Consider the following 1,137,295-nt stretch of genomic DNA (forward strand, 5'->3'; position numbering starts at 1 on the left):
ACAAAACCCCAACATTTCAACATCCGATATACATTTGATAGCAAGTACATTAACAGGAAGTGCAACCGGATATACGACATTGTTTGATTTCTTAGCTGATCATTGGGACGTGGTAAAAACTAGATTTGCCGCACATCCAAATCTATGGAATCGAATTATTAATACTGCAATTTCATCATTTAATACACAAGAAGGATATGAAAAAGTTGCTAAATTATATGCCAGTAAACAAGAGGAATTCAAAAATGAATTCCAAACTATTATTGAAGAAGCTCTAGAAAATATCAAAAGAGAAACACAGTGGAGCGAAAAGAATTTCCCTGTCATTAATGCATGGTTGGATACAAAATTGACAAAACAAAATCTTGAACAAAGCACTTTAACAAGTACAAACAGTTCTGAATTATCGTCACACATGGCTGGTTGAAATATTTATGATTTTTGGTTGTAAAAAAAATTTTTTTTTTTATATTTGTGGTAAGAACAATATTATAAAGTTTGAAAGCAAATAATGTAACTTTCACATAAGTTACATATAAAACTGATTCACGAATAGAAAAAATATATTCTTGCCTTATTAATTGTAATTGGTAATTTTTATAACAAAATTTTAATTTTGAAAAAGTAAAAATTATTTCATTTATTCGCAAAAATCTGAATTAGTGATAAAAAAGCAAAGATTTTTATAAATTAAGTTAATTTATTAAATTTTGTTTTTTGGTGCAAATTTTTATTGATAATTTTTATCACTAATTCAGATTTTAGAAATGAAATATAAATATTTTTTTATGTATTATTTATTAATTAACATGAATTCTGTAGTGACTCCATGTATATTCATTTAATTAATTAGTATAAAATAAATTGTGAAAGTTACGAGTATTATCTAAAATTTTGGATCAAATTTGGAATCAGAGTTCTCTAAATCTGAATAAGTGAAATTTTTATTCAGCACTCTGTTGTACATTTATATTGTTTAAAAGAAACTTATCAAATAGTTTTAAGGTATACATCACTTGTCAAATATATTTTATATATTGTTCATCGATTAATGAACCATTACATTTAATTTTATTTTAATATCTATTTCAATTAGAATAGAAATAATGTAAGCAAAAAATATTTAATGAATATAAAAATCTGACAATATTGTAATTGTACAAAATAATAAACTTTATGTATTATTACTTATAATTTGTACAAAAAACGTTTTTAAATTATTTTTTCACATCTTTGTACATGATTGAAAGAAATAAAACTTAAAAATAACATTTTTTTATAATGATTTGTAATAACAAATATGAATTTACTATCAGAAGGTAATGTTAAGATATTATTATTAATTATCCAAAAATGGTAAACTATAATCCAATGCTGATAATTTAGAATTCTACGAAACTAACTAATTTATTATCTTACAATGCAAAATCTCTGAATGTAGTTTGAAAATATCGGTAAATGAAACAAATTTTAGAGGAAAGAAAAATTTGAAGAAGGCGCTAGTTGAAATTTTCTATAGAGTTTACTGCAGTATCAACCGCTACAATAGTTATCCGCGGAGAAGATAAGTTAGGTTTGTTTTTGCGTGAACAGTAATTTACAAAATAGTGCGAAAGATGTTGCTAGTAATGAATAAAAATAATTTAAAAAATTACTAACTTTAAATTTAAAATAAATTTCATTTTCAATTTTTTTTCAATAAGTAAAAAAGAAAATGGAAATGTTGCATGAATAAATATTATTTTTACTTTTCATAATATTTTTAATTAGAATAATTGAAATTAAGGAAAAAGTGAAAAAAAAGTACTTGACATTTACTTAAAAATAGCGGAAAACTATTGTCGCAATAAAATTCTTTCAACGACTTTAATAATCTAAACTAAAAAAATGCTATTTATATTTGAAAAAAAAAAAACTGCAACATTATTATTTTCAATAGATTCCGAACTTCTTAACGATATTTCCTCTCTTTATATAAAACTTGTTTTTCCTCCACTTCTTTGGTAAACAAAATTAGAAAAATATCTTAAGAATAAATGTCCACAACTTTTTACAACGGCAGATTTGCAGCCAATCGATTGGCACGTTGCCCTAAGAACTTCGCGATTGATAACCGCGAGCCAGAGAGTAATGTACTGTCGGGGTTTAGCACAAAAAAAAAAAGAAAAAAAAAACCTGTGGTAGATATATGATAATGGGAATAATCCTTCGATATCTTACCCTTTATGGGTGTTACTCGTTTATAAGCGCTTTTGGATCGTGTTCAATTCGTCTCCTCCTCCTCCTCCTCCTCCTCCTCCTCCTCCTCCTCCTCCTTTCATCCATATCTTCTGTCGATCGATTTGGACTCATTGGCTCCCCTCATTTTCTATCTTTCCATTATAATACGATATTTCATTAGCGCAATCATGCTCATTTGTTATATTCTGCGGGAAAAACCTTTCGATAAATGAAATGAATATCTTATATATATGAATTCCCCTGGACATCTTTTTTTGTACAATTAATTTATGCTATTCTCAAAAAAAGAGGACATTTTAATATGGATGTCTTATAATCACAGCAAAATTGATATTTTAGGATATCTCACAGTAAACTTGGTTGTATCTTTTTCTATTGCAACGTTTTGATGCACATAAGTTATATCAAAAAGAGATCGTTTTGTGTATAATTTTTAGAAATGATACACGAAACGGTCTCATTTTTTGATGCAAAAAATTTAATCAATTTATATCAATCATGGCCGAATTGAATCGATTCAAAATTAAACGAATTTTTTTCAGATATTTTGGTAATAGTATAATTTCGGAGACCATTTCACTATTTAATTTGAAAATGAAAATAACAGAAAATCAAAGACAATGTGCAATTCGATAATTAAAAAGTGACAGCTTATAAACATAACCTAAAATGCATGAGAAAAAATTTGTCGATAAAATCAATATAGCCGAGCTTTTTAGAAGGTAGATGGCAGTTTTGCTTTTTATAAAAACGATTCAGAAAAAATTTAAAGAAAGAAAATAGATAAGTGCTGCCATCTACCTTCTAAAAAGCTCGACTATATTGATTTTATCGACAAATTTTTTCTCATGCATTTTAGGTTATGTTTCTAAGCTGTCATTTTTTAATTATCGAATTGCACATTGTCTTTGATTTTCTGTTATTTTCATTTTCAAATTAAATAGTGAAATGGTCTCCGCAATTGTACTATTACCAAAATATCTGAAAAAAATTCGTTTAATTTTGAGTCGATTCAATTCGGCCATGATTGATATAAATTGATTAAATTTTTTGCATCAAAAAATGAGATCGTTTCGTGTATCATTTCTAAAAATTATACACAAAACGATCTCTTTTTTAAAGAGTGCATCAAAACGTTGCAAAGATTTGATGCAATTTTTGGTCTCAATTTGATACTTTTAGGAAAACTGTGCTTAGGGATATCCTAATTTCATTGGATCAAATGATGTCCTTAAAACATTCTGAAATATCCATTTTCTGTAAAATTGTATGTGATTAATTACCAAAATTTGTGACGATCAATCGCATTTTTTATTCGGATATTATTGAGATCGTATATATTATAAGAAGGTCGAAATCCCGCGGGATTGTCGGACATAATGGCGGAAGCCATCCGGTGGCAACAAACCGGAACGGTCGAGGATTCGGGCGGCTTTAATTATCCCGCGGCCTCCTAACGTGCAATTAATTCCGAATGCGGTTTAGTTTAGCGTACGAAGAGCAAACAATGTATTACCTTTAGACCTCCTAAACGTAGGTGGTTACGGTGGATGGGGGGGAGGGCCACTTTGTGCAAATAGCATGGATCTGCAGATAGTGCATGCTTTCCCTTCTGACCTCTTCGTCGGTCCCTATTTCCCCATCAAGCCATCTCTTCCTACCTCTTGTATCTTATTCGAATCCACCACCACCACTCTCTCTCTCTCTCTCTCTCTCTCTCTCTCTCTCTCTCTCTCTCTCTCTCTCTCTCCATGCCTTCTGGAAAGCAGGGTTAATGCTCTGTGAATTTGTGATTGCCTCTAATGCTAATCTCCAAGGCTCAATTTTCAAGTTCCATTGTAAAAGTAATGTCGAATAGTTTATGTATAATCTCTATTTAGTAAACGATCATTTTGATAAGAATAAAAAAAAAAATAGGAAAGCACAAGATTTATACTTTCGCTGATAATCCTCACAGCATCCGGATATTCAAGATATCAAACGGATATTCTACGGATATCCCAATTTTCCAATCCTACGGGCAAAAATCTAATAAAGCAAGGACCTTAAATGTCCTTGTAATGATCTTGAATGACTTTTACTTGGATATCGAACGTTCTTTATTTGACCTTCAAATAACCTTGACTTCACCTCGTATGACCATGACTTGACCTTGACTGACCTTGACTTTACCTTCAATTGACCTTGATTAACCTTGGATGACCTAGACTTGACCTTGAATGTCCTTTATTTAACATTTCAATGATCTTGTCCTTCACTGTAAAAAGAAAGTACTAAAATAGAACCGATTTTAGGTATCAAAATAGAACCAAATGACAATTTAGTACCTAAAGTCGGTATTAACCCCTTGACAGTCCAGGGCCCATATGTGGCCAGAAAAAGTCGTGTCACCTTTGTGCAAGTGGCCATATATGGCCATCGCAAAAAAATAATACTAAATTTAATTTGATTCGCCTGAAATTTGTTACTCGGGGGTTTTTGGGGTCGCTGAATCCAAATTTGAAGTCAGATTTCAAAAAAACAAAATGGCGGACCCAAAATGGCAACCATGAAAACTTAAAATTTATCAGATTTACATGAAACTCGTTGCTCAGGGGTTTTCGGGGTCTCTGATTACGAATCTGAGGTCGGTTTTTCAAAATTCAAAATGGCGGATCCAATATGGCGGATAATTTAAAAATTAATGCGTTTTGACCACAAATTGTTACTCGGGGGTTTTCGTAGTCGCTGAATTCGAATTTGAGGTCAGTTTTTCAAAATTCAAAATGGCGGATCCAATATGGCGGACAAATTTTTAAAATTTGAATTTAGCGACCCCAAAAACCCCCGAGTAACAAATTTCAGGCAAATTGGATTGATTTTTTAAAAATTTGTCCGCCATATTGGATCCGCCATTTTGAATTTTGAAAAACTGACCTCAAATTCGAATTCAGCGACCACAAAAACCTTAAATATGATGAAGTCATATTTTTTTGGAAACTTTTTTTTCGGACCGTTTTAGGCCCACCAGCGATTTTTAACTGGACTGCGAAGGGGTTAAATTAATACCTTTCGTTTTACAGTGTTCAAATAATCATGATTTGACATTCAAATGACCTTAAATGTCCTTGAAATGACCTTTATTTAACCATCAATGACCTTGAAATGATTTCGAAATTAACTTGAACTTCACAAAAATCCTAGTATATTCTAATTTTCCCGAATAAAATAATAATACTTGATGTTTGTAGGACATTCTGAATATTCGGATACTCTTAGAGGAGGCATGATTTAATGTTGATTAAAAAAAAAAATTGTGATACCTTTTTTTTTTGATATACTACAATTCTAATAGGTGAGAGCAAAAAACTTTTCAACCTTATTTTTTTGGACCATACTCTATTTGAACGCGTATTTTTAACTTTTAAGGTTTTTTTTTTATCTTAAAAATGAAAAATAATGTCCTTACGTGAAATTTAAAATGTTTTTTTATATTATACTTTGTAATATTCTTGATGGACACTAAGCTTTTTTCAAATATCCATTATAATACTTAAATATAAATATATAAAGTTCTTCAATGTGGGTTAATGGTTTTTGAATAATATAATGTGGTCTTTTTTCGATACAAGCTAGAAGGAGATTTTAAAAAGAATTTTTTGCTAACAAATTTTAAAAGTGCATCTTTTGAAAAAATATAATATATTTAAAAGAAATTGAGGTGCTACAAATAAAATCCGATTTTCAAATTTCATGCTTCAGTATACCTGTTCTTATTTTTTGCTACGCCTAATAAAGTTTACTTGTTTTTTTTTAAAAACTATTTTACTTTGAAAAATCAAAATTTATTTGATTCAAATAGTTATACTTGACTATTATCAAATAAATATTTCTTTATGTATTAAATTATTATAAATTGTATTTTATTAATTAAATTATTATCAATCTTGAAAGATTTCGATTTATTTACGTGAGGGAAAGATGGAAACATAAATATATACACATATATAGACAATGGATGAAATAGGATTTAGAAGGGAGAGAGAAATATATAGTATAGAGAAAGGGACCAAAAGACTACGATTCGTCCAATTATCGGTTGGCACCAAAAGTGCTGGGTCTGGCTCGCTTGCCAAATGGGAAATAGCAGAGGCGAACTGGAAAGCCGGGCATGTAGAGAACGCTATGGACTATGGATCTGGAAGCGCGGACCATCGACTATATGGACTCCATGAACTCTTGCAAAGAGACCAATGGGAAGCTTATTCGGAGAAAGTGCGAAACGACAATCGGTGAAAGATAATTGGGTTGCAGGGAAAATCACCCTTGCGCGAACTTTTCCCAAATGAGAAAGTTTGCGATACTTATATTACGAAACGAATTTCATTCAACTGAAATTTTCTCAGATTAAAACTTTTAAAATCTACTATATGAATTAAGTACTATAGAGTAAATTAATTGGATAATTGTCATTTTAGTTACTTTATATTATATCTGATAAAGTAACTGGTAGCTTTTTTTTTATTTTATGATGAAATTAAAATTGAAGAAGATCTTATAAATTAAATAACACGACAGGAAAGGATATCCACTTTATATCAGGAATATCCTATGGTTATCCTAATTTGTGGATAACTCCAGAGCGTTTGTAGGATATCCTGAATATCCCACGGTTGGCCTGAACTAAATTTTATTCAAACTTTCAGTAACTCTAAATTTTTTTGTTGATTCTGAATTTATATTTTTTTAGCATTATTTTAAGACAAAAAAGAAAAAATTCGGCGGAGGGCTTTTTGAAATATACCATTTTAAAAAAAAAAATTTTTTTTACTAAAAACTAAGTTACAGATTTATTTGAGTTGACTCGTTTTGTTTGTATTTTTTTTAAGCAGTCTAATAAATGTTAAGGTATTTAAAGGATAAGTAGGATTTCATAGCTGCAAAATTATACTGACACACTGCACATCTGAAGCTACATGTTTATATATTTTGCATAAACATTTTTAAAATTTAACTTCATTTATAAATCGTTAAAATGTGTATAAAAAATATTGTAATTTTTATTACAGATTTATTACAAATTATATTTCAAATATTTAGTTCGATAAAATATTTTTTTGTCAACGGTACATTGTTTGTCAAATTAAAAACCTTTTGCAGCTATGAAATCCTACTTATCCTTTAAATACCTTAACATTTATTAGACTGCTTAAAAAAAATACAAACAAAACGAGTCAACTCAAATAAATCTGTAACTTAGTTTTTAGTAAAAAAAAATTTTTTTTTTTAAAATGGTATATTTCAAAAAGCCCTCCGCCGATTTTTTTCTTTTTTGTCTTAAAATAATGCTAAAAAAATATAAATTCAGAATCAACAAAAAAATTTAGAGTTACTGAAAGTTTGAATAAAATTTAGTTCAGGCCAACCGTGATCCGGATGTTGCTAGGGTGATATGCGGATGATTCGTCGATTAGCCATTAATTTCATACCAATTGACTATTAATATCAGGCTAAAAAAAATTTTTTTGCCTAATCCCCAATCTTGTGAATCTTATTGGATGTTCTAGCCAACCATTTTTTTGAGTGATACGTTTAATCTTTTAGCTAATATGATTTACATTTCTTTCGGAAAAAAAATGACGATTTATTAACAACTGCGCGAGATTGTAGCCGTATAGTGCTGCGCGACAAATCAGATTTAATGCCGGTGAAAATGCACAGGGTTAGAGGCTTACAGGTCTCCGGGGTGAGTTTATCGCCGAGTTAAGTAATACGAATGTGTTTCACGACTACTGCTGGGTGACTTAGTCGAGTTATCTACAAAAGACAGCTCTACCTTGCGTACATTTCTTCAGGCTCATATGTTTGGATAAATATTTGATTTCAGATAATAATGCTCCTTGAGAATAATTTTTTTTTTTTTTATAGCTAATCGAGAAAAATAATGATGAAAATATTTTTATTATAAAAAAAATAATAATCGTACTCTGTAAATATGAAGAGGTGATATAACCGGAAGTTGTTTACTACCCTCTTCAGTGACGGGGATATAAGGTCGACGAAATCGGATTCGGTCGAGGTGGGTGCACGATGCAAATGAAATTGTGAAATTGGTTCGAGGAAGATTTATCCATTTAGACGCCCCGCGGTCGAGCGCAAGGAGCAAGAAGATTCTAGCAGCATCAGAGAAGAGAAGGGGGAAGGACGAATGCAAAGAGGGGGATGAGAGTTGGGTTACGATTCCGAAGCTAGCTGGGAAATATGATAATGCCGTCGGCGACGGCAAGACGAATGGCTTTCACGATTCCACTTATACTATTGCGGTTAACTCGTGGATTGGTTATTGCGCCCGGCGAGATGCGATAGCCACGATTTTTCGACACCACGAACCCTCCCCATTTTCCGTCGTATTTCATTCTTCCTGGACCTTTGTTCTCTAGTTTTGCGACCAGAATTTTGTCTTTTATTCTAGTATATGGCCTCTTTCAACCGCGCGAAGAACGAATAATTCATGCTAATAGAGAAAAATTCCACAGAGAATTCACTCACTCACTCTCTCTTTCTTTCTTTCTCTCTTATCTTTTATTACTTGTGATACTATATCATTTTTCCTACAATCGAAATAAACATCATTTTCAATTTTATCCTCTAAATGTGAATGCTTCCATAAACTAAGTAATTGGAACTAAACGTAAACAATTTATTTATTCTCTTATCTAATTTATCTAAATTTCTTTAATAGAATTTATAATTTGATTTACAAATTCGAAAATTGATTATAAATAATTTGCGAATAATTCAGAATTAAGTTTTCAAATGTTTTTAGTGGGTATATAATTGACATAATTGTCTGCAAAAAAAATAAAAAGAACCGTTCTGAAAGTCCGTGACTCTTTAAACGAGAGACACCCCTTTCCACGAATATCTCGGGGATTTCTTGAGTTTCTGGTGCGAAGAGACAAGAAGAAAAATAAGACGAAAAGAAGAGAAAAAAAAAGAAGAGTGGAAGGTCGCTTTTATCCAACGCCATCACCACTGCTCTCTCTCCCCTCTCCCTTGCACATAGTGAACCTCGTCCTATCCTCGTCGACAGACTGGCTAGCCGCCACACGTTTTGCTCACCCCCTGGATAAATTACGTTAGATATCTGCATACAAAACGGCCCCGGGAAAATTAAAAACACAAACACAAAAGCCTCGCTGGTGAGAGAGAATCTCTTTCGACCTACTGCTATATATACGCATACAGTTGCGACCCTATCACATTATAACACCAGACCACCAATCTTCTAAATTGCCTGCCGCTGAGAGTAGAAATTGTAACTTTTTCGGTAATCAAATGATTTTCTCTCATTTCCCCCTGGAAATTCTCTCTGTTTCTCTCTGAAAGATAGGTCTCTTTTGAAAAAAAAAGATTCAACAAACCTGTTATATTGTTCAAACAACACAAAAAACATTGGCATTTCTTTTGATGTTTTTTTTTGCTTCATATTTACCCTTAAGGAGGTTGTGTAATAAAATGAAAAAGGTTAGAATTATTATTTATTTTAATATTTTAAAGAGCATAATTAAAATTTTGATTTACTGTCAAAAAAATGAAATTCTATATTTCTCAAAATATTATTACTATTTTCAGATGATATATTATCCTGAAGTTAGTTGTAACATATTATAACCCCAATATCAAAACGTAAATTAAAATTAATGTACAAATTTTAATATATAACAAAGCTCCCAATGAGAGCATATATAGATTAACGAATTAATGTATTCCAAAGTTAATCCACTGGGTTGTAAAGGTTGAATTTAAAGTTCAGTAGTGGAGAAATGGCCTCATATTGCAAATATATCCAAAATGTGTGAGAAAAGCAACATACAAATACTATATATATATATATGTATGTATAGAATAGCATGGAGCAAGCATAACGACAGCCGAGGGAACTTTCAATCCAAACCCAACCCTTTTCCGTCCACCTTCACACCTTTTTCACTTCGTCTCACCCCCCCCATCCCTTTTGCTTTTGCTTTTCTTGCTACTTACCAGTAAAGCAACACTCGGTCGCGATAACGTCGACTGTAGCAGTATACTCTTGCAAACGCGTGTTTTATGGGCGTCCATTACAATCCGTCTTTTATATCAATTTCATTTCCTTAAAAGTATTTTTATCGGTCATGACAGTGTTTTACATAAGTGAATACTCCATTTGACAATTTTAAATTATACGACTGTAAACAAAAATGTTTGCGTGGAAATTACGAGTTTAATATAAACGGGGTTCGATTTGTAATTTCGCGTCAATTTCACTTTATTTTCACTTACATTTCGCTTACAATACATTTACAATACATTTTCACTACGCTTTCACTTTACTTTTATTTTAATTACAATACACTTTCACTACACTTTCACTTTAGTTACAATACACTTTTACATCATATCAGTTTCGCTTCACTTTCACTTTCACTTTCAATTTCAATTTCACTTTCACTTTCACTTTCACTTTCACTTTCACTTTCACTTTCACTTTCACTTTCACTTTCACTGTCACTTAATGCACTTATACATTTTTATGATAAGAAAATTTTTTTTCGGATCTTTTAAGATACATAAAAGACAAAATGGAAAAAGCCTTGTTGAGATTAATGTATCCAATGTATTTACTGTGGGTGCAAAGCTGAATCGCGATAACGTTCACCGTAAAAGCATCCGAGCGTCTCTCAGTTAATGCGAGAGGTTTCTAGAACGATTGTACTACCACCTAGTTCAATCGTAAACCGGAATTCATACTCGATAATTCTCTAGGCAACAAGAACAATCAAATTCTAGAAACACGATCGCTAACACGGACCCGTCATGATATCATATACTCAAATATACATTCGTGAATCTGCATAGTTACCACAGCAATTAATATCTTCCATCTATGAAATACATAAAGCATTTCATGCAATGTGATTCTCAAAAGCAATAACTTGAAACAAACATCAGTTAAATCATTCAAGGCGAAAATGTCTCCTCATATTCTCAAGACATTCAAATATTATAGCTTGCATTTTTAAAACTTTGCAAAAAAAAAAAAAAAAAAAATGTTTCTATCGTAGAAAAATATAAACTTTCGTGAAAAAAAATTCACCCAGTCTACTACTATCTCGATTACCGTCTCAAAAAATATATTATCTCGAATTTTAATAGGTTTCTGCCACGTCGATATTCGACGAACGAGACCACAGAGGGCTGACGCTCACAAAAGTCCTGAGGCTTCAGAAAAATTTGCTAACCGTACTCTAGAAAATTCGTGATCCAGAGAGTGCAGTGTTCCTCTAGATTAGAGAACGAAATATTTTTTTTTTTTTTTTTTTTTTTAAAAAAAGAGCGACCGCTATTCTAAAAGCACAAACCATTTCCATCTCACAAAACTTCGATAAAGGCTCAACTCATGTGCTGTGCGAGTGTTTCGGACATTTAAGAGGGAGAGTTGACACTCGATAGCCTCGGGAAAAATTTTTTTCATAAAAAAAAAAAAATGTAATTTGCTCAAAGTGACAATGAATTCAATTCCCATCAGGAACAGGAAAACAATTGTGTTCTTTTTAAGTTTCAATAAAAAAAAAAATTTTTTTTTTTTATCGTAAATCCATATTGGAAGCATTTTACGTGATGACAGAGCATATAGATATATCTAAGTATCCTAATAAGAAAATCACCCCATTTCAAATCGCTTCCTAAATTTTCTCCGAGGATTTTCAAGTTGAAAATCGTTTGGAAAGAGGGACATTCGCGTTAAATTCCATCTCACTTTTATGTATATATATATATATATATATATATACGTGGTACGGGGAGCATCGGAAATCGACGCATCGATCTTGAAGGGGTGGAAAGGCTGCGGAGATAGAAGATTGGGTGGTGGCGGGTGTTATAGAAGTGCAGAGTGGATGGAGTTAGTCTCGTCGCGTCAGCACTTTAGCCTCGTTAATGACGTCATTTACCAGTCTCGGAGAGCCGTTCCGAGGCGAAGAACCAAGTCCAAGGCCTACTACCAAAACGATTTAAGCGCGCTTCACTTTGCTGCCCCTTTTTGGTATCATCATTTTCATTCTCGGTTGTAAATTGTTAGTAAAAACTAATGACATCATATTTATGAGTCACAAAATGCATTTATTGAATAAAAATTATTCTACTTTACGTGTAATTTACGTTTTATTAAATTATTAACAATAATTTAGTAGTAAAAGTCAACAAATTATAAATTTCAGTAGTAGAAGTGTTGAAAGAACAAATTTAAGTAGTACAAGTCAATGAGTGACAAACTTTAGTAGTATAAGTTTTTGAAAAACAAATTTAAGTAGTACAAGTCAATGAGGGAAAAATTCAAGTAGTAAAAGTCAATGAATAAAAAACTTTAGTAATTTAAGTTATTGACGTGCATATTTAAGTAGTACAAGTCAATGAGTGAAAATGAGTAGTATAAGTAAATAAATAACTAATTTTAGTATTGTAAATCATGTATAGTGTCAAATTTCAGTAGTACAAGTCAATGAGTGACAAATTTCAGTAATATTCATTTATGAAGAACAAATTTAAGTAGTACAAGTCAATGAGAGAAAAATTTAAGTAGTAAAAGTCAATGAATAAGAAACTTTAGTAGTTTAAGTTATTGAGGAGCATATTTAAGTAGTACAAGTCAATGAGTGACAAACTTTAGTAGTATAAGTTTTTGAAAAACAAATTTAAGTAGTACAAGTCAATGAGGGAAAAATTCAAATAGTAAAAGTCAATGAATAAAAAACTTTAGTAATTTAAGTTATTGACGTGCATATTTAAGTAGTACAAGTCAATGAGTGACAAATTTCAGTAATATTCATTTATGAAGAACAAATTTAAGTAGTACAAGTCAATGAGGGAAAAATTTAAGTAGTAAAAGTCAATGAATAAGAAACTTTAGTAGTTTAAGTTATTGAGGAGCATATTCAAGTAGTACAAGTCAATGAGTGAAAATGAGTAGTATAAGTAAATAAATAACTAATTTTAGTATTGTAAATCATGTATAGTGTCAAATTTCAGTAGTACAAGTCAATGAGTAATAAATTTTCTTCATAAAAGTCAATGACAGGGATTAGGGAAAAAAAATTTAAGTAGTACGAGTCAATGAGTAAAATTTCAGTAGTACATGTCAATGAATAACAAACAGTTGAATAAGTCAATGGAAATTTTTAGTAGTACAAGTCAATGAGTGACAAATTTCAAAAGTATAAGTTATTGAGGAACAAAAATTAAGTAGTACGAGTCAATGAGAAAAATTTCAGTAGTGCGCAGTTCGATTAAAAAATAAATTTCAGTAGTACAACCCAATAAATAAAAAATTTTAGTAGTGCAAATAAAGGAATGGAAATTTTCAGTAGTATAAGTCAATGAACAACAAATTTTAGTATTGCAAATCAGGGAATGGAAAATTTCAGTAGTACGAGTCAATGAGCCGAAAATTTTAGTTGTATTTTTGTAACAGTGTTATAAAACACTTCAGTAACAATGATTCAGCAAAATTATAGTTTTACCAACTATAAATTTAGTTTAAATGATTCTGAAAATAATTTCAATATTTTTGTACAAAAATCTCGATATTGATGTATATTGACAAAAAAGGAAATATATATAATAATTCAGTTTATTTTGTCTGTTAATGCATTATGGATATACAAAATAAGTTTTTATCTTCCAATATTTGAGTAATATTAATAATAATGACTCGCGGGTTCGAACAGTCGCACATGTTATCCGAATCCCTGCCTCTTTATTATGGCGATCAGATTAACGATTTAATTGAATAAACCGTCCACAGATCAGCCGATAATAAACGTTGAAAAACAATTTCCCAACGAGTGTGCTATCGTTATATGAATTTTGTAGAAATTTAATCATTGATGTAGTTATATGAAAATTGTAATTTACATGTCACATATATATTGAAATATTGGGGGGGGGTGAAAATGGATGAATTTTTTTTTGTTTTATTCCCTTTTCAAATGACAATTACTGATAATAATCCTATTTTTGTTATGACTAACGAAGAATAAATATTAGTTTTATTAATTTATATATAAAATACATATATTTTCATTTGTTTTTATTGTAATACGAATTTTCATAAAAGTTGGTTGACAGATGTTTATAATTATTTGAAGAAATCAATAAGAACGATTTTTATGTATATGATAAATTTTTTAGATGAATCTCATGCAGTGGATATCGTTTTTCAACGAGAAGGACAATTGCAATTCGATGCTGTTAATAATTTCGAAGCGACAAAATTACATGGCGAATTACGCGTGGCAATCAGCTGTTCGCGACGCATAAATGCGGGTGGAGAATTGTTATGCAAGCAATGCGACGTGTTATGTATTGTTGCGTTATTGGCGCATAATTGATGTCGCATTAGCGTCTGGCACACGTTCCTCTAATGAACCAACCCATTGGGGGGAATTCAGGAGAAGCACCTATAACCTCCTTCTAACAAGAATCTCATGTCAACTAGACTTGAGAAGAAATTGTTGCATTTGTCAAATGAAAATTTCTACTATAGAGTTTAAAAAACTCATAATAATTGATTTTTTTTTAATTTTATAATAATGTTTAATTAAAAAGATTAAAATTTTTTTAACCAACCAATATAAAATGTTTTTTAAGTTTAAAAATTCTCGCAAAAAACAACATCCTTTGTAATTTGTGACATAAAAAAACCCTGCGAAATGCATGGTTCAATTTTCTGGCTAAAAGTAGTCGACATATTCCATTATGTAATCAAGCTTTGTCGAACAATGAATGACACTACATGCAAATCGGATTTTTCTCGTAAATTGATAAAAATACAGGTTCCACTCACTTTAAAACTCAACCTAATACCCATTTATTTGTACAGTCTAGTTATATAGAACATTTCCATGTAACTCGAAACTGAGTATCGGTACAATTTAAAACAACTTAATAAACTAAAGGTACTTAATAAAGTTAAAAAACATTGCATTTTATTTGTATTTTTTTTAAAAAAAACTTTTATTTTGCTGCTTAAATTAGAATTATAATTGAAATCAGTAGTACAAGTAATTTTTAGTTAAACATTTTACTGATGGCGTTTTAGTTTCACATCAGTAGTGAAAACGTTATTTAGTCAGACAAGACTATTATGACTTTGTATTAATTTAGAATCAGTAGTTGAAGTAATTTTTAGTCCGACATAATTTTACTAAAAGAATTTTATTTTAAAATCTGTAGTAAAAAAAAATTTTCAGTCAGACGATTTTACTGAAAGCGTTTTGATTGAAATCAGTAGTAAAAACAAATTTTCAGTTAGATATAAATTTAATAAATTTTTTTAGTTTGAAATCAGTAGTAAAAGTTATATTTAGTCAGACAAGACTATTATGCATCCAGATGAATTTACAAATAATTTTTAATCAGATATAAACTTACATAATTTGTATAAGTTTCACATCAGTAGTAAAAGCGGTTTTAGTCAGACAAAACTATTATGAATTCGTATTAATTTAGAATCAGTAGTAACTGTAATTTTTGGTCAGACATAAACTTACAGAATTCGTTTAAGTATCACATCAGTAGTAAAAGCGATTTTTAGTCAGACAAAACTATTATTAGTTCGTATTATTTTGTAATCAGTATAAAAACTGATTTTCAGTCAGACATAAAGTTACAGAAAGCGTTTTAGTTTAAAATCAGTAGTAAAAACAAATTTTTAGTCAGACTTAAATTAAATGAATTTGTTTTAGTTTCACATCAGTAGTAAAAGCGGTTTTTAGTCAGACAAAACGATTATGAATTCGTATTAATTTAGAATCAGTAGTACCGGTAATTTTTAGGCAGACATTAACGTACAGAATTGGTTTGAGTTTCACATCAGTAGTAAAAGCGGTTTTTAGTCAGCCAAATTATTATTAGTTCGTTTTATTTTATAATCAGTAGAATAAATGATTTTCAGTCAGACATAAAGTTACAGAAAGCATTTTAGTTTAAAATCAGTAGTAAAAACAAATTTTTAGTCAGACATAAACTTACAGAATTCGTTTAAGTATTACATCAGTAGTAAAAGCGATTTTTAGTCAGACAAAACTATTATTAGTTCGTATTATTTTGTAAACAGTATGAAAAATGATTTTCAGTCAGACATAAAGTTACAGAAAGCGTTTTAGTTTGAAATCAGTAGTAAAAACAAATTTTTAGTCAGACTTAAATTAAATGAATTTGTTATAGTTTCACATCAGTAGTAAAAGCGGTTTTTAGTCAGACAAGACTATTATGAATTCTTATTAATTTAGAATCAGTAGTACCGGTAATTTTTAGCCAGACATTAACGTACAGAATTCGTTTGAGTTTCACATTAGTAGTAAAAGCGGTTTTTAGTCAGCCAAATTATTATTAGTTCGTTTTATTTTATAATCAGTAGAATAAATGATTTTCAGTCAGACATAAAGTTATAGAAAGCATTTTAGTTTAAAATCAGTAGTAAAAACAAATTTTTAGTCAGACATAAATTAAATGAATTCGTTTTAGTTTTACATCAGTAGTGAAATCGATTTGTAGTCAGACAAAAATATTATCAATTCGTATTAATTTAGAATCAGTAGTACAAGTAATTTATAGTCAAACATAAACTGAATTCGTATTAGTTTCACATGAATAGTAAAAACGGTTTTTTAGTCAGACATTGTAAAACTTGAAGTTTTCTAAAATAGAAAAGTAACAACTAATTGAAAAAATTTCATTTTTAACTCTCCTTAGATTAAAAAAAATTCACGAAACAATAATTTTTCTAAACATTGAGTTATATATATATATATATAATCTTGTGCTTTTTCATTGTTTTTAAAGTAAAGTGGGCTTTCATGAGTCGATGCAATTCTCATCGTTGGCGAACACCGAGAGTCATTCATTATGTATAAACTGTCAAATGGCCGTAACCACGGTGCAGTGCTAAAAGGACCTCGATGTCGAAGCCCCCCCCCCCTTTCCCCTTTCTCCACCGCGCATTGAGTTTGTGTTACGCTTGCATTTGGCGGTTCGCGTACGGAGCTGCGGTTGTGATTCGATGCCTATTCAGTCACCCAGTTTTGGTTTGCTTTGGAAATGACCCAAGCACTCTGAACGAAGTGCTTTGAAGCGGAAAGGCAAACCACCTCCTGCTATGCGATTCAAGAGTTATCCTTGATGCTTTTCAACTCCTAACTGCATACCATAAATGTCGTTTCAAAAATATATATTTAAGAAATCTTTTTTTCAGAAATGTCATTTTTATCTACAAAAAAGGGATATTCTTGGTATGAAATAAAAAAAACTTTTTTTTAATATTTCATTCAATTATATTATTAAAGGAGGATTATCCTTAATTTCCAGTTGAGAAATATTTTTTTCATTTAGAAAGAAATGAGTTTGAAAAATATTTAATGCGAAAAGAAAGTCTTTTTACTTGATTATAATCTATTCAGGGAGTCGATTATGTAATTCCATTTCCATTCCCACTTCCACTTTTTCTAATTTCCACTCCCATTTCCACTTCCACTTACCCTCATTCCCATTTCCATTTCCACTTTTTCTAACTTTAATCCCCACTATCACTTTCACTTCCACTTACTCTCATTTCCACTCCCATTTCCACTATTTCTAATTTTCATTTCCACTCTCACTTCCACTTTTTCTAATTTTCATTTCCACTTCCACTTTTCTCATATCAACTACCACTTCCATTTTCACTTTTTTTTCTACACTCACATTTCCATTTCTATTTATTCTTAATTCTTCTTTTTATTTAAATTAATAGCATAAGTAATATATTGACATTTCGGATTAACTATTTTGACATTTCAAAGCAAATAAAAAAATTTTGCCATTAAAGTTTTTGGCCTAGACTAAAAACAAAAGAAGTTAAAAAGAAATTTTTTGAGAGGTGTTTTTTTTACCCAAATCTACACCATATTAATAAATTAAAAAATTTTAAATATTCAACTAAAAGACAATCATAAAAATTGAAAGTGCAAAACGAAATTACGAAAAAGAGGAACAGGGAGTGAAAAAAAGAAAAAATGGAAGTGGAAATTCAATTTAAAAAAGTGAAAACGAATGTGGGAAGGGAAATTAGAAAAAAAAGGAAGTGGAAGTGTGAATGAAAATTAGAAAAAGTACAAATGGAAATGTAAATGGATGTGAGAACGAATATTAAAAAGTGGAAATGGAAGTGAGAGTGTAAATGGAAGTGGAAGTAGGAGTGGAAATTGAAGTTGGAGTAGAAATTATAAAAAGTGGAAATGAAAGTAAGAATTAAAATTAGAAAAAGTGGAAATAGGAGTCGAAATGGGAAAAAGTGGAAGTGGGAGTGGAAATGAGAATAAGTGGTAGTGTAAATTTGAGTAGAAATTAAAAAAAGTGGAAGTGGAAATGGGAAAGAGGGAAAATAGGAATGAAAAGTAGAAAAAGTGGAAGTGGAAATGGAAGTGGGAATGAAAATTAGAAAAGTGGGAGTGGAAATGGAATTATACAATCGACCCCCAGTGATTAAATCTTGAAATATCGGAAAGTTTTATTTTTTAGCTTCATTTAATCGAGCTCTTAACCGCATCGGTTTTTCAGTCGAACCACATCGTTTCAAAAATTCAAAAGGGTTCAACACGAGTGGTGCACATTCCCGAAAGTTAAATCACGCACGTGTTTTACGAAAGCCAGTGAAAGCTGTACCTTCACGCTACAGACGCAACAGCAAAAAGGGGATAGAATAGGGAGTTGGCATGGCGTTTAGCATATATATATATATATATATGTGGAACTAACACTACCTTTTATGTATATAAATAGGGGGGTGAGTATGTTAAAGAGGAAGAGAGATATAGATTCGATAGGCTGGAAGGCAAAATGCAAAGGGTGGAAGAGAGAGAGAGAGAGAGAATGTATGTGTGTTGAGAGCGAGCGTTGTTATTGCAGATTGCATGGAGTGAGGGTCGAGTGCACTCTGTAATGTTACCAACCCGAACTACTGCTTCGGCTATAGTCCCGTGTAGCCTCTCAATAACGAAAATCTATACGCTTTCATTTGTCCATTCTGTACGACTTTATTTGCGAATCGCTGAAGAATTTGTTGTGCAACGAATGAAAATACTCACTTGTATCTCGCGTTGCATCGAGCAATAGGAGAATATATATTGAAATAGAGAAATTTTTTTTTTTTTTGAGCTTTTTATTAACCTTCTCTTTACTAACAAAAAAAAAATAATTTTTTTTTTTTTTTTTTTTTTTGCAAAGAACATCCCTTTTTGTTTCTAAATGCAAACTCGGCGCTTGGATTTTCGCACTTTCGTCGAACAAATGCTTTTATACCGGCTGCAGTTTATTGCCTGCTGTTCTCGTGATATACTCTTTCTAAAAGACATTTAAGTTTTGGGATGGAAGGATAAAGGGAAAAGAGAAAAAGAAAGTGTCTCATAAGAGACCCTTTTCCCTTCAAAAAGCTATAACTTCGAAAGGACTATATAAACTTCTTTTTTTTTTTTTGTTTTTTAAACTTATCTATTGTCGTTTATCTTATATAGATTCCTGTCAAGAATGGAAAATCAAAATTGAGAAAAAGGGATAAGAAACGATATGTACCTTTGGTAATAATAGTAATAACTGAAAAGTAAAATTTTGATGAAAGTGTATATATATATATATATATAAGAGTAGTACCAGATGTTCGTGCTGCTTTTTTTTCCCTCTTATTCATAATCGAGAAAATGTCGAGTAAAAACTGGCCAACCGCACTTAAAAATTTATAAGGTCGATTAATGTGCAATATTCATATCATAAATTGAGTCGAATGAAAATCGATTTTAATCCGAGGTGGCGTTATTATTAATGGTAGGTGATTGTACTCAGGCTTCTTTAGAAGGAAGTCGCGTGCTCTATAATTACTACATATTGTACGCATGAGCACACGCGCCACTCAATTATATACATTTTGTCGAAGGAGGAAGGCATCAATCGTTATATAGAAAAAAAAGCTCACTATAAATTCACACAATATATATATATATATATATATTCATATTTAGAGTTGATTTTCTAAAAGGTTAATTAAAAAGTTTAAATCGTGAACAATTATTTAGTTAAGAGGATAAAGAGGGTCCAGTTTGAAACAGTGGTCGGAGAGCTTGGAAAAGCCGCTAAACTCTCGCTGATGATTATTTATCACATAGCATATAACTATATAAGTGCAGTACTTGAAACAACATTATGAGACCGACATAGCTTAGAGACTGTGGCGGTTCCTTTTCTAAGCCTTACCTCTTCTATAAACTTTCACAAACCACGCTTGCAAACTATATATATATATATATATATATATATATATATACTATTGCAAACTCATTTCAAATATTATTGAAAATTAAATCAACGTCCTAAACGAAAATTTATATAGAGATGGTTTATTAAGACTTGACTCGACATTATAACTTTACTCCTAAAACGACTTTCGTGAATTATAAACGTTGAGATGAAACTTGACGTGAAAATGCTCTAAATCAATTTTAACTATGAAACAGATACTAAAATTAAATAACGATTATTGCATTTAATGTAGTTATTTAATCTTTCGACGATAAAAACTGATTTACATTATATTATAATTATCGAATAAAATTATATGGGCGATTCTACTACACAAAAAGGCTATTTTCATATCATCTAAACATCTTATAATTGATTTTACTTGAGAAAAAAAAACTAACAAAGCTTAGACCAAATCTTCGATGATCTTGATTTGACCTTCAAATGACCTTGAATAACCATGACTTGACCTTGAATGCCCTTCACTTGACCTTGGATGACCTTGATTTGACCTTCAAATGACCTTGAATATCTTTGACTGGACCATGACCTTTACGTGACCTTGAAAAACCCTTGACATGACCTTGATTTAACCTTTAAATGACCTTGAATGTACTTGAATTCACTTTGAATGACGTTTAAATGACTTTGAATTTCCTTGACTTAAACTTCACCTTCAAATGATCTTGAAAACTCTTGACATGACCTTGATTTGATCTTCAAATGACCTTGAATGACCTTGAATGACCTTGAATTCACTTTGGATGACCTTCAAATAACATTGAATGTCCTTTACTTGACGATGACTTGATCTTCAAATGACCTTAAATGTCCTTTACTTGACCTTAACATTTAAATGACCTTAACTTGACCTTAGATGACCTTCAAATGACCTTGAATGTCGGCGTTGAAATATAATGAAGGATTTTTTCGTTCTATTCAGTTTCAAGAAAAATCTTATTTTTATATTGACTTTATCAAAATTGTTAAACTTTGGTTTTAACAATTCTCCCCCCCCCTCTCTCTCTCTCTCTCTCTCTCTTTCTCTCTCTTTCTCTCTCGTTGAAAGCAAATCCTCACACCTAGTTTTCTCTTTGTCTCTCCTTTGCTGGGTATTTACAACAGTAGGAGGAAAATAATCCTTTAATATTCCAGTCAGTATATAGTGTATATCACAAAATGGTTATTAACTGGAAAACGGTTGGATTACACCAGGAGAAAAATGACCTTATTGGTTCGAGCTAGATATACATATATATATATATATATGTATATACACAGGCCTCGTTTATATTATACACATAGTTGTGCGCAACTGAGTTGCTTTTCGCTCGAAAAGGGGTTTTGTGGGGAGTCAGTGAACGATCATCAGAGAGTTAAAGTAGGTACAGAAAGGGAACGAGGAATATATATAGGGATATAGTATGGTTTTGCAATAATGCGATTCCCTCTCTCTCTCTGTTAATGCCGTCAGCCGCAAACACCAAATAGAAGCGAATAGAATGCAGTTAAAGGGAACGTATACCGGTCCTATGCTCATGAATGCGTTTGAATAAGAGTGTAGCCAGGCAAATCTGAATTTATTGACTCAAAGATAAACCGACAGCTATATATATAGTTGCAGAATCATTCTAATATTGATAAAAAAAAAAGGGAATGTAGTCAATTTTTATATTATTACCATGGTATTAAACTAGAAACAAAGGGTTTATTGTTACGTCTCAAAAAAAAATACCAAAAGGAAAATAAATTTTAGTTTTCAAAAAAATAGGAGTAGACTACAAAGAGAATCGATTTAATTTTTTGACATTCGATTGTTATATATATTATATAATTTGATGGCATTCAACCTTTTCAGGTAGAGATGTGATGACATCGAGGATTATTGATTATTTGTAACGGCTTAGCTTACCAAAAGAATACCATATTTGGGCATGGAAATAGAAAGGTTTATTTTTGAAATGTGGATCAATGATCAGAGTTCAATGTTCGAATTTTCAAAACATTTAGGTAATCATCGTTTATTTCATATAAAATTAACATTTCCACTGAATACAAATTTTAGAGTGTATTTACCAGCTTAATAATTTATTTTCCTTGAGGTGAAATTTACCTTGATAAATGAGACAGAATAGAAGATTAAATGTACGTAGATCAGAATGCAAGTTAATTAATTACAGACGCTTGTGTTTTATATTCGTTTAGTCGCGGTGTATATAGGATCCAATAATCCGATTCTACATTATCAAGAGTCGTTTTGTGCCACCCGCTGTTGTTTGTTACAAAATACAATTCGAGTCCACCCGTTTCAAACCTATTAAATAAAATACGAGCAACGTCAGTTGGTGTTCATTAACGGCACAAACTAACGATTCGATTGTCGCACGATTGCGCATTTATTCGCCACCAAATCGCGCGCGCGAGAGATCGTTTCGGCATCGATAATAAATCAGGTGTGTATATAGTAGTAGTAGTAGTAGTAGTAGTAGATCGAATCGTTTCGTCCAACGTTTTTCAATTGACCCGACTAAGGCCATTTCTCACATAATGTGTTACCAGAGTATACCCACTGTAAATTTGCCCAAAAGTGGTGTCCGTCTCTCACTCCAAATTTCCGACTAATAAAGCGATTTTGAGAGCTTTCCGATCATCATTCAACTGTGTGTTGTTTCAAATTCAATTGAGCAAGATGAAAAAAAAGTTACAATATTTATTGTTATAATTTGCAAAAAAAAAAAAATTAATAATTATTCTGCAATAAACATATAACAAATGATCGAGATAATTCAAATCAAGTTGATACCACTTTTGAGTATCAAAATGTTGCCTATGATTTGATTTCTTTCTGATACCTTGAGAAAAATCGTGTTTAGGATATACAATTATTTTTATTCTTAAATATATTTGTTACAATTTGCATATATATTTATGAAGAAATTTTGCAACGATTCTTGTAATATTTTACAAAATTAAACCCATACTCTATATATAAAAAAAAGTGTCAATAGTCGAGAAACTCTACCTTAATTTGCATCAATTAATCGAAACTCGAAGTTTCTTCTTGGCGGCGAATTAGCCACTGGGGAGAGCATTGAATGCGAGATAAAAAGGAGCAAGGGCAAGTGGCGATGAAGGAGAGTGTGTATACATATATATATATATATATATATATATATATATATATATACATAGAAAAAGAAAGACGAGAAGAGAAAAAGGATATATAATAGTAGAAGAGACCTATTAAAATAAAAGAGAAAAACAAGTTTCAAGATAGTTGCGTTACGAGCGACAGGGGACGCATAACGATCTGTGCCCGGCGGTCGCCTGAGTTACGCGTCGGCCGGAAGTTATGCTCGCACTTATCTTTCGAATTCCGTACTCGTCCAGTACTCATCCCTTGGTGAATTTAACTCCCAAAAACTCCAAGGATTACAGGACCAATACTTTTTACCTTTCGAACGTCCGCAAATTTGTCATTGGGGGACTATTCAAATATTATACGTAAATATTTGGCAAAATTTTATTTATAATTTTTTTTAAACATTTTTTACTTTATACAGTAACATAGTAAAATAATACGATTTTAATATCGCTTTTTTAATAAAAAGGTGTCTTAACTTGGTTTTCAAAATTCAAAACGGCGGATCCAATATGGCGAACAAGACCAATTATCAGAGAATAAAAAAATCTTACTCTTAACCCTCGACTGTTTTTATGATTTGAAAAACGAGGGTTAAGAGCAAGATTTTTTTATTCTCTGATAGTTGGTCGAGTAGGTTCTCGGTTAGGGTCTTTGGTTAGTGTCTGTCGAACCCGGGTTCAATTCCCAGTCCCCTCAAATTTGTTTCGAAAATTTTCTCGTTAAGTTTCCAAATGAAAATAAACAGGACATAATTAATAATAATAAACGTCACAAGGATTTTCAAATTTAAAAAAAAATAAATAAATTTTTTTTTAATTTAAAATGTATTTTTTAAAACTTGCAGCAACCTTTCCAGAAGCTTGTTGAAATTCTCCTGCAACTTTACGTAGCAAGCTTACAGCAATCTTTTACGGCAACCTTGCCGCAATCATTCTTAGTATGCTTGCAGCAATCTTGTAGCAATCTTTCATGGCAAGATTGCAGCAACCTTTCCTGGAAAGCTTACAGCAAGCTTTCACGGCAAGATTGCCCTAGGTGGGACATTTCGCTAGCTCAGACAAGCTTGCAGCAAGCTTGACAAGCTTGCACGGTTAACTTGCCGCAAGCTTGCTGCAAGTTTCCGTGCTATCTGGGCAGTGACTCCATATTGCATCGGCCATTTTGGATTCTTAAAAGTAATTCGTAATCAGCAATTCCTAATATCAAGAAACCATATTTCAAAAAAATGTAATATATTTTACAATAAAATCAAAAAATTTATTTGATAATTCTATGAAAGATTACTAAAATCTAATGAATAAGAAAAAAAATGATATTTCGATTAAACTGATCCGTCAATTGTAATTCCAAATTTTCAGGTCAAGCTATGTATGATTAGGTCAAATCTATTCGTGTATTGATCTCTGTATTTGACCCGTTAATGAAGCTTCGGACGTTGACATAATTCTCCAAATCCTTAGTATTCCAGATGAGATATAATAGGAAATGCAAAAAATTTCCATTATATAGTTATTTTTCATAGAAAAAGTAAAATCATTTCGAAAATTGAAATTTAAAGAAAAATATGCAAATATATAGACAAAATGATAAATTGAAAAAGGAAGAAATGAAAAAGTGATGAAAATATATGTTACTGTTTATATTTATATATATAAGCGCGGTGCCCATAATATGTTTCGGGGGTCTCATAATGGTGGACTGTCTGACGGATAAAAATGAGCGCGCGGAAATTCCGTAACGGTTGACTCTCTCTCTCTCTCTGCATCAGAGTTGAGGCCGCGGATATTGTTGGACATTCCTCGGGTCGCGCGAATGCGGTCATCCAAATACCCGGCGCGTAAACCACGCCAAATGTCCTCGTGTGTTCATGAGAGTAGGGGCAAAGGATGAAAGGGGGGGGGGTGTTTTTTTGGATAAAGAGAGTGAGAGGAAACGGGGGTGTTCTTGTCAGAGAAAATCCACCGTCAACTGCTGCTCCACCGCAGCTATACCACCAAATCGCGTTTGCGCTATTTTAATTAATTGACGTTGGTTGGGAGGCGTAAATACTCCCCCTCCCTCTTTCTCTCGTCGTAATTTTGTTATGCAGCTGAATGAACAAAAACATAAAATAAATAGACATTTTTTTTTCATGAATATCTTTATTTTTTTTTTAAACCCATATTTTTTCATTTACATGAATAATTGCAAAAAAAAAAAAAAATTTATCTCGGTAATGTAAAAAATAGAAAACTTTAGTTTTGTTACATTATAGAAATATTATTTTTTCATTACCGAACGATTGTTTCTAAAGCTGATTTCTAAAAGAATATATATTTATGGCAACGGTTGCCATAGTAACGGTTGCTATGGTTAAAGTTGCCATGAATTCGTTTGCTCTGGACCTACAGAAACGGTTGTCATGGAAACAGTTACTATGAAAACGGTTGCCATGGTAAAGGTTGCTATGGTAACGGTTACTATGGCAATGGTTGGTTGTCATGGAAACGATTGCTATAGCAACGGTTGTCATGGAAACTTTGTCATAATAATTTCCGATAGGGATTATTTACATTTTATTCTATTCTTAAACAATAATTAAAAATTCTCTATACAATTTCTTTTTTTTCTTTATTTCTTTTTTTCTAAATAGATAAATTTCAACTTATAAGCCATTAATTTTTTTCCACTTCTATATAGAATTGCTTTTCATAAGAATTTCTTTTTTTTTTGGCAATTTCAACTCGGCAAAAAGGAGTCTAATATCTTGGTATTATTCTTTCTTTTCGACCAATGCAGAACGCATCGTTTCCTATTCCGACATTAGGGTATGGGGATGCTTCTGAAAATGATTGCGTATGTTGCGATGCGTTGCAGATCGATGGCTATACAGAACACCGGGATCTGTCACGCACAAAAATATGACGTCATATATCTACAGTGCCAGACGGCTCCAGGATTGTTTACGGCTCATAGGATCGTTTCCAGAAAGCTTCCTAGGTATATATATATATATAGATTCATTGCGAAATGGACGAACTAAAAGTATCGGAAACGTTCAGAGAAATAAATTTGTAACATTGCATTACATAAGTATGATTTTATACGCGCGGAGATATGATCAAAAACATCTTGCAATGACTTTAAGATATACGATTTGAAGATGAAAAAAAAAAAAAAACATTCAAATGTCACCTTGATATTTTTGCGATGCGATGTATTTCAAAAAAAATGGAGAAGGAGGAAAAAAAAGGTTTACGATCCTATGTTGAAAATACGGCCACTTTGCAATTCTCCATATTTCAAAACATCCTTTAAAGGTCAAATAAACTGTCAGGTGAAAGAAATTGAGTTGGTGTAACCTGATATGGTTATAAATCTAAAACTTCCCTTTCCCCCTCTTCATTCTGTTGGAGCTTGAATTTATTAGCAATAAATTGAAAAAAATGGTTTTTAACATGAATTCTTTTTTTCTTTAAGTAAATTTTAACCGTGATGGAAATTCATCATATTTGAAAATGAAAAGTTTGGACACGATATTTCTAGACTTAATTCACCCTTGACGAAAATAATCCCTCTACTATATATATGAACAAGGTTGGTCGTTAGTGGAAGTTTTGCTCGTCAAAATTTCCACTCGCGTCTCGTTTTACAGACTAGTGGATCATTTTAGGGGTGGTTAGGGTTGAGAGTAAGATGAATGAAAAAGGAGGGGTTGACTGCGTGACGCACAACTACTCCATCCATTTAAAACCGCAAAGTTCGCAATTAAAGTTGAGATGAAGCTTTGGTATCGTTCGCAAATAAGAAATAAACAACCCCCAATATTGTCCTGAGGGCAAATGATCGAAGGCAGGATTCGTTTTATAGCTTCACAATATATGTACAGCAGAAATTAAAAGAACTAAAAATTCCCCAAGCATTTTAATATAATTATTATTGCAGAATTTCAAGTAATTAAAATTTTTTTTCTATTTATATTTAGTATATTTTATTAATCATTAATTTTTTTCCCGTTTATTTATCAAATTGAGGTGAATTTGTTTTTCGTAAATTTTCTTGAAAAACCAAGTGCGATAGTTTGGTGAACACACACACACAAATGAATCGAGATATGTTAGTGCGCGTGTGCTTTATGCCATCGTATTTTTCAATTCTTCGCTAACGAAATAGTCGGACGATATCAATAGCACCGCACCCTTGCTACCCGCATACATATATATAGATTTTATAGGTTGGTACTCGCGTTTGATTAAACCTTGCTTTTACCATCAGGGTTGGACATTTCTTTAATTAATTTATCCCAAAAGCGTGCCCACAAAATGAGAATATAGTTTTCAAAAATGTTTCTGGTTATGGTTTGGTGGTGTATTTAAAAAGTGAAAGCATTGCTCGTAAAAATTTATTTATTTATTTTTTTTTTTTGAAAATAGAAACTAGAAAATAGAAAAAATATACCAGTACTTACAGATTCGATAAAACGAGTTTGATTTTAGAATTTTTTTTTGCAAAAAGTAAAAATAAAAAATGCTTTCATGTAACCAATTTTTAATTTAAAATAAACTTGTTTTACTTTTATGAAAAGCAAACAAGTGCTATTATTTGTATAAATGCCTTTTAATTGAAACCAGTATTAAAACGGAAGGACTATTTTTATTGTAATAAAAAAAAAATATTTAATAAACCAATATTTATTTTTATCAACTAATGGAAATTTTAATGAAAATTAATTTGAAATATTTTTTAAAGATACAAATTTTTTGGGAAAAATTGAGTTAAAATCTTTTATTATCGTAATTTTTATTCAATTTCCAAATAGAATAAATTTCTTAGATTGCAAAACGCAAAATTTTTAATACAGAAAATTGTCAACTGCTAAAGGATTATATATAGTCTAGAATGATGATATAAACATTGCTGAAATTTTCGGAATAATGCAAACCATGTATAGGTCAAAGCAGGTTGAATTCGTTGAACGGAATTCCGGACATCACAATCGGGGGGTGTAGAAGCGCGTCAGATGAAAATCGATTGGCGAAGGATGACTGCGTTACTTTGGAATTGATGAATAGAGCTGATATTATATTCTCGTGGATTTTTCATATTGGCTCGGCACAAGCGATATCAATGGGGGGGGGGGATATCTTATGAATGTCCTCAAAACGTTCTATTGTATCCATAAGAAAAATGAAGACCTAATAGATATATATATATATCCATGCGGAAGAAAAATGATGACCCTGATATATAGATTATTATTTTCACTTTTCCTTATGATCAAATTAATTTATAAAGTTTAATCTCATTGTTATAATATTATTATATTTTAAATTATATTAATAATTTTCTTCGACGTCTTCATTTTTATTTTTGATATGAACTTCACTGAAACCACAGCAGCTGTCTGTACAAATATATATATGCTACTTCCAACAGTGAATTACTGCGTTTCACTAATTCGCTTAGTTAATCTACTGCTGGGAAATCAAGCGCGTTAGCTTCAGCTTCGATTTACCTAATTATAAATTGACACGTTGACACCTGAATTCAGTAAATTTAATGATTTACGATCAAAATTAGATTTGTAGTGTACTCTTAATGGTTTCACAGATGCTTTCATAATTTAATCAACATTACATTTGTTTAACATCAACTCTTTTGATATATATATATCAACATTTACATATTAATTTAGTTGTATAAAACAATATATGTATTTTACAGATGTAAAAAATGAAAATTAATTTATATTTAAATTTTGACTTCAATTTTTAGAAATATCTTTTTCACGGGGTGAATTTAAAAAAAAAAAGTGTTTTCATTGAGATTTAAATGTAAATTGAGAAACGACTGAATGAGTGACTATGAAACAATTGTCGCAGAGAGTAAAGCCCCAAAAGACCGTTTAGCTTCGAAAAAAAATTACTTCAGGGAATGCTAAACAATCGAAATTTCTGTTACACCCATTTGTCATTTGATTTATTTCGCTTGTATTCGATTTATATATTTTTACCTTTAAATTTTTTTTAGTGTAACACCGAGTGTAAAAAGTTTATAGTCAAATAATATTGATATGTAAATAAATGTTAACATAAAATATTATTTTTATATATCAATATCATCTTTTCTAAGTGGTAGTTAAGAAAGTCTGTCTGACCAAAATTGAATAATATCACTTAAACAATATAATGCTCGTCAATTGTGAGAGTCAAAAAAAAAGTTTACCATTTTTAAAATAAGAATTTTTACAAATACTATGTAAGTATATGTATATACGTGTATACCGGAAGCAATCACCTGACCGCACGTTCAAACAAGAACGTTTACTCAGCAGCTAATTTCCATTAAACCAAACTGTTATAGCTAGGGTAATTTTCATTTCATTCATTGAACCAGAAAATCATTAGGCTTTATTAGTTACACAGGTGTACATAACAAAATTATGCTTTATATGTTATCAAAACATTAAATGTACATTACTACATAAATATTTTATTATTTGTTAAAATTGAAAAAAAAAAGTTTTTCATTTTATTAAAAAAAAAAAAATATTTTGAGGAAAAAAAAATGTTTATAAATATAATTTTTAAGTTTTTCCTTCCTTTTTTTAAAGAATATATAAAATTAATTATTTTTCATACTTTTTTCTAACTTTTAGTAAATATTTTAATTTAAGAAAGAAAATGTTTTTAAAAATTATTTTTACTTTATTTTTATATACGTTAAAGAGAATAGAGAAATTGTTTCTGGTTTATTGAGTAATCAAGTTTTATCATCCTTTTTTGTGCGGTAAAATTGTGCAAAAGTGAAAATTGTAGCTGTCATATTTTAGAAGATAATTGTAAGAAGAAAAGGTCAAAAGTGGATATTCACTAAGTCCATCTGGTCGACATGAGGTGTGAAGAGCACGTGCGCATAATATAATATGACGTCGTAAGAGAAACGAAAGTTAGAGGGGGGGCCCATGAAACATGTTAAAGGGATGGTTGAGTGAGCTGCTTTCGTGAGAATTTCGCGTTTAGGAAGACGAAATGGTTTCATTTTCTCGAATTCATTTTCGCACCCCCTTAACATTCTGAATTAATACTTCGCTTACTTTAGAGAATTTCCTGCGACAATTATTTCGCAAAAGACATAATATAAGTATATTTCTTCTTCTATTACTTCATTTGTCAGTTTTTTTCTTTTTTTTAAAAAAATTGTTACATTGGTGAAAGACATTTTTTTTTTTCTAAAAAGGTTTTATTTTATTATTTCCTGTTGTTTCACTATTTGATTGATAATTCAAGGTCATTTGAAGAATATTCAAGGTCATTCAATGTCAAGTGAAGGTTATTCTAGGTTAAGTCAAGGTTGCTTAAAGTCATTTCAAGAACATTCAATATCAACTCAAAGTTATTGAAGGTCATTTTAAAGACATTCATGGTTATCCAATGATATTCAAGGTCATTTCAATGGAATTCAAGGTTATTCAAGGTCAAATCAAGGTCATTGAAGGTAATTTTAAGGACATTCAAGGTTATCCAATGATATTCAAGGTCATTTCAATGACATTCAATGTCAAGTCAAGGTTATTGAAGGTCATTTTAAAGATATTCAAGGTTATCCAAAGATATTCAAGGTCAAGTCAAGGTCATTGAAGGTAATTTTAAGAACATTCAAGGTTATTCAATGATATTCAGGGTCATTTCAATGACATGTAATGTCAAGTCAAGGTTATTGAAAGTCATTTTAAAGACATTCAAGGTTATCCAAAGATATTCAAGGTCAAGTCAAGGTCATTGAAGGTTATTTTAAGGACATTAAAGGTTATCCAATGATATTTAAGGTCATTTCAATGACATTTAATGTCAAGTCAAGGTTATTGAAGGTCATTTTAAAGACATTCAAGTTTATCCAATGATATTCAAGGTCATTTCAATGACATTCAATGTCAAGTCAAGGTTATTGAAGGTAATTTTAAAGACATTCAAGGTTATCAAAGGATATTCAAGGTCTTTTCAAGGACATTGAAGGTTATCCAAAGATATTTATGGTCAAGTCAAGGTTATTGATGGTCATTTTAAGGACATTCAAGGTTATACAAGGATATTCAATGTCATTTCAAGGACATTTAAGGTCAAGTCAAAGTTATTCAAGGTCATTTCAAGGTCATTCTAGATTCTTGAAATGATTTTGCCTTGACCCTGAAATGCAATCACATTGACATATAAATGGAACAAACTTTCGGCGATGGTTTTTTGTCGAATGCAAATAATTTTTTTAGAGAATTGGTGATAGACGAAATAATTTTTAAAGTTTAGGTAAAATACTTGATCAATTTGAACATTGTATTTCCGTTTTGGGAAATTAAATTGTCTTTTTCAGATTCTATATGTTGGTAGAATTTTTTTATTTCCTCGCATTCGCGCAAGAGAAAAAGCTGCAAATCACTGTGACACAATCCATCAGACATCGCTCCAGTTCCTTTAAGCTTATACATGGGAAAAAAGTTTACGTTTCCTCTGAGCGTGCACAGTCAAGCGACGTTATTTACGGCGAATCCTCGTATTTTACAGACTTTACAGCGCGACCCTTTCGTTATACGAGTAGCTATATGCAAAGCGTTAATGTATTAGCAGGCAAATGCAAATTGAGCGCAAAACCACGGACCAAAACAATGCTTTTAGTCGCAAGGGAGAGGACTATGCTGCGTGGCGGGTTACTTCGTAAATTAACATTACCTATTATAAATAAACGGTAACTCAAATTAACGCTAATGCCTTCCTCGCATTAAACCGATATTAACCTGACTATGCAATACTTCGTGCGTTGTAACCTTTTTTTTTTTATCATATTCAAAAGATAACCAATCAGAAAAGATGAATTTTTTTTTGAAATATTTTATAATTTTATATATTTATAATATAAATATATATGTATGTATGTATGTAAAATAATCAATGGATTGGCAGTTAAGGCATGGATGCGGAGTGGAATGCAAAATGTCTCTGATATCGAATTCCGATGAGAAGACGATTTCAACGTCGTCATCGCAAGCAACATTCTCATATCTGACACGTTGCCGCGGTTCATTATATATCTTTGAGAGAGCGATGGGGGAGAGGAGAAAGACATCGGGAAAGAGAGAAGATCCGTGGCACGAGATATGTTATCAGAATTCAAAGCAGACGCTGTAACAATGTTCTTCGACGAATGCATAGTGTTCTGAGTATCGAATTCTCAACGTACGTGCGCTTCCTAGGCAGATCCTGAATCCGCATCTGTTGTGATAATATATACGTATATATATATATATATATAAAAGAACGCTGAAAAGAGAGCAACATGTGGGGCGGGCAGCTGGAAGCAAAAATGTCGACTATCTTATATATTGTTTTTGAATAACGATATATTAAAATGTTTTTTGTGAAAAATAAACCAAAAAGAACCTAAGGGTAATAATGCTCTAAATTTTTACTGTCATCTTTTGATGATAATGTTATTATTATTTTTTCACAATTTTTGTAAGTCATTATCATCTGAAATTTTGATGTTACAAATAGTTTTGATGGTCATTTTCATGATTAATCTTGCATGGTATTTAGACCTTGGCTTCCCATTTAAGGACCTGGTATGGAATGAGATGAGATGGTAGACCCAATGTAATTAATAGGCAACACAATGGTTGTCTTGGAGTTGAATACTAAGTAAAGAGGAAGGAAGGGGGTCGTTCTGAGAACTGTATAGGCGGCCAAGCACGACAAGGGTAAAAGGGGAAATGTTCCCTGACGGATGTCGCTCCGAGATGTTGCATCTATGAGATAAAGTTACTAGTAGGTCACAATAGGGCAACTGTAATAACTACTTCAAGAGACAAAGTTCACAAAGAATAATATACATTTTTGAATTTTTAATACTACATTCAAGAAAGTATAATTAAAAATATGTAACGAATGTAATGATAAAATAAGTGTTGGATTAGCTCGCCTGATCAGGGTTCGTTTTTAAAGCGACGGTATTACATTAAAATTACAGACACATTTCAAAAAATATACGTTTATTAACAAAAAAAAAAAGATGACATAACCTTAAAAATTTTATACTCAATAAATATACTACGCGATTACAAAAAATACGGATTGCATTACTCCACGTTACGTTACGTTCCCTACGTCGGAGGAACGGAAGCGACGACGAACAACTACGCCAGGGGTTACGTACAAAACGTGAACGCGAGATCACGAGATCGCGGTAAAACCGCTTCGATGTCTCCACCAGGTAAAACCTCGTGGAGACGAGAGAAATGCTCTCTTCAAAGTACTTCGGAGTAATGCTCCTTAATACTTGGGGAAATGCCCTCATCGACTCTGTGAACCACAAGAGTCCCGATTTCCTGCGGGAGTGCAGCTTATATAGCCGATCGGTGGCCGGGATGCTTGCGAGAGAGCTCGGCGGTACAACTCTCGCGGCGCGATCGGGTACTATGACATACTTTGCAGTCGGTAACATTTTATCGACATGGGGTATATATTTTTATCGACGTGGGGAAAATATTTATTACAAATATTTACCCGCGAATTTTCAAACAATCTTTACAAATAACATTCTTTTTAAATAGAAAAGGGGGGGAAAAAAATATCACATCTTTTTGTTTAAAAAAAAAATCTTCTCTTATAATTTCTAAATTAGAGAATCAAAAGAGAATTTGTCGATGAACTTGGCAACATTCCAATCCAAGGTTCTATCAAATAACCTAATAACGTTTCCAAGGCAAAGAGATGCTCTTTGGCGTTGAACGCGCTTTATATACCCCAAGACTTACCAAGGCTTATCAAAGTTAGCCGTTGTGCATAGAGGCACACACTAATACCTATATGAGTGCGTTTTACTATCACACATATAAGTCGTTTCTGAGTTGCATATGTGTGAGCCAACGGAAGCGATCGGAAATTGGAAACCTTGCTACTCGTATACCCAGTAAGCGTTTAGTGGGTAGGAGAATTTCAGAAACTTGGAGACACGCTTATAATAAATTTAATGAAATTTACGATGGGTTCCTGTGTCGAGGGAAAATATTGCTTTCATATAAGGATCGTGCCTTCTGGACCATTATTATCCAAAATTTACCATATATGAGAAAACAATGTTCCAAAAATTTCGCGCTTGTTCATTTTCACCAGCAATGGAATTTAATTCTTTGTATATAAATGTTAAAAATAAATATGATTTTAATTTACTTTTTTTTGAATTCTTTGCATTTTATATCGATTACTGTTTTTAAATTTTTAAATCATTATTCGAGGATGCTGTAAAAATTTAAAAAAAAATTTAGTTTTAATTTTCAGAATTGTTTTATTTAATGAATTTAAAAAATGTTTCAAAATATTTTGTTAACCCCTTGACAGTCCAGGGCCCATATGTGGCCAGAAAAAGTCGTGCCACCTTTGAGCAAGTGGCCATATATGGCCATTGCAAAAAAATAATACTAAATTTAATTTGATTCGCCTGAAATTTGTTACTCGGGGGTTTTTGGGGTCGCTGAATCCAAATTTGAAGTCAGATTTCAAAAAAACAAAATGGCGGACCAAAAATGGCGACCATGAAAACTTAAAATTTATCAGATTTACATGAAACTCGTTGCTCAGGGGTTTTCGGGGTCTCTGATTACGAATCTGAGGTCGGTTTTTCAAAATTCAAAATGGCAGATCCAATATGGCAACCCAATATGGCGGATAATTTAAAAATTAATGCGTTTTGACCACAAATTGTTACTCGGGGGTTTTCGTAGTCGCTGAATTCGAATTTGAGGTCAGTTTTTCAAAATTCAAAATGGCGGATCCAATATGGCGGACAAATTTTTAAAAAATCAAACCGATTTGCCTGAAATTTGTCCGCCATATTGGATCCGCCATTTTGAATTTTGAAAAACTGACCTCAAATTTGAATTTAGCGACCCCAAAAACCCCCGAGTAACAAATTTCAGGCAAATTAGATTGATTTTTTAAAAATTTGTCCGCCATATTGGATCCGCCATTTTGAATTTTGAAAAACTGACTTCAAATTCGAATTCAGCGACCACAAAAACCTTAAATATGATGAAGTCATATTTTTTTGGAAACTTTTTTTTCGGACCGTTTTAGGCCCACCAGCGATTTTTAACTGGACTGCGAAGGGGTTAAATTCCCTTTTTTTTTTGAAGAATTCCAATAATGCAAATTGTTTAATTAACTGAATGCAGATAAACTCTAAACTATTAAGAAAAGCAACGCGCACAAAGGATTTGAAAAATTTGCAAAACAACTGACAACTCGGCTATATTTTTTTGGTATCCCATTTTTATTACAAAAAAACAAGTGATAATTTTTATTTGATGAAACAACTGACAACTCAAATGCATTATTTGTTTGCTAATACTGTTTTTACTTAAAAAGACAATAATTTTGTATTTATGAGACAACTGATAACTCGGCTGTTTCCGTGTAGAAATTTCCCTACCAGGGCCCTAGTAGGGAATGAAACGCCTCATCTAATCAGGGTCAAATTAGGGCGACTAGAAAATGTAGATTTCCTAATCAGGGACACATCAGGCCCGGCGTTTCATTCCCTAATAGGGCTGCCTGATCCAGCCCCGATTTGGGCCCTGGCAAAATTTCTGCAATTTTAAAAAATTTTTTTGCATCTGCATAGATATACTGTTGATTGAGATTACGCTTATTGATTAATTACACAATATGTGAAGCGTATATATATTTTGTTACAATCGAAGCTCCTTCGTTTTCATTGGAGTCAAGCTGGCCCGCATCAAGAATGCATAAATATTTGTTGTTTGCAGTTAGGTACAGAAGCATAGTCGTAACGTTGCCGCTCGCGCGGTTATTATAGCATGCCAAAATACCGCACAAATCGGGCTCGCGGCTTTGTTCAAACAATTTTCAAATGGGCTGGTATACATGATCAGAGAACCAGAGTAAATTTATATCGTGATCAACGAATGAGTACTGAACAACCAAGAGCAAAAAAAAAAGGGAAGGGGGAAGGGTCAGATTCGCTGTAAATATGAATGCGCAATTAATAACAGTGGTTATTTCACGTAATATTTTCCTCGCGAATGGTTTATTCCAACGTCTATGGAAAATCGAATTTCAATAATTGGAAATGCCAGCAAAAAAGATTGAAAAAGGAGAACCTGGAAAGCAATTATAGCGAAATATAAAATATTCCCTTTTTATTTGGTTAGTTATTTTGGATTTTTTCAATTTGGAGAAGTAATGATTGGTATAGTGTAGTTCATTGCCTTTTTTTCAGTTATAAAATATAAATTACTAGTAAAGTTCTGTTGATTTTTAGAATAAGGGAAAAATTTTTTGTTTTATTAAAAAGGCAACAGATATTACGTTACAAATTATGTTGGATATTGAGTGAAGTTGTTTTTTTTATTTTTTTTCTATTTTCAATTTCTTTTGTGAATTCATTCTTGTCGCCTAGATATGGGATGCGTGCCACGTTGTTGTATATCTCACAAAAGCAGAGAAGTACACATTCATTATTTCGAGTTGTGGAATGGTGAACAATAATTTTTGTCTTTCGCGAAAAATACGGCGGCTGGAATGCGTGTCTAAAATAATTGATTGACTCTAATCCGAAACTCTCGTGCGGCTTGGCAGTTCGAGCACTCGCTCTTAGATAGACCTCTGTTATATTTTTCTAGAATTCAAATACGTCTTACAAATTATGTTTAGCTACATTTATGTGTCAAATAAATTATATTCTATATCAAATCCGTGAAGAAAGCCTTTTTATGGTAATTTAAATCTTGACTTCGTTATTGACAATTGAATTTGATTCTAAGAGTTATAATAATAGATTTTATGTTTTTTTAAATTATTGTATAAGAAAAAATATTTTAATTATTAAATTAATAGATTTCAAAAATAATAAATAGAAATTGAATGTATATTTTGCTTTCAAATATTGAAAACACTATCCTTTAAAAGAAAATAGACGTACATTGTTATCAAATATTTTGATCTATATTGAAATCTAAAAATCGACTGCAGTAGACATGTGGTCTGTGGTTTTGTAATTAAAATCGACTCTTCTGTGTTTTATAAACGACATTGTATTGAAAACATGAATATTTTCTTTACAAAAAAAAAAGATAACATTTTTATAAATCGTTTTATTTTATGGTGTAAATTGAATTTAATAAATTTTACATTTACTAATAATTTTGTGACAGACACTTTTAAAAATTTAGTTTATTAAATGATGTGAAAATTGTACGTTATATTGAGAATCAATTTAAACTGGATTTTGTTGTCATAAAATATTTTCCTTGTATATAAAATATTAGGTCAGTATTTTGGAACGGTTTGATAAAAATAAAAATGGAATGACCCAATATGATTCTCTAGTAAATGTAAAAAAAAAAAACTGGATTCATGTTTGCTGTAACATTCTATTTTTTTATTCTTGAAATACATTTTGTTTAATTGACCTTTTGGAGTTAATTTAACTTTTCTATTGGCTTAGAAAATTTACAAATTGCAATTTAAAAAATTAAAGAATGGTTTAGATTAGAAAAGAAGTTTTATCTAATAAAATGAGAATTTTTTTGAGAATTAAGAATGGTTGAAGTGGTTGAACCATAAAAGGTCTTGGACCACATGAAATTTATCAGTTTGCATTCACTTTTGTGCTGGTTGCTGTTTCTCTAAAGCCCCTAACCTACATTAACCCCAGCAGTAGCATCCCGCGTGTAAATAGGCTCTGATCGATAAGGGTGGAGCCGACATACATGCTAAAGCCAAATTGCAGGCCTATGGCTCTCACGCACGAACTCAGCTCGTGATAATGATGCTACTTTTTGTCTCAGGAAGTTGGTGTTATCTCAAATCGTGTACTGGCAAAAAGGGCGATATCATTGCGACAAACTATATATATATAACCCAACATGATGTAATCCACATTAAGTGACTATTTTACATGGTTGAATTCAAAATAATGACACACCTTGTTTCTTGCAGCAATCCTTTAGATGTAAAAGGAAATGGTGATTTTAGATTGTAAAATGATAAAGAAGGTCTGAATTTCTAATTTCAAAATGTTTATTTTTTTTTAATTAATAACGGAAAATCTTGTTTCTAAATAGATACCTAATTTGTAATAACAAGTTTTTATAAAATGATTTCTGTGATTTGTATATGGACATGAGTTTTCGTTCAAAAAAAAAAAAAGTACCTGGCATAATGTCCCTCATCCCCCCCATGGCGTTAGTGAGCTGAGTCATCGCCTTTGTGCGATACTCGATCGCCATGCTATATTTTACCCCTTCTAAATTGCACTATATATATGCTTGCTCTTTGTACTAGTAGGGGTCTTGAGAAGAAATTGTTGTATTCGTGAAATGCAAATACACCAAAAAAAAAAAAATATATGTAGGAAAAGAAATTTGTAATTTACAAATTATTCTTATATGAAGAAAACCTAATTTTAAAAATGCATTTTTAGGAGAATACAAAAGCTGTAAAATCCATAAAGACACAGAAAATTAAAAGGCATTAAAATAAGCTGCAACGTTTATTATTTTAATCCTATTTTGCTTATTTTAATCCATTTTGGTATTAAAATAATCAAAATTGGATTAAAATAATAAGCGTTGCAGCTTATTTTAATGCCTTTTAATTTTCTGTAGACTTAATAATAACAGAAATAAGTTTAAATATTTGGTCCAAGCTTTATTTTCAAGAGATTTGATATCCTTCAAAAAATCGTTTAGAACGCGACAGCATGGTTATTGAATCCTATATGTAAGAGAGTTGTTGAGTTGCTTCAAAATGCCGTGAAAGGAAGCCAAAAATTGACGCTCAAGTGTATACACGACAAATTCGAATCATACATCCGAGTAGTCAAATCACTTTTGATATTTGATCATATTTCAACAGATAAATATATATTCATTGAAATTCTGACTTTTGATTCTCAAGAATCCGTAAAAGTATAAAAACTAAAAGGCATTAAAATAAGCTGTAACGCTTATTTTATTTTAATCCAATTTTTGCTTATTTTAATCCATTTTGGTATTAAAATAAGCAAAATTGGAGCGTTGCAGCTTATTTTAATGCCTTTTAATTTTTGTGAGAACATTTAAAAATTTAGGGTTTTCTTTTTAAAAATTGCAATCTATTTTTTGACAAAGAATTCAGATTTTTAAAAAATAACATTCCTATTTATTAATAGTTTATTTTGATTGCCTATAAGTATAATTTTGGTAAAATAGATTTGTAAATCGGATTTAAATGACAAGAACCTGCATTAAACATTAGAGAAAGATCGATGTATGAAGTGTACTGTGTTTCAGGACTTTTTGAATTGGAAGGCTAATGTAAGGGAAGCCCTTCTGTACAGCAAAAGAGAGCTGACAGGGGGGCTTCTCCCCATATATATATATATATGTATATACATTGAGATAGGGTGATGTCGAAGGGAACGAACCGGAGAAGAGGGGGTGTGTAATTTCCCCGTGGACGGTGGCGTTAGAATGCTTGGTGCGTATCAAACTTAGGGTCGTTCAACCAGTGTTGTCTCGTGTCTCGTACGGCGTGTCGTTTTCGTCCTTGTGAACGTACTGTATTCGTGATCGTTAGTTTAAGTATTTTATTTTGATTTTAACTTCATAAGAAAGTTGTGTTTCATTTTTTGATAAACGAAAAAGATTATATCAATTGTGCTTGAAAATCATAATTTTTTTCTTTGTATGATCGTGCTTAGTTTTACATATATACAAGTGGCATCGAAAGGAATAATAATTTGCAAGTTAAAATTGTTACATGATTATCAATTCTGGAACGTAACAAAGCACGTGGGTGGTTGACTCTTCTGAGATCACCTGCGCATCAGAGCAACTGGTGTTTGTGTGCCTCTAGGCGAGCTATATATATATATATATATATATACTTTTGAACTATATACGATCGATCTCTGTGGAAAAATTTATTCCCTTTGATATTCTCGTTTTTCTGAAAAAAAAAAACCCCCTCGCTAGTTGACAAAAACTGTTTTTATTTCCCAAGATATTTATTTTTCTCTTAATAATTATGTTGATAATTTTTTAATCAGTTGGATTATATTAAAATATTGATAAAGTTGAAAGTTTTCTTATATAGAGGGGGGGGGATTAATAATGGACTAATATTTTTTATCAGCGCAAGAAGAACTTCTTAAGTCCATAGAGAGTAAAAGCACGTGCAGGGAAACACCACCTACTTAATCATTTTCATCGCGACATTTTTAAGGCAAGTAATGTGCTTGGAAAGCGATAAATTTTCGCATGCACAGGATGTCCCAGCGTCTCGGTGCTTGTAAATATTTGCTTGCCTCTGTGTACGCGCCACATTAGCCATTGGTGCGTCCTTTTTCCGCTTTTTCTCGTTTTTCTTTTCTCTTCCTGTTTTCGCTACCAGGAAGATTACGGTATCCTGTATTTTTTATCGGGTTTTCTGATTAAAACCGGACCACCCAACGGCAAATAACGCCTTGGATTTTTTTTTCGGTTTCAAGTTAACGAGTTCGTTTGAATTCTATGTATTTGTTCTTTTCTTCATTTAGAGAAAGAATATTCTTTTGAATAAAAAATTGAAGTTTTATAATTTAAATATATATATTGATTCTGAGTAAAAGGGTGATTGGTTCTTTTTTTTTGGAAGATAAAGACAAAACATGTTAATACCAGTTAGTTCTTCGCCAACGTGCAGCAGCAATGGAGATGGCGCCGTGAAACTTTTCGTTGGTCAAATCCCGAGGCATTTGGAAGAGGATGCCCTCAGGCCGATGTTCGAAGAGTTTGGAAAGATCTACGAGTTTACGGTGCTCAAGGACAAGTACACCGGCATGCATAAGGGTGAGAAAATTCTTTAAATTTATGACCTGCTGAGACGTAAAGATAAAGATGTATTTTTGAACGATGCGCATAGGGCGTTTTTAATCATAGAGCTGTTCAAAAAAAAAGTTCATCTCATTTTAAAGAAGGTTACCACATTGTTTTGAAAATAATATCTTGTACGAATTTTTATATGTAAATTTTAAAAAAAACCTCTTAATCAGAAGTTTCAATAAAATCTAGTTAGGATTTTAGACATACAAAAGGGTTAATATATTAAAAAAAAAAGTAATTTTTAGATTTCTTTGCTAGATATTTTTTTCCGTAATAATTGTTCCAGGATTTTTGCCTTGGTCAGTGAAATTGTAAAAGTGTCGTTTCACTCTAAAGGAAATTGTTTCTCGTGTGGTAGAGATATAAGTATAGGTGTGGGTAATTGAAATTTGTGGTTTCTTGAGTTTCTCGAGTAAGAAAACTTTTTTTTTTTTTTTTTTTTTAGATTTTATCTCGCACAAAGTATCAAGATCAGAATTCATTTAACTTTTGGTTAAGACAAATTAGATTCGAGGAATTGTCATTACTTTTCTATGAGAAATTTACAACTTTTTGTAAAATTATTAAATGCTTAAAGTTTCGGCTAGAATCGAAGCACCTAGTAAACTCTTTTGGTAGGATGCGTTTATTTAATTTGGGGAAAAAAAAAATTGTTGTCAAAATAGGGAAAATGTAGATATTTTACAATAAATATCAAGCCGATAAGCTGCACACATTCTGGCTCGCGTACCAGGGGGCGAAAGTACATTTTTATTTTCTAGGCATGTGAAATTTATAGTTGACGAATGGTCGTTTGAGTTTTTTGCCGGGAAATAGCTCGTTAATCTTTCGAATTATTCTCGCTTCCAAACTTGGTTGCGCTCACACTGACCCTCTCTCTCTCTCTCTCGCGAATCAACAATAATTTGCCATTTTCACGAGAGCAAAACTTGTCGCAGATTCGTAAACGTTAAGAGGATAAATGATAAGCATTTAAAAAAAAAAAAAAAAAATTAAACCGCACTTGAAAAGATAGAAGAAATTTGTCTACGATCTTTGGATGGAATCGTAACAAATGATATATATATAATTATGAAAACTTTATATATATATATTATTTAAAATTGAATATATATTGTCGAGTAGAGAGTTGCTTCATTAAAAATGTACTTTTGAAAGCCATGGAAGTTCTATTCAAAGTGGGTTCCTCTTTTTCTCTCTTGACAGACTGTCAGCTCCTCTTTTTGTCCAAGCTGAGTCTGCGAGCGTGAAAGTTTTTCGTTTTCCGTTCAGGAGAAGGTGCTGCTACTGCACAAGAGATGATTCTGCGAGCGACATTGCAGTCTTGTAGTTTCGAAACAGCTCTCCAATTTTAATGAGATCCCTCTATTTCCCCGTTTGTGTCTCCATGCCATGCTTTGCCTTTGTGTAATCATATTTTGATTCCTCGAGTAGGAGAAGGCCTCGTTTCTTACGAGGTTTCTTGTGAATGTTAATACACCCTCCCACTACCCTTGTTTTTCTCTACCATTCCTCTCTCTCTCTCTCTTTCACCTTTTTACTATTACCCTTCTCTCGTTTCTCTAACCACTGATTCGCAACTCTCGTCCTTTATATCTTTTTTTTCTTTCTTATTTTCTCTTTGCTTTTTGTGACTTATATTCCAATACCAATACACAAATTTGCCGAAAGCGATTTCGTTTGCATTTTGCATTATTTCTCTTTGGGAATCACTGCCGGGAAAGTGGTATCATAATTACCCGGTAGTTACTGCAAGTAAAACTTTTTTGAAGTATAGAATAGATATCATTCGTTGGTGTGAGAATGGTATTGTAAAGAGAGAGAGAGAGAGAGAGAGAGAGAGAGAGAGAGAGAGAGAGAAAAGATATTGTTGATTCAAGCCAGCAAGTTTTATGGAAAGCTATTTGTTTTTAATTAAAGCGATATTCTTTCTCGAATTCTAGTCTGTTAATGTTTTATTGAAATTGGGTTAACATAATAGTACCTCGGATTTTAATACAAAAACTTTCTTTGGTTGAATTGTTAACCAAGGAACCGTTCATAATTAACAAATTTCAATTAACTTCATTTTATAATTAAATCAATTTTTGTTTATTGTATATTCAAATGTAGAACATTCTTTTTGTATCCTGTGGAGAAATTTTGCTAGGGTCCAGATCGGGACCGGATCAGGCTGCCCTATTAGGGAATAGGCGCGCCTGATGTCGCCCTAATTAAGCCCCGATCAGCGTTTCATTCCCTACTAGGGCCCTGCTAAGGCAATTTCTAAACAAAATAAATAATAAAATAAGTGTATCCTTTTTTCTTCTATTTAGAAATTCAATTTCGTAGGAATTGATTTTTTAGAGTAAGTTTAAAATTGTATAAGTTTTTGAACGAGAGGGATCGCGCGTCACTTGTATGTAAAATAGTGGGATGCCATCGATTTAAACAAATCGATTCGAACGTAAATATGCGTATTTAACGAGAGCGAACCAGAGAGAAAGAGAGAGAGAGAGAGAGAGGCCTCAGCTGCTGGCATGGTTGGAGCAATGGGGGAGGTTGGCACACGATATTACAATGGCGATACGAGGGTTGTCTGTCTGTCTATATATGTCCATTCGTCCGTCCATCCGTATGGACGTATGTTATCCCACTTTTTTTTCGCCACAGGCCACTACCTGTCCCTTTTATCGATTTGCGTCTAGGCATCGTCCTCTGGTTTATTCGCCATGGATTCAACATTCACTCTACACTCTATGAATGTACTATACTACGTTTAGAATTGCACTGATTTTTATCTCGTCATTCAACTTTTTCACCTTGACCATTCACACTAAATTGAATAATAAACGAAAAGAATTGATCGACTCCCGTGTTCCTTTTATCTGTTCGAATTTATGTTCCAGCGCGTAGAATAATGTCGTGTTTGTGAAGAAAAAAACTGATTTTTTTTTTTTTATAGATATAGTAAATAATTACACAGCCTTAATTTTTGATTTTATAAACAAATTGGGGAATTCCAGATTTGCCCAGGTAGAAAAATTAACATTACTAACGTTGCTAATATTACTAACGTTAGTACCTATAAAAAAATTAAGAAAATGTTTCTAAATTGTATTTTTGCAGAAACTTGTCGAAAATCGATCACCAGGAAGTATTTAATGTTCTTACCCGCACTTTTTATAATTTTAATTCCTATTATCACTTCCACTTTTTTTATTTTCATTACCGTTTCCACTTTCACTTTTTCTGATTCTCATTCGCACTTCCATTCCCACTTCTACTCTTTCTAACTCTCATTTCCACTTTCACTTCCACTTTTTTATTTTCATTACCACTTCCACTTTTTCTAAGTTTTATTCCCACTTCTACTCCCATTTTTTCCACTTCTAATTTTCATTAGCTGTTGCCATTTCGACTAAAACTCTTTCTAATTTCCATTTACGCAACCATTTCCACTTTTTTTAATTACAATGGATGGAAATTAGAAAAAGTGAAAGTGATAATGGAGATTTAAAAAATAGGAATGGAAGTGGGAGTGAAAATATAAAAAAGTTGTAATGAAAATAAAAAAGTGGAAGTGGAAATGGGAATGAAAATTAGAAAAAGTGAAAGTGTGAAGGAGAATTAGAAAAAGTGGTAGTTGCAATGAATATAAAAAACTGGAAGTGGAAATAGGAATGGGAATAAAAATTAGATAAAGTGAAAGTGGCAATGAATATAAAAAAGTGGAAGTAGAAATGGGAATGAAAATTAGAAAAAGTGGAAGTGAAGTGGGAATGAGAATTAGAAAGAGTAGAAGTGAGAATGGAAGTGCGAATGAGAATTAGAAAAAGTAGAAATAGAAATATGGGAATGAAAATTATAAAAAGTTTAAGTGGAAGTGAAAATAATATATTTTAGAAACTCTTAATTTTTTTTATAGGTACTAACGTTAGTAACATTAGTAATGTTAGTAACGTTAATTTTTTCACCTGGGTGGGAAAGGATCATCTCTTACAGCAAGGGATATTTCAAAATATTCTACGGATGTCCTAAAAGTATCCGGAAATTAGAATGTCCCTGGGATATCCTTATCCTAATTTTCCTGAAACCAATTGATACCCCTAGAAAGTCTGCTGAACACAGAAAATTAAAAGGCATTAAAATAAGCTGCAACGTTTATTATTTTAATCCAATTTTGCTTATTTTAATTCATTTTGGCATTAAAATAAACAAAATTGGATTAAAATAATAAGCGTTGCAGCTTATTTTAATACCTTATAATTTTCTGTGATAATATACGGATGCTGTGAGAGATTACACAGCCTTAGTTTGAATAATTAGGAAAATTTTTTTGCACGAGTGTTTCAAATGTTATTTTTATCAGCAGTATTAAATTCATATATTATTATGAACAGCAAAAAAAAAATGTAAAAATTTTATTTCACTGCAAAATTATTAGCAAATATTTCTATTCATTTCTACTATATATAAAGTTCATGCAAGTAGAATTTAGTTCTTGTTTAAAATTCAGAATTTTTGAAATGATATTCAAAGTAGACTTTCAGTAAATAGAGTTGTGTAGCAGCTGCTTTGTCTTAATCGGTCTATATACATATACTGTATATAGAGGTGAACTGAGAAGAAAGAGAGTAGGGTATATGTTCGGTCGAGATGTGAGATACAGGTATGTGCATCCTGTTATTATACTGAAAGGAAGTGAAGAGGAGTTGGTATCAAACTGAAATTACACCCTCGCACGAGGGATGCACAGGAGCTCAGTGGTTAGGAGAAGCAGAACCTGGAAAATTCCGGGTCGTCGAATATGAAGAATAGATACACCGAAAGCCCAGAGGGTCAAGATTATACTAAAGATGAGAAATGGATCGCTTTGCAGATTAAGATTTTACTAGAAAGAGAAAAAATTCATCACAAAAAAAAGAGAGAAACTCTTAGCATTTAAATTAATTTTTTTTTAGATAATAAATATATTTTTTTTTATCAATAAATAATTTATCAAAGGTAGTTAATAGTTAACTTTGAAATTAATTTTTTTTGACTAATATTTAATTTATTAAACACATGGTATTAATAATTTAATAATTTTGATTATGAATCTGGGTTTTGTTATCATTCGTTAATTGACAGGTACATATTTCCACCGCAACACACCAATTAAAATGAAGAGGATTCATCGTAATGAGAATAAATTCGGCTAGATGCCAGGCACAAATTTTGTCTCTGACTGCATTAGCAATTTAATCTTTGATGATATTAATAATGACAATTTAACAAATTAAATTATACTCCTTTTCGACTTGCTGTGTCCTATCACAGTGACTTATTTTATGAAATATTTTGATAAAGAATGACAATATGATAATATATTTCAGGAGTTGATTTATCTTAAAATCAGAGATATTTAAATAACCAACTGTCTAAAATGTCACAGTAATCACTCATATCTTAAATTATAAATAATAATTGGTATTTAAATCTGATATTTACAAATATATTAATTATATCGATTCAGACCAGGTAGAAAAATTAACATTACTAACGTTACTAATATTACTAACGTTACTAATGTTACTAACGTTAGTACCTATAAAAAAAATTAAGAAACTGTTTCTAAATTGTATTTTTGCAGAAACTTGTCGAAAATCACTTGCACTTTTTTATTTTCATTACCGTTTCCACTTTCACTTTTTCTAATTCTCATTCCCATTTTCACTTCCATTTTTTATAATTTTCATGCCCGTTTTCACTTCCACTTTTTCTAATTCTCATTCGCACTTCCATTCCCACTTCCACTCTTTCTAATCCTCATTTCCACTTTCACTTCCACTTTCACTTTTTCTAATTTTCATTCCCATTTTCACTTTTTTATTTTCATTACCACTTCCACTTCCACTTTTTCTAATTTTTATTCCCACTTCCCTTTTTCTAATTTTCATTCCCACTTCTACTCCCATTTTTTCCACTTCTAATTTTCATTAACTATTGCCATTTCGACTAAAACTCTTTCTAGTTTCCATTTACACAACCATTTCCACTTTTTTTAATTACAATGGATGGAAATTAGAAAAAGTGAAAGTGGTAATGAAAATTTAAAAAATAGGAATAGAAGTGGGAGTAAAAATATAAAAAAGTTGTAATGAAAATAAAAAAGTGGAAGATGAAATGGGAATGAAAATTGGAACAAGTGGAAGTGGAAGTGAAAGTGGGAATGAGAATTAGAAAAAGTGGTAGTGGCAATGAATATAGAAAACTGGAAGTGGAAATAGGAATGGGAATGAAAAAGTGGAAGTGGAAATGGGGAATGAAAATTAGAAAAAGTGGAAGTGAAGTGGGAATGAGAATTAGAAAAAGTAGAAGTAGAAATGTGAATGAAAATTATAAAAAGTTTAAGTAGAAGTGAAAGTGGTAATGGGAAAGTAGTGGCAAAGTTTCCGTGAAAATATATTTTAGAAACTCTTAATTTTTTTTATAGGTACTAACGTTAGTAACATTAGTAACGTTAGTAACGTTAATTTTTTTACCTGGGAAAATTATTATAACACATCTGCTTAAAATTATAAATTCAACTTTTGTTGCTACTTTTAAGATAAATTACGAATTTAAAGGTAGTCTAGTAGGTTCAATGTAAAAGCAATGTAGAGTCAAAGTAGGTTAAATTTATTGTTAAGATAGTGTCAACAATTATGACAAAATGAAGTTAATTTTTCACACTATAAGAGAGTAATTGAAATTCACGGATACTTGAAACAAATTATAATGTAAAGTTTGACTGGAGAGACCAAAGGATAATATTTATTGAAACAGCAGAATATGGTTTAGCGATAGAGCGCTAGATGTAAAGAGGTTCAGGGGGTTGTAGAGCCGATAAGGGTTTGCCAGCTATACACGTTAACGACTATGTAAATTGACGGGTCTATTTATTCGTCGCATCGAGGGATGAAGACATCAGAGGCTAATTTTAGTCCCGCACACGACGACCAACGATTGGTCTTTCACAAAATTATGCTAATTTCTTTTTTTTTGTAAACGATTAAATAAAAATATATTACATTTCTTGTTGATCCCTTTTATTAATTACAATAAAAAAATTCTTTTTTTTTCCAAATAGAAATTATCATAATTATTTCATTTTATAATCATAAAATATAATTGTTAATTTGATCGATCATTACGATTAGTAATTGAAATATTAGATATATCAACGATTTTTTCGCGAGGGAAAAAAAAGTGATTTTAAAAAAAATTATTAAGAGAATAACTTCGTCTTGAGTAATCTATTTTTTTCCAGGCTATTAAAAAAAGGGTGTTTGAAAAGATCGTGCTTTAAGAAAATCGTTGCTGCGTCACACTACGGAAGAATCATTATAATGAGAGACTGGTAAAATTGTAATCCGATCGAGGGCATCGATCCCAAAGTGAGAATGGTGGTAGGGAATAGTGCAGTAATCATTTTCCAAGGTATCGTGTCCCTCCTTCGTGTCGGTTATCCGAATTGGGTTCGAGGAGGTCTCGTTCTAAAGTCGGAGAGAGAGAGGACACAAACACTCTCATTCACTATGATGAGAGGGTTGTAGGGCCTGGGACAAAGATGGATAGGTTGTCAGAGAGAGAGAGAGAGAGAGAGAGAGAGAGAGAGAAAGAAGGAGAGAGGAACGTTGCTAAAGAAGAAGAAGAAGAAGAAGAAGAAGGGTTAAAGGGGTGGGGATGTAAGACGAGGAAGATCGGTGGTTCTCTCTTTCTCTCTCGCACTTTGGAGGATGCATGAGAGACTGCTCCAGACCGTGGAGAGCGGAGTGAGGGTGCCTTGGGGTTCATTATTCAGGGCTATTGATTTCCATCCAACTCCTACTACCACAGCCTGCCCTACGGCACCAATACCAACGAGAGTGAGAGGAAAATGGGGTATAGAATGATAGGGTGAGAGAGTGAGTGAGAGAGCCAAGTGATAGAGAGAGATTGACGGGCGGTTCGCGAACTCCCTTTACCCCGTGGAACCGTTCTCTCTCTCTCCCTCTCTCTTACACTCTCATCTCTTCTCTTTCCCTGACGCTGTGCCGCATCAACCTACATTTTGACTGACGTGTGCTTAAATCAAGTGCGCCTATTTAGAATGACTCTACAACAAAAATCATTGCCATATTGGTCATCTAAATTTGTTTCGCACATTTTTTGGTTTTATTTAAATATATCTCTCTGAAATGTATTTTTCACAAATTTTTTAAACATTTTTAGCAGTGGTTGTTATGGTAACAGTTGCCATGGAAACTGTTACCATGGTAACGCTTATTACGGTAACGGTTGCTATGAAAACAATTACCATGGAAATGGTTGTTATGATCCAATAGTTCAAAATTGTGATAAAAAAAATTTTATTTTTACAACAAATCTTATTTATTAGTTCTGCATTAACAATCCGATTATTGGATTTAACAATTTCTTTTTATGAATAACCAGAGGGTTAATGGAATTAAATTAGATTTTTCTTTTTTTTTTTTTGTTGAAACGCTTGAAACTTGGTTTTAAAGGAAGACTTCAGGAGTGTTTAGAGAATCAGATAAATAAATTACTTGAGAGCAGAGAGCACACATTTATTTGAAAGTAACTTTATCCTTTTAAACATTTTGGCGGATAGGGAATGTAGAAGGGTGACTTTTGCAAGTGAAGTCTTCGTATATACAAAGAGTGAGAGAGAGAGAGAGAGAGACTTGCTTTATCTTTTCCTCAAAAAGGTAAGGGTCGGAATCCCCTATTCGTCGATTTCAACGTAGGTCTTGCTGAATTTTCCAAAGTTACAGAGTGAAACTTGGAAACTTCTAGTCTCATAACGATGTACGGTCCACAGAGGCTTCTTTCGTGAAATTCTCCACGTTCATTCTTATCGTGTCTGGTCCTTGATTTTTCTCCAAAGATCCATATATGAAGAAAATCTAATCTAAAATTCTGAATTGTCTATAAATAGTTGAATTTATATATATTATTGTAAGTATAAAATAATGCTTATACTTGACTTTATTTGCTTCATTAAAGTTGATAGTTTATATTTAGTGGATATCTAATTTGTATCTTACAAGACACTATTCGATCAAGATGAAGGGTAGACATCTTGATTAATTTGACGAAGTATAGTTCAACTAACCTAATTATTCTTAATTGCTATTTCAGTTAGCTTGCCAGTAGCTTCTTAAATGTTGTGAACTTGTTGACATTTTGTATACATATTACATTTTGGAAACTTTCCAATTGTTTTGTTGTCAACATAACCAATTTACATTATTGGGCAATAGATATATTTTTCGACAACGAAAGTTGCAATGAAACATTTTACATTTTCGATAATAAAACCACAAAATTATTTATTTTTTTTGTGTGAAAAAAATAGAATAAATATTTAACGACTATTAGGATATTGTATATAGCGAATTTTTTTGTCTACAGTCTTAAACCAAATTTTGCTCTTTCCACGTTCATTACTAATTTTGTACTCATCAAATATTTCGAATATTGATCGGATAAAACTGAGAGATGAGCATCACCTAGTTACAACATTTAGAAAAGAAACAGACAGATTGGGAATTGACATCTTTTTATGAATAAGAAACTAAAAAGCGGATGCTGAATTTCTTATTCAACTTAAGAAGAAGAAGATTGAAAATTCTCCGAAAAAATTTTTTTCAATCACTCCACTTGTACAAACAAAAAAATTACTTTTAAAAATTTTTAATTTCCTTTAAAATAACACATTTTTATCTAAAAAAAAAAAAAAAAAAAAAATTGTCTGAGTGGTCGGTTTCCTGGCAGATTACAAGTGACTCTGACAGCTATAGAATGTGAGGGGTACGCATATACTACGCGGATCGGTGGAATATAAGGGTGGTTATGGAGGGCGCCGGCGCGAGTCTATGCTCGCGAGACCTCCTCCGCGTGGTGGGCTCGTGACGTCAGATATCCTCAGTGTGCGGAGAGCGACCGCAGTGTACACCATCTCTACGTTTTTAGCATATAAGAGGACAGGCATTGTTTTTGCGAGTGAATAAAAGTTCGACGATCATTTTTTTTTCCTTCCCGCAATATAATTAGCCAAGAAAAAAAAGTGTCTTGTCTTCTAAAAAGCAGAACTCAAGAAAATTGGCGGGTCCGATTTTGTGAAAAAAAAATTTTTTCTTTTTTTAATAATCTGAGTCAATTCTTGATTAAGACGAGTCACGCGGTTAATAGAGGATTATTTGAGAGTGACCTCGAAAAATTCAAAGGGTAACGACGAGTGCGCGAATTGTTGTCATCGAACAAAAAAAAAAAGAAAGGGTTTTTTTCGAGGTCGGTGTCCTTGAAGGGGAGGGTATACCGGCAAAGATCAGCATCTTCGAGTGAACGTGAGATGCATCTTCATACGAGGTAACATTCCTCGTGTTCTCGACCGCCTCCGAATGCTTGCCGCATGATACATGAAGCTCTCAGCCTCTCAAGGGGCTTGCTGGAGCAATTGAGAAAGTTCGACCTTCTTGTCGAGAGGCGACCGAGAATTCGCACATGTTAGTGTTGGATTGTTCAATTGAGATTACTGTGGTGTTAAAATTCATCACTTGTTGTGGAAAATTTTGATTCAGTGTTTAGAGAAAATTTTTTTTTTGTATCTTGTCAGATTGAGTGAAAGAAATTTATTGATTTTCAATGAATTGTGTTGATTTTGTGATTAATTCAATTTGTGAGGAAGAAGTGATTTGATTTTTTTTTTTTTACAAAGAGAGAAAGCATGACAGTGAAAGAGCAAGGCCGGTGAAAACGCGTGAGATAAGTTTTCGAATCTCGATAATTTGTTAAATACGTGTGTTTAATTTCAAGGATTGAAAAGTTCTTCGTGGATTCAACGGATCCGCAAACACGCGGAATCAAGCAGACAGCGTGGAGCGCTCGGCGATCGTGTGGCCGCGCGCAGCGGATTTGTATCTTTATCAGCCAGGTATTGATAGAAAAAAAAAAAAAATTTCCAAAAATTTTATAGAAATAAAATTAATTTTTAAAAGATTCTCTTTTAATAAAAGTTAGTTTTTTAGTTTTCTGTAAAGAAAATTTATTAAATTAATTTTTAAACTATTTTCTTTTTTATAAAATCCAAAAAAATGATGATAATAATTCATAGTTGAATAATTTGTGTAAACTTTCGGTTATTGAAAATTTCCGGAGAGGAACCTTGAAATGTGCAATATCGTTGATCGTTAAAGAGGGTGTGATAAGCACGTTGATAGGTACTTAGAAATATTATCGTCGTTAAAAATATATTGTGGCTGTTAAGAATCTTGGCAGGTTTGTGCAATAATGTTTTTAAATTTTTTGAAAATAAATTTAATTTTTAATAAATAGAAAAATAACATTGTTTCGATTTATAATAAAATTGTCTTTTTTTCTTTTAAGAATTTTTTTCTAGAAACTAAATATATAATCAAGATGAAAGCAAACACAAGAAACAATTACATTCTACAAAATAAATTTATGAGACAGGTAGGACATTTTGCATAATTGACAATTACATCACGCCGCTACAGAATGTAATAACTTCGTATTCTGCACGAAGAGCGCACGTTCATACTAGTGGTAGTGGTACTTTTGCAATTTACTTTAGAAGCACAAACTTCGCAATTCGCGGGCGTTTCACTGACGGAAACAATGCCTAAACCAAAGTTTCAGACTTCACTTATACACACTGAGAAATCTACCTCCGACTGAACCTTTTTTGAGTTTGAAAGAGATGCTAAAGTTGCAGGTCTTTATTCTTTTTGAAAGAAACAGATCTCTGATCGAAATATGACATTTTGAATTTATTTCAATTTTTAATCAATTTCTATTTAAAGAAATCAAAAATGTTTGTTTATCTTTTAAAAAAGGATTTAATTAAGAACATTGATAAATAAATAAAGAATATCACGTGTCGTACAAGATATATATGTATATTTCATAGTGTGCGCATTTAGAGGAGTAAATAATTTAGAAAAGAGGTAGAAACTTGTTAATTAGTTCAGTAGAGTAATCTATAATTGAAAAGCCTTTAAAAGAAGGACTTTTCTTGAAGAAAAAGGGAAAAAGCTTTCATTGGCCAAAAGCGGAACATTAAGTACATTCAAGAAAGAATACATAAATAGGAAAGGAGTGAAGAAATGAGATAGGAAAAGAGAGAGAGAGAGAGAAATCCTATGCGCGCAGGGTTAAGACCCCCTTACACCGACGGGTGCGGGAGCAAATAGCACCGGCTCTTCGGTAATCTCGTTCCATGCGAAACGTCTGTCTATCCAAGCGGTGACTCATCTCGTTTCGTCCCAACGACCTCGAGAGCTAGGAGTTTTTGGGAGGATTTCCAAGGAGATGCCAGTGAGGATAAAGAAGGATAGTGGCGAGGAAACGAGAAGGCAACGCTCTGGGTAAAGTAGCTTGGAGGCCGATTAAATTTTCGCGTTTTCGCGATGCCGAGGTCTATCTCTCTCTATCTCTCCCTCTCTCTCCTTCTCTCTCTCACTCTCTTTTTCTTCTCATGTAGCTGCTGGCTTGAGTTTTGGTTTTGGCAGCGAGCTCTGTTTCCCCCAGTATTTGCAATCGAGGCAGGTTACAGCCTGACCCGAATCCTTAAGCCAGACAACGGCCATGGAATGCCCCGACGGGCAAGCACGTAGGAGCCAGCCTGTGCCAGGATGATACGCCTTTCTCTTTTCTTCATTCTTTCTTGCAATATATGCGATCCTTTTCTCAGCTTCTTTTCATCCCACCTCTATACTGAATCTAATCTTATTACATTGCGGTGAGTTGGACGCTGGGATGACGCCTCGATTCGTTCTGAAACGATTCTTCTTTCCTAACGTCTCGATTTCACCCATGATTTCGTCATTGAGGGCTTTATTGCATTTTATCTTTTGAATCAGAGATTAATATCTTCCCTTTACTATTTCTTCTTAGAGCCAAAACTTGACTTTATCATTCCAATTGAGATATTTGTTTTTTTTTTTTGGTTCAAAAATTGTTTTCTAAATTTTATTTTTCTAACTTCGTTTTTTGAGAAAATCTAATGTCTGACTAAAAATATTTTTACTACTGATTTTATTTTTGCAATTATTTTTAAATTTTATGTCCGACTAAAACTAAATTTTTTTAAATATCAAGAATTTAAAAATTTATGTCTGACTCTAACTGACCTGTACTACTGACTTTAGTAGTATTATGAGAATTTGATGTCTGACTAAAAGTGATTTTTACTACTGAACACAATATTACAAAAAATTTGATTCTACAGACACCTAAATTAGAAGAATAGGAATTTATTTAGAATTCGGTTATAAAGCTGTTCTTTATTTAAAAATTGAAGTCTGACTGAAACTAGTTTTTACTACTAATTCTACTGTTACAGAAATTGTAATCACTTCGGCTGAATTAAGGTAAACATTACTACTGATTTCAAGACAAAAAACAATTAAAAACTAAATGTCTGACTGAAACTGTTTGTACTACTGATTTCAAGAAAAAAAGAATTTAAAACTAATTGTCTGACTAAAACTGTTTGTACCACTGATATTAAGAAAAAAAGAATTGTATAATACACTGTAAAAAGAAAGTACTAAAATAGAACCGATTTTAGGTATCAAAATAAAACCAAATGACAATTTAGTACCTAAAGTCGGTATTAAATTAATACCTTACGTTTTACAGTGTAGAAAAGAATAAAACTAATTGTCTGATTAAAACTGTTTGTACTACTGATTTTCGAGTGGCAAAAAATGCCCAACTATTTCTAAGTCAAATTATGTTAGAAATTAATTTATTTTTGACTGTGAATCTGTGTATTACTAAAACTGACTTTACTACAGATTTAAATAGAGAGCAACTATTTTAAATGTTATGTCTGACTTAAATTGATTTTTACTACTTACTTTTATATGTCCATAATTTATACAAGGCTTCATTGAAACTGTTCACTTCTATTGATTTTAATATTACAAAAATGTATCTGATTAAAACTAGTTTTCACTACTGTTTTCGGGGTTAACCAAAAATTTTAAACTTTATCTGACTCCTAGTGAGTGAGAATTAAATTGTTTTTTCTTTGACTGTAATTCGATGTCCGACTAATACTGACTTGAACTACTTACACCATCTGACAAAAATTTAAAACTTTGTCTGACCTATACTACTGATTGTATTGTTACAAGAATTTAATTCTTTGTCTGACTAAAATTGACCTTTACTACTAATTTTAGTATTAATTTTTTTTAATGCTCTATCTGACTTAAATAATTTAATTTAAGTTTGACTGTAATTATATGTCTGACTAAAACTGATTTTTACTACTCACTACAATATAACTAATCTGACACACAACTAAATAAGAAAAATATTAATAAACCTTGGGTCACAAAATTATACTTTAACTAAAATCATATGTCTGACTGAAAATAGTTTATACTACTAATTTTAATGTTAATGATACTTTTGTTGCTTTATTCTTATAAGTAGATTAAATTAATAAAGTAAAAAAATTTTCAAAAATTAAAAAAAGACTAGAATAAAATTTTAATGAAATTATTAAGTACATGAAGACTAAAAGTTCTTCTTTTTTTTTTGTCTCTCTTTCTTTTTTAAAATAAAATATAAAGAAAAAGCTGAGGCAACTGATAAAAGCTATCAAGTTATTTGTTGAGCGACTAAAGAAAAGAAAAAAATAAATAAGAAGTAAAAGAAAAAAATTGAAGATGCATTCACGAGGGAGTGCAAAAGCGTCTAGCGAAGGTGACATTGTGTTTTCGCAGCACATTTCGTTTCAGTATTATGGGGACTTTTAGTATTCCGGGTGCAGTGCGAACGAGATGTTGGTAAAGAGTCTCACTTGTTGGTGTCTGGGGACATGGGACATTGGACGTGGGACAAGAGCGGAAAGATGGAGGTAGAAGGTGGAATAGTAGTTGGCGGTGTGAGGGTATCGGACTCGAAGAGACATTGGGAAGTGAAGTGAGTGCGCCGTGGTCAGCCCGGACGGTCCCTCGGGAGATTTCTGGACCGCACTCCTAAATCAGGTTTCATTCCCCGGCGGGTCTCTCTCTCTCTCTCTCTATTCCCTTTACTCCTCTCTCTACATTGTGACCAGTGTTCTAACAAAATGAGTTTCAGAATCAAATTTTTTCTCTTGCCGAATTAAATCAACTGATGTATATATAAGTCTAATCAAGTTGTTTTTAGATTTTTAATCTTCGATTTTTTTTTATTTTTAGCCTGCAAAATAAACCTGAGCAATAAACTAAAACCAATTTATTGTATATTTATATTAAAATAATTATTTTATTAGGTTAGGTTTGCTCATATTTTGAAGAAGAATTAAAAATGAGTTGTATAAATAGAGAGATTTTTTTTTCCCCGATATAAGAATTTTGAAGATTCATAACTGATGACTGGTAGTAAGAACTTAATCGTGCGAAGGAATAGTAATAAAATTGGCAATAGTACACACATAATAAGAATATGCATTATTCTTCTGCTTTATCGCGCTGCGAATAGTGAAAAACTAAAACGAAACCTCTATTTCTTTCTCTCTCCTTTTTACCTTTGAGTCGTGGCCAAAACTACAGAGAAAATTAAAAACGCAGCCCCAATTTTCTATTTGGCAACGTGAATTTTAAAGCTACACTCACAAGACATTTCTTATTATTCATTTCTCTCATTTGTTTGGAAATTCTCTTTATGATTTACTGATTATACTATATATATATATATATATTCTCCACTTTAAACTTTCAACATTAAATATTTGATAAAATAAAAAATAATTTTTATTACCTAATCAAACAAAATTAATGGAATTATTAAAATATTATTCCTTAACAAATTTGAAATTAATTGAATATTGGATTAATTATATATATGGTAAAGTGGAAAATTATAATTAAATTGTCAGAAGCAAATTTTAGCAATGCAGGAGAGAGAGAGGTATGATTTTAAAATCTAATGGTATTATTCAGAGCCGTAGGTGAAATATATTTTGTGTACACTTTGAAAATTTAGTGTAATTCGAAGTCAAGTTTAAAAAGTAAATCTCGCTTCATCTTTGCATTTTTTTGTACTATTACTTTTGAGGGGGGAAAAAAAAGGTAGACAGTGTCGCACTCTTTTCTTTCGTTCTTATACATATAGATCAAGTTCAACAATACTATGCCGGTAAACGTATTGACATTTTATACTTCCACGGGAAAACGGCAGGATGTGGCAGTACGATTCTATGCGCGACGAGCCTCCCAACGAGATGCTAATGGACGAGAACGATATGGTCGAATTCTGGCGTTTATGCTCTGTTAGTGATTTAACGTCCGCGAATCCCTCTCTGTGTACACATTTACAAAGTGTGTACATTCGCACAACTTCACAGTCACGTTTTCAAAATATGTGCATACCTAGTGGGTTTATTTATTTATTTATTATTTTTAGTGAAAAAAGCATTTTTTTTTACCCAGGTAGAAAAATTAACATTACTAACGTTACTAATATTACTAACGTTACTAATGTTACTAACGTTAGTACCTATAAAATATTACGAAACTGTTTCTAAATTGTATTTTTGCAGAAACTTGTCGAAAATCGACCACCAGGAAGTATTTAATGTTCTTACCCGCACTTTTTATAATTTTCATTTCTATTATCACTTCCACTTTTTTATTTTCATTACCGTTTCCACTTTCACTTTTTCTAATTCTCATTCCCATTTTCACTTCCACTTTTTATAATTTTCATACCCATTTTCACTTCACTTATTTATTTACATTACCACTTCCACTTCCACATTTTCTAATTCTCATTCGCACTTCCATTGTGGGAAAGTGAAAGTGAAATGTGAATGTGAAATGTAAAAATGGGAATGAGAATTAGAAAAAGTAGTAGTGGCAATGAATATAAAAAACTGGAAGTGAAAATAGGAATGGGAATGAAAATTAGAAAAAGTGGAAGTGGCAATGAATATAAAAAAGTGGAAGTGAAAATGGGAATGAAAATTGGAACAAGTGGAAGTGGAGGTGAAGTGGGAATGAGAATTAGAAAGAGTAGAAGTGAGAATGGAAGTGCGAATGAGAATTAGAAAAAGTACAAGTGGAAATGGGAATGAAAATTATAAAAAGTTTAAGTGGAAGTGAAAGTGGTAATGGAAAAGTAGTGTCAAAGTTTCTGTAAAAATATATTTTAGAAACTCTTAATTTTTTTATAGGTACTAACGTTAGTAACATTAGTAATGTTAGTAACATTAGTAACGTTTGTAACGTTAATTTTTTCACCTGGGATATTCTCAATTGTCCTATTAAAAATTTTTACTTTCTTTTGAAATGTGAATATTTTTTTTGAAATTATTTATCATAAGACAACGAAAAATGTCTTTTTACAAAGTAACTATAATTTTATCTGTATAAAAGGGTTTAATGTAGAAAAAAAAAGTTTAATTTAAAAACTTCTTTTGACTCTCAGTACATTTTTGTATGAGTAATATAACTCTCTGAATATTATATGCAATTTGGTTAAAGTTTGACTTTAAAACAAAGTTTATCGTGTTATACATTCTCTAATCTTAACAAAGTTTTACTACAAAATTTTGCGGTTTTGTTAGTAATGTATCAAGAAAATGATTAGAGCAAGAATTAGCTGAAAATTTCTGATAACAGTTTAAGACTTCTCTGTATCGGATTTGCACAAAAAAAAAATTATATGAAATATTTAAGAATTTTTAAAAAATATGCTGAGACTTTTTTTTATACTTTCTACAAATATTTTTCTCCTTTTTTTTTTAAATAAAACAAAGAATTTTATAATAAGAAGATCTTGTACGGTTTTGACAAAAAAAAAATTAAATTAAAACCTCATGTCTGACTGAAAAGGATTTTTACTACTGATTTTAGTGTTACTTGGAGGAATTTTAGTCTGACTTAATTTGAATTTTACTACTTAGTAGTGTTACACGAAATATCAACTCTATGTCTGACTAAAAATGACATTTACTACTGCTATTGATATAATAAAAATTAAAAATTTAATTTACCTATTACTACTTTTAGATTTACAGGAATTTTAATTTCTGTTTCTAACTAAATATAATAATTACTAATTTCAATATAACATATGTCTGACTGTAATTGACCTTTACTACTGATTTTACTATTCCAAAAATTTTAAACTATTTTTGAATTTGAACTAATTTTTTACTAACATTTTCAGTGTTATAAAAAAATACTTGAAAATTTTTACGTCTGACTGAAACTAGTTTTTACTACTGATTTCAATTCCTCGCAAATTTTTAGTTCTCTCTGACTCAATATGAACTATTCCACTGATTACTATAATTTAAGCCTCCTTTTCTTACTAACCAATCTGTCTGACCAAATTGGCTTTTACTACTGAGAACATAAATAACAAAAGATTGACTAAAACTTGACTTGTACTACTTATTTCAATATAATTCAATATTCTGACCTTCATTTTTACTACTGACAATAATAAGATGACAAGAATAAAACATTTTGTCTGAATGAAACTTTCTATTACTACTGAGTCACAAACGAGTCAAAGAAAAGAGAAGCAAAGTGTTCGTAAAATGATCACAAAAAAAGTTTCATATATGTCAAATGAAACAAAACGCATACTACAACTTTGGTAGTGATTTTCTCCTTTTCAAAAATGTTAAAAAATTTAACATTACAATTTTCCTCGTAATATTCAAATTGAATATGAGAGAATCAGAAAGTTTATATTAAAATACTTTTTTAGTTATATATATATAGTACATACATCTATAAGATGGAGTGTGTATTTTATGAGATTGTGTGCAATAATTTTACACACATGCGAGTTTCTCTGTAACATTTTCCATTTTACGTCACATGACACCGTTTCCCGACTTTTTCATTGAATATGACATAGGTCGTTGACGAGATATCGCATAGTATGAGTAGAGAGACGAGTTTTATTTGCCGTTAGGAAAAGCTTTATGGTGATATCACACGCGGCAGACGTAGTTTAAGGACGGCATTTTCACTCTTGCAGACAGGACTATGAGTTCGCGAACACATCAAAAGCATTTTACTCGATTATATGCATGGCGCCTTCAATGCGTCTTAATCAAATAAGCTGAGTCATGTGGAATTTTGTATATGTATGTGAATTCGACATCGTATTTTCAAATGTTTACTTATATATATATATAATGTAAGTAAAATGAAATAAAATTTTTTTTTTGGAAAGTGGAATATTAATTTAATTTAGTTACATAAATTGCTAATGGTCCAGATATTGAAAAAAGTATATATTCATAAGTTAGTGAATCATTTTATTTGAAGAAGAGTCAATATTTTTTTTGAAAAGGAGAAATAGAAATATATACTGCTCTTTTGCACACTCGTTTCTTTCAGTTTGCACGTTTTTTGTTTTTCTTTTCTTTCTTTCTTTTTTTTTTGTCGAAACTGGGTGTCGGATACGATTATATGTTGGTTGGGGAAATGTTTTCGAATACCACAAGTGGGGAATAGGCCGCCTCGACAACGATGGAAACGGTGCCAAAATCTCAAGAGAAACGCGCGGCAGTACTCTATATATACAGACACACACACACACACACTCGACACACTCATCCTCTTCCTTTATATCTTTGCCTTTCTCTCTATTTCACTTGTGGCGGGTTCTGCTGGCCGTATCTTCCGTTACTCGCCCTCCTCGCTTTGTTATGTTAATTGTTTCAAACTCGGAACATCATCGCCACGTTTATTTCTATTCCCTCAGTCTTCCTTCCGTTCATGTTTCGCTATGAACTTCCATACATGAAGTCTTCCATAGAGACTAAAAAAAAAAAAAAAAAAATTGCTTGTTACTGTATAACTGCGTTGAGAAAAGGTAATATTTCTCCTATTTTATTAGTTGATATTAAAACGTTTGTCAAAATTTTATATAACAATTAAATTATATTTTAAGGCAAAAAATAGATTTTGCATATATTTTACCCAAGGCGAAAAATAATTTTTTGTGTTAAAAAAGCATATTTTATAGAGAAAAAAAAATTTCCTACAAATATTAATTATTCTGTTTGAGTAAAACTTTTTTTTTTTTGCAAAGCAAATATATTGTTCTGCGAAACGAGTTGCGCGATTGCTTCATTAACGTGATTTAAAAATTACGTATTATCAGATTATGAAGGATGTAGATTCTTCTATGGTGGTCGTCATATTTTCTAAATGGCCGGCTCGTTATCTAGCTCGGCTTTCTCTCTCTCTCGTTTCTCGGAGAGTAGCTCTCGCGTCTCGTACATTTTAATGTCGTTCACCCCTTTTTGCTGCGCCTCGCGGCGGAATGCAGTCCAAACTGTTATTACAATTTTAATTAAACGAAAATTATATTATTTTGCACATCCTTGTCGCATGCCAAAACGCATCGAGCCATATTAACGTGTACAGACTATTCGTATGCATCACTTACTCTCTCTCTCTCTCTCTCTCTTTCTCTCTGTCTCGAATATTATTAACCCCACCTCAACTCCTTGTTCATGACACTCACCGCCCCTCGACGAATTCTCTCGCTCACTGCAAAAAACTTTTTAATGTATGCAACTTTTGCATCGTGGAAATTTCCCTCATGACACAAATTCGCTATTGTTCTTTTCAAAATTTACGAAAAAAAGAAATTGTGATCTTGCTTTTGCTTCTGTTCTTTCTTTTATAATTATATAAAAAATAATAAATAAATTAGACAATTTATTAAAAATCTCCCAACCAAAAATTTCAGTATTATACCAGAGTTCGATATTGGCGCAGTACTGGTTCAGTATTGACTGCCGAGACTGGGCAGTCTGTATTGAACCAGTACTGGTATTTTCATTGTAGTACTGGCTCAAATAGATTTTCTTTTTGATTAATACTAGTTTACAAAAAATTCTAGAGTGAACCTGATGAATCTTTTTGTTCAAATATTTTGTTTATAAAAATTTTTTCACCTTGATTTTATTTTTCAAAATTAAAAAATGTATTTTATTTTGCTTTTCTGTGGGTAAAATTATTTAAACAAAAAGTTTCCTGAGACCAAGCCTAAAACATTTTGCAAGATATATGTATATGTGATTAAAAATAGATATTACTTACGTAACTATTAGAATTTAGGAGTACTTTTGTACGAAAGGGCATGTCCCGTTAATAAATGAAATGAAAAATGAAATGAAATTATGCTTTTGAAAAAAAACTAAAATTTAAAAATTTTTACCCGAAAATTTATAAACCTACAAAAAAGTTTCGTATTCTTTCTTTCTCAGAACTTTGGTTTTATAATAAACATATTTTTATATTTATTTTTTGATTTTTTAAAATAATAATTTGCAATATATATTATAATAAAGAATAAAAATTCTTGGTGTTTTCGATTTTATATAATAAAATATTAATTAGTTGACTAATTTAATTAATATTTAATTTGTGTTGGGTTACTAAAAATTTAAGACACTTTTTCCTAAGTATACCAAAAAAGTATTACCTGGAGCAGAGATTTCACTATTGCAGTGAAACTTATCTCTGTTACAGTTAAAGCTTTCTTTTCGTATACAAGAAATTACAAAACTGCCAGTACTCAGCCAGTACTGAACCAGTAGTGGTTACCAATACTGGTTCCAACTCTGGCAGCCAATACTGGTAAAATATTATCATCCCAAAGTTACGCCAACTCTGGCGCCAATACTGGGTGCCAGTACTGCGCCATTACTTGTCAGTACTGCGCCAGTACTGCGCCAATAGTAAATTTTTGATTGGGCTATTATAAATTATTTATAATTATATTCTTTTTTATAAATAACAAGAAGTTGGAAAAAATTACTATTTTATCAAACCTATCCGTGTAGAAATTGCCCTACCAGGGCCCTAATAGGTAATGAAACGCCACACCGGGTCAAATCAGGGTGACCAGAAAATGTGAATTTCCTAATCAGGACCACATTAGGCGCGCCTATTCCCTAATAGGGCAGCCTGATCCGGCCCCGATCTGGGCCCTGGCAAAATTTCCGCTCAGGTAGTTGAGGGTTAGGGAAAAATATAAAGAATAAACTGAAAGAAATTTTTCCTCTTTCTATCATATATACATATATATATATATAGTGTTGCTAAAAAATGCACATAGCCAGTTGAACTATAAACGAATGACAGTAGCAGATAAAAGTCATTTTATTACAGATAACATGAAAACATTTCTTCCCGTGTGGTGTATATAAAATTTCTCAAACACCCTCGAAAATTTTATTATATTGTTTCCTTACAGGAGGACTAAGATTAAAAAAACAAATATTTTACCGTATTTTTCAAAATAAAGTTTAAAGTCAAAGCCTAAATAAAATTGAAAATTATAAAATATTTATTTTTAGTTCTAATACACATTATGTATAAAGATTGTCATATTTTTCTTTAAATAAAAAGAATAAAAAGAAAAAAAATTAAATAATTCAAAAATGTGTGTTACATTTATTTTTTTCTTTTGGTGCGCTTGTTATATAAAGGAGTCGTTTTACTTTGCCAAGTCTAAGGGAATTTCTACGTGTGTAACCAGGCAAGTACGTGTGCTTTCGGACGAAATTATACTTTAATTTGAAAGCTCTTGCAAGAGAAGGAAGCGGATGTGGGGTAGGTAAGGCGTGGAGTTTGGTCAGTTGGTTTCCGTGATGTTGGTAAGGGTTGAGTTCGAGGGTTGTGCAACGCCTTTGGGCTCTACTTTAAGGGGTAACCACAAGATTTCCAGCTGGCTATCGACATTGCTTAGTCTCTCGGAGTATAACTTCAAAGTGGAATTAGCTTATTTAAATATGCAAAAGGCATTTGATAACGCTGAATTTCAAATTTATTTCATTATAACGAGGAAAAAAATTTTTTTTTAGAATTTTTATTTCAGTCGTTTTTACAAACTGGTTATTAAGAATAAAATCATATTTTAGTGCCAAATAAAAACGATTTTATTATTATAGAGAAAATATATTTTTGGAATTTTTTTCCTTCATTGAGTAACAAAAAAAAAAATGAAATCTCGTATTTTTGGAGGTGTAACACTATAAGCAAGATATCCCCAGCTGTGAATTATTAGAAGGTGAAAGAGGTATCTCGCTTACAGTTCAATAGGACGAACCGAAACAAAGGGACCACCGAGTAAAATAATGCCAACATTCAGGGACCAGAGAACGAATCGAGAAAGAGATATAGGGGCTTCTGTGTTTTCCAGGATTGTGGGTGCTTGGCTCTATCGTTGTGTATAGAAGCTGGGTCCAGATATCGATGTGTGAGTGGAAAATGAGGAGAAGTACGTGAGGGTAGCGCCCGCGAAGAGTGGAAACAATGGAGGAAATAAAATAAAGCTACGAGTACAGAGAAAGAGAGAAGCATGATGAGAGGCTTTTGGGAGGTAGAGAGAGAGAGCGAGAGAAAAGTACTGACAAAGAGAGAAATGAGAGAGGAATGAGAACCGTTATTTAAGACAAAGAGAAAATTATGAGAAGGCGTTGTTGCGGAAAGAATAGACTTGCCTAGTCAAATGTTTTCTTTGTCCTATTTGCCTGAAACAAAAAATGGTCATAATTTTCTATTTTTAAACTTCTTCTTTTTTTTTTGTTTTTTAAATCGCATTTTGTACTTAAATAAACTTATCACTTTGAGTGACATTTTAATAAGGGTCAATGAATGGTGATTTTACTTTCAGTTTTTTTTCCAACTTTGTCACCACTTTTCGACCAGTTGGTATCAATCTAGCCATTTGTTGACTCGACAAGACATTCGTGCCGCACGTATATGTTGTTTAGTGTGGTTAGAGATATTCTAGACACGCATGGTCTGACTTGTATTGCGGTCGCACGTGTTATAGTCTCGTAGACAGGCACCAAGCTATAGCGTCCATGTAATCCTAATTAGTATTCACAAATACTAATTCCACAAACCGCCGCGCGATATTAAGTTCATTCGCGCGCGAGTAAATCAAAAGTTTATCAAAAAAAAAAAAAAAAAAAAAAAAAAAAAAACTTAGAAATTATATTCGAGAACTCTAAAATACAGACTATATAGAATTTCAAAGCCGATGTGGTATGAACTGTGTTTATTAACGTTGAAATCCTTTATCTTCAAGAATAATTTCGCGGTTGAAAGTGGGTACGTGTAAAACCCAACGAGCTCTATTATCGCAACGATCGTGCTTCATTTATTTCGCCGAGTCACGCGTAACTTCCCGCGCAGCACACCCGTTATGACGCGACGTACTCTTTAAATAATAAAAGAGAATCGAACTGTGAGATAATATTTTGAATTTCTCAGAAAGGGGGGGGGGGATAACTACTTTACAGTATCTAATGAAACTTCTGTAAAGTTTTTGCTTTTCCAAAAGCGTTTCATAAAGTTTCTATAAAATTCGAATGAAGTTTTTAGAAAATTCTACAAAGCTTTCATGGAAAAGAATTTATTGTGCCAATCATAAGTCCAAATTTTAGAATAAAAAAATAGTAAAAACTTTGCTGGAAACAAAGAAAATAGTATTTCCAACAGGCAGATTTGGACAAGTCACAAAACAATCTGTTTTTATCACAACAAATTTTTGCGTGCGCCACAAAAATTTTGTATTGTTTACGGAGTTTGGTTTGTGTATTTCCCAAAATCAACTGTTTTGTGGAGACTACAACTGCAGTTTGTAAAAAAAAAAACACTTGTAAAATCCTGTAGATACCCAAGAAAATTATTTTCCTTGTTCAAAAGATTTTACAAAATTTTTAAAAACTTGTAGAGAATGATTCATACATAAAATTACATAAAAATTCAACTATTTTTTAAAAACTCGTCCGCCATATTGGATCGGCCACTTTTAATTTGAATAATCTGACGATAAATTTGTAATCAGCGACTCCCAAAACCCCTAGATACCAATTTTCGTAAAAATCCAACTACTTTTTAAAAATTCGTCCGCCATATTGGATCCACCATTTTGAATTTTATAAATCTGACGTTAAATTCGTAATCAGCGACCCCAAAAACCCCCAAGTAACAAGATTCAAGCAAATCTGACATTATTTAAAAAATTTCTCCTGTCATTTAAAATCAGCTATGTTTTTTGAGGTTATGTCAAAATCCTGACGTGATGGAGCTAAACGGACTTCAGATTTGTGTTCAGCGCATCAAAATACATCAAAAAATGTTTTAGAAGGTTACATGAAATTTTGGATTTCTAGCCACAGAAAAAACTTAGTCTCATTTTGTTATGCAGCAAAAATGAGTCAATGCTCAACGACATAGACAGTGGCTCCACCAACCTGACTCATTTTTGCTGCATATCAAAATGAGTAGAATACGCTATCATTTTGAGTTCAGGTTTTTTCTGTGAGTTTTCAAAAGGTTCCATAAAGTTTCTAAAATTTTTCATAAAGTTTTTTCAAGAGTTTCTAGAAATTTATTGATAATGTTCAATATATGTTCTATAAATTTTCTAGTAACTTCTATAAAGTTTTCGCTACACTATGTTTCGCCAAAGATTTCATGAAGTTTCTATAGAAACTTCTAGACAATTCCCGTGCAGAAATTCGCCAATCTGGCTCTGACCTGGTTGAAACAGGGCAACAGGGCCGAACCTGGTAAGGGCCCCGATTTAAATCTAAAGAGGGCCCTTTCAAAATTTCTGCACGAGTTTTTAAAAGTTTCCATAAAGTTCCATAAAAATATGAAATTAAAGCTTCTACCTGAAACAAAATCATCAATTTTTGTACTGAGATTTTAAACAAATAATTATAAAATAATTTTGTTAGCATCTCTTTGAAAATATTATATTTTATCAACCGTTGCAAAATTCAGTTCTGATATTGCGCACATTGCACACAAAAGCTTTTGATGTAAGGACAAGTTGCATTGAGTATATATACATATCCAATGGATGGAAATACCATGATTTCATACACGTTTGAAGTTGGTTGCAGGCCAGACCAATGTTGAGGGGGGGGGGGGGTAAGGTTTGGATGGTTGGCCAGCAGTCCCAATCGAGTGAACGGACTTCGCTTTTTGGCGAGCGACTGGACAGAAATGTTGTTTAGGTTGATTGAACTTTCAGCGTGAAGGTCCTCTCAAACACACACACACATTCTGTGTTCACCCCCTTCCCCTTACCATTTCTCCACCCTCTTCACTTCGAGCCTCGATTTCCTAGAGCTGCTTGTCTCCACCCCTCCTCTCAGCAATATATATATATATATATATGCATTCCGTTAGAGTTTCGTGCACACACCGCACTTGCTCGCAACACGATAAAGCTCAGTGCAGCGGATCGGCAAAAAGAGCGATTACTCAACCCCGTCTCCTTTACTTCGCGAAAGTTGACTATAAAAATAGCTCAAGGTTCCTTTTTGTTTATTGCAGGTAAATTAAATATTTGTATAAAAGGGGGAAAAAAGTAATTTCTTACAATGATTTATTAATGAAAAAACAATTTTTAATCATGATGCGTGAGTCTCATGAATACTTGGTGGATTAGATTGTTGAGCCTTTATGAAGATATATATATACATATATATATGGTCATACCGAAATTATCTATTGATTTTGAATGGCTGGCCACCATGGCGGATTAGGCTGACCAGCAGGTTGCGGTGATTGAGGCTGTGTCTGGCCTTCTGCTCACCCCCCCCCCCCTCTCTCTCTCCCACTTGAACCGTTCGCTGGCTTTATCATGCCCTACCACCATTGGCTCGAAACACGTGTAATCAGCCGCCGATCAGCCAAACACTGGGGTCAAGCCAGCCGCATATTATTTTGCGGCTACGCCAGCCAAAATGTGAATTTTCACTCTTGAAAGTATGTGCGGCGATTGAAATTCAAGATCAGATTACTGACATTAGGGTTTTATTGAAGGTTTGCTTTTCAATTTCATTTTTTGCAATTTACATTTCTAACTGCGTTATTATTTCAGTTTTATATATTCTCCAGTGTAATTATGCTAATTGAAAAAGAAAAAATACACACGACTCCTTCAATTAATGTAATGGATCTGGCAGATTGGACTTTATGATGAAAACAATGAGTCATATAAGAGCAAGAGGCATTTGTATGCGATGTAAAAAAAAAGGAGTGACACTGTCAAAGAAGATGGGGGAGATTTAGCGTCGACTCAAGAGAGTTTAATCGACGTAACCTCAACTTGAAAGTCAAATATCACTGGATGATGATGGAAGCTCTCTCCGTATATATGCGGTAATGCCTAGGAGCATGTTTTATTTGCTTCACTTCAGCTTTAGTGAAGCTAGGGCAAAGTTTTCTCTAGGCGTGTAATAAACCTTAAGTTTCTGTTTGTTTTCATAATTAGCTTTGCTGTCTTGTACGTATACACATCTCTTGGCTTTCGACATATATACGAAAAGCGTTTCAAGTTTGAAAAGAAATTTCCTCATTTTCAACGACTGACACGGCAAAAGGCACATATACTACTCGCGAGCTTGATTTATCGAACAAATTAAAGAAGTTTGGTCGTCATTACCCTTTTCAGAAAAGTACTTCTAATTAAAAGGCGATAAAACCGCACTGCCAAAAAAAAAAAAAAAATCTCACGTGTTGAACGAGTGCGTGTATGAAGTGTCTGGGAAAGCACAATCATTTCTTTTATATGCTCGTCCGTTGGTTGTAACGCGGGGTTTCTCAACGGCTAAAGGAATGGAAGAGCTGGGGCGTTGGCGGAAAGTCTGCGGACTAAAAGCAAAAGGGCTGACTACGTGAAACTCGGCGTGCAGCTCTCCCTAATTATTTCAACCTCGGTTTACGAATAATGGCTATATAACGAGATTCCATTGTTTAACTGTTAATTTTTGCGGCGTGCGACTACCACGCGAACCGCCCTTATCCTCTCTTTCTGTACTCTAGATGCAATTATTTATACCCCCCCCCCCCACAGATTCTCGAGAAATCTTGCTCGACGCCCTGCATATTGAATTTCTTACCAGCGTCCTCTCAATATCAAGCATCGAGAAAATGGTTTAGGCTGATTGTGGAGTAAAGAATTTTTTATCCTATGTACTACGTTCCAGGTCCAGGGAAATTAGGATATTCCTAAAATGTACCAGAATCCTAATTCCCTTGGACAAAATGATATTACTGATCAAGATCCCCAGGTAGAAAAATTAACATTACTAACGTTACTAACATTACTAACGTTACTAATATTACTATCGTTACTAACGTTAGTACCTATAAAAAAATTAAGAAAATGTTTCTAAATTGTATTTTTGCAGAAACTTGTCGAAAATCGACCACCAGGAAGTATTTAATGTTCTTTCCCGCACTTTTTATAATTTTCATTTCTATTATCACTTCCATTTCTTTATTTTCATTACCGTTTCCACTTTCACTTTTTCTAATTCTCATTCACACTTCCATTCCCACTTCCACTCTTTCTAATTCTCATCTCCACTTTCACTTCCACTTTCACTTTTTTATTTTCATTACCACTTCCACTTCCACTTTTTCTAATTTTTATTCCCACTTCCCTTTTTCTAATTTTCATTCCCACTTCTACTCCCATTTTTTCCACTTCTAATTTTCATTAGCTGTTGCCATTTCGACTAAAACTATTTCTAATTTCCATTTACGCAACCATTTCCACTTTTTTTAATTACCATGGATGGAAATTAGAAAAAGTGAAAGTGATAATGAAAAAAAAATTAGGAATGGAAATGGGAGTGAAAATATAAAAAAGTTGTAATGAAAATAAAAAAGTGGAAGATGAAATGGGAATGAAAATTGGAACAAGTGGAAGTGGAAGTGAAAGTGGGAATGGGAATTAGAAAAAGTGGTAGTGGCAATGAATATAAAAAACTGGAAGTGGAAATAGGAATGGGAATGAAAATTAGAAAAAGTGGAAATGGGAATGAAAATTAGAAAAAGTGGAAGTGAAGTGGGAATGAGAATTAGAAAGAGTTGAAGTGAGAATGGAAGTGCGAATGAGAATTAGAAAGAGTTGAAGTGAGAATGGAAGTGCGAATGAGAATTAGAAAAAGTAGAAGTGGAAATGGGAATGAAAATTATAAAAAGTTTAAGTGGAAGTGAAAGTGGTAATGGGAAAGTAGTGGCAAAGTTTCTGTGAAAATATATTTTAGAAACTCTTAATTTTTTTATAGGTACTTTTATATAGTAACATTAGTAATGTTAGTAACATAAGTAACGTTAGTAACGTTAGTAACGTTAATTTTTTCACCTGAGTCCTGTTAGAGTTCTTTTGTTTTTTATTCCCCTAATTTTTTCTTCATTTTAATTTCAACTATATATTTGATTTTAATTGTTTATTTATAAAGACTCTTCGATTAAACCTTGATGAATGTTGATTTAATCATTCTAATGTGAGCTAGAAATCAGAAGCTCTTGTCATTTTCACGCTTCAATCTTCTACTTATCGGAGATCACACGGTTGGGTCATTTCAGTAAAAGCAGAGTTTCATGGATCGTCACACTGTGGCTCATCAGACTCCTAAAATCCAAGAGACGAGATACTCTCTCTCTCTCTCTCTCTCTCTCTCTCTCTCTCTCTCTCTCTCTACTACAGATTCAGTAGAGCCCAACATCAAAGTGTATATGTTCGAATTTAGTTTCTCGAGAATCTCAAACTTGATAGTTCCAAAATCAAAAAATAATATTTAACATTTTTTTTTCCTTCAACTATTGTTGTGGTGAATTTTTGTCATTTTAATCAGTTCAAGAGGGATTGATGTCATTCAGGGCCGTTGAATCAAGATTTTAGCTCGTTGCTTCCTCTTTAGTGGAAAAAGAAAAAAGGGGGTGGTGAGGCTTTCGTGAAGATGGGAGTGGAATGGAGTTTCATACCTACTCTCCTTTTGGATCTCTAGGAGAGAGAGAGAGAGAGAGAGAGAGATGGAACGGGATGGAATAGCTTGGGAATGGAATGGGTTGGGATGGGACAAGGCGTGTTGGTTCGAATAAGAGACAGATCTATAGCAGCAGCCCTGCACGGAGCATGAGACAGGCAAGCAGGCAGCGAAAACGTTACCTATAGTAGTAGGCCGTGGCTGTATTGATCAAGACGAGGCAGTACTCCTTCGCCTCTATTTCCGTTGTTGCCCCTATTCTTGCTGCTTTCTCGCGCCTATACCAGAAACCTTCACTTCCATCCTCTCTCTCTCTCTTTCTTTCTCTCTTCACTTGCCTTTAACCATTTGGACCCAACACCAGATACCTCCATTTTCTATTATTTTCTTCATTGTTCTTTATAATCGACATCCCTTCTTTTTATTTCTCTCTTAATCCCCTTTCACACCATAATACAATCATTTTTCTTTTTCTTCCTAGAAATTTTCATTTCATTCTTAATCGATATACAATTTTTATATATAAAATATTTTATTTAGTAATTAAAATTTTTGATATTTTTTTTCTCATATTATATTTAAAGAAATGTAAGTAGAAAAAAAAAATCGATATTGTTTATTAAAGATTTGAAGAGGATGACTTGAAGGCAAACTTTAATATGTGTGTTTGTATGTAGGTATATGTGTGTGAAAAAGAGAGAAGAAGATGTGAGTGGTTACTTCTTCAACTCTTTCACGCTTTGCTGCTCCGTCGTATTTCATTTTTCTTCTTCACTCATCTTCAGAATTTCGTAACTTAGAAAACTGTTCTGATGCTTTAACCAGTTTTTTTTCACCCTTTCTTCCTGACAAGCGCATCTTTCAGTCATTGAAAGAAAATTAGCTTCTCGCAAAGTTAATTCAGAATATAATACTTACTTATTTTATACTTCAGTGATTATATAGCAACCAATTTACTTGATACAATATCTTTTAATCAGTTATTTTCACTTATTTGAATAAGTGGTATGATCACTGATTCAAATTAAAAGTGAAAATGTTTATTTTATTTTTTTTTTTTTGGGAAACTTGTCGCAGTGTTCAACATATATAGTGACAGAATGCAGTCTCTGGTTCGATATCGAGCGGGTATGTTCAGAGAGAGAGAGAGAGAGGGGGGGGAAGGATGAGAAGCGGAATTAAAAAATAAAAAGTCACTGTCGCGTTGCTGGGGTGCAGTCGCGCGTACAAACGAGTTTACGTTTCACCCGTTGCAGATCAGCCCAAATGTGGGGAAAGATGAGAGATTGCGGTTTTCGAGGCTGGACAGAAATCTGGACGTTAAAAAACAAAAAAAAATAAAATTCTGCGCTTAGCCGATCCCTAGAACATAGTGACGTGTGCTTTCTGTCCAACTTCCTGGTGTGCGCATGTATTTTTAATACAAATTTTTATGGACATTTGTAAATTTTGCCAAAATTCATCAAATGATAAAATATTTCAAATTGTGTTATAATTTGCAAAACAAAAATTTAGTCAATTATAAATAAATATCGTGATAGGAAATTTTTAATATCGACGAAATATTTTATTAGACTATTGCTGTCAAATTTAGTAATAATGTCTGACTAAACCTAATTTTTACTACTTGTAAAATTATAAAAATTTAGAACATCCTTGACTTGTACTACTGGCGAAATTACAAAAAGTAAGAAGGTCTGACTAAACATTTACTTTTACTACTGAAATAATAAAAAAATCTGACTCAATATTTACTTGTACTACTGATTTTTAATTTAGTAATATAAAAAGTCTGACTAAATATTTACTTGTACTACTGATTTTTAATTTAGTAATATAAAAAGTCTGACTAAATATTTACTTGTACTACTGATTTTTAATTTAGTAATATAAAAAGTCTGACTAAATATTTACTTGTACTACTGATTTTTAATTTAGTAATATAAAAAGTCTGACTAAATATTTACTTGTACTACTGATTTTTTATTTATTAATTACGTCCGACTAAAATTGATTTTATTTAATAATTGAATTACAAAAAATTAGAAAGTCTGACTCAATATTTACTTGTACTACTGATTTTTAATTTAGTAATATAAAAGGTCTGACTCAATATTTACTTGTACTACTGATTTTTAATTTAGTAATATAAAAGTCTGACTAAATATTTACTTGTACTACTGATTTTTTAATTTAGTTGTGATGTCTGACGAAAATTGATTTGATCTACTAATTAAATTAAAAAGAATTAAAATGTCTGACTAAATATTTACTTATACTACTGACCCCTAAAAAGTCAGAACAAATATTTACTTGTACTACTGATAAAATCAAAAACAGACTGATTAAAAACTTAATTTAACTACTGTTTTTGTACTTTAGGCATTTTGTCTGACTAAAACGAATTTGTACTACTAATAAAATGACAAAATCCAGAAAATAGAACTAAATATTGATTTATGCTACTGACAAAATTACAAAGGTTTATAAAGTCTGATTAAATATTTACTTGTATTACTGATTTTTTAATTTAACTATTATGTCTGACTTATATCGATTTGATCTACTAGATTACAAAAAATTATAAAGTCTGATTAAATATTTACTTATATTACTGATCTGTCGTCCAAAGTAAAAAAACTTAAAATAACATTTTTTTTGTCTAAACTCGATTAATGATAACTTAGTAAAATGATAACAGTAAATGTGAATATGACTTCTTTTCGGTAAATCAGTCATGTGTATAGTTTTGCGCATTTCTGTAAATGACACGTGACTTGTTAGCTGAGTAGATTTGTATATACAATTCGTATGACATATATATTCAGAAGTAAAATATCTCTTCTAGTTTTGAAAGAATTCACTTCTTGTCAAAAAAAAAAAAACAGAAAAAAAATCAAAGCTGTGACTTCAAAAGCCATGAGAAAGATGAATAGAATGACTTCTTTTTTTTAAGTACACAAACGTTGCATCTCTTTAATTTTCTTTCATCTTTTTTTCTCGAGGTAGAAGAGGGGGCGGGGGGAGGGGATATTCACCTTGTGCAAAAGACTGAGTCTAGCTTTAATTGATGTAGTTTTTATATCGACGTAAATACGTACGTCGAGTCGCGTGTTATTTATTTGGACGCTTTTCCGCGCGTTGGGGGTTGAAAGAAACCACATCGTTTACCACCACCGAATCGTTTCAAAACCTCTGCAACCCTTTCGTCCTCAACTGACTCTTCATTACATATGTGCACACGTATGTATACACAATAGTGCAATCTTTATATGTTGATTAAAAAAAAAAAATTTTTTATTTTATGACGCTGATTTGCCTCAACATGACTGGTATGAAAATATATTTTTTAAAGTGTTGGGAAAAATTTTATTAGGATTATAAAAATTTTGTTGAGGCAAGAAAAAATTTTTTTGTTTAAATACCAACAATATGTTTATTTTCAAAACAAATCCCATTTTTTTAGTGTATTAGTAAAAAATGATTATACAGCAACAAGAAAAAATATATAAAATTAGTTTTCCATGAGTTGAAATTCAGAGAATCTTTATCCATTTTTGAAAAGAGAAAAAAAAACACATTTGATAACACACTTTTGTGAGAGTTTTGCGGGATTGTTATTTACTAATGAGAAGAAGAAAGCTTTAAACAGTTAGAGTAGGAAAACTCTTTCATTTAAAAGAGCTTATCCTCAGAGGCTCTTCATCAAAAAATATACTTCTGACTGCACTACGTAGAGTACACAGACTTCAGACTTAGTTATATCCGCACCAGCAGATCAAGATCGCCGATAGGTTCTTTTGGGCAGTGGTAGTAGGGAAAGAGTATATCAGATGATAGTCAGGAAAGTTGGGGGCAAGGTATGGGGTAAAAGTGGAATGAGGGTGAAGAGGTTATAAGGGAAAGACCAGACGAAAAGAAGCACTGTTGCTCAAGGAAAACGGACCAAGAGAGCTAAGATAGCGAGATAGAAGAAACTCCTTAAGAAGAAGAGTAGTCGGCTCTTTGCGACCTAGACAAATGCACTCCAGTTGTTTTCCTCGGCTCGACTCGTACCGTTCGTTCGTTCGTTCGGTCTTTATCAAATCTTCTCTGAGCGGAGGCAAGGTTTGGAGAACCTAGCGATAACGCTCTCTCTCTCTCTCTCTCTCTCTCTCTCTTGAGCCACGGGCATGTTTGACGAAAAAAGGAAATAGCGAAAAAAGAGGGGGAGGGGGGCATTGAGCAGAAGAGTCACGATAAATACTTTCCACTGAATCGAGAGAGAGAGAGAGAGAAAGAGATCCAAAAGTGGGGCTAACTTTACTTCTTAGCAAGTATCGTTCTTTTTTCACCAAACTGTGAGGCAAAAGTTCTTGTCTCGAGAAGAAGGAAATGAAAAAAAATCTTAAAGCTCTTTGGACTCTTATTTCTTCTTGAGAGAGGAAATAGCGTAAACGAAAGATTTTGATATAAAAAAAAAAAAAGTTTTCAAGAATTTTGTAAAATAATGCAACTTACACTGTCACTTTCCCTTTCACTATTTAGTAAAAGTGAAAGTGAAAATGGAACTCAAAAATTAGTGACAATTAAAATCAGGGAAAATGTAAGTGAAAATTGGAATTATATATAATCGATACCCCAGTATTCTAGAAGATGGAATTAATTTTGCATTGAAATTGAAATGTTTTGGCAAAGTTTCTCTCTTTCTCTCGACACTTATTGATGTTCTGTTTATTCAAAATTGCCTCGTTCGTTTAAACGCATGCCTTCCAATGTCATTCGACGAATCCTATGTTCACTTACATCCGACGGATTTCCGGCAAGGATTTGTTTGCTCGCAAAGTTTTGCCCGCACTACATCACGAGTGCCGCTAAGCGATTCAGCTGTTGCGAGAAACCCTTCGTTCGCTCAACAACTTTGTGAGCTGACTCGATTCTATCGTTTTGTCCAAAAAAATCAGTTCCACTAAGAAAAAATATATATATATTTGCTTTCGTAAAAAGAAAATTTACAATAATTTTTGTAAATAATGAGATTGAATTATATTTAATTAAAATTTTAATTTAATAGAAATCGAGATTAAATTTTCAATTAAAATTTCAAGCGAATGAAATAATGATTTCAATTGAATAATTTCTAATCTTAATTCTAGAATAGGACTCAAGAGAGACAGCTAAGTCGAGTAATGTAGTTGATAAGAAGGGAAATTTGAAAGGGAGAAGTGAACACATTATCGAAGCGACGCCGACATTTCAGCTCCTTGGAACCGTTCACATTGGCAATGGTTCCAATTCGTGCCAAGTGACATCGATGTATTTGACTAATTCATCACACGTCGTAAAGTGGAGAGGCATGAGCTTGGCGTCAGTTTGTCGAGGATCGATTTCTAGAGAAGATGTATGGTATCAGAACGTTATAAACAGGCTTAGCTCGTATAGCGAGTATAGATAGATAGATATATATGTATATATATATAGAGAGAGAGAGGCCAAGAGTCGAGATAAAATGCACCATGCAAAAATATTCCGTGTTGAAGCACAAACGAAATGCAAATGGGGCCACGCTTCGCGTCGCAGACATTTGGCAACACTGTTTGGGTTTCGTTTGGGGGTGGCTGCTGCCAGTCAGGGAGAGAGAAAGAGAGAGGGGGTTGAACCTCGCTCTAGAGTGAGGAACGACGAGGGTGAAGTTCCCGAGTGAGAGACAGAGAGAGAAAGAGAGAGCGAGAGAGAGAGACGAAGAGAGGGTCGTTGTACCGCGTCCCGTCCGTCAACACCTCGCCTCCCCCGGCGAGGCGAAACTATAAAACACACGTGACACCCCTCACACCATCAAAATACCCCCTCGTCGGTCCACCACCACTGGTACATCAACGCAGACTGTCTAGGAGAGAGAGAGAGGCTTCAAATTTCCCTTTTTGCTTTCCCATTTTCCAAGGTCGAGTGTCTCGAGCAAAATTTAAGTGTTTAGGGACAAGAATTTGCTTACACGATATGATAAAATGCGAGGCTCATTCTTATCAAAAAATGAGATGCAAAAATTAATTTTATTTTCTATTCTGTAAATTCACTTCACAATCACTTAATTTTTAGATCACCTTCACTACATTTCATATTAATTTCACTTCACTTTATATTTTCCAATCGATTTTACTTTCACTTCAATGTAATTTAATTTTCACTTCACTTTCACTTTCACTTTCACTTTCACTTTCACTTCACTTTCACTTCACTTTCACTTCACTTTCACTTCACTTTCACTTCACTTTCACTTCACTTTCACTTCACTTTCACTTCACTTTCACTTCACTTTCACTTCACTTTCACTTCACTTTCACTTCACTTTCACTTCACTTTCACTTCACTTTCACTTCACTTTCACTTCACTTTCACTTCACTTTCACTTCACTTTCACTTCACTTTCACTTCACTTTCACTTCACTTTCACTTCACTTTCACTTCACTTTCACTTCACTTTCACTTCACTTTCACTTCACTTTCACTTCACTTTCACTTCACTTTCACTTTCACTCGAGGGGGAATTTACTAGTTAAAAACGTGTACATTTGACTACCGGTATTACACCTCATATTACCCTTATTACTAAGTATTACACGTTATTACAGAGTATTACACATTATTACAGAGATATTACAGAGTTTTTTGCGTTATTACAGCACTGTAATAACGCATTATTACACGTTATTACACGTTATTACACAAGTATTACAGGAAAAGTGTACACTTGACTACCTGAGTAAATTCCCCCTCGCTTTCACTTCACTTTCACTTCAATATATTTTAACTACCTTTACCTTTAGTTTCACGTCACTTTCAATTCAATTTCTCCTCTCATCGCTTTAAAATTAACATCAGTGATGTGAAAGTGAAGTGAAAGTAAAACAAAGTATAAATTCACTTTGTCTAAAGTTCACGTCACTTTCACATCACTTTCAATTTCACATGTTACTTCAATCCAAAGTGATGCGAACGTGAATTGAAATTGACGTGAAAGTAAAGGTAGAATAGAAATTAAACTCTATTAAAGTGAAAGTGAAGTGAAAGTGATCTTTTTTATGAATTATCTACATCCGGCTAAAAATTACATCTCGTGAGCTAAAATTCAGTAAAGAATATATATAAATTTCATAACGACAGCAACATGGGTAATTATATATAATATTAATGTTCGTTTCGTTCTGGAAACATCGAGTGGTATACAGGTAAATAAATGCAACAACACTCGCGACAGAATTCAACGCTATAATAGTGATATTACAACAGCAAGTGTTGCTGTGACTGGTCACACAATAGAATTGGATACGTGTAGAATTTAGTGCAATTATTTATTCACCGCAATCCGTTCGTTTTAGAGACGCGGGGTCAAATTTAATGGCTCGGTTGAACGACTTTTATTTTCGCTTTACCTCCTCCTCCTCCCCTCCTCTAACAACACACATGACATATTGTTTAATGATGCCTCATTGCCATTTTAATGATGTCGTTATTCTCTCAAAATAAACTCCCCAAGGTATCATAATTATTGGTGGAAAACTGTTTCGAAACAACGCGATTAAATGTTACCACATACAGAAATAATGGATAATGACCCTCCCTGGAATACCCTCTAGAGTTTCTGTTCTAAAGTTCTCTAAAAGGAGAATAACAACAACAAAAAAAAAAGAAGTGCCTGGTTTGAAGAAGTTTTTCCCCGTGACGTAAACAACTTACAGGGTTGAATAAAGCATTGCAATTATAAGTTTGTTGAAGGAGATGCGGCATGAGAAAGAGGTGGGGGGGAGGAAACTGAAAACGCAGTAAACCGAACTATTTTAATATTTTAAGGCGTTTTGCAGTTAGAACGAAGCCACAATGCTGCCGCATAAATGATAAGTTTATGGTAATGCTCAAACAAGAGTTGAATGAATGAATCGAGTGGCAGTCAAAAGGAGAAAAAAGAAAATGATTTCACATTTATTGTACTTCAATTTTCATTTATTTTTCTTGACTAGCAATAATTTTCTTACTGCAAAAATTACCATATTCGAGTGATTAATGCTCTTAAACTTAATCACAGAAGTTCTTTTGCTTTGATAATCCCTTCAATATCAAAGGCTTCTTTTCAGATTTATAATTGGATTCATTATCGTGTTCTTCTTTCCAGTACTATTTGTACAATGATCAATTTCCATTCGTGTATAATTTTTGTGCATTTCTTTTATTTATGATATAAATCTTTTGAGATTTTTCAAAATTAAACGATTGAATGAATTTTATACGAAATAGAAAAATATCACTAAATGTAAGTATCATTAAATGTATTTTCACATATGTGCGGGTTCAAGTACAATCAGGCTTGATGCCAAACAGTTCTACTAGCTACTTGTAACTTGGTTCCACCCATAGGATTGGTTGGCAATTACAAGATGCGCGATAATCCACAGACTTGGCAACGAATACGGCTTGCGTTCATACCCACCAAGATTAACACTTACCTACACGCAATATTCTTGGCTCACCCCAATCGTACAACTTACTTTCTTTTCTTTTTTTTTCACGCTCTCCTTCATGCAATTTCTCAAAAATATTATTAATATCACATTCTTTTGGATGTGTGGTGATATTATTTTTCTCTTGCGGTTGAAAAGAATGTGTGGAAAAATGGGAATTCATCATCCCTCTTTCAAGAAGATTCTAGATGCTTTCGGGTCCCATTTCAAATACGTTGGGGATGTCTAATAGTGTGAGAGGATCATTACAAATGTTGTAGAGGAAAGGGTATTTCTTATTTATAAGCTTGTTGAATGTAATATTTTGAAATTATTGACAAATGTCGGATAATGAGGCTTGTAAATAAAAAAAAAGTGACAGTAGTAAAGGACAGTTACAGTCAGACAGAAATTTATCTGATTTTAATATAAAGAGATAGATTAAGTTAGGCAAAACTTTTTTTTTGGAAATGATTTTAAATAGTAAAATTGTTCAGAAATTATATTTTAATCAGTAGTGCAAGAGAACTTCAAAGATTTATCAGCAAATCCTGGATTAACTAATTTCAATATTCAATTCAGATTATTTTTTTTCCGTGTTGATAAAAATATATTTTGTTAAAAAAAAAATTTTGAACTCTATATTAGACAAATGATCTGGCAACTAAATGATGACTAAAAAACAAAAGAGAATATTATTGTTAAAGAATTTGAAACTAATAATGTATCCATTAGTTGAGACGGGAATGATAACAGATTTAAAGATTATCGAGCACTATGTTGGCAAGTCTGCAAGGATATTAAACTATAGGGAAGAACTCTGCCTAAGTTAGGATGAGGAAAACTATCCTTGGATTAGAGTTCCTCTGGCAAAAGTCCCTGAATCTTGCGGGAGTGTGAGCCGACCCTCGGCCACAGAAGTTGGATTTATGCCGCGAAGCTCTCGGAATTACCGAATTGAGGATTTATACACTTTTTCCAACCCTCGTTTGTGTTCGGCGTATATCGCGCAAGCGGCAAGCCTAACTGATCCCGCGGGAGAGAAAAAAAAATGGAAATTGAAGCACGATCGACCAGCACCCTTTCCCTTATAGTCGTCACTTTTTACTGCTAATCGACTGCAGCGCGGAATCAGAAAATCGATGGAAAGCAGCTTAAAGGCTTCGTTTTGTTAAAGTGGTTGTACTCGAATGCTTCTTTTTTTTCTCTCTCTTTTTTTTTTGGAAAATGAACAATATTTTTTGATTAATTAATAAATTTCACAAGAATTTAATATTTTATTAATAATTAAATGATAAATCATTTGCATTTCAGTAGGTGCATACAGAAATGGAAAATTGGTCCATTTCCATTTCAGTAATGAATCTCTGTTAGTACATGTAGCCATAAAATATGAAAATGATATTATCGGAAAGCGGATTCTCGGTCAGTTGTGAGAGGGAGTTTTTTGCTCTGTCATGTTCCCACGCCCAATCATAATCTATTTCATACAGCCCAGCCTTCGCCAGCAACCGCGCGTACAAATGGGTTTTGTGTGGCATATTTAATGATCCCTCTTTTCATAAAATAATTCGCACTTTTTCGATATACATTCGTAATGAAAACTGATTCTCCAAATAGATTATTTCTGAATTATTAAATACTTTTTATCATTACTCAAAACAATGCTCATTTCTGATAAATATTTGTCATATCCGTAGATGCGACCGTTGAGATTTTATTTTTGTTTTTATATTTGTTTTCTCTGTTATAAACTTTTTCTCTAAATATATATATATATATAAAATACGTGAATTTTTCATTTAATGGCGTTTTCAATTTTTTTTTTATTTTCAAAATTTTAATAATTGATGTTATTTTAATAAAATGAGTTTCACTTAATAATAAATGAACTTTAGTATAAATTTTCAACTTTAAAAAGATATGGGAGAAAAGATAATTAACGAAAAATATGGAATGTGAAAATGCAATTTGAAAAGTAGATAATGAAACGGGAAACTGAAACTATGAGATGGAAGTAACGAAATGTGAGAAAGAATCATAATTATTTCTGTCAGATAACGTGCTTTATTCTTTCTTCATATATATGTAGTTAATGATTTTTTTGTTTTTAATTTTTTTCAATAAATGTAACAAATAAACTGCAAATGTTATTGAAATTAATTAAAATTTTATATATACTGTAAAAAAAAAAATTATATACAATATCTATTATTTCAATCCGTTATTGGTATTGACGAATTGGTCAATAATGACCACAGGATTTCCAATTAGACATGTATTGATTTAACTAGCATACACTCAACGGTCATGATTGTATCGTTTTGTGGTTTGTAAATTAAATCAAATTGAAAAATAATCAGATATTTAAATTAATTAATAAATATGAAAAAGATGAATTTATATTAGTTGAATTTGTTTAAAAATAAAATTTTCCAAATTTTTTTTTTTTGAAATAAATCTCTTTAATACTAAATTTACAAGCGAGTACTCATAATTAAAACAGAGGCGCAAATAGCACTTATTTCTCTCTACGTCTACATTACCATATAACAGCTCCTTTCGTACTTTCCGTTGTTCTAGTTGGGCACGCGTCGTTTGCATATAATACGCTAATACAGATTTGCCAGTGCCTGAATAATTTAGGAAAGACAAGCTGCTCAAGAGTGAAACGAAATTATTTTGAACTCTTCCAAATTGCCGACTTGAAATCGTAGTCGCATATTTTGATTAATGGATATATTACGCCGCTCTAAAAATGTGCAGAAGCTTTTGGTAATCCCTTGAATTTCATTTACATAAATGAAATTGAATTTCAAATCGTTAAATGATTACTCTATTTGATTCAAAATATTCCGGATATAAATTTTTAGAAACATTTTTATTAGAAGAATTATAAAAATTCAAACTCGAGTAGTCTTTTCAATATATTTTAATTATTACACATCTGCTTTTAATAAATTAATGATGTGAAAATTATCCAAACTAACAAATATGAGGATATATATCAGATAATCATTTTTTTAGGTAAAGTTTCATGCAAAAACTTTTCCATAGAAAAAAAATATATGTAGGGCAGGTGTAACAAATCCCATTAAAAAGTTTTTTGAAACTTGGCTTTTCAAGATTGACGTCAATTTACCATCGTATCTTGTTAGTAGAGGGAACTTAGTCGCTGATTTTGTAAGTGATAGCTTTTGAATTTTGATGGATGGAAGTATGAAAACTTTGTACTCGCGGGGCATTTAGTCTTTCTTCTTGTGATTCCAAAGAGGTCCCGTTACTTGACTAAGAGGAAAAAAAAAAAAATACGTTTCGAAATACGTACTTGTTGCTGGCAATATCGAAGGAATTCGATGGTTTATTGGCTTTTCTCGGACGTGGGAGAACAACGGGTCGAGAAAAAGAATGAGAAAGAGAGAAAACGAGAAAGAAAGGTTTGGAGACTATAGACCGCGGAGTCGGCTTGTTTATGGCGGTGCCGATGTGCACCAGATGTTCAAAAAGACTTGTTGTTTTAAATACCACCTGGTTGAAAAAAAAGAACATTATTTTGTAGATGACTAAAAATTTATCCAAATTTTATCTCAACGTTTTATCAAAAAGAAGAATAATTTTGGAAATAAAAGAAAAGGTGTTAGTGTCTTTCCTGACGTTAAAATAAGTGCGGACTTTTTCCCTGAGAACATTTCGCTTTAGATGAGGCGATTTTCTTGAAGCTCTCCTAATCCTGGACTCTCGGTTCACTGGCACCGTTTCAAATGGAGGCAACGGATCAAACGCCTCTTATATTCGCGTTCGGTCAGAGAGCGTTGCCTCTCCTAAAGCTTTGTGTGTGTGCTTTACCGGTCGTGGCAGCCGTCGTCGCCGACTCTAGGCTCTAGCGATTTTGACAAAGGAGAAACCACCATCGCTACTGCTACCAAGAGACTTGGCAACTCGACAAGAAGCTTGTAACCCTAACTATGCCATTGTAAAAGCCGACGGTAGTTCCTTTCTCTGAGACCTTGCTTCCTGGTTGCTGTTTCAAGGCTTCTTTGTTTCGATGCCATGATGGAGACTTTTGTCGAAAGGGTGTGGGAAACGGGAGGAGAGAAAAGGGTTGAGAAAATAGGGCCGCACGCCAGGCACTCTAAAGTTTAACGTCATCGGGGAGTCAAGTCCCTTCAAGTAAAAGCAGTTACAAAGGGCGTTGAGTGGCACAACATTGTGACTTCCCGGTTTAACGCGCTTAATTGCCCACGGCTTCGTTTTCCGCGATTGCCCTCACGTGCCAACGACACGGTAACAGGTGACTCACTTTCGTCTTAATAGTGTTCTTTAAACTTCCTCAAATATAGCAGAAAAATCTCTTCATTTTGTGCATTTTTTTGAAAATTATCTAATACTAGCGATGTATGCCTCGCTCGCTAACGCTCGCTCGGCTAAAATTGTACTTATTGTAGTTTATGTATATTATATTTATAATTTATGTTTTAAATTAATATCTTATTAATATTGTATAAAATTTATCATAAAATTGAAAAAAGATGTTACATAAAAATAGTTTGTAAGACTTTCTAAAAGCATATATGCAAAGTATTTTGATTTATTTGAAAATAATTGAAAATAGATTTTTCAAGGACGGTGTCGAGGTCACGGGGTCGGTGTCGTTTTTCGAAATTTGTTAACTTAATATAATAGAAGATGTTTCGTTTTAAATTAAGAAATGTTAAAATTATCAAGTTAAAAACATTTGATTTTAATGACACTTAAAATTAGACACAATATTATAGGTTACTAACTAAAAATTGAAAAAACAACAATAAATAATAAAAAATAATAATAAAAAATTCAAAAAATCAAAAAATTCTTAAAAAATTGCAAAATAACCCTTTTTCGGGTTAAAATTGAAAAATAACTGAAGGGTAGAATGAGAAAAGGGGTCCAGCGCCAATTCACTGTTTTTACAGGAAGTAAAAAAAACATTTTTAAAAATTTTGCAGGTCATTTAATTAAAAACTGAGAAAACCGTTTCGATATATTAGTATGTTTTAATAAATAAACAACAATTTGTTGAAATAAACCTACATATTAACGATAAAATTAAAAAAAACTGTGGTTCCTTGAGGTTATATCAACTGCGCACATTTTCTTTAAGCATTAATTATAAAAAAAATATACAGTTTAAAGAAAAACTGGAAAATTAGTTTCTTTCTATGGAATCGACGAAAAGAATAGAAAAAAAATTCCTTTAAAAAATTGTTTGTTTTCAAGAAAATTACGAATTAATTGCTTGCTTTGGAATTGAGCAATATTTTCATATTTAAATTCAATTGTTCACTTAGTATAACCATAAAAATATTTAAAAATTAATAACAAAATGATTTTAAAATTGTTTAAAATTGAAAATACATTATTATTATTATTAATTTTATTAATTAAAATAAAATATTAAAATAAAACCTAAAAAAATAATATTTTTTTTTATTTTGATAATATTATTGACTCACCACTTTCTTTTGTTTTTCAATCAGGTTGCAATAAAGTAAATTTGAGGCTATTTTATTAATTTAATTATTATTAAAAACTGATTTAAATACGCAATAAAAAAGGAAATCCTTCTACAGAAATGTGTAAATGAATTTTCTTGATTTTTTTATGCAAAAACCTCATTTTCGATAAATTGGCGCTTGACCCTTTTTGTCATTCTACCCTTCAACTCTTTTTCGAGTTAAAATTGAAAAAAGATGTTACATAAAAATAGTTTGTAAGATTTTCTAAAAGCATATATGCAAAGTATTTTGATTTATTTGAAAATAATTGAAAATAGATTTTTCAAGGACGGTGTCGAGGTCACGGGGTCGGTGTCGTTTTTCGAAATTTGTTAACTTAATATAATAGAAGATTTTAAAAGAAATTCAGAAAAGAATTCTATGATCCCTAAGATTTTGTAACTATATGAAAAGAACATATCAATTTGAAGAGAGAATCTTGAGTTGGATTTTTAGGAAGCAGGGCACGTAAAATGTAACCTGGCAATGATCGCCAGCTGGTGACTCTGCTATTGAGATTTATCACTTAATTCTTCCTTCCAATTCAGAAATCAATTGTTTAAATAACTTTTGTTCGTACATTTTGCAAAGAGGATTATGTTTTCTCGTTTCCTTGGAGAACTAAAGGGTTTTTGAAAGGGAGATTTTGCTGTCGCTACTACTACTACTACTACTACTACCACTTCGTCGAGCCGAGCATGGAGTGGTCCCAGATTATCTTTAATGGCCATTAAACGACGCTCTGATGGTATAGAAGACGTTGTCAGCGTCTAGTCCGCTTAAGTTCTGCAGGACTGAAACTGTGGTAATAAAGCAACGACCGTAAAACAGAGACTCCGGTATGCAGACAGCGGACTCTCTTCTTCACGGTTATGTGCTGTAATTAAAAAGGTGGGGTAAGGATGCGAACTTTTACGCTACGAGTACTTTTATGACCGCCGAGTGCATTAGAACTTGCATGATAACAAAAGAGGACTCATCGTACTTTAAAAGAAGATAAGACATGATTCAAGAATGTGAGACACAAAAATATTGTTCTATTAATAACAGAGAGGCTTTATTCCCAAAGAAAATACTAAAAAATATATATATATTTTCAAACTTAAAAATCACATATATTGATTCGAAAAACTTGAGTGTTTCCCAGAAGCTCCTCTACAATTCTATGAGATGATTCTATTGAAATCGACATTCGATCCATACAAAGAGAAAAGTATTTCAAAATCCATTTCATTTGATACGCAAAAAAAGTAGGTCAAGATAGAATTTAACCGTTTTACATGTGACACTGGCAATAAATTTCTTTTTTTTTCAATTGATTTAAGAAAAATGTAATATCTTGTGTGGATTTAGTTTTTAAATGTGAAAGTCGTACATATGTGTGAATAAACCTCGAATGGGCGAAATGGTAAATCGAAAATGCCCGATTTTATTGCAGCTTTATTGTTATGCAAAAGTGTAAGCTTATGCCTGATGTAGAGCAATTCGGCAGTCGCTTGGACACAATGGGCGCGGACAGACGGTTAGTACAAAATATGCAAATTCAATGGACGACGGCCGGACCGACAAAAACAATATAACGCGACCGATATGCATGTGTTCATACATCGACGAATCTATAAAAATATCTTTTCCGATAGATATATATATATATAAATATACTAACGCTTATTGTTTTACTAACAGAATTTTTTTTCGGTCAAAACTATATAAGCATTAAATAAATTTTCTATAAAAGTAAAATAAAATGTTTGCAATTAGATTGGATTTGAAATTTAATATTTTACTATTGAGTTGGTCTTCGTTTTTTTTTTTTTTGCAAACTTGGCGAAGATTCGAAAGAGAAATGATACGATTTACCGTGAGATAGGAAAGAGAATCACCTGCTTGGTCCGATGGGAGGTTACGCGGAGCTTTTCTCGAGTATCTTCGCCGCTGTCAGTTGTAAATATGAGCGGTCCTTCATTCTGACAGAGAACAATAGCCCTAACAACTTTTTCGTGCTGTTGTTGCACGTCACGAAATACTTTTCCCCATGGGAAAGTCAGCCATTTCTTTTGCGCGCTAGGACCAGGAGAGAGAGAGAGAGAGAGTCTCATGGCAATCAACGTCCACGGCCGTGGCGCCATAGTTCTTTCCATTTTATGCGGCATCGTAAAAGTCTCGCATAAAATGACGGATTATAAGTTCGTTCGACTGTTCTTCTTTTCCTCTCAGTTGTGCGAGGAAAAAAAAAAAATTTAATACAATAAATAACAAGATTTTTTTTTCAATTACGTTTAGACGCGGAAATAAATCTATTATACAATTTGATTTCCTTTTTGTATTTCAAGAATACTTCATTGAAATAATGGATTTTGATTTTAATTTTCATTCATATTTTCACTTTCATTCTCATTTTCACTTTCACATTCACTTCCAAATTAGTGAAATTGAGACTCGAAATTAGAATCAGTAAGTGAAATAGTCAATAAGTCAAAAAAAATTCCAACACCTAAATTTAAATCTTTTTATAATTTTTAATTTAAAAGTACAGTTTAATTACTTATCATTTTTGTCGTTTAACAAAGTGATTAAAACAACATTAATTTTAAAGTGCTTTAAATTTTGTATATGAAGTGAATTTTTTAAATTCGCTCGTAATCTAGGTCGTTGGATGAATTTTCAGCTAACTAATTGAAACACATTTGCAGTTAACTACCCTCCGTCAAGATGCAGCGCTTTTCTGCCGATTAAAGGTTCGGACGGCTGCTTCTTAATTTGCGTAAATTAAATACCCGGGGAATTAACTCAGCAACCAATTTCTCTGGCGAAAATGGAACTTCGGCTCAGGTTTATACAAATATAGGCAACTCTCTCTCTCTCTACTTTTCAGGACTATGCTGGAGACCAAGATGTCTAGGGAAATGAAGTTGAGCCATTTCATCTTCGCGCAAATAATTTAATCTGGTTTTAGCGAGTACGCATTTCGGCCTACCTGGGCTTGAGTCTCATGAGCACAACAACATTTTATAATTTTATTTTTTCAGCAAAAATTGTATATTACTATTGTAATTATGAATCGATATTAAAAGATATAAAAATTACTACTTATTTCTTTTGTAAAAATTTTTCAAGAAAAAAATTATTTAAAAAAAAAATCTATAAAAAAAAGTCTATATATTAAGAGAAGAGACATGTTCAATAAAAGAAGAATTTGCTGATATTTCAAAGCTTGGATTGCAGCTGGGAGAATTATAAAATTTTTCACAAGCCGATTATAGGGACGTGGTATTTAATTTGGTGAAGGGTGAAAGCTAGGAAAGAATGTGAGAAAGAAAAAGAGTGTGTGAAAGGATCGAAAGGAGTAAAAAAGCAAAAAAAAAAAAAAAAAAAAACAGAAGTGTCAGGAAAACGGAGGAAAGAAAGACTGAGAGAGACAAAGAGATATTTTTATCGAAATAGAGTTTTCTTACGTTACATTTTTCATTTACAAATTCAAAAAATATTTCTTTTTTCAGTTATTAAATTTTTTTTTTTGCAAAAAAACCTAAAAAGTGATAAATTTTTTTTACTGATTTTCTATTTGATTTAAAATTGGCGCATTTTTTTTTCTTTTGCTTTTCACGACAGAAGGTTGCGACACGACAGTTTAGACCTCACGGAGTCTTAATAAGTTCACAAGGGGCTATTTTTATATTTCTTCTTTTCCAGTGACATTAAAAGTCCTGGGCTAAACTTTCAACATACATTTAAGTTAAAGCCCTGGGCTCGCTGGCCCCCGCAGTGTTCGCTGAGCGCTGTCTCTTGAATAAAAATCACCCTCAATGGCGCACTTTACTTTAGTGCTCAGCTTCTTCGAAGGCTTGCAACCAGAGAAAGAAGAGAAGAAAGGAGTCAAGAAGGCGAAAAGAAAAAAAAAATTGACTTTAAATCGGGACATATTAATATAGACGTAATGGGGTCAATTAGATTGTATCTGTCATTTAAAGAGTTGTATAAAATGATTTGCCTTTTTATTCACAAAAAAAAAAAAATCAAACCAAAGAAGAAAAATGTTAAATTATTAAAACTTACTTTTTCTCTTAGCAAAAGTAAGAATTTTAATTTATTATTTCTATTGCAATATTAAAAATACTGACAAAAATGTGAAGAAACATTAAAATATATTCTCGGTCTCTGGACGAAATTTGAATAATGTATATATACATTTTTCTGTCAAGAGAAATTATTTCAGATTCACGTTTCATTTTCATCCTCTTGAAGATTTTTCCACTTTGTTTTTTTAATGAAACACTGTATTTTTATTTATTTATTAATAAACTTATTTACCTATTATTATTATTTAAATAATAAATATTATTATAAATATTTAAAATGATAATAAACATAAATAATTTATTTATTAATGAATTGAATCTATGTTAAAAATTCAATTAACGTAGAATATGAGTGAATAATAAAATAATAAAAAAAAAAAAAAATGTTTGTGTTTATTAGGACAGAGAATGTTTCAACTGACGATGCTCACACACAATGCAAGCATCCGTGTAATAAACGAGTTTAACACTGTTGGGAACGCTGTTCCTATTTTGTTGGAGTTTTATTATGAGCGTTCCTATTATAAAAGTCATTTCGCGGGAAACTCTTTTCTGTCCATCCCTGAGAGCTGGCGAATTTCAATTTTCACCCAAGATGCAAATCCCTCGTCTGGCGTTTCTCCTGCCATCTAAACTAGATACGAGGATAGGGAAAGCTTTTTCAAGTCCACCGTCTCTCGTTTCGCTTCAATTCATTAGAAGAGCTTGTAAACACTCTCAAGATAGTTGTAAAATCCTTGAATGTAATTTTATTTTTTGCTTATAAATATAGCAATCAGCAATTTTGATTATATTTTTTTTTTATTTCATTTTTTTTTAATTGCTACAGTTTATTTAGAATTTTAATATTAGTGATTTTCAGTGGGAAAATTTTTTTCGCAATTTTCTTTATATTAAATTGGTTTTTAATGATTTGAGTTTTCTGAGGGAAAATGAGTGGTAAAAGCCGTTAAGTAGTAAAAGCTGAGAATCCTTAAAATGTCAGTTTCGCTGTTCATTTCAATCGGATTTCAATTACGTTTTATTTTTAAGTTAATTAGAACGCACTTAATTTCAGTTTGTTGAAATTTAGTTGAATAATCTGCTATTTGGTCATTTTTAAATGTTGAGATAACATAAATCAGTGGGAAAATTTGGTACAGTTTTTTTTTTATTGTCAATTGTTATTAATTATTAAATTAATTCATTAGCAGTATTCTGGAAAATTGACAAGGGCTCATTGTATATAAATTTGTCTGTCTGAGAGCCCTTTTCTGAACAAGAAGAAACCTGCTGAGATAATCGGACAAATACGAGACTGAGAGCGCGACGAGTTCTTATATTTCTTTGCCAATAAATACACGATAAAAAATGGATTATTCATCCCCCTTGCCTTGAGTTTTCATCGCTCAACGAAGTGGACGAGGAGTAGGCTCTAGAGAGGAAAGCGAGGAATGGTCAGAAGGATGGATATATATATATATATAAAATTAGAGTGAGATGATGCTACTAGCTTTTGGAATAGGCCAGAGAGAAAGAAAGAAAAAGAGCAACAATCGTCAAGTATAAGTGAGAAGGAGAGAGAAATATTAGAGAAAGAGATCAAAAGAGAAAGGCTTGTACAAGAGGGGACAACGACGCTGAAAAGAGAAAGAGATCTCGTTGTATCGATCGGCGTCATAAAATCCATTTTATGACTTGGACGCTGTCCAGTGACGTCGCATTGCCTCGCAAATAAAACTCTTGAACCCCCCCTATTCTGAACCATTCGTGGACCCACTCGGGCAGGTTTATAGGCAAAAAAAAAAAAACTCCACTTTTTTTTCTTTTCTCCTTATATTCCAGAAACGAATAAGAATTTTTTTTTTCCAGTCACTCACGTACGTGTCATTGAGTCATTGAATCGTCGATCACAAAAGCGACTTAAGGGACGAGCTTGTCGTTTCGTAAATTGGCCTCGTATATCGTGAACCAACTCGACGACGTCGTTCGTGAACAACAACAATTAATCCCAATTGAATTAATCAGATTCTCTGAGAGTCACTGCGTTCGAAATTAAGTACTCGGCACTATGTAATGGCACACGACAATCGTTCTGACGACACACACACGCGAGACAAAAAAAAAGAGATAGGAAATATATATTTTTTTTTTTTTTGAGAAAAAAAGAAGTCTTTCCGTTTCGTCGTTGCATCGCACGTATACTTTTCACAGATAACCCGTGCACTAGACAGGAATATTATAAATTTTCGAAACAGTACAGCGCACAGTCCTCAGATAAGAAGGAAAGTTAAACGAGCTCACATTAACGCGCCGGTACCGTGTGCTTTGCCCTCAACACAAACCAGACCAGGGTTCCGGTGATTGATAAGCCGATTCTGACCAATGATAAGAACGACTGGTCTTCAACTCTCCTTCTCTCTAAATCCCCTTTATATGTATACATGATTCCTCGGCCCCGTGACTATGGACGCGCCACTCGACAGAGTTGCTCGGGATATCTTGTAGTCCATTTGACCAACCGCGAGTTCAAAACCTAACGTCCAATCTCCCCTGGCACGCGATCATTCGTCTCCTTTAGACGACGTTTGGGATGTCCAATTTCAAAATGGCCGATAACTTCCTGGAAAAAAGCTGAATGATAATTATTTGATTTTTGCATTGCTTTTCTTAATTTTTTGCCAATAAAAATTTACATTATTTACAATTTTGCGTATAATTACTAACATTATTGAGTAACGTTTTGTCTGACTGAAAAAGGCTTTTACTATTAATACAGCAATGAAAAACAGACTAAATATGTCTTACAGTATTGAAACAAGAATTAAATGTTCATTTAAATTTTGTCTGACTAAAAAAACTTTTACTACTGATACAATAGTCAACATGGGTATAAAACTTGTCTGGCTAAATTTTTCTTGTACTACTTATACAATGATTTCAGCTTAAAACTTTCTGTCTGATTGAATCTTTCTTTTACTACTGATTGCAGATTTACAAGACTTTAATTAACTTCTTGTATGACAGAAACAGTATGTTACTACTGTCTAAATTGCAAGCATTTACAATTTTTTGTCACACTGAAATTAGCTTTTACTGTTTAATAAACTTTTTTTTTATTACAACTAACTTTTACTACTAATACAAAAATTACAAAAGAAAATGTCTGACTAAAGCTGTCTTTTACTACTGAAAGCAGACTTACCAGAATTTACAAAGTTTTGTCTGACTAAAACGGTGTTTTACTACTACTACTACTAATTTAATTATTTGAAGCACTAAAACTGCTTTGTCTGACTTAAACTGGATTTTACTACTGAGATCAGAATAAACAAGAATTTAAAAAGTTCTGTCTGACTAAAATGGGGTTTTACTACTAATTTACCAATAAAAATAATTAAAAAATTCCCACCTGGTACAATCTACTAATACTAATTTAACTATTTGAAAAAATAAATCTTTGTTGTCTGACTTAATTTAAATTTTACTACTGAAAGCAGTATAAACAAGGATTTATAAAAAAATTGGCTGACTAAAATGGTGTTTTACTACTACTGCAAAAATTAAAATAATTTGAAACTTTCTACCAGACCTAATCTACTACTACTTATTTAATTATTTCAAGAAATAAAACTGCTTTGTCTGACTAATGCTGTCTGTTACTACTGAAAGCAGACTTACAAGAATTTAGAAAGTTTGGTTTGACTAAAACGCAGTTTTACTACTACTACTACTACTACTACTACTAATTTAATTACTTGAAGAACTAAAACTGCTTTGTCTGACTTAAACTGGATTTTACTACTGAGAGCAGAATAAACAAGAATTTAAAAAGTTCTGTCTGACTAAAATGGGGTTTTACTACTAATTTACCAATAAAAAAAATTAAAAAATTTCTACCTGGTACAATCTACTAATTTAACTATTTGGAAAAATAAATCTTTGTTGTCTGACTAAATCTAAATTTTACTACTGAAAGCAGTATAAACAAGGATTTATAAAATAATTGGCTGACTAAACTCTGTTTTACTACTACTACTAATTTAATTACTTGAAGAACTAAAACTGCTTTGTCTGACTTTAACTGGATTTTACTACTGAGAGTAGAATAAACAAGAATTTAAAAAGTTCTGTCTGACTAAAATGGGGTTTTACTACTAATTTACCAATGAAAATAATTAAAAAATTTCCACCTGGTACAATCTAGTAATACTAATTTAACTATTTGAAAAAATAAATCTTTGTTGTCTGACTAAATCTAAATTTTACCACTGAAAGCAGTATAAACAAGGATTTATAAAAAAATTGGCTGACTAAAATGGTGTTTTACTACTAATGCAAAAATTAAAATAATTTGAAACTTTCTACCAGACCTAATCTACTACTACTTATTTAATTATTTCAAGAAATAAAACTGCTTTGTCTGACTAATGCTGTCTGTTACTACTGAGAGCAGACTTACAAGAATTTAGAAAGTTTTGTTTCACTAAAACTGCGTTTCTCTACTAATACAAAAATTACAATAACATGAATCTTTTCCCCTCAAACTATCTATTACTACTTTTAACTATTTTAGAAACAAAAACTGCGATGTCTGACTGATTCTGGATTTCTCTACTGACAGTAGAATTTAAAAAAAAATTAATTAACGTTACGTCTGACTAAATCAGTACTTTACTACTAATTCAAAGATTTCAATTGCTCTTTTTCTTGAACTTTCACGAATTGTAAATTTTAAAATCAACATTTTATTTTTACATCATTTTCGTATCTATATTGTTGATTTATTACTATCAAAGATTACTTTCTTTATTCACAATTTGAAACTATTACACATTAATGAAATGCATGTTTAATGCAAATGTTTCAAATTTACACCAAATGCTAACCGCTATACATCAGGATCAGTAATTAATATCGAGACTGTTTAATATGAAATCTAATTTTGCTCTTGGGTCCTCTCTTGCCTTCGGGGGTTTAAACCAACCTCCCTTGTTACAATGCCTTTCACAATAATTGCATATATTATAATTTCACTTTTGATATGAATCGACGTCATGGTTAAAAGTCCTCATTAATTATTCACTCAATCGCTAATGTGATTTAAGCTTCATTATCTACAAATTTTAGACAGTGATTTTTAATCTCTTTCAAATGGAAATATTTAATATATAAAATTTAATTTTTTTTTATTTAGTAAACTTTTACGAAAAATTCATGTCTATTTTGTAAATATATTTTCTTTATATTTCCAAATTTTGCTTGCATATATACTTTGTCTAATCTTTTTTTTTGAGAGGTTTTTTTTTATCATTTAATTTTAAAATAGCGTGACGAAAGTTTACTATAACAAGAATTCAAGTTGAAAATTCCACCCATTATATTTACCTGTAAAGTCAATTCATTTTGCGTCTTCTGAACTGACTTAAGTAAACGACGGAGTTTTCAAATAAAGCTTCTTGAAATCGTCTCATCTAATCGCCAACGATTACTTAACTTGACAAGAAGCATTTCGAATGAAGACTCCAAAGGATAAAGTCAACCAGAAAATACTGACATGGAAATGAAACTCTCGTCACTGACACTGAATCTTGAAAACGATGGCTTTAATAGTCAGTAATTTACTATATTTTCTTCCAAGAACTAATTTTTCTTCTTATCTTATCATCATTTCCTTCTTTCAAGCGCATACGTTACAAAATTCTCTTCAAGCTTTTTTCTCTTCTTTTATTTTCATGAATTTATTAATCTATTTTGGGTTGCATGAACTATGAAAAAAAAAGAATGCAAGTTTCGCACTGCACAATTAAGATAAGAATCGTAAATAAAAAAAGTTGACCTTATTTCTTTTTTTGGTATTTGCACTGAAAAAAAGAAATTAGTGTTTGCAACAAAATTGTTTGGATAGGCAATTTTTGTTCTTGTAACCAAATTTTGGTTGTCTGAAACAAATTCGTAGAGTTATCTCAACACCAAACATTTGGTTAGGCCAACAAAATTATTTGGTTGAACATTTTTAAAATTCCAACCAAAATTTGGTTACGACAACAAAATAATTTGGTTAACACAACAAAATAATTTGGTCTAAAAAACCAAATGATCGTTTGTTGTCCTAACAGAGGTTCGATCCCAGGCGGAGATGAGATTTTTCAAAGTCCACAAATATTTCATATGGATAAATATAAATTCAATGTTAAATTGATAATAAATAAATAAATAATGAAATAAATGAAAAAGATAAAAATAAAAGAGATAAGGTAGAATAAAATTTTTAATTTAAAAAAAACTGTTTGTTTGATCAACCAAACATTTTTGTTGACCTAACAAAAAAAATTTGCTTGAGCTAACCAAACATTTTTGTTATGCCAACAAAAAACACTCAACCAAATTTTTTGGTTGACGCAAACAAATACTTTGGTTGCTTAAATACCAACAAAAATTTTTTATTGGCCCAACCAAATTTTGGTTGCTCTGACTAAACATTTTTCTCAGTGTGAATATAGTATAGATATATCGTGAAAGAATATTCTGTGGATTTACTTAGAATATATGATTTTGCAGGAATTGTACAGTTTTGAATAAAAAATTTTTATTTTCAAATACTTTCGAGTGAATATTTAATCTTGTTCTTTTTTGAATTATCATTTCATATAATTGTTTATATTCAAATTAAATTAAATTAAAAAAACTTTGAATTACAATTTTTATCTCGATATAAAAATTGCATTTCAATGAAAACAGTTGATTAACAAAAAATTTTATTTTAAATTTGTAAAGAATTTTATTTTAGTTCTTTTTTTTATCTAGCACTTTCACACAAATGTCATATACTGAGAAGATAAACTAAACCACGCGTAGGACGTACCACATGACAAATTACGTGCCTCTTCACTTTACTCCTTGTAACTTCTTCCCAAGAAAAACTGCTACCCGCGCGACTGCAGCACCTGCTGCCGCGAAATTGCATTGTTCGGGAAGATTAAAATGTCTTAGTTCTCGACATCGGGTCCACCGAATCGCATTTCATCGCACACGTGAACTTTTTGAAAGATATATATATGTCAAATCATCGATTAAAAGACATAGCACAAAATATGAAAAAAAATAAATATATGCCCAATGTGGAGAATCATTTTTCAATTTTCTTTTCGTATCGCTAAATTTTTTTAGTGTCTGTTTAACAAAAATTGACTTGAACAATAAAGAGACATAAAAAAGTTTGATTCAAAGACAATTCTTTTCTGTTACTTAAAAACAAAAATTAATATTTGTCCCTTTTTGTGCAAATTATATTTTCGTCTCGGCATCAAATATATAATACTTGAAGTTATCAAGTTACAAAATCATTTTTCATTTGTTAAATGTTATTTCTCACTAAAGTGTAAAAAATAAATATTTTTTTTGTAATATATAGTTAAATCATAGTTAAAGGATCTTTAAATTATTTTTGTGTCAAAAGTGAATAATTCAATTATAAAATGTTTAGAGGCATATTTAATATTATTATTATTGTTGAAAAATATAACTAGAAATAATTAAAAATTTGACGTATAATCAGTAATTAAATGGATGTCACTCGCTTGTATTTTAAGGACAAATATAGAAGTTTGGGACAATCACTTTTAATAAATCATTTCAATAATAGAAGGCGGTGCAAGAGGATTGCTCGACAGTATATGCGATAGTCGATAATTGTCTGGTTCAGTGCTTCATCCAATTCAAAGGTTAATTACTATCATTTTAACCCGCTGTCATATTCTCGTTCTTAAGCTTAAAATTTCGAATATTTCTCTTTTTGACAAAAAAAAAATTATATTATTTTACATCTTCTATACATAAAAAAAAATTTTCAATTTTGTAACTTGTCACATTAAAAGTTGTGATTTAATCATGATTTAATATACCGAAAATAGTTATTAAAAAAAAAAATTCCATTTGATAAAAGAAAGATTTGCAAAAAAGTTTTTGATGAAATGTGATGAAAAGTTGAATTGCGATTTCATTTTTCTTGATTCCCTGAAACTTGGTTCGTAACGATGAATCTGATAGATATAGAAGTCTTCCGGTAAACATTTTGCTTTCTCGCAGGATCTCTCTCGAGATAAATTGACAAAACTCGATCCCGGAAGGGAACCAATCGCGTATCGCGAAACGTTGGAGATTGATATTTTTGCAGAGGAGCGCCTTTCGTTCGTCGTGTGTGCAATGAGCTGTACGAGCTTCGGGAAAAATGCATGAAAGTATTTCGCAAACATGAAGATACTATAACCTAAAAGTCGTTTTAAAAAGCAGTAAATATAAAAAAAAAATATACATATATATACATAATATGGAAAAATTTCTTCTTATTTCTCTAATATAAAAAATTATAATATTAATTTTTTTATTAACAAAAACATTGGTTAATTACAAAAGCCTTTGAATTTATTACATAGAAAATAGTGTTCTATGTATAAAAAAAATTTTGTAAACTATTTTTTCTCCCTGTAATTATATAATAGTCATATGAGTTAAAAGCGCTTAATTTTATAAGGCTCTAAGTGACTTGTGCACGTAATACAGTTCAGAAAAATGTTGTACAGATTACGAATTCGTTTTCAGGATAAGTGAAATACTTGCAAAAGTACAATTTGCAATTACAGTAATTTTAAAAGTCTTTAAAACTTTATCAAGAATACTTTTGTTTCTTGAAAGGGTATTTCTCAACGTATCACCTTATAAACTGTTTGCCATCACTTAGAAAATTGTTAGCAAAAATTTTTACAATTTAAATATATTTTTCTAATATCAAAAAAAAAATCTCAAATTAAAGGAAAATTTCGCTTTTAAATTCTTATTACGTTTTATTATTTTTTTCTCTCAATTTAAGAGGAAGAAAAAAAAATTAAAAATGCATAATTTTTTTTCTTATATAACAAAATTCAAATTTTTTTTGGTTTTTTCAGCGTCACTTTTCTAATTTGCCATATTAAAAATAATTCATTATTATGATAAACAAGTAAATCCATATAATGAAGTGACTGTAATGCGGGCAACCAGAAATTAAAGAGAAAAAGTGAGTTTTGCTGATTTTAATTGTAAAACTTTGGTTAATTAGGTGTTGCAATCTAGAGGGGGAGAGAGAGGGGGGGGGGTTAATGAATAATATGTAATTAAGTAACAATGCGGTCGTTAACGAACTCCCGTACTTGTATGTTTCAGGGTGCGCGTTTTTGACCTACTATACTCGTGACAGTGCAATCAGCGCCCAGAACGTTCTTCATGAGAAGCGGACTTTACCAGGGGTAAGTTTCTCATTGTTATCGTGACTCACATGAGTCGGTGAAACTTTTTTGCTGATTAAAGTTTTAGTTGTGGAATGTTGCCTCGCGTACAACTGCCGTTTTCAAGAGTTTTCCAAAAATTTTCACACACCAATATTTATACAATTAAAAAAAAATTTTTTTTTTTTTAATTTTAACTGGAGGTAAAAAATAGATGAAAAAATATTTTAACTTGTTTGGTTAAATTTTGTCTATTTTTTTTTCTACGAAATTCAGCAAATGTTTGAAACCTATATATATAAAAGCTTAATAAAGTAAATTCGTTGCATTTCTTTTGAAAACGTTTGCTATAGGTAAATAATAATGTTTGATTGAGAAATTACAAACAAAAGTGGTTTATATAAAGTTGCGAGTGTAAAAGCTTTTAATTTTAAAATGGTTAGATTTCATTGTTTTTTTTTTTTTTTTTTTTTTTTTTTTTTTGAGTTGAAATAGAGCACACTGAGAATAAACTCATTGAAAATTGAAAGCTTTTGAACATTGATATATATTAAATCCTGCGAATTTTCAAAGAGAAACGATTTTCTCTTGAAAACGATTGATTTGTAAATGCATTTCACATTTAAATTCTCAAAGTTATTGAAACTGCTCTATATTGTAAATTGATTAATCTGAAAATCTATTATATATCTATTTAATTTAAATAAATACTATGGAATATCTCTATACTCGTTTTTGTATTTAAATTTTCCAATTTGTTTTTTTTTTATGGAGAACATTTTTAATTTTGATAGATTTGAATTTTTTTTTTAAATTTTCGTTTGAAAATTATTTTCAAAATGTAAAAATACTAAAAGAATATAGGAAAATAATTTAAAAAAAATTTTAATCTATTTTTGACATTTATTTCATGAAATTATCTTGGACAATTTTTCCAGACAAATAATAATAATAATATTAATGGGTTTCATACATATTTCCAAGGACTTTGCTTGTTTAGTATCGTGCCCATCACTTATCTCAACACAGCTACGAATATTAAAATAGCTCTGTGCGACAAGTTAATCTCTTAACGCCGAAAGGGTAGTTAGGAAGAAAAGTTAGAGTAGGGGGTGGTTCGTTCTACTTCCATGTTTCGGCAAATGCCAGGGCTGGCATATTTTTATTTAGCCAAAAAGTTTCAGGGGTAAAAAAATATCAATTTTCTTTACTAACATGACTTTGATCTAAAATTTACTTATAAATATATACATGTAAGTGGATTTAAGATCAAAGTTCTGTTTGTTGTGCAATATTTTTTTTTCCAATTTAGAGATAAATATTTATTTCGACTAATTGAACAAACGTGATACACAAAATATAAAAGAACTTCTATGGAAATTTGTCTATTGTTTTTTTTTGTATTGCCAACATGAATAGTATTTCTACAAAAAAAAAAAATCAAAGTAAAATTTTACATGAATTTTGTATAACGATGTTACAACATGGAACATGGTCGAAATCAATTTATTACTATTTCATTGAAATAGAAAACATTATTTGAGGATTTTTTTTTATCCTAAAGCTACACAAGTGATATATTTGTCGATTGTAATCAAATTATAAAAATTTGATAAAACTATAAAAAACTTAAAAAAAATAGATTCGTATTTTTTATAACAACAAAGGTTCGATACTACGGTATTAATCACCCCATTCTCGGGAGAATTACATGAAAAAAAAAAAATTCCCTTGAATTCAAAAATTAAGATGGCGGATTCAATATGGCTTCTAAAAATATTTCAAACTTGTTCAGATTTGCTTGAAAATTGTTACCCAGTGGTTTTTGGAGTAGCTGAATCCAAATTTGATGAAATTTTAAATTTGTATCAGTTTCCAGCGAATCTGATCAAATTAAAATAATTTTATCGCCATATTGGATCCGCCATTTTGAATATTTAAAATCTGTCATCAAAAAAAATCCGAAAATCCGACTCCAAATTCCTTATCAGCAATCCTAAAAAGCCCTAAGTAGCAAATTACAAGCGAATTTAGTCAATTTTTAGAAATTTGTTTGCCATTTTGGATCAGCCATTTTGAATTATGAAAATCCGACTCCAAATTCGTTATCAGCAATCCTAAAAACCCCTAAGTAGCAAATTACAAGCGAATTTAGTCAATTTTTAGAAATTTGTTTGCCATTTTGGATCAGCCATTTTGAATTTTGAAAATCCGACTCCAAATTCGTTATCAGCGATCCTAAAAACCCCTAAGTAGCAAATTACAAGCGAATTTAGGTAATTTTTAGAAATTCGTCCGCCATTTTGGATGAGCCATTTTGAATTTCGAAAATCCAACTTCAAATTCGTTCTCAGCGATCCGAAAAACCCCTAAGTAGCAAATTACAAGCGAATTTAGTCAATTTTTAGAAATTCGTCCGCCATTTTGGATCAGCCATTTTGAATTTCAAAAATCTGACTCCAAATTCGTTATCAGCGATCCTAAAAACCCCTAAGTAGCAAATTACAAGCGAATTTAGTTAATTTTTAGAAATTCGTCCGCCATTTTGGATGAGCCATTTTGAATTTCGAAAATCCAACTTCAAATTCGTTCTCAGCGATCCTAAAAAGCCCTAAGTAGCAAATTACAAGCGAATTTAGTCAATTTTTAGAAATTTGTTTGCCATTTTAGATCCGCCATTTTGAATATTTAAAATCTGTCATCAAATTTGGGTGCAGTTTGGACCATCAATAACTTTTTTTTTTTTTTTTACTACTCTCGTTACATTTTATTTCATATCGCAAATGAATTTATCCTGGACGTTATACAAACTGTTATATAAATATGATAAATAAATAAAACTTTATATATAACGACATGGAACAATAAAAAATGAATCCTTTACCGATATATAAAAAAGCAATTGGAAGGCACATATATATATATATAAATATCGCAGGAAGATACTCATGGCGGGTTGTGGTGTTAAAGCGGGGCTCCAAAATTTACTAGTTTCGGACCTGAACGTTGCTTAACTGCCAAAGCAGTGCCAACACGCCCCGTCCCATTATCCAAGCTACCCCTTGGAAGTCCCTACGACTACTGGCGTTATGTTTCGTTAATCTATCCCCGAAACAACACTGCTATGGTCTTGGCACCGCTGCCAGCGGAAATCGTTTTAAATGTTATGCCGAGAGATGCGCCGGGGGTTCGCTTGAGTTATGACTTTATGAAGAGGGCCGACGAATGTATATAGTTTACTCTATATATATATATAAGCGAAACCAACGCATTTTACACACATGGAAATGCGGAAGCACACTGCCGCGCGACTGGTGCTGCATCGAAATGGGGAATCCATTGTTTCGATTTCGCTGCCAGTACAGTGTACACTCGACGTGTACATACCAAACAGACTGGAAGAATCTAAAGTTGTTCAAAACAGAAGTCTCTTAAATTCCACTCCGGAATTCTCAATTACTGCACTGTGTAAACGGTCTTTTTGGTATATATTTGTGATTTGGCATTTTCATTGAAAATCGATTTTTTCCACTGAAAAAGTTTTTCTCCATTTATTCAGCTGACAAAAATCTTCACCTGAAACAGCGAAAGTTTTTGCTGCTCTAAATAAAGTTCCAGATAAAGATTTTTTTTTTTAATCAATATATACATTGAATGTCGAATATTATATATTTTTCTCTGAATAAAAATCTTTTAATACAAATGTAATTTGAAATTAAATTCTCCAGAAATTAGAGACTGTAGCTTCAAATTGTTCAACTTCATGGAAAGTAAAGAGGGTTTTGTGTAAAACCAGAATTTCCAAGTTTCACACATGTAATTTTAGTAGAAGCACCAGGTTTCAGTTTAAATTTTCTAAAATAATTTTTTTTTCTTTTTATTTAATGGCACGATAAAAATAATATTCTTATTAGCATCATACAATGTATTCCGATAAGATTACTGACCTAATCAAACTTTTTATTGATTTTATTTAAACAGATGTTTCGTTTTCACAGTCATTTTATATCTTTAATATACAATTGGGTCAAACTCCTTCTTTTTTTTACATTATAGATAAAATCTCATTAAATATGATTGGGAAAAATCTGTTTGAATTTACGATTAAATGTAAAATTTTTGTAGGCAAAATTTCAAAATAATGTAAATTTAGTAGCGCTCATATGTAGGTCACTTCTGGTTTTAACAAAAATAATTTACCATTTCGTTTGTTGCTCTAAAGACAATAATATATTGCAAATTGGAATAATTGCAAGAGATCTTTGTTTGTCAGAGGCATTTCCTGTTTTAAATGTACGCCAATGGAACTGTAACATTTGCGGCAGTTTGTAAATGTTAGATTGACGGTCTAGACTATATACGCGTGTTCAGAACTTGTGAGGCAAACGCGGTAAGATAAATAAACGGGGAATTAAATCTGGAAAGCTTTATCGTATAGCGAGAATGTTCAACTCAAACGTTCTTTCTTCTTTACCGCAATCTTCATTTTTATTTGTTGTAGAACACATAATTTTCAAAATTATCGATGGAAAATTTTTATATATATTTACCGATTTTGATTTTTTCTGAACAAGTTTTATTTGTTTTAGTTAAATCTTTCTCTATTCTAGTGAAAATTTTCGCTGTTTCAGATAAATATTTTTTTTCCTTGCAGTAATTTCTTAATTAAGTTAATTTCCTCGTAAGACATGCGGATGCAGGTGTACGGGACGGAAGTACGGACTCTAAACGGAGTAATCCACTTGAAGCGCGCAAAAGATTCGCGATGACCTCGCTTAACACGCGAACATTCGATCAAAAGCCCTCTCTACACCTCTGTGGATAAGAATCGTCCAGAGTCCCGATAGGGAATTAAGGGGGGAGGGGGCGATCACGCAACTGCGTAGTTAATCCTACGTCGATAAATTCCCCAAGCTCGCTGGCCAATCGTGTTGCTCGCTCGTAAAACTATGAGAGGCGCGCCACCGTTATAAATCCGCTATGCTTTACAACGTGAGAGTGTCGGAAGATCGATGATTCGATAGATAGAGGTGTGCCAGTTCCGATATATAAACAGTAAAAAAAAAAAAAAGAAGAAGAAGAAGAAGAAAGGTGACGGAAGAAGTATAACGCGTTTTAAGTCTCAGCAGCATCCGCGATAAAGTACCTGTCTGGCTATCACCATAAAGAACACGCGCACACACTTAGATATTTATATCGTAACCAATCACAACTTCCTTTTTTTTTATTAAACTTATATCAAAGCGAAATGAAACTTTTTTTCTTTATGTCTCATAAAAAGGGGTTTATTTGCATATAATAAAGATGATAAGTGCGCAATATCAATAATTATTGTCTCTGAAACAGACTCTGTGATATATTTTTTCACTATAGGTAGTAAATTTCCTCGTGATATCCAGTTTTAAAATTTAAATAATTCTTACGTTTTTATTTATAAAGAAGGCACAATTTGAAATGCAGCTTTAAGTTTTCAAGTATCTATAGTTTTGAATAAATTTATCTCTGTTTTGATAAAATACAACACAAGACCTCTTGTCTCTTGAGAATATAGATGTAATTCACGCTCTTGTGTGGTTGGCAATATTATGGGCTAAGTTCAGCAATGCTGCCCAAAGGCATTGTTATTGCTTTGCACTAGGATGACGCGAGAGTTCGGTTTAGCTCACCATGTTTTTGAAGGCTCCACTGCCTATCCAAGTTATAGCCTGAGGTGTGCCTTTCAAATATATATATATATATATATATATAGAACTATGAGGTTCACTCGCGAGAATTGTACGTATTTTATTTCATTAATTCAACTTTCAAAGAAAACTTGAAACAAGACAAACAACAAAATTTGTCGTCTTACTTTGCAAACTTTCCTTTCAATTAATTATAAAACTACTAAATGAAATTTTCAAGAGTTGAAAATAATAAAAAAGAGATCGCTAAATACGAATTTTTTAAATTTGATTTTAAATTCATATTTAACGACTTGAAAAACTCTCAAGTAGCAAATTTCAAGAAAATCTGATCAATTTTTAGAAATTCGTCCACCATTTTGGGTCAGCCATTTTGAATTTCAAAAATCCGACACCAAATTCGTTATCAGCGATCCTAAAAAGCCCTAAGTAGCAAATTACAAGCGAATTTAGTTAATTTTTAGAAATTTGTCCGCCATTTTGGATCAGCCTTTTTGAATTTCGAAAATACGACTTCAAATTCGTTCTCAGCGATCCGAAAAACCCTTAAGTAGCAAATTTCAAGCGAATCTAGTCAGTTTTTAGACATTTGTCCGCCATTTTGGATCAGCCATTTTGAATTTCGAAAATCCGACTCCAAATTCGTTATCAGCGATCCTAAAAACGCCTAAGTAGCAAATTACAAGCGAATTTAGTCAATTTTTAAAAATTTGTCCGCCATTTGGGATCAGCCTTTTTGAATTTCGAAAATCCGACGTCGAATTCGTTATCAGCTATCCGAAAAACCGCTAAATAGCAAAATTCAACCGAATCTAGTAAATTTTTAGAAATTCGTCCGCCATTTTGGGTCAGCCATTTTGAATTTCGAAAATCCGACTCCAAATTCGTTATTAGCGATCCTAAAAATCCCTAAGTAGCAAATTACAAGCGAATTTAGTCAATTTTTAGAAATTCGTTCACCATTTTGGGTTAGCCATTTTGAATTTCGAAAATCCGACTCCAAATTCGTTATCAGCGATCCCAAAACTTCCAAATTAGTAAATTTCAAGCGAATCTAGTCAGTTTTTAGAAATTTGTCCGCCATTTTGGATCACCCATTTTGAATTTCGAAAATCCGAGTCCAAATTCGTTATCAGCTATCCTAAAATCCCCTAAGTAGCAAATTACAAGCGAATTTAGTCAATTTTTAGAAATTCGTTCACCATTTTGGGTTAGCCATTTTGAATTTCGAAAATCCGACTCCAAACTCGTTATCAGCGATCCTAAAAACCCCTAAGTAGCAAATTGCAAGCGAATTTAGTCAATTTTTAGAAATTCGTCCTCCATTTTGGGTCAGCCATTTTGAATTTCGAAAATCCGACTCCAAATACGTTATCAGCGATCCTAAAAACGCCTAAGTAGCAAATTACAAGCGAATTTAGTCAATTTTTAGAAATTTGTCCGCCATTTGGGATCAGCCTTTTTGAATTTCGAAAATCCGACGTCAAATTCGTTATCAGCGATCCGTAAAACCCCTAAGTAGCAAAATTTAACCGAATCTAGTCAATTTTTAGAAATTTGTCCGCCATTTTGGATCAGCCATTTTGAATTTCGAAAATCCGACTTCAAATTCGTTATCAGCGATCCCAAAACTTCCAAAGTAGCAAATTTCAAGCGAATCTAGTCAATTCTTAGAATATCGTCCGCCATTTTGGATCCGCCATTTTGAATTTCGAAAATAAGACTTCAAATTCGTTATCAGCGACTCCAAAATTGAAAGTAATGGAAAGATTTTGTCCCCATATTCGAATTAATTACAACGAAAACTTTGGAAATTGACAGACAACCTGGCAACAAGTAAAATTTTGCATAGGCTTGTGATTATTAAATTTGTATTCGAATAACTGGTTACCTAATTCCTTGAAGAATATATATATTGAAGTCAATTTCAATTTTCATTGACTCGAATGCATTAATTCGAGGTTCTTAACACCCTTTAACTTAAGACGACAGTGCTTAAGGCTTGAGGCGCGCGCGATAAAGTGCGATAAAGCACGAAAGCTACAAAATCCAGAGGGTCTCGAATTGCGCAGGGTTGACAAATAAAGGCCGATTTACGAGGGTGTAATTGGAGTGGCAAACTGCCGAGAAATTGAAGAAATGCACAGACCGTGAGAGACATTCATCATACACAGTGACCATCTATATATATATATATATATATATATATTTAACATTGAAGTTAGCCCAAAAGGGAGCGTAAAAATATTTCATTTTACCGATTTACATAAAAAGAATAATATATCAACAAAACTGACCTCTGGCTGATGTGAAAAAAGTGACGTTAAAGCTTTTTTATTGGAGAGTTGGAGAATTGTTTGAAAAGAGAGTCGACGCAACATCGTGAGGGAATGGGCAAAGAAAACCCCCTCGACCGGAGATCGGCGTGTGCTCGGTCCGGGAATCGCTTGAATTCCTCCCTAACGAAGTTTTTGTAACTTTTGCGTGCACCTGTGTACCACCCGGGACCTTATATATAAGAAAAGCTCACAATTTCCAGTATGTCGACCGCCTGTGAAAATTCTAAATGCAAAGCATACCACACAAAATTATAATACTTTCATTTTTTACAAATTCTTCTCCTTTTTCATCATTAGCACAGTTTTCCTAAAAGTTTTTATAAAAAGCAAAACTGCCATCTACCTTCTAAAAAGCTCGGCTATATTGATTTTATCGACAAATTTTTTCTCATGCATTTTAGGTTATGTTTATAAGCTGTCACTTTTTAATTATCGAATTGCACATTGTCTTTGATTTTCTGTTATTTTCATTTTCAAATTAAATAGTGAAATGGTCTCCGCAATTGTACTATTACCAAAATATCTGAAAAAAATTCGTTTAATTTTGAGTCGATTCAATTCGGCCATGATTGATATAAATTGATTAAATTTTTTGCATCAAAAAATGAGACCGTTTCGTGTATCATTTCTAAAAATGATACACAAAACGATCTCTTTTTGATATAACTTATGTGCATCAAAACGTTGCAATAGAAAAAGATACAACCAAGTTTACTGTGAGTTAAAAACTATTTGAATCTATAAAGTATTTAGATTTCTGAACAAAAAAAATTAATTTTTGAGATTATGTGACATAATTAAGGTTATGTCCGTTAGGGGCGTGGCTTCAGTAGTACCATTTTTCGCCACTATAGAAATTATTCTAATGAATATTGTAATTAAGATTTTCGAAAAATAGTATTTAAAAATAATTGTAGGAAAAATTCAATTAAATAAAATGAATTGAATCATTTATATATCGATAGCAATAAATGTGCTACCCTCGATTAATATTGGTTGATAAAGGTAAAGGTCACGAGATCTTTTCTTTTTCGAATCCCCCGAAAAAGTACAAAACAGTCACACACACTTTATTATATCTACTTTCTCGATCTAAGGGTTGTTTTTTTTTCTAAAAGGGAGAGAGAGATCGTTGTTGCGAAAGAACTCTTTTTTATCGCGGGGTTGGCCGTGACTTTTCTCCTTGCCCTGAGGGTGAATTCTCTTATTTTTTTGCCCGCACGCTTCTATGTGGGATAACAGGCACACGTGCAATACTAAGAAACGCGTGTTAATAACATCGAAGACGGTAAATTTCATGACAGTAGTATAAAGGGAAGAAACTCCGTTGGAAAAACTAGGTATAGTTTTTTTTTTTCATCTTTTTTTTTCAAGATCGTAATCTTCTTTTTTTTCATACCACTGAAAACAATGTCTTCTTTATATTGTAGAATTCTTTCATAGGTGTTTCAATTTCTTTTAGTGATAAAACTTTTTTCGATAAATAGAGTTAGCATTTTTTTTTACTAAAGTTCTAAAACCATATATATATATATATTTTTTAATTCAAATATTCTCAATATAAAATAATATTTTTAGATAAATTTACTTTATCTCTTTGGAAAATACTTTCGCTACTGAGAAAGTAAAACAATTGTTGCATTGAATTTATAAAAACAGAAAGAAAAAAAGGAAATAAAAAAATCGTAAATAACTGTTGAAAAATTGTCCAGAAGTTGTTGAAGTAACTGTAGTTTAGAAGTTAGCTAACGCTGTTTGAAGATAGATAATAGAACTGGAAGTTAAAATCGCTGAAGTTGGCAACTGCAAGAAGACCAAAAGTCTACTGAAGAAAGTTGAAGTCACTGAAGTTATATTTGGAGTCTCTTAAAGTCAGCTGTTAAATAAAAGCACTTAAAATCACTGAAGGTCGTTTAAAGTCAATTGTAATTATTCGACTCTCGTCACTGGAAATTGTTTATCAAATCGTAAACCTAAAAAATTCCAATGTTTAAAAGAATACGTTAACTAATTTCTAAAAAATTGAATCTAAAATAATAATTAATTTTGAATTGAATATATTTTTTTAATTAAAGAAATTGTTTTTGCGAATTAGAATAAAGTACGGCCCTGAAAATGAGTACGATAGAAACGAGTCGACTGACGACGAGCTTACGCTCCCTCGTGCTTTCGTTCGCAAGCGCGAGTTTCGTTCTCACTCTCCCTTTCTGCCAACGCTCTTCTCATACTCCCACTCATCGTGTTGGTCTCATTTTATCCCGTATGAAATTCACTTCTGTCCTTCTCTTCCTATTTCGCGAGTCTCCTCACGCCATCCTCGTGCGCGCCTCGTGGACTCCCTCTTCCCAGTTCGCAGGATCACTCCGGAATTTCACCAGATCGTTCTGCTCCAAGTTAACGGAAAGGCGACCCCGCTGATTACATTTTTTTTTTCCCTCCTATTTTCTTCTCGTCTTTCGTAAATTATGAGCGAGTCCTGGATGGACGTTTTCATCGCCGGTTGAATGTTGTATTTCTTTATTTTTGTGTCCAAAGAGAGAGAGAAAGAAACATACATTTCCGGAGAACAAGTGAATTATTTAAAATAAAAAAAAAAAATTACGTCATTCAAATATTTGTTTGTTATCAAAGTGTGCTTGGGAAAATTTTATTCGCGCTTGATTGTATATGTGTATGTGATTGTGTATATCGCAAGCAAGGAAGTGTTTCAATCCTGCGCAGTGAAAAGCCCCCTTGGATAACTTCATACAATACAGAAACGTTATATCGGGAATTTTCCCTCCCCCGTTATTCTCCCAAAAAAAAAAAAAGTTTCCGATCATTTGGAATTGACGATCGATCATAAACTTAAAGTTTCATTAGAATTGTTTTTTTTTTTTCGCGAGGGAAGTTATTTCAGTTTCTTTGACAAAGTTGTGAAAATTCGTGTTTCATGTTTTTTAAAAGTGGTTCTGTGATAAGGAAAGTTAGTTTTATTTTCCTGTGAAGTTATTGTATAGGAAAAGTTAAAACGATACTTTTGGAATTATTTACAAAGCAATCATGGTTGATTTCGTTTGTTATCCGGATATTTCTTATCTTTATGAAGAGCTTGTGGTAAGAGGAATAAATTTCACAAATAATTTACTCTATTTTTTTTTTTTTTTTTAATTAAAATTAATAGAAATATTATTTTTGTATTATAATTATTCTATAATATATAATATAGTAATTTAATATATATATATATATATATATATATAAAATATCAATAAAATTTGGTTTGCACCGGAAAAATTGATTATTCACTGTTCGTATAATATAAAAAAGGTCATTGTCGAATATATTATGTTTAAAACAGAACGTTCATATATATTGACAATAAAAAAAATGAGTGTTTTCCTTTAATATTAAACAACGTTGCCAATGGCAGTTATACGAGCTTTAATCATTTGAAGCAGAAGTAATTAAAATAAATTAGTTTATTAATTAACAATAAAAGCATTTCCATTTACGATGTTTTTGTTTATGATTATGAAGATGGAGTTTTAAACATCTGAAAAAGTAAAAAAAAAATAGACTCTAAAGTAACATTAATTTAAACGATTATCTCATTGAATTATTTTTATTGAGATGCATAAACTACTCTTAAATTCCATCTAAAATAAAATCAATTTAACATAAAACGTACTTTACATAAATTTTGTGAATTTTACCTAATGTAAATGTTATTTGACATAAATCTTACATAACTGCGGTTGATAACGAATTTGAAGTCAGATTTACAAAAATTCAAAATGACGGTTCCAATATGGCGGACGATTTATAATTTTTTTTTTAGTTTTTATTGAAAATTGGTGTCTAGGGGTTTTTGGGATCGTTGATTCTGAATCTGTGGTCAGATTTTCAAAATTCAAAATGGCGGATGCAATATGGCGGACTTTATAATTTTTTTTAGTTTTTATTGAAAATTGGTGTCTAGGGGTTTTTGGGTTCGTTGACTCCGAATCTGAGGTCAGATTTACAAAATTCAAAATGGCGGTTCCAATATTGCGGACGAATTTATAATTTTTTTTTAGTTTTTATTGAAAATTGGTGTCTAGAGGTTTTTGGGATCGTTGATTCCGAATCTGAGGTCAGATTTACAATATTCAAAATGGCGGTTCCAATATGGCGGACGAATTTATAATTTTGATTAGTTTTTTCTAAAAATTGATATCTAGGGGTTTTTAGGGTCGTTAATTACGAATCTGTGGTCAAATTTTCGAAACTCAAAATGGCGGACGAATTAATAATTTTTTTCTTAGTTTTTATTGAAAATTGCTGTCTAGGGGTTTTTGGGATCGTTGATACCGAATCTGAGGTCAGATTTACAAAATTCAAAATGGCGGATCCAATATGGGTGACGAATTTTTAAAATTTTATTAAATTTCGTAAGATTTACGTCTAATTTCGTAGTCAGTACATGAGAAAAAAAAATCTCATAAATTCGAATTCTATTACAAATGATAGACAAGGAGAGAAAAATTGAAATAATTTTTTAATAAGTTTAAATTTCTCGTGGTGTGTAAATTCTCGACTCTGTTTTTTTTTTTTTTTAAATGAAACTGATACTTTATGAAAAAAATTGTTATCACGAGGCGATTTAGTTTCATTTTCTCTTTTTGGAAGAGAATGGCAACAAGAAACTGCATTACAGAAATATCGCTTTGATCTGCCGCTTAATGAACAATGGGCTGTGCTTGGTAAGAGTGCCCAGACTGAATTTAATTAGGCTCTTAACATCACAGGGCGTGGCAACCAGCCACGGTTCGGGGGTGGTTTAAGGGAGTTGAAACGAAAATGGGGGGAGGGAGGGAGGTTTTGGTAAAAGCTTGAACGAGCCCTCTCTCTCTCTCTCTCTGTATATACTGCAGGAGATCTCTCCCTTTGAGGACAGCGTCACCGTCACGCTGATGATGGTACCGTAGTCTCGAGTCGCCTCCACTGTACGATTGTCATGCAAATCACGGACGAAGCAGACAACTATCGGCCCCGATATTAACCTGTGAATGGGGCTGCACGTTTCGTGCATTCAGCGCTCAGAAAGAAGGAAATTGAAAGGGACCTATTGTCGCGGCCGAGTAATCAGAAGTTTGATGAAAGGCTATCGGAAAATCGGAATTGACGAATCGTTTTCTATTCTCTCCCCCCCCCTGCTTCTCTCTTTAGATACAACCATCTCCAATTACCATTTTCCCTAAGGACGATCCAATCAGAAAAGTCAAACAGTCGCCTCTATTAAATTGCAATTTATTTAATGAAGTGTACGTCTATCTTATTCTAATGGAAATTCATTCGATCTATCAAAATTCAATTAAAAAGTTTTATAAAAGTAAAAGAATATAGTTTGCTTCTATTTTCGATGGAATTGGAATTGAGGTATTGGTTTAGTTTGATACACCCATTGAATAATTTATGTCTCAAATTTGTTTTTAGCGAAAAGAGAAATGTTTCTTTGTTTCTTAAAGAAAAACTTTTATCTGTTATGAAATTACCCTAAAATATTAAGCGTTTTTCTCGTACCGCAAAAAAAAAAAAAAAAAAAAAATAGGAAGAGGAAATTTGTTTTTATCGGGCGTTAACGAGAAAAAAACTTAGATTGAATTTTCACGTAGAACGTTGTTCGAACGATGCAAGATCGTGGATAGGAGATGATCGAACTCACCGTAAGAAAATTGAATAGGTCTCGGCGGCTGGAAAAAAAGTTCCACTTTGAAAAAGTTTGATCGGGCAAAAGTTCGTTTCGCGCGATGCGACAACGACGACAATGGAAAGAGAAAGAAAGAGAGAGAGAGAAAGAGAGAGAGGTTTGTATAGTAGTTCTCTCCGGGGTCGACTTTTCCGGATAGGTGGCATAAGAAGAAGGGAGGGAGAGCAACGGGAAAATGAGAAAATTTTATTTGTCCCTGCAAGATCAAGCGCGGAAAATAGGAATTGCGCGACGAACTCTTATACGGCCGGCAAAGCAAACACAGACCGCGCCCCTCGTGGCCAGTCTAGAGCCCGAAACTTATTTTCACGGTGCAGACGCGAGAGAGCTCCTGTGGGTAGTAAAACGTTTTACCGGAAGAACGAGGAGAAAAAAAAAGGAAAAAAAAACAACAAGACAAGGAGAGAGAATAAACGAGAAAGAAAGAATGAGAAAATGCGTGTTCGTGACAAAGACGGTTGTTCCTCCAATCTGCACTATGGACGAAATTTTCTACCAACTTGACGAGTCTATTTATTTCCTTAGTCTATTTTTACATTATGTAAACGAAATACATATGAGAGTGGGAAGCTGAATTGGCACATCGATACTTCATTCTAAATGAAAATTCTTCACTGGAAGCTATAATTGCGAATTTTCGGAATTTTTTATTTTTTATAAAAAATAAATTTTTATTATAAAATTTAAAAAAAAAATTTATGTTCGGTTTTTTTTTATATAGTTTTGAAAGCGAATCTTTTCTTTTGAGAAATTATTATTCACTGGCAGTAAAATAAATTTTCGAAAATTTCATAATGTTTGTGATGTATTATCCTTTTTTTTTTTTGATAAAAATAAAAAGTAAAGATTGAACCATTATGGCATCAGAGTGGAGAGTAAAATCTTGGCTTGTCTTGCGTTTTTCATATCTATAGATATGGTAAATTCGTGGCTTCGAGCGCATCACTAAAAATAAGCGCAAACACTCGAGAAACCATTAGGCGTTTCCAGACGGCTTCTCTTACAAAATACCGAAAAATTTACTTACTCTGCATCACTTCTGCAGACTCTCACCCACCTCTCTCTCTCTCTCTTTCTCTATCATCGTTTGCGCCCTTCACGATAGTTGCTCGAATGTCTCGTCGAAGAAGATATTTTTTCGAATTTATTTTTTTTTATCAAACTCTGCAATTTGATCATTTTCTTTTTATTATATTTTTTCAAGAAAACGTTCCCAGGTAGAAAAATTAACATTACTAACATTACTAATATTACTAACGTTAATAATGTTACTAACGTTAGTACCTATAGAAAATTAAGAAAATATTTCTAAATTGTATTTTTGCAGAAACTTGTCGAAAATCGACCACCAGGAAGTATTTAATGTTCTTACCCGCACTTTTTATAATTTTCATTTCTATTATCACTTCCACTTTTTTTATTTTCATTACCGTTTCCACTTTCACTTTTTCTAATTCTCATTCGCACTTCCATTTCCACTTCCACTCTTTCTAATTCTCATTTCCATTTTCACTTCCACTTTCACTTTTTTATTTTCATTACCACTTCCACTTTTTCTCATTTTTATTCCCACTTCTCTTTTTCTAATTTTCATTCCAACTTCTACTCCCATTTTTTCCACTTCTAATTTTCATTAGCTGTTGCCATTTCGACTAAAACTCTTTCTAATTTCCATTTACACAACCATTTCCACTTTTTTTAATTACCATGGATGAAAATTAGAAAAAGTGAAAGTGATAATGAAAATTTAAAAAATTAGGAATGGAAGTGGGAGTGAAAATATAAAAAAACTGTAATGAAAATAAAAAAGTGGAAGATGAAATGGGAATGAAAATTGGAACAAGTGGAAGTGAAAGTGTAAATGAGAATTAGAAAAAGTGGTAGTGGCAATGAATATAAAAAACTGGAAGTGGAAATAGGAATGGGAATGAAAATTATAAAAAGTTTAAGTGGAAGTGGAAGTGAAAGTGGTAATGGGAAAGTAGTGGCAAAGTTTCTGTGAAAATATATTTTAGAAACTCTTAATTTTTTTATAGGTACTAACGTTAGTAACATTAGTAACGTTAGTAACGTTAATTTTTTCACCTGGGATTCCTTCAAAGATATCTTTAAAATCATTTATGAAATAATTATACCTGACTGAATTAAACCTTGTGTATGATTATTACTGAAGTAAATCTTGATTTACTCTTTCCATTTATTTAATACAACGTCAACGTGAGGTGATAAAGTAAATGAACTGGTATTTCATATATATGAAATTCTATTTCTGTAACGTGAACGATTTTTAATTATAACCACGCACAAGTTAAATTTATTTATTCAACAAAAGCTTTCAGCGTCTATGATTTTATAGAGATGGCCTGAAAATTTCATTGCTCTTCTCTACTATCTATACATATATATATATTGAAATGATATTTACAACCACTTTTAGTACTTTTCCCCCAGTTAACTGATGCATGCAGAAATAATTAAATATATGTGGGAATGTTTAATGATTTCCAGATGTATTTGATAATCCCACACTTATAATTCAGCTACGCTCGAGATATAACTGAAATTTCAGTGTAGTTATCGAATTTTTAAAATTATAAATTTTATACTGTTTTCCGGAATTTCATATTTAAAAATATTAATAAAAAAAAAAAATTCTTTCATTTGAATTGAAATATTTATCTTTTTCTCTCCGGTTGGTATATTAATTTATGTAATGGAATTTTGTCAGCTGCTTTTGTGGAAAAATAAAAAATTCGCATATTTGATGACAAAATAATTTTGAAAAAGAATATATAAAAAAAAAATATGAAAAAAAAAAAAAATTGTAGTTGCATGAATTCCACGACAGTTGTTGGTCATACATTTAGGCATTGTTGGTGGTATCTCAGCCAGGCAGTGGATGCTTTGTGTTTCTGCCCTAGTTCGCGCAGGTCAGAAATACGGGCTCGAAAGTCCGCATGGGAAGTAAAGGGTTGGCGCGCGATAAAACATTCACGCGCTTTGTGTATCTTGGGTTAAAAATACTCGTACATATCGTGTATATATATATATATACAGGCTGTTTGTACGGACGAATATTTACCGGCAGGCGCTAGCTGCCATACTCGCGCACGTTCGACATTTATGTTTCATGAGATTTCAGTGGCAAGCCGCGATTCCGTTTTTTGCCTTTCACTTCCCAAACTCCACCGACACTACTATCTCTCTCTCTCTTTCTCTCATCCACATATATCCAACACACCAATTTTTTTGTTTGCCTCGCTTGAACAAGCTTCGTGTTTACAATTTTTCGGGCTGTCCAGCGAGAATACTCGATTACTGCCGGCTATATAGAACAGAAAAAAGATGCGGGCGAGTTGTTCGATTAATGGCAAAAGAAAGCATCCGAAAGAAAAATATACTCGTGTTTCGAATAATGCTGGAAAATTTAAATTTCACGTTTTTCATATAGGCAACAAAAAATTCGCCTAGAGTGATGCAGAGAATATTTTTTTAAATAAATGACTGGTGAGCTAAAAATGATGAACTATTTCTGTGAAATAAATCATTTATTATAGGTCCTATTTTATAAAATGATTCTTTGGATGATTTGAAAATTTTGAACTTTTCAAGTTAATTTCGAGATTGTTGTTAATTCCATTGTAGACTTTTGATGTAGTCATTTTTTTTTTGCCCTTGTTTCATATTCTTTTTCTCCTGGCACTCTCGTGAACTTTCACGTTAACAAGGCACACAGAGTCTCATATTAAAAAAAAAAGCAGAGCAAAAATTGTTCAAGAGTCGCGGTAGCGCGTTTCGAGTTAAAGAGGCTGACGAGCTGTGTAGTCCAAAGATACTCCTACTAATTTGATGATCCTCCAAAGACCAAGTCGGCAATCTGCTACTCTGCGCTTTTGGATAGACCGATCTTGTCTCCTTTTCTTCAAGAAACGTCCCCGAGGAGTCGGCTAGTAAAAGCTTCCTCCCTAACTTTCTTCATCTCTCTCTCTCTCTTTTCTCTTTACCGCTGAGCACCTAGCAAAAATAGTTGACTCGTATTTTTTCCTCTTTTTCAATTTATTTTGAAAATTAGTTTTTAGGTAATATTTTTGTTCAATTTATCTAATAATATTTTATGTTGAGGAATTTATTTATATAGGTGGGGAATATTTGTCATCTACGTCGCATATTAGATGTTCATTTTGTAGTGCTTAATTATGGGGACAATTTCACCTTGGGGATTACCATAGGTCTGATGAGTTTCTCGAGTAGGGTTCTCGTTGACCGTAGGGGACCTTGCGAAAGGATGAAGAACGTTGTCGACGTTGAAAGAGACGAGGAAACAAAAACATAAAATCAAAAACCCAAATCGCTGAAGTGTATTAACTTGATTGCCGGCTTTCTATTTAAAAATAGATAAAAGTGTCAAAAAAACACTATTTTTCCTGCTAATTGAAAAACTAATTCAATTTCCAATTGGGAAAGTAACTAACCCAGTTTTTAGAATTATATGGGAGAAATAATAGACTCGCGTGATCATTACTGTAATGTAACGAGAATACAGGTCGAAGACAAAGAAGAAGGAGATATATACAAATGGACAAAAGGAAACTCGACAGGCACATCTGGTGCGTTTGTAGAACGGGACGCTATTACATTGGCGGTAATAGTTGCTGGCAGCCTACCAAAATGCGTTATATCTAGAAAAATAAAATTCAGATTTGGATCTAGGCTTCAATGTGTATTGTTATGAGGACATTATACCGATGTACGATCAATTTGTATGCAACGTGTTACCAAACGCGTCTATACTATCTTCCAAGGAACAATTTCTATATACTATAAAGCAGAATTTATTCACCCGCTTGGAAACTATGTCTATAAGACATTTAATTCGCTCAATGTACTCAACTTTATTTTCTCTCTATACAGTTTAAATTTTAATTTTTTTTGAATGTGGAAAATTAGGGGATATATACAGTTTGGATAATTGTTCAGTCTCTCGCAATTTCAAAGCGATGAATGTCGCCGGAAGAAGAATTTGGCGAGAGCATCATCGCCAGTCGCCCGAAGACGGATTGCTGGCAATAAAACAACCGGTTGTTTCGGTTGTTGTGACATTGCTACCGGATAACTGGCTTGGCACGTTAGTTGCGCCTATCTACGCACCAATAAATATCAGCCTTCTGCATCGGCTGTAGCAGAGCAATCGCTGCTGTGCCGAATTACAACGAACATCAGTTCAGCATGAGAGGGATTTCAATGACACTAGAGGGATATTACGTATATCCTGCAGCAATTCTCTAAAGCATGACTCATGTTTTCCCCACTATATTTACCATTTTAGAAAGTTTTCAAGAATAATACAGTTTTTTGATATTCCATTAATCCTCCTTAGTACAGGCAGTGAGGGATTCCCTCACTGGTTTCAGTATTTTGTATATAGATTTTTTTTGACACGCTATAGAGCGCTGTCCTTCCCTATACCTTTTAACAAAATTCTCATGTATACATTTGTAAAAAGAAATTTAGTTTAAACTAAATAAATCTTTAGTTTTAAATTTTTGAAGACGACCGGAACACAAAAAAGTGAGGGATTCTCTCCACACTTGTGCTTCGGCGTATGTGAAAAATGTTCAAGTTCTCAATGCGACGTTGCCGTTCTTTTGTTGTTCGTACCAGAAATAAGTTTATATGTAGTGAATCGCCATGTGATCATAATATATGAAAATTAAGTAAACGTAAGTAATTATACATAAACAATCAATAATGGCTTTTTAGAAACTTTAATTTAATTAATACTTGGTCAGTCGTGTGTGAAAGAAATATATAAGTAAAAGTTGTTTTAAACTTGTTGTAAAGATGAATTTAACCTCACATAACCTCACATTCGTTGTTTTTATTTTGGATTATTCATATCATTATTATTAAAAATTGAAATGAATCATGTAATAAGAATGATTTAATTAGATTTTTAATAATATTACGTCAAAAGTATATTTTAGTTAATGTGAATTTAGTGAATTAACTACTAATGTAAAAGAGTTTTTTTAACTTGACAGACCGGCAGCGTCGCATTTCTTTTGCATGCGAGGGGATTCTCTCTACGGTTGTGCTACGGCGTCATTTTTTTTAGGTTGTACTAAGGAGGGTTAAAAAAAATAACTTTGACAAATATTTGAAAATGTTTTTTTTTCAAATTACAAGAAAGGGTGAAAATAAGGTCGAACTTGAAGGACAGGTCGACAGAAGGCGAGTGATTAAAAGACCGCGGGGAGGGCCACCCCGAAGAACATTAATCGCACACGAAATGGGAGAAATAATTTAATTTGAAAGTAAAAACGCGATCCGCGCTTTGCAAGTCTGATGTCGGCCCATTGTTTTCAAGCGCCACTAAAGATACTCGCGAAAGCTATGCGCCGCGTCGCGTTCTCTACGTTTGCCTCCTTTGTATAATCAAAACTCTCGAACAAATTTTCATATTGTTTGCGATTCAATTGGACGGGCAATTTCCGAGTCGTCTTTGAAAATATCTTCCGTCTACAGAGTTCTTCTCTTTCTCTTTTTTTTTTTCTCTTTCTAGAGAACTCTTTGCAACTTTCTACTCTGTGTGTAACCTTCCTCGTACTTTTGACCTGACTTTTAGAAGGCAAAACTTGCGAGTCGTTTGAACAAAGTTAACATACCCTAGGTTCATGCAGATGATTGCGATATTGTGTGTGCGCACGTTTCTATGGACCAAAAAATTTTTTATTATCCTTGCAGCGAAACGTTATATTGAAATGGAAAGTGATTCCCCAAATGTTACAATCAGGAAAATTTTAGGTTTCTTATAAAAGTAATAAATTTTAATTGTATCTCTCACAGCATCCGGATATTCAGAATATCCAACGGACGTTCTAGAGATATAAATATGATATCCCTAGGATATCTTAGGGATATCCTAATTTCCCTGGCCCACATGATATCCCTAGAACGTTTCAAGGATATCCTGAAATATCCCTTACTGTAAGGAAATAATAACTTCGAAAAATATTTGAAATTTTCAATTTTAATCCAATTTACTCTGAAATTCGCTATATACTAGAAAAAAAGTCAAATCTTCTTTAATTTTCTCATTTTAACCTTTCGTTGACACACTTAATTTTGAAGGTTATTTTTTTCATTGCAGACTAATTAATTTTTCGACATTTGTATCAAAAAATAAAAAAACTTTGCAGATACATAAATATCCAAACTATCAGTAGACGAAATTAATAGTTCTAGAAAAAAATTAATTCTAGGTCAAAAATAAACCACGTGTATTAAATCATCGGAAGGTTAAATAAAAAAATAGAGATAAAAATGAATTGTTTCATTAGGGTCTAAAACAATATTGAAAAAAAATTATTCTTTTCTTGAATAATTTAGAAAATCTTTGGGAAAATATTTTCCTATCAATATCTGTTACTTTTTTCTTTATTTTATCAGCTAATATTTAATTGGGTCATATTAATTGAATCATATTGATTTTTTTGCATGTTCTCATTTTCTTTATATTCGAGTTTCTCAAATATTCTTTCTATGATGTAACGTGTTCTTGTATTCATATTTTATAGAATATATAATATGTATAATATTAAAATTTAATATAATTTATTAAATTTACTGATTTAACTTGAAAAATAAGAATGAATTTTTAAATTGTGAAAATATTCATAGATTTAAAAATATATTGGTTATTTTATAATTTGGTACAAACTTATTATAATTCTATCTATAAAATAGATATATGTATCAAAATAGAAATTATAAATATATAATTGTTATGAGAATTTTTTCTCAAGTATAATTAGTACAAGTAGTAAAAGTCAGTTTGCAGTCAGACGGACTGAGAAATGAATATAAAGGGCATGAATTTGCGTGGTACATTGGCGCGTTCATTAGGGCATCAAGATTCTATCGACCTGCTGCCGGTACAGTCACGTATCCGAAGTTAATTCCTATCCTTGCTAACGAATTCAGCCCACCTATCGCTCGGCGCGTTACAGCCACCCTTCCGCTACAACGACCTCTCTCTCTCTCTCTCTCTCTCTCTTTCACCCCCCTTCCTCACCCCTTTTGCATTCGCTACCTCTTGAGCGCGTGGCTTCAAGTGGTTGAAATCGGAGTTTCCGCCCGCAGATGTCTATCAAGCGAAGAAGAATTATTCGAAACTGCTCTTCACCACGTCAATTTCCATTACATGAAATCACGAGGAAGTGGAATTCACGTTGCTAATCACAGTTTCAATTGAAATCGAGAATTTTGTACATACTGAAATATAAATCAAATCTAAAAATGATTTTTTGCCATTCATTAACTTTTTTAATGATTTATTGTTTTTTTTAATTTTCATTGTAAAATCCCTCGAAAAGGGATTATTAAGGCTTTCTCATTCCAAAATTAACATCAAAATAAATAAGACTAATATTTGTCAAATTGATGAAAAATTGAAACATTTAATTAAAGAGAAATGTTTAGGGACTCAATTTGTTGCAATTAAATAGATTCGGTATAAAGTAAATTAACTATTTTATTTAGTTAGATTAAACAAAGTAACAAATACACAAACCTTTCTCTATAAAAGGATCATGATTTTTTTAACATTTTGTTGTAAATTAAAAATTAACTGTTGGTATTGTACGAATAGTAAATTAATATTTTTATTAGAAGAGAACCATTACCAGTAATGAGTAAGAATATTTTTTAAAATAAAATTTTTTCTCCATTAAAGATATATATATATATAAATAAAATGCATTGAATCTACAATTCTCATTCTAGAGAGTATAATCCTTTGTGCATGTTGTTCTTGTAGAATTTAATTTAGTAGATGAAATGGATTAATTGGTATTCGATGAACCTCCAGAATGTATCTGCTGCTGATAGCAAATTACTGATTGTGAGTGGGTTAGTTCGATCTCCGATATCGACTGCGCCGACAGGGTGAGTAGAGTTATTAGTGCATTGGGATAGTGAATATGGAGTGTAAAGGGCTCCTTAAAGCAACGAACAATCTAGGTCGACTATATACATTTCAAGAAATTGTCTCTTATCTTTCACGCCATGTAATAGTGAATTTCGTTTCTCATGAATTTCAATCTGTACCGAATTTCCAACTCGGTCACGTTCACCTTATTAACTTATTTCCCTATCAACTCGTCTTTTATATCTTATACATAGAGTATTGTCTCTCTATCTCAAAGCAATTTATTTTCTCCACTTCATCACTCCCAGGAGAGAATAATATACATTTTCTCAGATATTTCAAAAAAAAAATCAGTAAGAGAAGCAGGCGCAAACCTTCATCTAGGGTTTCGTGTCTCTTAAAATTCAGGTCAAAAATTAGTTTCTATATAATAAAAAATAGTTTTCCATGGTAACTGTTGCCATAGTAACGGTTCTTATGAAAACAGTAGTTATGAAACAACTACTATGGAAACAGTTACTATGGTCACGGTTGCTATGGAAACAGTTACTATGGTAACGGTTGCTATGGTCACGGTTGCTATGAAAACAACTACTATGGAAACAGTTGCTCTGGTCACGGTTGCTATGGAAACAGTTACTATGGTCACAGTTGCTATGAAAACATAACTATTATGGAAACAGTTACTATGGTAACGGTTGCTATGAAAACAACTACTATGGAAACAGTTGCTATGGAAACAGTTACTATGGTAACGGTTGCTATGGTCACGGTTGCTATGGAAACAGTTACTATGGTAACGGTTGCTATGGTCACAGTTGCTATGAAAACAACTACTATAGAAACAGTTACTATGTTAACGGTTGCTATGGAAGCAGTTGCTATAGAAACAGTTACTATGGTAACGGTTGTTATGGAAATGGTTGTTATGGAAATGGTTTCTATGGTAATGATTGTCATGGAAACGATTGCTATGGTAACTGTTACCATTGTAACCATACGAGTGTGGGACGGACGGACACCAAAGCAAAACTATAAGGCTTTCGGGCCTAGACCACAAAACCCTAAAAAAAACGTTTTTAAAAAATTAAAAATATTTCATCTTTTTTCTATGCTATAAAGAAATGATTGAAGAGTTAACGATTTTAATAATCTTGCTAAGAACATAAATATAGAGATTTTGTAGAGACCGTAAAAACGTTGTGAGAGTTAATTACATTTTTCTAAATGATAGAATATAGGTAATAATAAAACAATATAGAGACGTATTTAATGACAGTTATTCGACGACTGACATGGTGGCTTATTACATTCGACAAAAAATAACTCGAGAGTTACCGATAACCATGAATTTCGCGCAAGTGTGTGCGAGTTACTTGCATATAGCTTGCATTTTAAGAGCACGCGATCAAAACCTATAAAAGGTACAATGCTTGAGTATATATGCAAGTGTTCATGTTGACATGCACGCACACGACGAGTAGCCGATTTGGTAAAAGGGAAAGAGAGAGAGAAAGAGAGATAGATAGAAAGGAAAGCGACATAATGCGCGTGGTACACCGCGGCACTTCCGAATTACTCCGGCAAAATCTCCCCGCGTATTTGCATTCCCCCGGGGGCGAGTGCAGACAGAAATTAATTGCGTACTTTCCCGAGCAACAATGAAACACTGTTGCTATATAATGTTGCGCCGCCGCGCGCACAAGCTACTATACCGTTATATCCGGAAATCAAAGACACTTTCGTCCGAGTGTAACCACTCACCGCGGAATGTTAACCTACACACTCGACAAATTTTGTCACGAATCTCTATTATTTTATCTTTACCTTCTTTTTTTTTTGCCGCTGATTAAGTTATTTGGAATATGTGAATGATTGTGTAAATTCATTTGCAATTCTACTTTTTCTAATTTTATCGAATTCATAAGAAATTTGGAGTTTTTAGGGTCTCTGGTTAGGAATACGATGTAAAATTTGGCTTTGGTGACTTGGAAAAACCCCGAGTAATGAGTCTCAAGGGAATCCTATGAATTCCGTCATTTTGAATTTCTCTAAACGTTCTTTGAATTCGTAATCAGTGATAGTAAAAAATCCTTCGATTAAAGGGTTTCCTTTGTTAGGTACTTCCTTTACAGCACGGGATATTTAAGGATATCCATTTGCTTCCGGCGGTTTGGATATCCTAAGTACATCTTCGAGATATCCAAATTGCCGGAAGCAAATGGATATCCATAGGATGTCCCAGGGATATCCTTAAATATCCGGTGCTGTAAGGGTTACAAAAATAGAAGAAAAATTAAAAAAAATGCAAATAAGAATAATACAATTACTGCTTCCTTTTTTCAAAATCGTTACGTTTATTTTTTTTTAAACCCTACTATTAGTATTATTAACGTTGAAATTAAGAGTTGGGAGACTTTCATGAATTTTGACGGTGAAAAATTTATCTTTGTATAAAATCGCTATCGGTTTCAACAGCTTGTCATATTGCACCTATTCGTTCTCTTTTTCTCCCCCCCACTCTCCAACAATTCTGTGCGAAATCAGCTCGATTGTGGTCACTTACACCATCGATTCTCAAGTACCTACCTAACATCCTCTATTGCACCATCTATTGAGTTATGGTAGACGGAAATGTGGTGGTGACACGCGATGTGAAAAGACGATCGATACATGATCGTACGACGTGAGTTTGATGTCGCTTCTATTGGTACTTCTGTGATTGGTGTTCGATTCGTTGCTTCTTGTTTGACGTCGTGTTTTCGTATCTACAAATATAGAGGTTGAAATTAAATCTTAAAAACTGCTCGCACGTGTTCTTGAAAATATGCCGTAGGTTAAAAATATATGTTTGTAATTTGGCATCGAACCGGAAAATTGAGAAGTTAATGGCTACTAAATCATTTTATTCATTGCACACCAATGACCTAAAAAAGAGGTTAAAGCAAAATTTCTTCTTTTTTGAAAACAATTATAACTTTTGTTCGACAATATTCTTATATTGTGATACTCCTATTATTACTTTTTTTTTTTTAATTATTCATTTAGTTCATTATTCTAATTTATTTAATTTTACCTTAATTGGAAAATTCAATTTATTTGTTGAAATAATAATTCTCATGTAAATGTTCTATATTATTCCAATAAACCAAAGTTTAATTAATAATTGTTTATTAAATCAATTTAATTAATCACTTTATTCAACAAATATTAGTAATATTTTAATTTAGTTTATATTTTCTGTAATTTCTTTGATGTAATCAATCTCTATATTGTGTTTCAGGGATTTATTTAATGAAATATTTGTATTGGATTAATTGAATTATTATTTATATCAAATATTAACAATTGAATTTAATTTAGTTGGAAATTTTACTGACTTTGCTTTATGTTAAATTTAAATGTATAAAGGACAATCAGATTTTAAGTGCTTCATGTACACCTGGCCAATTGATATCGATTTGTTGCTGAAGGGTTTTGTCAATTAATGCCGTTCCAGGAAACTTTAACGGCGTCCCAAACTTCTGGCAATTACTTCCTTCTGCAACTCACAATATAATCGGTGTGTTCAGCGCGCGAAACGTATAATCAAGAGAGTAACGATCATATAATTGAATCGGTCATTGCAATGGGATTGCAAGTCACGGTTTCTAAAGTTTGTTTCAAAACTTCAGAAGAGTACATTTCACGAAATGGAAATTTAAAGTTGTATTTAATATTATACAATTGGATATGGCTTCTCTATTCTTTGCTGTTGAAATCCGTGTCTTTAACCTCCTCTTTTTTTTTTTTGACCATCGTTCTCTTTTTCGTGCGTTTCACGCCCTACGAATCTGGTGGGATTTTTTTCCTCCCATGTACTCGGTAAACTGAGGAATAAATTAATTTCTTAATTTATCACTACATTGATTTTTCACAACCGATCTCGACTTGCGTCTATCCTGTCTAAACAACGTAAATATAGAATAATAGTCGGGTACATTTTCGGCCCAGTGTGAGAATGAAAATTAAGATGTGATTAAAATGTATTTATAGTTGCAATTCTGTTGTGGCTAGATTCTGCGCCTATCATCCCTAAGGATTTGTTGTACATATGTTCGCTTTGCGCAAACTGTCCTCGAACTGTTCAATATCCCCATGAATTTGCGTGGAAGATGAATGTCGCACGTCGAGTACGAATAGTGGATGATTTCTGGCACACCTGAGACCATTTGTAAAGCCAGATTGGTCAGGGTGCAGGGAGGCAAAAGGGCATCGATCTGTCAAGAACCTTTGGGCTTATTCCAGAATGTGACATTCTCTAATGGAAATTCTGCTGCAATTATCCTTACAAAAAAAACTTTTAATTTTGAAACTGATTTTTATTCCCCTTTATTACTCTAAAAATAATTTGTTATTAATATTAGTGTTTTTAAAATAGATTCAAAGATGTATAAAAGACTCGAAAACTTCCTTTTTGAAGTGTTTCATTCACTGAGTGTAAAAAAGCTCAGCTTTTTGGAGTACTTGTATGGAACAAGCAGCTTTGAAGAGTAATACCACTCGAATGTACTCCGCCGTTAAATCCGGTATTAACCGTGACCCGGTTTGAAATTGCACTCCTTGATTCTCGTTTCGACAATTCTCTCGTTATCCCAGAGATATCGTCACATTGTCATATATATATATATACTGTGTTGAGAATTCTGTGAATTAATTCACTATCTTATGCTCTTATTGCAGTTGAATCTCAACAAAGTGAGAATCACGTCTAAGGCTAATTTAGTACAACCGTCCAATGTGCCTGAAGGCAAAAACTTGCCCATGATTATATTCCCTATCAAATATACAACAACATCCACCAAGAAACTTTTGATTGAAGTTAAGATTGAAACTAGGATTAGAGACTATTTGATGAGGGAGGTTCAGGTGAGCTAAGATTGAGGTCAAAACTTGAGATTTGTACTAAGCTCGAAATATTGACATTGGTTGGAGATTTACATGTATCCAAAATTTACAACTATTGAATTATTTTTTGAAACAATCTTTAATGAATTTCATAAATAATTGTCTCGAGGGAAAATAAACTAATCGTGAATAGTAAATATATAAAGAAGAATCGACTGTAAGATGTTTTAGATTTGCGAAAGATCGCGTTAAATCACGTTCCAAATGGCTCTCTTCGCTTTCTCATTTTGGCTCCCTCTCGAAATCCTTCTTTCGGACCTTTCCTCGTTTTTTTTTTGCACACGTACGGTACGGCGGCACCGCGAAATGTAATATTTCCACTGTAGGTCCTGGGGGCTACCAATCTTCACAGAAGCAATAATAGCAGACCGTCCGTCCAGCTGTCCATTCGTCCTATTTTCCCTCGGTCTCTCTCTCTCTCTCTCCATTTCACTTTCCTCATCCTCGTTTTGTGCTTTTCCTCCTCATTCCTTCGACATTTGCGGTTTGCTCGCGCGCCCTCCCGTTCCAGAACACACTAGCTAGATAGACACATCTATGACTTTCTCCCTCGTTTTTTTTTTTTTTTTTATTTCTTTTCTCTCAATCCTTTCGTCCATACTCTTTCACTATACCATTTTCACTACTACTGTATTTAGGAACGATATTTGCCTTGACAAAACGAAATCGCCTCCACACGATGGTGAGTGACGGTAGAGTTACTGGTTTCGTGTTTGAACTATAGTAATTTGAGGCAAGCTAATGAAAGTGCTGCGCAAACAGCGTCGCGACGCCTCGACGTCAAAGCCAAAATCTCCCGTTCTTCGTCGCAGCATTCCCCCTTTTTCCTCTCACCATCCTCCCCCCCCCTCCTTTATATCCTAGGCGCGCATCAATCGGCTTTTCTCTTCTCTCATCCATCCGACCAAGCGTCCCTTTGTTTTTTTTGTTGACCGCGAAGCAAAACTCTTCCGCGGTATTGGTTGTTTTAGATTCGATTCGACGAACTCGAGTTGAGGTTTCCGTAACAACAACAAGAGAATATGAAACTTGTGTGCCTCAATTCCTCACGAATTAAGTCGACTGACTAATTCCACATTCGATTTCACTTTCGTATAGATAGTAATTTTCAATTATATTTCTATTTCCACTTATTCTAATTGTCACTCATTGCTTTCGAGTTACACTAGTCGATCCAAATCAAATCAATGCAAATTTTTTTTTCCCTTAGAAACCGTTGTTGAGGAAAAAAATCCTTAGCCACTTGCTAAAGAAAAAAAAAATCCTTGGTAACTGTTCCCGTGTAGAAATTGCCCTATCAGGGCAATGAAACGCCAAATCAGGGCGATCAGAAAATGTGGATTTCCTAATTAGGGCCACATCAGGCGCGGCGTTACATTCCCTAATAGGGCAGCCTGATCCGGCCTGGCGAAAATTTCTTCAATTCACCAACTTGGCCCTGACTTAATTGAAACAAGGAACCCAACCGGGGCCAAACCAGGCTTAATCGGGTACCCGTGTAAAAATTGCCCTACCAGGGCCCTAGTAGGGAATGAACCGCTGATCAGGGTCAAATCAGGGCGACCAGAAAATGTGGATTTCCTAATTAGGGCCCCATCAGGCGCGGCGTTTCATTCCCTAATAGGGCAGCCTGATCCGGCCCCTATTTTGGCCTTGGCAAAATTCCCGAATTCACCAACTTGGCCCTGACTTAGTTGAAACAAGGAACCCAACCGGGGCCAAACATGGCTTACTCGGGTTCCCGTGTAAAAAATTGCCCTACTAGGGCCGTAGTAGGGAATGAACCGCTGATCTGGGTCAAATCAGGGCGACTAGAAAATGTGGATTTCCTAATTAGGGCTCCATCAGGCGCGGCGTTTCATTCCCTAATAGGGCAGTCTGATCCGGCCCTGATCTGGGCACTGGTGAAAATTTTTGCAATTCACCAACTTGGCCCTGACTTATTTGAAACAAGGAACCCAACAGGGGCCAAACATGGCTTACTCGGGTTCCCGTGTAAAAAATTGCCCTACTAGGGCCCTAGTAGGGAATGAACCGCTGATCTGTGTCAAATCAGGGCGACTAGAAAATGTGGATTTCCTAATTAGGGCTCCATCAGGCGCGGCGTTTCATTCCCTAATGGGGCAGTCTGATCCGGCCCTGATCTGGGCACTGGTGAAAATTTTTGCAATTCACCAACTTGGCCCTGACTTATTTGAAACAAGGAACCCAACAGGGGCCAAACCAGGCTTACTCGGGTTCCCGTGTAAAAATTGCCCTACTAGGGCCCTAGTAGGGAATGAACCGCTGATCAGGGTCAAATCAGGGCGAGCAGAAAATGAGGATTTCCTAATTAGGACCACATCAGGCGCGGCGTTTCCTTCCCTAATAGGGCAGCCTGATCCAACCCCGATCTTGGCTCTGGAAAAATTTCCGCTCGGGTTAAAGTAGGGTGCTCTTCTGTGTCCCCGATCGGATTCCCTGTTTCATTCGAATTTGGAGCTTCCTGACGTGGGCCCTGCCAGATCCCCTTTTAAAATTTCTGCACGGGAATTGATTCAACAATCTATATGAAAGAAAATTAATAAATAAAAATTGTCACATTGAGAAAAAGTGAATATTAAAATGATTTTCCGAAACTCTAGCCAAGAAGTTAGCAATTTTTTCTTCAGATAAAGCTACTTTCTTGATGAACGTAAAATGAGATAATCTTTGAATAACTTGCTAATGCAAGTTTTGGCATGAACGCAAGCGCTTCTTCATTTTTGTCCTTGGCTGGTATAGCGGATTATCGTATAGGATGCAGGAAGGACGTTAATCTCAAGGAATATTTCGTTCCCTTGCCGCGCCTCACAATCGCCCATCCCCTTTAACCTGAGTAACTGTAACCTAATAAGGGTGCGACTTCCAGCTCCACCTTCTTCACCCCCATCTTTCCAGCATCTCCCTTTTGCTGCGACAAGCAGCAGTCCCGACGTCGGCCTCTCTCGGCAGTTTCGCAGTTGCCAAGCGCGATAATTTCAGTTAATGTTGGCTCCATACCACTCACTCTCTCTCTCTCTCTCACTCTCTCTGTTGTGCTTTCTTTTAAGAAAAGAATACACGATGAGAGACGTGAATTTATTGTATATACTCTCAAGGATGGAACGATGATTAAATTAGAGGCGCGCACTATATATTCGGCGCGTGCATCGCGTTTTCAAAAGTGTACGTGGTGCCAGATGTACACATTTCACATTCTCTAAAGTGGCTTATAACTTTTTCTCTCTTGAATTAGATTTTCAGAACATTTAAGCAATTCGAAGAATTTTCTGTCTTTTGATAACAAGTTTTATGTGACGTTATGGGTACTTAAATCTATTCACTGATGAAATGTGTTTGGAACTTTCAACAGATTCCCCGTTGAAAAAATTTAATTTTCCATCATTGCTTTTAAGAATGAAAAACTATTTAATAAAATTGTTTTATTTATATATAATTTTATTATTTACTTCCCGTATGTAGAAATTCGACAATCTGGCCCTGATCTGGTTGAAACAGGGAATCCGACCGGGGCCAAACTAGGTCCTGGTTGGACCCCGGTTATAATCGATTTTAATCGGGCTGAAAAATAAATTATATTTCAATTTTCAGACTAAAATTTTTGTCTAATTCAACAATAAAGGTATATAGATTCTTAAGTGTATATATATATATAGAGAGAGAGAGAGTTTGAACAAATTTGGCTCGTCTTTACGGATGAAAGTTGAGTTCCGAGAAGAAACGTTAAATCGGGTTACGAGCTTTCGCTTCGATGAATCGAACGTTCGAGAAAACTCTTCTCGGCGGCTGAAAATAGACTTTAAATCGTTCCGAAACTATTCGGCATAATGGACAGATTTCTCGAAATCGACCGCCTTATCGCACAGAACCGGAAGTTGTTGGTACTGTTGCATTTACTCTCTCGTAGTAAAGAGTGGTGCTCGAATTTTGCGGCTAGTGTGTATACGTTTAGTTACCTTCTGGCTTATAGTCGATATTGCCCAGCGATATGAGAGTCGGTTTCACTGGCACATATCTTTTCACACTGCCGAGTCCAAGATAAACTTTCTATATATAAAGAAACATAAAACAAATATATATATATATAAATATTTAATAGAAAATATAAAAAGAAACATTAAACATTGTTATTTTTAAACTGAAACTTAATAATTTTAAATTAAACAATAAATTTGAGTATTTGCTTCTTTGAAGTTAGAAAATTTTTTTAATATTTTTCCCTGATTTTATAACAATATAAGTAATTCAAATTATATTTTAGATAAACGTACTTTCGTCATTATTACTTTTTGGGTTTTTTTTTTGAAAATTTTATACTCCAAGTGCACTTAGCTTTTAACTACATAAACAGATGGTGTCCCAGTTTAATGCGTTGCTCGAACCGACGAAAATACGCGTCATTTAAGGACAGTCAACACAAACTTTAAATAACATTGCCACAGTAAATGCTATTAAGCAACTTTAAGCCTCCAGTAATAGTTTACTAAAAAAAAAAATTACAAAGAAATATTATTCATAAAGGATTCATAGAGGAATAATAAAAATATTTATTTATTTTTTTTTTTTATTTATTAAATAATTAAAAAAAATTAATGTAAATTTTTTGTTTGTTTCAGGTGAGTTGCATTCATCTCAATTCATTACATTACAATTATTTCTATAAGTAAGTATAATGATTTACGATAAATAATTCTAAAAAGTTCCACTTATCAAACGATGTGGAAAATTGTTTTGCCTCTAAATAATCTGCAGCATTATAAAGGAGAAATTTTGGATCAAAGTATTTTCACAATAGCAGATTTAACATCAGACTGTAGGCAATAGCCTAAAAATTTTCTCTCTTATCCTAACGCTTTATTGCGGTTCGGGGAAAATTTGAAATTTCTTCTACCTTCTATTTTATATTATTATTATTAAATTACCTAATTTAATCAAGGAAGAATTTTATCAAATTATGTTTAGGTAATTAAATAATTAAACAATTCTGAAAAAAAAATTGTAAAAATTGACTCGAAATTATTAAAATTAATTTTTAACTAACTGTTAATAGTTTAGTGGATTTAATGAACCATTTTATTAAATGTTTGGCTTATTGAATTTTTAAAATATTTCATTATAACGCTTGTTTAAATAAATCTAATTGGATTACTAAGAAAATTGAACAATTTTGATAAAGTTGATAATAATTTATCGATTATATAATAATAATATTATTACTATTATTTTCTGATTCTGGATTAATAATGGAAAAAAAAACAGCTTGTTAATTAAAACAAATAATTCTTATTTGCAATTTATTTAATTCTACATTGTTTTGTTGAATACACTTAATTCAGTTTATTGAAGTAAAAAAGGAGAAGAGTTTTTTGAGTGGCTGAAAAAGATATTGCGATATTCATAAGGACTATCGATTTATTTTCTCACACAAGTTAAAAATATTACATTCTGAAAGCTTTACATTTAAACTCGGTAAGGCAGCAATATAAATGAGAATGACCTAAAAATCTCAACTTGCTGTTTTAGCAACAAAAAAAGGTCATGCGGAGGGTCTCATTCTTTTTTTCTAACAGAATAAAATAGAGTAATAGTTTATGGCAAAAAATAATTTCTACCGATAATAAAATAAAAATAAAAAAATATTAATCGACAAAAATTATTTTGTTTTTTTTGTGTATTTTTGAAAAAATTTTTTATTTTCAAAACGTACTTTTGAATTGGCCGCAATGCATTGCTTCGATATGTATTTTAAATTGACACACTGTCGATTCGACTGTAACGTTTTCAAGTCCAGAAATATCATGAATGCTTTGGCTCACAGGGAACACTTCCATTAGTTCGAAATGTAATGCAAACACACATGGTTTCACATATTTGTGGGTCAAAATCAAACGAAATTCTCCATGCGATAATAATAGGGAATAAAATAGGATTAACTACATTGAAACGACGTTTGAATATATATATATATAACTAGAATTATGTTTGTAAAGAAAAATAATAAAATAATCATTTTTTAGATAATTTTCTAAACAGAATAAAATTTATTTAATTCAAATTAATTAGTTGTTTTTTAAACGTTATAAAATTATTTCTCGATTCAAATTACATTAAAGAAGAAGTAATCATGAAAGGTATTTAAGAAAAGACATTAAATAGAAGAGGATAATGAAGTACGCACTTAATTATTTCACGGCAAATTGGGTTTAAACTTTTGATAGGTAAACTCTTGATGAGACGTAATTCTATACACTAAAAGGTAGAAACGCGTGAGTGAAAATGTTCGCGTGCACTGAGTCGCGTCACACCTACACGATAAACAATTATTAGCGTGTTCATGTCTTAAAATTTTCACATGACAATTCTCATGATATAATGGTATTAATTAATTTAATGCAAAAAAAAAAAAAAAAAAATTGCCCTTTCTATAATGATGTTTCGCAAAAATAAATAAATTTTAATTAACCAAATTATATTACATCAGAGGTTACCATATGAAACCATTATTAGAAAAAAAAAAGTGTCATTTCTTCAAGTGCAATAATAAATGTTGACTTGTCTATTATTCGCGAATAAAAAAAAAAATTGCTATATTGATTAAATTCTAGCTTTGAAGACATCATCATCCGGTAATGCTTTCCTCTTTTTATCGCCTCGTTCATTCTGCGAAGTTGCCAAAGTAAATATTGCGAAAGAAGAGCAGAACCGATCTAATTCACGATAGTGTGTACACTATGAAGGGAGTATATAACCGGAAGTAATGGACTCAATTTTTTAACCAACTTTTTTTTTTTTTTTGTTCAAGTAAAAAATTACATTAAATCTATTTTCTCAATTATATATAGTAGTTCTATTCAACTTAATTGAAAATGATTAGGTAGTGAATTATTATTAGCTTTACTTTGATGATGACTCGATCGACGCGTTTACACACAGAAATATGTTCTAATCACAGTTAATGCCTTTGCAATTATCAGCAAATGCTCCAGTTCTCACTATTACTGAATATTCGTATAATTATACACACAGATATTCATGAATTCCAGATAATAATAATAATAATAATGATTAGTTGATAACTATTACCGACACTTGTTTCCAAATTAACTGCAATTCGCTTCTTAAATATAAAACAGATTCAAGATTATTATCTTCATTATAAAGTCATTTTTGGCTCATTTTAAAAATGTGATTTTACAACGTTTTTGATAAATGTTCAACTCGTGGAACAATTAATTCTTAAAATAGTTCAGTTTTAATTACAATTTAAATTATGAATAATGTGGAGAATGAAAATTAAGTTAAAAATGAAGTTAATCTTCGAAATAGAATGGTTAAAGGATATAACTAATTTATCCAACAGGGGGTTTTTTTTTCTCGTATGTTATCGAGATTGACTGCAAGATGAGAGTGAGAGTCGTCACAGAAAGACCAATAGTGGAACATTCAAATGGAAGTCGGACCTTCAGTGTGTTTGCCATCCAAATTACATCTGCATAATAGCTGCGGTGGGTTATCGACCTCTGAGTTGTTCCTCCCTTCGTCAGTGAGAGGATCGTTCGAATCACGCATCCTGAAACTCGAAATTAAATAGATATGGTGTTCGCCACTAGAATTATGATGTCCTGTAGTAGATACATATATATATAGTCTATATACCTTCGAATCATGATACTGATAATTAAGATTTCATTCAATTATCAATTCATGTTTTCCGAACATTAAATTAATTCGCCAATTGTTTGTGTAACAACAGTGAAAAAAATTCTTTTTTTGTATACAAATATATTTTTTCCATATGATTGAACATCAATATTAGATTTATTTTTCAGAGTACAATAAACATTGAATGTCTGCATCAGCTTTTTATTCAAGCAATAAAGTCATGTAATGCTCTTTTTTTGTATCCAATTTATAATTTTTGGTTTGCTGAATTTGCTGGTGATTATAGGTTGAACTCATGATACAAACGCTGTTTAACGGTCTGTGTAAAATCGTTTACACGGTGTCTATTTTACCAGCAGTTTCACATTACCTGTTATTACTGTTTTTTTTGTTTTATTTTCAACTGACTAACAAAGACTTTTTTTTGAAATACACATTTTAAAAACAAGTACAATTAGTATTAATAAATAGAGTTTCTGTTTTAATTGATGATTTGCAAAAAATTAGAAAAAAATAGTATAAACAATTATTTGTTATAGATGAGGGGGGGGGGGTAAAATAGTTTAAACTCGTGAAAATAAAGAGGAATGACTATTTTTACATAACGTGACGACGAGCAAACGAAGCGTAACACAAATCTCACTCGGTTGGCAAAGACTACACTCTATTTGTCATAGTTGAACCTCCAACAGACTTTGTGGTCATTCTTCATGCGTTGTCAAGAGTTCTGCAGTATATATGGATCGATGAGTCGCACTGATGCAATAAGCAAATGTACATGCAATGAAATACACATCAATCATTAATATAACACAATATAGTAGTAGATTTATTTGAATTTTCAAATTATTATCATATGGAAAATAATTTCAAATAAAATTTAATTTTTTGATAAATAGAAAAATTTTCTCACATGAGAAACATTATTATATTGTCATAGAAATTTCGATGTAAAATGAAAATGACAAAAAATCAAGTGTGAACAAAGGTTTTTACAAAAGAAAACCAAGTAACGCTGAAATAAAGGTAAAGCCTAGCTGGCTGGCAACACGCCTTGATAAAATCTCCATAATGGTTGCATTCGGAGGAGAATTACCAGTGGTTCTGTTTCCCGACACCAAGCGGCTTGAGTGCCACAGGGTGGAAGGAAGAAAGGCGAGGTAGAGGCCATTATGTAATTATGCCGAGTCCAGCTTGATGTGAGCCAAATAGGCGTGAAAACTCTCCCAAGAGAACCAAGATCCCAAAAAATATATATATATATGTATGCGGAAATTTCAGAATTTCCTGCGATTTAGAAAGGACTACATTTTCCTTCCTTTCTTTATACCGCCGTCAACAATCCTTTCCTACTTGTACTGAAACTGTTCTAGAGTCCAAAGAGAATCTACAATCTAGAACAAAATTGATATCATTTTGCAAATGGAACAGTTTTAGAACTCTTTATTGTGAAATATTTGTAAATTCCCTAACAGCATACGGATATTTAGGATATTCTATGGACGTCTTAAGGATATCCGGAATACAGGATATCCAAATTTCCGGATATGGCTAGGACGTCCGTAGGATATCCTAAAAAAAATCCATTGCTATTAGGAATTAGAACCAAAATCTTTCTGTTCAAAATGATACTAAAAACTGTTTGTAACAAAAATATTTTCATTATGCTAAGTTAATGCTACAACATTCAGCGAGCGTATACTGGTCAAATTATGGAACATCAAATAATAAAATTAATCATGTTATCGGTGTTAGGTGAACTAACCTGGAAAATGCAAGATACCGCCTTATACCTAAGCGTCAACTATCGCTTCCGTGCAACTATAAACCTTTAATCTACTTCCAAACTATTCTGCGGCCAGGAAGTTTTAATCTACTTGCGAACAGTTCAAGCATAGAGAGCGGCGTTCGAAACTAATCAAAGCAAAGTCGAAATTTTTAAAGGCCATTGTATTGCTCTCTCTCTCTCTTTCTCTCTTGCTAGGGGATTTTCAGGCAAAAGCAATCATCGACTTATTTGGAATAGATGCGATTAATTTGCGCCGAAACAAGACGATGAGAATGGGCCGCGCGTTGCTATCTCAACCAATGCACACGATAGCCATTTATGCTAATCCTTAAGCCATGCCAAGCGAGACTGCAGCATCCCTTTCTAAAAGTTGCTTTCAGTCGTCTCTAGTATACCCAAAGTCCACCTCTACTGGCATGAGCTTTTGGAATCCAATGATGCTAGACTATCGATCCTTGCTTTGAGAGCGAAGCAAGAGGCTTGAACTCGATGTTGGGGTTAGGTGACCTCCATCCTTAATGGGGTCTGTCGGGATGAAGAAGGGGGGGGGGAGGAGGAGGTAGGGAAGTGTCATTCGCCTGACATTTTACCTCTATAGGCAATTTACATGCTTCTAGTGTTTCAACAGAGCCTAGAATCTCAATAACCAAATTTGATATCATGTTTATGTTTGCGTTACACATTTTCAAAAAATAATTTTACGTTTTTTTTTTAGTATAAAAACAGTTTGCTAAAAGAAATAAATTACAAACTAACAAACCCTGAAGTAAATTCGTTTTCTTTCCATTTTGGTCATTGAAAAATTCATTGCACTAAGATACAATATATTTCCTTGCAATCTATTTAAGGCCATTAGCTACTAGAGTGGTGTAATTATTTGAAACTAGAAAATGTTCTGTATTTGTCTCCAACAATGTTCTAAACGAAGATTTAGTTTGTTTTCTCTTTTTTTAAAAAGATTTACAACAAATGTTTAGGAGAATTGATAGTCACACAAATCTAGACACTCGAGATGTGGCTACTTATCTAAGAAAGAATTCGTTGATGTCGTCGGGAACGCCTCCGGGAGAAGGAGAGTTTCCGTGGTAGGATTCCCTCGATCTTTATCGAGTATCGCGTTGCGTAATGTCGCAAAAAGGGAGTTGGGCTCGTTGGTCCCGAGGGTTCGTCGAGAGAGAGAAAGAGAGAGAGAGAGAGTTTGGGGTCGGAAAGTGGAGATCAGGATCCGAGGGAGGCAGAAAGGGGAGGGTGGGTTACGGGCAGGTTCTTGGCACGGCCTCACTTTTGGGGTAAGGGTAAGGGAGAGCCGCCATCCATTACTAGCGGCGCATGACACCTCGAGAGATATATCGACTCACCGCATCCTCGAATTGAATCGAATGCCGCCAGCAAAAACACCAATGAGCAAAATAGAACATTGTGATCGATGCTTCGCCCTGAAATTTATTGGCGAATGAGTTATCGCTCTTCTCTGCGCTGGACTGCTCTCTCTCTCTCTCGTCCTCAAGAGAAGGAAACGTGACCCCTCTTCGCATAGGACGTATAAATACGATAATCGGGATTTTCCAGAATCTATATAGAAACCTCAAGAATTTCGTTATGAGTTCGCTCGTGAGTGAAACCGGCCTCAACCACTTGACTGTTTGAACCACAAACGTAAAGGCTTCTAGGATCGCCTTAATCACTCGCTAGTACTCAATTAAGAGATGCTCCATACTAAATGAAGGAGGGTAAAATTGGCATAATGCATACTTGGTTGGTTCCGATTCATCGTATTGATTCATTATCCTTCGCTCCATTTATTTTCAGTTTGATGGAAGGCAAGTAGCCACACCACTAGGTCAGATGAAGATTTCATCTTGTATTATTATGTTTCAAGTATTGAATCCGATTGCGGAGTACTATTCATTAAATTTTCAATTCGAATTAAATTTATTTTTATAATTCATTTTATTTGTATTGAATTTTAATTATTCACATTAAATGTAAAAAAAAGATTGCCGTTAATGTAATTAGAACAATTATTCGGTGTAGATTTTATATAATACAGAAAATATAAATAACTATTATAAAAATAGCTTTCGTTATTTTTAGAAAAATTAAAATACATTGTGCTGGTATAGTTATCGATGGAACAAATTAAGATCATAATTCCAATGTAAAGTCTCGTGAAAATCTCAAGATGTCATTTAAGAATTTAACAAATCATAGCATAGTGCTTCCGGTCACTTATTAGGAATTTACTGTTTTAATACTGATTGATAATTGAAAAAGCCGTTACTAAAATAAATATATTCAAAAATCGAGCACAATTTTAACCTTCGCTTGACAAGATGCCCACCCAGGGTGGGCCAGACAAATTGAAATTGCCATATCTTCTAAAGTTTTGCCTTAATTGAATCGCGATTTTAAGTCACTGAACAAAATCTTAAGAACTTTCAAAAAATGTAAAAACAAATTTTTAAAAAAAATTTCTTCTTGATTATTTATAACTTTTATCAATGTATGTACGGAGATAACCGGGATGATTCAGATATTTTTTTAATTCTATTTTACAAAAAGACTTGAAATCATGCAGACTTTTCACTGTGAGTGTTTTATGATGTCAAATAATAGATATAAAAAATATTATATTGCATTTTTCATTTGTTTAAACAATTTATTGTTATTATTTATTAACTTTCTTTGTTCTGCACCTAGAAAGATGCAGTTTTTTTCTAATTTTGCAATTTATCAAGCGGAATATAATAAAAGATAGATTTGATGTAAAATTATTAATTCAACAATTGTTTAAACAATTATTGTTATTATTTACTAACTTTTTTTGTTCTGCACCTAGAAAGATGCAGTTTTTTTCTAATTTTGCAATTTATCAAGCCGAATATAATAAAAGATAGATTTGATGTAAAATTATTAATTCAACAATTGTTTAAACAATTTATTGTTGTTATTTACTAACTTTTTTTGTATGGCACCTGGAAAGTTGCTGTTTTTTTCTAATTTTGCAACTCATCAAGCCGAATATAATAAAAGATAGATTTGATGTAAAATTGTAAATTCAACAATTGTTTAAACAATTGTTAAATTAGTAAATTTATGTCAAATCTGTCTGGCTATATTATATTCGGTTTGATAAATTGCAAAATTAGGAAAAAACTGCATCTTTCTAGGTACACTACAAGAAAGTTAATAAATAACAACATTAAATTGTTTAAACAATCGTTTGAATACTAAATTCATATAAAATCTTCATGTTTATTATGTTGAGCTTGTTAAGTTGCAAAATTAGAAAAAAATTGCAACTTTCTTGGAACATTATAAAGAAAGTTAATAAATAGCAACAATTATTTGTTTAAACAATTGGTTAAATAGTAAATTCATATAAAATCTTTGTGTTATTATGTTGTGCTTGTTAAGTTGCAAAATTAGAAAAAAATTGCAATTTTCTAGGAATATTATGAAGAATGTTAATAAATAGCAACAATTATTTGTTTAAACAATTTATAATGATAGTTGTTGCAAATTGAATTATATATTTTATTTTATTTATAACCTTTGAATTAATAACTACGAAGAAAAGGTAACAAATTTATAAAATTCTTCTACTGTCGTATGTATATTTGAAAAAGTTATAAATTATTAATAATAAATTGTTTAAACAAATAAAAAATCAACAAAACATTAATAATATATATTTTTTGGTAACATATAACAATTTTGGAAAAAAACTGAATGATTCTAAGTTTTTATTGCAATATACAAAGAAGAAAACATTGGCCCACCCTGGGTGGGATCTTGTCAACCGTGTATATAAAAAGTATCCAGTCCGGCGAAGGTTAATTTTGAATCAGCAAAAACTTTTCTACTCATTTCTACTATCTCTCATTATCAACTCTCTATTCCCTCTCTTGCTGACTGGTGTATATTCACAAATTTCAAAATTAGTTCTGATTTCTGATTATACAATTATGGAAATGATGAAAACACATATATGGAAATTGTGTTTTTCGCATTATAAATAATGTAATAATCAAATGAATGTTTAATTTTATTATCTTTTTAGTAGTACTGAAAATCTTTAATCATGATATAGTATGAAATGAAAACAGCTTATAAAAGATGAAAACTCGTGTTTAAATCCTCGGGAGCGGCTATGGGAATACGACGGCGTTGCTGTTTTATTTGGGATTAACTGAAACTAACGTACAAACAGAAGTTTCACTTTCAAACAGCGTCGCTTATTTTGGCTGTATAGATGAGGGTGTATATGGTTGTTGTTGGAAAAGCCGTATTAACAGCTTCGCGCCAGTGTAAACATTGAACAAATCCACAATACATAACAATGGCGTATATGACAGAATTGTAAACACCTCTCAGTGCGACGTACCTATTAAATTTTTTTTCTCCAGATGCATTATTTTTCATAAAAGTCTAGTTGATAAAAATCTGAAAACTATTGCCTGCATCTTTGAAATGAAAAAATTAAAAAAATAATTAACTCTTAAGGAGCAATATATTTTCATGTTGATGAAAAATTATCTTCAGTGCAAATATGGTCAAGCATTTTAGGTCAATTAGACGAACGAATTTAGAGGTAATTCGCCAATCCTATCAGAGAACGATTATTGCCATGTCGTAATTGAAAATTAAACTGTCTTATCTTTAGTCGTCCATGCCGTCATGCCCCTTTCTCGCTGAGCCTTCCGTGCTCTGCTTTCCGGGCGTTCGAATAACCGTTTCCAGAGAGTGAATAGTTAATTTCCTAAAGTTTCAGTTCAGTCGTCTGAATGCCATTGATTGGTACTCCAATCAGTTAGCGATGAGTGGTGCGGAGTAAGAGGCGCAAAAGGAAAGATAGAGCTATAGGATATATATACAGAGATGTTGAGAAAAAGGGTATAGTATATAGCAGGATGCAGTTCTCTCAAGTGTTATATACAGAAGCAGGAAAGGAGAAATGAGACAGAGAATAGTAAGAGGAGGGCCGAAATTGAGTCTCCTTGTGGCGATTATCATTCGAAGTGAATTCAACCCTCTCCAAAGAGATTTTGCTTCAAGATAGTCTTCATGGAATTTCTCGTGCTTAATAAGACTTTCATCCTTAGTTAATTATTTGTTCTAATTTCATTTACCCTCTCTTAGTCTATTCATTCATTTAAGTCAAAAATATTTTTTAAAGGATTTTATTTTTTTTTTTTGAAAAAGTTTCTGATCTTTTCTGTCAATTTTTGTCTTAAGCTGAAAGACTTTGACATTGTGAGCTGAGAAAGAAGTTTTTTGCCAAAAAATGGAGTATAGTGGAAAAGAAGAGGGAAATCCATCTCCAAAAGCTTTCTAAGAATGTTGGAGCGATAAACTCCTGTCGGAGCCTAGCGGTATCTTCTCTCGGCAGCAGTAGTGGCTCCAGGAGGCGTAGGGCATCGCGCCAAACCAGTTTTAAATGCGCTCTTAAATTTCACCAACTTGCAACGAAGCCGTAAACCATCTTGGTGGCTCTAGCAAGGTTTAGGCTATGCGCTGGTCTTGTCGTATTGGCCTGTGCTGAAGAAGAACCTTTGCACAGTGCCACACTATATGAGATCTGCCGGTAAAATCCTCTCGTCTGTTTCTCTCTTGTTCGCTTTTCCACCTCATCCCTACAAAGTCTTTTCGAATACAGACAACTCTAAGTCGAAAACCAATAGATCCACTAAGGAAAACATCATTTCGGACTCAAGTCGTATCCTAGAATGTAGTCTCACAAAATTAGTTTTGATTTTCTTAAAAAGGTTATCAGTATTAATAAATGAATTAATTGGAGAGGCTGATTTGAGTCTTTTTCATGCTATTTCAAGGAATTAAGTCTCAATTTTTCCACAGTTGTGAAAAACTAATCAAAAACATGCTGTTAGTGATAATTTCGAATAATGCCACAGAGATTAGTAATATTCAAATTATAATGTCAGAAAATATGACAAACTGCAATAGAAGAGATTAACTCGTGAAGAAAGTTTATGAGATGGAGCGGGCTTTTATATAATAAAGGAGGACAATTCCGATTTATCGCTACGCTGAAGTCTCGCAGTTATGAAACGACATAATGAAATCCTTTAGAGGTATATAGGTTTACTGGCGTTATATGGGGTTCTCCTCTATGAGAGTAGTGTGGTGTACATCTTAATGCCGCAAGCTCATAACAATAACCACCACGAAACGGGCAAGTAGCCTCGATGGCAATAACGCCGTCTGGCTCTCTAGCAGGAACACCAGGCACCAGAGCTTCTGGATATCTCGAAGCAATTACCAACTAAGAGACTGGGGCCTCGTTAAGGTAATAGTGTCCATTATCTCCGGGCATAAGAGAAGAAGTAAACCAAATCGCAAGTCCAATAATCAACGACCATGCTTCTGAGAACTTCAATTTTTTAGATTAGGAACAGAAATAATTTTTTTATTTATTATCTTTTTTAACAAAAATAATTCTGACAATTATCCAAAAAGGGAGAGTCAACTGGTGTCTGTAGTAAAGAAAAAAAAAAAAAAAAACCTAAATCATGCTTCAGATAAGCAAAACAAGCATAATACTCATTGAATTAATTAAATGGGCAATGTCTTTTTTGAATGGGAAACATGAAATGGCAAAGAGCAATTGGTATTCTTGAATGTTCGCGCATTATCATAATCGCGATTGAACGTTATTCAGTGAAGTGGATCAGATCCTAGATTCTGTTAATGGTGCGAGCTCAATGCCGTTTAGTTCCTGATGGTAGTAATGGTCTGGATATGAATACCATACTGAAGCATAGGGCTAGCGACGATGACGACGAGCTATTGGCTACCCAACTGTGTTCACATTTTATGAGGGAATCAAACATCTCAACTGTATAAATTAATTATATCACTTGAAACAGGATACATAAATGTGAAATTAAACAATGCTCTTGGTTTAGACAATTGAGACTATATATAATGTAAGAAATGTGAATTTGAGAGATAGAATCCCAAGTAAACAGAGTAACAGCCTGGAAAGCTGTTTCGAATGTCTTTTATATACAAAGATGTTTAAAGAGAGAGAACATCACGTTGTCTTTGGGTAGTGAGTTGCAGACACCTAAGCCTTCCAAAGGACTTCGTAATTAAATTGGAGCGAAGAGACGAGGCAAACAATCACTGTAGACGAGGGTAATAGCTTGCAGAAACTTAAATCTTTAGATTAAAGACGCGTCTCAACAAGGTTTCCCGGAAATATATTGTCTAAATCTAAATTACTCTATCATAATAAAATTGATGAAACTATTAAAAAAAATGCTCGCGTAACTTATAGTTTTTTAGTTCATAATTAGTTCCAAAAGTTTTTTTTTGATCATCGTTAATTGAAAATAGGACAACAGAAAGTCTCGTTGATGCAAAAAGTGACTATGCAAGAAGAAAAGTAGTGAGGTATATTTGATGTAGTTGTTAGCGACTGTTCGTGATGTGAGAAGCGAAGAAAAAGATTGCTAGCGACTTACGACTACTCTACTTCGAGAGGTTGAATAGTGAACGTTATAGAGAGAAAGGGATAGAGTGGCTTGTAGAAAGGGGTTGCAGGGTTGAGAGGAGTTGAACGGAAAGAGGGCAACACTACCCTTTTCTCTCGAAGGAGAAGAAAGAAAGAAAGAAAGAAAGAAAGAAAAAGAGAGTAAGAGAGCAAACGACGAAGGAGAGAAGAGAACCGAGGGTGGCTGTTGCTGTTGCGGTGGCAGCATTACATCCGCACCATTAACTCGCAAAACTTTCCGCTTGAATCTTGTTCTCGACTCAACTCGCCTTCTCCTGCGCGACCAAAAAGATCTCCATACTTTGCAAGTGCTACCAGACCACCCGGCCCACCAACCCACTACCACCAGTCAGAATCGTGTATCTAACTCCATTTGGAAGTTATCAACATAAATAGTAGCTCGGTAAACGATCGCAGTAAGGAGATGCTTTATGCTCTTTTCCATTAACATCACTTTTCACTGTGCACACGCCAATTTGCATTGAACGAGCTTTACGATTTACATACCATTATAGAGGATATTTTATTTCATGATATTTCGTTGAATTCTGTTTTTATAAACTCCTTTTTTTTCAATGATTATCTCATTGATTCAGTTTTGATTTTATATTAAATTCTTAATATTTTTTGTTGCTTATTTAAAAGCAAAATTCTTATCTACTTGGACTGAGATTTTAAATTGTAATAACAAAAAGAAGAGATGTTTTAAAATGTTTATAGTGAGTTGTCATTAATGCGAAATAAAATTTCAAGTAATACAAGGTTATCTTCTCCTATAGGAAAAGAAGATCGGTTAATCTCCAACTGAAATTGATATTGGTTTCACGATATACGAATTCAAGATAGAGCCTCGAATAATCTGCTTTCGAAATAGCATGGTCCCCTTCTTTTTAGATCTCACTTTATTTTCTTTTCTCCTTGTTTGGCTTCTTTTACATCACCTCCTTCCACTTGTCTCTTGGTTTTCTATTCCAGAAACTTGTTTTTGTTTCCCAAAACTAACTTTTGTAGTGCCTTAAACATATATTCCGGAATTAAAATAGAAGCTCGATATATCTTGTTGGATTTTAATTAGAACAATAAGAATTTTAATTTTAAAACACACCACCGGGAAGTCAAGTTAATCAAGCGTATAGAGAATTTTCATCGGAGACGAAGAAAGTTGCTTGGAGATCAGACTTAAGGTTTTGCCAGATATTGGTGTTGAGACCTTATCCGCAGCTTCTTAGAGGCAATACGAAACCGGATCTGAAGACGATTCGCGTCGCCGTTTCAGGATATTACTTTATATATATAGAGACTTGCGGCTGCGGAAGGCGGAATTGCATATTCCGTTTTACGGCACATAACAGACTCCTCGTTTCTTGCGTCGGGGATTGTATTGTATATATGCGCCATAGTGTGCTCATCTTTCTCAAAGAAATCGATCTTGCACACGAAAATGGCAGTCACATAGATGCTACACACCTGCGAGAGACAATGAAAAGTACATAACTGCGATGACACATTTTCATAACAAGTGTATTTCTTTGCCAGATCAAGTACAGTAAATGTTTAACGATCACTCGATAAACAATGCGCCTTGAGGGAGAAAAAAAATAGAGAAGAGATGAGAACCACTTTGGCTTACTTTAACTTCCATACGACTTTAATGATGCATTTATTCGTTAGAATGCCACGTATTTCATATTCTAAGGATGCATGAATGCGGATAAAGGTTATATGCTTGGCATTAAACGCATTCTTAACTACATAAAGAAATCTTATGAGTTATAAAAGAATGTATATATAGAGAAAAGATCATAATTCAACACGAGTAAATTTTAAATTAAGTCTTCTTTTTCAACAAAACGAAGAACAAATCTTTTGAATTTAATAGTTTATCAAAATTTTCCTGTTTTCTATAAGAAGACTTCTCTTATAAAAAAATCAATTTAGAAAATTAAAAACTAAGCAGTTCATTAGTCAAATACATAGTTTTATAATTAATATTCTTTTTTATCATTTTGTTTCCAAGATAATATAACTTTTATTTATGACTCTATAGCTATCACTGTATTTCCCAAGAGGGGAAGTAAATTGTGAAATATTATAAATATTTGTTATGTACAAGGTTATGTGGGGAGTGTTGATTGTAGTATGTGGTGAAAGGAGAGATTTAAGATTATGGACATGATTATGGGAAGGGAAGTTATTTCGTATTTCATAAAAGAAATTTTTGATTTCATTTTATAACTTTGAAGAAAAGTTTGACATCTTTTTCACAGATATTTCAGGATATGTATTACTGCATATTCTTGCACAAAATACACCTAAAAGTGTAAAAAAAAATTAATACCCAAATCCAAGTAGAGGAAGACATATATTACCACCCTTAAGACCAACCATATCATAAAAAAGGTACCAAAAAAATTCGTTTTTTCTTAAACAGATGATTTTATTGCAAATTCATGCACAAAATACACCTAAAAGTGTTGAAAATAATTGACAGCCAAATCCAAGTAGAGGAAGACACCTATTACCACCAAAAAGCCATCCAAAATCATAAAAAAGTTCTCAAAAAAATTCATTTTTTTTAGGCAGATGATTTTAATGCAAATTCTTGCACAAAATACACCTTAAAGGCTAGAAAAAAATTGACACCCAAATCCAATTAGAGGAAGACACCTGTTACCACCAAAAAGCAGTCCATAATCAAAAAAAGTTCTGGAAAAAATTCATTTTTTCATAGGCAGATGATTTTATTGCATTTTCTTGCACAAAATACACCGAAAAGTGTAGAAAAAAATCGACAGCCAAATCCAAGTAGAGGAAGACCTCTATTACCACCAAAAATTCATCCAGGTCCAAAAAAAAATTTCCAAAAAAATTCAATTTTTCTTAGGCGGACGATTTTATTGCATATTCTTGTACAAAATACACCTAAAAGTGTAGAAAAAAATCGTCAGCCAATTCCGAGTAGAGGAAGACCTCTATTCCCACCAGAAAGTCATCCAAGTCCAAAAAAAAATTTCCAAAAAAATTCAATTTTTCTTAGGCGGACGATTTTATTGCATATCCTTGCACAAAATACACCTAAAAGTGTAGAAAAAAATCGACAGCCAAATCCGAGTAGAGGAAGACCTCTAGAACCACCAAAAAGTCATCCAGGTAAAAAAGAAAATTTTCAAAAAAATTCAATTTTTCTTAGGCGGACGATTTTATTGCATATTCTTGCACAAAATACACCTAAAAGTGTAGAAAAAAATCGACAGCCAAATCCGAGTAGAGGAAGACCTCTATAACCACCAAAAAGTCATCCAGGTAAAAAAAAAAATTTCCAAAATAATTCAATTTTTTTTTAGGCGGACGATTTTATTGCATATTCATGCACATAATACACCTAAAAGTGTAGAAAAAAATCGACAGCCAAATCCGAGTAGAGGAAGACCTCTATAACCACCAAAATGTCATCCAGGTCCAAAAAAAAATTTCCAAAAAAATTCAATTTTTCTTAGGCGGACGATTTTATTGCATATTCTTGCACAAAATACACCTAAAAGTGTAGAAAAAAATCGACAGCCAAATCCGAGTAGAGGAAGACCTCTATAACCACCAAAAAGTCATTCAGGTAAAAAAAAAAATTTCCAAAAAAATTCAATTTTTCTTAGGCGGACGATTTTATTGCATATTCTTGCACAAAATACACCTAAAAGTGTAGAAAAAAATCGACTGCCAAATTCCAGTAGAGGAAGACCTCTATTACCACCAAAAGTCATCCAGGTCCAAAAAAAAATTTCCAAAAAAATTCAATTTTTCTTAGGCGGACGATTTTATTGCATATCCTTGCACAAAATACACCTAAAAGTGTAGAAAAAAATCGACAGCCAAATCCGAGTAGAGGAAGACCTCTATAACCACCAAAAAGTCATTCAGGTAAAAAAAAAAATTTCCAAAAAAATTCAATTTTTCTTAGGCGGACGATTTTATTGCATATTCTTGCACAAAATACACCTAAAAGTGTAGAAAAAAATCGACTGCCAAATTCCAGTAGAGGAAGACCTCTATTACCACCAAAAGTCATCCAAGTCCAAAAAAAAATTTCCAAAAAAATTCAATTTTTCTTAGGCGGACGATTTTATTGCATATTCTTGCACAAAATACACCTAAAAGTGTAGAAAAAAATCGACAGCCAAATCCGAGTAGAGGAAGACCTCTATTACCACCAAAAGTCATCCAGGTCCAAAAAAAAATTTCCAAAAAAATTCAATTTTTCTTAGGCGGACGATTTTATTGCATATCCTTGCACAAAATACACCTAAAAGTGTAGAAAAAAATCGACAGCCAAATCCGAGTAGAGGAAGACCTCTAGAACCACCAAAAAGTCATCCAGGTAAAAAAAAAAATTTCCAAAATAATTCAATTTTTTTTTAGGCGGACGATTTTATTGCATATTCTTGCACAAAATACACCTAAAAGTGTAGAAAAAAATCGACTGCCAAATTCCAGTAGAGGAAGACCTCTATTACCACCAAAAGTCATCCAGGTCCAAAAAAAAATTTCCAAAAAAATTCAATTTTTCTTAGGCGGACGATTTTATTGCATATTCTTGCACAAAATACACCTAAAAGTGTAGAAAAAAATCGACAGCCAAATCCGAGTAGAGGAAGACCTCTATTACCACCAAAAGTCATCCAGGTCCAAAAAAAAATTTCCAAAAAAATTCAATTTTTCTTAGGCGGACGATTTTATTGCATATTCTTGCACAAAATACACCTAAAAGTGTAGAAAAAAATCGACTGCCAAATTCCAGTAGAGGAAGACCTCTATTACCACCAAAAGTCATCCAGGTCCAAAAAAAAATTTCCAAAAAAATTTAATTTTTCTTAGGCGGACGATTTTATTGCATATTCTTGCACAAAATACACCTAAAAGTGTAGAAAAAAATCGTCAGCCAATTCCGTTTAGAGGAAGACCTCTATAACCACCAAAAAGTCATTCAGGTAAAAAAAAAAATTTCCAAAAAAATTCAATTTTTCTTAGGCGGACGATTTTATTGCATATTCATGCACAAAATACACCTAAAAGTGTAGAAAAAAATCGACAGCCAAAGCCGAGTAGAGGAAGACCTGTATAACCACCAAAAAGTCATTCAAAATCATAAAAAAGTTCTGAAAAAAATTCATTTTTTCTTAGGCAGATGATTTTAATGCATTTTCTTGCACAAAATACACCTAATAGTGTAGAAAAAAATTGACACCCAAATCCAAGTAGAGGAAGACTTCTATTACCAGCCTTAAGTCTATCCTTATTTGAAAAAAAATCGTAGCTTTAATACTGTGTAAGTTAAGGTGGCGACACACTTTTTTCGAAATTTCGATTTTTTGTATTATAACTATATTAAATTCAATTCCAATCGGGTTTGCTATAATTTTGCTTTAATCTACTCGCAAGAATACAAATGTTTACCAATTTTGAGCTTAATCAGTTAAAATGGCTTGAATTCAGAGTGGGTGGGTAGTATTTTGTGGACGTACAAGAGTGAAATCATAAGGGTTCCGTTTTGGTTTACTGCGTGATCGGAACCCTGAAAATAAAATTGAAATTGATGACATTAAAATTTCTTTAATCGTTATTTGTGAATCTTCATCTGCAAGATGGGAATTATGAAAGTTTTGCGGAAATAAAGTGACCTTTGCTTTATATACAATTCAAGGGACACGCGAACATAGCGCAGTTGATTAAGATTTATTTGGTGACGGTATGCATAGGTTGTAACTCTGCAGGAAATCCTACTGGTCATTCTGTTACGCCGAGAACTTCGCCATCCGACGGAACACGAAATATCCTTCTAAAGGGTTGGTCTCTCGCTTCTCGAGTTTACTTGCAGTACGCGCGGCTGTTAATGCCTTCGAGGTTGCAAACAGGCCAAGCATGTGCGCAAGGGTGACGTATAGGTGAGTGTAGGTTTGGTTGGTTACCATACCCAACTTCCGGTGTGGTTGTGCGAACTGCACACCGAAACACGTTGACCACGAAACCAAACGCGCCACGGACCTCGTTCCTACCGGCCGGCCACTCTCAGCTATTATACTATTTCTAATTAATTTACGGACTGAAATTGTTCATCCTCGCTCTATTTTCTCCGCTTCCAGCTCTAAACCTTCCTCCTTCGAAACCTCTCACTTTTCTCTCTTTCTCTTTTGTTCTGCGCGCTCTCTTCACATATACTCATTGTCGAATAATAATAGTTATCAGATAATTAACACACTGGCATGAAAAATAGAATTTCAATTTATATTTAACAAATATGGAATTATAAGAAATTTTTTTTAAATTTCCTCGATAGCTTTTTCTTTTATAATACCGATTCTACAAAGGAAAAGAAATTTTATTTTCCTTTAAAAAAATATTTATTGTAGTACAGAATTTTATACTGTTGAATATTTCGAATTTTCATTTCGACGAATTAGAATGTTAACAAAATTTTTGAAATTCAAATTCGAGCTTTTAAACTTAACTTAAATGCAAATTTAGAAACCTAAAATAAAATTCTAGTCTAATTTTTGATTTGCTAAAATCTAAAATGCAAATTTACCGATTTGTGAATTGGGTTAAATGAAATTGGAAATAATGGGAATGCTTTTTTTAATTTTACAAAATGTGACACAATTACCTCATTTTCTTACTGTACCGGATATTTAAGGATATCTCTGGGACATCTTAGGGATATCTATTTGATTCCGGCGGTTTGGACATCACTAGGATACCCTGGGGATGTCATAGGATATTATCTGGATATCCAAACCGCCGGAACCAAATTGATATCCTTAAATATCAGTTTCTGTAATGTTTCTGAACATTAATTTAAATATGCCATATATTTTGAAAACAAAAATGTAAAATTGATTTTTTTAAATCCAATTTTTAAATAGAAATTGATTTTTTAAATTGAATAGTAAAATCTAAAGTTTGCGAAAAATTTTAACGTCTTTCAAGATGTGAGTCTGAATTCCAATATATAGGAAAAAGACCGTTGGGAAATGAGACTCGTTGCCCTCTCCCCCCCCCCACTACTTCCAATTAAAAGTTACGCCACTGTTGAACCAGAGTTAATGAAGGAAATAGAGAAACTATAGTCCCGCAGTCCGAAAGGTCCACCATCCATTGCCAGCCTCCGACCCTTCGTCCAGTTTCGCGTTTCCGCTCATTGATTTTTCCCTCTGCCAAACGCGAATCACACGTTTAGTCTGGACCCAGCCTCTCCACTCTCAATGAATTTAACACAGCCAAACACAATATCATACGAATTTATATAAACATTTTTAATTCCAAATTTGTAATTCATTTGTAATTAAATTAAAAGCGTTAAAAAAAAGCATTACAGATTAAATTCATACAGATAATAATATATTTACAAAATTTCAAATTTGCACCTTCAGAAAGAATTTTAAAAAAGAATGCACAAACTCCTCACTTTTAGTTTCACAAAAGATTTAACGTCTAAAAATATAATTTTTCTTAATAATAATTTGTTACACAGTTATTAATAATAGAGCAATTTACTCGACTTTTCCCGCTTAACTTGTCTTGTTTTGAAAGTCTACAGTCTTGTGGTATCGCGAATTTCGATCTGTATATTAAAAAGAAAAACTTTTATTTCTTGGTAACTTGGTAACGAGACTACTCGCTGTCTAACTTTTGTGTTCGCACCCTTGCCACGGAATTTAATAGTCTAGCTATAAAGCTTTTAGTCTTTATTAATTCATAATCAGGGAATAAAACTTTTACTCATTCAAATGGCTTGAGAACTTTTTTTTTTTTTTTGCGGCTGCACACAAGACATTATTCGCATTCTCGTTGTAATATGCCTTCTCTCTAAATTTAAATCAGGTGAAAAATAATTGAAAAGCAAATTTTTTAAAAAAGAAAACTGAAATAAATCGAAGAAAAATTAATTTAAAATTATTTCCATTATTAATAATTAATATAGTTTTAAATATTCTAAAAAAAAAATTATTATTTATAGTTTTTTTTTCCTTAAATATATGCGAAACATTTTAATTAAAAAAGACCATGAAGAGGTTAATTGGATTTAGCAGAATCTTATTTTGTATAGAAATTTTAGGTCAATATGAGAAAATTTGTTATTAAATATTTTGTAAAGTTAAATGTGAAATGGGGTCAACAGATTACATTTTCAAAATGTAGGACATTCGTGAAAGTTAAAATGTGCGACGAATATGTAGGTCATTCATTAGTAAAAAAAAAAACTAGTCCAATTTTTGGTTTACTGAAAAAAAAGTTACATTTCCCTGATTACATTGTGACAATGGAATACGCTTTATAAAGCGGGTATTATAATGTAAGCATTTTTTTTTTTTTTAAAAAATCAGAAAATCTCAAAGACAATTCAGATAATTTATTAAAAAAATATATATATATATTTACTAAATTTTTAATTATTGCAAAATTAAATGTTTGAAAATTATAAATAAAATTCATTAAAATAAGGTCCTTTATAATCAAAGAGTTTCATTTTTTCGAGTGCAATCACAGAAAATTTAATTCCGAGAAAATCCTTTTTTGTGTTTTTCTTTTTTTCGAAAATCGCACTGATACGAGTTTGAAGGCTTGTTTCTTGTTGGAGGGGGGAAAAAAAGACAAAAGAAAAAGATATTATACGTGCTGTTTCAGTTCAAACAGTTAACCCAGCTTTTCCCATCTCAGAGTAAGGCCGAGTATCTCTATTTATTTAATATAGTAGCAATGTCTTGACTCCTCCGCCCTTAAAGCCAACTTAGTAGATACAGAACAGACATCGCTCGAAGGCACTACCATCATTCTTACACGCGGTCTTTTGTCGTAGATGGTCTTATTTACCTCCAGCCAATTGTTACAGTACATCCAAGCGATAGAGAGTGACATGTCTCGAACCAGATGCTGCATGACTGCATTTCAAAGAGTATTACAACTGCATCTTTTAAAAACTTTTTTTTTTTTTCCTATTCCGTTACAATACGAACCATTATTATTTGTCTTCCCTTTCATAAAGCTTTCGCATTGTTCTATTCAAATATCTATATATGCACTATGTATATATATCGAGAATACAATTTTTTACAAATATTCATCATTTTTGAATTTTCTTTTAAAAAATAATTTTTAGTTATTTAAAATATTTGATTCTATATTTGAATTTCAAATAATTTTGAAATTTATTAATTATTATTTCGGTTTTGCTATTCAATTATTGATTTTGAAATTTCATCAGCAATGTGTTTTGTTTCCTGAGGGCAAATCGAAAGCACACAACATTCTCAAAATTCCAATTTCCAAAATTAATTTCTACCTGAATGCAAATTAGTTACATTTTTCTAATAGAAAAAAAAATTGAAATAGCTGTTTTAAGGAAACGAAAGCTTTGGATGGCGAAAAAAAAGCGAAGTCGGATAAAACTTATCGCAATTTTTGCTACTTAAGGGAGAGAATTTTTCGTTGAAATATGAAATTTAAAATTGAGAGCCCTCGTCTTTCGAGTGATCCGGATCGAGAGAAAGATTGGAAATTCTTGTGAAGGATGACTGCGCCTCCGGAATCTGGAATGCGGAAAAGGAAGAAGGTGAAGTGAATGAAGGGTGTGGGGAAAAAAAATAAGAGGAACGAGAGTAGAGAGAAGAGGATATTTGTAAACACAGTATACTCGTACAATTCTTTCCATTTCCGTCGAGGATTATTCCATAATCCAAATACTATAAATATCTGGCTAGCAACGTTCCACTGTGTTTAAGCTTCTGAATAAAATCTGAAAACAAATACAAAACAAGTATTCGAGGCAAAATTACTCGTTGGCTTTTGGTTTTGATTGAAACTTCTCATATAATTTTGATAGAAGAGGCTAATTAATTTCATAGAATAACAAGTTTTCTTTTTTTTATTAAAAAAAAAAAAAATAATAGTAATGATAGCATAAAAAAAAGAAGGTATGAATAAAAATACTTTTTCATTTTTTAGATATTAAATAATTTTTATGGACCAATGTAAGTACTTCGCACCAGTGAGTAACACCATTTGAGAAAAATGTAACACCAGTAAATATCAGTAAATGATAGCCTCATATTTTGGGAAGGCGGAAAAAGATGTCTTCTCCTTACGACCATGTTATATATAAATGTGCTTTGCGAGAGAATAGCCTTTGACTCACTATATACTAAATAATGTATCTCTTTCTATCCCCTCAGTAATAAAATACCAACTCTATCAGATTTGACAATTATAAAGATTCTGCATTATTAACTGTTCTTGTCACTTTGTCTTTTCTTGAGACAGAACTTTGTATTTTAAGCATATATATACCATTATATGGACTTATGAAAATTCATGGTAAAATTAATTTTTAAATTATTTGATAATAATTAATTCAATGAGATAATTGACAATTCAGTGGAATAGTTATATTTTAATCAGATATGGAATAGAAATTTTTAATTTTAGTTCTTGTTCAGTAGAAAATCTGCCAATAAGATTTATCTCTATAAAAAAGTAGTACACTGACATTTAAGTCAGACAGTCACACAATTTAGACATCGTAGGAATAATTTATAATTATTCCACGATTAAATGATATGAAAATTCTATCAAATAATTAGTAAAATTAATTTAAAGAGAATTTAGAAGAATTCGAAAAGTGTAAATTTTTTTTTTCAGAAATGTTGATATCAGATAAAGCCAGTTCTCTGAATTGGTATCTTAATGACTTTGCGTTCTGTCGATGTTACCACAGTGGTATCGTTAACAATAGCCACTATTGATCTGAAATTCGGCCAAGCTGGTGAGTACTCTCGATAATTCTGAAACGTGCAATGCATTGAGTCCATTTCAGTGTACCTTTTACATGTAACTGCACAAACCTGACATCTCATATTCGGGAATATGGTATTCAGGATTATGAAGCATACACCTACACTGCATTTGGCATCAGTTTTCAAATCAATACAGAAATTAATTAATCCGAATTCATTAGAAATGTTTGCTATTAAAAATTATAAAAAAATTACTTTAGATAAATAAATAAAAAAATATTGTTGACCAGTTAATAAAAATGTTTTTTTTATAAGGATTAAAAAGGACGACAAAAAGAGAAGATTAAATATCTTTAATACAACATGGAAATAAATTTCTTTTTTTTTTAAATATTGCGAAAGAATGCACGTGACGTAGAATAAATATTTAATGAACTTTTGCGAAAAGAAAAGTGTGAAAGTACTTTTTATTTTCAGTTTATATTAGATTTTATAACGTAAATATTATGATTGATGTGGGGGGTTATATATCAGAGTCACATCTCAGAGCGTTTATTACAGTTTCTTCAACAAGTTCTACTGAGTGAACTCTTGAAAAGTTCTTTTAAGTTTCTTCAACTCATACTTCCCTTTGCCTCTTTTTTCGCGCTCTACTGTAACCGCAAACAGTTGCAATCGCTTGACTGACCTTTCGTTTTCTCTTCAGTGCATCACGTCTTGATATGAGCTAACAATTTCAAGATTAAACTCTCTCCTATACTGTTCTCTCACACATCAATTTGTCAAATGAAAAAAAAAATTAAATTAAAATTTATTTACAAAAGAATTTAATTTTAAAATACTTTTTTCTTGTTTTCTAAAAGATTGTTTTCATCGCAAAGGGGGAATGAATTAAATTCACGTTTGCGCAAAATACTTCGTGTGTTCTGCGCAGATGCAGTTACTTGCGCGCCATCTACGAGGCACGCTCGTTCGGAGTGGTTTCATAACCTGTATGTCCATGCGCAGAAATGCGGAAATAATTGTTAATTAGTTTTTATTTATTATTTACATTATGAAAATTAACATCTGTTCGTTGAAAGATGTAATCGTAAAAAATCAGTGATTCTGATATTTACATAGTTATACATTGCATGCGAAGTATCACAGCGTATCTCCATAACTTTGTGTCAAAGCCATTTGACAATGAAATAGCCAAAACGATCGCGATAATTTACAATAATGAGGACAGCGTGTATACATATGTTATTGACAAATAGCAAAGCAAACTCAACGCCTGATGCAGATGCAAATACAAATATATATATACAAACACATATATTATAGATACTGCAACGGCAAGCAATAACTCCCAATTAACATCCACAGGTACATCGATAAGACAACCTTTATTTTCCTACAGTCACGACCATTTAATTTCCTGCTGTTTCCGAGCGATTCATATGCAGCAGCCTTATATATATACACACGCAACACACATGCCGAGCCTTATTTTAGTCCCAATGTGCGGAGGGTTTGCAAGGCTGTAAAAAGCTCGCCTCGGGGCGCTGAGCTCGCTTGCGTTAACCACCATCCTGGGTTTCCCGCCACACGACTCCCGATGTTATCGCGGGTTAAATATTTGCCGCTTTTTTTTCCCCTCCCGTTACAAGGCTGCAGGAGTAATAAAAAAAAAAAGTTCCATCACCGCGATTCTAATAAAAAAAAAATCTCCCTGCTTTTCGTATGCCCTGTGATTTAACAGCTCATCCAGGGAATCGAAAACGAATCACTTTACTTATTTTAAAAATAATATTAGTAATTGTATAAACATCTTTACTTCAAGGTGTTTTTCGTAACTTTTCATATGTTTTCATGTGCTTCTAATGAAAATTCAGAAAAGAAATTTCTCCAACTTTAACAATATTATATATATGTCTATAAGCAGCTTTTCGGACAATTTACCTGATTCTTGATAACATTTGCGTGAACTCAAAAAGCTGAGTGCAATACGGGAATTGAAATTCCATGTTTGAATTTGAACAGTGTAAGTGCACTCGACAATCGTCATTTCTTGATTCGTCGGAATTTACACAGAGAGATGTGATTGAGAATAAATTATATTGTGAAGATGGAAAGAGAAAGTCGATAGTATGTCGAAATTGTCACTCAGGCTTGATTCAAGATCCCTTGGATCGTCGTCTCTCCTCTCTCTCTCTCTTTCTCGAATGATAACCTATGCCGACACCTTCTGCATCATCTAACAGCAAGCTCTAGAAAGGCAAGCAGAGAAAATCCAATTGGCGAATTCCTGGGCGTCACTGGACCGCGAAATGGGGCGGCAGATCCGGCCGCAGTAGCTACTTCCATCCACCAGGACACAGTGATGGTGGTGGTGGTGATAGTGGTATGGTATATACTATACCAGCGACGATGGTTATTCTGGTAGGAGATGCGAATAAATTGCATACGATAGCGCTGACTCTCTGCCTCACCCACAATCCCTTTCCACAGTCCCATGTGTCCAACGAAGATTACGTTCCGACCCTTCTGATTGATTTAATGCCGTACCTTTTCAGAAAAGTACAACTGCACATTGGAAACTGTTAGATTGTATTTTTCCCCATGAATTTACGACTTTTGCTTCTTCTCCTATAAATTATCATTAATTTTTGTATGTTCAAACCTCTTAGACGCAATTCTTTATTTTATTCTCTTTTAATGGAATTTTAATTATACAATTATTTTTCCGCAACAGAATTTCTGTTAAGATTAATTATCCCTCAAGAACCCTCAAGATGATGAATCATGGACTCTCTGCGCGAGGCTTGATTTCGAATCAAGCATCTGAATCCATCTGAATCGGACTTAAGAGTTTGGCTTCTGAAGCGGATTGAGGTTTCTTGGCCCTTTACCAATAACCGAAGAGAGAGAGAGAGAAAATGGAGAAGGGTCGTTTGCCGGAAGAGAATGAAACTAGACCCGGGGAACTCGTAGCACATGGCCCTTGTGTCTACATGTACGACTATTTACCTTACATTGAATCCCCAATTACCGGTTACCCATTCTTCCAACAGACATCCTGCAGATGTCGAGTCTCGATGCCAAATTCAGAGTCGCGCGATTCCTGATGCTTTTCCGGATATCTGCATGAGGTGTCTCCTTATCGCAACTGAATGTTCATCATATGTAAATCCTCAAGAGAAAATAATACCCAAATTTGTAATTTTCTTCTTTTAATGATAAAATATTTAATGTTCTAATCAATTCTTTTAACATTGATCGATCCAAATAGCTGATTACGAATCTGATGTTGGTTTTTCAAAATTCAAAATGTCGGACAAAATTTTCAACCGCCATATTGGATCCATTATGAAAAATTGACATTGAATTCGTAATCCTCGAAAATAGAAAAGAAACGACAAATTAATACCATATACAGAATACCATGCCAATGTGGCAGTATATACATTGGTGAATCATTAAGATATTTACAAACTAGATTAACAGAACACGCTAGAGATATTAAAAATAAAAAAACAAACACAGCTCTAGCTACTCATGCAACTGAAAACAACCATTACTTTGATTTTAATAACGTAACAATCTTGAACACAGAACAGAACTATTATAAAAGAAAATTTCTTGAAATGCTATATATAGCAAAAGAAAAAAAATCAATAAATTTTAAAACTGATATTAAAAAGTTAGGAAATATCTACCAAGGTTTTTTGAATAATGTACAATAAATTGATAATGAGATGTTCTACATTATCAGCATTTTTACAGTCTCTATAGAATTAATATCTGGAATGCGGTATTTCATTAGTCCTACACAAACTATATATAAGAATGGATAAAACCATCCTTATATTTCTTTCTTTTTTTTTAAAAACAAAAAGTTTGACTAATTCAAAATAAAATTTAAAAAACAAAGATAATAAAAAGTTAAACAATACACTTTTTAAAAAATTTTTATACAAATATTCATTATTTTAAATAAAATGATAATGATCATTAAGGAGATGGTTAAACATAACCTCCTTAATGAAACTTTATAATTTAAATATAACAGTTTAAACGTAAGTACAGCTCTTTCCAAATTTAATGTAAAAAATAAAACTAATTTCAAACTTTAATTAAAATTTTCAACTTGTCATTTTTAGTGTATAATTACTTAATGTAATACTTGATGAGGGTAGCGGCAGCTGCCGAAACGTCGTATCTAATAAACTATTTGTGGCGATGGATTAAAAATCTGGCCTAAAATCTCTTTATTAAAAAAAAAAAATGGTTACCGCTTGCTTAGAAAATAAAAAATTGTTTCCCAATTTTTCAAAATCTGTGACAAAAACTCCTTTGCAAAAAAAAAAATGATGACCCGAACTTATTATTTGACAGGAAAAAATTAGATCCCATTTCTTTTGTTCAGCAGCCCCTTCCTTGAGCTCAATTTTCGTGAAATATTCGAACAGTTTGTTCAAGGTCTCGTTTGAAGATGAATACCGGACGATCCCCGGTTGATTTTGTCTCCAGTCAAGTGTAAACGTAAAATCACGGATATCAGCTAACCGGAACAAACTCTTCGACATGATACGTGAAGCGAGGGATTCTGGCGAAAATAGACGAGAGAGAGAGAGAAAAGTTGACGTAGTGCGGGAGACGATGCGAAGAAAACGCGTTAGCGTCGGGTCGCCGGACAGTTTATCATGGTATTTCAACGCCTCGTTTCAGTTTTATCGAAAGACCAAGAGGGCAAGGAATTTTCGACGCACACGAAACATCTGCACTTAACAACTCATAAACTCGTCGTTCAGAATCTTCTCTCTAAAACCCACACGCGTCCATTGCCTTTACACATATTAAACGTCACGTTCACACACTGACATTATAACATTGCTGACGACGAAAATTGAAACAAATATATTTTACGAGTGTTATAATCATTAAAATGCGTCTATCTTCATTCCTAGACTGTAAGGTCACTCGTATCAACCCTTTAATCCCACATAATACCTTCAGTAAACTTTACAACCATGGTGTCACATAACTTGAATAATTTCTTCCTTACGGTATGATTTATAGGGCGGATAAATTACTTAATCTTACTCCAAAGTACTTTTGGGGTTTTTGTATTAAGTGCCGGGGACATATTATTTAATTGCAAGATTTTATTATTAATATAAAATATAAATATAATATTTTATTCAATTCTATAAATTGTAGTTTAATTTATGAAAATTAATACAATACTTTTATAGATTAACAAATTTTAATGAAATATATATATTTTATTTTTTATCTACAAATAAATTCAATTTTCACGAGTACTAATAATAATAATAATTAAGTGGGTTATACTTACAATAAAATATTTGAAAAAAATAAACAGAATATAAAAAAAAAATTTAACAATCTATATAAAATTTGGTATCAGATTCTTTCAACTTTTTTAATTTTCTCATCACTTTCTTCTGTTGCTCAAATATAGTCATTTTTTCATCATTCTGCATTAATTTTAGTCTTAAACCTATAACAGTACTGTCTTCCCAATACGTATCATTAATGAAAAATTTAGTTTCCGGTAGCATATATGTATATGATTCTCTGTAGGAATATTGACGAAGATTATGAAAATTAACACACAAATATGGATTTGGTAAATCAAATTCAAAGAATGCTGTGGTATATGTACTCTCTCTTTTTCTACGTGATCTGTAATTATATTCTGATTCTAGGTATTGCATTCCTAAAGTAAAATCATCCAATTCATATTCCGTTTTATCGATACTAAATTTCCTTTCATACCACATTGTGGGCTTTTTTAATATTAAATATAATTTATTATCACAAATGTTATTTGCCTTGCTGGATTGTATAATTGCTTGTCTGTAAGCAGCATTCTTCATTCTTCTTTCTTCATCTACATCAGTACCGGACTTATAATAAACGTATCTTCGAAATGCAAAATAATCTTCAAAATTAGATTCAGAAAACAATTTATAAACATCGTTATATAATCCATAAAACCCAGAACAATCAACCATAAAATTATAATCACTTTTATGATTGCTGGTAATGTTCAGTTTGTAAAGAGCCTTCATTTTATTACATATTTCTGTAACATTTAAATGAGAACAATTTCTATGAAAATTTTTTGTATGCATTAAGTCATAGAACAATTCTGGCTCATCCATTCCCTCTTTTCTGAGTCTTTCAATTTCATTATCTCTCGATTCTTGTTCTTGGTTTAATAAATTATCAGCATTAATGCAAATGCACAATGTAACAACATAAATAACTTGCAAATTTAATGCAGCCATGATTCGACGCTGAAAAATTTAATCAAAATTATTATCCTCTTGTTTTAGGTATATTTTATATATTTGTATTTTTTTGGAATTTTTCTCAAGACTTAAAATTATTTAACTTTTAACATACCTGCATATTTTTAAATGAATTACTCCAAACTGAAACTGACAACTATTTTTCAAAAGTTGACTTTTATATATTTTTTTTATCTTATTATTAATAAATTGTAACGCAATATTAAATAGTAAATATTAACATTTTTTTTTATTAAATTACAAGGTTGGATAAATATATATATAAACGTAGAATAAGTTAATATGATGATGAAATTGCTCAGTAATACAAAGAAAAACAACACTTGAAACAATATATATGGTGATATACCAAATATAGATTAACTAATATATGCATTTTTATTTCGAAACACATGTTTTTTTTTAGTCAACAATTGACTAGAATTTTTAAAGAGTAAAAATTTTTAAAACACATGTTTATTTTATACAAATAAAATTAAATAAACATATTTTTAAGCAATTATAAAGTATATTAAAAATTTTTAGTTGAAAAAGATAAATTTTAATTTTTTACATGATTCAACTGTAAAAATTTTGCGAATTTATTTTAGATTAATTTTTTTCTGACTAAATCTTTTTTTTTACTAATTTAAAGATTTAAATAACATGAACTATTTTGTATGACTAAATCTATAGTTTACTACTGAAAACATTATTGCAGAAATATAATTAACGTTCTGTCTGACCGAAACAGACTTTTACTACTAATAATTTTTTTTTAAGAATTTACATATTATTGAGCAATTGAAACAATCTTTTACTATCTAAATTTTTTTTTACTATTTAAAATTATTGCTGTTTTTCATAGACTCAGATTACTTTTCTTTATATTCATATTTTTTTGATTCTAAATTTCAAAAATCATATCCATTTTTTCGTCAAACTTATAGTTCACGAGAAAATTCTAAAGTGGATTAATTATTTAAACTTCATCTCATTGGATAAGCTCCAGATTTTAATTTTCTACTATTACTGGACCTCTTCCAAGCTTTTAATTTATTCTCGTGTCAAAAAAAAAACTTTCAAAAAATGGTCTTTTGTAATTGAATTTACAAAAGGTGACAATTTATTTTAGATTCATTTCATTTTAATCATCAATTTATTTTGTGCTCTTCATTTACATAAAATTACTATTTTTTTGACAAGCATTTAACTTGTCCATATAATTTGTCAAAATTTATCTCATTTATCAATTTTTCATCCTGTGATTATGATGATGATGATTGTTATTTTTATTATGATCGTTATTATTATGGTGTAAGGAAGTAGTTTTTCTTGTTTCTTGGCAAAGATTTTTCTCGCATCGCAAGATGCGCGAGACCTTGCTGCAAAATGCTCATTGCTCATGATTATTTAAGCGATCGCGGGACTTTCAGACGATATAATTTCTTCAATATTTTAGATCCCATCGGAACATTGCTTCAGCCGCTAAAAGACTACCCACCAAAGGTTGGCAGACTTCCACGCCGTCACCGCAAAACTCCTTCATCCGGGAGCGGCGCGGTACCAGTGATTTCGAGGAAACCACGCCATTTCGCATGCATAATACATTCTAATAGTTCTCCCCGCACATCGAACCCCGTCCGCAGCGATGAAAAGAAGCAACGTGCCCCATGATCATTTCATCCTCTTGTTTCTTCCCTCCTATTCATTTACCAATACAGAACAATTTCTTCTGACTTTTATTCCACCACATGCAAATTCTGTTAATAGAAAAAACAAATGGTGAAAAGTTAGTGAGGGTAAAAGTCATTGTATGGTACAAAGTTAAAAGGGTAATATTGTGATGGATAAAAAATTTATCAAAATATAATTAGAAAAATTAGGAAAAAAAGGAGGCGCAAAGCGCTTACATCTAGGGTTTCGTGGCTTTTTTAATTCAGATCAAAATTTATTAGAATATCATAAATTATTTATTTCTTGCCATGGTAACTGTTGTCATGGTAATCGCTGTCATAACAACGGTTGCTTTAGAAATCAACTATTGTCATAGTAACTATTGTCATAGTAACTATTGCCATAGTAACTGTTGCCATAGTAACTTTTGCCATAGTAAGTAACTGTTGCCACAATAACGGTTGCCATATTAACTATTTCCATAATAACTCTTGCCCTAGTAACTAACTTTTCCCATAGTAACATTTGCCAAAGTATCTATTGCCATAGTAACTGTTGCCATTGTAACTAACTGTTGCCCTAGTAACTTTTGCCCTAGTAACTTTTGCCATAGTAACTTTTGCCATAGTAACTATTGCCATAGTAAGTAACTATTGATATAGTAACTTTTGCCATAGTAAGTAACTGTTGCCACAGTAACGGTTGCCATAGTAACTATTTTCATAATAACTCTTGCCCTAGTAACTAACTTTTCCCATAGTAACTTTTGCCAAAGTATCTATTACCATAGTAACTAACTGTTCCCCTAGTAACTTTTGCCCTAGTAACTTTTGCCATAGTAACTTTTGCCATAGTAACTTTTGCCACAGTAAGTAACTGTTGCCCTAGTAACTAACTGTTGCCCTAGTAACTTTTGCCATAGTAACTTTTGCCATAGTAACTTTTGCCATAGTAACTTTTGCCATAGTAACTTTTGCCATAGTAACTTTTGCCATAGTAAGTAACTGTTGCCACAGTAACGGTTGCCATAGTAACTATTTTCATAATAACTCTTGCCCTAGTAACTAACTTTTCCCATAGTAACTTTTGCCAAAGTATCTATTACCATAGTAACTAACTGTTCCCCTAGTAACTTTTGCCCTAGTAACTTTTGCCATAGTAACTTTTGCCATAGTAACTTTTGCCATAGTAAGTAACTGTTGCCCTAGTAACTAACTGTTGCCCTAGTAACTTTTGCCCTAGTAACTTTTGCCATAGTAACTATTGCTATAGTAACTTTTGCTACTAGGGCCCTGGTAGGGAAATTTTCTTGAAAGTAAAGAAAAAGAAAAGTTTAACAAATTGTGAAACAAAAGTTCATTCTACACATTAACAAAAGAACTCAACTGAAGAGAGATAGTTGAAGAGTACAGAGGAAGCTATTAACGCTTCTTATAACGTCTGTGATAAGAAAATCCCTCCCTTTTCTTGTACACAAAATGACGTGGGATATCCCTCATGGCTTGTTGTTTTCCAAGTGGAGAAAAACTTTTAATTGAAGATTCCCCACCAAACCCTTATATATTTTATCGTTTCTCTCTCTCTCTCCATATATATATAAAGGAAAAGAATTCTATTTCTCTTATTATGTGTGGACCGCAGGTAGAAAATCAATGAGATTATACAACGTGAGAATTTTTCCAATGCGTCTGGGAATTTCTGACTGTTGGATTCTCACGAGTTTCGCAAGGATAGCGATCAAACGCTTACGAAAACAAAAGCCGAATGATACACCAATATAATTCAATTTTCGATTGTTACACATCGAAAAAAAAAAAAATAATACTGAAATCGATCGTCGCTTCATTTTTTTTCAATATACTCTGATCATAAAATTGAACTGCGAGAAAATTTACCTTTCATGACAATAGTTACGATATTATCACTCGACATAAATGTATCACTCGGCGTTTATATATATATGTATATCTATAGAATTGTCGGTTACTAGTATATAATTGGATTTTCGCAAATCATCACGATTTATATCGTCGTTTTACACTCGCATGAGTATAATATTTAATAATGATTATATATACGTGATATGCTTTGTTTTATTAGGTTTATAAAATTTTTTTTTGATTTTATTAACTGTAGAAAGTTTTTTTTTCAACTTATTTTATGAGCTTTTTTTCTGAAATTGAGAGAAAAATTAAAATTATATTTATTGAAGAAATAAATTTAAAAAAAAATTATTGAAACAATTTTTCAGTTTTGTGCAAAACGAGATTTAGAGTGTTAAATTGTTATATTTAGTAGAGTTCCATTTAGAGAGTAACCCTTAGGTTAATAGCTACTTGTCTTAGGCGAATGACCCGTTCTGACCTGAAGATGGTTTCAACGAAGGGGTGAGAGAGGGGTTTGCATTTGGTGCCATCGTTGCACTTACTATGTGTGTATAGTCGGCCAAGCCATTCAACATGTTCTCATCCCAAGGGACTCGCCAAAGATGCGACCATGGAAGAACTGAAACTATATAGCAGAAGGGCTGAAACCCGTAAGGAAGAGAGGCTGCTCCCAAGAGATTCCTTTAAATTTAATATAGAGTCAATTGAAGAAAATCTAATAAAATTGTTACCGCCCGAAGCTATTGGCTCGATAGAGTCAATCGATTGAAAAATCACCCACAATATCAGTGTAAACATCGACAATTCATTATAAATCGAATTTCAAACCAGTTTCATTTCATAATATAAATATTTTTTTCTCGCATAACTTTCGAAAATTTAGAATATAAATAATATATATGAAGAAAAATATAGGAAAAGTAATTATTATTTTAAGGACTAAATAATAAAGAAATTTTTAATTTTAAATTGATATATTGTATCAATAATTGAAATTAATTTGTAAAGGAAATTTTTTTTTTTTTTTTTTTTAAAGAAAAGACGTATCTATTTGAAATAAAGGGAGAGGATAATTACACAGAAAGTGGTTTTAAAGTGGCAGTGAAGTTCAAATTCGTTAAGGGTCAAAATTTGAGCCGCTTCCGTTAATTCAAGTCCGAAGTGTTCCCCGGTCGAAAATTGCTCTCCACAGCCAGTCAGCTCATTTACATTCTGTCCACACCGGATAACGAAACCGGGAGAAAAACCGGCGGCGGTCTAATGGGAATCAGCAAGCGAATAATGAAACTGCTTAGCATTCCTCGTTGCGAAGCGGTAGGATGAAATAATTAAAAGCCAAGAAAAATCGAAAGTTATGAACGCCTGTTAAAACATCGCAGTTCTTATCATTTGCCCCCAAATTGGATATTATAAAATCTCAGCAACGTTCTCTTATATATATATATATATGAGAGTATGTATATGAAAACCTGACTCAGATTAGGAAAAGATAATAGCTTCATTACACAGTAAGTTTACTGTAGAACATTGTTACCAACTCGAGATTATTGTACCAATTTTAGTTGTTTCAATTTTATTTATTTAACACTTTTGAAATTAAAATGATATTTCGTTTTTTTTTCGAAAAAATAAAATATATCTGCAAAAAAAAAACCTCGTGTAATATGAGAGAAAATCTCGAAAATCCAGGATATTATTTTACATAATTTTCTGATTTCTTTGTAAATTGCAAAACTTGTGTACGAAGAAGACTCTCATAACCAGTGAAATAAATAGAAAAGTTTCTTCTCAAGGAATTTAAATTCAATCAATTTGAAATTGTCTGGAAAAACGAGTTATATGAGAAAATTATACTTATTTTTGGAAAATTTTTAATGTTACTTAAAAGTTTCAGTTTAAAAAAAAAAACAAAAAAAACTAGTTATTCTTGTTAAGATTTTATTTTCTAGGGAACTATATTTCATTCAATTCACCACAGTTTCGATTCTCGATCAATTGTATCGTTGCCACTTGTTTGCAATCTTTTTCTCCGATTTCTTGATCTGCATTTACGTAAGTTTCCTTGGGATTATTTATTCGGCAGGTTTCCGTGGGACTCGCAGTTCCGGCAGAACCGGATACCGCCTACGGTAATGCACCGCTCCGACAGCCAGGCCCCTTGTGTCAGGAGCCAAGATGAAATAAGGTTTTTTTTTTAAAAAAAAAAAAAAAAAAAAAAAGATGAATAAAACACGAAATAGCAGTTAGCGAAGAAAAATACTCGTGGTACGTTGAGTTATTCTTTCTGTCGTTAGTTCAAAGCTCTGCCCCCCCCAAAAAAAAACTCACGTTCTTTTTTCGACTGTGTATTTCACGAAACTTCATACACGGAGCCCCTAAAGCTTTAATCAATTGTCCGATATACATCTATTCATAACATCACCTGAAACCATATCCATTTATCAACATTAATTTTTCTCGTAAGAACTGGGTCATTTGATAGCGATTTTACTCTAAAATTATATATATATATATATATCTTGTTTCACTTTTAACAGACTTTAATTATTTTAATTAACTGCTTGGAAAAGCCGCTTGTACTAGACTGAAATGCATGGACAATTTGCCCCCAAGGCACCCTTTAGAATTATTTTAATTATTTAATTAAATAATTAATTAACTGCTACTCAGGTAGAAATGTAACGCGCTGCAATTGAAGTAACTGTTTAGTATTTTATGTGAAAATATAGAAAAATACATTTTTTCTAGAATTTTATTATTTTTTTATATAATTTTTTTTTAATTTCATTTTTTTTTATAATTGTAAAAGTGGAATTTGATAAATTCAACAGTTTTATATTAATAAACATGATTACACTAAAGGAAAAGATATACAAAAATTTAATTGAAGTCTTGTCTGACTGAAACTATCATTTACTACTAATCAAAAACAAGAAAAATTTAATTTAAATTTTGGCTGACTGAAACTGACTTTTACTACTGGATACAAAAAGTACAAGCATTTAATTAACGTTTTGTCTGACCAAAACTGACTTTTACTACTAATATTCAAGCTACAAGAACTTAATTAACGTCCTGTCTGACTATAACTATCATTTACTACTAATCAAAAACTACAAAAATTAAATTAAACTGTTGTCTGACTAAATCTGTTTTTTACTACTTACATAAAAATTACAAGCACTTAGTTAATGTTTTGTCTGACTATAACTGCCTTTTACTACTAATGCACAAGCTACAGAAGAATTTAATTAACGCCATGTCTGACTAAATCTATCATTTACTACTACTAATTAAAAACTACGTAAATTACAGTTTTGTCTAACTGAAACTGACTTTTTCTACTAATAAAAAAAACTACAAAAATTTAAATAACGTTCTGTCTGACTAAATCTGTCTTTCACTACTTACATAAAAATTATAAGCACTTAATTAACGTTTGTCTGACTAAAACTGTTTTTTACTACTTACATAAAAATTACAAGCACTTAGTTAATGTTTTGTCTGACTAAAACTGTCTTTTACTACTAATGCACAAGCTACAGAAGAATTTAATTAACGCCATGTCTGACTAAATCTATTTACTACTACTACTAATTAAAAACTACGTAAATTTCAGTTATGTCTGACTGAAACTGACTTTTGCTACACTAATAAAAAAAACTACAAAAATTTAAATAACGTTCTGTCTGACTAAATCTGTCTTTTACTACTAATATAAAAATTACAAGAATTTAATTTTAATTTTTTACTACTAATTTAATGATTTAAATACATATCTAACTATTTTATCTGATTATTTTAATTTTAACAAATATTTATTTTTCAACTTCACATTATTGGTTTCTGTAAATGAAAATAACGTGTTCTTTCATTTTATGGAAACATATCTTTTTCTCAATTACTAATGCAACACACGATAATAAGACCAATGTAGAGATTATATCACTGTTGCATGAGTTTATGTGGCACGTGCTAAACACGTTGTACGGAAATAATCATTTTGGTTCTATATATTACACACTTATAGGTTTGATATATATATATATATAACTAAATATGAATAAGAAATTCTAACAAATTAGACGCAAAAGAAACATCACGAATCTCATTATATATTTAAAATAATTCAAATTTTTTTTTTAAAAAAAAAGGTTGTAAAAAATTTTAATATCTTTCCGTAACTTTACTTCTCAAATGGTTAAGATGTTTTTTTTTTTAATAGTTATTTCGTGGCAATATATAAGATTTCAACTTTTAATTTTTATTTCTTCTCTTTGAATTGGGGTAAAAATATATAGTTTTGGAAATATGTCACACGTTCCGCTCCGTGTGAATATGGCATGTTAAAAAAGCGAATTACGAAGGATACTATAACAAAAGCGCATTAAAAGACTCATAAATTCATATTAGCGTCGGTTTTTACATGATTTTCAACGAAAATCTGCTACATACATATAGCTTTGCGTTAACTCGCGTGGCTTGCGATCAGGCTTCGCGAGAGCCATTCTGGAATGCAACATCGTACCGTTCCATCACGCTTTTTAATTGCACATTATAGGCAATGGGCACTGATACACCAGGCAGATATACAATACATATATATATATATATACGTTGAGATAAATATTCATAAATATTTGAACGATGACGCGATTTCAAATATTTTCCCTGCATCTGTGCCAAGCAATTATTGTTCATTCCATGAGCACTGAGAGAAATTATTTTAAATAAATTTTGTTTTAAACGAGAAAAATAGAATTTGCCACACAACAATTTCTGATAAATTATAATTAAAAATTTTTCATTAAAAATCAATATTGAATAAAATTGAAATATTATATGAATAATAATTTAGTATTGGAGTAATTTTTTTTTTTTTTTTTTTAATGAATTGTGTAGGAGTACACTTATATAAAATGGCACATAAGGATGTGGATTCTCTCTTTCCGAAAAAAAAAGAAATGAATTTGTAGACCTCACTCTTGCATCGCGTTTGCTGAAATTCTCTGAACCTCACGAAACTAGGAAAACATGCATTTTTTAATGCACTTACCTAAGTGCCCGTAAGTGCTCGCTTGAGAGCGAGAGATACGTATGCGAAATATAAGGAGAATGCACAACGTTTCACTAGATCATTTCAAACATCCAGGAGCAAAAAAAAAAAGGGAACAATGTTTTCAAGCCAAAAAGTCTTTTATTTCAGTTAAAAAAAAAAATACTCAATTGCTTTAATTTTTTTCATTTGTAATCATTCTTTGTTGAAATGATAAAAAAGAAATTATAATTTTGGGTGGCTTCTCCAAAAAGGCATTTTCTTGTTTATTTAGAAATTCCTTAAAAAAATGGGTAATTGAATAAATGAAAAAATAAATTATCGCAGGTCAACCGGTGTAAGCAAACTCATTATTGGTAAATGGTTATTGGTCCGGAACACGATGCTTTCATATTATACGGTTGTAATTGTAACGCAGTTACATGTCGTGTATGCCATTTGCAGTTGAATTGAGTTATGTGCATCGTATATATATATATAATATAATAGTGACTGTCGATGCGTTGCGTGTCCGCATATGTGCGTGCATAACGTATACCACGAATAATTATTATAAGTCTACCGCGACGACCACAAAGTGCACCTGCACCTGATATACGAAGTCCTCTACAATTTTCCTCTACACCCCTTATTACATATATTTTAATCAAACCTAGAACTCTTTTTTTTTTTCGTTCAACACACTAAATTATGCGAATTATTTTAATAATTCACTCTTGGTAATGAGTGACATATACAATTGGACAAAAAAAAATAAATTGTTTAAATAACGAATTATATACTGAGAGTTTATATTTTATTTATATCGAAATAGTAATTCCTGAAAAAAAAATCTTACATTCGTAATTTAAAGATTTGGAAAAAAATACAGAAGTACTTTACATGGTGGTTTACATAATTCTCAGCATCTGCAGCATGAAATTCTCGTTTGTGGTGCAAATAGATCATGAGAATTGAGTGTTCTTAGCGTGTTATCTCCGAGACATGGTTTAACGAGCGTTGTAGTTCAGCAAAAAGAGCAACCCTTAAGTCGTATTTGCATGAGTATAATGTAGGCAATTGAGTTTTTCATCAGCTATTAGTTACATGAAGTTCCGAGCTCACGACACCGCAATGATCACTGTTTACTTTTTTCGACAATTCATCACAAAAAATGCTCCTTTTTTTTCATTTTTTTTTTTATGTACATCATTAAGAAACAATATTTTAGATCACTTTTTTTTCTAAATAAATCTAAAAGGAAAAATATGTTTAAAATTAAGAAAACTCGTAATTTTTTTTTAAAAATTTCCTATCTCTTTTTCTCGGCTGATCTTCGACAATTTTACCGTCAATATAGAGCATAAAGTTTCGTTGGAGCCTTCGGGCTCTGATTAAAACTTGGTCGATATTGCACGATGACGCAGTTGGGTCTGAATTTCACTCATCCTCTTGACTATAGTAAAGATTAACGTTATATTTCAGAAGAAAAACGGTGAGGGAAGCTTTCCCAGTTGAACTATATATATATGTCTTAAATTGTCCTCTTTCATTTCTTATCTTTTTAACAGAAATATGTATTCAGTATAAAACTTTATCTCATTTAAAATATATATGATTTTATTTCTAATTATATTAGGAATTTTTTTTGCTCCCAAATTTTCACTTTCTTTTGGAAATGAAAATTTTTTAGAAATAATACTCATAGAATATATTTTTTTTAATTACCTTCTGCTTATAATAATATTATTTTTTATAACACTTTTCTGTACCGAGGGGGAGAAAAGTATAATTTTCTACACTCAGTGAGGAAAGGTATAATTTTCTGAACTTAGTGAGGAAAAGTGTACTTTTCTGCACTCAGTGCGGAAAAGTTTACTTTTCTACACTCAGTGTGGAAAAGTGTACTTTTCTGCACTCAGTACGGAAAAGTGTACTTTTCTACACTCAGTGTGGAAAAGTATGATTTTCTGCACTCAATGAGGAAAAGTGTACTTTTCTCCACTCTTTTCAGCAAAATTATAGCATTATAACTAATAACTGTAATTTTTTTCTGTTTCAGGTAAGCATAATAAAAATTATCATATAAAAAGGAAATTTCGCTGGTTTATGATGGTCATCAATAGTTTCAAAATCGGTTTATCATTTATGAGGAAACACAGCCGGTACGATTTTGGTCACGCCTGTGTGTCTTGTGACCATACCCTCGACATTGGAGCTATGGAGGTTGGTTGCACTATGACAAAGTAAAGTATATTAAGCTCATCGGCATGCAGAGTTCGCTCTTTCTGGCTTAATATAGAAACGGGAACTACCCCCAAAGTCGCCTGAGTTCCTCTGAAAACCCATCCCCCAGAAAACCTGCTCCCTACCCCTATTATATATATATATATAGGGTTAGAGTATCTTTCCAAGGAATCCGCATTGGGCGTATCTTGCTATCCTTTAGTCCTTTCGTTCCTTGCCCCTGTAAAGGCCTTACACACGGAGGATACAATAATTCTCTCGAGAAAAGGGGGCGGAAATTGTATCTCTTTCTAGTAACACGACGCGGGGAAAAAGCGACAGTGTCGCTACGTGAATATTAATGAATATACTGGAGGATAGTGGGTTGTATTTGCGGTTCTACGTCCGGCACGTGGCCGCATCCTTTTGTATAAAAATAAACTCACAAACGAGTAATCAATGTACTTAGTTTTCAGTCTGATTACAGTTAGTTCGATTACAAAAAAAAATTGTCCTTTTTTCTGTCTTTGACCAACAGCTATAATGGACCATTTTCGAAATAGAGAATTGTCTCCAGATACTGCTCTAGAAAAAATGTATGGACACTTTTTAATATGACCAACAGCATTCAAGCATTAAAGGAACCTTTTTGAATTTATTTGGAAAATTCTACGAAATATTCGGATGGAATTTCTATATGTTCAAAAAGAAGCAGTTTTCAGGGAATATTTCAAATTATCAACTTTGGATATTACTAAAAACAATCTCTTACTTCTGATAGAGAAAAATTTATCTCGTTCACGTAGGAGACTTCTTTTTTCACCCCCCTTTCTTTAGATTTCTTTTTTAGTAACTCGTAAGAGTTACATTAGCTATTCATCCGTGAACATATAAAAAGACGGAAGCTGAATCGTGTGCAGTTTTCTGTACGCCTATGTGATGTGTCGGCTGTCAATCCGTGAAAGATGGCGGGAAGAAAGTTTTTGGTTCTTCTCTCCCTCTTTCTCTATTTCTCTATGCCCGCGCACTTTCCACTCTTCTGCCATTCCTCACTCTGTACATGAAGGAGAAGTTTTAAGAGAAATGCGAAAGTTGGATAGAGAATGGATAGGGAAGAGTTATATATCGATGCTACGAGAGATATCTTTCTCTTCAGTTCACTCACTCTTTGTTAGCTTCGCGGTCACGGTTTCACATACTCTTGACATTCCTGACGAATTGAAATTCGAAACACACACTTGTACTCATGGAATTTCGACATTTTTTCTCAAATGGGGATTTTTTATATTATATTAATTTAAAAAGTAACGCTCTCACAGCACCGGATATCCCTGGGACATCCTAGGGATGTCCTTGGATATCATCAGGATATCCAAACCGCCGGAAGCAAATGGATATTCATAGGATGTCCCAGGGGTATCCTTAAATATCCAGTGCTGTGAGGATGTATAAATATCAATATAAAAAAAAATATATTCATTTAAAAAAGATTGAATTTTATTTTTCTCTCTCAATAAAGTGAGGGGAAAAAAAATGATATCCAACGTCTTTTGGAAAGAACAAATAAAAAAGAAAATTACGGGCATAGAGAGAAAAAAATTGTATAAAGGGTACAAGGACGAAGAGAAATATAAACACGTTTCCCTGGTTGTGACATTGCCATTTTCACAGCACTATTAAAAGTGGACGCTTGGGCAGACCGAGTCCTCATAACCCGTTATGATCCCCTCGCCGAGAGAGCTGATGTGTTTTCTGGGTTCTACAATGTCTTTGTTAGTCGCGTTTGTATGTTCGGTAATTCCATACACGCCTGGGACGGTCAGTTGTTTATGCCTGGTCTGTATAATCAAGAATCCTTTTTATCCTCGTTTCTCGAAATACCATCCACTATTACCTTTTGTTTTCACACTTCTTTTTCTTCTTTTTCTTCTTTTTTTTGTCCTCCTTAAGTGACAACAGATAGTGTCACAATAACAACACAGGATAAAGTCAACTTAAAGTGCGCTAAGGCAAAAATTGTATCAAGTATAAAAATGTAAATAGAAAGATATTTGGAAAAAATTATTATTTTTATTGATCTATTTAAGTGAGATAATAACCCCTTCGCAGTCCAGTTAAAAATCGCTGGTGGGCCTAAAACGGTCCGAAAAAAAAGTTTCCAAAAAAATATGACTTCATCATATTTAAGGTTTTTGTGGTCGCTGAATTCGAATTTGAGGTCAGTTTTTCAAAATTCAAAATGGCGGATCCAATATGGCGGACAAATTTTTAAAAAATCAATCCAATTTGCCTGAAATTTGTTACTCGGGGGTTTTTGGGGTCGCTAAATTCAAATTTTAAAAATTTGTCCGCCATATTGGATCCGCCATTTTGAATTTTGAAAAACTGACCTCAAATTCGAATTCAGCGACTACGAAAACCCCCGAGTAACAATTTGTGGTCAAAACGCATTAATTTTTAAATTATCCGCCATATTGGGTTGCCATATTGGATCCGCCATTTTGAATTTTGAAAAACCGACCTCAGATTCGTAATCAGAGACCCCGAAAACCCCTAAGCAACGAGTTTCATGTAAATCTGATAAATTTTAAGTTTTCATGGTCGCCATTTTGGGACCGCAATTTTGTTTTTTTTAAATCTGACTTCAAATTTGGATTAAGCGACCCCAAAAACCCCCGAGTAACAAATTTCAGGCGAATCAAATTAAATTTAGTATTATTTTTTTGCGATGGCCATATATGGCCACTTGCACAAAGGTGGCACGACTTTTTCTGGCCACATATGGGCCCTGGACTGTCAAGGGGTTAAAAAAATAATTATCAACAGAGAACGAAGAAGAATTGAGAAAGTTTTGTCTGACTAAAATTTACTTGAACTACTGATGTTAAAATTCAATCTTTCTGCAACTGGGGGTTATTATACATAATTGCATAGCCGAAAGGAAAAAGTTATAGAACTACTAATAATTTTGTCTTTCCTTGTAAAAACGAAAAAAAAAAGTTCCTTTACGAAAAAAAAGCCGGAAATTAAATCCTTGAAATCAAGATTCGCGTTTAAAAAAATCTGAAAATCCAGGTCTTTATAATAGAATTTTTTTTTTTTCTGCCGTATTCGTTGAGATAAAATTTAGTTTGGGTGCTTCCTTTCTCACCACCCAACGAGGTAGAGAGATAAGTAAGGCAGCAGAATTGTGAGACAAAGGACGAAATGGACATGGACAAAGGATAAAATGGAGGATAGAAGTGCGGCAACGTGAAACGTTCTAGAGAAATACATCAGTGAGCTTCAGACGCGACTTTGTTGGATTTATGGATTATGAAGAGGAAAAGGACGGACTAGATCTGTTCGTGACATGAGGACAATGAGAACGAGAAAGAAGTAAGCGATAAAGCTGGAAATACATAATTTATACACCTCCTCTTAGACTTTCTTTCTTTATTTTTTTTCTTTCTCTCTCTCTCCCTCTCCTTTGGTATCCAACAACGTCTACAAAACCATTTTTCCATTTGAAATAAATAAAGTACTTCTGTGAGAGGAAGAAGAGCTTATTTTCGTTGAAAATACTCTGTCTACTTCAAGCCAAGAGAGAAAAACTAATTACTGCCTTGAAAGAAAAGAGTAAATGAAAAAGTATCGACATTATCTGTCCTGTTTCATCATTCATCATTAGAATTGTTTCTTTCTTTCTAATAAAATCAGTAGATTGAAGAAAATTTCCAAGTTGAAGTGCGTTGAATTATTTTTACTATGGAAACAATGTTTTAAAATTTTTTATTGACAAAAAAAATTATTTCTTGTATTTATTATTGAAAAAAATTATTCTATTTTGCAATTTATTTACATTTTGTACCTCGACTAAGACTTGACATTGATTTAACTGGACTTTATCTTCAAATTACCTTGAATGACCTTGTATGTCCTTGAATTAATCTTTTAATGCCCTTGAATGTCCTTGATTTGATCTTCAAATGCCCTTCAATGACCTTCAAATGACCTTGAATAACCTTGAGTTGACCTTCAAATGACCTTGAATGACCTTGAGTGACCTTCAATTGTCCTTGAATGCCCTTAACTTGACCTTCTGTGTCCTTTATTTGACTTTTGAATGACCTTGTATGTCCTTGAATTGATCTTTTAATGACCTTGAATGCCCTTGATTTGATTTTCAAATGCCCTTCAATGACCTTCAAATGACCTTGAATGACCTTGAGTGACCTTCAATTGTCCTTGAATGCCCTTAACTTGACCTTCAAATGACCTTCTGTGTCCTTTATTTGACTTTTGAATGACCTTGTATGTCCTTGAATTGATCTTTTAATAGCCTTGAATGCCCTTGATTTGATCTTCAAATGCCCTTCAATGACTTCAAATGACCTTGAATAACCTTGAGTTGACCTTCAAATGACCTTGCATGACCTTGAGTTGACCTTCAAATGCCCTTGAATGCCCTTAACTTGACCTTGAAATGACCTTAAATTACCTTCAAATGACCTCCAATGTCCTTGACTTGACCTTGAGATGACGTTGATTTCACATTGAGTTGATTTGACTCACCTTTTCTTCAAGGTACAAATTAAAAAATTATTAACTGCCAAAGTAAAGTTTTTTCCTTTGGCCATATAGTTGTTGTGCTTTTTGAGTTATGATGTAAGTCATTTTTAAAAGTCAAATAACGTTACAGTAGAAGCGAAATCAGCTTCTTTATGTAAGTTACTGAAATGTATAAGATGCAAGAGAGAATGTTACTTTCAAAATGGGTTCTAAGAAAATTTAAGCATCTTTTCTCGAGGGGAAGTGAAATTAGGTTTGCAAAGAAGTAAACATCAGTGGAGCTGTATGTTTGCATAAACGGAAGGCGTTGCTCGCATGGGGGCTACGGTGACAAATGCTTGCTGCTGCTTACTCCTCTTGCAAGTTCCCTTCTTCTACTTCTTCTTCTTCTTTATGTATATATATGTCATCTTCGTCTTCGTCGTGTAACTTGAGCAAAAGTCTTCTGGACGTGAAGTTTGTTTTTGCACCATTAGGGCCACTTTGTTCGCCTCTACAGGGATCTTTGCGTTTTGAAAAGGGAACCTTTTGCGTCTTTCCATTCTTTTTATTCATGTCTTTGATCCACCGCTTTTAGTCTGACCATATTTTCAAATCCAGATAGATTGTCCTCAGTGAAAATATTTTTGTCGTGAAAGCACTTTGGGGGGGGGGGGGGGTGAAAAGTACAACGACGTTTTTTTTAAGCCCTAGGGATGAATTTTAAAAAGGGGAAATAAGATTGGTTGGTAAAATTTGTTTTAAAAAATTGTTTGATTACTTTGACAATTTCTGTTTGTTTAATTTGAAACGTTTAAACAAATTATTAGTGGTAAAAGTCAGACAAAAAAGGGGGGAATTCTAGTAATTCTTCTTTCAGTAGTACAAGGCAAATTTAGTCAGACATAACGTGTTAAATTTCCTGTATTTTTGTATTAGTAGTAAAAGCTTGTTTTAGCCAGACAACGCCTTAGTTTACTTTTATTAATTTTGCTCTTAGTAGTACAAGTACAGATTTAGTCAGACAATTTTTTTTTCTATCCTTGCAAATATTTTATTAGTAGTCCCAGACCGTTAGAGCCAGACAAAACATTTATTATTTTTTTATATTTCATTCAGTAGCACAAGACAGATTCAGTCAGACAAAAGGTTTTAAATCATGGTATTTGTCCTAGTAGTAGAAAAAGCCTTTTTCAGTCAGACAAAACGTTTTCAATTCTTGTAATTTTTTCACTAGTAGTGAAAACTGTTTCGTACAGACGAAGTATTAATTAACCTTCAATAATTCTACAAGTAGTAAAAGACAAATTCAGTCGGACAAAACGTGTTAAACTTTTGTAATGTTTGTATAAGTAGTAAAAGCCTGTTTCAATCAGACAAAGAGTTAATTTACTTCTAATAATTCAGTTTTCAATTAAATAACTTTTTTGACTTTTCCTTCAGTAGTATAAGACAGATTTAGTCAGACAGAAAGTTTTAAATTTCTTGTAATTGTCATATCAGTAGTAAGAGTTCGTTTCAGTCAGACACAATATTTTAAATTCCTGTCATTTTTGCATTAGAAGTAGAAGCCTTTTTTAGTCATTAAGAATGTGAATTTTTTGTAATAATATCAGTAGAAAAAAGCGTATTTAGTCAGACAATACTCTTTCAATTTTTGTCATTTCTGTATATATTTAGTTTTAAAAATAAGACTAGTTTTTAGCCATATTTAATAATTTTATTATCAGCAGTAAAAAATCGGAAAATATTAACTATATATATAAATTTTATAAATTGGTTTTATTATTAATTTTTATAATTCATATTCTATTTTTTAAAAAATAATAATTCTTCTCCTGCTAAATTTATTATTTATCAAGTCAATTCTAATTCATTTTTGAGCTACGCTTCGAATTATAAATATCATATTCTTATTAATTAAGAAAATGAAAATTTGAATGAATGAAAACTTATCTTAGGAAATAATAATTTAATCTCCCTGAAAATTGATTTTCATTGAAGAAATTTTTACTTAATGTAATCTCTTGCGAGTAAGTTGTGCAAATTTGAAAGCAGTTATATATATAATATGGATTTTTTCGTTTTATATGTCTATATTGAGGTTAAACTTGATGTTGGCGAGCTTGCGGAAATGGTTAGTGAGATGTTCAGTTGTTGAAGAGTTGTTTCGTCGAATATGCACACGCTCTGGTAAGTTACGAGAAATGCGGCGGTAAGCTGTCATTAAAATGTTCCGCAAGATCGACTGCGTTTGTAAAGTCTATATGGGCTATGGTAATGCTCTTATCGTGCCCGCGTATATACATATATACTATAAAAGTGAGTCTTCCAGAAGTTGAAAGTTGAGCGCACGATGTTCTGATGGACGTTGCATTAGAGTTGTAATGACGTGCTCTCCACTGTCGTTAATTCGTTCGCGACACTGGCGTCGTTGACTTTTTTTTTACTTCATTAAAATCTCCACACAGAAATGAGAGATCCAGTTTTGTATACTGTAAGGAGGGGCGCGGCTTTCGAATTGACTTTGTTATTTGACAAGAATGTTGAAATAATCCTCTCTGTACTTTACAATCTTTTGTAACTTTTTCTTTCTCATTGTCGTAACTTTTTTGAGCTTTGAAAAAAAAATCAGCTTTGACGATAAAGGGGGGAAAAAGTACTTGAAATTTTCTTTTTTATTTTCTTTCTTGAAATAACTGAAAAATATTCAGAGATATTAAAATTTTGTTTTTATTTTGTTATAAATATTTTAATTGTAAAAAAGTAAAATCCATTTATAATTCTCTGAAAGTTTGATGGTTTTTTTTTTTAAATTGTGAATTACAAATTCATCGCGAGTATAGAATCGAGTTTTTTTTCATAGAACCAATGAAGCTGGAGAATTTTAATCGAAATGCGGTTTGTACATGAAAGAGACGAAGGTACATACGTAATGGTATAAATATTTTTTTTTTCTGTTAAAAATGCGTGTTTTTTTTCATGAAATTTTAATACAAAAAATTCCTCGGCATTTTTTATAGTAGTTTTTTGAAATTAAATTGTAAAAGTAAAATTTTGTTGGTCTGGTCAAATTCATTGACAAAATGGTGAGTTTTTTTTTTTTGAAGGATGGATCTTTTTGAAGTAGAAATGAAAACGAAAAATATATAGAGAAGTGCGAAGGAGCTTGAAGGGACGTAAACCATGTTTACTGGGAATGGCCGGCGGCTGACGAGGAGAAAGCTGACTAGTTTTACTAGAAAAAGAAGAAGAAGAAAAAAAAAAAGGAATTAAGGGTGAAAGGTAGTGCTGTAGAGTGTCAGACGGATGAAAGGAATGGCGACGGATGAAAGAGAGAATAGGTCGTCAAGTGGCCACCACCGACGGCGCTACGGCCCGTTCATTTTATTAAAGCATCTTTCAGCAGGGAATCTTATATCGTTTGTCCACAGTCGGGCTATTCAGCACCCCGTCTCCTGTGCAAAAATTCTCTTCAACCATCTTTTCACTTCTCGCTTCGTCCGTCGTCGATTTTCACATTGCTTTTACTCTTACCCACAAAATGCAACAGAAAGAACGACGAAAGCAACGTTTCCTGGGCACTACTTCCGCAATTGTCATGTTAGAATGCCTGGGTCTCTTTGACAATATTCCTATTATCAGAAAACTCTCGTGAAAATGGAAATGTTTGTGCAAAAAAAAAAAAAATTTCTTTACAATTTTTTATATTGTTAATAAAAAATTAATAAATTTTACTATATTGCATGGGTAATCTTTTCTCAAATATTAGGTACTGGGAATGATATATTCTGTACTTTCAATTCACTACAATTTCACTTAATTTTAATTACACTTCAGTTACAATTAATTTTATTGGCACTGAATTTTTATTTTACTTCTCTTTCATTTCACTTGATCTTTTTGATGTGAAATTAAATTAAACTAAAATAGAGTTAAAGTGGAAGTGAAAGTGAAGTGAAGGTGATGTGAAAGTAAAGTGAAGTTACAAAAGCACCCAACTAAATTTTTAACATTTTTTAGCTTCCAAATAAATCCCTCGTTAATTTTCGTTTTTTTTTTTTTTACCTCAATTTTCCTCAGCAATTATTAATTCGTTAATGAAAATAATGCTCGTTTTGTTATCATGGTATTAACCCAATTTTCTCATGAAAATGATTTACGAACTGCACCTGTACATTGTAATCTATTCCGAAGCTTCTTAAATTTTTGCACGGAAGTTCGAGTAAAGAGAAACGGTTGGATAAGTACACTTTTAGTATAAGGGTCGTGGAACAGATGAGAAGATATATATCAGTGCGGAAACTCGAAACATTTATTTTGCGGGGATGATTAATGTCTCCCAACGGGATAACAAGGACAACTGACGCAGAGCGGGTATGCTCTCAGAGAAGTCTCCTCTGCTGTTTTACTGTAATTAGGGGCATATTCTTCAACTTTTTTCCAAGAGTACGGTTGAATTCGCCCACTATGACCCTGTGCTATTCTCTCATTCGCGAGCTCGTCACACAGTCCTTCTGTATCTTTCAATTCATGCCAGAGTTATTATTTTTACTCAAAACACACAAGGTATATGCTGCTCTCTCTCTCTTTCACTATATCAACAAGCGTATAACTTCATTTTACTTAATAACTATATGTATATATAAAAATAAAAAAAAAAACATTCTTTTTTGGAAAAAAATTTCCACACAATGTTTATCAAGATTCAATTATTCATTTTCCCTTTGCCTTTTGCATAAAATGAAATTCTTTTTTCTATAAAATGTTTCTTTTTCAACTAAAAATGACAGAATAAATTATTTTCGATTTTTATTTGAATCCAGTTTTAGCAAAAAAAATTTTTGTTAACGAAATTTAAAAACGGAGGAGTTGTAATACATTTTTTTTTTCTTTTTTCATCTACAAAAATTATTAGTCAAAGAAAAAAAATTATATATATATCTTTTGAAAAAAAGAAAGTTCTAAATATTCTCTTAAAGGCGACAAGGCTCTTTTCTGTATAAATATGGCAGAAAGCACAGTCTTCTCAGAAATTATACGCACCGCATTGCGGGTTAGGTCCCGTGAATGAGGGAAAAAGAGAGAGAGAGAGAGAGAGAGAGAAACGAGCATTTAGTCGAAAGTCACAAACTTGAAGAGAAATTCCTTCATATAGCATGAAATGGTATTTCCCAGCCTTGGCACGTGGAGTTTCCTAATGAATTTCTTCATCTTTTGAAAAATATCTTCGGATGTGAAAAAATCTCTCCCACGGATAAATATTTACTTAATCCACCCACACTAATTTTCTTTTTTATTTAATATATTTATATATATATATAGAAATTAAAATTCCAGAAAAATTTTTCTCTCCATGAAAAAAAAAATGAAATATGCGCAAAGCACCATAAGGAATAAAAAGGGAAGGTAACTGAAAATTATAATTTTCACTCATTTACAATTCTTTCTGGGTTGTCGCTTATTTTTTAATTTAAAGTAACATAGAAAGCCCTGTTAAAGAAAATTTCTCTCTAGAAAAAAAGGAGAGAGAGAGAGAGTAGATTACAAGTGAAAAGAGAGAGCATGTGTATTTTTTTTTTTTTTTTTTTTTCATCTAGAATTTCTCAAAGTAAAGAGGCACGCGTGAGAGCAAAGAAGGAAATTAAGAGACGCCCCGGTAATATATTTGAATTGCCAAGGGTATCCTGGAATGGGGTGAATTGGCAAAGGGTGTACTATAGGGGTAAAATGGGAAGGAGGGGGGAAGGGCAAAACACGAAGCGCCTATGTATATGCGCATAGAAGATTTCAGCGCGGACCACAACATTACCATAAAGCCCCCGGTGTGGTTATGCATAAGCATAATTTTTCTACTAGCATAGAAGGCGGAGCGCAGCTTACGAGCTTCGTAGAGGCTGCCTCGTCTCTAATTGGTCATGCGGCTAAACATTGCATAAATTTGTAATAAACTTTCCGAAAAATTCTTCTTTTTTTTCTGCTTCCCCCAACGAAGACATTATCTTGGATTTTTGTCTTGTACACTGACCGTGTCAGCCAGATTATATTTTAATTACAATTGAATTTTTTTTTTTTATTATTTTTGAAGTTTTTATTTTAATTATTCGACTCAATTTGGCAGAGATTTTTTTTTGGGAATAATTTGTCTAAAACAAGTTCTGTTAATTGAAAAAGTAAATTTTTAAACTTTTTTTCATGAAAGAATTAAAGTTTTGCCAAAGAAGATTTGAGGTTGATTCGTTTTTAATGGTTGTAAGAAGGGTGAATAGGGAGTGATAGGGGGAGAGGGAAACGGTGAGAATAATCTATCTAGAAGTTTTTATAGTTGAGAATAATCATTCATTAAAGTAGGGCTTTCTTCGGCGATGTGTAACTTTTTCTCAAGTTCATTAGGTGCTCCATTTTTCTTTACCCCTTTCCTTTAGTCCTGGGTTATATCCACCTTTTGTACCCTTCTACCTAACACTTTTACGCCTTACGGTGAGGTTGAGAGGGTGAAAAAGGAAAAGTGCCTTGGGCGCTTTTACTCTCGGGGAGGCGAGAGAGAGAGAGAGAGGGAGAGAGTTCTTTGCTCTACCTTTGGATGTCCTATCGAGCTTTTGATAGATCTCTGCTAATGGTTAGTTCGTCTTGAGATGATGGCCTTTGTGAGTAAAGCTCGTCAACCTCTTCTTCCTATACATTTCTCCTCACTGTGGTAATCACGTCTCAAGCGTAAAGCTAGAAATTTCTTTTTTTAAAATAAGTACATTAGCAAAAGAAAAAAAAATCGAATTTTTTATAAATAGTGAATAATCATGAGAGTCTGTTATTTAATAATAATAAATGTAGAAAACTATGTTAATTAACTTCTGTTTTTGAGTATTAAACACAAAAGCTTCTCTATATATTGTAAAAAAAAGACTTGAAATGAAAAACAGTATATATAAAATTATAACGAATTCATTAATTTAGAGTTAATTATTATTTCCGCGGCTGATGAGATTGTAATTCATTTCACTATGAATTTGATTCATTTTATATTTAATTACACATGAATAATTATCTTCTATTGTGTTTACTTTGAATTGAATTGCAATGGGTTTACATTCGAAATATATCTATATATATGAAACCCCTGTCTCTCTCTCTCTCTCTCTCTGCCAAAGGGCATTGTATTTTGTAATATTATTGACCAACAAAGATTTATTAAATATATATATATAATAATCTGTTAATTTAATTTAGAAAAATTGATATATTTATTGATGTTCAAAACCGGTATAATACAAATTTTCGTGTTAATTAACTGTTGTGATTTTTCATCACACATGGAGAAATAGAATTGTCAATTTTCAGGATATTCTCAGTATATCTTCTGGATGTCAAGAAAATAATCTCAGGATACTGTTTTTAAAGTCATTATGAGACTACGAGTGAGAATATTCTGTGAATTAAATTTTATATAAATAAAATAAAATGCAATTTGTTTTTCGAGAAAGTTGTTTAATTTGAAAAATTATTAACTAATTTAATAACGAAAAACTATTAATATTAATTGTACATTAAGTGCATGAGTTTATTTAAAAACTTTGAAAAATGCGTTTCAAATCTTCATTTAAAATAAATTAGAAGCTCATAAGATTTTTGTTTTTATTATATTATTATTCATTATATTAGCTTAACAATTTTAACCTTTAAAAATATATGTTGAAATATTAAATATCCCGTGAATATCTTAAGAATATCCCACGGACATCCTGAGGATATCCCATGGATATCCTGCGATATATTATCCAATAGATATTTTGTGGATGTCTTAGGGATATCCTATGGATGTCCTGTTGATGTCCCACAGACCGGCGGTTTGGATATCCCAAGATATCCTGGGGACCATTCTAGGATATCGATCATTGATATGGATATCCTTTTGTTATGAGGATAAATTAACCTTAACTGAAATTTGAAAAATATTTCTTTATTAATTTCATAGTAAAACATTAATTGTTAAACAAGTATTTAAAAATTAATTAAAAACAAGAATTTTGTAAATTGTGATTAAGAGTTTTTTGTTTCAAAAAAAAATCCATTGAACTAAAAATGCGAAAGTGTCTGGAAAATGTGAAGATAGAGATGCACTTAAGAAGACTTACTAACTCAATCTTTCTGCTTAGGTGCTTGAATGTTCGTTCATCGACACAGTTGGCTGAATTCTTCTTGGACCTCTTACACCGAAAGGGGGATTAAAGCGACGATATTGTCGGTAGAACGCCTCACGGACAAAAGAAAATCGCGCTTGCTCGTTCTGTATGCACCCGCTTTCTCTCTCTCTCTCTCTTTCTCTCTCTCTCTTGGCAGAGCTTGTTGGTTGAAGATGGTGGTGGTGCGCTACGTCTAAAATCCATTCTGTGCAATTAAGTCAAGAGTTGGGATATTAATATTCGCGGATGTAGGTACAAAGCGGAATAATAATTCAACGCCATTGCCGGGGCGAGAGGCGAAAGCGCACCGTGCCAGAGAGAGAGAGAGAGAGAGAGAGAGAGAGGGTGTGGGGCCCAAGGGGTCCCGCGAGTTTCGGTAGGCAAACGCGAATTCAATTAGCTCGTATTTATTACCGTTTCTGACACGACGATTTATCTCACTCGGTGGCTCTTTGCTAATCTTCGAGTTTACCTCGATTCGGGTCTTGTTCCTCCTTTCTGGCTTTTATACCGACAATCGCCCACGTGAACCACTTCGCATCGACCGCACTTAAGGGAAATTATATTCGAGAAAACTCGATTAGCACACTGTCCCACCAATATATGAATCTGCTTTCTACGACACTTCTCTGTTTAAAAAAAAAAAATTGAAAAATCTCCGAAATTATTATATTGTTTATAATTTATTTTTTAAATAATTTATTTTAAATGTAAAAAGAAAGAAAGAAAAGTAAAAATAAGTGGAAAGGTGGATTATTATATGAATCATTGTTAGTTATAACAAACGTTCTCCATCTTTTTTTTTTGAATTTGAAAACGATGAAAAATTATTTGTTGACAAAAGCATATCTAGCTTTGTTACAAGAGACTTTTTCAAGTATACTTGAATTTGAAAGAAAATCTTTGTTGAAAATAACTCTCGAAGTTTTTGTAAATTTTTTTTTTTTATTATTCTTTTTATAAGCAAACAAATAATTAAAACAAAAAATATTGAAGCATTATTAAAAAATTTATAGGTTGGGGATTATTTTAATTATTTATAATTATTTCAAAGAAGGACACTCCAATAAATTTAATTCTATTTCCAGTCAATTTTTTCCAGTTTTTTTTTTTATTAACTTTTATATAATTTAACATTATAAAATGTATAAAATTTCTCAGAATATAAATTAAATTAAACATTTATAACAATGTTACATTTTTACTCCATTTATTAACTATTTATATAATCTACTTTTTTTTTAGTTTGTTGTATAAATTTAATTTTTAATCATAATTTTACATCTAATTTTGTAATTACATTTTAATTCATTATATAAAAAAAAAATGTTATTATGTTTGTAGTACTCTAATTTTGTCGTTTTTTTTCAAAAAAAAAAAAAAAAGCTAGAGAACTGAGAAATGAAAGTGCCTTCTCTTGTAATTAATTACAAGTCACATCACGAGTAATGATAATTGAAGAAGATATAGTTTATCTCTCTTCGTATACGCTTGCTATAAACCCAGTTTACTTCATAAGGTCAAAGCATGATGACATTAATAATTTTTGCGAGTCTACGTAAAGAGTCAAATAATGACTAGTATCTGACCCCAATATCTCATGTGTATACATGAAAGTAATTTACTTTTTGAGGACACAGACCTTGTTCTAGAAAATTGTATTTTCCCAATAAGGCACATTCATTAACATCAAATGACACCTTTTTAAATATGAAAACATTATTTCCTGTATATTTGTTTTTTGCATCGCAATTTTAATGAGTTTTTTTTCCATTAGACGATCGCTGTACATAAATGATAATTAATTTTATGCTTCTACTTACTTTTTTGTTACCAATTTATTTAAACATTGGTATTGACCAACTAATTATAAATTGCTACGTGCAGAGAGTGCAAAAATTATGAATTCTTGAGGAAAAAAAAAAATTATTTAATAACTAATAAACATTAAGTACATGTATTATTGGTTTCTTTTATTACGAAAAATATTTAATGTTTTCTAAGATCATTTCAGTTTACTACAAACTAATTGTTACTGTAGACTGTAATTTTTTTCTTTAAAAATAGTTATTTAAGTATTCCAAAGGCGTTGCATTATTACTAATAGGAGTATAAAATTAATGATACTAAAAAACAACTCTTTTTACTCACTTTACAGTCTTTTTTTTCTAATTTTACTTTTATCTGATTATAAAAATAGAAAAAAAAAAATTTGTTGACACACAAAAAATGTACATTAAAAACAAGTATTTACATATTACGTGACATTAGATCGCAGAACGAATAAAAATTGACTTGAAATATGAAGCCGAACTTTGATATACTAAAGAACATAGGTATATAAAGATTTTGAAGTGAACTCGTATATATAGTGAATTATCGGAAATCGTTTTTCTCAATCGTTGGAAATGAAAGATGCAGAATGCATTCAAGTGCAAAGATTGTCCATGGAAATGTCCTTCTAAAAATCTTTAATGCAACCATCCGACTTTTTCTGCGCGGCTCGTTGATACAGCAGCGTGAAAAAAAAAAATTTGGCTACCTTAAGGCAGCGTCCATGGCTCAAAATTTGCCCTAATAGAGCCAACAATTAAAATTATTAATGATATTTATTTTATTTCAATTTTTAACTAAAAAGGTATTTTTTATATGCTTTTTAAATTTTGGCGCCATAATAATTCTTCAGACAGCAGCGCTGATGTTTTATTGTTCACCTTTGCGACAACAGATGGCGCAACATAAGTTTACATAAAATTACAGTTAGGATCATTTGAGTAACGTGAAGTTGTTAATTTTTCATACAGTATTCTTTTTTGAAGACTGAAATGGCAAAGTTGAAATAAAAATAAATTTTTCTGAAAAAAGAAGAAATCGACATGCGCAATTATATTGGCGGGATGAACTGCAAAATACCGACAACCCCCATCACTTATACACAAATATATATATATATATATGGGGCATTCCACGTCAACGAGAGACCCCCCGCCCCCAGAACAGATTTAAATGAAAAATGTTCAAATACGGCTTAAAATTTAGGTAATTACATCTACTTTAAAATGCAAAGTGGCAAAATAAAAAATTCAAGATGGCGGATCCAATATGGCGAAAGAAGTAAAAAAAAATGCTTGAATTCACTTGAAATTTGTTACTCGGGGGTTTTTAGGGTCGCTGAACACAAATATGACATCAGATTTTTAATATTAAAAATGGCGGATCCAATATGGTGGCCGATTTTTAAAAATTTTAACAAATTTCAATAAAACGTATCTTATGGTGCTTTGTAGGGCTGTAAAAAGTTCTAAAGGTTTTAAATTGAATTAGAAATTTAGGTAATTACGCCTACTTTAAAATGCAAAGTGGCAAAATAAATAATTCAAGATGGCGGATCCAATATGGTGAAAGAAGTAAAAAAAAATGCTTGAATTCACTTGAAATTTGTTACTCGGGGGTTTTTAGGGTCGCTGAACACAAATATGACATCAGATTTTTAATATTAAAAATGGCGGATCCAATATGGTGGCCGATTTTTAAAAATTTTAACAAATTTCAATAAAACGTATCTTATGGTGCTTTGTAGGGTTGTAAGAAGTTCCAAAGGTTTTTAATTGAGATAGAAATTTAGGTAATTAGACATACTTTCAAATAAAAAATGGCCAAACACAGAGATTTCATAATGGCGAACCTAATATGACAGAAGAAGTAACAAAAAAAAGCTTGAATTCAATTGAAATTTGTCCCTCGGGTTATTTTAGATTCGCAACAGGTTAATGTTATACAGTAAACATGAATGTAAACAATAATTATTTTATACATTTCAAGTTTAATCAAACTTTACAAATTTTTATAAAAACGGTTAGTGCACTAACCACAGATTTGTAATTGAGATTAGAGTTCGAAACTCCAAGAAATTAACCTTCGAAATAGAAAAATTAAAAAAAATTGATTTCTTCAAAACGAAGAAAAAATCCTAGAAACTAGATTTTTTGGAAATTTTGTATACCCAGTAGGAAATTGTATATAAAAAATGTCATACACATAATTAAAACTATATTTGCTGTATGTAATCCTTAAGTATTTGTTTAATAATAAATTATGAAGTTTTTACTTTCACATAATAAATGCTTATTTTATAATAAGATTACCAGATTTCAATTATTTGAGACGATAGGAAATGAGAATTTAAAAACAAAAAAATATAGGATCGCTCGTTTATTTTTATTTCTCGATTTTCTCGCTCAAGTTTATCACTAAATTGATAAAGCAAAAAATATTTGAACAAAAAAAAAGTTTAATTTGTTTTTAGAAACAATTGACATTCGCTAACGAATATAATATATCAAAAACAATCGACATTCGGAAATATATAAAAAATAGGAGAAACATTTGAGAGTGCTCCGGCGCTCTTCATATGTTTGTAAAAGCAAATGACATTGCTTCGTTTTCCAAACATTTAATAGTTTTCTTTGCAGAATTTATTTATTGTATTTCTGACAGCACAATTTTCAAAAAATTCTGTTAATTGATTTTATTCGAATATTGTCAAAACACCAATCTTTTTACATTTTGTTTGGATTGACTTCTGCAATTTTCGTGTGATTTTTTGATCAGGATGGAAAGTAAGAGCGGCTTACATGGTGACAGATGTTGCAACCCTTACAAGGCCTTTGGTGTCTTGAATCACAAAGGCAAAGATTTAAGAAAAATATCTGTCGCAATGAAACGAAAATTTCCTGATTTTCCCGATTTTGTTAAAGTCTGTGGGGAATGTAGACGCAAAAAAGCTGAGTCTTTAACTCAGAGTGAAGTCTCTGAAATGTTAGAGCCTCAAATGAATGAAATGGTGGTAGGTGATGATCATTTTCGTTCAGAAAGAGAAATCGAATTGGAAAGTATGCTGAGCGATTTGAAAGAAAAATTTTCTACTTTGCGAAATACTGATCCATTAAAATTGCGAATTCTCACTATACTACCAAAAGCATGGAGTCCCAATAAAATTGCACAAGAATTTGACTGTAGTTGGTCATTTGCAAAGAAAGGTAAAGACCTTAGAGAGGCAAATGGGATTTTGGCAGAAACTACATTGAAGGCTGGAAAATCATTATCAAATTCTACTGTAGAAAATGTAGTAAACTTCTACATTAGTGACGAAAATAGTAGGATAATGCCTGGAAAGAAAGATGTTGTTTCTGTTAAAAATGAAAACGGTCGTTCATTGGTACAGAAACGTCTTTTACTCTTAGATTTGAAGGGGCTATTTTGCTTATATAAGGAAAGTAACCAAGACTTTCCTATAGGCTTTAGCAAATTTGCACTTCTTCGTCCTAAAGAGTGCATCCTTGCTGGTGCCAGTGGAACTCATTCCGTTTGCGTCTGCATAATTCATCACAATTGCAAGTTATTGTTAGATGCGATTAACATTGAAAAATTAACAAAAAATTCTGAAAATCCGATTCAAAATTACAAAGATGTCTTACGACAAATAACTTGCGAACATCCGAGAGAAATTTGCTATCTTGGTGACTGTGATGAATGCCCAAGCATTGAAAACACTTGTCGATACTTGCTCAAATTATTAGATGAGAATAATGTCAACCATGTACAATTCAGTGCATGGGCAGGCACGGACAGATCGACATTGCAAACACAAATTGTCCCGACAGCTGAATTTGTAGAAGAATTTAGAAATAAGTTTTTACTATTAAAACCGCATTCATTCCTATCGAAACAGCAGTCGCAATTTTTTAGTGCTAAGAAAGCAAATTTAGAAGATGGTGAAGTACTCGTTGTTTTGGATTTTTCAGAAAACTATAAGTACGTTGCTCAAGATGCATCTCAAGGTTTTCATTTTAATAACACACAATGCACAGTCTTTCCTGTTGTGTGTTATTTTAAAGAAGCTTCTGAGATTAAGCACAAAAGTTTTGTGTTTTTATCAGAAAGCACACGTCATGATACTGCAGCAGTTTATACCATCCAAAAAATGTTGATTCCTTATTTAAAAAAAAACATGGACGTAAAGAAAATAATTTATTTTAGCGATGGGGCCAAGCAACACTTCAAAAATAAATTTCAGATGAAGAACTTAATTCATCATGAGAAAGACTTTGGAGTTAGAGCTGATTGGCATGTCCATGCAACAGCACATGGAAAAGGAGCATCAGATGGTGTTGGAGCTTTGTTTAAACGAGAAGCTGCACGAACCAGTCTTTTACTTAAGCCATCTGATGCCATTTTATCAGTAGACAAACTTGTGAAATGGAGTCAAAATCATTTCACAAGTATAACAGTTTTCTACTACAGCAAACAAATGCATGAGAAAGAAGAAAGATTTCTGAAAAAAAGGTTCAGTGAAGCTCCACCAGTCCCGCAAATATTAAAAAATCATTCCTTCATTGTTCAGGAAAATCAACAATTGTTAATAAAAAGATATTCAAATTCTCAAAATGGAAATGTTCTTTCATATTAAATTATACTTTTAATGTTTGCCACATTAAGTAGCCCTACCTTTTAAGCCTTAAACAATTATATGTCCTATTTTCACTAGTTTCATCATCACGCATTCTTACTTTAACTAGTTGGAACCTAATTGACCTTGCCTTCATTAACCTTCACCTATGTGTCTTACTTTTACTAGTTGGAATCTAAATAGGTCTTGACTTAATTGGTTGGACTCTATATGTCTTACTTTCACTAGTTGGATTTTTACCCTTTCTTACTTTTACTAGTTGGAACCTAAATTGGTCTTGCCTTAATTGGTTGGACTCTATATGTCTTACTTTCACTAGTTGGAACCTACATCTTACTTTCACTAGTTGGATTTTTACCCTTTCTTACTTTTACTAGTTGGAACCTAAATTGGTCTTGCCTTAATTGGTTGGACTCTATATGTCTTACTTTCACTAGTTGGAACCTACATCTTACTTTCACTAGTTGGATTTTTACCCTTTCTTACTTTTACTAGTTGGAACCTAAATTGGTCTTGCCTTAATTGGTTGGACTCTATATGTCTTACTTTCACTAGTTGGATTTATACCCTTTCTTACTTTTACTAGTTGGAACCTACATCTTACTTTCACTAGTTGGATTTTTACCCTTTCTTACTTTTACTAGTTGGAACCTAAATTGGTCTTGCCTTAATTGGTTGGACTCTATATGTCTTACTTTCACTAGTTGGAACCTACATCTTACTTTCACTAGTTGGATTTTTACCCTTTCTTACTTTTACTAGTTGGAACCTAAATTGGTCTTGCCTTAATTGGTTGGACTCTATATGTCTTACTTTCACTAGTTGGATTTTTACCCTTTCTTACTTTTACTAGTTGGAACCTAAATTGGTCTTGCCTTAATTGGTTGGACTCTATATGTCTTACTTTCACTAGTTGGAACCTACATCTTACTTTCACTAGTTGGATTTTTACCCTTTCTTACTTTTACTAGTTGGAACCTAAATTGGTCTTGCCTTAATTGGTTGGACTCTATATGTCTTACTTTCACTAGTTGGATTTTTACCCTTTCTTACTTTTACTAGTTGGATTATTACACTTTCTTACTTTTACTAGTTGGTATCTAAATTAGCCTTGCCTTAATTGGTCGGAACCTATGTGTCTTACTTTTGCTAGTTGGATTTTTATTGTTTCTTGCTTTTACTAGTTGGATTATTAGCCTTTCTTACTTTTACTAGTTGGAACCTATGACTTACTTTTACTAGTTGGATTATTACCCTTTCTTACTTTTACTACTTGGTACCTACATTGGCCTTGCCTCAATTGTTTGGAAGCTATGTGTCTTACTTGTACTAGTTGGATTTATAACTTTTTTTACTTTTACTAGTTGGTACCTAAATTTCACTACTAGTCCTCCATTTATTGGCTGTAACCTACTTATCTTACTCCCGAGGGACAAATTTCAATTGAATTCAAGCTTTTTTTTGTTACTTCTTCTGTCATATTAGGTTCGCCATTATGAAATCTCTGTGTTTGGCCATTTTTTATTTGAAAGTATGTCTAATTACCTAAATTTCTATCTCAATTAAAAACCTTTGGAACTTCTTACAACCCTACAAAGCACCATAAGATACGTTTTGTTGAAATTTGTTAAAATTTTTAAAAATCGGCCACCATATTGGATCCGCCATTTTGAATATTTAAAATCTGATGTCAGATTAGTGTTCAGCGACCCTAAAAACCCCTGAGTGACAAATTTCAATTGAATTACAGCTTTTTTTGTTTTTTCTTTCACCATATTGGATCCGCCATCTTGAATTATTTATTTTGCCACTTTGCATTTTAAAGTAGGCGTAATTACCTAAATTTCTAATTCAATTTAAAACCTTTAGAACTTTTTACAACCCTACAAAGCACCATAAGATACGTTTTATTGAAATTTGTTAAAATTTTTAAAAATCGGCCACCATATTGGATCCGCCATTTTTAATATTAAAAATCTGATGTCATATTTGTGTTCAGCGACCCTAAAAACCCCCGAGTAACAAATTTCAAGTGAATTCAAGCATTTTTTTTTACTTCTTTCGCCATATTGGATCCGCCATCTTGAATTTTTTATTTTGCCACTTTGCATTTTAAAGTAGATGTAATTACCTAAATTTTAAGCCGTATTTGAACATTTTTCATTTAAATCTGTTCTGGGGGCGGGGGGTCTCTCGTTGACGTGGAATGCCCCATATATATATATATATATATATGCTTTAAGTTTTCTATAGCGATTCCTTTCACATCCGCTCGAAGCTTTTAATTATTCCGAACCGAGATTTAATATCGCCGTCACGCGACGAACATTCTCACACGTGTTCGGCAGGCTCAGAAGTGTACCATACTTCGGGGTGGCGGGTTATTAAATTTTCACGGGCAGCAGACAGTCTTAAATATCGATTTTAGTCGCTCTCTTGCGTCTCGTCTCCTCGAGGGTTGGATAAGTGTATGAAGACACGAGAGGATGATGGCGCATGCATACATCATTCTATCAGGATAAAAAAAAGAGGAAGATAAATGCAATTAACATTTTTATCATTTCATACTGATTTTTGAGAAAAACTTTTCTCCCTCCTTTTTTTTTTCTTTGCTATTAAGGACTACTTATAATAATAATAATTTAAAGCTAAATTGAAAAGGTGTGTTATATAAAGCTTCGTAAAGGATTAAAATGGTTAACACGAAAGTAAAATAGTTCTAGTCTAATGCATATATTAAAACCTATGTGTGACTCAACCCAGTTTTCGAAATCCATTTAGAATATCAGAGTTTCAGCCAGCCGAGAGTGCCAAGCTAGAAATTGCAAATTACTCACAGTGTCGGTTGTTTAAAACTTTTCCTATTTATTTTTCTAATCAAGTTACTCTTCCATTTTCGGCTTTCTATATATAATGTAAAAGCACAAAGGCAGTCTCTCTCTCTCTCTCTCTCTCTTTTTCCGTCTCTCTCTCTCTCTTAAATTTTGAGTAAAGAAAAGAAAAAAAAAAAAGGAGTACAGGAAATAAAGGCTGGAATCTTGGAAGTGGAAAGTAAGTCCATCAGCTTTCATCCTCGCTCAGACGCGAAGAGAATAATGGCATAGCCACGAAACATAGAGTGGGCCACCGGTAGGGGTGGAGGAGGAGGAGGGGGGGGGTGTCACCGGAGTTAAGCAGATTAAGCTAATAAATCCTGACGGCGCACGTCCATCGTTCCCGAATCTGCCTCTCTCTCTTTCTCTCTCTCTCTCTCACTCTCACTCACTTCATATCCGAATCCACGAGTGCACGCTTGTGCCAAAGTATATATTCTCTAGGTCATATACGTGCCTCAGTTTTCCTAGAAGCGACAATCTCTCATATTTTCTTCTCCAAATGAAAATTCAAGTCTTGCAAATATTCTCCTCCAAAAATGTAATATTTCTTTCTCGTTTCTCCTTTTACTTTTTTTCATATATAGATCTGGAAATAAAAAAAAAAATAAATAAAACTTTACTTCATTCAACTTCCATGCTCCAATATCTTTTCTTATTCTTCTTTATTGAAACGATTTTTCAAAAAAAAAAAAAAAAAAAATTTACCATTCCTATTTTTTAATTCTTTTATTTATTATTTTATTTATTTACTTACTATTCCCTAAGACGGAAAAACATACCTAAGTGACTTCATTTACGTATGTTTTTCCACTTTAGGACCCTGTGTAGAAATTGCCCTTTTTCCCTAGTAGGGAATGAAACGCTTATCAGGGCGAGTAGAAAATGGGTATTTCCTAATCAGGGTCACATAAGGCGCGTCTATTTCCTAATAGGGCAGCCTGATCCGGCCCCGTTTTGGGCCCTGGCAAAATTTCTACACGAGACAGTATTTTTAGAAAAAAATTACTTTTTCTTACTTTATAGATGTAATAAATTATTATTAAAACTTGGATATAATAAAATTTACAAATTCATTTGTCAAATTTATTTTTCTTTTTTGAAAATTTTTTGGGAAAAAAAATAAAATTTCTATTATTCGAGAGATGAATATTAAAAACTCCCGCGGATATGAATCGGCATGTCCAGCACGTACAAGTCATATATATATGTACAATCGTTTTTGTGTAGGTGTATGTGTGCATATATAATACAATCTTCGAATGTTCTGAAACACAGATAAGTTTCATTGAACTGGCAAGGACGACCTTATCTTAGTGCATTAATAGTGTCTGTTCGCACGAATCTCATTTGTCAAAACTTGTGAGTTGATTTAGAATGTTGAAAAGTAAAGTGTCATCGACATAATTTTATATATAGTGAATAAAACTCGCATATTGCGAATCGCGCTATCAAAAGCAAAGCCACACGATCGATTAACTGTCAATCGATATACCGGATTAAGATAATTTCGTTATCGGACAGCGGACTTGCCTTCTCCATTAGACATTCAGGTCGATCTAACATTTTACTCATCGAGTTGAGCTCATGTTGCGCAAGCGAAATACCTTCAAGTCATTTCACAGTCTTCTATTGTATTCTCAATTTTTTTTTTTTTTTTTTTATATTGACACTTATATTAAAATTAATCTTTATTTTTATAATGGATGAAATTTTTTTACTTCTTTAAAAAATAGAAAATTTAAATCTAATATTCTGCCTAATATTTATAATATAATAATAAATAAATTGATAAAACAGAAAATAAATTCTAATTGATTTAAATAAATTACCGCGATATAAATATGTAATTGAGAAATGTAAATATATTTTTAGCATTTTCAATTACTTTGGAAGTAGATTTTCTCTTTTTTTTTTTACTATACAGACAACCTTTACCGAGCATCCAAGAATGGTCTAACTTAATTAGTAGACTCTACTCTCTCACAGGAAACACGATATCTTCTTCGCTGCCTCTGTTCAGCCAACATAACCACTTGCGAACACTTCTCTTCAATTAGAGTCCTTCTTGTCTCTGCAAACTCCAGTTTGAACATGTTCAATTGATTAAAATAGAAAATTTTCTCAAGATATGAAAAATTTATCTTAAATATATATTATTCGACATCGATTAATAAAATAAGTAGCAATAATCTAAGCAAATAGTATTTCAAAAAAAATATTTTTTAAATTTTCAATTTTTTTCTTAAAACTGCACAATTTTCTTTTATTAAACCTTTTTTTCATTTGCGTATGAGAAATAAAAAAAATTATTCTTGCATAAAATTTTATCTCCTCCTATCCAAATGAGCCATTAAATAAATTCTTTGGATTCGAATTAAAAAAGATTTTACAAAATAGTATTTTAATAATAGCGCATTTTTTTTTTAAGATACATATTAAAACACACTTGCTTGGAATTTTATTAAAAATCCAACAGAACTAATGGGATCTGTTATTAAACATAATGTGGTATTTGTGTGTATAGCATAATATTAGGGAATAATAAAAAAAAAAAAATGCGAAAAAGAAAATCGCTGGTTTCTTCAACGATAGATCCCAAAAGTAGCGAAAGGCTTTGTTCGCAACGCCCTCGGGACTGCGAATAAGAGTTTCTTTGTGGCAGCAGGGAATTTGGAGGAAATTTATGCAAAGCCAGAATCGTCCCGTATTTCGTCAGCTTTCTGTATTCCTCGGTATTCGCAAATATTTCACTTTGTTCCTTCTTCTTCACCTTTTATACTCACTAACTTGCAGCAGGTTATGCACTCCCTTTGGGAAGTACACAAATAAGTATATCTTCCTTTTTTTGTGTCATGAGGTTTTATGCCAACAATTTCACGGAAAAAATATATATACCCAAATTTTTCTTTATACATGAATTTCACATTCAAGAAAACTAGAATGTCAAATGCAAAGAATTTCTCATTCGTGGAAGTTACAAAACGTATTGTAGTTGTACATTTTCAAATGGTTGTGAATATATATCTCTTTTATTTCTACTTATTAATTTTACAATATTTTTTTTTCTGATTTTTCGAAATGCTTTTCATAACTATGGCAAAAAAAGAGGAAATGAATATGAAAAAAAAAAATATTCGTTCGTTTAAAGAGGTGATGTAAATTAGAGTAGGAGCTTCTAATTAGGAAGGCGACTGAGTGACCTTTTGATTGGATGTCCTAATTTTGGAGTAGAGAGAGAGAGAGAGAGCCCCGCTTTATTCCCCCTGCAACTTTTGCGCACACATACGAACACATATCCTGAAAGCAAATCCCAGTGTCCTCTATACTAAGAGTGTCCTTTATTTTCATTTTCGTTGCATCCCTCCACGCTGTTTCTCCCCTATATTTATCTAATAGCACCTCCGGACCACGATTCCACCTCCGACGACTAGATTCCCTCTCGGTTGCGCGCACTTTGCGCCACCATTATACGGGCAGTTTCCTCCCCCTTCCTCTCCCTACCTAGCATGTCCTCGAAATAATTAAGAGTTCATTAAGGCAAGATTGATTGCTCTGTTTAGAGCCTCTGCAGGCGGAGGCAGAGTACAACAGTACGACGCGGAAATCCATGAATAGAGAGCCGTTGTTTATCGTCTCTTTTGGCCAATTTTTTCCCTCTCTCTCTCTCTCTTTCTCTCTCTCTCTCTCTGTATTCGACTCGTGGGATGAGAGTCGGAACTGGTTAATGGGCTTAAGACAATGCTCTCGGGATTTATGCATCGAAAGATAACAACACATTGGTCCTGGCTTTGAGACCACCCCCTCTCTCTTTCTCTCTCTCTCTCTGGACGTTTTAATGCCTTTAGTTTCCGCACCAATAGCGCGACAAAAGTATTTTCGCACTTAATTACAAAATAATTGGCTAATGAATAAACTTTCAAAAGTTTATTAATGAATTGATTATTTCATCGTTTTGTTAAAAGTCATTTGTTTTATTTGATAACTGACAACGTTTGTTATAAAAAAAAAATATGCGAAAAGCAGGTGCATGGCGTAATAATATTACTTAATTATTATGGTTGCTAAGGAAAACAAATCCTTAGCAACAGTTGCTAAGGAAAAAAGATCCTAAGCAACCGTTGCTAAGGAAAAAATATCCTAAGCAATGGTTGCTAAGGAATAAAAAATCCTTAGCAACCGTTGCTAAGGAAAATTAAATCCTTAGCTACCGTTGCTAAGGAATAAAAATCCTTAGCTACCGTTGCTAAGGAATAAAAATTCTTAGCAATCGTTACTAAGGAAAGAAGATCCTAAGCAACCGTTGCTAAGGAAAAAAGATCCTAACCAATGGTTGCTAAGGAATAAAAAATCCTTAGCTACCGTTGCTAAGGAAAAAGAAATGCTTAGCAACCGTTGCTAAGGAAAAAAGATCCTAAGCAAGGAATAAAAAATCCTTAGCTACCGTTGCTAAGGAATAAAAATTCTTAGCAATCGTTGCTAAGGAATAAAAAATCCTTAGCTACCGTTGCTAAAGAATAAAAAATCCTTAGCTACCGTTGCTAAGGAGTAAAAATTCTTAGCAATCGTTGCTAAGGAAAGAAGATCCTAAGCAACGGTTGCTAAGGAAATTAAATCCTTAGCTACCGTTACTAAGGAATAAAAAATCCTTAGCTACCGTTGCTAAGGAATAAAAATCCTTGGCTACCGTTGCTAAGGAATAAAAATTCTTAGCAATCGTTGCTAAGGAAAAAAAATTCTAAGCAACGGTTGCTAAGGGAATTATATCCTTAGCTTCCGTTGCTAAGGAATAAAAATTCTTAACAACCGTTGCTAAGGAAAGAAAATTCTTAACAACATTTGCTAAGGATCTTCTTTCCTTAGCAACGGTTGCTAAGGACAAAAGATCCTAAGCAACGATTGCTAAGGAATAAAAATTTTTAGTAACCCTAAAAAAGAGGGTTTTCGATCAAAATTAGTATTTCAATTTTTTTTTTTTAATGATTCTGTAATAAAAAATGTAGATGTTTTTACTATTTTTAAACAATTTTTACTAAATTTTAACTCCAAATTATTGAGAAAACAGTTCGCCAATTTTCTTCTTAAAAAAAGATGTAAGAAACAAAAGCGTAAAAAGAAGTGTCTCGTCAAAATAAATCATTTAAACTTGAGCGCAGAACTAAACATTCTCTTTCGTTTAAACTTTATTTGACAGAAACAATAGATATTGGACGAAAGCTCATAAAGTAGAAAAAAGGACTGAAGATAATTTCCATTTGAGAAAACACACGTCACTAAAGGAATAGAAACAAAATTCTTGTAAGTTTCTTATCAGTAGTAAAAGACATTTTCAGTCAGACTTAAATAAGTACTTGTACTTTTATGTTAGTTATAATTTTTTATGTAATTATAATATAAATAATATTTATATTATAATATAAATAATATTTATAATTTTAATATATGTTGAGCAAAGTAGATTTTTATAAACAGCAACAGTAGTAATAGACAATTTCAGCCAGACAAAAAAAATTGTTTCCAAAATTTTTGTTTATAGCCTTTTCTTTAATGATAAAAGTGAGTTTCATAAATAAATAATTTAAACTTGAGCAGAAACACCAAACACTAGCTATTTCGTTTAAACTTTATTTGCCAAAGGCGAAAGACATTGTAAGGAAGCTCATAAAAAAAGGAAGGCGAATGAAGATAATTTCCGTTTGAGGAAATAAAGGTCACTGAACGAACAAAACTCACTATCTCTCTCTCTCTCTCTTTCTATATATATATATATATATATTAAAACGAAAGAAGTACTCTAAAATGAAGTCAGTCGAAGAAAAGAAAATGCTTGACGAGGATGTTAGCGTCCCGTCCATTTCCTGTTTTATACAGCGCGGGAAAATCGAGCATCTGGCGGAATCTTCACTGCAATTCGGAATGGCAGCCGTATTCTCTATGGGCTTCTCACAAGCGACGTCGTTCAGTGTTATGAAAATAATGGATATACAGAGCTTCTCGCCAGAAAAGGAGTGTCGTTTTTCCCGCCTTGAGAATTATATTGGAAAAACAGTTTCGTATTTGTGTATATATATATATTTCCTTACATTATAACAGGAACCGTGTAGTATGCAAGTTTTGCATCCAACCGCACACTCCCTTTGGGAAAGAGAGAGAGAGAGAGAGAGAGAGAGAGAGAGAGAGAGAGAGAGAGAGAGAGTGAGAGAGAGGGAGGGAGAGAGAAACGAGTCTTCCACGTTAACATAATAATGGGATATTATTTGTATGCCACGATCCATATAGCAGAAATGTTTGAGAATATATATAAGCCTTGGATATTGCAATAGATCTGCAACTTGGATATCACGGAATTCACATTTGAATAATATACCACCTCTCTTTTTCTATATGTGCTTCGCTTTTTTTTCAGTCGACGTATTCCTTCGAGATATTTCCAATCTGTCACGTAAGGGACTTATCTCTTCATGTCATCTTTCACGGATTTCAAATAAAGACATCGTTCTGATTTATATCGCACATATGCATTCTCAAGTGTACGAAATCTAAAACATTTAAAAGTTATTAGAAATTTCGGTCTCCCCGAGTAGAAATTGTCCTACTAGGGCGCTAGTAGGGAATGAAATGCTGATCAGGGCCAAATCAGGACGACCAGAAAATCTGGATTTCCTAATAAGGGCTACATCAGGCGCGGTGTTTCATTCCCTAATAGGGCAGCCTGATCTGGCCCCGATCTGGGCCCTGGCAAAATTTCTGCACGAGTTGTTAAAACACCTGACTCGAGACTCCTCACCTAATAGGGACCAAACCTGGGAAGCATCAAAATGTTGCTTCATCTTGTGTTCCAAATCGGGTAAGGCGTTTCATGCCAATTTTATGGACGCCAGATTTGGCCCAGGTTTAGGCCATGAGAAAATTTCTACCCCGGGGATATATCGATTTTGTATCAATTGGCATTTACTTCTCTTTTTATCTCATTTCATTTCTTCTTCTTTTTCTAAAAATTAATCTTCTTCCCTAATTGTTTATTAAAAGTATTTAAACTATAATAATCGTTTTGTCTTATTTAGGATATTTAGTGTAGAAATAACATAAGGCAAAAAGTTTATTTCAATAGAAAAAGAAATTTGCTTTTTTGGTTTTCTTTTTCAATTGGAATAATTTGACTTTTACAAGTACAGTTTTCAAAATTTTCGAATAAAGCGACTTGTCACGATTCGATCGAGAATGGTTAATTAGGCCAAACGTGAGTTGAAGAGGTAGAGGGAAAGTTTAGAATTTGTTGAAAACTTGGGCAATTTTCCATGCTAGATATGCTTCTGATAGTAAGTGTGCTTGAAATCCTGTGGATTCTGGAATGATATTTTTATAAGGTTGTTATTTCTGACTGAGTCGTGGTCCTATTTTCTCCCCTCCCCTTTCCTTTTCATTTTTATTGCCAACATTGATATCCATAGCTCTATTATATATATATATATATATGCAATTTCGTAGTCGATAGTATCATATCGAGAATAAATTCTTGGCAAGCATTCACCATCATTTTATGTTGCGCTTCATATATGAAACAGTTTCTTTATAACCATATCGAGAAATATAAAGCCTATATTAATTTTCCATCTTTATAAAAGGGGAAAAAATAATTTTCTTTTGAAAAATTAATTTTTTTTTTTTTTTTGAGCTTCTCAGATTTAATATGACTTCTTTAATTGTTGGTAGCGATCCTCTTGGCGAATGGCAATCTTCAAGAGGACTTCATCGACCTTAGACGCTTCTCAAAGCTCCGGAACTTATTAGTATTCACACAGGAACTAGCATCTCTCGAAATTCTCTTGGGTATCTCTGATCCTGGTTGGTCTGACGGGCTTAAAAGGCCAGGCGAACCTTCTAACGAGGGTTACTCGAGTCCATTAAGCGTAACATTATTTATGCTCGCGTACCTCTTTAGTGATTAGTGCTCGGTTGGCGAGGGCTGTTTACTACGTCTTCTCTGACATCTTAGCGACTTTTATATATATATATATATATATTTTATGTTTACAGCAATTAATTTGAAATTCATGATAAAAAATTTACTCAAAGAAAAAATATTAACGTTCTTATATCTTGCAAGTTAAATTTATCCAAAATGAATTTCTTTTTAACTTAAGTATATTTAAAATTCTTTCAACCATCAATTTTTTTTCTTCAAAAGAGAGAAATTCACTTTATTTAAAAATACTGTATTTATAATCAATTTGTGCAAAAAAAAAATTAATTTAATGAAAATATGGGATCGTTACATAAGAACAGGAAAAGGCAGTTTGGGAGGTTGAAAATATTGTGCTAGCTTCATGGGAGAAATTATGGTGAATCATGAAGTCGATGGGTCGACAGGTTTTCTTAAAGAAAGAACATTACAGTTATTACTCGTCGTCTGGAGTAACAAGAACCGATAGATTACTTCAAATCACCGTTGCGATCCGCCTACCAATCAAGCCGTTCATTTTTCCCATTCCCGCTATTTTGCTAGTTTTCGTTTCCTCTTTTCGTAAAGGGAGGTGGAGTCTCTCGTTATCGATCGTCAACCATAACGAACTTTAAATTGATGATCATAGTGACGCGATAAAATATCACCTTATATATATGTATACAACTACACAACTGCCAACATAAAAAAATTATTTTAATAAAAAATTTTTCTAAAAATTCATGACTCCTCAATTTTGTGTGACAAAATTATTCCTTGCGCTTCAATTAAAACTAAATAATTATTAAAAAAAAATAAAAATATAGAAGTGAAAAATAAAGAAAAAAGTAAAATAAATGACTGTATTATTTTAAAAAGAATTTTTTGTTGATTGAATACTATGATGAGAGAAAAATGGTACAATTGATTTTCGCTGTTTTCTTATGTATATTTTTTGTTTTTTTTTGTTTTTGTTTTTAAGCAAAACAAAACGATACGAAGGATAAATGTTTGTTCTCGAGTGGACGCGAAAAAAGTTTGCCTTTCGTCGAACAAACTGCGAATTGAAAGCCGAACCACGAAATTTCATATTTTCTCTGGTTCGGTTTTTAAAGCGAGCTTGAAAAGCATAGAAAAGCTTTGCACAGAAGTATCGTATTTACACAGGCCGCTCTCGGTAACAGTCGACGATGGGAAAAGTGCTGTGTGCCCATTGTTGTTTCACTGGGTCACACATGAAAATAGTCCTATATCAAACACATCCACACATACCGAGTATACAAATGCATTGGTAATTCACACCTGATTAAGAACGATCTAAAAAGATCGTGTGCAATATATGACATTTTTGAATTTAGAAAATTTTACAGGAAATAAATTTTTTTTTTTTTACTTTTGAATTATTATTCACGTTTTAATGTATCTTATTAATTTATTCAAATTTGTTTTGACATTAGAGAAGAACATTAAAATAGTAAATTTTTCTAATTACGAATTCGATACCAGTTTTTTAAAATCCAAAATGTTGGATCCAATATGGAGGTTGAAAAATGTAAAAATCTATTGCATTTGCTCGAAATATATTACTCGGGGGTTTTTAAGGTCGCTGATTACGAATCTGCTGTCAGTTTCTCAAAATCCAAAATGGCGGTTCCAATATGGCGGCCGAAAATTTTAAAATCGTTCGTATTTGCTTAAAACTTCTTCCTTATGGGTTTTTGTGAACAATAATTACGAATCGGAGGTCAGTTTTTCAAAATCCAAAATGGCGGAACCAATATGGTGGTCGAAAAAATGTAATAATTGATTGAGTTCGCTCAAAACTTGTCTCTCGGGGGGGTTTCAAGGTCGCTGATTATCGAATCTGCTGTAAGTTTTTCATAATCCAAAATGGCGATTCGAATATGGCGGTCAAAAGTTTAAAAATCGTTTGGATTTGCTTGAAACTTGTTCCTCGAGGGGTTTTGGGATTGCTGATTACAAATCTGCTGTCAGTTTTTTAAAATCCAAAATGGCGGATCCAATATGGCAGTTGAAAAATGTAAAAATCTATTGAATTTGCTCGAAATATATTACTCGGCGGTTTTTAAGGTCTCTGATTACGAATCTGCTGTCAGTTTTTCAAAATCCAAAATGGCTGTTCTAATATGGCGGCCGAAAATTTTAAAATCGTTCGGATTTGCTTAAAAATTATTCCTCATGGGTTTTTGGGATCGCTAATTACGAATCGGAGGTCAGTTTTTCAAAATTTAAAATGGCGGAACCAATATGGTGGTCGAACAATGTAAACAAGGAGTAGGTCCTTTATGTTTATTTCATAAACATTATGCTTCCTCATTGTGTGAAGCAAAAAATTCGCTTCCTCGTGAAGGAAGCAATGAATTTGTCCAATTCAATTGATTGATTTAAAAAATTTCGAGTTAAAAATGTTTTAAATTAATTAAATTTTTTGAAAAATAAAGAAAATTTTAATTAATTTTGAGTGTAACATAAACTTTATATATACGAATCGATTCGTTTTAATGCAAGGAATACAATTATTTTATTCATCAACTTGAATTAAAAAAAAACACAAAATTTTTTAGCTCAAATATGAATTTTCGATTTTTCAATTTTTATTAATTCTCAAATTTTAAATCAAATCTATACTTTATATATACCAACCAATTCGTTTCAATGCAGGGAATAAAATTATTTCATATATAAACATGAATTTAAATAAACACATCATTTTTTAGCTAAAATGAGAATTTTTGATTTTTTAACTTTCTTTAATTCTTTAAATTTCAATCAAATCTATACTTTATATATATCAATCGATTCATCTTGACCTAAAGAAGACGATTATATTATATATTACCTTAAATTTTTCGATTTAAAAATTTTTTCAATTAAAAAAAAATTTTTGGAAAAAAGACGATAAAATTTTTTTTTTGGGGTATTTTTAAAAATCCTCTCGTCATTTTTGAGAGATTAATGTGTTAAATAAGCCTACCAAATTTTATCCAAATCCATTAAAACCTGTTAAAGATATCGTGTTCACAAAAACGATCCACACACACATACATACATCCGGACAATTGATCAGGATCTCATATAACATGTTTCTATATAGAGGAAAATTTGTTTTCACCATTTTTAAAAAGTTTATAAACGAAAGGACTACATAGCTTCCTCCACGAGGAAGCAAAATCGATTGAGTTCGCTCAAAACCTGTCTCTCGGGGGGTTTTTAAGGTCGCTAATTACGAATCTGTTGTAATTTTTTCAAAATCCAAAATGGCGATTCCAATATGGCGGTCAAAAGTTTAAAACTCGTTCGGATTTGCTTAAAACTTGTTCCTCATGAGTTTTTGGGATCGCTAATTACGAATCTACTGTCAGTTTTTCAAAATCCAAAATGGCGGGCGAAAGTTTAAAAATCTACCACATTTTCTTATGTGATTGTAAGAATTTTAAAAATTTGTCTATTTTTTATTCTCATTGAAGTAGCGTCGATTGTTGATTGGGAGAGAAAAAGACTAAAATTAGAAAAAAAAACCATTGAATTGGTTCTCATGGATGGTAAAGAGTGTAGAAAAAGGATCAGGATGTAAAGGGATGAAGTTTTGGAGGGAGATGAGAGAAAGAAGAAATGCAATTGGGTAGCGGCTGGGAGAATCGTGGTTGCGTGATAAATCATTCTCGATCTTTCTCGGAAGATCTTTTCAGGTTCTTGTTAGCGAGCCGTCGCTCTTCCGGCTTTGAGGTAGATGAGAGAGAAAAAGAGAGAGAGAGAGAGAGAGAGAAAACGGTCTCAGGTTCGCCTTCAGGAAGCCATGTTGTGTGGTTCTTCGCCTGTAACAAAACATTACAAGATTCAGGTGACGTTACGGTAATCCTACTTGACTAACATGAGCTAAGCGACGTCGTAGTGTCTGGTTGGCAAGGAAAAATAGCGGTCCCACGGGAGCTCACTGTGGGATTTTCATCGTTAGAAGAAATTGCAGCTTCTGCTGCCACTTTCGATAATTAAAGTACTATATATTTATATATGATAAAATGACTGAAAAAAAAAATGTTGTCACTCATTTTTTTTCTTTGGATTTAAAATAAAAATTTTTGTAAAATTTTATAATAAAAAAAAAAAAAGAAAAACAATATAAAAGATGGAAGGCTAAAAAAAAATCTTGATTAATAAAGAGGACAAAGTGTACGATTATTATTGTACAAGAGAATTAAACTGATGTCCCATTTGAAATTCGTCGCAAATTGGAGCTTGGTACTCGAACAAGTAACGATTTTCAATAGAGTGAATAGCCTTATGTGTGTCGCTGGCGAGAGAGGAAAACTGGACAACACTGAATTGTCAATGTGGCGCGTCTTTTGGCCTAGAAGAGAAAACTAGGTGGAGGATTATTATTTCCAAATTGAATATCAAAAATTGAAAAAATGTTTTATTTTATCACTTGTCTGTAATATATTCCAATTAGTTTGGAAAAATAGATTTACAATCAAACTAAATTAGAAAAATTGTTAAATTAAAAAACAAGGAAAAATAATTGAAATTTTTGTTTACATTTAATCAATGCCTATATGGGAGGGAGGAGAAAAATTACAAAAAGCAATTAAATATCAAGTTTGGAATTTTTTTTTTTTTTTATTTTGTAAAATTAAAAAGAATGTAACACAAAAGAGAAGTACTTTGCGTAACGCGCGTGTCGGTTCGCCATTGGTATAATTATTATACACAATGGTACACTGTTTACACGCACGCTGGGCGAACGTTTCATTTTCTCAGGATTAAGTAACCGTTATGGTCGTTACGTACATATGCGGTTGCTATTAACGGTTTAATTAGCGTAAGTTTTCATTTGCACGATTCCAAGATACGCAAAAGAGTACGACCATATTTCACACGGATGGCGCTTATTATTGCGTTCATGTGGATTAAGTAAGCCTCTAACAATTAGCCGCCCAGAAAGCTGTATATAACTTTAATATATATCCACAAAGTCGGTAAATATTACGACTTATAAAATATTTTCATATGAATTCATTTTCATTCATTTAATCAATTAAATTCTTTCATGATTAATTGATCCGTTTTCCCGTGAAGAATTTTTGTCAAGGCCCCGATTGGGGCCGGATCAGACTGCCCTATTAGGAGAATGAAACGCTTCGCCTGATATGGCCCTGATTAGGAAATACATTTTGGCCCTGATCAGGTGTAGCGTTTCATTCCCTACTAGGGCCGTGATAGGGGTTTTTTTTTTTTAAATTAAAAATAAAAGTAATTTTTATGGATAAAATTTTTGATATCGTATATGTAAAAGAGTAATATTGAAAAACAATTTAGCTCGAAAAGAAAGACATTTTTATTATCCTAGTTTAAGAAGATTTTCCGGAGTGTGAATGTCACGTAGACATATACCTGCGTCAGAAAAGTTGGATAGTCTTGGAGTGAGTTGAAGGTTAGACAAGAAAGAAAGAGTTTTCTGAAAAGAGAGAAAGAGAGAGAGAGAGAGAGTCGGCCCTCTCAAACTATTTATTCCGGCACAAATCGCATTACCAACTCCAACTGCAAAATTGACTTCGCCAACTTTTACGGCGCCTTCGCCCTTTACACCCCCAGTTCGACGCGCCGCCAGCAACGCCCGCTAAGTTTGACTTGTACGAGAAGGTTTACCAAACTCAGTTTAAGAAGAACTGTTTCTGGCCGCACGAAGAAAAGGCACATCTTTCTCCCTATATCGATATATAAAAATCGTGCAAGCTTCAATGGAACGTCGTTGAAAAAAAAGTAACGAACGACATTTTGTCCTTTAATTTTTTTTTTCCCCTTATGAAACAAAGTAAAAGACAGATTTTCGAAAAACTAACGGGATTTATTTATCCGGAAAATGGTAAACTTTGTGTAACTGAGGATATATATATAGAAGTTTGAGAAAGGTCTTTGTTTAACATTCAACTTATGTAACTTTAATAAAAGAGAACTTGCGAACTTTGATGTAACTGAATTCACTATGGTGAATTATTACTTCATAGGGTATAGGAGATTTTATATCTTTTGAATATTTCCTAACAACGCAGGAGCAGAATATTACTTTCTATAGATGGAGTGAAAAATCGAGTCTCCCTATATATATGTGAAATAGGTGTAGTTCACAAACAGCAATTGTTTGTACACCTACAGCGTGTGTTTTCTAACTATTCATCATATTTAAGCCGGATTGACCCCAAAAATGTGGAATGTATTTTTCAACCCCATTCAAATGGTCAACTGTTTTTTCGAAATACAACAATATTTATTGTCATAGACTATTCACCAGTAAATCTATTTTTCATGCTAATTTAGCTATTTCTAATAATTTTAGAAAATCAGTAACTTTTTCTAAAAAAAAAATCCAAGTTGTAATTCAACGGAAAGTGTCGCATATATTTTTCTTATCAGACATTCAGATATTTAAAAAATGCAATTGACTTTTACGATTAATTTAAATAAGTGCAAAAAACATTTTCCAAGGTTTAGCTGGAATAAGTCGAATCGAATTGCTTTCACTTTGATCACACTATATGTACAGGCGAAATCAACATTTATTACAGATCATAAAGAGAAAGAGACCAGTGCAAATCAGCATGTTTGTTCATTTATTGTGCCCTAATTCTTGAATTGATTTATATCCTGAAACCTCAGAATTGTTTTTCATTTCCAGTTATGGCATCGTGTTTCAAAAAAAGAAAAAAAAAGACAGGAAGAGAAGGAAGGACATTTATGGTGGTGTTGCGTGATCGTCTCGAGTATATATAGAGTACACTCTTTATGCTTTACAAAAAGTCTACTTTCCATCCATAATTCTTACACGAGAGTCTTATATCCACCAAAGCAGGATGTACTTCTGAAAGTTTGTTTCCTCAAGGAAACTTTTTATCGTGTAACATGATCATTGACAGCTCTTTTTTTTTCAACTTATGTAAATTGTTACATTTCAAATTGTGAAAGTGTCAAGATCAAGGATCTTTAATTGCAACTAGTTTATTTCCAAAAAAAAACCGAATTTTAATTTCATGTTAATTTAATTCCAAAAATACATTTCCGTTAATTAAAATTAGGAATTTTTTTTTTTGGAGAAACTTTCACTTGATAAAATAAAAGAGAAAAACTGTTTTCCGCATGAAAAAACAAAGACAAGCTGTGAAAAAAATTACAATCACTTTAATTTTAAATGATTGGATTTTCTTGAATGCAAAAATGGTTAAAAATGAAAATAAATCTGATTTTTTGCAATTCGTCTCAATTGAGTATCGCAGATTTCCAAAGAGTCGCGTGCATCTTTTTGAAATGAAGGGGAGCATAATCGATTCTTCAGCTTGGCTGGACTCGCGACTTCGTCTGTTTACGACGTCCACGTGCTTAGATAGGCGTGTACTGTTTACGAGCACGCGAAGTGAATGCTCCAGACTCAGCTCACGTACCGTTCTATGCGCGACCAAGACGACATTCCACAAGCCTGATCTTGCAATCCAGTCATAGAGAGGGCGAGAGATTCTTACCAAATTAGTCACGGACGAAAACGTGCCGAATTACTTCCAAGAGAGATTCCACCATCTTTCTGCAATTCTAAATTTTTTTTTTTCGCTCATCGTAATTCGCACCAGAGATTGCTCCAAAAATCACCTATAAAACACATATAATATGATTTTTTTTTATTATTAACAGTTTTTTTTTTCAATTTTTTTTTCTCATAATTATTATTTGCATAAAAAACTTTAGGAGTTTCAAGTTTTCTATAAAGACACTCCCAAATGAACTTGACGAAAGCCGGGTAAAACTTGAATGTAAGGAACGGAATTAACGTTAGAAGGAAACTTTGGATTCTGACGTCAACTACAGAATTCGTCGTGTTTTGAAAGTCTGCAATGAAATGGTTAACAAAATAGTTGCACACCACCACTGACAGTCACTAACAGATTCACTCTCTTCCTCAAACGAAATACATTCACTAAGTGAAGTCTTTGAATTACCAAAGAAATACTCTCAATCATTTCAAAAATAATTCTTTTTATCATTCATGCAAGAAAAAAAAAATTGTGATTCTCTGAGCCTGAAAAAAAACACCTTTTGCAACCGGATATGAAATCTTTAAATTAAATTCAATTATACATATGTAATATAAAATTGTAATCATTTTGAAATCACCTGCAATCTAAAGTCAATTAAAATCGGTTGCAATCAATAACCTGAACTTGCAATCAACAAGTCAACTGGAATTAAGAATTAAAAAATTACTGATAAAATAATAATTTCAAAAACAATTAAAATTATTAATTAATTTTAAAATTCGTCCCTCATTATTATCTTAACAACATTGGATAATGAAATACATAAGTAATTTTATTTCCCTTTAAAAATAGATTAAAAATTTTTCTTTAACAAGAAATGAATGACAAATTATTTTTAAAAAAAAATTTATTATGGCAACAAGTTCTACCTTTTTTTTTCTAGTATCAAAATTATTCATAATAAAATAATTAATATTATAATATTTTTTTTTTAGTAGAGAATTATTTATTTACAAAAATATAATTACAATGAACGATTAAATATATAACGCTTCGTAATAAAATCAGTCTCAGACTAATGACGAGTTTTTTTTTTTTTTTTTTTTCTAATTGGAGATCATATTTGTTGCCATGATGAGATATCAGGTGCTCTTGTTCTAAAACCACTTGGTTCACATTTAGTGCCACGAATTATTTCATCTACATTACCACGTATAATACGAAAATTGATCTCGTCTGGCCTGAGTGTTTTGTTTATTGTTTTTTGCAATCTATTTGTATTGAACCACAATTCCTCGACACCGTACTTGTTAACAATAACCTTGATACCGCTCACGTATTGAAGTTTTTCCTCGTCTTGTGCAATTGTGACAATGTTTTCTGGTGTAAACGGTTTTTCGATATTCCAACAAGCAATGGCGGTTTTTTGGACCAGCTGGAAAAATAAAATTCCACGTCGCGAAGTCGCCTGAACACCAGCTTGACTCGATCGCTTCTGAATCGATTCGAAAACTAAAGGCTCCCTATAGAGACTCTCTTTTAGTGAATTCACGTCTGTGAATTTCTGGTAAAAGCTTGCCAATGAATTGAAATAGAGATATCTGTAAATAATTTATTTTTTTTTTTACATTAATTTCAGTTTCTTTTTTATTGAAAATTATGTAGAATATTTCTGCAATTTATTGAATTCCACAATTAATTGCGAAAATTGCAGAAATGGCTCAGATCGGGGCCAGATCAGGCTGCCCTATTAGGGAATGAAACTTCGCGCCTTTTGTGGCCCTGATTAGCGTTTCATTCTCTACTAGGGTCCTAATAGGGAAATTTCTACAAGGGTTTTAGAAAATAATAATAATTAATTAGGCAATTATTTTTTAATGAATTCAAATTATTTTAAGTATAAAATTTCGTTTGATAAGACAAGCTCTTTTGTGTTATAAAATATTTGCTAGTTATCGTACACTCGATATTCAAATTAAAATAACTATCCTAATTTTAAAATTTTATAGTAAAGCAATTTATATAAAAGAAAAGGAGAATTTCGAATTATCTAAAAATAATTTGACTTCTATATTTTTTTATAATCCTTTTTCTATTCCTTTTTATATTTTTACATGAATCTCTATAATAATAAAATTTATTCTTTCTTCAATAAAAGATATCCTTGAATTCCAAATGTATTTCAACTTCTATTCTTGGAAATCTTTTATTTGATGAATCTCTAATATTAAACAAACAAATCGCGTTTTTTTAACCACAGCAAATAATAAAAAAAACATAAGTTATTACTTAAACGTTGCATGAATCAGTTAAGAACATTGAAAGTGCAGTTACCTTTTTTTCATCTTATGTATACAGAAATAACAAGGTTGCTAATTACAATCGCGTGCATTCTGTACTCTCAGTTATTAGTTACAAATTAGTTATATATATACTTTTAAAATAGCCGTACGAACCTTTAATTTACACTAAGGAAAAGTATAATTTTTCTATAACGAATTTATTACTATTTTTTAAGTAAAATTATTTCATAAATTAAAATGTTCGAAAATAATTATGTTGATTAAGAAAAAAATTAATTGTTAAATTTGACTATTACCTTCTATCGAAAAATCCTGGTGGTGATAAAGACATTCCTAATACACCGTCAGTTAAATCAAATTGTTCTCCAGCAATAGTGATGAACATTGCTTCAGTTTCAGGATCAGGACCAAAGGCATTTCCTTTTGTATTATTTAATCTCCATGAGCGATCATATTTTAGATCGTAAATTTCAATTCCATTTTGTTCAACATCTGCTATATAGAGATATGCATCAAGGCAAGTTTTGCCAATTTCAACAATTGGCGTCACTAAAGATGCTTTCCCCGAAAATGTTTGAAAATCTGGTATCACAAATTTATGAATTAGTTGATCAGTTTTCAAATCAAAGATCAATATCTTTGTGGGACATACAGCTTTTGATTCAGCCCTTCCGCTGTCGACCACCCAAAGTCGATTGCATTCATCAATCTAAACATTTATATTTAAAAATTAATTCTATTTTCTTTTCAGAATCAATTTTTTTTAATTATACTGCTACCAATAAATACATTCTTAATTATTACACTAATTAAAATACTAAGGTCGTCAAGTAACCAATTTTAGCATGAGTTTATAAATAAAAATATGTATATTTTATCTGCGAACGTAATTCAATGATTTTTTTTTTTTTTAAATGATTAGAATAAGATGAACTTTGAATGAGGTGGAAAACAAATCAAAGCATATCTATTAATAGCATACAATTACATGAACATTTCGCAATATATTTTCCAGTAGCATGCATTGGAGGACGTTCAGCTATAATTCTCGTTTATTATTAGTCTAGTAATTAGTATCCATCATCACCTATTCGCCGATATCATTATATGTTTCAATGCAATGATACACAATACTGTAATCAAGAAGATTAATGGAAAATGTTCTCCATTGATGTTTTAGTGATAATTGCAATTATCCCTTAATTAATTATAAAATTAGGTTGCCGCAAAATTTGCAAATTGAATCATAATTCTCTACTTTATTTACGCGCCCAATTTCTATCTCTATATTTTCATAAAATATATTTCAAACAAACCCACATACTCTTGATTAATCAATTCATAATTAATTGAAATAGTTTTTTTTTGTTTTCCATCCTTTAATATCAGAATTTATTTACAAAGAGACGAAAAGTTTTGTTTTATATATAAAAAAAAAAAAAAAAATATTGAACAAAAAAAAATCTAATTACCGCAACTCGATAGACAGAAATGATGCTTTCGCAAGTGTTGGGGACAAACCATGTCCAATCAGGATATGGAAGTAACAAAGGACCTCCAGGTCCATCTAGATTAGATAAAGTGGAAAGTGAAATTGGAACACCTTTGAGCCAACGTGGACTTGTTACGAAGACCCGACCAATTCTATCAACATCAACATCCTGCGTAAAGGCATTACCAAATACAAATTCACTGCCAGTTAATGGGACGTTTGGCCATACCCAATCAAGATATTTCCACTGATAGATCACTTCTAGTCCAACACCATTGGCGTATTGAACTAGCGTACAGATCACTGCAAAAATTAGCTTCATTCCGCACACCACACTACTGGACTTCAAAAAACAATTTGATAAAGTAACACCACCATTCCAAAGAAAAAATTTTTTTTTACAAATTATTATTTTGGTTCACGTTTTTGAAGTTGTGTTTGTTTAATTCTTCCTTACACCGTAACACGCGTTGCCTTCAAACTTGCTGTAAGATTGAAACTAAACTGACATTGTACAAAGTGACAGTAGTATAGCCAAGTTGTATAGATACAAGAGCCCCACCAACCCTATGCCTTCTACCACTTCCCCTCCCACTATTTTAGTACTTTCCGCCCTCAACTTTCTCGCATATATACGAGGCGAAAGAGGCTTCTATGACCTTCGATTTTTACTGGACGATCAAATGTTAATTATATTGATTAGTTTTGATCAGATTTTCTCACGGTGATTATAAATTTCCAAGGAAAAAAAATTCTATTTCTGAGAAAATTAGTGTCAAAATGTGTGATTTTCTACTTGTCAAAGTTGAGATCAAAGCAGGTTCAATGTAGGTTTAATGTAGTTTAAAGTAGGTTTAATTTATTTTTAGTATAGGTTCAATGTAGGTTTAAAGTAGGTGTATCATAGTTTCAAAGTAGGTTAATAAAGGTTTAATGTAGATTTAGCGTAGTTTCAAAGTAGGTTCGATATGATTCATTGTAAGTTCAATATAGATTAATTTAGTTCTAATAAAGTTTCAAAATAGTTTTAATTTGTGTTCAATGTAGTTTCAAAGTAGGTCAATTGTAGATTCAATAACGTCCATTGTAGTTTCAATATAGTTCAATGTAGTTCTGATATAGGTTCAAAATATTTTCAATGTAGTTTCAAAGTAGGTCAATTTTAGGTTCAATAAGATGCATTGTATGTTCAATATAGTTCAATGTAGTTCTAATGTAGGTTCAAAATAGTTTTAATTTAGGTTTTTTTTGTAGTTTCAAAGTAGGTCATATGTAGGTTCAATAAGGTCCATTGTAAGTTCAATATAGTTCAATGTAGTTCTAATAAAGTTTCAAAATAGTTTTAATTTATGTTCAATGTAGTTTCAAAGTAGGTCAATTGTAGGTTCAATAACGTCCATTGTAGTTTCAATATAGTTCAATGTAGTTCTGATATAGGTTCAAAATATTTTCAATGTAGTTTCAAAGTAGGTCAATTTTAGGTTCAATAAGATGCATTGTATGTTCAATATAGTTCAATGTAGTTCTAATGTAGGTTCAAAATAGTTTTAATTTAGGTTTTTTTTGTAGTTTCAAAGTAGGTCATATGTAGGTTCAATAAGGTCCATTGTAAGTTCAATATAGTTCAATGTAGTTCTAATAAAGTTTCAAAATAGTTTTAATTTATGTTCAATGTAGTTTCAAAGTAGGTCAATTGTAGGTTCAATAACGTCCATTGTAGTTTCAATATGGTTCAATGTAGTTCTAATATAGGTTCAAAATATTTTCAATGTAGTTTCAAAGTAGGTCAATTTTAGGTTCAATAAGATCCATTGTTTGTTTAATATAGTTCAATGTAGTTCTAATGTAGGTTCAAAATAGTTTTAATTTATGTTCAATGTAGTTTCAAAGTAGGTCATATGTAGGTTCAATAAGGTCCATTGTAAGTTCAATATAGTTCAATGTACTTCTAATACAGGCTCAAATTAGTTTTAATTTAGGTTCAATGTAGTTTCAATGTAGTTTCAATGTAGTTTTAAAAATAGGTCTAATATAGGTTCAATAAGGTCCATTGTAAGTTCAATATAGTTCGATGTACTTCTAATATAGGTTCAAAATAGTTTTATTTTAGGTTCAATGTAGTTTCAAAGTAGGTCAATTGTAGGTTCAATATAGTTCAATGTAGTTCTAAAATATGTTTAAAATAGTTTTAATTTAGGTTCAATTTTTCTTAGCAAATTTGGTAACCATCGTGAGAAAATCTATCGAAACTGATCAGAATTATCCCATGGTCAGAGAAAAAAAAAATTATTTTTGTCGGACAGTGATTAAGATTGTACAGTCAGAAAAGGTTATGGATAGTTATTATAATAGGAAAAAAGTCCTGAGGGTATAATAAGAACAATATGAAGCAAGATATCAAGATTAATTTTGCAATTTCTAGAGAAAAATACGATTAGTGTAATATAAAAATAATTTTTTTGTACTGCTTATTTAAGTTTATAGAAACCAGATACAAAAAAGTAAAAAAGATTTGAATTACAAAGCCCTATTTTCTTGAAACAAAATAAGTTTCAATTATTATACTTTTAATTGAATATTATTTTTAACATTTAAAAAAATAAACACAAGTATCTAATAAATATTAATAATATGTTAATAAATACTATAATTTTTGAAAATATTTTTTCATTTTTAAAACATTGCAAAGAGTTTTGCATCATGATTATAGATTGCGGAAGAAATTGAATGATTTGACTAGTTCTCCATCAAGGATTCAAGCATCAGATATACATATAGATATATAATGCAGTGCATTGAAGGTCGCGGAACTGCTGGACTGGAAAATACTGATGCAGGCGATAATGGATCTAGTTTTCATGACGCGATATAAAATAAAATTATTGCAAAATGTCGCGATATATAATTTTTCATTGGATGATATGTAAATGAAATTGGAAGGATACACAAGTTTCCTGTTTAAAAATCATTTTATTTAAGAATAGTTCCCATAATAATCTCCATAATGATTTAAAAATGATTAAACTAAAAAAAGTAGTATATCATGTAAATTATATTAATATCGAAACTAAATCGTTTTTAAACGGATGTTATTAATATTAAAAAAAAAATCCTTCCTAGCAGTTATTTAACATTCTCTACATTATCACCTAAAGATATATATTTTACTTTTTTTCTTTTTGTCAAGTACATGTTGCAATTACCTAATTAACATTATTCGCAACTTATTTTAACGCATAATTCAACTAAAAATTGATTAATGCAATAATCAATCATGTTTTTTAAAATAATTTAAAATCATTAATCATGAATTTAAAGGAAAATTCAAAATTCTTTTCGAGAAAAAAGTATCTGGATAAATCTTTCACACATATATGTTTCCCAGCATTCCACAAGTGACAAGCACACATAATAAGAAAAGAAATATAAAAACTGCCATTATCGTTGGCTTAAATAATACGTGTATTAATGTAAGAAGTCGTTTAGATTTCAGAAAATACTTCGATTATGTAACTTTAAACCAATTCCATGCAATAAAATACTTGATTATTAATAATCACGGGAATTTCTAGTAGATTTGTTCAAAACCGGTTTTCATGCTTATATGTGACGTAAGTGAATATAGTGTGTAACACAATTTTCTATACTGAGACAATGACCGGTGCGTGACTCGGTCAAATAAAACATAATAATGAGCAAAATGTAAACAGTAATTGACGTATGTAAATGAGAATTTGAATAGTGATTCTAAAAAAAGGAACTGAATTTTCGTATACTGACAAATGATTTTCATATCTCGAATATTTTGAGATGCAAAAATTTTGCCAGGGCCCAGATTGGGGTCGGATCAGGCTGCTCTGTTAGGGAATGAAACGCCACGCCTGATGTGGCCCTGATTAAGAAATCCACATTTTCTGATCGCCCTGATTTGTCCCTGATTAGATGTGGCGTTTCATTCTCTATTAGGGCTCTGATAGGGCAATTTCTACAAGGGTAATTAATAAGTTTTTTTCTGATCAGCTTGTCATATAATAATGCTTAAATACAAAAAGGCGGAAATAGAGTTTCACCAGCCGAGGAAAGGTTTCAAATCGTTTTATGAGGGTAGTTTTAAAACAACTTTACGGGGGCCGCTTGGTATTTTGAAATAAATTTGCATCAGTTTTACTGCCCCTAATATACATAACTACTAGTGTTTGGCACTGATATTCAGTCGGCAGTCACTAGCGGTGTGTGTGGCGGGATTTTGTAATACGCCGCCTTCCGGGAAAGAAAAGATATACGGGGATGCGATGCATTTACGGCCTCCTTGGATACCGCCCTGGAAATCTTTATGAACTTTTCACAGAGATCCGACTTCTTATCTCAAAAAAAAAAAAACGGAAGCTTGTCTATTTCACTCTCATCTCCTAAAACATCTTTTACTGATTTATCTTCAAATTTTATAATAAAAAAATGTTACATCAACATATTTTTTTTTGTCGACAAAAAATTAATTGGAAAAATTCCTTAGAGCAGTGTGTATTTGACTGGAGACTATATGTATTTGGCGAGAGATGTCGAGAGTCTTTATTAAAGGTTCTCTCAATAATTCATGGACTATATGTACGGTTTACATAGCCGAACTCACCGGGCACATAAACAGACGACGTCCCTTGCAGAAGGGCAGGCAGAGTGCACGCATTGCAGTTGTCAGCTTTAGTCAACGTGTAATTTACTATAGTCAAGCTTTGCCTGATGCAGATGTAGGGAACGCGGCTCATATCCAATAGCACAGAAACACTAGGGGATAATACTGATACTGGTATATACTAGGGTGCAAATGCCAAAGCTCGCATTGTAGACGATCCACTCGAATATCAGTAACCGCATTACAATCAAGATCAAAAAAAAAGTCCTTCTCTAAATTATATACTCCAAAATGATTTAACTGCAACAGAATATTTTTCTCAAGTATTTTCTTTCGAAAGTTATAATTTTTATAATAATACAATAGAAAGGGCAAAAGTTTAATTACCCTTTAACTGTTGTGCGACCTCGATCAAATTGTAAGACACAAACAAATGGTGACTCAACGTTTATTGGAAAAGTGATTCATTTTTTTTTTTTTTAGAAGAAACCGATATTTAAATTGTGCTTGGGAGTATTTATTTATATAATTTATTTTGACATAATTTACTTAATACCAAAGTGAAAGCACAATGGTGAACATGACAGCCTAAGTGGTATACAACTATTTCCCAGCCATTTAGTTGGTCTACTCGCGATATAATGCCACGTCTGCAAACTGACTATTGCAGGTTATGCCATTTGAAATGTCACGTCCACAATCACTCTAATAATGATTTACAGTCAGGAGTTTATAAATTATATATATATAGAGAGAAACCCGTAATTTCGTATCGTTCTTGAACCAAATTTCAATTTAAAAATTTTAAAACAATTCCTTATTTTGAATTCTTTATAGAAAATATTTCGAGGGCAATTTAAAATTGTATATTTCAAATAAATTTTGTCATTTCATGCTCTAATAAATTTGAGAAATATCAAAAGAGATCTATAAGATGTGTGCGTTTAGATCGCAAACTAATATCGTGGTATTAGAGAATATATATATATATTATGCGACGTAGGCACGAGCCCACAATTCGAGCGTGTTCATAGGCATGAAAGCGATCTCGAAGGAAACTGATAGCCGGTTATATCTCGGCGAATGAGCCACACCTACCAATGATCTCCTTATATTCACTGGCAAACACGTATATATATATATATACACACTCACGCAATGCAACTGTTTATGTTACGTGCGAGAACCCTCCCAAGCGTAACTAACCATTACCAACGTTTAAAGGGACTTTGAGAAGTTAACGATATTTCGCAAAGTGAGATATGACAGTAAAGGCTGTACACACATATATGTATAAGCAAACACTGCAAATTATTGCGACCCCGGAACAAGGCAGATCAAGGAAATCCACTCTTTCGTGTGAAAATTTAATTAACATTTCAATATGGTAGCTTTTTATCATTGCCGCCGCGACAGAATTCTTTTTTTTCGTAATAATTTTTATTTTTTAATTTAAAAAAAAGTAATCGTGAAGGACGAAAAGGTTGTTTTTGGGGTTTACTGGCTCAGGACCGAAAGTCTCATAATTTTGCTTTGACGTCCGTTCATCGTACACTCGAATGGTTGACATGGAAAATTTCCATAGCAACTGTTTCCCTAGTAACTGTTTCCATGTCAAACGTTTCCAAGGCAACTGTTTTCATAAAACCGTTTCCATAACAACCGTTACTATAGTAACTGGTACTATGGTACCAGTTACAATGGTACCAGTTACTTTAGTACCATTTAGTTACTATGGTACCAGTTACTTTAGTACCATTTAGTTACTATGGTACCAGTTACTATGGTACCAGTTACTTTAGTACCATTTAGTTACTATGGTACCAGTTAGTGTGGTACCAGTTGCTATGGTACCAGTTACTTTAGTACCTTTTACTTACTTTGGTACCAGTTACTATGGTTCCAGTTACTATGGTACTAGTTACTTTGGTACTAGTTACTATGGTACCAGTTACTTTGGTACTAGATACTATGGTACTAGTTACTTTAGTACCATTTAGTTACTATGGTACCAGTTACTTTAGTACCATTTAGTTACTATGGTACCAGTTACTTTAGTACCATTTAGTTACTATGGTACCAGTTACTATGGTACCAGTTACTTTAGTACCATTTAGTTACTATGGTACCAGTTACTATGGTACCAGTTACTTTAGTACCATTTAGTTACTATGGTACCAGTTAGTGTGGTACCAGTTGCTATGGTACCAGTTACTTTAGTACCTTTTACTTACTTTGGTACCAGTTACTATGGTTCCAGTTACTATGGTACTAGTTACTTTGGTACTAGTTACTATGGTACCAGTTACTTTGGTACTAGTTACTATGGTACCAGTTACTTTGGTACTAGTTACTTTAGTACCATTTAGTTACTATGGTACCAGTTACTTTAGTACCATTTAGTTACTATGGTACCAGTTAGTGTGGTACCAGTTGCTATGGTACCAGTTACTTTAGTACCTTTTACTTACTTTGGTACCAGTTACTATGGTTCCAGTTACTATGGTACTAGTTACTTTGGTACTAGTTACTATGGTACCAGTTACTTTGGTACTAGTTACTATGGTACCAGTTACTTTGGTACTAGTTACTATGGTACTAGTTACTTTAGTACCATTTAGTTACTATGGTACTAGTTACTATGGTACCAGTTACTTTAGTACCATTTAGTTACTATGGTACCAGTTACTACGGTACCAGTTACTATGGTACTAGTTACTATGGTACTAGTTACTATGATACCAGTCACTTTAGTACCATTTACTTACTATGGTACTAGTTACTAGAGCAACCGTTACCATGGCGACTATAGGAACCGTTACCGGTTCTTATACTGTTCGTTCGGTTCGTTACCGTTCCATGGTAGTAAACATTATCTTGGGAAGCCAGTAAACCCTGCAATGGAGGCAAAATTCCTTTTCCCAAATGACTTAAGTAACTTTTAAAGACTTACTTAAACAATAATAATAATTATCATGAACTTGAAATGTAGTTTAATGAAAGCACTGTTAAAATACTACCATTGAGGATTGTTGGTTTCAATGGTAGTTATAATAGTGGCAGAGTGAGAGAGATAGATAAAGAGGGGTATGTGCAATCAGCACGATGATAACCAGCATTACCACGTCAACTCATCCCATCCATTTTCTATCTCCGCGATGTAATCCTCTGGGATTCTATTTATGACGAGGACTGGCGTGTAATATGACGCCATGACGCATTCCCGTTATTCATTTCAAAATACTCTAACCTACTCGATAATCAAGAATAGAGTCACGAATTTTCAGTTAAATATCTACAAAGTAACCTACCTCATTATTTATGTAGTACATATAATAATTAAACATTATTTTTCACTTCAATTAAATTGTCTGCTATCGATAAAAAAATTATTTAATCTGAAATTAAATAAAATTTTGTATTTGTTTTTACATTAGTGAAAAAAAGTTTTGTTTTCTCATATAATTTCAGTTACACGTACTATAAAGAATACAAGTAATTTACTTCATTAATCCAAAAAAAATATTATCAGCAACAAGTGATAAAAATCATTAAATTCCAAATATAACTTTTCGCATGGAAAGGGAAAGAAACAATTTGTTCCAATGTTTGGCCTGAGCCTGAGAATATGTGAGCTTTATTTTACTGCCAAGTCTGGAAACTTGCCCAGGCAAATGAAATGGCAGCTGATATTATAATTAATTCGCGTGAGTCTTGTACGTTCAAGTAAATGATAAATTTTATATGCAAAATCTATTCAATTTTTGTTTTGAAAAAAAAAAATTCTTTCTAATCTGTTAATATAATTTAAAATAGATACAAAACTATTATATTAAAATTATTAAAAAATTTGTAATAAATTATTTTAAATATAATAGCCAATTTTTTTAAAATGATTTAAAGAAACTTGATGAGTGATTATATATATTTATAAGGATTTATATGCATAGTTGATATGAGATAAAATTAGATACATGGATATCGAGATTTTTTAAAATGTTAAATTTTGACAGTAATTAGCATCAGCACACGTTAAATATGGTCGTTATAGCTGGTCTCAACAGTCGATATATTCATAAATCAATGATAAATTAATTATTCCCATCATACTCTGACATATTACGAATCAATTTTATATTTATAAACTCTTTCTCATTTTACCAATTTCTTCATGACGATGGAATTATTGGTAAAAATGACATTTTAAATTTCAATATTAAAAATTAAGTGTTTTTTTAATTCAATATATTTTTAAGTTTTCTTTGCAATATGCAATATTCAATAAAATTAAAAATTAAAATTTGCAAAAAAATGTCATAAAATATATCTTATATATATAGATATCGATTATACTGTGACTCGATTCCATTTGTTTACTGTATTTCAAAGGCGACAGTCCACAAGTTAGTTAAGCTTCGATACAAATTTTTTTTTTTCTTGATACTGCATTACACAGAAAGCGCATTCTCTCAAGATAGGGGATAACCTTCTTGTTATGCATGGAATTCGAATTTTATTGCAATCCTTCCCTTTATCCCACATAGGCGATACAATTTTACTCCTTGATCAGGATGGGCTCACAGTTTACTTACGATAAAGACAAGCTTTTGTAACAAATCACTAGATTGCCACTGAGCCCAGTTTACTATTTTACTCTATACTATTGTATATATATAGTTATTAAATTTTATTTAAATAAATTATAACCGTTAAAGCAAATTTATTTGATTTTTAGTCTATGTTAAAAGTGATAAAAGATATAAATTTTGTGTAATTTCATTTATTTGTTAATTGTTTTTGTTTAAAGGTTTTATCATTATTTTAGTTATTTATGATTTTTATATTATTTATAATTTATTTATTCATAACATTTTGGTTCTTTATAATATTATTCTTTCTAAATTGAAAATGTTAGAATAATTTTATGCAGATCGGACTAACGTTGTTTTTTTTTCTCACATGATTACCATCCCTGCAGAAATTTTGCCAGGGCACAGATCGGGGCCGGATTAGGTCGCCCTATTAGGAAATAAAACACCGCGCCTGATGGGGCCCTGATTAGGAAATACACATTTTCTGGACGCCCTGATATGGCACTAATCAGATGTGGCGTTTCATTTCCTACCAGGGCCCTAGTAAGGAATGAAACGCCACACCTAATCAGGGACAGATTAGGGCGGCCAGAGAATGTAGATTTCCTAATCAGGGCCCCATCAGGCGCGGCGTTTCATTCCCTAATAGGGCGACCTGGTCCGGCCCCGATTTGGGCCATGGTATTATAAATTACACATGTATATATTATAATTAGTTGTAGAAAATAATATAATATGTAATATAATTAATTTATTAATCCAATCTAATAATAATTATTTTAATTTTCATGTCAAATAAGTGAGAGGCTGTAAAATATACTAAAAAAAAATTTTTTATTCCTATAATACTAGAATTAATAAATGTAATATGACTTATGTTAAAGGAATGAAGTTGGATGGACTTGATTAATTGCAAGGAGTGCAATAATTTTTTTGATGGAAGTGACAATATTATTCTGTTTCAGGGTGTGACGGGCGACCGGCTGGCCGGGGACGCCGCACACCTCCTTCATCTCTTCTTCTTCTTCTTGTGGTTATACTTTATGTGGTACGTCACATTCCCCTAATAGGTGTCTCTCAAGGTGTCGTCCTTCTTATGTTCCCTTTTTTAATTTTCAATTATCTTTGAAGCTGTTTCTCGAATCGCACATTAATATATTCAAAATTCTTATCTATTTTTATTCAAATTGTTAAAACAAAAATAAATCTATAATAAAATTGCAAAATTAAATTTTCTTCTATTATTCTATTTAAAAAAAAAAAGCTATTTGCATGATTCGAGAAGATCTTTAAAAATTATTTTTTAATCCTGAGTGTTGTCAGTCGTTCGAGATTATTACACCAAACGTGATTCGAGGGATGCTTTGTTCCTGCCTCGAAAAAAAATGTTTAGTCAAAGTAGTCAAAAATCTTATATATAAAAAAGTAATAATATAAACAATAATTAATATAAGTATACAAATTATTTTTTGAAAAAATATTTAATTCAAAATATTAAACAGAGTGATAATTAATAAAGATTTTAAAAATTATTTAAAGACTAGTTTAAAAAGCCTTCTGAAAATTGAATCTTTTTTTTTATTTATTGAATGAGATTTTTTTTTTAATTTTCAATTTTAAGAGAAAAATATATAACGTTTGTTGTATTTTGAAATTAAATAATATTGATTACAATCATTGAATTTAGCGAACAAAGCAGAGAGAAATATGGACTGCTGCATCGGCGTTTTAAGCATTCCTCGAGTTCACGTACGTACCCATCAATATTACAATTATTAGTATATATATTTATATGTACATGTTTTACATATAGTATCTTCTGTATTCTCACTATAAATATATATATATGTACATTATTCGATTGTGTCTTCACTGTTCACTGATTGTGAGTTCCGTTACAATGTGACTTGTGGTTGGTATAGTTCGTTGGTTTATCGGTGTTCGATGTTGGCTGCTGTTGTTGGTTGTTAGGTGTTTTAGTGGTCACGCTGTGTTGGTGCCCCTACTGTCGACAAAATTCCTAGCACCCGCACACTATTTTCCTTGTTAAATCAGAAACTTGATGCTTAAAGTAAACAAGTAATGATTTATCCTAAAAAAAAATCCTGCAAAATTTTTTTGAAAAAAAATAAATTTATTTTGTCATTTTTTTATTTTAAAATTAAATTAAATTTTAATAAATCAATATGCAATATCAAATGCTTCATTTAAAAAATTGTTTTTGCCATAACTATATTTGAGGGAAATAATATTTTTTCCAAATTTTTTTTTTTTTACTTCACTCCTATTCAATATTTTGTCGGCAATAAATTTTTTTCTCTTTATAAAAAGTTTTACATATTAAACTCGTTTTGAAATTTTATTGACCTACTGGAAGTTTGTTTTCTCTAATGGGCTTTAAAGTAATAAACAACAGTCCCAGCAATAAAATCTGTTCTCTAAACTATTGACATTCTGTTAAAATCGACCTCGTGACCGAGTTGTGAAAAATCTTGAAAAAAAAAAACTGCCGGACAAATAATGCACGAGGAAAATTCATATATAGGCAAAATGAAATTGACAATTTTTTAAATTTATTGAAAAAAAAAAATTATAAAATTTTGTTTTTACACGAAATAATTGTTCTAAATGAAGTAATTTATTTTTTAAAAAATTGCAATCAATAAAGTTTTTAGAAAAGAGTTTAATCTCTTGATAAAGTAAATTAGAAAAGCAGGATATGCATAATTTGGGAAAATTTAATTAATATATCTATAAAACGTTTGTGAATAAAAAAAAAATTGCACAGAAAGCACGTTTTTAAAAATTGCATGTTTCGCAATAGCAAAAAAAAATTACAATAAATTTTTTTTTTTACAAAAAATTTTCTCTCTGAATCATGAAAATCAATTTTCATTATCATCGTCATTCAGTGAGGAACAAGGTAAACATTTTTTTGTAATATTTGAAAATTGAATCAAAGTTTTCTAATCAGGAAAATTTTAATTAAATGTGACAACCATAAAAAATGGATATCCGGAATTTATATATGTATATATAGTTGTCCCAACTATTTTTTTCATAAAATAATCATATATGATGAATAATAATCATTTAATCTTTTTTCACACTATTCAATTTATAACGTAACTCCTAGTTATTTACTTAAATATATATAAATATAAATTTATCACTTTGTGCAATCTTGTCTTTTGTCCTCTATTCATGTCCTGCGTTGGACTGTTATCATACTGTAAAATCCTATTCTTAATTAATTACGAAAAATAATTATCGAAATTAAAGATGATATCGGAAGTTTATTTATTGCAATGTTATTACTCGCAGTCTCGGCACATAGTTTAATCTTGTTCACACTTTTCTAATGAACGATCACATTTTTTCTTCTATTAATATTTTTTTAATTATTTTAATGGATTTGTAATATTTCACGAATCATTATTAACTAATCTATACTACTTCACGTAAATTTTAGAGTAGATTAATTTTTATTTATTACATTTTTAATAATTTCATAGTTATAAATTATAGATTATATGTATGTTGGATAATTTTATATAATATTAGTTGAAACTAATTAACTACCTCAATAATTACTGGAAGCACTCAAAACTAATGTACACAATATAATAATAATTTTCATTGTTTGATTTCGTGGAAAAAGTTTTGATTACATAAGTATTTTCCATCTATTTGATCAGTTATTTCTAAATTGAAGTGTATCCATTCTAATATCAAGGACTCCTGCCAATTTTATTGAACAAGTTATTTGCAGTTTCATATATTTATATATCTCACGTCAATCTATTTCGACAAATTTGCTAATTAATATCTAATATTGCTCAATATTATGAACTAATTTCGAAATTTTCTGTATATAAATATAAACAAAACATAATTTCTAAACTGAACTAGTTTACAATTTATTAATAAATAATTTTCGATCAATATTTCTTCAAAATCGTCAAAAATTCTAACAATATTAAAAATAAATAGAAAAACAAAGAACTAAATGAGATTTTCATTTGTCTGCTTAATAACAAAATTGGATTGTCGCAATTTCATAGAGTCAAAGATGTAAACTCGATTACAAAGGACAGAATGATTGAATTGTCGACAATATTGACATGCGACGCAATGCAGTCAGAGAGAGAGATTTCAAAAATAAAATAATAATAATGTAACTTTGTAAATATGACGAAGGCTCGAGACGTGCAAAGGGGAGAACTGAAATCAAATCGGTTAATTTCGTACTCGTTATGCCCGATATAGTGACTGCTGTGCCGACTTCTTCCCTCCTCCACCTTTTCTCTCATAGGTGCGACTGTTCGTCCTTTTGCGACAGAGTTTCTCGATATTAAAGCCGCAATGGAATTGCGACTCTCGGCTATCTAGTTCCGAGTTCCAATAATTATGTGCCAATTAAATTTAACGACTGTCCATTATTCCGGTCTGCGAGCCTATAACCCGTTGCACCAACCAGCGCGTTCCCAACAATGAAATCGAAATCCAATTATTTTTTAATATCACACACATACACACACACCCACATACACATACTCATACCAAAAATTCCGAGTAGGTTGGAAAAAATTAGCAAGAAAGTTTCTCGGTGAGACTTTATAAATATATTCACTTCGACTGGAGAAATTTACTTATTAATATGACTGATGGTTCAATATTTGTAATTTTAAAAAATTTATTTTTATAATTACAAGCAAGAAAAAAATCGGCCACCATAGTAACTGGTACCATAGTAACTAAATGGTACTAAAGTAACTGGTACCATTGTAACTAAGTGGTCCTAAAGTAACTGGTACCATAGTAACTGGTACCATAGTAACTGGTTCCATAGTAACTGGTTCCATAGTAACTGGTTCCATAGTAACTGGTTCCATAGTAACTGGTTCCATAGTAACTGGTTCCATAGTAACTGGTTCCATAGTAACTGGTTCCATAGTAACTGGTTCCATAGTAACTGGTTCCATAGTAACTGGTTCCATAGTAACTGGTTCCATAGTAACTGGTTCCATAGTAACTGGTTCCATAGTAACTGGTTCCATAGTAACTGGTTCCATAGTAACTGGTTCCATAGTAACTGGTTCCATAGTAACTGGTTCCATAGTAACTGGTTCCATAGTAACTGGTTCCATAGTAACTGCACTGAGAGACCTTTTGCACCGCATCAGAACTACGTGTGTGACTGCAGCGCCACTATAGGTTTTGGTGCGCTGCATTCTAAATTTTGTATCGTGACTGCCCAAAAATGAAAATGAACCTTTCGGCCGTCAATTTTTTGGACAGCTACGCTCCAAAAATTGTACGGCTGCAGACCAAAAACGTAGTTTCATAGCTGACCGCTAGAATGCTCCGCAACCGTCTGTCGAAAGTCTGTTACGGTGCAAAAGGTCTCTCAGTGTGGTTCCATAGTAACTGGTTCCATAGTAACTGGTTCCATAGTAACTGGTTCCATAGTAACTGGTTCCATAGTAACTGGTTCCATAGTAACTGGTTCCATAGTAACTGGTTCCATAGTAACTGGTTCCATAGTAACTGGTTCCATAGTAACTGGTTCCATAGTAACTGGTTCCATAGTAACTGGTACCATAGTAACTGGTACCATAGTTACTGGTACCATAGTTACTGGTTCCATAGTAACTGGTTCCATAGTTACTGGTACTATAGTAACTGTTGCCATAGCAACTAGTACCACACTAACTAGTACTATAGTAACTGGTACCGCACTAACTGGTATCATAGTAACTAAATGGAACTAAAAGTAACTAGTACCACACTAACTGGTACCATAGTAATTAAATGATACTAAAGTAACTGGTACCATAGTAACTGTTACCATAGTAATTGGTACCTTAGTAACTAAATAGTATCATAGAAACTGGTACCATAGTAACTAGTACCATTGTAACTAAATGGTACTAAAGTAGCTGGAACCATAGTAACTAAATGATACCAAAGTAACTGGTACCGTAGTAACTAAATAGTACTAATGTAACGTACCATAGTAACTAAATGGTACTAAAGTAACTAGTACCATTGTAACTAGTACCATAGTAACTGGTAAAATAGTAACTGGTACCATAGTAACTAAATGGTACTAAAGTAACTGGTACCATAGTTACTTTACCAGAGTAATTGGTACATTAGTAACTAAATAGTATCATAGGAACTGGTACCATAGTTACTGGTAGCATACTTACTAGTACCGTAGTAACTAGTAACATAGTAACTAAATAGTACTAATGTAACTGGTACCATAGTAACTAAATGGTACTAAAGTAACTGGTACTATTGTAACTGGTACCATAGTAAATGGTACAATAGTAACTGGTACGATAGTAACTAAATGGTACTAAAGTAACTGGTATCATAGTAACGAAATAGTACTAATGTAACTGGTATCATAGTAACTAAATGGTACTAAAGTAACTGGTACTATTGTAACTGGTACCATAGTAAATGGTACAATAGTAACTGATACCATAGTAACTGGTACGATAGTAACTTAATGGTACTAAAGTAACTGGTACCATAGTAACTAAATGGTACTAAAGTAACTCGTACCATTGTAACTAAGTGGTCCTAAAGTAACTGGTATCATAGTAACTGATACCATAGTAACGGGTACCATATTTACTGGTACCATAGTTACTGGTACCATAGTTACTGGTACCATAGTTACTGGTACCATAGTTACTGGTACTATAGTAACTGTTGCCATGGTAACGGTTGCTATAGTAATGGTTTCTATAGTAACCGTTGCTATGTAACCATTGTTATGGAAACAGTTGCCAGTTAGTTAATTGAAGTTAATTAGTTAATTGAATAACAAAACAGAATTCCCTTTTCTCTAATTATTTAAACATAAAAAAGAAATAAAATTGCTAATTAGATGTTATCTTGTTTCTTTATCACCATATAGTGTAAATCCAAGACAATTAATGAAGCCAAACTTGGCGCTGGTTTAGAAAGATTCACTTTTCACAAAGCGCGACAGTTGTGTGAAAGTATCAAGTGCATCGTGGTCACATCAGCAATTCGGCTTTGAGCCAAGGGAAAGCTTCCATAATGTTTTAATTTAGCATGCGCCTTTTTAGGTCAAAATCGTATCTCGGTGAAAGACCGTTGGCTGGAGTCCCATATATATATACATGTATATATAGAGAGAGAGATTGTGTTGAGGGGGTGTGAGGGGGTAAAAAAAGGAAGGAAAAAGATAAAATTATTCTCGTCCACGCGTGCTGTGTTCAGGCTCGTCGCAAACAAATAAATTATATAGAATTACAGTGCTATAACGAAGAGAAAAAAAAATAATAGAAGTATAGTACTGAATATTTTAATGTTCATTCGAGCGTAATGTTGACCGAGTGGAGGGAAAAAGTGGTTAGTTTAGATGCGATACAAATATTGGGCATATCCGTGTAACCCAGTATTGAAAACTTGAAATCAAAAGGGTGAGGGCGGAGTAGTTTTGAGTTTTATTACGAAACGCATTATACACCACCAACGAGGCAAACCGTCTGGTATTTTTTGGCAAGTGATCTCTTTGAAAGTCCACTTTTTAGAATAGCCCCCAAAGAATGTACTCATCGAAACTTTATAAAAGAGAGTTCATAAAGTGAAATTCAGACAAGTCGAATAAATATATAAATTCAAGATCATCGTTTCTTTTATTATTTACTTAAAACGATTTTATAATTTATCAAATGTATAGAGAAAAATGGAAAAAAAAATTCTATTCTGTTTCAAGATACAATTTACAACAATTTACAACAATTGACCAATACTGGTCAGAATATGCTAATATACTAATATTATATTATTACTATGGTACCAGTATTATACTACAATTTACCAATTTACAATTATGAAATTAATAAATAATAAAAATAATTTTAGTTTTAAAAAATATTTTTTCACTTTTGTTTTAATTATTAAATTAAGTGAATTAAAGTTCCGAGTGTCGTGTTTTTATTGATTCCTTTTTGAATTTCAATGCACTAAATATTTTGATGACCCAGTTTTTGTCGGTGTTTATTTTCATTTTGCGCGGAATATTGTAGCTTTGACATGTGAAAGGAGGACAATCCCTGATGGAAATAAGTTGGATAGGCGTCTATCCGTAGACAAAATAGCAGGCTTGAGTGGGAGTGTGGCTGCTCGACAGAAATTCAATAACCAATGAATTCCAGAAATACATCGACCTTGCTGTAAGGCACACTAGAGTGCCGCCGCTCCTATTCAATTTGAGTCTGCATCCCAGGACGAATTTCCCTTACATATACATATATATATATATATATATATATATATATACAAACCCATTGCCCGGAATTTGATTTACGAATAAAATATTCATCTTACCAAAAATTTCGTTAGAGTTTAAAAGTTTGGAAAGACGTCACTGCTTTCCGGAAGTCAAGCAGAAGGAATATCAGAGTCGGAATTATCGACATATAGTTTATATAAGATTTAAAAGAATAAGATTTAAAAAGAAAAGCAAATTTTGTAAAAAGAAATTTTTTATATATTCAATTGGTATTTTAATAATTTATTATGTTTTATCGTTTATCCTACCCTAACAGCATCCGGATATTCAGGATATCCTACGGAAGTCCTAGGGATATCTTTTGGTTCTTGGAAACTAGGTTATCTTTAGAATTCCTCCAGGACGTTCAAGGACATTTTATTAGGGATATATCCTAATTTCCCTGGACCAAATGATATCCTCAGGATGTTGGTAAGATATCCTGAATTATCCGTTGTTGTGATGGTACACTGAACTACTTTTAACAAATCTTGTCTCTACATTAAACTTATTTAATCCTACTTTAATTCTATATTTAGCTGACCAGAGTTAGGTACACTAAATATCAAATTTTCAAATATTAAAATAGAACAACTCCTTTCTTTTAAAGGATAAACTTTTTAAATATAAGATAATATATATATATCCTAAAAGAGGAAAAAGAAGTAATGGGATAGGAAAAGAGAAGGGATTACAAGATTTAAGAAAGGAGAATTTAAAGAGAATACAGAAAAGAAGTTTATAAAATTCTAAAAAGAGAAAAGATTTTAAAATCGACTACAGAAAGTATAATTTAAAAATAAATAAAATTTTTAAATAAAAAATAGGTCTAAAAAAGAGTTTATAAATAGTCGAAAATTGCAAAGTTTTGCATTCACTGATTCAAAATTCTCAAAAGTACAATTGGATCAAAGCTTTTTCTGCATATAAAACTTTTTCATTAAAAAGTGTTAAATACATTTTAAAAGCAAAAGGAAATTACGAGACAGTCTAGAGGTCAGAAGTTCGGTTATGACCGATATTCGCACTGGGCAGAAGGATAAAGAGAAAGAGAAAGAGAGAGAGAGAGAAAGAGAGAGAACAAGAGGGAAGATAGTCTCCCCCGGTTGGGGCGTGTTTGATAACGAGTTCTCCTGCCAACCCCCTAGGCGATATTGTATATATGAACGCATTTGCGCATATTTGTCTGTATTGTTGTATCGGTGTGCAAAGCGAGGGATCTGCCCCCATTGTGGAGCACTTCTATACTTTCACCAACATTAAGCCCTCCGAGAAATACATTCGGCCTCCCGGCGCGATTTCAGCGCGAAACAAGCGGGTTAGAAGTGGGGAGAGGGGGGGGGACGAGGGTTTTGGTCCGGAGGGAAAGATGTGTATACTGAGATACTTAGCGCAAGCCGTTACTTCGTGGTACAGTCCAGCCAGCAAGTTCTCCAATTGTAAATTCTGCAAGTCCGAACTTTGAAAGCGAATTTCTTGTGTGCGCGGTGGCTCCTTACGGTTCTCCAGAGACTCGACACGTTTGCGCGAAAACTTTTAATCTTGTTGCGATAGTTACCTGCGCTCTAATTTCGTGCTGCAAATGTTAAGTATTGTGATAACGATAATTTGCAAAACTGAAAGAAATCGTTATATTAACTATACAAACTATATATATATATGTATATTCAGAATATTAATTACATTTTATCATTACCTCCTGCGGAATCCTTATATTAAACATTCTAGTATTGTAAAATTATTCCCTTACCATTAAATTTAATTATAATTGAGCTGAAATTCTTGAATTAAATGTAAATATTTTTTTGTAACATTTACAATATTAATTACATTACTATTGAATTTCATCATTACTGCTGCGGAGGTATAATTATTGTAATTGTATTCGCAAGTAAATATATGCTTAATGCAATAATAATTGTACAATTATTTTGTAATTTAGGAAATTATTCTATTTGTATTTGAAAAAAAAAACAGGGAAAAAACGATTTACGTAGAATAGGGAAAGGTTTCACTAGAATAGCAATATTTTTAATTAATAAAAATTTTCAGTTCAGAATTTTATGTGAGGAGCAGAAAAATTTAATATAACCATTTATATAGTTTTGTCTACAAAGAAATTGTCTTTTAATACTGATTACAAAAATTATTATAATTAGGAAAACTTTAAACTTCCGTCTAACTAAAGTTGTCTTTTACTACTAATACCGAAATTCCAAAGTCTGACTGCGTTTAATTTTTACTACTGAAATTAAAATAAGAGGAGAATTTAAAAAATGTGTTGTCTGAATTAAACTGAATTTTACTATAAACTCTCTAAATTTAAATTAGTGAGAATTCGTTTATTAATTTATATAAGTAGAAATGTTGACTAATTTTTAGTAAAATTTGATTTAGTAACAATTTTTTAACTAAAGTCTTACTAAAAAATGACTTTTGACTAATTCAACTGCGCCAATTCGTTCAATAAAAGGAATTGGTAACAATTTTTAATAATTCTCAGTCAAAAGTGACTAACTGATAGTAGAAAACTACTAATTCATTTAGTGAGGCTACTGTTTTAATTAATAAACTTTAATACATGACTTAGTAGTTTTCTACTATCAGTTATTAGTTTCTACTACTAGTTAATAGTTTCTAGTATCAATTAATAGTTTTCTACTATCAGGTAGAAGTTTTCTACTATCAGTTAGTAGTTGTTACTATTAGTTAATAGTTTCTACTATCAATTAGTAGTTTTTTACTATCAGTTAGTAGTTTCTACTATTAGTTAATGGTTTCTACTATCAATTAATAATTTTCTACTATCAGGTAGTAATTTCTACTATTAGTTAATAGTTTCTACTATCAATTAATAGTTTTCTATTATCAGGTAGTAGTTTTCTACTTTCAGTTAGTAGTTGCTACTATTAGTTAATAGTTTCTACTATCAATTAGTAGTTTTCTACTATCAGATATTAGTTTCTACTATCAATTAATAGTTTTCTATTATCAAGTAGTAGTTTTCTACTATCAGTTAGTAGTTTCTACTATTAGTTAATAATTTCTACTATCAGTTAGTAGTTGCTACTATCAATTAATAGTTTTTTACTATCAGGTAGTACTTTTCTACTATCAGTTAGTAGTTTCAACTATTAGTTAATAGTTTCTACTATCAGTTAGTAGTTGCTACTATCAATTAATAGTTTTTTACTATCAGGTAGTACTTTTCTACTATCAGTTAGTAGTTTTAACTATTAGTTAATAGTTTCTACTATCAATTATTAGTTTTCTACTATCAGGTAGTAGTTTTCTACTATCAGGTAGTAGTTCTCTACTATTAGTTAATAGTTTCTACTATCAATTAGTCATTTTTGACTAAAAATTAGTAATTTCTACAATATAAAACGTAAGAACCAAATATATCTTAATCAATTTAATCTTGTGCAATATAATATAATTGAAGAAAATATAAATATAGATGACCCACTGAGTTGAATATTTGTAAAATATTTATAATAACACACACTGTTTCACAGGAATAAAAATTCGATATGAAACATATTGGAAGGAAATATTGTTCAACAGAATGTTCCACTTTCGCGTTCGAAATGAAAAGAAGGAAAAAAAAAAAATGTTTCACTGAAATCTTTGTCGGAAGTCACCAAACGACGTAGAAAACTTGTTTTCTGAAAATTATAGTAGGTCAGGGGGACTTAGTTCTATTTGCAGAACAGTTTTGAATTTTACTCAAAGTAATCCCTCGAGTATATACACTCCGTAGGAAAGTTTGCTCGCGCGGACGCCCCAGAGAGAATTTATTTGCAAAATGCCTTCCGCTACTGTTGCAACGCGTCGGGACGTGTCCGAAAAGTTCACAAATGGCAATGTTGAAAGTGTTATATGTCACTTGTGTATAAATGTACACACAGTATACCTTTTATGGTGTTAGTTCTCAGATGGGCAATATGTTCAATACGGAAACGTTAGCTACCCCTCTATTGGTTCTCTCTCTCTCCCTCTCTCTTTCTCTCTCTCTCTCTCTCTCTCTCTCTCTCTCTCTCTCTCTCTCTCTCTCGGTATTCCATTTATTCCAGTATACATAATACATCGTCTTCGTGGAAGTTTAATAGGTCCGAACTCCTGTCAAGTGTCTATTCTTATTTTTGCGCTCGATTTAACCCGATCGTGCGGCAAAAAAACTTTTTCTCTCTTTCTATATCTATATATTGTACAACGAAACTTTTTTCGCGCTATTCTTCTCATATCTGTCATTAATCTGCCTTCTAACGATAGGAATAGTCGAGAGAGAAGAAATTGTAACGCAACTCCTCTTTTCTTTTAATAGTATCTTTTGCTATCGTTTTCTCTCTCTCTCTCTCCTCTCCCTTCCTTCCATGAGGCTTCAACTTTTTCTTATAATTTACGAGACGGCTCGACTTCCGCGATTCTTCCAAAATAACGAGATAAGTTCACTGCTGAAGGGATGATCCTCTTCTTCTAACTTGTGTGAGCCAATAGTATAGACAGTTGGAGTTTTCACGACGGGGGTATAAAACACTACTGCCTACTTTTTTTTTCCAATATTTTCGGCTTCGAAACTTAGATTCTATCCTTAAGCTTTTTAACTTTCAACAAAAGGAGATACACTCTTTTGAAATATTGTGTCGTAAATCTTAGTTTTTGAATTTTTCTGATACAAACATAAAACAATTCTTTAGTTTATATAATGTACGACACTTTATTTAGACTGTCATACCTTTTTGGTTATTTTTATCCAGAACTGAATTTTTGACAAAAAAAAAAGAGAAAACTGTAAAATAGTTTAGTAAAACGAATCAATTTTGTGAATATATAATAGTTTGTCTCAACAATAGCTGAATATTTTCAACAATTTAGAAAATTTGAATATTGACAATATTTGAAATAATCAAAATTTCTGTTAAATCATATTCAAAAGATGAGTAATTTCAATTTTTAATGCCTCTGAATTCAAAATAAGTGATAAATATTACATATTTTAAAAGAGGTGCAAAAATTTGTTTATGATAAATCTTTTATAAATATAATTTTATTTAACTGTTTTATCATATATATTTTTTCCCGTAGTTTATATGCGAAATGATACGTTAAATTTAACATGAAGAATATAACGATTACATTTTCCGGACTGCATTTGCAATTTCAAATCCTTTTTTGCATACGTAGATGAATGAAAAGCATTTTATCAAATATTAAAAATTTGTTTTCTTTTGTCATTCGAAGGCTCTTCATTCTTAGTTTATCCGCAAAATGTATTATGAATTCGAGTTGTACTCATATGAATATGAATGTGAAAGCACAAAATTCCCAGCGGAATTCCCAGTTTCCGGATATATGTATATATATAAAATATATACGTATCTGTATGAAGAGTCGATAATGCATGCCATGGAATATAATCTCGTCTAACTCAACGATACGCGAATATAACCCAGACGCTTTCGATGAAATCACACAGTTCATATTCTCTACATTGTATTGAAACGAATGACACTTTCGTAATCACTTCATACATTGACAACATATAGTCCAGTTCGATGATTTAAATCTTCACTCAAAAAATAATGGCTGGAAATAAATATATTTTCAAAAATATGCCACTTAGAAAATTAATTATTTTGAAAAGATAATAATTAAATTATAAAATTTAATTTTAATTGATAGAATATAAAAATTTTCGAAGATTAGTGATTGATTAAAAGTAAGGCATTTATAATTCGATAACCGATACATCACGTGGAATAAAGCTAAACAACAATACCTCGACCCGCACGCAAGAACAATGAAAACAGCTAGCTATATATATATATATATATACACATGCCCTGATGAATTCAGTGACTGATGAATTCACCTAGCGCGAATAACGTGAAAACGAATTCCGTTCGCAGAGTGACATCCATCGAATGTCATTTTCATCAAAAACCCAGCTATAGAGCGTTGGTGACGCGAATGCAGAGTGCGCGCGCGAGAGAGAGAGAGAGAAAGCTTTGGTGTAAAATAAACTTCACTGCATGATCGTTCCACTGAAACGAAATTATCTTGTCGCTGAGAAGCAAACGGTATTTTTTATTTGTCCGATCAAGCGAATTTCCCATTCACGCAATAGTTGGTGAATTGCGCGTTTTTGTTATTTTGTATCGTGTTTTATTTATTTTTCTTTTTTTTCAAAACGAAAACCAATATATAAAAACAGTGAAAATCTGTCAATAAATTGATATATATATATATATATATATATCAATAATCATGTATTTTTAATGTTAACAGATAGGGGCGATTTTCCAAAAAAGAGCATATTTTCATATATATGTATTGTATTTTTTGTTTTTATTTTGTACAAATTTCGGGTATCATATTGAGGGTAGTTGCTATGGTAATGGTTGTCATGGAAACGGTTTTTATAGTAGCTATGATAACGGTTTGCATAGTAACGGTTGCCATAGTAACTCGTATCATAGTAACTAGTACCATAGTAACTAGTATCATAGTAACTGGTACCATAGTAACTGGTACCATAGTAACTAGTACCATAGTAACTAGTACCATAGTAACTAGTACCATAGTAACTAGTACCATAGTAACTGGTACCATAGTAACTGGTAAAATAGTAACTAAATGGTACTAAAGTAACTGGTACCATAGTTACTAAATGGTACTAATGTAACTGGTACCATAGCAACTAAATGGTACTAAAGTAACTGGTACCATCGTAACTAGTACCATAGTAACTGGTACCATTGTAACTGGTACCATAGTAACTGGTACTATAGTCACTAGTACCATAGTAACTGGTACCATAGTAACTAGTACCATAGTAACTAAATAGTACTAATGTAACTGGTACCATTGTAACTGATACCATAGTAACTAGTACCATAGTAACTGGTACCATAGTAATTAAATGGTACTAATGTAACTGGTACCATTGTAACTGATACCATAGTAACTAGTACCACATTAACTGGTACCATAGTAACTAAATGGTACTAATGTAACTGGTACCATAGTAACTAAATGGTACTAAAGTAACTGGTACCTTAGTAACTAAATGGTACTAAAGTAACTGGTACCATAATAACTAAATGGTACTAAAGTAACTGGTACCATAGTAAGTGGTACCATAGTAACTAAATGGTACTAAAGTAACTGGTACCATAGTAACTGGTATCATAGAAACTAAATGGTACTAATGTAACTGGTACCATAGTAATTTTTCCCATAGTAACTGGTACCATAGTAACTGGTACCATAGTAACTGGTACCATAGTAACTAGTGCCATAGTAACTAAATGGTACTAATGTAACTGGTACCATAGTAACTGGGACCATAGTAATTAAATGGTACTAAAGTAACTGGTACCATAGTAACTGGTATCATAGAAACTAAATGGTACTAATGTAACTGGTACCATAGTAACTGGGACCATAGTAATTAAATGGTACTAAAGTAACTGGTACCATAGTAACTAAATGGTACCAAAGTAACTGGTACCATAGTAACTGGTAGTAACTGGTAGTAATGGTTGCTATAGTAACAGTTTCTATGGAAACAGTTGGTATGAATAAATCTGCAATGCAAACGGTTGCTATGGAAACGGTTGCTCTGCTAATTGTCACTATGGTAACCATATGAGTGTACGACGGACAGACGGACGCCAAAGCGAAATTATAAAGCTTTCGGGCCTGAGCCACGATACCCTAAAAAATCTTCAATTAAGAAATATAGTATCAAAAATATATAAAATAAAATATGTAAAAATCTTTCTCTCTCTCTCTCTCTAGAGAAAGTATATAGTGAATAATTTTCATATACAAAAGGGTAAAATAAACGTTAAGCTACATATTTTAAGGAATTGTAAAAAATCGATTTCGTGTTCAAGCCAGCTGGTCATAAAAGTCGTGATAAAAATGAGAATAACGATACTGAAAGTAGTAACGTCTTTGAATAATGAGACACGGTTATGCTCGTATCCTGCAGCAACAGTTTCAAGAACGACTTCGATACCAAAAGTATTAAAGGTTCTGGTCGTATGTTTTTTTGAGAATGAGGAGGGTCGTGAGCTAGAATGCAGAGCACGGTGTAGAATGGAGTGAGAGAGAGAGAGAGAGAAAAAAAGAGAGAGAGAGAGAGAGAGAGAGAATTTTCGGGATACAGAAGTAGATTGGTGAGGATCGGCCATGTTTAAGCGGAATGAATCTCGTAGCCGCACGTGGCTTGGCCACGATCCACGCTATCCCGACCACTCCTCGCGTTTTGCAAGCTTTTTATGTTGGGAATTTAAATTAGATACAACCACTCTCTGAAAACTCGCCGCGCCTACCGAATAGATACTTCCTTATTTCACAGCACTTTATTTTGCAACACCATCCCCTTGCGTTCACACCGAGTAAATGCCAAGAAGCCGACGGAAAATTTAAAATAAAATTTTACCCTCCTACTGTACATGGCATAATAATTTTCCTTTAAAAATATTCACCGCCCTTCACGCAGATACGTGTAGTGTTTTTCAATTTTTCTTTCTTTTTTTTTTTTTCTTTTTATTTGGTTAAACAATAACTTCTTTATTTTCATATAGTTACTTGAATTATAATATTTTTCACTCACTTTTTCCTTCGTTTTCTTTACTTTATTTTTGCTTTTCGTTTTTTTTTTATCAGGGTAATTTAAAATTTTGTTTTTAATTTATGAAAATTAATTAAAAATTAAATCCTTGGGGAAATAAAGTGAGAAATTAATTTAATATTTTTTATATGAGAGTAAAAAAAGTTTATTATTATTTAAGAAGAATAATAATTTTATTATATCAACATTTCTTTCCCTTAGTATATTTTCTATACTAGTAGAAATGTTCTGTTTTAGTCAGACAAATAGATTTCGAATTTATTTAACGATTGTATCAGTGGTTAGAAGAGTAATATCATTTTCTGACTTCTTGTGACTTTTGATATCAGTAGATAAAGTCAGTTTTAGTCAGACAGAAATATTATCAGTAGTAATAACCATTTTTAGTCAGACAAAATTCTGCTATTTTTATTTTTAACATACGTTTCATTAGAAGGAAAAAAATTGTCAATGGGAAAAAATAAGGGACAGGTGTTTTTTTTTAGAAAAGTCTCATCGTTATGTCGCCAACGAAGTAATTCAGTGGCAGGATACTAAAAGCAAACGTCTTCGATATTGTGAAAGCGAGACGAGTCGAATTAAAGATGGTAAGAAATGCGAATCTTGAAGGGGGGATGGAAGGAGTGCTGGATCTAGGCGTGCCAAAATGTGATTGCGGCAAGGTTGCGTCACACAGCCGGGATATCTTTGAAGGTTCGTCGTATGAGAGGACGAAGTAGAATTTCTGCTCCTTTCGAAAGCATCGTTAGAGGATTTTGGCACAAGGCCAATCGACTAGCTACAGTGTGTATATATATATATATGTATATATGTGTTCTACCCTTCGGTCTATGTCTGGCTTGGTATGGTCCTTGCTATGGTGGAGGATATTCTCGTTTCTTGTTTGCACCTATCCCTTCTCCTTCTCTCTTCTAGCAGGTCATTCCACCCATCCTACACAGCAAACATCAATATAACCCACCAATATATCGGGATATGAACGGGATGCTGTGTACAGTTCAATTATGTATCTTCACTTCGACTTAATGTGGCAGAAAGAAAGTCGATCCTTATATACCCAAACCCATCTCTTATTTTCAAAACCTCGAAATTGCATGCCTTGATGAAGGAATCTTTGTTCAATGATATGCCGGCGAAATTATTCCTAAAATTGTCTTTTGTATCATGTTGAAATTGTTTTGGAAATTTTCAATTTTAATCAAAAAGCACAGTAATTTGGAAAATAATATCAAAATTGATTAAAGTCAGATTGAAGATTAAAAACTAAAATTAGAAACTGTTACCAAATTCAAAAATTATATTTTAATCTTCGATATTGGATTATTCGTTGTATTTTGGTATTAAAAATAAATATATTGCTAATCAATATTATTTTCCTATTCTATTTTACAGAAAGAATACATTATTTTGTGAACATTGGAGGTACTATATGTTGAAAATAAAGGAAGCTTAAAAAAAAAAATTGAATAAATTTAACGTTAGAGACGAATTCACGAGGATTGCCTTATATATGTATAAGTAAAGTTGGTGATCATTGAAAGAATCAGTATTTGAATTTTTTTGCTCTCTTATCGAGCGACGAAATTATGCAGAGAGCAGCAATTTCTGATAAGTTTTTCTCTTTTATAAGATATTCTCAAACTGCATAGGGCATCGTCTGCCTTTATGCTCGCATTATTCTAAATTCATGGGGTTCCTGAAAATATCCTAAAATTTTACGACAATGTTCTTCTATAGTATGACATAGCCATTGCCATGTGTGTTTATTGCTGTGAACAAAATGTATATATACGTTTCGTCTGCGACATTGCTTTCAATTCTTCTAACCACATTCTCTTTTTTTTCTGTTTCAGGTGAGTCAATTATTTAACAAAAAAAATAGTATTATCGCTCAGGTTAGTTACAAATATTTTTTAAAAATATTTTTATCCAAAAATAAGTAATTTTGTAAAGTAAAACACATTTAATTATTAAAAATTTAATAATGTTAAAGCCACTTCAACTAGAAAATAAAAAGTCGAAAATCATGGAATTGTTCAAATAAACAATTTGATGAAAATGGTTTGCAATATCAGCAAAAAAGAAAAAAAAACAAACAAGCGGAGTTACAGGAAAATCCTATTTTAACTTGAACAAGCGGATTTATTCAGCCGTTCGAAATTTTTGCTTCAAAAACTGTTAAATTGTTGTGTAATGCTATTTGGAAAATTAACACAGTTCCACAAGAGCAATTAAACGAATTTTTTTTCTGCTTTTTTTCCTGGTGATTAAAAAGAAGGATTGTATTTTATATATATATATTGTCTGGAAAAGAGAGCTCTTTTTCACTAAATTAATGGTTAAGAAGATAAATTAGTTTTATAATACTTAAAAAGAGATTGAAAAAGTATTAAAAAAGAAAATTATCTATTCTTAAGAATAATGAGAGAATTTTCCCGCAGTGAAACGTTAATTTTCACAGATTAATTTGTCGTGAATGGATCGCAATGTTAACCTTCGATCTCAATAAAATTGTAATTTAGATGCAATGAGCGTTCATTTGATTTTCCTGACCCCATAAAGAAAGATACACATTATAGTGTATTGTAGCGGTAATTTCGATTCCACTGATATACAGAAAGTGTATATTTATATATATATATATATAATTACTCTGACCTTTCTTTTAACACTTTAGTGTATGAAACCAATGTGAAAGTGTTGTAACATTATGCAACCTCGACCGATGAGTAATGATACTTCAAACGAAGAGTTTCGTGACTGGATAATTAAAATAAATTAGGCCTCCTTGCTATCAACAATCCCCGAGCTTCGTTAAACCGAAAATTGGCTTCTTCAGACGTGAAAATTGCTTGTTAGAAATTTTTCAATTTTTCAAACTGATACAAAAAAAAAAAAAAAAATTACGAATTAGTCAAAAATGATTTAGAATTTTAGAGAGTAGAATCTACAATAAATATAAAAAATGTAATTTTTAAAACAATTTTCTCTACCATCAATATTTGGAACTAAATCACCTTAACAAGAGTAATTTTGGTTTCACGACTCATCTTCTGAAACAGACGAAATTCGATTAGTAAACGGCCAAAGAGAGCAAGTCAAGCGAAATTGGAGAGAAACGAGAATGATCAGCGAATATAGGGAAGTTAGGCCGTTGGCTTATCCGATAATAGATTCACGGAGATCGATGCAAAACGCGAACGCGTTCGCGGCGGAAAATCGGATTTTCCAAGCTAGTCTTTTTCTTCGATGTTGGAGAGGAGAAATTTCTATGAATTCAGCCTGACTTCCAGGTCTACGCCTCCGTGTTATTTCCTCTCTCTCTCTCTCTCTCTCTCTCTCTCTCTCTCTCTCTCTCTCTCTCTCTCTCTCTCTCTCTCTCTCTCTCTCTCTCTCTCTCTCTTTCCGACTCACCCTGCGCCTACTTGCTTGAACGAAATCCCACCTTTTCGTAATACTCGCTACTGCAACCGTATCGTATTGGAATGGAGTCGTAAGCCTGCAATTTCGCGGCACACGACGTGGTGTTCTAAAAGCAGACTCTAACCGAGCCATGAATAATGCAACCTCGTATGTCTTGCTCTTCCTACTGATAATTATGTTTTACACCGTTATGCCGTGTTTCGTTAACCCGGCAAGACCGCGCCCTTTCCATCCGTTGCGCTGTTACACCTGCATATTCATTACTTAACGCTAAGTGTGACTTTGCGATGAAGACTCTGCTTCCCAAGAAGAGAGTGAGAGAGAGAGCCAAAGATGTATATCCTTCATTCCGTCTTGACGCCTATAATTTTCGCTTGGGCGCGAGAAAACTATTTCATATCTCGAAATTTTTTTTTTTTATTTCACACGAATAGGAAAAGAATTAGATATATTTTACTGAAAATTAGTAGAAACTACTGATTAAAACTGTTTTACCGATTAATGATAATGCAGATTTTGGTTGTACTGTTTTACCGATTGATGATAATACAGACTTGATTGTACTGTTTTACCGATTGCTGATAAAGCAAATGTGACTGTACTGTTTTACCGATTAATGATAACGCAGATACAACTGTTCTGTTTTACCGATTAATGATAATGCAGATACAACTGTTCTGTTTTACCGATTAATGATAACGCAGATACAACTGTTCTGTTTTACCGATTAATGATAACACAGATTTGACTGCCCCTGATTTAAATCTACAAAGTGAAATTAATCAATACTTAAATTTTTGGTACTTAAATTAACCCCCCCATGTAACTTGTTAACGTTATTATGCTTCTTAGTCTAGTTTTAGGTGTCGTATTCACTTCAATCAAAGAGAGTATTGATCGTAGGCTCGTTTAAGCCTTTACTTGCGAAAGAGTGAGAGAGGGATAGAGAGAAGGGTGAGGGGGGGGAACTTGATTAGTTTTGGATTAGAGAGCGAAATGATTTCTGTTTTATTTTATCTTATGAAATAAGCATTCTATCTCGTCTGAGCTCAGAGCTGTTGATTTCAAGAGTGAAGTGTATCCCTGGTTTATCCAAACCTGGCTCTAGCTCCGACATTGGAGTGAATAGTTTAAGCTTACGGCCCCGTTGTGGGATTTCTACTGATCCTTCCTCAGATGTGCTTAGACAGACTCGTAAAGACGAGTTCTATTCGGGACCTCGCCTTTGTCGTTTGCCCAATGCAATTCTAAATGACGCAAGACAGATAGTTTCCTCTTCTTGAATTCAATTTCAAATAAACAAAAAAAAAGAAAAACTTCGTCAATCGTTCGTTGAATATATTCAATTTAATGATAGTAAAAAAATACTCAAATAGAAAATATACCAATGTTGTAAAGGATATTTTCTTTTGAAAAAAAAAATTATTTTTCCCATCAAAAAGAAATTCAATTGCTATGAAGACTCGCATCATGATGATCATCGAGGAAAATCGAATGTTTGTACTTAATGGCATCGTGTATCAACAAAGAGGTATTTCCTCTTATATATATAGGTATAAACTCTTGTCATTACTGTCAAATGTTAGTTCATTAATTCGTAAAATGGAACAGCATATAGTCCCTTGAACAAAGCGTGAAGCTTATCTCGAATGACATTTAATAAACTGACGATGAGTTCTTGTCGTAGCTGATTCGCTTTTACCATCATATTCTGTCATTAGTCTTCATTATGGAACAATGTCCTGGTTTCATGAGTAGTAATTCAACCGTGTGGATATGACACCAACGAAAGAGGGGTGGGGGGGGGGCGCGCGTCAAAGCAAGTCTTTAAGTCCCTTCTTATGGGACCTGCCGATACGGTTAAGAAAACAATAGATTTGCTGGATTTGAGATTAGCTGGTGTGTGGTATACTTTATCAATGACGCTATGCGACTAAAGAAGATTAATCTTTCTAAATGATACCAGATTCTTCTGTAAAGCTTAAACTTTCATGGCTTTTGATGTATTGAAATCTATTTCTTTTTGAAAATCTTCTAACGAAGATATAGTTGTTAAATTACAGCAATCAGGAGAGCAAGTTGATTGCTATGTCAATATGCGGGTTTGCATACAGAAAGTTTCAAATTGCCTTCAATGCAATTTGCGATCTTTCTAATTATTAAAAAAAGTATAAATATTCATTTATACATAGAAAAATTATTTTTTAATTTAAAAGTAAATGAAACATTTTACCATTTCGTTTTGTATAAGAATTTATAAATTATAAATTAATGCGTATATAAGAAAGTGAAAGAAACTTAATTTGAAGTGTGAAACGAAATTATCAAAGGGTCCAAATTCTCTTCGAACTCATGTGAATTCATCTCAAGCAAGTTTCTATAGAAAATCTCTACCTTCATCTAAGTCCTTGGCGCCAAACGTGTTTTCCGAACAATAATCCCCATTACAACTCACCCTTCTTACTTTCACCCTAAAATCCATCGTAGCAGAAGATCGTCACAGAGTAGTTCCTCTTTACGAATCAGATTTTTTCCTAACTAAAGATTTGACTAAAATTAATACATAAAAAATTGTATTATTATTTTTATTAAAATATTTGATATGAATTTTAATTTCGTTGAGAAATTTTATTTTTTTTCTACTATTGAACGAATAAGAAAAGGAATTGAGGAAAATCAGCAAATTAGAAAGCACAAGTGAATAATCTGATATAGTATATAGTGAATTCACTCTAGGGAATGAAGACATGTCCTGAAAGAGTGTTATTCGCTTGGTACTAATGGTCGAGGATTTTGACTGCCTGAAGACGATAAAGAAACGAAAGGAAACCATTATCATACTACGTGATCTTTGACGAGCGTTTTTCTGCCTTTCATAAGCGAAATATATTTCCAAAAATTCTCGTCTTTGATATATATATATATATATATATATATATATATATATATATACATTTAGTAGATTTTTTTTTATCTAAAAATTACTTTTTCAAATTGAACACTGTCCTATCAACTTATATTTCTATATACATAACTGAAATTGGAAAAGAACAATTCAATTAAAGGAAAATTGAGAAGTGTTCCTTCTATTTGTTTAGAAAATACGATTGTTTGAATTCAGGCAAAAAAAAAGTAGGTAAACTTTTCTCATTGTCATTTTTCAATTGAAACAAGTGGCAAAGGTTTTTGTTTTCATTGCATTTAAGAATTGAATTGAGTATCAGGCGAAACCGTTTAAGGCGAATTACAATCCAGACTGAAATCCAAAAGCTCTCTATATATATATATATATATTTTGTCGATTTCTATTCGGTACTTGAGAAATAAATTGATTGTGTGAGTGCGTGTAGGAAAGAATCCATGAGAGCGGATACACTCTTCTGTTCGACGTATACTGAATTGAAATTAACATAAAATCGAAATGCCGGGAAACTTGGCGCATAAAGAGTCAACTGCCCAAGTTGGTTTGAATGGCTGTGAACGAGTAACTCCGTTTCAGTATGAAAAGACCCGAGTATCCACAGGACTCTCTATTCCACTTTCCTATCACTATCGTAAGCGAGGTCTTGGAATAATTAGACGCTTGGTCCGTTTCGTCTTGTGATAATGCAACTCGATACTAGCCAGCACAGTTCCAAGGGAAATTTCTATACTTTTAGAACCTTAGTGGTCCAAAAATTTACAGGAAAAAAATTTTTTTCTCTTACCCTGATTTGTTACAATTTAAATTTAAAAAAAAAACGTATTTTATCATCAGTCTTAATTATAAGAAATAATTTATTCGATTAGTTTCTTCTTTTCAATTGAAAGAGGAGTCAAATCGATTTTTATCAGATATGTAAAAGAGAACCTACATTTTCAGTATAGTAAAAAAAAGTATCAAAAGCCTCGCAGTAGAAAAATCGAAATTAGTCCGCCATGATTTTCCTTTGCAGTAGAAGATGCCTATCGGGTCAGACAGATGTATCACCTTTTCAGTTGAGAAAAAAAACATCGGCCTTTCAGTAGAAAAAACTTATTTAGTTTGGCGTTACTCTCATTTTCAATATAGAAAAAAAAATTATTGAAATTTCTCGTTAGAAAAAAAAAAAATTTTTTTCTATTGTTTAGTTTTTATTCACAAATATATATGCATTACGAAAATTAATTTTCAAACAAAATTACTGTTTAAATTGAAAGTACCCTTGTAGAAATTGTCCTACAAGGGCCCTAGTAGGGAATGAAACGCGACGCCTGATCAGGGCCAAATCAGGGCGACCAGAAAATGTGGATTTCCTAATAAGGGCCACATCAGGCGAGGCGTTTCATTACCTAATAGGGCAGTCTGATCAGGCCCCGATCTGGGCCCTGGAAAAATTTCTAACAGGGCCCCAGTAGGGAATGAAACGCTGATCGGGGCCAAATCAGGGCGACCAGAAAATTTGGATTTCCTAATAAGGGCCACATCAGGCGAGGCGTTTCATTTCCTAATAGGGCAGTCTGATCAGGCCCCGATATGGGCCCTGGAAAAATTTCTACACGGGTAACAGGGCCCCAGTAGGGAATGAAACGCTGATCGGGGCCAAATTAGGGCGACCAGATAATGTGGATTTCCTAATCAGGGCCACATCAGGCGCGCCTATTCTCTAATAGGTCAGCCTGATCCGGCCCCGATCTGGGCCCTGGCAAAATTTCTACACGGGTACCAGGGCCCTAGTAGGGAATGAAACGCCACACCTGATCGTGGCAACCAGAAAATGTGGATTTCCTAATCAAGGCCACATCAGGCGCGCCTATTCCCTAATAGGGCAGCCTGATCCGGCCCCGATCTGGGCCCTTGGCAAAATTTCTGCATAGAAACAATAAAATTAATGTTTTTTATTAATTATTATTCGTTATCAACATTTTACAAAAATAAATTTCCTTTTTTTTAAGTGTCAATAGCGTCCCTAAAGTTTTTAGAATTTTTTTTTTTTTTTGATAAAAAGAAGGACATAAAAAGGACACATATAGTCGAAAAATTTAGCCCTTTCGCACATTAATTGAACCCGGCTCTAGTCTGGAGACAGTTTTAAGCTGTCTGAAGCCCACCTTTCATTTGACCGTCGCGTATTCTTTGCCAGTGAAAATAAAAAAAAAAAAAGAAAAAAAAGGATGGAGTTTACTGAATAAGTTGAAGAGTTGGAACTGCGCCATCCGTGAGGTTAGCCCAGGCTAGGAGTCATCGTCAGGTTATTATTTGCTCTTCTCAAAATTGTCGGGGTTGTATGCAAACAGCTGTGCGTGGCGTGATATCTCTTTCTCTCTCTCTCTCTTTCTCTCTTGAGTTAGATGGGAGAAAGAGGGAGAGAGTTAGAGAGTCCAGAAGAGAAAGAGAGGGTGGAGGGGAACGTATTTCAGGGGTAGTGGGTGTAAGGCGACTCACTACGACGGTGCGACCCTGAACTTGCTCTCTCTCTGCGTGACGATCGATATACGAGGTTCACTGTCCTGCCTCTCTCTGCCTGACTCTCATTTCTTCCTTTCTTCCTTCGTTTCCCATATTTTTCTCCATCCTTTTCATTTCCACGTTCTCTCCTTTAACCACCTCCCTCCCCCTTCTTTCTGGCATCGTTTCGTCTTTCGATTCGGGTTAGGGGCACCATAAAATCCCAAGACGCTTTTTCCGAGGATTTTGTTACAACTATTTGCCGTTGAGAGTAAAAATTTCTTTTTTTTTTTTTCTTCCTTAATAGAGAATGTTTTGCCGATAATTATTGACAGCATTGTAAATTATTATCGTAAGAAAACATTTAGGTAAAATTATTTTATAATTTTGTATTTTTTTTTTTTATAATAACTTGAACAATATAAATACGTGAAAGATTTGATTGAAATTTCAGAGCCTTGTGGTTTTGAAAGTCACGTTGCTCTCGTTATCGTCGTCAACGTAATCCGGTCATTATTTGGCACGTGAAAGGAAGAAGGTTGGCCACGTGAATCTCGGGCGGGGGGGAGGGCATTTGAAAAGCTGTCGTCTCGTAATACTCTTTGCCTTTGAGAAATAACATTCGAAGAAATTAGCGATAAATGTGATCTCAATTTACTAAAACTTGTGGTCACACTTTGTCAAAAAACGTGACCAACAACTTGAACCATCAAAGTGCTCGCTTCTTTTTATTAAATCAAATAAAAGTTTTCTTTATTATTTGTAAATGATGAAAAAATACTATGAATCAATTAATTTCAAAATTCTTATCAACAATTTTCTTTTTTTTGTTTTAATATCTCAATTCCTCAACTTTACTTTCCGTTGTTAATTTTTCCTTTTTATACAATTTTTTGACTTCAACTTGAAAATCCCGAAATATATTAAGAAAATAAATTGTTTCTTTTCATGATATTTCTCTTTCTTTTTTTTTTGGTGGAAGGTTACCAGAGAGGAGTGGCTTCAGTGGAGCGCATATCAGTAAATAATGGAGTTACCGTAAATCCGTTTACAATTCGCTCTAATACAAGGCGATTTGTAAAGCCTGCAACCGCGTTAGCATGTGAGTTCGCAAATTTCACGAGCTTGGAGTGTCGAATCGATGAATCCTCCCCAGAGCTTGCAAAATTCAACGGGTAACTGGGACAAAGCTTCGAAATTAATGCTACTCGACGTGTTCCAAGCAGCAATTAAAAACTGTTCACATTTAATTAAAGCATTTCAGTGCGGTCGTTGAGCGCTACTTTTACTATATATATATGTGGCGGTTTTCAAGAATATGTATATGAGACAGACAAAAAAAAAAAAAAAAAAACTAAAAAAGAAATGATATATTTATAAAATAATAATGAACCCAAAGTAAAACAAAATTTTTTTCTCCTTTTTTTTACAAGTCAATTAAATTTTCATTTTGCAATTGTAACCAATGGTTTCATTTTTATAACTCTAAATTACATTTTTGTTTTACAACGGTAAATTATGTTTTCATTTTTATAATGGTAACTAAAAGTTTTTATTTTTATAACACGAAGTAAAAATTACTTTTTACAACTGGCACATAAAACTTTTATTATGTAACCTGTAAATAAAAATTACATTTAATGCCAGAATAAATCAAAATTATAGACTCTTGAGAAAAATGTATTATAAAACACAGAAATTAGAAAATGAAACATTTTTTTACAAATTGTGTTTTATTTGGATTCTTATATAAAAATAAAAAGAAGTACCATTAGAGTATATCTGAATAAAATATGGTTATATGAAAAGAGATTTTATTCTTCTGTGAAAAAGAAAGGGAAAATGGTCTAAAAAAAAATAAAATGTCAGAAAGAGATGAGAGTGGGAGAATTGCAAAACGAATATGTAGTAAACGAAACGTCTTGCAATGTAACTAAAACTAAACTATGACTAGTCTTTTCATTTTTATCATCGTTAAACTTTAACGCTTCGGGTATTTCGTATTGTTCTGCTTCCTCAATAAAAAGACTCTTATCTTTCAGAATATTTTCTTCCTATTATTTAGTATTTTTTTTTGAATAATTCTTTTTCAATAATTTTTTTAATCCAAATTTTTTTCCCCTAGTAAAAAATATCTCATTTATATAGATAGCAGAGATCGTCCAAGAAAAGAGAATTTAATTCCAAAAATTAATTTCAAAAACTCCAAAAAGAAATTGTACCTCACGAATTTTTTTTTTTTAAACTTTATTTTTTGCTTTATATATTTTTTTCCATTATTTCCCTACACTGTCATTTTCACACAGCCATTTAGTGTAAAAAAAAAATATTTTATCTCTGGAATGTTGTTTCGACGCTTTAAAAAAAAATGTTAAAATGGCAAACATCATGTGTTACCAAAAAAAAAGACATTTCTTTTTTTTTGATAAAAATAACGAGAAACAAATTCTCTTCTCTGTTGTATAAAATAATTTAAAAATTTCCTCCGGATTTTCAAGTCTCTTTGCATCACTCATGAAGAATTTTCGTAGAGTTTTGATGCACGAAAGGGCGTCCGGCATATCAAAAATAATTGCATGCAAATTATATGAATAAACATTGGGTATTTTCGACGAATTTTCTCCATCCCATCCGTCGTGTTACACACAGTGTAATTGAGGAGGCCGTAAATATAAATACTCGTGTGCACACTATATATATATATATATATATATATATAAAAGCGAGAGAGAGAGAGAGAGAAAATCGCATTCATCCTCTTCCTTGGCTCTCACACATTTGCGTATGACTAAACTTTTTTTTTTTTTTTTTTTTTTTTTGTGGCGAGTTAAAGTGACCTCGCGTCCGATATAACATCGCAAACTGGGTGCAGCGTAAACAATTTATACTGGAGCGCCGAAGCAGTACACGCATATATATTTCAGTGTCATTTTAATTTGCTCACTCGGAATATTTTACCATCGCATTTGCATCCGCATTACAGCCGGTGCAATGTAATCTCGTCGATATTTTGTGTTGCGCTGTACATACCTGCCTTCCATTTTAATTACCCCCCCCATCCTCACTCCCTTACCCCTAACTCTCTTCCCACTCATGATTATATGAACGCGTAGGTGTATATATTTGTGTGGATAGGTCATGGCGCACATTTGCCGAGAATTCAACTTTTTATTTACATTATGACTTTCTTTTGACTTTGTATAAAATATAATTGGACCAACGCGTATTTTAAAAAAAGAGTCAAGTGACTGTATAGTTTTTTAGACGTGAAAACGTTTAACTTTCAAATAGGATTGGCATTAATTAAATTCATTTTGTGAGGAAGAAAGAAATTTTCCTATAAAGCGACGATATTGTTTATAAAAATAAGTATTTATTTTTATATACTGTATATGACTTATTTTGAAATTATTTGAATTAAGTTAAAGGTTACTATAGTGACGAGTACCATAGCAACGGTTGCTATAGTAAATATTACCATAGCAACGGTTGCCATAGTAATGAGTACCAAAGCAACGGTTCCTATAGTGACGAGTACCATAGCAACGGTTACTATAGTAAATATTACCGTATCAACGGTTTCCTTAGTAATGAGTACCATAGCAACGGTTGCCATAGTAATGAGTACCATAGCAACGGTTGCTATAGTAAATATTACCATAGCAACGGTTGCCATAGTAATGAGTTCCAGAGCAACGGTTGCTATAGTGACGATTACCATAGCAACGGTTACTATAGTAAATATTACTGTATCAACGGTTTCCATAGTAATGAGTACCATAGCAACGGTTGCCATAGTAATGAGTACCAAAGCAACGGTTGCTATAGTAATGAGTACCATAGCAACGGTTTCCATAGTAATGAGTACTATAGCAATGGTTGCTATAGTAAATATTACCATAGCAACGGTTGCCATAGTAATGAGTACCAAAGCAACGGTTGCCATAGTAATGAGTACCATAGCAACGGTTGCTATAGTAAATATTACCATAGCAACGGTTGCCATAGTAATGAGTACCAAAGCAACGGTTGCCATAGTAATGAGTACCATAGCAACGGTTGCTATAGTAAATATTACCATAGCAACGGTTGCCATAGTAATGAGTTCCAGAGCAACGGTTGCTATAGTGACGATTACCATAGCAACGGTTACTATAGTAAATATTACTGTATCAACGGTTTCCATAGTAATGAGTACCATAGCAACGGTTGCCATAGTAATGAGTACCAAAGCAACGGTTGCTATAGTAATGAGTACCATAGCAACGGTTTCCATAGTAATGAGTACTATAGCAATGGTTGCTATAGTAAATATTACCATAGCAACGGTTGCCATAGTAATGAGTACCAAAGCAACGGTTGCCATAGTAATGAGTACCATAGCAACGGTTGCTATAGTAAATATTACCATAGCAACGGTTGCCATAGTAATGAGTACCAGAGCAACGGTTGCTATAGTGACGATTACCATAGCAACAGTTGCTATAGTAAATATTACCATAGCAACGGTTGCCATAGTAATGAGTACCAGAGCAATGGTTGCTATAGTGACGATTACCATAGCAACGGTTACTATAGTAAATATTACTGTATCAACGGTTTCCATAGTAATGAGTACCATAGCAACGGTTGCCATAGTAATGAGTACCAAAGCAACGGTTGCTATAGTAATGAGTACCATAGCAACGGTTACTATAGTAAATATTACCATAGCAACGGTTGCCATAGTGACAATTTCCATAGCAACGGTTGCCTTAGTAACAATTTCCATAGCAACAGTAATTATTACCATAGCAACCGTTGCTATGATGACAATTGCCATTGTAACAGTTGCCATAGAAAAAATTGTCACATAATTCTAAAAAAGGACTATAAATCTAATATTTGAATTTATTAAAACAATAAATTAGGATAGAGGATAGTTTAGGAAAATAGGATACAGGAAAAATAAATAAATCTTAATGATTTTATCATCTATATTATATAGTTAAGAAAATATAATGTTTTATAGCAGTATTATTATCAAAGTTCTAGTTGCTTACATTTCTATTGAACGATAGGAGAACCTGACCGCAGTAGTTGCACGCATGCTGCGCAAACCAGAAGCACATCTTGTTCTAACGATGTGAAGCGGTTAGATATAGTGCTTGTAGCAAAGCTTACACCCTTTGTCGTGTTTGCGGTATAACGTCACAAAGTTAGATTCAGCAGACATACCACCTGCAGTCTACTGCTCACACAACTATACTGATTCTGACCGTTTTGCTTATTAAGTTTCCGCAAGATAACACAAAGTCCATGTCAGCTTTACTAAAGACATCAAATAGATACGGTTCTTGTTATAATCAATAAACTTCTCCCATTCTAATTATATATATGTATATAAATCTCGTTACTCATATTCTATTTTAATAAAATTTAATTAATAAATTTTTTTTTCAAATTTCTAATCTTAAATTAAATATTAAAATAGAAGAAATTAATTAAATAATTAAATTGCAATGATACAATTTAATAATCATGGACTAATTAGAAATTATTATTATTATTATCATTACATTATATAATTATCACTTAACACTAATTCAAGCACTAGTTGTGATGGCAGTGCCATCATTCTCGGTCTTAGAGAACCATAATAGCATTTCTCGGAAAAAGTTATTAAAGTTTCACGACGTTCATTTGCGTTTCATTTAGATTATCGAGAAATTAAATTATCAACGTTTATCGACAATCGATTTCCCCCAGGAGAAGTGATTAAAAATGTAAATTTCATCAGAATCGAAACCACCTGGAATAAATTTAATAGGATGAATTAAATTAAAATCAGCGTCCAGTTTTGTATGCGTATATTTGCGAATTTTATATTCAATGATCCTATTTACCAAATTTTATAAATATTGTAGGGAAATATTATTACAATTTTCTTTACTGAAAAGTCACACGAGCAGCGAAAAGATATAACTATATATTTATACTTTTGATAAAAATAAGTAAAAGGCTTTTTTTTTATTCATTTCTGAAACATTTCAACTCATCCGTAAAAAAAAAAAAAAAAACGGGTAACTTCATAATAAGAATCGCTATATGAATTGAGATAGTCGTATTGCTCATCACTTTTGTATACGAAGGTTTCTTTTTTGAAAAAAAATTCAACGCGCGCTTCTTCCTCTGCAAAACCCCGAAATGGCATCATCTACAACTCTTTCTAGAAAATATTTAGAGTGAAATGAGTACCATGATTAAATAGCCGACGACATTCTGCAAAGAAATGCTTGCATATCTTTATATATATATACTATATTCTGCAAATTATTCAAGTTAAAAGAGCGAGTAATTCAACTTTCAGCGAGTCCTTTTGGCAAGAGAGGCAATTAGGAACTTTGTAAACACTATTTTCATCAATTTATGTTACATTTCGCAAAATCTTTTGATAATAATTTTTAAAATAAATATTTCTCAAAAATTCAAATTGTTATGAAATGTAATTTTTTCTGATTACTAAAATGTATTTTTTAAAAATGAAGATAAAAAAAAGGAAGCTGATAAAAGGAAATTAGATCTCACATTTCATTTGGTAAAGGAACCAGAAGCACTTGAAAGAGAGAGAGATTCAGTACGCAGGAACTTCTTTGGATAAACTAAAAGAGAAAAGATTGATAAAAAGTATGAGGGAATGAAAAGAAGAAGAGCATATTAAGGCAATTTTATTTTGTTTCGTTCTATAACAGAGAACAGATCTGATTCTGTTGCACTCCCTTTTGAAAATTGCATTCACCCTATATATATATATATATATATATATATATATATATATATGAATATACTGAAGGTGGAAGCGTGAGAGATGGAATATTCACTAAAATTCAAGTAGATAAAGAAAGCTTTTATTCACAGGAGAAATTGAGTATTCAGTATGTTATCAGACGGAATTTAAATTTTCAGATGGAATTTAAATTGACAAAACAATATCTAAGACGAGCTGTCGAATATGAAAACTGACAACTGGGAATTTGAATCACAAATACAGTAAAATGATTTATATATATATGCTGTAAATATTATCAAACATAAAATTTCAAATATTTTTCAAACTGTTTTATGTTATTTGATAAAAATTATTTTTCTACAATAGAATTTTCAATGTGAAAATAAAATTCTATATAAATTAGATGATGAAATAAATTTTCTTTTGACAATTTGCCACTGACACATTAGCGACTGTCATGTCGCAAACAATTTTTGGCACAACCTCGTGCCATTGATAAAGTTAGCGTATGTACCGGTGAGCCAAAAAACTCTGCCAAAATGAGACATCTGCTCCTTGCTTGTAAATAACAACTGGAATCGTCTTGACAAATGTAATATAGTTTTAATCGTGATACAAGCTGTTTGGTCTTATTTATGACTCGCTCGATGCCAGCCAGTGTCACATTAACTTCACTTCCCCATTTCTTTAACTATATCATCCACCAATTCACAACTAACACATCCCATTTCCCCGCAAATTACTTAATATATCCCATTTCCTTCCTGCCATTGTTATAGATTTTAGAAATAAATAAATGATGCTATTTCCGCATTATTTTCTTCTGTGGTTATTTTTTGATCATTTCTATCTTTATATCGAGAATTCATCTGATTTAATTGAAAAATAAGTATCCAAAAATTGAATTAGTAAAATGAGTCAATTTGATAAATATCTGGAGATGAAGAATGGCTATGAGAATATATACCGCACAGCCTCTATAATCTGAAATGGATAGTATGGCTGTGAGCCCATCGCGTGGCGAAGGCGAATTTCAGAAGACTTGTCGTTTGTCATAGGAGGCTAGCCACATTTTATTTATAATAATTACGCGATTCTTGTGGAGAGATGGAGAGTTGGGAATTTATGAAGTCGGGCCTGAATCGAGCCAGGGATTCTGGGGTGTCTTTGTCTCTTGGAGGCAGTCCAGATGCGGGTGTGCACCCCTATCATCTAACCAACCCCTCGCTTGGCCATCTTACCACGAAGAGATAGATCCCGTTACTGCAACTGCGCACAGCTTGGATGATAAACGAGCGTAATGTTGCTGTATAATTGTACCTCTATCTTCTCGCGTCAAATCCCCAATTCTGAAATCAGAATATATATGGATTAGCTTAACAAAATTAATTAAAATTCCTCTATTATATTCCTCTTTACAAAAAATATTTTATTGCGAAATATTTTATTTACTGTTTTCACTTTTCGATATTTTCTCTAACCAATTGGAGTTTTCTGTCGACTCATCATCTTGAGAATTCGAAGCTTTGCGAGACTTTTACGGCACCACTAGTTACATCTATCACATTTATAGTTCCGGTCAACGATGGCTACAACTTCCTGTACTCAGGGGGGAGAGCCACGAAATGTTGGCTATTTTCTAGAAGTCAAATGACCAAACTTTACAAGTAAATTTCTAGAAGAATTTTTCAATATTTAGAAAAGAAAATTTATTTATTTAACTATTTGGAGGAACAAAATTTGATGCTTAAATTCTTTTCGCCCTTTGGACGTATTCCATTAGATTCTAAGCCTTCTTGCGGTGGAGGGACATTACAAATGTAAATCCCTAAACCTCTGTGTGACATTTTTTTTTTGTCCCGAGTTTCCTCGCAAATCGGTTTGAATACGTATATATATACCTACATATACCAGTGAGTGTGAGTACAAAGTGGAAGAGCCAGCCAAGTCTAGACACCTCTGGTTTCTGGCTCCAGGTCAGGCCTTCGTGTTGGGCGAGAACATTCGCATAATTTCTCGCGACTTGATGCCAGGAGAGAACGTTCTTTACTGTGAGAGAGCGAGCGACGAATTGTAGGCTCCTTACACTAACACCACTACCATCATATCCAGTAACAGTGTGCCCATAGTACCATCGTCGCCTAGCCAAGTCTCCAACGTTATATTGCTGATTCCCAAGATTTATAGAAGACCTCCTGCACACATGGCGCTTTAATTATGTGTGTAGCTTAGAAATGAATTGGAGAATATTTTACGCTCGTTTCCCTGGCACTCTTCCTTGAAAATATTTCTTTTCCTCTCAATGAAAATTTCAATACCGATAAAATGGATATACATTTATAATCTTTATATGACATTGTTAATATTCTCGCTATTATAAGTATTAAACATTGAATTTACAATTGGATTTACTCAATGTTTCTTTGCTATATTATATTGGGAACTGATTAATATTAGTGATTGATAATTTTTTGTTTGACAATCTGCTTTTTTAGGGTTTTTGTGGCAACTGTTTTAATAGCAACTGTTTCCATAGGTTCATAGCAACTGTTTTCATGACAACTGTTATCATAGCAACCATTTTCATGACAATCGTTGCCATAGCAACCGTTTCCATGACAACAGTTTCCATAGGTCCATAGCAACCGATTCCATAGTAGTTGTTTTCATAGCAACTGTTTCCATGACAACTATTTCTAAAAACAACTATTTCCATAGCAACCGTTTCCATGACAACTATTTCTAAAAACAACTGTTTCCATAGCAACCGTTTCCATGACAACTATTTCTAAAAACAATGTTTCCATGACAACTATTTCTAAAAACAACTGTTTCCATAGCAACCGTTTACATGACAACAGTTTCTATAGGTCCATAGCAACCGATTCCATAGTAGTTGTTTTTATAGCAACTGTTTCCATGACAACTATTTCCATAACAACTGTTCCCATAGCAACCGTTTCCATGACAACCGTTACCATAGCAACCGCTTCCATGACCAGCGTTGCCATAGCAACCGTTTCCATGACAACAGTTTCCATAGGTCCATAGCAACCAATTCCATAGTAGTTATTTTCATAGCAACTGTTTCTATGGCAACCGTTTCCATAGGTCCATAGCAACTGATTTCATGACAATTTTTACCATAGCAACCATTACTATGGCAACCGTTGTTATGGTGAACGTTACCATGAAAAACTATTGTTTATTTTATACAAACTAATTTTTGAACTGAATTTTAATAATTTTTATTTTAATTAATATTGTTCTGATCGAAATTGAAATTGATAGAATAAAATAAAAACAGAAGGTAAAGAAAATATAAAATAAATAAAAAGACAAATATATATAATGAATTCAGAAAAATAAAAAAGGTGCTATTAAATATTGTTTGAATCAGAAATAATACAGTAATGTTTAGAATTGTGAAAATGATGTTTAATTAAAAAAAAAATATTCGATTCATTATGAAACAAAGCAGATTATGACATATCGATTTGTCCCTTGGGATATAGGTATAGGTCACACTACTTACATGAGTGATGAAATACATACATATCAAATCTGTCCCTTGACTAGTGTTCTGACACCATTGATCTCTAGACCATCGACGCGACACCAAAATTATCGTTCACATAAACTGTCATTAATTACTCTAATGTGCGATATACAATTCTCTAAATCACAATTAGTAGATATTAGCCTATTTTTTAACTATCTTTTTTGAAAATTGAATATTCTCGTTTCAAAATCATTGTACCAAAAAAAATAAAGTCAACTTTTTGGCAAAAGATCTTAATAATTTTTTTTTTCATTTTATTTTTTTTTTTTTTTTGAACTCTCGTTTCGGAAGTGAGGGAATATTACGTTGACAGAAATGGTTTGGAAAAAGTGTTCCGCCGAAAATGTGGGAATATAAAACACGCTAGGAATCCTTTCTCGATAAAGCTAAAGAGTATGCTGGTCATTCAGGAAAAATGGGGTGGTTGGGGGGAGAGGACAGGGTCGAAACCTCCTTGTAACACCCTCTGTGGCGACACTGCGGCGTAGAATTTTTGGCAAGGACCCTTATAATAATATTTTCCGGCAGATATATAAAGAAATCCCTCGCAGTTGAAGCCCGCGCGACGCTTGAATATCCCACGAAGCGGCGCGCTACACACCTACCTATATAATAGTGGAACTTTTCATAATTTCTACCAGAGTTGGTTGTGATTTAGAGTTCACCCTCGTTTTCTGAGGGTGTCTCGTACTTCCATTCTCATTTCTCTCTATGACCTCTGAATATTTTCTATTCACTCTCCGCTCTTTTGACCTTAAGTATGATCTAACTCTTCTGCGCACGGAATTTAAATTATCTTCTTTTTACGTTGGAAAAGACCATTTCTTTGAATTTTATTGCCCCCCCTTCTCATCACTCCCTTCTTTTTGTGATAATTTTCTTTTTATCATTCTTTTATTTTTCATCTTACATTAAAATAGACTTAATCAAATATTTAAATGAAAATAAAAATAAAAAAAAAAAAAATGTTTGATATTCGTATTTCCATTCTTGTGGATTTATCGATAGTGTCATCAGCAGGGGTATTTTTTTTAAATTCCCAGACATTAATTAGATGATTCAATATTGTATGAACGTGATCGGAAATGCAATTTTACCGCTATTCGTTACACGCAATTTTTCTACGCGGTTGATTCTTTCTGCGAATGATCAATTTGTTAATCCTGTTGTTGGAGGGAATAAAAAAAAAAAAAAAGTAAAGAAACGTTTTCTTTACCTCATGGCGTCGAGATAGAGTGACGTCTGTTCGTAATTTTCCCCCTTGTCTCGACGGTGAGCTAATCAAATTTCATCACATGCTCGGCGCCGCGAATTTGAACAAATACTGAAGCTAAATTTTAACTCAAAAAGAATGGAATCAAATAAAATTTTACATTTGTTTATATTCTAATTATTTCATAAAAAAAATAATTGGATTTTTTTAAGAGGACCTCACGAATGCCGTCAAAGTCTTAATGAACTTTTAAAAGCCATGAGACATTTGATTAATTAAATTAGAGTTTTAAAATAATTTCCCCGGAGTAATTATGTTGAGTATAAGAAATATGGTATCGTCGATTAAGTAATATTGCGTGAAGTATATAATACTGTATATTCGAACATTGAATTGGAGCACTACAACTTGTAATACGTGCTAAATGGTCATTAAAGATTGTGATACGGATACAGAGGAGCACTGAAACATTTACGAGATTAATAAATACGTAACGCTCCATTTTATGAACATAAACATGTAAAATATATTTTATGAACAGAAAAAAAGTACTTTTATATTCCATATTATGGTTTCCTGCATTTTCTCATTTTTCAAAAACCAGACACATTATCGTCATTGAAAAATTATGAACTGTCGTAATCAGATCTCAGAACTTTTCTAAATATACTTTTATATTCTAATTTTCAATTATTCGTAAATAATAATTATTATTAGAGAAATTATTATTATAGACAATAAAAAGTATAATAAGTTTTTTACTCATATCAAGAATTGTTTTTTTTTTAAATTCTCGCAAATTCACATATAACAGTATAATGAGAAACGAAGAAAGAAAAGTAATGCAAAGGAATAATGGAAACTTCAAACCAGCAGCTGGTCGCGGAATGTTTCCGATTCGAATCGAGAAACAATTTTAATTTACCAGGCCGCTTTTTCTCTCTTTCTCTTTGCCTCTTTCTCCTATGTATATATATATATATATATATATATATATATATATATATATAGTATATTTTCCCCCGTGCAAGGCCGAATAACCATTTGTTGTAACGGCTTTGTTTCATTTAACAGACTGGCCGACCACCGCCGCCACCCACACTCAAAAGCAGTTCGTTTAAAGCTCGGCTTTATTACTGATTACAGGAAAAATTGATGTTTAGTTGCTAATGAACCCAATTTCACAAACTAAAACCATGCAACCTTATCTTGATTTTGATTTCAAGATATACGATAACATAAATTGCAAATATGAACAAAATATTTATTTATAAATAAATAGTAAATTACAATTACAATCGTTAAAATTGTTTTTTTTTTTAAATCTGTTAATAAAATTTTTATTAAAATTTGATTTTAATAAATTTTGATTGTTATCAATTATTATTTAAATGTAAACAATTTTTCTTGTGTGGGATGAATGCAAAATGAATCGTTTTGAACTTGGAATCTCCTTAACTTATAGCTCTAAACAGAGATAAAGAGAGAGAGAGAGAGAGAGAGAGAAAGAGAGAGAGAGAATAATGAGAAACTTTTAATTAAAACGTCGGCAGCTTCGAGGGAGTCAAAGTCCAGAATGAGAGGAAAATACGGCGTTAATGGAGTTTTTTAAATACCCGCTTCCCTTTGTCTTTAATCTCGTCACTGAAACTCATATTGTAATAGCAAAGAGCCAACTCACTGGTTATTGTCAATATTTGAGCTTAGGACAATTTTCTAGTACACTCTTCTTTTTTTTTTTTGCCAAACGACTCGAAAATCATTTTATAAATGAAAAAAGTTTTTATATAAGTAAAAATATTTTTTTTTTTATATATAAAGTTATATTGTTTGAAGAAAAAACAAGGTACATTTTTAAAATACACACGTTTAAAATGTATCTTTTTATTAAAACCACTAATTGCAATCTGTTCTCTGGAAATGGGATGGGAAATTTTCCAACCACAGGAACTAGTATATATATATAACATATATATATATATAGGCTTTTACTAAACATCGTATCGAATATTTTATTTAAACGAAATGCAGCGTGTTGTAATATTACATGAATTGCGGTCGAGGAACACTCAATTTTAGAAATTGTATCAAATTTCCAACACACAGAGACAAATTCCAGTAAATCATGATCCAATTTGTTGGCTCTATTTCAGCTCTCGTTTATTAGACCAACCTATTATCTGATTTTATCATAAATTGTAAATCGAATTTAACCCAATGTTTCGAAATGGAAATATTTGCTGAAATTTTTGAAAATTATTTTACTGAAAAAAAAAAATTTTTAGAATTTAATAATTTTGTTTATAATTAATTGTTTTTAATAATATATATATATATATTATATAAAGGGCAAAATGCAATGAAAGTTATACCGAGTGGTGAGCGTGGCTGAAACTGTTGTAAACTAGATTAAAAGCATAACGGTTGTAAATTTTACTACTGACGAGTTGATTCAACTGCATAAGCTGTAAATTCTAGTGGCACAAAACGCCTGTAAACGTCTCTTAGATATTCGTGAGACGATAAGACGACCTGAAAACGTTAAACACGAATTGTACTAAACATGAAAGTTGCTCTCGGTGAAAATAATAAATTTACCATCTTTGAATATCTTCAATTTTTTTTTTTTTTTTTTTTGTTTATTTCCAAATACTATTTTGCATATTTCACCGTGCATGACAATTTTAGTTCTAAAGAGTTACATTTTTTTTCATATAAATATATAATATAGAATTATTTTTGTTTTCATTCTCTAGGAAATTTGTAAGCTGCAAAAATGTAATATAAAAAGAATTTTAAAATAGTTTATTTTCGATAATAAAATGATTTTTTGTAGAAAAAACATTTTCTTATTTTCAAGAGAAGAAAAAAACCTTTTTTTTGTTTGCTCGTGTCTTTTTTGTTTTAAACTTAAATTCGCTCAATTTGTTCCCAACGAGGTGTGAATGAGAAAAAAGTAAACTGGAACAAGAAAATGGAATGAAGGTCATAGTCTTGGCGTAAAAGTTTGCCCTTTCAAGTTTCTCAGAAATTCCGTGCGTTCACTGGAAGACACAAATCAGGGTTGTCTAATAAGGTCGTCGAGTTGTAAGCTTGAGCGATGAGTTTTTGTGGATTTCAGTCCATAGAAAGAGTTTACCTATCTTTCCTTCTTTCTCTTTTTTTCTCTCTCTCTCTCTCTTTCTCTCTCTCTCTCTTTTACGACCCCGCAAGTCTTGGTGTAGGATCGTGTATTCGAAGCTCTTGAAAACGCGAGGAAAAAAAAGGAAAGGACTATTCTGACTTGAGTTGGAGAAGCACGTGGAGTCAATCCACTTATTGGAATGCCTCTCGACTCGTTTTCACATCTATCGCTTTGGTTTCGAATTTACTCCTTACAATTTGTATTGTCACTGCAGTCTAATGCCTCTCAGACAAAGGAGCCTCTTACATATTCCTAACTTGTTTCTCCAATTCTAAAACACTGTTCAAATTTTCTTCCTATTGTAAAAATATCTTAAATTTGAATTTGAAAAAAAAAAATTTTCGAAAATTATTTTATTTTTTTACAAAGTAGAAGAAGAAGAAGAAGACAAAAAAGCGTAAAAGAAAAAAGGCTTTTTAAAAGTGATATAACATGAAAATGTACTTAGTGTATAAAAAGAATATTTTTCTCTAATGCAATGTTGCTTAGGAAAATTTTCTTTTTCCTTTGGTTTAATTGCCGAAAAGCACTTTCGCAAATAGCCCATTTTCTTGAGATCGTGAGCCTCTTATATTTCACTTGTCAAGAATTACGAGCTTAATATAGTCGTGCAAGCCCTTACGTCGCTTGGCTGCTCGATCCATGGTGAATTAAAAAATGGACGTGCGAGGTCTTAAAGCGAGTGACGATAAAAAGTAATGAAAGTAATAAAAGCCTTTGGAACTCCAAAGAGGCTCGGGGGTGGAAAAGTTCTTTTGAGAGAACATCACCCCGTGACCGAGTTACTTTTCTCTCTTACACATTGACCATCTCACATCAAAAGTTCGAGAAATCGCTTTGCCCAAAGTACATTAGATGAACTTCATTGAAAATGTTGGAAAAGATCAAAAGTACCTCTAGAAAAATGCATTAGTAAAAGCTCTTTAAAAAAAAAAAAAAAAAAATTATTATAACACAAACGATAATTCGCATCTTTTAATGACGAATAAATTACGAATTTTATTATTACGTATTACGAATTACGAATTATTACGAATAATATTTTATAATTGCTTTCATTTTGTTCAAATATTTACAGTTTTAAGTAGTATAGACTGTTTTTAGTCAGACATATTTGATTAGAAATTAATTGATCAAACTGTTATACTAAGTAATACTTTCTTTCGATTATTATTGTTTTGCAATTTTTATTATCATTGCCTTTCCTTATATTTCCTTTTTTACAGGTTTTAAGTAGTGTAGATCGACTTTAGTCAGACATATTTGATTAAAAAATAGGTTTAAATTATTTAAATTAGTAAAACTTTTTTCGCCCCGTAAGAACCATTATTTTCTATTTTTAGTACAATTGATTTTGATGACTGAAATACTAATTTTAAGTAGTATAAATCAATTTCAGTCAGACGAACTTAATTTTCAAAAACTACTTTCCACTTTTAGAAATTATTCGTTTTCTAAAAGTATTATCATTGCTTTGTAATTTTTCTTATAATTACTTTCATTTTGTTCAAATATTTACAGTTTTAAGTAGTACAGACTGTTTTTAGTCAGACATATTTGATTAGAAATTAATTAATCAAACTATTATAATAAGTAGTACTTTCTTTCGATTATTATCGTCTTTCAATTTTTGTTATCATTATCTTTCTTTTTGTTTAATTATTTACAGTTTTAAGTAGTGTAGATCGATTTTAGTCAGACATATTTGATTAAAGAATTGGATAAAATTATTTAAATTAGTACATCTTTATTCGCACTCTAAAAAATATTATTATCATTGTCTCTATTTTTATTATAATTGATTTTGATGATTAAAATAGTTATTTAAGTAGTATAGACTGTTTTTAGTCAGACATACTTGAATTTCAAAGAATAATTAAATTAATAATATGTATTTTTATTTATAAAGTAATGCTAATTTTTATTATAATTACTTCTTTTTGTTTTGGTATATATTTCCATTTTTAAGTAGTATAAATCAATTTTATTCAGACGTATCTGATTTTTCAAAATTTTGTTTAAAAAAACTATTTTCCAATTTCAAAATAGTATTATTATTCTTTTTCAATTTTTATTATCATTGCTTTCATTTTTTGTTTGAATATTTTCAGTTTTAAGTAGTACATATCAATTTCAGTCAGACATATTCCATTAATGAATTGGTTTAAATTATTTCAATTAGTTTTTAATAATTTACAGTTTTAAGTAGTGCTGATTGTTTTTGGTAAGACAAATTCTTTAATAACAAATATTAAAAAAATTTTATTATAATTTTTTTCACTAGGCTTAAATATTTATAGTTTTAAGTAGCATAGATCGTTTTTGGTCAGACTTATTTTTTTGTACAAAAAAATTGGTTAATAAACTTTACAGGAGAAATTTTTTTTTGCGAAAAAAAAAATAACTAACTATTAATAATATTGTGGTGAAAACTGGATGAGTATAGTAATGATAGTAAAAGAAGCTGTTAATAATTAATAAAAAATTTTTACTTTGCTGAAAAGTGCATAATGCATCACGTGATCAATCTACCGACACTTTTGAATTATGAAACGTCACTCATGTGCCGTTGATGTGAAAGACGATAAAAAAAAAAAAATTGATTCGACAATCAATATTTAGACCAAATGTCTTGGAAATTATTGCTCTAATTAGACTGACGTTTTCAATTAATTAAAAAAATCACAAATAATTAATAATTTTTTATTAAACTTATCACTTTTTTTTATATATACAAGAAGAAAATATGTAATTTAACATCGGAATTTATTCGTTTTATATTAATAGAGAAAATTATTGAATTACTTATTTTCTGAGAGGATTTGTCGAGAGAATATGAGAGGCTGTTCTCACTTTCAACGAAAAAAAAAAAAAAAAAAAAAATATATAACAAATAGCGACGGTTAGTGCATATATTCCCTGGTAAAAACTACCATGGCAGGAATGCGGATGTATAGAGAGGAACTCTGAGCCACAGTGAGGAAGAGAAAAGGGATGGGTGGTAATCTTCCGGCTGATATTTTATGTGTCCTGCGACCAAGGGTTCCTCTCAAACTTTTCTCCTCTCACTCATTCTTTTTCTCTCTTTCTCTCTGTAATTCTCTTTTCCTATTTCTCTTTTTCTTTATCCCTCTATCCCATACACTTTTTTTTTTACCTCTCTTATTCACAACTTCCATTGTTCTTTCCAGCTTTCTCTTCCGATGCATTCGCGTGTCCTAATTCGCACTCCACAAGAGAAATCGATTTCTCTTTATTTTTGCATCCTCTTCTACGACAATAATTGACAGACTTTTAAATGTGTCTGGGACGTATTTATTATATAAACAAGATACATCGTTTCAAATGTGTCAAACTCGCAGAAATCGAACAATTCATTTCAAAATACATTTCAATATTAATATTAAAACTAAAATTTTATATTAAAAAGTTATGATAATATATATATATATATGAATAATAATAAATAATAGAATAAAAAGGATTAAAAAAAACTGTAATAGTGAAAAATAATTTTTTGTTCAACTTGGAAGATATTGATTAACTAAAAAGTATATTTAAAACTTGTATACTTTTTTGTTCAAGGATAATGTTGATCGATACTGTTTTCAATTTATTTAATCCTGATAAGAACTAAGGAAAAAGGAAATGTTAAATGTAAAAAAATTTCAAATATTAAAAAAATTATTTTCAGTTCACAAAAGTTATTCAAACAAGACAGTTGCATTGATAAAAGAAGTTGTTGGAACATCTTTTGAAATCATTTAAAAAAATAAGAATGATCCTCTAAACATAATTTTCGTTCAACTGGTGAGTTTAATTCTATTTTTTGTCACTCATAGCCTGATAATTGCTTATTTTTATAGAATCACATAAATTTTTATTGTTTTAGGTAGAATTTTATAAATTTCAAAAAAAAAATCCAAAATTTTAATAAATGCTGATTTTTATCAATATCATTAAATCATGTCTGACTTTGATCATTTTAATGATTCCTCTTACGAGTGGAAAACCGTGGATTGACAGAATCATAAGTGATCTTAAATCCTTAAAAACTTTTCAAACAATACTAATTAGAAATGACAATTATGATCTTCAAAATGAAATTATCAACAAAATAATCGAAAAAATTCAATGTAATTTTCCCAGTCAATTAAATGATGAAAAAATTTTTAATCTAAAAGATTTAACAAAAAAACCGCTAAATCAAGATTTTGAAACATCTTTATTTATCATAATTAATATTGTGAAAAATAAAACAGATAAATTTTCAATTATTCCAACACAGGAATTTCTTATTAAACTAACAAATTGGCAAATTCGTCCCAAATGTTTAACGATTCTTCTAGTGGAGGAAAAATTCGCTTATGATGAATTATTGAAAAAAATGTGGTCACAACATTTTTTAGATTACACAATTATGGAAATTTTTTATAAACCAATAAAAAATTCTAAATTTCGTTGGCAAAGAAATAAACCAAGAATTTCAATTGTTTACTACAATCCATTTAATGATTGTATCGTTCAGAAAAAGTATAGGAAAAATGTTCAATTGTTTCCCAATAAATTAGAAAATTTGAATGGATTTACAATGGAAGTGGCATCTTTCAATTTACCACCTTTTACCTTTGTAAAACGTAATTCAACTCAACATCCTGTTGTTGTTTATGGACCTGATTGGTCATTGATTAAGACTCTAGGAGAAAAAATGAATTTCAAGGTCAATCAAATTGCAACTTATGAGGATTTTTTTGGTCTATGGATTTGCAATGACAAAAGTCAAATGAATGGAATTGCTAAAGAATTATGGAACAATAAAATTCGTTTCATTGTGAATCAAGGTAGCTTAAATTTAAATTGCGTAAGAGAAAATCGTAAGACTACCGGAACAATGAAAATTGTAGCATTGGTTCCAATTTTTATGCAAAATGAATTTTCTCTATGGGATACATTACATTGGTTGTATTTAATTGTTATTCTTATAACAATTAAATTTACTGTCAAATTGTTAAAAATTGACAGTTCATTTTGGTCGGGATTTAATATTTTGCAACTTATGTTGGGAATGTCAACACAAATGAATCTTAAAATGACAAAAGAAAAAATAATTGCAGCATCAGTTTTAATAGCGTTTTTGATTTTTTCCTCAGAATTTTATGCAATAATAAGTAAAATTCAATTAAATAGAGAAAAAGAAGTGATGATTAACACTTTAGAGGAATTAAATCAATCTAAATTAATTCCACAAATGTTGATGAATTATTTGATTTCTTTGAAATTTGCCAAAAATCCAGTTTATCAAGTTTTGGTAAATAAAACAATTGTCATTGAAACAAATGAAAAATGTTTGACAATATTATTAAAATACAAGAATGTAACTTGTATTATGAGAGATTCAGTGGCAAATTTATTGATTAAAAATTATTTGTCCGAAAATGGTGAACCCTTAATGAGAATTGTAAAGCAAGATTTTGGTTTATTTCCAATGGGAATTTACGTTGAACCAAGCTCACCTTTTGTTCGATCAATGGATTCATTGACATCAAGGCTTATTGATTTTGGATTAGTTGAACACTGGAATAAGGAAGGTTACACTAGTCACAAGAAAGTAAACGAATCCTTTTTAAATACAGAGGTTGAATCACAAAATTTTGTGATATCAATGATGTTCACACTTATTTTTGGATATCTCCTGTCGTTTATTGTTTTTCTTGGAGAATTACTAAGTAAATTTTCTCCAAAGTGGAAAAAATTTCTTAACACGGTTTTTAATTTGTAATTGTGAATAAATTATTGTAAAATTTATATTATTTAGTGTGAAATAAAAAAAAGGTATTTTTGAAGTTAAAAAAAAATTATTTTTAAGAAATGATTTCTTAGGTATAATTTAGTTTGCATTATGTGGGTAGTAAGTCGCGATTTAATGAATTTACGACATAAGGATCCTTTGCCTCGCAGTATGCGCAGAAAATCAATAGTCCCATTAAATATTTCATGAATTTTGCGGAATGTGATGGCGGTCCGGTCACGTCGCTGCCATCTGTCGCGATCGACCAACTTCAATCGTTAATGGAAATGGTTTCGTACGACGTTAGTTGTGCGGATGACGTAACGTGTTTATGCACAGCATGTGATGCTGTAGTTCCGCACTGAAATTTACAAATTCACTTTAAAACCCCCGACATTTCAACATTTACTCACCGTGAGTCTGATATATATATATGTATGTAATCACAGATGCCGTCCCGAGATCGTATATACCAAAAACCATTACCGTTCTCGTTATACTACAGCTGCGATTTCCGCTTGATTCACGTCTATCATCAGACCCATCATCGTCCTCCTTTCTTCCTTATGCGTCCATATTCTCCTATATATGATTGGCATATCATTAATTATCTACCCTTATTCGAATTGATGATTCTCTGCTTCAATGGTTCAATCTTCGATTAACAGATTCATTCAATTGTCCGTTTTTGCATTAACCCACTTTCTCGAATATCTTCATTATCAATTTGATTTGTGTTCATAAACATTATCATTTTATTGTACTCTCAGACGTACCTCGATTATGTAATTTCATTTCAATTGCATCTGATGTCAGTTATTAAAAATTCAAAATGGAGGATCCAATATGGCGGCGATTTTCATAAAAACCAATTAAATTTGCTTTAAATTTATTACTCGAGGGTAGCTGCGATTACGAATGTGATAGGAAATTTAAAAAATTCAAAATGGATGATCCAATATGGCGGTGATTTTTATTTAAAACTCAACTTTTTGCTTTAATTTCATGATTCAGGGGTTTTTGGGATTACTGATTACGAATTTGCAGACAGATCTTAAAATTCAAAATGGCGACCACTTTCTTTAAAAATCAATTGAATTTGACTCAGATTTATTTTTTAGTCGTCTTTAAGGTTACTTATTACGGATTTTGAAAGTAAATTTTAAAATTCAAAATGGCGACTTTTAAGCATTCATATAAATTCTAAATGTTTAATTTGTAAAATAATAAATATGAAAAATTTATATACCATTCCCAGTGTGAAACCTTGTGATTTGAAAATTAAATTTTTATTCATGATTAATTCCTTTTTCCTTTCGTAGTGAAAGAGGTTTCTTTATTTTTTTTTTTATAAAAGAAAGATTATCGAGGGATGTCTTAAGGACGTCGTTTAGTCGTTAATGGAGCTCAAGGCCGTTGAAGCGATTGAGATTTCATCAGAATAATTCGCTTTATTCAGTTAAACGCTTCTTTTTCCATCGCGAACGGTGGCGGCGGCACTTGGCAAGAGGGGTTTGGATTCATCAAGAAGCAATGTGAGTAACGGAGGCGTTTAACGGTTGTAGCTAGTTGCATATTCATGTTCACCTTTCCACTTCTTTTTCTGCACAACCGTAGCGCCGATAACATCGCACTTTTTACTCTCGCCCGTCTTTCTTTCCGCCTTTAACTTGCCGGTCGCGTATGATTCACGGGAATGTAAGTCTTTCTCAAAAGCATCTAATTTCTCTATCATTTTTTTTTCCCTCCAGCGACAATAGAACCAATATACATATTTCTCCCATTCGTGTCTAGTTGAGATAACATCGAAATGAATAATACAGGTGTTTTAAAACTGAAAGTTCCGGATTTCCTTTTTTTTTTCTTCTCTTTTCCACTTCCGCTTTTTGTTTCTTTTTTTCTTTTATTAATATTGTATAATTAAATAATAATATTAAATCAAATAAAATTATTAATGTTTTGAAGATTTGAACATTTTCTGTTTTTTTTTTTTTTTGACCTTTTGTGAACAGTTCGGTGAACTCGAATTTTCTTGAATTTGGCACAAAGAAGTGTTCCTATTAGCTAAGCTGACTTGAGGGGTTTGAGACCGCAATTATTTAGACGGCTTTATCGAAATCTTGGCTTTTTTCAAGACGCGCAAAAGAAAGAAAAGTATACTTGCTTGGGTGAAACATGGGGGAGATAGGGTACACCAACGTCGCGTGCCGACTTACACTCGAGGTTTACCCTTGCTTGTCTGCCGCCATCTTCTCACGAAACTCTTAAAGATTAACGACGAGAGGTGGCGCAAGACATTACCTATCCGTCCTATAAAAAGCTAATGAGACCTTTTTGCATTATCGAAGATATGAAATAGCCGCATCTCGTGACCACGAGAGATCGACAATTTTTTCCTTCTCTATATAATAGTGTCGTAAATACTTTCTTTTTTTCTGAAAAATAAAATTATCATAAAAGTCGTACTATCAAGCACTTTTAAATATTAAATAATGAATCTGTTTAATAAATTTTAGTTCTTTATTAGACCTGTGCAAAATAAATCGAATCGAATTGTTCGAATTTTTAAGCCGAGTTCGAATGTCGAAAATTCGACATTCGAGTCAGCCCAGTTCGAATTACAAAAATTCGACATCCGAGTCAATAGATCAAGAATAATCAATTTTTTTCGATTTTTTTAGATAGAATGTTTTCCTGGAAAATGAAAAAATCCCTTTCAAAGTCAAATAAAATTAATCAGCATGTTTCTATTATTTTTTTTACCTTAAAACAACACGAATTAACTTCAAAAAAACCTACTAATTGAACGAAATTGCAATAGAATAAGAATAATCAATTTTTTTACATAGAATGTTTTCCTGGAAAATGAAAAAATCTAGACCTGTGCAAAATAAATCGAACCGAACTGTTCGAATTTTTACGCCGAGTTCGAATGTCGAAAAGAGCCTCGGCAAAAAGTGCTCCTTTTTCGTACCTCGAATTTTAAAACTTTTTTTATGCCAAATGGTTATATATGATGACCCAATAATCCCTGCAAAATTTTAAGATGAGCATGTGCCCCCTTTCCGAAATACAGGGGGTCAAAGGGGGCCATGTCCAAAATTAGAATATGCAATATAATCGAATAATAATGTTAAAAAAAATCAGACCAAATGGTTCCCTTAAGATTTTCGTCTGCTGATTACGAATCTAAAGTCCGTTTTTAAAAATTCAAAATGGCGGATCCAATATGGCGGACGACATTTTTAAAAATCGATCCAATTGACGTGAAAATCGTTACTCGGGGGTTTTTGGGGTCTCTGATTACGAATATGATGTCCGTTTTTAAAAATTCAAAATGGCGGATCCAATATGGCGGACGACATTTTTGAAAATCGATTTGCTTCTTTATAGTAGTTTCGGGTTTCTAATTATGTATCTCGTAGCAAATTTCATAAAATTCAATATGGCGACCATTTTTTTAAAATCAATTAAATTTGCCTTAAATTTATTATTCAGGGATTTTTGTGGTTGTTGTCTACGAACCTGATATCAAATTTTAGAAAATAAAAATGGCGGCCAATTTGAGAAAAATCGAATGAATTTGTTGTTTCTGAAAATTGGTCACCATATTGATTCGGCCATATTGGATTTTTTAAATTTGCTATCAGTTTCATAGGCAAGAACCCTAAAAATCATTATAAAATGAATAATTCTTGTCTTAATTTAACAATAGAATCAAAATTGTTTAGATAATATAAAGCGAAGACGCATGAAAGTTTCCCTCTTTATGGAAAATTGCCCATATAACTATTGTGTAGGTTTCTCCAAACCATTCCAATTAGTAACCCCGATAATGGGTGAAGTAGACTCTGGGGTAGACAGAATTATCCAAAATCAATCACAGTAAATCCCTAGCATCCATGTAAATGTTTATTCACTTAATAACGAGACATGATCGACAATGAATTTAGATGGTAATACACAATTTATAGAATGAACTTCCTCCAAGTTTGATGATAAGATTTCTATTTTCGAAAATAAGAATTATTTCAATTTACAGCCTTTAATAGCAAAAAGACAGAAAAATAAATTAAATACAACTGTATTTTGGAATTTTTATTACAATTTCTATTCTTGCAGGAAATATTTCCAATTTTAAGTAGAATAGCCAGTTTTTAGTCAGACGTATTTTTTATATTATTGGGTTTTCAATTTCTAGAATCGTATCATTGTTTCTTATTTTTAGTAAAATTAAAAAAAAAAAAATTATGAGTATATATTTTGGGTACAAAAAAAAATTCTTAAAAGAAATATATTGAGCGCGCGAATTTTTACAAGTCAGTGAATTCTTTTATTGTATAAGCTGTAAAATGAAGGAGTGACATTCTGATCCGCTATGGGAATGTCTTTTAAGAAAGAATGTATATATATATATGTACGAGGTCATGGGATATGTGCAAGAAGAGTATAATGGCATGCAAAGGCCGATGCACCTTGACGTGTGTTTGCATATGCACGAAGAAATCCTTGGAGAGTGTTACATAGACGAGTAACGCGCGCAGGTTACTTCCTGTATCGCTAGGTAGTCGCGTGAAATATTGCTCGTCACTCCTTGGAAGATGTACGATGCGTTATTGTTGAAAGCATCGGAGCGAAAATTTCGGTGTCTGGATGCATCCCCTATTCCCTGGCAACCCCTCCCCCCCACACACCCCAGTTTCGTTGAGTTTGCTACTGCTGCTGCTTTGCCTCGGGGCCCCCGCGAGTCCTCAACACGACGAGGTGGGTATAAATGTAAATAGGATGTCTGCACGTTCGCGAAAGACGGCTTTACAATACCGTATCAAAGAAAGCGGGTTTTACCTTCGTTCGTCTGCTTGAATTGTGGATTGTAAATATTTCTCTTTCAGCCATCTGCGCGAGGGTTTGTCAAATAATAAACTCAAAAAATTTGGAGACAATTTTTCCTTTTTTTTTTTTCTGTTTCCACTTATAATTTATTTAGTTTCCAATCAGATATTTTTTGAATATATCAATTATTTTGTTATGAATTATTTTCAAAATTCTTTAAATAGAAATAAGCGTTTTCTGGTACATTTCGTTTTTTTTTTATTTTTGTCGGGGGGTTCAATGACGTTCGATCAAATCCGTAACGCTTGAGATTGAAAGAGCAGTGCACTCTAGTCGACGTCTACAGACGCCGGACTGAACGTGGCTTGGTATCGCCTTCGACTATATAGCTGCTCCGTCTTCTCTTGCCCGTTCGATCCATCAATGACGCGATGAAAGGTACACGGAGATACGAAGAAATCTAATACCAAAATGGATTTAGCCGTTAAAGGATATGGTTGAGGGAGAAAATACGCGCAGTGTGATGCGGGGAATCAGCTAAATCCATCATATATTGGTGTGTGCCATTTCCCCTGACGGAGCATTGAAATCAACTTTAAAATATAGCATCCGTGACTCGTTCCATGCTGCTACTGCTGTTGCGATAAAGCGCGAATCCCGGAAGTGCTCGCTGCCATAGTAATTATACAGAGGATAGCTGGAAATTGCATGTCCTGTCCAAATTTCCTGAAATTCAGATCCACTGATTTTGTGCTTTCATTTTTGACTCACAGCTGTAGCAGGAAGTTCAAATCTATTTTGTTTTTAAAAAAGAATATTTTTGCAATATAATTGCTTCAATTATTAGTTTTTCTTGATGCATTATTTATCAAAACAAATTAATATCAGAAAAGCGGCCGAAGTGGTAGTGGAATATTTTGGTTTTTTTTTTTTTTATTTTAAATAAAAGTAGATGAAAAGTGTTGACGAAGAGGGAAGGTAAAGATATGACGTGGCGAAATTTAACGGAGCTAGAGGGAAAATTGTGATGAGTGTAGTGTGAAATATTTACACGCTGAGGACAATCCATCACCAGGAAGGTGGTGTTGCACCCGTTTCACACCTCCGACGCGCCGTCATTGCCATCTCCTTGCTTTTCAGTCCACTATGACCCCTAACTCAACCCACTTCACGTTTCTACAGTCTTCACACCTCGTAGAGTGGAGTAGAGTGCTTCATTTCTTACTCCAACCATCGCATCTCTTCCTCTCTAACGGCGCTCACTTTTCCACCTGGCAGCGAAATGTTGCTCCTCACAAGATAATGGGTACACCAAGCGCAATTTTGCGCCTCTACTCTTGCTAAACAATCATTTCTTTGTATAGTGCTTCCACGCTAGTTCAGTCTTAAGAGAATTATAAAAAAAAAGCCTCACATTATGAACCTAAAACACGCATCAAAGACAAGTTTTTTATCAATTCATTTTTCTTAATATTAATATTTTCACTTTTTTATAGGTCAGTATTTTTTTTTCCAAATTCAACATTAACATGAAGTAATCAATGTATTTCATATTCAACAGCATGCTACAAAAACGTGACTGTTTTCCTTCTATTTATTTTCCCAGAATCGTGTATTGCCTGCGGGTAAAACGAGATTTTGTTGGAAAACGAATTAGCGTCAATTTCTCCAAGGAACCTTAAGGACAACGTCACGTAAAAGCTCTGGAGAGAAGACGAGGAATAACATCAATTTCTCACGTGGACATGAAATGTGAAACTTGATACAAAAAGCTCCTCAAGTCCGATAGTTAACCCTCCGTCGTGAATTCAAGGGTTGAGTTTAATTGCCATGCTTCATCTAAGTCAAAATGATACATTGAAGTTGACCTTTCTAACGATGATGAATTTATCAAATATATTTTTCTCACTAAATAGAATCATCGACATTTTTTTTTATCTACATTACAATTTTTTTTTGTTGAAAAAAGAGACTAAGAAACAAATTTAAAATTCGAATTAGAGTTTTTATTTAACAAGGGTCTTAAAGTATATTGGACAAAGAGGTAACTTTGCAATCTCCTGTCTCAACAGTGAGCCGGGAAATTACTCTTACAAGAGTAAGAGAGACAGAAAATTCAAATTTGAATCTACTGATTCTCTGATTGGCTCTTGCTGGCTGCCTGTGCAGGCAGCTGTAGGTGTGGAAGCGCCTTTACCTAATTTGAATTCTACTTATCTACGCGCATGTCTATTTTTATTTGTGAGGGAGCACTCACACCTCTGGCTGCCTGCATAGGCAGCCTCCCACCACGCAGAAAATGTACAAGAGTAAGAGAAACAGAAAATTCAAATTTAAATCTACTGAATCTCTGATTGGTGTCAATGTTTCATGAAATTTGAAAGATTAACCAATGAATATATCAATATATTTAGCCAATCACAGTATCGGCACCCATAGGAAATTGGCTAATCACGTGACATTAAGAACGAAGGGGTGGTGATCACATATCATGATTTATTAACACATCTTCTCTGTGCCTATAAAGCAGCTCATCGACCACCATTGCTATGAGGTGTATAAATCGTGAAATAATTGAACGTATCATCCACGAGCATCTCATCAATCGTAAAAGTTTGTAAACATTTAAAAATATCAAAAGTTACTAGGTGAATTAAAATTTTTAAAAAAGGCAATATTTAAAACTCAAGTGCGTGCTTCTTGATGAAAAAAATAAATAAGCCAGAATAGCATTGGACGCCACATGCTTTAAATCACTGGAGTTGGTTATTTTTTAAGTAAGTACCTCCTTCTTTATTATTAATCTTATTCTATTGCATTATCTTATAAAAATAAATTATTTAATTTCATCAATTGTAATGCACATACAATGTAAAATTGTGTTTTACGTAGTTTTAAAGTTATATTTTGAAAAATTTATTTTCTCAAACTACATTATCTGGGAAATTATCAATCACTTTAAACTTAATTTGTTTGAATTCTAAATTTGAACTAAAATCATTTTATGTAATTTATAATATAAATGTATAAAACTTTTCATTTTTCTTATAATATATATATATAAATTAGTTTTTTAATTTTTCTTTTCTATGTTATAAATTACCGCATAAATTACAATAAATTACCAAAATTTTATATTTTATTTTAAATTTTGTTTTTTACATGTAATATTTAAATTTATTTAAAATTTTTATTAAGTACTATAATAATTCATTATAATACATGCATTACATGAGTACATTTACATCTAATTTGTTTAAAATATTCCAAAATTATAAACAATTTGTAGCGAAAATAAAACCAAAAATTGATCAACTCAATGACCAGCAACAGATAAATCGCCGTAATGAAATATTGAATCGTAAGAAAGAATCAAATCCCTCTAAAAAAAGAGACATTCTAGCATCAAAAAATAAAGATCCTACAGAGGAAGAGGAAGCCGATGAAGAGATGGAGGTTAATCGAGGAAATATCATCAAAACAAAACTCGACAATCTATTTAAACACAACGAATGCGACAGTGAGACTCTCAAGGCCTTAAACGTGGAAAATTTGGACTTTCGTGATCTTGGAAAGAGAAATAAGTGCCACAAATTTCTCATTTTCTTTCATCGCCTCCAAGGATACTTTGCTCGTCAAGGAATAAAAAGTTTTCTTCTCGTACCCATCATGAAACCGGGCCTCAAGTATATCACTTACACAAATACTGGATTGGCAGATTTGGAAAAAGAATTGCTGAAAGTAAGCTCAGATTACACTCCCATTGAAAAAGCATCGGTAATGTTTTCGAAAGATCAAATTTCAGCACAAGAACTGAAACACAAAAACATTATTTCGCCATTAAAGGAACAGTCCAAATTGTTGTATGATGAAAAAACGGCTTTGGGAAGAGAAGCTAAAAATTTGGAAAGGGAAAATAGTCCACAAAATGCAAAACGACTGTCTTCCATCAAAAGTCGTGTAAAAGAAATCGCCAACCAGTTGACTCCGATCAAGGAGGAAATGAAATTAGAAAACAAACGACACCAAAACGTCAAGGATCAACGACGACCCGATAGGGAAAATGTGAACGATCAAAGGTGGAACAATATGTTTAATATCTCAAAAGTACGAGTCAACAAGGAGCGATTAATTTTTTCTAAAACAATCATGACAGACGGCGTGGCAGTCTCTATAATTTACAATCTTGTGGAGCCCAAAAATTTGACAATCTTTACTCCTTTCGAGCAGCCAGAGACACCGGATTTGACGCAGTATAAAGTGTTGAAGGGACTGGACCCCGGCTTAAAGTTTGCGTTTGGTGGAGTTGAAAGGAATATGACTCCAGAGTTCAACATTAAAAGTGTTGATAAACCCATTAAAATTTCAACTAAATCGTACAGATGGCAAACACAGGAAAAGTCTCGACGAGCCATTCTTCACAAGCACACCAAGGATTACAAAAAATTTTATCACGATTTGCAAGTCTGCGATAAGTACCGAGGTAAAGTGAACCACAAAGATCCGAGACAAATTTTCATCTCGACGGAATATATATTGGAGTCTTTCAATAGAAATCAACCATTTCAAGAGAAGAGAAAAGTTGCTGCTCTCAAGTGGGACAAATAGATGTGTGTTCAACGCGAGACAGACTATCTTGCAAATTACTTGGTAGGCGACACAAAGAAGAAACAACTGTTGGCTATTGGATCACCCAAAATATCCCCGTGGATGAAGGGCCACGTTCGCATGCCACTGCGAAAAGTAGTGAAACGATTAACCGAGAAGCAGTCTAAATATGAAAATTTACGAATTGTTTTCGTCGACGAGTATCTGACCACAAAACTCTGCAGTTGCTGCAACAAACGAATGAAAATAAAAATCAACAGAACTGCGCGTTGTGCGACGTGTAAGACATCGTGGAATCGTGACGTGAACGCGGGTAAAAACATTTTAAATTTGGCGCTAGTGAGACTCGGGATAATTGATAAAACACTTTTGCCGAACTGGGATAAGTTTCGTGCATTGTGTAAATTGCGAGATTGGGACGTTTAACTTTTGAAATATTCGCTTTTTTTATATAGGGGAGATTTTTCTATCCAATCGGCTTCCTACTTAGATGGGGAGTTTATTCATGCCTGTAAGAGCGTACTAGTATTAGTAGCGACTGCTTCCTGCCAGGATAGTTTGATACGATTACGATCAAAAATCGGCTATCCTTGTGAGAACCTAGTGAATTATAGTTTTGTGAAAAGAAATTGTGACGGTTTATACGGTGATATTTTCACTGGAAATTACCGGAAAACACGGACTCGGGCTGAATTAAAATTACTAAATGAAAATTCTCGATTCCAACATATTGAAAAAGATTTCAAAGGTAAAATCGAAAAAATCGTGCAGGCATACCACGATATTTTCAGACTCCCCGGAGATCCTTTACCAGAAACGTGTTTAGCTAGCCATAAAATAGTATTGAAAGATGACAAAATTATTAACAATCGGTCATACAAACCTCCCGAGTGTCATAAAAAAGAACTTCAAAGTCAAGTCGGAGATCTGTTGAAACAATTCATCATAAGGCATTCAGACTCGCCTTACAATTCTCCAGTATGGATTGTTCCGAAAAAGGCCGATGCTTCTGGTGAACAGAAGTGGCGCGTTGTAATTGATTTCAGGAAGATTAATGAGATAACTGATCAAGATTCTTATCCGTTACCTGTTATCGAAGAGATCCTCGATCCCCTTGGGAAAGCTAAATTCTTCTCAGCATTTGATCTTAGTTCTGGATTTCATCAAATTCCCATGGACGAAAAATCAAAAAAGTTCACAGCTTTCTCCACAAATAGTATTGAAAGATGACAAAATTATTAACAATCGGTCATACAAACCTCCCGAGTGTCATAAAAAAGAACTTCAAAGTCAAGTCGGAGATCTGTTGAATCAATTCATCATAAGGCATTCAGACTCGCCTTACAATTCTCCAGTATGGATTGTTCCGAAAAAGGCCGATGCTTCTGGTGAACAGAAGTGGCGCGTTGTAATTGATTTCAGGAAGATTAATGAGATAACTGATCAAGATTCTTATCCGTTACCTGTTATCGAAGAGATCCTCGATTCCCTTGGGAAAGTTAAATTCTTCTCAGCATTTGATCTTAGTTCTGGATTTCATCAAATTCCCATGGACGAAAAGTCAAAAAAGTTCACAGCTTTCTCCACACCAGAAGGACACTTCGAATTCGAACGCATGCCATACGGATTGAAAAGTGCCCCTGCTACATTCCAGCGAATGATTAATAAGGCTTTGAAAGGATTGATCAATAAAATTTGCGTAGTTTATTTAGACGACATTGTAGTATTTGGATCTATCATTGAAGAACATAACAGAAACTTGGTTCTACTCTTTGATAGATTACGACAAACGGGGTTGAAACTTCAACCTGATAAATGCGAGTATTTGAGGTCAGAATTGGAATATTTAGGTCACATGATTAGCGCGGAAGGCGTAAAACCAAACCCAAAGAAGATTCAAGCCGTTTTAGATTTTCCAAAACCCAAGAGCGCCACAAATGTTAAATCGTTCTTAGGTCTCTCAGGATACTACCGTAAATTCATCAAAGATTATTTAACAATTGCAAAACCGCTTACAGAACTTACGAAAAAGGATAAAGAGTTTCACTGGACTCAAGCAAGCCAAGTTGCATTCGATAAATTGAAAAATGCGCTTTGTAGTGCACCCGTGTTAAGATATCCTGATTTCGAAAAAGAGTTCACCTTAACAAAAGATGCCTCAAACGTTGGAATAGGAGCCATTTTATCTCAAGAATTGCTTGAAACTCCTGATTATAAGGAAAAAGTCAACAATAAAGACCCACGTTTAATTATAACAACCACCAAGTTTCTTTTGACATCGTTTTCTAGAAATCAACCACTTCTAGAGAAACAAAAAGTTGCAAAATTAAAATCGGACAAATACATGTCTGTGCGCCGAGAGAATGATTTGCTCGCCAATTATATCGTGGGCGACATAAAAAAAACAATTGATTGTTGTTGGACAGCCTAATATTCCGGCATGGTTAAAGGGACACGTGCGAATGTCATTGCGTGAAGTGGTCAAACGGCTCATAGAGAAGCAACGTAAATCAGAAAATTTATATGTTGTTTTTGTAAATGAACATAGAACTACTGCAATGTGCAGCAAATGTAATGTGCGCGTAAAGATCTTTTCAAATCGAACGACCTACTGTTCCAACTGTAAAACCCGCTGGAACCGCGATGTCAATGCGGGAAGAAATATTTTACTTGATACAAAAAGCTCCTCAAGTCCGATAGTTAACCCTCCGTCGTGAATTCAAGGGTTGAGTTTAATTGCCATGCTTCATCTAAGTCAAAATGATACATTGAAGTTGACCTTTCTAACGATGATGAATTTATCAAATATATTTTTCTCACTAAATAAAATCATCGACATTTTTTTTATCTACATTACAATTTTTTTTTGTTGAAAAAAGAGACTAAGAAACAAATTTAAAATTCGAATTAGAGTTTTTATTTAACAAGGGTCTTAAAGTATATTGGACAAAGAGGTAACTTTGCAATCTCCTGTCTCAACAGTGAGCCGGGATCTTAGCGGGTTCGCACAATGGGAATAACTTTGCATAGAACGCATATATATATATATATATATATATATATATATATATATATATATATATATATATGTATAGTAGTAACAACTAACAACTAAGATGTCGTCGAGTCGGGAGAAGTAACTCTCAAGGGGGCTCTGGCAGAGTCGAGGAGTCCTCTTGGCGCGTGCATATGTATCCATTATGCAAATTTCGTGCCCATTATAATAAGCGAAGCCCCTGGCATGCCTTACATGCCATGTACAACTGCCACCATTACCACAACACGATGGTCGGTCCAAGGGACAAATTCAATTAGGACTAGGACAATAAGTTTAAGCTTAAATTATCCACCTGTCGTAATTATGAGCACTTGCAAAATAATATCTTATTCATAATATTTTACCTAAAAGAAAACACAATACCACGTTATGAAATACTAGTACTTTGTTCAAATATTATAATGTTACACATTCTAGACAAATGTATACCAAGAAATTATTTCAAGTTTTCTTATTTTGTTTTCCCTAATTAAAATTGCAATCTTCCCTAATTGTTTTCTTTTTTATTTTCCTAATTCTTATTTTCTTGAAAAATATATGTTATTTAGCTTAAGCAAATTAAAATAGTTTTCTTAGATTCAAAATTCCTATGTCCTTCATGTTTAAAATTAATTACCACCGTTTGGTACTCTTTTAAGCTATAGATATCATTCCTGTCTCATTGCTTCGATTCCCTCCAGAAGACGACTCATTACTTAAGGCAGCGCATTACCATATTGATTTCCTCAGGGAACAGTTTCAAAACTTGCCTCAACCTCTTTTTATTCTCATCTGGATTCGAAACGAGATGTTATCGATTCCGAAACTCTTTCACAAAAGGACAAGAAGAGTATTGTTCGAGGAGTTGCGCTACAAAATTTCCCTTCTGGCATTTAGTTTCTAGAAAAAAAAAATCATTTTCAAATTTTATTTCCTTTCCCCTTTTAATAAAAAGGAAAAAATTTTTTTTTGTTCCCCTCCATTATTGATTTATTTTAAAGAAATCTTATTTGATATAAAAATGTTGGATCCTGACCATATGAATTTTCTGTAGCTCAGAATTTCACCTAAGAATATTCACCTAATTGTACTAATTAATAAGTGGTAAAATGTATGGGCATTAATTACAGATTCAAAATGCAGTTAAGCGGAGTATAGTGAGCACAGCTGTTGTGTCACATAAACTTACAATAGCCGACTGCGTGCCGATCATTACGCTACTAGTGAGGGATGAGTTAACTAAAGTTTCTACTGTCGGTCGATAATCAATATCGTCCGTCGATGTTTATCTCGCATTGATGACGCGAGAGATGCTCAGTTTGTTTGGTGACCTATGTTCTGCAATAAGGGCGTTGTTATAGTGTTTTGACACATTATAAACACAACAATGAATAATTAGAAAATTCTTGTATTTTAATCGAATCATTTCAAAGAACAATTCTAAATACGAAAAAGAGAATAATAAAACATTTTCCAATAATGTGAACATTTGCAATGAATCGAAGGTTTTTTTTTTTTGTAAAGATTGGATTTTTCAGAACAATGGTTGTATGGTGCAATTGGTCATCGTGTGTATCGCCTTTATTTTTGTCTCGAGGGTTAAAGAGCCTGGGGATCGAATTGAGAAGGGGGATAAAGGAGGGTTCAAAGGGAACACACAAGAATTGTGCGGAGCAGTTCTCTCTATAGCGACAAATACTCTGTTCTGGCCAGCCTCCTATCCGCCTACCTCCGATAAAGAGAAACAAAAACCCATTGTTGGCCGTTCTGTGGGTGGCGGACAAGCAGGGTGATCCATCAGGCTTGGACGGAAAAGGCTTGGGGGTAAAAGGGGGTGGGACAGAGTGAAGCCTGCCTCACTCTGGATGGGGGTGAGTAATTAACCAGGCCACAGCCTGCATGCTTGGCTGTATGCCTGGATGCTAGAACTCCCTATATTTGCACTGCAACCTTATGTACTGACGGGTCATCCTGCCAGGGTTATCAACGCTTCGATGGAGACGTCCCGATAATTCAAGATTAACAGCCTTTCCAATGTCACCTGCTTAAAATCGTACATCAATTATTCCTCATCGGGAAAAATAATTTTTTACTGTTTGAAAAAACTATTACTAATTAACTTTTTTTCCAGTGAAATTAAAATCATCATCATAGAAAAATTTCATATATAATTTAATAATCGCGTCTTTTGTTAAAGATTTATTCATATCCGGAATTTAGTTGAATAAGAGGCAAATTCCTAAAGAGTTAAGTTAAATTATTCCAAGACGTATATATGCATTATTCAAAAATTTCTGCTCCTTTCGTCCCTCATGATCTAGAAGCATTGGCGCCAAACATCAAATCAGAGTTTATTTATGTAATATTTTCTCTCATTTCATATCGTAATTTTCACACCTTAAATCCACGGATCATTTAAGATTTCTTTATGCGGGAAATGTGAAAAAAGCAAAAAAAAAAAATTTAGAATTGTTGTCAAAAATAAAGGTTAAGAATTGGATGAGAGAGCATTGTTCCCGCATTGGAGTTCTTGTTCGCGGAAGGTAATCGCCCGTGATGATAAGGAACATTAGTTTTGAACGCGAACACTCACATGACGAGAAAAGCGTTAAACGATACAGCTCATTGAAGAAAACTATCGCAGCTTGCAATGGTATATATCTAACAGAGGGGGAGGGGGAAGTATTGGCTTTTAGAAATGGCGTAGAGAACATGGTTCTCCATCATGGCACTAACGTCACATTAGTGGCGCTGAATGTCGTTAATCACAAGAGGCAGCCGACACTCGACGGCCATAGAGTTATCTGTATTGCACCGGCCATTAAATTCAATTTACATATAAATTCAAATTATTCGATCGAAACGTTGGTTACAATCGTAATTGCATGACATAATCATAACGATCGTATAACGCGTTTCGAATCGATGACCAATCCTAATTTCAACCTCGTCGGTTAGAGAGAGAGAGAGAGACTGTCTGTCTCTAGATATACTATCTCTCTTTCTATTCAGATTTACGGTGCGTCAAGTTGAAATTGGTATTGCATCTCATAAATGTAATTTAAAATTATTCTAATGCTTCCTTTTTCTCAATTTACTTTTCCACAAAAGTTCTTTTAGGTTTGGTGTAAAATTTTTTTTTTGGGATTTTTTAAACAGGTAGCCATATTGGATGGTAGTCATTTGTCTAACAACGCCACACTCGAAGTAGAACTACTGAAAACTATATTTTGTTACCGACCGTCGGTATTTGAATTACAATTATAATTTTAAAGCTGTATCAGTAAAATACTTTTTTCCAAGTTACATATTCCCCTCGGCACTTTTTTTTCCAACTGTTATACTCTATTTCCTGGAAAATATTTTCACTGTGGTCTCGTGAAAACCGCACAACAACTCAGGGACAATTTTAAAAAGATTTTAACATAATAGAAGTTTTGCGGTTAAAGTAAAACGCAGAAATGTCATATATATATATACAATTCTCTGTCTTTGGAGGCTTTTCACACGAATTTCAGTCACCGGCAGGTTTACGGTGGCAGAAATAATACAGCAATGGTACATGAAGAAAGAGGGAAGTGAAGGGAGAGAGAGAGAGAGAAAAAGGACACTGAGTTGGTACTCTCTGACGCAACATAATGTGACGACCATTGTGCTGAAGTTAGCAGCGGTGGGTTATACAGAACAGTGGCATTTCCATGCAAAGCTTGCCGGATGAAACCCAGACAGAGGGAGAGAGAGAGAGAGAGAGAGAGGAGAAAAGTAGCCGCGGGTGCCGCCGACCTCTCTGTATCCTGATCGCCCCCTAACTGCACTTCACCCTCGGTCTCTTTTCCACCTTCTATGCACGAGCCTACTAAACCCCCACCCCCCTACAACAATCTACATTCTAGTTCATTGTATGTCGGTTTATATATGCTCGAGTCGGCCCGTATTCTGGCCCGGGTCCGACCACACGGACGATTCTCACATGCTGATAACGAACGGCCATGAACGGCTCCTGGTGCTACCATTCTGACATTTCTTGCGATCTCCTTTGAATCAACATTGTGAAAGACCTCGCGGCAAGTTACCGGGAATCTGGTGCAGTCTTTCCGGATGTTACTTTTTTTCCATAAAACTTTTTTCAGACCATAGAAACTTTTTGTACTCGGGGAATTATTTACAATTGAAAGTGCCACTTTGATACATTGAAAATAGGTCAGTTCTTTGACAAGTGTCCAATAAGTTTTCGAGTTCTTTCCGCTTTTTTCCATACACAGTGCTCCATTTCACAAGGAGATTTCACTAAAAAGAGCTCCATTTTTCAAGATAGATTTAATTGTACACTACCTTTTGTGAATTAATTTTTTTTACTAAAAAAATATTCCAATTTTTTTTTTTAACCAATTATGATAAAGTGACATCATTCCAATTGCTAAACGGGGGGTTTTTTTTATAGATCTACAAAACGATGAATATTTCATATTCAACAAAAGTGCCAGTCATGTAAACTTATACCACAAACGCATCTCTATAAAACCTCTTCGATTACTATCGATCGTTCTCCATTCGCTGATCATATTCATGTTGAGTCGATTGGAAAATAATTTTCCTTTGAATTCTCGAGCGTCGTAAAATTTCGGTCCATTTGCGATATGATGTCCATTGGGACACCCTTTAGACAAGTATCTCCATATCAGAAAAATGAAAATTCGATTCAAAGAATTGTATATAAATAATAAAATCGCAAAGACTTTGGGGACAATTTTTCACTGTATATCTTTTCGTCCAATGTGAAAAGAAAGAGGGCAAAAAAAAAAAATGCGAATAAGAAGAGAAAAATAGAAATCTCCTTGGGGATACTCCATCGAAGGTACAAACCCCCCCCCCCTATTTTCAAGTTCTGAATTTTATTATAACGTATCTGTGGACCCAGTTGTGGACCTCTCGCACACCCATGCGCCACATAATGTATGACTTCATCTTTTACGATATCACTTTCGTAACGGAGGTATTGTATTTTTCGATTGTATTTTCAGACATGTCTGCCTGCATCTTTGAATATAAAATAGGCAAGGAGGCTTATGCATTGGATCCACCATATATGAAAATAGCCTCGGGAGTTATTAATATAAATTATCTGATGTTTTAAATCGACATGATACATATTTTTCCATTATTCTATAAAATACGTTCTCTCTTTTATATTTTCCTCTGCAACCTTTTGTTATTGAAATTTTACCCTTGGCACACGGTATTTAATTTTGAAAACTTTTGCTTGAAAAAAAAAAAATATATATATATATATATATATATAAGATAAGCTGACGAGGCAATAACTTGAAATTGTGACAGGTTTACCAAGCCGTTACTGTTAATCTAAATGCTTTCACCTAATATCCCGAGAATAAACTTTTACATTTCTTTCTACGGCTCATTAGCTTCTCGTCTGCATTGTCTCGAGGAAACGTTTGCGAAGAAGCTCGTTTCCAGGGGTGGAGGGGGGTGGTGGTAAGGGGGGGGGGGTATTCTCGCGATACTTTTGCCCACCACACTTTCTTCCATGATAAATTAATCGTCGATTTCCGACGATTACAATTTGGTATGCTTCCAAATCGCTTTCGCCCTTTTTGTGGCGGTGAATTTTAGCCGTGTGCATTTTTCATCGGGTGCGGAGCAGCCCTCAAAAAGAGCATATCCATCTTCCCCAGAGGCCGCACCCCATGCTCTCTTTGCAGCCTCTCTCTCTCTCTCTCTCTCTCTCTCTCTCTCTCTCTCTCTCTCTCTCTCTCTCTCTCTCTCTCTCTCTCTCTCTTTCTGGTATGGTCCCTCTTTTGCTCTACTGGTCGTCCTCTTCCGTCGACTGGCTCGCTTCCAAAAATATTATAAAATTCCCAATTACGAGGCATGGATTGGCGAGGTAAATTGCCCCCGTAGCGATCCCCCAACCCTATGGCTTATACGCGACGATCGAATCGAGGCTCTCTTTTCTTCTCTTTTTATCGTTCACATCTCCTTTTCTCTGCGCCTTGTTTTTCTCCCTTGCTCTACTCTTGTTCTTCTATTGCTCTTTTTCAAACTCCCTTTCCCCTTTTATGGTTATACTATTAATTAAATGTACCCATTATTTTATGCTACTAATTTATCGAGTTGGCCGATATCAATTTGAAAAATTACCACTGAATGAGAATATCATTTCTTTTGCAATTTGCTTTTCTCTCTCTCTCTCTCTCTCTTGCTCACTTTCGTTCAATATGCTATAAAGATATTTATACCATCGATGCTGTAAATCTGTAAGTATTAAAAAATTTTAAAATCGAAATTCTGTGTTTAATGTAAAAAGAATTCAAGAAGAAGATTCTTGTTTGTATAAAAGGAAAAAAAAATATAATTGATTCGATTAATTAAAAATAGTGTAACTAAAAATGAAATGAAATCTAAATTGTCATTGGTTTGGTAAATACAAAGAAAATAATAATCATACCGCAACTTAAAATAATTTAAAACGCCGTCTGACCAAAATTGACTTTTACTACTGATAATATTAGAAACAATGTAAAAGGTCTGACTGAAAAAGACTCTTACTACTGATAGTAAAATAATATGTATTTTAATTGTTTTGTCTGACTAAAAGTATCTTTATCTACTGATGCATTGTATTATAGGGAAATCATAATTTGAACGAAAATTGGCAAAAATGGATTTATCAGATTTTGTTAAATTAATCCTCAGACGGACATATTTGTTTCATTAATAAGCGTTGTGTGACAGAAACTGAATTTTACTATTTATATATAAAAACAATTAAAAAGGTCTGACTTAAATTTGACTTTACTACTGATACTAAAATTATTCTATTTTAAAACGTTTTTTTTTATTAAAGCTATTACTGTTACGAATAATTACAATTAAATCCATTACGCCTGACTAAACGTTGGTTTTACTACTGAAAATAAATTAAATTTAATTTAAAACCGTTTGTCTGACTAAAATCATAATTACTACTGATAATAATTAAAAATCGTTGTCTGACTTAATATTGACTTTACTACTGATACTAAAATTATTTCAATTTCGGTCTTGTCTGACTAAAATCGTTTCTATCACTTACAAACAAATAAAATCGTTGTGTTTGACTAAATGTTGGTTTTACTACTAGTACTAAATTAAATTCAATTTAAAACCTTTTGTCAGACTAAAATCACAATTACTACTGATAATAAATGGAAACCGTTGTCTGACATAATATTGATTCTACTACTGATACTAAAATCTTCTAAGAGTGAACAAAGTAGATTATACCCTCTGTCACCTCAGTACCATGGTTGACCTTCAAACGAATACTATATGGATCACAAATTATATAAAAAAAACCATAATATTAAATTTAATAAAATTATCTGTATTAATTTTTATTTTACTACTGGATAGTAAAATCATTTTAATTTCCAACGTTTTGTCTGACTAAAATCACTTTTATCACTTACAATAAGAAATAAAATCGTTGAGTCTGAGTAAATTTGGATTTTACTACTGATACTAAATTAAATTAAATTTAAAAAAATTTGTCTGACTAAAAGCACAATTACTATTGAAAATAAATTAAAACCGTTGTCTAACCTAATATTGACTCTACAACTACTACTACTACTACTACTACTACGAATAATTGCAATTAAAAGGATTATGTCTGATTAAACGTTGGTTTTACTACTGAAAATAAAATAATTTCAATTTAAAACCTATTGTCTGACTAAAATCACAATTACTACTGATAATAATTAAAAACCGTTGTCTGACTTAATACTGACTCTACTACTGATACTAAAATCATTTTAATTTCGGTTTTGTCTGACTAAAATCACTTTTATCACTTAAAATAAAAATAAAATCGTTGTGTCTGACTCAAGTCTCAAGTCATTTAAGAAGAAGAAGAAGTTTGACTTAATTTTGACTCTGCGATTGATATTAAAATTATTTTAATTTCGTTTCGTCTGACTAAAAATTACTTTTACCACTTATACTAAAATTAGACGAATTTGAACTGTTTTGTCTGTTTAATTTCTTTAAATTAAAAATTAGCTAACTATTTTTTACCATCAGTGTTCGAAAAGAATAATTTCTCTAACTTGTTTCTTTAATCTTTTTTTCTACCTTTTGTTTTCTGTTTCATTTATAAGTTCTGTTGTTTTTCCCTCTGTCTCCGACATTACTTTTCGTGCCCTTTTCCCATTTCTCTCTCTCTCTCTCTCTCTCTCTCTCTCTCTCTCTCTCTTGTTCACGATCAGTAATCCATTACCGCGAGGTGATTGGGTAATTGCAGGTGAAGAGCCAATCTGGAGATGTGTGCGCTTCGAGCCTTGAACCCCCATAACGACACGGTCGATATTGCGTTTAATTAAACACTGGGGGCACAATGACAAACCTTGTAGGCCATCGAAGAAGGACGGGAATATAGAGATCTGGTAATTCGGTTAATCTAAGGCGGTTGTTGCGGTGGGACTCGAAATAAATCACTCGTTCGTCTCCATTGCCATTGGCTCTCTCAAATATATTCTCCAATGGTTTGCTCTCTTCGAAGTTTAGAGTTAGGGTAGAGTGAGAGAGAGAGAGAGAGAGAGAGAAATAGAAAGAGAGACAGAAAGAGAGAGAAACGCAAGTCAGAGCTTAATCCAAATGTCTAGATCGCTGGCGCATGCTGAGTCATGACTTTCGATTTTCCTTCGTCTAACCCCGTCGTTTATTAGCATAGGAATACTTACTAAGGGTTGTTCGGCCTTGTCTGACCCTCAAGTTCCTTAGAAATTGATCTGATCTGACGTTGGACGTTTATGGTCTTTTGTTCAATTTAACCATGGTACCAATTGTGCGTACAGGATAATTATCCGGTTCATTTCTTCGTCATTTTATGCTTCAAGAGAGATGGAATTTTAGCGAAATAATTTTGCAATTTTTTTTTTTTTATTTTTATAGATACAAATTTTTGTTTTTTAATATTATTCCCGTGTGGAAATATTTTATGTTTCTTTACAAATTGGGGTACAGTTACACTATTTTCATAGCCACATAGTTTAACTATACTGAAACTAGCTAGAAATGTAACGCTACGAGTGACAAATTTTTAGATATGGAAACTATTTAGTGCATCTAGATTCAGAAATGTCAGAATAGTTTTACTATCTAGTTTCTAGACAGTTAAACTATATGGAAACTATCTAGATTAGTGAGAAGGGTGAGAACAGTTTTACTATTTAGTTTCTAGATACTTAAACTATGTGGAAACTATCTAGTGCATAAATAGTTTATTAAAAATAAGTTTAGAATAAGTTTTCTCGTCAGAATCTCTACCTAGTTTCACAATGAAAAAGATTTAATGACATTTATATAGTGAAACTATGTTAAAAATATTTTTAATCACATTATTAAATGAATACATAAAATATCAATTTTTCTCAATATAAAGTACAAAATATATATTTATAGTGATATTTTTGTACTCATACTTTTTATGTTCATCTAACATGAAAATAAGAAAGCATAACTTCAAAAAAAAAAAAATCTAAATATAATCCAATTTATTAAAGTTAATCTTACATTTGATAATTGTAGATTATTTTTTGCATGAAGATTATAGAGGAGATTCAGATCTTCTTAATTACAGGTCATTCATAAAAAAAAAGTTATTTTTAAGTAGTACAAGTCAGTATAAGGTCAACATCTTATATGTAAAATATAAAGATAGTGCTATTTTAAAAAAATATAATTTATTGTCTGTTCCTATTAACCCTGTTCCTTATCTCCTTTTCTCTGTAAAGAAAAATTAAAAATTAAAAAAAAATAATTTCTAATTCTCAAAAAAAAGACAAAAAAATAGAATTCCCCCAAAAAACAACTCCATTCAAAATTGATTGCAAAGATAAAATGTGAAAAATTTAAAAGCTAAAATTTCGCATCATTAAACAACTTCAATAAAAATTATCCAACAAATTGATATTTTTAGAGTGTCAAGAATGCAGCCTATCAAAATTTGTCACACGTGGCCTTTGATCTGTCGCAATGCTGCCACATTGAAAATATTGGTTGTCACGGCAATCCACGTTCGGACACTAGATTTTTGGAAGTTTGCCATCTAAAACTGATGGAATTGTATTCGGTTCCAGAAATTGTGTTATATCAATATTTCTAAATTATTTACAATGCTGAAAATTTTTTCAAATTGTCAATTTCTCTAAACGAGTTTAAAGTTATTTTAAGTTAAAATTTTAAATCTTTAAAACAAAAATTAATATTAAATTAAATTAATGTTAAAAATTATTGTAATTTACTAAAATATAATTATTTTACATCTACATGAACTATTTATTTTTCTGTTCTTTCTTTTTTTTTTTTGATTTACAACAAAAATCCAACACCGACTGAAATCCATTTTCATTTATTTTTTACTTAGCCTCGGGACCCAAGATGGGGCCACAGCTGCAATCCATTTCGAAGACAATCTTTACATATTTGAAATCTATTCACAGTGGACGTGTTCTTGTAACACGGAGCTTTCGTTTGAATGTATAATGAATATTTATAAATATTCAAAAAGGACTTTCTAGACAGTCTTTCTCTGTAAACTTCTTTTCTGATTCTAAATTTTTAAAGGAATTAGCATTGATTTTATTTTCAACCTCCATTTTCCACAAGTAAATCTATTTCATAATTTCATTTTTTTTTCTTTCTTTTTCATATAATTTTCTACTATCCTAATTATTCTTTGACACAATTTATTATTTTATCGAATTTTCATTAGCTGCAAATTTCAATTTAATCTATAATTAGTGTTTAATCAAGCGTTATTAATTTTTTTTTTTATTTAATTCTATGTTTAATTATATTCTATTTTAATTATTTCCTTTATATCCTTATTTAATGGAACTAATAAAGTGGGAAAATTGAGAAAAAAAATTAAATCTTTGTACTTATTAAAATAATGTCTTTGGTCATTATTATTTAACATTTATGGAGGAATGTGAAAAAGTTTTAAAGTTAAAAAAAAAATTGATGGTATATTTATTTTTCATTTTCGGTGTATTTTAGATTTATTTTTTTTTATATATAGAAAAGAAAGAAAATCAAATTTTCCGGCACGAATGAGCAGCGCCTTTAAAGACTCGGAATATTAACGATAAGGACATAAGGTCCCAGGTGTCCCGTACGTGTTTACGAGACCCGGAACGGCGCAACTTTGGAGACTTGGCAGGAGAAGTTTGAAGGTTATGTTTTGCCAAATATATATCGCGAATGCACCAGGTGCTAGGGGTTCTTCTTCTTGAAAGTAAGAACTTCATAACCCCACTTGTTCATTTGTCTAAAAATTTGTATACCACAAGATATATATAAAGGAAGTCCAAAAAATAAAAAAATAAAAAATAATATTGAACATAAAAAATATAGAATTTTTTTTCTATTTAATATTTTTTCTTCGTCAAAAAATTCTAAAAAAAATTATGATATGAAACTTTCGTTTCTTTGTAAACGAAAAATTTTTGATAAAAAATTCACTAAAAGAATATGAATAAATTTTACTAATTTTAGAAAATATTTTCAATTTTACCGTACAATGTTTTCCTTTAAATTTATACAGTTTTAATGACCTAAATCTTCTTCAATGTTGTCTTTATTAATATTCGAGAAAATATTCTCAACTTTTTTTGAACCAATCGATATTAATATCATTTTCAATATAGTTGAAATTGTATTTAAGAAAAATTTATATTTACTTTTTTGTAAAATTTCGATGATTCCCATTTTCTGTTCGTGTTTCTTAGATTTAGGTAACCCAATTGTTTCTTGATCGGTGTTGGTTCGATCGAGCGAGCCGGTGAATTCGTGCGCGTTCTCAACACGTCGAGGTCAATATAAGGACTTGGTTGTCTTTTTCATGTTTCTCCTGAGAGTGAACAGAGTATATCCTTTGTCACCTCAGTACCATGGTTGACCTTCAAATGAATTCTATATGGATCACAAATTATATAGAAAAAAAACAATAATATTATATTTAATAAAATTATCTGTATTAATTTTTAATTTACTACTGGATAGTAAAATCATTTTAATTTCCAACGTTTTGTCTGACTAAAATCAATTTTTTCACTTAGAATAAGAAATAAAATCGTTTTGTCTGACTATATTTGGATTTTACTACTGATACTGAATTAAATTCAATTTAAAACCTTTTGTCTGACTAAAATCAATTATACTACTGATAATGAATAGAAATCGATGTCTGACTTAATTTTGACTTTACTACTGATACTAAAATTATTCTATTTTAAAACGTTTTTTTTATTAAAGCTATTTCTACTACGAATAATTACAATAAAAAGGACTACGTCTGACTAAACGTTGGTTTGTACTACTAAAAATAAATAAATTTCAATTTAAAAGCTTTTGTCTGACTAAAATGATAATTACTACTGATAATAAATTAAAGCCTTTGTCTGACTTAATATTGTCTTTACTACTGATACTAATATTATTTTAATTACCAACGTTAGGTCTGACTAAAATCATTTTTATCACTTACAATGAAATAAAATTGTTGTGTCTGACAAAATGTTGGTTTTACTACTGATATTAAATTAAATTCAATTAAAAACCTTTAGTCTGACTAAAATCACAATTGCTTCTGATAATAATTTGAAATCGTTGTCTGACTTAATATTGACTCTACTACTGAAACTAAAATTATTCTAATTTCAATCGTTTTGTCTGACTAAAATCACTTTTACTACTGATAATGATAATAGACCGTTGTCTGACTTAATACTGACTCTACCACTGATGTAAAATCATTTAAATTTCAAATGTTTTGTCTGACTAAAATCACTTTTATCACTTGAAATGAAATAAAATCGTTGTATCTGACTAAAATCACAATTGCTTCTGATAATAATTTGAAACCGTTGTCTGACTTAATATTGACTCTACTACTGAAACTAAAATTATTCTAATTTCAATCGTTTTGTCTGACTAAAATCACTTTTACTACTGATAATGAAAATAGACCGTTGTCTGACTTAATACTGACTCTACCACTGATGTAAAATCATTTTAATTTCAAACGTTTTGTCTGACTAAAATCACTTTTATCACTTGAAATGAAATAAAATCGTTGTATCTGACTAAAATCACTTTTATTACTAATAGTAATTTAAAAAAACGTTGTATGACTTAATATTGACTCTATTACTGATGCTAAAATTATTTTAATTTCAAACGTTTCGTCTGACTAAAATTACTTTTATCACTAATTCCTCGAAAATATTCTGTAAATTTTATAAAATAAAACTAAAATTTGAATTACCGAAAATATTAATAAGTATAATTGAAAAATAAAATTCTCTCTATTTATTCTTTTTACATAAATTTATTTTCGCAAAATCTGCGATTGAATATAGGTAGATGTGTAAATGTGAAATTGTATAAATGTCAATGACCATTTGGTTTATTTTTGTAGAGCTTTTTTAAGTAGAAAAAGTCAAGATTCTGTCAGACGCTTTTCATTTAAGCAATTATTGTCCGTCAGCTATATAATTATTAAATTAACAAGGTAGACCAGATAATTATAAAATAAAATACGATTGAGAGTAGAAAAAAAAACTATAATTTCATACAACATTAATGAATTATATTCACTTGTAATTAGATATTTTTCATATTATTTGAAAAATAGTAACAACGCGTAATAAATAGAATAAAATAAAATTCAAATATTAAATTAAATATAAAGTAATAATTTTTTTTTTTTTTTGGATATAATTTGTCAGTAGAATGGAAATCGATTTTCAGGGAAAATTATCAGACAATGGAAAATTGTAATCCGTGTAACTGTCCACATGAGGGCGAGGATGAAATTGAGTACTTATCGTACTGTCTGTCTTTGTCGGTGCCTATATTACCTTTCGGAAAGGGTATAAGGGTCAAGTGACGATTGCAGCAGCGTATAGTTTCCAACCACTACCTCGTAAACGTAAAGGGCACTCGCGCGTCCAAGTTACGTCTCCGAACGAGCGTTCAGAAAAGCGAAATGTCGCGGAACGGCTCTTTTATCTTTTTCATCGGTTCGAAAAACGTCGATACCTCGCTTTCACCAGATAGGAAAACTGATATCAAGGAAAGGAAAATAAAAGCTTGCTAAAAATATCTCTCAACTCTTTGAATTGTCCAATCAAAAAGATTGGTTTATATCATGTGTCCAAGTGGACTCATTTTTTTTTTTTTTAATTCTCTCAGAAAATTTTTTTGAATATTTATTTTTTTCTGTTTCAGGTAAGTGTTAACTTTCAACTCTTCTCTGCTAAGGTAAAATATTTTTCTTTTAAATCACTTAAAAAAAAATATTGAAATTATTTTTGAAACTGTTTTTATTTAAAAAAAAAAAAGTTGATTTCCCTTTCGCTCTCCGAGGAATAAATAGAAATAATGAATCATGTTTTTTCTTCAGGATTTTACAGGAATCGTGGTAGTTTTATTTATTTTTTTTTTTATTTCCATGGAAAAAAAAATGTTTCAAGAGGGGCTTGATTCACGCATTCTATTGCTCCCTCGGTGACGTGAAGGAGCATAGCAGCGGTGTCAGGAGAATAGAAAAAGTAATTATCTTTTGGAGGCAGCATAAATTTGCGAAACTCCTGAAAGTAATTCGCACCAAGCTCACCAGTAATAATCTTGAAATATATGAAGTAGGTCGCTTGTTCGCGCAAGGCTCTCGAAAGAGGTAACTTAAAGTTTTCAGCAACAAACGGTGCGCTGACAATTTTAATTAAGATTTTTGACGAATGAATGAAATTGGGTCAGTGGAAACTTTTCTTGCTTTAAATTAATTCACATTTTATATATATGTGTAAAAAAAATGTAAATAACATTTGCCAAGAGTCATGCTATTAAAATAATTATGTGTTTAATGTATATATTTTAATTGACCGTGAAAAGAATTAATTTTTACTTTTTCTAAATAGTCGTGCGATAACATTTTAATTCGGCTTGAAAGAAATAGAAAATTTCAAACTTTTTATAAAGAGAGAATTTGAAATTCTACAAATACCTACTTAAAATAATATTGAGTTTTTTTTTATGCTCAAACTTTAACAAGAAAAATCTTTACGCAATGCATAAGGGAACTTGAATCAAGAATAACAACCAGCTGAAATTTATCGTTCGCATAGTACGAGAAATCGTAAAAATACGCTGTCGAAGTGTTTGACATAAAGAAAAAGAAAAGTCAAGTGCACATATATACATTTGATAGAGGAATTTCTTTCATAAAGAAAAAACTTTCTCCTTTTTATAGATGAAAATTCACGATATAAATTATTTTGCACAAGACGAATAACTACTTTTTTTTCTATTTAAAAATTTATTTTTAACTTTTGATTTTCTAAAAATAAATAAATATTTTTTAATTAATATTTCGTTGAATGAAATAATTCAGTAGAAAGATAACTGAAGAGATTTTCTTTTGTGACAAAAACTTCCTTCAATGATTCAGAAATATTCTTGTGAATTAAAATGTAGATTGTATAGAATTGTCTTGATCTTTGGTCGCGTAAGGACCTCGCGGTAAAAAAAAAATAGGGGTAGGGGAGGGGGGGAGCGACTTTAAAAAGAGCAAATTTAAAAAGCTATACGTTTAAATAAACGGTGAAAGCGAGAGGGCCCTCGAGGGAGTCCATCTCCGAAGTGCAGGCCAAATATAAATATTTTACAACCTCCACCTCCTCGTAAAGGTATTGCTGGGTTATATCGTGCACTTGCACAAAATGATGTTAATAATACATGCCAAGCGTATATATGACGGTTTTATACAATTTCCTGAGCGGAAATATATATTTCTCTGAGCACGTTGTTCTCGTTGCTTTCAAGTTTCATCCGCACTCGACCCTGGGTTCGAGTGATCGAGACTCAAGTGCATTGTTCCCTATTTTCATACACCCATGCCCATAAAGTTCGTCGGTTATTGCTAAATGGTTTCAAATGTTTACCACTCTCAAGTTGTAAACCGTTTGAAGCTTTCCGCCTGCGGAAATAATCTCCAGGATCGATCATATTGTATAGTAACTCGTAAAACTGGTGCTGCCCTCCCTCGAGGGATAATCGAATTTCCCACAGGGGTGCTCATCAAAATGTGATAAATATTCATTCCTTATATAGTATATATGTTTTGCAAATATATATATATATATATATATATTTGCGCAAAATAAATTTTTTTTTTTCAATATTCGAAAAATTCTGACTCATTTCCCTTTAATTTTTAATTGTATGTTAAATAATAGTTCATTCAATAATATTTTTTTGTTTCATATTATATGTTTATAAACAAAAATTTCCAGAGTTCCATACTCGAACGATTATAAAAAATTGTAATTGTAGATTTGATTTTTTTTAATTACTAACAAAGATTATTTATTATTAATTATAAAATTTCAATATTGGAAGAGAAATGCTATTATTTAATTATGTCGGTAAGAATATTGATTTGTTCTACTGGAAACTGATTTCTCTCCATTGCGCTCTACTTTCCTTCATGTCTGACAGTAAATTGACTTGAATCAACTTCAAACACAATATTTTATTAGTCATTTCTTTTAAATTATTTTCAATTTTTTAGATTCTAGAACATTAATTCGAATTTACTAATATTCTTTATGTTCAAAAATATTTAGAAAATTTCTTTTTTAAAAAACATTTCAAAAGAACTTTTGAAAAATGTCAAACAATTTAAAAATCTTCAGAATAAAAAATTAAATTGTAAAATTTTCATAATTAAATTTAATATATTGAATAATATAATAAATAAAATAAATAATATAAAAATATAAATAATATAAATTATATAATAATAAATATTATAAATAGTTTAATATTTAAAAAAAAATGCAATTTTAAAACTAAAAAATTTTTGGAAATGGAAATTTCTTTTTCACCATATGAAACTAGAAGTGTACCAACAGGGATTGTATTTTGTATCCTGACGGTATGTGCGCGAGTTGGGAAATCCTGATGAGAAGGAGCTTGAGAGCTTTTCTCACGGATGGCGCTACTTGTGAAAGCATGAAAGCTCCATTCAAAATGTTGAGTTGTCTGATTTTGCCGAAAGATGCTGCTGCTTGTAGTTTGCTGAAAAGGTGACTTTCGCCCGATCAAGTGTTACTTAACAATTATCCATGTTTCCGACCAGTGATAGATGTTACCTTTGGTCGCATAAATTCTCCATTTACGAGCGCTCATAAAATTTTCATATTATGAACAATAGGTGATTTTCAAAGTATAGATTTTTATTTATTTTTTGAATTTTTATTTAAATTTTTTTATTTTAATACAAAATATTTAACTACTTTTCTTCTTTTTCTTTCTTCTTTCTTTATTTGGTTTCTGTTTTCATTTATTTTTTTTTATTTCCATTTATCTTCTCTAATTTTTCTGCTGATCTTGTTATTTAATTTTTTTTTGTAAATTGCTTTCATTTTGGTAACTATAAATATTTTAAAAATTACTTCTACTTTCTTCCGTCGCAAAAATGATTTTCACAGATATTACATAATTTTTATTATCTTTTCTGTTTTTTTACAATTATTATTTTTTTTTCGCCTTTCTCCTATAGTTCTCATCTTTCCTTTTAAATTAATTTTGTCGCCTATTTCTTGTCTTTTTTATTTTACTTTTTTTCATTTACTTACCTAATATTAAATATCATCTTTTTTATTATTTTCTCGTCTGGATTTCATCTTTTTTCAATTTTATGTTGTCTTTGCTTCTTCTTGTTCTTTTTTTTCTTTTTCTTCTTCTTCTTCTTCTTCTTAATATTAAATATTCATTTTCTATTACATTTTTCATTCTTTTCTCCTTCTTTTTCTAAATTCATTATGAATGCTCGCAAATAATTGAGTTATACTTTGAATTACCAATATTGTAAAAGAAACATTTTCTGTCCAAAAAAAAATGATCCTTTTAAATCCGACATTCTGATTGCAAAACTATTTGGGATTTTGGTTGAGAAGGGATGGCTGCAGGGTTTAGTCTCTAATTTGCAGCTTTTAGTCGATTTCATAGGACCAGGTCTCCCCAAATAAAGGTAGTGGAGAAGAGAGAGAGAGAGAGAGAGAGAGAGAGAGAGAGAGAGATTTATTCGCATTTATTCTTCATTCGATCGCCTTGATCTCACGCTTCAAAAGTCCCCCCACTTTAGTTTAGAGCGGCAAACGCTTTGCAATGGTAAAGAGAGGGATTCCATCGCCCCCTATTTTTAGTCTCTGTTACTCTATTTCCTGACATACTACATGGGCGATGAAATCAAGGGTTAGAAAAGGGGGTGGCGAGAAAATTCGCCCCAGGATTCCTGTATATAGTGCAATATATATGTATATATATATATACATAGATAGGGCAGAAAGAATTAAAGAGAGAAAGAGCTTAATTTCTCCCCTTCTTCGTTATCCGTTTGGCTGGATGCGCACGGTTTTTAATTACGCGGCTAACTAATGAGTGAAATTCCTTCTTTCTCATCGTTTTCTCTCTTGCGCCCTTTGCGTTCACACAGTGCGTTCAGATCACGAAACAGTTAATTACACATTCTTAAGGGATGTGGGACGGAAAAGGTGAAACCATTCTTTTCGCATGTTTTTTCTATTATTATAGTTTCTATAAACCATAAACTTAAAAAAAAAACATTCGCCATTTTGAATTTTGTCAATCTGATATCAAATTCGAAATCAGCGACTCCAAAAACCTCTAAGAAACAAGTTTCAAGCAAATAGAAACGATTTTTATATTTTTTTGACCGCCATTTTGAATTTTTAAAAATAGACATTGGATTCATAATCAGCGACTCCGAAAATCCCTCAGAAACTAGTTTTATGAAAATTCCTTATATAGCCAGAAAAAAGTTGTGCTAAATTCGAATTTTATGTGAGAATTTAAAAATTCAAAATGGCGAATACAATATGGCGGAAAATTTTTAAATTGATACGATTCGATCAGAATTTGTTTGTCGGGGGTTTTTGGGGGTCTCTTAATCAAAATTTGATGTCAGAATTAAAAAATTCAAAATGTCGTACCCAATGTGGCGAAAAATTTAAAAATTAATACGATTTCTCTAAAAAAATTACAGTTTTTTTTTTTTTGAAAGTTTCATACTTAAAGGATCTTTCAATAAAGTTTATATTTTTCTTTATTTAATCACTCTCACATTATATACAAAACTAATATCGTTTTCGTAAAATTCTAAAGTCCTTAAATCGGAAAAATACAAAAATCAAACAAAATTTTCATGAAGAAAAAGAAATTTAAAAAAATCAAGTTAAACATAAAATTGTACAAGCGCTAACGCAAACTTTATACATATATAGAGAAGAGAGGTGGAAGTGTATATATCTCATGAAATAGTTACTTTCACGGAATCTTTAATGATCTTAAGTTGACTTTAATGGTGGTGTGTGTGGTTCGTATATTGTACACCAATGAAAATCGCTCACAGCGAAGCATGTTATACATGCAGTTTCTCATTCCACTCGTTTAGACTTATGCCATATTGACTTCTCAGTACTTCGTTTATGGATAGTCCCATGTAAAGTGAAGTTTAAGTGTCAACTTTGTGAGCGTTGCTTGCACATTAAAATAACTCGATGTTATGCTTCAAGCATATATATATATATATATATATATATATATATATAAACATTACGGTTGACAGATCTAATCGTTCCCATGAAACTCGCATAGTCATGACTGTTATTAATGGTCATGCCGTTTATTTACAGCGTTAGATTTGCAAAACCCATTCTCATAAACATAAGTAGTTATACGTTCCCTCTTCATCTCTAAGACACATAAAGTTTATTGAGCTGAAGCTGTCAAGAAATTCATCCCCACGAATATAATCACATCAATTAATTTCACGTATTTTTTTTTTTTCAATTATATATTTTGACATTTAAAGAGATTTAATTTAAAATTGTCCCCTGTTATGTCCATTAATAACGTAAATAAATGGTTTTATTTATTTATGACGAAAAAGGTCAACACTTTTATTTTTTCAAATAATCGCCAAATGAATCAAATTTACTTTTCTCTACTTATTAATTCTTAAAAGAATGAAGTGTGAATTGTTATGAACTGAAAAAAATACAATTGTAACACAATAGAAAATTGATGAAAATTGAAATAAAAAATAAGTGTGTAAATTCATGTGATTCTCAATGAAAGAAATAGCTTTATTAAAAATAGGAATAAACTTTTATAAAAAGGTCTTTAATTAAAGATTCACTTGCATTTCATATATAGAAAAGGGGCAATACAATATCACGGAGTTGATTTATATATATATATATAGCGTGTGCTTTTGCAAAAGCTTTTCTCGATACAGTGGAGATGAAAGCGACAAGCGTCAACCGACCTCTTCCACAATTTCTGTTTTCTATCGTATTTTACAAAGCGCGTCTGAGTAATTGCGTATTACCAAACGCAGGTAGAAAAGACGACCGCAGTCCGACACTCGCGTAAAGTGCACGAAAGAGTGAAATCGCAATTAATTACGTTCTCCATTTCCATTCCCCTCTTTCTCTTGACCAATAACATAAATGCATTTATAAGTTCGTTTTTTTTTATTTATTTTAGTTTTATAACTATTTTTTACTATTTTCTTTTATATAGAATTTTACACTATTGATAACAATAAATAAAATTGTTTCTCATTAATAAATATATATAGACTTTCCATTGTCATCCTTGAATATCGATCCTCATTATCGGAATAAATAATCTCTGATGTATTTAAATTCAAACATATATGAGTTAAATTGGAATGAAGGAGAACACCCCACTATATATATATATAATATCTGTAAAGATGGATCCCCTTATATTTTCAGACCTGTGATGTGACTGCGCATAATTTGTGAGAAATTACATAAAGTCTGAGTTTGTTAAACGTAAATTGTCTGGCATTATTTCTTGAATAAAGTACCTCGGGAGAAATTTAAATTTTTCTTTAGCCCTATTATCTGTATTCCCCAATACAGTCCCTTTACATTGTAAAATATAAAAATTGGAATAAATTAAATCAATGAAATTGGGCAAAAATTTATATATTTTTTTATAATTTACATAAGGTTCAAAAAATTTTATTTTTATTATTTACATAGAAGTGAAATTTTAACGTCAAAAAGGACAATTTTTAAAAACATTTATATATATAATTGAGTATAGGGCACAAGTTGTGGAAAATGTAATTAAGTTTTGCTTATTTATACTATTTTTAGTGTTTCCTCTTGCACTAAAATATATATCTAAAATTATTCACTATGATATAATACAGTCGACATAAATATAAATCGAGTATATATGCGGATTGAAGAACCTTCAAAGCAACTGAGCAACCAATTTCAGCTTTTGAGAAAATTAGTTTATTCCAGTGGGGACTCTGTAAATTGATGTCATTAGTTTATACTAAAACAAATATCAAATTTACTCATATATTATTGTAAAATTAACTGATTAAATGAACTTTAAGTGAAGTAAGTAAGTTAACATGATTTTATGTAGCGCAGAAAATAATTTTTTTTTTTTTACCAAAAAAATGTATAACTCGATCTTTCAAAAATTGTTTAAAATTAATTTTTATTAAAGTTTTGTATCATTATTCAGTTTTAATATTATATTGGAAACCCAATCCCTCTTTCGTTATGTAACAATAATTATTCATGAAAATGTTAATAAAGGCAAATAAAATAATTTGAAATTATATTCAGTTGACTGATCTTGCAATTTTGAGTATGTCGATCGACTTGGCAAAAATCATGCATAAATGAATGAGAAGAGAAAGAAGAAAAGAAAAAAAAAAAAGTAAATGTTGTATGTCCAGAGAGAACCTGGTAACCATTGTGATCAGTTTTTTTTTTTTTATTATTTCCAATGATGCCTTTGGTCGTAAAAAATGTGTGTACCAAGTGCAAGCATATATTATAAAAAGAAACTTATACCTGCAACTTTCCAATATGCTTCGCATCGCTTTTGCTGATGTATTTTTCTGATTTTTCATTCAAAAAACACTTCATAGAAAAATGTCAGACCAAAAAGAAACTTCTTATATAGAAATAGCTATCAGTAAATTCAAAATCATTGATTTTTTTTTTCAATAATTTCTATTTTTAGTTTTTAAATTTTATTTAAAATTTCTAAAGAATGTTCATATATTCTATATAGAATTTATTATATATGTGAAAAAATTTCTATTCAAATATCTTTCATGCGGGAAAATTTCTGAAAAAATCATTCTAGTTTAGAATTAATAACAAATCGAACTGGACAAATAAATTGAAGAATTTTTTTTTTTTTTTTTTTCCTCTATATGGCTCGTAAAAGCCATAGAAGAATTTGTACATTGAAATATGCCAAAAGATCTATCTACAGCAATTTCATAGCGCTTGTCAGTAATTTTCGTTCGGTTTTCATTTCACTAACTCACCTTTATTAATACCCATATATGTAATCCACGTGAATAATTGGAGTAATATAAAATAACTGTCAAAGAGAAAAATTCGAATATTTATTATAAAAAAAACTTCAATTTAGAGAGAATTATTTTTTTTTTTTTAAATCGACTTTCACAAATATAAGGATTTCATAATTCAAAATATTTCATCGATACATTTTTATGATATTTCGCGATGCTTCAGATGATTTACGTTATAATTCAGATAATTCAGAATACTTCAGATAACTGATTTTTCGACTAATAATCTACTTTAGGGGGGAAACTCTTTTCTTGTCAGTTTTTCTTTAAATTGATGCCAGGGCCCAGATCGAGGCCGAATCAGGCTTTCGTATATTACACCGCGCCTGATTAGGAAATCCACATTTTCTGGTCGCCCTGATCAGCGTTTCATTCCCTACTAGGGCCCTGATAGGGTAATAATTTTGAAAAATCTTGCACACCTGCAGGGATCGAACCCAGGACTCTTGGTACTCAAGTCATGTACACAGACCACACAGCCACTTTTATTTACTTTTACAAAAAAAAATTTAGTGTTTGTAACAAAATTGTTCGATTAGTCAATTTTGGTTCTTGTAACCAAATTTTTGTAGAGACTTTGTTTCAGCCAACAAAAATTTGGTTACAAGAACCAAAATTGACTAATCGAACAATTTTGTTGCAAACAGTAAATTTTTTTTTGTAAAAGTAAATAAAAGTGGCTGTGTGGTCTGTGTACATGACTTGAGTACCAAGGGTCCTGGGTTCGATCCCTGCTGGTGTGCAAGATTTTTCAAAATTATTACCCTATCAGGGCCCTAGTAGGGAATGAAACGCTGATCAGGGCAAAATCAGGGCGACCAGAAAATGTGGATTTCCTAATCTCAACCAAACATTTGGTTAGGCTAACAAAATTATTTGGTTGGACATTTTTAAATTCCAACCAAAATTCAGTTACGACAACAAAATTTTGTTATGCCAACAAAAAACACTCAACCAAATTTTTTGGTTGACTCAAACAAAAATAGTTTGGTTGCTTAAAAATTTTTTTGTTGGCTCAACCAAATTTTGGTTGCTCTGACAAAACATTTTTCTCAGTGTACCTAACACTTGTTCTTGAATAGTCTACTACCTTGTGAGAAGAAAATAACTAAATTATTTTTAAATTTTTAATCTAATAATAAAATAAATAAATTAATATTTTATTTAGTTTATATATGAAAAATCTATGTTAACTTCTTTCTTCACTTTCTCCTTTCCTCTTTCTCTCTCACTCTCATTAGCTTTGAGCAGCGTTTCCATAGCGATAGGTAAATGGAATCCACGAAGCTGTTGCCATGGTGATTCTCTCTACAGCTTCAACTCCAGTACCTTTACTCTATTCACCTTTCTCTCTCTCTCTCTATCTATCTATCTATCTATCTATCTTTCTCTGCCTTTCTTCACCGCGTGCAAGAAAACACGTGCACATTCATGTCAGTTTACTTCGACTGTGATCGAAACGCAGTGAAACTTGAAGGCAGGGATGCTCTCTTATATAGAGTTGAAAGTTAAAGGGTGTCTCCTCAAGGAAGAGGTGGTTTTGAAGGTATTCTTGTTTTCTTTTCAGAAAGTTAGGCTTTCAAGGGATGGCAATATTTTTTGTATTCCCACTTTTGAAAAATGAATGAACTTTCACGCTTATATATATATATATTGTATATGTGTCTCTTTTGCTCCTCTTTTTCTCTACCGTGTGCGTGCGTTTATATTTATACAGTAAACGCGCTTTTTATAATTTTTTACACCTCACTTTACGATCTACATTTGGTTTTATTGACTAGTTTTTATAGTCACTGCATGAAAATGCACAAGTGAAAACAGTGGTGAAACCAACTTTTCAGGACGTGTGAAAGAAATAAAAGTTAGACTTTTTTTTTACGAGTGAGAAGGGTTTCCGCGACTTTGTCCTAAGCATAATTGAGTTTTAATGTTTCAATTCTGATTCTTGACTATTTTACAACTTTATAACACGGCAAAATAGGATATAAATTTTTTTTTTTTACTTATTAGCTTTTAAAAAGAAAAATTTGGATATATTTTTGTGATTTTCTTAAATAAAATTATTAACAACGTATAATCGTTGACATTTTTTTTTTCATATAGAAAAAATTGTAAATTAATAATGATATAAAGAAGTTAATCTCATCGGAGAGAAAACGTATCACGTATTGAGAGAGGGAAAGAGAGAGAGAGAATCACCCAACCAAAATAAGTCGAGCATGCAATCCTTAACAACGTGAACCTGGAAGACAACCAATTAGGACTTGAGAGATTACTCGTCTCTTCCAGTTCAATTACAATTTTACTAACAAGTCTAATTACGATTTAACTTTATAATCGAGAATTTTTGATAAAATGAATACAAAATTTATAAATATACTAATTAGAAATTTTAAATCAGAACAATTATCTTAAAAATTAATTTTGTTTTCAAAAATTGAGAACACTTTTAATTTTAATTATTCGAATCAATTTTATATTTATCCTTGTATTTTGTAAGAAATATTTTATTGGATAAGCAAATTTAAAAAAAAAAAATTAAACCACTGAGAATTATGAATCATAGTATTTGTTAAGTCAGGGAAGATGTATTGGAAACTATATAAAAGCCGTTGATGAAAGGAGATTGATAAAGAATTTAATTGGATTTGAGATTTCAATTTTTCCTCACTGTCTTTATGGGATTTTTTTTCTGTTGGCATCAGTGTGTTTCACAATTTTCTACTTCTTTCTAATTAACAATGCCAACTCCTGTAGTACGTATATAAGTCGTGCCCTAGGCGTTAAGCCACGTGTATAAGGTTAGAAAAGGGTTCGAATTAGGTGGCACAGACGATGTAAAATGAAGGAGTCTGTGAAAAGTTCAAAAGGGGAGTGAAAATTCCGCCTCTAAAATAAAGGGCCCGAGGCTTGAAATAGTCGCTAATTTATTTTAGGATATAATTATACTTCCACCGCACTGTATAAATGTGAGGTATATTCATAGTTTTCTTCCCTTTTCAGTCTGCAAATGCTAAACTAAAAGGAAACCTTAGTTTGCCTTTGAGGTATGAAGGCTTTAATGAATAATGAAGTTGAATTCCACACGACAACGTATTATCCTTTCAAATAAACGCGACTCTGTTTTATTCTTTCAGCTGTGTTTTTTTTTTTTTTTTTTGCTTCAAAAAATATTTTTCTTGCCAAAAAAAAAAAATAAATTTTCCCCTCTAAAATGTTTAAAACTAATTTTTTTTTATTTTTCCAAAAAGGTCATTTGTTAATTACTGATTCTAAATACTCGTGACTGTTCAATCAGAAAAAAAAAAAAAAAAAAAAATGGTGACCAATTTAAATTGAGTTGGCTCAGCATGCATCCTTGATCAAAACTTCATGGAGGCAGTGCGCGTGACGGCTGGTTTCTTGCTCGGATCCTGCTACATAATTACTTCATTAAAACTGAAGGCGGAGCTTTATTAAGAAGATTCAAAAGGCGTGAAGTGGCATAGTAGAGAACTTTGATCGTCTCCGGAGCGTCTCAGTCTCGAAACCCAAGCGCACTAATCAAAAAGCGTTAACGAGCTCCAAGCAATTATTACCTCTGATATTTCTATTTTCACCTTTTGCTCTTTGACATTTCTTCTTTCTTGCGCCCTTTCTGGTCACTGACTTCGATATTTCACACAGAAAAAAAAACAACATATATTTCCAATTGATTATCTTAAAAAAAAAAAAAAATAATAATTGAACAGTACGTTATTATTATTTCCTTTATTTTATAATTATAGAAATCAAATATCGCAAATTAATAAAAAATAGACTATTACCTAAATTATATTTTGAAATATTTTCAATTATCTGAAGTATATATCCTGAGCTAAAGTACAAATCGTGTATAAAAATTTGAACAATTTATTTTAAAAAACAAAATGGAATCAAAGAATTTTGAAATGAAAAACTTTAATTTTTAACAAAATAATAAATAAATAACTGGAAAATGAAAAAAAGATTTTTTTTTTGATTAATTTTTAAATGCTGTGTAAATATTTTTTTTCGTTACAGAAAAAATGTTGAATTTTTTATACTTTTACGTAAAATGATACGTTGGTACGTTCGATTGATAAACAAAAGTATTCAGTACATAGTGACATTTACCAAAAACTCATACATGGGTATTTTTATTTATTAGAACTCGCGTTGCTTTGAAAGAACGAAGCGCAGTACTCTATATCTGTTTTTTTTTCATGTCAAGGATATTATTTAGTTAAACGGATCAAAGTATATAGTAAAAGAATCGTGAAAAATTTTATTAAATCTGCTTTTTTCAATACAATAAAAATGTTAAAATTAGTTTATTGTTTAGTATAAAAAATTTATGGTTTCAATAACCGATGTATTGTATCATATTAACATATATTCAAAAAAAAAATTTTTTTTTTCTAAATAAAATAACATAGAAAAAATATATTTTTTTAAATAAAACAAATTAGGTACAATGAGAGTATGATTCAATTTCCTTTTTTCACTGCTAGAATAAAGGTTTAGGGGTAAAAAAAAAAATTACACGTTCGACATTTGGCGATAAAGCTTAATAGGAGATTAGGTCAATTAATCTACAAGTCGTGATTCTTTAGAGGGGTAGAGAAATTGCACGATTGTGATATCGAATTGCACAGTTCCTTGAAATGAACTAAAATTAATCAAGTTTTACAAAGAGATCACAATTTTTCTTTTGAATTCAATTTTCTAATATCGTAGTAAAAATTTTCTCAGAATTTCATTTGGGTTTAATTTTTATTTTCAAATGAAACATTTTTTTTTTTTTTCTAAATTTAAATTGAAAGCAAATAATTCACAATGGAAGCTGCATGTGGAAAATATTGTAACCGTGTCAAGGATGAAATTGATTTTTGAAAAATTCTAAGTGTGAAAATAAAATCTGTTGGTTTTTTTTTCAAGAGGGATTTTAAGCTTGACTAAAAATTGATAAAATTTTGTTTTCAATTTTTTTTAAAAAGAAAAAATATATATAGAGAAATTTGTAAAAGCAAAGAATTATTTATTATATGAATGTAAAAAGTTATTTTGAAGGGGGGAAAATTTTTTTTTTTTTTTCTTTTTTATTTGAAAAGTGCGTTGACATTTTGAAACTGAAATTGAGCTTGGAAGTGATTTATTGCAAGCGTGATTCTGGCGTTAGCAATATCGATTACAGGATGTCCAAATTCTCTTGAGAAATGAGATCGAGGGAAAGGGGAACCATGCATGATTTGGGTAAAGGGGTTGCATGGCCCTCGGCTAGCATGTCACCACTTTAATTACATCCATCCTGCGGCCCTATCAGTTCCATGCAATACTCTCTCTCTCTCTCTCTCTCTCTCTCTCTCTCTCTCTCTCTCTCTCTCTCTCTCTCTCTCTCTCTCTCTCTCTCTCTCTCTCTCTCTCTCGTCAATCAAACGTTCCGATATTCCGTCGCTTCAGGTCAGGGTGGCTTCGTCGACTTTTGAAATCCAATTAAAAGATTCGCCAGTCGATAAACTCTTCGTCTGACATTAAATAAAAACCAAGTTGCCAAAATAATTTCCACCCCTTATATCAATATTTCTTTCGCTTTTTTTTTCAATTTTACAATATTCTAAACCATATTAACAGAAAGTGAGAAAAATTTACACACCTTGAAAATTAATTTATATCTGATAGAAAGTTTAATATTTGAAAAAAAAAATTTAATTTTCTCTTTGCATAAAATGATATTTGTTTTTTATGATAAAAAGTGTAGAATTTACGTGGAGACCTCTTGAATTGTCAAGGCTGCAAATTTTGTCAGTTACATTTTCATTCTGGACCCGAAAGTTCATCTTAAACTCGAGACTTTGTTAACTGAAACTCATCTCTGGTACTGCGCTCAGAGTTTCCTTCTTGTTTCAACCCTTTTACGCGACATAATTGAGTGTCACCTGGCATAACAAATGAAGCACAGCATCGTTTCGGCCTCCGAAAGCTCGCCTTGGGGTCAAGTTACTCATGACGTCACTGATAAATGAAGCGACCTGTTCAACAAGCAAGAGGGGATTTCTGACACACACTAAATACATTGCTAATCAGTATAGAAGTAAATTTTGATAAACCTCCTATTTACGATTATATATTTTATAAAATAATAATAAAAAGTGATTAAAGTTAGAGAAAAAGCAAATCATTTGAAGAAAAAAAAATTGTATGTTTATCGAATATGAAAATCAAAGAAATCACTTTTATTAATGAAAAAACAATATTTGATGAAAATAAATAAATTAATCCACTGATGATGCAATTGAAATTGAAGATCATTCATTTGTACAGTATGATATTTATAAAATTTTCTAAAGACCCACTGAAGTGAAAAAGCAATAAGGGATAAAGGAAAAAGCTTCTCAAAGGTTAAGATCATAGTAAACTTACTGCTTAGAAAAATTTATTTGCTAGGAATCGGAAATCAATATCGTTTTATCAGAAATAAAAGCAAACGTCTATTTGACAAATCTTTGAAATGAAAATGTATTTAGAAATCACATTTATTCAATGATATTAAATATATATATATAAATAAAATAAAATTATATTTCAAAATAGTACTTTTTTTTGCACCACTATATAATGAGATAAAAAAATGAGAATATTTTATTTAAAACATGATTTGACAACGGTGATAATTGAGAGAAAGTGCAAATGTCAAAAGTAGTAGCGAAACTCCATAAAAGAAAAGTTAAAGATTTGTTTCTTGACATAACTGAGTAAAAAAAAAAGAGCGGGAAAACTTCCCTTAGGGTTGAAGTAAAAAAAAAAAAAAAGAAGAAGAGGGAGAAAAAAAACTGACAGATAAAATGTCGGATGGGTACACGTATTTGCTCTCCATGCGGAAAAGTCCCAAGGGTCCGGATCGGCTTCGTCCGCCTACTTAAATAAACTTTCCGACATTCCGCGAGGCATTGGTGCATGAAAAATGTTAATAAGGCAAGTTTTAACGAGCAGAATCTTGTTCTGTCGACCAAAGGTTTTTGCAAAGCTACCTCTCCAAGAGTGCTTGCCATATAGCTGACCTTCCGCCTTGCGGATTTTTATTAATTGAGCGCGTTAAGTATAAGATCCTCGTAGAAATGTTCGGGTTTTCTCGAAGCTTCTCATCTTTAACTTGGTTGCCTCAAGCAGAGAGCAAGAGAGAGAGAGAGAGAGAAATACTTCCCTCCCTCCCCGTCTACCCATTACTTTACTCTCTTCTCGAGTTTATAAGCCAATCTCAACTAATGTCATGTAATATCAACTAATTAATCCTCAACTTCTTGGAAAACATTTTCTTTTTATTTTGACATAAGGCGTTTCATTGAGATTGATTATTTGAAAATTGATTTTCGTGACAAGTTTTTTTTTTCAAAAATTGAAATTTTCAACTATCAACAGTCGGTAATGAAGATTACTTTACCATTGAGTCAACCATGTACTGTCATAATGTATTTAGATAATAATTGACTCATCCAAAATTATTCAATTCTCAATCAATCTTCAAATCTTTCGTCACTTATAGATAAGAAGATACCTATTTTTTGTGATGAAATGACGCTAAGGAAGCGTCTTAACTTAAATCTTATAGCGAGAGAAAGGGGTTGTCGCATCGGTGACTCGCTATATGGATGCCAATTAAATCTTCTCTTCGTGATGAGAGAAATTCTGTCACACGAGGGAGATTACACTCTGGCATATAGCGTTATTGAGGCACGTTTTAGGAAGTGAATTGCTTGTGTTGGTACTTAAGAAGCCTCGACAGCACTTTACGGCGTATGCGGAGATCATAAACACTAGGGGCTAATGAATGCAACGAGGCTTCAAAATTCTCTTCGACCGTTGTAATAACCCTAAATGAATCATACATATCTTCTCATGACAACCTACTTCACAAAACTATATATATATATATATACTCATAAAAAAAGAAACATTAAATGAGCTATTTGAATTACTTTAATATTTTGCATTTTGATAAAATAAATACAAACTTGAAAATTTACACTTAAAATTGGGATTTAGTAATAGTTTGTCGAATCCCAAAGGCGTTGAAATGAACGAAATGGCTAGATATAGCCCGAAGGATGTAAAGGTTAAAAAAGCCTTAGACTTCGGGCCAGTTGACTTTCCTGCTAGCTTATTGGCTCTTTTCGCTAAAGGGTGGATATTGCATTATCCGCTCAAACAAACCCCGGCTTCGGCTAGCTAGCTTAAAGGTGAACCCGACTTTAGTGCAGTCAAAGTCGATAATAGTCGCCATTGAGGTGTGAGTAGGTTGGGAAAAGGTGCTGTGTGGAAGCTTGGAGTGTTGGTGGGCACAAGAGGGGTTTGGAAAATGGAGGGGGGGGGGTGATAAAGTCGTTATACGGGCGACACCTGCCCTCCTATTCCCCGTTTGCCACCCTTTCTTCTCTCAGCCCACCTCGAAGCCTCTCTTCATCCTCCCTATTACCGGCACAATGTTAAAGGGACTCCCGACGAGATTGAATTTGCTAACGGAAAACGCGAGTGAGTGAAACGTATTTGCTTCTTTAGCTCCCTCCCTCCTCCATTGAGAAGTCTTCTATATACTCTCCTTCCATGATTCACCCATTCTACTATTTTTTTTTTTATTCCTCTTCCACCACCACCGCGAACTGTCACTCCAGGTGACTAGTTTTCCGTGCCAAAGAATCGTGCCTATATGTTGGACTTTGGCACGCCTGAACTATATCACATTAGTTCTTGTACTATTCGATCTTATAATCTCATTAAATGCTCCTATAAATATTGTTGAAATTTTAGAATATATTTAGGAAATGTTGTTGCAGGTTCAGGAGGCTAATTTTATACAGTACTTAATTCTTCTTTTTGAAAATTTTATAAGATTAGGGGGGTCTTTTACCGGATATTTAAGGATATCCCTTTGCTTCCGGCAGTTTGGATATCCTAGGGATGCTGGAATTAAATAAATATACCCTTAAATATCCGGTGCTGTGAGGGTACAGGCTCTAACTTTGATTAATTAATTTTAACGTAAAGTCAACTAGATTTTTTTCTATCTGAAGCTTTTAGAAACATTTGTATTTATTTAATTTTTAAAGGGAAAAATCATTCAGAAAGAGAAAAAAAAAAAATTATATTCCATTGTATAAATATTAAAACAGAAAAAAAAATGGAAAAACTAGGATATATTTAAGAACGGAGAATATATTTGAAATCAAATAAAGAAAAATGGTCAAAGAAGAAATAAAAAGTACGCCGCAAGTACATGAGTAAAATATAAGGCATCTGAACACGTGACTGAGACAGACTGTTGGCTACTTGAAAATCGATAGGTGTTCTCCAGAGTAGGGAATCTCCGTTAGCAAAGTGGCGACGACGACGAGACATTGAATTGGAATGGTGGAGGGAGAGAGACAGAGAGAAGGAGAGAGAGAGAGAAAGAGGTCGAAGTTCTCGACTGATCTCAGTGTGGAAAGCCCGAGGCAAGGTATTCTAGCCGGACTGACCGGACCCTTTTTGAACAAGTGTGAGTAGCATGCCCCAAGGGACAGGCTTTTTCAAAGTGCATCACACATTCCACGGTATATATCTCTAAATATATATATGTATATATATACTTGTACACTTCTAATATAGGCTGCGCGCGCTGGAACCGCATGCGGTAGTCTCACTCTCTGCGTCGTGATGCGTCAAGTGCATCTCGCGCTCCGCCCCCCACCTTATTTTCAAGCCTCCAACTGCACTGCTGACAACCTCTTTTTGACCTTTTGCAACCAGCACTACCTCCTAACAGGTCAATAGCGCAACTGGGTCATGTCTCAATCTATGTTCTTGATAAAAAGGACCAAGCACCATATGAAACCCCTATAATGACCATGGTACCCCTAAGAATCCTTTAGTTATAAAGATGCTGTATCCTATGCTAAAGTGATCTGATCTGCAATATGAATCACCAAATCTTACCTTCTTGCAGTTCAAAATGAGTCATGCTAAATGTGGCGCCACCTACTTGACACATTTCTATTGCACTTCGTGTAACGTTACTCATTTTGAGCCCAGGTTTTTTCTACCTACGAATCAGAAAATTCCCTAGTAGAGAATAGCCACAACTGATCAGGAGCGAACAGAAAGTGTTGATTTTCTAATCAGGGCCACATCAGACGCGCCTATTCCCTAATAGGGTCAACCTAATCCGGCCCCGATCTGGGCCCTGGCAAAATTTCTGCGCGGAGATTAATAAAGATTAATTATAATTTACAAATAATCTTGAAATCTCCAATACGGATCAGAAAATTCAAGTATTAGAAAAACTTGATACGACAAAATTTAGCGATCTTATGATAATGACGATGTAGTAGAGATAAACTTTTGGTTTGATGAAAATAAAAGCAAGAATATATAAGACAGGTGAAACAAGAAAAAGAAAGATCCTTTGAGAGTCTGAACGAGAGGCTGGCTGTTAGGCAGACTGTTTGGAATCGCGCCCTCGGGCTGGGCTTGCTCCGCCCCTGTATGCACTCATTGGCGATGGTCCGCGTCGGCCTAGTACCGCGGCCTATGCCAGACCCTGGTTAGGAAGCGAATCCTGGCTTCGGTTTCGACTCGATTCTGGCACGTTGCCGCGTCGTCGCTTTCCACAAAGACGGGCAACAGTTATTTGCCAACAGTGGTACCAGCTTGTTCGTTATAACCATTCGCATGTCATTGGAATCCAATAAAAGTCTCTCTAACTCAACCCTCTCTTTTTTTTTCTCTCTCTCTCTCTCTCTCTCTTTCTCTATCTCTGTTAAAGCTCAATGAATATTTTAAAGTCCAAGACTTGTCTCTTTCAATTAGGTCAATAGTGCCATTGAAAACTTTTGTTTAAGAAAAAAAAAAAAAAAAAAAACAACCTGACCTTGTGCTCTGCGACCTACATATCAAGTTCTCATTTCCGGAACTTTATGTAAAATCCAATTAAGAAACTAATCAAAAATTTTTTTCTCCTCTTTTACAATCAAAAAATATTTAATTCAATTAATAAATGGCACAATAGAATGTATGCTAATTGTCCTTATTTGACCTATTTTTGAGAATTTGGAAAATAATCAATTATTCTTAACGAAACCAAAACTTTTATAATGGAATAATTTTAATATTACTGGGAAAAAAATTATCTTTTTTTGTAATAGAATGAAAACAGCTGCTTTCGTGACTTTTGACTTTGTTCTTGCACAAAAAAAAGGAGGATTAAAAAGGAAAAATATTTGTGATGAATATATATATATATGAAACAGAAAAATAATGTATACCCTATCATCCCCGGTACTTCAATAGGTTTCTGTCAGTATTTATCAATTCGAATTGGGTCTCGGTGATGATTGATGGAATGTGACGTGTGTGTGGAGACCTACTCAATACATACATCCTATATATATATATACAACTATTGAATCAGTCATGTGCGGCGTTTGATCAAAAGCATTGAGAATCTCGAATATATATACAAAATTGCAATATGAATTTAAATCTCATTGCCATGGCACCTACATTGAAGCTTCATCATTTATTGAGCAAACACGTGTGTCATATTAAAAAGGGGAGATTTTTTTTTCTTTTTTTTTTTATGGAAAACACTGAATTTAATGTGAATTTACAACACACTGACAACTGCTTGATTGGATTCAGAATTATTTGCGTTTCAAACATACCCAACAAATATATATATATATATAGAAATTATTAATATTTATTAATTAGAATTAATAATTTACAATAATTAAATAAAAAAATAATTAGCCCTTTACGTAAGGGGAAGAAAAATGTTTGCTCTTTTTCAAGTGAAAATAATAAGAGGAATTTTTAATTACCAAATTTAATTAAACAGATCTATATTTAAAAACTGACGAACACGTTAAACTCAAAGTTTTCTCAAAACAGTTAATTCGAATAATGAATCCTCATTAGAACGGAAGAGTCGCGCAATCCAATTGTTTCCGGTACAACGAATATCTATTCCAAAAGGGCTCTCTTTCCATTATTTTCTTCCCTTCTTTTTTTCTTCATTCTTTCTTTTCTTTCGTCTCGAATTCCACAGTTTTCTCTCTCTGTCTCTCTCTCCTTCTCAAACCATCCAATCTTTCATCCCCCGCACACGCATTGCTTCTGTTCTGTCTCTTCCATCTAGAACTCTGTATAGGTGATTGTGCCGCGAGCAATATGTTTTATTTATGCCATTCCTTATTGTCTTTCTCGTCTCTGCCTCTATGAAGTCTTTTTTCGGTTAATAATCAAAAAGCAATGCTAAGTGAAAAGTCCCTGCAATTTATACCTTTGCGATTTTAAACTAATATTGCATATATATTTTTTTTGTTCTATCAATCTTAATTTTTTTATCATTAGTAATAGATTCCATTGAAAATATTTATTTAGATTTAAATCTGTAAGATGTATTTTTCAACAACTTGATCATTTTTTTTGTGAAATACAATTTGAGGTCAGTTTTACAAAATTCAAAATGGCGGATCCAACATGGCGGTGGATTTTTTTAAATTGCTTAGAATTGCTTAAAAATTGCTTCTCGGGGGTTTTTGGGGTCGCTGATGACGAATCTGACGTTAGTTTTTCAAAATCCAAAATGGCGAATTCAATATGGCAGTCGAAATTGTTTTGAATTGATTAGAATTGCTTGAAGATTGTTTCTCGGGTAAGCCTCGAGTTACATGTTTCAAGTAAATGTCCGCCATATTGGAACGGCCATGTTGAATTTCAAAAAACTAACATCAGATTCGTATTCAGCGATCACAAACACCGCCAAATGATAAGTTTCAAAGCAAATTCTGTCGGTTTAAAAATTTTTCGTCCGCCATATTGGATCCTCCATTTAAAATTTTTGAAAATAAAGTAACGAAACTAAGTTTTTTTAAATTCGTCAAATATTTTTGTCTCTCTTTAGTGGTATCAATTTTTTTTAAAAATTCTTTTTTATTTGCGATACTATTTATCAAATTTTGTCAATTTATCCATATTTTGTTCCTTTTCTCTCTCTCTCTCTCTCTCTGTAGATTTGAACAAAGAATGAAAGTTTGTTAGAGAGAGAATTTTGAATGTTCGAATAGTTGTAAGTTCTGAATTTGATATTATAATTGTGTTTGAATCGTGAGGTATTTGCAAGAAGACAAACTTTCATAAACTGGAAGAGTTTCACTCTGCGGCGGCAACACGGTGGAGGCTGATACGAGCAATAAATCAGTTCATCCTGGTTCCTTTGGAAAGCAGACCGGTTCTCTCTCTCCCTCGGCATTGTTGAACCAACTGTAATTCATTACATTCTATGACTGGGAGACGTGAATGCAGCCTCCTTTACCTAACTTCAGCTGCTTCCTTCCAAAAACCCATTCCATCCTTTCCTTCAGTCGGTGTCATTAACACCTTCGGAACTTGGTCTCTCTCTCTCTCTCTCTCTCTTACGAATAGAATTTTACTCAAAACCAAAATTAATTAAAGTCTACTTCGGAGAAAGATACTTTTGATAATTAGCAATAGTTTCAATCATAGATCATCAGCTTTTGCCTAATTTATATGAAAAAAAAGATAAATATCGAAATATTTCCATTTTCAATTATTGTGTTTAGAAATTTAATTTTCCAAAATTTCTAGTTATAATGAATGTGTACACAATTAAATTATTAATTTTGATTAATTAATTAATCAAATTATTTATATCAAATGGTGTCAGTTGTGTCATTTTCATCATTTCAATGAATGTAATTGATGATAATAATAATTAGTCAATTACAATTTCTATTTAATACAGTTTGCAAGTGTCTGAATTAATTAAATTTCAAAGTAAAACTATCCGATGAAGTAGAAAATGCAAATAATTCAAAGCGTTATAAAATTGATTAGTTTCAAATTAATTATAAGTGTAATTGTTTACAATATTTCATAACTATAGACAATTTTTTTTTGTCACAAAAAAGCTGTTGTACAAAAAGTTTAGAATAAATTTAATAATTACAAAAGTAATGTAATAAATAAAATTAATTATATAAATAAAATAATAAATAGAATACTGAGTAACAAAAATCGATTTCTAGGAATGACTTGCGAAATAAAAAAAAAAATGGAACAAATGATATAACATTATTCTGACAAGGTGAGATGCAAAGTTGGAAAAAAAAGTAACAGGTACAAAAGTTCGTTGCGTAATTCTTGCAGGAGTTACGCAAGAGAGTTTATATATAGTTGCGAGCGCCTTATTTCTTCTTCCTTACCTAGCAACCCTCTCATCATATTTTAGAAAGGGTGGGCTAACACGTGAAAGTCTCTACTGGGGTAATTCAACTTTCTTTCGTATTTATCAGAGGGTGCCATGAAAGGTGAGTTAATATTCGTTATCCGAGAAATACTCTCTTTTACTTGAAATGGGAATATGAGCTAAAAAAAAAAAAAAGAAGAGTGAGCTCAAGCATATAAACCTTGATTTAAAAAAATGATCGCGATACTATCAAAAAAAATTACTCATATTTAATTTTGACATAATTTTTTAATGAAACACCACAGAAAAAAAAATATTATGTATTTTTCTTTATTCATTTTTCTAGAAAGAGACAAGAAATATATTCTTTCTAATATTTTGTAATGGAAAATAAAAATTATTTTTTCCAATAACTATATTCTGTTATTCGAGTGAATTTCTATATAAACAAAGTTTAGTTTCGTATCAGAATTAATATAAAATTTAGCAGAAGCTCTTTTCAAATCGAAATCCGTCAGCACATTCTCAATTGCTTTTGAGAAAGACGAATTATTTATTTACTGGACCGCTTCCACAAGATTATCCCTGAATTTCAATATACGGAGAAGCTATCTTATAAATGCGTCAGGATACTATGCAAACTCAATTAATTCGTAAGCATCCCATGGATCAGCACGAAGAGGTACTTCCTGACAATAATTGTAGGGCTCTGATTTCGAAGGACTCTGTTCTCATTTCTACAAATTTGTCCTTGTCCTGCATCCCATCTATACATGGGGAGTATATTTCCTGTCTTTCTCATCCCTCTATATATATATATATATATATATGTATATACAGAGTGGTTTCATGGAAATAATTATCACCTCCCTACGGTACATATTATCATTGAATGGTTCGTATCCCCCATCGACCACGCGCGATGATTATCCTTCAAGTGCCTTCACTCTCGATTGATCTCGAGTAGTGTGCTTTCCTCATCGCAGTAGTAGATTCAACGAAATTCGAATCCCTTAGTGCAATCGTTCTCTCTCTCTCTCTCACTCTCTCTCTCTCTCTGTTCAAGTGACTTCGTTCAATCTTCAAAGGTATCAAGAATTACGTAACTCGGTGAAATATGTCACCTCTATAGGTATATGTTTGTTTTCAACGTGGAGAATATCCAATTGGCTCGCTTATGTAACAAAGCGCGCCAAAATCACATGTTATGAATCTCCCTTGTCACGTGACACTCAAATTTATATGTCTGCTGTAAATTATATGCCCTTACTTCTCTTTTCCTTTTTTAGAAAAAAAAAAATAATAATGTCGATCAATCAACGTTTACATGTATGTCGTAGATTGAAATTTTTATTCGTAAAAGCCCATAAAGTCAATTTGTCTCAAAAAAAAAGAAAGAAAAAATTCTCTGAAATCGTAAAAAAGACACTGGTTTTTTTTTATAATTAAAATATATTATTTTTTCAAAATAAACTATTTAATAGAATCAATAATAATAGAATATTTAATAGAATTAGAAAATTAATTTCAATTTATCAATAATTTATTTTGAAAAAATAGCCTGTGTTTTATTTGAAAATTTTTACAGATTTAAGTAGTCTATCCAATTTTTAGTCAGACGTATTCAATTTAAAAACAGATATGTTAAGTATTTGATTTAGTAAAGCAATTTCGTAAATTTAGTTTTAATTTAAATCCAGTTTTAAGTAGTATAAACATGATTTAGTCAGACGTATTAAATTTAATGAAAATTTTTATAATTATTGTTTAATTTATGAATTTATAACTATTTTTGAAAAATAGTTCAATTATTTTTTTTTATACTTGAAACCAAATTTTTAAATTTACATCCAATTTTAAGTAGTATAAATATGATTTGGTCAGACGTATATAATTTAATTTCAATTTTTATAATTATTATTTAATTTATGCATGTATTACTATTTTAAAACTAGTTCAATTATTTTTTTTATATTTGAAACCAATTTCTTAAATTTAAATCCAGTTTTAAGTAGTATAAACATGATTTAGTCAGACGTGTACAAATTTAATTCTAATTGGTTTAATTATTGTTTAATTTGCCTTGTTTTCTTAAAACTAGTTTAATTATTTTTTTCTATTTGAAACTAATTTTTCAAATTTAAATCTATTTTTAAATAGTATAAACATGATTTAGTCAGACGCATATAATTTAATTACAATTAGAATACAATATATTGTTATCTTAAAACGAGTCGGATTATTTTTTTTACCTATTTAAAATTAAATTTTTCATTTAAAACCAGTTTTAAGTAGTAAAAACATTATTTAGTCAGACGTATTTAATAATAATTGGTTTAATTATAGTTATAATTTAATAAAAATAAATTAAATTTTTTTTTAATTTCGTAATTCTTTGTTTTGCTTTATGCTTAAAACTAAGAAAAAAATATTCAATTTAAACAATTTTAAGTAGTATAGTTCATTTTTAGTCAGACGAGTTTGATTTTTAACGAATATTTTTAACTATTAATATTAGTTAAAATATTTTTTAATTGGTGATAAATTATTTGATTTCTTTTTTTTGCATTTTTTTATAATTTCCATACTGGGCGTAATTATCGACAATTTTCAGTAGTACAAATCGTTTTCGGTCAAACGTAAAAAAATTGATTACACTATTTTTCTTTTTACAAAAAGTATAACTATAATAATTTTACAATTTTTGTTAAGATTGCTATTCTTAAAGTTAATATTTTCAATTTTAATTAGTACAAATCAGTTTCGGTCAGACGTAATGGATTTTTAAAGTATTTTTCCATTCTATTTATTTAAACTATTTTTTGATTTCAAAACAATATTACTTTTTTTTTATTTTTAATACAATTGCTTTCCTAGAAGTAATTATTTATATTTTTAAGTAGAATAAGCATTTTTTAGTCAGACAAATTAACTTTATTCTATTTAATTTTTACAATTTTTACTAAAATGAAAAAACTAACTAAAAGTTAGTCAATTAAAATAGATAAGCCTGAAAAAATTTGACTTTGTTCCTTTCAGAAATTTTCTCAAAAATAAAGGAACAATGTGAAAGAGAGAGAGAGAGGGGGGGGAGATGAACATAGAATCAGTATACGAGAGAACTAAGGAGCTTTCTTCTGAATGGTAGCTTTCTAACTGGAAAATAGCTTGTAAGAGGATATCTGTTTTGAACGTTATATAGCATATGGCAAGTGTCGACTAAAGAAGAAGAAGAAGAAGAAGAAGAAGAAGGTGGAGATGAGGGCCAATGAGAGAAGCTCACCATGAGAAACGACTTCAAACAATTCTAGAACAAGAAGAAGGAGAAGAAGCATGACCGAAGCCGTATCTATGGCGCGGTTATGAACCGCAATCTTTGTCTAGAAATATTGAATTTCGTTACTCTCTCTCTCTCTCTCTCTCTCTCTCTCTCTCTCTCTCTCTCTCTCTCTCTCTCTCTCTCTCTCTCTCTCTCTCTCTCTCTCTCTCTCTCTCTCTCTCTCTCTCTCTCTCTCTCTCTCTCTCTCTCTCTCTCTCTCTCTCTCTCTCTCTCTCCTGTAGTACACTTTGCAAAGGCTTCTATGGCCTCTTTTCCTTACTGAATACAAAAGCTTTTCAAAACGATTGTCCTCAAATATGGAAATCAAGTATTTTACAAAATCAGCCACCTAATTTATTTTAATTTATGCAAAAGATCAAAATATATTCCACCTGGAAATTAAAATACTTTACATCGTAATTTTTTTTTTGCACATTTATTACAATTTTATATAATCTTTAATTCAATGAAATTAATTAGTTTTGAAAAATTATATTATCATTATTATATTATTTTCTGTCGATGATGTTAACCTTTTGTTGGATGTAACTTTTTGTGATGAAAAACTCGATTCTCTTTCCCATTTGAAAAACTTGTTGCTTTTGTTTACTGGCAAGATAGTAATAGTCGCCTGCAGTATTTCTCAGAGGTACAATTTAATGAGATAGCTGAACAAAAGAGCTTGTTTCGTCGTTTTCACTTATAAACGAATAACATGAAGCGAGTAAGGTATGCGAGAACACAGAGAAGCACAGAGAGAGAGAGAGAGAGAGAGAGAGAGAGAGAGAGAGAGAGAGAGAGAGAGAGAGAGAGAGAGAGAGAGAGAGAGGCTAAGATGGTAATTAGAAAAGCTCTTCGAGAGAAACGAGTGAAACTTGGGTGGATGTGAAAGTCCCTCTCTCGCACATTATAAGCGCGCGAAACGCGTCTCAAGAGCGAAATTCGTTGAGAAACTGTTTACAATGAAACACTATTCTCTCCCTCTCACTCCTTTAGTCCTTGATCTTCGAAGCTGTAAGATCAGTCTGATAAGTAGACGTCAGAACATTCTCTCTCTTGGTTTCAAATTGCCATCACTTCCTCTTCAAATCATCTCAAAACCAACTCACGTGAATTTATATATATATATATATATATTCAAACTAATTATTTCAAATTTACAAGCTTCTTATCACTTTAATTACTATGGATACTGTTTAGAAACTAGTAGTAATTTTTTTAAAAAAGTATTTCTAATTATTGAACAAAATTTTTTGAAAATAGATTAAATAAATAAAAGTAAAAATTTTTATTTGTTTTTTTATTTACCACGATTTTATTTCTTTCTTTTTTCGTGATTTTTCGATAACAATTTAAAAATGCGAATAATCCACATAATTTTTCGTGGTTTGTCACAAATAGAAACTATCTCATTTTGGAGCGAGTGTCATATATCAGAGAAGAGTCGACAGAAACTTGTGTGTGCAAAAATAAGCAAGGTGAGTCTACTTATTCTTCCAAGAGAGTCATCAGAGCAAGGAAGTTGGATAACTTTATTTCCGGCCATCCAACTCCATTGCTATACTGGAGAATGTAGAAAAGAGAAAATTTATAGAAGAGAGAGAAAGAGAGGTCAGAATGGCTCCTCCCCAAAAAAGGCAAAGGTTAGGATCTTTGAATGTTGCCCTGTATATATATATATACTATGTGTAGGCGAAGAAAACAAATCGCGCAATAAGATCATTTTGGGTGGAACATTATTATAAAGGAAAACCTCGTTTCATTTGATGTATCGAGGATATAGAACAATTTTATGTGACAATTCTAAGAATGTTATATTACGCGAAATCCAAACTATGCGCGCAGTTACATTTATATCATTATAAGCATTTTTATAGTTTTAAGTGTATTACCAACTGAATAAGCAAAATTTACAAGGATTTGGTAAAGTTTCAAAAAAGCTTTAATTTTGTTTTTTTTTGTTGAAAACCTCGAATAAATATTTGTATTTTGAATAGAAAATTAATTCTGTAATATTCAAAAATTTTTTTTTCCTTATTAGAATGTCTAAATCCGTGATCTAATTTCACGAATTCTGCGACCTAGTATCGCGAATATCGTGACCTAACTCACGAAATCTGTGATCGAATTTCGCGTATTGCGCGATCTTGTTTGGCGAATTCCGCGACCTAGTATCATGAATACCGTGACCTAATTCTCGAATTCCGCGACCTAATATCGTAAATATCGTGACCTAATTCGCGAAATCTGTGATCGCATTACACGACCTATTATGGCAAACATCGTAATCTAATTCCGCGAATTCCGCGACCTAGTTTCGCGCAAATCCCGCCTTACTTCTCGAATTTCGTGCTCTAGAATCGCGAAAATCGTGAGCTAATTCGCGAATTCTGTGATCGCATTTTGCGACAAAGTTTCGCGAATATTGTGATCTAATTACGCGAATTCCTCGACCTAGTTTCGCGCCTTACTTCTCGAATTCTGCGATATAGTTTCGCGAATATCGTAACCTAATTCTCGAATTCCGCAGACCTAGTATCGTAAATATCGTGATCTGATTCGCGAATTCCATGATCGCATTTCGCGACCTATTATCGCGAACATCGTAATCTAATTTCGCGAATTCCGCGACCTAGTTTCGCGCATATCGCGCCTTACTTCTCGAATTTCGTGCTCTAGAATCGCGAAAATCGTGAGCTAATTCGCGAATTCTGTGATCGCATTTTGCGACAAAGTTTCGCGAATATTGTGATCTAATTACGCGAATTCCTCGACCTAGTTTCGCGCCTTACTTCTCGAATTCTGCGATATAGTTTCGCGAATATCGTAACCTAATTCTCGAATTCCGCAGACCTAGTATTGTAAATATCGTGATCTGATTCGCGAATTCCATGATCGCATTTCGCGACCTATTATCGCGAACATCGTAATCTAATTTCGCGAATTCCGCGACCTAGTTTCGCGCATATCGCGCCTTACTTCTCGAATTCCGCGCTCTAGAATCGCGAATATCGTGACCTAATTCGCAAATTCCATGATAGCATTTTGCGACCAAGTTTCACGAACATCGTAATCTAATTTCGCGAATTCCGCGATCTAGTTTCGCGCATATCGCGCCTTACTTCTCGAAATCTGCGATATAGTTTCGCGAATATCGTGACCTAATTCTCGAATTCCGCGGAACTATTATCGTGAATATCGTGACCTAATTCACGAATTCTGTGATCGCATTTCGCGACCTATTATCGCGAACATCGTAATCTAATTTCGCGAATTCCGCGACCTAGTTTCGCGCATATCGCGCCTTATTTCTCGAATTCCGCGCCCTAGAATCGCGAATATCGTGACCTAATTCGCGAATTCCGTGATCGCATTTTGCGACCAAGTTTCGCGAATATCGTGATCTAATTCCGCGACCTAGTTTCGCGCATATCGCGCCTTACTTCTCGAATTCCGCGCTCTAGAATCGCGAATATCGTGACCTAATTCGCGAATTCCGTGATCGCATTTTGCGACCAAGTTTCGCGAACATCGTAATCTAATTCCGCGAATTCCGCGACCTAGTTTCGCGCATTTTGCGCCTTACTTATTGAATTCCGCGCTCTAGAATCGCGAATATCGTGACCTAATTCGCGAATTCCGTGATTTTATTTTGCAAATATCGTGATCTAATTTCGCGAATTCCGCGTCTTAGTATCGTGACCTAATTCTCGAATTTCGTGATTGAATTTCGCGACCAAGTTTTGCAAATTCCGTGATCTATAAATTCGCGGATTTTGCGATCTATTTTTCGTTAATATTTTGATCTGATTTCGCGAAAACTAATTTTTTACTTTTTCATCATATTGGATCAGCCATTTTACATTTTCAAAAACTGACGATGAATTCGTCATCACCAAAGCAAAACTGAAAATGTTTTAATAACTATCCGGTTCGTAATAATTTATTATTGATTTTTTAATGTGTCTTGAAAGCAAAATTCGTTTCATAACGTTGATTTGAAAATTTTTTTAAACTAAAAGAAAAATTACGATTGGTTTTGATGTTTCTAATCTTTGAGGTCGTGAATTATCATTGGCTTCTCTCTTTTGAAAGCGCACCGGTTTAGGCGGGTCGTCTTTGGATAGCTATTGCCAATCTGCTTCTGACAGCATCCACTGAATACCCTCATAACCCGCAGGCTATATCCTAAAAGTTATCTGAAAATTTCATTTACGATGAGAGAGTTAATAAAGGTAAATATTAGCTGGAGCAGCAGCAGCAGCAGCGGTTTGACGGGATAGAGTAAGAGAGAGAGAGAGAGAGAGAAAGCTAGTAAGCGCGGGCGAGCTCGGAAAACGAACTAGCAAGGCCGACGAAGCTAAGGATGAGGAAAGCTTTACTTGAGCGGGACTACACTTTGAGTTCATTAAAGTAAGGATCGATTTCGAAGCGAGTCACAAATAGGAAAGATCTAATCGACCAAAGCGAGAGCTTTACCTGCTCCTGCAACAAAAGCCCTTAATGGACACTCAATAGAAACTATCGAGCTTATATCTGAGACCAGGGACGAACCTAACATATTAGAATTTTTGCTCAACATTAATACAGAAATAATAATAATAATAATATCTTCTTTATTTATCAAAAGAGTAGAGGCTTAATATTATCAATGTTTTTTTTTTTTTGTTTTGAATAGTAAAAACAATAATTGAAATATATGAAAAGAGAATTTACAAAATGCTTTTGAAGGGAGTCAACAATAAAAAGGTATAACAATTGGAATTCTACTGAAAGAGTAAAACATACAACTAGATATTGAACAAGAAGAGAACACTGCTGGATATAAATTAAAAGTAAATACGCTCAAGGAGAGCAAATACCTAGCTGACGATCCGAAAACAACAATGCGGCTTATTCGATGGCTCAGTAATATGAAAAGGAGGTTGCAATGTGCAATCCCATGACTGCTTTCTTTAAAATATATATATCGTAAATATTTATTATTATTAATAAAATTGAACAAAATGGATTTAAAAAATACTTATTTAAAAAGTAAATTAAAATTTTTATATTTAAAAATATTTTTCATCTTATAAAGATTGTTATTAAAAAATTCCGCATTACATTTTTGACATGATTTGAAGGTTCCTAAAATTAATAACAGAAAAAATATTTCTGAAAAATGCGTGTGAATTTTTTTTTTTTTTTTTTTTTTTTTGTAAACGTATTTGAGAGTTTTGCAGTTAATAAAGTGACGCGATATTGCTTTCATAATTGTTTACTTTATGCACAGGTTGCTATTTTATGGTCAGAAAATGTAAAGGGAAAAGCTGAGGAGAAAAATGTGATGCAAGCAGGAAAATTCCAGAAACTTCATAAAGCAACCTGCATATTGGTGACATAATTAGTTTTTGTATAGAGGAAGATAAATTAATTAATTTAGATTTATGAAAATTATTTTAGAAATATAATTCTGCAATTATTTAAAGACATCAAATACGTCTGACTGAAACTGAATTTGTACTACTTAAAATTAAAAATAACTAATTTAAGGAAAGGAAATATAATAAAAAATTGCAAAAAAATAAATACGACTGACTAAAATTAATCTGTACTACTAAAAAAATTATAGATTATTCCCAACAAAAAAATTATGATAAAAAATGAAAAATAATGAAAAATAATTTATTATAGTAAAAAATGATATTAATAATAATTTAACCAATTATGTAAAAATTAAATACGTCTGACTAAAAACGAACTATACTACTTAAAACAGTTGTGTTTCATGCTAAGAAAGCATTTAGAATAAAAATTGCAAAATAGTTATAGTTTTAGGTTTTACAAATAGAAAAATAGTTAGTGTAACTAATTTTTTGAAATACGTCTGACTGAAAACGATATGTACTACTGAAAATTGGCGATAATTACCGCCAGCATAGAAATTATAATAAAAAATGGAAAAAAATTAAATTAATAAATAAAAATTATAAAACTAATGTTAATTGTTTAAACAATTCTGTAAAAATTAAATACGTCTGACTAAAAACGAATTATACTACTTAAAAATTGTTTTATGTAAAGAAAGCAATTATAATGAAAAAATTGCAAAACAGTTGCATTTATACATTTTATAAATTGAAAAATAGTTAGTATAATCAATTTTTACAAATGCGTCTGACTAAAACCGATCTATACTACTTAAACCGAAAACATTGAAGCTAAGTAAAGAATGGCGAATAAAAATTGCAAAACAATTTATGTAATAATAGTATTTGAATATCGAAAAATAATTAAAGCATTTTAACCAGTTTAAACAATTCTTATTTGAAAATCTAATACGTCTGACTAAAAACGGTGTGTACTACTTAAAATTAAAGTATTCAACCAAGGAAATTAATTAATAGTTTCAAATCAAGACGGACATTTTGTTATTCCTAGGATTAAAAGAACTAAAAAATGCCCTTTTTGGAAAATCATCCACTATTTTTTTTTTGATAATAAATAAAATAGAATTGATGAATTTGTCATTAATTGAAATGAAATATTTCTCGTTTATTTGTAAATCGAACCTATATGCAATGAGCTTAATTCTTAAATGGATGACACGTGAATTCGCAAACAATCATTTTTTTTTTTTTTTTTATTGACAAATCCAAAGGGTTATATAGAGGACAGAAAAGGGCGGATCAAAGGTCGAACTGGAATTTCGTGGCTATGCGCCCCTGAAATTGTGTCGGGGGTGGCTCTGGGGTTATATGGTGATGGCGGCAAACAGTTTCGCTCACGGTCCATTAGTCAAAAATGCTTGTCGTCGCTGTTTGCTGTCGTCGCGACCCCACGCAACGACCCAAAGTTAGAATGGGAGAGTGAGGAGGCGGGGGGGGGTGATAGAGGGAGAATAGTGTTAGGGATGAAAAAGTGAGGGGGGGGTGGTGTAAAGGGTGACTGAGCTCTATACATGTCCTATTCTCGGTCATTTCACCTCTCTCACCCGCAATCGTGTGCAATTTGCCTCTGTTCTCCGCGAGTAGAGCTTAGCCGATAGTTGGATGATGGCTGGCTAAAGGCTTCCAATCTATTGAAAATTTTCGATTATATAAAGCTTCTAACTTTGAAAATAGAGTATTTTTTTCAAAAATAAAAAGAATATTTCAAATTGAATATAATTAGTGAAATATTTTTCAAAAAAAAATTAATTTTTTTTGTTTCAGGTGAGTCATTTTTGTTTTCCTGGGCTTTGTATATATGTAAGTTTTTGTGATTGAATAATAATTTTTTTTATTGAGAAAAGTTAAAATTAAATTTCCACTTAACTGCATAAGTTTAACAAGCATAAAGTGTGTTCTTTTTGGTAATTTCAAAGTGCTTAAAGTTAGACTGACATTTTCCCTAGTTCTACGAATGAGAACTTAGTTTTCGATGTTAATTGCTAATTACAAAATCTAAACTTGAAATTCAGGTAGAAATCTACTGTGAGTAAATCAGTTTGAACCAGTTTATATATATATATATGTATGTATAAAGTAAGAGAGTAGAAAATGCACCTGTTTCAGAGTAATATCGACATTGGGACATACATCACGCTTTTATTATTCACAGGCCAAGTGAAATGCAACACAGTAATTTCCGGAATAGGTAACTGTAGGAAAGTTTCCTCGTTTTCCTACTTCTCGAGAGCGCACACATACTAATCCGTTACTCGTAATTGGAGTCGGATTGGCAATGGTTTAATCCCTCAACGTCAGTGCGCAATGGGGGGGGGGGAGGGAGGAGGTAGGGGATGAGAGGGAGATGGAGAATCGAGAGAATGGGCAAAGGAGAAAGAGATGGGTGGTAGGAAGGAACCTACCTCCTTTAGTTCGGCCGACACTTTGAGTAATAAGATAGAGGCGTTTCTATCCCGTCCGAGCCAGCGAGATAACGTCATTGCGAACCAAATGGACCGACATATAGATAAGGGATAATTAGGGGAAGGGAGACAGACGGCGTTCAGCACACGGTTTGGAAGATAGTGGAAAGGCCGGATGGAGGAATGACGGCCGTACATTTGTTACTTCTATAGTCTACAATGAGAAGCAGTCAGAAGCAGTCTATATATATATAGAGAGAGAGAAAACCCCTTTTGCGCAGCCGTAACCGGAAGTATCAGACCTTTGCTTTACCGGTTCTAGTTTGGAAAAGAGGATTGAGACTTCCTATCCTTTTAGTTTGTATCAACACTATGTATTTAAATACGTCCTTTCATTAATTTCCTGCTTTTTGTATAATTCTGGGAAATACAATTTACATTCAGATTTATAATTCTAAATTCAATTGTTAATAATTCAATTGTTAATAATTCAATTGTTTACTAAAATTTAATGCAATTTTAACTAGTATACTGCGTGAGTAGTGAAAAATATCTGATAGGAATAAGAAAATAACTTTCGTTAATTAGAGAAGTCTGACTAAAAATTGTTTATACTACTTAAAACTAAGTATTTAACAAGATTTTTAATTGAGAACAATCAATAATAGTGATGGGTTTAAAAAAATTGTACTACTAAATCTTAATCGATTACTTTTTAAAACTAAAATATGTCTGACTAAAAACGATATATACTACTTAAAATTTTTAACATTTAAGGTAAGTAAAGAAAGGCGAATAAAAATTGCAAAACAATTTGTGTAATAATAGTATTTGAAAAACAAAAAAATAATTTATGTATTTTAAGCAATTTTTATTTGAAAATATAATACGTCTGACTGAAACTGATTTGTACTACTTAAAATTGAAAATAATTAATCTAAGAAAGCAATTGCAATAAAAAAAAATTGCAAAATAATTTTAGTTATACTTTTTATAAAAAGAAAAATAATAGTTCAACCAATTTATTAAAAATTAAATACGTCTGACTTAAAACGAACTGTACTACTTAAAACTGCTGTGTGTTATACTAAGAAAGCATTTATAATAAAAATTGCAAAATAGTTACAGTTCTACGTTTTATAAATAGAAAAATATTTAGTCTAATCAATTTTTTCAAATACGCCTGACTGAAAACGATCTGTATCACTGAAAATTTGTAAATAGAAATCGAAAAATAATTTATATAATTTAACCAGTTCAAGTAGTTATTATTTGAAAATCTAATACGTCTGACTAAAGACGGTGTATACTACTTAAAATTGTAGTATCTCCACCAAAATAATCAATTTTTTTTTGAAATTCATAAAACCTTTTGAAAATAGAATTTAAAATTACAATAACACTGAATAAAATAAAAAATTTTCAGTTATAATATTTTTATTATTTATACATATAAAAAATATACATATATATATATATATGTAAAAAAATATATATAAAAATATATATTATATATAAAAAAAGAGATGATATAAGAAAAGGTCAAGTCTGAAGGTATATTCTTTTTGGAGGAAAAGAGAATTTCACCGTCAGGAATACACAAGTACCATAGTTCGTACATAGAAACTTTAGTATAGCCTCGGTCGAACTGATCCCTGGTAAACAAACGAACTAATATATACATATATATATACATATATAGACATCGTTGTCCCTGATGCCGCATATCCATGAATCTCAATTCATGGACGTTGCAGTATATTCCCAGTGGTTATGGAAACTCACGCACCCGACCTATATCGCTTTTCCATCGAATGTATACACGAAGGCTACCGGTGTTTGCACTTTTTTTATAACCGTCATTTCCCATGAAAGATATCCGGTTACCACTTCACTTGCCATGATATCTGAAGAGATGTGTGTACACGGAACAACTTGCGTCCTCCTCGGGGGATATAGAGCTCTCGATATATATATATATATATATATATATAGTATATACCTAGACGACAGTATCTGAAAATCATTTTTGATTGCGTATATATATATATATTGAGAACCAGTGTATATCTTTGAAAATGGACCGGAATATATCGTTGGACGTCGTGTAATATCTGATCGTCAATGTATCAAGTGGATGAAACGTTGCTACTGATACTCAGACGTAAAATCGCATATATGGAGAAGGGGACAAAAGTGTAAATAAGAAAAGGAAATCTTTTTTGCAAAAATATGAAGTTCCTTCTTATGTTCAATAAAGTGACGTTCATTGTAGTACAAAAAATATGCGTTTGATGTTTTCTTTACAATTTGTCAGATTTTTCTTATATTATATAATACACTTTCAATATACTGGACATGACATTTGATTTTTTCCAATTTTCTTACTAAAAAGAAGTTTTATTTTTATAAAAGAAAAAATTGTTTATTAACATAATTTTGAAATAAAACACTATTTATTAAAAAAAAAAATTATTTTTATATAGTTTGAAGAACCTTTTTTACTCAACGACAATCGAAATCTAAAACGATATTACGTAGTGAATTAAGAAGAATGAAGGTAGGAGGGGGGGAGGGAGTTTCTCTCTCTCTAGTTATTCGTGCAAAGAGTCGAATAACAAATTTTCGTTGTTTCTTGAGTTTCTCTAAAAGACTTTACTAAGAGCAAGACTACAAATTCTACATTTTAATATGACGAGAAGATTTAACTAGTATTTTGCAATGTCCCGAGGCACGGCTTGAGGATAGGGCAAGAGCAACTCCGCGTAAACACCTCCTTGGCAAACTTCTCCTCTACTCTCCAAGTGTCTCTAGTTAGAATTTCGAATCTTCTCTTTCCTCCTCAGTCCGCCTCGTCACCCCGCTTTAAACGCTTCCCTCATTGCACTATCTTCCTACCACCTTGCCGCATGGTTACTCTAATAAGTGGAGCTTCTCATTAATTATCTTCCAATATTTTCGAAAATGTCTTTATAAGAGAGATTTAATCAAATTATTATTTACTTTATTACACTCGATATATATAGTTAAACAATAATTTTAATAAAGAGAGGAAACTTTTTTTTCGATCTCATCTATACGTCTGACTAAATTCGAAGTATACTACTTACAACTATTATTTTAAGAAAATCGATGGTAATAAAATTAGAATGAATTATAATTCTGTTTTGAAATCGAAAAAACATTGATCAATTATTTTAAAATCGAATATGTCTGACTGAAAACGATCTATACTACTTAGAACTGGAAATACCTAAATAAAGAAAAGCCATTGCAATAAAAATTGTAAAGCAATGATAATAATTTTTAAAATAGAAATCTTGTTTTGTTTAACATATATTCTTTGAAAATAAAAAAACGTCTGACTGAAAACTGACTTTACTACTTTCTTGCTGTAAATATTTAAGCAAAGCAAAAAAAAACTAAAAGAAAAATTGTTAAGGAATGATATTTCTTTTTAGAAAAGGAGATATAGTTTAGTCAATTTTTTACGAATCATATATGTCTGACCGCAAACGATCTGTACTACTTAAAATTAAAAATAAATAATTTACGAAAGCAAATTACAATAAAAAATGAAAAACATAGGTTTACTTTTTATAAGAATATAAGATTTTTAAATTAAAAAATCTCTAAAAAATAAAATACGTCTGACTGAAAACCGGTTATACTACTTAAAAATAAACATATTTAAGCTAAGGGAAGCCATTGTAATAAAAATTGCATAACAATGATAATAATTCGAAAATAGAAAACTTGCTTTATTTAACATGTAAATTTAAAAAAAATTATTAATTTATAAATAGTTTTTCTTTGAAAATCAATTACGTCTTACTGAAAATTGGCTGAACTACTTAAATCTATGCTTTTTGCAAACAAACAAAGAAACTTTAACGAAATTAAAACAAAAGAAGTAATTTTTCACAGTTTATAATTGATTCAATTGAAAGTCGAGTAATTGATAAATTTTTAATAATTGTCTAACTAAAAACTTTTTCTACTACTAACATTGTATTATCGAATTCCAACTTTAATATATTTCTTATTTTATTATATTTATTATATTATATTATATTTTTTTTTTATTCTGCAAATAAAAAAATCAATCTGATCATAAACTGTTTATACTTAAAGAACACTGCAATAAATAAGAGAATTATTAATTATTATACAATACAGAATAAAAATATGAAATTAATTTTGTCATATACAAATAGATATGTGTACACATTGTTAAATTGAAAAGTGTTAGAAAAATAAATGCATCAGTCAATTCCACGTATTCGCGCTAAATAAAAAAATATTGACTCTGCAATCAAAAATTAAGCGATTAAAAATACCCCGGAGACTAAATGAAATCGCAATATCGATATAAATTTAATAACCATATTTTGTTCATACACCTCAAAGAGCGTAAATGTCGAATGCGATTTTCGGCATTTCGAAATAATTGCTAGTGTTTCAATAATAAACCATGGGACTGATGAGCTGTATGTCCCTGTTGATTTGATTGTAATCAATCGGTCCTTTATTATTTCACAATAACGAAAAACTGAGAGAAAAAGAGAGAGAGAGATCTATGTCAAAGTTATATGTGAAGTATCCTATGTGTATAGGCAAATTCAACCATTTGCCAAAACAAGAAATTTGAGATGAATATCATTTAGGTTAGTGTCATGTATTTGTTAAAAAAAAATTCATATATATATAAATATTTATTAATTGAATAGAATTCATATGTGGCAATGTGCATTTTCATTTATATAGATTGCTATATAAAATTATATGTAAAAAGTTTATTCATCCGAATTTACGAAAAATATTTTTCCTCTTGAATCAACTGGTCGCTCGTTAAAAACGAACGGTAAATGGTTTATAATTAAATTTTTTAATTAGAATCAGAGCATCCAACATAAAAAATGCTTGTATTCTGGACTAAATTGAGTTTTTTTTTTTTTTTTTAATGGGGTCAAATTAAATTTCCGAACGACCTAAAAATAGTGATTGAGCCATCATCACTGTCAATTAGCTATCGGAAAATTTCTTGTCTCCCTAATACTAATTAAATATTCATAATTGAATTTAACTGATATTCATAAAAATTGAGGGGAGAAAAAACTAATTGTAAAAAATTACATATTTTATTTCAAAATTAGAAACATTTTTTTTTTTAAATCTCCAATGAAAAAAAGCTCTGTTTTCTTCAGAAATGTTGTATAATATTTTTGTAAAAAATAACTTTTGTTGTTCATTATTTTTCAAGCGAAAAACTAAAGTAATGTTTTTATCCTGAGAGAACAGATAAAAACAATTCGCCTGAGGGAGATGAATCGAATCAGTTTTCTGAAGCGGACAGAGAAAACGACTTTTATGCTTTTAGCAAATGGGCGAAATTAGTTAGAAATATTTATGTTTATTGATTCAATCTTTATAAATATGTCGCGGCCTCTAAATCGAAGTAAATAAACTTATTGTTCAATTATTTAATTTTCTATTTGATTAAATTTTTTTATTATTATATTTATTCAATGATAATATTCCTTTTTTCATATTAAAAAAAAAGAGTATCGTTTTGCTGCTTTTTAGTATTTATAAATTAGAATCTAAATTATTAACGTTAATAGAAAAATGTATTTAAAATGAAAGCTCTTAGTTAATGATATTTTATAAAAAAAAAAAGTGATATTAAACTTCAAGTAAAATTCAATTCACTTGGGATAAATTGAAGGAAATTGTTCCACCATTATAAAAAGATTATGAAAAAAAATACTCTGCGAGAGAAAAAACAAATCGTCTTCGAAAATTGCTCTTTGATATATAGAGGCAATATTTTTTCCAATTATGTAATCGATCTATAGTGAATAACCAATTGAAAATGAGCGGCAGTCGATTGAATGGTTTCGCGGTTTCCTGCTTTTCTTTTTCTCTTTCCCAGCTATGCCTCAATCAGCTTTGCAGTTACAGCATTGCATTGAAGGGAGTGGAAGGAAGGGAGGGAGGGTTACAGCATATAGAAGCACTTGTACATATTAACGAGAAAGCCCACCCACAGGCTTTGATATTCCATGTTTGTGCAATTACGGTCGAACTGTTATGAAATTCGAACTGATTCAATTAAGGTAAATTATAATAAACTTGCTTATCGTCGATTATAATATTCACATTCTGATATTAATTCAATGTGTTACATCATGTTCATCAATACGGGAATTATTTATGTTAAACAAAAAATTAAATATCAAATATTATTTACAAATTATCATCATACAATAGAAAATAATATAATTTTTTTAATTAAATTCTTTTGAAAACGGTGAGATTCTTTACAAATCTTTATTTAAAATAGTCGACTGTTTTACCGATTAATGATAATGCAGATTTCCTGATCGATACACAAAAATCTGTTTTAGCGATTGATGATAATGTAGAGTTGAAACAGTCAAATCTGTTGTATCGATTAATGATAATAAAAATTTTACTGTAAATTCAAACAAAAATTTGAAAAATTCTAACATCTGAGAAGAAAAAAACTCCAATTTACTATTATAGTCAAGAGAAATGTATTTTTTTCAGGATTTTCTATTTTCCTTTTTTTTTTGTAGAGCGTATATTTCTCGTTAGAATGAGAGCAATCGTCAAGACGAACTTTATTCCTCCTTTTGTGCACGCTGAGTTAATAACTTGCTGTCGTAATTGCGGTCTGGACCCAAGGCATTATATCGAAGCTCTCGTTCGATACGCAATTCCTTGGGATTATCCTGTCGTGGCAGGTTTTGTCAAAAGAGAAAAGGGGGCGAAGCATTGGCGCCACAACTCTCTGAAAACACCTATCGTCGCTTTTATTTATGCGTCGCGCTTGAATCTAGTTGTTAAACATCAACGATCAGAGTTGCCAACTATAATAATGAAATTTTCGTCCACTACCATTTTGTCAAAGGGGAGAGCGAACAGATTGAGATGCTAAATACACCCTATATGGAAATTATTTATACATACATATAATTTTCGCCCTCTAATAGAGGTTTCAAAATTCATTTTCAAACAATTATATCAAATAGAAAAAAAAACTCCGTCATATTGAATCCGCCATTTTAAATTTTGAAAATCACACTCAACGAGTCCAAAAGAATACGAAAAATTTCAAGAATTTAGAAAAAATGAAGCAAGGACTGTTTTTAGAAAAAAAAATTTAGCATATCCTCTTGTAACTGGGTCTTTGACACCTAAGACCTATAGAACGGCGAACGTGAGATGAAAGTTCAAACTAAAAGTGTACGAAAGTTTTGACTATGAAGAAAATTCAATATCTTCGTGAACACGATCAGGTTTTAGAGGTTCAAGGAGTGTTGTAAAATAAAACGTTTGCAGTTATAAATTACGATATCGATTCTCTCACTTTAACTTCGTTTCTCTTTCTCGTTTTTATTGTTTAGTTTTATTTAAATAAAAAAAAAATTTCAAATTCGCCTCAGTGTGTGTATTTTTGTGCTGGTTTCGAAGTTCTGACACGTGCGTTTATTCAGCGTGAAAGAATATATAGAAAAAAAAAATAACAACACGAGACGAAACACTGAAAAAACATTTAATTTACCGGTAGGTTCTATTAGTGACCTCTATATATGTATATATAGAGTGAAAATGCAAAATGTATCCGAGTGACGGAACCAATAGGTACGTGTCGAAGAGCTCTACCGCTGCTCGACAGCACGTATGGAATATCGCATCATTAAATTGCATTTGCATATCACTGATCCGATGAATAGAGGATAGCATGCCTCGGCGAAGTCAATTAAAATTGACAAGGCTTGCAGACGAAACTTTTTCAGTTTTAGTTATCTATAGAAATTCAACAAATTTTTCATTAGACGCAAAATTCAAAGATTCTTCAACTTCAGTTCAATTTTTAAAAAGATATAATAGGTCATTTTTATATTTATAATCAAAAAAAATTTTCCAATTTCAATTTAATGTAAAGGTTTTAGTGTATAAAAAAACGTAAAATAAAATAAAAAATTTTCAGAAAGGTTTCCTACCACCCTAAATTTTTTTCTACACTCGATTTTTTAAAAAAAAACCCGAAAATTTCACATTTACCCCACGCTGCTGGGCATTTTTTATGGCAATAAAAATTGGTACTATTTTTTTTTATACTTATTGTCAACTTAAGTTAACAAATATTGTATTCTGATCGTTTCCTACCACCCTAAATTTTTTTCTACACTCGATTTTCTAAATGAAAGCCGAAAATTTCACATTTACCCGACGCTGCTGGGCATTTTTTAATGCAATAAAAATTGTTACTATTTTTTTTGTTACTTATTGTCAACTTAAGTTAACAAATATCATATTCCGATCGTTTCCTACCACCCTAAATTTTTTTCTACACTCGATTTTCTAAATGAAAGCCGAAAATTTCACATTTACCCGACGCTGCTGGGCATTTTTTATGGCAATAAAAATTGGTACTATTTTTTTTGTTACTTATTGTCAACTTAAGTTAACAAATATCATATTCCGATCGTTTCCTACCACCCTAAATTTTTTTCTACACTCCATTTTCTAAAAAAAAACCAAAAATTAAACATTTACCCCACGCTGCTGGGCATTTTTTAATGAAATAAAAATTGTTACTATTTTTTTTGTTACTTATTATCAACTTAAGTTAACAAATATTGTATTCCGATCGTTTCCTACCACACTAAATTTTTTCTACACTTGATTTTAAAAGAAAAAACCAAAAATTTCACATTTATCCCACGCTGCTGGGCATTTTTTATGGCAATAAAAATTGTTACTATTTTTTTTGTTACTTATTGTCAACTTAAGTTAACAAATATCATATTTCGATCGTTTCCTACCACCCTAAATTTTTTTCTACACTCCATTTTCTAAAAAAAAACCAAAATTTTCACATTTACCCCACGCTGCTGGGCATTTTTTATGGCAATAAAAATTGTTACTATTTTTTTTGTTACTTATTGTTAACTTAAGTTAACAAATATTATATTCCGTTCGTTTCCTACCACCCGAAATTTTTTTCTACACTCGATTTTCTAAAAAAAAACAAAATTTTCACATTTACCCCACGCTGCTGGGCATTTTTTATGGCAATAAAAATTGTTACTATTTTTTTTGTTACTTATTGTCAACTTAAGTTAACAAATATCATATTCCGATCGTTTCCTACCACCCTAAATTTTTTTCTACACTCGATTTTCTAAATGAAAGCCGAAAATTTCACATTTACCCGACGCTGCTGGGCATTTTTTATGGCAATAAAAATTGGTACTATTTTTTTTGTTACTTATTGTCAACTTAAGTTAACAAATATCATATTCCGATCGTTTCCTACCACCCTAAATTTTTTTCTACACTCCATTTTCTAAAAAAAAACCAAAAATTAAACATTTACCCCACGCTGCTGGGCATTTTTTAATGAAATAAAAATTGTTACTATTTTTTTTGTTACTTATTATCAACTTAAGTTAACAAATATTGTATTCCGATCGTTTCCTACCACACTAAATTTTTTCTACACTTGATTTTAAAAGAAAAAACCAAAAATTTCACATTTATCCCACGCTGCTGGGCATTTTTTATGGCAATAAAAATTGTTACTATTTTTTTTGTTACTTATTGTCAACTTAAGTTAACAAATATCATATTTCGATCGTTTCCTACCACCCTAAATTTTTTTCTACACTCCATTTTCTAAAAAAAAACCAAAATTTTCACATTTACCCCACGCTGCTGGGCATTTTTTATGGCAATAAAAATTGTTACTATTTTTTTGTTACTTATTGTTAACTTAAGTTAACAAATATTATATTCCGTTCGTTTCCTACCACCCGAAATTTTTTTCTACACTCGATTTTCTAAAAAAAAACAAAATTTTCACATTTACCCCACGCTGCTGGGCATTTTTTATGGCAATAAAAATTGTTACTATTTTTTTTGTTACTTATTGTCAACTTAAGTTAACAAATATCATATTCCGATCGTTTCCTACCACCCTAAATTTTTTTCTATACTCGATTTTCTAAAAAAAACCAAAAATTTCCCATTTACCCCACGCTGCTGGGCATTTTTTGTTGCAATAAAAATTGTTACTATTTTTTTTGTTACTTTTTGCCAACTAAATTTGATAAATATTGTATATTTAAATATTTAATATATTAATAAATACATATATCTATGTCCATAGAATAAGAATTAATTTTTTTGTAATGAACTTTCGACAGAAGTTTTATGATATTTTATGCCAGAAAATAACGAATGAAAGAAAGTGGGATTTTTATTATAAATAAAATAAATTAGAAGCGTATATATGGGAATATATAGTACTAGAGCTCTGGATACCTTCTCGGATCTAGTGCAGCGTTGCACAATAGAGGATTATGCCATTGAAGTATTATAATAATGCTGCGCGCGGCTACATAATGCGTAACATATGAAGAGGCATTATCCAAGGCTGGATGGATGAATGAATTGAGTTGGAAAAAGGTGGAGGTCAATGGTATTATGCAAATCGCATTACAGGTGCATTGTATAGATAAAAAAAATAAAATAATAATCATATTTTTTTTTGGTATTCACGCTACTAATTCTTTCTAAGATATTTGGTTACTGTGACAAATATTTTGCATGAAATTCGATAAAACAATTCTTTGAATATTTATTTAGTTGAAATTCTTTTTTCCATTTGATTGATAAATATTAATATTTCTTTTCGAAATATATTTTTTTTGTTTAATTTTCGAAATAGCGGATATGATGAAAAGAAATGAAGATTAGAGAATATTGTAAAAGCACTCAAGGATTTGATTCCCTTTTTTTTTGCTGGGGGGTCTTTTTTAGAAAGAGGAAGTCCGCAACAAGCAATGCATGGTCATTGGTATACGGTCAAGCTTCGCACTGGTCATGGCCACATCAAAGCGACTGTTGGACGGGCTTTGAGCACGATACTACAGCTGTGTCTAGCTTTGTGACACCACAGGGCCAATACAGTTCACCCATTATTACCCCTCTACCATTCAATATCCTTAATTAAATTCGGAACCTTATTCACTGTGGTTAATTATGGTTTCGTTCATCTGTATTTGCTGGCGCGCTATCATTAAACGAATTCTCTTTCCACACAAACAGAAATCGTGCGACACACAAGATTCTCCAACACTTGGATTCTTGAATAGAACCAATCAGAGGGCAACCTATATTAATTCATTTATCATGGCATTTAATTTAGTAAATATAAAATTCTCTCTAATATTTTTTTCTCTTTTCAGTAAAAGGGAAAATTTTTCGACACATATTTATAACAATTTGCTGAGTAGATTTGAGAAAGAAATTTTTAAAGATGAAAGTAGAGGAAGGGAAGCAATGAAGGAAATGAAATAGAGAGAGAGAGAGAGAGATTCGAAAGTGGAAATGAACTGGTGGCATCAACAGTCTTAGTAATGACACTCATCCAAAGGTCTATCGTACACCTTCGTCGTTCGTTTCCGGCGCTCCAGACAATAGTGGCACTCGACGCGGGGCGAGCCTTGCTGAAATGATAGTTTGGACAGTTTACTAAATGAGACGTTTTCCTCTTTCGGGGTCTTCCGCTTTTCGCGAATCAAAGTCTCACCCCTAAGGGCATTTTTCTTCTATTTTTCAAGGCACACGAGAAAAATCGATCACTCGTATTACATTGAAATAGTCACTGAAATCAATTTAATAAATTCTCAGTTGATTTTGAAAGAAATTGATTGTAATAAGAAATTTTAATAATCATTTTTAGGGTTTCGTGGCCCGAAAGAAACCCTAGATGAAGGCGCTTTGTCTGATTTTTGTATTTTAAATCTTTTTTTTTTGAGAATCGTAATATTCCTTTTTCCGGAGATTTTTTTCTTTGTAAAATCATTCACAGTAATTGAACGAATATAAGAAACTTTCAAAAAAAAAAAAAAAAAAAGGAAGAACGGATTTGCCCAATCTTGCTTGATAAATCTCTTTAGGCAGTGCACCTTAAATGCAAATTTTTGAGATCCGGTGCGGTATTAAGGACGCGGGTCGAATTCGCCTGGGAGAATCTTCGGTCGTAGGAACGTAGCCGCCACTTGGGCTTTATTAGATCATACGTCGCTTTCAATTTGATTGCAGGAAATCCGATCCCCTACGGCGGGGTACATTTTATGAGAATACTCACAAAGAAGGATGCGCACGCGCCCGTTTTTCTCTCATAGAATCTTCGAGCTCTTTCGACGCGCGTTTGCCTTTTCTTTTCTTTTTTTTTCTACTTCTTCTTCTTCTTCTTCTTTTTTTTTTTTTTTTCTTATATGGACCCGGCATTTCTTTTCTCGACTTTGTCTTTTCGATGTGAAGTACCCTGTGATATAAGTGAACCAAAGATAGTACAAGCTCCTGAGTTTTCTACCAAGGAAACTTCCTCGATAGGACGATCACATTGCCGGCAATAAGGATTGTCGAGAAGATTGTTTGGCTTCCGAGAGAAACTTGATAAATTGAAACTCAAGGGCTCGCTCTAGTCGAAAAAGTATTCTTCGACATGCCAAATACACTCATACTTATTCCCATTATCTCAAAAAGGGTGCGTCAATATAATTTCTAGGAAAAAAAAAAAAACCTTTTCCATTAAGTATTGTTTGATTTTTCGTGAACATAACATCATTTTTATTAAAGTACCTTTTCAGTTTCCATTATGGAAAATTAAAGTCATAAAATGATTGTAATTTTTAGGTTTACAATCATTAATAAATTAATAAATAATAATTGTCAAAGAATAATCTTATTTGCTAAATTCTTGAATCTTGTAAAATCCAATTAAATATTACGTCAAACAACAAAGATCATACTTTTTTCGAACATATTGAAAGAAAACTTTTGGTGCTTTTAATTTTAAAAACGTTAATTATCAAGGAAATTGAATTTCCTTTGAAATTAAAACACGAGGGAGTGATTTGAGAGATCTAAAAAAAGCGGGACTTTAAAATTGGAGAAGTAGGTAAGTTACGAATTGTTTGAATTGAGGATAAAGAAGTCCACTTCTTTTTAACAATGTCTTTCGATTTCTTTGAGTCTTTAGACGAAGGTTTCGTCACGTAGAGAGGAGAGGAAGGTTTACTATATACACGCGCGAACACTATGAAACGATGGTAGATATACCAAATGAAGGTATTTGTAAGGAATTTATGAGATTCCGATGTCTCATACCTCTTCTTCTTTTTTTTTTCGACACAACCCTACTATGCCGCGTCGCTCTCTCCATACACCATCCTCTCGTCTCTAATCTAAAAGTGCTGACAAACCGCGAAACTTTTCCCACCGTGAACAAACACGAAAATAAATCGATGCGAGACGCCTCTGCTTCTGGGTTTATATTCAAAGTTCCCCGGAGGATACTGCTCTTTGCTCTTCTTTTTCTTTTTTTTATCTTTTCTTATACTTATACACTATTTCACTCGTTTTAGGTTTTTCTTTATTTTTCCATGCCTGCGTGTTTGGCCCTCCAACCTCTTTCATTCATGACGTTGTGTACTAATTCGATTTTCATTCAAGATGAATGATTATCTGCTATTTTTCCACTTACAAAATATTTAATTTTCTATTTTTTTCAAAAGAATAATTATCTCATTTGTTTATACAGATGAATTTAAAATTTTAAATTAAATACTTGAGCTTTTCCGGAAAAATGAATTTCTGCAATAAAACTTGCAAACTGACTTTCAATATCCATTGAACCGTGAGAGAAATTTAAGCATGCTTTTCCGATTGCTTTTATTGGTCTGTGGCTGTAAATGGGTTCGCCTAGTATGCGAAAATGAATACAATGTTTTCTGGCTCGAAACGGCACTTAAACCTGATTCTTAATCTCGCTGAAAGCAGATGGTAATTTCGCAATGGCGCGTAACGCTTGCGCTTGGTCGATAACTATAGCAAAAGAGAAAGAGAGAGAGAGAGAGAGAGAGAGAGAGAGAGAGAGAGAGAGAGAGAGAGAGAGAGAGAGAGAGAGAGAGAGAGAGAGAGAGAGAGAGAGAGAGAGAGAGAGAGAGAGAGTACAAAAGAGGTTTATATACACTACTGTCGGGGTTGGGATGTATGGTTACTGCCGAAGGAGGAGAAGAAAAAAAAAAGTTAATCAAAACCTCGACATAACCCTTCGTGAACGACTTTAAAAGTTTCTCCATAATATAAGAAGCTATTTTCACAAGGTGATTCTTTCGCTAAGTTAATCCTTCTCTCGTTATCAAATGCGATAGAATACGCTCTCAACTCCATTCTGCTTGACAGCGGTACTTTAGCATAACCGGAAACTCACTGCTTCCGCGTTTGTCGTGTTGGCGCAAAGAAGTAAATTCTACTGAATTTTCCGACTCTATAGTGGAGGGGGAAAAGAGGATTTTACTACCCTCCTACTTTTTTTTCACCCCCTTCTTCTTCTTTCATTCTTTTCATTCTTTTCAAGTTCCTTTAACTCTCTCTCTCTCTGTCTCCCTTATTTCTCGATGTGACTCCGTAATTCCCTTTAGCTTTTAGAACAAATACTTAATTCGAATAGCAGGCATTTGCCTAAGTAAGTGCTGCCATTCAAGACAGACACGTTTTATGCGTTCATCTGTCCATCGTTTTTCAACTCTTCTATATAGTTAAAAAAAAAAGTGATCAAGATTTTCGATAATCTTTATAATTGTTTTTATTTTCCAGCTATTGTGAAATAGTAAAAAATTATGTTGTTTTCTTTTTATAATTGAACAATTCAAACCATGTCTTTATGGTAATATTTAATAGCACTCCTCAGAATCATTTATTTTCCAATTACATGGCTTTAGAGTTGAAACGTTAATTTTCTACTTTTTAATTTAAAATTTCATGTCACGTTTGAAATATAATCCCCCAATTGCTTGTACATTTATACCATTTTCTACTCTTGCACAATATTATTTCAATTATTTTAAAATTGAATTTAACAACAAAAAAAAACAGGGAACACAATTAATATAAAAGAGGAATTAATTGTTTTTAATAACAAATAATACACAAAAATATCTATACAATAAAAATTAAAATGTTAATGAAAAATTAAATTTTTAAATAAAATAATATGTGTAATTTCATAGTGTAAAAAACGAAGAAAAGAAAATAATACTACCAATAATGAATTTAAAATTTGTTCATAATTTAAACTCTCGAACACCATTTTTTTTCCAACTATATATATATATATAAGAAAAAGGCAGAAAAAGTACGGAAAAAAGGTACGAGTACGAGAGATAAGACTGCTTTGACCATGCTTAATTAATTTTATCAGACTTCAGAGTCTCGAGCTTTATCAGTACGATCAATAATTCATTTTCACACTGAAATCCAATTAGCAACCCACTTAAAACACAAGCGATTGAGAAACTTGGGGAAATTTTACACTATTTACCAAAGTTGAAGAGTTTTGGTGGAAAGAATTATTTTTTTTTTTTTCTCTTTCTTTGCGGTTAATTGTCCTTAATTATTATATATTATAACGAACATGTGAAACAATCAACAAATTTCAGGGGGTTTATGATAGTGGAACACGTAAATCATCAATTCTCAGCCATGAATGGTTGTGAGATTATACTTAACAGTGATTCAATGCTTTTGTCAAAGAAGCATGTAAGCGGATTTGAAATCCAGTTGGCAGGCTACCATGGCAACCAACCGACACGAAACCTTCACTATGAATTATCCTACTTTGATAATATGCCTGGCAAATATCAAAATTTATTTTTCAATATAAATTTTGACTTAATAATTCTATTTGTAGGAAATAATATAATCATTTCTACAAATTCCCAATCAAAAATTTCAGTATTATACCAGAGTTAACTATACTGGCGCAGTACTGGTTCAGTATTGGCTGCCGAGACTGGGCAGTCTGTACTGAACCAGTACTGGTGCAGTACCACCCTTCCAGTACTGTCAAACCAGTACTGAGCCGATATTGAGCCAGTACTGGTTCAAATAGATTTTCTTTTTGATTAATACTAGTTTACAAAAAATTCTAGAGTGAACCCGATAAATCTTTTTGTTTAAATATTTTGTTTATAAAAATTTTTTCACTTTGATTTTATTTTTGAAAATTAAAAGGTATTTTATTTTGCTTTTTCTAGGTAAAATTATTAAAACAAAAAGTTTCCTGAGACTAATTCCAAAATATTTTGCAAGTTTTTTTTTATTGTTTTCAGATATTTGCAATAAACCAAAAAAAATTTTAAACGATCAAACTAAAAATAAATAAAATTTTTTATAAAAAAATTAATAATTTTTAAAATAAAAATTTTAAAAAATTTTCTTGACAACACTTGTTCACAAATTAAAAAACAACTTTTATTTTCTTAAAAAAGTTTTTCAAAAATTTATTTTGATGCAAATAATTAAAGTGAATAATAAAATAATTAAAAAAGCTAATATTGTATAATTATATACATTATAATTATTTTATAAACATTTTTATTTTTACTGAACTGTTTTTATATATTATAAAAACTTTGGTTTTATAATAAACATATTTTTATATTTATTTTTTGATTTTTTAAAATAATAATTTTGCAGTTAAAGCTTTCTTTTCGTATGCAATAAATTACAAAACTACCAGTACTCAGCCAGTTTTGAACCAGTAGTGGTTACCAGTACTGGTCCCAACTCTGGCATCCAATACTGGTAAAATGTTATCATCCCAAAGTTACGCCAACTTTGGTGCCAGTACTGCGCCAACACTTGTCAATACTGCGCCAGTACTGCGCCATTAGTAAATTTTTGATAAGGTTATTGTAATTAAGAGAGAAATTCTCATTTTTCTTTAATATCCCGTGTAAAAATTGCCCTACCAGGGCCCTAATAGGGAATGAAACGCTGATCGGGGCCAAATGAGGGCGATCAGAAAATATCGATTTCTTAATCAGGGCCACGGCGTTTCATTTCCTAATAGAGCAGCTTGATCCGGCCCCAATTTAGACCCTAGCTTTATAAAAAAATCCATGACAAAGCATTCATTATGAATAAATACAAAAAAATCCACACTTTTAGTTCGCATCATTTTTTTTTTAAATAATTGACAGAAAAAGACACTGAAATAAAAAGAAATAAATATAATTCTACTTTTTTGTCAAATATTATTTTTCTGTGTCAATCAGAAAAAAAAAAAATCTCTTGGGGGAAAAAAAGTGAAATGTAAATGAAACTGTATATTTATATATATGATGCTTGAAAAGCTTACAAATTGAGTATTGATTCGTGGTGATGGTGCAGAGAAGTATATAAGAATTTTGTCAACAGCAAGAAGTTTGTCGACGAGTGATTTCGATAACTTTTGTTTGCTCTTTATATATGGATCGCTGTGCAGGAAATTTGAATGATCGCAAGTTAAAGTTTCGTGAAGAAGGATCGGTGACAAGGTATGGGTGTTGCCCGAAGCGTTCCATCTGCCGATCTATGAAATTTAAGCAGGAGAACGGTGTATATATACACACACCTTTCTTGAGTTTTCGTTCAAGCTTCGATGCCCCGTCGAAGACGAAAGAGAGAGAAAGAGAGAGAGAGAAAACTACGCCTCTCAGCTCTTCTTCAACGGAAATGAATATAAGTTTCGAACCTAGGTCGAGGTCGGTGTGATACATCATCTCATAACTTGGAAGACATAGATTCACGGTGTATGCATAATATTTGCCAAGCCGGCGGGAAAATTAGAAATACGGTAAGCCGCTTTTCTTATCAGCCGCTCGTAGTTTACGGCGCGACAGTTTCAAGGGGAAGCCCTTCTTGACAAAGATGAGGGACGAAGGGGGGGGGGGTAGAGACTAAAGCGGGAATTTCCTTGGAAATAGTACTTCGATAAACGACATTTTCGTGAATCGCTTTAACGAGACTACTCAATGCCTCTACTATAAAAAATATCTCATGACATTTGCGCTCTTTTCTTAATAGGGCAATAAGAAACAGAAAGTCGGTAAACAGACCAAAACTTTTTCTTATCGTTGAAATTCAACTTTTATGCCTAAGGAATAAACCGATTTGCTAAATATATATAAATTCTCAGGGCATTAACCTTTTTTTTCATGGAAAACAGTTTTTATACTGTTTTTATTTTTCAATATTGCAAGGAGAAAATTTCTGCCACTTTTCTATGCATTTGTAATTAGAAATTTTAAAATCTATTTTTTTGGGATAAAAATTAGAATTTTTCACAAGCTCTTTGAACATTTATTAAAAAAAGAAACTAATTTTCTCCAATCGAAATAGTGTTTGCATTTGAATTTTAAAAAATCTCATTTAATGAAAACGAAAATTTTATGAAAATATATGGGGAATTTAATTTTCAGTTATGTTTGTCTTAGAAAATGATTTGAAACGTTTAGCTGAAAGAGTAAACAAATAAGGGTAATTAAAGCTCAGCTTTGAAGTTACTGATTTCAATAGGGCTTGCATACAAGAGCTCATATTCTCCATGTAATTATATCAAATTTCCATTAGTAAACTTTATATTTCAATCTACTGTGAACAAATTAAAACATAATTTATATATATATATATGAATCATAATTTCGCATACTTTTGGAATATACTGTTAAAATGTTTACATACGCTTGATAAATATAAATTTTCCTTAAATATCAAAAGTATTTTTTAATTTTCAACAATTTTGTAAAATACAAAGTTTTGAATTTTTATGAATTCCAGTTACAATTTAATTATCCATAATTAAAATCAAAATTTATTATTTTGTTTTGGCTTTAAGATAAAAAAAAAAAAATATTGCTATTGACGTATCAGTGAAAGATTTTGAGAATTTTGTTGCTCTAAGGCCTTCGCCTCTTTTTTTTTTCTTTTTTTTTTTTTGTCTTTTTCTCACGAAGACATTCAGAGGGAAGTGAAATTCCTCTCACGATCGACTAACCCGAATTTACCGAATCTTTGTGAAAGTTTGTCGTTGGAAGAGAGCCGAAAAGAGAAGAAATGCGCAAAGAAGAGGGAAAAAGTTATGAAGTGCGGGCATCGTAGCGTGGCGTAGAAGCGCGTTGTAAACGACTTTTCGCGCCAAGTTTACCGGCATTCATCACAGAGAAGGACTCATCTCTCCTACAACCCTCGTCTCACACCCTTATTTCATATAATACTACTTTCTCTGTCGCACCCAACAAAACCTTCATGGATATATGCGAAAATGAAATGTCGAAAAATGAAACCCTCGGGTCAGATTCATTGTATCACGCAGTCACTAAATAAAAATAATTTACTTGCTTTTCGCTCTCTTATATATATAAAAACCCTTGGCAAAAGTCATTTCAGACAGCTTAATTAATTTTTTTTTTTAACTTTCTGAATATGATCATTTTTAAATATATACAATATTTTTAGAACGTAAATAATAAAGATTTTGCTGGTCATTGATTTATTATTAATAGTAATGACTAGCCCTTTTACAAATAATTTGATTTTACGTCTATATTTTCATTTACATAGATATTTATTGTAAACCCAAATTACATTGAAAATAAACACAGAAAATGTATTTCAGTCTCATATACGTTTAACCAATGTGTGCTTTTGTTACGCATCACATTTCGGACAATTGAGACCAATTAACATTTTCATAGTGATATCAATTGCCTGTGAATCTCATTTTGTTCGAATTTCATTTAAGGTAAAATCCCACTGTAAAACGAGACTCAACAATTTTGCATTCCAATATATATATATTGAGAATAAATTTTCAACTTTTAGTATTATAGGAAAATAATATTCTCGTTTACATTTAAATGCATAATCGTCTACAATTACCATTTTTTCTCTCCTAAGGATTATCTCTTAATATATTTTTACTACTACCATTTACTGAAAATATCTCCAATTTTGTTTGTAAATTAACAAATATTTGTGAATTTCATTTTTGTGGAAATCATCCGGATATTCAGGATATATGGACGTTCTATAGGGGATATCATTAATTGATCCGATAAAATTAGAATACCTAGGGATAAATTAGGATCCTAAATTTTTCTGAACAAAATGATATTCCTATGATGTCTATGGAATAACCGGTGGGGGAGGGGAAAGAGGTAAAATTACAAGATTTTGGAAGATTTACAATAGGTGAAGAAAGAGGGAGGGGGGGAGATTGTATACATATTATATATCATGATGCGTGAAGAGTCGCTTGCATAATAATCATGATGTATCGCGGTGATAGCGTCGGCACCCACCATTGTAAATCCCACATAAATTCGATCTAATTTGTTCGCAATTAGATTGGAGCGGCTGGAATTATTCAGCGGTTGAAATTGTTGGTGGTTACACGGACTCCGCAAATCGTACCTATTCCCAGATTCAGGTGCGTTGAGGGCGCGTGTGCATGACCATAAGGGGTGTGATAGAAACTATATTTAGAACGGCAGCATCGAAATTAACGGTATTTATATGTGAATATATATATATATATATATATATATATATATATATATATATATATATATATATATATGTAGGTATATATATATATATATACTATATATAATATATATAAATACACACACAAACATATCTAGAAGTATATTGAAACCCTGACCGAAGCCACATATTCCACGTCGCGCGTACTGGTTTCTAGTTCCCTCCCCCCCCCTCCACCCTTCTTCACCCCCTTTACCGTCCTCGACCGGCGGAAACTACGGTGGCGAATACTAGAAAGCTACCAGCCGCCAAATTATTTCCGACCGCAACCCGAACGCTTGGTAATTTAATTACTCCAGCAATTCCCGGCGAAGCGGCTCTTCGTCGACGCGACCTCATACTCTTCCTCTGCTTCACCGAACTCACTCCATTCCACCAAACGAGGATTATTAACCGTGTCGATGATGCTCCTTTCAGTCCATTTCATGTATGTGCGGAAACTACAAGTGTAGTAAGGAGGAGGCGAGGCATTGGAAAGAAATTATTTTATTAAATATATAAATATATATGTTTGAGAAAAGAATTTCTCCCTTTCATAATTATAAAACCACTTCAAGAGAGGTGGAATGTTTAATGCCTCGTAGATGGCGCAAGTAACAAAAATTTTATTAAACAATAGACAACACAAGATTAGGAATTAGTTTTTCAAAATGGCGGGTCTAATATGGCGGAATGTTTATACATTTTTAATGAAAAAAAAAGCTGATAAAATAAATATATATTTTCTAAGAAAATAAAATTGGCAGCAATGTAATTTATATATATATATATATATATCACAAACTGCAATTGAGTAATTGAATAATAATAATAGTAATAATTTTGTAGATGAATTTGTAGACAGTTTTCATCAGCCTCAGAGAAATATATGCCAATGGCCCCAGCGGCAATATCATTTCATAATCACAAATGCCAACTAACTATAGTTTCCGTGTACATACAATTTTCTTGATACCTATAACTATAGAATTTATCGTCACTGACAGTATGAAAAATAACACGTTCGACATTTGATTTTCATAGTGGATCGTATTATAATTGGAAACTGTCAATCTTTTTTATTTTCAATATATAATATGTGTATCCAATGTGAATTCCTGTCTGCATATCGTAATACATCTTTGTTGTATATATATATATATAGAGAGAGAGAGAGAGAGAGAGAGAATTATGTGCAGGATATTCACGCCTTTGTAACATTCGAAACTGCGCACTTGCAGTCGTGTCCGGTTGCACGCGTCATGTGTAACGAGACGCGTAACATTGTGGTACAGGTATATCCGTTAATTGCGTGTCCTACTGTATATGACAGTATATGGTCATCGGTTACAATATTCCCATCCGACGACTTCGAATTTCAAGTTAAATTGCATGAATTTGATACCTTTTATCTGTTTCTATATCTTTTACTTATTTTCCATCCAAAAATGTTTCAAAAAATTTTACTCTTTTTGTTTCTATAGTGCTGGATAGAAAATATTATCTTATATCTCATTGGATTTAATTTAAATATTGTCTGATAATTTCAGTATAGTTAGAATAATAATAATTATATGCGAATCAGATCAATTAAAAATTTTCTTTTGTCATATATGAGTCGCCGGAAAGTAAAACCACACATAAAATTCTGACGGCCATCTGCTATTTTGAATTTTCAAAAAACTGACATCTAATTCGTAAATAGCGACTCAAAAAATCCCCGAAGAACGAATTTTAAATTTTAATCAATATACAGAAAATTCCGCCATATTGTATTCGCCATTTTTGATTTAGATAATCTCACACAAGATTCGTAATCAGTGACCAAGAAAATAGACGATTAGCGAATTTGATCAATTTTTAAGAAATTCTTCCGCCATTTTGAATTTTGCTAATCTAATATCAGATTCGTGAACAGCGTACATATTTATATTGAAAACGAAAATAAAGAGAAAATTGATTTTTTAATCCTTTTATAAGTATTTATATTCTATGTTTTGTGTGATAATCTGTCATATACTATTTTGGTAAACAAAAAGCGAAGTTATTTATTAAAATAGTATTTAAATTTAAAATTTGTACTCTTCAAAGAATTTAAATATTTCAAAACGATTGTGAAATTAACTTTATACCTGCTTTCCGAGCTGTTTGTTTACATTGAAGTATACAAAGATTATCTCTATCCCAAAGTCATAAAATTCCAAAACATAATTCAATCAGTTGCAAATCGTGTATTGACCTGTTTAGACGTGATTAAAGTGAGTGTAAATATTCTCATTTCAAAAAAAATTTTAAGCCTTTTTTACATTTTACTAAATGTGTAGTTTCGGTAGTGTTCGAAATTCTTAAAATCGCGACCGCTTAAACAATATTAATAAAAGTATTATGTTTCTTAAAATTTTAAACATGGTCACGGGAGTGTTCGACATTTTTTAAATCGCGTGTGTTTTCATCAAATCTTCTCATTCGAAATGATACATCCATTGCTGGCAAAGGTTAGAAATATTTTTTTAATATAATAATCAAATAAATTTTGAAAAAAACAACCCATATTCGTATATAAAAATATATAGAAAAATAATGTTACATTCAACATTTCCAGTAAAATAATTTTTCCTTTCCTCTATATAAAGTTATGTAAAATGTACCCATTATATTTCATTTTCATAAAAAAAAAAATTTTTTTATTTCTTCCAACAATAAAAGAAGATAAATTCCTCTATTATGATGAGAATCAAAAAAAAAAGAAAATATATATATAATGCTCTCATTAATTTGAAAAATCCGTGAAAGTATGACGGGCTTAACTTCCCCATTATAATGATGAGACTTAAAATTGCTTTCGATACGATTTCGAGTGAAGCGTCCATTAATGAAATTGGTTGTGGGACGCGCGCGCGATACGCGGACAATAAAGAACTTGGAATAATTTTCAAGAAGAGCGATATACCGAAGTGATATTATTTTCTCTCCGTCTCGACAAGAATCCCCCCATTTTTCCAGCGCAGGTCATAGTGGTCCAATTTCACACTGTTGTAAATACGCTTCTCTTATTTTTGACATCGTCTTCAATTCTTCTTACTTTGTCGCCCTGCCAGACGAGTTCCTCTCCTACCCAACTTGCTTGCGGGATGGCTTCATTTATAATCATTTCCCGGGACTGTATCTTTCCCTCTCTCTCATTTCGCGCACATCTCGAGCTGCTTGTGGGAGGTTGACTCATTTTTTATCCTGCCTAGACTTCTCATCGAGCGTATCACTTCCCTCACGACAAATTTTCTTGTGTGTGCGTGTGTGCGGAATTCTTACTTAAATGAAAAATTATTGCATTCGATTTAACAAATATAATCCCAACTATCATAACAAAATATGGAAAAAGCTTTAAAAAACAATGTAATAGATGAAATTCAATAAAGTGAAATTTAATTTCACAAAATTGAGATAAATTTAAAACAACGACAGAATACTTTAGAAAAATTATTTTTCTGTATCCCCTACCCGAAAGTACGGACTTCCCTGTCGGTAATCGTTCAGGGAAGAACGGCTTTTGTGGCCGGCCAGAAACAACGTGCGCTCTGATTGGCTACGAGACTTTAAAGGCTTGATGACATAGCAACCACATAGCAACGCTTATTTCATGGCCTGTTTTGTGTCAAGTGCGGTAAATAACCACAAAAATAAGCAACCTAAGTTAAAAAAAAGTGACAAATCATGTATAAATAAGATGTACTTGTGTAAGTGTTATTGTACTTTCTCCTTCTTTTTAAATGTCTAAACTGAAAATCTTTCACTTTCATCCACTATTATAAAGTAAACAAAAATTTTCAAAGGTTAACTATATATACACAAAGACACAACACAGGTGATTAGATGCCTTATGGTTAATAAACTAAATTCCATATGCCAAATTATTATTCGTGCATTGGATTTTTGTGCGTTTTATTTATATTTTTCATATAATTTTGACGCCCGCCCCGACCAGCAAAACCTCGGCTTCGCCTCGGTTTTGCAAAAGTCGGGCGGGCTACCTGTCATCTGTAACTAAGCCTTCTGCTACAAGCTTCGCTACGTGGCCGGGAGGGCGCGCTGACGCGAGCCACAGCAGTAGACACATGGTTAATGCCATTTTATTAAAAAATAATAATTATTAAACGTACTTTCGAGTGGGGATAAAGAAAAATTGTATACGACACACGGCCAAAAAGTTTGATGCCCTGCTGAGCGTGATATAAGGCCTCGGCTTCGCCTCGGCCTTATATTTCACGCCCGCCAGGAAATCCAACTTTCTGGCCTAGTATCGTAATATACTATTCATGAGAAAAAAAAAACTATAATTGGAAAAATCATATATTTTTCCAAACATTAAAAATTTATTAGAATCTTACTCAAAATCCGTTTATCCAATCAGACAGTGCGCCAAACATTTTTTGTTCGAGACTCCCGGGTTTAGAATTTGGCGGTATTCCCGATCAATTATCTCGCAAATTTAATTTTTCGAAATTTTTTAAAAAATTTATCTGTTTGTAGCTCCGCATCCGCTGGACCAATCAAAAAGTGCGCCATACATTTTTATTCGAGACTCCCGGGTTAAGACTTTGGCGGTATTCCCGATTAATTATCTCGCAAATTTAATTTTTCAAAATTTTTTAAAAAATTTATCTGAGTGTAGCTCAGCATCCGCTGGACCAATCAAAAAGTGCGCCATACATTTTTTGTTCGAGACTCCCGGGTTAAGACTTTGGCGGTATTCCCGATCAATTATCTCGCAAATTTAATTTTACGAAATTTTTAAAAAAATTTATCTGAGTGTAGCTCAGCATCCGCTGGACCAATCAAAAAGTGCGCCATACATTTTTTTTCGAGACTCCCGGGTTAAGACTTTGGCGGTATTCCCGCCCAATTATCTCGCAAATTTAATTTTTTAAAATTTTTAAAAAAATTTATCTGAGTGTAGCTCAGCATCCGCTGGACCAATCAAAAAGTGCGCCATACATTTTTTGTTCGAGACTCCCGGGTTAAGACTTTGGCGGTATTCCCGATCAATTATCTCGCAAATTTAATTTTTCGAAATTTTTAAAAAAATTTATCTGAGTGTAGCTCAGCATCCGCTAGACCAATCTAAAAGTGCGCCATACATTTTATGTTCGAAACTTTTTCCCTATTTTATTGGCGGTATTCCCGAGCGATTATAACGCAAATTTAATTTTTCGAAAATTTTCCGAATTTATTTTTTAGTATAGCTCAGCATCCGCTGGACCAATCAAAAAGTGCGCCATACATTTTTTGTTCAGAACTTTCTTCTAATCACTATGGCGGTATTCCCGAGCGATTATAACGCAAATTTAATTTTTCGAAAAATTTCCAAATTTATTTTTTAGTATAGCTCAGCATCCGCTGGACCAATCAAAAAGTGCGCCATACATTTTTTGTTCAGAACTTTCTTCTAATCACTATGGCGGTATTCCCGAACAATTATCTCGAAAATTTAATTTTTCGATATTTTTTCATAAATTTATTTGAGTGTAGCTCAGCATCCGCTGGACCAATCAAAAAGTGCGCCATACATTTTTTGTTTAGAACTTTCTTCTAATCACTATGGCGGTATTCCCGAACGATTATCTCGAAAATTTAATTTTTCGATATTTTTTCATAAATTTATTTGAGTGTAGCTCAGCATCCGCTGGACCATTCTAAAAGTGCGCCATACATTTTTTCTTCGAAACTTTTTTTCTATTTTATTGGCGGTATTCCCGAGCGATTATAACGCAAATTTAATTTTTCGAAAATTTTCCGAATTTATTTTTTAGTATAGCTCAGCATCCGCTGGACCAATCAAAAAGTGCGCCATACATTTTTTGTTCAGAACTTTCTTCTAATCACTATGGCGGTATTCCCGAACGATTATCTCGAAAATTTAATTTTTCGATATTTTTTCATAAATTTATTTGAGTGTAGCTCAGCATCCGCTGGACCAATCTAAAAGTGCGCCATACATTTTTTGTTCAGAACTTTCTTCTAATCACTATGGCGGTAATCCCGAACGATTATCTCGAAAATTTAAATTTTCGATATTTTTTCATAAATTTATTTGAGTGTAGCTCAGCATCCGCTGGACCAATCTAAAAGTGCGCCATACATTTTTTCTTCGAAACTTTTTCCCTATTTTATTGGCGGTATTCCCGAGCGATTATAACGCAAATTTAATTTTCGAAAATATCCTAATTTATTTTTTAGTATAGCTCAGCATCCGCTGGACCAATCAAAAAGTGCGCCATACATTTTTTGTTTAGAACTTTCTTCTAATCACTATGGCGGTATTCCCGAACGATTATCTCGAAAATTTAATTTTTCGATATTTTTTCATAAATTTATTTGAGTGTAGCTCAGCATCCGCTGGACCAATCTAAAAGTGCGCCATACATTTTTTCTTCGAAACTTTTTCCCTATTTTATTGGCGGTATTCCCGAGCGATTATAACGCAAATTTAATTTTTCGAAAATTTTCCGAATTTATTTTTTAGTATAGCTCAGCATCCGCTGGACCAATCAAAAAGTGCGCCATACATTTTTTGTTCGCTACTTTTTGCTAAAGACTTTGGTAGTGTTCCCGAACGATTATCTGGAAAATTTAATTTTTCAACAATTTTTCCAAAATGTTTTTTAGTGTAGCTCAGCATCCACTGGACCAATCAAAAAGTGCGCCATACATTTTTTGTTCAGAACTTTCTTCTAATCACTATGGCGGTATTCCCGAACGATTATCTCGAAAACTTAATTTTTCGATATTTTTTCATAAATTTATTTGAGTGTAGCTCAGCATCCGCTGGACCAATCAAAAAGTGCGCCATACATTTTTTGTTTAGAACTTTCTTCTAATCACTATGGCGGTATTCCCAAACGATTATCTCGAAAATTTAATTTTTCGATATTTTTTCATAAATTTATTTGAGTGTAGCTCAGCATCCGCTGGACCAATCAAAAAGTGCGCCATACATTTTTTGTTCAGAACTTTCTTCTAATCACTATGGCGGTATTCCCGAACGATTATCTCGAAAACTTAATTTTTCGATATTTTTTCATAAATTTATTTGCGTGTAGCTCAGCATCCGCTGGACCAATCAAAAAGTGCGCCATACATTTTTTGTTTAGAACTTTCTTCTAATCACTATGGCGGTATTCCCGAACGATTATCTCGAAAACTTAATTTTTTGATATTTTTTCATAAATTTATTTGAGTGTAGCTCAGCATCCGCTGGACCAATCTAAAAGTGCGCCATACATTTTTTGTTCAGAACTTTCTTCTAATCACTATGGCGGTATTCCCGAACGATTATCTCGAAAATTTAATTTTTCTATATTTTTTCATAAATTTATTTGAGTGTAGCTCAGCATCCGCTGGACCAATCTAAAAGTGCGCCATACATTTTTTCTTCGAAACTTTTTCCCTATTTTATTGGCGGTATTCCCGAGCGATTATAACGCAAATTTAATTTTTCGAAAATTTTCCGAATTTATTTTTTAGTATAGCTCAGCATCCGCTGGACCAATCAAAAAGTGCGCCATACATTTTTTGTTCGCTACTTTTTGCTAAAGACTTTGGTGGTGTTCCCGAACGATTATCTGGAAAATTTAATTTTTCAACAATTTTTCCAAAATGTTTTTTAGTGTAGCTCAGCATCCGCTGGACCAATCAAAAAGTGCGCCATACATTTTTTGTTCAGAAATTTCTTCTAATCACTATGGCGGTATTCCCGAACGATTATCTCGAAAACTTAATTTTTCGATATTTTTTCATAAATTTATTTGAGTGTAGCTCAGCATCCGCTGGACCAATCAAAAAGTGCGCCATACATTTTTTGTTTAGAACTTTCTTCTAATCACTATGGCGGTATTCCCAAACGATTATCTCGAAAATTTAATTTTTCGATATTTTTTCATAAATTTATTTGAGTGTAGCTCAGCATCCGCTGGACCAATCAAAAAGTGCGCCATACATTTTTTGTTCAGAACTTTCTTCTAATCACTATGGCGGTATTCCCGAACGATTATCTCGAAAACTTAATTTTTCGATATTTTTTCATAAATTTATTTGCGTGTAGCTCAGCATCCGCTGGACCAATCAAAAAGTGCGCCATACATTTTTTGTTTAGAACTTTCTTCTAATCACTATGGCGGTATTCCCGAACGATTATCTCGAAAAATTAATTTTTTGATATTTTTTCATAAATTTATTTGAGTGTAGCTCAGCATCCGCTGGACCAATCTAAAAGTGCGCCATACATTTTTTGTTCAGAACTTTCTTCTAATCACTATGGCGGTATTCCCGAACGATTATCTCGAAAATTTAATTTTTCTATATTTTTTCATAAATTTATTTGAGTGTAGCTCAGCATCCGCTGGACCAATCTAAAAGTGCGCCATACATTTTTTCTTCGAAACTTTTGCCCTATTTTATTGGCGGTATTCCCGAGCGATTATAACACAAATTTAATTTTTCGAAAATATCCTAATTTATTTTTTAGTATAGCTCAGCATCCGCTGGACCAATCAAAAAGTGCGCCATACATTTTTGGTTTAGAACTTTCTTCTAATCACTATGGCGGTATTCCCGAACGATTATCTCGAAAATTTAATTTTTCGATATTTTTTCATAAATTTATTTGAGTGTAGCTCAGCATCCGCTGGACCAATCTAAAAGTGCGCCATACATTTTTTCTTCGAAACTTTTTCCCTATTTTATTGGCGGTATTCCCGAGCGATTATAACGCAAATTTAATTTTTCGAAAATTTTCCGAATTTATTTTTTAGTATAGCTCAGCATCCGCTGGACCAATCAAAAAGTGCGCCATACATTTTTTGTTCGCTACTTTTTGCTAAAGACTTTGGTGGTGTTCCCGAACGATTATCTGGAAAATTTAATTTTTCAACAATTTTTCCAAAATGTTTTTTAGTGTAGCTCAGCATCCGCTGGACCAATCAAAAAGTGCGCCATACATTTTTTGTTCAGAACTTTCTTCTAATCACTATGGCGGTATTCCCGAACGATTATCTCGAAAACTTAATTTTTCGATATTTTTTCATAAATTTATTTGCGTGTAGCTCAGCATCCGCTGGACCAATCAAAAAGTGCGCCATACATTTTTTGTTTAGAACTTTCTTCTAATCACTATGGCGGTATTCCCGAACGATTATCTCGAAAACTTAATTTTTTGATATTTTTTCATAAATTTATTTGAGTGTAGCTCAGCATCCGCTGGACCAATCTAAAAGTGCGCCATACATTTTTTGTTCGCTACTTTTTGCTAAAGACTTTGGTGGTGTTCCCGAACGATTATCTGGAAAATTTAATTTTTCAACAATTTTTCCAAAATGTTTTTTAGTGTAGCTCAGCATCCGCTGGACCAATCAAAAAGTGCGCCATACATTTTTTGTTCAGAACTTTCTTCTAATCACTATGGCGGTATTCCCGAACGATTATCTCGAAAACTTAATTTTTCGATATTTTTTCATAAATTTATTTGCGTGTAGCTCAGCATCCGCTGGACCAATCAAAAAGTGCGCCATACATTTTTTGTTTAGAACTTTCTTCTAATCACTATGGCGGTATTCCCGAACGATTATCTCGAAAACTTAATTTTTTGATATTTTTTCATAAATTTATTTGAGTGTAGCTCAGCATCCGCTGGACCAATCTAAAAGTGCGCCATACATTTTTTCTTCGAAACTTTTGCCCTATTTTATTGGCGGTATTCCCGAGCGATTATAACACAAATTTAATTTTTCGAAAATATCCTAATTTATTTTTTAGTATAGCTCAGCATCCGCTGGACCAATCAAAAAGTGCGCCATACATTTTTGGTTTAGAACTTTCTTCTAATCACTATGGCGGTATTCCCGAACGATTATCTCGAAAATTTAATTTTTCGATATTTTTTCATAAATTTATTTGAGTGTAGCTCAGCATCCGCTGGACCAATCTAAAAGTGCGCCATACATTTTTTCTTCGAAACTTTTTCCCTATTTTATTGGCGGTATTCCCGAGCGATTATAACGCAAATTTAATTTTTCGAAAATTTTCCGAATTTATTTTTTAGTATAGCTCAGCATCCGCTGGACCAATCAAAAAGTGCGCCATACATTTTTTGTTCGCTACTTTTTGCTAAAGACTTTGGTGGTGTTCCCGAACGATTATCTGGAAAATTTAATTTTTCAACAATTTTTCCAAAATGTTTTTTAGTGTAGCTCAGCATCCGCTGGACCAATCAAAAAGTGCGCCATACATTTTTTGTTCAGAACTTTCTTCTAATCACTATGGCGGTATTCCCGAACGATTATCTCGAAAACTTAATTTTTCGATATTTTTTCATAAATTTATTTGCGTGTAGCTCAGCATCCGCTGGACCAATCAAAAAGTGCGCCATACATTTTTTGTTTAGAACTTTCTTCTAATCACTATGGCGGTATTCCCGAACGATTATCTCGAAAACTTAATTTTTTGATATTTTTTCATAAATTTATTTGAGTGTAGCTCAGCATCCGCTGGACCAATCTAAAAGTGCGCCATACATTTTTTGTTCAGAACTTTCTTCTAATCACTATGGCGGTATTCCCGAACGATTATCTCGAAAATTTAATTTTTCGATATTTTTTCATAAATTTATTTGAGTGTAGCTCAGCATCCGCTGGACCAATCTAAAAGTGCGCCATACATTTTTTCTTCGAAACTTTTGCCCTATTTTATTGGCGGTATTCCCGAGCGATTATAACACAAATTTAATTTTTCGAAAATATCCTAATTTATTTTTTAGTATAGCTCAGCATCCGCTGGACCAATCAAAAAGTGCGCCATACATTTTTTGTTTAGAACTTTCTTCTAATCACTATGGCGGTATTCCCGAACGATTATCTCGAAAATTTAATTTTTCGATATTTTTTCATAAATTTATTTGAGTGTAGCTCAGCATCCGCTGGACCAATCTAAAAGTGCGCCATACATTTTTTCTTCGAAATTTTTTCCCTATTTTATTGGCGGTATTCCCGAGCGATTATAACGCAAATTTAATTTTTCGAAAATTTTCCGTATTTATTTTTTAGTATAGCTCAGCATCCGCTGGACCAATCAAAAAGTGCGCCATACATTTTTTGTTCGCTACTTTTTGCTAAAGACTTTGGTGGTGTTCCCGAACGATTATCTGGAAAATTTAATTTTTCAACAATTTTTCCAAAATGTTTTTTAGTGTAGCTCAGCATCCGCTGGACCAATCAAAAAGTGCGCCATACATTTTTTGTTCAGAACTTTCTTCTAATCACTATGGCGGTATTCCCGAACGATTATCTCGAAAATTTAATTTTTCGATATTTTTTCATAAATTTATTTGAGTGTAGCTCAGCATCCGCTGGACCAATCTAAAAGTGCGCCATACATTTTTTCTTCGAAACTTTTTCCCTATTTTATTGGCGGTATTCCCGAGCGATTATAACACAAATTTAATTTTTCGAAAATATCCTAATTTATTTTTTAGTATAGCTCAGCATCCGCTGGACCAATCAAAAAGTGCGCCATACATTTTTTGTTTAGAACTTTCTTCTAATCACTATGGCGGTATTCCCGAACGATTATCTCGAAAATTTAATTTTTCGATATTTTTTCATAAATTTATTTGAGTGTAGCTCAGCATCCGCTGGACCAATCTAAAAGTGCGCCATACATTTTTTCTTCGAAACTTTTTCCCTATTTTATTGGCGGTATTCCCGAGCGATTATAACGCAAATTTAATTTTTCGAAAATTTTCCGAATTTATTTTTTAGTATAGCTCAGCATCCGCTGGACCAATCAAAAAGTGCGCCATACATTTTTTGTTCGCTACTTTTTGCTAAAGACTTTGGTGGTGTTCCCGAACGATTATCTGGAAAATTTAATTTTTCAACAATTTTTCCAAAATGTTTTTTAGTGTAGCTCAGCATCCGCTGGACCAATCAAAAAGTGCGCCATACATTTTTTGTTTAGAAATTTCTTCTAATCACTATGGCGGTATTCCCGAACGATTATCTCGAAAACTTAATTTTTTGATATTTTTTCATAAATTTATTTGAGTGTAGCTCAGCATCCGCTGGACCAATCTAAAAGTGCGCCATACATTTTTTGTTCAGAACTTTCTTCTAATCACTATGGCGGTATTCCCAAACGATTATCTCGAAAATTTAATTTTTCGATATTTTTTCATAAATTTATTTGAGTGTAGCTCAGCATCCGCTGGACCAATCTAAAAGTGCGCCATACATTTTTTGTTCAGAACTTTCTTCTAATCACTATGGCGGTATTCCCGACCGATTATAACGCAAATTTAATTTTTCGAAAATTTTCCGAATTTATTTTTTAGTTTAGCTCAGCATCCGCTGGACCAATCAAATGTGCGCCATACATTTTTTATTCGATACTTTTTTCTAATGATAGTTATAGTATTCCGGAGCGATTATCTCGCTAATTTAATTTTTTGAAAATTTTTTTGAACTTGATTTGATTGAGAATAATAATTTAGTCTGGTAAGTATTTTTTGCAAATAGTTATTTAATGGATATTATACAAAAAAACATATATTTGCATCAATTTTTTTATTTTATTAATATTATATTATAATTAATATTATAATTTATAATTATTTTTTGTTTCCATAATAAACAGAAAATGTAAAATATTTTTATTAAAAAAAAAAAAGATAAATTAATGCGTTTGAAAACTATTAAACCAATCAAACTTTGAGAAGTAGTTGTGAGGAACTTGTCTTTCCTTTCACGCGTATACGACTCCTACGCACGAATTACCTGCAACAGAGATTTATTGCTTTGCTACCAGTCTCATTATACCCTAAGGGAATTTGCAGTAATCGAGCGGTTACACTCGAATAAATGGTAGATCGTGCATAAATCGTTTCTCGCCATTCGAATCGACAGGAATTTATTTACTTTTTCTATATAAGAAAAATTTTGTACTTAAAAAAACAAAACAAAAAGTCTACATTTCTCTAATGATAGAGTATAAAAAATTTTACTTTTCTTGAATGCTGCAAATTCTTTATATAGTTGTTTGAATAATTAGTTTTTATATAAAATAAATATAAGGGAAAAAGAAATTATGTTTAAAATTTTTTGTTGTAAAAACTTGTAATAGCACTAATAAAAGTCAATAAACAGAACGATTAATTTGGTAATAATTGTCATAATGTTGAAAGAAAAATAAATAAAAATAATATCTACGAATATTGGCAATGATAAACAATATTTAATAATGAATATCGGGCATTGTTCAATATTGAAACTGTTGTCAAAGATGCACAGATTTTCAAAGCATAATTTAATACGTGATTCGCGATATTGAAAATACGCTATCCGGGGTTGCAGAACGAGACAAATACAATCGGATGTAATTGCAATTCACCATGTCATACAAATGATGTGGCGAGCACCACGTTATTTTGCATACATTAACGTCAACTTGCAAATTATATTGTCTTCAATAGCTAACAATTAAAATGAAGCAGTATTGGATGCTCAATCAAGGAATTCTATTCATATGTTAAAAGTACTAATTTTCTACTTTATGGATTTTATTTCATCACTTTTTTTTTCATTACATTATTTTTATAAAATTATTTTACATTTATACTTTGCGTATTTTATTTTATTATTTGTCATCTTCTTTTTTTTCATTCTATAGAAGTCACGAATAAATTAATAGAGAAGAAAAAGTACAATAACACGAGGAGAAATATAAATAATGGAAAAAAGGGGAAGAATATATAGAGGTATAAAAAAAAGGAATATGAGAGGAAAGGTGAACGATTTCAAAGTAGCGAATAAATATAATAGCCGTAGGGCGATAAGTTCGATTCAGAATCGAATTTCACAGTCTACAGTGTTCTGCATCTCCAACTACATATCCGGGCAGAAATCCAATTACGTTCATTGAACAAACATAGGATGTAGATTTTCTTCTCTTATCGTCAAACAATGACTAAATCCAAAAAGTGGTCCCTCGGATGTTCCGCTATATTCTTTCCGGTGCCTATATATTATACCTGCTGAACCGATACTGCCAATGGCAGCTTCCGGTCCTAAGCAAATATCCCCATCGACTCCAATCGAGCCAAACTCAATCGACTATATTCGATAGAATTGATTACATTAGACTTAATTAGAGTTCTACCTCTAACTATAATTTTCTTTCTCTTTCTGTTTGCATTTCATATTTATCTGAGAGAATATTCCTTTTAGCTATAAAATAATTGATAAATATGTGTTTCATATAAATATTTCACTAGGCAGAGAATATAAAGTTAATCTCATCATTGTTTGTTATATTTAGAAAATTATCGGCCTTATAAAATTATTAATTATAATTTTGTATTAAATTTCTAAAAGTTTGGCAAATATAGATCAATTTTTGGGGCTCTTAAATTAACATAATTTCGAAAATTTGAAAGTTAGTAATGATTATTAGATTCTATTGGTTCGTCAATGAGTGCAACATTTTTTTTCTTTTCTTTTTTGCAAAACATCGCGAGAGATATGACAACATTCATATGCGAGAGGCGACCGTAGCACCAGTAACACTGTGGTATGCAGTTGATTATGGAAGCTGTATGAAGGGGCTCGACGTGCCCTAGCATCTTGAGTATCCTATCCACCAAACTATTATATACATACATAGCGCACACACACACACACAACGTTTCAACGACAGAACCGTCGATAGCGCTATATGTTGTAGTATAGTTAATTCGCATGGACCATCTCAAGAGACGTTGAAGATTCATCTCAAGACGCTTGATATTGCCCGGACGCAGCAAAACCACTGGAATCCTTGGCTTTGTACTATGGTCTTCTCAGAATTCTCTTAAGTTCGTGGTAATTAGTTGGAGCCACAGAATCTATTATCCTACAATTTCATCTAAATTAATTGCTATATGCTTACAAAACATGTTAAAATAATTTTTCACCATTAAATATAGGTCAAAGTTAAGATATTTTTTATAAAATTTAAAAAAAAAATGAAAAATAATAGATTGATGAGTGACTACAAAAAATTATCCATTAATTCCCTACTGTGGATAAATTTTGAAAGGGCCCTGGCAGGGCTCACGTTGGGAAGCTCCAAAATTGCATGAAACAGGGAACCTGATCAGGGCCAAAGAAAAAGCCCTCTTTGGATTAAAATCGATGGCCTGGTTCGGCTTCTGTTCCCTGTTTCAACCAGGTCGGGGCCAGGTTGGCGAATATCTTCACGGGCACCAATCATACAGTGAGAAAAATGCTTAGTCAGGGCAACCAAATTTTGGTTGGGCCAACAAAATAATTTTGTTGGTATTTAAGCAACCAAACTATTTGTTTGGGTCATCAAAAAAATTTTGTTGAGTGTTTTTTGTTGGTATAACAAAAATGTTTAGTTAGCTCAACCAAATTTTTTTTGTTAGGTCAACAAAAATGTTTAGTTGATCAAACAAACAGTTTTTTTTTGTAAAATTAAAAATTTTATTCTACCTCATTTCTTTTCTTTTTATCTTTTTTATTTATTTCATTATTTATTTATTATCAATTTAACATTGAATTTATATTTATCCAATTGAAATATTTGTGGACTTTGAAAAATCTCATATCTCCGCCTGGGATCGAACCTCTGTTTTAAAACTGAAGGTCGAGAGCTCTCACCACTGGACTACCCATCCTTGCACTGAAAAAATTGTATGGTCCGAGCAATCAAATGTTTGGTTAGTACAACCAAACTTTGGTTAGGCTAACCAAACAATTCGGTTGGCACAACCAAAGTTTGGTTGTACTGACCAAACATTTTTTTCAGTGTGTGCGAGATTTAAACTAACTGTTCTTTTAAGCTATGAGCTGAGAGCGAATCAAATTATTTGGTTGTCGCAACCAAATTTTGGTTAGGACAACAAACCATCATTTGGTTTTTTAGACCAAACTATTTTGTTATGTTAACCAAATTATTTTGTTGTTGTAACCAAATTTTGGTTGGAATTTAAAAATGTTCAACCAAATAATTTTGTTGGCCTAACCAAATGTTTGGTTGAGATAACCCTACGACTTTGTTTCAGCCAACCAAAATTTGGTTTCAAGAACCAAAATTGCCTAACCAAACAATTTTGTTACAAATACTAAATTTTTTTTCTCAGTGTAGGATGTCATAAAATGTGGATTATACAATAATTTAAAAAATTGGTACTTCCCTGTTCAGATGAGACAAAATTTTTTAGTGATGAAATGAGTAATAAATTTGTAGTTATCAACTTTATCCCAGGGAAGACGAATAGATTTCAACAAGAGTTTTCCTCACCAAAACAAGTTGGCACGCGTCTCTCTCTCTCTCTCTCTCTGTTTGTCACACAAAGCAAAATCGGCCATAGGTCGGCATTCATCTTTCATTGTTATCGCTAATGGACGAACTTCTGGTGCTCACATAGCGACTTCTCTAGCTACCAAAGAGAAGGATGGATACTAGAAGATGCGACTTTTCCAAGAGTTCCAAGATCGAAAACTCTTATCTAGCCCACATTTTAAAACTTGGAACTCGGACATTCTATGTCTTTTGGCTTTCATGGATATAATACGAGTTCGTGACATCGACATCTCTTTTTCCTCCTCCTTACACTACTGAGAAAACTTGTGTGAGTCAAAGATATTTTTATTTGTAACAGAATACAAAATTTAGACTAAATATTTTTAATTTTGAAGCATCAAAAAAAAAAAAAAGTAAATTTTAAAATGATATTGGTATTCTTACTCTTCTTTTGTATTCTTTTTGTGAGTTGGTTAAAAAAGCTTCACCTGACAAATGAACATATTTTACAAAGAGAATAATGTTTCAAAGTTGCTTCTATGTAGATAAGTCTCTTCTATATGAACTGATTGTCGCATCTCTTAGAGATTACCATCTTCTAAATACTCAGTCAATCGTAGTCCGCTTATAACTGATAAGCTGCTCATGTTAGTTAGAGAAACACCCAAAGGAGTTTAGAATCGCTTCTAATTATCGTAACTCACTAACCATTTGCCTTAAATCTCTTTTGTAAATGACATATGTGAATTTTCACTGACAATAAAATATGATTCAATTCCCACTGAATCCACTATATGATCGTAATTCTTAATTTTCTAATTCTTTTACAATTTTGTAAATAATTTATAAAAAAAAAAATATATCCAAGATAAACTTGTATGCTCTACTACTTCAAGTTTAGCAATCTTGTCTTCAAAAGCAAACGGTCGTCTGATTTCGAAAGTAAACCTCTCTCAGGTATCGAAAGTGTTTTGCGAGTTGGAAATTCGAATCGAATTGTTATTCAAGTCATCCGAAGGACATTGGTCGATATCTTGAGTTCAATGCACTTTCAAAATGTGAAACACTTCAAAACAAATCTGTTTGCAATAAGAAGAAAGAAACTCTTATTTCATGATTTTTCCATTTATTTGAACAATCATTGAAATTTTTTTTATATTTTTGAAAAAGTACTTAATAACAGAAATATAATGCAATTAAAATAAAATAAGTGTAAATATATCCTTTGATACGAAATAATGGAAACTGGAAAAAAAATGGAATCTTCTATTTTTCGAACACGATGAATTGGGAAATAAAAAAAAAGAAGAAAGGAGGACAGGGGACCAGCTTTTGAAAGAGGAAGGAAGGAAGGAAGGGTAGAGAGAGAGAGAGAGTCGGGACTTGAAACGTGATTTCCCTCGAGTCCATGAATCGAAGCACTTCTGGCAATGTACTCGCACCATCGCGTGGTCGGTGGCCGCGTTGACTTTTATCTCGCTTGAAAGACTTAACCAATCATGCGTGCATTACGATATTCAAAATCGAAAAAGGAACTGGACAAAATAGAAGTCGACGAAAAAAAAAAGTATATGTCTCGACTTGGAAACGAGCAACGGAAAAGAATGTGAAAATATGTTTCCTTTATGGAATCTAGATTATTGACATTTTTCAGGGAAGCACAGAAGAAGCTGTCAAAAATATTTTACAGTTAAAAAAAAAAAAGAAAAATTTTATTTCATCAAAGTTTTTTTTTGCGGTTTTAATTTTTAAAAATGATTTTTTACCTTTAGATAATAAGAAAAAATTTTTACGATCACATTACGGAGTCATTCATGTTTCAAATATATTTGAAAAACATGACCTTTTAAATTTCTTATTTTAAAATCTGTATCTACCCTTTAAACTATCATAAACAGCTTAAAGTATATTTTAAAATGCAAAGAGTAATCTTTTTGCGATACCTTTTTGATCAAATATTATACAGTTATTGACATTTCAGAAATTAAAAATTATGAAAAGATTTTTTGAACAAAAAATTTTAATTTGTATTACAAATCAAAAAATAAGAAAAATAATTATACATAGTAGTTTCTATTTTAAATATTGACCGGAAATTTCTTTCACCGATTGCACTGGAAAAATTTTGTATTTTCACATATATAAAAAAATTCGCTATCAACTTAAAAATTTCAATTTCCTCTCCAAAATCCAATTTTCATTCTATAAATATAGGAATTAAAATATTTACACAGTAAAAAAAAAATCAATTTTGAGTTTTGAAGTACTCTGGAATTTAGTTCTTAGAATGGTATTTGTATTAGTTTCTTTTTGAAATTCCAAATAACTCCGAAGATTAGTAAAAATATATTTCCTAGAGGATTTTAAGAGAAAAAAAAAAAAACATGATTCAAGAATTTGAGTTTTGTTGATACTATATATGTTTGTTGGTAAATGGGAACTAGAACGATTAAATGTTCTGATCTGTATCAATATTTGGTGGTGTTAGACTTCATCCAACCGGGAAGCTGATACGCCGGATTCTCTAGAGGACGTGCCGCTATTCCTATGGACAGACTTAGCCTTCGAGCAACATACACTCCTTCTCAATTTCTGCTCCCTTTTCCTCATCTCTCCCTCTGTCCTCCTTTCCCTCCCTTTACTCTTCATTTCCATCTCACAAATTATTATATAATTCCCTCCAGTATATAATAAACAATTATGGAAAAAAAAATGAAATGATAATGAAATAACTAATTTAAAATATTATTACTACGTAGGTAGAAAAAGGGTGGAAAAAATTATAATAGGTGATAAAAGAGAAAGATGAATGAGGACCAAGGCTGGACATGGCGAAAAAAAAAATCTCCCGGATATATATCTCATACCCGGGCCTTACACTCGGAAGCACCGAGAAATTTTTCAATGGCTCCGGCCGTGCTTGAATTCTCGTTAATTTTTACTTTCTCTCCTGCTGTCCGCCATAGGGTTCTACTATTGTCCTCGACTTCACTCTACAACGATAACAGAAAATGCAGCGGACCGCATTCAGGTTTTCTACCCTGGCCAACATATATATATAGAACAAACCCTTTTCCCCAATGGCAAGGCTGTCGATAGCAACACTCCAATAAAGCGATTTTTATACGTTTTGCCGTGTGTGGATTGCCAAGTAAATGTAATTTTATCAACTTCCAAAAACTGTCTCCTTCTTTAGTTTTTTTTTTCAATATTAGGTTTTCTGATGAATATACGCATCTTCTCTTCTAAAAAAAAATATCACTTGATATCCTCAGCACTTTCGTGATATCTTTTTCTATTGGCTCTCTAACAACCAGAGCGACAAGACCGTTGTCATCTTAAGAGAATCCCCTCTTGTACAAAAGTTCTGACATGCGAGATAAGCATTATTTTCAACTTGTCGAGTCAGAACAAAAGAAATCTTAAATAAAATATTCTATGCAATATATATATATTAATTTAAAAAAATGTATTAGATTTGATTTTACAATTAAAAATATTTTATTAAATAGAAAAATTAATCCTCAATTAAATTTCATTGTATCGTTTGATTGCTATAATAGAAAAAAAAAAAATGATTGAAATTGGCTCTCGTAGGATTGTATATTTTTTTTCAAAGATAAAAATTCCAAAAAAAAGAGCATTCGATGAAAACGGCTTGGAAAAATTTGATACTGTAGAACTGCTGTGCAGAAAACAAGTGGCTCAATTTAAGCTGAATTTATTTCTGTTTTATTCGACATTTATTCGTCCTTTATTCCGTATTTTGTGAGACTTTTTTCGTGATTCAATCTGCTGCAAATTTAGTTCTTTTTTTTTCTCCCATACCCCCTTCCCCTACCCCTTTTTCAGTCGACTATGAAGGACTATGAAAGTTCGAAAAAGTATTTTAATTAACAATATATATATATGTATTTCGAAAAATTGACAATATTGCATTTGATTCACATTGGAATGTATAATTGAATTTTCATTTTTATGACATTGCATTCCTGTAAAAGTATTCAAATATTCTATAGAGATTATTGATTATTATTTACATTTAATTATTACAATTATTGAGAAACAATAATTTCTAATTAAAGGATTTCTTATTAAAATGTGAAAAAAAAAGTGTTTTTATTTAAGAAAATAATTTTCTATTAGAAAATAATGGAAAACTATAAATGTTTTACTGGAAATAAATTACGTTTTAAACTTCTTGTATTTATTTCATTTGACTTTATTTAAATATATTAAAAGCGACAATAAAAATGTAATGAAACAATTAAAAGACTAAAATCAATTATATTTCCCACCACACAGTGTCATTTAGTATTCTGTTTGAATTGTTTTTATCATTATACTTGTATATAGTATTATTTAAATTTCACGCCTGGTTTATTTTTCCTCTATCTTATAAAAATTAAATCGCAGTGTTTAAGTGAAATCTAATAAACGACGTGAGCTTAGGATTTGCAAAAATTCAAAATGGCGGATGAATTTTTAAAAAATTGTTCGATTTTTATTAAATTTGTTATGTAGGAGTTTTTAGAGTTGCTAATTACGAATTTAATGTCAGATTTTCGAAATTCAAAATGGCGGGTCCAATATGACTAACAAAATTTTAAAAAATTGGTTAATTTTTATAGAAGTTCGTATCCAGGGCTTTTTAATGTTGCTGATTACGAATTTGACGTCAGATTTTACAAATTCAAAATGGTGGTTTCAATATGGCTGACGAATTTTCAAAAAATTGGCAAATTTTTATGAAACTTAGTACCTAGGGGTTTTTTCAGTTGCCACTTACGAATTTGATGAGAGATTTTCGAAATTTAAAATGGTGAGTGCAATATGGCCGACAAATTTTTAAAAAATTGTTGGATTTTTGTTAAATTTAATATGTAGAAGTTTGTTAAGTTGCTGATTACGAATTTGATGTCAGATATTTGAAATTCAAAATGGCGGGACCAATATATGGCTGACGAAATTTTAAAAAATTGGTTAATTTTTATGGAAAACAGTATCTAGGGGTTTTTGATGTTGCTGATTACGAATTTGACGTCATTTTTCCAAATTCAAAATGGTCGTTCCAATATGGCCGACGAAATTTTAAAAATTTGGCAAATTTTTATAAAACTTAGTATCTAGGGGTTTTTTCAGTTGCTACTTACGAATTTGATGACAGATTTTCGAAATTCAAAATGGTGGGTGCAATATGGCTGACAAATTTTTAAAAAATTGTTGGATTTTTGTTAAATTTAATATGTAGAAGTTTGTTAAGTTGCTGATTACGAATTTGATGTCAGATATTTGAAATTCAAAATGGCGGGACCAATATATGGCTGATGAAATTTTAAAAAATTGGTTAATTTTTATGGAAAACAGTATCTAGGGGTTTTTGATGTTGCTACTTACGAATTTGATGACAGATTTTCGAAATTCAAAATGGTGGGTGCAATATGGCTGACAAATTTTTAAAAAATTGTTAGATTTTTGTTAAATTTAATACGTAGAAGTTTGTTAAGTTGCTAATTACGAATTTGATGTCAGATATTTGAAATTCAAAATGGCGGGACCAATATATGGCTGATGAAATTTTAAAAAATTGGTTAATTTTTATGGAAAACAGTATCTAGGGGTTTTTGATGTTGCTGATTACGAATTTGACGTCATTTTTCCAAATTCAAAATGGTCGTTCCAATATGGCTGACGAAATTTTAAAAAATTGGCAAATTTTTATAAAACTTAGTATCTAGGGGGTTTTTCAGTTGCTACTTACGAATTTTGATGACAGATTTTCGAAATTGAAAATGGTGGGTCCAATATGGCTGACAAATTTTTAAAAAATTGTTAGATTATTGTTAAATTTAATATGTAAAAGTTTGTTGAGTTGCTGTTTACGAATTTGCCGTCGTATTTTCCAAATTCAAAATGTTGGATCCAATATGATTGACAAATTTTTAAGAAATTGGAAAATGTTTATGAAACTTAATATTTAGGAATGTTTTGTGTTTCTGATTACGAATTTGAAGTTTGATTACCCTCACCCTTATAATACATAATAAATAATAACTTCAATAGCAAAAAATACAAAAAAAAATTAGAAGAAATATTCTTAAAACTACTTTCGTTTTTCTGTGCAGAATGTATAATTAATAGAAACGAAAATACAGAAGTTTTTCTATCTTAAAATCAATCTCCATGAAATTATAATACGAATTACTAAATGGAAAGAAATTTAAATCACAGACACCAAGATTGATTAGAAGGGGGGCTTTTTTTTTTGACAGAGACACGTTCGGTATTCATGTAGCGAATTCTTCCAGATTCATTAGATGTGATAAGTCATTCTTTTCAGCTATCCAAAACTAATTTGGGGTTAAGTAATTTAAACGTAGTGCGCAGCAATTAGAAGGGTGCCTACACGCTCAGTTGGTCGGAGAGAGAGGGGGGGGGAAGGGGGTGATTTAGGGTTACTCTCGAGGAATGAGGAAAGGGGTTAACGACGCCAGTTGAGGGCAGAAGTGAGAAGGACGAAAGTCAAGATGAGAAAGAGAAAGAGAAAGAGAGAGAGAGGAGAAACTGAGAATATAGGGAAATCTAGTATAGCGATGAGGTGCAGAGGAATGGGAAAGAGAAAGTACACCCAGGTAACTTCTGGTAAAGCGAGGAACTGAAATATGCGTGAAGATGGGAAATTTATGTGTAGCCACACCTGGTTAGTGCTTACATGCGAAATAGTCTCATAAATTTTCATAGGAGCGCGCTCTGGCAAAACAATGTTTCGCCCACCGAATATTGGTTATAGTGGGAAGCTCATCGTGTCTTGCTTGCGCTCTTATCTTCCTTCACTTTTCTATTATTATTTTCCTTTAGTCATCCTTGCACACCTTGAAAACAAATGGTACGTTCTTCTTTCCGACAAGACAAGCTAGGATGAGCGCCGCCAGAGAGACAAATGCGACTTTCATACGAATACCGAGCGACGCTTCTAGAACTTTAAATGACACAACTTTCTCTCCTGCTGATGGTTGCGCGTTGCGCGGCATGTTCTTGGCAGGTGTATTTAATTACTTCGCTATACAGGCTTCTCTCTATAACTTTCTCAAGAAACTACTCCATCTTTTTTTTTAAAAAAAAAAAAAAAAGATGAAATCAACTGTCCTTTGATTGCTTTCTTCTTACGAAGCTTATATCATCAATTGATACAATCATTAATATTGTTGCTGTCAGCAGTTGTGAGAATTGTAACAAAATCTCGAATTTTAGTAATTAAAACTTTATTTCCTTATAACAACTCCTAGTGAATCTTTAATATCGGTTAATTAAATTGTTTCGCGTCTTAAAATTGATAAAATTCATCTTTTCTGCCTCGATGATTTAGTGGTACTTCCTATTTTATTTACAGAATACGGACAAAAAGACAAATCCGAAATCAGTTTGGAATTAACGTGAAATTAATCCGCGCAATTATTCCGCAACAATCTGAATGTAGTTTAATCAAAAAAAAAAAAATTATTTTTAAAACAAACTAGAAATTGCCCTATCAGGGCTCTAATAGGGAATGAAACGCCACATCTGATCAGGGCCAAATCAGGGCGGACAGAAAATGTGGACTTCCTAATCAGGGCCACATCAGGCGCGACGTTGCATTCCCTAATAGGGCATTCTAATTCGGCCCCGATCTGAGCCCTGTCAAAATTTCTACACGTGCAGTTAAAATGAGTCCCAACAGATTTCTAGAAAAATTCGAATTCTAAATTTTATTATTTTTACCACTTATTAACTGTTTAATATAAATTATGAAAAAAATTGTTAAACAGATGTAAATAAACAATTTTTGTTCTATTTTTGTGATAAAAGCAGAATATGACGACTAAATTTGAAATCATATACTTTCTATTGTTAAAGTTCTTGGATCTTTTTTTTTTTTATCATATACGTTTCCCTTTTGTCGTGGTTACAAAATAAATATTGAATGTGTGACAACTTCAATGTGAAACTCGATTATATAAATTTTCTTCTATATCACATATATATATATATATATAGAATAAAACACACTGTAATATTTTTAGCTGACCATTGGGAGATATAAAACAAGTGTACGTGTTGATTTTTTATTTTATTTATTTTTTTTTTGCTACAAGATGCTATCGAACCAAATCGAAAATTGTTTTTACAAAGTGATAATCGTCACGATTGGTCAACAGGGACGTTTTTATCTTTCTCTCAAAAAAGCAAATATAGCGAGCAAATAGCGTAACAGGCTCGTCTCGTGTGCATGTTTCTCATATATATATATATATATACACAAACTGCAAAAAGTTTTGTGATGTACAAAGTTTTGAGAGTGAAAAAAAAAAAAAAAAAAAATTAAAGAAGCGATGAAAATAAAACCACTGAGAAGAAAACGGCGAGAAACATCTTATGTTTACTTTATCGATTGGACAACACTCTCCGCAAGTCTTTTGCGTTTATTCAGAAAAAATATACGTCGATGTTGGAAAAATAAGGAATAAAAAAGAACCATATTTGCGCTTTGATGAAAAAGACCTCGAAGATGAAAAAAAAAAAAAAAGGTTTAATTTCATTCTTGACCTACTAAAACATAGAAGCATCGCCTCAGCAGGTGAAGTAGGTCACAAGTTTTGGATTTTTGCAAAAATATTTATAAAAGCATTTTATTAGTATAGAAATTGTTTTTGAAAAATTAGACATTTATTTGTTTTTGAAATTCATTTTTTTTTTAAATATATTTTCAAGGTACAAAATTTTAAATGGATTGATGTATTTTATGAAATATGAGAAAATAATTTTGATTTTCAATTTTTGAACATTTTGACAGATTTCTAACTCTCAAAGTTAATTTGAGATTTTGGAAATTGGGTAAATCGATAAATTGCAATTCGTCCGAGATAAATTGAAAATCAATAGACTGAAATAACAGATACGTGAGGTGGAAACGCAGAATCTGTTGATCGCGTCACGTGATGAGAGTTGGTAGCATGAGAGAAAAGCAAAGGCGAGACAGTGAGAGTGTGATTTGGTCAGCTCTCTGCATATAGCACGCACGGAATCCGATAACATTCCCCCATTCCACAGTGATTGTTATCTCTCCTCCTCTCTCTCTCTCTTTCACTTTGTCAATCTCACTCTATATTCTCTAAAGACATTTTGCCAATTCTATTCAACAATTCGATCGATATTTATTTGTTCAAGTATATTTTTTTTAAAAAACACAAAAATTTTCAATTCTGAAATGCGATTTTTACAATAATAATAATTAATTAATATATATGTAAATTATTATTTCTAAATAATTATTATGATATAAAGATTACGAGAAGAAATAATTTCCAATTATTCTAAATAAATGAAATATCGAAATAAGATATTTGCTAAAGATTATACAGAGACAAGATCTCTTAAGGGGTAACAAGGGTCGATGCACTATCAGTTATTCCCATAAGGATCGTTGAAGCAACTGCTGTCATTCGTATAAAAGACTATATATAGCGTAAAAGAAAAGAACAAGAAAAATAATGAGCTCGTCATAAAAAAAAAACAGTATTTTATTGAATTTATACACATTACCAATAGTGAAAAAATATCTTCTTTTAAAACATAAAGATGAAAAGTATAAGATAATATTTGTAAGAAAGAAAAAAGTATTCTTTATTAAAAATTATTATTACAATAGAATACGCGAATTATTATATTAATTAAAAAATTTTAAACATTATAATGTAATTTTAAGATTAATAAAATTATTTTTTGTTTCAGGTGAGTTGAATTTACATTCATACAATTTTGTGGAGATGATTAGGTAAGTATTTTTTGGCAAATGTTTTTCTATCTCGATTAGGTTAGATAATAATTTTTTTTTTCCCCTATCATATTAAATTTCGAAATAATAAAATCTGTTTCTGAAATTTATATTTTTCGAGAGAAACTTTTATGTACGTGAAACGTATATAATCGAAATTGCAGTGGCGGGAAAACACGAAATAGAGCTTTTAAATACGTGACCCGTAAATTATTGCATAAAGGGACAAAGCACGTGCTGAACTGGACCTCGAGCACACTTTAGAGTGGGCAGAAGTAAATCTGAAACCGCACTTCTAACCATGATCAAGACCGCTTGCAGAAATGTCAGTCCAGAGGCTCCTCTGAACCAAAGACTCCTCTTGTTTACTGCAGCGAAAGAGAAAGAGATAAAAAAAAAAAAAAGAAAAATTAAAGAGAAAATTTAAAAAACGAATTTTACCTCTTGTCTAGACATTGAAAACGTGTGCAAACGCTTTACTGAGATATATATATAATATACACGAAACAAAAGGTTGGGGAAGCGTGAGGATGGTGAACCGCAGTTCATGATAAAGGGAAAGTAAAGGCGTATACTGAGAATAAAAAAAGAATAACAGGAATTTTCACATTGTACTAGAGAGAAATCAAAAAATCAACGTTCTCCATTGATCAAACATGTATATCCATGCTTTTTTACAGTCTGAAGGTTGCGGTTTTATTCTCCGTGTAAATCTCGTAAAGTTAGAAAAAAAAGAGTTAACAAGTTGCAGTTTATGTCATGTAAACAAAAAAAAAAAAAAAAAAGTTTTATGTTCAATTGATATAGAACGTAATTTACAGTTTAAAAAAAAACCGTGGAAAAAAGTTTCCCTGACAAACCGTGAAAATTCACGCAATGAAATTTTTTTTTTATAACAATTTGTAATTAGACATAATTATTTTTTTTTTTTTAGAGATTTTGATCAAAATTGACGTTTCCGCGACATTTCCTATACGGAGTAGTATTTGGAAGGAATTTGTTTTATCTTACGAATACCGTTTCCAATCTACTCTCCCCTTTTGTCAGAGGCCCTGTGCGGTTTATTTTCTCCAGAGAGAAAAAAAAAAGAGAGAGAGAGAGGGCCTGTCTCTCATGGGACCAAGAACGTCTCATTAGGTGCGATTCAATGTGCTGCCTGCTAAATCCCTGTCTCCCAGATTGTTCCATTTTCCTTCATACATATTTAAATTATTGAAATCGCGGTATTACCATATTCCATTGATTTATCGATGCCTCCTCAGTGCGTCCCGCTGCTTCCCGTGCAGATTTTTATACTCACCAAATCAAGTCAGGCAAAAAAAAAAAAGAAAATCTAAGACGCGAGTTAATTCTCCTCTTCCTTACAACCCTTTTTCACACCTTTCTTCCTTTTCTCTCTCTCTCTCTCTCTCTCTCTCTCTATCCGTCTTCTTTTTCATCTCTTTTTTCCTCGAGGAAAAATTTTTCCTCTTCTTCTTCTTCTTCTTCTTCTTCTTCGTTGCCAGCATCCCTTAGCATCTTGCATCACGTGTAAATTTCCTGAGGACGGTGGCAAGGGACAAATTCTATTAGCTGGGCTAACCTTAATTTTCTTCTTCACTTCTTATATAGTCGCCATAGGACATTGCCCCTTCCCACTTTCTTTGGAATGTCTGCCAGAGACGTGGAAATAAAGTGAGTTGGTTCACTTGGAATTGGTAGCGCAAGTTTTCGTGATACTGCGCGATACTATTTGCGGGAGTTCACCACCAAACTCAACTACAGACGAGGAAAATCCTTTGGACTCATAAAAGGAAGTGACCTAATGTAGGATATGTTTTCCTGAGGTATAACTAAAATACTTTTTTTGCTCATTCGTTTTCTTTTTTGCGAATAAAAAGTTTTTTTTTATTGTCTTCATAAATAACCTCTTACTACCAACTTCTCGAAGATATTTAATCTGAAAAGTGACAGTGTTCTGATATGGATTGAGAGACATATAACTGAGAAAGGAAAAAAATGTATGTGAAGAGGAGAAAAAGAAAAATTTTCTACAAACGTCAAGAAAAAGTACATAAAAACAAAAGTATAAGAAAAATAATAATTTTATTACAAAAAGTATATATACTAAGAATTTTTCAAATTTTTAAAGAAATTTCACTTTTTTAATATTTATTTGAATGTTAATAAAAATAAAATAGGAAATCATATACAATAAAGGAACATATATATGGAGAAAATAAAGAAAAGAAAAATGGTGAGAAAAGATTGGAAAATAAAAAAAAAAAAAAAAAAAAAATTTTAAACGTGAATATGAAAAATCTGCACTCTACAATGGACTTGAATTGAATGCAATGGATGGGACACACTAAAGTTTTTCACTTTGTAGGTGCTACTCTTTGAGAGAGCATATAGTATTGGAATATTTTCCTCTTCTTCTGTGCCTCGAGCATTGATAGAGTTATGATAACAGAAAAGAGACTATATCTGTTCTATATATTTTAAATCGAATATATTTTTACTTTTACACTTCTTTTTTTTTATTCTAGTATTGAAGAATGGAAACTGATATTATGAAATTCGTTTACAAAGAAAAAACTACTTTGTGTTATTTGTCCGTCAAACTTAAAACTAGCCTTATTCGATCAATTTTTCTCAATATTCACTAATTTTTAAATTTTGAAAAAAAAATTGCTGATTTAAAGTTTAATGTCGAGATTAAATTCAACTTTTATCCGCAAAGAATTATAAATGCAGCGGTTAAATTACGCGCAATTTGAAGTTTCTGACGTTTTAACGATAGCCGGCCGTTATCATCTAATGAGCCGATGTAACTAACAACGGATGAGATTTTCCAACTTTACAACCAATAAAGCCCTCTGGTTCCATGAATGTGTTTGGGTCAACCAAGCTTCACGAAGGATTTTAACCCCTTTCCTTCATGAGAGAGAGAGAAAGAGAGAGAGAGAGAGAGCTTTCGCCTTGCTTTCACGTTCAGACACACCATCTTCAAACATCAACCTGCTTTTAAGCAATGAGGGAAGGAATAGACAACTTTACACCTATTTTATGGTGGCTGATATTGCATTTCGAGTCGTGATAGCGCACGCTCTTCCTCGCTAGCAAAAATATTGGCTCGAAATAGCGTGAGGATAAAATGTAGACGCACTCAGAATAGGGTAAAAGGTCATTTGGGTTATGGGGTGCCAGGCTTCAAATACACCTACTTATGGACCGTGACGTGGATTTCAAGTACTCATTTATAAGCGAAAGAGGCTCCATAAGAGTCGCCTCCATAACCAAGTTGTCCCTTTAAATGATACATTTATTAACTTTTGTACTACAATGGATATTCTTATATAGATATATAAAGTGTGTAATTTTCAAGATAAAAATATTTGCAACAGCTTTTTTTTTATTTTCTCTCCAATTCTTATCATGAAAGCAGATTACGAGTTTCTTTTTTATTGATAAAAAATAAGAAAATGGTTTCCAATTATATATTAAAGATATTATTTCTTCTTATAGATAATAATTGTATAGAATAGTAAAGAATTGTACAATAATCGAAGTGGATACGATAGTGAATGTAAATCTTGAATATTGACTAGCATTTTGCTTTTTGCTTCTGGTACAACATCTGTGCGAGTGCTTGTTTAACTGCATTAGCAGACGTGTCCCAGGTGCAAGTCAGCCCCCTGGATGGTCATTCAATAGTCCGAAGTTTACTACCAATAAAGCCAGTGCCAGGATTCGCGTCCAGTTGAATGCGTAAATCGTCCACACACAGAGAGAACTACTCTACTCCTCCTCCTCTTCTTCTTCTCATCCTCGTGCTTTTATTTCCACACACACTCAACTCTAAATTAGTGGATTCAAAGACATTGAACGACAATCGTGATGTAATTACCTTCAAGAAAATTACGACTCTAAAATTTAGCTTCAAATTGTCTTATTTCTTAAATTAGGAATAATTATTACTATTTTTACGTAAATATTAAATAAAAATAGGAAAAACAAAATTACAATTTTTTTTTTATAAATTACACGAAAGGCTAATTTGATGTTACATTTGAATGTCATAAGCAATCGAATTATGTACAACTCTGTCAGATACACTTTAATTCATTCAATTTCCCTCGTTCCAAGGAGAAATTACCTGGATATGAATTATATTCTATATATATATATATATAATTTGTTGATATAGTTCTAATGCGCCGAAGGGAGTAAACCATATCATTTAGTAAAGAGAGTTCCGTGTGTTTTGGAATTACGCAAGAGTTGTTTTCAGATGATTATTCGAATCCCTGTAACGAACACGTGCAATTTAAGCTTCTCTACTCCAAAAACCTTTTGTAGATCCTCAGAGGTTTAGTTTTCCTTTTATTTTTATACAACTCATAATTCTAACTAGCCTTTCCAACTCGCAGTTTCATATCTGTTGGACTCAAAATTCATTTAATTATTATTTGCCTTTGCTTCGTAAAATCCTTTCTAAGCAGAAATAACCTTTTCATATCCAACATCAAATATATTTTCCATCACAATATTTTATAAAATCAACGAAAAAAAGGGGAAAGAGGAAAAAAAAAGAGTACAATGGATTGCATTGTTAGAATTTTCTATGATCAAAGAACAAAATATTAATAATAATATGAATATAGCTAATTTTAATAAAGAAAAAATATTAATTTTGATTTGATGAGAATTGGATTTAATTTAGGTCCCTAATAGGTTTTTCTAATGAAGGTCAACAATGGAAAAACATAACGCATACGTATATGTAATGTTTTTCCGTTGTAGGACAGATTATACCGTTCGACACAATTTTTGACCCACAAAAAAAAATTTACCATTTTCGGAAACTAGGACCCAAAAAAAATACCCGTATCTGGTCGTTTTGCTAGATCAAGTCGTTTGTGGTTTTTAGGGGTGAAAACAACCCCTTAATGAAAAGTGACATTTTAAAAATTATTAATATTTTATAAAACTTGATATCTGGGGTTTTCGGGGTCTCTGATTATTAATCTGATGTCAGATTTTCAAAATTAAAAATGGCGGATGCAATATGGCGATCAAATTTTTGAAAAGTTATTAATTTTTTATTTTATATCCGTCATTTTGAATTTTGACAATTTAACATCAGATTCGTCATCAGCGACCCAAAAAACCCCTAGATATCAAGGTTTAAAAAAAATTTAATAACTTTTTAAAATTTTGACCGCCATATTGAATCCGCCATTTTGAATTTTGAAAATCTGACATCAGATTAATAATCAGCGACCGGGTATTTTTTTTTGGGGTCCTAGTTTCCAAAAATGTTGGATTTTATTGTGGGTCAAAAAAAAAGTTGAATTTTGTCGGACGGTGTTATATCATTAATATTGAGCTTAATATATATGGATTTTTCTGATAATGGAATTTTTTTTTTTTGGAAACATTCTCACGGGACAAAGATATTTTGTAATGTTTTGGCAGTTGTGCATTATTGGAATAGCCAATTGTCCATGTAAAAGGTTACATATAACTGAAATCAATTCACTGGACCTGGAGATTCCACGCCCTCCGCACGTCCGACTCACACGTAGAAGTATCGGACATGCGAGGGTGGATTGAGGTACAGAAGAGAGAATGGAATGGGGTGCACTCTCGCTCGTAAAATGCATCCACCCCGCGCCACCGATATAGCGGCTTTTATTGTGTTCTGTTTTCCCTCTTTCACCAACCAATTCCTCTACTCTTTCACTATCCTTTTCTCTATTTCCACATCTCGCACCCTCATCTCTCCCATGAAGTCCTCTTTCCTTTCTCTGGACCGTCCATCCCTTTATACAAAAGCCATAGAGAGAGAGAGAGAAAGAGTGAGAGAGGAAAAAAAAAACAAGACAAACTGATTTATAACCTCTATACACTCGTTAAACTGATTCGATAGATTTTTACTACGCTTACGCTTCCTCTTTTTCTTTCACCAAAATCTCTCTTTTGGCCGCGAGTGTCAACGCAGGAATACATTGTATCCATTTCCTAGATAAAAAAAAGAAATTTATTTTTATTCCCCAGACTCCAAAATGGTAGTTTTATATTATAAAAAATAAAGATTGAATTTTCAGTTCGAGTAGAGATGGAGAAAAAAAATTCCACATGTTTCGAAAAAGTTTTACTGCAAAATAAAATTTAGTTACCCTTTTCTTTTTTTTTTGTAACAACGTTTAGTAAACGATTTTTAGAGAGAAAAATGTTGTTAGTTTTATACAGGTCTTTTCACATCATTTTAATAAAAAATGCATTATAAACTAAATTTTCAATTCTGTTTTTTTCACTAATCGCTGCATTTTCATTCATTTTGTTTTTACTATTTTCAATTTTATTCCTCTTTTTTTCTCTCGACATTTTTATATTTTTCAACTTACCATTTTGTCTCACAATTGTTTGAATGTGAAGAAATAACCCATTTTCAGATGTGTATAGTAGGTCGCGCAAGGTGTTTGAATTTCAAAAAAAAGAAAAAGGGGGAAAAAAATGTAAAATAGTTTAGGTTGTGGTTGTTTTTCGAGAGGCATTGCATTGTTTACTTTGTTGATCGCACACTCGAGAATTATTAGTGTTTCTCAAACCCTTTCCAGGAAAATAAAAGGCGTAGCAAACTAATGTAAAAGGTAGACAAAAGCATTTGCTTTGAGCTAGAGAAAGAGAGAGAGAGAGAGGGAGAGAAAAATGGGGTTAGGGTTGAAAATAGAGGAGCAAGTAGGGAAGAGGTCCCCGGTGTGCAACCACACACGAGACTTTACGCCACTCAAGTGTAACGACTTCAGCCATTAGTCAGTTTCTGTTCTCCTGAGCCACTTTCTTTTTACCATTTATTTATTAACAATCACCTCTCTAGACTCGCTATTAACGAATAAAAAAAAGGGAAAAACTTTTTAAAATTTTATTTACTTTTATTTAAAAAAAATGTATTACAAACGTCTATTGAATGATCCAAGAGGCGCCAACGGTCGCTGGCTGAACTAGAAAACACCACAGTTTACTATTTCTTGCTTCATTTTTATAATTTTTGCATTAAATAGTAAATAACTAGAAGAGATGTTCTTTGTACCCATCTGTATCATTCCTCAAAAATGATAATCCCTTTTTTTCACTTTAGAAAAAATTTTAGAGTTCTAAAACAGGATTTTTTAATCGATAATAGCGTCAGTATGAATATAGTCAACATTTTTTTTTTGTAAATATCACAGACTTTATTTTCCCTCTATCGCATGTTTAAAATAAAAAAAAAAAAAATAATTCCAAGATTCTAATACTGTTTTAATGAAGAAAAAGGGATATGCATAATTTCAAATTATTTTCCCGAGTTTTAAGTTAATTTAGTCGTTGCAAAGAGTAGCAATTGCTGAAATGAACTGTCACAAGTCGAAAAGATGGAGAGGAAGCTGCTTTTTCCTCCTTTTCAAGTCTTAACACCTAACGATAAAGACGGTAATAGCCTTCTGTCGGGTCTTTGCTCTCTTTGTCTAAGAAAATGGCAATCACGTACAGTAATACCCCTTTCACTTGCACCCTGAATGCACCCGGCGACTTCGTCAACTTGTCACGTTCTACTACTGCTCAGAGGGAGTGAGACATAGAGAGGGAGAGAGAGAGACGTATATTCATTCAACATTTATAGTCAAGAGTTCTTCACAAGCCTTTGACTTATGTTATGCACTTATTTCTTCAATCTATATATGTTTTATGTGCGCGTTCTAAAAGGCAGTGGATTTCAATTGATCGCAAATGAAACCGTCTGACGAAAACTGAGATTCTTTAATCTAAATGAAAAATTGTATTTCCGAGATTTTAATTGGAAAAATTTTTTTTTATTCAGAGTGGCGAAAACAATTTTTAATTTAGTCAATTCAAAAAGTGGGCTTTTCTGTACTGAAAAAATCCAGTCATCAACGATAAATTGGAAATTTTCGATGTTTTAAAGGGACTTGATCCGAGATTTTTTGATTTCGGCGGAATCGATCGACAAGTTAATGGTCCAGATATGTTGACATTAACTCTTCTGGATACATATATGTAAAAATTAAATCTTCGTCATTTAGATGGATAACAGGACAAAACAGGAAGTCGATTATGTAATTCTTTTGCCGTTCCCACTTCCACTTTTTCTTAATTTCTTTCCCATTTTCACTTCCACTTTTTCTGATTTTCATTCCCAGATCCCTTTCCACTTTTTCTAATTTTCATTTCCACTTCCACTTTTTCTCATTTTCATTCCCATTTCCACTTTTTCTGATTTTCATTTCCATTTCCTCTTTTTTTAATTTTCATTCCTATTTCCATTTCCACTTTTTCTGATTTTCATTCCCATTTTTATTTCCACTTCCACTTTTTCTAATTTTCATTCTCATTTCCATTTCCACTTCCATTTTTTCTAATTTTTCTAATGGAAATGGTAATGAAAATTAAAAAAAGTGGAAATGAAAGTGGGAATGAAAATTAGAAAAAGTTTAAATGGAAGTGGAAAAGGAAGTGAAAATTAAAAAAGTGGAAATGGAAATGAGAATGAAAACTAGAGAAAGTTGAAGTGGAAATGGTAAGGAAAATCAGAAAAAGTGGAAATGGAAGTGGGAATGAAAATTAGAAAAAGTTTAAATGGAAGTGGAAATGAAAATCAGGAAGAAGCGGAAGTGGAAAAGGGAATGAAAATTAAAAAAAGTGGAAGTGGGAATGGAATTAAATAATCGATCCCCAGAAGGAGGGTAACCAGCGTGGAAATGAAACTATGGGTAAAATCATAAAAACCATGGGCGAAATCAATTGCCAAGGAAAAAACGATTAGATCCATGGTTTAAACCTTGGCAAAAATCTCAAAAACCATTGCTTATGTCCGTTTCACATGGTACAATTTCCCATAGGAAATTTTTTTTTAATTTTACGCATTTTTAACCATTGCTAAAATCTTGGAAACGATGGGAAAATTAATTTTTTAATTTTACTAATTTTGGGCCATTGCTAAAATCTTGGAAACCATGGGAAAATTTTTTTTTCTTTTTTACGGATTTTAGACCATGGCTAAAAACTTGCAAACCATGGGAAACAATTTTTTAATTTTACTGATTTTGGACCATTGCATAAATCTTGCGAACAATGGGAAAATTTTTTTTTTCTTTTTTACGGATTTTGGACCATGGCTAAAAACTTGCAAACCATGGAAAAATATTTTTTAATTTTACGGATTTTGGACCATGGCTAAAAACTTGCAAACCATGGAAAAATATTTTTTAATTTCACAAATTTTGGACCATGGCTAAAAACTTGCGAACCATGGGAAACAATTTTTTAATTTTACGGATTTTGGACCATTGCATAAATCTTGTGAACCATGGGGAAATCTTTTTTTCTTTTTTACGGATTTTGGAACATGGCTAAAAACTTGCAAACCATGGGAAACAATTTTTTTAATTTTACGGATTTTGGACCATTGCATAAATCATGCGAAATATGGAAAATTAATTTTAAAAAATTCCCAATGGTTCGCAAGTTTTTAACCATGCTACAAAATCCGTAAAATAGAAAAAAAAAATTTCCCATGGTTCGCAAGATTTTAGCAACATGGTTTAAAATAAAAAAAATTAAAAAAAAACTTTTTCCCATGGTTTTCAAGATTTTAGCAATGATTCCATGGTTCCATTTCCACGCGGGAATGCTCCACAAGGTCTACAAGAATAGTGAAGAGGATCCAAGAACCTTTTTTCAAAATTTACTTGAAACTCCCGATTATAAGGAAAAGATCAACAAATGTAAAACCCAATGGAATCGCAATGTCAATATGCAGGCAGAAACATTATACATTTGGGATTGGTGAAAACTGGACTTATTCCTAAAGAATCACAGAAAATTAAAAGGTATTAAAATAAGCTGCAACGCTTATTATTTTAATCCAATTTTGCTTATTTTAATCCATTTTAGTATTAAAATAAGCAAAATTGGATTAAAATAATCCAGCTTATTTTAATGCCTTTTAATTTTCTGTTATATTAGCCTCATTGGGAAATGTTTAATGCGCTTACAGCTGCAATAGACTATTTTTTTTGTAGAAAAGGAATTCAGAGGGAATTTTCAATTTCGTCATATATATATATATATAGTTTGAGTGACAGTTTATATTTTTATTAGATAATATTTCCATATAAAGATATTTTGATGGAATTTTAATGTGAAGAAAATAAGAAGGACGAGTGGGCCGAAAAAAAGGGGTGTTTGTAAATTAAGGATAAAGGGTGTTTCTAGAAGGGCAGAATGCCGGCAGTGTCGTGTGCTTACTGGTTCCGCGCTCGAACGGTATGTCAGACCAGATCAATACATTCTTCTACGCCTCGCTGAGTTCACACAATGCGAGAACTGCAGACTGTTCGGTTGGTACTAACGGTGACAGGTTCGCACAGCCTCGATATTGCTTTGCAATGATTCCATTGGATGAACTTCTTGCTATCCGATTGGTCGCACACTCAAGGCATTTCTTTTTCCATTTTCAACTATCAACTGTATATATAGCTTCAATTAATAGTTCACATGAGGAAAAAATTATCTAAATTTTTTAGCATAAATTATTTTGCTGTCCCTGATAAAAATAAACAATTTTTTATTCATTTCACAATTATTTTCTTATACAGTGGAAATGAATAACCAATGAAAAAGAAAAATGATGTGATTTAAACACACCGAGAATGGAAATTTCATTGAATTTATTTTTTTTTTACAATATTCTTGGGAGAAATTGGAATATTATAATCTCGTGTGAATCACTTGACATTCCCTTTTCATACATTATGAAAAAGTGAACTTCCTAACTAATCCAATTATTCTGACCTAGAAACTAACAAAAAGAAAAAAAATAATGTGATCAATAAAATTGTGTTAAAAAGAGAGTTTACTTTTGTCGATGAGAAGAAAATCATTTCTTATAATTATAAAGATGCTGTGGGATTTAATGCAATCAAGATTTTCATCTGTTATATACTATATATAAAGAGACGTGTATAATCTTTCCATGGAAGGAGAAAATAAAAAAAGATAAAACAGCTTCTTTTTATTCACTTTTTTTTTGGTGATAGTGGAAAAATGAAGAGAATAAGAAAAGAAAGTATTTAGTCTCTTTTTTTTGGGAAAAATAGTTAGAAAAACTGAATATTCGCTGTACGATTTATCTACTGATTTCAGGAACAGCTTTCAACAGCTGTTAGACGATTGGCTCTCTCTTTCTCTCGTTTTATGCGTAGCATTTCCTTGCGGCTCGAATTCATGAATTTGATATTTTTATAAAGCATGGTTTTCCATCTTTTTTTTTTTTTGAGCTTTTACGTGATTCTGAATCAAGGAACCTATCTCCACTTTTTTATAGTAGTGCAGAAAATTTAAAATTCGAATATAAACCAAGATTTTTGTTCCCTTTTTTTAAATACAATAAGATTTTATTTATTCGTAGTTCTTTGTAAAACTTTCAGTTTCGGTTAAATTTTCATTTTCCATCTGACTTCTCGAATCCACAATGGAAAATCGCAAAAAAAACTAATTAAGGTTAGTTTTCCGTTTTAATTTGAAATAAATAGAGCTTCTTTTAATATAAAATAAAAATAATAAAAATTAATTAGTTAAAATAGCCTGTGCAGCTTGCGGGCTAAGGCTTATCCTGCAATACTTGCATCCTGTGAATTTTAGTGTCCTGAAACACAAACTATGATCTCAGAGTTAATTTGTTGGGCTTCTCGTATATAACGTGATTGATGGTGCGGAAACAACAAACTACGAGTACACTCTTGGTCTTGAAGGAGTTTGCTGTTGGTTTAATTACTGCTCTACTTTCACTTGAACAACGTTCGGAATCTATTCTCGCAGTGTCGCAGTCTTTAATTAAACGAAATCAAACATTTAATTGATCCTAAAATCTACACTGATCGACATCGACACATTTTCCAAATTGCAAACAAATTATTATTATATATTATTGAATACTTATATTTATTGAACATATATAAATATATGTACAGAGCTTTATTGTGTTTATGCTCCATTCTTCTTTAAACTACAATAACAGTTTTATTACTGTTGACTATTACTTAATTGTTTTGTGACTCAATTGAAGTTGTAAACAGTTTAGTTCATTCTAGTCTGTGTATAAGAATAATTATTGTTGTCGAACAAAAATTTGTGAAATTCTTTTAATTCTTATAATCAGTAGTTATATGGATATTTTTGATTAAACCAGAAGATTTAGGCAGAATTTCTTAAATCTCTCTGATTTTTATATCAGTAGTAGAAGTAAGTTTTAGTCAGCCGAAAGAAATCAAATTTTTCTTATTTTTAATATTAAGTAGTATAAGTTGGTTTTAGTCAGCCGAAACGATTCAACTTCTTGTTAATTTTGATATTAAGTAGTAAAAGTAAGTTTTAGTCAGCCGAAATGATTCAAATTCATATTATTTTTAATATTAAGTAGTAAAAGTTGGTTTTAGTCAGCCAAAACGATTCAACTTCTTCTTAATTTTGATATTAAGTAGTAAAAGTGGTTTTAGTCAGCCGAAATAATTCAACTTCTTCTTAATTTTGATATTAAGTAGTAAAAGTGGTTTTAGTCAGCCTAAATAATTCAAATTCTTATTATTTTTAATATTAAGTAGTAAAAGTTGGTTAAAGTTAGTCGAAAGAATTCAAATTCTTCTTATTTTTAATATTAAGTAGTAAAAGTTGGTTTTAGTCAGCCGAAACGATTCAACTTCTTGTTAACTTTAATCTTAAGTAGTAAAAGTATGTTTTAGTCAGCCAAAACGTTTCAAATTCTTCTTAATTTTAATATTAAGTAGTAAAAGTAAGTTTAAGTCAGATTGTATAATTCCTTGGTTGCTTCTTGTATATGTCAGTAGTAAAAACAATTTTAATCAGACACAATGTTTAAATTTTTTTTTAATTTCATTATAACTATATTAAAATGTTGTTGAATTCTGATAAATACGTTCAAAGATTTTTTTGTATGTGTCGAAATAGACTATTTATTATAGATCGATAAATTTAAAATCAGTAGTTAAAGTCAGTTTTAGTCAGACAGAATGTTTTAAATGTGTATAAAATTTAAACACGAGTAGTAAAAGTGAATTATAGTCAGACATTCCAAATTCTTTAAATCTCAACATTGAGTAGTAAAGACCCATTTCAGTCAGACACAACAGATTCAAGTGGAGCAACTACATTCAGTTAATGCATTTTATTTCTTCCCTATAGTATCAATATAGTAAAAGAGATAAGATAATTTATATTTCCAGACAAATAGTTATCTTTGAAACAAATATATTGTTTAATTCATAGAAATTATATTTCGTTCCAATAAAAAAAAAATTTCTCCTGACGAGTGGATTATTCTGATAGTTGAAATTAAAAAGAATGAATACTTAAAAAACGATGTACAGGGATTAATAAAATGAGAATTTGAAAAAGGCTAAGTGTAGCGAATCTTGAGTTTGAATTCCATAAAGGAGTATGCATCGAAAGCATTTCTGGAAATGACCTGTTTCTAAGCTAACTTGAAGGAAAGGTTGGAAATTAACTATCAACTATGTCGGATATTGCTGAGCTCTTTTCCATCCCTCTCTTCTTTCATTTTTTTTTTTTTTCTTTTTTTTTGCTGCGATTGGTTCCGATATCGTAGAGAGACCTTGGCACGAATAATGCGATGTCTTCGTGTCTGCGAAATTGCATCCGCCGATCGTCTGGCAGGAATTCACGGGAAATATGGTAAAGCATCTTTTCCACGTTGAGTACAAAGGCGGAAAGCAGTCTCGGATATCGACTATGAACGAGCACTGTGTCCTCATCGGCAAGAAAGCCATTCGTTTGTTTCCAAATAGAAACTCGTTCTCTCTCTCTCTCTCTGGTCGATACAATAAGAGCTTGTATTTCAAAGCTAATAAAAAAAAGAAGAAGGAAACAGTCAAGTTTAGTTCAAAGATTAAAAAAAAACCATACGATTCTTATTCATTATTCTTTAATCAAAATACTTCCACTGAAAGGAAACAACAGTGATTTATAAACATGCGCTCTTAAATAAGAAACACTGCTGTGTTTTTCGAAACAAAGAGACTCGATCCTTATTCTTCTCCAAGCCTTTTTTTTTTTTTTGAGTAATTGTTTTCGATTTTCTCCAATTTCCAGTTAATTTATTTTCTCATTTATTCATGGGATTTTTATTTATATACCGTATATATTTATTTCATTAACTTTTATTTTTGTAACACTTCATTATTTTATATTTAATAAAAAATTTTCTCCTTTGCCACGAAATTTATTTTTTTTTTTTAAATTTAAATTCACAGAATTTTAACGAGGCTATATATGATAAACGGAAATATTTGCAACTCAATATGTTTCAGAAATGGATTTGACAGGAGAGTTACCACCACCCCCTCAACATCATTTTAAAGCTTTTACTCTCCAAAACACGTTTCTCGACGAAAAGCATATCGCGCGTATGCTCAGGCAATGTTTGCGCAAACCAGCTTAGGACTAAAACCCGCGAAGTAATAACATGCATGCACGTAGTCCGCTTGAAGTTTGTAACAAGCGTGGAGGCAAACGTCGTCGTCGTCGTCGTATTCTGAGGTGCGACCTTATAGAGTCTTGTTCAGAAACTCGCAATAGCAAAAAGAAAATATAAAAGTTACGCGTTTCTCCTACGTGATCTTATTTTTGCGCATCTCGATTTCTTATTTTACAAGTATTTTTTTTCAATTCTTATACATGCTTGTTTTTATTTTATTTTTTTTTTTTTTTAACAAAAAAATTTCATTATTAAGAGTGGTTCTTTATCAGAAATTGTCAGAGTTTACTATACTGATCCAGTACTTGTACCGGTACCTCGCCAGTACTGCGCCAGTAATACTTTTTTATACATAAAATATATAATTTCCAAGAACTGTAATGAGTTTTAAAGATAGAAAAAAGGTGAAATAGAAACTATAGTCAAAAAGTTCATTTGAAGGTCAAGTAAAAGGAGATTCAAGGTCATTTGAAGATCATTTAAGGTCATTAAAGGTTATTTGAAGGTCAAGTCAGGGACATTCAAGGTCATTTGAAGGTCAAATCATGGACATTCAAGGTCATTAAGTTCATTCGAAGATCACTTAAGGTCATTAAAGGTTATATTTGAAGGTACATTCAAGGACATTCAAGGTAATTAATGTCGTTTGAAGATCTTCTAAGGTCATTAAAGGTTATTTGAAGGACAAGTCAGGGACATTCAAGGTCATTTGAAGGTCAATTCAAGGACATGCAAGGTCATTAAGGTCGTTTGAAGATCGTTTAAGGTCATTAAAGGTTTATTGAAGGTCAATTCAAGGACATTCAAGGTCATTAAGGTCATTTGAAGGTCAATTCAATGTTATTGAAGGTCATTTGAAGGTCTATTAAAGGACTTTCAAGGTCATTTGAAGATTATTTAAGGTTATTTGAATGTAAAGTCAAGGTCATTCCAAATCATTTGAAGGTTAAGTCAAGAACATTCAGGATATTCAAGGTCAAGTCAAGGTTAAGTTAATTATTCAAGGTTAAGTCAAGGACATTTCAGTATTTTAGATAAAACTTGTTAGATTTTTTGTAAACTTGTTTTGTCCACTTTTTTGGGTTCGCTAAATAGGAACCTGATATCAAATTTAGATAATTAAAAATGAGGGATCCAATATGGCGGACGAAAAAATTAAAAATCAATCAGATTTATGATTGTAATTGTTTTCACTTGTAATTATTTCTTTTGATAAAATTGAATTTTTTTTTGTATATCAAAGAAACTAAAACAATATTATAAACTTTAGAGAAAAAAACAAAATAGTTTTTTTTGGGGGGGAAATTGTTAAAAAAAAAAACTACTTTCATTATTACACTGAACGCATCAAATAACAAACACAGGAAGTATTTTTTCTCGTTCAAATAGTACATATATAACTATTGTGTGGAAACAATAGCGTCATGTTTGAATCATAAATAGAGTGGAAAATGTGTTGGAGCATGAAAAGGGGCGTAAAATAAAATTAGTTTACCAGTTACATAAAAGTAAATTGTGAGCATAAAATTGTCATAGCATTAGAAGTTCAAACATTACGCTCGTATTCTTGTACTGGTTCACTGAAATTTGATGACAGAATTTTTCATTTCAGTATGTGTGACTGTAAAAAGTGAGCTTTTCTACACACACACACACACATACATATTTACGTATCGCTCGTGTAACGAATCGACCGGTAAAAAAAAAACCTATGTCTGGGCGCTTGGTTCCATGCGGAGGAAAAACTTTACAGTACATATACAACTTGATGCAATATCCAACCCATATAGTAAACATCGTTGAATTGGGATCGAAGAGGTCGCATACGCGTCGCTTCGATAAGCTTGGTAATGCGTGTTTTCACTTGAAAAGAGAATTGTTCGACTTGTTATTATTATTATTATTATTATTATTATTATTATTATGACGAAGTCTGATGCTAAAGAAAGACGGGCGAATCTTTAAACCTTTTTTTAAAACCTTGGAAAATTTACTTTTTAAATTGAAATTTTATTAAATGAGAAATATTTTCTTAGAAGTAGAAAAAAAGGATAAACAAAAAAACGCGATATGTTTTTTTATATTTTTTTTTATTGTATTTTTTATTTAACGTATAATAATAATTTTATCAGGCTGGGATTTATTAATTATTTATTATTATTATTTGTTTTGCTTTTAATTAAAAAAATGGAAAGTTGTCTCCTTTTTAATAAAGTGGAAAGAATATCTCGATTGTGAGAAAAAGTCTTTCGACATCTAGGAGCAATCGCTTGAAGCTCAATACGATGCGCAGAGATACTTCTGCGCACAAAGCGGGAAATTTGAAAAACACCCAAAAGAATTTGCTTTATTTGAAGAGTTTCCATACGAAAATAATTAATAATATAAATATATTTTATTTTTAGAATAAAATAAATTCTTTTGTATTGCTTTCTCATAGAGGAATTATTATGCTTGTAATCAAAGAAAAATGATATTGTAATAATTTCCAAAGGGGAAAAATATCATTCGAAATCTACTGCGGCAATCTCGTTATATTCTCACTCGTAAAGATTACAAAGTTCGACGCTACATAAACAGGAGAGAGAGAGTTATTATTTCAACTAGCAATCCGAGAATTTTAATTTTCTTCTACAAAGGAAGAGTTGAAAAAAAAAAAATGCGCTCTGAATTTTTATTCTTTTCTTGACTCGGTGAGCGGAAGCACAGGAAATCGAGCGTAAGACGGGGTGAGTAGGCACGAAATTATCCCGTTATTGCATAAATGTATGGGTCTGCCGAGCACTTTGTCGAATCTTTTTAAAATATATGAAGGCAAAAGAGAGAAGAAAAGAAAAGAGAAGATTCCCTTCTTACATATTGCGTCTATACTGCATAAATGCATGTTTTCTATTTCCATAGAACTGACAATAGAACCAAAAAGAGGGGACATTTCTCACTTTAGTCTCTTTTGCTTTGACTGTACCGTTACGTAACTTTTTTTTGTATATATATATATATATTCATTCGTTATATAATATTATCGAGGTCTTTCATTTCAAAAATGTTTATTGTCAGTTTTTTTTTTCATATAGATTTTGAAACAATTCTTTCTGTTATGTAATCTTTTTTTTTTCAATGCACTTATGTGATTAAATAATCATTCGCAGAAATTTTCGGTTAGATTCATAGGCAACAATGATATGTATACAAGCATATATATATATATATATGTATAGAGGAAATAGACTTGGAAGATCTCGTAACCGGTGCGTGCTGAAGTCGCAACACTTTATGCATGAGCTCGTAACTCGAGTAACTTCGGAGATCCGCAAAGGTTTATCGCAGCTTCGAGGTGTAACTCGAATGTAAAATTGAGTGGCCATGTACTTGAGTGAGCTTAACATCAACGCCTGCGCGGGTAATAATAAATTTCAACTCTGCCACTATAAGCAACTTTTATTACGATGGGTTTCTGTTTGATTGCCTCTCAAATTGTTTCTCTCCTACGCAAGCTTAACGAGAGTGGAAGCTCGTACTGAAAAATTCATCTTTTAGACAAATTTCCCTCAAGCATTTTTTCCATTAATCATCATTATAACCAAAATCAATCATTTTAAAAAAAAAAAATTAAAATTTATTTATTCAGTAAAAAAAAAGAGAATTTTAAAGAATTTTATAAAAAATAGTGTGAATGTTTGGGAAAAATGTGAATTTCTTTTTTTTTGGGATTAAATAAAAATATGAAAAGAGAAGTAGACTTTAATGGTTTGTCTGTGTAAATAGCAAAGGAGTTTCCCGTGGGAGTTTCTCGTGTTATTCTTACGAAGCCCATTTCTATTCAAAGAAAATAAGAATATCCTAAGGCTGTAATACAAATGCACCGAGTGGGACACAGATCATATCGTTTTCTACTTAAAGCAGATGATATATAACCTAGAATAAGGGATTATCTTGTTTTCGTTCTGTTTTCTGTCGACTTGAAAACTGAAATCTCGAAATAAACCGCACTATTTTCTTCTTGGAAATACTAAAGAAGAGACCAACGTCATTCTAATCCTTTGGGAATCGACAAAAAGTAATTTACTTTCAATTTTAAATTAAAAAAAAATAAAAAAAAAAATCAATTTAATAATAATTTTGAAATATTTACTGCAAAAACAAATTCCTGAATTTTGCGCGAGAGAGAAAAAAAAAGATCGGTATTTCGGCTAATTTAGCAACTATTTGCCTTCCATCACTTTCTCGTCACGAAGAGCCAAGATGAAACGTGAGAATTTACCGGACGAGTGAAAATCTATTCTCATCACGAACGGCACGGCGTCTAGTAGATAGAGAAGAGGACATTTAAAGGAAACGAGAAACTGAGATGATATAGAAGAGAAAAAGTGTCATTGTCTAAGAAGAATGGTGTGAACAAAAGATGGTCAATTTGGTGCAAATTTGCGAAATTATGATATTGATAGAAAACTATATATTTATCTTTAAAAAATTTGATATAAAGAAAAAGATATTGAGGGTTTGAATTCAAGAAGGTTTAGGATGGCCGTGATCAGCGAAGCGAGGACAAGGCGAGCATCAGGTTTGAGAGAGGGTATAGGGATAGCGAGTGCTTTGCTCCGGAAAATGACCTGTCACTCGCGATACGTTCTTCCTTCAAGACGACGTACGCCGTACGCTTCTATCCCTCCCTCTCCTCCTCATCCTACTTCTCCTTCTCCTCCTTCTTCTTTTGCCTTTTTATTCAAATTTTCGCCATATTCCAACATTGACTGACTAAAGCTTGCTGCCACGATCGACAGCCGCTGGGATAATACACGAGTAACAGCTGTTCCTTTTTAGATATCCTGTCACAAGCACTAACGTAAGCGATTCCACTTTTTCCTGATTGATTGTCATCATCGATCTGGATTTTACTTTGAATTTTCTATTTTCAAAATTTCCTCTCATACATCTTCCTTCTTTGAGAGTTATAGATACTGTATTTTAGGTTTTTGTTCAGAAAAAACAAAAAGTAAAAAAAATAATCTTAAAAAAGTGTAACATAATATGAAGAAACTAACAAAAGATGAAACAAAGACCATAGGAGAAAAAAGAGAAAAGGTTCAAAACGTAATTATTTAACAAATAGAAATTAAGATATCACGAGCAGAAATTTTTCCAGGGCCCAGATCAGGGCTCAATCAGGTTGCCCTATTACGAAATGAAATGCCGCGTCTGATGTAGCTCTGATAAGAAAATCCACATTTACTAGTCGCCCTGGATTGGCCCTGATCAGGTGTGGCGTTTCATTCCCTATTAGGGCACTAGTAGGTCAACTTCTACACGGGATATTAACAAAAAATTAATTTAAATCAAATAATTCTACTTGACTATTGTCAAAAAAAATATTTATTTGTATCAAACAATTTTTATATAAATCAAATATACTGTCTTTGAATCAACAGTTTTTTTCTACACTTTTAGTTGTATTTTATGCAAAAAATTGTAATGAAAACGTCTATCTAAGAAAAAATTAATTTATTTTGGAACTTTTTTATGATATAGGTTGCCTTAAGGAAGGTAATAGGTGTCTTCCTCTACTTGGATTTGACTGTCAATTTTTTTTTACACTTTTAGGTGTATTTTGTGAAAGAAATTGCATTAAAATTGTCTGCCTAAGAAAAATTCAATTTTTTTGGGAACTTTTTTATGATTTTGGATGGCTTTTTGGTGGTAATCGGTGTCTTCCTCTACTGGGATTTGGCTGTCAATTTTTTTTTACACTTTTAGGTGTATTTTGTTCAAGAAATTGCATTGAAATTGTCTGCCTAACAAAAATTCAATTTTTTTGGGAACATTTTATGATTTTGGATGGCTTTTTGGTGGTAATAGGTGTCTTCCTCTACTTGGATTTGGCTGTCAATTTTTTTCTACACTTTTAGGTGTATTTTGTGCAAGAAATTGCATTGAAATCGTCTGCCTAAGAAAAATTCAATTTTTTTGGAAAATTTTTATTATTTTGGATGGCTTTTTGGTGGTAATAGGTGTCTTCCTCTACTCGGATTTGACTGTCAATTTTTTTCTACACTTTTCAGTGTATTTTGTGCAAGAATATGCAATAAAATCGTCTGCCTAAGAAAAATTGAATTTTTTTGGAAAGTTTTTTATGCTTTTGGATGCGTTTTTGGTCATAAAAAGGGTCTTCCTCTACTCGGATCAGGGTGTCAATTTTTTTCTACACTTTTCGGTGTATTTTGTGCAAGAATATGCAATAAAATCGTCTGCCTAAGAAAAATTGAATTTTTTTGGAAAGTTTTTTATGCTTTTCGATGCGTTTTTGGTCATAAAAAGGGTCTTCCTCTACTTTGATCTGGGTGTCAAGTTTTTTCTACACTTTTCGGTGTAGTTTGTGCAAGAAGTTACAATAAAATCGTCTGCCTAAGAAAAACTCAATTTTTTTGGAAACTTTTTTATGATTTTAGATGGCTTTTTGGTGGTAATAGGTGTCTTCCTCTACTTGGATTTGGCTGTTAATTTTTTTCTACACTTTTAGGTGTATTTTGTGCACGATTTTGCAATAAAATCATTTGTCCAAGAAAAATTAATTTTTTATTCATATATTTGACGTATGGGTTGCTTTTGGGGTTAACCTCCGATATTTCGAGGAAGGATTTATAGTGAAAGACTTCCCCTTTAATGTAAATTTGAAACAGAGAATGTATTAACCAAGTGAGGTGATGCTCGAAGAGAAAGTTATCACAGCTCTCGAGAGTTGTGCATCGTGCCCGGTAAAGAGAGGGAGGATCCTGAGGAAGGATCTCTCTCTCTCTCTTTCTCTTTCTCTCTCTAGTAATTTTGCACGCAAGGTCATAGAACCAAGTCGTATTTCGTCTCGAATTCCTATTCTGTAGTATCACTCCCCCGTGCTTCATTCTGGACTGGTTAAGTAATGCACAATGCTCACTGTGGCTTTAAGTCGTTTCTGGAAATTACACCAACCCCAGTTGGGCTTGCCTTAATATAAGCTTTGCTGCTTAAGCACAAACACACACACACACACACATGAGTTCTAAACTGCCATTCATAACAAGATAAACATGTGAGTTGTTACTGATATCAGCAATCACGTAACTTTATTGAAAAATCACGTCTACAAATTTGTTTATTTTGTGACAAAAATTTCTCGAGAAACTTAAGAAATTAACGTTTTCAATGATTTATTTGTTAAAATTTATTTTTTATTATTAAGAGACCATTTAATATTTTTTATAATAAAAAATAAAAGAGGAATTCTGATCATTAAAATTTGACTAATTTAAAAAAATTAATTTTTTTCTGTTACAAATTACTCAAAAAAAAAACTCCCCATATATATCATGAGTTATATTGCATGAAAAATTATATTCTATCTACTATTTCCCCGAGGATATGAGCATCAAGCCGCATATTGTTTTCATTTAGAACAGAACCTGTTGGGGTATAAACCAGACTATATCGAAGTAGGTCGAGAGCACTACGTGTCGACTCTCGACGTTGCAACTTGAATAACAACGAGATTTCACACATGGAAAATAAATTTTACATATTTTTTTTTTTTTAATATTTTAAATTCAGCTTGAATTTAACGTTAAAACATTTTTGGATGTTTAGAGACGTACATATATCTATTTGTAGAAACTTCTTCTGTTTCATTAGGAATTTGTGTGTTCTAACGAAACGTATAAATAATAGAAGAATTCTTATTTATTTGGGAAAAAAAATGAAATAACTGTCCTGTAATTTCTAAATAATCTAGATAGTTTCCATATAGTTTTAATATCTAGAAACTGGATAGTATAATTGTCTTGATTTTTATAAATAATCTAAATATACTAGATAGTTTCCATATAGTTTACGTGTCTAGAAACTTGTTTGTTGCAACGTTACATTTTTGGCTAGTTTCCATATAGTAAAACTATACAGTGGCTATATAGAAAATATTAGAACTGTACCATAACTGTATAGAAATGTGAAATTTTTTCACCCTGGAAAAAATTGCCAGAGTTTACTATTGACTCGGTACTGGTACCAGTATCGCGCCAGTACTGGCAGTCAATTTTTTTTACAGGGAATATTTAATTTGTTAAAATTTGTGACATAGATCATTAATAGTAGCCCAAGGTCTCAAATCCCTTGCTCCTCCCTTTGGAGCCTTTAAGGTAAGATCCTCTTAGCAGTAGTTATCGCGGGATTCGCGTCTCGAAGTCGTCCTCAATCAGAACCACGCAGTCTATAATTCAATATATCGAACCCTCATCTCCGATATACTCCCCATTTGCGGCAATCCACGTTAGGTAGATCTTAGGTAGAGAGAGAGAGAGAGAGATAGAGAAAATTTTGTCCTTCTATGACTCCTTGGAAGTAGAGCATATAGAAGAGAGGCTCCAGGGACTGTAAGAAGCAGCAGAGAGAGAGAAAGAGAGAGAGTTCACTCCATCGGCGGGCGTTGCGCCTCTTAGCTTGTAATCGAATAACGTGTCTCGAGCTACAGAGAATCCAAATACTCAAATACAGCAGAGAATATATATCTCTTCTTTCCCTTACCTATCCTCTTCTCTTCATTCCACCTCATCTACACCTTCAAGTTCTAACGTCTTCAATCTCGTTCGTCTCTTACTTGTTATCTTTCTCCTCATCTCCTTTACTCCTACATCATTCTCCTTTATCATCTCATCTGCCATTCCATACTCTTGCAAGAGAAGCGAAGCGATCTCTTCTATTGTTATCTTCTATTACAGAATAACGTTTCCCATTACCTCTCACTTAGATTTTACAAATCTCTCTTATTAACAGCTTTGTTGAAAATTCTCAAGACGAATTGAACTTTAGATATAATATTTTCCTTAGACTTTTAATAAACGACAATTTTTGGTTGTAATTAATTTTGAACGAGCCCTGGCTCGGTAAATCCTAAATCCGAATGAAACAGACCCCTATCGGGGTTACAGAAGAAAACCCTATTTCAGCCCGATTAAAATCGGCTACAACCTGGGCCAGACCAGGGCCTGGTTTGGTCCCGGTCAAGGCCAGGTTAGCGAATTTCTCCACGGGCAGTGAACCAAACTTTTTATTCAATCAATAAGAATTTTATTTGGCTGAATCAAATTCTTTTAAAATTATTTAAAACCATACTTTTATTTAGCTAAAATATAATTATTTATTTTAGAAAATTTACATTTAAATTATCTAGACTCGCTGCTAATAAAATAGATAAACCTTTTCTGTTCAAAGAAAAGACACTTAACAGAATGAAAAGAAAACAACAACAACAATGGAAATTAATCTCTTAATATTGTTGATATTCTTTAATACACAATTTCTACATAATAGAATACTAGAGTTTTTTTTTTTGAAATTTTCCAAAGATATTCTAAATCGAGATTCTATTTTTTATACCATTTTCAATCAAATAAAATTTATATTATTCAATTTAGTCTTGGACCATTAACTTCCTGCCAATTAGAATTTAAGGAGCAATCTAACCTGGTCAATGAGGTCCTTCTGGTAAAGACTTAATTACTAAAATCATGAAACCAGAGTACTACGTTATTTATAGCTCCGTTAAGATTGAATAGATAATTGCTAATTCCTTTTACACTCGAGGTTAAACCATTATGTTTATTAACCAATGAAATCAGGATATAAATCATTTCTGTCAAATTTTGATCATTTTAACTAGTCTTTCATATATGTATTACATCATATCGAAAAATCTAATGAAATTTGGTTATTTTATGCTCGATTTAATAAATCAAGAACATGTTTTCTAAAAGTATAAATTAAAGATTTTTATCATATGTACACCAGGAAAATTTTGAATTGTACTACCAAATCTTTTTATTAAAAATTTATTAAAATTGTAAGCAAACAATCGATATTTTTTTTTATTTCTATTAAAAAATTACTTAATTTCTTTATTTTTATGAATCCTTAGTTTTTTTTTCATAAAAGAATATTTATTTTTTGTAAACACAAAAACATCAAAATATTATTCATATTCCTTTCATGAATTAAATTTTCATCTCTAAAAAAATATGAAATAATATTGAAAATATTTTTTTAAAAAAAAATATATTACTATTTTATTTGAAGGCTCAGAAGTCACAGAGTCAGGGAATAATCCATGTTTAGTATATTTCATTGATATTTTCACTTTGAAGTTGCAATTTGTGAATTTCCCTATATTGTGCGAATATATATATATATATATATATATATGTTTTCGCATATATAGACGCATTTATGTGAAATTCAACACTTATTACGAAATACTTAGGTGGTATCAGCTTTATACGTGCTCAAACGATCGTAGGTAATGAGGTATGTCAATGAAGAGAAGAGACGCGCTTCTAAAAAGATACTCAACTATTCGTGCGCGCTCTGACAAGCCAGAAGCAATAAACGGATAAATAGAATGTGTAGACGTATCACATCGCGCTCAATATAGCATCTCTAACGATGCGAAAACATAAAAGGAAATCTGAACGAAAACCCTTTTTCGATGTGGAAAGAGAACATTCCCTAAAGTAAACGTGATCTGTTTTGAAACCTCACTTTCAATAACGAATGGAGAACATTCAACGCAAGGATTTTTTCTATTTTACATTTCCATTTGCAAAAAAAATTTTGTTTACGTTAAAAAAAAAATTATTTCTCTATATACGTTAACGACAAATATCCTCAATTTCAAGAGATTAAATAGATTATTATATTTTATATACTAATTTCTAGTTTGAAATTGTATATATTGACAATTTTTTTTTTTTATCCATCAGAAAATTGAATTTTGACTTAAAATTAAAATTTTTCCACATTTTTTCGAGAGGGAGTTTACGATAAATTTTGTGACCTGTTATTTATATGAAAATGATTTTCATGTAAAAACTGGTCTCCCTTAAAAGCTTTATTTAATGAAAATAATGGTCAAAATCTGGAGCAACAAAAATTTAACGATTATTATGATATAAAATGTTAAAATAAATGATAATAAAACTCTTGATGAAATTTCATTAATATTGATGTTAAATTTTCATTTTCATATAAAATGCACATTTTCGAGAAATAAAATTTTTGAAATAAAAATGGAATGAATTCAACAATTATTATATATTTGAGTTTTTAACTGTAATTAGTTAAAAAAATATACGAATAAATGTATGTGTAAATGAATTATTATTATTATTTATTATTTAATTGGAAATTAACAGTTGATAATTTGCTTATAAATAATAATTTTAATAATTAATTAATGTTTTTTACATTTATCGATTAATTTAAATTCAGTTTTAAGTAGTATACTCCGTTTCTAGTCAGACGTATTTAATTTCCACAGAATTATAGTCACTATTTTTCAATTTATTAAAATTATATTATCATTGTTTCGCAATTTTTATTATAATTGTTTTTGCTTAAATATTTATAGTCTTGGAGTTTTAAGTAGTATAAACAGATTTTAGTCAGACATTCTTGATGATTAAAACGAATTGAATCAAATTTTCAATTATGATTCACGATGTGAAATTGTTATTCCAAATCTTGATGAGAAAATAAACGAAGTTGATTTTTAATGATAAAATTGAATTTCTGTTTATATTCTCAAAAAAAAAGAAAAATTGTATATATTTAGAAAGGGATTTTTTTACGAGTGACATCATATAGGGGGACTACTTTAGAAACGACAGAAACCCAGATAGACATCGTAAGCAAGACGAGGTCTCGAGAAACTTTATCCACTTTGCATGCTGATGGTCACAGATTTGGAAGAGACAAAATGGCGCGTGGAGAAACGCGAATTCGCGATTTCATGCGACTCGATTCTCTTTGTGCAGCAGATCTCTCCAAACTTTGTAGCCAATTTACGATCAAGCGAGTCAGCGCCCTTCGATTTTTACGTTAATCCATGAGCTGAATATCACTCGTGCAAAAAAAAAAAGAAAAAGAAAAAAAAAAGAAGGAGAGGAAAAAAAAGAGTACGAGATGCGATTTCATTTTCCATCGTGCGGTATTCCGCTAGGTAAGATTCTTTTAAGATGGACTCTCTCCAGCTCCATAATTCTTCAAGGATGAAAAGGCTTTTCCCCTCCTTTGGATTCTTATATAGGGTAGGGCTTACAACGGGGGACACCCTTGCACGGTCAAGCGAGTTACAGAATTAAGCTTAGCAATTTCCGCAGGGCCGATTGGATTTTCCCAAATCCACTGTGAATCTCTCCGGCCCCTTTTTAGGCTCTATACGTCCTATACCTTCTCTCTCTCTTTCTCTCTCTCTCTCTCTCTCTCTGTCTCACCAAGTTCGATATGGATATTCACAAATTCAGGATTCTTTACTCTTTATCCATTTTGCTCAGTGGGCTGGAAAGAAATTTCCCTTTTTTTTTCTCTTATAAAGAAGAAGCTCATTTTCAAATGAAATTTAGCTTTGTCGCTTATTCTTTCCAAAGCAGTCTTCTCGATCTTAAGGAAGGATTAAGGAAATTTGTAGTCGTACAGTTAAACCAGATATCCGAGACTTGATGTCTGGATTATTTTTATACTATTATAATAAAGATTTTTCACGAAATTAAAAAAGTGTTGAGCACATTGGTGGGAAAAAAATGTTTAATCATGTTATACAATACCGCGTTCTTTGCATATATTTAAATATTATTTGATTCTTCAAAAAGGATGAAATTTTCATGTCTTTCTGTTATATCATTTAAACATAAACAACTATTACTTGTTTTTGAGAAACATTTTTTTTATATTATTCAAATCTGATATCAGATTCTTATCCAGCGAATTCAAAAACCCTGAAGTAACAAGTTTCTTAAAGATCTAATACATTTTTTTCTGAAATACCGAAATAACCTTGAATATCATTGAATTAACCTTGAAATAACATTCAATGAACTTCAAATGACCTTTAATATCCTTGACTTGACCTGGAATAACCTTTAAATGACCTTGAATATCTTTGATTTGATCTTGAATGACCTTCAGATAACTTTAAAGTGACCTAAATGTCGCTTATTTGACCTTGAATGACCTTCGAGTGACCTAAATGTACCTGACTTGACCCTCAATGACCTTTAAATGACCTGAATGTCCTTGACTTGACTTGGAATAACCTTTAAATGACCTTGAATGTCTTTGATTTGACCTTGAATGACCTTCAGATAATCTTAAAGTGACCTAAATGTCGCTTATTTGACCTTGAATGACCTTCGAGTGACCTAAATGTACCTGACTTGACCCTCAATGACCTTTAAATGACCTGAATGTCCTTGACTTGACTTGGAATAACCTTTAAATGACCTTGAATGTCTTTGATTTGACCTTGAATGACCTTCAGATAATCTTAAAGTGACCTAAATGTCGCTTACTTGATCTTGAATGACCTTCAAGTGACCTAAATGTACCTGACTTGATCCTCAATAACCTTTAAATGACCTGAATGTCCTTGACTTGACCTGGAATAACCTTTAAATGACCTTGAATGTCTTTAATTTGATCTTGAATGACCATCAGATAACCTTAAACTGACCTAAATGTCCCTTACTTGACCTTGAATGACCTTCAAGTGACCTAAATGTACCTGACTTGACCCTCAATGACCTTTAAATGACCTGAATGTTCCTGACTTGACCTGGAATAACCTTTAAATGACCTTGAATGTCTTTAATTTGACCTTGAATGACCATCAGATAACCTTAAAGTGGCCTAAATGTCCCTTACTTGACCTTGAATGACCTTCAAGTGACCTAAATGTACCTGACTTAACCCTCAATGACCTTTAAATGACCTGAATGTCCTTGACTTGACCTTGAATAACCTTCAAATGACCTTAAGGTGACCTAAATGTCCCTGACTTGACCTTCAATGACCTTTAAGTAACCTGAATGTGCTTGACTTGACCTTGAATGACATTTAACTGACCTTGAACGACCTTCAAATATCCTTGACTTGACCTTGAATGATTTTCAAATGACCTTGAATGCCCTTGACTTGACCTTCAAATAACTTTTTTGCCCATATTTCTTTTTTCACGCGGTTGTTTTATATCAAAACGGACAGATATATAAAAAAAAAATTCTTTATATTTCGGAACGTTTGAGTAAACTAATTAAAACTAATTGTCCGAATGTTTCCATTTATTTTCACCTCTTTAATAATAATAAATTCTTAATTAAAAATTAAAAAAATTTCTCTTTTTTTTTTTTGCTTAACTCTTTGGCTTTATTGAATATGTTTTCAGCAATAAACATTTGTTTCTTTATTATGCAATTTATTTTTTGCAATAGTTGAAAGTTATTCTACTAGAAAGAGAGCGAGAGAGAGAGAGAGAAAGAAAAAAAAAAGGAAATAGAGGAGAAATTTATTAAAATCACCCCCAATGTACAATGAGAATCAGCCAAGAGGAATTTACGTTGAATTGTAGAAATTTCCACATACTATATACGCATATTTAATTGTACATCACTTCGAACTCGAAATAATATACAATGAAAATTAAAATTGAAAATGTTTTGGAAAATGAAAAAATACTTAAAAAATTGTTGTTTAATTCGAAAAAGCGAACCGCAGGTTTGAACTATGTTGTTAATCAGCCGCTCGCTCGTTTAATTTAATAAAGCACAGCGAGAGCAGGGTTTGGGAAATATTTTACAGGCAAGGTTTAACAAAGTTTTCCCCCCCATTCCATTTAATAATGTCCAATTTTGTCCAATCTAAACTCAAATAGATGCATTGTGTAGTAATAAATTTAATTTAAGAGAATCGTGAATTTTTGTAAAATATATTTCAATGTTTTTTTTATTTCTCATGTTGATTCAAATTCCTCTCATTTTTATATGTAGTAGTCAAAAAAAAAAAAAAAAAAAATTTCAATTTAATTATGTAAATATTTTTATATCAAATTCCCTAACATGGGACAACTTTTCGAAATGTAAAAAACTTGTATTAAAATCTCTATCTTTTCTAATTTTTATGTTGTGATTAGATATATGAGGTTTAAATAATTTTCTTTCGGTGTTATTGTTTTCGAAGTATTTATTTTGGGTTGTTAGTAAGTAATTCGTGTAGATATAATTAATCAATCATTGGACAATTAAAGAGATGAAAATGGTTGAAATCAATATATATATATATATATAGTTGGAAATCCGGGATAAGGTCAGACTATTCGGATAATGATGAGGGATGTGTTTGTGAGGGCAGTGACTTTAGTAAATACGTGTGTCATTGGGCAGAGAACATTGAGACGAGTGACAGAAGGAACGAAGGGTAGCGATCACCGACTCGGGAGTCGTTAGGAAGACGAGCTGAAAGGGGTAAGAAGCCAAACGCTCGTAAAGAAGGTCAAACGGATCGTAAACGCCAGGAAAAGACCAACTCTGCGAATAGTATAGCGGAACCATCCTCTCGCTCTCTTCCCTCTCTTGCTTTTCCCGTCCAAGAAAACTGTTCAACTGCGAGTCATCCTCTTTCTCTCCTTTTCTTTCTCATATATATATACAGTATGTATATATACAAGGTATCCTATCATGGATATTCCTTTCTCCCACCCCTCTTGCTTTTTGCTCTTCCCCCGACCCCCTCTCCCCATCACCCATCTTGCGATTGAATCCGACGGGGCAGCTGTGTGCTCGATAAATTGGAATTCCGCACGAAAAAATGCAAAAGACCTAAAGGCGACCGAGCGGACCGCTCGTCATCTTTCTCCCAAGATTCTACGTCGATCATACGACAACGCTGAATGCCACTAGAAGCAAGAAGGGAGGGGGGTGTAGAGGGGGTTTGATCGAAAAATTTTTCAGACAGTGGAAAAGTTCATAAATTTTCGAGCTGTCATCTTCAAGGTTTACAGGCGTCCTTTCTCAATAATGCCAAGTCAGTAGGCGTTTTTTCTTTCTCTCTCTCTCTTTCTTGCGCAAAGAATATTCTCACAAATGTGATGCCAATGTCAGAAAAGTTTCTTCTTCCCCTCAAAGAAACAAGAAAACATTTGCCTATATACTTGCTATTTTTACCACTTTTGGAGTTTTAGACAATATTCTTAGAATGAAGGGACATTTCAAAAATCAGAGCAAAATGATCAGTGAAAGAAAATTATTGATAGAAATAAGCAGAAACTTTGGTATAGGGTCTAGTTTGTAATTTCACAACACTTTCACTTCATTTTCACTTCGATTTCACTTTCACTAAACTTTCACAATACTTCACTTCATATTATTTTCGCTTTCCTTTTACTTCATTTTCCCTTTAGTTTCACTTGAAATTCACATTGAGTTAAAAGTGTTAAGTAAAATTTAAGTTGAATTAAAGTATTAAGTGAATAACAATTGAAGTGAAAGTGATTATCAAGTGAAGTGAAAGTGAGACCAAGTGGGTATATAAAGTGAAAGTGAGCCGAAGTGAATATCAAATGAAAGTGGGATTAAGTGAGTATGAAGTGAAGTGAAAGTGAGGCAAGGTGAGTATCAAGTGAAAGTAGTATGAAGTGAAGTGAAAGTGACACCAAGTGAGTATAAAGTGAAGTGAAAGTGACGCCAAGTGAGTATGAAGTGAAAGTGAGGCAAGGTGAGTATCAAGTGACGTAAAAGTGACACCAAGTGAGTATAAAGTGAAGTGAAAGTGACGCCAAGTGAGTATGAAGTGAAGTGAAAGTGAGGCAAGGTGAGTATCAAGTGAAAGTAGTATTAAGTGAAGTAAAAGTGACACCAAGTGAGTATAAAGTGAAGTGAAAGTGACGCCAAGTGAGTATGAAGTGAAGTGAAAGAGAAACCAAGTGGGTATATAAAGTGAAAGTGAGCCGAAGTGAATATCAAATGAAAGTGGAATTAAGTGAGTATGAAGTGAAGTGAAAGTGACACCAAGTGAGTATGAAGTAAAGTGAAAGTGACGCCAAGTGAGTATGAAGTGAAGTGAAAGTGAGTATCAAGTGAAGTGAAACTTTAGTTATGTGAGTATCAAGTGAAGTAAAAGTGAAGTAAATAAAAAGTGTAGTGAAAGTGAGGCGAAGTGAGTTTAAAAAGAAGTAAAAGTGACTAAAGGTGAGTATCAAGTGAAACTGTAGTTAAGTGAATATCAAGTAAAGTGAAGTGAAAGTGAAGTTAATAAAAAGTGTAGTGAAAGTAAGATTAAGATAAAATTTTAAGTAAATATCAAATGAAACGAAAGTGAAGTAATGTAAATATCGAGAGATGTAAAGTATACGTAAAATAAAAATAAACTAAAGTCAAAATAAAGTAAACTTACAGAATAGCATCCCAGGTTAAAATTCGACGTTTCGATTTTTAATAAAAAAAAAAAAAAAAAAAAAAGAAGTTGGATATAAAATCAAAAGAGCGTTGGAGTGAAAGTAGATCTATGTCTGTAAATTTCGAGTAAAGCATGCAGAGAAATGCATGGTTACAGATGAGTTGGATTCTAAACGGCTAGTCCCTTTATTACTCCTCGCTCAGAGTCGTAAACAATGTCAGTGTGCGAAACAATGTACTTGCACTCACCAATTTCTGGCTCCTTTCACACTTGCCCGATAAAATCTGTCCGAAAAGCTCTTTCACCAATATATATATATATATATATATATATATATATATATATAAATGCAGCGCGTCCAAAGCAATTCATTCCTGTCTCGCACACATCAATTTTCCACAAAATATGCTCTCATGCGAATAAATGAATTACTATCTTCAATCAATAGTCACTAAATTCAATGAACCCATTACTCAACACATATTAATTTTTTTTTACACTTTTATTATATATATATAAATAATAATTATTAAATATCTAAATAGTAGAAATTATTTTGACTACATTACTCCAAGAAACAATTTTATTGTCTTTAATCAAAAATTCATAAATTTTGAAAGTTAGTCTTATAATGGTTATGAATGCGATGATGGGTGAAAAAAAAAGTCTTATAGCAATCAACGAATTGAATAAATGGTGGTAAAGATGCTCTTATTAGCAGGACCCACTAATAAGGCTTTGAAAGGCGAATGATTCTCTTTTTTACTCCTTCTCCCCCCCTCTCTCACCCCTTTGAGCGCACCTAATTTATCTCAATCCACTAAAAAAGAGCTTCTTCGACTTGGTAGTTTTTGCTCTCTCTCTCTCTCTTTCTCCTAAAGAAAATTACTCGCAGTGAACGAGCACTTCGCTTCATGATCCCAATGCCTTCTATTTTTTTTTTCCTTTCTTTCTTTTCTTTCTTCTTGATCTAAACAAATCATTTCAATTACCGCAAAGCCCCACAACTTTCATTTCTCGGTGTGCTCGTAATCCGCTCCTGATCGTAAATTGCTGCAAGATCGCCTGGCTGTATCGTTCAGAAATATCGAATTCACAGTCTCTCGTCGACAAATTACTGTGGCTGTTCGAAACGATAAAGTCGTAAATCGATTTGAGTGGGAACTTTATCGTAGCTCGATTCTCAACGATTCTGGTTACCTTTACGCTTGCATGACAGCTCCTCTCCAAATCGCATCAACTTAATTCATATTCAGAGAACGAGTTTGTGAGTGGAGAAGAGGGGAGACAGGAGAATTGAGAGGGACGTTATGTTGGATGGAATTGTGGCATCAGTGGGGCGTTGGAGGGGGTGAAAGAGAGAGAGAGAGAGAGAGAGAGAGAGAGAGAGAGAGAGAGAGAGAGAGATAGATGGTTTTGGAGTCGAGAGGGTGCTTGGACGAATATATTCGTTGAAGAGAATAGAGCTTTGGCTTTTACTTCCGTCTCATTACTCTCTATATTTTCTGACTGAATTATCTACAATCAACATCAAACATTTTTTTTTTTTTTTTTTTTTTTAATTCATTTCCTCTTTCATCCAATATATATGTATATACTAGCTTTTCTGTTTACCCTAAACCTTGTTTCATTTCAAATATGTATATATGTAATGTATTTACATACAGATATACAGGCATTATTTCACTCCATTTCTGTTTATATATACATAAGAAATATCAATTTCGATAAATTTCCTTTCTTTTGACGTCAAAATGTAATCACATTTGACATTATTTCCATTATTTTCAAGACGAATTATTTTCTAATTTATTTCCTATTTTAAATTGTTATTTAAATATATTTCTTTAAAATTATTTTATTATTATATTAAATTGAATAATAATAATAATAATTTTTTGTCAGAAAATATAAGCCCTCAATTTAAAAGCACCTAATAACAATATTGTAGAATATTAAACGCTATAAAATATACAACTAAATTGGTGTAAATGTAATTAGAGTCGCCCATTAATAATATAATATGATAAAATTTTTTTTAAACTCACATATATTGACATTAAATCTATAACTACATTATAATAAAGATATACATTACATTAATAGCTGTACATAAATTTTAAATCGACGCGTTAAAAAATAAAATAGTAAATAGTTTATTGTTATTAATTTTTTTTTTTAAGTACAAAATATTTTATCGATTTTCAATTATTTCACAATTTTCAAATGTGTCGAAGCAATTGTTGAAAATTATCTTTTATAACAATATGCCGAGCTATTTGTTTTTATTGACGTACGAAGGATACCTGAAGCCGAAGGTCACAACAAAGTGCGAATGAAAAATCCCAAAGATAATTAAATCAGTTGCAATTCGTGTTTAGACCTGTTTAGACGTAGTCAAAGTGAGTGTTAAAATTTTTTTTCTTTTTGTAATTTTAAGTAAATTCTTTAATTTATTTCGGGAGTGTTCGAAATTCTTTAAATCGCGATCGCTTATATTTTTAGAAAATAGTATTTTCTTTTTTTAATTAGAAACGCGTTGTCGGGAGTGTTCGAAATTTTTTAAACCGCGTGTGATTTTATGAAGATCAATCTTCTCGTCTGAAATGAAACATCGATTACAGACTAAGGTCAGAGAAATATTTTTTATAAATAATAACTACAGGCTATTATTTTTTTGTTTAAAAATTTAAAAATATTACATTACTTTTTTTAGAAAAGTTATGAATTTTCACAATACAAAAAATGTTTTACTATTTTATTATAGTGATAATAATACCAAAGTTGAAAAAAAAATAATAATTAATAACTAATTTTGTCTAACACTTTATGAAACATCGAGAAATTGAACAACTTTCAAAGAAACCAAGTTTATTTAAAAAACAAAGTCAAATTATCAAACTTTTAATGAGAAACAAAATTACTTTTAATAACGCTTGTCACGTGAAAGTAATAAAAAATTGTAAAAAACTATTTTTAAAAGAAAGTATGCTAAAATAATGCAATTAAATTTTTAATTTGAAAACCGAGTAAATAACATTTTTTATCGTTTAAACACTTTTTTTTTTCTTTCTCTTTAAATATTAATTCTTACACTGAATCCAAAAGTATTTCTCTATAATCTTGTAATTTAAAATGAAAAATCTCATTAAAAAAAAAAAATAAATAAATAAACAAATTCTATTATTATGGAAAACGAGATTCAAAAATAGAGTGGAGAAAATTTAATTTCGAACGCATAAGTTCCTCCCTTCTTTTTTTTTGCAACTCAAAATGTAATATGAAACAAATTTCTTTTTTATTCGCATCTCACTGTAAAACGAATTAGAAAACAAGATTGTAATGAAACTGCAATTTAGAAATTGTCACAAAGTTTTCCCGTCATCGCATCTCTCTCTCTCTCTGGGAAAGTAGGCCATCATGGTATATATACAATTAGGTCGAGGACAAATGAGGTAACTAATATCCGTCGCAGGTAGTACGCAGCAAGCGCGATTTTAAAAAATATTGAAAATAAAAAAGGAAAATATTCGATGCTGTAAAAAAAATTAGTGTGAATATTATTTTTCTATTTACAGTTTTAGAACATTGCTGTAAAAGTGAAAGTAAATGAGTGTGAGAGAGATATTTTAAAAGTCCTCTCTCACTCTCATTATCCCCCACTCTCGCATTTATTTTCCACTTCTCCTTAGTTATGTATCTTATGTACCTGTTAAGTATGCGATGTAAATATAGTCACTGCTTTTAAAAACTGAATATAAAAGCACTTTCAATTACATTTTACATTATTATTATTATTTACGCTAGTCATTTAACTTGATATTAAATTTTTAAAATATAGCCGTATTTTTTTTTATTATCAAGTTTGTCGAGCGTATAGAAAGGGACTTTTAAAAAATATATAAGAGTTGAAGAAAATTAGTCAACTGGAAGGGCCAAGGAGCTAAGATTTCCTTTGACAAAAAAAGTTCATATCGCGAAATACGAGAATCTTCGACTCAATAAAACTTGACGATCTGATAAAGTACAGGAAGGAAGAGAGGAAATAAGAACGAAGGCTCTTTTCCTGCTTTCTTTGAAAAAGGGTGATAAATTTGTTTCAATTGCTTTTATTGGAAACGAAACTTTATTTCGTGTTTTTTTTATTATATTAAAATTCATTTTAATTATTAATTATTACAAAGTATCGTGGATTATTTTTATCACTTTAAAGAAAAAAACTATAACGCTTTTTTCAACCAGAAAATCTAGTTAGAATCAAAATAAGAAAATTGGTAGTAAATAAATTAACAAGTCACTCTGGTTCCGTGGTAACGTACATGCGTATTGTGTGCAAGGTCCTAGGTTCAATCCCCGATGCGTTCGAAAATTTTAATTTCTATATTCAATTGTTAGTAATTTTTAATCTGTCGTATTTAAAAAAATCGAAAATATAAATAATTATAATAGAATAAAATCCTAAAAAAAGGAATTTTCCTCTTCGTTTGAGAGTATAGATTTAATCATTCTATAATTTAAAAAAAATGTGAAATAAATTAGTTTGAGGTCATATTTCCGGATTGTCGTGTTAATGTGTTTGGTATAAATGACGGCTGTGCATGGCAATTCATCCGAGGTACATGGAAAGCTCATTAATCCTAGATACCATCGTCATAGGCTTGTAGAACTGGTACAATGTGCCTAATGGCTGAGTTGTAGAGTTTATAAAGCTATATATATATAGTAGGACCACTTTAAGTTTCGTCTATCAATGCGTGCAAAATATGCAGTTAATAATGTCCCACTAATGGATATTAAATGTCAACGATCATTTGCTAATTCTCATATATATATATATACACAATGTGTAAAAACGATACATTCTATGAAGATTATCCAGTCATTGTAAAATATTATATATTCGTCGAAATGTTCTTCAAAGAGAATCAAACTTCCCCCTTAGTATCTTCAGTTCTCTAAGATTATGAGGAATTAAGTCACGTCGCCTGGAGGAAACTTAATGGTCGTTATTAGTTATAACTCGCTCGACGTATTAAACTGTCTAAAGACACGTTTAGTGTTAATTTGTTTAACAATGTCTGCAGGAAATGAAGTAAATTAATATTTACGCTTGATAATTATCGTGTATTCTTAATTGTTGTTCACCAGAATTTCGATTAAACTTTTTAATTATGTAGAACGGGAATATGGGTTGAATTTTCAAATACGTCTGACTAAAAACGTATCATACTACTTAAAATTGTTAGTGTTTCATTAAAAAAAAAGAAATTGAAAAATAATTCTAGTAAAGATTTTTATAAAAGAAAAATTGTTAGTTTTGACAAATTTTTTGAAATATGTCTGACTTAAAACGATCTGTACTACTGAAAATAGGTATTTATTCTTAACAGAGATAGTATAATAATAATTGCAAAAAAAAACCAAAATAATTTATCAAACATTGAAATACATTGAAAATTATTTTAATAGAATGAATAATTCTCTAAAAATTCCAATACGTCTGACTAAAAACAGACTATACTACCTAAAAAATAAAAATATTTAACTAAAGCCATTATAATAAGGTAGCAAAACAATGATAATCATTTTTATAATGGAAAATTTGTTTTGTTTAACTAATTCTTTGAAAATTAAAAATGTCTGACTATAAACTGTCTTTACTACTTTATTGCTGAAAATATTAAAATCAAGTAAAAAAATTATAACCAAAACAAGTAAAGCAATGATATTTCATTTCAGAACGCGAAAATTAATTAGTTTAGCCAATTTTTTTTAAATTTAAATTTATCTGACTAAATACTGACTTTACTACTTAAAACTGTAAATTTTTTTTTTAAATAGAAAAAAAATATTACTAATTTATAAAAAGTGTAACTAATTCTTTGAAAATCAAATATGTCTGACTGAAAACGGTGTGTACTACTTAGGACTGTAATTATTTAAATCAAATGAAAAATAATCAAAATTGTAAAGCAATGATATTTCTTTTTAGAACGAGAAAATACGTCAGTTTAGCCAACTATTCGAAAATTAAATACGTCCGAATGAAAACGATCTATACTACTTATAACTGTAAATGCTTAAGAAAAGGAAAAAAAATACAAAACAATGATAATATCTGATTTTTTAATTCGAAAAAATGTTTGCTAATGTAACGCATTTTTTAAAAATCAAATTCGTCTGACTAAAAACTGATATTACTACTTAAAATTTTTAGTAATTCAGTCAAGGAAGAAAATTTAAAAAAAAAAATTTGCAAAGTAATAATGTTTTATCCCACTTAGAAAGAGTCACCGGAAAGTGCCCCCTGGAGGTTCTATCAGAATTCCGCCGGAACTTCTTAAGTAATTCCGTCGGAATTCCATCGGAGTTCCAAAAAATCTCCAATGGGATTCCGATTAATTTTTTTTTCAAAATTTTTAGAGTCCTAATTCCGTCAGAATTTCGTCGGAACTTCGTCGGAATCCCATTGGAAATTCTTTGGAACTCCGATGGAATTCCGACGGAATTACGTTGGAAGTTCCGGCGGAATTCCGATAGAATCTCCAGTTGGCACTTTCCGGGGAATCTTTCCAAATGGATTAAAAATGAAAAGAAAATATTACTAATTTCTAAATAGTTTAACTAATTCTTTGAAAATCAAATATGCCTGACTAAAATCGGTTTGTACTACTTACAACTGTAAATATTTAAACCAAATAAAAAATAATCAAAATTTAATCAATCAGTACCTAATTATTAAGAAAATTAATTATGAAAATCAGTTACGTCTGACTGGAAATTGGCTACACTACTGAAATACTTGCGCATTGCATAGAAATAAAGAAGTTATATACAGAAAATACCAAACGATTGATTAATAAAAAATCAATTGATGACTTTTAAGTATAAATGGTCTGACTAAAAACTGCTTTTACTACATAAATTTTTTAATTCCCGCTTTAATAACAGTAAAGAATTATTATTACAAAATAAAAATAGATAAGTTTATACAATACATATATATAGTGAAATTAAAAGGGGTTTGTAATACTAAAAAAAAAAACAAATGGAAATGATTACATAATAGACTTGAATGTAAGAACAAAGTATCATGAAGTCTAAACATTTTTTTAGGGGAGCTTTCCCCTTCTATGAGAAAGAGAGCTCCCCTAGAATCTCAGAGTTTGTCTTCATCGCCTCGTATACAATCTCTCAATAAAGTAACAGACCACATACACATTCTTCTTTCCACTTTGGCGTTGGAAAACATACGGTATACGCATTCAAATAATTGAAAAAGCGCGTAAGCTTGTTGTACGCGGTTACCTTGGCGACCGTGGCCTCTTGACGGCTTCTCGCATCCCCTTTTCCCTCCATCCCTTGTCAACTCACTACTTCTTTCTCTCTCTCTCTCTCTCTCTCTCTGAATCTCTTTCTTCATTTTCTTCTCGTTCTCGTCCGTCTCTTTTGACTCTCCATCACTCTCTCTCTCTCTGTCGCTCTTTCTCTGGCATACGGGTTTTCCTCGTCCGCCGCGGACAGGGTGTTTTCGGGTGGGGTGGCAAGGGGGGGGAGGTTAAGGAGAGGGGGGAGGGAAGGTTGACGACAAGGGCGCCGGGAAGGAGGTGGGCGACGACGACGACGGAACGCGAGCACCGGTAAAACCAGTCACTATGACAACGGTGACAGGCGAGGTGTTAGTGCGCATCCGTGACCACGCCTACGTCACGTCGTCGGTGACGTCAGAGTCAAGAGAAAACGACGCCGACGCCATCCGTCGAACGAACGTGGAGCGGACGTTATTTGTACTATAGTGGCGGGTGACTGCAGCCTGTTGCTACTTCGGTTGCGGCATATCAACCCCTCTGCCTGCGCGTGTCCCTTTTACTGCGTTTTCCCTCTGAGCCTCCAACATCCTCTCTCTCTCTCTCTCTCTCTCTCCTCTCTCCCTCTTTACCTCAACACGAGAGATCCACCAACCCCCTGTGATCAACCCCCACGGACCCCGTGAGGAGAGCCAAGCGAGACTCGGTTTCTCTGCCAGTCAGCCATCCGACTCGCCGCCACGCCGCGCGCTGCGTGTTTACCCGTCAAAAGCAATATTTGCTCGTGATACGAGTGTTATCGCAGTCGAATACTCATTTTCCTGGTGACAGGAAGTTTTTTTCTTTACTTTTTTCTCATTACATACACACATAATCCCCCCACCCCATAAAGACTTTTAAATATTGAAAAGACTAGAAAAAAAAAAAAATAAACAGAAGAGGAAGGTGTTTAGGGGCCAACCTCGCTGGCAACGTGCGTTGGCACCGAGTTGGAACGTGGTCTATGGATCATAGGTTAGCATCCATATTTATTTTTTTTTTTTTTTTGCTCTTTTCCTTTTTTTAATTCTTGACAAGACGATAGCTCGAGAATTTCAACTCACGTGGAGAATTGAATGACTCGTGCGGGGAGTGACGTCTGCGCAAAAGATGGGGATATCTAAACTCTTGATTTCTCCTTTATATAGAGAAATCAAAACAACACGTGCTTTTTTTTTATTATTTACTCTTTGAATTAGTTTCATTTAAATTAGCAAAAATTTCTACTAATTTTTTTTAATAATAATTAAAATTTAAACTAAAATTTGAGTGAAAACAAAAAATATTATTATAAATAAATTACTAAAAAATAATTACTAAACTTTAGTGAAAATTTCTACTAATTTAGGTATTTTTCATTATATTTTAGTAAACAAAATATTAATAAATTAAATTTAGTAATATTTTATTAGGGAAAATTTCTACTAATTTTTCACTAAAATTGTACTAAAACAAAATATATTACTAAATAAAATAATATTTAACTAAAAATAAGTAAAAATATCTATTAATTTGAAGCCATTTTTTACTAAAACTTTAGTAGAAAAAAAATACTAAATCAAATAGAAATGTTTAATTAAAAATTAATGAAAATTTCTACTAATTAAAGAACGAATTTTCTCGTAATTCAAATTCAGAGAGTATTATCTTAATTTAGTGAAATGATTCTCCACTATATTTTGAATAAGTGGTTAAAAATTAAAAGATCAACTCATTTTTCCTCTAATAGGATTTTTTTTATTCCACTTTGATTTAAATGATAAGATAAAAATTTCAAAATTCAATTATAATAATTTTTCTAATAAGATGTAATAAATTGGAAAGAAAAAATTAAAAATGTAAATTCAAAAGTATGCACAATAATCGAGTGTAGTTGAATTGGAAATAGAAATTAGAGAAATGAAATTATTCCTGAATCAATAATTTCTGAGCAAGAAGTAACTTGATTATATGGCAATGAAGTTAAATGACAATATCAGAATCGAAAATACTTGCTGTAATTAAATTTGAAGCGGTTGAAGTTGAATTTGAATTCCAAAATGAAACTAATGACTCAAAGGTACATTAGTTTTTGACCTTTGAATACATTTAGTTTCTTTTTACCTATTAATTTAAATAGATTTCAAATTTTATTATTTATTGTAAATTAATTTAGTTTAATTATTTATTAATACTGTTTTTAGTCATTTTTCTCATAGAATTTATATATTTTATTATATTGAAAATATCTTGACTGTGAATTTTTGTACACCTATTCATAAAAAGATTAATAATAATTTATTTTATTATATATTCTATTTTATACATACACGAAAAAAAATAAAAAAATTTTATTATTCTAGAGAAATCTTTCGCTGTTTCAGGTAAATTCTCATTTCCGTTAAACATTTTGAAATATTTAGAACCCATGTAAATTTTCTTAAAAACTAAAGAAAATGTACGTAATTAATTAAAAATAGAATAAGAAGGAAAAAAATACTATAGTATAAAAAGTATTATATTATAGCCAGTATTACTATCGATATTATTCATTAATATCTACTGTAGCAATCACTATTTAAGTTTTAAAAAATTTCAAAAGAAAAATTGTTTATTTTTATAAAAAAAATGTTATAAAAAATAAAATACTATTTTAACAAAAAAAAACCCAAAAGAACAAACAAAAGGTGGAAAAAAAATTCTCTGCCTGGGAATAAACAAAGAAAATGAAAAATTTAAAAAAAGGCTCATGGGGAGAAGAAAAAAGATTGTAAATAACGATGAAAAATCGATTCAGTAATAATGAGAAAAAAAAATGAAAGTTTGTTTACGCAGGAAAGAGCAAGTAATTGAGTGCTTTATAAAGGAAATAAGCGAAACATGTATTGCACGTGACGAGGACTAAGAGAGAATTTGAAGAGAAAGAGAGAGAGAGAGAGAGAGAGGGGAAGGGAAGATTGGCCGGTTAGTGTCTTTGAAAAGGATTTTGTGTGCCCCCAACGTCTCGAGTTGGAAGTAGCTTAATTTGTGCACTTTCGCTGATCGTGTTCAGCATTCAAAGTGAGGAATTAGGGAAAAGAGAGTCGTGAGTGACGATCGTGAATGTAGTGAATTGGGATTAGGATTTCAAAACTATCTATTCGAGTTTTATACGTGTGTACGTTTTTGTCTTAAGGTGAAGTTTCTCTAGTCAAGCATTGATTTTAGTATACCTTTTCTTAAAATTTTTATATTATAAAAAAAAAAAAATTTTTTTACATAATTAAAAAATTTTTCAATGAGAAATTAAAAATAAAATTATTTCGTCCCATTTTCTATTGAAAATATATTTGGAAAGTATATTTTGATTTCAACTATGACAGACTCTTGAAATTGTTACTTTGGGGTAAAATTAATATTCATTCGGCCCATGAAATTCGTTGAGTGATGTATGAGGTCGAGGTGACTTGCATTTTGTATATTGAAATTGTAGCTTTAAGAGTCGATGTTGAGAAGGCCAAGGTTTCTCATTTCATAAAATATTGCTATTTTTGATAAACAAAATGTTTATAAATACCAAAGAGTAATTGAGAATAATTTTATTTTTTTTTACTATAACTATTATTAATATAATTTAAATTTTTTACTTTCTTCTTTTTTTTTCATTCTACAAAAAATTGATGAAATAAAAAGAAAGATTTCATCTTGAAAATTTTCCTTTTCAAGATTGGAAAAATAACAAAATATTGAATGAGAAAAATATATTTTTTTTGTTCGCTTCCAATTAAATGAAAAACAAGTTCTCCTTTGTCAGAAAAAAAGAATTTATAAAAAAATATTATTCCCTTGAGTTTATGAAAAGAGACTATTTTAAAGTCGATTCTAACGATAACATTTGAAATCAAAGAATCGAAATTTATTCCATAAAAGAAATTTCTTTTATTTATAAATAATTCTCGAAATTCTTCAAAGCATGAAACGAAATATTTTTCCATGACTTAATTCACCAATTAACAATATATATATTCAGATAAATTTTAGATCAATTGATTTCAATATCTATAAATCTGTCTATTGGGCATAATTCTTTGTCATGGCAAGTAGTGAATTTTTTATTCATAAACGAAATTTATTCATTCAACACACTTTCGTCATTTCCCGTAAAAAAAGGAAGAATATATATATATATATATATATATATATATATATATATGTATACTATGGAGAAGAGAGGATTGAAGCTCGCCGCGTTTTTCGAGTACTTGAAAGGTTTTGAAAATAAGGTCGAGAGAGAGAGAGAGAGAGAGAGAGGAACAGGAAATAGCTTCCAGAAGGGAAAGGGCAGGGGGCAGGAAAAAGGGGTGAAGGGAAAACGAGAGAGTGGGTCGTCGTCGTCGTCGTCGTCTTGCTTCTGTCGGGTATAAGGAACGGAAGACGCTCGTCGTCGGCGCTATATTTGCATATCATCGGATTCATTCATTCGATACCTGTTTTGAATATATTAATAATGAATTTAATAAGCAAAACTGAGCTCATGTTTATTCATGTAGCAATTATCCTTAGCTCCGTCGACCGTGATAGTTTTGCAAGCAGAATGATGAGGGGTGCCCCGCACAGTAAGGGGTATAAAATGGAAAGACAACGAAGAGTAGATAGCTATATATAAACCAAAAAAAAGGAAAAACAAGCAAAGATTGACGTGGATAGAGCGATATAAGCAAACTGAAAAATAAAAAAAAAAAAAAAAAAAACATTCCAACTGGAAATATAAGAAGGAAAAGAAAGTAAAAGCGAAGTAGAGAAAAGGAGTAGAAATAAGAAATAAAAGGATCAAGGAGAACGGAACGTTGTAGGTATGAATAGCACCTCGTCCTTTTTAATATTTATAGAGAAAAAGCAGACTCTGCAATTTATATGGTGATTCTTTCAGTTCGGTTAGGGATTTAGAGGCATTATCCGATAAAGGTTGGGACTTTCGGGAAAAGCGGAAATGGAATGTCGATGGACATTGGATGTGTGTTTTTTTATGCCAACAAAGGAAAGTATTTTTTTTTTTTTTTTTTTTTAATCTCACAGGGTTTTCTTGAAATTTAACAGTATATCATCACAGATATATATATATGTAAAATAGATGCTTGTTTGTTAAATAGTATGTACGCAAAATATGCGCATACCGGATTTCCGTCGCTTCTTGGAAAAGCGTCCACTTGTGGCCCAACGCGCGCTCTCTCTTTCTCTCTTCTCTGCTCTTCCACCTTTTACTTTAAATGCGTGATGGTGTCTGCTTTTGGGGAAACTACGATGCTTATTCATTTTAATCGTCGAACAAAGCGTGCATGGAATATTTGCTTCCGCTTCGTCTGCTTTAGCATCGTAAGGGAAAAGATTTTTAAAACATAATATTGAAACGTATATATAACGCTCTCTCTTTCTTTCTCTCTCTCTCTCTTTTACTTACTAACTGAAAATTTTTTTTTTCTGCATAAAATATTTTTTTTTTCGTTTTCTTTCTATTTTCTTTATTTCTTGAATTACTAAAAATTATTGAAAGTTTCTACTATAATTTTTAGTCATTTTTTACTAAAACTATAGAATAAAATTTTAAATAGAAAAAAATTACTAAACTAAATAGTAAGATTTTACTAAAAATTAGTGAAAATCTCTTCTACTTTTTAGTCATTTTTTTTTTTTACTAAAACCAAAAAAAAAATGAATAAAAGTACTAAAATAAATAAATAAAATTAAATAGTAATATTTTACTAAAAAAAAGAAGTAAAAATTTCTACTAATTTAAATTATAGTGAACGAATTCTCACTAATTCAAATGTAGAGAATAAAATACATAGAGACGTTTCTTCAGTTTATTTTAAAATTGTTTCCCAAGAGAAGAGAGACATTTTTTGTGAAAGTTAAAGAAAGTTCCTTTTTAAAGGGTCCATCTTTAGTCGATTTGTCCCACCACTTTAGAGACGGGGGGGGGGGGGAGAGAAATTGCATTTATTCTACACGTGCTTTCGGAATGATAACACGAGTTGGTCCATATAAATTCAAAGATTATATCCAAATGAAAAATACTTTATAGAACATTTATCTCTTATCTAAACGATTTTCTTAATTTTTCATAAACATTATTTTGATTTGTAAATAGAATGCAACAGTTAGAATAGAACATGAAAAATAGAAAAAGTTACAAGTAGTAAAATTCCAGTTATGTCAGACATGACATCAAGTAGTAAAAATCGATTTTGTCAGACAAATGTACTTTTTTTTATATTTTTGTCCCCCTTTTTATTTTTCAACAATAGTGAAAAATATTTTAAATAAACATTAAAAATGAATAAATATAAATATTCTAATAGAAAATTACCAATTGTTAAAAAATAAACCCGAGGAGACAAATGAGAGAATGCCAAGTGGTTTTTTTTTATTTTATTTTTATTAGAAGTAAATGTTAGTTAACGACATTCCACTCGACATTGGAACGAGAGGAGCGTCTCTCGTCGTCGTTCCGCTCCAGCTCTCGTTTCTCGTCGACGAGAGAAGCCGTGACGGAAATTGCGAGACGTCTGATCACGTGTGCGCGGGTAAGTCGATAGGTATTTCCGCCTCGTCGAAAAATACGTTACAAATCCGCCTTTAACCTCCTTTAGAATTCCGGTCACGTAGCCGTCGAAGATATATCGTAACGTACGACGCGTCGTCCGCTTTTCCACGTACCCCACTTTCGAACCTCATTTATCGCTCTCTTTCGACTCCCCGCGGCTAATGTCCCTCCTCTCTCTCGCTCTCTCTTTTTTTCTCTCTTCCACCATGGAAAAGTTATGTTTTCCACGCGGCGAGAAACCCGCTGACGTTAATCGACCGGATAAACTTTCGATCCCGAGTACCCTCCAACGACACAACCCCTTCTTCTCTTTTATATATATATATATATATAAGGTTCTCGTGCGGTTTCCAAGTGCCACTTTTATCGCTATTTCCCGACGACAAGCAATTGATCTGTCCTTCCAAAAGCTTTTTTTTTTCCCGCAAATTATTTTCATTTAAATTCATTACTTTTGAATTTTATTTTCTTTTAGAGAAATTTTATTTAAAAATTTATGATTATAAAATAAAATATATGAAAAATACTATAGAAAAATCGTGTTTTTGATAAAGAAAAAAAATATTAAGCCTTAAGACCAAAAAAAAAAAAAAAGCTAGGAGTCTCTCTCTCTCTTTTTTAGAACCATATCTCAGTGAGTAAGTAAGGCATTAAATTGGTCCAATAATGAAACAGGTCATCTTGAATTTTCCGCTCTAGAAATCGCACAACAAAAGCCCCTTTTCTCTTGCTCGAATCCTAGTTCTTTTTAGCAGCCAACATATTGTCATTTCTTTTTGATGATGATTTTTGCAAAAGTGTGCGTAAGTTTTTACATTCTAAATACATATATAGAGAGAGTAGACGGTGCTCTCTTTTTCTTTTTTCTCCCGTTCCTCTTCTTCTCTCATGATGGGTCGCTGTTCTAACATGAACTCGACAAGAGAGGGTTAAGATAAATGAAGTTCACTTGCGGTGGTTCACGTAGTGGTAGTAGTGACGAATAAATACACGACATGTAAGGACACAAAAAAAAAGAAAAAAAAAAAACATCAGAAAAAAAAGAGACTGTGGATAAAAAAAAAATACCTCGTCTCCTGGATGATACACCCACACACTGCAAATTACTTAAAACTCGAGACTTAGTTTAAACGTTGCTTGGTTCATCCTTGGGTAATGATAATTAATAATGTACTAAGCCAACTCCTCGGGTTCTATTTAACTCATCCCATTTCTTTTGATTTATTATTATCTGTTTACGCCGCACTTTACAAATGTTTATTTTATACATTTTGTATTTTTTTTTTCCTGACAATATTTTATGCAATTGTCTCGTAACAATTATTCCTTATTGTAATTATTAAAAAACAATTATTAATAAAATTTTTAATAAAAAAAATAAATACTCAATTACTAAACAAAAAAGTAAATTCATGCCGTCCAAAGTAAAAAAGGCGTAAACGCATAATATTTAATATTTTCGCAGAATAAAGTATTTCATAAAAAAAGCGCTTTTTCTAGGCCAATGAGAGAGTTAATGTAGCGCAAGCGCAGTTGCGTTTGGATACGATTATTCCTAAAACTATCTAGTTTTCAGTTACTTAACTGTATAGAAACTGTTTACCAAGAAATCAGGGCCAAACTAGGACGACTAGAAAATGTAGATTTCCTAATCAGGACCACATCAGGCATGGTGTTTTATTCCCTAATAATGGCAGCCTGATCAGGCCCCGATCTGGGCCCTGGAAAAATTTCCATTCGAGATGAATTAACTAATTAATTTAATTATATAATTGAGAAAATAAATAAAAAAGCGATAAAAATCTGGTGCTGAAGGGTTGATTAAATCAGTATATAATGGCGAAAAATAAGGGATCTTGGGAGAAAGGGTCACGTCAGAAACAGGCAGAAATTTGTTATTGAAGAAACCCTTAAATGAAATTCAGTGTTTTCCATCTCTGGGTTATTAAGCACATGCATGAATAGATAAGGGTTTCAGGCTGATATATATATATATATATATATGTGTGTGTGTGTGTGTATGTGTATAAATGGTGTCCTACTTGGATATAATGCATTACAGGATACAGGAGCGCACTGGACATAGCTACCGAATGGAGTAGTGAGAGCACTATACATACCTGGACTGAATTATATTTGGTGATGGTTATGCCTCTATATAAGCAGAACCAGCTGAAGAGCTTCTAGTTCCCCTATATAGTACTCAATACATCCAATACATACCACACTCACGCTCAAACCGAATCCATAGGTCGTTATCACCAACTCCTCTCCCTCTCGTATGTCCTGCCAGATTATCGCAACGAATTACTGTCTTAGACGCGTTGACGACGCTATATTACTCATAATCTTTATTGATTAATTTCGAAATATATATTATTGCCCTTTGTAATTTATTTTCTAATTTTATCTGTTCATTTTCATGGGAAGAATTTTTTTTTATTATTATTATTATTAAAAGCCCGATTTTTATAAAAGGCTTTTTAAACTGTTTCGTAATATAGAATTTCGAGGATGACTGACGTGTGTGCTTTCTAAATTCATTTTCCAAAAGCCAAAGAAATGATTTGAATTTAAATGTTGAAAGCATGTTACATGGTACAATGCTACTATTTGCTTTCATTAGCATATTCCCTTGGCTTGATTTTCACTTGGTGGATTGACAATCTAATTTTTATAATTTACATAATTTTAATCACATATTTGAAATTGAATTATTTTTATAAATATAGACATTCTTCATTTTTAAAAGTACAATAATGAAAAATGTTTATTATTTAAATTGAAAACAAATGAGAAAAATTGCAGAAACACTATTATAATGTCAAAAATGTTTTTCACTATTTTTGAGAATTATACAATATATAATTTTATTTATTTCTAAAAAAAAAAAAAAATAAAAATACAATCATGCTATATGTTACATAAATAAAATATTGTTTTTTTTTCTTTGTTACAGGTGAGTAGTATTTTTTCATAAAATACCATTTTTCAAAGAGGACAATTTTTGTTTGGTGTCAATTTATATTGGTGTTCATATTTATGAAAATGAGATCATCTCCACTGGGGTAATATAAGTAAGTAGCTTAAATAAGCAAACTTCATTATTTCAATTTCATGTTTTTTGACCTCTTATTTTCCCTTATTCCTGTGTGTAAAAGTCACGAGGAAACGACCAAAGAACGTTGTTATGATTGCTAATGGAAAACTATCCAATTCAAAGAACAGTAACGAGTTACCCCAACATTTTTGCTACACTATCGAGGTCAAGGAACGTGAACAGCGTGGAAATAGAATGAATTGTCAGAAACGAAATTGGACACTAATGCTTGTTTGATAGTATACCACTTATATTTGTAATACAAAAACAGCCCTTTTTTTAATTTGATTAACTCTCCTTCCACGTGACCTCTTAACTAAATTGAAAGTTATTTTTAAATTAAATAATTCTATTAGTATTATTCCTTACATCAGTTTTTATTTAATGTTTACTGTTACTATTACTGTTACTGATACTACTACTCATACTATTACTGTTACTAATACTATACTATTACTATTACTACTATTGTTACTGTTACTATTATTACTGCTGTTACTATAACTACTATTGTTACTGTTACTATTACTACTGTTGTTATTGTTATTATTACTACTATGACTACTATTGTTATTGTTATTATTACTATTACTACTACTGTTACTATTACTATTACTGTTACTACTACTGTTACTATTGTTACTATAACTACTATTGTTACAGTTACTATTACTACTGCTGTTACTATAACTACTATTGTTATTGTTTTTATTACTATTACTACTATTGTTACTGTTACTATTACTACTATTGTTATTGTTATTATTACTACTATTACTACTATTGTTACTGTTACTGTTACTGTTACTACTACTATTACTATTGTTACTATAACTACTATTGTTACAGTTACTATTACTAACTGCTGTTACTATAACTACTATTGTTACTGTTACTAATATTATTACTATTACTACTATTGTTACTCTTACTATTACTGTTACTATTAAAATACAATATTCTTTTCTTCTTTATCGTAACGATTATAACCATAATTAATAGTAGTAACGCACAAAGAGGACAAATCTTTATAACCAATAACTTTTAGTCAAAAGAGTAATTAAAATTAGTGAATTTAGTGGAATTTAAAATTCAAATCTGATCCAAATATTGAAGAGGGGAAAAAGATAAAATAGTTAAATTGCAAGGAACCGCAATTTATCGATAATCGATGGGCTACGTTTGAACTGAGATTAGCAAAACGTGCTCATTTCACGACTGGCGAAATTAACCGGCAATTAGCGGATCTTGCTCGGATTTTAGTACGTGCATTCGCCTTCTACCCCCTCGTGAATCGACGAGGCCGGACTTTTTAAGTCTGCTGGAGGAAATTTAAATTTCAAAATTTTCAATCTGGCTTGCAAATTCTTCGTTTCCACCTTCCCTTGCTTTTATCTCTCCTTCTTTCTCTCTCTCTCTCTTTCTCTCTCGTACTCTCTGTATAGCATCGTTTTCTTTCTCCTTTTTTTTTATATACGCCTCTTGATTGGCGTACTACTCAACATCAAAAGTCTTTTAAAGTCCCATGATTTTTTTTCCTTTTCCTTTCGTCTCAGAATTGAAATTTCGTTGCTACTCTGTACACGACACATTCTGTCATTTCAGTAAAATGAATATTAATTAGTGTCGAAGATTTAGTTGATAGAGAATTTTTTTTTCTTTCACTTGTAAAAACATTTTTTTACGAACAGCAAAGAAAAAAAAAGGTATTTTTTTTGTAGTTGTTGTTGTTGTTTTTTTGTAGCTATTATTTTTCTCGAATTGGCCTCTCTGTAAACTGATCACGATCTATTTGCCCCATGTCAGTTTTAGGGTGAGAGTCAGTAATTACGTCACGGAAGGATATCCAGGGGGCAGTAAATATATATACAAACACTTCTAAATGAGTCTACTTTTCGTCTCTTTTCCCAAGTTTACTCCTTGTTTGTCGAGAAGAGAGAGAGAGAGAGAGAGGGGGGGAGAAGCAGCGAAAACAAGTTGGTGTGGGCGAAGCGGACTTGGCGGTTGGAAAGGGGCTAAGTTAATAGGGCGGGGAAATCACAAGGATCGGACCTTCTCTCGAGTAATTACTTTACGGGCATCAGAGGTCTCGACAAACTTAACTCGAAAGTGAGGGGGGTAGAAACTTTTTAATTTTTCGTCAAAAAAAAAAAAAATAAAACTTTAGTCGCTCGTTATGCCCTTTTGGTCCCCAAGTGGCGCGCCGGAAGCTGCGTCACTAGTGACGCGAGGAGAAATTAAAATTCATGCGACGCTTTCCTTTCCTCGGCCTCTTTATCCCACGAGACTGTGGCGCGTCGTTCCTAAAGGACAACGGCGTTGGTTCTACAGTCGAGGGATGTAGAGGACAAGGACTAACCAAATTTGCAAATCAAATTTCGTACAGCGAAATTCCACCACACACCTTCGTGCCAATTATCGTTACTAAACCACTGTTACTTGTAACCAGAGTTGGCAGTTTCCTAAATCCAACGACCTTGGCGGTTCCTTCGAATTATTTAACAATTATCTCTATTTTTCAGTACTTAAAAAAAAAAACAGAAATTTTTTCTTCCTTATACAACTAAAAATATAAAATTTAGACATATATTAAATTTCAATTATATAGAAAATATTAAAACGTGTATATAGTTGACAAAGAGATTAAACATTTGCATTTTCTCTTTGAAACATGAAATTCATATATCGTTGACGAAAATGTTTGATTGAATGACATACACACAGAGAAAATAAAAAAAAAAAAACTTGAACGTTTGTGTTATTCTATCCAGAGAAACTTGATTCCAAACTTGGAACATTTAATTTTATACTACTCTAGATTTTGAAATTGAATTTTGAAACGGAAAATTCACCATGGCATAAATAATGAGAACTAAATTCAGTACACTGGTCGAAAATGTTCATTCTAGCGAAAATTGAGTTTGTATCTTGGGAACCAAAAACTATTCGGTTAGAAGGCGTATCTTCAAAGAGTCTTTTTACTTTTCAACTGAAAAATACCCATCTTACTACTGAAAACTTTTTCAAAATACTAGAACATGTAAAGTTTCTTAGTAAAATGCCCCGGATGTCTTGTCACTTTTGTATTATGCATTGGAAATTCCTTTCTCGTCCCCTTTTTTTTTGTAAGCAAAACTTTTAAAGAAACATTAAAAAGGGGAATTAATATCAATTTTTAATTAAACAATTGAAACTGAAATTTTCAATCTATTTGAGTAAATTATTGTGAATGCCCCGAACAGATTATTAAACGATTTAATTATTAAATCGTTGAAATTTATTACCAATAATGGAAAGACAAAGCGCATTATGCGGATTAAATGTTGGAAATGGCAACAAATTTTGAGGGTATTAATTGTAATAGGTTGATCAACAAATTATCGATTACGGTTTACTGAGTTACCTAAGTAATTCAACAAATTATGAGCTATCACCGAAATCCTATTAACATTCGTATTACAATCAGATTATATATTTATACATATATGTACAAATCTATAAAAATCATTTATACAATATTATAATACTCCAAAGATAAAAAAAAAATCCCTTTTCACTATATTCTAATTCACGTCATTGTAAAATATAATGTTAAATTAAAAAAGTTAATTTTTTTCATAAAAAAAGAATATTTTACATTTTTTTTTAATTGTAAAATAAAGTTGAATTGAAAAAGTCGATAAAGTGTAAGTAACATTTAAAACAAAAATTGGAAACATGTAGACCAATTGGAGAACTGAAAAAAATTAGATCTCTCTCTCTCTCTCTCTCTCTCTCTCTCTCTCTCTCTGTGATATGAGCTTGTTATGCAAATATATGCCGACATCGCGCAATATTATATTGCATCGATATATATATATATATATATATATATATGTACCACAAAAAAACGAGAGCGTACACGTTTGTTTTGTAATCGAAGTTAGCAAATAGAGCTTCAGCGATGAAGGGATGGATGCACAGTGAATACTTCCTATGGATATTAATATCGACTGGCGAGTTAGGCGAACCGTGCTGAACAATTTCAAATTTTACGTATTTTCATGTTTACCGAACGATATCAAATATCCCGTTCACGCGACCTCTTTCGCTCTGATCGACGATTCCCCTATTTTCCGTTTGGTGTACTAGATATCACGAATTAGAGAGTCAAAAAGCAATCATCAATTCACCAGCAGACCTTTCGAAACTTGAATCTATTTTCTCCTCACTTTTTTGTATTTATAGTGTTTCCAAACATTGAACACATTTTTATACAATTGTTACGTCTCAAATAGAGAAATAACTAACGAAATAATATTTTATTTTATTTATTATCGCTTCGGTGATTCAGGGTATACCTGTTTTATTTACAGAGCAGAAGGCTCTAAACTAAGGATACAGGAATGAAAGAGAATAGTGATTAATTTTATAGTTGGGTTACAATTTATTTAGACAAGTATTTTTAGTTAAAACAATTCGTTCATATGAGAGAGAGGGGGAATCTCGAACCAACCAATCCAGGAAATAGAGAGTTCAGCATTCAACTGAAATAAGAAATGCAAGGGTTACTACAAATATACGACAAGTTTAGAAAAAGTTAGGAGTGAGAATATAAAACACTAACCTTAAAATTCAGTAGTAGGTGTGTTGAAAGAAACAGGACGACTGCTGTGTCCTTTGGTGTCACAGGAAAAGAGTCTCTTCCAAAAAGAAAAGGAAGAATGGATAATTGCCAAATGTAATGAGAAGAAAAGATCCTCGTTTAATGTAGAAGGTTTTGACACTTGACTTTAACTTTAGTATAAGAAAATTGTGTACTTGAACTAGAAGACGTCGACTGGTATCAAAAATGAGCTTGATGTAATACGTATGAAGAGGATTTCAAAACTGGTCTCTCCGTGAAAATGTAGTCCTATTATACTGAATTTTCGTAAGAGAATAGATAAAATTTTATTGTTGTGCTATACTTTTTTTCACCCTAATATTGGAAACCAAAGTTGAGTCCTTCTCTCTCAGTTGAATGTTAAAGGAGATTTTTGTACCGTTCTAATACAGAATAGAAAGAGTACGACTACGGTTATTCGCAGCTGTAGAAGAGCGTCTGTGCACTTCTAATGTGGTGATACCACAGGGGTTTGTCGCATAGGAAAATTAGAAAGAGAACATTTATTACATAATTGGAGTGTCTGTGCTCTTCTAATGTAGCGATACTACAGGGGTTCGTCTGATTTTAGCACATAAGGAAAATTAGAAAGAGAGCATTTTGTTTCGTGGGGTCTATGCTCTTCTAGTGTCATAAAAGGTTTCTCACTTCTATTTGTATGTTTTAGAAATACAGTATATAGACGTAGGAAGATACAAAACGCAGGGGTCTTTTATATATAAAAGAAAGATGTTTAGTTGACAAAAGGGCGGAAATTTTACATTTAAGAGAAAGGTATTTAGATGCGTAACAAAAACACGGGTGTTTGTCGCAAGAAAAAAGCAACTCGGTATAGATTTAAAAATTCTTATAATATGAATATTAAAGTTACAGTGACGTGACACGATCTATATATATGTTTATTTAATTTTTTTTAACAAGAGAAACCTATTTTTATTTATCTCTCCCCTAGTACTTCAAACCTTGGAAAGTTTCACTGAGTTTTGAATTCATGAAATATCAGAGCTTACGCTGCTAAAAATAATTCTTCAATTTATTGCGCTTTAGTAACTTATGAACTTGACTTTTCTACTTTGTCTTGCAATCTTACACTCTGTTTTTCTTTCAACTTTTTTTTTTTTTTTCTTTATAATAACAATTGAAGAAGATTCTCCATGAAAGTTTAAACTTTTTTACAAGAATAAAAGTTAAATTCTAAAAAAGAAACTTTAGTGAAAAAAGATTTGCATTTTTCTGGGAGTAAATAATTTTTTCCCCCTTTTTTTTTGGTGGCGATGTTTTTTTTAAATACGATTGAAAAGAAATTATTTAACTTCAAATAGAATGCAATAGAATAGAAAAAAAGACCTTTTTTAACGTAAAAAATATTAATAAATTTGTTCAAAGTTTTAATAAGTAGTAATAATAATTTTGAATGTACAAGAGAATTTTTTTTTTTGATGGCAATTTAAATATAGGTAAAAGAAATAGTAACCAGAAAAGCGCTCATTTTCTGCAGTTCAATTTCAAGGGAGCTTTTATAGTCCCCGTCGGCGAACGGGGGTGGCGCGCACACCTTCACCGCGCTAGAAATGTGCAAGTCAAACAGCTTGACTCAGCGGTTTATCTACCGCCGTACAGCCGCAAATGCACGCCAGTATTCGCAGCCTCGTACATTTATGACCTACACGCTCTTCCAAAGACATCTCTTCCCCCCTTTCTATCCTTTTTATCATCCGACACCTTAGTCTTACAACGAGGGTGCTTTCACATATTTGTTGCCTGTCGTATCGCTTGGATTCAAAGGCCTTTTCCGACAATATTTTATACAACGATATACCAGTTTTTCTTAGGAGAAAATCGATCCCAAAGGACTTGGGGTAAGAAAAAAAAAAAAAAAGATGGGAAATCTATTATTAAACGAGGAACACATCGTTTAATAGAAAAAAAGCGCTTTTCCATTTTTCAACAAACTCATTCAATTTGTCCGATTAAAAAAAAAAAGGAAAAAAACTACTACTATTTTCAAAAGAAACAATATATTGAAACAAAGAACAAGATGTAATTTGTTTTTTTTAACAAAAAAGATGAATACATATTTTAAAAAAAAAAAAAAAAAAAAAATCGAAATAGTTTCAAAAGAATTCAATTGTTAGCAAATTTTTATAGAATTGCTTTCGAGTTTTCATGCATTTTTTTTTTTCAAAGAAAATTTTGTTATAGGTTTTTTTCTCTGAAAAAGAAAATTTTTTTTCATGAAGTTATTGAGAGTTTATTATTTTTTAAAAGAAGTCTTTTGTTTTAAATATTTTCAAATCCTCTTTGAATGTAACTTTTCTTTCAAATATTCTAGATATTTTTTCTAATAGTAAATTTCTTTCAAGTGACATATTTTTAACTGTTTTTAGTGTGTTGATATCAAAACTACAGAAAATTATTCAAATTGAACAAAACATATTGTTTTTACATTCAATATTTTTGCTTTTGTTACGTTTCGTTTTTTTTTTTACGTGTTTCTTATTTTGAAATTAATATTTAAAATTTTTGTCTCTGAAAAAAAAGTAGGTACACTCCCTGAAAAAAGTACTCTCATATTTAGAGGAAAAATCCTCTTCTAATATCCTCTCAATTTTTCCTCTTAAAAAAAAGTATTCCACTTGAATGTAGAATATTTTTATTCTTTGGTGACTTAATAATAAAACAAAACAATTTTTTTGAGGTTCTGATATCAAAAACATTGAATTAAAGTTAAATAAATAAAGAAATCTATTAATTAATATAAGTAATTAACTATAAATCATTAATTATATTTAATATTTAATTATAGATATTTAATTTAGTGCATGATAATAGCCTTACTTTCTCAGTTTATAACCATAATTGTCAAATTATATGCGAGAGGAAAATCCTCTCAAGTGAAGACTATTACTTTTGATACAATATATAAGAGGAAAATATGCATCAAATTAAGAGGAATTCGCTAGAATCAAGATTACTTTTTTTAGGGTGTGCACCAATGAAATTTTGACTAAAAATTTTTTTTCTAATTAAGAAATCGCGTTATATTGGAATACAAAAGTTAAAAAATCAAATTACAGACTCAGGATGGAGATTGACTTCCGGGAGAAAGTTAGGTGGAAAATTATGCTTGGAGAGGAGAAAAATGAAGAGCAAAGTTTTTCTTGTAGAAAACTTATTCAAACTTTCATTATTCACAGACATACACCAAACATGTATATAAATGGTTAATGTAAATTTTTATAAACGTATTAATTCACCGCACCGCGAGTATATTATATATAAATTCTAGTTCCCAAGTCAGATGTTAAAGGGAAAAAGGAAGGAGCGTCATAAATAGGGGAGAAACCCTCTCAAGGACGACAAGGGACAAGAAAGTGCTATTATTCGCGCGTAAATACAACTTCAGGATTAAAAAAGTATATACCCATACCTCTTGCGCGCGTTGTCCCTCTGGTACAAGAGCAACACTCGTAAAATGGATCCAGCCCGCATGCTGCGGATGCCAACCCATTCGAGCGAAATGTATACCACCCACCAAACTGGTAAACCCTTCCGTTATAGTTTTCGTTCTTCCACTCTGGCAAGAACGATCTCCTCTGCCCTTTCTTTTTTTTTTTCCTCTTTTTTTTTATGTAGATGCAAATTTTTCCCGTGGTCGTGAATCCTGATTTGGATTTATGAACTTTTAGAGTTTTATTCAATTTGATTCACGCTTGAAAGCTTTAGGATTTGAGTGTTTCCAAGTCTCATAGTTTTCTCATTTTAAAACTTCTGAAAAGTAAGTCGACTATATTTGATGTTTTTTCAATTATTTTTGTTATTCCTGAATATAATAAATATAATTAATATTCATTCAATTTTTCCGGGAAATTTTTTACTACAAAAGAGCAGTTTATTTGAAGTGAAATGAAAATTGGAAATCGTTTTCAGAACCTGTTCTGTAAAACACTACTAGAAAACTCATTTTTTAATATTTTTCTCTGTGTGTCATATTAGAAAAATTATTTTTTAAAAAATTCCAGTAAATAAAATTTAAATATTTAAAATTGTGCTCTTGGGAATAAAAAATTGAAATTCAAACGTCATTTTGAGAGGTGTTTTTTTTAAATTTTCAAAGAAAAAATACCAATATGTAACTGTGCAATAAAAATTTCGCGCGAGTAGTTCGTATCACTAAATGTTGCAAATCTTGCATTACACGCAGAAACGGGTACTTGAAAATGTACCTTCTAGCGTTTTATTACACCAGTTACTATTTTTTTTTGCCCTGTTTCTTTTTTTTTTATAACTTCGACTTGCCGCGAATCTTATAGAATTTTAAGATTGACGACCGGGGAAAGAAATTTCACAGGGGATCCATCTGGGAAAAGCGGAAGAAGGTCGTAAAGCCTCAACCATGTCAACTTGTGCATACAGCGTCCATCAAGTATCGCGCAGACGAAAGATCTTCCAGGTTGTGAATCACAAACTAGATCAGGGACGTTTTTACATAGAAGCTCTCGTTCACTATATATATACATATATAGAGGGAAAAAGGGAGGGCAAAGGACCCCCGGGATCGATAAGAAGAGTCGCAAGAAAAATACGAGTGCTCTAACGACGTAACGAATCAGAGGCGTATGAGCAGTGAGAAAATCGGAGAAAGCAGTCAAAGGAGTGAGAAGGCTGATAGAGAAAAGTCGCTAGGGGGACTGAATGCTACCGATCGTACCAGTTTTTACGGATTTAATAACTTAGAGTTTAATTAACTACTGAAAGTACTGATCGATTCCTGGGACTATCTTCAAGAGAGACTTTCATCCTCTTTTTACTTTTCCTCCTCCTCCCCCCCTCTCATCCCATTTTCCTGTTCATTCTAACTTTCCTCCCATCGTTCGACTGATATCCTTCATCTCGTCTCTCTTTCGAGCCCAAGTCTAATCCTTCGAGATTCAACGCCTCCGAGAATGACTGAGAAAGATTGGAAAAAGCGAATATTTGTCGATAGGAGAGACAGTTTTAACTGATTGGACCTCCGGCTATCATATCGCGAATGGACCATTCTTCACGAGCGAGTGAACGTTCAAATTTAAGAAGTGAAAAACTTTCAAACCAAAAAAACATTTTGTTCTAATGTGTAAACTTCATTTTTATTCTTTTTTTCTTTAGAAAAAAATTCCATTTTGAAAAAAAAATTCAGCATAGCAAGATTCAAAATTCAAAGTTTGAATATTGGAATAAAGTTGGTCTTATTTGCATTTTATTTGTATTTTATTTCTGAAAGTCTCTCGACTTGAAATTTGATGAATAACCGACCTATCGATATTGACATACTACAAACCCTGCTCTTCTTGTGTCCCTAAACCTCCCACCCCCACATCGTTCCATTTGGTAATATCTTTTTCTGAACGAATCGATCATCGTGAAAGCTACCAATGCATCTCGAATATATTCGATGTTTCGATATACAGGTCCAAAAGTCTAGACCACGACATTTACCAGGAAAATAGAAACACGTGTGTAGAATTCTGTGATCTTGTGGTTTTAGTATATATATATAGAGAGAGAGAGACTAAACAAGATTTACTCTTTGGTATATAATCCAGGTTTAGTGAGTTTTCACAAAGACCACCCGAATAGGTTAATATTCTTCTCCATTTTCCTGATACTGAATCAGTAACCGGAAATTTATATATATATATTTGAAATTTGAATTTAATTTATATGCAATATTCTCCAGAAACCGGTCGTTTTTGGGAAGAGAAAAAAAAAATTTGTTAGACTATATTGAATCCGCTATATTGAACTGAAAAAATGACATCGGATTCGTAATCAACGACCCGGAAAACCCCCGAGTAGACATTTTTATAAGCGTGGCTCAACTTTTTAAATTTTGGCCGCCATATTTGATCCACCATTTTGCCTTTTGTAAAATTGACATCCGATTCGTAATCAGCGACCACAAAAACCCCCGAGTAGCAATTTTTATAAGCGTGGCTTAAATTTTGGCCTCCAAATTGGTTCCGCCATTTTGAATTTTGCAAAACTAACACCGGATTCATAAGCAGAGACTGCGAAACCTCTCGAGTAGCAATTTTCAGAAGCGTAGCTCAACTTTTTAAATTTTGGCGCCATATTTGATCCGCCATTTTGAATTTTGAAAACTTGACATCGAATTCATAATCAGCGACCCCAAAAACCCCCTGTATAGCAATTTTTATAAACATGGCTCTACTTTCAAAATTTTGTCCGACATATTGGTTCCGCCATATTGAATTTTACAAAACTAACACCGGATTTGTAATCAAAGACTGCGAAAACCTCCGAGTAGCAATTTTCATAAGCGTAGCTCAACTTTTTAAATTTTGGCCACCATATTTGATCCGCCATTTTGAATTTTGAAAACTTGACATCGAATTCATAATCAGCGACCCCAAAAACCCCCGTATAGCAATTTTTATAAGCGTGGCTCTACTTTCAAAATTTTGTCCGACATATTGTTTCCGCCATTTTGAATTTTGCAAAACTAACACCGGATTCGTAATCAGAGACTGCGAAACCTCCCGAGTAGCAATTTTCATAAGCGTAGCTCAACTTTTTAAATTTTGGCCACCATATTTGATCCGCCATTTTGAATTTGGAAAACTTGTAACCAGGGGAATTTTCAAGGATTCAGATTTTGAAAATTAAAATTGGTGAAAAAATTTTTTTCTAAACAAAACGATTTAACAAATTCTTTTTTATCTTTTGTTTATCGAATTAAAAAAACAATTGTAATTCATTTATCAAGTTAAAAAGTAATATTTTCAAATTGACAAAACGAAAATTGAATAGATATATATTTTAAGAGCTTTTCAAGTGGTTACTTCTTTATTTAGAGTAAAATTTTGTAAAAGGTATAATATTGAAATGCATGCGGTGGAATTTAATATTGTTTTAATGAACTTTCAATAAAATTATGCTTCACTTGTCTAGGTTTCCTTTGACCAGTAATTTCGCAATAACCTTAATCACACCTGGCGTGGTTGTCGGTTTCATTTCGCTATTCCGATAGTTGAAAGTAGATTTCGTGTTTGGCATCGTTGAAGCATAAAACCAAACAAGTAATACGCACGTTCTCGGGAAGCTTATGTGAAGCATTAACCCCCTAACAGTGGAGTGGACCCCCCCCCCCTTTCTCTCTCTCTCTCTCTCTCTGACACTCTTGTCATCGTTCCCAATCCCATTAACAGAAAGGGTGATTCGCGTAGAAACAGGACTGCGTTCAGCTTTAATCAATCGACTCTGTTATCATCCACTGCATCATCGAGATATAATCAATTTTCCCCTTTTATCAACTTTATCTTGTCATTTCTTTCCACTTCATCCCGTTTCCTGCATTTTCTAATTTTTTTTTAATTCACCTACGTTTACAAAACAAACTCTGAATATGAATTATTTTTTTCAAATTGAAGTCTTCATTTTTTTTTTTTTTTTTATTAATTCGATTATGAATTTTATCTCCAAACAGTGGAATTGACGTAGTGAATGAAGAGTTAAAAAAAAAAATTTTCGTCAAAAAATAATTAATTTTCGAATAGAATGTTCTTAGGATATTCTGAAATATCCATTACTAATAAGAAAGTGATCTTCTTTCTTAAAAATAAAAATTAAAATTGTTTTCCACTTTGTAAAAAATTAAAAAAAAAAAAATTAATAATAATTTTATAAATAATTATTATTTAAAATGACAAAAAAAAATATCGCGCTTAAAAATTGATTTTCGTGACTATTTTGCATTATCGTGAAAGGAATAACGACGTGTCAAAGTATGTTGTTTCGCAAGAGAGGGCGTTTTGTCTTGGAATATAAAGTCGTCGACGACGCGTCGAAAAACAGACTTGTGCGAGCTCCCAAAGAAATCTAGCATCATGAACGTCGTCTTAAAGTGACATTATTGTGACATAAATTGAGATATAGAGTGGAATAGAGAGGAGAAAGTTAGGTGGGGGGAGGAGAAGAAGGTGGGGGTCAAGAGGAATGGCGGAGGGTGACGACGAAGAAGAGCTTGAAGGATCAGTCGAAGCTGTTAGTCTTGATTATCTTGGACAGTTGTCCTGAAAGTCCCGCGGCGCGCATGGAGCAAATATAGCAAACCCTCTCCCTTTATAAGACGCATGGTCTTCTGCGTGCCTACATCCATGGCAATGGACCCACAGGGACCATTCATTAATACAAATGCCACCCTCTATTAGTATTCCTCTTACATTTCCCGACTGCATTCAGATATATACAACATTGTACAATCCCATATATATATATATATATATATATACATATATCCTTCTTGCAAAACACAATTTGTCCTCAATTGTGGTATCAAAACACAATTCACGTGGATAATTAAAGTTAATTTTTTTTTCTTTCTCAATTGTGAATAATGAGAAAAATCTATTACGTCAATTAAGAGGGTATATTCGGTTATGGGGGGGCAAAGAAAAGGCTTTTACTAGATTCTTTTTTGAAAAAATGTGTCGCTTATTATGAATTTGATGTCAGTTTTCGAAAATTCAAAATGTCGGATCCAATATGGCGGATTTTTTTTTTAGAAATTAATCGAATTTACTTAAAATAATTTATTTAATCTATTACTTGAGGATTATTGGTATAGTTAACGAATTTGACGACCGTTTTCAAAAATTTAAAATGGCGATTCCAATATGAAGGACGATTTTTAGAAATTAATCGAATTTATTTGTAATAATTAATTTAATTTATTACTTGAGGATTATTGGGATAGATTACGAATTTGACGACCGTTTTCAAAAATTCTAAATGGCGATTCCAATATGAAGGACGATTTTTAGAAATTCATCTAATTTATTTGTAACAATTAATTTAATTCATTACTTGAGGATTATTGGAATAGATTACGAATTTGACGACTGTTTTCAAAAATTCAAAATGGCGGTTCAAATATGGAGGACGATTTTTTAGAAATTTTACTAATTTACTTGAAATTTGTTACTCGGGGTTTTTTGGAATCGCAAATTACGAATTTGATGTCCGTTTTTAAAAATTAAAAATGTCGGATCCAATATGGAGGACTTTTTTCAAAATGGATCAAATTCGATTGAAACTGGTAACTAGGGATTAAAAATATTTATGACGTTTTGAGATTTTATATTTACCCTACAAAAATATAAATTTTTTCTGTTACTTTTTTTTGACGATTACTCTTTAATTCAAAGAAAATCAATATTTTCAGAACATGTATTCCAAACAATTTCTTTATTTTTCCGTCAATCATACCTTTTTTAGAACAAAATGGATAATAAAGAAAAAGAGGTTTCTTCAAAGCTTGAAAAAAAAGGAACTTATTTACAAACGATATCCGATTTTATTAGTATTGCTATACTATAATATCCGATTTAATTTCCCAGGATCATAAAATCTTTGATAAATAAGATAATAGAGCAAAATAAACTGGAACGTGATTGAAAGCAACAAAGAGGCTTTCAAGCTCGTATAATGGAGTGGGGAAGAAAAGTTTCTTTTACTTGGTTTATAGTATAGGAGAGAAAAAAAAGAGAGAGAGACTTTATTGAAACTCAGTGAATATCCGTTATAAAGGTTTTTCCAACGGGCAAGAAGAAACTATCAAGGCTGTCTCTTCTGCCTCTACTGGCCGGAAGAAAGGGAAATGGTTCCCTCAGAGGTTGCCTTTTATATAAAACTCAGGAGACAAATGGGAGAGATCGTTCGAATGCACCATTGCCACTAGAAGCAAAGAGAAGAGCAGGTGCATCGCGAAATATACTGCCAGAGAATAGGCGGACGGTAATTAAAATGTCTCCTTTAGGAAACTTAACTCCCATCGAGGTGGAGAGAATTTACCTCTTTTCATTCTTTATACAACGAAGCTTTTTCACCCTCTGAACCCAAGGAACCCGGTCCAAAGTATGATAGATTGTTACTTTACACTGCTTTAAAATTTGTTTACGCAAACGTTCTCCTTCGCTGTTTCTTTTTTTTAATTCTCCTCTAATATTTATTTTTCAAAAGTTTCTAAAAAAAAAATTGTCCCAAAGTCTATATGATTTGAAACAAAGGGAATTATTTTTGTTTTTTTATAAAGGTCATTCAGTTTGCTCCCTATTTACTTGGGTCTCTCATGAATTTATGATTTCCGATTTCCGAACCAGTTCGGATAATATTTATCACGTTAGTTTTTTTCGTTTTTTTTGAAAATACGAGAATAAGACAATTCTAAAAATTTCGGATAAAAGTGACTGAGAGTCTCTTGGGAAAGTCCTTTGCCTATGATCCACTTTTTGAGAACCAAGAGGAAGATTCTAAGAATAAAAGAAAATAAAAACACGAAAGAAATTGAGATTGTACACATACACGAAAGAAATTGTATGAAATAAACACTTGTGCTGAAATGATAAATCTAAAAATATTCTTTGGTATTCTGAAAGAATAAAATTTCTTTTTACGAAACGAAACAGAATTCACCAGTAAAGGTTATATAAGAAAATTTTTGAATCTCTTGATAAAAAATAACACAAGATTATTTTTCTTATTGGATTTTCTCATATAATTGAAGAATGTTTATATAAATGAAACAAGAAACTGAACAAGTTCTGAATTGAACTACTTTCAACCTATTTGATTTACTTTAAAACTATATTAAGCCTACATTTGATTTACATTGAACCAATATTAAGAAAAATAAATAATAATCTTGTGCAGAAAAAAAAAATTGATTGCGAAAAACTGTAAAACGATTTTGAAATTATATTCATGTAGTTGTATATAAAGCAAGTGGCTTTAAATAAAAGAAGATGAGATAGCATGGAAAATTAACATCAATAATAAAAATGCAGAAAATAAAAGGATTTATGGTTGCTTCACTTTCAGAAAGAGGGTAGGTTTGTTCATCTAGCTATAAAATCATTTCAGTCTTATGGCTCCAGGTTAAAAGCTGTTTAAAAAAGCAAAAGTTATAAAAATATGTACGAATATTGAAAAGTTTAGAGATTCTGATAACACTGAAAAAAAATGTAATAACCAAGCATAAATTTTATCAAAGTACAAGTTTCTTTTTTAAAAAAAAAAACAAACTTTTCCCCTGGCCTTAAAAATTTAGTTATTTTTTTTTACCATTTTTAATACGGACCTAATTTAATCAAAATAATATTAATTACACTGCAAAAAGAAGTATCTTATTTTAAGATGTTTTGGTCGCCTTTTTAAGATGTTTTTTACAACTTGCTTCTAAGTTATCAAAAACATCTTAAAATGCATTAGTTTCTTAAATATATAAGATAGATAGGAAGATACTTTTGATAACTTGCTGCCAATGTGTCTTATAATAAGTTACCTTCTTTTTGCAGTGTAATAATAATTATTTTATAGAGATGAGGTGAAAATGAAAAAATTAAATAGATAAAAATTATACGTAAATCAAAATAATAAATTCCATTATTAGAAAATTTCTAAAAGTAATTGAAGTGTAAAATTCTCAGCGTATTCAATGTTAATTTAAATTGACTACCATTCTCGAAATAATGATGGCATATTTGACACGAAACTGCTCCCTTATATATTTGCTTGTCTCTTTGTGCGCGCAAAATGAAGTAACTTTGTCTCTCTGAAATTGTATTCCTGAGAATTACAATTACATTGTTTTAAAAAGCGCACCGATTCGAAATGCTTGAAGAAATTGAGAAAAGGGAAATGGACAGGAATTCTGAACTGTGCGATTGGGGATGAGAGAGAAAAAGAGAGAGAGAGAGAGAGAGAGAGAGAGAGAGAGAGAGAGAGAGAGAGAGAGAGAGAGAGAGAGAGAGAGAGAGAGAGAGAGAGAGAGAGAGAGAGAGAGAGAGAGAGAGAGAGAGAGAGAGAGAGAGAGAGAGAGAGAGAGAGAGAGAGAGAGAGAGAGAGAGAGAGAGAGAGAGAGAGAGAGAGAGAGAGAGAGAGAGAGAGAGAGAGAGAGAGAGAGAGAGAGAGAGAGAGAGAGAGAGAGAGAGAGAGAGAGAGAGAGAGAGAGAGAGAGAGAGAGAGAGAGAGAGAGAGAGAGAGAGGAACAAAGGATATTGGGTGGTGTTGTACTACTACTAGTAGTAGTAGTAGTAGTGAAGAATGAGGATGGAATGGGGTTTATTCGTAAAGAATCCTTTCAATTATTTGCCGCACTAATGCACAGGGCCAACTTTTAGTTTTTTAATCCAAGGGACCACGATTCTCGTCAGGGAAAAGAGTTGTAGGTGCGGTTTTGCTTTTGGCAAAACTCTTCAAAAGTGCTTTTGCACGCGGCCAAAGAGAAAGTTCCTGGGCGCAAATTGCTTTTGAAATCCAGTGTGTCTATACTCTCGCACCACTTTCGCACTTGGTGTGTGTGTGTGTGTCTTGATTGGTCTTTAAAGGAGCTAAAACGATTCCTATCTTTTCGACGCGAGACAACATTTTCCAGTTTAAAGAAAATTGAAATCCTTTTAATTCTTCATTATATTCAAGTATTCTCATTTTTATCCTTTTTTTTATATTTTCATTTTGGTAATATACACAATAAAATAAAAATTTTTATTTTTTTAACACTCGAGATGAATACTTACAATTTTCTTGGATAAGTTTTGCTAGTCTATAGAATGACTGATCAATATTATCGGCTTTAGTCTATTCTCATACTAAAGTAGAAACTCAAGGTCTTCTAACAAGTTCCCTTCCCAAGAGTGCACTGTTAAATAATTATTTGAAAATAATTTCCATTATTTTGAAAATATTACATATGCGATTAAATTTTCATTCACTATTTTCGAGAATTATATAGGTATTATTATTATTATTATTATTATTATTATTATTATTATTATTATTATTATTATTATTATTATTATTATTATTATTATTTAATAATAAAATAAAAAAATAAAAGAAAATTAGGTCAAATTCGACTATTTTTGAAAAAAGACGTTCTTTTGGATTTGTTCCACTGTTAGAAATTTTATATATGTAGAATGAAGGGAATTTTTTTTTTTTTTCAAAAGAGATGCGTATTGGAAATTTGACTGAATAATATGAAAAGAATGAGATGGATTTCAATTTTGTATACAAAGTTATGTGATACAAGGGAGGGTGTACAGAAAGTTTCGTGGGTCGAAGCCCCCTTTCGATTGGAAACAAATCAAATGGCGGCAACGAACAAGGTACAGTAAGGCCTTTTCTTTGAAGTCACTCAAGCCCTTCCGAGTGAGACAAGGCAGCCAAGTGAGAACACCACCCCTAAGGGGGTTTTGCTGGCGGGAACGACGCCCGCCAGTGCAAAGCTTCGACGCCTCGTGCCTTCGGCATCGTGTAAAGGTTTCGTTCTCTCTCTCTCTCTCTCTCTCTCTCTTTCTCTCTCCGCGGTATTGGCAGACCGCTTTATCGTTCTACCCTCTATAATAAATCCATCCCGTTAACTCACACGTCGAATACTTCCTTCCAAGCTCAGAACTTCTTTTTATAAATATATATCTTGGAAAAAAGTTAATAGTAAAAGTTACAAAAAAAAAAGAAAATCCAACAACTTTATCGTAATCAGTTATACTGTACTTCGACAAGAACAATCAACTGGCAATCACTGTCTGAATTACATAATTTTTGTTCTGAAAAATAGAAGAAAAGTTGGCAATACAATGATAAAAAGTATGGAAAAACTATAATTAAAGAAAAGAAAATCTTTACAATAAAATATGTGGATTAGAAAATGGATCAAGTTTTTTTTTTTCTCACAATATTAGGAACAAAAACTGAAATAATAAATACGAAAAAGAGAAAAGCCATGTAAAACAGAAATAAGCGAAAAAATTAATTAGATAGAATCATTATTTAAAACGTTATAATTTCTAAATAATTCTAAATAAAAATTACGATTCGTGTTAATGATGGTTTAGCGTGTGACATGTTAAATAATACTTGCGTAAATATTGTTTTCGAGTAAAATGTTACGATATATTCACTAGATATATATATATATATATATCTATATGGCAAAATGTAGAACATAAATCAGAAAATTTGTGATTTATTTATTTGTAGTTCGCGAATTTATAGAATCGTCAATGCCAACAAAGAATAAGCGCCAAGAGTGAACTTGAAATTACACTAAGTAACTCAACACCCGAGAGAGAGAGAGAGAGAGAGAGAGAGAGAGAGAGAGTCTCGCATTGTATTTTCTACCAAACGTGATATAAATCAAAGTGTTACAGATTCTATACGATAATGGTATATATACAATGGGATTTACGCTCCATAACAATAACCACCTTTATGCTGAAGTATTTACAATATGGATGTTAATATTTTAAACATGGAAATTTTTTTATTTGATATTAAAATTATAATTAAACGAAAAAGACGTTTATTTAATCAAATTTTAATTATAATTATTTTAAAATTTAATAAGTATAAATACAGTGTATTTGAGAAAATTTTTTTTTTTCATTGTCAATTTTGGCTCGTTGGTAAATCAAAATTTTAGGGGAATTTATTTTAATTATGTCAATAATGTTAAAACGGAAAAATAATTTTTGAAATTTTGTATAGATAGTGTATAAACAGCCATACAAAGTTGCACATAGCACTGCTACTACTTCTACTTATCTGTGAGCTCTTAGCTCGAAGAGCACCATTGCCTTTCTATATAATGCTTCTCAGATTCTGCACTCATCGCTATGGGTCCTCATCCTTATGGCTCTTCTGGTAAAAGGTATTTGAGCCTGCTCGAATGCATGCGCTATATCGAATAAGGTGAAATGCCTTGCTCATTATTTTCCCAGTAACTCAAAATACCTGTATCTCTCTCTCTCTCTCTCTCTCTCTCTCTCTCTCTCTCTCTCTCTCTCTCTCTCTCTCTCTCTCTTATAATATAATATGCCCTGAAGAATAGAACTTAGAATATATATAATGATAGCAATAATCGTTAATAAAAGGAAAAATACTTATTTTTCTTTAAGGGGTAGTTTTTCGATTTTTACTAAAAATTTTTTTTATTGTTTTCTTATAATAAATGCTGACAAATTCATTTTTATCGAGGTTAAATTTACTATAAAAGATCTATTTAAATGAGCAAATAATTTTTTTCCCTTACTACACTGAAAAAAAATTCTAGTTAGAATAACCAGAATTCTAGTTAGAATAACTAGAATTCTGGTTAGGGTATATTTAACATTTTGATTCTGGTTAGGTTAACCAGAATTCTGGTTATTTTAACAAGAATTCTAGTTAATTCAACTAGAATTCTGGTTAACATAACTAGAAAGTAATGTTAAATATAGCCTAACCAGAATTTTTTTTTCAGTGTATGTAATCGTTTGACGCATTACAACATGTCTGATCGTTTATTGATTTTACTACTGATTCACTAAATCAAAAGTTTTGCTAGATGTTTATAAAAATCATTTCTCCATACAAAAAATTGCAATAATTTCTTCTTTTTTCAACTACAATAAATAATAATTTATTTGTTTTTCTTTTTAAATAACTAGAAATTAACCAGATAAACCTTCACTGAAAAAAAAAATTCAATGCAACAAAATCGTTTGATTAGGCAATTTTGACTATAAAAAAAATTTTACTTAGATGGTAGTACAGTCTCAACACTCAATTTAGAAAAAGAAGTTCGATCTCAGACGGAGGTGAGATTTTTCAAAGTCCAAAAATATTTTCTAAATTTGGAACTAAAAAAAATTTTCTTTAGCCTACAATAAATCTATATTGTTCTAGTAACAAATTTCTTAGTATAATACTATCTTGTCGCAAAAATAAAAATTTGTTTTAAAACAAAAATATTAATAAAAATTCTTGTCGAGTTGAAAAAAAAAAAATTGAAGTAACCGATGTAAAAATTCACTGAAGTGGATATTATAGTGAAACCGCTGTTTTTGAATAATCAGCCTGAAGCGCCTAATTTTGTTGAGTTTCTTTCAACTCGGCCTGTTTTATTCTATTACATCGAAATACGCCGTTTCTTTGACGCACTAGATATATTCCTTGCAAAGCACGTGCCTGACGTTTCGGTTTTCAGAGCGAGTTTTACGTCAAAGGACGCTCAAAGGCATTGTGCTTGCTCGCGCGCGCGGGATCCTGTCCATGAACATCATGAGTATGCGTGTGCCGCTTCTGTCCGCGTATCTATACTTCGCTCTGTGACGATGGTTTGAAGCTACCGGTATTGTCTAGCTTGAAAAGGTTAAAGCGAATAAAAGAATGTTGTAATTCCACAGGAAGACTATAGTCGCCAAAAGAATTAGCTAATTGACGAGAGCTTTTAGAAGGAAGCAAAAAAAGAAAAGAAAGGAAGATGCTTGCAATAGACGCAAAGAGCTAAAGAAAAAAGAAACCAAAACTCTCTTCACAAGAGAGTTGAGTGTATAAGGAACTTATTTCCGGGGTCTTTTGATTATTTTCTTTTTACCTTTGCATTGTGTCACTCGTTTCTTTTTCTCTCTCTTTCAAAATAATAGCATTTCTAAAGTTATAAATTTCCACCTCTAGCGTGAAATTCCAATACTCGTATATAAATAAATATAAATGATAAAGAACATCCTGAAAGAGCGTCCTGATTTTTACTTCATCTAGAAATCTTCTTACTTCGACAAAAGTTGAGCTGAAATTTAAAAAAAAAAAAAATTCTACCTCATATTTGTCCTCATTTTTCAAATTTTATTACGCACAATTTACAATTTACAATTCAAAAAATAATCAGCCTATTATAATAGTTAAAAATTATTTCCAATTAAAAAAAAAAATTTCTACAAAAGTTAGAAATATCTGAATTAAAGAGATATTAATACAAAATTCGTTGTTTGGAATTTATATATTATAATAATAATAATAATAATAATCAGCATTTTCACATAATTACCGCGAAGTGTAGTTCGGTTTTCGTATGCGAAGGGGGTTGAAAAGCAGGGTACTCATTTTTATCCGCCAAAACCGCTACGCCGCACGAACGACGATTACTGTTCCTTCCAACATTCCACAACTGCAATCCTCCTAATTGTAGGTATTTAACTCGAGCTCACAGTGTAGGGAAATGCGAGCTCGAAAAGGAGTTTTCACTGGAGAATGCGTAGAAACTCTCGAGGTACACACACACACACATATATATATATATATATATATACATACTTATACATATATGTACACAGGGGGGGGGGGGGTCAAAACCACTCGCGTGTAAAAGCCAGACGGAATTGTATTTAACACTGATGACAACTGATTGTTGCACTGCTATCTAAAGCACTTCTCTCGCGAATAATAATTCACCAATTGAAAATCGTCTTTCCCTCATCATATTCTCTGTCATATTTTATAATTGTTTAGTAGTTTTCCATTTTCCAATGATTCTTAATATTTGAAAAATTAAATTTAAAAATTCAAATGGAAATCTCATTGTTTAATTAGTCCGTCCATCCGTTGCTCATTGCTTGTAGGTCAAAGTATGGTTAGTGTATGGTAAAAATCGATTCCATTTTCGCTTAATATTGGTTCAAAGAAACCCAACTGTAGGTTTAATATTGTTTTAAACTTGATACAATGTAGGCTCAAAGTAGGTTCAAAGTAAGCCTAATGTTGATTCAATGTAGGTTCAAAGTAGGCTTAATATAGTTTCCACTTAAGTCTAGTGTTCAAAGTGGGATCAATGAAAGTTAAAAGTAGGCCTAATGTTGGTTTAATGTAGGTTCAAAGTAGGCCTAATGTTGGATCAAAGTAGGCTCTAAGTAGGCTCAAAGTAGGTTCAAAGTACGTCTAATGTTGGATCAATGTAGGTTGAAAGTAGGCCTAATGTTGGTTCATTGTAGGTTCAAAGTAGGCCAAATGTTGGTTTAATATAGGTTCAAAGTAGGCCTAATGTTGGATCAAAGTAGGCTTTAAGTTGGCTCAAAGTAGGTTTAAAGTAGGCCTAATGTTAGTTCAAAGTAGGCTCTAAGTAGGCTCAAAATAGGTTCAAAGTAGGCCTAATGTTGGTTCAACGAAGGTCAAAGGTAAGCTTAATATAGTTTCCAGTAAGTCCAGTGTAGGTTTAAAGTAGGCCTAATGTTGGTTTAATATAGGTTCAAAGTAGGCTTTAAGTTGGCTCAAAGTAGGTTTAAAGTAGGCCTAATGTTAGTTCAAAGTAGGCTCTAAGTAGGCTCAAAATAGGTTCAAAGTAGGCCTAATGTTGGTTCAACGAAGGTCAAAGGTAAGCTTAATATAGTTTCCAGTAAGTCCAGTGTAGGTTTAAAGTAGGCCTAATGTTGGTTCAATGTAGGTTCAAAGTAGGCCTAATGTTGGATCAAAGTAGGCTCTAAGTAGGCTAATAATAGGTTCAAAGTAGGCCTAATGTTAGTTCAAAGTAGGCTCTAAGTAGGCTCAAAGTAGGTTCAAAGTACGTCTCATGTTGGATCAATGTAGGTTGAAAGTAGGCCTAATGTTGGTTCATTGTAGGTTCAAAGTAGGCCAAATGTTGGTTTAATATAGGTTCAAAGTAGGCCTAATGTTGGATCAAAGTAGGCTTTAAGTTGGCTCAAAGTAGGCTTTAAGTTGGCTCAAAGTAGGTTTAAAGTAGGCCTAATGTTAGTTCAAAGTAGGCTCTAAGTAGGCTCAAAATAGGTTCAAAGTAGGCCTAATGTTGGTTCAACGAAGGTCAAAGGTAAGCTTAATATAGTTTCCAGTAAGTCCAGTGTAGGTTTAAAGTAGGCCTAATGTTGGTTTAATATAGGTTCAAAGTAGGCCTAATGTTGGATCAAAGTAGGTTCAAAGTATGCCTAATGTTGGTTCAAAGTATGCTCTAAGTAGGCTCATAATAGGTTCAAAGTAGGCCTAATGTTGGTTTAAAGAAGGTCAAATGTAAGCTTAATATAGTTTCCAGTAAGTCCAGTGTAGGTTTAAAGTAGGCCTAATGTTGGTTCAATGTAGGTTCAAAGTAGGCCTAATGTTGGTTCAAAGTAGGTTCTAAGTAGGCTAATAATAGGTTCAAAGTAGGCCTAATGTTGGTTCAAAGTAGGTTCTAAGTAGGCTAATAATAGGTTCAAAGTAGGCCTAATGTTGGTTCAAAGTAGGCTCTAAGTAGGCTAATAATAGTTTCAAAGTAGGCCTAATGTTGGTTCAAAGAAGGTCAAATGTAAGATTAATATAGTTTCCAGTAACTCCAGTGTAGGTTCAAAGTAGGCCTAATGTTGGTTCAAAGTATGTAAAACGTCGGCTTAATATAGTTTCAAAGTAAGTCTAATGTAGGCTCAAAGTAGGCTCAATGTAGGTTTATTATAAGGTCAAATTAAATAAAATGTAGGTTCATGAAAGATTTGAAATAGATTCAATGTTGTTAATATAACAAAAATAGAATTTTTTATGTGAAACGTTATGGTTTTTTTTTTTTTAAATTTGTTAATATCATAAATTATATTGATTAAATAAAAGGAAAAATTTCCACAAAAAAAAATGTATAAAGAACAAGAAGAAGAAAAAGCTTGCGCAGAAAGATCTATATCAAGAAGGACTTGAAGTGGCGACAACTTTCTTCCGTTGTGGAAGACGATACTTTCAATCACCAGGAGCCGCAATCGTTGTATTCAATTTTACGCTTGCGATAGGAAGGCGGAAGCCGAGTAATTGGAATTGCCGGCGGAAATTGATACCACAATAACGAGGTTGATGACATGCAGTCGATACGCAATGAGAAGCTCAGAACTTGTAATACGCTGTTCTTGATAAAGAAAAGGGATGATAAAGCGATGGAATAAAAAGGAAAAGAAAAAGAATGAAGTGGCTTGAGAGAAAATTTAGAAACTGAGTAACAGAGAAAAAGAGAGAAAGAGAAAGAATGAGAGACTTTTAAAGAGGCGTTGTCGAGGGAAGCAAGTCAATTCGCCAGAAGCGCCTTATTTAAAAGTTTGTATCGAGAAAGAAAGGGCAAAGCGAAAAGACATAAAGGCTGCGCTAAATTGTCCGTGAGTACCCTAAAGGCAAAGACACTATGCGGATTCATTAATTTGTCGTCGAATTGAGGGAGAGAAAAATCGGAGAATGAATTGGTTCTTGATGAAAGTCGATTCTTATCGATTTTCAATGAAATGCTAATTCAATTCCAAACAATTTTATCAGTAATTTTCAAATTAGACTAACATGGTTAGTTAAAAAAAAAAAATAAATAACGTTTTCCGAATTGATTTAATCCTTCTGTTACTAGAAATTTTCACAATGAAAAAAATTATTTTTTAATTTTTTGTCTCCTTAAGGAAACAAAAAAAAAAAAAATCGTAATCTTTTCACCAATTGAATTTTTCTATTGTCCTATTGAGATAAAATTATCAAAATTGACGGTTTATTTTATATATGGAGAATCTTTGGTAAACAACTCTCTTTGCTGTAAAGGGTAATTGCTTATATGCTGTGAGGGTTGTGGTATATTCACCTTTGAAAATCAACGAACGAAACCTAGTAGTCACGAATGTCTAGACTAGAAAATCTCTGTGAAGAGTAGCAATCAAGAAAGTGACTTATTGAGTCAAATCGCTGTATAGATTCAAAAAAAAAAAGAAAATGTAACAACAAATAATAAATTTTTAATTTATTAAAAAGGTGGCATTTTTTAAACGTGAAATTTTTTTTAAATATTAAGAAAGCTGAAAATAAAATTGTTTTTTTTTTCTATGCACCAAAAAAATAGAATTCAAGTTTAAAGAAAAATAACAGAGAGATAGAAAAATGTTGATATTTGTTTTTTGAAAACGAGCACAATTTCCGTTCCCTCTTTTGACAGTATGTATATATATGTAGTGTCTCCAAAGAGTGGAAGGTAACGAGAAGCACAACGTTCATTTAGCCTGTTTGTTCTTGTTCGTCCCTTGGGGGCGGACATCGACGTTGTGACTTAATTATACGCTATTCAGACTCGCGTCTCTTGCGTAAACCGAGTCGAGTGACCATATATATATACTTGGCATAAGGGTCACCTCTCTCTCTCTCTCTCTCTCTCTCTCTCTCTCTCCTTCTTCCTCACTTGGTTATAACGTATATATTTAGACCGTGACTACTCGCTGAATAATTCAAGACTATATTTCTTCTCCCAAAAGGTTTCGATGATAAGAACCAAAACCAGAACCAAAGGACAATGCGTGGCAATTTGAAGGGCACGAAAGATGCCCCTAATGATAACTATTATCACCCTACCATTAGAAATTTCATGAAGAATTGATACTGTTTTTCTGTCACCAATTCACCAATAATGATGACGTAATAAATATAATGCTCCAATAGTATTACTATTATTTTTCTTAAGTTAAAAACACTTTTTTTGAAATCATACTTACTTTAAAAATAAGATCAGAAATCATTTTTATTAAAAAAATATTTTCCTGGAAAACAAAAAAATTGCTTATAAATTTAAATGAAATTAAACAGTATGTCCCTTTTACTTTTTTTATGGTAAAACAATATATATTACCTTCAAAAAAAATGTAAAAATTGATCTTTATCTACAAAAGAATAAGAAAAATCAATTTTCAAAAATTTTTTTTTGGAAAGAATGTTCTCCTGGAAAACGAAAAAATCCTTTAATAATTAAAATGAAATTAATCAATATGTCTCTATTATGTTTTTATGATAAAACAATACATATTAGTATATTACCTTCAAAAAAACAAATTTTTTTTTAAATTAAAATAAAAATCTTGAATAATTAAAACGTAAAAAAATGTGATGTGAATTTTAAAACAATTGAGACATAAAATTATTGATTCTAAAGAAAAATTAAGAGCGTAATGCGATATTTTTAGACCGGATATATAATGCTCTGGAGCGTCTAAGGTAAAAAAAAAAAAAAACCCCCTTCCGACACACAATCACCTCATGACCCCATCTTCCTTTACGAGGATATTTAACGTTGAATGTATATTGAAACGAATGCACCATTACCCTCTCGCTAATAAGATCTTATATTCTTTGTTCTAGGTAAGTTTAAGTAATCGTTCTTAAGGGAATCGCTTTCTCCTCCTGTGTGCTTTTCGTACAAATGGCTTTTAATCTTCCGATTGGTAAGTCTATAAATGCAAGTTGAATAATTTTCAAGAACAATATAAAATGTTAAAAATAAATTTAATTTTCGCTTTTAGAATGCACAGTTAATTTAAAATTGATATAAAAATTTGAATCAATTTGATAATTTTAGTATGAATATTTGATATTTTATAGTTAGACTGTGTAAATGAATTTTTTTTTTTTTTTTTTCATATAACGCCTTTATAATCTTCTCAAATTGTACCTAACAATCTGAAAACTTAATAAATGGCTCTTTTTCAATTTTGGTGAAATTTTTAAATCAATTTTTCAAAGGTGAGAAAGAATTATCCCTTAGGGGGTGTGTCAAAGTATGCGTAAAAAAATTAAGTATATAACTGGGACTTTTGAAACTTTTGAATATTTAAAAGCAATTGAAGACACGATGAAAAGTTTTTCAATCTCATTTAGTGTTTCAGAGAATCTCAATCTACTTAATATTTATAAAACTTTAAAAGCGTGCAAATGTTAACAAAAATTAAAATTACTTTTACAACAAAAAAATCATATAATTTGAAAATAATATGTAAAATTGTAAACATTACAAAATAAGAGATTCCTTTTCATAAATTAACACATAATTTCATATTTTAATTATCAATTTTTTTTTTTTTTTGTTGAAAACATACATTTTGTTGTACATAAATTAAAAAGGTATTTCACGGTTTAAAGTATGTCAATTTTTTCTTTTTTTTTTACTGTAACGCGAAATATGTTGAGATAACACAAGCGAGCGTTAGTCCGATTAAAAGCACAAACATCGTTTAACGTTTCAACGCCACGATACTACCGTTGACACAGGATCGATCGATGGAAACACACGTTTGAAAGCTCTTCTATATAAAAAAAAAAAAAAAAAAAAAAAAACAAAAAAAAAAAAATGAAAGGAAAAAAAATCAGAAAATACAAAAAATGAAACACAGTTTTTTATACGTCCATGGGAAAATTGTCGGTAAACACAATAAACTATATATGTAGCCTAGGAAAACGAAAATCTACTTGTTTACTTTTAAAATAAAATTCAGGTTTTGATAGAACTCTCCAAATGGGAAATTAAAAAAAAAAATAAAATAAAAATTGTTCAAGAGCCCTCTTTCTCTCATTCCGATAAACATTTACTTCTAATGATTATGGAATGTATTCGTTTGAATCAGCATTTGAAATACCTGTTTCGTATATTATTTAGGCGGACATTTCCATCGAGAATTTAATTTAATTTGCACAATTACATGCAATTATTGGCGTAGAGTGTAATCGTTCAAATTCAACATCAAGCCGTTGACAATTTGATTAAAATCGACAGAAATTTCTTCTGGAATTTATCCCTCGTATTATTTCAAAATCATGGTTCACATTTCATTGTCAATTATAAAAGATTTTAATTAATATATTAGTAATATATATATAAATATAACGAAAAGATGTTATTTCTTTTTGGAGAAAAAAATAACTAAAAAATATGAAATTAGGATTTCATTATAGAATAATTTTTTTAAGAATTAATATTTAATGAGAAGAAAATAGAAAAAAATCATTTATTATTTAGTGTGAAACAGTAAATTAGTATTTAGTCGTGCATTACGACCTTGAGATAACTAACTGAAGATTAGAGCTCCAATGCGAAGAGAGAATCGCCGTAAAAGCTGATATAATCCTATCGCCGGAGAGGAGGACAAAACCGTTAAATAATGCTTTTATCCTATTACATATTATTTTGTTCATATTTGCAGAGGCAAAGTAAAGGTTTCTTTGAAATTTATTTATAATGGCTAAAAGTTTTATAACAATATTAAAAAAAAATACTACTCGAAAAAATCATACATGCTGCAGATAAAATATTTCCTGAAACTATTTTTTTACAAAAACAAAAAAAAAATTTGTATTGAAAATAATTAAAATTTCAAATTTTACGAAGTAAAATAAATAGAGGTTTAAAAATTTTTTTTTTCCAATTCAATTGAGTAGATTTATTATCATTGAAGATATTATCGTTTACACGTGTAAGTGACTACGAGTTCTTCGGCCGCAATGTTTCCGATCAATAGAAAAACTATTTCTGTCGCGTATCCAACCTCTTGTAGGAGGCAATAAATAATTAACGAAAATGATCGTTATGAGCGTTCAGCGAACTACGCGCTACAATACCAAGTCACATCAATACTATACGTTCACAATAATGTTAACAATTCTTTACTAATAAAAAAGTCAGTTGTAACCTTTGAGCTATTTAATAATTCGTCTTCAATAGTTAACTTCATGTCCATGACCGTAAAAATAAATCCACTAACAGAACAAGAAAGTACATATGGAATTTATATTTATACATTAGAAAAAATAGTTTAAGCTCTGAATATATTGTTGTGAAAGTAATTTCCAAAAATAGTTCTTAATATGTATATATAAAAAAAAACATTTGACACACAGTCTATAGACTTTCTTAACTATTCGTTGTAATTTGTTATTATAATAATTACACACACACATTTGAAATACTTTGTTTTGTAAAAGGATATATCAGCTGAGAGTTTTTTTATTTCGGTTAAAGTGAAAATTGCTACTTTTCCTTTTTGTCCCAATGGGAAACTGCCACGAGTAACCATTGGCGTATTAATTGGCCCAATGAAAAAACCATTGGCACCCAATAATGGACTATTATTGGTAAAGTCATGGGCTGTGCACGCCGATGCCAATTATTGTCAACCAAAAAAATTTCGTCAAGAAAAAATATTTTCGATCACTGCTTATATACCAATCTAATGGCATCTCAACTGCGAGAAACATTTATGATGTTCGCCCTCCCTGTGGCGTTGAGCGAACTAAAGTCCAGAGCTGAGCCATCAGCGCAGTGCGGGAACATTTGAAAAATTTGATTTTATTAGATATTTTATTTTATAATTAACTAATTATCACGTATGACATTATGTTATTAATAATTATTTGACATTAATTATTTATTAAGTTAATTATTTGTCATATTTAAAATAAAATAAAATATCTAATAACATCAAATTTTTCAAATGTTCCCGCGCTGCGCTGATGGCTCAGCTCTGGACTTTAGTTCGCTCAACGCCACTGGGAGGGCGAACATCATAACTGTTTCTCGCAGTTGAGATGCCATTAGATTGGTATATAAGCAGTGATTGAAAATTTTTTTCTCGACGAAATTTTTTTCTACCCGATGTCTCTCCTATTTATTGGATTTGAGACCATCTCTTTTTTGGAAGAAATGGTTTCACTAATACTTTGATGACCATTTTTTTATTCTAATTTAATTATTAAAAATAATAATAATAACTATTAAAAAATAATAAAAATAAATTTTTTTTTTTAAATTATTATTAAAATTTTTAATATTGGATAATTATTGGTTGCCAATCATTGGCATCGGCGTGGACAGCCCATGACTTCACCAATAATGGTCCATTATTGGGTTTATGAAATTATATTGGCATCCCTGACTCCCATTATTGGGCCATTAATACGCCAATGGTATTTTTCCCATTGGGGTATTATACTTATTATTTCGTATTATTAGATAAATAAGGTGTCATTCTGTAATGTTTTGTATTAATTTTCCATTCCTGCATAGAGAAAGAATTTATTTTTTATTAAAGAAAAGGCTGTTAGAAATTTTTTCTACTTTTTGGAAAGATATGAAATTATTTGTAAGTAAAATTGGTTATTAATTTTGGGGCTAATGGAATAACGTGGCGGTAAATCTGATAAACTGTTTTTGATAGACATATATAGAATCTTGGTGGTAAACATGCGGTTATGGAGATAGCGAAGGATCAAAGCGATATACTCTAAGCACACGTTTGGTTCCGGGTCATGTTGTAACTAACAATATTTCGTGGCACAGGTTCGACGTTGGTTTGCCCTTGCGCTCGGTTCGAGAGTTCAGAGTCCAACGCATTAATGAAGATAGTGGCTCCGCTCAAACGTATAATTGCAGGACGAGGCAATTGAGAGGATCCCTTGGGAAACGCCGTTTCCCACCTCTCTCTCTCTATATATATATATATATCCTCCTCCGACCACACGGTGAACTATTTCCCCCTGCGCCATTCTCCATGGATAAGATGCCTCCTACCATCGACACTGATGCTCACCCGAGTAGATGATCACCTAAATTGTCAATATCACTCTCCATCCCACTTGACACATCACTCGATTATCAGTATTCGTTCCCATTATCTTTCGAGTTTTGTCAGTTTCCATTATCACTTTCTTATTCCCTAATCCTCGCTTGATTCTTTCAATTTCAAATTGGAATTTCATTAATTGCTATTCTAATCAAATTTGATCTGAAAGATTTATGGAATTGTAAAAACGTTCAGTTCTTGTGATGCCAAAAAGTATTTTCTATTTGAAATTATATAGACATTCAAAAATAATTACAACCGTCTTGTTGATAAATTACAAGGGACCAAAGCGCTTTGTTATTCTCTAGACATAGACAACCTGGGATTCGAGGGCTTCTCAATCACCTTTTAATATAATCCAAGTCTCGAAAACTATTACTGGAGCTAACGGAGTATAGAATTTCCAAGAATCGAAATAGCTCTCGTGGCTGGCCTGTATGGAGCGTAAAGAATGGATGGAGGTAATTTATTCTAATTGGTTAAAGTGCGTCCATTAATAAGCAATCCGCGATGCGGACCGAAGCCTCCTCCCTCCCCCCCCCATCTTAGTTGGCAAGATAAAGAGGAAGCTTGTGGTGGTGGATTTGCTCCTTGCTAGAGAGGGAACTTGAAGAGAGAGAGAGAGAGAGAGAGAGAGAGAGAGAGAGAGAGAGAGAGAGAGAGAGAGAGAGAGAGAGAGAGAGAGAGAGAGAGAGAGAGAGAGAATCAAAGAGAAAGTGTCTGAGAGAGTAAGAGACAGAGAGAGGAGAGTTAGAACGAAGTGGCGGATCTTAATGGAGCTTATTACTCTCGTCGGAGCTTTCTAATATATATCCTCTATTTTTCGCCCGCGGGGAAATCAAGTACCTAATGCTGCATAATTAGTTACAGTTCCGTTACTGAGCCGTACATTATGCACGATCAAAGTGACGAAGTGCCTGCAAGTGAATACATGTTATATTGTTCAACCTCCAATGAGGGGGGAAAGTACTCTAATTTCACAATTACCACACATTTTTATTTCTCTTCATAATTGGGAAATCAATTTTTCAGATAACTATTATTGTATACGTTGTTTCTATTAACTGCAAAAACAATCTATTCGAAGGTTAGATTCTAAAAAAAAAATTCACTGCAATTTAATTCGAATTCTTTGGAGCCATCATACACCTAGATAAATTCTTTTGTTTTTCAAAACTTAAAAGCATTTTAAATAACAGCGCCTTTTTCGACCAATGAGAAAGTTACAGTAGCGCAGGCGCAGTTGCAAAATAGCGAACCATGAGTAGAAGAAGGACAAACTATATGTCTCTTTATCTAGCGCCTTTTTCGACCAATGAGATAGTTACAGTAGCGCAGCCGCAGTTGCGAAATACCGAATCATGAGTACAAGAAGGACAAACTATATGTCTCTTTATCTAGCGCCTTTTTCGACCAATGAGAAAGTTACAGTAGCGCAGGCGCAGTTGCGAAATACCGAACAATGAGTACAAGAAGGATAAACTATCTGTCTCTTTGTTTAGCTTTAAGCTTTATAGGTGATATTTTCTTCTTAAATTTGTCTTTAGAATAGAAAACATTTTTTTTATCAATGATGTAAAAATATTTCGACATTTTAGAAAAGTGTATGAAAGTCGATCGAAAGGAAGAACTGCAGCAGCTGTTGGTTCCTGAGTAATGTTCTTATATACTGGTTTACGATTGGCGCTCGATTGCAATTTTGACTCGGGGAACGGAACGCGCGTCTTATCGGATTTAGTAGAGACCTGAAGTTGGAGAGGGATGGTACCTCGGTTAGGTGGAAAGTTAAGGGTTTGGGGGAAGCTTTACTTAGCCGTAATCGGAAGATATTGCCGGCAGCGCAGCAGCACCGAGGGCACTTTACCAGCCGCCTTAAGAAAGCACTAGCTTTGCAAGGCCTCGCAGCGTTGTACCAGACCGTTATTAAAAGAGCCCTCCCTACCACCACCACCCCACCCCCCTTTTCACCTCTCTCCTTTATCTCAGACTCTCTGAACCCCTCGGTTAAGAGTGTTTCTGTGTCAACCTTTGTACTTTTTAGCAGGGATCTACTGTTGGCCATGTGTCTGTTCTATGTTCGCCATAACTATAAGACGACGACTCGTCCCTTGAGCAAACGCGAACGCCAACGAGCCGCTCGCTTCTTAATTTCTGTCCTTCTTCTTTTTTTTTTCTTTTTCTCTTTTATTTCTCTCTAAAGAAAAATATATATCCCGCAAATATTTCTTCTGGATCTTAAATAAGATCTTACTTCAGGATATGGTCGATTATAATATTTATTAAAAAAAAGTCTCAAAAAAAAAATCTTTATTTTGAAAAAAGTCAATTTAACGGTTTTAATGTTACTTTTTTATGAGTAAACAATTTTTTGAATGAAATTTTATAAAAGATAAATTATATTTCATTTCGTGTGAATGAATAAAAATATATCTTTCATGGGTTTTTTTTTCATTTTTATCTCTTGGCAAAAATTTGCTTTCAATATTTATGGTTTGAAAGTTGTTTTAACCTAAAAGGGGTCAAAATATGTCATGCTTGGTGTACATTTAGGTTAAAATATCTCGAAAACGTGACTTGATGGAGAAATGGAAGAGGACGGATTTAGTTTTTGTATAACAAAAGCCTTCAAGTACACTTACTGAGACCTCTGAGTCATAACTGATATTGTCCTGGGATAATAATACACAGTAGGAAAACTTCAAAAAAAAGTATATTTCAGATTTTGTTTTACAATTTTTATGAATTTTTTTCGCATTACTTTCTTTTTATATATATGACCTTTTATTTATTCTTATATTGATCTTTTTTCATTTTCACTTTTGTATTTTTCTCCCATTTTTTTTTTTTTTTTGTTGATTACTTTTCGTTTTTCATTTTTCACTTTCATTTGTCATTTGGAAATTTCCGCTTTCACGTTTTCATGCAACAATGATCATTTTTCATTTTTCTCCACACTTCGTTCAAAACAGCATTTATCACTTTTTATTTTTCAATTTTTAAACACGTTTTATTGTCTCTTGGTTGAATGGTTTGAATTTTTCAAAACTATTATTTGACCCGATTAGAATAAATTAAAATTGCCATTGAATTGTGACTTTGTTAATTTTCAAATAAAATTATTTAAATAGAAATACTATAAAATTTCCAAAAGAATATTATTTAGTTCGTCTTTCAATTCTTTTTTTTTTCTTGCATTTCAACTTTTAAACGTGAACAATGTAAAAGTAAATCTTTGGAATATGAAATAAAAAAAAAAAAAAAATACAGAAAACTAAAAAGTAATATTCCATTGTTACAAAACAGAAGTTTAAAACATAGAAGCATCTGTGAAAAGTGGAATTCGAAAAGAGAAAATCAAAATGATAAATTATTTCTCTTTTTTGTCTGCCTTACAAAAGCATCAAATTAAATGTTAATTTAAATTTTGAAAAAAATTATCAAATAAATATATTATATTTGTAACAATAAAAAAAAAAAAACGATAGATTGCAAAATGAATTAATTATCGTAAACATTAATCTTTCGACAATCCTATGGAAATTATGTTATTTTGTGTTGGCTTTAAAAAAAAAGACAATTTACGCCCATTTTCAGGTCGCGATGCGTGTAAATTCCCACGGGATGACATTTTTCATCCAATTCTGATTACTTATTCACGGGCCGACGATGCGGACCTACGATGGGAAGCATGAGTGTAACGTCGACCATACAGAGACGAGGCTGAAGTTACAAGCGATGTGATTGATAATAATGCGCACTCGTCGTCAACGCTTGACGCTCGCGCCAATATTACTACAAAATAATTTACGACAGGGGAAATAAAATTCCAGACTCGCGAGGATGGGAGTTGACGTTGATGGTCGTCTCTGTCGGGGAGGATGTATATACATACATATATATATATATATATATACATCCCTCATGTTCGTGTGAAAAATCCGCAAATAGCATTCCCTATTTTTTAAACTCGCATTCTTTCAAAATTCCATTCAATATTTCTCAAAATTATTCACGACATTATGTAAATTTATTACAATTTAGAAGAAAGATGTCATATAAAAGCGGATTTCTCATTTTTAAAAAATACTCAATTTTATTAAAAGCGCACATCGCATGTGAATGTCGGAAAGAAGAGAAAAGTATAAAATATTGTCTAATTAAAATTTTTATATTTTTCGTTTTTCATTTCTTTTGAGAATAAGTGTTTCTTAAAATTGTATTTTAAAATGAATTCTCTTTGTTATAAAATGAATATTATTTTAACTTGGGAAAAGTAAATTTTTTTTTTTTTTTTTTTTTTTGAGAATATTTGAATGGATTTTGTGTTTACGATGTGTAAATATGAAAACTGGGAACATCGTGTCTGATTTCACCTTTTCTGGAGTGACAAAACTTGCTTTTTTTTTTTTTTATCTCTCGTTCACTCTTATATATGCCTTCGTAAAATATCTGGCTACATGACTATCATATTTCCCCCTTGTTTTTTGTCGCCTTGTCATACCATGCCACATATTTTGACGTTCCTATTCTCCAGCGTCTCTACCGAGTATCACCATTTCCCTTATTCACCTTATTCTTCCTCCACCTTCGCATTTACAGCACAACTCTCACCCCATCATATTCTCTTCTCCCTTATTCGCAGTTTCGCATTAATGTTACAAGGACGTGATATTGTACATGTCACTCTCTCTCTCTCTCTCTCTCTCTCTCTCTCTCTGTTTTTTTCCGTCATTGAAATGACATTTTTTCGAAATATAAAAAAAATCGGGGCGTTTTTTTTTTTTTTTTGAAACCCCTTATAAAATAAAAAAAAAAAATATTGGAAATGTAGATATAGTGGAAATTGGTTGCGAATCAGAGAATGAGTTTGATATCGAAGGGGTTTACAATAGAAATCATAAGAGGAAGGAAGTCTGAAACAAGAGTTGGCAGGTAGTTAGGGAATTGTTTGTTTCTGCTTCCGTCTGTACTGCATTGGCATCGCCATTGAATCGAGTGAAAGCCGCGGGCTGTTGTGCAAACTCAAGCCTTGATTGAAAAGCTCCGCACTCAAATATTGGAAGATAAATCAGAAGGTCCGGATCACAGTATCCCAAGATATACGAAATGCCAACCTCAATGGCAGACTCGGAATCTTATCTTTCGTGTCATCGTACCCACAATTTTTTTTTCTCTTCTTCTTTTTTTTTTATATACCTCATTTCATCCTTAATTTACTTTAACTGACTTTATCTAACTCATAAATTTACTCATTTTATTCCATACCTTTCTTTCATTCTTTTCTATTTTAAAGAGAAAAATTTATTATTTTTATTATACACGGAAACAATTTTTAATGCCAATTAAAAGCCCTAAAGCAATGAATAAAAGGGGGAACGTATTATCGATTCATATTTAGATGTTCTTGCAACTTCTCTGCATTTCTATTATTTCGCGATGCCATACTGGAAATAATAGAGCAAACATTTTTTTAATTATGAAATTCAGTAAAAAAAAATTTTAACAAATAATTTTGAATTTAAAAAATGATTTTAAAATTCTTGAGGAGAATGGTACTTTTAGTTTGCCATTACTTAAACAAATGTTTTTGCGTCTTCAAAAAAAAAAAAAAAAAAAAAAAAAAAAAACGGAGATATGAAAGTTTCTCGGGAAATGAAAAAATACTAAGGTTTTAACATTAACGGGTCAAAAGACAATGGGCGATGGCGAAAAGAAAAGCACAAAATACCGCTTTAGCATGGCTCTAAAGAATGCGCAAGGTTCTATACGAGTCATAATGAAATGAAACACGCTGGAAATATTTAATAAGTTTCCGTTGTTGCTCTCTGACATCCTGTCCTTAGCGAATCTCCTTCCACCGCAGAGACCGTTGATTAGAGACTTTTTTTTTTCTTTCCCCCCTTTTTCTCGTACAAATCCACTAACTCAGTGGAGATTCTTGTCTTCTTCTTTTTTCTCCCTTTTAAGACATATAAACAGTTCCAAATAACATTTCCACCTCTGTCTTTTATTTTTCTTAATATTAACTTATATAAAAGTCCATATAGGAAATGAAATTTAAAAAAAAAAATTATATTAAAGAAAATTTTTAAGAAAATAGATTTTTTTCTAATGGTCGATATTAATATTCTTGTGGAAATATTTCAATATATTTTCTATTGAAAATTTTGTATCGGTTTTAAAAAATATTTTCGATATTGTATAATAATAAAATTTCGATGATCTTTATTTTTATTTCATTTCTAAATTGTCGAAGCAATAAATAATGATGGAGAAATAATTTTTTATCTAAAAGCTGACTTCTGAGAAATAATAGTTGGAATAATAGATTATTGTCCTATATAACTTTTCGAAATTGTCCGATATTCGCTAAGTACAAAATAAGGGGAAAAGTTTAGAGGATACGATTTTCTTATATGTTGGCTCCATGGAAACGATTGACCCGATTTCTCTATGCGTCATAGACGCGCCAGTCGCAACTCTAAAAATGAACAATATCTCTCTGTTTTGTGGTTTAAAAGAAGATATAGAAAATTTACTATTAACATTATGCATCTAGAAAATGCAGAGACGAATAGCTCATAAGGTGTTTCTTAACGATACAATATAGTCTCATAACTTTTTCCCTTACACACATGTATATATATATATATATATGCGAACAGAAAATATGAGCTACTAACTGCGTAAAAAGTATTGCGAAACTTTACTTAACACACGTGTAAACACCTGATCGCAGTCTCTTGAAAGATTTAGTATCCAAATAAATTACTTTTACTTCTCATCTTTTCAATTTTTGCATTTTCAAATTTTTCTTTAAAAAGTTTTTTTTTATAATTTTCAAAAAAAAAAAACAAACTAGGATTTAGTTTAGAACTAAATTATATTTTTCTATATCGAAAATATATAAGGATCTGAAGAGAATTTCTGATTTAAGGTTTTGATAAAAGTTTCCAAAGAACAGTAGAGAATATATTTTGATAAAACTTTTTTAAATGCATATATATATATATTTTTCCATGGATCAAAATTTACTTTCTGAAAAAGTAGAAATAAAAAAATATGAGTGATTGTCTGACCAAAATCTTCTTTTACTACTGCGGTTTGAAACTTATGAGTTATCAAAACTCGAGATTATAAATTTTATCTGCTATAAATAAAAAAAAGTCAAAAAAATCAGTGCAAATATTAAACAATAATAAATAATTATAAATATAGATTATGAAACCACTGCAAGGGAAGTAGAAAGTACATTATTATTCATGGTGCCTCGTAGATGGCGGTAGTAACAAAAATTTGAATAACTGTACAATTAGATATTTTACATTCATTGCCGACAGAAAAATAAATAAAAATTAAAATGATAATAATAAAAATAATAATAATAATAATAATAATAATAATAATAATAATAATAATAGTAATAGTAATAAATAATAATAAATGAAAATGATTCTGGAAAATGGAACACTAATGTATAATAAAGAGCATCCTCATTGGTTGCACAGTTATGGGAAGCTTGTTTTAAACGACGTGCTTATTTTTAGTGAAACCAAGTCTACCAAAGAGTCACGCATGCAACACATGGCGAGAGAACGCGACTTGAACAGGCTTCGCAATGCCATTTGCATATGAAAACCAGGAAGTCTCGAGGCTTGCCTCTTACGAGAAGCGAAGTATAGAGGGGTGAAAAGGAGTGGGGGGGAAAGGGTAGGTTAGCGCGAGTGTTCAGAGAGAGAGAGAGAGAGAGCCAACCTTATAGGGGTGCCCGGTATACCGCTAGATACTACACGGTCGTCTTAAATATTCAATGGCGTCACGTTCTCAACTCAGCATGCAGATTAGCAACGGCGAATCACATGTTCCTTGCCGCGAAGCTTGATTTTGTATCCAGCCTTCACACACTTACACATTTACTTCCTCTCTCTCTCTCTCTCTCTCTCTCTCTCTCTCTCTCTCTCTCTCTCTCTCTCTCTCTCTCTCTCTCTCTCTCTCTCTCTCTCTCTCTCTCTCTCTCTCTCTCTCTCTCTCTCTTCATCCCCCATGGCAACTCAGCGCTCACACACTGCTTATACATTCAACTCACTTGCTTCCCAGATTCACTTCTCCTCAATATGTCCAATAATTGTCTTCGGTATTTTCAACTTTCGTGATATTAAATTTTACAAACATAACGCGTATTGTTTTATTCAGTTAGACATTCTTTATTCCAAAAATAAAATGGGAAAAATGAAAATTAGGTCTGTCAGAGATCTTTTATTGAAAAATATAATTTTGAGAAGTTTTACCAAAAACAAAAATTTTTTTCATTCTCTAGTCAAGATGTTTTAGTTGTTTTTTTTTTTTTTTTTTTTTTGGTAAAAATCCACATTTTATCAACTCATATGAACATTATAGATTTTACATCATTAATCATACCCGCATAAATGATAAAGTAGATTTTTAATTTCTTAACAAATTTAATTTCTTTTAAACTAATATTAATATCTGTTGAAACACGTGTCTGGTAGAACACATATCGACACATAAACATATTATACCACATAATTTTGAATTATGTTTGGTTTAACGGAAGCATTCCCTTTTTGGGAAAATTATTTTTCTAATACAATTTTTTATTATTTTTTTTTGTTTAAAATTATTTAATGAGAGTGGAAATCCATATTGGTGAGTTTGAGGTTATGTTTATCAATTTAATTAAATTTTATTTTTATAATTATAACAAACTCAAACTCCAAAAAATTATCATCTATACTACTATTATCATTTTCTTTAAAGAATTTACCCTTACATCAGTGCAGAAATTTTGAAAGGGCCCACGTCGAGAAGCTCCAAATTCGCATGAAACAGGGAACTCGGTCGGGGGCATAGAAAAAGCCCTATTTCAGCCCGATTAAAATCTGGGCCCGAGCAGAGCCTGGTTTGGCCCCGGTCGGGTTCCCTGTTTCAACCAGGTTAGGGCCAGGTTGGCGAATTTCTGCACGGGCAGCAACGGATATTTTAGAATATTATACGAATGTCTTAGAAGTAACCGAAAATTAGAATAGAATCCTTAAAATATCCTGTAACCAAAAGATATCCGTGAAAAATTGGATATAGGAAAAAAATTTTAAAAATGTTCTTAAATTATAGAGATGAAAGGGGACAATGAAATAAAAATATATATTTTTGTTTTCTTGGTATTTTTTTTTTTTATTCTTTTGCTCCGGAGACATTGATCGATTGATCGACTAGCTCACGGAGTTGCACCTGGAACTCTTTTATAAAAGTCGAGATACTTGGCAGACGTCAATCGCAGGTTTCTAATTTATCCCTTTTTGTGGCTTATCCCAAATGGCCTATACAAGAACAGTTTTTTCTTTCTTTTTTTTTTTTTTGCAAAAAAAAAAAAGTTCTGCCTTTCAACTTTCGTATTCGTTAATAATCGATTACCAACGCTGACGCATTTCTCTTACATAGAGTTTGTTGCGATACCATAGCTTATTGTTTTAAGAAACTTGAAATTTATCGCAAAGTTTGCGGGCGAGGCGAAGGCTTTTTCTTCCCAGTTGGAAATAATCCCTCATTCATCATCTCCGACGCGTTCTCGTAACGCTTTTGGAACGGCACATCGCAGCTACTGATTAGTCGTTCCAGAGTATAAACGGAAGGGTAATCTGTTGTTGTTGCTGAATTTTTATTACTTCACTCAGACCCTCGGTAAACAACGAATATAGATCGATAAATCCAAAACTTTTACCATAGGAAAAATTCTTTAAATATATATTTTATTTTTCAAATATATGTTCGGCGTAAAAGAGAAAATACCTTCTTTGGATTATATGATATAAATATTTGATAAACTATACATATCTTGTAGATCTTCAATCTTAAATTTTACTTAATCAGAAATGGTTTACTTTGTACTGATTAAATACAAACAAGTCTTTCAGCTTAACTGGAATTATAAAAGTTTTTTAATTTAATCAGAAAACTTTGATATTAAGTGGAACTTTTTAATGCACATCTTTGAATATATATTTTTAAAGCTGTTAAATTCATTGAGAAATTTAAAAATTATTTTTAAAACAATTTTGTTTGGGTAGAAAATCATGTAAAAATTAGGGCTTTTAAAATTTTGTACTTTTGATATATATATAAAGTTAAAAGCAATATCGAAATATTGAGATTTGAAAGCAGTAAATTTAGAGAGAGAAAATAGAGGTCAGAACGGTTGATGGGTACATAGCGGAGGTTCATAACGACATTCCACACTCGGTTTAGATGCACGAGATCCTACAATTCTCAGCAAAGTTAGCTCGAGAGATTCGAGAATTCTCGAATGTTATATTCAAGTAGTTGGGTCATGTTAACGTTGAGAAGTTACAAACCTCTGAAGCATTTTCGAAAATTAAGTTGGCTAAGCATTCAACATCATCAAAGAGTTAGTCTCGATATTATCAAAGCTTTGAATTTTGCATTCTAATAAAGCAAAATTAATAAAAAAATTTTTCATTCAAACAAAACTTACTGACATAATTTCAATTGAATTTCACAAGGTAAGTTCATTTTAATCGATTAATTATCAATTATTCAGTTAAAACACGTGATAGTAGATTGCTTTGAATATATACCCATCATCTAATTAGTAGCTATACATCTAATTATACAAAATTTCATATAGCAAGCGTCATTTTCATAATATGAACATGAAGTCCATTAAATCAGAATTAATATATAAATGCATATATACCAAATGGAAAATGAGGTTAAGCTGCTTAAAATTCCCCCATCGGAATGATAAATTCAAAACGATTCAACTGAAAGTGTGTCAGACAAAGATAAATGCGAGCACAACGTAAAACGAAATCGATATTATTTCTCTGTTTAGAGGACAGCTCAAAAAAAAAAAAATTAGTTTAATATAATCATGGAAGAAAATTCGTCAAGCCTTTTGTGTAACGCGCTTGAAATGACAAAAGAACAATGAAAAGAAAGGAATATTAATCGGGACAGTGAAGTTTGCTGCATTTATCTTATGCGCGTCGGGAGAAACGAATGTACTTGGCAGGTGGAAGGTTGTTGCGACAATTTCTATGAAAAATAATGCCCTCGACGGAAGAGAGTGTGAGAGAAAGAGAGAGAGAGAGAGAGTGCTTATACCCTTTTCTCGAAGTAGTTCATTCTGTCTGCTTTCGGGGGAATTCATCTCCAAGCTCTCCCTTAGGCCTCTCTGTGTTATATATATATATATATATATATATATAGTGGAGCAAAACCCACGTCGTCCCCTTGCCTCGAAACTCATCCCCCTTGCTTCAACCCAGTGCCGCAAGAAGCAGCAATAAACGTCAGACCTCCTTGGTAATTAAAACTAAAGATCCAAGACGCGGTTGGCGAAAGCGAAAAACAACAGCCGGCGCGTCAGCAAGAAAAACGAGAGAGAAACAAAGATAGAATGTTTGAAAAACGAGGGAGAAACTCAATAAATCTATTTTAATAATAGAATTTACTTCCTACCGTGTTTCGAGAATCCTTAACTTTTAGGAAATTTTCGTAAAACTTTTATTTATTGGATTCAATTATCTCCTGATCTGTGTAAATTCATGCTTTTATTCTCATTTATTGCTCATTTTTAATTGCCAGTTGTGAACTAACTGATATTTATATTATGGGAGGGGGGTAATTTAATGATATATAAATTAAGAAACTAATATTTTTCAATACAAACAAATCCTCGTAGCAACAGATATTTCAGACCTAAGTTTCTGGAAGTAGAAATATCCCCAGAATGTCTTTAGAACATCCACGAATGTTTCTAATTTCCCTGGGGGTCAATTACGTAACTTTTTTCGGATCCCGCATCCCGTATTCCACATTCCAAATCCCATATTCCGGATCCCACTTTCAAAATTCCGTATTTCAGATTTCGGATTCCACTTTTCACTTTCCGTATTCCGGATTCCACATTTCATATTCCATACTCCGGATTCCACATTCCGTATTCCACTTTCCGTATTCCACTTTTCAAATTTCACATTCTGAATCCCATATTTCGGATTGCACATTCCACAGTCCGGATTCCACTTCTAAAATTCCGGATTCCACATCCCACATTCTGAAAGTCGAATCCGGAATGTGGAATATAGGATCCGGAATACAGAATTTTGAAAGTGGAATGCGGAATACGGAATGTGAAAAGTGGGATCCAGAATGTGGAAACCGAAATAGGGAATATAAAAAGTGAAATGTGAAATCCGAAAAAAGTTACGTAATTGACCCTCTGGATCAAATGATATCCCTAGAACGTCCGTTGCATGTCCTGAATATCGTAAGGATCATAACAAATTAATATTAATTAATAACAATTTTAATAAAGAGGTTTTGAAACATAAATTATTTTTACTAATTGCTGGGCAAAAAAAATTGAAAAACTAGTGTTATATATTGGCTTGGAATTTTTGAAATTATGGTGGTAAACAAGGCATTGGGATGGATGGAAAGCGATTTAGCAGATCTGTATGTAGGTGATTGACGTTCAAACCGCAAATCCCCGCTGGTAGACGAGACGTGCTAAGCCGTTGTTGGAGCCAGGTTTAGGAAATTCTATTGCCGCTATTGAAACTTTACCTCTGAAAATTGGTCCAAGAAGACGCGGACCTCAGTAAATCATCTTTAGTCACAAGTAAAACGATGATGTTACACTTAGAAGGAAGAGAGATCTACGAACTTCTCTTTGGAACTTTACACATTCGGACTTGTTTCACATATATACATATTTATATATAGGTACATATATATATATATATATATATTATATAGGAGGATCGCTACGACCACCGAGTGACGCCTGGCATAACTTGCAATTTGGTAACGGCAGGTGCTCCGGTCACGCTAAACCACAGTTTAATTACTATCCGCCGCGTGAATTGGCTCGCTAGTAGCACTGTCACATGCACAGCGCTCAAATTGATCTCTCGTAGCGTCACGCCTGTTATATCCATACAACAACAACAACAACAACAACAACTACTACTACTACTACTATACTATATACCAAGACTGTGTTGGTATAGTTGACGATCGAAGGATGTCCTCGAATTTGCGTCTCGCTCAACTCCATTAAACTGCTACGGCTTCTCGTGATTATGTGGAAAATAGGAGAAAGCCATCGGCTGTTCTCCATCAAACAAAAAGGGACTTCACCTCCCCCCCTCCATGCTCAAATCAAAGCCGGATTGCGTTTAACATCGTTGAATAGGTGTGAATATAGCTCCAATTGTAAAGCACTGTTCGTTGATAATTAATTTACGGACCTTGAATTTATTTTTAATTAAGTTGAATTGAAAGGCTTTTTTTTAAGGAAAAAGGTAAATTTTCTCGAAGGAAAATTTCATCGTAAAGAAGTTACAAATATTGTGTTTTCTAAATAGCAGGAGAACAAAAATTTGTGATTTGTCTGACTATAAGGGTTTTTACTACTGATAAACAATTAGAAAACTTCTCAATTGTTTTGTCTGACTAGAAAGGTCTTCTTTTATGTTTCGTCTGATTAAAATGAACATTTACTATCCGTGTAGAAATTGCCCTACCAGGGCCCTTATTAGGAAATGAAACGCCACATCTGATCAGGGCCAAATCAGGGCGATCAAAAATTATGGATTTCCTAATCAGAGCCGCATCAGGCGCGGCGTTTCATTCCCTAATAGGGCAGCCTAATCTGGCCCCAATCTGAACCCTGGCAAAATATAAATTTTTCCAAAACTGTTGTCTGACTAAAAACTGTTTTTACTACTGATACTAAGGTTACACAAATTTATTGTTATTTGTCTGACTAAAAAAACTTTTACTACTGATGCAATAGTATCGGTTATTTAACATATATATATATAAAGTTATGTAACGTTATATAACGTATATATAACGTTATATAATGTAAAGTGCTACTCAAATGCAATACTAATTAGAAAATGAAAGTAATTTTGACTCGAGGTCAGAGACGAGGTTCATCATTGTCGACGTGCTAATTGCAAATATCGTAATTTGAATAGCATGTTAGAGCGTCAAAATGAAAAATGTAATTTAAAGGAGCATATTAGACTAAATTGAAAATAATTTTATCGGTTGCGGTATATTGCGCACTTTATGAGAGAGGGAATAATCTAAATGGTAGCACTCGTGCGTGACAGTTCTGCACTGGTGACGATGCGATGTGGCGTGTTGCGGTAAAGGGATCGGATGGTCCAAGAGAGAGAGAGAGAGAGAGGGGGGGGGAGAAGGGGTTCTCCACTGGACTGCAGAATTTGTCTCCGACGGTTATAACGAGCCTCTCGTTACATAATAACGAGCAGTCCTGTTCGCTTCGTTTGCCAGTGGTGCGGGCCACTAATGCCGGATGTCCTCAACCCCATAACCTTTTCGCGCATCTACTCCTCCGGCCCTATTATATAATATACAGTGTAGAAGAGAGGACACCGAAACCTGAGTTACCAGGTCAGATTCTTGGAACGCGTTTCAAAATTAATTTTCCTACTTTATCAGCCTCTTTGGCAAAGATAATGGATCCAATTTCTTGTTATTTTGAAAATAGTTCTCTTTGTCGCACACACACACACCCGCGATGCTTTTACTATTATAACGAGAAGCCGATATTGAAGATTAACAAAATGAAAATAAACCTCCTCTCAAATTTAATTAAATGATGTTTCTTTTCTCAACATCACTTTATAAATTCAAGTTGCCTCAATTCAAATTCATGCAAATTGCTAATTAAATCTTAATAAGATTAAGGTAATTTCATTCAAACTGGTATTCACGGGTGAATTAGAATTTAAAATTCCCAACACACATTTTTCAATACAAAGTCGATCTTTTTTTTTAAACATATATGTCCATTTATGTTTTATTTTTAAACTTTGCAAAATTAAAAATGTTCAATTATTTTTATTCTCCTTGAAAATTACTGCGTACAAGCAAATTGTTTCAAAACCTCTCTTGATAGCGATAAATTTCAACACTTTTGGGGTCATGGGTGTACAGACAGCGACCTTTATCCACCACAGACACTTTTCTTGCTTCCTGAACGTTATCTTACCCTTTCCCTAATTAAGGATAACATACGACTTGCTTAAGTAGAGAAATAAACCGTTAGGCATTTAACTCGTCCTTAAGATCCTTGTCATTATTATATTCAAAAAAGGATATGCTAAAAATTATTTTAAAAATATTTTAATTACAATAAACTGACATTTTTTCGCTACGATGAAAATTTATTTTTTTTTCTTTGAAATTTGTAAAGCAATAAATTCGTTGTCTGACTTTAAATTTTACTACTGATACTAAAATTATATTCATTTCTAATGTTTTGTCTGACTAAAATCACTTTTACTACTGATAAATATAATTAACACCGTGGTGTTTGACTAAAATCGCCTTTACTACTGATATTTATAATTAAATTAGTTATGGCTGACTAAATATTTATTATACTACTGTCACTACAAATTAAGATATTTAATACGTTCTGTCTGACTAAAATCTCTTTTACTACTGATATTTAATTAAAATCGTTGTGTCTGACTAAATTTTGATTTTACTACTGATACGAATATTTCTCAAATTTAAAACATGTCTGATTAAAATCACTTTTACTACTCAGAGTGAATAAAAACGGTTGTCTGACTTAATTTTGACTCTACTACTGATAATAAAATTATTTTAATTTCCAACGTTTAGGCTGACTAAAGTCTCTTTTACTACTGGTAATTAATTAAAATTGTTGTGTCTGACTAAATTTGAATTTTACTACTGATTCTAACATTTCTCAAATGTAAAACGTGACTAAAATCACCTTTACTGATAATAATTAAAAATGAAAACCGTTTTGTTTGACTTAATTATGTTTTCACCACTGACACTTCTAATTTAATTCGTTATGTCCGACTAAAAATTGATTATACTACTGATATTTCAAATTGAGGTATTTAATACGTTTTGTCTGACTAAAATCTCTTTTACTACTGGTAATTAATTAAAATTGTTGTGTCTGACTAAATTTGAATTTTAACTACTGATACGAATATTTCTCAAATTTAAAACATGTCTGACTAAAATCACTTCTACTACTGATAATTACTGTTGAAACCGTTCTATCTGACTTAATTATATTTCCACTATAACCGAATATTTTTCACAGTGATAAAAATTTATTTTTCGCAACTATATAATTTGTAAAATGAACTTTACTATTTGAAAGTATGAATTTTTTTTGTGATTTCTTTATGTCAGTCATGTGTGGATGAAGCCTGGCGAAAATATTTGTAATCTCGGCAGTCAAATTAAGAATTCTCATGCCCAGGAGAGAAGAGTATCGCGCTATCAGCGTGTCAGTTTGTCCGCGTTTTTTTTTTTTTTTTGCCCTAGCTCGAAGAAGGACGGACAGACGGAGAAACAGCGAAACACGGGTTTAATTACGGCAGAGGCACTAAAAACTTCAGCCTCATACAAAAAGAGGGCCGCTCACACAGCACGTTGTGCATCCACGCTCACAAATTTTCCGTGATTTGGCGCTGTAAATGAGAAAAATACTCTCCTTTAAATGTTTATGTCGCTCGCACGCTCAAGGTTTTCTTTTTCTTTTTTTTTTTTTGAACGAATTCTCGATGGAAAACTTATTCGCTTCTTTTTTTATTCCTACCCCTCGTTGCTTCTCACAGTGTCAATGCTACTAATGGCCTTCGAGAAGCTTTCAATGCTTTTAATTATTTCCACCTTTTCTTCCCTTTTAACTTCAAAGACGAGAGCTGACTCTCTTTTCCTTTCTCTCCTTCCCTCCATAACAGTTCTTCATTTTCCCTTGTGATTCAATTTAACGTCTTGGAAAAAAGAAAGATTGCGCTAAAAAAAAAACTGAAGGTAATTAATCATTGGAACAACTGGAATTCGTAATTAAATTGTTGAATCATTTTATTTTTACACGTCAATTCACGTCAGTGATTGTTTTGCTTGGGTTTCAGTTCTTTTATCTTTTAAAGCGAATTTTTAAATTAAAAAAAAAAGGTTCGTGAAATTGTTAACTATACGGAAAATTTTAATATATTGACGAAATAAAAAAATATTAGAAAAATGAAATGCAATTTCGCAAATACTCGACTCATCAGAAGGTTCATCGACTCAAGAATCGACATAAATGTAAGATGAAGTGAACCGGTAGTGAGTTGAAGGGAAAACTGGCAACCGCCAAACTTAGTTAAAAACTTCCCAGTCAGCACAAAATTCACGGCTCGTATATCCTTCAAGTGCGAAGTGAGGCTACATCGAGTCCCTTTCTCGAACTGTAAAACTATTTTCCAAAGTTTTCATGCACTTTTCGACTCTTCACTCACATCAACTTTACGAACGAGGCAAAGGCCACGTCAGGAATTCTTGTCATTTTCTACTTTTTTTTTTTTTTTTTGATAAATTATTAAGAAGAATTTTCCCCAACGACGAACGAGTGACGATAAACAAATGTTTTTTTTTCCAAAAAAAAGAGATGAATTAAATATAGCGCAAAGTTATAAACTTGTTAATTGTTTAAATGATGATTTTCAGTGTTCAAAAAATTTCTTTGCCTGGAAAATTGGTGCAAATTTTAGAGAATTGTAATGATGTAATTTGTAGAAGAGGGAACAAAGATTATTCGTTTCTCCTGTTTCTCGCACTTTCGTAAGAAGAAGAGGAAGAAGACCCTTTAGAAAATCTTCCCCTTCCTTTTCAGTGAGACACTCAACAGCTTACGTTCAATTACTCAGAAGCACGTGTTGCCGACGGAGAGAATTAAAATTTTAAAAGTGTCTTTTTCCCTATTACTTTACTATATATTATATATATGAAAGTCTGTCATTATCTTATACTTTTACGCAAGTTTCGCGCGAATGACATATGTAGTAATTATTGCAGTTAATTTATGAGTAATTTCGAAGAAAATAAAAAATTTCTTTCCACTTTCCTTCAAGGTGAAATAAAATTTTATTTTGTAATCTTAATAAAACTTCTACTTTTAGTTCAAAGAATAACATATTTTTTCTGGAAATAAATGGAAAGAAAGACGAGTGAAAATTACTATTACAACTGATGACATAAAATCGTTATGTCTGACTAAAATCACTTTTACCACTTATGATAAAATTGTTGTGTCTGACTAAATTTACATTTTACTACTGATAGTAAATTAATTTCAATTTAAAACGTCGGGACTAGCTAAAATTACTTTTACTAAATAAATAAAAACCGTTGTCTGACTTAATTTAGACTCTACTACTGACAGTAAAATTATTTAAACGTTTAAACATTCTGTCTGACTAAAATCTTTTTTACTACTAATATTATAAATTAAAATCGTCGTGTTTGACTAAATTTTGATTTTATTACTTATATTAAGTTAATTTCAAATTTAAATATATCGTCTGACTAAAATTACTTTTACTACTGATAACGAGGAAAAACCGATGTCTGACTTAATTTTGACACTATTACTGATTCGAAAATTATTTTAATTTCACACGTTTTGTCTGACTAAAATTACTTTTACTACTGATAACGAGGAAAAACCGATGTCTGACTTAATTTTGACACTATTACTGATTCGAAAATTATTTTAATTTCACACGTTTTGTCTGACTAAAATCTCTTTTACTACTTATTTTTATAATTAAATTTGTTATGTCTGACGAAATATTGATTATACTACTGATACTATAAATTGAGGCATTTCATACGTTTTGTCTGACTAAAATCTTTTTTGCTACTAATATTAAATTAAAATCGTCGTGTCTGACTAAATTTTGATTTTATTACTTATATTAAGTTAATTTCAATTTTAAATATATCGTCTGACTAAAATTTTCTTTTACTTCTGATAACGAAGAAAAACCGATGTCTGACTTAATTTTGACACTATTACTGATTCGATAATTATTTTAATTTCACACGTTTTATCTGACTAAAAATCACTTTTACTACTGATAATGAATAAAAACGGTTGTCTGACTAAACTTTGTCTCTGCTACTGAAAATAAAATTATTTTAATTTCAAACGTTTTGGCTGACTAAAATCTCTTTTACTACTTATTTTTATAATTAAATTTGTTATGTCTGACGAAATATTGATTATACTACTGATACTATAAATTGAGACATTTCATACGTTTTGTCTGACTAAAATCACTTTTACTACTAATAATACAATTTTAAGAATTTAAAACGTTTCGTCTGATTAAAATCCCTTTTTACCACTGACAATGAGTACAAATATTTTTTTCTGACTAAAATGACTTTTACTACTTGTAATAAATTAAAATCATTGTATATAATTAAATTTGCTTTTCTTTATTGGTATTTAATTTCACCAATTTAAAGTTCTTCGTCCTTTTTGTAAATATATTTATATGTGGGTGTATTCTAATTATTATTTTGTAAATATTAATTAACTATACTTGTTATTTGTAAACGTAAGGACATTGTATATATATATATGTTTTTTGTTTACAATGGAGAGATGACTATGTAATCTATTGTTTTACCACTACGAGTAAATCAGTAATATTGATTTAAACATTGCAAGCGATGGAGATGCTAATTCCGTTCGACGCTCTTAGTATAACACGTAAATGGAGAATATACCTACCGGACCAAATCTTCCACAATCGCTTGGAATATCATGAATGTCTATTGTATCATATTAAATGTTTTGGTTCTAGATACTATTATTTAATTCATCAATTAAATTCATTTAATCAAAAGAACTTTTTCCAAATAATAAATTCAATGTTAATTATAATTTATCTTATTTCTAAAAATAACATATTTTTTTAAGACAAAATAATAAAATTAACAATTTATGACAATAAAAATAAAATTCGATATTTTAGTCAGTAAATATTTATACGAATATTATATGAGCAATTAATTGTCCAGTAAAATCTCATTTCACACATTATAAATTACCGTCGTCAAAACTATATTAGTTTATGAACACTTTTGACATAATTATAATAATAAATAATTGCATTTGCTTTCTATGTGATTTAAAATTAATTTGCATAATTTACCAAAAAAATTTTCTACAGCAATATAAACAATAAGAAAATATTGTTTTTCATCTTGTAAATATAAATGAAAGTCAAAAACGTGACCATATACTGCGAATTTGTAATGTACAAAACTATAGTTTACAGGTTGCGTGAAACTTGATATGTAAAATGCAAAAGAAGTGAATACACTAGGGGGGGGATCACGTGGCATAGCGTGCAAGTCTTGAAACTGCATTCAAGTTTCCTTCAAAGTTACTTCTTTAATTTTTAATCGCTGTTTTCTTTCTTTTCTTCACTTTTTGTGTCCGTAATTATTTCTTCTCCATTCTTTCCATCAATGTTTCCCATCTTTTTTTTTTTTTTTTTTATAAAATTAGTTTCATTACTTTAATTGTCGGATTTATTTTTTCTAGCTGCAAACTTTCTTAATAGATTATCTAGAGAATCTTGATTTTATATCCCATTCTTAATGAGTCTCGCATCCTGATTCATGAAGGTTGTTTTCCTCTGATCCCTATTCACTTTGGAACTCTGATGACTAGTAATGATTCTTAGCGAGAGCGAGGTTTGTACCCAAACGATATAGGTGAACTTTGAGCTCACATCGTTCTGAATAAATTTAACGCGAAAGCAACGATGTCATATCAGGGATGGGGCATCACTAGTAGTGGGTAAAGTCGCAGGGGGAAGATGAAGCTTGCGAAACTCGCGCGTTAAATTAATGATCCTGAAAGCTTAAGCGTTGGTAGACACCTCGGAACAGGAGAATGCACTCAGGGGGTGACCGCTAGCTCCTAAGTCTCTTAAACCATGAACCGCCTTCGACCTCAGCGTAAACCCTTGACGCCGTCTAAATGTTAGTAAACTAAATATCTTATTATCCCGATAAGCTCCCCCCCCCATCACCACTGTCTTCCTCCTTATTCACCCACCGGTTAATGGAAATGGTGTTTATCTAAAAACTTTTATGCGCCTCCTACCGTTAAACATAATTTTTTCCTCATATTTTGAAAATCGCTTTTTTCCAAAAATAGGTTTTAAAAAAATAAAAAAGGTCTTCTAAAATAAAAGGGAATAAAAAAAAATAATTGAATGAAAGAATGCGATTTTAAGTATTTAGAACGTTTTGTCTGACGGACATCTCTTTTACTACTGATAATTAATTGAAATTGTCTGACTAAATTTTAATTTTACTACTGATAGTAAAATTATTTTCATGTCAAATGTTTTGCCTGACTAAAATCTTTTTTACTATTGACATTTATAATTAAATTCGACATGTCTGACTAAATATTGATTATACTACTGATATTACAATTTAAGGTATTTAATACGTTTTGTCTGACGAAAAAAATTTTTTACTATTGATAATGAATGAAAACGGTTGTCTGACTTAATTTTGACTCTACTAGTAATAATAAAATTATTTTTATTTCAAACGCTTTGGCTGACTAAAATCTCTTTTACTACTAATATTAATAATTAAATTCGTTTTTGCTGACTAATATTGATTATACTACTTACACTACAAAAGAAGGTATTTATTATGTTTTGTCTTACTAAAATCAATTTTACTACTCATAATTATAAAATTAAAACCGCTGTATCTTAATACGTTTTGCCTGACTAAAATCACTTTTACTACTCATAATAAATAAAAACGGTTGTCTGACTTAACTGACTAAATTTGGACTTTACTACTGATTCTAACATTTCTCAAATGTAAAACGTGACTAAAATCACCTTTACTGATAATAATTAAAAATGAAAACCGTTTTTTTTTGACTGAATTATGTTTTCACTACTGACACTTATAATTTAATTCGTTATGTCTGACTAAAAATTGATTATACTACTGATATTACAAATTAAGCTATTTAATATGTTTTAAATGACTAAAAATCACTTCTACTACTGATAATTTTAATTGAATCGGTAGTCTGACTAAATATGTTTCTACTACTGATAATTAAAGTACACTAAAATTTAAAGCATTTTGTCTGACTAAAATGACTTTTACTACTGATAATGAATGAAAACGGTTGTCTGACTTAATTTCGACTCTACTAGTAATAATAAAATTATTTTAATTTCAAACGCTTTGGCTGACTAAAATCTCTTTTACTACTAATATTAATAATTAAATTCGTTTTTGCTGACTAATATTGATTATACTACTTACACTACAAAAGAAGGTATTTATTATGTTTTGTCTAACTAAAATCAATTTTACTACTCATAATTACAAAATTAAAACCGCTGTGTCTGATTAAAATTTCTTTTACTACTGATTTTTATAATTAAATTCGTTATGTCTGACTGAATATTGATTATACTACTGATTTTACAAATTAAGGTATTTAATACGTTTTGTCTGACTAAAATCACTTTTACTACTCATAGTGAATAAAAACGATTGTCTGACTTAACTTTAACTCTACTACTGATAATAAAATTATTTTAATTTCAAACGTTTAGGCTGACTAAAATCTCTTTTACTATTGGTAATTAATTAAAATTGTTGTGTCTGACTAAATTAGGATTTTACTACTGATTCTAACATTTCTCAAATGAAAAACTTGACTAAAATCATCTTTACTGGCAATAATTAAAAATTTAACCGTTTTGTTTGAATTAATTATGTTTTTACTACTGACATACTTATAATTTAATTCGTTATGTCTGACTAAAAATTGATTATACTACTGATATTACAAAATTAAGGTATTTAATACGTTTTGTCTGACTAAAAATCACTTTTACTACTGATAATTTTAATTGAAACCATTGTCTGACTAAATATGTTTCTACTACTGATAATTAAAGTACACTAAAATATAAAGCATTTTGTCTGACTAAAATGACTTTTACTACTGATAATGAATAAAAACGGTTGTCTGAACCAAAAAAAAGGTTTCGAAAATAAACAAAAAAAACTTCTAAAATAAAAGGGGATTAAAAAGTAAAATAATTAAAAGAAAGGATGCGAATAGGACAATTTATTTTAATAAAGATTTTGTACGTGGAATTTGAGACTCTATAAAGTGGAAAACACGTCTGGTACGTAATCGATCGACATCTTAAATATCATTCTAAATTAAAATTAAGGTAAATATATATATTTTCCAACTACAATTTAATTTTGTTCAACAAAGTTATAAACGAGTGTATTTCACGACCCATGCAGAGAGAATGCGAATACGTATAACGTTTCTATATGAGCCCTATGAGACTCGACGAGAATTCACGACCAAATGTTCACCCGCACGCTCTAATTAACAGTGCAATTATGTTTTAATAAGCTCTGTCTAGATTCCAATATCAAAGGTTTCTCTATACAATATATAATTAACAGTAAATATTTTTCTAAAAACAATTTTTTTTACAAAATTGAATTTTTTTTTTTTTCTATTATAAAAAGCAGATTTACAGAGAATTGTTTTATAGTACATGTTTTTATCACTGAAACAGTGCAGTTTAATGGGAAATTTATGGTAGGTGCTAAAAAGCATTTTTTAAGAGCTCAGGTGACACAAGGGGAAACGATTATTAGAGGCGGTCATTTCCGCGTATATGTCCGTGAGAGCGAAGCCACAAAATAGCCCAATGTGCGTAGAACCGCGAACAAGAAACGAGCGGTTAAAGTGATGGTTGAGGGATGAAGGTCCAGGGGTTCGAAAATTCTTCTAGAGGAGAAAAATTGTTTTCCAATATTGAATTCACATTGCCGGCGTGTAGTGCATCTTAAATTACTAAAGAGAGAGAGAGAGAGAGAGAGAGAGAGAGAGAGAGAGAGAGAGAGAGAGAAAAGGCGCATAATACCTGCAATTTCTTAATTTTTCTCCTAATATAAATAATTTTAAAAAATTTCTAATTTAATTAGAGATTGATTAAAGGGGGCGAAAAAAACATGAAAAATAGATCTCGAAGGAGAGACATTAAATCGTCTACGGAGTGGAGAAACGATTAGAAAGTGCAAGAGGAACATTGCTCTTGTACTTCGAGGCAGATATTTACCCAAGGGACGGTGAGAGAAGGTTGGCTATGAATATTCAGGGCAAAGTGGCGCTAAACTGGGCAATGAATGAGTCCGTTAGACCGTCGACGTTCCCCTGAGAGAGTTTCCGGTTCCGACTATGACCTTAGTTCCCTTCTCTCTCTCTCTCTCTTTCTCTCACACACACTCTCGATAACTTCAAGTTGACCACACACTTTATATATCGTCATTTCTCCAAGCTTCATCAAAATACAGTTTTGCATTAAATAGAATTTTTTTTTTTTTTTACATTTCAAGATTAAAATTTTTCATATTATATATATATTAAAAATTCTTTAATAAATATTATTAAGAGAAATAAATTTAAATAGAAATAGTTTCAATGGAAAATTATAGCCTCTCTTAAATGTAAATTTCTTGTATAGTGGTGAAATAAGGGTTGAGAAACTGGACAGATAAGCCAATTGTGAAGATATATCGGACTTGGCCGACACTTGAGAGACGATAGGATAGTATATAGTGGCATTCTGTAGTTTGCACACTAGAATCTCTCGGTTTCTTAAAGGAGGAAAATAGAGGGAACCAAGGGAGGGATTTTCAGGAAAAGCGCTGTTCTGGGATTTCAAGCTCGTAAAGTTTGCCTATATCGCGCAAGTCCAAACCACGCAATTCAAGACTTGTAGACATTACGCGCAACGCGAGAGCAACCAACTGTCACGCGGTGCAATAAACCGTTCGGTCCATATAGCTTTTACAACCCAACTTACTATTAATGACTCAAAGAGAGAAAGAAAGAAAAAAAAAAAAAAGAAAAAATATATAAAGAAAAGATGCCGCTTTCACTGACTTTTTTTCCACTAGATAACTTTCATTTATTTGATCCTGGTGATGAAACAACTTGAAGGAGGATTATTATGTTATTCATTTTAGTTTGATGGGTTTTTTGTTTCATGATGGTATTTTATTAATTAAGAAAAAAAATTACGTTTATAACTTTTATAAAGGGGAAAAAAAAAAATTCTTTTTTCCTTTTAATGAAAACAGAAAATATAACTTGTATTTAGTGACAAGTATCGTAGCGCCATCTGTTGGATTTAGCATTTTTTTCTAATTCAAAAAAATGTTTAAAAAGAAGCAATAAAAATATTTTATTATCAACAAGAAAAGAAGAATAAAAGGAAAAATTAAGTTTAAAATAAAAATTCAGTTCTTTCAGAATTTTTGTGAATGTAACTAATAATAAAAGTTGTTTTTATCAAAATTGGCTAGGAGTGTTTAACTTTTTTTTTTTTTTTTTTGAAAGAAAAACAGTGGTGGTAGAAGATATTGTAGATCAAAATGAAGAAGGTAATAAAAGGAGAAGAGGATTAGTTTTATTAGGTGCCTTAGGGCGGCTGGATTTAAGGTCTTTCACAATCTCTTCCATTTAGAGCAACTTTCTCAAGTTTACCCGTTTTATTGAGATTTTTCGGGATAAGATTAAAATTTCAGTTTAATCCTATGTTACCAACAATGTTTTCTCTACGTTACGAGATTAGACGTCTTTTTTCATATTTAAAAATAATGACAAATATAAAAAATTATAATATCGAAAGAAGTATGATTTTTGATAGTATCAAAAATGCATGTAAATTTCTTGTAAAAAAAAAAACTTTTCTCTTTTTTCCACTTTCTTTTCTCTTCGTTTCTTTCTTTTTTTTCGTGCGAGAAGCTATTCGAGAAATTTATTTCATTGGCTTGCGAACGTAACCGAGGCAAAAGCGCTGATCGTAGGGTGCCAATTTCACATTGAAATTCCAGTGAACTAGGTAGTATTTTAAGGCGAGTATAGTTTCCCTCACTTTAAACTACACCTGATCCTTTCTTCGAGCTCTGTCAATTTGAAAAGAAGTGTCCAGCTGGAAAATAAGGCTACTATATATGAGTAGAAAAAATGTATAAAAAAAAAAAGTTTTCCAGCTTATGAAAAGAAGTTTTCTGGGAGTACTAGCTGAATCTATTGAAGATTTTAAAGGAGCCAACTGTTGCAATGGAGAGAAAAAAGTCTATAGTCAGAAAGTGAAAAAACAAACCAAATAGTAAAATTCAGTAGAGAAAAAATATTTTAATACTTTTTACTTGAGATGAATTTTATAATTTTTTATTACGAAATACTTTGGTCAATGACAGTTCCTCCATAAATTTTGAAGGCGACAGTAAAAAAAAATTGCATTTACAATTTATTGTGGACCAGAATTTTTTTTTTTTTTTTTTAGTAAATTAGAAAAAACGTTTTCAAGCAAAAAGAGTCCCGAAATTGAAAATAGTTCAATAAATGAGGCCAAATGTTTCCTCTCCTTTAAGTTTCAAAGTGCGCTTTTCAAGCTCGAAGGGTTTCGCGATTTTCCCCTCTTTTTTTTCCGTAAAAAAAATCCCGCGGACTCTTGTGTTTACGATGGTAGTTTATCCTTTTCTTTATACTAGGTGAGCTTCATCGACATTTGAGGTAACTTGAAAAAAATTCGTGAGGCGATTTGGGTAAAGTGGCTTCCTCGCTTTCGGCTTTTATTCTTATTCGAATCGCAAGGGAGACCCTTTTTCTCAGCCTCGATATATAGAGAAAGAGAGGCCGATTTAAAACGTTTGCCGCATACGAAAAAACGAATCGCATCTGGCCTTTTTTTATATATATATATATATATGTATTTATTTATTTTTCAACGTGAATGATATAGGAAGCAGTGAGAGGGAGAAATAACTCTGCTATCGTTGAGTAAAGAGACGCGCATTGGCGTCACAGTCACGTTCGCGTATTTTGGGATACGTGATGTTTGCTCATAGGACGAATCCCCCCCGGTCGATCATTAAAGTCCATCGTGATCCCTGGCTGACCGGTGGTCGCTGATAGGCACGATCCCTTCCCATTTGAGGATTAGGATCACTCCGACTTGTCATCGTGGATGAAACTTGTATCAAAACTCAAATTCAACATTTATTTATTGAATCATCATGTTTAATTTTCATTGTAATGAAGAAAATTTTCTTTAATCTTTTCTTTAAAAAAATACCGAGTTTAATCAATTTAGAATGAAATGGACATTTTCAAATGAAAAAAAAAACAGCTTTTGACGAGAGGTAATTGAATACTTCAAGATTTAAAAGATATTGAGCTGATTTATTCGTCTCTGTTGACAAAGAGCTTGCGTTTCTTAACGGGAGGCAAAAGAGAGCAAAGTCAGATAAGCGAATAAACAACAAGATTCTAGTGGATGGAATCTGAAAATCGAATCGTAGAGAAGACGATATACAGAAAATGCAAGACATTGACGTTCAACGATGCGACTTTCGTCGGTCGAGTCTTTGGCTCTTTCATTCTTTGGGTCTCTCTTTCTCTCTCTCTCTCTCTCTCGAAACGGTACTCGCGAGGAGTGCTGCATTAACGGTGAATGCCGCGTGTAAACGCGCTATTCCGCTCGCGGCTCTTTCACCTTCTCTTCTGCCTTTTCATTCCCTGTGTAATTGAATCAGCCCTTTTTTTTCTTCTTTTTTTTTTAAACTTCACAGAAAGCGAACGCATGTTCTACTCCGAAGGAATGAGTTTTACATCATCTCTGTATTTTCAACCGGTAGACTCGTGATTTCATGAATTCAAAAGTAGAGAATAAACAAACAGCAATGCTTTATGCGTGCAAAATTTTTTCTTCCACATTTCATTTGCTTATGTTTTTTCAGATTTCATTTTTTTTTTTTAAACAACAAATATTGTTAAAAATATTGATAAATTTTACCGTTTCGTAGAATATTAAAGATTTTCACGTTGGAGAATAAAGTAACGAGATCAGTAAATATTTCAGTACCCCCTCTACTAATCGCGAGAGCCAATCAGCCTTAAACCACGTGATCATTGACAGTGGCTCCACCATCTGTTAACGCGGGAAAATTTAAACGTTTCTTTAATATTATTCTCTCTTTCTCTTGATAAACAAAAATATAAATTAATTAATGTTTAAATATAAAATTACGTTGAATATTCCTAGTAGGGAAATTTTTTTTTTAAATTGATAAGCGTTTTTTTACGTTCCCTACCGGTAAACAAGTAGACAAGCTATTATGCAAGATAAGTTTTGGTAGAACAATATTTTCGACTTTGGCACTGTGCCAGGTGCTTGCGGCATGGCGAAGATTAGCGCCAACCTTGGTAACGACCTTATGAAACACGAAACTTGTGCTCGTTGGCTTGCTGTCGGCAAAAATATTACTCCACGGAAATTGAAAGGTACGTTGGAGGCCTTTCCGTCCTTAGAATGCAATTACTGTTCAGTAAAACGATAAATATTTTTTTCCATACATAATTTCGTGTTATTTCTTAATAATCAAGACAATTTTACAAATTCATAATAAATTGCTATATTAACAATTTTTTTTTAAAAAAACAATCCTCGTTTTATATTTATAATTGCAATAATACTGTTTTTTTTTCGTTTTTATTTACAAAGATTAATTTTTAAGAAAGTATTAAGCTCCCATCTCTTGAGAATTTTATGAAAAGAAAAAGGGATTATTAAACACAATAAGAAGATGTAAAAAAAAATTTTTTATCCTTATCCACTAAATTATTTAATCTTTATGAATTCACAGATTGATAAGAAAAAAAAAATTTCATCTCTCCTCGCAAATGTTTGAGCATCTTTTTTAAGCTACGGAGATTTTAATGCCGCTAAATACCTCACAGAACATTAACGTACCTCAGACTATATTGTTTTCTCCCTTTCTCGGAGAAATTAAAATATCTTTATTTTCTTGAGGAAAAAATTTTTTCCTGTAATTGTTCCTCTTGTAAAAATCCATCAAAAGAAAATCGTCTTGTCTTAAATGAAGATTTTCTTTGTTCTATAAATACTTGAACGTATTTTCTATATTATATTTTTAAATAAGAAACACAAAGGCTTTTTCTTTTTTTAAAAAAATAATTAACAATCTAAATTGGTCATTGTTTGGACAATGTTATGAGATTATGGTTCGATTTCAAGATTATGAAACTGGCACTAGAAACGATTTGGCGTGTGCAATGGCTTGTAACGTTCACACAGAGTAACTGGGCGGAGAAATTTGGGCTTGGATCAGTGCCAAACGTTTCGGCTTCGCTAAAACCAAACAAATAGCGACAAACTTGTCACACTGGCGCCAAAAATGTATTTCCTACTTTCGGTAATAGTGTATTTCCTGTCTCGTAATAAAATTTTATTATTGTGAATATTTTTTTTTTTAAATTAAATATATAAAATCAAAAATTTAATGAAAATCGAATGAAATAATGACTGAAAATAATAGTGATCTATTCTTAGTTGGAAATATATAGACAATAAAATTTATCAAAGTTTAATCCCGAACAAGTCGTTAGGCATTTATTTTCTAAGGTTTTCCAATGTATGGGTTTTCGCTCTCAAATTAACAGCAGCCAATAAAGAAGGGTGAAAGGCAGACTTAATTGTTCAAGTACCTTGTATAACATTCAATGGTGGAAGTGGAAAAAAGAAACTGGGCAGAACTAATCCACTGTATCTTGGTTTAAGCTGGGTTAAGAATGCCCTCTGGTCACTAACGTCAAGCGCAGATCGAAAGGAGAAAGAGAAGCGGGACCCTTCTTTTACTCCCTCAAGTAACACGAGGAAAAAAGAAAACCCTCTCCTTTTCCTGCCATGGAGAAAAGTCGTTTCTTTAGCTTTACGGTTTTAATAAATCTCCACGGGGTAATTCGCGGCGGGCGGGAGGTGACATTAAACCCAGTATACCCTTCTTTTATCCTCTATCGTATATACTGCATTCTGCTTCGAGCCACTGGGCTTGATCCAGTCAAATTAAGAACTAAAATTAGAAAGAATGCAAAAAAAGAAATTATTAGCCTGTTTACAGATTCTCATTATGTTTGTTCTCATATAAAATACGATTAAGCAAACAAAGCAATTCTGAAACTTCTTTTCAAATAAAGTTCATGATGTATTTTTTTTTTTTCAAAATATTTTCCCTTAATTGCATATAAGACCTAATTTTAACAAAAATCTATTTTTCTGTTCTAGGTAAGTGGATTCTAAAAAAAAAAAAAACTGCTGCGTGAGTATAAAACAAATATTTAAAAACACAAATTACTATTTATTATATACTATTTTTAAGGGATTTTTAAAAAATATTTCATTACAATGGATTAGCACTCAATCTAGGTAAAAAAAAAATCCCTCTATTTTTGTTTGTTTATTTCTGCTCTTTCTTTTTTGTAGTCATTTACATAAAAGCTAAATTTCATTATTATCAGAAGCCTCAGGAGCAAAAGCTTTGGTCTCTCTCTCTCTCTCTCTTTCTATACGAGAGACGCATTATAAAAATTACCCTCCGCACACCGGTTTCAATCGCGTCATAATAATAAACATAATATACCTCGTTACTAAAATCGGTGTACGGCGAATTCGTTGTTATCTCAAAAGCAATTTACCGCGTATCGAGAGGCACTCCCGGGAGCTCCGGTCTGGCGCAGTATCTTACGGAATAGGTAATATCTTGATCTTGCGAGGGTTCCTGGCAGCATAATAAAGGCCTCCTTTCCCCTCACACCAACATCCCTCTACCAATTCTATATTTAGAAACACCAATAGGTATTCATACATTATATTTCATTATATAGAATTCGAAACCTTAATTTACGTAATATTATTAAGGCTTCGAATTTTATAATGTATCTATTGATTCCTTTCAATATGTAACTATATAAAAGTAACGAGAAACGTTTGTTACCTTTCATTATCTAAATTACAATACAAAGAAGTAGCTTTATTTAGTTAACGTGAATGAATAACTGATGGCGCCACCTTTCTTTCCTTAATATACTTTTTAATGTTTCTTTTTATTTTTAGATTTAAAAAAAGATTTTTTATTTTCTCAAGTTTGAAAATGAATGCAAATTTCAAAAACGATACTAACAAGATCGGACGTCTTGAGGCAGTATTTGCGCGACATTATATATATATATATATATATATATATATATACAGTTCCCGATACTAAAGAGGGAGCCAGTTTCAATTTAGCATCTCACGCAAACTAAACAATCGTGACAGAAACCATTACTGGCCCTTACCTCCACTTGAAACCAGGAGAAGAAATTTCCATTTGAATTAGGGATATTCGATGCGTGGGCATTCCTGATTCCCACTTGTAAAATCGCATCATCCCTTTGGGCAAATTCAAATGTCCAATATTGAAATGTAAAAATTCAGGGACACATCGAATTTGTTAGTTCTCACCATCACGCATACGAAATCGCATCAAAATTGTATTCACCACGCAATTTAAAGAGCGATTTAAAAAAAATACTTTTTTTTTTTTATTTATAATAAAAAAATATATTTTCTATTTTAATGAAAAAATTTTGTAATGTAATCCTCTTTCAAATATCGCAATAAATTTATTTAAATATATTTTTATGAGTATTATATTTGTTTCAGTGAAATTCGAGTTAGAAGTATTTTTTTCTTTTTTTTTAATTATATATATAGGTACATTTTTACATTTAATATTCAGCTCATATGATTAGAGAGACACTGTGGGGAATATCGTGAGCGGCCCTGTTTCAGAGAACTCGAGAATGAATTATGTAAGGCAAAGTACTTCATTCATCTTGCTCTTGTTATTTGGTCGCTGTAGTTAAACTCCAAGTATTACCTCCACTGAAATATCGTTCGCAATTTTTAAAGCGAACGTGCTGTCGACCCAACTCTCTCTTCTTAAAATCTTCTCTCACCATTCTTCGATCATTTTACACCATTCAGCTATTCATTTTCGAATAAAAGTCTCATCATTTTCTCACACACCGATCTCTTTATTTCTCCTCCATTTTCCAACTTCGTTTTCTTTTTTTTCCCCCCCATCAGCTATAAACACAACAATTTCTATTATATATATATATATATATATATATATATATATATATATATATATATATATATATATGAAAAAAATCCATTCCACATAAAAATAAGCATATTTTATTTTTAATAATTCTCGTGTAGAAATTATGAAAGGGACCTGACAGGGCATGGGTAGGGAAGCTCCAAATTCGACCGACCAGGGCCTTATTTGGCCCCGGTTTTAACTAGGTCAGGGCCAGGGTGGAAAATTTTTTCACGTGTTTGTTTAGGTTTTGATCTTTTTAGGGTTTCGTGGCCCAGGGCCTAAAGCCTTAAAGTTTCGCTTTTTGGCGTCCGTTCGTCCATCATACATGGTAACCGTTTCCATGGCAACAGTTAGTATGGCAAAAGTTACTTACTATGGCAAAAGTTACTACGGCAATAGTTACTATGGCAAAAGTTACTATGGCAACAGTTACTTACTATGGCAAAAGTTACTACGGCAATAGTTACTATGGCAAAAGATACTATGGCAAAAGTTACTATGGCAAAAGTTACTACAGCAATAGTTACTATGGCAAAAGTTTCTACGCCAATAGTTACAATGGCAAAAGTTAGTATGGCAACAGTTACTATGGAAAGTTACTATGGAAAGTTACTATGGAAACAATTACTTACTATGGCAAAAGTAACTATGGCAAAAGTTACTATGGAAACAGTTACTTACTATGGCAAAAGTTACTATGGCAACAGTTACTTACTATGGCAAAAGTTACTATGGAAACAGTTACTTACTATTGCAAAAGTTACTATGGCAAAAGTTACTACGGCAATAGTTACAATGGCAAAAGTTACTATGGAAACAGTTACTTACTATGGCAAGAGTTACTATGGCAACAGTTACTTACTATGGCAAAAGTAACTATGGCAAAAGTTACTATGGAAACAGTTACTTACTATGGCAAAAGTTACTATGGCAACAGTTACTTACTATGGCAAAAGTTACTATGGAAACAGTTACTTACTATTGCAAAAGTTACTATGGCAAAAGTTACTACGGCAATAGTTACAATGGCAAAAGTTACTATGGAAACAGTTACTTACTATGGCAAGAGTTACTATGGCAACAGTTACTTACTATGGCAAAAGTAACTATGGCAAAAGTTACTATGGAAACAGTTACTTACTATGGCAAAAGTTACTATGGCAACAGTTACTTACTATGGCAAAAGTTACTATGGAAACAGTTACTTACTATTGCAAAAGTTACTATGGCAAAAGTTACTACGGCAATAGTTACAATGGCAAAAGTTACTATGGCAAAAGTTACTACGGCAATAGTTACAATGGCAAAAGTTACTATGGAAACAGTTACTTACTATGGCAAGAGTTACTATGGCAACAGTTACTTACTATGGCAAAAGTAACTATGGCAAAAGTTACTATGGAAACAGTTACTTACTATGGCAAAAGTTACTATGGCAACAGTTACTTACTATGGCAAAAGTTACTATGGCAAAAGTTACTATGGAAACAGTTACTTACTATGGCAAAAGTTACTATGGCAAAAGTTACTACGGCAATAGTTACAATGGCAAAATTTACTATGGCAAAATTTACTATGGAAACAGTTGATTTCCGTAGCAACCGTTTCCATAGCAACCATAGCAATTCACAAATAATGTAATTATAAATTATTTGCTACATACAAATAACTTTTGATCTGAATTTAAAAAGCCATGAAACCCTAGATGTAGGCACTTTGCGCCAGCTTCTATTCCTGATTTTTTTGAATTTTATTTCAATTTAAGTTTGGTTTTATTAAATTTTTCCTGTTTTTTGAATTCGAAAAATAAAACTACAAGAACATGGGGTTAAGATGTGATTCGTGAAAAGTTGCTGACACTGGCGGAGGGAGATAGAAGAGAACTAAACTGCAGATAGTCTGGAAGACTGCAGATGAAAATCCTGCATAATCTAACGTAAGGAGTTTCTGTTGGGAAAAGAGGGTTAGGAGAAACGATAACGGATGGAAGGAGGAGATGATAAGAACGGAGGAGAGTAAAGGGTATCAAGGCAGAACGATGGTGTGAGAATCAACGACAAGGAAGAAGTCGGTGGTCCGGTAAACAGATGCCGGTAGAACCTGCTCATCCGGCAAACGTTACATAAGCTCACAGCCACCAAGTTACCCTGTTAGCCAACCTCATCCAAGATTTTGCTCATGAAACATGCTCAACACGTGCCTATGTAATACAGCCTCTATTCAAACTAGTATCAACATCGTCTTTCTCATTCTCCTTTATTTGCCGCAACAATAATTATATAATTTTAACAATTTTTCTTTTTAATTAATTAATTGTCTTTATTTATTATATAATTTTTTCACATAAAGACACGAGGAAATACTTGAAATATTAAAATTTGCATTCCACTTGGGGGCACAAAAAAGTCAATACGTTATTTGAATCAGAGAATGAATGGTCCATTATTCGTGAAATAGTTGAATAGGCTTTGTAATTAATCGTGGATGAATGATGTGAAGGATGAAATGGCGCGTCTGGCTAATCCAGATGGCTATTTACACTTGTAGGGATCCAACCACCGCGGATTTAATTAAAACTAGTAGCCGACGGCGAACATATTTTCCAGTTCCGAGTTACAGGCAACCTCGGTTACAAAATTGTAATACAGCCAGAGATTATAGAGTAGCTTCCGGTATTCAGCTACATTCCCTCATCTGGGTCAGTAACTACAAAAGCAATGTTTCAAAAGATATTATAATCAATATTTTTTTATATTATATATATATATATTTTTAATTATTGATTAATGGTTATTAAATATTGTTTCTTGGATATTTATTGGAGTGGAAAATGGAAGCCTCTGTGGTTTTAGGGTCTTGGTTTGTATTTTTTTTTTCTTGATTCCCTGTGGACAATGGCACGTTTGTTTGTCCACGTCGGACTTCACGACAGAGATCCGTTCCATTCCTCCCATTTATATACAGATATATAGATGGAATGTTGTCGTACATGTGAACGCATCCATGACTACACTAACCAACGCCAACGGTTCCTCCGAGCGTCCCTTCAGTGTCAGTTGCGAGTGTTTGCTATGCTCGCCCAGGCATGTTTCCAACTAAACTAACCTTGCCACGCCTCAATGCACCAACACTGGAGTAAAGCATGTCGGAATCATTCATGACTATCCCTTTACCAATAAAGACATCGACGTCGCGACGCTCAGACACACCTGTCAAATCTCGAAAAAAAATTTTATCCATTCATGTAGATCAAAAAAAAAAAAAAAAAAAAAAAAATTTGAAGACAAATTGCACGATTGTGTAAATGAGGTTTTAGTCTGTGTGCGTTACTTTTTTTTTATTATAAGTCATAAGTAGACTTTAATCCAGATAGGAAAGAGGCGAGCGGGAAACGCCACATTTCATGGAAAATGTGAGATTGAGCGAAATTGCCGAGCCACTCGACGAACACGGGAAATTGCGGGCGTAGATATGGCGTGTCTGTAAATCTGCATACGAGAGTAGAGGGTGAAAATCTTCATGGTCGGTCGCACTCGCAGCTCACTGTGGCGAATCGGCAACGAGAATTCGCCTCGACGGAAGAGTGACCCTCTCGTGCAGCGTCATCCGGTAATCAAAGTGGACCGAGACCTCTCTCTCTCTCACTCTCTCTCGACTATAAGTATATCAAAGCAGTTGGTTTGCTTGTCAGGGCAGCGCTCCGTTATTGCGTCTTTCGGTGTGCCCTCAAGCAGAAATTATGAGTTTCAACTTGCTTCTCATAGTGTACATATATATATATATATATATGCGAATATACTTTCAAGACAAATTACACGCGACAGGGGACACACACGGTGTGTTCAAATCCAAACCATACGAATTCCTCAACAAACTTTCACAACCACCGCACAAAACTTTCCCCCTTTGTCGCACGATTGATGTTTGAAAAGCGTGAAATTGAGAGTCCCCGATTCCAAGAGCTTTTTTTTCAAAATCTTTATAATTGTTTCCCTTATAAAAAGAAGTCAAGAATATTTGCAATATCGGACATATTTTTTTGGGTGAAACTGAGAAGACGAAATTTCAGTACATAAATTAGGTGCAATTCTGTAACTTCACTTCACTTTCAATTCATTTTCACTTCACTTTCCCTTTCCTTCACTTCATTTTGTAAAGATTGTTAGAAAATTCGCGGGTAAATAATTGTATTAAATATTTGCCCCACGTCGATAAAAATATATATCCCATGTCGATAAAATGTTACCGACCGCAAAGTATGTCGTAGTACCCGATCGCGCCGCGAGAGTTATACCGCCGAGCTCTCTCGCAAGCGTCCCGGCCACCGATTGGCTATATAAGCTGCAGTCCCGCAAGAAATCGAGGCTCTTGTGGTTCACAGAGTCGGTGAGGGCATTTCCCCAAGTGTTAAGGAGCATTACTCCGAAGTAATTTGAAGAGAGCATTTCTCTCGTCTCCACGAGGTTTTACCTGGTGGAGACATCGAAGTAGTTTTACTGCGATCTCGTGATCTCGCGTTCCCGTTTTGTACGTAACCCCTGGCTTAGTTGTTCGTCGTCGCTTCCGTTCCTCCGACGTAGGGAACGTAACGTAACGTAACGTAGAGTAATGCAATCCGTATTTTGTTCATTTCATATATTTAAATTGTAATCGCGTAGTTTATTGAGTATTGTAATTTTTAAGGTTATGTCATCGTTTTTTTTTCGTTAATAAACGTATATTTTTTTGAATTGTGTCTGTATTGTTAATGTAATACCGTCACTTAAAAACGAACCCTGATCCGGCGAGCTAATCCAACACTTATTTTATTATTACATTCGTTACAATTTTTACTTTATTCACTTCAAAGTGATGAACTGAAACGGATTTCAAGTTGAAGTGAAAGTGAAGTGAAGTTATAGAATCGCACCCCTGTAACTTCACTTCACTTTTACTTTATTCACTTCAAAGTGATGAAGTAAAACGTATATCAAGTTGAAGTGAAAATAAAGTGAAATTACAGAATCGGACCCTGAATTTAGATTCAGATAAAAAATGTAGCAATTGTCATATTCTTTTCTCGAGAATTTCTCGATATAAGACAAAAAAAAGTAAGAGGGAATAATTTATAATCCCAAAAAAAAAAAAAAAATAAAAAAAAATAAAGAACGTGTGATATTTTCTTCTCGTTTAGAAATAAGAGAGGTAAATAAGACATGAAGGAAATATCTGGTTGAGTATAATACGGCGTCTTCATCATTCTTTTAAGATATTCTACACTCGTAGGCGACACATAGGCCACCATAAGGGGGAGGCGGCAGGAGGGAAACTACGAGAGCACGAACCAAGAGCAATAGCATCCTAACGCCCCCGCGATGTTCCTCGCTGTTTCATCTTCTCCTGGTATTCTCTCTCGTGCAATCTATCTCATTCTCCATTTCTTTCTCCATCCGTTTCTCCTTTCTCTCCATGTGTCCCTTTTCTCTCATCTCCATTCCTTTTCCCAACTATTCTCTTTCTCTCTCTCTCTCTCTCTCTCTCTCTCGTGAAAAGTCTCGAACCCGAACCCGACGGAGTCACGTCTCCAGACCGGAGTTGCTCTAATTAAATTACTTAAGCGTACGTGTAGAAGGGGGGAGAGTGAGGTGGTTTCGGGGTGAGTGCGCTTCCTATGTACAACTGAATGTTTCGAGTTGTCGGCTATGTCTCAGTACCAGTGTATTTTACTCTAGACACACTCGATTCTTATTTTTCTTCTATATTCACAAGCTTTTTGACCGGCAGCATGTGAATTACAAGAATTGCACCTAGCAAAAAAAAAAAAAAAAAAAAAAAATACTTATGAACCAACATTTACTGCGGGTGCCATTATGAGGAACGAAAAAAAGTTACTTGTGAGAAAAGGGACTGGTGTATTTTAGTTATACATATTTTAAAAGAGTACAAGTGCTTTAATTAAAAAGGGTCGAAAGCTGAAGTTAATTAATGTCCATATGAGTTTGAGTAACTAACTAAAACTAACAAAAAATTGTATGAAATATATTCGTCATTTATTTTTCTCTAAATAGTGGAAAAAAAATATATTTTTATAAAATAATGATGAGAATTTTTTTTTCTCTCTTCCTCAAGGATTTTATTTAGTTAAAATTTAACACCTGATAAATATTGAATAATATTAAGAGAATTAATTTTTCGAGAAAGACATATATATATATATATATATTGAAATTTAATATAATCTTTGTAGGAAAATCATTATGCTTGATGTTACTTGAAACACTTTCGCAGGAACGTGCCACTTGCACGAAGTCTTTTAGAATACTTATGAAGAGAGGATCGCCTTGGCTTATGTGAGAGGAAATTAAATTCCTATCTCATGCCCACAGACCCTTGCTTTAAAAAGATATGCACGCCCAAGGGCATAAAGGAACATCCCACTTACGATAACCCACAAGCTTTTCAAACTGAAAAAAAAAACATTTCAAAATTCTAATTTTTATTTTTTCTTTTAATTCCCTTGAAACAGAAATCATTTTTTCAGAAAAAAAAAATGATGTTATTAAATTTATTATAACTAAGTGAAAATAAATTCTTAAAGAATAAATAAATTAGGGATGATGGAAAATAGTTACTAAAGCGTTAAGGATAAATAGAGGGAAAGCTTTTAGAAATGAGTTGACACAGTGTTAAGAAAATGGTTGACTGATAAAATAACTAGACTAGTGTGTCCCGGTCGCTTAAGCAGTGGATGCATTATCAAATTTTCCAGAGTTTAAACCCGCAAAGAAAAACGGTATTATTTCTTGTCAAAAGTAGCCATTAAACTCGTGACTGAGAAATTGGCTCGAGCAACATCATAACGTCTCACCGAAAGCAAGCTGGTGTTCACTACCGCCAACGTGCAGCCAATTACCGGTGCCCGACCATGAAATAACTGCATTATCTCTATGGAAGCGACTGCATCTACCTTTCTCTAACCATCCACCGATTTTCCTCTCTCTCTCTCTCTCTCTCTCTTTCTCTACCCTATACCAACTCCGATAACTCGCTTGGCCTTTCCATCCTTCGTTCAGAGAATTATGCCAACCTGAAATTTCGATAAAATGGGATTCGGTTCGCTTGCCGCATTAGATTCAATTTAGCAAGTTATGTTCGTCGTCGAAAGAAACTTTCCAGGCCGCGCGATCAAGGCGAGGTTTCGTGGAAAATCGTGAAAAGGAGATCCTTTGGGATTTTGGTTCCTTCGTCTGATTGTTCGTTCTGGTCACTCTCTTCGGTAAAAAAAAAAAACTTCGCAAAAGAGAGTCCACTGTTAAGAACGTGAGCACAAAAGTTTACTGTAGACTGTCTTTACTTGATTCGAACTTATTAACGTGTCCTGATCTTCTTTTTATCGAAAGAAAAGAGATAAATTCCTGATTCAAACTCGTTAGAACTTTTTTTTTCCCAATATTTAAACTGTATTGTGTATTACAGACAAAATCCTCACAAAAAAATTAAAAGTTTCCAAGTTAACTATTTTTCCAAAAAAATGTCCAAAAATACATTTCAAAAAAAAAGGATTCGAAAATTCTGTTTTTAAAATTTCTTTATAAAATTACGAGGCAGATTTTTATTCTCTCATTTTTTTGTATTAGCAAATAAGATAGGAGATTTCTTTAGAATAGTTTCCAAGAGGAATATGCGCTTGTATTTTCTTTTCAAAGCGCGTGAGTGCGACTTACGGCACGGCTGCGATGTATCACGTCATCGTAAAAAAAGAGGGGGCCTTGGAACACATTCCGAGCTCGTAAGCGATGTCAAATAACTTTCAAGCGAGAGAGCGAAGGAACGGATGGTCGAGCGAAAGAAGGTAAATAAAAGGCCATTCCGATTGGGCGATCAATTACATCGAGTTTGCATTATTCATAGGACCGGGTGCAGGCCGCAGAAAGCTCTGCTTCCATTCGATCCCCGATTCAAACGAAACTCAACGAAAAGAGAAAGAGAGAGAGAGAGAGAGAGAAAGTACCGATGGGGGTTTTTGTGTGTATTTGCATCGCCAATCACTGCGGGGCTAGTGCCTGTCGCTTCAGGGATTCCAACTCCAACCGAACAGGTACTGGAGTTTATTCGAATAATTTGAAAAATTAACTAGGATACTCTAGCCAGCTTCGCCAGTCACTGATACCTTTACTCAAACTTTACCACAAGTACTCCTGTGTAAAATGATCTTTTATTTTCAAATCTCTTTATAATTAAAAAGTTTTTTCAAAATTTACAAACGTAAATTAATTTCAAATTGTAGGATAACTTAATCTATAATTTTACATAATCATAAGAACTCTATTATAGAAAATTTTTATATTTAATTTTAAGATTATGGGTAATTTTGTTCTGATATTTATAATAATTTCTCTCTTAAATAGACTGGTTATTTTTATTGTTAAACAATTCATTGAACGCTTAGGAAAAATGTTTTTATCGATTAAAAGAGATTGAGTTAAGTTGTTTTAAGATTAATAGAATTTTTTTTGTGGATGTAATTGATAAAAGACAAAAAAAAAAACAAGGAAACACAATTACAGGAGGGAAGCATTCAAACGACATTAAAAATTTAGAACAAAGAATGAACACTGTCGTAAAAAGAAATAGAATAAATAAAAAAAAAAAAAAAAGTGTTTTGTGAAAACAGAAAAAGGGTAAAAGATAATTAATTAAATATAGTAGAATAAGGAAACTATAATACAAGAAGAAAAATAAATAATGCATGGAGAATGGATAAAATGTCGAATAAATGAAAACAAAAGAAAAAATATATTTAACAAATTAAAAGAACATAGAAGTATATTTTATTACATAATATTTTACATATATATTTTACATAATACTTACATAACACTTATACAATAAGCAAGTTACATGAAAAAGTAAATAAAAGAAATATAGAGGGATAAAAGCAATTCAAATGTAAAAGAAAGAGGTAAAAAGAAGAAGTGCTGATCAAATATTCCAATGTCTGACCAAACAATGGCTATACTACTTACATAATGTATTAGAGAAATAAATACCTTACCCACTAAATTTCATAATAAAATAAATTTTCCAAATTTATCTATCAATTTATAACTATATTGTATGAAATATTGTTTATACGTTTTGGAAAATTTATCTACTTTCTTTTTCATTTTTTTTTGTTTTTTTTTATAGATGAACGCAACAGTATACAGTACATTGCATATATTCCATTCCCGTGAAAGTTCTCTTGTGTGTGTGTGTGTTTTATTTGGCGCGTGACTCGACCCTTTTTGGTGAAGGGTAGAAAACATCCACGTACTTATGTTCTGTACCTATAGTTTCCTCTAAATATTGCATTAAGCTCGCACGTATTCTCCCTTGAAGGGTCCGTGGTTCGTGTTTGAATAAATGTTAGTGTATGTATGTGAAAATATACTATAGTGTGTCTGATAAAACCGATACATTATATCTATATATACGGAGGAGTGCACGTTGCTATCCATTTACCAAAGGAGTGAAAGGGTACTTTCCTGTCCGCGCAATATGTCAAATTCACGTGCAATCGACTTATGCCATCGATTTGTATTGTTCGCTACCTTCGCTGGCCTGAAACGTGAAAAACCGATTATCGGCCTCGCATGCGAGAACGCCCACCAGTTTTCCCGCTTCAACAATTCCGCAACTTCTCTTTTTTTTCTGTTACCAAACGAATCTTTCACGGCTTCTATTATCAGATCTCACACATCTTGTGACTATTCGACTGATTTTTTTTATTTTTTTATTACAAATTTGTAATTAAATTTTTTTTGAACTAGTAATTAGAAAATTTTAGAGGAAAATAACATTAAAACAAAATACTATTTTTTAAGGATTCCGAAAACCTTATATTTTCTCTTTGGCGTCCGTTCGTTTGTTGTACACTCGTATGGTTACCATAGCAACCGTTTCCATAGTAACTGGTACCAGAGTACTAATGTAACTGGCACAATAGTAACCGGTACCATAGTAACTAGTATCATAGTAACTAGTACCATAGTAATCGGTACCATAGTAACTGGTACTATAGCAACTAACTAGTATCATAGTAACTAGTACCATAGTAACTGGTACCATAGTAACTGGTACCATAGTAACTGGTACCATAGTAACTGGTACCATAGTAACTAGTACCATAGTAACTGGTACCATGGTAACTGGTATCATAGTAACTGGTACCATAGTAACTGGTACCATAGTAACTGGTAACTAGTACCATAGTTACTAGTACTAAAGTAACTAGTACCATAGTAACTGGTACCAAAGTAACTGGTACCAAAGTAACTGGTACCATAGTAACTGGTACCACATTAACTGGTACCATAGTAACTAGTACCATAGTAACTGATACCATATTAATTGGTTCCATAGTAACTAAATGGTACTAAAGGAACTAGTACTATAGTAACTAGTACCATAGTAACTAGTACCATAGTAACTAGTACCATAGTAACTAGTACCACAGTAACTAGTACCATAGTAACTAGTACCATAGTAACTAGTACCATAGTAACTAGTACCATAGTAACTAGTACCATAGTAACTAGTACCATAGTAACTAGTACCATAGTAATCGGTACCATAGTAACTGGTACTATAGCAACTAACTAGTATCATAGTAACTAGTACCATAGTAACTGGTACCATAGTAACTGGTACCATAGTAACTGGTACCATAGTAACTAGTACCATAGTAACTGGTACCATGGTAACTGGTATCACAGTAACTGGTACCATAGTAACTGGTACCATAGTAACTGGTAACTAGTACCATAGTTACTAGTACTAAAGTAACTAGTACCATAGTAACTGGTACCAAAGTAACTGGTACCAAAGTAACTGGTACCATAGTAACTGGTACCACATTAACTGGTACCATAGTAACTAGTACCATAGTAACTGATACCATATTAATTGGTTTCATAGTAACTAAATGGTACTAATGGAACTAGTACCATAGTAACTAGTACCATAGTAACTAGTACCATAGTAACTAGTACCATAGTAACTAGTACCATAGTAACTAGTACGATAGTAACTAGTACCATAGTAACTAGTACCATAGTAACTAGTACCATAGTAACTAGTACCATAGTAACTAGTACCATAGTAACCGGTATCATAGTAACCGTTGCCACAGTAATAGCTACCATTGAAACCGTTTCTATGAAAGTAAACGTTACTTTAGCAGGCCACGAAACCTTGCAATGGAATTAAGTGACAAACTTCAAGTCATTCAAATTGATTGTGTTTTCACCGATTTTTGATAATTAATTTAAATATAATCGAAAAGGCGAACAATTATTTGTTACAAAACAAAACAAAATTCATATATAGAAGAAATAGAAAAAATTGAAACATTTTTTTCCACCATTCGGAGAAAACAGGAAAATAACAAGAAATCTGTTTTTGTTCAACATTACATTCGAAACGTAGTGGAGGATATCTCGATTGCACTAAAGCCGCGCTCAGCCATTTAGACAATGAAGATAATATTTCTTTTTCGGTTTCATGTTTTTGTATCACTTCGAGCCAGCACGTTACCAATAATCGTGGCTACTGATTCGTTCGTAGAATGAAAAACAGTCGAAAGTGGTATAGGAGGAATAGTAAAACAAAAACCTTGAGAAAAAAGGTCCAAAAAAAAAAAAAAATGTTGAGAAATTGGCACAGGGACGAAAGAGACGAAAGGGTTAGGGATTTATTTTTCTGCGGCGGCGAAGAAATGGATTATAATAAAAATGGATAGAGTTTTATTGTCTCTAGCTTTCGTCTCTTCGTATATATCGATATGATGAGGGATTAAAACTGCATCTTTTCCTTACCCCCCCCCTCCTCCCTTCTTTCTCTCATGAAAAAAAAGAGAGCTCCTTTCAGAATCCGAGATCCAAAAGTTTTTACGGGAAGTACCATTCCAAGAAAATGTCCACTTTGAAAGTTCAGATAAGCTCGCATACGCCTTCAAGACTTACTGGAATGAAAAAAAAGGGTATTAAAATATTCTTTAAAAAAAAAAAAAAAAAAAAAAAAAGAAAGAGGGATCGCATAAAATTTTGTGAGTTATGACTCCAGCCAATAATAGTAAACTTTTACAGTTTTTTCGCGAGATTACAATTTTAAATCTGAGCAAGCTCTTTTCGAGCTTCTTTTCCAATTCGGAAAATAAGTATAATAATGATTCTCTCTCTCTCTCTCTTTCTCTCTCAAGAAGAAAAAGAAAGAGGGGTATGAAGTAAATCGGATCAAATAAAGGAGAGGGACGCAATTAATTCGACTTCGAGTGCTAATATGTCCCTTGGAAAATATGATAGCGGTGAATTTCAAAGGATCTGTTTCGCTCGGCTGGATCTTTATTACGTCGTCAAACGAACCCAAGCCCAGAGTGTTTTCAATGAAATTCGTGATATTAATAGCTAGGGGACATGAAATACTGGAGAGCAGAAACGAAAGGAAGAAAAAAAGAAATATGAAAAAAGAGAGAGAGAGAGAGAGAGAGGGAGAAAAAAAGGAAGGAAAAGAGAAAATCGCAGGGATATAGAAGTTTTGGTCCTTATTAGGAAACCCAACTTTTATTCTTAAAAGAAAGATATGCTGTCAATTACAAGAGAAGAAAAAAAAAGAAGCGAAAAAGAAGCGTTGTCTCTTGCGTTACGACTTGTCGTAAGTCGAATTTTACGACTTTATGCTACGTGTTCCCAAGGATAGTTCCAATTCGTCGCCACTCAAACCCTGAAACGTCTCTCTGAGAAATGTGGCAGGATACACACACCGGGCACTGACGAGATTGGCTATAAATTTATTTGCCCTTTTGGACGTGATATTGTTTTATTGTAGGATAAAGTAAAAGAGCAATACCTTGTTTCTGAAAGGCACGCGAGTCCAAACAGAACAGAGAGAAAACCCTTTGGAAAAAATAAAAGCAATCGAATCTTGAACCATGAATTTCCAATAACACTGTCATCAACAGATTTCATATATATATATATATAACTCTCGAGGCTAATTCATCTCTGCAACTGAATATAAAGCTTACGTATATCGTCTCAAAACACTGACCTGTTTTTAACTCTTTTAGTTTATTTCCTATCCATGTAAATACTGCAAAAGCTTTACTATGAAACTTATGTCTTTTGTCGTCCCATCAAAAGCAGTATCCAGTTGTCAGTATCAGCTGAACTGAAGCTGAAATTGCTTTATTTCGTGCCTTTTGTTAATCTCAAGAATGGAAAACGAGAAAAATGAACTGTAACGAAGCGTATATTACGAATTTATTTTCAAATTACATAAATATATAATTTGCTAATATATTGTTGTTTCGTTACAAAACAGATTTCTCTTTATATATTAAGAAACAAACAACTATTGTTATTAATTATCGAACTGTTAATATAATTTACTTTTGTTAAAATAAACAGAGAGAACAAGAAAAATGAACTCAGCTTCTTAGAATCTTGATAAATCTTTTAACTAATTTATGATTCTTAAGTATTTTCCATTGAATAATATTAAGCTTTGAATTGTTTGAAATTAATTATTGAATTGAATAGCAAAAGGGGTTTTCTTGGGAACTATAGCAGATAATATAATTATTTCCTTCTCTTGCATACAAACATCATTATATAAGCAAAATCTTTAATAATAAATAACTTTTGTCATACAAAAATTAAACAAAATGATAAATTCTTTAGAAAATTTATTTTTGTAGAAAAGTAGAATTTTTCAAATCTGAACTGAAAATAAAAATACTTATTATGAAATTACTTATTTGTTGCAAACTTTTTATCTTAGTGCAAGTTATTATACTCAGTGACAGTTATGCGTTTTACGATGAGGACATAAATGCTAACATAATTGATTCCCATGGACCCCATCTGGCTTTAGGTTGGCGAGTAAATTTTCAAGGCTCGTAATTGTTATTCACTTGTAGATTGACGAGGATATGATGCAATTAAAATATCGTTAACACACTCATATTTCTCAAAGAACGTCAACTTTATAATAATTAAAAAAAAACAGAAGACACATATTTCGAAAGTTGTCCAATAAAACAAAAAGGTTTGATATTTATAAAAAAAAAAAAAAAAAAAAAAAAACAACTAATTATTATCAGAAACTGACGATAACATTTGATTGAAATTAATCTGTTTAATCCAACAATTAAACCTGTCAGACGAATCGGTATCGTTTGCTACCCAGATGCCTGATCAAAAGCTTTAATTGGATTCAGACTCGACTAATTAAACGGGGACGAGTTATCACATTCGTAACGCGTGTCCTGGGCGCGCCATGTTCATCTCTAGTTCTCAGCAGCTCCCTCTTAAGCTTTATCATCGATAGTTTGAACTTTGTTAATTAGAAGGAAGTTGTTAGTAATACCGGTAACTAATTGGCATCGAGGGTATAAGCCAAAAGAGAGAGAGAGAGTGGTTGTAACTTCTCTTGTTTCTGATAACACACCCCAATATATATATATATATATATATATATATATAACTTTGTTGCTTAATATTTATGCAAACCTTTGTGAATTAATTGAAAAGCAATGACTATTAAATATTTCATAAATAGCAAAACAATTTTTTTTTTTCCCTTCCGAAAAGGGATAAAGAAAGTTGAGAAATATCATTGTTTCTTCCTGGGTTATAAATTTTTAACTAGAAAATCTAACGCGACATACGTGTTAAGGTGGCAGTGATAAAAAAAAGTACAGTAGGGTAAAAGCTTACGAGGCCGAAGGGGATGCTTTAACAGCTCCATAAATTCCGACGGTCATCTTCCGCCTCGAAGCTTCAGGAAGCATTCTTGTAAAATTATGGAAGATTTCGCATACTACAATTAGCTGTAGATATTTTTTTTTCTAATTCAAAAATTAAATTTTCTCATATATAATTTGTTCGCATTTTCAGTTGAGACATTAGACAATTTAAAACGTATAATTTTTTGCTTGAAAGAAAAAAAATGTAAATTAATGTTATCAAGATTTAAACAAATCCGGGAGCGAGTGACTGATCGCTCGCAACAGGTGGGGTATGTTCGAGGCAGGTGGAGAGAGAGAGAGAGAGAGCACTGGGTGCTAGTCTAGCTTTGGATTAGCGTGCCAAGAACCCACCCCCCCTCCGCCCCTCTTTTCCCTCCTCTTTTGGCCGCAACCTCAAACTCTCGTCGAGCAAGCCGATATTGTAATTGCCAGTGCTATCCAAGTGGCCCAAGATTGATGAGGTGGAAGGCAAGTTAGTCGGAGCGTGGCAAATGTGAGTTGGCGGCGCTTCTGAAATCCCAAACCTGCACCAACTACACTACCAAGACAAACTACCAACCTGCTTGTTAAATAGAGTCCTGGTATTATGTCCGCCAAGGCACTGTGACGATCGATACAATAGCAAAACAAGCAAAATTCGTTTCGTCTCTTTGTTATTACAACCCTCTTCTTCTTTTGGTTTGCTTTATTTATTTATCGATTTTGGTGTGTGAATATTTTTTTTCTTTTTTCCCTTCTATTTTTAAATTACACTGAGAAAAAAAATGCAACAAAATTGTTTGATTAGTCAATTTTGATTCTTGTAATCAAATTTTTGGTTGGCTGAAACAAAGTCGTCGAGTTATCTCAACCAAACATTTGATTAGGCCAATAAAATTATTTGGTTGAACATTTTTAAATTTCAACCAAAATTTGGTTATGACAACAAAATAATTTGGTTAACACAACAAAATAGTTTGATCAAAAAAAACCAAATGTTGTCCTAACCAAAATTTGGTTGCGACAACCAAATAATTTGATTTGCTCTCAGCTCATAGCTTAAGTGATCAGTTAGTTTAAATCTCTCACGAAGATGGGTAGTACAGTGGTCAGAGCTCCCGATCTTCAGTTTTAAAACAGAGGTTCGATCCCAGGTGGAGATGAGATTTTTCAAAGTCTACAAATATTTCAATTAGATAAATGTAAATTCAATGTTAAATTGCTAATAAATAAATAATTAAATAAATAAAAAAGATAAGAAAAAAAAAGGTGGAATAAAAATTTAATTTTACAAAAAAAACTGTTTGATCAACCAAACATTTTTGTTGACCTAACAAAAAAAAAAAAAAAAATTGGTTTAGCTAACCAAACATTTTTGTTATGCTAACAAAAAACACTCAACAAAATTTTTTGGTTGACTCAAACAAATAGTTTGATTGCTTAAGTACCAACAAAATTTTTTTCTTGGCCCAACCAAATTTTGGTTGCTCTGACTAAACATTTTTTTCAGTGTAGTATCTTTTTCAATTATTGGATTTTACTGAAATATCAATATTAAAAACCTTTTTTGCAATTTTGTTTTATAATTTTAGCTAAGAAGAAGAAGATAAAGTTGATAGGAGAAAATGGAAGAATTTCTAGCGTTAGGAATAAATTACTTTTTTTCAGTTTATTTCTAGTACACAAGGAATTGTTATTATATATTTTGTTTTATCTTTTTCGTGACAGAAAATATTCTTTTTCTCTTGAGAGTTATCGATTTCATTTTTTTTAGCGGGACAAAACTATCATGGCAAGTGCGTTTGTAGAAACATTAAAGTTACTCTCGGTCGTTGAATTGTCGAAGTGGTAAAGTGGTTACAAGAGCGTTGCCCTCGAAGGGCAGAGAGAGAGAGAGAGAGAGAGAGAGAGAAATACAGTTGAAAATATAAGGGATGGGGGATAAAGGAAGCAGAAAACAGAGAATGCACGGTAGTGCTCGTCTTTCTCTCTTCTGTTTCTGTTTCGTGAAAGGAGCAACCGCTATCAAATATTTGCAGCGTTTCTAACCCACAATGCCTCGCTCGATAAACTCGAAAGTTTGTTTATGGCTGCCGGTTATTCCGACGTACCTTCTTCCAAGAGAGAGTTTCTTGGGATTCACTCTCGGGAGATTCGCCACCCCGTTCCTTGTACAGAGTCACTCCAGGGCTTCTTCCCCCTTTTAGGAATGCCAAGAGAAAACGACAACGCTGACGCCATCCTTGTTTTCATAAACTCGGCCATTGCATATAAGGCCTTGCAATCTGATCTGCAAGCAAAGTATTGTTTCATTGTTTACCTTCGCAATTGATTTATTTTTTTCTTTTTTTTTTTTTTTAAATTCTGCGAAAGTTGCGAGAATTTTTTTTTTGATAAATTTGAAAAAGTTGTATTCTCTAAATTGAGAATGGTAGGCTTCAAACAGGAAGTGTTTGATCTCGTGTCCGTGGTAATTAATGTTGCTTTGAACCTGAGATCGAATTGCCTCTGGGCTCCATTCCTCTCTCAGCATCCTTTTGGAAAGCAGAGAAACCTTGTCAGTTATAGACTGTAGTCAGAGAGAGAAAGAGAGGTTAGCATTTAACTTTAATTGCGTTCCCCTTAACGAATCCATACAAATACTTTTCTGGACTGTATATATATATATATATATATAACTTCATCTACTACAACCAGTTATGCAGTAATATGATTTCAACTCACTTGCGCATTCATGACAAAACTGGCTTCATATAATAATCACTTTTACGCCTCTCGAAACACTTGAAATTTTTCTTTTTTTCAAACCAAACTTAAAAATTATTATCACTTATTAATATTTGTTTCTATCTAAAAAAAAAAAAATTGGTAGAGGACAACTCCCAGTGATCTAAAATCATGATTTCACGAAAGGAAGTTGCGACGAGGGGAAAAAAAAAGAAGTAGCAAAGAGTCGAATATAATAATAATTGAGCGAGAGAAGAGAGAAACAAGGGCTCGTGGCTTCGACTGCCTACAACCAACCCTCGTCCAATCAAAACTCTTACTTCAAAGGAAAGATGAAACCGGAAGCCTGAAACTGTGTGCGCCGCGCGCGTAATGAGGTGAGCTCTCTTCTCTTTTCGCATCTAAATAGGTTCGGTCTTCTATGGATAAACTAATGGAACGCGTGCACACGAGAAAAAAAAAAAGAAACATCAAAAAGAAAAATCAATAAAAAATTAGTTAAACCACCAACGAATATATAAACAAGGTTTCAAACCAATCACCAAACCTTTTCTTCAAAAAAAAAAAAGCAAGGGGGGGGCCAAATATTTAATAATATCAAAGTAAAATTTCATCAAAGAATTTTTGTTCCGCTTGGATAAGAATTTCTTCTTTTTTTTGCCCTTTTAATTTACATTGAATCGTAAATTGTACGCGCATTGTACTTTCCAGTAAATTTGCCCTTTTTCTTTGTTCTCTACTTTCTCTCCCTCTTTTTTTTTTTTTTACTATGCCTGGTGCGTTTTTTAAACCTTTTTTTTGAGGGGTTGGGTGTACGAAATCGAATCACCGAGATATCGAATTGCTTTTCGTGCAAGCTGTTCGCGAATCTCAAATAATATATTTCCGACGCTGGTCGATTGCATCGGATAGCTGATAGAGTGCATTGTGCCTCTGGCTATGAATAGAGGAGAGAATAGCTGCTAGAAAGTCGAAACAATGGTGACCCAAGATTCATTTCTCTTCTTTCTAAGTAAAAATTTTGCCGCAGTATTTTCCTATTTTCGTATACTGACAAGTCCAATTTCAAATAGTGAAACATGATTTTCATTTATCAACTATTTCTCCTATGGAAGAAATAATTTTAGACAAATAGGATCGCAGAAAGAAATTTTTTTTTCCTAAATTCATATGTCTGACCTAACTGTGCCTTTACTACTGAAAAACGAAAATTTGTTAAATCCACTTGGAAAGATTCCCCGGAAAGTGCCCCGTGGAGGTTCTACCAGAATTCCGCCGGAACTTCCAACGTAATTCCGTCGGAATTCCATCGGAGTTCCAAAGAATTTCCAATGGGATTCCGACGGAATTCTGATAGAGCCTCCAGGGGGCACTTTCCGGGGAATATTTCCGGAAAAACACTATTAAAATTTGTTTTAAATAATTTTGATTGTCAATTATTAATTATAATTTGTAATTATTAATATTGATTATCAATTTTTTTTTCTTTTTTCTTAAACACAAACTCTTATCAATAATCATCATTTATCAATGAGATTATTTCTCTTCTAAAGTAATTAAAAAAAAAAAAAAATTCTTTTAAATATGTTGTTCGTAAAATTTTTTATATTTCATAGGAACACTGTGAAATTATACGAGCGTGATTAAACGTCATATGGCTTCAATGTCGATAAACTTTAACTGCGAGAGGAACGACTGCTAATAAAACAGGATGCTTGTTTTTGTGTTAGGAAATTTTCAATGAGAAGAACTTAAAAGCAAAATATAGAGTCTTCATTTCTTTTTTTTTTTTGGCAGGAGAAAGTATACAATTAATATATCAATTTTAATAATTACTGAATAGAAAAATTAATTAAAAAACAACTTCTCATATGATGAAAATGTAAAGAAAAAAGAATGCAGAATATATGTATAATCAAATTCGTATATGGCACAATGAAAAGTCAATCCACGACAAAATAGGTATAGCCGTTGCAAAAAAAAAAAAAAAAAAAAAAAAAAATTTCTGGAAATGAAGAAAAAAAAACTAGCCCGTTGAGTGACCAAATGAGTTCATGCTCTGCCACTTTTTTTTTGACGTGGCGCGCACAACCGAAGCAGTAATTAAATCCGGAATCCGATGGATTTTACACGATTTTTTTCCCCCTAACATCTGCAATGAAAGCAATTTTATTCGTTAAAGTGGAATTAATTATGACAGAGACGAAAAATCTACATTTGAAAAAAAAAAATTCTCCCGAAAGTTATAAAATAAACTAAATTATATATATATTCATTACTTAGAAATTAGCGAAAAAATTCCAATTTTTTTTTTATTCAATATATAATGAAATAAATTAAAAATAAAAAAAAAAAATATCGGGAAATATTTTCTAGGAAAATGTTTTTTTTTTTTTTTTGCACACACTCGAGAAAAATTAGGTCGACGAAGTCTTTAATATTTTAATTCCATCACTCGAATTTGACTAGAGAGTGAGAGAGAGAGAGAGAAAGAGAGAGAGGGGGGTATAATAGATCGTCGAGCGAAAAGGGTCCAGGAGGAGAGACCGTGTGCAATGTGTGGTCATAACGAAGCTGTCGACTTGATGGATGAGGAATCTGGCAGGAGGGTTATATGTGAAGCTGGTTCTCTCTGGAACGGAAGCGTGAGAAGTGAGAGTGAGCGAGAAGGCGAATCTCTCAATCCGTTGAGGGTGAGAGAGATAGTGAGGATCGGACGCTGACCAACGTCCATTGCGATACAAGGGATGCTATCGCTATCGGAGTTGCACACGCTGTCTGTCATCAACACGCCTCACCACCTCAAATATACACTCAGCCCTCCGATACACGCATGATGAAATATGTTGCATTATATAATTATATGGTGAAACGACATTGAGCCGCTGACCAAGTCTAATTAGAAACTGTCTACCTTTGAAAAAAATGCGTTTATATAACGTAAGATTGATCTTCTCTCTCTCATCCATCGAGTTTCTATCTCAAACATTAGTTCAAAATAAGTTATAATTCCAGTAACATTAATACTAATTGACGCATTATTATAATGACAGTAATAACGTTTCCAGTATATTTTCTCTCTTTTACCTATCATATATTATTATATTAATATTAATAGTATTATTAGTAATGTTTATTATTAACAATTTATTATTTATACTTTTATGCTTTTTTATATTATTTTCTTGTAATTGATATTATCTATTATTTATAAAAACTATCTCTATTCTTTAGTTTTATTTTATTGATTAGCTATATACTCTATATATAGGTATAATTTGTATTTGAATTCAAGATGTGCTAGGTAGAAAACAAAAGTTTTTTTTCTTTGAAACAAATAATTTTCTCTTATTTTCACATTTTTTTTTTGTCCATTGTTTTTTCTGCGTGTAATTTATTTTACTTGTTTTAGAATACTTTTCATTCTTTACATCTGAATAAATGGAAATATGATAAATTAAAAATAGATACAAAAAAGAAACTGTTTTTTTTTTAAATCTTCTGTATTATTTAGCAAACTTAAATTTTTTAAAATAAAATCCCTACTCTCTAAATCTGAATTAGTAAAAATGTTTACTAATTTAAATTAGTGACTCACTTTTTGCTTTAGAATTAGTTACTAATTGTTAGTAAAAGTTATTAATAATTAGTAAAATTTTACTAATTCAGAAGCAAAAAGTGAGTCACTAATTTAAATTAGTGAACATTTTTACTAATTCAGATTTAGAGAGTAAAAGTAATTATTGCAATAACATTTAGTAGAATCTAATATTGTGCCCTATAATATTCTACAAATCGAGTCTGACAGTAAACGTACTTTACTACTTCGCGTGTCTGACTGAAAACGTACTATACTACTTTTAGGGGAAAAAATTTGAAGTATTAATGGAAACAGAAGTTGGGAGTAAAATTTTTGCAAGTTAAAACAACTTCAAAAGTGAGTTAACATTAAATTAACTCGCTAGGGGTAAAATTACCTTCTTTAAAATTAACTTTCTAGTTATAAAATTACCTCCCTGGGCATAAAATTAACTCCCTAAGAAACTCTTTTTGTTTTAACTCCAAAAGAGTGCGATTTTCATAAAACCTCGTTGGAATTTAAAATTTAACTCCTTAAGCAACTCTTTTTATTTTAACTCCAAAAAAGTGCGATTTTCATAGAATCCCATTTGAGAATTAAACACTCCCTTTTTTACACTGTAAAGAAATAAATATAAAGACTCCACGGTTTTTTTTTTAAATCAATTTTTCGCCATCTATTTCAAAATATTTATGGCATTATTTTTTTCGTTATAATTTTGTGGAATTATATACATGTATATTCGCGGCTTTCTTTAACGCTAAACATGTCCTGTCAGCGACCGATTTACGGTCGATATTGCCAGCATCGTGCAGCCTTGCGTACACGGCATCAGACCGTCGCTTCTTTATTATCTTAACACGAGGCGGTATGCGGTGCATGGTTTACGTCCCACCATAAAAGTAACACCACGTAGCTATGCTTTATTATATATATATATATATATATATATATATATATATATATATATATATTATTCTATATATCGCCTATCCCCCTTTAACCGGTCGCCTGTAATACCACGATACCACGCTTACGTGACGAATAATATAAATTTACCAATCGATTTTCATTGGTCCATTCAAATCGTCAAGTATCATTCTTAATTATTGATATAGAATTTACGACTCATAAAAGTATTTGTAAAGAAATTTTCAGCAAAATTAAAATATGTTAAGCCAGAAATATTGTTGATTTTAGTTTAATTAATTTTTTAAATTTAATTTTATCCGCTAGCTTCAGTAAGAATTGTTTTCGATGAGATTTTGAAGCACTGTTTGGATCCTTGCAGAAATTTTACCAAAGCCTAGATCGGGGCCTGATTAGATTGCCCTATTATAGGAAATGAAACGCCGCGCCTGATGTGGCCCTGATTTAATTCTGACCAGTTGTGGCGTTTCATTTTCTATTAGGGCCTTTATAGGAAAATTTCTACAAGGGAATAAAAATCATTGTCTTTTAGAAAACCAGAATTGTTTTTCTAATATTTGAATGGATTAATGATAATTTAATAATGTAAAAACAATTTTCTAATTTTGCCTTTGCTTCCTCTATATCTGATGCTCGTAAGAGCTTTTGCTCACAAGTTTCAATGAGAGAAAGAGATATTCGTGAGAGCACTCTCCTTTGTTCATTCTCATGAAAGTGCTCCACCTTGTCTCGTCTCTCGAAAGAGAACGTAACTAAATAGAATACGATGCTCAACTCGGCAAACCCTTATTGTCATGGCGAATACGTGAAAGCTGACTTCTAGTCTCGCAACGAAATAAGACGAGAGACGATTCTTCGCGTCATTCGTGAAACGTTGACTGAAGAGAGAAAAGATGGAGGGTAAAAGTGAGTGTCGTGCAACCTGCCGAATACCAAAAGCCAAAGAGCAACCTTGTAGGTTTGAGGGGGTGGTGGTGGTGGTGGTGGTAACTTTGACGAACAGTTTTCCTTACCTTCGCCGCGTCTACCATTTCTTACGCCACTTCAACGTTACGTCTTCCCATTCACGTCGCTCTCCCTCTTTTTCTTACTCCTCTTTGCCAAGGATGCAATAAATTTACAGTGACACTGGCATGCAGCTCAATCGCAGTTCTTACTATCGCCCGTTCTGCGTACCTTTATCGTTTTTCTTGGGGCGTGTCTTTCGGTTTTATTATCGACTATTTTTTTTTTTTTACAGTCCCGAATTGAAAATCCCGCTAGTCAAGTTCAGTCGGTCTCAAGATGAAAAACGTGCATTTTACGATTTTTTACTCATCTTTCTCGCGGAATTTTACTTTCTATTGTCTGAAAAATCTGGATAACCTTGGAAAATTCTTATATTTGGTAGGAGAGTAGGAATTTTTTTTGTAAGAAAAAAAAATACAGCGCTTTATGTAAATTTTATTCTCAGAAATTGGGAAAGAAAAATTTTATTTTGTCCGTTTAACAGTGTCCGGATATTTAGATTATCATACAGACTCCTAAGGATAACATAGGACATACTAGAGATATCCAAATTTTTCTGATACTTCCCCGTGTAGAAATCATCCTACCAGGGTCCCACTTGAGAAAAATTCCCCTGAAAGTGCCCCCTGGAGGTTCTATCAGAATTCCGCCTGAACTTCCAACGTAATTCCGTCGGAATTACATCGGAGTTCCAAAGAATTTCCAATGGGATTCCGACGGAGTTTCGACGGAATTGGGACTCTAAAAATTTTGAAAAAAGTTAATCGGAATCCCATCGGAAATTCTTTGGAACTCCGATGGAATTCCGACGGAATTACGTTGGAAGTTTCGGCGGAATTCTCATAGAACCTCCAGGGTGCACTTTCCGGGGAATATTTCCAAGTGGGGTCTTCTATTAGGGAATGAAACGCCACATCTGATCAGGGCCAAATGTGGATTTCCTAATCTGAGCCACATTAGGTGCGACGTTTCATTCCCTAATAGGGCAGTCTGATCCGGCCCCTATCTGGGCCCTGGAAAAATTTCTATACGGGTCTGAGACGTTCGTAGGATATTCTGAAATATTCGAGAGGATAAAATGTAAATAAAGCACTATTTATAAAAACAGAAATATTACGTTTAAAAAATGTATTCCAGTTTATCAAATTATAGTTTCCACAGAAATGAGTTCAAAAAATAAAAGGAAAGTTAACACATAGAACATATATGTAATATAAAACAGAAGTACTTAAAATTATTGTATCCTAAAATCTTAATTATCATTGTAAATAAACTTTTTTACGATTGCAACTGAAAAATGAAATGAACTATGAAAATAAACTAAAAACACGTTTCTAAATATATAATAACTAGAAATGAGAAAGATTAGAGCCTCATAAATTGGCGTGTAATCTCGTATAATCTCGGAAATACCAGGCGAGAGTGCAAATGGGATAATATTTAAATAATGCAATATAACGGTAGAAGGATACACGAGTGTAAACAATAATACCATACCAGGGTCTTTATCCGGGATTGTGCGCCTGAATTGTGGGTCTTTTTACGTGTCCTCTTACACATCTATCGAGAGGGCAGCCCGTGGCACTCGTCGATTTAATCAATGTACGCAAATTACGGTGGTTGTCGAAGCGTGGATAACTAACGCAACGTGATTACAATGTGCGACCTCGCTTATATACCAGGTAGAGAGAAGGGACTCTCTTCCAATGAGAGAGTGAGAGAGAAGCCCACTCTGGATCACTATGAGAGAGAGAGAGAGAGCCTGATTTCTGTCTAGTGAGTCGAGTTGAGTCGCCCTGTTACATGCATGTTTACAATGGCTCAGCCATCCATGCGATTCATATCCCTTCCCAGAGATCAGAGCTCTCGGCTTTCGAATTCGCGTTGACCGCCCTGATCTGGCGAAAGTAATTAAACCTACCTCGCGAATCTAAGCCTGATTAATGTGTACAGAAACCCAAAATGCGTTCGGTAACAACAATTTGAGCTTTAACTCACTCTCTACAACAGTTCACAGAGAATGGACTTCTACGGAGACGGAATGCAGATCGAATTCAAAGCAAGACGTTCGATCAATCGCAGTAATTGAACAGTGCGTTTCGAGCCCTTATATACGAACACTCTCTCCAAACCTCTCTCTCTCTCTCTCTCTCTCTCTGTGTAGAACCTTAACGAGTTTGTGCGGGAAATTAACGCGAGGGTCAAGGGATATCTCAAGCAGATGCCAATTCGACATTATTGATCGCTTCCTACTACAAATCAATACTATTTGATCATACGTAGACTAAATTATTCCAGCATCCGGAGTCGATCAAACAATGTCACGTAGTGTTTGGCAGAATTTCATAATATTAGTGTTGCAGTTATTACCTTCAAAAATATCAAAATCTTTATAATGACAAAAAGAATGCAAAATGAAAGGAAAAGTAATAGAACATGAAAATTTTAAATAATGCTTGAATTTATAAAATTGATGATAAATTTGAACGATTTATTTCACCTTATTGGAATATTAGGTATCAGAAGTTTGTTTTTCCACGTCCATTACTCGAGATCTGCAACAAAGAGCCTTTCACTTATCATTCTCTGGAGATCAAAGTTAACAATGAGTATACTTCAAGCTCGCATTTCAGCATTAATGTAACAAAAGAGGTGGCGGTCTGCGAACAAGAGAAATAAGGGTGGGTGACATGTAGGCGAATAAAGGAGAAGGCGCGCTCAGTCTCAGAGGCGACACTATACCTCTGTGGAGTCTGGTAGCCCGACCCGACATTAATTGTGATATTTAATCCCAAGTAACGCTAGCATCAATGGGAACAGGTGCAGCTGCCGAGGTTACATAGCTCTTAAAGGCCAATTTTTTTTTTTTTTTTTTTTTTTTCTTTCTTTCTTCTTTTATCGAAGAAATCGTACCAATTTTCGATAATTACATCAATGTGTATTATTAAGGGTGTATTATAACAACGGTATTATTAACAGTGAGATTATATGGTAAGAATTAAGAAGATAGATTTATATGAGAAGATTTATAAGATAAGATAAGATATATATTGGATAATTAACAGTTTTATGTAACACCTCAGTGAGAAATAGATTCAAATTCTGTTTGTGTATTGTTTTCGAAAGGGAAGCAATCGGCAAACTGCCCGACAGTCTCCTGAATTCGTAATCGACGTAAACAAGGGTGGGTCCAAATATCCGGAATAGTGGCGGCGGGGGATTTTGTCGCCACTGTTCTACTAACATAAAACCATTACCAGTGTCCGCAAGGCTGTTGAATTTCCACGAAAGTGTAACTGTTATTTGTGAGAACAAAAAAGTGGGAGAAGAGAGAGAGAGAGACAAAGAGAATATCGATTAAGAAGTCATTCGCCTTCACTCCCACGATAATAGTATACTTTGAGGTCTCTGGAAACTACTCGGAGACTGCATCCAATCGCGCTTGAATGTCTACCATTCCAGACACCATTAGACAGCTTATTATTTCGTTTTTCCACACTTACCGCTTCTGTGATATCATGATCATAGCAACTATTCTCAAATCTAGCCATTGTGTACTACCACAAACACCATTTTGAATATTTCCCTCGAAGATATTTTATTCACCCCTTTCTGTAAATACAATTCCAGAAACTGTGTCACTGAACACGAAATTCTCCAACTCTTTGATGTCCCATATCCAAGATTTCAAGGGATATATTTTAGAAAGCACTGAATGTAAATACAATATTACATTCTTTTTATTTCTCGCCGGAGAGAATTTTTTCAAATACTTGGTTTTTATCCCAGGTGGAAAAGTTCCCGGTAGTCACTACCGGTAGTCACGACCGATAATTTTTCCTAGATTACCGGTAGCCACTAACGGTAGGCACTACCGGTAATTTTTATGGGACTACCAGTAGTCACAACTGGTAATTTTTCCGGTACTACCAGTAGTCACAACCGGTAGTTACTACCGGTAATTTTTCCTGTACTACTGGTAGTCACTACCGGTAATTTTTCCGTTACTACCGATAGTGACTACCGGTAGTAACGAAAAAATTACCGGAAGAAACTACCGGTAGTACCGGAAGAATTACCGATAGTCCTGGAAAAATTACCGGTAGTGACTACCGGTAGTAACGAAAAAATTACCGAAAGAATTACCGGTAGTGACTACCGGTAGTCCCGGAAAAATTACCGGTAGTGGCTACCGGTAGTCCCGGAAAAATTACCGGTAGTGGCTACCGGTAGTCCCGGAAAAATTACCGGTAGTGGCTACCGGTAGTCCCGGAAAAATTACCGGTAGTGGCTACCGGTAGTCTAGGGAAAATTACCGGTAGTGACAACCGGTAGTGAATTTTCCGGTAGCGGGAGCGGTAATGACTACTGGTAGTGACTATCTGTAGTCACTACCGGGAACTATTCCACCTGGGTTAGTTAAATAAGGTTTTTTTTTTTTTTTTTTTTTTTTTATTTTAATTTTTACAAATTGCAAAAATGGAAGAATTTAAATTAGTTAAAATTGATTCCATATACGAAAATAGGATACATTAACGTCATTACAAGCCCTCATAATTTGATACCAAAGGTGGTATTTTGCCCAGATGAATTCCACGAAGAAGTTGTATCCACAGAAAGTGAAGCAACAAGGAACTACCTTCCGCAGAGCAAACCTCTCTAATTTAAATTACACAAAATTTGTCTTACTCTCGACAGAAACTTCGCCTGCCCAACCTCCATTCTAATTTACCCAGCTTTTCCTTAAAGGAAGATTTCTGGCACCCTCGTATCCCCCATTCCTAAAACTCCTCTCAGACTTTTCCTTACATATTTTTTATTACCCTATTACCGCCACATTCAGCAGGACCGGAAAATAGGATAATATACATCCCAAAGAAAAGACGTGACGAGAAAGAAAAAAACAAAATTAGTCCTTTTTATTTATTCCATTTAATCTAATATTCAACAATTCTGTTAATGTTTTTTTGTTTTTGTTTTTATTCTTTTTACTAAAGGAAAAGATCAAAAACAAATTGATTTTATTTTGAAATTGAATTTAATTGAAAAATATGAGTTTAGAAAAAAAAATTAGGGAAAGAAATTTTCCAACCCGTTAGTAAAAGGGGAGACTAATAACAAAGGAATTTGTTTTAAACGAAATAAGAGAATTTTGAAAGCAAAAAAAAGAAAATGATTTTTTTCTATCATATATGGAAACGAGATTTTTCAAATAAAATTGGTCCAGCACAATAGGATCATGTTTGTTTATGATGCTCTTAATGAAGTTTCATATAAGTGATCGATAAGTGCATAAATCTAACCTTGTAGAACGCGTTAATGAACCGTTTCATTTTGTATATACCATATCGCCATCAATAAGAACTGACAGCGAACCACAGAATGAGAGATAGTCCAATCGATACTTTAGTGTGATGGATGCTGCAGGTTCATCACTTTACGTCAATGTACCTAATATCGCGCTTAGACACTTTCGAAAAAAAAATAATAATACATAACTGACGCGTCAAGAACTGAAAGCAAATCTATTTTTATTACCCGAAAAAAATACCAATGCATCAATTTAATTCCTAACAAAAAATTAGGGAATATTTTTTTACTTCTTTCTTTTTTTTTTGATTTAAAAATATAATAATGATTATAATATTTTAATAATTTTTCGAGGCTTTAATTGAAATTTGTAATAATTACTAATTCTACAAGAATCAAATTGCAAGTTTAAAAATCGTAATCGGAATTACGAAATTCAAAATGGTGAATGTAATATGGCGGATGGAATAACTAGAAAATTGGAACAGCTCGGAAATTCGATCCCCAGGGCAATGGTGTTATAGAATTACTTCACCCATCATATTTGATACGCAATCTGGATTTTTTTTTAGTCTTCATCTGATGCTACTCAATTTTCAAATATCGACAAATACGCCAAACTTATTAATCTCAATAGACAATTTTTCAAAGGGGGAAATAAAATAAAAAACAAATTTTTTAAAAATTTTAACAAATAAAATAGCATATTTGAAAAAAAAATCAATTTTTCCGTACAAAAATTTGTAGATGATTTTCTTTTTCTCTTGCGATCCTCTAAAATTAGGAGAAAGGGATTACCTATAGAGAAGCACGACGAGACTTACCCTCCGACTTTCCGGTCATTAATCAATCGACAGTCCCCCCCCCTCACACCCAGACTGGCGGCTTCATTCGTTCCGTTCAGATCTGTCGTACGACAAAAAAAAAAAAAAAAAAAGAAAAAAAAAGAAGAAGAGAATTTACAATCTATTTAAAAGGCTTTCCAATCGGACCGATTCACTCCTGGGACCTAGCCTCCATTTCCATGACGACACGTCTCAGACCTCCGACACTTTACAGGCTCTTTTCGATGTTGTACTTTGCCTGCACTGAACCAGCTGGTCGTAAAAGGTTCACCTTTTGCGATCTCCCGATTGTAAGCTCGTCTCTTTCAGAAGCCATTCGCTTGAACATCTTTTGCATCCCAAAGCTTCCGGATGGCTTTTCGTCAATCGGAATATATATAAATATACAGATTCCCTCTTTATTCTCCTACCACTCTTCAATTCACTGTCTCAATGAATTGAATGAATGAAATTTATTTTCTAAACTAAAATCTTGTTTAACAATAGTTTAAAAATTGAAAATAAAAGACGATTCGAAATTCGTTAATTTTTTTTTACAAAATTATCCTCGCCAAAAGTAATGATAAACTAAAAATACCATTTCTGTAAAAAGTACTTAAAAATAAATACAGAATGAATAAGATAATTTTAATTAAGTAGTTTCCACTAATGTTCAATCCATCACACAGTTGAAACGTTTTTTTTCTCTCATTTAGCTACTTACGTTTTTTTTTTTTTTTATTACCACATCAAACTGCAATTCATGAGTCTATAGAGAAAGCCGATTACGAGCTTTCAACTACGTGACGAACAGCTAGTTTGTAACGAGAAGAGGATACTCGATTTTTAGTGAAATCCTAGGAATTCCACTGAAAAACGCTTCCGCCTTTTAGAGCCTCTAAAACCTTAGAGATCTTTGATCCTAACCTACTTTCTGAACTTAATAGCAAATCTGACATTTTACTTTTCAAGGAAAGTGTCATTTTTTAGAAACGTGTCCCCTTTGCAAAATACTTGCTATTCTTTCAAAAAAAAAAAAAATTATTTTTCCAGTCGTATTTTTTTCAGAAACATGTTACCTTTTTACAGTGAAAAAAAATGTTATTTAATTCAAATAATTTATGTCTTTGAAATAGAAAGTAAAATAAATTCCAAAATCTTTGCTTTTTGAAGCTCTCTTTTTAAATCGCGTGTAATCTTTGTTTGCCAAAAAAAAAATTTTTCCCCTCAATTTTGCACAAATGCCACTTTTAAAATGTTTAATATTCAATTTCCTTTAAGAATAAGGGTTAATTCGAATGTCGTTTTTTTTTTTTTTTTGAACTTCCTAATGTCGCTTTTTAACGAGTCAACGACTACTTATGCGCGATTCAGTTTGCACCCTTCTTTTCTCAACAATGTAGGTACTTGCCATTCTATCAACGCACTTGGCAAGATTGGCTCGTCTCAGGAAATTAATGGAAACCTTGATTCATTTTTGTATTGAATATAAATCTCTCTAAAGTTTTCTCATCTACTCGAATTCTTTTACCACGCAATATTTTTTTTTTTTTTTAATCCTTTAGCCACAAAATTCTCACAGAATATTCAATATCATTTTTACCCACAGTGATAATTTATTCAAATTACATTTTAATTTATAAATAATTTTCGTGAATAAAAAATTTAAGGATTCAAGGTTAATTTTTGAAAATTTTAATGTATAATGTAATTTGAATTTAATTTGAAGATTCCTTCTTTTTTTTTTTTATTGGAAAAGACATGGAATTGGTTTTAAGGTAGAAATCACCTACAAAATGATCCAACCGGGATGACATTTGAATTTTAATCTTGAGCGTCATGTCCTTATCAGAACAAAGATATTAATGCCTTGGGGAATGATGAAAAGATGGGAGAGAAACTGAACAGTCCCTCTCGAAGATTCAATCTCGATTGAAGGCAAAAAAAAAAAAAAAAAATGTCGAGTATCTCCTAAAAAATTCCAATGGAGGAGGAAGAAGAAGAAGAAGTAGAAGAAGAAGAAGAAAAAATAGAAGAAGCTTTTTCCACAGTCGAGGATTTGAACATACCGAGTGAGCTTTGGGAAGAATCAAATGAACTTCGATTTAATGGTGTCAAATCACTGCTTTCTAACCATTCCCATTTGAGATTAAGAACGAATTTCATTTCATACTAACGTAAAAACTCTCATTCTCATAAAAGCTTAACTTTCTGCATCTAAGTTGTAAGGAGAGGGTCGACTCTTTTTAATCCTCTAACACAAAATCCTTAGAGAATATTCAATCATATCCAGTGGGCAAAAGGACATTGAATGCTTCTTAGGACCTCTTAAATAAATATTTTGTCTGAAAGATATTTTTAGGACAAAAGATGTCCTTAAAACGGTTTTTAGACATAAACGTTTGAAAGTTCATAGACAAGAACTATAAAGTTTTTGTAATTTTGAATTAAAATTTTATTGAAATCAACTGCCGCAAAGGATGACAATTTTCACCTTTCAAAAAAATTTTATTTAACCAAATTAGATTAGTTTTGTGAAAAAAAAAATAAAATAAATATTTATTCCACTTTCTCATCCTATATAATAATATAATTCCAACCTTCATTGAAAATATTTACTATTTTTCTTTCCAATCTTCTTTGTAAAGAGGTAATTATTAAAAAAAAAACTTGTCGAAAAAGAAACATTTGTCAAGAGGATAAATCACCGCGTAATATGCGCAATATTTTTTCATTTAAATAGGAAAAAAAAAAAATCTTTTTATTCATCTGCATTATACAAATCAGACTAATTACGTGAATTTACATTTTGCATAATTGCATATAAATATAATATATGCGCGTAATGAAAAATGGACAAAGACAATTTAAATAAAAAAAAAAAAAAAAACAAAAAAATGACAAACAATTTCGAAACTAATTCCATATCTCATTATGCAAGAGTGAATCAGAAAAAAAAATCATATCCCTAGACTTGAGTTGGACACACTCGATTAAACTTTGGTGAAAATTACATTGAAACCATGACTGCAATGACAACGAGGCATCTCACAGTCAGCGAATTCATTTCAACGAATCGCTTTTTCCCACATATATACGGGGCGAATAATTTTCGTGTCCCTCGACGTATTCGGCTGTGTGTTTAGGATCGATATTCGTAATTCATCATTTGTATGCGGCTTGATGGAGAACTCCTGGCTTTGGCGCTTTTCATCTTTTCTCCAGAATATATGTGTGTATTGCACATATGACGCGATTTTTTTTTTTCCCCTCGAGAATTTTTCATGCAGAATATGTTGAAGAAAAAAAAAGTGTTTAATTCCATTAACTTGGTATAGTAAAGGAACCAGGCCATGAAAATTCTGACCTCAGGGACCACTAAATAAACGCGCACGATATTTCAACCCTGGAGTCGTCCGGCAAAGTGGGTCCGTTTAAAGGTAGCCGAGACCATCGTCGCAAAATAGGCTACCTAAACGACCGACATCATCGCCTTCCACCTTCGTAATTTATACGCCAAGGGATGAACCACTGCAATTCTAAACCAACTGTTTCCAAGTTCTAGAAACTTTCTTTCTTTTTTTTTTATTTATGTTTGTTTGAATTTCAAACAGTTGTCAAGTTTTTTTTTTTTTTTTTTCTTTTTCCAGAAGAAAAATAATTTCGAAATTTCGTTAAGACAAAAATTTTATAATAAATAAATAAAAATTACATGAAGAATTTTTTTCGAAATTAATGGAAAGAAAAAAATTATTTTTTAATAGAGAGAAGATGTCTTGAATTTTGTGCCCTATTGGCTTATATTTATATTTAATTACATCAAAATTTGACGCGTTTCGACACAGTATTCTGTATATCATCATTAGAAAAAACAAAGCAAGATAAATCATCTTTAAAAAGTCAATAGAATACATAAATTTCTACGAGAAAATAGTAACAATTATTTGTTTAATTGAATAATAGTTGTACTTTAACGTAAAGAAAATTATATTTGATACGAAAAATTTTCTTTTTCGTCACGCAAAAAAAAATTGTGGAAAAAATTTCCTGAACACATGGTCAATATATAAGAGTAAAAAAAAATATTTTTCCTTTTTACTTTGCTGCAAAATGTCTAAATCCCAACACACACACACACACACATACACAGATATATAACACAGAGGGCGATTCTCCTCCGTCATCTCGAGTTCACAAGCTCTCGCCGCTCAATTTGTATGTTAATTCAGGAGTGTTTGTCGGGCAGCAGTTCGCTTAATAATGTCATGTTTATTCAGCGATGATATCGCTTCGGGTGGTGAAGCATGCGACATAGTCAGCGGCTAGTCACCCCCTTTTTATGCTGTATATATATATAAAGAATACTAATCGTGTTTTTCCACCACTTCAGTCCAACGCTTCACTCCATAATCGTGGAAAGGTAGCGTGAACACTAAAGAGAAATTTATCAAATAACCCCCTCATTACATATATAAATACTCATTTTAACAATTTCTTTCAAAACTAATTGCACCTTCCTATATAGATAAAAAAAGAAAAATACTATATGCACGTTAAATACGAAACCTACAATTAAAAGCCTGTTATAATTTATCCCCTACACTAAATCTACTCATGTTACAAGATTCTATATTAATTACTACTTTCACAAAAATATGACCGCAATGATTATTAGATTTCACAATTGAATATTACCCTTTGTTCTACAAGGAAAATAAAATATAGAAAAATATTTTCTGCTAATAATGTCGAAAGGGAATTTTATAAAGGAAAAATTAGAGGAAAGAAAATTAAATATTAAAAAAAAAAATTAGAATCGATTGACAATTTTTTTTTTTTTTTTGGAGTATATAATGTCTCTGAAACTGAGGAAGCCAATGAACTCTATCTGGCGCATTGCATCGGTCCCCGCAATCTACTTTCCCACTGGCTATCAAAGCAACTTCCCTCCTCGCGCGCTATGCTTGTGTATATATATATATACTCAAGCGAGTAGAATTGCTCGACTGACGCCGCATTGGGGTTCTGTGCCAAGGCAACCTATACAGGCTTCATTTATTCCTCCAACCCTCTCTTGGATGCTGCGCTGGACCATACGTTAGCTACTGGCATAGAATACAACCCAGGTTCACTTTTGTTCTAACTCAACCATCCGTCAAAATCTCACCGACGTAATCCATTTCAGAACAGTTCTTGTTTCCTCACGCGCGCACGTGTGTTTAATTTTGAAATTCATCAAATTATTGAAAAATATTTTCCTCAAAAAAAAAGAATTTAACAATATGTCATTGAAAGAAAAAAAAATAATTAACAATACTTCTTTATTTGGCAAAAATTTCTCAAAAAAAAATATATATCTGAACTTGCAAAAAAATATATGACGCGTCAGGAAGAAAGGGACCCTTGCCCAGGTAGAAAAGTTCCCGGTAGTGACTACCGGTAGTCCCGGAAAAATTACCGGTAGTAACTACCGGTAGTACCGGAAGAATTACTGGTAGTGACTACCGGTAGTACCGGAAGAATTACCGGTAGTGACTACCGTTAGTCCCGGAAAAATTGCCGGTAGTACCAGTACCGGTCGTAGTGAATATTCCGAAGCGGGAGCGGTAATGACTACCGGTAGTCACTACCAGCAACTTTTCTACCTGGGCAAGGTAGTACCGGAAGAATTACCGGTAGTAACTACCGGTTATCCCGGAAAAATTACCAGTAGTAACTACCGAAAGTCACTACCGGTAGTCATTACCGCTCCCGCTACCGGAATATTCACTACCGGTCAGTACCGGAAAAATTACCGGTAGTAACTACCGGTAGTACCGGTAAAATTGCGGGTAGTAACTACCGGTAGTCCCGGAAAAATTACTAGTAGTAACTACCGAAAGTCACTACCGGTAGTCATTACCGCTCCTGCTACCGGAATATTCACTACCGGTAGTCACTACCGGTCAGTACCGGAAAAATTACCGGTAGTAACTACCGGTAGTACCGGTAAAATTGCCGGTAGTAACTACCGGTAGTGACTATCGATAGTACCGGAAAAATTACCGGTAGTGGCTACCGGTAATCCCGGAGAAATTACCGGTAGTGCCTACCGGTAATCTAGGAAGAATTACCGGTAGTGACTACCGGTAGTGAATATTCCGGTAGCGAGAGCGGTAATGACTACTGGTACTGACTTTCGGCAGTGACTACCGGTAGTCACTACCGGGAATTTTTCCACCTGGGACTACCGGTAGTCACTACCGGGAATTTTTCCACCTGGGTGAAGCATAACGAATTATAGGTTATGTTTACAATCTTTTCATTTCTGTAACTTCGAAATTTTATCACAGAAAATTAAAAGGCATTAAAATAAGCTGCAACGCTTATTATTTTAAGCCAATTTTACTTATTTTAATCCATTTTGGTATTAAAATAAGCAAAATTGAATTAAAATAATAAGCGTTGTATCTTATTTTAATATCTTTTAATTTTCTGTGTATTTATTATTTTAGAAATAATAAAAATATGTTTTACATCAAGAATTAATTTTCTTTTTGTATTTTCATTTAAAAATTTCAAAATATAACCTAAATTTTTTTGCTTCTACGGTCCATATGCGTATCTATTTGAATTTCAAGGACAAAGTGAAGGTCACACCATCTATTTATATTTTTAACTTTTTATCGTGTAAATCAATAAATACTACGTGAGAAAATAGAAAAAAAAATTAAATTATTTTCAATGAAGTCATTAAAAAAGAAAAAAAATTTGTCGAGAATGAGTTTTATTGACTGTCGATATAGATGTGATAAAAGCTGTATTTTATTTTACAAAAAAAAAAAAATGTGTAAAGAATTGGATGAGAACTAGTGTGGCCGAGGATCTCGACGTCCATCGACACTCGATATATGATTTGACACTAACGAGCGCTAAACCCTCTTTAGAGGAGTTTAACGATCGACTGCAACGAGAGACGCTGACTCGTCTCTAGTTTTACCCGCGCCCGCCTGACTCAGTGTATTTTCTCCACTATATACTATCCCAAAACTTTACACTATTTTCCGAAACTTCATTTTCGCAGCGAGAGAAAATCCTTTTTAATGAATTTTTTTTTTTTTTATTAAGGAAAATTTTCTCTAAAGTAGGGGAAAATTTAACTTTAAGGAAAAGTTTTACTTTATTTGCAATATATATATATATAACTTCATTGTTAATGCGAGAGAGTCTGTATATTGAGAAGAAGTTTAAGGTTGTTAAACTAATACGGTCGAATGGTTGGTCGCTTCTCAATCGATTTCAATTCTACACAGCTAGTCGAACAGTTCCCAACCAAATTTCCCTTCAAAGCTGACTGAGATTTCAATAGGAAGTTATGTGAATGTCGACGCTGGATGCCAGAGCCATCACTGAGAATTGAAATGGCGGCGAATAAGGACTATTGTCGAAAACGCCTAGTAGGTTGCTCGTTCTCTTGTCAGTTTGACTGCCATTTACAGTCTACTCTTAATACATTTTACTGCCTATATGTGTGAAAATCCATCACAATTAACAGTTACATTTCTACGCAAAGATTATATATAATTCCTCATCAAAAAAAAAAAAAAAATAGAAATGTTCAAAATTTTTAATTCTCCAGATTTAAATAAAATAGAAAAATACAATTTTTAATGATTATTATTTTTTTTTTAGAGAAAACTATGAAATAAATTAAAAATTACTCAATAACTGAAAGTGAATGACTTTGTAAGACACAAAGTGTGTCAGTAAAATCAACGACGATATTATAGTGAAGAAAATTCAGTATTAATATAAGTTACATGAAGGGTAGAGTTTAGTTGCGTAATGAAGCAATATAAGGCGGGTTAATATAAACCTGCACGCTTGTCGGTAAACTTAGATACCAAAGTGTGTAGTGGTGGATCGAAGGAAGGATATGTAGTTCCACCAAGCGAGATGTTACTTGAATAGAATCAAGCTCATCTTCGACGTTCACCATATACTTGTAGAGAGAACTCGACACAGCATGAGCGAGAATGTTTCGAAACTGCTGACGGTATATCCTGTCTCTCTCTCTCTCTCTTTCCCTAGGTAAACCCTTTCTCTCCTTCACGCAAAATACACCCAACATCCTTTTATCTCCCACTTTCTAAGTAACTAGCGGTGCTTATAATAACCCACCCCTGTGCAAAATGTTCCAAAATCAATTTGACTTTTAGAAAATTTTTTACGATTCAATAACATTTGATTTTTTATACCATTGTTGATTTTAATATTTATATTTATCATTTATAGTTTAATGCATAGTAATAATAAAAAAATTTTCTTTTGTTTCAGGTAAGTTACGAATATTCAATTGGATACAATAAGAATTAGTAAGTAGAAATTGTAAATCTATGGTTGAAGAAAACGAATAATTTATTATCACCTTGGAGAAAAGGGTGGATGTATTTGTTTTAAGATTTTTAACCCTATTTCTATTTTTTGTAATTTTATTAGTAGATTAAATTAATTTTAGTCAGAAATAATAACTATAAAGCAGAAAATCAGTAGTAAAAAGTAAATATTTTTGTATAATTTCCAACATTTTGTAATTTTACCAGTAGTACAAGTCAATATTTAGTCAGACATACTGAAAAAATAAAAAAGCAATAGTAAAAGTAAGTTTTTAAATATTTGTAAATCTATGAATAAAAAATGTAAATATTTATTTACCTTTTCTAAATTTTTTTTTAATTTTTCTAGTAGTGCAAGTCAATGTTCTATCAGACATTCTATTCTTTTGTAATTTTATTACTGGAAAAAACCATTTAGACAGACATAATAACTAAATCAGAAAATCAGTACTAAAAGTAAATATTTTGGCAGAATTTTCAACTTTTTGTAGTTTTATCAGTAGTACAGGTCAATATTTAGTTAAACATGTTGAAAAAAGTATAAAACCATTAGTAAAAGTAAATTTAGAAGATTTTCTAATTCTATAAGTAGTACAAATAAATATTCATTCAGCCTTTTTAACTTTTTTTACTTTTTCTAGTAGTATAAGTCAATGTTTAATCAGACATTCTCATCTTTTGTAATTTTACTAGTAGAAAAATTCGGATTTAATGTATGTCATTGTTTAGTCAGACATAGAGAACTTAGAAAATTAATAGTAACAGTTAATATTTATCGTGTCATTCAATTTCTAAATTTTTCAGTGGCACAACTTGGTTTTAGTCTGACATTGAATAAAGTATAAAGACAGTAGTAAAAGTAACTTTTTAGTCAGACATTTTTTTTTTATTTTTTATCAGTAGTTTATGTCAATATTTAATGAGCCATAATAAATAAATTATTAAAACATTAGTAAAAGTAAATTTTCGATCAGGTTTTTTTGATTTTGTGAATCTGTAAGTAGTACAAGTAAATGTTTAGTCAGCGTTTCTATTGTTTTGTAAGCTTTCTAGTAAAAAAATCGGGTACAGTCAGACATAATGATTAAGTAAGAAAAATCAGTAGTGCAAGTAGATATTTCATCAGACTTTTTAATTTTATCAGTAGTACAAGTAAATATTTAGTCTGACATAATGAAGAAAATATTAAAACAGCATTAAAAATAACTTTTATTATGATTTTTTTAGCTTTTGTAATTTTATCAGTTGTACAAGTAAATATTAACTCAGCCTTTTTATTCTTTTGTAATTTTCCTATTAAAAAATCGGTTTCAGTACACACATAATAATGACTAAACAAAAAAATGAGTAGTACAAGTAAGTATTTAGTCAGACTTTATATTATTTTCCCTATTAGAAGAAATCGGTTTTAGTCAGACGTAGTGACTGAATAGAAAAATCAGTAGTTTAACTTAATATATAAGCAAACCGTCTAACATTTTATATATTTATCAGTAGTACAAGTCAATATTTAATCAGCCGTTATGTATAAAGTACAAAAAAAATATTAAAATTAAGTTTTAAAAATCCAATTAATTACAAAAAAAAAAATAGTAATACAACTAGAAATTGTTTATGTGACACTTGAATATCAAAAATTTAAGCAACCTCGAATGATTTATTTGTTATTATTATTATTATTATTATTATTATCCTGATGTAAATGTGTTTGTAATTGTTTTCTGACACTTTTGTCTATACACGTGGCGAATCCCATGATCCATAGCCAGCTGACTTTATCCATTACTCGGGATAAATCTGTTCCCCTGATGCAAATGCGAATGGAAGTAGTTGGAACTTGCTACGATCGTAAAGCTCTCCTGAGACTGACTTCAGAATTAACGAGCGGGTCAACGGCAGAACTTGAAGTTTACTCACGATAACCAAACGAGATTTCGTCTTGAAAAGAATCTTTACTATATATATAGAGAGAGTGAGTGAGTTTCGTCGCTTATTTGCATTCTCCGCATAGCGTGTCTGAAAACAGTCTCCCCCCTCAAAAAAACTTTCAAATCGATTTCTTTCTGATTTTAGAATCCACTAAATCTACAAGATGACATCATAATTCTTTATTAGAGCTAATAAAATTCTGATTTTCTTGGAAATTAGAATTTCTTGTACCAATTTCATTTCATGTTTTATTAAAATTTTTAGTTTTAAATTGATTTCATCGTTGTTTTGTTAAGTTTTATTAGCATTTTTTAATTATTTTTAATTATTATTATTATTTTTTGAAAGTTTTATTTAATGAAAGTAATGTTTATGACAAGAAGTTTTTGAAGTTGGGATGAATTCATAATAAATATCAATTAAAATATAAAGTTATGTGAATTGAAAAGAGCGACATAAGTTATATATATATATATATATATATATACGAAATCTGGAAAGTCTGGCGAGAAACGAAATTGAATGGGTAACGTTGTAACGTTGTCGACTATACCGTTAGAGAAACTATTACAAGCTTTAGAATATGGGGTATGATTATTAAGTGAGAGCAGCAGTAGACGATTACGCGGTCCTTGCGATAATGGTCGCATGAATGGGCTTCATTAAGACTAGGTGGGCCCCTTACTAGTTCCATACCGCGAACCTTCCTCCTCTCTTTCCGTATTCACTAATACACACCTCTCGATCTTTGGCTTCCTAAATGTTTAAATGCTTTACCTTGCTGCCTTACAAGGAACGTTCCTTGTCTCGAACTTAACGAGATTAGCGAACACCGCCTTCCCTCACATTTTCAAAAGTGTGTACACGTAAGAGAGAGAGTAGAAGACACACACACACACACACGCACACTCCTTTTCACAAATTCGATGCAAATTCATTTCACGAACTGCAGTTACCAAAGAAGACACATATTTTACATCTAATTGAAAATGCTAAGTTAATTTGAATTAAATTTTTCATTTAGATGTAGAAAATTTCATAATTTTTGGTAGTTTTTTTTTGTTAATTTAAAAAAAGGGGATTTAATAATTATTTAACTAAATAGACTGTAAAGGGAAATATCTCAAAATTTTGTATTATCAGTAGTACAAGGTGGTATTAATCAGACATATTATGTAATTAAAAACAGTAGAAAAATAAATTTTTTAGTAGCAATTTTTTTAGCTTATGTAATATCATCAGTAGTACAAGTCAATATTAAGTCAGACATTGAATAAAATATAAAAACAGTAGTAAAATTAATTTTTCAATCATGCTTTTTTTGCTTTTATAATTCAATAAGTACAAGTAAATAATAGAGAATTTTAAATTTTTTTTTTACTTTTAACAGTAGTACAAGTAAATATTAAGTCAGAATTTTTATTCTTTTGTAATTTTACTAGTAGAACATACTGGTTTTAGTCAGACATAATGACTTAATAATAAAATCAGTAGTAAAAATAAATATTCTATGAAGACTTTTTAAGTTTTTTATAATTTTATCAGTAGTACAAGTCAATATTCAGTAAGACTCAATTATTTTTTAATTTTATCTATCAAATGAATTCGTTTTTGTCCGACATAGTTACTAAACAAGAATATGAGTAGTAAGACTAAATATTTATAGCAAATTTTTAATATTTTGTAATTTTATTAGTAGTCTAGATCAATTTTTAGTCAGACATACATAAATTAGAAATTCAGTAGTAACAGTCAATATTTAATATGTCATTTAACGAGTTTCTAATTTTTTTTCTGTGGTACAACTTGGTTTTAATCAGACATACTGAATAAAATATAAAGACAGTAGTAAAAATAACTTTTTGTTTTCGTTTTTTATCAATAGTTCCGGTCAATTTTTAATGGGCCATAATGAATAAAGTATTATAAAAGTAGTAAAAGTGTTTTCGATCATGTTTTTTTTTACTTTTATAAATCTACAAGTAGTACAAGTAAATTTTATGTCAGCCTTTCTTTTCTTTGGTAAGTTTCCTAGTAGAAAAATCGGTTTTAGTCAGACATAATGATTAAATAAGAAAAATCAGTAGTACAAATAGATATTTAGTCAGACTTCTTAATTTTTTGGAATTTTATCAGTAGTACAAGTAAATATTTAGTCGGACATAATGAAGAAAGTATTACAACAGTAGTAAAAATAACTTTTATTATGATTTTTTAGCTTTTGTAATTTTATCAGTAGTACAAGTAAATATTATGTCAGCCTTTCTTTTCTTTGGTAAATTTCCTAGTAGAAAAATCGGTTTTAGTCAGACATAATGATTAAATAAGAAAAATCAGTAGTACAAGTAGATATTTAGTCAGACTGCTTAATTTCTTGGAATTTTATCAGTAGCACAAGTAAATATTTAGTCGGACATAATGAAGAAAGTATTAAAACAGTAGTAAAAATAACTTTTATTACGATTTTCTAGCTTTGGTAATTATATCAGTAGTACAAGTAAATATTATGTCAGCCTTTCTTTTCTTTGGTAAATTTCCTAGTAGAAAAATTGGTTTTAGTCAGACATAATGATTAAATTAAAAAAATCAGTAGTACGAGTAGATATTTAGGCAGGCTTTTTAATTTTTGCAATTTTACCAGTAGAACAAATCGGTTTTATTTAGTCATTATATTATTTTGAAAAATTCCTTATTAGTTTCTTCAAAAATTTATTCACGAATTTTTTTTTTCCATTTCTATGAAAATCGTTTTTGTTTGGTCGTCAAATTCAGTTTAGTTTTGAATTTTATATGGTTGATTTTAAAATTTTTAAAAAAGATGAGAATAAAAGCGAGTCCCTCCTTTTTCCAATGGTAATATTGTAATATGCAAGTGGAAAAAGGGTTACGGGGGAGAGAGGAACGTGTGAAGGAGACAGAAAAGGATCAAATGGTGAAGTAGGCAGAAGTGCGGCAATTGCATACGAAACTAACTCCACACCATAAGCGTCCCGCGAGTACTTTAACGCTGCATCACTTATGCATCGCGCAGTCCCGTACTTACAAAGCGATCCCCTGAGATTCCAATACCTTTAGTTCTACGTCGAGAAGAACAGACGGTCTGACGGTTAAAGCCTCTGATCGTACGCACGTATATGCGCACCTGTTGAACAGTTCCTGAGTGTTTTTTTTTCTCTTCTTCAGATGACTATCATCCTCAAATATAACTACCATTTTGTCGTCATTTTCATTTTAAAATTGTCAAAATTGTCCCTTTGGAATTTTCCAATTTGGCGAAGTTTGATTTAATATAACTTCATTGAAATTTAAAAAAAAAATTGTTTTAAAAAAAAGGGAATAAACACGCAATGATTGAGGTATGTTGAAGTGAGTGTATATGAAGATGCCACAGACTGAGCACCTGTGTGCAATTTCCAAATTAAACTCAAACGTTGGTTCACCATCGAGCCGAAACTTTAACTCAATTCGAAGGGATGGACTGAAGTTGTATGTGGAGGATGGTCTCCGAAGTTTAGCCAGAACCCATCAACGACCCCATCGATGTTCACCAACACCGGTTGTTCCATACTGGTTCGTGAGGTTTCCTTATGTAAGGTGGCCGAGACATTCGACGATGTGTGGTGTCTTCTTCAGATACAAAGTGCTCTGTCACACTATCAACTCCACTAGGAAAAGCTTCAACTAACTTCGCTTAAATCGACTAAAGTTAGTATTGTTCCTCGGTTTCGTTACAATTGCCTCACCCTATATGAAAATTTTCCCTCATTTTGCATTCAATACACTAATTCTAGTAGAACTTTCATTTTTCCGAAAAAAGAAATATTTCTAAAATTTAAAAAAAAAAAAAATTGACAACTACATTTAAATGAAAAGAAAATACAAATTTTATTTATTACAAATTTTACATTATTCTTATCTGAAGCGCACTTTTGAAAATAATTGCTATTCAGACTCAAAGTCAGAATTTCTGTTTGCTTGTTTACGTGACATGAAGTAGATAATGTAGATACTTTTTCATACGCAAAAGCAATTTTATAATGCCGCTATACTGAATTGGTATACATACATGCGGATGCATAAAGTGAACAAACGAACGAATGATGAGGTAAGACAAGAAGTGAAATGAGAAAATAAAAAGAAGCGAAAGGAAATTCCGCTTTTTCAAATTACAAAGATGTATAAAAGAAAAAGCTACATGATTGAACTACATAATGAAGGCAAAAGCCCCTGGATGATGCAAGAAATACAGCTACAATTTTTTTTTTTTTTTTTTTTTCTCAAAATTAAATTACAAATATAATATAAAACAATTTAAAAGAAAGAAGATAATTTATTATTATTATTTACCTAAATTAATTTTTTATTCTGAAATAACAAAATAATAATAATTAAAATAACTAAAAAAAATTATTAAAAAATATATTTTTTTTCAAACAGAAAGAAAATAATTGACTGACACTTGATAATAATGAATTGTTAAATAAATAAAAAAAAAAAAAATTGTTAATGACGCATTCGGATAATTTGAATAGTACGATCGAAGCTTGTCTGTTTCAATTGCGAGTCGCTAATCAAATCAAATTATACTCAGTGAGCTGTTAATCAATCAGAGAATGCTACAATAGTTTGATTTAATTTTCTCAGTTGACGTTTCAAAGTAAAATTCCTGCGAATAAAATATTTCTTCCGCGTTGATTGCGAAAAAGTCAACATACATATATACATATATATATATATATATAGTTTCAAACGAAACAAGGAATGTGTGATATTTCATTTTGTTTAATAGAGGCTAATTTTTTTTTTCCTTTTTGATCATATACTCTTCTTTTAATAAAGAGTACTTTAAATATTCACTTTGAAATATATATTCCATCATACATCAAAGTGACTCTCGACCTTATTAGTAAAAATTGCACAAAAATTTGGCGGAAATAAATGTTTTATAGCTTTAGTTTTATTAAAAGTTTTGCTAATGAAACAGTAGTAATTAATTAATGAATCAAATTTTTGTTCTTCGTTTAATTGTCCCGAATGTAAAATATTAAATATTGTATTGTATTTATTTCTTTTGTTTTTAAAATTATTTCACAATTTCAAAATATATAACAATACTCACAAATGTATAGAAAATTTTAATACAAATTCCCTTTTTACTTTATAAGGGCCTATTAAAAAATATTATATGGATATTTTATTTGTGCTTGAATTTTATTAGAAGAAAAAAAAAAAATTTAAGTTTTATATGAAAATGAAAATTGACTATGAGAAACATTTACGTACAATTATAAGCCACTGTCATAGAAATATGGAAGTAATGGTTACTGCTAAGCAGTAAATACAGAGATAACATACACATAGCCTATATACGAAGTTATCGCAATTTGCAGTAAAATCCGTTGCAGCTGCAGTAAAATTTTCAGTAATCTCTACTGCAACATACACCAGATGGTCTCGTATTTTGCCGCGCTTAGTAACAATGCTAATAAACTAGAAGATGCATCCAAACTTCAACTTCAAATGTCAAATTAATTTTGAATTTTCAACATATCATTTCGATTGAAACATTTCATTATAAAATGGAAATCGACAAAACTCATGTAGAAATTGCCTTACAAGGGCTTCTTCCCGTGCAGAAATTTTGCCAAGGTCCAGACCGGGGCCGAATTAGACTGCCTTATTAGGGAATGAAATGCCGCGCCTGATGTGGCCCTGATTTGGTCCTTATCAGGTGTGGCGTTTCATTCCCTACTAGGGCCCTGATAGGGCAATTTCTACACGGATAGTTGGGAGGGAAACGTCCCATCTGATCAGGGCCAAATCAGGGCCACATCAGGCGCGGCGTTTCATTCCTTAATTGGGCAGTCTGATCCGGTCCCGATCAGAGCCCTGGCAAAATTTCTGCACGAGAATTACCAAAATTATATTTATCAACGGTTTTTCAAATTAATCAAAGTTAAATTGATAATTGCAGTTTAAATTTCCGAGGAGATGGTGAAATTTTTCTCAACTGGTAAAATCTGTTACCACTGAGGTCATGAAAAGCCGCCTGATCTTAAGGGCTTCCAGAAGAGAAAGTCCGTTGGATTTACTTTATGGCTCGCGATTCTAGACGCGTGATAGCGGGGGTACGAGAGGGGAATCAACTGCTTAAAGCACCTAATTGAGCGCCTGCGTAGAAGAGGATTTTAAGTTAAAGTAGTCTTGGTCTGGTAAGGTTGTATTTGTAAGTGGCTGTCAACTGGAACTTGAGCGGTTAGCAAGTACCACTTGTGTGCCTTCCTACGATGCGCAACACTCGACTTAATGAGAGGAAAGACGTTTGCAGCATCTTCCATTTTGCCTCCAACCGTATGCTATCTATTCCACTGTTGAAAATATCTACCATATCAGAAGCAATTTTCTTTTCCAAAGTAGATTTTTCGAGCGGAAAAGAAAGATCGACATGAACAATGACAAATTTCCACTATCCGCGGTTTTCTCTCTTTCAGTATATATATTGAATCTCTTGAGAAATGTTGCACGATAGACAGGTGTTTATATGAAAAAAAAGATGCCGATAATTTGAAAATTGGAATTTCGTTCCTGTCTATTAAAATCTTTTTTATACTTTATGTAAAAAAAACAAATCTTAAATGAAAAATTCCTCTTTTGATATTCTCTCAAGCTATCGTGAAGAAAGAATAATCTCTTTTAAAGTAATAGATTTTAAAAAATCAGTTACGTTCTTCTAATAATCGAATTTTTTTGATATATTTAATAAAAACCATTGGTTCGATTCAGAATTTGGAAAGCGCCTCATGTGTTTCGTTAGAGGCAAGGAATACGAATTCGATTTTAGTTACAGAACACGTTCTAGAAACCATGGATGGAAAGGTTGAGATGGGGTAGAGTAACATTGATTAGTAATTACTGCACGTAGGTTTCACAAGGCTGCAAGGATAGGCGCGGATTGCTACTTGGTATATGGACCACTTGTTGGCACCTTGAGATTGTGCATCGAATTCAAAGCTTGTTAGAAATTGGCAACATCTTGTGGCTTTCAATTGGGGAAATACTCTCTTCATTTATATATCAACTCGAAATCTTGTTTCACCAATGTGATCAGAATTCATAATGATTTCAATGTACCTATTACATTTTTTTTTTACATTATTTTAAAAACAAATTCATATATAAACACTATTATTATTAGATAATAAATAAATGAAACGAGAATAAGTGAAAACGATGAGTCATTGTGTCGCGAGCGGAAGCAATTTATCAGGGGGGGATTTGGTTTGAGAATCGCCCGAGAACGGGACGGGCCTTCCAAAGAAACACTTTACGAATGCAACAGGCGATATGAAACTAACTACGTACTTAGGTATAGGCCTACGCCGCTATATATACGATATCCTCAGAGGTTGCGGTAGCAACTGGTGGTTGCACCGGTATGGCACCGGCCGCCACACGGCTTGTGCCAAGCCGTCGAGCCCACTTGCATCGCTCTTCGTACCGTTTGTTCTCAAATAGAGAGAAAATCCGAGGGATAAGCGAACGGCCTTGGCTACCATCCAAACCACTTCCACCCAGTTCAAGGTATTCCGGATCCATCTCACACTCTCTACCGCACTTTGTCGTTTCATCTTCCGGACTCGCCAATATTCACTTAACGATCATCTGCAACAGGCTGAAAAAAATTTCAACTAACTTATTTTTTTAAATTAGTATTACGATTGATGGTAATATTATACTAAAACATTTCATTGAAAGAAATACTCTTCTAATAATAGCACTAAAACTAGTAAACCAAAAAGTAATTCTGTTTAGTGTATTGTATTCTTAAGGCAGTAAGATTTACTATGGTTTTTCTTGTATGCAGATTTAAGGTATTTCAGGTAGCACTACTTTAAGCTATATTAACATTCATTTAGCTAAAACTACAACTAGCTGCAACTACCATTGGTATTTAAATAATTTTGAAAAACCCTAAAACATTTTGAAACAATCTGAAACATTCAGAAACATTTTGAAACAATCTGAAACATTCTAAAACATTTTGCAACAATCCGAAACATTTTGAAACAATCTAAAACATTGTGAAACATTTTGAAACAATCTGAAACATTCAGAAACATTTTGAAACAATCTGAAACATTCTAAAACATTTTGAAACAATCTGAAACATTTTGAAACAATCCGAAACATTTTGAAACAATCCGAAACATTTTGAAACAATCTAAAACATTGTGAAACATTTTGAAACAATCTGAAACATTCAGAAACATTTTGAAACAATCTGAAACATTTTAAAACATTTTGAAACAATCCGAAACATTTTGAAACAATCTTAAAACATTGTGAAACATTTTGAAACAATCTGAAACATTCTAAAATATTTTGAAACAATCCGAAACATTTTGAAACAATCTAAAACATTGTGAAACATTTTGAAGCAATCTGAAACATTCTAAAACATTTTGCAACAATCCGAAACATTTTGAAACAATCTAAAACATTGTGAAACATTTTGAAGCAATCTGAAACATTCTAAAACATTTTGAAACAATCTTAAAACATTGTGAAACATTCTGGAACACCTTGATAATCCGTCTATAATATTATATGAAAAAATCATCATCAAACGAAACAATGATGTAATTTTTGAATGCACATTTCTTCAGTTCATGAAAAGAAATTCACTGATGCAGTGAAATTGGCGAATGTCTTGAAAGGATTCCGTTTCGTTTGAGTGTATAGCAACTGCAATGGCCATTGCCTCTCTAGGCCGAACCAGTGACGCATCAATAATGTACGACCCTTAAGAAGACCCTAAACATCTCGATCACGCATTACGATTTCCAATTCCCATCTGACCCCAAATGGCTTATCTGTGTAAGATGCCTCCCTATGGAACTACTTTTGGAAGGTTGCAGAGCTTTCATGATCAAAAGAAGATTGGAGTCTAAAGATAGTATCCTTGAAGAGATCGTTCTTAAAGTATATACAGGAAACCAGTAAAGTGATAAGGAACTTAGAATATAGAGCTTTTTGTAACATCAAAAAAAAAAAAAAAAAGTCCCTCGACAAAGACTGTGAACTCATCTTTATTATAGTTAGAAACAATAGAATTCGTCTTTCTCCAATGAACAGTGGTTCTTGATAATTAAAATATTAAAGTAGTTATTAAATTAGCTATTTTTCAAACTGACACTTTTTTCTTATTTAAATTTTATCATTTAATTAAAATCTTTTAATTAATTTTCAGTTTTTTGGTTCATTGGTATTTAGTTTCTTAATTTAATTATGTACTTTACATTCATAATTATTATTGACCAATTATTATTGGTTAAACAATTTTCACAAAACGAAAATTTCTTATTGAAAAATTAAATTTTCTGAATTTTTATTTTGGTATAATATTTCTTTATACGTATGTATACATGTGGAAGAAAGGTTAAGTCCTGCCTATTTGTGAATGATAAGAAGCTCATCAGATTAGTTTGTGAATATTTTGCGAGTGAGATTTGCAAATACTCTCTCTCTCTCTCTCTCTCTCTCCTTTTACCTGGTCGTTGAAGGTAGATTCACAGGAAGGATTACCGTGTTGCGTCAAAGGTTTCTGTATCCGCGCGCGCGTTGAAGATTTTCAGAAGTGTATCAAGCGAGGGACTCCGCCTATGAATTTACCCATGAAATCTATTTGCAGAGGTAGCAAGCATTTCATTACCTTTTGGTGATTCTGGCAAACAGCAGTTCCTCTCTGCGCGTAAAATCCTTATTTACCAGCCGGATTACATCCAGCTGTTGCAAGTACCCAGCAGGTAGACTCGTGCTTCAGCTCCCTTTGCCATCTTACGATTTCCAACTCGTTCCTCTGTGTTTGGCGCGCGTCCTATTTCAAAAGCTTCAAACCTCCATGGTGTACCACCAAGAAGATAGAGAGAGAGAGAGAGAGAGAGAGAGGGAGAGATCGATTGCAATACTTGCACACCAAATGAAATTCAACGAGAATGGTCCATTTTATGGTCTCTGCATCTTGGTAACGCGTTGAATTTTTCAAAAGCTTTGTATTTTTATTGCACGATAGTGCCAAAGCAAACAAAGAATCCAATATGCATAATACGAACATGGCTGAAAAATCTTAAAATGAGAGTATTTTGGAACTGAAAATAATTGAAAAGTTAACAAAATACTAAATTCATTTTTCTTAGTCACAACAAAAAATTTTTTCTTCTAAAAATAAAAATATTATTTGTTGATGATTATTATTTTACTCTCGATTTCAATTAACTTTGATTGAGGTACAATTTGTTATTTCAAAATCTCAAAAATATTGAACATCAAACATCAAATATAAAAACACGTGGATATTAAAAGAAACACCTGTAAATTATTAGAATACATTAGCAAAAGCGATTCTACACGATATTTGTATTTAATTGTGATATACATATTAAACTTACCTCATAAAGAGGGTTTCTAAAAATTTATAATTTACATTTTTTATAATATGTTAAAAAGTGTAAGAAAAAAGTCAAAAAACAAAAAAATTTGGGGTTAAGTTGAATGAAATGAAGTAGAGTGATAATGAGATAAGTACAGGTTATTTGAAAATCGATTACAATATCTAAAATGTGAAATAATCGATTATCGATTATTAAAGTTCGATTGTTGGTATTCGACTATTGATCTAGAATTAAAGAATTTAATTTGAAAATAATAGTTTTAATTTTTTTTTGTATGTGTATCATTTCCAGATATTTTCTTTTATACTCATTAGTTTCAACATCCAAGATTGTAATATCTTGAAAATTGAAACAATGTTTATATATAGGGTAGAGTGTTAAAAAAATTAAAAATATTATTGTTATTTTGTAGTTTTAGGTGAAAATAAAAATATTTTACTTGTTGCTTTTTTTATTAAAAGAGAGAGAACATTTTTTTTATAAAAACTATATCAATGATGAAAAACAACAATTTAATTTTCAGTGAGCTTGACCTACATTTCAGTCTTGTGCGTTATTTGACTTATATGGAATCGTTGTTCTTATTTCATATATATCACTTCAATATATATATATATATATATATTTCTCGAGAATGAATTTTCAGTTTCCCGCAATCCTGCCTTCGAGCGTTTGGGCTTGAAGGTAAACATTCATATTTGCGCAAAACCTTTTCGAAATATAAGAAAAATTTGAAACAAGAAAAAAGAAATTGTGTTAGTTTCATACTTATTTTGATCTCCGACAAAGCTCAATGCTCACGTGAACCAATTCTGTTTTTAAAAGATAATTTTATCCGACAAAAAATATCTCAACTATTTCAAGAGAGAAAGAGAGAAAGACAGGAGAGTAATCTTCCAAGCAATCTATTTGACTAAGAGAAGGGGATGTGTTGCCTTAATTTATTTACCCTGACTCAGGAACTTCAAACACATTAATTTAATGAGAAAAACGATGAGATTAAATTGACACTTAAATAATGACTTTTGGATTTTCGATTATTAGAAACGAAAAAAAAAATGTAATGCAAGGCGAATGGATTATTTATCAAACATCCATTTCGAATAGCGCATCCGGTTGGCCGGATATACGTGAATCTTACTGAACGGAGAGGTAAAGAAGAGACCGGAAACTTTCCAATGTTGGATTATTAAATTCCTCGAGACCCTATCGCGAATACCTACTTGGAGAATCGATACATTCACTGAATATTTCAGACAGTGAACGCTTATACGAGCCCTCTGACCCGATCCGTAACAAGCAGCTTACACATTAATCGAAATCTCGAGCAAAGATTTCTGCGGAATGCGATATCTTAGCCGTCCGAAAACCTCTTCTGCGAATACTTAACGAGAATATTTAAAAAATCCGATATCCATAGGGTCCAGAAGATCTTTCTCTTTCTTACTTTAAAATGAATATCGTCAAATTATAAAATTGTTACATTTTTCTGATATTAAATCGAAGCATTTAATATACATAAGATCTGAATATTTTTTTTTTTTTTTTTTTTTAAATGATAATAAATTGATGCAATATTATTTTCAATATTTTTTTTTTTTTGGAGGGAATTTTCTAAATTTTTTTTTTTCCCAAAAGACCTTGAACACGAGGGTCATAAATGTCGATTCTTGTATATAGAAATTCCACAGAAAGGACAATTTAATTTCAAAAATTATATTAGACTCGTTATACTTGTTTGAAAAAACAGAATCAGAATTCCTCTCTATTGTATTTGGAGGATGTTGTGAACAATATCATCTTTGTTAAAAAAAAAAAGAACCGGGAAAGAGTCTCAAGAGTGGTGCAATCTAAACTCGTATGTTTCAAGGCAATAAGAAATATTGCTTCTTCAGTTTCTTGAACGATCTTGAGCTTATTGAAACATAGCGGAAAAGCAGAAAAATAACCCCTCTTATATATCCCAAGGTAATAAACCCTATAATACGACTTTTTTTTCAAGATTTAATAACGAATTTTTTTTTTTTTGTTTTCTTCATTCGTCGAACGCAATTTAAAAGAGCTTTATACATTTTTTTAATTCGTTAATTTTTTTTTCAACATTCTCCTTGCAGAGGAGACAAAAAATTTTTTTTTTAGGGAAAATATGGAAAAGGAAAAAAATATTTAAACTTTTATAAAGGAAGGGAAAAAATGTATAAATATAGTCTTGATGAAGAAAAACAATTTGCGAAAGGTGAATTGTTTTCTGACTGCGATCCTAATCTTCTTTTAGCTTAGGGTAATGAAATTAATTTTGCGGAGAGCTTCGAACCGAAGGAAATTGAATAACGGTGTCGTTTCGCCTTTAGTGTGTGTGTGTGTGTTTTTTTTTCTTCTTTTTTTTTTCTTACCAAGGGCAATGTACCAGCATCCTTCGGGCGTCCTCTATTTTCACACTTGCGAAGTTGAAGCTAAAGCTTGGGCGGTGCCTTCCGTTTCCATCGACCCTGAATTCCCCGTTCAGGCCTCGAAGCACGTTTCACATTATTGCTGAGCGGTTCTACCTCGCACCATGGCAGTTCTTCGTGTTCCCGTCTGCACGATTTCGTTGATACGAAAGCTCACGCAAGGCGGGAGTGAGAGAGAGAGAGAGAGAGAGGGTGACGTCGTGCTCGAAATCGTGACGCGTATTTACCAACTCTCGTATACAGAGAAGGGAGAGAGAGAGAGAGAAAGCCCAGCAACCGCAATGTTGGTACATATATAGAAGCTTAAGGTTAGCCAAAGGAAATTGGGATCAAATGGCTGTAAGAACATTTACCGGATTAATTCCAAGGTAGAAAGAAACTTTCACGCAGAAAACCAATACAGATAACAGACACAAGCAAAAAAAAGGCAAAATTCTACTTTTAGTAAACGGGAATTTAGAAATAAAAATTTTAATATACCACTTTGAAAAAAGTAACAAGTAAAATTTAAATCCAAAACTTTTTTGCAAAAAGCAATTACGGAAATTAAAAAAAAAAAAAAAAAAAAAAAAAAAAAAAAAAAAAAAAAAAAAAACTGAATAATTGAACATCTAAGAATTGAGAGAAACATTTTATTGTGGCACGCAAGCCATTAATTAGAGTATTTGTGATCCTTTTACATTATATAGTAGCCTCTCGTGTTTCGCAATGTTGACGAAAAAGCTGGAAAAGCAAGTTGTCAAAGTTTGTCCGGTAATCGAGTTCTGTTGTCGAAAGCCCATTGATCCATACAAAATGTCACTGCCATAAAGTAGACAGAGTTCCATTAAAACTTAAAATTAATTTTGAAGCGAGAGAGAGAGAGAGAGGTGCCGGCACAGAAAACAGGGAAAATGTAGGCGAGAGAGTTGTAACATGGTCCAACTTCCTATCCAATTCAACTACACAATTTTACCCCTAAACCCAACGCGCGCGCACCAAGGGAATGTAACACAACGCAATTACGTGTCGCATAATCCACCGGCAAAATTACGCTTTAATCCGAGCGATGAGACTGACGCCTTCTTCTCTTTCCAGCGTCGAATTTCACTTGAAAATTTTGGCCTCTCACATTACGGAAAGACGAGCTCAAAACTATGTGTGTATGTCACGATCGCGCCAAGAGCCCTTTTTGGGGGTTTTATCCTTCTCGAAAAGTAAATTCTCATAAATTCAACTCTCACCCTCAGAGAGGGAGAGATCTCATAGTTTTTAAAAGTTATAAGTAAAAAAAAAAGTCTAACTTAAAACAAAATATACCTACTTGTTATATGAAAAACTCATTAAAATTGTTATAAAAAAAAAAGAATAAATTTTATACATTTTATTAAATAATACAAAATTAAATTGATTCAATATCAGTTGTGTGAAAGTTAAGTAAAATTAAGTAGTAGAAACAAAATCAAGTCAGACGTTTTCATTACGAGTAGTAAAAGCGATTGTAAGTCAGACAAAATTTTTTTAATTGTATATAAATTAATTGTAAGTGGTATAAATGGAATTTAGTCAGACACATCGATTTTAATTTGTTATTAATAAGCAGTTTTAATTTTAGTATTTAATTGGTATGAATATTTTTATTTTTTTTAAATTTTTTGAATTAAGTGAAAAAAGTAAAATAAAGAAACTATTTTTCAAAAAAAAAAAAACCAACATTTGAGAATTTTTAATATAATTTTTATTTTAATAACAAATTTTTAGTATATTTTGGAATATAATTTAATATTTTTTGTTCATCGGAAAAAGTCTTGACTAAAATCGGATAATACTACTTAAAATTACGAAATTTAAATTAAAATAAAATTAAAATAAAAAAATTATATTTTATCATCAATTAAATTTTACGTTAATCTAATTTTGTCTGACTTAAAACAAATTGAACTAATTAAAATAATCACGTAATTTTTAATTAGGTATCTAGTATTGTCTAACTAAAATATAATCACACTACTTAGAATAATATAACACTCGTTAAAAAAAATTTAATTTTTAATTGCAGTTCAAAAAAAGAGCACAATTTAAAATGTTGAATAGTGTTTATTCTTGGCTAAAATACATAAAAACTAGTTGAAATTATACCTAATAAAAATAAGCGTCTAATTTAAATCGGCTTATACTACTTAAAAATAAGTAAATCCTGTGCTTTTACTACTAATTAAATCTTCCAAATTCCAATTATACCAAATCTTGAAATAACAGATTAACAAAAAAAAAAAAAATGTTTAAATAATCTCATTTTTTGTTTCAGGTGAGTTTACCATTGCATTTCTTTCATCTGTCACGCGAATGAGTGAGTACAGAACGAAAGAAAAACAAAAATTCACTTAAAATTACATTTTCATAATTTAATTTCATTTTCACGAAGGTCTTTGATAAAATAAAAGTCTGAAGTTTTTTTTTTTATTGCCCCAAGGTATATTTGGGTTATTTATGAAATTTAACGAGGCTTGTGTTTAAAAAAAAAAAAAAAAAAATGCTCAAAGCAATGAAAATGTACTTTTATGGTGAAATAGAGGGGTTACAGTAGCTAACGAGCGATGAAAGAGAGATAATTTGGAATTGGCCACTCTCGGAATATTTTCCAAGTAATATAACTAGAGTTCCGGCCAACAGTCCTGTTGCAAGAGGGATCGGTTGCCGCGATAACCTCCCGGATTCGCGTGGGTTACATTTATGAAGGACGATACAATGGTTGGTCACGACACAAATGGACCGGGCTAGGTAAAACACGAACCGCGAGAACCCAACCCCAGAAGTGAATAATAGACCAGGCGTGCAACAACTCGAATCACCCGCAATATGTTACATCACTGACAAATTGGAAGATATAGTTTCACAATATATATATATATATAAATAATTCGAAATTCAAAAAAATCTTTACAAAATTTCTATCATCTATGTGATACATAAATTATTCATAAAAAATTTTATGGTTTTTTTCTGACTGAAATCATTTTTACTACTGGTAATGAATTTTATATGTTTTGTCTGACTTAATCTGGTTTATACTACTTACGATAAAATTGGACAAAAAAGAATTTTGTCTGTCTATATTCACTTTTTACAACTAGTAATTTATTGAATCTGTTGTGTCTGACTTAATCTGGTTTCTACTACTTAAAATACAATTAGACAAATTTATTTCATTTTGTCTGACTAAAATCATTTCTACCACTTGAAATAAATTTAAACTGATATGTCTGACTTACTTTTTTAGTCTACTACTTACTATAATTACATAAAATAGGATTTTGTCTGACTAAAGTCGTTTTTACTATTGGTAATGAACTTAAATTGAGTCTGACTCAATATTGTTTCTACTACTTGAAGTAACATTAAAAAAATTTAAAGTATTTTCTCTGACAAAAACAACTTTTACTACTAGATATCAATTAAATCTGTTGTGTTTGACTTAATCTTGTTTCTACTACTTAAACAACAATTATATAACTTTATTTCATTTTGTCTAACTAAAATCATTTCTACTAATTGAAGTAAATTTAAACTAATGTGTCTGACTTAATTTTATGTCTACTACTTGAATCTGTAATTGCAATAAATAGCATTTTATCTGACTAAATTTATTTTTACTACTTATACTAAATTTAGATAAATTTAATGCATTTTGTCTGACTAGATTCATTTTTACTCAATTATGTTTATACTACTTAAAGTAACATTAGAAAAATTTTGTCTGACTACAATAATTTTTACTACTTAAAATGAATCGAAACTGTTATGTCTGACTTAATTCTGTTTTAACTACTTAAAACTGAAACATGGCAAACTTACAACATTTTGTCTGACTCAATTTTGTTTCTACTACTTAAAACTGAAACTAGGCAAACTTACAACATTTTGTCTGACTCAATTTTGTTTCTACTACTTAAAACTGACATTGGACAAAAATACATTGTGTCTGACTAAAACCATTTTCACTACTAGTAATTAATTCAAAAGATTGTGTCTGACTCAATTTTGTTTCTACTACTTAAAACTGACATTGGACAAAAATACATTGTGTCTGACTAAAACCATTTTCACTACTAGTAATTAATTCAAAAGATTGTGTCTGACTCAATTTTGTTTCTACTACTTAAAACTGAAACTAGGTAAACTTACAACATTTTGTCTCACTTAATTTTGTTTCTACTACTTAAAACTGAAACTAGGCAAACTTACAACATTTTGTCTGACTCAATTTTGTTTCTACTACTTAAAACTGAAACTAGGCAAACTTACAACATTTTGTCTGACTCAATTTTGTTTCTACTACTTAAAACTGACATTGGACAAAAATACATTGTGTCTGACTAAAACCATTTTCACTACTAGTAATTAATTCAAAAGATTGTGTCTGACTTAATTTTGTTTCTACTACTTAAAACTGAAACTAGGTAAACTTACAACATTTTGTCTCACTCAATTTTGTTTCTACTACTTAAAACTGACATTGGACAAAAATACATTGTGTCTGACTAAAACCATTTTCACTACTAGTAATTAATTCAAAAGATTGTGTCTGACTTAATTTTGTTTCTACTACTTAAAACTGAAACTAGGTAAACTTACAACATTTTGTCTGACTCAATTTTGTTTCTACTACTTAAAACTGAAACTAGGCAAACTTACAACATTTTGTCTGACTCAATTTTGTTTCTACTACTTAAAACTGAAACTAGGTAAACTTACAACATTTTGTCTGACTCAATTTTGTTTCTACTACTTAAAACTGACATTGGACAAAAATACATTGTGTCTGACTAAAACCATTTTCACTACTAGTAATTAATTCAAAAGATTGTGTCTGACTCAATTTTGTTTATACTACTTATAAACTCGACAATAATAAATAAAAAACATATGTAATTGTTTTACAAAAAAAAAACATGAAAGGTTAAAAGTATTAAAGCATGATCCATTGGGAAGATCACTTTTTTAAGGCGTCGAACTGTAAAGACTTGAATAGGGTGCAGAAACAGAGAAAGAGAGAGAGAGAGAGAGGGAGAGAGAGAGAGAGAGAGAGAGAGAGAGAGAGAGAGAGAGAGAGAAACTTTAATGACGACTTGATGGATGACCACTTTGTGAGTTACGAGTTTAGCTAAGAACGCGACGTGGTCCAACTAGTGTGATGGTGTCCCCCCTTTTCACCCTTTTCATCCCCTTTATTCAATTCCTTAATACCTACAACTCTGAATCTCTAGGTCTTCACTCTTTCTATACATGTATACAGTTCTCTAGTCGTCTATATACAGTAGCTTCAGTATCCGCAGGTTCAAACGTGACTGATGCTGCGGATATATTGGTTTCATCGATCGGGAATCACCCTTCTCCCCTTTCCGAAAACCGTTCTTCAAGATATTTCTGGTTGTTGCCATGGGTGTTGGATGATAAATTGAACTTGAGGTGCCACCAATTGAAATGGTGAAAGAATAAAAATGTGTTTAGTAAATTTTTCACAAGAGAATCATTTTCTTTCATTTAATTAAATATTATTATAAGACACATTTTATTTTATCAGTAGTATAATAAATTTAAGTCAAACAGAATAGTTTCTATTTATTAACAGTAGTAAAGATTATTTCAGTCAGACAAAATGTTTAAAATTCCTTTTTGTTTATTATCGCAGTAGTAGAAATGAAAAATTTATTCAGAACCCAAACGAAATAATCTAAATACTATAAATAATTTATAATTTCGTTGCCATTAATAAAAAGAAAAAAGTGATAATAACTTTATAAAAAGAAAAAATAATATCGAGCGTTAATGTCTTTTAGAAACCCTTTACTTGAATGTTATGGTTGTATCATGACACTTAAATCGAAAGCACTTTTGTGATAATGGGAGAACTTCTCTACTTTTCCATGAAAAGGACCAAGTTTAAAAGACTCCACTTCATCGATCCAACTTCTTTGGAAAGTTTAGTCGCGTTTTTTAAGGCTTCATCGAACAATGAAGAAAGGCAAAGAACTCACTGGATTTAAATTTCCGAATTGAATTAGAGACAAAAATTTTTCATTTATTTAATTTTTAAATAAATTTTTTTTTATTTATTTCTAACAATAATTGGACTATTAGTAAATAAATTAATTATTTTTATTTTATTATAGATTGTAGAGGTTATTGAATAAAAATTCCAATTGTTTAAAAATAAAAAAAAAAAATTCATGTTTTCTCAAATAAAAGACAGCTTTAAACGCAGATATAGAAGAAACAAGAGGGCAAAAGATAAACTGAGATCTGATATGAAATATGCAGATTCTTCATCTCAATCTCCATTCTACATTTTTCAGTTACATTTATGTTTCACTTGTTCGAACATACATGACACATTCCTCGATATCGTTTTTCATATCCTTCACCTCGTATATCTATTACTAGCTATAGTTTTCTAGTCGAATGTATTCAAGTTGAAACAACCAAGACAGATTGTATTACAGAAAAAGAGATCGTCTCTCTCTCTCTCTCTTTCTCCCTTTCAACAACTCGGAGGGATGATCATTTCGGCCGTCGAGCTGCTTAGAATACATCATGTCAGACGCAATATCGAAAAAGAATCAGAAAGCGAAGAAGGATCCGACAAGTTTCCTTTTGGCTGGCTCTCTCTCTCTCTCTCTCTCTCTCTCTTTCTAGTAGGATATGCCAATCTTGCTATTCCCCAGGGCAAAAGTCGGTGTGGCGCTTTCATTTCCGAGCGGTCACCGGTCGCGGGATGCAAGTGAACCAACCGGTTCTATATACTTGCCTTGGCAAGTCAGTAGACTAACATTTCGCAAAAGCCCTGTAAGAGAGAAGTATTATTATCGGGGGAAATCTGAGACCATCCCTCGGGGTAAGAGATCGGTCACGTTCGGATGAAGGTAGCCAGAAACTTTCTTGTGACTTGGGAAGTGGAATCCAGAAGAAGGGGGGGGGAGGACTCTCTCAATGTATGTGTATGTACAAGTCGACCAAAGCGCGAGAAAAAAAAAAGAAAAAGAAGAAGAAGAAGAAAACTTTCAACCTCCATCCTACACGTGTCCTTGCCACGAAACCTCCAAGTCTCTTGACGCCATAATCAACACACAGCGCCAAAGCTTCTTCAAAAAAAAAAAAAAATATTAAGTCAACTCAATTTACAATCCATCTTTTATTACTACCATTTTTTTTTTTTTTACTTTAGAAAAACCATGTTAAAATTTGATAGTTTATATGATGCAAAAAAAAAACTGATTTTGGGGGAATTTTACAATTTCTGATATATTTTAGATTAATTTTTTCAGATTTTCGATAATCCCCAAGTCAATTTAATTTTTTATCAATATAAATTCCTGGAAAAATTAATAGCCAAATTTCAATAACATTATAATTATCTTTAACTTTTACACGTGTCATGTCCCTGCGATGTTTATTGATTTAATATAAATAATATAACAACATTGACGTTCAAAGCTTTTCAATATATTCTCCCTTAGCTTTTACATATTAATTGAAAGGTCAAAATGTTATTCATCATATAACAGCACTGTACAAACAGTCAATCGTCGATTTGACAGTAAATCGAACTATTTTTCTGGACAAAAAAAAATTAACCTCTTATATAAGTTAAAAATAATAGAATTATTACATATTATTTTTTTTTAAATTATTAATATTATTAGTATTATTAGTATTAGTATTATTAGTATTATTAGTATTATTAGTATTATTAGTATTATTAGTATTAGTATTATTAGTATTAGTATTATTAGTATTATTAGTATTAGTATTATTAGTATTAGTATTATTAGTATTAGTATTATTAGTATTAGTATTATTAGTATTAGTATTAGTATTATTAGTATTAGTATTATTAGTATTATTAGTATTAGTAGTATTATAATCATTTTTATTTTTATTAGGTGTTATTTTAAAAAAACTAGTTTTTGCAATATTCATTTCTCTTTCAAATACATTTATATGCCAGTTGTATATATCCCCTTATGAATTCATTCATATATTTTGTACTCCATATGGCCGGAAGTGGTGAATTGCAATTTAAAGTAATAATCATAGCATTTACTAATGAGTTATGTGAACTGAATAATTCGCATTTTATCATTTGCTCATAAAGTAAAACATATTTTCTTACATTGTGTGCTATTTTTTTATTTCAATGATACTTTAATTAGATATACCATTTTTAATAATTCGTCACGTGAAGATAATAGTACCTTAGTTACATAATAAGGTTAAGTATAAAAAAATGATCTCCGTTTCATTCAAAATTTATTCATGTAATTATTTAAGTACAATATACATTGTCATTAACAAAAAAAAAAAAATATTTATCTTAAAGCTCATTTGTAAAAAAAGTGAGTTAAATTTACTCCCAATTGGAGTAAAAGTCGCACCCTTTTGGAGTTAAAGCAAAACAATTTGATCCTAAGGGAGTTATTTATTGGTATACTGACACTTTTTTAAATTAATAATTACAAGTTAATTATAGTTATTAAAGAAGTATTATTATGTCTAGAGAATTAACCCAATGTTAACTTCCTTTTAGAGTTGATTTCAACTCCAAAAATACTCTTAAATCCGGTTGCAATTCACCAAATTTTTTTTTTTTTTACATTGTACCTCAAATTAAGAACTGCTCAAATAAGCAATAAAATACTCTTCGAATCCTTTTTTTTTGGGAAAAAATATTGAAGGCTTTTAAAAAAAAAAAAAAGTGGAGCATATCCTCTTATTCGAAAAGGTGTACAATAGGATCTCGGGATGTAGAGGGTCTTTGAGAAGAGAGCGAGTTTCAGACGAAAGAGAAAAAGGAAAAGGTCGGAAAAATTGATACCATTTCCGCAAGATCTGAATATGTCTCGACGGGCATATGGCACTGATACCTATATATATATATAGATTTGATCCGATGAACAAAGTCTCCATTCCCACTTTTCTCTCTTTGATTTTCCATTTGGCTCGCTCGCGCGCTCAGCTCACCGAGAAATCGAGTTTAGAACGCACGTATAAGCCCGCCCTCTCACACGAATTCGATGTAAACTTTATCAGGGTATTGTGTATTTTTCAACGAATAGGCTTTCAATTGGCGTGATAAATAGGACAACCGAGTATATATATATATATATGAGCGCGTGACGCTTGAATCATTCAATTATTTATCGTATATATATACATATAAGTCACGTATCGCCATATAGTGTCAGGCCAAGTCTAATTTAATTAGCGGTTTCTCCAAAAGCCAACTGATAGAGTATTGTGAGGTAAAATCACGCGATGCAATAGTTTTATCCTGCGTGTAGCCGCTCCTCTATATAATTCAACTTATCAGAAATCAGGAGAACAAGAACAAAAATTCTTCTCCCTTTTCGATTTTTTTTTTTTTTTTTAATTTAATTAATAATAATAAGAAGAACACTTTGTTAAAAGTACCAAATTAGTACCAAGTACCAAATTCAAAATGGCGAATTCAATATGGCGGAGAATTTTTAAAAATTCTTTTTTCTTATCACTGATTACGAATTTAAAATGAATTTTTATAAATTGCCAGTCAAATTTTTTAGAAAAAAAAATATTCCATTTGATATATGTAATATAATGGCTATAAATTATTTGTTTCGTATGAAATATATGTCATTATTGTAATTTTTCATGACACTTTTGTATTATGTATATATTTTTGTCGTGAAACGCATTTTAGGAGGAAATTTCGATCATTCTTACTCATGCTCAAAAACCAACGAGTTTTATCTTGATGTCCGCTCCATTTCTCGTCTATATACTATATATATACACAGACCTGCTACTATTTTTCTTCGGATTAAGAAAAAGTTTTCGGTGAAGCTAGATTATGGATTTAGTCCATTACTTCACTAACACAAGACTATATATACTATATACTCGGGTTTTCTTTTATAAAAGATGTGTGTTTCTTCTTTGTTGGATGCTTCTTCCGTGTTGGATATTACTTTCCATCTACCCTTAAAAGAAAAGCGAGAAGAAGTAATCATATATGTTTTATCGAAAAAGACGAATTTCTTTAAATTATATGCAACAATTTGGAAAAAAAAAAAAAAAAAAAAAAAAAATTGAAATAAAACTAATTTTTAGCAAAGAAATTAGAATTTTGAAATAGTTAGAAATTAAAAATTTTTAATTATAAAATAATGATTGGAATATGAAACGTCATGTGTTCGAGAAGTTAAAATGGAAATTTTCATTCACAAAATTTTTCGACATAAAAATCATCGAATTTAACATTTTCCATAACCTCATTTCTCCTTTTTTTTTGTAAACCATTGAAAAGGGGAAAAAAAAAATATTCTCTATTCTGTTCATCAATTTTTGGTGAAAATTTCATTTACATTTATTTTTATATTGAATAGAAACATATGCTTCCATTTTTTGTTTTTGTATATTATTGAAAAATACGTTACAATACAGAAATAACAAAAGCTGATTCAGAAAATTTAATAAATGAAAACACTGTTATTGTCTTTGATTTGTTTCAATTTTGACAGAATAGAAAATTATGTGGAAAAAAAAGGGTAATGAAATATTAACAAAACTAAATTAAATTTAGTAGAAAATTTTTCACATATAGTCAAAATTTAGTTGTTTTAATTAATTTTTATAATTTAATTTCATGGAATTAAATAAAATATTAAAACAAAAATCAAATGTTATTAAAAATTTGTTTTTGTGTGTATAATATTTTACTACTCAAACGGTTGGTAATGTAAATAAATTTGCGATTGAAATTTCTGACCTAACTAAAACTAAATTAGCCTTATACATATATACACACCAGCATCAACTAAGATTCCAGCGAGATTCTAACAACTCAAAGTTCGCAGGCTGTTTTCTCAGCTAACGGAGACCCACATTCATTGGATGCCTCCTCCCACGGGATTCTGCAAAGATAACCAGACGGAGAAGAGCCTCAACAGCGTTATCATAACTAACAGCTTCATCTGCATAATTATCTCGGAAAATGTGTTACTTAGCCGTCTTCAGCAGCCGCAGGCAAGCGGGTCCCGGACTTGGTTTTAGGATACACCGAAGGTACAAAAGCCTGAGGGTGAGAGAGAGAGAGAGAAAGGGTCTCTCTCTCTCTCTCTCTCTTTAGAACCGGACCCGAACACTAACGTGTGCCTGTCTCTTCGGGAATGAAACCAATTACTTGGTGACCCCCCTCCGGGCACACTACTTCACAGAGTTCTCTCTCAGTGACGTTGAGAAAATTCCGAGAAATTCTGAGAGAGAGAGAGAGAAAGACGAATGAAGTCACTCTGGGATTATATTGGGCGTATATGGTATTTCCCTTCGCTTTAGGGCAAGTACATACAACCTTTTTCAATCTCATATATATTATAAAATACATTTCCAAGTACTTTTATTAATTGGAAAAATTGATATTATAATTATTCAATCACAGAAAAAATTTAATTTAAATTTAAAAATTTAAAACTTTATTGGGTATAATTTGAAATACTAATTTGTTAATTTTTACCATCGATTTTGGGGTAAAAATTCTATTTTAACGATTATATACACACCTTTATTGAAAATTCTTAAAAATGCAAAAATTTTGCCATTGCCCAAATCGTGACTGCCCTATTAGGGAATGTAACGCCTTGCCTGATGTGGCCCTGATTAGGAAATAAATTTTCGCCCTGATCAGCCTTTTTTTGTCTACTAGGACCCTAATAGGTCAATTTCGACACGGTTATATGACAATTTCTACCTCACACGGGAATAGTATATGTGTGTGTGTGACGAGAAAATGTAGTTTTCTTCATTCCCATTTCTTGAACATCTCATTTCAATTCGATTTGGCAGAATGGACACTCGAGTATTCTCACTTCCCTCCGACATGGTTTCTAGTTTGAGAAAATTGAAATCCAGCTTTTAATATATTCACGAGGCTTCTCTAATCCTTATTGGCCGAAAGTAGAGCGAAATGTTTAGATAAATTTATTCCATGATTCAAGTTACATGTCCAAATGAACCACTCTGTCTGATTATTATCATTTAATTCCATTAAGGAAGAAAAATAAAAACTAATTTTTCATTTTTTTTTTTAATCGAGGGGGAAAAAAAAAGTTAAAATTAATTGAAGTTGGGATAATAATTGAATCGATTAAATTGAAAATGTTTTTTTTTTCAGAGAGTATACAGGACCTTGTTAAGTCGTTTTATCTTCTCATAAATAATCTGTGGATTGGCCGAGTTTTATGTTCCATCGTTAACCTTTTGCTGCGATTCCGTTCTGAAATTTCGGATCAATGTTATCCGATGTATCCGGGTGAGCGCTGAAGCAAAGTCGATGTTCTTTCCCTCCAGGGAACTTTTTTTTTTCCCAACTTCCCCCTCGGGGTAATGACGACCCACGCGAAAAAAAGGGAAACGAATATTTGACCTGGTTAAGGTATTATAGGAAAAATTTACCCGAAAAAAAACACAATTAATAGATACAAAAAAGGTTTTTTTGATAAAAAAAAATTTTTTTGATAATTTTTATCGTGAGGAAAATTTATCATCGACACCTATTGAAAGTTAAAAAAAAAAAAAAAAATGGAGAAAAGAAAAGAAAAATTGAAAGTTACAAATGGAAAAGAGCATCAAGTGAAAAAACATAGAGGAAAAGATGAAAGAGGAACGAATGAGAAAGAAAGTGGGTGAAATGAATGGATGATGTGGAAAATAAAGGAATGAAATGTGTGCCTGTTGGCTGAAGATAAGCTTGCCTTCCACTACACTTTTCTAGACTCCAGTAAGTTCAAGGATCACCATCGAGCCTTTAATGTTCTCAATGCGAGAGATCCCTGCCCTACATCTAGAAAAACCAATCTCAGAATCTCCCAAGGGTCTTAAATATGAATAGAGAATCGATATAACACTCTCTCCATCAAAAGAAAAAGTAGGAAAAACAGATAATGACTACTGTCGATATGATTTTTTTTTTCGACCACATTTCTTTTATTCACTTTCATCTGACTTCCTAAAAATAGGTTTTTTTATTTTATAATTTCAAATATTTGATTTATTTTTCATATCTAATCAACGATATTTAATTCATAAACTATGATTATATAGAACAATTTGGTCTATTGCGCTTTAATTATATTCCCTCCAAAAAAAAAAATCGAAGGAAATTAAAATTTAATATAATATAAATAAAACAAAAACCAAGAAGCACGCGAATAAATTAATTTCTCACAATTAGACAAATTTCATTTCTTCGAATATGAAATAAAAAAATTTGAGAGTTAATTTTAAAATTAAATTTTTTTTTAAAAAAGTAGCATTTTTGAAAATTAGGGGGAAAATTGAAACTTGACTTTCAAATATAGTGTGTATGTAAATTTAACGTACTAAATATGCAATCTTAGATGTTGGTACTATAAACATCTCTGACTCTGTAGATATTTACGGGACTATATATCTACATATTGCCGAACATATTGAGCTACATCAAATGGCCTCTGGCACGTGCGAAACTCGTGAATATTCAAGGAGGTAACGAAGCAAACTTCGTTTGCGTTAACGCTAGGCTCTGACACCAACACATCGGGTCATCAGGCACTGTCCTTATTAGAAGCCTAAATTCTGACCATCTGTAAACAAATATTTCTCCTTCGGCTCTGTTTACACGATAAATTTTCCTTTCCTCTATATCTTATATACAATAAATATTTACAAGAAAAATATTTCTTATATAAAATACTAGTAAAATATTTATAAATAAAATATTTATAAAATACATCAAAAATATTCTCTATTCACAATTTGTGTCTTCATAAATTTTCCATCATTATTACGCAATATACATTTCTTATTTCTTAGGTCCCTTTCTTTACTTTTTCATAAAAAAAAACCATATTCTCCAAAACCACTGCTCCTTAAAAATAGTTTTTGATAAAAATTCTGATTTACAAACTTCAAAGAAGCTCTGCAACCAAGTTCTCTAAAAAAAAAAAAATTTCAAATATTCTACAAGATACAGCAAAGATCTTATAGAACTTAAAAAAAAGTTCCATGTGCTAGATATAAAAAGTTACTAAAAATTTTCAAAGAAAAATAAATTTCAAAAAATCTTATAGAAAAATTGTTCAATAAGAAATTAGAATGATAGATTTCAGAATAAGAAAATAATAACAATCTAAATTCATTTATGAGACTATTTTTTGTAAAAAATTTTTTTTTTTTGAAGATTATAGAATAGATTTTATGTGCGATTACCTTTGCGGGGGGGTTGAAAGCTCTTAAGGCGTCGATACCTTGGATATAAATTTAAGTCCATACGAATCGCAAGTTTCGAAATTGGCTTTTCCTTCTCAGAACTTAAACTGTTGAACTTTGAGTCTCGCGCGGCCACTCAACCACCTTGTACCCACATCCCAACTGTACCAAACAGAGTGAACCTTCAGCAACACCAATGTAGCAACAGCTCTCGAAGGAACCATTTACTTTTTCACCTTTGGGATTTCAGACAGCGAACTTCTCCAAAATCAACTATTCGTCGAAAATGAATTGTATTTAAAGAACAAAAAAAAAGTTGCGATATAAAACACTAAACTTTTATCTACTCTACTTTTTACACTCTAAAACGACTATAACTTTTGAAAGTTACGAGGTATTTCCTTCAATAAAGGTAATTTTTTTAGGGGGGGGGGAGGAACAAAAAAGTTAAATGTTTTTCAGTTTTGAAAATAATGAATCAGATTAAAATTGAAGAATCATACAAAAAAAAAGTACAAAAATATACAGTAAGTTTGATATTAGTAGTAAAAGACAGATTTGGTCAGACTCATTCAGGAGCAGTTAATTTTAGAATTAATAGCAAAAATTGAATATTAGTCGGAATTTGAAATACTGTTAAGATTGATAAATCAGTAGGTAAAGTCAGTTTTTGTCAAACAGAATATTTTTATTTTATATAACATAAATTATCAGTAGTACAAGGGAGTTTTAGTCAGACTGAAAATTAATTAGTAATAGTAGTAAATTATCGTTTCATTATGTAAGGAACGTTACAAAGTATAATTCAAATATCAGTAGTAAAAGTCAATATTAGTCAGACATTCCCTCAAAATTTTGTATTAGTATAGTAAAAAACAGTTTCAATCAGGCAAAAAATTTCAAAGTTAATTTTAATAGAATAAAATATTTTAATTCTCATTTCACTATCAGTACCACATGAGCTAATAGTCACATGTATTCTTAATGATAATTCCATCTAAAACTAATTGGAAGGAATGTAACTCCAAATGGAGGCAATTTTGTTTTTTTTCCGAAATTTAACAGTGAAGCAAATTGTTTGTGAGTTACTTGGAAACAGTTTCATTTGAAAACAGAGAGTAATTTTACAAGGTAATGCAAACGTATATACATATATATATATATATATATATATATATAATAATAATAATATTCAAAATAATTATTTTTTGTAGTGAATCTCATTAAATGTATTATTTCTGGAAACGTTGTAGTTACGAGGGAAAAAGCCTTTGTGGCATTTTCATTTGCGAGAACCTCTGTAAACTCCGTCTCAGGTGGTGAGTGTACGAGCAAGTTGCCTTTTCCCAGGAATGAATTAATCCAGTTGTACGCTGCAACTCGACATGCCTCTTTAATTGAATCTTCGAGTCCTCGTTCTGCGTGGTTGCAGCTTTTCAACCCTTATTTTGTTCAGAAAATTCCAACTGTTTTTGTCCATTGTCGAAATTGACTTTTTTTTCCAAGGTGGGGATGGAAAGTTCGCGAATCGTTCAATAAAAAAAGAAGAAAAAAAAAAAAAAAAAAAAACAAAAAAAAAGAAGGGATAATGCAATCCGATCGAACTATTACTTTGATATATCAAGTTTTAAGAGGGGCGTGTATTTAAATAATTTGTCAGCTCAGTTCGATGCACTTTATACATTAAAAGCATTCTGCGCTTTGATTTCACGTTGCGGTTCAACTTGAAGGGTCAAAATTGACTTGGCCTAATGGTTAAACCGCTAAAGGAAAAGTTTTCTATATACTGAAACTTACTAATGCTCTCGTCAACCCTACTTTAGCTGAAAGATTTCACTAATTTGATTTTGGACTTCTTTCTTAATTCTTCTAATTCTTGAAAATGGTGTGTTTTTATTGCACGAAAATTACCAAAGAGAATCAAGAAAATGTTTTTCTTACGTTTTCATTTCTTCTATTGACGCCAAACTATTAGAGGCAGTTAGTATATATGTAATTGAGAAAAAAAGAGTGACATATTAGGCATTTCTTATTTTATAATTGCGTGATTTTTCGCTTACTCTTTAATTTCGAATTAGTAGTTTTCTACTAATGAAAGAGTGCGGATTCGTTTACCAATTGAGTTAGTACACGGAGAAAAATGGAAAAACGAATAAAGTAACTTTTACTACTTTAAAAGTAAAATTGGACCTGTCCGAAGTTTCTGCGCATCTCTGGCAACTTTTACTCGAAAAATAGTAAAATTGACTATTTCTGTAGTAAATTTTACTGTTTCCGTAGTAATTTTTACTATTTCTGAAGTAAATTTTACTATTTTTGGAGTAAAAGTTGCCAGAGATGCGCAGAAACTTCGGACAGGTCCAATTTTACTTTTAAAGTAGTAAAAGTTACTTTTTCTTTTTTTCCGTGTAACAATTTTGACTCTTTTTTAGTAGAAAACTACTAATTCATGGAGTAAATCGGCTTACTAATTTAAAATAGTAAAAAATACGCTTTACTTCATCAATTAGTAGTTTTCTACTAGCAATTAGTATAGTTTTCTACTAAAAAAGAGTCAAAACTGTTACTATAATTCAATTGGTAAACGAATCCGTACTCTTTCATTAGTAGAAAACTACAAATTCAGATTTAGAGAGTAGTTATAAAACCACTTCAATGAACGTGGAAAGTATGACAGCGCCATCTACGAGGCATGATTATTTTGCCTCATAGATGGCGATGCTTACAAAAATTAACTTTACTGTTTTCACATTTATAGTTGCATTTACTAATGTTAAAATTAAAATTTTAATTTCTTTTCCTATACCTGTTTGTTAATTTTTAGTTATTTCACAAAAGACTAATAACGCGAGTAAATCGAAACGAAAATGATCTATTCATTGAAATGTATAATGTATAATTATTTAGAAAATAAGAAAGAAAATATTGTCATTTATTTTCCGATTTTATTATATAAAAATTTTTGCACGGATGGATAAATTTCTCGCAAGGAGTACATATAGCAAAAGGAAAGTTGGAAAATGAATTTAAATTTATGTGTTGGGCTAAATGATGTTAGATTATACGAGATATTTTAAGCGTTGGAGCATAAGAGCGATCGATGATTGTTATCGTATAGAAAACAGGATACATGCCCACATAAGCGGTTGTTAGATGGTAGATAACAAGTCCTGGATCGTATATATATAAAGGTAGATAGGGAAAAAGATGGTTTGAACGAAGAGATGGTAGCAGCATGAGAGAGAAAACATATATGTACACATACGACTTGGGGAGTGAAGAAGGGGGGTAAATATTACATCAGATAGTGCTTCTTCTTCTTCTTCTTCTTTTACAAGCAAAAGCTTCAAGTACAGGGCTCTCCATTTATGGCTCCTCGAAGGATTTATTTCTAAGAGAAAATATCGATCATTTTTTTTACGAATTTTCCAGTAACTATTTTTTGTAAAATTATATTATTACTATTCTTGAATACCAGTTTTTTAAAAAAAAAAATTATAATTTTCAAAATGTTTTCCAAGATTGTTTAGTTTAATTAATACAAAATTAAAAATCAATCTTTACAATTTCCATATATATCAAAAGAAATAAAGTTCCTGGACAAAAGAAAAAAAAAAGTTACATTTGTCTCTTTACGCGCGTAACTTATCTTGTTGATGAAAGAAACGACGAGAAGGACAAAAAAAAAATTGGGAAAAAAATACATATGTATATATACTATGTGAAGAGAGAAAAAAGGCGACGAATGGTGGACATGGAGAATTTTTTTTTTTTTTTTTTGTGTGTATCTCTACGATAAACCGCGTAGCGGTTCAGGACATGGACTGAACCGGCCGCGTGCATAATGTATGAGAAACGCGAAAGCCCGTCATTTCAAGCCGCTCTGCCGCTTTCCTTTTGTGACATCGATCTGGTGGCGTCTCAATAATTCAACGCGGGAAACGGCGCAAGGCGCACCACCGGCTTCCCTTCGATATATCCCTCTGCCTTCTATTCGCTCGGACCGCCCTTTCTTCCACTTTTGCAAGTCGTTCTTTTCTTCAACATCCCCCGCCCCCCTCACTCCTCAATGCTCGACATTGACTGACCACTCTCTTACATACACTCAATAACAATTTGCAAAATTCATTAAAAAAAAAAAAAAAAAAAAATTCTCCTTTAGAATATAAATAATAATTTTGTTTTTGTAACAAACAAATTAATTTTGTTTTATGATTAATTTGCAAAAATACATTGAGAAAAATGTTTTTCATTTTAAAAATCGAAATAAATATATTTTACTTATTCGTGTAGAAATTTTGCCAGGGCCCAGATTGGGGCCGGATCAGGCTGCCCTATTAGGAAATAGGCGCGCCTGATGTGGCCCTGATCAGCGTTTTATTCCCTACTAGGACCCTGATAGGGCAATTTCGACAGGAAAAATAATCTATTTATTTATATACAAATAAAAATTCTATTTGACGTAAATGTTTCTTTTGAAATAAAAATTTATTTTATAAAAGTTTGCTGCGGTAGGGAATTTTTTGCAAACATTTCTCGTTGAATAAGTTCGGTTGGAGTCTTAATTTTTAGCTAGCTTTAGGAAACATTTTAGTTGCTGTATATAGGAAATAGTAATTATTTTGATAGCAAAAATAAATAAAATAAAAAAAAAATATATGAATAAGTTTACATTGAAAAAATATGCATTATCTTTTGAAAAACTAGTTGATAATGATATCAAATATTGTAGGACAAATATTATATTATGTCATTATGTAATATTTTGTCGACTAAGTATAACTCATAATGTTACCATTAAAAATTTAGTACCATGTAATAAATGAAATACTAATAATTTACTCAGGGGAACGAAAGATAACCCTCTTAATCTCTCTAAAATATGAAGTGTTTGGTTACTCGTTGAAAATTAGACGTCTCTAATTTCCCATTCCCTTATATATAATAATCGATTTTTCTATATTCTCATTTTTCTTAATGTATTTTTTTTTTCTCATATATTTTTTTTTTCTCAAAAATATTCTATAAAAGTTAAATTATAATTTCGTTTTATAGACAAAATAAAACACCAATTTTCTTAATTGAAAATTTAATTAATTAAGAAAAAATGTTTTTTTTTCTAAACATTATTTTAAATAATAATGACTCGGTTTTATTTGTTCCCGTGTAGAAATTTTGCCATGGCTCGGATCGGGGCCGGATCGGGCGGGAATGTGACGCTACGCCTGATGTGTCCCTGATTAGGAAATCCCCATTTTTCTCGTGGCCCTAATCTGGCCCTGAACAGTCCCTGATCGGGACCAGATTTTTATAATATAATTTTTTGTTCAAATAAATTTCCAAACCGGAATTAGTTTTTTTTTAAAAAAAAAACATTTCTAGAAGATTTTATTAATTTTTTTACGTATTTTTAATATTAGGGTAGAAAAATAAAAATTATAATAAATGTTATATGACGTTCAAAAAGTAGCATATATTCTAGGTTTCACGTCTTGAGAGTAGCGAAAAATTGTTTTTTAAAAAACAGCATTTTAATATTATATGACAATATGATAGTCTTAAACTTTGATCCTCACTTAAGTGCTCTGACTTTTTAGAAACTACAAAGCAGGATAATACTGCATGTTTTTCTTTTTAGCTTTTTTTTTAAAGAAAGTTTATACAACTAGTTAAATTTTTTCGTCTCAAAGTTTCACGTCATATTTTATTCACTTGGATTTTTGTTTTTTTTACAATTATTAATGAATATTTATTTTTAAAATAAAATCTTTAATATTTTAATTATTTTTATATTTCTTGAAATGCCGTAATTCTATTTTCATTTTGTAAATTTCCAGCTGTGTTATAAGTCTCACGAATAATTATTTCGCTAATTAAATCCTTTTTCATAGAAGTAAATCGCTTATCTGGAAAATAGCACGAGGCTAACTCCCCAAGAAAAGGGTAATGAAAGGAAACGTGAAATTCAGGAAGGGATCCTTATCCATCGCTTTTCTCTTGTGAGTGAGAGTAAGAGAGACAGAGGCTGCAATATAATTCCATTATTTATAACCACTCCTTATTCACCTGAGAAAAGGGGTTATATAAAATGAGTGAATCAGTAATTCTCGAAATTAATCGACAGTCCCCTTTTGACTTTAATTACAAAAGTGGAAGAACAATATATAAATGACTGTATATTCATCAATTCATAAACAACTCAATTCAATTACCGTCGCACTTCAGTTAATATTCGTCATTCATTTTTATGACATTATTCATTAATGTAATTTCTCTCCTATCTTTTTATAATAAAAAATACATTTATTATATGACAAATTGTATATAATAAATAATAAATTCGATAATTTATTTTTATATATATTTTTTATTATAGTAATTTATTATTCAAAATTATATTCTTTACAAATTGTTTTTTTTTTTTGTTTTTATTTGTTTGGTACCTCATTACTGTCAGTGAAATTTAGAATGTGAATAAATTGAATTGTCATGTTTAATCATGAATCTCGGAAAACCATACGTTTTTGTATAGAAATAGAAACGTGACTAATTTAATAAAATTTTTATAAGAATAGGAATCCCTAATATATGGCACATGGTTTGAGTTCATTGATCCCTAAATCCACAGCTTGTATATATACTATTCTACATTGACCAGGGTTGCACCTGGGGTCACGTGCACGTTCTATCCCCTTACTAGATTTTTACCCTACCTATATATACCTTTCAATAACTTCTAGCCACCCCCCCCCCCCTACGTCTTGGTACCATCGAAACCCGACCATAAATATTGATATTACAATTTTTGTAAATGTGACATATGGAATATGACAAACGTACAATGGCACAGTAATTTACACATTATTTACATTTTTCCGTTTATTGCTTCTTTTTTTGTATTATCATACTTCATTATATATATTTGTACAATTATTTTTTTTGGAATTTCCATTTTTTTTTTACTCAGAAATAATTTCCTTATTTTATTATAGTAATAAAAATAATATCAGCGATATAGTTATAGATAATATAAATATATTTTCAAAACATAAAAAAAAAAATTGTTGAAAATTTCGAAGTTTCATTTTTTTTTTTTAAATAATTTCAGTAAAAATATATATATATATATATATATCGAAAAAAGGAAAAAAATTGGGTAAAAATTATTTGAAACAATTTTTGAAAGTATTTTATTTTTTCGAGGCATCAATTTTGAATGTGAAGAACACGTGAAAATAATATTTCCGAATTATATTTCGAGTAGGCTCATAAGAGGCACGCAATCAGCTAGTTATTTCAACAGCGTTGGAACTATACCATCTGCAGAGTTTCCTACTTGATACGTAGTGGCATATGGTTACCCCATGGCCACGACCTGATTTCATCAATTTCGTAGATAGTATAGCGCTACAGGCGACCGTCAGCTTGTGCGAAAATTAATAAATTGTTTCGAATTAACTATAATGAATATTTAATATTTATTAAAATTCATAGAAATTATTTTAAAACAATTATTTTTATTATTTAATTAAAATAATATATTCCGCACTCTCTGAATTTGAATTAATGAAAATTGATCTACTAATTACTAATTTTTAGTAAAAATATTACTGATTTAGTATAGTTTAATATTTTTTTTACTAAAGTTTTAGTTAAAAGTAACTGAAAATTAGTGAAAATTCTTACTAATTTAAATTACTAGCTCAGTTTTTATTAATTCAAATTTAGAGAGTAAATGTGTCAAATTAATCACATAATTATTATTATAATAAAAAATAGTCATTTGTGGTTAATTTAAATGCACTGATTCGTTCATTAAATAAATTACTAGTTTTTACTAATTCTTAGTCAAAAGTTACTAATTCTTTGTAGAAAACTACTAATTTAGTAATGCTACTATTTCAATTAGTAAATTTGAAAAAATATATTTAGTTGTTTTCTAGTATAAATTAGTAATTTTTTACTATTACTTTCGTACTCTCTAAATCTGAATTAGTAAAAATGTTTACTAATTTGAATTAGTGACTCACTTTTTGCTTCTGAATTAGTTAAATTTTACTAATTGTTAGTAAAAGTTACTAATAATTAGTAAAAATTTTACTAATTCAGAAGCAAAAAGTGAATCACTAATTCAAAATTAGTAAACATTTTTACTAATTCAGATTTAGAGAGTAAAAAAGAAAATAATAAAAGGTACGTAAAGTTTGTTTGATATTATATCATCGAATTTTCTATATATATAGTCATAACTTTGAATATACACGTTTGATGCGGCAACGTTAGTATTACAGACATGTAAATTAATCTAAAAACTATAGGTAAAAGTTACATGGGATCGTGTCGTACTCTCTCTCTCTCTCTCTCTCTCTCACTCGCGCCAGTTGGTTGCATCGTGAAATCTAAAATCTAGATGACGTGCTCGGAATGATTTCGTCCGAGATTTCAACGTCGAATCTGTCAAAAGAGTAAATAACTTCCTTGTCACTCTGAATGAATTACATCGATGTAACAGTAGTGGTATATTTCTGATGCGTTCGACTTTGGTGACGCATACATCGACACACGTTGGAATCCAATATCGACCGACGAGAGAGAGAGTAATTTAATAGCGAATCTAGGACCCAGTATTCGAGAGAGGCTTTATGCGTTTCGTGAAAGCGTCGAGAGTCTCTCTCTCTCTCTCTCTTTTAGCATTTGCCTCTCGTCCTCACACTCGGAAAGCCGACACGAGTTACATGCACTAGAGAGCAGAGGTGTAAAAAAAAAAAAAAAAAAAAAAACGATCGATTCTGTGGACTTCCAGCACGTTTCACGATCGGACTATCAACAATATTATTCAGGCTATATAGGCGCTGGGAAAAATGTCCCTATTGGTAATTTTTTTTTTTTTCTCTCTGTGAAAATATTTTTCCACTGATGAGGGCTTTTCATAAAACTCGAATGAGTTGAATAAGATTTTTCTCACTTTCTGTCGGTTCTGCGGTTTTTAAAATTGATTACATTTTTTTCTTTGCTTATTTACTTTTTAAATTGAATTTAATAAATACTATTTGAATTTTTTAATTTAATTTTTTATTTATAATAATTTTTAACTAACTAAATGTATTTTAAATTTTATAACTTTTAAAAATTAATTAACTAAATCATTTTCTAATCATTTTTTGAACAAACAAAAAAAAAAAAAAAAAAAAAAAATTCGAAGGAAAAAAGTTGGGAATAATATTAAATGTACAGGAAGAGTTCTTTAAAAGTTTTGAAAATTAATTCACACAGGTAGTGTTATAGGGGAGGGTAGTGAAAAATAAGCGCCAGCTGTTTTCTCTAACCTAACCCACTATTTGTGTGTGTCTCGTGACGTAGGAATCCAGCATCTGTCACAATTCGTTCTGTCAAAATTCATAGCGAACGCCTATTAAGGATTTTCCAACTTGATGATTTACCTCCGACCCCCTACATATATATATATAGGCAAACATTATTTTTTCTTATCTTCAAAAAATCCCATCTTCAGCTATGTTATAAATTTTAAATATAAATTAAATTTCCCGCATAATGGCAAATAAACATTATGCAAATAATTTTTACACACATAAAATAAAAAAAAAAAAAAAAAAAAACAATACAAATATAGGGGAACTGGAAATTTATATATTTGAATTTCTAACAAATATAAATAAAAAATAAAATAAATATGGTATCAACGTTAATGACTATCGAAAGTAAAAAAAAAAAATGAGAAAACTTTTTCTAAAAAAAAAAAGGATATTGGGATAAAAAATTCTGAGTTTGTAATTTGTATCCCAAGAGATGGCGAACCGGGCTTTTAAAGCCTACCCTCTGTGAAAATTTATTTTAGCACTTTGAGGGAAAGAAGTCGAGATCTTGAGGCGCAAGTGCCTATAGTGTGAATTCGAAGTCAAGTGTCTCGAAGAGTAGAAAACAAGAAGAAAGAAAAAGAAGTGGAAAAAGTCTATACTTATATATGGAGAGAGAGAGAGCAAGAGAAAGAAAGAGAGCAAAATAAGAAGGCCAAAGAAGAGAGCAAAACGCCTGGAGGGTATAGAGAGAGAGGAGACGAACGAGCACGCAGTTACGAAGTAGGGTCGCTAATCGTGAGTCTCGGGAATATAAGGGAGTCCTGTGGGTTGCCATGGAGGGTTGCTCAGCACCCACGGTCACCATCCGGGTTCCTCTCTCTCTCTGAATCCCATGCCATACTCTCCCGTAAAGCCCCTGACCGAGAAGGGTGAACTAGTCGATACCCACATTCAACGCGCTTTGCTTGAGGCCGATATCGATACTATCTACTTCGAATATAAATTAAAGAACGCAACCTACTTTACTCACTTTTTCTCCAGACCTTCCTCACACCTTGTGAAGAAAATATATTTTTTTTTTTTATTACAAAAATATTTCTAATCTTGACAATACTTTCAATCCCTCGATTTACATTTGATTCTTTTATCTTCAAAAAACTGAATTTTTTTTTTTTTTAATAATAAGGGACCTTAGAGGCAAAAAATTAATAGGTTATGTTTTAAAATTCCGAAGTTAAAATATTTTCAATTTAAGTCTATATTACATCCAAAATAAAAACTGATTTTTACTTTATATACACAGAAAACTAAAAGGCATTAAAATAAGAAGCGTTGCAGCTTATTTTAATGCTTTTTAATTTTCTGTGTACACAAAAAGAAACTAAAAGTAAAATTAACGGAAACATAACCGTTTGATTAGCGTTTCATTCCCTATTAGGGCCCTGTTAAGGAAATTTCTACACGGGCCTTCTTCAGAATGCGTCACATTTGGAGTAATGGATCATTTTTTTTTTTTTTTATTTTTTTTTCATGATTTACTTCTGTAAATTATTTAAATAAATCGTATCCAAAATAGCATAGAAAATCGTAAATGTAGCTTCAATTTCGAATAATAACGCTTCAAAAATTAATCTCGATTTATATCGGTTCCTCGATCACAAGTTCCACATATTACCAAAATAACAAACGCCTATTATTAAAATTGTTATCTTGGGTCATGGTTAGAATAAGATTAACCGAAGATTTTGTAATTGTTGTCGGAAGGCATATCGTGATTCAAAACATGTGATGATCGTCGTTGTGACGTAAAAGCACGCAACGTTACGTAATACATATATATATATATTTGAAAGTCTATGAAGAGCATGTTTCGTGTTCCGAAAACATTGAGCGCAAGTTAAAAAATGTGTATATTCCGTGTGTTGTTATAGATGGCTGATATTTTCTAACTTCTTCTTTCAAAAGTTTACTCATGACCTTCTTTCTATGATAAAGCTTGACATTTCCTATATAAATATACATACTACATATATATATATATATATATATATATATATATATATATATAAAATTCTGCTTTTATCATCAGGATAATTTCAACATTAGGCAAATAAGTCATGCGAATATATTATTTAACCCAATCTTTAACCATTATTTTTACTATAATTTTAGATAACATGAAAGGAAGGGAGAAAAGGATATATGATCAGGGAATACGAAACTAGTCGTCAAATTCGAATATTTTTTTATTTGAAAATATGAAATTTGTAAAGAAACTTTTTTATACAATATAAATGTTAGGAAAAATTTTCTATGGAAATAATATACGTACTTTCTTGTTTGTATGTTTAAAATATTAATTACAAAATAGAAAATACTTTTTTTAAATATAATAACAGTTAATTATTATTCAGAACAAAATTTTTATTTCGTTTAAAAAAAATAACCACTGCAAACAAATATTTGAAATATTGATTTTATCAATATTAATATTTAACTTATATACAATCAGAGACAAAAAAAAATTATCTTCTGTAAATTTGAATTTTTTATAGCTTTTATAATTTATAGCTCAATATTTATCGTCTATAAATTTGAATTTTAACATTCGATTAACATCAAGAAACTTTGAAAATCTTTCATTAAAATTTTAATGAAATTGCCCTATCGGGGCCCTAATAGGAAATGAAACGTCACACCTGTACAGGGCCACATCAGGCACGGCGTTTCATTCTCTAATAGGGCAGCCTAATCCGGCCCCTATCTAGGCACTGGCAAAATTTCTGGATCAACTATAAAAATTAATACAAATTTTGGTCTCAATTTGATAAATTTTGGTATCAATTTGATACTTTTATGAAAACTGATTTCTATCTAAAAAATACTTTTCAATTTCTTATTGACAATTTCGAATCATAATAATCAATTCTTGAAGCATTATTACAAAAAATTGAATTTCTTTCTTTTATTATTATCATCTTTCTTTTACTACATTATTTTTAGAAATCCCTGAAAAATCCCGATATTTGAAAGAAATATTTTTCCCATCCAATAAAAACCAACATCACCCTCCTTCAATTCAGAAAGGATTCGTAGCTCATCTCGTAGAAAGTTCCAATTTTTTTTTTTGGCGAAGATCAGTTATACTAAATCAGTGGGTCCCTGGTTGATTGGCCCAGAAATACGCACACCACAAAAAAAAAAAAAAACAGTAAAAAAAAAAGAAAAGCTGCAAAAAGAAAGGGAAACACGAAGTAAAGAAAGGGAAAGTAAAATGGACAAGATGGAAAGGATGTGAAATGATCGGTAGTTCAGGGAGTTTTAGGAGGGGTGGGGGGGGGGGTTATAGAAAAGGGAGCGCGCGCGCGGGGGGGGGGATTGGCAGTTAAAGGGAAGGAGAAAGTAGCTGAACGTAGGGTGCGTGGGTTTTCTCGCAGGGGGTGCGTAGAACGAAGAGGGGACACATTCGTTGAGGATAAGAGGACTCAGCGAAGGGTGGCATGATGGAAGAAGAGTGGAGTGGGGGGAGAAAGGGGGAGAAAACTCGAGGGTGCGTATAGGCCTGGGGAATCAGTCGCGGACGAGCTACGTTGGGGGTTTTATCTATAGCACTCTTCTCTTTACGAAAAAAAAAAAAAAAAACCTCTTTCTATCATCATATAGGAATATATACTACGTTCTTCTTTTGCTTCACGCGCAAAAGGAACAAGACAAAAATAGAAAAGAAAGAAAAGTAAAAAAAGAGAGCTTAAAAACTTCCCTGACGTAGTTAACGCACTTTAAAAAAAAAAAAAAAAAAAAAAATTGTGCAATTTATTTTTTATCGAGAAAAAAAAAATTCGAACAAGTGATCGTGACATTTATTGATCTAATTTTTTCGCGCGCGTGCCAATTGTAGTTTTCTTTTGTGTTTTTTTATCGCGTGCAAGCGATCAATTTTTGGTGCTGTTTAAATTCATTTAACCGTTCACCACGTTGTCACAAATGGTTCATATTGTGGAACTAGTTCCGCCGAGTCGGAACGACTTTCGAATGGTGAGTCCACTCGTTGAAATCATCGTATATATTCCCTCTGTACCCTCTCTTCGTTTCTTCCAACACATTTTCCATATCCATTTGAATTGAAAGAAGAAAAAGGTGCAAAAATTCACCGAATGAGAGCTTTCTGCATACAAATCGCCATTGGATTATCCTAAATGCTGTACGAATCGAAGCGAGTGAAATTTTTTTTTGGGGGGGGGAGGGCAACCCTTCAAGTTCAATTTTCAACCAAAGAGAAATATATAGAGAGAAAAAGAATACCGCGGAGACTCGAATTTCTCGCCCTATCTTCCAAATGCTAAGAGGTTTCTGTGACCCAGTTTTGGCCCTCCTTCAGTTACCGAATAAATTTTCCCAAAGTTAAGAATTCTTAATTAAAGATGTTCTCAAAGAATGAATGATATTGAATTTCATGGAAGAAAAATTTATAATATTTTTTTCTATTTACTGCAAGTAAAAATTAAATTGTATCTATGTATTTTATGAGAATTTTATTATGAAATTAATTTTCATTCGAGAAGTTTTTTTAAGTGATTTTAATTTTTGTCAATTAATTGAAATTCAATAAAAATTTCTATAAATTTTTCCCCTAAGATAAAAAAAAAATTATTTGATACAAATAAATATTTATTTGATAACAAGTAAACGATTATTTGAATCAAATAAATTTTTCTCAATTAATTAAAAATAAATTCTTTTTAATTCTTAACAAAACATTTTCAAAATCCATTAGAATAGATATAATTGAAATAAATTTAATTATTTAATAATAGAAACTTGAAAATTTTGAATCAATTGAACTTCCATAACGTGAATATTATACTAAAATTTTAATGGCACTTTCATTTAATTAGAGTAAATTGAAGTGAATTAAAAGAATTCCAAATGAAAACAGTTTTAATTTTTCTATTTTTGAAATTTTGTTATCAATTTATATTAATTCAATTGCGCTTGTTATTAAATTATAAAATAAATAATAATAAATAAAAGTTTTCGAAAGTTAATAATAAAAACATCAATGTGTATAATCGATTGTAGTTAATAAAAACTCATATTTAACCACTTATAACTGACATGAACAATATAGATAATAATTAATTATTAACCAGTGAATTGTGGCAATGTCAACTTTCTCCGGTATAAATGTCATTTTGTTAAATATTGTTCATATAAATTTTTGTAAAATATAGAAATAAAAAAAAAAATTATTTATTACCTAATGAAATTTATATATTTTATTTTTATAAAAATAGTTCATTACTAACCAGATAATAATAACTTACAATTAGGGAAAATATTAATAATTTTCAATGCCTCTAACGGTTATTTAATATAATATACAATTTTCCATCACGTTTTTCATGAATATTATTGATATGAAAAAAAAATTTTCAACAATATAGAATAATAATACAGAATGAATAAATGAATAGAATACTACAGTGAATGTCTTATGCAATAAAAAAACATTTCACGTATAAGAAGATGAGGGGAAACTAGAATAACAAGTTAGCAAAGATCGATACCAATGAGTGCTCGTTACGCTGATTATTATGCAGGTAACGAGTGTCAAATGGAATCATTAGCTGTTACAATCTTGCTTAATTAATCTCGTTTAAGAAGTTTACGATCGGCTGCTGACAATTTGGAAGTAGCGTGCACACACATATATATATATATATATATATATATATATATATACCATCCGCGTCTGCGTCGTAAAGATCCATTCACACGACTTGCATAACCTCCCACGTGCTTATTTCTGGCGTGACTCGGTTGCATATTGCCCGCCGCTGCCGCCGGTGCATGCGTGCTTTCCACATGTATATATCCCAAGAATCTAACATGTGTATATAGGGTTCCATATAGAATATCAAAGCGTTGCTTTTATAATGTCCCCGCCCTTTTCCTTTGAAAAAGCAGCTGTTCACTCAAGCGCGTGCGGTCTCCTTTTAGTCAGCAGTTTATACTGACAGTGACACGTTTTCCCCGTTTATATATCCAACTCTGTATAAAAAAAAAAAATAAATAAAAAAATTTCTTATCATTCAAACTTAAAATTTTCACCACGAGATCCATTAATCTTTTCTGAATTTGCTGCTCATGAAATATAATGAACTCCTCTGTATCATTGTGTTTGCTTAATCGTTCTTTTCTTCAATTTTTTTTCTTCTTTTTTGAAGCAACGTTTCTTTAATTCTGATGGACCCTTTTTTGGGTTTTGCTAATATATATCTGTAATATTTTTTTTAAGTATTTACTACTGCTAAAATTTAAAATTTCCCGTACAGAAATTTTGCCAGGGCCCGAATCAGGCTGCCCTATTAGGGAATAAAATGCCGCACCTGATGTGGCCCTGATTAGGAAATACACATATTCTGATCGCCCTGATTTGGTACTGATCAGGTGTGGCGTATCATACCCTACTAGGGCCCTGATAGGTCAATTTCTACATGGGTTGGTCCATTTCCCAGAGAAACTAACCAAATTTTGCCAGGGCCCAAATCGGGGCCAGATCAGACTGTCATAATAGAGAATGAAACGCCGTGTCTGATGTGGCTCTAATTAGAAAATCCACATTTTCTGATCGCCCTGATTTGGGCCTGATTAGATGTGGCGTTTCATTCCCTACTAGGGCCCTGATAGGGCAATTTCTACACGGGGACTAGTGCCCTACTACGCTGTTACCATGTTCCCGACCAATATCCTACTTAGGAAACCATCAAAGCCTTATTAGTTTTCTTTTAATTTCCCTATTCTGTGAGATTTCAATACTATTTAGATACACGAATACAATTTAGATTTATTTTAAATAAATGAAAGTTTTTTCAATTTTTTATTTCTTATATTCTATTTGAGATTATTACATACACATAAAAATACTTTAGAATACTTTTGAAAAAAACCGTACGCATGGGGAATCGAACCCAGAACCCTTGGGACGCGAGCCGTGTACTCTGACCATAAAGCTACGTTGACCTTCTCTTTTATCTAACACTTTTTCTTGAATATTAAAATTACCTTCTGTTTGTAAGATATATTATTTTTAAATTTCTACATCTGATACCAATAATCCATTAATAATCCTTAAATAATTCATTTAAAAATAAATAAAACAAATTGTTTCTAAAATACAAAAATTTTAAATGTAATGCAAGGAGAAAAGAATCTATTTAAAACTATGTTCAATTAAGATTTAAATTTGTCAAATCCGATATCGAAAAAAGCCTTCACGGAAGGAAAAAAAAAATTATTGGAAAAAAGATTTATCGACGCACCTTTTTTTGTTGCGAAATTAAGGGCTGCTTTTTTCACGAAAAAAAAACATAAATCTGTAATAGAGTATAAATTAGAAGGAACAAGACTTTGGAAGGATTTTTTTTTTTTTTGACATATCCGGGATTTATTTGAAATAATCGAGGGGGAAATTGAAAATCATTTTTATTTTGTATTGAATATAAAGAATAGAACAGATGGTATATTCTCAGTAGATGCTGTATGTTATATTGTTGACGTTTGCTGTGCATCAATTAATGCAGTTACACACATGAATATGTGAGAGCGCATAACAGAGCGATAATGTAGCACACCACACATGCAACCATTCTGCGCAGTCCCATCAATTGAGAATATGTCTATCAATTCTCCCTTTTCCGTATATGTATATATAGAATATTCCAAATATGTATTTCTGTAATCTTGACTAAATATACAACAAAGTTCATTATATTTAAAAATTAATCATTTTCATTGAAATGAAATCTATTGGATAATTTTGGTCCAATATTTGTTCTTTTTCGTAATTTTTTTTAGCAAATGAAACTCAAAGATTTTTTTGTAAATTACTTATAATTTTATGGGCTCTTATTATAAATAAAAAAAAATAGTAAAATACTAAATTGAGGAAGTCTTAAAATCAAATTTAAAAAAAATTATGTTTCAAAAATACTATGAGGGAATTTACTTAAAATTTTATTTTGAATCTCTCTCTCTCTCTCTCTCTCTCTCTCTCGAATGTTAAGAAAATAAAGAAAGAAATGTTTTTTTTAAAAAGTCCATTGTTTTAATTTTATCAACGATGCGTGTCTAATCTTTTACGGTCGATAAAAAAGCATTTTGCGTGTCTTCGTGTTTTAAAAACGCGCAGAGCTCCTTATTATATATTCAATATCATTTACGGTATAATGTCCAATGTCGCGGTACATCGCTTTTGATAATAAAACGTGGAAACTATATATATATATATATATATATATATATATATATATACCATCTGGAATTGTAAAGGCGAACGCAGGTAAAAGCGAGGACAGGAAATAGGGACACCGGCACGTGGAATACAGGTGTAGCATTCATTGATATGAATGCTGCTCGTAACTAAAGTTTCAATGCGATTTAACGCCGGCTACGAGCACATTGTGCTTTCGTCGTATCAAAAGGAGAAACAATCCCCCATTCTGGATAACTCCCGCGCAATTTTTTTTATTTTTTTAAATTCCAAAGCTGCAGCGGACGTCCATGAGATTTTTTTATTTGTAAATCCGTATATAGGAGAATTTGACCTTTTAAGAACCAACCGTGCGTTGCAGTTTTTGTATATATATAGAAACGTCGTTAACGAGCTACAAATGTCTTTTATTTAAATAATTTTTGAAAATAAAATTACGATAAAAAATTTGGATATTTCTTAAAGTATATATAATTTTAAAAAATTTCTCTCATTTGTTAGCGATATTTAATTATTGTTATTTGAGGTCTGAATGACTGATCTAATCAGACTGAGTTTTATCAGTTGAACAGTAAAGGCATTGTCAATTTAGGGAATTAATTTTCAGTTTCCATTAATTCACCAATTAGCTTGCTTGCAATCTATTTGGATCTAATCTCCTAGGAAGCTCAACGTTGACTATGTGGTTTTGGATGAAAGCTGCGCGCGATTTGTGTTTGCTTTGGGTATATTCGAGAAATTAATACCATCAATCACATAGTTATGCATTGTTTCAATTAATCTATATATATATATCATGAAATATTTGACAACATAGTTGCTTTCACTTAAGTCTTAAAACATTATTAAGGACAACACTTAAACGACTCATCTTCCCTTTGAGTATAAACGTTTGCGCAAATGATATGAAAACCACGTAAATTATTTAATATATATATATATTATATACACAAAGCAAGAGACGACAGAATTCCTCAAATATAATTCACCTTGTAAATTTGCGAATAATTTCTGAAATGGAATTTAATTTTCAATTATTATATATTTTCAAAAAATATTTATAAGAAAAAGAAATTGGTTTCGTCTACAAGTGATTAGGTATAATTAATATATCGCCTGTGAAGGGCGTTTATAAATCATAGGAAGACACGCCAGGGCTTTATACAGGGTGGACCTTATCTTTAATCAGTACATTGATTGCAGCCTGGCAGGTCAAATATCGGGATCGACTCGTTGCTCGGTCCGAGCATGATAGCTTACTCAATTTCCGAAGCGTTATTCGCCATTCAATTCAACAGTTTATCAGTCTACGACCATCTGGATTTCACCAGAAATATACTTTCAAATTTTCTTTTCCCGCTCGACAAAAAAAAAGAAAAAAAAAAAAAAAAAAAATTGCAAGAATATTTTTGAGAATACTCATAATTTTCCTATTGCGGATAAAAGCCGCGCTCATTGTTTATACAATGTACATAGATAATCGAGCTTAATTAATTGCACGACAAGTGCGCAAGGCTCAGCAAACACATTTACTTATTACCATCCATCTTGAGTGGTGTCTCCGCTGTGTTGGAGGGGGCCGAGGGGGAATCGATTTTCAAAGTGCTGGGGGGGGGTGGTGGTGATGACACGAGAGACACGACGAGGTCGACGTTCGATCGTGTTAAACGCAAGAACTATATGTAGGCGCGGCAATGTACATTCCGTTCGAAAGCATCACTCCTCAGGAGGCTCTGTTCGTGACACGAAAACGTAATACCAACATGTGAAGAAATGAAGTTTATATATAAAAAGAAATAACTCGATTTTCTCTCCTTGCGCGCGTATATAGACAACCTGAAAATCCAATTATCTAAAAATAAAAAGAAAACATTTTTTTCTAATGCCTTCAAAAAACATAATGGAGTCTTGAATTTGTTAATTTAAAACCTTTTTTTTATATCTGGACATGTTAATACAACTCTTGGGGTCGCTAAGAAACAAGCAATCACACACGCAATTGCGTGAATGATAAGATGCAAATTCGTGTATCATATTATTTTATATGTGTGTAATTTTCGTTATTTCTTTTGTAGCGCTATCTTTTCCATTATTCTCCCCCCCCCCCACCGCCCTTCTTATCTTAACATTTACTATCCCTTTCTTTCATTCTTTTATAAAACTAATTTATATTTTTACACATTTGAAAAAAAACAATTATAGAAAAGAATTATAAAACCATTCTATGCCCCGTGCAGAAATTTTGCCTGTGGCCCAGATCGGGGCCGAATCAGACTGCCCTATTAGGAAATGAAACGCCGCGCCTGATGTGGCCCTGATCTGATGTGGCGTTTCATTCCTAACTAGGGCCCTGTTAGGATAATTTCTACACGGGAAATACGATTAAAAAATGTATTTTCATTTGTTATTAAATTGTAACGAATGTAATGATAAAATAAAGTGTTGGATTAGCTCGCCGGATCAGGGTTCATTTTCAAGCGACGGTATTACATTAAAATTACAGACACAATTCAAAAAATAACGTTTATTAACAAAAAAAAGAACGATGACATAACCTACAAATTACATACTCAATAAATATACTACGCGATTAAAATTTAAATACGAAATGGTCGAAATACGGATTTCATTACTCCACGTTACGTTACGTTACGTTCCCTACGTCGGAGGAACGGAAGCGAAAGACGAACAACTAAGCCAGGGGTTACGTACAAAACGGGAACGCGAGATCACGAGATCGCAGTAAAACTACTTCGATGTCTCCACCAGGTAAAACCTCGTGGAGACGAGAGAAATGCTCTCTTCAAATTACTTCGGAGTAATGCTCCTTAATACTTGAGGAAATGCCCTCACCGACTCTGTGAACCACAAGAGCCTCGATTTCTTGCGGGAGTGCAGCTTATATAGCCGATCGGTGGCCGAAACGCTTGCGAGAGAGCTCAGCGGTACAACTCTCGCGGCGCGATCGGGTACTACGACATACTTTGCGGTCGGTAACATTTTATCGACATGGAGTATATATTTTTATCGACGTGGGGCAAATATTTAATACAATTATTTACCCGCGAATTTTCTAAAAATCTTTACAAAATTAAGATAATGTATATAGGAAAAGGCAAAGATAAATTATGTTAAAAATTAAATTATAAAATTGACAAAAATAGTGTGCGAAGGATCGATTAGGGCAAAGCCCATGAAAGCTCGAATATTCTGTCAAGCTTCGTGTTCGATGATCAGTGTAATCGCTATTGGCTGGAACATGTCCCCTTGGGTGTTTGGAGACATATACACGATGCATTCTACACCCGACGTTAAACTTCCCAGGAGAGAGAGTGAGTGAGAGAGAGCAAAAGGGGTGGCGTATCTGAGTTCCGGTATCTAACGGACCCGAGGTCTCCCTGACGACAGGAGTAACAACAAACGCCTAATGGCTAATACCTGGCTCAAAGTTTAATTTCCTGGCCTGCGGACAATGCTGAAAGTGACCTCACTTCCATCCATACTATGTATCCTTGCAAAGTCTTCCATCGTCCTTCTCTTTCTCTATCTCTCTCCTTCGCCATTTGTGTCTTGCACATTCACAGTGAATATATATATATATATATATATAGAACAGCGGGTATAATAACCGCCATGGAATATTAAACATCTGATTGCTGGGAAACATTGTCCCCTGTCATTTCATCCAGAAAGTCACAACGATTGCGTGTTCGTCATGAGACTTTTCTCTCTCTCTCTCTCTCTCTAATTTCAATATAAAACAATCGACGGCAGGTGCGCGCCACATTTATAAATGATAACACCTATAATGATAATTTAATTGACTAAAAAGTAAGCCTCAAGGGGAGGAATATTATATAGATCTTGAAACTTTTCTCAAGAAAACATTTTTCATTCAATAATATTTATTACTATTTTTCTGATGGAAGTTTTTTCAAAACAATATAAAACAATTTAAAATATTTTTTCAACCTTTTTCTCTCTCTCTCTCTCTCTATTTAGTTTTGTTTTTGTTAATTGAATTTGTACAATTTCTGTAAGTGCGGCACTGGCATTTACCAAACGAAACAATAAAGAGTATGCACGGAGGGGAAATGGGCAGTAATCCCTTTATCCCTCGAAATGACATTTGCATAAAGTGAACTCTGAAACAGCGATTAAAACATTTATGACTGAAGTCTAAAATCCGCTTGTACGTTTACTGTAAATTCTCTTTCTTGTTGACTGCATACACCATTTTTTGTACTCACAATATTAAATCAACTCTGATTCATTGACAACTTTAATGTTTATTTATAATTATTATTTTGAAATTAAAATAAATTATTAAATAGAAAAAGAAGTTATAAATGAAGCAATGATGTGAGAGGAAACTAGAAAGTGGAACGTTAGTTCAGAATGGCAAGGAAAGAGGAGGGGGGGTGGTAGGAAAGCGACATCTGTAGGTAGCGTCATGAATCATGCATGTTGAATCCACCGAGGGATTCTGTTGTGGCACGAGCAACTCGTCCTCGGACAAATAAACAATGTTATTTGTTCTCGACCCATCCCATCATGGAAACCAGTCGGGGAGAACTCACACGATGGGATATTCCGTAGATCGAGACGAGAGGGTGGATGGCTTTCCTGGTCTAAAGCAAGGATTCCTGTCCCGTTTTCCCCACGTTCCCTGTCAGCCACCCGACCCTGTCAGCACCAGAGTCCTCTCTCTCTCTCTCTCTCTCTCTCTCTCTCTCTCTTTGGTGCGAATAGTATTTGAGCAAGGCCGAAGTGACGAGGGGTGAACGTATATCTACCGGACACTACCAACCAAACAAATAGCGTTCTACTATATACTTCCAAAACCCTTCGTACATTCGAAATCCAGCACTTCGTGTTTTCTTCTTTGAAAATACCCTTCAATAAACGAAAATGTATCGTCAAATTCTCTTGATAAAATAAATAATAAATTTCGAATAATATTAATTCAAGTTTTTAAAATGATTAATTTTTTTCGTTTGTTTGTTTCAGATGAACCGTCCTATTCAAGTGAAGCCAGCGGACAGTGAAAACCGCGGAGGTGAGTCAACATGATGAAAGTTGACGATAACATTAGTATTTACAAATAATTATAAACTCGACCCTATATAATTATTTTAGACCGGTTGGGAATAAAAAAAAATAAATTGAAATCTAGAGAGGCACGATCGTTCATATATATATATATACTTTTTATCGAGAATAAGAAAAAAGTTCCCTGGAGAAATTTTTTTTTTTTCACTAAGCAAAAATTTTCATTTCAAGATTTTCTCATTCGTACATCCCTTGAGATTTTTTCGTGTCCCCCCCCCCGTTTAAAAACGTAGCCAATAATTGAATTAAAAACAAACTCATAATGAACGATCGTGTTTCATCTGAATCCAGTGCTAGAAATAATGCGCGCTCATTGTACATTTATTATATATATAGTAATTTTTTGTTTAAAACAATAATTTTGCAAATATTTTTTTTTACATTTTTCAATGTCATCAATGTTTATAAAAAAATGTTAACTATCGAGTCTATTATCATAATTTCTTATTTAATTGTTTCTAAAAATTTTCAATTAATAATTTTAGTCAAATAACTTTTTTTTAAATAGTGAATTATTTTCGAAATTTAAAATTTTTGCAATTATCATCACTATAATTTTAGCAAATAAAAAAAAAAAAAAAACTGCAACATTTCTCGATAAATGTCCGCTCAGAGTTTCCCAAGGGATTTAACCTAAACATTTTCTTGTTTAGGTCCGATGAATGATCCTGATACGGCTCCTACTTTCCCTAATGAGAATAAAAAGACAAATTCGGGCTATGTAAAGTACAGACGAACGAGTGTACGTATGCGGGATGTGTTTCTCAGAGTGTGCATAATATTTATATAAATTAGTTTAAACAGAAATCACTGTCATCCTCTTTTTTCTATGTTTCACATATATGCAATTTGTTCAAATGAAAAAAAAAATACAATGGCGTTAACTATTCTATTTGTATAGATATATATTTATTTAGGAATTTCTCACAGAATCTTTATCCAATTGTTATTTATCAAATATCTATCATTCTGTTTTTTTTTTTTTTTTTTTAACTTTTCATACGCTTTATATGACGTAAGCACTGGACGTATTTCCTCACAAATGCAGATCGTTAGATGCTAGAATCCATTGAAAAGAAAACATGATGTGCATTCACGCCTGCAGAAAAGAAAAAACTGACATGATTATTCTTCTGGAACATTATACTCTCGACGAAAAGAATATATAAAACACAATTTCTTTTGATGGATAAAGGAAAATAGAAAAAGGAATTTGGAAAAGCGAAAGTCTCTTTGCAAAAAAAAGATGGATTCGAATGAAAGGCAAAAGATCAAGTTCCTAATCCTCCAAGCAAAGAGACATCATTCATCGCGTAGATAGAATTTAGATCCTTTTTCTCCTCCTGTGGGTCCTTAACAGTTTGCTTGGACGTAGATGAAGCGGGATGATGACGACGACGATGGGGTTAGAGACTAGAGTCAGGAGAAGAGGGGCCACGTAATTCATATGCTAATCTGGAGGAGATGCCATTGTAATCTCCGGTCGCTCGCTTCGGCACGGCCCACAAAGCCTTGCCTTGCCGCGGATGCAGCCTGAGTGATCCAGAGCTGCGGAAGCTGTATAACTATGTAGATGCTGTATCTACGTAGGAGAAGAGAGAGAGAGAGAGAGTTCAATCAGAGGTTACTGAACTTTGGCGACACTGTCACCCAAACCACACACATATTCCCCATTTTGGGGGTTCACATCTATGCAAAACGATCACGAAATTCATTTCTGATCCCTTGATCTTAACACATTTTTCAAAAGCTCTTTTCGTCTAATCAAGATATTCAAATCTAATCGATGAAATTCACTAGTCTTCCGAAAAAAATACCCACTCTCTCCATCTATTTCCTTATTGCCTACCCTAGCATGTTTTTTAATCTCAAACCTTTTTTCCAATCTTCATTCTTATCCCGATTCCCCTTTTTAGATTTACCTATTCCCATTTTCTATATATTATCCATCAAATTTATCATCCCATAAATTTTCAAAGTGGCAATTATTTTAATCACTTCGTTTTATTTGGATCTTCATTTCTTAAAGCATAGAAGAAAAAATAAGTACTCATTATGAAGTGCAACAAAAAAGTGTCAAGTAGGTGGCGCCACAATGTGGAAATTTTGCCAGGGCCCAAATTCAGGCTGCCCTAATAGGTAATGAAACGCCCTGATCAGATGTGGCTATTCCTGATAATTCATCGCAAATAACTATTTTCACTTCTATTTTGTCCCTTTTTTTTTTTTTCTTGAAAAAAAATCCATTCAAATTGGCTGATGACAAAGTAGAGAAAAATTGGAAAGTTTTTTTTTCCCCCTTTTTTTAAAAGCTCCATGAATCCTAGACAAAAGCAATTCTTCATCTCTTTGCTGGCTATATCCTGAAATGACAGGATCGCTAAAAGAACTTCAGCTTTCATTTGCAGAACCTAGGGTTTTTTTTGTAACCCCCATTCCTAACACCTTGTCACACGAGAGGTTTCATTGTTGAAGCGATTTCTCGACTTTTCTACCGTTAATGACTGCCCTTTATAGGCCATCTTGGCATCCTGTCTCACACAGCTTAATTACATCAGAACCCTCTCCCCCTTCACCTTCTATCAAGATTACACTTTAACGTTGATTTTGTTCCACAAATTAATGTCCTATTAGAAGTATAAAAGCTCAAAATCACACTTCACTTAATTTTCTATTTATTAAATAATTATTATTTTACCAAATTCTGAATGGACTTTTGAATAAATTTTTTTCTCCCACAGTAAATGTTTCTTTACAAAAACTTGGTTGAATAAATTTTTTGTGAAATAAAGTTTTTTTTTCAAAATGCGCTTAAAATATTTATTTTACTTTGTTAAACATTTCAGAAAGTTTCTTCGAAATAAAAAAAAAAAAAACTTATTTCTGTTAATATCATTTCTCGTCTCTTTCCAAAATGGATCTTGGCAAAAGGATATTTCTTTCCGTCTCAACGATGATTGAAAGGACACTTAAGACTTGACAGAGGATCAAGAAAGGATCCCTTGGTATCCCCTATCTTCTGCTTGCATTCGCATTTTCCCAAAACGCCTTTGCCAAACACAAAAGTCGACCGAATCTGTCATAAAAAAAAATGTCAGAGTGTCATCACTCGCATTGTCCTTTTGTCCTTCTGGGTCACAAATAGATTTTTCAACGCCTAATGTGCTTTCATTCTTAGCTTCTTCTTTTTCGTTTTCTTCTTTGGGAAACTTTTTAAAAATTAAACTCTCGTCACAAAATTCTCTCTCTATACATTATATGAAAAATTTTATTAAATATTTTATAAATTAGTTTAATTTTCCTAATTATTGCTATAAAAAAAAAGTATTCTGGAAAATAAAAAAAATTATGCAAAAAGTGAATGCACACCATGAGATCTTTGATTTATCTCAATAAAAAAAAAAAATTTCAATTAATGAAAGAATATATAATATATAAAATGATAATACAATCTATAAGAATATATGTAGTAAAATTCCGATTTAATACAAAAAACATAAAACTACATTAAAAAAAAAATGAATGAATAAGACAGTAATAAAAAAAAAAGTTTATCTGTCAATGAGCATAAAAAAGAAGTCCGCAAATGAAAACCAGAACGAAATTAATTACGCGCTGCAGGAGATTGCTCGTAATTAAAAAAAAAAAAAAAAAAATCCCACCATTCGACGTGCGTTAATTCAATTAAAATTTTATGACGCTTTAGCAATATTTCCCGCGTCGTGATTATTCTTCTTTATCTTCGCGAACCTGTTTTTATTTTTTTTTTTTTTTGACGCGATTAAATTAAAATGAAAATTAGAAAACGATTTCATCTTTCTTCACCCCTACCCCTCTCTTCTTCTTAACTTGTCGAACATTAATTTCCCGAGGGTGGATTTTTTTTTTCTGGGCTATAGGGCCTAAAGGACACGTTAATACTTTTGCCAAAGCAACAAAGGTCCAATTCCTTGCTCGTGGCAGAGTCTCGACGGTACAATGGAGGAGCAAGAAGGCGTTCAATGAAAAGTACCCGGGGCTAAGAGAGCTTCTACTCTATGTGTCTGCAAGGAGGTGCGACAACTACATATATATATATATATATTGGAAGAGAGAAATAGAGAGAAGAGAGAGAGAGACGATGCTGCAAGTCAGGCGAGAATCTAATTTCCCGAGACAAATCCTTAAATGTGCCCTAGAGCCCAGAGAGGGGGTAGCGTTATACCTCGCGGAATGAGGTGCCGACATCGTCACGTACCCTCAGACACCTTTATTTTATGCCTCCTTTCGTATCGTTGAGCGTAAGCAGGAAAATAATAAATTTCTGTCTATATATATATATATATATATATACACACGCAAACCTGCGAAGAGATTCCATATACCTTTGAAATATGATCCATTTTATTATAACGAAAATAATAGCCGTCAGGATCTTATCGGAATTTTCTGTCAAAAAAAAAAAAAAAAGTTTTGGCAAAAATTATTTATGCAGAAATTTTGCCGGGGGCCCAGATCGAGGCCGAAATCAGACTGCCCTATTAGGGAATGAAACGCCGCGCCTGATGTGGCCCTAATTAGGAAATCCACATTTGGCCCTGATCAGGTGTGCTGTTTCATTCCCTACTAGGGCCCTGGTAGGGTAATTACTAGAACGGGTACTAAAATTCCTTTTTTTAAAAACTATTCTATCGGTATAAAAAAAATATCTAAAAATAGAAAATAAAAAAAAAAATTTTGAATATATATCTTCAATAATAAAAATGAAAAATTTTTGCAGACTCTGAAAATAAAAAGAGAAATATCCTGCACTGCGAAAATAGGGTAATATATAGGATAAAAAAAATTTTTTTTTTTTTGTTTTTAATTATAAAAATTCCATCCAAGAAAAAAAAAAAACCTGATCACTGATTGACCATCGTACTTTGGCCCATTGCCATCTCTGTTTCTGTTCTGTATTCCAGAGTGCATGATGGACGACGGGAGCGCCAGTGCCATCTTCTGGAAGTAGGAGGCACCGGTGGCGGCTGCTGAAGGTAACTTCGACTTCCAGGAGATAGCTAGCTTCCTTTCAGAACCTTTATTCTTCTTCTACACAAAAGTAACAGTATTAAAAAAAATAAAAAAAAATAAAAAAAAAAAAAAGAGAGAGAGAAAAGGTTAAAATGGATAAACTCTTCCTATCACGCCATCACCGCTGATTCAGCCAGCACAGTTCGCTGCAAAGTTCATTTTGCTGCTCGCTAGTGTTATAGACCTTTTACCTTCTTTCATGATTTTTGTTTAAAGTCTCCTTTTTTTCCCCTCTTATCCTTCTGCTTTCAATCCGAACGAGCTTTTATTTCAATCTTAAATATATATATATATATATATATATATATATATATATATATATATATATATATCTGTTTAATATTATCAGTAAGCAAAAAAAAAAGAGAAGAAAAAAAATCATCAATTGTAGTAAGGGATTCTTTTTAAAAGTAGAAAAAAAAGTAAATATTGAAAAACTAAGTAAAAGTAAATTTAAAAAAAATATACAGAAGTAAATTATAAATAAAAAAAAAGGTGAAGAAATATCAGAAAGAATAATTAATTATTATTAGTAAAGAAGAATTCACGTAACTACAATTTTTCAAAATGTGTAAAAATTATTTTACTGTAGTAAAATTCTTTCAATGTAAAAATTCTTTAAATCTTTGTAAAATGGAAAAAATTCATTTAGAAATGATTTTTAAATTCTAAAACCTTTTTTCGGAATATTCAAAAAAAATCCAGTACATAATTAACAGTAGTTAAAAAAATAGTCCTTGAAAAAAATCCATGAATTCTCTCTCTCTCTCTCAAACTCTCTCTCTCTCTTTCTCTATCTCTTTATCCTTCCTAATTTTCTCGCTACTCCAGCGAAAAGTATCATCCGTTCATTGTCCGCTCTATACAGCTGTGACCATAGTGGCTCGCTCGTTGGATGTATTGTCTCGTTCGTTGTCGTTGTGTTTTTATCACCTCTGTACATATATATCTTTTTCTAATTATGATGTGAGTTATACAATTTCTCGCTGTACCTTTGACTTATATAACAATGGACTTTCCATATTTCCCAGGCACTTTCCATCGCGACTTACTGTTCCTTACAAATCCCATCATTGTCGCTGGTCACATTTTCGCACACTTACACCAACGTACGAATTACAAATTTAAAAAAAAAAAAAATATGCCCAGTGCAGATATTTCTAAAAAAAAAATGAAGCCTTCGCTTGGCAATTAAACCCATGATTTATAAGTCCACAAAAAAAAAAATATATTCCAAACCCGGAACAATAATTGGCGCAAATTCTATTTTTGAACAATTGGCATAAAAAAAAAACAACAGGGATTGTTGAAAATAAAAAAACAATTCAAAATCCAAATTTAATTTGAAAAATTCAGAAAAAAACAAAATTTTGATATGTTAGAAATAGCTGCAATGCTGTAAGAAATAAGCATTAAAGCAATATAAATATAATATGATTTAAGCAAAACAGTGACCCTAAGAAATGTGATCTCATGGCGCAAATTTCTTCTGGATAAAAAAAAATTGTTAAATATATTCGATTTTTTAATCTTAAAAAAAAAAAAAAAAATTTCCAGAAGAAGTTTGTGTGAGTCGCTTTTCGTTCCGTATTCTTCGCGATTCCGTTCCACTTGTTTCTTCAGCTTATGGTGTAGGTTTTTACGTACAGATTGATTGGTTATTTATTATTGTAATTGTGATATTTTCCATTATTGCTATTATTATTATTATTATTATTATTATTATTACTATTATTATTGTTCATTATTTTTATTAGTCTTATTATCATTAAACTTATTTATATTCTTATTAGTCTTATCATTAAATTTATTTATATTCTTATTAGTCTTATCATTAAATTATTTATATATTCTTACCAGTGTAGAAATTTTGCCAAGGCCCAGATCGGGGCCGGATCAGACTGCCCTATTAGGGAATGAAACACCGCGCCTAATGTGGCCCTGATTAGGAAATACATTTTCGCCCTGATCAGGTGTGGTGTTTCATTCCCTACTAAGGCCCTGGTAATTTCTACACGGGTATTATTATTGTTATTATTATTTTCATTATTATTTACTAATTTATTATTTTATTATTAGTATAATAAATATAATTTTTATTAGTTTTATTATTAGTTTTTTTTTAATTATTATAATTATTGTCTTTACAACACACACAGCCCCGTGATGTTAGATGTACATTTGGCCGTATAGTTTATATTGGAGAGTGCTGTACGCGTCACAAATGATGCGTACCTATATATCTATAAATATATATTTATTATATATATATATATCCACACGCTCATGTGTTATTTACCCTCCCTCCTTTACCCTTAGGATGGTGGATGCTGTGGTGTAACCGTGTAACTTTGTCGTTTTTGATGTTAGTCGCCAGACTATTTTTCTTGAACTGGCTTCAAATTTCCATTTCATATGAATTTTGCTAACAGTACATTTTTCTTTGTTCTTTCAACATGGCTGTTCGACTATGCAGACAGAAAGCTGTTCGTGGGTATGCTCAGCAAACAACAAACAGAAGACGATGTCCGACAGTTGTTTTCTGCCTTTGGTACTATAGAGGAGTGCACCATCCTTCGTGGACCTGACGGAACAAGTAAAGGTAAATCTCACATTCTTCCATTTCCAAAACCAAAAAAAAAAAAAATATATTCCATTTTTTTTTTACTTTCTAAAAGAAAAAGACTCGAATACTTAATAGAAATAAAATAGTAAAACCAATTTACAAAAAGCGAAATAAAGCGATCAGTGAAGAAAAATTGAAATGAAATATATATAATTGCTTCTTTTGAATATTTGTTAGTTCTGTAAATATAGAGTTAGGTTGGGTGAGTGCTAGGCGCAGTTGCATGCGCTAAAAGGAACAATAATTTCCGCCGGACGAGAGAGATATTTACATAAATATTTTTATTCAAGCACCGTAAAAAAGCACCCCCGGACTTGAAGCACACTATATAGAATCTCTCTGGAGAACTCAACAGGAAAATGTCTCATTCACCCGAATTTCGTTTTCTTCTAGAAAAATCTTTTCTATGTCACATTTTACATTTTTTTTTTTTTTTTTTTTATTAATAATTCCGTCCCCGATACGCGCGTATTTTATAAAAAGGTTATAATAGAAAAAGATAATTTTAAAAATGCAAGACTAAATGCAAAGAAAGTGTCGCTTCTAAAAATTTGATGACTGAATTTTCCATCTTAATGACGACGCGAAATAATATTACGTGATTCAGCATGAAATAAAGTGTATAAAAGAAGAAGAAGAAGAAGAAGAAGAAGAAGAAGAAGAAGAAGAGAAACGGAAGGTAAAGGGAAGAAGGCGCAAAAGTAATTAAATTCCACTTTGAACTAAAACTCACTTTCAGATATTTAATAAGATTTTGATTGTAGGCCTTTAATTCAAATATTCCTTATAATATCAACTTCTTCGATATTATTTATTATTCGAGAGACGCAATTGTAAATCAAGTTTTATTAGATAATATTTAATATCATGTAGATGTGTCTGCGTATATAATAAAATGTTATCTTTCATTCTATACACCTTCAGGGATACATCCCTCGTCTTAAGCTCATTCGACCAAAACTTTCGAAACACGTTTCATCACTGCGAGTTTCATAACTAGCTAATCCGCCCTATAATGGAGAGATCTGGAGAAGTTGGTCGATACCCCTGCTGCAATACTCCTCTTCAGAAACACGTGCCCTTATACAACCTAGGTCAAATTAACTCTTGAATAAAAAAAAAAGAAAAAAAAAATTCCCATTTCAATCAGAAAAATCTTCCCAAATGAATAATCATTATTTTTGGATTATGAAAATTGCAATAATAATGCCTGTATGTTATCAGAAATGAATGGGAAAAAATGAAAAAGATTTTCTATAATCTCAGCTAATGGGAATAATTGAAAAAATTCGAGTAATTGGAAAAATTTTGCAGCGAATATAAGGAGAAACGTATTTAGAATTTCTATTTTCTTTATGAACTTTTACTTTTATTTTTCTACTTTCTTTTCTTATTCTTGTTTTCAATTTTTATTCATTTTTTTTTTTTTTGTTTTTCATTTTTCTTTGAAAAGTGTAATCGATCAAAGTTGTGCTCTATTACATTTTCTACATAAACATAAGTTTGGGATATAAACATAATAAATGTTCCTCAAGTTTGTTCGCCGTAAGCTTCATGTATAAATGCATAAATACACGAGCCAACGTATTAAATTATAATTTAGCGTTAAAGTAGGATAAAATTTTTGCTATAAAAAATATGGGGCTAAAATTATAGGAACATATATCGCCTTAGTAGGCGATAGGAATAATTTTCTATTTAAGAAATTAACGGGATTTTGGTGAATTAAATTTGTTTTTTGTTTCAAAGAATTGGTTCAAATACTGTTTTTTTTTTTTTTTTTTAATTTAATTATTTGGTTCAAGTATTTTTGTTTGATAATAGTCAAGTAAACAAAAGACGAAAATTTGTCTGACTAAAGAATGGATTGTTCTACTTAAGGGTAGAATTCAGTAAGTCAGGGCTTCCCGTGTAGAAATTGCCCTATCAGGGCCCTAGTAGGGAATGAAACGCCACATCTGATCAGGACCAAATGTAGATTTCCTAATCAGGGCCACATCAGGCGCGGCGTTTCATTCCCAAATAGGGCAGTCTAATTTGGCCCCGATCTGGGCCTAGTCAAAATTTCTGCATGGATTCGTTACTAAGGAAAAAAATTCTTAGCAACCGTTGCTAAGGAAAAAAAAATCCTTAGCAACCGTTACTAAGAAAAAATAACCTTAGCAATCGTCGCTAAGGAAAAAAAATGCATAGCAACCGTTGCTATTATCTTAAAAATATTTTATTAATTTCTCTCATTCGTTATCATATTTATTATTTTATTTATTTTCGAAAAAGCGAGGATATTTTTTTTTGGGAAAAATTAACATAAAAAAAAGTAGAGAAAATATTTTGAATAGAGAACTGACTAATAAAACAAAGTTCCAGGTATAAAAATTGAGAAAAAAGTTGATGTATGACACGTGATTGCAGACAGTTGTGGTAAACCATATATATATATATATAAAGGTCGCGCAAGAAGCGTGTGGCATAACAGAATAACGAGGTCAACTAATTATTATTGCATCGACATCCTCGTACAGTTACATTTATATATATATATATATCCCCACACAATTTTCCCCAGAAGGTTGCATTCGACAGTGATTCAAAGGCGGAACTCCATCGAAGTATCTCCGTAACGAGAAACTCGCAATTCACCTTGGGGAAGGAAGGAGGTCGACTGTCGACGAAGCGGCGCTTCACATTTTTCCTCCCGTATAACGACAAACTTCCTCCAATTATTTTTCTCTCGCTTCGTCGAGATTTGAAACATTTCAACGCCACTTGAACTAACTCATCTCTCTTATTTTCACTCTGTGTGTATATACAGTGAGTGTCTCCTGTCCAGACATTACCCGAAAAAAAAAAAAAAAAAAAACATTCAACATTGCAATTCTTTTGCACCATTTCAATTGTATGAATGCGGCAATAATTCATCAAAACTAAAAAGATTATAAAGTGTTTATGAATAATGGAACTATTATGCTGTAAGGGTCGTGTGAGAGTACTTGAAGAATCGCAAGAAGGGAAGAATATAAGAGAGAGAGAGAGAGAGAAAGTAGATGAACTAGTATCGCAGGAATTTCAAACCCATTCTCCTTCAAGTAGACATATAAATATAGTGTGGAGGACTTGTGGAAATAATTCTGAGCATTAAGTTGTAATAACGTTGCCCCAGTGTAGTCGACCCTCCTTCATCCTCTATACAACTTCGCAAACAATTCATTTCTTGAGATTCCTAATATTCTGGGTTACAAACTCTCTCTCGCCTCTTCAAAATTTTCCTTCCCAATTTCTTGGCAACCCTTGGAAATTAATACGCGCTCATTTGTTTCCTCATAAAGGAAGCTTTTGTACTGCAATATGGCAATTTGCTAAACTTTTGAACAACTATTCTGTGTGTAATTTATGTTTTATAAATTGCAATCAATTTTCAGAAACGTCTTCTAAAATGAAGAAACAATTATTTTCATCTAAAATCCTTTTGGATATATTTTATTACTCTTTGTAAAATTACGATTTCTCTATCACGAGGGTATACTGAAAAAATAAACTAAAAAAAAATTCAATTGCTGGAAAAGTGGTTCAAGCGACACAATGTAATTAAGTAGGTATCGAAGCGCTTCCATGTATATATATATATATATATATATATACAGGTATGCCTCTGCAACCAGTGAATTACCTTTGCATCGAACGCACCGACAAAGGTACAACGTAGAGAGTGAGAGAGAGGGTGCTTTGGGCAAAAGCTCTCAATATGTCCGACCTAATCCTCTCCCAGAGGACCTTAGTTCCATCTCTCTCTCCCACGACACTTTGCTTTGCAATATGTACAAACATTTTGAACCCAGCTGTGCTGAGGATTTAGGAGCTAAACGTTTAATAAATATACTTCGCTTCGCGCAACATTCAACCGCACGATGAGGTATTTTGATTTACAGTTATAATGCAGACTTCATCTTTTTGAATTTTATGCTTTTCCTTCGTTACGCCATAATAATAATAACAATTTATCAAAAACTTAGAAACAGAAAATTATATCCAAATCTATTAAGGAATCCATAACTTTACAGAATCTGCAATTTTTTTTTAAAAAAAAATATTTAGCATTTGGAATAGATGTCATTTACCCGGTGAAATCAGATTTTGATTTATTGAACTCTTCACAGAAGTTTCTTGATTATTTAAAATTTTTTCATCAAACTGCAAACTATACTACAATCCCAGGTGAAAAAATTAACGTTACTAACGTTACTTATGTTACTAACATTACTAATGTTACTAACGTTAGTACCTATAAAAAAATTAAGAGTTTTTAAAATATATTTTCACAGAAACTTTGCCACTACTTTCCCATTACCACTTTCACTTCCACTTAAACTTTTTATAATTTTCATTCCCATTTCCACTTCCACTTTTTCTAATTTTCATTCCCATTCCTATTTCCACTTCCAGTTTTTTATATTCATTGTCACTACCACTTTTTCTAATTCTTATTCACACTTTCACTTCCACTTGTTCCAATTTTCATTCCCATTTCATCTTCCACTTTTTTATTTTCATTACAACTTTTTTATATTTTCACTCCCACTTCCATTCCTAATTTTTTAAATTTTCATTATCACTGTCACTCTTTCTAATTTCCATCTATGGTAATTAAAAAAAGTGGAAATGGTTGCGTAAATGGAAATTAGAAATAGTTTTAGTCAAAATGGCAACAGCTAATGAGAATTAGAAGTGGGAAAAATGGGAGTAGAAGTGGGAATGAAAATTAGAAAAAGGGAAGTGGGAATAAAAATTAGAAAAAGTGGAAGTGGTAATGAAAATAAAAAAGTGAAAGTGAAAGTGAAAGTGGAAATGAGAATTAGAAAGAGTGGAAGTAAGAATGGAAGTGCGAATGAGAATTAGAAAAAGTGAAAGTGGAAACGGTAATGAAAATAAAGAAGTGGAAGTGATAATAGAATTGAAAATTATAAAAAGTGCGAGAAAGAACATTAAATACTTCCTGGTGGTCGATTTTCGACAAGTTTCTGCAAAAATACAATTTAGAAACATTTTCTTAATTTTTTTATAGGTACTAACGTTAGTAACGTTAGTAATATTAGTAACGTTAGTAATGTCAGTAACGTTAGTAATGTTAATTTTTCTACCTGGGATTTTATATCAATTGCTTGTTATAACTTTTCTTTTGTTAGCATTTGATCTCATTATTTGATATTCTTAATTTTGTTAACATTTGATTCATTAATTTCACAAAAAATTATAAGGTATTAAAATAATAAGCGTTGCAGCTTATTTTAATGCCTTTTAATTTTCTGTGTTGTCATTATCTGTTACCATTATTCTTTTATTAGCCTACCGCAACCTTGGGAGTAAAATTTTTGTACTTAAAAATCAACTCTCTAGTCATAAAATTAACTTGCAAAATTTCGAGTTTTAATAAATTAGAAAAAAAAAAAAAAAAAATTGGAGAATGATCTCATTGAGTGGATCCTTTTTTTTTCTCAAAAGTACCAGTAGAGAAATATTTGAAATACTCGAGAAGCCATTGTTGAAATAAGTTCTCGTTGAGGAACATAAGCTACCATTGTACCCGCGAGATTTACCGTTCTTATATTAATGCGATTACTGTCGAGCGTCGCGGTCGAGAATCTTTCGAGAAAAGATCCCGAAAGGGGTACCAAGGGGACAGTCTTCTCTCATCGTTGTACACACACATATAAATATATATATATATATATATATATATATATATATATATATATATATATATATATATATATATATATATATATATATATGTCAGAGAGAGAGAGATAGAGAGAAAGAGCATTTTCTCTATCGTGTCGTCAATATCTAGACAGAGTCGCGTCGTAGAATTTCACTCCATAGGTCCATGGAGGATATACCTTGCTTATGCGCCCCATCCGGTGAGCAGCAGCTTTTCCCCGTCGACCATAAATACGCCATATTGGCCATAAACCTTTACATTCGTGCATTACCCACTCCGTTCGACTTCGTCCCTCGCTTCCTGCGTCCTGTTATCGAATAACCGGCGGTAGGCAGCTTAACAGGCTACTCTGATGCGCTCTCTCTCTCTCTTTCCCAAAGCCCACGATCGAGAAATGTATTCACGTTCACAGTTGGAGGTAGATATATATATATATATACATTTTTGATGTATAAAAAACGCGCACGAAATTTTGCTTTCTGTCCCGAATTTATATATATATATCCATTTAAATAGTAATGCGATTCTCCTCTCCTTTTTTTGTAAATCGTTAAAAATTTTCCTTACATCTGTTAAAATCAATAAATTCTGACTTAAACTATTTTTTTTTTTTTTTTTTTTTTTTTTTTGAATTAAGTGAAAAATTTTACAAAAGAATAAATAAACCCATCAAAAATTGAATAATTAAATCTATGATTAACACACGAATGAAAATCATTCCATTGATTACGTTGTCATTCAAATCACTGTCAAACTGTTTTTCTACAGCGTAAATTGTAATAGCAAGTCCACTTTGACACCGTAACACTCATTTTGGATGGAAACATGTTACCTGCGTTTGAACTATCCTCTAATTAAAATGTTGTGTTAAAACCGCAAATCAAACACATTCCGCAAACTCTCCTCTCTCTCTCTCTCTCTCTCTCACTCTCCTCTCTATGTTTGTACTACTGTAATTAGACTTAAGCGATGAACGCTTCGTCCTTTTCAGTCCTCATTAATGCGAAATTGACTATTACATTAGAGTAGCCATTACATACATGTATATTTGACATCTATATTTATTCTACTATAGGAAATTCTATGTATCATGGGATATATTGGTCAGAAGCCAATCATTAAATTAAATAAGAATTTTTTTTTCTTTTCCGCAATGAGAAAATTATAGTTGTATATTTGATAATTGATGTTTAATAAAATGATAAAATTGCCTTTGAAACTAAAAAATGTATATAATTAACAATAAAAACACTGTTGTTTACGGCTTTTTTAATTTGGACGGCAAACGTAAATTAGATATAACAAAAGATTATTAAAAGAGAATGTTTGATATAGTTTCAATAATTTAAAATTATTTCAATACTAAAAACTTCATTCGTTACTATATTTCAATGCTTTAGTTACTAATTTTTGTATTTAATTAGTTCTTAGCTAGTTTTATAGTTTCTTTTAGTTCAATAAGATTTTGCTGATAAAATATCTGGTACTTTAGTAACTAATATCAATTTAATTTTTACTAAAATTCAGTCACACTTTACTGACAATCAGTCGAATTGTAAACTGGCTTAAATAGTCCAGAAATTTTCCCAGGGCCCAAACAGGGGCCGGATCAGGTTGTCCTATTAGGGAATGAAACGCCGCGCCTAATGTGGCCCTGATTAGAAAATAGATTTTCGCTCTAATTTGGCCCTGATCAGATGTGGGGGGTTTCATTCTCCAAGCAGAAATTCGCCAACCTGGCCCTGATTTGGTTGAAACAGGGAATACGAACGGGGCCAAACCAGGCCCTGATCGGGCCTCGATTTTAATCGAAAGAGAGCTTTTCCTGTTGTCCTGATTCCCTGTTTCGTGCAAATTTGGAGCTTCCTGGACGTGGGCCCTTTCAATCATTCTGCACAGGTCCCTATTAGGGTCCTGATAGAGCAATTTCTACTAGGGTATGTTTCATCATTAATCGGTAAAACAGATTTGACGGTAAAACAGATTTTAGTTTCTATTATAATTGACTGAATTTCAATGGAAATCTTACTAAAGTGATTCAAATTCCCGTGTAGAAATTGTCCTACCAGGGAATGAAACGCCATACCTGATCAGGGCCAAATTAGGGCGACAAGAAAATGTGGGTTTCCTAATCAGGGCCACATCAGGCGCTACGTTTCATTCCCTAATACGGATTGATCCGGCCCTGGCAAAATTTCTGCACAGGTTCGAATTATTTCGTTAATGAAATCTCATTGATTCAAAAAAAAGAATTAGTTATTGTTATTTAAATTATTCGCCAGCGTTTATTAAGTACTATTCCTAAATATATTTTATCTAGTGTGATAAATGAAATGAAAAATTTTTTCAAAAAAACATAACCATGTTAAAATCGAAAAAAACACATTTGTTATCCTGATATATAAGAATCGATTTCTCTCGCACGAAATCTGAACCCCCCCCCCCACCTCTTACCAATAAAAGTCGGTATAAAAATTGAAGAGGAAGCTTCGACAAAAGTATAAGGCTCTTGAAATATAAAAACATGTTCTATACATATATATATATATTTTATCCGGATATTTTTCCCATTCAAATTCTGTGTTGGCTATTTCGACGAGGATAAAAGCTCGCACCGAAACATGAAAAGCTGTCGTATATATAAAGTTCCTATATATCATATATATGAATATTTCGTGCGCGCAGCAAGATTTGGTGAACCCTTCTGTCATTCTAATTGAGATTTTGCGTAACGACGAGTGATGTTTAGAGCTCATACGGCATTGAGCAAAATAGTAACAACAATCTCTCTCAGTTTCTCTTATGGAGAGAGAGAGAGAGAGAGAGAGAGAGAGAGAACATTATGGATCTGTTGGGTTGTATATCAGGGTGGGACATTAGAAATTTAATAATCCATCGCGGCCGTATCCTTCCTTCACTTCAGCGCTTCGCGACTGTTAGGAGTGTGGCTGCAATGACCGCGTCGTAATCGTAACGAGACATTTTACATAGCAAACTGCGATATCTGTTTCTGTATTGGTATATAGAGGGAAATACTTGGATGACATGGCTCCGCTGTAACCAACGAGCAGAGCTGTAATACACTATCAAACTGTATAACGCAGGGGATGAAAAGAGGGAAGGGGGGGGGTTGCGAGGAGGGTTGGCGATGTTTATTACATAATGGACGCGCGTAACACTAAAGTGCTCTGCAAAATCGTTCGCTCGAGTTCAGCCTTGCATGATCATTACGTTTACATGTCCGTTTTTGTGTTCCCTATATATATATATAGACTGCACGCACGAGCGCTACCATAACGACATGGATGCAAGAGAAAGGGGGGGGGGGAGGAAAAAAAAATTGCAAATAAAGTCCGTTCGTAAAACCACGGATCGTGTTTTGGACGAACTAGCCTGACATGTGACGCGATACTGCCATACAGTTGCAATGTTATTGTCAACGAATACATCCCCTTTGGTCCATTTATAGCTGCTATTTCGATAAAAGCTCAAAAATAATCTCCCCATTTTTATGAAATTGCGTACAGTTACTTCACCTGAGTAGAATGCATATATATATATATATAGAAAATAGTCAAACATTTTTCACATACTCTTCTATTTTCTACTTAGAAAAAAAAAACAGAATTGTTTTTAATTTAATTTTTTATATTTTTATAATCTCCCATATTTCGTTATTACCTCAATCCCTATCAAAAAAAAAAAAAAAAAAAATTTCACAATGAAGCATTTTTTTAATATTAAGTAAAATAATATGTCTATCGGGTTACATTTCCATATTATTATTATTATTATTATTGTGTTTTTTTTCAGTATGGATATAAAATTGGTGATTGAATGGCCTCTATATATATATTGTGAAAACGCGAATTGAAACATGTGCTCCTCATTAGTTCAGACAAAACTTCGAAAATCACGTATCTCTTGAAATTCATTATTATCTAGCTTGATAATACATAATATCGATAAATTGCAATTTGCCGCACTCTCCCGACAGTAACGATTACGTTCCTGTTTCGAGCATGAGATTTGTGGTTTTGGCAGTGCACCGACTTCCCTCTCACAAACCCATTTGATGACCATTAAACGCGCAATTGAAACTGGCGTTCCGTGCAATTACTGCATTTAGCGCAATTTAGATTTTGCGCTTGCCCTATTCAAATTCAAGTATTTTTTTTATTAATTTTATTTTTCAAATTTTTACAAAAAAATTAAAAATTATTTTCATTTTACACGATTTCATATATATATATATATATATATATATATATATATATATATATATTTCATTGAAAAAAAAAACAGTTTTGTTAATTTTTAGAAAAAATTATTTAAATAATAAAAACAATTTATTTATAACTGAACCAATGATCATATATATACATATATATATATATATAGGGAAATGTGACTGAAAATCGAAAATTTTCAGTAGACCGTTGGCAAATGACCTACGGATGGTCAAACATAGGGAATTACTAGCTTCAAATCGCAGGACACGGATGATTGGATTATCGCTTGAAAAGGTTAGGGGACAGAGGCTCAATCGTCAAAGTCGGCATGGACTTTACTGTGGTATTGGTGCGCGTTCGCATTTTCGTAAATGCATGTTAATCCCCCCCCCCTTTCTCTCTCTCTCTCTACCAACTACATTTTGGCCGCGAACGAAACTCTAGCCAAACGTGAACACGCGCGTTCAAATTTCGACTCCTCTCTTAAGCCCTATTTGCTCACGACGACGAGTCGATTTCCGTCCAATTTTGACTTTTTCCGGAGGCTGTGTAAAATAAATGACGTTGCTTCGTCAAAGGACGCGCCAGAAACGATTTTAATTGTGACGTTCCGACTATTACAATAGCTTCTGACAGACTTTTTCCGCCTCGACACTTTTATTTATTTTCCTTTTTTCCCTTTTTTTTTTTTTTTTTTTTGTTTACCCCACTCGCGTGTAAAACGAGAAAATTTCCTATCGCCTTTAACCACTTTTTGTTTTCATTCACCATGTTTTTACCACACCCTTTTTTAAACATTTTAATTATATACAAAATTTACAAAAGAGGAAATTTAATTTCGTACTTTATAAAATTTTTTTCTGTATTTTTATTATTATTATTATTATTATTTATTATTTTGTATATATTATATAAAAGCTTTTTGTGTAAAGATAAAAATAGAATTTTTTTTCATAGATCCTTAATTTATCGACTTTTGTAAAAAAAAAAAAAAATGCTATTATGTTTAAACGAACCGTGCAAGATAACAGACATTCATCTGATATGAAAGCCGGTTTGTCACTGTTATTAACATGCACCCCATGTCCAAATAACGAAGACAAAAAATCACCCCGCTCTCGTTATACTCGTTGTGTATTCCACTTTATCCCATATATATATATATATATATATATATATATATATATATATAAAAGCCACGGGGAGTCACATAATAATTATATATAAAACATCATTTTTCTCCCTACATTATTTTTCTAATCAGTATGAGAATTTATTTTTTTTTTCCAACTGTGAGTCAAATTATATCTAAATCCAATAAGTAAACAAAATTTGTGGATTTAACAATACAAACACTAAATTAATCAATTAACTTGTAAAAAATGTCTCTTTTATAGATTTACTTTATTTATTTTAATGCTATATAAATATTACTTAGAATAAATATTAATTTTTTTAATGAAATATTTATTTTTATTAAAAAAAAATTCTATTTGAAAATAAAAATTTGATTTTTGCTGAAAAAAAAAGAGTATTTTTGATTATAATTTTCAAAGATTTAAAGTTTTTGATATATATATATTGTTTATGGTTAGCTTTATGATGAGTATTATTTTGTGATTTATGTTGGAAAATATGATGTCCTTGTTTTTTATACGACTATATATGCATTGCGTTTATTTGATGTCAATTTTAAAACTGAATGTGTGGACTTGCAGAATTCAAAATCGTAGCGAAATGTCTTTTTGAGGGATTTATCGTCAGTTGAAACTATCAGTCTAACGATGCAACCACTGCAGTATATGTAGTTATTCTAGAGACTAAACGCACCGATCCAATATGAAAACGAATCGCGACACGTATATCCCAAATAGTCTGCTTTTCACTCCCGTTTCTGATGACAAATTTTAACGAGCTCGTTAACGAAAGCCAGTTCGCTCCAGTTTTTACCAAATTTATCGATGACTCCTTTTTTTTTAAATTTAGTTTTAGAGGCATTTTATTATAGTTGAAAATCAGATTATAAAAAAAAAAATTTTAGATTTTAATATTTTTTATTTTAATTTTTACTATTGAGGGAGGAAAAAAAATTTTTATTTCAATTAACAAATATATTGTCATGTAAAAGCAACTTGAGAATTCTTTTCTATTTTTCAAAGAAAAAAACCTTTTACTTTTATACATATTATATAAAACAAGAAAACTCTTATCAAGCAGTCGTTAAATTCTTCAACAGCCACTTACGTCGCATTACAAGTTAATGCACCTTACTGCGTATTTTTTTTTTTTTTTTTTTTCATCTCACATATAAAAATGATGGTTCATATCTGTCTATATAACAAATATAAAATTATAAATGAAAATGATTTTAATTTCATATATAATATCTAATATTTATGAAACATAAATTCATATTTTAGCGAAACAGGAGAAAAATAAAACGATCTTCATGAGAAAATAACGATCATGAGCAGTTAAAAAAAAAAAAAAAAAATTTGAAAAAAAGAGAGAGAGAGAGAAAGGGTGTAAAATGAGTAAAAAGATTTTCTTTGTCGCTTTACAATGAGAACGAGAAAAGGATAAAAATGCAGGCTTTTGTTTGCTTCTGCTTGAATATTTATTTCCGCTCGCTCGAAAGGAAAATTCTTTAACATTGCTATATACTGGCCTTGGAAAAGTGTGGGGTGCGATTCAAGTTTCTTCATCACCCAGTATATGTATATGCTTACGTGGCATGGAATTCACCCTACTTTTAGTTCACCCCCAACGTATATGTATACATATATATATATATATATATAGTGATAGTGTGACAGGCGGCTACGCTCAAAGCCCATTCACAGCATTGATTTTTCTTTTGGGGTCCGAGCGATCTAACCCCCGCAAACTCGGCTTCAGGATCGTGTCATTGCCCTCGAAAAATTATGTGCCATTTTTTTTCTGTGCCACATATATCTCAACATTCACTTCAATTCTTTTTATATATATACGGAAAAATTCTTACATATCAACTATTTTTTTTATTTTTACTCAAAATTCAATTAATTATTTGATTTTTTATAAAAATTGAGTAAAATTTTATTTTTTAAAAGTTAATTTCAATCAAATATATATTTTTCATGGAAAAATTCAATTTCTTTTTTATAAACGAATAAATATAATAGGCCAATTTGTAGCAAAAAAAAAAAAAGCATAGGATAAAAAATTCTTATCTCTATATCATGATTTATAAATTTCGTATGGAAATTATTTTTATCCTCTTATATATTGTGTGTATATGAAAAGAACGATAACGAAGGAAACTTGCATCTTTTTTTTTTGTTAGCTTTTGAATAGGAGCGTCCTGTTACATGCAAACAGCAGGTGTGCTAGTTAATGGGACTCGACTCACAAAAAAAAGAGAAAAAAAAAAAAAAAAATGGTAAAACGACAACCAATTATTATTACTTACGTCAATTCAGCTCTATTGAAAACTAGATCTCCTAGCGTGAAAAAATTGCTGACGTAATTCAAAATAACAAGAACTAATCATATTTGAGGAATATAAAAGAATTTTCTCCCCGTATACCTATTGATGTTATATATTTGTTGTGATTATATTATATAAATTAAAAGAAAATGAGTAGTTTTTTTTTTTTTCTTTTGAAAAGAAACAAATCTAAAATCAATTTCTTATTTTTCAATATATAGACTTTAATCTTTAATAAATCTTTTGTGGGATTTAATTTGGATTTTTTTTTTTCAAAATCTATTTTATTCAAGAAAATCAGATTCAATTTTGCCCTTTTGAAAAATTGCAAAAATATCCCCAAGAAAAAATTTATGATGATCTATTCTATCAGCAATTTTTTTTTATCGGCTTAAATTTTTTTTCTCTAAAAAAAATTTTTATTATTAAATTATTCTGATTTAGAAAAAAAAATTTCCTTTTTGTAAAAATTGAGTTAAAAAATTTCATTTTCTGAATTATTTTCCAGCTGTTTAAATAATTTAAGTGAAAATTTATTTAGAAACAAGTAGTAGTGTAAAATTTATCTACGAGACAGTTTCAACAACAAAGTGTCAAGTCTCAAGTAACGTTATGAATTTATAAACCTCCGTTATTTCGTCACCTTAAGATGCAGAGAACGTCAGGCTCGTCGAGGGTGAAAATGATTCGGGGCAAGACGCGGGTCATATATCGCCGGAAATTTCCTCGCGCAACGTATATATACGAGAGAATGAGAGAGAGAGAGAGAGAGAGAGAAAGAGAGAGAGAGTCTGTGTATGTTTGCGTAAAGCGATGAAAGTTTCGTCTATGTAACCATATTCTTCATCACCTGCTACTGTAACCAGCCTTCGCAAACGGCTTCCTGAATATTATACGAGACTCAAAGTGCTTTAGAGTGCGTGCACATGATGGAGACGAAAGCAATCACTTTCGCAAATAAAACTTCTTTGCAGCTTTTATTTGAAGATCATTCGTTGAGCGTTGCAAAATTTTCCCCGAGCGCGGAATTAATAAATGAGTACCTTTAAAAGACAGAATATCAAAGTATCACGCTCCTATTTCCCTCCCCCCCTCCTCCTTCTAATTATTAACGGGACATTTTTTTTTTTTCAACATTTTGCAAATTTTTTTTTTCCTAAAAATTTTTTTTTCTTTGCCTAAAAAAGAAAAAGAACAATTTTCGTAATTTTAGAGAATAAAATAATAATATGATAGAAATTTTAAAACAAAAAAAGCGATTACAATTTAGAGTCTATTTTGTGGTAGTTTGCGAACAATATGGGCAAATATAGACTTTTATATTATAAGCTTTTTGCAAAGCCGGAATTGCGTATTTGCAAGAGTTCCTGTCAGGGTGAGCATTGTTCTTTTGTTCACAATGTCAACCACAAACCGCAATGTTGACGAATCAATAAGACTGAACTTGATTGTCGCTCGCGGTATCGGCCGAGCGTGTGGTCTGGACATTTAGTTATAGGAGCCACACTTGTCACTCCATCCTAATATATATATATATATATATATATATATATATATATATATATTTTTTTTTTTTTCCACGACAGCCACAAAACACTTGAATTATTTCAATTGAAATAATATATTTATCGGAAAAATGTTTCTTCTCTGGCAATTTTGAATTTTTCTTTTCCAAATAATAACGAAGAAAATGTAAAAATAAAAAAAAACTATAAATATAATAACAATAAAAAAAAAATAATAATAGTTTTCTACTAAATATTAGTAGTTTCCTACTAAAAATTAATAGTTGCCTATTAACATTAGTCCTTAACTACTAACAATTAGTAGTGTTCTACTAACAATTAGTAGTTTCCTACTTACGATTATAGTAGTGTTCTACTGAAAATAAGTAGTTTTCTACTAAGAATTAGTCCTTTTTTACTAAGGATTATTAGTTTCATTCTAACAATTAGTAGCTTTCTACTAACAATTAGTAGTTTTCTACTTACAATTAGTATTTTTTTACTAACGATTAGTAGTTTTGTAGTAACAATTAGTAGTTTTATACGTTTATTAATTTTCTACTACCGATTAGGAGATTTTTACTAATAATTAGTATTTTTCTACTCACGATTGGTACTTTTCTACTAACGATTAGTACTTTTGCACTACCGATTAGTAGATTTATACTAATAATTAGTACTTTTCTACTAACAATTAGTCTTTTTTTACTAAGGATTATTAGTTTCATTCTAACAATTAGTAGCTTTCTACTAACAATTAGTAGTTTTCTACTTACAATTAGTATTTTTTACTAACGATTAGTAGTTTTGTAATAACAATCAGTAGTTTTATACTAACAATTAGTAGTTTTATACGTTTAGTAATTTTCTACTACCGATTAGGAGATTTTTACTAATAATTAGTATTTTTCTACTAACGGTTGGTACTTTTCTTCTAACGATTAGTACTTTTGTACTACCGATTAGTAGATTGATACTAATAATTAATATTTTTATACTAACTATTAGTAGTTTTGTAGTAACAATTACTAGTTTTATACTAACAATTAGTAGTTTTATACGTTTATTAATTTTCTAATACCGATTAGTACTTTTGTACTACCGATTAGTAGATTTATACTAATAATTAATATTTTTCTACTAACGATTAGTAGTTTTATATATAAACAATTATTAGTTTTCTACTAACAGTACAACGGTTACTAATTACTAATTAGCCATCAGTGACCAATTAAAATTAAAATAAAATACAGTAAACATTTTTTTTAAAAACTTTAAACGCAATTTTTTCTTATTATTAATGGTTTGTGGTTAAATACAAGAATAATTATAACACTTTCAATAACTAGCTATACGCAAATTAGCAGAAAAAAAAATTAATGAGATAAAATAACGGGTGTTTTTCTATTCGCAAAGGGGAGGAAATAATTATTTTAAAGGGTAAGGTTTTTGAATGTTCTTTAAAAAGATGTTAATCAGAACACACACACACATATATATATATATATATATATAGTACACGCGGGTATAGGCGGCAAAATTGTGGTCTGTTGAAAAAAAAAAAAAAAAATGAAAAAGAAAAGTGTACCCTGTCTTTTTCAAGTTGAACTGAAATGAACGAGCTATACGTATATATGAGTGTGAGGGCGGCCTTCTACCCTCTTGGTAGTTTCAACCCTAAATGGCAGCTCGCCAAGTGTGCTAACGCCATACCGCACATGCAAGCACCCTCTCGCGACACGCATACGCTGTAGGTCCCATTCAATGCGTCGTGTACACGCACTGCACGCGGTGAGCACACAATGCTCGCAAACACTTTGCATTCGTAAACACGCGTAAACAACAGTCGTGGTTTCACACCTTAGCCCATTGCTCCATCATCGAGAGAGAAAGAGAAAGATCCAAGTTTATCATTTTTAATATTTATATCGCAATTTTCTTATTACGATTCTAATTACTATTATATAATTTCCTTTTTTAAATTTCAATAGAATAGAAAAATAAATAAATATTGGTAAATAAATTTTTAATTTTTTTTTTCTTTTTCAATTTTTATTCATCAGTGAAACGAAAGTTGTCTGACTATAGACTGATTTGTTCTACTGAAAATGAAAATGGAATTATGAGTTACAGCCAAACTTTTATGTAACGGAAAAAAAATTGTTCTGCCATTAATAGAGTTGTACTTTCCTAAGAGAGATATTCTTAAGAAGCTTGACACACAGTGTGGAGGGTAAACAAAAAAAAAAAAAAAAAAAAAAGGTATAAAGACAGCCGCACGCTTTTCAACGATATTGCGAGAGTTCGTTACGGAGCCATGCAATTCGCTTCCGCGTAATTCCAATAATACCAGCAATCATCCTGTCACCGGTTTAAGCTCCCGTAAGCTCCAGCAGCTTTTCGCTGCAAGCGATGAGCACGCGGAGGCGGTACCTTCCCCTGGGGAATCTATTCGTTTTCTTTTCCAAGTTCCACATATACACAACTATCTTTCAACCTCTTTTGTTTGCCTTCAAGAATGACCATCCTTAGAAAGCTTCCACATAACAATTTTTTTCCAAAAAAAAAAAAATATTTTATAATTCGAGGACAAAAAAATAAAAAAAAAAACAAGTAATTTTGAAATGAGTTTCTTTTGACAAAAAAAAAATAAATATTAGAGGCGGTTTTTAAAGGTAAAAGAGAAGGTTAAAATGGACAGTGACGAGTAGAAAAGCTTTTTGGTATAAACAGTGGCCTGGCTTTTCTCGGAAAGTTTAATTAAATAACGAGTGGGTGAGAGACGTGAGACAGCTAGAAACACAAGCTTCGCTGGTAAGAAAGCCCAGACTCGGAGAACAGGAATGGACTCGACCGAGGTGGCAAGTCGCTTGATGACTTGCTAGTTATTTAATTAGCCCGGAGATTCTCTGCCGCCCAGTTTCAAACCTCCCTCTCCCCTCTTCTTCTTCTTCTTCTTCTTCTTCTTTGGGCTCTTTTTCCGCAATCTCATCCCCCTGCAAAACGACCAACTTCACCATCTTCGTCTCTGACAAAACTTCTCTAGAGCCATGGTGGTGGTGGTGGTGGTGCCAAGTTCCTTTATGACTTCCGCGTGCGAACAATCTGGAGTTCATTTTCAAAAGCAGAGATAAAATAATTCTCACGACAAATTCGAAATGTAGACTACCCACAATAAAATTATAACTTTCCTTATCAAGTTTCACAAGATACAAACTGTGATAATTTAACCCTCATTAAACTTTACTAAATCAAATATTACTTTTCTTTGTGTTTCATTTTTTTTATAATTGAATTATTTTTTCAGAAAAACAAAAGTTAAAATTATTGTATTATTTGACAAAATAAAATGTTTTGTGAAATAATAAAAAAAATGTCGATTATTTCGTAAACCTTGGAAAAATAATTAATCAACAATAATAACTTTCTTATTACGATGTTACTTTTCCAATTCGAAATTTTTTTTTTTTTAAAGTTAAAAAAAAGTTTTAATTATTGCATGGACGATTTATAAAGTATCTATCCCGTTACAACAACAAAAAATAACTTTTCAAGAATTTTAATTCTTCCAATGCACATCTGAGAAGAAAAGTTATATATATATATATATTTGAAAAACTCTTTTCCTATCTGCGCTAAAGTTTTATAATTTACGAGAAGGAGAACAAATTTTTACATTCCTCACAAACCACGGAAATCAAAACAACTTGGAGAAAAATATATCGAAAATGCCAGTCTAGAAAAATTTATTTTTAATTTCCAAAAATCTTCTTATTTATTTTAATGAAAAGAATAATTGCAAAAAAAAAAGAGTGATTGAAAAATGAGCAAAAAGTATTAGGGTTTTTTAATTATAGTGAAATAAGTTTTTTTCTTAAAAAAAAAAAGCAGAGATTTAAAGAAAGGAAGACTTTCTATATAGAGAAGAAGTTGACCTGTTTTTCTTTTATCCGGCTTCCCCCTCCCCCCCCCCTTTCTCTCTTTTGTTGGACGTAAATTTGTTTAGATTACACCCGACGTTTGCAATCACCCTACTCCTTTCTCGCTCCCTTTTGCAGGCGAGGGAATTTAATTTTGAGAAACACAAACATCCCACAATTAAGGGCAAGTGAAATAGGACCGAAGGTAATGTTGACGGATGATGCCGAAGACTACTCTTAATTAACCGTCGAATCAATATTTGAACGAAAGTCCTTTTATTAAGGTTACCAATGGCCATCTCCACGGGTGTCACGTAGACAAAAAAAAAAAAAAATAAATTCCACTTTGAAAGTTAATTGATAAAAAGTGTAATTAGAATTTAAATACATAGATAACTTTTGTTGTCTCTCCCACTCTCTTTCTCTTTCGATACTAAGCATTTCATTGAATCTATTTAATCTATTTAAAAGTATGTTAAATTTACTACTTGAATCGAATAATTTTTAGATCCTCCGAGAGAGGCACTCTGTTGAAATTGCTTTGTTTACTTTTCTTTTTATGAGTTGAGATTTGAAACTGCGCAATCTTTCTTCATTGTAACCGCGAGTATATATCGAGTAATACGACTTGGGTGCCGCCATTTCATGGAGAAAGAGAGAGAGAGAGAGAGAGAGAGAGAGAGAGAGAGAGAGAGAGAGAGAGAGAGAGAGAGAGAGAGGGGGGGGGGATATCATCGCCACTGGGGAAATTCGTTTCGTTTCGAAATCCAATTAAAAATTATATACCACACCCCTGCCCTTTATATGTAACGAAGCTGCTGCAAGTTGTAACTTTTGTCGGCAGATACTATCGAGCTTTCTAATCCTATGGTCATTTACGACCAAGTAAACCTTTACGGATACAAATAAAACTATATACATCGTTGGAGAGTTGAAAAAAAAAAAATCCTCGGATTTTTCCACCCCCCCGGTTCTCATTGATTTTCATTGTTCACTTTTGCCTTACTTTTCATCACAATTTTTTTTTAACAAATTTAATTTTTTCTTATTCCTAAAAAATAGTGCAGCGAAAAAAAAAATTTGTTACAGCTTTTACCGCAAGCGCAACAGTTGAGGAAATAAATTATTATGGCTAATTGTATTAACTTCCATATCTCGTGCAGAAATTTTGCCAAGGCCCATATCGGGTCCAAATTAGGTTGCCCTATTAGGGAATAGGCGCGCCTGATGTGGCCCTGATCAGGTTTGGCGTTTCATTCCCTATTAGGGCCCTGACAAGGCAATTTATACACATATATCTAGATCTAAATCGTATTTTAATTTAGTAATTTTTTTTTACCAAAAAAAAATTAAAACAAAGAGAATTTTTTTCTTGGATAATCGCAAGATGACGGGACTTATAAAATTTCAAGAAGATATTTTTTGTCAATTTTATTTTATTTTTGGTTTTGTTTTGTTTTTTTTTTTTTGACGCGAAGGATTTCCGGAGCCGACGATAACAATGTTCTGCTGCATAAATAAAGCACGTATATGCTGAACGGGTGATCAATATTGAATGTGATGAAAGTAAACCGGTTGCGCGCGCGACCCTTCGCGGACGCAGCCGTTTGTGTAATTTAATGCCTGGTAAATACAGCGCGGGAGTAGTTTTGCGCCGTAATCTAGATGAATTTGCCGACAGTCCGGCACACCCTCTCAACTACGTGTACGCCCCGTCAATTATCCAAGGGCAGGAAAAAAAAAATGAGTGGAAAAATATAGATAAACATGATTTTTCGTCGTTGAGTCCCGCCTTGTTAATAAGAACAGTTACACTTAATTTCTATCATCGACCTTTATGAGTCCTTTAGAAATTATTTATATTTATTACACTGAAATTCAATTTTTTTTTTGCTTTAAACAATTTTTTAATGGCAACTGGAGCCTTTGCAAAAATTTTACCAGGGCCCAGATCGGGGCCGGATTAGACTGCCCTATTAGGGAATGAAACACCGTGCCTGATTAGGAAATTCACATTTTCTGCTAGCCCTGATAGGGGTCTGATCAGGTGTGGCGTTTCATTCCCCACTAGGGCCCTGTTAGGGCAATTTTTACACGAGGTGTAAAAAGCTACGTGTACTAGGGCGCTATCAGGGCCCTAGTAGGGAATAGCCACATCTAATCAGGGCGACCAGAAAATGTGGATTTTCTAATAAGGGCCACATCAGGCGCGCTTATTCCCTAATAGGGCAGTCTAATTTGGCCCCGATTTGAGCCCTGACAAAATTTCTGCACAGTGATAATTCCGTTTTTTTATAGTATAATTTTCCAAAGTCGAATTTTATAGAAACAACAATTATTTTTGCATCATCTCGACTCGAAATTAAAAAAGTACAAAGTAAAATGAAAGGGACCTTATAGTTGAAAAAAAAATCTAGATTATGTTTATGGCAAATTTGATTAAAAATTCATTTTTGAGGAATGAAATGAATATGAAATCCGGAATAATATTTACTGAATATTTTTTTATGTTACAATGGTTTGTACCGTAATTTTTTTTTTGTTTGTAATTTAAAGCGAAAAAAAATAGCAGTTGTTTTTTGAAAATGTTATATTTTTTTTCACTCATATACGTAAGAGAATCACTTTTATTATGCCGCATGCCCAAAGGGAAAACAGTAGAGGATGGGTTTTGCGCGAGATGGCTATATATTTTGTTGGAAAAAGTATGGATGGAACATAGCAGGGGTGTAATATGAGAACACGTAATGCCATTATAATGCGGACACGACTGAATCCAACGTAGTTGCGTCATGGAGAACACGTTTTGAAGGACGAGGACTGCCAGGAACGTGGTGACGTCTGGATAACGGCTCTGCTTCACGTATTACGAGAAGATAAATTTCCACGCGACCGAAGCTTTTCCCTCTCTCTTTATATATATATATATATATATTTTTCTGCTTTTCTTTCTCGTTCTTCTTTCGTTATATTCACTGGACGTCTGTTTTTGTATTTTTCATGGAAAAATTTTTTTGATTAATACCCTGACAATTATGAGTTGAAATTTTTTTTTTATTCCTCTAATGGCATATTTTTATTTTCGAATTAGAGAAATTGAATGAATTTTCAATGGGGCAATATTAGTTTCGACAAATATTTTTGCTTTATGAAGGATAAGAGATGCAAAAGGAAAGGACTAAGAACATTTTGTCGGTGGATTTGCATTTGGAATCCTAAAATACGGTGGCAAATCTCTTATTCCATATTCCCGAGTAGGAGAAAGATTTTTTCACTCTGGTTTTATTTTTAACCTATCCCGAACTCTTCTCGTAATTCTCTGGCTCTCGTTCATTCAATCTTTACCCCTTCTTGTTCTGTCTTTTTTCTCTCTAGTTTATTTCTCTCCTTCTCTATTTCTCTATCTTTTTTCTCTCTTCCTCTCTCTCTTTTTTCTCTTTCACCCCTTTTTTTTACGCAGCGGAGCCACGTGTTATCCTTTATTCTTTCGCTCGGACGGCTTGCCTTCATTCCCTCTCGTCCGGTTGTAAAAAAGGCTGAGTACGTGTGTTTCGTAACTTTGTCAGCGTTTTTTTTAAATCCCCATCTCTCTTGCATGCGCAAAGCCGGTATCATGGACGCAACACATATAATTGCGAGTGCACACACAGAGAGGAAGAATTCTAATTCGTATCTCTCTCTCTCTCTCTCTCTCTCTCTCTCTCTCTGACGTCGAGTTCCAACTATATCGTTGTGTAGTAGCATTCTGTAAAACGTTGCCCCGGTACCAATTAGGGGAATTCAAGAGAGCGCTCCACTAGGATTTAGTAGTCTAATTAATGAAATTGATTTGACCAGGATGTTACAATCGGTAACGGCCTTTGAGTCTCCCGGCAACATTTTCGGATAGGCAATCGTTAAACCTTCTCTCTCTATCTCTAATTCCAAATTCTTATATTTTAACCAGCCTTTAATAAATAAAATTTTTAATTTCGAAAAATGAAATTATTTTTCTTTGTGTTTTGCAACAATTTTGTATTTGAATTTTAAATATTAATAGAGAAACAAAGTTACATTGAAACAATTTAATAGACAGTCGTAGAATAAAAGGGGTAAATTATTTATCACCACATTCTCAAGAATTGCGATTATATACTCAAAGTTGAACGCAATAAGGCTGAAGTATCTATAACACTCTTTGACCTACTCCATATGGACGCACCCTTGCTTACATTTCCCAGGACGTACGCGATAAATTCTCCGGTCAACTGTTTGATATAAAAAAAAAAAAAAACTATTCCCTTCATTAGCATGATAAAATAATCACACTATATTAGTAAATTAATTTCGAAAGTATTTTTTTTTTTTTTAATAGGGAACAATGAAAAATTAGTTTGATAAAAAGTTTTGACGATTCAAATTACTTTTTCCGATGTTTAAAACGTTCTTTCTTCCGAACAGCTGGGGCAATTCTTGAGATTTTTCTCAAAGAGTCTCAGGAATCAAAGGGGTCTAAAATGTTCTGAGAAAGAAGAAGAAGAAGAAGAAGAAGAAGAAGAAGAAGATGGGTGGGTGAAAGATGTTGGTAAGAGAAGAGCCTGCAAGTCGTGGAAATAAAGGACTCGAATTTCTCGAAAGTTTGATAGCCGAGCCCCAACGCCCATACCCTCCAAGTCCAAAACTATGTTTGCTCGTTGAACAACAACGAACAACAAACACTGGGCAAACCGCTCTCGCTGGAACTCCCTCCAGTATAAGGATGGGCTTTGAGTGCTTCGTCCGAGAGATGGTCCCTTTACTCTCCTCTCTCTCTCTCTCTCTCTCTCTCTCTCTCTCTCTCTCTCTCTCTCTCTCTCTCTCTCTCTCTCTCTCTCTCTCTCTCTCTCTCTCTCTCTCTCCCAACGAATAGATCGATAACCCTGTGAGACTTTCCACTCGTATATGAGAGATTCTTTTTCAATCGCCCCAGCCCAAAAAGTCGATGTTCTTGGATTGGCTTTATACTTTGGTAAATTGTTGTCCTATATCACAGTAATAAATCCCCAAAATATAAACTCATTAAAAAAATATTTGTAGAAAGTAGAGGGGGTTGAAGTTTTGACGTTAAGGGTAACATTGTCATTTTCAAATCCGTATAACTATGACAAAAGTTAATGAATTTTAATTTATATATAATGAATTTTAATGCATTTTTCACGTACTTTTCAAAAATGTATACGAAAATTAAAAAAAAAAATTTTTAACCCCTTTTTTTTCAAAATCAACCCTTATTTTTCGATTTTCACCCCTTCGGGTTTTTTTTTTTTTTTTTTTTTTATTTTTATTGGAAAGCTGAGGTTTTTTCCTATGAGCTATGTAAATATGAAAATGGGACAACAATAATTTTGTGAGAAACAGAATATTAAAGTAGGCGGTGCACCCGCGCTATCGACGCAAAGATGAGTACCCATCGTTGTACGCACTTATATTATTCCTGTTTACTTCAGTAAATATATATAGTCGAATTTTTCGTTAATTTTGAAAAATTTATAAATTGTTATAAACAAATGCAAAAATTTTTTTTTAACATTCGAGATTAGTTGCATTGTATTTTTAGGACCTTAAACTATAAGAAACCATTATAAAAAAAATTGATTTTTTGTTCGATAACATCGTTTTCTCAGACCCGGTCACATATATGCTTTTATTTAAAAAATATTTATATTTTTGTTTAAATTAAATAATTATGTAAATTAATCAATCAATAATTATACACTTGAATTATTTCTTTAATCAAGCTGCCTATTAAATATTATTATTAATTTACTCTTTTCAAATGTTCTCTTGTTTTCAAATTTTTCCCGCGTGTTAGTTAGTTTGCTGTCTTTTCGCTAGATGGCTTACGGCTTTTTAGTAACTCGCAACTAAGACTGATCGCTGCACATATAAAAGGGCTGACTATATTCAAATAATTTTCTTCCTCAATTTATTTTGAGAATATTGTGTTCAAGGTAAGTATTTTCGAGGTAAGTATTTTAGAGTTTAATTAACGTTTTATTTTTCAATTCGAGATTTTAAGTATAATTTACTTAAAATTATTATTTTCGATAAAATGGCAAAAGCCAAAGAAAGCTCCAAACTTGTTTGGAGAAATGAATGTGTAAATCCTTTAGGAAAAGAAAAACACAAATCAAATGATTTACGTCGCGTTTCAAATTATTTAAGAGAAAAATTTTCGACATTACCGGAAGATTCAAAAATTTGTTCTAAGTGTAGAAAAGAGATTTATAAATTAAAAACTACTCAAGATGATTTAAATTCAAAATTAAATTCTTCTGTTTCTAATATTGATTTTTCTGATCTTATTGCCTCTAATATTGAATCTTCTGATGCTGAAATTGACGAGCTGGATGATGATAAAGATGTTGATTTTGTGTCAGTTATGCCACAAAATTCTTCATTACCCCAATGTGATGACTTAAATCATAAAGCAGCTGTTGAAGTTTTAGAAGCAATTATTGAGAAATTTAAAATATCTCCTAATAGATCTGAAAGAATTCAACTTCTCACACTTGCACCAAAGTCATTGGGCAGAAAAAAAATTATGTCAATGTTTGGTGCATCCGAACGCAGCGTTAGGATTGCAAAAAAGTTGGTTTCAGAGCAAGGGATTCTAGCACTTCCTGCTCCAAGGAAAGGAAAACCTTTGGATTCTGACGTTGAAAAACTTGTAAAACAGTTTTATCAACAAGACGATAATAGTCGCTTATTAGCAGGGATGAAGGATTTTGTATCGATTCGTAAAAGTGATGGGAGTCGGGAGCATGTCCAAAAAAGATTGGTACTCTGTAATCTTAAAGAGTTGTACTCTCTTTTTAAAAGTGAACATAAAGAAGTTGAGATATGCTTTTCAAAATTTGCTCAGTTGAGGCCTGCAAATTGCGTTTTAGCTGGAAGCAGCGGAACTCATACAGTATGCGTTTGCGTGTATCATGAAAATGTGAGACTAATGATAGAAAGTATTGGCATTCAAGCTTTAATAAACGATTCACAGGTAAATGTTGAAAATTATAGCGATTGCATCAATCTCCTAATCTGTTCGCATCCAACAAGTAGTTGTTATTTAGGAGGCTGTGAATTCTGTCCTGGTGAGTCAAAAGTTGAAGAAAATTTAATTAAATATTTCGAGGAAAATGAAATTGACGAAATTAAATTTGATTCCTGGACGCAAACAGATAGGTGTGCTTTAAATACCATCATTTTAAGTACAGACGATTTTGTAAACGAACTTTGCCAAAAATTGATGAAACTGAAGTCACACCATTTTATTGCAAAAGAGCAATCATCGTTCATGAAAAGTTTGAAAAATTCTCTGCAAAAGGATGAATTTCTCATTACTTGTGACTTTGCAGAGAATTATGCTTTTGTTTTACAAAATTCTGCTCAGTCTTTCCATTGGAATAACGACCAAGCCACTATTTTCACAGTGGTGATTTATTATAAAGAATTTGAGAAACTGGAGCACAAAAGTATTGTAATAATATCTGACAATTTGACTCATGATACTGCTGCCGTTTATGTTTATCAAAATATAATAATAGATTATTTAAAAACTAATTTTCATCCTAAGAAGTTGTACTACTTTACGGATGGTGCTGGGCAACATTTCAAAAATAAAAATAATTTCGCCAATCTTTTGGCTCACCTGGCAGATTTTGGAATAGTAGCTGAATGGCATTTCCATGCTACAGCTCATGGCAAGGGTCCTTGTGACGGGGTTGGAGCAAGTATAAAAAGAAATGCTGCACGATACAGCCTCCAATGCTCCTCTGAAAATCGAATTTTGACTGCAAAAGCCCTTTTTGATTATACAAAAATATATTGCAAAGAAACCGTAACTTTCTACAGCAGTAAAGACGCTCATCTTGAGGCTACTCAAAATTTAAAAAGAAGATTCGACGATGCTCAAACCGTACCAGGTACACTACAATATCATTCTTTTGCAGTCACAGAAGATAATAAGTTACAATTAAAAAAATTTTCCACGGCATTGGAGTGTGATTATTTTACTAAAAAAACAAAAAAAATTCCTGCACGCGTTTCTCAACAAAAAATAAGCAACAAAAAAAGCAATAAAAAATCTAAAAAGTAATCAAATATCCTTCATTTCAACATAATTCAAATAATAAACATCCTTTTATCAGATTAAAAATAATTTTTTCTAAATTAATCCCAAAATAATATTTAAACCAGATTATATCCAATAGTTCATTTAAATTAATAATTTCATACCTATTAAAAACATGTTCTCTTTTTATTAATTTTTAATTTATCATTTTTCAAAATTTAAATTTCTTTCAGTAATAGTAATGCAGGCATTATTTTATGGACAGTCTCAACCCTGTAGAATGCAGAGAGCTGTTACTGAAGTAAACAGGAATAATATAAGTGCGTACAACGATGGGTACTCATCTTTGCGTCGATAGCGCGGGTGCACCGCCTACTTTAATATTCTGTTTCTCACAAAATTATTGTTGTCCCATTTTCATATTTACATAGCTCATAGGAAAAAACCTCAGCTTTCCAATAAAAATAAAAAAAAAAAAAAAAAAAATACCCGAAGGGGTGAAAATCGAAAAATAAGGGTTGATTTTGAAAAAAAAGGGGTTAAAAATTTTTTTTTTTAATTTTCGTATACATTTTTGAAAAGTACGTGAAAAATGCATTAAAATTCATTATATATAAATTAAAATTCATTAACTTTTGTCATAGTTATACGGATTTGAAAATGACAATGTTACCCTTAACGTCAAAACTTCAACCCCCTCTACTTTCTACAAATATTTTTTTAATGAGTTTATATTTTGGGGATTTATTACTGTGATATAGGACAACAATTTACCAAAGTATAAAGCCAATCCAAGAACATCGACTTTTTGGGCTGGGGCGATTGAAAAAGAATCTCTCATATTTGATTACTCGGCAAACATGTCCAAGTTTATCGCGTGGCGGCCCCGACGCCAGCACACTTTCGCATTTAGTTCTTTTATATTAAAACTGCTTACCTAACGGGTCGATAAAGTTTGAACCCATTCTTCCCAAACGCAATCATTCCATCCTATTATTAGGTCTTGACCTCATAATCGAAAACCTCCATAAAAAAACAACTATATTGAATTTTCACTCTTCTCCCCAAGTTACATTGTTTTCACATTTTTATACAGTCAATAAAAATAACAACTTTTATCCTTCATTTTATAATTTTTAAATTTAAATTAATTAATTTTATTTTTCAAATACAAAAATTTAATTTAAATAAAAATTATTTGATTCAAGTAAATATTTACTAATTCGAAAAAAAATTGACAATAGTGTAAAAAAAAATTGAGTATTTTTTTGTAAAAAACATTACAATATCGATAATTTGGAAACCAATTGCCTAAAACCGAAACCCCATAACTTGTGTATTATAGATGACTTTGTGGGGGTGAAGGGGGTTGGTTTCTTTTCTGTTAAGCTCGTTATTCGATTCTTTAAAGTTCCGCACTCGAGCGAGTCCTAACCACGCAAATCCTCTCGAGCATGCCATGAATAACGAAGGATCGTCCCTCTTGCTTGGGAAGCATCACCCCGTAAAGTTTTTTGACACGAAATATCGATCAACTGACTCGAAAGAGTGTTTGCGTCTCCCCCCCCCCCTCCGCTCCCTAGAGATATAGAAACCATCGAAAAAAAAAAAATTGGGATAAAGAAAATATTCCATCGTTCCAAATCGTAGTCATGTCATTTTATAATGTGCATAATATAGAAAAAAGTCAAGATTTCTTTCGCCCCCTAATTCTCGTTTAAAATCCTCTTATCAATCTTGAAAAAAAACGCTTTATTCCTAAATTGGTGATTTTTACAAGTACTTTTGAAAATAAAAAATTATTTCTTTTATTAAAAGAAAAATTTATTTAATTCAAATATAATTGTTTACTATCAAATAAATATTTATTTTTATCAAATAATTTATAATTTTGTATCAAGTACCTGACTTTTATTATTGTATCAAACAATTTTTATTTGTAATAATGAATTTTTTTTTTTGTATCAACTATTTGAAACAATTAATTAATTAACCCAAAAAAACAAATTATTTTTACTTGTAAATAATTTAAACCCGTGCAAAAATTCGCCAACCTGGTTGAAACAGTGAACCTGACTGGGGCGAAACCAGGCTATGGTCGGGCCTCGATTTTAATCGAAAGAGGGCTTTTTCTGTGGCCCCGATTGGATTTCTTGTTTCATACGAATTTGGAGCTTCCCGACGTGGGGCTTGACAGTGCCCTTTTAAAATTTCTGCACGGAAAACGGAAAATGCACGGAAAATATATATATATATATAAGAGGATGATACATCTGCACAAAAATTTGACATAACAGAAATGGTAAATTATTATTATTATATTTTTTTTGGTGGGGGGTTTGAAAAGAAGAGATAAAAATGATGAATATAAGAGAAATTGTTATTGCAAGAAGATTCAGAATAAAGGTGAATTAAGAGCACTTTTTCCCTTCACACACACAAATATCTATTATTAAGTGAAATTTTCGCTCCGTTGGCTCGTCAATTCTTCAAAAAGCTCCCGCTGAGCTTTTTTGTCTTTGTCCATAATAGTCATAACAATATAAGGGCATAGAGGAAGTCCTCAAAATTAATTATCTTTGCACTTGATGAATTTTCAACACGCGGTATATTTAATGCATAAAAATTAATCTTTCCACAATTTTTTATATTTAATAACTAAAAAAAAAAGATACTAACAAATAATCCCTTTAATCTGTTTCAGGCTGTGCATTTGTTAAATTTTCGTCGCACCAAGAAGCACAGGCGGCGATTAATTCTCTTCACGGTAGCCAAACTATGCCGGTAAGTTTATAAAATTTTCCTTTGGAAAATATTTGTCAAATCCAAATATTTTTTTTGTTTAAAAAATGATTTTCTGATTATTATTATTATTGTTATTGAAAAAAGAAAGAATTTGAAGAATAAAAGCAGAAATTTGTTTCTTCATTTTAAAATGAATCGTTTGCGAGTGCTTTTGGAATCAACTAATATAGAGAACAAGGGAAGTTGTTTCTTTGAAAGGCAAAAGCGTCATTTAGACGAAACTGCCTCAATTCCAGCAGCAAGAGTCGATTTCATAGGAGTCTCGAGGGGAAAACAAACGGATTTTTTTTTTTTTGCGCTGGATTCACATTGTAGGGAACAACGAGCATCATGAGACGGGAAATGAAAATGGTAGCTCGAGCTTGGGCAATGAAGCAGTTATGGTTACCGAGGGTACGAAAGCGAGGACAGAAGGAATAGTCAGAGAACATTGCACTTGGCCAGAGGCTCCATGGGAATAGGAAAGGGCTTGAAGCTTCCAAGTCTATGCAGAAGTTCACGTCACACCAGCAAATACCACTAGTAATGACTCGCCAAACACAAATCTGCATAACACTTGAAAGCAAAGGACTTCCAAAGCCCCCTTCCCCCTCTCACCTTTCTTGTTCTCATCGACTATCCTCAATGCTAGCTTTGGAACTTCCTCGGCTTAGGGTAAGATCAGAAATTTCTAGTTATAATTGAATTGTCAGTGAGTACTCCCTCTCTTTGACCTTAGATCGTTTCTACTGATTGACCAGCTCCGTTATTCGCACGCTTAGGAACTTCACTTCTATCAAATATTAATCTCATTTACTGAGGAAATTATTAAACTTTTGGCAGGTGACAGTTCCTTCGCCAAAGGACTATATATTACTTCCTTCAATATTAAATTAACCGATATGACCAGTCAGAATTATTGTCATTGGTATTACCACGTTTTAGAGCTTAATAGCAATTTCAAAAACGTAAATTTATTTCATAAATTCATAATTAAAGATTTAGCATTTTTAGACACTTTTTTTAAAATAAATATTTGGTAATTAATATTTTGAATAGAAAGGTAGTAGTAATTTTTTATTTTCTTTAATAATCATTTTAGGACAGAAAAGGTAATAAAAACTTTTTTTGAATCTTAAAAGTGATTAAACTTAAATATCATTGTCATTAATTTAATTTATTCATTAGAATCTTTTAGATACTGACATCAAAAAGTTTTTGAATTTAATTTTTAATCATTATTCAAATTAAATAATACACGTCCTGAAAGTTTTAAACATTTAAATAGAAATTTTACAATTTTTAAAAAATTGTTATCAAAATTAAAAAAAAATAGAAGCATCAAATAACGGATTGCAAAGTTTGAAAAAAAAATGCAAAAAAAAAAGTGTTATAATCAATAATAAATTAAATGAAATTATAATAAAAACGAAGGGGGGAAAAAAAAAATTTTTTTTACAGTGAAGAATAATTTCTTCTCGAAATTTGTTGGGAAACGGTAGCCAAAATCCTCACAGGATTGGACCACATGATATTTGCACAAGAGGTTAACAAGCGCGAGGTCGTTGTGATAGAAGTAATATGCAGATTTGTTAATTATGTGTAGACTGCGAGACATGAATGTTATGAAATTTTCGACAAAAGGCGCAGCGTCGAAAGGATTTTGTTGGAAGGGTTGGGAGGAGATGGGACTTGTCAATCCCGACGCTCGTTAAGCCACCGAAAGATCGAATGGGACATCAGATAACGAGTTTAGTTAGACCTTCCATGTACCATCCGAGAGAAAGACTTTTCCGTGCAACGCCCTATGTCGCCCTATATATACACTTCTCTCTCTCTCTCTCTCTCTCTCTCTCTCTCTCTCTCTCTCTCTCTCTCTCTCTCTCTCTCTCTCTCTCTCTCTCTCTCTCTCTCTCTCTCTCTCTCTCTCTCTCTCTCTCTCTCTCTCTCTCTTCATCCCTCAGCGACGATGCAAGGCCCGCAGGGTAATTTGATTTGGCAGCGTTCACTCGACTCATCCCAAAACGTCCAACCTGCCATCCAAAGCGCCCTTATACGTCGGTCACGAAACTACATTACAGCCCACGACATCTCAATTCATACCTATGAAATGAGATATTGATTTGCAATCCGATACGTAGAGTTCACGACACACGACGCGAGTCTACCTTTTCCTTTGGGCGGAAAAAAAAAAAAAATTGTCTCTTTTTTTTAATGGACTTTTTTTTCTCCCCTTTGGAATATCGTGTTTTGCAATTTTTATTTACTTAATAATTTTATTTCAATGTAAAATATAAAAAAAAGAGGATTTTTGTAACTTCCTTCTTTAAAGACTTTTTAATCCTAGAAACATTTATAAGGAAAAAAGAAAATATTAAATTCTTTTTACAAATTACCCCCACAGCACCGGATATTTAAGGATATCCCTGGGACATCCTGGGGATATCCATTTGCTTATGGCGGTTTGGATATCCCTCGGACATCCCTGGGATATCCAAACCGCCGCAAGGCAATGGATATCCCCAGGATGTTCTAGGGATATCCTTAAATATCCGGTGCTGTGAGGGTACAAAGGATTAAAAACCCTTTTCTCTGAATATACCTTTGAGTAATTACTTTTTAAATCTAAATTAGTAAAAAATTTAACTAATTTGAATTAGAGACACGTTTTTTGCTTTTGAATTAGTAAAATTTAATTAGTTCAAAAGCAAAAGGTGAGTCACTAATTTAAATTAGATAAAATTGTCACTAATTCAAAATTTAGAGGGTACTAATTCAACTGTACCAATTTATTTATTCGAGGAATTAGTAACCCTCACAACAAAAGGATATTCAGGATATCCTTGGGACGTCCTGGGGATATCGATTTGTTTTCGGCGGTTTGGATATCCCTGGGATATCTTAGAGATGTCCATGGATATCCAGAGGATATCTTAGGGATATCCGAATCGCCAAAAGCAAATGGATATCCCCAGGACGTCCCAGGGATATCCTGAATATCCTTGTGTTGTGAGGGAATGGTTTTTACTAATTTTTAGTCAAAACTTACTGATTGTTTGTAGAAAACTAATGATTTATTAAAGTTTACTAATTGAAATATTAGACTTACTAAATGAATTAGTGGTTTTCTACTAATAATCAATAATTTTTTACTTACAATTAGTAGTTGTCTGCTAACAATTAATAATTTTCTACTAACAATTTGTTGTTTTCCACTAATAATTAGTCATTTTCTACTAAAAATTAGTAATTTTCTACTAACAATTAGTAGTTTTCTGCTAATAATTAGTAATTTTCTACTAATAATTAGTATTTTCTACTAATTGGTAGTAAAAAAAACAATTAAGTAACAATAGTTAACAAAAGTAAACAATTAGTAGTTTTCTGCTAATAATTAGTAATTTTTTACTAATAATTAGTAATTTTCTACTAATAATTAGTATTTTCTACTCATTGTTAGTAAAAAAACTACTAATTGTTCGTGGAAAACTACTAAATGTTAGTAGAAAATTACTAATTGTTAGCAGAAAGCTACTTATTGTTAGTAGAAAACTACTAATTTAGTAAAGTTTGCTAATTAAAATATTATCCTTAACTAAATTAATTAGTACAAATTAATTCACAATAAAGTGGCACTTATTTTCCATAAAAAAAAAAAATCAGAACACAGTTAATTGATAAATTTTCTAAAGGGTACTAAGGGATCTCTCTCAGTGAAATCCGAATTTGAAAAAGCAACACATAATAGACGTTATGGAGAAAGGGGAATGAGGTTTTGCGAGTTTGAAAAGCCATGAATCGCCTGTTCGCGCATTTTAATCGTCTGTAATCGCGTTTTAAGGAAGCCAGAGGGCTTATTGTATATGTATATGTGCTCGCCAGTTTACTGGATGGTATATTGCATCAAAGGAAGGATTTGAACCATGGTCAGAAGGGTGGCCACTTGACTAAAGTCTGTCTATATACGGAAGAGGAGTCACGGAGGTTACCCTTCTATATGCAAGAGAACGAGAGAGAGAGAGAGAGAGAGTTGAGTTTTCAAGTGGCCCTTTGCTATATACTCGCACAGTCCTCATATCTGAGAAGGGGTGCACTCCCTTGCTCTCTAACAGGCCTTAATCATGACAAGAGCTTTCCTCCAAGTGGAGCAAGAGAGAGAGAGAGAGAGATAGAAGGCATACTACCTTCTAGAAGTTGCAAAAGACTGAGGGGATCCTCTCATCACTTAATCGTTTAACCTGTATGTTCTCAAGGTCGTCAAGTACCTAAACTATAGAATTAGATCGTCTCAAGAGAGTCAAATATTTCAAATATTCAGTGCATGTCAGCATCAATATTATTATGAAAAATTTTTACCAAGACAATGGAATCTAGAGGCTATGCTAAAATTTCAATTGTTTTTGGGGGGTTAACAAATTTTTTTTTTTACAAGAAACAACTTTAAAATATTATTCTAAATTACACAAATACCATTTATTATCAAATCTTTCTGACAAGAATAATATATATTTCGAGAGAGGGCGGGGGGGGGGGAGAAACATATTTTTCAAGCTCTATCTTTTGCCAGCACCCCTTTTTGGAGAGAATGTGTCATGTGCGATTTAGGGGCCACCCCCCCCCCAATGTAGTTACGTGTTCTGAAGCGTGTGACATTTCTTGTCACACTTGACGACACTCCTGGAAAAACCCTTTAAAACTCTCGTCGTCGTCCCTTCCCTCCAATTCTCTCTCTCTCTCTCTCTCTCTCTCTCTCTCTCTTTTTTTTTTGCACAACAACTCTAAACTGTTCCATAATAAAAGCAAAGACTCCTCCAGAAGTGTTTTGCAATAGGCTAACAAAGCATGGAAGTGAGGGTACACTTTCACCTTAAACCATCCACCCCCGCCCTAAAGCCTCTTGCCTTTATTGTGCCTCCTTCTGGAAATGCGGAAATTAAACGCCTCAAGTCGCTTACCTTTTCATCTTGTGCAAAGCAGAATATCCTCCCAAAGCTTTTCAACCCGAATCGCAAGAGCTTCCTTCGTATTTTTAAAGACGCTCCTTCAACCTTTCCTCCCTTGTGCCTCATTTAAAAAGAAACGGTTGAATTTAATTCCTGCACAATTTACTCTCAATGTCCCTCATCTGAAAGCTGGCATCTGCATTTAAAATCCTATTTACGAGACACGCTTTTTTCTCTTTTTGTAAAAAAAAAAAAAAATTAAAATTTCTAAAATGTATTATATTAAAATTCAATTTCAATCATATATATATACAATATGGAAAAAGAAGACGAGTCTTTTCAAGTTTCAAAATGGAACAAGTTTCTGGACAACGAGAATTCGATCCCTTTGCGATTTGATCGAGAAAAGTGACAAGCGATTACGCGTTTAAAGTTTAAAACTTCGTTATAGTGCACAGAAGACCTCTTACGTTTAGCTCTCGCTTCTTTGGAAAAAGGGGTGGCGAGGGGGTTTATTCTCTCTATGTCGCTTCACCTCTCCTCTATGAACGGATGTTCCTTTCTCTTCTTAAACGAAAAGTGGATAGAAGGAAATTGTCTCTGCATTAACGCGGAGGCTCGGAAACTGCTTTCAACATTTAATTAAAGACATTCCCTGAGTAATTCTCCGGTTACTCGTATAATTCCATTGCTTTTATCTCACGAACAACTGTTACTCATTTTGTCGACCTGCAACTTTTACATCAATCCCAAAAGTCAAAAAAAAAAACTTATTCAAATATAGAAAGAAATTCGATAATAAAACAATTTAGATTTTTTTCGATTGTTTGGATTTTATGAGTCTATTCCATCATCAGTGGAATTGACCACAATATATATATAGAGGGAAGGCTTCCATTGGAATGAAGCAATTACTAACTGATCGTAGCCTCTCTCTCTCTCTTCAACCTTAGTAGTCGGATTTGCCAATCCACCTGCTGTTAATTTCAATATGTACAACAGTCTAAAGCCACAAAATCGACTGGAACGTCCATTACCCCCTTTTTGTGTACAATTCTCCGGAAATTCGTATAAGTACATGTATTCATTATTTTGATAAGATTTGTGACATTCATGAATACTGAAAATTGGAGTTATTTTAACAATTTAGAATTTGTATACACATTGTAGTTAATGAGAAATCCGTATTATTAATCCCACCGCTGTCACCTAAACAGACAAAATTTTGACTAATTTTAAATCAATGCATTCTCACGATTTTGAATCAGTGTATTTTTGAATTTAATGAAAAATCCCACCGCTGTCACCTAAACAGACAAAATTTTGACTAATTTTAAATCAATACATTCTCACGATTTTGAATTAGTGTATTTTTGAATTTAATGAAAAATCCCACCGCTGTCACCTACGTAACATTTTAAGGAAAATTTATTCTTTTTATTTATTTTATTGGAAAAATCATGATTATTTTTCTAATTCACTTGATGTAAAATGATGGTTATTTATTTTTAATATCGCATTATTTCATACATGTGAATTTCGTTGATATTGGAAATTTTTTTTTTTTTTACCCTTCTCATATGCACAGGATTTATCGAGATTTTGCAGACCATTCTCTCATTACGTTTTGTTCTCATTCGCTTTTGTCCTAATTCGATTTCTTCAGCGAGAGATTCGATTCAATTCGATCCAGTTCTATCACTATTCTATTTCACGCTCATTCCACTTTCTTTTATCTTATTACTCCACGTGAAAAAGGTTTCTTAATCACAGATCGTTTTCTTTTACGAAAAATTTATATAAAACTAATTTTTTTTTTTTATTTCATTTTTGTTTTAAATTTTTTTATTAAAATTGATTTTTCAGTTTGTTTTTTTATTAATAATAATACTTTATTTTCAATCGTTTTTAATTTTACCATAATATATATTTTGCCAGTTGGCTTTTTGAGTAATGAAAATAAAAATGAAAGACCTCCATAAAGTAAAATTCGATTAAAGTGAGAGAATATCTGAGATAAAAATTCTGGGCTTTTTACTTTGCTGGTAGAAATGCTGTAATTGTGTTCCAAATGGAGGCTCAGAGGATGCGTTTCCTCTTCTTGATAGACTTCGATGAAACGAGCAGTAAAGGAGTTGATGCACCAGAGGCAGGGCTCCATTACCGGCGAGGAAGAGAGAGAGTAAAAGAGAGAGTAAGAGAGAGAGAGATGAGAGTACAGTGTGGGGTCAGAACTATATACGAGGGTGAAATGTAGCAGAGTGGCAAATGAGAGATGTTAACGTTACCGTCGTAAACTTACAAAGAATCGCACAAGGCGAGGTCGTCCTATTCCATAATGATCCGACAGGATAAGGTGATGGCAGTGCAAATAGGCTTCTGTGCAAGATAGTTTATATTTGCGACTCCTCAAACAAAATGCCACTCTTGCAAAAAAGAAAAATATAATTCACACTTTCTTTCTCGTTTTTTTTTTTTTTTCTTTACTTTATTGCCCACAATTTGAAATTTATTTATTACTTTAATTATCATTACATAATCACAGTTTAAAAATCAAATGCTTCAAAAAAAAATATCTTAAAAAATTCAATTTTTTAATACTAAAATTCTAAATTAAAAACCTCATCGAAAAAAAGGGTGTAATTTTACAATATTTCAAAGTAGATTATTATATTTAATATATGAAGGTAATGAAAAAAGATCTTTAGAATGTATATTGACAGGAGGTCATGCAAGATTCGCGTGACTGGAAGTAAAGTGACATTACAGCTGTTATAAACTTGGGCACGCTCAACATTTGCATTGATGACGTGCATATTGCTCGTACCTTGTGATCGAATGCTAAGCCTTTCTCGATAACTGCAACAGCTACTAGCCACCTGTTGCAATAATAGTAATATTTTTAACGCAAAAATATTTCACCCTAATTATTTCATTTTTTTTTTTTTGTTTAAATATTAATTTTTCGCAAATAAAAAAAAAGAGTAAAAATTTGAAAATTATTATTCTTATTCAAAATTATTTATGGTGGATAAGGAAATTGATAATTTCGAGTGTCGTTTTATTATTATATATATATATATAATGGGTTCCTTGTCGTTAATTATAATTTTGATAGCTTGTGAAAAGGGGTTGGAGTAAATTAGGATGCATGTTGAGTGAAACGCATTCTAGATACGCTAGCAACGTAATGCTCCGTTGCTCTATTATGATCGGCGCCCACCTGTAATCTCGCCATATTAAACCATCTAACCTCTCATCTATCTAATACATGGACTACGTGTTAGATGCAGACACCTGATTATGTAACCCATTTCATCCACCCTAACATCGTTCACTGTGTCTGTCGTCGCTTCCTCTCTCTCTCTCTCTCTCCCTCTCTCTCGAGACATCTGATGTGCACACTACTCTCTTGTGGTGCGAATAGTGATGCGTTCATCTTCACTCCAGACATATAAATTGCCTTCAAAATTTCTTGTTTGCTCTTTCAAAAATCTCCTTCATTCTTTTTATTTCTTTCAAATAAAATACAAATTTCCTTAATCTGGGAGAAAAGAATTTTCTTTTGAATTTTCGAAATTTGTTTTAATATCAAAAAAAAAATTGAATGGGAATAATAACACGTGTATAAATTGCCCTACCAAGGCCCTATTAGGGAATGAAACGCTTATCAGGGCCAAATCAAGGAGACCAAAAAATGTGGCCACATCAGGCGCGCTTATTCCCTAATAGGGCAGCCTGATTCTGCCCCGATCTGGGCCCTCTCAAAATTTCTGCACGGGAAATAATTTTTATTATCATTTCTAAAGTTTCTTTTTATTTAAAATTAAACAAATAACAATATGAATATCTGACGCGTTTTTAAGAAAGGGACTTTAAAAGCAAACGAATTATAGATTATGTTTGCGAATAATTTTACCTTGATTAAAAGTTTCTTTTTATTTATAGAAAATAAAAATTAATTTTTATTTTCGATGTATAATAAAGACTTAAATATCAAATTGAAAATTAATTTTATTTTCACTAAGAAATTTTAAAACATAACCTATAATTCGTTTGCTTCAACAGTCCCTTTCTTCAGGGTGCGTTACATGTAAAAAAAAAATTAAAATTCTTATTTTTCTTTTTACACTAAGTGAAAAAATTGTTACTTTTTTTCAGGGTGCGTCATCCAGCTTAGTGGTAAAATTTGCAGATACTGAAAAAGAAAGACAATTAAGACGCATGCAGCAAACAGCTGCCAATATGGGCCTCATCAACCCCTTCGTTTTCAATCAATTTGGAGCTTATGGCGCCGCTTATGCTCAAGTGAGTATAGAAAAAAATTCCTCTATTAAAAGAAAATCGTTTAAAAATAATTTTCTACACAACAAAAAAACAGTGAAAAGAAAATATTTTTAAAATTTCAATTAGAAATTTCATTTTCTATTTTGCAATTTATTTTTTGCTGATTAAATTTTTTTGGGCAGAAAATAAATTTTTCCATGACAAAAATTAAAGTTGAATATTTATGAGTTATTTTTGTAACAAATAAAAAAAAAAAATTTCTCGTAATTCAAGACAATTAACATAATAAAATGTGTCCAGATGTTAATACTCTGTTTCTTTTTACGGACTGTTGAATTTATGATAGAAAGAGAGAAAACTGTAAAAATTTTACAACAGAATGGAAAAAAAAAAATTGTAACTACTATTATTTGCGGTGGCGATAGTTAAACGTTATAATCCAAGTTTAATTACTTGAATTAACTGCACCTTAACGATATTGTGGCTTTTACAGCAGCAGGCGGCAATCATGGCTGCCGCGACGGCACAAGGAACATACATCAATCCAATGGCTGCTGCCTTGGCAGCTGGACAACTTCCTCACGCGTTAAACGGTATGCCGAATCCCGTCGTCCCACCTACTTCCGGTAATTTATTTCACCATCTCGTATTGTCCAAGCAGGAAACCAGTTTGTCATTTTTTTTTTTCAATATAAACTTATTTTTAATGTGTTCTCTTATACTTCAAAATACTCATATTTTTCTCCATAAAATTTTACGTTGAAAAAAAATACTGAAACCAAAGCAAAAAAAAATTCAAAATTAATTTTCATTAGTTAATACTTATTAGTTAATAATAATTAGGAAAAAAAAAATTTCCTTTTGCAATTTCCAGCAACTGGTTTCCCATTGACAAATGGAGAACAAATTACCTGGGTGGAAAAAAGTTACTCGACATTTGTATTTTTAAAATGAAAATTAAATTACAAATTATATTAATTTTGTTCTGTTACAAATTTCCACCTAGGAAAAGAAACGTCACTTTCTTTAATATTTGCAAATTTGATTTTTCTCAATTCAACTATACATTCTGCAAAACAAATTTTGTGATTTCAAGAAAGTTTCGTAATTCTTAAAGATGCCAAGAAGCGGAATTGTTTTCATACAACTGCGATTTTGTTTATCCAATTATATTGAAGTTTACATCAAAATTCATTAAACAAATATTTGCCTCTCATTATTTCATTAAAACAAAAAAGTTTTGTTTATTCGAAAACAATTCTCTTCTAAAATACACTAAAATTCTTATTAAGAATAAAACATCTGTTTGTCCCACAACCTTATAGAATTCTGAAATTTTTTTTTTATAAAAGGATATAAAAAAAAAATAATATTAAATCGGAGGAGAAAAATTAAGATCATTAGTTGAAAATATATTTTGTAATATAAATTGAAAAATTAGATTGAAATATTTTATGGCTGTTGAAACGATGAACAGATGAAAACCTTAAATCGTTTCCTGCAATCGTTTCTCTCAAAAGTCTATATACAAAAGTCATGGGAATGTAAAACATTTTGGTATCGCGAATATCGCTCAAAACGACAGGCATTTCTCGGTGATTTTTCTTCAAGTCCTCAGTGCAGCGGAAACGAAATCCCTCAAGCCGATATTCGACGATGCCAAGGCTCGAGCGCTCTTATTACTGCGGGGCCACAAAACTTTATCGAATGCCCGCGAACGAGAAAGAGGAAAAAAAAAATATATATATATATATATATGTATAAAATGAAGCTTGGGCGAGAAAAAGACAAGGAAATAAATGCGAGAATCGGCTCTTGGTTTGGCTCGTATTGAGTTTTGTCGAAGCGGAAGGTAATACAGTTTGATAGGGAAATAATATTTTATTTCGTTCCAAGATTACTACCTCAGTTTTATTTCCGTCGAAACGACGGAACTTGTCTCAGGTGTACACACAAACAACCATTTAAATATGTGTTCTACCCTTTAAATACTTTTAACCTTTTTTTTTCATTTTTTATAATTACTTTTCAATTTTTTTTTTACCATTAAATACTTTTAACCTATTTTTTACCTGTTTTTTTATTTTATACTTTTCGTTTTTTTCCTTTCTGTAATTGCTTTAAAATTTCTATATTTTAAGTCTGTTTTTTTTAATAAAAACTGCTCTTTAAAAAAAGTCAGGAAATTTTTTTTAATTATTACATTCGGGTTTTTTTAAGACGATTAATTTGTTGCCTTCTGTAAAAGAAGTATTTCTATGGCATCTGTCTCACTAACTACTTATAGTAAAATGATTTTAAAATCCCGAGTCTTTGATAAAAATTACCATTGAAAAGTAATAATCTTTTTCAATTTCAAAGTTTCCTTTTTCCCTATCATCGATGTCTCACTACTTTTGAAAATATAATCTGAATTAATTTTTCAAAGGTTCTTTTTATTCTTTCATCAGTTAATTAAATGCGATTTTTTTTTTTGAGCTGAGAGAAAAAATTGCAGGAAATGTTATAATATATATATATATATATATATATATATATATAAAGCATGTATTTTTTGTTTACAACAACAGTGTAGACAAGCATCGGTGTTTAAGAACATGAGTGTAATTGATGTTTACTGATCAGGTTTGGTCGTAGGTACCGGTACAGGACAGCCAGTGAATGGAGCGATACCTTCATTGCCATCGCCGACAATGCCAAACTTCAACATGGCTGCGCAAACGCCAAATGGACAGCCCGCTGGAACGGATCCAGGAGTCTACACCAACGGCATTCCTCAGACTTATCCAGGACGTGAGTATCAACTCTGGCGCATAGTACCGCCCCTGCGCACCTATCACCCAATCTACCTTACTTGCTCATTATCAAAAATATATATACTATACACGCGAGCCTCTTTATATAACTTTCAACCCAACAATTTATTTCATTCACTTATTTATATTCATTGTTAATATTTCTTTTTACTTAAACTTTTTAATAAAGTTTTTGTCTTAAAATTCTATTAATGACATTTGTATATATGGATAATAGATAAAATATTATTATTATTGTTTGAAAAAAATAAGGGGGAATTATATGTTTTGTCTGACTACATTTGGCTTGTACTACTGAAATAAAAATTAGAGATTTTGGCTGAATAAGGGAAACATAATAAATGTTTTTTTTTGTTTGAGAAAAACTGATTTATACTACTTAAAACAAAGTATATTGTCTGACTGAAATTTTCTTCTACTACTGATACAGAAATTACATAAAATCACTAAATTACAAAAGTAGAAAATTATAAAAAAATTTACATGATTTTGTCTGACTAAAACCCAATTTTACTACTGATATTATGCTGATACTTTAATGTCTGATGGAAACTGACTTATACTACTTAAACCAAAATAACAAGAATTTTTTTTGATTTTGTCTGACTACAACCAAATTTTATTACTGATTCTTATAGTGTAAATTTTTACACGTATTTTCTGACTAAATTTGATATATACAATTGAAAAAATTCAAAAAGTTGTCTGACTAAAATTTTCTTTTACTACTGATACCAAAATAACAATAATTTTATTTGATATTGGCTGACTACGAACAACTGTTACTACTGATCCTAATAGTACAAAATTTTGAAACGTATTTTCTGACTGAATTTTGACCTATACTACTGAAAAAAATATTGATAGGATTTTACATCTTATTGTCTGACAGAAATTAACTTATACTACTTATAAAAAAATTCATAGTCTGACTTTAATTTTTTTCTACTACTGATAACAAAATAACAAAAAAAATTTCGATTTCGTCTGACGTTAACTTTCTTTTACTATTGATAAATATTATACTGGTATTTTCACTATTATATCTGACTGAAAAAGACTTATACTACTTAAACCAAAAAAATATATAGTCTGACTAAAATGTCCTTTTACTACTGATAACTATCGCAATAATAAAATTACAATTTTTTAAATACAATTTTTCATCAAAATTATTTTTAATTTATTTTCAATTTTTTGACACAAAAAGAGACTTGTATAAAATCAAATTCAAGAAACACTCTGTCTAACTAAATGTAACCTACACTACTGAAATCTAAATTACAGAATTTTTCACACATCTGACTATGTTAATAACTAATTGATATACAAGATACATTTGGTTTTGATTACTAAACATTAATTAATACTGAAGTAATTCGAAACAGCAAATATTAATTGAAGTTATTATTGTTTTGATGCTTATCAAATTACTGAATTTATCATTTCATTGTTTCGGATAATGATTTAAACTTAATGGATAACGTTAATGATCGAAGTTAATAAAAATTGATATTCCATTGAAAATTGAAACTCGGCTTTTTTTTCTAAATGCTATAATAATCCAAAGTTATATTTGACAGCTATTGGTTGTTATTAATTTTCAAAATATACTTTTTTAAATGAAAACCTATGAATCAGCATGTATTTATTTGCCAGTTATTGGTAAAATATAAATTATATATATATATATATTTTATAAAAAGTGTAAAAATTTAGAGTTTGTCGAAAAAAACACAGGGGGAAAAAATATATAAAACTGGATAAAACAAAAAGAAAATTCAAAAAGTTGAATCGTTATTCATTTCAACCAACAAAATGCAACGAGTTTTTATCGTAAGAGGGAATAAAGGGATTTATTTTTACAGAATATATATAGTGGTTTTTTTTTTCATGAAATAAAAACATTTCCAAATAGGATTACAATATTCATGGTAGACTTGGTCAGGTAGAAAAGTTTGTTGTAGAGCACAAAAAAGTGGTACCGAAAAAAAAAAAAATTTTCCTATATATATATATATATATATAATTTTTGTTGTGTCTTTTCACGATGCATACACTCATCATATCGATGTGTTTTACGATAAAAATGAACCCTTCTTGAATTTCCTGAAAACTGATACTATGTAAAGATTGTCTTCACTCCTCAAGAGGTTTTCACTCTCTCTCCCTCTTCTGTCTTCGATGATTGCTCCCGCAACAAACATATCAGTTTTAGAAAACCAATTTTCAAGTTTTTTGTTTGTTAGACACATACACATAGACACTGTTTTTGTCATGTCAATTTCACTTATAATCTCATCAAAAAACATGATTGTTTGATGACGAGGGCTACAAATCTATTTTAGATTCTCGGGAAAAAAATAGGTTTATCATTCTTGTCAAAGGGAACATGAAGATCATTTTCTTGAATTTTTTTTTTATAGTAACGATGTTTAAAGAACTTTAGTTTTTAATTTTTCAATTTTCATCAATAGGTAACTATTTTGTTGGCTGATTTAAAAAAAAGAATAAGAGGATGTTTATGAATTAAAAACTTTTTCGATTGATGTTCTTAGCCTAGTGGTTAGCGTTCTTGACTTGAGTTCCAAAATTCGAGGGTTCGAATCCTAGTGAATTTAGAATATTTTTTCTAGCAACAAAAAAGTACTGAATTAAAAACACATATGCTCTCAATATTAAATTATAGTAAAAACAGAAATAAATACAAATAATTAATAAATAATAAATAATAAATACAAAAAACTAATAAATGCAATTAAATAATAAATACAAATTAATAATTAATGCAATTAAATAATTAATACAATTAAATAATTAATAGAATTAAATAATAAATTCAAGTAAATAATAAATACAAATAAGTAATAAAATATGTTGAAGTAAGTAATAAAAGAAGTTGATAATAAAAAAAAATTACAGTAGCTACAAAAAAGTCGATCAAATTAAATAAAAATTTACAATGAAATGTCAATATAATAAAAATAAATGAAGATAATAAAGGTAGATTGAAAATGGTGCGACAGGGGCATAAAATTGACCCGTTTCTGATAAGAGCTGAGCTTACTGAAATGTAGATGCCCTCCATCTGTCCATTCCAGCACAAGGTTTGCCCAATGGGGAGGCGGCGCTCCAACATGCCGCGTATCCTGGAATGCAGCCCTACGCTGGAGTTGGTAAGTTGGTTTTTAAAAAAAAAAGATTTCATCTTAATATCAAAAAAAAAAAAAATAAAACTTAAGGTAGTGAATTCGCATTTGGAGATTAAAAAAAAAAATATATATATATGCTCGCGATAAATGCCCTCGATCTGTATACATGGAATAGAAATAACGATATATGCTTGAATCCTCTAACTGCATCACTTTCATATAATTATAATATATAAATACACAGCTAGCATGTCGCGTTCATTTACTCAATTACCTGAAACAACTAATTAGATTTTGCATTCTGATTCCATTTCCAAGCTTCTTAGAAACATTAACCTCGTTCCAATTGTTTAAGTTATTTTCATAAATTTTTGCATTTTTGAATATTCTTTTTTAAAAATAAAAATAGATTTTCAAATCAAGTACTTTATTCAACATTTAAACAATTATATTACGATTATTGATTATTATAGAAAATTAAATTAATTTTTTCATTTTCATTGCTTTTTGGAACGCACTATGTTTTAAATAATTTAGTTATTAAAAAAAAAAATGTGAAATTTAGAAAATACTTTTTTTTATTATATTTTATGTTCACCATTTTTCCTACATTTACATTAAAAACTTAATAAGATCAATAAAGCAGCGTGAAAGCTTTTCGTGTGAAACGAGATTCTTTTTTTTTTCTGTTCGTAATATAAGAGAAATTACAAATGGTTATCGATTTTTTAAGATTATCGATGATTACAAAATCCGCACTTCCTTTTCGATTATCTGTTCGCTTGTTACATATACATATATATATATATATATACAAGAACATATTTTGCGACCATGTAGGTCTGTGAGTGATGTGAGAGAGTATAGGGAAATTGAACATTGGCGATTACACGCTTTTACCGTACGCTTAAACCACTTAGCCGCGAAAAATTCGATTTTGCATGCACTCACGTAACCACGTGATCATATTGGTCTTGTTTGCATGCAAACAGACTGGACGTAGTCTATCATATGCTTTCCTGCTATGTTGTCAAACAAATCGAATGTCTAGATGTTGTGTATATAAAAATTCATTCTTCAATATATATATATATATATATATATATTTATGCACGAACTTACGTCTTCTCATATCTGATAAAACAAACTAAAAAAAAAAACCAAACTTTCCTTCCATACTTTTTAATTTCGTTTTTGTAGTTTTTAAAAATATAAAATTATACTAGAATTTTCTCGTTTTGTTTTAATTAACAAAATTTAATAAAAGAATATTTTTACAAAAAATTATAAATTAACTGAAAACATAATATGAATTATGAAAATTAATTAATGACATTTTTAATTAATCCTAATTGCATTTTTTTAATGTTTCATTTTTAGTTGCATTTTTTGGGAATTATAATTTTTTTTTTCTATTATTCGAATGTTTTACTTTATTACTCTTTCAATTTTAATAACATGCTTTCAAAGTGTGCTTTAAAATAAAAAAAAATAAATAAATAAATAAAAAGGAAAACATCAAATCCAATATGATCGAGTTCTTTTTGAAAGTCCACATCAATATGTTTGGCCACGTGCCAATATTTATTCGCCGCTTATATATAGATCGAGTTTCATAATTTTTGGAATATACTATAAATCGATGTTTACTCCGGCAGAATCAATTACGTGGAGGAAATCCCCAGAAGGATCGAGTCATTAATGTGTCCACTACAAGCGTAGTATCAATCACGCGCGAATTTTAATATTTACTGGCATATAATTAATAACGCTATAACCATGTTTGCTGATCACCTCTCGAACGCGCATTTGCGTATTTCGTGTATACGACGAAAAAAAAAATTTTTTTTTTATATATTGACGAATCGCGCTTCTCCATATTCATATCTAAATACATATATATATATATATATATATATATATACGTAAAAGTATTTATTTTAAAATTTTAATCGCCTGATTGAACGCGACCCTGCATTTGCTTTCGGACACCCTCGATTGCAATTATCGACATCCACTTTAATAGCAGGTATTCTAACTTTGAAGTGATATCACGTATCAGTTGCAAATCCCTTTATCTGAAAATAAAAAAAAAAAAAAAAGAGTCTCCCTATTGCGCAGAGAATTTGATTTGATTTAAAAATGTCACATAAAGCACTCTTTTTTTTAAAAGGATTCAGTTACAAACATATAGAAGTGGCTTTGTAAAGCCTTGTAACTAAATATCCTCGGTATCATGAAATTACTTTTTTTTTTTTTAGTAGAAAGAAATTAATCTAAATTTAGGTTTTGATTTATTTTTGATCATTGACAGTATTTATATTTTGATTATTTATACGATTTTATTTTCTGTTTGAAAAAAATGACAAAAAAATTAATCAAAAAAGAGTAATAATCAGTTAATAGTAAAGTAAAGTGTTTACTAGTTCATTCAGCTACCACTAGTTCGCAATGGCGCTGCTGACAAACTCACATGACAACTGTGTATTTGCCGCAATTTTTATTATTATTTTCGTTCAAAAATATTCAAAAAAGAAGAAAAGTTAAAAAAGAGAAATATAATTTTTTTTGAAATTGAAAACAAAAATGTAAACTGAATGTGTATGACAGAAAAAAGTGATTTTATCAGAAATGAAAGAGGTTTTTTTTTTTTTCGTAATATATTTATTCCGCATATACAGATTCGAAATTGAGAGGGGTTAAAAATGAAGGCAAGACATGAAGTGCCGGAAGTTTGAGAGGGTAGTTTGTCAAGGGCATGCTTGCAATGTCTAGCTCGATGTGACAGATCATGATGTATTTGTCATTTGTTATTGTCGCAGCTTATCCCGCCGTCTACGGCCAGTTTCCTCAAGCCATTCCTCAGCCGATGACTGCTGTTGCCCCCACGCAGAGGGAAGGTAAGTACACATGTTCATTTGTCGTTTAATTGTTGATTGTTGACTCGACTATCGTAATCCTTAATGTAGATCCGGTTCCATCAAGTCCACAATCGATTTCCCTTTGTCAAACTTCCTTATAAATAATTTCTATAAATTCAATCGGATTTTGATTAGGACATCTTGACATTAAAAATATTAAAATAATTACAATTTATTATTACAAAATAAAATTTAATAATAAACTGAGAAGCTGCTATTCTACTTTCATTATGTTACTATTTTATAAAATAGTAACCTTTAATAAAATTGCAATCCACCCCCAAAAGAAATTAATTTTCTAAAATATAGTTTAAAAAAAAAAAAAATTTTATTACATTTATAATATTAATCGAAAATAAATTATATACCTCATTATTATTATACCCATAGAAAAATTTTTAATTCGCTTCTTTAATTTAACTAAAAAATTTTCATCAAGGATATATAATTAAAAAATTATTTTAAATAATCTAAAATCAATTTTCTACACGTACATATACGTATATATAATTCTGTAATCAAATTGAAACCTCGAAATTGCACAGGACTTTGAAAATGCACATCAAATTTTGCAACTTTCAATTGAATTTACTCAATTTCGGCTCTATTAAATCTCCATCGATCCTTCACTTTCAAACTTAAATGCATTGGAAATTTCATCGTTTTACACGCACGTATTACATAGTGAAAATTTTCAAAATTTATCTCAACTGAATTGGAAAACACTTGTAATTCAATATATGTTTTTTTTTAAAAAATGCTTTTAAATTATTATTATTACGAATACCCAACAAATCACATATTTAAAAAATATATTTTTTAAAAATATTTTTCAAAATCACAGTGATTGAATATTGAATTGACTTTGAAAAAAAAAAAACAAGGTGATACTAAAGGCAAAAGCGAAGGCGTTAAAATGATGAGGTGGAGGAGAGGTGGGGGGTTTGAAGAGTAGGTGGGGGAAGGAAGGTACAGAGTGAGCGCCTAATTGCAATTAACAACTCGCCATTATTAGAATATACGATGCCTTACAATGAGATAATGCAAATAAAACGAAAGTTTTAATTACTTTGCCGCTACGCCCGGCGGCGACCCGTTGTTACAACGCAGGATAATGGAAAGTTTACCGCGACAGCATTTCTCTCTTCGTCTCTCTATCGAAGTCTCTCTCTCTCTCTCTCTCTCTCTCTCTCTCTCTCTCTCTCTCTCTCTCTGAATTTCTTTCTCTCTTCCTCCTTCTACACTTTCTCGGTGTTCTTTGTATTGTTCTTTTTCTCTCTTCGTTTCATTAATGTGCTTCGCGCGTTTAGCAAAAACGGGTCGCGAATCAGAAATTTTAAATTAGAGTGCAATTTACAAAATACACTGATAATTATTCTTATTATTATTTATTATTAAGAAAGCAGAATTTTTTTTTTTAATATAAAATTTGTTAATTATTTATAAATTATATAAGCTACAGTTATTTTAATTTTTTATCAATGATGATTTTCTCAATATTTTTGTACTTAAATTTTTTGTCAATGTTCTATTGTCAGTGTTGCACTGCAAGTATTTTTTTTTCTTTTACTGTTTTTCTTGTCTTTATTATACTTACATTTTGTCATAATAAATACAAAACTGATCTGCTTTATTTATTCTTTTTTATAATATTTTTGCTAATCATCATATTATAAATATTTATGTATACTTATAATTACTATAGAAAATGTAAAATAAGTCTGACGAAAAACGATTCGTACTACTAAAAGAAAAGAAAATATTGAAAATATTCTTTTCCTACTGAAAAAATTAGAAGAAAATAAGAGTCTGATCAAATATTAACATTTACTACTGATTTTCTTTATTTTTGTCAATATGTCTGACAGAAACCGACTTATACTACTGAAAATAAGAAAAAATTATTAAGAGTTATATCTAATTTTTCACTATTGAAAAATATACAAAAATAGTAAAAAGTCTGACCAAGTATTTACTTTTACTACTGATTTTCTTTTTTCATTATGTCTGACTGAAATTGACTTATACTACTGAAAATATTTTTTATCATTGAAAAATTACAAAAAAATTATAGCCTGTCTAAATATTTGCTTCTACTACTTATTCTCTTTATTTTCCTCATTATGTCTGACGTAAACCGACTTATACTACTGAAAATAATAAAAAATATTAGAATTATATAAAAAATATTATTTATTACTGAAAACAAAATATACAAAAATAGTAAAAAGTCTGACCAAGTATTTACTTTTACTACTGATTTTCTTTTTTCATTATGTCTGACTGAAACTGACTTATACTACTGAAAATATTTTTTATCATTGAAAAATTACAAAAAAATTATAGCCTGTTTAAATATTTGCTTCTACTACTTATTCTCTTTATTTTCCTCATTATGTCTGACGTAAACCGACTTATACTACTGAAAATAATAAAAAATATTAGAATTATATAAAAAATATTATTTATTACTGAAAACTTTACAAAAACATTAAATAGCCTGATCAAATATTAACATTTACTACTGATTTTCTTTATTTTTGTCATTATGTCTGACAGAAACCGACTTATACTACTGAAAATAAAAAAAAATTATTAAGAGTTATATCTACTTTTTCACTATTGAAAAATATACAAAAATAGTAGAAGGTCTGACCAAGTATTTACTTTTACTACTGATTTTCTTTTTTCATTATGTCTGACGTAAACCGACTTATACTACTGAAAATAATAAAAAATATTGTAAATATATATAAATATTTTTTATTAATAAAAACTTTACAAACAATTAAAAAGTCAGACCAAATACTTACTTTTACTACTAATTTTCTAATTCCGTAATTATGTCTGACTAAAACCAAGTTATACTACTTATAAAATTATCATAATTAAAAAAATCTGATTATTTTTAATAAACAAAATCTTTTAATGAAAACTGTTAATTAAAAAAGTGTAATAAAAATTGGACTAGTGTGACCATATGAGATGAAAAATGTATCAATTTTTTGAAACACCTGTGTATATATGTATAAATATATATATATATATATACTATATGAGTGTTGATTTTTCAAAAAAGAACCTTCGTCAACAATTCAATATCGAAAAGCCGAGATAAACATGGCCCTTGTCGCTCGCTAAACTCATTTTGAGGCTCACGTAGTTGTTTTGCTGTGACGCGTTGAGATTTATGATTCATTTTTCCCCTAAATCCACAATACGCCAATTCGGCAACCCGTTTGTGCCCGGAAAACCTGGTGTCGCGCCTCGGCAAACTCGCTAATTTGAATCCGACTTGACAACTTCGTTCCCAGTATTATTCTCATAGAAAAACGAGAAATAGAGATATATACATATATATAGAGAGAGGGAGTGAGAGAGACAGAAAAAAAAGAGAGAAAGAGAGCAACAGAGAGATGGTTTTCCATCAAAACTGTAAAACATCGGTTCGCTCCGTACCAGTGAATAGAGACGTCGATTACACGGGTTTATTACTAACAAGGGACGTGCATCTCCGATTTTAATGAAACTCTGATGGTTTGTCACTCGAGTTTAAAAAAAAAAAAATACACTTCCTCATTCGTTTTCCACATCACGAGCTATTTTCAATTTTTAAAAGCCAACCAATCCCGGGCTTTAATTTAATTTCCGTTTCTTTTGACTGGAGAAAGAAATTTCAAAACAAAGTATTTAAAACAAAAAATTTTTTCTCAAAAAAAAATTTTTATTTTTAAATATTTAAAAAAGGAAAAAAAATTATTTCGAAATATTAAAACTACATATACCTTCAAAAGAGAATATTTTTTTATTCAAAGAAAGCGTTTACATGAGACAAATAAATTTTTTTCACCTATAAAAATTAAATACGCCGATTTTTCTTTAATTTGAAGAAATGTAATTAATATATATATATATATAATAAATTGGAAAATTAAATCGTAAACAAGGATATGGAAAAATGCCTTGGATTAAGTATTTTTAGGATTTTTAGGTCCTTACTCAAGAAATTGAAAGCAATTCTCTTGGTGGAAAACGAAAGTGAATAGCGATTAGTAGTCCCATGAAAGTCGAATGGCAGCTATCTCATTACTTAAATGTGTCCGTTACTCGAAAAGCTTGAGCAAAAGTTTCCCCTTCGTATAAGCGTCACTAATTGACAACGGAATTGTATAATATATAAGTTTAGTAAAATTAGCTACTAAAATCCTTAAATTAGGCCCCCTCTCCTATTCTCCCTATTTACGCGGAAATTTCCGCGCAGCAAAATGTTGATAACATCGAATTTTTAAGGATGATTAAAATATATTCAAAAAAATTTTTTTTTCTAAATGTTTTTTAAAAAACAAAAAAAAAAGTTGAAAAAAAATTTCTTTTTGTATATTTTAATCATAGAATTTTTGAAAATACAGATTTTCGTTTTATTGCCGTTGCTCTTTGGGCCGGTGTTAGCTGTATATATATATATACATACATATATATTGATCTCGATGTCTATGTCTCCTATGTAATAAGTGTCCATTGATAGTGTGTTATACGATGATATATACCGATCATGAATTTAACCAGAGATAATAATCGTTCACTATAAGCATCTTCGATCATTTACATGTCATTAGTCATTAACGTCATTGTCATTACCATTGTCATTACCATTGTCATTATCATTGTCATTGTCATTGTCACTATCATTTATTCTCATATCACTATCCTCAACCTACGACCTTTCATTTACCTTAAATTGTCTTGTAAATCCCGGTGTTGTGTGTCATACATTTGAAAGTATATATACTCAACGTTACTTTTTTCAAAATTCAAAAAAAAAAATGAGAGTCGTTTATGAATCGTCGTGACGCTCCGGCTAAACGCTAATTTGTTTTTTCATCGATCACTTTATTTTGTGTTCTCATTTTACAATCAGATTCATATAAATCATTCATTTGCATCTCATCATTTCATCTTACAGGCTGGCCGCAAAATAATTCATATGAAAAGAATCATTTAATTATTAATTTTGGTATTAGATAATTATTTTTACGAATTAATGTGTTTTTTTTTTAAATAAAACAGACTTTCAGTGGACTATAGAAATTTTTGGAAAAAATCTTATGGTAAAATGAATGTAAAAATTTGTATTCTTTTTGAACCATTATGATTTTTGGAAATAATTGTCTGATTAAAGTCTGCGACTGTTTTACTTTTGTAATACTTTAGAATTCTTTTTTATTTTGTTAAATTACTATTTGTCTATTACATATAACAGTAAAGAATTAATTAATTTTTTTTTATGCGAAATTAAAACAAAAAATAGTACTTTTACTTCACTTTTTTTATTGAAAAATAATTTATTTAAATCTGTTTTGTATTATAAAAATATTTACATAGTATATTTGTTTAAATACTACTGAAAAGTTTACAATTTCTATAATTAATATAATTAAAAGATCTTCATTTTAATTTGGAAATTAAATATGTTTCAGTAATATTTTCACTGAAATTCAGTAATAATTCACTTAAAATCAATTTTAATTATTACTGACTTAAACAATCAAAGCAACATTATCATTAATCACAAAAACAAATCTGATTGTTTCAATTAGTAAAGAATTCTAATTTTCAGTGAAATATGACTGAATTTCACTGGAAATTTTACTGAAAATATTGAATTACTAAATTCCAACTATTTCATCAAATCCCACTGATTCAAATTTTTACTAAACATTTTTTTTTTATTTTACTGTATATTATTATTTTACTTTTGAAAATCATTAAAAAAAATTCTGCTAATTTTCAGTGAAATATCACTGAATTTTAGTAGAAATTTTACTAAAGTGATTCAGTTTAATAATTGAATTTACAGATATCCAAAGCAATCATTTTCTTTATAGAAAAATTTATTTTATAATTAAAATTTAAACATAAATTTTTCAATTTATATTATTTTATAATTTGTTTCGAAAACATTAGAATTTATTTGACTAATTATTTGACTAATTTATTTGATAATTCATAAAAATTACACGAATTATAATGATTAATGAGTAATACATAAAAATAAATTACCATTTTGAAAAAAAAATCAACGTAATAAGAGAAATTAAAACAAAAATTAACAAATGAAAATTGTGCGGCCACCCTGTACGAATTGAATTTATGCTACGAGAATCACGCGGTTCGATCACTCTCATGTTTCATTAGCATTGTCATTTATCAAAAAGTCAAAAATTGGATTCATTAAATGCGTTTCATGTTACGATAAAACATTCAGTTTTTCACGCATATTCAACATTCAAGAAAAAATAAAGTTCATCAAAAAAAATCAACTAACATTTTAACTTGAGTATTATACTTCAAGTTTAGATGTTTAGATGTGCTCTGATTTATATGGTAGGATGCTCTATCTCAGGACCCGAAGGCTGCAACCTGTTTATCTACCACCTGCCCCAGGAGTTTGGTGATGCTGAGCTCATGCAGATGTTCATTCCGTTTGGTAACGTCATCTCCTCCAAAGTCTTTATCGACCGTGCCACTAACCAGAGCAAATGTTTCGGTGAGTATCTAACTCGTAAAACAACATTGAAAATTTCAAATTCTAATTTCCCCATTCACTTTAAACATTAAATTATATAACAGAGGGAAAATATTCTTATTATTGTCAAATATTATTCTCCATTTTTACATTTATTATATAGTTAAGTAAAATTTTCATTTCAAAATATTAAACTCTAATCTCTCAAAATTTACCATATTACGTGGAAAATCTAGTTGGGAAATTTCTCTGCATTAAGTTTTTATGTTTTGGTAATTTTTTTTTATAATTATTACACAAATGTTCTAATTATGAGAGACTTTATCGATTTATTATTTGATGAATGTTAAACTAAAATTTTGATTGACTAGTAAAACCACAACAACGAACTTTTCTTTTAAAAAATAATCTTATAAACAACATTTTAAAAGTATTGATACATGTAATTCAATTTTTTGAAACATTTTGTCTGACTAAATCTGTCTTATTCTACTGATACTGCAAGTACTTTGGAAAGATTTTGTCTAACTATAATCCACCTTTAGTACTGATTCTTATATTTAGTGCAAAATATTGAAAAGTATTTTCCTATAATTATAATTCCTATAATTATCTTTTACTACTATCACAATAATAATTGAGTCTATCTTAAACTCTATTAATCAAATTAAAAATTCCGTCATACATTTTTTGTTCGCAACATCCGGATTAAGACTTTAAAACTATTCCCGAGCGATTATCTCGAAGTTTTAAAAAAATCACAAAATTTACTATCATCTAGCGCAGCATCCGTTGGTCCAATCAAAAAGTGAGCCATACATTTTTTTTAAACATCTACCGGGTTAAGACTAAAAATTATTCTTGAGCGATAATCTTGAATATTTAAAAAAATTACAAAATTTATTTTCATCTAGAGCAGCATCCGCTGAACCAATGAACAGGTGCCCCATATATTTTTTGATCAAAACTTTTTGACTATTTTTTTGGTGATATTCCCGAGCGATAATCACGCAAATTCAAATTTTTTAGTTTTTTCCAAATTTGTTTTCTACTGTAGCTCGGCATCCGCTGGACCAATCAAAAAGTGCCCCATACATTTTTTGTTCGATACTTTTTTCTAATGACACTTATGGTATTCCGGAGCGATTATCTCGCAAATTTTATTTTTTAGTTTTTTCCAAATTTGTTTTTTACTGTAGCTCAGTATCCGCTGGACCAATCAAAAAGTGCGCCATACATTTTTTGTTCAGAACTTTCTTCTAACTACTTTGGCGGTATTCCCGAACTATTATGTCGAGAATTTAATTTTTCGAAATTTTTTCCAAATTTGTTTTCTAGTGTAGCTCAGCATCCGCTGGACCAATCAAAAAGTACGCCATACATTTTTTGTTCGAGACTCCCGGGTTAAGACTTTGGCTGTATTCCCGATCAATTATCTCGAAAATTTAATTTTTTAAATTTTTTTTTAAAATTTATCAGAGTGTAGCTCAGCATCCGCTGGACCAATCAAAAAGTGCACCATACATTTTTTGTTCGAGACTCCCTGGTTAAGACTTTGGCGGTATTTCAGAACGATAATCTCGAAAATTTAATTTTTCATAAATTTATTTGAGTGTACCTCAGCATCCGCTGGACCAATCTAAAAGTGCGCCATACATTTTTTGTCCGAAACTTTTTCCCTATTTTATTTGCGGTATTCCGGAGCGATTATCGCGTAAATTTAATTTTTCGAAAATTTTTCCAAAATATTTTTGAGTGTAGCTCAGCATCCGCTGGACCCTAGAAGAAGTGAGCCATACATTTTTTGTTCGCTACTTTTTGCTAAAGACTTTGGCGGTATTCCCGAACGATTATCTCGTAAATTTAATTTTTCGAAAATTTTTCCAAAATATTTTTGAGTGTAGCTCAGCATACGTTGGACCAATCAAAAAGTGCGCCATACATTTTTTGTTCAGAACTTTCTTCTAACTACTTTGGCGGTATTCCGGAACAATTATGTCTAGAATTTAATTTTTCGAAATTTTTTCCAAATTTGTTTTCTAGTGTAGCTCAGCATCCGCTGGACCAATCAAAAAGTGCGCCATACATTTTTTGTTCGCTACTTTTTGCTAAAGACTTTGGCGGTATTCCCGAACGATTATCTCGTAAATTTAATTTTTCGAAAATTTTTCCAAAATATTTTTGAGTGTAGCTCAGCATACGTTGGACCAATCAAAAAGTGCGCCATACATTTTTTGTTCAGAACTTTCTTCTAACTACTTTGGCGGTATTCCCGAACAATTATGTCGAGAATTTAATTTTTCGAAATTTTTTCCAAATTTGTTTTCTAGTGTAGCTCAGCATCCGCTGGACCAATCAAAAAGTGCGCCATACATTTTTGGTTTGCTACTTTTTGACTTTTTTTTGGTGGTATTCCGGAGTGATTATCTCGCAAATTTAATTTTTCGAAATTTTTTAAAAAATTTATCTGAGTGTAGCTCAGCATCCGCTGGACCAATCAAAAAGTACGCCATACATTTTTTGTTCGAGACTCCCGGGTTAAGACTTTGGCTGTATTCCCGATCAATTATCTCGAAAATTTAATTTTTAAAATTTTTTTTTAAAATTTATCAGAGTGTAGCTCAGCATCCGCTGGACCAATCAAAAAGTGCGCCATACATTTTTTGTTTGCTACTTTTTGACTTTTTTTTGGTGGTATTCCGGAGTGATTATCTCGCAAGTTTAATTTTTCGAAATTTTTTAAAAAATTTATCTGAGTGTAGCTCAGCATCCGCTGGACCAATCAAAAAGTACGCCATACATTTTTTGTTCGAGACTCCCGGCTTAAGACTTTGGCTGTATTCCCGATCAATTATCTCGAAAATTTAATTTTTTAAATTTTTTTTAAAAATTTATCAGAGTGTAGCTCAGCATCCGCTGGACCAATCTAAAAGTGCGCCATACATTTTGTGTTCGAAACTTTTTCCCTATTTTATTGGCGGTATTCCGGAGCGATTATCGCGTAAATTTAATTTTTCGAAAATTTTTCCAAAATATTTTTGAGTGTAGCTCAGCATCCGCTGAACCAATCAAAAAGTGCGCTATACATTTCTTGTTCAGAAATTTTTTCTAACTACTTTGGCGGTATTCCCGAACAATTATGTCGAGAATTCATTTTTCGAAATTTTTTTCAAATTTGTTTTCTAGTGTAGCTCAGCATCCGTTGGACCAATCAAAAAGTGGGCCATACATTTTTTGTTCAGAACTTTCTTCTAACTACTTTGGCGGTATTCCCGAACAATTATGTCGAGAATTTAATTTTTCGAAATTTTTTCCAAATTTGTTTTCTAGTGTAGCTCAGCATCCGCTGGACCAATCAAAAAGTGCGCCATACATTTTTTGTTTGCTACTTTTTGACTTTTTTTTTGTGGTATTCCGGAGTGATTATCTCGCAAATTTAATTTTTCGAAATTTTTTAAAAAATTTATCTGAGTGTAGCTCAGCATCCGCTGGACCAATCAAAAAGTACGCCATACATTTTTTGTTCGAGACTCCCGGGTTAAGACTTTGGCTGTATTCCCGATCAATTATCTCGAAAATTTAATTTTTAAAATTTTTTTTAAAAATTTATCAGAGTGTAGCTCAGCATCCGCTGGACCAACCAAAAAGTGCGCCATACATTTTTTGTTCGAGACTCCCGGGTTAAGACTTTGGCGGTATTCCAAAGTGATTATCTCGCAAATTTAATTTTTCGAAATTTTTTAAAAAATTTATCTGAGTGTACCTCAGCATCCGCTGGACCAATCAAAAAGTGCGCCATACATTTTTTGTTCAGAACTTTTTTCTAACTACTTTGGCGGTATTCCCGAACAATTATGTCGAGAATTCATTTTTCGAAATTTTTTCCAAATTTGTTTTCTAGTGTAGCTTAGCATCCGCTGGACCAACCAAAAAGTGCGCCATACATTTATTGTTCGAGACTCCCGGGTTAAGACTTTGGCGGTATTCCCGATCAATTATCTCGCAAATTTAATTTTTCGAAATTTTTTAAAAAATTTATCTGAGTATACCTCAGCATCCGCTGGACCAATCTAAAAGTGCGCCATACATTTTTTGTTCAGAACTTTTTTCTAACTACTTTGGCGGTATTCCCGAACAATTATGTCGAGAATTCATTTTTCGAAATTTTTTCCAAATTTGTTTTCTAGTGTAGCTCAGCATTCCCTGGACCAATCAAAAAGTGCGCCATACATTTTTTGTTCGCTACTTTTTGCTAAAGACTTTGGCGTTATTCCCGAACGATTATCTCGTAAATTTAATTTTTCGAAAATTTTTCCAAAATATTTTTGAGTGTAGCTCAGCATCCGCTGGACCAATCAAAAAGTGCGCCATACATTTTTTGTTCAGAACTTTCTTCTAACTACTTTGGCGGTATTCCCGAACAATTATGTCGAGAATTTAATTTTTCGAAAATTTTTCCAAAATATTTTTGAGTGTAGCTCAGCATCCGCTGGACCAATCAAAAAGTGCGCCATACATTTTTTGTTCAGAACTTTCTTCTAACTAGTTTGCCGGTATTCCCTAACAATTATGTCGAGAATTTAATTTTTCGAAATTTTTTCCAAATTTGTTTTCTAGTGTAGCTCAGCATCCGCTGGACCAATCAAAAAGTGTGCCATACATTTTTTGTTTAGAACTTTCTTCTAACTGCTTTGTGGGTATTGCCAAATGATTATCTCGAAAATTTAATTTTTCGAATTTTTTTCTCAACTTTCTTTGAATCCAGATCAGCATCCGCTGGATGAGTCAAAAAATGCCCTATACATTCTTTGTTCGAGACTCCCGGATTTAGACTTTGGTGGTATTTCGGAGCTCTTATCTCGAAATTTTAAAATTACATAAATTTTTCTTCTTTTATTGAATGCGGCGTAGATCGAAATAATAAAAAAAGCAAAAATTTTATTCTCTTCTCTTTGATTAATCGTATCTGCTCTGCAGGTTTGATAATTGGGAGTAACATTTTAGCGGACAATTCGTTAGTTATTGTGGTGTGCAAAATATATTCTTTTTTTCTCATGTTCTAAATAAGAAAATTTTTTTTATTTGGAATGAGTATTAATAAATGAATTCATTTATTGGAAATTGAAACTAGCAATTTAATTTATAATTTCAGATTAAAGAATAACTTTAAAATTGAGTTGAAATAAACAAAATTCAATTATAAAAATAAAATACTGAATTAACATTTTACTGCATAATTTTTATATAAGTATTTAATTGATAATTTTTAAAGAAATATCTATTTTTTAGAGCAACGAATGTTAGACAAATTTGCTTATTTAATTATAAAGTGAATCAGAAATTTGTCGAGCATGAGAGAGAGATAGAGAGAGAGAGTTTGCTCGTGATCTATTTTGAGAAGTTACTGTCTCGGGGAATTCGTTTATTCGACCTATCTCAAAGTATCTAATGTCATGTGTATCACCCCCGGGGCATACACACCTCGAAAAAATAGCTGAGATCCTTTTCGAAAGAGTAATATCGGTCCCCTGGTCACCCTCAAGGCTTTCGAGATACGACCCTCGCCATTGATTCAGGGGTGCGAAGGAAATATTCAAGATAAGAGGCAAACAGAGAGGCCAAAAGGAAAGAGAAATTCACACGAAATAATCATTCTCTCAATTTTCCAACGCAATATTCTTTGCCTGGGGCATTAAAATTTATCTTACATTAATAATTTTCCCAAACTGAAATTTTAAGAGATATTTTTAAAACTTAATAGTGAAATAAAACTAAATTTAATTTTTTTTGTATTAAAACAATTTTGTTAGAAAAAATAATAAAAAAGAAAAAAAAAGTAGAATCTTTCTTGAAAACAACAAAAAAAAAAAAATGGTAATTTTATTAAGTTATCGAAATCCTATAAAAGAGGAAGTACGGGATGGGGGAAACTTTGGCCGTAGGCCGTCATCATGGTAAAACTAAAATTGGATCGAGGATAATAGTCAAAATTGGCTTAAGCCCAGAAATCCCCGACGACCTTTTCGAGCTACTAACGGTCAGGAATCTACTTCGTTATCGTGTTTCCCTTCAAGCAAAACTTGGCTAATGCCGTTTATTAAAACTTTTTATTCCCTACCAGCAAATTCGGGTGGTTGGAGCTGGTTCACTAATAAGTGATCATTTAGATTGAGAGTCCTATGATATTCAACGCTTAGATGAGTTTTCAGCGCTTATAGTTTTCAACGAAACAGAGAGAATGTTGCCTTCGAGCGTAAGCATGCTCATAAAAATTGTTACCTATATATTCCTCTCGTTAAAAAAGTTTCATTCTTGCGTTCATGTTATGTGTTCTTTAGGAAAACTAACCAATTTTTTTTGTTCTTTTTTTTCCAGGTAGAATTAACTTTGGTCTGACTTAAAATGGCTTATACTACTTATCTATTGAAAATTATGATAAACGAGACAATTTAATTATTTTAGAAAATTATTATTATTATTATTTTTTGTTCAGTCATTTAGACCTAGTGAGCGTAAATTTGGCTACAAATTGCTAATTTCACTTGTGGTATTACTTTTTTTACGAAATTTTTTTTCGAAATTTTGAATAAATTAATTATGCGATTGTTGTAGGTTTTGTGTCGTTTGACAATCCGTCGAGCGCGCAGGCAGCAATCCAGGCGATGAACGGCTTCCAAATAGGGATGAAGCGATTAAAAGTTCAACTGAAAAGGCCCAAGGACGCCAACAGACCGTACTAACCCACGTCCTAGCCTAGAAAAACTGGCCGGGTCGCGCCCTATGTTATAACCTACAGAGTAAGTTTCATTTTGTCAAAAACGAATTCAAAATATTTTAATTTAATTTTAAAAAATAAATTTTAGTAACTCTCTAAATCTGAATTAGTAAAAATATTTACTACTTTGAATTAGTGACTCACTTTTTGCTTCTGAGTTATTTAGTAAAATTTCACTAATTATTAGTAACTTTTACTAACAATTAGTAAAATTTTACTAATTCAGAAGCAAAAAGTGAGTCACTAATTCAAATTAATAAATATTTTTACTAATTCAGATTTTGAGAGAATATAAATAAATTTTTATTTTTTTATTTATATTCAAAAAGGAAAATTTTTCAGTAACTCGTTTTCATTCAAAAATAACTTGAACGTCCTCATGTAAAAGGACCATTTTGTCATCGAATTCAATAAGAATTATATTTTTGTATGAACATTAATGGTACTTTTTGGAAAAAAACCAAAGTGGGATCCTTTTCATGAGGGCATAAAAATATTTTTTTTTTAAATTAATAAAAAATTTATGAAATTTTTTAGGTGTCGTACGACAGTACAAGCTGAAAGATCGGAATTGAAGAGTTTGAATCGTCGCCACAACGCTCTCCACCGTAACAACCTAGTATTCTAGTTAGTTAATTCTTTAGAAATAAAAGTAGAGGTCACCGGAGGAGGAGCTTCGTCGTCGTTCATGAGAGAATCCACGAAAAAAAAAATGGGAAAAAAATCGGAGTACACGATTTTGTCTCTGATCAGCCAAGACTTAAAAAAAATGTCAAGGATATTTTTTCTACTCCTGTAAAAAGAAAAAAAAATCTACTCTGTTATCGATATAATTTGTTCCTCGAAACATCGTCATGGAACAATCATACAAGAACCAGAGTCACTTTTTAACAAAAATTAAGCAGTTAAATTACCAAAAGAAAAAAAAAACTTTTTTCAACTTTTCTCTGCTATAAATTGTCAAAAGACTTAAAAGTCTCAATTTTTCCGACTCTCGGTTCTTTCACGCGATAATAACAAATTTCAAATTTACTAGACTGAATATTCGGTCTAAGAGACAAGAATTCTTCAAGTATAGATTCTTTCTCCGGTCTTTAAAAAAAAAAAATATTATTATTATGCACATGGCGTCATAAAATGCCAAAAAGAAAAATCTAGTCAATGCTGTGTGCAAAATTTTTATTCACGACTGATCAAAACAACTTCACTATATAAAGATCAACATCATAAATTGATTAAGTTGCATCGTTAAAAGAGATGTAGGTTTTATAATGTAATAGGAACAATATAGTCACCGGGGTTGTTTTTTTTCAGTTTTCATTAAACGAGACTGAATTTAAATTCAATTATTTGTCATGATATAAAAAATAAAATAGAATATAAATTCAGTCTACGCTTTTTAAAATTGCAATGGAAAAAAAAAACTAAGTAAAAGGGGGTCAAAAACTGAAATATAATAAAAAATAATAGGATATAAATTCTGGTGACTTAGAATTATTACCAAAAAAAAAAAAAAAAAAAAAAAAAGAGGAAGAGGAAGAAGAAGAAAAGGTGAGATGAACAAATACTCAAAGTACTTAAGTGGACAAATTTCCCACAGTAAAAAAAAAACTGTGTATAAAATATATAAGAATTTCCAAAAAAAAAATGACATTAATCGATTTATATCGATTAATCACTCCGAACCCATTTCGTTTTGTCAATCGATCGCTTCATCCGCGAAATGCCATCTTGGCTGTGATTTAATGAAACAAGAGTGAACAGTTTTTTCTCCACCAAAAACTAGTCGTGCCGCTGTCAGGTATTTTATTTAATTATTTTTAACAATTAATTTTTAAGAATTTTTATTTATTATTTTTATTAATTAATTATTTTTCTACAAAAAATTATTTTTATTAATTATAACAATGAAGAACATTTTTTTTTTTTTTACAAGCATTGCTTAATGCGATTAAATTTTTAAAAATCTTCAAATTGCAGCATATTTTCAGTTAAAATTAATTTGAAAATATTTTCAAATAATTTGAAATTCAAATTAACATATACATTTGGTAAATACCAAATAAATAAATATAAAAAATATTTATTAATTTCAAATACAAGTATACAAACATATATGGAATATACAAAAAAAATTTTCCAAAAAATACAGAAAATCTAAAATTTGAATTATAAAAAAAAAATAACATTTCAAATATAAAATATTCAAATATATTTCTAATATATACAGAAACACCAAAAAATATAATTCCAAATATAACAACAATTGCCAAATTAGAAATACATGAAATTTTTTCAAAATTTCAGATTTTGAAAATAATTTTAATGTTCCCTAAAGTTCCAATTTACACAATACTTCTAAATATACAATAATTTCAACTGAAAATTAAACGAAAAATATTTCTCAATTTCTAAAATAAAAAAAAATACGAAAACACGATAATTTTTTAATTGAAAATATATCGTTTTTTCTCATTAAAAAAAAAAGAAGTAGCACGACACATAAAACTATATCAGTGTTATGTCAATCTATAATATATATAATCTATAATCATATAATTGTATAATCTTATATATACCAAATATATGGATATATATTATATACACATATATAATTATATTAAAAACTATATATAAACAATCTATAAATAAAAACTAATTCCCGATCCATTATATACGACACATGTAATTTCTAAAACAGATTGACATTAAAAAAAAAAAAAAAAAAAAAAAATACGTTGGTCGTTTCGCGGACGGTGATCTTTCGAAAAACGATCATTTTCGTGGAGTGGGGGAAAGGGGGTAAAAAACCAATACTCTCATAATAGAACGATGACGAGGAGAGCGAAGGAACGGAGAGGAAAGCTCTGATTTGTCTGAAAAAAAAATTGGGAGGAGGGAAAAGGGGACTTAAAAATCAACCAAAGTACCAACTCATTATTTAATTATTATTATTATTATTATTATTATTATTAATTGAAAGACGTATAAATATAAATATATAAATATGAACATAAATATAAATAATATATATATACATATATAAATATAAAATATTGATAATATATTGAACGAGAAACGACTAGCGACTTAGTAAATTATTCTAGTTCTAGCTAAATTCATAGAAATAAATTATTAGAAGCGGGTTTTGAAGTGACGTGGGGGGGGGGTTGGGTTAGTCACGGGGGGTCGGGGAAAGGGAGAATGGAATTAGTGAGACGTAAAAAAAAAAAAAAAATGAAACACTAGTCGCCGCTTTGTAACGCGACCACGATTATGCTATATATAATATGTATATACATATATATATATATATACATATTAATATAAACATACACATATAAATATCTATGAATATATATTTATATGCATATGTATATATTTAAATAATAAATATTAATAAAAATATTGATTAAAAAGTATAATAAAATCATGTTACGAGCAAGCAACGCTCCTCGCTTGTTAAAAAAAAAAAAAAAATCCGTTCGCGTATGTTGCTCGTTTCGCGTACGTGTGAGCGTACGTTAATGTAAAAAAAAAATAATAATAATAATAACCAGTTACGTAATACCAAACATAATATAGTAACTGAAAAAAAATCGAGGAACTATAAAAAAAAAAAAGTGGGAGTAAGTACTGAGTTACCATTCGATCATGCAGTGCTAATTTTAAATATATGAGATAATATAATTATTTAATTCACTTATTATTATTATTATTATTATTATTATTACTATTATTATGATTATTATTATAAAAAAAACAAATATTTACTCGAAATTCAGTGCGATGCTGATGATCTTTTTTGAAATTTAACGCTATATACAAAATAAAGTATATACTGTACGATGCACACGTGAATATTATACACACATACATATATTCTTGTCATTTTTAGAGACATAAATTTACATTTTAATGGGGGGGGGGATAAATGATGAGCGTGGATTTCGTATAGCAAAGTTTTAGATCAGGACACGGCGAGACCGAGCCGATTGAAATACCGAAAAACATATTAGAAAAAAAAAAAAAAAAAAGAAAACCGTACGCATACCGTAAGCCACCGTTTATAAAAGATATCATCGTGCACGATATTTTTTTGTAAATATGTTATTTTTAAACAAAATAAAGTTTCTCCCATGTGAGAACTGTTGAATATTTTGTACCTAATTTACAATTTTCTCCAATTTTTTTTTTCTTTTGAACATATATAGAATAATATTTCTAGAATAAATATTTTCTTAGAATAATTTTAGAATGTAGGAAGTATATATATATATATATATATAAAATATAAATGTAGGAATAATTTAGATAATAATTTCAGACTCGCGTCACATTATTTCGAGAATAATTATATAGAATAAATATTGAAATAACTTTTTTTTAGAATAAATTTTTGAAATAATATAATTTAAAATAATTTTTCTATGATAATTTTTTGATAATGGAAATAATTTCATATTTAAGAATAGAAAAACATCTCCGGGAGGAACTTTTTTCTATTTTTGTTGACTATAGTTGAAAAAAAAACTGCGATTCTGAATAAAAGATATAATAATCTAAAATTTGGAGATCGTGCACGAGAGTCTTATTACAACTACGACGAAAAAGCGCTTACGAGTTGCGTTTTAAAGCGGCATAGAGGCAATTAGTTTTGTTTATAATCCTTAGAAAGTAGCTAATTAGACCGAATTAAAAAAAAAAAGTGGATTGATAGCGTCAAACAAAAAAAAAATGATAATTGCTTAAGTCTAGTATTTTAATATTTTTTCAGATCTCTCAGTATTTCTTTTTTTTTAAAAAGCCATTGAAGGGGGCAATTTTTTTTTTTTTTAAATAGCTTATTTTGTTATTTAATTTTTTAGATCTTTTTCAATTTTCGTTGTTTACCAAAAACGCGAAAAATAAAAAATTTGTTAAACTATTTTTAACGCTACATAGATTTATAATTTATTTTTCAATTTTCGAACCAAAAAAAAATTTTTTTTTTTTTTTTTTTGGGAAAATAGCTGATTTGTGAAAGAAATAGGCGCTGGAAGGAACGCTTTTAATTATTTTTTTAGATAGAATCTTAGAATAGGACTACGTCCATTAGTTGAGAGAAATCATGTCGATGCAAAAAAAAAAGCGCGAATCTGCAAAAGCGACGACGCCGTCTCATTCACAAATAAATAAATAAAAAAGCACATACATGGCCAATCCAATACACTGAGACGCTCACTTGCGTTTCACACAAGCGACACAAATTTAAAAGAAAAAAAAAAAAAAAAAAAAAATGAAAAAAAAACACGCGACACATCATATAATGTGTAAAATGCTTCTTCTCGAGCACGAATTGATAATATCACTATGATGTAAGCTTTTTAAGGTACGTTTAATGATATAACTAATAGTAATAAACAACCACAACCTACGCTAAATGATATACATATAAATACAAAGTAATGACGATATAAAAAAAAAAATACACTATTTTATCCAAAAAAAAGTTTTTGCTACAACCGACTAGTAAACGCATCTTGCTATGAAGTAATCGACTTAAGGGAAATACTCTTAGTTCTAAGGCGTGAAATAATAATGATAATAGTAATCGATGAGGACAGCTTTGAATTTATTTTTACATAACGTGAGATGACGAGGGATGTACTTGCCGTTGAGATTTTGGCTTACAATTAGCAATGTAGGTGTAACATTCGTTAAAACAAGTAATATAAACAAAAAAAAATTAAACTCTCTCGATACAGCTTTTTTTCAGTATTGAAAAAAAAATTTTTTTAAAAATAATTTTAACAAAAAAAAAATATTATACTTATTTTCGAGGATCGAGTTTTGAGGAAGAATAAAACGTGTTGTATTGTCTCTTTACACACTTACATCACACGCGTACAATTGCTAGACAATTTTTTCAAACTTTCATACACACCATATGTATCAGCAGAGCCAATTTTAAATCAAGAAAACAACGTAAAATAAATTGGATATAAATCACGACTTAAGTGTCAGTGATTTCTAGGAAACAGGGTATGTTTTTGAGATTATTTGCAACGTAACTTCTAAAGGACGTACGAAAAAAAAAAAAAAAAAAAAAAACTTTCTTCTTATCAAGACTCTTTACTGTACTATATCTACCTGCGAAACTTTTAATACTATTTCACGTAGATAAATAAAAAAAAAATAATAAAATAAACATACGTAGCGGGCGATTCACTATGATACAGGTGATGGCTTTAACGCGTATTTTATTACAATCTTAATCTAAACAAATTTTACAGACTGTCAACAATTATTAACAAATAATCGACTCGTCGTCTGTTTTTCTTACGACGAGCGATCACATTTTTCTCCATTTTTCATCTCAATCACAATTTTTCAATCAATACAAAATACATTTTTCAATCATCTTATAAAAATAATTTTTCTACTTCGCATCGTGCCATATAATATAAAATTTTATCCATCAAATTAACTATTTTTAATTTTTGACAAAATTTTGTTGCAATTATCACAATCATGCTGAGAACAATCTTCCTTTTTTTACCTCAATTTTTATTGATAATTATCAATATGAATTTAAATTTAAATTTTTCATAATTATTAATCAGATTCAATTTATTTTCAAGTTCAATCAAAAAAACTAAATAAAACATCCGATTACAATGTTCAATTGCAAAATATTATCATCCAATTATAGATCACTTTATAATTAGCATCTCATTATCAATCCAATTATATTATAATTCATACCTCGTCATTAGCTCTTTGAAATTCATAAACACATTTCTCTCATAAAAATTTTCGTCAATATAGTTGTCACAATATAATTCAAATACCTCGTTTTGGAAGTATATTGAAAAAAAAAAAAAAAAAAAAAAAATGTATAAAACTTTTGTGACAACTGGTCCGATTTTTCTCGTCCATTTTCAATCATAAACATTTGTCGTTATAATCCGAGAAAAAGAAAACTTTATACGTAGATAGAATCCGCGAGATGCGTAGCTGAAGTAGAAATAGTTTTTGAGGTGTACGCAATTTAGATTGCCAATAAATTTTAGGTTCGTTATATAACATTTAGGCGATTGCCACTCTCTGTGCAAGTCGTGCCAACAGCCAAAAAAATTATTTTTTATTTTAAACCCAAAAAAGAAAAAAAAAAAAAAAAGGAGAAAAACAATTTTACGCGTGATTCTAAAATCTTGGGACAGATGCCAGTAAAAAATAATAATAAGTGACAGTTTCTAAAGAAACATTTTTAAAGAAAAAATAATTTCTCTGATTTTTAATTGACAAAAACACAAATCTTTAAAAGGAAAGGGTCCTATCATGCTAGTTTGGCGTTAAAATAAAATAAATATCTCTACTCAGAAAAAGTGTTCATTTTTTGTAAACAAAAATATCAATAATTTAGAATCATCTTTTTCTGAGAGAAATTATATACACGTCACTGGTAGCGAAAAGAACCCGGTCCACTTATATTTCGATCAGACAATCCGGGACCAAGCAATCATTCCTTTTTCGTTAGCGCGCGGCTTTCAAAGTTACGTTATCTCCTCTCCCTCGCGAGTTGAAAAAAAAATTACAATAAAATTGCTTTTAAAAATGAAAAAAAAAAAAAAAAAAATTCCAATATAATATAACAATTGTTTATGTTTGGAGAGAAAAAAAAAATATTCTATCTTATCGTATTGTAATAAGAAAACTTAAAATGCCGCGTTAGTAAGAATAAAAAAAAATATATATATATTATATATATATAGCTATTGAGAAGGGACATCAGATGGTACTTTTTCTTTCCGTTCCTCGTTATATATACGGATTTGAATGAACAAAATGTCCTCCGCGAAGAAAGTAATATTGAGCCAAGTGTCTAATATAAATAATTCGATAATATGAACTTATTTTATGAAAAAAGACACTCGATAATACATTCCTTCGAGGTGTTATAAAAAAAAATTCCAACGGGACATTGTGCGCACATTCATCGAAAAAAAAAGTTTCTCGGGAAAAAAAAAATGGTCGACGGCATTAGCGACTTGTACAGACATACCGAATTAATAATAAAAAAAAAAGAAAACCTTTTCGTTTTCTTCTTGAGGCGAATGATTGTGTGAGTGTGAGAATAAAAGAATGAGCTTTCTTGGGGACAGTTTTTTTTTTTCAAGCGCATCGCGAAATAAAAAAAAAAGTATCGCGATTTTTAGGCAGTAGCGAATAGGTAGATCATAAACGAGCATATTAAAAGAATAAAAGGTAAACTCTATTCGGGGGCGTTATAGAAGGAAAAATTGCATAGCATAGTTTTATATAGCGAGCCATGTAATCGTATAAAGAGATGATATACATAACGATTATAACGGTTAAAAAAAAAAAAAAAAAAAAAAATATCGTTTAAGAATTATACATAGTACACTTACCTACCTACGTGGACATTAAGAAAATAATAACGATGAAAAATTCATCCATACCTTAATAAATAATAAACGATAAAAATAATAAACAAGACATATTTTAAATAATTAATCGCCAAAGGAAATTTTTAAATTATCTCACACGTATAGTGGGTAAGATATATAGGTAATTTTACGACATAATTATTGAAAGTGGACTCTAAAATTAAACTTAATTCAAGCGAATTATATACGGATACCATTGGAATTCAAATATATATATATATATATATATATATATATAATAAATAATATATATATTTAAGATCCATTTCTCTATTTATTTTTAAATTAGCGCCAAATTATATATATATATAAATATATAGCTAATTGTAATTAGCATTTAACCGTGTGTTATCAAAAACATTGTTTTAAAATTCCGATCCATTTTTATTAACAAAGAAGACATTTTTTTTCTAATAAAAAATTTGAAATATTTGGAAAATCATAATCGAATGGGACTTGCGGACAATATAATTTTCACGTCTCCTTTTTTTTCCGATTCATTGGTTATCGTGAAAGCCAGAGAAAATCGTGGTAGGATTTAAACTTATAAATTATAACGCGAGCTGTCGTCCTCGGCACTTGGATGCAACAGTTGGCTAACAAGTGGCTCTTTCGCGAAAAACGCTTACGTGAGTTCAAAATCCGAGGAGACAATATGAAAAATTGATGAAAAAACTAAAATATTAAAAAAAAAAAAAATTTTTCACGAATAATTTTCCTATAATATGAATCACAAAATTTTTTATTCAAAAAACAGCACTGAAACTTAAAATACAATGTCCCACAATAATAAGAAAAAAAAAACACCTTAGTCCAAAAATTTAATCATACAAAATTCTTTTTAAAAATAAAATTAAATCTATTACTCATAACTGAAATTCTAACTACTCTTCAAAAAAAAAGACATCCAAATATTTCACAATCTATTTTTTTTTTTTTTTTCTTAAATGAAAATAAATTCTTTTTTCTGTTACGGAAACAAAATTTTGAAATATGCGAGATTTTCCGACGTGGAATTTCCTCCACTTTAATAAATGAAGAATAATTAAAAAAAAAGACAAGTTCACTTATAAACTCTGCAGATGGTTCTTAAGGAAAACTAAAAATTAAGTAAAAAAAACCAAAAGTGCATAAAATTGAGAAATTAAAAAAATAGAAAAATTGCAAATAAAAAAAAAAAAAAAAAGAAGAAGAAAAAAGTGAAAATCAATGGTGCCGTGTATATAAACTTGTCAGTACATTTATCATCGATCCTAGTCAATGCTATAAACGCTGTATGATACTGTGATCCTGAATTTCGTTGGGCTGACGATTTTTTATTAATAAATTGCTAAGAATATATTTTTAATTTTTAATTTAATCACAATTCTAGTCGACTAATCGCGAAATATCAATAAAAACGGTCGGCGGGGACATCAAAGCTTTTTTTTTTTTTTACTTTTTTAAAATTTAACCGAGTGTTTTTGAAAAATGCTACTCCAAAACTAAAAATTTTAATTATAATAATAAAATTTGTTTATTATTTCATTAAAATAAAAAAAAAGAAATGATTAATTATTTAAATAATATGAAAAATACAGTTTACATTCTTATAACTTCTTATTGTTATAATAATTAATTAAAACTATTTAAACAAATTAAATTAAAAAAATTTTTTTCTCAAAAAAGAAATGATTTTCAATTTATTTGCTCAATTTTTGTACCATGTTGCCAAAAAATATTTTAAATTTTTTCCTAAATAAATAAACTTTTTTATAAATTATATTTTAATAAACTGTATTTTACGACAATAAACACAAATTTTTTAAACAATTTTGAAATTCTCTATAAGTAGAGAATTATTGATATTTGAACAATTAGTTATTTAATTAGTAAATTTCTGTAATTTTTTTAATTAAATAATTAATCAATTTTGTAGTTGTTGTTTTTTTTCCCTAATTGGGTATAGTTTACAAATTTTCTAATTATAGATTTTTTTTTTCTACTGTTTAGCAAAACAAGTAGTCAATGATTAAAATTTTGAGCTGCCTTTTAAAGACACTCGGTATTATTACGCTTACGTTTTTGATATAAATACCATTTTTACTTAAAAAAAAAAAAAAAAAGATACCATTTTTCATTAACTAGGAAATGAATTATTTTTCTAGTTAACTCGAATCCGAATGAGTGCGATTAATTAAAATAAGTGGGATCACCTTGCTGCCATTTTTAAATTGAGTTTTTTTTTTGGAAGGTGCAAAACGGTGTATGCAATCTAAAACTGAGACTGAAGCAATAATTTTCTTTTTTTTAAAAAAAAAAGAGAGAGAGACAAAAAAACAGTGCAATTTGACATTAAGTCCGCAATTTATAGTCTCAGTAATAAAAAAAAAAATAATAATAATAATAAAAAAAAAAAAATAACAGGCAAAAGCAGGTCTGTAATCAGTCTTTCTTGTATCCGTTTGCTAATGTACCTACAATCCTAAATATTTATACCTTTACTATTAAATTTATATACTTTAAAAATGAACATTTTAATTATAAATTACAAGTGTAATTAAAAAAATAAGTCTCGGCGCTATTCAATCCTTTTTATTGTACAACGCAAACGAGAGACAAAATTGTTTATTAGGATGATCCAAAAGACTAATTTTTTTTAAATTAGTTACTTAGAGAAAAAGAAAAAATTTTTGTCACTGAATTTCAAATCTTTTTTGGACCATCCTATTGTTTATATTACTCAAGTTATTGGTTAATTGTTGATTAAAATTAAAAAGATCTAAAAACAGAACTGAAAAAATTTTCTGTCTCTCGTTTGACGTTTTTCTTATATATATTATCTATTATAAATATTGAAAAGAAACCAGCAGACTCGCGTTTCCTTTCTTTCTCCGCTACTTTAAACATATAAGATCGCAGGTGTTGAACAAAAAAAAAGCACAGAAAAATCGCAAGGCTAAAAAATAAAGTCTAATCTGTATATTTTTACATAATTATATAAAATAATATAATAGAAGAATAAACGAGAATGAGTGAACGCGAAAGGCTAATGATGAAAGCGAGAGAGAGAGAGAGAGAGAGAGAGAGAGAAAGCGAAGCGTTGTGAAAAAGATTCCCTGAGCCTTTTGATGAGTAAAGCAAATAATAATTAATCGAGTTGAAATCAGTTTTATTGTTGATTTCAAAAAAAAAAAGTCAAGTATAATAAATTTTTTAATCTTGGGTCCTTGGGCGTATTTCACGCTCGGGCTGCAGACGTTGCGTAGTATAATCAAACCACTGATGCATGGCAAGATTCATCTTGACTTCCGGATGGATTAATTCATATTTGAAATTCAATTATTTAATTTCATGAATTTAATTAATTTATTGAATTCACTAAATTAAATAATTTTATCTATCTAGAAGTCGAGTGAATTTGTATATAGTATAAGATGAACCTGTAACATTATACAGATAATATTTAACTATTATGCCAATGCACACATAATGTCCTACTTAGTAAAAAAAAAAATATTATTATACATATTTAAACAAATGAGACACACATAAAAAAAGAAGCTAATATTTAAATCTACTTTTTTGCATTCTACTTTCGCCGAATAAAATTTGCTGAAAAAAAAAGAAAAAAATTATTATTAAAAGAAAAAATAATAAATAAAAGAAATTTCAGCGAATTTTTACCAGGTTAAAGTTTATGAAAATTGTAGATAATTTGCATTTTGTTTTCTTTCAGTGTAACGATTAGGCTGCGTGGCTGAAAGCTTCGTGCTTTTTTCAAAGAAAGGTGCTAAAAAAACCGTAAATGGGTAATGCAAAAAAAAAAAAAAAAAAAATTTTGCACCCATTACGACACATTTTGCAATTGTTACTTTTTTTTATAAACAATCGTCGCTATCTCTAAAAACAACTGTCTGTACCTATTTCTCTATCAAAAAGTGATTTTAAATTTCATAATTTCGTTGATTAAATTTTATATTTCAAAAAATAATATAAAAAGCAGTCATTTTTTTTTAATTTCTGCAAATAAAATAAAATTTGTATTAAAATCCAAAAAATGGTAAAATTTTGCAAAAAATCAATGAGAAACTGAAATTTGAATCACTGCTCGCAAGTCCAAATTTGAGACAATTATTGCTATTTTCTATATATATCCCTGAATATTCCAGTAAGAATTACTGACACTCTGATTGAAAGCACTTTGTAAAATACAAAAGCAATTTTTTCTGATTATAAAAACACAATTCTTTCTATATTAAAAAAAAAAAAAAAAAAATTAGATCGCGGAGAGAGTATGATAATGGAAAGGAAAACTACAATTGTATAACTATAATTATAAAATAAGTACAACAGTATTAATCTTTAATAACGATAAAAAAAAATAAATAAAATATATGAACAAGGGACGAATCAATTATTTAAATTATTACTCAAGTAAAATGCGTCCCAATATCAAATACCAGATAAACTAATTTTAAGAATTTCAGAAAATTCGTAAAAAATAAATTTCTAAAAGATATCTGGTTTTTGATATTAAGATCTTTATAATTCAAAAAATTAATGTTAAGAAAATTAATGTACTAGGAAGTACAAACAAAAAGAAATAAAAAAAAAATCGAAATGGGCGCGTTGCAAGTGAAAAATAGAGAATGAATGAAGAAGAGATCTTAGCATATCAGTACGGTGAGCTTAGAATGGCTTATATGAAAAAACATTGCAGTCGATAAAAAAAGAAAAAAAAAAACCCTCGATCTCGGCACAAATTTGAATCCACTGAAAGAAATTTTTTGAATGATGGATTTTTTCTATAATGTGTAAGAAAAAAAAAAACTGTATTAGATTAGATTGTTGATATTAATAGAGGCGAAGAGAGAAACGAACGCGAGCGCAGGGCACATGTGCAAAAATGATCATTTCTAATTTTATTTTCTCCGTCTTTAAATGAAAAATATTTGTAAAACCTTGCGATCATTGCGACGATTATATGACGACGACTATCAGTGACGAAAATGGTGATTATGGTATATATATAATAACGATGAATGATAATCGTTCTTATTATTGCAATTATATTATTATATTCTTATTAACATTTTCTGGTTATATATTATCTATAAGTTACACAGGATAACTGTGTCGTTTATATTATAAATAAAAAATAAAAAAAATATACAAAATAAGAAATAATAATTAACATCACTTAAGTTAGCAGGCTAGATAACATACGATTATTAAAATTTTTGCGGAAAATCCAAGGAAAGTCTGAGTGACATATATAATAATATGAGAGAAAAGAACGTCGTAATGGGACGAAGAAAATATGTTTTCTTCGTTGAAAATATATTGTTCCTCCTGCATTGCTTGAGATAATCACTCAGGCTTGTCGGGATCTTCGCTGACGAATAAAAAAATAAATAAATAAATAAATCTCGAGACAAGAACATCATCTTCTTTTTTTAAATCCTTTATTTTTGCCTACGAAACGGAACACTCTGCTGTGCCAAAAAAAATTTCAAAGCCTTATAAAACTCTAATAGCGTGATTCTGTGGGTGATGAGCTATTTTCTTCTTTTTTTTTTAAATTACAATTTTTTTTTTCCAATTTTGGCACAGATATAAAATATTTTTTACATTTTAAGAAGAGTTATTGTCTCGAATCATTATAAGCAAATTTAAAGTTTGTATAATTAATAAGAAAATATGCAGGATTTTAAGAAAAACAGATTTTCAAAAAGAAAGATCATATATAAATATATAAATATAAAGGCGCAAATAATTCCCGACTCATTTTTTTTTTTTTTTTTGAACGTATAAAAAAATGGAGATTTCTTTTTTGAATTTAAAAAAAATCTCTTTACGACGTTCCTTATCCCACTTAGAAAACTCGCATTCGGACTATACGTAACATTACCTATTACGAACATATGGCCACTAGGAGAAAAAAAAGTACCATTCGGATAGTTTATCATTAAAAAAAAAAAAAAAAAAAAAAAAAAAAAAAAAAAAAAAATAAGAAGCGGTAATCATTATACATATATAGATAAATATATATATAAATACATGAATATATATTATGACATTATTTATATATTATATTATTACACATATTATATAAATAATGATAACGGATACTAACCGTAGAGGTGAGAATATTGCGCGAAAAAAAAAAAAAACAATTTTTTTGAAAAAATTCGCTCTAATTAATGGTGGCGTGGTGGTCGCGGTGCGTCATAATTCAAAGTGGTTATGAGAGTGGGAATAAAAAAAAAAAAAAAAAAAAAAAAAAAAAAAAAAGAAAAAAAAATGAAAAAAAAATGAAGAGAAAAATATAAACCGCCAATTACTTTAACTTCGACAGTACTATTATTTGTGAGTGCCGAACGATTATGCCGTTTTCAGCGCGACAAAACCTATTTTGGCGATTCCTTGATTTATTAAGACATAGATCAAATGGTGATCGCGTTAAGGGGAGTTAAAAAAATTTTAAAACCCAAAAGTTTCTATACTTTTTGAGATTGTTATAGTCTAAGCGCACACTGATCAAGGCATTTGTCGCTCGGCAAGACATAATATAATTATTAATATAAAATTTATAACAGAAATAAAATAAAATGAAGTTAATAAATATGTACACTGTATAATAAACATTATTTCCTATTAATAATTGCAGCTGCTTTCATTTAATTAATCCCTCATGTACTCTTTATTTAATTATTATTATTTAATTTGAATAAAAAAAATTTGCTTTATGTGATTCCCTACGCCCAGAGAAATGATTTATTTATTTTAACTAAAAATGTATATTTAAAATTTTTTTATTTGTTACAAATAAATTTTTTATTTAAAAGAAATAAACTGATATACTTAATCGAAATATTTGTGGTTTATTCTCAGAAATATATAAAATTATTTGCATTTAATACAAAATGTTTATTTGTAAGAAATAAATGAATATTTGATTCAAATATAAGTATATTTGGTGTAAAAATACACGCCTGCGCAACTCACTTCACTGTATATCGTCTACAGATCTCCGCCGCGATGGTATGTGAATTTATCGTGCAGTCGTCTGTTCAAACACGATTTTAACACAAGGCATTCGTAACATTCAGTATTTTTTATATTTTTAAATTGATAAACACAATAGAAACTTGGTTAACAATTTTTTAAATTTAATAGAAAAATTAATTGAATATTAATCATATATATTATCTTTTTTGAAAAAGTTTTTATTTAGTTTGTCGAAGAACATAACCTCAAAAGTGTAATTTGCATATGGAATGAAAATACCAGTACGCGCCTGCGTACTGCAGGAGGCATTACCATTATTTATTGACATTAACAATTTTTTTTATTTGTCCTAAATATAAATATATTTGTAACAAATAAGAAATTTATTTGAATCAAATAAAAAATATATTTAATTTAAATATATGAATTTAAATAAAATATTTTATTTGAAACAAATAAAGGTTTAGTAGGCTCTGAGACAAATATCTTTTTTTATTTAAGTCAAATAAGTTTTATTTAATTCAAATAAATCATTTCTCTGGGTGTAACAGCATCCGGATATTCAAGATATACAGATGTCAAAGGGATAACCGGAAAGTACAATATTCATAGGATGTCTTAGAAATATCCATAGATATCCTAGACATTTGTATCCTTTTCCGGATACGGATAGAACGTCTATATTCTGAAATGTCCGTTGATGTTAGGGTTTAGTTTGTAAGTTGATTTTATTGTATTTGTTTTTTGGAGTCACTGTAAAAAAAAAGTATTAACAACCCTCACCGGATATTTAAGGATATCCCTGGGACATTCATTTGCTTCCGGCGGTTTTGATATCCCTAAGATATCCAGATGATATCCTGGGACATCTCCAGGATATACTAGGGATGTACAAACCGCCGGAATCAAAAAGATATCCTAGGGATGTTCTTAAATATCTGGTGAGGGAATAATTACAGTATTCTGGTTTAATTTAATTTTTTTTTAATTTTAATGTTATGTCCGTTAGAGACAAGAGAATTTAATTATTTTAATAAGTAACTTATTTGCAAAGCAAAATGGAACTATGGGAATTAGGTAAAATCTAACAGCATCCGTATGTTTAGCATAGACCGGTACTGCAGTAAACGCTTTAAGCCTAATTCTACTTATCATTTCCTAACTTTCCATCCATTGAATAGGAAGAGAATTTAACATCTGTAGGTATTATTTTCAACATATGGTAACCATAATTATAGAGTACATTTTTATCATACCTTGTAAATTTATTGCATTATGAAACAGAAAATTTCTGTATTTTCAATAATAAATAATTTCCATTTTGCAATTATTTTTGCATTTTCAACAAAATTATTTTTAATTGAAATATGTTTGAAACTTTTTGACAAAAAATAATGGAATTAGAAAAAAATTATTATCATCATTGAAGCTAAATTATTAATTAAGGGTGTTCTGCAGATTTTTATGGTATTGATTACTATTTCATTTTGTATTGCGTAAGTACTGAAACTGTGAGCATGGTCGAAATAGAATTTTGCCTATTCGAATAATTATTGTAAATCTAAGGTCATGCGAATAGTTCGTGAGGAAATGTATTATATTATTTTAACTATATTTTTACAGTGATGAAATGAATGTCAAGAACAAAATGAGGTCATTAGTGTACATAACAAAACATTCTAACAACGCAAATAAGGTGTTATATGTTTATAACAAAAATACTTTTCGAGCACATCATTTTTGTAAACAAAAGGTAAATTATTATATCATCAGCATTAGTAAACATAGCATACAGCATTACAATGTATTATTATAAATGAGATTTCATTCAGGAATAATGTGAACATGCTTATTTCTGAAAGATAACCTCACTTTTTAGTATTAAACTTCAGTTCATTTGTTAGATATTTAAATTTTAATATACCATTTAGAAAAGTATCTTCTAGTAAATTTTAATTTTTTTTTCTAATTTATTAACAATTCATATTTATTAAATTTCACATTCATTATATAGATATATCATAGGTATTTCTTAGCTTCTTTTGCTAAATTTTGCAACGTAAATGAGTGTAAAAGCATTAAAATTTTTTAATTAAATTTGCAATTATAAAATTAAAACACATTTATATCTTTTCAGGACGAAAAATTAAAAATTAACTTCAGAAGTATAATGGAAAATAATGTAAAAAAATTCCAATTATGGGATGTTGCAGAAATATTTAATTCTTCCCCAGATAATAGTTATGCAGTTATTGTACTTAACAGGCCTATTGAATGTGAATCGAATTTTGTAAGAAATTTATGGAAAAAAGGTATAAAAAAATGAAAATAAATTTTTAAAATCTATAGTTACTAACATAATAACTAAGAAAAATATTATTAGTGATTTTTTTCTGAGTAGCAAAATTGTTAATATTTTACTAAAATTGTTATAAACAAATTATATAAACAAATTGTTAATTTAGTCAATGACTGTTATGGAATTTTATGAGAATTCTTACTCGAAGGTTATTGCAGTTGTTGATCATGTATTCGTTCTCAGTTTTTCAAAATTCAAAATGGCGGATAAATTTTTAAAACTCCGTTAGATTTACGTAAAACTTATTAATTGGAGGATTTTTAGGTTCGCTGATAACGAATCCAATGACAATTTTTCGAAATTCAATATGGCGGAATTTAAAAAAAAATGTATTAAATTATGCCTTAAAACTTGTAATTCGGAGTTTTTCAGAATCACTGATTGCAAATCCGATGACAATTTTTCAAAATTCAAAATGGCGGAATTTATTTTATACAGGGTTTTAAGAGTTACAAATCTGACATTAAATTTGCGTTTGGAAACTATGTAAACGACTGATGAATTTGATAAATACTAATGAATTTTCAGCACAAGTTAGAATCACTGTTGATGCTGGAACTGATAGATGGTTAACATTTCTTGGAGATGATAAAGATAAAGTATTAAATGGACTTCATAAGGAATATTTACCAGATATTGTTACTGGCGATATGGATAGTGTACGTGAAGACACACTTAAAATATTAGAATCTCTAGGAGTTAAAATCATTTGTACCATAGATCAAGATGAAACAGATTATACTAAATCATTGAGAAAACTTAATGTCTACTGCAAAGAAAAAAATCTCAAAGTAATTATTTCAGTAGAATAATTTTTGAATTACTAGAGTCTTTATTTAAACAAAAGATACCACTAATATCTTTATTGTTAACAGATAAAGTGCGTATATGTATTTAACGAAGTAAGTGGAAGAATGGACCAAATAATTGCTGGAATTAATACTCTTCATAAAAGCCAAAAAATTTTACCTAACATTCCGGTATATTATTATTACAATTAGTATTTATTTTTCAAGAAAAATTTTCCAAATACTTTTGATAAACATTTTCTTAATGTGTGCTTTCAGGTCATACAGATAGCAAAAGGTTCGCTCACATGGTTATTGCAACCAGGTGAGCATAAAATAATGATACCGAATATTTTAAGAAATAGCAAAACATGGTGTAGTCTTTTACCCGTTGGCTTTCCGGCAAAGAGTGTTTCAACAACTGGCTTAAAATGGAATTTAGGTATAACTGATTAGAACTAACATTTTTTCTGTTAATTAATCAAATTTAAATCTGGTTTTCCATATAAATTTTCTTATAATATTTTTCAGATAATAATTGTTTGGAAGTAGGTGGTTTAGTCAGTTCATCCAACACATATTCTGATGAACCTTGTGTAACGATAAATATAGACACTCCAATAATATGGTCAATGGGCATCAAACCATTATTAAATAATAATAAAAGATAGCGAAAATGAAATTAAAACAATATATGAAATATGCACAAAAATTATTTCTATAGAAAAATGTTAAAATTAATGAATTTTAGTAATACGAATGACACATAGTCCAATGTAAAGAATGCTGCACCTACCTCAAAAATAGTCATTAAAATTTTTACACTTATTGTTATATTAATGAAATTATATATATATATATAAATATATGCTTCCAATGATCATGTGTACCTTACCTTTCGGTAAAGAAAAATTATTAAATGTTAGTAAATTTATTTTATTGTTAAAAACTCGAAAGCTTATCTAAATTTTTATAGAATTTTCATGATCTGAATTATTTTATTTATGTGAATAAAACCAAATTTTAATAATTTTTCAAGTTTAATATATTTTTTTTAAAAAATATCTATTTATTTTAAACATTCCTCCAAATTTTAAGCCAAATACAATTTTATAGATGTAATTTTTTTTGTAAAGTATGGGTAAAACTTAATGATTTCAATAACTTTTATCGTATATCCCACTAACCTTATTTTCTGTGCAAACTCTACAATCAATAAGTAAACAGTAGAATGTCAACTTAGAGAACAAAAGTAAAAATTTGTTTCTAAAACATTTCTTACAATTTTCTTATAGTATAATAATCTGCTGTTAAATCAGATAATATTTCTAATCTTTTCAAATTTTGCAAAATTGAAATTACAAATATAGATTTTATAAATTACTCCATTTTAATGTTCAAAAAGAAAATGGATTAGAAATTTGGTACCAGATTTTTAAAATTCAATAAGAATTTTTAAAAATCAGATTCGCTTTGAACTTTATGGGTTTTCATGTTCGCTTACGAATCTGAAGAGAATTTTAAAATTCAAAATGGCGGATCCAATATGGCGTACAATTTTTTTTTCTATTTCTACGTTTAATTTTTGGTATCTAGGGGTTCTCGGAGTCGCTGATTAAGAATCTGGACAGATTTTCAAAATTCAAAATGTCGGTTCCAATTCTTTAGATTCAATTTTAATTTAGCAACAATTTATTTGGAAATAAAAATAAAAATTTCAAAAAGTTTTAAATATATATTATTTTGAATTTTAATTTCTTTTCAATGGAATTGAATATAAAATAAATATAAAAATTACCATAAAAATCAGAAAAAATGGAGGCATTATCATTAAATTATTAGAGAAGTGTCGATCAGCTGTTGCCCTGTTTACACATGGTCTCTGTATATAGTGACGAAACATATGGTGGGGTTCAGACCAACGGCCAGTCTTTAGCGGCTCGCCGCGTCGAACTGTTGTGGACTACTTAATTTTTGAGTTTTTTTTTTTTTTTTTTTGTTGTTGTTAAATAATTATTAACATGTTAATCAAAAAGCCGCGTTAATGTACAAAATAAAAAAATAAATTAAAAGTGTAATTATCGATTTTAGTTTAATCGATGACTTTCATCGTGGGAAAGTAATTCCGGATCAAAGGGTCAGTAAATGTCTTCTATAGAATACTAAATATACAACTGATATATAAGTACATTATATTTTACTTTACAAATATTTATATCCATTTTTTGCCCTTATATAATTTAAAAAAAAAAATTATTTTTAATATTATAATAATTTTCTATTTTTGAAAAAATGAATTTAAAACTATGTAAAAGTTCATTTTTTTAAAATATATTTTATTAAATTTTAATATTTTATTTTAAATGATTTAATTTTTATTTATGCTTCATGAAAAACTAGTTTTAAAGATGAAAGATTGAAAGATCAATGCATAATGGTTTAAAATTATTTTTGAAAATAGGCTGAGCAGCGATGAGCTTTTCTAAGCGATGCTTTTAGCTCAGGGAACTCGACATTTACAAACGTGTCGGTATAAATAAGACAGTAATATTATCGATTCACTTCGAGCGAATGATTATAATGATAAATAAAAATGGAAAAAAAAAATTAAATTTGTCTCTTTTGAAAACAAATTTTTATAGACAATTATCTAATTGACACTTATATCTCACTCTTTGAAAGTTCCGAAGAATTTTCACGACATTCAATTAACTATTTGCCTCATCTTCCCTCATGACTTTCATCAGTGATTATTCCATTACATTTATAGTGTCCCGTGACACAGACAATCACGGGACTTTCGATTATCTCATCTTTTGTTATGATACTTTAAACTGTTATTTCCTCAAGTTCTAATAAATTTTCTTACCTTTTTTTTCTTCTTTTAAAAAAAAGTATAAATATTTAAATAAATTTTACTAAAATTAAACAAAATAATTTAACAAATTTTTAATTTTTAATTTTGAAGAAAATTTTACATAAATAAAATATTGTCTTAAACGAAAAAAAAAATCCGCGAAATAATCTTAAATGTATTATAGTTTGACAGCTGAGTGAAAGACACGTGAATATGTTAAAATTATAATTAGCTCAGATAACACATATGCGAAGTATATAATCCATTGATGAATATCAATGAATTTATTAAACAACGATGAAAAAATACAGTATGATTTATATGCAAATTGATGCAATTAACATCTTAAGAATCTGCGAATGTTGACGCGTATATAATGTATGATAAAAATTCTCCTGTCTATTAGCTTATGAATCATATATATATATGATTGAAATACACACTTCCTATATTGAACAATTTTCAAATTGATTAAAAACAATGAAACAATAAATTATAAGAAAAAAATTGCAAAACATTTTCATTATTATAAAAAGAATTTATTTTTTAATAAATTAAATCAAAAAAATATAATAATGTAAAAGAATTTATACCGCTACTAATTTATTAGTCGAAATTAATTGTATCACTAACCAGTTTTTTTTTTTTAATCTCAGTGAGAAAGGTAAATTTTTTTTTAATTTAGCAAAAGTTATAGAATATATAGTTAAATTAAAGAAATATTACATTGTATCAACGGAATAATTTGGCAATTTTTTTTTTTTTTTTGAAAGAAATAAAACGTCTGAAACGAGGGTCAAAAAGACAGAAAACTATTATTAGCGCGACAAGGCCTATATAGATTATAAGCTAAAGATCATGAATGACTCAAGATCCACTACAATAATCGATAGTGAAAATTTTATTCATATATATACCGTTTCTTTAATTATAGAAGTAATTAAGTGTCTATTTATAAATAAACTTCAATGAAATCAAGTTCAAATTCATTCAATTAATTTTTTTTCTACTATAATTTTTGTTATCATTTGCAATATACTATGTAAAATTTCAAAAATTACGCATTCATATAATTATTTTATTATATTTTTATCTAGTTTTATTACTTTTTAATTTATGGCATTTATAATAAATATTCATACTCTTTTGGCAAGCGTTTATAATTTTGAAATGAATTTATATATTTTATAACAAATTTATTGCAATAAGCAGTTTCATAAAAGAATATTAATTATTTGAGCGTTTATTAATAAAAAATTATTTCCTCGATTAAAAGAAAAGTTTTTCTTCCCGTGCAGAAATTTTGAAAGGGCCCTGGCAGGGCCCACGCCGGGAAGCTCCAAAATCGCATGAAACTCGATCGAGGCCATAGAATAAGCCCTATTACAGCCTGATTAAAACCGGGGCCCGACCAGGGCCTAGTTTGGCCCCGGTTCCCTGTTTCAAACAGGTCAGAGCCAAGTTGGCGATTGAATAAAAAAAAAAAAAAGGAATACTAAGTATTTTCTGTTCTAGAAGATAAAAATTTTATCGAACAATTTATTTTTCAAAAATTTAAACAGAACTTTATTTCAGATTTTAGTTAATGGCAGCGTTACTTTGTTAGGGGGAAGGGGTGTGGGTGACGATTATGTGTCCCAGGAAGCACTTCCCACTATGACTTCCGATCTCAAATCGCAGGTTGGCGACAAATATAGTTTAGCCGATTGACAGTGAAGAAATGCTCTACTAAATTTTTATAAAAATTTTGTAAAGGAGAAAAAAACCAAAAAGAATCAATTTCATTACAATCGTTACGTTCTGGCAATTCAGAGTGAGTTGACAATATTTATAAATAATATTACATTATATTGGGAACCAACGAATATTATTGATTAATAAAACTTATTTTAGCCCTATATGATTTAAATGATAAAAGAAATCAAAATAATTTTAATTATTATTAATTATTAAAATCATATTAAAAAAATTATTGTTATAAATAATTAATAATTGTTTTTAAATAGTTAAAACAATGATAATTTCGGTAGATAGTACTCTCTGAATTAGGAATTCGTTTACTCCTATATAGTAAAATATTAATATTTCATTTATATTTTCTACTTATAGGTTTTAGTGAAAATTTAATTTTTGAAAGGTTTTTTTTCAACATGCAATATGTAAAGAATATAGATATACATGGAATGTTTTTTGTTGAAGTGTATAGATAGCTTCAAGACAAATAAGGGTTAAAATACACCAAACAGATGTTGGCGGGCATTGAAACCAGCAATTATATATACCAACGGGGCGTTACTCTCACCGCACCTACTTTCCTCACACACATTATAAAAAAAAAAAAAAAAAAAAAAAAAAAATGATTATTTACTGTTTACAAGCTTCATCTGTTCATTCACTGAAAACATACAAATGCATTTTCATATCAAACATATAGCAAAAATTTTATTTTCCAATTATCCGTGAGATCAATAACTTTACTAAACATCTGCTTCTTTATAAACATGAGATAAAAATAATATTAACTAATCTATTTTTTAATATGAATCAATTCTTATCCGAGTAGAAATTTTCGCCAGGGCCCAGATCGGGATCGGATTAGGCTTCCCTATTAGGGAATGAAACACCGCGTCTGATGTCGCCCTGATTAGGAAATCCTAATTTTCTGGTCGCCCTGATGTGGCCCTAATCAGGTATGGCGTTTCATTCCCTACTAGGGCCCTGATAGGGTAATTTTGTACACGGAAAGTTATATCCCGTGCAGAAATTGGCCAATCTGGTCCTGACCTGGTTGAAATAGGGAATCGAGGCCAAACTAGGCCCTGATCGGGCCCTGGTTTTAATCGATTTTAATAGGATTGAAGTAGGGCGCTATTCTGTGGTCCCAATTGGGTTCATGCAGATTTGAAGCTTCCCGACGTGGGCCCAACCAGGGCCCTTTCAAAATTTCTGCACGGGATTTTAATACTTTTGAATCTAAAATTTCATTTCGAATTTAATCATTTTAAATTATTAAAATTTTATTCTGAATAAATTCGTTCCCAGGATTGATTCGAAATGAAATTTTAATCGAAAATGCCTATATTTATAAATAATTGATTACAAAATGACGTCACGGTTTGATATAGTGACAAGTTGTAAATTATATATTTAAAAATGCATGTGTGTGATAATTTTCTGTATTTGCTTTCATTAGTAACCTATAAAACTTGTAAATAAATATAAAACTTTCATTAAAACATCAATTCTCATATATACGTATCGAAATACAATTATATATTATTTTTTCTTTTTTTTTTGTTCTATTTCATCAATTTTATAACCAAAATTTATAACTAATTTTATCCTTTTATTTTTCTAATACATATATTTCAAAAAAAAATTCTTGTGACAACTATTTGATGCATAAAAAAAAACATTTCATGGATATGTAGGCCGGACTTCCGGTACACAGGAAACCACGTGATGATTCATACATCGATCGCAGGTTGCACTTCGTTTTATAATGTCCTTATGAAACATCTGGTTTTTTTTTTTAGTGTCAAAAATTGTACTGTTTTCAAATTTTTAATTTTGAAATTAAAATCTTAATTGAAAGTTTTTTTTTATTATAAGCCTAAGATTTGAGCTTTTGTGGTGTAAAAGGAAAAAATTTTTTGAGAGCTGAAATTCAACAAATAGGCTAAATTATTCAAAAAAAAAAAAATTAATTTTTATATTTTTAACTGTAAGTAGTAAACATAATTTTATAAAAATTAAATATATACAATTTATTTTAAGTGCAAAAAAAAAATGTTTCTCCATTGGAATGAAGTAAATCTATATCTTGCAGTTTAAAAAAAAATTCTTTACCAAGAGTTTGTGTAATCTGTATTCCTTGATCAAGTTTTACTTTTTAAAGTGTAGTCACAGTATGAGCAAGATGATCGTGACAAGAATTTTCAAGTCGTAAAGTTTTTTTTTTTTTTTAACGAAATTAGCTCAATGTTATCAACATAAAAATTTATTTCATCAACTCTATATTTTACTGTAACACATATTTTAATGTCAATATAAGTTTATGACAATTGTTAAAGAATTTACATAATCGTACAATATTACTCTGTACAAATATTTAGTATTTATATGTGAATATTTCTCGGTATGTTATTTTTATGTATTTCAATTGTTTTTCTTTCAATATAAAATTTTTCACATAAATTATTTCTCACCGAAAGAATAAATTTAAAAAAACACATCTTCGTATTTTTAAAAAAAATAACGTTTTTATATTGTAGATTAATGTTTGAAAATTTTAGTCCGATAAATAGAATTTTAATTCTGCTTCCCACTGAACCGGAAAAAAGTGGTTTCGAGATAAACGCATTAAAAGAGCGGAATGTACAAAAATTTTTATCATCCAAAGTTTTATTTCGACACTTAAAATGCATGAGAATAATGTTTTACACTTTTTTAATGCCTAGAGAATGTACCAAAAAATTATTTTTTTTTTTTAAATCTTAATTTTTTTTATATTTTGTTATTTGCTAATTTCATTAGAGTAATTATTAAAAAATTTTCCTCGAATTTTATTAAAACTATTGCGACAAATAGAATGTGTTAAAGAAAATTGAAAATTTGAAACCATCACAACAAAATACCAATGTATTTATATTTAAAATGCTTAATAGAATTCAATTGATGAACTTTGACACAACCCAGAGGAGAAACTTGAATTCCATCCAAGTTCATGATCAACAAATCATTTATAATAACGAAAATGTCGTAAATTATAACAGCATTCGGATATTCTGGATGTCCTACGAACGTAGGATATCCTGGGGATATCATTTTGTCTGGGAAAATTAGGATATCCGTAAGATTTCCGTAGGATGTTCAAAAATAACCTTGGGACCACTTAGGGATATAATTTTCCTTGACTAAATGATATTTCTAGGACGTCTATAGGATATCCTGAAATATCCCTTGCTGCAAGGAAATAATAATAAAAAATAGGAAACTTAATGAATAAAATAAATTTTTGATCACAATGGGTCATTACAGTAATGGATATTTCAGAATATCCTATGGATTTCCTAGAAATATCATTTACTCTGGGGGAAATTAGGATATTCTACGGATGTCCTAGAAATATCATTAACTCTGAGAAAATTAGGATATCCTACAGATGTCCTAGAATTATCATTACCTCGGGGGAAATTAGGATATCCCTAAGATGTCCGGGATATCCTTGAACATCCTACGGATATCTTGATTTCCTCAGACAAAATGATATCCCCTCCATAGGACATCTTGAATATCCGGATACCATTAGGGTATAGAAACGATTTTTGGATGAAATATAATGAATTGACGTAAAATATTGCAAATTTTTGTAAAAATAAATAAAATTTCTAATTGAATAGTAAAAAAAAAAATCTGTACAAATTGATAAAAATGAATAAACTATAGTAATATGAGTCACTGATATCAAAGAACTTGACTTGTATTGATAGTGTCGCCGTGTCATTGTCACATTGATATGGTAAATAGTACCTAATGAGCAAAGGAGACGACCTGCAATGACATAAGATATAATGTCATTGACAGGGAATGTTTGTGAAATATATAAACTTGCAGAGCTGAAGAGAATCTGTTGTCTTTGTATATATAGTGAGATAGAGAGACAATAATCGTAGCAGCTGGGAATGGTTATTAGGGTCACTCTCTGTCGTTGATTGCTTTCCAAGGTTGTTACTGTTTAGACATTTCGTACGAGTAACCAGCGTGGGTTGGTCACCAATCAACTTCTATAGCTCAATTTAATGCTTGCAAGCTCCAAAAAGTGAAAGCGATAAAATTAGAAAAACAGAATTCATTAAAATTCTTTTTCATTATAGGAAAATTTGCAAATTTTATTTATTGACACTTGTAAAAAAAACAGGTTTTCAAATTTTAATTAAAAAAAAAAAAAATTCTTTAATATGATAAATATTTATTAATCAATGAAGATCAATAGTATAGTTGAAATTCATCTAATATATAAATTTTTCTGTTTAAACATAAAATTCGAATTTGTCAGTGAGATATTAATTACTCTATTGTTTATGGTTTGTAATAAAAATCGAAACTTTTCTTCACTCATCAGTTATATATATAATCATGTGGAAAATGACGTGAAAAAATTCGTAAAAGACCTTCTCGTATAGTTGACCACGCGATTGATATCATTGCACGTGATTCACTTTCACACGATACTTTAAAATTAATTGTACATTTTCTAACATATGTCAATAAAATGATGTTCAACTGGCACTTATAGAAGTCATCAAAAAATAAATCTACAATAGTGCAAAAATTTATATAACTTCCGTGTATTATTATATAATAAACTGATTTTTATCATTTAATTTCTTTTATTTTTTTTTTCTCTAAAAATTTTTTTAACTTTAAATTTACCTTTAATTTAACTAGCGTCTGTAGGGAATTTTATGTACTTTTTTGTTTTCAATTTTAGTTCAATTTTGTTTATTTATGCGTACTTATTTTTCCAATATAAAATTTTTTCTTAATCCCTTAAAAAATCTAGGGCAAAAAATGTGTAAATACACTCAAATGAAAAAAAAAATTTATTTCAGAGCTAAATAAATATTTGTTTCGCGTGATTGAAAAATATAAAATATTTTTATTTTATTAGAAAAAATATAAATAATAATAATAATAATGATAATATTGATAAGTATTAAAAATTATTTTAAGGCGTCAAACATAAAATAAATTTTTACAAATACCAAAAAAATGATTTTTTCCTTTCTAATTCCAGTAAAAAAAAAAAAATTGACTTTTGAATTATGTAAACAAATGACAAATCAATTTAATGAGAAATATGTTCATGCGTATTAACAACAGGATTTTTTAATAATGTGCTCAATATCTAATACTTATTTTTAGGATACAATTAAATGACTATTATGTTTCAATTATTATATTATCAAATATAATTATTCACGCAGTATTGAAAAATAGTATTTTATATTATATATTTAATTTAATTTTTTTATGAAAATTTTTAAAATTACAAAAATAAATAATTTAAAAATATCGATAAAATTTTAATATTCGTATAGACTCTTCGATAAACATTAAATTCAAGGTGAAAACATATTTAAAGTCAGCTTTGACCCCTATTTCAGTGCATATTAATTTTAATAAATTATTTTATACATTATTCTTGACACAAATAGTTAAAAATAAAATTTTATTTTCGGCACTAGTTTAATTTTTACATATTTTTTAAACCCCCCCCCCAAAAAAAAAAAAAAAAAAAAAAAAAACACTTTCTCATAAAAATGCGTTTTTTAATTTGCAAAAAAAATTGTTTATAAACGCACATATAAGGTAAATTGTACGTTTGATGAAAAATTAGAAACAAGTCTAGTGACCAACATTCTAGTGAACAAATTATAGTTTTACGTATATACGTTACGCACAGTTATGCAATAAAATTTTTGCGCAACAACCACCATTGAGATCGATAACCAATACATTCAAGAATTTCTTTTTAATAACAAGAATAATATATATATATATATATATATATATATATATATATATATATATATATGGTGGAGATAATTTTGAAGAAAGTTAATTAATTTCTTTTTCTATGATTAGTAATTTTCTCTTTAAGTTCTAAATAGGAAATGAATTTTTTATTTATTTTGCAAAATTTAGAATTGTTTAATTAATAAATAATAATAATTTAATTACAAATTCAATTACAAATGTAATTAATAAAAAAAAATGAATTATTATTAGTAAACGAAAATTTAATAAAGTCAATATAAAGACATTTAGATTACATAATTAATTCGCTCGAATTAATAATTAATCGTATAATTAAATTTTGCATAAGAAATTTAGCCTCTTGTGAAGTAAAGAGGCTTACAAAAATTGCATCTCTTACACGTATAGTGTAAATGGATGCGGGTATAAAATAAAATGGGTTTCAGCATCAGTACCCTCACTAAACGATCACTGAATACTATGCTCCCCAAAGACAAGGATGGTGGTCTCTGGTCGAACGGTTCCTTATATAGACTCAGCGCAACATTTCACCTGTGAGAACGTATGCCATCTGTTGGCCTTTAGACACACTAATGCGCAAAAATTTCATTCTACCATTATAAACAATTATATTTTAATTCTAATAAATCCTTTTGTATAAATATTTTTAAAATTAATTATAATTATTATATTTTTGTTAATTAATACAATATTAATTATAAAGTACTAATTAATTTATTTATAATAATTAATTATAAATTATAAATTATTAATTATTAATTTATTATTAATTTATTAATTACCGTTATTTATTATAAAATATTTATTATTACAATAAATAAATTATTAAAAAAATTTGATAAAAAAATAACAATGTTTAATAAAAAAAAAAAAAAAACATTTTTGATTTAGATTTATTTTGTTTAGAAAGTTTGTTACAAAGTTTTTTTGTACCTGGGATTCAAAGATAAACTTCAAGTTTATCAGTTGTTTTTTATCTCAAAAGCAAATGTTCTCTCTTAATGTGTACTAGCCGTTTTTAAAATTTTTCCACATTTAAAAATATTTTTTTTTTACAAGAGTAGCACACATTTTTACATTTCCATAATTGTTATTGTAATATATATTATAATTTAAAGATTATAAAAATAAGAATAAAAATAAAAATTATCATTATCTGTTTATATTGGAACATTAATCTGCTTTATCCCCTTATAATCATCCGGATATTCACAATGGTTTAGGGATATCATTTGATCAAAAGAAATTAGGATATTCTTACGATTTCCCTAAGATATCCTTGGATATCTTAATTTCTAATTTCCCTAGAGCATTCCTAGAACAACCTAGGGATATTCGAATTTCTAATTTCCCTAGAACATCTTAGGAATATCCTAAATTCTAATTTCCCTAGAACATCATAGGGACATCCGAATTTATAATTTCCTAGGACATTCTAGGGATATCCTAATTTCCCCACACCAAATGATATCCCTAGAATATCCGAATACCGTGAGGCATTTTTTTATAATTATTATGCAGTTTCCAAATTCCAAGTAGTTAATTAAATTAATTTGTTCTTAAAGAACTAAAAAAAAAACTGTTTCTACTTATTGCAGGCTAAATGAGAAAATAAGGTTATCTAAGTTGACATACTTTAACAAAATAGTTTGAATATATATATATATATATATATAATTAACTTAATTATTTTTTCTTTTGTTGCCAGTTCTTTTTTTTCATTGTTTTCATTTGTTCTTTTTTTTCATAACATTGCTATGATGATGACCATAATATACTCTCGTAACTAAAATTAAATATTACATTATAAATATATGAAATTTACGTAACTTTTCAACAGGTAATTGCGTACATATGTAAACTAAGAAGAACAGAAAAATAAAAATAGTAGTACACAGAGCTGGATTTTGTTAAATAACATATTATGTAAAATGTCGATAAAATAAATGAACATTTAAAATGGAGACAAAATAATGTTTTAAATTGAATTTATAAAAAAGATTTTTCCACATTACCATTTTATTCTGCGTTTTTATAACATACGGGGGGGGGGGGGGAAATAATTTTAAAAAAACTTTTTTTGTACACCGAAGAAACGGAAACTAAATTTAAGAATATCTTGGCGTAAATTTAAGAATATCCTACGGATATCCTAGAAATATACCTTCACAAAACCGGATATTTAAGGATAATCATTTATTTGCGGCAGTTTGGATATCCCTAGGGACCCTAGGATATCCTAGGGATTTGTAAACCGCCTGGATTAAATGGATATTCTTTGTATATCCTTAAATATCCGGTGCTGTGAGGGTACAGAAATTAAGATATCCTACAAAATATCCCAGGACATCCTAGGGATATCCTAATTTTCTCGTACCAAATGTTATCCCTAGAATATCCCGAATATCCGGATGCTGTGAGGGTATTAAATTGAGTTGAAAAATTGAATTTTTGAATAATTATAAATTTATGAAAAATTCTCTATAATTTTTATTTTAATGGAGAATTTTTTTATAAAATATAAATTAAATCGCGCATTAAATTCTAAATACCTGATTGAAAATCGTTTTGTTTTAATAAAAATAATTGATTACTTCTAGTTTGATAAATAACTTGACTGTTATTTGTAATCTTGAATCGTGTTACGTACCTAAGTACCTCCTTACCCCGCATAAATCAGAAGGTAGTCGTCGCGTCATTCGAGATATACATTCAGTTCGAGAGTGATCGTTGTACGTGACTACTCTTCAAGCTGAATTAAATCCTTCTTTTAAAGTGCTGTGACATTAGTAAGTTATTTAATTTCAATTAAAAAAAAAAAAAACTATTACATGTTTTAATAAACCTTTTTTTAATTTTATTTATTTTCAATTTTTTGTTAAATTTTTTTTTTCTTGGGAGAAAAGAAATTAATTTTTTATTAATTGATTTTTAATAAATAGTAAAATTATAAATATTTTTTCTTCTTTTTAAAAAAAAAAAATTAAAATTTGTTTCTTTCACTATTGTGAAATCTTTTATCGCGGCAGAATAAATCCGTTTTCTGAAGAATCACGTGGTTATATGTGACTCGTGAGGTGGTCACGTGCGTTATACAAGGTAAAGATGTTCAATTTCTACAGTGTGCGGATTACATTAAATTACTGAAAATAAAGTGTAATTAAAGTACAATTGACGTAAATATGTTTCATTACACTATTTAAAGCGGATAATATCTTTGTTACGTGAATTTAATTGTTTATGTAAAAATTAATTTTTTTTTACCTTGAGTGCGTGGTACACACTTTTTATTTTATTTTTTTTGTGTTAGCGCATTAACACTCTTTTGCACGCAACCAATATCCATTACAATATTATACTGTTATACAGGTTCCACCCTTCTATTATATTCTCGCTATATACGTATATATATATATATATATATGAATCGATGATTCTCGCACTATGCAAAGAAGGGAGCGAGATTCAAACAAATTGGACAATTAATATCAAGGCTCTTTTTGAAAATATATATTTTTTGAAAAATTCACCATAATTAATGGAGGAGCAAAAAAAAAAAAAAATAATAGAATGAATTTTTTACTTTCATATATTTTTTTTTGTTTTTGGGTAGCAAACAATTATAATTCACGGTATACGTTTGCGACTACCCAGTAGGCAGGGGTCGTAAAAAAAATTATAGTATATTTTTTCGTATGGTTTTAAAATAGGTATGACAATAAAAACTCTTTGCGGTCGAATAAATAATTAAGTATATATATATATATATTTTTTTGATGACATGTTTTATGTTTTAAAACTTGGGTTATTTTTACGAAACATAGTACATAGTCAGTGTTTATATAATATTTAAATTGTAAAATTGAATTTTTTAATTGAAATTTCTTTTCTATGTGAAAAAATTTATTTGAACTGAAAATATTTTTTGATAATTTTTTTTTTTAATAATATACATACGCCTGAATATTATTTTAAGAATGAATCACACTTTTAATATCATCATAGATTTTTATAGTTTTAGGCGTTTAAAAATAATATTCTAAAAAAAAAAAATTAAATTTTATTTATATTTAGATTATAAAAATCTAATTAATTACATATAATTTCAATTAATACCTAATAAAATAATCTTTTTGATCATATTTTATAAAGATAATTCAGGAAGTATTGATAAATTATATTATATATTTGATTTCCGTCATTCAGTAAAATTAATAATTAAACTTAAATTTATTAATATGAAAACACCTAGATTTCTATATAAATAGTTCCCATCAACTTTATTCGGTCCTAAAAATGTAGGTTACACTTTATCAGTAGACGATCTGCTTTTTTTTTATCATAACTGATAATTGAGAAAGAAATTTATTAAGAAGAACATTTCCATTTTTAAAGCGTTTGTAAAATGTCATTCTTATGTAAGTTATATTAAATGAATCTTAGAATTTACGTATTTCAGAGATAAAATTCTTTAAATATGTGAGATGCAAATATTTGTTTTTAAAGGTAACTTCTTACAATACAGAATTTTCAGACACATTATTATTTAAATAATTATTTATTTATTATTGTTTTATAATAAATATGTAATTTTCTATTAAGAAATAGTTTCTTCTTTTTTTTAATATTTGTAAAAGTAAAATTATTTCCTTTTTATTATAAAGTAGCAAAATTATTGTGTTTAGGAATGTTTGTATATATCATAAAATTTGAACTATGAACTTTCAAGTGAATTGAAGAAAAAAAAAAATGGAAATATACTTTTTCCGACTGCGATAATTGACCGAGACATTTTAATCTTCATATCTTGATTCACAGCATAGTTTCCTGCCGTGATCAGATTGAAAGACCGGCGCGCCAATAAATCTATTGCAAAGAATAACATTTATATATGTACTCTGAAATTCAAGATTAAAAATCTGTTTTTTTTTTTTATTATTTTATGACTTAGCAATTACGATTAAAACAGCACAAAAGGCTTTTCATCTTTACAGAGTGATTGAACAATGATAAAAGGATATTACATCACTCAAGTGCGGCATTTTTAAAACAGAAAAAAATCTTTAGAAATGAAACATTCTGAATATAAATTTAATTTTATAAAATTCTGCTAATTAAAAATTAGATAATTTTTAATATTAATTAATTAACAATTTCAGGAGGGAAAAAAATTCCTCTAAATTTTGAAAATAAATAAAATTTTAAAAAAGTAAAAAAAAATGTTTACATATGTTTCAGGATAAGTGATAGTTAGCTGTCAAGATGGGGGCGATGTTTAGGAGCGAAGATATGGCCCTCTGTCAGCTGTTCATACAGCCAGAGGCTGCCTACCTTTCGGTCTCCGAACTCGGTGAAACTGGAACAGTTCAGTTTCGTGATGTAAGATATGTATTTTTATTTCTAGCTCCATGATTCACGTGATTCTTTTGAACAAAAAAAAAAAAAATATAGTAATACACAAAAACGTTGCATCAGTAACATATTCTTAAAATAAAAATCAAATATATTTTCATGTTTTTATTATAGCTTTATACGCACACTGGATTTTTCGCATGGGTCATATAATATTGTCGAGATTATGCAAAAAACTTTCCTTTAAATAGAAAAAAAAAAAAATTATCAAATATTTTTCTCCTTATCTCACCCTTTTTTTTTATTTATTAATTGCTATTAAATATATTCTCACAAAAAAAAATTCATCCACAAAAAAATTTACCTGTTTTTTGAACATAATTTACAAAAATCACTAATTTATAAACAATTAAGAACTATTTTTTTCCAGTAAATTAACATTTGTCCCATTTATTAATTACCACTATTAAAAAATTATTAATATTATCTTATCTGAAAACAAGTTGAACAAAATCGAAAAAAATGTCACTTCCAGAGATTTATCGTTTTTTCGATCTTCGGTATAAATTTTTGTCAGTGATGCTTTTGAAATTTTTTCAGGTTCGATTGTGCAATCGGGTTGATTTTGGGTTGTCGGGTTCAGGTTGAAAACTTTTAAATCCTTATATTATATATAATCTAATCTAATTTTTATTACTTATTATTAATTAATTAATTAATTAATTAATTAATAATAATAATAATAATGATTGAAAGTTTATTTGAAAAATTAGCTAGAACATAAAATGAAGATCATGAGTGCGTTTATTTTCATCACAGCTTAATGGCGATGTAAACTACTTTCAAAGAAAATTTGTAAATGAAGTACGTCGCTGTGATGAGATGGAGCGCAAACTTCGTTACATTGAAGCCGAAGTGAAAAAGGATGGAGTATCCATCGCAGATAATCTTACTGAATTGCCACGCGCTCCAAATCCCCGGGAGATTATAGATCTTGAGGTAGAGTATTTTATTTTCAACTATTGTTGCAATTTTTTTTTTTTTTAATAAATTAAAAAAAAAAAAAATTCTGAAAGTCATCCTTTCCGTGCAAGAAATTTTGCCAGGGCTCAGATTGGGGCCTGATCAGGCTGCCCAATTAGGGAATAAAACGCCGCACCTTTTGTGTCCCTGATTTTAGGAAATCCACATATTTGGCACTGATCAGGTGTGGCGTTTCATTCTCTAGTAGGGCCCTGATAGGGCAATTTCTACACGGATTAGCAAGAGTTGCTAAAAGAAAAAATCCCACCAGATATTCTAGGATATTCCAAAAACATCCCTTGGATATCCTAGGGATACCCCAGGGATATCCTAAGGATACTTTAAGGATATCCAAAGTAGCGGCGGTTAGGATATCCTAGGCATATTCCAGGGATATCTAAGGATGTCCCTAGGACGTCCCAGGGATATCCTAATTATTTCCCCGGATATTATTAGGATATCCTGTGGATATCCTTAGAACGTTCCAAGGATATCCTCAGGACGTCCAATTACGTCCTAAGGTAACAGCCCAGATTTGAAAGATGATTGACAATCACGGGAAACCTATTTGTATCAAAAAATCGCTATCTTAAATAGCCAAAATTTGAATCATAATGATATCCTAGGGAGATCTTAGCGATATTTCTAGAATATTTTAACGATATACCAAGTTTATCCCAAGAATATCCCCACGATATCACTGGGATATCCCTGGAATATCCCAGGGATATCCCTTGAATATCCTCAGGATATCCCAAAAATATCCTACGTAACGGCGGTTTGGATGTTCTGAGGATATTCTCAGGATATCCTATGGACGTTTTCAGGATATCCTACATTAGTTTAGGATATCCTTTTGTTGTGAGGGTAATAATAAATAAATAAATATATTATAAATATATTAACTTATAGATTTTAATTCTATTTTTTGAATCGAAAAAAAAAGAATTTTTGTAGTTTCTGTTTTTTTTTTTTTTTTTTTTTTGTTTTCTTCAACGCTTGGAAAAAAAGCTTCTAATCAATATTTTATTAACTTAGGCACACCTAGAAAAGACGGAGAACGAGATACTTGAGCTGAGCCACAATGCGGTGAATCTGAAGAGTAACTACCTCGAGCTTACGGAGTTGCGTCACGTTCTCGAGAAAACGCAGGTTTTTTTCACGGAGGTACCTAAAAGTAGTTCGGCAGCTTATCTCTTTGCGCCATCCCCCTTCGTGTAATCGGTGTTCACGTTTTGTCGAAGAATCAAGGTTCGCTTCTTCTTCTGTATCAACAGGAAGAGGCCAACGACTCAATCACCCGGGCACTGATAAATGAGGAGGCGCAGAATCAGAGCGCTACGGGTCGCGGACGACTCGAGTGAGTTTTTTTTTTTTTTTTTTTTTTAATCCTTTTATATGGTTGAATTTTTATCTCTTTGGTTTTTGGCAAAAAAAAAAAATCTTATTTGTTTTAAATAAAGAAATAATTGATTTTTTTTTTAAATTTTAGTGTTAAATTTGTAGAAATTAATAATTTTTTTCTTTTAGATTCGTTGCTGGCGTGATCAATCGTGAGCGAGTTCCAGCCTTCGAGCGGATGCTGTGGCGGATATCCAGGGGAAACGTTTTTCTACGGCAGGCAGAACTTGAAAAACCATTGGAAGATCCAAGCACAGTAAGAGTTTTTTTTTTTTGCTCTCAATGATGGCTTCTTACTTTTTCTTCCAATAAGAATCCCATGTGCGAAATGCCAAGACTGACAATACGGCCCAACATTGGCCCAGTAATGTCTGCCAAAGTATGGCAAACGTTACTGGACCAGTACTGGCGATCAATTCGTCCCATTATTAGGCCAATATTGGCACCAATTCTCGGTTACTCTTATTTGCCATTATTGGGCCGAACTCTGTCCCATTACTGGGCCAATATTGGCACTGCGTCTCAGTTACTCCAAATTGCCATAATTGAGTCGAACTCCATCCCATTATTGGGACAATATTGGCACCGTTTCTTGATTATTCTAATTTGCCATTATTGGGTCTTCTCTGTCCCATTACTGGGCCAATATTGGCACTGCGTCTCAGTTACTCCAATTTTCCATAATTGGGCCGAACTCCGTCACACTACTGGGCCAATATTGGCACCAATACTTGGTAATTCTACTTTTTCATAATTGAGACGAACTCTGTCCTATTACTGGGTCATTATTGGCTCATTGACGGCTGAAATGTTGAATTTATTTTGACAAGTCATTTTTTCCAAAGTTGGAACGAATCTTGGCCCAGTAATGGCGCATTAACGGCTGAAATGTTCCTCAAATGCAGCTTATCAAAATATTTTTGTGTTGAGATTCCCATATCCGCGTATAGTGTAGTGGTTAGCGTGTTAGACTTCGGTGCGTTAGGTTGCGAGTTCGATTCCCGCGAGCGTTACAAATTTTCAAATGTTTAAACAATTGTCCTTTCTGTCAGGACTTGAATTATAAATGTATAATGAATTAATTAGTTAATTAATTAATTATTATGATTTTTTAAACTCTTTTAAACTTTGACAATACTGGGCCACTAATGGCAGCCAAGATTGGCCCAGTAATGGCGTCTGATACTTGGCTGCCGACGTCCAACCGCAGTGAACACCGCAAGAGTTGGCCCAATATTGTCTGCCAAGACTTGGTGCCCGATTTGACAATGCTGGGCCAATATTGGCCCATGTTGGTTTTCGCACTTGGGTAAATTTACCAAATACTAAATTACTAAAAAAAAAACTAAATTTTCTACTTAAAAATAAATAACTAAAAAAACGTAGTAACGTGTTTTTTTTTATTTAATTTATTCTAGGGTAATGAAATTTACAAAACGGCATTCGTAGCCTTTTTTCAAGGAGAACAACTAAAGAGTCGCATTAAGAAAGTATGCACTGGATTTCATGCGTCTCTTTATCCCTGTCCAAATACAAATTCAGAGCGATTGGAAATGGTCAAGGGTGTTCGTACACGTTTAGAGGATTTAAATTTGGTAATTATATTAGAAAAAAAAAATGCTTCCTCATATCACTTATTATTTTATCAATCATCAAAAGAACATGATTTTTAATCCTCGTTGCAAAATATCGTTTTTCTCATTTAACATTTTAAAATGCAGAAAATTCCTATTTTTTAAGATTTGACAACAGTTCCAGCTGTCAAGTAAGTGAGACAAGAAAAGAAAAATATATATTTATAAATATTTCTTTAAAAAGGGTTTAAAATTGTATATATTTTTTTCTACTTATCAACAATTTGAATGTTTATTAATTATTTGAATCAGGTTCTAAACCAAACTCAGGATCATAGACAACGTGTTCTTCACAATGTAGCTAAAGAATTACCAAATTGGAGTATAATGGTTCGTAAAATGAAAGCTATTTATCATACAATGAATTTGTTTAACATGGATGTTTCAAAAAAGTGCCTCATTGGAGAATGTTGGGTCCCTGTTGCGGATCTAGCAATTGTTCAAAATTGTTTAACGGAAGGGTCGGTTAGTATATGCCTTTTTAAAAGTTTTCCAAAGGTAACAAAATACCTTTGCTTCAATTCGAAAAAGGTTATTGCTTGCGGCAGATTGGATATCCCTGGGATATCCTAGGGATATCCAAACCGCCGGAAGCAAATTGACATCCCTAGGATATCCCTGGGTTATCCTTAAATATCCTGTGCTGTAAGGGATATAATGCTAATTTTTAATTGTTATTTCTTTCAGTGTATTGCGATTTTAAATCTAATCTTCATTTAGTCACTTTTTTTAATTTTTAGCGTCTCTGTGGAAATTCAATACCATCTTTCTTGAATGTCATTCACACGGATGAAGATCCGCCAACATTTAATAGAACTAACAAATTTACCAGAGGATTCCAAAATTTAATTGATGCCTATGGAGTAGCTTCCTATCGTGAAGCAAATCCTGCTCTGTATACTATAATTACTTTTCCGTTCCTTTTTAGTATTATGTTCGGTGATGCAGGTCATGGTACGTTTTTATAAAAGTGCATTTAATTCATGTACCTTTATATCTAAAAGATATTTTTAATTATTTTATTCATAATTGAATCATTAATGTATATCTGAATCAAAATAATAAATCTTTTTGACACTCATCAAATTGTCTTTTAAGATTTTCTAAAAATCTCAATCTATATAGGTTTGCTAATGACATTGTTTGGACTCTACATGGTTGTATGGGAGAAGAAATTATCAGCAAAAAAGACAAACAATGAAATTTGGAACATTTTCTTTGGAGGCCGCTACATTATACTTTTAATGGGTTTGTTTTCCATCTACACTGGTATTGTCTACAATGATCTGTTCTCAAAATCAGTTAACATATTTGGATCTAGCTGGAAATCATCTTACAATTATACAACGTTAAAAGATAATCACTATTTGCAATTGAATCCAAATACAGAAGGTTACAGTCAATATCCATATCCAATTGGAGTCGATCCAGTATGGATGGTTGCTGAAAATAAAATTATCTTCCTTAATTCTTATAAGATGAAGCTATCGATTATCTTTGGGGTTGTTCATATGATTTTTGGAGTCTGTATGAGTGTTGTTAATATTATGTAAGTTTTATTATTAAATTCAAAAAAAGCAAAAATTGTATTCTTCAATTTTTTAAAATTTTCCAGACACTTTAAGAAATATGCGAGTCTCTTTCTTGAATTCTTACCTCAACTTCTTTTCTTGATACTTTTATTCTTCTACATGGTGTCACTGATGTTTTTGAAATGGATTCTTTACTCGGCTACAAATGACAGTAAGCAAAAATTACATAAATCAATATTATAGAAAAAAATCTTTTGTAAAAAAAAACAATCATTTGATTGTAGGTTTAAAATATAAACCCGGCTGTGCACCTTCTGTATTAATTACATTTATAAATATGATGCTCTTTGGAAGTTCGCCAGTTCAAGAAGGTTGTTCCGAGTTCATGTTCGAAGGTCAAAAACCTCTTCAGTTGGTCTGTGTTTATCTTGCATTGATTTGCATTCCAGTGATGTTGTTTGGAAAACCACTTTATATTAAATTTTCCAAGAAACAACCAGGCCGGATTATGGTAATTGTTTCTAATGAATGTTGACCAGTTTTAAAAATTTTGTAAAAAAAATTTTCATTTTCTTTTAGACAAATGGCTCTGCATCTCAAGATATTGAATTACAACCGGAAGGTTATGAATTAACTCCAACAACTTCGGGTGGAAATGGAACAGGAGGACACGGTCATGATGATGGTGGTTTTGGTGAGCTGATGATCAATCAAGGTATTCATACAATAGAGTATGTGTTGTCAACAATTTCGCATACGGCGTCATATTTACGTCTTTGGGCACTGTCACTGGCTCATGCTCAATTATCGGAAGTTCTTTGGAATATGGTGATGCAAAAAGGTCTTCGCGCCGATGAAGGAGATTACGTCAAATCTGTAATGTTATTCATTGCTTTTGGAGCCTGGTCCCTATTTACCTTAGCCATTTTGGTCATGATGGAAGGACTTTCTGCTTTTTTGCATACACTTCGTCTTCATTGGTAATTCATAATTCATATTAATACACGTGCAGAAATTTTGCCAGGGCCCAAACCGGGGCCGGATCAGTCTGCCCTATTAGGGAATGAAACGTAGCGTCTGATGTGGCCCTGATTAGGAAACCCAAATTTTCTTGTCGCCCTAATCAGATATGGCGTTTCATTCCCTACTAGGACCCTGGTAGGACAATTTCTACACGGGAAACAGGGAACACGATCGGGAGCCACTGCCCGTGTAGAAATTCTACCATGGCCCAAATCGGGCCGCCCTATTAGAGAATGAAACGCCGCGCCTGATTAGGAAATCCACATTATCTGATCGCCCTGATCAGGCGAGGCGTTTCATTGCCTACTAGGGCCCTGGCAGGGCTATTTCCACAGAAAGAAGAGCGCCCTACTTCAACCCGACTAAAATCGATTATAACCGGGGCCCGACCAGGGCCTGGTTTGGCCCCGGTTCCCTGTTTCAACCAGGTCAGGGCCAGGTTGGCGAATTTCTGCACAGATATTAATTAATAAATTAATAAAAGATTTTAATCTTTTACGAATGCGGTACTGAATAAATTAAAAATTTTTTTTTGTATTTAAATTCCAGGGTGGAATTTATGAGTAAATTTTATGAAGGTAATGGCTATCCTTTTCAACCTTTCTACTTTAAAACGATCTTTGATACAGAAGACGCTGAAGAATAGATAATGAAATTGTTTAAAAAACACAAATTATTGTTAATTTTAATATTTATCGAAAATGATGAACATTACAGCACGAATGTTGTTAGTGTGCGAGTGAAAGAGAGAGAGGGAGAGAGAGAAAGAGAGAGAGAGAGGGAGGGAGAGAAAGTATATAATATTCAGATAAATTCTCTCTGAATCCTATTTTACACTCTTTCAGGCGTAACCGTCCAATTTAAGCGAAAAAAATGTCTTACCACAATGCGATGATTTGTAAAATTTTTACTAAATCATATTCATAAAATCACCAAAATATGTTTTTTAAGTTATCATTAAAAGTCAGTAAAAAAAAACCCCCCACCTAATAATTTTAAATAAAGTGAGTCAGTTTGTATAATTTTTTTTTTTTTAATTTGCAATTACTCTTGTGTTTCGCCTGATGGTTGCGATAGAAATGAATGATATTTTTATTATCGATTTTAAATCATCACTGTAACACTGAAATATTTCTATTTTCAGTATAAGTCAAATTTTAATGAAATTTGTTCAGATGATAAATTCCAATTAAGTTTGAATTTTGTGTTTTCTTTTTTTTTGTTATAATGAATTTGTTGCTTTGTTATCTAATACAGATAGAAAAAATACTGTCACTTGTAAATTTTGATATTTATTAAAATATTAAATCCACAATTTTATTAATCTGTTACATATACATATTATTAACGACGCAATTTTTAAGTGTTACTATATAAAGTGTTTCAAGTTTCACACAAGAAATTGTATTCTTTACAACAATGTTATGAAACACTTTTGAATAATTCTAGAAATAATTATATGGACCAAGTTACGCTTTGAAAATCCATAAAGTTAATATAATTATATAAATAAATTTTTGTTTGTTAAAATAAAATTGTAAACCCTCACAGCACGGGATATTTGAGGATATTCCTGGGACATCCTAGGGATATCTATTTGATTCCGCTGGTTTGGATATCCCTAGGATATCCTAGGATATTATCTGGATATCATAGGGATATTCAAATCGCGGGAAGGAAATGGATATCCACAGGCTGTACCAGGGATATCATTAAATATCCAATGCTGTGAGGGTGAAGAATCAAAATGATATCCCTAGGATATCCTGAATATCCGGATGCTGTTAGGAACTTGAACTATTGATTTTAATTTTTTCAAAAAAAAATTTCCTAACTCGATCTAAATTATTATTTCTAGAATGATTCTTTTATAAATAAAGTGCTGAAAAAAATTTACACTAATTGCAAAATAGGGTCCAATCTTTGAAATTAAGATATAAAATTACCTATTTTAACCGCTAAAAAAGTATTTAAGAATAAGATTATATCATTTTGCAGTGTGTTCATTCCAATTTTAATTAAGTATACGCATAATATGTACAAGTATATATATATACAATATAATATAAAAATTACAATATTAATAAGTCCCGCCAAAAAAAAAAAAAAACTGAAATAGTATTTCAAATATGCGTTTCCTGGATATTTCATTGAATTTCGTCCAAAGTATTATATACAGATAAAATTGAATATATATCCAACATTGGGATTACGTATATATTAATAAAATAAAAAAATATATAACACTTGTATTTTTTTAGAATCAAAATAAATTAGTTAAAGATAATTTTTAACTTTTTTCAAATTATTTACCACTACATATATGTAAATTCTAGGAAATTCCAATAACTGATTTTTTCCCAAGTTACAAAAATAAAAATCATATAATTTTTATCGAAATGGGACTTTCAATTGGAATTTCCAATTGGAATTTTATGCAAAAAATTTTTTCAAATTAATAATTAAATTAATTACTTTAAAAATTTGAGAAGAAATTTTATTTGTCGATAAAAAAATATTTAATATATTAAAATATTCAAGTGTGAATTTCAAAGGGGGGTTTGTTAATTTATTATTTGACAGCTTTTGCGCGTTGAATGTTTCAAAGGGCGCTGCATCTGATGAACTCCAAACTCGAGTTCAGTAGGCAATGCGCGGTCGTCGTAAGAGCATATCTTCCGGATTCGTGTTGAATGACATGTACTGCTGAGTGCAAGGTGAGTGCACACTTCCTTGTTTATGTTCGTACAAGCACATACAGTCTACGTCTGAAAATTCACTAGCTAATGCTCTCTTATTTTGAATTTTTAATTAATCCTTTTACATAAAGCAATTTTTTCACAATTTTTTTTAAATTTCAATTAAATATTTTTTCTTTATTCCACTGAGAAGATAATTTAATAATTTACAGTAAAATAAATTTTGATTGACTAAAGATTATTTTTCCAGGAAAAAAAAAAAAAAAGATTCAAAATTTACAAAATTGAACCGCCGGCGATCAAAAAGGCTTACGCGTAACCGTTGGCCCCTGCGTTCAACGAGTTTTCAGCTATTCCAAGGGCCAATGAAAACCTTAGCCCTTTTGGTCGCGTTTCAAATTGTTTCTTCAATGAAAAATTTATTTTGAAATTTTTTTTAATTAACCAAATTATTTTTTTGCTAAAACATAATTTAATTAATTTGGTTCCTTGTTAAAAATGTATGTCCATATCCATCCTAAAATTTTCTTTAACACCTAAAGGGCGGCAAAATTGAAGCGAACTGGTAAATTTTATTTTTTGTATCTTTTTATATAAAGAAATATGCAAATTTTAATTTATTTGAATTGTGATGCAAGATAAAAGGTAATTATACCTAATGTAAAAATATTATTGTTCGAGTTTATAATGAAGAAAAATTGTTCAGCATGAAAATAATATTTTAGTTTCTTCTTGATGCTTTTTAAGTTTCCTTCACTTTTCATTTTTCATTTTACGTTTCAATATTTCCTTGACTTCTAGACAAATTCACGTTCTTCTGTGTGTATACAAATCTGAAGAATTTTTCCAATGTGTGAATAGCTATCTCTATATTTTTGTGATATTTGCGAGCTTTAAATTATTCTAATAAGCTTTATTTTAATGTTGACAATAATGAAATGCAATTTCCCTCATAGATATATTAAACTTATAAATAAAAATATACAAAACATAAGTATATAAATAATATTATTATAAATATTTTATAGAATAAAAAAAATTATATAATAAATCACAATAATTAATAAATATAATATATATGTTCTGTCTGTAAAGAATAAATTGAGATTTTATATTTACCCTTTGTTATAAATTGAAAAAAAAATTACACGCAACTAAATATTAAGACAATTAAGAATACATTTTTCTTTTGCTCCTATTTGAACATATATAATTTATTCATGAAATTACTAATTCGCGTGTCACTTTATTTTCACCTGCATGTAATAATTCTGAGTAGCAATATTCGAGATATAATTTATTACTGAAAGACTATAAAGGAATGATTATAATTTTTCATTCGAAAAAAAAAAAATTGCAAACCAGATGAACTTTCAAATGTTCATTTTATTAACAGTAAAGACCAAAAGAGAAATATCTCAAGATTAATTTAGATTCTTTATTTGATTATAATTTCTATAAAACTTATTTTATTAATTTATAATTGAGTGTACATTTTAAAATTATTTTTACTGCAAAATTTATTTACGTGTAAATATTTAATGAAATAATGAATTTCTTTTTTTTTTGTTTTATTTTTTTGATGCTTTCATGTGCGAAACCTCATGCGACATTTTTTAAAATGTAAAATACAGTTCCGTTTGTGCCTCTCATTCTCTTTGATTGCCAGGGTGAGTAAAAAGTTTTTTTTTTTTTTTTGTCGTTCTTGCAATTTGCATAGCGAAAACTCCTACATCGAACAAGAAAACTTTGCCGTTGAAACGCCTGCTTTTTCCGGATCAAAAATAACAATTTTTTGAGCGAATATATTTTATCCGAATACTTCAATGGTAAACAAAAATGTTTTTTTTTTTTTATTTTTTTTTTTTATTGTATTCTTCTATTTTTCTCTTGGCAGTTCGTTATTGAGCGCGCTGATGCGCACACGCTGTTCTTTTCACTGTCAGTGAAACATTGAAAAGATATATAGCACAACTGGAGGGAGATTTTTCAAAAGAAGAAATAAAATTGTCAATCGTGTATTACAAACAATTTTTATACTATAGAAAAAAATTGCAAATTAAAAATTTATTTTATCTATTAATAATTTATTATTATTTTATTTTTTATTTTAACATTCCTATTTCTTAGTAAATATAATTATTTTTACTATCTATTGTAAATTTTTTAAATCAAATATGTTTTTTTTTTTTGTAAAAATTACTGATACCAAAGTACATACAATAATTTTCAAGAAAATGAAGAAAAGTAAAGTGTATAGTTAAGTGGGGTAGTGGCCTCACTTAACTGCAACTCGATTTTGCTCTCATAGTCTAATAGCGGAAAATAGGTTTATATTATGTATGCAACGAAATCGAAAAAATAAGCATGTGATTTGTGCGAAACACGCATATATATTCAACTTTTGTGATTCATTTAAATTTAAATAGATGTGAAATTTCCTTGACATATTATTTTTTAATTGAATTAATTAACACTTTAAAAAAAAAAAAATTTCATTAAAAATATATTTATTGAATTGAAAATAAAATTTCAATCAAATAAGTAATAAAAAATTTAAAAAGCAATTTCACGTTTATTTACTTTGCTCGTCTAAGTTTGTGCGATTGGAAAAAATTGTGGTTGTAGTTTAAGCGAATAACTTTTTCCATTACATACATTTTACTGCACGCGGGCGGGAAAAAAGAATGTTACGAGAAAATAATTAGCCATAAAGGTATTGTAAGATAGAATTAGACATTTTTTTTTTTTTACACTATATATATAATTTTCTTTAGACTTTTGTTTTTCAAGACAACTAATTAAAAAGAGAATAAAAATACAAGGCTTATTAAATAATTCAACTATTTTTCATTTATTTTTACATTTGAAAAATATATTTCATTGATTTGCAATAATTTGTATAAATATGTTTAGAACAGTTTGCTATATTTTTATGTCTACATGTTTTTTTTTTTTAAAAAAAAGACATTTGAGTCAATTTTGATAGTTCTGTACAAAAATATAATTCACATGAAAGCATAATTTATTAAATTACAGTAGACATATTATATTTAATTTCATTATCTATTTTCTTATTTACATTACCTACCGCTAACTTATAAATTAATTTTAATCAATACGAAGAAGAAAAAACAATTTTCATATTTCAAAGTTCCACTTTTCATAAATTAAAATAAACTTGAGCAAAAACAAATTATAAAGTTTTAAACGAAAAAATTACTTTTTCAATCAAAAAATAAATTGTTTTACAACTGTTATACAGTATAGAGAAAAAATTTTGAAATAAATTATTGAAACAATATTCGGTCAATATTCGGTCATAATTCGGCCTGTTCATTCTAATGTAGAAAAAATATATGTATTATCTATAAAAAAAAAACGATCAATATTATTTTTTAGAACGTCCTTTACAAATAAGAATATGAATATAATTAAACTTAATATTTATAGTCACCTCATAATATTTAAATCACATTTTTTTACCTAATGAATCAAATGCTCTTTTAATTCGTTTTAATACACCGTCATTAAAAGACGATAACTCCATTCATAATCATCATAGAAAGTATTTTTAAACAATTTTTGAAAAGATTAATAAAATGATCCTTTAGCTCTATTAATAAATAGAAATAAAGAATCATTTAATAAAAATTATTTATACTGTTTTTTCTTTTTGTGCACTAAAAAAAATTTGGAATCACATTAATTTTACGCATCAACAGGTTTTGTCACGTTCTTCTCATCTTTATCAACATCATTCACTTTCTGCATGGCAATTTCATAAGCGGCCTTTCTCTTTCTACCCGAGCAACTTGCAAAACATGTATCCCCAAGTCCAAAATTTTCACCATCCTCCAATGATTCTGGCATAGGTTGATTAACCGTCTCAGGTAAATAGAGTGCCAAAAATCCCGAGACAATTGCTATAAATCCAAAAACAATTGGTGGTACTTTTGGATTAAAGGAATCCAATAACATAATCATTGGTGTTAGAGCACCACTTAAACGTGCGCACATTGATCCAATTCCAAGTGCCGTATTCCTTACTACCGTCGGGAACAATTCAGCCGTGTAATTGTAAATTATAGCAAACGATCCTGCGATGCACGATTTACCCAACAGGCTGATAAATGTGATTGCTCCCTTTTCATCCTCAGGCACCTGTGTTGCACTGATGCAGCATATTCCACCAACAAGCATAAACGTACTCAACAAACTTCTTCGTCCAGTACGATCCATAAGACATGTTGTAAAAGCATAACTTGGAATTTCAACAAGTCCACTAAAGAATAACATCAAATAAGGATTGCCATCTAAATTCTTCGCATTTAACGAGAGACCATAATAGGCTATTGAATTCGCGAACCAATTTAAACAAACGTTTAATGTCTTTTTTCGAAGATTCGGTGTTTTAAACAAATCCAATCCTCCATAAGAGCGTTCCTCTTGTGTCGATCGTTGAGCTTTATTCTTCGTAACAAGAGACGCAATATCCCTTTGATCAGTGCATCCATTCATCTTCAATCCTTTCTGAACTATCGCTACTGCTTCACGAACTCGTCCCTGTGCCCATAACCATCTTGGAGATTCGTCCATTAACCACCAATGTCCCACCAATAATACACTATGTAGGCCATAGATTATTTGCAACCACATTCTATCCTTAATAACAGCGCCCCAAGCAGCCACCAACATAAAACCACTCGCAAAACATACCTGAAACATTATTCCACAAATGGTTCTTTTCGATGGACCAACTAATTCCATTGTTAGGACAAAACCAGTAATATAAGCTCCAGCTGATCCAAAAACACCATACAGAAATCTAACAACAAGGAACGTATAATATTCCGGCACTAGAGCAACCAAAACACCCAAAATCAATTGTGCCACTGATGAAACATAGAAAATTATTTTCCTTCCATATTTATCAGCCATGCTACCTAAAATAACAGCACCGGCAAATACACCAAACATATAGGTTGATTGTGCAATTGCTCCCATCCATTTTCGTGAGCAAACAAAATTCCACTCCATACCGCGTGAAGATTTATAATACGTTGTATTATAAGTCCAAGCTTCACATGTTTTTGTATTATTATTTTCATCAAAATAAATACAACTATTGTCATCTACTGCTCTTGGACCATGATGAAAATGAGACTCATTCCATGAATTGTCATCAAGCTTAAATGTTGAATCAATTGGTCGAAAATCAGTTACATTTAAGTCAAATGTAGGTAATAAACACTTGTGATCGGGTACTGCTGCAACGGTTGTCAATGTCATCATATGAAGTCCTGCTGTTAATCCAGCTATTATATGTAATGCAAATTGCCAGGCTTGATATTTTCCAAATTCCCCAAGATGCGACATCATCTCCTCCAAATCGGTATCCACACTCGCCATTTTGGAATGATTATCCTGTCAACACTGACGTTACAAAAAAGAATCCTATTAGAATTTTTTATTATAGGATCGAAATTTCGAAAAAGGGTAATTTAATCAATGATTGATGGTCCATGATGAAATTGTAAAAATCTATAAACGGTTTTCAACTTTTATAGTATGTTCTATTGTAAGTAGGTACAACAAAAATTCAATTTAGGTCTACTATGATCTAAATGTAGGTCAAATGTTCAAAGTAGATCAAATAGGTACAGTTGAGGTATAATGCAGGTTGAATTTAGGTTTACAGTAGATTCATAATTGGATCATTGTAGGTCCAATGTGGGCTAAATGTAGGTCAAAAGTTCAAAGTAGGTCAAATGTAGGTACAATTTAGGTCTAACTCAGGTTGAATTAAAGTTCAAAGGAGGTTCATAGTTAGTTCATTGTAGGTTCAATATAGGTTCAAAGTAGAGTTAAAGTAGGTTCAATATAGGTTCAAGGTAAAGTTAAAGTAAGTTCAATGTAAGTGAAAAGAAAATTAAATATAGGTTCAAGGTGAAGTCAAAGTAGGTTCAATGCAGGTTTAAAGAAAGTTTAATATAGGTCCAATGTAGGTTAAATGTGAATCAAATGTAGGTTCAATGTAGATCCATTGTGCGTTCAAAATAGGTCAAATGTAAGTACAATTTAGCTCTAATACTGGTTGAATTTAGCTTCAAATGTTCAAAGTAGATCAAATAGGTACAGTTCAGGTATAATGCAGGTTAAATTTAGGTTTACAGTAGATTCATAGTTGGATCATTGTAGATCCAATGTGGGCTAAATGTAGGTCAAAAGTTCAAAGTAGGTCAAATGTAGGTACAATTTAGGTCTAACTCAGGTTGAATTAAACTTCAAAGGAGGTTCATAGTTAATTCATTGTAGGTTCAATATAGGTTCAAGGTACAGTTAAAGTAGGTTCAATATAGGTTCAAGGTAGAGTTAAAGTAGGTTCAATGTAAGTTAAAAGAAAATTAAATATAGGTTCAAGGTAAAGTCAAAGTAGGTTCAATGCAGGTTTAAAGAAAGTTTAATATAGGTCCAATGTAGGTTAAATGTGAATCAAATGTAGGTTCAATGTAGATCCATTGTGCGTTCAAAATAGGTCAAATGTAAGTACAATTTAGCTCTAATACTGGTTGAATTTAGCTTCAAATGTTCAAAGTAGATCAAATAGGTACAGTTCAGGTATAATGCAGGTTAAATTTAGGTTTACAGTAGATTCATAGTTGGATCATTGTAGATCCAATGTGGGCTAAATGTAGGTCAAAAGTTCAAAGTAGGTCAAATGTAGGTACAATTTAGGTCTAACTCAGGTTGAATTAAACTTCAAAGGAGGTTCATAGTTAATTCATTGTAGGTTCAATATAGGTTCAAGGTACAGTTAAAGTAGGTTCAATATAGGTTCAAGGTAGAGTTAAAGTAGGTTCAATGTAAGTTAAAAGAAAATTAAATATAGGTTCAAGGTAAAGTCAAAGTAGGTTCAATGCAGGTTTAAAGAAAGTTTAATATAGGTCCAATGTAGGTTAAATGTGAATCAAATTTAGGTTCAATGTAGATCCATTGTGCGTTCATAATAGGTCAAATGTAGGTACGATTTAGGTCTAACTCAGGTTGAATTAAACTTCAAAGGAGGTTCATAGTTAGTTCATTGTAGGTTCAATATAGGTTCAAGGTAAAGTTAAAGTAGGTTCAATATAGGTTCAAGGTAGAGTTAAAGTAGGTTCAATGTAAGTTAAAAGAAAATTAAATATAGGTTCAAGGTAAAGTCAAAGTAGGTTCAATGCAGGTTTAAAGAAAGTTTAATATAGGTCCAATGTAGGTTAAATGTGAATCAAATTTAGGTTCAATGTAGATCCATTGTGCGTTCATAATAGGTCAAATGTAGGTACGATTGAGGTCTAACTCAGGTTGAATTAAACTTCAAAGGAGGTTCATAGTTAGTTCATTGTAGGTTCAATATAGGTTCAAGGTAGAGTTAAAGTAGGTTCAATTTAAGTTAAAAGAAAATTAAATATAGGTTCAAGGTAAAGTCAAAGTAGGTTCAATGCAGATTTAAAGAAAGTTTAATATAGGTCCAATGTAGGTTAAATGTGAGTCAAATGTAGGTTCAATGTAGATCCATTGTGCGTTCATTAGAGGTCAAATCTATGTACAATTAAGGTCTAATACTGGTTGAATTTAGCTTTAAAGTAGGTTCATAGTTGGTTCATTGAAGGCTCAATATAAGTTGAAGGTAGAAGTAAAGCAGGTTCAAAGAAAAATATGGGTTCAAGGTAAAGTTAAAGTAGGTAATGTAGATTCAGATCCGTTTAAAGTAGGTCAAATATGTGGATACAATTTAAGTCTGATACAGGTTGAATTTAAGTTCATAGTAGGTTCATAGTTGGTTAATTGAAGGTTCAATATAGTTTCAACTTAGAATGAAAGTAGGTTCAATGAAAGTTCAAATAAAAATATAGGTTCAAGGTAGAATCAAAGGTTCAATGTAGGTTCAAAGAAAGTTTAATATGGGTTCAATGCAGGTTAAATGTGAGCCAAATGTAGGTTCAATATAGATCTATTGTACGTTCAAAGTAGGTCAAATGTACGTACAAATTAGATCCAAGTTTAACAAGGTCAAATTTAGGTTAAATATAGGTTAAATTTTGGTTAAATGTAGGTTAAATACAGGTTTTATGAAGGTTCACAGTACTTTTAATGTAGGTTCAATATAATTTCAAAATTGTGTGTGAAGAATGATTTGTATTAAATTATTACTATTATATTAATAGTAATTAATATTATTATATATTATTGTTACCTTTTTTTCAAAAACTTTTTTTAATTTAAAGGTATATAACAGATAATAATGACACTTAATCATACTTAATTCCTCACATAATAATTATATATTATAATCTTTTAACCGCTAACTTCAGTTTAAAAAAAAATAAAAACCTGTCATAAAAGGTTGGTTATCTTCAAATACATGTTACTTTTAAACTAAATGTTTTGTAGTTAATAGTTTGAAAGACACTTTAAATTAAAGTATAATATATAAAAATAAATTTGTTCAATATAAAAAAGTTCAAAAGTTCAATTTTCATCAATATTGACGTTAACCAGATTCCAAAGTTTCAAATAATAAAACGTGCATTTTTCATAGCAGAATCTTTTTTCATTGTACTAAATTTATAGACTTTAAAAGGTTACATCTAAATTACCATTAGCATTGAACGCTTTTTATGTTTCAATTTAATGTTATTGCTAGTATAAACATTGAATAACCGTGAAACTACTATGACATTAAAATGCATTATATACCTTTAAATTAAGAGAAAATAAATCCAGTACCGAAAACTTTTTCATCAAACTATTTTACTTGACACTATTCTGTTTTTTTTTTTCTGTAACTTACACTTGATTGAGTAGGTAGGTGCACTTTTTGTTTTTCGGAGGAATAATTTTCTTCTAGATTCCAATTGTGTCTGATATATGAATATCAGTCTCACGTCACGAGAAACATTATTATGGAAAGCGAGTTGAATATATACGAACGATAGTAACCTTCCTCTTTGAAGGATTGATCACAGGAGAATGGAGAATGGATTCGATTATTTTAAGATGATAAATACTTTCGATGCGCTCGTTGCTTTCAAATATTTCTTTCCACAAAAAAAGGTGCGTCATTCGGTCCAGAGTGTTTTTAGTTGATAAAGATCATATATTCTAAAATGTTTCATTTCATTTTGTATCCATCCCGATAATGAACGGCTGAAATGGATAAAATAAAATTAGGATTTGAAAGCAATGTTAGAAAAATGTTAACTTTATGGGTATTAAAAAAAAAGTGGACGTGTGAGTTTAATGTAATCGCCTTTCTCTTCAATGATAAAAAGGAGATATTGAAGTTTTACAACTTAGAATTACAGTATAAAATATAAATTGGATTTTCATGGTAGATTTAGATTTTTTTTTATTGTTTGCTATTCATTTACTAATAGTTTAATTTATTTTATGTGTTTTATGAGTCGCTAATCGAAAACCCAACATCAGAATTTCATAATTCAAAATGTCGGATCCAATATGGCTGACGATATATTACAAATTAGTTTGGAATTTCTTGAAATGTGGAAACATCCCTTGTAATTATAAATAGTTTTTTTTTTTTATTTATTTACATATTTTAATGTGTTTATTTCTTTTGTACATTTTTTTCGAAGTGAAAAAAATGTTAGTTTTATAATTTTTATATAAAATTGATTGGAAACCTGTTTTAAAATTTAATTAGCAAGTCATATGTGTTCCACTGACCGCGAAAAGAAAATATTAAAAAAAAAATATATATATATAAGTCGAACAAGTGTAACAATAATTGTTAACCGATTAACCTACACTGCTTCTTTCAATTGAAACAATGTGTTCAAGAACATTTAAATGTTACGCATTTTAAAAAGACTTTGTCCTTTTAAAACTAAGCTCACTATCGTCATAAATCATCAAGGAATATAGTTGAGTTAAAGAAATATTGATGTCATTAGAAATATAAACACACTTTTAGAATTTTTTTTTTTTTTTTTTGTTTTTGTTTTTGTAAAAGGCAATATATAAAGGCAATTATGTGTGCTTACTCAAATAACTGATAATTTTTTTTTATGTTTAGAATTTGTTTAGAATTATTTTTTTTTAGAATTTTTTCTAGCCTAATATTTTTACAAAAATCATAATTATTGAAAATAATAAAAATTGTTGTTTGTATTTAAACAATATGTATTTTTAATCAATCGCCTTTTGATGATAAATCAAATAACTTTGATAAATAAAATTCTCGACATGAGACCTATACTTGATATTATTTAGGTTACTTGTGAGAACATTTTATTATATTTCCACATTCCCTAACTATACTTATTAAATACACGCAAAGTGAAAATAATTTTAAGCCATTGACACATTTATGAATGAATTCATAACATAAAGTTGAAAAGCAAGTTTCTTCATTTATTTTATTTTATCAAGGAAATATATCATAGACAATCATAGAATTATTCGCCTTCATCACAGATTTCTTCATTCTATAGAACTAAGAAATATATTTGTTGAGATATAGAAAACTTAGTTAAAAAAAAAAAATTTACTGCTTTTTATATTAATATTTTGTTAATTAATTAATTAATTAATTTTAATAATTTTCTCATTATATTTGATATTTTATTACTAAATTTATTATTTTATATTTATTTTTTATCATACATTTTATTTTTAGATTATTTATTTACTCAATATTTATTTTGTTGGTGTATGAAAATTTATACAAATTTATTTCATGAAAAGGTGGTAATATAACAATAACTTTTACATAACTTTTGTTTGGTGAAATTTATTTTTGGTTTACAACGCGACCCATATTCTTGGCATTAGAATATATCTTGCCAGGGAAGAAATCTATGTAAACCAAATAAAAAAATTTCAAAATAGATAAACATTCTTTCGTTATTGTGGAAAAAAGATAACTCAATAATAAAAGATACTTTTTTTTTTCTCTGAGAAATAATTCTCTCGTGTAAGAATGTATAAATTTTTAAAAGTGCGCTATCAGTTTAATTTTAATACATTATCATTTCTTTTTATTTAGCTGCGTAGCTTAAAGTTAAAAATGTTAATATTTATGCAAAAGATTGTTCCACGCATAAAACTCACTTTTCTATAGTATTTTTTTTTTTTTTTTTTACGGAAGGTAACAAGTCAATATTCAAAATATATTGAAAAAAAATTATTTTACATTTTTATTTAATTAAAAATTTAAAAAAAAACTTATTTATTATAATTATAATAAATCAGTAAAAGAAAATTTTTGTTAAAATTAATTATGTACCAGTTTAATTTTTATAAATACGATTTTTTTTTATTTGTTACCTAATTTTACCATGACTTTACTGAAAAAATAATCAATTAAAATTTTTCTCACCTCTTTTTGTATAATTTTAAAAAAAATTTCATTTGCATAAATTTTAATCTAATAAATAATTTGAGGACTTACTTTTATCAATTCTTCGACACTGATTCAAAACGAGAAGTCAAATTATAATAGATACATTTTAATGTAATAAAAAAAAAAAAGAATTTTTCTAAAAATTTTGAAAGATTTTCACGGGATGTGAAAAATTTTTTAGAAATATGAATATCTGTAAACTTTCTTAACGCGATTTAACAATAAACGTCCGATGCCAATGAACTCGGATACGCAAGTGGAAATGAAACGATCTAAGCGTTTTCCATTGGTCCCAAATATAACGCAACTATATATTAGCGGAGTTGTACTCAAGTAGTGGAAATAGATATATACAGAATGTATTTTATATATGCGCACACTTTTCAAGAATTATCCATTATTTATCGACTGTGGATAAAAAAAAATACTCAATATATATACATACATTTACAGAAAATAACTTCAATGATTTTTCAAATCTGATCTCGAATGCAAATTGTTGGTGCTACAAATTGCTTAATTGTTTTTTTTTTTTTTTTTGAATCTACATATTTCTGTTATTTAAAATAGAAAAATAAATTTTTTTCAATTCAAAAATTTTCGATTTTTTTTCGTCCGCCATATTGGATCCGCCATTTTGAAGTTTTTTAAATCTTGTATATAATTTGTATAATCAATTGTTTAATCTTGGAAAATCAATTTTTTGTCAAAAAATATAGTAATTGATCAATTATATTGTTTATATTTTACAATCGCTGATTTTCTTTAAAATTGTTAGTAATTGTTTCTTAAAACAAACTATGATAACAATTTTTTTTTGTTTTCTATAGCAGGCTGAAATTTTTGTACATTATTTGTCGTTATCAGTCCCTCTATTAGAGTAATTGACATTTGACCTACTATTTTGCTTATTTATTCACGTTTCACATAAATATATCTAATATAATAATTTATAAAATTTGAAAAAAAATTAAGAAAATAAAATAATTTACGTCAAATTTAAAAAAAAAATATATATTTTCTTTCTCTAAAAATTTAATGTTTAATTTTAATTATTCTAATTTTCAAAATATATAATAAATTCCGTATTTGAAAGATAAACTTAATACTCAGTATTTTACTCCAGAAATTGAGGAGAAAAAAATTAAAAAAAAAAAAAACTAGAATATTAAAAGTCTTGTGATATTATAATTATAATGTCATAAATGATGCAAGAATCTTTTAATTACACAATTTCCTTAATAACTGATTCAGCATTTTTGTTTCTGTACATTATATAGGTAATTCTTTCACCTTTATCTTGTTTATCAATTTTCGTACAATATATTTTATATTAAATTAATATTGCCCTAATTTTTACTTTGATTAATCACAAAATTAAATTATTTATTATTATTATTATTATTTATTTTTATTTATTTATTTTATGTTTGTAGTTTTTAATTTAATTTAAATTTTAAATGTTATTTAATAACTTAAAGCAGTTTCATTAAAATCACTAAAATGAGATTAAAATTACTTACCACCTATTGAGAGAGTGCGGAGGAAACAATAATGCAAGAATCTGTAATTTTTAAATTAATTTTACAAAATTTAAATATTCTTTTTTTTCAAAAAAAGTATTAAATATAGAAAAGATGATAAAAATATATTTTGTTGAAGTTTTTTTTTTTTTTTGTTATTGATATCAACTTTTTATTTTGCATAATTTGTTTTTAAAAATAATCACGAGTTAATCTCATTTTTATAATTTACTCACTGAACACACAGTATTTAATTAATGTTAACTCAAGTGATCTTTACACATGATAGAAAGTTTTAAATTTTATCATATAAGAAACTGCACAAATAATATTCAATACTAAAAGAAATTGGGGTGGAAATCAAGAACAAAATAAAGTAAGAAAAAAATATATATATATTGTATATAGTAAATATATATAGAGAGTAAATTACCTACCATTTTAACGATAAAAAAAAATAGGGAACACTTTCTATAAGCAAATTAGAGCGATTGTTGTCTTTGAATGATTAATAACTATACACGCACACTAAGAATTAATAAAGTTTGCTAATGAATTTGTAAATGCTTGTCGTTACAGTGCAAAGAATGATTGAAGAAATATTGTTTTTTTTTTACGAGATCGGTTGTATACGCTAATTCCACGTGAATGATCCAATAAGTTTAAATGGATTTTATAGCTCGTCATTCCTCGTGGCGAAAAACGAGACTTCCCACTGATTTTCTAGTCAGCTGATTACTACCGTATACTTGAAAACACTGTGACTTTAATTTTATACAGTTAATTAGTGAAATTAATTAAAAAATAAAAAAAAAACATTGTTAATTAATTTGAATGGAAAAGAAAAAAAAAGCAGAAATTTATTACTGTAAGCATACAAAATTAAAAAATATAAAATTATTATTTATTTGATTCAAATAAAAATTATACAGAAATAATTATATAATAATAAAATGCTTGGTCTGTCCTTCTGTCCTAACTTCAAGTTGGTCTTTACTGATTTCACATGTTTTTCGAATTGTAATGTTATGACGTATCAAATTTGTGTCACATTTTGAAAATTCTTTTTCTTATTTTAGTTGTATAATTGTGTTTTTAAATTTTGGAATTGGTTTACTTTAAATTTTTTTTTTTATAATAAACAATGTCAGATACAATTTCGCGCGCTTGGTTTAATTTTTCTAGTATTTTATAATAGTCAAGATTATTTGGAAAAATTAAATTTTTTTAATATTTTTGCTTTCTTTATTATACTTATAGTTTTGAAAGTATTTCCCCTTTAATATTTTTTTGTAATCAATTTTTTTTCACTATATATATATATATATGGAAAAGTAATTTTCTGAAAAGAAGTTTAATCTATAAAAGTTAACTTCCTTATAAACTGTATATTATAAATTCACTTGTAGCGTTAGCCTGTTTATCAGCAATATATTTTAACAAACTTATATATATATGTTGATTAAAATCATAGTTTCATAAATAGGGGTTATTACACAATTTTTTTCACTATTACTTGCTCGCATAATCTATATATTTTCAAATTTTTATTATATATCTCAACATTGTAATTAGATTAAAATGAAAAAAAAAATTGCACGTTTAATATAAAATTTTGAAATAGTGAATTTACACGAAAACAATTTAATTTCGTCCTTTCCTTTCACGATTAAGCAATTTTTATTTTTTAGAAATATAAAAACTGAATTGAAGAAACATCCAAGAAGACTTAATTTGAAAACACTAAACATCAAATTTCTTTTCGCTCTTGACAATTGCAATATACGGGCAACTTGAAAATCTGTCGAATGTTGGTTATTCGATCGTGTACAGGATGTACGCACTTCTTGAAGGGCTTTAGTTTCGTCTTTAAAGTATCTTGTTCCTTTTCCGGAACAGGACACCTTCATTCTTTATTATGCGCGCGATTGCCATATAGGACCTGAAGGTCGAGTCTCATCATAAAAATTTAGAGGCTTCTTCCGACGGAAAATAAAACATTTCCTCTCATTATATTCTTGAAAATTCTACATATTTACATATATACAATTCACTATTTTATTAATTTTTTTTTTACTTTTTTCATTGTTTAAAATATATAATACAATTTAAATTATACAATTATTTTGATAGAATTTTAGAATTTAATGTACGAAAAAAAAAAATACTTTTATCATTTTACTGTGATATATTATTTTTTTTAACGCTCAAAAGCTATAACTCCAGAAAACTGGGTAGATTGATTTGTTCCCTGACTCTAAAACTAACGCTTATATTTTTATTGTGCGAAACTTATTTTAAAAATAAAAAATTTATTGTACTATAAAGTTTTTTTTACGAGAATAGTTATACATTCTAGAGGGTAAATGAAATCCGGTAGTTTCCAAAAAATTCAAAAAAAAAAAAAAACTGTATTTATTTTAAATAAAAAAAGGGGTAAAAAATTTAAAGGAAATAATTGAAATTAAATATAATTACTTTTAATCACAAAAAAAAATTTAATAAATTTTATTATTTTTGCGTTATATACCTATGTACAATTCAATACATAATGCACTTTATCGATTAGTATCGCCTTCCTAAATTTCTATTATATCATGAAATTTACATCCTCCACTATACACTCATATCATATTAGAATTAATTAATGGACTAAGTAATTAGGCTGCAAATTACTTTAATTATAAAATTATGTTTTGTGCCGTTGGCACTTTCTGAAACTAAAGTAGTATCAATTTCATAAATGTGTTTAATAATTTAATTTAATTTATTTAATTTAACAAAAAAAATTTAATCAAAAAGTAAATTTAGAATATTTAGCGCTATATACATAAAAGTTTTCAGCAACATCTTTGAAGGAAAAGGAAACATTTTTTGTAATGATGAAAACAAGAAAAGTTAATTAAAGAACAATATTTGTTTTCAATTTATACAAAGAAGCATTTAAAACAAATCATTAAACATGAAATTCGATGACAGAATGATTCATTTTCAAATGTGCGTACTATTGGCAAGCTCATATATAATTGAGTCAAATGTGCGCGTGTCCCTAATTGATTGAAATCATTCTTATAGCACTAGTGACTGTCAGTGATATGATTCCCTCTACAAAATAGACGAGTGTGTGACTTTAATATGGTAATGACCCGAGCCTTTGTACATATAATGTCACTTTTACAGCCTTGGCTCTCCTTTCTTGTTTTTCTCCTACATAAATTCACTCGAGGAAATTAAATATATTTTCAAAATCATATATAGATAATCATATATATTTTTTTATATTAATTCTATAAAATCTTAATTACATTTTCATTGATTCAGAAATAAATGTAAAAAAAATAAAATATTGATAAAATTACATATAAGAACATTTAGGAATTTTATGAGCTTGTTTTTCTATGGATAAATATATATATGTAGAATTTATTTCTATAAGTGCAATAAAAATTCAAATTTGAATCTGTCCTCATTGCCGTCAAGTCACGTTATCGAGAGACTTAGTTTGATTAATTGGTGAGATTAAGAGTCCCTTATAGCGTAATTGCTAAAGAAATACTGTGTTTATGGCTTAGATCACATAATCTTTTTAGTCTTTGACCTTAAAATTAATATACTTTTTGGATGAATTAACTGGTATTAGAAAGATGAAAAACATACTTTAAATATATACCTTTGTACAGGAAATTGTAGTTTCATGGCAAAAGACATTCTTAAACAGGCAAAAAGGAGGTAACAATGCCAAATCATCGAGATATCGCCGCAGTAGATAATTTCTATATAGTTAACTAGAAACTATGTAGAAACTATGTAGAAACTATGTAGAAACTATGTAGAAACTATGTAGAAACTATGTAGAAACTTTGTAGAAACTATGTAAAAACTATGTAGAAACTATGTAGAAACTATGTAGAAACTATGTAGAAACTATATAGAACTATGCAGAAACTAGATAGTATAACTGTGAGGATTTTTCTACACAATCTAGACAGTTTCTATATAGTCAACTATTCAGAAACTAGACAGTAATTAACTTTTATTCATTCAGAAATTAGATAGATTCTACACTGAAAAATTATTCTAAACCTATTCTACAAATAATCTAAATGCACTAAATAGTTTCTGCAAAATTTAAATATCTACAAAGTAAATAGTATAACTATCTACACCTAGATGCAGAAAAGAATTCCTATTTAGTTAACTATCTAAAAACTGGATAGTAATTATAGTTAAAAACTATTTAGAACTTAATAGAACTATATATAACTATGTGGAAACTAGATAGCATAACTGTCCTAACCGTTCTAAATAATGTAGAGGCAGTAAATAGTTTCTATGTAGTTAACTAGATATAACTATATAGAACTGTATAGAACTGTATAGAACTATATAGAACTATGTGGAAACTAGATAGCAGAACTGTCCTAACCATTCTAAATAATGTAGAGGCAGTAAATAGTTTATATATAGTTAACTAGATAGAACTATATAGAACTGTATAGAACTGTATAGAACTGTATAGAACTGTATAGAACTGTATAGAACTGTATAGAACTGTATAGAACTGTATAGAACTGTATAGAACTGTATAGAACTGTATAGAACTGTATAGAACTATATAGAACTATGCAGAAACTAGATAGCAGAACTGTTTAAACCTCTTTATAAATAATCTAAAAACTTGTTGATCGTAGAATTTTCAATAAATTCAAATGAATATAAAAGAATTATACAGAAATGGAATTATTTTCTCATAATTATTGAATTATTTCTTGTGCTGAACATGTATACACAATTTCCCGTACATAAATTGACGAGAACTGGTATTTGAATTAAACTGCAAATATATCCAATTTCTTCTTCAGGACACAGGCAAAATTGTATAATTAAAAGTTGTCTGTCGATAATTACATGTTCTCCAATGATCATGAACATAAAAATCGTTGAATTATACAAATTCGTATGTGAAATGTCAGCAATGGTGTCAGTGTGTCATTGAATGGAAATTGCAAATTTTAGATGTGCTAGCATTACTAGATGTGCGTTAATGTAAAACTTTCACTTATCAGAATATAAAAAATTACAATTTAATATAAAGTATACGTAATTACAATAAATTGAATACATGGAAAAAAAAACCTTTAACTGGAACAGCGATAAGTTTCACTGGAAAACATAAATATATTTCACTAAAACAACGAAAGTTTCCTCTATTCTAAAGAAACATATCGCTGTTCCAAATAAAGATTTTTTTCCTTGTATTATACAATCTATTAAATTCGATGATAATTTTTAAATTTTTATAATAAATTCACATGGGAAATGTTTACTGTATATTTTAATACTAATTACTAATTAATTACTAATTTCGGATCTTTTAAATAAATTTTAAAAATATTTATATTTAGAAATTTTTTACTACCAACGTCTATGGCAAAATTATATTACACCTAAAACGTATATAATATGCGTGACACTAATGTAACTTCAACCCGGATAAAAGTATAATTTTATTCACGTCCCTTTAAAAGTATATCGACTTTATAATCAATAAATGCTGAAATCTCCTTTGATTTGTAAAGCATATCATGATCAGATCAGGTAGAAACAAAAAAAAAAAAAAAAGGAAAAAGAAGAGGGTACGGCATATGAGGCATGGCAAAATCAGAAGGAGCGATGCTGTAAGGTATAAGGTGCCCCACATCACAGTTGTGCGGTGACCGTCTAAGGGAGTGGAACGGTTTTCCGGTTCAACGTATTCCACTTAATATTTCCACTTTATTCAATAAATTAATTCATTTTTAAATTTGTTTTTTTAAAAAGAAAAGTGTGAAACAAACTTTCTAAAATTAATTTTTTAGTTTTATTTTTTACTGTCATAAATAAATTGTAAACTTCTAATTATTTGAATAATTGTATACCGGAAATAAGAGTTTCGCGCCACATTAAGTTCAGTGTAAACATTTGTAACATCTTCATTACTACTCTTACTGTTTGCCATTTAATGGCATATTATTACTCGAAGGTAGACTTATTAAAATAATTCTAATTGATTTATCAAATAGATTAATAATTTTATTAACTACATTAATTAATAAATTATAATGATTACCAATTAACATTTTAATATAAGAAAAATTCCAATATTCACTTTTTATGTAGTATATGATTTTTCGCATAGTAAAGTGAAAGCATGCTTGTAATTCAACAATAATTTATTAAAGCAATAGTGCGTAAAATTAAAATAAAACCAATGCAGTTAGAGATTATATAATTTAAACTTTAATGAAATATTTCGTATGACCTATTGATTTCAGGCAATCAATGTTTCTTGAAAATATTTTTAACCTTTGGTTAAAGCGCACTCATATCGCACACGTTTCGGACACCGTAATACGTGACATCTCATCTCGTTTTATTTATAATTTTGTTAAAATAATATTTTATCTTTTAAAGTATTAATAAACAAATACAAAAAATAATTAATAAAGATATTAATATCATATGCTAAGAAAATTAATATTTTATTTATTAATAACATTATACCAAAAAAAAAAGAAAAGGTATATTAATTATTAAAAATTTTTAAAAATATCAAAAAAAAATAATATTGATGTTATAAATATTCAAAATATTATTTGAATGTCTTTTTCGAGAAAAATTTATAAAATTTAAATAACAACTGTGTTTATTTTTTCCAAAGCTGCAAACTAAATATTTATCAAGATTTAAAATTTTTAATGTAATTTTAAATATGAAATAAAAAAAATTTGATATTAATTGAAAATTTTTAAATATTATAAATATTTCAAATTCTTCGAAATATATACCGGATTCTCATTGATTACGTACACGGGAAACGTTCATATAATCACAGATAATAAACAGTCATTGATTCTATTATACATTTACATGATTTGAATAAAACAAATTCTAATTTCATATTTATATTGAATTCGAAATAAATGAGCTTCAATTAATAAAGATTGCTGTAATATAAATTTGTTTTAAAAAATATGAAATTATTTTGAAAATATTTCTCTCATTGTTTTATTTTTTTATGCTTCGTTTTCATATTTTGAAATTCTATATTATATTTATTCAATTTATTTTATATTTATTATATTCTCAGCAATTTTTTTTAAATAAAAAAACATGAAGATAACGATCACTCCGAGTCAAGGCAAACAAAAGAAAACAAAACTTTTTAATTTAATTTTTTTTTTTTAAATATTTTAATATTCAACAAAAATATATTAAATATAATTTATTAAATAAATTACTATAAAAAAAACGATGCTATAAAAAATATGATTATGGATAATTATTTTTAATTAATTGTAAAATTATTTAAAATTCTTTTGTTGATTAACAATTAAATTTTTAAGTGAAATCTATTGTAGTACAGGTAGTATTAATTCTTCATTTGTGTCTCGTGACATTGTGATTCCTTGACATGCTGCGCGTGCAAAACGTGAAATTATTTGTAATGATCACTACCTTCACCTGATTTACAACAATAAGAAAAAAAGGTGGAACTAAACATCCACAATATCAAATTTCTATTTCATGTCTTAAAATTTTATACGACCTTTTTATTCCCTATATAATTTGTAATATATTTTTTTATTTAAATTAATAAATTAGGTAATTTTTCAATTTTCTTTAATTAAAAAAAAAAAAAAAAAATAGTTTTACATTCCAAGAAATGACAAAAGAAAATTTTACTTCTAAATAATGTAAATTTTTATGGGGAAATTAATTTTTAATTTATTAATTAATGTTGAAAATAATAAATGTAATTTTTTTCAGGTCTATCCATGATATGACCCAGTCTCGAGAGATCCTCGCTATGATGGACACACATACGACGTTTGGTCGAAAAAGGGGTTGTACAGTTTCAAGATGCGGAGGTTTTTTATTAGGATCGGCTTTCCTCTTGGGCCTTGTTACAACGGGACTTCTAGTCTTCCACTTTGCTCCATGTTTAGAGGGGAAAAAAATAAGATCATATGAAGATTTTTTTGGCAATTCAAATCTTCAAACAATAAAAGCATTAGGAAATAAAAATAAAATTGATGTCAGACTTCCAAGATCTGTTTTACCTGATTTCTATGAGCTGAAATTAACACCCTTCATTTGGGAGGGTAACTTCACTTTCAACGGCGAGGTGATTCTTTCCTTCTAATTAAAAATTTAGGTGAATTTCTCCGCGATTAGTCTATTTTGAATAAATTTCAAGTCACATTAGTTTAATTTTCTCTATTTTTTAAATTAATTCTTTTTTTTTATAATAAAATAAAAATATTATAACAAATCATTCGTAGGATAATTAATAATTAAAAATTAAATATTTAAAATCAAAATTTCGAAATTTTAGTAAAAATTGCTTATTAGAAAATAAATTTTTATTTTTTTTTTTTAAAAAAGTTATATTTTATTAAATATTTGTTGATATTTCAGGTGAAAATATTAGTTAACGTCACGGAGAAGACGAAAAATATAACACTCCATGCAGTTGATTTGAAAATCGATGAAAAAGTCACAAGTGTCAATGAATATAGTCAGAATAATAAATCGAAATTTTTAAAAGTTGAAAATCAACAAAATGACACTGCCCGACAATTTTTTATAATAAAAACAACAGAATATTTAAAACCTGGAAAACAATATACAGTGTACCTGAAATTTAAAGGCAATCTCAATGATTATCTTCAAGGATTCTATAGAAGTTCTTATAAAGTAGATAATCAAACAAGGTTTGATTTTAATTTTTAATCAATACAAATTTTTTATACTATAATTAAATAATTATTATTTTATATCAATTTCTTATTAACTTTTAAATATTATTTAAATTAATAATTAATTTAATTACACTAAAAAAAAAACCTTTACCAAGATCAACAATATTTTTCACTAAAATAGAGAAAGTTTTCCCTATTCTAGAGAAATATATACATATATATAGTTGTTTCAGATATACTTATCGCTGTTCGAGGTGAAGATTTTTTTTGCGTAGGATAAATATTTTTAATTGTATATATATATATATATATATATATATATATATCGTTTAAGGGACAATAATACTTATTTATTACAATAATCTCTTAAAATTTTTATATCGAAATTTATCAATAATAAAGTGAAATTATTTAGAAGAATTAATTATAAATAATTATTCCTGAGAAAGTTGTTAAACTTGAAAGTCAAGTTTCCATAGAGGGAAATATAGCAAGTTTAACAAGTAACCCAGCTCTTTATATACACATATATATATATGTTGTTACAAAGCAAACTGGGTTCATCTAACTGAACGTTTGATGATTCTGCATTATAGATGGATAGCGACGACGCAGTTTCAACCAACCGACGCTCGTCGCGCTTTTCCCTGCTTTGATGAACCAGCACTCAAAGCCAAATTTCAAATTAGTATTGCAAGACCAAAGAATATGACTTCCGTTTCAAACATGCCTCTAAAAGGGGAACCAGTTCCAGTGTAAGTTTACTAGAAAAATACAAATCCTTAAAAAAAACCGAAAAATTATTTATCAATTGAGTAATGTCTAATTTTCAAAATTCAAAATGGCGGATCCAATATGGCGGAAAATTTTTTGTTTCAAAATAATAGAAAAAAATAGTAGTTTTATATAAAATTAGTTTAATTTTCATCTTTCACTGAAAAAACTGGTGTCTTATTTCACAGTAAAAAATAAATCTTATTTTAAAATGAGTCTTAAAACTTTAGCAGTATTAGCAATAATGTATTTAAATTCAAATTACATACGTAAATCAATTGCTTAGATTCAGTAAGGGCTGTCTTAAAAATGTTGCCTCTTAAAATAAGACATCTTTTCTGTCTTAAAATAAAAACTTTCTTTTTACTGTGTTTAAGACACTTTGTTCTGATTTACAAGACATTTTATGGTGTCAGATTTTGACCAATGACGGAACGTTTTAGACATTTTTTGAATAAAGTTAAGACAATTTTAAGACATTTACTGAATGTCTTAAAATAAGACATTTTGCTATGATACACTGAGAAAAATTTGCTTATTGAATTAACAGCATTTCTGTCAAATGTATAAAAATTATTAATTCAAAAGCATATATGCTATAAAATTTTTTTAAATATTTTATAGATTTTTATAGATTTAATAGCATATTTTTCTCAGTGTATTAATAGAAAATTTTAATGAAATATTTTCAGTTCTGGCCTGCCTACTTATGAATGGGACCACTATGAACCTTCAGTACCAATGTCAACATATTTGGTAGCATTTATTGTCTCTGATTTTAAGGTTCTAAAATCAGAAGAGGACAAATTTGGTGTATGGGCACGAAGTGAGGCTATTAATCAGTCACATTATAGTTTAAAAATAGGACCAAAGATTTTAAGGCACTATGAGGATTATTTTCAAATTAAATTTCCATTACCAAAAATGGATATGGTTGCGTTACCTGATTTTTCAGCTGGTGCAATGGAAAATTGGGGTCTTATTACTTATAGGTAGTTTTATATTTTATATTTAAATTCTATAATTTTTTGAAATGATTTTTCGATACGCGTAAAAAAATAAAAATTATTATTTAATTTAGAGAAACAGCAATGCTTTTTCAAGAGGGCGTATCCACTAGCAACAATCAGCAAAGGGTTGCTGCTGTGGTTGCTCACGAGTTAGCTCATCAATGGTTTGGTAATTTGGTTACTCCAAGTTGGTGGTCGGATCTCTGGCTTAATGAAGGTTTCGCCAGTTACGTGGAATATATTGGAATGAATGCCGTAAGAATTAATTTTTAATCATTTATAAATGTTTTTTTAAAAAATTTACCAAAAAAAAACAATTTAATAAATTTTTCAAAATTAGTCACAAATTTGTTTAAATAATCAGTTAAAAATACAAAAAAGAAAAAATTTTCAATATTTGAAAAAGGTGGAACCTGAATGGATGGTCCTGGAACAATTTGTAGTTCACGAATTACAAAATGTTTTTGGATTAGATGCTTTGGAAAGTTCTCATCCAATTTCAGTGGAAGTGGGACATCCAGATGAAATAAATGAAATTTTCGATAAAATATCCTACGACAAAGGTGCTTCAATAATTCGCATGATGGATCACTTTCTCACAACTGAAGTTTTCAAACAGGGACTATACAACTATCTTAGCGAAAGGTCAATTTTATTTTCTTTAGTAATTTAATTTTTCCAAAAAGTTAAATTTTTTTTAATTATTTAATTATTTCAATATAAATTAATTTTTAAAAGTCGAATTCCATTTCATTATTTGAATACAGAGCTTACAAAAGCGCAGAGCAAAATGATTTGTGGGCAGCTTTAACGAAACAAGCACACAAAGATAAAGTTCTCGATCGAGATGTAACTGTAAAGAAAATAATGGATACCTGGACACTTCAAACAGGTTTTCCACTAGTCACTGTTATTCGTGATTATAAAAATGGTGGTGCTTCCATAACTCAGGTAAATTTTATGAAATTATTTTTTATAGAACTTAATTAATATTTTTCTACAAAAAAAAAAAATGAAGTAAAATTTTGTATTTTTTCCAATAAAAAATTTTGTTTAGACTATCATGAAAAATACATTTGCAAGCAATTTTTTAATGGAAAAAAAAGTTAAAGCCATCGTAAAATGAAAATTTTTTTTCTCATTCCAGGAACGTTTCATGTTGCAAAATAGTACTTCATCCAATTCAGGCGAATCGATGCCACGTTGGTGGATTCCAATTACCTATACGTCCAAAAGTAAACTGAATTTCAATAAAACACAACCGTCACATTGGATGAAAGCTGAAAAATCGCTCATCATCCCTGACCTTGATGCTAGTTCCTCTGAATGGGTTATATTCAATATTCAAGAAACAGGTATTTTATTTCTCTTTTTACCCACATATCAACATATTTTTCTAATTTTAACATTTTACTTTTTATTAAACAAAAAAAAAAAAAGTGCAAAATTAGTTTAAAAAGAGAAAGAATGTATTTAATAAAAAATAAAATTAAAAAAAAGGAAATTTACACCTAAACTTTATATTCATTTCAGAAATTTGCATAAAAATTTGCATTAAACTTTTAACCTTTTATGCTTAATACAATCTCATAATCCGTTACTAAATGGAATTTCTCTTCAAAATTATAATTTACTATTATCAAATCTTTTTTTTTTTTTAAATGTCTGATTCTTATTTCTTAGAATACAATTTTTTTGGAAAAGTTATTTTTTCAAAGTTCTAAACTTTTATCAAAAAGAAATATGAGTAAAAAAGTACTTTTTTTAAATTACTGTAACTTTATTAAAGACTGAAAACTTTTAAAATGGCTTAACTTTTAACTACACTTGGAAAAAAAAATGCAATATTTATCGTTCGCCAAAAGTTTAAAAATTATTATTTAGATGAAAAAATTTTTTTTGCAGGATACTATCGCGTAAATTATGATCAAGAAAATTGGCAAAAGCTAATTAAGCAATTAAATCAAGGGAATTTTAAAGACATCTCAACGATAAACCGTGCACAATTGATAGACGATGCATTAAACTTGGCAAGAACTGGAAAATTGAACTATTCCACTGCCTTAGATGTTACTTCCTATTTAGTACGTGAAACAGAATATCTTCCCTGGAAAGCGGCTTTAACTGCCATGAGCTACTTAAACAGTATGCTAATTAAATTCCAAGGCTACGATAAATTTAGAGTAAGTTATAAATTTCACTATATTGCAGATTTTATAATGACTTATTCCACATCATTAATAATTCGCGTTAATCTTCTCCACTTTCCATTCTAATTTTACTTCTCTCATATATTTCAATAAAGATTCAATCAGATATTCTGTTTTATTCTTTTTTAAAAAATTTTGTTTTATATTCATACAATTCTTAGGAAGATTTTATTCTGTTTTCTTTTAGGTTTATTCTTTCTTTCTTTCTTTTTTTTTTATTCTTTTGAAAAGATTCTTTTCATTAGATGCGAATGTTTCCAACTTTTCAGGTGTATGCTACAAAACTTTTGGATAATATTTATAAACAAACTGGTTTTAAAGATTCCTATGATGATCCACAATTAACGGTTTTCACTCGTTTTGATGTTTTAAATTGGGCTTGTAATTTTGGCCATGAGGATTGTGTGCGAAATGCTGTTAAACAATTTATCAATTGGCGAAATTCACCGAATCCAGATGAAGATAATCCGTAAGAAACTAAATTTTATCTTAAAATCATTGCTAAGAATTTTTTAATTTATTTATTTATTATTTTGTTTTAAGGATTGCACCAAATTTAAAGAGTGTTGTGTACTGTACAGCAATTCGAGTTGGAGGTCAAGCAGAATGGGAATTTGCATGGCAACGTTATTTGTCAACTAATGTTGGAACAGAAAGAGATCTTCTTCTTGTTGCACTTGGATGCACAAGGGAAACATGGCTGTTAAGCAGATATCTTGATTGGGCATTGACTGAAAATTCAGGAATAAGAAAACAAGATGTCACACGAGTATTTGCATCGGTTGCTAACAATATAATTGGTCAACCATTGGTTTTTAACTATTTCAGAAATAAATGGACTCGCATTCGAGAATAGTAAGTACATCAAAAAAAGGTCGAACCAATTTTTTAAATTAATATACCGTAACAAAAGAAAGGCGTGGTAAATAAGCATCATTTGACACACCTTCGACAAATAGAAACATGATATGGATTTTTGTATCAGCTAAAAAGAAAAAATTAATGCTAAAGAAAATCAGTTAAATAAACCAAAATTCTAATCTCTTAATTTTAACAATACTTCATAAAGTATTTAATTTAAATTTTCCAATAGTAAATCGTTTATATTTCACAAGTTATTTATTTTTTCAGCATTGGAACTTCTATAATGACCATTAGTACAATTGTAAAAGCTTCAACAAAGAGAATCAACACTAAATACGAATTAAAAGACGTGAGTTACTTTTTTAATGGTATCAGTAGTTAATGGTACCAACAAGTACCAATGGTACCATTAGTTGCTGGTACCAGAAGGTACCAATGGTACAATTAATTGTGGTACCAATAGTTTATGATACCAGTAGTTAATGGTACCAGTATTTAATGGTACCAACAGGTACCAATAGTACCAATACTTAATGGTACCAGTTGTTGATGGTACCAATACTTAATGGTACTAAAAATTAATGGTACTAATAGGTATTAAGGATACCATTAGTTGATGGTACCAGTATTTAGTGGTACCAAAATGTACCAATGGTATCATTAATTGTGGTACCAATAGTTTATGATACCAGTAGTTGATGGTAGCAGAAGGTATCAATGGTACCACTAGTTACTGGTACCTGTAGTTGCTAGTAACAATACGTAATGGTACCAGAATTAAATGGTATCAATTAATACCAAGGATACCATTAATTGTTGGTACCAGTATTTAGTGGTACCAAAATGTACCAGTGGTATCATTAATTGTGGTACCAAAAAGGTACCAGTGGTACCATTAATTGTGGTACCAATAGTTTATGATACCAGTAGTTGATGGTACCAGTATTTAATGGTACCAAGGGTACCAATAGTATCAATTTTTATTAACAATTATAATTTTTTACAGTTATTGGATTTTGCAAAAGAGCATGGCGAACAACTTGCAAGTGCAACAAGAGCTGTACAACAATCAGTGGAACAAGCGGAAGCCAATATCAGATGGTTAGAACAAAATCATGATTCTATTCGTAATTGGTTACAAGGTAATATTGCGTAATTAAAAATCGCACAAATTATATTCGCGAGAATAATTATTATATATAGGCAACAAAGAAAAATGCCTTCTGTCATTGTGCCCAAAATTTACATTTTTATTTTCATAAAAAAAAAACAAATATTCTCGGAATATGGAGAAAAAAAAATCCTTTCTGTAGGTAATTGTAAATATATACATTGCGTGATCTTAATATATGTGCATATAAATTATACGTAATATTATTTTTAAGGAAAACATTAGTTTATAATTGAAATGATGAGAGCATCAATTTTTTTATTTCTATCTGAGAAACAACAATTTTACTCTCAGTGTTATCAAATGTATCAGAAAGTGTCAAAACAGATTTAAAAAATCTCATTTTAAAAAAATCACTAGTAAGAAAACACTAATCTCTAACAGTAAAAAGAAAATTTTATATTAAGAAAATTTTTATTTGAACTTATAATATTTTTAAAAATGTTTTTATTAATTTTTTAAACGAATTTCTTATGCCAGTACTTTGTATATTTTTAATTATCTGCCAAAAGCAGGATCTGAATTTAAGATAAATCTTTATAAAATTTAATTTCAATTTAATATTAAACATATCTTAAGATGAAATTTTCTTATTGCACATAATTTCCATTTTCTGAGATTAAAATATTTTATAATAATTAACATTATCATTATCAATCATTTTCAAGCTCAAAATTTTTTTAAAAGAGAAAAAAAAACTTTTTTTTATACTGACAATGAATCGCTTTTAAGTAATGAACTCTTTTATGAACGTTTTTCATAATTTTTTATAAGAAAATCATTACAATCATTGAAGCAGCGCACAATCTTGTAACTTTTCATTAGATACACTATATCTTATATAGAAACAAGAAAGTATTTATAACAATCATTCCACTTGTGAAAATCATCGATGTGATTACAGTCGTCCAATTATAGTATACATATTCTGTAAACTATATAATTAAAAATATTTTAAAGAATCTTATATCTTATAAATATAAAAATTAAAAAAAAAAAATTATTATTTTAAATCAAGGATGCCATTGTCGGTACTGAATAAATAAAACTGCATTGATGTGTAATTTGAGTTTTATTACATTTATACCAATCTATTGAAAAAGAATTTCTACAATTGTGGAAAAAAAAATTTTCATTGAATAAATTAATCAATTAATATTAATTAATAATAAATGAATGTAAATTAAAATTCACTAACAGGTATAAAATAATTTATAATTTTATTAAAATTATTTTATAAATTATTAAAGACATATTATCCTATATTTATTAAGCGTATTGTAATTTTTTTGTATTAATTTCATTATAATTCGTCAATTTTCGAATTTCATAAACTTACAACTATCGGAGAGACTAACTAATTAAAAATTATAAAATTATATTTGTGTAGAAAAAAACATAACAATTTTACAACTATACATATTTTACAAAATGATAGAAAAAACTTATACTAACAACAATTAAATAATGCAAAAGCAAATACAGATATACCAAGGAAAATCAACATGAGATAAGAAATACCTAAACCGCTTTCATTTAAATCAACTGGTGGTGAAGAAGTGGTAGTTGAAGATTTAGGTGTGCTTACTTCTGGTAAATTTACATCCTCCGTGCTTGATGACGTTATAATTTCTAAAATAAAATAATTTTCACCTTAAATTGGAGTTTTTTGAATTTTACAGATAAAATATTTTAGAGTACATGCAGGGGACTCTGAGTTAGCAAATTATAAGTCAGAATTTTATGATATTAATGGTACAATTAATTGTGGTACCAATAGTTTATGATACCAGTATTTAATGGTACCAACAAATACCAATGGTAAAATTAGTTTCTGGTACCAGATGTTTATGGTACCATTAGCTGCTGGTACCAATAAATAATGGTACCAGTATCAAATTCTATCAATAAGTATCAAAGATACCATTACTTGATGGTACCAGTAATTAATAGTACTAATACTCTATGGTACCAATATTTCATGATACCAAAGGGTACCAGTTATACCATTAATTGTGGTACCAATAGTTTATGATACCAGTATTAAATGGTACCAACAAATACCAATGGTAAAATTAGTTTCTGGTACCAGATGTTTACGGTACCATTAGCAGCTGGTACCTGTAATTAATAGTACTAATACTCTATGGTACCAATATTTCATGATACCAAAGGGTACCAGTTATACCATTAATTGTAGTACCAATAGTTTATGATACCAGTATTTAATGGTACCAACAAATACCAATGGTAAAATTAGTTTCTGGTACCAGATGTTTATGGTACCATTAGCTGCTGGTACCAATAAATAATGGTACCAGTATCAAATTCTATCAATAAGTATCAAAGATACCATTAGTTGATGGTACCTGTAATTAATAGTACTAATACTCTATGGTACCAATATTTCATGATACCAAAGGGTACCAGTTATACCATTAATTGTGGTACCAATAGTTTATGATACCAGTAATTGATGGTACCAGCAGTTAATAGTATGAATACTTTATGGTACCAGCATTTCATGATATCAAAAGGTACCAATGGTACCATTAATATTTGGTACCATTCGCTGCTGGTACCAATACTTAATGGTACCAGTATTTAATTGTATCAATAAGTATCAACGATACAATTAGTTGATGGTACCAGTAAATAATAGTACTAATACTCTATGGTACCAATATTTAATAATATCAAAGGGGACCATTAAGTGGGGTACCGATAGTTTATAATACCAGTAATTGATGGTACCATTAGCTGCTGGTACCAGCAGTTAACAAGACTAATACTATATGGTACCAGAAGATATCAATGGTACTATTAAGTGTAGTACCAATAATTTATGATACCAGTAGTTGATGGTACCAGTAATTAATACTACCAGTATTTAATGGTACCAACAAGTACCAATGGTAAAATTAGTTTCTGGTACCAGATGTTTATGGTACCATTAGCTGCTGGTACCAGCAGTTAACAAGACTAATACTTTATGGTACCAGAAGGTACCAATGATACTATTAAGTGTAGTACCAATAATTTATGATACCAGTAGTTGATGGTACCAGTAGTAAATAGTACTAATACTCTATGGTACCAGTATTTAGTGGTACCAAAAGATACCAATAGTACTAATATTTGTGGTACCAGTACTGAACTTACACCACATAGCAAAATTTCTTATTAAATACACTATGTTATTTTTAATGTTTCTGTATAGTATTTAAAATATTATTTATTATTTATTTCATATTAAATAACTGTTTTTAAAAAAAAATTAGATGCGTTATTCGTAATTTGAAGTTTAAAAAAATAGAAATAGCAATCATTTTAATAGAATAGAGAACTTACCAGAATATATTGAAGAAGAGAATTTTTATTTTACTTTTATTGTGAGCTTTATGTATAAGAAGTTGTGCTATGTGGGAGCGATAAGGAAAGAAATAACAATATAATATATTATTTACAATCAAACATTTTATTTTTCTTTTATGATTCCATGTAAACATAGGTACCTTTAAATTTATAACCGGAAAGAAATTTTATTTTATAATTCAATAAAAATAGGAATACATATTTTGAATTTAAAAAAGAGACTATTCAGGGTACTTAATGAAGGATTTACAGATAAATAAATTTAATTTTTATAAAATATATATTTATATTATGAAAACAAAATTTATTATAGACAGAATTGTTTTTACAGAGTATATTTAATCATAAACAATGCGACTAATTTTTTAAAATATTTTTTTTTTTTTTATTTAATTACCAGTAGTTGTTGTAGTTGTATAATATTTTCCCAGATAATCGTATATTTCTTGTGAATGAGTCTCAAACCACTGCATATTATTTTTAGCTATCTTCAATGAATCTTGCAGTCTCTTTAATATTTTTGCAAGATTTTCTGAATTTTCTTTTATGAATGTTTCGTACTATAAACAAATTATTTTATTTTTATTTTTAAATATTAAAAAATAGAAATAAATTTAAAAATTAGATCAAAAATGATTACCTGATTAATTTGCTCTGTTGTTGATATAAATTCAGCTACATTTGAAAACAAACTGGCAATGTTTCCCCAGTTTCCAAAACTAAAATAATTAGAATTTATAAAAAAATATATATTTGTTTTGATTAATATAAAAGGAATCTTGTTACTTACTAAGAATATACATTATGATAATTATTAATTAAAAATTGTAATAAGGTATTGACTCCAATTTTTCCAGCATTGTTAACAGATCGAAAGACAAGATTTACATGGTGACGGCGAATTTCTTTAGAGGATATAGCAAGTTGAAGATATCTATAATTAAATATTTAATTTTTTAAAATGAATCACTTTCAATTAGATTCTAAATTAAAATAATTTAACTTACGAAAGAAGCGTTGTTGTATTTTGAGTACAACCTAAAGATTCCAAAATAATTTCCTTCTCTATCGAAAAATTAGAGCTGAGATATTTATTCCAAAGAAACACCCAATCTTCATAGGTACCATATTTTAAAGCTGTACAATAAACTGTTGTCTTTAAATTCGATGGAATTCTATAAAATAAAATTTAATTAATTGCCCTGATTCAATGAATTTAAATTAACAAAATTATTTATAAAATACTGCATTTTACATACTGTTTCAAATAATTCTTTTGCCAAGTCAAAAATAGAAGTTTTGATTTTGCAACACAATTCAAATGTTGATATTTGCATGCCCAATTTGTTATTAATTGACGTTGAAGTTCCTCCAACATATTTTCTTCTTTAACATCATGAAATCCAAGTTTATTATAAATTTCATTAACAAGTGTTCGAATATGACGACCAAAGAGATTATTTATCTCATGTCCTTCAAAACGTTGACTAAGATAGAAAATCTCGTTAAAAAATCCTTTCCAGGGAAGATAATTTTCTTCTTGTACTAAATATTCCGTTGCATTTAATGCTAGAGTGTATGTTACATAATTAGCTCTTGCAAGATTAAGAATATCTTCAACAATTTGAGCTCTATTCACATCATCAATCTCTGTAAACTTATTACTGTGTAAAATGTTTGCTAATCGATACCATGAATCAGTATCGTAATTAACTCGATAATAGCCTGATCGTTGTACATTTAAAATATACCATTCATTTGTATTGTTAACATTAATTGTCATTGATTTTTTACCAAACCAAAATAATGGCATTGTATTCTCAAAATTTTTATTTGATTCACTCACATATGTTATTGGTATCCAATAAATTTGTTCATTTGTCAAATTCTCTAATAAATATCGTTCCTGTAATTCAGAAATTACTTAACTAATAGATAAGTAATATTTAATATTAAAATTAAATTAATATTTACTTGAGTAAGAGTCATTGTGCCATTAATTAATGTGACATTAACAACAGGATATCCAGATTGATTGACCCAACTATTCATAATATCTTTTATCGTGACATTCACATTTTCTAAAATATGTGTTTTATTAACTTGAGCCTGTAATGAATCATAAAGTTGTTCAGGTGTTGCAGTAAGATGTTGAAGTTTTTGAAGATAATCCCGAACAGCATCGATGCAAACTTTATTGCCAAAACTATTATGGAACATGCGAATTACACTAGCACCTAGTTAAAATAAATTTTAAATTTAAAAAAATTGAAAATAGAATAATTACTAATATTTAAAAAATGGAAATATATATATCTTTATTTAAACAAAAAAAAAAAAAAAAACTGCACTTCCCCTGAAAAAAAACAAATGGCTAATTAAAATTTACGTTCTTACTTTTACTGTACGCAATGTCGTCAAAACTAGAACGAATTTCTGTTGGATTAAAGACTTTATTATTCATAGGACGGGTCACTAAATAGGGATCTTTTGACAATGCAACGTGCATAGTTGTAACTGTGAATTGTTTCAAAAGTTTCCAATTTGGATTCAACTGAAAAAAAAGGAATTTCGTTGAAAAGAGTATGATTTTTTGCATAAATTAATAAGATTAAATAAATCTTTTTTAAAACTAATAGACATACTATATTAATTATAACATCTTGAAGATATTGAGCAAAGCCTTCATTTAACCATGAATAATCCCACCAATCACAAGTTACTAAATTTCCAAACCACATGTGAACAAGTTCATGTGCTATTACAGTATTAATTCCTTTTTTGTAACTACCTGGTGTTTCTTTTTTCCTATAAAGAAGACCCTTTTCCCTAAAAAAAAAAAAAAATCATTTAAAAAAATATTTTTCCATAATTAAAATGAGGCAAATAAAAAAAAAACTAACTTAAAAGTAATAAGACCCCAATTTTCCATTCCTCCAATTTCACAATCAGGAACAGCAATCAAATCCATTTTTGGTAGTGTATAATTTAATCCAAAAATTTTTTCCATTTGTTCCAAAGATTTTGTTGCAATTATTAAAGAATCATGAGTATCATCAATAGCATTTGATCGACTCCAAATTGATAAATTTTTAATTGAAATATTCTTAAAGTCGGATACAATAAAAGCTACTAAATAGGTTGACATTAAGGGAGTCTCCTCGAAAACATCTAAGGTTCGATTCTCGTCTCTAAAATATTTATCAAATTGTAAACAATAAATAATTTAAATATAAGAAAAAATATAGTACAAATAATAAATATTGATTAATTTAATAATTATTATTTAATTATTAATAATAATGCATACTTTAACGCTGTTGATGATTTTAATGGCATATTACTTAAAGAATGATAAAAATTTGGTCTTTCAATTCGAATGATGAATTTTGCTTTGAATGCTGGTTCGTCGAAACATGGAAAAGCTCTTCTGGCACTTGTTGGTTGAAAATAAGTAGTCGCTAACCATCTATTTATCAAAATTAATAACACAAAGTTTCAAAAACTTCTGATTAAAAAGATGTAAATTTTTAAAAAATTTTTTACCCTTTAAAAATACTAGACATGTGTAAAATAAATCGAACCGAACAGTTCGAATTTTTGTGCCGAGTTCGAATGTCGAAAATTCGACATTCGAGTCAGCCCAGTTCGAATGTCGAAATCCGACATTCGAGTCCGTCCAGTTTGAATGTCGAAAATCCGACATCCAAGTCAGTCCAGTTCGAATGTCAAAAGTTAGAAATTCGAGTCGGGGTCATTAAAAACCGAACAAAATTCGATTCGATTCAAACATTGCACAGCTCTAAAAAAATCCCTTTCAAAGTCAAATAAAATTAATCAGCATGTTTCCATTATTTTTTTACCTTAAAACAACATGTATTACCTTAAAAAAACCTACTAATTGAAACTAAATTGCAATAGAATAAGAATAATCAATTTTTTTCGTTTTTTTTTTAGATAGAATGTTTTCCTGGAAAATGAAAAAATCCCTTTCAAAGTCAAATAAAATTAATCAGCATGTTTCTATTATGTTTCTACCTTAAAACAACACGAATTACCTTCAAAAAACCTACCAATTGAACCCTAATTGCAATAGAATAAAAATAATCAATTTTTTCGATTTTTTTAGATAGAATGTTTTCCTGGAAAATGAAAAAATCCCTTTCAAAGTCAAATAAAATTAATCAGCATGTTTCTATTATTTTTCTACCTTAAAACAACACTAATTACCTGCAAAAAACCTACCAATTGAACCCTAATTGCAATAGAATAAAAATAATCAATTTTTTTCGATTTTTTTAGATAGAATGTTTTCCTGGAAAATGAAAAAATCCCTTTCAAAGTCAAATAAAATTAATCAGCATGTTTCTATTATTGTTTTACCTTAAAACAACACGAATTACCTTTAAAAAAACCTACCAATTAAACCTAAATTGCAATAGAATAAGAATAATCAATTTTTTTCGTTTTTTTTAGATAGAATGTTTTCCTGGAAAATGAAAATATGCCTTTCAAAGTCAAATAAAATTAATTAGCATGTTTCTATTATTTTTCTACCTTAAAACAACACTAATTACCTGCAAAAAACCTACCAATTGAACCCTAATTGCAATAGAATAAAAATAATCAATTTTTTTCGATTTTTTTAGATAGAATGTTTTCCTGGAAAATGAAAAAATCTAGACCTGTGCAAAATAAATCGAACCGAACTGTTCGAATTTTTCCCCGAGTTCGAATGTCGAAAATTCGGCATTCGAGTCAGCCCTGTTCGAATGTCGAAATCCGACATTCGAGTCCATCCAGTTCAAATGTCGAAAATCCGACATCCGATTCAGACCAGTTTGAATGTCGAAAGTTCGAAATTCGAGTCAGGGTCATTAAAAAGCGAACAAAACTCGATTCGATTCGAACATTGCACAGCTCTAAAAAATACATAGTTTTAACGATAAATAATTTTTTAAAAAAATTTACATCAATTAATGTTGAAATCAAAATATTTTTGATTTACCTTGTCTGATTTTTATCATCAATATAAGAGCTACGATAAAATCCCTGTAAATTTTCATTTAAAATACCATCATATTTGAAATACATTTTCAATTCAGTATCCACATTGATAATTGAATTCAAATAAATTGAAAGTTTTTCTGTAGTTGTATTCAATGTGTGAGAAATGTTAATTTTCTGTTCAAATTCATCAAAAACTTGAATTTCCTTAAATTTCAAATCATTTGCATTTAAAATAATTCTTGATGTTCTTTCAACTGTTTTCATAATTATTTTTACTTCTCCTTCGAATGTAAAATTTTTTTCCTCAAAATACGTTTTCAAATGAATATCATATAAAATTGGTTTCATTAATATTGGCAAACGATAATTTTCACTTGGATAAGTTGTTTCCAACCATTCCCAAATTTTTGGTAAATATTTATCAAACCATGTATGTGTCTTTTTAATTCGCGAATATTTAGAAATATTGGTAGAATTCAAAATTGATGAATATTTATCTAATTTTACAAAAGCCTATAAAATTGTTATTAATAATGAATAAAGCTGAATTAAATAAAATATTTTGTCAATAAATAATAATTTTTTTAAAAAAAGTTGTACCTTTTTCAAAATTTTTTTGGATGATATTCTTTTACTTATACTCTTTAGAATTGTTTTTAATGCTGCCTCGTCCTCAACGCTGTTTGAATATTTAACAAAAAAATTAATTTTTAATAAGAAATATTTATTTTTTTAAATTTACTACTTACTATTTATATATGTTATCATAATTATTTTCAAGATAATTTAAAACAGTTTCCATTCCCTTTAAGTTCGCCTTATACGTTTTTGAAAAAATCTTGAATTTTTCTTTCAAATTCATTGTGGGTGCTTTTTTAACGGCTTTCTCAAATAAACTAATTACAAAACAAAATAATTAAAATTACATGATGCTACAAGGAACTCGTGATAATTTGCATCACTAAATTAGAATATTAAGAAAAATAAATCCTTAAGTTAAATATTTACTTTGAAATTTGTTCTTCATTCTCTGAACAGAGTAGAGCATCATATAAGGTCATACGCTCATTCAATAACTTTTCAGATAAATATTTTTCTTTAAGAAAATGAAAATCGTCCTTCGAACCATGTTTTATAGCTGTACAAAATAGTGTACTACGAAGATTTCCTGAAATTCTGCAAAATAAAAAATTAAAATTTTTTTTTTTTATTTTTTAATAAGAACTTTTTTATATTGCTACATTATGAACTGTTTTTACAAAGGTGCATGTGACATTTTATAACGTCACTGACGCAATATTAAAAATTCTCGACCATTTAATTCTTCAACTAATTTGCGGATATATGTATAACATAAAAGAAAAAATTATAATGAAAATGTAAAAAAAGTTAACTGCACTTAATTTTTTTAAAATTGCAAATTTGAGAAGTGTCCACATAAACCTACTTTTTTCTACTTCTTTATCATTATTAAAAAAAAAAAATTTAAATATGTTTGCTAGTTACAAAAAAAGAATTATTTATTATTTAAATTTAATTTTAAAAAGAGAAAGTAATAAATAAATTCTTTTTAATAATAATGGTACCTGTAGTACCAATACTTAATTGTACCAGTATTTAATTGTATCAATAAGTATCAACGACACGATTATTTGATGGTACCATTAATTAGTAGTACTAATACTCTATGATACCAGTAGTTGATGGTACGAGTAGTAAATAGTACCAGTGGTACCATTTATTGTGGTACCAATAGTTTATGATAAAATGCTACCATTAGTTTCTGGTACCATTATTTAATAGTACCAAAAGGTACCATTATTTAATGGTACCAAAAGGTACCAATGGTACTATTAATTGTGGTACTAATAGTTTATGGTACCAGTATTTAATGGTACCACAAGCACCAATGGTACAATTAGTTGCTGGTACCAGTATTAAATGGTACGAATGCTACCATTAGTTTCTGGTACCATTATTTAATGGTACCAAAAGGTACCAATGGTACTATTAATTGTGGTACCAATAGCTTATGATACCAGTTGTTGATTGTAACAATATTTTATGGTACCAGTATTTAATGGTACCACAAGTACCAATGGTACAATTAGTTGCTGGTACCAGTATTAAATGGTACCAATGGTACCATTAGTTGCTGGTACCAATACTTAATGGTACCAGCATTTAATGGTACCATAAGTTGTGGTACCGGTAATAAATAAATTATTTTCAATAATAAATTGTATTATAAAATAAAATAGTAATTTATTACTTGAATGAAGAGTCGTTCTTGAATTTGGCAAATGTTTCCATTGCATGATTAATACATTCAGGAATTTTGAAATCACATGCCCATTTGTTAACTAATATCCTGAGAAGCTTATCATAATGATCTTCATCTTTAATTTCTGAGGGACCCAATTTATTAAAAATAGGTGTCAAGAGTGTACGAATATGTGTCTACAACAATATGCATAGAAAATAAATATATTTTCAATCAATTTGTAAATTTCCAAAAATCGAAAACAAAAATTTTTTTTTTATTTTATTCATACCTTGTATAAATCATAAACATCAAGATCTTTCAAAATCATATTTAATTCAGATAGTCCTTTAAAAGCAGCTTTCCATGGTAAATAATTTGTTTCCTGTTCTAAATATTGAGTAGCTGATAAAACTTTATCATAACTGACGTATCCAGTTTTACCCAAATTAAATAGATCATCGATCAATGATGCACGATTTATTTCATGAATTTGAAAATATTCTAAACTTTTAAGGGTAGTAATAATTCTCATCCAATTTTCTTCATCATAATTCACGCGATAATATCCTAAAAAAATTACCGATATTATTTAATTTAATTAAAAAAAATTTACTAATTTTAATTTCTTTGTATATATATATATATATATATATATATATATATTTTTGCTGAATATATTTGTCAAACCTGCTTGTTGAATATTAAATATTATCCATTCATCGTTTTCTTTTTTAATGGAAATTTGATTTTTTTCATCTTTTAACCAATATTTTGGAACAGTATTATTAAAATTATTTTCCCTTTGAGTGGTCCAAGTAATTGGAACCCACCAAGTTTGATTAATTGGATAATTTTTACTATTCGATGATAAAAATCGTTCTTGCGCAAACATCACTTTTTCATCTTCAATTTTTACATTAACCACTGGAAAACCTGGTTTAAGAGTCCAAGAATCTAAAAATTCTTTAACATCTAATTCAAAATTAACAGAATCAATTTTCTCCTGTAGTCCTTTATAAAGATCCTCCGGTGTCGCTACATTGTGATTTCTAAAAAGAGAATAATTTCTTTAGAAATAAAAGCCTAATTTTAATTAGAAACTAATTTTGAATAACTTTACCGATTTTTTAAATAAATATATAAACCATCATAAAAGAGATTAGAGCCTATTATTTTTTCCGTCATTCGTAAAATACTAGCAGCCTTGTCATACGAAATTTTACTGAACCTCTCTCTTATTTCCAAAGGACTATAAACATCGTGTGTTATTGCATGACTTCCTACATATGCATCAATGTCAAATGAAGTCTGTAAATGATTTACAACAAATTGTTCTGGAATTTTCCATGATTTTTCCACCTATCATAAATGGATAAAATTTATAAACAATTTTGGATAATATAACAAAAATTTGTCTACACAAAACAAAAATAAACAATATTCACACTATCAATTGCAAAATACTGCAAATATCTTGCAAATCCTTCGTTTAGCCACAAATATTTCCACCACAAAGGAGTGACGAGATCTCCAAACCATTGATGTGCAAATTCATGACTAATCACATTGCTAATATCCTGTTTGTCAAATAGAGTTGACTTCTCTTCATTATAAAGTAATTTTCCTTCTTTGTATGTGATAAGTCCCCAATTTTCCATTGCCGCTGATGCAAAATCAGGTAATGCAATCATATCCAATTTTGGTAATTCATATTCATATTTTAATTTATTTTCATAAAATTTCATGAAAGGTGACATTAGAGAAATTCCATATTGTACTTGAGAAATAGCCTCTGGTCTTGAATAGACTTTATAATTTTCATGGCTCTTGTATGAAAATTGTGACACTACCAATGCAACCAAATAAGTTGACATTAATGGAGTCTCAGCAAATGTATCTTTTAACATATCATCTCTGCGAATGAAAATTTGTCATTAATTTTTAGAAATTCTGTTTAAAAAATTTTTATCATTTTCAAAATACTAACGAAATACGTTCCGTCAGTTTCAATGGCATATTGCTGATAGCATGATAATGTTGCGGTCGAGTAACACTTAATGTGAAAAGTGCCTTCATTGCAGGTTCATCAAAACATGGAAACATTTTTCTTGCGCCCACTGGTTCCATCTGAGTAGCTGCTAACCATCTGCAGGTGTTAAAAAAAATTCAATCTTATTTGTCAAGTTTTATTGATTTTTTGTTTGTCGTTCATTTAACCTACAACTAAACCTACAACTAAACCTACAACTAAACCTGCAATTAAACGTACAACTAAATCTACAAAAAATCGTACTAAACTAACTAAACAAACTAAACTTTTAACTAAACCTAAAACTAAACCTACAATTAAACGTGCAACTAATTCTAAAAATAATCATACAACTAAACTTACAACTTAACCTTCAACTAAAACTAAACCTACAACTAAACCTAAACCTAAAACTAAACCTACAACTAAACCTAAACCTAAAACTAAACCTACAACTAAACCTGCAATTAATCGTACAACTTCATCTACAAATAATCGTACAACTAAATCTACAACTTGACCTACAACTAAACCTAAAACTAAACCTAAAACTAAACATGCAATTAAACGTACAACTAAGTCTACAAATAATCGTACTAAACTAACTAAACAAACTAAACTTTTAACTAAACCTAAAACTAAACCTACCATTAAACGTGCGACTAATTCTAAAAATAATCGTACAACTAAACTTACAACTTAACCTTCAACTAAAACTAAACCTACAACTAAACCTAAACCTCAAACTAAACCTACAACTTAACCTAAAACTTAACCTACAACTAATCCTACAACTAAACCTGCAATTAAACGTACAACTAAATCTACAAATAATTGTACAACTCAACATACAACTTAACTTTCAACTGAAACTAAACCTACAACTAAACCTAAAACTAAACCTAAAACTAAACCTGCAATTAAACGTACAACTAAATCTACAAATAATCGTACAACTAAACCTACAACTTAACCTTCAACTGAAACTCAACCTACAACTTAACCTAAAACTTAACCTACAACTAAAACTACAACTAAACCTGCAATTAAACGTACAACTAAATCTACAAATAATTGTACAACTCAACATACAACTTAACTTTCAACTGAAACTAAACCTACAACTAAACCTAAAACTAAACCTAAAACTAAACCTGCAATTAAACGTACAACTAAATCTACAAATAATCGTACAACTAAACCTACAACTTAACCTTCAACTGAAACTCAACCTACAACTTAACCTAAAACTTAACCTACAACTAAAACTACAACTAAACCTGCAATTAAACGTACAACTAAATCTACAAATAAACATACAACTAAACCTACAAGTAAACTGAAACTACATTGATTTTAATTTAAACCTTCTTTGACCTACATTGTATTTATATTGGACCTGATTTTACTCTACATTGAACCTAATTTGGCCCTACATTGATCCTATATTGAACCTAACTTAGTCCTTTGAACTTTGAACCTAAAATAAACTTCATTGTACTGCATTGAACCCATACATGAAACCTATATTGAACCTCAATTGTACTCTCATCTGCTCTACATTGAACCCATATTGAACCTAAATTGAACCTTAAAAAAATGTGCAAAAAGCATATAAAAATAACCTACTGTCTTTTTCCCTTGTCATCTTCATAGGAACTGCGGTAAAATCCACGGTTATCCGTATTCAAATAACCCGTGTAGTTAATTTTTATTTGAACTCGTGTTCCTTCTGTTAAATCATCATCAAGAAAAATTGTCATAAAATTATATGAATTAAATGTATTCTCCGTGTAATTTACATGATGAACCTTCTTTATCACATCATTGGCAAAAATATTCACATCATTGTGACTAATATTGTAAGCGTGCAAAACAATTTTATCAGTAACATCTTTTACTGTTGCATCGATTTTAACAAATCCATCAAATGTAAAATTATTTTCAATCAAATGAGGAAATACATGTATATAATATTTTGAAGGAACTAAATCACCAGGTAAAAAATAATCAGTTGTATTACTTGTATTTTCCTTTTGATTAAAATTCTTTATCCACTTAACGATTGTTTGTGAGTGATTTTTATACCAATCAAGTTCATATTTCGCTAATTTTAAACTTGATTCTAAGGATGAGATTATTGATTTGAATTTCATTTTATGTGAATTGATAAGATTTTTGAAATCATCAATTAATTCTTGTGTCGAAAAATAGTTTGATGCTGATGATAAAATTGTTGATATACTATCAATGCTTCCTTCATTGCTGAAAGATAAAAAAAAAATTCCAATAAAATTTATTTTTTCTATAAAAAAATAGAATTTTTTTTTTAAATAAAAATTATTTTTTAGACAATGTATATTTACTAGTCTATTATTTTCTTGTAGTGCGTGTCAATAAAATTAATGATAAATTTAGCTCCATTTGGTGAACAAGAAATAACGGAATTAAAAACAGTATTACTGTCTTGTTTTCGAATTCTATTTTCTTCGTAACTTGATACAGCTCGTAACAAATATCTAAATAAATAATAAAATTTATAATAATAAAAAATTTGTGCTTTAAATTCAAAAAAAAAAAAAAAAAATTAGACTTACTTTTCAATAATAGAATAATTATTACTGCAACCAAGAGCTCTTAGTATTTCAATTTGTTCTGATGGAACTTTTGAACGAACATATTGACTCCATAATGTATCCCAATCAGTTTCAGTGGCATTTATCATAGCAGTTGAGAATACAGTAAATTTTTGATTTTTTGGAATTCTGTAAAATATTTACGTATCAATTTATTTCTATAAACATTTTTATGATTAAAAATTTGGAATATATGTTATCAAATTTTTTTTAATTGTTTTTACATTTTCAAGTCCCCTGATTTCCATCTTTTAAAGTATTCTAAAGATTTTTTAATACATTTTTCCTGATTAAATCGACAAGCTAAATCATTTAGTTCCATACGCAATAAAATATCAAGTCGATTATCTCCATCCTTATCATCGTAACTTAATTTTCGATATGTCTTGTTGATAAGATTCAGAATTAAATTCTAAAATAGGATTAATTGTTTAAAATAATCATTTATATATATTTATTCATATTAAATTATTGCTATTTTATAATAAATAAATAAATAAATAAAATAAATATGATAATAAAATGAATAGTTTAATTTTTGAAGAATTTTTAAAAATAAATTTTTATTGATATTTACTTTATAAAAGCCCTCATCATGTTGGCTTGTAAATCGTTTAGTCAAATATGCTAATGCATTTAAAGCAGCTTTATATGGGACATAATGAGTTTCTTCAACAAGATACTTAAGACCATCTAAAGCAACACTATAATCAATATAATCAGCTCTAGCTAAATTCATCAGATCATCAATAATAGCTGCTCTATTAAGTACATGTATTTGAGAAAGAGTTTTTTTGCTGTTTAAAGTGTTTATTATCCTGTACCAGGACTCCTTATCATAATTGACTCGATAATATCCTGAAAATGTAAAACAAATTTCCTTTTAAATATTTTTCAAAAAATAATTTTTACTATAATTTTTAAATTTAATTAAACATTTTTATAAATAATTTATCACCAGCTGATTGTAAATTAAATATAATCCAATCGTCCTTTTTCATTTGAACATCGATAGTGAAATTATTTTTTCCTATCCATTGTTGAGTGACAGTTGTATCAAAATCAGATTTACTTTTCACAGTCCATGTAATTGGAATCCACCATGTATAATTTGTTAACGCTGAATCGGGATTACGTAATAAAAATCGATTTTGTGTCATAATTACTTTATCATCTTTCACAATTACTGACACAACTGGAAATCCCGGTTGTTTAGTCCAACTATTCATAATTGTTTCTACTTTTGTTTTAAGCTTAAAATCCTTTAAGTCAATCTCTTTTTGCAATTCTTTCCACAAATCTTCGGGTACAGCGTTCTCATATTTTCTTAAAAAAAAATTTTTTTGTTTTTATAACAGAGAAAAATATTTTACATTTTTAGTACTCGAAATTTATTACCTCGATTCAAGATAATTTTGCAATGCTGTATTGAAAATTTTTGATCCAAAAGATTTTTCCATCATTCTAATAACACTGGCACCTTTATTGTAGGTAATAGTGTCACCAGATTTTCCAATTTCACCTTGACTAGCAACATTTCGTGACAATGGTGACGAAGAATTTAATCCATCAACAGAAAGAGCAACTTGATGTTGAGCAACAATAAATTGTAAATCCATATTCCAAGCTGGTTCAATCTAGATCGAATGAGTGTAAATTTTTAAAATTAAAAAATTTTATCATCATTAAATTAATTGAACTGATGAAAAAATTACCTTAGCTGTAGCCATGTATTGAAAATATCTGGCAAAACCTTCACTAAGCCAAAGAACACCCCACCAATTAGGTGTAACTAAATTTCCAAACCACATATGTGTACATTCATGAACAATTGTTGCTGCAACATTTTGTTGAGCAATATCAGAAGATTCTTCATTACTGTAAAGCATTGCTGTTTCCCTATAAGTTATAAGTCCCCAATTTTCCATAGCACCAGCTGAAAAATCAGGTACAGCAACCATATCCATTTTTTCAATTTGATATTTTTGATTAAATGTCTCTTCAAAAAATGTTAAACTTCTTTTGCCAATTTTTAAAGCATAATCTCCTTGATCAATTAATTCTTCTCTTGACCAAACTGTAAAATTTCCATCACTTTTTGATTTTAAATTCGATATAACAAAGGCTACCAAATAAGTTGACATTGGTAAACTTTTTTTGAAAATCACTCTTGATAGATTTTGCCTGAAATTTTAATATCCCATTATGGGAAATTCATTTACATAACTTCGCTAATAATTAGATATCTGTGTTACTTTTAATATTAATAAATTTCAAATTAGGATCAGCCGGGGTAAATCCGAACGCTTTTAGTAAGTTTCAACAATAACATAAGTTTTTTCTTTTAAAAGACAATACTTTCTGTATTCTGGTGCATGAAGTTGTTACTTTAACTTCCATAGAACAATTTTATGGGGTAGCAAAAATTTTTGATAAATTACAATCGCAGGAAACTTAGCGTTCGTATTTACCTCGATATTTTGCAACTTTCCTAAAATACCGGGGTAAATACGAATGCCACTGTATTTCAGAAAAATCTTAGGGAAAATCAATTTAAAGTATTGCAATTGTTATACTTATATAAAAACTCAAAAAAAAAAATACGATAATAAACCTATTATGTAATAATGCATCATATATAAATACAAAAATCAAACAGGTTAAAAATTAAAATGCATTACACAATTAAAACCTTCAATAACTTTATCAAATCATAACGAATTTTTGCAAAACTTGGTACAGAAAGTATTTTGGAGTGATTGAATGTAAATACAAAAATAAAAGTCAAATTTTTTAAATTCAAAATGGCGGACTTTCCTAAAACTTATTTTTAAAAATGATCAAATTTGCTAAGTTCAAATTCGTAATCAGCTACCCTGAAACCCCCCCCCCCCCCCAAGTAACAATTTTCGAGCGAATCCAATGAATTTTTTAATTCTCGTCCGCCATATTGGACCCTCACAACAAAAGGATATCCTCAGGATATCCTAAACTAATGTAGGATATCCTCAGAACATCTAAACCGCTGTTACGTAGGATATTTTTGGGATATCCTGAGGATATTCTAGGGATATCCCTGGGTTATTCCAAGGATATCCTAGTGATATCGTGGGGATATTCTTGGGATAAACTTGGTATATCGTTAAAATATTTTAGAAATATCGCTAAGATCTCCCTAGGATATCATTATGATTCAAATTTTAAATATTTGAGATAGCGATTTTTTGATACAAAATAGTTAGCGCTTAAATTGGTTTCAAGAGATTTTTTAAAGAAAAAGTATAAAAAAGAATTCTTGTAGACAAGGTAAATCATTTTAGATATCTTGGAAATACATTATAAATACATCCAAAAAATATGTTTTCCATTTTTATTAAATTAATTTGTATGTTAGGGTCGTTTTATGGATACCTTAGGGACATTTTTAGAACGACTCAAGGATATTCTAACCCTTAAGATAATATAGACATACTGTGGATATCCTTAGGACGTCCTAAGGACATCCCTAATTATTCCGGGGATATCCTTGGGATATCCTTAGGACGTCCTGAGGATATCTTAATAATATCCGGGGAAATGATTAGGATATCCCTGGGACGTCCTAGGGACATCCTTAGACATCCCTAAGATATCCTAACCGCCGCTACTTTAGATATCCTTAAAGTATCCTTAGGATATCCCTGGGGTATCCCTAGGATATCCAAGGGATGTTTTTGGAATATCCTAGGATATCTGGTGCTGTGAGGGAAAAATTCTCATGTCTAACTTATTTTTTTAAATTTTAATTAAGCTGAAATAATTAGCGTTCGGATTTACCCCGCGTTCGATTTTACCCCGGCTGACACTATACCAATTTAAAAAATTAAATCAAAATTTACAAATAGTGAAAGTAACAATTTAAAATATTATTGATCTAAAAATTTTGTTTAAAACCTTTTTTTTTTTTATTTACTCACGTTTCCATTGTTTTTTCTACTGGCATATTACTTAGACATTTATATTCTTTTGGCATTGCAATGCGAACTGTAAATTTTGCTTTAAAAGAAGGTTCATCGAAACAAGGAAACGCCTGTCTGGCATGTACAGCTTGAAATTGAGTTGCTGCTAAATATCTAAAAAAAAAAAAAAAATTATTTACAAAAAAACTAAACAACCGAGAAGTGTCAACAATTTTTAAAATTTTCATAAATTATCTAAATACAAATTATGGCTATTATTATTTTAGTCAATTACTTACTTTATGCGATCATTTTTATCAAAATAAGAACTTTTATAGAATCCAATCATACTATTGCTAATCACTCCATTATAGTCAATAACAATAAGAAATTCATGATCCTTTTCTAACTTATTTTTAAGTTCAATTGTTAGTTTTTCAGTGACATTATTATAATATTGACCAATTATATCCCGTGGATTTTTTTTAACATCCAAAATTCTAATTGTTTTTAAATTTATTTTACCATGATGTAATACAATTTTATCAGTTTCTTCATGTATTTTTACATTAATTTTTGTCATTCCATAATAAGTATAATTCTCTTCCATTTGTATCATGAGATCATACGAATACGGTAATACATTATTTGGCAAACGATAATCTTCTTTTTTATTATTCCCATCTTTTGATTCATTTAAATTTTTAAATAAATAATTTTCATTATCAAAAAATTCTTCACTTATTGGACTATTATGATGAATATTATTATTTGCTTCTAATTTTGTAACGATAAATAACGTTATCAACGTTATCACAATTCGTGGATGCATCCTGTTAGAAAAATTTTCTTTATAAACTTATTATAATAAATTTTATAATTGCAAATTAATTTATGTAAACGAAAATATATGTTTTTAAATTTTACTGGAATTTAAATTTAAAAATAAAAATATGTATTTTTTTTGAAAATGTAATGAATGTAAAGAAGGAATAATTTTTTTTCAATATTTCTTTTATTAGGTACCTTATTTTCTTGTACAAAATATTCGATTAGTTAACAGAAAATTGAGTAAAAATAAAAAATATTACGTATTTGATAAAGATAAAGTGTGATATATTTTTATCTATCTATATCTACTAATCAATAATGGATATTGACAATGTTGATTCTGAAGTAGCGTAATTGATAATAATACAAAATTCATCATATATTGCAACAAAATGGAATTTTTAAATCTTAAGTAAACTTTACGGATTAAAACACTTGAATTTCACAATATAAAATTTTTTTTAAAAACTGAGTTAATTTAATTTTTTTCTAGAGGAGACCGAGTAACAATTTTTAGATTATTGAATATAATTTATTGTTACTCTCTAAATCTGAATTAGTAAAAATGTTTACTAATTTGAATTAGTAACTTACTTTTTGCTTCTGAATTAGTTAAATTTTACTAATTCAGAAGCAAAAAGTGAGTCACTAATTCAAATCAATAAACATTTTTACTAATTCAGATTTAGAAAGTAGTTAAAAATGGTCCTATTTAATCAAAATTAAGAAAAGAAGATCTACTTCTTCCTTAATTAATTAATTCATATAGAAACTTTGTTAATAAAAATTTATAATTTAGTTTCTATTTTTATAACATAAATTATTTCACACAGAAACCTACCTGATTTTTTTTTTAACCGCCTTTGTAGAATTTATAATCACTTAGAATTTTTTAAATCATTTTAATTTTTTTTTCTTCAAAAATTGTAATCGAAATCTTTTTTTTGACAATTATTCGAACACTTTCACCAGTTTCTTTTCTAACTTATCACTCGGAAATAAACTAGTTTAGATTCTGACTTTCCGAGGTATATATACACATGATAAACTATTGTGAATGAGTAACTTTGTCTAGTATTCACACATATATTTATAAAAAACATATATGTATACAGAAATTAGAATATCTCGAGTAAATATATACGATGAACGTACAGAATATAAATATTTAATTTTAAAAACACACACAAAACTTAATTTTAAACTGAAATAAAGTGCAAAACTAATTGGGTATTCGAAAAACTTGCTGGTACAGTTTTCAATATTATAAAAGTACCGTAACATCAAATGATTGAAGAATTTTTAAGAGGACAGTGTCCGCTATTCCTCGATTCACGGGAATTAAAATTATTTTTTTTTTTTATTATCAGTGGCATCGATATTTTTTTTTTTTTTTTTTTTTTATCAATTTAATAACTGTTAAGAAATATGTATTTTATTACCAAAGATTCTTGAACCATTTAAACAAACATTATATATGTTTGCTGAATATGGAATCTATTTATATATATATTTAATATTGAACTATTTAGCTTTTTTTAATTTTTAAAAAAGCAGTATGTTATTTAAAAAAAAAATTGGCTTTTGCTGTCGCTTTTCAAATTTAAGGAATAAAATCATGAGAGTTAAAATTTTATTCCTTTAAATTCAGATATAATTTTCGTTTAATAAATAAAATTACTTTTTAATTGAACCGCCAGTGACCAAAAGGGTTTAGGCGAGATTTTCATTGGCCTCTGGAATAGTTGGAAACTCGTTGAATGCGGGGCCAACGAAAGTCACGCGTTAAGCCCTTTTTGATCGCCGACAAGTCCAATTACACAGGGAGACTTTGTTTTGAATTTTTTTTTTTTTTTTAATTTTCTAATTTTAATAAATATAAATTTTTTAACAAAAATTCCTAATTAGCATTGATTTTGTTTTCTTTTATTTTATCTACCATATTTTTAACTAATAATTGAATTCACTCTTATTTGTTTTTTGTTCGTTGAATTTATAAAAAAAAATTCTAATTTCCTTTATAACTATTTTTTATCAATACAAATTTATAAAAATTATAATATATATATTTTTAATGCACTTAAAGCAAAAATAAGTGGATATATCCCGACATTGTTCGAAACTATTGAATATTTTGTAAGGAAAAGGTCTCTCCGAGTATAGCAAAGATAAGAGAAATAATTAATTTGTCAGTTACCTTGTTAACTTTCAGCTATCGATTATCCGAATAATTAGTGAAAATTCGTTAATTCGAGGCTAATCACTCACGTGTTTCACTTTTTTTTTTCAATTCACATAGTTTTGCACCAAAAATTTTCCCACTAGTTAAAAATTTTCATTGATACAAAAAAAAAAAAAAAAAAACTGTTTAGGCGACTTGAAATTTTAAGAAAATGATTTTTTTCGATTATCAGTGGCTTAATTTATAAGTAGGAACAATATCTTATCGTAACATTAAAATGACCAATATTGCCTTTTTTTTGTCCAACGTTTTCAAATTTATATTATACTTTTTTGGAGATTATATTTTAAAGTTGAAGTACAAAGTTAAATGATAATAGAATACAATATTTTAGTAAAATAATTCAAAAATTAGATAATTTTCTAATCTTAAATGCTTTGCAAACAATTGTCATTTTGTTCACTTTAAAAAAGTAAAATTTTAATTAAATACGAATTCTCTTTAACACGAAGGATAATATAATTAATTTATTAAATTCAGCAAGTTCAGCAAATTTCCAGCTATTGCAGGGGCCAATGAAAATTGCTTTTGGTTGCCAGCGGTTTAATTGAATTTTCAATTAGTTTTCATAATTTTTTATTATTGATCTAAATTTCTGTTATGTTGGATTGTTAAAATTCATTTTAAATTAATGGAATTCACAAAAATATTTGGAATAGTAGTCAATTTTTATATTTTACATTTTTATTTGTCCAATTCTAAAAATCAATTAATGGATCTAAACGTCAATAATTACACTATTGTTATTACTTTTAATATAATTAATGTTAATTTCAATTATTGATATATTGCTGACACTTGGAATTAATGAACCGGGTTCAATTATTGTAGAGTCAGATGTTGGTGAATCGGTTATTGTTGTATTGTTTTCAGTTGTTGGGTGATCAGTTGTTTGATTTATTATAGGCAAATCAGTTGTTGTTGAATAGTCACTAGTAGTTGCTGATTCCTCTTCTGTTGTTGTAAAATTACTGGTTGAATTGTCATCAATAGTTGTTGATTCCTTTTCTGTTGTTGTAAAATCACTTGAATTGTCATCAGAAGTTGATGATTCCCTTTCAGTTGTTGTAAAATCATTTGTTGAATTGTCATCAATAGTTGTTGTTTCCTCTCCTGCTGTTGTAAAATCACTTGAATTGTCATCAGAAGTTGATGATTCCTTTTCTGTTGTAAAATCATTTGTTGAATTGTCATCAGAAGTTGATGATTCCTCTTCTGTTGTTGTAAAATCTGTTGTTGAATTGTCATCAGTAGTTGTGTATTCCTCTTCTGTTGTTGTGAAATCACTTGTTGAATTGTCATCAGAAGTTGATGATTCCTCTTCTGTTGTTGTAAAATCTGTTGTTGAATTGTCATCAGTAGTTATGTATTCCTCTTCTGTTGTTTTGAAATCACTTGAATTGTCATCAGAAGTTGATGATTCCCCTTCAGTTGTTGTAAAATCATTTGTTGAATTGTCATCAGAAGTTGATGATTCCTCTTCTGTTGTTGTAAAATCTGTTGTTGAATTGTCATCAGTAGTTGTGTATTCCTCTTCTGTTGTTGTGAAATCACTTGTTGAATTGTCATCAGAAGTTGATGATTCCTCTTCTGTTGTTGTAAAATCTGTTGTTGAATTGTCATCAGTAGTTGTGTATTCCTCTTCTGTTGTTGTGAAATCACTTGTTGAATTGTCATCAATAGTTGTTGATTCTTCTTCTGCTGTTGTAAAATCACTTGTTGTTGTATTGTCATCTGTTATTGGCAGATCGCTTGTTGTTGAATATTCATCAGAAGTTGATGATTCCTCTTCTGTTGTTGTAAAATCACTTGTTGAATTGTCATCAATAGTTGTTGATTCTTCTCCTGCTGTTGTAAAATCACTTGTATTGTCATCAGAAGTTGATGATTCCTCTTCTGTTGTAAAATTTGTTGTTGAATTGTCATTAGAAGTTGATGATTCCTCTTCTATTGTTGTTGTCGTATTGTTAACAATGGTTGGAACATCAGTTATTATTGGTAATACAGTCGATGTTGTCATTCCACTAGTTTTTGAAGGACAATTTATTGCAATCTGCCCAGACGTAGCAAATCCCCTCATCATTGACTGTCTACTAGACGATTCTAATAATTGAGACAATGTTCTATTTATAATTTTCGCAACAGGATCATTTGACACACCAAAAACACTTGTATTTTCATCATTATTTGATTTTTTTAAAGGATTTGAGCGAGTAATTGAAACATCATTATTGTTGCTACTATTGTAATTGATTGAAACTCTTATAACCGAAAGACGTTTTTCAATATCTGCAACATTCGTATTCAAATCACTATTTTGATGAGTGTCTAAAGAATTTTCTTGCAATTTGGAAGCAACAGGAAAGGAAGCACCACTTTTAAAAATAACAAAAAATAGAAAACCAAAAATCTGCCAAGCCTCCATTTTTGAAACAAACGTTTCCTAGAGAGAAAATAATTATTTTAAAATTATATTTTAAAATTATATTTAAAAAAAAATTTAATTAAAAATACTGCTCACCTTAATTATTATTAAACGTTACTGACTACAGGATCAGCTTTTACTCTTAATGATTACTTATAAATAACTTTAGAAAACTAAACGATTGCTCTAGATACCTCGTATTCGCCCTAAAAATCCGATAATAAATGACGTTATATTTTTCCCAGTAGACCTTTAGATAACTTAATTATTAAGTTTGAGCCTTGATGAAAACTGTGATTGCATTTTATCAAGAAAACATTGCACTCCAATGAGTCAAACTATTCATAAGAATAATCTGGTAATTAGGATAAAATTGATAAAATTCCCTTTTCTAAATATAATTAGAAAATTATCAATCTTCTGGGTAAAGTACAAGAAAACAAGATTTTCCTTATACACTCAAAAAAAAAATACAAAACTTTTTATCTATTTTTTTCTAGGGTGACAAAAAAATAATTTACATCATGTGATAAATAAATATAATTTTTATATTTGTTTAGATCATTTATCGAAATAAAATAAAGTTTCTTATAAACTATTAAAAAAAATTTTATTCCGTAATAATAAACTACTTTTTGTAGTATCTTACTTTTATATAAATAAGATTATTTACTCTTAAAATTGTATCACTTGAATTAACATTATTTTATAAGAATACTACATATTTTTTTTAATTTCTAAAATCATAAAAAAAAAATTTACGAGAAAACTTATATTGAATATTTACAAGTGGAATCATGTTCATTAAATTAATTAAAACTCAAAATATAGATTTTTTATTTTTATTGAAAAATATCTTGCAAGAAAATATATTGATATTTACAATTGAAATATTTTACAATTTAACATGTATATGATTACAAACAAATTTTCGAATTGAAAGTTATTCACAATTAGATTTTACTGAAGTATTTTTAAAATTCGTAGTGTACATTTTTTCACAACTTTTTTTTTTGAAACTATTTTCTTGAATCGTAAAAATATTTTAGTAAAATTTGTCAATTTTTTTTTTAAATTATAATCAACATGTATAGTAAAAAATACTTCTTTATCTAGAATATACAAATTAATGACAATGTATAAATGCGACTGATAATTAAAAAGATTATAATACTATTAAATAAATTTTAAGTATGTATAGTGTTCAAATTATTTGTATTAAAATACAATGTAAAAATAGATTTTAATTATTAATCTAAATTAATAAGGCGATAACAACTGGAATTAAACAGAAAATTGTTGCAAACTTCAAAGAAGACGCACTACCGCTGCTATTTTTTTTAACCAGAATATTTCCAATGGTATCTTTGTGTTCTTTTAGCCATTCAATATTTTCTTTAGCCGAATCAATTCCAATTTTTAATTTAGTTCTATCAAGTGTTTCACTTTCGATGAAGTTCTCCAACTGTTGAAAAAAAAAAATTATTGATATTATTATTTATCAGTTCGCAGAATAAAAATTTCACTTACTAATTTCAATTCTTCATTCCTTGTAATTCTCTTGCCAATGTCATTTATGTATTTCAATAAGTTTCCGTCTTTGCCTTTGTCACTGAATTAAAATAAAAAATACGGTAAAACATTTTATTGAATAATTTTTGAAATACAATTTTCGAAAATTTTTTTTTTCAAATACTTACATTTTCAAAATGTGTGCCACATTATGAGAAATGAATTTTAGAGAAACATTCAATCCAATTTCGTTGATACCGTATACAGATTGAATTACCTTCGAAAGAAATTGATGTTCATTTTCATCATTGATAGTTTTGTTTAAAAAGTTAAATAAAATCATTTCATCTCTAGAACAACCTAGAGATGTTAAAATCGCATTTTTTTCCAAATTGTCCTCAGTTATTTTTTTTGCTTGATATCTCTTATAAACTGAATCCCAAACTGTTTGATTTGCTGTTTTTAAACCCTCACACAATATAAGAGCTTTTAAATTTTCAGGAATACTGAAAAATATATTTTAAAAAAAAATTATAATGAAGAAAAAAAACAATAAATTTATAAATAAAAAAAAAAAGAAATAAAAAAAAATTATTTACGCAGTAGGTGGTTCTTTAATCCAAGCGTCAAATTTATCCTTTAATTTTGTACAATTTTCATGTCCCAAACTGCAAGCCCATTTTAGAGCTAAACCTCTTTTTAATTTTGTTATATGCTCATCTTGTGAAATCTCTTCAACTCCTACGTCTTTTATTAATTTTTCAGAAATTTTCAATGCGAATTTCTAAAAAAAAAACGAAATTTATAAATTTTTATACCAAGTTTACATTAAAAAAAATTTTAATTCACAAAAAAATGCAAAAATAATATTGTAAAAAAAGTTACTTTAAAATTTTCGTAATGTTCAGTGTGCAAAAATTGATTTCTCATATTGCTTAAGTGTCGCAATGCCGAAACCCATGCAAAATAATCAGTTTCTAAACTCAAATAAGATGACAAATCAAAAGCAATATTGTATTCTAAAAGACCAGCTTTAGCTAAAGTCCAAGCATCATCGACAAGTTGTGCTCGATTCAAATAGTGAATTTTTTTCATATCCTCCTCTTTTGATGATAGATATTTAATAATAAGATTCCAATTTGTTTTATCATAATTAACACGATAGTAGCCTGTAAAAAGATTTTAAAAAAAAAAAAATTTTTTTTTAATTAAATTTTTTGAGTCTCAATTTAAAAAAAAAAAAATTGATTATTTAAAAAAAGGACATACCAGTTTGTTGCTTATTAAAAATAACCCATTTTTTTGCTTCTACATTTAAATCAGTAATATCTAATTTGTCAGATTCAAGCCAATGAGTTGCTTTTGTATCGTTAAATTCTTGTCCTTCTGATGCAAAATTAATTGGAATCATATATTTTTCTTTACTTTCTTCTTTTTGTTTTTTTATAAAGAATCGTTGTTGTTTAATTTCTGCTGTTTTTTTATCATAATTTCTTGTGACAGTAATTATTGGATATCCAGATTGTGTCACCCATGTATCCATAATTTTTTTCAAATCTTTTCCCCAAATTTCACCTAATTTTGCAAACAGTTTGTCAGAATCTGCATTACTGTCTTTGCTTTAAAAATAAATCAAAATTTTTTTACATTTATTTATAATTATAAATTTTTTTTAAAGCTTTTACAGAAAATTAAAAAAGCATTAAAATAAGCTGCAACGCTTATTATTTTTATTCAATTTTGCTTATTTTAATTCATTTTGGTATTAAAATAAGAAAAATTGGATTAAAATAGTAAGCGTTGCAGTTTATTTTAATGCCTTTTAATTTTCTGTGTTCATAATAATAAACAGTTTTGATATCCCTGGGATGTACTTAGGATATCCTAGGACATCCTCAGAATATCCTAGGGATATCCAAACTGCCAGAAACAAATGGATATCCTTAAACATCCAGTGCTGTGAGGAAAATAATATCAAAATTTGTATTATCAGAGAAAAAAACATAATATTAAAAATAATTTTAAAGAAACTTATAAAAAAATAAACCCCCCGTTATCTATAATCAGTATTACAAAATAACATTTAAAAATTTATGAATTTATTACTTACTAAGTTTTAAGATATTGTGTTAATCCATTAACAAATACAGTTTCGCTTAAGAAATGTTTCATCATTCGAATAACAGAGGCGGCTAAAAATGAAAAAAGTTTTTTTTTTTTTTTTGATAAAATCATTTCTCATATAATTAGGTAATATATTTGTTAATCTATTTCGTTTATTTTGTGTAAATATTTCAGATTTATGTGCGATGTATATTTTACGTAAATGTAATATAATTGAAGGCATAAAAAATTTATGTTGAAATATATATTCAACTTTAGAGAAAAGATTGTTTTCTTCTGATAAAGTATAAATGATAAGCAGAATAAAGTGCATTGTCGCAAAGACAAACAAAAAATTGAGATGAGATAATTTTTTTTCGATTTCAAAAAAAAATACCTATATTTTTATATACGTACATTTGTCATAAGCAATTGTATTAAAAACCTCAGCAATCTGTTTTGGACTTTCAACTTGAACATTCATTGGCTGTGATTTTTCCGTTACATCAAAGGCAAATGCTGAATCTTGAAGATTTTTAACAACAAATTGATCGGGCATTTTAAATTCTGTTTGAATCTATAAAAAAAAAATAATAATTTAATATTAAAATACTTAGGAATTTAGCAAAGTAATGAAATTATTCTTATTTTCATTTTTTGTACTATGAAAAATTGTTTTTATATTAATTTTATTAGTTTATTATTTATTAATTATTATTTTATTATTGAAAAAAATATATGTACTGGGCCAGGCATGTGATGTTGAAAGAATGTGGCAAATCCTTCGTTTAACCATATAAATTTCCACCATGCTGGACCAACATGATTTCCAAACCATTGATGAGCAAATTCATGTGCAATTATACTAGCGACAGCTTGTTTTTTCTCAGCGGTAAGTGCATTCTCATTTAAAGTCAAGAAATGTTGTCTTTAAAAATAAAAAAAAAAATAAAAAACATTTAATAATAATATAATTAATAATTTTTATTATTGAATTTAATTAACCTGTATGTTACAAGACCCCAATTTTCCATTGCTCCAGCTGAAAAATCAGGAATTCCAATTTGATCCATTTTTTTCATTTCATATCCAGTATTAACATAATTTGTCATTTCTTCTATAATTTTTTTGCCTGTTTCCAATGGATAATTTGCATATTTCAATAAAGCTGGTTGAGTATAAACTTTATAGTCAACTGATTTATAACTACTGTCTATATGTTTAAAATCAGAAATGACAAATGCTACCAAATATGACGACATTTTTCGTGTCTCTTCAAAAGTATAAATATTTCCACTTTTTGTTCCACGCGTATTAGAAATAGCATGATAATCAGTATTATACTTTTCAATTTCACTTAAATCTATATTTATTTGAAATTTAGCTTTTAAAGCGGGTTCATCAAAGCATGGAAAAGCTCGACGTGCACTGGTTGGTTCAAAGTGTGTTGTAGCTAACCACCTTTAAATTTTATATCAATTCATTAATGCTCTTTAGAACGAACAAAAGTAAAGATAAATATACAAAATAATTGATTTAATTTAAATCAGCAATTAAACAAAAAAAAAAAAAAAAAAAAAAAACAATGTAGGAAAAAATTAACAAGAAAAGAAGTTGTTAAATATAAATATTTATCAACTAAACTTAATTATTACTTCCGTAATGTTAGACAAAATTTTTACATTACTTTAAACATTTATAAATATGTACAACAGTAAAGAATTTAAAAAAATTAATAAAATTATTTTTCATATAAAAAAAAAAAATTCCATTTATCACAAACGTACCTTTTTTTTCCATCTTCATTAATGTACGAACTTCTATAAAATCCACGTAATTCATCATTTAATACTCCATTATAATTAAAAGTAATTTTTATTTCCTCATTTGCAGGAATATCTTCTTCAAAATTCAATTTTAAAAAATCTGTTTTCTTTTCTTCTTCTTTCTCTAAATCTAATTCAAGTGATTTAACTTTGTATGTTTTATTAGAATTTTTATTATTTTCCACTATAGGGAGATCTAGAGGATATACAAGATCTTTTGAATGCATAGTAATAATTTTTGTTGCATTCTTTACTTTAACAATTATAATAGATATTCCCGTGTATCCAAAACCTCCATTAAGTGTCGGTGTCAATGTGATTTTATAACTTATTGGTTCAATATTGCCATCAAGACGATAATTAATTGTATTTGATGGTGTATCCTCAGCTAGTGACACAGCCAATAGCAATGCTAATGGCAAAAAATATCGAAACATTTTTTTCACACTTTTATCGATGTTAAAAATAAAATTTAAAAAAAAAAAAAAAAAAATATGTATTTAAAATCCAGAAATAATGTTTTATCTAACTACTACACAATTGAACTAAGATATAACTATTATCACATTTACCGAGCAACTTTAGTTGACGGTCTAAAGCTCAAAATGAAAAATTAGCTTACTTATATAAAGTACCTGTATTCAACAGAAAAGATAAAAAATGTACAATCTCATCTAATCTTATCGCCTTTAGCAAATGTAATCTATAAAATGATGGTGTCCTCTAGTAATAAGTGGGTTATTTCATTATTCAATAATTTTTTTTTTTTTACCATTTCTTACCGTCAATATATTCTCATATATTCTTATCTTTATAATTATATATATGAAAATTCAGCCAATCGACAATAAAAGTTTAAAGATAATCATAAATACCTCCCCCCCATACTAATAATACAAATTGAAAACTAATTTTTTAGTAGACTTTTTGGATACATATTTATTTTTTATAATTTTTTAATTTCATTCGATTTAGAGGAAAATTTTCCATTTTGTACTCGGAAAAAAAAATTAATTTTTCTTAGAGTTAAATATTTATTACATATTCGTGTTTAAATAAAAATTTTATTTGTATTTATGTCGACAGTATGAAGTATGAGTGTGTATTGTAAAGAGTGGGGACTATTGCACAGTCCTTTAAAACTAATGCATAAGCAGGTGTGGTCAGATTAATTAGTCGCTACTCAAAGTGATAGCACGGTTAGTAAATTGTCTTCCAAAAAGACTCAGTGAAGCTTTGGAAGGATTGATTATCTCCAAGTTTTTGTACTTTGCTTGTTAAATAAATAAAGTAGAGTTTGTTCTCAGTTGAGTAACCAACTCACAAAAATAATATTATTAGTTGTTTCTTACGGCGACAACATAATTGGTGGCAGCGGTGAAATATTTAAAATTATTTGGAAGTTCATCCAAGTTTTAAATATCCAGAACCAAGAACTAGTTCCAGATAAACAAAGTGATAATTCAAAGTGAACGAGAGAATCAACAAAAGAGATATCCAGAGAGTTATCCAGATCTACAAAGACGTATCCAGAGAGTTATCCAGTTCTACGAAGTGTTATCCAGAGTGTTAACCAAGCAGCGATCCAGATATCCATATCTACGAAGTGTTATCCAGAGTGTTAGCCAAGCAGCGATACAGATATCCAGGTCTACAGAGAGGTATCCAGAGAGTTATCCAAGTATACGAAACAGAATTCGAGATTTTCCAGTACTACGATCCAGACCAACATTCAAAAGCAACATTGAAGTAAGGTATATAAAACAAAACTACGAATCTTTAGAACAAGAGTATAAGTCCACTTTACGTACGTTGAACGGCGACCTTCATAGGGTGTGGCTAAGTTTGTTTTAAAGCGTTGGTATACTCCGTGATTTTATCAGTATTTCCATCGTCAATAAACAAAAAAAAACAAATTTCATATTCTTGTGTACTCCTTGTAGCAGGATTGCAAGAAATGAAATTTTAAATTAGAAAACGCGAACGGTTATAAAATAAAATTGTACGAAACGATATAGGAAATTTATTAAATCAAACTGGATTTAAATTCATTTAGAGAAAGTAGGGAAAACGAAACTATAGACACAGACAGTTCATCCCCTTCAATATCACTGACTGACAGACTTAAATTAGACAATATTCTAAAAATCATGCCAGAAACATCAACAAGTTCAAATGACCTTTTTCAAACAATTCTTGCAAAATTGGAAAGATTTGAAACAAGATTGTTAGCTATGGAACAACCAGTTAGAAGAGAGTTAGGTTTACCCTTAAATGAGAATGAATTAAACAGCGATCATGAAGAATTAGAAGAAGTTACAGAATATGATTTTGGAAAAAGTATAAAATTAATACCAGAATTTAACGGGAGCGGTTTAGAAAACTTCATTCATTTAATAAGATTGTCCAAAAAGAAAACAAAAAGAAATGAAAGACTAACATTACTTCATGCAATAATTGCACAAAAATTAGTAGGAAAAGCGGCAAACACAATTAGAGCCGATGCAGTTAAAACATTTGCTGATTTTTTTGAAAGATTACGAATTTTATTTGGAGAAAAGGATAGTTTAGAATCACTTCAAAGGGCTCGCGATTCATGTATAATGGGCAAAAATGAAGGTTTAGAGTCATTCACCTCAAGATTTATGCAGTGTCAGGATAAAATCAGGCAGTCTATAGATAGTATGAATATAACACCTGAAGAAACTTTCGTAAGACAGGAAATAGAAACAAGTGCAAGCGTCAGCACATTCTTAAGAAATATACGTGAAGAATTTGAAATTAGAATCCGTCCTCAGAAACCGAAAACTCTGAATGAATGTTTTAATATTGCCTCAGAAATTAACGTGAATATAAAAGATAAAAGAAGAATAGAAAATTTTACAAGAAACCCAAGAAATGAGAACCCAGTTCCAAAACCAAGATTTAGTAAACAGACAAATATAGAAAAATGCAACCATTGCAAAAATGTAGGACATACAGAAGATGTCTGTAGAGGAAAATTGAGAGGTTTACCACCACGTCAAGAGAAAACTCAAAATTTTCAGTCACGATCGATCAACAGCAAACCACCAGACCGAGTGCAGCTAAACGAAGAATTTTCTTTATCGGAGAACCCGCTAAGCACAACCTTCCACCGATCCCGAGAGAACGAAGAAGACACGACACACCTATTGTGGCTTTAAAATTTGATAAATTAAAATCGGGAAAATTTGTAGTTGATACAGGATCGAATATATCAATCATAAAAAACAGTATGTTAGAAGGAAAAAACTTTAAAAAATACGCACCTCATAACGTTTTAACAATAGGAAACAATCCCGTAACATTTGAATATTCTATTTGTTTAAAACTTTATGGTAAAGAATCAGTTTTTCAAGTTACGAAAGATGAAAATGCATTTAGAGAAAATGGTTTAATTGGAATGAATTTACTTTACGATCAAAATTTTAAAATTGACTTAGAAAAAGGTATTTTAAACTTAGGACCTAAAATACTTCATCCACAACCTAGTGCAGATAAGAAAGATAAAATCTGTTTTATTAACTTTGAAGGAGGATATTCAGCAGTCACAAAATATGATTATCAAGGAAATCCAATTTTACCACCTAATACAGCAAAAATTGAAAGTATGTATGATGCTTATGAAGACTTATGGATAGATTCTATAAAAAAACTGACTGACGAAAAAATGTACCAATTCAGCAATAATGAAAGAATTAAAGAATTATTATCTAAAACACGACTAGACCATATCAAAGAAGGAAAAGAAGACTTACTAAGAATCATAACAGAATTTCACGACATTTTCCCATTAGGAAACGATCCTTTACCTTTAACTAAATTAACTGAGCATACAATTAGAACAACAGACGATCAACCTGTAAATACAAAACAATATAGATATCCACCTATGTTACAAGAAGAAGTTTACCAACAAATTAAAGAAATGTTAAAGAAAAATATACTTCGAGAAAGTATGTCTCCTTTCAATTCACCGTTATGGATAGTCCCAAAAAAGAAAGACGCTTCAGGCAAATTAAAATGGCGAATTGTTATAGATTATCGAAAACTAAATGAAAAAACCATTTTAGACAAATATCCTTTACCGTGTATTGATGAGATAATTCAGCAGTTAGGAAATTCTAAATTCTTTTCTTGTTTTGATCTTGCTTCCGGATTTCATCAAATAGGAATGAATCCCAAGGACAAAGAAAAAACAGCTTTTAGCACAAACGAAGGTCATTATGAATATAATAGAATGCCTTTTGGTTTAAAAAATGCCCCTCCAACATTTCAAAGAATGATAAATAATGGATTAAAAGGACTAATAGGTAATGGATGTTTTGCATATATAGACGATATTATTGTTTACGGAAGAACGTTGGAAGAACATAATAAAAATTTGAAGAATTTATTTATAAGACTACGACAAGTTGGACTCAAATTACAGCCAGATAAATGCGAATATCTGCGTCCAGAACTGGAATATTTAGGGCATGTTATTACAAAAGAAGGTATAAAGCCAAACCCAGATAGAATTGACAAAGTAAAAAATTATCCAAGACCAAAAACTCAAAAACAGATTAAGCAATTCTTAGGACTTATTGGTTATTACAGGAAGTTCATAAAAAACTTCTCTAAAATAGCAAATCCACTAACTAAATTACTACGAAAGGAAACTACATTTGAGTGGACACAGAAAGAAGAAAACGCGTTTTCCGAATTAAGAGATAAATTAATAACAGCACCGATACTACAATTTCCAAATTGGAATCAAGTTTTTGTTCTAACAACTGATGCATCAAATGAAGGATTAGGAGCAATTTTATCACAAGGACACATCGGAGAAGATAAACCAATAGCATTTGCTTCAAGAACTTTAAATAAGGCAGAAATAAATTACACGACTACTGAAAAAGAATTATTAGCAATAGTATGGGCAGTTAAACATTTTAGACACCATCTTTTTGGACGAAGATTTAAAATTGTAACAGATCACAAACCCTTAGTTTGGTTATTTAATGTAAAAGATCCGACAAGCAGATTAATGAGATGGAGACTAAAATTAGAAGAATACGATTATGAAATTATTTACAAAAAAGGAATTGCCAACACAAACGCTGACGCCTTATCGCGCATTCCAAGGGTTCAGATGACAACAGACGGTACATATGATACGTTACAACAGCAGAACGCGCGTACTACAGGTGTAAACGAGGAAAATGAGAACATGGAAGTAGATACGCAAACAGAAGACGACAACTCAATCATTGATGACGAAAATAAATACGAAAATATGGAAATAGATTCACAGACAGAAGAAAGTGATCAATCAATAATTAAAGACGAATTCAAGGTAATAAAAACTATAAAATTGATTACAGGTACTAAAGAAAAAAGGCAAGGGTATGCAAATTATTCTCTTTTGGAACCGATAAGTAACTTGAGAGATATACTTAAACCTATAAGAGACACAAATTATATTTGGAAAATATTAGTTTATGGAAGAAAAACAATACCTAAAGAAAGAGCTATATACAAAGTAGTAAGAGATTTTAACGAGGAAACAGAAGTACAATGGATCAGAGATATACCTCAAATAGATAATGATGACGCGAATAAAATACGATTAAAAAGAAACAAAATAGAACAAACAGGACAGTTAATTATAAAACGAGAATTTGGACCGACAAGGATAAAAGAAATTTGGATCACTAACGAAGAAACAGAAGAAAATGACAAAATAAAAATTAGTCCTCAGGTGACAGATGATCAATTATCAGAATTTTTAGAAAAAGAAACTAAAGAAGAAAGATTAAGAATTATTTACGAGGATATAGATGAAAGGAAAATATCGAGGATTCTTTTTAAAATATGGAAAGGAGGTGACAAGGAAATATATTTAATAAAGAAACACATTGAAACGAATAGAAGAAAAATTATAGCAGAAGCACATGAAGGAATATTAGGAGGACACTATTCTAAAGATATTACAGTACAAAAGATAAGAAATATGACAAACTGGCCCAACATTACAAAAGATGTTGAAGACTTCATCAAAACATGTGATTTATGTCAACGATTTAAACAAAATGAAAGAAAACAAGAATATTATGAAGAATCAGACATACCAGAAGGACCAAATGATAAAATATCAATAGATATAGTGGGACCATTAAATGAAACTACCAGCGGAAATAAATATATTTTGGTGATTCAAGATTTTTTAACTAGATATGTGCATTTAGAATCATTGAAGGACAAATCAGCAACTTTAGTCATAGATGCTATGTGGAAAGGATATTTAAAAACGAACGGTAAACCTTTAGAAATACTAACAGACAATGGGAAAGAATTTATTAATAACGAATTTTCAGATCTAATGACCGAATTAAAAATAAAACATGTAAAGACTTCAGTTTATCACCCACAAAGTAATGGAAAGAATGAAAGATCACACAAGAAGATTAATGAATATTTAAGTATTTATGCGCAAAAAGATGAATGGGATAAAGAGTTACCTAAAGCAATGTTAACATACAATATGACAATAAATAGGATTACAGGATTTTCTCCATTTGAACTACAAAATGGCAGAAAAGCAAGAGAAGCATTTGAAACATTAAACAAAATAACAAATCTCGTAAAGAAAAACGAATTAAAACAATTAGAACACGAAAACAAATTACATGTTGCAAGAAGAAAAATCAATGAATCTCAAAGAAAACAAATACTGACTGATAAAAAGACAATTTCAGTTGGGGAGCAAATATTGATAAGAAATCATATGAGAAAAAAGGGAGACCCTTTGTGGTTAGGACCATTTATAGTTTTACATAAAATTGGAAATACATATACAATAGAAAATAATCGAAAGGTTCATAGGGAAGATATTAAGAAATATTTTGTTTTAGATAGTGAAGAAGACGATTTGGATGACGACAATAATGGCGATCTTGATGAAGATTTTGATAATGAGCCTCGGGCTGGTTGTAGCAGAAACTGATTATAATATAACGGAATTAAAAGGCAATATATATAAAGAAGAAATAGGAAAAGTGTATTTATATTCAGAGGAATGGAAATTGATGATTATGATAAACATTACAAGAACCGAAGATAGAATAGTTGTTATTCAAAAAGTGTTAACGCAGGTTAGTCATCTTTGCATGACTAAATGTCAAGAAAATTACGAAATTAAAACTATCTCTTCTAGATTTAGTCGTTTAAGAAAAAAGGAATCACTATTGTATAACATAATGGGTAAACAAAGAGTTAAAAGAGGACTTTTAAATGTAATAGGAGACGCATCAAAAATATTATTTGGCACATTAAGCGATTCAGATTTAAATATAATTAATAAAGAATTCGATCAATTATATAATGATAATAAGGTCTTAAATGAAGCAATTAAAAACAATACTAAAGTAATAAAAATGATCTTAGATTCATCATCTCAAGATTATAAGTTCTTAGAAAATAAACTTGTAGCAGACTACGATATACTAAACCAAATGAAAGCAGAAATAAATAATAACAAAAAGAGTTTGTTTATTCAACAAAAATTATTAATAGCTGAAACGTTAATAGAAGAAATGAACGACGACATAGATTTAGCAATAAGTTCAATTAATTTAGGGAAGCATGGAATTATAAACCCCCAAATTTTAACGCCTAGAATGTTGCATGAAACAATTGATGGATTTGAAAAGGAATTTAGGACTAAATATCACATCGAAAGCGATGAAAGAAACTATCAACATATTATAGACATTAGTGAAATTACTACAATTATAAAAAATCATCACTTAGTATACATAATTAAAATTCCGATTTTAGATGAAAAAGAAATGACAATAGTAAGAAGTTTACCAATTCCAGAACGAATAATTAATGGTCAAGCTATGGTGTTTTTACCAAACCACGAATATATTTTGCAAACGAAAACTGAATACGTACCGATTGACAAGACAGATTTAGAAAAATGTAGTAATATAGAAGACTATAAAATTTGTAAGAGAAATCAACCGAATTATTTAATATATCAAACAGAAAATTGTGACGCGGATTTAATAAAAATGTCTAACAGAAATTGTCTAAAATCTCCATTACTACTCAGCGATGAAACATTTATGAAAACAGAAACAGGTTATATATGTATATTTGTAAAAGAAACAGTTATAGATATAGTATGCGAAAATAATAATTATAATGGTAAAAAATTGGGTACTTATCTAATAACAGGGAATAGATGTAAGCTATATACGAATGAAATAAAGCTAGATCTTAATAAACCGATGAAAAATATAAGTAGATACTTTGAGGATAAAATCACAATAGAATTAGATTTTGAGAAAGACGATTTAAAATTAATTAATGATAAATTACCAAAATTACCAAGATTTCTTAATTTAGATAGAATAAAAGAAGCGAAAATTAGTATGGAAGATACCGAAGCGATGCTAGATAAATTAAAGACACATGAAAGATTTAAGAGTTGGACAGAAAAGTCTTTGACGTATTTAGAGTACATAGGATATGCAAGTATTGTAATTATAATCTTCTATATAATGTTTAAAACGGGAATTATACAGTGTATTTTAAATTTAATAAGATATTGTATTGGGAACTGTTATACAAATCGTAGTTTTAACAATACAGGTCCAACGCAGTTTGTAGCTACTGAGAAAAATCTACCAGGATTAAATTTTGAATTACATTCGAAACCTCCTAGAAGGAAACCTGCATCGAATTTTTAAATAAATGTTAATTTGAAAATCATCGATAGTTTAAAGGGGGGAGGTGTCGACAGTATGAAGTATGAGTGTGTATTGTAAAGAGTGGGGACTATTGCACAGTCCTTTAAAACTAATGCATAAGCAGGTGTGGTCAGATTAATTAGTCGCTACTCAAAGTGATAGCACGGTTAGTAAATTGTCTTCCAAAAAGACTCAGTGAAGCTTTGGAAGGATTGATTATCTCCAAGTTTTTGTACTTTGCTTGTTAAATAAATAAAGTAGAGTTTGTTCTCAGTTGAGTAACCAACTCACAAAAATAATATTATTAGTTGTTTCTTACGGCGACAACATTTATAAAGATAAATAAAAATTTATTTAACATTTGAGAAAAAAATATTTTTATTCAATTTAAAGAAATTGTTACCAAACCTACATTGACCGATAAGTGGTGTACAACTGTTGGACACTGTAATCTCTAAAAATGAAGTAATGTCTATAACTCCTATAAGGAAACAATGTGAAAATAAAAACAATTACGCACTTCAAATAAATATTTGATAAAATTTCACAGCTGTTTTTTATTATACATACAATTATATATATATATATATATATATATATATATATATATATATATATATATATATATATATATGAGGCAAAATTCCTGAAATGTCCGAACAAAAAATTAAAAGTTCTCGAATTTAATCCATACTTTTCTAAAATGTTGTTATTGTTGGTGAAAGTCTAAAAATCAATTATTATTTAATTTAATAAAATAGTTTTTGAATTACAACGTTTTTAATTTTTGACTTTTGAAAAAAAAAATTTTTTTCTATGTACAATATTTATAAGTAGAATGCATAAAAGTTAACATATATATAATGATTTTTAAAGCTTTTTTGACGAGCTACACGCTGTTAATAAAAATTTTTTTTTTTAAATAACATTTGACCTTGAAATTCAAGGTCAAAATGTTAATTTACGTTTATCTCAAAATCGGATTTTTTAAAATTATTTTTAACTATCTCATTTTTTTCTGATTAAATAGATAAGATTGTGAAAATTCCGTTTAAAAAAATTTCTCAAAAATGAGAAAATCATAAAATATAAGAAATTTCATGTATAAAAGCGGTAAAATTTATAATAAAATTTTGCTTTCTAAATTACAAAAATAAACTACATCAAAATAAAACTAAAAATAACAATGCTAAAATTCAACGTTTAGAAAACAAATTATTTTTTTATAGAAAATTTTTAAATCTTCCATACAAAAAAAAAAATAATTCTTTAAAAATCATTTGATTATAAAAGTTGTAAACTTTAGTATCGTTTGGAAAATATAATTTCCCAATTATGTACATATCCAAGTTTTTATTATTACCCTCAAAATTTTATTAACAAATTGATTTATATATTAAAAAAAAAAGCTTGTGAAATTTTTTTTTATCATAGTAATATAAAAAAAATAAATATACATATATTTTTTTAGTATTTTCGGAATGTATAGCATTTAAGATAAAAGTGTTTGGCAATCTTATCAAATTGAATTTTAATTTCTTTGGAAATAGAAACAAATTTAATCTTTCTACATTAAAAGTCATTATTTTCAGTTTCAAGGTTATTTTTCAAATAAAAATGTTTACACAAAATTTTATATTAGAAAAAATTCAACTTCTATTAAAACGCATTTAAATAATAATTATATATTTCCGTATATTAAAATCGAAAAATATATTTTAAGAAATTAATCATTTATAAATGATCGAACATCATTTTAAATGATTCATAATTTTGATAAAAAATTTAAACAAATTCATGTTCATCAAATTGTTACAATAAAATATAAGATATTGTCTGTCCTAGATAAAAAGTACATTTTTATTTGATTTATTTTGTTTAACGAAGGTATTATCATTTATCGTTGATGAAATATCAATTTAACAATACAGATTTCAGTATTACAAAATGAGTTTTAATATTACTATCGAGTCTTTAACTTAAAAGTTCCATTATATTTTTTAATTTTACAATAATTTTTTGAAAATCCAGAAAATTTAAATAAATTAAAAATTTTTTTGGAATTTTTATAAATTAATTAAAAATTTTCTTTATTAGTTTATTAAATTATTTATATATAATACTTATAAGTGTTAAATTAGATATAATTAATAATTTAAACAATTAATTTTAACTATATTTAAAGACTTATTATAATTGCTTTTATAAATTTAATTTTTAAACTTGATTTTATTTCAATCTTATTATAATTTTTAATTTAAATATATTTTTCCTTTTATTATTTTCAGCTACATGAAAAAATTGATAATATAAATTACAAAAATTTATGAAAATGTCCAGTCAACGCGGAAAAATAACTTATCAAATAAGATATAAAATCTTATCATTATAATACACAGGTAAAATTGGTGAATCAATTTAAAATTTTATTAAAAACCATTAAAATATAATAGAGAAACACATTTAATATTATATAGTTAACATTTAATAAACAATTAAATTTACCATTAATTTTTTCAATGGATAAATATATATTTACTGTCTACAGGTCATGCAGGTGTTAATATGTATAGAAAAATTTTATTGATAAAATCAATTTTAAACCAGAATCAAAATTACGAATTTATTTTTTTATAAATAAGTTATAAATTTAAAAATAATTAAAATTACAAATGTTTTTTTTTCAAAATGAAAACATAATTAAAAGAATTTATTTTCTAAAAGTACAAGGTAGTGCTGCAATCTGCCGATAAATGTTTTCGTAAAAGTAAACTGAACTCATTTGGTAAACTTAAATTTAATCGATACGTATTATTTTTCATTTTTTACACTATTTTATTATTTATATCAATTCTTATCATTTAAAAAATAGAAATAAAATGATAATTATTATTATTATTTATTAAAGTTGATATCCATATACCTACAGTGAAAAAATAAATTTATTTAATTCCAATAATTGGTTACTTGATCAAATAAATATTTGATACAAATAAATATTTACTTGTATTCAAATAATTTTTATTTGAATCAAATATACTGTATTTAAACAATACTTTCTGTAATTGAAACAAATAAAATGTTTCAAACAAAAAAATTATTTGGTTCAAAGAAATATTTATTTGATAGTAGTATAACCGATTATTTGAATCAAATAATTTTTTTTCCCTCATTTAATTTTATTTCGAATCCTATGTACCATACCTGAGATTTCAAATGGGATATCATATATGGATCACATATGAACCATACACGGTTTTACCCATTCCCTTCATTCTCAGTAGGTTGATTAATTATAATTAACTTATTATTTTCCTTTGATCATTTCCAATTGTTATTATTGTTTCAAAGGGATGCAGCACTTTTGTCTATAATATAAATGTATAAAAAAAAAAATTAAAAAGTTATAAATATAATGAGAGCATATTAATATACTTATACTACATATTGAAATGAAATATTGAAACAAGTTTAATTAAAATAAAACACTGAATTGAAATTGAAATAACTGACATCAAAGAGAAATTCTAGGTCTACCTCGTATAAAGTTTAGCGCATTGTTGGTATACACCGTTAACTCAATATAGACAGTGGACGATCTTTGATGGGAAATAGTCTCTGAGAATGACGATAGTAACGCTCTTGAAGAACAATAGAATCCTTCGCGGATTTGAACAATGTTTCGAAGCTTAAGATGAATAATTACACAAATTTAACGAGCTCTGCTACAACCACTTAATGGCTTGCAACGTGCTTTTACATTATTAAACTATTCCTCATTCTTTTTTTTTTATTATTTATTTTTTATTTTACTGTTAATTTCTCATACAATTTCCTATCATATATATATGATTTAATTTTAAAATTCCAACTTTGAAACAAAATAGAAAATAAAATGAAAAATTATTTAAGATATAATGTATTTATTGTCTAATCCCAAGCGAATGAGTCAAGCACGTCAACTTTCCTGGTTACATAATTGAAAGGCCCGTCGCGACAGACGACTTGTGGCGCGGAAGCTACAACTCTGATTGGCTTGCATAATTAACAAAAGCAAGTTGCGATTATAAGCTTTAAGGTAAAACCAAAGTTTCCATTTTCCAACTTGATAAAAATTGGTACAAAATCTAGAATTGTCAATTTTTTTTTAATTGCTCTAAAATTTACGTGATTAAAATTCAAAAATCCATACAAAAAAAATATGTACTTGATTTACTAATTTTCTTAATACATCAAAAATGTACTTCAAACTAGTAAAAATTTTCTTGAATCAAGAATCAAATTTCTTTTTTAGGGTTTCGTGGCGCAGGGCCGAAAGCCTTATAGTTTCGGTTTAGCGTCCGTCCGTCGTACATGGTAACCGTTTCCATGGCAACAGTTACTTACTATGGCAAAAGTTACTATGGCAAAAGTTACTACAGCAACAGTTACTATGGCAACAGTTACTTACTATGTCAACAGTTACTATGGCAACAGCTACTGTGGCAATAGTTGGTATTATGGCAACAGTTACTAGGGCAACAGTTACTAGAGCAACAATTGGTATTATGACAACAGTTACTAGGGCAACAGTTACTATGGCAACAGTTACTAGGGCAACAGTTGGTACTATGGCAACAATTACTAGGGCAACAGTTACTATGGCAGCAGTTACTATGGCAACATTTACTATGGCAACACTTACTAGGGCAACAGTTGGTACTATGGCAACACTTACTAGGGCAACAGTTGGTACTATGGCAACAGTTACTATGGCAACAATTGGTACTATGGCAACAGTTACTATAGCAACAATTGGTATTATGACAACAGTTACTAGGGCAACAGTTGGTACTATGGCAACAGTTACTAGGGCAACAGTTACCAGAGCAACAATTGGTATTATGACAACAGTTACTAGGGCAACAGTTACTAGAGCAACAATTGGTATTATGACAACAGTTACTAGGGCAACAGTTGGTACTATGGCAACAGTTACTAGGGCAACAGTTACCAGAGCAACAATTGGTATTATGACAACAGTTACTAGGGCAACAGTTACCAGAGCAACAATTGGTATTATGACAACAGTTACTAGGGCAACAGTTACTAGGGCAACAGTTACTATGGCAACAGTTACTAGAGCAACAGTTGGTACTATGGCAACATTTACTAGGGCAAGCGTTGGTATTATGGCAACAGTTACTAGGGCAACAGTTGGTACTATGGCAACAATTACTAGGGCAACAGTTGGTATTATGGCAACAGTTACTATGGCAGCAGTTACTATGGCAACATTTACTAGGGCAATAGTTGGTATTATGGCAACAGTTGGTACTATGGCAACACTTACTAGGGCAACAGTTGGTACTATGGCAATAGTTACTATGGCAACAATTGGTACTATGGCAACAGTTACTATGGCAATAGTTGATTTCTAGAGCAACCGTTTCGATAGCAACCATAGCAATTCACAAATAATGTAATTATAAATGATTTATTACATTTAAATAACTTTTGATCTGAATTTAGAAAGCCATGAAACCCTAGATGTAGGTGTTTTGCGCCTGCTTTTTTTTCCTAATTTTTTTATATCCATTACTGTGAGGTATACTGTTTAATAATAATAATTGGTTTGTGATTTATTTTTAATATCGATGAATTCTCTTCTAATGATTGTATATGGCCTTCGGGGTTTGTTCCTTTCAAGATTTAACCATGTTGAACTTGTAGAGTATTTCTAAAATTAGTATGTCATATCGTAATTTTTGAAAGAAAATTAATTTCAAGAAAATTAAAATAGTCCTAATAGCAGGTTTTCATAAATTACAGGGTTTGTAGGTACTTTAATCAACCCGTGCGGGTTTATAAATTTTTCAACATCTTTTAACCCACTTTTCACATTCTATATTTTTATTAATGAATTTTCGAAGATTACAGATCAATTAGAAAATGAGTGAAATTTTTTTTTTCTCTCGCTAAATTAATTATAGATTTTAATTAAGTTTACAATTCTTATGATTCAAAGGCTGTTTTGTGAAAATGTAGTAGTTTTTAACAATGATTCTTAAAATATTTCAATGAACCCTTTCACTTGCACCAGAAATCCTTTATGCTGGTTTCTTTATGAGACCAAAGATGATAGGATGACAAGGATGGCCCGACAATTCCCTGAAGGTATATAAGTACGCTGTTTTTGATTTTCTTTTCTCTAATGGAACTTTTTGACAGTGAGGTCATGTGATACTAATGCCTCAAGCACACTTGGCAAAAATATTTTGTATACGGCGAAAATATATTATTTTCTCTATTATAAATAAATAAATAAATTTTTAATATAAAAATTTATTATACTGAAAAAAAAACAATTTAGTTTTCACATATTTCTTTGAAATAATTTGAGTTTTTCTTAATGGCTACTTTTTAAATAAAGAGTTTGTGGCTTGAGATTTTTCGACGCTTTCATATGAAATGCCCTAAGGGTTGGCAAGCGTCGCGTCGCATCGGACAATAAGCATCTACGATGACCACCCGTGTCATCAAGAAAAATCTCTGGCAAGAGTGCAACGACCTCATTTAACGATCCTCATATTCACAGTCACATAGGAACACCTTAAAACACTTTCTGTAACTTCAAGATGTTTTTCAGAACAGTTAAAAATAATAATGAAATACCCTTAATTTTTTTTTTTTTTTTTAACTTTTTATTAATTATTATTGTACTCTAAAAAAAAAATAATAAGTTAAATATAATTGTGATATAAAAAAATTGAAATTTAAAAGCATACTTATAGAGAAACATGGAAGTAATACTAATGGACCTCTAATGTAACCATGCAGAAGCATTTTACCTGAGGCCTTTGCGAACTGCTTGGAGCACGGTTTGCATCGACGCCATAATTTGATTAGCCCGTTTGAAAGCTTCGACCTCCTGCTGCACCATCCTGCAAACCGGAAAATCACCACGACTAACACCAAGTGACTTACTCGTTCGTTATTTTATACATTTCCCGTTTATGCCATGAAGTCTTAAAGCCTTTAAAGCAATTCAGATACAATTTTTCATATTTGATACACGTGTTCCGAAACTGGAAAAAAAATTTTTCCCTCTTTTTTTTATCCAATAAATAAAGTTTTTTTTACATAAGGAATTTATTTTTAACTTTAAAAATTTAATACAGAATTAATGAAATTATTTTTCATATATCTACCCATGTAGAAAATAATCATGGAAGACTGGGTGCGACATATTATCTATAAAGTTTTTGTAACGTTTAACAAGAAACGTACAACTATACAGATATTATCATGAATCTGTACAGTGAAACTATCTAGTTTCACTGTCTAGTTAAATTGTGACAACACTATCTAGAAAAGTCCTAGTTTAAACAGAATTAACATAACCTTTTTGCTTGTAGTTAACTGTATAGAAACTGTACAGAATTTCAATATTAAGAATATATTATATTATAAATATTATATGTTAGAATAATTAATAAATTATTATTTAAAATATATACATGAAATACATATAAAATTATAATTATTATTACTTTAGCATATATATTTAATTAATTTTATAAATTCGTAAACTATATACAACTATGTAATATAAATTATTATTATTTAATTATTTTATAGGGGAGATGTATGCAGGTTGAGACAGTTGATATTATATTAAATTTTGTATTTTTAAAATTAATTACTATTTTCTTAGGCAATGTTGATGCTCTGACCAATACTTTTTGAACGACAAATAATAACACAAATAATTCAATAAAATATAATTTATTCATATAAACTTGTCAACAATTTTACTTTTATTTTAGTAACTCTTCTGAAAAGTGATTTATTGATATTAACTTTCTTCCAACACTGCTAACAAAAACAATCATCATAACCTAAAATATCGCTTGCGTCACGGACTCAGAGTTGCCAATGACCCTACCTAAACGCTACTGCGCTTGCGTTACGACAACTCTCTTATAGGTCGAAAAAATCGCGCTTATATAAAATGCTTAATAATAAGAAAACTTTAATAAAGCAATATAAAAATATTTTTACTATTGAATTTTTTTTGTTAATTATATTGCTTCCAAATAAAAAAATACTAATTTCCTTAATATACTTAAGTATATAATAACAATAATAATAATAATTTTATTATATTTATATCATTATTATAATTATTTTTTAAATAAAATATTCTTTCCCTCTACACTTTTTAATAAATGAAGCTTCTCATTGGTTTTTCCATTTCTTGTTTGTCCATTACTTGCTGAGGACCAATAATAGAAATCGATTTCTCCTGTCTGCTAGATAATTCTAGATTTACGATATAGTTTCTATCTAGTTTAACTATATATTAAAACTACATAGTAACTAGCCTATCAAATCGTTACACTTTTAGATAGTTTCTGTACAGATTATCTATGTCGCGCCAGTATAGTATCAAGAAAAACTAGAGAGTATCGTTATAGTGCCATGACTATTTTCCACATGGGTAGTTACATTTTTTGAAAAATTTGTAACAAGAATAATAATTGAACCGCCGGGGACCAAACGAGCTTATAGGCGAGATTTTCATTGACCCCTGGAATAGCTGGAAACTCACTGATCGCGGGGCTAACAAAAATCACGCGTAAGCCACTTTTGGTCGTCAATTAGAAGATAAAATATTTAAAAATTATTTATTTTATTAATTAAATATTTAAGCCAAGTAAAAATCTAAATATAAATTACATGAAAAATTCTATTTTTTTTTCTAATTAAACAGCCAAAAAATTCAATGAAAATATATAAGGGGAAGAAAAAATATTAAGTGGAAAGAAAAAATAATTTCCATCAATTTTCTTCAACAACATGACTTGAACGACTTTCAACTTCTTTTTATATATAAAAAAAAAAAAAAAAAAAAAAAACTGGGCACAAGTCTTTGGAAACGTGGGTACTTTGTCTTTGTGTCCACATAGTAAATATTAGCGGAGGATGATGAGAGCTTCCGTCCATCTCCTTCTTTCTTTGCACTCTTCATTCTTGGGAACCGCGACCACATCGCTCTCTTTCTCTGTACCTCTCAAATCTTTTAAACATCAAGACACATTTTTTTTTAAAAAACTCTTTCTCCCCACCAAACAATTTACCCACCTTCTCTTTAAATCGTTTTCTCAAAAATGGAACGTAAATTAATTATAATCAATAATAATAACAACAATAAACGATAAAAATAATAATAATATAATAATGATAGTAATAACAATTTAGTAAAAAAATACTTAACATCTGAAAAATAGTATTTGGATTACAAATCCGATGTTGGTTTTGAAAAATACAAAATGGCGGATCCAATATGGCGGTTTTTTTTTATTTAACGAATTCACTTGAAATTGATTACTCGGAAGTTTTTGTGGTCTCTGATGACGAATTTGATGACAGTTTTAAAAAAATCAATATGGATTTTTTTTTATTTTTTCAAATTCCTAGTTAAAAAAAAAAATTCTTCCTCGAAAATAAAAAAAATATAACTTTATAGAATTTTTGTCCTCATTATTATGGAATTTCACTTTTAATCGCTGTAATTCTTTTGGTTATCAGAAAATCTTGAGAATCTTATAATTTCAACTTTCTCGTTTGCTTGTCTTCATTTCATTCAATTTATTGTACTTATTTGCGTTGTAGAGCGCAAATGCAATTTTCAAACGTCGTAATGTAATCGGTTTTCTTTCTCAAGAGCTTTTCTTGAAATTACTTTCAAAAAATTAAGAATGACGTGCAATTTAAAATGTTTCTACTGATAACTTGAAAATGCAGGATTCACTTTAAGAATCGTAACTATAGAAAAAAAAACAACAATTTAACACTTTTCTAGAACAATGCAAACAATTTAAGAAAATTAATAATTTCATATATCTATCTTGATGCGAGTGAAATATTTTTTTAGCACTAAAAATCAAAAACAAAATTTAGATCAAATCAAATTTTTTTTTTTTTCATTTGTTAAATGAAAATTAAGAAGGTTTTTTTTTTAATATTAACTTTTCCCGGATAGATTGTAATTGCTATATAAAAAAATAGTTCTTATTATTTAAAACAATTTTATTACAGTAATGGTTGAAGAAAAATTCTTTCGCGCAGTCAAAGCCTACAATTAGATGTGTATTTTTCTATTTATTATTTTCAACAGCTTGCCAAACTTTCATTTCGACGCTTTTCATTGCCTTTGCTTTCCGAAAGGTTTACTTTGGCATTTGATTACAAAACTAGAATTTTTTTTTTTTTTGTTAAAAAGGAAGTACATAAAAGTTTTAAGTAAATTTCAAGCAGTAAATAACAAATAGACGCTCTCGATTTAAAAAATCGCTCTCAATATTCTAAATTTCTAATATTGAAAAATAATATTTTGTTGCAATTTCAATTATTTAGCATATAAAAAGGTAAATTAAAATTGCATTTCTTATACATCCAAAGGACTTTATGCCAAAGTAATTTATTTCCTTTGTTCAAATAATTCCACTGGTAAATTGAAAAGAAATAATAAGGTAATTTGTAGGAGCAAAAAATAAATGCAATTATTTTTTTCTGAAAACGACTAAAACCAGTTGGTTAATGATAAAAAGCTAAACGGATATAGTTATGAATAATAAAAAGAAATAATAAAAAAAAAAAAAAAAATGAAAAAAAATTGAATCAAAGAACAGTAGAATTTATAATTATTTTTGAATCTCATTTTTCTTCCAGTATTTACATATTACAAAAATAAATAGTTACAAAAAACTAAAATTCAAAATTTTTTTTTTTTTTTTTATTCAAATAATATTATTTTCATTTCTATTTTAGCATACTTTTTCAAAACTAGGATATCGTGATCTTCAATCCACTGAGCTCATCATCAATTCAAAGGAAGGAGTTATATTTCTACGTCACTGTGACGTCACACTATATAAAGAGACCGTTAATTTTTAAATATATGCATCTTATCATTTAATCATTGCCTGTGGTCCTTTGAATCCTTGACAATGTCCATATTAGAGAGAGAGAGAGAGAGAGAGAGAGAGAGAGAGAGAGAGAGAGAGAGAGAGAGAGAGAGAGAGAGAGAGAGAGAGAGAGAGAGAGAGAGAGAGAGAGAGAGAGAGAGAGAGAGGGGGGGGGGGGAGGGAGAGGGAGAGAGAGACTGAATTTGAAAAGAAAAATTTGAAATAAAAAAAAAATATTTTGAAAAAATTTTCTTTTTATATAAAAATAGAAAATTTTATTATCAAAAAATTTTATTCGTACCAGTTTTTTAAAACTAAATATCTAGAATTCTTTTCTTCAGTTTTCATTTCGTGTATATTTCAAACTAGTAGGTAAAATTTAAGATTGTATTCCTCCACATATGCTCAGAAAATGCATCAAGTGTACTTGTGAAGGCTTCAGCCTCTAACAAAGTCTCTGTTTCTACAAAGAAAACACATAATACATTCAAAACAATTGCATTATAAAACAAACTTTGTTTACCAAAAATTTCATTATCTCACTGCCCGAATATGAATTGTTTTATGGAAAATAAAATTTTCTATTCTTAATTGATTTAGATTCTACATTATATTAAAATTTTTAAAAATATTATTTTAAATAGATAAATATAATTGATTTTTTATATTGAAAAATAGAAAAAAAAAAAATTTTTTTAATTTGCTTTTTTCTTCGTCAAACGTTTAATTAAATTGCAAAATACTTGATTGTGTTTTATTGTTTTTCACGTTGATAGAAAAATAAAAATCTAATTGAAACTCACAGTGATAACAATTTTTATGCCTTTGTGCGAACTTTTGTCTATTACATTTCGCGGAAACAGTAAATTTATATAAAAAAATAAGAATAACAAACAGAACTCACTCTTTTAATCATATTATATATCATTTTCTTGCTAATAAAAATGAATAAACAGCAATATTCATAATGTATGAATAAAAAAAAAAAAAAAAAAAGAAAAAAAAAAGAGAAAATAATACCTGGAATAATAGCAATAATATTTCAAATAGCACAACATCGGAAACAATATTACCTAATTATTGCCGGGCAACAGTCCCTAAAAACGGACAAAAATAATCAATGTTGCAGACCTACAAATTTTTATGGCAATATTAACAATATTGTGAATAATTATTCAATAAAAGGAAACCTTTTGTATTATGAAAACATACAATGGATAATAATTAATAAACTAAACTATATACTGAGGTCAAAAAGTTTCAATGCTTGCATTAATCCAAGTAAAGATTTGAAAATTCATATAAAATTAATTTTCTTAAATGTACAATTTAATTTTATTTTAATTTTATATCTTAAAATTGGATTTGATTTGTAAATATTACCATTTGATAGATATCGATTAAAGTAGATCCAATGTAGGATTAATGTAGGCTTAATATAGGTTCAAAGTAGAACCAATTTAGAATCAATTTAGGTCCAATAAAGGACCAATTTAGGTTCAATAAAGGACCAATGTAGGTTTAAGATAGTACTAATAGCCACAAAATTCTTCATTGAAACGTTAAATATTTTTTATAAATAATTTATAGTTTATATAGATTTTATAAAGGTTACTATTACTAATTTGAAAGATTGTAAAAGTTTGAAACAAACTTTTTAATTATATTGCAACTAACATTTTTATTTCTTTCTGGAAACTTTTTAAATCTCGTAATTAACTATAGTAAACTTTATTTATAGTACACACTTTATTAATCTCCGCAAAAATTTATACTTTTCATATTGGTTTTGTGTTCTTATTTATACTAAAAAAAAAATCACTAATCAGTATCCCGAAAAAAAAATATTTACCTGAAACAACGAAACGTTTCACTGTACTAGCAAAAGTTTTACTTGTTTCAGTTAAATCTTTTGCTATTCTAGTGAAACCTTTCGCTGTTTCAGATAAAGATTTTTTTTTTGCGTGAATTAATAATTTGAAAAAAAAATTCACCCAATCTAGACTAAATTTCTACTTTTATGGATAACAACACTGCGCTGTAAAAAGTTGATAAACAATATTTACTGTGTACTAAATTTTATCGCAGTATTTTCAAACTAACATAAATTTTTTTTATTTTTTTCACTCTTTTACAGGCAAATATCATTCAATAGTATATGAAGCAACATATTGACAGAATATTGATTCATGTATGATTGCTATTCAATTTTGCCAGGTAATATATTTTGCCCTATCAAAATAAAAGAAAACAAAAAATTATATTATCTTTATAAAAAAAATTCTATGAAGTAAATAATAATAAAAAAGATCAGTAAAATAATTTTTTTTTTTTTTTTTTGAAAATTGGCGAATATTCTGCCTCTGATGAACAGGTGGTCTCACATTTATCCCCGCAATTGCGTTGGCAATCGATTTCATTTTCAATTAAAGCGAAAAATTGTTATATGAAAATTCTCGATATGACAATTTATGTTTATTTATGGATTAATAAACATAATATTTAGAGTCAATAGAAATTCTATAAATTATAATGAGAAACTTTTGTATATATATAAAGCCAATATCTAAACATTTTGCGCTTGCGCTACCTGCAAAAAAGGAACGACCATCACGGCATCGCAACGATGACGGCGCTCACTTCAATCTTCGCCGCGTGTCCGTCGATGGATTCGGACCGAAAGTGAGTACAAAAATAAATGGCAGGCATGTCGGAAATACATAACTGCTAAAAAAAAAAAAGAAAATTTTTTTTTTAACTTCCGTCATCTTGTTTTATTTTTGTTTTTAATTCGTCATTGATTTAAAAGTGTTTAACATATATTTATTTTATATTTCACAATTCCTTCATCCCGGTCTATATATATATATATATATATATATATATATATAGTGGTAATAAGATGCAAAAGAAACGGTCAAAATATCAAAATTACTTTAATAATGAGAAGCTCAAGAGATTCTTTTTGTTTCTTCAAATCTCTCAAACTATTATTATCCCTTCAGGATAATAATGAAAATAATTTTCAAAAATTTTAATCTACCATTTCTTTTTTATAACAATCTTAAATAACCTTTTAAATTACTTGTAATTTATAAGAAAGATTTTTGTTTTCTCATATCTTTTTGATCTCAAGAAAAATTTAGTTTATTTTATAATTTTCAAAATTTGACAATTTTTTCTTTAAACAAATTTTATAATTCAAAAAAAAAATTTGAAAATAATTGAGTTTTCCTTTATAACGATTTCCGGTATCGAAAAAAGTGTGATGGACCTTCAAGTCGATATTTGAATTCGTGAGATTAAAGAAAATAAGTGCGAACTCACGTGCAAAATGAAACATTGAAGCTATAGAGTTTTGAAGCCCAACTGGCCTACTTCAACAAGTTCGAAAACTACACTGCACGCACAAGGTAAATTTTATTTTCAATTTGAATAAAAAAATTTACATTAACCTAAACTTATTTATTGAAAATTTTTAAATTTTGATAAAATGAAATTTAATTTCAATTAAATTAACTTTCATTCACTTTTTTCTATTGTAATTTGTTTTTTTTTTTGATAATAATAATTATAATTACAAAAAAATGAATATAAATATAATAATTAAATTTCTTGTGAATAAATCATAAATATAATATAAAAATCAATTATTCGAAGTTAAGTAAATATAATCAGAAATTTTGTTTGAATTAAATATACAATTTTTTATAATAACAAAATTTTTCGATTGTTTCAAATAAACTTTTTTCTGAGTAGGAAAATAAATTTTCGAAATTTGCGTGTTTTCTACACTGAAAAAAAGGTTTGGTATTGACAACCAAACGTTTGGTTGGTATTTATAAGCAACCAACATTTTTTTGTTGAATCAACAAAATTTTTGGTTGTCCCCAATTAAACTTTAGTTAGGACAACAAAAATCGTTTTTTTTTCTAATTTTGGTTGTTGCAAACAAATTTTGGTTGAGACAATTAAAATTTTGTTGATTCAATAAAAAAATTTTGATTACTTAAATACCAATCAAACGTTTGGTTGTCAATACCAAACCCTTTTTTCAATGTAATATAAATAATAATTATTATTATTAGTAAATTAAAGTTATAAGAAAATTAGGAAACGGAAAAAAATATTTTCCGGTCTATGAAGAAAAGAAATATTAGAAAATATGTATTATTAAATGTTTATACGGTAAACAATCGTGGTGCGAATATAATTCTCTTCATTTTCACACTAAAATAGAAATTCGTCATTATATATATATATATATATATATATATATATATATATATATATATATATATATATATAAGACGTATACTTTGTAAAAGTTAGCTAAAAGTACTCTCACACTTGTACTTATGATGCTATATTTATAACAGCTGGGAGCTGATATTACTCTAAGGATTTAACTTTACATTACCCTACACCTATGAAGTTCAATTCTGTGTTATCCAATATCATAAATCTGGAAAGAACCTTCATGGAAATTTAACTGATATGGCGCGCAAATAAAAAATATATTTTACTATACCTAAAAGTTTAGAAATCTCAATAATCTATATACGGAAGAAACTAGTAAATCTCCAATGAATTTAAAAAAAAAAAATATTCAATCCATAGATATTATTGAAAATTTTTCTTTTATTTTTATTACTTCTTAAATATATATATATACATATATTTGTTGAATGCGCAGATATATTTGCGTTTTTTGATACTATAAGAATATAAAAATCGGGATTTTTTTTAATTAAAACGAAAATGATTTTAAATAATTCCTGGAACCAATTTTTATTCAATTCTTAAATTATTAATACAATATATAATATATAATAATAATAATAATAATAATAATAATAATAATAATAATAATAATAATAATAATAAATAATAATAATATAGTACAAAAAGTTAATAATTTTTGCATGCGAAACAATAAAAAAAAGTCAATAATAATTTTTTGTGTTAATTTTTCGCAAACAATAATTATGGCTTTTATGTGAAATGATATCACATTTTTTTTACCTTCATTATATGATTTAAAACGTTTTCAAATATCTGAATAGGGATTATTCTTACTTTTAATATTTCAAGTCTCTGACAAAAGATTTTTTTCTGAAAATATGGATTTTTTTCTGCCTCTTTTGTTCAATTTTAAAATTTAATTTGGTAACAATTGTTTAGTCATGAATCGAGTATTAAATGTACATGATCTGCGTATTCGTAAAAAAAAAAAAAAAAAAAATTACATTACTTTTGAAAATTTGCATTTTTTCTTTGCATATAGAAATTTTTATCTTTAAATACTTTTTTAAAAGGCGGCAATAAATTTTAATATATATACATAATTTTCAATTTTCGCATTTGCAAAAAAAATTTATAATGAAATTTTCTTTTTTTTTTTTTACAATTGATTAAATTCATAAAGCATCATATAGAAGCTTGTCATAATAGTTATGCAATTAAGAGGTTTTTTTTTTTTTTTTTTTTTTTTTTTTCTCAATAGGTCAAAGGGACTGATCGGTGCATTTGACAAAGCGTAAAGCTACATGAAAGCGGGTAATTATACGTCATTATTGTACCACAAGGGAACTGCCCTCACTAAATTGACGATATCTCTCACACTCTTGGAAATTTATCAAAGAGGATATCTATTTTATTTTTTTTCTCTAAAAGTACTTGTAATGGTTTTGATGGTACTGAAAACAACTTTTTTTTTGACAAATCGTTTAAACTGGGATTTAAAGAAATTACGACACATTGCTACTGATTCATTCACATAAAAAGTTTTATACATCAATAAACGTATAAATAAACCTTTTGGATCACTTTAAAAAAAAAAAATAAATAATTTAGAAAAATGTTTTTTTAACCACAAATTTTCTGTTTAGTGAATAGGAAATACAAAATAACAAATAACTATTCAAATATTATTATTAATGGAAAATTTTTATAATTTGAATAATATAATGTATTATAATATGATATTTAATACAATATAATATTTAATAATATTAATAATAATATTATTCATTTAAATAATAAGAAAAAAAGGTATTATACAGTTCAGTTCAAAGTTTCAGTAGTCGAAGCCAATTTAAGTCAGACGGCTTCATCTGTACATATACAGACTATCACTGAACGTAATTGCGCTTGCGCTGCTATAAATTCTTTCATTAAAAAAAGCCGCTCTTATTTAAAATGATTTAATATAAGAAAATATTTAAAAAACAATTTTTAAGTGTTAAATTTTATTTCATATTTAGTTATAGTGTTTTTTTAAAAAAACTTTAATTTTTACAAATTATTTTAACATTATTAAGTGCAAATAATTTTAAAAGTCTTAACAAAACAAATATATTTACATTACTATAATTATTCATAAATAAGCAAAATTATTTCCACTGAAAATCTCAAAGTTGATAAAAATTAATTTTAATTAAAAAAAAACATAACTAAACTGAAAAACAATAATTTTATTATTTTTATTAATCGAAAAAATAATTCAAATTTAAATAAATTTATTATTTATTTAGCATTTACAAATTTTTATATTAAATCATTTTAAAAAAAAAGTTGATAAATTTTCTTGATAATAAAAAATGATAATTTTTATAACTATATTTTAATGATAAAAAAAATCCTTTAATACTTTTATAAATTGTACCTACAAAATATATTGATATAAATATAAATTTCTCATCGTTTTAAGAAAAAAAATCCGGCAATGTTTAATATTAGGAGAAAAAAATTTTTTTTGTTAAATATATCTTGACATAAGGGTGTCTTTGTTGTTCGATCATAAATCAAGATTGTATGTCGAAAACACGTAGAACTATATACTTATTATCGGTCATTCTAAAACTGGACTTTTTTTTCACCCTGTTTAACTTTTGTCAATTATCGAACCCCAGACAAGAAGATTGATTGATTATTTTTGATATCCAAGTGATAATATTGACGTCCGCATTCCAGATTAAGGAAACAAGGAACCGAAAACGAGTCAAGTGAACTGAAACAAGATGTTTTGCTTTCGTAGGGTTGAGATTGCGTATAACTATCGGATATTTTATCCCTTATATATAACTATTAAAGTCTCTACCAACAAAAGGTCACATACAATTGTGAACTAGAAGAAAATAAATCTATTTTCTCCATCCAAAATTAAATCACGAAAAGAAATCTTGAAAAAAAAAATCTTATTTTTTCCTCTCAATGTAAAAAAAAAAGAAATTTTTTTCAATTTATATCAGAAAGTAAAATGTGGTTCTCGTCAGCGAAACTGGTCAGTCCCTTGTCAGTTTTTCCATTTTTCTTTATTTGCCAGATAATTTTTATTTCACATAAATTTTATTTTAAAAAACGAGAAATATATTTTTTTTCCCCCAATAGAAACATTTAAAGCTACACTCAACAAAATAGATATCAATCTTGTCTGAAAAAAATTGACCAAAAAAAAACTCGATTTTTTTTAAAAGATAATTTTAGATTAAGATAATTTTTATTTTAAAAAGAAATTTCTATTATCAATGACAATATTTTTAATTAATAATTAAATTGTTTTACTATAGGATGACATAAAATAAAATTTAATATCTATTAATGTTTACAAAATTGATAATTTTAATTGCAAAGGAATATAATATTGAATAAATTATATTTTGCAGAAAGTGTTATCACTTTCCCCACAGGTTGAAACTTTATATCACATCCGTCGTGATTAAGATCTTGAGGGTAGAGAGTGCGATTTCTCTGGGGCTTGAGAGTCATTCCTCGCTTAATATCTGATGATACACGGACACGAGATCCGTCCAATATCATCAGTATTCACAGTTAGTTATATCCCTCGAGGGCCCACCGCACTGTGTACCATGGTCTTTATATTTTCTGATTGCACTTTCACAACATCTTATATCAAATAACGTTTTCGAAATACAAAACTCTATTGAAATGAACAAAAAAAAAAATCATTTTTATTCAAAATATCTGTATTATATATTCGATAAAAAAAAAAGAAACAGAGAGAGAGAGAGAATTGAAAAAAGGAAACATATAATACTCGTATGACATAAAATACATTAAAAGCAAATATACTCTATAAGTTAAAAAAAAAGTACTGTATACAGTTCTTTGATAAACTCGGATTCATCAGCGAAAATTAACCAATTTTTTTTTTCTGGCAGGAAACATAAATTTTTTTTACATTCACTTTTTATTTCTTATTTGAAGTTTTTTAAAATATTTTTTTCTATTCAATTATTATTGTTCCCAAAGTTGAAAAGAATCGTAACATGTAATATTATATATTTTTTTTTTGTATTATGTATTTTTTTCTATTCCATGCCTTAAACAGTTTTTTTTAGTTTTTTTTTCCCCCTTTACTTTTTTCTCTCTTGTGATTTTTTTTCTTGAGAACGAGCAATAATAATCAATCATCAACTTCTTGAGAATTTCTTCTTAACAATCCTCTTTGATTCGAATCAATGTCCTCGAATTGATTGCCTCAATAATAATTATTTCGATATTCAGATTTTTCTATAATAATGGTCAATGTTGACTTCCTGTTAAAGTATATATATTGTATATAAGAATCCTATTTACTCGTCCTTTTTTCTATATTTATATATATATATATAAAAAAAACTTTTATGCGATCGATAAATATGGATCCGTTTGTACTTTTTACAACGCATGTGTATTGTAAAATATATTCATATATTAACACGTCATAGACTCGGATATAGTGACATACAACGAGAAATATTTTTTTTTTCCCAATAGGTATACATTTAAAGCTACACTTAACGAAATAGATATAAATATTGTCTGAAAAAAACTTGATTTTTTTTTAAATCATTTTTAATAGAAAAAAGTACACTAGAATAGTTTTACAAAATTCAAAATGGCGGATACAATATGTAGAAGGAATTTTTAAATTTTGCTTAAAACTCGTAACTATATTTTTAAATTCTATCTAAAAAAGTTAATTTAATAAATTTTTATTTATTTTACATTAATTTAAAAAAATTATTGAACGATGAAAAAATTATTTCGTTTTCTCAAAGAGAAAGAAAAATAAAAAGTTATAAAAAAAAATTATATCCTTGCAATAACGATTATTTAAAAAATATATATATATATATTCACATTACACTATAGGAAAAAAAAACGAATATTTATTATATTCATTTTAACACATTTCCTTAAATTTAACATTAAAATTCTATATAACCAGAGGCAATTAAAACAAACGTTTTTCCACTTTCAAAACGTTAAATCATAAATTCGCCTTTTTTTTCTATCCATTTCAGACGTTTTTAATCTCTAGAGAATATGAATCCATTATAGGTCTTATTTTAGAATTGTTCACGATTCTCATATTTCAGTCAATGTTGACTGTGAAGTTTATAATGGATTAATAAAAAGAAAATTTTTTTTTTTTTAATATTAGATATAAAAAAAAATTTTTTTTTTTCAAAACCTCAATTAAATACAAAAACAAATTAGAAAATTATACTGAATTGAAATTTATCGGTCATTCACTCTAAACCACTCAATGTTGATAATAACCTTAAGTGAAACTTGGAGTTTCGTGTCAGTTTATGTAATAGCTATATACCTAACTAAAGTTAATCTACTTCTCTAAGAGACAGATAATCATTATCTCTCACACTATATTCTTTATAGAAGAGAATTTAATCATAATTTAAATCCAATATATAGTGTTGAAAATTCAACAAAAGTTTCATTTATCTGACGAATGAAAAAAAAGAAGAAAAAAAAAAGCTTTATTAAGGTGCCTACTTTAAGAAATCCTTCGAGCTTTTATTGCGCTTTGAAAATAATGATTAGGCGTGTCACGAGTAGAGGTTTATCGATCTACCAACCCGTCGGATCCGTTCCGCAATAACGTTTGCTGTTAAAAGTCCCGAGAAATAATTACACCTACTTTGATATCTTGACCGACGTATTTTGCGAAGAGGTTGATAAGAAGCACGAAAAAGTCTGAAAGACCTATTCCGCGTTTCACGAAAAAGTAATAATGATAACAATAATAATAATAATCACAATAGTAAAAATTATAATAATAAATATATAATAATAATAGTAACAACAATATAATAATAATAATAATAATAATAATAATAATAATAATAATAATAAAAATTATATAAATATATAATAATAAAGTAATAGTAATAATAATAATGTATAAATTTATACTGAAAATATTTACTTGAACCAAATAATTTCTATTTAAATTATATAAATTGTATTTTAATCAATAAGTTTTCTCTTTGAAACAAATACGATTTAATTGATTTAAATAATAAATTTATTAATACAAATGAATAATATTAGTAATAGTCAAGTAACCGATTATTTGAATTAAATTTTCTTTTTCAGTTATATAAAATATACGAAAGGTATAGGAAAAATAATGTTAATAAAAAATATTTCAATAAGACGGTTTTATATATTTCAGATTCGTGAATCTCGCCATTGTAGTTTTCAATTTGCGTGAATAATATGCAGCCTGTAATTTTTTGTCTGAAATGAAAAAACTAAATTGTTTTTTTTTTCCCCTCTTTTTTTTCATATAAACTAAACAAAAAATGTGGAAAATAGAAAGTTTATTTTTCGTTTGAAAAGAAAAAATTAAAAAAAAAAAATATTTTTTCAAACACATTTTTGTAAAAACATTTTTTTTTTAGTTAATAATAGTTTTTAATAAAAAAAAAAGATATAAATTAGATTTTGTTACAATTTTTTTTTTTTTTTAATTCTTTAGAGAGCATTATTACGAATTCAAATGTTTTTGAACATTTTCCATGCATGCTATTATAAAAACAATATCGAGGGAAAGAAACACGCACGAGTATATTTTTAAAAATACTTCAAATTGACCTTCGTATAATTTTATCAATATATTCTTTAATAGTTTATCTATTTAGGCAATAAAAAATCGATTTTCTTTTAATAACTTTCTTAATCTTGCATCATCCAAAGTTATTTCTGATTTTTTAAAATGTACTTAAATTTTTGGTTTTAGTTCTTTCATATCAAAAAAAAAAAAAAAAACATTTCAGAAAATAAAAATGTTATTTTAATTATTATATTTTTAAACTTTATTAACTTTACTGTCTAGAAACCTATTGATTGAAGAGTTAAATTTGACCACAGAAACAAAATAGAAAACTTTCTAGAAACAATAAAGTCTTAAGTTAGTTACAGAAACTAGAAACAAATTTCAACACGGGAATTGGTTAAAGATTTTCGAGGTCGGTGATTATTAATTTAATGCCTGGCATATTAATAATAATTTAAAAAAAAAAAACAACAAATGAGTAATGAATTTTAAACGAATTGGCAATGAATTTAAAAATAAGGAGATATATTTGATTTATTGCACTTTATTCTGATTGACCGCAAAGCCACAAAAAGTTAGAGAATAAAAGTTTCTATAAAATGGAAAAGAAGTTTTTAATTTTATAGTGGAAAATTAACAAATATATATAATTGGGGAAATTTTTGATTTCCAAAGCGTATTATATACGGCAATGGTAACCGCATAAACCACTGCCAGATACACTTTCTGAAACTACAAACGTTCAAAGTCTGTTTTCAGCTTTAGTTTGAGACCATGAAAAACAAAATCTCTTTCTGATAAAAACGACGGTTTACTCGCAAATATAGTTACGCTTTTACTATGTACAAGAACCCCAAGAAGGTTTTTTCTAACAATAATATAACCGCATTTGAAAATTTATTTTACAAAAAAAGCAACAATAATTCAAATATTTATAAAAAAAATATTTAAAACACATATATAACTGACTGACAGTTAAATTAAAATATTTTTTTACAAGCAAAAAATAAGTTGATAAAAAAGTTTTATTTTTTACATTACAATAAAAAAATTCATTATATTAAAATTATGAAAATTTGCACAATTTGTAAATGATTTACATTTTTCAACTTAATAACAGATAAAATAACTTGACAGACTGAAATACACGTACACAAAATAAATCTGACTGTTTTTTTTTTCTATTTATTTTTTGCTACAGGCGAAAACATATTTCGTTTTGTAAAATAATTCAATTTAAAACAAATATTACGTATGAAATTGCTCACGTCTTCTCCACACATTTTCGTTTCACAAAAAATAATTATCTAGACAAATTTACTGTCATGGATATTGATAAATGCATTTTGTGATAAAGTATTTTCAAATATTGATACCGGGGTATAATTTTTCAACTACATCAAAAAAAAAAATTTATAAATTTTTTTTTTAAAAATGCAAACAAAATTTTTATTTTTTATTCTCAGAAACATAGACGCAAATATGTTTTTCAACAAATTTTTACACTTGACTTATTAGAATTGTGTGGTGTTTGTTTTTTTCTCAGCGAATGTAAATTTTGTGATTGAAAATATTAATGTTGAAACTGAAGCTGCAAGCGTCATAAAAAATAAATAAAAAAAAAATTGTCTGCACTATTGAACATTAAATTATTTTTAATTAAGGTAATCGACTGTATGAAGGGGAAAGTTTATATACTTTTTTTTTTTTTTCTTGGCGATAAAAAAGTAGGTATAGGAGAAGGAGATCGAAATCAACAAGATTTTCTAGCAGATGCTCGAATTCAGTTACCGCTTTGAATTTACTCTGCGGAGGTTTAATAATTAACTCCTAGGTACCGCATTTAACCCATCGCAGAACATTATTATCACGGAAATCGACAAACTACGCGAACACGTGACACGATCGATTAAATAGTAATTTTCTCAAATTCATCATGTCAAATTACCTAAATTTATTGAAAAATTGTATTTCAATTATATATTAGTGTTTTTTATAAAAAAAAAAAAATATTAAAAAAAACATTACGTTACTACTCTTCTCGGTCTGACAGACCGCTATTTTTTTACTAATTTTAAATGTATTGAATTTTTTTGCATTAAAAAGTCAGTCTCTTGAATCAATTTTTAATTTTTCCTACAATTAAACTTCATTTTGCATAATATACACATTTTATAGAGTATACTTTTGAAAAAGAGCGTTAATGACTTTTGCAGTTCTTTGAAATATAGACTTTTTAATCGAAATAAATTGTTCCTCTTGATAAATGAAAATCTAAAGGACGTAATGGATATTCGATAATAATTAAAAATCAAATATATTTGATTCATAGGAATTTAATGACATTAGTAAAAAATGTATCTGTAATTAATAGATATATAATCAGCGTTCAAAGAAATATCTTTTGTTTGTTCTAATTACGAAAATTCTGAAATATATATTACCTTATGGTTTAATAAATGTGTTTCTTGAATTAAAATTTTTTTCAAAATAAAATTTTTATAAGTGTATAAGAATTTTAATTTTCTAAAAATTCCTGACATTAAAAAGAGGTGTAAAAAGAGGCAATTTTTAAATTATATCTCTCAACTATTTTTATTTTCACATTTTGCGAAATTCAATTTGAATTTTATAATAATTATGCAATAAAAATAATCGTCATAAAAAATATTTAGTATGCAAAATAAAAAAAAAAAAGAGGAAAATTTCTCCACAATATTTTAAAACAATGAAAATGGTTAATAATCAAAATACAAAATGTATTCAGATTCAATCTGATCCATCAATCCTTTCAAAAGGATTTATGTGACGATAACAAAACGGAAACTGTGGGGAAAAACCATTTTTTAAAAACTTTTAGGTGCAAGTTCAAGATGTGAAATTGTGTGAAAAAAAAGTGCGTTGGTCACATAAATACGACAAATAGAAATAAAAAATTATTGATTAACATACATCAATAAATATTCAGTGTTGCGAAAATGACAAGAAAAATACGTGGAAATAATGTTCATTGACAATTGGAGAGATTAAACGGACAAAACATGATAAATTCCCTTGACTTCATTTCTCAATATTTATAATGAATTATCGTATCGAAAAAATATTTTAATCTATATAGAGATTAAAATTAAATAATATATAAAACCTTTGTTGCGACTCACTGAACTATCAGAAAATAGCAGATTCAAAAAAAAAAAAAAAAAAATTGACGTACCACTTGGAAATAAAATAATATGAAATATTTATTTGCCAGTTAAATTTTATAAATTGAAATAATTTTTATAAAAAAATGTCCACAATATTTTTAATTTATATTTTTTAATTTTGATTTATAAACTTCCGAATAATTGGATAATTTCTCATCAAAATCTAATTCATATTCTTTTTTTTTGTATGTTAAATTAAAATTGAAAAAACGGAATTGTAGCTATAAAAATATTTTTCTCACATAACTCAAAATTTTATTATAAAAATGAAGCGATTTAAAGGCAGCAGGAGAATATTAAAAATTGTGGAAAATTAAATATGCCATTAAAAAAATGGCTAATAGAATATTTTATAAAGAGAGAATTGGATTGAATTTTAAGGGGCGAATTTAGTAGGGTTTTCCAGGTTAATGTCAGTTCTCTACTTATATACCACGTCGATGTCAACCTCTTATGTAAATTCACCAATATCTCTCTTTCTCCTTTCGTGCAGCTTCATTATTACCAGCGTGGTCGTTCTCAAGGTTAAGAGCGATTCAAACTACTTACAGTTGAAAATGTTCGTGTCTCCCATTCTTATCGTATTTTTTTTTTTTTTTTTTTTTTCCTTTAATGATATCGAAGGACTTAACATATCCTTTTATTTTATCAACTCCATGCAACCCCATTACTTTACCTGATTTTATTGATTAATTATAATGTCCCCGGAAGCTCATACTATCTTCTCGCATTATTACTTCTAATCTACTTCTTTTTCTTTTACCTTTATAGAAATGAAAAAAATTCATTTCAATTAGATAGATTAAATTTTTTCTTATTTTCCCACGATTCTATAAAAAAAATTGTTTAATTGTTCTTTTTACTAAATTAAACCTACCCTAGGTAATATTATCCTAATATTAAAAATCTTTTAATATGAAATTTTTTTTTTTTTTTTTGTAAATTGAAATAATTTTCATTTAAGATTCATGAAATAATAAATTTTAATAAATAATGCGTTTTCAGAATGTATCAGAGATGACTGAATGCTAAAGGCGAAGGTGGAACAAGTTCGAATATTGCTTCCACCATTTGGAAAGCTCAAATGCGGGAATGGAAATGAACGATACCGAAAGCAGCCTCAATGGCACAGATACCAATCGAACATTTGTACCAATTTTTACTGTTGACAAGGCTTACATCGAACAATGGTAAGTTTCATTATAAAGAAATTTAAATAATTATTTTTTTTTTTTTTGAAATTTTTTCCAATAATTTCCATTGTAATATTAATTCCTTTACATATATTCTACATCGTTGAACAAGAAACATTTCTTAAAATTTTCATCAAAAATTCTTGTCAGAATATTTTTGATATTGCAAAGATTTAGTAATAAAGTGGAAAAAATGTACATGTAATAAAAAAGGTAAGTTTCTTTTTTTTTTTTTTGAAACTGTATATTTATATACAAATATTGTAAAAGCAACGAAGTGAGTACAAAGTACAATTTAAATTCCATCTACTTTTTATATATAAACATTCCTTTACAGTGACCGAGTTTCACTTGAAACCAAATTTATTTATTGCATGCTCTTAGATAAAAATATTATTTTTTACTGTAAATAATTAATAAACCAAACACAAAAGAAGAAGGAATTTTAAAAAATGGAAAAAAAATAATTACAAGACTTTTTTTTTTACATAAGTTTTAATTAAAATTTATTTTTAAATCATCAAATTTTTAATATTTTTTTAACGAACAAATATTTATTTGCAACAAAAAAAATTTAGACATTTATGAAAATTGAAAATAAAATTTTTGAAACGGTTGGCGAGTGAACGAGTGTTTTTTTTTTTTTTGAAAATAGAATAAACGAAAAAAAAGTGTACCGAAAAATAAATGATCGACAAAGCAATTAGATCAAAATTAAATTTCACTTCACTTCTATACTTTGAACGGGAACACACACACAATACAAAAATAATTATATTAGTTTCATATCGAGAGTCGTGTCGATTGGAATAATAATCAAGAATCACTTCATTTTGAGATGATTGTTAGAAAGAGCCTTTATTGCTTTTATTCCACTGCTCAAACGAGAATTCAATCCAATTATTTTCCATTAGAAAAAAAAAAAAACAACAACAAAACAAAAAAATTCTCAAGCAGTCTCTTTTGACATCCTTAAATTGTTTTCAAAATTGAGTACTACATATTGAAAATGATATATAAATTTCAAAATTTTCTATAATAGATTTAATATGCCAGATTATAAATAATTTCATATATTATTTTGTGAATTTTATAATTTATGTTAATTTATTTATAATTTTGTTCTGAAATTAATTCTATGTATTTTTTTTTATTTGGATTTTTTTTTATTTGAAATTTTTTTAATTACTATATACTTATTGGACCAAAGGCAGCAAAATTTGATACTTCTTTATTTGAAAATTAAGGTCCAAAAAAAAAAAAATTATTATGTTATTTGCATAATAATAATAATAATAATAAATAAAATTTCAAAGTTGCGGGAAAAAATTAATTTTTTTTTCTTAATATAAAAAATTTCTGTGAAAATTCAGAGAAAACTTCAATAACAATTTGACTGGTAGCTTATTTCCGTGCAAAACATGTTTCTTAAACGTTATATACACAGTATATAATCATGGGCAAAAGCTTGTATATATATGTATATGCTATTCACAGAATGCTTTACTATATTTCTGTCCTTTTATATTTTTCACTAAATATGTCCTCATTTTTTATTTTCATAATTTTACTTTAAATTCGTACGTACTAAAAATAATTAATGTTTATATAATTGGAAAAATAACTCTAAAATATTTAGAAGCAAAATTATTTGAATTAATAGTGGGAAAATTCTTTTTCTTTAATATCGAATTAGTAAAATTTAACTAATTCCCTTGTAGAAATTGCCCTACCATGGCTCTATTAGGGAATGAAACGCTAATCAGGGCAACCAGAAAATGTGGATTTCCTAGTCTCTAAATCTGAATTAGTAAAAATGTTTACTAATTTGAATTAATGACTCACTTTTTCCTTCTGAATTAGTGAAATTTTACTAATTAATAGTAACTTTTACTAACCATTAGTAAAAGTTAACTAATTATAAAGCAAAAAGTGAGTCACTAATTCAAATTAGTACACATTTTTACTAATTCAGATTTAGAGAGTAATTAGGGTCACATCAGGCGCGCCTATTCCCTAATAAGGCAACCTGATCCGGCCCCGATCTAAGCCCTGACAAAATTTTTGCACGGGTTTAAAAGAAAAAATTAGTCACTAATTCAAAGTAGTTAAAAATTTTATAAATTCAAATAGAGAGTGAGATTTTTGTTTCAGTGTTAATTTGTTAATTTTGAAACATTAATAAATTTTTTATAAGTTGTCATAGTTACATCAAAAAAAAAAGTAAATTTATTCATACACAGTAAACTTGGTTGTATCTTTTTCTATTGCAACGTTTTGATGCACATAAGTTATATCAAAAAGAGATCGTTTTGTGTATCATTTTTAGAAATGATACACGAAATGGTCTCATTTTTTGATGCAAAAAATTTAATCAATTTATATCAATCATGGCCGAATTGAATCAACTCAAAATTAAACGAATTTTTTTCAGATATTTTGGTAATAGTACAATTGCGGAGACCATTTCACTATTTAATTTGAAAATAAAAATAACAGAAAATCAAAGACAATGTGCAATTCGATAATTAAAAACTGACAGCTTATATAAACATAACCTAAAATGCATGAGAAAAATTTGTCGATAAAATCAATATAGCCGAGCTTTTTAGAAGGTAGATGGCAGTTTTTCCTTTTATAAAAACAATTCAGAAACAATTTAAAGAAAGAAAATAGATGAGTGCTGCCATCTACCTTCTAAAAAGCTCGGCTATATTGATTTTATCGACAAATTTTTTCTCATGCATTTTAGGTTATGTTTATAAGCTAGTCACTTTTTAATTATCGAATTGCACATTGTCTTTGATTTTCTGTTATTTTCATTTTCAAATTAAATAGTGAAATGATCTCCGCAATTGTACTATTACCAAAATATCTGAAAAAAATTCGTTTAATTTTGAGTCGATTCAATTCGGCCATGATTGATATAAATTGATTAAATTTTTTGCATCAAAAAATGAGACCGTTTCGTGTATCATTTCTAAAAATGATACACAAAACGATCTCTTTTTGATATAACTTATGTGCATCAAAACGTTGCAAAGATTTGATGCAATTTTTGGTCTCAATTTGGTACTTTTAGGAAAACTGTGATGTCTTAATGTTATAAAACAGCCATTTTTTTTTTTTTTTTTTTTTTTTTGGAGAATCGACCATATTTCAAAAAAGGTTGTGTCTTTTTGAAACTTGATACAAACATTATGTCAAAAAATAATTCAATTTAAATTTCAGCGCAAAATACATCTCGATGATTTCATGATAGAAAATAGTTTATATATATCTATATATCAAACGAGGTAAAATCTGATTAGAATCACACAATTGTGAAACGCGTGACTGTGTACACAAATGGGTGTGACGATTGTATAATAAATTAAAACCCCTATATAAACTGATTCGGACGAAATTGCACCCTTGACCTAACTTACTGAAAATAACGATCAAGTAGGTGAACATTTAAGTTTATATAGTCGAGACTGTTTGAAAAGTTAAGTATATATATATATAGGCATATTAACAATATATATACAAGTCTTCGTGGTTTGTGGTTGTTTAGGAAAAGAAAAAAAAATATTATTTCTTTTGCAGAAAATGTCGTGCAATGAATTGCATTCATGCAAATAACCGATACATTTTACCAAGAAGTTATATATATATGTACTATTCAATCCTATTATTACATAAATAAAAAAAAAGTGCTTTTATGATTTCCATGTGATTTGCGAAAACTTATGGAAAAATCGGGTAAATTTAATAATTCCTGAAATTGCAACTTTACTCTCTTCTTTAAAAAAAAAAAATAATAATAAGGTTTAAATAAAATCTGCTTTTATCAAAAAGAATTTAAAACCTTTTTGATTGAATCAAAATTGGTTCAAATTTTTTTCTTGGAAAAATTTATTAAAACACAAATAATATTGAAATAAATATATTAAATAATATTAAAATATTATCAAATATTAAAATATGAAAATATTAAATAATTAAATAATTTGAAAATATAATAAAATGAAAAGAACAAAAATTGGAAACAATAAAATAATCTTTTTAATTATCGCGGAATATTCACTTCTTGATTTACATGAATGGTTTGCGAACCTTCACGTAATTTAGCGTTTTGCTTTAGGTAGAGGGATATAAGACCTGCACATTGATTAAATCCTGTTTCACAGGATAACATCACGCTTACCAGAACGTGATTGATGGTTCGTGGTTTCGATCTGCAAGTAAAAGGGAACAGAGGAACCATGTGTGTCCGAAGAGAATGTAAGCATCATGTGTGTCAATATTGACAAACATGTAACTATATTACATATATATATGAAACATGAATGAAATTTTTTTTTTAAATAAATGCTTTTGTTTAAAAAAAAAAAAAAGTAACAGTGTCCATTTTCCCTCGTATAATGGAAGTTCTTCTTCTCCCAAAAAAAAACATGATAACCAATTATGCAATTGGAAAATTGAAATTTTTTCATTAAAATCACTTATTTTTTTCTACTAATAAAAAATAATGTAGGAGAAATATTTTTTCATATTCTAGAGAAATATTTCATAAGTTCATCTGTATTTAAACATTATAAATAAATGACAGCATAAATTAACAAGAATTAAAATTCTAAAAGCAAACTAAATGGTTAATTAATTAGAAACGATATGCAATTAGTCGTCACATATCTGTTTTAATGTATGTACATTTAGATTCTGATGGGAAAATAATATTTTGAATTATTGTAATTATCATTATCATTTTTTTTTTTTTTTTTTTTTTGAACGTAAAAATAACGAAATTGATTAAAAAATTTTCTAATTTGGAATTTATTATAAATATAACAGAGTGATAAAAAATTTAAAAAAATACCAAAATTGATCAAACTGAAAAATAATTTAATTTTTCCTCAAGATATATATTTACAATTTTCACCATTACTAGATAATTTTACCATTTTCGTGTGTTTAAAATATTTATGTCGCACATGATGTAAATATTTAGATATGAACTCTGGAATAGTGGAAAACAGAAAATGCACAATATTAATAATATAAACAACAGAAAAAAGTAAAAAATTAAATCATACTTTAGGTATTTTTCAAAGTTTATTTCTAAATTCTATTTTTTTTTTTTTTTATAATCGGTTATTTTATTTATTTGGTTCAAATATAATTATTTTTTTATTGGACACAAGTACTTTCATTTCATTAAGAAAAAAAAGTGTCTGATAAAAATAAAAAAAATACTATTTGGAGAAAAAATTTTGAAAAAAGCCAAATTCAATAAAAGCAATATTGAAAAACCAAAAAAATTTGACGTATTTTTTTTCTTAATTCGTATAATTTGAAAAATCAAATAGAGTACACCAAATAATGGAAACTATTGAAATTTTGTTGTCTACTTAAATTGTTATTTTATTTATAAAAATAATGCAACTACAACATTGATAAACGTTGAAAACCACCTGTAGAATTCTAAAGTCAGTTGTGTAAAGTAGGTTATCTCACGTTGTGTTTACTTTTTAAAAAGTTTTGGTTGTAATATATATATTTTTTAGAAAAGTACGAGAAAAGAATGTATATCTATAATAGAAAACAGAAAAAGAAAAATCGTATTTTCTGAGTGTAATGGTTCAACTATCTTTGCGACTTACTAAAGCTGAATGTGAATCTTTAATCAAGTCTACTGTTCTCTTCTATGACAAAACATCACACTCTCCTTCTTTCAAATAATTTTCACATTCATTAAATTTGCGAATCTGATAATTTCGAGAAAAAAAAAAGTATGCCTCATTTTTATTTTTATTATCATATTCTGCCCTCCATATAAAAGTTAAGGTATTATTGATTATAGAATCAATTTTTTAAATTATTAAAAAATATAAAAAATTAATTTAATTTTTCCAATTAAATTATTTTTTTTCTGCTGGCAAATTTTTGAAAATTGTAATTTTTAACATTTAAAAAAATAAAATACAATTAAAGAATTTTTAAAGATTCGACTTGTGCGGTAAAACTGTAAAAAAAGTATGTTCATCTTTCGATTTTCTTGAGACATGCTTCCGTCGACGTACCTTCTGAACGGTGTCTAATAAGTTACGTCTTTGAAAAGATAGAATAGTCGAGAAAGGAGAAAATGTAGGTCATTCGAGCTTGTTTCACGCTATACAAGCTAGGCATGGAGACTATAAAACAGTGTAACGAATATTTTAGAAAATACATTACACACATATTTTGATACAATTATTTTTATATATTCAATGAATATTTCCAAAAATTATATAAATTTTTTTTTCTATCTTTCATTCAATTAAATGGAAAAATCAAGTTTAATAAACTGTGACACAAAGTACGGCCACGACAGGAAAATAATTGATCTGAGCTGTTTTTATGTTGGGATATATAGAGAACTGCCGACGAGCAACCTTAAACCATATGAGGATTATCGTTACAGAGATAAAAACAGAATATTTTCCTCTCTCCGAGAACCCTGAGAATAAGAATATATATATATATATTCTACTTTAATCTACAGCATCTTCTCATTTTCTTCTCGTCATATCACAGTTCTATTTTTAAATTGAACTTGGATAAAATACGTTATATATATATAGCATTCAAAATGTATTTTAAAAATATTTTATTTGAAGGAATATAGGTAAAGAATATATAATTTTCCGTTTTAAAACGAATGAATTTCTTCTTGGCAAATTAAAATATTCCTTATAGTTTTGAAGAGGATTCATTTAAAGAGGCGGATATGCTTTGAATTTTCTTTTTGATGAATATATATATATATATAAAATAATCCTTCCATAAGAACCGAGCAATCAAGTTTTTCAATGAATCAATATATTTTAAATTTATCGAACGTCAGCCTTTTTCTTTAAACAATAACGATTTCAAATATATATATATATAATATGAAAAAAAATCTACAATTAATCGAAAAAAAAGACTCGGAAAAAAATTTGCTTATACTTTTAGTTGAATCAAAAAAAAGTTTATTAGGATCAATTAAATTCTTTCTTCATTCAAAAAAATTTATTAAAATAAACCAAACGTTTATTTAGATCAAATAAATTTTGTTTGAATCAAATAAATTTTGTTTGAATCAAATAAATATTATTTGAAATAACCAAAACATTTGGATTAATAAAATAAAATGGCATATTTGATAAATTTTTTTTCTGAATAGTATTATTTAATTTTTTATTGATGATGATATATATATTACAGTGATCTTGAGGTATTTTAACGCAATATAATGGTAATATAAGCGTAATATATAACCAGTAATAAATAATTGAATAAAAAAAAAAAAAAGCAGAATTCTGTTTCGAAACGTGTCATATGTATGAATAATGTTTGACTTATATTAGAACACAATTGATTATCATATTTTTTTTTTTTATTTAATTAATTGCTGCATGAAAAATAAATTAAAAAAAAAAAACTTTCATAGTCAAACGAAAACGGAAAAAATAATAATTATTATTATAAAATATAAGATATAGATGAAGAGAAAACTTGGTTATTGCAAATTATAAAAATAAATATAGTATGAAATTATATTTTTATACTTTTAATTCACAGTCAGTAGTTCTTCATTAAAAAGTTTGCAAACTTTAATGTAAGGTGTATTATATACTATATTAAATGACATGGAAAATGTTATTTGCAAAATAAAGTTTTAACTCTCCTATATCATACAACATTAAATTTATCAATTCATTTTTCTTAAATGCAATTAAACAAAACGAATATAATTAAATAAAAAAATAATATCTTCTGCATCAAAAATGTAGAATAAAAGTCCAAATGAATTTAGAACTCTATTTCTAAAATCGAAAATAAAAAAAAAATTAAATAGATATAATACATAATAAAATATAACTATAACAATAATAAATAATAATAATAAAAATATAATATAATATAATAATATTTGTAATTCCGTTACATAAATTTTGCAATTCAATTCTTTTCAGGAAGTAAGTAGTATAGGTCAACGTCTGACTATTCCTTACTTCTTCTACTTACAATTTAGAGAACTGAGTTGTAAAGAAAAAATTATATTTACGTTTTCATCCACAAAAGACATTTCGAATAATTTTTTTTTAAATTACAAGGGTTATTGAGTATCTATATTTTTTTTTTTATAAAACGTAAATATATAATTGGCTATATTATCTATAATAATCTGCGCGCAGAAAAGTTTGAAACTGTTAAAAATATGTCAGGGATAAATTTTGAAGAAAATAAATATAAACTTCTGCCAAGTCCTTTAGATGATCTTATTATTAAATTGATTCTATTTGTACTTATTTCATGAAGATTGTAAATCTAATAAAGTTTCATTATATAGAGAATAACTTGAAATAAGACTTTAAAATAGGCCAATCGATGCATATCGTTCTAAGAAATAAATTTTACCCATTCATAGAAGATTTTTTTTTTTTTTTTTTTCTCCAAAAGATAAAAATTATATTCATCATAAAAGAAATGATAATTTTAATATACATGAAATTGGGTCAATTTGAGCATCAGGTATACAAAATAAGCTATTCGTAAAAAAAATGTAAATTAATATAAAAATAATTTAATAATATAATAAATAATTTAAAAATAATTTAAATGAGATATAATATAGAAATTGTATAAATAATATTACATAAATTTTAGTCAAATGAAAATAATATTATTATCACTTTTGTTATAGAAATATGTATATACCATCCCCCTTTAAATTGTATAAAACATTTGTATGTTTTATTGTTTATGTTGTTTTGTGTGTATATCAAGGTACATAAATAACGAACCGGGTAATAAAATTTTCCAGTGTTTTGCAGTGCTTGTCGAGTTAACTTCAGCATATGATAATTTATAGCCTACTACCCGCGATCCTTTAACTCCATAAAGGAAACCCGAGAAGATTCACTGTTCCTTTCACTTTAATAACACTTTGTAAATTAATAATACCGATTAATTGAAAAAAATTTTTTTTTTTAATATTGTATTTTATAAACATAAATCCCAACAATCATGTTGCACAAGAATAATATTTTCTCTCTTATATAATAAAGAAAAAAATCTATTAATAAATTTAACCTTCTTTTCTTTAATAAAACATTATTAAATAAATAAATATTTTTTAATTTAAAAATATATTAAAAATAAATAAATTCTTTTAGCAAGAAATACTTATGATTATTTATTTACAATTTCAATAAATATTATTTATTATAATTTTTATAAATTATAATAATTTTTATAATTTTATGTAATGTTTTTACTCGGAAAAGAGTGATCTTTATCTATTATTACTATTATTGTTTAAATCAGTGTTATAAATATATGTATGCTTCCTTTTGACCCGCACAACTCATCTTTACTAATTTCTTTGTCTTGGTAATGACTAAACACTAAACTTCTTATCAAAAAGTTATTACTTGAATGAAAACTTCATTTATTTCTGTCACTTGGACCAGAAAGTTTATTCAATTAATTAATATTATTCAATGAAAATAATTAATTTATACATATTTAAAACGTGCATTATTTTGTATTTAAAAAAAAAATTCTAATTACAAAATTTAAGAAAACTTTTCACTTTCTAATTATCCGAAATAGTCCCTTCAATAATACAGTTACTTTATCAGTAATCTTATTGTATCTATTATTCGATAGATTTGATATTCATTGTATTCATAAATATAATAAGGCTTTTGATGCCTCAAAGGTCAAAAGAGATCCAAGTAATTGATTAGTCTTATTGACCTTGATTTACTCTGAGGTACATCATTACTTGAACCACTATTTGATAATATTCCATTAGAATGCTCTAGGAATATCACAAAGGTACAGTAAAACGTACAAATGCCTTCCACTTGAAGTTGCTGCTACAAATTGAATATTTTCGGTAAGACTTGTAACTCTGTGATCCTTGTTCAAAGAGCTGTCATAATAAAGAATGTCATCACTGGTCATCGTTGGAAAAAGATTGTTTTGATCGGTTAAATTTTTCGTGAGTAGCTTTTGTGTAGTAATGAATTATTGAGAAATAATTCCGAGTGTTAAAATAATTAAACATGTCTAAACAATTAAACGTTTCAAGTGCTGCAAAGCAGAACTGTGCAGGTAAATAACACTTTTAATCAAAATATAGGTTAAAAATATGAAAACAATAACTAAGAAGTTTTGTTTTCATATTTAAAAAATAAAAAAAATAGATGTCTTAAAATAATATTAATTTTGTAAAAGCAATATAAAAGTTTTTATTTAATTTTCTAAAGGAGTAATATATTATTTAATATTTACTAGAAATTGACAATACAGTAGATAGATATATTAACCTAACTTTTGCAGAAATTTTTTTTTTCACGTGTGCGTTATTATAATTTTAACATTAACTAAATTTTATTTTGCTACAGATGAATATTTACCTACATTTTATTATTTAATTTAATATCACTTTCCTTTTGGTTTGTTAATTAAAAATTTAATTTATTTCAGTAATTTATTTTTTAATTAAATTTTCAAAAAGTTTAAATTTATATTTTAGTTAATAAAATTATTATCAGAAAATGTGAATTATTGAAAAGTTGTTCACTAATTTAAATTGTTGAAAATTTCTAATAATGTTTATTTATTTTTGATTTGAACTGTTTTCAGGTAATTTCTAAAAAAGATTGTTAAAAATTCTTACTATAATTTGAAGAGTTTTTAAAGGCTATGTATGATCCAAGATTGCTATCGCAGTTTTAATTATTATTTAAATTAAAGAATAAGAAAAGCTAGAAGGCCAAAATCTTATTAATATGAACCTGAACCTATAATTGAGAGAGCAGAAAGAGCAGAATATTCGGAAATGGAAGTATCTCGATATAAACTTCGATATAAATATCTCGACTAAAAATAAATGTATAATTTTAAGTCGCAATATTAAGTGAAAAAAAATTAGTAACCTGAATCAAATATGCCCAAAATTCAAATTATGTAACAAACAATTTTTTAAATAACAAATTTTGTTATTTTTTATTTAAAAAAGCTTTGTGAAAATAAAACAATACTGTTTCCTAAAAATTCATGTCACGTAAAATTGAAAATGTTTACAAATTATTTACAAAAAGTTTACTATTCAACTGAAATACATTTTTACATCTTACAATAAATACCGTTACAGCGTAAGCTAAAATGTTTAATACACTAAAAAAATAATCATATTGTGAGAAAAATTTATGTTCTTGTATGACTTTTACTTTTTTTTATTTTTTTATTTACATTAATAATGACAATTAACATTATAAAAAATAATTAAAATAATAAAAATTAATTACAGCGGGGAAAATAGAAGAATTATGGGCCAAAATTAGAAATAAATACAATAAAATTTCAAGGAAATTCGTAAAATCAAAAGATGAGGAGACATTCTTATTAATATTTTCCTATCTGAGAAATCATATTCAACAAAGAGGAATAAAATAAAAGTGATTCGTGTGTTTTTAAAATTATAAATATCAATTTATTAAAAAATGCAATAATTACCATAAGCATTTCGATTCTCATATTAAAACATATGTATTGATATGTATAAAACATATTTTTAATAATTTAAGTTGACAAATTGTGAATACGTCAAAAATAGCCAAATAAATTAAGAATTTTTAACTTGGACTCAAATGTCATTCATTCAGTTTACCCGGAATATTTCTATTTAAAAAATAATACTTAATTTTACAATTATTTTTATTAAAATATCATCTTACATTCATTACTTAAAGGAATTATTAAAAAGAAATAGATAAATAATCTTTCATTTTAGAGCGACAGCTTACTTGATCTTCAAAAACATTAAATAATTTCGATTCGACAATATCAATTAAAATTCAGAATAACCAGAAATTTTTGGAAAAATAAAGAAATGTGAGACAATAACATAATCGCTGAATTATTAATAAATACAAGGCTCCTATTACTTCCTGTTTTCCTCTTAGAATTCCTCTACTTTACCGGCTGCAAAAAAATATACTTATTTTTAATAAAAATAATAATTTATCTACTAAAAATTTTAATTAACAATTGCATACATAAATAACATAAGAAATAAATAAATAATTAACCTTTTATCAAAAAAAAGTGCCTTCTCTTTTAATGTTGAGTGACAAAGTTCAGAACTAAACAATAATTCTCTTGTTTCATTTTCTTTGATATCATCGTTTGACATTTTTTATCTCATGCACTTGAATGTTATTTAATTGTCTAATTGAAAAGCAAGTAAAACTTTCATTTATTAAAATAATATTTATAAAATTGACGTTATAAATTAAAAATGGACCGACATGTTTTCGCAAATTTAAGCGGTAAGTTTAAAATTTATTTAATTATTTTGTTTAATAACGATTGGCTCAAAATATTTTCATTTTTTTTGACAACTTTTTCTTTGATACGAAGAAAATTTATTTGTTTTAAAACAAATTATCTTCGTTTCAAGGAAATTTTTTATTTAATTTATTTTTATTTATGAATAAAAATTTTAATTTTTTTATTAAAATTTTTAGAAGCAACGCGTAGTGTCATTATTGGGATGCATCGTGCAGGGAGGAACATTGTTGAAATTGCAAATGATGTCAGATGCTCTACAAAGACGGTTCGTCTATGGATTAATCGACATGCGCGAGGAGGACTCCATGCGTTAGCCGATCATCGGAAGTACAACCATCCGCCGCGAAAAACATCTGCAGCGCAGGATGAAGTTATAAATGAATTTTATACCGATCACGAACCATTTTCTACAACAGCACGTTTTAGAAATATGGTTAATGCGGAAATCTGCAGCGACACAATCCGACGACGATTGAACGAAATGGGCATTTGGAGCCGTCGTCCAGCGTACAAATTTCAGCTTACCGATGTCCATCGAGTCCAGCGTGTAGCCTACGCAGAACAATACGTGCAACAACCGGAAGAATTTTGGATGAACACCATCTGCGTCGATGAAAAGTGCTTCTCCACATCCGAAGATGGACGCGTTCGTGTTTGGAGAAGCAAAGGGAGCCGTCTAAAAGAAAATTGTGTGGTCCCGAAGCAACGCAGCGGACGAATATCGTGCAACTTTTGGGGTTGCTCCTCCATTTATGGAGTGGGTGTTTTGCGCGAGGTAGGCCCCAGATTTAATTCTGTGGCCTATGTAGAATTGCTACAAAACGACTTTCTTCCCTATCTGGACCGGATATTTCCGGCGGATGTGTATGAGGAAATAAAACTTATACAGGATGGTAGCCGAATTCATCGAGCCAACCGAACTATGCATTGGTTCGAAACGCAACCCCGTATAACTTTGCTTCCTCATCCACCCTACTCACCGGACCTAAACCCAATTGAAAATCTGTGGGCGCTGGTAGTCAAAAAGTGGGAATCTGGAGCCGATCGCAATTTACAGGCTTTGATTGACCACACCTTCAGAAGCTGGGAGGAAATAGGTGATACACCGGAAGTCGTCTCCAACGCGATTTTATCGATGCCAAGGCGCCTTCAGACTGTAATAGACTGCAACGGCGGGTGGACGAAGTATTAGGTGTGTTTCTGTGTGCCTTTTTTTAAAGAATTTTTTTCATTTAACTTTCTTTGTTAGGTTTCGAACTGACAAGAAAACGTCTTTTAATCTTGTGCACATGTAATACTTTGTATATTTAAATTAATTCTACTTCTCATATTTTACATTAAAATTTATTATTGGAAGATTATAATTGATTCCTCTTGTGAAACACATCAAATAAATTTAAAACTCAACCTTTATTATAATTCTTTTAGTTTTTTCTTTCCAGTTCAAAAAACATATTACTTCTCAATTTTTTGAAAGAAAAAATTATTTTTTGGAGCACATAGTTCAAAGTTTACGGCAGTATTTACAAAATTAAAAAAATTTGAGACTTTTGTACCCAAAATTATTTTATAGCTAGAATGTTCATATTTAACGCAAAATAACTTTATTATGTCATTTTTCTTTTTTAAAGAAATTAGCTTTTTCTGTTTATTGAAACAATCAAGAATATGGTTATAAAATTGAACCGCCGGCGACCAAAAGGACTTCACGAGGTTTTCATTGGCCCCTAGAATAGCTGGAAACTCGTTGATCGCGGGCCAACGAAAGTCACGCGTAAGCCATTTTGGTCGCCGGCGGTTCAATTAAAAAAAAATTTGTAAAAAATGGAATCTTATAAGAAATAGTGTATACAGGGCGATTCGAAAAAAGTGTCCGCCAATTTAAGTCTTGACAGATCGTGGAATTCTGAACAAAATGTATAATTTACTTTTTAAATTGGGTCGATAATTTGTAAATGGGATGAGATTAAAAGTTAAAGTTTTTGGACCAATGAGAGAGCAGCTATAATTGTGGGCTGATGAGCTAATCACAAAAAAAATGAAAAAATAATTTGTGACCTCTTGTCGGGAAGCCAACTTCTCGTTAAATGTGTTTTGACACATGTAAACAAATAAACTGTTTAATCTTTGAAAATTTAAAAATAATATCGTGAGAAGTAATAAAAAGGAAATAAAAAAATTAAAAATGTGCGAAATGGTTAAAGCTTGAGAAAATTTTTAGCTGTAAAAGAATATTAAGTAAAAAAATAAAATACGTTTAGATTATGTTGTTGTTACATAATTAAAAATTTGTAATAGATTTTTAAAAAAAATTTAATTAATTAAATTTGATAACAATTGTATTATTTAGAATTAATATTTTTCAGAAACTTTTTTTTTCAATAAAGCGATTTCTTAATTTTAAGGTTACTTATTGGTTTACATATGAATAGTATTGAAATTTCAATGACTTCGTCAAAAATAAAATATTTATAAATTTATTAATAAGTTATTTAATATTCAATTAATAATTTGTAATTAATTATTTTTTACAGATGAAATTTATCAAGAGTTTTTAATTAGAAAAAACAGTTTTGCAAAATACAAAACTGTTGTAAAAAGATTTATTTTAATTTTCAGTACATTTTCAAAAATAAAACTTTGAACCATTTTATTAAAAAAAACATTAAATTAATATTTTAATCTATTATTTGGAGTGATAATTGTCTGTTTTTTTTAATTGTTTAATTCCAGTTCGAAATACTTTTCAAAAATAAATTCCAATTTATTTTTCTATCATTTAATCTTCTTAATTAATATTTTTAATTTATAATCAAAACTTGTGAAATTTTATTTAGAACTAAAGATTTTGTAAAATACATTACTGTTTTACTACAATATCAATAAATTTGTTAAAAGTAAATTTTTAATTGTTTTATTAATTAAAACATTAAAATTATAATTTTTGATTTTATTTACATAAGAAAAACTTTATAAAAGAACATTTTTAAACGAATATTTAAAAACATTAATGTTAAGAATAGAAATATTTCTTTTAAACATTTAGTAAATATTCTCAAAATACGAAATTTATTTTTTATCTTACAATAAAAAATTCCTTAACATCTTTTTTAAGTTCGAAGAAGACCAAAAACTTTTAATTTTGATGTGATTAAATGTAGTTTCTTATATTATAAAAATTTTTAATTTAATCATTTAAAATTTAAATCATATTTTTTTAAAATACAAAAATACACAGTTACATTAACTTTTGTTCCGATTCTTTCTTAAATATTTATACGATTTTTTGATCTAACTGTTTATTTTTAAAAATACACAAGCTAACATTTTGAGCTGGTATTAATTCGTCTGTTGGACTAAAAAAATTATTATATTATTTATTTAAAATTTAACTATATTATTTTTGGCTTGTACAAATTTTTATGCGAAAACTTTTCGAAGGTTACTTATTGAAAATACATGCACTGAAAAAAATATGCTATTGAATCAACAGCATTTCTGCCAAAGGTATAAAAAGTATTGATTCAAATGCATATGCAATAGAATCTATAAAATATTTTACAAATTTTACAGCATATGCTTTTGAATCAATACATTTTATACCTTTGGCAGAAATGCTATTGATCTCAGTGTGGCAGTTAAAATTTTTAAGAACACCAAATTACTTAACTTTAAATTATTAATTATGTTTTTAAATTAATTTTTGAGCTTTTGAATTGTAAAAATAAAATGTTAAAGGGAGCTGAGTTGACCAAAACATACAAGTTTTTGAATAATCAACACAAATTGAGTACGTGATACGTTTAATTTTCAGTTTACAATCATAAGCAGGAATTTCAGAACCAAGAGGCAAAAGTAAAAACAATTTCTGATGTTATTTAAAGAAATAATACAAGAAAAATTATATTAAAAAAAATCAATAACGTCCAGCAACGCTTTAGAACTAGTGATAGGACAATATTTAGGATCAATTTTAGATTGTGTTTCAAGACTAGTTTTAGGATCAATTTTAGGATTAAATTTAGCAATTTCTCTAAGACTGGTTTGAGGACCCAATGTAGGATGTGTTTTAGGACCAAATTTAGGTTTAAATGTAGGATGTGTTTTAGGACTAGTTTTAGGTTCAATTTTAGGATGTGTTTTAGGACTAGTTTTAGGATCAATTTTAGGATCAAATTTAGCATTTTCTCCAAGACTGGTTTGAGGACCCAATGAAGGATGTGTTTTAGGACCAAATTTAGGTTCAAATGAAGGATGTGTTTTAGGACTAGTTTTAGGTTCAATTTTAGGATGTGTTTTAGGACTAGTTTTAGGATCAATTTTAGGATCAAATTTAGCATTTTCTCCAAGACTGGTTTGATGACCCAATGTAGGATGTGTGTTAGGACTAAATTCAGGATCAAATTGAGGACGATTTTTGGGACTAGTTAAAGGATTAATTTTAGGATCAAATTTAGGATTTTTTTAAAGACTCGTTTAAAGACCCAATGTAGGATGTGTTTTAGGACTAAATTTAGGTTCAAATGTAGGATGCGTTTTAGGACTAGTTTTAGGTTCAATTTTAGGATGCGTTTTAGGACTAGTTTTAGGATCAATTTTAGGATTAGATTTAGCAATTTCTCTAAGACTGGTTTGAGGACCCAATGTAGGATGTGTGTTAGGACTAAATTCAGGATCAAATTGAGGACGATTTTTGGGACTAATTATATGATCAATTTTAGAATCAAATTTAGGATTTTTTTACAGACTCGTTTAAAGACCCAATGTAGGATGTGTTTTAGGACTAAATTTAGGTTCAAATGTAGGATGCGTTTTAGGACTAGTTTAGGTTCAATTTTAGGATGCGTTTTAGGAATAGTTTTAGGATCAATTTTAGGATGTGTTTTAAGACTAGTTTTAGGATCAATTTTAGGATCAAATTTAGCATTTTCTCCAAGACTGGTTTGAGGATTTAATGCAGGATGTGTTTTAGGACCAAATTTAGGTTCAAATGTAGGATGTGTTTTAGGACTAGTTTTAGGTTCAATTTCAGGATGTGTTTTAAGACTAGTTTTAGGATCAATTTTAGGATCAAATTTAGCATTTTCTCCAAGACTGGTTTGAGGATCCAATGCAGGATGTGTGTTAGGACTAAATTTAGGATCAAACTGAGGACGATTTTTGGTACTAGTTATAGGATTAATTTTAGGATCAAATTTAGCATTTTCTCCAAGACTCGTTTAAAGACCCAATGTAGGATGTGTTTTAGGACCAAATTTAGGTTTATATGTAGGATGTGTTTTAGGACTAGTTTTAGGTTCAATTTTAGGATGTGTTTTAGGACTAGTTTTAGCATCAATTTTAGGATCAAATTTAGCATTTTCTCCAAGACTGGTTTGAGGACCCAATGTAGGATTTGAGTTCGGACTAAATTCAGGATCAAATTGAGGACGATTTTTGGGACTAGTTATAGGATTAATTTTAGGATCAAATTTAGCATTTTCTAAAAGACTGGTTTGAGGACCCAATGTAGGATGTGATTAAGGACCAAATTTAGGTTCAAATGTAGGATGTGTTTTAGGACTAGTTTTAGGTTCAATATTAGGATGCGTTTTAGGACTAGTTTTAGAATCAATTTTAGGATTAAATTTAGCATTTTCTCCAAGACAGGTTTGAAGACCCAATGAAGGATGTATTTTAGGACCAAATTTTGGGTCAAATGTAGGATGTGTTTTAGGACTAGTTTTAGGTTCAATTTTAGGATGCGTTTTAGGAATAGTTTTAGGATCAATTTTAGGATAAAATTTAGCAATTTCTCTAAGACTGGTTTGAGGACCCAATGTAGGATGTGTGTTAGGACTAAATTCAGGATAAAATTGAGGACGATTTTTGGGACTAGTTATAGGATTAATTTTAGGATCAAATTTAGGATTTTTTTAAAAACTCGTTTAAAGACCCAATGTAGGATGTATTTTAGGACCAAATTTAGGGTCAAATGTAGGATGTGTTTTAGGACTTGATTTAGGTTCAATTTTAGGATGTGTTTTAGGACTAGTTTTAGGATCAATTTTAGGATCAAATTTAGCATTTTCTGCAAGACTGGTTTGAGGACCCAATGCAGGATGTGTGTTAGGACCAAATTTAGGTTTAAATGAAGGATGTGTTTTAGGACTAGTTTTAGGTTCAATTTTAGGATGCGTTTTAGGACTAGTTTTAGGATCAATTTTAGGATAAAATTTAGCAATTTCTCTAAGACTGGTTTGAGGACCCAATGTAGGATGTGTGTTAGGACTAAATTCAGGATCAAATTGAGGAAGATTTTTGGGAGTAGTTATAGGATCAAATGTAGGATATGTTTTAGGACTTGTTTTAGGATCAATTTTATGATTAAATTTAGCATTTTCTCCAAGACTGGTTTAAGGACCCAATGAAGGATGTGTTTTAGGACCAAATTTAGGGTCAAATGTAGGTTGTGTTTTAGGACTTGATTTAGGTTCAATTTTAGGATGTGTTTTAGGACTAGTTTAAGATCAATTTTTGGATCAAATTTAGCATTTTCTCCAAGACTGGTTCGAGGACCCAATGTAGGATGTGTTTTAGGTCCAAATTTAGGTTCAAATGTAGGATGTGTTTTGGGACTAGTTTTAGGTTCAATTTTAGGATGCGTTTTAGGACTAGTTTTAGGATCAATTTTTGATAAATTTAGCATTTTCTCCAAGACTGGTTTGAGGACCCAATGTAGGATTTGTGTTAGGACTAAATTCAGGATCAAATTAAGGACGATTTTTGGGACTAGTTATAGGATAAATTTTAGGATCAAATTTAGGATTTTTTTAAAGACTCGTTTAAAGACCCAATGTAGGATGTATTTTAGGACCAAATTTAGGTTTAAATGTAGGATGTGTTTTAGGACTAGTTTTAGGTTCAATTTTAGGATGCGTTTTAGGACTAGTTTTAGGATCAATTTTAGGATAAAATTTAGCAATTTCTCTAAGACTGGTTTGAGGACCCAATGTAGGATGTGTGTTAGGACTAAATTCAGGATCAAATTGAGGACGATTTTTGGGAGTAGTTATAGGATCAATTTTAGGATGAAATGTAGGATATGTTTTAGGACTTGTTTTAGGATCAATTTTATGATTAAATTTAACATTTTCTCCAAGACTGGTTTGAGGACCCAATGTAGGATGTGTTTTAGGACCAAATTTAGGTTCAAATGTAGGATGTGTTTTAGGACTAGTTTTAGGTTCAATTTTAGGATGTGTTTTAGGACTAGTTTTAGGATCAATTTTAGGATCAAATTTAGCATTTTCTCCAAGACTGGTTTGAGGACCCAATGTAGGATTTGTGTTCGGACTAAATTCAGGATTAAATTGAGGACGATTTTTGGGAGTAGTTATAGGATCAATTTTAGGATGAAATGTAGGATATGTTTTAGGACTTGTTTTAGGATCAATTTTATGATTAAATTTAACATTTTCTCCAAGACTGGTTTGAGGACCCAATTTAGGATGTGTTTTAGGACCAAAGTTAGGTTCAAATGTAGGATGTGTTTTAGTACTAGTTTTAGGTTCAATTTTAGGATGCGTTTTAGGACTAGTTTTAGGATCAATTTTATGATTAAATTTAGCATTTTCTCCAAGACTGGTTTGAGGACCCAATGAAGGATGTGTTTTAAGACCAAATTTAGGTTTAAATGTAGGATGTGTTTTAGGACTAGTTTTAGGTTCAATTTTAGGATGCATTTAGGACTAGTTTTAGGATCAATTTTAGGATAAAATTTAGCAATTTCTCTAAGACTGGTTTCAGGACCCAATGTAGGATGTGTGTTAGGACTAAATTCAGGATCAAATTGAGGACGATTTTTGGGAGTAGTTATAGGATCAATTTTAGGATCAAATGTAGGATGTGTTTTAGTACTAGTTTTAGGTTCAATTTTAGGATGCGTTTTAGGACTAGTTTTAGGATCAAATTTATGATTAAATTTAGCATTTTCTCCAAGACTGGTTTGAGGACCCAATGAAGGATGTGTTTTAAGACCAAATTTAGGTTTAAATGTAGGATGTGTTTTAGGACTTGATTTAGGTTCAATTTTAGGATGTGTTTTAGGACTAGTTTAAGATCAATTTTAGGATCAAATTTAGCATTTTCTCCAAGACTGGTAGGAGGACCCAATGCAGGATGTGTGTTAGGACTAAATTCAGGATCAAATTGATGACGATTTTTGGGACTAGTTTTAGGATCAATTTTAGGATTAAATTTAGCATTTTCTCCAAGACTGGTTTGAGGACCCAATGCAGGATGTGTGTTAGGACCAAATTTAGGTTTAAATGTAGGATGTGTTTTAGGACTAGTTTTAGGTTCAATTTTAGGATGCGTTTTAGGACTAGTTTTAGGATTAATTTTAGGATGTGTTTTAGGACTAATTTTAGGATCAATTTTAGGATCAAATTTAGCATTTTCTCCAAGACTGGTTTGAGGACCCAATGTAGGATTTGTGTTCGGACTAAATTCAGGATCAAATTGAGGACGATTTTTGGGACTAGTTATAGGATTAATTTTAGGATCAAATTTAGGATTTTTTTAAAGACTCGTTTAAAGACCTAATGTAGGATGTATTTTAGGACCAAATTTAGGGTCAAATGTAGGATGCGTTTTAGGACTAGTTTTAGGTTCAATTTTAGGATGTGTTTTAGGACTAATTTTAGGATCAATTTTAGGATGTGTTTTAGGACTAATTTTAGGATCAATTTTAGGATCAAATTTAGCATTTTCTCCAAGACTGGTTTGAGGACCCAATGCAGGATGTGTGTTAGGACCAAATTTAGGTTTAAATGTAGGATGTGTTTTAGGACTAGTTTTAGGTTCAATTTTAGGATGCGTTTTAGGACTAGTTTTAGGTTTAATTTTAGGATGCATTTAGGACTAGTTTTAGAATCAATTTTAGGATAAAATTTAGCATTTTCTCCAAGACTGGTTTGAGGACCCAATGCAGGATGTGTGTTAGGACCAAATTTAGGTTTAAATGTAGGATGTGTTTTAGGACTAGTTTTAGGTTCAATTTTAGGATGCGTTTTAGGACTAGTTTTAGGTTTAATTTTAGGATGCATTTAGGACTAGTTTTAGAATCAATTTTAGGATAAAATTTAGCATTTTCTCCAAGACTGGTTTGAGGACCCAATGAAGGATTTGTGTTAGGACTAAATTCAGGATCAAATTGAGGACAATTTTTGGGACTAGTTATAGGATTAATTTTAGGATCAAATTTAGGATTTTTTTAAAGACTCGTTTAAAGACCCAATGTAGGATGTATTTTAGGACCAAATTTAGGGTCAAATGTAGGATGTGTTTTAGAACTTGATTTAGTTTCAATTTTAGGATGTGTTTTAGGACTAGTTTTAGGATCAATTTTAGGATCAAATTTAGCATTTTCTCCAAGACTGGTTTGAGGACCCAATGCAGGATGTGTGTTAGGACCAAATTTAGGTTTAAATGTAGGATGTGTTTTAGGACTAGTTTTAGGTTCAATTTTAGGATGCGTTTTAGGACTAGTTATAGGATCAATTTTAGGATCAAATATAGGATATGTTTTAGGACTTGTTTTAGGATCAATTTTATGATTAAATTTAGAATTTTCTCCAAGACTGGTTTGAGGACCCAATGAAGGATGTGTTTTAGGACCAAATTTAGGGTCAAATGTAGGATGTGTTTTAGGACTTTATTTAGGTTCAATTTTAGGATGTGTTTTAGGACTAGTTTAAGATCAATTTTAGGATTAAATTTAGCATTTTCTCCAAGACTGGTTGGAGGACCCAATGCAGGATGTGTGTTAGGACTAAATTCAGGATCAAATTGATGACGATTTTTGGGACTAGTTATAGGATTAATTTTAGGATCAAATTGAGGATTTTTTTAAAGACTCGTTTAAAGACCCAATGTAGGATGTGTTTTAGGACCAAATTTAGCTTCAAATGTAGGATGTGTTTTAGGACTAGTTTTAGGTTCAATTTTAGGATGTGTTTTAGGACTAATTTTAGGATCAATTTTAGGATCAAATTTAGCATTTTCTCCAAGACTGGTTTGAGGACCCAATGTAGGATTTGTGTTCGGACTAAATTCAGGATCAAATTGAGGACGATTTTTGGGACTAGTTATAGGATTAATTTTAGGATTAAATTGAGGATTTTTTTAAAGACTCGTTTAAAGACCCAATGTAGGATGTGTTTTAGGACCAAATTTAGGTTCAAATGTAGGATGTGTTTTAGGACTAATATTAAGTTCAAATTTAGGACCCTATGTAGGATGTGTTAGGACTAAATTCAGGATCAAATTTAGGACGTTTTTTAGGACTTTTGTTAGGATCAATTTTAGGATCAAATTTAGGATTTGGTTCAAGACTAGTTTGAGAATCAAATGTAGGATGTGTTTTAGGACTAAATGTAGGTTTAATTTTAGGATGTGTTTTAAAAATAGTTTGAGGACCAAATGTAGAATGTTTTTTAGGACTAAATGTAGGATTAAATTTAGTATGATTTTTGGAACTAGTTTTAGGATCAATTTTAGGATTTGTTTCAAGACTAGTTTGAGTACGTAAGGTGTGTTTTTGTACTAGTTTAAGTACTAAATTTAAGTTTAAATTGAGGATGTGTTTTAGGATTAGTTTATGGACTAAAGTGAGGTTCAATTTTAGAATTTAACATTTGTTTTAGGATTACTTTTAAGGTTAAATTTTATATTAACTTAAGGATGTGTTTTAGGACCATCAATTTTATGGTCAAATTTAATTTTTTCCGTAGCATGCTGTTTCTAATTAAATATTTAGGAATATGCACATTATTAATTTTTTCTTTTACAGTGAAGGGGTGAAATAAAAAAATTGAATTTATTTTTATTTTAAACTTTAACAGCGTTTTATGTTGCACAACATTTTAATTATTTAATCTTTTTTTCATTACTTTTTCATACCAAAAAAAATTTAAGTTTGCTTTGGAGGATATTGGATTGATCCAACTCTCTTCCTATTAAATTTATATTATTTTTTAATTAGAAAACTTAAAATTTTGAAAAATAAAAGATAATATAATTTTCTGTTAATTTGAGTTTTCCAAAAGTTATTCTCTTGACAATTAAGCAGATAATCGTCGTACAAATAAAAAGGTATTTTTTATTAATTAATCTATTAAAAATTAATTTCTTAGTACTTTATTTGAAGTGAAATTTTTTTATTAAAAATATATAAAGAAATAATTTTTCCTCAATTTAAATTTATATAAACATATGAAAAGCTCTGTTAAATAACGCTATTCGGCACAATTAAAACGTTAAGGTAGAAGCCAGAATATTGTCAATTTTCATTAAATTGGTAATTTCTGTGTTAATTGTTTATTACTAATAGAATTATTAATATTTTTTAATTTTATGGCAAATACCAATTCACATATATTATTTACCAATTTACTGCAAATGTACGCATTTCGAAAGCTCTTAACCAATAACTTTTGAATTGTACCGTAGATCTTCAATACGTCGAGCTATGTAATATGAAGTGATCAATAGTTGAATATTTTGTTTCTGTATTTTGACAACAAGAAATTGACATCTATTGCCGTGAAAATACAACTTGAAAAGGAAAAGACAACAAAATGTTTTATTTAGTGCAGTGGCTTTTACAAAAATCAATTAGCATTGTAAAAGAAGAGGATATTGTCAAAAGACAAAATGATGTTGCGCAAATTTTATGGGACGAAAAAGTGTATAAAGCTAAAGTAATAGCGGTTAATGGTAAGTTACATTTTTCATAATTCTTGTTTATACTAAATTTTTACTCTTCATCAGAAACATTTTAGAGCAAATTGATTTATTATTTTATTGTTAATTTCTGATTTGTAAATTTTGAAAAAAATATCGGAATAAATATAATGTTATCTGAATTTTTATTTCAATTGAAATTTTACTGATGCTTCGTTAATTTATTATATTAACTAATTTCCACTTTTTTAAAGTTAATTTATTTTATTTATTTTTAGATGACAAGCAATGGCTTGAATCATTCGAGGTGAACGAAGCCGGGATAATTTTTGGACAAACGGTGCAAAATAGTAAATATCTTTAAAAATGTTTTCTTTTTTTAGTCAAACGCATCATTTCGTCAATCTAACTTTTCAATTTTTACCACAGCTGTAAAAGAAACACCAACGGATTTTAAAGAAACTCAAAACGACGCACAAGAATTTCCAACTATTATAAAGAAAAATGAAAATACTTTAAAAAAAGAAACTTGTTTGTCAGTTAGTGACGATAAAGTTGAAATTGTCACAGGATGTGGCATATTTGTAACAAAAATGGAGGAAATCAATTTGAAAAGTTTAAAACATAAACCGAAAAAAATGACAACCAAATTATTAACAATTATATTAGGAAAAGAAAAATTAAAGTTAATGTCATTATCGGGAAAAGGGGAACAAGAAGCATTTTCTTCTGATCTGTTGGAGGCTGTAGAAAGTAACCTTTTAAATTATAATTTTTTTAACAAAATATTAAACACTCGCTTCAAAAATTGCAATTAAAATTCTTTGAAAATTCAATTATTTCTAACATTTTCATTGAAACTATCATGAATTCAATAATCTTCAAAAATTTTCATTAAAATCCTTGAAAAATATTATAATTTAAAATTCTTAAACTAAAATTCTTTAAAAATTAAATTATTTTAAAAAACTAAAATTGAAATACTTTAAGATTCAATTATTTTTGAGAAATTTCTATTAAACTTTAATTAAAAATGTAAATTCATTAACAATTTCAGCAAAATTAAACGCTTTTCAATATTTTGAATTGAAATACTCTAAAAATTTCAATTAATGCAATTTTTTGAATATTCAAATAAAAATTAACTAAAATTATAATGGTTCTTAAGATAATATATTTTTAATATTTTCAGAATTCGTATTTGACAATTCTATGGAAGAAGAGAAATTAACAACAGCTGATTTCAAAAAATGTGTTACTAAATTTTGTAACAATTTAAGAAACAATTAATTTAATTCATTTTTATTTTTTAAATTTTATCTTAATTATACTGTCATTTAGCACAAAATTATTTTTACGAAACAAAATAAATTTAATTACTACTTTAATTCATATTAATAAAATGAAATTGTTTAACAGGTAAAAAACAAATAAATAAATTGTCGTTAAAAATTAAATAATTAATTCTTACTAGAAATAATACTTGTTTACCATATATTCTTTTAAATTTCAACGTCACCTTTGCTATTTTTTTCTGTAAATAAATATCATTCTTTCCCTTGAGGCCCTAAGGCGTAAAATTAATTTTTTTTAAACATTAATTAAAAATTGTTATAAACTTACAAACAATGATATCCAAACATTTATTTTTTTTATCGATTTTCCGTGGCTTATTGTTTATTTTCTTGAGTATTTTTTGAGAACGAAAATTATATTTTTTTCAATTCCACGAGGCGTGAAATTAATTTTTTAATATTTATAAAAATTTCGAAAAGCTTCCAAACAATGGATACCAATAATCTTTTTTTACTTTCATAATCCCATAGGCGTAAATTTTTTTTTTTAACATTTTTTGAATGTTGCCGAAAACTTTAGAACCGTGGGTACCAAAATTACATTTTTTCTATTCTCCGAGGCGTAACATTTATTTTTTGGAACTTTTTTTAAAAATTGCAAAAAACTTGCAAAGCATAATCATGAAAAATCACATTAATTCGATTTTCTGAAACGTAAACATTTTTTTAAAGTACCAGAAACTTGCAACCGTTTGATATAAATACTCTTCTCCTTTTGAATCTTCGAGGCGTAAAGTTTAATTTTTTTAAAACACTTTTTAAATGTTGACAAAAACTACACTAACATGGGCACCAAAATTCCATTTTTCTTTATTCTCCGAGGTGTAAAATAAATTTTTCTGATCATTTATAAAAATTCCTAAAAGTTTTCAAACGATGGACATAAAAAATTCTATTTTTTTCTAGTCCTTGAGGCGTAAAATTTAGATTTTGAAACATTTAGTAAAAATTGACAGAAACTTGGGTTGCATGAGGATGAAAAATCACTTCATTTCGATTATCTGAAACGTAAAACTTTTTATTTAAACCTTTTTTTAAATTACCAGAAACTTGCTACCAATTAATATAAATATTATTATTCTTTGCTTCTTCGAGGCGTAAAATTAATTTTTTAAATATATTTTATCAATGTTGCCAAAAACTTCAGAACTATGGGCACGAAAATTCAGTTTTTTTTATTTCTCTGGGCGAAATAATTTTTTGAAAATTTTTTGAATGTTGCCTACAATTTTTGAACCATGAGCACCAAAATTTCTTTTATTCCAGTTCCGGAATCGTAGAATTATTTTTTTGAAACATTTAATAAAAATTAACTAAAACTTGCGAAAAATAAGCATAAAAAATCACTTTATTTCAAATCTGTAAAACGTAAATTTCTTTTTAATATTTTTAAAAATATTTAGAAACTTTGCAACCGATTGCAATTGGTTGAATATCTTTAAATATTAATTTAAAAGAAATATACAAGTTTTATAAAAATGGGAAATTAGTTTATTACTATTGAATTAACGATTAAATAAAAAAAATTATATTAAAAAATTAATTTCTTTTCAAGAAAAATATAAATAATGTATTTTCTTTGAAATTTAGATATAATATAATTTATAAATTTCAATGTTTACAATTATTGAAAGTAAGAAAATTAAATATATTATGATTTTTTTTAAATTAATATAATAATATTAAATTAAATAATTAATTATAATTATTATAAGCGTTTAGATAAATTTAAGGTTATTTTGTGATTCATATAGTTTTAAAATGTTATTTATCTGCAATTAACTGCACACTTCTTTTTTGCGTCACTTGAAACATATAATTTTTCGAAAACATTTCACAATTTGAACATTCAGAATTACTTCTAAATAATTTGTCAATTTATAAAACTGTTAACTGAACACGTAACCGATCATAGCCACATTTTTCCAACGATGACTAGTGATGACATTCTTTATTATGACAGCTCTTTGAACAAGGATCACAGAGTTACAAGTCTTACCGAAAATATTCAATTTGTAGCAGCAACTTCAAGTGGAAGGCATTTGTACGTTTTACTGTACATTGCTGTAATGTATTGTTTATAGAACACTATTCATATACATAACTCATAAATTTAAATCGTTATTTAAATTTTTACACTGAAATTCTCTTAAGTAATAATTTTTTTTTTCCAGTGTATTATCAAATAAATATTTACTTGAACCAAATAATTTTTTCAAAACCAAATATAAATTACATAAACTATATTTAAACCAATAATTTCGATATTTGAAACAAATACAATTTAATTATTTCAAATAATAATTATTGAAAAAAAAAATTATTTACAAATTAATAATTTAATTAAGTCAAGTAATCGATTATTATTTGAATCAAATAAATTTTTTTTTTCACTGACAATATTTATCTGCAAAAAAAAAAAAAATGTCGAATCGGTTTTAATATTTTATGTTTGTCAATTTAATATAGTAAAAAAAATCCTTTTATAGAAATATTACTAGTAATATTTGAAAGCAAATCATAAAGTACCGGATTCATGGGAGATTTGTTTGAGAAGTGCGCTCATGGCTGGCAATAGATTTTCTGCTTTATGACAAGTATGGAAGCTTGCAACAGGCTCTCCGATATACATGGAGAAACTACTCAACGATATACATTAAACTTCATACAATCGACCGTCGCGCAATGCAATTTTACCTGAAAATGTGAACTTATCACAGTGTATGTGAGAGAGAACTAATATAAGCCGGATATTCCAAGTATTTCACTGCAAACCAAATCTATATATATATATGCAAAACGTCAATGTTTATATATATGTATATATGTACCAATATTATCTCTCCCTTGAGTAAATATGAGTCTAAATCTATTTCAGATTTTCATCTTAACTGACCAATACAAAATCCAAATTGGCCATGTGGGACCAGTTTTGTCGCAAAATCGTCATACAATTTTCGAAGGGGGAATATTTATCAATATTTTTTGAAAACAATTATCTTCCGATCCTTTCAAATAAAAGTGGTGATATTTCCGTAAATTATAACAAATTTTACTATTTATTCAGTTATTTTTTGATTAATAATTATTTTTCACTAATTGCTGAAACAAAAAATGGAGCCACGATTTTTTAGTGTACCTTTTCTATATAGTTTCAATATAGTTTAACTATCTAGAAACTGGACAGTATAACGCCTGATGTTTTAAATTAAGTAAATGTTGTATACAGTTACTACATAGTTAACTATCTAGAAACTAGATAACCATTAACTATTTTCCATTAAAAAACTAGATAGTTTCTGTCTAGAACACTTATTCTAAACCTATTCTAAATAATCTATAAATGTACTAGATAGTTTCCATATAGTTTTAGTATCTATAAACTAGATAGTAACACTATCCTGACGTTTTAAATAATGTAGTTGCAATAACCAGTTTCTATAGAGTTAACTTTCTAGGAACTAGATAGAAATTACCTTTTTTTCGTTGAAAAAATTAATAGATTCTTTCTAGAGAACTTATTTTGAACCTATTCTAAACAATCTACAGATGCACTATAGTTTCAAAATAGTTTAAGTATCTAGAAATTAGATAGTATATAAGTCCTGACCTTTTAAATAATGTAGATGTAGTACACAGTTTCTACATAGCCAACTATTTAGACACTAGATAGCGATTAACTGTTTTCCATTAAAAAACTAGATAGATTCTGTCTAAAAAAATTATTCTAAATCTATTCTAAATAATCTATAGATGTACTAGATAGTTTCCATATAGTTTTAGTATCTATAAACTAGATAGTAACACTGTCCTGACATTTTAAATAACGTAGTTGCAGTAACCAGTTTCCATAGAGTTAACTTTCTAGGAACTAGATAGAAATTACCTTTTTTTCGTTGAAAAACTTAATAGATTCTTTCTAGAGAACTTATTTTAAACCTATTCTAAACAATCGACAGATGCACTATAGTTTCAAAATAGTTTAAGTATCTAGAAATTAGATAGTATAAGTACTGACCTTTTAAATAATGTAGATGTAGTACACAGTTTCTACATAGTCAACTATTTAGACACTAGATAGCGATTAACTGTTTTCCATTAAAAACTAGATAGCTCCTGTCCAGAAAACTTATTCTAAACCTATTCTAAACAATCTATAGATGTACTAGATAGTTTCAAAATAGTTTAAGTATCTAGAAACTAGATAGTACAACTTTCCTGACCTTTCTGAATAATCTAAATACAAGACATAATTTCCATATAGTTAAAATATCAAGAAGCTTGTTAATCGTAGCGTTACATTTCTGGCTAGTTTCGGTATACTGAAACTATACATTGCCTACGTAGAAAATAGTAAAACTGCACTGTAACTAACGTTAAAAATTTCGAAACAGGTATTACGCCTCTTCCCGTGTAGAAATTGCCCTATCAGAGCCCTAGTAGGGAATGAAACGCTGAACAGGACCAAATCAGGGCGAGCAGAAAATGTGGGTTTCCTAACCAGGGCCACATCAGGCACGGCGTTTCATTCGCTAATAGGGCAATCTTATCCGCCCTCGATCTGGGGCCCTGGCAAAATTTCTAAAAAAGAAATCAATTTTTATAATTTAATTAAAATCATCATGTGAATTAGAACCATCATGTGTTCTTTTATCTGAATTGACAATATCATCATTAAATATTGTTTTGGAAATAATTTTTTTTACATATATCGGGAATAATTGAAGTTATTATAGAGGTGGAGGGAATTTTAGCCAATTGAAAATCAAGGTGTAAATTGTGTATTACTGATGAATGACGCAAAAGCATGTCTGGCATTAGTCGGTCATGTAACCATCAATCTCAACTATATAGAGCTGATAGATGCTCACATATGTATTGTATATATATATATATATATATATATATAGAATATATATCTAGAGCAAGTTTTCCCTATATTGATGTATACTGTATATAGTGTTCATATCAATTCCTGCTAATTGCATGTTCTCCAATAGCTCAGCTCTTTCGGTTGAAACATGGTGGCACGTGCGAGTGCGTGTCACATGACATTAACTCTGCGTAGCTCAATTTTCCACTTATACTTGTCAAAGCTCGAGGCACAGGTGCAACTTTATTAATTGATGTTTGCAATCATGTACATTACATATGCAATTTTGCTCCTCCGATGAATAATTATCTTTTTTTTTAAATTTACATTCTTATTAACTTTTTTGGCTTTTTTTTAGAAGTGATCAATAATTACCAACAATTTAGTTACCAATCAATAGTAATTTTGGTTTTTTTGTGTATATAACATAAAAAAAAAGAAGAAAAAAAGTTATTTTTAAAAAAATTTATTAAAATCAAGAATTGTTTTGTATACTTGTGTTTCATTCTCTGACCACTTGACACCTTCCCTACTGCTAGACATTCCTTGTTCTCTTGTCTCGCTAGAATTGCTATTCTTGTAATTAAGTTCCTGAAGATAATTGGTTCTTATACACAATTGTAGTAACTGAATTAATCCAATAATTAAACGGCAAAAAATTGTTTTTTTTTTTCCAACAATTATTTAGAATTAAAAATAAGCGCTGACTTTAAACCTATATTTTTGACCTTCTTTGAACCTATATTAGACCTACTTCGAACCTATATTAGACCTACTTCGAACCTATATTGGAACTACTATCTTTTTTTCACATCAAAGGAATAATTCTTCTGAATCAGTCGTGAAAAAAAAAGAGATTTTGTATAAATACAAATAATAATTAAACAATTATCACAATATTGCATTAAATAAATTTTAGACGAAATATAGGTACAAAGAACTGTAACTTAAAAAAAAAGTTGTTATTCATCTTGAGTTGAGAAAGAACAGAAACTTCTACAGTAATATGATTACTTGTCAGCTTCCACTGTAGCAATGAAGTTTTGTTACAACAAAAAAAGGAAGCAACTCTGTTGACACAATGTTAATTGAATCGATCAAAGATGCATTAATCGAACGACTTTTCCGCTCTGAAATTTAGTTTCATTTTTGCAAAATGAAAAACCCCAAAAAAAATGTATTTAGAATATTACAGTTTTTTGTAAACATTACAAAATTTTTTTAATATTTTTAGTAATCTTATTAGGAAAAAGTTTAATGGAAAATTTATTAGTTTGCACACAACTTTTTTTTGTATACTTTTTTCAACTCCAGAAAGTAAAGTGCCCTTACTTTGATAGAAGGTGACTGAAGAAGTCATTACAATTTATTTTTCATTACACAGCTAAACATGCTTAATAAAAATTATTTTAACAATAAAATTAATTTTTTTTTTATTCTTTGAATAAGAAAATATTAATTTAAGAGGAAAAAAAATATCCAGTTACACAGGGAAAAATGATTCTTTATAACTGAAAAAATATTAAATGTCTCTTCACTTCAAATGTATATACATATTTGAATATTTATATTTCAAACCATGATTAATAAAGCATGTGATAATTATCAAAGTACTTGCGCATTTCCAACAAAATGAGTTATAATTCAGTAAAGCAACTTTTTTACAACCATATATAGAAGAAGATTATAATAGCGTCAATAAAATGTATTTGTAATTTGATGAAAAAAAAAAAAAATTCCTTTAAATAAACGCATATTCATTTGAGTGCACAAAATATTTTAGTTCCAGTCTGAGGAATACACAGAACGTTCGTTTGATTCAAACGAATAAAATAACCAATATTTTCCATAATTAGTTATATAAATTCAAAGGAAAAAACATAAAATTTTTCTTTATTACTATATTTTTTATATTTAAATAATAAAAACTAATAAATATTAAAAAAAAAAATGATAAATAATAATTATTATTTATCTTTTTTTTTTTAATATTTATAATCACATGTTTGAAATATTAAAAAAAAACTTTTTTTTTAATATTAAATACAATTAAAGATTTTTAAGCAAAAGCAATTAATCTTTTATTTCCTCAATAGAAACTGGGCGTAAAATCTATAAAATATTGGAATAATGTCGAGATAGATACTTGTTGCCTCTTTTGAGTTCCCATATATGAACCTGAACGCGGTTTGCTGCAATTTTTCTCTTCTTTCCACGCTGTCTCTTGCATACACTCTACCTTTGTCTCTCATCATATCTACTCTTTCTCTCGGTTGCTCCATATGTCTCACATTTCTTCTCTTACCCTCCCTACCTCTTTTTCCGCCCGTATGATCGTGCTATTCCACCACGATGATCCTCTGCTCATTGAGGCTTGGGGATTCTATATATACAGAGAAAATGTATAGAATATCCACCAATACTCACAAAAAAAAAAAATTCCATATTTACACGTATACGCAAAGATTTTATTGACATATGTGCGTGTAAAAATAAACATCACTGTTTATTAAAAAAAAACAATCACTGTGAGAAATATACTTTAAGGGTATCAATTAAAAAAGTTGGAGATTATTTACTGTATACTCGAGAAATAAGAATTATTTTTGCCAGTAATACATTCAATTTTAAAAAACAAATACTACTTTGGCTGAGATTTTTTCAGTATATAAATGTCAGTAAATTTTTTTCATTGTGAAACCAGATAGTTTCTGTCTAGGAAACTTATTCTAGACCTATTCTAAATAATCTATAAATGTACTAAACGGTTTCAATACAGTTTCAGTATATAGAAACTAGATAATTAACTTTTTTTATTGAGAAATTGATTCTGTCTAGGAAAATTATTCTAAACCTATTCTAAATATTCTATATGTGTACTAAATAGTTTCCATATGGTTTAAATATCTATAAACTAGACAGTATGACTGTCCTGACAATTTAAATAATGTTAATGCAGTACAGTTTCTATATAGTTAACTATCCAGAAACTAGAGTCATTTCTTTCATTAAAAAACTATTTAATTTCTGTGTAGAAAACTTATTCTAAATAATCTATAAATACAGTAGACAGTTTATGTATAGTTAACTTTCTAGAAACTAGATAGTAGAACTGTCCTGCCCTTTCTAAATAATCTGGATAGTTTACACATAGTTGAAGCATCTAGAAACTAGATAGTATAACTGTCCTAACGTTTGAAATAATCTATATACAGTAAACAGTTTCTATTTAGTGAACTATCTACAAACTAAATAGTCATTAATTTCTTTTCGTTAAAAAACTAGATAGTTTCTCTGTAGGAAACTGATTCCAAACCTATTCTAAATAATCTATAGATGTACCACATAGTTTCAAAATAGTTTAAGAACCTAGAAAATAGACTATTAACTTTTTTTATTAAGAAACTGATTCTTTCAAGGAAAATTATTCTAAAACTATTCTAAATAATCTATAGTTGTACTAGATAGTTTCCATCTAGTTTTAATATCTATAAACTGGATAGTTACACTGTTCTGACGTTTTAAATAACGTAGTTGGGGTAGACAGTTTTTATCGAGTTAACTTTCTAGGAACTAGATGGAAATTACCTTTTTTCATTGAAAAACTTAATAGATTCTGTCCAGAAAACTTATTCTAAATCTATTCTAAATAATCTACAGACGCACTATAGTTTCAAAATAGTTTAAGTATCTAGAAATTAGATAGTATAAGTCCTGATCTTTTAAATAATGTAGATGTAGTACACAGTTTCTACATAGTCAACTATTTAGACACTGGATAGCGATTAACTGTTTTCCATTAAAAAACTAGATAGCTTCTGTCTAGAAAACTTATTCTAAACCTATTCTAAACAATCTATAGATGTACTAGATAGTTTCAAAATAGTTTAAGTATCTAGAAACTAGATAGTACAACTTTCCTGACCTGTCTGAATAATCTAAATACAAGACATAATTTCCATATAGTTTAAATATCCAGAAGCTTATTAATCGTAGCGTTACATTTCTGGCTAGTTTCGGTATACTGAAACTATACATTGCCTACGTAGAAAATAGTAAAACTGTACTGTAATTAACGTTAAAAATATCCAAACAGGTATTTTACGCCTCTTCCCGTGTAGAAATTGCCCTATCAGAGCCCTAGTAGGGAATGAAACGCTGAACAGGACCAAATCAGGGCGAGCAGAAAATGTGGGTTTCCTAACCAGGGCCACATCAGGCGCGCCTATTTCCTAATAGGGCAACCTTATCCGCCCCCGATCTGGACTCTGGCAAAATTTCTGCACGGGTTCTTAAAGCTTTTGAAAAGAAAATATTTACATATGCGGAATCATGTGACAGTCACATGTCCTTAAAAGTGTTTTCCCTTATAAAATTCTCTCTTCATTATAATAATGCCTAATAAAAATGTCTCTTTTTTTTTTGTTTTAGTTTGAACATAAATGAGTGTGCAATTAACATGTAAATTATATCCCTTGTTATATCGTTTCAATTGATAACAAGTTTCTGTTTTTAGACCACATTTATCCAAGGCTCTTTATTACAATAATGGAAAGCAATTTCTGTTATGATGTGAAGGGACATTAAGGATAACAATAGCACACAAAATGTACAGTTAAAATAGAAGCATATAAAGAAAGAATTGACCTCAATGACGCAATTTGTGCGTTAAAAAAAAAATTCTCCATATTTTCTGATAATTTACAAAGTTTTTGACGAGATGAATTTAAAATAAAAAAAAAAAGCTAACTGTCTATGTTGGACAGTTTAGCGATCAGAAAATTCAAAACACGGTTCAACAAATTGAACGAGTGAATTACAAATCATTAAACAAAATTGATAGTGTCTCTCTGTTTCTTCGATGCAGTTATAGGCTTTAAAATTTCGAAATACTGGGTTTTAAATTTATTTCACCTGCATTTTCCGTTCCATCTAGTTTTTCAACTGACGTATTCGAGAAACGGTTTAAATATTTTCTCTCTCTCTCTCTTCTCTCTGTGAAAGAAAATTGCAGTTCTTGCGCTCAATGAAATCGAAAATCTACACTTTACAATATTCCTTCACTCAATTCAGAATGCAGAAAAATGAATGAGATTTTTTTTTTTTTTTTTTTTTTTGTAAATCCATTCAAATTCCAATCAAAGAATCTCTTTATAAAACTTTCAATTTGTATTCGCGTTTCGTTTTTATCACATTTTAGTTTAATTCGATGCCGCACGTTCTTATATGTATGAAAAATATATCAATTTTGCAACTACTTTTGACGCAAATTTTGTGAAAGTAAAAATTAAAAATCAAAGTGCCCGTGTAGAAATTGCCCTACCAGGGCCCTAGTAGGGAATGAACACCTGATCAGGGCCAAATGTGGATTTTCTAATCAGGGCCACATCAGGCGCGCCTATTCTCTAATAGGGCAGACTGATCCGGCCCCGATCTGGGCCCTGGCAAAATTTCTTGCACGGGTGGCGTTTCTATTCTATCATAAAAGGTTTTTTTTTTTTTTTTTGGAAAATATGATTTAAATTAATCAATAAAAAAAAAATGATAAGCGTTTCTTTCAAATATTTCCATATTGGAAAAATGTGTATACGAGTTTAAAATGTCATTTTCATTTTTATCGCACGTAATAATGAAATCACATTTGAATATCAAGTGTGATATGAATGCCGACTTCTTTATATATTGACGAAAAAAGAACCCTATTTCCCCTCTCGGTATATACTTGTCCCGGGAGATATTTTTCCTTTTTTGGGAAAGTGTTACAAGTTACTTTGAAAAGGTTTCGTCCTGTTCCACTGTCGCGCGTGAAATACATAACCTATAGCTTGAGGCTGATATCCAGGTCGTCCTCTCGCCCCCATCATAGTCCCCTCACCCCCTTAGACTACGTCATTTCCTTAAACCAGTAGATATCCTTAGGCACATCTGTGGACGAATATTCGAGTATATGGAGGGACAAAATGCATATATATATATATATATTGTGGAAGGAAGCCTGATAAAGTAGTTTCAAATTTTCAACAAAAGTTGTTAAAAAAAATTTTTATAGGGAAATATTTTTTCAATCGTAAAAGAAACTTGGCAAAAAAAAAATTTTAATTGATCAATTCTTTTGCAATAAGAGAAATTAATTTTTTATTAAAGTCCTAAAAAAAAAAGTTTATCTCAAAATTGAAATTCAGTTTTGGATTTGGCACAATTTTTTTTAACCATAAAGCTTTCAAATCTTAGAAAATTTATTTCTCAAAGAGAAAGAAATATATTTCAAAATCTATAAAAATAAATAGAAAACTCGATTGTTTGATTTATTTTCGAGTCAATATTTTTTGATATTCTATATAAAATAGATTGAACGTGAAATTGGCACAAGAAGCACTTCCTGTGTCTCTAGTTTTGTATTTTCCCTACCGATGTTTATTCAACTCGCTATACATCTATATATATATAGCGAGATAGAAGTTTTCAGTATTTCTGCCATTCATTAAAGTAAATGAAACTGGAATGCAAAGAACTCTTACAGTTCTAGAAATTTATGAGAAACTAAAAGGTACCACTTTATCACCATTTGGTAAAAATAGGAAAAGGAAATTAGTTTGGTTAGATAGATATATATATATATAGTATACAAAATATAGTTTGGAAAAAGAAAACTTGTAAAATCAATTGAAAAGTTTTCTTTAAAAAACTTTCAGTGAAAACTTTATATATAGGAGTTTGGAAAAAATTTTCGTGAATATATTACTATTGCCAATGAAAAAGACATATTTGGAAATAGAAAAAAAAAATTGAAAAGCCCCAAAAATCAATTTTTATTTGACACTTTATTATGTAATTATTGACAAATTAAGAAATCAATATATGACAAAGGATTTAATTATATGTTGAACAATAAAACTGAAATTACTTACGGACATTTAAATTAAATGCATATCTAATTTTGAACCTAATAGTATTAAATTGCTAAGCTCCGAAGACGATGAGAAAACGACGATAATTCAATCTAAATAGAAAATGGGTTATATATACCTAATATTGCAACTTTACTCTTACAAATGAAATAAAATTATCTACTTTCAGAAAAAATAATTTAATTCTAAAAAAAATTGAACGCATAAACTGTTAGTTATAAACGAATCACGATTAATTTAAAAAAAAAAGTCTATTTTTAATTTTTTGAAAAATATAAATAAAAAATCACGAATTTTTTTTTTTGTCGAAACGAATTTATTTTTTTTTTCCAGAAAACTTCCAATATTTTAGTTTATATATTTTTTTTTAATTTTTTAGAAATTACTTTTATTTTTGATAATAAAACTATATGACTTCTGTACAGAATGTCTGTGAGAGGAAAGAAAACCTTTTATGCCCAGAAGGGAATTGCAGAAACACGTTTAATAACTGACTTTGAAATATACCTAAGGGCACTCGATACAATTTTTTTTATATTTGATACAAGAAAATAAAAATTTTGAAAGGTGATTAAGATTTTAGAAAATATATTCTAAAATATAAATAGAAAATATTTTTGTAATTTAAAATTTATTTTTTCCTAATTTTAACATTTGGAGCAGATCTGATTTTCAAATTATGAATTATCCCAATAGGGAAATATTTGCAAAATTAACTTAATTCTCTCTCTAAAGAAAAGTAAATATTTTCTCCCAAAAATAACAATTATTTCTCCTTTTATAAATATTTAAAAAAAAAAAAATTTTTTCTGATCCTCTATATTCCTTTATTGAAAGAACAACACTTAAAATAGATGATTCAGTGGATCAACTCGGAGTTGATTAGTAAATAATGTAACGTCAATGCATGAGTATAGAATAATATTTTCTATTTTCCATGTAGTAGGTTTATTTGCGCTGATGTTTGACCCAGTTCACATGAATGAGATGCATAAATATCGATTTGTTAGTCTTGTTTTTTTCGCGAACCTCAATATTCCAACTGAGAAATATCCCAGTCTTTGACGAATAGCGTGTAATATATATATAATATATATATATATACAAACAGAAGAACTGATTTGCAAAGCCAGACACCAAGTTTACATGGAAAATATACCTTGCATTACGCGACAAGGTGGATCACAGACTCGTATTTACCCTCGAGAACGATGAAACAATAGTCTCCTTTCTCTCTATTCTTTATTCGTATCGCTTCCTCACACGTCAACGTATCTTATATATTCTATTGTGATAACGTCAAAATGATTTCAATCGATTTGCAAGACTTGCGAAATTAAAGTAGGTGCTTCTATTCTCATCTAATTCAATAAAAGGTGTGGCAAAATCAACGATGATGTAAAACTTAGTTTTTACATTAAGTTAATGAAACATCTTTCTTGACAAGAGATTTTTTTTTTCGACAGCACAGAAATTTAAGCCCACAATCTTTTTTTTTTCTATTTAAAGTAAGAAAAATACACAAATATTTTCTGAGTAAATTAAATTTTCTGCCTAAAGAAAGGAAAATAATTTATTAGAAAATTATTTTTGCAATAGATTGATTAGGTTCTCAATTTGTGTCCGACGAATCCGGGTTCGATCCCATACATCTTCAATGATTTTTATTTTTATTCGTATAATATTGTTAAAAAACAAATTTCAAATTATATTAGCATTAAAAATAAAAATTCAATCAAAGGATTCGTATTTAACTTTAAACTTGTAAAATTTTCGTTCAATTATTTTTCCATGTTTGAGTATATATTTATCGACTGTAGGAGATAAATTTTTTTTTTTTTTTTTTTTAATAGAAATTTAAAAATCCGAAGATCTCACATTGTGAGATAAACAGAACTATATAACAGTGAACAAAGTCACAACGAAAATCATTTTTTTTTTTTTCTTTTTAATCAGATCTCAAAACATCGAAATTCGTTTAAAAAGCGGAAATCGATTTTCAACACAATGCCATCAGCACCTTTTCATATCAAAAAGTAAAATGATCAAACTGATCTAGGAATTAATTCACCTTTTAATAACCTACTGTAAAAGTACCTTTTAAGAAATAAACTATTTTTAATTATTTCAATTTTTTAATAAAAAATTTTCCTACAAATGCAGTTATCTATACCTATAAAGAGAAAACATTTTTTTAATTCAAAACCAAATAATATCAAAAGAAACAATGGTTTTATTTAAAAAAAAAAAAAAAAAAAAAAAGTGTTTTCTCATTTTTGAAAGAATTTTTTTCAAAAACAATGTGATGAATCTCCTATATTACAATCAGCATTTCAATTTCAAAAGCATGATTACCTATTAAATGTTTCATTAAATTGAAATTGTTATCGAATTTTAAAAAAAAGAGCCCTGTGTCACAATGTCGTGTATACAATAATCGTTTAACAATAGCCAGTAAATCTGAATTATTTCGAAGTGAAATTGTGGTAGCGCGCAATGTAGACGTGATCGACAGACTAAATTATTCAAAAAGCGGCTTTTCCCTCTTTAAAGCTTGAGCTTTTCGCCATCCCAGCCTGACTATATGATGGGGGCCGTGACTCGAGAGGAAGGGATGTGGGTTCCATTCATACTTATTTCAGGCTCATTGTAACCCTCAATGTATTCAGCTTTTGCCTTGCATCTCACGTTGCCACTGTGTATAGAACAAAAATGGACATATTTTTTTTCCACTGAAGAGACTCAAAAACTATCATGGAAAACAACATTTTATTAAATTAAAAAAAAAATAGTTTTTTTTTTTAAATTTTAAATTAAATTTTAATGAAAAAAAAATGATTCATTTTTAGAAAATTAAGATTAATGAGGTTTGTTTGACTCTCAATATCTTTGACCTATTTTTTAAATTATCTTTGGCCAAATTTTAAGGGGCTTTAAGATTACCCGTGTGTAGAAATTGCCTCATTAGAGCCCTAGTAAGGAATGAAACGCTGATCAGGGCAAAATTAGGGCGAAAATGTATTTCCTAATCGGGGCCCCATCAGGCGGGCCTACACTGAAAAAAAAAATTTATTTCATTCAAATACTCGATTACTTGAGTATTATCAAATAAATATTTACTTGAACTAAATAATTTTTATTTGAACTAAATAAATTGTATTTGAATCAATAATTTTTTTATTTGAAACAAATAATATTTAATTGACTCAAATAATAATTATTTGATACAAATAAATATTTATTTGATAATAGTCAAGTAATCGAGTATTTGAATCAAATAAATTTTTTTTTTTCAGTGTATTCTCTAATAGGGCAGCCTGATCCGGCCCCAATCAGGGCCTTGGCAAAGTTTCTGCAATTTTTAAGATTATGCTTTTCCCTCGATCTTTTTGGGGTTTTTTCCCCTTTTTTTTTGATATTGACTAATAAAAATTCGAATCGAAAGAATTGTCAATTTTATAAAAATAACATTATTTTCAGGAAGCTAAAAAAACACCGCGAGATGCTTTGCCGATATGTCTTGACGGCGGAATGTACTCAACTGAATGGAAGTTGGAGTGGACTTGATAACCCTTCTTGGAATAGTGCAGAATACCCTGATCTATTTCAGGATTGGTACTTGACAAATGGAACTAACTTTACGCTTTATGAAAATTCCACTACACTTGCTGACGAAGGTTAGTCATTTTTTTTTTTTTTTTTTTTTTTTAACATAATCCACTTAATAAAAATATTTTAACTAAAGGAGAAAATTTCATTAATTATCTCAAGAATATCTCAAGAATTCAATTTTAAAATTTATATTATTTTTCAATCAATGAAGTTTTAATTAATGTTAGGTACAATAGATTCAAAATACTTTTACAATCTGTTAAAAAAAATATACAAATTTATTTTTTCTCTTTGTTTTGTACACTTTGACAATTATAAAGAAAAATAGAAATTTTAATTCTGGAAAAGTTTAATGCAGTTCAATTTAAAACTTTCAAATCCAATGTGTAGTCATGATTGAACGATAAATTCAAGATTGCGTTACGTAATTGTGCTTTAACTTTGAAAACTGTAGAAGTAAAGTACAAGGCATAAGTCTTAATTTCAGAAGTTTTTTAAAAGAAAGTTTTAACACGTCAGGATATTAGTCTGTAGTTTTATAATATCCATCTAACGTTGACAATTTTCTTTTACTTTTCGTGTTTATATAAAGAAAAATTGAGATCAAGTCAAAATATTTTTTAAATTTAAAAATCATCAGTTGAACGAACTTTTATTTGTTTTTTGTTGAAACAGTTCTGCCACCTTTTGAGCTATGGCAAACGATCCTGATTGCCATTTGTCTAGCGATCTGTATAGTTTTGACCATAGGAGGCAATATTCTCGTACTGTTGGCATTCATTGTGGACAGAACCATTAGACAGCCGAGCAACTACTTTATTGCATCTTTAGCTGCAACCGACATGCTTATTGGTAAACGATAAAATTTTATGAATGAAAACAAAATGGATATGAAAGAGAAAATATTTTAAAGAATTTTTTTTTTTTCTTTTCAGGTACCGTGTCCATGCCATTTTACACCGTATATGTTCTCATGGGATCCTGGGATCTGGGACCTTTGCTATGTGATTTATGGCTCTCTGTAGATTACACGGTTTGTTTAGTATCACAATACACCGTCTTGCTGATAACAATCGATCGATTTTGCTCAGTGAAAATTGCTGCACAATATCGTAGTTGGCGAACGAAAAATCGTGTCATTTGGATGGTGACCATAACCTGGATCATCCCGGCCTTGCTATTTTTTATTAGTATTTTTGGATGGGAGCACTTTATAGGCTACAGGGATCTGGCACCAAATGAATGTGTCGTACAGTTCCTAAAGGATCCTGTTTTTAATACAGCACTGATTATCGGTTACTATTGGACAACATTGATCGTTCTCTTTATTCTTTATGGTGGTATTTATAAAACCGCTTATGATATGCAGAAAAAAAGTGAAGCGAAACAAAGAAAAATGCAATCAATGGTGGCACTAAGTGCAGGAGCAATGTCAGGAATGGCTGGTCGAGCAGCGGGTATTGGTATTTCCAAAACACAAAGTACTCTCTTAAGTCAGGACAAACCCAAACCAACGGGTGGAGGAACTGTCAATTCAAAAACATCAGGAACCGATGGTACAGCAGGTGAAGACGATAATAAATCATCAAAGAAACAAGTAGCCTCCGATGAGTCATCGTTTAAACAATCGGGAGCAATGCCTACGGAAACCGAAAAGTCGGAGAGATCCAGCAGTCCTGCTTTTGATTCGGATGATGATAGTACAGTTGGACCATCTCAACAACCGAGTTTCAGAAAAAGATCATCCCTAGCTGGTTTAGTGGCTCAGTCGGGTGCTCTACAAGTGTTTGCACCCAATGGAAGACTGAATGGAATGCTACCCGTTAAAGTCGAAATGAATGTAACAGTTAAGAAACTCTCACCAACAAGTCCCATGCGTGAAGCTGTGCAAAAAGCCCAAACACTGCCAAAAATTCAGGAACTGAGTCTCCTGGACACCGATAACCCCATCGAACCGGATAAATCAAGTAGTCAAACACTAACTCCCGAACAATCCCTACGATCTAATGACGCAATTAATTCAGCTGAAGATACACCCACTTTTCAAACCAAACACGGAACAATTTCCTCACAAACAAACATCATCCCTCCACCATCACAATTTCGAGGTAGTCCTAATATTTCCGAAAGCACCTCAACGTCTTCACCATCAACGGACAGACAAAAGTCCCTAACAGTCTCTATACACGGTCAGGGTACCTATGATATTCTCACCGGTCTAGACGGGGCAGATCTTCGCTATATGGACGAAAGTTCCGTCATAGTACCAAGTCCATCATTCGAAAGTCCACCGTCATCGTTTTCATGTAGTCTCGCGAATCCCCTATCAACAGCGCCATCGTCACCAATTTTAAATAATACAACCGGAATGACAGTTGCAAATACAAGTCTCCTGCAGGCCGCTTTGATTAGAGCCACAGCTCAACAGGCAGGTTGTACACAACCAACAAACGCAATGTCCCAATGCATTGCAACATCGAATGCCTCATGTCAAACACATCCTCCACGTGTTTTTGTCACTCCTCAAGTAAACGCTGCCTCGCAAACATCGCCCATTGTCAGTAAAGTTCAGACAGAAGTCACTGTTAAAGCCGAGGATACAAAACCACAACCAGTTACAACAGTTATTTGTGCCACGCCAGTTGAATCCTCAAATAGTACAACTGAACGATTTTCAGATCAATTAACAAAGCCAAATGTACCTCTTCAAAATTCATCGTCAAGCAGTATGCTACCCACCATATCAGGCACCACAAGTGAACAAGGTGGTAAAAAACAATCGAAAAAATTTAAAGAACGCAACAACGATGAAGGAAGTAAAAAGGATTTTGTCAAAAGTATTGGAAAACGTATTAAAACAAAAACACAAAAAAGAGATCCAGCTATGGGTCGGCAAAAATCAAGAACAGAAAATAGAGCACGAAAAGCATTTAGAACTATATCTTTTATTCTCGGTGCATTCGTTGTATGCTGGACACCATATCACGTACTGGCGTTGGTAGAGGGCTTCTGTTCTATGCCACCGTGTACCAATAAACATGTCTTTATGTTTGCATACTTTCTATGCTATGCAAACAGTCCATTAAATCCTTTTTGCTATGCTTTAGCAAATCAACAATTTAAAAAAACTTTTATGAGAATTTTAAGAGGTGATTTGCATATGACTTAAAGAATTATTCTCTCATCAAAATATTCAATATTGCGGTTTTTTTTTTGGCATTAAATTTTGGGCAAAATCCAATGTCAGTGTAAATAAAAAAATATTATATACGGAGAACAATAGATGATAAGTGTTAATTATAACGATAGAAATATTTTTAATTACGGATACAGAAACTCCATAATTATCAGTACGATCTTCCACTTGTATAAAAAAAAAGTTGCTGTTATTTTTGCAAATATTCTAATTTCACATTATTATTTTATTATTTAAGTAACTAATTACTAAGTTTTTACATTTTTCCTTAATTTGAATGGTAATTAAAATTTTATTTTTTTTATCCTTTTGTGCTCGTATTAAAATTACACATTAATAAAATCAAAAATATTAAAAGCAAAATATCAAAATGTAATGTTTATTTTAAAAAAACTTTTTAAACGAGAAAATGTAAAAATAAAACCTACTGTAATGAAAATTTTTAAAAAATCAAAATTTAAAAAAAAAATCAAACAACTTTAATATTAGGTAAAAAAATGTATGCCATGCACGAAAGGATAAAAAAAAAATTATTTCATTTGTCTTCCAATATTAGTTTTTTTCCCCAATGAAAATATATATATTATTTAAATTAAAAATTAGAAATATTTCTTTTTACATTATAATAAAAAAAAAAAAAATAATAATAGTCCATATTGTAAATGTTTAGCAACACGAAAATGTGGGCCAATGTACAATTAAGAAAATAATATTTGAACGTGTATAAAAATAATATCAAAACAATCAACATCTTTCAGTACATTGTCTGATTAAGACTAAAAAATATACTATATAAAAAGAAATTAATTCTTTATAAGATTTTGCAAATGTAAAACATACATAATTGTTACTGATTTGTAAATACACATTATTGAAGAATTATTTACAATTGAGATAAAAAAAAAAAGTGAAGTACTTTGGAAGCGTTTTAAACAACATTTTTCTGAGCAGTTGCAAAAATTTTTTTTTTTTTTTTAGAAACTCGTATACAAAAAATAATAACTTTCATTAGTAATGTGTGTCTTTAAAAAAGATGTGCTAGCAAATAAAATCACAAATATGACGCAGCTATAATGCTTTAGATTTAGTGCGTACTTTGAAACAACAAAAAATGTTGGAAAAAAAATTTAGTTTAAAAAAAAATGTAGAAAATTATTAATAAATCGGAGATAATAAAATATATTTAAAAAAAAACGCTTCTTAAAAATTTACCAGAGAATACTTGAGAGAATAAAGTTGCCGTCTTCCAAAATTGACAACTAATCTCAAAGTATATATCTTATTGAGCGTTAGTCAAAGACAAATAAAATTTGTTAAATAATATACATACAAAATGATTGAATGCTTATTATGCTTATTAAGAAAAGATCCTACTGCCCTTGGCTGTGCTGCTATAAAAAGAGCATCTTAACTATTTGCATAAATTTTTTTAATTGTTTCTAATCTTACATTAAATGTAATCCAAAAAATAATTTTTTAATATTAATTTTCAAATTACATTCTTATGTAATTAATATTTATTATAAATATATATATTTCGATTTTTATAATTTTCATTACAGAAATGTTTTAAACAAATAAAAATTAAAGGTTCAAAGTGAAATAAAAAAAAAATGTACATATATGTATAACTTAAAATTTTTGAAAATTGAAAGATAATCGAAGTGTATAACAATTGTAATTCAAAAGTGGACCCAGCAAACCAGAATGGATTTTGTTTAATTGTTACATAATACTTGTATATGAAAATGTCCTTCCATAATTGTGACGCACATTATGATTCTCTAAAATTTATCTAGAATTTTCAGAAATAATTTTATAAAACTCAACATTCCAACAAACAAAAATTTGATTCATTTTGCCATTTTGCAAATTGTCAACAAACTTTTAAATATAAATTAATCTAAATTATATTTCGTAAAAATTAAAGTTCAATTAAATATAAATTCCGTCAAAATGAGATTTTATTGAAATGGAAATAATGAAAATTCATTTTAATGAAAAATTTGTCTTCTAAAATATTTATTAAAATTTATGTTAAAATATAATTTTGTTAAACGAAAATGCATTCAAATATTATTTCTCTTTGAAGTATAATTTATGTTTAATTAAAATTCATATTTCATAAAAATTTTTTTACTTAAAAATTTTATCATTTACAAAATTAATATTATTAAAAATTTATTTAATGGATAATGTATTTATAAAATATTTTTTATTTATTACGCGCATTCATATAAATTGAAGAAATAAAAATTTGATTAAAAGTTCTTTCTGAAATTCTTCCAATTAATGAACTTTAAAAAATCATAATAAGTCATAATTGTCATATTTATAGTTATAAAAATTTGTGAATGTTACATAATTTATATAAAAAATTCACAAATCAAATAACTTATTTTTATTTAAACAAATTTTAATGCCTTTGTCCGTTATAGAACACAATATCATTGAAATTGAAATTATATTATTTATTCATATTTTATTATTGTCACTGCATTAATTTAGAATAAATTTTTTTTAATAAAAATAATAATGAAGAGAGGAGTGAATGAAAAAATTTAATGAAATCTGAGAGAAATAATAATATTAATATGCGTGGTATATCAAAAGTAATATTATTGATTTAAATAGCTGCTGATAAAATAACAAAATAATTTTGTCTTTATGCAAATATCTTTGGGACCAAAATAAAATATATTTCAATGAATAAATTTGTTTACTTTTTTATAATAATTATAAATTTTTATTTTCCGATAGAAATAAATAATTCAAAACTATATTATTATAAATTTTTTTCTTATTGAAAAATTTCCACAATAAAATTCGTAAGATTTTATCAATTTTTTTCACTCGCTCCTTTTCAATTATATCTTCAAAAATTCAATTTGGGATATTCACATTACATATGGAAAATTAGAAAAATTGAAATAAAAAAAAAGAAAATAAAAATATACGAATTAAAATGTTATATTTTATTTATTATTAAAATTTAAAATAAAAACGTTATTAATTAATGAACTCTTTACATACATCTAATATTAAATTAGAATGTGGAAGCCTTTTCGATATTAAAAGTAGATCTGTGTGTGAAGTCAGTTAGGATCAAAAATGTATGAGTACATTTATATAGTTACTAGTGCGGAACCATATTTAGTATATATTTAATAAATATAAATATATGTATATGATTCGCGCGTAAATAATTTTGTAAAATGATTGTATATAAATGCGTGAGTTTAGAAAAAAAAACAGTTAATGTTGTTCATGTTTATTACATGAAAATGTGAAAAATAAATGATATATTAATGAGAAGGGTATATCTGAAAAACGACTCTGCTGGGGAGCTGAATCGATTTCTGAGCCCCTTTATCGGTTTAACCCTCGCAGTGTTCGATTATACTATTATCAATTAGATTAATAGATTTATAAATATATGAGCTTCAATGCCATGCAAAACGTTTTAATTTTTGTATTTGACAACAGACATTTTTTTTTTAAATAAATTTTTATTAATTTATTTTCATTTTTTCATAAATTAATATTTAAAATCATATTCATGAACTATTTTTTTCAACCAAAAATATTTTTACTATTTAACATATAATGAAATTGTCACTCGGTTAATAATTATAAAATAGAATCTACCAATCTTTCCGAGCCAAAGGTGAAATTTAAAAACACAAATATTTAACGTTTCGACGTTAAAGATTGATAGATTCTATTTTACATTTATTATTTAACAATTCTTTCTAAAAAGCAAGAAAAATTCCTAATTTTCTAAATATTCTATAATTATTTCACAAAAAAAAATGTTATATAAAAAATAAATGTCATATATTGTCAAAGAAAATCAAAAACGTTTTCATGGTATATAAATGAATGACTGAAATATTGTCAAGATACAATAAGTTTCATGGAAATGGACTTCTATTTAAAATGTGAAAATGATTTAAAAAAAAAAATTAATTTATGCTATATATAAATAAATATAACAAAATATGTTCGATTAAATAGATTCAACATTGGATTAAAATCAATTTAATCTTTCTTAAGTACCTGCAGTCCACAAATAAATTAATAAGTGATATAACAGTATTATGATGTAAACGGTTTATATAATTTATAATATCGAATTTCAATTTTCACGCATTTAAGATATGTACCATAATTTAATTATCTATAAAACATTTCTTCAATTTTTTTGTACATGAAATGTTTTAAAAAATTAATTTTGTAATATTAACCTGTGATGGATTACACTTCGTGCCATGCACAATATTCAATTATAATATACAAAATCCTTCAGTATTACTCATAAATGTATGCATATATTGTAAATAAAATTACCATTATTAATAACGTAAAATGCAAATGTAAAAAGCTTGTGTAGCACATCTATAAAATGATATTAATTGAACTCTAAAAACATATTCAGAGATAACATTTTATTTTTACTAAATAAATAGCATTCACGCTGAAAAAATATATGCAATGCATATGACTTGCATACACGATGGTTAAATGAGAATTTAAATTAAATTTAAATTATAATTCTTTATTTGAATGAAAACAATTGTTATTTAATTACAAATTTCAAATATTATTATTGTTAAATTCATTCATAAACATTTTGTGAAAACTAAATTTTATATATCGTTAATAAATTTACACTCAGCTATTTAATAAAATTAATAAAATAATCATCGAAATAAAATGTTATCTTTGAAATAGAATTTGAAAGTTTACTTGTTGTAACAATAATTTGTGGTCGTAGGAAAAATGTATAAGAAAAAAAAAATAATATTATATCATAATTGGATTCCCAACTCTATACATATTATATATGTATAAATGTAAAATTCAAAAAATCGAAGACAAAACAATAAGCATTTTTTTTCAATATATAAAAACCACATACTTTTTTAAATTATTATTTAAGAATTTCAAAATTTATCAAGCAAAGTTGAATATTAAAAAAAGAAACATTTCTACTAATTTTTGTAACATCGATTAAAAGCAACAGGAGAAAACAGGCCTAATTCTCTTAAATAAAAATGTAAACGTATGTATTTTCAACTCAACGAATCTACAAAAAAATCAGATTCTATTTGAATTCAACAATTAATACGTATAATTATTCTTTTTGGGTTTAATTTTATAATTTTCGACAATTCCAGAAATAATAACAGTAATACTAAGAATAATCATAATAATTAATAATAATAATAAAAAATAGTAATAATAATATTAATATTAATGACGATGATGATGCTGCTATAACTGCAACAATTGTACTTATTTCTGTTTTTAAATATAATTATCAAATGAATTAAACACTTACGCAAAGTATAACCTACCGGATTTTTTCTTAAATAACAAAATTTGCAATAAAAGTTTAAATTATTGCGATCTTACGTGTATTCTACTGGCGACAATCTCAATCAATGCAAATAAAAACGCGTAAATAATAATAATTAATTAATATATAATAATAATGATAAGGGAATGTGAATCAAATGAATTCAAAAAAACTGATCACTGCTGTATAGAGAAAAACATTAGTCCCCGTTTGCAAGCTATAAGTTGCGAAATTACTGTAATTAATTTTTTTTACTTAAAATAATATTATATCTCTTAAGTGCGCAGTAACAGCCTGTAACTTCAATAAATTATGTATTCAGAAATTTACATGGAAATGGTAGTTTCAATAAAAAGAAAGTGATCACAAGTCACCTCAAAATAAACACTTTATTATTGCGTTTTATTTCATATAAAAATAAATATGTCCTATTAAATTTCACACTTATTCTTTCAGAATACAATTTACAAATTAGGTACCAACAACGTAAACTTAATAAAAAATAGAAATAAAGATTACACAGAGTAGTTTTTATAGAAATATATGTTAGAAGTGAATTAATAATAACTGGTAAGTTCTAAAGAAAAGAATTACCAATTATTTCGAAATCATTAGCAACACCTACACCTAAGCACAACAAGCAAAAGTTACCAATTTCACAAACATTAGTAACAACTAACTAAAAACTACCATTGGTAACAACTAAACTACAAGCAAAAGTTACCAATGATTTCTACAACCATTGATAACAACTAAATATACAACTAAAACTACAAGCAAAAGTTATCAATGATTTCTACAACCATTGGTAACAACAAAACTACAAGCAAATGTTACCAATGATTTCTACAACCATTAGTAACAACTAAACTACAAGCAAAAGTTACCAATGATTTCTACAACCATTGATAACAACTAACTATACAACTAAAACTACAAGCAAAAATTACCAATGATTTCTACAACCATTGATAACTACTAAAACTACAAGCAAAAGTTATCAATGATTTTTACAACCATTGATAACAACTAAACTACAAGCAACAGTTACCAATGATTTTTACAACCATTGATAACAACTAAACTACAAGCAAAAGTTACCAATGATTTCTACAACCATTGATAACAACTAACTATACAACTAAAACTACAAGCAAAAATTACCAATGATTTCTACAACCATTGATAACTACTAAAACTACAAGCAAAAGTTATCAATGATTTTTACAACCATTGATAACAACTAAACTACAAGCAACAGTTACCAATGATTTTTACAACCATTGATAACAACTAAACTACAAGCAAAAGTTACCAATGATTTCTACAACCATTGATAACAACTAACTATACAACTAAAACTACAAGCAAAAATTACCAATGATTTCTACAATCATTGATAACTACTAAAACTACAAGCAAAAGTTATCAATGATTTTTACAACCATTGATAACAACTAAACTACAAGCAACAGTTACCAATGATTTATACAACCATTGATAACAACTAAACTACAAGCAAAAGTTACCAATGATTTCTACAACCATTGATAACAACTAACTATACAACTAAAACTACAAGCAAAAATTACCAATGATTTCTACAACCATTGATAACAACTAAACTACAAGCAACAGTTACCAATGATTTCTACAACCATTGATAACAACTAACTATACAACTAAAACTACAAGCAAAAATTACCAATGATTTCTACAACCATTGATAACAACTAAACTACAAGCAACAGTTACCAATGATTTCTACAACCATTGATAACAACTAACTATACAACTAAAACTACAAGCAAAAATTACCAATGATTTCTACAACCATTGATAACAACTAAACTACAAGCAACAGTTACCAATGATTTCTACAACCATTGATAACAACTAACTATACAACTAAAACTACAAGCAAAAATTACCAATGATTTCTACAACCATTGATAACAACTAAACTACAAGCAACAGTTACCAATGATTTCTACAACCATTGATAACAACTAACTATACAACTGAAACTACAAGCAAAAATTACCAATGATTTCTACAACCATTGGTAACAACAAAACTACAAGCAAATGTTACCAATGATTTCTACAACCATTGATAACAACTAACTACAACTAAGACTACAAGCAAAAGTTATCAATGATTTTTACAACCATTGATAACAACTATACTACAAGCAACAGTTACCAATGATTTTTACAACCATTGATAACAACTAATCTACAAGCAAAAGTTACCAATGATTTCTACAACCATTGATAACAACTAAAACTACAAGCAAAAGTTATCAATGATTTCTACAACCATTGATAACAACTAACTATACAACTAAAACTACAAGCAAAAATTACCAATGATTTCTACAACCATTGGTAACAACAAAACTACTAGCAAATGTTACCAATGATTTCTACAACCATTGATAACAACTAAAACTACAAGCAAAAGTTATCAATGATTTCTACAACCATTGATAACAACTAAACTACAAGCAACAGTTACCAATGATTTCTACAACCATTGATAACAACTAACTATACAACTAAAACTACAAGCAAAAATTACCAATGATTTCTACAACCATTGATAACAATTAAACTACAAGCAACAGTTACCAATGATTTCTACAACCATTGATAACAACTAACTACAACTAAAACTACAAGCAAAAGTTACCAATGATTTTAACAACCATTGATAACAACAAAACTACAAGCAAATGTTACCAATGATTTCTACAACCATTGATAACAACTAAAACTACAAGCAAATGGTACCAATGATTTCTACAACCATTGACAACAACTAAAACTACAAGCAAATGTTACCAATGATTTCTACAACCATTGATAACAACTAAAACTACAAGCAAATGTTATCAATGATTTCTACAACCATTGATAACAACTAACTATACAACTAAAACTACAAGCAAAAATTACCAATGATTTCTACAACCATTGGTAACAACAAAACTACTAGCAAATGTTACCAATGATTTCTACAACCATTGATAACAACTAAAGCTACAATCAAAAGTTATCAATGATTTCTACAACCATTGGTAACAACTAACTAAAAACTACATGCAATAAATTACCAATTGTTTCTACAACCATTCTCAGTTACTAATACTAAGCACTACAAGCAAGAAATTACTAATGATTTCAAAACTATATTGGCATCATTTTGATCAACCACTACTAAAGAAAAAATTATTTATTAAAATAAAAAAATACAAAGTTGGTACCTAAAATTCCGCGAAGTAAAAATTTCTTTGTATAATAAATAGGTGATATAATAAATAAAGGTGTGAAATGCTAATTCGAAAAATGAAAATTTTTCAAAAAATTAAATATATATAATAAAATGTTTTAAAATAATAATGCTAACTATTGATTTTTGATTTATAATCATGCCCACCGTTCTTTATTACTAATTTTAATTTGTAAAAAAGATATGAATGATTAAAGTTTTCCTCCAGTCTAAAACAAAAACTTTTATTTCTAATATCAGCCATTGGAAAATGGATGATATTTAATGATAAAATATCATTAAATCAGTGCTTCTTGGTGGAATGAGACATGCGATTTACTATTCTTTGAAAGTAAGGAAGCACTTAGAACTTGCAGTAATTTTTTTAATATGGATAATTTCATTAACTTAAAAACAACAGAAGCTTGCAAAAAAAAAAAAAAAAAAAAAAAAAAACTTTCAACAAAGTTACAGGAAATTTCTTTCGTGCATTCTACGATTCGCTGGATAGACATAATCCAATTTCTGGAGTCTAGAGACTTGAAATCTTTTAAAAATCGATTTACCCAGCCAGCAACAGTTTCTTGCGCAGCTGATAGAGAGAGATTGTATGCTATACATTATCTTGTCAGCGAAAGCTGTCCTTTACTGGTATTTCGCAAAAAATTTCTCAATCATTTTAGATCTAATGGGGACTACTTTCACTAGAGCAATAATTAAAAATTGCTATTTCCTCTGCAAATTGCTATTTCCCAGGTGGGCTTTGATAAAATCGATTTTAATATAATTTAAATTTTACTTTCAAAACGAGGATATTTTTCTCAAAAACTATAATTGATAGACATTTTTCACTTGCGGATTCGTAATCAGCATAAAATAACCTATCAAAAGCAGCTATGACATTTGCTGCACTAAAAAATTTTGGGTAATTGCGAGATTAATCAATTTCACCCCTTACCCAGGGATGAACTGTAGTTTTTGAAATATTATTATTATTATTTATTATATAATATATAACTGTTTAAAAAGGTAGACCAAAATTATTTTAAAACTTACTTGATTTTACTTCTGCTACAGGGAATTTTACACGTCAGTCATTCTTTCCGTAAATTCGATGTGCCGGAATTGATTCAAAATATCTATTTAAAAATGAATTAAAATTTTTAATATAAATTTCCGTTTAAAACTTTTTAATGAAATGGATGTAAATGAAAACAGAATTTAATAAATATTTAGTTATAAATTAATTATAAATTGCTGAAAAATTATCACTTAATTCAGCCAATTAGAAAATTTGCTATAACGTACAAATTCGTTATGACGCCATAACCTCAATACAAAAAATATATATATAATTGTTAAATGTATGATATATTCATTACTCTATATGCTCTAATATGATAAATTATTTTATTTTTTTGTGTTTATACTTACATTAAACTTCGGAGGATCATTAAACATCGCTTTTAACAAATATATTAAAGTAAACTTCGTGAACTTTTTTCTCCTTTTGACTCATATTGATACAAGCGTAAATTAAGCCACACATTGAATATGAATTTAACGTTGATGTCACTGGTTTTTTGATTCACTAATCTATATCATATTTGATAGAGATTATCAAATTATACAACTTAAAATGAACAAAGTTTTAACAATAAAGTGTGGATTTTTCGTTGAACACATTATGTATGGTCTAACGTACTTTTACGAATATTCCTCATCGTGAGAGGATGCAACCCTTCATACACCTGTGTATATACAGTTTAAAAAAATTATTAAAATGTTTAATTTTCACAATAACATAAATAAATTAAATTAAAAACTATTCTATCTATATAATAATTAAATTATTTGGAATTATATTATACAGGTATTTATTATTTTGGGAAATTTTTTAATTATTTGAGAAATAAAAATTTCTCCCCCTATTAGACGGCCCTGGTGGCGACGCGCTTGTCGTTCTATAGCGCCGATGGCTGCACAAGAGTGCGGGTTTATTTCTTTTAGCTCGTTTATATTCGCGTAATATTGTTAAAAAATGTTAATTTAGTGCGAATAGTTACAATTATTGTGTGTGGAATTTATGTTGAATTAAATTTATTGTTATACATTACGTGTGGAGGTATCTGTAAAGTAAATTACAATGGGACGTTATAGAAGGTAAGAATGCAACCATCTTCATTTCTCGCGTCTGCGAAAAATCAATGCTTTACTGACCGTCCTCTACTTATATTTTCCAAATTATTAATAGATTAATGGGTTATCTTAACATATAATAATTAAACACTGTAAAAAATTTAAATGAGAATGTTGTCTCTTTAAATTACTCTGAATCGCTTGTATTTTAAAAACTAAGTGACTACAATTGATCAAAATTTATACATTGTTGCATTTGTTTAACCTCAAAGATAAAAGTTACTTTCTATTATTTATTAGTAAAACAAAATCTAATGAAAACAATTGTTTAATTTGTACTTTTTTAAAAATAATATGATAATGATAAACATAACCTTAAATTCAAGTCATGTTTATGTTCTCTTTTGTTCGTTCAATTTACTCCAAAATGCATCTTATTATCTATTATATTACTTCTAAAAATAATTACATACCTTTCATCAAAAAAAAAAAATTTTATGGAACTGTTAATCACTCTTTTTGCATTAAAGATTTTGAAAGTTATATCATTTGTTAAGGTAGTACATAATATTATTTCTCTTTTTTTTCTGAGAAGAGAAAGGAGATATTGTTTCAATATAATTATCTCGGTGTAATTATTATAAAAAATTGTTTCGTCGTCTTGATAATTTTTTTTCAATCTAAACAATAGTAACAGAAGACAAATGAACTCATTCTGTTTTATAACAATTCCAACAATATATTTATTTATAGCATTTTAGAGTGAATGTAATTTAGCGATATTAAGTGTATAATGGAGCATGAAATAAATTCCTAGAAATTATGCGTTTAAAATGATTACTTGCATTTTTTTTTTTTTTTTTTTTTTTTTTTTTATATTAAACCTTTTCTGTTGTAATGCAATATATTTAATTTTATTTAATTATGTGAAACGAAAAAAGCAGTTATAATTTAAACTTTATATTAAAAAAATTTTCAGTTATTTTTATTTATTAGTTTTTTAAATTTTAATATAATTTATTAGAATTAATTAAAATTTAATAAAAACAATTTTTGTATTTTTTTTTAAAAAAGTTAAAAATATTAATTTAATCTAATTTTATAGATAAAAATTTAATTAAAAAATATTGCTGCAATGCTACTTTGATTATTTGAATTTAGTTTTATAATTTTGAATAATTATTTTTATCTCAGCCGCAGCAGAGATAGGGATAGAAGACGCAGGTCACGCACTCGTTCCAGAAGTCGTTCACCACGAGACCGAAGAAATTGGGGGGGTGGTCGTGATCGTGATAGGGGAGGAAATAGTCGAGGAGGACGAAATCAGCCAGGTGCAAATTTAAAGAAGCCCAAGTGGGATCTAAGCCGTCTTGAACCATTTAAAAAAGACTTTTATATTCCAAGTGACGTGGTTCAAAATCGAGATCCACGTATTATTGAACAATACAGGAGTGATAAAGAAATTACACTACGTGGGCGTAGTATTCCTAATCCTGTATTTTATTTCGAGGAAGCAGGATTTCCCGAATACGTTATCAAAGAAATTAAGTACGTTGAATTTTTTCATTTGTTCTAATTTTGAAATTTTTTTTTTACCGAATTTGATATTAAAATTTTTATAATATTTTTGATTTTTATTTTAGGAAACAAGGGTTCAAAGAACCAACTTCTATTCAGGCGCAAGGATGGCCGATAGCTTTAAGCGGAAGAGATATGGTGGGAATTGCTTCAACAGGATCTGGCAAAACTTTGTCATATGTACTTCCTGCAATTGTTCACATTAATAGTCAGCCAAAACTTTCTCGTAAGGATGGACCTATAGCTCTTGTTTTAGCTCCAACACGAGAATTGGCACAGCAAATTCAACAAGTTGCTGAGGATTTTGGACGATCGTCTGCAATTAGAAATACATGTTTGTACGGTGGAGCACCGAAAAATGCTCAGATTCGTGATTTAGAAGGTGGTGTTGAAATAGTAATTGCAACACCGGGTAGATTATTAGATTTCCTCGAATCGGGGAAAACAAATTTAAAACGATGCACTTATTTAGTTTTGGATGAAGCTGATCGAATGTTAGATATGGGTTTTGAACCGCAAATTAGAAAAATAATTGAACAAATAAGGCCGGATAGACAAACATTAATGTGGTCCGCTACATGGCCAAAAGAAGTGAAAAATTTGGCTGAGGATTTCCTTAAGGATTATGCACAAATTAATGTTGGTTCTTTGCAGTTGGCAGCAAATCATAATATTTTACAAATTATTGACGTTTGTCAGGATTATGAAAAAGAGTCAAAGTGAGTTTTTTTTTTGAGAAATTTTTTTAAATATATTTTGTGTACTTGATTTTTTTTATTAATTGTTTCTTTCAGACTAAGCACTCTTTTAAAAGAAATCATGGCAGAAAAGGAGAATAAAACTATAGTATTTATTGAAACGAAACGTAGGGTAGATGAAATTACTAGAAAAATGAAACGTGAAGGATGGCCAGCTGTTTGTATACATGGTGATAAAACACAACAAGAAAGAGATTGGGTTTTACAAGGTAAAAGAAATTGAATGAAAAATTTAATTTTTCTTATTATATATAAATTATTTTCTCTTTTTTATATTAACTTTTAAATTTCTTTCTTTTAAATAAGATTTTAGGTCCGGTAAAGCACCAATCCTAGTGGCTACAGACGTTGCAGCTCGTGGACTTGGTGAGTAAAAATAATTTCATTAAAAATTTAATTAAATTAAAATATTTGTTAAAAATTTAAATAATTTTATCGTGAATGTTCTAAGTTACGATAAATAAATTATATGTCGAGAAAATGTAGTTTTAAATTCTTGTGTAATTTTCCAAGAGTTAAAATTGCTTCGTTTCTTGAAAAAATTTTTAGATATTGTATATATATAAATTTTAATATGTTAATACAAATTGTTTAGATGTAAATGCTTATATTGAAAATCAGTTGAAAAGTTATAATAGTGTGCAGAAAGTTTTGTTAACTTAATTACGAATTTTTAAAAAAGGATTTAAATTTAGTTTTTTATATATGGGGGGTCCACAGTCGACAATATGTTTAAATGGCGTGGATCCACCATATATACAATAAATAATGTTTATTTAAAATTTTGTGAAAAAAATGGAATTAAGTTAACAAACATATATCTATAACTACAATACACTTATGGTTAAATTTCATCAAAATTAAAAATAACATAACAAAAATTTGCATATATTAAAAACCATAAAGAATTTAAAAAAGTAAAATTCTCCCTTAATTTTGATTTCTCTGTGTTGTATAAATGCATGATGATGAGATAAATTTTTGAAAGTGAAAAAAGTGTATTGTAGATAAAGATGTAATAGTACTATAAAATTTAGAGTATGTAAAATAAGAGAAACTGAAAAATGAATCAATGTGAAGGTAACTAAAGAGGCTGCATGTTTGTTTGGATTGCAGAGGCACATTGCGCGCAGGCCCACGCCGGGTAATGCAAAGCAAATGGCAAACGGGGGTGGTGTGCTCCGCTGCCTCTTTATTATTCGGTGGTGTACACTGGTTTGCATTGTCTGCGCTGGCTGCTGCGCGTGCCTCTAATCGTCAATTGTAATGTGAACACGGGCCAAAATCTGGGCCTAATCTCGGGCCCCTACTTTATCTACCTACGTACCGGACGTTGGTCCCACACTTCACCAAATCGCAGACCTGGTCTCTGGCCCAAGTCGGTGTTGCGCCAGAAAAAGTCAGAATCTCCCTTCCACCACACTGTGGCCACTCGAGCTTATCAGACCTGACAGCGGTTCAAAATGAGAGGCGGTGGCATGATTGCTGATGCCAGAGCCTCTTGCGAGCCCTAAAGCAACAGCGGCGGAGGCTGTAGCTGGAGCGAAGCGCAAACAGCCAGGCTCAGCCCGTACGTTGCTAGCGACACTCGCCCACTGCTTTATTTTAGTATGAATACATAGTTCCAATCAAGTTAATCGATATATAACACCTGTACATTCATTCATTATTATACACTCTGTTTTCTTCTTCTCAAATATATATTTACATTTAAATATATATAAATATCCTTTTCCTTATTCTCAATCCTTATCTCCTCAACACTTATCATTTTCAAATTCATTTCATTCTACTAATCTCTTTCAATACGAATAAGCATTACTACAATTGGCTTTAGTTCCTTTTAAATTTTTCTCATTTCATTTTTTTGTTATAAAATATTTACAAAACAGAATTTTAACTTTATCAGATATTTAAAAAAAAAATTTCACTTTTTTTCTTAATCGAAAGGAACTATAGCCACAAGCGCAATAGTTTGTGTTTTTATTAAAACTATAAAATGTAGATTAAAACTAAAAATAAAAAAAAAATATTCTCCAAGAAATTTTCTTTAATTTCACAAACATTATAGAATTCGGTATTTCGAAAAATTTATTTCTAAAAAAAAATGAAAAGAAACTTTCTTGGAGATAAAAATTTTTTATTATTAAAAAAACAAACTAATATTTACTTTTAAAAAACTTACTATTGTGTTATAAATTGTAACATTTTTTTTATATACGAATAATCATAAGTCTGTCAAAAGATCATAAAATATTTAATTGAATATATCTGCTTCTAATATTATTATATTAATTTCAGACGTTGAAGACGTCAAGTTTGTAATCAACTTCGATTATCCATCTTGCTCGGAAGATTACGTACATCGTATTGGAAGGACTGGACGTCGACAAAAAACAGGAACAGCATACACATTCTTTACGCCCAATAATTCCAATAAAGCAAACGATCTTATACAAGTATTAAAAGAAGCTAATCAAGTGATCAATCCAAAGCTTCTAGAACTCGCCGATGGCAGAGGCAGTGGTTTTATTAGACACAGAGGTAATTTGAAACTATCTTTTTATTTCGAAAACAATTGATGATTCTAAATAAATTATTGCAGGTGGTAGAAATCGGTGGCGAATGAAAGGCGGACGTGGCGACAGAGAACGCAGTTATTCACGAAGTAGAAGTCGTAGCTACAGTAGGGAACGAAATGGAAGAAGTCGACGAAGTTACAGCAGAAGTTATTCTCGCAGTCGCAGTCCTGTTAATCGCACAGGCAAGTCGTCAGACAGTCCTCGTGGTGAAGGCTCTTCAGTTGAAACTCCACCTCCAGTTTCCAATCGTCCTGCAATTCCTCATTTAATGGCAACTCCAATTTCCAATACAATTCATCCACCACCACCATCATCAACGCCATCTCCAAAACAACAAAATATTCACATAAACATACAACCACCCTTGCCACCTTCTCTTCCTCCACCTCCACCGCCACCTCCTCCAAACGATAAATCCACATTAACTCAAATGCAACCACAACAAACTTTCTGTCAACTTCCTCCAAATCTCCGACAGCCACCTCCCTTACCACGATACTCACAGCCAACACAACCGCCACTTCCCCTTCAACCTCCTCTTCCTCAACAACCTCCACTTCCACAACAACCGCCACCTCCGCTTCCTCCAATGGGTGGCGGACCAACTTCCGCCTCAATACAAACAATCTCCCATCCTATCAATATTTTGGGTTGTGCTACGGGTCCTCGATCAAACTTTACTGGGGTACTTCCCCCTCTACCGAGAGTGAACTTGGGTGGACCTTATCGTCATCTCGGGGGTGGGCCTAATATGAACATGGCCTCTCCGCCCCCCATAGGCGGGGGTGGCTACCAGAACGCGTTGCCTACCTCGACGTACTACCAGCCGCCTCCGCCACCCATGCACCCCATCAATGGCATTCATCATTAGCAGCGCTACTCCTGCACTGCCATGTGCTCTCAAGGTTTGTCTAGATATTCCTGATTTTTATCGCCAAGTCTATTTAGACTTGTTCTCGACACTTTTTTTCATCCCCTTTTATTAGAAATCAAACTAATTTACAACAAAATTATAATATATATAATATAATATTATAACATTAATGTTGTTAATAATCTTTAATACTTTCAGTCTTTGTGAAATAAAAGTCAAAATTGACTTGGCGATTAAAATCGTGTAATGGGAGGGGGGCCATGTTTTTAAGACATCGATGCAATAAGTTACATGATGCAAAGAAGCAAAATCTAAAAACATGTTTATTATCCTTTTTTTTTATTAAAAGGGGAGCCTGTTTCGAAAATTCAAAAACTCTAAAAAAAAAAGTATACATTATTTTCTACTCTAAATTTTTAAAAAATTTTATTTATTTATAAATATATTCTTTTTGTAAATAATGTTTACTTACTGTAAAATATTTAGTTTTATAATTTTACATTATTATAAATATTTTTTTTTTTTTTGAAGAAATTTTCCACACTGACAAGAGAGAAGATTAATTATATTATTTTTCTATATAAATATTTTTAAATAATATATAATTTTTATTTTTATTGTGAAGACGAAATATTCTTAATTTAAAATTCCTTAGGAACTATACAAACAATTACTTTCTTATTATTTTTTAAATTTGAACCAAATATGATTTTTCTAAACTAGGCTTCTCCTTAATGGACAATATCTGTAAATTACATAACAGATAATTTTTATTGTGAATATTTGTATTCAAAATCAAATCAAAAGGAGGGAACTAAATTTTCAAAAGTAAAAAAAGTTTTACGTAATTTATGGGTGGCCCCCTTAATTAATATTTGCACTGTAACGTATAATTTTATTTAAATCGTAGTAGGTTGTTAAATATATTTTTAAATAGTTTAGTTATTTGATTAAACTTTGTTTTTAATTTTTACGTGAACAGTTATTTTTTTATATTTTTAAAAGAACAAATTCATCGATGTCTATTATCATAAAACAGTACCTACCTATTTTTTAAAAATATTTTCTTTAATTTATCAGAAATTGTAAATAATGGAATTTTTATTTAATTTTTCTATTAAAAAACTTAGTTTTGTATCTATTTTTTCATGTCAGTTGCAATAAAATTTAAATGAAATTTAGTTTTGACTTGATTATTCGGTAAATCCTTTATTTTATATATACTTACTAATATTATAAATTTTTTATTCATATAATGAACAATTTAAATGAAATAGTAAATAATACATTTTTTCAAATATAATCATATGAATTGAATTTTTCCTTTAATTTAATTAATACAAAAAAAAAATAAAGAAATTTTGACCAATGAAAGTAAAAATGCTTTTTTTTATAATCTCACAAATTTTTCTCAATTGCAGAAATCAGGAGAGGAGATTGTCGAAATTTTAATTATCAACCAAATTAAAATTGAATAATTTCCCTTTATCCATTCCATTCCTCAAAAACCATTTTATTTTAAGGGTTGACGTACTTGAGGGTTTTCAAATTGTATTTTTTCTCCACTCCATTTTACTTTTTCCTGCATTAAATTCCTTTTTTGTATTTTTAGAGATCTTTTATTTTATTTTTTGTTGCATGTAAAATTTTGTAGTGCATGAACAGTTTGCAAAAATTAGAGTTAAGAAGTAATTTTATGTAAGTTACATTTTTTACAAATAATTTATATTTATTTATTTATTATGTGCAATAATAAAATATTTATTTAAATATTGTTGCTAACAGTAACAAGTGCGTCTTTTCTTAAAATAGAAAAGCTCTCGTGCTTTTGCATTATTCCATTAAACTTATTTATCCTTTTTAAAAGAATTTTTAATAAAAAAAAAAAAAAACTATTTTGCCTTTATAAACTATTATTATCAATTTAGATAAAAAAAAAAATTTAAATACCTATAAAAATTAAATAATTAAATTTTCCTTATTTAAAAATTCGCAATTTCAATAACAAAATATAATTACAAATAAGTTAATACAATGCGTTAATGAATAGATAGGATGTAATTTTCGGAATATTTATATAATTCATGAAATTTAATATTTACAGAAATTATTGGCAAAAGCTATTGGAGCAGTGAAAGATGATCATCATCATCATGTGGACGATGAAAATATTGTGATAAATTACCACAATATGATAACGTCGATAACATTTTCAAACGTATTAATGTTATTCGCAAAACAATTGTAAAAAAAAAATAATATTTAAAAATTGTAATTTTTCATCAAAATTTTACATACCATGACGTGAAATCTTGGATTTTTCAAATAATTTGTATATTAAAATTAGCTTCAATTGAATAATAGGTTTAATATGAAGCTCTTCAATAATAGAATAATTTTTAATTCAACGATTATATTGTAATATTCATTCCTTTTTTTATACAGAGATACAGATTTTTCTGTATTTAGAAAAGTAGAAACCATTATTGTACAGTATTGAAGAATTTCATAATAATTAAATTGACATGACAAAAGATTTTTTTTAGTTAAATTTTTTATTTGTATTTATATAATTTTTTTTTATTAGTTCAAACTGTGTCAAATACGTGACCACTAATTTCCTTATTTCTCATTTATATAAAACTTTTGTGATTAAATGTGTAATTAAGTGCAAAGAATAGTGACAATTAATAAATTTTCGTCTTTTGACGTTTTTCTGTCATAATAAAAAAAATTTAAGTAGAATATTTATTGATGTTTTATTTATTAACCCATTCTAATTGTTTAATTATTATTTTTTTGTAGTCTTCAAAATTCTTCTACTTTATTAAATTTTTAATAGTATATTTAATAATAGAAAATGTAAATTTAATTTGTAAATGTATTTTAATGGTATTAATACTGAGTAATCATATTTTAGAGCCTTAAAAAGTTTTTTTTTATATTTAGAAAATGATAAAAGAAATTTTGGAGTAGGGTGAATAATTTAATGATCACCCTGTGTATATTTTATTAACTAGGATAGGAATATAAGAATAAAAATTTAATATTTTATAATTAAATTATTAATAATTAATAAAAAAAATAATGTTTTAAAAAATTGGAGTAGTTTAAATATAATAAAGTAAATTATCTTCATTTATAAATAAAAAAGTGAACTTCTTCTCAATAACTGTAGATGCGCTAGTGGTCTCTTGGCGCATAATATTTAAATATACACAAAATTTATATTTATACAAATGTTATTTTTAAAAATCACAAAATACGACATATTTTTAATCAGAAATTTCACAGAGCTAAAGTTTTTGTCACGATACGGTAGCTATCATTTTGTTTTGTGCAGTTTCATAATTAAAATTTTTTTTTAAATATAGGTAGAAACTATAAAAATTAAAATCATACTACGTAAGTCAGTGAAGATCCAAATTAACTTTAAAATGCAATAAAATAAAATAAAAATTACGAGCCAAAAACATAGATTAATATTTACTAATATATTATTAATTTCGGAATTATTATTTACAATTCAATAATTAATCTTTATAAAGTGAAAGATTAAAAATGGAAGGGGTAAATAGGAAACTCAGTTGGGAAAAGGGAAAAAGAAATAATCGATTTTGTATGGAGGTTACCGATTGGCGGAGAGAATCTATGTCAGATGAACAAGAGCTGTGATTGGTCGGTGATGATCACGTGAAATCTGCAAATGTTCACGTGATGAAGAAAACCAGACGATGCCCACAGTTGCCCGTCGGTGCCCGTTTCGTGTTTCCGTCTTCCCAGCGCTCAGTGCCTGTTAGCCATTGACGCTCTGTTCGCCGGGCTCTGTTGGTAAGTTTCATCAGCATTTTTTCACTCTTTATTTAACACGTTTTACTTTAGATACACGAAAATATTACATAATAGAATTTCCAGTAATAAATAAAAAAAAAAAAAAAAAAGAAGAATTTCCCGTGAGAACATTTCATCAGATGTGAATTTTTACTCTGTTCACAGGTTTGATTGGCACGGACGAACACAATTTTTCTAGGAAACATCGAGGAAAAAAAAGATCGTGAATCCTCGAAAAAGTTAAAAAAAAGATCCGTGCAACATGTACAGCAACGGATATTCCAATCAAACCTCGTAAGTACTTTATATGTAGATATAAATTTTGTATCCCATGGGTTTTCTTGATTCTCGAAAAGAAAGGATTCTGCTTGCGATCGATAATGGCTGGGTAGCTTACAATTGGAGTCCGCAGCCGTAATGATTCTATTGCGGCCATTTTGTGCAAACGTCGATACTTTGCAAAATTTTTCCAAGATTTATTCATGTCAAATACGAGAATGACATTCTTTGTCTAAGAATCCAGAATATTAATTGCTTTTTATAATCAATTAACAATAACCGAGTTATATTTTACATATATAAAATATTTCAACTATTTTTACCTATCAAATTTTTTTTTTGACAATTATTTATAATAAATAGTAATAGTTTTTTTTATTTGAGTTTGTTATTTATCCTATAAATTTCTAGAGAATCATTTCTAAATTATTATTGACTCCAAAAATTTTTCTGTGTTAAATTATGCAAGTTCTTTGACAACGTAATTGCAAATGATTATAACTGTAATGTTAACAAATCTGTGGTACAGTTGTAAATTAAATATTTTGCACGTCCGCATTTAAAAAAGACAATTTTATCAAATTTTATTAAGAATTCTTTTAGTATATTTTAATAACGTTTTTAGGGGTTACTAGAAAATCGATAAAATTCTTTTCATACAAACCATTCAGAATTTTTAGAATAAAATATGTTTCACAGAAATAATAAATGTTTTCTATATTTTTAATGATTCATATCGTAAATGTTTTATTTGAAACATCAAATTATTTAAGGAATGCTAGAAAATGCTTTATATTGCTTTTTTCACTTGATATTCGGATTCTTAAACGAATGATTTTATGAAATTAACACAATATTGATTTTGACATTTAAATGATAATAAAATTAAAATAATTAAAATTATAATCTTAAATTATTGTGATAAAATGTAATGAAAAATATAATTTTGTAGCACAATAATTTAAGATGTTTATTGTCAAGTGTATAATAAACTTTGTAAAAAAATAAAGTTTCAGACCCAGGGGGAACAGAGAGTTTGGCAACCGGAAAGGGGGTGGAACTTATTGGAACAGCCAACAACAAACTCAACAAACTGATTATAGTTCAAAGAAATCAAATTTGAAAAAGATGCCAGGTGATTTGTTAAAGAAACCAAATTGGACTTTGGGTGATTTACCTTATATTAATAAAAATTTATACACACCAAATCCCTATGTAGTTAAACGTTCTCTGGAAGAAGTCAACAAATATCGAGTAGAAAAGGAAATCACCGTTAAAGGAAAAAATATCCCCTTTCCAATACAGGCATTTGAGGAAAGCAATTTTCCTTATTATGTTATGGACAAAATCTTAAAGCAGGGCTTTAAAGAACCAACCGCTATTCAAGCTCAAGGTTGGCCAATTGCGCAAAGCGGCAGAGACATGGTTGGAATTGCACAAACTGGATCTGGAAAAACTTTAGCCGTAAGCACCTTATTATTTAAAATAAAATATTTTGTGTTACTTTAAAATTAACCAAATTCGTTTTTTTTTTTTTAGTATATATTACCAGCAATCATTCACATTCAATGTCAACTAAAATTGAAACAAGGAGAGGGTCCACTTGTGTTGGTTCTTGCACCAACAAGAGAATTGGCACAACAGATTCAAACGGTTGCACGTGATTTTGGAACATCGTTAGAAATCCGTAACACTTGTATTTTTGGTGGTTCACCAAAAGGACCTCAAGCACGAGATTTGGAGCGTGGTGTTGAAATTTGCATTGCAACTCCAGGAAGATTGATCGACTTTTTAGAAAAAGGCACGACCAATTTACGAAGATGCACTTATCTTGTACTCGATGAAGCCGATAGAATGCTGGACATGGGCTTTGAGCCTCAGATTAGAAAAATTATTGAACAAATAAGACCAGATCGACAAGTGCTTATGTGGTCTGCCACTTGGCCCAAGGAAGTACAAGCACTAGCTGAAGATTTTCTTAATGATTATATTCAAGTTAATATTGGTTCACTAATGTTAGCCGCTAATCATAATATTCGACAAATCATTGATATATGTCAAGAGCATGAAAAGGAAGCTAAATTATCGAAATTATTGCGGGAATTGGGATGCGAACGCGGAAATAAAACAATTATTTTTGTTGAAACTAAGAAAAAGGTTGATGATATTACTAAAACAATTAAACGTGAAGGATGGTCAGCAATTGCAATTCATGGTGATAAATCACAACCTGAACGTGATTATGTTCTATCTGAATTTAGAACGGGAAAAACTGCCATTCTAGTGGCAACCGACGTGGCAGCTCGAGGTTTGGATGTGGAGGATGTGAAATACGTCGTTAATTTTGATTATCCTAATAGTTCAGAAGACTACATTCATAGGTAAATTAAATATCTTATTTTACTTTTTTGAAAAGTTTCTTTTTTTGTACTAGTAACATTTTTTTTCAACAATTATAATTTATTTCGATTTTATTAAATTCGTTAATTATTTTCTTTCAGTTTTTAAGAGAAATGGTTGCAATTCATACACTTATTTGGAGAGCTATAATTGATCGTAGATTAATCAAATTTATAGATCGTTTTATATATTCTTTTAAAATTAATATTTAGAGACTTATCAGCTATGAATAACACTCTGAATATTAAAAAAAAAAAAAAAAAATGGAATTAATGCTAATTTTGAATTTATTTTACAGGATAGGTAGAACGGGACGTTGTCAAAGCGCTGGCACTGCTTACGCATTCTTCACACCCAACAACGCTCGTCAAGCGAAAGAATTGATTTCCGTTCTTGAAGAAGCTGGTCAGGTGATCAATCCTCAACTCGCGGAAATGTCAAATTCACAAAGACATCAGTATGGAAAGGGAAGGCAACGCTGGAGTAACAATCGCAATTCAAAGGATAATAATTCAATGGGTGGTAGTCCAAGGAACAATCACAGTCCAAATACAAATGGTTGGCAAAATCAGCATAATATCATTCAACCAAGCCAAATGAATGGTGGTGGTCACGAGAGACAAATGATGCGGCCACAAAATACTTATCAGAATAATCGACAAAATGGATATCAAAATAATTATCAACAGCAACAGCAAACAACTGTAGCGCAAACGCAACATCATCAGCAGCAACAACAACAGCAACAACAGTCGCAACAACAACAACAACAACAACAACAACAACAGCAGCAGCAGCAACAACAACGGCAACCCAATGGCTATCATCACACTGGAGGATATCAGGCGAATGGTAATGGTATTCAAAATACTTATCAAGCAACATCTGCTCCTAGATATCAAAATCGTGTTGGCTATCAAGGTAGTCGTTTCAATAATCGACAAAATACATTCAACGGAGGGCAAAATGGACAATGCATGTATTCAATGCCACCTCCATTTATGATGCCTTCCGCTGGACCCACTGATAGCAGCATTCAAAGTCTAGTTAACAACAAGTTCTTCCAACCGACCAATCGACCACCGCCTGGTCCCAATGCTTGCGCTTATCAATCAATGGGCTACGGTCAATTCCAAGCTGTTCCACCTTATGGATATCCCTATCCACCAACACCCGTTCAACAGTGACGCCTTCCAAGAGGTAAAATTTCCGAGATTCGAGCCAATTGAAACTCAAATACTCGAATTTTTAAATCCTATTCTCTCGTACAGATGAAAGTTTTTGTGATTTGCGTGGAATAGTAGATTTTTTCGCTATGTTCTTAATATAATACTTGGTATTTTGTTTTAATTTTTTTTTCCCCTTTATTCATACTTTTCTGGAATGATGCTTGTAATTTGAAAAAAGAAAAATAAAAAAACAAGCTTAACTTGGCGAGGTTTAAAGCACAAACTTTCAAAGAATCCAAAAATAGGATTTAGTAAAAAAATAAATAAAATTTCTGATAATAATTGATTGGGAAAAATTGAATTCACAATAATTGCACATTCCAGGTTAGTTGGTGTAGAGATAGTTAGTAGAAATGGTATATCGATATATTAATATTGAATATTTGGTCGGAACCACGAATATAATTATGATGGACGACCCTACGGTAATTAAATAGTAATCTTTTTGCGATAACTATGTAAACTACCTGTATGCTTTTCTGAAATGCACGAAACATATAGAAGGGGGGTGGGTTAGGATTAATAATTTATAATTTATTTATATCTCGGGTATGGACAGAAGACGCTTTAACAAAGGAAACACGAAGGCCTTTTGCATAAAAAAAATTTAGCTGTGCGCCCAATTGAAAACGACCATGTTCTAGAGAAATCCGCGACGAGACCAAATGCGTCTTTATAATATAAATGTAAGGTTTCTTTCCGCTATAGAAAAAAAAAAAACAAAACAAACTGCAGTCCGATTGGAGAGATCTTTCGTATACGGGAAAAAAATAAAAGATGACAAATATCGTGCGAAAAAGAAAAAATACGATCTTCCAAGCTGTCCCGACAATCGAATGAATGGTCGAACCGAAGTTTAGGGAAAGAGGCTACAAATTCGGGCGCGTAGTCATATGGCTGTGCATTCTCGGAGCAAAGCTCTTTGTATCTTATTTTTGTATCGAAAGTAATTTGTTGTTAGAACGAATAACGATATAACAGAAACAGTATCGATTGTTGTTTATGCAATTGGCCACCGAGTGGCCTTGCTTTACATCACACACAGATTGCGACGGGAAAAAGTGCGCGCAGACTGGTCGCGAGCTAAAAAGAAAAATAAAAAAAAAATAAACTTGAATCGTACCTGTGTTCTTTTATTAGTTTCTCGCGTCAAAATTCTGACCACAATTTTAATTTAGCGAACAGTAAAAAGTCTAGGTTGTTATATAATACATAAATGTTTAATAGGCTGCATAAAAAAAATATTAAACTACACTACCAACACGCGAGGCTAACAACTGTGTTCCATACGCGTCTAAAAAAAAAAAAAAAGAAAAATTTTTTTTGAACGCGATTAAACATGTTGTTTAAATTGGTAATTATGATCGACACGATCTACCAACTCCGTGTTAATTTTTGCGAGCCTCCAGATCCAAAAATTAAAAAAATAAAATCAAGTCGTTTTAACTCTCTAGAATTTGGTTCAAAGTTTTTTTATTTTGCGATAATATCGTCTAACAAACGGCACCTTGTGAAGCCTAAATTTCTTTTCAGTCTATGCATTTCAAAACGCACATCGACTTTTCTCAAACACTTGTACCATTTTTTTTTTTACTCGCTTTTATGTACAATAGATTTCATAAAGAATTGCCATGAAAAAATATTTCTTTTCTAAAGAAAAAATCGAAAGTCTATTTTAAAAATTTCTATTCATTTATTTTTAGAAATTAATTAATCATTCTTTTTTCTTCCTTATTTTAGAAAAGAAAACAAATCTATTGGATATAAAAGTTGAAACATTTTTTTAATTTTGAATTAGATGAAACAAATTACAGATAACGAGAGTCAAACTGGAGGCTCCCGCACATTGCGTACGCCCCTTATCGAATAAAGTCACTAAAAAAAGAAAAAATTATTGAAATTTCATTTTGAGAAAGAAAAAATCCATTTTCTAGAAGCAAATTCTAAAACAAAAAGAAGATATATTATTAAAATGTCCTTGAAAACAATATTTATGGAGCAGAAAATTTTTTCAAAATTGATAGAGGCTGTACGCGTAGTTCTGTGATATGTATGATGTAGCGTATTAATAGACCCACTGTTCTATTATACATCATGATTAAAATAGGAAACGTATCTCATCAGTTTTATATGTGGTATATCATATCATATTAATCTCGATGGTATTTGCGAAATGTACTGTCGACTTAGAAAAAAAAGAATTCAAATGATTATTAAAAGGAAAAAAAAGAAGAAGAAGATGATGATGATGATGATGATGATGATGATGAAGAAGATAAAAGTCTTTTTGCGAGTCTCCCAAGAATAGGTCGATATCGAGGGGAAAAAAAATAATAAGAATTAAAAAAAGTTATAATAATGGGGCTATAGGTACGACGCAACTTGTACTCTTATCGTAACAGCGACTGTTAAATATATATAACAGCTGTTTGAAATTATTTTCTAAAAATTTATAATAACAAAAAAAGAAGCGTTAATTAAAAAATAAAGTAAAAAAAAACTGTCTGTGGTGGTCGCACCTCACACTCTTAAATACACATAAAAAGTGCAAAAATGCGCTGCCGCTGTGTCGCCAACTGATGAGAAAGATAGGCGTGCTTTTTTTTAAAAAAAAAAAAAAGAGAAGAAACAAAACCCCCATTGAAACGAGTACGTCTGATCAAAAATCATAGAAAAAAAAAAATTTCTTTGTTATCATATGTCTATTTATGTCTATTTCGTAAATATTACTATATATATATATATAAATATATATTAATTTTGTTAATATTTTTTCATTAATTTCGTGTACCTACATTAATCAAATAGGATTTTAATTTTTATGATTAATTATTATTATTATTATTATTACTAATATTCTTAAATGTGATTGACAAAGATTTCTCGACAACGATATAATATGAAATCATTAATTTATTAATCACTGAAATACGTGTGAGATTTTTGATCTTGCGTTACTCAAAAATGTATTTTTTTTTTTAATTTATTTTTTTTCTATATTATTATTATTTTCGTCAATGAAACATAATTAGTATGCGTGAATGTCGCACCTCAGTACGCCGGTGATAGTTGACTCATATTGAAAAAAAGAGAGATCGACAATTACTGAGAAAATGAAGAAAAAAAAAAAAAAAAGTACCTTCGCAACTAATGCTGAGCGCTGTGATATCACGTACATAAACTTTTTATTATTAATAAAGGATAAATACGCATATTGTAATGTTAACGAATATTATCTCCTTTAATATGAAGACTGAATCTCTCGCCAATTTATATACGAGTTTAGCAGCCGCAAGTACACGTTCACATACTGTACGCTATAAATACCTATTTGTATATTATTACTATATTTTATATATTTGGATGACGCCGTCCTTGTTGGACGCGGCTGTAACTATTACGTTAGTTCGATAGTGGGTGGATGTACGTTAAATGTACATCTAGAATAATTTTTGCAAAGTTATCAAACACAATTTATCTTGTGGGTTCCAGTATTTTCTACGTTAAAAAAGAATCGCAAAAAATAATAATATAGAATCTCTTTTATAGTGCATCTATAACTAAAAGGAGAAACATTTCTTTTATACGTACATAATCGAATTAAAAATGAACTCAATTTATTCAAAATTTGTATATAGAAATATTTTAAAATCACTCCAAGTTGTGTTTTAACTTGAGTTTAAAAAAAAAAGAAAAAATTTTCCTTAAAATCAAGAAGGCAACGATTCGTCCTCTCGATTGAATAAAAGAAAATAAATTAAAATAGAACCCACACCAGTATGTCAAGGGGAAGGGTTAAATAAAAAAAAAAAAAGTATATTTTTTGGTGTCGTCTGTATTTTACACTTTACAGCGTAGAGTAATTGTCACATATACGAATATTGCATATTGCAGTGTCCTGATTGTGTATGAAGTTAAAAATGGTACTGCTTAACTCCTACCTTTCTCGTACGTGTATGACACACAAACACACACAATAAAAAAAAAAAAAATATAGACGCACCACCGTGTGCACAAAGAATCGGCATCGCCCCTATTTCATTGAACTAATGCTCTTAAAAAAAAAAAAAAAAAAAAGTATTGATCTACTTCGTGCAGCACCTCATGCGTCTCTGCGTTAGTGTTAATTGTCTACTTATTTTGTATCGTCTCTCGTTATTAAATTCCACAATTATATAGAAATCATTACCTAGTTCGCAAAGGCCTGTTGGGAACGTATTTTTATTTATAATTTTTCAATTATCTGCGCATGTATATTTCATGTTCCAGAGAACAAACTATACCAGAATCTAGTCAAAATTATTATAATATCACTAAGTCCTGCGGAGTTGAAACACTCGTTTTTGAGTTTCATCCGTCAAAAAAAAAAGAAAAAAAAAAAAATCTTTTATATTTATATTTTTTTTAATAATAATAATAATGATAATAATAATTGTCGCACTTAATCTCAAAATATCTACGATGTTTAATTATTCAGTAAAACAAAAAAAAGTTTTCTCATAAAAAAAAGGAAAAAAAAAAATAAACGAAAGGATGAAGGGTGTTTTTGTGGAGGCCTTCATTATATATTTTGAGCAACCTACTATTTTGCTCAATACAATCAAACTGTTACGAAGTGATATTATAAATATAAAAAGAGGTATTATATCGTGTAAATTGAGCGAACTTGACGGGCATATATAAGTTTTTATATTTGATACTAGTTTATGATAGTAAAATGAAAATGAAAAGAGGAAAAGGAAATACTATGAAAACTGTTCCCTGGACGTTAGCCGAATGATTATATTCCCTGGCGTTAGTTTTTACAAAGAGAGAAAGAGATAATAATTATTGTGAAGAGGCGTATTTATTTTTTGACCATGACATAATTTTGGGGGAGCAAAGTGATAATTAGTAGTGCACGTATATGAAATACGAAATATATTACTAAACGAACCTTGCTGGAAAAAGAATAAAAAGTAACGTCCTTTAAATATAAATTAAAAATAAAGCACCAAATGCCCTCTGCAGTGCTCGTGAACATTTATTATTTTTGAGCTAAACAGGCGGAGAGACAAAACTCAATCGTTATTTTAAGACCACAGGAAGAAAGACAGTTCGACAAAAAAAAAAAAAAAAAAAAAACGATAAGAAAAAATAAAAGATTTTATGATAACTGCTCCAGTTCTGTAGGTTTCACTAAAGTGCATTTCTTGTATGTTATACAGTATTATAATAGAAAATAAAATAAACACATTGCAATTACAAATTTTCAAATTTACTCTTTTATCAAACTACTTATAATCCTTAATCCTTATCCTACTTCACACATAACATACATTATAATATAATCTAAATGAGAAGTTGATAAAACTCTCTACAAGAAGAATGTTATAAAATATTTACATGAAATTGTATTTGAAAATGTTAGAAAATAAAGAAATTTGAAAGTACAAAAAATTGTCTTTGAAAATTTTAAAAAAAAAATCATTTTTCTTTGACTTTCGCCTATCATTGTAATTTCAATAAAAATCTAAATGTAGATTTAAAAAATAAAAGATGCAATCTCAACTCTTATCAGCATAAATACAAATCGTAACTTAAAATACTTTTAAAAATCATTATTTACTTTTTAATTGATAAAGTTGTAAATAAGCGTTTTTAGATACTAAAACTGTTGATATAAAATTTTAATAATACAAGTATATATTTTCCTTTAAATGAAAAATTTTAAAAGAAACTAAAATTAAACACTTATATAACAAAAATAAATAGAAAACAATTAGTTTTAATATTTTTCATATTCAGTTATTTTCTAATAGTTTTAAAAACAAAATAAAATTTTTATTAAATAATTCTTTGAATATTTTTTGAATTTATTTTTTAACAAAATATATTAATTGTCAATTCTGTGTTCGAAGGGCAATTTTAATAGTTTTAAACAATCTTTTGTTTTTAATTTAAAGTATTTACAAGTAACAATTGTTTTACAATTTAAAAAGGACTTTATGTTAAATTTATATTTAAGTGGCACAGGAAGTTAATATTACAGCCCTGAACTGCTAGCTAGTCAAAATCACTGTACGGCGTGTACTTTATGAACTATATTTCTCAAGTTATATTGTTTATTAACAACAATTAAAAATATTAATACATTTGTTATTTTCTATTTATATTTTAATTAGAACAAACGCCGCAATAACAATATAAAATGTTAAATCAATATCTAATTTGATCAACATGGTAGTTTCTATGGAACTTGTATGATTCTGATTGGTTATTTGGAAAATCCATAATTGCATGTGAATGCGCAGAACCTGATTTTTAAAGATTTGCGCATAAGTGAAGGACTTCTCCCACTCATTTTAATAATTATTTCCTGTTTCTTCTCCAGTTGTTCTTTCTGTCCCCATCAACGGCACGGGTGAGATATGTTCTTTATGTTATATAACATTTAACGTAAATATTACGTTTAAATTTCTTATTTATCGTTTACTTTATTAAATTTTGAAAAATTAATTTCATTCTGTCACGTTATTTTAATAATTAAAATACCTGTTTATTTTTAATTGTCTACAGAAATCTTTGCCGTAATTACACACGTTATTCATCAACAACAATTGTTTTTTTTTGTGGGGATTTGAAAAGCAGAGGACAATAACATCAAACATGTAAGTAAAATTTGCTTATAGAACAATTTGATTATTATTTAACTTATGTTCGTCGTGAACGTTTTATAACGTGATGCGCTATATGAATGTACCATTTGATATTTCAAGTTTGTACATTATAACTTCATTGTGCTTATAAATATATACCATAATTCATATTATTTGAATGATTTAAAATTCATATTTCTCAATTTTGTGTAAACAGTCATTGTTGAAATATTCATTTTTTTTACGAGCTCAATAATGGATGATGAGTGATTTGTCATCTCAAAAGAGTAATGGCGGCTTGAAAGGTGAATTCACTGTTTTTACAGCCATTTTTCAGCATTCTATGGAATAAAAAAATTTAGGGTCTATTTTTTAATGTGCAATTTAGCAATTAATGTTAAAATTTGAAATTAAAAATTTTCGGATACAAATTTCACTTAGCACGTGGAGTGTTACTTCCGGGATGCTTATCTATGATGAAACATTATGCTTTATTGATTTATATAACCAGTTTCGGTTTTATGTGACGTATGCTTGCTAAATATTATTTTTTTAAAATGTTAATTCGCGTAATTCGGCGTTCTTTTTTCCTTTTTTTTAAAAAAAAAAAAAAAATGAGCCAGAAGACTTGTCAAGTTGAAGTACATAGTCTAATCTGAAAAATTTAGTATATCTATGTTTTTCTTTTCAAGAGCGAAGCTAAAACTATTTCTGTTTTTCAAGGATACGCACGTTTAGTGGTGTACTTGGAGTTTTACGCCGGTTAGTATTTAATTTTAAAAATATTTCATATCAAGTTTTGCTGATATGAATCCCGTTGTCCATGTGAAATTTATTTGAAAATTGTATCTACTTAGGCAGAAATTAAATAATTGAAATTGAAATTATGTATCTGAAAATATCGATATTTAAAAAAAAAATAATGAATTAATATGTACTAAAATGTGTTTTATTATAATTAGTGTAAAAAGTCACTAATTTTCGTTATTGAAAAGAAAATTGCTTAGTTGAATTAGGGTGTCTAACATGTTAGTGAGGTTCAAAAGTAGCGCATTTATTGATTTTTCGAGGTAGACACGCTTGATGAATTTTTACCGATATGTAACGCTTTTTTATTCATGTCAAGGAAATTTTCTGAATCAGAATTGAACTTTTATAATTTGTTAGGCACCCTGTAAACATTTTTGGAGTTAATGAAAAAATTATTACTTAGTGACAATCGACCCTTATTATAATTTTTATTAAAAAAAAAAAAAAAAAAAAAAAAAAAAAAAAAAAAAAAAAAAAAAAAAAGGGAATGAATATTGACGATTATATTTTCAGTAAAGTTTTTAGTTTGGATAAATTGAATTTTACTAACAAAAAAAAAAGCCCTTCCATTTTGGCATGCCTTCATTTTGTCACTTCAATGGAGCATGAATGCTTGTGGAAGGGAGATTAATTTGTGAGCTATGCCTTCGGAGTCCACACATTATGTCTGGAACCGTTTCTCAATGTTCACTACAATTTTATTTATAAAAATTGAAAAAGACCATTTTTCTATTTTTGGAATTTGTATTTTAATTATTTTTATTTTTTTTTTTTTAACAGGACTTACGGAGGATACCGTAATGGTGCATCAACAAACAATCGCATGGGAGGCGGTGGCGGAGGAAGTGGAGGACAAAGGAATGGATATCATGGTAGTGGAGGTGGTTCACGATTTGGTGGACGCGGAGGAGGTGGCGGTGGCAACAGCTACGGTGGAAATACACGAAATGTTAATAATCCAAAACTTTCTGGAGGCAGTTTGAGAAAACCAAATTGGGATTATGAAAATTTGAAACCTTTCAAAAAAGACTTTTACATTCCCCATGACAATGTTCAATCGCGTCATGTTCGTGAAATTGAACAATTTAGAGATGAAAATAAAATAACATTAAAAGGAACAAGAGTTCCAAATCCAATAAAATATTTTGAGGAAGGTAATTTTCCCGATTATGTAATGCAAGAAATTAGAAAACAAGGTTTCAATGAACCAACACCAGTACAAGCACAGGGCTGGCCCATTGCTATGTCTGGACAAAATATGGTTGGAATTGCCCAAACTGGCTCTGGAAAGACCCTTGGCTACATTTTACCTGCGATTGTTCATATTAACAGTCAACAACCATTAAATCGTGGTGATGGTCCTATTGCATTGGTGCTTGCACCAACACGTGAACTTGCACAACAAATTCAATCAGTGGCAAATGATTTTGGCTCATTGTCATATGTTAGAAACACATGTATTTTTGGCGGTGCGCCAAAAGGACCACAGGCTCGTGATCTTGAGCGTGGTGTTGAAATTTGTATCGCCACACCGGGACGTTTGATTGACTTTTTAGAACGTGGCACGACCAATTTACGAAGATGCACGTATCTTGTTCTTGACGAAGCTGATCGCATGTTGGACATGGGATTTGAGCCACAAATTAGAAAAATCATTGAACAAATCAGACCCGATAGGCAGGTTCTTATGTGGTCTGCTACATGGCCAAAGGAAGTACGCAATCTCGCTGAAGAATATCTTACTGATTATATTCAACTTAACATCGGTTCACTTACTTTGGCTGCTAATCATAATATCCTTCAAATTGTTGATGTTTGCCAGGAACACGAGAAGGAGACAAAGTAAGTTCTTTTTTTTTCAAAAGAAAACAATTTTATAAAGAAAAAAATTTTAAATCAAATTTTTTAAAATTGTTAAATGATGAAATGATATAAATGAAAAGTTATGATTTTATCAACTTTTTACCTCTGAGAAGAACTGATTAATAATTAAAAAATTTTAAGTTTGAAATATTTTCATAATGACGATGATATTTATAATTTTTTTTTTTTTAATTTTCAGATTAGGAACTTTACTTCAAGAAATTGGCAATGCCAATGATGACGGAGGAAAAACTATTATTTTTGTCGAAACTAAGAAAAAAGTTGAGAACATCACAAGAAACATTCGTCGTTATGGATGGCCTGCTGTTTGCATGCATGGCGATAAATCACAACAAGAACGTGATTATGTTCTCAAAGGTATTTTTTTTCATCTAATTTTGAATTGAAATATAATTTTGTACATTTTTTTTTAATTTTATCGTCTTCATTTCAGAATTTAGAAATAAAAGAGGTGGAATTCTTGTAGCAACAGATGTTGCTGCCCGTGGTCTAGGTGAGTTTTTAATTAATTTCTTCTTAACTTAAGTCAGAGGATTTCGGTTTCGCGTTTTAAGATAGAAAAAAAAAAAATTAGAAAGATTCAGGGAGGTGGCGATGTAGCACAGACTGGTTATATGAAGTGATGCCTTACTCGTGGTAAAGTTAGATATTTTTCTATAACACTATATCTTACAATTCTATTAAAAAAAGGGAATATTTTTTATAATAGTTTTGATTGACATTATTTTATAGAAAAAGGAAAGCTAATTTTTAATCGGAAGATAAATTTTTTACACATTGGCTTCAAGACTTATATACTTTTTTTGCAATTTCTCAAACTTAACATAAGCTGAAGGATACGATAGAGGGCATTAGACAGTTAAAAAATTTATTTTCTATTTTTTCGTAAATTTAAATTCGTATTAGGATTTTAAAGGTAATTATTCTTTCATAGATGTATAGAGTTCTAGTTTTTTAAATAACGAAACCCTTTTTTTTAATATAATTTCTCTTTTAGTGTATAAACATTTTTTAAATATTTGTTTATAGTTTAATTAACAAAAAAGGGTGTCCACTGTAATTTCAAAAATCCAGTTTTCAAATTTTGATAATAATTTACTTTTTTATAATTGATTAGTCATTGCAATAAATGGTAGACACTCTTTGAAAGGGGGCGCTAATGCAATCTATTCGACGTTTAAAAGAATGTCGAAAGTGTTTGTCGTTTGATATCTACCTTCAAATTTATAAATTAAAATAGGGAATATTTCTGTATTTGTAAGGTAAGATAATTTTTATTAATATTTTGAAAATATGTTTCGTTAAAAATGGAAAAAAAAAATTGTCATGAGTTTAATTTCTGTAAATTGGTGAGTTTGATATCAATCGAAAGCATAGGCTTGTGTCAAGAAATTGAGAAGAAAACATTTAAAATCTAGAATCTAATTATATAAGTGGGCATCTTAGATTTTATTTTAATCAGTCTGGTTGTCCTTTGTTTCAGAGGCACATGGTGCACAGTATGCGTTGAGTGTGCGATGAGCGAAATTCATCCCCATGGCTCACTCAGTGTCTGTGTTCCTTTGAAAAAGCTATATATGCCAAGTGATATATAGAAGTTATACATGCGCCTGTAGCAGGCGTGTTAAATGTGTACTCAATGTGCCTCTGTGTACTTTTGCCTGTGTACCACGAAGTTAAAAAAAAAAAAAAAAAAAAAGTAAATAAATATGGTGGTGCCCGGGTATTTTTTACTCGCGCTGGTTGGCTGGCTGGCTATGACTGATTTTTGCATATAACAATTACAACCATCACACCGACATTCAGCCCGTGCGAGACAACAATCTATTGATTTTGCTACAATCGCTACTTGATGGGAATGTGTGGTATATAGGAGACAAGACATTGCGTACACTGAACTTGCATTCAAGAATGGCACATCCTCGTTCGTGATGATGGAATGCTAAGTTCAATGGAGCAAAATAATATTTAAAAAATAAAAAAAAATATAAAAAAAAAAAAATGGGTTTGTATAAACTATGGTGCAGCTAACAATACATTCATACACGCTTGAGCCTTGTCGAAAAATAAGCATTGCAGTTATAACCAAAATGTAGTATGGAATATCATCTTGGACTGTCCAACTGATCAGGTATTTCCTTGGAAAATTAATTCACTTTTTATTCAAATAATTTTTATAACATGAAATTAGCTTTCACAAATTACACCAAGTGTTTTTTAATTACAAGATTCCGTCATTGTCAAATTAAAGACAATCTTGAATTCTTAATTTTGCTAAATACAATTTAACAATTACAATTTTAAAATTTCTTTTCGTATTATTTAATTTCAACTAATTTTTTTTTTCATTTTTCGAAATAAATATTTGCACATTTTAAATTTGCACACAATTTTATTTGATATTTTTTTTATAATATATAGTGGAAGAATGTTATAAATGAAAATTATTTGGAATAATAATATTTAAAAAAAAAAAAAAGTTTTATTTTATCAAAGATCAAATTTGCCTTCAATTTGACAATGATTTTATTTGATACTGCAAAATCTTAAGTGTTATGTCTGTATAGTGTATGAAAATGATTTAGGCTGCTCATTGCTTTTTTCCAAATTCAATTGTATATTTGCAATAAAAAAAAAAAACTTATAACAAAGTACCAAAATGTACGATTTTTTGAAAAAAAAAAAAAAAAAAAAAACAATTTCATAAAGTGGGGGTTTTTTGAGCTGAATACCGCTAGTTTTTTTGTAAAAATGAAAATTCAATTGGCTATAACTTACATTGTAAATTAACTTGTTTCTAATAAGATGTGAAACTATTTTTTCTAACGAGTTTTTTCTCTGTAGACGTTGATGACGTTAAATACGTAATAAACTTCGATTATCCACAATCGTCAGAAGACTATATCCATAGGATTGGAAGGACGGGTCGTAGTCAAAGCACGGGCACAAGTTATGCCTTTTTCACACCACAAAATTGTAAACAGGCAAAGGACCTCATAAGTGTTCTTAAAGAAGCTAATCAGATCATCAATCCAAAGCTCAATGAACTCGCATCGCGAGGAGGCGGTGGTGGTAGTTCTTATGGAAATAAAAGTAAGTATTTTGCAATATTTTTAGTTAAATTAATTTCAGTTACTTTCTACAATTTTATATAGTATCGAGAAAAATGAATTCAAAACAATTTTTGATAATTTTTAACAAGTTTCAAAGTTATTTTTACTTAATCATTTTTGGGTAAAATTTACTATTTTTTTTTAAGTTTTATTTTACATTTTTTATTTAATAATGTTCCTTTTTTTAGATCGATGGGGTTATGGAGGAGGAAGAGGAAGGGAAAACACATTCTCTGGATCGCACAAGAGATTCGACTCTTCTAGAAACTATAACAATTACAGTTGATTTGTGAGCCCTATTTCGAAACACCAGGTGGGGCAACAAACGATCTTTTAGGAAATTACTTTTCTTACTTTCATATATATATATATATTTATTAAAAATCAGAATTTTTATTTTAAATTTAAAATAAAAATTCTTTGCCCTTTTTTCTAAAAAAAAAAAAAAAAAAAAAAAAAGAATTAGTATTCTAAAGCTTGGATACATTTTTATCATTTATTGACGCGAAAATTTTCTCAGTATAAACGTCTGTTTGCTTTTGTCTAATTTTTCAGACGTTCCAGTTAATGAAAGATCGTTTCTTTACCGAGATAATAAACTAAAAAAAAAAATAGTAATACAATTAAAAAATAATTTTTCGTTAATTTTATTTTATTGAGTCAAACGTCTGAAAGTTATTATTTTTTTTATTTTTTTTTAATTATTTTTGACAAAAGCAAACAGACGTTTGTTTATAAATTTTCATTAACTTGTAGCAGGTTACAAGTAAAATTAATGAAAAAAATGAATAAAACTTTTGATAGCAATTACGGTAAATTTAAAAAAAATAACGTTTGCGATCACTGTTAGTCCAAAGATTAAATTTAATCTCGGTTTAGAACGAAATCTTCAGTATTCATTCCAACGTCTCAGAGTAGTCTGAGCATTGTTAAGACTATTCATTATAACTTTTTTTTTTTATCTTGATCATTAGAAAAAGAACTTTACCATCGACAAACTGTGTTAAAAATAACTTACAATACATGTAATATCATTTGGTAAATTATTGCACATCAATGTCATGTTTTAGATATGGAATAAAAAAAAGAGAAAACATTTTTGAGTTTTTCTTATAAAAAAAAGTTATATTTGTGTTTTCCTTGTAAAAATAATTATATATATATTTTTTTAATTAATTGATAAGGTTTAACTTGAAAAAATTAAATAGTGTTTTATATACCTAATGTTTGACAAAGATGATGATATCTACGAGCTAATGATGGCTTTTGCAAACAGCCGTAAAGTTCGTTAACCTTTAGACAATCGGTTTTCGTCATTGCTTTTCGTTGACCTGTTAATTTTACACCTGACCTTAGCGGTTCAAGGGTTGGCTTTCGTTTGCTTTTACTAAAATAATGACTTCCATAATGCATTATACTATCATAATCATATTCGTAATTGTAAGTTGTATTAGTTGCACTGTGTTTTGCGAAGTTTCCTTTAAATCCTGTAAATTTGAATTTTAAGAAACCAATTTTAATATTTTAATTTAAATTTAACCCAAATTACTTACTTGATATAATATTATTGAAATTGACTTTCACAAATTTATCGCGATCAGCTCTACTTTGCTCGTGAAAAATTCCCAAAGCATGCATTAATTCGTGAACTGCTTTCCCCTCAGTTCCTAAGCAATTGGGACCTTTTTCATCAGGCGGTTGTAATGACAAAATTTGTACGCCTCCAGTTTTTCCCACATATGACCAACAACTTTGAAAAAAATGCAATTCAATTATTTTATATGATATTGATATTTGTTACAAATATTTATATATTATACAAACCCTTGTGGATATTTTATTGGCCATATTACAACAAAATCTTTAGCTTCTCCATTCCATGGAATAAATTTTACACATGTCATGTAATTCAAATACGTTAACGCTTTATAAATAGTAACATAATCAGATGGCTCTAAAAAAAATAATGTTATATAAATAAATTTTAATAATTAATATTTAAGGTTTTTAATATAATTACATGTTGAAAACATACTGTAAAGTGGACTAATTACATAGGGTACTGTTCTTTTTTCCCATATTTTTTCTGGAAAAACGTCCCATCGTAAACCAATTCGCCAGTGATTGTAATACTAGAAATATAAAATTATTTATTTAAAGAAAAAGGATTACTTTCTTTTGCAATATAGGTAGATTTTAATTAATTAGAAGAAATCAAATTATAAATTTTCTATAATTCAAATTTTTAAAAATTCTTACTTCATTGGACATGGCTATATCCCCTTCAAATAGTCCAGGACGCACTTCCGGATCCTGATCTGAATTTTGAAGAATCTTTAAATCTTCCGATGATATTTTTGCTATAAAATTTTTAATTATATTATTAAAAATTACAATAGATGACACCACTTTGTTATATGCAAAATTTAATTACTATATAGAATTAATTAAGCAATAGAAGGTAATGTGTATAGAACAATTGTTGTTTTGTACAATTTTATACCTATATCAGGAACAACAGGATGTATTTCATTTGGAACTTCAAATATAAACTCATCTTGTGGGAGTGCACTCACGAAAAAACAATAAGGTAATATAAATAAAATAAACATAATTATATTTTATATTTATACAGAAGTTAAAGCTTCTCGACTATCTACTACCTGATACAGAATTATTAACAACTAATATATAGACCTCCGATCTAGTGAAATGAAGGTCAGTGTGAAAATATGTCAAGCAATAAAAAATAAACTTGATTTAGATACATATATTATTAATTAATAAATTTGTTTTTATTTTATTGTTGAATGAAAACTTGTTATACAAGTTATTCATATTCGCGCCAATTCTATAATAAATTTATTCGAATTTTTAATTTGTTAAATAAAATTAATGATAATTAAAAAGGATTTTAGAAAATTAGGTCAATCATTATTTTCTTTTATTATTTTAATTATTACGTAAGTTATATTATTTTTAAAATAAGATCAACACGCCAATGGATCACGTAGTCGTTGGATCATGGACATAAGTGACACAACTTTGATGCGTAGAACAACAAAAATGTTTGTTTACATTTTTTCTTGTGCATTTCAAGAATTTATTGAGTTAATTTTTGATATTTAAAGTAAAATAAGATTTTAATTGACATAAGCAATTTATAATTAGTGAAAATTTGTGTAGAGAAAAAGTTAGAAAACACTACCGGATGAAGGAAAGAAAATTTTGAGGTTAGAATTTATTTGTCATGAGTATATCTTATTTTATTGTTTATAATAAATATTAATTGGTATGTTTTGTAAATTTAATATTTATTATATTAAAAATATTATTATCATGTGCAATAAATTGTTATTTTGAGTAAATTTTTAATAATAATTCTATATTTTGTATTGATCTCCAATTGAAGCACATGTTTTATTCTTTGTGTGCGCGACCACATTTCTATGATTAAAAATAACAATTTTTTAACGTTTCAACACAGTCAATGAAGTTATTGAGACAGGATAGAACATGGATGAATCCCTAAAACTTGCAGAACCATCATCTGCAGCCTTTGCAGGTGCTGTTAGTGGATGTATAACGAGACTATTATTTCAACCATTAGATGTAGTGAAGACAAGATTTCAAGTAAATATTACATTCTTTTTAATTGCTTCAAGTATTTGATTTTTTTTTTTAATAATAACATCATGTAACTTATCGTTTAAGTTAATGTTTTGATTGGTTATTTCTACAATGACCTATTTTTAAGTTTTTCACTTTTTGAGTCTTGAATTTTTTATGTTCGCTATACATATAAATGAAAAATTGATTATCTTATGAAACCAATTCAAAACATTGATATTTACGTTTTTTTTTTTAGCTTCAAGTTGAACCAATAAAACACCATTCTGTAAGTAAATATCGTTCGTTGCCACAAGCATTTGCATTAATTGTCAAGGAAGAAGGTGTAAGTGCATTATGGAAAGGACACGTGCCAGCGCAATTATTATCTATTGTTTACGGTATGAGCCAGGTTGGTCAAAATAATTTAATCAAGGGTTTTTAATATGCTTAATAAAAGCAGTTAATTATTTAGTTCATGATTTTAAGCTTATATATATATATACAAAAATTTAGATTAAAATTATTTGAAAATACATGAATTAAAAATATTTTGCTTGCATCATTTGATAAGAATTATACATTATGCTAATAATAGCTGCGAATAATTCATTATTTCATTTTGTTGCTTCTGATAAATAATTATGAATTGTGATTATGCAAGTGACACAATGCGAGCTTTGCTTTTCTCAAAATTAGTTTTATTTATGATTTAATGACCTCTTTAAGACTTGAATTTTTTAAAGACCGTAGGTCTTTAAGGGTTAATTAACATGTAGATATCTTCATTTTTTAATGTTATAATAGTTCTCACAAATGTTTCTTAAAAGCTTAAAACAATTTAATTGTTATTTAATATTAAGCCATATTTCATTTAGATTTATAGAATATTTTATAATAATGAAAAAGAATTATTAAAAATTTGTTTAGAATAATTATTCTTTACATAGAAATTAGAAAATAGTTTCTAAATTTATTTCTGAAATATGGATTTTTATTTTTTTAGAAATATCTCCAAAAATTGCAAAGAAGTATTCTAGACATATAAAGGGAATATGGTACAAATTGGAAATAAATTCTTTTTGAATAAAATTATTATTTGCGTAACTCACAATTTTTCAAATAATTTTTTTTTTTTTTTTAATTAAAAACTTGACATCGGTTTAAATAAATAATTTCTATTGTTTACAGTTTTATTCCTACAATTTAATAACACAACATTTAAATCGATATCAAATTGTTCATGAATGGAGAAATACATTACATTTTGCTGAAGGTGCAATTGCTGGAGCTGTGAGCACAACGTTAACGTTTCCATTTGATACGATAAGAACAAGATTAATTGCTCAATCAACAAAGCACAAAGTTTATCATGGATTATTTCATTCTTGTTTGTAAATATCCAAAAATAGTTTATTTACCTTTAAAAAAAAACCCGTGATATTAAAGTTTTACATTTCTGGAATATTCCATTTGCTATTAGAATATTCAATATTTAAGAGAATTTTTTTTTTTTTTTTATAAGGTACATTATTTTTAAATTCTGATGAACACGTTTATAATTCTTTTTTTTTCCATTCTAGATCCATTTTTCGGGAAGAATCTTCAAAAGCTTTTTTCCGCGGCTTACTACCAACAATTTTACAAATTGCTCCTCACACTGCCTTTCAATTTTATTTCTTTGGAATATTTAAGGACCTTTATGTTAAGATTACCGATGATTCCAGTACTAGCATAGCAGGTACTATGACAGCAGGAAGTCTTGCCGGACTCGCAGCAAAGACGATTATATATCCATTTGATTTGATAAGAAAACGACTTCAAATTCAAGGCTTTCAACATGGAAGAAAAGGATTTGGAGTTTTCTTTCACTGCACTGGAATGAAAGATTGTGTTATAATAACAATTAAACGAGAAGGTGTTAATGGACTTTTCAAAGGTTTGGTGCCGAGTCAGGTGAAGGCTGTAGTAACTACTGCTTTACATTTTACAATTTATGAACAAACTTTAGTTATTATGCAAATTTTGAAAGAAAAATATTAGCTCCTTTTTTTCGATATGAGAATTTACAGAAGCCACATTGTGTTTTACAGTTTTAGAGACAATTTACATATTTTTTTAGTTTAGTTAGTTTATTTTTTTAGTTTAGTATTTTTCAAAGAGAATAGGAAATTTTTGAAAAGGAATTGAGCTGAAGTTCTTGACATTAGAACTGAGTAAAAAAAAATAATTCAAAAAAAATGCTGATGATAATAATACTATAAAACCTTTGTGTACTTAATTGTAATTATTTTTAAATTAAATTTAAAAATAAGTTAACAATTATATTAAAATCATATCAAAATTAATTAAATTATACAACTTTAATTTCTAAATATTTCTAGTAATGTATATATAAGTAACTATTATAGATTTTTGATACACTAAAAATTATATATAGTTAACTATATAAAATTAGAAATTTTCTATATGAAATTTGAAAAATCAGACTAATTTTTATCATTTCTGATTTAAGGAACTTGAACCCAATCTGTGAAGAAATTTTTAATTAAAGGATAAAAAAAATGATTTTTCAAAGAAAATAGTTATAAATAGTATGGCATATGTTTAAATTTGCAAGATACTCGAATACACAGTATTTATTATTAAAATATTATATATAGTATTCAAAGCATAAATTAATCAAACCCTCAAAAGTTGGAGGATAATTATTTATTTAAAACGTGATTAAAATTAAAGATTAACCAAAATAATAATGAAAACTAAATGTATTAAACAAAATAGTGATAAAATATTGAAATGTTAAATAAAGCAGTGATTAAATTCAAATATTTAATGAAATCAGAAGTAATTGCAAATATAAAACAAAAAACAGTTATTTATAATCAAATTGTTTGTTGAGCATGTGAAAATTTAATTTTATTATTCACATTTACATTTGTAATTTAATCAAATTTAGATTTTCACTTTAAATAAAGATCTTTCAGTTTCTAGCTATGTACATGAATACACTTTTAATAAATAGAGAAGAATACAATTATATATTATTAGTTGTCTATCGACGATAAAAGATTTTTCAAAATTAAATAGAAATCTCCTTGTAAGTAGACTTTAAAATTGACATTTCATTTACAATAATTCTTAAGGATCAGTTTATTTTATTTTGAATAGAAATGTCATTCTTTGTGTTTTTTTACAGAAAATAATTTGCATGATGATAAATATTTGAAAATATAATGAAAAAAATTGTTTTTATATTTAAAAATTTTCAAGTTAAGAAACTTTTTTTGAAAAAAATTGGAAACCATAAAATTATTTCTGAAATGTATAACGTAAAATAAACGTATAAAATACGTATCATTTAAAAATTAGGTCACAACATTTCGACTCGAAATAAAACGAACTTGGCCCTTAAGACAAATACTTATTATTAGTCACTGGCCTTGGTTTCGCTTACAGCCAAGAAAATGATTTATAATGAAACTTGCTATCCATAACTTATCGTATAACCCATAGAAAGCATTAGTGTTTCTTTTATAGCTGGATGTAGTTGTCTTTCAATATATTGCGTTAATGCTTGACTCGCTCCTTTTAAAAATACATCTTCCATTTCTCTAGCAACATTTTCTCTCGATTGCCAATCTCTATTAATCCCCTCAAAATCATCAGGCAATTTTTCATCGATAAGAATTTCCCTTGTTTCACGTGGTGCTTCATTTTTCATAATATTAATATCCTCATTATTAGAATAATTTGTAATTATTTTCTCTTCATTTAATTTCCATTTTGGAACTAGTGTGACATTACCAATAGTTATTGAACTATTTCTTGCCACCCATTTTGCTAAAGCTGCTGCAAAATCTTTTGGATTTATTCTTTCAGTTGTGATTTTAGTTTCATTTATGTGTGATAAATTTTTTGACTGATTACGAAATTTCTCGTATTTGCGGTTTTTTCCAACAATTTGAAATGGTCTTATTCGCCTCTGAGTTTTAGTATCATTGCGAATGCCAGTATTATTTATTTTACTGTTAGGTAATTTTAAATTATGAGCAAAATTTTCCAGTGATCTTCTTTTACGATTATCCGACCTCGTGATCCAGTTACTTTTACGCCATATTCCTAAACGGGCATCTGGCGCATATAATTCTCGAGATTGTCGACTTTCGTTAACAATAGCAACATCTTCTTCGTTAGCGACACCAACTAATTCACGTGGTTCGGCTGCCTCGTAATTCATTTGAGGAGATATTGGAATTACCTTTAGCTGTAAATTTTTTTAATTATGATTGTTAAATAAAATTATAATAATTAAAATTTTTTAACCAAATTTACTAATTTATATATTTTATTTAAAAAAAAAAAAAAAAAATTGGTTACCTCATCATCAGGTCTATGATGTGGTGGCCATTTATCCTGTCTCTTAATTTGTTTCTCAATTCTGGCATTTGGACGACAACCGTACGCATAGATGGAGGCAAATCTGGGTTCCATGAAACTAGATTCCGTCCGAATTCGCATAGTTCCTCGTCCTCGAGCAATGGGACTTGTATAAAATTCAATACCGGCTCGTCGAAGTCTCAAGGTCATTCGACAGGATTCTGAAGGAAAATGAGCTCGATAATCACGTGGAACCAATGATACCAAACCAGAAACTGATAAATCATTAAATAGAACTCGCGTTTGAATTGAATTATCATTTGGCTCATAGGAACATTTTTCAACTTGAGCCCAAGGTCCACCACGAGTATTTGCATCTAGCGGCAGCTGCAGGTAAATTCAATTTTATAAATTTTATCGATTAAAAATTACCTCAAAATATTAATTTGAATTTATTTTAAAAGTTTTACTTATGATTTTTTGAAAACAAATTTTTAAATTAAAAATTTTTTTAATAAAAAATTTTATTTTCCAATACCTTTACAGCAACTCGAGATACTGTCATTTCAAGAGGTGCCGTTTGAAGTTGTTGGTGATATGCAACACTACTGTCATCGTCATCGAGTCTATTTCTTCTGATCGATTCTCGATGAAGAGCATCTAAAGCCCGCTCCAATCTGATTCCACATCCGTCATAAATTCCGCCGGTTAGTGGCACCGAATTTATCGGTGTCATCGTCAGGAACAATATCACTGGCAATCGGAGAGGCATTTCCTTTTGAAAGTTGAAAAAAAAGGAAGTTATTATTTTCATATATTGCATAATTTACTTTCTGTTGTGCACGTGCTTCACGCAAGTAAGAAAAAGTTTTACACATTTTTTTTTTTTTTTTGAAAAAAATTATTATTTTCCACACTATGAACTTGTTTGATTTGTCTTCATTTTTGTATTTTATTTTTTCTATTATTTTAATTTTGTCTATTATATTTCATTAAGTTTGTAAATTAAGTAATTTTGTTTTGGTGATTATTTTTTTTTTTTTTGTTTTCTGAAAAACATTTTTATCTCGTTTCCTCTAATTACTTGATATTAAATTAGCGGAAAATTTTATTTTTAAAACTGGTCCAAATTAGAGGAACCAAAATTTGAAATGGAATCTTTTCGGTAGAAAGATTTTAAAGCTGGAACGTAATATCCTTTTTAATAATTCTTTATTATTGTCAGATCATTGTGATTTAATAGAAAAAGGCAAAATAATTTCAAAGAGAGTGAAAAATTCATTTCTCTCTCTCTCTCACTCTGGAAAAAATAAATAAATAAAGCGTTGATATTTTGTTATATCCATAAGAGAGCTTATCGTGCTATGAACCTGACGTCCCTGCGTCATTAAAATATCTCCGCAGGCATATCCTGTAGAAACTCGGTGAATTCGAGCCCGCTGAAACAGAGCATGAACGTGTCTTTCTTCCTTCAACGACAGAATGGTGAAACTAGGAAAGAATAATTTTGATAGTGGGCAATATTCAATTTTAAATAGACAACATTCAGAAATCACATACACTTGTCAAGATCTTGGAGCAGTCTACTCTCGTGAGCGTATATATAGTAAAAAAAAATGCCTCAAGCGACAAAAGTGACCTAGTAAACAAATCTTACAAGACTTAAATTATTTTTAGTTTATAATTATTATTATTAATTTTAATTATACAAATAATTAAAATTATCTTAAATTTTTTTTTAAAATCAAATCATTGAAATTATTTCCAAATAATTTCAATTTTAAATAATAATTCGAAAAAGTCTAAATATTTGACTGATAACTAAAGCCAAATGAAAATCAACTGAAAATTAAAAATTATACATTGAAATTAATTTTTAATGTAAAAATTGAAAATGTCTTGGAAAAAAATTTATAATTGTTATAAAGGATATTACGTTGTAGCGTTAAGAGATTTAAAGGACTGATATTTTCACAACTTTTAAGACAATTGAGACAATATAAGAATGACGACATATTGAGTCTGTACTTGTATGTCATCATTTTCCGCGTCTCCAGATTTTTTTGATAATTCATAACATAAAAGAATATTATGAAAAAATTGGAAATAATAAAGTAATAAAATAGTAAAAAATAAAATATTTCTTAAGAAGACATTTATCTATATTTTAAAATCATTATAAAGTTTATTGAACGTATTATCTAATAAGTGTCATTGAACTAAATCAAAATTGCGAATCTCCCTCTTATCTGAATCTCCTGTTTTGTAACAAAAAGCGGTTGTATGCTAATGATGAAGTCAATCTAAAATCGATGATTTCTCAATTTCCTATTACACGTAATCGAGATCAAACTATTATATTGACTTTAAACTTCCGAATATACCTTAAAAATGGCAAATATGCATCAAATTGTTACGCACGTACATAAATGCAAATACATATTGCACTTAAGTGTTCCAAGAGCAGAACGAGACGCGTTCTTATATGCTAATGTTCAATATACGGAGTTTGCTCTCGACTTTTTTTTTGTGCTTCGTTGACGCCATACGCATGAATTTTTTAATTTAAAAAATGCCGAAAAACGGGATTTATTTATTTAATTTTACTTTATATTAAAATTATTATAAAAATTTATTTCCACAAATTAGAAACTTAATTTGCTTCATTCATCAGACAAATTAATCTTCAGAGATTAATTCAAACTTCAAAGCGAGGAAAAATTAAAACATAATTTAAAATTATTAAACAATTTAGACAATTTTAAAGTAAATTAAAAAATAGAAATTAAAAATTTACAATTATGATTTCATTTTTTTCAATTTAAAAAAAAATTAATTTTTGATTTAAATGTATGCTTTGTTTAATTTTTGTTTGTTCTTTCAATTAATTTTTCTATATTTTTATTAACTTTAATTATTTATTTCTTTAAAACAGTTATAAAGGATATATTTTTATTAATTTTTTTTACTTAGGAATTATTTTTGTAATTATTGTAAAACTTTTAACATAACTTACCAGGAATTTTTTTATTGAGTCACTATTTCGTTATAATTGCCAATTTGAATTTTAATTGGTCCCACGTGAATGAAGTGAACCCCAGAAAATTTTTACAATTCTTCTACCCAAAAATGTCATTAATTGGATCATACTTCAAAGTGAATCCTGAAAAAACGAATTTTTAATAATTAAGGACAAAACTTTGTGATTTTCTATTTATTTCTCTGATAATTTTTTATTTAAATGAAAAAATATAATTTAAATAATAGAAATTATTAATAACTATTGCAATAATAATGGTATACAAAAATTAATAAACTAAAAAATAAAATTAATAAATTTAAAATGTTTAGAAAATTATAGCGTGTTTAAAGAACTTAATGTTTTTTTTTCAAACTAATTTTTTTTTTCGAATAATTTATTGAATGAATAGAAAATAATAATAATTATTATGATAATGAAAAGAGATTTAAATATAAATTCTCTCGATTCACATAAATAAATATAAAAAAATGAAGATTCACGCGTTAATGAACTAGTACGGAAATGAGTATTGTATTACGAGTATGTGAATTTGTATAGAGAAAGTAAGAAAGTGCAGAAAATGAATAAATAATAAATTCAGATTAAAATTTATTTTTAAAAAGTGCACAAAAAAGTGTCATATAATTTAATTGGAAAATAAAATTTCACTCACTTTAAAAAAGTAAAAAAATTTCCACGTTTGCAAATTTTTATCCTTTTAAATTTCTTACGATTCACCTGTCACTTTCATGTTTTTTTTTTTAAACAAACAATTACTGTTTCTAAAAAAAAAAAATTATTTTTGAAATTGTAAAATATTAATTTTAAATTTAATTTAAATTGAATCTATATATGCAAGAATTTGTACCTATAAAATTGAATTTATATTTATTTTTTTATTTTTTCTTTTCTATTTTACTTGCAACTTACAGACACAAGAGATCAAACAACAATGAAAGTGCCAACTCAAGTTGTATGGTTCTTGAAGCAAGTTGTACCAAACCGTCTTCCTTTCTTTCTGTGATTTCATGGAAGACGCTAGTAGGAGCCTTTACGATCAGATTGAATCTAGAACACTGGTATATGTAGAATGGAACCGGATTGCAGAGTTCCTAAAATTCTGACATAACGTAATATACATTGTGTCTCCTATCTTTAGTTTACATATACAGCATACGTAAATAAGGTACTAAATTAAATTTTTTAATTCAATTAAATTTTATTTGTCTCTAATATAAATGTAAATACAAAATTTCTTTATTAAAAAATAGATTTATCAAATTAGAATTTATATTTTTGAAATTTTCTCAATAATTAAAATATTATTTCAAAATAAAAGTAATTAGAATAATAGAGTTTACAATACAATTACGAAAATAATGTATTATACAATATTAATGTAAATTTAAATTTGGTGAAAATTTAAATTTTCCCGCTATAACTGAATTTTGAAAATTTTTCATGGGATTCCCTTGATAACACTATCAATGGGGGATTCCCATGTGGAGAATTAGGAAAATTTCTTACAACTCTGTATAATTGGTTGCATAATCCTCTGGGAATCCCCGAAGAATATAGAGAAAAATAAATTTTAATTATTTAAATATAAAATTAAACTCGTAAGTAACTTTAAATAATTCGATTAGCGCAATACAAAGAGTATTTCATAAAAAAAATGTTAAATAATTCTTTAAATCTAAATTTTGCTTATATAATTTTAAATAACAGTTAAAATAATTCTAAATTTTTATTTACAATTATTTTTTTTCCATTCAATTTGAATAGAATTAAATTTAGCACCTACCAGCACCATCTATGGGTTTATAATATAAATAGAAAAAAATTAATTTTTTTATTATTCAGAGAAAAATTTAATTAACTTTTATTTATAATTTTTTATTTGTAAACTTCAAATAATTTGAATTATTGTAAAAATCAATTTAATTGAGTATTTGAAATATAACTATTTATCGTTAACGCCTGACTCATAGCAACCGCTTTAGCATCACAGTGTAAAATTAGTCATTAAATAAATTTTTGATTTTTAAAATAATTTTAATATTAACAATTTCTGAAAAGAAATTTTTAATGTAAATACAAGACAAAATTTTATTTTAATTTTAATTTAAACATTTACAGAAATTAAATGAATTCTCAAATTAATGTGAGATATATATTTACATCTCTGCAATAAAATAGATCTTTCACAGGAGTAATTTTGAATGTAATAACTATTACACAAAAAAAAAATTTTAAATAATGTTAAAAAAATATTTTAAAATATTTTTTTGAAAAACGATTTTGATAAAATATTCATAAACTTTTGATAAATTGAAATAGAATAGAAATAAATAACTATATAGAAAAAAAAATAACAATAAATAAATAATTAAGATTACTATAAATAAACAAATCAATAAAATATCTGAGTTTTATCAAAAGTATATTATTTTTCACAACAGCGAAGCGCATGACAAACAATTGCTGACGTAATAAAAACGTTTGGAAATTTCGTTGCTAAGCAAATTAAACATTTACAAAATTTGCAGTCAATACTAATTTTTAATTATTGAAATAAATGGAATTATTTGCAATAATACGAACAAAACTTTTTTATAATAAAAAGTGCATTAAGAGAATAAAACAATATTAATAATTTAAAAAAAAAACAAATATGAATTATTTAATTGCTTGTGAAAAATTAAATAAATAATATAATAAACTAATTACAATTTGGATAATTAAATAAAATGAAAAAAATAATAATAATTCAAATATATTTTTTGTTTTAATTTATTAAAAAACTAACTTCAGTGTAATAACAGAAAATTTTTTTTGTAAAATATAAATGACAGATTATTTATATTGATAAACAATCGAAAATAATTTAATCTTTAATATGTAATTAAAAAAAAAAAAAAAAGTATTGACAATTGAAAAGTGACTAAACAGAAAGGATGATCATCAGTAAAAGGACACCATATCATCTTTTTCACACGATTTCCCTTCAAGATTTTCAGCCGGAAGTCAAATATCGACGGGGAAAAAAAAGTCAAACGTGTCATTGGCATCGACAAACGTTTCCCACCTCCTACACCTCGAGGGAAGATTGAGTTCACTCAAGGACCAGATTCACATTTCGGAATCAGGGTAAGTTCACAGAAATTGTCCCTTATTTACCCTGGTGGTGAAGATTAAATATAGATCGTACTTTTATTTTTAGTCCCTATTTTTTATCAAGGTTATTATAATTATTATTTTACTATTGCTTTCTATAAAGAATAATTTTTATATTTTTAAATGTAGAAATTAATTTCTTTTCAATTATTAAAATTATTTTTTTATTTCATCAAATTTGAATAATAATAATAATTATAAATAATTATTATTTTCTCGGATGACAGAATACAAAATATTGGCAATATTCAGTTTCAAATATCGCTTTTGTTGGAAACTAATTTTTTTTTGTGAAATCGAATAGAATATTTTAAATTTTAAATTTGTGAATGTAATGTCAATATGAATCCAAAATCAATAGTCCAACAATAAAGTCACGTATATATATATATATACCTATATGTATATATAGATATATTGCTCGAGGCGGGGAAATGTTGGATCCATAATCACCTGTTCTTGGTAACTATATAGATATATGTCTAAGCGTGACTTCCTTTCACATTGGCCGATATTCGTACCCACGCAATGAATGATGTGATTCCTTGATAAGGTGTTAACCGAATTTTTAGACTTATTTTATTTTCTTCTCGGTTTCAAGTCCGTGGGAAGTACTTTCAATGGACATTTAAGGCGCTGTATTTAAAGAGAAACAAATAAGGAAATTGTGCCTCATTCATGATCATATAAAGAATATACTCAACACAAATATTTCTTAATAAAAAAATATATATATATATATATATAATTTCGTTATTTTTTTGAAATTTTTAAATGTTTGTAGAAATTTTCATTCTTGGAAAAATTTTTTGATTTTCAAAAACATATATATTTTTTTATTTAGAAAATCTTTCTTCTAGAGAACAAATAATTTTCAATATTTAAGTATTCAGTGAAAATATTATTTGCGACATTGAGAAAATATTTTGGTATACTGTAACTTATTCTGTTTTATGTTCCGGTTGCTGACGTGATGTTACTTCTGCTGAATTATGCATCTTCAATTTTCTCGCAAGTGTCAAAGACTGGTGCATTGATCCATATAGAAAACCACTATATAGTTTTTTTCAAAAATGCGTAAAAAATTCTGAAATTTAAATCAAAGAAAATAAATTAGAAACAAAATTTGATTACAGATGAAAATTTGATAATAAAAAAAATATTATTTTTTTTAAATCAAATTTTATAATATAATAAAAATGATAAACGTTTTTATGTTGAGAAATTATAATTTTGTCTTTAATTACGTCTACTTTTAAGAGAGACTAACCCACACATATAATGTTCAATTCAGATACTGGATACGTTCATTGCACAGCAGACTGTTGTAGACAAAAGAAGACGCTGAGGATTCGAATTACTAACGGGGAAACTCCAACTAAATTAGTCCACACTGAACGAGTCTGCTAGACTTGCACAGTGTCAGCCATTTATAGTATTCACTGTTTCACCCTTCTTTACACTCAATAACATTATATATTTATCCCACATTATATTCTTATATATTATATATAAATTATATTATTGCTATGAATCATAATGACATTACAATTATTATTTTTCAGAGAAATATAATTTCAAAAATTTGAAAATTGTTATTTAAGAGAAAATATGAAATAATAATTAAAATTGTTATTTTTCCTTAGTTGATGTTTAATATTGAAAATTTGTTACGATAAGAAACGATTTCTGAAAAATGTGTGCAAAAGGTCAGGAATCTCGACCTCATTTTCCTCGAAAATCTCCAATCGAGCCGCCAAGCTTTATTGACATCATTTTTCATCAACGTAATGGACGAAGGTAATGCAAAATATATGCAGTTTTCTATTTGCAAAATATGTTAAAAGTTTTATAATATTAACGTTTTAATTTAAAAAGAAACGTTTCTCTTAATTATGAATTTTAGTGATACGATCAAATATAAACAATTTATTTTAATAAAAATAAATCCTTTAATTAGCAAAATACAAATATTGAATTTATGATAATTTTAGTCATTTTCTAATGAAAAATTTATTTAGAAAATTTTTAATTAATCAGATCGCAGTACTATTTTACCAGTGGTCATGAACACTTGGAAAAACCAACAAATTCTGATGAAGAACAATTACCGTTTACTTTACCGCAAGGCAAACATTTGTTGGCATATTTCCATCGTTGGAAGACTAAGAAAACACTCACGTCTCAGAAGAAACGGAAATTTGGCTACAGAAGCTTTCAAAAGCCCAAAAGTATCCTGCCGAACTTGCAAGTAAACTTCCACTACAGATAATAAGAAACAATAATTATTTTTTTTTTTTTTTTTTTGTAAAATCTGTAGAAAAAATTTTAAAAATTAAAATTTTAAATTAATACAGGTAGAATTGGAATTAGAAAAAGAAGAAGAATGTAAAGATTCAAATAAGGCAACATCTATGATAGATTTAGATAAAAATTACTTTAAAGAATTGAAGGGACGTGGCTTAAGAAAACGATTTTCAACTCGCCAATACATTGACGATATAAGAGAAGTTTTAGCTACCAGACTTTTAGCAGGTCAAGAACGTGATGACTGTATACGAATCGATCAACAATTTGCCGAAGAGCAAAAAGTGTTAAACAATATAAAGGTATCAGGCTCCTTTAGTTTAGAAAGTTTTTAACGAAACTAGTAAACAAATTCATTCAATTAAAATTAATTAAATAGAGCAGATGTATTATTTTATAATTAAAAAAGTTTATAAATTAAAAAATATTGAAAAAACTTTTATTATTTTTGTATGTTCCATGAATCAGAAAGAGTGTCGGATGTACGCAAAATCCTTCGAAGAATTTTTATCCAAAGATCACGATGAGAGTATGAGGATTTTAAATGAAGCATCCGAGGCGGAAAAAAGAACAGGAGAAATGACTGCCGAAAAGAATCAACTTTCAAGTGCCTATGGGCAAGTCAGATTAGAGGTCTATTTTTGGGAAGAAGCATGGAGAATGGTTAAACAATGCCAAAAGTTTCTTTACCAGATTTCTCCAATTTCTTGGCGAGAGAAACACGATTGGATTAATAAAAATAAATATCCTTTCTTTAATTCAATTACAGGACAAGCTAAAGATATTTTTAGTTCCACTCAAGATATTGACGAATCGACATCAATATTATCGCTTATCGGTACTGAAAAAAAAAATCCTTTAATTTTAATTATTTATTTAATTATTATTCTGTTGAATGAGAATTATAAAATTTCTTTTAAAACAGTTTTAATAATTCAATGAATAATAATTGAAAACTCAATATAGAGAAAGTTAAGAGCTATTGAGAGAAGAGATACTTTTTATAAGAGTATTGTTTGGTATTATATACTTACAGATATGTTTGAACAAGATATAGAGAATGCAAAACCACCTGAACTCTACTTTGATGATCCACTTGATCTCATTCGTGTCTTCAGGACGATTGAATTGCAAAATCTTAATGCCCTGATTCATCTGGAATCATTAGCGGGACCGATGTCCGATATGGCTATGACCATAGCAGCGACTGAAGATCAAATTAAATCTGAGATCAATGAAATTGCCGAAGGAATCAAGGATCTTGAGGTAAATTGACAATTCCTTATTCAGGGGTAAATTAAAATAATTCCAATTGAACTGAAAAAAAAAATTTATTTAATTTAAATAATTACATCAACTAATTTACTTGAATCATTTTTCAATTAATAAAAACATAGTAATCTTTATTTGGTTTTTCTAAAACTATTTTTGAAATTCTATTTAAGAAATAAGATAACAAACTGTTTACTTTAAATTATGGGAGATTCCCCTATGGGGGGGAGGGGATTCCCCAATATTAAATTTCTAAATAAAGAACTGTTATTTTTTTTTCTCCATTCAGTCGTCAGTGAAAGTAAAATCAACAATATTTATTTTTAGGACTCTATTAAAGCGGCGGAAGATCGTGCAGCTAGTTTAGAACGATATGCAAATTACCTATTACATGGTGTTTTTCGTGACTTGGTATGTTCCGAGCAAGTTTTATATTTGCGTGTCTTCATTGAAGACGCATATGAGGCTTGTGTTGCGCCAAACGACGCTAATCTTGATAGTTTCACAATGATGCGGTCGATTGAGAAAACATATGAAGACTTAAGTCTTGAGCTAGACAGTTTGCCCCACAAGGTGGTTGTCGCTTGCGAGAAAAAGGGCTTCCGGGATGAAATGAAGCTTATGAAAGAAGCTGAGGATGCCACGAGAAAGGTAATTTTTCACAAAAGCGTTCTCTCTCTTGCCAAAAAAAAAAAGAAAGATCCTATTTTCTACAGCAAAAGAGAAACTTGACATTTTTATCATGTCTATGTGTATTAAAATATTTTAAGAAACTTTTCTTTATAAAAGAAAAATTCGAGAAAAAAGTCTCAATGATATAAATCTTGTGCCAAACCATTTACATTATTTAAATACATTTCTTACCTGTGTAAAGTATTTTATTTATTTTATACATTTATGTATTTTATTATTGTCATTTTTGTAAACAAACATAAAAGTAAGGTTAAGATTTCTGCTAGTACCGGAAATACTGTTTAATTGGAACTGGAACGATCGGAACGGATGGAATTCGATTGGAACCAATGGAATTTGATTGGGACAATAAACAGTAAATCTAACCTTATTTTTATGTTTTTCATTATAAATAACACTTCTTTCAGTAAAGAGTTTTATTTTTTGACCCTGAGTTGTGATAATTCCCCTATTTCTGTTTCAATTTAGTTTGAACTCATGCACCGACTGTTGGGAGCTTTAAAACGAGTTATGGAACCGCCAAAGCCAAAGAAACGACAATTGATGAGAAGATCGGCACCTAAACAACAAAAATCGAAAATTGATACTCCCTTACAACCACCAACAGAAGATGAGAAGCAATTTTTAAATTTCTTTACAAATTATTGCCCGCAAGATGATCACAATTCTTTTAGAGCTCAATTTTCAGACGATTTAAATCGTCTTCTGAAAAACAAACAGTGCAATGATTCGGGTATAATTGGAGACAACAAAGAGACCGAAGAGTGTTCGTTTTTCATTTGATTATCTATGTGTGTGTGTGTTTGTATGTAATTACAGTCAAATTTACGCTTCCAACGAAATAAGTGTGTCAATGACCTCTATGAGTGACGTTTAATCCCTACTCTTCGTATATAAAACCGAATTTCAAAGTAATGGTTGGCCCGTTTACACGACAAGTGACATATTTATGTTGATGCAGTGAAAATTCTAATCTTCAAAATCAATAAATTTAGATGAGCATTTGAGTCAGCGAAAGGTAATGAGAAAAATATAATGTATATTCCTATGACATTGTGCTTAATAAATTGACGAAAAGTAATATTTATTAATTAATTTATTTCACAGTTTTCATTATAATCTTCAAAGGGAAAGGAGGACGCTATAATGAGCGGTAAGTTGGTATGCTGAATATGTAGTTTCAAAAAATAAATACCTCCTAAAATTAAAAAAAAAAAAAAACTGAAACTTCTGCGCATCTCTTGCAAATTTTTCAATACGAAAATAGAAAAAATTACTTTTGAAATAGTAAAACTTTGGAAATAGTATTTTTATTTTATTTCCGGAGCAAAAGTCAGAAACTGACATATATTTTAGAATTTAGTTTGGAAGTGGTAAAAATTCGTTTTCAATTTTTTCTATACGATTATTATTGTTCTTCCGTGATTCTATGTATTCAAATAAAAAAAAAAAAAAAAAAGAATAGAAAAATGGCATGCAATATTTTTGTATGTATTCAAATACAATCGCTGCAATGATCCATCTATTGTGTGTTACATTAACCGGTGTATATAACTGAAGAAACGAAAGATCGCGTGCTCTATTGATAATATTCAGGGTTTTTAACCCACTTTCTGCGCCTGATCACTACTAGGAAGCTATTTAAACCAGGAAGTGTTAGATATTTTCATTTTCATCCTCTTTTAACTTTGGAAAATACAAGAGAAATTTCACAAATAATATTTTACGAACAAAATTAGATTTACTGCATATTAATATTTTATTATTATTCCACATGCTTCTGTTCTCGTTATATATAAATTAAAAATTTTGTCTCAGAGCTTAATAATTTTTTGTTTAAAAAAAAAAAAAAAAAAAATTTAATTTACTCAATTTTTTGAGTAAACTTTATTCTAAATCGTTTTTTTTCGTTTATTCGCTTTTCAATGCGTATAGCGCAAACTTGCTTGAATAGAACTTGTCTTTTGTCTTGTGCAGCTTTTATTTTCAGAAATTTACACACGTATAGTTATTGCTATTTGCATGTAAAGAATATATATATACGCCTTACATTCGCAACTCTCATAATGTGTACAGTCAAGCTTTGCTTATATTCTTGGAAAGTTTAAATATCAGGTGAAAGAGAATAAACACTTCTTCAAGAAACATTTTGTATTGTCTTCAAAGTTGAATATAAAGATTCGCTACAGTGATTTTTAATAGTCTTCGAAACGAGAGTTTATGGCCCTTCGACCTAAATCACATTGAATTTTGGGAAGATTAGGATTGCCGCAGGTAAAAACGAATCTCCAAATGGACAGGTGCTGACATTGCGAAATGGACCCGATTCTTCTTTTGGAGTCCTGATTTACTGTTCTCAAAAACTAGATTTTATCAAAAAAAAAAAAAAAAAAATACATTTTTGATTCAAACTATTTTCTTTAACACTAATTCATCTGTGCAAAATTATTATTTAATATTCCAAAATATTTCAGTTATTCAGTGAATTAAAAATTTACTATAACTATAGAAATTCTTCAACAGTTTTGAAAAAAACAAAATTTTCTTTAAATTCAAAATAAATATAATTTTAATTAAAAATTAAATGCACAAATGTTTTGTGCGACAAAAAAAAAAACGATAAGACTTGTCCAATAAATTTTTATGAATAAAAAGCACTGCTTTGTGAATTTTGTACCATTATAATAATTCTACAAGTTGAGAAGAAAAAAAAAAATAATAATAATACGAAAAAAGAGACCTGCATGGGGGCTTGAATTGTGAATACTGAAAGGGTCCATCGTTCAAAGTGAACAATATACTAAAGCCTATATATATATATATTACGCCCCTACATAAAACGAATATGTGTATATATACCAACATATAGGGCTATAGGCTTTTTTCCTTGACCCATCTTTCCCACTGAAAAGGTGATCTTTTACGGAAATTTAAATCTAAGTTACCAATTCCCACGATGTACTTCGGAAACCAGCTGCACACCCCCTGAAGTAGTTTGAGATGTGAGAAAAGTTTGCCATATGTTTATTTTGATCCCAAGTTAGCAAGTAATTCAAATATTCAACACAATAATTATTAAAATTATCCTTTTTAACCGCTAAATACTAATTTTTCTTTTAATTGTATGTAATAATAATAATAATAATAATAATAATTTTATTATATTTATTACATTCTCATCATATGTGTATGTATTAAATTTATTTTTTATTATTTTTATTTTTATATTAATAATAACAATTAGTAATTAGTAGTAAAACAATTAATTAATATATAATAATTTAATGGAAATAATGATAATATAGTAATAATAATAAAAATAATTATTTAAATTATAAACATTATTAACATTTTTTTTTAAAAAAAAAAGCATTTCATAAAAGCGCGCCTTTTCATGCCAATGAGAGAGCAGTAGTGGCGCAAGCGCAGCTACGTTCAGAACGTTCATTGCAATGTAGACACAGCTTTATGGTGCCATTCGTGAACTTCGTTAATTGTTAGGAATTTATTATATAGTTCTTTTATAAACAGTGAAAAAATATAGAATCATCTATTGAATATATTGAGTAATTATAAAAAGTGATTTTTAATAGTCTATTTTTGATAACTTGTGAGTAATTTGCATATTCGATTCAATTGTGCGCGTGAATTCTTTACGAGTGTAAAACATAACCTAATGTCGGATCGTTACATTGTTCTTTTTTGACTTTGTGAGTAATTTCCGTAATTTCTATATTCGATTCAATTGTGCGCGTGAATTCTTTTCGAGTGTAAAACATAACCTAAATTTGGATCACATATTGATCTTTTTTGATAACTGTAAGTAATTTACATATTCGGTTAAATTGTGCGCGGTAATTCTTTTCCAGTGTAAAAACCTAAGTTTGAAATTGTTCTTTTTTGATAACTTCGTGAGTAATTCGATTCAATTGTGCGTGCGTGAATTCTTTTCGAGTGTAAAACATATCCAAAGTTTGAAATTTGTTTGATCACATAGTTCTTTTTTTGATAATTTGTGAGTAATTTCCATTTTCAATTCAATTGTGCGCGTGAATTCTTTCGAATGCGAGACATAACCTAAGTTTGGACCACATTGTTCATGGCGAATATAAGAAGACATCCAGAATATTCTTCAGGTACATGTTAATACATACGATAGAAAAATAATTTTTTTAAAAATACCATAACCCCATAGCATTATTATCATTATTTTCCTAGCCCAAAATTTAATAAATTAGGCAGATCTTGTGTAAAGTTAATTTTTGCTTACTTTTAAAAAAACATCTTTTTCACCCGAGAATATAAGAAAGTTAAAATATAATTGTTCCTATAGACTTGGCACACTTTTGAGACAATAGAAAAAATAGGTGAAAAAATATTTCGTGTATTGTGCATAGTTTTCAAAAGAGGTTAAAAAAAATTGTATATTGTTAGCACATGGGAAAAAAGCAGTTAATTTGTTTAATTACACTTTATCAGTTGTTAAATATATATATGTAGACATTCAAAGTGAATGGATTACATATCTTACAATGTGCTCCGGATAACCTTAACCTACCCGTCACATAAATGTGTAAGTGAAGGTACTTTCCATTCGCGATTCACCGATCGGCAGATATGTATGAATCAATCCTTTTAATAAAAAAAAAACATGTGCCTATATATACTTATAGCTTATTATTATGTCTTTTCACAAGACTCAGAGTAGTCTTTTTAAATTCTTAATAAATTCTTCTGGCGGATTTTTTTTTTTTTTTTTAATAAATTATTAATAGGGACCTAGACTATAAAAATCACTTTCTTTTCATTTGACCCGAAAGTCTTGAATTTAGTTTCGTGTCATCACAAAAATTAAATTATTTCAAAATACCGATATTTCAATTTAGAATAATTTTTTCATGAATGAAATTAAAAAAAAAAAAAACAGAAAAAAAATAGTGAATGATTTAGTAATGTGTGAGTTTAAATAAGGATATACCTTCAACGGTACAAAATTGATGACTGTACAGAAAAGTCCAACTATGGACCAAAGTATTGAATACTAGTTACAAGTTACGTGATACGGTCGATCTCGAGCAATGAACAAGATCGCAGCAAATCCGTTACGTCCTCGACTTGTTTCTCTGTGCCTTGCACCGTAAAGTACCGTAAAGTACATACGTGCGTAACCAAGCGTTGACAAGATGATCCTGATAAAGGGTGTTCAGAAGAATCTGTAATTTGATGCTGTACGGTGTTCTTTCATAAATATAGTTAAGTCATTTATTCAATTTATGCATATACGTGACTCTAGATACTGGCGATATTATAATTTATCTTCTAAAATACAATTTTCCTTAGAATTTATTAAAAAAAAAATTTTCTCGTTTTATTTTTTCTAAAAAAAAAAAGACAATTATAATTGTATAAACAACAATTGTAATGCTAATTGTCTAATTGACAATTTCTGTTGAGTCCCTGACCATTGTTCATGGATCAAGCGTGGGCGTTAAATTATACTTTTTTTTAATGCACGTTATCTGATGAGCTAATCTTGTTTTTATTTTCTGCAAAATGACGTGGTGTTCTTTTGAATAATTAATAAAACTGTAAAGTGTTTTTTTTTTTTTTTGGAAATTATTATCATAATTCTCAAATTCTAAAATATAATAATGATAATATTATCAAACTTTTGGAATAAATTTTATTTTCTGAACCAGGTTGTGTGAGGAATTTTCTCTCCGCATTTATGAAACCTGAAACTTTTCCATATAATAATTTTAATCTAAAAAAAAAATAAATATATATCTGACAAAAATCGAACAATAAGATGTCACGGTGTGATAATCATTTTCACAGAATGAAAGGATATACTTGTGATATAGGAAGATACGTCTCCGATAAGAAAAATAATTATATTCTTCGCACTTTCACTTTCGACGTAGTCGTCTAGGCTTTCAAAAATCGTGAATATTCAATTTTTTTTTTGACACGAGATATAAAACACTTTCTTAATAATAATAATAATAATAGTAATAATAATAATAATAATTAAATCCGAACAATTATTTTAAAAAAAAATAATTACTATTATATATTTAAATGAATAATTTTATCTAAAATTATAAAAATTTTCGTTTAATATACAACAATAAAGTTAAATTAATTTTTATAATTAAAAATTAGTAATTTATTACAACAATAATAATAAAATAAAAATAACCGCAAAAAAAATACGAAAAGTAAAATAACAAACTTTCTCTCCCTCTCTCTTTTTCTTTAATATAAAAAAAAATCTCCTCAGGCACACTTTGATGTACTTTACTTCGCACTTTGAAAAAACATAAAAAAAATTGAACCTTTCGACTTGTTTAAAAATTCTACACCCAGATGAAAAATAAAATCGAGATAATTATTTATTTTAAATAAAGTTGTTTTAAATAAATTTTATTTGGGGGAAACAAATTTTTTTTATTTAAAACATAATAAATATTTATCTGAGATACTAAAAATTTTTTTTTTTTTAATTATAATTATAATAGGTTTTAAAACATTTCAGTGTATGGTTAAAATAAAAGTATAAAAATTTAATTATTAATTATTAATAATTAATAACTAATAATTAATAATTAAAAAATTAATGGATTGATATTTAAGTTTTCTAAAGTAATAAGGACACTGTAGATGTGAAACTGAGGTCAGTGACAGGAGGTCCTCGTATGTACATATATACATATAAACGTTCGTTGTCCGAACAAGTGTCCATATGGTTGAGACGAACTCGGCAGTAAAAACAGTTTATCTTGCGAATTAAATTCTTTCATTCTAAGAAATCATCAAGAAACTTCCCCGATCTTATAGTTAAGATGGCTTACGTAAATCATGGCAATTACTTTTCACCATAACTCTATATCAACACATCTGCTAAAATTTATTAATTCAAATAAATTAAAAATTACATATCTAATAAATTTCTATTGGTATAAAATTTTTACTTTTTCTATTTATTTATTTTTTTTATTTATTTAAATAAATTTTTACTTTAATATTTTACTGTAACGAATTATTTTCATCAATTTTTACAAATAAATTAATATATTGCAAAAATAGATCTAATTATAAGATGACTGAATTTTTAAATGAACAAAAAAAGTTGGTAAAAATAAAAAAAGGCAAAAGAGCAGTTAATTTTAAAATTTCCATTTGTATCTTTTCCCTCTACTATAGTATGATGTTTCTTTTAAATTAAAAAGCCAGCAGTATAATCTCAAAGTGTAGTCGCGCGCTTATGGTTCTCTACATGAATAGAAAAAAGATATATTTTTCTTTTGGCTTGTATATGAGAGAAAGAAAATTCCGAGTTATTTTTCTTTTAAAGATTCTTGACATATATACCACTATTAGGTGTACTAGATATATATACATATATGACACATTCTATGCGTCATGACTTATTTTCAAAATAAAAAATATTACATTTTTTTTTTATAAAAATGTTTAATACGGAAAAGAATATTATTTTATTATTCTCTTTAGGGAAAAAAAATTTTTTCATTATATTTTCTGATATAGAATCAATTTTATTCTCAGATCACTTTTTCAAAAGCTTTAATTTCCGTTATAGGGAATGTTTCGTACATTTGTTTCAATTTAATTATTGATTCTGACAGATTTATGGTTAAAGACTGGGTCCAGCGGAAATTTATCCCGGTAGAGGGAAAATTTAGAAAAAAACCTTTCAAAGTGATATTTCAGTATAAAGTTAGAGAAACGAATAGAACAAAATCTATAATGTCCATACAGAGACTATAAAATTTAGAAACATATATTAACACGAATTATAAATAATATATATATATATTCTTCTTTCGCGATTCATTTCGATTCACTCTGTTTCCGCTTATGCAAAACGCCGGAAGTCACTGACCGGAAGTGGATCATGAAAAATATGGGGTCGATTGAACCTTCATAATAAAACCCGTCCGAGCTATATACCTATAGAAGAATCGCTCACGCATTTGCATGCATATAGAGAAAACGTCTATACTGATTACATTTTTAATGATTTCCAATTTTTTGATGTTTTACCAATTTTTAAACATATAGATATTATTACTAAGAGTGTAAAAATCAATATGTTAATTATTGATTTTTAAATTTATATTTCTAATAATTGTAAGATTGCTTCAATATGGAGACTTTTTTTTTTGTTCTAATTGACAAAAGAAAAATTTATCTTACCAAAAAATATTAGTCCTTTTAATAATTGTTTTTATATTATTATTTTCTCTTAATATTTTTTCAAAATTATTTTCTTTATAAATAATATTCCTAATTATTAAATGCAATTTTTTGATTAATAAATTCAAAGAATAATTAATTTATAAACATGTAAACTGCATATATATTTTCTCAAATAGAAGCGTAGAAGACTCGAGCAAGATTTCTAAATATAAGCATAAATGTACCCTCCATGTGCTGCATAAACACTAGTGCTACATAAATTTTCGGTCTTTCAGAACAAGAATAAAGTCCACAAAAAAAAGGGGTAAAACATTTAAAAAAAATTAAGGAGATTTTTTAAGATTAAAGACATATATTTCGTACACTGAAAAAGTATTTGACTCAAAATTAAAATATCTTAACGCCTCTCGCACATTGAGAATAATCTTAATTAAATTTTAATCATATAATATCTGGGTGTAAAATTTTTGAACAGACTAATACTTTAATTTGTCTAATTAGTTACGTAACTAAATTACCGTGAATTTTTTACCGCATGGATATAATTATTTACATAATTAAATGATGAAATTAAATAAGTGAAAGAACCAAAATGGTCGAAAATATATTAGTACTAATAATTATAATAATAATTAATACTAATAATTACGAAATTATTATTTTTAATTCCCTGAAAAAATTATTCAAATTATTGCTTAATTGACTATTAACAAATAAATATTTGAATAAAAAATTTTTATTTCAACCAATAATTTTTTTTTATTTAAAAAACATACGATTAAATTAACTCAAATAATTATATTTGTTACAAATAAATTTTAATTCAGTATTATTATTATTATTATTATTTTGAGTGTTTTTAATTTGTTCCAATTATAATTGAAATTGTTATATATAATTTAATTTTCAATTAATTAAAATTCATTATTCCTCTTAAATTTCTTTTAATCCGGTTTTTTTTTCTCTCCAACTTTAATGGTATTCTTTTAACTCAGTTTTTTTTTCATTATATTTCGTAAAGTTTTCTTCATAGAAATATATTTTTAAAAAATCTCATATCAATTATAATATACTGTATACATTATAAAGAATTCTATAGAATTTAGAAAAAATTTCATTTATAAATAATGAAAAAAAATTATTTCATGATTCTTATATTCAGACATGTCTTTTTATTCCTCTTTATATTCCCTTTTGTTTTCTAAAAGGCGTTTTAAAAAGCCTGTCTTATAACTGCTGAAGAGGAATAACCGGAAAAAGTGTGTGCGCGGGTTTAATATACCGTTCTATTTCCAGTATATAGACAACAGTATGACCATGCCTACACATATATTAGTGCAAAACTGGTGACAAACAATTTTCAAAATATTTTTCTCAATAAATATATATACTTTATTTGTATAAATTAAAGAAAAATTTCGTTTAAAAAAGAAAAAACTTCGAAAAATTCTCAATTAACTATATGGGTTTTTTTATTTTTATTTATTCGAATTATTTTCTGATAGATTTTCCATTAAACCGATTTTTCATATTTAAGAATTTTCACTTAACAGAAAATTCATTTAAAATTTCATTTTATTTGGCGCGAATTTAAAAATTAACTATAATCAAAAATTTTTGTGTAATTTCTGTTTTAATTTTTAAATTTAAAAATTCGCGCCCAAAACTTTTGGACGGAAGTTGATTCGAACAAAATATGAAAATTCTATTAAATAGAAATTCTTTAATAGAGAAAATATCAAATTTAATGGAAATTCGGTCAAAAAATAATTCGAATAAATAAAAATTCGGCTTAAAGAATCAGGGGCGAGTATATTTAAAGGGGCCTCTAAGGGGCGACACATCACATTTATAAAAATGTGAAATCATCCAGTGTTATTTATTTCTCTGATATAAATCTAAAAATTTTTTTTTTTTGGTAGCACCCGTGACCCTCCCATATTGGTAATATTCTTCAGTTGATTTGAAAGTGGAACGCTAACAAGTGTAAAATTGGATTTATAATGGTGTTTGTGGAATTTTTCCCTATAACATTTATATATATATAGGAGTTTCGTAATTCCCTCCACAATATATACTCTTCTTGCGTTTATGTACCAGGCTTCATTAATTAAACTCTCACGTACACTTACAGCCTCGCTGTCTGACGAACGAACTGATGAAAGAAACTTTTCAGTATCATATCTCTTTCACATGACAAACACCAATGTGTCACATGTGCAGCTCACTGTATTTGAAAGAACGGGAACGTGATCTTATGCACCACTTAACTGAACTGGCATTCACTAAAATAAATTGCTTCGTAGAAATGGTTTTTGTTTAAATTTTATATACATTGAACAAAATTATTTTCACACACAAGTCTAAAAAAACTTGATTATTATCTGACAATTGCGTTAGCGTATGGCTTCACTTCATTCTTCTCACAATATTTGACTTTTATCTACTTAAAGGTATATAGGTATTTTTTGTTATTTCTCATATATATATGCAGAAAAATTTGTTGTGGAATTTAAAAAAAAATTATTTTCGAATTAGCATTTGAAAGAATTTCCTCATTTATTTAACAAAATTTTTAAGTACCGAATTTTTATTTGGCCAACTATTTATACCCAACTTTTATTCGAAAAAAATTTAATGTAACCGAATATTAAATTAGAGCCAAATTTTCATTCAACAGAATTTGAAGTGATTCGAATTTTTAAATGACAGAATTTCCAATTCACCGAATTGTAATTTGTCCAAATTTTTATTTACACGAATTGTTATTTGATAGAATTTTTAAAATCCCGCGAATTTTCTTTTGTTTCAAAATTTCAAATAGTCGACAAACAATCGATAGAAAGATTTTGGAGCGATTTTAACCAAATTGAAATAAAAATTGACCAATTAGAAATTATCAAGAAAATTGTGATTTGTTTCAAATAGAGAAATTATTATTGATTCAAAAATTATTATTTAATATAAATTTAATTTATTTAATTGAAATAAAAATTGTTTGGTTCAAATCAATATTTATTTTCCAATATAGTCAAGTAACGGATTATTTGAATTAAATATAATTTATTAAATTGTACAAAAAAATAAATAAAAAATTTTTTCTGAATGATAACTGAAGTATATAAACAGTGCGTATAACTTAAATGAGCACAAACTGTAAATAGGTACATAATGATTGCATTCGCAACACGTGCCATGACCCTTTGAGTAAAAACAGTGATTACAGTACAGTAACCCTAAAGTACATCCTTGGAATATTTCATATTCCTTTTTTGTTGCTTTAACCCTTTTTTTAAATATACTTTTATGTCTCCATCATACGCATGAATAAATAATACCCTGACTAATTTCACAGGAAAAGGAAGTGTTCAGAAAATGAGGCCTATAAGTTAAGTTATGTGCATGAATGATGACGAGAGAGAGAGGGATTGGGATTAAGCGAATAATGCTAATAAAGCCGGAACATTGTTGTGATTTAATGATTCCATAGTTTGAGATGGGTTGTTAAATTTTATTATAAAGTTTAACGACATTTGTATATAAATTATATTCAGTTTACATTGTTTCAAATTTTTCATTTGTTTTTTTTTTTTTATTCTCAAAAAACAATTTATCAATTTATAAAAAATTTTAATTAAATAAAATTAGTAAATTAAAAGCAACATTTGTTTTTATTTGAAAAAGTATATAGTTTCGGGGATGTGAGAATAAAATCCAATTTTTAGCAGAGTCATGAAATTTATTTTTGCAAATTCGTCGTCAGTAAACGAAAAGATCGTTTTAGCATTGCTGTAGGCAGATTATTTTTGCATATACAGCTATTAGGGGGTACACAGAAAGGAAGTGATAAGCTCTATAAATATACATTATCACCGTCGGCTACGAATGTCCAAATTTTTTTTTTTTTAATATCAATCTTATATAAATAGATAAAAAAAATCATATTTGCCTAAAAGAAGATCAAATTTGCATATTTACATTAATCTATCATGATGTAATTTACAATATATATTAATCTGGAGCTTTTCAATGAAATATATGTATGTGTATGTGAAAACTAGAAAAGCTCATTTATAAAAAGACACACTGACACCGACGATTAGACGTTTCATCATATTTTTTTTCGGTTCCTTTGCTGTATGGACTTTTGTTTTTTTTTTTTTTTTTGTCCCCATTATCATTTTATCATTCTAGTTTATACTTATATACTATATATATCGGTATGCATTTATACATAAATAGGTTATCTATATCGATTGATCAAAGCGTATGATAAAATATCGAATAATAATAAACACAACAAGGGCAAGTATGTATAGTGTACCATAGAATTTTGAATGACGGTCAATATAAAAACAACAACCATATTTATTAGGCATTATTTCTAATAAGTCAAATAGGTTGTGTGCCATACAAAACAGAAAACCAGTGTTTGCCTTTTTAGCAACACAAAAGATTGCCAAAATCTTGCACTTATTTATTAATGATTTTAAAAATAGCGCCGAAATTTTTCTATTTTGTTCGGCCATTTCGAATTTCATTTTAAGAATTCTATCAAATAACAATAAAAAAAAATTCCTACTGAAGATTCGATGAATACGAGAAATTTATTTAAAATTAAATCTGTTATCCAATTTTAAAATGCAAAATTTGTGGCAATCATTATTAGTAATAATCATTGTCAATGCAATTCACAGCAACCTTTTCTTAATTTTCTTTCAAATCGTAGAAAATAATCCGTTAATCAAATTAAATTTTTATTTATTTTCATAATCTCTTATACATAATATGTAAATGAAAATAATTTTAATATAATAATTTTTACAAAATCATTAGTATTATACAATGATACATTTAAGTATCATAAATAATTAACTATTCAAACTGAAAATTGTTATTAACAATCTACGTTTGAAAGGACTTTCATTTTTCTTTTATTTAAACATTAGGAAAACGGTATTTATTTTATACAATAGAACAACAATAACAAATTTTCGATACCCAACTTCCACCCGAGGCGAAATTTAAGCCCTAATTTACAAGGAGTAAAGTAGGGTTAAACAGACCCTCTTTAGCTTCCTCAACTAGTCGCAAATTTCCCTTTCTTCCACGTTTGGATTCAAAGTAGGGTATAAAAATTGATTAAAATATTGAAAATTTTGAAATTGCTCTAATTCTATTAATTTTTTGAAAACGCTTCAAAATATGTTAATTCCAGTTTTTAAAGGGTAATTAAAGAAATATTGTGTGAAGAAAAAATTCATTTTGCTTTAATCAAAATAATTAAAAGAGTTTTTTTTTTGCATTTTTTTGTACTTTTTTAATCGAACTAGACCCTCTTTAGCTTCCTCAACCAGTCGCAAATTTACCTTTCTTCCACGTTTGGATTCAAAGGAGGGCCTACGGGAGTCTACAAGATCGTAAAGAGGGCCTATTTAGGTTCTAAGGGAAGCTAAAGAGGATTCAAATTTCGCCTCGGGCAGTTTTCTGATTTATAATGGCAGAGCACCTGTTAAATTACAGTAAACGCACTTTCGCGTCTTCAGACTTTATATATTTACAGAAATTCCACGTTACACCTTTCATCAACTTATATATTTAATTCTAATTTTATTATTATTATTATTATTATTATTCTTAAATCGACTAGCATTGTCACTCATTACAGTCATTTTTTAAAAAATCATTCACAAAAAAAATATACATATTGCATTTTTGTTTTTCATTGAATTTAAAGCTCGCTGGGAAAATTTATATTCAATTAAATTTATTAATCAATTTTTTTTTCAAAAATTGGCAGTATTGCAGCTTTATTGCTGGTAAAGAAGTATGTGTAATAATTTTTTTTTTAATGTTTAGTATTTTTTTTATTTACTGCAATTTGTAAAAAAAAAATACTAACATGTTTTATTTATGAAATATTTATGGCAGTGATTTCTTAAAGACAAAAGGATTAAAAATTCTTAGTAAAGAAACAATTTAAAAATATCTTAATTAAAAAACTAACTGAAAGAAGAATGTTTGTCTCTTATAATTATTTTTGGTCCACTTGTAAAAATTAAAAACAATAAAAAAATAATTTGGAATATAAAAGAAATTAAAAATTGTCCCAATAATATAATTGATTTAAAGAAACTATTTGAGATCGATTGATAAAAAAATATTTTGTTTGTGCTTGTATTGGATATATTCAAAAAAGCAGGAGGGGCTTTATAACATTTAAAAGAGGTAAAAAATCAAAGTATTAATTATTTTCCCTTTCGCTTATGAAATCAAACTGACATTATCAGAACACTGGCCTTAACTCTCTTCGAGTCTGGAATAGTGCCAGACTCTCTTCTGTATATATACAACCTGTATACAAACGACATTGGAGCTATAATTGAATTTATTCCTTCTTAAAGTTAAGAAACATTCATATATATATATAGAGAGATAAGATCTCAAGACGCCTTTTTTAAACTTAAAGTTGACCTTATGTTAAATTACTACTCTCTCTTTCTCTCTCTTTGCAAATACCAAAAGACTCGTGTCTCTATTAATAAACAGGATATCACACATATGAAAATATTTCCAAGCGAGCTTTATCATTGCAACCAAATTACAAAATTATAAACATTTTATACTTGAGATAAAGAAACTTGATATGTTTTTCCCATTTATAATAAATTTTCCGAAATAAATCAGATATGCCCAATTCATAGGTTTTTAACATTTTCCAATTAGATATTTTCAAACACAAATTCTTTCACAATAAAAAAAATAACCAGAAAACTTGTCAAACATAAATTATACCTATATACAATCAGAAATTTTGTAATTTTCTCGAGAAATTTTTATCAATATACACCAAAAAATTGCTGGAAAAATAAAACACTATAGAATATTTGAAAAAATTTCAAAAGCACACAAAATTTATAATAATAAGCGTATTATTAAAAAAAAATTTTTCATGCAAATTAACACAAGTGTATTTTTTTGGAAAAAAATTATGTGACAACGATTCATGGTTTGAATCTCTGGAGGTATAAAGGTGTAAAAGTGGATAGGCACAAGTACACAATATTGTTTTTTTTTTTCTTAAAAGGGAGTGATTTTCAAAATTTTGTGAAATATTGCACCATTGTTGGAAAAACCTTTTTAACATAACTTTCCCAAATTTTCTATAAATAGGCCCTGTTTCAAAAGTTTCTAATCACTCACAGCTCGTTTTTTTAATTTCCACACTTGCAATTAATTTGTCGTTTTCGTGACTGTATATCAAATAGTTTGAAAAATCAACATCGTCTCTAACACATTATTATGTAACGCTCGTTAGTTATTAAAAATTACATCTAATTCGACGATAATTATTTTATATTTGAGCGTTGGGACCAGATTATAAAATTTCTGAAGATTTTGTCATCTGAAGAAAAACATTTCCATCAGTTCAAAGAGACTCTTTGTTTAAAAGAGAAACAGAACTTGAAGATGATCTCTCTCTCATCAATTGTCACAAAAAAAATGTGTCTAAAATTTGCCTTCAAGTCGTGTAATTACACGAACTGCAAGTTTATAGCAAAATGAGAGAGAGTCAAAGAGAGTGAATGATATATATCACAACAGATGGAGCAAAATATTCTCGGAAAAGACGATCGTCTTGACGACATCAGTCGAGAAAATCTCTATATAGGATTTTTATGTACTGTCTTCATCTGAACTGGAAGACAAGATGAGAGATGGGGTGTGCTTCGTGAGAGGCGAGACATTTTGTGAGCAATATCAGAAGACGCAAGTGCAGTCCTCTGAACTCCGGCCCTACCTGGCTCGTTTTCGATTCAACTTGGCAAGCTTCCGTCGCTTCAGAATCAACTGGTAGAGTGTATCAAGTCCTTCATGAAGACCCTCGCCTGTGATTGCACACGCTGGCTGGACTCTTATGCACGAACTCCCTGGAGTTCCTGCCAACTCTAAAACTCCGAGATGCTTCTCTAACTCGCCCACTTCCTTGGCGCCTGTGAACAATACAAATAAACCAAAAATTTATATTCAGTTATTCTTAGGAAAGTTGTTACATATAGTGCTATACTCAAAAGTTTTTATTTAATATGTCATCTAAAGTGACCAAAAAAAGACTGTTATCTAGAAGAATCCCAATATCACTTTTTTATTAGAATACTTATTGTTATGGTTTGTCATCCATTCTGTCATCGAAGTATATTTATACTTAATGGAGATGACTAAAAATTTCATACACCTTTGTGAAAAGTTAATGTAACCTACAAGAATATCCAAGTTTTCTTTTAGAAACTTTATTCAAGTTTTTCGATATTTCATAAAATCTAGAAACTCCATGGAACCTTCTAGAAACTTAATGTTCAAATCTGTAGAAATTTTACAAAATAAAATTAGGAAAATAAAAATATATTAAATTACCGACATAGAAATCTACCTTACCGACTGATGGTAAAGCAGTTTTTCGAAAAATAAAAATAAATTAAATTGCCGACATAGGAATCTACCTTACCGACTGATGGTAAAGCAGTTTTTCGAAAAATAAAAATATATTAAATTACCGACATAGGAATTTACCTTGCCTACTGCTGGTAAAACAGTTTTTTAAAAATGAAAATATATAAATTACCGACATAGGAATCTACCTTACCGACGGATGGTAAAAAATTTGAGATGATTTTTAAAGGGATTTTGTGTTACCATCAGTCGGTAAGGTAGATTTCTATGTCGGTAAATTTTTATATTTTTATTTTCCTAAGAACTGTTTTACCATCAGTCGGTATGGTAGATTTCTATGTCGGTAAATTTTTATATATTTTATTTTTGAACATTTTTTTACCATCTTGTTAATTTTTTAATCATCTACATATTATATAAATGAACAAGTAATAATTATTTAAGACAATTATTTAAACAAATAGTACCTGCCGTAATTTGAACCTTGTTGAAAACTATTATATATTTATAATAATTAAATTAAATAATATAAAACGAATAATGTATTCAGAAGAATAAACTTTCAAAGTCTCGGTACTAATAATATAATTAAAAAGTTTTAAACTTTATAAGTATAATGTAAATCACACGCCACTCAAAAGTTTCATGAATATTTTTCTGATTACAATGTTGAACAAACTGTTTGTGCGATGTCAAAAAAAAGTCGCGTACCATTATGCTTATATAGTTTTAATTAATTTTAACATGCAAGTTTGTCAATATATACATTTTAATTAAAATTCAACTTTTTCACTCACCAGGTAGATCCTGCTTGTTAGCAAGAATTAGAATTGGAACACCAGCATTGTCAGGACTTCTCGCCGTTCTGGTAAGTTCCATTTTAGCCTCTTCTAATCTTTCAACGTCACAAGAGTCGACTACAAAAATTATACCATCCGTACATCTTGTGTATGATTTCCATAGTGGACGTAATTTTTCTTGACCGCCAACGTCCCACACCAAAAAACCAACTCCTGAAACAAACAAAAAATAAACATTTTTTTTAATACTTTTAAACAAAAGAGGAATCAATTTTTAAATTTCCCTAACTTGTGCGGCTGCCCCTCGATTAGTAAAAAAAAAATAAACCCACTCACAGTATAATTATAGTGATTATAATATTCTATATTAAATACTTTAAAATTATTTTATATTTTAAAACATAAAATAATTATAGGTTTCAATATTATAATATACACATATATGTCAGATTTAATTAGACTGCTTTATATAAAAAGATCGTAAAAATTCACTTTTATAGGAAAAAAAAAGAGTAAACTTAAATAGTGTAGTAAAAACAGTATTAAATAAAATTTTTAACACCATTCTTAATGATTTACTTAGAACTAGAAGTCATTTATTGTAACCATTATCGTCCGAAAGAACATTAATGAAGCTTTGAAGATTATTACATGTAACATTTTTCTCCTTCATGAAGTTTTTGCTATATATATATATAAGACATATGATATGAACGAGGGTACGGAATATTATACTGAGAGAGATAGTTTTCATGTAGCAATTCGCTTCAGGCTAAAATTTACGTTCCAATTGGAGGTAGAGCAGATAAAATGCAAAAGTGAAAATTATCCACAGCAACAAAAACTCATCCTATAGTTTCTCTCGTATTCTATATATGATTAGATTTTTATTAAAAACTATTCTATTAAAAATTTCTTTTAAAATTTTTATTTGTCAGAAGGTTTGCGGTAAAGGGTCATATAAGTATTACATTAGCATACTTTAGTGTTTACGTAAGCAGATTATTTAAAGGTTTTTTTTATTCCTCAGTTCTTACTATTTCATTATGCTCCATTTTTTCTAAAAATTGAATTTATAGCCAAACGAAAAGAAGTTAAAATCCCTCTTATTTAATTTTCATAAATGAAATAAAAATTTATTTACAACAAATAAATATTTATTTGGCTCAGATATAAATATATCATTTCTCTGGGTGTGTATAGAAATTATTGTAACTCCATAAAGGAATAAACATTTAAATTCTAATTAGCATTTTGACTTGACAAATTGAGAGAAATGTTAGACTGCTTTATGGCAACCCTGAAATGTAGAGAGTTTGTTATCATTAAATGCAAACATTCAAACATTAACGCACAACTATTCTTACTTTTCTTGTTTTACACGAGTCATCAGAGAGACGATAAATGAAACATCTTAATAGCACGTGGCAAATGAAGCGTAATATCTTTAGAATGCCTAGCAAGCATTAAAACCATTTTTTTGCTAATTATATTCGCTATTTCAGCTTGTTTTTATTAAATCGAAAAAAAATTGATATTCTTTTTTAAGAAACTACAAAGTACACTAAATACACCATTAATAAAGATTAATTTATTATTTTGTCATTTTTAAAAATTGCAACAAACAAGAAAGATTTGGAAAATTCCGACTTAAACAAAATAGCCTCATTATAAACAAAATATGATAAATGATAAAGTTATATTAATGAGAAAAAGTTGTCAGAAAAAAGTTTCATCGATATATTTCATTCAATAATGACCTCATTCCCACCCCAGATTTGTTCACTTTAGGGTCTGACTTGCACACTTCCTAAGGGGATGAAATTGTTTTTGATAGTTATTTATTGTGTTAAATCCCCCTATAATCTTACACGGAAAGCCATAAGTATCCTTTTTGAAAATCTACTTACACCCTATAAATTTTAAATATATAAAAATATTTTACTTATGCGACAGCAAAACATATTTATGTCACAATTAAATTCACAGAAAAAAGCTGGTGTTATTTTTGTTGCGAGTAATTTTCTCCAATGCTAAAACCCATAAGATTTAACCCAGATTTAGGGTAAAATTTGTTGCGTGTTATTTTAACACCAATTCTGGTGTTAAAATAACACTTCGTTTTTCCTGTGTTTCTGCTAATTCATCCAAAAAATTTTATTTATAAACAATCTTATAAACTTATCAGAAATGATTATTTTATTTAAAAAATCAAATTCAATTTCGTATAAAAACTTAAGATTCTGGTTATTTTTAGTTTGATTTGAAAAAACACTTCTCTGAGATGGGTCTATAAAAAAACGATTTTATGAATAATTTCTCACCTTTTGCCTTGCCAATGCTACCCCGGATCCTCTCGCAATTGAAGCCAATAGTGGGAACAGTATTGAGGTACTGATCGAACTTGAGACGATATAGTGCCGTCGTTTTACCGGCACTATCTAAACCCAACATAGCCACATGAAATAATGTTCCCGTAGGAAAAGCCTCGAGCAGGCCACCGCCGCTCGTGCCAGTTCTACCCAACCCAGCACCCATTCCTTCAACTATACCACCACCCAATTTTCACCCAACTCTATACCCCAACATTTATAAATCAATCTTCCACATTTTTTTTTTTCTTTCTATTTTTCTTTTTTTTCAAACTTTTTCCATCATTTTCACTTTTATTCGCATATTGCTAATTGGTTCACTGTCGCACCACCTGAAACATAAAATATAATACTAATTTAGAAAAATTCAATCTTTCATATTTTTTTTAATGTCATTTTAATGACTCATAGTTTTTCATTTGAAAAATGAAATTCTTTTGTCTTTTATCATCGATACAAATATACCTAGATATTATGCGTCTTATCAATAATATTTTTGTAAGACACGATAAAAGGCGCTTTTAATGTATAAAAAGACCATGAAATTAGAGAAAAAAATTTGGCCCTGGTTTCAAGCCAAATGGCTACTCTCCAGTTCTTTCACAATATTAGTGTGAATTCTATTATATTACGTGTAGTGACTTCATATATTGTTAAAAATAGTTTTTTTTTATTCCTCATTCATAATATAAGGCCACACACTGACCCTGCGTTATTAGTTTTTTTAAAATAAAAATCTGTTCGATTTGTCCGCAGTTAAAAATATTTTTTAGACTTATTTCCAAATACTTATTTTCATAAGGTCAAAAAAATGTTTCAGTAACAAAAAATTTTGTATAAAAATCTGATGTAGAATTCTCCATTAATGTAAAACATTACATTTCTGATAAATATGACAAAAAAGTTTGATTAATAATTTCACACTTGTGTTTACACATTTAACTGATAAGAAAATTTCCTCAATCATTTCTAAGAATATTACCATATTGAATATAAGAGAATTGAATTATATTTTTTGAAGTACATTATATTTTTAACAAAAATTAATATTTTATCCTGGAATGTTCTGAAACAACTTATATTTTATTTTAAAAAAAAAACTATGTCAATTACTACCAGTAATTTTGTTCCTAACTCGATCTGCATGTAATTTATGATCACATGACATTCATAAATTTGTAATTACAAAAATAGTACACAAAAATACTTATTCCTGATTTTAGTATTGAATATATGATTATGCGAAAATAGAACGACTTTCAACTTCATGCACTATGATTTTAAACATAGAACTGATACTTTGACTATATATTTTATTTCATTTTTATAAACGACATGTTATTTCTAGGTCACTACATTTAATTGAGAGTTAAATGAAACATCCTGAAAGAGAAATTTGTCCTTATAAAACTGTAATAATAATTACTTTTATTGAACTATTAGTTAACAAATGCTGAACAATATAATATTGAATTTATATATATATATATATAAACCAGCATCAATTTAACTTTCTATATAAATTTTTATATCACTTACACTGTAATGTTATTGAATATGATATACGCTTGGATTTGTATAGTGAGAATCTATAGCTAATTTACCATCACTGTCAGTTTTGTTGGAGGTGGGATAAAACAGGATTGTATTTTACGAGCATATTAAGAGGTGTATAGCGTGGTCGTACATTTCAGACAAAGCTAAAATTTTAACTCTTTAAAATATCATACAAAACATGAGAAAAAAATAGTAGATAGAAAATATTAAAAACTGCGTAAAATTTTTTAAGAAATTAACAAACAAAAACAAAATTTTAACGTGATTTAATTTTGCGAAAGCCGTGATCTAATTTTACGCGAAAACCGTGATCTAGTTTTACGAATGCGTGATTTAATTTTGTGAATTCCGCGAACTAGTTTCACGGAATTTGTTATCTAATTTCCCGAATTTCGCGAAATCCGAGATCTATTTTGCGAAAACCACGACCTAGTTTCACGGAATCCGTGATCTATTTTCGCGAATTCCGCGAATTAGTTTTACGAATCCGTGATCTAATTTTGCGAATTCCGCGACTTAGTTTCGCGGAATACGTGATCTAATTTTGCAGAATTCGTTACGTAGTTTGAACGATTCCATCAGGGTTACGAAATTTCTGTATTTGTACGAATGTAAATTTTGCTTTCTGTGGTTAGGGGGCGTTTTTGAGAGTTGGGTATTCTCATTATTTTTTTTGAATGTTTGGATTTTTTTCTCCATTTTGAAGGCTCCGGAATAAATTTTTACCTCCTGCGAGAAGGAGTTTGAATCTACTTTCAATTGGTCAAATATAATCTCAATCTTATTTTTAGGTACTTGGTCTAGTCGTTATTGCTTCCATGTTTGATTTCAACTCTTCATTAGAATTAGGAGTGAAAATTTGGCTTTCTGTGCGAGAAGGGATAGTTTGAATTTGTTTCTATTAGACGAATTTAATTAGAATTCATTTATAAACTTAAATAAATTCTTTAAAAAGTGATTCATTTTGTTTTTGCCGCAAAACAACTTTTCTGAATACATATATATATATACACACACATAGCGCGCAGGAACAAGTTGTTTGGAGTGTACAAACTGCAGACATAACTGTTTGCTTTTAGTGGACCACTATAGTAGAGAGAAAGAGAGTCTGGACGAGATGGAAGAGCAGAGATAGAGAGGAAAGGTTGCTCTCGGTGTGCGTCAATGGACAATATAAAGAAGCTCCAAGGAGAGACGAGAGTGTAAGGACCGGTATGCAGCATCTGCCAGAGAGACAGGTAGTCTCAAGAAAGAGTGCTAAGGTGCTAGTGAAACCAAGAAGGATAACAAATGACCCACTGCGTGTGTTTCATTCTTACACACATTTCGTAAGAATGTATATATTCTCTTAAAGTATATATTCACTGAGCATGAGTATATGTGTGGTTGTACATGTTCCCAACACATATACTGCCAGACTGGCACCAGCACCATACCATTAATGGCATGCACACGCCAATTTTTTCCAATTCCATTTTCACTCATTCTCTTTTATACCTGGCAGTGGTCTCAATGGCACATGCCATGGACCTGCAGGCGAGCAGCCAAACGGTTACACCAAATACACGCGCTAATTTTTCTTTCTTTTTTTTTTTCATTTCAAACTGAATTATACACTCGCTGTGTGTTCTTGAATAGGTTGTAACGGTATTTACTCGTAAATGATCACGTCGATCTCTAATCACTGTGTGCAAACACGCGAAAAATGAGTCAGAAGTAATAGAATACCCTACTATAACTGATGGGTGTGCCGATTTACTTTTAGATATATAGGTATATACACATCCAACTTTACAGTTTTATGATTATTGTTTAGCTCATTTATTGCTGAGGATGCAATTTGATTTTCATTATTTTCGCTAACAATTTCTTTTTAGAAGGTTGGAAGAAAAGTCGGATATAACTTGATTCAAAAATAAAATTTGAAATATCTGCGAAGTATTTAGAATTATCTTGAAATATTTTTAAATTATGTATAATTTATTACACAACCGCACTTGATTAGTAATTATATATAATTAAAGGAATTATATTGTCGGAAATGATTCGATATAGTCATCTAATTGTAAAATGATTTAGAAATCAATGACAAATAATTATTGATGTATAAATTATGATAACATCATCAATAATTATTATTTTTCTATTTTGAAAAAATAAATATTGTGAAAGCCTTGAACTATTCTTTAAATTAATAGGTCATTTGGTGGTATATCAAGTACAATCTTATAAAGAATAATAATTTAGAGAAATATAAACTGATTCAATTTATAGTCAATCAATTAATTAAAAAGAATAAAATTGATAGGATCTTTGAACGAATAATGACATTTAGTTAATAAGCAATTTAAACATATATATGAGTATAAGGTTTCTCGGCGCCTACACGGATATAACATCTCTCCAATTTTCGATTTACCTACTTAAGAAGACACCATATTGCCTCATCGATATTTTCTATATACAATAGATTTTTCTAAATTATTCTCATTCATTTAGCTTTCTTTTTTTTTTTTTTTGACGTCAAACTTTCGATTTTTATTTTTTATATAAAGAAAAATATATGTTGTCAATTGTTTTTTTTTTATGAAAATCAATTTTGAGGAATTTATATTTATAAAATATAACAAAGACACATTCCATAATTTAAATTGGAAGCTGTAGAAATGTATTATTTATCAGAAACTAGAATAATATAAAAAGTATTTATTGCAACATTTGGATTACAAAATAACAGTTATGTGCTTCAATTATGTATGTGTCAATGATCGAAGGTTTAGAGGCGTTCAATGACTATAACTTTCCCTTTGTATTGTATATATAAAGCTATGCATTCGCTTCTTTCATGCGAACCAAATAATTATGCCATTCACGCATTTTTATTTATGTATTAATATTAATTATTATTTACGAAGCAGTAATTTCACAGCAGTATGCAATTAAATAAAAATAAATAATTTTTTATTTCTATTGAAGGTTATACATTCACTAATACATAATAATAGGTATTATCAAACATCTATTCCTTAAATAACAATAGGCTTTATTAAATTTTATGTTACTTTTTTCATTTGGGGAATAAATTAAATATGAATATTTTTTTTTTTATTTTGCCGGTACAAGAAATGAGTTCCTTGTTCCGGTTCGTGACTATGGAATTAATTTTAACTTCTATTCCCTTTTTAAAAAAAAAAAATATATTTCAGTTAAAAATTTTTGTTTGATAAAAAGTTAGCTATGAGGTCTAAAGCAAATTAATTCGCTGTACCCATATTAATGAGCAAAGTTTCCTATAAGTTCGCTGCCACATAAAACTTTTTAATAATTAATTTAAAATAATAATTCATTAATTGCGTAATATTAATAAATATTTTATGACTTTTATTTTATTCTTTTAATTCGAATGAAATAAATCCTTATATATTTTTTTTATACTATGGTAAAGAAATAAGTTCCTTGTTCTGGTTTTGTGAACTTAGTACCATATCGTGCTCCAATAATTGTTACGAACAGTGCCCTCCGTTAGTATTGCGTGTTTCAATTGAATTATAAGTAGCAGCCAAGAAGAAATTAATTCCAAGCTTTAAAAAGTCTCTGAGTGTGTTGCTTGATATATATATAGACCTTTTAACTCACGAAAATTTCTTTTAACTTTAATGTCATTTAAAAACATTTTTTAAAACATATAGATTATAAAGCACAGATTTTATTAATCAAAAATATATTTTTCATTTTTTAAATTATTTTTCGTTCATAATTAAAAATACTTAATTATAAAATTAATTTTATTTCTCATTATACCAGCAGCTGTTACCTTAAATGGAATTTAAAATCGAACGATTTAATTTACTACTAATTTCTGATAAAGAAAAAAAATTGCGGAAATATTAATAGAAAAAAATTGCTGTAGAATTTACATTTTTATTTAAAATGCTCACATAATAATAAAAATTAGATTTGCTAATCGATTTCTTAATTTCTGATGCGCTATTTTACTTTTCCTATAGAAATAATTTTAAATTCTCTCTATAATGATTTTTAAAGTAATATAATTACTGACAATGAGTTTCGGAAACAAGGTTGAGAGTATATCACTCTAACAAAACCAATAATCGTTGTAGGATGACAATACTCGATTCACATAATTGCAAGCAATATATACCGCACTTTAGTGAATGAGTCTATTATTTTAAAGTTAGCCTAACTTAAGTAATTGTCCTTTAAATTATACTCTATTATACATTATTGACCTTTATTAAAATAATTAGCATCAAGTGTTTATTTTTTTTTTTTTTAGTTTGCATACAAAATTAATTTTTTTCTTCCTTTTATGACATTATTGTCATTCTTTAATTATCTATAACAGCAAAAAGAACTAATGCCTATTGTTTAGAAAATTCTAAATAACAGGAAATTTGTTCAGTATTCTAATTGTAAAATTGCTGAATATACGCAGCCAGTGACTAAAATAATAACTTAAAATTTATCACAACTGTAGTTGTATTAAAAAAAAATTTTAGATTACAATTTTGTTTAAAACAATTATAAAATCCATAAAAAAATTAAATAAAATCCGTTAATTTTGGTAGAACGAATCATACACCGCCGAACAAGCAGAATCAATTTTTCATCTATATAAAGCGGATTGAATCCGCAACGTTTTTATCTAGTATTATATCATCAATGTTTTTTTCTCAGCCGATAGGGTATTTTATTTTTGTTGGTTTATCAAACAGACGGAAAAAAGGCGTTCATCAAATATAGATAGTCAAAAAAAAAAAAAAAGAGTAATCCCAAAGCTATAAATTATTCAAAATGTTAAAAAAGGAGGATTTATTTCATAAAAATGGTATTTTCGGAAAAACAAACAAAAAATTTTTTTATTCTTGTTTTACTATATTTAACACTAAGTTATATACATAGTTAAGGTAAACAAATATTTTCCTTTTCTAAATGATTTAGTACTGATTTTGTGCTTTCGAATTAGTTATTTTTTAATGATTCTTTATAGAGATTTTTTAGAGGATAGCTACTTCTGTTTCTGGTTTTTCTTGTTGTAAGAGATTTTAATTATTGATTCCAATTCTGCGTAATTCCTTTGTTAGTATTTTAGAAATTCATAGTAAAAAATTACTAAAATTAGAACCGTTGCTAAGACCTAAAAATTTCATAAAAGTTCTGGGTGCAAAAGTTTTATTGAAATCTATTTCTAAGACTTGGAAATAAGTCAACATTTACTGTAATATTGCACAAGAATAGCTATGCCTGTACCCAGTATTGGGATAGGCAAAAGGCAATGTACCAATTAGTCAGTTTTCAGTAAAATCTGATTCCTGTCTAAGTGATTGAATTGAGAGAATGTCAGACAAGGCGTACCTAGCCAATATATATATATAAATTTAATCGAATTTTGCGAGAAAGGTACATATAAGAACGACCTATACCACTATACTATTGCGTGTGCTGACGTTAACAGTTACCAATGTTGATTCGCGTGCAATGTGCTTCTGGTTGGCAACGGCTATTGGTATTTGTGAAGAGAGAGATATCGACTTATAAAGAAGCGCATGCTCCTACATCCTCCAACAATTTTGCGAGCTCACTTCAGAAACGTATTTAAAAAAAAAATCACTAAATAAATTTATATCCTTTATCCCGAGAGGGTATTTTAGAAAATTAATTTAATATGACAATATTTGTGAAAAATTAAAAAAAAAACAAAAAATAAAAACATCTCGCGAATGCGCAATAGTATGTAAATGTGATATGGAAAAGTCAAGGTACTGCAGCAATGCTATCCTCTTGAAATCTTGACTTTATTTGAACCCTGCTAGCAACAGAGAGAGACTTGCCACGTGGTTTCGATTTTGCGATCAGCTGCTACTGAATTCAAAAGGGAAATTTCTATATGCAACAAGAATAAATGATAGAAAAATATGTCTCTAGAATTGTATTATAGATAAAAACAAGAAATTCCTTTATGAACAAAGAGAAAATTCGAAGAGAAATAAAGAAATTCTGGAACCTTATATATTGTTTCTTTTGATGCTAGAAAATATATGCCAATATTGTTTCGCAATTAGAAAATCGGCAAAGAAATATTTACTGTTGTTTTATTTGCACCATTGGAATTATTAAACTAATCAGAAAGATGTTTAAATTTTATGATGCACTGATTTATAGTTAGATGATTCGAGATGAATTAATATTTCTATTTAATCAAAGTAGAATATTTCTACTGATGATCAAGGAATAAGATAATCCATCAAGTAATTAATTACTCCACGGAGGGAAAAATATATTCAAAAATCATTATCATAGTAATTAGAAGTATTATTGATTCAAACAAAAAATACATATAATTATCAAAAAGATTAATGAATAATATATTTCACTGATCAGTGAAAATCTTACTTATTGAAATCAGTTGCTAAATTTTTTCTGTTTCAACATTGAATTTCACTGATCAAAATTTAGTAGAGTAAAATAAAATTTGAAATTCTGTAGTTTTTAAATTCTGTATAGTTGAGATTCGTATTCAGTAACTCAAAACTAAAAATTTAGGAAGCCAAGGATTATGTAAATCCGTTAAAATTTAAAGTTATTTAAGCCCCACGAAACGAGAATTTAGTCAATAGTCTAAAAAAGGGAAAAACATTTTATGGAAAAATTTAACATATATCTTGATCACATTCACGATTTATATCTACACGGAAAAAAAGAAAAAGTAACTTTTACTACTTTAAAAGTAAAATTGGACCTGTCCGAAGTTTCTGCGCATCTCTGGCAACTTTTACTCCAAAAATAGTAAAATTTACTTCAGAAATAGTAAAAATTACTACGGAAACAGTAAAATTTACTACAGAAATAGTCAATTTTACTATTTTTCGAGTAAAAGTTGCCAGAGATGCGCAGAAACTTCAGACAGGTCCAATTTTACTTTTAAAGTAGTAAAAGTTACTTTATTCGTTTTTCCATTTTTCTCCGTGTAGAAAATTATCTAAATTTCACTTTAATAGGAATTTGAATTAACTTTCATTTTCAAAAAGATACGTGCCACGAAACTAAGAATTTGGATTAAATAATAGGATATAAAATAATTTACAGTTTTTTTATACCTACTAAATAATAATTAATTTGACATTTTAGAGTTGAAATTGAATTGGTAATTTTTTAAAGTCTCCGAAATGATAATATAATTATAATTCTATTTCTGATCTCACGTATATCTGAAACTGTATTTAATCAATATAATAAATGTATATTTGAAAACACGTTTATTTTCAAATTAATTTATTTTATACTTTTTTGGAAAAATTGTCAATTTTTAAAATTATTGCTATACATTTACTATATAAAGGGTTCCTTTTTTTCTTTGCAAGAATGAATATATATACAGTACCTATGAAATAATATAATACATATTTCCATTTATAGATTACATGAAAATATATGGATATAAACATGTATATGTGTTTCACTTTGTTCCGCTCGTGGGCGCCTGTTCTTTTTTCTAATTGTAAAGTCCATTGAAAATTTATAGGCACGTGTTGAAGACAATTTTACATATAAGGTTTAATGATTTAATGTTTAACAATATGTAAATTAATATGTAATTCTGATATAAAAACACTTTAAGGTTTATGATTTTATGAGAAATTTATCCATTTTCGGAGCACCCTTAATGAAATTGCACGAAGAAAAATAGTTAGCTATATTAGCTAAAAATTAGTTACTAACCCCAATTGATATTATATGGATAGCAATTATTGTTAGCTAATACAGCTAATAATTAGCTTCCATAGTAACATTTTTCTCCATGATGGAATGAAAATTTTGAATGAAATTTTTAGTGCGTATAAAGTTTGAGAAAATTAACTTTTCAAAAAAGCCGAATTTGTGAAAGGAACATAGTATTTTTAATTAAAGGTAATGAAATTCGGATAATGTTGAGTGAGTGAATAATGGAAGCTTTTTGAACTCAAATCAATTTTAAAGTCAAACAAAAGTATTTGCTATTTCCAACAGTATTTGAAAATAGCGGATCTGAAAAATTTGCAAAGCTTTAAAGTTTCCTTGTACTTTTATGTTATCAGTCTTGTGTTTTATATATGTAATTCGGGCAAATGGTCAAGTACAACAAATCGAAAATGAGCTTAGAGCTTGACACTGACACGTTGTTGATTATGTAACGAAGGGGTTAAGAGAAAAAGCAATGTAAACATTTGTATAGTTTATCTGTCTCTCCTACATTGATCAAAAAAAGTGGAAATTGTCAAATGACAAATGTAAATTTCATAATTTAAAAAAAAAAAAAAATACGTAAAACATGTCCAAATGAAAATAGACTGTCCCTCATATTGTCATGGAAACGCGATAAACGAATTCACTATACAAAATATATATGTATTACGATGATCCAAAATATTTTGGGGAAAAAAATTTTTACTCATGAAAAATATTTTCTTAAATATGTGTAATATGTATGCAAATTATTTTTGATCCTTACCATTTTGGCGCCGAATATATATCCAAAAAAGGGAAAGGCACACACAGAATTCTAAGGATCAAAATCACACACTTAACACACTTGGTTGTTATATGAACCGGTACATAATAAGCACTTGTTTTCACTTTATTGTAGCACTTAAAATTTGCATTAATTGATTTATAATCACCATTTTCTTGACACTTTTAATCGCGCATGCAATATTTACATTAAGTACTAGGCCTAAGCATACGGAAAATGCATAATACTTCTCTGAAAGTACCTCATACCCAACGATGTTGGCATTACACTGAATCTGAAGCTCCTGCCAATGCCTCTTTCCTACATTCTCTTCGATGAAAATGTTCATTCTGTTTCTGTAAATTCACACTTTAGGCGCCACCTCTCGGACTTACCGACTTTTTACCTTCTTTCCTCACAGAAAAGAAATTTTTCGAAAAATTGTTTTAAATTTATTTTACAGAAATAAATTTTCAAAAAATTTTAACAAAAAAGAATACCATTTTGACTTATCTGAAGTATCTTAAAGTACCGTGAATTATTTGAAGTGTTGTGAAGTATCCTGAAGTATCTTAAAGTTCTGTGAATTATCTAAAGTATCTTAAATTATCCGAAGTTTCGTAAAATATATCCTAAAGTACCTCAAAGTACTTTGAAGTAGATGAAGTTATTCTAAATCATCTGAAGTATTAGCATCCTAAAGTACTTTCAAGTACTGTGAATTATTTTCAAATATTTTTTAGTATTCTAAATTATCTAAAGTACCTTAAAGTATTGTGAATTTTTCTGAAATAACTTGAAATATCTTGAAGTATTGTGAATTATCTGAAGTAATTTAAAGTATCCTGAATTATCTAAAGTACTTAGAAGTACTTTGAATTATCTCGAAATATTTTAAAGTACCCCCAATTTTTGATTTCTTTACCCCTCGGTTGGTACATAAAATATTTCCCCTGCATAAGATCTTTTTTTTACGCTCGAATGTATACTGAATAGTATTATTTTAATCTTTTGTAAATATTTAAATTTTTAAAACAATTTTTTAATTAAAATTTTATAATAATTATTACATCTACAATAATTCCTACATTTTAAAAAATGTATTATTTTAAGTTGATGGAATTAAAGAAATTTGCATTAAAAGAAAATACACAGCAATGATGAAAAAAAATGTAATAAATTGGCTTAAATGCATAATTTTAGAGAAATTAACTCTAAATATGGAAGTGGTACAGAGTTAGAATTTCCGACAATAATTAAGAGGCCTCAAGATGAATTTATTAGCAGCGTAATTATCTTATCTCATCTCCCATAATTCCTTGATTAAATATTCAACTCACTGACAAAATTAAAAAAAAAATAGATTGTAATTAAAAAAACTGACTATTAAATTAATTTAACTCTCAAATTTGAATAATTAAAATTTTCCTATAGTAGAAATAAAAAAATTATTAAAAAAATTTAAAGTTCCATGAGAAAAAATATAGAAGTTAAAGTACGTAAAAATTTTTTAAATTTTATATTAAAAATGTAAAAGTTATATGATCTAAGCCTTCACTTTTTATAGACATACTAACACAGAAGAAGAAAGTACCATATCGAAAGGTAATTTCATGAGAGTCACTTTCACACATTTCCGCTCATTGTTTTCGACATGAAGAGCAAATAGCTAGGTGAAAATATATGCGAATGCGGTACATCTAGATATAAATAACAATTAAATTTTAGCGATTTAGACTTTTTTTATAGTTATGAGATTTAAAAGAGTTATTTCCTTTCTTTTTTTATTAACATTCCTTTTATAATAAAAATAAATTATAGAATTCTACACTGGGGAAAAAAATTTACTTGATTCAAATAATCGTTGACTATTATCAAATAAATATTTACTTGAACCAAATAAATTTTATTTTAATTAAATAAACTATATGCAGTTTAGAGAATAAAAATTTTTATTATATATTTTTTCTCGTGGATACATATTTTATTATTCCGCAAGCCAAATATCAGATGTACAATCCCCACCTGGATACCTGTAAAAATTAACAATTAACAAAATTTATTTTTTTACAATATAAAATTATTGAATTATTACTTATTACGAATATTAATTATTATTATCTATCTAGTACAAAATTACATGTTTAATTAATTAATTAAATACCTGGTTTCATGAGCCAGTAAAATGTCATCTTTATCAGCTCCAAAATCAACTAAAAAGTTTTTGTCAAGCTTCATGCCTCCATTCTCCACATCCACGTCCAATTTCAACATTGTTGAACCATGCCTGAGAAATAGATAAAATTTAATTAATTTTATTTTTATTCATTAAATATTAAATTTAATATAAATAATTTAAAAAATTATAATTTTATATGAAATATTAACTTGACATGTTCAGGATAAAATTGTTTGTCCCATGGTTTGTAAAGGGCCGTTGTAACGTAAAGTCGACGACCATCCAAACTCAATTGTAACATTTGTGGTGAACCATAAAGACGACGTTCTTTCACGTAAACAGGATCAGGTTGTTTTTTTAATTCTTTATCATCAACAACCCGAACATTTGAGTCCGAAAGAATAACTCCTCCCAAGAATACTTGACCCGTTAATTTTGGATTTCTTCGATCTGTGATGTCATACTGTCTAATGTCCCCGTGTAACCAATTTGAAAAATAAAGATACTTATCATCAAGACTGATTAAAATATCCGTTATCATGCCTAAAAAAAAATATTTCTATTTTATTTCTCCTTCATTGCAAAAAATTGATTTTTTTTTTAAAATACCTGAAACATATTGATCTAGCCAACCCTCAACTTTCTTTGGTGGAATTTGAATAACTTTTTCGGCAGACCATGTTCCAGTGTCATTTTTGAAAAATCTAAAAATGCTCGAATTCACTGCACAGCCAACATATCCCTCGCATGATGTTGGCTCGTGAAGGAATCTTGTTTCGAGCGGAGCAACTCCGTCTTTACCAAGATCAATTACCTGAAGAAGTTTCTTATCCTTCCAAGAATAAACGTTTAAACTTTGTCCATAAAGTGCTGTAAAGATGAATATATTAATAATTACTCGCCCCGCTCATAAATTTTAAATTATCATCCAAAGATCAAAATTTTGAACATGAATTTTAATTAGTTTCTTATAAAAAAAAAGAAAAAGATAATAATAAATTCATATTAAAATTTACTGGGATCAGTTCCGTCAGTGAGTTGATATCCTCTTTTAAAAACACGTGGAATCGCCCACTCGGAAGCTACAAGAACATCATGATAGGGTTGATACCAAAAATCATAACCAAATTTTGCTTTATCTCCTTTTGTCCACATTCCTTTGATCTCAAGACTATTGCTGTCAATGGAAAGAAAATCACCCTGAGCATCACCATTTGGTGTACCCATTACTGAGATCATTATTTCTCCAGTTGGAGAACAATGCGAAGTATGAGGGGATGCTGCTCCAAATTTATGCATTTCTTCTGGCTCCAAAATCTTTAATAATTAATATCCATTATAGTAACAAGAAAAAAAAATAATTATTATTATACAAATTTCAAAAAAAAACGTATATTTTATACGGAATGACCCCAAAAAAAATCCAAAAAACGGTTATAACTTCTAAAGAAATTAACGGATTGTTATGAAATTTAGTAATTGTGTTCTTTACGATAAATGCCATTGTTTCACTGCAGAAAGATACAAATTTAGGAAAAAAAAAATGCAAATTTGTTACGGAATGACCCAAAAAAAATTATTTAGAATCGTAAAATTTTAAAAATATTTTACTTTTTTCATTTTTGGTTCCCTTTCATTAGAAACGTCAACAAAATAAATACGATCTGAATTTAAACATGGAAGGACCAATGTGTCACGTTTTTTCGGTACATCATGGCAACTGCTGCAAATATTCCATCCACAATGATGAATTTCATCACCAACATATTTCATTCTTAGCTTATGTATTATCTAGAAAAAATATATTGTATTTTTATTTTTATATTCTCAAAGAAACTGTTTTTCAAAAAAATTTTAATTTTTTATCAGTTATAAATTTTGTCAAATAATCAAATATAGGTATATATTGTAAAATTTTTAGTATACAATATATAGTATATTAAAAATTTTTATGATTCTTTTTTAATTTTTTTATGTTAATAATGGCCAGTATCTTTTTATCATTCACAGAAAATTTAAAGGCATTAAAATAAGCTGCAACGCTTCTTATTTTAATCCAATTTTGCTTATTTTAATACCAAAATGGATTAAAATAAGCAAAATTGGATAAAAATAAGAAGCGTTGCAGCTTATTTTAATGCCTTTTAATTTTCTGTGTTATCACTCTGTATAAGATAAGTTTAATTTTTTTGCTCGACTGTAATTTCGACATTCGATAAAATTAATGATAAAAATTATAATTATAATTACAAATTAACTGCTTGTAGCTCTACAATGTTAATTCAGAATACCTCGGTTAATTAAAAGTACTTCAAAATACTTCAAAATACTTCAAAATACTTCAGAATGTTTCAAGATAATTCCGAACACTTCAAAGTACTTCAGATAAATAGAATATTTCAAAATTTTTCTAAATAAGGATATTTTAGATTTTTAAAAATTTTAATTTCAAAATTTCAAATATTGAAATAGAGAAAAATTTGTTGTATACAAACTTGGCAAAAAGTAGGACTCTCTGGATCTATGTCAACTGTGCAAAGTACGTCTTCTTTAGCTGGATTCGTATGTATGCAAACAGTGTACATTAATTTTTCTCTAGGACCCTCCATCATTGCTGCTTTCGGAGACCTATATCCTGGACCACATGGCTGACATTCTGTTTATTTATAATTAACATTTATTATGTAAAATAATCAAAAAATTAATTAATCAATATTCGGAAAAATATTTAATAAGAAAATTAAATCTTTTTTTAATTTATCAACTTACTTGCCACTTTTGCCATTTTGAAAATTTAATTTTCTACAAATGGATGAGGAAAATTAAACAAAAAAAAAACAAAAAAAAAACAAATATTAATTTTCAATTCGCAATTTTCATTTGCACTTTGTGAAGAGTTAAACACATCTGACAGGAATAATCAGTCATTTTGTGAGATCCGTCTCCCCTTCTTTTCTCACTTGACCTTGATAACCAACCAACGCTATCATCACATGATCATTTACCATTTTTTTATTTATGAATTCTAAATTCAAATCATTTGCAAAAAAAATACTTTTTTATCTTGAAGTTAAAATATTATATATTTTTTTTTTTATTTTGATAATTATTTCAGAACATAAGTGCATTCAACTTAACTTTATAAATTTAAAATAATCTTTATTACAAAAAGTGTATTTGCAAGCAACTTTTTATTAATTTTTATAAAAGTAAATAACAATTACATATTTTATAACACACAATATTGTCGCCAAACATTTGCATTATTTAAAAACTCAATATTACACAATTTTTTCAACAATATTAAAACTAGCAAATATTAAATATACTAAATATATATATATATTTTTTAAAGAATAATAGTAGAAAATAAAATATATAAAAAATATTTTTTTATCAATATTGATAATTATATAAAATAGTATGAGAATTAATAAAAAAAATTCAATTCCAATATTTTATATATGAAGAATTATATGTAGATTGAAAAAAATTATTTGATTCAAATAATTTGTTTACTTTATTATCAAATATATATTTATTTGTATTAAATAATTATTTAATCAATGGTATTTGTTTCAAATACAAAAAAATTATTGTTACAAATACAATTTATTTAATTGAAATAAAAATTGTTTTGCTCAAGTAAATATTTATTTGATAATAGTCAAGTAATCGATTATTTTTGAATGAAATAAATTTCTTTTTCAGTGTATAAAGAAATAATAAGAAAGGTTGATAATATTATATTAATATATACTATACTGTATATTATACTGTATATTATGTTAATATTTATATATACTATATGTATACACATAAATAATACTTTCGTTTTCTCGTTACATAAAATTCGATCCGTATTATAATATGTAAAAATACAAATGTCATTTTACAATAAGAGAATTTATAATATCAATTTAGAGCAGATTTCAGGTACCTTTATTGTTGTAAAAATAAATGAAGGTCTTATTCCCGAAATCTGTTTTTAATAATTGATACCTTTTTTATGACCTTGTATTTTTTTCAGTCAATATGTCAATCTATTTAATTATTTATTTATTAAATTAAATTAAAATAAATCCAATTCAATTGAAATTAATTAAATTTAATAAAATTAATTTGAATTAATTTATTAAATTATATTTATTAAATATTTAATAATATAAAGATTAGCAAATATAACAATAAAATTTTTTTAAAATAAAATTTACTTTCCCATAATTCTATATATATATATTTAATTTTGGCCCCACATTAAATTGCTTTTTAAATTACCGATATTGACATACTTTAATATTATATTGTATATTCGTCTCATGTTTCTTATTCTAATGTCGTTTTTTATTATTAATTACAAGTATTTTAAACATTTATTTATGTTTTTGATTGTCTAAACTAGAGGCTTTTGTCAAAAAAAAAGGCCAATTGAATATCCTATAAAATTGATTAATAATAATTTAACTAAAAAAAAAAAAAAAAAATTCTAATTTTATGGAATATTCATATGTGCCGTAAAAAAATTAACAATTCTTTTGTGCCGCACAAAACAGTCGTAGATATATATTATTACATTGTTTTTACTAAAATAACAAATTGAATAATTCTGTGCAATATCAAAACATTTTATATATATACAATAATTATACTTATTCTATATGTGGTGTGAAAGAGCAACAGTAGGAAAAATACAATTAATTTTTTTTAGCATATATTTATATTTTTTTATATATATTAAATGATACGTCACGTATAATTTTAGGCAAACAAAATTAAAAAAAAAATCTTTTATTAATTTAAAATAATTTAATTAAAAGAAATAATTATTAGTTAATATATAATACGATTAGAGAAAGTAGAAAAAAATTTCAGAATTTGATTAATTAAAGAAGGACCATTTTGAAAATTTACGAAAAACGAAGAACTAAAAAAAATCTAGCATTTTTTTTTTTAAGTAGATTCCTTTGTTACATTTTTTCTCAAAATTTGCTTATTATATTTATTACGCAAATAATCACAAATTGTCAATTTCTCCCGTTGACCAAGAGGCAATTGATTCAATTTATTTTTTGCATTTCTTATGTTGGAAAAAATGTTATCAAAATCACTATCTATTTTATCAAGAGTGCTACTAAAATTGGCAATCATTTTTAAAAATAATGAATTTGTTCGCGATTCAAATTCTAATTTTTTTTTAGTTAGAAAAACTACTAAGCCAAGAATTACAAAAATTGACACACATATGAGAATTTTTGGAATGTGCGACATTTTTTTTTTTATCAAACAATTCTCAATATATTTTATTTTGTGCATTTTATAATTTGTTTTTTCAATTTTAAAAAACACTCATTTTTTTTCAGTACAAAGATTTATGTAGTTAATATCGATTTTTCTTTCTTAGACATTTTTTTTTTTTTTTAAGAATATTTTCTTAATACAAAATTCGTATATGTTATAAATTAATGAACACTATTGGTTTAATTGATAGGATGTCTTAAATCTATTTTGGTCGAAAATTTAGAATTTACACGGGTACTATTTCTATATAATCATAAATTTTTTCAGGTACACTAAAAATACTCTTGAAATTAATTTAAAAAGTGATTATCAATTTTTAAGACATCTTTTGATGTTCCATTATTATTAGTTACTTTATTATTCGTTAGCTGAATCTTCTTCAAGGAATTATATTCTTTCAATAATTTTTCAATTTGTCGTTTCTTTAGCCTTGTAAAAAAAAAAATTATTAAACTTTTATTTGATATTTGAAAGTAATTTATTTAAGAAAAAAACAAACTTACTTGTTCTGATAATAAATACTTGACGTTTTCACATTTTTTCTTCGATATAACAATATTTGTTTCTTTTGTAATATTTTAAAAGAATTGCGAACTAAAATTCCGTGGCGCATTACTTTAGTTGAAATATTCTTTTTATGTCTCATAATTCGAAAAGATTGTGCTATCCTTTTTTAGAAATTTTTTTCAAATGGAGTTTCCTTGAATTTTTATTGATAAACTTTAATGATTCTTGCACGTTCATGAACGGTTTTTTTTTTATCTAAAAGTATTGAATGATTGAATTTTTTTAAAAATAATTATTAAATAATATTCTGAATTTATTAGAAATATTAAAAAATTCTTTGAAGTATTTAAATTATGATTTTACTTTGCCGTTTTGAATTGATTTTAAGTTTAACATTGAAATATAATAAATCAATAATTTCTAGAAATTGAATAAGAAAATTACATTTTGTCATAATTTACGTTTTTTTTTTTATTTTATTGTCTAATTTTAAAATAACAATAAATAATCGATGAAAATCATATAAATTTGATTTATAATAGCATTTTTAAAATTTTCTTTTTATTTGAATTTTTAATAATTTTATGAAACATAAAAAAATGAATTTATGTAAATCTTATATTTATTTTATTGCTAATACTATAATATATATATAGTAAGAATTTAATTTCAATAAACAAATTAAAAATTACTAAATTTTTTTTCTAAAAAAGTGAGAATGTACTCACGTGGACTGAGGGAAATAATAATATATGTTTGATGATGAAAATATTTGAAAAAGTTGATTCTGTTTATACTTGTTGATCATATGTATGGAGGAAATAAATGGACGTCTCCACGTGTATAGGCGCGGTCCTTTCAACCCTATTTCTTTGCGGTTATCCCGAATATCCCTATACACAACCGTCACACCGGAAATCCTCCGACACCAACAACTATATCTTTCAATTTGCGCATGCGTATCCAAATCAATAAAAGTTGTTAAGGGAATACCGTGGAGATGACATTTCTGTTTTTTTTTTTTTTTTTTTATTCAAATTATTTCTCATTTTTATTTTTGTAATAAAATAAATTTCTAATTTTTAAATCTTTTAAGATCAAAATATTTATTTACATATTTTTAATAAATTTTATTAAAAAATCATTTTTTTTTTTACAAAAAAAATTCTATCTAAAATTCTGAAAGTAAATTGTAGATAAATTTTGTCAAAATTGCAAATTTTAGATCCGTCTTGTAAATTAAAATTAAAAAAAAAACGGGAACACAGTAATTAAAAGTATACAAATTTGATAATAAAGTGATATTTATTCTATATGCTCTCTTTGATTGAGATTTACAAAATAAATTTCTTTTTATAAAATTTTTACATATTTTTTCAATTATATTTTTATATACACACACATTTTTAAAAAAATCATTAGAAAACAGTCTTCATTTATAGGTGATACCTATTTAAATCTAAACTATACATAAAAAAGAATCTTATTTATAAAATATATACAAAATTTTAGTATTTAATTTCAAATACATATTTTAAATGTATTGAAATGTATAATAAACAGTCACTGGGGTTTCATCCCTGGCTATAATTATTAAGCCTCCTTATAGTAATTTCTTAATATATAAATTTATACTTAGATCAAAATCGACAAAATTTTATAATTTTTGCAATTTTACAAAAAATTTTACAAAAATTTTGCAATAAAATACATGTATAAAACATGTATAATATAAAAACAATCACTGGGGTATGCATCCCTTGACCGCAATTGATTTGCAATGTCAACGTACATATTAATATCCTAATTTAATTTTACAATTTTTAATATTAAAAAGAAAATGATCACTGGCTGGCGTTCGTCTCACGTAGTATTATAAAAATACTCCCGAACTTAATTGCTAAACACTTAAATATAAACTGTACAATTATTTACATTTCTTTTTATAGTAAACTGAAAAAAAAATTTATTTCATTCAAATAATCGACTACTATCAAATATAAATTTATTTAATTATTTGAGTTAGTTAAATTGTATTTGTTTCAATTACAAAAATTATTGTCTGAAATAGTTGTTTTTAATTCAATTACACTGAAAAAAAAAAAATTTTTTATTTCATTCAAACATTCGATTACTTGACTATTATAAAAATAAATATTTATTTGTATCAAATAATTTTTATTTAAATTAAATAAATTGTATTTGAACCAATAATTTCTGTATTTGAAACAAAATACAATTTAATTGTGTCAAATAATAATTATTTGATACAAATAAATATTTATTTGATAATAATCAAGTAATCGAGTATTTGAATCAAATTTTTTTTTTAGAATATTTAGTTTCAAAAATATTTGCTAAATATTTATTTGAAGTTAATTATTTGAATAAAAAAAAAAAAATTTTATATTCTTATCTAAAATATATACAACTTAATTCGAAAATTAATTATTTACAATCTTTGATATAATCTAATTATTTACAGACAATTATTTATATAAATAAAAATATAATATTTACACGTATATTCATACTCTTTGAGATTCTCAATATAAAAATTAAATTTTTTTCTTTAATAAACTAATTTACTATTTTAAAAATTGAAAAATCGAAAATTCAAAATCGATACAAAAAAAAGAGAATTTGCAATCCAATGAGACACGCAGGTACTGTAGATTTGGTAGCAGCTGATGAAAAAAGACCAAATTTGATACCAAGACTTCTTCTGAGATGAGCTCTCAACAATGGATTATGATATTCCGTTGGACCACATTGATGAAGTGGTGCATCCCAAAGATTATTTTCACGTAGGCCAAGTTTCAATGTATATTGACCACTCCAATTGACACCAACTCGGGCTTTAAATCGAAGTGTCGATGGTGCTTCTAAAGAATCAGGTACACAATTATTGGGCCATGTGGGCAAAGCTTTGCCCATTTGTGATTCTGAATTAGTCATTAAATGACCACCACAACGAATGGCAATAAAATTATCCCCAGGAATCAAAAAACTCTCCGCCACATGAAGATCCAATTCTGTTGTTCCAGTTGGTACAGATGACAGCATTGGTTTTCTAGTTGTTTCAATTTGACGTTGATTTCCTCTCAACATTGCCGCATATGATTCCGCCAATGATGGTTGGGCATTTTTCAAAAGATGACGATACGATTCCTCCTCATTGACGCTTCGTTTCACTTTCTTTGACACTGACAATATTGGTTGTGCCGTCGATGCACTTTCATCATTATTTGGTTTTGGTAAAACATTTGAAAATGATATTTTTTCAATAGTCTCGCCAATTTTTCTCGATGTTTCCTCTTGTTTTGGAAGTTGTGTTTCTAAAATTTCTTCTTTAGTTTCTAAAATTCTTTTTTTCATTAAAGAATTTTTAAAATCTTTATGATATTTTGATTTGAATGGTTCACGTCTCATTCTTGAAAAATCGTCAAAATCGATAGATTCGACTTTTTTATTTTCATTAGGTAAAAGATTTTCCTCAACGTATCTATCAATTTCGTCGTGTCTTCTTTGACGACCTGCACGCTGTACATAACTTCCGGCAGCAGTCACTGAATAAATGTAGGAGAGACATTTTGGATCTGTATAATAATCCCAACGACCGGTCCAAAGTTTATCACCTGAATAAACTTGTAGTTGTCGTTTAATCCAAAGACCACCCTTGAAACTCTCGCAATTCACACTTAGCCAAGAACCACCCAATAAAGCCGGAAGTGCAACTCCTTCATTGAGCAATGGTGGACTACTGTCTGTTGATCTAATTACAGCATTGCAAATTGGACATCCAAACATCTGGAAATAAAAATATTTTTATTAAAAAAATAATAAAATAATAATAATAATAAAATAATAAAAATAAAAAATTTAAAAATCAGAAAGAGAAAATTAAATAAATTTTAAAGAAATATTTACCATATCGCTTCGAATGAGAGGTGAAGACTGTAGCGAGGATGGAAAATGTGAAAAACGAGAATTTCTATTTGGAGGTAAACCAGCGAGGAAAAGTTGAACTTGGGGTTGACCATTAGAGCCAAGGGCAAAAGCATTAGAACTTGAAGGTTTCTTTTGTACTCTGACAAGGTCTAATTCTCCAAAATCAATTCCCAATGGCCTTAAACAATCAATTCCACGATGAATGTGCAATGACTGATGACCTTCGAGTTGATTATACCTTGAAATTGAACCCTCGTCCCAATGGATATTTGAAAATCTTTGATTTACTTGGTAAACTAATTGCGCAACATAGGGTCTCCATTTTGGTTGTGGACTGCACGTGACGTTGACCCTGTGCTCAAATTTATGGGCGACCTGTAAACAAAACAAAAAAAAAAATAAAAATATTTTGAAAAGAAAAAACAATTTTTCGTAGAAGAAAATTCCACAAAATTTTTTTCCCACGAAAATAAAAAAAAAAAAAAATATTTTTCAGTCAAAAATTATTTTTGAATTTAAAAAAAAATTGGCTCTGAGAGAAATAATTTTTTCTACATGTATAGAAATTTAAAAATTAAGTAAAATTTGGATAAAACTTACTTGTCGATTAAGCGGAACAACGTGAACGGTATGCAACAGGTATTTTGTTTTTGTAACTCCAGGTATAAATGTTGATGGAGCATGTAATTTTATTGTTCCATGAGCAACGACAGTATGAGTTGGAATGGTACAGGATTCATCTGCATAATGATATCTTGACAATAAAAATGTTCCATTTGGAAAAAATAGATATTTTCGAATCAGATATTCCGGTCCAGCTCGAACTTCGCATCTGTAAATAAAAAAAAATTAGAAAAACTTTACTAAAAATCATAAAAAAAATATAGTTTATTTATAATTAAAAAAAATTTTATTAAAAGAAAATCAATTTTGAAATTGAAAACAGATGGTTATGAAAAAAAAAATAGACATAGATTTTCGGGTTATCGTCATTGATAACCCACAACAGACACATGAGGGTGAGTCAATAGAAATTTAAACTTATATATAGGCATTGGAAAATAAATTCTTTATCCTAATACTCATAGAAACTTTTATGATTTTACAAATGCCATACAACTTTCGTGTACCTTTTTAGTTATCTTCTACGATACAGTTGGGGCAAACTTAAATCTCTCTTCGAAATTTTTAAACCCTATAGATAAGTTTCCGATTTCCATCAAGATTTTCTTTTAACATTTTCCAGACATTTTTGGAAATGGAAAAAAAATATTGAAAGATTCGTAGATAATCCACTTGTTGAAAAGAATTTTTTTTAAAATACTTTTTTTGAAAGTAAATTTTATTTATTTCTCAACTATTTTTTTTTTCTACTCAAAAATTAAGAAACACTCTTTTTAAAATAAAATTCCCTTTTCGTATCGATAAATAAAAATATTTTCTTAGGGAAAACAATAAAAAAAAAAAATCCTTCCAAATTTTTGACCATTTGTTAAAAAATACAAAAATATCTCGAAGATGTAAAATATTTCCACGAGGTGATAGAAAGTCTTTTTTTCGAAAAAAAAATAATAAAATAAAATCGACGCCCACAGACATCATTCAGGCTTGAAATTTGAAGCTTTTAAACTAGTTCCTTTTGAGATGCAGTTTAAAATGACAGGTCGCAAAAGCGACGTGGGTCACATTTTAGAACTGCTATATATGCAAGGCCCTTTTAACTTAAAAAGCATTTTCTAAGAAAAGGGACGAAAAGCAAAACTGGGGTGAAAAATCCTAGGACACGCCGGGATATATTCTCTTACTCCCTCTGAATAACACTCGCATTGTCCATATTATATCCCCCGCTTTTACTTTTTCGGGGATGTTCCTCTCTATATACCTGAGCGTGGACCAAAAACCTTTACAATGTCCTGCCAGCACGGATCATTTATCTCGCTCCACGGTTTTCAAATATACAATGCAAAGCCAACGATTTGGAGTAGCTAATAAATTGATCGACGATCGTTAACCCAGCTGCTTTTTCAATTGCATTCAAGAAAAAAAAAGAAAAAAAAAAAAAAAAAAAAATTTTTTTCTATAAAATTTATGAATTCGACTTCAATAACCACAAGACATCAAATAAGAGTTACACTCCAATGATTCTATTAAACTCATTTTATATTTTATAATATATATAAACTTCTTTTACTAAATCAGAAATTTATTTATGGATTTTTGATTCAATTCTTTCAGAGGTGTTTAGGAGTCTTTTTTTTCAATGATCCGTGAAACATTTTCCAAACAATAGCAACAATGATAATAACATTAATTTTCTTTGACTTTGTATTTGGAAATTTAAAATCTGAACTGAAAAATTTGAGTCGATAAATTTTTTTTTATAAATAATTATTACGTAGTTTATTCGATTCAAATATGTACACTGAGAAAAAAAATTATTTGGACTAAAATAATCGATTACTTGAATATCAAATAAATATTTACTTATATGAACCAAATAATTTTTATTTGAATTAAATAAATTTTATTTGGACTAATAATAATTTCTGTATTTGAAACAAATACTAATTAATTGACTCAAAATAAAAATTATATTTGATTCATGTAAATATTTATTTGATAATAATCAAGTAATCGAATATTTGAATGAAATAAATTTTTTTTTTCAGTGTATTTATTTCGATGATTTTTTTCAGATATAGAAAAATATTAAAATGCGATTTAAAAAATAAACAATTTTTGAACAAAATTGAGATATTTGTCGGGAATGGTCTATATTTTTTTTTCGAGGAGGAAACAAATCTACTTTTTCAGGGATATAAAAGATCAAAGCGGTTTGAAAATAGGAGGGGATCTAGTTACGCCCAAAAAGAAAACCAGAAATTGACTCATAAAAAAATTGTGGTAAAGTTCGTTTTTTTTGTGATTTTTCCAGAATATATACAATTCTCGTGAACTTAAAATGGATTTAAAAAAAAAAAAACCGTGACAAATTAAAAATATTTTAAGAGGGTTTAAAAAATAAAATTTATTACTGTTTTACAATATCGTTATTACAGATAAAATGTAAAATTTCTATTTTTTAATTTTTAAAAATAAATTATTATTTATTATACCTAAAATAAAAATATTTTTTAAACTATTTTTTTAAATATTAAAAAAAAAATGATTCTAATATTATCAGTTTTTGATATTAAATTCGAACTCTTTCGAAATTAAATTGACGTTATTCGGCCTATAAACGTCATTTTGAAATATTTGATTAATGTAATGTTTTTTTTTTCTCCATTGTTACGCTTTATGGGAACACATTTTAAAAATTGTTTACCACCTACTTACGAGAACATATAATATAAAGAGAAAATTCTTTTGATGTTTCAGGATAAGCGTGTGCGGTACATAAACCTTCCCGCGCATTTAAGATGGTTAGATAAGTATCTTTAAATTCTGATAAAATTCTTTAGTCTCTTCGATATGAGGAACAGATAAGTTATAAGTGACATAAAGATGAAGAGGGAAAGAAAGAAACAGGCGCCTCTCTCTCTCTCTCTCACTTTTACGCGATCGTAGATATAGAAAAAGGTATACAGTTTGTTGTAGATCAAAAATTATTGATTTTTTTTTTCCAACCAATCCTAATGGCAATTTATCTCACATAAATATTTATCAAAATTGAATAGAGAAAAATGTTAAAATTTTGCATTTATAAATATCGGGAAAAAAAAAATTTCCCTTTCAACACGGAAAAAAAAAATATTTACCTGCAACAGCGAAAGATTTCAATAGAATAAAAAAATTAGTTAAATCTTTCACTATTTTAATAAAATCTTTCGTTGTTTCAGAAAAAAAAATTTTTTCCGCGAAACTTAAATTATTTCGAAAAAATAATAAATTATTATCAAACAATTAATATGTAATCGAATGTGCCTGAATTTCTGCCTAAATTTTTGTTTCTTTATTATAAAATAGTTTTCTGTATCCAAAAAGGAATTTTTTATTTTTAATCACTATAATAATTTTTCAAGAACAATTTTTCACTAGAAAAAATATAAAATGTTTTTTTTTTTTTTGAAGAAAGGAATTTAAAAAAAAGTATTAATAAAAATAATTTTTAAAGAGGTTTGGAAAAAAAAATTGATTATACTCACTCTTGTGATAGCCAAGTGGCTTCGAGTCTGGAGGGTGTCTCATCGGCAGTGGTAGCACTATCCTCGAGAAAAGATGTTCTCATGGCATTTTCACATTGATCCTCTCTGTCTGGTCCCCAGATCATTCCATGACAGGCACCTTTAAACAAAAGAATTGTTTTTTAATCCCTATTGGGAATAATAATCACATGCATCATTATATGTATTATAAAGATATGTGTGAGATATGTAAAAAGATAAATATATAATTTTGTGTCATATTCGTTGAAACAACTTCCCCATGGAAGTTATACTGCCTCATGGGGGTCACCTTTTCTTGATCTAAAAGGATGAGAGATTCTTTAACAGGTAAAATTTTTACGAACTCCTGCTGCGTCACTATAGCTGATTTAGGACATGACAGATCTGAAAAAATATACCCACTTCTACCCTATACTATATAGTATTGGAATTATCTTAGTTTTACTCTCTTGCCAAGGACCAGTTATATTACCTGGACCAGCAAAACTCAAATAAAGTCAAAAATAATTCCCCTATAGGTGACAATCACAAATTTTGATTCAAGATGAAAAAAAGAGTTCATCTCTTTCTTTCTGAATCATATATAGTCAATTTATAATCTTTAGGAATTTTTACATTGTTATCTTTCGTGACAATGACGTGAAAAAATAGTTTTCGAAAGAAAACAATATGAGAAAGGGATAAAAGCTGAAGTTAACTTCTCAGCTGAAAAAATAATTCCAAAAAAAATAATTCCAAAAAAAAATAGTTATATGAACGAAATATATATTTTTTTAATTTCTTGGTTTACCTTGAAAGATTTTTAAATAAATATTTTTTTTTTTTGTATGAATTTTCGTTTCAAAAATATATTTCAAATGATAAAAAAAAATTAAAATACTTTTTTAAGATTATTTTAATAAATATTTATTTGTTAGAGATAAATTTTTTTATTTGGATTTAAATAAAAAATTTATTTACGCCAAATATAAATGGGATAAGTATAGGCTCTGAGACAAATAAACGTTTATTAACTCAAATATTATTATTCAAATAAAAATTTCTCTGGCTGTATAAATTAATTTATGTTAAAAAATTAATTTCTGTTAATTTTTTTTCGATAAATTTATTATACTTAATTTCTATATATTTGCTCGACGTTGGACGTTTTGATGAATGCCCGATTTTATCAATTTTTAATCTAAAAAATTATAGCTTTTCTCTTTTACCTAGTCATATACAGATAAAAATCCTTAAATTTTTGCTTTTAAAGAAAAAAAACTGTTTTCAATACAATAAATAATTTGAGACATCTTTGACAATGTGAACTTTTGTTTTTGACTTTAAACCAATAAAAATAATTTATAAAATTTGTTTACAGTAAAAATAGAATTAAACGAATTTTCTCTTCGAAAAATTGAAATTAAAATCCCGCCAAAAAAAAAAAAATGGAAAATGCAAGAAAATTTGCCAAGAGAAATATTTTATTGACGTTTATATTTGAAACAAATAAAATATATTTGAAGCAAACAAAAATATATTTGTCTCCAGAGCCTAATAATTTTTTTTTTGATTTATTTTAAAATAGAAAAAAAGAATTATTTATAGCATAAATAAAATTTTATTTAGCGCAAATAAAATTTTTATTTATTAATAAATAAATTATTATTTATATTATTATAGAATAATAAATAAATTATTATTATTTTATTAATAAATAAATAAATAAAAATATAATAATAAGTACCGGAAATAAATTCGAAAAAAATGTAAATAATTTTTTTTTCAACAATCAAAAAAAGTGATTTTTCATAAAAAAAACAACCAATATTTTCTATCCTAATAACTTTAACGACAGGAATAATTGAGACGAAAAGCAGAATATAATAACTGGCCCTGGGTAAAAACTAAATTGAGAAGTTTTAAAAATTGAGGGGGGACGCGCATGATTTGGAGTGCGAATGCAGTGGCTGTGACATTCGTCCCGCATCATGAGAATATTGTGGGAGTATCCTGCTCTCACTCACAAACATGAGAGCATATGGTGTTTCAAGTGACTTTGGGAATTTCTAACGAAAACCTCTTCACTCAGTCCAGACCAACGTTCACTGTATATATATATATATTCATTCCTGCATCTGTATTTGTATATATGTATATATTTATAATATATATTTGTGAATGCGCTAAACACACGACTGGTGTGTCGAGGATTGATGACTTTTGCTTCTCGTTTCAAGAATTAAGAGAGGGGTCGACACCAAAAAACCCAACAAGCACACCCTCAAAAGTCTCTCTCTCTCTCTTTCTCTATGAAATAAAACCTAAACCAAACATTAAACGCTCTCATGTCCCCTAAATCATTTGCGATGTCGATTATGTAGAAAAATTTTTGAACAAATGAGAAAAAAGGAGAAGGAAAATTAAACCCATGGGAAAATTTTGAGAAAAAAAGGCCAGAAAATTGATGAGTATATATAACAGAGAAGAAAAATGGTCGAGTGAATATTTTAGATAAAATTTAAGAAATCGAAGTTATTTTAATTATTTTCGATAAATATTTTTTTAGTATCTTCTTCTAGAAAAATTTGAAATTTTTCTTTAACCACCGCTGAGAAATTAGTATTCTATTCCGTCGACTGCTTGTTATTCCCTTTGAACGATCTTTTAATTTTATATCAGTTCCCTTCTCTTTATTATTTAACTCTCGCTTTTTCTATTTCTTTTCTATTTTCGATTTTTATTTCCTTTTTTTTCTACACTAAAAAAAAATTTTATTTAATTTAAATAAAAATACAATTTTCAACTGAACCAAATAATTTTTATTTGAATTAAATTTGAATCAATAATTTCTATATTTGAAACAAATACCATTTAATTGACTCAAATAATAATTAATTGATACAAATATATATTTTTTTTTTTTGATAATAGGTAATCGAGTATTTCAAGTACATTTTTTTTAATGTTGGTTTAACTCAGACTATAAAAAAATTTAGTTGATTGAAATAATTGGTTACTATTAAATAAATATATTTACTTGAACTAAATAATTTTTAAAACCAAATAATTGAATTAAATAAATTGTATATTTGATCCAAAAAAAAAATCTGTATTTGAAATAAATACAAATTAATTGCTTCAAAAAATAATTATTAGTCTTGAAATAATATGCAAATAAATATTTTTCAATAGTCAAGTAACCGATTATTTGAATCAAATAAATTTTTTTTTAAGTTGTTACAAACAAATTTTTCTCAGCGATATTTTTCCAATGGCGGACAGTAATAATAATAAAATTAAAATAATAATAATATAATAATAATAAAATTAAAAATATAAAATTAAAATAATAATAGAGAAATAGTAAAAAAAAAAAAAATTTTTGTCCTATGTATTTTTCTCTCTATCTCATCTCTTTTACACGTAGCACTTTGTATTCTGAATAAGATTAGCGCTTAAGGCGACAAACATTGCACGCGAAGCTATGCGCATCTTGCGAGAGATTTCAGTAATCATGATGTGATTGACAATTTTGTATCGCGCAGATTCTCTTTGATATAATCACATTTTTAAGGTGAATTTTTCAAGTCATTTAATAATTTCGAATATTTTTCGAATGAAAGAAAGAAAAAAAAATGATGAAGAAGAAGAATAAAAAAGAAAAAGAGGTTTCACAATGAAAGGGAGCTGATTGAAAATAGTGACTGGGTGAAACGTTCATTTCAAATGTTGCGGTGAGCAGGAAATTGGTCAAAGACTTTTGAAGTAGTCGGCGTCTTTGATCTTATGGTCGGTCTTCAAAACCGTTATCAGTTTCCTTGCGGGCTCATTTTCAATTTTTTCAGTTCCGTGAATTTATCAAGTATTTAAAAAAAAATAAAAATTCTATTTTGTAATTTATTAAAAATTAATTTTACAAAAATTGATAGTAAATTTAAATTCGATTTATTTTTTTTTTGAGGGGAGATAAAATTGCATATATATATTTTTTTTTTTTGAAAATAAAGAATTTACTTTTACAGCAGTAAATTGGAGGAAATTTATTCTCATTCTTTGGACAGGACAATGAATTGAAAGAGAAAAATTTGAAAGAGACTATTAACTTATGCAGGGAACGATAAAACTGTCCCTCCATATCTTGGGGTTTACTTTCAAAGGTCGCAATGAAGATAAAAGGAATTAAACAACAAAAAAAAAAAATTCTACCCTTATGTTTACTCTCTTATATTCAAAACCCATAAAATAAGGGATATTTTTCTTTTTTTTTTTTTTTATTGAAAAATTGTCCAATATTATACAAAAGAAGAAAGATCGAATCAAATATGAAAAATTAATTTGCCTTTATTGAAAAAGGTTTCGTTTTACAAAAAAATGAATTTTTTTTGTCAAAAAATTTAAATTGAAGAAATAAGAGTTGAAAAAAAATCTCTATTGTGATTTAAATATATTATATCTAAAGAAGATAAAGACTTGAAAGACATTTAATTTTGTCAACAATATTCTCGAGAAGAGAGATAGGTCGAGGATGAGAAATAACAGAGGGTAAAAAAATTATCTTCATTGACAATAAAATGTTCTCGTATGATGCGATAAATATGATTTCTTTAATTACCACGCTAGAAGGAAATTGTAAATTACAATACGTCATATATTTACTCTTTGAACGAATGATCAAAACAGTAAATTCTAATATATTTTTAATATTAAAAATTCAATAATTCAATAATTAATAATTAAAAATTCAAATTGAATTTTTTGTAAAAAAAAAAATTAATTTATAATTAAATGTAAATTAATTTTTTGGAAAGGAAAATTTTACATGTATGAAAATATATGATAAAAGAATATAAAAAATATTTCTATATAAAATAAAATTTTTCTTACCAATCAAAAAAGTGTAAAAGATGAAAGAAAGATCCATTTTTTTTTTTAAATTGTATTTAACAAACACTGAATACACTTTATTCCATTAAAATTGAAATGTTTATTTGTTTGTTTGTTTATTTATTTAAAAAAAATGAACAATAATAAAACACGAAAACGCACATGTTCACTTCACTATTCGAATGATCATTGGAGTCTGGAACACTCGTGACTCTTGAACTATACTCGTCCCTTGAGCAACCTACCCCAAACCTATATAGACTCATCCCCACTCAGTGGCAAATACACAGCATCATTTCTTCTATTTCGAATATAGACGCGAGAAGAACCTCTTGTGGACCCCAAAAATTGAAAGTTTTTCTTTTCCGCATCCTATATAGATTCGATTCCTGCTGTGCGAGGGTTCTTTGGACCTTTTCGAAATATATGTATGAGAGAGTCGAAGACATCGTTACCACACCATAGAGTTTGGCGAGTGTATATAAAGTTTTTAAAATTGGACGTGCGTTTTTAAAGGAATATGACTTAGCTCCTCTCAGTCGGAGGCAAGAATTTTACCTTGTGGAAGGACAAACATTTTCAGAGACAAAAAAGTTCTCTATACATAACGGAAGTGAATAAACTGATAAAAAAAAAATAAAAAAGAACTTTCCCAAAAATTCTTGGAATATTTTTCTTTTTTGGGAAAAAATATAAATCCTTTTTTTAAGAAAATGAAAATTAAATCTCTGTTTCGCGACTATTTTCTTTTTAATGTATAAAAATAAAGAATTTTTTTTTTCAATTCAGAAAGATAATTTAAAATTATATCTGCAAGGAGAAAAAAAAATTTTATTCAAATAATCGATTATCAAATCAATATTTATTTGTATTAAATAATTTTTTAGTTGAGTCAATTAAATAGTATTTTTTTGCACACTCAGAGAAATGGTATATTTGTCTCCGAGCCTACTAACTCATTTATTTGTTGCAAATATATTTCATTTCATTGAAATAAAAAATTTATTTGAGTCAAAGAAAAATTTATTTCTGACAAATAAAATTTTTATTTACCCCAAATAAATAAGTTAGTAGGCTCTGAGACAAATATAGGTTTATTTAACTCAAATATATTTTATTTGGTTCAAATAAATCATTTCTCTGGGTGCAAAGAGAGAAATTATTTCAAATACAGTTTATTTAATTCAATTATTTGGTTTCAAAAATTATTTGGTTCAAGTAAATATTTATTTGTATTAAATAATTTTTTGGTTGAGTCAATTAAATAGTATTTTTTTTCAAAGAGAGAAATTATTTCAAATACAATTTATTTAATTTATTTGGTTTCAAAAATTTTTTGGCTCCAAAAATTATTTGGTTCAAATAAATATTTATTTGTATTAAATAATTTTTTGGTTGAGTCAATTAAATGGTATATTTGTTTCAAATACAGAAATTATTTATTCAAAGAGATACAGTTTATTTAATTCAATTATTTGGTTTCAAAAATTATTTGGTTCAAGTAAATATTTATTTGTATTAAATAATTTTTTGGTTGAGCCAATTAAATGGTATATTTGTTTCAAATACAGAAATTATTTATTCAAAGAGATGCAGTTTATTTAATTCAATTATTTGGTTTCAAAAATTATTTGGTTCAAGTAAATATTTATTTGTATTAAATAATTTTTTGGTTGAGTCAATTAAATAGTATTTTTTTTCAAAGAGAGAAATTATTTCAAATACAATTTATTTAATTCAATTATTTGGTTTCAAAAATTTTTTGGCTCCAAAAATTATTTGGTTCAAATAAATATTTATTTGTATTAAATAATTTTTTGGTTGAGTCAATTAAATGGTATATTTGTTTCAAATACAGAAATTATTTATTCAAAGAGATGCAGTTTATTTAATTCAATTATTTGGTTTCAAAAATTATTTGGTTCAAGTAAATATTTATTTGTATTAAATAATTTTTTGGTTGAGTCAATTAAATAGTATTTTTTTGCAAAGAGAAATTATTTCAAATACAGTTTATTTAATTCAATTATTTAGTTTCAAAAATTATTTGGCTGGAATAATTATTTGGCTTCAAAAATTATCATTTGGTTCAAGTAAATATTTATTTGATAAAATAGTCAAGTAACCGATTATTTGAATCAAATAAATTTTTTTTTTCAGCGTGAATTCTTATTTAAAATATATACAGTTTCTTAAGGAAAATTGTCCATTTTTTAATTACTATTATTGCTACACTGAAAAAAAAAATTTATTTGATTCAAATAATTGATTACTTGACTATTATCAAAATATTTATTTGTATCAAATACAAAGATTATTGATTCAAATACAGTTTATTTAATTTAATTATTTGGTTCAAGTAATTATTTCTTTGATTAAAAATTTAAATTCTAAACATTCCGAAATTTTCGTCAACTTTTGCTACGAAAAATAGTAAAAAAAACAATACTACTTTCGGAGTAAACTCTACTATTTCAGGTGTAATTTTTAATGAATTAAATTAAAATTTATTTTATCGAAATCCAGAGAAATATTTTATTGGCATTGATTTGTGATAACTAAAATTTATTTGAAGCAAACGAAAATATATGTATTTGCCTCAGAGCTTAAGAACTTTTTATTTGTTTTAAATTTAAAAAAAAAATATTTAGCCCAAATAAAATTTAATTTGTGCTAAATAAAATAGTATTTGCGCTAAATAAAATTTCATTTGTGCTCAAATTAAATTTAAAAAATTTAAAAACAAATAATATGTTATTAGGCTCTGAGATAAATATATTTTTGTTCTCTTCAAATATATTTTTTTCTCCTTCAAAAATATAATTGTTTGCTTTAAATAAATTTTAGTTATCTCACATATAAATGCCAATAAAATATTTCTTTGCAGATTTAAAAAAATTTACATTTAATTCTATAACACAATTGAAACGTATTTTTATTTTTTTTTTATCTCAATTTGTATATCTTGAAAATCTATTTATTATTTTGACATATTTTCTTCCTTTTCAAAAAAGTATTTTTGACACTTTTTGTGAAAAATCAATATAATATTGTAAAGTTCATAAAATAGATCGAACTTACTATTTTTTTCCTTAAGGGATCCTTTTTTTTCCTTGGCAACTTTATTTTCTTCTGTCAAAAAATATGTGTGCATTTTTTCTGAAAACATTCAATGTTTTCTGATGAAATTCAAAAAAAAAAAAAAAAAATATGCCAAAACGCATATGAATGAAAATTTTTCCCCAAAAATCAAATGTATTTTTATTGTAGAATTGGTCGATGCACAATGTATCAGCTGGATGACATCTTTATTCAAGAATCACCAGCTTCATCTTTTGTGCGTGAGGTCCCCGCTGTTATTGTTCCTTTTTTCCTCAAGGTTTGACTCCATGGCCATGAAGATTTGTGACGCGTGGATGGATTGAGAAATCTTCTTTAACTTTTGGGTGGTCGCAAAGCATATAAAAAAAAACATCTGCACTCCCCGCAAAATTTAACGGTCTCTTTAGTAAAAATTGATTAGGCCCCTGGGATACGCCCCGTTCATAATGGGATATATTATTATGTGACTTTCATGGTTGCATCTTATTCACTCAAAAATTATTATTATTCTTTAAACTTTGGCAGATCAAACACACACGGTATTGGTGCATCTGCATCTTATAGAAAATCGAACCCAAACATTATTACATCATAGTGAGATGAACACAGTGTGACGTCGTCTCTTCAAAACCGCAATTCGAAGATTTTTTCCTTTTCAAAAAAAAAAAAAAAAAAGTTCACACAGATAATACATAGATTGATGACTTAATGATCTACAAAAAAATATAACAATTTTATATTGACTCCAAAAAAAGTATCGAAAGAAAAAAATTTGTTCTATATTGGGTACAGTTTATAAAAAGTTTATTTTCTTTTATTTCTATAAAAGCAAAAAAACTAATAGTTTAAAAAAAGCAAACTAATTTTTTAGTAAAAAGTTATTTTAAAATAATTAAATTTTTATTTTTAACTAAAAAAATAGAAATTTCAGTATTTGAATTTAGCGCGTCGCTCACAATACGATCACGTGATTGTAAAATTAAAAATGGCGCTCACCTTTTGTCAAAACACATATATACACAGAGCACGTGTCCTGTGATGGCTTTGTTGTGCACAAATTTGTAAACTTCAAAATTCAACAATGGCTAAACTTTGCTCGTATTATACATTATCACCTTTAATTGATCAACAAAATTTACTTGGTGTTGAAAAAGATTCAAACCCTGGATGTGCAATAATAACACTCGGAAGGAACATCGTAATTCGTTACAAGGTTAGGTTTCCTTTCAATTTACTTTCAATTTAGTAATTTACTTTCAAATAAAACAAAAATAACATAAAATCGACCTTTTTTTTATTTAAATAATACAAATTTTGTTTATAATTTCCAATTATTTAAAAAGCATACATTATATCTATTTTAGAAAAATTATTTTTTAGGTTATGTGTGTACTCCCGGTACAATTATTAAATGAGCATAAAAATATATTTTCTTTCAGTTACAAGATGTAAAACAAGTAAGTAGTTGGTCGACAAAAGAAAGACTTACAAGTCAAGTTATTTACGATGAAACAACAAAATCATATTCTGCGGTATTTAATGAAAAATATATAAGAGTTTGGCTAGAAGAAGAAACGGAACTTGATAAAGTGAAGAAAAATAAATTTACTCTTCCACTTCATAGTATTCTTACATTGGAAGGATTTCCACCGGTGGTATTATTACAAAATGGAAATACAGCATCATTGAAATGGGCTCTTAAAAACAGAAAAAATTGGTCTTGTAAAGAAATTTTAAAGTCAAAAGAAACTTTATTAAAATCACAATTAGTTAATGTTAATTATAAATCATATCTTTGTACTCTGACTAAACTAGACAATGTATATAATTACATTTTAATGCCACTTGAAAATGACATTTTCCTAGGAGAAGCAGAAAAAATTATACGAATTGAATTAAAGCGGGATCTTGAAACTTTAGTTGGACATGTCGTTATGCAAGACAAAAAAAATGCCTATTTATTAACACTGTGTAAGTAAACACCAATTTTGTTATAAAAGTTGTGTTTGTTTTTATTTTGCAATTATATTTTTTAAATGTCTTCATTTATATTTTAGGGTCTGATGGTAGATTGTACAGTTACTCTTTAATTAATTCATCATTGATAAGTAGTCCAGGCGAATTACTTAGTAAAATAACAATTGTAAATACAAAATATCCAGTGGTAATGATTCCCTTAAACGAAACGACAATTGCCATGTATGGAGCCGATTCTTTGGAAGAAGGCGCCGTATTATGTGTTTACAATGTACAATTCAAATTGGTGCAAGCTGTTCAAAAATTGAAATTATATACAAACGATGCAAAACTTTGGAAAGTCGAGGACAAATTATTATTAGCTGCAAATCGACATTTGTCAGTTGCTCCATTTCGTTTGGCACCACAAAGATTGGAACCAATGGTCGGTTCTTCTTTAAATCATAAAAATAATGATTTTGATGAGACAAGTGATGTTGCAGTGATTAAAAATAGCGAAGGTGTAATTTCAAAATGGGAAGAACAAACGTCAAGTCCAGTTAAATTAAAAATGAATAAATCGACAAATTCAATTTTCAAACAAATCTCTGCTTTAACGAATGAGGGATTTCGTAATTCTGCCATACCTGAGGTAATTATTCCCGAATTAATTGAATCAAAAGACATCACGTCGATATTATGGTGTCTTGATAATTTTCGTGATTTACCAGAAAAATTATTAGTAGACTTATTATCGTTTTCTTTACGAACATCAGATAATGTGAAGTCATTAAGAAATGGAGACATTGACAAGGAACCAACGAAAATTGTCTCGAATATTCAAGACAAATTTTTAAACAAAATTTTTAGTTCCACTTACACTGATATTTATTTATTAATGCATCTAAAAACGAGTTTAAGTTTTGAAGAAATATTGAAAGTCTTAAAAAATCTTGTTGAACGATTAGATATTGAAGAAAATTTGGATCAACAATCAGAGGAACCTGATTTTCTACAATTATATCAATGGACCAATTTGTTATTAGACTCTCATTATCAGAATTATCTTTTGGCTCGAGATCCTCAAATATTGAATAAACTTCAAAATCTTCAAATTATTCTCGATAAACACGTAAGTTATAATTAAATTATTAAATATTATATAAATTTTACACATATGATAGCAGTATTATTTTAGTTTCAGTTACTTAAAGATCTGGAGAATTTAAGGCCAATGTTGGTTAGAATTTTAAGTGGAAAACCCGTGAAACCAACAACTCAAGATTTTAATAAATTTTACTCAATAGAAGAAGTGAAGCTATATTAAGTTGTAAAATGAAGTTTATTGACTTTTCGTATAAAAAATCAAATATTTTTTAAATAAATAAGACTGTTTCAATATTTTACTATTTTTTTCTACACATATTGGATCAAATAACGGTAAATATTAATTTTAACATAAAAACAAAAAAACTATTTTCAAGTTAAATATTTGTTTACGCAAAATAAAAATAATTTGCGATATAAATCTTTTAATATTTTTATTATATTATTTACACAATTACGTGAATTGCTGAAAAACACGACCCTTTATCATATTTTATTGATATAACAATAGAACATGTTTTTCATATTTTATATAAATAACGGATTGTAAATTGTTTAATTACTGTGTTGATTTTTTTTGTTTGAAATCTAATTTTTTTATAGTTGATCAGAATAGGGAACTGTTTTAATATTTCCAATTGCTGCTACCGTGGGCCGTGCACTGCTGAGTTTTTTGGCTGCCTGTTGATCATAAAATTGAAATACAATTTTTAAATTATTACTTTTTTTATGTGCTATTTGTAAAAAAATGTGTGACACGATATGAAACCGTATGTTTTTTTTTAAATTAATTTATTACTTACGTTTTTAACATCGGCGGCTGAAACTTTATCTACTTCAGCCGCAAGTTCTAATGGTGAAAGTACTTTTCCTCTCAACAAAACTTGTTGACTAAGATTTTCCAATTGTGTTTCTCCACATTCAGTTGCACCCAAAACAGCTGCTTTTAGTGCTGCTTTACCACGAGCAACATCAGTATCGGATATATTTGCAGTTCGTAACCATTTGAAAGCAGCTTTCGTAGCCTAAAATTAAATTCAGTACATCATTATTTTATTACTTTAAAGAAATAAGTAATTTTGAATCCTAATTTATAATTCTTTCACTGATGAAACTAAAATTTTTTTTTTTTTTTTTACCTGTCCTGCAACCTCAGGAGTTGTTTGTAAGATACAACCAAACAAACCAGAGTCAGCGTAACTTGCATTAAATGCAGTGGCAGCAACTGGCTCGTTACCAGTTGCTGAAGTAATTGCCTTTATTAAAGGAGATGCACCATTTCCCCATTTTACACAAGGTCCTGAGCCTGCAGCAGCTTTTAAAATTGCAAATGCAATGGCTTCATTTCCTTTCTCTAATCCAGCAGATTCAAAAGCCACTGCAACACTTGCTATCGGTGAATTACGTTCCTTACGTGCATCACCTCCATAATACTTTGCAGCTTCTGTTTTACAGTCGTTTGAACTAACATGCAATTTCGAAGCGAAATCACTTAATTCTGTGGCAGAAATTCCAGTGCCTACAACTGCGCATCTTGAGCCCGAGAACCAAGTGGAAACATAATGTTGAAGCTAAAAAAATAAATACTCATTAGAACATTGAAATTAAATTTGAAAATTTTTTTGGACTTACAGTTTCTGTACTAATCTCTCCAATTTGTCTTTTTGGTGAGTACAGCGAGAAACCTAAACCAGTACGATAAGCTGCCTTATGCAAAAGTTCTACTATTCGACATTCCTCAGGTACAGTTGAAATTTCATATCGTAATCTGGGAGAAGAATCAGAAATTTCCCAAGGTTTAAATACCTGACGAGTTGCCACATCCTCCAAGAAAGGCAAAGCTTGATTTCTAAATATTTAAAAAATAAACGAGTTAAATTAATTTTTTGTAAACATTATTTTTTTTTTATAGAATATACAATTATTTCGATGACTTACACTTTATCACGAAGAACTTGTACTGTATAAGCAATAGTTTCACGATCAGCACTCGCTGTTATATTAGCTCCCATCTGCTGAATATTTCTTGTTATTCCAAAAGTAGTGGATCGACTTGTTGTCAATCCTGCTGCTATTCTAAGAAGATGAGACATTCCTTGTGTGTCGTAAGTTTCATTTCGAGAACCAGCTCTAAAAAAAAGGAATTTTAAATTATATAAAGTCTTAAAAGTTTTATTGTTTTGTTTAAATTAAAATAAATCAAATTTTTTTTGTTAAAGATAACGCCGTTAACAATTTATACTTACTTGAAAACAATAGATACTTGTGTTACGGGGCTGTTGGAATCAACAGCAGCAACAGTAATTTTATTTCCTAAAACTTGAACGTCAGGAGATGGTAATGAAGCTTGAGCAGTTGCTGCAAGTGCATAATGACGAACCTAAAATCATATAAAGAATAATTTTAATAAAAGTAATATTCTAAATATACTCTACATGTCTTTTATAATTATAGAAAAAAATCAAATACATGCAAGAAAAGGAACATACATACATACACACAATTGAGGTTAGAAATACAAATTGTTTTTTTTTTTCGTTTGAAATCATTAACACTGTACAAAACATAAAAGAAGAGTAAAATACTTGGAATATTTAAATATCAAATGAACAAATAAATTAAAATTTAATCTATTTACTGATTTTTTGACACTGTGAACAATTAAATACGATACGATCGTAACTCACGAAATTCTAACAAATTTAAATCACTATCTTCAATTAATCAAGTTTTATAAATTCGAGATAAATAAAAAAGATATTTGTAAATTTATATTTTCACTTAACGATTATTATAATTATTTATATTCTATATTATACATTTTGAAGTAAATTTCAAATTTACAGAGCAAGGTTTTACATAACACTTGGCGAGATGCACAAATCATGGAAATAAATTGTTTAAAGCACTTGAAAAAACTGTCAACAAAACTGGAATAGAAATAAAACTGTTATTAAATACTTTTCTCACCGAAGAATTTCGTAAAATAGGACTCCGCACTGCTGAACAAGCCATATTTTTAGTCCTTTAAATATCACCAAGACACTTGTGAAAAAATGTCTCCACGAAATCGAAAGAAAAAGATCAAGAATCCGCCAGATGTCTCTGAAATCGTTTTCATTTTTGACATTTATTTAAAAATTTAAATATTTAAATTAACAATACATTGAAAAAAAAGAAATCTAATATTTACAAAATACAGGAATTTGAACAATAGGTAAATATAAAAAATTGGATATATTTTCAAAAATTAAAAAAAGATAAACATTTTATTATTATTAAAATAATTAATAAATTTGTTTTATTTTTTTTTTAAATTAAATAACTATTATTAATAAATGATTTATTTTATTCTAAGGTGAATTAAATAAAAACACAATTATTTTAGGGAGAGAATATTATTTTGGTCTCTTTACTTAATGCTGCTTTCTATGTGGCAATACTTACAATATTATAATAAACCTGATACAAATATATCCTGTGCCGCATTTTGTACTCGTAAATATTTTATTATTCTTTTTTTTTTTTTTTTAATAAGTTTTGTTCATTTTTTTGTCTTATCGAAAATTCTGGCTATCCTTTTTGAACAAGGACCAACAATTTTACTATTTTTCATTGCGGTTTTCCCTCTTACATATATGTATATATATGAAATAGATACACAATAAGCCAATGATAAAAATTGAAAATAAACAAAATATAATATTATAATTACAATAGAATTTTTTTACATTATTTCTTTAATATAGAATGTAATAGTAATGTTGCAGATCCTTGAAAAAAAAATACAATGAAACATTACACTTGAAAGTTTCATGCCTATAATAATATTGTAATAAAATTGATTAAAATGAAATTTTTATACACTTAGTACATAATTTAAAATAAATTAATATCATAATATCACACTTAGTTGTATAAATGGATTTCAATACATTTAGGAATCGCAGTAATAATAATAATAATAATACATATATTGAAAAAATTATATCTAAACTTATTCATAATCTATATTTTTATAAGGTAATATACACGTTGTTAACAATGCATTTGAGCATTATACATGAGAGGGAGAATTTCATGATATCACATGGAAGTTAACTGAAAGTAATTTAAAATTATTTTTTTTTAAATTACTCATTACCTAACAACTAGAATAATTTATTATTAACAATACGCCATTAAAGTTTGTTCAGCTACAAAAATTATAACAATAGGCTAAAAAAAATTCTAGAATTCGTTATATTAAAAAAGAACAAAAATTAAACCAAATGAATTTAAAAAAAAAAAATAATTTTCGCATTTTATCTTAGCAACTATTATTACAATTCGTAAAATTGGAGATCTATATAGCCATTTTAATAAAAATTCCCATACAATTTGTTTTTTTACAATACATTTTTTATCTAGGAAATAGAAATTTTGTGAAATGAATTATTTACAAAATGTTCTGTAAAAGTTGATTGCATTCATTTCAGTATACGTCATATCTATGAAAATAAAATATTTTTTTTATCCATCCCTAAGATTCAAAATTATTAAATTTCAACATTTGCACTTTTACCAAAATTTTGAATAAGAAAGTTAAATAAAAATCTGATAATTTGGCACAAAACTTATAAAATATTTATCAATTTTAGTATAAATGGCAAAACAAAAGTGTGATATTCAAATTATAAATTAAAACATAATTAAAAGTAAATTTTACATATACTAATCATGTTTCTGATATTTATTATATGCGATAATTTATTTTATATCAAATTAAAAATTCTGCATTCACAAAATTATTAATTAGGATCTATTAAGAAATTAAAAATTAATTAACCCAAAATAACTTAATTTAGGTTATAATGGATATAATGGAAATTTGAAAAAATAAAAATTAAAGGCAATAAACTTGTAAAAATATTTATTAAAAACTGGATAAATTATTATTAATTTCATTAATTAGTGTAATAATTGTATTGATGGTCAGAATTTTTTTTTTTTTTTTTTTAATATTTCTCCGGATTAAATTAAATTTTAATAAAATAACAAAAATTTGATAAAAAATTGAATGGTAATTAACAAAAAAAATTGAAATTTATAACGACGATAATATTAAAAACGTTATATTTTTTAATTAAACTGTTTAAAAAATAGAACACAACATTGATTAAGGTGATCCATTTTTTTATGTCTTGGTATTAAACATACTAATCGAGAAAATATTTTTGGAATATTTTCCTGATTTTCAATGCGACAATCACTTTTTTTTAAAAATCTATATAATTGTAAGATATCTTAAAATTACGATCTTGCATATCCAATATGTACAAGATTGTGCGTACCTATAGTGACTAGAATGAAGGAAGTAATAATATTATTATAAACCTTTATCACCATGCATATACACTTAATACTACTGTTAGGCGTTCTGATTTAAGTAATTAAATGGCTATACAGTCCTGGATAACCAATCGGTGATTACAATACAATTTTTTATGTCTAGGAAGTCGTTTTCACAATTTTTTTTCCTTTTTATAAAGAGATCGTTTCTTTTATGTATCTATGTACAATAAAATAAAAACAGTATTGTCACATTTTTTTTGTCCTACAAAATTTGTATACAATATAGTTTTGAATTTCAATTGGTAGTTGATTTTCAATAATTTTTAAATGTTGTCAATTAATTAACAAACGCTGTTTTTTTTTTTTTTTTTTTTTTTTTAATATTTTGGTATCCAGGACTACATTTATAATTAGTTATAGATGAAGTAAATTACGAAAGTCACATATAATGGGACCGTAGTCCCTAAATAGAAGAATAGGTCAGAATATTAAATAACAATTTGTTTTGTTTTTTTTTGACAAACACACATTTTATCACGGACGTTATATTAAAAAAAATTTTTTTTTACTACTCTCGGATTCTTCTATCGTCTAGCAACTTTATTTTAACAATGATTTTCATTTACTCCTAAAATGAAATACAAAAAATATTTTCCATACTGAATCGACTAAAACTTCTCAAGAAGATATAACTTCTTTTTAATTTATAGAATACTATTAGAATTCATTTTTCGAGTAAAATTAAATATATACAAGACGAGATTTTCCATTTTTTTTTTCAGTATTCAATACACACTGAATAATACCAAAATAATGGACGTAGAAAATTTTTTTTTCATTTGTATCGAAAAAAGATCACAGCTTATGGGCCACTTTAGATTTTTGCTTCTCATTTTCATAATTTTTCACTTTAAATAATTAATAGCGTAAGTAATAAAACTTTGTGATCATTTTAATAATTTTGATTCAATTTTTTTTTTTTAAAATTAGATGAAAATATAATTCTTTTTTTCGGTAAGTTTTACAATTATAATAATTTTACCAGCAAAAATATAGAAAAAAAAATTCCTTATAGGAAGAAATTTCAGTAAGTTTCTTCTAATTAGTTTATTCTTTATAAAAGAATTTTCTTTCTTAATGCATAATATATGGCTGACTTAAAAAATAATTTCTAAACAATAACTTTAATAATATTCTTCCGAAAAAATACTGATTTCATAATTTCGGCAATGAAATTCATTACAAATAATAAGTTTGAGAAATTAAAATGAGTAACAAATATTTTTGCACATTTTTTGACTTAGAATTTGAAATTTCATTGAATGGCACAAGCTTTTTTTATTACTATAGCGTATACCATCAGCAAAATGCTTTTTTTTCCTCCTTTCATTTAATATTATCATTTTATATTATCATACGAATAAATCTACATTATTAATAAATAATAAAGGAGTATTACATCGTATTAAAAATTACTTCTAGAAAAATTTTGTTTTTTAGCTCAAAATCAATAGATATACATATTATTATATATAGATTAAAAAATTAATCTAAGAAAAAGTCGTAAAAAACATTAAAAAATAAAAATAATTTTTTAATCTATAATAAAGATATTGGAAAATAATACAATATTGGAAATTGTAAATTAATGAAAAATGTAGATATGGCAATCATTTTTCATTTTATGTTTCCTTTTTTAATTTGTAAAAATTAATTCTTTAATTATCCACAAAATATATTATAATATTGAAATAATATAATATATTTAATAATGAGTCGTATGATTATTTTCCAAAAATGCTTCGAGTTTTTATCACTGTATCATAAACTTTAACTGATTGTCCAAAATTCTCATGTTTATAATTTTAGTATTCTAATAACTATTTAACGTATTTTTTAAAAATTAATTAAAATTTAATGCAACAAATCAGTTTATGAAGCAAAAAAATTTAAAAAAATTTTTTGAAAATAATCATACGTTTCAATAATATATTATTAGAAACCAAATAGAAACATTTAAAAAGAGATGGAAATCGTAAAACTTTTTTATAAAATAATTTTTTAATTTGAATTTCGAAATAAATTTTCCAGCCCTGAATTCAAGAACAAAATTTTTTTCTATAATGAAACATAAAAATGCTTACGTTAATTAGTAGTACCCAGAATAATGATGATAGCCGGATCGTGGTGGATGATAAGGTGCAGGACTTACGGGATACGTTGAATTATATCCAGGCAATGGAGGAGGAGGCGGGGAGAGAATTCGACTTTCAACAGCGTCAGGTACCACGTGTGGTGTTGACGAACCAGGTGGTTGTGGACTTGTTATTAAACGTGAACCGGGTCCATGTAAATGATGATTTCGTGAAAGACTCAAATCAACGCTGTGTCTACCTCCTGGTGTTAAATCTAAACTCACTACCCTCAATACATCACTATGAGGATAAGGAGGTGGAGGTGGAGGCGGCGGTGGTGGTGATAATGAATAATTTCCCGTTCGACTGAGATCAACACTTTGACGCTCTGAAATATCATATAAATGATGATGATGATATCTTGCATTTTGCACCTGTGAACCAAAACTATGATGAAATCCTCTCGCCGACATATCCAAACCCTGTAATTCACCGCTATTGAGGACAATAGGCTCAAAATTTGTTCGCTCTCTACCAAAATCTGAATCAAGTGTATCATATTTATAGGAGGTTGATAAATCTAATTGCAATGCTTTTTCTTTAACAGATAAACTTAAATTTTGTGCAACGGAATCTCCTTCGTCACTCGATAAATTATCAGTTGGCACTTGATGATGATGATGGTGATGATGATGTTGATGATGATGCATGTCTTGATAACGAGAATTTGGAGTTGCCGATGGTGAAATTAAATCGTCTTGTTGCACGTGAATATAAGCATTTGGCGAATTGACACGAGGTAAATCTTCATGATGAAGATATTGTTCGATATTGTGAGATCTAGTTGTTGTCATATATTCAATGGGACGATGAAGATGATAATCAACGTGTAAATGATTTGGTGATGTGTGTCTATTATCCGATGTTGGCGATGGTGATATAAGATCATCTTGATGTTGAATATAAGAATCGAGATGTGGTTCGGGTGATCTTTGTGGCATTGGCGATTGTAAATGATTTGATATTGAATATAAATTTGTATCACGATCATTGTCATCGAGAATTGGACTTGAAACTGCGCCAATATCACGTTCAGCGGCGTCCAATGCTGCTTCAACTAATAGACTTGCACTCTCGGTACGTCTATACATTCCCATTCCTAATTTATTGCCATTCATTATATTTTGTGTTGGTGAAATCACTTCATCCTCCTCGTCTTCGTCGTCTTCTTTTCTACTGTCTTCAAATTCATAAACATCATGAGTGACAGACGATTCGGATAAATGGGTATTAGGCATGTCTATTGTAATTGGTGGATTAAATTCGCCCATCCATTTTTTACTGCCTTTACTTTGCATTCTTGATGTTCCATAGAGATCAATTTCCGTTCGAATATTCTCCAATGATGATTCCACGGGATTTGGCATTGGCACTGATTGTTGAGGTGATGCTGTTATTTCACGATCTACTTTTAATTTAATTGCACTATTTTCATTTGAAAATTCGACTACAGTTGATTGAGAGATATTTTGAGTTTCCATTTTTAAACTATTCTCTGAAGTACACTCGTCTAATGAAGGTAAACTATTGCTATTATCCTGAAATTTAGAAAAATTTTATTTTAGTATTAAGTTTTAATTTGAAATTTATTTAATTTTTTTACCTGTGAACTTGTTCTTGTTATTCTTGGCGATTTTCCTCTTTCATTTTCTTCAATTATACCACCACTGTATGCATCAAAAGTATATGCAACCGATCGTTCAATTTTAGGCATCATTTCTTCTGTAAGACCATGTACCTTCTTGTAGTGAAATTGTAGGCACTGTTTTGTAGTGAAGGCAGCTTTACAACCATTTTCTTTACATCTGCAGAATAATCAGAAAATTTAATTTTTCTGTTTACTTTACATGTGAATTATAATATTAATAAATTTACTCACTTAAATGGTTTTACTCCACTGTGAGTGAGCATGTGAATTTTCAAGTTACTTTTATTTTGAAACATTTTTCCACATCGATCACAAGTTGCTGCACCAACAACATCTTTATGATGAACTTCTTTCATGTGACGTTGAAGAGCAGCACGAGATCCAAGTAATTTTAAACATATTTTGCACTGAAATTCTCTAAGTACTTCGGACATGTCTAAAATATTAATTATTGAAAATTAATGAAAATAATTATTTGAAAATTAATAATTTGAAATGAAATAAAAATTTATACTACCGCTGTGCATTCTTTTGATGTGTACTTTCAATTTTTGAGGTTGACAAAATTTACGACCACAAAAATCACACAATGGTCGTGAACGTTGTGGATTTTGAGAACATCCATATGTCCTGTGCATTTCAAGATAATTTAATCTTAAGAAAAACTTCTTACAATACTGACATTGATAAGCACCACGACCTGCATGAAGTTCAGCTGCATGTTTCATTATATTATCTTTGCCCAAAACAGCAGCACCGCAAACCTTTAGATTTGAAAAATTATATTTTAATTCAAATTCATTTAATAATTTATTGTACGAATATTTTGTTAGAGACACTTACTTTGCAATGATATTTCCTAATGGTAAGACTGTAATTTGTATCATGGAAAATACAACAATGAAGACGATAATAAATTGGATGTGCAAAATTTAAATTACATCCACCACAATCTGAAAAAATTTTTATAAATTCGATATAAAATACTTTATATTTTAACATTAATTTAAATTTAAAATTTTGTTTAAAATATTTACTCGTTTTGTCTATTTTGTTCTTCCTCGTCCAAGCGGTTGATTGTGAATCAGCCCAGTAAGTTAGCTCCATTCCCGATGTAATATTTTGCGTTGTAACTAAATGTAATTCACCGTGTTTATTAATTACAGCAACATTTCTCTCTTCTTTAGATTCTGCTGGTCTAATATAACGAATCCAATTACTTTTCAGTGGATTTGTGGTACTAATATAAGAAGTTTTGCCACCATTTTCAATCTGGAAATATAAAGTTCTCAATGAATCATTAACTAAAATAAAAAAAGTGATTTAAAAAACAGAAATTTACCTCCCAAATATGACGCATTGAAAAATCATCTGGTATATCCATTTCCTTCACCGATTTACCAACAAGAGGACCAAGTTGCGCGTAAATTGGAACTGAACTCTTGGCATAAACTCCAAGTCCATGTTCAGAATTTGTTGATTTAAATTCAAAACAATCTGGTATTGATTCCCGCGAATATAACGGTTTATCGTCATCCAATTGCAATTGTTTTTCTTCTGTTTCCTCTTTAACTTTCAATTTACATTGTTCAGATTGTACGGAATCTTCATCTGAATCAAATCCATCGTCTGTTATTTTTCCATAACCTTCAGACATTGGATCATCGGAATTGACACTTTTCATAACTTCAGAATTATCTTGATGCTTATTCAGCCAATCATCATAAGAAATTGAATCGTGAATAATGTATTGTGGTATTGTTAATGGACAAGCGTCTTGTAAATGTCTACTGTTACAATCTTGACAAAGTTTAATGGTAATTGCCAATCTTTGTGGTTCAATTGAAATATTTTCCGCGATTTGTTCATTGACAAGTGTTTCAGGTGGAATGCAATTTGAATCGTTTGTAATTAATTCTGTCTCCTTTGTCCCTTCGATAATAATTATTCCATCTTGTGGTGCTTTTCGAACGTCATGATGTTTTTTATTTTTGTGCTCACCTGGCACGTGTTTGTGCTTTCGTTTACGATGTTTGTGCATTAATTCTTCACTGGGATCATCAAGCGATTGAGTCATTATATTTTTTTCCGTTTCACTGTCGTGTTTAAGTTTCTTTCGTTTCTTTTTCAATTTTTTATCATCCAAATCCTTTGAATCACTTTTTGCAATAATCTCTGAATTTTCCTCAACATCACCTCCATACTGAAGAATATTTCTTTCCTTATTTTCAAATTTCAAATAATTTTCATCTAATTCTTCTATATTTTTAGATATTGTTTCTTGATATAAATTCTCGGAATTTGTATTTTCTGTGACATTATTCTCTTCCTCCTTATTCGATTCCAAATTGTGATTATGTTTTTGTTCATCATTATCGATGATTTCTTCTATATTATTAGATGAATTATTTTCAATATTTACATCTTTTACAAATACTACTTTTAATTCTGATTCTTCAGTCTTAAGTGCTATGGATTCTTTTTCACTTGTACTGATATTTTCATCTTCTACAACTACATTAGATTTATTAACGGAAACATTGGTATCCTCTAATTCTGTAGGAATTGGAGGATTTTCTTCATTTTGTGTTATGTCTAAAGTTTGTTCATTAGCTTCTATTTCGGTACCATTATCGTCTTGTGTTTTTGAATGTTTTCTCTTTTTACGCTTTTCCTTATGATGTTTATCTTTACTTTTATGATGTTTTGTTCTCAAACTTCGTCTCAGATGTAACTTAAAAACATCATCAAGAAGTACAGTTGGCTGAAGTGATTGTATTGTTTCAATAGAAGGCACCTCAGCATCCGTAGCTTCATTTGTCTGTTTCCTTGGACTACGACGTAGTGGTTCCTCCTCTTGTGTTAATGTACTATCATTTCTAGAGACACTCGAGTCATTCTCCTTATCGTGGTTTGTTTTCCAAGAACTCTCTTCGTTGCATTTCCCATCTCGTCTTAAACATGGAAAAAAATCAATGAAATAATTTTTTTTTACAAAAAATAATTAATTTCTGTGATCAAAAAATTCAAATCTTTTCCAGTTATTATTTTATTTTTATTAATAAATAATATTTTTCAAACCAAGTTTATGCAAATTAATCAAAAATACAAAAGAAAAAAAAATTTAAACGAAATTTTATTTTGTGTGTATATATATATATATATACAATTCTGTGTTTTCGCGAGAAAAATTGATCTTTCACCCTCAACCCCCAAGGGTGGGTTATAATAAACCGCAAGATGGCGAATTGCTCTTCAAACAAAACACTTGATAAAGAATTTCTGTGATGACAAAAAAGGGTATTTCCCGCGACTACTTTGACAATTGTCTCCCCTAAAATGAATTTCTTTTTTTTTCAAACAATTGCTATTTTTATATAGTAAACATACCTGACAATTGATTCTGCCAAATCTAGAAGATAAACAACAAGATCTTCGTCCGTCAACAATCCTAAACGCTTCTTGAGCGAAAGCCATCGCTTTCCATTAGTAACACCTATATGAATATTCCGAAAATGTTTCGTTTTGATATCTGAATTCGTTGAATCACCCTTATGATATTTTTTTGCAATTCCTGAGTCTTTCACATGTTTCGTACTTTTTTTCGGCATAACTACATAGTGGGTATATCGCCGGTATTAAAGCGGCGAAAGGACGCTCACACTAAATATTATTCCATCCTCTTTAGTTTCACCCGCGGCCCATCTTTAAACACCACCAGTGAAACCACACCACCATCTCCACGGATTCGATGATTAGTCTCTTTTATCGATCCATTTGCATGCACATATACAATATTTTGAATGTGGAAACATCACAATTCTCTATGTGTAAATGACATTTTTTTTAAAGCGTCCTCTTGTATTCATTGTTTATACTATTTCAAAATATAAAATAATCTGAAAAATTTTTTGTTTTAATATTTTTACAAAGGTTTGACGAACTTTTAATTACTTATATCAGTTAATAATGCAATTAACTAAAGGAAAATATAGTTATTATAAATATTACGTTTGTTGTATAAATTTACAATGGACCAATAATTAGAACACTTGTGGTAGTTAAAGAATATAAAGAAAAAAATACTTATAAAATTAAAATAAGCTAATGTTTCTCACTTATTGATACACAATTATTACTTTTATAAGGAGTAATTAACAAAAGTAATTGTTTATGACATATCGATTTAAATTTGTCCACATGTGGATAAGCTTAATGATATTCAATATGGCGGCGGCGGACAAATTTTTCTGCATTTCTGATTGGTGGATGAAAATATTTTCAAATTAAAGAGCGTATCCACATGTTGGAAATTTGAACTGTCATTTACATGACGGCGTGTGACGGTCCGTCAACTCCTCCTCCTTGTGTATCAAATGATAATAGAAAAGGACAGACTGATATGTTCTCGACGTTATTCTGTAATATTTATGTAAAAATTTTCTTTTTAAGTTTAATTTCAAATCATCATTCTGCTCAAGTCATCATATATTTTGGACGATTGATAAATAGTGTTCACAACAGCTGATAAGCTTTTTATATACACCCACTGTTATTATGGCCGCCGCTCCCAAACACTTTGACGGAATAGAATATAATGTGCACGTGGTCAAATGAGATAAAACAGTTCAAAATTCCATTTTTTTGTAAGTATAATAAATTTATAATTGTACTAAAGTATTATTTAATTTGTATTTTACTTATTGAGGAAAATATTACAGTTATTATTGATGTATGTTCACTGATTGCTTTCTCATATATTTCTTGTATGATAATTTATTATTGATGTAATTTTATATATAATTTGAATATAAATTTGTATATTTTGACAGAATTTTGCTACTTAATATTAAGATATGTCATAATGACGCCAATCAAGGATAATCAAGATGTGGCCTGTTTTCTGGTCACCAAGCACTCATGGAAGGGAAAGTGAGTATTTTATAATTTATAATCTCTTTATTAAATTATTCAATTTATATTTTTGTTTTGACATTTGTAAAATTTTTCTTCACTGATTTAGAATTAAACATTTAATTTCTAAATAATTTTGAATGTTTATTAATTGTAATGAATATTTATTTAAGGTACAAACGTATTTTCTCAATCGGATCCATGGGAATTACTACATATAATCCAAATAATTTAGAAGTTACTAATAAATGGGAATATGCAGATTTTATTAATATTCAACCTACAAATCGCAATCAAGTTGGTTCGTTGGAATTCAGTATTACAATCCGCAAAGATCGTAAAGTGGAAACAATGAAATTCAGCTCAGATCAGAGATCGCATTTATTAACAGAAGCTCTTAAGTATAGATATCAGTTTTCTGAGAAACCTAAAGAAGTTTGGGTAAGTATACGATAAATCCCCTATTTTTTATCATTTTTTTTTTTTTTGATTTTTGCTTTTAAAAATTTAATTTAATAATTTCTTTTAGAAATTTTCAGCCTACAAGCATCACTGGTCGGATACAAGATTACCAGTTGTTCTCGAAGTAACACCATTCAGTCTTGATCAATTAGATCCTGCGACAAATATGATTTTAGCAAGTTACTGCTACAAAGATTTCGAAGGATTAGCATCAGTGAAAGATTATCCAAATGGATTTGTAATAGTTTACGGTGGTTTTGGACGTTTACATTTATTTGCTTCCGAACATATGGAAGAGATTAAAAAAAAATTACTTGAAAGCTCATTAAATAATTTGGGTATAAGTATAAAAGTATTAAAAGAGGCAATTCAATTAGACGATTTTATTTCTCAAAGATTTGGCAAATTCAGTGGAGATGAACATATAACAAGTGTATCTGAATTTACTGTACATAAAAATTCACCAAGACATTCGGATCTTCAAAGAAGAACACTTTGCCTATCGGATACGTGTGTTTTGGAAAGAGATCCACAAACTTATAGTATTTGTACATTGAGGCCATTGTCAGATGTATTTGCTTTAATTCGTGATCAATTGAATCCGCAATTATTTACAATTCAATATTTGAATGGACAAATACGTTGTTATGTAGCAACCGATAGAGATTCCTTATTGGCGTCTTTACTTGATGGTGTTCGAGCATCAGGCAATCGAGATGTTCACATTAGAATGTTTCCCATTGCTCGGGGGAAGAGATTAGGACCCTTTAATATTCCCGTAGAAGAAGAGGTTGAAAATAATCATGTTAAGTTCCTTCAACAATTACCAGGTGGTAGAACGTTTGCTGAAATCTTAGAAAGGTTTAATGCAAATATTCCATACAGTGGCCTTCGTTACATAACGCAAGAGGTGAGAATATTTTAAAAAATAAATAATATATTTTTTTTCTAATTGAACATCATTTTTTAGGGAGGACTTTTTACGGAGAACAAAGATAAATTAATTCTCAGTGCTCTAAATTCTGTAATTAATAAAGAAGTTGAAACTATTAATGAAATGGAAGCACAATTTCACACAATCAGACGATTAATAGCGAGTAAAGTTGGATTTGCAGCATTTACAAGTTTACCGGGTTTCAGAGAGGCAATTGGTAGCAGAGTGGTAAAAGCTTTAAAAAGACAAGATTGTGGAGTTACACAAGCTGCAATAGATTGTATATGTGCCCTAATGCAACCGATGCATGATGATTGTGATTTAAGACAAGAACAATTGAATAAAAGTAGCCTTTTAAGTAATAACAAATTTTTGGAAAGTCTTTTGGATATGTGGCTTAGTCACGTTGTAAGTATATATTTTTTTTATTTATTATTGTTATTATTATTATTTACTGTTCTTATTGAATTTTAATTTCAGAATCATGGAACAGGTGCTCTTGTAGTATCTGCGATGCTTGATCTTTTGACATTTGCATTGTGTGTACCGTACAGTGAAACAACTGATGGCAAACATTTTGATAATTTATTGGAAATGGTCGCGTCAAGTGGTAGATCGTTGTTTAAATTATTTCAACATCCCTCTTTGGCTATTGTTAAAGGAGCAGGTTTAATTATGAGAGCAATAATTGAAGAAGGACCTCAAGAAATGGCAGCAAAAATGCAAGAATTAGCTCTCGCTGAAGGAGCTTTACCAAGACATCTTTTAAATAGTTTATTTACTGTTGGAAGTGACAGTCGATTATTGGCGCATAGACAACTTTGCAGACATTTAGTTGGTTTATGGATCACTGGACATCCAATAGCAATGGGTTTACTTAAGAGAATTATGGTATTTTTTAAATTTTAATTTAATTTCTAATTTTTTTTTCTAATTTAATAATAATTAAATGTTCCTTCTTCCAGCCGATTGGATTACTAAATTATCTTGACTCTGATGAAAAAGTACCTGATTCTTTTTTAGAGGAAGAAAGATTGAATAATCGTGATAATTTGAAAATTGCAATAGATCATGCAGCAAAAAATATGAAAAGTCCACAGTGGATAGCATTTGAACGACGTGTACGTGTATTTGAGAAACAAGTGGAAAATGTCTTTCAACATTGGGGTACACGTGTTGGTATTGAGAGAAGGGAAAAAATGAAGGAGAGGCCAATTGTTTTAAGAAAACGTAGGGAGAGAATAAAATCCGAAGCAAATTGGAAATTGTTTTACTATAAATTCAATCAAGATCATTCATTGCCAAATCTTATATGGAATCATAAAACACGAGAGGAATTGAGAACAGCATTAGAAAATGAAATACGAGCATTTTCGACTGATAAAGATTTATCTGGTGGTATGTTAATTGCATGGAATCATCGTGAATTTGAAGTACAATATCAATGTTTGTCAGATGAAGTGAAAATTGGAGATTATTATTTAAGATTATTGTTGGAAAAGGATAGTCCTGATAATCCGATTAGAAAATCGTGAGTATTTTTTTTGCGTCACATTTATTTATTCATTTATTGTAACAAAATGTATTTTTTAGGTATGAATTTTTCAATGATCTGTATCACAGATTTTTATTGACGAATAAAGTGGAAATGAAATGTCTTTGTTTGCAAGCAATGGCGATAGTATATGGCCGTTATTACGAGGACATTGGACCATTTTCCGATACAAAATATATAGTTGGAATGTTGGAACGTTGTTCGGATAAAATGGAACGTGATCGATTAGTAATGTTTATAAACAAACTTATTCTTCATAGAAGAAATGTGAAAGATATTTTGGATCAAAATGGTGTACGTGTTCTTATTGATTTATTAACTTTGGCTCATTTACATACAGCGAGAGCTGTCGTTCCTACACAAACTAATGTAATAGAGGCCGGTCCTGATCAAGAACGTCTAACGGAAAAAGAATGGTACTATAATGATGGTGATAAACGAAAAGGACCACTTCGTCTAAAGGATTTAAAGGATCTTTATGTTTCCGGAAAAATTACGTATAAAACAAAAGTTTGGGCCCAAGCTTTAGACAGTTGGCGAATTATTGCACAAGTACCACAATTGAAATGGACATTAGTTGCAAAAGGAACTCCTGTGATAAATGAAAGTGAACTAGCCACTTTAATTTTAAATATTTTGATAAAAATGTGTGAATATTTTCCAAGTCGAGATGTTGACAATGCAGTTATTAGGCCATTGCCTCATGTCAAACGATTATTGTCTGATCCACAATGTTTGCCACATTTAGTTCAACTTTTGTTGACATTTGATCCGGTTTTAGTTGAAAAAGTTGCTACATTATTGTGTGAAATTATAAAAGATAATCCTGAAATATCAAAAATTTACTTAACCGGTGTCTTTTATTTTATTCTCATGTATACTGGATCAAATGTTTTACCAATTGCGAGATTTTTACAATTGACACACACTAAACAAGCATTTAGAGGCGATGACGTAAGTAATTTCAACATTTTATTTCTCCTCTATAATGAAAGAAAAAAAAGTAAATAAATATTATTTCAGAATACACAATCTGATATTATGCAAAAGAGTATTCTTGGACAACTTTTGCCAGATGCAATGGTGAGCTATTTGGAAAATCATGGTGCTGAGAAATTTGCTAAAATATTTTTAGGCGATTTTGATACACCTGAAGCTATTTGGAATGCAGAAATGCGACGAATGCTTATTGAAAAAATTGCTGCACATATTGCTGATTTTTCACCAAGATTAAGAAGTCATACAATGGCGCGATATCAATATATTGCAATTCCTGCAATTAGATATCCACAATTAGAAAAAGAATTATTTTGTCAAATATTTTATTTACGACATCTTTGCGATACTGTTAAATTTCCCCAATGGCCAATTCCTGAACCTGTGAGTTTTTTATATTATTATAAAATGTTTGTCAAATGAATTTAAGAGTAATATAAATTTTTCTTCAGGTCATGTTATTAAAAGATGTTCTTGATGCATGGAAAAAAGAAGTTGAAAAGAAACCACCAATTATGACAGTTGATGAAGCATACAAAGTTCTTGGTTTGCAAAATGGTAAACAACATAATGAAGCTATAGTGAGAAAATCATATTATAAATTGGCGCAAATGTATCATCCAGACAAAAATCCACAGGGTCGAGTAAGTTTTTATTATTAAAAGAAATAAAAATAAAAAAAAATTAATTTTCAAGAAAACTTTTTTTTAACAATATTTTTCTTACAGGACAAGTTTGAAGCTGTCAATCAAGCTTATGAATTTCTATGCAGTCGAAGTTGTTGGACAACTGATGGTCCAAATCCCGATAATATTGTTCTTATTTTAAGAACACAAAGTATTCTATTTCATCGATATAAAGAGGAATTGGAACCATATAAATATGCTGGTTATGGACAGATCATTAAAACAATTCAAATGGAAACTGCTGACGATCAATTATTTTCGAAATCAACACCTTTATTAGCGGCGGCAAGTGAACTTGTCTATCACACTGTTCATTGTTCGAAATTAAATGCAGAAGAATTGAGAAGAGAAGGTGGTTTAGAGGTTCTTTTGGAAGCTTATACAAGATGTGTTTCGGTGTTGAATAAATCTAGTAAATCTACTGATGCTGCGGTCCAAGTTTGTATGCATATCACAAAATGTTTTTCCGTAGCTGGATCGTTCAGAGGATGTAGAGATAAAATCATCGAATTACCACAATTGGTTAAAGATCTTTGTAGAATATTACAATTTAAGGTAAGTTTTTATTTATAATTAATTTTTAAGTTTAGAAAAATAATAATTTGTGGTAATTTTTGCAGCACTTGAAAAAATTATGTTCAGTGGCGACAGATTGTATTTCTTCTTTGGCTACAGATAGTATACTTCAAATGCAATTATTACAATCGGGAGCATTGTATCATCTTCTTTTCTTTATGTTCAATTATGATTACACATTGGAAGAGGGTGGAGTGGAAAGAAATGAAAATGATAATTTACAAGAAATTTCAAATAATCTTGCAAAATTGGCTGTCAGAGCGTGTGCACGATTAGGTGGTTATATGAAAGGAGAAAATGAAACGCCTGTCAATCCAGTGACAGTAATGGCATTGGAAAAATTACTCACGCCTTATTTATCAAGACAATTGTCAAGCGATAAATCTGAAGAAATATTAAAGACATTAAATTCAAATTGTTATAATCCATACATGATTTGGGATAATAGTACAAGAGCTGAATTGATTGAATATTTGAAAAATAAACGGCAAAATAAATTCAGTGGTACGACAAATATTGAACATGATTTTAGTGATCTTGCGTACAGCGCTCATAAAAATGAATTGATCATTGGTGAAATATACGTTAAAATTTATAATGAACAACCTACATTTCCAATTGAGGTAAGTAATTAATTTTTTAGAAAATTAATTTCTATCAGAAACTGAGTGGATTGAAATTTTTAATTTAAATTAAAAATTAATATTTACAGAATCCAAAAGGTTTCGCCATTGATTTACTGGAGTTTTTATCAAAATATTCCGAATATTTAAGTTCTCTCGATGGCATTACTTTATCTAAAAATGATCATGAAAAATTGAGACACATTGTCATGTCACTTGAGGGTTTAAAGAATATTATTAAAAATAATCCCGATGTCGAAATACAATGCATTGGACATTTTAAATTATTATTTGAACTTTTAAGTTGTAATAATTTTAAGGCGATACAAAAAGGTGCCTTAGAAGTCATTAGTAACGTGACGAAAAATCAAGAATGTGTTAATGATATTGCAGCGAACGATGTAGTGGTACATTTACTTTTGTGTTTAAATACATTAAAAGATTCACAGCTTCAAATTCTTGAAGTATTATACGCTCTAATGAGTACGACAAAAATAGTGAAAGATGCTTTGAATAAAGGTATTTAATTTGAAATTTATTAAAGAAAACATCATTTTTCTTTTTCCAAAGAAAAAAAAAAAAGATATTATATAATGTGGTTTTTACAGGTGCTGTTATATACATTCTTGATTTATTTTGCAATTCAAATAATGCACAAATCCGTGAAGCTGCTGCAGAATTACTTGCTAAAATGTCTTCCGATAAATTAGCAGGTCCTAAAGTTAAGTTAGATTTGTCCAAGTTCCTGCCTCGATTATTTAGCGAGGCAATTCGCGATGCTCCGAAACAATGTGTCCATATGTTCGAATCAAAGCAGGAGAATCCAGAATTAATTTGGGACGATCATTCAAAAACGAAAGTGTCCAGATTGGTTGCCGAGTTGAAAGATGAGTAAGTTTAATTTATTTTTCTAAAATATAATTATTGATTTTTTTGTATTAAATGAAATTTTTTTTTATTTTAGGCATTACAGCATTCAAAAGCGAAATCCAAATGCAGTGTTAAAAATGGCTGATGCACAGAATAATGTAGATACAGCAACGAATGAACCTGTCGTAGGTGGCGTTTACCTAAGATTATTTATTGCCAGTCCTACGTGGGCTCTAAGAAAACCAAAAGAATTTTTAAGCGAGCTTATGGATACAACCTTAAATTTAATGTCCAGAGAAAAGACTGACGTATGTATATAAAATCGAATAGTATGTATCACGTTTAGTAAACAAATTATAATTTTATTTTTGTCATTTACAGTCAGATATGCTAGAATTAACAACTCAGGCTTTAGTTAATCTTTTGCAAGCGCAACCGAACTTAGCGGACCAAGTACCTTCATTAGGTCACATACCACGTTTATGTCGACAAATGGCAACAAGAAATAATCAACCCTCTGTTTATAAAGCTGCAATATTAATATTACATCAGTTAGCAATTAGTGAGGTGAATTTTTGAAAATTTTTATTCATTTTTTTTCTAATTATAATTCATTTGTTTACGTTTAAAACATTTTGTCTAATGAATTTATTTTCATTCATTAATTTTTGAAAGTAAAAGTTTTTTTTTCTCTACTTTTTCAGATTTGCATATCATCCATCTGCCAAACGGATTGCATAAGTCCATTGAAACATGCAATGCAATCTAGAAAGGATATGATTGCTGTTGCGTGCGAAACGTTAAATAGATTGTTTTCAACAAACGAGGATCGCCTTATTAAACAAGTAAAAAATAATTATACTAATTATTTATTAGTTATTTAATTAACTATTTATTACAATTAAATGTTTATTTAAAATTCTTACTAATTTAGGGAATAGTTAAAATTTTTAATAATTTAAAAAGTGTTTACTATTTCGAAGAAAAATAAAAATATTTTATTTCTATAGGCTTTAGAAGCAGAAATGGTACCTTATCTTTTAAATATATTGGAAGGAAAAACGGAAATCTTTGAGAATGTTGCCACAACAAGAGCGCAAATTGTTAAAGCTTTAAAAGCAATGACAAAAAGTTTTTTACTTGGTGAAAAAGTTAATGCAATTTTAGAAAAATCCTCAGTGTGGGCAGAATATAAAGATCAGAGACACGATTTATTTATATCAAGTGCTCCAACATTGTGTTATCTTCCAGGTAATTCATTAATAAATTTTCTTCCTGAACTGATAAATTTTTCTTAAATAAATACAGAGATTATTTTTAGCAAATATTTTATTATTAAAAAATAAATTAACGATTTATTAATATTTAGCTGGAACACCGATGTCTGCTGGTTATTTAACAGCAGGACCAAGTGCAACAATACCATCTGGTCCACCACCAGTAGAAAAAGAAGATAATTCATTAAATCGGAATGATTTCTGATATGTCTGATACATAAAGTGATAGAGATTCATCAACAACGTTCATTCTTTGAATATTGAAGATAAGTTGTTTTTACCGTGATCTTATAGCATTTTATAAATAATAATTTAATTAAAACTTTTATTGTAATGTGGACCGATATTGAAATTATTATCAAGAAATATTGTATGTGATTTTATATCGTAAACTTTTATGTTAACTATTTTCATATTTTAATCTATTTTTATGATAAAACATTTAATATATATTTTTGAACAATTTTTTTTTTGGTTTTTTTAAACTCGTGTTTTCTAATGACACAAATAGTTTATTTATATCACTATTTTATGTTTTTACTCAACATTCTGACTTTAATAATTTTTTTTAAACTAATGTGATGTAAAAATGAAGATTTAATTGTTAATGTTTTTTATTATAGAAAAATATATCAGTCCAGCATTACAAATAATTTTTCAAATTTGACTAACATTTGAAGTATTGTCCAAAAAATGTTTTTATTTACCATAGAATTCAAATATTTAAGCTCTTATAAAAAAAGGAACATTTACTAAATTTAGTTATAAATGAACTTTAGTTTTATAAAAATTAATTAATTTCTAATTAATTAAATTTATCAATAAAAAGATTTTTTCAAGGATTTTTTTGGACAGTATGATACAAGCTTGAAATTTGAAAAGTAATTTTTATTATAAACATATAAATTATTTTTCGTACAAATCTTGAAGGTTTGAACGTATGAATAATCGTTATTGTTTAATCCGTTAATGTTTAACGCGATATATAATGTTAGTATGAAGGATGTGATATCAAATTTTAAAGTCAGGGAGTCGAAATTTTTTTTTTGAATTAATATAAAAAAAAAAAAAATTTTATACTTAAGTATAGACAGTTCAGATCATGTAAATTATATTTAAATTCATATTTTCGAAATAAAATTCAATGTTAATTTTTATTTTAATAACTTTTGATTTACAGATATTAGATATTACACGCTTTATACAAACTGAATAACGTGATAGAAATGGAATTTATTAGAAACAAAATTTGTAGATTGCAGTGACATGAGTTTAAATTATATTAGTGATTTTATAATAACTTTTTACAAAGGAATAACTAATGAATATTACAATTTACTGAAAATGAAGAAGTTCTTTCAGTAATAAATGTACATGATCAAAAATATATATTAGTAATAGATTTTTTTTTTTTGAACTATTCTAGTGCAGTTAAACTCGTTGAAGTCATCTACAAATTGTGTTTAATCATAAACTACATAATGTGAAATATACTGTAAATGATTTTATTTTCCACTTTTTATAATGTACAGCTTTTTTATGTATAGGTATTTACTATACACAGCTGTGTAAAATGATCAGCATTTGTGAATAAATATTAGTTGTGTATATAATATATATATAAAAAAAAAACTTCATGTACAATAAGAAGATAAAAGAATACTTCTGAACTTGTTTCAAAATAAGATTATTTATCAATTTTATATAGTATCGTAAAAATAGTTCTCGATAGATTTGAGATTATTTCTATTAACATTTATATAATAATTAATATTACTATATTGAGATTAAGTAACAAAACAATTAACAGTAGATTTATCAGAAGAATTTGATAAGTGCCCCTCTATTCATGCTCAAGTTAGTAAACAAAAATTTTGTTCAAACTTAAATAAAAATTAAAAAAAAAATGCTTATAATAAAATATTATTATAGTTCATAAATATATATTAAATATTTTAGAATAAGTATTCCATAGTTATTATTGAAAAATCAAAACAATTTAAAAATCATTTTGAAAATTCAACATTTTACATTAATTAATTTAATCAATTTTTTTTTTAATCAATTTTACAAATTAATTGAAAAATTAATAAACCTATTTTCTATAAGTTTCATTCTTCTCAGAATTTTATTTTAAGAAATGAGTTATTTTTTTATATTTTTCTAGTTTTTCATTTATCAAAAAAGGGGATGAGCTTTCAATTTTCGGGCAATAGTGTTTCTTTGGATTTTTCATAATTCTATGAAGACAAATTTTTAAGTCTTATTAAACTTTATTTTGTACAGTATAATCCTCACTGGCCAATAATGTCCTCGTTTTGAAACAATCTTCAATGTATTTACTATTAATAATAGTAATGCGAGGAAATTGTTGAAAATATTGTTGAACAATATTTGGATTATTTTCTTCTAAAAAAATATGAGTGACATGTTCATCTATATTTACATGGACAGTTCCTGACAAGAATCTAAATGAATATTTCTGTTTGTCCTCAGGATTATGAAAATAACCAAAGAAACCTCTAAACAATGAAAAAGGCGATGGACCTGAAAACAATTCTTGTTCAATGTCTTTAAAATTTTCAGTCGAGAACTCCTTATCCCTTATCTGTAATAAAAAGATTAGCAAAGATTTAAAATTCTGTTCAATAAGAATTTTTTTTTTTTTTTAAAGGAATAAAATAAAACTGATTTTAAAACATACGTTTATCTTGTCCAAAGTTCGGGACAAACTAAATTCGTCAACGTCATCGGTATAACTATCCTGAAATTTATCAAAATCTTTTAAAAGTCTATTAGTTGTGGATGATCGAGAAGAAAGTAGTTCCCATGGATAAAAATCGTATTTTTGCGGCCAATTTTTTATATCCGTGATTCTTTTCAACCAATTTATTCCAACGAAATCTTGTTCTTTATCTGACATTGCATTTTTTACTTTAACCTGAAATTCAAAAATTTATAAAATAACTTAATGATTAAATTTTAATTTAAATGTGTAATTTTTAGAAATATTTTATAAATTTTAAATTCTACCTTTTCCGCATTGCCTACAATTACACAATACGTTTTTGTTCCTGGATTTTGAACAATATTGGCTGCATGAGATATTAAGAGTTTTTCTATGTCACTTTTTGATAATTCCTCATTTCCGTTCAAAACACAAATTTCTTTTCCTTTCAGACAACGAGAAATGCGTACTACATCCCTTGAACGAACGCCTAGAAATCGTTCATCAATCCTTTTCGATGAAAATGATTTTGATTTTGAAGATTTTGGAATTTTTTTAGGCTTAATATTTTCAGTATCTAAAATTGTTGCATGTCGTTTTGTTAATTTTTGTACAATACCTGTGTCCTGTAAAAGAATATTTAAATTCTTAGAAATTGTTGCAGAATGATTTTTTAATAATTACTTTTTATTTTTTATGATCAAATATTGAATATTTTACCTTAACAAAAGATAAAAATTCTGTAGAAGAACATGCATCATGCCATGGCTTATCATGTCTAACAGATTCGACTCGCGGAAATCTCAAAGTATATCCTATTGGATAAAAACTCGATCGAATAATTTCTGAAGCGCGAACTTGTAAAATTACTGAGTCTTCTGGTTTTATCCACAAATCTGGGAGATTATTCTGAAAAAGAAAAATATTTTTAACTCTTTAAATACCAGATATAAATAAATTAAAATATTTTAATTTTTTAATAAATTCATTAATTGGAATACTTTATACATATAGTAATTTGAAAGTTGACTTTGCATCTAAATTGTGGTTTATTAATTAAATTTAATTTGTCAATTGCAACGTACTTTTGGCCCAACAATAGAATCCGGACAATTTGTCTGACCCTTCAATTGAAATTTTCGCTGTAACTCTTTCAATTGCTCATTACTTAAACCCGAACTGACCGAAACAACTGATTGAAATTTTGTAGATTGATTGTGAGTAAATTGAACTCCCATTAAAAAACTTCTCAATTTTCCTGCATCTCTTCCATTACCATAGTAACCACCCAAAATAATTAAATCTGTGTCTTGTATCAAGTCGTCTGAAAACTATTTTTAAATTATATTTGAGTAAATATAATTTTTTTTTATTTAAAATTGAAATACCTCTGCTTTAATTTTATAGCAACCGCTTCCATCTCGACAATTTGGTTTATATAATGAATTATATTTTTTTAATACAATTCCTTCGTCTTTTCTATCTAGACTTTCATTGAAGAAATCCACAACTTGTTCACTTAAAAAAAATGTTTAATTATTCATTAATTTTTTTTTCTACTAAATAATAATCAGTTTTTATTATTAAAATTTTATTTATATTATTAAAAAATTACCTTTTACACACCACTATAGACTTTGCTTTGATCATGATTCCTTCTTCATCTTGGAATAAATTTTCTAATTTCTCTAATCTCCTATTATAAGGAATATTGAGAAGTAATTCGTCATTGTACATAATTAAATCATATGCTACAAAACAAGGTTGCAAAGCACTATTGGTAGTTAATTTTTTCACATCAAATTGCATGCCCTTTGAGCCAAATACTTTTTTCGTTTTATGCCATCCCATTATTTCTCCATCCAATATTAACGACTTACAGTCGTTTCTAATAAGTCGACTAATATTTTTTGTTAAAAATCCATCTGTATGAAAGAAAGGAAATTGGAATTATCTATGAAAAAATTATCGATAATTAAATCACGTACTAATAGAAAAAAATGTATATTTTTACCAGAATTAATGCTCTCTCCATATAATGTATTTTTTGTTATATCATAACTATTTCTTGTAAAATATTTAAATCTTCCATCTTTCATGTGAATTTGAGATCGTTCACCATCGTATTTTACTTGTAAAACGTATTTCATTGATTGATCTTGAAATAATTTTCCAACTTCTTCAATTCTACAGCGTTCTAAAAGCATTGGCTTAATGTGATAGAAGATTTTTATTCCAGGTTTTTCGCTATTAACATTTTGTAATTTATTACAAATCTCTCGAAGATTGGATGTCAAATTAAATAATTCCTCCGCTTCTGGATGAATAGCTTCACCATAAAATAAAAATGATAATAATTATTTTCAATAAGTAAATATAAAAAAAAATTATATAAAAATTAAATATTATTAAACTTTTTCTAATATATTTAAAATAATTAATTTTTAATAATTAATTACATACCTTTCAATATATTATTTTGACCAATACCCAATCTCAAGTCTTTTAATATAATTCTTGTCAACCATTTAAATTCAACTGCACTCAGTTTTTTGGCTATTGTTAAAAATGTTGAATCTTTTCTTTCATTAGATGAATTCTTAGAAGAAATATCATCAAGAAATGTGTTAATTTCTTCTATTTTAAGTGAACTTTTGTCACTTTGAAGCTGACTTCGAATGAGATAATATATGCGGTCAGCAAAATCTTCACCACTTTGATCAGTCCTTAAATAAATAACAAAAAATAAAATATTTAAAATAAAATCCTTCTAAAAATAATTATTTAATCAATTTGTTCCCAATCGAAAAGTGAATATCAACCTCGTTACGAATTTGATATTTTATACCGAATTAACTTGTTCCCATTTCGAAATTGAATTTCAATTAATTAAATCTGTGTTTCGGGTTAGTAACGAATTAATTACGAATGTCATTGATTTAGATAAATCTCAGTTTTAGCATTCGATTTTATTATCTAATAATATCTGAATTTGAATTTCTTAAAAAAAACAAAATTGTAAAATGATTTTACCTGCTGTTTGCCTGACTCCGTGATGTTAAATCATTTTTGCCTAAACAAAAAATACGAGTATATAATACTCTTAAAGATTTTTGTTTCAGACCATGTGGACCACGTTCTCTCTCCAATTTAGGCAATAATAGTCTTAACAATGAATACAAAGAATCATTCTACAAAAAAAAAAATATATTAATTAATAACTTACGAATTTTTTTTCGATTAATTTCTACAATAAAAAAAAATGTAAAAATAACAAAACATTTTCGAAATTTTGTATTTTACTCACCAAATTTCGATAATTTTCCAGCAATTTCTGTAATTCTTGAATTTTTTTATTTTTTTCCTTCAATTTGAAAATATTTTCAAAATATTCACAAAGAGTACCGAATGTAAATGTAGACATTTTTCTGAAACAAATAAAATTAATAAATTAAATTATTAATTTTGAAAAATTAAACATTCTAAGTAATTAGGGGTCTAAAATGAAATTACTAATACATAATTTTTAAAGAAATATAAATTTTATTTTAAATTAACAGTTTTTAAATTACAATATGTTTATCAAGATACATTCTGGCTAAATGAGGATTTTCTGAATCTAAGTAAATGAGATGTAAATTAAAAGCAGCTTCCTTTTGCAAATCTAAGAGATGAGGCGCTTGAGCGACTATTTTCGATGGTGGTAAATCAAGTACTCGTTTGTAATAATGAGTAGCGTCTGGTAATAATCCAAGTTGATGAAATGCTCTTGCTATATTAAAATTAATTTCCTGTCCACTCATTTCTCCTCGCATTTTTGCATATTTCTTAAGAAACGCCAAAACTGAAAATTTAATCATTAATCTTACAAATCTTATTCTCATAAATAAATAAATAATTTACCTTGTGCCACCAATTGATTCTTTTTGGCAAAAAATTTCTGACAAGCCATTTGCAATAGAGTAACGGCAACCAGAAGAGCAAGAAGCGCATTTGGTTCAATTTTAAATAATGAAATATAATCATTAAGCGCATATTTATATGTTCCAGAAACCAAACAATTATTCGCATGTAAAATATGAAGATATGAAAGAACATCTTCCCTGCCAAGTAATCGCATTATAAATCTATTGTGTCGCGAATCTTCAGCTTTTTGTATTATAATATTTAATAAATTCCAAAAATTAGCTTTTTGATGAACTCTCACAAGTTCTCGGACAATATTATAGCCATGATATGAATCGCCATTATGTATACAAGCAACTAAACACAAAAACATAATGTGTGAATTTTTCTTTTCAAATAATTTTGATGTCAATGCAGTAAAACCAATTCTCTGACAAAGGCCAAATTTTTTCAATTTATGAGCGAGTTTACACATTTGTAACAATAAAGCGAATTCATTTTTAAATGATGGCTCAGTACTTGGAACAAATGTTGGTGCATTTTCATCTTCAATTGTTTCACCACGTGACAATCGATGAAGTTGTAAAGCTTCAAGTCGTTGACGAATTGTTGTCGCTTTACTTAATCCCGTCATTTCTGATTTTGATCTTAAAGTCATACAATGTCTTGAAAATAAAAGTAATCCCGATTTGAAATATTCGTTAAATTTACCAACTTTGAATAAAAGTATAGTTCTCTCGTATAAAACAGCTGGATCTAAATCATCAGTTTCTGGATTTTGTTTTAAAATCTCAATTGCCTTATTAAATTGTCCTCGTTGTTTGTAAAGTTTTGTCAATTCTAATCGAGCTCCTAAATGTTTTGGTGACAATTTTCTCACCATTTCGTATGATTTTGCAGCTTTTTTAATATCATTACATCCAAGCCAACATTCAGCGTGTCGTAGCCAAACAGCAGCTAAACTGAAATTTTTACTATTCACCAGAGGTTCTAAAAGAACTAAAGCGCGTTTAAATTGTTTTTTACCCATCAATGATTCGGCAATATCAAGAAAAAGATCACCGGAAATTTCGGGATTCTCCTTTTCACAAACCTTTGGTAATAGTTTATCGGCAAATTCAATTTCATTGAGTTCAATTAAAGTGATTAGAAATTTTACTTTAAGATCAACAGCCACATCATCGGGAATACCGCAATCTTCAATTTTTCTTGTCGCTGGAATTGCATCCGATTTACCCTCCATTGTATCCATTAATTCATTGACATTATATTTCACCCAGATATGTGTATATTTTGTAAGAATATCCAAACATCGATTAAAATTTTTCATTACAATTAACAATTCAGTGACAACATTTACTTCCTCAAGTGTCACAAGATCTGAACATTTGTTAAATATTTGCTCCATTGCATCCAATGCATGCTCATAATTTTTCTCTTGCATATAACGTTTTGCCAACATTTTTGCAAACATAATTATACTCTCACCATCTTCTGGTCCCAATTGATGAATTAATTTTGTGTAATTTTTCAAAAATGCTCTCTTATCGCCCTGTTGCTCTTGTAATTTTGCTCGCGATTCATATAAACTCACGTCTCTTGGACTCGCTTGAATTGCTTTTGAGTAACATGTTATTGCTTGTTTAATATTATTTGTTTCTATTGATAAATTTGCTAATCTTATCCATTGATCGGCATCCTTTGGACTAAGATGAGCTGCAATCAGGGCAAATTGTAATGATTTTTCAGGTTGATCATTTTCATAAATCATTGTTAAAGTTTGAAAAGGCTCAGGAGCGCATGGAACTTGTCTATAAAAAAAATTATTTTAATTAAATTTAAAACTAATTCGATTCACAATTTTATTTACCTGATTATTTCCATACACATTTGTGCAGCTAATTCAGGTTCTCCTCTAGCAAATCTTAAATTGGCTTCGCCCATCAAACCAAGTAATGCAGCAGGTAATTTTCTTCGTGTTTTTGTTTTTCGTTCTCTCTTTTTTCGATCCGTATATTCATCGCCAACAATTCTAAAATAATACTTGAATGTTAAAAAATCTTTTAATTAAAAAAAAAAAAACCAACTTTTTAATAATTAAATTTTTGTAGAAATGAAAAATTAACCTATTATTATCCATTCTCAGCGAATATTCAGTAAAGGTGAGTTCTCCATTTAAAAATTGTTGCGTAAGTAAATCTTCTCTGCTGGTTTCAGTTTCCTGTTCATCAATTGCATCTGCATTTCCAATATCAATTGCATCTTCATTTAATGACGAAGATGATTCAATATTTGTTTCTTTATTTACATTTTTCGAAATAGTTTGCAATTTAACAGCTTTAGCTTCAACAAATTCACCAAGATCCATTTCCATGTCATTTATTGTAGATTCATCAAGTTCTTCTATTATCACTGGTGCTATTGATGAATTATCAATAGTTTCTACATTAGCTGAGTTCTTCATTTCGTCATCGACTTCCATTCTGTTGTCACTGGATTCCATATTTATATCTAGAAATTATTTTTTTTTTCTTAAAAATAAAATCCTTAAGAAACATTGCGTGTTTATTATGCTAATAAAAATTTAAACAGATTTCTGTGACTCTTTTTCTTCAAATTATTTTATTTTATAATATCTCGAACAAAATCTAAAATCTAAGTCAAAAAATTTTTAATACTAAAACTTAATTAATAATACAATAATTATATTAATTAATTATTAATTATAATTCATAAAATATACTAAATAGTCCCAAGAAATTTTGACATATTTTTTTAAATAAACTTACCGCGTAATTAAATACTATTGACACCACAGTTTATAACTTCACTATTTTTACATATATCTATAAAATTAACTGAAAATTGTTAAAACTATCAAAAATTTAATAGTTCATTTGTTAATAAATTCTTGAAAACTTATTTTAATAACAAAAACTTGTTTGCGGTGAAAATTACCGCTAAAGGGATTATAACCTCAATTAGAAGGATTAAAATTTTACATTTTAATTAAAAATAAGTTGACAATAATTTTTACATGTTTTTTTTTTCTCTTATCTAGTAAAAATTTATTTTTTTTTACAATGAGGAATAAAGTAATAACGTAATAACCGCGTTAAGTTATTTAGGTTATGGTTATAACAATATTGAAGTAACAAAAAGAAATTTATTTAAATTCTTCATTTAAAGCCTTATTCAAAATTATCCTTATTTTTAATTAAAAATATCGTATATAAGTATCGTAATATTTAACTAATAAATAAAAAAATCATACCTTGTTTTGGAACCACTAGAACTGTCAAAAATTGTTTTTACACGATCTGTCAATAAACATGAAATCTACTATTACCTACAGCTGTTAACATGGACAATTAACATCCGTAAATGAGCGCCTCTCGCGGCAGAAAATGGTACTCACTTGTAAAATCTAACGGACCAATGGCGGCACAAGGAAGTGGTATTTGTTGACTGACTACAGACTAGGACTGTAAACTGATAAAATAAACTAAAACTGAGAAGTTGGTCTGACAAGCGATGGTGGCGGCTAGTGTTTGTGTTTCATGTCGTAATCCTGAGTGATAATGTATCTTCTAATTTTTGTTTATCGTCCAAATATAAAGGACGCTCAACTTTAAAACAATTGACGGTGGAATTTTTTGAAAGTGTCTTTTTCATTTTGAAAGAAGTGAATCTCGCGAAAAGAGACAATGGCGTAGGTAGTAGTCGATGCTTTGTATCCTGCTTTGTTAAAATAATTACAGGCAGTGAACCGATTAGAACGCGAAAAAAAGGTAGTGAAAGTGTTAAAATCAGTGTTTATTTTTCAATAAGTGATAAGTGATTCCTTTAGCGATCCAATTTCAATTATTTCTCCTGTTATTTTTTTTTTATTTCGGTGTGTGTGTATACAGTGTTTGTGCTTTTGCTGTGGTGCTCGACGAATCTATCAGGAAGTCTAGAGGAATTATTATTACAATGTTCAGTGATATGTGTGGATACGTCCTCTTCTTACTGTTACTGGTTCCTTACATCGAATGTGGTAAGTTTCATTTATTTTTTACATGTAAAAACTATAAATTAGTAAATGTAATTTAGTCAGAAATGGAACACATTTATCATTTAAAAACACAAACTGGTGTGTGATATCATGTGTGCATTTTATGAATCACCCCCTATTTAACAAGTCACACATGCAGTTATCCTTTCTTTGACCCATTGTATACGATTACAAATATTTTTGATCCACTTTAAATGCTGAATTGAAAATGTGCACTTAATTCTACTCCTTGCTATAAACAATGGATCTTGAATAAAATATATAACCTTGTCGCGTCTACCGTTAGGACGTTGACATCTCGAACCCCGACGGGTTGTCTTTTTTATCCCTCAGTAGATTTATTTAACGCTTCATTGGATAAAAAAAGTTCTCCTTTAACAGCGGAGGAAAAAAAAAGGGTCTTCTCGTTTAGAAGAAATTGTTTTTCTTTTCATTACACTTGGGAAAATATTTTTAAATCATTTTGATAAAAGTATTTATTTATATTTGGATTATTCAACTAAATTGAATTTTTTTAATTTAATTTTTAACATTTAAATTTTTTACTGCTCTTGTAGGAAATATTTTTAATGTATTTACATTGAATTTACATTCTCATCACGAAGGTATTAAATTGTTTTTTAAAAGATGTTTACATATTTTATATTCAATTTACTTTTATTGTACATGACATAACTTTTTTTTTTTTCTTTAAAAAAGATTTATAAAATGTAAACAAATTTTATATTGTTAGTACACAGACACATTTTAGAGAATATTATGTCAGTTTGGTTTTATTTCTCATCCATCATAAAACTGTTAAATTCAGAATTCCTTTTGTACCTACATATATGTGCCATGATTCACTTCCAAGTCTCCTTGGAGACACCTCATACAATAATTCTAGAAACGTTTCAAAGATATATTTACGATCATTTTGAAATATCAGGAACATCATAGCTGCACAGCATCCTTGAAAGCATCTTAACAATAGGTACCCCAATCTCAAACTTCAAATATAACTGAACTGCGATATCAACTATTCTTAAACAGAAGTTAAACTTGAACACTTTATATTAGGAAAATTTAATGAAATTAAATTTTATTGTCTTAACGTTTATTATTAACGATAAATTAAAAAATGGATCAAATTAATTTTGTAATTTTATTTTCTCATGAGATGGATTTTTATTATTATTCTTATTATTATAATATTATTATTAATATTATATTATTATTATTAATATTATTAGAATATTATTACACTGAGAAAAAAATTTATTTGATTCAAATAATAATCGGTTACTTGAATATTATCAAATAAATATTTACTTGAACCAAAATAATTTTTTATTTGAATTAAATAAATTGTATTTGGACGAATAATTTCTGTATTTAAAACAAATACTATTATTAATTGGCTCAAATAAAAATAATTTGTTTAAAGTAAAAAAATATTTAATTTGATAATAATTAAGTAATCGAATATTTGAATTAAATAAATTTTTTTTCAATGTATTAATATTATTATTCCTAAATAACTTTTTTATTTTCTTTATTAAAATTTGCTTTTCTAGATATATTTTAATATATTTTTCTTTTTGAAAAATGAATTCTTGAAGAAAAAAAATTAATTTTGAAATTTTATTTTCTCATGAGATGGATTTTTATTAGTATTCTTATTATTATAATATTATTATTAATATTATATTAAATTATTATTATTAATATTATTAGAATATTATTACACGGAGAAAAAAATTTATTTGATTCAAATAATCGGTTACTTGAATATTATCAAATAAATATTTACTTGAACCAAAATAATTTTTTATTTGAATTAAATAAATTGTATTTGGACCAATAATTTCTGTATTTGAAACAAATAATATTTAATTGGCTCAAATAAAAATTATTAGTTTAAAGTAAAAATATTTAATTTGATAATAATTAAGTAATCGAATATTTGAATCAAATAAATTTTTTTTCAATGTATTAATATTATTATTCCTAAATAATTTTTTTATTTTCTTTATTAAAATTTGCTTCTCTAGATATATTTTAATATATTTTTCTTTTTGAAAAATGAATTCTTGAAAAAAAAACATTCGTTGGAGTTTTTTTTTTTTTTTTTTTTTTTTTAATTATAATTCTTTCATTAGCACTGCGTAAAGGAATTTTCTTTGAAAATTTTCATATTTATAAAATGAATAGTATACGGTTTCGTTGAATTTGTACTCATATATCTGTTTATCTCATTTGTTACGATGAAAATCCACTCGCATAGTGTCGACAAAATGCGTATATCTGATGCGGTGTAGTACAAGAGAACGCGATTAAAGCGCGTTGGATGCAGATCTGTCCCCGTGTAACGCCAACGAAGAGATTCGCTCGTATAGACCGCGTGCCAAATAGATAAGCGGATAAAGAGCTCAATAGATAGAAAGACTTTAATGTCGTTGTAGAACTGAATCGATGCTCCATCTATTTTTTGATCAAATTTCAAGTCAAAAATAGAACTTTTTTAAAAAAACAACTCACCAACTCATTTCACATAATTATTTTCTTCAATTTTTTATTTTTAGTCAGTTTATTTTTCCTTTTATTTTTTCATTTCTACCTCGAATATTATATTCGGTGTGTATTGATATATCAATATAGTTTGAATTCCAGCAATATATAATTTCATCAATAATCATTAGTCGCTTCCGTTCGATGAGAAAAAAATAGAAGTTATCGAATCACAATTACCTTTGCATGCTTCGAATCCTCCACACCAGGGATGCTTTTATTTGATTTTATTCTGGGGTTTCAAAATGCTGCGACTGTTGGAACAGATTGGTACGTGGCGTGAATTCAATGTCGTTGGGTATAGGACAGTTTTATAAATCGAAAATCTCAGTTTAAATAATAGGAATTTTTTTTTTTTTTTGAAAAATGTTAACAAATTTTAGATTTTTGTCTTTTAAAAAAAGAGACTTTTTGTTGTGTGTTGAAATTAAATTCAATTTTTTTTTATTCTTATTAAAAAAGCAAATCAGCATGTGCAATTTCCGTGGAACAATTCTAATATGCAAGGTTGATATAACTCTGTTTTTGTTTAACTCAATCCCGTATCCAACGCATCTCTCGAATCCTATGCAAATTACAAATTCGTGGTAGAATCCATTATTACGAGCTCACTTTGCAAACATGAAAATAAATAATAAATAATGATTTAACAGCGAGACTTTGAGTTAAATTGAATGATTTAGTTCTTGAGTTAACATATGTCGAAAGCATTAATTAAAATTTTATTCGATAAATAAAAAAAAAAAAAAAGAATCTTCTATAGAATTTTTTTAGTTTAGAAACTTTTTTAATGAATTTGGTGGTAGCAGATTGGCAAACATGTTTTCTTTCATTCAAACTCTTTTTCAAAAAAAAAAAAAAAAAAAAACTGCTTTTGAAATCTAATAGAAACTTTATAACATTCCGATGAATTTATGTCTTTAGTTTTTTGGAAATTAATAGTTTGAAATCCATTTTAAATGTTAATTACATTTCGTTTTCAATTGATTAATGAACCTTTCCTTTACCTGAAAATTAAAGGCATTTGAGAAAATCAGAAATTAGTTTCCCCCTTATATATAACTATCAAAGTTTCAAGTCTGATAATCCCATAAGGGAGGGGTCTTTTAGCCTTAGCCTTAGGCTGTATTTATATTCGTGGTATCTATGCACTTGAACAATATAACGAGGGTGGTGAGCACTCTTGCGAATAATATCTAACCTTTATAAATGAAAGGTCAATGATCGTAAATTTCAACTACAAGAAACTCATACAATCAAGTCTCTTTTGTGTTTCTTAACTTTTATAATGTTCAGAGAGCAAAGGGTTAAATTTTTCAATCTCCGATAAGAGATTTATATTCTCCTATTTGATGATGCTGAAGTCGCGCAACGTTTTCAAAAACGAAAAATTAAAATAGAATTATTTTTTCATGTCAATTTATCTCTAATTTTGATTTTGCACAACTTTTACTCTAAAAAAATTGACTATTTGTAGTAATTTTTACTATTTCTGAAGTAACTTTAACTATTTTTTGGAGTAAAAATTGCCAGAGATGCGCAGAAACTTTGGACAATTCCCGTTTTACTCTGAAAGTATAGTAAAAATTACTTTTTCCGCGTACGTTTATACTTTTTATATTGAAAAATTATCAAGGCCCCTATAGGTTTTATAGTCTGACGCACTTTTCCATGAACTTCATTTGAGGTTATAACATTAATTACGAAAGAAAATTGATGCGTATGATCTTTTGTGTATACACAAAGAAAGGGGAACGATACCCTTTTATCTTACACCGTCCCTCTCATAGGAGGAGACAACATGATGCAATAATATTATGCCTTTGTAAGCATTATTATATTTATAATACCGGAACATTTAATTTAAATTCTCCCAAGTAACTCAGATTTTATTTAACTGACAAACGAAAAATTTTATGAAATTAAATTTTACTTGCAATAATGTATTTTTTTTATAATTCTTTTTCGGGAAAATATAAATTCTACATTTTCTTCTTCAAATGAAAATTATTTAAAAATAAATATAATACAATTATTTAAAATTAAAATTTTAATTAATAATTTTTATCGGACAATTATTTGCTTCAAATTTGTTAAAGCAATCGTTGGATATTTTAAGGATATATAATATTTTATGGTTTTTGCGCAATAAAAATTGTGGAGGAAAACAAAAGAAGTTTAAAGATCGAAAGATCTCGATTCTAATGGCTCTATAAAAGCGCTAACATATATATATATAGGAAAGTCAGAAGAGCGAGAGCAAGTTATGACACCTTAGAAACTCACGTCACGTGCACAAACTGCAAAATTGTCGGAACGAAGCGAAACTAGCTCGAATATAGAGAACCAATTTATGCTAAGTGCAAGCTGTGAATTGCAACCAGGATGACATCACCTATATACACAATTGTATTGATTGCCTTGATATTCGAGTCAACTAACTTTACACAAAAATTTTTATTTCCAATACTAAAAGGCACAATTTTTTGATTAATTGTCGGTTTTATTAGATTACACTCTTTTTTTTTTTTTTTTTTTTGACAAAAGTCGGCAGAAACTTTGAATTGGCAAAAGAGAAATAAGAGAGAAATACGAGAATTTCTCTACTCCAAGATGTGAATATGTTGCCTCAATAGTATTTTATGGATTCTATTTCCATCCTCTCTCTAAGTCTAAAGTTTTGGGTTTTCTCTTCCAAGTCTGGCATCGCGTTTCCACCTATTTCTTCGAAAATTCCACAGTTTCATTCACCCTAAAGCCCCAAACTCATCCCCCATTGCTTCCTCATGGTTGCCAACGTACCTCTCTAGGTAGCTATGGAATGGTGGGATATCGACTATCGACCTCTATACAAGTTCAATATACTTTTATTGGCCGTGCCTGCACTTTATACGAATAATACAGTACTGATCGTTGCAAGTCGTAGAAGACTTATAGTTTTTCAATAGCCGTATAGAAGCTTTTTTTCCTAGTGGTCCAAACGTCAGAATGTTTTCTTTTTGAATAAAATCCAATTTTGTTACACTTGATACTACATTTTATAAATGTTCTAGTTTCTAATTCTTTAGGGGTATATTTAGTTTCGAAGAGCCTTTAGTCCAAAATAGTAAGGATTTAAAAATTTTACGAATTTGAATCGAGAACATCACACAAACTCACTATTAATGTCACGTGTCATTTCGAGGCGAGAAAATTAATGAGAGAAATAGGGTGTGTCAGAGTGAAGCTGAAGCAGAGATCACGTCATAGAGTCAAATGGCCCATCTGCATCAGACAGATGGTCCAGTCATTTTATATGACATTTATATTAATTCAAAGTTTTTTTTTTGTCTTCTTCCTTTTTATATAAGTCGTTGTCGTCGAAGGTTAGAATTTTTTTTTAGAAATTTTCCACGTCAATGAATTTCCATCAACAATATTCGTTTATAGATGTATTCTATATTGTTCAAGCGTAAAGGAAGCAATCCCCTGAAATATATAAATCTCCAGATCGTGAACGAAACAGTCCGTTCAGCTGTGTTAAGTATCTGCCTTTGAGAGAAATATGATCTGCACATTCCCAGCCGAGATTCACCAAACCGGAAGAAAACGATGGTTGGAAATCCCTAGAATGCCCTTTTCTTCGCTAATTAAACTGCAAATTCATTTCGCCAGGAATTCTTCACTCGCACAGTACTCTCTTGCCGTGCAGGCTATTTCATTAATATTTCCCTCCGAAATTTCAAGGCAGGAAAAATTTTTTAGGAAGTATTCTCTTTTTTTGGAATTAAGGATTCTTTAATTAAAATTGACGAGGAAAAAGCCATTTAAATATGATTGGAATAAATTGGTTTGTGATTTAAAAAGAAGTTTTTAAATTAATTTTCAAAATCAATATTGTTTTCCATTTAGAAGGCATAATAGACCAAACCTAACTTTTAAGGAAACTTTTCTTTTTTATATAGAAAAATATGAATTCTAATAGGCTGCTGACCACACATAGACATATAAAACAAGTGTGAAATATTTTCAAATTGAGTGACGAATTGACATAATAGCCTGAGGGTACAGAATAGAGTCTCGGAAGTATCGGATTCCAATATCCGTATGTGTGTGTATTGAGGGAATGGGTTGATGCTGGGGGTCTTAGAGAAGACGAAAGTATGCAACCTGGCTTAGATTCCCGTGTCTCAAGGGACAATTTCATCGGCATCCAATTTCAGGATGCAATCTGCTTGCTCTACTCTGCTTCCTATACAAAAAACCTATAAGAAAGACAATCTACCCAATAAAAAAAACAGAGGGGTTGTACCCAATCAAAAAATAAATTCAAATCATTAGTTTCTTTGATCTAAATATGTAGATTTTACCCCCTATATTGAAACTCAATAATTTAATTAGTTCTATATCATCATTTTTACCGATAGAATTACAAAATTAAACTGCAATTTTTAATATAAAAATAATTCTTATTTGTTTAAAGAAAAATGTAGTTTCATATGTAGATGTCGTTTCTCTTTTTCAGTTTTAGCTATTCATATAGGGCATTGTGAGTCATTTCCATTTAGTTCACATTCACAAACAACAAGCAACGTGTTTATTACTGGCGTATTTCGATGAAAGTATTGCTGAGCCTCGGGATAAAGAGAGTGTCGTGAAAAACGGCCACAGCGATGAGTACTAGAGAAGCGCAACAAAAAAAAAAAAGAAAGGAAATAACAGAGAACGATGAGAATAACTGACTCAAAGGGATGGATGAAAAGTATACACGTGCGTGTGTTTTGTCTTTGAAAAAAATTGTCAGCTAGCCACTGAGATGCAAATATAACTTACAATATCCCGTTTTTTTACAGAGATATTCGTTATAGTCAATTTAAGAAATTATTTTAAGATTTTACAATTTTTTTTATGGGTCAGGAATTAAAATAAAGGGATGATATTCTAGATAGAAAGCTGTTTCTATATGTATGAAAATGTAAAATTTGTTTTAGTTGAAATGAAGGCAAGGTCCTTAAATTTTCTAAATGCGGTGTTCTTATACCGCTATCGCATACATTAGAAACACGCAATGAGCAAAGCTCACAGTTGAAATTTGCATTTATCACGAAACCCTCTAATTCGAATGCACACTCACGCCACGCAAAGGAGTAAATCCTCATCAGTGTAATCAAACGGAGGGAGAGAGAGAGAGACGAGATATTTATAATTCTCGCCAGTAAGTAGTTGGTGCATATCCTTTTTTTGATCGCTTTCCGCTATTCGTCCTTTTTTTTCGGGAGCTTTTGCGGCTTACCTCATGCCGTATTATATATACCGACTTTCATGCTTTTATATACGTTTATGTGTAGACATGTATATATAGTTTAACAACCTCGATTTACACTGGCAAATGTTCAGGTCGTTGGGTGAGCTTGACTACCGGCTTAACCGAAGCGTGGAACCCTGGTCCCTGTATGCTCGTTCCACTCGAATAATTAACGCCGTCTAATTAGTTTAAGCTTCGTTTCAGATTCTTGCGGTGGAAATTCGTGAACTCTTAAATTTGGTGGCGTTGAAGGAAAGCGAGGGCGCGAGATATGCATTAAGAAGAAAATAAGCGATAATAAGACACAGAAGCAGTCGCGAATAGTGATTATAAAAGATATCTTTTCTACCTGCAAAAAGAACGTATATGCACCTTGTACAGAACCTAAATCCAAACCTAAATCCCAATTAAGCAGACAGACAACCAAATTTCGTTTCTGTTGGTTTTTGCAGTGTTTTTAAGAAATAATTATAGTGCCGATCAGTAGAATTAGAAATCAGTTGAACTTTTTCAACCACTTGCTTCAGTCCACAAAATAATTGATCAATTATTTCCTACAGTTGATTTTGTTGTTGCTTTTTGTAAATATAAAAGTGCGAAAATAATACACTTTTATTATAAAATTCTGTTGATGAAAAAATTCATTTTGATAAATTTTCTCTTCACGTTTTGTCGATATATTTCATCTGAACTTTATTTATATATATATATTGTTCTCTGGCATGTCTCTCGACAACCCTGGATTAACATTTCAGCAATATTCGATGCCATAAGCGAGAGACCATCACTATATAAAGAGAGGAAGCGTTATTGCCTCTGATGAATAAACATGCCGTGACAATCTGTATGAACATAGGGAAGGATATAATGCAAATTACATCCGTGAAAGAATAATTGCCGCTGTCTTTTCTATTTCTAATTGTGTTATAATTGTCTTTGAGGAATAGTGAATATCAAATTTGGAATTGGGTTTGGAATTATATCCAGATTAAGTGGTACTTATTATAGTTTTCACGATAATTGTTTGATACTTGTAGTTTTTTTTGCTATTTCCTATTTGTTTTTGTGTTCTGATATTATATATTTGTTATCATTAAAAAGTTTCAAATAGTTTTAAGAATCATTAATTAGTTTTTTTCAAGGAATATCCGTTCAAAATGTTATAATTCCATTTTCACATAAAGTGAGGAAGTTCGGTCGACTTGATTTAACGTTGACTGAATAATACAATTAAATTATTTGCTTCACGGTTGCATTGGTCATCAGTGAGATTGAAATCGCCTTAAACCTGTAAATTTACTCAGCCAATTCAGAATCCTGCTGAGAGAGAATGTCACTCGCTTCAAGTAATTCTATATTCTGGTGAAGAGCAGATAATGTAAATACATTTCCCATTCATTTTGATACCCTTCAAAAGCAGTTATAATTTTAATTTGTCAGAAATATTTTTGGTTTTATATAAAAAAGAGAAGAAATATCAAATTACTTTTCTTTTTTTTTATTGTTTTGGGAATTTTGAGGTCTTGTATTTCATATTAAGGAAGTGTATACACTCAACGTGTGAAGAAGCATGGGTTATGTATTCTATTGTTTGCAGCCTTGGTACATTTTAGGCAAGCAGGGTTATACTGTGAGTACGTGCAAATGGCCGGATATCACATGGGATAAGGGGGTTGGGAAGGGGGAGAGACTTCATCAAAATTGCAGAAGTAATGAGATTGTTGCATCTCTCTTTCTCTCTTCTATGTGTGTTATCCGACCTTTTCTTCACCTCTTCATATACGAGGCGAATACCGAGTTCCTTTTTCTCCTTCCACTGTTTCGTAACGGTTCACTATTTTTCGTACACGTGAAACACCTCAGAGAAAGGAATAAAGGATATTCCTTTCAAAGGAAAAAGTTTTATTTATTCCTCTAATTCTTATCTTAATCTTTTTCAGAGGTTTATTTGGACTTATTTTTAAATTTATTATTGTGTTATGAAATTTACTTTTTTTTAAATTACCAAATGAGAATTTAAAAGCGGATGAAAACGGAAAAGGTCCGGTTATTGACCAGTGGTTGTTTGCTATGGTATCAATGCCGAACAACGATTTATCGACTATTTCGCGTTTTCTGCTCTGACCTGCGAATTTTTAACGTCCATTCTTCATACTTTTCGCAGTGAACAGTTTTTTTTCGAAGATTAAAAAATAGGAGATAACTTTATTTAAAGCCGATGGTTTTGGATATAATTCGGAAATCTTTTGCATTTCTATTCTTCATTGACTAGAAAAATAGTTTTATTAATAAATAAATAATAATTTACTTGATTAATAATAAAATGCTAGTTAGATAAAAAAAAAAAGTTGTACGGCATATAATTTTCGAGGTAAACCGAGTTTGTTATCGTCAGCGGCCAAGTAGCAGCAACGATCGTACATCCCACAGGATGCCAGAGCAAATGATTATTCATGCGACGACGCTCCCGTGGGTAGTTATTCGCGTCTCGTTCTCCTGTTGAGGTTTAGAACTTTCTTGTATAGATGTACTTTATGGTATCATCGATAATAGACTCAATAGAGTCGACCATGTCTATATAAGAGCGTGATCAAGTACCATAACAAATATAATATATAAATAATACACAATGTCGATAACAGTTGACTCTTAAATTTAGTGAATTTAATAGCAAATGATATTAAAGACTTTTTTAAAGAGCATTAAATTACACTGGATTCGGTCTCTTTCGCACATTTTCTTCGTTTGCCAAAAAAAAAAGATATATAGAAATTTATTTGCTGGAAATCGCAGATGCTTTGTTGGATAATAAAACAGTTGGGGACGATCTTTTCTCACTTTTCGGGCGCCTTGTTTTTAAGAACGCTGTAAAAAGTATATAATTAAGAGGATATAAATGGAGCACCTTCAACATGTAAGGAAGTGTCTCTCTCTCCGCTTTTCTGTAATTCTGTGTCTCGTTGGCTCAATGCCAACAGGAAATCTTTACTTCTCTTATTCTTGTAATGTTATCACGTTTTAGGTTTAACATTAACATAAGTTTAGCATGAATTCTCCTGGCATTAGTTCTTTCGTTATTTTTTTTTATCTCTTAATTAGTATATATTAATAAAGAAATTCTTTTCAAAATATAGGAATTTTGTGAAAGCGTAAAGCAATTAGTCAGCATTTTCTTTTGGTATAAGAAAATAATTGTTAAATCAGGGTTATTTTGAGTTGGAAAAGCTTTCATGACAGGTGATCTTTCTTTGGTGTGCGCTTTAAGAAAAAGATAAAAATGAAAAAACGCTCGACATCCTATTCCATAGAGCTATCTTCGAAAGTGAATTTATTTTCTGGCAAGCGATTCACAGTTTCTTTTTCAGGGCTTTGAACTTTGGCATCCGTTTTGGCTTTAAGACGAGTCTCTCCCTAAAAGTTGATCGAGGGCATGTTTGAGATATCTCGAAAAATCTCCTGTGGTTTCTCTCAATATATGTTGCGAAGCTCAGCTGACATAAAGTAATGGATATTTTTGATTTATCAATTTAAATAAAACGTTTCAATCGTATTTTGTAATCGCAAATTCAGTTTGAGAAAGTAGCTTTTTGCCAAAAGTTTCTTTTCAAGTTTTTCTTTAAGAATTAACACAAAAGTTTTTTCCTGATTTTGCAATAGTCCTGGCATATCCTTTAGAATCACTTACTCCGATTCGTTTAAAGAACCTTCATTGAGTTTAGCACTTAAGTTCGACGGACACGAAAAATGAGGTCTGCGACTGGAAAAGGTAGTTGGAAGTCAATTCAATCGAACTTGACTTCAACTCGTAGCATACTTGATAACTATCCAAGATCGATTCCTGTCAATAGGTTAACGAATCCTTTGGAAATGAAAAGAAAAAAAAGTATTATGAATTTCATCAATCAAGATTTTTTTTTTTTTTTTTTTTTGAAGGATATTGAATACAAATTTTTTGAAAAGTGATACAATTTTCCCCCGAATTTGTGATGAAGATTTTAATCAACTAAATCCCTGAGACATTGAGTTGTCGAAATTCGATTTTGTGGGACGGAATTCAGATTGACTTGGGGTATTTGATTTCAAATCGGATTTATAAAAATACTCTCTGAGTTTATATTTGATTTCTTGCCACTGAGCAAAGAGGAGACCAACCCAATCAATTAATTAGATGCCAATTCCGAGTTTGCGCATTGATTTGCTTCCTGCTTCGTTGAGACTTACTCTTGAATATCCATGAATAATCATGCCATTTGAGATCGATCAAGCGTTTTGAACACGATTGAAAACGGAAATGGACATTCTGTTCATTTATTTATTTCCCCTTTTTATTATAGGTGTATTGAATCATCTATAAATATATTTCAATTTCTAATACTTTTTTTTGTTTTCACAATTTACTTTTTAGAGCAAATTTTGGGTATTTTTTTTTTTTTTGCATAAGCAGTTGTGATTTTTTTCATACTCGAATCACGTAAAAGGATCTCCTTGACAAAGGTGCGGAAAAAACATTGTCCTCTGAAACACGACTCCGGATATAATCTGCGGGTGTTAGGAAAAGCACACGGTGCAGTAGTGAATGTTCAATAAATTGCATTGAAAGTCTACTCGAATTCTAGGATTGTACGTTTCATAGAACCAACTGTTTCGACGACGATTCCGTTCGTGATCCTCCGTAATTACGCGTTGATTCATTATTGGTCGCCACAGGTTATCTCGAATTGGTTAAAACCCCTGATTAAAAAAGTAAAGACGATTTATGTAGTTTGAAAAGTCTATCTATGTCATATAATTCAAAAAGAAAAAATAGGTCTCTTCATTTTAAAAATATTCTTCGCATTTTGAAATAGTAATCTGTTTTAGTTATCAGAAATTTTAGTTAAAGCAGTTGCAGTTGTATTTATTATCTTAACTATGGAATTTAAAAACTGGATTTTAAAGATAACAATTTTTTTCTAGATTAGGTTATTTTGCTATAAAATTATATAAGACAATAAACCCTGTTGTATGTACGTGGTTCTGTTTGTTCTTATGGTTTTGTGATTAGAGAATAAGGGACAATCTACTCTTATTATTCTTGTTTCTTATTTTCTCAGTGAGACAATTTTTCTAAGGACGAACGAAGAAAACATGGGATAACGAGTTGAACGAAGAAAAACAGGATTCATTTTGCTTCAAAGTGTGTTTTGTCTGTGTGCGCTCGCAGCATCTTCTAGAAACTTGAAAAGTATTTTCCCCTTGCTAAAGATGCGACACAAAGTTCTTCGCAATCCTTTATCCCTTTTTCTTGTATTATATATATATATATATATTGTATTTTATCAAAAAATTTGAAATTCTAATTGAATTGAAAATTTTCAAAAAAGGAAAACTTGAATAAAAAAAATATATACCGAAAATTCTTTCGAGATTTAAATTCTTATTTTATGGTGTGGAAAATCTTTAACGGATTTTCCAAAATGGCAATTTTATGGAGTTTGAGTCCATAAAACTTTCTTCATTAACTCGCAGATTATGGTATAAAGTTCCAGTATCATAGAAGTTTTATACTGCAAAAAGATTAACAGATTTGATGCGCATCAAGGTTTCGACAAAGTATAGGATTTGAACTTTACTTATGTGTTTGGTAAATAGCCCTAAAATATTAGTCTTAAAAGCACTTTTTTATTAGGATAATTATTTTTAAAAAATGAAAAATTAATTTTTTGGCATATTTTGAAGAATGAAATCATGAATAATTTTTATATATTCCAAAGTCTATATATACGAAATAAAGACATAATGTTAATGCATTGTGACAGAGAAGACGTTGTGAATAGATAATTTTACTTGGAGTCATGTTACGAATCAAATTTAACGCATATTAAATTACGTGTGTGAAGGGGGTATCCTGCCAATATTCTTATATAGTGCGAATAAGGTGCAACCAAGCTTGTAACCTGCGAAGAGAGGTGAATCCACATAGGTTCATGATATCGACCGAGACTGTGACCCAGTCCCTCTCATCTTTCACAAGAGTAAATCAGAGATATATATATGAAAGGATAGTATTGCCATACGAGTCATATTATTTCTTTATTGTCATTGCAATCTGTGTCTCTAATTTCATAAAATATCTAAAAATTTCATATACATTTTGTACCATTTCATATTTATAGGACATTTACTAAAATAAATATTTAAATAAATATACAAATAAATTAGAAAATAGAAAAATAATAAAATAATAATTTTAAAATTATAATAAATAATTATAATAATAATTTATAATTAGACTCAATATTTTTTAATATAACTAATGTTTAACTCTTTTTTTGTTTCAGGTGAGTTTTTCGATGACAACTACTTATATTTGTTTAAATATAATAATAGTGAGTAAACTTTTTTTAAATTTTGTCAGATTTTAAATTTTGATTGAAACTTGCGGGGTTGATAAAAAATATTCTCCCTTCCCCCGCCCCCTACTTTAATTATTAGAAAATGGTACTTTGAAGTTAGTTTGTTAAGAAAGTTAATTTATTATCTAAGTTAAAATCTCGTTAAGAATCGTAAATGATGCTTGGCACCAAGTTTAATACTATAGACTTATATATCGAGTCGAAAGAGCGACTGTTGCTAAGAGCTCTGGCTCAGCAACCCATCCTAACTTTATCTCACATGCAATTAGTGATATATTTGTTCCTTAATTATTCTTGCACCAGTTTTCCAATATTCTAGGTAAATCATATTAATTCATGTCATACATTAATAAAACTATTTCAAAAAAAAAAAAAAATAAAAATTTATATTTCATATTTTAAAATAATTGCTTTTTCAAAAGAAATAACTATCTTTTTAAATGTTTAATAAAATATAAAAACTGATTTAGTACAAATTTTATGTAGACATTTAAAAAGGTTTTAAAAATTCAAGTCTCAACCATCACTTTTATAATATTTATTTCATTTTTACATTTTTTCCAATAATAGCATTAAGTAAAAATTTTTTTTTTTTCAAATAATTCAGACAAAAAGTTTATATTTTTCTATTGAATTTATTAAACTTGATCATTATTTTTTGATTACGATAATTGTAGGATAAGTGAAAATAAAATTATTTGATTCTAATAATCGACTATATTATATCAAATAAATATTTACTTGAAGGAAATAATTTTTCTAATTGTATTAAATAAACTGCGTATTTCAATTAAATTTTTTTTATTTGAAACAAATACCATTTAATTAATTTATTAAGTAATTAATAATTATTAATTAATTTTTTTTAATAGAAATAAATATTATTACATTCATAATAATCGATTATTTGAGTAAAATAAATTTTTTTCCAGTTTGTTATTTCAGTAACATTTTTTAATTCAACACTTTTCATTGTTCTTTGCTATTGATAATCTCCATGATTCATATTTAAGTTATTTAGAGATCAACAGCTTTTACAAATGTAAGATCTAGTTTTTCAAGGTTCATGATTGTAAATTCCAGTTCAAGAACATGTTCTGCTCACGTAACACCATGTCATTCTTTTATAAGATGTAATGGGATTATCATATTCATTCGGAATATATATTTCGCTCTTCATATCATCTTTTCTTACTCTCATGAAAAGTCAATATCAAATTTATATTTAAAAACTTTTTTCTAGAACATCAGAAATATATTCCATCAAGATAAACAGAATTTAAAATAGAAATGATTTTTTTATTTTTGTTTGCGTTAAAAACTATTTTTTAGTTTGAGGTTTCGTTACTGTCACCATACTCATCCATAAAGTTCATATCGATTAAAAGTTCATACAAAAAAAATGAGCCAAAAGGTTTGAACGTTCAAATGAACGAAATTTTTTTTGTAACTTCTTTAAGTATGAATTTTATTATAAAATATTGTTTTAAATATCTAAAAAGAATTTATTTAATTTAATAATTGTTTAATTTATTGTGTTATTTTACATTGACATCATAATTTTTAATAATTTGTAGATTAGAAAATATATTTCGTTCATTTGAACGTTCAAAATTTTTGGCTCATCAAAAAAAAAAAAAATAAAATAATCTTATATAGAATAAATTTTACGAGGGTTGTGTGACCTCTTTTTTTTTTGCAAAAAACAGTAACAGAAAAAGTTCTCTAACCGTTTTGTCAACGGATATAGGGTCCAAAGAAATAGGGTCGATTGTGTTTCGGAGGCCATATATTTATTGACATAGCGAAACAGAGGAGAGAAAAGCGAAGCCAAAAAGTATTGAGAATTTGTTGTTTACTATTTCTCCTATTTTGTTGCGCGAAAACGCTGTGAAATTCCGGAATAAAATGTTAGCTCCTTCGAGAAAATCTCATATTTCAACACAGCCAGATACCAAATCATTCTCCAGTTTCTGCCATATACCAGAAATCATTTGAAGTTCCTGATTTATTTATACAAAAGCAGTTTTTCAACCGTTCAAAACTCACACGAGATATTTTCCGCTTCAAAAATGTAATTGCATCTTTCGCAGGCGAATTTTCCTCTTATATCAGTAAAATTTGATTATTTTTCAAAATATGTGTTTTATAGGTCGAGCGAAAATTCTTCGTCTCTTAATTAAAATTGAAACCGAATTGAATTTGCCATAAAAATTCATTGTTTAGAAATTCCGGTTCTTTTGCTTTCAATTTTTAATGAAATAAAATTGTTTCGATTTAATATTGTTAGTTAAAAATTTTTATTTTACATACTCAGGGATTTGTAAATTAATTAACCGACTACGCAGTTACAAATCCAATCATGTTTTATTTTTTTTTTTTTTTATTCCTCAAAATAATTTTATAAACAGCATTCGTAAATGTTAATTTAAATTTTTAATTAAAAATTTCGAAAAATATTTGTAATTCACAAAATGTGTTTTATAAATATTATTTCCCTGAGTGTGGAATTAAATTTTGATAATTTGTATACACATATATAAAAAATATTTATAAAATTTTATTTACGAATTTGAAAATAAGTAATTTAGCTAGGATTATAATATTCATTTTCAATTGAAACTTTGAGTGTGACTTGGTTAACGGTCCTTATAAAACTACCTCAGATATTGTAATTTCAATTGAGGAGATCTAATATTGCAATTCTCCTGAGTCAAGACTTGAGTATTTCAACACACAAATTGTATTTTTCTATTCTCCATTAAAATGGAAATCTTATTTTGCACTTTGTTTACTATTTAAGGGTTGAAAAAAACAATTTTTCTTCTTTAAAGGGAATTTTTTTACCATTATTATTTTTCTATATTGTTGAAATAAATTTTGTATTTTTCCTTTATTTATTTACAATATGAGAGAAAAGTTTTTTTTTTTTTAAAAAATAAATCATATTTATTTTTGCAATTTTAATAATCATTTATGGAGCTTGAAGGTAATGTTCTCTGAAATGTTTAAATGTCGATAACGAAGGCTTGGGTTTACTGTGTATATATAGTATAAGCTGCATATTCTCCATCGTCGTATTCCCATTTGGGTATTATTTCGGATTACTGCCTCATGGGATTTAGAGTAAATCCGTTTTTACTATTTTAATTTTTCAAAAGAATTCTAAAAAGTACTTTCTCAGCTATCTAAAAATCTGTTTTTGCATATTTTTCAAGAACAATTACTATTTAAAATTCATTTACATTAATCTTCACATTCAATATAATGAGAGTGATTTAAATTAATATGCTTGCATTTTATTACATGAAACCGGAAGTTTCGAAAAATAAACCCGCTTTTTCTCTTTTTAAATTATTTTTATTTTAATAAAAAAAAAAAAAAAAAAAAGAAGATGCGATTAAAAGATGATATTTGAAAGATATCAAAGAAGGGGGATCAAACGAATTTTCAAATCAAGAGACAGACATATAAAAACTCCCCTTGTTCAATTTTGCTCGAAAGATCAAACTTGATTCAATTCTCTTCAACACGTTTCGACTTTCTATAATGGACTCTTTACGGGGATTAATGTTTTTTAATTTTTTTTTTTTTTTATAAAATACCAAAAATTATAATTGCAAAATTTTATTTTGTTTAATTTTTTTTATTGCTTTTTATTTTTTAAACTGTTTTTTTTAAATTGTCTTCACGTTATATTAAATAAATGAAACACAAAAATTTGGTAAAAATATAATCCAAGTCAAGGTAAAAAATAAAACATTTTTTTTAACGTTCAGTTGTCTGTAAAAAATTTATTATTAAATCTGATCAACGCAGTTGCATCTGGTTAACAGTCTGATAACAGCGTGTAGTAGCTGAGCTGTTTAAACGTTAAAAAAAAAAAATTGAAATGTTTTATTTTTTTATTTTTAATTGAATGGATTTATATTTTTTCCACTACCTATATTCATATTATTCTTTTACCAAATTATTCATTAATAAAATGAAAAAAAAATTGATTAAAATAATCTATAAATATTTCTTTGAACAAAATAATTTTCGAGTCTATTTTGTTTAAAATACAGAAATTATTCGTACAAATCAATTATTTGGTTTTAAAAATTATTTACTATTTATTTGATAATAATTAATTATTTGAATAGAATAATTTTTTTTTCAGTGTAATAAATAATTAAATTTTAATTAACTAAAAACACAAAAAAATACAAAACTGTAAAAGCAAAATAAAATAGTAAACACTTTATATTTTCTCATTCGAAGTACATTTGAAACACATTTTATTGCACTAGTACAAACTCAACGTTCCATTTTCGAAATGGACACAAGCTAGCGTAAAGCATGAAGGAGGAGAGAGAGAGAGAGAGAGAGAGAGAGAGAGAGAGAGAGAGAGAGAGAGAGAGAGAGAGAGAGAGAGAGAGAGAGAGAGAGAGAGAGAGAGAGAGAGAGAGAGAGAGAGAGAGAGAGAGAGAGAGAGAGAGAGAGAGAGAGAGAGAGAGAGAGAGAGAGAGAGAGAGAGAGAGAGAGAGAGAGAGAGAGAGTGAATTGAATCACGGTAGTTGAAGTGTAAAGGGGAAAGTATAGTGTTGTTTGTGGTCTATCGTTGCTGAACGGATGTGTGTAAAATGACAAAATGAAAATTCGTCGAAATAACAAGGAAAACTGGACGACTCTGGCCCGAAACATTAATCTTCAAACATATATGTATTTCCCTGTACAATATAAAGGGTTGTCATGGTCAGAAACCATGAATATCATTTTCAGTCCCAATTCAACGGTTTAACACGACACAGTCTACAAAATACTTAATAAATTCAGTAATTAACTGGCGCAATGTAGAAAGTAACAATTTTGCATCTATTCACTTTTCACTTCAACAAAAATTATTCAAATATTACTTTTTGCAAAAGAAAAAATTTTTTTAACAATTTAAACAAATTTATTCTAAAAAAAAAATTCTCAAATAATAATTCGCGGGTTTTTTTTTTTTTTTTTATAAGGATAGGATTTGAAATTAAATGAAAGGATCAAATATGTGTAAACTTGAGAAGCGTGCGAGCATTTTTTTTTTTTTTTTGGTACTCTGGAACCTCTGTAAAAGTCTGGTTACTCGGGATTAGATGAGAAAAGTCTTTGTGATTTGTGACGCGACCGGTGCAGTTTTTCCTTTTTACGTGACAATGATATAAGAGAGTTAAAAAGAGCAATGACCATCTCTGGGGAAGGGCCTCCAAAAGGATGGTCAGTCTGGGCAGGTCGAGAGAGAAAATTCTTTTTTGCGGAGAGAAGAGAGAAATATATATACTTAAAGAGGGTAATTAATCAGCACTCAAAATAAAAGGAGAGAGAACTTTTAATCTATACTATTATATAACCTTTGAGTTAAAATGTTCAAAAGGAACATTGCGCACACCTCTAAATAGTTAAATTAGATAATGGACGGTAGACCAGCGGGGTCAGTGCTGATTTGTTGCGAACTTAGAATTAGGTCAATTGATACCTCCTCCTCCTCCTCAAATGGACTATTGTACCTTTATATTCTTTTAACTCACTATCTGTTTTTTTATCAATAATAAATCTCTTTTTACAATTTTAATAAAATTTATATCTATACGATAAAATTTTGAGAATTCTGTGGAAATTAAAAAAATACAAAAATTCTGTTCACTGTCTCATAAAAAATTATAGTGAAAAATAAATTTATTATTCAAATAATCGACTATTATCAAATAAATATTTATACTTTAAATAATTTTTATTTAAATTATTTAAATTTAAAAATACCCACCTTATGACAAAATTTTATGTATTTTTCGTTTCATTTTTCAAAAACTTTAAAAAGTTACGTTTTATATAACTTTGTAGAAGAAAAAACTTTTCTGCTATATGTAAATTTAATAGGTTAATTTGAACGATCGTGTTTTATACACCGCATCAGGAAGGTGATAAAATTTATCAACCGTATAAGAAGCATCGTCTCTTGCATCTCCTCAAAATCAGAACAGAAGTTTTTTTTGGAGATTTTAAACATATCACTTGGAAAATAGAAGAGAAAGAGGTACTTGAAAGAGCAAGGGACGGAGAGTAAATACCACTTTCTGTGTATTGGAGTGTATGATCGAACGATGCACCGGAGTTAAGCCCCGTTTTCAGCTTTAGGCACGAGAGGGTAAATCCTCGCGCTTTCTATCTCTAGTGAATTTCACAAAAATCTAACTTCTATATTTCTAAAGTTTTCTACTAAAGAAAAGGTGAAAAATCAATTTTTTTTTTGGTAGCAAAATATAATTAAAAAAAAAATTTTTTTTAGTTATATTTTTTTATAAACAATTTAAATATAAAAAAATTCTAGAGACAAAGAAATTAAAAGTCGATTATTTGAATTAAATAAATTTTTTTCAGTGTATGTATTTTATAACGTGATGGAAAATGTTGCAATATGGGCTTTTTCGTTTTCCCTCTGTCGTTAAGGTGCGGAAAAAGCTTTTCATATATGTCTCGGTATTCAGAAAGGTATATAGAAGAAAAATCTTAGCTCCCTGGTGCGATTTTAGATCCTTGAGCATGCCACATTATCGTAGTCTTAGCTTATAAAATTCACTGCACGTAGGAGACATAGTGGTCGTTGGTGTGAATTTACGAGAAAAGGTTTTTTTTTTTTTTTCCAAAAACGAGAACCATCATATCTCATAATTTAATTAATCTCATCTAATTCCTCACTTTTTAGATCCTTTTTTCATGAAAATTTGTTTTCAATTTCTTCTTTATATATCTATTATAAAAAAAAAGCACATTAACAAAAATAACAAATAAAGAACTTAAAAATAAATAAATAATAATTTTTTTGACAATTTTCAACCTCGTGAAAAATGTTGCAGTAAATTTTTGAAATTCCTTCCTGAGAAATGGTATATATAAAAGAATTTAATTTGTGAAATTCTGCGGACTCATGATTGTGACTGGAATTTGAAAAAAAAGCATAACATGAAAAAAATCTCATTCTTATTTTTCAGTTTTCCTTCTTCTTTTTTTTCACACACAGGGGGTTTGCTTTAATTAAATCACTGTATATGAAAGAGAGACTTTAAATTTTATGTAGGGTAATTGAAAGGCGCGTTAAAGTGTCGGTCTGCTGGCTGCAATAGCGCAATGCATTTCCTGTCGAGGTTACTTACCCCTTTCTAACAATTTCTAGACAAGGACAACGACGTCCAGGACCCGACGACGACCGGCGAAAAGCAATTTCACTCTAGGGATTTTTAAAATAGCCCCGGACTTGTCTTGGGAGAATGTTAACTGATAGTGCGAGAGATGAAAAGAGATGCTCACAATAGGGAATAAGCACTTTTCATTAAATATCAAACGAGGTTGCCACCCTTTTATATATACATCGAGCAGAAAATGTTCCTTATTCAATAACGTCCTGACTCCATTTTATTTCAACTTGTTTATCTCACTGTAGTTATATATATTCGAATGCTAATAGAAATTCTTGTTTCTCTACAAATATTTCTCTAATTTACTTTCTTCTGGAATTGTAATTGAATTCCTTCAAAAGATAAGAATTATTTATTTTATTGTTTTTGAATCGTTTTATATAATATACTTCACTCGATATTTTCACTGAAAAATTATTTTTAAAATTTCTTTGAATCCTATAAAAAAAAAAATTTATTAAATTCAAATAATTTAGAGAGGTATAAGTTTTCAGATGGTTATGCCCCCTTTCTTTATATGATTACTTGTTTCCAAAAAAAATATATATATATTATAACAATTTGATATACCTTTTGTTCGGAAACCGCAGAATAATTATTTTGAGCAGCGTATACTATCCTCTCGAAACTGCTTCCGGTTTATTTGTGTTTGTGGTCTTCACTGTACTTCCGCTATGTCGTAAATTGACTGACATAAAATTAGATGGAATGTATATATATACCAAAGCTTCATAGATCTCTCGAAATTTATATCTGAAACATGGATTATCAGTAAAATAACAATTATTTTAATAATCTTGTCATTTTTCAAATAAAAATTGAAAATAACGTTTCTCTCTAAATTTATAAATCGTTTCTTATATATTTAGAAAAAAAAAATTTAATTAAGAAAAATCAATCAAAAGTAAATTTGGTTAAATATAAAAATTCTATTAAATGCTATAAATAAATTTGGTTTAAATTAAAATTTCATCAAATGCAAATTTGGTTAAATAAAAATTTAATCAATAGAAAATTTCGTTAAATAACAATTGGATTAAATGAAAATTCGATTATATGATCGATAAATACTCGTGTAGTATATAAAGTAAAGAAATTAAATAAAAAATATGCCTGAAGCTTTGAATACGTTCAATTATTGAACAAAATTTGTCGAGCTATATTTTCTAGAAATTAAATTTTAAAAAATTGAATTTTTGTATTGCACTAAATTTTTATACCTTTAAGAATATTTATTTTATTTAACAGAACTATTTTGCGAGTGATTGAACATAAGATAAAACACTAAATACACAAAGAATGATATTTAACAAAAGAATAAAAATCGTTTTATCGATATTGAAAGTCGTTTCATTTAACAAAACATGAAAAAAAAGATCTTATTAAATACGTGCTAGATAGTGTACGATATAACGTGAAGCAATTAATCTATTTCTGTTATCATTGGAAAGCCACAAAAATTAATAACTTTGGCCACATGAAATAAAATCGTGTGACTATCGATACGAGAAAATTGATATACCGCGAATAAATATAACATGAGCAAAAAAGCAAAGTCAAACTAAACGGAAAAAAGGAATTTTTAAAGAAACATTATTTTAAATAAATTTTTGTCAAAAAAAAAATTTTTTTCGACCTTTTTTGGTTCAATACAAGGTGAATTTTGAAATTTTTCTAAATAGAAATTCGACGCCACAAAAATTCTTATAAATTCCGTGTGGATAATATTTATGCGAAAAAAGATTTTTGTGAGAATCGATTATGAATTCTATATAGAATATCGTTGATAATATTGTCAAAGTTACTGAGATCCCAAAGGACCTGTCTTGTACAAGGTACAAGATATCCCAGTAAAGTCCCATTGAAATTCATGTACTAACTGCGCGAGAATAGTCTTTGTCAAAGAATATTCCTTTTCTTAGATACTTTCAAAGTTTTATCATATTCTATCTACAGAAGGTGGTTTATATATATACTTATATTCGTACTCAAAAATGACAAACTGTAAACGTTATTTTTTTTGCTTCTTTATAAACAACTGTTCCAACAAATTTTGACGTTTTTATAGGTTAGGTTTTCCAGTAACAGTAGAAAAATATTATTTTAAGTTTTACCTGTATATAACAAGGGATCGAATATTTTCAATTTCAAATTTCCAATTTAGTTTTTAATATAAATTAATAAGTCGTATTACAGTATTTTATTTCAATAAGTGTTTATAATAAACTGTTTATAGTCGGAAAACTGTCAAATGTCAGCTGACTTGCTGTTAAACCAGAAATTAAAAATTCCCTAGATATCACTAGTAGCAGACAGATGTAAACAAAACACAATGTTAAAGAAAACAAATTGTTTTGATATCATTTTTAAAAAATTAAACACATATTGCAGTATTTCTGATTATAATGTCTATAAATATATACTTCTATTTTTCTGCACTCAAGAATTTTATTTAGTTTTGTCATTATTTTTTTTTATGTATAATAGTTATGAAAGAACAATGATTTCTTAGGTTAGAAACAATTTCGTCTCGCCCCAAGTGAACAGTATTTATTATTATTATTATTTTTTATTACTATTATTAAGTTATAAATGACATTGTTACTTAATTTTTTTTTATTGTTTTTACTGTTACAGCTAGTCGACTGAACGAATACATTCGACACTTCGAAGTTCTTAATTATCCTACTCACGAGGTCCATCAAAGTCATTTAAGAGCGAAAAGATCAGTTACCCGTGACAATACAGTCTCGTTAAAATTTAGTGCTCACGGAAAAGACTTTCACCTTCGACTTAAACGCGATTTAAGTACATTTAGTGATAATTTATTGATAGAGGGTCCTTCCGGCCAGGAAGAGGATCTCGACACTTCCCATATCTACGAAGGACACCTTGAAGGTAATCTTTTATAATTTATGATCAAAATTATACACTTAAACTAGAATTGCATTCTTGGACAAACTTTATATACTTTTTGGCTTATTTCCAATTCACTAGATTTTGCGCCTCAGTTTGAAAAGTTAAGTACTTAAGTATTCAACAAAACTCTGATGAAAACTATAAAGTTTGCCGTACATTTTAAAAATCGAAAAAAAGAATTTATTTTAATTGAATCTTTTTTTTTTTGTTTTTATTATCAAAATTTTTTGTTTTTTTTTTTGAAAAAACAGAATTTTAAATTAATTTAAAAAAAAATTACTTTTGTAGACATTTAATTAAAATTAACTTTCACGTTACTAAATTATTAACAGGCTACTTTTGTTTTATGCAAAAACCAAAATGAAATACATATCTTTCAATATTGGATTATATAATATAAATAGAACATTGAAACTGGAAACTTTTCAACTTGTCTGGAATTTAATAACAAGTCGATACGGTTGATCACTCTGAGAAGTTGGTAAAATTAATCTACTTCAAATAATATAGTTTAATTAAAATGAAGTTCATATATTGAAATTAAGATGACATTTATTTGGAATAGAAAATTCAAATATTTTTAATTAAAATCTATTTAATGTAGATAATTTTTTTTTTTATAAAAATAATTATGTAATTTTAATTTTGCAAAAATAATTCCTAATTGTGTCAGCAAGTTTTTTGGTAAAAATATTTTATTTTCAAATTAAAAAAAGAAAACTAAAATATTTTCATTGAAATTGTATAGGTGATCCTGGCAGTCGGATTTTTGGAAGTATAAGTGATGGTGTTTTCCATGGAAAAATTGAGTCACCACGGCATGGAGCATGGTTCGTAGAAAAGGCTCACTATTACTTTCCTTCACATGAAGTGAATGAGACATTACACTCGGTGATATATCATGAGAATGATGTTGGTGATCCCTACGCTGACATTCGAACAGGTGAGAAATTTTTAAATATTTTGCATGAAACTAGAAAAAAATATAATTTTTTTTAAATAAGCTTTGTCGAAAATTTCCACTTTTATGAATCAACATCATCATTAATATATTATTGATATAATTATAATAATTTAATGTTAATTCTCTTAATTTTTTTTAAATAAAAAAAATTATTTTTAATTTAAATACAATAATTATAAATCGAACATAAAATTTATAATACTTATTACTAGTAATTCCATTTTTTTCCGTTATTTATATTTAATCTTTTGGAAGACGATTGATGAGAAAAAAACTTCTTTTTTTTACAGTGAATGTAACTTTGTGAATTCATATCATTTTGATCAATACTGTGTTACTCTTTGCTCTTGTCCTTCCACTCTATTGCTCAGCACCCTTTTCGTGGTAGCAGGATCTGTCTTTTCAGCCTTCATCTCGACTCATAAAATCCCTCTCTAATCGTATCTGCCAATTTGACAAGAAATCTTATCTTTTTAGAGAAACTCAGGAGCAGACATCGAAAATATTCATGCAGATAAAAATTTTCCCCAAAGATTTTCATTAATTTCTAATTCAGTTCGAGAATTTAAAAAAAATTTTTTTATTTTTAACAATTTGTTAATTTATCTCACTTGCTTCTATTTTAATTTTCATTTCCTTTCTTTTTTGCGCACAATAAAAAATTTTTATTCCATTTTTTAAATTTATTTAAGAAATTGTTTTGAAATTTTTTTTAAAAGATTCTGGAAATAGTTTTAATTTTATTTCATTATAAAGTTTCAATCTACACTGACTTTAGCTCCTCTTGGTCTATAGTTGCTTCTTCACAAGCGAAATTCCTGCATTATCTATCTCAGTTTGTATTTTCTTTTAAAACAAATTGCTGTAGTGTCAAAACTTTTTATGAAAAGAAAAGGAACAAAAAAAATTTTTTGCTAGCCTTTTCATGAGTATAAAATGATGAAAATAATTTTATCTCAAGTATAATTTGAATATATATAGATATATATATATATATATACTTTATTTTTGTCGGTGAAAAAAAATTGTACGGACAATAATTTGAATTCTACTTCCAAGTGGATTAATTTAAGAGATTTAATTAAAGTCCGTGGAAACACTTATTAAATTTTATGAAATTTATAAGTGTACCATAGCGGTGTGCTAATGTTGCAGATTTATAATACCACGCACCTCGTGTTCTAGTACAAACAGATAACGAGGCTAAGCAAATATGTTTCAACGTGAGTGCATTCGTGAATCAGTTATAAATATTAGTACTGAACTATATATATATATTTATATAAGCTGAGATAAATAATGTTATTACATACGTTTAATAAAATTATTATTAAATTTTATTTTAATCTTCTCTGTACGTGAAATATTATATTTATTTGAGAAAATAATTTTTTACAGTTATGAGGTAATATTTTTTCTTATGGTTATAATTTCAGGTTCTGGAGGCTGTGGTATTAACGAAGAGGTGATACAGTGGATGAATAACATTCAAAATTCCGGTGAACCTGATCCTCCACCACCAAAAACAAAAACGAAACCGGATGAAATTCCAAAGGTAGAATGTTCATTTAATCAATAATGTGGACATAGACATCATATTCGCCTATATCGCCAAATTTTATACACTCTTTTTATTAATTTTTTTATTTTGAGAATTTCACATTTTTTATTTTAACAAAATTTGAAAAAATATCTAATTAGCAAAATTTAGAAATTTTATAAATAAATAAGTTTAAGAAAATCTATTATTAGTAGCAACTATTTTAAAAAATTACAAATATAAATAAGTAAAAAATATTTTTTTTAAAAAAAAGAAAAAATGTACCTGGTTCTAAAATGTACAAGTTTGTTTTAATATTATAATCAATAATTGAAGGTAAAACCTTGGAGTGGAGATAGCGAGACTCCAAGTCATAAATACAGTAAAGAAGCCAATGAACATGGTAGTCGAAGATCGAAAAGAGCTACGAAACCAAAGGAGGAAAATAAAAATACAACATGCTCACTTTTTATTCAAACGGATCCTTTAATATGGAGACATATAACCGAGCAGGTAGTCAATTATTAATTCAATCTCGCATTTAAAAAAAAATTATTTCTATTTATTAAATAAACCTTTAATTTATTTCTCAAGCTTCATCAAGATCCAGAGAAGACAAAAGAAGAAATTTTATCTCTAATCGCACATCATGTCACTGCCGTTAATTATATTTATAGAGATACAAGATTTGATGGCAGGGAAGAACACAGAAATATTAAATTTGAAGTTCAGAGAATAAAGGTAAATTATTTTTGTACAAAAATAATTTTAAAAAAAAGTTACAAGTAAAAATAATTATTATTTATTTAATTTAAAGATTGATGACGATTCGTCTTGTACACCATCACACACTGCTTTTCGCACAACATCTCGTACGACATCTCGTTTAACATCACGTACAACGCCTCCAAATAATTCGGAACAGAATCAATTTTGTATGGAGAATATAGATGTTAGCAATTTTTTGAATCTTCATTCGTTGGGAAATCATGAGGATTTTTGCTTGGCTTACGTTTTCACTTACAGGTAAATTATTTTATTTAGAAAATTTAGAGATAATTTAATATGAATTAAAATTTGAAGATAATTTTAATTGTTTGAATTATTAATCATAATTGTAGAGATTTTACTGGTGGTACCCTTGGTCTTGCGTGGGTAGCATCAGCGTCTGGAGCTTCCGGTGGAATCTGTGAAAGGTACAAGACCTACACAGAAACAGTTGGTGGATCATATCAATCCACTAAAAGATCCCTTAATACCGGGATCATTACTTTTGTTAATTACAATAGTCGAGTGCCTCCTAAAGTATCTCAATTGACTTTAGCCCACGAGATTGGACATAATTTTGGCTCACCGGTTGGTTAAAAAAAAATAATATTATTATAATAAATTAAACTATTAATATTTTATGATTTCTTTAAAATTTAAAAGAAAATGAAATTTTTCTAATTCTGAAAATAATTTTTTTTATTTTTCAGCACGATTTTCCACCAGAATGCAGACCCGGTGGCCTTCATGGAAATTATATAATGTTTGCCTCAGCAACGAGTGGTGATCGTCCAAATAATAGTAAATTTTCAAAGTGCAGTATTGGAAATATCAGCAATGTGCTAGATGCAATTGATGACAAGAAGAAAAAGAATTGTTTCTCAGCTTCCGCTGGTGCGTTTTGTGGTAACAAAATTGTTGAGGCAGGCGAAGAATGTGATTGTGGCTACGATGATGGCGAGTGCAAGGAAAAGTGCTGTTATCCACGAGTATTGTCTGACTTGGATAAACTAAACAGCGATGCCAAAAGTTGCAAGAGAAGAGAAAAAACACAATGCAGGTATGTAATAAATAATTTTTTCTAAATTCAATGGATTATTAAAATTATTTAATCTTTAAGTAAAAAATTAAATCTGATTTAGAAAAATTTTAATTGACTTGCATAGAAGTAATTTGAAAATGAAATTTCTGAAGGTGAAAATTAAAAAAGCTTTTAATTGTGTCAATTGAGCGAGGAAGTCGTAAACTAGTTTTCAAGATTGTTGAGAATTTATTATTAATGGTGACTAATCGTTTATGTTAGATTACACTTGCATTACGTTTTTTTTTTTTTTAGTCCCAGCCAAGGTCCTTGTTGCTCAAGCGAAACATGCCAATTTGTTCCACTCTCTCATAGAGTTCAATGTAAAGTGGAATCAGACTGTAGCTACAATTCCACCTGTAATGGAAGATCGCCTGAATGCCCTGTACCATTGCCTAAAGCCAATAAAACGAGATGTAACGAAGGAACTCAGGTTAATTTCACATTTATTGAATTTACATTTACAATAAAACTATTTAGTATAATGTTTTTTAAATAAATATTTTCTACTTTTTTCTCTCACTAAATATCTTTGTAATATTTAAATTTTGCTATCAAAGATAATAAAACTAATGAATAAATAAGTAGATAAATAATTTAAAAATGTATTAATTTATAACATTCTTTGTAGTTATGTATTAATGGAGAGTGCACTGGATCGATTTGTCTGGAATGGAATATGACTGAGTGCTTTTTAACTAGTAACATAATTCCAAATATTGACAAAAGGAAACTATGCGAGTTGGCATGTCAAAATGGAACCGACACTTCAACATGCCGTAGTACCAGTGAATTTGCTAATGTTGTTGGATTACCAGATGGTGGAATTAGTTTGAGGCCTGGTTCTCCGTGTGACAATTTTCAGGTAATTTTTCATTTAATTTTTATCGATTAATTCGTTTTCATTATTTAATAAATATTTATTTTTTACAGGGCTATTGTGACGTATTTTTAAAATGTAGAGCAGTCGATGCTGAAGGTCCACTTGCCAAGTTGAAAAATCTACTTTTCAACAAAGATACTCTGTCGACTGTTGCACAATGGGTTACGGTAAATTAAAAAAAAAATCTACACTTGTAATTTATTTGAAACCAGTGTAATTTTGTAATATAAAGTAATTTAGAAATAATTTTTATTTTTAAGAATTCAAAATATTTACTATGAAATTTTCTTAACAGGAATATTGGTGGGCTGTTGTATTGATGGGAATAGCCTTTATTATTTTCATGGGTTTCTTCATAAAATGTTGCGCTGTTCATACTCCTTCGAATAATCCAAAGAAACCACCGGCTAGAAGAATTAGCGATACTTTAAGAAGGCCGATGAACACTTTGAGACGCATGGTAAATAAGTATCCTAATTAATTTGACAAAATTTTGATATAATACTTTTTTATTAAATATTTAAGTTCTAAAAATAAGTAAATAAAAAGTAAATATACGAAAAAATAAAGTAATTCAGTGAATTAATGATATATAAAAATTTTAGCGACATCCACATGGCGGAGGTGCAGGTCCAAGAAGTGTTCCACCAAGGCAAGGAGGTCAAGGAACTCGAGGACCTTCTCATGGTTACGGTGAAAGAAGAGGTGCTCAATATTATCCTAAAGGTATGTTTGTTAAATAAATTTTAAATTACATTTAAAAAAACAAATCTCAATAAAGTTTGTTCAAATGAATTTTTTTTTTAAATTCCTAAAATTCTATTGATATGACAGTAATATTTTTGGTATTTCAATTTTATTAATTAATTTATATAATTAGAGAATTTTTTTTAAAATATATGAGAACAAACTTAATTGAAAATTACTGTTGTACCTTCTTTTGGAGTGACCCGCAACTACATTAGATTTTTCTCCTTTTCGCATCCTTCTCGCATTGATTGACGCGCATCACTAATCGACACTACCCTTCCACTACAGAGGTGAGCTGGGGCCTAATATATTCTCATAAATAGGAGCAAATTCACGAATACAATTCGCTTGCACTTAATAAAAAGGCCTCAGCGATTTTTTTTCCATCAAATAATGTTTTTCAATTTGTATATATATAAATTTAAATCATTTTAATGCACTTGACATTCATGTATTTGCTCCTAAAACAGTAGAACGCTTACCTGAAAAAAGATCAACAATGCTTTATATTTTATGTATTATTTTTTTTTTAATTATGAAGAAATTACGCTGGAATGACGATTATTGAAATTTCTCAAGTTGGATTGAATTATTCAGAATTTGAGAAGATATATTTTTTTAATCATGCAGTCAATACTCCAGTGCATTTTTAAAAATTCATGGACTTAATTCATTCATACAAAAAATAACTTGAATTTTATTTACAAGGAACACTATATTTCATTTTTAGATTTTTAGATCTAATTTTAATATAATAATCGCAAGGTAATTAAAAATTGAGATAAAATATCTATTAAAATTAACTTACGCACCTCCTTCATTCCAGCTTGTGTATATGTGGGTTTTTTTTCAATTTTTTTTTTTTATTTTAGTCACATTAGATATTTCTAAACTTTTAAACAGGATATCACTCGGTTCCCACAGCTAGTGCGTCACCAAGTAGCGGTCCAGCAGCCAACCACAGTCGTTCCAACCACCCCGAATTGTACGCCGGCGCCTATTCGGGCTCCGGGGGAGGCGGGAGGTCCTCAGCCTATGAGATGAGACATCACAACAAGGTCTGATGAATATAGACTGCTACTGTAAAAAAAAAAAAAGAAGAAAAAATTTGATAATCAGCGTTGTGTAGCTTGAAGAACTATATAGTGACATAATTTGCCTCAGCAAATTATCTAGAAGCGACAAGAAAATATATATTAAAAGATGATCGCCAATGATCAAAGTCTATACTTATATATATATGAGGCAAGTATTTTCTGTCAGTTATATTGTAAGGATCTTTCTCAGTAGATTTCATGACTTCTGCAATGATCTATTCCTTACGTTGTTGAATCGTTCACGAAGACTACTTAATCTCTTTAATGATTTTAAAAGACCAAATGAATGCTCGATGATCAAAATCCGAATAAATGAAATGAAAAATTCATTTCAAAATGATTCCAAATCGCCAGGTATTTTTTTTCTGGAGATATTCATTTTTCTTCTTTTTTAAATAAATTTTTACTGCCGAAAAAATTGTTTTCGAATCTAAAAATCCAAAAGAAAATTTATTTTCTTTTGTTAGAACAGTTTGATTTAATTTTAAGTCCCATTTTGTGTAGATATTAAAACATGAAAATGAGATTTATATTTTCAAGAAAAAAATCCTCTTGCTTTACTAAAAAAAAAACACAATATTCTTGTATATATTTAATTTCTTAATATCATTGATTTCAAAAAGCGACGTTCTCGTTTTTTGTAATCGCACTAATTCAAGGCCAAGATTTTTATAGTTCTTAATTTTATGATCTATTCTCGGTGATTGAAGTTTAGCTGTTAAAGAATTGCTAAAATGAAATCTAATTATTAATTCATTAAATATTAATGTAGAAGAAAAATTTGTAGGTACCAATTTTAAAAGAATTTTTTTTTTTATTTGAATTTTACATCTCTTTATATTGATATTTAACAAATTAAATTCTTTTCATAATTGGTAGATTTTTTTTTTTTACTAGAAGGCAGATTTCATTGCAAATATCGACTGACTATAAAGAAATATCTGGCTTTCAGCATTACCAAAATATTTAAAGGTCATTTGTTTGATCTCTGTAACATTATAGTACGAGATTCGCTGTAATGTACATCTTATTCTTATACTACAGTTTATTAGCCAATTGATGCAAAATTTCCTAATGTTAAATAGGGAAAAAAAGATATAAATAAGAAAGAAAATTTATTACTACTATTATCTTGGTTCCATGTAAAAATATCTTTTTATTGAGTCATCAATAATAAATATCGACTTGAGAGAAAAATTATTTTTAAAAGGAACCTTAAGGGTGTTCAATAAACCAATTTTTAGAATGTTTTTTTTTAAATCAGATAAATAGTTTTTTTCCAACGCTTTTTGCAAGAACCATTCATTTATTTATTAAACAATATTTGTTATTTACTCAATTATCGATATTTTTGATAAGTTTTAATTCCTCAATAATTTTTACGTTTTGAAATTATTACAATAAGAAAAAAAAATGTAAATTCGTTTTGTAAAATGTAATGAAGGCTCTTGCAAAAAAATATGTTTCAATTTCTAAACTTGAAATTATACGAATGGGTCGAACAGTCTTAATGATTCTGTGTTAATGGTTGTGTTGATTACGATCATTATTGTAATATTATTAATTAGTTGAATATTATTCGTGATCATAGATTACGTTTAATTTAAAGCAAAAAAAAATTGTACATTACATAATTTAAGCGAAACCTTTATTTACCCTTTAATAGGAATTGTAGTGTTAATTATCATTAAAAAAAAAGCGTCTGTCTGTTATGTGAAAAAGTAGCTTATTAAAAAAAAAAAGAGATCGATTGTCGAAAAATCTACGATGCGTCAGGAAAAATGAACTATGAAATTAATTTTAAGTATGATTGTGAATCTTACGTTTAAAGTTTTTTTTAGGAAAAGTTTTCATTCGTTAAATTATAATATAAATGTATTATAATTATACGATGTTTTGTAAAAAAGCATTTAAATTTAAGGCTGATTGAACACATCACGATAATTTTTCGCTTAATGCCTTTTATAGTTATATTAACTTCAAATGGGCAAATAATAAATTTTATTAGTAGACTAATTTAAAATTGAAAAAAATGCTCTCTTTTTAATCAATTAAATAGTATAATTCAAATCTTAAGTTTTTGAGAAAAATAGAAATGAAAATTCTTAGTCTTCTTTTTAATATGAACATTAACTCTGAAAAATATGAGTTTTATTAAATATTTTTTAAACTTTAAGCACAAATAATGAAAGAATCGATTGTATGAATCGAACTTGATTTCAAATAATTATATTCGTTGTTTTTCTAAATAGAAATGACGATATAGCTACGTTCCAGTTATATGAGACTTTGTCTAAACAGTATTTTATATGAGAGAATTAGAAATTTCTTATTAAATGACTGAATTTTTCTTAGGCGCACGTATTTTAGTGTATTTTGTATAGATGACAAAAAGAAAAAGGAGAAACGTGATTTCTAAAATATTCTTTTCTTATGAATTTATTGTCCTCTATTAGATATATTTAATTTAAAAAAAAAGAAGTCGACACAGTTTTGAATTATTGTGTGTAACTAACTGAAAATTTTGAGGACGTTTATTAAAAAAAAATATTTGGAAAGAGAAGGGCCAATCGAAAGTCGCAATGATTTGCGAATTTGAAAGGGGAAATGTACAATAGACGCAATGTGATGATTATTGAAAAGAATGTAAAAGAATGAACGAACAAAAAGGTATGAATCGGAAGTAATTTTGAAAAAGAGATTTAAAGAAAATGTGTGTGAATACCATTGTAAATAATTTAACATATATATATATATATATATTATACAATTACCAACGGTATAGCGAAAAAAAAATATTTGTTTTATATCAAACCTGTATTATAGTCGACATATTATTCTGTATTTTGTATTCAAGATAAACAGAGAGAGTTGAACGCGAGTGTGAATAGGTGAGAAAGCAAATTGAAGCTTTTGAAATATTTTAATGTGTCTCAATTTCTGGCAGATGCGTAAGAATTGCGTTTCCTCAATAACGAATCAATTTTCTTAATTAACAAATTCATTTATTTTGTTATATAGTTAAGAAATTTAAACTATGCATCAGGTCCCGTTCATTGCGATCTCTGCGAGTTGATTAAAAGAAAAAAACTTTATTACTTTAATTTAAAAATTTCTAAAATAGACAAGTAAATGATTTTGTTGAAACTCAAACATTTTTTATATCAAGAGTACAAAATTTTGTGCTTTTAGAAAATAATTGTTCGATATTAATAGATAAACTCAGAGGCGATTAGTAATTTTAATTAATTTTGTTAAAACATTTTTGTAAAGTAACATTTTTTAACATTATATCATTGTCAGAAACTGCCAAAGAGCTCAACGTAATGAAAAGAAAAAATAATTAAATGTTTAAATTTAATTAAAAAATTAGATGTTTTAATTATATTATCAAGATATTACAAATTTCACTGCCATTTACTTTGGTAAAGTTTTCAATTAAAGGGTGAATGGATGGAAAAAATCCAACGAATCGCAAGAACGGGACCGTAAATTGATTAGTTTCAATTAATTATTTGTTGCGTGAGAGGAAACCAAAAAAAAAAAAAAATGCATTTCCTATTCTTATAATAAATTCTTCATCCCTAGAGGCTTAATTCGGAGGTTCCTCTTTTAACAATTTATTTTTTATGACATAAAGTTAACTTTCCATCCCGAAAAGTTATTAATTTTTCTTTAAAAAGCCAGGAAGAAGGAACGTTATTTCATTAAAAAAAAAACCTGAAGCATAATGTTCTATCACATGTATATAATGTGTCAAGAAAGATAAGAAACAAAAAAAAAATTGAGAGTTATATTTTTTCTATCAATCCAAAAATGTAAAAACACACGGTGACCTATATATTAAATTATGATTGAGCATTTTTAACATAATTTCAACAACATTTTATCTTTTTTCCTCGTGAATAACTATGTCTACTTACAATGCGAGAATACTCTTTTAAAAAAAAGTTGCTTGGATATCATAAACCACCAAGTGGCCTTTTTTACTTTCGACGATTTTCATTTTTAATCAACGCTCAATAGAGTTGAGATTTCTTGTTTCATTGTGTACCTAAATAAAGTAAGATACTGACCAATCACCCGAATGTAGCTTCAAATTTTTCTCTTTTCAAAAAAAAAAAAAAAAACAAAAACAAAAAAAAAATGTTAGGATGTCGCGTGTATTATGAATATTATTATAAATAAAAATAAATTATAATTGTGAATATCTCTTTTGTTAACGTTAATGTGATTCAAGAACGAAAAACACTACTGTAAAGAATTAAAATAAAACATACATTTTACACTTATATGTGTTACTTTTTATTTCACTATTTTTCAGATAACTTTTCTATTATTTTAATTTATTATTGAAACAATAAGTATTCCCTCTAAGGCAAAAAGTATAAGAATTTTTTTTAAACTAAAATTTTCATAGGCCAAATTTATAAAACCAACAATAATCTTTTAAATTTTATTTATTTTATAAACTATTGTAAAATTATTGTATTGTACATATAAAAAATTTGTGGTTAATACAATATTAGTCGTGTAAAAGTACACTGGAGTTAAAGAATGTTATGGACAATACCGTTTTCACAGTGATACACCAAATACTGGAGTAAAACTTAAGAATTAAATGCTTTTGGTTCAATTTTGTTTTAAACAATAATTAAATTTTATTCATACATCACCACACTTTCAAATAGAGTTTTTGCCCATTTAATAAAGCGATAGACATTTGGAAAAATTGTAATTCCTATGTGAAATTGCTATTCCATACTCAGAATATAAAAAGGGAGTAAAGGTGCAAGGGGCTGGCAACTCACAAATAAAAAATATTTTTCTTAAATTATTTTACATACACGCAGAAATTTGTGTTAATTTTTTTTTTCTTTTAAATTTATTTCAATTTAATCAGTCGATTTAGTCTTGTAAAGACGTGAAAAATTTCAGTCTGATTTGACAGACTAAATATAAACTAGATATGATGTAAGATTTTTCTTAAATTTGTAAATATCTGTTGAATTAAATTCTTTCGAAAGAAATTAACTTTTGAAGTCTATGAAAAAATATAGATTCGCGTTTTTTTTTTTTTTTTTTTTTTTGATCATTTGGTTTATTTTTGATATTTGAAATTTTTTGCGGAGGAAAAAATGAATTTCCAAAAAGAAGAAACAATGTCAATGATTTTCATATGTAAAGAATAAAAATATTTTTTTTGCAAAAGAGAAGGTATTTTTTTCAAAAGATTCAATGAAAGAAATTTTTTTAGAATTAAAAAGAAAATTCGAAGAACGTGTGAGAAAAACTTGTTTTCAATAAAATTAATTATAAATATTACGTAACAATCTAAAAAACTGTACATTTTGCACTTTTCCGTAAGTTACAAACGGTTGCAATTTTTTTGCTGACTCAGCAACATTTCATTGAAAACATTTCTATACAATTTTTTTTTTATTTTTTCAAGAATAGCCTTTTTGACAAATTTACGTGTCAAACTAGATTACTCTAGTTTAAAAATAATTTCAATAGGAGAAAAAAAATAAATAAAAAATACGATTTAATGGTGAAGTAATTTTTTCACCCTGATTTTAAAGTCTTTTAAGGTTGAGCGTGTTCCAATTTATAAACATCATGATAAGCATTACGAATTAATGCATAAGGGAAACAGCTCTCAAGCAGATCCATAGTGAGAAATGGAGATTCTTGAACAATTTGATCCAAAAGAAGATAAACCGATTCTCTATTTCTTGTCGCTTCCTTATCAGCTTCTTGACCCAATCTCAATAAACTTGAAGAAGCTAAAGCAAGAAATTCTTTCATTCTATCCTCAATATCGTTTTGTCCGCAAATGGTGAATAGTGCTCCAAAAATATTATTGATTGCAGTAGCCATGCAGTGAATATTATTTGAATGACCCTCAAGTGATGCTCTATAAAATGAATTTTCATTTTTCGCGAGTTTAGGAATTGAAACGGCTACAAAGACCATTAGAAGACAAACTAGAATATGTTCATCTTCATCAACTTCAGCTTTTTGACTTCGAAGAGCTGTTGTTAAAGTTGGATCCACTTTACAAGTGAGACCAGCGGCTGATGTCATTTCCGAAACCACTCTCATTGGATCACCAGACGGAAGATGATGTTTAAAATCAAGAATTGAACTCAATAAAAATGGAATTCGTTCTTCTAGAACATCAACAAGTGCAGCTTGTGAGAGTTGTCTAAAGCTAAGAATTACACCGATAATTGTCACTCTTTGAAGAACGTTATCAACTTGTTGTAATTTTTTAAATTGCTCTTTCATCACTTCTGGCTTATCAAAATTTGTCCTCAATGCAACTAAAACTTCTTTATTCCCAGCGACAAGTTTCTTCAATTCCTGCACTTGACTCGCAATATGCCACATTAAAGTCTCATTCAACATTTTCATTCCTGTAAAATAAAATTATAAAATATATTAATTATCAATCTTTATTATAAAACTTATTTTGATTTCATATAATAGAAAATCTTACCATAAGGTCCAATAAGTTCTGATAAAGCTCGCAGTTCATTGATATCAGAAAATTCTTCGGCATTGAAAGGAATTGCTCCTTCAACAGTGAGACTGACAAAGGCTCTTTGATTTCCAGAATAGCAAATATTTCCAGCGCTAACTCTTCTTAATAAAACTTCCGAATACCATTGTGTATAAAGAGCGGCAATTGATTTTTCTCCATGACTATCCAAAGGTTGTGTTTGCTGTAGTAATGCATTATTAAAAACCCTTGTAATATCAATGTGAACATAATTTTCCACAGTTTGAAGAACATTCATATAGGCTCGTACACTAACAAATAATTCCGATGGTTTTGCTATTTCACTTGTATCAGGATTGAACATGACCATTCCAACTAAAGCCTGAGCAAATCTATTCTCAAGATGTTGATGAAGATATTCCCTTGGGGCAAAAGTATATTCCCAAACATTAATCGTTGGACAATAATTAATAGAATAACAAAGTTCAGTTAAGGCCATATGTAATTTATCCATTGTTGTTAATTCTTCTCGTGTTTTTCTGTAACTCTCAATTCCTGGTTTGTGAATTTCAATCATATTCTTCTTGTTCTTATCTTTCTTCTTACGATTCAATGTTTGTGAAATAAGAATTGCACAGTGTTTTGGAAGAAGTTTATCACTCATATTACACTGCTCATCACATATTGTTGTAATAATATTCTTTGCCTCTTTTGCCATTTCATCAAGGAACATATTGACAACTGACAAACTTCTCTCTCTAATATGATGACGTTCCTCTGGACAAAGTTCGTGTGTACAACTTTGAAAATGACTGCAAATAAGAGGAAAAGCAACGATATAGCGATTTTGAGCTGGAAATTCCAGACACATGTGAAATTGATCCTCGAATATTTTACTGTAAAAACAAAAAATTGAAAGATCAGAAGTTTCAACAAGAACATCGTCGAGATTATCAACCATTTTTGTGTGAAAAATAACGGTATCCATAAAGGAAGTAAGTTCCCTATTATCAGCGAGATTCATTCCACTCTTGGAAATTGACATATAGGCCTGAAGTCTAAACCAATCGAGTCTAAATGCTCGAAAATCAAAAAGTTCATTATCCTCGACTTGTTTAACAGTGAGACTTGCAATTTGTGAGCATAAATCGCTTAAAATTGCTCCCTCTTCCTCGGGACAAACTGGAAGATTTTGGATCATTTGATGCAAAGCTGGTGCATCAAATCCAGAGAGAAATTGCACGTAATATCTCTGAAGAACTTGAGAGTATTTTCTAACAAGAGCACGAAGTTCCTCGCAATGGAAGAGCAATTCTGGAAGTTGTCTATCGACCAAGTCTTCGCCTCCACGACCTTTGCCTTTGCCTTGATTTGGAGGATTGTCACGGTGACGCAAAAGCCAAAGAACTTCGTCCCTCGAGTGACAGAGTCCCATTAAAATTAAAAGCACCTTTGGTCCCAAAAGACCTGGTTGATCAGTTAAAATTAATCCCAATTCTTTAAGAGCTGTTCTCAGGAATTTTCTCCTCTCTCTGTGACGATAGCTGGCTTTTTGAATCGCATGATTGTAGCATTCCTTCACCTCAGAGACTCTCTTGCCGTAGCCTTTGATACCTTCAAAAAAGGCTTGAATATATTGATGAATATAAATCACTTCATCGCGAAAGAGAGCGAGGACCCAACCGGATTCCAAAGCCGTTGTCCAAAGTTGATTAGGTTGTTCCTGATTGAGAAATGAATGACAAAGAGTAAAACCGAGAATTATCCATTTCTCAACTCGATCCAAATTTAATGTTTCACATGACATTGTATCAGTTGCAGCTGCTTTCAAAATTTGTCCTGGACTCCCCACGAGACTGAGTTTCTGATCTGCTCTCCACGTATCGGCTGTTAAATTTCTTCCAGGATATATTGGCCACAATGATGTTAAAGCATTCTTCAATAATTTCGAGTGTGGCACAAATTCCTCTGACAATTTTTTCAATGGCGAATCATAATCCATAATCATTTGTCCCAGACGTGGAAAACTTTGATCCGACTGGCTATGCACCTAGAAGTAAAAAAAAAAATTACATTTAAGAAATATTATTTTAATTTCTTTTGACGTTAAACAAATAATTCACTCACCATTTCATGAGCAGCATTGAATAGTCCAAGAACTGCTTTTCGATCTTCAACCTTCGACAGTAGTATCATTAAACTTATATAAGTTATAACAAGATCCAAATATCCTTTTGTCAAATCAAAATTAATAGTAATATCCATATGAACTCCACAAGCATCCATTGTTGTTAATAATTCACAAACATTATCTTTAAAATCCAAAAGATCGACAAACGTATAATAATACAATGACAGTGATTTGATAATTTCATTTCTTAAATTTGTGATTGTTTGCAATCCTTTGATGTCAATATTAGGAAATTTCCTCACTATTGTTTTTATAGATGATTCCAATGATTTGTCAGAAAGAAATCCAGGTTTAGATTTAGCATCCCCACAGGCTTTTTTAATATTGTATATACGTGTAAGCATACCAATTCCACGATCATTTAAAATAGTTAACTTTTCAGCCAGCTTTTGCTGGCTAGGTAAAATCGGTCGTGCCATGATTTTTATTTTGTTTTAATAAATTTACTAATAGAAAAACTCACGAAATAATCATGATCAATGCGGTTTCATTCACCTGCACAATTTCCTGTGTGACAGGAATGCCCCACCCCGAGTTCTTATATACTTTAACCAAAAATAATTAAAATTTGAGCTAAAGTTCTATAATCTGAAATTATAATACTTTTTATCAGATAAACAAATTTTAACAATATTTAAGATGTAGTAAAATTTATTGCACAGTGAATTTAAAAAAAAAATTGACAGTAGTGAATCACTATAAACCGAAACACCAATCTTTTTTATGTCGTGAAATTGGAAACTAGTGAATTAAAAGTACCAACAATATGGAATTCCCTATAGGAAAATTCCGTTCCGTTCCGTAGTTTTTAAAATATAGGGAATAATTTTACTGTCCATCGATAAGTGTCAAAATGGTAACTAAAATCGAAAGACGATAAGTTAGAAGTCTATAAAAACAAACCACCTTTGTTACAAATACAAGAAACGTATTAATTATAATTAATTATGATGTAAAGTGTTAATGTAATTCTATCATTATATTTATGCAGTGACGATCTTTCTTTATCAAACTTAACTCAGCAGTTTTGTAGTGCTTTTTTCAAGAAGTGGATTCAACTTTTTCAAGTACTTTTCCATATTATTATATTGTATTGTTAAAAACTAGTTTAGTAAAAAATTTTCAAAATATTGGTCAAAAACATCGCATGTCATTATTACTAAACAATAATAAACAACAGAATTTACTAAAAAAAAATGGTTCAAAAATTTTTCAGGTACTCGTAAAATTGTATTTTTAAAAATGAAAATCACTTTATTTAAATATCTACTTCTTAAAATACTTCAATAATGATATACATTTTTTTTTGTTATAATCAAAAAAAGCGCAGGAATTATTGCAATTTTAATGCAATTATGTCATAAATTCATATTCAGAAATATTATAAAAAAACACGTCCTTGATAGCAAAATTGATTGTATAGATCTCTCAACATTCTCAACACCGGCACGTACGGCACCGGTTTTACTATGCGTTTCCATTTACACGCCCTTCTCTCCTCTTATATTCAGTTATGCGCGCAACTCCAAACATTTAGGAGGTTTGTTTGTCGCAGTTAAAACTTGAACTTTTATTTGAACTTTCATCACTTTCCCTTACAGTATAATATATCGAAAAATCATGACACAAAAAAAATCTCCTGTCTTAAGTGAAGCTACGCATTTTTTTTAACGCTCTGTATTCATTTTTTTGAAATGTAAGTAAAATTTTTTTTAAATATTCACCAAAAAACTGAGAATAATTTCTAAAAATATCTATAAATAAATTAACAATAAATTAAGATTATTAATTGATATTATTTTCATGTGTTATATATATATATATGAGAAAGTAACTATACACTATAAACATATTTCTCAATAACTTTTTAAAATGCGAAAGCGGTCTCTTTAATTTCACTAAGAATATAATATTCATCTGTAATTTAGAAAAGAATTTTTTATTTTTTCATAAAATTATTAAGGACGGTTTTTTTAATGGCAAAATTAGTGAAAAAATTATACCTATTTAGAAAATTTAATTTAAAATTATATTTTTAAACTAAAATCTTTCATATTTTCTAATATACACTTTCTCCTTATCTACGACGAGAATACAAAATTAAAAAACTTTTATTATTCAAGAAAATTATATAAGTAATTATAAATTACAATAAATATAATAAATTATTTATTAAATTACTATATTAAATTTATATAAAGTTGAAGTAAACATTTCTAAAAAAAAATTGATATAAAATAATAAATATTCCAGTTTCTTTCTATTTTTGAAATTAGTTATCTGAACTTCAGTTTTAAAAAATATTTCCAGGGTCACATATATTGAAAAATTGCATATTGAAATTTATTACACTTTAATTATTTGCGTTTAAAATAGTCTTTCAATGATACATAATATGTAATTGTCTGATAAGCAAACTATTATTTTTTATTTTAGCAATAAAAGTAAGTTTTTTTAAGTATTAAAAACATTATTTTATGGACTTTGTTTGAAAAAAAATACAATTTTTTGAAACATTAAATTTTACAAAAACAAGTAAATTAAAATATATATTATTGTCAAGTCAGATCATTACGTAAATTTTGTGATTTATTATTTAACAAAATAATTTTTAAAAGTATTATATTTTTTCATGTTCGTGAAACATTTTTCTTCAATTATTTACTTAGAAGCAAATTTTTTATTTGTATAATTTAAACAATTATGTATTTATATTTGATTTGCAAACATTTTTTTTTGACCTAAGAGTGACTTTTAAGTTTCTGAAATTTTTTGACCCTTGCAAATTTTAAGAGTGTGTGATAAAAAAAAAAAACTCTTTCCTTTATATTATGTTATTTTTGTTATAAGATTTTGATATGGCAACTTTGGGTAACAGAAGCGAAAAAAATATTGATATAGAATCATCGAGATAGTGATCTGTTGTCTTGCCGTAAGAAAACAGGTATTTTTAAAGACGTAGAATTTGCTAAAAAAAAAAAAAAAGATAATTATATTTTCAAAAGATTTTATCCTTAATTTTTCTACAATCTGATAAGATAAAATAGTTAATCACACTTGTGGTTATATTTGCGTTCTGCACGTGAAACGCGACCATTCACGTGCAAAACATATGCACGTTTTGGCAAAAAATTTTTTTAAAAAATTTAATTTCTTTAATTAATAAAAAAAAAATCTATTTGTTTCAGAGCTTTCGTTAATTAATATATATCAGGAAAAAGAAAAAAAAATGTCTCTAGCAAGTAAAATTAAAGTGCAATCAATTTTCAATAATTTAACAATGATTCGAGCTTTCTCAGCAAAACCAATGCTCAATACGAAAGACGACAGTAAAGAAGTGATAATAAAATATCTTGATGGCAAGGATAATGGAATTGCAGTCATAGGATTAAATCGTCCAGAAGCTCGGAATGCATTTGGAAAAAATCTCGTGTCACAATTAAGTGAAGCAATTTCGACAATTCGTCAAGACAATAAAGTACGAGTTCTCATTGTTCGTAGTTTGGTACCAAAAATATTCTGTGCTGGCGCAGATTTAAAGGAAAGATTGAAAATGGATAATTCCGAAGTAAATCCATTTGTTTCTTCATTAAGAAATCTCATGAATAATGTTGAATCCCTACCGGCGCCTGTTATATCGGCAATTGATGGCTCTGCACTTGGAGGAGGTTTGGAACTTGCTCTAGCTACTGATATAAGAACAGCAGCGTCTGAAGCAAAAATGGGTCTAGTCGAAACCAAATTGGCAATTATTCCTGGAGCAGGTGGAACTCAGAGACTGCCAAGAGTTGTGGGACCTGCAAAAGCCAAAGAACTTATATTTGCAGCTCGTGTTCTTGATGGTGAAGAAGCACACAAAATTGGACTTGTTAATCAAGTTGTTCCACAAAATAAGGATGGTGATGCTGCTTATCAAGCTGCACTGTCAATCGCAAGAGAAATTTTACCAAATGGTCCTATTGGAGTAAAGTAAGTTCATTTGTTATACAATTATATAATTTTACACAATAAAAATATTTTTAAAAAATTCAAATTTAAAAATTAGATATTTTAAAATTAAAAGAATTTTTTCCAACATACCTCATTATATAATTTATGTTTTAAAATTTTTATCATTTTAATAAAAGAAGTATGGAAAATGCCGGTAATTGTTTTATTTATTACGACGTCAAGGTCTTTTTAAAACTCATCGATTAACTTATGACAATGTATTCATTAGCATAAATTAATGACTCAAGTGGTTATTTTTAATAAACAATTCTTTTATTCACAATTCCCAGGGTTGTAATTGAAGGAAAAACTTTGTTCTACAATTTTAACTCTTGTAAATATATTTTCAATTTATTTCAGATTAGCGAAAGTTGCAATCAGTAAAGGAGTGGAAGTACCAATTGAGGATGGATTTGAAATTGAAAAACAATGTGTTTCTCAGCTTTTGGAAACGCAGGATCGAGTCGAAGGTCTTGCAGCTTTTACTGCAAAACGAATTCCAATTTACAGAGGTTTGTAATTGAAAAAAATTCGTTACCTTATTTGGAACTGACTTTTTTTGTAAGTAAAATTGACAAAAATGCGTTTTTTAAAACAAAACTAATTTTACGAAAAGAGCATATAATTTATAAGAATCAAAGTTCCAAGATACTTGTGTACCATTATCGGGAGGTGGTAATTGTAATATTTTGTAAAAAAAAAAAATTATTATTTTCTACGCTGTAATATGTAATTTTATCAAAGAATATCATTGTTAATTAGTAAAAAGTTTAAATCTTTATTGTTAATACTATTTTAAAAATGTAATTTTTATGACCTTTCATAAGAATAAATCTTTTTATTATTTTTTATTAAAAATTCATATTTTTTTAATGCTAATATAATATTTGAGCAAAAAGAGTTATTTTTAAACTAAAAGTTTCGTCGAGTAAAGTGAAAAAAGAAATACAGAAATTGCTTTCATTTGGTTTTATTCATTTGATTTGAGTTATAATTAGACTATAAATAAATCAACACTATTTACATAAAATTTAATTTTAGAGAAAAAATGCTTCGTGGAATAAATAATTTAAACGCAATGCATCGGTGCGTTTGGGCATTCTTTATTTTCAGATTCTTGCACTAAAATTTGCAGTACTTTTAATTGATTGACAGTATCTTCGGGACCAGTTACACGATGTCCAATTGTCATATCACTTTCATAAATTTCATAGTCATTTCCACCTTCTCTTACTTTGTCACCGAAAAAATGTATTTCATCATATCCTTCAATATGTTTCAGACAATAGGTTTTGTCCCATCCATTAGGAAAAACATCAAATGATATTTGTCCACCTTTTAATTAATTGAAACAGTTAAAAAAAAATTTTTTTTTAAATCTTTTATGTTTGCTTTCATTAAATTTTATTTTGAGAACTCTACTGTCTGGTTAAGAAGAATTTTTATCTTGAATAAATGATTTTTGTTTTACGATTGTATAAAGATAAACAAGTGAGATAAACTTACCAATACTGTACGTCAATGCTAAATCTGGAAATTCTTTTTTCAAGGCTTGAATGAATTTTTGGCGAATTTGATGTTCGTTATCATATTCATAGAATTGAAGACGTTCTTCTTGTGAACAATTTCTTCCAACCGGTGAAATATTCAACATTCCTGTTCTGAATTCGACAAATGTTCCTCGTTTAAATGGCAATTTTAATTCGGAAATATATTTCAAAACAAAATTTATAAAATCCTGTAGAGCCTCTTCTCCAATTAATTTATGAATTGACTACGAAAAAAAAAAACGAAATTACTATAAATGAAGAAATGAATGAATAGTTAAACTTAAATTAATACTTACTTCGGACGATAATTGTTTACCATCTCTGAAAGAAACTAAACCATTTTCAGAAAAAATATATTTATACTTCTGAAAAATATCGTCGCCACCTAATTGTTTTTTAATTTTGTTTAAATCGGAGCCACCAATAACAGCGAGGTCAAATGTTTTTTTCACTGATTCTTGCAAAAATTTATCAACATTAGACTTGATTACCTGTAAAATTTTCAGTTCTAATTAAATTTCAGAAAAAAATATAAAAAATATGATGTAAAATAAAATAAATTACCTGTTGAGGAACTGTAAGAGTCCCATCGACATCGAATAGACAAATAATCTTTTTCGCCATAGTTACCTGGAAAATAATGATTCATTAAAAATTAAATGCATTTAGATGATACAATTTAGAAGTAAAAAATATAAAAAATTGTATACGAGTAAATACTCGAATAAATAATCCAATACGTTGAAATGAAACAAATTAAATGATCCTTAAATAACTAAATGATACACAATCACGTGCTTATCCTAGCTTGTTATGGTAATTTACAAACCCCTTCTTATTTCTTTATATCAATATCTCGATACTCCAAATTGTTAATTTTAAATTAAATGATAAAATGTAATTTCACTTTATCTTTCGTATTTCAAAAATAAATAAAAATATTTTAACAATATTTAAAACAACGAAATAAACACCAAATGTCAATAATCCTACACCCACGTCACTGACGACAGAACCACCTGTGGTAAATTATGACAAAAGAATTTTGCACATTTTTTTAAAAAAATCTATCTTATAAATGCGAAAAACAATTTTTTTTTTGAAACTTTCATTACAGAAAATGGCGAAAATTGTAAAAGCTCCAGAAAATTACCTTCTCTATTTATTTATAAGCAATTTCAAATGGAATGAAAGGAGACGACGTGGCCTACAACTTTCAGCTGCTGCCGGTACTAATACAAACGAACTGGGAGTGTCATTATATCGTTCCCTTTTCTATCAGGAACGTAATTTAGAGGTGTATATAAAATTCTTCATTTACTAAATGAATTACGAAACTTTACAGAATCTATCAGCAATTTTTCAAAATATTAAATAATCTTTTACATTAATTGTAAAAAAAAATGACACATTAAAAGAACATTTTTTTGCATGATCTTAAAATTATTTCATCTATTTTGGAGTTACGTTAGTGATGAGTTTCACTTTTAATTCCTTCAGTATAGCAACAACAGTTAGAACGTTTTAAGATGTTTAAGAATTTTATTTTCATTTTAATTTTTATTTTAATAGAATTCAGAAATTCTAATGGACGAAAATTGCAAACACAACGAAATGTTGTTTTACTTTTGGGTAAAGTTATTTTTTTCCAAATGGATTTACTAAAAACAAATTTTAAATCGAAATAATTATTATTTTCAAACTTGTGTATTATTTTGTTTGTATATTTTGAAAAAGATTTTTTAAATTACAGCCGACGATGGAGGTTTCGAAATGCGATCTTATTTAAATAAAATTTGTCAAACTCCCAATTTAGACAAATTAGCAAAAGAAAGTTTGATTTTTAATAATGCTTATACTTCAGTCAGCAGTTGTTCACCTAGGTAATGTATGTAATAATAAGATTTTTATTTTAAAATCATGGTAAGAAAGATACTCTGTCATTAAACATCGATTTTAAATAATCCCTAACTTTTTTTTAAATGAAATTTAAGTTAATTAAATTTTGCAATATTTAAATTTGAATTTAGTCGTGCTTCACTATTAACGGGTTTACCAAGTCACCAAAATGGAATGTACGGTTTACATCAAGGAGTACATCATTTCAATTCATTTGAAAATGTTCCTAGTTTATCGAAGATATTAAGACGTAAAAATATAAGAACTGGTAAGCTGAAAAATATTGATTTCACTAACAATTTTACAAATTAATGAAAAACACAAATTTTTTTTTTTAGGTATTATTGGAAAAAAACACGTGGGACCAAATAAAGTTTATCCCTTTGATTTTTCCTATACGGAAGAAAATGAATCGACTCTTCAAATAGGAAGAAATATTACGAGAATCAAGTTGCTTGTTAGAGAATTTTTATCTCAAAATAAATCCCAGTATGTAATTATTTTTTTCCTTTTTAATCGAAAGGTTTTTTTTTAAAATAGGAAATTTTCATTTTCATAGACCATTTTTCCTGTATGTTGCTTTTCACGATCCCCATCGTTGTGGACATAAAAATCCAAAATACGGAAACTTTTGTGAAAAATTTGGCAATGGAGATGAGGGAATGGGAACAATTCCAGACTGGTCTCCAGTTTATTATCAATGGGAAGAAATAAAAGTTCCATATTTTGTTCAAGATACTGAAGCTGCAAAAAAAGATATAGCAGCTCAATATACAACAATATCTCGATTAGATCAAGGTTAAATTATATTTTATAATTTATATTTTAATTAAAACAAAAAATATCACTATGAGTATGACTATAAAAAAAATGATGTGCCAAATTTTCAGGAGTAGGATTAGTTCTTAAAGAATTAGAAGATGCTGGATTTAAAGACAATACTCTAGTGATTTACTCGTCAGATAATGGAATCCCCTTTCCTAATGGACGTACTAATTTGTACGATTCTGGTAATTTTATTTCTTTACAATAATTAAGATGCTGAAGATCATCATTTCTGAAATTTGTAATTAATAATATTAATATTTTTAACAGGCATTGCAGAACCAATGATGATTTCTTCTCCATACCATAAGGAAAGAAGAAATGATGCAACAAAAAGCATGACTTCATTATTAGATGTCGTTCCTACTATTCTCGACTGGTTCAAAGTTTCATATCCAAATCGTACTCGTAATTCAAATCAAAATCAATTCTCATTAACTGGAAAATCACTTCTTCCTCTATTGACTAAAGGTGAGTTCCAATAATTTCTAATTAATTTTCTTTATTCTCGTTCGTTAAATTCATTTTAAAATTTTTAGAGCCACAGGAAAAAAATACAACAGCAATATTTGCGAGTCAGACGCATCATGAAATTACCATGTACTATCCAATGAGAGCAATTCGAACAAAACGTTATAAACTTATTCACAATATAAATTATAAAATGCCTTTTCCTATTGATCAAGACTTCTACCTATCACCAACTTTTCAGGTAAAAATTTTGTGTAGAAATTTTTTTTTAAATTAGTATAAATTTTATATTCTTATCTAATTATTATTTCTTAATAGGATTTATTAAATAGAACACAATCAAATCAACCTCTTTGGTGGAATAAGTCATTAAAGAATTACTACTACAGAGATGAATGGGAATTATATGATCTAAAGCATGATCCAGAAGAAATTAAGAACATTGCTAGCAAATCATCAACCAAAGTAAATTTCTAATATTTTCTTCCTCTATCTAAATTTTACCTAGTTTCATTTATTATAATATAATTATATTATAATTTAAAGTAACTATTTTGAATATTCATTTTTATCTACAGGCAATTTTCATTGATTTGAAAAAGAGATTGCTAGACTGGCAAAAGGAAACAAAAGATCCATGGCTTTGTGCTCCGGAAGGAGTGTTTCAATCAGTTGGAAATTTTAAAGATAATCCTCAATGCATGCCTTTATATAATATGAATTTTTAAATTTCTATTTATATAGTAATATACAGTGACAATTGATTTTATACGAACAAATTTTGTGATAATGCAAATTTTTTATAATAAATGTTTTTATAAATTTAACGATATTTATTTTATATTTTATTATTTTTATAAAAATTTGACAGTACTTACATTTATGATTTACTAAAAATTTCCCAATTGAGATTGTGTAATATTCCTCATTTTTCTTTCGCGTTGTTTAAAAATTGCCTCATTAAGTTGATGTATGATAGTTGACGATTTATTAGCAGATTTTTCTATTTCAGTTAATTCTTCAGATATTTCGTGCATCTATATTAAAATAATTCACATATTAATCGAATTTATTATAATGAATAAAAAATTTCTCAGATAAAAAATATGTAAATAAAAGGAAATACAAAAATAATCATTATCTAATATGTGTGTACAACTTAACCTCAATACTTACAAATTGTCTATATCCTTGAAGTCTATTATTTTTCTCATGATTATTGTAAATTTGTTTAAATTGTAGCATTAACATGAGACAGAGAACAAATCCTCCAAGAGAAAGTAATGTATTGACATTTAAAATGCCACGTATAATTAACATAACAATTAACATATAAGTTATAATCACATGAATATTGCAAAGAAAATAAGTGTTTTTTTTTTTAATGTTTACAAGTTTCGACACACATTTAATATGAGAATAATTAAGCTTTTAATTATTATGAATAATTTGGATTGTTATTAATAAAAATTTTGTTTTTTGTTTTTAATTAAAATTGAACAACAATTTAAACTTTAATTTTATCATGTTAACTGTTTACACTGTGAGTTTATTTAGGGTGAACCGTGATTGGTTGATCCAACTAAGATGTTCATGTTGATTGGCTTATTTTTATGATAAATAGATAATAGTTTTTATCTGAACGATTATACGCCACTAGTGGTAAATTCTGAAACTAATTTTGACGTTTTAACAATAATGTGTCAAATATAAATATTACCTGAATTAACAATTTACCTATGTATAAATAAACTACTGTAATTGTAAAGTTACATAATGTAGTGCAATATGTAATTTTACAAATGCTAAAAATAATATAGGGAAATAACACGATTGACATTTTTTTATATTTGTTATTGTTATTTTATATCTCAACATAACCTATTTAAAACTGATAATATCGGTATAGTGTAAATTGCAATTTTTTCTAAAAATTGTTATTTACTAAACATAAAATAGTAAGTCTTTAATTTTTTATTACTTATTTATTTTCTAGGTCTGAAAATTTGGCCTTAATATGTTTAAAACCATATCATCTTGCAACGATTCAGTTGAGATTGATTTGCTGATTACTTTGTGATATAATACAATTATTTGTAAAAATTTTCTATTTACACTAATTTAAAATGCTGGAAAAAATAGAAGTTGGTAAATATATTTATTTGTTTCTATGTGTTTAGATTTGTTTTAAAATTTTTATAAATAACATTAATACTAAATGACAGGTTTATAAAATAAAATTATATATTTTTTTAACTATTTCAGATGTTATTCCTCAAGATTTGCGACACGAGGAGACGATTATTCAAATTGCAGATGCTTTAGATAATTTAGAATTTGCCGTTTCTCATACTTTCAATTGCATCAACAATAGAATATCCGATAATAGCAAAAAGTAAGTTTTTTTCAATTTTTAAATTGAAATTTAAATACTTTTGTAAGATTAAAAATAAATTAATAAATTAATGATTTTATTATATTTACAGGCTAGACATCATTAAATCAAGAGCAGAAAAAATTCAGGGACAACTTGAGTACCTTCAAACAAATTTGAGTTTAAAGGCAGTAAAAATGTATTCAGCGGCAAAATATCCAGCCAGTCATGTTTATAAAGAATATGAAAGTATAATGAAACCAAATATAAAAAAAGAAACTCTACCATCAATTTACAAAAGTTCACTACCAATTGCCGATACAATTGATATGCACTTAACTGCCGGTAGTAAAACTGAAAATGGACAATACGCGACTAATATTAATCTTCAAGAAAAATTACAATTTTATTATGTCAAATCGAAACCCTATAAACGAATAACAGATAGAGAAACAAATCAAGAACGTATAATGCCTGGACCATCTTCTATAAGTGCTCTTATACTTTTTAACAGTTCTAAAGAATCTGACGATCGAATTCATTTATCGCAAACCAGTGATAAACAGAAACTTGAAGACGCACCTGATTCTATACTTCAACCTTGGCACTCTTCTGAAATAGAATCACCCTCTTCTTATTTATATGCTCCTACTTTAGGCGAGGTAAATAATTTACAATTTAAAAAATTTATTTTCAATTGGAAAAATATTTTTTTTTTGACTGTATTTAATCGATTTTTTATTTTCAGGTTCCACAAATAAATGTCCCACTAACACTACCAGATCTACCAGGAATCGTCGATGATGAAAAATTCGTTCTTGATTTAAATTCCCAAAGTCCAATAGCACCATCATCGGCAACAGTAACTCCAACCGTTAGAATAGATCTTCCCACTCCAGTATCAACAACAGATGAAATAGATGTTCCCTCAGTTTCGGAACAAACTGTACAAAATTTGCCAAACTTTTCAGAAAGTAAAACAATTACGTCGGAGGTTATTTCATCGCCGCCGCCACCACCTCCACCTCCGCCACCTTCGAATCAGAATCTTGAGCAGAAAATTCCTGCACCTTCACAAGTATTGGTTCAAGGTCCTCCTCCTCCACCGCCACCTCCTCCACCACCACCACCTCCACCTCCGCCACCTTCTGCTCCACAGTCAGAAGGAGATACGAAAAAAGTGGAAAAGAAAGCAGCTTCCCCACAAATTCCAAAAGTTGTAGATGATCGTACAAATTTGATGGCAGCAATTCGTGATGCTGGTGGAGTTGGAAGAGCAAAACTTCGTCCCACTGTTGCCGCTGAAAAGCCAAATGAACGATGGGCATCAGCTTCAGTTGGTGGCGATTTGATGGCCGATCTTCATGCTAAATTATCACTGAGACGAAAAGGTATCGCCGGTGGTGGTATGAATGCTTTTGAAAGAATGTCCAGCATGATTCCACCACCTCCAAAACCTAGTGAAGTTTCTGATAGAAACTCAGCAACAAGTGAAGGTGATTCACAACCTGATAATGACGATTGGGAGGAATAACTTCTTTATACATTCCAATTTGTAATATATACATATATTTTACATATTAAATTCTTTAATCATTGTTTAATCAAAATTGTTCTTTTTTATGCGATCCCACGTCATTTTTCTCAATCATTTTGAAACTACTTTTATAATAAATAGATTCATTCATTAACTAATATAAAAAAAATAACAAAACTTTCTAGAAAAATATTATTGAAAATTGTTGAATTTTAAGATTTAAAAATTCTCTTCAAACAGGACTTTGAAATTACAGGTTCTAAAGATTAAGAAACTTAACAATTAGTAAAAAAAAATTTCATGTTTTACTTTCATAAATTACATCCTATATAATGGCAGTAGAAATATTGAATCTTCATTTTTGTCTTTTTTACAATATATTTTACCTAAGTTTATTATAAACTTATTAATCTATTAAAAAGTTGTTAAATATCAAAATTTTAATTGAGCTCAAAATATAATTTATATAAAATGAATCAATAATAAATTTCCTTAAATTAAATTAATTTTTTTCTAGATACTATGTAACAGAAGTCTTCAATTCAAAATGAAGACACGATTTAAAAAAAAAATTCCATAACTGTATAGTTGATATGTATATAAAATTAATTGATTTAATATTATATCTAATTGTAAACATATTTCAATTACAAAGCTCGTATACTCCAATGTTTAACAATTGATAAACTTTAAATACAAAACTTTATACTTTCGAATACTTTCAGTAGCAATTTTTATGCGTTAAATTTTCAATATTCACTTACATATTTTATAGTATATTAAAAAGTGGTAATTAAAATATATTCTGACGAAGGAATGTTTCAACACTAATCCTTCACCTTTTTTTTCAAAAAAAAAACCTGTCGACTATTTTAAATTAAAAAAAAAAAAAATTTCTAAAAATTTGTTTTTAAATATATCAATTGTATTTAGTAGCATCTATTAATGAATTAATTATTTAAAAACAAAATTAAAAAAATTTGCACAATGAAAAAATTTAAATAGTCGAAATTTTGATAATAGAGAAAAACAACCGTTCTTTCAAGAATAAATTAAATGATTAAAAAAAAAAAAAAAAACTAGTATATTTACAGGATTTTTTTTATAAATTAGGCGTGGCCCAATTTAAAAATTTCATGGCCATTTCAAAGCCAAGGAAGCACGCAGCATTTGCCGGAAATGCTCGCAACATTACAGGAACGACTCCTCTGTAGAGAGCGAGAGCTCCATCTTCTTTCATCAATTTAACAAAAACTTCACGAATTCCTTTTTTATATGTTCCCTCGGGTGCTGAAAAAATAAACCATAATTAATAACAATATATTTTTTTCAAAAATTAAAACCATTTAAATGATGCGATTTTATTTCTACTATAAGATAATAAAATCATAAATAATAATTCCTTTTTTTATTGTAAGATTTAAATTAAAATAATTCAATATATTACCTGTTTGCAATCGACTCTTCAGAACATCGGGAGGCATTCCAATAATCCAATTGGCAATACCAGCGCAACCACCGGCGATTATCGTTGAAACTAAACTGAGTTTTCCATCCTCTGGTGTCATTAGCCTCTGAAGTCCTTCATAAGTCATGAAATACATTCCTGAGGCAGGCATATCTGTAAAAAATAAAATTGCCCCCAAAAAAATGAAAAATTTTTTTAACTGTTTTCCTCAGGAATTAATAATAGAGAGTAATGTGTGTGGGTTGTGAACAGATAGTTTGACATCCTGTTTGATAGGAAACATCAAGGCAGACAGATAAGAGTCAACAAAACTCAGTTTCTCTTTAGTTCGATTCATATAATCAGAGTCATGAAATCTTTCTTTTAATTTGTTAAAATATTGGAAATATTATGGCAATTTTGTATTTCATCTTCACTCTATTTACACTGGTACGTGTCATGAGTAAAAATTCACTTTTTTACTCTCTGTACTTTTTTATTAATTTAAAATTGAAATAATAAAATTTAGATTTATGTATTCGAATATTAATTCTAAAAAAAAATTTTAATTATAAAAATTTTAGAGTAATAGTAATAATAATTATAGTATTTAATTTGCTGTTTATTGAAATTCATAAGGAAGAAAATTTTTATTTCAATGCGATAAATTTAAAAGAAATTTTGATAAACGTTTATCGTGAAACGTATCGTTTAAGTATAAAAATTGAAATATTCTAAACAATTTCTTAAACTTTAACGATAATAAAAAAGAAAAATGTTTTTTTAAAATTGCAAAATTGGAAATAAATTTAGTGTTGACTGCATGTGTCGATTAGGGACAGTATGCAGCACAAGTAGTTGATATCGGTGGCGTGTGGGAAATAAAATGTCCACAGGGATGCTCCTGCCAAATTCTGAAATTCGAGGATTTATCCCTTCATCAATGGCTCGATCCAAGGTCACAGAATAAGGTACGAAAAAAGGGAATTGCCGAAACTGGTTTCTCGAAATAATCTATTTTGTTGGAATTAGGCCGTGGATGATGATGATGATGCTGACAACGAGACTGGATCCATTTTCACCACTGATTTACTTAAAGTAGCAACGTGTGTCGTAGCTGAAAATCCATCAGAACTTCTCGCCAAACTCCCTTCCGATTTACAGGTCCTTCAATTACTAAGACAAATTTTGCTCCAAAGTTAATTAAATTCAAATTTTTTAAATTCTTTTATTGATTTTATTATTTAATTTCAATTAAATCGTTATCATTAATTTTTAAATAATTTTCCAATTTCAAGGTATTCACAATTTTAGAATCTGGAAATGGAGAATCAGATATTGTTCTTCATTCATCAGACTTTCAGCGTTTTGGAGATTTAATTTCTCTGGAAATTCAGGGCCAGGAAATTGGCAATATCACAAAAATAGTAAATCCTATAAAAAGAGGAGGAATTATTTTATCAGCAGATACTTTACTTCCTTTGGGAATGACATTACTTTACCTAAATCTGGAACGAGTGACATTGACGAATTCAAGTTTGACGAACAAAAATAAAGCAAATTTAGTAGTGAAACCAGCAATTTCTTCAACTGAGGATTCAATTTTTCCAAAGAACAATTCAATTAATCTCGCGGGACACAGATTAATTTTTCTGAGTCAACAGGTGAATGACAGTAAAGATGATATGGAAATTCTTCCCTACGATATTTTTAAACAGGAAGTAGAAGGACGAACGGATATTGGTGGACTTTTTACTGGATTAAGTGTTTTAACACACTTGAGAGTTTACGATTGTGAACTCAAGGACATTTCTTGGCACATGTTTGATGGTTTAGAGAATTTAATTTATCTCTCGTTGGAAAAAAATGATTTAAAAGTCATTCCTGAATTTTGCTTCTATGGAACTCCGAATTTAAAAAAATTGTCTCTCGCCGAAAATCAATTATTGACACTAACCAGTGTCGATCTTGCAGGACTTTTGACACTCGAGCATTTGGATTTAAGTGGAAATAATCTCACATTTTTATCAGAATTAACATTTCCTCCATTTCCAAATCTTCAAGTCGCTAATTTTGAGAGAAATCCTTTGGACTCAATTTTTCCCAGGTATATAAATATTACAATTTTATGAATACAAATTAGAAAATTAACTCGTAAATTTTTTCTAGCACTTTTGAAATAATGAACACAACTTTACAACTTTACATTGGAGGCGAAGGATCAAAATTAAAACTTCAAAAGAACTCATTTTTAGGTCTACGAGAATTAGAGGTCCTACATCTTTTTAATGTTGAAATGGAGAATTTAGAAAGATTTTTTCTACAAGGAATGCCGGCACTCAAGCAACTTAAATTACGAGGAAATATTTCGAGAATAGAATTCGATGCATTTATTGATTTAATTCAACTTATTGATTTGGATTTAAGACATTGTCATTTGAGACAAATTTCAATGGACGCATTTTATGGTTTGGAAAATGTGAAACGAATTGATTTATCCTACAATGATTTGGATTACATTCCTCCAGGTTTATTTGCCATTCAACAGCAAAAAAGTCTCAAAGAAATTATTCTCAGTAAAAATAGAATAACTACATTGCCACATGATTTTTTCAAAAGTTTAAGAAACATTAATAGACAGCCACAAATTCAAAATCTTCGCTTAGATGGAAATCCCTGGGATTGTAGTTGTGCAATGGAAAACTGGAATCCTCACGTTGTAAGTTTTTTAATATATTATTTTTTATTTTTAAGTAGAGTAATTTTATATTTCTTTGTAGGTAAATAAAACTCGAGAAACAACACCGAGATGTTTCACACCTAAATCAGTTCAAAATTGGGGAGTTTTTCACGCTTTACGTAAAGGAGGACTTCAATGCAAACGATTCAAGAGAAGACAAATCCGCAAGTTATCTAAAGTACCAAATATGGAGGAGAATAATATTAGTTAATTGGTATTTTTTAATAAATAAGTTTAGAAGTAAGTCTCTTTATAGAAAAGAATCAAATAAATTAGAATATAAACGAGAAAATTTTTCATTAATTTTTTTTATCTTTTAAGTGTGTATTTAAAAAAAAAGAAAATTAGTTTTACCTCTTAAAAGAGTGGCACAGGTTCCTTTATAAATACTTCGAATTCCTCCTTCTCTGTATAATTGTTTAACTACATCATTTGGACCACTATATTTTGGTTTTGCTTCACCATGTTGAATTTGTAAAAGACATTTAATTCTTTCGCCAGGTGCCATGATAATAGTCGTAAAAATACCGCTAAAAGCCCCAGCGTAGAATAATTGAACAAGTGTTAATTTTTCATCAGGGGTTTTTTGCTGTAATTTTTTTCCCAATCCGTAACCTAAGAAACTCATCGCAAAAATTGGAGCAACTCCAACAAGTGGTGCTGCCATTCCTGTAATGTAAATAAAAAAAAAAAAAATAGATTAATATAATAATAAATAATGTTTTTTGCAAAACAAAAACATATCGAAAATTATTTCTATGTCAACAATAAATGTACCTTTATATAAACCTAGAAATCCTTCCTTAGAAATAGTTTTTTTAGCACAGTCAAAAGTTCCTTTATAAAGGGGAGATTCATTTAAACCTGGTTTAGGCATTGTTTGCAGGCGAACCTAATTAAAAAAAAAAAAAATTTTAAATACTAAAAATTGCTAAACAATATTTAAATTTAAATATAAATAAATTTAGAGTGAAAAGTGTTTTAATAAATTAAATAATTAGAATAAAATTTACAATTTGGTAACAAAATATCTAGAAAAGAAAAAAAAATATATATATACTTTACAAAATAAATGAAAAATTAAAAATAATTTAGTTTTTAATACAAATTTTATAAATTGCAATTAAAATATAACCTCACTTTTATTGTATCAAGAGGATGACCTGTTACAATTGTACAGATTCCTCCAAATCCTCCACTCAAAAAATATTTCACGGGGCTCACGTTTTCAGACATTTTTATTACTTTTTTTTTAAAAATATATTTATAAGTATAAAAAAATAATTTAAATTATAAAATTCAACTACTTTTCAATATAACTATTAACAAAGTTGTGTGCCAGAAAATAGCACATTATTTGTAATTCGTCCTCTCCTCTGACGGTCAAAGTCCATTTATAATGTATCAAACTGCTCCTCTGTAACACATATTATTCATTTTATTAGGAGCAATTGATATGTACTTGAATGACACTGGCAAGCTGAATTTGCATTTTCATTTTATTCTTATTCAATGCTAAAAATTGCATATAGACATAAAATTATACAAATATATTTCGTTTCAAATAATTATTATGTAAGTTATACAAGTAAATTCATTTTTTACAACATAAACTGATTTATAATTTAAAAGACGGAAATATTTATATAAGTATTAAAAAAATTATTAATTATAATTATATTAAATATTCATAATTAAAAATATTTAAAATCTTAAATAGTTTTATAATTAACAAAGCCTATGTCAAAAATTTGTCTTTAAAATTAAATTTGTTAACGGACTTATTTGTTTATATGATTCTAATAAAATAGCAGTTTTTTAATTAAAAAATCACACATAAACATATATACATATCAGACATATAGGCATAAAATGTGTTTTGATTTAAGACTTGTTGACTAGAAAACCAAATGAAAATATAATTAAAGTGTCACGTGTATTTATGTCACGACATGTGCATCAATGACAATAAAATGAAGAACATAAATTTATAGTAAATATTCGAAAATCTTATCACCTTACGACAATTCTTGTTACTGATCAGCTGATTCAAATACAAATGTCCATTAACAATCAAATATAAAAGTACATTCTTATAAAATACAAAATAAAAAATTTGCTTTACTCTTGACAGTATTTACTATATTAAATACTTTTCAACATCACAAATTTTACCGATAAAAATATTATAAATATGAATCAATACAAATGATAAAAACTTCAGTTTGTCCTCTTTCGGTTTTGAGGTTAGGGTATTTAGTTTTTGACAAAATGTCGTGTTTGTGACGAACATCTGTTCATTGTTTATGACTGGTTCATGATATATAAAAAACATGTAAATAAAGTGCCAGTAATTAAAAATTTCCCACGAAGTGTTGATTGAGGTATTTAAAAACATTTTTTTCATTATAATAGAAAACTGAATTTCAGTCTTGAAAAATATAAAAATTTTTGTCTACATATATTTTATTGAAGTTATATTTTTATATACTAATTTTGTTAATTTAATTATAGAAAATATAAAGATTAGTTTCATGAATTTCCTCATTTTTAATAATATAAAATTTTCTCAGTTATGTAAAGAATCAAATTGAATAATTGACAAGTTTTGGTAATACATTTTTTTTTGTCACTCTCATTTGTTTAAATTTGTACAACAATCATATTCTTTTCATATTCAAAATAAACTATATATTTCTCAATACATTTATTTACATTTAAACTACAAATACAGTAGCTTGAAAAGAATGACGAAAATTGTTTAGACTAAGCATAATATTATTTGTTAATTTTAGATTTTATAATATTTACAGAAAATCTTAAAAAAAATGACAGACAAAATGCAAAGTAGTCAATCTCAGCCAATTGTTAAAATTGGTCATTATACATTAGGACAAACTCTTGGTGTTGGAACTTTCGGGAAAGTAAAAAGTAAGTAAATTTTTCTAGAAAATAATTTTTCTTAAATCGAAGAATTTATTAATTTGGTAAATTTTATCTTTATTTATTAGTTGGAGAACATGTGTTAACAAAACATAAAGTTGCTGTAAAAATTCTCAATCGTCAGAAAATCAAGAGCTTAGATGTCGTTGGAAAAATTCGAAGAGAAATTCAAAATCTTAAATTATTTAGACATCCGCATATTATTAAATTGTAAGTGAATTTTTAATTGTTTCTTCTTTTTTAAAATTACATTTTTTTTCCCATTTCTTAGATATCAGGTGATTAGTACACCGACGGATATATTTATGATAATGGAATATGTTTCTGGTGGAGAATTATTTGATTATATTGTAAAGCATGGCAAACTAAAAGAATACGAAGCGAGAAGATTTTTTCAACAAATAATTTCTGGCGTGGATTATTGCCATCGTCATATGATTGTTCATCGTGATTTAAAACCTGAAAATCTTCTTCTTGATCACAATTTACATGTTAAAATTGCAGATTTCGGTAAAGTTGATAAAATTTTTTTATTTTCTATTTTATTTATGCTCCGAAAATTAAAAAAAAATAAAATAATTTCGTTTTAATTATGTATATTGTTTTGTATATAGGTTTATCAAACATGATGATGGACGGAGAATTTTTGAGGACTTCTTGTGGATCTCCTAATTATGCAGCACCGGAAGTAATTTCTGGAAAATTGTATGCAGGTCCTGAAGTTGATATTTGGTCATGTGGAGTAATTTTATACGCATTATTGTGTGGCACATTACCATTTGACGATGAACACGTACCAACTCTTTTTCGCAAAATTAAGTGTAAGATATCCTTTTTAACTTAATAAATTTTGAATAAAATATTTTTGATTTATAGAATTGATTAAATTTTTCTTAAATTTTCAGCCGGTATTTTCCCAATACCAGAATATTTAAACAAAAGTGTCGTGAGTCTTCTTTGTCATATGTTACAAGTTGATCCCATGAAACGTGCAACAATCGAGGATATTAAGTAAGTTTAATATAAAAATATTTTAAATATTTCTATTAATGTTAAAAAAAAAATAATTTTTATTTCAGAAAACATGAATGGTTCCAAAAAGATTTACCAACATATTTATTCCCTTCGCCCGTTGAACAAGATTCATCTGTGATAGATACGGAAGCCATTAACGAGGTTTGTGAGAAATTCAACGTTCAAGAATCGGAAGTACACTCTGCATTACTTAGCTGTGATCCTCATGATCAATTGGCAATAGCCTATCATTTGATCATTGATAATAAAAGAATTGCTGATGAAGCTGCAAAAGCTGAATTAAAAGATTTCTACGTTGCTTCAAGTCCACCTCCTGTTGCTTTCAGTCCTAGTGAGTCAAACAACAGTCCCTTGCGCCCTCATCCTGAAAGAATTGCTCGTAAGTATTTTCAATTTTTTTTTTTTTTTAACTAGAACTCTATTAATTTTTTTATTGTTTTCCTTTTGTAGTCACGTTTTAAAGTTCATAATAATTTTTTAAACTCGTAAATTTCTGTGCAAAGAATATTTATTTTCATCAAAGCTTTCCGCGATCGTCAAGGTTCTTTAGGCAGTGCTACAGCTCAAGTTCCGGGTAATAGAAACACTCCTGTCAAAAGGGCGAAATGGCATTTAGGAATCAGGTCTCAATCTAAGCCACATGACATCATGAATGAAGTGTACAGAGCAATGAAAGCTCTTAATTTTGTGAGTTAATTCTTTTCTTTTAATAAAAAAAAAAAAAAAACTTTTAGATAAAGTACTAATCTATCATTTTTTTTCATAAGGAGAATTAAAACTAAATTAAAAATGTCTAATCAATATAGATTAAAAATAATATAATTCTTTGATCGTAGGAGTGGAAGATTATAAACGCATACAGTGTTCGAGTACGACAGAAAAACAAAGTCACAGACAGGTACAGCAAAATGTCTCTTCAATTGTATCAAGTAGATTATAAAAGTTACCTTTTAGATTTTAAATCACTTTCGAGTGAAGAGAGCGAAGACATGATGGTTTTAGGTAAAATTTCAAACATCAATAAAAATATTTTATATTTACTTTTAATGTTAATTAATAATTATTATTATTTTAGATCCAACTCTTCCTCCTCCTCAAGCGACTGGTCACCATACAATGGAATTTTTCGAAATGTGTGCTGCTTTAATTACTCAGCTAGCACGATAAAAGTTCAAATAACGCTAGGGAAAACGGGGTGTCGGTAAAGTAAAATAGTAATAATATTAATAATGAAAATAAAATTTAAAAAGTATTTTACGAGTCAGTAGTCATTTTATTTCATGTACATAAGTTTTTATAGCGTAATCTTACACAATATTCTGATTTAAATTAGAATTTTTTGATGTGACCCTTCATTTTTAAATTGAAAACTAAATTTAAATTTTTAAATAGGGTCAAATTCATCAATTCTGATTCATTTATTAAAAGGCAAACTTTTTGCATCGAACATGTTTGTATTTAAAAAAAAAATTGTACTAGTTACCAAAAAACATTATTTCCAAGTAGAGCATTGTAGATAGTTTTTAATGGTTGTTTTATTTTCTTCTTCTTTTTTTTTTACAAAAAGGTTCGCTTTTAATAATAAGAATATTGCATATTTGAATTTTGAAATTATGGAAAGTTCAATTCTTAGCGCGGAATACTGCTGTTTACATATTACTGTAAATTTTTATTATTATATACGACGAATTCCGTTACATTGTAATTATTATCATTTATTATAAAACGATTTTTTTGGAGTAACGGAGCTTAATTAAAGATTGATCATTCATTAATAAAATTGATTTGTTATAAAAAAGAAAATCCATGCTTAGAAAAATATACATTGTCCTAATGATCATACAATTGTTTATCTTTTTTTCATGTATACATCACACATACAATTAAAATTCCTAGACTAAAAATATATATTTATATATTTTATCGAATACAAAGAAATGCAAACTACAGATGTGTATCGTACAACTGTGGTCAAATAATTCTTTAAAAATCTTCCAAGTTAAATTAATGTACAGTTATGCATTAAATTATAAATGAGATAAGTTTAAAAAAAAAAAAGAAAATACTTTTTTCTTTTTTTTATACTTTCCTCTAACTCTTTTTATTATTTGGTGATTTGGCTTTCAAGATAATAATTCTTGACATTAACAAAATGTACAATAATGGCACCTTCACTTCAATATTCTTTATACAATTAATTATAACTAAAAATTCTCTGCTGCCCAATATAACTGCCAGTTATTTCTTTAATAAATTTCATCACTTAAATAAAATTGCGCACATTTATTGATATGAAAGTTTCTCTAATTCTAATATTGTGCTCGCTTGTTTTTTTTTTCTTTTGGAAGATCTAAAAATTGATCTCTGGGGGAAGCGTTTAAAATCACTCTTTAGGCTGGGTGTGTTTAATTAAAAAATTGACAATTATGTCAATATTTAAGGCTCAAAAATTTAGCAAAATAAAGTTCGTACCACACAATACGATTACCTATATAGTTGTTAATCACAAATATGCCCTTACGTTTCAATATGTGTGCTGGTAAAATTATACTGACTAATGAACATTTCCATCACACACACATTTTTCTTTTTAGTCTTTTCGATATCTTTCAATAATTTTTTGTTTAGCAAAAAGTTACGTTTTATAAATACTTGGCCAGAGGAGAAAAACTATAACGTTCGCTAGAGACGTTTTAAAATTCAATAAAATATAATTGCGAGTATATTTTTTTTAGAATGAGTTTTGTTAAATCTCCTGCTGCGCCTCTTCGTTGGGATCGTTGTCAACAAATTCCACATGCGTGAAAGGAAAGTGACCAACTTTCCCATGCAATTCACCCTCCCATTGACCGTTAATATTTGTTTTTGTTACTTTTATTATATCGCCAATTTCAAGTTTCAAAGCCGTTTTATCGTAGGCATTTGGCTCACGTGCTTGTTTTACTTTTGCGAATGCAGGCAATGTTCGCTGAATATTTGCACGTCGATTTGTTGGTGTTACTGAGAATTCTGGATGTGAAGCCTGTGTTGTTGATAGACCTAAATTTGAACTAGAACCTGAGCTTCCTCCACTTTCGGGTCGTTTACTTTCAACGTGTCCATCCTCGTCGTATTTTTGAACGTAGGGAACTGGTACTGATCCCGATTGTCCGAGACTGTTTCTTGCTGTCCACCATTGTTCCTCGTCTTTTGATATTATCGTCAAAATATCTCCTGTTTTAAATAATTAAATTAATTAAATTGGATTTTCTAATGACGCATTTTTTTTTTTTTTTTGAAAAAATAAAAATTACCTTTTCTAAATGGCAAATCATCAGGATCGTTTCCTTCGAAATCATATTTTGCAATTACCCTGTGTAATTTTTTGAGTGCTGGCCTAATAAGTGGTGTTGTGTCAAGGTAATGAAGTTTATAAAACGCTAATAGAGTGGGAATATCGGGAAATATTTGTTCACCTATTCGATATCGAATTTGATCGCCTTGTTGCATTTTATTTATGATGTAATGACTAACTTTGCTGTCCTCCTTAACACAAAGTACGAAATCACCATGTATGGATTTACTGTCTCGAACTAGAAAAACACCACCTTCTTTTTCATTCATTAGCAAATCCGAGGCATCTTGTCTCGACATTGCTCCAAAATACCAACTGAAATAGTTTTAATTCATTAAAAGCTAATTAAGTTACAAAATATATTCCAAATAAAATGTGTAAATTTAAATTAAAAATTCAAAATAAAATAGAAAAAATAATAAATATAATACAAAATCGGATAATTTAATCAGTCTCATATAAATTTCTGACATTTACCCAAAATAAACAATTCATGCAATTAGTATCAAGAGAATAGATTATACAATTCGTTTATGTCTTTTTAAATAATTTACATAAATGAAATCGTAAACATCTTAAATTCTTTAAGTAAACAATAAGAAAGGTATAGAAAAATGTCATTGAAATTACAAGGTTAACATTAAATTACGTCAAAGACAATTACCTAGATTTATCATACTGATCAAATGTAGCAGCCATTTTTTAAAACCTGTTTCACTTATCAAATTTCACTGATAATTAGCAGCCTCCCTGTCAATTATAATATGATCAAAGTGATATGAAACACAGACGAGATTTTCAAGTAAAACATCTTCATATCGAAAGGCGAAAAAGAATCTATTGGTACAAATAGAAATTTTTATTGGAAAAAAAATTCTCACAGAAAAAAACTTTTAATTAAATATCACGTAATTATTTAATATCCTCGAGTTCAATTTTATGATAATTTCACTCTTAAAATATAGTCACAACAAAAGTTCTCTCAAAGGGTTGCGTTTTGAGGTAGGCCGTAAACATTCCAAACAATTGTTATTTATTACTTCATAAAATGTCACTTTATCGTATTTTTTATTTCCAGCAAATTTCTGTCTATAACTACTATATAACTATCACACATTATATTTACAATTCAAATTTTTAACATATGTAAAACAGTGTAAACATTTGTTCCGAAAAACGGAGTGTTGGAAGTTTGCCATACAAAAATGGCTGCCACCTGCCCTATTATGTCCAGTTCACATGCGCAGAAAATAAATAGAGGATTAAGCTTTTTTTCCGCGAATTTTCAAAAAATTGCAAAATTAAAAAAAATTATTAATTTGCAAATGGTGACTAACTAATTATTTTTATTATAAATTACAATTATTTTAAATTATTTATTTTTATTAAAATTATATTTTATTATTATTAAAAAAAAACTTTAAAATAAATAAAATTACAATTATTTTTCAGTTTTTATATCGGTTTATTAAAAAACGACTTACAATATCCTTCGGACTTGTTATAAACTTGTTTACATAGGTAGAATATGATCTTATAAAATATGTAAACAAAATTATTTTAATTTATTCTTAGAATATATTGCTCACCATTTGGACAAATTATGTTATTTCATTTCCAATCTATTCATAAATATATTAGAATTAAGTAAAATTATTTATTTAATTCTTATCTATTCATAAATATATTAAATGATTGCATTTTTCCAAAATTAACCGAACCGATGATATTTTATTTATTTTACGTAATAATGTAAGTATAAAACATAGTTAAAAAGTTATACTAACAAATTTTTAATTCGATGTTGCTATTAAATTAATAATATCTAAATGCGTACAAAAAATTAGAATAAAATTTCTAACAGAAAAATTCGCTGTTAAAAATGTGTAATGATTTTTTTCTTACTCTTTTTCTTTATGGGTACAGTACCACATTTAAGCTACTTTAAAAAAAAACTTATTTTAATGCTAATTTAAATTGTTAATTTAATTACTCATTTTAATTCTCTTAAGGCTAATAATTATTTACTAGTTTTAATTTAAATATCACACACAGTCTTTTCACTGGTTATTTAATAAATCAGTTTAAACTAATTAAAATTATTCTTATTTAAGCTGCGATAGCTGCTGGTTGAGCTTTTGCTGGTCGTGCTAAAAATAATCAGAAATTAATTATTATATCAGTAATATACGTACATTAAGTAAAATTTTTCTACTTTAAAAATAAAATTTCTTACTCATGCAAGATTCAGGTTGAAATTTGATGTCATCAATGGCAAAGCCTCCATTACTAGCGGTTCCTTCTAAAATAAGACGATAAGGTGCTCGAGCCTCTATTGCAAATTGAGCAGCTACCCAAGACGGTCTAATATTATTAAATCCTTTTGCCGTCAATTGCCAAAGCTACATAAAATTCCAATAAAAAGTCATTATTATTTTATGAAACTTATTTATTATTTGAAAAAAAATTTAAACCTTACCAATTCTTTATCCTGATTCTCATCATCGTCACTGCTTTTTTCTCCATCTACTGAAACTTTAATAATTCTCAAAGATGTTGATTCCTCAACACCAAATGCCGCAAACCAAAATGTAAAACACAATGCAGTTTCGTCAGGGGAATTATTAATTATTGGCGATAAAAGTTGAACTTTTGCTGATTTTTGATTAGTGGTAAAAATATCGAAGAAAACAAAATCTCCCGTTGCACCAAATGTTTTATCCAATAATTGTGCTGGTCTGTGTGTTAAAAAAGCTCTTTGCCATGTCACAGTTCGATCATTTACAGCAGACGTTTTATTTTCCCATCCACATAAACCTTTCTCAAAACTACAATCCTCTGCCTTTGCGATTGCACTAATTGGTCTCACTAAAATAATTTTAAAAAAAAATTAATTTTGTATTTTCATTACTAAATTATTAATTTATATTAATTACCAGTGCAATTTCCAGTGTAAAAAGCGACATCGTCAATGGCAATGCTTCCACTTGCTCTATTCGGTCCCCAAGTTCCTTCGAAAATTATATTAAAATCTTTTCTTTCATTGACACTTGCCTGCGCAAAACTCCAAGTTGGTCCTTGATTATTATAAAGTTGCCAAATTGGATTTGCATCTGAGGAACTCTCTCCGAGACTTTGCACCAAAACACGCAGAACGCCTTTAAAAAAAATCAAATATTTCTCGTTTCATACAAAATATTAAGAAGAGAGAATTTTTGAATTTCTAATTTAAAGATTTACCTAAACTTGGACCAGTTGAGTCGATAAATGATTCAAACATAAAATACCAAAAAGTAACGCAAAGTGGATCATCAGAGCCTTTGAATTCACGACTCATTAATTGTGCAGTTCCTCCTCCAATATTTCTTAATCCTCCTCTCGAGCGTGCTAAACCCAAAAAATATTCATTTCGACGACTCACAGTATGTCCATTGCTATAAGGTTTTCTCTGATTTCGTGGACTCAACGTTGAAATTGATATTCTTTCCCATTCCACACGATCAGGATCTCTCGAGTTTACCCAATCGCATTCATCAATCTCAAATGTACAATCTCTTGGAATAGGAGCCGCAACTTGTGGCATTGCTGTAAATACAAAAAATATTAATAAAAAGACGAAGAAAATAAATTTAAAAAAGAAATATATAAAATTTCTAACTCGGACAAACGCCAGGAGTGAAAGTAATTTCGTCAATTGCAATATCTCCCATTCCAGTGTTTCCCACAGAAGCCTCGAAGATGAGTTGAAAATCATCAAGGGAACTAATAGTGACTTCCGATTTAAACCATGCATTGCCAGCATTTCCACTGAGTGCCCAAATCTCTTGTACTTGAGCGTCCAAATTACGAAAATGACGAAGATGAACTTTCAAATTTCCAATTCCTGAGCCAAACATGTGAAACCAAAAATGCATACACATTGGAGATTCAGGTCCCGTTCCAGGAAAACTGATACTCATAAGTCTTGCTACGTCTCCAGGTCGTCGAGGATATCGAGAATCAATATAAGCATAACCACCAGCTGTTGCTCGATCGCTGGAACTATCCATTGCAGGTCCTGTCGTTGGATCATTGCTTCCTCTGCTCTAAGAATTTTTTCATTTTTAATATAAATCTTTATAATATAAAACATGAAGATCCAAATAAAGGAAAACAAAATTGACTTACAATTATCCAATCAAAATCATCTTCAGCATCATTGGTCCAGTCACAGAATCCACCTGCAAAATTACAAAATCCAACACATGAGGAACCTGGTTGAAGATCGATATCGTCTATTGCAATATATCCTCGATAAAGTCTAGAAGGATCAGCAGAATCTACAGGCACACCTTCGATAACGAGCTGAAAAAAGGGGAAAAATTACATTTTTTATAGAAAAAAATAAGAAAATGAGATTTTTTTTTTTTAAATACCGAATGTAATTCAGGATAAGTGTAGAGAATTTGAGCCTGCTGCCAAACTCCAAGAGTATAATATTGTGCATGCCAGAGAACTCTTTCGTCTCCACTATCAAAAGGTTTATTTGTAAATGTAGTGGTCACAGTTGTATTTTCAATTGGTATCTCATCGGCTCTTTCTTTTTTTATTGAATATTCATCAACTCCCATGTGTAAAAGTATTCTAAGACCAGCGGAACTTAAACCATTTATCGCATATTTGAACATAAAACAAGTTCCAAAAACTCCTGTACTTCCTAATTGAAGACTGTGCAAAAGACCACCGTGACTTCTTGATTTTTTATCCTTAGGTGGCACATGAGAGGTTTCTAAAAAGGCATATCTAAAACAATTTCATAAATATTTTTTTTATTTAATTATACCAAATGATAGAAAATATATTTTTATAATTCTCACCCTCCTTCCATGGATCCAGCAGTTGAATCAATTGGTGGACCTCCTAACCAATTGGTACTTAGACCAGTTCCCGTGGTCCATGGCAAGGCTCCATTTCCATCTTGCCATTCACAAAGCGATTGCACTGGTAGAGGACCAAAATCACAAAATACTTCATCAACTGATGCTGTCGGAGGAGGTGCAGTAATCACTGGATTTCTATTTAAAAATTAATTAATTATTAATTAATTATTAATTAATTATATTAATTAAATAATTAATTAATTACCCTTGAGAGGAAGGATTTCTTTGAGCAAGAGTTGTCGGACTCGTAGTTCTTCCTGATGGGAAAAAACCTCTTATTGTTGTTGCACTCGTTGGAAAACCCTCTGTTTTGTCTGCCCATTGTCTGGGTTCAATATTTTCCACTTCATCAAATGGTTCTCGATCATGTTCTCCAGTATCACTGCGAGCTTCTGGACGAAGAATGTGAACACCCAAATCCATTGGATTTGGAGAACCTATTCCGTCTGTAAAAAAAAATTTTAACTATAGAATTTAAAAAAAAAAACAAATTTAAATTTTTAATAATTAAAATTACCGATTAATATAGATTCACTTTGATTTTGTGCAAGCGAAACATTGTCAGCCCCAACCAAGTCGATTTGTTCTCCAAACATTGATTTCAAAGATTTTGGGTACCAATTGATGGCTCCGGTACCCAGAACAAAAAACAGAAATAAAAAACAAACACATTCTGAGTTTTTCATTATATCGACACTCAATATCCATAAAACAATTTTTTTTTTTTTTATTCTATTTCAAAAATCTGCATTGCAAAAAAAAATTATTCAACTACTATTTTCACTTGATAATAAAGAGAAAAATATAAAAATTTGAAGTCCACATTATTTTAGCTATAAAAAAAATACGTTTTTTATATTTTATTTTTTAAAAACAATCACAATTATTTATAAATATATATATTAAACACACTTGTCTAATTTTTTTTTTAATTTTGAAAACTTTTTGACTTGAAAAAAAATGAGCAAGGGGAATTCAATCGATAAATGGTTTAACACGACCACAACGCTTTCAAAGTGTGAACTGAATGATTGTCAGAGTTAGAACACGTTGAATAAGACTAAACGAAATGGGTCCTCTGTTGTTCCGGTCTTTACTTCCGGTCGTCACGCTCCTAGTCCTCGGAGTGTTGAAGTTCGATAACCGTTCATCGGACAGTATCGAATGAGGCAAAGCATTTAGAAAATTTAAATTTAATCAAATCCAAAAATAGAAAAAGTAAATTAAAAATTAAATAGAAACAAATTTTTAAATTTATTATTTTTAATAAAAAAAAAAAATTATATTTCAGATGATGAAGGTTGCAATTATTCGGGTTAGACAATTTTAATATGACTTTAAAAAAATAATAAAATAATTAAGTAAAATTATTATAAAAATTTAAACAAACAAAATGAAAAAAATAAAATGAATAAATGAAAATTGACACAATTAAATGAATTTTTATTCACCCGGCATATAAAAACAAATTCTATGATTCTGAATTCTATGCGATGTTTATCGGTCCCTTAGAACCGATATCATTGTACGATTTGAAAACCTTTGTTTTCTCCGAACCATCAACGGACACATGTTGTGTCAGAGGGAGATATACATATAATCATTCTTCGATTTTTCCGAGTGTAATATGCGTTTTAACAATAGTTGAACTAAATTTGTTCTTTTCCCTTGCGTGACTTAGAATTTCATATTTATTATTTTTTTTTTTTTTGTTGAAAACATATAAAAGAGTCCATGTCATTAGATTTCTAATATAATAATGTCCAAATATAATAAAAACAGAGATATAATAGTCTCGTAAATTAGGTAAAAAAATAGAATTCAAATAATGACTCTTAAATAAAATTATTAGTAGATTAAAATATTTGTAATTTTTCTAATGAAAAATATTGTAAAATTTTCATTAAAAAAACATAATAAATAATTTGTCACAATGACCAGCATATGAAATTTAAAAAAAAATTTTTAAACAATTTATAAGTCTTAGAAGCTATTAAAAAGTTTTAAAATGAGTAAAAAAAAGAGTTAAATTTCGTCTTCAAGCTCTTTTACAAATTATGCAATTAAATTAATGCAATATTAAACTTTTTTTGTGATAGTAGCAGATTTAGGTTTTAAAAAGTTTAAAAATACTTTCGGTGTAAGCTCATCTTTTAAATTAGGATGGCAACGACCGACGTTGAGGTAAATTTTTACAACAATATTCTTCAAACACGGTGATGAAATAAGTAGCTCTGTCGATGGACGTAGAATTGCTTTTTTTCTTAACATTTTTGAAATCATACTAATCAAATTTTCACTTAGGCCTATTGAAAAAGGTTTTGGCTTTTCGAGCATCACCATTTTTATTAATTCCGGAAGTGTCTGAAAAAATAATGCATAATAAATATTATAAAAAATAAAATTTCAAATTAAATAATGTAAAATAAAATTTTTTTTTTCTAAATAATTTAAATATAGATATATAGATTTAATTTTCAGTTTAAGACACATTGTAAAAAGAATTATTATACCGTAGCAGGAAAAGGAAGTGTTTTTGTCACCATTTCATATAATACGACACCCATACTCCAAATATCGCATTTTAAATCATAAACCTGGCCTTGCAACATTTCCGGTGCCATGTAAAAAAAAGTTCCTGCATGACTTAAGATACTTCTAAAATAAAATATAATACATTTTTTTTTAAATAATTTGAAAACAAAAATTATTTAAATATCTTGAAATAGAATAAATATTTTTATTTAAAGAGAATTAAAAATAAGAAAAATTTACTCTTGATTATTTTTTGAAAGTCCGAAATCAACAATTTTAACAACATCCGCATTTCGCCCAGTGAGCATAATATTTTCTGGTTTTAAATCTCTGTGTAAAATATTTTTCGAATGAATATGATTGACTCCTAAAACTACCTGAGTAAATAAATAAACAGCATCCTGAAACAAATATTAATCAGGGTGTCTACAATTTGGAATTATCGGAGAAACTAAAAATAGTTTTATAAAATTATATAACTAGTTTTCTTTTATTTAAATTTTATTTTATTTGTACAATTACCTCTTCTTTTAAAGGCATTTGTCGTTTCTCCAATAAATCCTTTAAAGTTCCATGTCTTGCAAATTCCATCAAAATAAAACTTCGTTTACCTTCCAGCCAAGCTCCACGATAAGAAACAATATTAGGATGCCTCAGTTTCCGAATGGAATCAACTTCTATTAAAGCCATCTTTGAATAACAAATTTCTATTATAAAAAAAAATCTAAATTCTATCACAAAATTAATAAAACAAATACCTTAAAACTCAAAAAATTCGTGGCGCTTAATTTTTGCTCTTTAATAACAAATGGTTTCCAGTCACTTTTTCTTCGTACTAAATGTACCGTTCTGTAGAAATAAACAAAATTAAAAATTTCTTTCGTCAAGATCTTTCTTGACAACTTACCCAAATGTTCCGCTACCTAATACACTTTCAAAATTATAATCGTCGGAATTCATTTTCATTTAAAAATATAAATTATAAAATTTGTCATAAAATAAGAAAAATTAAAATCAAATAGAAAACAAAACTATAAACGGAAAGACTGACAAGTGTTTACAATTTCTAGGTCAGCCATTAATGTTTGTCCTTCGTCTTTAAATGATAGATCGTTAATAATTCGACAGGAAATTAAATTCCCTAAAATCAAAATTTATTCTAAAAGCGAAAAAATAATAATTAACAAATAATTAAACGACAAAAAGTTAAATTATTTTTACATGCAAAAATAATATATTGTATTCCATAGAAAACTTGATTTGGTAGGCAAAATGAATATTTTCATTTTATTTTTCTTTTTTATTATTGTTTATTCTGTTGAAGTGTAGAAAATTATAACTTACTCTTAATCACAAAAAATTGAGATATCCGGAAATCTTATTACTTTAAAAGGCAGCCAACATTCTTTTTTTTCGATCTTACTATTGATCGAAAAATATAAATACGTACTGTAATTCCTAATATTTTTGAAATTAGAATATTGTACAGCAACAATTCTGATATTTTTACCAGAGATGGGAAATTAGCAATTCTAATATTTTATTCTTGAAAAGATATACAAAAGTGTATTATCTTTTTTTTTTTTTTTAAAGAAAATGTATAATTTTTTTATTAATATTAATCGTAAATTGATATTAATAATTAATTATTAATATAATTCTCCATTTTAAATAAAAATTAGTAAAATACCAGAATCAAAAATTTGATTTTTAGTATATACATAATACTTGATTTAATTAAAGAAATTTTTTTTAGCAAGAATGTTTTTTTTTTTTTTAAAGACAGAAAATATGAGAAATTATTTTTTGGCAAAAGAAATTTTCATTGCGTGAGAAGGTGTGATTTTGAAGCCTTGAAGTGCATCTTTCGCGGCTCCAGATTGTACTTCATTTTCAAATTCAACGAAGGCAATGTCGTGTCGATTGGGAACCAATCGGACTTCTTTAAAGCCAGGGAATTGATTAAACAACATGGACAACATCATTTCGCTCGTCTCATCTGGTAAGTTCGTTAAGAAGAGAATTTGATTTGGTGGTTGTTCGGGAACTGCAGCATTTGCCAAACCAATATGTTGAGGAACACCAGCGGTATTGAAACCAACTTGTTGTGAATGTTTCGATTGATCCTTGGCACGTTTTTTGGCTCGTTTTGCCTCTTCTTCGGCCGCTGGTAAAATACGTTTTGGTTTTTTTGGTCGCTCAGCAAATGTGCCTTTCATTTTTGCAATCATATCACTATCTTGTTTCGAATATTGTATTCTCTATAAAATTAATTACGAATTAACAATAAATTCAACAAAAAAAATTGCTAATAATGTATTTAAAAATTTTAATTCCACAACGCAAGGGAGAAACTGATCAAAAATTTACATTACAATAGGAGAATATTTGTAATTTGCTGAAGTGAAACGGCCTCGGAACTTGACCTCTTTTTCAAGTAATTTTAATATTAAATTTTTCTTTTGTACATTTTGATGAGTTGTAAACTCAATGCCCCAAAATATATAAAAATCAAAATGTTTATGAACATTTTCCATCCACATTATAATCATACAAAAAGTATTAAAAGTACATTATTTATGATCCATTCCCCAAAAATTGTTTATTTTATAATACTATTCGAATTAAATTAAATATTCTTCGTAACAATCAAAACTTTACATAATTCGAACTGCAAAACTCTTCTATGAAGAAGCAAAAAGAAATAAAAAGTTTACTTACCATTGGTTTGTCATAAAATGGAAAACCTTGCATAGATCTTAAAGCGTTTGTTGAGCTAGCAATTTCTTTGAATATAACAAAAGCCTGACCTCGCATTTTTAAAGTTTTAAGTGCTACAATGTCCAAAATTTGTCCAAATTGACTAAATATTGCATATAAAGACTTTTTCAATTCTTCTTTCTTAATTTTCTCATTCAAATTATTGATATAAATTGTATTATTTGGCCTGATATCCATTGTGATCTTCTATATTTACTGTAATCAAATACATAACCTCTATTAAGTAAAATAGATTTCTTAATAAAATATTTAAATTTAAACTCAAAACATAATAATGAAGGATATTAAAAGATTTTATTACTTAAATAAAATTTAATATTGTTCTATTCTTAGTAAATAAACAAATGAAAAAAATAATTGATCAGTAAACCAAAATTCTATTTCTTTTTTAATAAACCAAATAATAAATAAACATAAATAAAAAATTAAACAATTTGTAAATATATTAAATTATTTATCGCAATGTAAAAATGTAAACAGAATCTTTTTTTACATGCGTTAATAATAAATATAATGATCAGGTGCATAAGTAAATTGTCAATTTATTTAAATAAAATAATTATGAAATAAATTTTCACTTACCCTCCTTAAGAAGTTATTAAAATTTCCTTGTTTTTAATAAATTTTCTTAATTTGTATAAATAATATTAAAAATTATACAATAAACAGAATAAACTTACATAAAATACAAGTCGGCGTTATTTTTTAGGTTAGAATCAAAGATGCAACAACGAACAATCACGATTGCCGACAAGCAGGTCTACCAATAGTAACAAAGTCGTAGAATCGTTAGTTTTCTAAATTTTCCTTTAAAAAAACATTAAATTAATTTTTATCTTCTGAAATTATTTATTCTTCAAATAAAAACTTTGGTAATAATTTAAAAAGTTTACTATTTTTTACAAAATGCAAAAATATCTTTTAAAAAATATAATACAAATTTAATGTATTATCTAGGGACATTTTGAAATACTTGTAACACTAGTGAAACTCTCTTTTCTGATTGGTAAAATTTGTCTACATATGTATAAAATTTAACAAATTTGAATATAAATTAAAATTATTTTAAACATTTTTAAGAAAAGAAATTTAATTTTAATTTAAGATATAAAAAAAGTACCTTAAATTTAATTTTTTAACAAATAAACTATTTTTAATTGAATATTTCAAAAAGCCCGCTATTTTATAACCAATTAGAATTGGTGTTTATAATCTACGGAGGAAATTTTAAATTTTTTGGAAAATTCCCAATGACTACGCCAATGAAGTAACTAAATAGAAAAGCTCTCACTTTATTTCTACTCTTTTATTATGGCATTGTATCTTATCAGGGGAAAGGGATTGCATTACGGAAATTCGCTGATACGTTTTTTCTCAAGCTGTTCAACCATGAAGGTAATGTTTGCTTTACAATAATCATTCATTTCTTTTTGTTATTTATAATAATATACTCTGAGAATTTTCTCTATAATAATCTTTGCGCGGTTCATTTATAACAGCAGGCTGTTTTTTTCGGAGTGGTATCAGGGTGCTGTTATATAGAAATTTGAAATAACATTAAAAGACTGCTGATGAATATAAATAATTTAATAACAATATGCCGAGTAACATCTGGTTTGAATACACTTTACACCCATGCAATAATTAAACAAAGTTTGATAATTAATAATGTCGATTGACAAAATTTTTGAATTTTTGATTCGCTTTAATTTTTAAATTATCTTTTTTTGTCTATGAAATGTTTCTTTTCAGTTCTTTTGGATATTTTATGTATATATTAAAATTAAAATGTAAATTCTAAATATTCATACATTCAAAGTGAAAAACGAAGATAAATCAAAACAATTAAATTTTCGACATTGAATGTGTTGATATACATATATGTATAGTTCTGTGTATCATCCAAATAGTGGGTCACTTTTAATAAAATCGTTAACTTGATGTAATATTATGATGATTTTATTTTGCTTTTATTAAGATTTGACTTTGAAAAGTATTTTCAACGTCAAACCATCTGTTACGACAAATGTTCATTAATAAATTCATTAGGTATAATGAAAAATTCTAAATATTAGAGATTAATTTTAAAAATAATTTTTTTGCATAATCACTATGAATTCGGATTATTTAAAAAAAAAAATGTTTATTTTATAATTAATTAATGTTTCTTTTCTTCAACAGAAAGGGTTAGTGCTCGGAATTTATGAAACAGAAAAAAAAGACGAAAATGAAAAGATTAATTTAACACCAACAGCAAGTAAATACAATGAAATTTGTGATGGAAAGCTACTCAAACAAATTAAGTTGTAAGTCTTTCACTTTCTATTACATTAGCATTCAATTCAATGTTGCTTGCTCAATTTGATATCTGCAAAAAAAAGTTTATTTGTTAATAAACAGAATTTATATTTAGTTGTTTGGTAAATTTTTATAAAATAATTCATATTTTATATTGATTTTTTAATTTCTCTTTTTTTTGTATACAAATGTTTAATTTTAAAAAACATTTTTTAAAATAACGATTGTTTCAGGAATATATTTTAAGTGTGTTTTATACATGATTTCTTCATTTTTAGTTAAAATCACAAAAAAAAACAATGATAAAAATTTGATTACTAGATTGTAAGATTAGATATATTAATTTTATTGATTGTGATAAAAGAAATTTTTTAGACATGCAGATAATATTTTGTTAGTAATTTTTAATTTCCATTTGTTTATTCATTATCTACAATTAATTTTCTTTCAGATCATGAGTCTACTAACCTTTATTTTTGTCTTATTTGTCTGTTTTCTATTAGTTATTTTTCTCAAATACTCCTTTAATAGTTAAGAAACTACTATTGCCCTCTGAATTAACGAATCCTTTTACACGTTTATAATTTCTTTTTTTTTTCGAAAAAAAATCTGATCGATTCACATTTTCAGCCTGAAACAATTGTCATAATGCTGCCTGAGCTTTTTCTTAAATCTTATTGTTCCATATAGTTTTTTTCTACATCATCTTTATATTTTTTTCTCTTTAGTATAATTTTTTTTTTTTTTTTTGTCAAAAATTTATTATATTTTTTTGAATAATATTCCCAAGAGAAAGAGAGAGAGTCTTTTGAAGCTCACTGGCATTATTTTGATTGTTTCAGGAGGAACTAAGCGGAGAAATCGTGAAAAAAAATTCTATTTGCTGGCAAATGAACTTTTAATTTTAAAAAAGCGTTTAATTATCGAAAAAAATAAAATAAAAATGGCAACTGGAGAAGCTGGAAGTAGTGGAGGAACCGTTCTCCATGGAATCGGCGGAACAATTGAGGATAAAAACAACGATTTTCTTTGTCCAATTTGCTTTGAATTGATATTCGAAGCACATATAACTCGTTGTGGTCACACATTTTGCTATCGATGTATAACAAAATCCCTTGAAATTAATGGCAGGTGTCCTAAGTGTAGTGATATTTTAGGACAACAGGATATATTTCCAAATTTTCTTTTAAATGAATTAGTCTCCAAGTACAAAACTCGTATTAAAAAAGTTGCGGAATTAAATTTTTCCGAAGGAAAAGTAAAATCTGGTATTGAAATTGTACCGCCTAATGATGGACTACGAGATTTTGTTGCTACAGAAAGTGCAAATCTCACATTACCCGATGTTAATGTAATGTTGGAAGTTCTTACACAAAGGAAACAATTACTTGAGGCAGAATCGTGTGCAGCACAAAATAAACTTCTTCATGAATTTTTACAAAATGTCCTTCAACAAAAAGAAGAGCGCGGTCGTCAATTACATAACGAGATTGCCCTCATTAAAAAAGATATGGAAATTGTGGAAAATATTCTTCGTGATGTACAAATGAAATGTCCACGTGTTGAAAATCTTAAGGCTCCAAGTGCCAATGATTCGGAACAAATATCAGATATGAGAAAAGAAATGATAAATATAATAAATAATATTGATTCAAATATGGTGAAACCAAACGATGGTGAGACCATGAGTTCATCATTGGCAATTCGTCGTAAAAGAATGCATGCACATTTTGATGATTTTGTTCAATGTTACTTTGATACAAGAGCAAAGGAACATTTATTTAATCAAGGAAAAACACCAAGTCAAGATCCATTGTCGCAAACAAGTTCGGGTCTTGATATTTTTCGTGAGAATTTGGTAAAATTCTCAAGATACAATTCTTTAAGACCTTTGGCAACTTTAAATTATTCATGGGAAATTTTTAATAATCCAACAATTGTTTCGAGTATTGAATTTGATAAGGATAATGAATTTTTTGCAATTGCGGGCGTGACGAAGAGAATAAAAATTTTTGATTATGGTGCCGTGATTCGAGACACGGTTGATATTCATTATCCTTGTGTTCAAATGGTATCGGATTCGAAAATTTCCTGTATCTCTTGGAATTCTTATCATAAGAATAAATTAGCCTCGTCTGATTATGAGGGAATTGTTGCCGTTTGGGATGCAGAGGCTGGACAGAAGACAAAAGTTTTTCACGAACATGAAAAAAGATGTTGGTCAGTGGATTTTAATAATATGGATAGTCGATTAATTGCTTCGGGTTCAGATGATGCGCGTGTAAAACTTTGGTCATTAAATATGGATTATTCATTTGCATCGTTGGATGCAAAAGCCAATGTTTGTTGTGTCAAATTTAATCCACAAAGTTCTCATCATTTGGCATTTGGATCGGCTGATCATTGTGTACATTATTATGATTTAAGGAACATGAAGGAGGCACTTTGTGTATTTAAAGGACATCGAAAGGCTGTGTCGTATGTGAAATTTCTAAATAAAGAAGAAATTGTTTCGGCGAGCACAGATTCACAATTAAAAATGTGGAATATAAATAATCCGCATTATTTGAGATCGTTTGTTGGCCATGTGAATGAAAAGAATTTTGTTGGTTTAGCGACCGATGGAGATTACATTGTCAGCGGTTCGGAAAACAATGCCGTTTATGTTTATTACAAAAGACTATCAAAGCAGCTTTTATCGTACAAATTTGGACCAGCGAGAAGTCTTTTAGAATTTCAAGAGAGGAGAGAAGAGGATCTCAATGAATTTGTTTCTGCAGTATGTTGGCGACAAAATTCTAATGTCATTGTTGCTGCCAATTCACAGGGATTGATTAAAATTTTAGAATTAGTCTAAAATGAAAACTCCTTATTTATATAGAATTTATGAACATTATTTTAAATTCCTTTTTTTTTGGTAAAAAAAATATGTACTGATGCTTTAGAATCTTATTGAATTTAAAGCCAATGAATAAGGCCTTACTTAATTAAAAGTTAAAGCCTAATTTTAATAAATAAAAGTCCACAATGTGATAAACAACGACAAAATGTTAAGATTATAATTTGTCCAATAATAATAATAATTTTAATCGAAATGAATGTGGAAAATTCATTAATTATAAGTCACGAAGCACAAAAACAATTTATCATTCAATTTATTGATAATGATATAATGCTTTATGACTTGTGCAAGAGACTTAAAATGAAAATTAATAGTTTTTACTCGTTTTCTGCGATTGTATCAAAATAATTCTTACAGTACAATCTAGAATAAAAAAATGAAAATTAATGATAATAATCGCAGAAAAATGTTCTTTACACTTTAAAGATACGTAGATAATGAATGTATCATTCGTTTGATTCGTTACATTGTTGTAATTTTTATTATTTTTTTTTTTTTAAAGAAAACAGACTGAACTGTAATGAAGTTAAGTTGTTGGATTTAGGTATTTTAACTGAAAAGAGATTGTATTAGGAAATTAATAAATCAACTTCAAACTGCAAATATCAATTTCAAAATGAAATATACGTGTAAAATAATCTCTGTAATTTCAATCAAAGTATAGACTTATACTACAAAATAGAAAAAAAAAGTTATTAAATTCAAGAAATTTTGATCGTTCAACTTTTCAGAATTCCAACTGAACAGTTGTCATCTAGAAAAATATATATGTAAATATGTTCCAAATAATCTCTTTTTTTCATTTTTAATTTCAATTTTTAAAAAAACGTTAATTAATAAAAATACTCTTAAAACAAAATAAAATATTAAAAAAAGAGATAAATGAATTCTAAGATAAATTTAAAAAATAGTATATTTTTAGATTGTATTTTAAATGCGCAGATTATGTATTTGGTCAATGTCCAGAAGCATTAGACTTCATTGTATGTATAAATAATAAATTCGTGATTCAGTGTTAAATGAAAATTTTAATTTATTTCAAGACCTAATAGAATTAATTTTTATTTTATAAAAATTACCTGGATTTTATTGAGAGAAATTAAATTTTTATTTTATATCTAATTGAAATAATTACTTTCTTTTAGAGCTGGTCCACAAATTAGAAAAGCACAAACAAGAATTTTTTGGGGTCTTGATGATTCTTTTGCCGCTGTTGCCGTTGTTGGTCTTGGAAAACAAAATGCTGGTGTTAACGATCTTGAGGAAATTCATGAAGGAAAGGAGAATATTCGCGCTGCGGCTGCTGGTAATTTTTTTTTTATATTTGTGATATTCATTCACAAGATTTTTAAATTTTGTTCTTTTTAATAAAGAAAATTTTATTTTTAGCTGGTTGCCGAGCTTTAGAAGCGGCGGAAGTTCAGGACATTAGTATAGAAACATTTGGAGATGCAGAAGCCGCTGCTGAAGGTTCAATAATTTCGACATGGATTTTCCAAGAATACAAGGCTAAAGACAAAAGAAAAACATTACCGAAAGTTTCTCTCTATGGCAACGAAGGAGAGTAAGTATTGTTTAATTTTTTATTTTTTTTTTCTATTTTAATTAATTTTCTTTTTTTTTCTGAAGGAAAGAATGGAAAATAGGTCAGATAAAAGCGGAAGCTCAAAATTGGGCAAGAAAACTATCCGATACACCAGCGAATTTAATGACTCCTACGATATTTTCGGAGGAAGTATCAAAAGTTCTTCAAAGTGTTGGAATTTCCGTTCAAATTCATGACAAAGCATGGGCAGAAAAAAAAGGAATGGGCTCATTTTTGAGTGTGTCACGAGGAAGTTGTGAGGAACCAAAGTTCCTTGAAATTTCATATAAAGGAAGTTCCGATTCTCCCATTGTTTTCGTTGGTAAGGGAGTTACCTTTGATTCTGGTGGAATTTCTCTCAAGGTAATTACAGAAAGAGTAAAAAAATATTTTTTTTTAATTTAAAAAAAAAATAGTCATTTTTTAAATTTGTAGTAATATATGTTAAATTTTTTTAGCCTGGCGCATTAATGTCTGAAATGAGAGCAGACATGGCAGGTGCGGCTTGCGTTGTATCAGCCATAAAAGCTGCAGCTGAATTAAAAATCGAGAAAAATATCATTGGTTTAATTCCCTTAACAGAAAACTTGCCATCGGGTCACGCTACCAAACCGGGAGATTTAGTTGTTGCCATGAATGGAAAAACAATTATTGTTGACAACACAGATGCTGAGGGTCGACTTATTCTTGCTGACGCACTGTGTTACGCTCACGAATTCAATCCAAAGTATTTCCTTTTTTGTATGATTTTTTTTTTTTTTACTTTAAAAATTTTTTAAATAATTTATATTCTTTTATAGATTCATTGTGGATGTTGCAACTTTGACTGGTGCAGTTCAAATAGCTTTGGCATCAGCAGCAACTGGAGTTTTTACAAATAATACCGAGTTATTTGAAACATTGAGAAATTGTGGAACTCTTAGCGGGGATAGAGCATGGAGATTACCTCTTTGGAAATTTTTCACAGATAAAATAGCAAGTAAGTAATTAAAAAAAAATTAATTTTTAAAACAAAAAAATACATGAATTATTATTTTTCAGAGGTAGAAAAAACAGCAGATTTAAATAATCTTGCCAAGGGTGGCAAAGGAGGATCTTGCGTTGCTGCTGCATTCTTGAAAGAATTTGTGGATAACAAAATGCCCTGGATGCATCTCGATATTGCTGGAGTGATGAGTGCCAATGACTATGGACATCCTTATATTCCTAGTGGCATGTCTGGACGTCCAACTCGTACTCTGATAACTTTCTTGCAACAAGTCTCCAAATAAATTTCTAGGACAGCTTTGATCACACAATTTTTACACTTTTTTTACAGTTTCAATTTATAATTTTTAAATTACATAGTTACATCAAGTCTAAATCAAAAATAGTGAAATCCTTTTTCAAAAAATTATATTTTAAAACATTTTAATTCTTTTAACATACATTAAGAAACAAATCTTGAAACTAAAAAGTTAAAAATTAGTTTTTGGAGTTTTACCATGAATCATGTTTATAAACAACTCACCATGTACCTTTTGTTGGTAATAAATTATCAGTTATATTCTTTATATAATTGTCATTTTATTTCAATTAAAATTATGAAGATAAAGAATATTATGATAAATAGAGTAATATTAATAATTACGTAAATAGAAATTCTTAATGCCTGAAAGAAACCGCGGTTTCAAACAAACTGACAAATAGCTAATCAAAAACCTAATCTAAGTATATTTTGAGGAACTTAAAAATATTTCGCAGTAGGAGTAATTTACATAGACTTATATACACATACAATAATTGCTGCTTTAATCAAAATCGAAGAAGCTATCCAGATTACCCAGATATTTACCACTCTTGCTCTTTAAATTTCCATCGTGAAGACAAAAATGACAATTTTCAACAAAAAAAGCCCTGAAAGTACCGAAAATTATAAAAAAAAATTATACATAATTTGCTAAAGAACTAAAATTAATAACTTAGAACTAAATATGACTATTAAAATTATTCTAATATTGGTCTGTGTTCCTTATCAAAAATAAGGCACTTTCAGTCTTTTTCAAGTTTTTGATTGGAATTTGTACTGTTGAGTTAATGTGTGTGTGTGTGTGTGTGGGAAAAAAAAGAAATAGAGTAATTTGTTTGTTTGTTTTTTTTTTAGGAGGAAGACAGTGAGAAGGATAAGGGAGTCTTCTACGATGGAAAAAAAAAAGATTAAGAGCAAGGTGGTGGTTGTTGCTGCTGTGAGGGAAGGGGCGCTGCAACGGAGGTCGCAGCAGCGACATAAGATGAAGGATCGGAAGGGTCAAGAAGGGGTGGTGGAGGCGGCAGATTTCCACCGGCGCCTCTACCTCTCCCCCGACCTCTTCCACGACCTCGGCCTCGCCCCCTCCCCCTTCCGCGTCAACTCCGCCTTTCCGGCATCCCTATATTGCTCGTCGTTTTCTCAAGGAATGCTAAATGACTTGGCAAAGAACCGCTTCCAACACCTCCAACTGGAAAACCAGCAGCTCGGCCACCCTGGCTCATAAACATCCCCTGTTGACCAACGGGAACGCCAACTCCTTGCATACCTGGTGGAGGTGGTGCTCCGGGTCCTTGTTGTACCTAAAAAAATTTAAATCTAAGCTCTACAATCTTATACACTTACTTTTAATCTTCGTTTTCCATAAAAAATTCCTCAAAAACAAATTATTATTATTTTTTTTCTCAAATTCATTCGAGAATTTGAAAATTTCAATTCGAATTTTTAACACCAACAGTAAACACAAATTTTTTCAATTTTTATTAAATTATTAATTAAATAATAAATTAATGAATAATTAAATTATTAATTGCATAATAAATTAATAAATAATTAAATTATTTAGTAAAAAAAACTCTTGAACCGTTTTATATACACGACATTCCTAAACTAATATTTAATTAAATCTTTGAACAAAAAAAAAAATGAAAATGAATGTTCGTCTTTATTTGAAAAAAATTAAAATAAATTAGAATCAACTTTTGCACCAAAATCAATTCCCATTGTGGAAATTGTTCACCATAACCGAAAATTGTGAAAAATCCAAAGAGAATTATACAAGCATGCATAAACTTTGATCGAATAGATGAATAGCAAAATACCCTTTTGGCGAATTACAAAGCTACAGGAATTAGGAATAAGGTGTCAGGAAGGCGATATAAATGAAAGAAAGCCACAATGGTTCACCGTGAACAGAGTTTTATTCTACAGTTATCTACTCGCACCATAATGACAACTTAAGTAGAAGTTTTTAAACTTTTATCCACAAACATATTATTTTCATTGGATATAAGCTTCTTTTTTTTATTATTAAAAAAACCTCTGGATGACAAAAGGGACACCTACTTATACTTTCGAATAATTATATACGAATAGACATTTGCAAAAAGAATTTTTTTTTAAATAGAATATAATTTTTTTCATTAATTCAAAGTTAATTAATTATTATTTAACTTTCCTTTCAATTATGTTGAAAAGTAATTAATTTTTTTTTTAATTAAATAACTTTTAATTAATAAATTTCTTTATGCAAATGTAAAGTGCATGCACACGTTCGACATGCAAAATACGTATGTCGTTTTGTAATTGAATTCCATATAATAATAATTATGTGTGCGTCCACGTGAAAAGCGCCCTTTTTGTCAAAATTTGAAATTTTTGTTTTCTGGAAAAAAATCAAATTAGTTTTCCATCTAATAAAAATATGTAATTTCATGTTTTTTTTTTTTTTTTTTTTTTTTTTGCTAAACAAGGAGTAGTTAAGGATAGGAAAATATTAAAATACATATAATTAATTAATTTAACCCTCTACAATTGCACCACTATTTTAGAGAAAAGGACCCACTTTATTAAATTCTTTCAATTTCTCCCCAGGATTAATATTATTTTTCTCAATATATTATCAAATTTTTGAGAAATGGGCCCTTTTCACATGGACGTACACATATAAGGGGATAACATTTCGAACAAATATCTCTGCAAATATACAGAAGATAATATATAATAGATAATAAAATAATGAGAGCCAGGATTTTCAGGCATTGAAGCAAGCAAATATATCCTAAAAAAACTAACAAAAAAAAGCGTCAAGATGAAGAGAGACAATTGAAAAATTGTCTTATAGAAGAAGAAGTAGAAGAAGAAGAAGAAGAAGAAGAAGTAAAAAGAAGATGAAGCAAAGGTAGGAAAAATGTGATCATCTTTTCATTTAGATGAAAAATAAGCAAAGCGACATAACAATAATTCTCAAGGAAGCAGTTTTTTATGCTTGAAAATCCAGGCTTCGTTGATGATAACAAGTAAAAAAAAAAAAAAACAAGGATATAAAAATGTGTAACACCAACGAACCCACGTACCAAATAACATAAAAAATCGACCTTATATTAAAATAAAATGCGAGTATTATATTATCAGATCATTTATCGTTGCTCAAGATTTGCATCAAGTTCCTTATTGTCTGATTCATTTTATCCTTTTTTCTTCTTAATTAATTTCTTTTTTTTTTTTTTTTTTTGGCTAAGCATTTGTACACGTTTCGAGTTTTATTTTGGCACTATATTTTCGAATCTAAATTCTAATTAGCTTCATCTTTTCAATATGAAAAGCAATCTCTCCATCAAATTAATATCAGGTGCAAGTTTTTTCTTATTCACAATCCAAGATTGCCAAAATGAAAATAAGTGCACTTATTTACTTTTCAATAATACAACGATTTCTTTTTCGCGATAAGGCACTAATCTTGATTGAAAAAAAAATTTATACTGTAATACAAAAACCCTAAATTTTATATATATATATTTATATATAGATAAATAAATATTAAATTAAATTAAAAGTCTTAACGATATGCACTCACTCTCGGATTCTCACATGCGCTTAAGTACAAATTAATGAAATTATACTTGCTAATGCAAGTAAATCTCCGTTGCAATCGAGATACAAAACATGATTATGTGATAATGTGAAATACAAGAACTGCATGATGTGATGATGTGCACTTGGATCTTTCTGTTAAATATTTCATTTAACATAAATAATATTTTTATAATTTTCTGTAACAATTTTCAGAACTCAATTCTTAAATAAAAACAATTATATCTATATTATAATTTGATTAATTTGATTTAATATCTAACATAATTTTTAGAAACTATGAAAAACAACATAATTATAAATTTCCGTTTTGAAGATCGTTACTTTTATTATCTAGATGATTTTAAATCCCTAATTTTTTTTTTGTTTTCATTTGGATATCCAATGATTAAAATTGGAATTACCAATTAATAATTTAATTTTTTTAAAATTGCATTTCATTGTAAGCGAGATTCACGTAAATATTTATTTAAATAAATTACTAATGAATAAAATATTCTATTCTAACAATATAGGATAACAAATAATAACACGAAAAATAAAAAAAAATTATTATCTCCTTTCTAATTTTAAATAAAAAAATTATACTCAAATTTCAAAAACTCCGAGCCCTGCATTTTTAAGTAAAATAAAAATAAAATAATAATTTTTTCAGTTAATATCAATTAATTACTTAATTTTCCTAACTTTCCTAAAGAATAAGTCTATTTAAAAAAATAATTATATTTATGAATTTTAAAAGTTCAATGTCAAATTGAATTATTCAGATAAGTTCTGAAATTTTTTACTTTTCATTTTCAGGAATAATTAATGTTAAAAAAGTTTCTTTTTGATTCTAATGTCAAAAGTCATGTTTAACGAATCATAATAAAAAAATGCTATTGCCTATGCAATATTTGACCTTTGTCTCAAATCGTTTGATAGAACCTTCAATTCGCAACATGCCGTTGATCAAGTATTTATGCACTTATCATTTTTGCGTCTACTTTCGTGCCTCAATGCTTTTTTTTTTTTTTTAACGTTGTTACTTAAATACCTGTTGATGAAGTTGTTGTTGCTGCATTTGATGCTGCTGAAGTTGCTGTAATTGCTGTTGTTGCAACTGTTGTTGATGTTGAAGTAATTGTTGTTGTTGCATTGTTGGTGCTCCACTGCCATTTCCTCCCTGTTGACCTTGAACACTAGACGTCCCATTGGCGAGACCTTTGAAAAATAAAAGAATAATAATTAAATTACAATAAAAATGCAAGTAACGAGGGTAAAATAAAAATTACCATTTGGTGCTGGACCTTGAACTGGAGATTTTGCCCAGCCTTGTAAATCGGCAAGGAGATTTTGCCAAACTGCAATTTTATCATAGTGTCTCTTTATTAATTCTTCTTTTCTCACAAGTTCCATTCGAAGATCAGCGATATCTTCTTTAATAATAAGCTCAGGTTTAAGGGCAGATAAAAGAAATCTTCTTTGTAAAAAGAAAGCTTCCACCTGCCGAGCCAAATCTATGAATCTTAAGGTAACTTGTTCCACTTCTCCTTTAGCTTCATCTTTATCCATCGACAAACTACAAGCGCAGTTGTTTCCAAGCCCTTCATCTTTTGTTAACATGTGTAAACATTGCTATAAATAAAATAAAGTAATGTACTGCAGTAACTAAAAAATATTGATTATTCATAGGCTGTGTCATAACCTCAAAAAAAATTATTTTTTTCTATTAATATAAATAAAAATTAGAATACTATAAATTAAATACTCTTTTTAATTACCTGAAACGCTTCTTCGAATTCATCGACCAAATTGCCGTTCCCATTCGCAGATGTAGCCATTCTATTCGTAAGTGCGTTTGTGCATACATAAATATTCGTTACACTAAATGAAAATCACTATAAATATAAATCTATATATTTTATAAAAATAATAATTTCTAATATAGTCTTTGGTAAATTAAACTTGGCCACGCACTCATTTGACACTCTTTTTTTCAAGATTTAATTAAAAATATTACATATTTTCAATTGTTTTAAATGGACCCGTCAATAATTTGGCGTGAATCGCCATTTTGAAATCCTAAACTAACAGTGCCGTACTGTAAGTTCTGGCACCTCGAGATTTTTATATAAAATCCTCAGTAATTTATTTGATAATAATATTATTAATATTACCAAATTTTTCATTCTCGTTATTATTTTATTAATAGTTCAACTGGAAATAATTAAATTAATAAAAAATAAAAATGAAATTTTATACTAGTTTTAAATTTGCCGCCATTGTCAAAAACAGCAGACAATAAATATTTATCACCTGTCAAATCAGTTAATTGTCACAATTAAAAAAACAAGAATTTACATAATGTTGTGCTTTAATAATTAAACAACTTGTTCAATATAATGTTAAATAAGAATAATAATAAAGGATAATGGTGATTTAAATGAAAACATTTGAACCAACGAAAAAACTCCAATCCTAACCTAAATATTTTGCAGTATTTTTGGGTTTTTTTTTAAAAATAATTGATAAAAAAAAACGCAAAAAAATGGCAAGTTCTCAGGAAGTATTAGAAGGTTTTTTATGTCCAATTTGTATGACTGATCTAAATACTCCGCAGCAATTGACAAAACATTTTGAAGAATTCCACAATGAAGACACTGAAATTTTAAAATCTCTCAAAGGTATTTTTCATTATTTTTCCTGACCTTTGTTGGTTTTCTAAATATATTAATATTCATTTTTATTTCAGATCTCTTTGGCAAAGCAAAGAAAAAGATTTTAAAACAAAACGAATCAGCAGAAACTTATAATGGTCCAATTTTGACAGATAATCAAAAATTTAAACAAGAAATTGATTGGGGAGAACAAGAAATTGGTATGTATTATTTCTGTTTTTAAATATTTAATTCACTTTCAAAAATAAATGGGAAGTGGATTCTTTGAAATTAAAATATATTTCTATTTTAGGTTTTATTACTGACCATACACAATATTTTAAGGAAATAAGGAACATAAGATTGGAAAGATATTCTTCTGAAACTAACAAACTACTCATAAGATTGGACAAATTGTTAAACAATTTACCCTCTGATCCTAGTGACAGAAGAGGTTTTAAATTATTTTCTTTTATAAAATTTATATTTAAATTCATTTTATTCTCATTTTAATAGTAATTGAAAATTTTTTTAGCTCATGAACGTGCAATTGTTCCATGGATTGATGAGAAAGATGTAAAATTATGTCCAACTTGTGCTCGAAGTTTTCACATGGCAAGACGAAAACATCACTGTAGATTGTGTGGTGCTATAATGTGTCACGATTGCACTGCATTTCTTTCAATAATAGAAGCTCGTATGTTTTTTTTTTATTGTATTTACAATTAATATCATTAATCCAACTTTCTAATTAATTTAAATTATACAATTAAATAATTTATAAATTTTCACCATTTAAGGAAGAATGACTAGTCCAGCTTCGATACAAGACGATTCTGCTCTATCACCTGTGTCTCCGGATAAATCTATAAGTGGACGTTTTGTACAAACGAGTCTTGGTTTAACGAAATTAGTAAGATCACCTTCTAGTTCAAGCTTAAATAATGTTTTGTCATTAATAAGCGATTCCTCTAGTAATGAACACAATTTTCGATTATGTGAACATTGTAACAATCTTCTTGATGCACGAGAAAAGCTAAAGGCAAGACAATTCGACAAGCCTATTATTTATCCACTTTATGAGAAAATGCGAACCTACATGACAGAAGCAAAACGTCATATTGAAATGTATAATAAAATGTGGCAATCATTAAGGTAAGGATTTTTATCAAATTTAAAATAAAAATTTACTCTTTCAGAGAAAAACTAATTAATTTTTTCATTTTAGTGAAGGTGAAACAACTTATGAATTACGTGATGCACAAGTTTTACGAATGAAAATAGCAAAAATTGGAGAGAATATAGACTTGATTAGTAAAAAAATGTTGGTTATGGGTTTAAACGATAATAATGATGCACAACAACAACAGGAACGAAGACTTCGTGAAATGGTTCGAACGTCAACTGTGATTTTTGTCAAGGATCAATTAGTTGGCATGCCAAGTTTACCATCAGAAGATGAGTATGCTGAATTAAAGGAAAAGAGACAGCAAAGAATCGATTCTAGAATTGCGTATGAGTTACAATTAGAAATTGAAAAAGAACAAAGACAAAAGCGTAAAGATTTACAAAAGGATGTTTGGAATTCTCAAACTGATTCTCCCAAGACAAATCAGGTTTTATATTTTTCTATCTAATTTTTTTTTTTAACAAATTAAAATTTTTTTCAATATGTTATTAAAATAAACACAAATTATTTCAGTTAATTATGGATAAATCGAAAGGTTGGGGACCTTCAGGTGCTGCGATAATGATTTCGTCAAATAAAGCAAATATGGATCCAATTATAGAACAAATGAGTAATTTAAAAGCTTATATAAAGCAAGCAAGAGATGATTGTAAATATGATGAAGTTGCAACGTTAGAAAGTAATTTAAAAGAACTTCAAAGCGCTTATTTCGATATGCAACAAAAAAGCAATGACACCTAGTCATTTAAAAGTCAACATTTATTTACTAGTTTTATTAAAATATGTATATCTAATATAGTATAATATAATTTAGATTATACAAAATTGAATATAAATTTTATATATTACAAACATTTATAGTTTCAAAAAGAGGATTTATAAAGTATGTATACAAAATTATTGATTTACTAGTTATTCGACTGAATATAAAAAGAATTTGTCAATTTAAAAAAAAAAATTTTATTCTAAAAATTGTAATTTTTAAATTTATCGAAATCGTAAACGGACTGTGCCCTTTGAGTACATAAGTACCTATATAATAAGATGCAATACATGAATTAAAAATATTTTTAAATTGAAAAAATTTTCTTCATTAATTTTGCTTAATTATTAATATATCGTCGTTGACTGACTAGTTAATCATTCTTACTGTATATAAAATGCAATGTGATTCAATAATAAATTTATAAAAAATATATATTTGTATTTAATTTTACAATATTAAAATTGAAAACTTACATTATTTTTATCACATTTTAGGAAGGAATCTCCAAAAATAATTTTTTTATAATTAAGATAATTTGAGAGTTGAGTTTTTAATTTCATTGAGAATTATAATCCAAAAATAAACATGGATTTATTTATTGCTTGATAAAATTACTTATCGAGTCATTTCATTAATAAAAAGACATTTTTACCTAAATGTCATGGATGTCAAGAACTTTGATTGTTTATACATCAATTGAATCGGAATTTAATCCACTTGTGAAAGAAGATTTTTCACCCTCGGAGATAACACTAAAATTACTAGAGCTCACTTCGTTGAGACATGCTGGCAGTTGAGAAACTCCTTCATTTTGAATTGATAAAGATTCTTTACATACTTTGATAATTCCCTCTACATTATTACTCTGAAAATTAAAATTAAATTAGATTTTCTGTTAAAATTTAATTCTTTATTTTAACAGCGATTGAAAATTAAAATTAATTTCTTGTTTTCCTTACTTTATCATTCGATAGTTGTTCAGATTCTGAGACTTCACTAAAATTACTAAGACTCATTTCGTTTAGAAAGGTAGGAAGTTGTGGGACTATTTCATTTATCCTTGAAGATGATGGTTTATTTCTTACATCTCTGCACTGTAAATAAATGAATGAATAAATTCATATAAAATTGTAGTCATAAAATAATGATATTAAAAAATAGAAATTGAAAACATACATTTTCCAATTCATTTTGTGGTAAATTATCAGCACTACTGAATGCAATTAAGTCTTGCGATGTGGAAGTAAAGTTTTCTTCAAGAAAACGAGGTAATGTTGGTTTAATTTCACATTTATTTAAAACCTCGCGTGGTTCATCGTTAACCATTTTTGACTCTACATTTTGAACCACTTCACTTAAATTACCAAAACTTTCATTTTCAAGAAAGGCAGGAATTTTATAAGCTTCACCATTTCCTGTATAATTAACCTTTAAATTTTAAAAATTATTATTTTATTTCAGTAAAATTAGTATCAGTAAAATTAAATTAAAAATAACATTTTGTATTAATATAATAAGGTAATATTAATTTATCAATACCTTTTGTGATTTTTTAACGTTCTGAGATGTACCAGGAAGAGTAATTACTCTGGATTCTGTTTCAACTATTTCTGATGGTATTTCATTAATGGAACCTTCACTGAAATTACTAAAACTCTTTTCTTCAAGAAATGCAGGAATTGGCACAACTACTTTTCTTTCTTCTTCTACCACAGGAAGATTTCCGCCTTTATTTAAATTACTATTTTCTACATGCACATCCACTTTGATTGATGAATTTTTCGTTATGTCACTTTCCTGTAAGCCATAACATTTTTTTATTTTAAAAATATCTGAAAAATAATTTAAAGTTACGAACTAGTTTCTAAATTTCATATGAGTGAAAACTTTTGTTCTTACACTATCTAGATCCAAGCGCGGAATCTCAATTCTTGCTGCTGGTCCTTCATTAGGTCTTTCTGTTCTACCCACTATTTTCAAAAAAAAAAAAAAAAGTGATACAAAATATTGAAAAAAGTCACATAAAAACAAAAATTATAGTAAAATAAAAAATTCATTACTATTTAAAATATTCATTGACACATAATCAGCGGCTCTGAATAATTGTGCTTTCTTAAGAAGTTCTAACAGAATTTTCAAAGTTGGTCTTCTTCTGCCCATTGTACTCCATTCTTCAAGAAATATTTCTGCACATCCTCTTTTTTGTTGTCGAGAAGCTTGTTCAATAAGGCTTTAAAATAATAATACTCAGTTTTCATAAAAATGACAATATTGTTACGATACTCACATAAGATGATCCATGCCAAATTTATATTCATCAGAATTCTCCATAGATATCATAAACATAAATTTTTTCCAATCATCATCCACGGTATTTAATAACCATGCTAATTTGTAAATATGCAGCGGTTGTAGTTTTCGAATTTCAGTGTTTAAATTTACTGGTTGACTACTGCTTGGTAGCATTTTGTAAAATTTATTTATGAAATTTAAAAAAAAAATTAATAAAAACTAATTTTAGCAACCTGTTACAACTGTCAACAAAGTTTTCTGGTACCACGTGATGACCACGTGATTTTAGATCTAGAAAGTGCTGCCACTACGGAAAAACATCAAACTTTTTTTTGTTTACATCAACGCATGGTAAGGGGAGATTTAATATTAGTCAATTTTCTTACTTTTTAGCTTCTTATAATTAAAAATACAACAAATAAAATTCTTTTCTCTTTTATTTATAAATTAAAAATATAAATTGTAGTTTCAAATTGATTAACAATAGTTCATTAATATTAATATTTCAATTATTTAATTCTTAATCGTGTAATTTAAAACTATTTTTTGAGCTTGGAAGTAATCACGTGATCAAAATAAAAACGCGCGGCTTAACCTAGATTAACCTGGATTATCACAAACACACAAACAGTGATCGAATTGTAAAAGAAGTGTTGTTATATTTTTTGTTTATTACTATGTTTTTTTATGAGTTTATAAAGAACCCATTTTTTTGCCGAATTATGACTACCTAGAGGTGGGAATATGTTTATTCTTCAAATTGAAGTGATATACAATTATTTGATGAAGGAATCTAGAACTTCTATTGTCTGCTAACCTCAAAATCTAAAATGGTTTGTTATATTATTTTTTGTTTACAAATAGTTAACTTGACTTAACATTTTTTTTTTTTTTTTTTTAAACTAGTAGATTTAGTTTATTTTTGATTTGGCAAGTATAAAAATACAAAAACAAGACAAAATAAAAAACGAATTATAATCTCAATTTTTTGTTATAAAATTAAAATTTTAATTTACAGATAAGATCCTTAGCTCCAAGTCAGAGAGGTAAGCGACCTTTACTTTCGGAAATTTGCAATGAGCTGCCATTTGTTAAACCTGCAACAGTTATAGTACAAAAGGAAAAACGAAGTAGAAAAACAAAGGAAGTAGTTATTAAAGAACTTAAACCATTACTTCTTACTGATCAAGATGTTCATGCTACACAAGAAGTTATTTCTGAACATGTAAGTCAATTATTTTTAATAAATCCAAAATTATTCGTTTTTTAATCTTTTTTTTTTTTAATTTAAAGGAACTCAACGTTCGAAAACTTCTCAGTAAACCATTTAAAATTCCAATTCCCGGCTATGAACTCTCAGGACGTTCACTTGGATTTCGATTATCTGGTCCGAGAAGAGCTTTACATGATCCTGATGAGGGGAATGCTTTGGTCGTTTATGTTCCACCTGAAATATCCGAACACGATAAAATAAAAATCGATGCGTAAGTTTTCCCTTTTCATTAATTAAATTTCTTATTTTTAAAGAAAAATTTTTTTTTTTTTTAGAAATAAACAATTGGTACATGTAGTAGTGGATCCTTTATTGTGTAATATTTTGCGACCACATCAAAGAGAAGGAGTGAAATTTATGTACGAATGTGTCACTGGAGTACGTATAGAAGATGCTTACGGATGTATAATGGCTGATGAAATGGGTCTTGGTAAAACATTACAGTGTATAACACTTTTATGGACTCTTTTAAAACAAGGTAATTTACTAATTCTTTAGAATTTTAATTTTATATTCAACAATTTGAATTTTAATTTAGGACCTGAAGCTAAGCCATTGATTGAAAAAGCTATAATAGTAGCTCCAAGTTCTTTAGTGAAAAATTGGTACAACGAAATTTTTAAATGGTTGAACAATAGAGTGAAACCTCTTGCAATTGATGGTGGCAGTAAGAATGACATAGATGTAAAACTTCGAGGATTTATGAAAACATATGGACGAAGATGCGCTAATCCAATTCTCATTATTAGTTATGAAACATTTCGTTTACACGCTCATGTGTTACATGAAGATGAAGTTGGTCTTGTTCTTTGTGATGAAGGACATCGGCTTAAAAATTGTGAGAATCAAACATATCAAGCGCTAATGGGTTTAAAGGCAAAACGTCGAGTACTTCTCAGTGGGACACCAATTCAAAATGATTTACTCGAATATTTCTCACTTATTCAGTTTGTTAATCAAGGATTACTTGGAACTGCTCAGGTAAAATTGCTTAAATCTAAATTGCAAAAAAGGGTCTCGTTTCGCTACGGTAAAAAAAAATTTTTCAACTGATTTCAGGAATTTAGAAAAAAATTCGAAAATCCAATTCTACGTGGTCAAGATGCAATGGCAAGTGATAAAGAACGTCAACTCGCTCAGGAGAGATTGACAGAATTAGTAACAGTTGTAAATAAGTGTCTTATCAGACGAACTAGTGCCTTGCTTTCCAAATATTTACCATTGAAACATGAATTGGTTGTTTGTATAAAAATGAGCGATTTACAGAATCAGCTTTACAAGAACTTTATCAAAAGTGATAGTATTAAAAAATCAATGCAAGGTAATTTGTTAATTGTTAATTAATACAGTTTTCAATAGTTATTATTCAAATTTTATTCTTTTAGAAAAAGAAAACGTGAAAGAAGGAAAAAGCATCACTGCCTTGTCTGCGATAACACTTTTAAAAAAATTGTGCAATCATCCCGATTTGGTTTATGAGAAAATTAAAGAGAACTCTGAGGGATTTGAAGGCGCTTCAAAATTACTGCCAAGTAATTATAGTACAAAGTAAGCAAATATTCAGTATTAAATTTTATTTTTTTTACTAAAAAACAAATAATTTATATTTTCTTTCAGGGAAGTACAGCCTGAATTATCAGGTAAGCTGATGGTGCTAGATTGCCTTTTGGCTTCAATTAAATCAACAACCAATGATAAAATTGTCCTTGTATCCAACTACACTCAAACTTTGGATCTTTTTGAAAAATTGTCCCATAAACGAGGTTATCGCTATGTGAGATTGGACGGTTCAATGACAATTAAAAAACGTGCCAAAATTGTCGAGTCGTTTAATGATCCCAACAGTTCGGAATTTATCTTCATGTTAAGTTCGAAAGCAGGTGGTTGTGGTTTAAATTTAATCGGTGCAAATCGTCTTGTGATGTTCGATCCAGACTGGAATCCGGCGAACGATGATCAAGCAATGGCCCGAGTTTGGAGAGACGGACAAAAAAAACCCTGTTTCGTTTATCGTTTCCTTTGCGTGAGTTTCTTATCTAAACAAACCTTTTTTTTATATTTTTTTCAAAATATAAGTATGATATTCATTAATTTCTTTCTTTCCTAGACTGGAACAATTGAAGAGAAGATTTTCCAACGGCAGGCTCACAAGAAAGCATTGAGTTCGACTGTTGTTGATCAGGACGAAGATGTCGCGCGACACTTCACACTTAGCGATTTAAGAGATTTATTTAGATTAGAAGAAAATACAATTTCTGATACTCATTCCAAGTAAGTGGCAAATTTTCTTATATTAAATTAAAAATGAATTTAATTAATTAATTAATTTTAAAAAGGTTTAAATGCAAGAGATGTGTGAATGGAGTGGAAGTAAAAGGACCTCCGGAAAAATCTGACTGCACATCTGATTTATCGGATTGGAGGCATTCACATAGTCCAAGGCATTTACCAGATATATCTCTTCGACAATGTTGGTCCAGTGGCATTTCCTTTGTCTTTCATCATCGTTCACATGAACAAGTCACTACGTGACTGGTATGTTTTTTTCTCCTTCTAATTCTAAGAAAAAGATTGAAATTTATGTTTTCTAAATATTATTTATTATCGAAAAAAAGTACGAGGTATGTTTATGGTTTAATGAAAGAGATTCATTTTTTTGCATATAATAAAATTGTTTATTCTTCAGCCTATGTTTAATCTACAGTTACGTTTATTTAATTTAATAAATTAAAAGGAACAAATTCAAAATCTAATTTCTTTCAATTTTGATAAATAATTTGTTTTGCGGTTCTTCATTAACTTTACCTCAACGTAGAAAAATTCAATAATTGTATTTCGTTATTATAATATATATATATTTTTTTTGTTCAAAATCTTAATTGTGAACTACCATAATTCTATTCTTTATATTAAATAACAAAATCCAGATAATTTTCAAGTTTCTTTTAAAGTTTTTTTGTACACAAAATATGATTTTTCTTTGCCCAAATGTGGATTAAGGATATTTTTCTTGATCGTTTTATTCATTGTAAGGATTTGTACAATATTGATGATATTGCTTGTATCATTTATAATATTAATATTAATGTGATTTATCGATTTATTTTCATTATCAGTTGGTTTACTTTTTTGTAATTGAAAATTTACTTTTCTTACAACATTAGTCTCAGTTTTATTTTTACTCTTTTCATTGTTTAAAGTTGTTTTATTTTCATCTCGTGGAATTAATTCATAGTTAATATTATCGTTATCTTTAATTGGCTCTTCTAAATTTCCAATTATTAAAAACATTTTCGCAAATTTTTCTGGAATTTCAACAAACTCTACATTCCATTTTTTATTAAATTTTCCTATTTCAGTACTTCTTCTGCAATTGAGAAAAAATTATTTGAAAATATTTTTTTAACAAGATAAAATAATACTTACATACTTGTTATTGAAATGCAAACAAGAATTTTAATTTGAAATTTCATTCTTAATTGTAGTGATTTAAGAAGTGGTTTGAAGACTTATATAAATATAGATCAAAGTTGAACGACTTCTAAGAACAAGAAATTAGTTCTTCATAAATAATAATCGTTGAATTTTTTTTTTAATGCAATTTACAAGAACTAATGTGCAATAGTTTAAGCGTTTGCACTGAATGTTTTTTCAAAAGATGTAATCTTTGTACATAGTTGATAACTTGATATTGCAATTAAACCAAAAAATGTATTATTACAATTTTTCGATATTCTTTTTATTTTTATTTTTAGATTTTCTGTAAATTTACACTTATTTTTATATTTTTTATGACATAGTTTTAAATTCTTGTACGTTTTTCTTTTTCGTTATCTAGACCTCTGACTTAATGTTTTCATTTTCTCACTGAATTGTTAATTACCATATTATAGTGACGCAGTTATCGCATTCAAATGCCTTTTTGGCCTGACACTTATTTTGTATAAATTGTTTCTTACGAAAGTCAGAAATTTAGTTTTAAAACTTTTTTCAATATTGAAATTAAATTTTTCGAAAATTTATTTATAAAATTTATTTTAATGATTTTTAATCAATAATAATTTATAATTGATTTTAAAATTAAAGAAATTTGAAATTATTAAAATTTCAATTTGAAAGTAATAATTTTATTTAATAAAAAATTCTTCTCATAAGTTTCAGCATTTATTTGAATCACATCTGCTTCATAGAAAATGTCACGCAAACGCATATCCGTATGCGCAAAGGCAAATCGAGTATCCGGAAGCTGTTTTTTAATCGATATGAAAACTTATGAATTTTTGAAAGTTTACTACTCAATAATAACTATACCTAACGTAAAGTTGATGCTGAAATTCTATAGACGCATAATACTTTCTCTATTGTCAAACATCGGAAATTCAATAATTATACTTTTTAAATTTCTATATATAAAAAATCGATTTGCAAACTGCAAAAAAAATTTTACTATTATTAAAAACTCTAATAAAAATTATAATTCATTAATATTTGTAATTATATTATAATTATATAGTAAAATCTTTGAAATTTAACGGGAAGTAAATTACTATTCAAATAACTGTACTTTTGCACACTGACCTCTCTCTCTCTCTCTCTCTCTCTCTCTCTCTCTCTCTCTCTCTCTCTCTCTCTCTCTCTCTCTCTCTCTCTCTCTCTCTCTCTCTCTCTCTCTCTCTCTCTCTCTCTCTCTCTCTCTCTCTCTCTCTCTCTCTCTCTCTCTCTCTCTCTCTCTCTCTCTCTCTCTCTCTCTCTCTCTCTCTCTCTCTCTCTCTCTCTCTCTCTCTCTTCTCTCTCTCTCTCTCTCTCCTCTCTCTCTCTCTCTCTCTCTCTCTCTCTCTCTCTCTCTCTCTCTCTCTCTCTCTCTCTCTCTCTCTCTCTCTCTCTCTCTCTCTCTCTCTCTCTCTCTCTCTCTCTCTCTCTCTCTCTCTCTCTCTCTCTCTCTCTCTCTCTCTCTCTCTCTCTCTCTCTCTCTCTCTCTCTCTCTCTCTCTCTCTCTCTCTCTCTCTCTCTCTCTCTCTCTCTCTCTCTCTCTCTCTCTCTCTCTCTCTCTCTCTCTCTCTCTCTCTCTCTCTCTCTCTCTCTCTCTCTCTCTCTCTCTCTCTCTCTCTCTCTCTCTCTCTCTCTCTCTCTCTCTCTCTCTCTCTCTCTCTCTCTCTCTCTCTCTCTCTCTCTCTCTCTCTCTCTCTCTCTCTCTCTCTCTCTCTCTCTCTCTCTCTCTCTCTCTCTCTCTCTCTCTCTCTCTCTCTCTCTCTCTCTCTCTCTCTCTCTCTCTCTCTCTCTCTCTCTCTCTCTTGTGCTGGAAAACGTGCGAAAGTAACTCAAAATTTATTTACTCATTTCAGTGATTAATTATAAACAAATGTTTAAATATTTATTAAAAATTTTATAAAAATTATATTGTGCATATTTAATTTAAAACAAATATTTTTCACTAAAAAAATTGATGTCCTATATTTTTATTTGAAAATTTTCAATATAGTTTTCATTAACAAAAATTATCTCCGGTTATTCAACTTCCGGATTCCATTCATGTATAGTAGAAGGAGAATTGAAAGTGACCCCTCACTTTAACAACTACTCTTTTAATAATTAAAAATTTGTTTTTAAAAAACGTGTTTTATTTTTAATTAATCATTGAATCCTTGTAAATTAACTGTCTAAAAATTATATTTTCATAATATTGTTTGAAAATTTCGGTATATCTAATTATAAAATAATTAGATAAAATTATCTTTCCCTTGTAATGAGGTATGACCTGGAAATATTGTTCATATAAAAATAACTATTATTAAATAAAGGCCACGCAGTAAAAGCGATGTTGTTTTTGAAATAAAAAAAAAAAATATTAATTTAAATAAAAATTAATAATAATGATTTTTAATGTAAAATAAAATATTTTACATTCAGGTATGTAAAATAAATAATAATTTACGAAATCAGTGACCTACTAATAACCAACAAGTTTAACGATCAGAAAATAAAGACAAAGACAATATAGGTACTTGTTTCTTTTCTAGCCCAATGTTTTTTCCATGTATGATACATTTCATCATTAGCCAATGAACGTTAGGTATTGTGGAGTTGAGTTGCGTTCAGCGATTTTTCAGGAATTCAGAAAGCGCTCATTTTTTCTTGTTGGAGCGGGGGAAGGGTTGGGCTGGGCACAGGAGTGGTTAGAAAGAGGGATCAAAGCTTCGGATGCCATTGCATTGAGAGAAGGGGTTGACAATTTCAAGTGGGGGATATCACGTGTTCAAAATGTTGTATTCCAATTGGTTGAAATCGAGTGTTCCTCTATCCCTTGTGACCTGGAGAGGAACTCTCCTCGCGTTGTTCGACCGTTTGCTCAGAATAGTTCCAGATGTGGCCATGTATAGTTAACTTTTCAAGTTCCGCTAATTCATTCAACAAATTTTTTTTATATAATTACTGCTGACATTGTAAAATTCGCTCTACCTGCCGATCGTATTCTTCGCTACCTGTGGCATTGATCGCCCATGTATCAATTGATCATCGAAAAAACAACGCAAAAGCACTGATTTTGCCACTACAAATTTACGACACACGACACTCCGCGGCAAGCTCGCTATATATTAACTTTTTTTGCTGAAAATCAAAAAAAAAAAAAAAAGAAAAAAAAGAAACGTGCATTTTTTTACGAGTTAACGACGGATCAATAGCGAGCCATTTTTTTTAATTAGTCTTTCTCTTTTGTCCGGTAAATTCAAGTTTTGCAGCTCTGAAGAAAGGTTTTTTCTTGTGGAATTCGAAGGCTGACGCATAAACACATATACGTATACACACGCACACAAACAATTTTGTTTGTGTGGGCGTCTTCACATACATATGTATGCACTAACCTTACCTTGAATTGATACACACAGACACATACAAGCTTTAACAAAGACGCCATTTTCTTCGTGATCATCAAGCATAAACGACTGTCGACAAATCAACAGACTAACGCTCTTTCTTTTACATACTTGCATTGATTTACACAGATACATTTATTGCAAAGATAAACTTACATAGAAAACCGGATGTATTCGGTATTTGACACGTCAGCTCGCATGACGCGTTGTTGAGAAAAACGCTACGCCATTTTCCAAAATTGACTAGTACATTTTGTGTATTAAATTTCCATTTCTTTTTTGGAAAAAAAAAGAGAAGAGCTCTAAAAACAAATTATAAGGGAAAGAAAAAAAAATAGCTCGTATTGCCGTCGATAATTCAAGATAAATTAATTAATCAATTTTTTATATTAGAAAACAAACGCGATTTCTGTGTAGAGCTATATATAGCTTATTTTATTCATGTCAGAGTCAAATGATTTCACAAAGAAAAAGCCGTCGAGTGTTGCTTCAATCGATCGAATGATCATCAACAGTTCGTAGTGGCACATGGTAAACTCGATCGATCTCCGATCGGGAAACAATGGCTCTAGAGAGTGTTTCCGCGGCCGAGACTCTAATCCAAAGGTTTGCCTCATTTTTTATTCATCAAAATGAACTCGGACTATACTGCTCCGTATAAATTATGTTCGTGCTCCTCTAATGCCCCGAACGCCTTCTCTAAAGTAGAATTTATCTTCACTGATGGGAAAAGGCAAAATCGACTTTCATTCAATTTTTTTTTTTTTTTTTTTTTTTTTTTTTATTTATGTAAAGACCGATCGAAAGGGAAACAGTCTTTGAGACCTTTTTCAATCGGTCATTACGAATTCTAATTTTTCATTTTCATATTTTGTATAATTTATTTTAAACTCCTGTTTATTAATTTTTATATTTTTGCAAAATTGATTTTTATAATAAATCGGCTAATTTAATTTTAGCTGATTTATTTTTAAAATCGATTATTAGTATTGGCTGCAGAAAGAAGTTAAAGCGACAATAACAAGTGGTGGGGGGGAAAAAAAAAGTTGAGAGCGAGGAACACGCAATTTGTTACGCAATTGAAATTGCGCGACGTTGTTTGGTTCCTTTTTTTTTGATATTGTTTCTAGTCTAGATTGTCAGGAGATTAAAACGAAAAATTCAAATGACGTAAGATATATTGATTTTTTTTTTTTAGTGGAATTCGTATTTGTTCACAGTAGGGGTGTTGGGGGAGCGATAAGAAATACATACAAGAAAAAAAAATAAAACGTGTTTATCTGTGTAAATTTATACAGATGTACACGTTTTTATATATAAACACTAACACTCTAAAAAACGAAATACATGTTATTGATGCCGATTGAAAATTCATTGAAGAATATGAAATGTGTGGTTGCTATTGCAATAACAAGGCTTTTTTATCGATGAGGATATGATAATGATTATGATGATTATGCTAATGTTCCTGATAAACGGTAAGAGAATTTTTCATTAATTTATTTGGGAGGTGAAAATTACTCCCGCTTCTCTAAAAGAATTAGGATTTTTTTTTATTTATTTTTTTTTTTTATAATTGCGATTGAAAATGATGCTGTGCGCTTTTTTGGGTTCTTTCCAAAGAGGTCGAATGTTGTAAGTACGTTGAGAAACGTCCTTCGAACCTCCAGCTAGCATCTGCTCTGATATAAGAGCCGTCGCATTCAAATATTATTATGCCTCTTTAGACAGGTTGTTGACTTTATTTCATTCAAAAGTATTTAGATGTAAGTGGGTCGTTACAATAATTTATAGTAATAAATATATTTCATAATGAGGCATTCAAAATATAAAACGATATCTCAATCATGTATTTAAAAATTCAAAGAGGAAACAAAAAATTTCTATTTAAAAAAAATTGTGATAGTGTCAATTATTTTTTAAAGCTGAAAATTTATGAAAATAAATGATTTAATGCTTCATTTTAGTGTCAAAAAAAAAAAAAAAAATTAATCTTTAACCAAGTTTGCTTATTTTTTACTAACGAAATAATTTACAATATTTATTATATGCCGTTAGTTTTACTAAAAAAGAAATTTATTTTTTATTTAATCATTTTGTAACATTTGTTATATTGTTAAGAATTAAAATAATTTTTTGTACAAATTGTTTAAAATATAGAAAATTTTATTAGAAATCAAAACAAAATTGAAAGTACTAAATTGATTGTTCGTTTTTATTTTGAAGTTTCATATATATATGCACTGAATGTTTAATTTGGTTCATATATCGATCGATGTGGGAAGTAAATTTGTGCAAGAGGATAAGGTCAACATATTTTAAAATGGTAGTAAATGTGAATCCCTCTATGACTTCTAAAAGAATGATAAATCTGCACCTGTTTTAATTTTAATTTTTTATTTTTATCAATTTCTTTTTCAAAATTTATCAATCATTTCCAATGTCAATTGCAATTTTTTTTTTTTTTTTTTTTGTTTTTTGAAAAAATATTTTTAATACCAAAAGTTTTTTTTAACAAAAAGAATTAATATTTTTAAAATAAAACTTGTCTCGAACGATACTAATTTTTATTTAATGAAGAAAAAAACAAATGAATAAAGATTGGATTAAGAAAATCGTTGTCAGTCTAGTTTTAATGAAATGTAGACTATTTATAGAAAAAGAAAAGAAAAAAAAATTTTTCTCAATTAAATATAAGCTTATTTTTAAGACAGTTTTTATTATCAAATTGAACGAGGCAATTGATAATATTATCTTATTACCAGTTATTGCTAATAATTCGTAAATTGTTTTTTCACGAGAATTTCAAATATTTAATACAATAACCAACAAAGTTATAAAAAAAAAAAAAAAAAAAAACTATGTGAGTTTAGGAACTAGGCATAATTATCAAATTGTTAATATCCTAAATTGAAATATAAAGTAGTTTTTAGTTAAAACGGAGATACAAATCTAAAAAGAAAATAGTTAGGAATTTTTTTCGATATACATACTTTTTTAGTGTAGTCAGAAAAATTGCAAAGCATACCACACAATTTCAGGAATTTAAAATATTTTACTATTTGTAAAATCAATAAATTAGGAAAATGATGATTTGATGATTTTTAGGACTCCCGACAATGATAATGATGATTTAGAAGATGGAGAGATTCCTTCAGATGAAGATGACGATGAAGTTGTACCGCTTCCAACACCAGCTCCAACGCCAAAACCAGAACCAGTGGTGTCTTCAAAATCATCAAAAACGAAAGAGGAATCCTCATCAAAAAATAAAAGTAACGATAGCAAAAGTAGCAGGAGCAAAAAACAATCTTCTCAAAGATCAGGAAGTAGTGATAGATCAAGTAAATTTAACAAAGGCCCAACTGAAGATTGGGCTGGAGATGTTGAAAAAGCAATAAAAGCAGCTTTAGATAAAGATAAATCCAAACATCAAGAAAGCAATTCCAAATCTAGTAGAAGTAGTAGAAGTAAAAGTAGAAAACGATCAAGAGATGATAAAGAAGAAGAACGAGTAAAAGAACAAAAAGTGGGTTTTATTAATTATTTATTTTTTGGTTGCGATTATAATGATTATTTTATTATTTTTATTATTTTACAATTATTATTTTTAATATTACAATATTATATTTTAGAGGAGAAAAGTAAGCGACGAAGAAAATGGAAATGAAGATGATGATGAGATGCTTTTCGTACGAGGTGCTTCTCCCGTTAGGAAAGGATCTCACGAAAATTCATCGCCGTTGAGAAGAAACAACGATCATGACAATTACGACAGTAGTTCCGACTATGACGATCGTTCCAGTCGACATCGAGACAGTGATAATAAACGTAATTCCCGAGGTAAATTAAGAAATTTATTTTTCAATTAAGAATCAATTTTTTAATTATTATTTTTTTATTTAGGACGTCGAGGTGGAAAGAACGAGCGCGGTGGCAAAAACAAAGGACGAAGCCAGGTGCGAAATGAGCGCAACGGCCGGAGGAATCAATCAAACAACGATCACAATCAAGATCCTGATGCAATTTGTTCCTACTACATGCAGGGAAAATGTCATCGGGGTGACGACTGTCCGTACTCGCACAATGCGCTGCCTCCAAGGAAAATGGAGTTGTGTAAATTTTATCTCATGGATTGTTGTGCTAAAAGGGATAAATGTCTTTATATGCATCATGACTTTCCATGCAAATTCTTTCATACAGGGTTGAAGTGTGGCCAAGGAGAGAACTGCAAGTTCTCTCATCAGCCCTTGAACGAGCAGGTAATTTAATAACAAAAAAAAAAAACATCTAAAAAAAAATTAAAACAAAAAATTTAATTGTCTTTTTTTCCAGGTGAAGAACATTCTACTCAAACATTTGGAGACAGCACCAAAAGAAATTTTAGGCAACTTCCCAAGACTGAGCAGAGACGGTGCTTTAACGATGATCAACAATACGGAGAAGAATTTGGCCCAAGGACAAGAAGGAAGTCAAAAGATTCCCAGTCTTTTTGAATTGAATATCACGAATCGTGATGAAAAAGAAGAAGGTTTGTTATATTTTTTCTGTACTTTTGTTGGATCTAATTTTTATTTTTTTTAATAATAAAAAAATATTTTAGAAACAAAAGAAGAATCTGTGCCACAAAAGACGACGGCGACAACTACAACAACGACAACAACGACGACGACAACAACATCAAAAGAAAGAAAATCATCGGGAAAAAAGACTCGATGGGGTTCAGATGAGGATCGTGTTCCTTATGAACAAATAATGCTTTTGCAATCAGCCAATCAACTTGGAATGGAATTTTCCAATGCTGCTTTAGATTTAGCCGTACAAGATCAACGTCAACAATTGCCTGCACCGCAAAATACAGTTTCAATGGATTTTTATAGTGAAATAAGTCAAAGTGACTCAAGTAAATTGAATGCAAAGGAAGATTTTACAAAAGATGTGGAAGAAGATGAAATTCGAGCACAGGTAATTGGAATTAAAAAATTGTTTTTTTTTTCTTTATCTATATTTTGTTTAATATTCTGTTTATTTACAGTCAAAGGGAAAAAGTTCTACAAATTCAGAAACTCCAAAAGATGTTGATTTACGACAAATGCTTACAGCATCGTCCAAACCTCGTGTTGTGAGTATAGCCGACGAGATAGCAAATATTACTCAGTCGAAAATAGATGAAGACAGCGAAGAAGAAGAATCAAATCTTGTTATTGAAATGCCAATGGAGGAAGATGAGCCTGAGAAGGAAAAGGATTTGACCCAATCAGAAGGTAAATTTTTCAAATTAACATTTATTATTTTACACTGAAAAACCATCGCTTTTTTTATATATCTAAAAGTCAATTCAGAAATTAAAGAAAGTAATTTTTCAGAATCGCGAGCAGTTGAAACTCAAATTGAGAGTGAAAAGCCATCATCACCAAAATTACAATCACAAAATATGCCACCGAATCTTCCGAAAAAAGCTCAGGAATTATTTGCGAGAATACAACAACAACAGCGAGAGGCATTGGACAGTTTTAAAAATCTCGAGAATGAAGAAGAAGAAAATCAAGACGATTGGTATTCCGATGACGATGACGATAAAGATGATTCCGGTAGTTTGACAATCGATGTCAACAACGAGGAAGATCAAGAAATGGAAGAAAAGACAAAAGTCGAAGAAAAAAGTCCTCCACCATCGAATATACCTCAACCAGCGCCTTTTGTTGATAAACTTGGCGATTTAAGTAAAATTGATATCAGTGCCGAAGTATCAAAACTATTGTCTTCCCTAAAAGCAAATAGTAACACAAATTCACCAACGTCAACAAATTCCACAGCAAACGTTGACAATGCCGACACTAAAGTGAAATGCGAAGAAAATTTGCCAACCGTAAAAGAATTAGATACGAATCATGATGAAAGTGCAAGCTTTAGTCCCGCATCATCGCCAATTTCTCATTCCCAAACTTCTTCCGTTCCTTCCCGAGATCCACGAATGTTACGAGATCCAAGAGAGACGAGAGATCCCAGAGAGTCACGTGATCCAAGACAACGCAGGGAAGAACAAAAATCAGTAACCGTTAAACACGATCCAAGATCACATAAATTAGAAACAAGTATATACAGTTCGGGAATAACTTCAATGGACACTCCAATGGACACTGATCTTCGAGCACGACCCGATCAAGATCATCGAAGAAAGGACATGGATCTAAGGCAATGTTTCTCTGAATTTGGCGACACTGATCTCCGTCTAGTCGGTGGTAACTATACAAATTCATCAATGAAATCCGACGTTGATCTTCGTCAAATGTTACCCCTACCATTTAAACCCGTTCCAACGCATGTACCGTGCACTGAAATTGACGGTAGCATCGCATCACATCCACCAATTGTCTACAAAGTTCACGTTATCGATATTCCACGTCCCGATTACACTGGTTTGAAATTAAGTAAAAACGATCCACAAGTGAGAATTGATCCACGTTTAAAAAAAATCTTCCGAATATCATTGAACGACATTGCCGATTCGCCAATGTCACCGCCACCAATAAAATTCGACACACCAAAATCACCGCCACAAATACGAATGGATCCAAGGCGCAAGGCACTCGAACCACAATCTTCCCAAGGAATGAATGCTTCCCTTCCTCCACATCATCAGGGACTTCCGGAAATGAATATGAACATGGGACCATACATGCAACCACCAGCGATGCAAAATATGCCACCAATGATGATGGGTCCCAATATGAATTCAATGATGGGCGGACCAATGGGTTCAAACATGCCAATGATGGGTCACAATATGGGACACAACATGGGCCCAAATATGGGACCCAATATGGGTCACAATATGGGGCCAAACATGGGTTCAAATATGGGTCCCAATATGGGCTCAAACATGGGTCCAAATATGGGACAAAACATGGGTCCGAATATGGGACAAAATATGGGTCCGAATATGGGACCAAATATGGGTTCCAATATGGGTCCAAACATGGGACAAAATATGAACTCAAACATGGGTCCTAATATGAATTCAAACATGGGTCCCAACATGAATTCAAACATGGGTCCTAATATGAATTCAAACATGGGTCCGAATATGGGTCCCAATATGAATTCAAATATGGGTCCTAATATGGGCTCAAACATGGGTCCCAATATGGGCTCAAATATGGGTCCAAATATGGGACAGAATCAAATGAATTTTGATCCACGTTTCAATTCGCAAAGAAATAATGGCGTTGGATTATTAGGCCCTGGTCCAATGAATTATAATGATAATGGACCGAATTTTGATGGTGGCTATTCGAATGGAAATTTCAATAATTTTGGTCCTGGACCCGGTGATATGAGGAATTTTGGACCAAATTCAGATGGACCTAATTTTGGAAATGGAGGCGATTGGAATTCAAATCAAAATCAAAACAGAAGGGGCGGAAGAGTTCGTCGAAGAAATAGAAATAAAAATGGGCCTTCAATGAATCGATCACCCTCGTAGGAATTGGTGAATGAAAATTATTAATACTTTTCTATGATCCTTAATTATAAAAAAAAAGAATGAGTTCTTTAGTGTCCTAAATTTTGTTTTACTGTTATAATTCGCAGGAAACGAAAATATTTTATAGATTGCTTTGCAAATTACTTTCTAATGACTCAGTTTATTATTCGCATAATATTATTTAAAAAGTAAATTATTTTATAAGCAATCTTTTTTTTTGGACACTGAAGTTGCGATGAATGAAAATAGATTAAAATTATAGAGCAGAGCTGAGTTTTTCTAAAGGGGTTGGGGAGGTGGGGAATATTTGAACAATTTTGAAACTTGAATAACAAATAGAAATTTTTAGATTTTGAATAAACTTTTTTATTTTTTCTTTGTAAAAAAGTTATTTCTTATAATGAAATAAATAATTGTGAAATACGATTTTTATTAAAAAAAAAAAAAAAAAAAAGATGAACTCAGCCCTGATTTTTCTCGAATTACTGTGTTAATTGTTGCGACAGAATCGAGAAATAAGTAAGTCAATACTTATTATAAAATTTGATCATTTATCATGATGAAAAATTGTTGTCATATAGTTGCGATTATTATTATTATTATATTATTATGTTATACAATGTATATAAAAATGTACATTTAGGAGACGATAGGGAATAAAATATTTGAAGGATAAAAATGACAATTCCTCCGGATTAAGAGTGCATAATTACAAGTAAATCGAAAATTTCTAAATTTGCTTCGACTTTATTTTTTTACGTCTTCCGTGTACATAGTACATACATACATAAATTGCGTTTAATTTATAAGATGTACATACGTTATTAATGCAAAATATATTTGTCTACTTATGAAGTCTGATTTGATAAATATAGAAAAAAAAAAAAAAAAAATTATGGACTTGAGATATTGTTACTTCGACTACCTCAGTGATAGATCAACAGTCCCGACAAAAAAAAAAAAAAAATACAAAAATTGTTCTTAAGATTCGTCGTTCGATTCAATCAATTTTTTACTCTTATAAAAACTGAAAACTTATTTATTATTCAATTTTTTGTTTACAAGTTATATTTAAGATATTTTTGGTTTTATTTTAATTTTTGTGAATATGAATTATTTAGATTGTGTAAATTTCAAGGAATTCGAAAACATTCCGATTTTGTTTAAAAGGTATTCACAATTTTTTTTTTTGTATGCAATTTAATCGGACTTAAAAAGTAAATAAATGATTTACCTGATTGTAGTTAAAGAAATATATGGATTCCTTTATTTTATTGATTTAAACTTTAAAAAATTGTCCTTGTATAATGAAGGTATTAAAACTCAAACTTTTGAGTCATCTTCTGATAAATTTGATTTGCAAAAAAAAATTTCATTTTGCATTTGAAATAAATGCAGATTATTTTGTTTTTAAATAAATTATGAGATATTTAACAGAGGATGAGTCGATCCACTTAAAATTAAATTCTAATGCGTTACCGCTGATAAAGGTTCTGCACGTATCGTGGCAAGATCTAGTCTTGCGTCCATTTCCTCGTCTAATTCACCAACTATTGCACTGTAAAAATATGAATTACTAATTATATTAAGATATCTAAAAAAAATATTTTAGATAAATACCTAAAAAAAAAAAGGTTTAGATCTCATTGAAATAAATTTTTTATACTTACACATTATCACCTCTAATTATATGTAATCCTAAAACAACTTGATCAACGCCTCGAGTTGTACTGTAAACTCTTTCATGTGATTCATCCAAAATTAAATTAATCGTTTGATCGAATCCTTTTAACGTGCCCTAAAATATTTATTTAAATTTCAAATTATGAAACTGACAGATGTAAACATATATGAGTTTATTTATGTTGATTGATTTATATAAATTTCAATTAAACTTAACATTAAATTAAATATTAGACATTTAAATAATTTGCAGATAATATTTTCCAATAATTTATATTAATAAATATTTACTTACAATGAAATTCCGACCATCATACGTTATAATAGAAACAGTATCTAAAAACTAATATAGGAAAAATACATGACATACATAGTTGATTTTTGAAAATAATTTAAATTCTTAAAAAAGGATACGATTCACAAAGCTTTCTAAGCTACTGGCCATTATAATTTTTAATCTTCTTAATAAATATTTATTATTGAAATTAAGCGTTTTATAGACGTTATTTTATAATTTTAGGTTATGTAAAAACGCGCAAGTGAAAACAAATATAGTTCACTTCTCTGCTGATAGAGGGCAATTTAATCGTTTTGCGCGAAAATTCAAAATATTTTCAGGAAAATATGGTTTGAGAATGTTAAATTAAAATGGTAGTAATAAAATAAATCGTCAAAAGTACTTTATTAAATTATATTATATCTACTGAACAAAGATACATTTTATGATCGATAATGTAAAGCAATATTGAAATTGCCAAAGCAAAAACAAAAAAAAGAAGAAAAGAAAAAAAAATAACTCATTCGTGACTTTTTTTTTTTTTTTTGATAGTCACTGATAATTTACACATTTATGAAGGCTTTACATTGAATCCGAATTGAAACACTATACAAGTGATTCAAAAAATGTTTTCCTTTACTCAACTCATTATCATTGGCATGGAAGTCACGATACAATAATCTAAAATCTACCGAAACTCATCAATTTTAAATGCATCCTTACACTTACTCAAGAATCGTCAACTTTTCGCTCGGCAGCAAAATATTCTCAACAAATTGATTATTTATTTGTACCAATGCAGCTCCATGCGTGAAGGACTAGAGTAAACCATCAAAAAATTTCTCTTTCAAGTTCATAATCAAACCTGATCCTGTTCATCTTGTTCATCACCTGATCTATAATATCCTCGTTTTGAAACGAAACCACCAGCTCGCTGTGTTTCGTACAATCTTCGATTTTCTAAATATCGTTTGTAATTATTCTCACGTTTTTTTCTTTGTTCTTCTGCTTGTTGTCGCAGCTTCTCAGGATTCATGTGTGAAGTCACCATATGTCTTGTTAGAGAGCTCATAAATTTATAAGTGATGCCACATACTTCGCAGGACAAAACTTCCTCACTTTCTCCTTGCTAAAAATATTATCAAATTATTAGTTTTTTATTTATAAAAATTAGAGAAAAAAAAAAAGGGGGCAGAAGAATGATTCTTCTTTTTTTGTTTTTATAAGAATAATTTTAACGTACTTGTTGGTGCACCATCATATGACGTTGCAAATTGTTAACACGATTAAATTCACGTCCACACACCTCACAATCGAATTTCCTATCCGGGTCGTGAGTTTTCAAATGAACATTCAAATCCACTGAACTTATAAATGTCTTGTGACAAACATCGCAGGCATGATGCCGTTGCTCTGCTGCACGATGGGACAATTCGTGTTTATCAAGATTGGCTTGTTCTAAAAATCTTCGTCCACAATAAATACAAGGCAATGGCTTTGAATTTGGATTATGAAGACTCAAATGTCGACGAAGTGTTGGTGCACTTGGAAAACATTTGTGACATTCAAGACATTGAAAAGGACGATCACCCGTGTGTGTTTTACGATGACGCGCCAATGAATTTTGATCTGGATACCTAGATAACAATTGCAGATTATTAAATAAATCAATCAAAAAAAAAAAATTCAATTTTACCTTTTTGGACATAAATCACATGGGAAATTTCTTGTCGTTATATCTTCCTCGCGTGCATGTTTCAATCTATTATGTTTAAGTAATTGTAAAGATGTTTTAAAGGTTTTATTGCATATTTCACACTTTGTGTTCTCTGCCGTTGGTATTATAACCTGAGTTCGTTTTTGTCCATGTTCATCTTCAGAAATTATCAACGAAATTGTTACAGTACTATCTTCATTGTCCATTTCTGGATTATTGGAACCTGGTACCACTGAGGTCTAAAATATATTTATCAAATTATAACTGAGAATCTTTTTTTGATTATAAAAACAATTAAAAATCGGTCAATTACCTTCTTTTCAATTTGTCGAGAATAATCCATTTGGGGAATGTAATTTGTGTCTTCGTCCTGTTTATCTTCTTCCATTGCCTCTTGTTGTGGTTCTTGTACCTCAGGTTCTTCATTTCCAGTTGAAGCAATAGCATAGTTTCCATCCTCAGTTAAATAAACAGGTTGTAAAGTTCCAGTATCGTCTTTAAAGTACAATTGTCCATCTTCGTCTTCGTGGAGAAATATTTGATCCTGTTAATCGAAAAAAAAATTTGTAAATTAAAACTATAAACGATAATGAAGTTAAAAAATAGAGAATTTGAAATTTACTTGATTACTATCTTCCTGTTCCACCTCAGCAGGTTGTTCCGGTTCCCAATCTTGTGCATTTTCCATGGAAACATCTGCGAATTCGTATTGCTGTTGATTTGGAGTTTCGACAACTGTTTCATTATTCACATACAAAGCATCCAAATCTCCACCTTCATAACAAATTGCCTCTTCTTCCATTCTCTCCATCTAATTAACATTTTTAATTTATTAAATTATTTTAATAATTTTTAGTTTTTTTTTTTTTCAAAAAAATGTGAGTTTTTGATATTTACCTTTATAAAATCAGATTCCTGATATTTGGGATTATGATTTGTCCTCACGATAGTTGAGGGTTTCTTTGGATTAAGAACTGTATAAACTAAATTATTTTCAGCATTTTTTACAATTTCATCCTGACTTTCGCTGTCAGCATTACTTAAACCTTGGTGTTCGTATTCCACTTCAGTTCGTGAATTATCAGCATCGATGTGATTATCTGTGGAATAATATTTAAATTCATAAATAAATGACCGTATTATAAGGAAATAAAATTTTTTTAAACTAAATACTCACTTCCTTGATCTAATTCCTCGTCTTCCCAATCCTCCTCAACGTGATAGGCAACAATATTTCCAAATTCACCTTTCGTTAAACCATTACCAACACGACTCTTGACACGTTTAATAGAAACTCCTTCACCATTTTCAATAATATTGTCTTTTATATATTCATCAACTCTTTCTTTATTAGAACATTCTCCACGATTCATTTTTATATTTTTCACATCTGCAAATTCATCTAAATATTCCTCTTCCAAATTTTCTCCCTCTTCATCTTGTTGGTAATAAATTTGTTTTTGTTGTGATTGGTTGGTTCCTTCCTCTGTCTCATCATCATCATCTACTTCAACTATTTCTTCAATTATTTCAACAATTTCCTCGACTTCACCATCTTCACCATTTCCAACATCTTCAGATTCGAATATAACTTCCTCACCCTCGACAACATCCTCTAATATTTCCGTCATTGTTTTACCATTTATTTCTGCATTGCCTGCCATCTTTTTTTTTTTTTTCTTTCTTCTATTAATATACTTGTTTTTTAAATTATATTTTGGTACATTATTCCAATAACAATGAAATAAATCTGCAATCACAAAATTTCTGCACTGATAATTTTGCTATAACATATGCTGTTTTTAGAAACAATTTTTTTTTCAATACTTTCTAATATATTTTTCTATAATTTTTCACTATTAACATCAATAATTACACTGGGGAAGAAAACATCAAAATCTTTTTTACAAATTTAGAAAGTTAAATAACTTTTGCACTAAAATTATTATTATATTTTAAAAAAGCCAAAAAAATTAAAACAGTTTTAAATTCTAAAAAAACTTTTGAAACACAAATTATTAAATAATATCAATAAGTATACAATTATGGGGAAAAAAATAAAATAAATAAAAATTGATGAAATGAAAAATTTCAATTTGTAATAATCAGCACGACACAGCGTAGGTAGACATTAATCAACCTCTCTCTCCACATGCAACAATAACTAAAAACTTTACAACTGTTAGATATCAAAGAAAAATGTAAAACAACAATTTATATTTACTTTCATTATTGATAAATACAATAAAACAATTGAAAGAAGAATATACAAAATTCCGGCGTGAATGTGTGACAATCTCTCTCCAAAAAAAAAATTTATAAACGAAAAAAATATCAATATTATCGTAAATAAAAATTAAATATAATTTTAAATAAATATTATAAAAATTAAAAAATCAAAATCTACTAAAATTTAAACTCAAATTTTGATCAGTAGAGTAAAACTAAAAATATTTTTATTTATTCAATTCGATACAACAGTCGGTATGCAAATAACGAGTATTTATCAACGGATCGTCAAAATGGCTACGAATCTAAATTTCACATCTTCCATGTATTTTTCTGTCAAATGAGATTGATAAAACAGACAATAATTAATAAGTATATTATGATTGTAAACACTTGACAAACCTTTTGTTGCTGTCTAAAACGTATGATGATAGAAAATAAGGGAAAAAGGAGAAGCCACAGCGACCAACAAATGATTTTTACTCGGTCGATACAAATCAGGCGTTCTTCTTTCTCTTCACTGTGTTTCCTCACCGACTGACGCCACATTATTTTCACCTACACGAAACTTGACTCATTTGTGTATGTGTTAATTTAATGGTGTTTATGTAATTTCCGGTAGTTCGATTAGAGGGAATTTTTAAAAATAAAGCATATTTTTTAAGTTTATTTGATGTAAATTTTTAACAATTATTTAATATTAGAAGAGTAAAACTAATTTAATATATTGTATTTTACTTTTAAATATAACAGATATTATTTAGGATTTTCTATCTTGGATCTTACGAAAAATAATGAAAATAATTCTTAAAAGTGAGGTTATGTTGGAATTTTTAAATAACTCGCTCATTTTTATCTAAAACAGTTGAAGCAAGCCGACTATACAATCGCGCACATAATTAATTTAATTACCTTTAATTTTCCGCGTCTTTTCTAATAATAAAATAATTATTAATGCAAAAATCAATTGTCATATTGAATTTCCCTCATTATCCAAAAGCGCCATCTTCAACTTCCGATTCTGCCATCTTCAGTTTTTTTTTTAAACGAAAACATAGAAAACCGGAAACTTGGATTTTTAGTTCATTTGCCGCCAAACCATCATTATTCCCGCGAATTAATTGTTTATCTGTTAAATTTATTCTTTGTAAATACTTGAAAAGAACAAATATCGACGGGCAGTGAAGTGCTTTGATCTCAAATTTCAACAGAGAACGTCTCTGTTGAATTTATTTTTTGAAATTTCAAAGGAGTTTATTTATTTAACTGAACAAAATAAATCATGGCTAAAGTACAGTTGGCGAATGTTGCTGTTTTAGATAATCCTTCACCTTTTTTAAATCCATTTCAATTTGAAGTTACTTTTGAATGCATTGAGGAACTCAAAGAAGGTATTTTTTAAAGTGAAATTTGACATTAATGAAAAAAATGGTTTTTGTAGTTTTTTTTTTTTTTTTTTTTTGAAAATTTATAGGTTATATTTGTACCTGTTCTCCACGTAACGCCATATATTTTTTTTTCATAAATACGTTATTTTCAGATCTAGAATGGAAGATGATTTATGTTGGCAGTGCAGAATCAGAGGAATTCGACCAAGTACTTGACACCATTTACGTAGGTCCCATTCCCGAAGGGAGGCACATGTTTGTCTTTCAAGTAAGTTTATTTGAGAATATTTTGTTTTTCTTACCCCGTCAATTAAAAGTAATTGCGCAGTGTCATATTTTTTTTTTTGTTAAAATATCTAATTCACATATTTTCTGATAAAACTTTTTTTTTTTTTTATTATTTTAGATCACTATGTAAGATTTATTTTTATTTATCTGTCAAACGATATTATTTGACAAAAGACAAAATTGGATTTTATCCAAGTTATTGTTATATAAATAATAAATATACTACAAAGTTTTTGAATTATTTATTGATATGTTACATCTAAAAAATTTGTTTTTTGTAGGCAGAGCCTCCAAATGTGAATCGGATTCCCGTAAATGATGCTCTAGGTGTGACAGTCGTTCTTCTTACTTGTTCCTATCGAGGTCATGAATTTGTACGTGTGGGTTATTTTATTAACAATGAATATACTGATGTAGAGCTCAGAGAAAATCCTCCTCCTCAACCTCAATTTGATAAGGTGCAAAGAAATATTCTCGGTGATAAACCTCGTGTGACAAGATTTAAAATAAATTGGGATGATAGCACAAGTCCAAACACAAATGCTGACGCCGATGCAATGGATGCACAAACAACAGTTGAAGAGACAACTGAAGATGTGCCTTCGACGTCATTGAGTTTTACGGAAAATACACAAAATAGCATGGAAGTTATGTGAATCCCTAATAATTCCAACAGCAAATGTGAGTTATATTTTGTTTCCAATAGGCGGTTAATTTTTTTTTTGCGAGAGAGAAAAAAAAAGAGTAAAATTTATTATCGAAAAAAAATTTTGGATATAGTTTTATCTTATGTAATTCACATTTTAAGTGAACGATGAGATCTATTAGCAAACTCATTTTCAAGTCATTAAGTTATTTAATTACATGTGTATAAAAATTCGTTCGTCGACTTCGATCTCTTAAGACTAATTGTGAAAATAATGTTTTTTTTTTTTTTTTTTTTTCTTTTGACACTGAATTTAGTTAATTTCAAACAACATAAACATAAATTTGTTCATTGAATGTTGTGCTTCAAATCGTATTATTTTATTCAATGAATCTTTTTAGAGTAAGTAAAAATATTGTTCCAACATGTACATAAACATATAGAGTTACTAAAACGCGATAATTACATATGTTTTCTATTTAGATAAATGAGGTGGTGTTATTTTTGCTACTTCCTATCCCTTCTTCTATTCCAGAATAGTTTTATTAGATTTATCCCAAAGCCTAAGAAGATTAGAAATTATGAATGATAGATACAAAAATGATTTATATATAAACATTTATTGTACACGAATAATTTACAATTTTATAAAGGTAACGAAAGGCATGTGATTAGCAACAGCGTTTTTTGTAACGATTGAATTTTCTGTTATATTAACAGATATGCACTATCGTGAATCAATATGTGTTTATTCGATTCAGACATTTTTTTTTTTAGAATTCCGTGCTTGGCAGGAAACTTTAAATAGTAAAAGTTTAATTCCATTTTTTTTTAACTAATTCCTTTGTTTCATATGGCAACCATGGAATTCTACATTTGAAACACAAAGGCCTTTGTTTTATATGATATAAATTTAATATGTGTCTTTGTTTTTTGATTAGAAAAAAACTTATAGGTCTTTGTGTTTTTTGATACTTGGGTTGAAATAATATTATATATCTTTTTTTAAACACACTTTGTTTTACATAATTATTTTATAGGTCAACACTATCTACAAATAGATTTTTCTTTATCAAAGTGGCCTTTTTTTTCATACAATTCACTGGAAATTGTATAAATAGCCAAAATTTTTTTACCACAATAACATGCAGTGCACAGTAACAATTAAAAAAAGAAAAAAAACGATTGTACATAAAAGTTTAAAAAATTTATAAGACAAATTAATGTGGAATTTATTGGGCGTGTATGATTATTCTTTCAATTCTATATTCCACATTTTTCAGATTAACAATTTTCAAATAATTAATAAATTTGCTATACACCTTTTATTTTACGTCATGAGAATACTTTTTACGAAATCTTACATCAATCACAAATTTCAATATTTTTAAATATTCATGAATAAGAATATTAAAAATTAAAAGTACTAAGTAATATTTTGTAGAGAAAATTTTGTAAAATAATTGTAAATTAATGCATCCTGAGTATTATTAAGAAAAGTAGAAATTTTAGAGAATAACCATCCGCAAAAATTGTACAATAACTTTTGTCATTTCAAATGACAATTTTTCGATTATAAGCATAGAATTAATATTTTATTTTTAACACGATGAATTGACAGTTTACACTGTACTACGTGCACTTAGTCCATTTATTATTAACAATATTTTAGTTTAATTTTCTTTTTTACTTTTTTTTTTATCAATTTATGTAATGTTTATTCTACAAAATTATTACGAATTCGTCATAAACTATTCTACTTGTGCTTTTAATCTTATGAATATTCGTTTCAAAATCACTTGTTTTGTAATTAAAATATACATCATGATCCTAACAATAAAATCGATAAAACAGTTGAAATAAGGCCATTGATGCGAGTACAAGAAAGTCACTCTTTCTCAATTCAAATTACCTTTTCTGATAATTTTTTTTAGATTCTTCATATTTTATTTATTTATTAATTGAAAATTAAAATTTCGTTGCTCTATAACATTAACAAGCGGATTCAATATGAAAACAATTTGATATTAATAAGGCAAAATAATTCTTATATATTTGGAATTTTATAACACTTTACTTTCGTTTTGCTTTGAGGAATATGTTTTCAAAAAATTTATTCATTAAACAGATTTAAGATTTAAAAAATTAATACTGTAAATTATCAATTAAAATAACATTTAAAATAATTTAGATTATATTTAATTTATATAAAAACGTATTTATATTTATTATTCATAATTATAAAATATTCTAAAAAGTTGTCAGTATTTTTTGTACCGATTTTTTGGCAACGTGAACAAATGGATAAGTTTATCAGCAATAATTTAACGAGTTATATTATTTTCTCAATCTTTTTTTGTCTGTCTATAAATGTACTTCATTTAATTATTTTACACTTTTTTTTTTAATCTTTAAATTCCTTGAAAAGATTCAAAAGGTGATAAAGAGTTTTAAACTTTTCCATATTTTAAAAAGTATTTCAAATGCAACATCTCTTGGTGTTTTGTATTTAAAATACAATATTCATCTATACCTCATATGTAACTCGAGTTTTATAATCGGCTGTGTTTTTTTTATGAAATATAATTGGTTCTTTCGTACGCGACTATATATTATGATAACATTTTGTATATATTGTCTGTGAAAATTTTTCGTGTATCTACTTTCGTTTAAATCTCTCACGCGATTTACCCTGGAAAATTTATAATTTTTTTTTGTCTTATTTATTTTTGATGCCAATTTTGTTAACGATTTAATGATCTTCGGGCCTCCGATGAAATACAAACATAAACTGGCCTATAGAGAATCAATGATGGCTGGGTTAAATGATCAGAACCATCGTAAACTTGTCCAAGTAAAAATTCCGGACCAATGTAACAACCACCCTCAACATGCTCTGCTGCTATTTCTAAATAATTAAAAATTGTAACATTTAAAAAAAAAATCTGAATTTTTTGTTTAGAAAAAAGAAATACGAACCATATTTAATTTGCGGTTGTTTTGTGATATTCGGTATTCTGAAGGGAACAGTGGCCACTGTTATAGGAAAATGCATTTGCATATCTTCGCCAGATTTTTCCAATTGAACGCTGACCTGATTTATGAGAACGATCGTTATAGTGGTACATTAATTTATGGATTATATATTTAGTTTACAGATTATGGAACGTTACCTTTAATACATAATATATTTGTATCAGACGACAAACACCTATCAACGTGGGAGGACAAACAGGAAGTACCATTGTTTTAGAGGAATCCCATTTGACGGCTGTACCTGGTAAAACTGGCTCTCCTTTGTGCTCCAAAACAACTTTCTGCAATTCTTTATTTGCACCCAGTACACCACGATCGATAAAAAATTCCACATACTGAAAAATAATTTTTATTTAAAAATTTTTTTTTCAAATTTTAATTTTTAATTAAAAATTTGTTACGAATTGCATTTTTATAAATGCATTGCTCATTTGTATTTTCTCTCTAATGAATTTACCTGAGTTAATTTTACATTTAGCCAAGCCTGCTCTAATCCTCTGTTGTCGAGAGCAGCTCGAAGTTTAATACTCTCTCCGCAAACATATGCACTTCTCTCCAGTTGTGCACTGAGTTCAACTGGATTTCTTCTACAGCAAAAGCAGCAGGACGTATGAACTTCAGATCCAATCATCGGTTTCTAGAAAATATTTATAAAAATCGTTTAAAAAAAATTTTTAAATAATACTTTTAAAATTTTTATTAATATAGTTAATTAACTGATTAAATAATTTATATATATATATATAAATAACTAAAAAAATAAATAAATATAAATTAATTATTATTAATTATAATTATTATTATTACAATTATAATTATTATTATTATAATTATAATTAATTAATTATTAATTAAATAAATATAAATATAAATAAATATAAATAACTAAAAAATAACTTCTATCTCTATATATATATATATATATATATTTACCAGATATTGTTCGTCCATACAATCGATATGAGGCCCAATGAGTGTAAAATATTTAAGACCTTGTGGTGGACTTGCATACGGTCTATCAACTGTTGCTTTAATATAATAACGAATGTAGCCAGTACGAGATTCAAAACTACATGGCAAAGCACTTTCGGGTAAATTGAACGTGAAAGGAAACTGATGTTTTCCTCTTGGAAGAATTGGAATCGGCCCTTCAGAATTATCTATTTATTTTATTAAAAAATCTTATAAAATTTTCTCGAGATAAATAAAGAATTAAAAAATTAATTTAATTTTATATATTTACCATGTCCCCAAACAATAATTCTTTCGTCAACAAAATATTGATCATTTTTAACATTTCTTCGATCACCACTGACCATAATTTTCCATTCTGCGTGTGCTTGGCCACGTAACGATATTCTCACAGCTAAAAAATGTTTTTGAATTTTGTAATAAAAGAAAAATTTTTGAAAAATTATTTTAGAATAAAAATTATTATACTTACATCTCAGCTTAAAATTTTCAGTCGTATGTAATATTACATGACCACGAATTGTTTCACCAGCGTAGTAAAATTCCTTCTCAAGTCTAATGTCGAATTCATTAATATTATCCATTTTTAAAAAATTGCAAACTTGTTAAAAGTGTAACAATCCCTCGAGTAAATGTGTAATCTTTATAAAAATACCAACAAGAATTGAGAATTTATGGCATCTATTTTTTTCTCCCTTTAACTAACACTCAGTAATAACTAACATATTATATATATATATCTTTCGACAAAAATTGCTGTACGATAAAAAGGCAACTCGAAACTTACAATACAGTTATCTAAAAATTGATGTCAATTTCCCGTCAACATGTAGTAGAAACATCCACTCAAATCCCCTGATGAATTTTTTTATCAAAATCAAATTCATGTCGAGATCCTCTTAATTCCTTCGTTTCGAACTCGTTTATTTTGGGCCATAATATATTTGTATATTCGTTGGAAGCTCTCTTTTTCTCATATGATTTTTTTTTGTTCGTTGATTCCTCTCAAAAATCGTTGATTTCTTCTTGACTATAATTGTACACTACATGACCTTTTTTTTTGATATTTTGATAAATTTATCACTTGTTTTATAATGTAGTAAATTTGTGTTTAAAATATTTTTATCCATACCAAGATGATATCAATACTCGAGCGTGACGGTATGACGTATGTAATTCACACGCGTCGAGAGGGATTGGGGTGGAAATCCCACCCCCGAGATTAAACTGAGTTCCATGATTCTGCGCCTCCTTTCCCATGGATACTGTAAGAATAAAATCGAATATTATATATCTATGCCTATTTTCTATATTTCAATAAAATTGTTAATTATTATTGTATTTTTACCTATTTTTGCAAATTATCTTCTTTATATAAAAATTTACTCTGGCTATATGTATAAATTAATTTTGAAGTGTAAATGAGAGCAAAAAAAAAAAAAAAAAAAAAAAGCGATTGACATTTACCAGATTACAAATCTGAATTTTGGAGAGAATTCAATAGTGAAACTAATTTCAAGCAGGAAATAAATGAACTGATTGTCAAATGTATTCTGAAATTACTGAGTCAGCTGAAATATAAACTGATTATAAATCAAATTGCAAAAGTAAATTAAATTTGTAAAGTTAAAAAGAAAAAATATATAGTTATAGGTAAAAAAAAGAAAATAAATATTTCAATACAAATAGAATTTTTTAAAGTGAAAAAATATTTTATTTTTTATAATAATAATAATGATTATTATTATAAATATTATAAATACTCATAAAATATTTTAAAATATAATTAAAATTACTAATTTATATCGTAACATTTTAAATATACAAAAACTAATTAATATTAGGTAACAAAATTAAAGTCTAAATTATATTAATTCACAAAAGTTTTGGCTGTTGTTTCAGTGTTGAAATATCCAAAATTTTGCTAGGGCAACTTGTTTTTGTAGCCGGAGAAATTGCCGGTCGACTTTGTAAATTTATCCTCGGTTTCTGTGGCACTGCTTCACGATTTTTTGTAATCTCTTGAATTTGAAAATTTTCTTTACCTTTATCTATAATCGAATTAAAAGCATATTTTTAATTACAATCCTAATGTAAAAAAGCAACTAGAATTAAAAAAAAAGAAACCAAATGTATAGAATAAAAATTCCAAATATAGAAACCAATATTGCAATTTCGTGCGGTTTAATCTATTTTTTAAATGAAAAAAGCTAAAAAATGTTTGCTAAAATAATAAGTGAAATTATTATTTTATAAACTATATTTTTTTCTATTTGGAAAATGTAATTAAAATTATTTTCATAATTGAAATTAAAAATAATTTTTAATTTCAACTAAAAATGATTTCAATTTTCATTTTTATTTATAATAAATTAAATAGACGAAAAATAATTCAAAATTTTACCTTCTATTAAACCGTTCATGCTTTCTGGAAGTAACTGATATCTTTGTAAATAACGCATCGTAGCAAAGGACATATTAGTCGTGCCCTGAACATTACTGACCATAACATTCGTTAATGCATCACGTTTTTGTTTCTGTTGCATTCCATCAGAAATTTGTTCTTCCTTTAAATATTTCATAGCTAAGGCTTTCATGTGCATACTAGTACTTGTTTCTGTCATAATACTTGAACCTTGCATCATATTTAATTCCGGATTTAGTCGAGAATAATACGAAGTGTCGAATGTCACTCTAAAAAAATATTTATATAAATTAATCAAAATTTGGATGGTAAATTAAAATTTCTATTTTAATTGCAGTAAAATTTATCTAAAAAAAAAAAAAATTACTTACTTTTTGTTAGCGTTAGCTTCTCTTTCATTGTCAACAAAACTAATTCCAAGTTTTGTTAACTGATCCATTGTCGCAGCTTTCACTGTATCGATTAAAATATTTTTATCCAATTCTGGATTTTTTTTATTGCGAACATCGTCCTGTAGAGGTGAATTCTGCAGGATATGATTAACTTGTCCTAAAACATTATTATAAAAAGTCCATCCAACTTTTGGAGTTCGTTTCGTGATAATACTGCCTTCTTCGCTTGAAATATCATTCATATCAATGTGAATACTTGGCGCAGGACTTGGAGGAATACGATCTCTAACTTCAACTTGTTCTTCAGCTAAAATCAAACTTTCTTCTTGAAAATTTTCTTTATTTTCATTATTTTCCCTTGTATCAAATCTTTGAATTTGCTTCTCATCATTTTCATGAGAAGTACGATATCTCAATTCATCGGTTTGTTTAGGTGTTGTATTTTTCAATATTTCTTGAGTTCTACTCAATGGACTTTGTTTTTGATAATCGTTTAAATTTCGAAATTCGTGCTTTTCTTTTGTATTTTGAAAATTCGTAATATTTGATTGATTTTGAATATTGGAACTATTTTGATGTGAATGAGAATTAACTGGACTTGATTTATTAAAATTACTTGGACTATTTGAACGATTAAAATGACTATTTATAAAATTTTTTGTATTCGCAGATTTTCCAGGACTATTTTTGTATTGTCCATTCTGAGTGTTTGAGTTTCCACCTTTGCATGATGATAAACAATTACTACTTGGTTGTTGACTAGAAGAAAGATGACTCTCGGAGTCTTCGGTGATATTTTCCAAAGCACTAGGAATTCGTGAAAAAAGATTTTGTTTTCTCTTGGAAAGATCTTGATTTATTGGTAAATTTTCTTGATAAATTTCCTCTTCCTGATGATGTTCCTCAATTTGATTCTCTGAATCATGATTAAAGGGACTATTTTGAACGGTCAATTCAAAACTTGTCATTACACCGATGGAAACTTTTCTCTCCATTAATGCTTTCTTTGATTCATTTGTTATTTGATTAAATTCGGAAATTTTTGAAAGTTCCTGATTTGAATAATTGTCTGCTGTTATGGCAGCAGTTTTTGAATGTAGAGCTGCATTATAAGCTTGCATACAAAGTTGAGAATTTTTTCGAGGAATTTCCATGTGACACATACATTTTGTTCGTTCCTTTAAAGTTTCCTCGTGAATTGATAATAAACGATCGAGCTGTGATTGTAGATTTTTTATTTGTTCATTTTGATTGTCAATTAATTTTAAAAGACCCTTTACCATTTCTCCACTTTCTGAATCACGAGTTTTATGATCGACTTGACAACAAGTGGGAAATGAATGTCTGTGATCTGATTGATGTTGAACTGACTGTAAAGCCATAGAGTTTGAACTATTTAATCGTTGATTGGATTCGACTGACGACTTTTTTAATTGATTGAAATTTTGACCCATTTTTGAATTACCGGAGAATTGTGAAGCTGATTTATAAGGACTTTTGTGTCCCGGATGGAAATTCGATGGCGATGACAAATTATCAGAACGTGAAGAATATATTTTCAAACAATGTTCAGCTTCTTTTGAAATTTTATTTTCTGGAAAAGTACTTCGAATTATATTAGAATTAATTTGGGATTTCTGTTGTTCATTTCCTTGAAACATTTTTGGATTATATTTTTGATGTTTTTCGTAAGATTGAGAAGATGGTTTCTCATGATTTTCATAAGATGGAAATGATCTTCTTTCATAGTTTTTCTTAATAGAAGGCAAATTTTCCGAATCTGCGGAAAAATAGGATGACCTCGGTAACATTGAATCAGGATGATTGTGATTTGAATGATTTTCAGAAATATATTGATCTTCAGTTGGAAAATATGATGATTTTTTAGAATCAAATTTTGATTGATTTTGAGATGTTAAATTTTCGTCGGCATTTTTTGTGGAACCTTCTGTATTATAATCTAAAGCTTTTTGTGGGAATTTTTTCTTTCTCCAAGCCGCATATGATTCATATGCAGCAACAGCTGGTGATCGTGGTATTTTATTTTCAACAGACGTTTTTTCTGGTAAATTATCATTGTTGAATGAAGTCTCAATATCAGACATTGTGCTCTAAAAAAATAGTACTTATTAAAATACATAATACAAACAATTTTAAATTAACAAATATAAAATATATAATACTCAATGTTATTAATAAATTTAACTAGTTATAAAAATATTTTTCTATCACGTTAGAAATAAATAGCCGGTTATATATAAAAAGTAAACAAATACTTATAAATGTGGACTGTAGTTATATTAAAAATTTATATTTTTACAACAATTATTTTCTTATCTAAATTATTTTCTAACTACTTCATATTTTTCTTTGTAAAATAATATAAAACAAAAATATACGTTTAAATAACATTAAAAATGAGTTAAAATATAAATAAAATTTACTGACAGAAATTCTAACCGTTTATAGTACAGTTAAACAAGATACATGTAAGAAAATTTTATGATTTTTAAAAGATAATGAATTGCTATTATCAAGTTTATTTATTGAAATAATATTTACTTACTCTTAATACGAATAAATTATAATAATTGATCAAAATAAAACTTTTCAAAAGTAAATAAGTAGACGGCTTGACAGAAGAAAAATAACGTTACTTTGTAGTTCGGCAAATTTCGGGAACAGTCGGAAATCTAACCTTTTTTTCAGCCAATTAAAAGTGAACAGTGTTTCTTACAACAACAAAGAACAAACGTCAAACATCCATAAATATTGTTGTTTGGATAAATTTTTAATGACATTTTATACAAACTAAATAATGATTGTAAACACAGAAAAAATGGAAGAATTAAATACGAGAAGAAAAATATTAAATCGCGTAGTTTGTACATTATTAGTGGAAGCTGGTTATGATAACGCTGATAAACAATGTGTTGAAGTTTTGACAGAAATGCTTCAGTCTTGTGAGTATTTTACAATTTCTGATATTTTTAAAAATTAATAATTCCTATTTATATATAATTATTTTTACTTCAATATTTTATAATTATTCTTTTAAATTAAAGCTTTCTTTTGTAAATAAACAATTTTTATAGGTTAGGTTTTTACATTCTGAATATTTTTTTTTGTATTAATATTTTTATTAATAATAATTAATTAACGAATTAAAAATTTAACACAATAATTGCAGTTATCGTTGAAATTGGCCAATCTTCGAGAAATTATTGTGAATTAGCAGGAAGAACAGAAGTTCTTATAGCGGATCTTATTCTTGCTTTAGTAAATGCTGGTATTCGAACGGATGATATTAATACTTATGCAAATAGACCAAATCGATCTATTTTACCACAATTGCAACAGCAAACACAAACAAAACAATTGAATATTTTACAAGCTGGAGTAAAACAAAATCATCCTCCTCATATACCTAGTCATTTGCCATCTCTTCCAGATCCACACGCTTATATCAGAACTCCCGTAAGTTTTTTTTTTTTTTTTAAATACATTTATAATTCATATCAAGTAATTCTTGGGTTTTATAAAAGTTTAGAGTAAAAAAAACTAGATAAAAATTATTTTAGACTCACAAACAACCTGTGACGGAATATGAAGCAATAAGAGAAAAAGTAGCTAATCAAAAACGTGATATTGAAAGAGCCTTAACGAGATTTGTTGCAAAAACTGGTGAAACACATAGTTTATTTCTTACTGAAGACAACAGTATGTTTCCCTGTAAGTAATATTTTTGTATTTTACAATTTTCCATAATTTGTACTTCAAGATCTTCAAATTTAAATACCTTTCTTTTTTTTAGTGATTGCGTGTAAACCACAGCATCCAAGTTACCTTACTGCACTCCTGCCTACGGATCAAGTTTTTGATCAAGAAACAGAAGAACAATTTGAGCCCAAACCTGTTAAAAGAAAGAAGCCAGAAAAGAAAGAAGTTGAAGAAGGTAATAATAATAAATTTTAAAAGAATAAGTACTTTTAAAATTAACTAAACTTTTTTTTTTATTTCAGAAATAAAGGCGAAAATCGATCCAGTTGATCAAAATGAAGAAACAACGACTCAGCAGGATACGATTGATAATCCATACTTAAGGCCAGTACAAATTCCTAAGAATATAGTAACTGAGTCTTAAATTTTTGAAATAAAGGGAAATAAATAAAATAAATGAAATAAATCCTTTTGATTTGTTATGTAAATTAATAAAAGCTTTTTATTATACCATGTATATATATAGCAAGTTTAGTGAACAATAAATATATAAAATTTCGATTATCAACATTCCGATGTTTCGTAATATTATATTAAGTTAGAGTTGTGCTAGTACATAAAATTTAAGCTCGATAATAAGGCAAGCACGTTTTGGAAGATATTATGATATCTAACAATTATATTAATAACAAATCTATCATTTATAATATATAAACACTTAATCTCTTATATAAAGTGATAATACTTGGAATTGCACTTGTTGCTTGGACTTGTAATTAGATTATGGAACTTGCATAGCTCTTGCTATTAAAAAATCATTAATTCTCTCTGTCAATAATATTTCATAATTTCGTTCCAAATGAAATTATGTTTGGGATTAAAAAAAATTTGCCATATTTATAAAATGATTTATACATTTTTTTTATGTGAAAAATATGACGTGTTTATAATATATAAAAATTCTTAAAATCGTAACTTAATAGAATTTTCGGTAACATTTTTCATTTTTTCTGTTAGATGAAGAAGAATTACAATTTTTCATTTTCACATTATATCTCTGTCAAATAAAAATTTATTATTAAACAATAATTTAGAATTTAGAACTAATTGAAATTAAATAAAAAAATTATATTCAAATCAAAATCAATTTTCGAGAAGCAAATTCCGTATAAATATTTCAAATGAACAAAGTAGCAAATTGTTAATATTATTCAAATAATCTGAATATAGAAAAAAAAATAGAATTTAGAAGAGAAATAATATTCACCTTAAATTGACTCTCTTTTGGCAATTATTTATAGCACCGTTTTCAGAAATTAAATGAATTTTTTAACGACTTACAATGGGTATTTATTGCACGTAACTTTATAAAAATAAACTGTCAACGTCACGTTGTGTCGTCTATTCACGACTTTAGATTCATTATATACGTGTATTAAAAAATAGTGTATATATTTTTAAACTCTACGTGATATTTAAACACTCCAAAAATTACTGCTCTAAATATCTAAATATCATGCATTAAAAATTGTTAACATTAGTATTTCGTTTACTATTGATATCAGAATATATAATATTTGGTTAAAATGTTTTCTGCTCTTGTAAATGCTGATTATCTTGAGTTTAATGTTAAATTATTAAAAAAAAAAAGAGTTACTGTATAACTCAAGAGCAGAATAATTGCAGTTTTTTTTTCTCTTTGTGTCCCTGTAATTTGAAGTTGGCAGAAATTTGACAATTATTTTGAAAACTCTTTTTATATAGAAAACCAAAGAGGCAGTGAATAAGTTTTCAGTTTCGTTTTAAAATTTAATATTGATACCAAGGCTGACGTCGAACCCATCGAAGTTTCATTCCAGATGCTGTGCGAATTTTAATACTTGCACATTCAGCAGCACGAACTGTTTCTTTTACACTTTGCATCAAATTTTGAGCATTGCCAACAAGCATATCTGTCGCTTCTTGATCTTCCTCAGTGCCTGTATTTTTTGAAAAAGAAAAAAAATCAAATTAAATAATTTCAAACACAATTTACTGTCAAATCAACTAAATTAGTTTAGAAAATTAAATACTTATTAAATTTTGTTTAATATAATTTTAGTGCTTGATATTTTTTTTAAAGGTGGATAAATTTAAATGTAAATTGAAAAGTTATCAAAATTGTGATTTTTTTTTTAACGTTTCAAAAAAGTCTAGAATATTTTTTCTTTACCATGCAAGAAAAAGGAAAATTTATCATGCACATTCTCGAAATTTTTGTACGAAAAAAACATTCATAAATGTATGTAAAAAAGAATTAACTAATGATAGAGGGTGTTCTAAGGCAAGGATCGTTATGAAAAAATATTTCTAATTTCATGTTGAATGAATAAAAACGAAAATTTTAATAATATTGTATCATGAAACAGAAAAATGATTTTTAATTTTGATTTCATCTCAATAACGGTCCCTAGTCGAAAAATTATACTAATATCAAAGATAAAAGTGCACAATATGAAAGATATAATAATAATAATTTCTTTTAAAATATGTAAATTACATAATCATTCATTGAAAAATTATTTCTAAGTGTAGCAATATATGGTGTGAAAATAATTATAAAATAGTCAAATAGTTGTTACATCTAAATTGAAAATATTTTTGAGACAATATATTTAAACAAATGTATCAGGCATGATTAAATTCAACTTTTTACCATAGAGCATCAGCTCTTCCCAGGTGGGGAGTGTTTCTAAGCAAACAAAAATTTTATAATTTCAATAATGTTTTTGACTTTTTTCTGTTCTTTTAAAAATCCTTAAAAATTTTGAGAAGTATTTATTAAAGAATAAATAAAAGTTTTCATGTGATTAATGAAATGAGTAATGTGACGACACATATGATGATTAATTTCTCATCCATTATCAACATTGGATAATTTACTTTTTTTTTTTACAAGTAATTCAATAATAATTAATAATATTTATTTTAATAGTTATAGGTCAGTAGAAAGATAAATAAAAAAAAAATGTGAATTAAATTACTATTATCCAATACTGCTATGGATGTTAAAAATTTTAGTATGAATATTTTTCCTTCAACACAGAAGTTATTAAAATGAATTTTTAATTTTAAAGAAAAATAATTACCTTGTGCTCCAAGCATTGTAGCTTTCACAGTTGACAATATTTTCAACTGTGTTCCTATCGTTGGAATACGTTCGCAAACTTGAAGTAAATTCTAAAATTTATATAAAAAAAAATTAGTATTAATTCTATTGAAAATTCTATAAATTTGAAAAAAATTTGAGAAATAATTTACCGTTCTTATACGTTTGTCAGTGCACTCTCTAGCGAGTTCTTTGGCAAGACGAGTGACTTCTTGTGATGCTTCAGCAATAGCTTTAGCACATGCTATTAAATCGCGTTTATTACCACCTTCTCCTCTAACTAATCCTGATAATCTACCCATTAAAATAGCCATCTTTTTAGCTGCCGCAATTATTTCATTATCTTTGCTTGACCATTGACGCACTTCTTGATGCAATCCATGAGCTGCCATCTAAAAAAATTAAATTATATTAATTAATTTAAATTGTAAATATTTGTTATGGAATTTTAATTTTATATCCTTTAAGAGAAATTAACTATATTTTACTGTGATTTTTATTCTAGAATTAAATTCTACTCTATAATTCTAAAATTGGTAAAAGATACATTTTATAAAATGAAAAGAGTTTGGAAAAGTTTAGGTAGAAATGTAGAAGAAATTAATTATAATATAGATTTAAAATTTGGAATTAAAAGAATTTTGAATGAGAAATTTGAAAGAATTGTGATGGTATAAGTACCATAATTGGTTGATTTGGTTGAGGGGCATGCATAAACATCTCATCTTCGTCATCTGTCTCAGGTGGTGGTGGTCTTGGAGGTGGGATGTCTCCACTGGGCAAAGGTGGACGTGGAGGAGCCATTTCTATTCAACATACAATAATTTAGGAAAGTTATTTACCATTTTTCAAGCCGTTTACTTTTTGGAATACAATAAAATACATTTTTTTTTTCAAAATTTAACATGCCTAATGGGAAAAGCAAAGCAGTGCACATTTTTTCAATATATTTTGATTTTTTCATAATATTCTTATTAAACTCTATTTAAATAATTCATTTAGTTAACAATATTTAATTTCATTTTTATAATTGAATTAAATATTATTCATATACAATAAAACTTGAAATAATTAAAATCCATGAATGCAAATTAACATGCGTCAAAAAATACAATACCTATTAAATTCTTCGGAGAACTATAATATCAGCTGTAATTAATTTTTTAAGTTTGAATTATTTTTAAATAAATAAATAATATTCTAAAATTCATCGATTGTTATGAAAAATGACAACTCTTTTCAAAATTTATCATTCAAAAATAAATAAAAATAAAATTTAGTTTATTAATTATTATTCATTGTGTTATTTTCTTTCACAATATTATGTACTTACGATTTCAATTATCTGCTGCTGTCAATTTCTTTTAAATATATGTGTGGTTTAAAATTTTTCTCCTTAGAATTTGACATGCTTTTCAAAGGTAAAATAATAAAAAAATTTTAATCATACCAGTTTTTTTCAATATTTCCCAAATTAAATTTTTTTCAAATATTTAAAATAGAAAAACATATTTTCCAATACAATAGACATGATTTTTTTTTATATTTCAAGACAAACATGCATAAAAAATATATACCTAATGCCATTCTTTTAAGAAAAAATAAAAATACAAAAATAGGTATTTTATAATGAAATTACCTCTAGCTCGATCTGATTTTTCTAATTCATCCACAGAAGCTAGATCGTGGTATAAGAGTTCAGGATTATCTCCTGATGAAATATAAAAAAAAATTGTTAGCAAAGCAACGGATTAGAAACAGCTTTAAGTTACTTGATAAAAATTTGTGTAGTGTAATAATAAAAAAATATCTAGATAATATTTTTTTTATAAAATAATTAGAAAAAGAAATATTTTAAATGAATTCAAAAAACAATAATTTTGAATTGATATTTTTAAGATTTGTGTACCTCCACGAGCCCATTTTGGTAAAGGACTGACAGGTCGATGCAGTGGTTTATGGTTCTCCATGGGAGAATTGACACGTAAATTGCTAGGTGAGGGCTGATTCCTTAAAGGTTCACCAACTAATGTTTCAAGAAGTTTTATTTTTTAATTCATTTTCCTATCATTGTCAATTATGTTCATTAATAATTAAAAATAAAAAAAATAATTACATTCAATAATATTAATTCTTATTTAAAAATAAAATAAAAAGATCTGCTTTTTTTGAAATAACATATTAGAATGGATATTTTTTTTTCAAAGAAAAACATCCAGTCGTTTTCTGAAGAAAAAAATGGGTCAATGGGTCAAATATTCTATATAAATATTCTCTGTAGGATTATCATAAAATACTCAATGGATTGAGTTGAGTTTTTGTGGAGAAGTCAAAAATAGTCTAACAATTCCCTGTGATGTGCTGGAGTATTACACAAAAATTTCCCCCGAGAATGCAATTTTTTAAGAATAAATTTTTTTGATAAAATATAAAAACTTCCGCATACCAATAGTGCCCATAATTGAAAAAATAGTGATTAAAAATACAATAAAATTGTAGAGTGAAAATGAAGTGGAAAAAAAAATAAACGAAGTTGATAAATTTGATATAAAGCAAGATCTCAAATTTTTTTTTTTTTTTTTAGAACCACCAGTTTTTTTTAAAACGATTATAAATTGATTAAAAACGAACTCGAATGCTATCATGCAATTTTATTTTTATGCATAAGTAGATACCTTTCTCTGTGAAGTAATTGCAAGGTTTGCTTGTTACATGTTGGTCTGTAAAAAAATATTATTCGATATAATTTTGTTAGTGGATCAATCAAATAACTTTCATTTGAGATCTGTTGCGGGCATATATTTTATATTCTAATTTTTAAAATGTAAATATTTAATTAATCACAAATTTTATTTTGTATTAAATTAATATATTTAAAGTTTATGGTATTACTTTATAATTCTGAATAATAAATTTATAAACCATTTTATGAAAATGTTTTTAAAGAGGAACTTTTTGTTACAAATTAAGTGCATATTGCCCTTGGACTATGAACTACAAGCGTGAACTTGGCAGTAAGCATTTTGCGCATAAACTACACTTTTTTTTTAATTTACAATATTTAAATAATTTTTACTAAATCTACATTTAGTGAAAAAAAAGTCAAAAATTAATTTTAAACAATAAAAATTGGACTTACCATCGCCAATGTGTAATTGAGAAATAGCAGGAGGCTGAATGACATCAGAATCGGCTGTGACGGCTTTCCTTACTTGACCAACTGCTCCAAGAAGCTAAAAAAACAATCAATAATTAAAACCAGTACTGATTATAACAATTACATAAAGAGGAAAAAAAACTTACATTACGATTGCTCTCTCTCCATTTAGACACCGCTGGACCATCATTTGTATTCATCGCCACTTTTTTCGCATCCTGAACCATTGGAGCAACAGCTAAAACAATAATTGATTTAATATAATCGCAATAAAAAAAAATAAATAAATAAAAAATATAAACACTGAAAAATTACCATTTTGAAGTGCATCGGTTGCTCTATTAACTCTTTCAATAAATGCAGGATCTTCACTATTATCACTCTCTTGCTTAGCCACCAAAATAACTCTATTTGCTAATCTGGCAATAGCTGAAGTATTGTCCACCATTTTTTGTGGATTATTTTTGGCAATTGCTTCCTCGCATAGGAAGGAATGTTTCTGCATTTGTTCCTCGGATGCCTTAATAAAATCTCCACTATCAGTCGCTTCATCGCATAGTGCTCTTACTCTCTGAATTGTATCCGCATATTGCTGCCTTAAATTTTCAAAATGCTCATCAGCTGCCTTACTTTCGGGATATGTCATTCGGATACGTCCAGCGTTCACTAGCTGCGGAGTCAAGGACTCAATTTGTGATGCACTGGTATTCAGAGCTTCGGCTAATTTTTTATTTCCACCACTTCCACCAGCTGCCACCATTTTTGCCGTTTTCGCTGCCCTATTTGAAAACGTTTGAAGGGCAAGTGTTTTATCATTAAAGTTCAATTCTCTATTTGGTGTTCCTTCAGGAGCGAGAACGGCTTCTGTGAATTGTTTTAAAGGCGTTGTGATGTCAATAAAATCTTCAACCACACGTGACACAACAGCTTGTTGTATTTTATTTTTTAATTCATGAAGTTTGTGCGATAATTGACGAGCAATTTCCTGAGCTTGAGGACTTGATCCTTGTCCACGATGACAAAGATCTTCCAGTTGACGTGACAAACTCTCGACCTCATCGCAAAGTTGTAAAATTTCGGCTTTGTGAATTCCTGGCAATCCATCAGCTACCTAAATATCAAGAAAAAATTCATTATATTTAAGTTTAATTTTAAACATTTTTTTTTTTGTGAGATTTATGACAAGTGAGATCTGAGATCACATTAAAATTTTAACAGTTTGATGAATTAGATCCACGCGCGCATTTCTCTAGTTAAATGAAATGAAGTTTTAACTCTGGATACATCCTAAATTAAATTAACTTACATCCACAAATTGATGATTCTATCCATTTGTATTGTTTTGAGAGCAAGAAAGAAGATTACAAAGCTCAAAATTACGGTTAAAAAAATTATTAATCCTTAAAATGATTACCTTTTTTCCCTCGTGAACAATTAAGGCAATTGCTTTACGGCCAAGTCCCTTGTCGTCGTGCTGAGGATTCAAAAGCCATTTATTGGCTTGTTCAAGACGACCAGCGACTGTATGAGCTGCCTGAACGGTTCCTGATTTATCAGCTGCTACAAGAGCGGAGGCAACATTTGAACGAAGTAGATTTAGCTTTTCTTTAATGCTTCGAGCTAATGCTTCCGCTTGCGGAGTATTGCCTGTAATAATCATAATAATTTATTTTTCCATAAAATAAGAAATTAAAAGAAATTTAATATCACAATTAAAAAAAACCTTTTCCTTGTTGACGAAGTTCGCATAAAGCATTTGTCATTGTAGTGATTTCAGACGCTAATTTTGCCAGCGGCTCAGCTTGCGAGGGTGGAAGATAACGATCCGCCAATCGTTGAGTTTGTTCTATTATTTGACGAATACTCTTTTCGCCAACTCCTCCACGCAAAGCGTCGCCATTGTCAAGCCAATCGAAAGCTTCTCTTATTCGGGATTCTATGGCACTTTGGGCTTTCTTCAATACCTAAATAATTTTTTATTCAAAATTAGAATTAGATTAGAATTTCACATACTTTTTCTTTGTATTAAAAATTATAAAAAAAATTAATACCGTCAATTGATCTGCATCCCATTCTTCCTCATCATAAGTCGTCAACTGGAGAACGCGAATAATTTCATTTAATTCATCAGACATTCGTCCTGATAGATAATTACGATTTTCAGCTGCCTCTTCTGCTCCTTTTCCACCATGTGAAATAATGTGAATAAAAATTTTCATTGAACAAATAAGAATTGGAGCAAGTGTCTTAACTTGTTCAAGGCACCGGACTAAAATTTCTCGATGAACTTGATGAGTTAATTCCTTTTCACGAGCACTTACTTCTCTTGATACTTTGCTAAGGCATGGGCTAAGATTTTTCAAAAAGTGCACCAAATCTTCCATTGTCTCAATGACTTCTGCCACTGCTAAATAATCCAAAACTCGTTTGCATTCGCGAATAATTTTACGAACTTCGCTCTCATCAAAACATAATAAAAGTGAACTTGTTCCTTGTAGTATACCACGTGAACCTTCAATTAATTTTTTTCTGAAAATTATGTTACAAACATTTCTTTTAATAAACAACACATTTACAAAAAAATAATATTTTTTTTAGTTTTCAATTAATTGGAATTAATTCAAAAATCAAAGTTGGACACGTCAAATTCATTGAATTATATTAAAAATATAAACTGAAAACATTATTAAATAGGCAATTTTATTAATAAAAACACAATAAAATTTGGAAGCTCGAAATATGTCAATAAAAAATATTAATCTAAATTTGAAAACACTGAAATTATTAAATGCATTCAAAGTTATTTCTTTTAAATCTAGACATTAAAAGACTAAATTTATATTCAATGTTCAAATGTGGATAGTTTAAATATCAAAAATGCTAAAATTTACTACAGCTATGAAAAACATGTTTTTTTTAAATAAAAAATTAGAAGAAAATTTTCGTATTTAATTTTTGTTTTCTTCTAACTAATTATTAATTAGAAAAATACAACATTAAAATGGTAAGTTCTTCATTTTTTATCTGAAAAATTTAAAGCATTCATAATTAAAAGCCTAAAAAAGTGCAATATTAAATTTTCGTTAAAGATGAAAAATTTATATAATCGAAAAATAATTCTCTTGTTTATAATCTCAAATAAATGTCACACTTGACAAATAGTTTTTGTCTTGTGACATTAATTTTAGATTTTCTAATGAGCAAGGACACATTTTTCACTCTATCTCGGTTAGACTCCTTTGAAAACATTAAACAAATTTTTAATACAACTTAAATTTAAAAAAAAAAACCCCATACCTTGACTGCACAGTAAATTGAGTATATTCAAATTTGGTTAATTTGGAAATTGTACGACTGGAAATTTAAAATTCAAATATTTTACGAAAAATAAGTTGAAAATTGGAATAAATAATTCGAAATTTATAAAAACAAGTTGGCGAAAAGAAGAATTTTCATAGAAATAATATTGTAAAAAGAATTAAGAAATTAACTCCACCTTGCAGGACCAGAATAGGGGTCTGCCTTAAGCATTACTGAAGCTTCTTCTAAAAGGCGAGAAGCTCCTTCAACCCTGTGAAGTGAACTAGGCATATCTTGCTTTAGTAAGGCATCATCGGACGAATTGATAGTTTCCTTTCCAACCTTTAATAATGTAAAAAAAAATTAGATTTTTAATTTCATAAAAAATAAAAATCATTTTTACTTACTTTTACAAGATTCGCCACAGCCATGCTAACGGCCTGAACAGGCCTTGACAAATCTGGCATTGCATTTCCATCTTCGGCTTCTTCATGTAAAATGACAAGTCTCGATACCTAGAAATCAAAATAAAAAATCATTGAAATTTTCTTTAATTCATTTAAATCAAATATAAACTGTGTTGATAAATTTTACATTAAATTTCCTTGTTTTGTCTTTTAGATTTAATTTTTTTCACAAATTCATAATATACTTTTTTTTTTGTATTGAAAACGAATTAATTTTTGACTTTAAAAAAATAAAAGTGTAAAATCGAAAATTTACTGAACCTGGACTATGATATAAAAAAGTCTCCATTCAATTACATTAAAAATAAATTATAATTATAGTCTCCTTGTATGGGCATATGTCTTGAATCATTTTCATAAACCAGGTGGGCACTGGAGGAAAGACTATTCACATTTTAAGTTATTGCGTTAGGAGAAAGGGAACACCTCATAGCTCAGAAGTAGCTCTATATTGTGTAATCAAGCCTTTGGCTTACACCACTGTACCAAGGAGGTACCTTTATTTTTACCACACTTATTTTTAGTACCCACATAATCAAGAAAATTTATTCCCTGGAAGAACTAGAGCCTTATGAAATTTTGCTTTCAAAATCCAATAGTACATATACTATTTATTGTAATTCATCAATTATTATATAGATTGATCCTTATTTATATACATCTAGAAATATTTAAATCTCAATTTATTTTTGTATAACCATTTTTGGAAGTAGCAGATGTAGGTACTAAATATTTTTTGTTTTTTATTCAAAAAAGAAATTTTGTAAGATTCCAGCTCTCTCTCTAAATTATTAGCCTGGCCTTCTTTTCTCTTCTTAATGAATGACATCACGCCTATTTATAATCACGTGTGTAAAAACTTCCAAGCTGAGATTTTAAAATCTATCTCTTATTCACGATTTCTTTCTTCAATTTTCTAAACATTCAGTTTATTTTTGTTACTTTAGTGACATATATTCAGGGCATTTAAACTTCAACAGATAATAAAGGTGTCCATTAAAAACTATTAGTTTTTTTTTCAGGAATATTACAAACAAGCATTATTAAACTTTTGGCAATGGGATTTAAATTTCGTAATTCTAATGTTTTTGTTCTACTTCCCTCAAGTTTCATAGAATTGAAACCATTATTTTGTCTCAAAAACTAAAATTAATATTCAAACTAAATCAAAACAAAAAAAATTAATTTTTAAATTGTTTTTAATACAAATTTTTTTATTTAAAAAAAAAAGATGTTTAAATACATTGAGATTCTGCCTTTTTTCTTATATTTTTTTAAAAGATATTTATATGCAAAATAATGTTTTTTATAATTAAGTATAAAAAAATGCAATGTAAGCAAATTTTTGCAAAAAAAAGAAATGTGGAACATTCCAAGCAATTGTCATATTAATATAATATTAATTTAAAAATTATAATACATTTTAATATTTTACAATCATTGATTAAAAACAATTCCATTAGGTGATTTTATGAAAATTTAACAACACAGTTGTCGATAAAAAAAATTAATTAGAAACTGACAAAAAATATTTTTTAAAAATATACCTGCTGTGCGACAGGATCGAGAATACTCTCTATTGTTTTCGTGTGGAAGACAGGCATATTTCTCTCTTTTTTTTATAACTTTTATAGGTTATCAGCAACAAAAACTTAAAACAATTTTTAATCACAAAAACAAATGTGTAAACAACTTAAATCATATATAAAACAATATAAATTAATACCGCATAAAATGTCAAATAATCAACACCCAAGAACGGGCAAAACTTAACTGACGGTTCACAAACCAGCAAACAACACTTGTAAAAAAAATCAGAAAAAATACAAATTTCCAAATCGCGGCATATATATTTTATGTACAGTTCACATGTACCTTTTTAAATGTTACGATGAGTTTAATTTGAATATTTTTTAAATAAATTAATTCAATCATGAATTATTTTGAAAAAGTTTAATACATTAATTATAAAAAAAAACATAAAATTTATGAGGCAAATTGAAAAAAATAACATTTAAAAATTCTAACCTTATTTCACCTTTAAACTTGATAACCAATCACATAAAAGACTCATGATTTCTCAACCAATGAGAAAGTAGTTTATTTAAAAAGTTACAGAAGAATTATTCGCTTCTCTAATTTTCATTGGTGGATAAACAAAAATTGGGTCCGTTTTTCACTTTTTCTTGTGGTATTTTTCACTTTCCTCTGTATCGGGTTATTGCACGAGTGAGATATGTACAGACATATGTTTTTCGGGTCGCACACTGAGGTAGTCAAAGCTGTGCCGACTCATCTTTTCTGCAAAAATAACATCTTATTCTCCATTTGTGCAACGCAAACAGGCGTTCAACTAGGTAGCGGTAATTAAAGAGTGTTAGCAAAATGATTATAACTTTAAAAAACCTTCAGCAACAAACCTTTACCGTTGAGATTGATCCCTCAAAAACGGTAAGTAAAAAACATAAGTGCCGGAAAGATAATTTAGTTTCAAAGAAAAATCTTCATTTTTATCATAATCTACTTTTTCTCTAGGTAAAGGAACTTAAAGATAAAATAGAAGCTCAAAAAGGACTTCCCGCCCAACATCAAAAATTGATATACGCCGGTAAGCAAAGTTTCATTCCTTTATATAACCTCACTTCTTGATTAAGAATTAATAATTGTACTTTTGTTTAATCTACTATTATTATATTCTCCCATTTTTTCATTTATGTTGATTAATTACTTGATATTTCTTTAAGTATTTATAAATTTTAAATTAATTTTCAAATTTCCAGAAAAAACTAGGTTAGGATTTATTTACAATACATTATTTGTATTGTATTAAGGTATTAACAATAAAATGATATTTCTGATGATATTTCAGAAAATTTATAAACAATAATCGTGGAAATTTGAAAAAATATGAAATTAAATACATAAAGAAATATATTTATTTGTAATTGAATACTTTCAAAATCTCATGAGTCATTATTCGTAAATGCGTTATAAATATCTTTCTTCTTAATAGAAAAAAAAAAAAAAATGTTTTACAGGAAAAATATTAACGGATGAGCAACCATTGACAGAATATAATATCGATGAGAAGAAATTTATTGTTGTTATGGTTTCAAAACCAAAAGTCGGAGTTAGTCCTAGTACGAGCGAAGAGGTAAAAGCTGACGGCGATAGTAGCAAAGAACAATCAACGCCAAGGTAATTTATTTTTAATTTTTAAAATTAGATTTTTTATTCAATCTATTTTACATTTGTTAAATTAAAAAATATTTTTATTTAGCTTATTGATAGTTTTATTTAATTTTTTTTTTTTCATTTTATTAATTATTTTCGATATAGCATAGCAACGCAACCTAGTTCAAATCCTGCACCACAAACACCACAACCCACTGCAACACCACAACCAGTTGCAACGCAACAACAACAACAGCAACAGGATTCTGCACAGCCAACTATAACAATAACAGGTCCTGAAGGTCAAGCAGAAGGTGCGTTGCTTATGGGCGAGCAATACAATTTAATGGTAACCAATATAATGGACATGGGGTGAGAATTTTTCCGAATTTAAAAAATTTTTTTAAAAATATTTTCTAACAAAAAATCCTAATGAGCTGGAAATTTTTGTAGATATCCTCGGGAACAAGTTGAACAAGCGTTGCGGGCCAGTTTTAATAATCCTGATAGAGCTGTGGAATATCTTTTAACTGGAATTCCCTATCAGCTATTGGATGATGCGGCTGAGGATCAAGCTGAAGCACAAGATGCTGCTCCACAGGATCAGGGTCAAGATCCTCTTGCATTTTTACGTTCACAGCCACAATTTCAACAAATGCGCCAAGTCATTCAACAAAATCCACAATTATTAAATACTGTTTTACAGCAAATCGGTCACACTAATCCAGCCCTATTGCAACTTATTTCTCACAATCAGGAAGCGTTTGTGCGCATGCTTAACGAACCTGGTAAGTTCTTTATTTTTTTTTTTATATAATTAATTAGACGAAATAATTAAAATACTATTTGTTAGTAAATAGAATCTGTCTTTTAATAATTGCAACAAAGAAGATTTTTTTGTTGGCAATTTTCCATGAATTGAACTTTTTGCGACTTTTGTTTGTCTGTAATTGAATACAATGATTTTAATTATTTAGTAGGTGCAAGTGGAGGAACGCCAGCAGGAACTGCTCCAGTTTCAGCAACAGGTGGAACAGTTAATCCTTTATCAGGAAGTGGAACAGGTACAGGGACAGGTCCAGCTGTAATTCAAGTGACTCCTCAAGATAAGGAAGCAATCGAGAGACTAAAAGCCCTTGGATTTCCCGAGCACCTTGTTGTTCAAGCGTACTTTGCTTGTGAAAAGAATGAGAATCTTGCTGCCAATTTTTTACTCTCACAAAATCTTGACGATTGAAAGAAAGAGACGATAAATTGCTATAGAATTAGGAATCAGGTACAGAACGGGTATGACTTCGTTGTTGATTTTAGAAAGGTGCACTTGACGTTTTTGACTCATTAGTTGTCCGAGTATCTATCAATTCCGGTAAAAAAAAAAGATCTATTTGTTGAAGACTTCGACAACGCGCAAATTTTACCATAAAGAATATTGTTAGTGTTATTCTTAAAAGGAAAATGAAAAAAAAACGTTTTAAGCGCAAGAAAAATTCACTTTGCTTGGTAAGAATGAAAACGCTTTTTTTAATTCTCTATTTCTAATTAACTATAAACTGTGACAGTAAATTATTTTTCTTTTTCAATAATGGAATATTGTTTCAAAAAAAAAAAAAAAAATAATAAAAACAGAAAAATGATTCTCAAAACAATTTCAAGTTATTTTTTGCTTTGGAGAAATTCAATGAGAACACAAGAAGATATAGGCACATTTTATGAGTGATGTGTGCGTATGTGTGAGCTTCAGCGTGCAGCACGCCCACGCTCTTCTTTGTTTGGCGTGCGTTTATAATATGTATTTGTATATATGTATATACGTCTTGTGTTTTCATTGATTTTTCCAATGCAAATTAATTATATTTATATACTAGATAATATACTTTTAAGATCTCTGGAAGCTCTTGAAAATGTAGAGAAGAAAATGGAAAATATTGCAAAATTTCTAAATTTTTCATCAGCGAATGTCAACACATCCACGACTAATAAAAAAAAAAAAAAGAATGTTTTATAATTCACGAAGAACAATGAATAGTTAAACAAGTTTCTCATGCTTGTGTACAGCTATAGATGCATTGAACATTAAACTATATCTAATTTGTATTTATTAATCGATAGCGAAGAAATGTTTTTCGCCGTTAAGCTAGAAAGCCTAATGATTTTTCGATTTTCAAAATATTTAAAAATTTCAAGGATGTATAGAGTTAATCCTTGATAAATGAATAATGTTATATGTTTCGTGATTAAAAAAAGAAAAAGTGAATAAAAGTGCAGATATTTAAAAAAACAAAAAAAAAGTTGCATATAAGCGCCACTTAGTAAAGTTTTAAAAAAATTTAGAGTTTTAATGAAACAGTAGCTTGCACAAAGCAATAATGTAAAAGGCGCATACTTTTTTTTCTTCGTATTTCTTAAAATGTATATTTTTTTACAATTGCATGGAATTTAGTTTTGATTCTTATAATCACAGAAACTTTATTACCATTATTCATTTTGAATTTGTTGAATTTAACTGACAAATATTTTAAATACTTTTCAATTAATTTTTCTTTTTAATCTGATGAAATATATGAGAATTGAGTAAAGGCTTTCGGATTTTACGTGACAGTTTAATAATAATATTAAAAAAAATAATATTAATAATAATAAAAATAATAATAATAATGATAATAGGACAAAATTTTCAGGACATACACATATTTGACAATGATCGTTATAATAGAAAAAACCAAGTGTCGAATTTATAAGCTGGAGAACATATATTTAGAATTTTGTGTGCATATAGACATGTTTAATTAAGAAAAATGTCATTCTTTTTTAAATATATATATATATATATATAAATTTTTTTTAATTCAAAAAGATATTAAATATTAACAATTATTATTTTAATATTGGTTTTGTGTTCGAACAAAAATTTCATTTCGGTCTTACAAAGCAAAGATACTTGTAATACTAATTATAAATACATAAATTCAATAAATACTTTAAGGTTTTCAAATAAAAAAATAATTTTTGTTTTAATTAAGGATAACCAGTGCTATTAGTTTGTCCATTTGTAATTAATATATCTAAAATAATAAAAAATAAAAGTTAAGATTTCTAAAAAACATAGAAATAAATTTATATTTAAATTTAAAAAAGTACATATACATAAAAAGATAAAGTAGATGTCTCTGCATACCCGACAAATGATATTCTAGTTCCCTTGAAAATATATATAATAAAAATTTGCAATTTACTTTCAAGTAAATTTTTCTTTAAAAAAACTACCCTTTTCTGCTTTTTAATATTTGAATCTTTATTCAAACATATGAATATCGTAAATATAACGGGATAGAAGCGGGTGAGTAACAAAATTTTCATTCAAAAAGTGAGGTTAAGTTACTATTGTGCATTTTTATTTTAAATCATTGGAATGCGGTAAAAACATACATATCAATCTAAAAATATATTTTTTCTCAAAAGAGAATCTTTACTTAATAACATTTTTAATTTAGAAGTAAATTTCACTCGATTTACGTCATTATTTAATACATTGTCTATAATATAGAATCTATGTCACTGCGCCTGAGTGCGACGTTTATATTAGTTACTCTTAAGTGATTGCTATTTACTTTTTAGAAAGATGAGAAATTACGCAATAAATTCGGCATTAGAATGACATTGAAAAATTCATTTTATTATAATAGAAGAAAAGTTTTTCAAGAAGATGGCTTCACGAATAGTAGCTAGTGCTACAGTCAGAGCTGTCAAAGGAAGAAAAATTCTTCCTACTCGAGCTGCTCTAGTTTTAGTAGGTTTTTACTTTTCAATTTTTTGGTTACTTTAACCTATTATTAAATGTGGTATAATGTTTTAATTGTTTAAAAAAATGTATATATTTGCTAATTAATTTCTTGATATTTATACAGACAGCCAATGCAGTTAAGAAAATAAAAGAAATTTTAAGAGAGAGATCGGACTGTGTGAGTTTAATTTATTAATTAATGCTAAGTTGAATGCTAATAAAAAAATCTTTCAATAATAATGTAATTATTATTTACAGATTGGTCTTAAAGTTGGAGTAAAACAACGTGGTTGTAATGGACTTAGTTATACGTTGGATTATGCAACAGAAAAAAGTAAACTTGACGAAGAAGTAATTCAGGATGGTGTAAGAGTGATAATTGATAGAAAAGCACAACTTTCACTCCTAGGCACTGAAATGGACTTTGTAGAAAATAAATTAAGTTCCGAATTTGTATTTAACAATCCAAATATTAAAGGAACTTGTGGTTGCGGAGAAAGCTTTTCTGTATAAATAGTAGTAATAATTGAAAATTATGTACAAAAGTTTAAATGAATTCTAGTATCACCTATTTTTTCATTGAAATAGAGCAACGTAAAAGTATTATACTTAATTATTACAAACTGTAATGGTAAGTAAATCAATTAATAAGTGATATTTTTACTACTGTTTCTGATGAATATACGTAGCTCTTTGCTCTCTCAGAAAAGCAAGCATAGGAACTTAATAATCTCAATATAAAACTTCTTTTAGTACTTTTGATTTTATAGTCACAAATTTATTAAGGATTTTAAGATAATATATAACACTACTTTAGTTAATACAATTTGTTTTCTTGTTGTGAATTTAGTAGCTTTTTATGTTCATTGTTTTGTGAGCTACTAGAAAAATAAACATAAATTTCTGATAAAATGTTTGTATTTTCTTTATAATATACTTCATTTTACTTTGCTCATCTAATAAAAAATCGAAATAATTTATTTCGTCTCATAATTAAATTATTAAATAAAATATTTTTTATCTACATACAATAATTTAATATAACCTCACTTTTCATCAAACTTAAAGTACTATTCATCGAATATTGTAGTGACAGCTTAAATCGAATTTCAAACTTTTTCATTGGTGGACTGATTTTGGTAGAATATAATAGCCAATCAAAATGGTTCATTTTGTTCTCATTAAAAAAAATAATTACCTATAGCTGCTTTTTATATATTGTTTTGTAATATTGTCAATTTTTGTTTATAATTATAGTTTTATCAGTGTATTCCTATGTAAATCAATGTATATTCTCAGACAGTATTCAAACTAATTTTTTGTATTCCAAAAAGTATTGTAATAAAATGATCGTCCTTGAAGTGCTATAGGTATACTGATTGCAATCCATTACGTAAGCGGTATTTTTTTGATAAATTTCATTATAACTACAGCTTATTACTTTAGGAAAATCGTGAAAAATTGCTGAAATAAGTTAAATTTATATATAATTAATTGTTAGAAAATCTTTTATTTTCGTTTAAAGTATGAAGGTGACCTCATGAAACTCTACGCAATCTGAAAATAATCTGAAACAAAATGATTCATTTTCCCTATTGTCATATTCCCCTTTGATTGGCTACAGGTTCTACTTTACACGCATGTTATTCAAGGTACCCCCACCAATATTTCACAAATTCATTTAAAAATTGCTTAATTAATATATTTAATTTCAAATTAGTAAATAGAAATTCACGAAATTAATTTCAAATTATTTTTCTTTACATATTTTGGATAATATTCTTTTCTAAGGGGAAGTTTATAAATATATAATGTGTGCTAAGAGACAGAAAGGCTTTCTATTGGTCGAATAGTTAAACATCATTTTTTGAATCTTAAAAACTAAAATGTTGAAAATTAAATGTTGATCTAGTTAAAAAATGATTTAAAAGAAATAAAACTTTAAATAAATGTATATAAAACTATTTTTAATTGCCGTATTGCTCATTGAAAGAGAATAAATGGTAAAAAATGAAGAAAACATTAATTCTTTAAAGGGATGAATGGCTAAAAGTGGGGGAAATTGACACGTTTTCTCCGCTAGAGGCGCTGTATTCGAAACAGCGTGGGGCAGGGACAATCCAATGCATGCGACTAGACTCGGAGGCACTCGGGGAGGGTATGCGAACGGAGCACAGTTCAGTTGTCGCCATTACGGCCTCCTGTGTTGTCGCATTCATTGATACTCGCGCGTGGAGCCAATTTTCAGCTAGCCAAACTCCGGGCAAGGGCCCATTAAGAGGAATTTCCCCCATGCAGGAATATTGCAACCAGCTGGCCCAAAAATTGTTGCAATCTATTGACTCGGAGTATAATGTAAGTGTCTTAATTCCGCGAATGAACTGCCCGTCCGTACAGGCACCCGTCCTTTCAGGCACTCTCGCACCTCCGCTACTATTCTCCAATTCTCGGCGTGCGCGCGCCGAGAAACTGTCTATCTTCAGTAGAGTGTGAGTGAATACAAGCGTACGTGTTTAGTGTGTGACAACTTCTCTATCTCTCTCAATGTCGGTACAAGCAATCAGGTTGTCTCTTTCTTTTCAATATCCCTGAAAGCCAAACCTGGTTTTTTTGGAAAAATAGTTTCAAACCATTGCTCAGGATGGCTCAGGATCACGTTTGCACAAGATTTCATTTAAATATCCTATTCCTGGTCCATTTTAGATTTGGACGTTTTAAAAGTCAAGGAGCAGGAAAATGATCAAAACCGACCTGCTGGGTGTCTTTTGGACATTTAATTTTTTACAAGAACGTGAATAATGATTATGATGATTTAAATGAATTTTCTATTTTGTACTATAAATGTTTTTTTCGTTTAGGTATTTTTTAAAATTCGAATTCAATGGCTTACTTAATAGTCGAAAAATTTCCCATTCTCGTGGCAATGGGACTCATGGGTTAGATCGGGGCAGATTTTACAGTTTCAGTTTCCTCTGGTTAATAATCTTGGGTCAAAATCAAGAGAAGTTGTTTTTAATTTTTGTATAGAATGACTTTGTAATGAATATGTTTTAGATAATTTGTGTTAAAAATGTATTGAAAGTGATTTGATAGCGGAAATAAAAGTTGAATCTACGTGCATTGGGCTTTCGTCATGGTAAGAGTTTCGATATTTGGAGATATTTTCAATAATTTTCGACATGTCAAACGTGTTTGTTTTTGCAAAAACATGTGATTTGTACAAGATTTTTAATCAATTTGCCTGTTTTTATAATTTTTCGAGAAAATAGTACGCCCATCGATACTCGTGTGCGTGCGTGGATTTTTTGATTGTGTTGGGGTCATGTATACGTGTTGCGTTCACGAGCTCTTAAAGCATATAACCTCATTTTTCAACGAATTATGGTGTAGATTATATGCTCATAACTATTTTTCGAATAAACATTTATTGTATTCGGTTTAATAATATTTTATTTATAATTTTCTAATGTCATTGTCAAAAAAAAATTACAATATTTTTAATTTTTGTGTAAATTTTCAAGTATTTGTACTTAAGAATGATTTTTAAGTTTGTCATCGCTCACAATAATGGAAGTAAAAAAAATTCTTTGTGTGGAAAAATTTTTTATCGTTCTTTTATCGGTGGATAATATTACCCTAAAGATATGGTCCATCCTTTTTACTTTTTCACTCTATGTAGTATTTAAGTAATATTACAAAGATGATAAATAATGCTGTATAAAAAAAAGGTTTTACTTTATAATTAGGTAATATTAATTATACTGCATTTATTTTCAATTGTAAAACATTTTTTTGCATTTAAAAATCATTGAGGTAAATAAAAATTTCTGCAAATATATAATACATTTTAAATCTTTTTTCCTGATACTTTATAAATTTTTTTTTTTTTTTTTTTGTCTATTTGAAAATGGGTGTTCAATATTGCAAGCGATTAGCATTCAAACATTTCTTTTGGTAAACATAATTTATAATCTTGAAATTTCTGATTTTAAAAGTAAGCAAATTGCAAAGCTTTAGAAAATAAATTTCTCTATAGCATTTTAATGACCATCATCCATTAGAAAATCCATAACTTCTATAGTGCTTGCACATCATAAGAAATCAATTAAATATTAATTTACAGTTTCTAATGAAGTTCTATTGAGCATAATGTATAGAAATTTTAATTGATTTGGTTTAATTAAATTCCAATAATGTAACAAACTTTTAAACAAATTTATCAACACGTAAATATTTTTTTTTTTATCAAATTTGCATTTAATGTTTAGGTCGTCAACATGGCACTTGTTGTGGAGGTCATCACAAGTCTGGAGACAATTTCAATCACCAAAGAAGTGCTTGAGGTATTTAAGACAATATTTTCATTTTTTTTTTCAACATTTATCTGGTAATAAATTTTTATAAAAATATTAATTATTACTACGTATTATTGTTATAATTATATTAATTTGTATACATTAACGTTTAATGATTCAATCATTACAAAATGTTCTGCAATCGTTGATGTAGAAATTTTCTTCGACACTTTTAGAACTCAAAAAATGTAATTATATATAAATAATAAATTTTTCTTTTTTAATCATTTAATGAAATTTTTAGGCAACGAGGATTGGACTTTACATCAATAAACTTCGACGGAAAACAGGAAATGTTGAGTTGGCGAAGAGAGCAAAAAATTTGGTTCGACGATGGAGGTCATTTTGTGTGACAAATGAACCTACGCCTGCAGATCCTGCACCTCCAGCACTTAATGGAGCAAGACCTCATAGTCCGGCTTTAAGGGGTTTGCAGCCTCAAAGTCCTCTGTCGAGAACACCTCAATCTCTGAGGGTGAGTGCGCCTCTATTTTTGCGGGATTTTATTCAACATAAAAAAAAAAGAATATTAGAAAACAGAGGCTCCATGAAAAAGAAAATCGCGAGTTATCTTTCCTTTTTCTTTTTGTGAATTAAAAAAGAAAGTTTCTTCTAAAATTTCATTCTAAACTAAAGAATTTTTAAGGATAAAAAAAAATTTCCATAACAATTTCTTGAATTAAATAAACGCTTATACGAGTGAATTTCCCTCGTTTTAAAAAAAGCGGACCTTTAAATATTTTATTCAACTTCTTTTGTAACAATAGAACATTTTTAAATAGCCTATTGTAAATTATGTTTTGACTTTTCTTCAAAACTACCTGTTGAATTACCAAGGATTGCAATCAGTCTTTTATACCTTCTGGGGAATCGGGGGAAAAAGAGGTACCCTCCCTTTCCCTGTAGAAAGTAGTTGTCAGCAAGACGAAGTTATCTTTAACGGCAATCGAAATAAACCCCCATGGCTGTTGGTAAAGAGGGAGACGCTTGGTTGGCGGTGAGATCCCGTTGAGGAAATTTCAGCTGTGAACAGAAGAGCAGATGGCCACGAATGGCAAAATTCGTTTGGTGCTGTGCTCTTTTTAAACTGAAATCCCTACCACCATTGCGTCCCCACTTATTACAAATATTAGTTGAGTTTGCTGCCGACAACGAAGGGAATTGTACATTCGGAAATTGTCGGAAACATTCGGTAAAAGCTTATAGAATATGCTGTGTATATAGGTGAAAATATATATGATTTCTTTTGTCCCCCTCGGTTGTCTTGTCCCTTTACAAAATACAGTAGGCTTCTCTCCCCTATATTATATTTTTTTTTTTTTTTTTTTTTTTTTTTTTTTTTTTCTTTTAAAATTCAACGTTCTTGTCATATAAAAATATAATTAATTTTTTTTACTGTTATGATTAAATTAACAAAAATTCTCATGAGAATATTTATTTATAAAAACCAGGGTGTCAGGGAACTTTTTAAAAATTTGCCAAAAATTAACATTTTTATGAATTTTTAAAATTTTTCATTTCAAGAAAAAGTTTATAATGCTAATAAATAAAATGTTTTTTATTATCTTAAAAATACTTTTTATTTCTTTAATATTAAATATTTATTTTAAAAAAGTTGGAAGAAGGTTAGAAAAAAGTCAGGGATTTTTTTTTGTACACTCTGAAAAACAATATGTATTTTTTTATAAAAAAAAAAAAATGGAATTTTTCTTATCTAAAGCATTTCTAAAGGAAAATTTTGTTTTTAGGTACTGAGTCCAGCGCTGTCAGTAAACAGTGAAACGTCTCGTTCGCCAAATGTGTTTCCCCATAAGCAAGCAGTATCAGCATTAAACAATCACCGATTAAATTTCACCGGCTGTCTTTCTGAGAGTAGGACAGTAAATCAGAATCATGCCACTGAGGCAGTACCACGAACCCACAGTTCGAATAAACGTTTGCGAAAAAGTGATACAATTATTCAAGCTCATGGTCTTCTGCAACCTGGTCCATCATGCACGGACAGTGAACCCGATCCAAAGAGGCAGCGCCTCAATGGTGACGCTTCATGTAGCAGCGTAAATTCGCAAGTGCCTAATCCCTCTCTCAGTGAGCAACTTTCTCAACATTCGGAAAATTCCCTTACATCTGAAAGCACACCAACTTTGAAAAAGCGCGGCAGGAAAAAAGGCAGTAAGTCTATTAAACCGCAGCTTATCGAAGATGACATTAAGGAAAAACTTGCCAGCATTGCGCGTAATCCAAAAGTCAAAACAACACAGGAATTATTGGCCGATCTTCAAGCACGAGGATCAAATTCAAGTTTTAATTTAAATCCATTACCTAGTCACAGTATAGAAACATCAATTGGAGAAAAAGTTTTAAGGAGCGAAGACGGATCAAAGTCAAAGTACCAAAGCTCCAAAATTCAAAACAATGAATCTTCATTGCAAGATCGTTTATCACCTGAGGAAAGTAGACAAAAATCGTTGAAATCTGATGATGAAGATAATGACGATGATGATGATGAGGAAGACTCGAGACATCAACAGGATCTCACTGTTAAAGAAATTCTTGCAAAGTTACCACCATTGGACATTAAATCAATAGTGTGGAGTGATGAGGAGATTGATGTTGATCGGAATGATGATGAAAATGGAGTCGATCTTCCTCCACGTGATGTGTCTGCTGAAGATCTTGAGAGGTTACACACGGAATGTGTGCAAGGTCTCAATGGTAACTATCAGCCAAAATTCTTATCCCTTACTTTAAGAAATAATGATAAGGCTGATAATAATCAGGATGACGCTGTGAATGTAGAAAAATTAGGTTTGTACAGGCGCGCGAACGAAAAGAACGATGAAGAATTTCGGGAGTGGCACGAAATGCTCGCGAGGCCAACTTGCGATGGCCAAATCCTCCACATATTGCCTTATGTTATCATCGATTAGTCACTATTACAATATTGTTGTCTTTATTATTATTTTTTTTTTTTTCGAGTAACCTTTCCGATTCTAGATTTCGATAGATCGTCAATTCCGACTTTTTCCCCTTCCTCAATTGTTTTTTGTGACCCTATTTCAATATTTGCCCGCTGAACGTTTCTCGATTTTAAATAAAAAAAAAGCTTTACTTTACATTAATTCTCTCTTTACAAATCAAGGAGGTTTCGATAAAGTTTGACGTAGCAAAATATTATTGTATCGTCGTTATTTCATTTGTTACTTTGTCAAGCAATTTCTCCTTAATAAGAGAATTCATTCCCTTATTGATTAGATGTAAAAATTTACAATATATATATATATATGTGCAATTAGTAATAAATTTTTTAAAGTCGAGAAATATTTTGCAAGTAAATAATTGAGAGAATTTGACATTTCGAACGAGTTATCGTTGCCCAAAAAAAAAAAAAAATTGTCACGCTTTTCGCACCGATCAGCAGTGTTGCAAAAACAAAAAAAAAAAAAGGGGGGGGCGTCGTACACTTGCACCAATGAAGAAAATTGAAAATTAAAAAAAGAAAATGAATTTCTTTTCAATGTTTCGCTTCAACATATCTGTATATAGGACGTGTCCCGTTATACGTTTGCAGATTTTTGTTGAGATTGTAATAATGGGTCTTTGAAAAAGACGTTTTCTATACGTATCTGATTTATGTTCGATGCATTCTTGTTTATCATGCCATAATAAGTAGATTAAATCTACATATGTTTAATGTGCAAATTCCAAATCCAAAAGCACATAATTGCAGATTACAAGTTTTGTATCGTTTTGTGTCGGGGGATGATTGATTCGAGTTGTGAAATGGTAAACGTTGTTAAACTTTTGCTTTACTTTTTTCGACTACATTTGTAAATAGAACGTTTTTAGTATAAAGGGTATCATATTCGAGTAAAAAAAAAAGAAAATAAAATAAAACAGACTTTATATTCTTATAAGTTGGTTGAAAATTATTCTTGAACGATGCGTAACATTAAATTTTACATTATCAACATTATTTTTAATTCGAGTAAAGAAAATACAACTATCCAAAGTAAATAACGATTTATAAAAGCAGTATAATAATATTGAAAATTAATTATAATTTTTGTAAAAGAAATTTTACTTTTGTTAAACGCTCCTAAACATTTTTTTTTCAATTTTAATTTTGTTAGTTTTAAATCCTTTTTTTCGATCAATACAAAATATTTTGAAATTTATTTTTATTATTCTGCTGCTTTTAAAAATCGTTCTTTTAAAATTTTTTGTTTATAATTCGGACTAAGTTAAAAAATAGAATAACAAGTAATGGGAAAGTTTTACGCATTGTTTGAGATGTATGTATTTATCCTGATTTAGGACTTTATAATATGAGAGAGAAAAATATTATTTAGCTGATTGTTTAGTAAAAAATAATGGAGAATGAGACGTGAAAAAATAAATAGTTATTTGCAAAAAAAAAAAAGGAAAAAAAATTAAAGTGGGAACAATGGAGTGTATGTGCAAAACACTATTTGCGATATTCTATGTGCCGAGCTAGGAGCTGCCTAAAGATTTAGTGTATTTCCTAATTCAACATAAGGTGCCTTTTTCATTATTTTTCTTACTCATTCTCTAATCGTTAATAAAAAAGAAAATCGAAATCAAGATTGATTGATTGATTGATTTTTTTTTACTTGTTTTACAAAGATAAATTTGGCGTTAACCCAAAGCGATTGCACCACGACGATCTATTTCTTGTTACCTAAAAATTTTGTATAATTTTGAAATAATATATTTTCCATTGTATCGAAATTTAAGGCATCAATTGATGATTGTCAAGTTATTATTTTAAAGTTTGAAACGATTGATTTAGTTTAAGTGTTAAAATTAATATTATTTTGTATTGTGTAGGTTTAGAAAAATTCTTTTTGTTTTTTTTTTCTCGAGATATTGTTAGCTAAGAAAATTTGGACAAATTGTTTTTTCTGATTGATTCTCGTCGTGATGTGATTACATGAAAATTCATTGAAATTCAACTATAATTGAATATGTTTTTCAATGTCAGCATCAAATATACAGCATTTCAATAATTGTATAAATTTTTTATAAACTAAATATCTTTTGGATTCTCCTGGTAATGCACATTTGTCTAAAGTTTGAACAATATCAAGATATATTGATTCAAATTGAATAAATATTTTCATATTTGATTAGCGATATTTGTTTTTATATATATATACACACACACACTTCTTGTCTGATTTTTCTCATAATAGTTATGTTACAATAATAGAGGATTCTAAATGGTGAATCTCATCTACGACGCCTCTCAGAAATGAATTCGTAGGGTTTTTAAAGGGTCTCGTAAATTTGTCATCAGTCATTTATTTTTAATCCAATTTTAACTGCCTTACCTCACCGCCATGTGAATACGAGAATATATTATTAAAAAAAAAAGCGAAAAGAAAAAAAATTTGAAAATATTTTAGGTTTCTTACTATTCTGAAAGAAGACTGAATAGTCATTATACCATCAATAATTTTTACAACCAGTTTATCTGGAAAGAGAAAATGACCCATATGTGCATTAATGTATATCACAAAATAAACTTCTTAAATAATTGTTCTAAAAGAAATAAAATCTTTAAATTGACGTTTTTTGCATTTTATGCTTTCTATAAAATTAATATGGAAATAATTTTTTTATCTGCATATTAGAAGACCCTTTTTAACCCTTTAAACGATGGATTATTTTTTATTTTTCTATACCTATTTTTTTAAAAATTAATTAAAATTTATTAAAAATAAATTATAATTTATTTTCACATTTTTAAAAATAAATTTATTGTAAATTAAATAAAAAAAAAGTATTAAATATTTTTATAGTTTAATTAAATATTAAACGAATAAAATATTTTTTATACTTTTGTTTTATTTTTAAACAATTACAAAAGAAAAAATAAGGATTTATTAATTGTTTTGTTTTTTTTTATTGATAGATTAGTGTCGCACAATGTCTTGACCTTATATAATGCATATGTGTGTATGCCATCACATGCTCTCAATTAGAAATTTATTTTCTATAGATAATATTAGAATATTTTAAATTCAATTATTAAATTATTAAAATTTGATAAAACCTAATTATTAGGATGCAAGGACAACAATTAAATTTGATAGATAAATTTAATTAAGAAATAAGTAAAACATAACCTAAAAATTCATTGTACATATTACTATAGAAAACTCTCTGCATTTATAATTTTTATAAATAAATTATTTTGCAAACTTAAATTTATCTATAATTAAAGATGCCAAAAACAAGTGAAAATAGGATTTTTAAAAATTCCATTATTGTTTCGACCTTTAAATTAAATGTAATTATATCATAAAGCAGAAGATTATTAAAAATTTAATGTTAATTATTCTCAATGTTAAAAATTAAATTAATTAAAATGAAAAAAAGTAAAATAACTTTTATAAATTATTTATTTTAGAAATTTGAAAATCGAGTATCGATTCTTCTGCTATCGATTATTTTTTCGAGAGTTGCCGGAATCGAGTTATATCGATATAAAGAGAGTTTCGATAAAGGCATCCATGTTCCCAGAAGAAGGCTGCCGCAGATAATCTCGTGTTTCCCGCCAAGTTCCGGCGGAGGCGTGCACATTTTTAGGCGCCAAGATATACACGCTTGTTACTTTGTCCTCATATTAACAACGTGTACAGTAATTATCGTTTTACATTCTATCCTCAGTACAGTTTTTTCCCTCAAAGAAAACGAGACCAAATAACGAAAAGGTGGGACGCGGCTGTATCCATGTTCTCGCGATGTGCCGTGAATGTTTTTTCTAGAACACGTTGAAGTATACCTGTGAATTTTAGTGGGTGTATTTTGAACTTATGGATTATTTTGAATAACCGGCAAAATGTTAAGTGTTGCTACAGCATCGTCAGCCGTACATTGTTCTGAAGCAGCAAAATCTTCATCAAATCATTCCGGTTTAGGTAAGTAGGTTAACATGATTTCCGCTATTTCTAACACATTTATTATTGTATTAGACGAAATCGCCGAAAAGCGATTTCTCTTTGTCAAAGATTTATAACTTTTTAAACTCGTCATATATATTATTATTAGAGCATGGAATTATTTCATTGAAAGTATTACACGAGGTGTCAAATACGTCTTTTAGACGTATATATATATATATATACATGAATTTAAAAGTGGTGTTATGTCCCCGGTATTACTTAATTCTACTAATTTTTCAGCAAGGTCAATGACATCAAGTAGTGATTTCTACAAGATTTCGTTTAAAATTATTTATAATTCTCAATTTTTAAATCAAAAATCATTTTATAAAGTTTTCTTAGTTTTTGAGGTGATTTTTAAGTGTGCAACTAAAAACAATATGGCAATAAATTTACCGCTAATGTCGTGATATTTGATCGATAGTTTCTTTTTCTTTGTTACTCAAATTTTGTATTGGATTACGCTTTAAAACGTTATTTCTAATTATTTTTCTTTTTTTTTTCTCTAAAAAAATATTATTATTATAATTAATTTTCATTTTAATTAATTATTTATATGTATATATATGAGTAATATTTATAGTTTGCAATTGTTTTTTTTTTTTTAAACAAATTACTACATTGTATGAAGTTTGTATTTTTAATTTAAATCGAAACAAAAGAAAATTAAATTTTAAATAAAATTACTACAAAATAGAATATTATAAGAATATAATATTTTAAAAATATTCCAAAAAATGTTTTTTTTATTATGCAGTTGATTTATTATATAAATTCTATTTATTTTCAATTCTAGGAAGCAGCACAAGTTCTTGGAATTCGGATCATACATCTTTGAAACGTAAACAAATTTGCTCAAGTCCCATTAGGGATTTGACGAATGATTATGGTTTTAGTCCAGAAATCACTTTAACGGTGGTAACAAATGATGCAAACAGCTACAACAAACGACAACGCAGAGACAGTGAGAAAAGTAGTAATTCCAGTGTAACATTAAGATACAAAGATCCGAAAACTAAAGCACCAACTGAAAAAATGTTGGACAATGATGTAAGGCACTCTTTTGATGCCTCAAATGAATCGTCAAGTTGCTTAAATAAACAAAAAAATGAAGCAACTGAATGTTATCAAAGATTAAATAAAATTGTTAATAGACCAGAAATAACTATTTATCCAAAACAAGAAAATGAAAAACAATTATCACAAACAGTTGCTTCAACTTCAAATAAATCGACCAATCATCAAATAACTGACAATTCACAAACAGTTTACAAAGTTTCACAAGAAGTCGATATTATTTCAACAAAATCAAATCAGAAAATTAATCGCAAGTCTGATTGCAAACAAGTGGAAGCAATAATAGAGGCTGCCAAAAAAGATGTACCTGATAATAATGATAATGATGATGATGATAATTCTGGAATTTCCCTACAAGATTTAAATAAATTCGACGCAAATAATAATCCAAAACAAAATTTAAGAATGAAAATAAGTAATGCTTTAGCTCATATTCAAGGGTTGGAAAAACCATCAACATCATCGGGTTTATCGACTTCAACTCCAATAAAATCAGCGCTCGATGAAAAACAAGTGATTTTACGATCCAATTCAAGAGAGAAATCATTCGATAATAATAATCAATGGAATAGCGAAGATGATATTTTTGCCAATGATAATAGTATGCAAAGTATTTCATCTACAATTCCCTTTCAAGAGCAACTTTACAATTTTGATAATGATTATGAAAATCCATATTATATAATGGGTTTTCCCAATCCTCCAGGAGAAAATAGATGCTGGGTCAATGCCACCATACACGCACTTTTTGCTCTGCCTTTCACCAACAGTCTCGATCGCTCAAATCTGACGGAATGTACGTCATTGATGAAAACTTTGATTTCAATACAAGCCCTTTGGAGAAAGGGTGAGAGCGAGAAGCACAGAATACACAGTATGCTGAGGTATGGTATCAAAACAATTCTTTTTTTTTTTTTTTATTCACACTGTAATTTAGTTTTCATATTTTATTTTAAAAAGAAATACTAATTTCCATTTAGAACTAAAATTAATTAATTCTTAAAAATTAAAATTGTTTTCAGAAAATTCAAAGAAGAGTTGATAGTACTAGACGACTCTTATCCATCCGAAAGACAGCAGGATGTATCTGAATTTCTGATGAAATTACTAAATCATTTTAAAACATATTTCGAGAAGGAAGAGTCGGGCGAGACAGAAATACAAGAAATTGAAAATGTACCGGAAAATCCACAAGATCAGAGAAAATCAAAAACAACACCTGATTCAAGTAAACGTCGACCACTCGTTGAATTGCGAGTGAACAGCAATCTTTCTGAACCTGGTGCAAGTCAAAAATCAAATAAAGTTGAAAGGCTACCAAATGGCGTTGATGATTCAAAAGAATGTCATGAAACTGAATTAATTAAGAATCCTGTCGATGATTATTTTCTACTTCCAATTGTGGATCAATATATTTGTAAAGGATGCGGTGAGAAAAAACAAAAGCGAGTCGATAATTTGGTTGTCTTTATTCAAGTACCACCGGAAAGTAAAGATGTACCTGTTAATGTTGAGGATGCGATTGCTCGAAATTTCACAACTGAAGAAAGGAGAGTAACTTGCGACAATTGTAATCATAAATTTCAAGATGTGAGAACGGCATTTAGCAGCTATCCTAAAGTTCTGACAGTTCATGTCCATCGATATGGAATTGGAGAACACGGTACCAGGAAAATTAGCAACGCACTTAGTATTCCAGAAGAACTTGTACTTAAACCCTCTCTTATGTAAGTAACAAAAAAAAGTCTTCATTTATCAATTGATCCAATTAAATTCAAATAAAAAGTAATTTTATTTTTTTTTTTTTTTTAGGATCGAGGGTTTTGAAGCCGATGAAATGTACAAACCTGTTTGTATAATTTCCCATGTCGGTGAAAATGTAGATTGTGGACACTACACAAGTTACGTTGAACATGAGGGACAATGGTATTACTATAACGATATGTCAGTTTCACCCATGACAAGTAGTCAAGTGTTTGCAGCAGCTGAAACAACTGCCTATCTAATATTCTTCGTGAATGTTAATCTATTAGAGAAACATCATACTGAACTCTCAAAAACGAATTTCAATTAATGTTACTACAATTGATTTACAGAAATATTATTCAACAAGTATTAAATCAAACAATGCAGGTATTTTGTTTATTTGTTTTTCTCATTTTTCAACTTTTCATTCTAGAGAATTAATTACCTGCAAAATTTTCTAGAATTTGTATTAATATTTTTTCTTAATAGAAAAAAGAAATTAATACAAAGACTGTTTCTCCATATTAAATTCCACTGCCAAAAAGAAACAGAAAAAAAAAAAAATTATGTATTTTGTTTTTTAGAGACAATGATTAATTTTTCTTTTTGTGACATAATTACGACAACTAAATAAAGTATTGAGAGTAAACAGTTAATAATGCTAATCTAATTAACGCAATGCGACATTAGATATCCGAAAATTTGTGTATACTTTATGTCTAAATTTGTTTCTTCATGACTACGAACGGTGAAATATTAGAAGGGAGAAAAATTTATATTGGGTGCCTTTGAAAGAAAATGAAAATTGTATTTATCATCGTTATTAAATGAGTGTTGAAAATTATGTCACATATTCTAATCAACGTTGAAAAGAGATTAGAATAATTTGACTCATCTTCCTTCTAGTATTGAAAATATTGGAAAATTAATTCACCGAATAATTGAAATTTTGATTGAGGGACAAAATTTAAGAGTTCAAATTTTAAATTTGAGAACAAAAAAAAATATCTGCAGCGTGAAAACTGAGATATTTCTCATATTTAAAAGATGATAATAACTTTGTGTTTCAATTCAAAGAAAAGTATGAAACTTTACAAGTTAGACAAGATTAAAAGCTTCCTCGTATATATTAAATTTATTATCTGGATGAAGAGAATACATATATATTGTAATGTAACATTTTTTTTTTTAAATTTTTATTTTATGGTCATACTGAACATTTAATAGCTTTCTATACCAAAAATTAAAACTTGTCAAATAAACAAAATCGTTATTCATTAGTGATATTTTCAATAGAGAATCGATGGAATGTTTATTTTCCTCTTAATAAAATTTCCCTTTATGTCTCTAGGTGCAATTTATCACATTTTTAAACTTGACCAATAATTCGTTACTTTGATTGTAATAATTTTGGAAAACTTTTTAATGTCGTACAAAGACGAAGTACTACTTTGGCAAATGTTTTGCCTAGAAAGAAATATTTCTAAGGTTTAGGTAAAAAAGGACACAAAGTAGATGAATAATAATTAGTTATTTAGTTTCGTAAATGAAACTAAAATGAAAAAAAAATGGTAGAATTAGTTTACTATTTGTGTACATGGTGTATGATACAAAGAAATAGATAACTTGAATACGAATTATAAATTATACATACATATATAAAAATATATGTAAAAGGTAAATACGAAAAATGAATATCATTTATTCAAAGTAAAATTATCTTGTGATAGTTTTATCGCAAGTTTTCAGTTTAAAAAAATAAAAAATTGATAAATAATCCCATACAAAGAACATATCCAAAGTTTCTAATATGTAGCAAGTTATCTTCGATTTCTCTAGTTTTTAAGTACGAAAAAAAGCAATTTAAGATTGACACCTACTTGTATATTTTATTTGTAAGTAATTCTCTTCTATAAGATTTAGTTCCTATTCAAGTTTACTGTAATGTATTTTGTATTTTATTAAAGCCGATTTCTCTGCAATCAAATGGATTATAATAATTTATAATTAGTTTAAAACCTTAATTTTTTTATAATGACAAATTATTTGAGTTTCTAGAACGAGCTATTATGAAATATTTTCCATTAGATTATAGTGAATTGATAAGTAAATAACACATTAATGTTTGATTTGAAAATTGATGGAAATGGTAAAATTGATGACTATGTAATTTTGTTGATTTTACTAATTTACAAAAGAATTTTTAATTATTTACTGTAATACCTATATTAAATTATTAAGCAAAATTTCGAATTTTAAAAAATATGTCTACTAATTAAAATTATTAATTATTTAGTTAATTTTTATCGATTTAAAATTCTATAAAGTTGTAATAAAAGAAAAGAAAGAAGTTACTGTGCCTACATTATGAGTAAATAAATAATATTTTAATTGATTTCAAGCAAAAATATATATGCCTTTAAGAAAAGTATATTAAATAATAAATAGCTATCTGTATAAAATCGTTTCTCATAGAAAAGTATTACTATTATTTTACATCTTTTAAATTTGCCTCGACATTTCGAAAAAGGTTCCGGTTATTTGGAACGTATTTTAAAATTTTCAATCCTGCCCCAAGAAAGTGGATTTATCTTTTTCATATTTAATCATAGTATTATGGCTACATTTACTTTTTACTATATTTAGTTATTTAATTATTATTTATTCTACTGTAATAATTATTGAACATATTTTTATATATTAAACGACAGCCACGACGGTGATGAGAATTTTTGAGGTTATGTAATCCTACAGTCCCTATACAGTTCTTCGGTCAAATGTTGACATTTCTAATGCAACTGATAACAATTAAAAAATACAATTTTTAAAATGAGTTGGGAAGTAAGTACAGCTCCAATGTGTCGAGCATGTATGGAAATTGATGGTGCTTTTATTTCAATGGACGATGAAATATTTAATAAGAAAAATCTGCTCAAAAAACTTATGGAATTGACATCAATTCATGTGAGTATTTTATTTAACATTAAATTAATTTTGTTATTGTTTTCAAACAAATGATTAATTTTATTATTAATTTTAAAGACAATAACAATATATATTTTTTTAATAAAAATTTTCTAAATCGCTGATATTTATATATGGCTTCTTTTTTTTAAGACGTAGTTATAGGTTATCTTAATTTATTATTGCAAAACGCCTTACTAATTGGACACATTGTTTTTACAGATTGATAAAAACGATGGCCTTCCAACAATGCTTTGTACAAAATGTGCTCATCGTACAAGCGCTTTTTATAAATTTAAACAACAAGTTATTGAATCGGAGAAAAAACTTAGAAAAATGTTTCAAGTTTCAAGCGATTTTGTCAAGGTAATGAATTATTAAAAAAAGTGAATATTTTCTTTCCACAATTTTACTTTTAAGTATTTATTTAATAAGATCTATTTATAATTAATCTATTATTATTATTGCAGGAAGAAAATGCACATCAAAAACACGAGGACATTGTAAATTTAGAAATCTCATCCTCTATTAAACCTAAAATAGTAAATTTAGTGGATGAAAATTTTCCAAATAATGAAACGTTTCAAGAAATGCAAGTTTCAAAAATTAAAACAAATAAAATAGTTGAAGAAATTTGCCTTGAATCTCCAAATATTCATATGGTAAATAATGAAAAATGTGAGACAATTGCAAATATTGTCAATTCTGATGGCATTAATTATGCAATAACTTATATACCGAATGAAGCATTAAATATTATGTTAAACAGAGAAGCATTTCAAGCAGTTCTTGCAAATCCTGAAATTAGTTTGAAAAAACAAACAGCTACTTTGACACCAAATATAATAAATGAAGATATTGAACATATACAATCGGTCGATGAATTGTTTAAAACAATTTCACCAGTAAAAACAATTGAAAATACAATAACAAATGAAGCAATCTCCGAATTAGAAGTTTTATATTCGAAAAATTCAAAAGAAAAAGAATGTTTTCCTGATTCGAATGAAAATTCTGTTTATATACCCAATAACAACGACAATAAAAAAAAACGAATTGAAAATCAAGAAGAGAGTAATGATTCAGATTCTGATTATTTTATAAGTTCTAAAGACGATATTTTAGGCAGTCTTAACGATACAATAACGAGGGTGAAGGAGATAAAGGATGGGAATAAAGTGCAATTTCAATGTACCCTATGTCTTCAGAATTACGAGGAACTCTCCAGGGTTTTGATTCACATTGTAGACAATCATGTGCCATCAAACGGTCCATTCTTTTGTATTGTTTGCGAGAAAGATTGCGAAAGTCATCGAGAATTACGAACACACGTGAAAATTCACACAGGTACACATCCATATATATGTTTTCTTTGCAAAAAAGCTTATGTAATGAAGAGATATTTGAAGCGACATTTGGCTTGTCATACCGATTTTCCAAGGCATCGTTGTGCCAAATGTGGAGTACGTTACAAAATTAAATCAGAATTGGAAACTCATTTATCAACACACGCTCACGGGCCCGCCTATCAGTGCGATCAGTGTCCACGAATTTTTAGTCACAAAGGTAATTACAAACGTCATCTCTTGTCTCATTTGGATCCATTGAATACTCATTTGCCCAAGTTTCCCTGTCGAGTGTGCGGGAAACGATTTCTCAATAATCGAACGGTCCAAACTCACATGAGAGTGCACACTGGAGAGAAACCGTTCAAGTGTACAATTTGCGACCGAATGTTTTCACAGCAGGGAAATCTCTTAAATCACATGAAGTCAGTGCACTCGAATCCAAGAAATCACACTTGTGAGGTTTGTGGAAAAAGTTTTAATCAGAAGGCAACACTCAAGGATCACAGTCTTCTTCACACTGGTGAAAAGCCTTATGTTTGTACAATTTGTGGAGTGGCGTTCACGTTTAGTTCTGCGATGAGAAGACACATGTGGGTTCATAGTGGTGGTAAACCGTTTGGTTGTGATGTTTGTGATGCGCGATTCATCGGTAAATATGATTTGAAGAGACACATGAAAATACATTCGCAAAGACCAAAGACGTTGACCAAAAAACAATATTCTGATGAGCAAAATGAAACCGATCCTGTGGAGTTACTCGAAGAAATGATTGTTTTGGAGGATACACCGGACGCAGAACGAATTTTAATAGATCCAATTCTTTTGTCTGATGACACAACTCACATGAATACACAAAAAGAGTCAGAGAAAGAAAATGTAGATGCTCTATTTAATTTAATACATTACGGTTAATGTATAAAGACAAATGTTTTTTGGTTAGACGATAAAAAAAAGTGATTTAGTTTTATAAATTCGTTACACATTTTTTCGAGTTGAATTAAAATTATAACAATACTATTATTAATATATTATAATAATAATTTGAAGGGGAGATATCTCCTTAAGAAATTTCTATTGTCCGGATATTATTAATATTTAATCTCAATATACTCATCTATAGACTTTTACGTGTTCGAGTTCAAATGAGTAAGAAGATTAATTAAAATATTTTTTTTATAATATATAATGTGAAACTAGTAATTTTTTGTATTTTTGAAAATTTTTGATAAAATCAATCTTTTATTTATTTAAATTAATGTAATTACATTAAAAAATTCAATACTAACCACAAATTAGTTTCCATCGATTTATGCTCTTTCAATACCTAATTAATCCATCTCATATCATGTTTTTACTTCATATAATTTTTAATAATTATATATTTTATATATAGTTTTTTTTTGTTTAAACATATAGTAATGAAGTAGAAAAAGAGAATTGTTTTTATGGTTATGCTTTCTTTAACATTGCAAGTGATAGTCCAGTCCAAACATCGAATAAAAGCTAAAAATATTTTTTTTTCAAGATCCACAGATGTTACATGTTAAAGAATTAATTGCTTAGTGAACACTTGCAAACAAAAATCCTACCTATATTTGTAAACTTGCATAACTGGAGCGTCAGCCAATCAGGGGCTAAAATTACCCCCACTACTCCAGGCATAGTTCGGGCGCTAGCCAATCAGCATCTAAAATTACCCCCACCACTCCAAGCTGAGTTCCAAGTCTAAAAGCTACCAGTCCCCACCGTTCGCACTCAGTTCCATCTTCGACATCTTCAAGGTAGAACCTGCGTCACTTCAAAAAAATTTTTTCCATCATGGACTTTCACCACTTTTTTGCAGTGGAAGAGAAGAATGTAAGGATAAAAGAAATAAGAAGTTTGACTCTACAATTGGAAAAAATACCGACCTATATTTGTAGATATTCCTAACAAGAGCTTCAGCCAATCAGCGTCTAAAATTACCCCCACCACTCAAGACAGATTTCGAGCGCCAGCCAATCAGAGTCTAAAATTACTCCCACTACTCCAGGCAAAGTTCGAAGTCTAAAAGCTACCAGTTCCCACCGTTCGCATTCAGTTCCGTCTTCGAGGTAGAATCTGCGTAACTAGAAAATTTTTTTTATCATGGACTTCCACCATTTTTTTACAGTAGAAGAGAAGAATATAAGGATAAAAGGAAAAAGAAGTTTGACTTTACAATTGGAAAAAAACCGACCTATATTTGTAGACATTCCTAACAAGGGCGTCAGCCAATCAGCGTCTAAAATTACCCCCACCACTCCAGGCAGAGTTCGAAGTATAAAAGCTAGCACTCTCCACAACACGCACTCAGTTTGATCTTGGACGTCTTGGAGGATAGATCTGTGTCGCTTCAAAAAAAATTTTTTCATCAGACTTCCCAATTGCAGTAGAAGAATAGAATGACTTCCCCACTTTTTTGCAGTAGAAGAAAAGAATGTATGAGAAAAGAAGTTTATTTTTACAGGTATGAAATATGATTTTTTTTGCAGTTTTATACAGGTCCATAACTTTTTTCAATTATATAATTACAATCAGTAGGTGCATACAATTTAACGTAGGAATTACTGTTGCACCTACTGTAGAACCTCTATTACTCTTATTCTTTTCCTTACAGGTTTATAACTTTTTAAATTATATTAGAATCTCAGTAGGTGCAAACAATTTAACGTAGGAATTACTGTTGCACCTACTGTAGAACCTCTATCACTCCTATCCTTTTCCTGGCAGGTTTATAACTTTTTTTTTAATTATATTACAATCTCAGTAGGTGCAAACATTTTAACGTAAGAATTACTGTTGCACCTACTGTAGAACCTCTATTACACCTATCCCTTTTTCTGTCATATTTATAATTTTTTTTTTAATTATATAATTACAATCAGGTGCAAACAATTTAACGTAGGAAATACTGTTGCACCTATTGTAGAACTTCTATTAATCCAATCCTTTTCCTTCCAGGTTGATAACTTTCTTTTAATTACAATCTCAGAAGGTGTAAACAATTTAACGTAAGAATTACTGTTGCACCTACTGTAGAACCTCTATTACTTCTATCCCTTTCCTGGCAGTTGCCGCTACTGTTCACTTTTTTGCTTTTCAATTTTTAATTTAGTTATGGACTAATCTCTTTTTTTTGCAGTAGAAGAAGAAAAACTAAGGACAAAAGCCAAAAGAAATTGGACTATACATGTATAAAATATGATTGTTTACCAATTGTCAAATTTATAAATAATTTTTATAAATTTTTTCAAACTAGGAATTTTTTTCATGTTATTGCTATTCCTAAAGTATATATATATATATATATATATATATATATATATATATATATATATATATATATATATATATATATATATATATATATATATATATATATATATATATATATATATATATATATCAAGTTACTACAGGTTCATAATTTTTTTAAAATTATAATTACAATCACTAGGTGCAAACAATTTATAGTAGGAATCTTGTACCTACTGTAGCAACTCTATTTGTCCTATACATTGCTTGGCAGATACCGCCACTGTTCACTTTTCTGCTATTTCATGTTGAAATAATATTGACTTACAAGGAAGCGAATTACCTTCTTACTTTCACAAACCACAGAGGGAACTACTGTTACTTTTTGTAAACTTTTTAAAAACACTCAACTAAAAATCGACTTTAATGTTTAAAAATAAATTTTTTTTAATTAATTAAAATTCAATGATAGAGTAAATAATTCATTCGTAAAAATCACTTCAAATAACTTTTTTCC

The 1,137,295-nt window shown here is 29.9% G+C and overlaps 60 protein-coding genes, 4 long non-coding RNA genes and 1 other non-coding gene across 138 annotated transcripts in view; 31 read left to right on the top strand and 34 right to left on the bottom strand.

Moving 5' to 3' along the window:
• LOC127289572 (aminopeptidase N) overlaps window positions 1–1,271 on the top strand; it is a 7,209-nt gene extending 5,938 nt beyond the window's left edge. For both annotated transcript variants that reach the window (XM_051317566.1, XM_051317567.1), the window contains exon 15: window positions 1–1,271. This exon is cut by the window's left edge and continues 24 nt beyond it. In XM_051317566.1, coding sequence (XP_051173523.1) covers window positions 1–427 — 427 coding nt within the window. In that variant the 3' untranslated portion in view covers window positions 428–1,271.
• Window positions 1,272–51,554: 50,283 nt separating this feature from the next.
• Window positions 51,555–648,073, top strand: LOC127289609 (CUGBP Elav-like family member 4). 24 transcript variants are annotated; one of them, XM_051317658.1, is made up of 15 exons: window positions 51,555–52,566; window positions 98,710–98,792; window positions 222,820–222,902; window positions 576,004–576,052; window positions 576,759–576,847; window positions 583,634–583,759; window positions 613,416–613,495; window positions 622,600–622,746; window positions 623,219–623,351; window positions 625,351–625,518; window positions 628,619–628,717; window positions 631,516–631,593; window positions 638,003–638,161; window positions 644,753–644,937; window positions 645,453–648,073. In XM_051317658.1, exons 6-14 carry the CDS (start codon window positions 583,654–583,656, stop codon window positions 644,878–644,880), a joined length of 1,098 nt encoding a protein of 365 aa, XP_051173615.1. In that variant the 5' UTR covers window positions 51,555–52,566; window positions 98,710–98,792; window positions 222,820–222,902; window positions 576,004–576,052; window positions 576,759–576,847; window positions 583,634–583,653; the 3' UTR covers window positions 644,881–644,937; window positions 645,453–648,073. The 24 variants fall into 24 exon arrangements, with proteins under 24 accessions (XP_051173615.1, XP_051173611.1, XP_051173600.1 ...); XM_051317654.1 differs by lacking the exon at window positions 576,759–576,847 and adding an exon at window positions 581,049–581,120; XM_051317646.1 differs by lacking the exons at window positions 51,555–52,566; window positions 576,759–576,847 and adding exons at window positions 97,033–97,232; window positions 98,454–98,563.
• On the bottom strand, window positions 146,203–147,404 carry LOC127289612 (uncharacterized). The gene is made up of 3 exons (XR_007844201.1): window positions 147,233–147,404; window positions 146,775–147,080; window positions 146,203–146,314 (listed from the first exon to the last, which is right to left on the bottom strand). It is a non-coding gene; the product is annotated as an uncharacterized LOC127289612 (long non-coding RNA).
• Window positions 159,406–160,707, bottom strand: LOC127289611 (uncharacterized). Its single transcript, XM_051317660.1, has 2 exons — window positions 160,594–160,707; window positions 159,406–160,484 (listed from the first exon to the last, which is right to left on the bottom strand). Exons 1-2 carry the CDS (start codon window positions 160,597–160,599, stop codon window positions 159,561–159,563), a joined length of 930 nt encoding a protein of 309 aa, XP_051173617.1. The 5' UTR covers window positions 160,600–160,707; the 3' UTR covers window positions 159,406–159,560.
• On the bottom strand, window positions 209,727–213,160 carry LOC127289608 (major royal jelly protein 1-like). Its single transcript, XM_051317634.1, has 3 exons — window positions 212,613–213,160; window positions 211,437–211,849; window positions 209,727–210,438 (listed from the first exon to the last, which is right to left on the bottom strand). The coding sequence occupies exons 1-3, from the start codon at window positions 212,952–212,954 to the stop codon at window positions 209,955–209,957; spliced, it is 1,239 nt and encodes a 412-aa protein (XP_051173591.1). The 5' UTR covers window positions 212,955–213,160; the 3' UTR covers window positions 209,727–209,954.
• Window positions 648,074–661,665: 13,592 nt separating the features above from the next.
• On the top strand, window positions 661,666–664,540 carry LOC127289613 (thiamin pyrophosphokinase 1). Of its 2 annotated transcripts, none has more exons than XM_051317663.1 (7): window positions 661,666–661,828; window positions 661,985–662,114; window positions 662,499–662,673; window positions 663,249–663,511; window positions 663,596–663,700; window positions 663,788–663,950; window positions 664,040–664,540. In XM_051317663.1, exons 2-7 carry the CDS (start codon window positions 661,992–661,994, stop codon window positions 664,177–664,179), a joined length of 969 nt encoding a protein of 322 aa, XP_051173620.1. In that variant the 5' UTR covers window positions 661,666–661,828; window positions 661,985–661,991; the 3' UTR covers window positions 664,180–664,540. The 2 variants fall into 2 exon arrangements, with proteins under 2 accessions (XP_051173620.1, XP_051173619.1); XM_051317662.1 differs by having other exon boundaries at window positions 661,691–661,857.
• Window positions 664,541–665,429: 889 nt separating this feature from the next.
• LOC127289614 (V-type proton ATPase 116 kDa subunit a1) lies at window positions 665,430–687,803 on the top strand. 4 transcript variants are annotated; one of them, XM_051317664.1, is made up of 14 exons: window positions 665,430–665,645; window positions 679,167–679,307; window positions 680,100–680,279; window positions 681,342–681,470; window positions 681,548–681,663; window positions 681,834–681,960; window positions 683,123–683,299; window positions 683,591–683,803; window positions 684,079–684,292; window positions 684,464–684,887; window positions 684,954–685,081; window positions 685,155–685,381; window positions 685,450–685,850; window positions 686,443–687,803. In XM_051317664.1, the coding sequence occupies exons 2-14, from the start codon at window positions 679,191–679,193 to the stop codon at window positions 686,537–686,539; spliced, it is 2,550 nt and encodes an 849-aa protein (XP_051173621.1). In that variant the 5' UTR covers window positions 665,430–665,645; window positions 679,167–679,190; the 3' UTR covers window positions 686,540–687,803. The 4 variants fall into 4 exon arrangements, with proteins under 4 accessions (XP_051173621.1, XP_051173623.1, XP_051173622.1 ...); XM_051317666.1 differs by having other exon boundaries at window positions 681,581–681,663; XM_051317665.1 differs by lacking the exon at window positions 665,430–665,645 and adding an exon at window positions 676,615–676,717.
• Window positions 674,284–674,411, bottom strand: LOC127289660 (U4atac minor spliceosomal RNA). The gene has a single exon (XR_007844206.1). It is a non-coding gene; the product is annotated as a U4atac minor spliceosomal RNA (small nuclear RNA).
• Window positions 687,804–688,516: 713 nt separating the features above from the next.
• On the top strand, window positions 688,517–717,349 carry LOC127289645 (aminopeptidase N). 2 transcript variants are annotated; one of them, XM_051317720.1, is made up of 14 exons: window positions 688,517–688,610; window positions 709,332–709,689; window positions 709,983–710,278; window positions 710,863–711,021; window positions 711,733–712,032; window positions 712,122–712,305; window positions 712,457–712,695; window positions 712,818–713,001; window positions 713,198–713,405; window positions 713,956–714,233; window positions 714,530–714,729; window positions 714,804–715,115; window positions 715,392–715,473; window positions 716,131–717,349. In XM_051317720.1, the coding sequence occupies exons 2-14, from the start codon at window positions 709,345–709,347 to the stop codon at window positions 716,278–716,280; spliced, it is 2,937 nt and encodes a 978-aa protein (XP_051173677.1). In that variant the 5' UTR covers window positions 688,517–688,610; window positions 709,332–709,344; the 3' UTR covers window positions 716,281–717,349. The 2 variants fall into 2 exon arrangements, with proteins under 2 accessions (XP_051173677.1, XP_051173678.1); XM_051317721.1 differs by lacking the exon at window positions 688,517–688,610 and adding an exon at window positions 707,221–707,544.
• Window positions 690,011–702,123, bottom strand: LOC127289646 (organic cation transporter protein). 3 transcript variants are annotated; one of them, XM_051317723.1, is made up of 4 exons: window positions 701,960–702,123; window positions 701,523–701,563; window positions 697,426–697,781; window positions 690,011–694,028 (listed from the first exon to the last, which is right to left on the bottom strand). In XM_051317723.1, exon 4 carries the CDS (start codon window positions 694,002–694,004, stop codon window positions 692,304–692,306), a length of 1,701 nt encoding a protein of 566 aa, XP_051173680.1. In that variant the 5' UTR covers window positions 694,005–694,028; window positions 697,426–697,781; window positions 701,523–701,563; window positions 701,960–702,123; the 3' UTR covers window positions 690,011–692,303. The 3 variants fall into 3 exon arrangements, with proteins under 3 accessions (XP_051173680.1, XP_051173679.1, XP_051173681.1); XM_051317722.1 differs by lacking the exons at window positions 701,523–701,563; window positions 701,960–702,123 and adding an exon at window positions 700,048–700,301; XM_051317724.1 differs by lacking the exons at window positions 697,426–697,781; window positions 701,523–701,563; window positions 701,960–702,123 and adding an exon at window positions 696,829–696,934.
• Window positions 717,350–717,498: 149 nt separating the features above from the next.
• LOC127289648 (putative aminopeptidase-2) lies at window positions 717,499–738,859 on the bottom strand. Of its 2 annotated transcripts, none has more exons than XM_051317726.1 (32): window positions 738,578–738,859; window positions 735,849–736,382; window positions 735,568–735,723; window positions 733,327–733,795; window positions 733,010–733,248; window positions 732,570–732,937; window positions 732,189–732,469; window positions 731,836–732,023; window positions 731,573–731,740; window positions 731,342–731,494; window positions 730,605–731,240; window positions 728,934–729,092; window positions 728,392–728,860; window positions 728,067–728,305; window positions 727,634–727,995; window positions 727,236–727,513; window positions 726,953–727,140; window positions 725,689–725,856; window positions 725,430–725,576; window positions 725,281–725,359; window positions 724,679–725,193; window positions 722,981–723,139; window positions 722,574–722,861; window positions 722,316–722,499; window positions 722,068–722,224; window positions 721,645–721,907; window positions 720,930–721,576; window positions 720,678–720,845; window positions 720,461–720,604; window positions 720,311–720,389; window positions 720,068–720,230; window positions 717,499–717,927 (listed from the first exon to the last, which is right to left on the bottom strand). In XM_051317726.1, the coding sequence occupies exons 2-32, from the start codon at window positions 736,379–736,381 to the stop codon at window positions 717,746–717,748; spliced, it is 8,229 nt and encodes a 2,742-aa protein (XP_051173683.1). In that variant the 5' UTR covers window position 736,382; window positions 738,578–738,859; the 3' UTR covers window positions 717,499–717,745. The 2 variants fall into 2 exon arrangements, with proteins under 2 accessions (XP_051173683.1, XP_051173682.1); XM_051317725.1 differs by lacking the exon at window positions 738,578–738,859 and adding an exon at window positions 737,222–737,743.
• Window positions 738,860–739,340: 481 nt separating this feature from the next.
• On the bottom strand, window positions 739,341–741,047 carry LOC127289594 (uncharacterized). Its single transcript, XM_051317602.1, has one exon. The coding sequence runs from the start codon at window positions 741,045–741,047 to the stop codon at window positions 739,341–739,343; it is 1,707 nt and encodes a 568-aa protein (XP_051173559.1).
• An 828-nt stretch (window positions 741,048–741,875) lies between these two features.
• Window positions 741,876–747,087, bottom strand: LOC127289649 (aminopeptidase N-like). The gene is made up of 11 exons (XM_051317727.1): window positions 746,450–747,087; window positions 745,668–746,123; window positions 745,407–745,590; window positions 745,080–745,239; window positions 744,670–744,751; window positions 743,829–744,178; window positions 743,445–743,728; window positions 743,159–743,343; window positions 742,748–743,065; window positions 742,578–742,659; window positions 741,876–742,512 (listed from the first exon to the last, which is right to left on the bottom strand). The coding sequence occupies exons 1-11, from the start codon at window positions 746,923–746,925 to the stop codon at window positions 742,303–742,305; spliced, it is 2,787 nt and encodes a 928-aa protein (XP_051173684.1). The 5' UTR covers window positions 746,926–747,087; the 3' UTR covers window positions 741,876–742,302.
• Window positions 747,088–749,744: 2,657 nt separating this feature from the next.
• LOC127289595 (uncharacterized) lies at window positions 749,745–753,497 on the top strand. Its single transcript, XM_051317603.1, has one exon. The coding sequence runs from the start codon at window positions 749,745–749,747 to the stop codon at window positions 753,495–753,497; it is 3,753 nt and encodes a 1,250-aa protein (XP_051173560.1).
• An 8,605-nt stretch (window positions 753,498–762,102) lies between these two features.
• Window positions 762,103–835,847, bottom strand: LOC127289588 (uncharacterized). Its single transcript, XR_007844199.1, has 3 exons — window positions 835,587–835,847; window positions 835,209–835,291; window positions 762,103–762,173 (listed from the first exon to the last, which is right to left on the bottom strand). It is a non-coding gene; the product is annotated as an uncharacterized LOC127289588 (long non-coding RNA).
• On the top strand, window positions 768,668–831,271 carry LOC127289579 (muscarinic acetylcholine receptor gar-2). Of its 2 annotated transcripts, XM_051317576.1 has the most exons (6): window positions 768,668–768,884; window positions 769,467–769,615; window positions 781,284–781,468; window positions 822,190–822,386; window positions 822,997–823,173; window positions 823,257–831,271. In XM_051317576.1, the coding sequence occupies exons 3-6, from the start codon at window positions 781,371–781,373 to the stop codon at window positions 825,488–825,490; spliced, it is 2,706 nt and encodes a 901-aa protein (XP_051173533.1). In that variant the 5' UTR covers window positions 768,668–768,884; window positions 769,467–769,615; window positions 781,284–781,370; the 3' UTR covers window positions 825,491–831,271. The 2 variants fall into 2 exon arrangements, with proteins under 2 accessions (XP_051173533.1, XP_051173534.1); XM_051317577.1 differs by lacking the exons at window positions 768,668–768,884; window positions 769,467–769,615 and adding an exon at window positions 785,644–785,737 and having other exon boundaries at window positions 781,332–781,468.
• Window positions 835,848–836,097: 250 nt separating the features above from the next.
• LOC127289580 (uncharacterized) lies at window positions 836,098–844,830 on the top strand. The gene is made up of 8 exons (XM_051317578.1): window positions 836,098–836,315; window positions 837,486–837,839; window positions 837,935–838,588; window positions 838,664–838,836; window positions 838,934–838,993; window positions 840,929–841,171; window positions 841,233–842,114; window positions 844,188–844,830. The coding sequence occupies exons 1-7, from the start codon at window positions 836,299–836,301 to the stop codon at window positions 842,078–842,080; spliced, it is 2,349 nt and encodes a 782-aa protein (XP_051173535.1). The 5' UTR covers window positions 836,098–836,298; the 3' UTR covers window positions 842,081–842,114; window positions 844,188–844,830.
• Window positions 844,831–845,759: 929 nt separating this feature from the next.
• LOC127289581 (uncharacterized) lies at window positions 845,760–855,070 on the top strand. 4 transcript variants are annotated; one of them, XM_051317582.1, is made up of 6 exons: window positions 845,760–845,914; window positions 846,080–846,208; window positions 847,204–847,328; window positions 847,413–847,657; window positions 847,733–848,574; window positions 848,892–855,070. In XM_051317582.1, the coding sequence occupies exons 2-6, from the start codon at window positions 846,177–846,179 to the stop codon at window positions 849,778–849,780; spliced, it is 2,133 nt and encodes a 710-aa protein (XP_051173539.1). In that variant the 5' UTR covers window positions 845,760–845,914; window positions 846,080–846,176; the 3' UTR covers window positions 849,781–855,070. The 4 variants fall into 4 exon arrangements, with proteins under 4 accessions (XP_051173539.1, XP_051173540.1, XP_051173536.1 ...); XM_051317583.1 differs by having other exon boundaries at window positions 847,210–847,328; XM_051317579.1 differs by having other exon boundaries at window positions 847,204–847,657.
• A 1,009-nt stretch (window positions 855,071–856,079) lies between these two features.
• On the top strand, window positions 856,080–863,363 carry LOC127289583 (ATP-dependent RNA helicase p62-like). 3 transcript variants are annotated; one of them, XR_007844198.1, is made up of 8 exons: window positions 856,080–856,225; window positions 856,381–856,472; window positions 857,184–857,222; window positions 858,051–859,112; window positions 859,333–859,511; window positions 859,588–859,647; window positions 860,638–861,285; window positions 861,999–862,236. XR_007844198.1 is itself a non-coding variant. In XM_051317585.1 (8 exons), coding segments are annotated over exons 2-8 (1,689 nt in total). In that variant the 5' UTR covers window positions 856,081–856,225; window positions 856,381–856,470; the 3' UTR covers window positions 862,554–863,363. The 3 variants fall into 3 exon arrangements, 2 of the variants coding, with proteins under 2 accessions (XP_051173542.1, XP_051173543.1); XM_051317585.1 differs by lacking the exon at window positions 860,638–861,285 and adding an exon at window positions 862,456–863,363 and having other exon boundaries at window positions 856,081–856,225; window positions 861,999–862,247; XM_051317586.1 differs by lacking the exons at window positions 857,184–857,222; window positions 860,638–861,285 and adding an exon at window positions 862,456–863,363 and having other exon boundaries at window positions 856,082–856,225; window positions 861,999–862,247.
• On the bottom strand, window positions 862,705–864,937 carry LOC127289587 (hatching enzyme 1.2-like). Its single transcript, XM_051317597.1, has 6 exons — window positions 864,771–864,937; window positions 864,527–864,627; window positions 864,303–864,399; window positions 864,092–864,221; window positions 863,821–864,017; window positions 862,705–863,754 (listed from the first exon to the last, which is right to left on the bottom strand). The coding sequence occupies exons 1-6, from the start codon at window positions 864,877–864,879 to the stop codon at window positions 863,480–863,482; spliced, it is 909 nt and encodes a 302-aa protein (XP_051173554.1). The 5' UTR covers window positions 864,880–864,937; the 3' UTR covers window positions 862,705–863,479.
• LOC127289586 (mitochondrial thiamine pyrophosphate carrier) lies at window positions 864,748–868,918 on the top strand. 2 transcript variants are annotated; one of them, XM_051317596.1, is made up of 5 exons: window positions 864,748–864,857; window positions 865,755–865,900; window positions 866,136–866,288; window positions 867,068–867,270; window positions 867,460–868,918. In XM_051317596.1, exons 2-5 carry the CDS (start codon window positions 865,784–865,786, stop codon window positions 867,917–867,919), a joined length of 933 nt encoding a protein of 310 aa, XP_051173553.1. In that variant the 5' UTR covers window positions 864,748–864,857; window positions 865,755–865,783; the 3' UTR covers window positions 867,920–868,918. The 2 variants fall into 2 exon arrangements, with proteins under 2 accessions (XP_051173553.1, XP_051173552.1); XM_051317595.1 differs by lacking the exon at window positions 864,748–864,857 and adding an exon at window positions 865,272–865,500.
• LOC127289584 (uncharacterized) lies at window positions 868,581–878,060 on the bottom strand. 7 transcript variants are annotated; one of them, XM_051317588.1, is made up of 9 exons: window positions 877,726–878,060; window positions 877,397–877,542; window positions 876,909–877,091; window positions 874,209–874,346; window positions 873,952–874,060; window positions 873,273–873,419; window positions 870,795–871,031; window positions 870,257–870,643; window positions 868,581–870,143 (listed from the first exon to the last, which is right to left on the bottom strand). In XM_051317588.1, exons 7-9 carry the CDS (start codon window positions 871,026–871,028, stop codon window positions 869,364–869,366), a joined length of 1,401 nt encoding a protein of 466 aa, XP_051173545.1. In that variant the 5' UTR covers window positions 871,029–871,031; window positions 873,273–873,419; window positions 873,952–874,060; window positions 874,209–874,346; window positions 876,909–877,091; window positions 877,397–877,542; window positions 877,726–878,060; the 3' UTR covers window positions 868,581–869,363. The 7 variants fall into 7 exon arrangements, with proteins under 7 accessions (XP_051173545.1, XP_051173546.1, XP_051173547.1 ...); XM_051317589.1 differs by having other exon boundaries at window positions 877,391–877,542; XM_051317590.1 differs by lacking the exon at window positions 873,952–874,060 and having other exon boundaries at window positions 876,909–877,542.
• On the top strand, window positions 876,061–882,485 carry LOC127289582 (cilia- and flagella-associated protein 100-like). 2 transcript variants are annotated; one of them, XR_007844197.1, is made up of 9 exons: window positions 876,061–876,428; window positions 878,102–878,255; window positions 878,496–878,706; window positions 878,813–879,064; window positions 879,231–879,600; window positions 879,799–880,028; window positions 880,362–880,685; window positions 881,196–881,745; window positions 881,835–882,485. XR_007844197.1 is itself a non-coding variant. In XM_051317584.1 (8 exons), exons 2-8 carry the CDS (start codon window positions 878,152–878,154, stop codon window positions 881,508–881,510), a joined length of 1,806 nt encoding a protein of 601 aa, XP_051173541.1. In that variant the 5' UTR covers window positions 876,061–876,428; window positions 878,102–878,151; the 3' UTR covers window positions 881,511–881,808. The 2 variants fall into 2 exon arrangements, 1 of the variants encoding a protein (XP_051173541.1); XM_051317584.1 differs by lacking the exon at window positions 881,835–882,485 and having other exon boundaries at window positions 881,196–881,808.
• A 10,610-nt stretch (window positions 882,486–893,095) lies between these two features.
• Window positions 893,096–910,939, bottom strand: LOC127289589 (ADP-ribosylation factor-like protein 4C). Its single transcript, XM_051317599.1, has 4 exons — window positions 910,640–910,939; window positions 900,526–900,905; window positions 898,199–898,414; window positions 893,096–896,944 (listed from the first exon to the last, which is right to left on the bottom strand). Exons 2-4 carry the CDS (start codon window positions 900,737–900,739, stop codon window positions 896,748–896,750), a joined length of 627 nt encoding a protein of 208 aa, XP_051173556.1. The 5' UTR covers window positions 900,740–900,905; window positions 910,640–910,939; the 3' UTR covers window positions 893,096–896,747.
• A 1,634-nt stretch (window positions 910,940–912,573) lies between these two features.
• Window positions 912,574–915,750, bottom strand: LOC127289590 (methanethiol oxidase). The gene is made up of 8 exons (XM_051317600.1): window positions 915,588–915,750; window positions 915,314–915,474; window positions 914,430–914,609; window positions 913,835–914,135; window positions 913,428–913,688; window positions 913,028–913,361; window positions 912,804–912,926; window positions 912,574–912,672 (listed from the first exon to the last, which is right to left on the bottom strand). The coding sequence occupies exons 1-8, from the start codon at window positions 915,601–915,603 to the stop codon at window positions 912,627–912,629; spliced, it is 1,422 nt and encodes a 473-aa protein (XP_051173557.1). The 5' UTR covers window positions 915,604–915,750; the 3' UTR covers window positions 912,574–912,626.
• Window positions 915,751–916,237: 487 nt separating this feature from the next.
• On the bottom strand, window positions 916,238–919,542 carry LOC127289591 (uncharacterized). The gene is made up of 3 exons (XR_007844200.1): window positions 919,352–919,542; window positions 918,620–918,878; window positions 916,238–918,545 (listed from the first exon to the last, which is right to left on the bottom strand). It is a non-coding gene; the product is annotated as an uncharacterized LOC127289591 (long non-coding RNA).
• A 1,560-nt stretch (window positions 919,543–921,102) lies between these two features.
• LOC127289592 (uncharacterized) lies at window positions 921,103–932,103 on the bottom strand. Its single transcript, XM_051317601.1, has 5 exons — window positions 931,610–932,103; window positions 926,723–926,861; window positions 923,175–923,406; window positions 922,554–922,949; window positions 921,103–922,433 (listed from the first exon to the last, which is right to left on the bottom strand). The coding sequence occupies exons 1-5, from the start codon at window positions 931,644–931,646 to the stop codon at window positions 921,240–921,242; spliced, it is 1,998 nt and encodes a 665-aa protein (XP_051173558.1). The 5' UTR covers window positions 931,647–932,103; the 3' UTR covers window positions 921,103–921,239.
• Window positions 932,104–935,704: 3,601 nt separating this feature from the next.
• Window positions 935,705–938,068, top strand: LOC127289653 (nucleolar protein 11). Its single transcript, XM_051317730.1, has 4 exons — window positions 935,705–935,924; window positions 936,151–936,682; window positions 936,769–937,799; window positions 937,866–938,068. The coding sequence occupies exons 1-4, from the start codon at window positions 935,793–935,795 to the stop codon at window positions 937,992–937,994; spliced, it is 1,824 nt and encodes a 607-aa protein (XP_051173687.1). The 5' UTR covers window positions 935,705–935,792; the 3' UTR covers window positions 937,995–938,068.
• A 123-nt stretch (window positions 938,069–938,191) lies between these two features.
• Window positions 938,192–940,889, bottom strand: LOC127289654 (cytochrome b-c1 complex subunit 2, mitochondrial). Its single transcript, XM_051317731.1, has 7 exons — window positions 940,745–940,889; window positions 940,021–940,154; window positions 939,713–939,904; window positions 939,407–939,623; window positions 938,914–939,345; window positions 938,578–938,799; window positions 938,192–938,455 (listed from the first exon to the last, which is right to left on the bottom strand). Exons 1-7 carry the CDS (start codon window positions 940,787–940,789, stop codon window positions 938,372–938,374), a joined length of 1,326 nt encoding a protein of 441 aa, XP_051173688.1. The 5' UTR covers window positions 940,790–940,889; the 3' UTR covers window positions 938,192–938,371.
• A 1,782-nt stretch (window positions 940,890–942,671) lies between these two features.
• LOC127289652 (uncharacterized) lies at window positions 942,672–950,899 on the bottom strand. The gene is made up of 8 exons (XM_051317729.1): window positions 950,342–950,899; window positions 948,294–949,905; window positions 947,989–948,223; window positions 947,795–947,904; window positions 947,469–947,715; window positions 947,183–947,387; window positions 946,907–947,108; window positions 942,672–946,841 (listed from the first exon to the last, which is right to left on the bottom strand). Exons 1-8 carry the CDS (start codon window positions 950,560–950,562, stop codon window positions 945,258–945,260), a joined length of 4,416 nt encoding a protein of 1,471 aa, XP_051173686.1. The 5' UTR covers window positions 950,563–950,899; the 3' UTR covers window positions 942,672–945,257.
• A 392-nt stretch (window positions 950,900–951,291) lies between these two features.
• On the top strand, window positions 951,292–961,461 carry LOC127289655 (dnaJ homolog subfamily C member 13). Its single transcript, XM_051317732.1, has 19 exons — window positions 951,292–951,597; window positions 951,784–951,883; window positions 952,039–952,306; window positions 952,395–953,237; window positions 953,298–953,669; window positions 953,742–954,152; window positions 954,227–954,792; window positions 954,855–955,770; window positions 955,840–956,196; window positions 956,265–956,456; window positions 956,541–957,053; window positions 957,119–957,697; window positions 957,787–958,216; window positions 958,306–958,588; window positions 958,662–958,875; window positions 958,949–959,134; window positions 959,272–959,412; window positions 959,578–959,818; window positions 959,937–961,461. The coding sequence occupies exons 2-19, from the start codon at window positions 951,816–951,818 to the stop codon at window positions 960,047–960,049; spliced, it is 6,693 nt and encodes a 2,230-aa protein (XP_051173689.1). The 5' UTR covers window positions 951,292–951,597; window positions 951,784–951,815; the 3' UTR covers window positions 960,050–961,461.
• A 139-nt stretch (window positions 961,462–961,600) lies between these two features.
• LOC127289656 (general transcription factor 3C polypeptide 3-like) lies at window positions 961,601–969,856 on the bottom strand. Of its 3 annotated transcripts, XM_051317735.1 has the most exons (12): window positions 969,753–969,797; window positions 965,880–966,000; window positions 965,606–965,763; window positions 965,036–965,298; window positions 964,587–964,901; window positions 964,188–964,497; window positions 963,961–964,090; window positions 963,658–963,903; window positions 963,293–963,481; window positions 962,878–963,198; window positions 962,549–962,785; window positions 961,601–962,452 (listed from the first exon to the last, which is right to left on the bottom strand). In XM_051317735.1, the coding sequence occupies exons 2-12, from the start codon at window positions 965,994–965,996 to the stop codon at window positions 962,111–962,113; spliced, it is 2,628 nt and encodes an 875-aa protein (XP_051173692.1). In that variant the 5' UTR covers window positions 965,997–966,000; window positions 969,753–969,797; the 3' UTR covers window positions 961,601–962,110. The 3 variants fall into 3 exon arrangements, with proteins under 3 accessions (XP_051173692.1, XP_051173691.1, XP_051173690.1); XM_051317734.1 differs by lacking the exons at window positions 961,601–962,452; window positions 962,549–962,785; window positions 962,878–963,198; ... (6 more) ...; window positions 965,606–965,763; window positions 965,880–966,000 and adding exons at window positions 966,093–966,416; window positions 966,476–968,289; window positions 968,349–968,510; window positions 968,605–968,989 and having other exon boundaries at window positions 969,753–969,856; XM_051317733.1 differs by lacking the exons at window positions 961,601–962,452; window positions 962,549–962,785; window positions 962,878–963,198; ... (7 more) ...; window positions 965,880–966,000; window positions 969,753–969,797 and adding exons at window positions 966,093–966,416; window positions 966,476–968,289; window positions 968,349–968,510; window positions 968,605–968,989; window positions 969,268–969,512.
• Window positions 969,857–969,931: 75 nt separating this feature from the next.
• On the top strand, window positions 969,932–1,006,275 carry LOC127289616 (disintegrin and metalloproteinase domain-containing protein 10). Of its 2 annotated transcripts, none has more exons than XM_051317669.1 (15): window positions 969,932–970,517; window positions 994,619–994,879; window positions 995,649–995,843; window positions 997,301–997,419; window positions 997,741–997,917; window positions 997,999–998,145; window positions 998,222–998,430; window positions 998,526–998,760; window positions 998,883–999,232; window positions 999,509–999,686; window positions 999,885–1,000,118; window positions 1,000,187–1,000,303; window positions 1,000,432–1,000,596; window positions 1,000,742–1,000,862; window positions 1,001,790–1,006,275. In XM_051317669.1, exons 1-15 carry the CDS (start codon window positions 970,454–970,456, stop codon window positions 1,001,948–1,001,950), a joined length of 2,733 nt encoding a protein of 910 aa, XP_051173626.1. In that variant the 5' UTR covers window positions 969,932–970,453; the 3' UTR covers window positions 1,001,951–1,006,275. The 2 variants fall into 2 exon arrangements, with proteins under 2 accessions (XP_051173626.1, XP_051173627.1); XM_051317670.1 differs by having other exon boundaries at window positions 1,001,811–1,006,275.
• Window positions 989,419–994,517, bottom strand: LOC127289627 (uncharacterized). Of its 3 annotated transcripts, XR_007844204.1 has the most exons (5): window positions 994,096–994,517; window positions 992,552–992,734; window positions 991,940–992,419; window positions 991,624–991,723; window positions 989,419–991,536 (listed from the first exon to the last, which is right to left on the bottom strand). It is a non-coding gene; the product is annotated as an uncharacterized LOC127289627 (long non-coding RNA). The 3 variants fall into 3 exon arrangements; XR_007844205.1 differs by lacking the exon at window positions 991,624–991,723; XR_007844203.1 differs by having other exon boundaries at window positions 991,624–992,419.
• Window positions 1,006,276–1,006,425: 150 nt separating the features above from the next.
• Window positions 1,006,426–1,011,415, bottom strand: LOC127289615 (membrane-associated protein Hem). Its single transcript, XM_051317668.1, has 3 exons — window positions 1,010,616–1,011,415; window positions 1,008,486–1,010,538; window positions 1,006,426–1,008,402 (listed from the first exon to the last, which is right to left on the bottom strand). The coding sequence occupies exons 1-3, from the start codon at window positions 1,011,096–1,011,098 to the stop codon at window positions 1,007,570–1,007,572; spliced, it is 3,369 nt and encodes a 1,122-aa protein (XP_051173625.1). The 5' UTR covers window positions 1,011,099–1,011,415; the 3' UTR covers window positions 1,006,426–1,007,569.
• Window positions 1,011,416–1,011,520: 105 nt separating this feature from the next.
• LOC127289622 (methylglutaconyl-CoA hydratase, mitochondrial) lies at window positions 1,011,521–1,015,492 on the top strand. Of its 4 annotated transcripts, none has more exons than XM_051317680.1 (3): window positions 1,011,521–1,011,746; window positions 1,013,868–1,014,648; window positions 1,015,030–1,015,492. In XM_051317680.1, exons 2-3 carry the CDS (start codon window positions 1,013,909–1,013,911, stop codon window positions 1,015,187–1,015,189), a joined length of 900 nt encoding a protein of 299 aa, XP_051173637.1. In that variant the 5' UTR covers window positions 1,011,521–1,011,746; window positions 1,013,868–1,013,908; the 3' UTR covers window positions 1,015,190–1,015,492. The 4 variants fall into 4 exon arrangements, with proteins under 4 accessions (XP_051173637.1, XP_051173638.1, XP_051173636.1 ...); XM_051317681.1 differs by lacking the exon at window positions 1,011,521–1,011,746 and adding an exon at window positions 1,011,747–1,011,895; XM_051317679.1 differs by lacking the exon at window positions 1,011,521–1,011,746 and adding an exon at window positions 1,012,172–1,012,375.
• Window positions 1,015,493–1,015,623: 131 nt separating this feature from the next.
• LOC127289626 (uncharacterized) lies at window positions 1,015,624–1,020,947 on the bottom strand. Of its 3 annotated transcripts, XM_051317688.1 has the most exons (6): window positions 1,020,591–1,020,947; window positions 1,020,293–1,020,451; window positions 1,016,784–1,016,849; window positions 1,016,516–1,016,710; window positions 1,016,176–1,016,443; window positions 1,015,624–1,016,004 (listed from the first exon to the last, which is right to left on the bottom strand). In XM_051317688.1, the coding sequence occupies exons 3-6, from the start codon at window positions 1,016,841–1,016,843 to the stop codon at window positions 1,015,739–1,015,741; spliced, it is 789 nt and encodes a 262-aa protein (XP_051173645.1). In that variant the 5' UTR covers window positions 1,016,844–1,016,849; window positions 1,020,293–1,020,451; window positions 1,020,591–1,020,947; the 3' UTR covers window positions 1,015,624–1,015,738. The 3 variants fall into 3 exon arrangements, with proteins under 3 accessions (XP_051173645.1, XP_051173643.1, XP_051173646.1); XM_051317686.1 differs by lacking the exons at window positions 1,020,293–1,020,451; window positions 1,020,591–1,020,947 and adding an exon at window positions 1,017,373–1,017,484; XM_051317689.1 differs by lacking the exons at window positions 1,020,293–1,020,451; window positions 1,020,591–1,020,947 and adding an exon at window positions 1,017,049–1,017,226.
• LOC127289620 (N-sulphoglucosamine sulphohydrolase) lies at window positions 1,017,691–1,020,241 on the top strand. Its single transcript, XM_051317676.1, has 10 exons — window positions 1,017,691–1,017,851; window positions 1,017,973–1,018,102; window positions 1,018,250–1,018,386; window positions 1,018,457–1,018,607; window positions 1,018,678–1,018,916; window positions 1,019,009–1,019,128; window positions 1,019,214–1,019,414; window positions 1,019,483–1,019,655; window positions 1,019,733–1,019,879; window positions 1,019,993–1,020,241. Exons 1-10 carry the CDS (start codon window positions 1,017,749–1,017,751, stop codon window positions 1,020,140–1,020,142), a joined length of 1,551 nt encoding a protein of 516 aa, XP_051173633.1. The 5' UTR covers window positions 1,017,691–1,017,748; the 3' UTR covers window positions 1,020,143–1,020,241.
• Window positions 1,020,948–1,021,077: 130 nt separating the features above from the next.
• On the top strand, window positions 1,021,078–1,024,404 carry LOC127289621 (WASH complex subunit 1-like). 2 transcript variants are annotated; one of them, XM_051317678.1, is made up of 5 exons: window positions 1,021,078–1,021,155; window positions 1,021,411–1,021,562; window positions 1,021,680–1,021,809; window positions 1,021,901–1,022,450; window positions 1,022,537–1,024,404. In XM_051317678.1, exons 2-5 carry the CDS (start codon window positions 1,021,541–1,021,543, stop codon window positions 1,023,320–1,023,322), a joined length of 1,488 nt encoding a protein of 495 aa, XP_051173635.1. In that variant the 5' UTR covers window positions 1,021,078–1,021,155; window positions 1,021,411–1,021,540; the 3' UTR covers window positions 1,023,323–1,024,404. The 2 variants fall into 2 exon arrangements, with proteins under 2 accessions (XP_051173635.1, XP_051173634.1); XM_051317677.1 differs by having other exon boundaries at window positions 1,021,081–1,021,317.
• LOC127289624 (congested-like trachea protein) lies at window positions 1,023,856–1,029,690 on the bottom strand. Of its 2 annotated transcripts, none has more exons than XM_051317683.1 (6): window positions 1,029,530–1,029,690; window positions 1,028,653–1,028,929; window positions 1,028,290–1,028,404; window positions 1,027,867–1,028,181; window positions 1,024,773–1,024,946; window positions 1,023,856–1,024,615 (listed from the first exon to the last, which is right to left on the bottom strand). In XM_051317683.1, the coding sequence occupies exons 2-6, from the start codon at window positions 1,028,746–1,028,748 to the stop codon at window positions 1,024,428–1,024,430; spliced, it is 888 nt and encodes a 295-aa protein (XP_051173640.1). In that variant the 5' UTR covers window positions 1,028,749–1,028,929; window positions 1,029,530–1,029,690; the 3' UTR covers window positions 1,023,856–1,024,427. The 2 variants fall into 2 exon arrangements, with proteins under 2 accessions (XP_051173640.1, XP_051173641.1); XM_051317684.1 differs by lacking the exon at window positions 1,029,530–1,029,690 and adding an exon at window positions 1,029,363–1,029,479.
• LOC127289618 (insulin-like growth factor-binding protein complex acid labile subunit) lies at window positions 1,024,998–1,027,957 on the top strand. Of its 2 annotated transcripts, none has more exons than XM_051317672.1 (6): window positions 1,024,998–1,025,222; window positions 1,025,669–1,025,743; window positions 1,025,805–1,025,936; window positions 1,026,071–1,026,879; window positions 1,026,942–1,027,491; window positions 1,027,553–1,027,957. In XM_051317672.1, exons 1-6 carry the CDS (start codon window positions 1,025,184–1,025,186, stop codon window positions 1,027,721–1,027,723), a joined length of 1,776 nt encoding a protein of 591 aa, XP_051173629.1. In that variant the 5' UTR covers window positions 1,024,998–1,025,183; the 3' UTR covers window positions 1,027,724–1,027,957. The 2 variants fall into 2 exon arrangements, with proteins under 2 accessions (XP_051173629.1, XP_051173628.1); XM_051317671.1 differs by having other exon boundaries at window positions 1,025,000–1,025,222; window positions 1,025,609–1,025,743.
• Window positions 1,029,691–1,029,730: 40 nt separating the features above from the next.
• On the top strand, window positions 1,029,731–1,032,747 carry LOC127289619 (5'-AMP-activated protein kinase catalytic subunit alpha-2). 2 transcript variants are annotated; one of them, XM_051317673.1, is made up of 10 exons: window positions 1,029,731–1,029,896; window positions 1,030,326–1,030,443; window positions 1,030,524–1,030,665; window positions 1,030,727–1,030,965; window positions 1,031,070–1,031,276; window positions 1,031,361–1,031,466; window positions 1,031,535–1,031,869; window positions 1,032,014–1,032,177; window positions 1,032,327–1,032,492; window positions 1,032,566–1,032,747. In XM_051317673.1, the coding sequence occupies exons 2-10, from the start codon at window positions 1,030,341–1,030,343 to the stop codon at window positions 1,032,655–1,032,657; spliced, it is 1,554 nt and encodes a 517-aa protein (XP_051173630.1). In that variant the 5' UTR covers window positions 1,029,731–1,029,896; window positions 1,030,326–1,030,340; the 3' UTR covers window positions 1,032,658–1,032,747. The 2 variants fall into 2 exon arrangements, with proteins under 2 accessions (XP_051173630.1, XP_051173632.1); XM_051317675.1 differs by having other exon boundaries at window positions 1,029,732–1,029,896; window positions 1,032,032–1,032,177.
• Window positions 1,032,748–1,033,007: 260 nt separating this feature from the next.
• Window positions 1,033,008–1,036,056, bottom strand: LOC127289625 (adapter molecule Crk). Its single transcript, XM_051317685.1, has 3 exons — window positions 1,035,489–1,036,056; window positions 1,034,784–1,035,139; window positions 1,033,008–1,034,703 (listed from the first exon to the last, which is right to left on the bottom strand). The coding sequence occupies exons 1-3, from the start codon at window positions 1,035,521–1,035,523 to the stop codon at window positions 1,034,237–1,034,239; spliced, it is 858 nt and encodes a 285-aa protein (XP_051173642.1). The 5' UTR covers window positions 1,035,524–1,036,056; the 3' UTR covers window positions 1,033,008–1,034,236.
• A 391-nt stretch (window positions 1,036,057–1,036,447) lies between these two features.
• On the bottom strand, window positions 1,036,448–1,041,052 carry LOC127289640 (MAM and LDL-receptor class A domain-containing protein 1-like). The gene is made up of 11 exons (XM_051317711.1): window positions 1,040,261–1,041,052; window positions 1,039,949–1,040,189; window positions 1,039,681–1,039,878; window positions 1,039,240–1,039,606; window positions 1,038,992–1,039,168; window positions 1,038,483–1,038,909; window positions 1,038,065–1,038,409; window positions 1,037,761–1,037,982; window positions 1,037,304–1,037,692; window positions 1,037,061–1,037,226; window positions 1,036,448–1,036,974 (listed from the first exon to the last, which is right to left on the bottom strand). Exons 1-11 carry the CDS (start codon window positions 1,040,427–1,040,429, stop codon window positions 1,036,934–1,036,936), a joined length of 2,742 nt encoding a protein of 913 aa, XP_051173668.1. The 5' UTR covers window positions 1,040,430–1,041,052; the 3' UTR covers window positions 1,036,448–1,036,933.
• Window positions 1,041,053–1,041,165: 113 nt separating this feature from the next.
• On the bottom strand, window positions 1,041,166–1,043,389 carry LOC127289642 (serine/threonine-protein kinase nekl-2-like). Of its 2 annotated transcripts, XM_051317714.1 has the most exons (6): window positions 1,043,186–1,043,389; window positions 1,043,037–1,043,127; window positions 1,042,801–1,042,968; window positions 1,042,519–1,042,679; window positions 1,042,257–1,042,401; window positions 1,041,166–1,042,107 (listed from the first exon to the last, which is right to left on the bottom strand). In XM_051317714.1, the coding sequence occupies exons 1-6, from the start codon at window positions 1,043,242–1,043,244 to the stop codon at window positions 1,041,823–1,041,825; spliced, it is 909 nt and encodes a 302-aa protein (XP_051173671.1). In that variant the 5' UTR covers window positions 1,043,245–1,043,389; the 3' UTR covers window positions 1,041,166–1,041,822. The 2 variants fall into 2 exon arrangements, with proteins under 2 accessions (XP_051173671.1, XP_051173672.1); XM_051317715.1 differs by lacking the exon at window positions 1,043,186–1,043,389 and having other exon boundaries at window positions 1,042,801–1,042,985.
• A 678-nt stretch (window positions 1,043,390–1,044,067) lies between these two features.
• On the bottom strand, window positions 1,044,068–1,045,863 carry LOC127289644 (U1 small nuclear ribonucleoprotein A). 2 transcript variants are annotated; one of them, XM_051317719.1, is made up of 3 exons: window positions 1,045,740–1,045,863; window positions 1,045,000–1,045,254; window positions 1,044,068–1,044,539 (listed from the first exon to the last, which is right to left on the bottom strand). In XM_051317719.1, exons 2-3 carry the CDS (start codon window positions 1,045,234–1,045,236, stop codon window positions 1,044,078–1,044,080), a joined length of 699 nt encoding a protein of 232 aa, XP_051173676.1. In that variant the 5' UTR covers window positions 1,045,237–1,045,254; window positions 1,045,740–1,045,863; the 3' UTR covers window positions 1,044,068–1,044,077. The 2 variants fall into 2 exon arrangements, with proteins under 2 accessions (XP_051173676.1, XP_051173675.1); XM_051317718.1 differs by having other exon boundaries at window positions 1,045,642–1,045,809.
• A 453-nt stretch (window positions 1,045,864–1,046,316) lies between these two features.
• On the top strand, window positions 1,046,317–1,053,402 carry LOC127289641 (E3 ubiquitin-protein ligase COP1-like). Of its 2 annotated transcripts, XM_051317713.1 has the most exons (8): window positions 1,046,317–1,046,454; window positions 1,047,241–1,047,365; window positions 1,051,405–1,051,565; window positions 1,051,649–1,051,823; window positions 1,051,889–1,052,207; window positions 1,052,303–1,052,571; window positions 1,052,645–1,052,823; window positions 1,052,886–1,053,402. In XM_051317713.1, the coding sequence occupies exons 1-8, from the start codon at window positions 1,046,371–1,046,373 to the stop codon at window positions 1,053,113–1,053,115; spliced, it is 1,542 nt and encodes a 513-aa protein (XP_051173670.1). In that variant the 5' UTR covers window positions 1,046,317–1,046,370; the 3' UTR covers window positions 1,053,116–1,053,402. The 2 variants fall into 2 exon arrangements, with proteins under 2 accessions (XP_051173670.1, XP_051173669.1); XM_051317712.1 differs by lacking the exons at window positions 1,051,405–1,051,565; window positions 1,051,649–1,051,823; window positions 1,051,889–1,052,207; ... (1 more) ...; window positions 1,052,645–1,052,823; window positions 1,052,886–1,053,402 and adding an exon at window positions 1,048,200–1,050,754 and having other exon boundaries at window positions 1,046,432–1,046,454.
• Window positions 1,053,403–1,053,921: 519 nt separating this feature from the next.
• Window positions 1,053,922–1,058,794, bottom strand: LOC127289643 (mediator of RNA polymerase II transcription subunit 28-like). Its single transcript, XM_051317717.1, has 4 exons — window positions 1,058,487–1,058,794; window positions 1,057,998–1,058,340; window positions 1,057,760–1,057,926; window positions 1,053,922–1,054,433 (listed from the first exon to the last, which is right to left on the bottom strand). The coding sequence occupies exons 1-4, from the start codon at window positions 1,058,544–1,058,546 to the stop codon at window positions 1,054,230–1,054,232; spliced, it is 774 nt and encodes a 257-aa protein (XP_051173674.1). The 5' UTR covers window positions 1,058,547–1,058,794; the 3' UTR covers window positions 1,053,922–1,054,229.
• A 197-nt stretch (window positions 1,058,795–1,058,991) lies between these two features.
• LOC127289577 (rabenosyn-5) lies at window positions 1,058,992–1,061,626 on the top strand. Its single transcript, XM_051317574.1, has 7 exons — window positions 1,058,992–1,059,389; window positions 1,059,458–1,059,583; window positions 1,059,676–1,059,816; window positions 1,059,898–1,060,059; window positions 1,060,163–1,060,517; window positions 1,060,591–1,060,978; window positions 1,061,065–1,061,626. The coding sequence occupies exons 1-7, from the start codon at window positions 1,059,254–1,059,256 to the stop codon at window positions 1,061,290–1,061,292; spliced, it is 1,536 nt and encodes a 511-aa protein (XP_051173531.1). The 5' UTR covers window positions 1,058,992–1,059,253; the 3' UTR covers window positions 1,061,293–1,061,626.
• Window positions 1,061,627–1,061,722: 96 nt separating this feature from the next.
• LOC127289578 (protein Tube) lies at window positions 1,061,723–1,063,882 on the bottom strand. The gene is made up of 7 exons (XM_051317575.1): window positions 1,063,605–1,063,882; window positions 1,063,378–1,063,547; window positions 1,063,217–1,063,287; window positions 1,062,857–1,063,114; window positions 1,062,494–1,062,745; window positions 1,062,277–1,062,411; window positions 1,061,723–1,062,182 (listed from the first exon to the last, which is right to left on the bottom strand). Exons 1-7 carry the CDS (start codon window positions 1,063,781–1,063,783, stop codon window positions 1,062,003–1,062,005), a joined length of 1,245 nt encoding a protein of 414 aa, XP_051173532.1. The 5' UTR covers window positions 1,063,784–1,063,882; the 3' UTR covers window positions 1,061,723–1,062,002.
• Window positions 1,063,883–1,064,202: 320 nt separating this feature from the next.
• On the top strand, window positions 1,064,203–1,067,567 carry LOC127289636 (DNA repair and recombination protein RAD54-like). The gene is made up of 10 exons (XM_051317705.1): window positions 1,064,203–1,064,442; window positions 1,064,628–1,064,834; window positions 1,064,903–1,065,093; window positions 1,065,158–1,065,360; window positions 1,065,421–1,065,863; window positions 1,065,942–1,066,203; window positions 1,066,268–1,066,430; window positions 1,066,500–1,066,905; window positions 1,066,990–1,067,153; window positions 1,067,219–1,067,567. The coding sequence occupies exons 1-10, from the start codon at window positions 1,064,440–1,064,442 to the stop codon at window positions 1,067,412–1,067,414; spliced, it is 2,238 nt and encodes a 745-aa protein (XP_051173662.1). The 5' UTR covers window positions 1,064,203–1,064,439; the 3' UTR covers window positions 1,067,415–1,067,567.
• On the top strand, window positions 1,067,323–1,079,830 carry LOC127289635 (protein suppressor of sable). 3 transcript variants are annotated; one of them, XM_051317703.1, is made up of 8 exons: window positions 1,067,323–1,067,417; window positions 1,074,863–1,075,283; window positions 1,075,390–1,075,597; window positions 1,075,661–1,076,016; window positions 1,076,090–1,076,285; window positions 1,076,358–1,076,719; window positions 1,076,790–1,077,018; window positions 1,077,121–1,079,830. In XM_051317703.1, the coding sequence occupies exons 1-8, from the start codon at window positions 1,067,395–1,067,397 to the stop codon at window positions 1,079,238–1,079,240; spliced, it is 3,915 nt and encodes a 1,304-aa protein (XP_051173660.1). In that variant the 5' UTR covers window positions 1,067,323–1,067,394; the 3' UTR covers window positions 1,079,241–1,079,830. The 3 variants fall into 3 exon arrangements, with proteins under 3 accessions (XP_051173660.1, XP_051173659.1, XP_051173661.1); XM_051317702.1 differs by lacking the exon at window positions 1,067,323–1,067,417 and adding an exon at window positions 1,071,463–1,072,360; XM_051317704.1 differs by lacking the exon at window positions 1,067,323–1,067,417 and adding an exon at window positions 1,072,806–1,072,924.
• LOC127289638 (uncharacterized) lies at window positions 1,067,712–1,068,733 on the bottom strand. The gene is made up of 2 exons (XM_051317709.1): window positions 1,068,309–1,068,733; window positions 1,067,712–1,068,249 (listed from the first exon to the last, which is right to left on the bottom strand). The coding sequence occupies exons 1-2, from the start codon at window positions 1,068,353–1,068,355 to the stop codon at window positions 1,067,817–1,067,819; spliced, it is 480 nt and encodes a 159-aa protein (XP_051173666.1). The 5' UTR covers window positions 1,068,356–1,068,733; the 3' UTR covers window positions 1,067,712–1,067,816.
• A 648-nt stretch (window positions 1,079,831–1,080,478) lies between the features above and the next one.
• On the bottom strand, window positions 1,080,479–1,081,498 carry LOC127289639 (U6 snRNA-associated Sm-like protein LSm8). Its single transcript, XM_051317710.1, has 4 exons — window positions 1,081,338–1,081,498; window positions 1,081,219–1,081,259; window positions 1,080,911–1,081,038; window positions 1,080,479–1,080,798 (listed from the first exon to the last, which is right to left on the bottom strand). Exons 1-4 carry the CDS (start codon window positions 1,081,366–1,081,368, stop codon window positions 1,080,708–1,080,710), a joined length of 291 nt encoding a protein of 96 aa, XP_051173667.1. The 5' UTR covers window positions 1,081,369–1,081,498; the 3' UTR covers window positions 1,080,479–1,080,707.
• Window positions 1,081,499–1,081,586: 88 nt separating this feature from the next.
• On the bottom strand, window positions 1,081,587–1,085,707 carry LOC127289637 (zinc finger and BTB domain-containing protein 17-like). 2 transcript variants are annotated; one of them, XM_051317706.1, is made up of 8 exons: window positions 1,085,549–1,085,707; window positions 1,084,095–1,084,667; window positions 1,083,815–1,084,017; window positions 1,083,540–1,083,728; window positions 1,083,231–1,083,461; window positions 1,082,897–1,083,156; window positions 1,082,444–1,082,837; window positions 1,081,587–1,082,329 (listed from the first exon to the last, which is right to left on the bottom strand). In XM_051317706.1, exons 2-8 carry the CDS (start codon window positions 1,084,579–1,084,581, stop codon window positions 1,082,060–1,082,062), a joined length of 2,034 nt encoding a protein of 677 aa, XP_051173663.1. In that variant the 5' UTR covers window positions 1,084,582–1,084,667; window positions 1,085,549–1,085,707; the 3' UTR covers window positions 1,081,587–1,082,059. The 2 variants fall into 2 exon arrangements, with proteins under 2 accessions (XP_051173663.1, XP_051173665.1); XM_051317708.1 differs by lacking the exon at window positions 1,085,549–1,085,707 and adding an exon at window positions 1,085,142–1,085,289.
• Window positions 1,085,708–1,086,210: 503 nt separating this feature from the next.
• LOC127289633 (histone chaperone ASF1A) lies at window positions 1,086,211–1,087,956 on the top strand. The gene is made up of 3 exons (XM_051317700.1): window positions 1,086,211–1,086,537; window positions 1,086,687–1,086,802; window positions 1,087,104–1,087,956. Exons 1-3 carry the CDS (start codon window positions 1,086,429–1,086,431, stop codon window positions 1,087,476–1,087,478), a joined length of 600 nt encoding a protein of 199 aa, XP_051173657.1. The 5' UTR covers window positions 1,086,211–1,086,428; the 3' UTR covers window positions 1,087,479–1,087,956.
• LOC127289631 (arrestin domain-containing protein 3-like) lies at window positions 1,087,508–1,092,859 on the bottom strand. Of its 3 annotated transcripts, none has more exons than XM_051317697.1 (8): window positions 1,092,609–1,092,859; window positions 1,091,949–1,092,528; window positions 1,091,748–1,091,870; window positions 1,091,438–1,091,664; window positions 1,090,962–1,091,141; window positions 1,090,642–1,090,839; window positions 1,090,448–1,090,562; window positions 1,087,508–1,090,376 (listed from the first exon to the last, which is right to left on the bottom strand). In XM_051317697.1, the coding sequence occupies exons 2-8, from the start codon at window positions 1,092,058–1,092,060 to the stop codon at window positions 1,090,213–1,090,215; spliced, it is 1,119 nt and encodes a 372-aa protein (XP_051173654.1). In that variant the 5' UTR covers window positions 1,092,061–1,092,528; window positions 1,092,609–1,092,859; the 3' UTR covers window positions 1,087,508–1,090,212. The 3 variants fall into 3 exon arrangements, with proteins under 3 accessions (XP_051173654.1, XP_051173653.1, XP_051173652.1); XM_051317696.1 differs by having other exon boundaries at window positions 1,091,949–1,092,117; window positions 1,092,264–1,092,859; XM_051317695.1 differs by having other exon boundaries at window positions 1,091,949–1,092,177; window positions 1,092,264–1,092,859.
• Window positions 1,092,860–1,093,162: 303 nt separating this feature from the next.
• On the bottom strand, window positions 1,093,163–1,096,991 carry LOC127289629 (putative uncharacterized protein DDB_G0282133). The gene is made up of 4 exons (XM_051317694.1): window positions 1,096,860–1,096,991; window positions 1,094,273–1,096,404; window positions 1,093,881–1,094,170; window positions 1,093,163–1,093,527 (listed from the first exon to the last, which is right to left on the bottom strand). The coding sequence occupies exons 2-4, from the start codon at window positions 1,096,396–1,096,398 to the stop codon at window positions 1,093,352–1,093,354; spliced, it is 2,592 nt and encodes an 863-aa protein (XP_051173651.1). The 5' UTR covers window positions 1,096,399–1,096,404; window positions 1,096,860–1,096,991; the 3' UTR covers window positions 1,093,163–1,093,351.
• A 14-nt stretch (window positions 1,096,992–1,097,005) lies between these two features.
• Window positions 1,097,006–1,098,581, top strand: LOC127289632 (transcription initiation factor TFIID subunit 8-like). Its single transcript, XM_051317698.1, has 5 exons — window positions 1,097,006–1,097,256; window positions 1,097,484–1,097,770; window positions 1,097,875–1,098,025; window positions 1,098,108–1,098,248; window positions 1,098,316–1,098,581. The coding sequence occupies exons 1-5, from the start codon at window positions 1,097,112–1,097,114 to the stop codon at window positions 1,098,435–1,098,437; spliced, it is 846 nt and encodes a 281-aa protein (XP_051173655.1). The 5' UTR covers window positions 1,097,006–1,097,111; the 3' UTR covers window positions 1,098,438–1,098,581.
• Window positions 1,098,582–1,098,724: 143 nt separating this feature from the next.
• Window positions 1,098,725–1,109,882, bottom strand: LOC127289628 (vinculin). Of its 4 annotated transcripts, XM_051317690.1 has the most exons (16): window positions 1,109,633–1,109,882; window positions 1,108,026–1,108,133; window positions 1,107,815–1,107,960; window positions 1,106,370–1,106,847; window positions 1,106,042–1,106,282; window positions 1,105,733–1,105,965; window positions 1,104,634–1,105,429; window positions 1,104,465–1,104,556; window positions 1,104,301–1,104,394; window positions 1,103,837–1,103,881; window positions 1,103,071–1,103,187; window positions 1,102,801–1,102,872; window positions 1,101,843–1,101,967; window positions 1,101,314–1,101,553; window positions 1,101,142–1,101,232; window positions 1,098,725–1,099,992 (listed from the first exon to the last, which is right to left on the bottom strand). In XM_051317690.1, the coding sequence occupies exons 1-16, from the start codon at window positions 1,109,687–1,109,689 to the stop codon at window positions 1,099,823–1,099,825; spliced, it is 3,105 nt and encodes a 1,034-aa protein (XP_051173647.1). In that variant the 5' UTR covers window positions 1,109,690–1,109,882; the 3' UTR covers window positions 1,098,725–1,099,822. The 4 variants fall into 4 exon arrangements, with proteins under 4 accessions (XP_051173647.1, XP_051173648.1, XP_051173649.1 ...); XM_051317691.1 differs by lacking the exon at window positions 1,103,071–1,103,187; XM_051317692.1 differs by lacking the exons at window positions 1,102,801–1,102,872; window positions 1,103,071–1,103,187 and having other exon boundaries at window positions 1,109,633–1,109,881.
• Window positions 1,109,883–1,110,314: 432 nt separating this feature from the next.
• LOC127289634 (UV excision repair protein RAD23 homolog B) lies at window positions 1,110,315–1,113,265 on the top strand. The gene is made up of 6 exons (XM_051317701.1): window positions 1,110,315–1,110,536; window positions 1,110,621–1,110,693; window positions 1,111,124–1,111,283; window positions 1,111,425–1,111,631; window positions 1,111,713–1,112,047; window positions 1,112,237–1,113,265. The coding sequence occupies exons 1-6, from the start codon at window positions 1,110,471–1,110,473 to the stop codon at window positions 1,112,494–1,112,496; spliced, it is 1,101 nt and encodes a 366-aa protein (XP_051173658.1). The 5' UTR covers window positions 1,110,315–1,110,470; the 3' UTR covers window positions 1,112,497–1,113,265.
• A 1,159-nt stretch (window positions 1,113,266–1,114,424) lies between these two features.
• Window positions 1,114,425–1,115,952, top strand: LOC127289659 (iron-sulfur cluster assembly 1 homolog, mitochondrial). Its single transcript, XM_051317739.1, has 4 exons — window positions 1,114,425–1,114,596; window positions 1,114,875–1,115,046; window positions 1,115,165–1,115,218; window positions 1,115,299–1,115,952. The coding sequence occupies exons 2-4, from the start codon at window positions 1,114,963–1,114,965 to the stop codon at window positions 1,115,551–1,115,553; spliced, it is 393 nt and encodes a 130-aa protein (XP_051173696.1). The 5' UTR covers window positions 1,114,425–1,114,596; window positions 1,114,875–1,114,962; the 3' UTR covers window positions 1,115,554–1,115,952.
• Window positions 1,115,953–1,116,314: 362 nt separating this feature from the next.
• Window positions 1,116,315–1,124,987, top strand: LOC127289658 (mediator of RNA polymerase II transcription subunit 26-like). Of its 3 annotated transcripts, none has more exons than XM_051317738.1 (4): window positions 1,116,315–1,116,433; window positions 1,119,309–1,119,383; window positions 1,119,640–1,119,870; window positions 1,121,144–1,124,987. In XM_051317738.1, exons 2-4 carry the CDS (start codon window positions 1,119,318–1,119,320, stop codon window positions 1,122,323–1,122,325), a joined length of 1,479 nt encoding a protein of 492 aa, XP_051173695.1. In that variant the 5' UTR covers window positions 1,116,315–1,116,433; window positions 1,119,309–1,119,317; the 3' UTR covers window positions 1,122,326–1,124,987. The 3 variants fall into 3 exon arrangements, with proteins under 3 accessions (XP_051173695.1, XP_051173693.1, XP_051173694.1); XM_051317736.1 differs by lacking the exon at window positions 1,116,315–1,116,433 and adding an exon at window positions 1,117,179–1,117,395; XM_051317737.1 differs by lacking the exon at window positions 1,116,315–1,116,433 and adding an exon at window positions 1,117,486–1,118,176.
• A 941-nt stretch (window positions 1,124,988–1,125,928) lies between these two features.
• Window positions 1,125,929–1,130,505, top strand: LOC127289574 (ubiquitin carboxyl-terminal hydrolase 37-like). Its single transcript, XM_051317568.1, has 4 exons — window positions 1,125,929–1,126,342; window positions 1,127,163–1,128,327; window positions 1,128,466–1,129,170; window positions 1,129,256–1,130,505. The coding sequence occupies exons 1-4, from the start codon at window positions 1,126,264–1,126,266 to the stop codon at window positions 1,129,515–1,129,517; spliced, it is 2,211 nt and encodes a 736-aa protein (XP_051173525.1). The 5' UTR covers window positions 1,125,929–1,126,263; the 3' UTR covers window positions 1,129,518–1,130,505.
• Window positions 1,130,506–1,131,757: 1,252 nt separating this feature from the next.
• LOC127289575 (zinc finger protein 62-like) lies at window positions 1,131,758–1,134,808 on the top strand. The gene is made up of 3 exons (XM_051317569.1): window positions 1,131,758–1,132,153; window positions 1,132,376–1,132,519; window positions 1,132,624–1,134,808. The coding sequence occupies exons 1-3, from the start codon at window positions 1,132,019–1,132,021 to the stop codon at window positions 1,134,412–1,134,414; spliced, it is 2,070 nt and encodes a 689-aa protein (XP_051173526.1). The 5' UTR covers window positions 1,131,758–1,132,018; the 3' UTR covers window positions 1,134,415–1,134,808.
• Window positions 1,134,809–1,137,295: the final 2,487 nt, after the last annotated feature.

This window comes from Leptopilina boulardi, unplaced genomic scaffold (assembly GCF_019393585.1).
Source record: "Leptopilina boulardi isolate dan_hultmark-lab unplaced genomic scaffold, ZJU_Lbou_2.1 LbouV2_48, whole genome shotgun sequence".
Classification (NCBI taxonomy): Eukaryota; Metazoa; Arthropoda; class Insecta; order Hymenoptera; family Figitidae; genus Leptopilina; species Leptopilina boulardi.

Coding starts and splice junctions, on each gene's coding strand:
- LOC127289581 (XM_051317579.1), top strand. CDS start 846,177: ATGTACAGCAACGGATATTCCAATCAAACCTC. Junction 847,658..847,732: donor GATCTGGAAAAACTTTAGCC/GTAAGCACCTTA, acceptor TTTTTTTTTTAG/TATATATTACCAGCAATCAT. Junction 848,575..848,891: donor TCAGAAGACTACATTCATAG/GTAAATTAAATA, acceptor TTTATTTTACAG/GATAGGTAGAACGGGACGTT.
- LOC127289590 (XM_051317600.1), bottom strand. Junction 914,136..914,429: donor GGGAACCAAAAATGAAAAAA/GTAAAATATTTT, acceptor TAATTATTAAAG/ATTTTGGAGCCAGAAGAAAT. Junction 913,362..913,427: donor GCTAGATCAATATGTTTCAG/GTATTTTAAAAA, acceptor ATTTTTTTTTAG/GCATGATAACGGATATTTTA.
- LOC127289636 (XM_051317705.1), top strand. Junction 1,066,204..1,066,267: donor TATTAAAAAATCAATGCAAG/GTAATTTGTTAA, acceptor TTATTCTTTTAG/AAAAAGAAAACGTGAAAGAA. Junction 1,066,431..1,066,499: donor CCAAGTAATTATAGTACAAA/GTAAGCAAATAT, acceptor ATTTTCTTTCAG/GGAAGTACAGCCTGAATTAT.
- LOC127289633 (XM_051317700.1), top strand. CDS start 1,086,429: ATGGCTAAAGTACAGTTGGCGAATGTTGCTGTTTTAGATAATCCTTCA. Junction 1,086,538..1,086,686: donor CATTGAGGAACTCAAAGAAG/GTATTTTTTAAA, acceptor CGTTATTTTCAG/ATCTAGAATGGAAGATGATT. Junction 1,086,803..1,087,103: donor GGCACATGTTTGTCTTTCAA/GTAAGTTTATTT, acceptor TGTTTTTTGTAG/GCAGAGCCTCCAAATGTGAA.
- LOC127289643 (XM_051317717.1), bottom strand. CDS start 1,058,546: ATGGCTACATCTGCGAATGGGAACGGCAATTTGGTCGATGAATTCGAA. Junction 1,057,927..1,057,997: donor TCAAGGTCCAGCACCAAATG/GTAATTTTTATT, acceptor TATTTTTCAAAG/GTCTCGCCAATGGGACGTCT. Junction 1,054,434..1,057,759: donor AACAACAACTTCATCAACAG/GTATTTAAGTAA, acceptor AAATTTTTTTAG/GTACAACAAGGACCCGGAGC.
- LOC127289583 (XM_051317585.1), top strand. Junction 859,512..859,587: donor ACGTGATTATGTTCTCAAAG/GTATTTTTTTTC, acceptor TCTTCATTTCAG/AATTTAGAAATAAAAGAGGT. Junction 859,648..861,998: donor TGTTGCTGCCCGTGGTCTAG/GTGAGTTTTTAA, acceptor TTTTCTCTGTAG/ACGTTGATGACGTTAAATAC.
- LOC127289642 (XM_051317714.1), bottom strand. CDS start 1,043,244: ATGAAAATGAATTCCGACGATTATAATTTTGAAAGTGTATTAGGTAGC. Junction 1,043,128..1,043,185: donor TTAGGTAGCGGAACATTTGG/GTAAGTTGTCAA, acceptor TTATTTCTACAG/AACGGTACATTTAGTACGAA. Junction 1,042,969..1,043,036: donor CGAATTTTTTGAGTTTTAAG/GTATTTGTTTTA, acceptor TGTTATTCAAAG/ATGGCTTTAATAGAAGTTGA.
- LOC127289592 (XM_051317601.1), bottom strand. CDS start 931,646: ATGGATCTTTCTTTCATCTTTTACACTTTTTTGATTG. Junction 926,862..931,609: donor CTTTTACACTTTTTTGATTG/GTAAGAAAAATT, acceptor TTTTGTTTAAAG/GTGCCTGTCATGGAATGATC. Junction 922,434..922,553: donor CTCTCATTCGAAGCGATATG/GTAAATATTTCT, acceptor TTTTATTTCCAG/ATGTTTGGATGTCCAATTTG.
- LOC127289613 (XM_051317662.1), top strand. CDS start 661,826: ATGGTATTGATTACTATTTCATTTTGTATTGC. Junction 663,701..663,787: donor AAATTTTACCTAACATTCCG/GTATATTATTAT, acceptor GTGTGCTTTCAG/GTCATACAGATAGCAAAAGG. Junction 663,951..664,039: donor TGGCTTAAAATGGAATTTAG/GTATAACTGATT, acceptor AATATTTTTCAG/ATAATAATTGTTTGGAAGTA.
- LOC127289608 (XM_051317634.1), bottom strand. CDS start 212,954: ATGAAGCTAATTTTTGCAGTGATCTGTACGCTAGTTCAATACGCCAAT. Junction 211,850..212,612: donor TTTCTGTCTATCGAGTTGCG/GTAATTAGATTT, acceptor ATAAATGTTTAG/ATTGATGAATGCAATCGACT. Junction 210,439..211,436: donor CCAGGATTTTTCGATAGAAG/GTAATAGTCAAA, acceptor AATTATTTACAG/ATATCTCTATTTCAATTCAT.
- LOC127289586 (XM_051317596.1), top strand. CDS start 865,784: ATGGATGAATCCCTAAAACTTGCAGAACCATCATCTGCAGCCTTTGCA. Junction 866,289..867,067: donor TTGTTTACGGTATGAGCCAG/GTTGGTCAAAAT, acceptor TATTGTTTACAG/TTTTATTCCTACAATTTAAT. Junction 867,271..867,459: donor GGATTATTTCATTCTTGTTT/GTAAATATCCAA, acceptor TTTCCATTCTAG/ATCCATTTTTCGGGAAGAAT.
- LOC127289575 (XM_051317569.1), top strand. CDS start 1,132,019: ATGAGTTGGGAAGTAAGTACAGCTCCAATGTGTCGAGCATGTATGGAA. Junction 1,132,154..1,132,375: donor TGGAATTGACATCAATTCAT/GTGAGTATTTTA, acceptor TTGTTTTTACAG/ATTGATAAAAACGATGGCCT. Junction 1,132,520..1,132,623: donor TTTCAAGCGATTTTGTCAAG/GTAATGAATTAT, acceptor TTATTATTGCAG/GAAGAAAATGCACATCAAAA.
- LOC127289634 (XM_051317701.1), top strand. CDS start 1,110,471: ATGATTATAACTTTAAAAAACCTTCAGCAACAAACCTTTACCGTTGAG. Junction 1,110,694..1,111,123: donor TCAAAAATTGATATACGCCG/GTAAGCAAAGTT, acceptor AATGTTTTACAG/GAAAAATATTAACGGATGAG. Junction 1,112,048..1,112,236: donor GCGCATGCTTAACGAACCTG/GTAAGTTCTTTA, acceptor TTAATTATTTAG/TAGGTGCAAGTGGAGGAACG.
- LOC127289644 (XM_051317719.1), bottom strand. CDS start 1,045,236: ATGGATATCAGGCCAAATAATACAATTTATATCAATAATTTGAATGAG. Junction 1,044,540..1,044,999: donor CATTTTATGACAAACCAATG/GTAAGTAAACTT, acceptor TTAATTTTATAG/AGAATACAATATTCGAAACA.
- LOC127289631 (XM_051317697.1), bottom strand. CDS start 1,092,060: ATGGATAATATTAATGAATTCGACATTAGACTTGAGAAGGAATTTTAC. Junction 1,091,871..1,091,948: donor TGAAAATTTTAAGCTGAGAT/GTAAGTATAATA, acceptor AACATTTTTTAG/CTGTGAGAATATCGTTACGT. Junction 1,091,665..1,091,747: donor AATTATTGTTTGGGGACATG/GTAAATATATAA, acceptor TAAAATAAATAG/ATAATTCTGAAGGGCCGATT.
- LOC127289621 (XM_051317678.1), top strand. CDS start 1,021,541: ATGCTGGAAAAAATAGAAGTTG. Junction 1,021,810..1,021,900: donor ATATCCGATAATAGCAAAAA/GTAAGTTTTTTT, acceptor TTATATTTACAG/GCTAGACATCATTAAATCAA. Junction 1,022,451..1,022,536: donor ATGCTCCTACTTTAGGCGAG/GTAAATAATTTA, acceptor TTTTATTTTCAG/GTTCCACAAATAAATGTCCC.
- LOC127289628 (XM_051317690.1), bottom strand. CDS start 1,109,689: ATGCCTGTCTTCCACACGAAAACAATAGAGAGTATTCTCGATCCTGTC. Junction 1,108,134..1,109,632: donor TCGATCCTGTCGCACAGCAG/GTATATTTTTAA, acceptor TTTGATTTCTAG/GTATCGAGACTTGTCATTTT. Junction 1,102,873..1,103,070: donor ACCAAAATGGGCTCGTGGAG/GTACACAAATCT, acceptor ATATTTCATCAG/GAGATAATCCTGAACTCTTA.
- LOC127289652 (XM_051317729.1), bottom strand. CDS start 950,562: ATGCCGAAAAAAAGTACGAAACATGTGAAAGACTCAGGAATTGCAAAA. Junction 949,906..950,341: donor TTGGCAGAATCAATTGTCAG/GTATGTTTACTA, acceptor TCCATGTTTAAG/ACGAGATGGGAAATGCAACG. Junction 947,388..947,468: donor CATCAAAAGAATGCACAGCG/GTAGTATAAATT, acceptor TTAATATTTTAG/ACATGTCCGAAGTACTTAGA.
- LOC127289609 (XM_051317635.1), top strand. CDS start 109,837: ATGGTTGATTTCGTTTGTTATCCGGATATTTCTTATCTTTATGAAGAG. Junction 625,519..628,618: donor TCCTCAGACTTATCCAGGAC/GTGAGTATCAAC, acceptor ACTGAAATGTAG/ATGCCCTCCATCTGTCCATT. Junction 638,162..644,752: donor TAACCAGAGCAAATGTTTCG/GTGAGTATCTAA, acceptor CGATTGTTGTAG/GTTTTGTGTCGTTTGACAAT.
- LOC127289587 (XM_051317597.1), bottom strand. CDS start 864,879: ATGTTTATTTTATTTATATTACCTTATTGTTTTTTCGTGAGTGCACTC. Junction 864,628..864,770: donor TCCTGTTGTTCCTGATATAG/GTATAAAATTGT, acceptor AAAATTTTATAG/CAAAAATATCATCGGAAGAT. Junction 864,400..864,526: donor ATATAGCCATGTCCAATGAA/GTAAGAATTTTT, acceptor TTATATTTCTAG/TATTACAATCACTGGCGAAT.
- LOC127289626 (XM_051317688.1), bottom strand. CDS start 1,016,843: ATGGCGAAAAAGATTATTTGTCTATTCGATGTCGATGGGACTCTTACA. Junction 1,016,711..1,016,783: donor CTCTTACAGTTCCTCAACAG/GTAATTTATTTT, acceptor AAAATTTTACAG/GTAATCAAGTCTAATGTTGA. Junction 1,016,005..1,016,175: donor AGCATTGACGTACAGTATTG/GTAAGTTTATCT, acceptor ATTAATTAAAAG/GTGGACAAATATCATTTGAT.
- LOC127289620 (XM_051317676.1), top strand. CDS start 1,017,749: ATGTTTAAGAATTTTATTTTCATTTTAATTTTTATTTTAATAGAATTC. Junction 1,018,103..1,018,249: donor GTCAGCAGTTGTTCACCTAG/GTAATGTATGTA, acceptor ATTTGAATTTAG/TCGTGCTTCACTATTAACGG. Junction 1,018,387..1,018,456: donor ACGTAAAAATATAAGAACTG/GTAAGCTGAAAA, acceptor TTTTTTTTTTAG/GTATTATTGGAAAAAAACAC.
- LOC127289659 (XM_051317739.1), top strand. CDS start 1,114,963: ATGGCTTCACGAATAGTAGCTAGTGCTACAGTCAGAGCTGTCAAAGGA. Junction 1,115,047..1,115,164: donor CTCGAGCTGCTCTAGTTTTA/GTAGGTTTTTAC, acceptor ATATTTATACAG/ACAGCCAATGCAGTTAAGAA. Junction 1,115,219..1,115,298: donor TAAGAGAGAGATCGGACTGT/GTGAGTTTAATT, acceptor TATTATTTACAG/ATTGGTCTTAAAGTTGGAGT.
- LOC127289595 (XM_051317603.1), top strand. CDS start 749,745: ATGTTAGAAGGAAAAAACTTTAAAAAATACGCACCTCATAACGTTTTA.
- LOC127289615 (XM_051317668.1), bottom strand. CDS start 1,011,098: ATGGCACGACCGATTTTACCTAGCCAGCAAAAGCTGGCTGAAAAGTTA. Junction 1,010,539..1,010,615: donor TCAATGCTGCTCATGAAATG/GTGAGTGAATTA, acceptor TTTTACTTCTAG/GTGCATAGCCAGTCGGATCA. Junction 1,008,403..1,008,485: donor AGAACTTATTGGACCTTATG/GTAAGATTTTCT, acceptor TTTATTTTACAG/GAATGAAAATGTTGAATGAG.
- LOC127289653 (XM_051317730.1), top strand. CDS start 935,793: ATGGCTAAACTTTGCTCGTATTATACATTATCACCTTTAATTGATCAA. Junction 935,925..936,150: donor ACATCGTAATTCGTTACAAG/GTTAGGTTTCCT, acceptor ATTTTCTTTCAG/TTACAAGATGTAAAACAAGT. Junction 937,800..937,865: donor AAATTATTCTCGATAAACAC/GTAAGTTATAAT, acceptor GTATTATTTTAG/TTTCAGTTACTTAAAGATCT.
- LOC127289577 (XM_051317574.1), top strand. CDS start 1,059,254: ATGGCAAGTTCTCAGGAAGTATTAGAAGGTTTTTTATGTCCAATTTGT. Junction 1,059,584..1,059,675: donor TTGGGGAGAACAAGAAATTG/GTATGTATTATT, acceptor TTTCTATTTTAG/GTTTTATTACTGACCATACA. Junction 1,060,518..1,060,590: donor AAAATGTGGCAATCATTAAG/GTAAGGATTTTT, acceptor TTTTCATTTTAG/TGAAGGTGAAACAACTTATG.
- LOC127289658 (XM_051317736.1), top strand. CDS start 1,117,201: ATGCGAACGGAGCACAGTTCAGTTGTCGCCATTACGGCCTCCTGTGTT. Junction 1,119,384..1,119,639: donor TCACCAAAGAAGTGCTTGAG/GTATTTAAGACA, acceptor TGAAATTTTTAG/GCAACGAGGATTGGACTTTA. Junction 1,119,871..1,121,143: donor GAACACCTCAATCTCTGAGG/GTGAGTGCGCCT, acceptor TTTTGTTTTTAG/GTACTGAGTCCAGCGCTGTC.
- LOC127289629 (XM_051317694.1), bottom strand. CDS start 1,096,398: ATGTCTGATATTGAGACTTCATTCAACAATGATAATTTACCAGAAAAA. Junction 1,094,171..1,094,272: donor GAAGCTAACGCTAACAAAAA/GTAAGTAATTTT, acceptor ATATTTTTTTAG/AGTGACATTCGACACTTCGT. Junction 1,093,528..1,093,880: donor CATGAACGGTTTAATAGAAG/GTAAAATTTTGA, acceptor ATTCGATTATAG/ATAAAGGTAAAGAAAATTTT.
- LOC127289578 (XM_051317575.1), bottom strand. CDS start 1,063,783: ATGCTACCAAGCAGTAGTCAACCAGTAAATTTAAACACTGAAATTCGA. Junction 1,063,548..1,063,604: donor TTTGGCATGGATCATCTTAT/GTGAGTATCGTA, acceptor ATTATTTTAAAG/CCTTATTGAACAAGCTTCTC. Junction 1,063,115..1,063,216: donor CGCGCTTGGATCTAGATAGT/GTAAGAACAAAA, acceptor TATGGCTTACAG/GAAAGTGACATAACGAAAAA.
- LOC127289638 (XM_051317709.1), bottom strand. CDS start 1,068,355: ATGAAATTTCAAATTAAAATTCTTGTTTGCATTTCAATAACAAGTAT. Junction 1,068,250..1,068,308: donor TGCATTTCAATAACAAGTAT/GTAAGTATTATT, acceptor TCTCAATTGCAG/AAGAAGTACTGAAATAGGAA.
- LOC127289641 (XM_051317712.1), top strand. CDS start 1,048,301: ATGGCAACTGGAGAAGCTGGAAGTAGTGGAGGAACCGTTCTCCATGGA.
- LOC127289589 (XM_051317599.1), bottom strand. CDS start 900,739: ATGGGTGCTGGGTTGGGTAGAACTGGCACGAGCGGCGGTGGCCTGCTC. Junction 898,415..900,525: donor TAGCATTGGCAAGGCAAAAG/GTGAGAAATTAT, acceptor TGTTTGTTTCAG/GAGTTGGTTTTTTGGTGTGG. Junction 896,945..898,198: donor TAACAAGCAGGATCTACCTG/GTGAGTGAAAAA, acceptor TATTGTTCACAG/GCGCCAAGGAAGTGGGCGAG.
- LOC127289619 (XM_051317673.1), top strand. CDS start 1,030,341: ATGACAGACAAAATGCAAAGTAGTCAATCTCAGCCAATTGTTAAAATT. Junction 1,030,966..1,031,069: donor TGTTAAAATTGCAGATTTCG/GTAAAGTTGATA, acceptor TTTTGTATATAG/GTTTATCAAACATGATGATG. Junction 1,031,870..1,032,013: donor TCATCCTGAAAGAATTGCTC/GTAAGTATTTTC, acceptor TTTTCATCAAAG/CTTTCCGCGATCGTCAAGGT.
- LOC127289637 (XM_051317706.1), bottom strand. CDS start 1,084,581: ATGGCAGGCAATGCAGAAATAAATGGTAAAACAATGACGGAAATATTA. Junction 1,084,018..1,084,094: donor CGAGGAATTAGATCAAGGAA/GTGAGTATTTAG, acceptor ATTATTCCACAG/ATAATCACATCGATGCTGAT. Junction 1,083,157..1,083,230: donor CTCGACAAATTGAAAAGAAG/GTAATTGACCGA, acceptor AATATATTTTAG/ACCTCAGTGGTACCAGGTTC.
- LOC127289625 (XM_051317685.1), bottom strand. CDS start 1,035,523: ATGGCTGCTACATTTGATCAGTATGATAAATCTAG. Junction 1,035,140..1,035,488: donor GATCAGTATGATAAATCTAG/GTAATTGTCTTT, acceptor AAACTATTTCAG/TTGGTATTTTGGAGCAATGT. Junction 1,034,704..1,034,783: donor TGATTTGCCATTTAGAAAAG/GTAATTTTTATT, acceptor TATTTAAAACAG/GAGATATTTTGACGATAATA.
- LOC127289655 (XM_051317732.1), top strand. CDS start 951,816: ATGACGCCAATCAAGGATAATCAAGATGTGGCCTGTTTTCTGGTCACC. Junction 952,307..952,394: donor AGAAACCTAAAGAAGTTTGG/GTAAGTATACGA, acceptor AATTTCTTTTAG/AAATTTTCAGCCTACAAGCA. Junction 959,819..959,936: donor AACATTGTGTTATCTTCCAG/GTAATTCATTAA, acceptor ATTAATATTTAG/CTGGAACACCGATGTCTGCT.
- LOC127289580 (XM_051317578.1), top strand. Junction 838,589..838,663: donor GATTATGAAAAAGAGTCAAA/GTGAGTTTTTTT, acceptor TGTTTCTTTCAG/ACTAAGCACTCTTTTAAAAG. Junction 838,994..840,928: donor CGTTGCAGCTCGTGGACTTG/GTGAGTAAAAAT, acceptor TATTAATTTCAG/ACGTTGAAGACGTCAAGTTT.
- LOC127289594 (XM_051317602.1), bottom strand. CDS start 741,047: ATGGAGGCTTGGCAGATTTTTGGTTTTCTATTTTTTGTTATTTTTAAA.
- LOC127289645 (XM_051317720.1), top strand. CDS start 709,345: ATGACCCAGTCTCGAGAGATCCTCGCTATGATGGACACACATACGACG. Junction 710,279..710,862: donor AAAGTAGATAATCAAACAAG/GTTTGATTTTAA, acceptor TCTGCATTATAG/ATGGATAGCGACGACGCAGT. Junction 711,022..711,732: donor AAAGGGGAACCAGTTCCAGT/GTAAGTTTACTA, acceptor AAATATTTTCAG/TTCTGGCCTGCCTACTTATG.
- LOC127289616 (XM_051317669.1), top strand. CDS start 970,454: ATGTTCAGTGATATGTGTGGATACGTCCTCTTCTTACTGTTACTGGTT. Junction 997,918..997,998: donor GGAGACATATAACCGAGCAG/GTAGTCAATTAT, acceptor TTATTTCTCAAG/CTTCATCAAGATCCAGAGAA. Junction 999,687..999,884: donor GATGTAACGAAGGAACTCAG/GTTAATTTCACA, acceptor CATTCTTTGTAG/TTATGTATTAATGGAGAGTG.
- LOC127289649 (XM_051317727.1), bottom strand. CDS start 746,925: ATGTTTCGATATTTTTTGCCATTAGCATTGCTATTGGCTGTGTCACTA. Junction 745,240..745,406: donor AACATCACATGCCTGGCCCA/GTACATATATTT, acceptor TTTTTTTTATAG/ATTCAAACAGAATTTAAAAT. Junction 744,752..745,079: donor TACAATTGCTTATGACAAAT/GTACGTATATAA, acceptor TTTCATTTTTAG/CCGCCTCTGTTATTCGAATG.
- LOC127289618 (XM_051317671.1), top strand. CDS start 1,025,184: ATGGCAATTTTGTATTTCATCTTCACTCTATTTACACTG. Junction 1,025,223..1,025,608: donor TCTTCACTCTATTTACACTG/GTACGTGTCATG, acceptor TGTGTCGATTAG/GGACAGTATGCAGCACAAGT. Junction 1,025,744..1,025,804: donor ATCCAAGGTCACAGAATAAG/GTACGAAAAAAG, acceptor TGTTGGAATTAG/GCCGTGGATGATGATGATGA.
- LOC127289639 (XM_051317710.1), bottom strand. CDS start 1,081,368: ATGGCCAGTAGCTTAGAAAGCTTTGTGAATC. Junction 1,081,260..1,081,337: donor CTTAGAAAGCTTTGTGAATC/GTATCCTTTTTT, acceptor ATTAGTTTTTAG/ATACTGTTTCTATTATAACG. Junction 1,081,039..1,081,218: donor ATGATGGTCGGAATTTCATT/GTAAGTAAATAT, acceptor TAAATATTTTAG/GGCACGTTAAAAGGATTCGA.
- LOC127289574 (XM_051317568.1), top strand. CDS start 1,126,264: ATGTTAAGTGTTGCTACAGCATCGTCAGCCGTACATTGTTCTGAAGCA. Junction 1,126,343..1,127,162: donor ATCAAATCATTCCGGTTTAG/GTAAGTAGGTTA, acceptor TTTCAATTCTAG/GAAGCAGCACAAGTTCTTGG. Junction 1,128,328..1,128,465: donor AGAATACACAGTATGCTGAG/GTATGGTATCAA, acceptor AATTGTTTTCAG/AAAATTCAAAGAAGAGTTGA.
- LOC127289584 (XM_051317587.1), bottom strand. CDS start 871,079: ATGCAATATATGAAAATAATAACTTCCTTTTTTTTCAACTTTCAAAAG. Junction 870,644..870,794: donor TATCTCGAGTTGCTGTAAAG/GTATTGGAAAAT, acceptor ATTTACCTGCAG/CTGCCGCTAGATGCAAATAC. Junction 870,144..870,256: donor ATCATAGACCTGATGATGAG/GTAACCAATTTT, acceptor AAAAATTTACAG/CTAAAGGTAATTCCAATATC.
- LOC127289579 (XM_051317576.1), top strand. CDS start 781,371: ATGGAAATGAACGATACCGAAAGCAGCCTCAATGGCACAGATACCAAT. Junction 781,469..822,189: donor AAGGCTTACATCGAACAATG/GTAAGTTTCATT, acceptor CATTATTTTCAG/GAAGCTAAAAAAACACCGCG. Junction 823,174..823,256: donor TGCAACCGACATGCTTATTG/GTAAACGATAAA, acceptor TTTTCTTTTCAG/GTACCGTGTCCATGCCATTT.
- LOC127289648 (XM_051317726.1), bottom strand. CDS start 736,381: ATGCATCCACGAATTGTGATAACGTTGATAACGTTATTTATCGTTACA. Junction 731,495..731,572: donor AATTATTCTATTATTGAAAA/GTAAGTCTAATT, acceptor TTATTTATTTAG/ATATTTGTTACGAGCTGTAT. Junction 728,861..728,933: donor AAACTGACGGAACGTATTTC/GTTAGTATTTTG, acceptor TTTCATTCGCAG/AGATGATATGTTAAAAGATA.
- LOC127289632 (XM_051317698.1), top strand. CDS start 1,097,112: ATGATTGTAAACACAGAAAAAATGGAAGAATTAAATACGAGAAGAAAA. Junction 1,097,257..1,097,483: donor GACAGAAATGCTTCAGTCTT/GTGAGTATTTTA, acceptor CAATAATTGCAG/TTATCGTTGAAATTGGCCAA. Junction 1,098,026..1,098,107: donor AGACAACAGTATGTTTCCCT/GTAAGTAATATT, acceptor TCTTTTTTTTAG/TGATTGCGTGTAAACCACAG.
- LOC127289582 (XM_051317584.1), top strand. CDS start 878,152: ATGTGTGCAAAAGGTCAGGAATCTCGACCTCATTTTCCTCGAAAATCT. Junction 880,029..880,361: donor AAGGAATCAAGGATCTTGAG/GTAAATTGACAA, acceptor ATTTATTTTTAG/GACTCTATTAAAGCGGCGGA. Junction 880,686..881,195: donor CTGAGGATGCCACGAGAAAG/GTAATTTTTCAC, acceptor GTTTCAATTTAG/TTTGAACTCATGCACCGACT.
- LOC127289654 (XM_051317731.1), bottom strand. CDS start 940,789: ATGGCTTGTTCAGCAGTGCGGAGTCCTATTTTACGAAATTCTTCG. Junction 938,800..938,913: donor CTCCTGAGGTTGCAGGACAG/GTAAAAAAAAAA, acceptor ATTTAATTTTAG/GCTACGAAAGCTGCTTTCAA. Junction 938,456..938,577: donor CAGCCGCCGATGTTAAAAAC/GTAAGTAATAAA, acceptor TATGATCAACAG/GCAGCCAAAAAACTCAGCAG.
- LOC127289624 (XM_051317683.1), bottom strand. CDS start 1,028,748: ATGTCTGAAAACGTGAGCCCCGTGAAATATTTTTTGAGTGGAGGATTT. Junction 1,028,182..1,028,289: donor ATTTCTAGGTTTATATAAAG/GTACATTTATTG, acceptor TTTACATTACAG/GAATGGCAGCACCACTTGTT. Junction 1,024,616..1,024,772: donor GAAGAGTCGATTGCAAACAG/GTAATATATTGA, acceptor TTATTTTTTCAG/CACCCGAGGGAACATATAAA.
- LOC127289614 (XM_051317664.1), top strand. CDS start 679,191: ATGGGGGCGATGTTTAGGAGCGAAGATATGGCCCTCTGTCAGCTGTTC. Junction 683,804..684,078: donor ATTGTTTAACGGAAGGGTCG/GTTAGTATATGC, acceptor TTTAATTTTTAG/CGTCTCTGTGGAAATTCAAT. Junction 684,888..684,953: donor ATGAGTGTTGTTAATATTAT/GTAAGTTTTATT, acceptor AAAATTTTCCAG/ACACTTTAAGAAATATGCGA.
- LOC127289635 (XM_051317702.1), top strand. CDS start 1,072,317: ATGGCTCTAGAGAGTGTTTCCGCGGCCGAGACTCTAATCCAAAG. Junction 1,075,598..1,075,660: donor TAATAAACGTAATTCCCGAG/GTAAATTAAGAA, acceptor TTTTTTATTTAG/GACGTCGAGGTGGAAAGAAC. Junction 1,076,720..1,076,789: donor AAGATGAAATTCGAGCACAG/GTAATTGGAATT, acceptor GTTTATTTACAG/TCAAAGGGAAAAAGTTCTAC.
- LOC127289640 (XM_051317711.1), bottom strand. CDS start 1,040,429: ATGAAAAACTCAGAATGTGTTTGTTTTTTATTTCTGTTTTTTGTTCTG. Junction 1,039,879..1,039,948: donor AGAAATCCTTCCTCTCAAGG/GTAATTAATTAA, acceptor ATTTTTAAATAG/AAATCCAGTGATTACTGCAC. Junction 1,037,983..1,038,064: donor CTCAACTGGTCCAAGTTTAG/GTAAATCTTTAA, acceptor TTTTTTTTAAAG/GCGTTCTGCGTGTTTTGGTG.
- LOC127289622 (XM_051317680.1), top strand. CDS start 1,013,909: ATGTCTCTAGCAAGTAAAATTAAAGTGCAATCAATTTTCAATAATTTA. Junction 1,014,649..1,015,029: donor AATGGTCCTATTGGAGTAAA/GTAAGTTCATTT, acceptor AATTTATTTCAG/ATTAGCGAAAGTTGCAATCA.
- LOC127289646 (XM_051317723.1), bottom strand. CDS start 694,004: ATGGCGAGTGTGGATACCGATTTGGAGGAGATGATGTCGCATCTTGGG.
- LOC127289656 (XM_051317734.1), bottom strand. CDS start 968,981: ATGGAATCCAGTGACAACAGAATGGAAGTCGATGACGAAATGAAGAAC. Junction 968,511..968,604: donor CTGAGAATGGATAATAATAG/GTTAATTTTTCA, acceptor GTATTATTTTAG/AATTGTTGGCGATGAATATA. Junction 968,290..968,348: donor ATGTGTATGGAAATAATCAG/GTAAATAAAATT, acceptor TTTTTTTTATAG/ACAAGTTCCATGCGCTCCTG.